This window comes from Macaca mulatta, chromosome 6, assembly GCF_049350105.2.
Source record: "Macaca mulatta isolate MMU2019108-1 chromosome 6, T2T-MMU8v2.0, whole genome shotgun sequence".
Lineage (NCBI taxonomy): Eukaryota > Metazoa > Chordata > Mammalia > Primates > Cercopithecidae > Macaca > Macaca mulatta.
Window position 1 is genome coordinate 74402797 of NC_133411.1, and position 1153433 is coordinate 75556229.

Here is a 1153433-nt window from a genome sequence, read left to right on the forward strand (position 1 = left end):
TACTTGGAATATCTAATATATTCTTGCAGATGTATTCAAATCCACACAATTTTTCTTTGGCCATCTCTCCTTTCTTTATGCTCATGTCAGAGTCCTTGAAAACTTGGTTCCCTAGTGTTATCACATAGCCATATATTCAGGCAAATGGTCCAATAAGGGTTATATTAAAGCTATTTAACAACTGGCAGGGCAAACACCAACCAGTCAAATGGCACCCCAGTGAATCAATACAGATGCACACAACTGGCACAGCTGTCTTAGTACATGCTGGCTGAGTATCAGCCCTGGGGATGACAAGGTGAGCTGACCTTGGGAACTTCAGAATGTCTTCATGAGCTGCCGCACCTCATCGGAAAACAGGTGTGCTGCTCTTTCCCTGACCATGTCTGTCTATTTCTCTCTCATACAAGAGAAATGAGATTTATCGGAACCAGATTAAGGGTCAGGCATACCAAGGCAACAATCTATAAAAAGCACTAAAACATCACTGGAATAAAAGAGAAATCTTATGCCAGTTAGCTTAGGGCTTCTTAAAAAACTGGTGAAGTATAAATTTCTCTCTTATTGAAATAACCAGTAACCTGAAGTGGAAATATAAGGCACTAATCTATTTTGATATGTGTCTCTGTATGGAGCAAGATTCATGTGCAAACGCAGATTGCACCACCACATCTGAGACCTGCCAGCTGATGATTGCCTGAAGTCTGGGTCAAGTTCAGCTGAGAAATTGGAAGTAAACAAACTATGGTGTATTGCTGTATCCTAGACTTTGTAACAATGGTCGTAGAATTTAGAGATTCCCAATAGTTTGTCACTGGCACACTGAGATGTCACAGATGGGTACACATGTGCTACAAGATATTGTTCCTTTCAGCCCTCAAGGTGGCTGGGCAGGGCCTGCAGCGGCAGAGCTCCTGAGCAGCCTCATATGGGGCTCCTTGGAGGGCAGCCTGAGTGGAGCAGAGTCTGTGGCTGCTCTTTGGTGGCCCTGGGTGACAAGCGAGTTGAGCAACGGCCAGCACTCATGGCTCTAGGTTGATGTGTTGTGGGAGGTCATGGTGCTCCACCACTCAGAGAGCACTTGAGCAGCCGCCTGCTGCAGAGAACATTGATGCTGCCTGTTGTGGGCAAGGGTCCCGCGGAGCTGTTGGAGAATTTGCGGTTTTGGTGCCTAAGGAGTGGATGATTGGATGTGGGGAGGGGTAGAGGTTGTATATAGTTCCTGTGGGCCCAGCTCCAGGTCCTGTTTTAGAGTTAGTCACTCTCTCTATGTATTTTAGTCCCTCTTTTTCTGCATTAGTTGTCTATTGCTGCTGTAACACTACCATAAATTTAGTGGCTTTTAAGAACATAGATTTACTATCATATGGTTCTAGAGGTCAGAGTCTGTAATGGGCTTCACTAGACCAAAATCAAGGTATTGGCCAGGTTGCATTCCTTCTGGAGGCTCTAGGGAAGAAACCATTCCCTTTCCTTTTATAGCTTTTAGAGGACACTTGCATTTGTCGGCTCATGGCCTCTTCCTCCAGCGTCAAAGCCAGCAACCCACCATCTTCAAGTTTCTCTCTGACCCTGCCCTCTGTTTCTGTTGTTGTATCTTCTCTGCGTGACTCTCCTGCCTACCACTTTTCCTTAGAAGGACCTTTGTAGTGACATTGGGTCCACACAGATAATCAGGATAATCTCCCCAGCTTGAGATCCTTAATTTAATCACATCCGTAGGGTCCCTTGCCGTGTGAAACAACATATTCACAGGTCTCGGGGACTGCAGCAGACATCTTTACTGGGCTATTATTCCACCTCTCGCACATGTGATGGCTGCCCTTGTCTGATCTGCAGCTGATTCACCCTGAAGGATGATATTCATGCCCTCTGTTTGAGTGTTATCATTATTTCAAAATACTTGATGTGAATAAGTTTATTGGATTATAAATCTATTCTCATCATTAAAAATATTTCATTATGATATTGGCCAATGGGAAAAAAAGAGTGGTTACATTTTTAAAATATAATTTGAACTGTTATAAATTTTTCAAAAGTTATAAAAATGACTTAAAATTTTGTATTATCATAATTAAGAGAACAAAATTTCTCATTGACGTGACTCACAGACTTGAAGGATCATCATTAAAAACTCTTGATCACAATGCAGCCATTTCAGCTTTAAAATCTGGTATAGGAAAGTTATGTTTGTTACGTTCATGGAAGTAAACTTGAGTTTCTAATTCTAATTTTAAAAAATGTAAAAATTACTGGGAAAGTAATATTCAAATTCAATATTTAACATCTTTCTTAATATTTTATATTTAATTTTTTATCATGATAGCATATAAAACAAAAAAAGTAATGAGGTGTTTTACACCAGGCTCCAAAGAGATATACCCATACCTCCCCAGATTACCTCAGTGTACTCTACAAATATTATCATTTTCTATGTGTGGATAATGTGAAAAAAGGTTGGAGAGAATGGATGTGAGTGACATCATCCTTTGTGACTGTGTAGGACCAACTCATAGCCGTTTTAAAGAAAATTCTACAAAATGATAGACTATTTCAATATAAGATTGATTGCTATGTTTAGAACACATAATAGATCCCTTATTTTGACCATAAAGAAAGAAGTCTATAGCTTTTATTCGTAGAATATTAGCCTTTCCTCATGCCTATCAGGAAATGTTGAACAAATTCTTATCACGTGAAGAGGTTCCCAACTATTAGTCTTCTGTGGGTACCCCATGTTTTGGTCTTTCCAAATTATTTCTGAAAGTTTCCTTAGGTCCTTTTTCTTTTTTGGAGACAGGGTCTCACTCTGTTGCCCAGGCTGGAGCGCAGTGGTGGGATCATGGCTCACTGCAGCCTTGAACTCCTGGGCTCAAGTGATCCTCCCACCTCAGCCTCCCAAGCAGCTGGGGCTGTAGGTGTGCACCACCACGCCTGGCTAATTTTAAAATTTTCTGTAGAGATGAGGTCTCCCTATGTTGCTTAGGCTGGTCTTGAATTCCTGTGCTCAAATAATCCTCTCACCTTAGTGTCCCAAAGTGTTGGGATTACAGGAGTGGGCCACTGCACCCAGCCCATCTTTGATTGTAAAATAAATCTATAAATTTCAAATAATTTGAGTCAAAATGTCTGAAGAAATAATATTTTAGGTCAGGCACGGTGGCTCACACCTGTAATTCTAAAACTTTGGGAGGCCGAAGCAGGCAGATTGTTTGAGCCCAAAAGTTCAAGACCAGCCTGGGAAACATGGCAAAACTCTGTCTCTATAAAAAAAAAACAAAAGTAGCTGGGCATGATAATGTGCACCTATAGTCCTAGCCACTTGGGAGGCTGAGGTGGGAGGATGTCTTGAGCCTGGGAGGTGGAGGTTGCAGTGAGCTGAGATTGTGCCACTGTAGTCTAGCCTGGGCAACAGAGCCAGACTCTGTCTCATTAAAAAATAATTTTGTTCTACTACGGATTGCAGTGGACACATTTATGTTTATTAAGAAAGCCAGCAGAAATGACCTCGTAAGCCCATGTCCTATAATGGGGTCCCTGTTCTACTGTGCATGGACACGGAGGAAGGGAAGCGGGTGCTGAAAGTCAGTTTCACGCAGTCCTGGCCACATAACAATGGACCTTGGGGCATGAACAGACACTTCAAAAGAAGGCATACAAGTTACCAACAAGCACATGAAAGAATGCTCAACTTCACTCATCATCAGAGAAATGAAGATAGCCACAGATACCATCTCATACCAGTCAGAATGACTTTTATTAAAAAGTTAAAAAAAAATACCCAAACAGATATTGGCAGGGATGCAGAGTAAAGGGAACACTTACACACTGCTGGTGACAATGTAAATTAGTTCAACCACTGTGGAAAGCAATTTGGAGATTTCTTGAAGAACTAAGATTTGAACTACCATTTGACTCAGCAATCCCATTACTGGGTATATATCAAAAAGAAAATAGATCTACCAAAAAGACATTTGCATTCATATGCACATTGCAGCCCTATTCACAATAGCAAAGACATGGAATCAAGTCAAGTGCCCATCGGTGGTGGATTGGATAAAGAAAATGTGTTACATATATACGATGGAATATGATGCAGTTGTGAAAAAGAATGAAGTCATGTCCTTTGCAGCAACATGGATGGAGGTGGAGGCCATTATCCTAAGTGCATTAAAAAAGAAACAGAAAATCAAATACTGCATGTTCTCACTTACAAGTGGGAGCTAAAAATTGGGTATATATTGACATAAAGATGGGAACAATAGACACTGGGGAATGTGACTGTGGCAGGAGGGAGAGGAGAAATGGTTGAAAAATGACTTATTGGGTACTGTGCTTGCTACCTGGATAACAGGTTCAATTGTACTCCAACCCTCAGCATCATACAATGCACCAGATAACAAACCTACACATGAACCCCCTGAATCTAAAATAAAAGTTTAAAATAAAATATCTTTGTAAAACAAAACAGAACAAACCTTGGTGCTGGAACACTTTCCTACCAAAAGATAAAGAGCCTGCATGGCCTGCGCTGGGCGTATTGGCTTGTGCGGAAATATCTTTCCCTGTTGCAAGCCCAGTGTATGCTCCTTTGTTCATCCTAGGCAGGTGCATCATATGGCACTGAGCCAACCCCGTCGCTGTATGTTTCCTCCGCAGGGAGGGGACCAGGTCCTTCTACTGCGGCAGGGGTGCACATAGCCAGTTGCTCTGTGTGGGCAGTCCGGAGAGATCTGCTGGCCATGGGGGACTGGCACACATTGCTGAAGCAGCTCTTGCCGTGTCTCTTCTCTGTGTAAGTCAAGTGTTGCTCCATCCAGTGCTTGACTGCATCATATTTTCCTTGGCGACTCCAGCACCATAATGCAATGGGCAGAGTGTTAGGACTTGTCTTCCTGGTGGTTGGTATAGTGATCGTCTTTGTTATCTTCTTGGTCTTAGAAATCCTTCTCTGGGATTGGTAACCAGTGCATGGGATTCTCCTCCCCTGGGATTGATAATGGTGAATGACATTCTGCTTAACGTGGGGCACAGTGAGAGCCTCTTTGCTCCCCAAGGAACCCTTGGAAAGAGAGGCCAAGAGGAGCTTCCACAGCAGCACATGAGGATAGGTTGTAGGGAAGGAAGACAGGAGTTACTTGGGTAACCTGTGGCCTTCGTCTGTTCCAGGCATCTGTCCTCTGGTTGGCCACTTCCCAAGCCTACATCTCTCTTCCAGCCCTGTCATTCCTCTGCTCCAGGACCGAGAAGCTAGTGGTCCACACCGAGCTTCTGGCCCCATTTCATCTTGTATATGTGAAGACAAAATTGTGTCCAAGTAGTCTTTCCCTGCTGAAGCTAATGCAAATTTGTTCTCTGCTCTCGATACCTTGTACTCACTGCCCAATGTTGCACCACCTCCCACGCCAGGTCAATGGTTCTGATACCTCTGTTTATGACATAGGGTGACATGCATAATAACTACCTCTTTCATTCCCCTCCTCTGATTTAGAAGGTCAGAATCCCTAAGCAGGGGTCACTTTAGTACTTGGTATGTATTGACAGTAAGTGTTCAACAAATACTTATTGAATGAGTGAATGTATAATGAATGAAGAAATGAATTTTATGGAACAGATGAGATTGCATACTAAATGTTTTAGGGAAAATTGTCAGGAACAGGAATTTACCAAGGACAAAATCCTTGGGTCCCATTTTTCTGATGTGCCCTTTTTAGCTTATATTCTTAGAAGTTAATTATTTATCGAAAAAGTAGTTTATACTCATTGCATCTATTTTTTTAAAGTTACAGAGAAGTATAAAGAATAAAATAAGAACTATTTATAATCTCTTGTCTTGTCTCAGAGATAGTCACTCCTAGTGTTGCTGTATATTTTTCTAGACTTGGTTTTCTAGTCATATGTGTGTGTGTGTGTGTGTGTGTGTCTGTTCCTGTGTTGCAATAAAGAAATACCTCAGGCTGGGTAATTTATAAAGAAAAAGGGTTTAATTGGCTCACAATTCTGCAGGCTATACAGGAAGAATGACGCTGGCATCTGTTTGGGTTCTGGTGAGGCCTCAGGAAGCTTTTACTCACAGCAGAAGGCGACAGGGAGCAATGTCACATGTTGACAGTAGGAGCAAGAGAGAGAGCAGGGGAAGGTCCCAGACTCTTTTAAACAACCAAATCTCATGTGAACTAACTGTGCCAGAGCTCACTTATCACCCCCAGGAGATGGTGCTAACCATTCATGAAGGGTCTGCCCCCGTAATCCAATCACCTCCTGCCAGGTCCCACCCCCAACATTGGGAGTCACATTTCAACAGGAGATCTGGAGGGACAAACATCCAAACCATATCAATATGTAGTATATATATGCTTTTTACAAAAACAAAATTCTGCGGTCTTGTTTTATAAGATGTAACCCTTAGCAGTACAAATAAAACAGTGTATTTAAATGTTATGTTAATGTAGATCATCATCCTTCCTATATATTTAGAGTTTATGTATGTATTCACATGAGTGCGTGTGTTTGTGTATATATACACGTGTGTGTGTATATATATAAATATATATGTATATATGTATGTATATGAAGAATCTTATATGTCAAGATCCCATAACTCTGGCCTCTGGCCAGGCTTCCCTGAGGCAAGGCAGTCAGACAGGCTGGGGCATGTCTTGGCCTCCCTCCCATATGGGCCCTTGAGTGGGTTGGTCACTTAACTTGTAGACTGCCTGTTTTTACCTTGCACCTTTTGTCTGCCTTATAGGATTATTGTAAAGTTAAAGGAGATGAGATACTTTCTGCTTCTCATCTACAACTCCTGATGCCAATAATGATCATCCAGTAAATAAACGTTAATATCCTTCTCCTTTAAACTTTTGTTTTCTTTTTGAGACAGGGTCTCGCTCTGTTACCCAGAGGCTGGAATGCAGTGGCATGATCCTGGCTTACTGCAGCCTTGACTTTCCAGGCTCAAGGAACCTCCCACCTCAGCCTCCAGAGTAGCTGAGACTATAGGCTCACATCACCAGGCTTGGCTAATTTTTGTATTTTTTGTGGAGACAGGGTTTCACCATGTTGCCCAGGCTGGTCTTGAACTCCTGAGCTCAAGCGATCTGCCCACCTTGGCCTCCCAAAATGCTGGGATTATAGGTGTAAACTCTTTGTGAAGAAAACGATTCATGCTTCTAAGTGACGCCTCCTGGCTTTTTTTCTTAAGCAAAAAAGATCCATTTTATGAAGAGATGAACTGAAATTACCATTATTTTGATAGCTATGTCAGAATGTCTCACCACTGCACCTTCACAATTTGCATGAATTACTGGTGCCGCCCAAGGCTAGCTGTCAGGGAACTCAGTACAGCAGCAAGGCAGTTTGTCACATCTTTATGTCTTTCTTCTTTCCCACACAGACACAGGCAGTCAGTTCCAAACACACCATTTTCTAATATGGAGGGCAGCAAACAATAATGGCTAAAAGCAGTTTCATTACCTTTTCTCCACTACCTGATCATGCACCACCTCCCACCCTCAGGTCAATGGTTCTGATTCCTGTTTACAACCACAGGCTGCTGAGGGAGCCCCATCTTCCGCCTTTCTTATTATGTTAAAGGCCTGTAGTGCTGCTGGGGCAGAGAAGCCCACCAGAAGAATGAATAGTGGCCCAATTTTTCTCAAAGGCCCAGCAGTACGTAATTATTCCAGTAATCCCATGGGCATTCGGATTGAAGTTGTCATCATCCATGACAAATAATTACGAAGTCCCACTTAGGGTTTGGTTTCTAGGTATAACGAATGAGGTGGCAGAAGGTTTTTTGGTAAAAAGGACTGAAATCCATTTAATGCCTGGATGGACATCAGAATTAGGTGAAAGATGAATCATGTGACAGTCAAGGCAAGAAATGATCTTTTCCAAAGTGGATATAAGCACTAGGTTGACAGTCTCCTGATCATTCCTTAGACTTTCTAGGTCCCACAGCCTTGGGACTCTGCAGGTGCCTACTGGGTAAGTGCATGTTAATTTATTGTGTTTAGTATTTTACAATGATAGAAACTGTTCTCTACTTTGGAAATGTGCAAAATAAGTTTAAATGTTGATAGTGTCTAACAATGTCTACATTCGCAGGTGGGGAAGAATTTAGATAATTAAAAACAAATGTGTGAGCAGCCTCTTTAGATGAGCAAGGGTGGCTGTTCAGGTGTCCACCTGTGGACAAAGTATAATAATTTGTCCTCAGGCATAGTTGCTTTGGTGTCCTCTGAATGCATCCATGTCTGGTGGGGAGGGAGAATATTACCTAGCTTCAGTTTAGGCATAAATGAATGAGAACAAAAATGCATAGGCTTTAGCATAGTTTTCAGAAAAGATCAGTGCCTGTTAAGATTTCTAGACTCTTGGATCCTGGGAGGCAGTGGACAGAGAGTGTTGGATAGATAACAATGACACTGCTGCCTCTGTAAATGTCCTCATCTGCAAAATGTCTGGGTTGGACTGTCCAGCTTGAGCTCAGTGCTCCTTTCCTTCCTTGTCCATCGTTACTTCCTCCTTTGGCTCTTTCCCATTTATTTATTCATTTAATATTTACATAGTAAAGAAATGTGGGGCAAGACAGCCCCTGTCCCCCACCCCTCACCCATGTGACTCCAGGGAGTAAGAGAGACAGATAAATGAGCAGATGGTTGCAATCTAGTGGGGTAGGTGACATGCAGCCTGAGGAGGACGGCTGGAAAAAGGCAGGCAAAGGCATTGGGTGTTAGGAGGTAGGAGGAAGGAGATCCTGACGTGATAGGAGAACTTGAGAAGGGTGGAGAGGGAGTATCCCAGGAGAGGCCTGGAAGTGAGGGAACAAGCGAGGTATGTGCTATCAGGGGCACAAAGTCCTTCTATTCTCTAACTGGGGGTCTGCAAAAAGCAGGAAAGTGTATCGTGGAGAGTAGTAAAGAGGTCAGGAAAAGGCAGGACACTGGAGGTTCTTTTCCTTTCTTTTTCTTACTTTTCTTTCTTACTTTGAAACCTCTCCTCTGGCATGGAAATATGGGGACAAATAAATCCCTCCCTCATCCACACCCCCCACCATCCGAGTGCTCTCAGACACGCGGGTCAGGTGGTAGGCGAAGTGATGGTGGGCTTCATTGTCCAGCAGAGCGGTTCTCAAGTGCTTGCAGACATCAGAATCGCCTGGAGAGCTTGCTGAAACACAGACCCCGCAGACCCTCACCCTTGAGTTGCAGTTTCAGCACATCTGGGGTGAGGCCCCCAAATCAGCATTTCTTCCAAGTTCCCAGGGGGTGTGGCTGCTGCCGATGGGTGGCCCTCACTCTGAGACCTGCTCTCGACCCTCCTTTCTCAACCTGTAGTCCCAGAACCAGCAGCATCAGCATGGCCTAGGAGCTTGTTAGAAATGCAGCATCTTGGACTTTACCCCAGACTTCCTGAAACGGAACCTGCACCAAGAAGCTCCCCGGTGGCTCCCATGCACGCGACAGTCGGAGAACACTGCCCTAGATGTCCAGAGCCTTTAGTCCGGCACTTTCAGATGCTTCCCCCAAGCACAAAGCCTTCCAAGAGCTCCCGCTCAAGTCCTGGGCCTGTGGTGCTGAGACAGGACAGTGGCATCTTGGTGCTCAGGCCTCGGGTGTTAGGAAGTAGGAGGAAGGAGATCCTGACGATGAGAGAGAGACCTCCATGGCCACAGACTGCGGGTGACATGTAGCAGGAAACACTTTCTCTTCTTAGGTGCATTCCCACAGCCAGTGAGGGCTCAACAGCACTGGCTGAGCCACATCCTCCTGAGCACACAGAGAGGCAGAGGGCTGGACCCTATTCTGGTCGTAGACCCCACAGCACCAGGTGGAGAGTCTGCCAGCTTAGGTCCTCCCTGTCTGTCTGGCCCTCTCAGAAATGTGCAGTGTTGGATCTAAAATAATAGAAAGAATGTTTACAGATCAAAAGTAAGAAGACAAACCACCCAATTAGGAAATGGGCAAAAGGTTTGAATAGACATGACAGAGAAGATATATCAAATGCCAATAAGCCCATGATTATATGCTCAATACCACTAGCAGTAAGCAAACATGAATAGAACCATAGTAGTGGGATACTCCTATACTACACCCATTAGAATGGCAAACAAATAAAACAACAGAACAAAATGTTGATCCTGACAAGCATTGGAGAGGAGTCTCAGCAGCATAAAACACCCGAAAGCTTAATAAGAAGGCTACAGTCAGAATCTGTGTGTCTGTTGACTGTGTCAGGACCCCGAATAGACTCAGGTAATTTGCCAGACCTTTATTGGCCCTGTGCTGGTTTCAGAGATGGAGAACAAGAGCAAGACATACATAAGAATTATTAGGCTGGGCACAGTGACTCACGTCTGTAATCTAAGCACTTTGAGAGGCGGAGGTGAGTGGATTACTTGAGGCCAGGAGTTAGAGACCAGCCTGGTCAACATGGCGTTTCTACTAAAAATGAAAAAATTAACCAGTTGTGGTGGCACATGCCTGTAATCTCAGCTTCTCAGAAGGCTGAGGCGTGAGAATTGCTTCAGCCTGGGAGATAGAGGCTGCAGTGAGCTGAGATTGCATCACTGCATTCCAGCCTGGGTGACAGAGTGACACTCTGTCTCAAAGAAAAAAAAAAAAAAATTAAATGGAGAAATAGAGAGAAATAGAGACGTGCAGAAGAACGATGAAAGGGCAGGCATTCATTGTTGGCTGGTGTGGTGACACAGAGCATTTGTGCGAGAGAGAGAGAGAGAGAGAGAGAGAGAGAGAGAGAGAGAGTGTGGGAGCGCTCTGCCTGCCCCCTGCATCCTCAGCAGGAAGTGAGGGTGAGCACAGAAGCTCCTTCATTTGCTACCTGGAGCTGCCATTGTTTAGTAGTGTTGTATCATCTTGGTTATTTACGCCTCTACCTCAGTTTCCTTACCTGTAAAATGGGGATAATGCCTATCCCATAGAGTTATAAAATTTTCTGTTAATAAGCTTTATTTTTTAGAGCAGTTGTAGGTTTGTGAAGAAATTTTGCAGAAAGTACAATTTCCCATATACCCCTTCTCTCCCTTTCCTATTTCATAGTTCCTCTGGGTTTCGACAAATGCATGTCATGTATTCATCGTCGCAGTATCTTACAGAACAGTTTCACCACTCTAAAAATCCCCTGTGCTCCATCTCTTCATTCTTCCCTTCCTTCTTCCCCCACAACTCCTGGCAACCACTGATCTTTTTACCGTCTCTGTAGTTTTGTCTTTTCCAGAACGGCATATAGTTGGAATCACAGTAGGTAGCCTTTTTAGACTGGCTTCTTTCACTTAGAATATGCATTTAAAATTCCTCTATGTCTTTTCATTGCTTGAAAGCTCATTTCTGAATAATACTTCATTATAGATATGGACCAGTTTGCTTATCCATTAATCTACTGAAGGGTGTCTTGGTTACTTCCGGTTTTTTGACAATTATGAATAAAGGTACTATAAACACTTGTGTGGAGGTTTTTGTGTCGATATAAGTTTTCAATTCATGGGGGTAAATACCCTAGGAACTTGATTGCTGGAAAGTACAAGCCTATTTTAGCTTTGTAAGAAACTACCAAACTGTCTTCCCAAGTGGCTGTGCCATTTTGTATCCCCACTAGCAATGAATAAGAATGCCTGTTGTTTCACATCCTCACCAGCATTTGGTATTGTCAATGTTTTGGATCTCAGCCATCCGTAGGGTTTCCATAAGCACTGAATAAAATGATGGATGTAAATCTCTGATCACAGGACCTGGTACAGAGGCGTTGCTTGATATCCAGCAGCTGTTGTTACTATCTTTGGGTACCTTTTCTCCTTTCTCCATGCCCTTCCTCCTCTTCTTCACCTGCTTTAATCCTCTCTTTTATTTGGGGCACAGTTTTCAGTTTTTAGTCTTTGAAAACTCTTTATCCTCCTCTCTGCCAGCCTCTTCCCCTGAAATCCTTGTCACTTCTAATTAGACTTGTGACATGCATAGTTCAAGAATCACTTGCAGTATTAGTCAGGATTCTTCAGAGAAACAGACCAATAGGAGATTATTTATTATCTATCTGTCTGTCTGTCTGTCTGTCTATCTATCTATCTATCTATCTATCATCTATCTAGAAATAATTTGTTTTAAGGAATTGGCTGCTCACATGGTGATGGAGACTGGCAGGTCTAAAATCTGCAGTTTGGGCTGCAGACCCAGGGCAGACCTAGGGGAGAGCAGATATACAGTTCAAGTCTGAAGGCTCTATGATGGCAGAATGTCTTCTTGGTCAGGGGAGATCAATCTTTTGTTGTATTCAGGCCTTCAACTGACTGGATGAGGCCCACCCACATTATGGAGGGTTACTGCTTTACTGAAAGCCCACCAATTGAAATATTAATCTCATCAAAAACGCCCTTACAAAAACATCCAGAATAATATTCGACCAAATATGTGGGCATTGTGGCCCAGCTAAATCACATAAAATCGACCATTGCAAGTATGTGGATAGTGTTTTGACATTAAATTAAGAGCAAGAACCTTGTTCTGAACTTTTTCCATCCCAGCCAGCTCTAGCACTGAGGCAGATTCTAAACGGGCATGATAAATATTGGCTGAAAGAAAGCTTGAGGGAAAGAGTCCCTTAGCTACATGGTTTCAGATGTAGTATGGGGAGGGATAAGGTGACTGCCGTATTACCAGATTGATCATTTACATTAAGGCATTCTTGCTTGAAGGAATTCACTACAGAGAATAATTTTGAATTATGTGAAAAATTTACAGAAACCTTAAAGATAATGGTAATTCCAAATGAATTAGGGAGGCAAATTATTAACCTTCGTGATTTTGACTACCTGCCTCCTCTCCTTTTATTCCTTCTTCACTTTGAAAGGATATAAAATAAGAATGAACTGAACCTATACTTGCAGGTGTCCAAGGTTTCTATGGAGACAGATCTTTGTAATTATTACTTTGGGGGTTGTTAGGAACTCACCTGTGAGGTACAGCAAGTGGAAAGTTCTGAGATTCTGTGGCTCAGCCAACATGACTATGTAACCAGTCTTGGTCGGTGGCCCAAGGTCTCTCTCCTTTTAGGGTTCAACCTCCAACCTTATTTCTGCTTCCTTCATGTTGGAATTCAAACTGTGAGGTAAATACACCATAGTACAGCTGAAGAAATAAGCAAGCAAAGGCCAAGGGGATCAAAATACACAGGGTAGTGACGGTGGTCAGGCAGATGTTAGCTCACAAGGACAAGAGAACAGAGGCATTTGGATAAATCCAGCCAACAGGAGCAACAACTGCTGTAAATATTGTTGAATCACACACTTTCAGAACTGCGAGGGTTTTTGAGGGAATAAGATATAGCTGGAAGGAACACAAGATCGAAAGTCAGAAATTCTGGGTTCAGAACTTCAATCTGCCATACTTATGTGCAATCTTAGCTAATCCAAGTGGCCTCTCTGAATTTCAGCATGTTCATTTCTATATTTGGAAAATGAGATTTTATAATTATATTTTATCTTCATAGGCTGTTGGAGCAATTGAATGAGCTACCATTTGTGAAGGCTCTATGCCAATATTATTATTGAGCTACCCTCTTTCGTTTTACTAGTGGGGAAGCCGAGATTCAGAGTGGTTAAGTGATTTTTCCAAGGTAGGATATTGATGCTGTAAAGCTTTGTCTTTTCTGTCAGTGCCTTGTTGTTGACTCATGGATGATGAGAATCGCTAACATTCACTGAGCAGTTACTGTGTGCCACAAACTGTGTTAAATGCTTTATGTGTATTTTTTTCTCAGCAAAACCTTATGAATTTGGTACTTGCATCAGTTTCTTACTACTGCATAATAAACCCCCATGTTGAGTGGTTTAAACCAATGCCCATTTATTATCTTACACTTTTGTAGCTTAGAAGTCTGGGCATGGCATGACTGAGTCCTCTGCTCAGGCTCTGATGAGGCTGAAATCAAGGTGTGTTAGCCAAGCTGTGTTTCTTCTTTCTTGGGGTTTTGGGGAGAATCCACTTTGAAGCTCATTCATATTGTTGGTTGAATTTAGTTCCTTGCAGTTATAGGGGTAAGATTTCCATTTCCTTGTTGGCTGTCAGCTCAGTCTTGGAGGCCTCCCACACTTCTTGCCACTGGGCCCCTGTAGGCAGTTAACAACCTGGTCGTTGCTATTTCTTTCAGGCCAGCAGGAGTTCATCACTCAGGCTTTTTTCCTCTGTGTCCAGTTGAAAATGCTCTGCTTTGAAGGAGCTCACCTGATTAGGTCAGACCCACACAGACAATCTCCCTTTCCTAAAGCCAGTCAGTGCCGTATAACATAACCTAATCAAATGAGTGAAATCTATACTATTTATAGTCCCGGAAATTATACACCAGGGAGTATGCATCTTGGGGCCATCTTAGAATCTACCTACCTTGGCACTATTATTAACATGTCCATTTTACAGGTGAAGAAACTGAGAACAGAAGGGTTAAGTAAACTGCCTGAGGCCACACAGTAGTAAATGAAACAGCCAGGGATCAAAACTAGGACTGGCTGCTTCCAGAATCCATGCTCTTAGGCCCTCTGTTATGTTATCTCTTGCTGCTGCCAAGACCCATGGGGCTCTTGAGAAGACCCTTTTCTTCGGATCAGGAGAGAATGATAGTGCTCGATCTGACAAATAAATCTCTGTTGGAGATGGCCGTTTACCCATAGGCAGCAAAGTTTACTCATAGTCACCACAGTTTACCCAGTGGCAATGGGGGCCATGAGTATGTTTCTTCTGGTTACTATGCTGCCCTAGGCCAGCAAAAACATTCTGGGGTCCTTAAGTGATGCATGAATCCAGTTTCAGCCAACCTGTTGGGCTACTGCAAGAGCTGGTTATGTCAAATGTCCGTTTCAATGTCTCTAAAGAGGTGTCTTGCAGGTGTTAGTCTCTTTTGCTTCCACCCAGGTAAAGCACATGCACCCCTGTGTACACAGTTCTCTCTCTTTTTCTCCCCCACCCTTTTGAAAGAGGCATCATGTGTGAAGACAACAGGTGTCCGGACATAGTCATAGCACCACCTATAGATGCAGAGGGGAGATGCCCAAGCAGAGCCCATGCTTCATGATGCCCCCCATCACGTAGCCACACACCTGCCATCTCCTCCTTCATGGTGTCTGTGCCTCCCTTCTGATGAGGTGGATCTGGACCTGAATGCTGGGGCTTGGGGGAAGTGGGAGGCTGGCCAAGGAGTGTTTTATTTCTGCAAGGTGGTTCCCTTACTGCTCAGAGGTGAAATAAGCAGGGGAGATACCATGCTTGCGTTTTATAGCCCTTACTGTTGACCACGGGAGAGATTTTGGGGTTGAATGAAATATTCACAGTCACCCACACGTTGGTTTTAGTATTCATCTCCATAGATGTAATCCTTTAAAAACACAACTTAAATTCCTTGGCTTGAATTCCTAAGCTTCTTTACAGAAATCAGGAAGAGAGGGTGTTCTTTGGTTGGAACTCACTGCTGATTAGGGACATGGTATTTGTGTAAGGGTGGGGAGGAGTGGGATTCTTCCATGGAGGCAAGTTCTGGAACCCTCAAAGCAGCACATTCGCAAGCCCAGTGTATAATTTGGAGCTTCCATGTATGCTCTTGACATCTTTCCAAACGAGGTTTGGTAAACTTCTCCAGGATGTTCTTCCTTATTCCTTGGAAGGTGGTTGATATGGTTTGGCTGTCTCCTCACCCAAATCTCACCTTTAATTGTAATGCCCGTAATCCTTATGCGTCAAGTGAGGGAACTGGTGGGAGGTGACTGAATCATGGGGGCAGTTCCCCCATGCGGTTCTCCTGATAGTGAGTGAGTTCTCATGAGATCTGATGGCATTATACAGCAGTTTTCCCTGCTCTGGCTTGCTCTCTCTCACCTGCTGCCATGTAAGACGTGCCTGCTTCACCTTCTGCCATGATTGTAAGTTTCCAGAGGTCTCTCCAGCCATGCAGAACTGTGAGTCAATTAAATCTCTTTTCTTTATAAATTACCCAGTCTCAGGTATGTCTTTAAAGTAGTGTGAACAAGACTAATACAGTGGTCTCAGGAAGATGAGGAGAAAAGACAGGAACTCTGGTAGCATAGTAACAGTTTGTACTTTTGTGGCAAGCATGGTAAATAGTAACAAGAGGAACAATTATTTAATTTGTTTGCTAGGGAGGCTCAAAACAACCAACTAGTCCCTCTAGCTTCATTGAGGGGGTCCACTGGGGAGGCCTCAGGAGACTGGAGACTGGTTAAAAACACTGAGGGGGATGGGCACAGTGACTTACACCTGTAATCCCAGGCTGAGGATGGGTAGATCACCTGAGGTCAGGAGTTCATGACCAGCCTGGGCAACATGGCAAAACTCTGTCTCTAAAAAAATACTAAAATTAGCCTGGCATGGTGGCACATGCCTGTGGTCCCAGCTACTCCAGAGGCTGAGGCATGAGAATCGCTTGAACTCTGGAGGTGGAGGTTGCAGTGAGCTGAGATCTCACCACTGCACTCCAACCTGGGTGACACAGAGAGACTCCATCTCAAACAAACAAACAAAAAACATAAAAAGATGCCGGGTTGGGTAATGGGAAGAAAATGGAAGGAAGGCAAGCAAGTGTAAGGAAGAAAGATGTGGCCTGTGTGTGAACTGGTAGGCAAGGCAAGGGGAAAAGGGACAAACTCCTGTGAGTTGTCCTTTGACCCCATGTGAATGTGTGACCACCAGACAGTAAGTGATGGACTGTGGTATCTTTCCCTTGCAGGGGTTACCTGTATAACCTGACTCTTGCCTCCTTACACTTCTCTGAGCTCCTCTATTGGATTATAGGAGTTTCTTGCACAAATACTTGAAATAATCTTGAGCATTACACACCCTGTGTTATTCTCAAAGACATCATGTGGTCTATATGAACTTGACCTTGGTGGCAGGGGCAGAAAAGCTCCACCCTCAGCCTTCCATGCTCTCTTCTCTTCCCTGGGGGCTTGAAATCCGCAAACCGCCCTCCCTTCCTGTTAGGTCTGCCGGTACTCCCACAGTGGAGGGCATTCACTGGGAGCAGGCAGGGAGCCATTGAACCTGCCTTAGTGAGGCTGCTGGCAGCAGCGAGTGGCTAAGGACAGCCGTGGGCAGCTGCATCATGGCGGCTTTGGTGGCACCAGGCGGGCCTGTAGGCTCCTTGGCTCCCCATGGGCAGCAGCAGCTCCTCCAGCAGGAGCACTGTGTGCAGGTTCTCGTCCACAGGCAGCAGCCACCTGCAGACAGTTGGGTAACCCCCTTCACCTTGGTGCTCCTAAGCCCACACCAAACCTTTTCTTTCTCGTGTGTTCTTCCAGGCCTTCTACCACTTCTATAACTAAACATCTGTTTATATCCTTTTCTCCTCAAAATATCCCCAGGGGTTTCATTTTCCTGAGCGAACACCGACCCAGTCAGCAATCTTGCCTGAGTCTAAGATCATTCCCAAAGGGGGCCCAGACTCGCCTGTTTTTGTTCTCTTAGCTTTCAGGTTCGGTGTGACAGCTCTGTGGAGCCTTGCACCTATGGTTAAGAATTGTTAATATCATTGCCTTTTTTGTTTATTTTTTCTTAAAGGCAACCAACCAGGAGATTGATGGACATATCAATACACTGTAGTGACTAAAGCTAGGGAAAGTATAGGACAATGTACAGTGATAGAAATTTGGAGCTGAACTCCTCTTGACAGCCTCTGTCCTTCTACTCATCAGGATGTTAGCTGTTACACAAGCTTTGTCAAAAGGTGACAGAATTGTCAGTCAATGATGTGTGATGAACTTGGGCTGACACTGGTTGCTCTACTGATTTTTCTTAAGCTATACTACAGCAGGTCCTCAGATAACGTCGTTTCATTCAGCATCATTTTGTTATAACATTGGTGAGAAAAAAGATCACTTCCTAGCTGAGGCCATTGTCTATGTGGAGTTTGCATGGTCCCCCATGTCTGTGTGGGTTTTCTCTGTGTACTCCGGTTTCTTCCCACATCCTGAAGATGTGTGCATTAGGTGCACCGATGTGTCTAAATAGTTTCAGCTGGAGTGAGTGTAGGTGTGTGTCAGTGCACCCCGTGATGGGATGATGTCCTGGCCAGGGATGGGTCCAATCTTGCAGCCTGAGCTGTTAGGATAGGCTCTGACCATCCGTAACTCTGAAGTGGTATAAGTGGGTGAATAATTATCTTACTCGTTTGTGTTAATATTTCTTTCTTTTTTTTTTTTTTTAGATGGAGTTTCACTCTTGTTGCCCAGGCTGAAGTGTAGAGCCATGATCTTGGCTCACTGCAACCTCCACTTCCCAGGTTCAAGCAATTCTCCTGCCAGCCTCCTGAGTACTGGGATTACAGGTGCACACCACCACGCCTGGCTAATTTTTGTATGTTTGGTAGAGACAGGGTTTCACCATGTTGGCCAGACTGGTCTCAAACTCCTGACTTCAAGTAATTCGCCTGCCTTGGCCTCCCAAAGTGCTGGGATTACAGGAATGAGCCACCGTGCCCGGCCTATTAATATTTCTTAAATGGATGTATAGCTCACATTTATTTCCATGTTTAACACTGGAAATGTTTCGGTCTTTATTTAGAAGTTTGGTGATGTTTTTGCAACCAGAAATGTGCCATAGGAATTTAACTCTTGTCTATATCAAATAATCAATGGAAAGTTGTTATCTTTTCTCTTTTTTTTTTAGTGGTGGTTGTTTTTGTTTTGTTTGTTTTGTTTTGTTTAGAGACAAGGTCTCCGTCTGTGGCCCAGGCTGGACTGCAGTGGCATGATCATAACTCACTGTAACCTCAAACTTTTGGGCTTAAGCAATCCTCTTGTCTCAGCCTCCCAAGTGGCTAGGAGGACAGGCGTGTACCACCATGCCCAGCTGATTAATTTTTTTTTTTTGGTAGAAATAGGGTCTTGCTATATTGCCCAGGCTGGTCTTGAACTCCTGACCTCAAGCCATCCTTCTGTGTTGGCCTCCCAAAGCACAGGGGTTAGAGGCAAGATTGGTTTCATTTTAAGGTGCAGTTTCCAAGAACCCACTGATGACATTAAGTGAGGACTTACCACATATTTCACAAAGGGGATGGGTGATATGAATATGATTTACTTTTAGAGAATGAAGCAGGGCATGAGTGATTAAGTGATTTTTTCAAATACATATTTATTTATGTATATTATTTTGAATATATATTTCAGATGAGGTGATTTTAATTATGAGTGAGACTAATGGCATAAAGACCTTAAAAGGACTTAAGCAAAAAGAGATTTATTGGGCTCACATGATGAGAAGTCCAGAGATGGGTAGGCATCAGTGCTGGCTTAATCCAGGGGCTCTTGCCCCATTTTTGTAAGATGTTCTTGGCTCTGCTGGCTTCTTCTTCCTGGGCTTGTAGCAATGCCTAGAGAAAGAGTTGAAGGGTTGTTTCTACAAGCTTGAGAAGCCCTCAGAAAATCTTTTCTCGTGTCTCCTAGGTCCAAATTCAGTCATTTGCTCTTCTGAAACCAATTGCTGGGAAGGCATTGGAATGGTATTACCTTTGGAACATTCTGGAACTGGAAATGAGATTAATTTTCCCATATGGGCTGCATGGAGGAGGATGTTTCCCTGAAGGAAATCAGGGCTTGGTTGGGGTAAAAGAAGATAAAAAGGGGTACCTGGATAATTAAGGCTGTGGAAGAGCAAAGTCCCTTTGCTGTTCTGACTCCAAAAAGCTCCCCATGTTATCTATGTAACTGATGGCTTACAATTTTTATTCATTCAACAAACATTTATTGAGCTGTTAAATCTGTGCTCAGTACAATGCTAAATGCTAGAGATACAAAGAATAATGAAAATATTGTCCTATCCCTCGGGGATTTTACAGTCTAGTGGAGGAGACATATCGGTGAAAAGGTTATTACGAGAAATAGATGAGACAGCTGTTGGATAGAGATAAAGTGAAGTGTTATGAAAACTCAGAGGAAGAAGCAACTAAATCCATGGGTAAGGGGGCTGAGGAGCAGAGGTCTGGGAAGATGGGGGAGGCTGTTCCAGTCAGAGGGAACAGCATGTGCAAGGGCATAGAGGCATGGAAGAGGGTGGAATGTTCCAAAAAATAGGACTACCTGTGTGAACATGACACAAGGTGAGCACGTGGGGAATGGTGAGAGATGAACCCTAGGATGCAGGTTATAAAGAGACTTAGACTTCATCCTGTACATGATGGGGAGGGGAAACTTGGCAGGTAGGGAGCCACAGAATAGGACTAGAAAGTGTGTTGTGGTTTCGGTGTGGACAATGAATTATGGGAGGTAAGCCCGAAGGCAGGGAGATTATTTCAATGGCCACGTGAGAAATAAGAGGCAGTGAGGACCCGAACTGAGGGACAGAGGGACTGGAGCAGAGGGGACAAATCCAAGGGAAATTTAGTGGGAAGAACCAGCTGGTCCTGATAACTGCCTGAATAGGGGAGAAGGGGGAGGTTGGGAGGGAGTTGAGAGAGAAGAAGGGATGACGTGAGTCTGGAATGTCTGTTTGAGTGGCCAGATGGTGATGGTGTCAGTAATTGAGGTGGGGACCCCAGGAGGAGGAGGAACAGGTCTAGGGGATGAAGACAAGTTCAGTTGTGGACAATTGAGGACAAAATGCTGCAGCCATTGGTAGCGCTGGATTCCATCTAGGTGGCAGTTCCAGTGGCATCCAGAACTACCAGTCTAGAGATCAGGAGACAGCTCTGGTAGCAAGCAGGGCAGGGTGGGATATTTGAAATAGAGGGCTAGGAAAGACCATTATAAAGAGGAATCATTCAAACAGACACTTGAATGAAATTATGAAGCAAGCCATGCAAATATTTCACACAGGTAGCTAGCCAGCTCTCCAAGCTGCTCTTCCTAATGGCATTAGAGCCGTGGAACGGAGAGTTGGTGGGAAGATGCTCACTGACCAGTAAAGGCATATCCTCCTCTCTCCTCCTCCAGGTCCATGGGGCAGGAGGCTGTTCATCTGTGAACTCCAGTGAGGCTACTGGCCTTGCTGTTGAGTGTGCGGAGGACTACAGGATTCCCCAGACTCCAGCTATGCCCTCTTCTTCCCCCTTCCCACCCCTGATTTTTGAATCCGGCATTAGAACATCCCAGGTCTTCCCTTTAGGGCTTGACTGTAGCCTGTATCTAGCTGCAATGAGCTCCTCTTGGTGCAGATACTGCTTCTGAGCACTAGAGGACTCTCCTGAGCACCCATCAGCCTGGATGAGATCCAAGAAAACATGTCCTCTGAGGATGATTTCTTGTAGGATTGTGGTACAATGGATTAAGCAGGGGTGTCCACTCTTTTGGCTTCCCTGGACCACATTGGAAGAAGAAGAATCGTCTTGGGCCACACATAAAATATGCTAACGTTAACGATACCCAATGAGCTAAAAAAAAAAAAATTACAAAAAAAATTCATAATGTTTTGAATTTGTGTTATCTCATAAATTTATGAATTTGTGTTGGGCTGCATTCAAAGCTGTCCTGGGGGTTGGACAAGCTTGTATTAAAGCATCATACAGCTTATGCAAGCTCAAATTAGATTCTAATTTGGGCTTCAAAACCACCGTATCTGGTAAATGCAATGACTAAGACAAGAAACTCTCACGAAAGTCTTATTTCTTTTGTTGAATGAATGAATGAATGATGAGTACTTTTGCAAAATTCCAGGAGAATTTCCAAAAAGGGATGTGAATAGGAAGTAAAGCAATTGCTGTTTTCCTATACTCAAGGCAAGCCCCATCTGAGTGTTACTTCCTGATGACCCTTCCTGCTGTTACTACTGATTTGGGCAGAGACTTTTACTGGCTTACTGACAATAAAGCCTCATAGGAGGGAATCTCTCAACAGCAGAAGGCTGTGGCTACTGGAACGCTGAGTTCTCCAAGACACATTGAAAAGATGCTGTCTTGCTACAGTGAAGCCTTACTGTCATGGAATACACTAGACTGGTAAGATAGAGTTTATGCTAGCCAGGTCTGAATGGTACAGTACTAAAAAACAGCAAATTCACTGGGTAAAAAGGGAGAATGTCTACCTTTTTTGGATAAAAAGCATTTAAAAAAATATTATTATTTCAAAAGGGAACATGCTGTTCATTCTTCAACGAGGTTATTCTTCAGTGTCATACCGTCTGCTAAGTTGGGTCCGTACCAGGCAATGCATCTTAGATTTTTGACCCACAAATGCCATATTCTTGCCGCTACAATTATCTACCGTGTCTAAAGGAAGCAGGTTTATGGTAAGAACCAATTTAAATAAAAATGAAAAATACAGCAGGCCTGAAGATATTCTGTTCTTTTCTGTTACTGCTGCTACCATATTCTGCATTGGATGTGAGTTCTCAAGTTCTGGCCCATGGGGAATGGGCAAACTATACTATGACCAATACGCGAGTTTGGTGAATTCATTGTTTTTGCCATCCTAAAAATAATAGCTGCGAAGGCTTTCATATCTGCCACCACTAGATGTCACTAGATATCAAGCTTCTTAGAACAACTGCGTTACAGGCTTGAACAACTGCTCCCCTCATTCTATTAATACAGTATTTTAAAACTGTATCTGTACTGTATACATTTTCGACATTGAATCTTGTACATTTAATGTGACATTCATTCCTAGGAATGGAGCTTCATTCTGACCATAAGGCAGCTTACTTTTTGGATAGGAATAACTCCTCTAGCCTCTCCTTAATATGGCAAGTGAATTCAGATTTCCTTTGCTGTTAAAATATCCTGGTAAAGATGTGCATGATTCTGTTTTCACATTGGCAAAATACTTGTCCTCTGATGGGTTTTGGCTGACTCAGTGCAACGTGACAAAAGTAGAAGCTTGATTGCCTTGCTTGCGATTTAGACTCCTCAGACAGTGTGATATTTTCATAGAGGTCATTTCAGCCATCTGGGGCCTTCAAACAGGGCCACCATGTAAACCATCTGGGATGGGTGAAAAGCCTGTACTGGTTTAGAGACCTCTATAGAAAAGGTCTTTGCTAAAACAAAACCCCTTTCTTTGAAGCCCCTAATCCCTTTATCTTTCTCTAGGCTTCCTTGTCATATTTTCTATGACAGCTCTCAGGGGACCAAAGCCAGCAGAATTTTCTATGCCTGGGGAATATCTATCTCCATCAGTAATTCAGACAGTGGGAAGGAGAACTTGTCGTGTATTCCCAAAGGGGCCCTTCAATTGTGCATTTGATGTTGATGACTTTCTTTGTCATGAAGAATGGAATTCAGGGGTGCACGGATCACACAGTCTAATGCTAAAACTTCGGAGCTTTATGAGGCTTCACAATTTCCAGAGCCCTTTCACATCTACCACCTCACTTCATTCTCACAACAATCTATTAAGGGAGACGGGGTGGGATTTTTATTTCCATTTCACAGGAGAGGAAACAGCAGCTCAGAAAAGTTAAATGGCTTGCCTTAGGTCCCTCAGCTACAAAAGGTGGTGTCATGACCCCCGCTTGCATCTCCAGGCTCCCGGGCTTTGAGACTTTCCTCCTACCATGACACCAAGTGGCTTCCTCTGGTGGAACTGTTAAGGGCCACAAGAAGCGGGCCTCTAGCAAGGCTGCTTCCTCAAAGCTGGTGAAGGATCAGGGATCTGTGGTGGGAGAATTCAGGGCAAGAGCAGAGGAGTCCCTGGTCTCTCTGCTGCCAGCTGCCCATCTTCTCATGGTATCCACCCAAGGCAGACTAAATGATTCGGATAATTGCTTGAATGGCACTGCTTGCTGAAACTGTTATTTAAAAGATGTGAAAAAGATGGAAAGTACAGAGGAAGCCTATAAAAATACCTCAACAATTGCCAGACATTTTGGGTAGAAAAAGTGTTCAAGATATAAAGCTTGTTTCATTCAAAAAAGAATAATTGAGAAGGAGAATTTGAATATTGTTGTCAAGTCAAAATCCAGAGATTATCCTGACCTTGGAGTGGAAGAGAAGATGGACAGGATGGAGTAGACTGAGGCAATGGGAGCAACGGTGCCAGGTGGGATGAACTGCCTACCTTCCCCAACCCTGAGAGTCAGGTGTGGGTGTGGGAGAGTGCTGGGAGAATTCTTTTGTCAATATCAGGAGCTACTGTTTGACTGAACTATATCTATAAAGCATTTTGCTAACCTGATGAAAACCACTAGCTAATCACTAAAATAACCCGTTAATCTGTTGAATGGGATCCCTTTCCTGATGAATAGAGACTTTGAAAAATACTGCTTAATCAATGATGACGACTGAACTAATTTTCCACCACAGCCAATATTTGATTGGATGGAGCTGAAATTTCCTACTTACCAGCCATGGCTGTTGGAAGTAAAGGCACTGGTCCGGTGTTATTTCTGAAAGAGGCCCTACCAGCAAAATCCATGTTTGTGAAATCCTACGCAGCTTGCTTTTCAGGCATATTCTGAAATACAGGTCTTTTCACCAGATGCCTAATTATTTCTTATGTCCAGCCCAAGTGTCATTTGAAAAACAGGCAGTAATGTTTGCCTTTGATTTCGGCGGTTTGTTTTGTAAGACTAGCCCTTCAGTTTTCATTAGAGCCAGTGGCTCTCAACTTTGGCTGCAGCTGAAAATTGCTTGGTGAGCTTTTAAAAATTGCTGACACTTGGGCTTCACTCCTGGATGTTCAGATTTAACTGGTTTGGGGTAGAGCCCAGGCACTGCTTTTTTTTTTTTTTTTTTTTTTTTGCCTTCTACCTAATTTTATTATTATTATTATTATTATTTTACTTTAAGTTCTAGGGTGCATGTGCACAACATGCAGGTTTGATACATAGGTATACATGTGGAATGTTGGTTTGCTGCACACATTAACTCGTCATTTACATTAGGTGTTTCTCCTAATGCTATCCCTTCCCCATTCCCCCATCCCATGACGGGCCCCGGTGTGTGATGTTCCCAGCCCTGTATCCAAGTGATCTCATTGTTCAGTTCCCACCTGTGAGTGAGAACATGCAGTGTTTGGTTTTCTGTCCTTGTGATAGTTTGCTGAGAATGATGGTTTCCAGCTTCCTCCATGTCCCTGCAAAGGACATGAACTCATCCTTTTTTATGGCTGCATGGTATTCCATGGTGTATATATGCTACATTTTTAATCCAATCTATCATTGATGGACATTTGGGTTGGTACCAAGTCTTTGTTATTGTGAAGAGTGCTGCAATAAACATATGTGTACATGTGTCTTTATAGTAGCATGATTTATAATCCTTTGGGTATATACCCAGTAATGGGATTGCTGGGTCAAATGGTATTTCTAGTTCTAGATCCTTGAGGGATCACCACACTGTCTTCAACAACAATTGAACTAATTTACACTCCCACCAACAGTGTAAAAGCATTCCTATTTCTCCACATCCTCTCCAGCATCTGTTGTTTCCTGACTTTTTAATGACTGCCATTCTAACTGGTATGAGATAGTATCTCATTGTGGTTTTGATTTGCATTTCTCTGATGGCGAGTGATGATGAGCATCTTTTCATGTGTCTGTTGGCTGCATAGATGTCTTCTTTTGAGAAATGTCTGTTCATATCCTTTGCCCACTTTTTGATAGGGTTATTTTTTTCTTATAAATTTGAGTTCTTTGTAGGTTCTGGATATTAGCCCTTTGTTAGATGGGTAGATTGCAAAAATTTTCTTCCATTCTGCAGGTTTTCTGTTCACTCTAATGGTAGGTTTTTTGTTTTTTGTTTTTTGTTTTTCTTTTGCTATGCAGAAGCTCTTTAGTTTAATTAGATCCTGTTTGTCTATTTTGGCTTTTGTTGCCATTGCTTTTGGTGTTTTAGTCATGAAGTCTTTGCCCATGCCTATGTCCTGGATGGTATTGCCTAGGTTTTCTTCTAGGATTTTTATGGTTTTAGGTCTAACATTTAAGTTTTAATCCATCTTGAATTAATTTTTGTATAAAGTGTAAGGAAGGGATCCCGTTTCAGCTTTCTACATATGGCTAGCCAGTTTTCCCAGCACCATTTATTAATAGGGAATTCTTTCCCCATTTCTTGTTTTTGTCAGGTTTGTCAAAGATCAGATGGTTGTAGGTGTGTGGTGTTATTTTTGAGGCCTCTGTTCTGTTCCATTGGTCTATATATCTATTTTGGTACCAGTAGCATGCTGTTTTTGTTACTGTAGCCTTGTAGTATAGTTTGAAGTCAAGTAGCATGATGCCTCCAGCTTTGTTCTTTTTGCTTAGGATTGTCTTGGCAATGTGGGCTCTTTTTTTGGTTCCGTATGAACTTCAAAGTAGTTTTTTCCAATTCTGTGAAGAAAATCATTGGTAGCTTGATGGGGATGGCATTGAATCTATAAACTACCTTGGGCAGTATGGCCATTTTCACAATATTGATTCTTCCTATCCATGAGCATGGAATATTCTTCCATTTGTTTGTGTCCTCTTTTATTTTGTTGAGTAGTGCTTTGTAGTTCTCCTTGAAGTGGTCCCTTACATCCCTTGTAAATTGGATTCCTAGGTATTTTATTCGCTTAATAGCAATTATGAATGTGAGTTCACTCATGATTTGGCTCTCTGTTTGTCTGTTATTGGTGTATAGGAATGCTTGTGATTTTTGCACCTTGATTTTGTATCCTGAGACTTTGCTGAAGTTGCTTATCAGCTTAAGGAGATTTTGGGCTGAGACGATGGGGTTTTCTAAATATACAATCATGTCATCTGCAAACAGGGACAATTTGACTTCCTCTTTTCCTAATTGGATACCCTTTACTTCTTTCTCCTGCCTGATTGCCCTGGCCAAAACTTCCAACACTATGTTGAATAGGAGTGATGAGAGAGGGCATCCTTGTCTTGGGGCACTGGTATTTTTAATAAGCGTCCTAGATGATCTAATGTGCAGTCAGGATTGAGAACCACTGCATTAGAGCAGCTACACTAGGTGAGCTGCTTTAGAGGATGCCCTTCTCACAGGTGTGGGTAACGGAGAAACCCGGTTAGCGTAGCTTTCCACTCTAGTTTTCTGTTTCCGTGAAAGAAACTTTATTCAAATAACTTAGTGCAAACATCTACCAATCAATACTTATTTTATTTGAGAGGTAAATCACATTTTAGCACCAAATTGAAATATCTACCATCACTAGATATAATTTGCATGACAATTTAATCCAATGTTTCTCACTGTGGTTTTTTGAGCATTCCTATCAGAATCCTATCAGAATCTGAATGCTTATTAAAATGCAGATTTCTGAGCCCCATTCCAGACCTACCGAATCAATTACCGTGGGTGGAAGCTCAGGAATCTGCATGATAGCAGTTGTTCCAGGAGAGTCAACACTAATGCTTAACTGGTTTTCAGTTAGTATTAACTGTCTTTGTCTTGAGGCAATAGTAAATCTTAGTACTTTTAGCGTTTTCTTTTGTTGTTGCAATTACAAGACTTCTAGCCCTGTGGTCCCCACCATTTCTCCTTCAGAACCATACACTTTTATTTTTTTCCGTATAGGCTGTTGGCTACTGAGAGGGTTGGCCTGATTTTAACCTTTCTGGCATCCTTAACCAACTAAAATGTCCCTTGTATCTTCTCTCAGTTCTGTCACAAAGCAGAAAAAAAAAAAAAAGAAAAATGAAGTAGCAGCATGATATCACTGATCTGCTTAAGAACCCCGTGATTGTCTATTTTCAATTAGCAGTTTCCCTGCCAGCTGGCCTCTAAGTCGCTCCAAGCTTGCCCTGGTAGCAGGTATCCAGCTGCTTAGTGTTTGCTGATTTATTTGCATCAAATTGTCCCTTAATAACTGTCTCTCACAGGATCAAACACCTCTGCTTTTGGCACAGTTTTCTCTCAAAAGTTTGGAGTTACAAAGCCAAGCTCTAGCCATGATGTTGAAAACCTATCATTAGAGAGCATGATGTAATTGTGAAGTAGCTGTAAAATGGTTTCTCTATGCATATGAAATATTTCAGATTCCTGCTTTACTATTGTCTGTCTCCTGGTTCTGGCCTAACAGTAAAAAGATTCTGGGTGCCTTTCTCATAATTCTACTATTATATCTTCTTAAAATCAAGTTGCCTTGAATTCAACTCCCAGCCACACTAAAGGATCAATGTGATGACTTTTGAGTGAAAAGACCAATTGAGCATATGCTAAGAGACCGTGTTTCCACACCAAACACATAGCAATGCCAGAAATATTAATAAATTATTCAAAGTAAAATTTAAAAGAACTAAGTTGAAATCTTAAAAATGAGAAACAGTCATTGAAATAAAAAGCTCAGTAGATGGGTTACAGTATAGGTTAGACACAGGTAAAGAGAGAATTAATGATTTGGAAGATGGAACTGACAGTTTTTCATTTGTAATATAGAGAGATCAAGAGATAGAAATATGACATAAATTAGGAGTCATGGAGGATAGAATGAGAAACTCCAATGTATGTCTAATAGAAACTCTAGGAGCAAAGAATAGAGCTCTGTAAGGAGAGAATAGCAATAATGATAAAAAGCCAAGACTCAAAGATGCAGTGGCAGAATATCGTCTAAACATGGAGACATGGGTTTCTAGAAAGAAAAATTCAGAATGTCAAGAAGAATTGGAAGAGAAAAAAAAAAATCTTTTGGTGAGCTCCATTGTGGTAGAACAGCAGAATATAAAATCCTAAAATCCACCAGAGTTAGCTATGAGCCAACAGCAATCAGACTGACAGCAGACTTTTCATTGGTAATTGTCAGAAGACAATAGATACTACTCTGAAACACTCTAATCCTAGAATTTCATATTCAGCTGTTAGGAACTAACCTAAGCCTAGTCAATCACTGCCTTAGTTTTTGGGTAAATTTTGGTGGCCTACAGTGATTAGTAGTGAGTGAGATTTCCTTCTGCACAATCTTGCCACCAGGTAGGATATTTATAATGAAAGCAAGTATCAGGGTGAATTCTACCATGGTCACAAACATTTTTTGGTAAGCAGGCACACATAATAGTCATGCTTGCTCTTATAAGGTCAATTAAATTATATTTCTCCATTCTTTAGGCATTTCTACTAATGCCTTGCATAAATGACTCTCTAGAGGCAGATGTGATAATATTCTAGAGGCAGGATCAGCTGACTTTCCTGTTGGAAATTAACAGAGTCCTCTATGAAATGGTAGAATGTGTAGAAAGAGAGCCCATTGCTTTGCAGGGAGTTCAGCTGCTGGCTGGACCTAATATTACACCCTGTTCATGTAGAAGTGAAGGAGGTACCTGTACAATATTTCTAACCAATCTGCATAGCTTGACCACCAATTATTTCAACAATGAAAAAATATTTCTAAATCATCATGCCGATTAATGCTGTTCTGTGGTTTCAGACAGCAGTATTTAATGGGCTTGCAGAAGTTGCCTCTGAGGAGTCTCATCTTGAATGGGATCTTTCAATTCTAGTTAACTAACCTTGGAGTGTTTATCATTGATTAGGTGCTTCCAATCTTTACCAACCACAACCATGGATTACAACTAGCATACATTCAGAAATATATGTCATGCTACTTCTTCTGAAATATTTTAAGACAAATTGTAGACTATATAACACCAGCTGGATGATATTTTAAAAGTGATGGAAAAATGAAGATACTTTAGATATGAAAGAACTTGAAAAGTTTACCACTCACAGATAGAAATAATAAAGGATGTGTAAAGCTGGAATAAAAATGAACCAAAAAAAGGGTATGGGATGCAAGAAGCAAACAATAACTTATTTATATGTTTAAAAGCAAAATATTACTAAAATTCTGACATAAAAATAACATAGGTTTATTTGGGAAGGGAGTTAAAGCAAGCTAAAGTTTAGGAGATAGATACAGATACCAAATAACTTTAGACTCAGTTAAAAAAATATAGTTAAGTATGTATTTTAAAATCTAAGGAGTAACCACTAAAAGAGTATACATAGAAAGTGAAACTTTTATTTATTATTTAAATTAAAAATATTAAATTGCAAGTTTTATTACTTCAATAACAAATAGATTTAACAAAATAGATTTAATGTTACTAAGGAACAATTCACCCACCTATTTATTGTGCCATAATAAACTTTTATTTTAGATTCAGGGGGTATATGTGCAGGTTTGTTACCTGGGTATATTGCATGATACTGAGGTTTGGGGTATGAACGATCCTGTCACCCAGGTACTGAGCGTGTTACCCAACAGTTAGTTTTTCAGTCCTTCCCCCTCCCCAAGTAATCCCCAGTTTCTATTGTTGTCAATCTTTATGTCCCTGAGTACCCAATATTTAGCTCCTACTTAAAAGTAAGAATATGTAGTATTTGGTTTTCTGTTTCTGTGTCAATTTGCTTAGGATAATGACCTCCAGATGCATCCATGTTACTGCAAAGGACATGATTTTATTCTTCTTTCAGCTGCATAGTATTCCTAGTGTATATGTACTGCATTTTATTTATTGAATTCACCATTGATGGGCAACGAGGTTGATTTCATGTCCTTGCTATTGTGAATAGTGCTATGATAAACAAACAAGTGCATATGTCTTTTTGGTAGAGTGATTTGTTTTCTTTATACCCAGTAATGGGATTTGCTGAGTTGAATAGTAGTGCTGTTTTAAATTCTTTGAGAAATCTCCAAACTGCTTTCCACAGTGTCTGAACTCATTTACATTCCCATTAGCAGTGAATAAGCATTCCCTTTTCTCCACAGCCTTGCCGGCATCTGTCATCTTTTTACTTTTTGACAAAAGCTATTCTCACTGGTGTGATATGGTATCTCATTGTGGTTTTGATTTACATTTCTTTAATGCTTAGTGAGGTGGAACATTTTTTCATATGTTTGTGCCTGCATGTATGTTGTCTTTGAGAAGTGTCTGTTCATACCTTTTGCCCATTTTTAAATAGGGTTATTGGTTTTCTGCTTGTTGAGTTGTTTACATTCTTTATAGATTCTGGATGTTAGACCTTTGTTAGTTGATGCATAGTTTGTGAATATTTTCTCCTGTTCTGTAGGATGTCTGCTTACTTTGTTGATAGTTTCTTTTGCTGTGCAGATGCTCTTTAGTTTAATTAGGTCCTACTTGTTAATTTTTGTTCTTGTTGCAATTGCTTTTGAGGGCTTAGTCATAAATTTTTTCCCAAGGCCAATGTTCAGAATGGTGTTTTCTAGGTTTTCTTCTACGATCTTTATAGTTTGAGGTCTTACATTTTTATCTGTAATCCATCTTTAGTTAATTGTTGTATATGGTGACAGGTGGGGGTCCAGTTTCATTCCTCTGCATATGGTTAACCAACAATACTAGCACCATTTGTTAAATAGGAAGTCCTTTCCAATTGCTTTTTTTTTTTTTTTTTTTTTTTTGGTGACCCAGTCTTGCTCTGTTACCCAGACTGGAGTGTGGTAGCGTGATCTCAGCTCACTGCAGCCTCTGCCTCCTGGGTGCCAGTGATTCTCCTGCCTCAGCTGGGATTACAGGCATGTGCCACCATGCCTGGCTAATTTTTGTCTTTTTAGTAGAGACAGGGTTTCACCATGTTGGACAGGCTGGTCTTGAATTCCTGACCTCAGGAGTAAGTGCTAGGATTACAGGTGTGAGCCACTGTGCCTGGCCCCATTGCTTATTTTTGTCAACTTTGTCAAAGAAAGATCAGATGGCTGTAGTGTGTGCCTTTATTTCTGGGTTCTCTGTTCCATTCCATTGATTTATGTGTTTGTTTTTGCATCAGTACCATGTTTGGTTACTTATGGTATAGTTTGAAGTCAGCTAATATGATGCTTCCAGCTTTGTTCTTTCTGCTTAGGATTACTTTGACTATTCAGGGTCTTTTTTGGTTCCCTATGAATTGTGTGTGTGTATATATATATATATATATATATATATATATATATTTTTTTTTTTTTTTTTAGTTCTGTGAAAACAACATTGGTAATTTGATAAGAATAGCATTCAGTCTGTAGATTGCTTGGGCAGTATGGCCATTTTAGTGATATTGATTCTCCCAATCCATGCACATGGAGTGTTTTTCCATTTGTTTGTGTCACTGTGATTTCCTTCAGCAGTGTTTTGTAGTTCTCCTTGTAAAACTCTTTTACCAATTTGGTTAGATGTATTCCTAGGTGTTTTATTTTTCTGTGTGGCAATTGTAAAGGGGATTGTGTTCTTTATTTGGCTCTCAGCTTGAACACTATAGGTGTACAGAAATGCTACTAGTATTTGTACATTGATTTCCTATCCTGAAACTTTACTGAAGTAGAACGTAAAACTTCTAAATCAGGGGTAGAAAATAAAGGATTATGAATGTAAAATTACAGAAGAAATGGACTGAAAGACACATACTAAACTCAGGGCAGTGATTTTCTGGAAGTGAAAGCTTGGGGGTGAAAGTGAAAAAGGAGGGATGAGGCTCATGAATAGACAGCAAATAAAATTGTTAATTCTGCATCATGGTGATATGGAATTCCAAAATATTAATCTTTGCGATTGTTTTTGCATTGTTCAAAAAAAAAAAGTCTTAAGGAAACCACATGTTGCAACTGTGGATCAGTTTAAGTGCAGCAGCTTGGAGGAAATCAAAGGCTTGGATAAAAGGCACATGGAATGAGTGCCTTAAAAGCAAGAACCAGCTGTTTCAGTTGTTGTATTAAGTAGGGACTCAATAAACTCTTGTAGGTAGAGGTTCGACTCTGAACATGCATCTACTTTCTTCCTGGGACTCCCAACCCCTGCAAACAGCTATCTTTCTCTGAAGGGTCAAGATCTCTCTTGGGATTCTCTGTTGTTGTCTCCCTTGATCTACTCCTTCTGAGGGCAAGCCCCAGTAGACCCAAAAGTAATTATGGCTCCCTGGCCTAACCTCGGAATGTCTAGCCTTTAGGTATTTTCAAGTCATTTGGGCTCACTGAACCTTATAAACCCTTCTGTTGAAGACTGTTGAATAAATTCCTGGGAATATTTGAGGAAACATCCTCAAAACAATTCCTTAGCACTGCTGGCCTATGCCTGGGATGAGAGTATGCATGCTTCACCTTTGCTACGTGGGGGTGAGCTTCTTGCTCTACTGGGTGTTTGTGGCAGCCTTTCACCTCTTTGTAGAATTGTTGTCATCCTTTCTTTATGACTCCAAGAAAAACTTTACTACTGGAGGAAGAATATTCTACCACTTTGGGATGCTTCCCAAGAAATGGGATACCAAAGGAGTGAACTTCAGGTCACTGGAAGTGGCCAAGCTGGAGGGCAACCTATGGAGACATGGTGAGACTGAAAGGCCTCTCGGGTCCCTTGTACCTCTGAGATTCAAGGATTTTGGGATCATTGGTGCTAACCCCTAGAATCAGGTTAAACCCTAGAAAACATGCTTGGATAGGAGGCCTCTAAGCAACTAACAAATGTTTCATGCAAAGAAGTAACACTATTGATAGAGATTCTGAAGTCAGTTACCTTGTTAGATTAGCAAGGTATTTTCTAATGTGTCTGCGAGGCACCCATTACAGACTATTATACATTTCATCTGTGAATAAAGCTCTGATGCTGCTGCTTCCCCTGCAGTGCAGAACTGACCAGGGGCTCCTCTGATGGAAAGCTATTTGCTTTGCAGTTAGCAAAGGGAATGAAATTCTTTTTGAACTCTTTGATGGGATATCCAGAAATTAAACTTATTCTACTGTCCCTTGAAATGTAAAGTTGCATGGCATCCATTTGGTATTTAGTGTATGCAATCTTGCTTGATGAGTTGTTAGGCACGCAGGTTTTGTTTCCTCAATTTACGTATTACCTTCCGGGGGAGGAGCTGTGTCTTATAGTTTGTGTCATTCACAGTGTCTAGCAGGGTATTCTACACACATTGGTGCTCAATGATTGTTTATTAAATCGTTAACATGAGCCAATATAGAGCTTGATAGAAATGATTGAGGTAAGTTTGTTTTAAGGATGATAATCAATGTGTCTCTTCAATAAAGATAACACTTGTCATTGTTTTTGCTCCTTTATCTTCACAGTCCACTTCCATATGTTCTCCTGTGGGTCACAGGACTGTCTATACATCCATACAAAATGAAAAACAGGGGATGACATCCTAGAATGAATTATGGCAAAACAGCTTCAAACCAGCCAAGAAGACCAACAAAATATGGAGGGAAAACTGAATAAAATTAAATACCCAGAGTAATGCCTCCCAAGGCAGACCCCAAAACAAGGATTTGAGCGCATGTAACTCAACTGAGAGTTCACTCCAGAAGCCACTGGTAGTTGGGTGGGGAAGGGAGACGAGAAAGGACACCAGTAAAGGGTGTGTGAAAGCCGGGCACCTGGAGCTGGGGTGTGTGGGAGAACGCTGGGAGACAGTGTGGGACATCCCCTGGGGTCATCGCAGCTGGATATTGATTCAGTGCTTTTATCACTGGTTCAGGATACCTCTGGGGTCGTTAACTCCTTGGCTCTTCCACCTTGCCCTGTGTGTCAGCTGAGTATGTTCCCAAAATCAGAAAAAGAGCCCTCCTCGGTCAGACAGTCACGGGGTTCCCAGTAAGCAGTGTTTGTCATGTTGTGTGGAAGGAGAGCCGGGAGGATGGACAAGTTTCAGGGTGTCACTACAAGTGGCACATATGCGTGCCATGAGGTAATGCTCTGTGCAGCCCGGGAGAGGACTCCTGTGGTGGCAGCCCACATTTCTCCTCCCCTTGGGAACTTGTTTGTCCGTGTATCACTGTACCTGACCATGGCAATTCAGCCTTGGCTCTGAGGTCAGCTTCCTCTGCCACCCTCTTTCCTAAGCATTAGGCCAGGGCCCCCAACGTTGCTCCTGATGGCCAGGGAGAGCCATTTCTGGGCTTAGCACACTGGGACAACCGAGAGGCGAACAGTGAAAGAAAGGCTGTGTGGCTCTGACCATTTGTTACCTCTGCTGAAATGGTGTTTAAGGAGATTCAGCTCCCAGAGGTGTTTTCATTTGAATAGGTGGCTCTCAGTCTAGAAGTCTACAGGTTTCAAAAGAACAGGTGTGATTTGGGCACTATGGCAGTCTATTTGTGGCAGGGCCTCAGGAACATCACACACAAGCAGGAGATCCTGGCTCAGTTCCCTCCCCGATCCTGGCTCCACAGCCTCTACTCAGAGCAGGAGACTGTAGGAAACCCCATTCCCAGGCCACAGAGACGCAATAGTCCCTGTCCCACTGGCCCGTATCCTATCCCATCAACACTGCCTGTCCTCTACTGGGAGGAGGGATCCGGGGGAGAGGGAATTCCCTTCTGGGAGGAGCTGGGCTGGGTGGAAGCCATATAACTTGAAGGGTCTCGGACTACCTGGGTTTGCATCCCTGTCCACTCAGCAGCTGTAGGCCTTTGGAAAAGTTATCTAAACTCCCTATGTCTCAGTTTCTGCATCTGTGAAATGGGATAATAATCGTACCTACCTCACAGGGTATGTGAGGATGAAATGAGTTATTTTGTGAGAAGTGCTAAGAACTGCTAAGAAGTCCTGGCATAGTAAGTGTTGTGAAATATACAGGCAGGAGTGTGGAGCTGAATGACAGGGGATAGGGGCTCTAACCAGTGGTGGAGTTGACAAGCTGGGTGGCCTTGGAAGGGCCGTTTAACCCGTTAGAATCTCATTTTCTCTTTGTAATATTTATACAAAGTCATTGTGAGAATTAAGTGAGGTAAGGATGTGAGCTATTGAGCACAGGGTTTGTCCCACATAAAACACCTTGGATCAGTATTGAACTGTAGTAGAAGGTCTCACTGAGGATTTACCCTGTCTTTTGCACAAGAGATGAAGTCACTGTGGTGAAACTGAAAAGGAAACTTTGTCCTTTTTGGGTGAGGGTAGGAAGGAGAGAAGATGAGGTAGGCGTGTGGATGGAGTGGAGAGGGAAGGATGAGGGGGGAAGGGGACAAAGGGGAGCTGTAGGAACTTATCCAAAGGAAAAGACATCATTATAATGAAGGGCCATCTGAACCCCTGTGTTTATTGCAGCACTATTCACAATAGCCAACACCTGCAATCAACCTAGGTGTCCAACAACAGATGAGCAGATAAAGAAAATGTGATACATACACACACAATGGACTATTAATCAGCCATGAAAAGAATGAAGTCCTGTCATTTGTGGCACCATGGAGAGAACTGGAGGACATTATGTTAAGTGAAATAAGATAGGAACAGAAAGTTAAACACTGCATATTCTCACTCATATGTGAAAGCTAAAAAAAGTTGATCTTACAGAAATAAGAAGTAGAATAGAGGATACTAGAGGTTGGGAAGGGTTGGGGGAAGAGGGGGATAGGGAGAGATTTGTTGAAGGACACAAAATTATGGCTAGATGAGTTCTAGTGTTCTATACTACTGTAGGATGACTGCAGTTAACAACAACATATAAATAGTTTCAATTAGCTAGAAGCAGGGATATTGAACAGGAGGAGAACCACTGGATTTCAAAGGCTGAAAAGAAAGATCTGCTTGCTTTCTAGGGGTTGGAGGCACAGGGATGTGAATTACAGGGAATTGAAAGAGTCAAAGAGTTCTTGCTATGAAAAACAATTCTGACAGAGAATCCCTGGAATCCTGACACTGGAGGATGACTGAGGAGGGAGGGAGGGAGTATCAGCTAAGAACTGCTGTCCTAGAGCCCTTGCTGGGGAGAGGGGTGCACAGCTTTCACTGAGCTGAGCATTAACGTTGACCATCCTCCCTCAGAGGACCAAAGGTATAGGGCCAGCACAGGGTGGAGGGAACATCTCAGGCTGTGGGGAGTCAGAGTTCAACAGCCATGTTGGTGGCAGCAAGGAACCAGGCAGGAGTGGATTGTTCAGAGACCAGTGCTCTCCTGGCTGAATGTGGGAGGCAGGCTGGCCATTACTATGGGGCTGTGGTTATTAGGAAAATACTGGACTTATTGCTTTATGGTAGGTTGGTGACTGAGGCAGTTTTATTTTATTTTATTTTTTTAGCGAGGCCGGGGGGTAGTGGAGAGAGAGAGAGAGAGACAGATTGAGAGATGGATGCATGCTAGCTGTGGCCTGAATTAATGGAGCAAGTCTTTGCTTTGTGTCTTATTGGTAAAGACAGGAGAATTCTTTAGTGCTCTAGAGTTACCTCTTCCCACTGGGGCCTTTGGTCAGGAAAGGCAGCCATTCGAGAAACGCAGACGCTGGACCTGTGGCCCTCCTCACACAGGATACCTACTAACAGGCATTTGTAATGACTTTGAAATTCATGCACTACTTTTCTCATTTAATTCTCATAATAACCCTGCAAATAGGCATTTCTCTCCATTTTAGAGATGAGAAAATTGAAGCCTAGAGAGGTGCAGTCGTTTGCCGGGTCTCAGGATGGAGGAGGTGCTCAAACCCAGGCTGATTCCAAATTCCAGTTTGCTTTCCATATCCCATTCTCCCCCATAGGTTTCACAGTGCCTGTGTGAAGTGCTCCAGCTGTCGGGATTGAATACAATGGCAGTTCTATTGCACACGTTTTTCTTTCTTGCCGGGAGTCTAGGCTTCTTTAAGTGCATAAATAACACATAAATTAGTATGTTGAGCTGATTCCCACACTTTTTCAACAGACCTTCAGTTCTTCCTGAGATCAATAAAGCTTAAAAGAAAAAGAAAAAGCCAAGTCAGCTTGTGCGTGGATCCTGGACCTTGCTCTAATACAGACCCCGCTCCTGGAGTGTAAGCCATGCTTGACGGCTCAGCTTTCTTGTCACTAATGAGGTGGGATGTGGTTGTGCATTCAAAATCTAGCAAGGACGAAGTGAGTGCACCACTGATGAAACATGGAGAGAAATTTCTTTCCAAAGGGCTGTGTAAGAGGAGAAGCAGGAGAGGTATGTAAGATTTCTCCTTTGTGCAATGCATCCTCTGAACCACTGTGATGCCACGGGCTGCTGGACTTTCCACAGGGCCCATTAGGGATGATATCACACCGATGGAATGAAAGGGAAAATAACCAAAGACAACAGCAACAGCTCAAAACACCAGAAAAAGCAGCAGCACTCTATCTATCCATCATTGGCCCAACTTGACATCTGGAAAAGAATCCAGAGTAGCTGCCAACCAGATGGCCCCTTGGTCTAAGTGGGAGGAGGTACCTGTCCAGGCACATGCAGCCCTCCACAGTCTGAATTTCAGGCCCCCTTGTGCAGGGAACCCTCTTCCCAGCTGTACATGGTCCTCTGAGCATTTGCATGTAATTCTCTCATCTTTCCAGCCATTCTTCTCTTATTTTCCTTTTTTTAAAGGCTCAGTAGCTACGTTTTTTTTTTTTTTTTTTTTTTTTAGGACCATGAAGCTGCAGCCTCTGACATGATATGTAGATAAAAGATGTCACGGGGATAAGAGCTAGAGAAAGCTTTAACGAGAAGAGCTTAGACCATTTTCAAAGCTCCTCCACAGTGCACGGAGGGGCCCAAAGCTGGCGGAGCGCTGGGTGACACGCTCCCACTCGCACCAAGGCCTCGCTCTGATGAGCTGGGCAATTGGGAGACTGTTTGAACAGACCAAAGAAAAATATCAAAAGGCAAATTGGAGTCAGGGAGAAAATGAATAGCCCATGATCTCCAAGGGAGATTACAGAGGTAATGACAAAGCAGGCAGGTTTTTAGAGGGGCTGTTATTCCAAGAAAGGTAATTTTGTTCAACTTATGTTTTTTAACGGAAAAGGGGATGAAGAGATCAGCACTAGCTAAATCATCACTGTCAGATAAAAGATAAATCTTTCATTAGGAACCATATCTTTGCATGTCCTTTTGACATTGAAGGATATATTTGATGTAAGGATTTGGGGCTTTATCAAAACTATAGTATTCTAGAATAAACAAAACCACAATGTCATGTTTTATTGGAGAACAGCCATAAAAAATGAAAAGAACTTTTAAGATTAATAGCACATTTTCCCTATAGGAGCTTTGCTCTTTTTGGTAGTTTTTTAAGATCCATACTCACAGAATGTTTGCATATACAGCAAACATAGGCTTAGATAACAAGAGGAGCTGCCTTTAACCCCTAGAGATTCAGACTCCATCCAGTCTTCCAGTGCCTGCCAAGCTCGAGAAAAGATAAAAGAAAACCTAACCAAGAAAAGACCCTCATGAAACTGTCCTGCTGCTCTGCCTCCTGGGACTTGGTGCTTCCACCAGGTCCCTCCTTGCTTCCTCTATCCCCCCTTCTCATCCGTCCCCTCTCTTACCTGGCCTGGACTAGGCACCTGCCAAGTCTCCCTGGGACTGGCATTGTGCCTATGTCATGGTTCTTGCCTTTGACTTCCCTAAGCCTGTGCCACATCACCACGCAGTCTGTTCCCATCCCCCTGGGGAGAGCTCTGCCACCTGGCTGGTCTCCCAACTCATTACCATTGGCTGCAATTCCCGAGTTTCTTGTCTTTCATCAACCCCTAGCTTCTCTGGACATGATCTTCTGACCAGCCAAGTCTCCTCCTCTTGCCTGCAGCTGTGTTCCCACCTTAATATCTGTCCTACTCTGGTAGACAAATACTTTCCCCAGGTTTCCAAACTCTTGGTCTGGCTTATAAAATGCCACTTATTTAGGAAGAGTTCATGGATCTTCATTTTTGAGCTCTGCCATTAATAGGCTCATAGACCCCCCCTCCACCCCGTGTTTCTGCTCCATTCTCTGGTGACTTAGACTCCTCATCCTCCACCCAGTGTTTTTTCTCTACCAAGAGTCAGTTCATGCTCCCTTAGAATGTCAGCTTCTATGTGGCCCATTTAGCCACTTTGTCTTCTCTCTCTCTCTCTCTCTCTCTTTCCTTCCCCTGCTCTCTCTCTATCTCCCTATCAGTTATAGGTTTACCTTTCAGCTTCCCTTAATTATCGCCTCACTCTCTGATATTTCTGAGAAATTTTATTTCACAGCTTACACCTTTTATTTATTTATTTTGCATGAGGTTCAAAACATACAAACAAAGCAAAAGACAGAATTCTCCTATGAATTGCTTGTTCATGGGACGGGTGCCTACTTCTACTCTAATCAGTCTGGCTGCAGGTTGTCCATTTACAGAAAGTACTGTGGATGTGACATGGTTTCTACGAAGGTCTTGGGGTGAAGCAGGCACCAGCACATGTCTAGCATTTACCATTTACTATAAAGTAAATAAAGTTCAAATTGAAAAATAATTAAAAGGATCTAGCTATTCCAGGTGGATTAAAAAATGGTCTCAGATCTTTCCAGATTATCCGAGTTCACCAAGTCATCCAATCCTCAGGGAAATAAAATCAATGAAATCAGATTCTGAAATTCTGGAAAAAGAAAACGCACAAACTCAAAAAACAAAACAAAACAAAAAACTCTGAAGAGGCAGCTTTGTGCAGTAGAAGGAGTACTGAATGAGACCCAGAAAACTTGAGTTGGGGTTATCTGTGGCACATTGCATGGGGCATTTTTCTGGGGCTGTAGTAGACACTGTGACCCTGCCCTGATCCTAATCACAGGCCCAGGGACCCATCTCCCAGATGCTGTGGGCACTGAGATCTAACAGCTCACAGCTGTTCCTTTCTCTGGGAACCATCCACTTCTGATAGCAGCTCCCCACTTTTTGGGGGAAAGCCTACAGCCAGAGCCCTTCAGGCCAAGACTGAACTTTCTCGAGGTCATATCCTTAACCAGCACTTGCTTCTTCCTTATGCTGCTTCTCTTACTCCCTCAGATGTTTTTCCTGAAGAACACTCCCTCAATAAATCATGGGCACCCGAATCCCTGTCTCAGGCTCTGCTTTTAGGGAATGTGTGACCTAAGATAGCAACTCAGTTTACTTCTCTGTGGAGTGAAGTGGGAGGCTGGGTTGATTAGCTCTGAGGTCCCTTCCTACTCCGATATTCCTTGGTTCTTTTTTGTGCATTATCTCACTTCTATTTCCAAAATAGACCAAGCTTAGAAGAAAACTGGTGATAGTATTGGAATAGCTGCATTTCCATGTAGCTTACTACATAACTGACATAAGCTAAGGGTGTCTTAGCTAATCAGATCTCAACACTTCCTTCGGTTACCCCTGGCAATGGGATTTGGAAGTGTTGCAGGGGTGACCACTGTGGCGTGATTTTTATCAGTGTGCTTTATTATACACACACAAAGTTCCTGGCTTTCTGAACCATGCAGACATTTCAGAGTGCTGAGTTCCTGGAATGTGAACCTATTCAGTCACTTCTATCAGCCTGACTTGGTACTTGTCGACACCTAGGCAGATATTTGGAAGTCTCACATGGTGTTCTTCACATAGAACAATTTGTAAGTCATTTACAGCAATAGGCAGACTGTGTTCCAAGTTATTTGTATCTAAAAAATGTTGGTTGCACATGATTGTATTATTTTCAGTCTTGGCTTGGGTCATGGAAAAACTGAAGATGCATTAGATCATCAAAGTTAATGGCACAAACAACCTTGCAAAAGAAAAGATCTTCTCCTAAATTAAATCTTTTATAATTCCTCTATTGGATGGTTAATTCTAACTATCCAGTGTCTCCCCTTTTTTTGTCTTTAAAAGTTACCAGCCTGGGCAACATGGTGAAACCCCACTTCAACAAAAAATACAAAAAAAATTAGCCGGGGGTGGTGGCACGCGCCTATAGTCCTAGCTACTCAGGAGGCTGAGCCTGGGAGGTCAAGGCTGCAGTGAGCCGTGATCATGCCACTGTACTCCAGCCTGGGCGACAGAATGAGACCCGTCTCAAAAAAAAAAAAAAAGTTAACAGCCTTTGCCAGAACTTTCTCATATGACCATTGCCAAGTAGCCATTAGTGACTTTCATTTAGGAAACCGTATTAAATGAACCGACTGAACATGCAGTTCTTGGTGTGGAACTCAAGATCTGACTGCTTTCTCTTCTACTCACTTCACCTTGTTAGCATAACAAGGCACTCAACACTCCTGTGGCTGAATGAGTTTTGCCATCAGTGGGAGACAATTATTCCCAAAGGGTTCTCTGAGTGTTGCTTAGGGAATACTTAGAAATACTTAGAAAGTGCACCCCCAGCAGGGCTCCAAGTCAGCTCACAGTGTTCCTTCCAAACACACAGAACTAGCTGGGGATCATAGCAACGATGAATTCAGAAGTAAGTGGCTTTCTGCTGTTTGTGTCCCCAGATCTGAACAGTCCAGAGCAGAGACCCCTTAGGGAGCTCCCTCTGCCTTGGGCTTTGCTTTGAGCTCTGAATGGGGTCTATGGTGGGAGAAGAAAGGAGGGTGAAGGATTGGCATCTACTTATGGGCTTTGTACTAAGGGCCCTGCCTTATGCCAAAGGGACTGATGGAGTGGACTCAGGGCTCCTTTTACTGTGTGCTGTGTGTCCTCTTCAGTTCATTTTCCTAAAATCCAGCGCTATCCAGCTTCCAGGGTTCAGGAGAGGAATGGTTCGATGGGGACAGGACTGGGAGACAGAAGACCAGGCTCTAAAGACCAGTGTGAGCTTGGCCAAATCAGTTAACCAGCCAGGACTTAGATTTCTTCAACTGAAACAGAAGGGGCCGAGGACAAAATGCCTCTTTCAATCATAGAATTGTGCCATTTTAGACATGATAAAGTATCAGAAATCATCAAGACCAACCTACCAACCTCCTCAATGATGGATGAAGAAATGGGATTGGAAGAGTCACTTCTGCACCTGCCAGGTCTGTGCTCAGAGTCACTCAGCATGGGAACTCTAATCACTGTGACTTCTGACTGTGCACCTGCCAGGTTTGGTGCCCACCCCAAGCTTTGATGATGTTGGTGACCCAGAGTCAGTTTCAGGGTTTAGTTTGAAAGTAAACTTTGGGACTCTCTGGACAGTTTCTGGCACCTAATTTGCATGTACTCTTCTATCCAGTGTAGGTAAAGTGGGTGTATAAGGGGAAATTTTAAAAATGTAGGTTATTGTCAATTTCCTTACATATATGATGTAATTTGAATGTCTCCTTCAAAATTTGAGTATTGAAATTTAATGGCCAATGTGACAGAATTAAGAGATGAGGCCTTGAAGAAGTGATTAGGTCAGCAGGGCTCCTCCCACATAAATGGGATTAAGGCCATTTAAAGAGGCCTCACACAGCAGTGTTAGGCTGTCTTGCCCTTCTGCCTTCCACACGGTAAGATGCAGCATTCTTCCCCTCAGGAGGACACAGCAACAAAGTGCCATCTTGGAAGAAGAGAGATAGGGCCCTCACCAGCTGGCACTTTGAACTGGGACTTCCCAGGCTCTAGGACCATGATAAATAAGTTTGTTCTTTATAAGTTACACAGTTCCAGGTATTTTGTTAAACCAGCACAAAACTGACTAAGACTCCTGAGAAGAAGGTGAGGGGTTCATTGGTACAATACTCGGTTGGGTAGTGGTGGGAGTGGGCACTGGGTGTGTGTCCTACTCAGAGCATAGCACAGTGGAGGTGGAGAGAAGATGAGGAGCATGATGCCCGGTTGGTGATAGAAGGGTATGGGTATTCCTCAGCATACTTCCTGGTGTTACTGATTAAAAGGCTATGGACTACTTCCGTAAAAGAGCTCAGACCTTGGACAGGTTCACTAATTCAATAAGCAGGGACACTACTGTGAGTTGTTTTCCAGGGCTGAGCTGAAAGAACACTTGATTGTCCTACAATGATGGAGTTACAGAGTATGGAGACCCAAGATTAACCTTTCCAAAGCATGCACTGGGAATTACTCTGGGTGTGGCTGTGGAGAAAGGAGAGAAAAACTGAGAAACTCAGAGACAGAGTTTGAAGAGGACTTTGTAAGTGAAGGTTTCTACCATCCCTTGGCAAGTGTGCCACTTTAAGGAAGAAAGGGGCTGGCTCCCATTTGGATCTACACATCCCTGGGGAAGATATCAGAATTTTCCGTTAAAAAACTTAGGAGTTTTAAGATCCATAAAGTCTATGTGGGGAATTGAGTTGGTAGTCAAACCCTTGAATTAAAGCTTGATTTCAGAGTCTCAGTAGGTGTGGGTGAGGTGAGGTGAGGATGGCATGGGTGCCTCACCTAAACAAATGAATCATGGAAAATACCTTGAATCACCTAGCCCCACCTTCCTCCCACTGCAGGAATCCCTCACACAACAGCTCAAACAGATGATCCTGTAGCTTCTGTTTTGGTTCGTCCATTGACAGGAAACTAACAAACCTCTTAACAATGATAGGCTTCAACAACCCACTGTGGGCTGACGTTAATTGTTAGAGGTTGCTTCCTTGCATGAAATTAAATATGCCTCCCCTTGGCCATAGTTCTGCTCTCTAAACAATTATACTGACTTTCAACATACTGTCATTCCAAAGAGAGCTATTCATCCCCCACCTTACTCTTCCCCCACTGTTTTCTTTTCAGGCTAAATCTCCTCAGTTCATCCCCTCGTTGATCACAGAACATACTTCTAGATGTCTCTGGGCTCCTTTGGATGTCTTCTGATTTGTCAACATGAGCTACGACCCGGCCTCTTTCTTCTCTCTGTAAGCCAAGAGGACCATAGCACTGGGCTTTCCTGCATGTGGCAGTTAGGAGTTTTCTGAGCCTTCTTGAATGATTTTTTTTTGGCAGTCTGGCCTGCCCTGTGCCTAGTGACCATTTGAGGCTGCCCAAAGGTTGGGGGACTTTGCCCAGGTGGGAATAGTCTGACCTGCAAAGCTTCTTTCCCCAAGAAATATAGGGGAACTAGGTTGGAAAAGCCTTGCCTGTCCTCTTCAGGGATCTGTCTATTCCTTAGAATAGTCTGCTCCTCTCATTTTCTCAAACATCATGGCCCCCCTAAGGCCCAAGGCCACAGCACAGAATTAATTTTAGTCCTAAAGAAGAGTAGATAATGATCTGGCATTTCTGATCTCCATCCATCCATCCATCCATCCATCCATCCATCCATCCATCCTAACATCAATCATTTATCAGCATGCACTGAGCACTGACTTTTTCATAGGCAATGAACTAGGAGGGGAAATAGGATCTGTGAGATGCAGTTTCCTGCTGAGGAATCTCTCTTCTCTTCCTGAGCCCCACCCCTCTGTAAGTAGTCAGAGACTCAAAGAAGACTTAAGAAGATCCACGAAGATTAAGGCAGAGCCTCAAGAAAGTCACAATCTAAAGTAAGTTTATAATGAAACATTTTAATGAGAGGTGATATGGTTTGGCTGTGTCCTCACTGAAATCTCATCCTGAATTGTAGTTCTCATAATCCCCACATGTCATGGGAGGGACCCAGTGGAAGGTAATTGAATCATGGGGGCAGTTACCCCCATGCTGCTGTTCTTGTGATAGTGAGTTCTCACAAGATCTGACGGTTTTATAAGGGGCTTCCTCCTTCACTGGGTACTCATTCTCTCTCCTGCTGCCCTGTGAAGAAGTGCCTTCCCCCATGATTGTAAGTTTCCTGAGGCCTCTCCAGCCATGTGGAACTGTGAATCAATTAAACCTGTTTTCTTTATAAATTACCCAGTCTCAGGTATTTCTTTTAGCAGCATGAGAATGGACTAATACAGTAAATTGGTACTGAGGAAGTGATGCGCTGCTATAAGGACACCCAAAAATGTGGAAATGACTTTGAAACTGGGTAACAGGCAGAGGTTGGAACAGCTTGGAGGGCTCAGAAGAAGACAGGAAGATGTGGGAAAGTTTGGAACTTCCTAGAGACTTGTTGAATGGCTTTGACTAGAATGCTGACAGTGATATGGACAATGAAATCCAGGCGGAGGTGGTCTCAGATGGAGATGAAGAACTTGTTGGGAACTAGAGCAAAGGTGTCTCTTGCTATGCCTTAGCAACAAGTCTGGTGACATTTTGCCCCTGCCCTAGAGATTTGTTAAACTTTGAACTTGAGAGAGATGACATAAGGTAGCTGGTGGAAGAAATTTCTAAGCAGCAAAGCATTCAAGAGGTGACAGAGCATGAGAGTTGGGAAAATTTGCTACCTCATGATGCAATAGAAAAGAAAAACCCATTTTCTGGGGAGAAATTCAAGCCTGCTGTAGAAATTTGCATAAGTAACAAGGAGCTAAATATTAATCACCAAGACAATGTGGAAAATATCCCTAGGGAATGTCAGAGACCTTCACGGCAGCCCCTCCCATCACAGGCCCAGAGGCCTAGGAGCTAAAAATGGTTTCCAGTCCCAGGACCCCACTGCTGTGTGCAGCCTAGGGACTTGGTGCCCTGTGTCCCAGCTGCTTTAGCAATGGCTAAAACAGGCCAAGGTACAGCTTGGGCCATGGCTTCAGATGGTTCAAGCCCCAACCATGGCAGCTTCCACGTGGTGTTGAGCCTGCAGGTGCACAGAAGTCAAGAATTGAGTTTTGGGAACCTCCATCTAGATTTCAGAGGATGTATGGAAATGCTTGGATGACCAGGCAGCAGTTTGCTAGAGAGGAGAGCCCTCATGGAGAACCTCAGCTGTGGCAATGTGGAAGGGAAATGTAGGGTTGAGTCCCCACATGGAGTCCCCACTGGGTCATTGGCTAGTGGATCTGTGAGAAGAAGGCCACTGTCCTCCAGACCCCAGTATGGTAGATCCACCAACTGCTGGCACCATGTTCCTGGAAAAGCTGCAAACACTCAATGCCAGCCTGTGAAAGCAGCCAGGAGGGGGGTGTACCCTGCAAAGCCACAGGATGGAGCTGCCTAAGGCCATGGGAGCCCACCACGTGGAGCCCACCATATTTAAAGCATCCACATGACCTGGATGTAAGATATGGAGTCAAAGGAGATTATTTCAGAGCTTTAAGATTTAATTACTGCCTCTTTGGATCTTGGACTTGCATGGGGACTGTAGCCCCTTCATTTTGGCTAATTACTCCCATTTGGCTAATTACTTCATTTTGGCTAATTACTCCCATTATTTATCCATGCCTGTACCTCCATTGTATCTAGGAAGTAACTAACTTACTTTTGATTTTACAGGCTCTTAGGTGGAAGGGACTTGCCTCATCTCAGATGAGACTTTGGACTTGGACTTTTAGTTTAATGCTGGAATGAGTTAAGACTTTGAGGGAATGTTGGAAGGGCATAATGATGTTTTGAAATGTGAGGACATGAGATTTGGCAGGGGGATCAGGGGTGGAATGATATGGTTTAGCTGTGTCCCCACCCAAATCTCATCTTGAGTTGTAGTTCCTATAATCCCCATGTGTCATGGGAGGGACCCAGTGGAAGGTGATTGAATCATGGGGTCAGTTACCCCCATGCTGCTGCTCTCATCATAGCGAGTTAGTTCTCATGAGATCTGATGGTTTTATAAGGGGCTTCCCTCTTCACTGGGCACTTATTTTCTCTCCTGTCTTCTTGTGAAGAAGTGTCTTCCACTGTGATTATAAGTTTCCTGAGGCCTCTCCAGTCATGCAGAGCTCTAAGTCAATTAAACCTGTTTTCTTTATAAATTAACCAGTCTCAGGTACTTCTTTATAACAGCGTGAGAATGAACTGATACAAGGGGGCAAAAGGGAATATCCCCATTACAGCATATACTAAAGGAGATGTAAGAATCTCAGGCAGTAGTATAGGAAAACTGGGGTGGTAGGAAGAAATAGCAAGCTTAGTTCAAAAAGCATTACTTAGATCACCATTATGCCTTTTGTTTAATTGAAGTTTATATACTTAATTTGCTGAAAATTTATACAACTCTAAAAGAGAGTAGGATGTTTTCATATTTATGACAAAGGGGCATGGATTTTTAAAAACGCCAGGAATCCCTGGCTTGGAGCTTATTGGGAAGGGTTGGGCCCCCTTCCCTCACTGCTTCTGTTCTCCCTTTCTCCTGAGATGGATGTAGCTATTTTTACTCTCACTGCTTATGGCTTACAGTTCACTGATTCTGAAGAATGGGGAATCTTTTCTTGACACACCCTATAGATCACCTTCTGGGACATTTTCTACTTCAAGTCTAGCTGCCCATGGTGTGGGGAAGCTGAGGAATAGAAGACAGGTTAGTCAGCAGGAATTGGCATTTTGTTGCTGTGTCCCCTACCCACTGTCTGGCTTCTCTGCAGGCCTTGCCACTTCTGTGCCTGCAAACACCTTGCTTCCTGGACCACCTCAAACCCTTTCCCTTAGTGAAACTGAGTCCAAGCCAAAGGTGGCAGATAGTCTACCCCCACTGCATACCACTGGGATGGTGCTGACATCCCAGAGGATGGTGCCCGTGGATGCAGAACAGTCAGTAGTAATGAAACTCACAGTTGGCTAGGAACTTATTAATAGCAGGCAGGGTTTGCAGCATCTCACTCAACTGCCTTGTACCAGCTGCTGTAGAGGTAACACAGCCCTACCTCTACAGTCCCATCCCTGCTCCCAGAATTTGCTCTATCTTCCAGGCAAAACTTTCCCAGGTCAAATTGCCCAAAGATTTATCTTATCTAGGTCCTGGGGGACTTTGTTCCTTTAGCGCTGTTTGCTCTAGTCAAGCACCTATCAGTTCCAGGTGGGGTTTTCCTGTGTATATAGTAGGTGCTCAATAAATGTTTGTTGAATAAAAGATATGTTGGGCTGTTAAAAGAAAGCTGTATTGGGCTGATGGCAGGAATGGTTTTTGCCAGGTAGAATTCTTGAATCTCGGAAATGATTTTCGTGGCGGGAAATGTTCCCGTGTGTATTAAGAGTGATGAGCTGGTGTAGTTTTACTACTCGGTTCCCTGCAGAGAAGCTGGCAGATCATGTGCATTAGAAAGTCTGGAGGTTAAGAAGGAGAGCCTAGCATGCTGAGTGTGTCCACAAAGAGAGATATTAGTGAGGCATCTGGGTCTGACCAGCTCAGGAACCTCGGAGAAGCAGGTGGGCTGCCTCAGGGGAGGTATCTCACCAACAAAACCCCATCAGTCTCAGTAAGTGGGAGCAGGGCTGGCTCCATAATTTTCAGGGCCCAGTTAAAATGAAAATGCTGAATGCCTTGTTCAAAAATTATAGAATTTCAAGATCGTGATGGCAGATCATTAAACTAATCACAAACTCTTCTAAGTGCAAGGCTTAGTGCAACGGGTCGGGTTACATGGCCCTGGGTGGGAGTCATTGCCTGTCCATATTTCCACTTTAAAGGTAGACCAGTGGTAGCGTTTTGGGAACGTATTTTCAGTCAGCTCCTCTCTGATGCATTCCCTTTTTACTCTTTCCTTGGCCTATTAGCATGAAGCCCGCTTTGCTCTGGTTGCAAACTCACTGTTTGTTCGGCATTATCTCCTTGCTCTGCTATTAGCAGCTAGCAAGTCTGAGGTCCTCCACGGTGAATAACATTATCTGTAATCCTTTCAGAAATGCTTAGCGGTATTTTTACCTCCATTTTACAAATAAGAAAACATATGGTCAGAGACACAAAGTGATTTGGCGAAGGCCACACAATTTGTAAGTGACAGAACCATGATCAGGATGGCTTCAAAAACCCATAGTCTTTCTATTCCCTACCTGTTCTTTGAGGGTACAATTGTGTCTTAATTTCTGTGTCATCTGCAGGGCCTCACACATAGCAGGCTCTCAATACTTTTTCTTATGATAAGAGAAGCAGTCAAAGGTGAAACTTGAAAGAGAGATTTAGGGATCTTGACTCCCAGGTAGCACTCTGTTCACCTGACTGGGGTACCATCCTGTCTATTTCTGAGCATCCTAAAATAAAGATAGTTGCTGTATGTTAGGGGTTTCCTGGATTATGGACCTCCATTGATGTTAAGGGTTTCCTTGCTTGGGCTTGATTTGCACATCTTTCTGCCTCTCATAGGCACTGACCTCATTCCAGCCAACCACATTGTCCTGGGTGTGTTCTCTGACTAAACCTATCTCCTCTCCTGCCCTGGGGAGCTGGGCTGATCATGCAGAAACTTAAGCAATTTGCTCTACCCTCTTTTCCCAAAGACTCAGCCAGAGCAGGTCCCCATCAGCTAGCTCTTTGCTCCCTTTCCCCAGGCTTCACCCTGACCCCCTCAGCTTTCCCAAAGCCCTTCCCAAACAGAAAGTAAGTACAATTGCTATCATCTCTCCAGGAAAGAGAGGAGAGAGCAAGTGAGCACACAAGAAAGGAGACCATTTTTAAATGATGCCAATGAGTCTACTTCCCATTCTTGCAGGGTAGGAGGAACATGGAGGTGAGCAGTATTCCAGGTAAAGTCATTGTGTGTGGCTATGACTCATTTTATGCCTAATCAGAACCCGTTCTAGGTGCCTGCAGGATGTTGGAAGAGCAGGTTTCACCAACATTGTAGATTCATGTAAAATAAAGCTTAATTGCCTTCCTGCTTTCACATGTGCAAGACACACATGTACAGGTGTTTCTTGGCTTATATGTATTAGTCCTTTTTCATGCTGCTGGTAAAGACACACCCAAAACTGGGCAATTTACAAAAGAAAGAGATTTAATTGGATTCACAATTCCATGTGGCTGAGGAAGCCTCACAATCATGGCAGAAGGCAAGGAGGAGCAAGTCACATCTTACATGGATGGCAGCAGGCAAAGAGACAGAATGAGAGCCAAGCAAAACAGATTTCCCCTTATCAAACTATTAGCTCTTGTGAGACTCATTCACTACCATGAGAACAGTATGGGGGAAACTGCTCCCATGATTCAACCATCTCCCACTGGGTCCCTCCCACAGCACGTGGGAATTCAAGATGAGATTTGGGTGGGGACACAGCCAAACCATATCAGCTTATGAAGGGGTTACATCCTGATAAACCCATCATGAGTTGAAAATATTGTAAGTCAAAGTGCAATCAATACACCTAACCTACCAAATATCATAACTTACCCTTGCCTACTTTATACATTCTGGGAACACTTACATTAGCCTACAGTTGGGCAACGTCATTTAACATAAAACTAATTTTATAGTAAAGTGTTGAATATCTCATGTAGTTTATTGAATATCTCCTGAAAGTGAAAAGTAGAATGGTTTTATAGGTACTCAAAGTAGAGTTTCTACTGAACGCATATTGCTTTTGCACCATTGTAAAGTTGAAAAATTGTACATCAAAGCAGCATAAGTCAGACACCTTCTGTACGCTTCACTGTGCTTGACACACCCACTGTGCCATGGACAGGTCATGTGACCCAGAGCCTTTGCCCTGAAAGATTGTCTACCATTCCCTGCAGCCTGGGACCCTTCATTAGAGTGTCTACCATACCCTGCAGCCTGGACCCTTCATTAGAGCCACCTCTCTCTAAATTATTGCTGCCTTGCCTACATAAAATTCCCCTGAGTCTCTGAGTGTGCCCAATAATTTAAGACTCTCCAATTCAAACTCTTCTCTCATTTTCCTTTGAGTGTGATTAGGTTAGTGCTTTGTGCAGCTTGGGATCTCACTTTGCTGAATTCCTTTTCCACTGGCTTCTGATGAAGAATAAATTGAGAGGGCTGATAGGGATGTTCTGCTGACTCTTGTTGTTTGGGACAAGGGGGTGTGTTGGCAAGTCTCATTTTGAAACTGTCACTTCTTCCAGAATATGCAATAGGACAGATTTTTACATAAATAATGTGGAAAATTGATTGTATGTGCCTGCTGGGCCATAGGGAATTTCCCTTTTGGAATCAAAATTTAAGAGATGCAATTCTGAGAACACTGCAGCTAACTGAAACGTCCATTTGGAAGAGCATATTCTCTTGAGTCCTTCTGTGTGAGCCGGTTCAGGTTTCATGCTATTTTGCCCCCTCTGTTGCTATATTTTGTAACAACAGAGGAAGCGGGGAAAAACCCTGATCTTCTGATGTTTATTTGACTATTGAGGCTAATTGTTCATTTGCTGAAAAAAATAAGAGACCAAGGGTCTCTAAAATACTACATTGTCTGTGTGTGTGTGTGTGCGTGCACATGTGCATATATGAGTATTTTTGCGTGTACATGAGTATATTCTTTGTCCGTGTGTGTTAGAAAGTGAGATGTGAGCATCAAGTTTAAAAATAAAGACAAGAACATTTTATAAAGAATATTCCCCCACCTCTTTTTTTGTCTTTTCTCCCACAAGGCACTGCCTTCCAGCTGTAATTACACCCTGTATTTAACACTTGCGGAGAATCACTTATACATGTCCCTGCATACTCTTGCATCTTCATGTTTATCTTTCAATATATAATTGCGGTAGAAAGACGAAAGGGATGATCAGATTTCAGGAGTAAGAAGCAAGCTGAAATCTGAGATCACAGCTGTTTATGAATGTTTGACTCAGGAAAGAGCATTCTATCTGCCGGACTTGGTGCTCAGACAAAGCCTTAAAACACAGGCAGACCTCCGCAGGCCATTAGAAAAACCATTTCTCTGGAATATGTGTCCGTGTAGAGAGGACGAGGAAAAGGTGGTAAAAGCCTGCCTGAGATTGTAGCCACTGGAGACTGCTGATGAAAATTGTGCATAGCTGAAAGAGCAAATCGCTCTAGTTTTTCAGTGATTGCGCTGGATTTTGAAATTAAACCCAGCGGGGCGAACGTACCTGCCTGAGCTTCAAGAGATGTGGCGGGCTGGTGGACTTGTGGGCTTGTGAGCTACGAGCGTCTATGTTTCAAGCTGTGGAGCTCTGTGCCTGTCCCGCTGCAGCATCCGTGTGACTAGAGTCTCAGGACTGGTGATCTCTTTTTAGCTTACAGTAGTAGGCAGAAAGGAAGCAGATTTTACCTGGAGAGTGTGGTGGGGGAAGCTAAGGGCGGTGGCTTAGGTAGTAAATCACAGTTCCTTCTTTTGTTTTTTTCCACATCAGGGAGGCTTTAATCCTACTCTTCAGGCTAAGCTTAGGGGTGATTTAAACTGTTCAAAGTAAAGACCAGCTCTCAGAAGCCTTCAAGATTTCTAATTTGGTTAGAATTTACTTGGTGCTAGGCGGACAGAGGTGCTGGAGTGTCTTCTTTTTAGCAAGAGTTAGGTTTTAAAGTTGGCTTGTGGGGTGAAAATTGCAGGTAGTCACAATTAGGCTTGAAAATCCTTTAACAAAGTATCCGTCAAGCTGCTTAGACTGGGGAAGGGTGGGGAAATTTGTGTGGTTGGAGGGGAGTGCCTGTTCTCCCTCTCCTCCAGACTCACTTGGGGCATTTGCTCTCAGAAAATAGAGTAGGACTGGCAGTATCTAAGTTATTTTTCTCCCAGTCTCATCCAGCCAGCTGGGCATTCTTGAATTTGCTTAAGTTAAATCTATGTAGGATGCAGTTTTACTGCACCAATGGTGGACCAAAGCGAATGTGCATTTGCCTTATTTGGAAGAGGAGTGGGGTGGGCAGAAAACCTGGGATTTCATATCCTCAGCCTGACCCAGGGACCTCTGGCTTCACTGCGACACATTTTCAGGACCTCTAGCTAACAATTAATAGTTAATATATAATACTGAAAATGTGCTAGACGTTGGTGAAAAGCACTTATATATATCAACCCATTCGATACCTATGATAATGCTATAACATAAAACTTTATTATCCCATTTTACAGATGAGGAAACCACATTTTAGAGCTCATTCACAGTTTTGTGCCTGAAGTAGCCTATGAAGAAGATGAGTGTCAGGAGTGTGGGTAGAGGCTGTGGAGAGGAACTGGAAATTTCAGCCTCTTTCTTGGGGTCCAATAGGGATGTTGTAAGTGGGAGGATCTTGCACTGCTCATCCACTGGGGCGTGGTGATGCCAGATTCAGCTGCCTTGCTCTCTGTCTCTGGGCTTTTGCACAGGCTGCTCCCTCTGCCTAGCATATTTGTTCCCCCAGTTTCACCCCGGTAACTCTTATTCATCTTGTAATTGCCCTGTGGGTTCTTCTGGTCTGCTGACAGACAAAACCAGTTCACCGAAACCATGGTATAGCAGTAAAGAAAGAGTTTCATTGACGTGAGGTCAACCACATGGGAGACAGAGTTATTACTTAAATCAATCTCCCTAAAGGCTCCGAGGCTAGAGGTTTTCAAGGATAGTTTGGTGGGCAAGGGGCGAGGGAATGGGGAATGTTGATTGGTTGGGGATGAAATCATAGGAGTGTGGAAAATGATCGTTACGCACTGAGCCCCCTCTGGGTGGAGGGGGTCACAAGACCAGTTGAGTCATAAGTTGCTGGTCCAGGTGGAGTCAGCCAGTAGTCAGAAATGCAGAAGTCTAAAGAGACATCTCAAAAAGCCAATCATAGATTCTACAATAGTTATGTTATCTACAAGAGTGATGGGAAAGTTACAAATCTTGTGACCTCCAGAACAATGGCTAGTGGTCATTTAACTATGCCTATATCTTAGCAGAATTATGGCCTTTCATTAGTTTCACAAAGGCAGTTTAGTTTTGGGAAGGGCTGATATCATTCTTTCTTTAAGGTTAAACTATAAACTAAATTGCTCCCGAAGTTGGTTGGTCTATGCTCTGGAATGACCAAGGAGAGCTTAGAGGTTAGAAGCAAGATGGAGTCAACTATGTCAGATTTCTCCTACTGTCATGATTTTGCAAAGTTAGTTTCAGTCTCTCCTGGGCTCCTGTAGCTGGATTAGTGTCTGCCATGCCCCCTTTCACAACCCTCACTCTGTCTCTTTTATTAGACCAGATCCTTTTAGCCAAGGATAAAGACTTTCCACTGCTGTCTCCTCAGCACTCAGCACAATGCCTGGCTCACTGTAGTACTCAGTGAATGCTTGCTAAATGGATGTTGAGTAAGTAAAGAGGACATAATTTCCTGTCCAATTTCTAAAACACAGTCACCTCCCACTTGATATCAGTCATCCCCTCCTAAAATCAGATGTTGGACACAAAAATGCTAACCGTAACCTATTTCTTATTATTTGAAATGGGAAAAATTACAAAATGGTACACATCAACCCCCAAATCTTTAGCCAATTTCTGAAAACATAGAAAAATGCCTATATGTAACTAAAAAACTTATATTAGGGTGTAAAATACTTAAAACATTCCTTCATGATCCCAGACCACTAATGTGGTTATTGACAAACAACTGCTTTGAGGGCAGTAAAATCTTCTCTTCCTATGTCATGGCTTTCCTCTCTGGTTTTACTTGCTTCTACAAGTTTTTTTTCCCCTATACTTTCTCAAATTTTGGGGACGTTTTACAATACTAAGCAAAAATCAAGGTAAATTATCCAAGTCTGTGGAAATACGTTTGGAGCAAGCATAGCACAGGCAGAGCGTGGCTTGCAGTGAATATGAAATCCTACCAATTGAATGTGGAATTTGCCTTGTCTTTTCTATACATTGTTTGGTTAAAAATAATGCCCTAGTATGTATGGGTATGTAAATGTATTTTTTTTCCTAAAATTCATACATCACCTGAAAAATGTTCTATCATAGCCAGTGCCTTCCTTTCTTCCTTCTGTTTTTCCTTTCTTCTTTCCCTTTTTCCTTCCTTTCTTTTTTCTTTCAAAGTAATTGAGTCCATAAAATTTGGTTATGACCAAGGAAGGGATCAGAATATGCCATATGACATAAAGATTATTTTGAGTAAAAGGCATTTGAGAATCAACAGATGCTGGAAGAGACTTTCTCTGCACTCCCTCATCTGTCTAAAAGCAGAACCTTCCAAAAATTCTGCTATCATAAATCCTGCTTTAAGGAAGTACCAGGGGGAAAGCTCCCATCACCAGAGATGAGAAGTTGACACTGGATGCATAAACACACCTTGTTAAAATAAGCCTTATTGTACTATGAGGAATTGATTGATGTGATTGTGGAGGCTGAGAAATCCCATGATCTGCTGTCTGCAAGCTGGGATAGCTGGTAGTATAGTTCTAGTCAGAGGCCACGTCATGCCAGACTCCTATTGACTCCGATAGAAATGGCAACATGTCTGAGAGGCCAAGGAAGAGACCTAGAGACAGAGAACAAGACATAGGGTTTACTGGCATGACTTACATACAGGGATGGTCCAGGGGTGGTGGGCTGGACAGGAGAACAACTACCATTTGTAAAAAGCATGCAGTTTATATAGCATTTTCACTTAGCACCCTCCACCTAGCCACCTTCACCTAGCAACCTCCATTTAACCCAAAACAAAGGGCCTCAGTTCTTTATACAGCTTGTATTCCAAGGGATAGGCCAGGGGTTCAGATGTCCTTTATACATAAGGAGTGAGTCTTTACATTGAATTCCTTAGCTTGAGACTCTGAACACATATTCTTCTTAGACCGTAGGGTCATTCTTAGGGCATGCTTCCCTCTGCCGTAAAGCCCAAAGGCCTGAGCATCAGGAGAACTGATGGCTCTAGCCTAAATTTGAAGGCCTGGGAACTAGAGGAGCTGATGGTGTAAGTCCTAGTCTGCGGGAAGGAGATGAATATTCAGTTCAAGTAGCCAGGTAGAGAGAGTAAATTCTCCTTTCCTCTGCCTTTTTGTTTGGTCCAGACCTTCACCAGATTGCAGGGTGCCCACTTCTGTTGGGAAGGACAGTCTGCTTTACTGAGTCCACTGATTCAAATGCTAATCTCATCTGGAAACACCCTCACAGACACACCCAGAAATGACGTGCAACCAATTATCTAGGTACCCTGTGACCCAGTCAAGTTGACACATAAAATTTACCACTTCACTTGCCTTCCGTTGGTTTCTTTATATATTTCTCAGTCATTTCCCACCATTTGTTGTCCCTTGAAACCCTAACCGCTTCTCTTCGTTAAAATGGTATATAAACTCCAAGTTCTAACAGCTTCTTTGAGCCGCTTTCTTTGTGAGCTCTCAAGTACATACATGAATAAACACTGTCTTTTGTTTTATTTTCTTTTGCCAGTCTGTCTTTTGTTGGTTTAATTCACAGATCCCCAAATCACTGAACCTAAGAGGACAGAAGAAAAGTTTTTCTTCCCTGATACTTTAAAAAGGTCCACTTATTTTGAAACAGGACAGGGAACTGTCTTTTGTGAAGATTTATGAATGGTGATGCCAACATGGATCACCTGTCAGTTCTTTAAGGGCCAGAGACCTGTCCCTAACTCTGAAGCCCTGGCCCTGAAGTGGGCTTGGATCCCATTTGAGAAATCTGCCTACATGGCTCTTGGCTCCTGTGGCCATTCCTCCATCTCTCTGGTCTATGGAGATGCCCCAAATTCTTGACTCATCAGTGTGATGAAGACACTACATCTTTTGTTATAAAAGCAAATATCTTACAAAAGCAGAGACATTTAATATTGGTTTTTCCCTTCTTTCACATGGTAACAGAACCCCTGAATTTTAGCTGAACATAGAATGAAGACTACATTTTCCAGTCTCCCTGTCAGTTGGTGTGGCCACATGACTGGTTCTCACCCATGGAATATGAATGGAAGTGATATGTGTCATATCTGGGTTATTGATCTTTTTGGAAGCCTGGGGATCAACAAAGATCCCCAACATTGTCATAAAGCAGTTTTTTCCCATCTAGACCTTGTGCAAATTGCTAGAGCTCAAGATTGCACAGCTCACATTTAGTGAAATCGGGAACATGTTCAGCACAGTCCCTGGCATGAAGGAGAAATTCAACGAATACATGTGTTGAGTGAATGAATGGATGAATAAAAGATGTTAGAGATCTAGGTGTTCATGCTGAATGTTGGTCTTCTTTCATTTTTCAGGATGGATGACTTATGAGTCAAAGACAGTCTTAGATCTATTTTCAGTGCCTTCAGGCTGCTGATTGCTGTCACCTGCACCTCTCCATTATCTGTATGAGATCCCTCTAGGTGGTAGCACCCTCCTTATTTTGTGTGTCCACACATGACCCCAATCCTCTCATAGGAGTTTTGCTAATTTGTTGGGGCCTAAAAAGGAACAGACTTGAAACTAAAGCATGTTGTTTTATGGAATTTGCCAACCTGTCTTATATCGTAGCTAGTTTCTTTCTTTTAAAAATGTATTCCATTAATTCAAGCATAGATTATCAAATAAAGGAAGAGAAACTCTCTCCTTGTGTAGCAGGAAGAGGATACAGTGCCTTGGGTATGGCAACCTTTTCCCATACAAGGTAAAGTAGAAAGGGCCCATTTGAAGCCTTCCAGAGCTCAGTTACCAAGAAGTGCTGGAGTTCTCAGAGCTTAATTTCCTTGTACCTGGTGTGGCTGCCTTGAACTTTGCTCTCAATTGAATCAGGCCTTAGGGTGCACTAACCCTCTTGCACAATAGATCTAGCCACACAGGGAGGGAGATAAGCCTGATGCTAGCTAACAGAGGCTTTCTAAGCAGCCTATATCCTTAGCACTGCGCCCTTGAATTTTTATCTTTTTTATTTGGAAAAAACTATCACAAGGACATGGGGCTTAATAGCATTGATTGTCTTGATAGTTTGTTGATTAAGTCCAGGAGATGCTGGCATCTGCAAATACATCTTATTAGGTATGATCAGGCAAGTAAATTGTCCCTGCCATCCAGCATGCTGCAATAATTAACTCTAATACCAACAACTAAAAGTTAATCACAGCAGGTGTAAAGCCAGGCTCTCTTTGTCTGCCTGCAAAACCTGTTTCCCACCATGGCTTCATAAGGTGTAAGCTCTGAGACTTGGAACAGTGTCTTTATAAAAGAGCCTTACCTTTCTGTAAAGGCATTCCACATAGTATTATTTTAATTTAATTAGGTTTTAAAAAGGTTAACCATGACATTTTAATAGCTTAAGTTTCACATTAATATTCTGAGAACACGGTTTAGGCCAGCCACTTGTGATTCAAAAAGATGTTTTTCTAGAAAATGAATTGACTTTTAGGACAATTACAGAAAAACAGCTTTCATTTGATTAAGATGGGTATCCTGCTATTAAAACGTGTTGTTGAAATGAAATACATATAAGACATTGAAAAACATTAAAACTTTAACTTGATACAATTCATCTTTGAGAGAGGGAGATGGGGCTGTATGTTTATGGAGATTATCTCAAAGGTGGCTAATGTCCTTCAGCAATAGGCAAATTAGTGGACTGTGCTTGTGATGTGCTGTGTGTTGTCAACCTAATGTTTTATTTATTTGCCTGAGAGCCACTGTCTTCATTAGGGAGTTTATAGAGCAAAGCAAGATGATATTTACTAGCCTGGCAAAGGAACAAGCTCTGTTCATGTTTCTTCTTTTGCTATCATGGCTAATCATTGTTTTTTAAAAATAGCTATTCAATATGCTAATGGATCCTGTGGAAACAGGAATAAACCATAACTTCCCTATAGAGGGAGGAAGGAATAATTCAGTCGTACATGCACATATGGCTACTATGTGCCAAGCATTGTGCTAGCTTTGGGGGCACAGAGGCGATGAAGCCAGGGGCCTGCCCTCCAGATACTCCTGATGAGCAGGGAGCTGGCATCAATTATACAATTAACCCTCATTATATAGTGTAATAGGTGCTTCTCTTGCCCCAAAGAAACACAGGGGACAAGTAATTAGTTCAGTCTGGTGTGATTGGAGATGGCTGCAAAAAGCAGGGAGGAGCTGGGACCTGAAAGACTAGATGATTTTGCCAGAGGTAGACTGTTGCTTAAACCAGTGATTCTCAAAGTCGGTGGAAGGTGTGGTGTGTGTGCTTTTGTGTGTGTGTGTGTGCGCGCATGCACAGAGGTGTGTGTTTTAACCAGCTTTCCAGGTGATTCCGGTCCTAACTAAAGCTCAGAACATGCTCATTCATGGCCCCTTTGGTCAACTGTGAGACATTTGACTTGACAGAGCTTTGGGATTGATGGGGGTGTGGAGGGATGGGATACCAGGCTATGAAGCTGGAAATGTCAAATGAGGTCAAGTTTGAAGCAAGGGAAGGGAAGATATTAATATTTATATTAGCTATCTGTATGTGGGCCTTTGTAATGATGGTTCTGGTGCCAGGTAACAGGAACCAGCTGGAATGAGCTTAAACAAATAGGAAATTTATGAGAAAGATACCATGATATCTCATTGCTATCCAAGGGAGAACTGAACAACCAGGCCCCAGGAAGATTTTTTTTTTTTCTTTCTCTAGTTCAGTATTTCCTTAGGATAGATTTCCAGATGTAAGATTACTGGTTCAGAGAGTATGAACAATTCATGGCTCTTGAGGCATGTGGCCAAATAGCTTCTAAAAGTTTGTAGCAGTATACAAGGCCACCAGCATTGAACATAAACACTGGTTTTACCACACCCTTATCAACATTAATTTTATTGTTTCTAATTTGATAGGGGGAAATGATACATCATTGTTGCTGTTTCAATTGATTGATGACTAATGAAGTCATTAAAATTGTGATTACTGACCAATTGTGTAGTCTTCCCTTCCTGAAAAGGATTTTTTTTTTTTTTTTTTTAATGAGGAGAGGACCTACTCTACTCTCCAGGGATTCCGAATAACCATAATTCTAGTGAAATAAAGAGGAAATCATATTGGTTTGGGTGGTTCCAGAGCTATCAGCTTAACGATGGGAGCATCATCACTACTGTCTTCATTAGCAGCTGAAAAAGGCAAGGTGCCAAGAGGACCTGCCCAAATCCCAGCTCTGCTACTTACAGGCCTCGTGATTTGGTGTACGTTTCTGCACTCCTCTGAGCCCCAGTTTCTTCATCTGTAAAATAGGGTTAATGCGTCCTACCTACTTATGTGATATTTTGAAGATCAGAATGAGGTCAGATATTTGAAAATGCTTGATAAACTATAAAGAACTATAAAAATGTAAGCTATTGCTACTGTTATATTGGCTTGTGCAAATGAACAGTCTCCGCGATGTTGCATCAGGTCAGGACTTTTACCTTTGATTGAAAAGTGGAAACTTCAGCCTTTTCACTTCTCACACAGATGGGATTCAATTCATAGACGTAAATTCAGGAGGAGATATTTACTGTGTTTGAGATATTTTTACTCCTGCCAGCAGATGATGGGCTTCGCAAATATGTGGAAGGACCTGACATTTCAGACCTTTTGGGTGCACAATTTTCTCCCCCTGTCCCTCCCTCCCTTTCTTCCTTCCACATGCTGAGCACTGGGAGCAAATAGCGAGCAAGAGGTGAGCCAACCCCCGCTCTCATGGAGCTTATGCGCTTGTTCAGAAGGACATGCTGCCCAGATGTCCTTAGGTTTGGCATGGGTCTTTAGTTGACTGAACAGTGCTTTATAGTTTATGAGGTATGTTTATAGCAATCAATATATTGAGTCTTCCAACTTCATCATGAGGACGACTAAGAGGCATCATATTTTGGAGTCAGAAAGGTCAGGTGTCTTCCCTAAAATCCCATGGCAGAGTCAGTTGTGGGGCCGGGACCTGTGTCCAGTTCCCTGGTGACTAATTTGGTGCCTTTTCCATGACAATACACTCCTCTGTCCTTTTCATTCTCATATTCGCAAGGGGTTAAACTTAGCCCTGCTTTGATGAGGGAATCAAAATGATGGGATTCCCCTGCAGAATCCTAACTCAACTTAAAAGTGGCATGGCTTTTGTGATGTGTGAAATGCTGCTCCAAGCGTAATTAAGAAAAGAAAGCCTGGCAGCCAGAAATTAAAAAGCTAAAATAAAAGAGATACCGTCTGAAAAGTCCCCACTGACCTAAAAAGCCAGGTAGCGGGTCCGCTGGGGTCGGAGGGGCTGTTGCTGGGAGGTGGCCGTGGCACTGCAGCAACTCAGCTCTGCTCTCTGCTGGAAACATGTCCTACCAGTCAATGGAATTACTGGAGATGCTTCTGAGGGATAAAGGGAGATAAGTGAGCCAGATAGAAAGCTTGCAGAAAATTGAACGAAGCCAGGAGAAGATGAGATGGGCTAAAAAAAGCAGTTCAGGGAACATGGGTAAGAGAAGCCTGCATTCCTTAGCCTGTATTCACTGAGGAGGGAGAGAAGAGGTGCAGTCTACACTACTGGCTGGAGGGGAAGGGTTGGTCTGAGACGTGGGCCTGGGAATGGCAGTTTCGCTCACTCCTCTGAGTCCTCTGCACATCGTGGCTGTACAATAGAATGATTTACTCACCTGACAATCTCCTCCACTGGGCTGCGAACCCTTGCAGGGAAGAACTACCGTGTTCAGCTTTTGTGTCCAGCATCTGGTAGGGTGCCCTGGGCATATCCATGCTAGCAAGCTGGCATCACGGGATTGTGCAAAGCAATGTCTGCTAAATTTCTGTTTAATACGTTACAATTTTCAAGCCTTTGAGATATTTTGAACATGAAATAATAAATGCTACTACCTACCAATATTCCCTGACTTAAGTCAGGGCAGGAGCATGGAGCTAGACTTGGGAAATAATTCTGTCCCATGAATCTGCAGGTGAAACATAGATATGGGACAATTACCCTGTAACCCAGGCTGGGGTGATTTTTTAAAGACCCAAATTTCTGGGAAATGGCTTCATTCTCTGCTTTTGTCTCAGGGAAGAATGGTGTGACTCTTGACTTCTGAATCAGATATGAGCTGTACCATCCTGCTTTCCCATGGACAGAAACAGTCTGCTCTCTGGCTTCACCTTCTGAAGGCTGCAATAGAGGAAAGTAATAATGAGTCTCTTTTCTGTACCTGCCTCCCTACTCTCTTCCTCCATCTTTTACCTTCTCCAGCCTCATCCATACATGAATGCCTGTAACCAAGACAGCAGCTGCCTGAGTGCCTCCAATTTCTCCAGCTTTTTGGGACCACCTTCCAGTTGACAGTGCAATAGAATGGCTTGAATCTTTTTCTTGGGAAGCCTGGTATTCCCTCAATATCTCCAAGAATTATAGATAGTCTTTTGTTGCTTCTCTAGCTCCAAGTCCTTGCTTTTAGTGAATTCTTCATCTTTTCTCCTTGTCTTTCCTCCTGTGTATACTGTCCATTTCTGCACATCATCTCCCCTACAGGGGCACAGCCCCTTCCTTCTCCTTTAATTCTCAGACAACCATACACACAAAGCCATGACCGCTGGCCGAATTTTGGGGTACTGGCTTTACTGAGTACCATTGATTACATTGTCGTATCACATAACAAATGGTTTTCACAAAGTCAGATTAAAAAATACAGATATTAATGGAGCTTCCTCATTTTCATTAGCTCTACTAACCACCATGTTGTTTTGGGTTTTCCACTTTCTTTCCTTCTTCACATCTCTTTTTTTCCTCCCCCATTTGCTTTTCCCTCCCTTGCAGATTGCCTTTGGAAACAGACTCAGGAGAAGGAAGGGGAGGAACTGAACTGAGCCAACCCCAGTTATTGTTCTGAAATTTACCAATCATGGGGTACATTTGGGAAAAATAACTTCCAAGAAGAGGGATAAAAACCAACATGGCACGTGTGTACATATGTATCAAACCTACACATTGTGCACATGTACCCTAGAACTTAAAGTATTTAAAAAAAAAAAAAAAAAACAGAGTGGAGAGAGGCCAGGAAAATTCTTCACTGGGAAACTATTCTAAACCTGTTGAAATGTGTTAGTTTGTCATTGTCTATTCTCAGCCCAGCCTGACAAGCTTTCATGTCTAAATGTAAAACAGTAGCCAAAAGGAGACTGTGATTTCCAGTGCTTCACTGCTCAGATAGTTTCATAAAGTGGATTCCTTCTGCGCTTTAGCTGCCACTATCACTCTTTAGATGTTACGTGTCACATGCCAGCCAGCAAGCAGCACAAACCTTCACTGTTGGCTTTTGTTTTCATTTATTTCATGACAGCTGTCATTTAAAATCAACATTTATTGAGCACCTAATAATAGGCCTGGGGTAGGAATGGTGGAATACACACATTTGATTAAGACATGCTCCCAGCCCTCAAGGGAGTCATGCTGTAGCAGAAAATAAACGTAAGATTGTGTTATGTCCTCTAAATGGCTTTTGCAAAGATTACCCTGCACTACCTGTGAAGTAGGGAAGGCAGATGATGACCTGACTTGAAGAATGACAAAACAGAAACTCAGAGCTAGGAAGTCACTGGTCTAGACTCTCACAGCTAAGAAATGATAGAACCAGAACTAGGACCTGTGGTTTTTGACTTCTGATCTACTCTCCTTCCTTGTATCATAGGTCCACATTGGGTATATCACATTACCAGAAAGAGAAAAGAATGTTCCAAACGTTATTGGATTGGTGCCACATATGGAAGAAACTTACCAGCTCTTGGGAAAAAGAATATGTTGTGGTAGGCAGTAGCTTTCCTCTTCATCTTTTTTCTTAAAAGCCAGTGTCCAAATGCATCAGCCTCCATAAACCACATTGGGATGATTTCCAGGGGAATTGTACTCCAAGGGGTGTTTAGCTTTTTCAGATTAGGTAGGGATAAATTCTTGTTTTATTAAAGTTGTTATCCTATTCATGGGTAGATTTCTAAGCAAATATTACTTATGAGACCTGAATAATTGTTGACACCCCAGAGTTCAATAAACACTTACTGAAGGTACATAATTAGGCAAATTACATGATAAAGTCTATTTCGATATAATTTACTATTTCTTAAAGCTTATTTATCTTCTCCTGGTTAAAGAAAGCACAGTGAGGAAGATATGAACCATGAGTGTACAAAGTCTGTGAGGTGGTGAAATCCTAGAAAACAGAGAGGAAGAGCAGACAGTAAATCTATTTTCAACATCATCTGAATCAGATTTTCATAGTGAACTGTCATTTTCTTTATGCAAGGCTTTATACATTCCGGAACTGCTGTCAGCCATATTGAAATGTATATGGACTCTGTCTCCAGAGCCACAAAGCAGAGAAAAGAAGCAAACCTTCATGGCTGAGCTGCTGAACAAACAGCTCTGGAAGACTGCCTGCTTCTGACTTGCTGCCTTATTGTTGGGTCAGGTTGATTTGAGGTTTTTGAGTACTTGTAAAACAAAACAACAAAACGAAACAAATACATTTACCATTTTAATTGTCTCTTTTACTTTACTCTTTCATTAGCACAAACAATTGAGCGTTGGACTATTCTGAGATTTCTGTCTCTGATAGTGTCAAAGTTCTTCTGTAGGACTGTACACAGATTATCCAAACATGTGTAGGTCTTTGCTATGATCACAGAAAAATATATGACGGTTGTGTGTGAGTTGGTGGGAAAAAATTCATGGTGATTTATGTAAATTAATCAGCCCCTAGCATGGTTCCTGGCTTGGATGCTTGATAGTAGTTGTTGACTATAGATAAATACTTATTGACTATTGGGCTATAGACCTCTGATAAATGTAGAATAAATTCTTATCTCTCTCTTGAAACCATCACTATGATATTAAACACTTGTCTGCATATGCTTTGTGTGTCTTAAATATGTCTTGTCATATTACTCAGTATTGTTTGATAAATAATTAGGATTGTTTGAGAATAATAATAATCATTACCATCTATTGTTTTGTAGGTGTTAGGATCTGTGCTAAGTATTTTGTATATGTTGCTTCATTTCATCTTATTAGAATTCGATAAGGTAGGCATCATTATCCTCAGCTTAAAAAAGAGGAAATCGAGGCTTTCTTTTGGTGGAAAAGTTCTTAAGAGAATATATTCAAATGTACCAGTCTTATTGTTTGTAATAAATCCTGTAAGCGTCTTCTTTAAGAAATGTTTCTCTACCTTAAGGTCTAAAATATATTCACCTCAATTTTCTTCTAAAAGTTTCAAGTGTTTTGGACATATAAAACTTTAATTCATCTGGGGTTGACTTGAACATGTGGGACCTTTGATCTTATTCCATACGGACAATTATTTTATTTCCAGCTCTATTTAGCTAAGAGCTTCTCCTTTCTCTTCTGACATATCTTGCCAGCTCCGACATACAGCAGTGATCCACATGTGCATCCACACAGTGAGATATGCTACAGAAGGTCAAAGCAGCCTACATGCAGAGATATGAATGAATCAGTGCAATATGTGATGGACTAATGAGGAGAGGGTATCAAGAACCAAGAAATGTGATGGATCAAATTCTGTCCATCTGAGGTCCTAGAGGAAAAAACACAACCCCAGATTAAAACAAATTAAATGATTTGCCCAGGCTCACTCGGCTGGGAAAACAGTAGAGCTTCAAAACTGTAAAACCAGTTCATCTGAGTCCAAACGCCAAGGTTTTCCACCCGACAGTGCAGCACAGTCCATTTTATAACCTTCCTTGAAGAGATAACATCTGTACTTCCTACTGGTAAACAGAAGACCATGCAGAGTTAGAAGGCTCTAGAAGGTGCCTCCCTCTTGGATCCCTGAGGTCCTCGATCCATTAGCTATCTCCTCTCTCCCCTGCGTCTCCCACCCCCATCTCTTCTAGGCTCCTTTCCACTAACTGATATGCTTGAATTCTTGATTATGCTTGCATATACTTGCATCTTTGTATATACTTGCATCTTGAAGAGAGAAGAACAAACCTTCCTTTGACTGCTTCCCCCTCCCCTCTCAGCACTTGGTATATCTTGTCACATTTCTCACTTGCTTATCCCCCTCTTACACAGAATCCCTGAAGGGCAGGGTCAGCTTTCTTATTCACTGTTGTACATACTACCTAACACAGGACTGGCTTGTAGTAGGCTCTTAATAAATATTTCTCTAATTAATGAATAAAGGTGGTATACTTACATGTTTCGAATCCCCTATTTCTAGTTTTGCCTCATCCTAGACTCTCGAAAGAGTCCTGTTCTGGGACAAGGGAATGTGAAATTGTTCTAGATGGGGAACTGATGATTTAGTAGGCCAGTATTGTGTTCCAGCACACTGCTACCACGTGTTCCAGTTCTAGTAACCACATTCTTGCTTCATTCCTGGTCAATAAGCTTCTTAGCTCAGTGCCAGTAAATAGATCCCTGCTCAATACCTCTGGCAGCCCAAATACATGGTCCTGCAATGAGTCTTAGTCTTCTTGACTGAGTCCCCTCACCACATGCCCCAACACAGTTTTTCCTCCAGCCTGCAGCCCGTGTACTTCTCCCCAACACACCAACTTCATTCTGCTTTGTGCCTCTTGCAGGGGCCTTCCAGAGAGCTGCCATATCTTATATACCTCCAGAATCCATCTGCTCACTTTTCTTCATGCAAGTGCCCATTCTAACATGTTGCTGAGCCCCAGAAGAATCCAGCCACTGTCCAGGAGGTCCTTAGGATCATTTCAGGCAGAACCACTAAGCCCCAGATTCTTGCTATCCATGAAGGATGGGAAGGTTGTGGGGTGAGTGGGAGGAGTAGGACAGGAAGGCAGAAGGGTAGAAGAAAGGAGAGCCCCAGGAAACTAGTAGTGGTCACAGTCTTGCTGTAGGTCCCACACCCTGTCCGAAGAAGAGACTCTATCACAGGGGGAGTGGGTGGCCCAAGCTGAGGAGGAAGCATATGTTATTTGTCTTCTATTTCCAGTACCTACTTGGTATAAAAAGCCTGACATAAACAGGTAGTCAGCAGACGTTAGTGGAATGGCAGGAACATATTCTATGTGCAGGCCATATCCCTAACACCCTATGTGACTTTGGACTAATCAGTTCACCCTGAGCCTCAAATTTCCCATCTGTTAACTATGGATCATCATGACCCTCATGTCATTTCAAGGGTGAAATTATTTAATGCACTTGGGAATGTGACATCAATAGCCTCCAATATTTGTTCAGCATGTTGCCCTATCAGTAGGAGGTTTTAAATGTACGTATTCCAATGTAAGTATATTTATATATTTTAAAATTACATATTCATTCCACTATATATTTACATAATACATATTTTTAAAGGATTATGCAAAAATAAATAGAAGTTCTAATGTATTCTTCTCATAACATAATGAATGATCTTGTGCACCTCTGGGTTGCATTTATCTTACTTTGGAGATCATGACTTTAAGGTCTGATATACACATAAGGGGGAAGACAAAGTATTAAACTGTTTTTACTCACAACACTTCTGACTCTGAATGCATGGTCTTTTCCAATGCCACTTTAACTCTCAGGCACAAGCTGGGTGTCCTACAACTCAATTCAGTTTTGACATTATCTACCTTGGGTCATCATCAGATTCCACAAATTAAGGATTTAGTCCCACAAGATTGTCCCCACATTCAGATGCCAGTCACAAGTCCCAGGTTGTCACTGGCACTTCTGACCAATTGGCTGTAAATTCAGAGGGTTCCCACAATACACTCTGCAGGTTCAATAATTTGCTAGAATGACTCACAGAATTCAGGAAAGCACTTTACTTAGTATTAATGGTTTATTATAAAGGACACGATGCATGAACAGCCAAATGGAAGAGAGGCATAGGCCAAAGTATGGGGGAGGGCATGGGCTTTCCATGCCTTCTCCAGGTATGCCACCGTCCCAGCACCTCCTTGTGTTCACCAAATCCAAAGATCTCCAAACCTATTTGTTTAGAGGGCTTTTTTTTTTTTTTAAATGGAGGCATGATTGATTAAATCATTGGCCATTGATGATTGAATCTAACTGTATTAGTCCATTCTCATGCTGCTATAAAGGACTGTCCCAGACTGGATAATTTATAAAGGAAAGAGGTTTAATTGACTCACAGTTCTGCATAGCTGGGGAGGCCTCAGGAAACATACAATCATGGTGGAAGGGGAAGCAAACACGTCCTTCTTCACATGATGATAGGAAGAAGTGCAGAGCAAAAGGGGGAGAAGCCCCTTATAAAACCATCAGATCTCACGAGCACTCATTCATTATCACGAAAAGAGCAGCATGGGGGTAACTGCCCTCAAGATTCAGTTACTTCCCACTGGGTCACTCCTGTGAAGCATGGCGATTATGGGAATTACAATTCAAGATGAGATTGGGTGGGGAGAGAGCCAAACCATATCACCAATCTCCAGCCCTATCCCCTCTCCTAAGGTTCCCAGGTAGGACTGATAGTTTCAACTGTCTAATCCCATGGTTGATTCCTCTGGCAATCAGCCTTCATCCTGAAGCTATTTAGGGGCCCACCAAGAGTCACCTTATTAGCATAAACTCAGGTACAGTTGAAAGGGGCTTGTTATGACTAATAAAAGATATTTCTATTACCCCTATCACTAGGAAATTCAGGGTTTTAGAAGCTCTGTGTCAGGAACCTGGGACAAAGACCAAATATTTATTTCTTATTGTTTCACAGATGTCTACGGATTGCTGCTTATGTTAGCATTTTAGTGACAAAACAGTAATGCCACTAAAGTATTGCTCACTGATATTTTTCTAATCAATAAAGTACATTGTATCAATGGTAAAAATATACACCACTCCCTCCATTTCATAGGATTCAGTAAAGTTACTTTCACATTAAATGTTAAAATGCTGATCATAAACATTTATGTTTTTCCTGAGTTGGCTCTCAGCCAGAAAGGGTGGCTCACCACCAGTTTAATGTCACTAGTAGCCACATGTGTTTCCTGGAAATGTAAATTCTTGCACTTATTAAAGCAAAATTCTCCTTAGGGTACTATAAACAGATGTTGTGGAGGCATTACCCACATCAGCAGAGAAAACTTTCCTCTTCTTGCTCCATCAAAGAAGTTACATTGGCGATAAGCTGGGGTTCATTTATTCCTTCACTTAACAAATACTTATGAGTACACGGCACTGGGATAGTCCTTGGAAATAAGAGATTAAACAGGAGTGATATGGTCTTTACCCTTGTTAAAAGAAAAACCTTCAGATAAACATGACAGAGTTTAATTGAACAAAGAATGATTTGTGAATTGGGCATCGCTAAACCAGAACAGGTTCAGAGACATTCTGGCATTGCCACGTGGTTGAAGAAGAGTTATAAACAGAAAAAGGAAAGTGACATATAGAAAACAGAAATGAGGTACATAAACAGCTAAATTGGTTACAGCTTGGTGTTTGCATATTTGAACATGATTTAAACAGTTGGCCATCTTTGATTGGCCAAAACTAGGTGATTGGTACAAGAGTAGGTTACAGCCTGTTTACACATCCAGTTGGGTTACAGTTCACTATGTAGGCAGAGACCTTTAGTCTGAAATTAAAATATGTAAGGAGGAAGCTTTAGGTTAAACTTAATTTAACACCTTCAGGGACTTTACACACTGAGGTGAAAGACAACAACATACAAATGAAACAATTACAGATAGAGTTAGTCTATGAAGGAAACACTCTCAGTGCTGAGATAGTGAACTGTGGGGGTAGGCATGGAATCACCTGATGGTCAAGGAAATCTTCTCTGAAGAGGTGACATTTCAGCCTGATCTGAAGGATGGGAAGCCTTATGAGGAGTATATAATCAGGCCCTGGGACAGAGTGTTGGAAAGCATGAGGTGGGAGAGGGAAAGGTTGGAGAGTGGTAAGCTAAAGGGAGAGAGGCACAATGCACAGCTGAAGAAGAAGATAGAGACCATCCAGGCAGGAAGGCAGGGGCCATATGATGCAGGAAGGCAGAGACCATCCAGGCAGGAAGGCAGAGATCATCCAGACAGGAAGGTAGAGCCATCCATGCAGGAAGTTGGAGATCATCTATGCAGGAAGGTAGAGACCACAGGCAGGAGGGTAGAGACCATCCATGCAGGAAGCCAAAGACCATGTGATGCAGGAAGGCAGAGACCATCGAGGCACAAAAGCAGAGACCATCCAGGCAGGAAGACAGAGACCGTATGATGCAGGAAGGCAGACAATCCACACAGGAAGGCAGAGGCCATCCATTCAGGAAGGTAGAGACCATCCAGGCACAAAAGCAGAGATCATCCATGCAGGATGGCAGAGACCATCCATGCAGGAAGCCAAAGACCATATGATGCAGGAAGGCAGAGACCATCGAGGTACAAAAGCAGAGACCATCCAGGCAGGAAGACTTTACCTTGTTAAGTCATGGTAAGGAATTGTGAAGACTTTACCTTGTTAAGTCATGATAAGGAATCGTGATTTTTAAGTACAATAAGAGATCATTAAAATGCAGGGAAGGACACTGTTTAGGGAATATGCTGTGAATAATGGGCTGCAAGCCTGGAATTGGGATGGGTGGTTTAGTGGTATAATGGATGTGAATCACACCTCAAGTATGCAGCAGAAATGTAACTCAGAATCTTTTCTCTGAAAATTTAGCTTCCGCATTCTTCTGGGTAGTAGAAACTTTATCTAGAGTTTAGCTTGTATAGATTCTAGACAATTGAAGACAAATGCAGTTACTTCAGTGTTTACTTTATCATTTTAGGGCTTCACTGTTCCTCCTTCTCCTCTTTCCCCGAGGGCTAGTCGGGGTTTTGGGGTTTATTTACACACCCTCAGGGCCCTGGGGAGCTGGATTCTGCTCCATGGACAGCATCAGGAAGCCCAGCAGCTTCCCTGAGATGAAGTCTCTGTTGGATTTTTATCATATTTTCTTCCTCTCGCCAGGTTCTTGCAAATCAATAGACCTTAGATTATTGAGACTACCAACCCTATTATGAATTTAAAACTGTCTGCTAAGAAACTCAGTTGAATTTTGTCTTTTCTCTGCATTGAGGTAGGTACAAATGCAGGTCACTATGCGACAAACTGCAACAAGAAAAAAACATTGCAAATTATTCCAAATGTTATCTCTGTACACTTTTTTTTTTTTTTCCTGGTGAAGCGTTGAATATTTTCTTATGCTGTCTCCCAGTCAACTGCTCACCTCCCACCTCATTGTCTGGCAGCAGGGAGCTGGGGCAGAAAAATAGCAAATCTATTTTTTTGTGGATACGTTCTTTTCATGGACATGCTCATGAGGCATCCATTGCATCAGGGAAGATTAGGACATCATAGCAGGGAATGCAAAGAGGAAGAAGCTTCTTTGTTCTGCTTTGAAGTATTAAAATAAGATCTTAAATATCAAAACAATAGCAATGTCTTGAGAGAAAATGATGCTCTGAACCTCTATGAGCTAAGGCCCTGGACTAAACAGTAGGCAAAGACGACGGGTCAGCAGAAGCTTTCTCCACCCCTAGAAAGCGGGTAAGGATTTCCCAGGCTACAAGGGCAGAGGCAAAGGGAAGAATGGCGCCCAGGACCCATCGCAGAAGGTGGAGAGTTGTTGCTTCCAGAAGGGAGTGAGGGAAGGAGCAAAGAGTGAGGCCTGGTTTTCTGTCAGGGGAAATAGTACTCCCCCGTGTGCACCCCTCACACCTTGAAGTACCAGGGGGTGGGGAAAGACAGAATGCAGATGAAGAAAGGAGATCCTCAGGTCAGAGTAAGGTTTCAGTTACAGCTTGGAGGCAGGGCAGGCATTTAGTTAAAAGGGTGAGGGCTGGGGACTTTGTTTTTCCTGGAATGTGAGTTTCAGGAAAGCCTGGGTGTCAGTGTTGTATGAGAAGATCAGGTCAGGAGAAATGAAGTGCATGGTTGGTAGAGAAGACAGATAATCAGAGGGACTTAGGTCTTGGGCAGGAACAGGGAACAGGACTGGGAGGCTTCGTAGGCTTACGTGACCCCAAGGGTTCCACTTCCAGTCACCTGGGAAGGACCTGGGTCTCCAGAGGAGCCTGATGACTCCTAGCAGCAGCCTCCTGTGACTGAGAGGGCACGAACGAGCTTATGGGCTCTAAGATGAGAATAACAGTCATGGGCAATGAGTAGTTCCACATCCTCAGAGTGCCTTGTGCTTTGCCTGGTGCCTACAAGGTACATGGGAAATGGATAATGAGTGAAGAAAAATGTGGCTTCCCATTGAATTAGTTTGCTAGGGCTGCCATAACAAAGTACCCCAAACTGGGTGGCCTGAACAACAGAAAGTTATTGTCTCACATTTCTGGAGGCTGGACATCTGAGGTCAAGGTGTTGGAGGGTTGGTTCCTTCTGAGGGCTGTAAGGGAGACACTGTTCCCTGCCTCGCTGCTTAGCTTCTGGTAGGTGGCTGTCACTTTGCGTTTGTTAGCTTGTAGGCACATCACCCCGCTCTCTGCCTTTGTGTTTAGTGCATTATCTCTGTGTCTCCATCTTCATAAGGTCTCCCACCATATTGGATTGGGAGCCCATCCTGCCCCTGTGAGACCACGGCTTAACAAATTACATCTGCCATGACCCTGTCTGATGGGTCATATTCTGAGGAAGTGAGGGTGAAGACTTCAGCATCTGAGTTTTTTCAGGGACACAATTTAACCTGTGACACTTGTCTCCAGCTCCTTTTCTGCTGTATGGTCTGAACATCATCATTTGAACTACTGCTATCATGTATGGAGTTAGTTTCACACTCTCATGTGTAAAAATGTAGCTTTTTAAGTTTCCCTTTAGCTTTACTAGATTTCTACCACTAGTCACTATGGTAACTGGTACAGGAAGCCCAATCTAGTCATGCCCAGGTCAACTCAGTCCAATTCAGTAATTTCTCAATCTGTTTGGGTTTAAGCTCAGTCACATTCAGGTATTTCCCACTCCCCTCCACTCCTTGGTGGGGCAAGACTGTTCTTCCCTTTGTGGGGACATTACAATGCAGTGGCACTGAGGACATGCTTGGATTTATGGTCATTTGAGCTGACTTTCATGTTCTGTGTGCTGTCTGGTCTTCATCATCGGCTTCTGGTGAAGACCCCCCACCAGCATTTGCTGAAGCAGGTTGGGCCCACATGTTGGGACCACGCTGCCAGCCATAGCTGCATCTCACACTGACGTCCGTAAGACTCCATCAAGCTGTTTCCCTGGAGCATGGCCAGGATTTGCTCTCCCCACAACTGTTGGGATGTAAGGGATCCTGGAAAGGTGCTCTGTAGCCCAGCGTTCTTGACTCTTCAAATGGTAATTGATCCTCTGTGGGTTTATCTGCAGGGCTTTCCAATGTGCCAGAGCTCCAAGTAGAAAGTCACCACCTGCCTCTTTTATTCCTGGATTTCCTGAAACATACTTGAGAGTTCAGCTGTCTGTTTTCACAGGATTCATTGTTTACAGACTGTTATTTCTTAGTCTACCTTTAGTGAGCTGTAAGCCTCCTGTTCACCTTTGCGTCCTCTCTACCCAGCACAGTGTCTGACACATTGAAAATGTTTATTAAAAATCTGTTGAATGAATGATGCTGGAAAGCTACCTTCTGGAGAGAATATGTGACATCTGCGGTGGATGCTATGTCTTAGAAGTTACAATGCAGTGGATAAATCATGGGCCCTGGAAGCAGAGTGGATCCTCATTTAGATGCCAGCCCTGCCGTCCGCTCACTGCACGACCGCGGGCAAGTGACTTGAGCTCTCTAAGCCTTAGCTTTCTTATAGATGGGAAACAACTTCATAGGTTGGGATCGGGTGTAAATTATATAATGTATATAAAGTACTTAGCATGCCTCCTGCTGCTTAAGTAAGTACACTGTAAAAGGATGCTTTTATTATTACATGACAGTGCTTTCTTTAGCTTTTGGTAACTCCTCAGAGCTTACAGATAAAATGGTTACCATGAGCTCCAATGAGAGACCAATGTTGCTTTGCCTTAAGTCCATGCTTAGCTAGTAGTTGAGTTGGGTGGATCAAGCTGAACTCTTGCAGACTCTGGAAAGGAGGAGTGAGAGTAGCCTTGGCTGACACCTCCATGTCGGGTCCCCTGAGAGCCATGGCCATCTTGGGTTTGACACTTGCAGGTCAGCCTAAAGGATGCACGATCCTGGCAGCTGCTCATGTGTTCAGAGAGGGAGAACAAAGTTGCTATGGTTGAAAAACAAAACCACCTTTTTTTTTTCTTAGAAGGTATCAGAAGGTGGATCTGGACTTCAAGTTCCAGAAGCATCAGAGATAGACTGGAAGATTCTAGGCTGTTGGGGAGGAAAAAGATGTATTTTCCTGGCAGGAGTTCCTTTTGGGATGTAGGGTATAAACTACTCTATGGTCACATGCTCTTATCACGTAATGAAACAGTGGAATCTCGTTCTCTTCTGTCCATTTTTCTTTTCTTTGCCAACTATGTACAGAAAGGCCTGGGTGGGGTGGGGAGCGATGACATCACTATATTCTGTCTCTAGGTTGAGCAGAAGCCAAGTTGAAGGCTGGCTCCTATTTTCCGCAATTAGGTCTCACTTCATTGGGGAAATTTTCCAATGTCATTCTATTCTGTGCGCCATGCTTTTATTTTTATGGAGGAAACTGAAAGGAGTCTATCAAGTCTGAAGTGGTAGGTGAGTTGTCATAGAATACTGACCTCCTTGTTTCTGAAATGCACCAGGGGAAAATAAAGCTATTCACAACTGGTACCCACACACCAAAAATCAATCTTATGTTCAGAGTGGAGTTTAATGGAATAAGCAGCTAAACAGAAGGCTGCTTCTGCAGCCAACTCCTGCAACAACTTGCTGCCTCGGTTTTCTTGATTGTAAAATGGGGATGAGAATAACAATCCCAATTAAATTACCGTTAGTTATTTCAACTCCTAATAGCAGTAACTGACAGCATTTTTTCGAGTGTGATGTGCCAGGTGCTGTCCTTCATAGCCATCCTCAGAGGGAGGTTTTATCATTTCCATTTTACAGGTAGAAGAAACTGAAACAAAGAGAAGTTAACTAACCTAAGTTTGCATAGCCAGGAAGTGCAGGACCAGGACTTGGACTCAGGCAGTCTGACCCAGGTCAGCCTGTCCCTAATCATACTTTCATCTGGGCTCAATAATGAAGACCTGCAAAGACTGCTTGCTGGTGAGTAGTATGAGGTCATCTTCTGTAGAAGTGAAATGATACAGGAAAAGTGAATTTTCCTAATAAGGGAAGCTTTATTCTAATATTAGCCAGTTGACAAAATATTTTCATGAACATCTCTTTTCATCTTTTTTTTTTTTTTAAGACAGTCTCGCTATGTTGCCCAGGCTGGAGTGCAGTGGCCCAATCTCGACTCACTGCAAGCTCCGCCTCCTGGGTTCATGCCATTCTCCTGCCTCAGCTCCCGAGTAGCTGGGACTACAGGCCCACCACCACCACACCCGGCTAATTTTTTTGTATTTTTAGTAGAGATGGGGTTTCACTGTGTTAGCCAGGATGGTCTCGATCTCCTGACCTCGTGATCTGCCCGCCTTGGCCTCCCAAAGTGCTGGGATTACAGGTGTCAGCCACTGCACCCGGCCTTTTCCTCTATTCCTAAACAGGGTGTGCAAAAAGTGACATAGCCATTTATACCCTGACGTATGTAACCTATCCTGTGAACCATATGCCAAACCTGTTCCTATGTCTTGCCGGCACCCCCAGGCACTTCCATTTCCTACTAACCAATGTTAAAAGGGGGGCAGGAAACCCTCAGCGAGTTAAGTTTAGCAGAGTTTAATTGAGAAAAAACCAATTTGCAAATTGGGCAGCTCTCAAAACCAGAACAGGTTCTAAGAACTCTGGCCAGCAACACGGTCAGGCAGTATTTATGGATGGAAAGCGGAAGTGAGGTGTACAGCTTAATTGGTTACAGCTTGTGCTTGCCTTATTTGAATCCGTTGGTTGCCTGTGAATGACTGAAACTCAGCTGCTGTAATGGGCTGAGACTCAGCTGTTTGTTACAAAAGTATATTCCTAAATTAGGCTTTCAGTTAGTTTCCACACTAAGCCAGGCTGCAGTTCCTTGCTCTTTATGAAGGACCCAATTGCAGAGGCAAGCTCAGGCTAAATTTAGATCAATTTAACATGAAGGAGACAGGTATTGATATTGACCCATTTTTCTGTTTATATAACTGTGGCCCAGAGAGGTTAAACAACTGGCTCTGGGTCACAGAGCCTGGATCGAGCCTGGACTTTCACTTAAGCATTTTGGCTCCAGGGCCCTGTGCTCTTCCTGACCGACATTCTGAATTATGACACTGTGGCATCTCCATGGCGTTCTAGTGGCAATGACTACCTTTGCTCTTTATTGATCCTTGATCGTTGGCTCTGTGCCAAATACTGTGCTAGAAATGCTAGAACGAGCTTGTCCAACCCGTAGCCTGTGGGCCGCATGCAGCCTAGGATGGCTTTGAATGTGGCCCAACACAAATTCGTAAACTTTCTTAAAACATTATGACATTTTTTTTTTCTTTTTAGGTCATCAGCTATCATTAGTGTTAGTGTATTTTACGTGTGGTCCAAGACAACTCTTCTTCTTCCAATGTGGCCCAGAGAAGCCAAAAGATTGGACATCACTGTGCTAGAAGCTCGATGTGCTGCATCTCACTCAACCCATTCCACAATTCCTCTGAATTAGGTACTGCTGTAATCCTGTTTTAGAGCTCAGGGAACAAAGACTTAGAGAAGTTAACTAACTTGCCCAACGGCACATAGCTAATGAGTGGCAGAGTTAAGGTTCAAGTTAATAGATACAGCACCAAAACTTGTGCTCTTTCAACTACGCAACCCTGCTTCTCCATACTGGCCTAAATAAAACAGATGTTCATGATCGCTGGTGATTCACATGAGGTTTGCCCTCCCGGGGGGCTGGGCATAAGCTCCTTTGCTACCTTCTTTCTGCTCAGCTGCGTCTACCTTCTCCAGAGTTCCAAGTCTTGGTCTCTCTTGCTCAGCAGTTCCCTTGCCTGGTGGGATGCATAGAGACTGAGCTGTGCTGGTCAGTGCTGGTTATATCCAGTTCACCCTCAGGCTGAGTCTGTCATTCAGTAATTTTGCAAGATGACCTAAGACCTGGTCCCTATCCCCACCTCTGTTCTTTCACTGGGGCAGCAATTTAGTATTTTTAAAAAATCTGTTGGGAACCATCATTAGATAGTGCAATTCACAGATACACAGGGACCCAGGGTGTAGTCACGTGCTCCTTTGCGCAGTAGCACTAGGGTTATTGTTTCTATGAGGAACGGGGTCAAATTCATGCTAATGGGGGATATGCCTTCTTCATATGGAATCAGACAATGTTGTCTTCATAGAAAAATTAGTCCTCATGCAGCAGGCATAAACCTTTAAGTTTGAATTAGGGTGTTGAAGAATGCAGGCTCATTTGGTCCTGGGAGCCCACCCAGGTCGGGTTCATTGTGAACACGGTCATCCTGGTTCCCATGGTTCTTAGGTGTGGTGATTCTCTGCTGCCTCTGGGCTATGCTTGACACATAGACAACTTTGGCTTTGATTCTAGTCCAACTTGCCATGATGCACTATGCAGTCGTTTTTCTCTGGAGTCTTTTTGCTTTTCCATTGTGGCTGCCAGGACTTGGCTCATTTTTGCTTTTATAACCCACAGAACAATTGATCTCTGTTCCTTCCTTTTCTTCCTTCTTTCTTTGTCCTGCCTTCTCTCCCTCCCTTTCACCCTTTTCTTCCTTCTCTCTTTCCCTTCTACTCTTCAACACAAACCTGAAGGAAAATATCTAAAAATAAGGAAATTCTGATCCCTTTACATTTTTTGTAGAAACCCTATTTATATTTACCAAATATGACTTCTCTACAGGCTTAGGCTTTTAAGACAAAAGGCAGACATATTTGCAGGCCACTTCTGTTTTCTACTCTGCCACATGTTTCCTACTGACTATAGATGTACTTTGGAGATATTGCAGATTTGGTTCCAGACCACTGCAATAAGGCAAATATCTCAATACAGGGAGTACATGATTTATTTTTGCTTTTCCAGTGCATGTAAGTTATGTTTATACTATGCTGTAGTCTATTAAGTGTGTAAGAGCATTATGTTTAAAAAGCAATGTACATACCTGGATTAAAAAATATTTTGTTGCTAAAAAATACTAACAATCATCTGAACATTCAGCGAGTCACAATCATTTTGCTGGTGGAGGGTTTTGCCTGCTTGTTGATGGCTGCTAACTGATTGGGGTGGTGGTTGCTGAAGGTTGGGTGGCTATGGAAAGTCCTCAAAATAAGACAGCAATGAGGTCTGTCATGTTGACTGACTCTCTTTCATAAAAGATTTCTCTGTAGCTTGTGATGTATTTAATAGCATTTTAACCACATAGTAGAACTTCTTTCAAAATTGCAGTCAGTCCTCTCAAATCCTGCCACAGCTTTATCAATTACTTTTAAGTAATATTTGAAAATTTTTGTTGTCATTTCAGCAACATTCACAGCATCTTCAGGAATAGATTTCATCTCAAGAAGCTACTTTCTTTGTTCATCCATAAAAAGCAACTCCTCGTCCTTTCAAGTTTGTTCATAAGATTGCAATTCATTTTATGGGTCTAATTCTAGTTCTTTTGCTATTTCTACCACATCTTCAGTTATTTCCTCCACTGAGGTTCTGAACCCTTCCAAGTAATCCGTGAGGGTTAGAATCAACTTCTTCCAAACTCCTGTTAATGTTGATATTTTGACCTGTTTTTGTGAATCACAAATGTTCTTTATGGCATGTAGGATGGTGAATCCTTTTCAGAAGGTTTTCAATATACTTTACCCAGATCCACAAGAGGAATCACTATGGCAGCTATGGCCTTACAAAATGTATTTCTTAAATAATAAAACTTGAAAGTCAAAATTACTCCTTGATCCATGGGCTACAGAATGTTATGTTGGCAGGCAATAAAGCAACATTAATCTCCTTGTACATCTCCATCAGAGCTCTTGCATGACCAGGCGCATTGTCAATGAGAAGCAATATTTTGAAAGGAATCTTTCCATTCTGAGAAATAGGTCTCAACCAGGGGCTTAAAATAGCAAACCATGCTGTAAAGAGAAGTGCTGTCATCCAGGCCTTGATTTTCTATTTATAGGGCACAGGCAAATTAGATTCAGCATAATTCTTAAGGGCCTTAGGATTTTTAGAATGGTAAATGAGTCTTGGCTTCAACTTAAAGTCACCAGTTGCATAGCCCCTAACAAGAGAGTCAGTTTGTTCTTTGAAGCTCTGAAACCAAGCATTGACTTCACCTCTCTAACTAGGCAAGTCCTAGATGGCATCTTCTTCCAATATAAGGCTGTTTCATCTACATGAAAGATCTGTTGTTTAGGGTAACTACTGTCATCAATAATCTTAGCTAGACCTTCTGGTTAACTCTCTGCAGTTTCTGCATCGGCACTTACTGCCTCACCTTGCACTTTTATGTTGTGGAGACAGCTTCTTTTCTTAAACCTTGTGAATCAATCTCTGCTAGCGTCACACTTTTCTTTTGTAGCTTTCTCACTTTTCTCAGTCTTCACAGAATTGAAGAGTGTTAGGGCCTTGCTCTGGGCGAGGCTTTGGTTTAAGGCAGTGTTGTGGCTGACTTGATCTTCTTTCTAGACCACTTAAACTTTCCCATCTCAGCAGTAAGGCTGTTTTGCCTTGTTATCATTTATGTTTTCACTGGAGTCACACTTTTAATTTCCTTCCAGAACTTTTCCTTTGCATTCAAAACTTGGCTGTTTGGCCCAAGATGCCTAGCTTTTTGCTCATCTTAGCTTTCAACATGCCTCCCTCAAGAAGCTTAATCATTTCTAACTTTTGATTTTGATGCCTGTAATCCCAGCACTTTGGGAGGCCAAGGAGAATGGATCACTTGAGGTCAGGAGTTCAAGACCAGCCTGTCCAACATGGTGAAATCCCGTCTCTACCAAAAATACAAAAATTAGTCAAGTGTGGTGGTGCACGCCTATGGTTCAATCACTTGAACCCAGGAGGTGAAGGTTGCAGTGAGCTGAGATCACACCACTGCACTCCAGCCTGGGCGAGAGACTGAGAATCTCTTTCAAAAAATAAATAAAAAGAAAAATAAATAAAGTGAGATATGTGCAACTCTTCCTTTAACTTGAACAACTAGAAGCCATTATAGGATATTCATTGGCTTAATTTCAGTATTGTTGTGTCTCAGGGAATAGGGAGACCAGAGGAGAGGGGAGAGAGGGGGGAATTGCCAGTCGGTGGAACAGTCAGAACACAGACAACTACTGAGTAAGTTCACCATCTTCTATCATAGGTACAGTTTGTGGTGCCCCAAAATAATGACAATAGTAACATCAAAGATCGCTGGGCGTGGATTACCATTGTGGGAGGGGAAGAAGGTGACAGCGTCCCAGTCACTTCATGAGATTCAGCCAAGACAGTTAGAAGGACCTTGGTTATCTTGGGATGCCAGCAGATGTGGAGGGAATCTACAGACCAGCTGTGGCCAAGAGGATTTCTCATCCCTTCAGACCTCATTAGCACTGAGGTCTGAAAGTACATAGCACTTACCTCCCTCCCATAGGTGGGCAAATAGCCTAAAGGACAGGAGAGACAGATTTGTCCAGCCAGATCTATCGAATAAGCCTATGTGGCAGCCAGGACATTTTTTTTTTCATTTTCCTTTTATACAAAAATGAATGAGATAGTTATTGCTCTTGAAAAGCTCAAAGTCCAGCATAAGAAACAGAATTTTATGCAGAAAATTATAGTCCTTAGGGCTATGTGCATGTGTACGTGTGTATGTGTGTGTTGACTATTTTCTTACATTTCTAATGTCTCTGCCCCAGCCTTCTTGAGGATACTGGAAATATTCTGCCCTGCTTGCTACCTCTCACCTCCTCCTTCCTGGAGCGGGAGCAGTGACTTACCTGTTTGCTGGGAAGGGGAGAAATTAACATCCACTGCTCCACATGGGAAAGAAGGATGTGTTAAGTTCAAGGTCCCCATTCTCAAATGGCCCTTTTTCTTTCTCTTTGAAAACAGCTTCCTCTTAGCAGGTACGCACGCATGCATTCTCTGTGTGACAAGAGATTTACTCTGTCACGGGAGGCCTGAAGTGCTCCAGCAGCTCTGGGTGGCCAGGTGAGTAAGTCAGGACAAAGACAGGATGAGTGTACTGGGGGTGTGTGGCATATTAGGAAGCTCGTTTGGCTGCAGGTGCATCGCTTTTCCGCATCCAGCATCATCTGTTATGTAATGAAGCTGATATTGTGAGCTCCATCTCTCAGACTCATGCGCATTTCTCAATTGATTCCAAAAGCACAGGGGAAGGGTGTCATTTGTAGTTTCCCTTAAATCCTATCACAGGATGAGCACGATAACAGAAATATGAACAGAGGGCTATGGGGTCAAAGAGGAGGGAGTACTAGTCAAGAAGGCCTTCACAGAAAAGGTGACAATTGAACTGGGACTTGAATGGAAGGCATTAGCCTGATGTGACCCAGGAGCCTGACAGCCCATCTGATTGTTTTTTTGTCCCCACCTCAGCCTTAGTGCAGAGCAGGGGACCCAGCAGGGGCTTCATAGCTGTCTGTGGAATAGAGAGATGACAACCCCTGGAGAACGTTCTCTGAGAGGGATGGAGGAGTCCTGGGAAACATGGGAGGTCCACCCTTCTGTCACACATAACCTACCACCTCCGATGGCCTGAGGGCCATGTGAATGGTGCATAGCAAGAAGCACAGGGCCCTGCCCCATGACTGACCTCACAGGAGGATAGCATCAAAGCTCTGGGTGGAAGAAACTCAGAAGGCAGAGACAGCAGGGTGGAGTGTGAGGAAAATCTAGGACTGAAAGTTCCGAAGTCAAGAAAATGCAGGAGCTTAACATGAAGGGCTTTGAAAGAAGTTGTGTGCTTGGAAGAGAGACCAAGGAGAGCAATTCAGGTGACACGGAGTCAAGACTTTTCTTGATACAGAATGCCAACTTTGTTAGAGGATTTCTCCTGGGAATTGGCGGCGGGTGAAACATTAAAGAACTCAAGGAAAACCCAGTGCACAGACAGACAACTAACTTTCGTGGAAAACCAAGGACTAGAAGATTATTATCGAAAATTTGTTTTCTTGTGGTTAATCATTCCACATTTGAGAGCTGGTGGTTTTGCATGGATGTAATTAGGGATTACATTTTCTAGAGGACATTTTTCATGTCAAGCTGACAGTGACTTCAAAGACTAGGGAGGATGGAACTTCATGGAGAGAAAAAGAAGTGCCATGCTGACACAGTGAAGGGGATTTGACAAAAGCACCCTCCTGCATCATCAGCTTAAAAGTATCAGTAAACATGAGCTAATTTTTGAAATATAGTTGCAACTCTGTGATAACACAGAGTTATCTTTGGGATCTCCAAGTGACTTGGCTGTGTGGAACTTTGCTGGTTCAGTCCAAGTTCACCTAATCTCTCTCTCTCCTCCGGTACATACTGGTATTAAAAATGGTCTCTACCCTAACAGGGGAAGAGGACGATAACAATACAGTGTGGCAAGTGTTGCAGAAGGGGTAAGAATAGGATGCTAGAGAAAGGGGGCCTAACCAAGCCCAGAGGAAGGTCACTGAAGGCTTTCAAAGAGGCCACAATGTCTGAGACGAGCTACAAGAGGAGTTACTGAGATTTATTACTTGGTGGTGGCTGCTAAAGTCTTCCTTGGAGCTAATGCTTTGAATCTGCCCTTCTGTTTATGTCACTCCTAGCTCTTGACTTTTGACCACCTGCCTTACACATCTGTTTGGGACTATTAATATCATCAGTATTAGCAGCGTCCCAGCTCCACTTCCTCACCCTTGATTGTCTCAGCTGGCCCTCGTGATGCCTGTGTGACAACTGACCATGGGTACCTGGTATGACCCACAGCCTTGTTCCGTTTAGGCCCCTTGTGTATTAATTAGGCTCTCCCAGACTTGAGGACCAAAGCCATGCTCCAGGATCGGAAGGCTATGTGAAAGTCACTGGAATTAAGAGGACAGCAGATGTCTCAGCAGCTGTGCAGTCAAGACTCCTGGAGATCTGGGACATGGTTCTGCAGCGATCAGCTTGGCATTTCCTTATAATAGAGGCTCTGGCTCCTGGCTCCAGTGACTGTCTTGTGCTTGACGCTTAGCCTGTCAGTCTTGGAGCTGTCACTGCCTCTGCTGCTGCTGTTTTCCTCTGCTGTGGCTGTTTTCCCCTGCTCCTTCTTCCCCCCATCTCTTGCATTTGAGCATCCTCAAGGAATTGTTTCCCCAAAATCTTGGTCTAGTTGGCATTGCTTGAGTAGCAGCTTTTCTTTTCTTTTCTTTTTTTGTTATATTATTTTACCAACGTCTATATTAAAGACACAGAGTAGCAGCTTTTCTTGATACAAATATGACAGTGTATGTGCCAGGAGCCACCCCATGTCTGTTTTGCCTAGAAGGGGACCCGGGGCATGGCAGCATCCTAGGTCTCCACCTAGGACTGTCTGGTCCTGGGGAGGAGTTTCCATTCCTGACCACACCCTTGGTGCCAGAATATCCAAGTATTCTGATCACAGCTCACAGAGTTTAGCCTGTACTAGGATTTCGACAAGATTCTCTACCTTGCATCCCCAGTCTTGATTTCATCCTCATTGTGACATCATAGCTCACTGCCATGAACATTTTATTAGGTTGGTGCAAAAGTAATTACGGTTTTTGCCATTAAAGGTAAAACCTAATACCTTCTCAAGCTATTATTCTTCTAAAACAACACAATCATGCCTTAGGATGGACCATGAGGGCTACTTTTTTCTAGGCTTGGTGATTGACCAGCCCTGCCTCAAAGACTCTCAGCCTGCCCATCCATGGCTCAGCTTTGACTCCTCACATGCTCTGGGCACTTACTTACTTGCTGGGCTTCCTTTCACTTCAGCAGACTTCATCTTACTCCTATCACTCTATTTGTCACAGTTCTATGTTATATTTCTTTTTAAAAATTTACATCACATCACCAATTTTCATCTTTTTCTTTTTAAGTTTTATGAATATTTTACTTGGAGACAGAGTCTCACTATGTTGCCCAGGCTGATCTCAAACTCCTGTATGCACATGATCCTCCTGCTTTGGCCTCCCAAAGTGTTGGGATTATAAGCATGAACCACTCCACCCAGATAATTTTTATATTTTAAAATGGGAAATAGAAAGCCCCAAGCTAAGGGTGTAGCCCCGGGTCTATCCCAGGCATAGACAAGGTAGGCCAACTCCAAAGAGCCCAGATCCCCCATACAATCCATACGATCTTCCATCCTGTTCCTGGAAAGCCTTCTTCTAGGTTGCAAAGCCAGCCATCTGGGACAGCCACACCACCTGACACTCTTTTGGAAACTCTGCACAGATGAAGAATAAAGATTCCATCCTGAGGGCAATAAGTCCAGCCTCAAAAGTAACTCAGTAGAGCTACTGGATGTGACTGAGTCTTTAAAGGCCATTCAGGGTCTACGCTAAGGTGATTTTTGACCATCATAGGAGGTCTCCAACTTTCTGCTATTGGCCAGGTCTGCAAGCAGCATACACTATGAACTGAAGGGGATATGGCAGTGTTTTTCTAATTTCAGTCTTTCATAGGCTCATCTTCATCATTTTGACTTTACATCACCTAGACTATGATTTATATTTATTATTATGCTATTATTATTAACTTGTTTAAATCTACTGAAACAACTATAAGATAATTTTCACTTTAATCTTATTATAGTAAGTAGTATCTGTGAAATCATATTTTTGATATATTACTTATATTTTTTCTAATTAATATTAAATAAATTCAGAACAATTATAATAAAATATTTGCTTGTGTACACGTTAAGCATTAAGTCCTCTTGTATACCTACATGGGGACACATACCACACTTTGTAAAACACAGCCATAGAGGGCCTTTAAGTGACTGGAATGGAACACTTTTTATGTCAGCAGACTCCATTCTATGCAACTGATTCACCTCCACTTGAGAGGACTTCCAGGGGATTCTCCTTGATGCAGCTATTCCTGATGCTTTGTCATTGTGGAAACCAAGGTCACTTTCACCAGGAACTTTAGTTCTTTACATGTGACAGACTTCAAACTCTCTTAGCTCAACAAGTATTCGCTTGCTCACTATATGCAAGGTGCCATGCAAGGTGCTATGGATGGAGCATTCACTCATGGCCCTACCTCTAAGCAGCTCCCTTCCTTTGTGACGTTACAAGGAAAGCATATTTCCAGAGGACGATGGCAAAGGAATTCAAGTTCCAGTTACTATGATATGATGCTGTGCCAGAGACCCCACTGAGGAAGTCTGTGGCTTAGGCTGGAGGTCTAAAGGGAACCTCTCCCTCCCCTAAAACCCAAACCTTCTGACCACTCTTCGGCCCATCAAAGGATAGAAAATGAAACAGAGCAGAGGAGAGAAGAGGAGAGAGAGATAGATGGCTAGACCTCCTCAGGTCCATTTACATCTGCCACAAGGTCTAGTCATGTCCTAGAATTTCTAGTTCAGAGTCTCCCACCACCATCCCTGCATGGGGAGCAAGAAGAAGGGATGACGGAGAAGCCTATCTGGAGAAAGTGGCATTGAAACAGATCCCTCAAGGAGGGTAATGTTTCCAAATTCATAAGTGGATTTAAAGCCCCCTTTAAGGACAGAAATGTTAGCTCTTTCTGCCATTACCTCTCTGGTCAGCCTCCATTCATCTGGTATCTAAGTAGAAATTAAGTCCATAAATATCCACAACAGATAATTATTATGGTAGGGATCCCTGGAACAATCTCCCCTATGGCCTGGGTAGCTCTATGAAAATGCCACTGTGCAATGAGACTTCCTGTCTTTGGTCACCAGTCTGTCTTGTAGAGTAGGAAAATATGTAGCCTTTGATATGACCCTGGTTAATGCAGATTGGAATACTGCAGTTTGATTTTGTGCCAATGCCATGATAAGCATATTACTGCATGACTGTCTCCTAGCTGTATATGTATGTTTTGTAAGCCTGTACTTGAAAGTGTCTCTCAGCAACAGTCAGGACCATACTCAGGTGGTCTCATTTGAGGAGAACACCAATGCCCATCTCTTGGGGTCAGCTTAAACCAACAGAATCTGTGTTGGGTCCAAGTCACTGCTGTTCCATCTGCTGGGACTCCATGAAATGTTAAGATGGCATCACCTGTCCCTTTCTGCCATCAGTGTGAGCATAACTCTGCCTAGGTGGTAAGAAATTATAACCCTGAACTCCTAACTTCATCTGGGGACACTTCTTTTTCCTCTCCTCTGGGTCTGGGGAGAATAGGAAGTAGAATGAAAGCTTAATTGGTTTTTTGCCTGCACTGTGAGTCTGGCTCTTTTTGTAAACTCCCATTAGATAGAAGAAAAAGAACCTACTTTATTTCTGCCACAGGAATGAGCAAATTAGTCCTTAAGCAGATGAATGCAACATCGACTCTGTCACCAGCTCACCAGCTGTCTAAAGAGAATGGATGATTCTTTAGACAACAACAACAAACACAGCACTTCATACACTTGTGAGAGACTCAACTGGAAGTTGTCTGCAACCTAGCAATTGCTAAAGGCTACTTGAGACATCTGTCACTTGAAAGAGATAGTCTAAGGGACACGCTCCACATCACTTTCACTGAATCCTCTAAGTACCATTTGTATATTAATTTAGGAAGCAGCAAGTGAATGCTTTTGAGGTCCTTAAAGAAAAGCCTAGCAGGAGTTAAGACTGAATATTACGCTTTTGAAAATCTTGAGAGCTGATGGAACAAGGGTCATTTTGCAAGTGCCTTTGTATTTTTTGTATGTTTATTTTTGAAAGCATTACTGGTTATACGAGTCGTTACATTTCCTAAAATTCATTGATAGGAAAAAAAATCTTTGACCAGATTAATGTATTAATTCTCCCAACAAACCTTCGTGGAATGTTTTTTTGTGCACCAGGCTCTGGGCTAGGTATTGGAAAATGGGTGAAAAAGTATGTTTTCTTTTATCTGAAATAAGCTCTGGGTAACCCAAGCTGCATTCGTTTTTGCTATATCTGGCAGGAACACCAAACTAAATTTAGTGTTCAAGTATATTAACTACTACTTCCCATGCACAACTATTTTATTTTTGTTATTAATAAAATGAATTCTTATTTTTCTTATAGAAAAAGCTATAATGTAAAGAGTCATTTCCCAATGTAAAATTTTTATATAGTACAGAAAAGTTTGTCAGCTCTCTCTCCTTTATATATCCTCTAATTGTGCTCCTTAGTGACACCATTAACTGGGTGTCATGCATGAGTCCAGCTGTGAAATACACATACACATTCACTCTCACACACACTTGTGTTTTACGCCAGACGTTTTACACACACACACACACACACACACACACACACGCACATCCTCCAAGAGAAAGAAGGTTGAAATGGAGTATCCCAGGTGCAGGCAATAAGGAAATGCATTATTATAAGAGAATTGTAAAAAATAACACAGCCTTCTAAAAGTAAATATGCTTTTTTTTTTTCAGATGGCATCTCGCTCTGTTGCCCAGTCTGGAGTGCAGTGGTGCGATCTCACTGCAACCTCCACCTCCCTGGTTCAAGCGATTCTCCTGCCTCGGCTTCCAGAGTAGCTGGGATTACAGGTGTCTGCCACCATGCCCAGCTAATTTTTGTATTTTTAGTAGAGATGGGGTTTCACCATGTTGGTCAGGCTGGTCTTGAACTCCTGACCTCGTGATCTGCCCACCTCAGCCTCCCAAAGTGCTGGGATTACAGGTGTGAGCCACCACACCCGGCCGTGAATATGCTTTTTATTAGCACCATGTACCAGTAATTCTAAACAATGTCAGGGATAAAATACTCCTCCTTATGAGATAAACTTCTGTCACAGTCCCCCTCCCCTGCTGCTAAACCTCTGAACATACACACATTTATACATAGGCAAACACATTTATATAGGCAAATCTATAAAAATATATGTGCGCAACATATCTTTTGTAAAATGCAATTGGAATAATATGTATTATTCTTGAAATATTTTTCTATTAACTTATATTGGACTTTTTTCTACATCATTTCTAATATATCAAATTCTTTCTTAATGACTGTCATATATTCTATCATATGAATGTACCATAAATTTTCTGTCCAAGTCCCCTATGTATATATATATTTACTATTACCATGAAAGATAGATGAGTTTTGTTAATCCAGACTGATAGTCTTTTTCTTTTAGTAGGTAAGTTTACCTCATTTACATATTTTTAAATAACAGATGTATCTGTTACATCTAATTTTGTCACACTATTTGGTTACAGTATATTTATATTTTCTGTTTATATTTTTTCCTTACTTTTTTTTTTTTGCTATTTGTTCTGTGCTTTCTTTTTCCTTGTCTTCTAATAATATTTGAAATTTTGATACAAACTTCTAATTTTTGTTTTGTCAATCTTGGACAGTTTTTATACCACATCATAAAGGAAGAGGAAAAGTTATATTTCATATTTTCTTCCAGCTCCTTCCCCTCATCTTACTTTTTATTATTTTTTTATACTACTGAGATTTACAAAGTATACCAAGCTGAGCTCTGGGAGCATTATTATACACTCCGTGGTCACCAACAGTTCTTTCATCCATGACTTTCCCATTCATGACATGACTTTAAACACTTTTTACTTATCTTTGGGTTGGGTTGGCTAGATTTTGTCATAAGGTGTCTTTTTTTTTTTTTTAAGGACTTGTATATGTGCTATGTTATTAGAATTTTGCATTATTAAAATGATTTTTCTGCTACTTTTAAACATAAAACGTATGTTTCTTGGGCCACACATTTTTTCCCCCATCAGAATTCTGTAGAAATTGTTTCACCCACTTTTTGCAGTGACAGTTGCCATCGAGAAGACTGAGGTCAGGGATCTTCTCTTTTTGGGGAACATGTTTTTCATTTTTGAATGCCTGTAGGACTCTTTCTTTTTTCTTAACTTCAGGGTCCCCACTAAGATAGGGTTCAAACTTGAGACTATATTTTTCCTTGAACAAAATTTCTATGTTCTAAAGATTTTAGTCAGTAGATTTTTATATTTTTCTGTATTTCAGGTTTTCTTTTTTTTTTCTTTGAGACTGAGTCTCACTCTGTCGCCCAGGCTGGAGTGCAGTGGTGCTATCTTGGCTCACTGCAAGCTCTGCCTCCCAGGTTCACGCCATTCTCCTGCCTCAGCCTCCCAAGCAGCTGGGACTACAGGCACCTGCCATCACGCCCGGCTAATTTTTTTTTTTTTTTTGTATTTTTAGTAGAGATGGGGTTTCACTGTGTTAGCCAGGATGGTCTTGATCTCCTGACCTCGTGATCCGCCTGCCTCGGCCTCCCAAAGTGCTGGGATTAGAGGCGTGAGCCACCACGCCCAGCCAATATCTTTGAATATTTGTTTGTTTCTCCACATTAGGAAGATCGTAGACATGAAGAACATCCTTACACTGACTATATTTTCAGTATCATCTATTCTTCTGGTTACTTCTAATGCAGTATCTTCTCTATAATCTCTTTTATTATCTGTTCTTTTCCATTTAATTTTGTATGAATTTCTTGAGCTATACCTCCATATTCCTGTTTTCAGTATTATATTTTCTTCTCGCTACCTCTAATGTGATTGATTTTTATTCCTATGTTTGTATTATTTTAAGTTTCTTCCAATACTTCTTCAGTTCATTTTAAAATTTCTTTTTATTCTTTCATCCTGTAATCTTTGATTCTATGGTTTTTCTTCTTTACTTTCCCCAAAGAACCTAAGTTCTGTTTCTTTATAAATAGAGTAAAAGAATATAAAATGTCCTTTTCTGAAATGATTCTTTTTTGGAATAGGGTTTTGTTTTTTTGTTTTTGTTTTTGTTTTTTTTTTTAATCTGCAGCTTTCTTTTTGGTAGGTTTGTTTCTTACTTTTTAGGTACTCTTTTTACATTTTGCATCCTTTGTGCTAATATGTTAAGAGGACAAGTCTTTACAGGAGGATGTGGTCAGGGAAAGTCATGGATGTTAATCTGGGAGATGTCTTATCAGAACTCTTTTTAGATTTCTCTTTCTCTACCCTGAGGTCACATCTTTCCCCAGTTTTCTGATCTTCCGCAGTTGGGGAGAGCAGATTATCCAGATAGGAGGTCATTGCTGTTCTCAATGCAGACTCCAACTTACAACTGATTGCTTAAACCTTCTTTATAATAAAAATTCAAAACTACCAAATGATATAGGTTGAAAAACAAGTCTGCCCCTACACTTAACGCCTTCCCCTGAGGTAACCACTTTTTTAGTTTGTGTGTATTCTTCTGGACAAAGAGTCTATGGATGTACAACTCTATTGTTCAAATAGTAGCACTGTATATATATGGTTGAGTTTTCTCACTTAACAGTATGTGCTAGCAATTGTTCCATATTAGCATATATGCTATCTGTCCAGTCTTGTTAATGCCACAGGGTATTCTTTTGGACTCACACTCAGGGCTTACTGTGCAAGTTCAGGCGTTCTTGGCCAGCACAAGGTTTCCAAATGATGAGGAGGAAAATCTTCATTCGTTTTAACTTTTTCCATGTATTTTCCCACCTCATGAGAGGCTGGAGTTGCCAGGACCCCCGGGAGGCCTAGTGAGGGCCAAGGGACAGAGCCAGCAGTCCTCTTGTTTGCAGAAGATAAAAGGACAATCAGTAATCCCTGCTCATAACTATGCTTGTCCAAGCTTAAAATGCTAGACTAGGAGAAACTTGACTGTGATAGCTTGGTGTAACAGGTATTAAGTGGGAAAGAAGATTATGTAAGTAAATATGGTACTCTAGAGAGTTTTGTTTTCTCTCTAGTTCTCTTTCCTACAAGAGGGGATGAAAACCTCTGGATAGCAAAATGTGTTTTGTTTTAGCATGTCAGAAGCTTGGCTTATACAGCTGGCTTCACTCTGTACCTAAAATGTTTTTCATGAAAACAATATAGTTGTATCTGAAACTGGGACAAAAAACAAGTTAACAATATCAGATTGATGAAACAAATAGATTTAAGAAGGGCTGAGATAAGCCATCTGAAGTTTTAACCTCTACAGGAGAGGTGTCTTTTTTTTTTTTTTTTTTTTTTTTTTAGACGGAGTCCAGCTCTGTCACCCAGGCTGTAGTGTAGTGGCGTGAACTCGGCTTACTGCAACTTCTGACTCCCAGGTTCAAGCGATCCTCTTGCTTCAGCCTCCCAAATAGCTGGGATTGTGGGTGCGTACCACCATGCCCGGCTAATTTTTTTGTATTTTTAGTAGAGATGGGGTTTCACCATGTTGGCCAGGCTGGTCTTGAACTTCTGACCTCAGGTGATCTGCCCATCTCTGCCATCCAAAGTGCTGGGATTACAGGCATGAACCACTGCGCCCAACTGGGAGATTTTTAAAGCAAATCTTGGGTCTGATTTCCCAACTTCCATCCATTCATGAGGATAGATAGAAATTTCTCCAGGGGGCTATTTGGAATGCATTTCCTGGTGAGGTGGAACTCTTCTTGTGGTGCTTTCAGCTGCAGGAGAATTCAGTATATTGTCTCCACACAAACCTTCTACATAGCCATTGGTAACTCTTGTTGATCTGTTGGTTGTTGTGAAAATGGAAATACAGTTGGACATTCTTATATAAAAGGATCTTTTGGCTAGGCACAGTGACTCACACCTGTAATCCCAGCAGTTTGGGAGGCTGAGGCTGGTGGATCACTTGAGATCAGAAGTTCGAGACCCGCCTGGCCAACATGGTGAAACGTCTCTACTAAAATACAAAAATTAGCCGGGCACGGTGGCAGGTGCCTGTAATCCTAGCTACTTGGGAGGCTGAGGCAGGAGAATTGCTTGAACCCAGGAGGCAGAGGTTGCAGTGAGCTGAGATTGTGCCGCTGCACTCCAGCCTGGGTGACAAAGTGAGACTCTGTCTCAAAAAATAAAAATAAGAATAAAAAACAAATAAAATAAAAAAGGATCTTTTATTTCATGTATAATATGTGCTTTTTATATTCCTGGCATTGTGCTAAGCATTTTATATAAATTATCTCATTTAACTTTCACAAACAACATGATTAGATAGAGTCAGACACCTGGGATCAAGTTTTGACTCTGCCAGCCCTAATTCTTGGCAAGATTGTTTGACTTCTCTGACTTTCTTTTCACCTGTATAAGGTGGGGCTAGTGATAGCAGTCACCTGGATGGTTGAGAAAATTAAATGAGGTAATGTGTGAAAAGCTGCCAGCAGAGTGAGTGCCTGGCACCCAGTCAGCACTCATAAAATGTCTTTTTATATTTGTATTATTACTCTTATTACTCCCATTTTATAAATGAAGAAACTGGGGCCCACACAAAGGGTGTCTTTTGCCATGTCACCGAGCCAGTAAAGTGGATCTAGGACCCAGATGCTGGTCTGGTAGAGACTGACCTTTTACAGATGATACTGCCTGTCCTCTTCCACATATCCAATATCACCTCTCTGGGGCTCAAAGCTTTTTGGGGATACCCTGTGCCCTAACAAGACAACATGCATTTGAATCTCCTCATACAATAGATGCATTCTCAAAGACCGTATTCACGTTGAGTCCTGTTTTTCCTTGGCCTTCATTATATGAATACTTTTATGATTGTGCCTTTCTTTCTTGCTCAATATTTTCATTCAAAGACTCATGAACACATTCAAGCCCTAGTTTACTCTCTGGAATCTTAATTATTCTTTCAGAGTTTTTATCTATTTACTGCAGAATTGCCCCTTAGCTAGAGTTATTCATAGGAGGAGCTCAGGAGCCATTTATTCAATGTGACTAAGAGTTTTACATGTGTCCCTCCACCAATTAGTTATTGCATTCCTAAAATGTTTTGCTTAGAACAAAAGATTGTTTTATGTAAGACCAAGTGGGTATTTACGTGAGAGAGTTATTTTTGTTTTGACTTTTTTGAAGTATGCAACTAATTATATCTGGAGACAAGAAGACAGCTTTTGTTATTTTAATGTCCTTTTTAGAAGATAACTCTCAAAATAAATGAAAGTATAGCTGATACTCATTATCCATGGGAATTACGTCCTATAAAGTCACTATGAACGCAAAATTAGTGAGTACTAAACAAGGGGAAATGCAGGGTTAAATTCCTGAGCGTCTCTGGTCATAACATTTTTTGTCAATCAATCAGTATATAACTCTATTTTAGGTGTGTGTCTGTTTAAAGATATCTTATTTAATATACAGTTGATTCATTAACATTGAACTCATGGCCAATAGCACTAACTCATGCCTGAAGGAAGCTTATCTAACACTGTATTTTCTCCTTAAGGCACATCACAGGCTTGCTGCACTCAGCAACAATAGCACTACATTTGAGGACCATTTTAAACAGAGAAATCACCAACACAAAGCACAAAAATGCAAAAAGTGTTTTTTTCCATGAAGACAAATAGAAAGCAGTGCCAGCATGCCTCTCCCACTATGAAGGGCAGGCAGTGTGTGGAGACTCTCATTGCGAACTTTTGTTCCAAGAATCACCATAGAACTTACCAGGAAAACCAAAATAATAAACAGATCCTTTGAAAGAAGTGGCAAACTCCATGAGACAGGCAAAAAACTTCAAGTTCCCAGAGTGGGAGAGGGGGACAGCCATCTGTGATCAAACATCCCCACTGGGGAAATCAAAAAATCTAGATCACGGGAGGAGGTTTTAACCCTACTTAGAGCCAGAACAGATTTGGGGGGCAGTATGATACATAAAAGCAGAAGGAGCAGCAGGAAGATCCTGGTAGGCACTCCCAGTCTCCAGCTTGAGCCCAGGGAAGCCATCCCTGACTGTATCTGACAAAAGTCCATGGGGAAGGCAGCCTTGAACTCAGGGAGGGGTTGCAGGTGAAAGAAACTTCCAAATGAATTTTGTGACATAATTTTGAGTAGGCACAAACTCCCTTGAACAGAGTCTGGGGGACAAGTGGGAAGTGCTGCAGATATGCCTGCAGGAGCTGACTGCCCAGCACTGCAGGCAGAAGGAGAGGGGCATGGCCTAAAAGCCATGTGCTTGCTTTCTCAGTGGGGTAGCTTATGGCGTGGGGTAAGGTGTGAGTTCCATGTGCACAGTCCGCCTGGACCTAAACTTGGTGCCATTAGCAAGGCACTGCAAGAGCAAGACCAGACTCACTGTCTGCATGGGAGCTGGGTGAGGCCTAGAGCTACCGGCTATTCCCCACTCTCCTTGCAAACTCTACTACACAGCAGAGGCAGCCATACTCCCCTCTGGGACATAATTCTATTGGCCTGAGAACCACCCCTTCATCCCCCATAGTGGCTGTGGCAGGCCCCACCCAAGGAGAGTCTGAGATCAGACCCACCTAACCCTGCCCCCACCTGATGGTATTTCTCTACCTGCCCTGGTAGGTGAACACAAAAGACATAAACTCATGGGAGCTTTATGGCTCCACTCACTCCCTGAGAAACCAGAAGACCTCCCCTGGCCAACTTAGGGAGAGCTCAAATTCCATTACTACTACTGCAGCTGGTGCTCTCTTGCAAGCGCCACTTCCCTGGCTGGAGGCAAACCAACTCAGGCCATTACAGCAACTCATGATAGAGTAGCCCTGCTCCCAGAAAGGAGAAAACAACAGCTAACACCACTGCCTGGTTAGCCAGCTAACACCCTGGTTAACCAGAGGTCCTGAGTCTGTCCATGTGACAACTTTACTGCAAGCATAACCAGCATTCAAGAAAGCCAGCACACTAAGCCAATCCACAACCGAGGACTCTCACAGAGTCTACATCACTCTCCTGCCACCTCCATCAGAACAGGTGATGGTATCCGTGGCTAGGAGACCTGAAGATGGATCACATCATTGGACTCTTTGCACACATTCCCTAGCAACAGCTTGGAGCCTATTAGCCCCGCTGGGTGGCTCAACCCAGAAGAGCAATAATAATCATTGCAGTCAAGCTGTCAGGAAGCCCCATTCCTAGGAGAAGGGACAGAGCACCACATCAAGGGATCACCCCATGGGACAAAAGCTCTGAACAGCAGGCCTTGAGTCCAGATCTTTCCACTGATGAGAAGTTTCTCATTACAGAGACACCAGGGGAAAGTCTGCACATCTCCCCCAACAGGCAGGCAGCCTCTGTGATCATGAAGGGACTTGGAAAAGGAGCCTTTGTTCCCCACTGGCACTCCACTGCAGACACAGCTGGGGTTCCCCCGACAGGAATGCAGCATGGATGCACCTGTAGACAGCCCTCCTGGAAAAATCCAAGGTGAGCACAGTCCCACAGGAGGAGAACTCCACAGATTCAGGCCTGCATGAGCAGCAGAGTTATAATTCCTCCCTACTTGGAACATCAACATTCCTATAGATTGAAAAACTCCCTGTCCGATCTGAATAGCTGAAACACTGGAACAGGAGTAAGGTTGTGAGGTGAATAGCTTAACTGTTTGCCTGGCAGGAGAACTGAGGTAGCCCCCACTCTTCACCCTGATAAAACCTCAGCACATCTAATTGAGAGCTCCTCCAGCCACCCTTATCAAGGCTGGGACCTCAGCCCACCATTAGGTGTTATATCTATTTACCTACCTTAGCAATAACTGGTGCCTCCCCAGGTTTACTTCTCCTACTGGCCTGAAGTCTGAATCATCAACTCAGTAAATAAAGTACTGGAGGAAAATTAAATAAACAAAGTGTACACCATGAGAAAAAGATAAGTTTCAAGACATCCCTGCCATTCCAACTCCATAGGAGACAATGAACTTGCCCACACACCAAGAACACAAATACAACAACCAGCACTGGGGAAAGCCAGTGCACCAATACACTCTATAACTAAGGAACTCATACAAAGTCTTCACCCCTACAATCATCAAGAAACAAATTAGGCTAAAATAAACACTAAAGTCTGATCCTGAAGAGGGAAACACAAGAAATAAAAAAAACCACACATTCCAATCAAAAATAAATTCAAAAACAACTTGAAGAAATAGTCTACCCAAATGAGAAGGAACCAGAAAAGTAATTCTGGTAATTTGGCAGAAAAGGGTTCTATAACACCCCTAAAATGTCACACTAGTTCCCCAGCAATGGATTCAAACCAAGAAGAAATCTCTGACTTGCCAAATAAAAAATTCACAAGGTTGATGATTAAGCTAATCAAGGAGATACCAGAGAAAGGTGAAAACCAGCTTAAAGAAATTGAAAAACAATACAGGATATGGTTGAAAGATTTTCCAGAGAAATAAATATCACAAAGAAAAAACAATCACTATTTCTGGAAATAAGAGACACACTTAGGGAAATACAAGCTGCAGTGGAAAGTTTCAACAATAGACTAGAACAAGTGGAAGAAAGAAATTCAGAGTTTGAAGACCAGGCTTTTGAATTAACACAAACAGACAAAGACAGATAAAAAAGAATTTAAGAAATGAGCAGTCTCCAAGAAATATGGGATTATGGTAAATGGCCAAACCTAAGAATAATTTGTGTTCCTGAGGAAGAAGAGAAATCTAAAAGTTTGGAAAACCTATTGAGGGGATAATTGAGGAAAGCTTTCCTGGCCTTGCTAGAGATCTAGACATCCAAATACAAGAAGCTCAAAGAATTCCCAGGAAATTCATCACAAAAAGATCATCACCAAACACATAGTTACCTCGGCTTATCTAAAGTCAAGATGAAGCAAAGAATCTTAAGAGGTCTGAGGCAAAAGCATTGGGTAACCTCTAAAGAAAAACCTATCAGATCAACAGAAGATTTTGATTGGGGTCCTATCTTTAAACAAAATAATTGTCAGCCAAGAATTTTGTATCCAGCAAAATGATGCTTCATAAATGAAGAGGAGACAAAGTCTTTTTCAGACAAACAAATGCTGAGAGAATATGCCACTACCAAACCAACACTGTAAGAAACGCACTGTAAGAAAGGAGTTCTAAATCTTGAAATAAAACCTTGAAATACACCAAAATAGAACTTCCTTAAAGCATAAATTTCACAGGGCCTCTAAAACAGTAGCACAATAAAAAACCAAGGTATTTAGGCAACAAGTAACGTGATGAATAGAACAGTACCTCACATCTCATTACTGACATTGAATGTAAATGGTGTAAATGTTCCACTTAAAAGATACAGAATGGCAAAATGAATAAAAATCTACCAAACAAATATCTGTGATCTTCAAGAGATTCACCTAACATGTCAGGACTCACATAAACTTAAGGTAAAGGGGTAGAAAAAGATATTCCATGCAAACAGAAACCAAAAGCGAGCAGAAGTATCTATACTTATATCAGACAAAACAGACTTTAAAGCAACAACAGTAAAAAAAAAAAAAAAAAAAAAAAAAAAAAAAAGACACAAAAGGACATTATATAATGATAAAATGATTAGTCCAACAAGAAGATATTACAAAACTAATATATATGCACCTAATACTAGAGGTTCCAAATTTATAAAATGATGACTACTAGACCTAAGACAGGAGACAGCAACACAATAATAGTGGAACACTTCAATACTCCACTGATAGCACTTGACAGATTAAGACAGAAAGTCATCAAAGATACAATGGACTTAAACTACACCCTAGAATAAACTTAACGGATGTTTACAGAAAATTCTGCGCAACAACTGTGGAATATACATTCTTTTCACCAGTACATGGAACATCCTCCAAGACAGACCATATGATAGGTCACAAAACAAGTCTCAATAAATTTAAGAAAATCAAAATCATATTAAGTATCTTCTCAAACCACAGTGGAATAAAACTGGAAATTAACTCCAAATAGATCCCTTAAAATTACACAAGTACATGGAAATTAAATAATCTGCTCTTGAATGATCTTTGGGTTAACAATGAAATCAAGGTGGAAATTAAAAAATTCTTGAACTGAAGGATAATAGTGACACAACTTATCAAAACCTCTAGGATACAGCAAAAGCAGTGCTAAGAGGAAACTTCATAGCATTAAATGCCTACATTAAAAAGTCTGAAAAAGCACAAATAGACAACCTAATGTCACACCTCAAGGAACTAGAGAAACAAGAACAAACTAAACCCAACCCCAACAGAAGAAAAAAATATAACAAAGATTGGAGCAGCACTAAATAAAATTGAAACAAAAAAATGCAAAAGATAAATGAAACAAAAAACTGATTCTTTGAAAAGATAAATAAAATTGAGAGACCATTAGTGAGATTAACCAAGAAGAGAAGAGAGAAGATCCAAATAAGCTCAATTAGAAGGGAAACAGGAGCTATTACAATCAATACTACAGAAATACCAAAGATCAGTCAAGGCTACTATGAATACCTTTACACACACAAACTAGAAAATCTAGAGGAGATGGATAAATTCCTGGAAATATATAACCTTCCTAGATTAAGTCAGGAAAAAATAAAAACTCTGAACAGAACAGTAGCAAGTAGTAAGATTGAATCAGTAATAAAAAAAAATTTTGCCAGCAAAAAAAGTTGAGGACCCGATAGATCCACAGCTGAATTCTATCAGACATTCAAAGAATTGGTACCAGTCCTACTGAAACTATTCCAGAAGATAGAGAAAGAGGGAATCCTCCCAAAATCATTTTACGAAACCAGCATCATCCTAATATCAAAACCAGAAAAGGACATAACAAAAAAAGAAAACTGTAGACCGATATCCCCGAGGAACATAGATGCAAAAATCTTCCATAAAATACTAGTTAACTGAATCCAACAGCATATCAAAAAGATAATACATCATGATCAACTGGGTTTCATACCAGGGATGCAGGGCTGGTTTAACACACATAAATCAATAAATGTGACACATTGCATAAACAAAGTTAAAAACAAAAATCATATGGTCATTTCAATAGAAGCAGAAAAATCATTTGACAAAATCCAATATCCCTTTATGATAAAAACTCTCAGCAAAATTGGCACACAAGACATACCTCAAAGTAATAAAAGCCATCTATGACAAACCCACAGCTAACATTATATTGAATGGAGAAAAGTTGAAAGCACTCCCCCTGAGACCTGAAACAAGACAAGGATGCCCACTTTCACCATTCTATTCAATATAATTCTGAAAGTTCTAGCCAGAGCCATCAGACAAGACAAATAAATAAAGGGCATCCAAATTGGAAAAGAAGAAGTCAAACTATTGCTGTTTGCTGATATGATTGTATACCTAGAAAACCCTAAAGACTCATCCGAAAGGCTCCTAGATATGACAAATGAATGCAGTAAAATCTAAGGATACAAAATCAATATACATAATAAATGAGTAGCACTGCTATACACCGAACAATGCCCAAGCCGAGAATCAAATCAAGAACTCTATCTTTTTTTACAACAGCTGCAAAAAGACAAACAAACAAACAAAACCAACTTAGAAATGTACTCAACCAAGGAGATGAAAGATGTCTGCAAGGAAAGCTACAAAACACTGCTGAAAGAAATCATAGATGACACAAATGTAAACACATCCCATGTTCATAAGTGGGTAGAATCAATATTGTGAAAATGACGATACTGCCAAAAGCAATCTACAGATTCGATGACACTCCCATTAAAACACCATCACCATTCTTCACAGAACTAGAAAAAAAATCCTCAAATGTGTATGGAGCAAAAGACAGCCCACATAGCCAATACTAAGTAAAAAGAACAAATCTGGAGGCATCACATTACCCGACTTCAAATTATACTACAAGCCTATAGTTACCAAAACAACATGGTACTGGTATAAAAATAGGCATGTAGACCAATGAAACAGAATAGGGAACCCAGAAATAAAGCCAAATACTTAACAGCCAACTGATCTTCGACAAAGCAAACAAAAACATAAACTGGGGAAAGGACACTCTATTCAATAAATGGTGCTAGTATAACAGGCAATCCATATGCAGAAGAATGAAACTGGATCCTCATCTCTCACCTTATACAAAAATCAACTCAAGATAGATCAAAGACTTAAATCTAAGACCTGAAAAAATTCTAGAAGATAATTGAAAAATTCTTCTAGACATTGACTCAGGCAACGAATTCATGACTAAGAACCCAAAAGCAAATGCAACAAAATGAAAATAAATACACTGGCCCTAATTAAACTAAAACACTTCTGCGCAGCAAAAAGAACAGTCAGCAGAATAAACAGCAACCCATAGAGTGGGAGAAAATACTCATAAACTATGCGTCTGACAAAGGACTAATATTCAGAATCTATCAGGAACTCAAATCAGCACGGAAAAAAAAATCCCATTAAAAAGTGGGCTAAGGACATGGATAGGCAATTCTCAAAAGAAGATATAAAAACAGCCAACAAACATGAAAAAATGCTCAACATCACTAATTGTCAGGGAAATGCAAATTAACATCACAATGAGATACCACCTTACTTCTGCAAGAATGGCCATAATTAAAAAAATCAAAAATTACAGAATTGATGTGGATGTGGTGAAAAGGGAACTCTTCTACACTGCTGGTGGGAATGCAAACTAGTACAACCACAATGGAAAACAGTATGGAGATTCCTTAAAGAACTAAAAATAGAACTACCATTTGATTCAGCAACCCCACTACTGGGTATCTACCCAGAGGAAAAGAAGTCTTTATATGAAAAAGACACATGCACATGCATGTTTATAGCAGCACAATTCACAGTTGCAAAAATATGGAACCAACCTTAATGCTCATTAACCAAGTGGATAAAGAAAATGTGAGATATACACACACACCCACACACACGCACACACACACCATGGAATACTACGCAGCCATAAAACAGAAGGAAATAATGGCCGTTGCAGCATATTGGATGGAGTTGGAAGCCATTATTCTGAAGTAACTCAGAAATAGAAAACCAAATATTTTATGTTCTCACTTATAAGTGGGAGTTAAGGTATAAGGATGTAAAGGCATCAGAATTATGTAATAAACTTTGGGGACTTTGGGGAAGGGTAGGAGTGGGGTGAGGGATAAAAGACTACATATTGGGTACAATGTACACTGCTCGGGTGATGGGTGCACCAAAATCTCAGAATCACCACTAAAGAACTTATTCATGTAACTGAAAACCACCTGTTCCCCCAAAAGCTATTTAAATAATATTTAAAAACTGTAAAAAAATGCAAAAAAATGTGGTACCAAACACACTGCAAAAAGAACACTTGTCTACAGTGTGAAAGGAAAATAAGAACTTGAGACCCCAAACTCATGTTGCCAAAGGGAAAAGTTAAGCTCAGAAACTGAGTCACGCAAAAAGACTGCCTTTTTTTGTTGTTCCTAAACAGATGGCTGTAAGACAGACGGCCACACATTTCCCCAGGCAGCCTCCCTCACTCTGACAATGTAAATTAACAGCACATCTTCACAGGTACAGGACAAAGACAAGGCTAGAAATTGTCCCTCTGCCTACCCAGGAGACAAATGCATATTTGACTTCTTCCACTACCCTATGTTTATCTTATGTAAAATGCACATTCACGAGAATGTGACCACTCACCTCACTACATTTCTCTTTTTTTTCTTTTCTCTTTCCCCTCCTGCCCATTTCCCCCCCTTTAAATATTGAAACCTTCAAAACCCTCTTTGGAAAAAGTAGGGGCCACAGATCCCACTGTGACTTGTGTCTCTTTTTCCTGGGTGCATCCTTAACCTTGGCAAAATCAACCTCTACATTGATTGAGAACTATCTCAGACACTTTTTTGGTTTACAACATTATGAGAGTTGAGACAGGAAAGCCTTGTGGACCTCAGCTTGGGACCTGTGCATTGGGTAGCTCAAATTTTTCACTGTTCTGCACATGCCCATGAATGACTGTGAAAGCCCCCAATCTTGATTCTGAGGTCACAAGCAGATTTTAGTAAGTAGGCAAACTGGCAAAGTTGGAATCCATCAATGATGTGGATCAACTGTATTTTGCTTTTGAAATATCCCTTTTTGCCCAGCTTTAACTTGTGGACTTTGGTAGATTGATCTCACCAATGGCCTTCATATTGATCTCCCTCCCAGTGTCAGACACCACCCTGCAACTCTTGGTTCCCTCCCACTTTGATACCAGGCTTGGATAATAAACCTGGTATGAACAGAAGCTTGAAAAGCACATGTGCATTTTCTCTTTCTCTCTTGGACCTCAGCCATCACCGGAAGAACATGCCGGGCTCACCTGAAACAAGGGTAAGAGAGACAAATGGAGAGCAGAGTTGTCCCATCCGAGACCTTGTCTTCTAGACAAGACAACCATGAGCAGCCCACTGGCTGCCCACAGAAGAATGAGAGAGCCCAGCTGAGATCACTCCAGCCCCGTTCTGGATCTGGAGACCATGAGAAATAATCAGTCATTTTTAATTTAAGCCACTATGTATTGAATGGTTTGCTGTACATCAGTGACGAACTGATATGAGACTTGAGCATCTCTAGCTTCAGTTTAGGGATGTTAGCCTTCAAGATCTTCTGGAAGAGCACCAGGCAGCTATTGATACTACTGCTACAGGTCAATGTCTCTGCCTTTGCATCATGTGGAAGGTGGAAAAGGAGCTCAACCATTTCAACATAGACCAGGGCTGGGGTAGAACTGAGAGTATGGTGTTTCACATCTAGTTTCCCAGGCCTTGATGGGGCCCTTCCTTCCTTCCTTCCTTCCTTCCTTCCTTCCTTCCTTCCTTCCTTCCTCCCTCCCTCCCTCCCTCCCTCCCTCCCTCCCTCCCTCCCTCTCTCTCTCTCTCTCTCTCTCTCTTTCTTTCTTTCTTTCTTTCTTTCTTTCTTTCTTTCTTTCTTTCTTTCTTTCTTTCTTTTTTTCTTTCTCTTTTTTTTTGATGTAGTCTCACTCTGTCACCCAGACTGAAGTGCAGTGCTGTGACCTTGGCTCACTGCAACCTCCGCCTCCCCTGTTAAAGCAATTCTCCTGCCTCAGCCCCTGAGCAGCTGGGACTACAGGTGAGCCCCATGACGCCCAGCTTATTTTTGTATTTTTGGTAGAGATGGGGTCAGGCTGGTCTTGAACTCCTGGCTTCAAGTGATCCACTTGCCCTGGTGCCTCCCAAAGTCCTGGGATTACAGGTGTGAACCACCACGCCCTGCTGGTGCTGATTCTTTTAATTGAGCTTTAGCTTGATTAGAACACAACAAGTTATTTTTTAAAATTCCACTGATAATGGTAGTTATTTTATTTATTTTGCACTGAAAGAAAAATCTCAGGCAGGAAAAAGGAGGGGTGGAGGTGGAAAAAAGGGATGGAAATAGTTTCTCATGTTCCAGCCTCAGAACATGAAGGGAAATTCACAAGGGGCACAATACATCAATAACTACAGTATATTTCTCTAGAAAAGCTGCCGGCCCCAAGGCATAATAAAAGTTACACTTAAGAAGACCATAAACCTTTTAAAAGTCGCATTTTGAATCAAAATAATTTTCTTATAAAATATTAATTCTCAAAATGAGTTGTGAAATATGAACACAAAATGGCTTAGGCTATTTTTATTTCTGGCAATAAAGCTAAAAATTCTTAGAGAAAATGACAGCTACTAGAATGTAATTCTCAGAGTCAATGAGTGAAAATGTGAGTCTGAAATTCACTGAGATTTGATTGATTCGTGGAGTGCACAGTTAGTGAGCAGCAGCAGGCTCTGTGCTAGGCACTGTAGGGCTCACCCATCCAGGCTGTCAGAGAAACCTCAAAATACAGCTGGAGCTCAAAATAAAATTTCAAGGAAACTCATCACTGTTTGGTTGCTCTGAATTTATTTTCTGGAAACTGAATTTTAAAAATGAAAAGGTAGATACGAACTAAAGACACAAACTAGAGGTAATTATTTAAAAACAGAAAAAAACCAAACTCACTTAATAAAGAACAGCTTTCAGTGGAACTGAAAATTCTTTAATTAACTGAAAATTACCTTATGAAAATTTATGCCAATATGATACTTTTCAGTTAATGCCAAAAGGATCAGTTCCCTGGCTTATGAATTTTACTATTGAGGTTTTGGGTACAACAGATATTCATATTTTGCTGCAGTCCTGTAACAGTACGGGTCCCTGAAGTCAGACTCTCTGGGCTCAAATCTTAACTTTACCATTTATAAAATCTCTTAACTGCTCTGGGCATCAATTTCCTAATATGTTAAATAGAGATATTAATATCATCTGCTTGATATCTTTGCAATGTGCATTAAATGAGATGATATATGTAAGTGTTCATTCTATGTCAACTATTAATAAGTATACATTAGCCGCAACCAAGAACAAGGCCTTTGTCTGACATTTTCCAAATCCATTCTCTGACCCATCCCTAGTGTTGATTCCAGTTCCATCCATGTTAATGCCTTCCTCTTCTTTTCCCCAGTAGTAAATCAATTTCAGGTATTACTATGAGAATCCCACCAGGTACGCTTCCCTCCCTAGAATACGTGAAATTGAACACTAGTCCTTCCGGGTTTGGCTGACTACACCTAAATCAGCTTCTTGGAGTGGGAGACTAGAGGAAATGGGGACCAATGGTCTCAAGACTGTTCAGAGAACCTGTTCCCAGGCTGCTGCTGAACCCCATAATGCCACTCTCCTGTCCTCCCAAACCCTGACCATCTTTTCCTGCCTCAACTTCCCTGCTTATCTGCCTCAACCTAGAAATCCCCCTGGTTGTTGGATCTGCGAAATCCCTGCCCAGGGATGGGCCCTATTGATGACAGTCTCTAAAGCTATTTAAAGTATTTGGTTACACCTTTGTTGGATTTCCATGTGCTGTATTTGAAAGTAACCGAACTTTAATTCTTTACAAATTCGTTCATTCATATTTTTTCTATGTTGAAATAATCTACTTGCTTATGGCCCCAAATTTCTGGGGATTTTTCACCCAACCCTAGGAAATCCTGTGCACCTGGTAGACTCTGAGGCCAAAATGTACCTGAGTAAACTGAATGTACATCCTTGTTCTCCTCCTAACACCTTTTCAAATCTATTTAAGTGCAATTCCAGTCCAGAGCCTCTGGCAACTCCCTGTCAGACTTGCTGAGCTGACCTCCTGATTGACTGTCAATAGATCAATCCTCATCTTGCCTTATTTAACGTATATGCTCTCTTGAGCTCCTGTTACACAAGCAACATAAAGTCTGGGGGGTTACCAGGGGTAAGAAGTAATTTAGAGTTGTAAGATGAGGTACAATTTGGAAAGGCCTGACTTCAGCTGACCCAGCCTCCGGCGATAATTCCACGTCGCCATCCACACTGACTGTCATCAATCTTTCCTCTTCCAATTAGCCCCCTTCCCTGAAGAACAGTGACTCACCCACAGTTACATGGCATCCAGTACCAAAGCTAATTAGAAGTTAGGTCTCCAAGCAGTTCCTTCCTTTCCTTACCAAAAATTCCTCGTGTTTTCAGAAACTGGAGTTTAAAACAAAGCAAAACAAAAAATGCTGTGATAGAGAATAATGACGCCCCTTTGTGAAATGGAATCTGTATTTGCATGCCAGCATGTTTGTTTGGGATTAATAAAAGAACAAAGGAAGACTGAGGCAGGCTGTAATATTATTTAAATCATCCTAATAACAATAATGGCTAACATTTATTCAGCATGTACAATAAGTCACACATTGTGGCAAGAGCTTTCCATATTTTATTTCATTTTGACCCCCACCACCCTCACAACAACCCTATTATTCATTTAAAAGACCTATAGTAGTGCTGACCATGCACTTGATAAATAAAGAAGAATACAGATGTGACAGGGATAATATTTTCCAAATATTAAGCCAGTGCATTGGAATTTTTCTCCTCTATAGTCCCTGGTAGCCATTTTCTCCCTTATTTTGTCCCTGGGAAAGGGGCAGGATTGTTTGATGTGACATAGGAAAGTCAAGGATAGAAAGAAAGAGGAAGAGGAAATTCTTTTCTCTCCATCCCCGGGGGCTGTGGCAAGAAGAAGGGGATCATACGGGAGAACAAAGTGATAGAAACATGAGGCCTCTGACTGTGCTTCCTCTGGCTGGAGTCCAGGGGGATGTGTGAATGTGTGTTTGTGGTGGGACGAAGGAACACTGTTAGTTGCGGTAAAACTTGAAATCAGAGGAGAACTGGTGAGACATCCTGTTTGGGACTCAGGGTGAAAACTAACTTGCTGAATGAATGACAACCTGAGCAGCCAGGCTGTAAGGCGGAGAGAATGACTGGACCCTGAATGGCATGAAACAGGTCAGCAGTGATGACTGAATAGCTCCCTACTGTTCATGCCTTTGTCTTCCTAAGTAACAGAATCCCAATTTGGGGGTAATCACTGACTCAGTTAAAAGACTACATTTCCCAGTCACCATTGCAGCTGGAGTGGCCATAGAAGTAAGTTACGGACAATGGAATGTAAGCAAAATTTGAGTGGAATTTCTGGGAAGGCCTTTTAAAGGAAGCCAGCCTGGTAGGGAGATCCTTCCCATCCTTATTTCTATTATGTCCTATAAATTTCTATTGCATTATGCCCACAAAACCAGACATAATGGCTGGAGCGACAGCTGCCATCTTGTCCTACGAGTTGATCTTGAGGACAGAAACAAAGCAAACAAAGAGAAAGCCTGGCTCCATGAGGGCTTCATGGACCCACCACACAAACCCTGGATTATCACCCTTTAGATTTTTTAAAGTAAGAGACTTAAGCCTCATGCTTTAACCCATCACTATTTTATTTTCTTGTTAGGTAGAGCTGAATGTGATCCTAAGAGATAGAGTCTCCTTCGTGTTAGGCTGAAGAGATTGTGGAGCAGGTGGGCACGCGGAGGTAAGTTCACAGTGATTGAGGTGAAGTGAAACTGCAGCTAAGGGCTGAGAGGCTGGCTGCTTAATCTGGGGATTGAATGGGAGCCACAGCAGATTCCAGGAATTCACAGTTCCAGCAAGGGCCCGACTGAGGCCAAGTCCGCAGAGAAGGTTCACCAGGCTCTGATTTAGCCAAGGGAATGGACAACATGAGAGACAGACACCACCATTGAATAGCAGTGGCCACCCTGCACCCAGGTGAAGAAGGGGGATCAGACGAGTCAGTAGACAGCACAAGGGTAAGCTGGGGTGGATCATATTTCCCCAGAAAGCTCCCCAAAGGCCAGCTGTTACCACGAGAAGGAGAAACAGGAGGGAGAGAAATGGTGAAAGATTTGGTGTTAATCTGAGAGAAACTGAATTAACTAAAGAAACTGCTATAAATGTTGGACTGGGCTTATTCTCACTGGATTGGATTAAATTGGTTTTCTTCCCCTACTATCCAGTTGGCAGTGAAGGGTATGAAAAGGATCAGTTCAGACACAGAAAAAACAAATACTAGATACATTTCTTTTGCAGATCTGAGCATGGTGCCTAAATTGGCTTCACCATGACAAAGGTATTTTTGCCTCCATTTCACAGACGAGGAAACGGAAACCTGGAGTTCGGTAAATTTAAAGTCACACAGCTATTAATCATGCCCATACTTAGTATTCCTATGTTTAACAACTTTTAGGTATGGGGGCCCAACCTGCTTCAGTCCAAGAGAAGAAGGATTGGGTAGTTTGCACAGCCAGAGTTTACTTGCTTTGTGTGTTCAGTGTTGGGTAGTGGATTGAATTAGAATTCATTTTCAGTGCCTCTCCAAATTCTAAACTCCTTTCTGCTAGATTATGCAGTATTTAGGAACTCAGTGATCTTGATCTTACTCCAAAATATATCAGCATATGGATATAGACCTATCATTCTTGTCCACTGAGATTGTCAACATATACCTGATTTTTAAATGAAAGTCAACAGCCTATAGATCGGCGCCATACATAAAGCAGCAAAACTGAGTCTAATAGATTTAAGGGGTACTGATTTATCAGGGTATAGCTAAAAGGAAGTGAGAATGGCAAATCCTAAAACATTGGCCTTGGGTCCTTGAGCAAGTCCCCAGAGCTATGTTTTTCATTTTTCATGCATTTATTCATTCGTCAAAATTTTTTTGCCTCCAATAAGACAGGCACAGATTGGGTGGGGAAGAAAATAACTAGGAATAGCTGGGTAGAGGCTGATGTCTCCATGCTCTTTTATCTTTTTATCATTTCTGCAACTTTTCCTACCTCAAATATTCCAATTATTCCAGAAAATTATGTTCAAGCCCTCAAAATAGAGAATATCTAAAACACAAAGATCTTGTAAATTAAATGCCTAAGGTAAGAGAAAAGGTGTGAGAAATGAATACGTAACACCACCCAAAGGAGGATTGCTCTCACTTAAATTCTAGACTTCAGTTTTACAAGTTATCAGTAATACCTGTATTTATGATTTATATACTTGATTTGTGTATTTATAATTATGATTTATGTATATTTATCTATAAAATGTTAAATTATTAATAGTATGCCCTTTGACCTAACAATCCCAGTCCTAGGAATTCTTTTTTTTTTTTTTTTTTTGGCGATAGAGTCTTGCTCTGTTTCCCAGGCTGGAATGCAGTGGCATGACCTTGGCTCACTGCAACCTCTGCCTCCCAGGTTCAAGTGATTGTCCTGCCTCGGCACCCCGAGTAGCTGTGATTACAGGATTGTGCCACCACATCCGGCTAACTTTTGTACTTTTAGTGGAGATGGGGTTTCATGATTGGTCAGGCTATTGCTGGTCTCAAACTCCTGACCTTGTGATCCATCTGCCTCAGCCTCCCAAAGTGCTGGGATTACAGGAGGAATTCATATTTTATTACTATTATTATTATTATACTTTAAGTTCTGGAGTACATGTGCAGAACGTGTGGTTTGTTACATAGCTATACATGTGCCATGGTGGTTTGCTGCACCCATCAACCTGTCATTTACATTAGGTATTTCTCCTAATGCTATCCCTCCCCTAGCCCCCAACTCCTGACAGGCCCTGATGTGTGATGTTCCCCTCCCTGTGTTCATGTGTTCTCATTGTTCAACTCCCACTTATAAGTGAGAACATGCGGTGTTTGGTTTTCTTTTCCTGTGTTAGTTTGCTGAGGATGATGGTTTCCAGCTTCATCCATGTCCCTGCAAAGGACATGAACTCATCCTTTTTATGGCTACATAGTATTCCATGGTATATATGTGCCACATTTTCTTTATCCAGTCTATCATTGATGGGAATTTGGGTTGGTTCCAAGTCTTTGCTATGGTGAACAGTGCCACAATAAACATACGTGTGCATGTGTCTTTGTAGTAGAATGATCTATAATCCTTTCGGTATACACCCAGTAATGGGTTTGCTGAGTCAAATGTTATTTCTAGTTCTAGATGCTTGAGGAATCGCCATACTGTCTTCCACAATGGTTGAACTAATTTGCACTCCCACCAACAGTGTAAAAGCATCCCTATTTCTCCATATCCTCTCCAACACCTGTTGTTTCCTGACTTTTTAATGATTGCCATTCTAACTGGTGTGAGATAGTATCTCATTGTGGTTTTGATTTGCATTTCTCTGATGACCAGTGATGATGAGCATTTTTTCGTGTGTCTGTTGGCTGCATAAATGTCTTCTTTTGAGAAGTGTCTGTTCATATCCTTCATCCACTTTTTGGTGGGGTTGTTTTTTCTTGTAAATTTGTTTAAGTTCTTTGTAGAATCTGGATATTAGCCATATGTCAGATGGATAGATTGCAAAAATTTTCTCCCATTCTGTAGGTTGCCTGTTCACTCTTGTCGATAGTTTCTTTTGCTGTGCAGAAGCTCTTTAGTTTAATTAGATCTCATTTGTCAATTTTGGCTTCTGTTGCCATTGCTTTTGGTGTATTAGTCATGAAGTCTTTGCCCATGTCTATTTCCTGAATGGTATTGTCTATGTTTTCTTCTAGGATTTTTATGGTTTTAGGTCTAACATTTAAGTCTTTAATCCATCTTGAGTTGATTTTTGTATAAGGTGTAAGGAAGGGATCCAGATTCAGCTTTCTGCATATTGCTAGCCAATTTTACCAACACCATTTATTAAATAAGGGAATCCTTTCCCCATTTCTTGTTTTTGTCAGGTTTGTCAAAGATCAAATGGTTGTAGATGTGTGGTGTTATTTCTGAGGCCTCTGTTCTGTTCCGTTGGTCTATATATATGTTTCAGTACCAGTATCATGCTATTTTTGTTACTGTAGCCTTGTCGTATAGTTTGAAGTTAGGTAGTGTGATGCCTCTAGCTTTGTTCTTTTTGTTTGGATTGTCTTACCTATACAGGCTCTTTTTTGGTTCCACATGAAATTTAAAGTAATTTTTTTCCAATTCTGTGAAGAAAGTCAATGGTTGCTTGATAGGGATAGCATTGAATCTATAAATTACTTTGGGCAGTATGGCCATTTTCACGATATTGATTCTTCCTATCCATGAGCATGGAGTGTTTTTGCATTTGTTTGTGTCCTCTCTTATTTCCTTGAGCAGTGGCTTGTAGTTCTCTTTAAAGAGGTCCTTCACATTGTTGTATTCCTAGGTATTTTATTCTCTTTGTAGCAATTGTGAATAGGAGTTCACTCATGATTTGGCTGTCTGTCTGTTATTGGTGTATAGGAATTCTTGTGATTTTTGCACATTGATTTTGTATCCTGACAGTTTGCGGAAGTTGCTTATCAGCTTAAGGAGATTTTGGGCTGAGATGATGGGGTTTTCTAAATATACAATTATGTCATCTGCAAACAGAGACAATTTGACTTCCTCTTTCCCTAATTGAATACCTTTTACTTCTTTCTCTTGCCTAATTGCCCTGGCCAGAACTTCCAATACTATGTGGAATAGGAATGGTGAAAGAGGGCATCCTTGTCTTGTGCTAGTTTTCAAAGGGAACACTTCCAGTTTTTGCCTATTCAGTATGATATTGGTTGTGGGTTTGTCATAAATAGCTCTTATTATTTTGAGATATATTCCATCAACACCTAGTTTATTGAGAGGTTTTAGCATGAAGGGCTGTTGAATTTGTTGAAGGCCTTTTCTGCATCTATTGAGATAATCGTGGTTTTTGTCATTGGTTTTGTTTATGTGATGGGTTATATTTATTGATTTGCATATGTTGAACCAACCTTGCATCTCAGGGATGAAGCCGACTTGATCCTGGTGGATAAGCTTTCTAATGTGCTGCCGGATTTGGTTTGCCAGTATTTTATTGAGGATTTTAGCATCAGTGTTCATCAGGGATATTGGCCTGAAATTTTCTTTTATTGTTGTGTATCTGCCAGGTTTTGGTATTAGGATGATGCTGGCCTCATAAAATGAGTTAGGGAGGATTCCCTCTTTTTCCATTGTTTGGAATAATTTCAGAAGGAATGGGACCAGCTCCTCTTTGTACCTCTGGTAGAATTCAGCTGTAAATTCATCTGGTCCTGGACTTTTTTTTTGGTTGGTAGGCTATTAATTACTGCCTCAATTTCAGATCTTGTTATTGGTCTATTCAGGGATTTGATTTCTTCCTAGTTTAGTCTTGGGAGGACATATGTGTCCAGGAGTATATCCATTTCTTCTAGATTTTCTAGTTTATTTGCATAGAGGTGTTTATAGTATTCTCTGATGGTAGTTTGTATTTCTGTAGGATTGGTGGTGATATCTGCTTTATCATTTTTTATTGCATCTGTTTGATTCTTCTCTCTTTTCTTCTTTATTAGTCTTGCTAGTGGTCTCTTTTGTTGATCTTTTCAAGAAAACAACTCCTGGAATCATTGAGTTTTTGGAGGGTTTTTCATGTCCCTGTCTCCTTCAGTTCTGCTCTGATCTCAGTTATTTCTTGTCTTCCACTAGCTTTTGAATTTGTTTGCTCTTGCTTCTCTAGTTCTTTTAATGTGATGTTAGGATGTTGATTTTCGATCTTTCCTGCTTTCTCTTGTGGGCATTTAGTGCTGTAAATTTCCCTTTACACACTGCTTTAAATGTGTCCCAGAGATTCTGGTACATGTGTCTTTGTTTCTCATTGTTTCCAAAGAACATCTTTATTTCTGCCTTAATTTTGTTATTTACCCAGTAGTCATTCAGGAGCAGGTTGTTCAGTTTTCATGTAGTTGTGAGGTTTTGGGTGAGTTTCTTAATCCTGAGTTCTAATTTGATTGCACTGTGATCTGAAAGACTGTTTGTTGTGATTTCCATTCTTTTGCATTTACTGAGGAGTGTTTTACTTCCAATTATGGGGTCAATTTCAGAATAAGTGTGATGTAGTGCTGAGAAGAATGTATATTCTGTTGATTTGGGGTGGAGAGTTCTGTGGATGTCTGTTAGGTCCACTTGGTCTAGAGCTGAGTTCAAGTCCTAGATATCCTTGTTAATTATGTCTCTCGTTGATGTGTCTAATATTGACAGTGAGGTGTTAAATCTCCCACTATTATTGCGTGGGAGTCTAAGTCTCTTTGTAGGTCTCTAAGAACTTGCTGTATGAATCTGGGCACTCCTGTATTGGGTGCATATATATTTAAGATACTTAGATACCTAGCCCTTCTTGTTGCATTGATCCCTTTACCATTATGTAATGGCCTTCTTTGTCTCTTTTGATCTTTGTTGGTCTAAAGTCTGTTTTATCAAAGACTAGGATTGCAGCCCCTGCTTTTTTTTTTTTTTTTTTTCTTTCCATTTGCTTGGTAAATCTTCCTTCATCCTTTTATTTTGAGCCTATGTGTGTCTTTGCACGTGAGATGGGTCCCCTGAATACAGCACACCCATGGGTCTTGACTCTTTATCCAATTTGCCAGTCTGTGTCCTTTAACTGGGGTATTTAGCCCACTTACATTTAAGGTTAATATTTTTATGTGTGAATCTGATCCTGTCATTATGATACTAGCTGGTTATTTTGCCCATTATTTGATGCAGTTTCTTATAGTATCAAGGGTCTTTACAATTTGGTATGCTTTTGCAGTGGCTGGTACCAGTTGTTCCTTCCCCTGTTTAGTGCTTCCTTCAGGAGCTCTTGTAAGTCTGGCCTGGTGGTGACAAAATCTCTCAGCATTTGCTTGTCTGTAAAGGATTTTATTTCTCCTTTGTTTATGAAGTTTAGTTTGGCTGGATATGAAATTCTGGGTTGAAAATTCTTTTCCTTAAGAATGTTGAATATTGGCCCCCACTCTCTTTTGGCTTCTAGGGTTTCTGCTGAGAGATCCACTGTTTGTCTGATGGGCTTCCCTTTGTGGGTAACCCGACCTTTCTCTCTGGCTGCCCTTAACATTTTTTCCTTCATTTCAACCTTGATGAATCTGACAATTACGTGTCTTGGGGTTGTTCTTCTTGAGGAATATGTTTGTGGTGTTCCCTGTATTTCCTGAATTTGAATGTTGGCCTGCCTTGCTAGGTTGGGGAAGTTCTCCTGGATAATATAGTGAACAGTGTTTTCCAGCTTGGTTCCATTCTCCCCGTCACTTTCAGGTACACCAATCAAACATAGATTTGGTCTTTTCACATAGACCTATATTTCCTGGAGGCTTTGTTCATTTCTTTTCACTCTTTGTTCTCTAATCTTGTCTTCTCACTTTATTTCATTGAATTGATCTTTAATCTCTGATACCATTTCTTCTGCTTGATCGATTTGGCTACTGATACTTGTGTATGCTTCACGAAGTTCTTGTGCTGTGTTTTTCAGCTCTATCAGTTCATTTATGTTCTTTTCTAACCTGGTAATTCTGGTTAGCAATTCCTCTAACCTTTTTTCAGGTTCTCAGCTTCTTTGCATTGGGTTAGAACATGCTCCTTTAGCTGGGAGGAGTTCGTTATTATCCACCTTGTGAAGCCGACTTCTGTCAATTTGTCAAACTCATTCTCCATCCAGTTTTGTTCCCTTGCTGGCAAGGAGTTGTGATCCTTTGGAGGAGGAGAGGCATTCTAGTTTTTGGAATTTTCAGCCATTTACGCTGGTTTCTCCCCATCTTCTTGGATTTATCTGCCTTGGTCTTTGATGTTGGTGACCTTCAGATGGTGTCTCTGAGTGGGTGTTCTTTTTGATGATGTTGATACTATTCCTTTCTGTTTATTAGTTTTTCTTGTAACAGTCAGGCCCCTCTGCCACAGGTCTGCTGGAGTTTGCTGGAGATCCACTCCAGCCCCTGTTTGCCTGGGTATCACCAGTGGTGGCTGCAGAACAGGAAAGATTGCTGCCTTTTCCTTCCTCTGGAAGCTTTGTCCCAGAAGGGTACCTGCCAGATGCCAGCGAGAGCTCTCCTGTATGAGGTGTCTGTTGGCCCCTATTGGGAGGCGTCTCCCAGTCAGGATATACGGGAGTCAGGGACCTACTTGAGGAGGCAGCCTGTCCCTTATCAGAGCTCAAATGCTGTGCTGGAAGGTCCACTGCTCTCTTCAGAGCTGTCAGGCAGGGTCGTTTAAGTCTGCTGAAGCTGCGCCCGCAGCTGCCCCTTCCCCCAGGTGCTCCGTCCCAGGGAGATGGGAATTTTATCTATAAGTCCCTTACTGCGGCTGCTGCCTTTTTTTCAGAGATGCCCTGCCCGGAGAGGAGGAATTTAGAGAGAAAGTCTGCCTTGCTGAGCTGCGGTGGGCTCCGCCCAGTTTGAACTTCCCTGTGGCTTTGTTTACATTGTGAGGGTACATTGTGAGTGGTTTACTCAAGCCTCAGCAATGGCGGACGCCCCTCCCCCGACCAAGCTGGAGCATCCCAGGTCAACCTCAGACTGCTGTGCTAGCAGTGAGAATTTCAAGCCAGTGGATCTTAGCTTGGTGGGCTCTGTGGGGTGGGACCCACTGAGCCAGACACCAGAGGGAATCTCCTGGTCTGCTGGGAATTCTGTGGGAAAAGCACAGTATCAGTAAGACTGAAGTAGAACTAGAGATCGACTTTTACAGATCTTACGTGGAACTATTTTCTCACTTTGTTAAGTGAGAAAATTCAAGGGTCTTCCGTATGTCAATATGATGCTATTATTTGATAATAGCCCATGAGGAGAGAAAATTTATAAAGGAAACAAAGAAAAGAAAGAAATGTTTATTTCTTGTTATTAAAAAGCACTTGCCAGATGAAAAACCCTGAATTTGTGCTGTATGCCCTGAATGTGAGTCTAAAAGGCAAATTGGTTCCTTATATTAATATAGATCTCTACAGTCAGCTAAATGTTTTAATGCTTTTGATGTGACTGAGATAAGCAGGGGCATAAATCAGGAGTCAGACTGCCTGTGGGTTCCCGCCAGGTACTGTCCTTGCTTTTTCTCTGGGTGAAGCAGGAAGGAGTGTTAGGAAAGCAGAAGAGAGTTCACAAGAATCTAGTGGAAACGAAGCAGGGAAGGGCAGTAGAAAGCATGAGACAAGGGCGCTACACACCTTTGTCTCTCCATCTGATCTCTGGTCTCTCTATCTGATCTTCTCTTAACAGGAACACCTCCCAGTCTGGAGATGCTGCCCCATGGCCCATATTTGGAGCTGATGTGCTGAAGGATAGAGAGGAAGAGAAAGCTGTAGTTCCTCACCAGAGCCAAGCAGCCCGTCTGAGAGGGCGAGTCAATCAGGCATCCCCACAGCCTGTCCCACCAACTTTATGTGCCTGGCATTTAGGATTCGTTAATCATTCAGTGGGACAGATTCATCGTGGCCAAACAGCTCTGTGTCACCATTTCCCTTGTGAATAGAATGTGAACATAATTAAATATTTGCAAAAGGTGGGCGACAGATGGGCCGTTTAGAATAGCCTCATTTACGGTCATTAAATCGGACTTTTTGAGACAGAGCACCTGGAATGGTGACGGTCTCCTTCCGGGAAGGAATTGTAAACCCCACACTATCTGGTGTCCGGTTCCACGAGCTTTCCCAGAATCCCAAGCGACTTTCCTACAGTCCCCCGCCCAGGTCCCCAGGTCTCCCCTCCCTAACCCAGATGCCACTATGGATCCTGCTTTCTTTCTCTCCCTGTCTCAGTACACGGGGACTCATCCAATACCGCTCAGGTCCTTCACTGCAGAGGAGCAGTTTTCAGCTCTTAGAGAGCAGACAGTGGGGGGATATGGGCCCTTACCTCTGGTGGCATGATGCATAGTCACCTCTGCTTTAGCTTCGCCCGTTCCTGAATCTTCTTCCTTTCCTAAGTGTGCTTGGGAGTGAGGTACTAAACTACAAATATTGGTATACAGCTCATTTGTGGAAGTAATAAACAGCTCTCATGAGAAGGCTGATATGCATTAGGCTCTGCAGGCATGGAGATGTCCCAGAGTCCTGGAATCTGCATGTCTGAACTGCAAGGGCTGATGGAGGCCTAACTCCTCCTTTGGCATGTTTGGGTCCCAAGTTCAAGGGCTGTGAAGTGCTGTCTAAGGATGCACAGCTGGTCCTCAACACAGCTGCTCTGGAAGCCAGTTTGTTCAATTTCAGAGGTGTGCTTAGACACAGTGATTTGATATGTGGGTGGAGTGGGAGGAGGTTAATTTTCCAAGGAAAAGGGGAGGGTCTACTTTGTGGTTTCTTTTATTCTATGGTAACATTAGAGCCCTACAGGAGTCAGGCCCAAGGACATTAAATTCCTGCGTTAAACTCTGAAGGCTCATGCATTCCTTCACACTCTCATCCTAAGGTGCCCAGTCTCCTCTAGAGCTTCAGCCACAGATGCTCCCGTGCCACCCTCCCTACTTCCCTCACGCATCCAGTCATCCCTCCTGAAGGCCCAGGGCCTCTTTCTCTTCGAAGTCCTCCCAGCAGCCCCCCCAGCTTCCACCACTCCTGAGGAGCTTTTTTTTTTTTTTTGATGGAATCCTGCTCTGTTGCCCAGGCTAGAGTGCAGTGGGGCAATCTTGGCTCACCGCAACCTCCGCCTCCTGGGATCAAGCGATTCTCCTGCCTCAGCCTCCCAGGTAGCTGGGATTACAGGCGTGTGCCACCACACTGAGCTAATTTTTGTATTTTTAGTCGAGACAGGGTTTCGCCATGTTGGCCAGGCTGGTTTCGAACTTCTGACCTCCGGTGATCCGTTCACCTCGGCTTCCCAAAGTGCTGGGATTACAGGCATGAGCCACTGAGGAGGTTTTTATACTCTGATGGAAGTGTTGGTAGATTCCGCATGTCTATCCTCTCCTGAACCTGCTTTGAGGAACTTGCGAGCCATATTTGAAAAGGACAATGAAGGCTGGTGAGGCACAAGTACCACGAGCTTCATAGGGGCCTCATGGGGCCTAGAATCCCTGCAAATTTGACCTCCTGCTCCATGGCACATGCTTTTCCTCAGGCTCCAGCAGAGGAAAAGTCATGTGGGTCAGACCCTGCAGCAGGTGGCTCAGGGGAAAGCTTGAGTGGAAACAGGCCGGCTCATGCTCCCATTCTCTTCTTGATTTGCTTCTTTTCTTCGTTGTCCATGTCTGACTTGCAGCCTTTAGCTCCAAGCTGCTTTCTGCTGCACCATCCAGGAGTGTGGCATTAGAGGAGATGGGCTACTGGAAGGTCTGAAGTTCCTATTTCTGCCGCTATCAAGTATAGGCCAAAATATTGAGGAAAAACATAGAATAAGATGAGAGATTTTGGTGAGATGTGGGAAAGAACCTCTTAATCATTCTGGTACCTACAGCCATCAGCACACTCAGAATTTTTGAAACTCTACCCAGAAAGCCTTAAGGATGGCACAGGAGGAATCTGTATCATTTAGTTTAGGTGTGATTCTGTTCTGAGGTGGAAGGATATACTAGAGCTGTGTTTTCCAAACATGGTATTGTATGCATCCAGTGAATCATATATGTATTAGTCTGTTCTCACACTGCTGATAAATACATACCTGAGACTGGATAACTTACAAAGAAAAAGAGGTTTAATGGACTCACAGTTCCACGTGGCTGGAGAGGCCTCACAATCATGGTGGAAGGCAAAAGGCATGGCTTACATGGCGGCAGGTGAGAGCCAGTGAGAACCAAGTGAAAGGGGAAACCCCTTCTAAAACCATCAGATCTCGTAAGACTTATTCACTACCATGAGAACAGTATGGGGGGAGTTGCCCCCATGATGCAATTATCTCTCACCTCACCCCTCCCATAACACATGGGAATTATGGGAGCTACAATTTAAGATGAGACATGGGTGGGGACACAGCCAAACCATATCAATATACAAAATGTTAGATGGTATGTGGATTAACATTGCTTATTTTAATACTAAATATCCTAATTTTAATTAATCAAATAAATATCCTAATTTTAATATGCATTAGAAAAAAGTATAACTAGCACGACTAAATTCTAATTTTATGGTTATTATAACCTAGGATGAGGCTAAAGAAAGGTGATTCAATATATAGTTGATTTAGGAAAAAATATTAAATGAATAGAATTATAGGCATGATGCAGGAATGGCAAAAACCACAGAGGTGGCACACAGAGGGCAGAAGCCAGGGAAATGGTGGACTCCGTGACAGAGCTCCCACCCTGGTTTCTCACTCCCACAGCCTTTGTAAGAGTCTCAGCATCATTTAGATACTGAAGGTCTCCTTCTTTCACCCACTGTCAGTGTTTAAGGCATCGTGACAAGAGAGATTTCGCCTGGCTAATGTGAATTTCAGGTGTTTGGTGAGGAGGCCCCTCAGCCTGACCTGGGTAATGAAGAGCTCTTCTCCCTGGCAGCGGAGGCTGCTCATCATCCACCATGCAGTGTTGGGTGAATGCCCACTGATGAAGATAGAATGACCAGGCCTGCAGCATTATTAATGCCAGCATCGAATCTTTGAGCATCTGTAAGTGAAACAGTGACATGCCCTTCACTTAAGCCCAGGAGGACAATGAAAGCTAGTGTGCAGCTTGGATGGGAGCCAGAATCAGGCCTGTTGTCAGAGTAAAGAAGATCTCATAGCAAGGGCTGAAGAAAGGAAAAAAAGAGGGGGTGGGTGCTGATGGAGAAGCAGCACATTAAAACTTTGTCCCTGGCCGGGCGCAGTGGCTCAAGCCTGTAATCCCAGCACTTTGGGAGGCCGAGACGGGCGGATCACGAGGTCAGGAGATCGAGACCATCCTGGCTAACACCATGAAACCCCGTCTCTACTAAAAATACAAAAAAAAAAAAACTAGCCGGGCGAGGTGGCGGGTGCCTGTAGTCCCAGCTACTCCGGAGGCTGAGGCAGGAGAATGGCCTAAACCCGGGAGGCGGAGCTTGCAGTGAGCTGAGATCCGGCCACTGCACTCCAGCCCGGGCTACAGAGCAAGACTCCGTCTCAAAAAAAAAAAAAAAAAAAAAAAAAAAAAAAAAAAAAAAAAACTTTGTCCCTTGCGATAGGATGCACAAATGTCCCTGCCGCTTGAGGAGATTTATGACACAGAGGCCTGGGAGGGATTTGTGAATGCTGCTGATTACCTAGCCACACATCTGTCAGCCCTCCTACTCCCAAGTCATAGGCCCATTTGCCTTCTAGAATCAGAAGAAAGGGCTATCATGACATCTCTGTACAGACAGTAAGATGGTAGAATTCCCATCAGGAGGGTGTGCACCCAACAAAGAATGAAGGCATCTCAAGTCCAGTACAGATAGTAAAATGATAGTTTGGGATCCAGACGTTAGTATGCCTGGTACAAGTTTGCAAACTTAAAGGGACAAGGCAAGTCACATAACTTGAAGTGTGCCAGGAGTACAGGTGATAGGAAGTGCCAGAGATCATGCCACCCACCTGGAGGGCTCTGTGACCCATTTAAAGGGGCAGCCACTGCTTAGCACCAGCCAATTGTTTCAATAAGGGAATTCAGGCCCTTGTTCCTAGACCTCCTGAGGTTTCAGGAAAAGCTAGACATAGGTGTTTTTAAAATATATAAAATCTTCCAATTTGAAAACATTTAATTTACAGTTTAATTTTTTTTTTTGAAATCTTAAAAAAAAAGAGAAAATACTAGGTGGATCAAACAAAACACATCCATGGACTGAATTTGGCCTGTGGCCCTCTGTGATAGGCAGAATAATGGTCACCCGACGATGGCCATGTCCTAATCCTCAGGATCTGTGGATATGTTATGTTACACGGCAAAGGAAAATTAAGGTTATAGATGGAATTCAGTTGCTAGCCAGCTGACCTTGAGATGGAGAGTTCCCTGGATCACACAGGTGGGCCCCATGTAATCACAAGGATCCTTCAAGTGGATGAGAGAGACAGAAGAATCAGAGACAAAGTGAGTTGATGTGAAGAAGATGCAGTGCAACATTGCAAGGGGGCCGTGAGCCAAGGAATGCAGGAAGCACTGGAAGCTGGCAAGGGCAGGGAAACAGATTCTCCCCTCCAGCCTCCAGAGAAGATCACAGCCCTGTTGACATGTTGATTTTAGCCCAGGAAAACCTGTTTTGGGCTTTTCCGCTACAGAACTATAAGGTGATGAGTTTGTGTTGTTTAAGTCACCAAATTTGCATGAATTTGTTATGGCAGCAATAGGAAACTAGTACAGTCTCTATTTTCAAACTCTAATCTAGAGATTGAGAGGGGGAATGGTAAATACAGTGAAAACAGAGGAATACTGTAAAACTCTATTTATCTTTTCTATTAATGAGGGATAAATGGAGAGGATAAATGCTAGGCTTGCAGCTTAAGTTCCTTAGTGGCCATTTTGATTAAAAAATACCTGCCCAGTTAAGCAGATGCATCTGAACTTTTAACTATGAGATACCAAGGCAATACCAGGGGCAGTTTTTGGATCAATGGCTCAGAGGATCTCTAAGTTAATAGTACCCAGTTTACAGTGGCAGAGATCCTTAGTGTTTACCACTATCTGTGAGATGTGCTGCATTTCTCTGCCTCTCCTGTGGTTGGGTTGGGGCCATATGGCCAAAGGGGTGTGGGCAAAAGTGACATAGGCTACTTTGAGGCCTGGTCCTTCAATTATCCCATATGATTTTCTCACTCTTTCCCCTCCATGGTCACCCTGGAGGCCTTGTATTCCAGATGATTAAGCTACAAGACAGAGGAGGGCTGTCCCACCTGTGCCGTGAGGAAGAAATATACTTTTGTTTTGTTGAACCACTAAGATTCTGGGACTGTCTGTGGAAACATTATTTACTCATTAGTTACTGAGTGTACAAAATGAACAAAACAAGATGGCAGAGTGGATGTGGAGAGACAAGGGAGTTGAAAACCCAGGAGAGATGTGTAAAATGGTTCAGAGTAGGACTATGTTTTGCCAAGTGTGATCCGTAAACCTCTAATGAAGCCTGAACACACGTAGGTGGCAAACAGAGCATTAAAAAAAGTGCATAGGCATGCACTTATTTGACTATGTGTTAGAAAATATTTTATCCAGTCTATATATCCACCCTGTACTTTCACAGATATTTTTTGCCTAGGAGTCAACTAGGAGTTTTATATTTTAGATTAAAAAATTATTAAATAAAAATATACAAGCGGTATATAGGTATGGAAGAAAAATGTGAAGGTGGCATTTGAATGACTGAAATTTGGGGACGATGGGAGTAGGCATAGAAAAATAAAGGTGGGTTGCAGTATATCACTGGACAGAAAAGACAGCCACCATGGCTTTTGCTATAGGTCAAACACACTTTTTAGCTCTAAAATTCTAGGACTTAAAGGAGACCTAAAACTACCAGCTCCTTGTTGCCTTTAAAATCATGTCCAACTTCTTACGTCTGGCATTCAAGACATTCTAGATATCTGAAATCTAACAATAGCTTAATTTGCCAGTTTAATTTCTACTGATCTGTGTACATGATTTTACCACCGAATTCCACCCAACTTGCAAGGCACAGCTCAAATCCCATTTCCTCCATGAAGCTTTATGGTATTGCCCCCAAATAAAAGTGATTTCACCCTCTTTAAAAGTCTTAGGGCACCTATTCCTGGTACCACCCAGATATTTGGTCTTTAAGTAGAGTTACTTGGGTAAGCATCTTGCCTTCCCATTTAAATTTTAAGCTCCTGAACAATATTAATTTCATTAAATTTTTCATACTTCCTGATAATTTTTAGGAACATCAACATATTCGTTGTTACTTTTTGTTGTTAAAACATCTGTTTCTCATACTTCAGAGGTTTTCAAAACACAAGCCAATAATTGCTAGATATAGCAGAATTGAGCTCTCCTATGACATAAAGGTAATTTATTAAGCTTTATGTTTGAAGAAATTTCTAGGCTTTAATGAAGATAGCTGTTGGGAATGTCACGAGGTTTGCTGTTCTGTAGTTTATTAAAATGGTCAGACTGTTGGTGAAATGTTTTCAGGCAGGGTATTCAAAATAATAGCAACTGCTTGAACAAATAGACCTCAAGTTTAAATAACAGAATTTTATTTCTCACTTATCTAATAGTCAAAGTAAGTCAACTTTCCTTGACTGACTGGAATGTGGTCGTCCAGGAACCAAGGTTCCTTCTGTCTCATGGAAGATAATGGCTTAGCCATTCTCTAAGACCTTGTCATGTGTATCCAGCTGGCAAAGATAAAACAGAATGTCAGGAGATGACAACAGGGTTGCAACTCACACAGCCCATGGGTGAAAACTAGTTACATGGCCACAGCTAGATGCTATAGGGATAGGAAATGTAATCCCTGGGTGCTTTTTTTTCATCACAATTTTAAATTGTGCATGCTCTCTAGTTCATAGTTAAGAATGAGGACAACCCACCAGCTGTCTTCCAGGTTTACCCACCACTTAATTTGACTTACAAAGAAATGTGGAGGGGTTTGGGAAATAATTGGAGCAATAGAGGAAAACACGGTGGAATAAGATGACCTGAGAACCAGATGAAACATAAACAAAGCCCACCTGGAGCCTTAAATTGCTCTATTAATATTTTTAGGAGATGAAGAAAGCTCAGGTACTGGAGCGCAGGTATGCTGAGTTCTGGAATGGGAGAAGCACGGAGGGAGTGTGGCTTCTTTAATCTGTGTGTTTCTAAGAAGATTTATTTTGGGATTCCAATCAAGTGGAGGAGTAGAGTTGCCAGGCACTTCCATCTGGACAGCTTGCCAGCATATGCTGCTTCTGTGATTGTAACTACTGGATACAGGAGAGAAGAGCAAATAGCACTGGCACTCAGGTAGAACACTATTTTCTTTCATGGCATTTTCACCTGTTCTTTTATTTGAACTTTAAAATAATTTGGTGTAATAGGGAATGTTACCATTTAACAGATTAGAAAAGTGAGGCATGGAAATGACCCAAGACCTCTCATTAATGTCTGAGTCAGGACTAGACCCTAAATTTCCCAACTCTACGTTCAAGGCCAATTCTATTACAACACAGTCTACTCTCTGGGAAATAGTTGGTTTAGGCAAACATGAGAAATAAGTCAATTCTGTTCTCCAATTTTCCAGATTTTCTCTTCTATATGCTTTTGCTGTCTCAAAGATCAGTTCCCTAGTTTTAGTCAACACTTGCTCTTATTCCTTTGGTTGTGCTAACTTGTCCCTCTCCTATGGCCATTGGCTTTTTTTCCTAGGCTAAATCTAAAGAGATGTGTCTCTATGAGTGGGCCTCCTGTGGGAGGATCTTGGGAGCATGAGGGCCTGTTCCAGCACCTGTGAAATGTAATTAGACAATCACATGCTCCATAAAGCCAGTTCTGCCTTCAGCCAGCATTGTCAGAACCATTACTTCTTGCCAAAGTATAAATCGCACAAGTCAAATTTTATAGCTGTGAAGAATTTTAGAAATCAGCCAGTCTAGCCATTTATGTTTTGGCAATAAATATATGAGTACTTGAAAAGACATTCAATTCCACTAGTGATCAGAACAATGCAATTAAAATGAGAAGATAGTTTTTCCCTGTCAGATTGGCAAAACCAAAAATTTATCCAGTGTTAGAAGGGGTTTGGGAAAATTGGCTTTCTTTTTATGTTGTTTTATGTGTAGATTAGTACATTGTTTTGGGGGGGTGGTACTTTGACACATTTCAAAGCAAAAATTTAAATATCGGTGGCCATAGCAATTTTACAGCCAAGAATCCCTATACCTATGGAGGTGCATAAAGTTATTTATGTTCATAAATAATTGTGGTTAATTATAATGAAAAAATGGAGAAAACCTAAATGTATTTCAATAGAGGAAGGGTTAAATTAATTATGGAATGTTCATATTGCCATATTGTGAAATTATTGAAAAGAATGAGTTAAAAATGTAAAATGGTACAATTGCTTTGGAAAACACTTGGCAGTTCCTCAAAAAGTTAAAGAGTTACCATATGACTCAGCAGAATATACCCAAGAGTACTGAAACCATATGCCCACATAAAAACTTGTGCATGAATATTCACACAGCATTATTCATAATAGCCAACAAATAGAAACAACCCAAATGTCCATCAATTGATGAATGAATAAGGAAATGTGGTATATTCATAAAAAGACATATTATTTAGCCATAAGAATAAGTATTGATGTATGCTACAATGTGGATCAACCTTGAAAATAGTAAAGAAACCAGGAACAAAAGGCCACATATTGTATGATTCTATTTATTTGAAATGTCTAGAAGAGGCAAATCCATAGAGACAAAACATAGATTGATAGGTTCCAGGGACTGGGGAGAGGAAGAGAATGAGGAGTGACTGCTAATTGGTATAGGGTTTCTTTTGATGATGATTAAAATATTCTGGAATTAGATAGTGGTAATGTTTGTACAACTTTGTGAACAATATACTAAAAACTAATGAACTATATACTTTAAAAGGGCAAATTTTATGGTATTTGAATTATATAAATCTCAATAAAAAAGAATGAATTAGATTTAGTTATCTGAAATTGAGAGATGTCTCTGGTCCATTGTAGGGTTAAGGAACAACTTGTGGAACAGTATATAGCCTATTCTTATAACAAAACAAACTATATCAGTCATGATCCAACCAGAAAAGTAGAAAACCCTCTAAATACTTAAAACAGAGGAAATTTAATTCAGGGAACTGATTGAAAAGGTAAAATGTACCCTACAAACTTAGGAGATAATATTATCAGAGCCCAGATGCTGAGGTCGCTTATCGTAAGCAGGAACCACCGAGTGTCTTTCCGATGGGAGCTGAAGCCACAGAAAAATTGCAGCTACTACCAGAGATGCCACAACAACCAGTGTGACGGGGAGAAAGACGTTTGGCTTCTCTATTCTTCCCACCCTCCAGTCTTACCCTATCACCCCACCTCTGCCTCCCTGCCACACACACATACACACACACACGTTGGTCATATCTACTTGGAAGCCAGAGGGAAAGAGAACTTGAGAAAGCAGTTCCCAGAATAGAGAAAATGTGGACCAGAGCATGGATATAAAAACAAACAGGCAGTTGCCCTACATGATCAACCCCTTTTGCAACCTGGCATTCATTCTTATTGGCCGAACAAGAGGCATTTGTCATACAAATCAAAATGTTCTCACTCTCTCCCAACAAGGGGAGACCCAAGGTCCCACTAGTTTTCATATCCATTTCAAGCGCATGATTTCCAAGTGAAATTGTCCTTCCCAAAGGTCTGGATGCTGTTTCTCTTAGTCTAGATGCCTGTTGACATAGCTGTAAAGTTAAATATCACCAACAATCATCATAAAAAAAGGGAAAAGGAAAGTAAAAGGAAATAATTGAATAATATAAACCTAACAAAAATATTTATAGCTGCTAGAGTCCTCATTTCTGTAATTGGTCATGAGACAACAGTTAATTTTTATAACTTCCTCTTTCTGTCACCCATTCTCTGTCACCTTGCCTTACTCGGCACTCTACCTGGTTGGGGTCCTTGACGTGGTGGGGCGACTGAAAACACAATTCCTAGAGGCTCCAAGTCTTTAGTGGCCATGCCTTTGTTGGATTGTTGTAGTCTTCTGTTGATCTTTACTTGGAAGTAATAAGAGGCATCTCAGCGTATCTTCTGGCTCCAGTGATGGCCTCTTTACCTCCATTGTGTAGTAGCAACCCAATTTCCCCCCTGTTAATTTAAATCGACTTCATTTTCTGTGTTTTGGTGCAGTGACATGAGGAAATCAAAATAGCTAGATGGCAGTTTCCCCTTCCACTTCCTGTTGAAGCAGTCCTCACCTGGAGACAACTCCAAGATTGTGGGAACAGGAAGCGAATCTCTAAGAGTAGGTATAATAGTTAATGGGGTCAGTTCTCATTCCTTGGTTCCCAGACTCATGTTTTCTAGCTACAGAAGAAAGATCACCAACGATTTGTTGCAGTTAAAAGCATGTATTGCATTCTACAGCATGGTACCAAACCTCACAGGGTGTTGTCTTTCATTTCGCACTGTAACTGAGTCTGCCATGAGCCATTTCATCAGGCCAGCTGCTTCTGGGCAATTGAGGAATATGGTAAGGCTGGTAAATTCCATGAGTATGAAGCCATTCCTGTACTTCCTTCACTATAAAGTATATTACTTGCTCAGAATGTTACATGAGATACCATGATGATAAATGAAGAACTCCCTAAGACAGTTCCCTAAGAACTCCATGGACAGTGGAGCTGACAGAGGAATGCAGAGCTCGTTATCCCAGGGAAGTTTTGGCATCCTGATGTAACTGAATGTAGGTAGTTAAATCCAAGTTTCAGTCAACCAATCAAGAAAACTGTGGAAACTGTTTCCAGCTGCATGAGCTAGAACATTGTTTGGAATCTTGAGTAAGTGAATCCTTATTGATAAATTCAGCCTCATCTCATGTTATTTTCTATTCTTGGACTCTCATCCTTCCAATTTACTTGCACAGCTGTTCTCCAGGTTCCTGCTCATATGAATTAGCATGGTCCTACATTTCCTTTGGTGCATCAAATATTTTTTCCCAGAACAGATCTTGTTATTCTTCCCTGAGAGTATAGTGGTATCTAATTCTATTTATGCATCCAGAGCAATGAGAACTCATAGGAGTAGCTCTGGAGGAGAATAATATCCCATTGCAGGAAGCTGCCTGAGATATGATCATTACATTAGAGACTTTAAACAAGGGAAGGCTAGCTTCCACAGACAGGAGAAGTTGGTCTGGCTCCACAAAAGGGGGCCAAGAGGGATTTGTCAGTTCAAGCTTCTAAACATTGGCAAATTACCCAAATGTCCTCTCAAGACTCGGGATCCCATGTCTTCTCAACTAATGTCCTAATATTAGCCTATGAGACATGGCTAGGTTTTGTGTTAGTTCACATTGTAATTTGCAACATACACAATTAGATTTTGGGCCAAATCTTCAGCTTTCCACTCAGTCGTTACTAGAAACAAGAGATTATTTTAAGGATGCTAAAGAAGCCCATTGGTTCTATACTTGTGCCTGAGTTGATAGTTTCTTTTCTGTAAGTGTTTGGCACCTTTAGAAGCAGGAGCCCACCCAACAGCTTATACCCATTGAATGAACAAGTTGCAGTTGTTGTTTAATGAAAAGGACATGCTCTGAGAAATGTGTCCTTAGGTGTACTTTCACAAACTTAGATCTTACGGCCAACTGCTCCAACCACCATGGTATATGAGGTCTGTTGTTGACAGAAACATTGTTATGTAGCACATGACTGTATTTGATCTTCCAAAGCCCTGTCTTAACTGGCACATTATCCCAATCAACCTTTAGGTGACAATTTAAGTAAATGTGTTGCCACTGCCTGCCACATTTTACTTCCATTTGCAAGGAGGTAATCATTATATTTATGCTCTACCAGGTGAGCAACCCAAACCAGAATCTGTCTCTTCCTCTATCTTTCCCCTCCCTCCTCCTCCCTCCTCCATCTCTTCCTCCTCCTCCTCCCCCTCTTTCTTCTTCCTCCTCCTCCTCTTTCTTCTCTTCCTCTTCTCTTATTTCCTCTTCCTCTTCCTCCTCTTCTTTCAATAGTTTTTGGGGAAACAGGTGGTGTTTGTTTATATAGATAAGTTCTTTAGGTGTGATTTCTGAGACTTTGATGCACCCATCACTCAAACAGTGTACACTGCACCCTGTGTATTACTTTATGCCCCACCCCCTCCCACCCTTCCTCCCAAGTCTCCAGAGTCCATAATATTATTCTTATGCCTTTGCATCCTTATAGCTTATGAGAATATACGATGTTTGGTTTTCCATTCCCGAGTTACTGCACTTAGAATAATGGTCTCCAGCTCCATCCAGGTTGATGTGAATGCCATTATTTCATTTCTTTTTATGGCTGAGTAGTATCCCATGGTATGTGTATGTGTGTGTGTGTGTGTGTGTGTGTGTGTGTGTGTGTGTGTGTATGTGTCTGTGTATATATATATATCACATTTTCTTTATCCACTCGTTGGTTGATGGGCATTTGGGCTGGTTCCACATTTTTGCAATTGTGAATTGTGCTGCTATAAGCATGCATGTACAAGTGTTTTTTCATATAATGACTTATTATCCTCTGGATAGATACCCAGTAGTGTGATTGCTGGATCAAATGGTATAAATAGTTCTCCTTTTAGTTCTTTAAGGAATCTCCATACTATTTTCCATTGTGGTTGTATTAGTTTACATTCCCACCAGCAGTGTAAGAATGTTCCCTTTTCACCACATCCATGCCAACATCTATTATTTTTTATTTTTAAATTATGGCCATTCTTGCAGGAGTAAGGTAGTGTCGCATTGTAGTTTTGATTTGCATTTCCCTGATAATTAGTGATGTTGACTATGTTTTCATATGTTTGTTGGCCATTTATATATCTTCTTTTGAAAGTTGTTTATTCATGTCCTTAGCCCACTTTTTGATGGGATTATTTGTTTTTTCTTGCTGATTTCTTCGAGTTCATTGTAGATTCTGGATATTAGTCCTTTGTTGGATGTATAGATTGCAAAGATTTCCTCTCACTTCCTGGGTAGCCTGTTTACTCTGCTGATTATTTCTTTTGCTGTGTAGAAGCCTTTTGGTTAAATTAAGTCCCATCTATTTATTTTTGTTTTTGTTGCATTTGCTTTTGGGTTCTCAGTCATGAACTCTTTGCCTAGGCCAATGTCTATGAGAGGTTTTCTAATGCTATCTTCTATAATACAATTTTTATGGTTTCAGGTCTTAGATGTAAGTCTTTGATCCATCTTGAGTTGATTTTTGTATAAGGTGAGAGATGAGGATCCAGTTTCATTCTTCTACATGTGGTGTGCCAATTATCCCAGCATCATTTGTTGAATAGGGTATCCTTTCCCCACTTTATGCTTTTGTTTGCTTTGGTCAGAGATCAGTTGGCTGTATTTGGCTTTATTTCTGGGCTCTCTGTTCTGTTCCATTGGTCTATGTGCATGTTTTTATACCAGTTCCATGCTGTTTTGCTAACTATAGACTTGTAATATAGTTGGAGGTTAGGTAATGTGATGTCTCCAGATTTGCTCTTTTTGCTTAGTCTTGGTTTGGCTATACAGGCTCTTTTTTTGTTCCATATAAATTTTAGAATTTTTTTTTTTTAGTTCTGTGAAAAATGATGATGGTATTTTGACGAGAATTGCATTAAGTTTATAGATTGCTTTTGACAGTATGGTCATTTTAACAATATTGATTCTACCCATCCATGAGCATAGGATGTGTTTCCATTTGTTTGTGTCATCTATGATTTCTTTTAGCAGTTTTTTGTAGATTTGCTTGTAGGGATCTTTCACCTCTTTGGGTAGGTATGTTCCTAACTATTTTATTTTATTTTTTGCAGCTGTTGTAAAAGAGGTTGAATTCTTGATTTGATTCTCAGCCTGATTGCTGTTGGTGTATAGCCGTGCTACTGATTTGTGTATATTGATTTTGTATCCTGAAACTTTACTGAAGAATTTGTTTCTTAATTGAGAATCTGTTTCTTACAACTTGTGCAAGAACTATATCATCCAGCAAAGTAGAAACTTTTCTGGTGTTTAAAACAAAGTGAATCTGCAATAAGGTGAATACACTTAACATTACTGAACTGTACACTTAGAAATGGGGAAGATGGTAAATTTTATGTTATGTGTCTTTTAATCACAATTTTAAAAACTAGTGTGAGTCTAGTATACAGAATTGGTTTCATTCATGAGTAGGAAGTGAAAGAAGCAAATAGGAGAGAAACCATCCAGCAATTAGCAGGAAACCACTCCTGTCCCTCTACCGGAGGGACCGAGGGAGGGGGTCATGTTTCTGGACCTTCAAATCAAGGTCATCCTCTGGGAGGTGGAACCTGGTGGGCCTGTCATATGGGTTCTGAAGCTGAAGAAGAGGTGCCAGAAAAAGCAGAGAGAAGCTCTTCCTCCCTCCTACCCTCCAATCTTGTGTCAGTGCCTTCCATTGGCAGAGCTGGCCAAGAGCCCATACAAAAGCAGAGCAGGAGAAGGACAATGAGTCACTTGACCTGTATGTTAATCTCTTTGTAGATAGATATAAATGCATAGAAGTAGTCTCCAACAACAAACTTGTGAAAAATAATACATAAAATATTCACTAACAATAGTATATTACTAGCCACTGCAGAGACAACCTATAGTCCCTGCCCACAAGAAAATTATCATTTGGGTTAGGGGTTGAGGGAAGAAATAGAGTTATGAAAAAATATAACACAAATAGGTTTTTGAGGTATATACAGCATTGAAAGAGCACAGTGAAGATAACTGTGCTCTCTTGGGGGTTAGGGGTCATCAATGAACACATCATAGAGTGAGTAAATTCTGACTGGGCTTTAAGGCCTGAATAAGAAGTTTCCAGGCAGAAAAGGGGAGAAGATATATTCCAGGCAAAGGAATCATCATGATCGTGTGCAATAGTTGTATAAAGATTGAACTGAGTTATTATTGACTAGCTATTCTAAATATGAGGCTCTATCTTTGATTAAATACTTTGTATTAATTTCATCAGATTTCTCTTTTGATTTTGGAATTATCTTTTGTTCTCAAGTCTCAGACATTTTCAATGGTCCTTAAAAATCCAATGGACTATAGCACTACGCCTGTGGTGTCTGATGGTTAAAACAGCCCTATCTGGCCCCAAAGAGAAGAAGCTATAACCATGTCAACAGGCTGTTCCATTCTTCTGTGCCAGGACATGTGGCAGCCCAGTACCTAAGAGGGCATACAAAAGGCCATCTTCCTGCCTCTGCTGATCTTCCACAGACTCCTCTGTAGCCCATCTCAGGCCCTTTTCAGGCTGCACACATAAAGCAGAGGCCCTAGGAACTATGCCTTTTATTTTGGAAGACAGGATGGTCAGTAACCAAAAATGACTGCTAAGCAGTCAACTGATCCCATGCATGACCCACTTCACTTCTCCACCTGCACATTGGAAGGCTCCAGGCAACTGCTGGTGATATCAGGGGTAAAGCAGGGAGCAAAGGGTCCTAGCCCTTCCATTTACAAGTTGACACATGCACACACTCCCAAAGAATGTTTTATCCAATCTGTGTGTTATAGACTGAATCATGTCACCTACAAATGTGTATGTTGAAGTCTTAACCTATAATGTGACTATATTTGAAGATAGAGCCTACAAGGAAGTAATACAGGTTAAGTCATAATGGTGGGGCCTTAATGTGATAAACTGGTTTCCTTATAAGAAGAGGAAGAGACACCAGATCTCTAAACCTCTTCCCTGTACTGGCACAAAGAAAACACCATATAAGGGCACAGTGACAAGGTGGCCAACTACAAGCCAAGAAACAAACCCTTGCCAGAAATCAACCCTGACAGCAGCACTGCCCAGTCAGTGTTGGTTGTTATGGCAGCCTGAACTGACTAATACACTGTTCTTTAGATGTAAGTGATGTATTCTAAATGACATATAAAGTCCAAAGGGTGTTAGGGAATTGGAAGTCGGATCTGTAAACCTTGCAACCTATTATAGTCTTTCTAGTTTCTAGTGGTGATCATGAGACAGAAAATAGAAAAAATAAAACAAAAAAGACAAATTACTGTAAATGAAAATCACAAAACTCATAGGAATCAAATGCTAAAAAAAATGCTAAAAAAAGAGTACAGTGAACAATTAGGAAAAAATTCACCTAAAATTTAATTTTATAAAACAATCTTATAAGCTATTTATAATAATGCTTAAAATATTCAAAGAGCTAAATTTTAAAAGAATCCATAATAAAACATAAAACTGTGAAACAGCAACAACAAAGGAGAAATGAAACAATAAGTGAAGGTGAGAAAATATTAAATTAGAATATTGAAAATAAAAAAATTTGATAATTGAACACTTAAAACCCAATAGATAAGATAAACTCTAGGCTGGTCACAATCAAAGATGGAATTAATGGATTAGAATGTAGTGTTGAAGAATTCATCAGGATGCAACATAGAGATTGAAGATAACTTTTTTTTAAAACCTGAAAGCACATTTAGGAGACAAAATAGATACATTAAGAAACTGTAACAGATATCTAAATAGGGTTTCCAGAAGAAGAAAGGAATAGCAAAGAGCCATCTTTGAAAATAAAATCGCTGAGGATATTCCTGAATTGAAGAAAGACATGGTTTTGATTGAAAGTGCACCCTGAGATACAAATAGGATAAATAAAAGTAAGCCAACACTGAGACACATTATGGTGAAACTAAAAAATACCAAGGATAAAGCCAAAAATGCTCTTACAAGTGACCAGAAAGAAAAGACACTTTATCTACAAGGAGAAACCAGTAAGACTGACAGCAGACTTCTCATCAGCAACAATATATGCCAGAAGACAGAAGATTAGTTTCCTGAAAGCACAGGGAGGAATTAACAGTCAACTTAATATTTTACAGTCATTTAAACTATTATTCAAGAGTGAGAGAAAAATAATAAAATTGTTAGAAACTCTGCATCTAAAAGAGTTTTACCATTCTCAGAAATAAATCATTACTTTTTTTTGAGACAGGATCTCACTGTCATTCAGGCTAGAGTGCAGTGGCATGATCTATAGCTCACTGCAGCCTTGATCTCCCAGGCTCAAGTGATCCTCCCACCTCAGCCTCCCCAGTAGCTGGGACTACAAGCACGTACCACCAGGCCTAGCTAACTTTTTTGATTTTTTAGTAGATATGAGGTCTTGCTATATTGCCCAGGCTGGTCTTGAACTCCTGAGCTCAAGCAATCCTACCTCCTCAGCTTCCCAAAGTGCTGAGATTACAGGCATGAACCAAAGTACCCTGCTAAAAAAAAAAAACAAAATACAAACAAACAAACAAACAAAACTTCTTTAAGATGAAAGCAAGCCCAGAGAAAAGGCTGAATTACAGTAAACAATTGTGTACATACAAATAAGTCTATTTTAGAATTTTTTTTTAAATTTATTTTCTTATTTCAATAAGTTTTTGGGGGAACAGGTGGTATTTGGTTACATTCATAAGTTATTTAGTGGTGGTTTCTGAGATGTTGGTGCACCCATCACTCAAGCAGTGCACACAGTATCCAATGTGTAGTCTTTTCTTTTTTCAATTTTATAACTTTATTTGATGTATTTGACGATCAGCGATTAGTTCTCATCCACATTGACTGTCTGTAGATTTTTGAAAGTGGTAACAGGTACATAGGTAACCAAAGTATAGAGCTTATTTGGTGAATCTTCATCCTCATTACGTTTTCTGGACAGCCGCACATGGATTTGATGTGGGACATTCCTTATTCCTTTTTCCCAGATAGCTTTGTTGAGCCTGGTATCAATGCACACACCTGGAGTTCCCATCTCCTTCATGGCAAATTTCCAAATCTCTTTGAATGCCCGAGGGGCACACTTCTTGAAGCCCGCTCCATGGATGCGCTTGTGAATGCTGATGTGTATTCTTGGGTCACCACCTCATTGATGGCAGAATGGCCCTTTTTCTTCTCGCCACCCTTCTTTGCGGGAGCCATTCTGCCAGGTCCAAGTTGGAAAAGCCCAGTGTGTAGTCTTTTTATCCCTTGCCATCCCCCACCCTTTCCCCCGAGTCTCCGAAGTCCAAAGTATATGTACCATTCTTTGCCTTTGTGTCTCATAGCTTAGCTGCCACATATGAGTGAGAACATACGATGTTTGGTTTTCCATTCCTGAGTTATTTCACCTAGAATAATAGTCTCCAATTCCATCCAGGTTGCTGTGAATGTCATTATTTCATTCCTTTTTATGGCTGAATAGTATTCCATGTTATGTATATACCACATTTTCTTTATCCACTCATTGATTGATGCATTTGGGCTGGTTCCATATTTTTGCAATTGCAAATTTGTATGTCCACAATTGTTTCTTGTAGCTCTTTATTTCTTTTTATGTACACAATTTATTACCACTGAGATGGTTCTTTCATAACAAGATGGTTCTTTCTTTTAAAAAGTTGGTAAATTTAACAATTTGTTTAAAAATAATTAAAATTTTTGTGTGTGTTGAAAATTTGAGGGTTAAAAAAGGATAAATAACCAGATGGGGAAAGGGGGTAGTCATTGTTTAGTTAAAATGCGCTGAGTCCTTCTCATGTTCTAGAGGAGGATAGAAATAAGGAACAAATTTAGACTGTGAGAAAATTCATGGCTAAACATTTATGTTAAAAATTTAAAGATAACTGCCAAAGAAGATAAACACAATTTATAGATTGCAAGCCAGCTGAGGCAGGCAAAGCAGAAATATAGACAAATGTTATCAATCCAACAGAAGGCAGTAAAAAGGATAGGAAATAAAGATAAAGGATGGTAAGCAGAAACACAAAATGTAGTAGCAAAAATAACTCCAACTCTGTCAGTGACCAGAATAAATGTAAGGAGATTAAATTCACCTATTAAAAGATAGATTATCTGATTGGATTTTAAAAAGAGAAAGACACGTTATATGCTGCACACAAGAACTACACTTGAACAAAGGCTGAAAAGAAAGCATGGGAAAAGATATGGCAGGCAGAAACTACGCAGAAGAAAGCTGGGATTTCAGACTAACTTGAATTTAAGGTGGAAAGCAGATGATTCTAAAATCTCAGATTTTCTCTTTGATTTTTCTTGAGGATTCCACCATGACCTACTGCATATCTATTCAGGATCTCACAGTTATCTCCAACTCAGTTTTGCAAAACTGACATAATTTTCATTTCTAGGCTGTCTCTGAAGCAATTATGGGCCCTACTCTCCACATAGTTGCCCAGGTACCTTTGGTCCTCAGGCCTGCCACTTTTTTCATGGTCTTGCATTGATTATTAGGGCAACAGAAATATAGACTGTATTTCTCACCAGGGCCCGGAGGCTTCCTGGAAAAGGCATGAACTCATGTCTTTGAGGAGAGTGCCCCACTGGAGTGCCCAGAGCGGAGGCAGGCGGCTCCCTGCAGGCAGATGCAGTCAGCAGCAAGAAATTGGGACTGAACTTTCCCGTCAAAATTGGGTCCTGTCACCCCTGTCTTCTTCATCTGATTCAGCTCTCTCCAAGAGGGAGCAGAGTGAAGCAGTAATGCTGACAAAGCCAACAGCAGAAAAGAAAGCTCTGCTGAGTGATGAGAAGTAGCTTAAGGGGGACAGAGGCTGGGAGAACAGCGAGTACTGTAAGGGTAGTGGGTGGGTGGTAGGGAAGGAAACTGCCGGATACAGACCCACCACTGTCAGTGTGTCAAATCCTAGCCCATCTGCACGCCTGCCTCAGAGAAGACAGGAAGGGGGAAGCGGGGGCAGGAAGTGTGGAAGCCTCAGAATATTTTGGCCCTGCTTGTATTTGACTGTGTCAGTTCCAAGATGTTCACCTCAATCTGGCAGTCGACAGTGTCTTTTACAGCAACACAAATCAAATATTCTATTGGGTCAATGCAGAGCAGTCATTAAGTGACCCACCTCGGGGAACTGGATGCATCATTGTCGTCAAACCGGTACTTTGCTGTCAAGCAGGCACACGTCCGACCACTAAGGCATGGTTATTTCATGACCCAGACTCGAACACGGGGACAGTAGCTGCAGCACCCTTGTAAACCCCAGGCTTCGTTCGGCATATATCAGCATTCTGTCTTAATTGAATTACGTAAATATTCAATTTTTAAAATGCAACAATGAGGCAATTCCTTAAACAGAATACATGCATTTTTGGTGGCTGTTTCTCTTCTGTACTTAAGTGATCAAAGGCAAGGCAACCCTCAAATAGTTTGCAATGCTGGGAGTGGCCAGAACATAGAAAAGTGTCTGAAGAGCAAGGAGGAAGCCCCTCACTTTGACAGGCCTGTAGGATTCCCCCAAGGGCTTAATTACTCTGCTGTCATGATCCTCTATTGCTGGCCAGAGACTGAGGCGTGGACAGACACTTGCACAGTCCGAACACAAGCCTTCCCATCCTGGCCCCCGTTTGAAGGGGAAGCAGTCAGGGCCCTGGGCTCCAGGAAGACCAGAGGAGGTAGGGCTCTGCCTCCTCCAAGCCCCCAGTGATGGGCCACTGAGGCCTGCCCATCTGCCACACTGACTTGGTTTTAATGAAAACTGTCCATGTGCTGCTACTCACTCCTAATTATCTGTGCTCTGGCCTGGCTGGCTGACGTGTTTATTTTGTGGCTGCCAGACTGGTGGAGATGGTTCTTTCATAAAGAATCACACCGCTTTCAAGTTGAGTTTTCTTTTTGCCCATCATTTGTTTTTGCAAACATTTCAGGATTAATTGAACACTGTTCCCCCTTCCAACCAAAACACATGCTCGCCTTCCCTGCACAATATGGCCATCTTGGCATTTGATCATCTCTGCACACTTTCATTTCTGAGTCCCCAGTGCTGACAAAAGACCAGTCTCAAGTAACCCCAGGCCGCTGCGTGGGAGAAAATTGAGTTTCATTTCAGATTAGCCTCTTCAGTTTCTGTCTCTGAAAAGCTCATTTTCTATAAATCTAGGTTTGGATATCTTCAGGCTCACCTTGAGCATGCAGCTGCATATCTTTTGCTCATCTTTTTAATTATCACTATGGGTTTGGAAGCTTCTACAATATGTCATGTTTTGAGTAAGGGAAAAAGGAAGAAAAGAGTTAGCTCGGGGCAGACATTAGAAAGTGTCAAATAAAAATTGTTCTTCTCTAACATAATTTCACTATTAAGACATCACTGAAAAAAAGTAGCTAGAGATTAAAATGACTGTCTCCTTTATTTCTACTATTGCACACCTCATTTTGTAAAACAAAACCAAAAAACTTTCTATCAACCTCATTATCACCCCTTCTCTCTTTCTAGTGTTGCTTAATCCCACTCACACAGAAGAATCATCTGGGTGTTTTAAAATGTACCAATGTGTGGTAGACAGAATAATGGCATTCCAAAGATGTTCCCATTCTGACCTCCAGGACCCGCTACCTTTCCTGTGATTAAATTAAGCATCTTAGGTGGGAATATTATCCTGAATTCTCCAGGTGGGCTCCAAAAGTAATCACAAATGTTCTTAAAAATAGAAAAAGGAAGTAGAAGAAGAGAGTCAGAGTGAGATGTCACCATGGAAAAAAGGCACAAAGAGATGCAACTTTGTTGGCTTTGAAGATGGAAGAAGGAGGTCTTTGGAGGTTTGAAAGGGCAAAGAGACCAGGCGCAGTGGCTCACGCCTATAATCCCAGCACTTTGGGAGGCAGAGGTGGGAGGGTCACTTGAGGCCAGGAGTTTGAGACCAGCCTGGGCCACATATGGAGACCCCTTCTCTACAAAAAATAAAAACATTACTTGGGTGTGGTGGCATGCACCTGTAGTCCCAGCTACTTGGGGGGCTGAGGTGGGAGGATGGGAGGATTGCTTGAGGGTAGGAGATTGAGGCTGCAGTGAGCCATGATCATGTCACTCCAGCAGCTTGGGTGATGAGGTGAGACCGTGTACAAAAAACAAAAAAGGCAAGGAAACAGATTCTTAGAGTCTCTGGAAAGGTCTGTAGCCCTTCTGACTTACTGAATTTAGCCCAGTGAGACCTGTGTTGAACTTGTGACCTAGAGAATTAGAAGATAATAAAATTGCATTGTGCTAAGCCACTAAGTTTGTGGTAATTCATTTCAGCAACTATAGGAAACTAATACATCATATACATTTTCTCTAGACTACCTAAGCAGCAGGACTGGGCACCACTGGGTTGCACTGTTTCCAGGTCCTCATTCCTCCCTGCTCCTCAGCCCCTTATAATCTGCTGCTGGGACCCCAAACACCTCCGAAGCTCTTCTCACACACTAGTTGCCTCCTTGCTGACAAATCCCCTGGAAACTTCTCCCTTCTTACTTTACTTAACACTGGACACTTGACCATTTCCCCATCCTGAAGCAGTCCCCTGCTTCAGCTTCCCAGACACCGTGCATCTGCCTTTTCCTTGGACGCTCTAGTCATCCTTGTGATTCTCTGGCTGCTGCTTTTCCTTGGACCAATACTTAAGTGTCGATGCTGGGAAGGCTGCATGTTAGGGTCTGTTCTCTTCTCACTCTGTATACTTTTCCCAGGATGTTTCATCTATCCCTTTGGCTTCTATGTAGTGATGGATACCTACCCTAAATATTTTGCTCTGATCTCTTTCCTGCCTTTCACAGCCATATATTCAACCATTTATCTCAAGCCCAGTATGTCTAATGCTGAACCCATTTTCTCTACCATAATTTCCTTCCTCTGTCTATGATGTTGTTATCCATGTGGCAACTCAAGCCAGAAACCTGGAAAGCATCCTGTCTCCTTCCACTCCCTTGCCTGTTCCTCACTCAAATCTGATGAATCACTTCTCTCCATCCACTCACTACCATCTTGGTTCAGGCTACCTTCATCTCTACCTGAATTATTGCAAGAGCCAAAGCCATCACTCAAAGACAAAAATGCCATGACTCTGTGTAAAACACTTTAACATCTCTCTCATTCCTTAGATGATGAGCTTTTCACTTGTCTTCAAGTCATAGTGGCACTTTGCTCCTATTTTCCTGTCCTGTGGCACCTCCTCCCATGCTGGCCTCTATCCTCACCCCACCCTCTCTCCAAACTCTATGCCCAGGCCATTATGAACCACCGTACTTTAGTCATCTGAATTCACTATGCTTCCTCCTACCTCAGGCTTTGTACATGCCAGTCTCTCTTCCTAAACATATTCTTGTCCCACTCTGGGACTAGCTAAGTCATCTCAGGCATTGATCATAACCTAGCTGCTGCCATGGACTTTTGTCATTCTTTTAGCTGCTTAGCATCCATTCATCCTTCCTTCAATATCCTGATTTCTTTCTGGAGAATTAACCATTTTTTCCTTTGCGTCCCCTTGGTTGAATGGTAAATCCATGTGTCAGGCCCCTGTTGCAGAAGCTAAAGGGTGTAAACTCATTTCTCTCATGGCCCTGGTACAAAGAGGTGGATGAGCTGTGACCTAAGCTGGTCAATTAGATGCTTTCCTCCAGGACTTTGAATCTTATACAAATAGCACAAGGATGAATGAAATCGAAATCCCTCCACATTAGTGGCAGGGCTCTGACCAGATTGTTCTGGCTCAGAGATACTCCCTGGGTTCCTGCTTCCTAACCCTTCAAAGCTGCTTTTCTTTCTGCCCTTTATAAGCCTGTTTCTCCAGATTTTCTGTTTGTACTCAGTATCCTTCCATTAAATTCTTTTGTATTTAAGTTAGGAAAACTTGGTTTCTGTTAGCTCTTTAACTGTATTTTCTCTGGCTTCGTAGCCTGGATTAAAAACCTCTCCTGTGGGCTTATCCTTCTCAAGGTAGTTATTTTTATTTATTTATTTATTTTTTATGGTGACAGAGTCTCACTCTGTCACCCAGGCTGGAGTGCAATGGTGCGGTCTCAGCTCACTGCAACCTCTGCCTCCTGGGTTCAAGCAATTCTCCTACCTCAGCCTCCCCAGTAGCTGGGACTATAGGCGCATGCTGCCACGCCTAGCTAATTTTTTGTATTTTAGTAGAGATGGGGTTTCACCATGTTGCCCAGGCTGGTCTCAACCTCCTAAGCTCAGGCAATCCTCCTGCCTCAGCCTCCCAAAGTGCTAGAATTACAGGTGTGAGCAACTGCACCCAACCCTCATGGTAGACATTACAGCGTATTAAAATGGCACTTACTTCTCTTTCTCTCCCACTAGACATAAACTTTTTGAGAGCAGGGACAATACCTTGTTTGTTATTGTATATCCAGTGCCAAGGACTGTGACTGAGATATAGTAAGCATTCAACAAGCCTTTGAGAACAGTGTGAATGCAGTTTCATCTTTTGATGTCACAGAATAAATGCAGAAAAGGCTCATAGTCTGTTGGTTCCAATGTTTCCAAACAAGCTATTGCCAGCTTATTTACATTATTGCCGAAAGTTTTCATTAAGGCTTCCTCTGCCCATGGGCAAAGCATGTAGACAATTGTGCAAAGTGTAAAGCAAACCAAATCAAACCCAAACTGAAAATATCAAAATAGAAACTTCCACTTCAAGGAAAATGAGTAGACATACTTTTCCCTATTCCAATCCCTAAATGCAGCAAAACTTCCTGGATGTATATAAAACAAACATAAGAAGATTCTGAAAGATGGAGAGAAGGCAGACCAATGAGGGACTTCAGAACTCATGCAGTGATGTGGTGGTGAGTTCCCTGAGTTTTCTTTTTGCTTCATATGTCTCAGACTCAGAGCGGAAGAAGCTAGCAGCCTGGAAACACTAATGTACACTAATGTATAGACAGAAAGAACTCCACCAAAAACCTGTTCTGTCTAGGTAAAGGACCAAAAAAGGGATAGCCTAGCAATAGCTGCCCTATTCCAGTCAAACACCATAGAAAACTACGGCCCCATCCCAACCAACACTAGAGAAAGTTGAGCGGGGAGCCTAGGATGTCAAGAGGTAGCCAACTTCACTCCTGCTAGGGTGGTGTCAGAGAAGGCTGAGTGGGGAGCCAGGACTTTCATCCCCGATGGGTGGTAACAAGCACCTTCTTTTCTCCACATGGTATTAGTGGGAACCACCCAGGGAACCCGGACTTTCATCTCCACATGACTGTAACAAGGTGTGTATTTCCCCTTCCAGCTGGGGAGGATTTGTGGAGGCCTACTGGGGATGCGGAATTCCCATCCCACCTAACAATAATGAGTAGCTCCCTTCTCCAACCAAATGGAGCCTGTACGGAGAACACAGACTTAAACGCCCACTTGGAATTAATAGAGTGATGCCCTTTTGTACCCTGCCAGAGTAGTGTTAGAGCAAGCCAACTAAAACAAGGCTTAAATAAGATTCCAAACCACAGTACATATTGTATAAACTATCTAGGTTTTTTTGTTTATTTGTTTGTTCGAGACGGAATTTTGGTCTTGTTGCCCAGGCTAAAGTGCAATGGTGTGATCTCAGCTCACTGCAACCTCCGCTCCCAGGAGCCTGCCTCAGCCTCCCAAGTAGCTGGGATTACAGGCATGCACCACCACATGCGGCTAATTTTGTATTTTTAGTAGAGATGGGCTTTCTCCATGTTGGTCAGCCTGGTCTTGAACTCCCGACCTCAGGTGATCTGCCCACCTCAGCCTCCCAAAGTGTTGGGATTACAGGCGTGAGCCACCGCACCCAGCCAAAATATCTAGGTTTTAATAGAGAAAAAATAGATTTTTAAATAGAAATTTTATTAAATTTATTAAAAATAGATATTTAATAGATTAATTATCACAAGAACCAGTGAGATCTGAAATAAAGAAACACAATCATCAAGATGACACAGTTGTTAGAATTATATGACAAAGATTTTAAAGGAGATATCATAAAAATGCCTCAACTATCAATTACAAATGCCCATGAAACAGATGAAAAAACAAAACATCTTATTAAAGAAATATAAAGCCTCAGCAAAGAAAGAGAAGCTATAAAGAAGAACTAAATTGAAATTTTAGAAGTGAAAGGTATAATAACCAAAATGAAAAGCTTAGTTGATGGACTAAACAGCAGAATAAAGAGGAGAGAGGAAAGAGTCAGTAAATTGACAATAATAGGAATATCCAATTTTTAAGAATTGATGCAAAATAGATGTACATAGTTTCAGGGTACAACTGATGATATACTACACTCATATAATTTGTAAGGATCAATTCAGTGCACTTAGGATATCCATCTCCTTAAGTATTTGTCTTTTCTTTATACTGGAACCATTTAAATTTTTCTCTTATAGCTATTTTGAAATATACAATAGATTAGTGTAAACTATAGTCATCCTCTTTAGGACAGACCTAAAGAAGCAAAGTAAATCTTTGCTTTAGAAACTGAACCAATAATTACCATCCAAAGAAGGTGTATTAGTCCATTCTCACACTGCTATAAAGAACCACCTGAGACTGGGTAACTTATGAAGAAAAGAAGTTTAATTGACTCACAGTTCTGCGGGCTGCATAGGAAGCAGGGCTGGGAGGCCTCAGGAAACTTACAATCATGGTGGAAGATGAAGGGGAAGCAAGCACATCTTACTGTCGGGGAGCAGGAAAGAGAGAGCTAAGGGGGAAGTACCACACACTTATAAATCACCAGATTTTGTGAGAACTTACTCACTATCATGAGAGCAGCAAGGGGGAAATCCGCCCCCATAATCCAATCACCTCTCACCAGATCCCTCCCCCAACATTGGGAATTACAATTCAACATGAGATTGGTGGAGGAACACAGAGCCACACCATATCAGAAGGTGAGACAGTATTTGCAGTCTGAACCTAACCAGATTGATGACCTGCTAAAATAACAACAGCAGCAGCAAAATCAACACGCTACAAAGGATTTTAACTGGAGTGAAAGTCTACACAAGAAAACATCACATTGTCAGGATGCAATCCCAAATTACTCAATAAACAAAGAACCCAGAAACGTGACCAATTCTCAAGGGAAAAAACAATCAATAAATGCCAACCCATGCAAAACAGACATTCGATTTATCAGACAAAGACTTTGAAGTGTGAGTATGCTCTAATGAGGGAACATAAGCATGCCTGAAATGAGAGGAAAGACAGACATCCTCAGCAGAGAAAGAGAAACTATTAAAAGAGCAAAATTGGATATTTTCAAACTGAAAAATATAATCTGAAATTAAAAATGCACTGGATTGGCTCAGTAATAAAATGGAGAGTATAGAAAAGTCAGTTAGTGGGAAGCTAAATCTACAGAAATTATCCAATCTAAATGACAGAGGAAAAAATTGTTCTCTTCAGTTCATTAAAATGTGTATGACTACTGAAAGGAAAAACTATAACGTTGTCCGGTGGGATTTTCAACATATGCATATATAATACGTATGTATATAATACATATGACAACTATGATATAAAGGTCAGTGCTGGAGGCTAAAAGGATCTGTGTGGTTTTAAGACACCTACATTTTACTTGATGTAAAATATTAATTTAAAATAGAGTGTGACAAGTCAGGCAGGTATGTTGTAATTCCCAGAGGAACCACTAAAAAATAATAATTTAGAGATATATGCAAAATGCCAATAAATGAATTAAAGTGAAATTTAAACTAAAACATTTAAATTAAACTAAACTCAAATAACCCCACAGAAGGCAGGAATGAAGAAAAAGAGGAATAAAAACAGATGACCTACACAGAAAAGAAATAATAAAATGAAGACCTAAATCCAACCATATCAAAAGTTAAATGAAGTATAAATGTTAGCACACCAAGAAATTCACTTTAAGTATAAAGGCATAAACTAAGAAGATAGTAAAAGATGCATCAAACAATAATAGAAGGCTCAAGTGGCTATATTAATATTAGACAAAGCAGACTTGGAAATGGAATATTACCAGCAGTAAAGGGGGGCATTAAATAATGAAAAAGGTATATAAGGAGATATAACACTTCCAAATATATATTCAGGAGTTGTATTAATAGTTTGATTAAAAAAAACTAGTTGATTATATATATATATATAATTATATTATAATATATATATATAAAAATTATATATAAATATATATATATATATTTGAGATGTAGTCTCACTCTGTTGCCCAGGCTGGAGTGCAATGGCATGAACTTGGCTCACTGCAACCTCCGCCTCCCGGATCCAAGACACTCTCCTGCCTCAGTCTTCCAAGTAGCTGGGACTACAGGTGCACACCACTACACCCAGCTAATTTTTGTATTTTTAGTAGAGAATACAAAATACAGGTTTCACCATGTTGGCCAGGCTGGTCTTGAACTCTTGACCTCAAGTGATCTGCCTGCCTAGACCTCCCAAAGTGTGGGATTACAGGCATGAGTCACTGAGTCTGGCCTGATTAGAATTTTTAACAGCTTATCTTGGCATTGTAGGCAGAGTCTAAAAAGAATGAGCGTAGTCTTTACTGGAAATTTAAAAATAGTAATTATGGTATGCCATCAGTTGTTTCCCAGTCTGTGAAACATCCTGTGGAAGAGCTTGTTCTGCCATCATACAGGGTAGGAATCTTGAGCCAATGTAGCAAATGGTTTCTGATAGGCTGACTCCTCATTTCTTACCCTAACAGGTGTGAGTGTTTGACACTATAACTTTGACCTGGCGTGAGTAATCGTAAATGATCCTACATGCTAACAATATTCTACTTATTGCCCTCAGTCCTAGTTTGCAGAATGCTTTCTACCTACCAACTTACTGAGAGAGATACTGCCGGAAACCAAAGCCATGGCCTTGGAGATTCTCTCATCTCCCAACTTGCCTGACCCCCTGCTTCTTGACGGCAGGAGACCGTGATGGGTGTGTCTGGCCTGACATGCCACTAGCACGTGTTTCTTGAGTGTTCTTCTTTCCTGGGTTGGAGAGTCATGATCTGATTCTGATTCTTTCTATATTTTCTCACAAGGTAAGGGAGTGATTATGGGCCAGCCTATCTACTAGCTTTTGACCCCTTTGCCAACTGTTCTTCAAGTCACAGTATAGAATCTACCAAGGGAAGTCAGGAATCAAAAAGATGTTGGTGGATTGCTGCAATTAAATAAAACCATGAGGGAATTATAAGAAATAACTATCAAGTCCAGGTTTATGTTTATTCTTTTCTTATCTTTTTTCTTCCACCCCAAAGATATTATAGGTTTATGTTTAAAAGATCAATTTCATTATAATCAGCATATAGGAGGCCACTGTAAGAAACCCTGAGAAAATTGGTAGCAAGGTCACCAAGAGTGAAGCTAGCAAAAATCAACTTTAAATGGATGAGGACAAAGAACACACACATACCAACACACACACATAAACCTATGGACTATTCTCAGTCATGACGATCATTGCCACAACCCTCAATAAAATGTGTGCAAACAGATAGCATATTAAAAGATTAATATTACATGACCAAAGGAATTTATTCCATGAATGTAAGGGTGTTTCAATATTTGTATGTTTATTAATATATTTCACATTAATGGATTCAAATATTATAGAAAGATTTCCATCAATTTTTTAAGAAAAATTCAACATCTATTCTTGATTTTTTTAAAAAGTGTGCATAAAATGGGATTTATTAGATATTACTCTGTTATGCAAAACCCAGTATTATGCCTGTCAGGAAAAGGTAGAAGCATTCCCATTAAAATTCGGAACAAGGAAAGAACACATCATCACCAGTGTAATTTATCACGGCCTGGTGGAGTTTTTCAGCACAATTAGAGAAGAGAAAGAAATGGATGGTTCAAAAGTGGGGATATAGGACATAAGTTATAATTATTAGCAGATTTATTTGCCTCAAAAAATCCAAGAGACAATATTGAAATACTGTTATAGTCAGGGAATGTAGCAAGGTAACTGAATAAAGGTAGTGTATGGAAATCAATAGTCTTCATATATGCAAATTATAATCAATAAGAACAAGAGGCCCCCAAGGGCAAATACCAAATATGTGAAATACTTAAGAATAAACTTAAGAAATGTACAAGGTTTATAGAATGAAAACTTTAAATACTAATGAGGATCACAAAAGGACACTTGAACAAATAACATACTAAACTGATAGAAAATTATATCCTTATAAAGATATTAATTCTCTTTAAGTTAAACTAAATTGATAACATACTGTCAACAAAATACAAACTGCAGTGTTTTTTTTGGAACTAGACAAGCTAATTCTAAAACTTATATGGCCCTGATTGCTTAACGGATAAGGCTTTGGCCTCCTAAAATTTATATGGAAAAAATAAACAATCCAGGAAAACTAGGAAAGTTATGAAAAAAAAATGAGGGAACTGTTTCTACTAGATATGAAAACAATATTCAAAACAATGCGACACTGAATATTAAGTAGATAAATATACTAATGGAAAAAGATTAGAAAGTCTAGGAATAGATCCTCAAGCATTGAGGAATTTATTTTGTGACTTTCAAAGCAGTGGGTGAGCTGATTATATGTTGGCATTTACCCCCATTCCCAACCTTCCATGCTCCCCTCTGTCACAAATATGCTGGCTGGAAGCCACGTTTCTGGATTTTCTTGTCAGCTGCCTATGGTAAGGTTCTGCAACTGAGGGCCACTCACTGGTTGGGATTGAGGAACAAGAGGTGAGACGGAGCCATTTTTCTGCTTCTGGTGCCTCTTCTGGCCACAGGAGTAGCATCAACAGCAGGTAACTTGGGCTCCACCAGCATTAGTAAGAATGGTGGTAGTTTGAGCAGCATCCTTAGAAAGTAAGTTCCTGGGTTCCTGGTCAATGTCTACGGGAATGTTCCAAAAAAGCAATGACCCTGCAGCCAGCAGCTCAGCAGTGAAAATAAACTGCTGGTTTCCAGCCCGGGGTCACTAGCAGCATCATGATCACAGACTGATATCCCTTTCACCTGTTGCTTCTTTAGCCCTTCCAATTCTTTGTCACAAATTGTTTGCATTAATTTATTCTCTGCTGGGAATATCTAGAGTACTTCCACATTTCCTAATAGGACACTAGCTGATCAAAGGAGAACATAGCAATTATTCAACAAATGATATTGGTGAAACTAGGTAGAGTAACTCCTCACTTAACATTGTCTATAGCAGGGGTCCCCAACCCCTGCTATCAGTCTGTGGTCTGTTAGGAACCAGGCCACACAGCAGGAGATGAGTGGCGGGTGAGCATTACAGCCTAAGCTCCACCTCCTGTCAGATCAGCTGCAGCATTAGATTCTCACAGGACCATGAACCCTGTTGTGAACTGCACATGCGAGGGATCTAGGTTGCATACTCCTTATGAGAATCTAATGCCTGATAATCTGAGGTGGACGAGTTTCATGTTTAAACCATCCCCCACCACCCTGGTCCATGGAAAAATTGTCTTTCATGAAACTGGTCCCTGGTGCCAACAAAATTGGGGGACTGCTGGTCTATAGGTAATTGGAAACTGGACACATAATGAAACTAACTTTACCATAGGCTAATTAGGAGAAACAAGAACTGAGTTCCTATGGCATATTTCTGGCACAAAAAAATCACCAAACTTCTAAATAAATATCCCCAACAGTTCTAATCTTAAACACTGAAATAAATATGAGCTATACAAACATTTAAGAAATATTAATAAAAGCTGGTAAATGACTAGCCAATTTGTGGTGAGTCAGTGAGTAATGGCAGGTGTAGTGGTGGTGGGTTAAATGAAGGAATAAATGTTTGCAAAGTGAAAATTGTGAGGAGCACCTCTTACCACTAGGCAATTCAAAAGTGTGGTAGGCTTGCTGAGCAGTCATAAGTGTGGTAGGCTTGCTGAGTGCTTTTGTACCTTATCGTTTATTGTTGTGCATTTGCATGATTATTGAATACTTTATGAATTTTTTACTTTACAATAATCTGTATTCATTCGTTCCTTCTCCAGCCTGCTTATTTCAGTTCAAGGTCAGGGTGTCCAGAGCCTATCTTGGCATCTCAGGGCATAAGAGGGGAACCAACTTTGGATAGGATGTCATCCCATCACAAGGCACACTCCCATGCACTCAGTCTTACTCACACTGGGACAATTTAGACACGCCAATAAACCTAAGGTGCATATCTTTGGGATGTGGGTAGAAACTAAAGTACCTGGAGAAAGCCATGCAGATGTGGGGAGAATGTGTGAAATCCACATAGAGAGTGGCTCTGGCTGGAAAGCAATTTATTTTTCTCAGCAATGTTACGAAGAAATCGTGAACTAAACAATGTTATTCAAGGATCTGCAGTCAACTTCTGGAACTAAAAAAAATATTTGATTCTTTACCCCACAGCTTATACCAAAATATATTTTAGGTGAATCAAAGATTTGAATATTAAAAAATACACCACAAAAATATAGAAGAAAACAGACCAGGCGCAGCAGTTCAGGCCTGTAATCCCAGCACTTTGGGAGGCCAACAAGGTAGGATCACTTGAGCCCAAGAGTGTGAGACCACTCTGGGCAACACAGTGAGACCTGTCTCCACAAAAATTACAAAATTAGTTGAACGTGGTGGTATGCAACTGTAGTCCCAGCTACTCAGGAGGCTGAAGTGGGAGGATTGCTTCAGTCTCAGCTACTCAGGAGGCTGAAGTGGGAGGATTGCAGTGAGCCATGATCATGCCACTACACTGCAGTCTGGGTGACAAAGCAAGACCTTGTTCCCCCAACAAAAAAGAAAACACGCACACACACACACACACACATGCACGTATGTGTATATATATGAACACATGGCAGATTGTTAACCATATGCTCAGAGAGCTGAAGGTATTTCTTTTTTTTGAGATGGAGTTTTGCTCTTGTTGCCCAGGCTGGAGTGCAATGACACAGTCTTGGCTCACTGCAACCTCTGCCTCCCGGGATCAAGCGATTCTCCTGCCTCTGCCTCCCCAGTAGCTGGGATTGCAGGCATGCACCACCACATCCAGCTAATTTTGCGTTTTCAGTAGAGATGGGGTTTCGCCATGTTGGTCAGGCTGCTTTTGAACTCCTGACCTCAGGTGATCCGCCCACCTTGGCCTCCCAAAATACTGGGACTACAGATGTGAGCCACCGCACCTGGCCCTAAAGGTCTTTCTAAGATGCTCCAAATAATATAAACATCTGAAAATTTAATTTCATAAGAAAGTTGGCATGAAAAAAATCCCACCACAGAGGAAGTTAACAGACAAACAGGGAAAATATTTGCAATGCATATCCACAGACAAACCTCAAAATCCCAATAGAAAAATCAACAAAGGTAATGGACAGACAGTTTACAGAAAGGAAATATGAATGGTTTTCTTTTTCTTAAAAAAATATCAGAATTAATGAATGAAGCCATCCCCTCCTGAGCTTTACTTTGCTGGGAATTTTTAAATTAATGATTAGATCTCCTTACTCATTATTGATCTGTTCAGATTTTCTATTTATTCATGATTCAGTGTTGGTAGGTTGTATGTATCTAGAAATTTATCTGCTGCTTCCAGGTTATCCAATTTGTTGTGATATCATTTTCCGTACTACTCTCTTATGATCCTTTTCATTTCTGTGACATCAGTTGTAAGGTCTCCTCTTTTGTTTCTGATTTTATTAACTTGAGTTGTCTCCCTTTTTTTTCTTAATCTAGCTAAAGATTAGTCAATTTTGTTTGACTCATCTTGGAAGGTGTTGGATGTCTATTACCTTGATTGTGGTGATGAGATCATGGGCGTTTGCATATGTTCTAACTCATCAAATTGTACACATTAAATATGTGCAGTTTTTATATATCAATTATACCTCAATAAAGCTGTTTAAAAAACTCACAATAAGGAAACTGCACATTAAAATCACAATAGATACCATTTCCACCTGTCATATTGGCAAAGATAAAAACAAGTTTGATAACTCACTGTGGCAGTTTTAAAATATATCTACAAATTTTTTGGTACTCCTTTCCTTTAAGAGGTAGAGCTTAATTTGCCTCCCTGTGAATGTGGTTGGACTCAGCGACTCACTTCTAATGAATGAAACATAGCAGACATGGTGGTTTGTGGCTTCTGAGACTGTCATGAAAAGCACAGCTATATCCTACTTGCTCTCAGTTTTGGATCACTCTCTCTGGCAAAGGCCAATTGCTGTCAGGAGGACACTCAAGAAGTCCTGCAGAGAAGTCCACATTGCAAGGAACTGAGGCTTTCTGCCAGTAGTCATTTGAGTGAGACGTGTTGGAAGTGGATCCTCCCACTCTGGATGACTGCAGCGCTGTCCAACCTCATAAGAGTCAGCGAGGCAGAACCACCCAACTAAGTTCCTTTAAATTCCTGACTCACAGAAACAGAGATGAGATACTACATGCTATTTTAAGCTATTAAGCATTGTGGTAATTTTTTTTTTCTCTGTGGCCCAGGCTGGAGTACAGTGATCTCGGCTCGCTGCAACCTCCACCTCCTGGGTTCAAGCAATCCTCCCCTTTCAGCCTCCCAAGTAGCTGGGAGCACAGGCACAAGCCACTACATCCAGCTGATTTTTTTGTGTTTTTGTAGAGATGGGGGTTTCACCATGTTGCCCAAGCTGGTCTCAAACTCCTGGGCTCAAGCGATCGCCCACCTTGGCCTCCCAGAGTGCTGGGATTATAGGCAGAGCCAGTGTGCACAGCCTATTGTTACTTTTTACACAGCAATAGATAACTAATGAACTCTTTCTGTAGTGGGGTGTGTGGGAATAGGCACCCTCATAAATTACTAGTAAAAATATAAATCAGATCAACACTATAGAGACATATTAGATAATATCTGTTACAGTAAAAATATAATTCCACATTTAGGAATTGCTTCATTAATATTTCACACCTGTGCAAGTGTATCATCCAAAAATACACTTGCACAGGTGTGAAATATTAATTAAACATTGTTATTTATTGTAGCAGTCTTTGTAATGACCAAAGACTGAAAACAATCTAAATGTGTATCGTTACTAGGACTAGTTAAATAAATATGGTACATCTATATGATGAAATTCTACACAGCTATTACAGAGAATAATGTAATTCTATAAACAAAGACCAAAACCATGTGCCCAGTATACTACCATTATATTATACAAAAGAAAAGACTGTGTGTAGATTATCTTTGGATAGATACACAAGAGAATGATAGTGGAAAAGATGGGACTCAGGAGTGGGAGAGAACTTTTCACTGTATATCTTTTTTTGATACTTTTTGGAAGACAATTATTTTATTATGTGTGTATATTAACTCTTCCAAAAATGAAAGAATTAGAAAACTGAAATAGATGAAAAGTCACTCATATTAAAGAGTGTTTATAATGTGTTGCCTGGAAAGCATTCTACTACAATCACGATAGCTAGGAGAGTATCTTCACGCATGGAATATAACTTAAGAAAGTTATGACCTAAGCCATTGTATTTTCTTCTGTCTAGAGGAAAATAGATTTATAGGTGGTGGATGGTCTGCTTAGAGTCTAGATAAAGAGAAATCCAATAGGAAGGATTTGTTGGTGTTTACACAGACCATGGGATAAAGGCAGTATTTAGCAGATGTAAGTACTTTAATACTAGGGCAGTATACTTTATGTGATTCAAGAACATTCTGGTTTTTGTTGTTTTTTGTTTAGGTTCTGTGCTCAGTAAACTTTTAACTACTAATTGTTTCCCTGGGTTTTTTTTTTTCTTTACAAGCGATCTGCTTAATATTAGACACAAGTATCAGTCACTGCAAAAATACAGATCTCATTACAAATTTTTAAAAGGCATTTTCCTTTATACATCAATCTTTTGGAGTTGGATTTGTGTGAATCAGGCCAAAGAGCCAGAACAGCAATGACTGGTGTAATATGATGGAGTTTCTAGACACATAACACTTAGGAGGAGAATCCACTCAGATTCCATCTCCCTCTGAGGCCTAGTGGAGTAGCCAGCCAATCTCTCTTGGAGAGTTTACTCTCAACTTCTAAAATGCAATAAGCATAATAGAGCACAAAGGAGAGCATGCTGAATAGCAGTTCATCTGAAAAATCCCCATGTGGTTTGATGATGTGATCCAGCTAAGAAGGCTGATGAAAGCTCAGGACTCGTCATTACATAGGGACCACATAATTGAAAATCATCATCTCACCGGGTTCTTTGTCTATTTGGAAAATCTTTGACCTTTATAATTTGAGAGGGGTGTAACCTAAGATCCTTACCAATTTCCAGAGTTTCTGATACTATTATAGGACATAATTGGCACTATGAAATACATGCATAATAGTAGTCAAATTAAGATTTGGATATGGGGAAGTCAGCTAGGCTCACTCACTAGCTGGATGATTTAAATGACTTAACTGTTACACTAACCTGGTAGCATCAGTTACGTTTTGTTTTGTTTGTTTGTTCCATAACCATAAATGACTACATTGGATAGGCCTTTAGAATCACTCACAAATAAGTGAAACTGCAAATGTTAACTTGGTGATTGTCAAAAGCCAACTCTACTGAACCTAGCTCTCGGCACCTCACTGAAAGGAATCATTGACTAACTTGAGAGGTTGAGCAGGGGAATATTTGTGTTTCCCTATACAGTATCCATTCACTTACTCATTTGTTTAACTTATATTTATTGAACATCTCTTTGCCAAGAGCTATAGTATGTTTTTGGTAATCTGCTACTAGAAACAGCAGAGGGAACGTCAGATGCATGGCCAAAAAGATTTAAAGGGGACATGACAGCTGTTTTCAATCATGTAAAGAGGGAGAAGGCTTATCTCTGTTTTTCCAGAGGGCACAATTAGGGAAAGTGAGTAGCAGCGATAAGAGGAGTCAGACTTGGGCATAAATTGCAGAAGAATATTTGCCTTTGTGAGCTGACCAACAATGGAATCCACTGCGTTGCAAAACCATCTTTAGGCAGGTCAAGAAAACTGCCAAAGCACAGATAAGGAAGATGGGGCCCAGAAAGATTTAGTGACCTGGACAAGGGCACATGGCCAGTGAATGGAGGGCCTGGCTTGGAACCCAGAATGCAAGGCAGTCCAGGTCATTCAACCCTTGGCAGGTAATGATTTTAACTTTTGCTTTTTCAACCACAAAGCTTCATGATGGATTATAATTTTGATGAAGTACGTGCTCCAAGGCGAATGTGTGGGAGTGAGTCCCTGAGCTAGCAAGTAAATACCCACATCTCAAACAGACTGAATTTCCATGCATGTGGAATACACAATAATTCTTGTGATGTATAATAATTTCCTTTTGCTTCATTATGAAAAGCAGTTAATGCTTATGGTAATGAACAAAAAGTAAAGAAATCTAAGAAAGTGAAGGTTCTTACCAGAAATATGAAGGTTTGCATTAATTAGAGTGGCATGTTAAATTCAATGATGATATGCCTCTGTGAGGTGCAATTGTTTCATTGAATGTTCCATAGTTTTGGCTATCTGCCACAGGAGTATTTGAAGTGTTCAAGGCAATGATCAAGAAGAAAAACAGTATTCTGTACTCATTCCATTGTTTTCCACAAGTTCCCTTGTTCTTCTGCTCTAAATAATTTGAACACTAGTTGTAGGGAAAGAGAAAAGATCCCTAATCAATTCTTACGGAGTGTGGGGAGGTATTGCACACAAATGTCTCATGACATGTGGCTTCCCTGCAGGTCCACACAACCCATGAAAGTCCCTGGCTCCTCTGACTTGTCAGATGTTCCAGGTTGGTGTGACTCCAAATACAGTCTCAAGGACGGACACCAAGTCCAAGATGTTTCTGCCTTTCCCTTTAAGGAATAGGCCTATTCTTGTCAGCTCTAGGCCTGAAGGCATTGTTTCAGAGTCAATCACTTTAAATATTTTCCCCAGGACAGCAGAGGCAATTCAAGCTTAAACACTGAAGCCATAGCAGGACTTTTCTGGAACTTCCCAGCCCTCCATGTTTCCCTAACATAGTAGTTCTCAGAGGCTGCAGATCACCACCACCAGCAGCAGTATTAGGGAACTTGTTAGAAATGCCAATTTTCAATCCCCACCCCTGAGGCACTGCATCATAAACTCTAGGAGAGGCCTCAGCGATCTGTATTGTAATAAGCCCTCCTAGTGATACTGATGCAAGCTGGAATTGGAGAGCTGCTAGAAGACCTTCAGGAGTAGAAAGAGTGACTTGGGTTTAATGGTTGGTTTGATGTCCAATCTTGGCCAGCCAGCTTTTTCTCCCCCAAAGGAGTGCTCATGGAAGCCAAAAATGATCTGAACATCTTTGTGTGCATGAAGAATCTACAGGGTTTGTCTGGGATTTCCCGGAACACAGGGCAGTAAGTAGAAAATGCTGTTAGATGCCTTCTGTTTGGCTCCCTGTGGTCCTGCCAAGGTTTAAGTGGCACCCAGATTTTTCATCAATGGAAATAGAGATGTCAGCACACCCATGATGAACCACGAAGAGTGATCCAGCTTGTATAAGCTGTGCCGAGACCCCCAAACCAGCTGCTTTTTGTATATTTCTACCTACAAAGCTGTCAATGCAGCAATTTTGCCAGCTCCAATTTTACATGAGAAAGCCAAAACCCAACCATTTATATGATTCATATCTTTTATTACCAGAACCTTACCAAATTAAATGTTCAATAACTAAAATAACAAATTCTCTGCCTCTCTGTATGTTGTTCACCTAGGAAATACTTCAATCTCCATCATTTCCCTCCTCCCTTCCTCACTTGGTCCTTGTTTTTCTTCTTTATGGCAGGCTGTGTTTATGTGACAGCTGGTTTACATTGATATAAACATGCACCCCACTCCAACTGAATAAATGTCAAGAGAACAGTGGGAAGCCTATTTCTTCCTGTTACATTCTATCCCTGCTATCAATGTGTGTGCCCGCTAATGACAAGCAACATTTGCAGAGGCTACACCTGGAAGGTTGTCCACATTCCAAGAAGAGACCAGGGATAAGAGAGGTCTGAGTTATAAACCCAGAGTGGACTTTCCTCAGCAATACTTGGTCACACCTGCTCCCGGTGTGTATTGTCAGTGTGTTCACCAAGGCCAAGGTAAAAAGCCAGAGACTGCTGAGAGGGGAGGAGACACGGAGGAATAGAGTGGTGGAAGGGAAAGACCTGAACTCGCATCAGCAACCCTGAAGCAATGTCTCCATAATTCAGTGGTTTGTGATTTGGAGAGAGACCACCAACACTTCTGGATTTTTTAAACAAAAAACATGATATTGGTCTGAAGTGTCATATTTCCAGGTGGTACTCGGGTGAGCAGAGGGTTAACTGTTTAATAAAGTCTTTCTCTTTTCATTGAAGGCAGTTGATTTCAGACTTTAACCCTGAAATATCTGCTTTTTTTTCCCTGTGATGTGGAGGAAAGAAAGAGGGAAGGAAGGGGGAAAATACTATAATTAAGATATTCATATTCCTATTCATTTTGATATTCTCTCTCAAAGAGAGTCCTGAACACATGTTCTCACTGAAAAATTAACACTAAAACCTTGAGATGTGGTTCCCTCCAGCTGGCAAGGGCTCGGGAGGCTCTCCTGTGGATTTCCTCTCAATTCCTGGCCGGGGGGCCTGGGGCCAAATAAGGAACCAGTCCTTGTTCCATGGCTTAAGTGATGCCTGTTAACAGCCTGTGTGACATAAATTTTGGGTTTGTGGATGAAAATGGGCCTCTTCCTATAAACCTCTCCCTGGTAGTTAAAGAAAAGGCGATCTGTTATGAATAGACCAATCTGGTTTGGCCTTTACCCGGATGGCAGAATTCATTTTCTAGTGTACTTGTGTGTGTGTGTGTGTGTGTGTGTGTTTTTAACCAAACTCCATGTGCTAAATAAAGGTCAGTGGAACAGTAGGCAGCCTGTTTCATCCTATTATGTCTCTGTCTTGCTACAAACCAGTTTAGCCTCCAAACCTTCCTGACAATACGAGGCTTTAAGGGTGGTGCTGCCACAGAACTCTGCATGGCAGGGCTGTCCTGCTGTTCTATTAACAGTCAAGTTCCTGAACAGCATCAGGATCCCATGGAAACGGGGGTGGGTGAGATTGCAGCTAAACTGTGGGGCAGGGTCTGACTCAAGCTCTTGGAGGGTCTTGTGCCCCCACAGGCATCCCCAACATGGAAACTTCCCCCCTAAACAAAATTCTGGGGCTGGGAGTTGTGGGTTGGCAGGGGGTTGTTTGGGAGAAAATATCCAGTACATGGTTAATGTAAAGATGGTACATAGGTTATGAAATGGAGGGCATTCCTAAAGAAATGGGGGCCCCAGAGCAAATCAGTGTGCTGTTTCCCCAAACAGTTTACCATGTACAATTAATTACATTACAGTGAATTACAGGAGCCCTGAAGGTAACATATATAGAGCACATGCTATGTGCCTAGGCATTGTTCATAATATACATGCGAATTGTCTCTTCTGTCCTTAATACCGTGGATTCTCTCATTTGATCCTCTTAATAATCCTCTCATGCAGACACTCTTATTGTCCCCAATTTCACAGATGAGTGAATGAGGTTTAAGTAATGTGCCTGGGTCACACGAGTAATTTAAGTGGAAAACCAGGGGATTCTAAATCAGGTGCTGTAAACCTAGCCTTTATGCTTAACCACTGTTAAGAATGAGTCTCAAACTTTAATGGGCAACGAATCATCCAGATATCTTGTTAATAGCAGAAATGGATTCCTAAGGTCTGAGGTAGGACCTGGGATTGTGCATTTCTATCAGGCTCTCAGGAGCTGCTGGTGCTGCTAAGCTGCTCTAGGCTTCTGGCCACCTCTGGATAGGAGGAAAACAATTGGCCCAAGGGCCCGGGGCCTGGCCTCCTCTCTCAGAGCAGTGTGTTTCCCTTGCACCGCTTGTCCTCCCCTTCCTGAAACCCAGGAAGGAGACAGGGAAAGGAACATCTGGAGTTTTCACTGTGACACTTACTCCTAGGCTTGGGAGAAGGCTCTGCATCCACGGCCATGCATCCTACCCTCTTCCTGTCTTCATGACCCTAGGGGCCAGAGTGTCCAGCAGCAAGAACATCAAAGCTGTACCACATAAGGCTGTTGATTTCCCAGCCCCAACCCCTACCCTTGTCTCTGTTCTGATAATTTAAACTACATCTTACAGCCACAAGAAAACATTTTTGTGCATTTCCCTTTTGTACTACTAGTCTAATGAAAACCACCCTGGATTAGAAGGGAGGGGCTTGAGTTCCATCCCTAGTTCACATCATTTTTTGCTCAGAGGCTAGAAGCTTAACCTTTCTAGGCCTTTGTTTTCTCTATTTTTAAATGGAGCTGGTAAAACTCATATGGCTTAGGTCTGTGGCCCCACCCAAATCTCATGTCAAATTGTAATCCTCAATGTTGGAGATAGGGCCTGGTGGGAAGTGATTGAATCATGGGAGTGGATTACCCTTTTGGTGCTGTTCTCATAATAGAGAGTGAGTTATCGTGAGATCTGATTGTTTAAAAGTGTGTAGCACCTCCCCGCTCTTTTTCTTCTGCTCTGGCCATGTGAAGACATTCTGCTTCCTCTTTACCTTCTGCCATGATTGTAAGTTTCCTGAGGCCTCCCCAGCCATGCTTCCTGTGCAACCTGCAGAAGCATGAGCCAATTAAATCTCTTTTCTTTATAAATTACCCAGTTTCAGGTAGTTCTTTACAGCAGTGTGAGAATGGACTAATACAAAAACTAATCCCCAATGTGTGGCCTAGGGATACTCTAAGGACTAAGAAACCTGCATTTATGAAACAATTTGAACTTCCTTGGAAATAAGTACTCATTATGGAAATGCGTAAATAATAATACAGGTATCGCCAAAGTCTATGAATGCCTTCTGTGGCATTCAGCAACTTATTAGGCTTGATGAACAGTTCTCCTTCTGTTTGGTTTTAAAAACCTCTACTCATTACAGCGTTTCCCTGAAGTAGTCAAAGGAAGTGGCTTGCTTGAAATTCACATTTGATTTCATCATCAGTCAAATCCCACTGAAGTGCCAGGACACTGCATTTCTAGAGACCGAATTCCCTATCGCCAACTCAAGCTGTAGTATCAGTGAGTGGCCGGACTTCTATACATAAACAGGCAAAAACAGGACAATTCCGTCAGCTGTATTAGAAGCAGACACCCTGCAATGGAACTCAAACTGCTTCTTTGTTTCCCTAAAAATAGCCAGTCATTTGGTGAGTTCCAGACAGGTTCATATTCCCATCGCCAGTTTGGGGGAGGTGGAGCTGGATTCGTTGGAACAGCAAGAAAAAATTTTCCCAGCATTCTGGGAAGGAATGTAGGCTGAAGAATATGTGTGACAGGCACTTTCAATCCCTATCCAAAGTTCCAGTTCTCGCTTTCTCTACAATGTGCGGGAAAATTGTTTTTGTCTTAGGGAACGATTGCTTTATTCAGAAAAGGAGACATTCACCTGGAGCATTGTCTGCCTGGGAGTTGGGCAATCACATTGTTGAGACGGTGATTTCTCTTGTACATGGAATGTCTTAACAGTCTTTCTATGACTTCATTACAAAGTTATGTTTTTATTTCCCCTGTCTCTTGGCATACAGCATAGAGTTCTCCTCCCTTTCCCATTTGATTTTCATTTGTTCTCCTGCCGAATGCATTGCAAAGTGAAGGGTTCACATTGCTGGTGACAAGGCTGTGGAATCAGAAATCATTGATAAGCATGGGGCAGGGCTGCACAAATCTAAATACACTAAGAGATCTGAAGGGTTGGTTGGTTTGTTTCCTGCCACACAGATTATCTTTCAATTTCATGTGAAGAGATGAAATGGTATGTGTTTACAATTCACCAAACGCCCCTCAATCCAATCAGTCACCCCTCACAGACCATCCCCTAAAGGCTGGTATATCTGGCTGCTCTGGTCTGCTTCTCTCATTTGTTGTTTTAGTTCTGCCCACCTTTTCTAGGTTTCCTCTATTTCTTCTTCACTCCACTTCCTCTTCTTTTCTCCTTTTAAGTCTTTACTTTGTGTCTGGGGCAGCCTCCTACTTTCCTCCCCACCTCACTTAAGACTGAAGTCAAGATGTTCTCCTCTAGTAAATCTGACCACTAGTCAGATTTATATCTAGATGTAATCCACTATGCAATCCCAGCATGCCCACCTTAATTTTCCTTTCCCCTCTAGTTTCTGATTATCTTTAAAAAAAAAGTCAGAATTGACTATTACCTCTCTTGATAGGTGTGAATCCAATATAGTGTTCCAAATATGAAAATATGCCTCTTTTCTATAATCCCAGCACTCTGAGAGACTAAGGCAGGTGGATTCCTTGAGCCCAGAATTTCAAGACCAGTCTGGGCAACATAGTGAGACCCTGTTTCTACAAAAATACCAGAATACTGGGCATGATAGTGTGTGCCTGTGGTGCCAACTACTTGGGAGGCTAAGGTGGAATGAGCTGTGATTGTGCCCGTGCACTCCAGCCTGGGTGACCTGTCTTAAAAAACAGGGGTGAGGGGATGGAGAAAGAAAATACGCTTCCAGTTGTTGTGAAAACAAAACCAATTCCTTATAATGTACACAAGTATTCCCTGCACCCAGGTTATGTTTTGGTTCTGTCTAAATTGACCAGTGCCGTCTTCTACCAAGTTCCCTTTTTGCTCTCTCCAGAGAGCAACACACTTAAGGGCCCAGGATTTATTTCAAAGTTCAAGTTGCCCCATCCTTTATGGTCAGCCAGAATTGGACTCTTTCTGGTGTAGCTTTCTCAAGTTGCTGGCTACTGCAGGGGAGCATGGGTTTCACCACCCGCTTCTTGATGACTGTTTGACCTTGAGCTGAATATCCCCATCTGCAAAACAGGAATGATAGTATATACCATGTGGGATTGTTGTTAAGGCTAAGATAAAATAATTTATGTAAAATATTTAGCATGGAGTCTGGCATATATTAATGGAAACAAAAATTTGTTCTTTCGTTTGTCAAATACCTACAAAGCATGGAAAGAAGTTCCATTTATGACATGAAAATGCCTTTGCCCACTCTTCCCCACCACGAAGAGACCCTCCTCACTCTATAGGGAATGATTTCGATTCACAAATCAATTCTCCCTTCTCCACTCTTAACTTTCATTTTTGGCCCTGAAGGCCAATATGTTCCAGTATCCTAGCTAGAGCTGGCTATGACTCTATACCAGGGAAGAACCATAATAATCATTGTTGTTATGAGATGGACAAAAGTCCCCTCCTGACTTTTGGGGAAGACTTTGTCTATATGGCTTTGGAATGCTCTGTTTCTACGTTTCCACCCACAAAGAGTTAGTTGACATAAAGCATACAAAATAGTTTTCATTTCCTTCACATTAAAAGATCTTCTCTCACTTATCAACTCAGGGCATTTGGTAAAGTATATTTTTAAGAAGACTTTTCCAACAGTGGAGACAGCTGCTGGAAAGTTTTCTTTTTTTTTTTTTTCCCCCCATCCTAACAAAAACACTGAGGACGCTGCCCTGGTCTCTCATGTATGTGTTCTTGCTGGTAATATACTTTGGAGGCACTGTTTTACTTTCATTTGAAGTGCTTTGGACTTTAGGGAATTGAGTCCTATTTACTTTTGATTTGTTTTAGTTTAGGTGTGTGTGTGTATTTGGCGGGGGGTGGTGGGGGTATTTCATTGCCTGCCAGCCAACCTGTCATCTTCCCACTTTCTCACCTTTACTCTTTTCTATCTATATTTTCTTAAGGCTTCTTTTCCCAAAGGAATGAATGATATCTATATGCTTCTCAAACACTCAGTAAGACTCAGCCCCTATCAAACTCTAGAACATCCTTCTTGGTAATTTAATATAAGAATGCAGAGAGCATAGTCTCACATAGTGAGCCCTGTCCAAGTTCTAAATCAGTTAATTCAATGGTCAATATACTGACCACATGCAGGTCGATTGCTCCATGATCACTAGCCCTTGATGTGATTTGATTTACCTAGATTGACCATTTTGGCTCAACAACTTAATTCTTCTGCAATTTAATATATTGTTTTTCTGTTATTAATTATGACTGTGGAAATAGCCAATTAGAGAAGAAAATATTGAATAGGGATACCAGAAGGACACTTCTAATCTCTCTGTCAAAATCACTTTCAGCTGGAACAAGTGTACGCTAAGGCTCTGGACAAAATTCCTGGGCCGATCACTTTTGATTGATTTGACTGCTTAATTTAGTCAAAATACCTACCAATTTGATCAGGTGGCCAATTTGACTGATAATGTATATCTGACACTGCATGTACCCAACAGTGCATTCAAAATGGTCTCTATAGCAACTGTTTTCATTTATTCATTTACTCATTAATCCAATATGTATTTATCAAACATCCTACTATATTCCAGGGGTTCTGAAAACTGGGGCCACAATAAGAAACAAAGTAGTCCTTGCCCTCATGGAGTTATGTTCTAGTGGGGAAATAGACCATAATCAGGAGAGCAAATAATCCATATAGTAATTTTATTAATTTTTAACTAGTTCATTATTTATTTTTGAGTCAGGGTATTGCTTTGTCACCCAGGGTTGAGTGCAGTGGCACTATCACAGCTCAATGCAGCCTCAACTTCCTGGGCTCCAGCAATTCTCCCACCTCAGCCTCCCAAGTAGCTGGGACTGTAAGTACAGGCCACCACGCCTGGCTAATTTTTACATTTTCTGTAGAGACCGGGTCTTACTATGTTGCCAGGCTGGTCTCAAACTCCTGGGCTCAAGCAAGCGATTCTCCTGCCTTAACCTCCCGAAGTGCTAGGATTGCAGGTGTGAGTCACCACACTCAGCCCATATAGTGATTTTAACAGAGAGAGGTGCTCTAACGAAAAAGAAGGCAAAGGGTTGGAGAACAATAAAGAAGATCATTTTATATTAAGTGATGACAGTGAGCCAGTCTGCAAAAGTGACATTTAAGTCAGTATGGCAAACCCACTATGTTGATCTCTTCCTGTCTGTCTGCCCATTCTCTTCTGGGAGAAAGTCTGGAAAATTTTAGTTTTAAATCAATTTCCCTAATATCTACAAAAATTACTTTTAAGCTGGCACACCATGGCTGTTTCTAGAGCTTTCATTTCTGCAGGTTTTACAAATTGTAGAAGATAGTGTAGATGAGCAGATTTTTCTGAAAGCCAGTTTATGATCTCTTCTTTGTCCATTCAAACATGTCTTCTCTAATTTTTGCTTTCATTTGTGATTTAAGAGCCTTTATCTTCCCACAAAATAACAGATATTTAAACAGAACTTAAGCAAGTGCTCAGGCAAAAGTCCATTTCAGTATGTAAGGATGAAACAATTATACCACAAATAAAGCGTCTCTTCCTTAACAATCCTACTTCTTAAATAACATTTTAGTCAAATCTCACAAACCTTATTCCAAAAAAGAAAATGTCTTTGAAATTCCTGTAGTTCCAACCATGAAATGTGTCTGTTGTGAGTTTTTGGTTTCCTGTCAAAGGTGTTTTCTTCCTTACTGAAATCATCTAAATAAAGTATCTGAAGCAACTGGGATTTGTCCAGAGTTTGTTTAGTTGAACTGAGAGGCTAATTGGATTTAGGAGTTTTTCCAAGGGGAGACCATGGTTTCATGAATGAATCATTGCCTACCCATGTGGATTCAACATGTATAAAGGAGAAAGACGCAGTTCTGTGCGTTTGTGGAAGCAGATACTCCCAGGGCCATTCTTCAGAAATAATAATAACTAGCATTTATTAGTGCTCTCTAAGTGCCAGTTATTGTTCTAAAACTTTTAAAAACTTATTTTTCCAACTCTTTGATTATCTTCATTTTATAGATAAGGAAACTGAGACACAGAGAAGTTTAGTAACCATTCCAAGATCACATAGCTAGAATGGGCAGAACCAGGAATAGAACCTAAGTTGACCGTATCTGGAACTCACCCTCTTTACCTCTCCTTATGCAACCGCTCAGTGGCAATCAATGGGAGTTGCATATGCAGCCAGTGTATACAAGTGTGACATCATGAGTTGCTAATGTCCTGGCATCCTTCCTGGTTAGTTGGTGGCCCATTCTGATTGGTAGGTACCCATGCCATACTGATTGCTAAAAATTTTGATTCTATGGCAGCTTTAATCCACTTCCCACATCTGCAAGCTCTGGCTCTATGTCCTATATCTTATTTGCTGCAGAAGCCAACAGGGTATCAATTTTGCTGCTCAATTGTAGCAGAAATACAGTACAGAAACTGAAAGTGTTCTTTGTATTCTTTAAAGATCTGCTGTTTCAACTTATTCACTTGATACATGAGGAAACTGGGGCTCAAAGGTGAGAAGAGGTCCCCAGATACACTCAGCTCTGTCCTTGGTCTAGAACCCAGGTTTCCTAATCACTAGACATCCTATTGTATACACTTTCTCCCTCCCCTCAACTCCTTCCATGAACTGTGGCCTCAGAAAAGCTCAGAGCATAGACAGAGATTAGGGAGGGAGTTCAAGAAGGGTAAAGAAAGGTGGAGAAGGAAAGTAACATACTTGCGACATAATATCCCATCAAAGCATTTTGAGATATTGCCAAAATGATTGATTGCCATGCAACTGCTCTACCTGGTCCTTCTGATCACTCCTCTCTGGTCTCCTGTGTGGCTTCATTACCCCTCCCCCAATATATAATATTGATGCTCTCCAGGGGTCTCTTTCAAAGAATACATTCAAGCCTATTCTCCTGGCCAACTTTTAACTGATATCTCTTTACTTACCAATGACACATCAATGATTTATATATATTTCTAGGCTCCTCTCAAGATATTTCCAGCTGTCTATGGCCTCGGTGGCTCCAGCTCAACACATCAAAAAACAAAACCCATTATTTCCTCCCCAATCTAATCTTCCTCCATTATCCCTCCTCCATGACCCCTGTCTTGGTTACCACTAACACTATGAACCTGGCATTTGAAACACTATTGCTCCCTAACTCACCTTCTATTAATTGTCAAGACCTATTGATTATACTGATGAAATCTCTCAAATCTATCTTCTTTCACCCATACATTAATGCAGACCTCCTTATCTTTCTCCTGCATTGAAAAACAATGTTGAATTAAGTCTAATATACATATACATTTAGTATACAAATAATTGTACACCTGAACATACCCATATGACCAACACCCAGAATCAAGAATCATAGTATTACCTGAACTACATCGAAGTCCTACTTTCTCAAAGACTGGTGGCTGAAATTCCACTGCTGATGTTTGTTCATTTTCAGGTTCCAATAGTTACCAACATTCAGATATCCAAGGTGGAGTAGTATTTCCAGCTATCATCAGTTAATGTATAGCTAAGGGTGTGAACGATTTAAGAGCACAGTTAATAAATACAGGGAGAAAGAGCATGGGCCACTGGGGAATTGAGAGACAGAAATTTACCCAAGGGTTAGAGAATTTTGCAAGAAGTGGTTGGAGATGCTGATCTACACTACCAAAGACAAAACACCTGCCTGACTGTTTCACTGAGCACAGGCTCCTGTGGTAATGAAATAGGGTAATGATATCCCCTTGCCCCCAAATGTTCTGTTCATTATTTGGATTCAGCGATTTGTTGTAGAACTTGAAGGAGTCACAAATAATAACAGCAGAAATAAAAGTGAGGGTGAAACTCCTGAGGCCTTTGAAGTTACAGTAGGTGAGACCTGAGGCCTTCGAAGTCAGAGTAGGTAAGACCAAATAATTGAAAATCCATTTATGAGAGTTTACCTAACTCATGTTATATCAATTTCATTCTCTGCCTCATGATAGATCAAAGTAAAATTCTCTGTGTTGAACTGCATTTCAGAGAAGATCTTAAACAGTACATTACTTATCCGTAATTTGGTCCACAGGAAGGAGCACCTTGCAGTAAGGCTTGTATAGATAGCTTTCTTGTTCCTTTTCTGCAGGGCCTCTTTCTCTAACCTTAAGATTGCAATTTTACCCTCAACTATATGCTTTTGGCTACTACTGCTACAATCCTACCTATTTAAATAGCTATTTGTGTAGAAAAACTCTTTAGTTTTCTTTATAGTCATTAAAAGAACACTCAGATTTATTTTTGATGACTTGAATATTGATTAATATTACTGGTTAAAGATTTTGAAAAAAGGGTCTTCTTTAGGCTGGCTCTCATGCCAGGAAGAATTGATACATGCCATGGAGTTATGTCAGAATAATTTTTAAGCCCAATTGAATAGTGAGAAAAAATTTTCAAATGCAATTGAGTTGCTCCCAATTCTATCAGACACTATTCAATTGCCCCCGAAGATATAAACAGGCAACTCAATTCCATTTGATTTCTTCAGAAATGACGGGATGGCTGCTGAGTAATTCAACTGATTCTCACCTTCTCAAGCAGAGCTCAGTTATATTAAAAAAAAAAAGAAGGACATGTGGTTAAAGGAATACTTAGTGGATGCCAGTTAACGATTAATCAGATGCCTCTTTGCCCTGCAAAAGTTGGGCTATAGTGATGAAAGGAAATACTTAGGATATAGTAGCACTCATATACCACACATTTATTCCTTCATTAAGAAGTCTCTGCAGTGCCAGGCACTGTGCTAGGTGCTAAGGCTCTAGAGGCCAGGCAGAAAGACTATAGTCATTTATCTCCCCAGCTCTGTTCTCTTTTTTCTGGTGACGGTCCCTGATTTGGGGATGGGGAATCCACCCTCCATGCTGAATCTGTGCAATCTAAAGACTTTTATACCAAAATTTAGGGGCAGAACGTGTCATCTTGGCTTAAGCCAATTACTGCATTACATTCCTCTGGCCACAATAATTGATTTAAGAGATGCCACATAGCTTAAACTGGTCTAATCAGTGTGAACCTCAGACTTTTAGGAGAGCTTTCCACAACAAATCTTGCTCTTTCTGCTACCTGAAAGAATGGTTGCTCTTTTTTCCACCTGAAAGTTGTTGGCCAATAAGTTCATTTCGCCAGCAGAAAGAGAGAGCTCAAAGAAGTTAGGGCTCATCATGGAGCTTAAGCATTAAGCCACCGAAGCAGAAGGCTCAGCCAAGGGATGGTGAAAAGTGGTTACAGTGAATTATTTGAGCTCAGAATTTAATTGTAGTGGAAGCTAATCCTAAACCCCTATACCTTGTAGCCCCATATCCAACTTTTTGGGTAAGAGATCAGCATGAATTGCTCAGTGGATCTAGACAGAAAAAAAAAAAAAAAAAAGCCTGAGCTGAGTCTATCTTCAATCTGTATTAACTTAGGATCAAGACAACTGAGGTTGGTAGAAAGACAGCAATAGAAATATAATAATATTTATGGGGGGGAAAGGAGTGGTTGGATTCTTTCCCTCCCTTTATATGCTCTTCATCTTCAGGATGATACTGACTCAACTGAATGAAAAGTGAAAAAAACAGTTAAGATTTCTAAATGTGTGACTGTAAGTAACCAGTACAGTACCCAGATTTTTAGTGAATTGATTTGCTATCTGAGTGACCTGGGCAAATCAAAGACAAACAGCCTTAATATAAGACTTTAGAGTGTAAAATACATTGAAAGTAACCAACAACTCAGAAAGATCTTAATGTGACACTATGGAATGAAGTGGAGATCCCCCTAGTTTACTCAAAATGCATAGTCTTCTGTGAAATACAAACTGAAGCCGAAGGTGGAGGGCTTGGTTACTGAGAACAGCCTGGAGAGACAGTAGGTAGTGGCTGACTCTTAGATGCAATTTGAGGGACACAAAGAAAGTCACTTCTCTGACCTCATGATTTTGTTAGGAATTTGGGTCCATTTAATATAACAGGAGAAATGTACTGCCTAATAACAATCTAAGAGGAGGCATGAAATCACATAACCACATCATATGGCTTCAAATGGTGCTAGATCATGTATGTGGCAATGACAGCTGCTATCCCTTGTATATAAATTTTAACATTGTTATCATCACTTTCATCATGATGGCAAATATGAGAAAAATGGGGCATGGGCACTCAACTTCTAGCTTCCTATCTGGTATGCCTTCCTATTCTTCAGAGACTGGAGAGCTAAAAGAAGCATTTGCTAAACACCCTTGCAGCTAGAGTTCTTGATGACATTAGGTTTCTTTAACTAGATTCACCCAAAGGAGATTTGAAAGGCAGAAGTGAGGCATTGAACATCTTTCTACTGTTTTTGCAATATTTTTCTGGCAAGCACACTTGTGACGGTGCTTCACAGCACCTTCTGTGGAGGATTTTCTGCAGAAAGATTTCAGTGTCCAGTCACTGATTTCATGGGCATCAAGAGGTGAGGTGTGGAGCACCTTTTTTTTTTTTTTTTTTTTTTTTTTTTTTTTTTTTTTTTTGCCAGTGCACATCTAGCAGGCAAGGGTGTAATCTTGGAGCTTCCAGTTGCAGCATCAGTAACGTCCTGATCCCTGGATCACAGCAAGGATACCATTGGGAAGTTAGCAATTCTAGTGGGAACCTAATGAGTAGCTACTTTCCTGCTTGAGGCCAAGGTAGCAGTTCCCCCTGATGACCAGTTATGTAGGGTTGTTCTTCGAGGCCCAATCCAGCTCCCTATTCTAGCCTTTCTCATGAATTTGCAAGTGCCCATGACTCTCTACTAAATCTGCTTTCACTTAAGGTAACTAGAGTTACCTTAAGTGAATGCTGATTGACACAATTATCATGATTCAAAAGATACACATTGAAAAGGTAGAAAATAGTGGGCAGGTGGTGAGAGGAAGAGAATACATGAAGTGACTGAGTTTTGTGCTCAAACTTAGTACAGTGAGGAGAAATAATTAAAATCAGAAAATCTTCAAACAAAAAAGAAAAATGAAGTTAGATCCCAACCTTACAGCATATACAGAAATTTATTTATTTATTTATTTATTTATTTATTTATTTATTTATTATTTTTTATTTTTTGAGATGGAGTCTTGCTGTGTTGCCCACGCTGGAGTGCAGTGGTGCAATCTCGGTTCACTGCAACCTCCGCCCCTCCGGGTTCAAGCAGTTCTCTACCTCAGCCTCTGGAGTAGCTGGGATCACAGGAGTGTGCCACCATTCCCGGCTAATTTTTTAGCATACACAGAAATTAACTCAAAATCTATCAAAGACATTAATGTAAGACTAAAATTGTAAAACTCTTAGAGGAAAACAGAGGGGTAAAGTGTCACAATATTGGATTTGGCAATGATTTTTTCTTGAATATGACACCAAAGAAAGATAACAATAGAAAAACTAGGTAAGTTGGACTTCATCAAAATTTAAAACTTGCTCATCAAAGGACAATGACAATAGACTGAAAAGGCAACCCACAGGCTGGGAGAAAATATCTTCAAGTCATATATGTGATAGGGTTTAATATCTATAATATGTATTTTTAAAACTCCTACAATTCAACAACAAAAACAAACAACCTGATTCAAAAATTGGTAAGGAACTTGAACAGACATTTCTTCAAAGAAGATATACAAATGTCCAATAAGCACATGAAAAGATGCTCCATGTCACCAGTTCATTGAGGAAATGCAATGTAAACCATAAGGAAATATCACTTCACACACATTATGATGACTATTATAAAAAGCCATCATAATCAGAATAAATCTGATTATTTGAAACTGAATAATCAGGAAATAACAAGTGTTGGTGAGGTTATGGAGAAATTGGAACACTTGTGTACTATTGGTGAGAATGTGAAGTGGTTCAGCCCCTGTGGAAAATGATATGGTGGTTCCTCAAAAAATTAAAAATAGAAATCACAATATGATCCACCAATTCCACTTCTGGGTATATATCCAAAAGAAACGAAAGCAGGGTCTTGAACACATATTTGTATGCCCATGTTCATTGCAACATTATTCAAAATAGCTAAATGGTGGAAGCAATTCAAGGATTCTTCAGGGGATAAATGTATAAACAAACTGTGACATATACATGCTATGGAATATTACTCAGGCTTAAAAAGAAAGGAAATTCTGGCCGGGTGCAGTGGTTCATGCCTGTAATCCCAGCACTTTGGGAGGCCAAGGTGGGCAGATCATGAGGTCAGAAGATTGAGACCATCCTGGCCAACATGGTGAAACCCCATCTCTACTAAAAATACAAAAATTAACTGGGCGTGGTGGCACACACCTGTAGTCCCAGCTACTTGGGAGACTGAGGCAGTCTGAGAATCACTTGAACCCATGAGGCAGAGGTTTCAGTGAGCCGAGATCACACTACTGCAATCCAGCCTGGGGACAGAGTGAGACTCCATCTCAAAAAAAAAAAAAAAAAAAAGAAAAGAAAGGAAATTCTAACTTGTGCTACAACATGGAAGAATCTTGAAGACATTATACTAGGTGAAATAAGCCAGGATAAATTACATACTTCCACTTTTATGAGGTATCTGGAGAAGTCAAATTCATAGAGGCAGAAAGTAGAATGGAGTGTGAACCCCAACTATCTGAGACAGGTCTCAGTTAATTTAGAAAGTTTATTTTGCCAAGGTTGAGGATGCACTCCCATGACACAGCCTTAGGAGGAGGTCCTGATGACACATGCCCAAGGTAGTCAGAGCACAGTGGTTTTATACATTTTAAAGAGACATGAGACATCAATCAACATATGTAAGATGAACATTGGTTTGGTCCAGAAAGGCGGGACCACTGGAAGCAAAAGGTGGGAAAACTTGAAGCAGGGAGGAGACTTCTAGGTCATAAGGAGATAAGAGATGAATGCTTGAATTCATTTGAATTTCTGATTAGCCTCTCCAAAGGAGGCAATCAGATATGCATTTATCTTAGTGAGCAAGGGGTGACTGAATAGAATGTGAGGCAGGTTTGCCTTGAGCAGTTCCCAGATTGACTTTTCCCTTTAGCTTAATGATTTTGGGGCCCCAATATTTATTTTCCTTGCACATTTCCCCCTTTTTCTTTTTAAAAATCTTTTGAAGAAAGCATTTTAGAATAAAATGAGTCTCTGGTCCCAGGTTTAGTCTGATCTGTCTTGGCTAGAATGGTTTATTCCTAAACAGTAGTCCTGAGTTATAAGGAAACTTCATTTTTAGCAGGTTGTGAAGTCTCATGTCCTATGAAGAGAAAATAGGGGGAGGAAAGGAGAAGAACAATAACAGACAAAAGAAAAATCCTGGAAAATCAATAGGCCACATTACTCTGAAATTCACACATCAGCAGGAAGGTATGAAAATTGCAGTTCTGTTCTTTTCTTTGTTTTCTTTCTTTTCTTTTTTTTTTTTTTTTGTTTTGTTTTGAGACAGAGTCTCACTCTGTCACCTAGGCTGGAGTGCAGTAGCACAGTCTTGGCTCACTGCAACCTCTGCTTCCCAGGTTTAAGAGATTCTCCTGCCTCAGCCTGCTGAGTAGCTGGATTACAGGCACACACCACCACATCCGGCTAATTTTTGTATTTTTAGTAGAGACGGAGTTTCACCATGTTGGTTAGACGGTCTCAAACTCCTGATCTTGTGATCCACCCACTTCAGCCTTCCAAAGTGCTGAGATTACAGGCATGAGCCACTGCGCCCGGACAGGTTCCTGTTATTTTTTTCTGAAGTTTGAGTTGCCTAGTTTCAGTTCCCAGAGCTTTACAAAAGCACAGCTTAGTTTTCCGTGACTCCAAATTAGGAAAAATGGAGGAAAAAGAAGGAAAAAAATTGAAAACATTATTTTGAAGCCTTGTAGCAAAAAAAAATTAGAATTTGGTCCAAACTGTAGAAAATAATAAAAATGGAAAAACATTAGGCAAGACTAGAATCTAATTTTTCTCTTTCCAGTTTACCATTTTTATTAAAAACAAATCATGGTAAGACTGATTTGCTTTATTATACTTGGCCTGATTATATATGGTGTAGAAAGAATAATTATTTTTTACATGGGCTTTTAAATTGTCTTTGATGGAACTTTGTTCCACAGAAGGAATCTCAGATAAGACTTTTTTAAAGCTGAGCCCAGCCATGGATTTTTACCATCAAATACCTGTGAGTTGGGCGAATTCTTCTCCTCTTGAGGCTCCAAGATAAACATGGGGGCTCCTGGGCCTGTCAGAAAGTGACATTCTTTACTTACCACAGGTCAGGAACCCTGCATAGGGACTGTATAGACAAGGTATGAGGCCAGTTTTCCCAAGGGGCTTTTATTGGCTCCATAAATCAAGTTTGATTCTTTAAAGGAAAGCACACCATTCCAGTCAAAGCCTTGGTAAAATAACCAGTTTCTCCAGTTGCGCCCTGTTATAAGGAAAACAGATTCTTATTGCACTTACGCAAATAACTATATTGCCATAAGTTAAGAATACTCACAAATAGTTTCCAAATTCTAGAGAAATCAGGTACAAAGGAACAAATATGTTCTAATTTTTGTTCATAGCATTTGTTCATACTGGATCATAGCATACTGAATAGCTCAAAAGAAACGTTTCCTTGACTCTGAGTGAACAAAACAAAGGATCAGCAACGTTTTAAGCAAAAAGTCAAAAAGATTACTTCAGTCTTCTACTAGTTCAGTCCATGTAGTTAGTTCCTGTTCTGCTTGATAATCATGAATATTTAGTTCTCCATGAACCCTGAAAGTTTTTCTTTTATTCTGACGTCATAATCTACAAAGTTTTCAAAAACTTGTATTCAAGAGCACCTGTTAGAGTTTTATAGCAGATTATAAAACGACCTTCTAAAGAGGACCAAAACAAGATAACAATTGTCTGTGAATGGCAAAAACTTTTAGGGCAGCCATAATCAAAGACACGATTGAAAAGTAAATTTGTTACCTCAGTGGCACACAATAATTTAACATGACAATTATAATTATTACTGATAATGTACACTAAGTCATACCAGAATTATAGGAGTTTGCCATAATTTCAGAATGCATACAAATAACATATTTATATAAATACAGCTCAAAGAAAACAAACACCACTTCATATTTGACAATGTTTCCTGTGTAATTTTTATACCAAATAAGCCAAATTATATCATTTTTGGACTCTAGGAAACCTAAAATCTTAAAGGATTAAGTCCATCAGAAAAAGACAATTTATAATTTAATTTTGTAAAGTTTGTCAAATATCAAAGGTTTAAAACACTTGATATTACAGGTCATTGTAAAATAAGTCATTCATTTGAACAAAGTAATAATGCAAGGATTTCAAAAAAAGGGTGAAAACCTTAATTCTTTGAGAGAGGAGACTTAATTTTCCAAACAATAAGCCCTAATAAAACAGCATGAATCCAAATTAAATTTGTTTTGCAAAAATTTATAAATAATGTATAAAATTTTAATCTTGATCATAAGATATAACTTCCGTAAGCCTTTTATAACCATTATACACTTGATTAAGGAGTCAGCTAATGCTTCAAGAAAACCTTGTTAATCTGACACAGAGATCCATATGCTGGTCTTGCATCAGTGTGCCTTTGATATTAATGATTAGTTTATAGAGAAACTGAACTTATTTTATCTCTCAAAATTGGTCCTTACAATTGCACATGCCCACCTCTTCTGTGATAGTCCCTGGGCCTTGAGGAGTTGAATAGCTTTAATTTCTGGCCCTATGTCTTAGGAATGCAGTTTATTTTGATTGGCATTCTTCTACCAGGCCTGAAGATGAGGCTTTAATTGCTGTCAGTGTTTAAAATTTAGCAGGACTTGGTGTCCTTTTTAGACCTAGGAGTCAAAACCCTGTAACTCAATGTCACAAGTACTTTAAAAGCACATACAGAAAGATACACAGATGTAATAACCGTAACTTAAAAAAAAATTTTAATATCAGTTTTTTCCCTAAGCAAACCAAAACTTAATAATAATGGCATAGGAATTGTTACAATAAACTGTAAAATCTGTTAGTTACCAAAAGGCAAAAGGAAAGATCTGGACTGTACAGAATATTATGTTGGAAGAAAACAATTCCTTTAGACCTTTAAGAAAACATTGTTAGCATTAGGTCACTACAAACAGAACTCGAGGACAGAATTTGTATGAGCTGAAAGTGAGTTGAAGGAGAACGTCACTATTTCACATCCTTTAAAAGGAGAGAAAAGCCAGATATGGTGACTCATGCCTGTAATCCAAGCACTTCGGGAGGCTGAGGCAGGTGTATCACTTGAGGTCAGGAGTTTGAGACCAGCCTGGCCAACGTGGTGAAACACCATCTCTACTAAAAATACAAAAATTAGCCTGGCATGGTAGTGCACACCTGTAGTCCCAGCTACTTGGGAGGCTGAGGCAGGAGAATTGCTTGAACCTGGGAGGCAGAGATTGCAGTGAGCTGAGTTCATGCTACTGCACTCCAGCCTGGGTGAAAGAACTAGAGATGGTCTCAAAAAAAAAAAAAAAAAAAAAAAAGGAGAGAGAAACCAAAATAGTGGAACTTTAGGTTAAAAAAATTAAAATCTCACATAATTTATTAAGAATAAATCAATCCCTTAAGAAAATTTCATTGTTCTAACCAAATATTTAGTGTTTAAGTGTTTTTTTACATCATGCCCAGTCTCTAGAAAGACCATTATAATTTCCCTTTAATTATAGACAGCATGACCTTATAAAAGTTTTTAAAATAAATCTTCTTATTGTTCTTTTTATTGTGACTTACACAGACCATACACAATATGCTTGGACTTTCTAGTTTGTCCTAACATTCCTCTTCCTTAAACAACCAGTCATTTTATTCTAAGACTAAATTTACCATACAAGATTCTTCCTCTATAAAGTTATTTCTCTTAAGCTTCTTACAGAAAAAAAGACCTTTATTTTTATAGCTTTCTTTACATCTGTCTTATTTCCTGGTTCCTTTTACCTCATTTTCTACATAACCTTTAAATAAGCTTTGAATTAGATAAAAATTGTTCACCTTTTTAAAAATGAAGCGCATTTTTTGAAAGAATGTTTTCCTACAAATACATTTGTACTGGAAAATACCCAAATAATGAAATATCTATTATTTATTTATTTATTTATTTATTTATTTATTTTTGAGACAGAGTCTTGCTCTGTCACCCAGGTTGGAGTGGAGTGCAGTGACACAATCTCAGCTCACTTCAACCTCCGTCTCCTGGGTTCAAGTGATTCTCCTGCCTCAGCCTTCAGAGTAACTGGGATTATAGGCATGTACCACCATGCTCCACTAATTTTTGTATTTTTAGTACAGGAGGGTTTTTGCAATGTTGGCCAGACTGGTCTCAAATGCCTGACCTCATTCGATCACCTTGGCCACCCACCTTGGCCTCCCACAGTGTTGGGATTACAAGTGTGAGCCACTGCACCCAACCTGAAATATCTATTATTTAATTTAATATAACTTTAGATTCTAAATTATGATGAGTTTTTCTACAAGTATTTATCCAATTACATTTACTCAATTATTTTATTTTGATCATTTACCTAGATTATTTATGAAAACTGAGATTGTCATTATATAAAGTTATGGAACCACCATTGCAAAATTATAACTGAGACAATGAAAAAGATCTGATCTATGATTCCATCTTGCTTTTAACCTCTGAACTGTCCTTGTTCATTCATGGGTGTAGGCCAGACTAACTTTGGGAGGAACTTAGTTTGTACTTTAGCTTTTTTATGGTTTTTTAAACCATATACCAAATGTTGACACCTTATAGTGTTTGGCAGGGATAAGTATGAAACTGCTTAAGTAATAAATGCAAACAAAAATATATGCTGGCAATTCTTAAGACATTTCTAATATTATTATACTTTACCAATGATTTTTAAAATAGCTTGTTTATTAAAAATTGTACTTAAGTTACATAAACTTGAAAAAGCATTTGACTACTTTTTCTATTTTCCTGATAATAATTAGAGCTCTTTTATATATTTTCAGTAGTGAAATATTGTGTACACAACACATAAACACATAGATGTATTAGGCATGCCAATAGAAGTACATGTTATAGATTCATAAAAACCTTTTTGCCCAACTTATACTTTCAAATTCTTGTTAACCTGTTTCAATAGGTAACCTGTATCCATTCTTGATAACCCTAGGCAGTTGTCAGCTAAATAGTTTTAAATTTGCATATTAAAGGAAACAACTCAGGTGAAAATAAAATAGTAAGATTTACATCACAAGGTATGGAGAGAAAAAGTCTGGTGTGCTAGAGAGAAATGAAAATGGATTTAATTGCCAATAAAACATAAAATTACATGCATTATAAAGGCCTTTTAAATACACACACACACACACACACACACACACACACACACACCCTATAGCTTTTACTTCAGAACTGTAGCCATGAGATAAATACAAATTCACTGGCTTGCAAACAGAAAAAACTATAGGATCCAAACTGGTTTTTTATCATAATAGAAAAATAACAGCAGATTTAAACAGGCAGAAAAGAAAATAGAGAAAAAGGAGAACTTAGGAACTCTATAGTTTGCAGGTTGACCTTAGGGTTCTTTTTCTTTAATGTAAATGTGCACAAAGACAATATTACTTCCATTTTACATAAACTCTGGCAAGTAGAGGTGCCATAAAACCTACAGAGTGTTCACAAGAGGGTCATTCTTCTTGTTTTCTCCTCATTCTTAGATTATTTGTTTCACACTGTTTTTTTTCCTAAGAGAAAAAACTGAGCTGTAGCCTAGGGTTTTTGTATGGTGGATTGACGTGTGCTACTTGTAAACAGGACTCCACAGTGTGTCACCAGTGAGTTGTTTCTGCCCTCTTATGTATCTCACTTTCTCTCTCCAGAGGTCTATGACCTCTGAGAGGGCTCCAAACACCAGGTGATCAGCCCTTATATGCATTTCCTAGACGAGGTTTTCTTTTTTATTTAATTATTTTTTGTTGGGGATTACCCTTCAGGGCTGCTGCATGTTGCAGGGAGTCAAACCCACAGACACTCCCATGAGGACCCTGATCACCCAGAGTGCCTTTCAGCTGGGAGGAGGAAAATGCCCTTTCTCTTCAGAGCTGAGAAAATTCAGTCTCTCATTTACCTATGGAAAGAACAGTTCAGTTCCTCATGCAAATGTGCACAGACAAGCTGAATCGATATTAATTTTGGGACAAAAAGCAAATAGAGAAGACCCTTTAGAATGCATCATCAAACTAGAATAAGGATCTTTAAACAATAACTTCCTAGGAGGAAAAAAAACAACAGCCAAGACTACTTCCTGTAAACTATGCTCAACCAGCCCTACTTTGTAGCTCTCGTTCACCATTACACACGCCAAGGTCAAATCCTCTCACAGTACGAGGTAATCTCTGGTATCCCCAAAGCCAAAGAGGTCAGGTCATGCAATATGGGAAAATAGAGCTTTAGACCTAAGAAGAATCTGTCCATGACTCTTGAAACTCCACAAAGGAGATAGAACACCCCAAAAGGGGTGAGTGGCACCTTTGTTCGGAATTCTTTAAAGAAGTTCAAGTCATTAGAAGCCTTCTCTAGATTTTTGGTACTGTAGATGGCAAAAGAGGGGAAGGACATATAGAGTGAAAGAAAACAAATGAAAGAACATTTTTTTTTTGAAGACAGGAAGGCAAACACAGAAACCAAGTGCATTTTTTTGGGGTTTTTTGAGTCTCCCCCCTTTGCAGCTGGGAGGAATTTTAGCTAAATTAGAGAGGCTTTGTTGACCTGTAATTTGGAATTCTCACTTGGATTTGACCAAGTCAGGTAGAGTTGGTCAAATCTGATGGGAGAAAGACCAGAACAAACAACAACAACAAAAACCCCCAACAATATGATCACTGAGTGCTCTAATGGTAAGGAGAAATTAAGACCAGCTGGTTGTTAAACTTTAGCCAAGACAAAACCCCAATTCTGCTACTTACCTAAGGATGGGTCTCAGGCTGAAGACTGCCCTCTACCATCCTAGAAGCAGAAAAAAACACAAACTTGTCCTCTCTGCTGGGAGCAAGCTCAAACTTGATAAAGAAGTTACCTGCCTTCCATCATCATGGAAACCAGAAATCTTGCCTTCCTTGTTGGAAGCAAGTAAAACTGAAAAAAAAAAATGGGGTTGGGGGAGTTATACAGCAAAATAAACTTTAGATCTTGATCAAATTTTGGGAGATCAGGAATTCTCTGGAGGGTGTGCTCCCAGATCTCAGCAAATTGTCCTATTGGCTTGAGCCATAAAGTTAACTCAGGCTGGTACCAAGCACCATTAGGAGATTTGTCAGAATCCCTTCATGGTTACCAAAAATGTGAACCCCGAGTATCTGAGACAGGTCTCAGTTAATTTAGAAAGTTTATTTTGCCAAGGTTGAGGGCACATGCCTGTGACACAGCCTCAGGAAGTCCTGATGACATGTGCCCAAGATGGTCAGAGCATAGTTTGGTTTTATACATTTTGGGGAGCCGTGAGACATCAATCAACATATGTAAAATGAACATTGATTAGGTCCTGAAAGGTGGGACCACTCAAAGCTAAGGCGGGATGATTTGAAGCAGGGAGAGGACTTCCAGGTCATAGATAGATATGATAAGATGGTTACATTCTTTTGAGTTTCTGATTAGCCTCTCCAAAGGAGGCAATCAGATATGCATTTTTTTTTCTTTTGAGATGGAGTCTTGCTCTGCCATCCAGGCTGGAGTGCAGTGGTGCAATCTTGGCTCACTGCAACCTCTGCCTTCCAGGTTCAAGCAATTCTCCTGCCTCAGCCTCCCGAGTAGCTGGGATTACAGGCACCTACCACCATGCCTGGCTAATATTTGTTTTTGTTTTTGTTTTTGAGTAGAGATGGGGTTTCATGATGTTGGTCAGGCTGGTCTTGAACTCCTGACCTCATGATCTGCCTGCCTCAGCCTCCCAAAGTGCTGGGATTACAGGCGTGAGTATCTCAGTTGAGAAAGGGGTGACTTTGAATAGAATGAGAGGCAGGTTTGCCCTGAACAGTTCCCTGCTTGACTTTTCCCTTCAGCTTAGTGATTTTGGGGCCCCAAGATTGATTTTCCTTTCACAGGTGGTTGCTGAGTGGGAAGCAGATGGGAAGTAATTGTTTAATAGGTACAAAGTTTTAGTTGGAGAAGATGAAAAAAATTTGGAGATGAATGGTGGTGATGGTTTCATGACAATGTGAATATACTGAATGTCACAGAACTGTACCCTTAAATTGTTAAAATGGTAAATTATAGTTATGTATCTTTTACCACAATTTCAAAAAAATGAGACGAAAAATCTAGGCGATAGGTTTTCATTAGGAAATACTAAAAAAGGCCTTGGTAGGAAGTGGAGAAAGAAAGAATTAAGAGGCAAAATACAAAATAATGGGAGAGAAGTTTTTGGGTAGCTTGGACAACAGATTTCATTATTTGAGAGTCACCTATCTCTAAACTTTTAGAAGAGCAATACATAAATATATTTCAGTTAGTAGTATTATATTTTAAATGAGAAGTAATATATATTTGTATAATGTTGATGTATGTTACACTAAAGACAGAATTTCATGGATCCCATATGTCCATGTTTAGATCTCAGACTTAATTCTCCAGTAGGACATTTTAATCTATTTACAATGTAAAATAATAATGATAATAATGTAATTTGAGAATTGGCATGGAGTAATTGTCCAGGTTAACTTGTAATAGTACACCATGTATTTGCTCTAACTCTTCTGTGTGACATCATAGTGAAGATTTGATTCAATTATGGAAGATAATCTGTTGGGAAGAAGTGCCAATGATGTTTTTAAAAGAAGCTGTGAGTCCTGGAATACTTCGATTTCAAAGTAATTAATTCCAAGGGGGACCTTTCTGAGATGAAGTAGTGAGGTTATTTGGCTATGAGAGCTTTCGTAGTCATGAAGAAAAAAGAAAGCACAATTCTTTTATTAAATTAGCATTGCATCACAAAAAAGATCTAAAAAATGATTGATTGCAAATATAATGTAGGGAATAGAAGCATCTGGTTCAGGCATAAATAATGAGGCTCTTCAACATATGGCACTAATTTGCGTTTAAGCCTCTGTAATCTCACCTTTTCAAATTGCTGTGCCTTTCTCAAGATGGGCTACTCTGGGTATCAGTGTGGAGCAGATAGCACAGGGGAGAGCAAGTGTTTTTCTGGTCTGTCTCTGTGAGGAAGAGGTGTTCAGTATTAATAAAGGGCTTGGGGCAAGTGTGTGTCTCTGGCTCCAATTCACCCACAATCACAGCTGAGACCCAAGAATGAAATGGCATTAAGTCCAGTCAGAAGGCTTTAAAGGTTTCAATTCTCCCCGTTTCTAATGCAAAACTGAAAACCTAGCTTTGGCAAAGCACAAAAAGATAACTTGTTTTTTTTTTTTTGTTTTTTGTTTTTTTTGTTTGTTTTTAAGTCCTGCATCTCCATACCAAAGATAGGTAGACTACATTTAGAGTCTAACTTTAACGAAACCAGAGAGGACTAAACAGCCCCTTCAAAGTTGGTGGTATCAAATGGATCTTCCTTTTCTTGCTCCTTGAAGAAGAGTTGCAGCAACATTCCTTCCAACTGTGGTGTGTCTGCCTTCAGGCTTTCTTAACCTCCAGGCAGCCACACGAACGCTGGACACTGGGTGTCTGCACTCTGCTTCTAACAACTCACAGAATAAGAAACTGGGAAAAAATACATTTGCAGAGAGGGCTGTAGATGCCGTGTGTTTCTGAGGTCATATAGGGTAATGTTTCCTTTGAATTTAACTATTGAGAAAAATGTCTCTTTGGGAGACATTTCTCCTCGGGTAATGCCACATTTAGGCCTAGCATCCCTCGATTTTCTGAAGAAAGGGTTCTAACCCATGACAGGGTCCTGCCTGCTTCACTCTCAACCTGACCCTGACTCAAGGCAGCTCGGTTACTCAACCAGCTGCAGTCATGATCTTTGGCATCATAATGCAGGTTATGTCCTTTTTCTAATCTTTGGGAACAAGTCCTGTTCTTATAAACAACCATCCTGTCTTCTCATAGGAGAAACTGTGCAACTTTTCATGACACTTTCTCATAAATCTAATTTTTAAATTGATTTTTTAAAAAATAATTTCAAAAAGTTGTTCTCTGAGCTGACTGGCTGTCTGTCTCCCTCTGGTCCGCCCCCTACCACTCCTGAGAAGGAGTCTCACACAAAGTCCCAAGTGCCCAGGGCTAAAAATGAAGCTTTACTAACTCTAAACCTTTTCGTATAGATTATCTCTAATGGTTAAGATAAATATTTGTCTTTTCATTTTTTACTTCATTGCTGACACGCTTGAATTTTCCTGACAGTAGAATGCCAAGTCTTATCTCTTATCTCTTTGTTGGGGCAGTAGCTTTTGTTTTATGCTCTGCTCCAGGGAAACACAAGCAACTGATTTTGTAGAATATTTCTCCCTCAGAAATGATTCATGTAATTGAGGGTTTTGAGGCCATGTAGACATAGCATATGCTTTCTCCACTTTTCTAATACTTGAAAAACCTCATATTGGTGTCCGATAAATTTTTAATTACTGATTTTAGCTTAGATTTTCAAACTGGAAAGCTCTTCTCATATTCTAAAGTTATCTCTCAAAGATTTATAATCTTTGCTGGGTGTGGTGGCTCATGCCTGTAATCCCAGCACTTTGGGGGGCCGAGGTGGGCAGATCACCTGAGGTCAGGAGTTCAAGACCAGCCTGGCCAACATAATGAAATCCCATCTCTACTAAAAATGCAAAAAATTTAGCCGGTTGTGGTGGTGGGCCCCTGTAATCCCAGCTACTCCGGACCTCAGGCATGAGAATTGCTTGAACCTGGGAGGTGGAGGTTACAGTGAGCCAAGATCACACCACTGTACTCCAGCCTGGGTGACAGAGCAAGACTCCATCTCAAAAAAAAAAAAAGGTTTATTATCTCCATGAAAATCTATTAACTGAATTCAACTGAATAGTAGATGAAAATAAAAGTTTTGGATCCATAATAATTCCCTGCTACAGTAAATACAAATGACCAACTGAAATATAAACAAACAACACCCTCTTGTCCAATTTATTTTTTCCTGTATATGTGATGGCTGCTAAACATGTTCATTTCCCCAGTAAACTGCTCTTCTTAAAGAGCATATCCCAATAGACTGGGGGAGGAGATAATTTAGAGGACACAAGATGAATGAAGGTGTAGCTGTGTTAAACTCCATGTGATTACTCCTATTCTGGAAACTGAATTATGTTTACCCAAATTACAAAAATTGATTATTTGCACACATTTCTGGCAAAACTTTGGAAATGTCAAATTATACCAGTTGGGACTTTCAGATTAGAGGTTAAAAGCATGGTCAAATGTATTTGGTAAACATAACAGCTACTTGTTGTCTCTGTGGCAGCAAAAGCTCTGGAAAAATCTGCAACTGGTAAGGCGATGAAAGGCTCTGGGCATTTGGTGCTTTCTCGAATGGAGCTGTGGCTCTGTACAGCAGCACTTCAGAAAGCCAGAAGCAGCTGTCAGCTTGGGCAGGCTGGAAAAGTACATGATATCAGATCAGTCTGAGCTTCTCTCATTATTATGCTTGAAAACTAAGCTCTGATTTTTTCTTATCTTGCCCAAATTCCTATCTAAGTGGTCTGGGGAGTCATGCACTACAAACCATAAATTCTCATCAGATGGGTTTTATGAATCCTACACATTGTGACGTACTTTCCAATCTGACTCTGGCATAATATTATGTGACAAAGAAGAAAATCAAAATATTTTACCCCAAAACATGTTTCTTTGCCATACTTTGAAATGACCCTGCAAAACCGTCCTTTGTGGAGAAAAATTTGCATCTGTAAAAACTTCTATTAAGATAGTTAGATCTTTTTCTTCCAGGTCCTCTCAGTCCTGAAGAGATTAACTGAGAGTCTAGCACCTTTTAAAGATCTGAATGGAAACATGTGTCATCTGTTGTCTCTAAGGGCAGCCACTATGAGACTTCAAAAGAACCTGGGTATCCACAATCTCACAATCTTTTATTTCAACCAGAACATTTCCTTTCTATTGATCCCAGGTCCTTTTTTTTTTTTTTTTGAGATGGAGTCTCACTCTTGCCCAGGCTGGAGTGCAGTGGGGTGATCTCGGCTCACTGCAACCTCTGCCTCCCAGGTTCAAGCAATTCTCCTGCCTCAGCCTCCTGAGTAGCTGGGATTACAGGTGTGCACCATCACACCCGGCTAATTTTTTTTTTTTTTTTTTGTATTTTTAGTAGAGATGGGGGTCTAACCATGTTGGCTAGCCTGGTCTTGAACTCCTGACCTCAGGTTATCCACCTGCCTCAGCCTCTCAAAGTGCTGGGATTATAGGCGTGAGCCACCCCTCCCAGCTGATCCCTGGTCTTTACAAAATTCAACCAATTGTCAATCAGTCAACCCGAAAATGTTTACATTTACCTATAGCCTGGAAGCCCCACCTCTATTGACCAAACTAATGTATATCTTAAATGTATTTGATTGATGTCCCATGCCACTCTAAAATGTATAAAACCAAGCTGCACCCCAGCCACCTTGGGAACATGTTCTCAGGATCTCCTAAGGGCTATGTCATGGGCCATAGTCTTCATACCTGGCTCAGAATAAATCTCTTCAAATATTTTACAGCATTTGACTCTTCATCGACATGCTTCATCTAGGTGCTAAATCTGATTAAATCTAATGAAACTTAAAAAAAATCCACCTCTATGTTTTAACAGGAGTTATAACAATTATCCATAGCAGAAATAGTTATTCATGTAAAATTTTGGGAGACTTTGCATGTTTACTGTAAGATTGAGAAAGTGAGTCTGCTTTTGCAAGCTATTTAATTCTTTTTCTATTTATTTTCTTCTTCACTTTATTATAGAAAGAAGAGGCACTATGCCAGAAGTTAGCTAATGTGAGCAATATCTAGGCATAGTTTGAATATGGGAAATATAGGTAATTAAATGAAAACATTACTTTTATAAATACTCAGTAACAAATGAACCCCATGGGAAACTTCTGCTTTGTTTGTTCCCTTCTAAATTCACCTTTTGCTTTCCTGCCCCTTTTCCATTTGTCCCAGCTTGTACTTTCTCCCTGTCTTTACCTGTTAATATTACACAATATTATTACAGCACAAAACACCATCCTTTATGAGGCAAGATATGATCTCCACCTTTGACCTTCGTACAACTTAATTTCTGTGCCAGGCACTTGACACTTAACCTGAGAAATGGCTTGCATTAGAGTTAACACAACAAAGGTCTTGATTTGACTGGGGCAGTCCAGATTTACCTCAGTTCCTGGCATCACTTCTTATTTACCATTTGCCCTCAATTTTTTTTAACAAAGATTTACTAATAATGTCATTAAAATGCACCAGCTTGGGTTTCATAGATCTCTACTTTGCACTACCACTTTATGCCACAATGTCATCTAGCAGTTTGGGGGATTCACACACTGAACAGAGTTCTCGCTTGAACATGTAGTTAATTATAAAGATGACTAGGGGTAGTCTCTCTCTTTCCCCAACATTTAAAAAATTTTTTAAAAATTATACTTTAAGTTCTAGGGTACATGTGCACAATGTGCAGGTTTGTTGCATATGTATACATGTGCCATGTTGGTTTGCTGCACCCATTAACTTGTCATTTACATTAGGTATTTCTCCTAATGCTATCCCTTCCCCATCCCCCCACCCCACAACAGGCCCCAGTGTGTGATGTTCCTCACCCTATGTCCAAGTGTTCTCATTGTTCAATTCTCACCTATAAGCAAGAACATGCGATGTTTGGTTTTCTATCCTTGCAATAGTTTGCTCAGAATGATGGTTTCCAGCTTCATCCATGTCCTTACAAAGGGCATGAACTCATCCTTTTTTATGGCTGCATAGTATTCCATAGTGTATATGTGCCACATTTTCTTAATCCAGTGTATCACTGATGGACATTTGGGTTGGTTCCAAGTCTTTGCTATTGTGAAGAGTGCTGCAGTAAACATTACGTGTTTATTACATGTGTCTTTATAGTAGAATGATTTACAATCCTTTGAATATATACTCAGTAATGGGATCACTAGGTCAAATGGTATTTCTTTTTATTTATTTATTTATTTTTTGAGACGGAGGCTCGCTCTGTTGCCCAGGCTGGAGTGCAGTGGTGTGATCTCCACTCACTGCAAGCTCCACCTCCCAGGTTCACGCCATTCTCCTGCCTCAGCCTCCCATGTAGCTGGGATTACAGGTGCCTGCCACCGCCCCCGGCTAATTTTTGTATTTTTAGTAGAGACGGGGTTTCACCATGTTAGCCAGGGTGGTCTCGATCTCCTGACCTCGTGACCCACCCATCTCGGCCTCCCAAAGTGCTGGGATTACAGGCGTGAGCCACCACGCCCAGCCAAATGGTATTTCTAGTTCTAAATCCTTGGGGAATCACCACATTGTCTTCCACAATGGTTGAACTAGTTTACACTCCCACCAACAGTGTAAAAGCATTCCTATTTCTCCACATCCTCTCCAGCACCTGTTGTTTCCTGACTTTTTAATGATTGCCATTCTAACTGGTGTGAGATGGTATCTTATTGTGGTTTTGATTTGCATTTCTCTGATGACCAGTGATGATGAGCATTTTGTCATGTGTCTGTTGGCTGCATAAATGTCTTCTTTTGAGAAGTGTCTGTTCATATCCTTTGCCCACTTTTTGATGGGGTTGTTTGATTTTTTTTCTTGTAAATTTGTTTAAGTTCTTTGTAGATTCTGGATATCAACCCTTTGTCAGATGGGTAGATTGCAAAAATTTTCTCCCATTCTGTAGGTTTCCTGTTCACTCTGATGGTAGTTTCTTTTGCTGTGCAGAAGCTCTTTAGTTTAATTAGATCCCATTTGTCAATTGTGGCTTTTGTTGCCATTGCTCTTGGTGTTTTAGTCATGAAGTCCTTGCCCATGTCTGTGTCCTGAATGGTATTGCCTAGGTTTTCTTCTAGAGTTTTTATGGTTTTAGATCTAACATTTAAGTCTTTAATCTATCTTGAATTAATTTTTGTATAAGGTGTAACGAAGGGATCCCGTTTCAGCTTTCTACGTATGACTAGCCAGTTTTCCCAGCACCATTTATTAAATAGGGATCTTTTCCCATTTCTTGTTTTTGTCAGGTCTGTCAAAGATCAGATGGTTGTAGATGTGTGGTGTAATTTTCTGAGGCCTCTGTTCTGTTCCATTGGTCTATATCTCTGTTTTGGTACCAGTACCATGCTGTTTTGATTACTGTAGCCTTGTAGTATAGTTTGAAATCAGGTAGCATGATGCCTCCAGCTTTGTTCTTTTGGCTTAGGATTGTCTTGGCAATGTGGGCTCTTTTTTGGTTCCATATGAACTTTAAAGTAGTTTTTCCAATTCTGTGAAGAAAGTCATTGGTAGCCTGATGGGGATGGCCTTGAATCTATAAATTACCTTGGGCAGTATGGCCATTTTCACGATATTGATTCTTCCTACCCATGAGCGTGGAATGTTCTTCCATTTGTTTGTGTCCTCTTTTATTTCGTTGAGCAGTGGTTTGTAGTTCTCCTTGAAGAGATCCGTCACTTCCCTTGTAAGTTGGATTCCTAGGTATTTTATTCTCTTTCTAGCAATAATGAATGTGAGTTCACTCATGATTTGGCTTTCTGTTTGTCTGTTATTGGTGTATAGGAATGCTTGTGATTTTTGCACATTGATTTTGTATCCTGAGACCAAGATGGCTGAATAGGAACAGCTCTGGTCTGCAACTCCCAGTGTGATCGACGCAGAAGACGGGTGATTTCTGCATTTTCCACTGAGGTACCTGGTTCATCTCATTGGGACTGGTTGGACAGTGGGTGCAGCTCACGGAGGGCGAGCTGAAGCAGGGCGGGGCATCGCCTCACCCAGGAAGCACAAGCGGTCCTGGGATTTCCCTTTCCTAGCCAAGGGAAGCCATGACAGACTGTACCAGGAAAATTGGGACGCTGCCCCCAAATACTGTGCTTTTCCAGCACTCTTAGCAAACGGCACACTAGGAGATTATTTCCCCAACATTTTTAAGATGTAGTGTCAACTAACATTTTCCTTTCAAGGACAGCTGGCAGGACACTCACTGATAATAGCAAGTGTTTGAAATGCAGGCAATGGAGGACAGCCTGCTCCTGCCAGCTTCAGGTGGTGGTGGGAGGAACTGACATTGTCGCTCCAGCTGGACACTTGGGTGCTCCAGCTGCACAGTCTTAACGTCCATTGTGCACAGAGAGAAGGTTGTTGAAATGCTCTTGCTGGAGCGGATGTCTCCTTTACCATATGGTGCACACAAGTATTGATTTATTTTATTGTTTGGTAATACTTTTTTATTTCACAAAAAGCCCTATCATCAGCATGAGCTTTATTATTATTATTAAGATAAAACCCATAAACAAAAAACATCCACTATTTTAACCAATTTGAAATGTAAAACTCAGTAGTTTTTTAGTGTATCTGCAACTTTATGTAACCACCACCACTGTCTAATTTCACATTTCCATCATGCCAAAAAAAAGAAAAAAAGAAGCCTTGTACCTGTTAACAGTCACTCCCCACCTCCCTCTTCGCCTGTTCTCTAACAATCACCAGTCTCTTTTCTGTCTTCAGGGACTTGCTTATTCTGGATATTCCATAGAAATAGAATAACAAAATATGCAGCCTTTTGTGTCTGGCTTCTTTCACTTAGCATAATGTTTTCCAGGTTCGTCCATGTTGTAGCATATACTAGTACTTCGTCCCTTATTATGGTTGAATAATATTCCCCCATATGGTTATATCACATTTTGTTTATCCGCTCATCAAGGAGTGAACATTTATGTTATTTCTACTTTTTTATTATTATGAATAATGCATCTATGAACATTTGTGTATCCAACATGTTTTCCATTCTGTTGAGTAGATACCTAGGAATGGAATTATTGAATCATAGGGTAACTATGTCTAACTTTTTGAGAAACTACAGAAGTATTTTCCAAAGGGGATATACCATTTTATATTCCAACCAGGAATGGAATGTATGAGGATTCCAATGTCTGTACATCCATGTCAATACTTGTTAATGTCTGCCTATTTGATTATAGCCATCCTAGTGGGTGTGAAGTGATATCTCATTTGGCTTTGATTTAAATTTACTTAATGACAAATGATGCTAAAAGTCTTTTCATGTGCATGTTGAACATTTGTGTATCTTCTTTGGAGAAATGTTCATCCAAATCCCTTGCCCATTTTTTAACTTAGGTGGCTTGTCTTTTTATTATTTAATTGTAAGATGTCGTTATATGTTTGGATCATAGACACTTATCAGATACATGATTTGCAAATAATTTCTCCCACCAGTGGGCTGTCTTTTCATTCTCTTGATAGTTTTTTTTTTTTTTTTTGAAGTACAAATGCTCTTGATTTTGATGAAGTCCAATTTGCCTATTTTCTCTTTTGTTGTTTGTGATTTTGGTGTCATATTTCAGAAATCATTGCCTAATTCAAGGTCGTTAAGACTTATACCCATGTTTTCTTCTAAGAGTCTTACAGTTTTATCTTTTACATTTAGGTTTTTTTGTTTGTTTGTTTGTTTGTTTGTTTGTTTTTGTCCTTTTTGAGTTAATGTTTCTATATGGTGTCAGGTAAGTGTCCAAATGTATTCTTTTCTTATGGATATTCAGTTGTTCCAGCATCATTTGTTGAAAAGACTATTCTTCCTCCAATGAATGGTCTTGGCATCCACAGTTATAGGATATTGCTGGACTCTCAATTCTATTCCATTGATCTATGTATCTGTCTATCTTTATGCCAGTAGCACAGTTTTGAATACTGTAATTTTGTAGTAAGTTTTGAAATCAGGAAGTATGAATCCTCTGATTTTGCTCTTCTTTTTCATAACTGTTTTTGGGGTATTCAAGGTCCCTACTTTGCCTTAGCTTAATGTTCAGTTAGTGATTAAATAAAGATTGCTTTCAATGCCTGGAACCAAAAAAAATTCCCAATCTTTTCAGAGGGGCTCTGTTTGTGTGTCAGGTTTGCCTTCAACACAGCCAGGATGTTTATTCCCCTGCTTTAGTCTGTACTTCCCACTTCTACAGAGGTCTTTCCTGGGCATGGACGTAGCTCTGGGCATACATGTAATCTGCTAGATTCCTAGGATTATGTCAGAGCTTTTCAAAGACCTTATTCCCTAAAGCATGTCACTCCCAACACTTTTTTCTCAAGTAATTTGGTTCATCTATTATTTGCCCCAGCTGTTATTAATATGTATTGCATCAGCAGGGACTGAAACATTTGCCCATGAATGTTTTTGATAAAAGCTTTCTGCTCTTGTATCAGCTTTATCACAAGGGGAGTATCAGTCAGATGAGATCAAGGTAAGCCATTTGAGCAGGTCTTCCAGGGAGCCAAGAGACAGATCAACTAAGGACAATTTGCAGATGGTGTGTGTTCTGCATGCTCCTTTCCTGGTAAGGTACAGGGAATGTAAGCTATTACTATTAAGGCTACCGTTGAGATGGGGAATGGAGGATTGGACTAGGGTAGGGGAACATGCCACAAAACTTACTGATATCCAGCTCATTTTTCTTGAATAAGTCCTCTCTGTGTTGCTGCAAGCTTTTAGTTAGTTTTCAAAGTTCCAAAAAATTTGTGATAGTTTTTGCCAGTTTTTTTCCATTGCTTTTATGGGGGAATGGGCTTTGGGAGTTCCTTACCCATCATCAATTTTCTCTCAGCAATGAACTTTTCAAGAACACATGTTGAATAAAAAAATTAAGAACTGAATTTTAATTTCTCAAGAAAATAAATGGTAGATGTCTAATCTCAGCAAAAAACAATTCATTTTTACCAGTCACCATAGAGGTAGTGATGACATTCCTGACCACTTGAATGCAGGAGATACAAATTTGCTGAAGAATTATCAAGATCTACTTTAAAAGTAGGTATTCTGTGAAGACTGTATCTGAGACAATTTCATATGTATCGCTGCAGAAGTTTATTTACATATCACAATCTGAAATACAACTTTTTAAAAATAAAATTATTGCTATTCTAAATTAACTTCTCTCATTTTGACTCCTAAGTTCTCTTGTGTATGTACAAAAAATAGAATGATAACTGTCAATGTGTTGGGTCCATTAGCAAAAGAAGAAACTTACAAATAGGCAACTGAGGTGTGTTTTATATTTGTGACATCAGATGCATCAGAGAGAAAAATCAGTCAAATTGATACAAATGGTGGTTCATTTTTTTCATTAAATTCATGGAGTCAAAGTAAATCTTTTGAAAGTTCATTGCATTGAATTTGAAATGTTTGACATCAATGTAGATATTATTGTAAATACAGTTCAAAAGTTTAACACTGAAAATAAAATAATTTGTTTTTATAGTGTTAATATAAATACAAATTTTGGTAGAACACAGACAGCATTGCAGCAATAACAATGTTCTTACTAAATTAGGAAACAGAGCAGAAATGTATTCAAAATTGGTTGTGTGCAAGCACAGTTGATAATTGTGTGTTCAAACAAGCTGCAGTTTTCTACCAATCAAAATAGAAGTTTTAGTTATCAAGATTTACAAATATTTTTATACATGCACAGAGTAACAGAACTGTGAAATTTTCTGACAAAGCTGATGCTGAATACAGAAAAATAGTTCAATTTGGCTGTAAAATATTTTCTCTCTTCATTGTCCTTCATCAGTTGGAATTTAGAAAATGTTGTGCCTTTGGAGAACTACTTTGTAAATTTACCTAAGTGACCTAACATGGTAGTATGTTATTTTGTAAACAAATCCTTCAAATTTTGACTGCATTTTGTTCAAAAGCTAGCATTTACTGATACACAGAAGCAACATCCGTGACAAATTTTATCCTGTAAAATTAATTGCCAAAGAAAATTAGTCTGAATAGAGACAGAAAGGCAGTGCTTATGAAAATACTGAACTCAAATATTTATACATTTTAATTTTTAAAGGTAGAATTGAGGCTATCCTCCATTTAGTAGAATTTACTTTGAGCTTCCTGTGTACCTCAGCTCCTGTAAGAGTGTATTTTCTAATCTAAAATATTGTAGCTGGGCCAGGTGTGGTGGCTCACACCTACAATCCCAGCACTTTGGGAGACCAAAGCTGGTGGATGACTTGAGCCCAGGAGTTCAAGACCAGCCTGGGCAACATGGCAAAACCCTGTCTTTACTAAAAATACAAAAATTAGCCAGGCATGGTGGCACATGCCTGTAGTCCCAGCTACTTGGGAGGCTGAAGTGGGAGGATCACTTAAGACTGGGAGGTTGAGGCTACACTGAATTGTGATCATGCCACTGCACTCTAGACTGGGTGACAGAGAGTGATCCTGTTTAAAAAAAAGAAAAAGAAAAATATATATATATAGTCTATCAAGAGAATTCAGTTTAAGATATCAACAATATCAAATTTAGTAATTATAAATGCAACTTTGAAAATATTAGAATAAATTTTATGAAAAATAAGGAAAAATCATACAAAATATACTTCAAAAACTATATGGGTCAGAAAAATAACAATTATATACCATTAGAAAACAGATATAAATTTGAAAATTAATTAAAATACATGAATATGTTCCAGGAATCATTATTCTGTTGTTTAATGTTCAAATAATCAATATAAGAAACTTTTGAAAATTTCACTTTAATATACATGGACATGTAATTTTGTTTGTGAATATATTCATTTAAATTTTCTAGAAAGTTTTATATTTGAAAATAGTTTGAAAGAACTGTTTTGTTGATCCAGTTATATCATGATACCAATTTGTTAGTTAATAAGAAAAAGTCTGTAAAAATTATGTAACTGTAGATATTCTTAGTGCCTTTTTACTCTCAATGATATCCTGGTTTGGATGATAAATTACCCTAGTTATAATTATTTTCCATGTACTCAGAATGTCTGGACTTCTGGGTAATAGTAATAAATTGATATTAAGTTCTCTCTCCTATAAAGCCCACCAAAATGACTTAAGGGAATAAAATGCTTTAAGTCCATAAAGCCAAAGAGTAGAGGCATGGAAACAAATAATGCAAAATGGCAAAAACTGCTGTCAGATTTAAGGCAGATGGATGGGGGTAACTTATTAAACAGAGCCTCTGGCTTCAACCCACCTTTGTGCCTACAGAGGGGAAAGCCCATCACTCCAAAAAACCCCAGCAGCTTCAGGACATGTAGAAAAGCATGGGTGAGGCATGAGGGTGAAAACCAGGGGTGTTACTGAGACAGCCTGGGTGATGTAGATTACCAGCCTTTCTCAACTGGGGATTCTGCAGAGGATTAAACCCTGCAGAAAATGCTTTGGGTTACTAATCTCTCAATTCTCCCAAGGATGGCACAAACTTACTGCTACTCTCCATGTATTGGAGAGAAGTTTATTCATTCTCTATAATGGATGTCTTAACACATCAGAGCTGAATCCTCTTGCAGCACCCCAGCTTAGAAGGACCAGTTGGAACCTTCAGGGCCACCTGCCACTCTGAGTAGATACTGTTGAAAACACTGAATTCTGAAGCCCTTGGGCCCCTTCCTCCACCTTGCTTCCTGAATGCCAGCAACAGGATTTATACTCTGCTGCGGCAGATTAAAAGATTCTTCCCTGAGAAGATTGAAGAACTACAGAGAAAAGACCTACAAATGCTGATAGTGAAACTCTCCGGTGGACAAGCCCTGCCCAGATTCCAAGTTTTCAATAAACATTTTAGAGTCTCCCCCTTACATATGAGCATCAACAGATTGCCAGAGGTTTGAAGGAGCCATGGGTGTAAAGACAAAGGCCAATATCAGCAAATAGAAGAAAATAAATTCCGAGGCAGCAGAGACAATGAGAAATTGCAAGCTTTAAAGTAACCGTTAACTAAAAGCCTCAGAGATACACTGCATCCATGAAACAAAAAGAGTCAGAAATGTGTTGGATATAAACGTTTCTGAAGAACCTTTTGCATATAAAGTTGAGGAAATCTGCTAGAAAACAATAGGAAAAAAAGGAAAATAGGAGAAAAAAAGAAGAAAATTAAAGAATGAATTGAGGATCTAAAAAGAATTTTAGAGCTAAAACATAAAATGGAGAGGAAAGTATAAGATCCCCTAGACTGAAGGACTCACATCTCCAGACATAGAAGGTTCTATCAAGTTCTCTGCACAAATAATAATTTCAAAAAGATCCATATTAATGTATGTTAAAGAGGGAATAACACAGGTCACATACAAAGGATGAGGAATCAGCCAGGCCTGTGACTAATACCTGTACTCCCAGCACTTTGGGAGGCCACGGCAGAAGGATTGCTTGAGCCCAGGAGTTTGAGACCACCCTGTGCAACATGGCAAGACCCCATCTCTATACAAAATTTCAAAATTAGTTGAGCATGGTAACATGTGCCTGCAGTACCAGCTACTTGAGAGGCTGAGGTGTGAGGATCACTTGAGCCTGGGAGGTTGAAGTCGCAGTGAGCTATGATTGCCCCAATGCCCTTCAGCCTGAGCAACAGAGAGGCTATCTCAAAAAAAAAGGAGGGGGGAGGGGGAATCAAAGTGACAACAGGCATCTCATTGGCACCACAGAAAGCTTGAAGGCAAGGGAGCAAGGCCTTCAATGTCGGAGAAAAATATTTTATGTTTAGTTTCTATAGGGGAGCCAAACATACTATTATTCTAATCTCCTTGGCTATTGTTTTAAGCTACTATTAACCTCTTGCTCATCAAGTTGCTTATTTACTTCTCAGGGCTAGCAGGTATCTGGAGTTTCCCTTGAAAGAACCCAAGATTTTCCCTTATTTCCATGCTTGGGTGGCCTGCAGGCCCCTAAGAGGCATCCCTGCTCCATCTTAATTCCCAACCTAAAATTCTTAACCCAGATAAATTATCAATAAAATATGAGGAAAGAATAAAAACATTTTCAGACACTTACCTCCCATACATCCTTAAAAGAGTAACTAGAAGATGTTATTTAGCAAAACAAAATGAGACGAAATAGTTCCCTTGACCCCTTTGCAGGACTCATGAAGGGATGGCTCACTTGCTCAGCCCACAGTGCTCAAGCCCCTTGCAGGAAGAGGAGCATGCAGGTGAGCAGGTGCAGGAGCTGGGGTGAGTGCCTTTGGGAACTAGCAAGGACAAACACTGTACTGGTCTGTGGCAGTGTCTAGGGATTGCCTGTGACCTCTAAAGTCCCAGAGGGCATGTGTTACAGTGTACTCTTTTGGCTTTGCTGTCCAAGGATGGCTTACATGTTAAACAGCTCAGTGGAGAGTCAGTGTGACAGCCTCTTGCACCCGCACCTGGGTACTTATCCCGTGCCCAAGAAGAGGGAGGTCATATGGACTTGAAGGATGATGAATGTGGAGATTTTATTGAGCAGGGGAAGTGACTTTCAGCGGGTGGGGAGCTGGAAAGGGGATGGAGTGGGAAGGCGGTCTTCTCCTGACCATAGTCTTTGACCATACTACTTCCCCAATCACAGTTTCTGATGTCCAGCTGCTTCTTCTCCTCTCAATGGTCAGATGCTTCCCTCTTCTGTGTGTATGTCCTTCTCTGCCATGCTGCTCTGCTCCTCTGCCAGTGGAGCTTAGGGTTTTTATGGGAACAGCTTAGGGTTTTTATGGGCAGACCAAAAGGCAACATTTGGGTGGGAAAACAGAAATGTGAAGTTCTCATTTAGGGCCATGAGTTCAGGCTTGAGGGCAGAGCCCTTGCCAGGGACCCTGCCCTTTTCTACTCCTTCTACTGAGTATTTCCCTGCCTCCTGTCTGTGTCAAAGGGACTAAATCAAGAAAAGAAGAGTCAAGAGATCCAGAAATGAAAATCCAAAATCAGTGAAGAGAAGTCCCAGGATACTTGTGTGCAGCAGCCTGGGTGTCAGTCAGCTCCCAATGGGACAGAAGGATCAGGGATGCCAGGAGGGAGGTCTCCAGGAATGAATTACGACCAATAGATGATGTAATAAGTCTGACTAATGAAAAGTAGTGCCAAGAGCAGTTTTATAGAGCTGTTGGAACTGTAGGAAGAATCAGCAAAGGCACACAGAAAATTAAGCAAATGAGAAAACAATAAGATTAAAGAAAGAAAATCATAAACATTACTTGGCTTAGCAATACACAACATTTATTCAACCATAATTGTATACGCCTTAGTATTAAGTAAACCAAAAATTGCGATTTAATAACTTTGGGAGATTGACAGTAGAGGAACCAAAGTTATAAATGAATCTGTTTGTAAAAAACACTTTCAACAAAACTTTACCAGGCTCCTGTTGTGTGTCCAGCTTTGTGCTAGGCTGAGAGAGCAAGGTGATGAAGACGCGTCTGTAAGGATTGCACAGATGATGGGAGAGATTGCAAATTAATTTGTGTTAATAAGTTGTTTCCAGCAAATTCCCTGAGGCCTTGGTTACAGGTGTGCCCATTCCTTTCTGAAAGCTCGAATCCTTTGAATGGATGGCAATTTACAGTTAAAAAAGGATTCTTAAGTTATCAATATTTTCACTGCAGGGACCTTTTCATTGTGAGCTTTTGGTACATTTAGTATTTATTTACACACAGTTAAGTGTTGTATAAAGTTAGAGACAGGCTGCAATCCTAAATTTCCCTTCCCAACCAGGTAGAGTGTTACATCCTTGGATCTCAAATATACTCAAGAAATTGCATAACTTTCTCCTCACTACTCTCTATTTATCTCTTGGCGGGGGACTAAGCTCCACTAGGCTTGCCCATTTCCTTGGGCCTCTATGAGTAGTATAGTTCCCTGAGGATTCATTGTATTATGGAACACTTACATGATTCACTTGATTCAGAAACAGGATGATTATCCTGCTTTAACATACCATTGGGAGGAGGTCTGGCAAGGTCTGGCAAGGTCTGAAGGTGAACAACCTCTTTGACAAGAAAGGAGGGCATTTCCTGATAGAAAAATGTGATTTTAAAAAAATTAAGCCATTGGACCTCTCCATCAGAAAATGAAATCTTGGATCTTTGAAATCTCTATCCAATAGAATGTTCTGTGATATGGGAATATTCTGTGCTGCCTAATACCTTAGCCCCTATGGAACTGGATTTGTGTGACTATATAGCACATCGGACCATGAGGATATTTCGTTTTTAAAATGTGGTTAGTGAGAACAAGAAACAGAAGTTTTAATTTCATTTAACTTTAATTAATTTTATAATTATATGGCCACATGTGGCTAGTAGCTACCATGTGGGACAATGCAGGTCTAGAGAGAAGCTGTGTTAGCTGGTTCAATAAGTCACTAGAAAATTTTTTAGGATTTTCTGAACCTCTTATTTTCTCTTATTTAGGAACTAATAATAAGAACCTAGAACTATAAGGGCCTGATTGATTATTTTAGAGAGAATGTAAAAAGGGAGAAGTGGAGATAGGCTTAGGGAATAAAATAATGCAAGGTGGAGGCTGAGGTAGCAGCTAGACATAAGAAAGACAAAAGTACTGTCTTTGAAAGATGAGAGTGATGGGGTAGGTGAGGGAAGGAAAGGGAGGGAGGTTGGGGGGAGAGAGGAGAGAGAAAGGAAAGAAGAAAAGAAGGAAAGGAAGGAAGGAGGAAGGAAGGAAGGAAGGAAGGAAGGAAGGATGGAAGGAAGGAAGGAAGGAACGAAGGAAGGAAGGAAGAAAGGAAGGAAGGAAGGAAGGAAGGACCCAATGGTCTTTCCTTGCCTGCTGCCTAGACAGAGACAATTTATCAAGACAAGGGAGTTGCAGTAGAGAAAGAGTTTTAATTTATGCAGAGCTGACTGTAGGGGAGACCATGGTTTTATTATTACCCACTCAAATCAGTCTCTCCAATAATTCAGGGATCAGGGTTTTTAAGGACAATTTGGTGAGTAGGGGCCAGTGAGTCAGGAGTACTGATTGGTTGAGTTGGAGATGAAGTCATGGGAGTTGAAGCTGTCTCCTTGCACTGAGTCAGTTCCTGAGTGAGGGCCCACAAGACCAGATGAGCCAGTTCATCCATCTGGGTGGTGTCAACTGATCCACTGGGCCTGCAAAATATCTAAGCACTCATCTTAGATTTTTCAATAGTGATGTTATCCCCAGGAGCCTCCAGCTACATGACTCCTAAACTATAACTTCTAATCTTGTAGCTAATTTGTTAGACCTACAAAGGCAGTCTAATCCTCAGGCAGGAAGGGGGTTTGTGTTGGGAAAGGGCTGTTACCATCTTTGTTTCAAAGTTAAAGTATAAACTAAATTTCTCCCAAAGTTAGTTTGGCCTGTGCACATGAATGAACAAGGACATCATGGAGGTTAGAAGCAAGATGGAGTCAGTTAGGTCAGATCTCTTTCACTGTAATAATTTTCTCAGTTATAATTTTTGCAAACACAGTTTCAGAATGAAGGAAGGAACCAAGGAAGAAAGCTTAGAAAACACATCATTGATGAATAACTGAGCCTGGGGGCTACCGGCTGCTAGGAGAACCCAGCCTACTGACAGATCACACTACAAATAGTGTGAACTCAATTTTTTTATTCATCTTATCAAATTAGCCACTCATTTATCTAAGTAATGTCTTCCAGTTTAAACATTTACATTGCCATGAATAAATGAAAATGTATTTCACCTTGGTTAGCATAATCAAAGCTATAATTTTCTTTAAAATTAATAGATGAAGTCCAATATATACATTTACTAATTAGCTATTTGAACACCATGTGCACAATGGTACATGTACACAAACACACACTGATAATCTTACCTTACCTCATTTCTGTAAATTACCTAAATCCTTCCTTAATTTATTGAGTGAAGAAATATGAGCAAAGAGCCCAAGGAATTTCCTGTCATTTCTCTAGAATGCATTATGTCTTCTCCTCAGCGTGGCAATAAGGGGCCCTAACCTGAAATGTACAACTTGAAAATTTTTCACACACACACACATGCGTGCACGCGTGTGTGCTGCTTAGTTTTTAAATAAGTCTTTGGGTAAATGAATAGATGACCAGAATCATCTGGGAGCTTACATTCTATCAGAAGAAATAGCAAGTTTCTTTGGTCCAGATTTGGTCCAATGCCTTTTGTCTTCAGAAAAGTATTAAGATTTATCCTAAATTATCATAGATCTGTAAATCTAGGCTCCAAAAGATACTCCCTTTTGAAAGTCAAATGTAATAAAATTTTAAATAATTCAAGTTTGACTCACAACATTATTACCAGGGCTCACTGCCTCAGAGAAACAATTACTACATCAAAGGGGATTGTGGGAAGAATTAGTTAAAACTCTGTAGGTTGATGAAAAAGAATTGATTCAATGGTGTTTATTTATAATGAACACAAATATCTGTATCAATACTGGAAGTAATATGCTTAATTATATTTAGAACTATATACTGGGTTCTAAAACACTTTTTGACTTCTTTCAAAAGTCAAGACTTGCTCAACAAGTCTTTATTTAAAGAGCTTAAGAGATTGGCAGGGCAGCAAATTTCAGCAGATTAGTGGGGAAAGAAACAGAGCACTGTTCAGGAAAAGAAAAAACAGACATTTTGGATAAATACGCTTCAGAGAGGCTGAAATGTTAGCACCTTTTCTTTCTCAGCTTCTTCAGTTCTTACACTAGAAAAGTATAAGGGTACAGATATATTCACAGTGACATACATTTGTCAATCAGTGACATTTATTGGGTCTGCCCTCTGTAGAAACGTGAACTGACATAGAGTGCGGGATTTAAAAGAACTGCAAGACCAGATCTTCCTCTCAAGAAATTGCACCTGAAAATAAATGAAAAGCATATTCATAGAATAACACAGCAAGAGCATATGAATAGAGTAAAATCTCTAGGTACATAATCAATGAAGGCTCATTGAGTAGAGGAATTAAGAGAATTGAGTCAAGTTAATCAGGAAAAGTTCTCAAGGAGTGATTTTAAAGCCAGATTTGAAAGGTGAGAAAGAGTTTAATGGAATGGGATGAGAGGATACATCCCTCATTGCTTGCCTATCCCCGCTTACAGATGAGTATAATTTGGGGCTTGTGCAGTCAGTGTCATTCTTCATGTTGGCTAATGGTGTGACTGAAGCAAGGCAGCGTTGCACTGAAAATGCTGCTCAAGTGCCATGTTACAGGGCAGGCAGGGGGCAGGTTGGTATTCTATGATCCTCCTCTCTGAATGGCAACTTCCAAGCTAACCTCAGATAAAAAGAAATAACAAGAGTACAGAGGCTTCTTAAGAAGAGGCAACTCAAGTCAGGAAAGCATGCTGCCCATTTTGAAACAAAAGAGTTGCTAAGCAGAGCTGACTGGAGGCACCATAAAGGAAGGAGGGCCCATAGGGGAGTGCGCCCCTTGTGGACCACGGGGGTGGCAATAGAGCGAAAGGAAGCCCAGGTGTTCCCCACAAGTAGGGAGGAAGTGTGTTGCTAACTACCAGGTGCCAAATACCTACTTCTGCTCAGGTAAGGTGATTGCCCTCTCAAGGAGCAGGGATGGGCTGGGGTCGGTGGGCAGCAGGAAAGGTTTTGAGTTCAGGCACTTATGATATGGTGTAGCAAATGTTATCCTAGAGGGGAATGAGAACACAGTTAGGACCCAGGGACATGTGCTGCCTGGGAGATGTCTGAAGACCACAGAGCTTGTGAGTGACATTTGATTTTTGAATCAGGCTGTGAAGACTCAGTAGTCATTTTCTAGGTAAAGAAGGTGGGGAGGTCATTTCAGGCAGGGGAACAAGCTGGTAAGAAAATATAGAAGCATGAAAGGGATGTTTCATGTTTAAGCTATACATTTATTTTGTGAGATTTTTCTGCGTCTAAAAAGGCACAGTCTGCACCTTGGAGGAAAGACCCCTACCTTCTGGGCAAGGGAGAGAGAAGGAAGAAATATTGGTCAGCACACTTGTGAAAAGCCAAGCAGTCTCATGAATCCGGCTGCTCATTTGTAGGAAATCCCAAGGTCAGAAGAACACATTGGACGGCACCATCAGGGAGCTGTCAGCAAAATCCAGACTGTGGCAACTCAGCCGACCCCACTTGTGCTGTAAGGCAAAGAAACGGACTGTGGAGGTGTCTGTAGGTCAAAAGAGATTTAAAACACATTAGTGAAAAACTGGGCCAGACAGAACTATAGTTTGTGTCACTTGGTGAAAAGGAAAAACATAAAGGAACACAAGAAAGACTTCTATAGGGGAATTTGGGACCAGGGCATGTGATGGGATTTTTCCAGTGACTGGAAAGTTCTTTTCTTGGTCTGAATGGTGGAATTGTTCATTAAGTTTAACATTTATTTTGTGAGGTTTTCTGTAGAAAAAAATTTTAAATAAAATTGTAAGTAAAGTTTTTCCAAGGGTGAACTGAGTTCCATGCAGAGATGAGTCTTATTTGTAGTCTTACTTGCTGGAGCCAAACCCAGCACTATCTTAATTGAGCCAGAGAAAGGCTGACAGGAAAGATTGAACCTGCTGAAGGCAGCAGAGATCAGCTCTGCCTTACTCTGGCTGTGAGAGCACCGATGCTGGAGGCACACTGACCCGCCTGGTGAGCCATCCGCTTCCACACTTGCTTTTCCCAAGGCAGAAGTTTGTATCAAAAAACAGCCAGATAACAAACTATATGCATTACCCTAGGTTCTCCTTGCTAGAATGCTGCAGATATTCGATTCCTCCATTTGCTGGGTAACTTTTAATTTTAGGTAAGTTGGCTGAAAGCATATTCATTAACTCTTCAGTTTGCCTTTTAAGATGGAGACCAATGTGGGTCTAGGGCCAAAAATAAAAAATAAAAAATAAAAGCGTGTGCATGAAAACCCCCATGCCTTTCTCTGTTACCAATAATCTATGCATTGTGCAGGCCTGGTGTTGACTTTCAGATCACATCTCCCAGTCCCTGAGACAGTCGCACATGTTTGTTTTGTACTAAGGAGTTAAGCATCTCAAACGGTGTGTGTCAGCATTCAGTGTAGACGAGTGCAGCCAGACATTAAGCAGGATAATAATAAAGCAATAAGTAATATGGTTAAACAAATACATTCCCAATTGCCCTTGTCTTCTTCAAACATCTAATGCAGGTGTTTCCGTCTTTATTAGCTCAGTGCTTTGGTCTCTCTCTGTTTTTCCCCTGGCATGGTGGAAGCAGTGTGTCTCGAAAAGAGCTTTCATATACAGAAGGCTGTTAGCCTCTCTTAAATATAAGCAAGTAAAAGTAACTAAGGACTGTTTGTGTGTGTCTGATGCTTTTGATACTGGTCCCCGTAGTCATTCTGGCTTGCTCGTTTTAATGAGTAAGGTTTGGTCCTTGTTGTCTTTGTATGTATTATTAACACCACACGCAGAGGCAGGAAGGATATGGTGGGAATAACAAATCAAGGATCAGCTGCTTCAGGTCAACAGGACATTCACAAACATACACTTTTCAATGTCATGACCAAGGTCAGTTGAAACTGTAATACCACCTGGCAGAGGAAGAAAAGACATAGGAAGAGCCTTCAAAGTTTAGAGGGAATGAACCAGCAAAAGTTAGCCAGCATGTGTTAGTTATTCATATGAGAGAGAGCTCACTTTAAATACTACTTCTGATCTTTTGTACAGAATTTGTGGGAGGCTAAAACCTCAGCTTCCTGGCATCCTTTTGAAATTAGTTATTCTGGATAGCTGAGCATAATGAAAAGCCAGAAATTCCTCTAATTAAGCACAAAATATTTTTAAAAGCTTATGGGGTGAAACTTTCTGGAAAATGTTTTATGTACTCTTCTGAATGGCCAATACAAAGAGTGCACACTTTAAAAAACCAAGAAAGCTGGAATACTCACAGCCCTATTTACTAATTGAATGTCCTTTGGTAAATTAATTATCTTACTGAGCTTCTGTTTCTTAACCCTGTAAAATGGGCACAACTGCATTATAGAGTGAAGTATCAAGTAAATATTGGTTAATTGTGAGAACTCTTCGTTACTGACCTCTCTTAGGCTACCAGCCTGGCTCCAGTCTTTCACATTTTAGAAAGACATTGTCAGCAGGGCACAGTGGCTCACACCTCTAACCCCAACACTTTGAGAGGCCAAGGCAGGCGGATTACCTGAGGTCAGGAGTGCAAGAGTAGCCTAGCCAACATGGTGAAACCCTGTCTCTTCTGAAAATACAAAAATTAGCCAGGCGTGGTGGCGGGCACCTGTAATCTCAACTACTCAGGAGGCTAAGGCAGGAGAATTGCTTGAACCTGGGAGGCGGAGGCTGCAGTGAGCTGAGATTGTACCACTGCACTCCAGCCTGGGTGACAGATGGAGACCCTCTCTCCAAAACAAACAAACAAACAAACAAAAACAAAAAAAGAAAGACATTGTCTGGAAAAATGCTAATGTCTCACCTGGAAGGTCACAGAAAGGGTGGAAGCATACACTTGACGAAGTTGGAAGATTCACGGTTTGAGGGGTTCTGGAAGGAACTGGGATGTTTGCATAGAGCTGGTTCTTAGGGCTGAGTATGCAGCATCTGTGTGATATGGTTGAGAACTGAAAGTTTCCCCTGCCATCTAGCTATCATCATAGGATGCCACTTTGGGTGAGACATTATTAGTCCTTTAGAACTTTTTTATTACACAGAGTCTTAGAAGGTGGCAGGACAACACACGGATCCCTCTTCAAGGAAGGTCACGCTGCCCAACTGCAAGGCGTGTGCTTAGCCACAGCTTCCAGCTGTTACTGAGGTCAGCCTCAGCTTACTGACCAAGGTCACACTCTTTTTGGAACATCTGCCAGCCAGTGTCTGAGCAAGGGGATGATAGCTGAGGGCACTGAGAACATGCTTTTTTCTTCGTGGTTTTCAGCCAATGATTTTGGAAGACAGTGGTGCTAGGCCCTGGCCATTTTGGCCCAACTTTGGAGCCCTCTACTGGGCAGTAGTTCCCATTGGAATGGCAGAGACTGTCATGTCTGTATCACCGTCTGGGGTTCTTCCTGCCCCATCTTGTTTTCTCCTCTTTCCTTTCATAGTGTTACTTGTCTCAGCATCTGTCTGCTTCCCTGCACAGAATGGGTCTCACATCAGCTAGGGCGGGGAGGAAGCATTAGCACAGCTTAGACCAGTGAGTCAGGGACCAAGAATGGGGCAGACCTCTGCACAGTTTAAAGAGGACGAAGAAAGTTGTGAGGGCACATTAGGGGAGACTCCAGGCAGCCAGGAGACAGCTGCAAGAGTTGGGGTTAGGGAAGAGGGCAGTGCTGTCTTCTTCACCACGAGCTGAGGACCGGACATGGAGGCGGATCCACTCAGGGTCATGGCGATCACCCAGGAACGGGGACAGACGCAAGGCAGGCAGGGAAGTTGCTGAACTGTGCTTTACACAGGTGATCTTCAGCCTCACAATAACTCTGCCAAGTTCGATACCATAAGAAAAAATGAGACCCAGACAGGTTTGATATTCGTTTAAGCTGGTAAATGCTGAGAGTCAGCCTGTAGCTCCCTTGAGCCGAGATGCCTCTGGAAAGGAGACGAATATTGCACACTTTTTTGGGTCCACTCAGCATCTTTTGCCTTTGGGAATGGGTGGTATTCATGCCTTTCTCATGGTGAAGGGTGGGCGGGCAGGGAGTGGCAGAACGCAGGCTGACCAATCAGATTACTCAAAATCCCTGGACTTAAGTAACGATCTGGAGAGAGCATGTGACCCAAAGGGGCCAATCAATGTATTACCCTGCCTAGGAAATGATTTGCTAGTGCAGGACTGCTAGGTAGGTCTAGGGTGTTTTGAAATGTTCTGAAGGGATTTTGGGTGACTTCCTTCAAGGAAGATGTCAACTTAAGTGTAATTACTATGGGTCGGCAGATACTCTAGAATCTTAGAAAGGGGAGATATAAGGACAAGTTTTAATTGTTCAGTATGTAATATTTAAAAAGGAAGAGCCGGGAGCAGTGGCTCAGGTCTATAATCCCAGCTACTCTGGAGGCTGAAGTGGGAGGATCACTTGAGCCTGTAGGAGTTTGAGGCCAGCCTGGGCAACATAGCAAGACCTCCATCTTAAGAAAACAAAATAACTTAAAGGGAGGGTTGTTGAGTATTATTCCAGACTTGTATGTGGAAAATAGATACTGTCTAGGCCTGAAATCCCAGACTCCAATGGCTGGTTTAACACCTGTCCCATCGTCAGGCTCCACTGAGCTGCTGTTTCCTGCCTCATTGGTTTTATGAAACACTTGCATTAGCTAGTGGTTGTGGTTGTTCTACCCTCAGGGAAAGTGCTGTTGCTTCTTCTCTGGTTCTAAGATGATATGTCTGACAGGGTCCTTGAAAGTACCTCTAGCGCTCCTTGTTTCAAAGATTGTGAGTCATATTGTACACAGTTACTCCTCCACCAACTCTGCCCCCAGGGTTTGGTTTGAGAGACACATTCAGTATTCAGCCCATCACCCTCAACCGCTGACTTGCTGGCTTCCCCAGCTCTCTATTTCACTGTCTCTCACCCTCCACCACATCATAGTATTCAACAGCTCATTAATATACATAGTAATTAATTATACATTAATTATTATATGTAATAATAAACAGAGCCAATGGACTTGGCCCTGTTTTAGGTATTGAGGGTACAATGGTGCACAAGACAAACAAGTATTTGCTGCATTTTATCCTTTATTGTGTGTCATTAATCAGATTTCCAGAACCCTTTTTGAATGAAAAAAATTAAACTCTTGACAAATAGTGGTCTCACAAAGATGCTACCAACTGGTAAAGTCTTTCTGAAATAATTAGCTCTTCCCATTTTCTGATAATTCTGTCTAAATGTGCTTTATATATATTGAGACTATTTAGTTAGATACATACAAATCCAAAATTTTTTTAAAAATTTTTTTGGTTAATTTCTTCCAATTATCAGAGCATAATGGCCTGTTTTATGCCTAGTTATTGCCTTAAAGTTTATTTTTTTCTGGCAATATTATTACAAATCTCTTTTATTATTCCCTTATAATATCACTGCTATCTCCTTATGTTTAAGCATTCTGTGTTGCAAGTTGGAAAAAACTACTTTAAAGTTCATATGGAACCAAAAAAGAGCCCACATTGCCAAGACAATCCTAAGTCAAAAGAACAAAGCTGGAGGCATCATGCTACCTGACTTCAAACTATACTACAAGGCTACAGTAACCAAAACAGCATGGTACTGGTACCAAAACAGTAATATAGACCAATAGAACAGAACACAGCCCTCAGAAATAATACCACGCATCTACAAACATCTGATCTTTGACAAACCTCACAAAAACAAGAAATGGGGAAAGGATTCCCTATTTAATAAATGGTGCTGGGAAAACTGGCTAGCCATAAGTAGAAAGCTGAAACGGGATCCCTTCCTTACACCTTATACAAAAATTAATTCAAGATGGATTAGAGACTTAAATGTTAGACATGAAACCATAAAAACTCTAGAAGAAAACCTAGGTAATACCATTCAGGATATTGCATGGGTAAGGACTTCATGTCTAAAACACCAAGAGCAATGGCAACAAAAGCCAAAATTGACAAATGGGATCTAATTAAACTAAAGAGCTTCTGCACAGCAAAAGAAACTACTATCAGAGTGAATAGGCAACCTACAGAATGAGAGAACATTTTTGCAATCTACTCATCTGAAAAAGGGCTAATATCAAGAACCTACAAAGAACTCAAACAAATTTACAAGAAAAAAAAAAATCCCATCAAAAAGTGGGCAAAAGATATGAATAGACACTTCTCAAAAGAAGACATTTATGCGGCCAACAGACACATGACAAAATGCTCATCATCACTGGCCATCAGAGAAATGCAAATCAAAACCACAATGAGATACCATCTCACACCAGTTAGAATGGCAATCATTAAAAAGTCAGGAAACAACAGGTGCTGGAGAGGATGTGGAGAAATAGGAACGCTTTTACACTGTTGGTGGGACTGTAAACCAGTTCAGCCATTGTGGAAGACAGTGTGGCGATTCCTCAAGGATCTAGAACTAGAAATACCATTTGACCCAGCCATCCCATTATGGGTATATACCCAAAGGCTTATAAATCATGCTGCTATAAAGACACATGCACACGTATGTTTATTGCGGCACTATTCACAATAGCAAAGACTTGGAACCAACCCAAATGTCCATCAATGACAGACTGGATTAAGAAAATGTGGCACATATACACCATGGAATACTATGCAGCCATAAAAAAGGATGAGTTCATGTCCTTTGTAGGGATGTGGATGTAGCTGGAAACCATCATTCTCAGCAGACTATCACAAGAACAGAAAACCAAACACCACATGTTCTCACTCATAGGTGGGAATTCAACAATGAGAACACTTGGACACAGGAAGGGGAGCATCACACACCAGGGTCTGTTGTGGGCGGTGGGGAGGGGTGAGGGATAGCATTAGGAGATGTACCTAATGTAAATGACAAGTTAATGGGTGCAGCACACCAACATGGCTCATGTATACTTATATAACAAACCTGCAGGTTGTGCACATGTACCCTAGAACATAAGTATAATAAAAAAAACAAACATTCTGTGTTTCAGATGTGACTCTTTTAAATAGCTTATAATTTGATTTAGTTTAGTTTAAAAAAAAAAACTACACTAAACACCAGAGCCCCGTCTTTTAAAGACGTTGAATTCATCTACATTTGATGCAGTTTCTGAGGTATTTGAATTTATTCTGCCTTTTATGTTGTATTTTCCATGTATCATTGTTTGTATTTCTCTTTCGTTTCCTTTTCTGACTTCTATTAGGTTTAAACTTTTTAAAAAATCAACTTTTAATCCTTTTACTAGTTTGGAAGTTACACCTTTCATTTCTATTTTTGTGAGATTTTTCTTTAAAAATTTTAACATGTACAGCTAACAACAAAATCTAAATTATTGTTACCTAGTGTTTTAGTTCCATCTTATTTTCAAAACCTTCAACATCAGAAATTATTATTAAAGCATATTGAATTTACCCACAGAAAAGAGGCCTCTTTACTCAACATTGCACCCAACTTCTTCCTTCTTGGTTAAATTTCCTTTTTTTTCTGAATTACGCTTTATACTAGTTCTTTCAGTTGAGGGTATGTGGTTTGTAAACTCTTTCAGTATTTGTCTCAAAATGTCTTTATTTTGGCCTTATTCTTGAATAATAACTTTGCAGGGCATAAAATTGTAAGTTGCCTTTTATTTTCTGTGAAGATTTGATTCTATTGTTGTTGTTGTTGTTGTTGTTTTTACATCCCTCTATAGATACTCTGTCTTCTCTGGTTGTTTATAAAATTTTTCTCTTGATCTTTGCATGCCGAAGTTTTGCTACAATATGACTCAGTGTGGATTTATTTACATTTACCTTGCTTGGGGCTTGGTATGCTTCTTTAACCTAAAGATCAAGCATGTAAAATTCAGGAAAATTCTCTACCATTTTCTTAAATATTGCTTGTCACTCGTTTTCTCTGGACCAGGGGTCAGTAAACTATGACCCACTGGCCAAACTCGTCCACTACTTGTTTTTGCAAATAAAATTTTCCTGGAACGTAGCCACACACATTTATTCATATAATGTTTATGGCTGCTTTTGCGCTACAACTGCAGACTTGAATAGTTTGACAGATTATATGGCCCATGAAGCCTAAAATATTTACTGCTTATTTCTTTACAGAAAAAGTTTGACAACCTCTGCTCTAGACCCTCATTCTGAAACTTCTATTAGACATAAGTGAACTTCATTCTATACTTTGTATCTTCAATCGCTAGTTTTCATTTTTTTATAATTTTATCTCTCTGCGCTGCATTCTGGGTAATTTTCTCTGAAGCATGTTTTAGTTAATCCATTCCTTTAAAATTATGTGTAATCTAATATTTAGTCCATCAATGGAATTATTTATTCAGTTCTATTTTTTTATTTCTGGAAACTTTTAAATTAAATTTTAAAATCTGTTTGTTCTTTGCTCATTATGGCATCTATTTTCCACCTCCATTGCCCATTTTGAATGTTTTTAAATTGATTCATCACCTTGAGTTTTTATGGTAGTTAACCTTTTTGTATCTGCTGGCTCTTGTTATGGTGTGTCATTTCCTTTAGTGGCATATTATTTTTGTTTGTGAGCTCATCTTCAGTGAAGGTTTGATTTTTCTTCCTATAGTATTTTAGTGTGTCCCTGGGTTTTGGACATATCTCACTAGAGAAGGTTTAATTTTGCTTTTTTTCAGATACCTCAGGGATTCACTGCTCTGGAATCAATGTTTACATTACTTTCTTGGCTTAATAACTCCTGCACCTGTGAGCAATGAAAATTTGCCCTGCATGTTGGTACATGGTATAGGCTTGGGATTTGGATTTTTTCTTTTTAAACTGTAGACTTTTATTTCTCTATTCAGACCCCGTAATAGAGATAAGCATCCTGTGCCTTACCATTTACTTTTCTGAGCCTGTGGCAAGAAGTTTGAAGTTTGTTGGGACACCTTTTCATCAAGGAGGCAACTCTTCCAGGATTCCAATTTTGGCTGAAATCTCATTTTCATGATTTTACTTTGAGGAGCACAAGGACACATTTCCTGTTCTCTATTATGACCCCTAGGAATAGTGCCCTATCCAGGTTTGATTTTCCACCATGTCCACTCACAAGTATAACACTCTGGCTTCTGTTCCTCATGATTTCCTTAAAAAACACAAATAAACCCCTAACATATAGTAAAGTTGGCATGTTTGAGGTTAGAGTTCTATGAATTTTAATACATACAAATTTATGTAATTAGGATACAGAACATTTTCATCATGGCAAATTTCCTCATTGTTTCTTGCAGCTAGAGATTTATTTTAAGTTCAGCATTGTATTCACTTTTTATGTTGTAATTTATGTATTATTTCTATGTATGTGTTTTAGGAATGGGGGCCGGTTAACTCAGTTTGCCATGTTTTCAGGACCACAAGTCGGCCTGTGCCCATTCTAACCAAAACACTCATGGTAGTCATCAACAAATAATCCAACCATCTCATGTATTATTCAGGGTTCTCCAGAGAAACAGGCCTATAGGATGTGCAAATGAATATATACAAAGACATTTTCTTTAAGAAATTGGCTTATTCAATTACAGAGGCTGGTAAGTCCAAAATCTTTAAAGTAGGCTGTCCGGTTGGAGACCCAGGGAGGAGCTGATGTTGCAGTTCAAGTCTGAAGGCCATCTGTTTCAGAAGTCTCTTTCCTCAGGGAGGTCGGGCTTTTGTTCTATTCAGGTCTAAAACTGATGGGATGAGGCCCATCCACGTAAGGCAGGGAAATCTGATTTACTCAAAGTTATCCAATTTAAATGTTAATCTCATCCCAAAACACTCTCGCCCAAACATCCAGAATAATGTTTGATCACATATTTAGGCACCAAGGCACAGTCAAGTTGACAGATGAAATTAAGCATCACAACTCTGTCCCTTGTCAACTTGGCACCCATATGCATCTTCTTAAACCATACTTAATCATAAAAATAAAGACAATAACAGAGTCAGATTTCCACCTAACATGATACAACTATCTCTTTTTTTGTTTGTTTTTTGAGATGGAGTCTCACTGTGTTGCCCAGGCTGGAGTGCACTGACACGATCTCGGCTCACTGCAACCTCCACCAAACAGTTGAAGTGATTCTCCTGCCTCAGCCTCCCAAGTGGCTGGGATTACAGGTGCCCACCACCACACCTGGCTAATGTTTTTTGGTATTTTTAGTAAAGGCAGGGTTTCACCATGTTGGCCAGGCTAGTCTTAAACTCCTGACCTCAGGTGATCCTCCTGCCTTGACCTCCCACAGTGCTGGGATTATAGGTGTGAGATACAACTATCTTACATATAAGTGAAAATGTACTACTCCTTTCCCCAGAAGAGGATTCAAAGTCCCTGCGTGTTGCCTATTCCTCTTCTTGATATCTCAGAACTTAAAAACTTTGATAAAGACAAGCTAAATACTATGATATATATCTTATGTTAGGTGATAAAGGGATAAGAGTAGGAAGAAAACAAAGATGTTTGATACACACATACACATATAACAAAATAAGGAAGAAATGCTCACGAGAATGACAGTCCTTATTTCTGTAACGGGTCATGTGGTTGTAGCTGGTATTTATAACTGCCTACTTCCACTACCTATTCCATGTTCCCTTTGTTCTCATCAAGCACCTTAGCCTGTTATAGTTCTTTACCTGAAAACAGGGGGTTGGGGATGACATCCAAATCCTTCATTCCTGAAGAGTCTGGGTCATTCGTAGCCCAGCCCAGATTGGATTATAGTAGTTTTTCTGTTGACTTTAATCTTGTAATACCAAGAGATGCCTTAAGGGAACTCCTATATTCAAGATGTAATCTTCATTACCTCCATCGTGGGATAGCAGTCTTATTTCTCCCCGGTAGTCCGAATCAACCACCCTAGCCAGTGCAGCAACACCCTTCATTGTCTGTTGATTTAGAGGCATGAGGAGCCCAAAATGGCTGCATGGCAGAATCATTACTATGATCCTGGTTGAACTAAAACCTCTAGGCTAGCAGAGCATAAGGTCACAGGGACAGAAAACATTTTGCTAGTGGGTCACCAGGAGTAATAATGATGCCACTCCATTACCATCCCTTGATTCCTGGACCCACGAATCTTGGCTGTGAGTACTATATACCCAGTAGTACTATATATTGGAAACTGCAAGGTATTTCCACCTAGATGGCATGAAGCTGTAAGGCCTACCTGTAACAGAGTCTTCAAAAGGCCATACCACTGTTCCAGCAAGCCAGCTTCTTAAGAATGATGGGAGACATGGTAAGACCAGTGAATTCCATGAGCATGGGCCCACTGCCACATTTGATTTGCTGTGAAGTAATTTCCTGGATCAGAAGCAATGCTGTGTGGAATACCATGATGGTGGATAAGGCATTCTGTAAGTTCACAGATGGTAGTTTTGGCAGAAGCATTGCATACAGGGAAAGCAAATCTGTATCCCTAGTGGTGTCTTTTTATTTTTCCTAACACATAATGTTCTGGGTCAATCCTCCTTTCTAAAACAGTATACAAACATAAACACAGCTGATTACTTGTTGCAGGTACCATTTAAAAAAAAAAAAACTGGCAGTGTGGAAAGCCCATGAAAGAATTAACAGTATTTAAAAACCAGAACAAATTTAATAACGCTTTATATAAATTTGCTGCATCCACAAAAGTATGGAAACATTCACATTCCAGGAATCAACCTGAGTTACAGAAATTAAAACCTCTCTAAATACATCCTCAATTTTCCCTGGTATTAAACACAGCCATCTTCTAGAAAGAAACACCAGTGACCCATATTTTAAACTAAAGCACACACTGCTTTTTGTAAAAAAGCAAAGTCATTTAAAGCAGCTAATTAAAATACCATTTAAGCAATTGCAATGGGTAACAGGATTGTAAAATTATTAGCGAAGTAGGAGTTTGTCACTGAAGCTTCCACATGATCTTATAGACTAGAAGTAGACTGGTCAGGCTTCATAGACATCAGCTAAGTGAAGGCACCAAACTCCGTTAAGTCCTCAAATTTCAGTGTCATGTTTTTCTGAGCATCACTAGAACAAGAAAAGAAAAAGCAATGGTAAAAGAAATATACCAAGACCTATAATAGGGATTAGTTTGAAATTTTAGCCATAAAAGCTTAGTGTTGGTTTTTATATATATAAGTCATCTAGGTCAAGTACTTACTGAATACTTATATATGCTTGTGCTTTGCTGGCCATTCTGGGGAAGGATAAAAGAGGTATTAAATGCTATGAGATGCTTCAGCCTAATTGAAAAGACTTGGACAATTAAAGCTCAGGGCAGTGAGTATGACAGAGTACCAATTAGATGTGAGAGGTAGTGACTGCAGCGAATCTCAGGGAACTGTGAGACACTGACCAATAGCACCCTAACCTTAGCAGATATTCACAGCAAGGATGAATTCACAACCACATATAAATTATGTATTGTTTGGTTCTAATTTGGATAAAATATTTTTATAACTTAAACTACCCAGTCATCTGTGTTGCCTGGAACAAGAACTTCCCAGGAGGCCTAGCGATTCTGCTCAGCTTCAATTATAAATTCCATGCCCCATGGAGTTCTTATTTTTAAACCTGCAAGGCCTGGCCTAGGCACTCCCAGGCAGGTAGTGAAAAGTGTGAAAGGACAGGCTAGCAAAGAGCCTCTGCCCTGGGAGCAGCACATATCTTGGTGCATTCTTCTTGGCAGTGCTATACTCCCTAACTGTGAACTTCCAAAGTCCCTCTGCCTAGGTGTTCCAGCTATACCCGATCCTTTTACATTTCCTGTTCTCTGGATGGTACTTGCCTGACTGCTGGGGTTGGCCTCCTGCTTCCAGTTCCATCTACTTCCCTCCATGTCCTTCATGGCTTCTCTGACCTGTCATGCCAGCAGATTGCTCATATTGGTAGAACTCTGATCCCAAACAGTCACTCGGAAACCCGAATTCACTCTACTCTGGATGATTTCACTCTTTTGACCTGGAAGAGGAAGAAAATCCTTTAAGTGACTGTCCTCAGAGATACTGTGTTGGTGTTCTGCTTCCCTTATGCTTTCCATGTGGCTGTGCCTCAGGCTCCCAGCCGCAGCCCATTTCTTTTCTCACTTCCACTCTCTCCCCCTGGACAATCTCATTCCCCTATGCCTGTAAGCTTCATCTTTCCTCTGATGAATCCCCTGTCCCTCCTCCAGGTTTTAGAGTATCTGAGCTGGCCAGGGACCTAAGCTGCAAGCCGCAGAGGCTAACTCAAGCACTAAAGTAAATTATCAAAGAGATGTTGTGTAGCTCCCAGAGTTGTTAGAAAAACTGAAGAACAAGACATGGAAAATAGGCTGGAAGAAAGGGGGCAAAGCTAAGCCACAGCATTTGTCCAGGGGGGTCCCATCTGCCCCAGACACTGGACGCTGCAGCTTGTTCTGCCAGTGTTGCTCCTTGGGAAATGGGTGTTGTTGCCACCTCCAGAATGAATTCTCCACTGAACTTGCTTCTTTGAGCAACTTGCTCCTAATTCAGACTCTCAGATGGGTGCATCTGATTGGCCAAATGTAGATCATGTGTACATATCCTAGCTGCAAGGGGGCTAGGAAAACAAAAATCTAACCTTTTAAGACTTTATATTGGGATATGGGCTGTCCCTCATCCGGATGCATTCAGTGGGGAATTTTCCACCTATCCAAAGCAGATGACATTGGGCAATAGAAATAAGTGAGAGAGAAAGGGAAAGCAAAGAATGGAAAGGAAAGGAAAAAAAAACAAATGTCCACCACAGAGACATGTTTTCAATTGCCCACTGTACAGCTTTACTAGATCTCCTACAAACACCTCAAACTGTGTGTCCAAAAGCAAACCCTCCATCATTTACCCCCAATGTATTCCTCCTCCTCTCTTTTCTTTCTTGATATCTGATTGTTTCCTCATTCATCCAGTCACTCAAGCCCCTAAACTCAGTTATTCTCTCTCCCTTCTAATGCCTCTGGTCATCAAATGCTTTGGATTACATATACTTTATGTTTCTAAAATACATTTCTTTTTCTGAAAGGTCACTGCCATTCCTTCAGGTCCAACACTCATCAACTTTCATCTAGATGAGCACAGGAGCTCCCTACTATTCTCCCAGCCTCTGACATTTCTCCATGGCACTGGTCACAGTTGCCATTGCATTTGTTATGGGATTGTTTAATTGTCTATTACCCATCATCCTCTTGTTCTACTTGATTCTGCCCTCTTAATGCCAACTCTGTGGTTATCTAACAGTAGAACAGTGAGAGAACCATCTCTAAATAAATGGAATTAGGCTTTTTTATTAGAATCTCAGATGACTACCTTCTGCCTTTTCTCACCCTGAGAATTGTGACTATGGAGTCACAATGTTCCCCTGTAAACCTGACTCTTAGAAAAAAAGTAAACTGAAAGGAAACAAATGAGAGGCTAAGTACATCAAATTTCTTCTCAGGTCATCCTGAGTTCACTAGACCTGGAATGGAGCATGGTGCTTATTCTCATTGTTGAGTTAGAAGTGTAGTAACTAGTCTGCTAGATGGTGCCAAGTGGGCCACATGTCTTAGTATGTATCCTTTTCTCTTCTCTCTCGCATTGAACCTGGACTGGACCTGTGACTCTCTTTAACCAACAGAACTTGGCAGAATCTAGTGCTGGTCCTGGAACTAAGTCTTGAGAAGACCTGGAAGCTTCCACTTCTGTGCTTTTGGAAATTCTGAGCTTCCGTGTTAGAAGAGTAGCTACACTTCTGGAGACACCACATGGAAAGACCTCATGAAAAGGCCATATGGAAAGGGAGAGGCCTTGTCCAACCATCTCCACCAAGGCCCCAGGCATATGAGAGAGCCAACTTGGACAATGTGGTCCTGTTGAGCCCCCAGATGCCCACAGTCTCAGTTGACAACATGTGGAACAGAAGAACTGCCCAGATGAGCTCAGGCAACCCAGTGAATCATGAGAATAAGGAAATGGTTTTTGTTTAAAGCTTTTGTTTTGAGGTGGTTTCTTATGCAGCAGTAGATATCTGCAACAGGGGGCATTGATTAGGTGTGTGGTCTTCTTTAATTATTCATTTAACTGAACTCCACTTCCAGGCATTTAGTATGTTCTTCTGTGGGTTGATATTAGCTATTGAATGCAAAACCCCTCTAGTTCACAATCAGCACAAGTCTTTGATTTTTTTAAAAAAAGATGAACTCATTTGATGGCCCTTATCAACATTTGAAGCCCAGAAAAGCACACACATAACAAAACCAGAGCTTCAGGCTATAAATGGAATTGGCTCGATTATTCTTGCTCTTTTCTCCATCAGCCTTAGCATAGCACCATTACTGTGGTCCATGAGATAGCTGTTTAGGGCCCTGAAATAGATGGATCTGAAGTTCCTTTGGCAAGGAATAAAGACAATAATAGGTAGAAGGATGAAGAAGTTTTAATTTAGATAAATTTTACGAAGTAAGAAGGAAAATAAAAGCCACCAAATTGAATAATGTCCATCATGTTTAAAGATGCTAATTCGACCCACTGTCACCAGCGAATGAACCTTATCTTGTGTTGACATTTCCCCTTACATAAAGTAGATTTGTCACTGGGAAGCAGCTGTCTGTCCAGGAACTGTGTCTCCCAGCACCTTCTGCATCTAGGTGTGGCCATATGACTAGTACTTACCAATGGAATGTCAGTGGAAGTGACATGTGTCACAGTAAGCCACAGCTTTTAAGAAGTCATTATTTCTTTTCAACACTCCCTTTCCCATTATGCTGGCTGGATATAAGTGACATCAAGGCCTTAGGGGATAGCAGAACTCCCAGATGGAAGAAAGCTGGATGTCTGAGTCATGGCAAGGAGAGCCATTCACCAACTAGGAAACCACCTAGAAATATTCCATAGGAGAAATAAACTTTTGTTGTATTTGAGCATCTCAAAATTTGAGGTTTATTTGTGTAGCAGCTAGCATTTCCCTAATGAATATAGTTGTTCACTTATTTGAAAATTCACATAGATTTTTTCATAGATGAGATCATTACTAGTTTTGAAATTAGGGGGGAAGTTCATTCATTTTCCTTAGCCTCTGTTCTTACATCTATAAAAATGGGGCTAATGCTCTGGATCCCCAAGGATTGTTCTCATACCAAATGAGATACTATAGTATTCGCAATAAATGAGATACTATAGTATACTATACTATAGTATATATAGTATAGTTTATACTATAATTTATATATAGTATATATAGTCATATATAGTATAGTTTATACTATAATTTATATATAGTATATATAGTCATATATAGTATAGTTTATACTATAATTTATATATACTATAGTATACTATGCTATAGTATCTCTTTTATTGAACGTTATCATAAACCAGGCCCTATATAAAGCACTTTACATGCCTTATCTCATTGAATCATCCCAATAACCCTATGAAGTAATTTCAGTTAGCCTCCATATTTCACACAAGAGAAAACAGAAGCTTAGAGAGGTGAAGTACTTGCCCCATGTTACACAGCTAGTCATGGCAAAGCTAGTATTTGAACACAGGCAGCCTGACTTCAGAGGCCACACGCCCAGCACCAGGCCTCTCTGACTAGGACAATATAGAGCACCCAGCATGGAGCCTAATACATAATAAATGAACAATAAACATGAATTTTATTTTCCCTCCACTTTGAAGAAAGAGACAATACAAAACCTAAGTATAAACATATACATTTTTGGTTAAGTGCACAAAATACACGCATATGAAAATTTACACAACCTTTGCTTTATTCACATTCATATTCAGCTTAGTATGTTTAAACTAGAATTTCCTGGAGTTCATGGACAGTACTGCTGTATAACATATACAGGTCATCCCAACCAAGAAGGTTATTTCGTGCTCATAGCCCAGCTGCAGCTGCATGCTTCAAAGAAGCAGCAAGAACACTGAAGAAATGAATCCCAACATGACGAATGCATTTTAAAGTTGCTTGTGAAACATTCATGTTATTGATCTGCTGGAGGTAAACTGGCAGAAAACCTAGCTCAGGATGGACATTACTGCAGGAAGTGCAGTAACGCTGGGTCCCTAAAGTCCTTCTCATTTCATTTAATATACCACATATTTTTTGAAGCAAACTAGTTTAAACACCTAGTCTGAAGTATATCTTAGAAATAGACTGAACTTTATAGTTTTGGTCATGCAGCACTTTGTATACCTGAAGTACTTTTTAAAAAATTACAAAACCATAATGGGAATGCTAGTGCTTTCTCTAAAGTCCTATCAACTATTATTAGATTGTCTATAGAACCCAAGCTCGGAGTGCTTTTTCAAAGAAGGTGCAGCAATTTTCCCCATTCTAATTGCCATACCAAGAGTAATCTGTCTTCTGGGCTTTGGAGCTGCTGAACCACTTTATTCTTTTGCCTAAAGTTTCATCAAGGCAATATGCTTAATCAATGTTTGCTGATGTTTATGGTCTAATGCCTACTGACAGCAGGTGCAAAAAGAAAAAAAACGCAAAGTGTATCCCCATTTGCATAAAAACCTTCCTTAAATTCACCAGCATGCTGTTTTGCTGTAATTTTAGTAGACAGGTGATTTTTCATGGCACCTTCATGAGTTGCTTTCTCCCCTGTCACTGGCTCCATTTCTCTACCTGCTGTTCCCAGAAGCTGTGGTCTTATTTACGCCACATGTAGTAGTCCCTTTCAGACTATCTACTTGGCTCATTGATCAACTCTCCTTAGTGCTTGATTTTCATATTCTGATCCAGGAAATAGACTCTATCCCTGAGTAACTTAGAAGCTGTTGCTAACTTATGTGTTAAGCCATGCCAAAGGTGGGCTACGGGATTGTACAGGCATATCCCAGAGATAGGCATGTTTGGTTCCAGACCACCACAATAAAGTGAGTCACATGAATATTTTTGTTTCCCAGTGCATATAAAAATTATGTTTACATTATATTGTAGTTTATTAAGTGTGCAATAGCATTATGTCCAAAAATATATATTTACACCTTAATTTAAAATACTTCATTGATTAAAAAATGCTAACAATCTGAGCCTTCAGTGAATCACATAATCTTTTTGCTAGTGCAGGGTCTTGTCTCTATGTTGATGGCTGCTGACTGATCAGGTTGGTGGTTGCTGAAGATTGGCATAGCTGTGCCAATTTCTTAAAATAAGAAGACAATAAAATTTGCCACACCAGTTGGCTCTTCTTTCCATGAAATATTTTTCAGTAGTATGTGATGCTGTTTGATAACATTTTACCCACAACAGAATTTTTTCAAAACTGGAGTCAATCTCTTCAAACCCTGCCACTGCTTTTTCAACTAAGTTTAGATAATATTCTGAATCCTTTGTTGTCATCTCAACAATGTGCACAGCATCTTCACCAGGAGTAGATTCCATCTCAAGACACCATTTTCTTTGCTCATCCATAAGAAGCAACTCTTCATCTTCTATTGAAGTTTGGTCATGAGATTGCAGCAATTCAGTCACATCTTCAGGATCCTCTTCTCATTCTAGTTCTCTTGCTATTTCCACTGCATCTGCAGTTACTTCCTCCACTGGTCTTGGGCTCCTCACAGTCATCCACAAGGATAGAAATCAACTTCTTCCTCACTCCTATAACTCCTATTAGTGTTGATATTTTGACCTCCTCCCATGAATCATGCATGTTCTTCATGACATCTAGAACTGTGAATCCTTTCCAAAAGGTTTTCAATGTACTTTGCCAAGATTCATCAGTGGGATCACTACCTGTGGAAGCTATAACCTTACAAAATCTATTTCTTAAGTAATAAGACTTGAAAGTTGAAATTTCTCCTTTCAACTGGGCTACAGAACGGTTGCTATGTTGGCAGGCTTGAAAAAAACATTAGTCGCTTTGTACATCTCCATCAGGGCTCTTGGGTGACCAGGTGCATCGTCAATGAGAAGTAATATTTTGAAAGAAATCTTTTTTTCTGAGTACTAGGCTCAACATGGACTTAAAATAGTCAGTAAACCATGCTGTAAACAGATGTGCTGTCATCCAGGCCCTGTTGTTCCATTTATAGGGCACAGGCAGAGTAGATTCAGCATAATTCTTAAGGGCCCTACAATTTTCAGAATGGATTTTCAGAATGGTAAATTGGCTTCAACTTAATGTCACCAGCTGCATTACTCTCTTAACAGGAGAGTAAGCCTGTCCTTTGAAGCCAGGCATTTACTTCTCTCTAGCAATGAAAATTTTCGATGGCATCTTCTTCCATTAAAAGGTTATTTCATTTATACTGAAAATGTGTTTAGCGGTAGCCACCTTCATCAATGATCTCAGCTAGATCTTCTGGATAACTTGCTGTACCTTCTACATCAGCCCTTGTTGCTTTACCTTGCACTTTTATGTTGTGGCCACAGCTTCTTTCCTTAAATCCCTTGAACCAAGCTCAGCTAGCTTCCAACTTTTCCTCTGCAGTTTCCTCACCTCTCTCAGCCTTCATTGAACTGAAGAGTGTTAGGACCTTGCTTGGGTTAGGCTTTGGCTTAATAGAATATTGTGGTTGGTTTGATCAGGTTTCCAGAGTACTCAAACTTTCTCCATCTCAGCAATAAGCCTGTTTCACTTTCTTATATCGCATGTGTTCGCTTTTGACTTCATTCACGAACTTTTCCTTTGCATTCACAACTTGGCTAACTGGCACGGAGGCCTAGTTTTTGGCCTAGCCCAGCTTGCCACATGCCTTCCTCATCAAGCTTCATTGTTTCTAGCTTTTGATTTAAAGTGACAGATATATGACTCTTCCTTTCACTTGAACACTTAGAGGCCACTTGTAGGGTTGTTACCACTTGTAGGGTTATTAACTGTCCTAATTTTAATAATGTATCTCAGAGAATAGGGAGACTTGAAGAAAGGGGGAGAGATGGGGAAACAGGAGAGAGACAGGGAAGCATACACAGAATTTATCAATTAAGTTAGTTCACTATCTTTGGCGCTTGGTTGAAGGCACTCCAAAAGTATTATAACAGTAAAATCAAATGTCCCTGATCATAGATCAGCATAACACATATAATAACAATGTAAAAATGTGAAATATGCCAAGAACTACCAAAATGTGACACAGACATGAAGTGAGCACATGCTGTTGGAAAAATAGTGCCAACAGCTAGATGCAAGGTTGCCACAAACCTTCAATTTGTTAAAAAAAAAAAAAAAAAGCGATATCTGCAAAGTACAATAAAATGAAAATGAAGCACAATAAAACAAGGTATGCCTGTATCTTTTCAGAGACCTCAGAATAGCTTCACTGACCCAAACAATCTATTTCCAATGGTATAAGGTGAAAGGGAACTTAGCCTAGGGAAGTCCATTAACCTTAATGATAATCACTTAGTTAATTACCCTTCAATGTGCATCTAACTATAGCCTTTTCCTCATTATTATTATTATTATTATTTTTGCTGCAGCAAGGGAGATAAGTGGCTCACCTTTCTGCTCTCCATTAGGGAAGGGTACCTGATAAACTGAAGACAGTGTTCAGCGTTCCAGGCAGGCATTTTTTTCACTTTGGCTACTTTATTTCAGTTGACCTTAGATTCTTTTAGGCTAAGGTGACAGTTTATTATCCATTTCTGTTAAAGGAGGGAAAAGGAGAAAAGCTTGGCCTCTTAGAAAAACTCTTACTGATTCTCTAGGTTATTAGTGTTTCCATGTCTACTCCTGTCCTGCCAATATGCAGGGTTGCATTGAAGATCATGCAAACTCAAACGTCGGTTTTAAACATTAGAGTAGTGTTCAAAGTTAAGGCATTACTTTATCATGCTGAACTCATAAAATTTTGGTAGCACCACGCATTGATAGCAGACTGCTTTGAATCTCAGGGAGCTACAATTAAGGCAGCAAAATAGAACCACAACATTAAATGACTGTTTAGTTCGCTCTTTCTTGAGGAGGGGAAAACACACCAACTTCCTTAAACAGAAGCACTTCACAGACTCCCTGAAGACATGATACACATTTGAAAACAACTAAGTTGTGAATGTACCACTGCTTCTCCACCTGTGTGGCTTCTCCTTCTACCACACATTATTTCTAAAACACTACAGGAAGATCTTGCTAAATCAGCTTTAAAAAATAATTTGTAAAAGAGAAAAAGAGATGGGGGTGGAAACTAAGTCCTTCAGGGGGTTCAAAGGCTAGGCACAGAATGACAAGGAAGAGAGAATTAAACAAAGCCATGCTAGAGAAATCTCAAAACAAGATGCATCAGAACCAATAGAAATTCAACATCAATTGTGTCAGCAGATCAAAGACAAGACCCAGCATAGTGAAGAGCATTAACTATCACCAGGGGAGACGCATCCTACTTACTAGAGTGAAACAGACACTTTGTTCCTCTAAGGTGATAAGGCTGACTTTTGAGTAAAGATCAACCAAACTGAGCAAAGCAGTTACATTTTCCCAGAAGACTGTGGTTAGGAACTGAAGAAAAGGTAAATTTGCTTTATAAAAAGCATTCTAGACAGCTTAGTTACCAGAAAATTTAGAGGCAAGAGTTCAGCCTCCCTGTTAGAGGAGCTATTGTACCTAAACAGGTTCTACATCCCCTTGGCAGGTATTTTGTAGGAAGATTTCCTCTGACTGTGCTTTAGTGAGTAACCCTTGCTGTTTATCTGGCAGGTATGCAAAAAACCTGTTCCTCGATTTTAATTTAGCAGACTTAAATAAATGTATTGTTGGCTAAGAATCAGGAGCATGGTGCGATGGTAACAGTCAAGGTAGAAAGACTTGGCAGGAGCTACTGGACAGATTTGTCCAGACTCTATTTAGAGACCTGCAGGAGATGGAGAGTGATAGCCTGCCAGTGCTCTGTCTAGCTACCAGGAGTCTGTATTCATCCCAGTACTGGAATACTTAAAACAATGCTTGAAATGAACCATACTGTTCATGCGTACCTAGAAAAGTAAAAAGGGAACTAAGTATAACTAAAATTGAAGTCTTCTGAATGTCTATCTTTTTGGTTAAGATAAGAAAGAGTACTCTCTTACCAAGATATGATAAGTACCCATATTCCTGATGGTCCATAGTCAATAGTAAAATAATTCTCAATACTAAGGAGCAGATGGGGTAAACAGAGATAAAGTATCATGAACGGCAAGTGTGATTAAGCAAATGATTCAAAATGCAACGAAACTCTCATATAGTGGTTATCAATGTTGATATTCACTACATAGCAGTTCCATTAGACGAAGATAGAATAATGGGACAATTTGGCTATTAATTGAATATTTGTGTGGGCTGGGAAATGATTATTGTGAAGTAAATTATCATTGCCATGTGGTACATGAGAAAATGGAACCACAGAGGAATCAGTTCAGCCGATTTGTTCTAAGGAATGGGTGCCTGGAATGATAATCCAGCTCGGATTTTTTGATTACCTCATTGTAACATAGTGCCTACCACTGCTAAGTCCATGTCAGGAATGCTTTTCACAGACACAGTCTCATAAGTTCATGAGTTCAGGTTGATTTGGAAAATTATCTCTATGAGATTCCAGACAGCTTGTCCTTCCTGATCCTCTCCCCAAATCTCTCAGTTGATAGAGTTTAGGCGGAGGTTGGATGAAAAACCTTAAGATTTCTGATTAAACTTGGCATTCACCTTAATTTCTTTGGCTTGAATGATCACTTGGAACAATTTCTTTCATAGATTTTGTATTCTCCTCAGAGCAAAACATTTAGCATACTTCTTACCTGTTGAATGAAGATGCCAAAGAGATTAAATGAACTGATAAGTTAATTTACTTACTCTCAAAGTATTTTTAAATCTCCCAGTTGGATTGTGGATGCATCCACTGCTTCTTGAAGTGCTTTATATTTTTGCTCTATATTCTAAGACTATATTATTATATGTGAACAAACTGAGTGAGCCGGCACCTCTAGACTGTGAACTTCACAAGTGCTTCTCAGTGCCAACTGTGGGACAAGACAGCTAAAGCAGGCTGGAGTTAGGCACTTCCCTTTCCCCAGGTTAACTTCCGATAAAACCCCAGCAGGTTAGAGTCTGGTTAGAGTTTCTCCTGAGAGTAGGCCTTGTTAAGAACAGAGTGCCCAGCGTGGTGGCTCACACCTGTAATCCCAGCACTTTGGGAGGCCGAGGCGGGCAGATCACGAGGTCAGGAGATCGAGACCATCCTGGCTAACACGGTGAAACCCCGTCTCTACTAAAAATACAGAAAATTAGCCAGGCGTCGTGGCGGGTGCCTGTAGTCCCAGCTACTTGGGAGGCTGAGGCAGAAAGGCGTGAACCCAGGAGGTTGCAGTGAGCTGAGATCGCGCCACTGCACTTCAGCCTGGGTGACAGAGTGAGACTCCGTCTCAAAAAAGAAAAAAAAAAGAAAGAAAGAACAAAAAGAACAGAGTGCTTCTGGCATATTTCCAAAGCGTTCCTTTTCTCCTCCCGTCACCAGAAGCGTGAGGGGGATTTTCCTTTGATACTTACTATGAGAACCCGGTCAAGCTCCGGGAGATAAAACGCACAAAAGTATGAGAACTTCCCTAGGACTGGGTCTCTCTGGAATTGTTTTTAACTCTCAGACTTGTCCACACACAGCCTCCCCCAATTTGACAATTACAGTTCAGGATTTCCTACCCCAGGACTGGTTTCTGAGGCAGTTGCCACCAAGTCTTTGCTCTGGTAAGTCTTGAGTACGCACGCACATTTAAAATAATTTTTTCTTTCTGGTGAATGGAATATTTAATCATTATAAAGTATCCCTCTTTATCTTTAATAATGCTTTTGCCTTAAATTTTACCTTTTCTAATGCAGTCACAGTATTTTCATTTTGGTTAGTGTTTGGACGTTATATTTTTTCCGTTGTTTTGCTTTCAATCTTTCTATATGCTGATTTTTTTGTATTTCTTGTAATCTTTTTTTTTTTTTTTTTTTGTAAATTCTAGCTGCTGACCTTTGTCTTTTAATTGAAACATTCTGTTCATTTAATGTAATTGTTGCTGTGTTAGGAATTAAATCTACCATATTATTATATTCTTGTTATTTCCATCTTTCTTGCCATGTTTTAGATTGATTAGAGTAGTTTTTATTATTCCATTTCTCACCCTGCCCCTGGCTTGGTGGTTGTTCTGATTATCTGTTGTTACATAACAAACCACCCCAAAACTTAATAACTTATAACAACTATTTTAGTTTGGTCATAATTTTGTAAGTTGGGAACTCAAGGAAGGATTTGGTTGGGCAGGTGATTTCTGATCCACATGGCATGGCTATGGAATGAACTTCTAAGATGGCTTCTTTATATATATATATATCTCATATATATATCTTTTTATATATATATCTCTCATATATATATCTTTATATATATATATACTCATATATCCAGGCCACGGTGCTCTTTGGCCAGTCTCTCACTCCCTACCTTCCACTCACTCCACATTGTGACTCATCTTGTAGAGTCTCCCCATGTGGCTTGTTCTTCTCACTTCACAGTTATTCAAAATACAGTCATCCCTTGGTAGCTATTGGGGATTGTTTCTAGGACCCTTTGCAGATAGCAAAATCCAAGGATGCCTAAGTCCCTTTTATAAAATGACACAGTAGTATATGGATATATCCTAAGCACAACCTATCATATACTTTAAATAATCTCTAGATTATTTATAATACCTAATACCATGTAAATGCTGTGTAAATAGTTGTTATATTGTGTTGGGAATAATGAACAAAAAAAGTTTTTACTTGTTCAGTACAGGTGCAACAATTTCGATTTTTTTTCAAATATTTCTGATTTGCAGTTTGTTGAATCCATGGATGTGGACCCCACAGATACAGAGGGCTGACTGTAGCCACATTTACATGAAGGCTGGCTTCCATGAGGCAGAAGCAGAAGCTGTCAGACTAGTTTATGGATTTCTTGGAATTGACACAGCATCACTTTTGTCATACTCTTTGTCATACACTTTGTCACAAAGAAGTGACAGAGCCTACCCAAATTCAGGAGAGTAGAAAAATAGAGTCCATCTCTTTTTAGGAGAGAGGCAAAATCACATTGCCAAAAAACATGTGGGAAGATAGATGTTGCTGTGGCCATACATCTGCCACTGATTATACATATAAAAAATTATACATTTCTAAAATGTTTTTGTTTTGTTTTGTTTTGCTGCTTGCCTAGAGGTGGAAACGTATGTACTGATTTATTATGGTTTAGCATACATTAATACTTTACCTCTTACTGGCCAATGAAAAGATCTTAGAACACTTTAATCTCTCCATTCCCACGTTTATGCCATTGTTTTTATGTATTTTAATTCTGCATTTAATTACAATCACACCAGAAATTATTACCGCTGTTTCATACATCAATATTCATTTAGATTTTTCCACATATTTGCCCTTTGGTTGCTTTTCATTCTTTCCTATATTTTTGAGCTTCCAACAGGAATCATTTTCATTGTTATTTCCTTTAGTGTTTCTTATAATGTGTGTCTGTCAGTAACAATTTAAGTTTGTATCTTCTTTTTTGTATATTTCAGTTTCATTTCTGAAATTATTTTTACTGATTACAGATTTATATTTTGCAGGTATTTTGAGGATATCATTCTATCATTCTATTGTCTTTTGACAGACTGTTGACTGTCTCTGTAGAGAAGTGTGATGTTAATCTAATTGTTGCTTTGAAGCTCCTTTGGCTGCTTTTAAGATTTTTCTTTCTTTCTCTTCCTTCCTTCCTGATTGTTTGTTTGCTTGCTTGCTTTTAGTAATTTTGCCATTATATGTCTTGTGATTTTATATTGACTTATTCTGCTTGACATTTTTGGAGCTTCTTGAAAAGGCGGCTTCATTATTTTCACTATTTTTTGGAAAATTAACAGCAATTATCTCTTTAAATATGGTTTGTGTCCTTTTCCCTTTATCTTATCCTTCTGGTACTTCCATTACATGTATTTTAGATATTTTTCACTGAACTCCTGTTTATTACACTCTTTCTTATATTTTCTATCCTTTTTTGTTTCTGTGTTTCATTCTGGATATATTCTTCTTCCAGTTCATGAATTCCCTCTTCAACTTTATCTAGTGTAAAATTAAGCATGTAATGAGTTTTTAGTTTTAATTATTATATTTTCCCATTTCTATATTTTACATTTTATTCTTTTAAAATATAGTATCCAGGTCCAACATGGGACTATTTATAATGTCTATTATTTCTATTGGTTTTAAATTGCATGTTCTTGTGGTTCATGTGCCTGATTATTTTTTGCCATCTCCTAGTGATTATATATTTTAAGACACAGAAATAACTTGAAGCATAAGAAGATTTACCTTTATTCTTGGAAGGCAACAAGGGACATGGCTATTCCTTAACCTTAATATAGGGATTGATATTATTTAAAGCTAATCTTCAGTCCCAGTGAGGGCCAGATTATTTTAATTTACCTCTGTTTCTAAGTTATAGCTTCTAGGGGTTCCAACAAAAATCATGGAAGTTTATTTGGGACCTTCCTCTTTCATGGGTCCTGGATTCCAATTTTTATTTACTTGATGAGGCTGACAAAAATCTCTGCTTGGCTGGGCATGGTGGCTCACACCTGTAATCCCAGCACTTTGAGAGGCCAAGGCTGGTGGATCACCTGAGGTCAGGAGTTCAAGACTAGCCTGGCAAATGTGGTGAAAACCTGTCTCCACTAAAAATACAAAAATTAGCCAGGCATAGTGGTACACACCTGTAATCCCAGCTACTTGGAAGACTGGGGCAGGAGAACCACTTGAACCTAGGAGGTGGAAGTTGCAGTGAGCCAAGATTGTGCCACTGCACTCCAGCCTGGGCAACAGAGTGAGAATATATATATATATATATATATATATATATATATATATATGCTTAACTTCTCAGTTTCTCAGATGACTTATTAAATTGTCAGTGCTCCCAGAAGATAAGCAGATTTAAGTGCTGAGCTTACCTCTCTGGTCTTTCTTTCTTCTGTATCTTTGCCTCATAATTTTTCATTGTTTTACTAGTTCCCCTGTATTTTCAGTTTTCCTCATTAGTGGAATGTTCCACATTACCCAGTCCAACACTGACAGAAACAGGAAGCCTAGTCTCAAATAATTTAATTATAAAACAAGTTTTAAATTTTACCTAATCCTCATTAGAACTGGGATTGATTCAGAAAAGAATGCTAATATTGAAATATATGCCAGTTGCCAGTTATTTTTTAAACATAATAGAATGTGTGAGGCTTAACTTTTCACAAAATTCAAAGCAATCAAAAAGTGTTAAATAATAAATTGCCCCATTTTAAGTTCTTATACCATTCTCACCTACCCATGTTAAACCTTCCAATTTACATGAAGAAATCACCCTCTATTTCAAAATGAACATTGATGCTTGCAGAGAGAAGCGGAAAATCACTTTGATAATCCAGAAAAGGTCAATTTGGCACCACAAATGGAAAGGACAATAATTGATAACTGCTTATAATGCTCACAGCCCAAGTGAAAAGAATATCTAAAGAAAATATTTTATGTAGTTTTAAACACCTACTGAGCAATTCCTGGCTGTAAGAGAGTATGCTAAGTTCTACAGTTGATTCACAAAGATGAATGAGTCATAGTCTTTCCTGTAGACAAAAGTTTTTCAGAAATTTATAATTATTTATTATTCAAAGCAGAGTCCTACTTGATATTAAGATATATATTATAAAGGGATAGTACAATACAGAAGTGTGCTGCTTGTCAGGAACAGGCAGATCACCCAATGAAACAAAAGAGAAAGCCCATTAAAAGACTCATAGGTACCTGAAAACTTAGTATATAATGAGGTGACATCCCAAATCAATCTAGAAAGAAGGGTTTAGTCAATAAATTATCCTGGGACAAATGGCTTTCCACCTGAAAAGCTGAAATTGATCTTGGACATCAAATAGAATATATAAACCAAATGTAAAAAGTAAAATCACAAAGTTAATGAAAAAAAAATGAGAGAGAATGCCTTTGTGACTTAAATTAAGAATCTCTTAAATAAGACTTAAGAAAGCATAAACCCCCTCAAAAAATTAATGGGCTTGTATCAATATTAAAGATTTCTGTATAACAACAGAAACCATCAATATAGTTAACAGATGAGTAACCTTCTGCGAAAAGATATTTATGGCATCTAAAATGGACAAATGGTTAATAAACAGCATATATGAGTAATCCCTTATTCAGGTCTCTACCCAAATATTACCACCTCAGAGAAGACTTCCTTGAGTTTCTGAATACTGCTGCCTCCTTACTGTCTATTCCTTTACCTTACTTTATTTTTTTACATAATACCAATCAAACCCAACATTATATTATATAATTATTTGTTCATTGTTCTTTCCCTTCCCTAATAAATTCTAAGTTCTATGAGGTCAAGGTTTTTTATCTGTTTAGCTGAATTTATTGTCTTAGCACCTAGAACAATGCCTGACACACAGTATATGCTCAATAAAAATTTGTTAAAAATGAGTGAACAAACTTCTGAAAATGGACAATCCCCCAGATAAGCGTCAAAGGACAAGTATAGACAATTCCAGGAAGGGGAAATCTCAATGGCAAATATATGAGGAGATGGTTAGTCTGACATCAAAAAGTGTAAATAAAAAGAAGCTTGAGAAAGCATTCTATGTCCACCAGATGGGCAAAAATTCAAAAGTTAGAAAATAAAAAGGGAAGTGGGCAAGTGGAACCTCCTAAACACTGCTAGTGGGAATGTAAATTGGTACAGCCATTCTGGAGAGTCATCTGAAAGCATTCAGTAAAACTAAGTGTTTCCTTATTACCCCACTCCTGGATGTATAACCAGAATAATTCTCACACTGATCCAAGAGGGGTAATGTATGAAGATGTCTATGGAAACATTGTTTGAGGTAGCAAAACACAGGAAACACTATATGTCCTTTAGTAAAAGACTGAAACAATATAATATATTAAGTGTATTCAGTGGACTATTATGCATCAGTCAGATGTAACAAACTAAATTTACACATAACACCATGGAAAGAGATTTTCGTTCCTCTTTTCTAATTAAAATAAAGTAATAGAATATTTTAAATGCAGTGTATTATCTAAAAGCAGGTAGACAAAATACATGGCTCTCTGATGATTACATAATTTTTCTGAGTCTGTGGCTCTTGGTAGGAAAAAGATTCCTTATTTCTCATAAATACTTTTTTTTTTTTAAGCAATTTTGGGAGCCTAATATCCACTCATTCTTATTAGTTTGTTTATATTCAGAAGAGTCATTTTCATCTGCAATTTCTGGTCAGTTTTAGAATCTGTTTAATATCTACCTTGGGGAATGAAGGGCTATCCAGTGCTGTTTCTGGATCTTAATTCACATCATAGCTTTGAAATTGAACAAAATTTACTACTTCAAGGTCTCTCCAACTGGGAATGTTAAAATGCAAATTTAGATTCATTAGATCTGGGAGGACCTGAGTTTCCACATTTCTGAAAAGCTCTAAAGTATGGTTAATGCCATGGATTCTCGGACCGCACTTTATGGAAGGGGTTGTTCTTAGGGAATCTGAGATCTCACCCAGGGTCCAGGACAATTGCTAGATTTATGTACATTTAGCAGAAGATTGCTGAAGGGGCATCTGGGGAACTGTAATGTATAGCTTGCTCCCCAAAGTCAGACTGGAGAAAGATGAACATGTTACTCTAAAGAGCTCCTGTGTAGGAAGTACTGATGCTGGCTCACACCTGAGCCAACTGCATGCATCTCATCCCAACTCCATGTTTAGTGACATTCTATTGGTATTAATAGCTTGAATTAATATTATTAATATTAATAGCTTGAAATCAGTCTTGGGGTCAGTATTTACACTATGAAGATTGGCAAATGCTACAATTTAGGGCTGTCTCCCCGACCCTGCAGAGAGCCAGTCTGCCAGTCCACCACTCTGACCAGTATTCAATAGGAAGACTACTACAGTCTTCCTATGGGGTGGACCCTGAACAGCACAGGTGGGAACTATAATTTCCCACCATGGTTTCTGGTTGGGATAAGAGTCCAATTTTAGAAGAATCAAATAATAACCACCTCGAACGGTGTGACGGAGAAACATACAGAGTTACATGGAAAAATAGAAAATAGGGCTTTAAAAAGAAAGTTCATTCCCCTACATCCATGTTCCTCACTCCAAGCATGTGTAGGCCAACAGTAAAGGAACATTACACTTGCATCAAGGGGTCTGCAGCAGGAGCTGATGAACTCTTAAAAACAAATTTATCATTTCAAGTATTCATACATATTAAAGTCAGGGAGGGAAAATAGAGAAAATATATTGTTTAGAACAGGAACACTTTCATTAAAGAATTAGTAAGTCTTTAGTGTTAGCGAAGAGCACGGAGGAATCAGTGCAGTAACTGGGGAGTTGAGTTCCTATTAAGAAACTCCTGCTAAGAAATTGCTTCAACCTATATTTAATGGCTTTAGACAAATTCTGTGCATTTTGGGGGGCCATATTTTCCTAGCTTGTAAAGTAAGACTAAAAATAGCTTTCACCCATCTCGCCTCCTCACAAGCTCCATAGCATGTTGGGATAATAAATTAGGTTGAAATGAAAGTTAGGAAATATCTGAAAATGACTTTTATTTAGAAATAAATGCCTATGTACGAGTTATTATTACCTGCAGTCAGAGACTCATGTCTTCCTTGGGTAGATTCAGTCCTAATAAAGCCCAATTGGAAAGTATAGTAAGTACGTAAAAGAAGTAAAAGCTATGGAAAATCTCAGTGAGCCACCGCAGGAATGAGCAAAGAGACTGACTAACATCCCTCATCCCAACAATGTGTTGTCATCATTGTTACACTCCTGTATTACACAAAAAAGTCCTGTATTATAACCACTAGCTGTGTAATTAATGTCTGTTCAGTGGCCAACTCAGGGCTTTCATTGCTTCTTCTAGGCGTTTATTAAATTAATATTTGCAAACATTTTTAGGAGGTTGAACTTTGAAATGCCTTTTCAAGGAACCAGTCTTGTCACATGTAATTTATATTCAGATTCAAAATCATACAAAAACAGCAGTTACAAGAGGTATAAAATATAATCTTAAGTTTGCTAAAAAGTAAAATAAATGGTAATCATATGTACCTTCAACAATATGGAAGACTATTTACCAAATTATTTCTATGGCTATCTCAGGATGTTAGGATTATGGATGATACTGATTTTCCTTTCTATATTTTGCTTCTTTCTCTAAATTTTTAAAAATAAAGATTTATTATCAGAACAAATACCCACACTCTTTTTTGGGGGGGTTCAGTTTTCCACGCTTAAGTCTGATACTTTCAACAACATTTCGTAAGACCTCGGATTTATAAGGCAACATCTTCAGAAAGAGTTAGGGCATGTAATTTGATTGTTCTTCAGCATTGCCAGATAATTTTATATCTGGGATATATTTTGAAGCATCAACTAAAGCTTGTAAAGCCCCATAGCTCTACAAGAAGCTTTTGCTTAGCTGATGAATTGACATTTTACAAAAAGCTGATTTGTCGAGTCACAGTTGAAAGTGAAGATTTCCTATGTCACTCTCCAGCACATCTTCTGGTTCATTCTGCTTCTTTCTGTTCCTAAAATCCTTTAACTTGCACAGGCACGGCTTGCCAGCTGGAACTAGAGTTATGGCAAACTAAGCATTGACATCATCTGGTCAAACACAGAGCCAAGGAAACGAACATGCCTGATATATGTGTATCCTGATTTACTTTGGAACACTATTCTATGGCTCAGAGAAAGTCAGTTGTACTTTTCCGCATTACATCCCAAAACCCACATACCACTGGCTAAAGATGAGAGTGTTACAAATGGCAAGGAAAGACAAGAAAATCCACCATATCATATGTACTCTGAACTGTCTGATTAGGGAAAGATTATGTCTTTGGTGTTATGTTTAGAATATTTTAACTCCAGAATTTCCATTCTAGACTATGTGACTTCACCTGCTTGTAATTTGCATTTTACGAAAAGAATCTGTAGCCCCTTAGGAGACATTACCCCATCAATCCTCCCTATGGTCCTCCGGGAGAGATGGGGTCAGGCATGTTAGGGAAGAGAAAGCAGAAATTAGGCTTTCTCTTAGGAACTCTATTTAGAGGTTTAGACCCCAGTTCAGAAGGGAATGGGAGCTCCTGAGTCCATTGCTGGGGTTCCTGCACCGGGGAACCCCTCAGGGAAGTAGCTGTTTACTTCAGCACACTGCGTCTCTGATCCATACAGTGGATTTAAGGGACCTGCTGGTAAAAGCTCCACTCTTCATCAGTCTCTTTTCTCACAATTTCTTTACCTTCCCAATGTATTCTCAAATCCCTTTTGAATTGAGCTCAAACATATAAACTGTTTTGTTTGATCCCCTAGTGTTGACTTGTGATTTTCAGGCTCTTCATTCAAATTGCAAAAAAATAAAAAATGAAGAATAAAAAATATAAATAAATAAAATTGTTTAACACAGGGATGGTATTTTATGATTTCTGCCATTATTCACAGCACCCGCCCAGCACAACATAACATACACCCTGTCCTCCACCTATCTCATCCTCCACCTTCTCATATCTCCACCTATCTAATCCTTCCCCTTCTCATACCTCCACGTGTCTCATCCTTCTCTTCTCCTTCACCCAGCATTATTTTCTGATTTGTACTTATTGCTTATTGAGTGTCTTCCCCCACTAAAATGTAACTTCCTTGAGGCAGGGGCTTTCTCTGTTTGGTTCATTGCTGAATCCCCAATGCCTAGCCTAGAATAGGGCCTGGTACCGTGGAGGTCTTCAACAAATATTCACTGAAGGAAAAAACTAATGCTCAAAGGAGGTGTTCAGTAAATGCAGTATGTAGGATGTATATTTTTGTTATAACTGATTGTTGGGAGGTGGTTTTCCAGTTACTCTGCTCTGATGTCTTTATTTTTTTAAATTTTGTTCACAGAGTAACAAAGCAAAAGATCACAATTGACAGCTTTGGGGTTTACAGAGATGATGAGCCCATTTTTAATGGAGACTAGATGAAGGAGGGCAGAGGAAAGTCAGTTGAATTTCGTATTTAGAGGAGACACGTTTCCTGGCATTGAAGAAAGCTGTCAGCCCAAACAATTCAGAAAAATATACCACCTAATAGAGGGGTCAGAGGGAGGTGCTACTGAGATGCAAATAGAGAATCAAGCACTTTGCATTTCCTCAGGTTTAAAGAACCTCAGCACAGGCTGCACCTGCAGGATACTTGAGGTGAAGAAACTGGAGTGCAGAGAGATGAATTTACTCATCGTTGCACAGCGACATAACATCGGAGCTGACTTCCAGTCAATGCAGTATACAAAATACTTTCTAGGAAGTATTAATTTAAAAATAAATCTATTGGTATCCCACACCTAAGAAAGCTTCTGTGGTTTCTCTTAATCCCAAAAGTATCTTAGCTAGTTTTACAGAGTCATTGATCATGTAGAATTGAGTGCAGCATTTTGTATAAGCTTCTGGTTGCATCAGCTCAAACTAGGTTATACCTTGGTTTAGGTAAGTGAAGCAAACCTCCTAGGAAGACAAAAGTTCCTAATCTCACAGAACACTTAAGTAGAAATCAATCTGTTCCAGCAGATACTTCAATTGCCTACAGCCTGTGAGTACACGAATAATCACCACGCAGGAGTGCTCTTCAGGGTCCCAGCTTTGAGCCTCTCCTCAAAAAGCTGAGCAGGGTTGAATCTGTCACTTCCTACCAGGCTGACAGCTTGAGGGCTGCTTACTGACAAGGAGCAGGATGGTAATGCTGTGCAGGTGACCTGCACAAGCCTTGAATTAAGGGTGAATTCTCTATTGAGAGCTCACGGTAATCCTTGTCCTTAGAATGGCTCTCTGACCACCTTTCCTCTTAGGCTGTGCATGTGATCAGAAAACACCGTGAATCCAAGTGGCTTAGAAACAAATTAAAACTTCCTTTCCTACAACTTGAATCAAATTAATACTCTTTGTGGGTAACTGTATTATGGAAATATAGACTTTGACATTATCAGTTCCTTCAGGATAAGACTGCCTAGAAATGTGTCTACCTTGAAATTTGGAACAACAGTTAGCAGCCGGGTACTGCTCACTGTCACCTAAATGTTCTTTGTCTCCTCCACGTATACTCTTGTTATCCATCCTTTTATCTTTATTTCATTTCCCTTCTGCCCTTCCTTTCTCCCTCCCATCCTTACTTTCTCCCTTCCTGCCTCCCTTCTTGCCTTTCTTCCTCCCTCCCTCTCTCCCTCATCCTCTTTTTTCTCCTCTCCTCTCCTCCCCGGATCCTAGGCCTGCCAATGACACTCGCAATCATTGCTTAGTTCTCTCCTGGGCAGGCATGGCTGAAAGAAGTTCCTGAGCCCTTCCCTAGCACAGTTCTCAAGATGTTCTTCAACAGGTAATTTCTTTATTCAAATGAAGAGAATATTTAAGGCTATTGTATCAGTCCCCTATTGCTGCTCTAACCAATTACCATAAACTTGATGGCTTAAAACAATACAAATTGATGATTTTATTTCTGAAAGAAGTCCTAGAAGTCAAGATATCAGCAGGGCTGAGCTCTTTCTGGAGACTCTGTTTCCTTGCTATATTAATCTATTCTCACATTGCTATAAAGAAATAGCTGAGACTGGGCAATTTATAAAGAAATGAGGTTTAATTGGCTCATGATCCTGCAGGCTGTAGAGAAATCATGATGCTGGCATCTGCTAAGTTTCTGGGGGCACCTCAGGAAACTTACAGTCATGACAGAAGGTGAAGGTGGGGCCAGCACTTCACATGGCCAGAGTGGAGGAAAAGAAGATGGGGGAGGTGCTACAGACTTTTAAACAACAAGATCTCCTGAGAACTCACTATCCCGAGAACAGCACTAAGGGGATGGTGCTAAATCATACATGAAGGATCCACCCGCCATGATCCAATCAACTCCTCCAGTCCCCACCTCCAATGCTGGTGATTACAATTCAGTGAGAGATTTGGGTGGTGACAACATCTGAACCAAATCACTTACCTTTTTCAGCTTCTGGTGGCCATCAGCATTCCTGGCTCATAGTCCCTTCATTCATGTTAAAAGTCAGTGAGGCAGCATCTTCAAACCTCTTCTCTCTCTGGCCTCTGCTTCCATCGTCACATCTCTTCTGACTCTGACCCTCCTGCCTCCTCCTTATAGAGACCACTGTGATTACATTGGGGCCACCCAGATAATCCAGGAAATTTCATCTCAATTCCTTACCTGAATTACACAGGAAAAATCCCTTTTGCCATGCCATGTGGACATTTTTAGGAGCCATTATTCTTGGGTTTGGTTTTTTTGGTTTTGTTTTTTTTTGAGACAGAGTCTCACTCTGTCACCCAGGCTGGAATGCAGTGGCACGATCTCGGCTCACTGCAACTTCTGCCTCCTGAGTTCAAGGGATTCTACTACCTCAGCCTCATGAGTAGATATGATTATAGGCACCTGCCACCATGCCCAGCTAATTTTTGTATTTTTAGTAGAAATGGGGTTTCACCATGTTGGCCAAGCTGGTCTCCAACTCCTGACCTCAAGTGATCCACCCACCTTGGCCTCCCAAGGTGCTGGGATTACAGGCATGAACCACTGCGCCCAGCCCATTATTCTTTATACCACAGCTGTGAAGCCAGTGATCCCAGAAGCAAGTTACTGGCTTGAACATTCTCATTCAAAGAACAATCAGCCTTAGGTCCTCTTGTGGGAATGAGCTCAGTTTCCCAAAACAAAACTAATCAATACACTGGCACGGTCTTGCTTCCGAGTGAATTGTAGTCTAAAAATGATTTGGTTTGGAGAAAGTTGGAGCAGTGGCATGGTCAAGCAGAGCTTCAGCATACACCAGACTCAGGGTTTAAAGCCCAGCTGTCACACTTGCTATAGGACCTTGGGTATGTTTGTTTAATTATAAGCAAACGTTTGTTTTCTTAGTTATAAGATGGGATTAATAACTCTTCCCTCATAGGGTTATAGGATTAAATAAAATTATATATACAATAATACTTAATATGATGCCTGGTCCATAGATAATGCTTCATTAGAGTTATTTCTTTTAATTCCTTCCTTAGTGATTAGACTGAAGGTCAAGAATGTAATTACAGTATGGCCAAAAGTAACTAGGTTGAGAGTAGTAAAATAGACGTTGAGCAATGATATTTTAAGATAAACTCAGAGGACACACCCACACAATCCAATGGGGACTGACAAAATCTATTTCTTCTCATCTGGCTTTAGTCTAATTACATTTTATGTGTCTAAATTGAATGAGGCTGTGTAAAGGAAAACCTGACCTGTCTCATGCTTAAGCTTGAAGAATTGTAGAAACCAGTTGGAATTTCTGCCATTCCCAAATTTGATTGAAACATATGATCTCAGGATTCAATCAGTCTTTAGGCATTATCCAGAACAATCTTCCAACAATGTCAGTATTCTTTGCTTGTCTTTGCTCAAACATTTTCCACAATGAGAATTTCTCTGCCTTTTGAATCATTGCATTGTTGGCCAGTTCTCACTAGAAAGTTTCTCCTTATTTTTAGCCAAAAAACTAATTTCCTAAAGTTTCTATATTTTGATTCTAATTCTGCGCTCTAAATTTATAAAAACTTAATACAATTTTCATATAACAATTTTACAGATGTATCCACTCTGACTCTTTTCGTCTCTAAGTTAAAATTCCAAACTTTCTTCAACCATTTGTTATTTACTATTGTTTTCAGGTCTTTCTAAATCTCCTAGTTGCCCTTCTCTTATTGTTCTCTGATTTATCAATGTCCCTCCCAAACTGGGTCACCCAGAGATAAACAGAATGTTCAAGATGTGATTATATTCATGCACAATATGTGAAATATTTGGTTTTTTTGGATCTGGATTATATGTCGATTGATGAATTCTGATTGCATCAGTTTCATTCAAAGTAGTCACATAAGACTGTCATTTGGCTAATGACAAGCTGATAGTCAATCAAATCCCCAGGTTCTTTGTAAATAAGCATTTGTTTCCCCCATTCTTATCTATTCAATTGATCTATTATAATGTTTGTTGTACAAAACAGTATTCCAAAATGATAGATAACAAGGGAATAAGTGACCCAGAATCTTACGAACATGACATCAGCAATTTTCAGTTGTCCATGTTCTCACACATATGCTTATATAAATTTTATATAATTTTCATCATAACCTAGATAACATTTCATATCCTCACTTTAAAGTGTAATATATTAACATTTTCCCAAACTACTACACTATTTTTTATAATTATATCTACCCAGGCTGGAGTGCAGTGGCATGCCCATAGCTCATTGCAGCCTTGAACTCTGGGTTCAGGCAATCCTCCCACCTTAGCCTCCTGAGTAGCTAGGACTATAGGTGCATGCTACCATGCCCAGCTAATTTTTTGATGTTTTGAGGAGACAGGGTTTCACTATGTTGCTCAAGCTGGTCTCAAACTCCTGGCCTCAGGCAATCCTCCTGCCTTGGCCTCCCAAAGCACTGAGATTACAGATGTGAGCCATTGCATCTGGCCCTGTAATTATATATTAAAATAGCTGCATTAAATTCCATAGTAAGATGTATCATATTTATCCAACCATTCCCTGTCTCAGACAGGGAATTGAGGTTGTTCTATCATTTTACATAAAATTTTTTCCTTTGGGGGATTTTAATATGTTCCTTTGAAGTTAAATGACTCCTTGGCCCAAAATCATAATTTTATATTACTCTGTTTTAAATTTCCTCCATTTTAGTTTTATTCCTGGTCCAGATTTCTATGAGATGGCTTCTCGAATCCCCTTCCTCCTTTTCACCTAACATCATCTTTCAATTCAGAACAAATATAATAGAGAGTAAGTAAAACAAGACCCTGAGACTTTAAGCTTTAATACCCACTTTAATTCCTTCAGGGAGCTCATGACTATCTCATACTCATGTAACAACCTCTGTCAGTGTCAGCCTAAGAGCTCCTATTTCAGGGGTAGTTAGGAAAGCCATCCCTATCGCAAACGTTCCTTTCATACTCACCAGCTGATGCCTGCAATTAGTGGAGGCCAAATTTTGTAAGTTAGTTGGAGGCAGGCTGTGTGTGGCTTTCATGTACTGTATTCCCAGTTAGAGTATCTCAGTGAATATTTTACAGTATAATTAAAGATAAGACTTAACAATTTAAATTAGCCTGGGGAAGATACCACTTCATTCACACTGTTGAGTAAATTGTTGGTATTAGTTTTTTTCCCTGGGAACAGGTTTTACTATAAGGAAGAAAGTATAGGAAGCACTCCAGTTCTGCTTGAGAGAAGAAAATGATGGGCTTGGGACACCTAAAAAAAAGTACATTATAATTTTGCCTATGGCCAGCCTTGTACTTTATAAACCTATCTATTAGTGCTATTACTAATCATAGAGACTTGTAACTTGTAGGACCTGCAGATTCTACATTATAAAATGTATGAGATGCTTTTGTAGACTTCTATGTATGATTTCTGACTGGCCTGTTTAACTGGGCTAATGTTATTAACTGAACCTGCCTTTGATGTTACTACAGAAATGTCTGGGGGTGGAGGTAAGACAATGGGTAAAAGTAAACACTTGACAGTGTGTATGTATATAGAGCTCTACTACTTCTTGCTAAAGATCCAGCAGGGTGTAGATGGTAGATTGGTATCCTTTCCTGACATTCTTCACTCAAGTCAGGATCTGACCTAGGTAGGAAGAATATTAGGGTGACCAATTGTCTGAATTTGCCCAGGATTCTCCAAGTTTTAATACTGAAAGTTCCACGTCCAGGAGCCCCTCAGTCCTGGGATAACAGAGATAATTACCCAGTCCAGGAGCTGTTGGCAGTTTGATTCTCTGAGAATTAAATTGAAAAGGGGCAAAATATCCCCAGATTTTTAGATTGTATGGCCACGCCCCTTGGCATGGTCTATGGAGGGACCATGCTACTGCACATTCACTCATTTTTATTTCCATTCATATTTGCAGGAGTATATTCACCAAACCATCGCTTAGAACTGTGTTCTGAAATTAGAGGACAGCTGATAGGAATATTCTGATGGGTCCAGGGAAGTACGTATATGTCTGGGAGTGATGCTCTAGTGGGTACCTCAGTGGCACTTTCTGTCCAACCAGAGCAGTAAGAGACAATAGGTCCCTTGAAAAAGAATGGAAAGGCACCCATTATTTATAATTCAACTTATGATTTGTTGATTCATCTTTAGATTCCAGAATAGAGACACTCTCCCAGTTACTAACTTAGACTTTCAACATTCATATAAATAGTGGGACACTGCTTTTCCTCTTGACTCAGCACAGCCACACTGCCCCAACATTTGGGTCTCATTTATTAGAGCATCACAAGCTGTGCTGGGTTGGAAACATCTCCTGGTGGTGGATTCATTGTCTTTATCCTCTTTTTGTGTTGTCTTTTGTTTTTTGATATCCACAGATTAACTCATTACCTCTTCTATACACACATGTTGTTTTTAACTTTCCCTTCTTCCCCTAATTTTCTAGTCATCTCAGGAAAAATTTTCTTTTGCTATATTATCCTCTTTTTCCTATCCTGTTTGCCTTTTACAAGTATCTATATTCATATGTGTGTGTTTATATGTATGAATATGTGTGTATACACACACAGATATCTATATCCTCATAGCCTGCTTAGATACACCTGTTTCAAGGAAAAAGGAGGGGCAGAGATTTGAGTTAAATGTATTACAGTAAAAGGCCAATTGTGGTGGCTCACACCTGTAATCTCAGTACTTTGTGAGGCCAAGGCAGGCAGATCACCTGAGGTCAGGAGTTCGAGACCAGCCTAGCCAACATGGTGAAACTCCATATCTAGTAAAAATACAAAAAATTAGCTGGGTGTAGTGGTGCTCACCTGTAATCCCAGATACTCAGGAGGCTGAGGCAGGAGAATTGCTTGAGGCCAGGAAGTGGAGGTTGCAGTGAGCTGAAATCGTGCCACTGTACTCCAGTGTGGGCGACAGAACAAGACTGTCTCAAAAAACAAAAAACAAAAAAAAAAAACTGTATTATATTAAAAGCTCAGGATCTTCAATTTCTAGAGCACTTGGAAGTGCTTGAAAGATTTCTTTCATAATTTTTACAAAAATTTTACAAAAAAAATTATTCGTCGGCTCCTTTGCTTTCTACTAATTTAACCATCCCTTTCTCATACATGGTATTCAAAATGATAGAAGAAAATAATTTCTTACTCATATTTTCTTGTTTTCTTTTTAGAAAATGATAGCATTGTAGTAGCACCATTTTCTTATTTTTTGTTCTAAATCTAAGGCATATGCATCAATATTAGGTGTTAATTGAGGCTTTATGCAGTATATGAAAATGTAAGCACTATTTTATTAGGAATCATTAGAAACAGAGGGAAAACAGGTGTTGAGGTGGTCTATAGAATGCTTCTAGATGTTTGGGGAAATAACAGGGACAAGCATGTCAGGATTTTGTGCTATGGTCCTTTATTTGTTATGAGACAGGCCTCAGAAGTCTTTAAAAAAGAGACCTGCAACCTCAGATGTGCTTGGAAATACAGCAGAGTCCCAGTATGTTCCAGCAAGTTTTATTATACTCCAGTGGGTTCCGGCCTGAGACCGTCACTGAGGTTGCTACTAAGAGGGTATCAGTCCTGCGTGAGCAAGAAGTGATCAGAATTGTGGATCTGTCCTGCAAGTGCAACATCTCCTGGCCCATAAAGAAGGAAGGGGCATTTGTCTTGCCCTTCCAGCTGAATCTGCTTTCCTGGGATCCTGACTGATGGAATGAGGAGGGCAGTTCTAGGCCATCTGAGTTCCAAACAAAGACTTAAATTACATTTGTATGCCAGAGACTTCTTGTGTTTTATGAAGGTCTTTTCATTAAATCACATAGCAAACCTGTAAAACACAGCTATTATCACTATTTTATAGATGCTGAGTAATTTGCCCAAGTTAATAGTGTATTTGACTTCTCTCTCTCCCTCAGCTCCAAAGAATCAAAGTCCTGTTGATTTTTCCTTCAATATGCTATGCACACTCATTGCTCCCCTGTCATTGTCACACCATCAAACCTATTCCCAGCCAGTGTCACTTCATGCCTCCTCCCTGCAATCACCTCCTAACCACTCTCCTCTCTCCAGCCTGCCTTGGCATCAGGACATCTGAATAGCCAAACATTGCTGCTAGGGTTCAATGCTAGAGTCAATGTCATGAAACAGCTTTAGCTATGTCACTTCCCTATTCAATTGTTCAATGACACCTCCGCCCCCATCCCTCTACAGGATAAGGAACAAACTCTTCACCTTGACATCCACCGTCTTCCATGATATTTCCTCAGCCTACTTTTTCAGCTTTAGTTCCTCTCACCCTGCATGACAGTCAAGCTCTTTGTACCTCAAACAAGTCTTACCCTCCATGTCCACACTTCTGCTTATCATGCTTCCCCACCGGAAATCCCACCTCTCCTTGCAGATATCCTCATGTTTCCCTGAAAAACCACACTTAGGGTCTCTACCACCCCACTGCTATTAATGTATAGAGCCAGGTAACATCTCTTTTGTTTCTGTTTAATGTTGTTACTTTATCCTTTATGGTTATTAACTTTTCATGAATGTCCTTATTTTTCATGTTTTCTCAGTTATATAGGCAGCTTGGAGGCAAAAACCATGTTTTCAACTATTTTGATGTAGAAAGATAATATCTTGAAATATTAATCTTTGTGCTTTTGTTTTCTTCTTGTCCTTGTAAGTGACTTTCCTCCTCTCAGGCAGAGGCATCCACACTGCCTCAAGCAGAAAGATGAGAGCAAAAGAAAAGCAAGAGATTGTCAATGCTCTTGGTGTGTTTTTGTTTTTTACACTTTTAAAAAATTTGTTTAGATTAAACAGATTGTTTAATCTAACAATTAATTGTTAAAAACAGATTAATTGTTTAATCTGTTTATACGGATTGATTTTTAAGAATTAATGGGGAAAGTATGAGGGTTTACACCATACCCAGAGTTTGTACCATAAAAATGGAACGGGAAAGAGGATGTGGCTTTCTAGAGGCCTGCATATTACTCATGGCGCACTCAGCCAAGGAGACCTCTGTCTGTCTCAAGATTGTACTGACACCTATTCAAAATGATCCACAAAGACACCTACTGCTAGTACTATGGTCCAAGACACTCATGACAGCACCAACAACCCTCAAAGACAATGAAGTCTTTGATGCCCTGGGGGAGATGGAAACAGGAAGAAAAAGTCCAGCACTACGACTTGGGTAGGACCTTGTATTCTACTCTCCTTGTATCTGTGGTGTCCCAACCAGTGGTCACTAGCCACATGTGGCTATTGAGCACTTGAAAGGGGACAAGTGTGACTAAGGAACTGAATTAAATAGCCACGTGTGGCTAGTGGCTACTGTGTTGGATAGAGAGGCTTTAGAGAGCCTGACCCAGTCTATCTGATTCCAATGACTTATCAGCGTCCAGCATAATTCCTGACACATAGTAGTCACTCAGTAAATATGTCTGGAATGAATTGATGATTCACACTATACAAATACCAAACACATGTTGACCACTGTTCAAGATGGACGTGAAGCCTGTCAGCTTCAATGTTCTCTATCTACTGCTCTTAGTGTCCCAGATGTCTGTGGATAGAGACAAGGTCACATTAATATTGAAATCACAGCGCTGCAGTAGTTCAGCATCTCTTCTTGTCTCTCTGGTATTCTTACATTATTTCTGCTACTACTGCTTTGTAATAGAACACTCTCTAACTGGACATAGCCTCCTTGTTCTGGGAGTCTCCCCAAGCCCTCAGATGGCCCAGACTTCAAGAACACCCTCAGCCCAAGGCTGAGCTCCATTTCACTTCCTAGGCCCTGAAGCAGCTGTCTATGTTCCAAGTCTCATTACAGGTTTTACGTTTCTTTGTTTCATTTCATTTTGCTTTGCCTTAATGAAGAAATAAACCTTTGAGCTTCTGGCTCACCCCAGTCTTTTGAAGCTCAAAAGCAGTTCATCAAGCCAAAAGACTAGGCTGAATCAAGTAATCAACAAATACTTGTGGGCTCTACCATGTGTAAAACTTCTATTTTTTCAACCAGTAGATACTGAATCCACACCATAACACTTAATATCTAAACATCTTGCCATACTCCTACCTTCCATGTCCCGTTCCTTCATCTTGAAAGCCTGAAACTCCTGTGCATCTCAGTCCTTGGAGATACAGACCCATCCGGGATCACCAGTTACACAAGCAAACAGATGCCAAACCAGATTGGGTTTGGTACTCAGATGAGTACCAGGTGGTATCAGGTGGTACTCATCTGAGAAAAACACTTGGAAAACCATTGCCTTAATTATTTGGTGGCTAGCTTTCTGGGAGGGGAAAAAAAAGAAGCATATTTGGATTGGATGTATGATAGCCCTCCAACTTCCTCTTAGCTTTCATATGCCCTAAAATATTCCTCAGTAAAGATCTTCCTTGCCTTAATCCAAGAAGACAACAAGTTTGAAATATGAGAATTCTTAATACCTTCATTCTCAGCTCTAAAAAAAAAAAATCAGCTCATTTAGGGTTTCTGTAAGCTCTTGGGCAACTTGGTTTGTAGGTGGTAGAAAGCAGTGATTCACTGCTTTCTGTCAAGACATTGTCACTGTCAAGACATTGAATCATTTAAGTAAATCCCACTGTAAAGACTTGACTAATTAGGTGGAGCTCTATCTACCACGTGAGCGCATAAGAGTCCACTGTCAGATGGAGAGTGTTATTCCAATGATATATCATAAATTACTGCAAAACAATGTAAAACAGAAAACAACTCATTTTCTTTTCATCATTTGGATAAAATTTCCCAAAAGCCATGAAACATTTACTTAGTTCAGTTAATCCATTAACAAATCCAGTTATAATACAGATGTTTTATCCACAGGACAGTCAGCTGGATGAAATGTTCACTATCACCAGATGTTTTGCTGTCAGGAAGATACAGTGTCACTTGAAATGTTTTAAGAACCTGGATTTTTATCTGTATTTAATCACTCTTCTGGTCAATAAATTCTACTTTCAGTGCGACAAAACTTCACTATGGCAATTTAAACTGCTTTCTCCTCATTTCTATCTTGTGTATCAGTAATAAGCAATAGTGTTAATTATCTATCAGTAATTATTCTTAATTTATTTGAAGACAGTCACTCTTTATCTTTTTCATGCAAAATTACCTCCAACCCCTTTTTAAATTTCCCTCATAGATCCTAATTTCAACCCTTAATTTGTTCATAACTGTTCTCTAGGCTCTATTTCTCCCAGGCCCTTCCTTGAAATCTCAGATGCAAATTGGGAATCCCTTGCTCCTAACTGATGTGCCCTCATCACATGGGTCCTGATGTGAGGGCTGCTACTCCAGGCTCTTCAAGGAGCCTCTGGAATTCCTGGATGCCCCAGCCTTGTTCTGCTAAACCTCCCACCCATGATTTGGCAAAACACTGCATCTGCATCTCCTCAGGTTTGAGGAACATGGTGATGTTGCAGGGTTTTGTTTTTAATAGTTACTTTTAAAAATATCAATGAATTCAAAGAGGCTACTAGTTTTATACAAATTGATTCAGTTCAGAGTTAAGTAAAACTGACATTGGGTCCAATTAATGAATGCAGCTCTGCTTGGTTCATTTTCATTTGGGGTACACTTTATTTTAAGGTGAGTTTTACATAAATGAAATTTAAGACAGCTCTCACGGATATGTGATGAAAATAATAATTATCTTTTTAACTGTGAGAAACCTAGGCTTTAGGCTACCCCTAGGGAAGAATCAAGCTGTAGATAACAACGGCAGTGTCCTTCATTCTAATCCTCACCTACCCACTTAGTTACTGAAGCCTGAGGCCCTCCAGTCTCCTTTCTTCCAGCAGATTCTCAAATCTCTGGACAGCAGTTATCATTTTTAAAAAATGGTTCTGCTAGTTATGATAGAAGAGGATGAAGTTCTGTCCTCACAAATCACACTTAGATCAGCAATTATCAGCCTTGGCTGCTGCGTCAGTTATTGCTGAATAGCAAATTTCCCCACAACTCGGTGGCTTCAATCACCCTTTGTTACCTCACAGGTTTTGTGGGTCAAGAATCTAAGCACAGCTTAGATTGTGGATCCACTAGCTGTGGGTCTCTCCCAAGGCTACAATCACTGAAGACTCTCCACTTCCCAGTTCACTCACATGATTGTTGGCAGAATTTAGTTTCTCATGGGTTGTTGGTCTGAGGTCTCAGTTCCTACTGATGTTTTGGCTGGAGAGCCCCACTTAGTTCCTTACCGTATGGCCTCTCCATAGAGTACCTTACATCATGGGGGCCAGCTTCAAGGGCCAGAAGCAACAGGGCAGGAAACAGTGTCAGCAGGACACAACAGTACCAGTCACATGACCGCTGCAGTCTTTAGAAATGTAATTACAGAAGTGGTATCCCATCACTGATGCTGATTTCTGTTTGTCAGAAGCAAGTCACTAGGTCCAGCCCACATTCAAAGAGGGGATTACACAAGAGCAAGAAAAACCAGAGTCAGGGACTACCGGGGTTCTGCCTACCACTACTGCACATTAGAATCACGTGGGAGAGGAGCACTTAAACACCCATGCCCATGCTGTACCCTAGACTATTTAAACTAGTTTTTATCCATGAATGAGGTATAACTTAGATATAGTAACAAAAGTACACAGTTAATTACCACCACAATCATAAAATAGATTATTTCAATAACCCAGATAATTCCCTTGTACGTTTTTATAGTCAATCCACTTCCCTACTCCAGCCCCTGGTAACCACTGATCTACTTTCAGTCACCACAGTTTTGCCTTTTCTAGAATTTCATGGAAGTAGAATCATATAGTACATAGTCTTTTGTGGTTTTTACTTAAAAGAATGCTTTTGAGATTCATCGATGTGGTTGCCAGTATCAGTAGTTTGTTCCTTTTTTGTTGTTGAGTAGTATTTCATTGCATGCATCTATGATCATTTCTTCGTCCATAAAATCAGTTGATGGACTTTGGATTGGTGTTTGGCTGTCATAAATAATGCTGCTGTGAACATATGAATACAAGTCTTTGTGCGAACATACATTTTTGTTTCTCTTGAATAAATACCTAAGGGTAATTGTGGGTCACATGGTAAGTGTATGTTTAACTTTACACAAAAGTACCAAACTGTCTTCCAAAGTGGCTACTGCATTTTGCATTCTGACCAGTAATGTATGTGAGTTCCAGTTAATCCACACCCTCACCAATACTTGGCAGGCTTTTAAACTTTAGCCATTCTGATGAGTGTGAAATGGTATTTCACTGTTGTTTTAATTTGCATTTCCCTAATGACTAATGATATTGAGCATCTTTTCATGTCCTGTTTTTTTTTGCAAATATTTTGCCCATTCTTAAAAAATTTGGAGTGTTTGTCTTCTTATTACTGAATTGTAAGTGTTCTCTCTATATTATCTGGATACAAGGCATTTAACAGATCTGTGTTTAACAAACATGTTTTCCAAGTCTGTGTCTTGCCTTTTCATTTGCAGGACAGTGTCTTTTAAAGCATGGGTCCGCAATCCCCAAGGCCATGCTCCTATCAGGAACCAGGCCACACAGCAGGAGGTGAGCAGCAGGCAGACAAGGGAAGCTTCGTCTGTGTTTATACCCGCTCCCCATCACTTGTGTTACCACATTACCGCCTGAGCTCCACCTCCTGTCAGATCAGTGTTGGCGTTAGATTCTCACAGGAGCACAAACCCTATGGTGAACTGTGCATGCGAGGGATCTAGGTTGCATGCTCCTTATGAGAATCTAATGCCTGATGATGTGTTACTGTGTCCCATTGTCCCCAGATGGGACCATCTAGTTTCAGGGAAACAAACTCGGGGCTCCCACTGATTCTACATTATGGTGAGTTGTATAATTATTTCATTATATATTACAACATAATAATAGAAATGAAGTGCACAATAAATGTACTGCACTTGAATCATCCCAAAACCATCTCCACCATCCCCTCAACTCCCAGTCTGTTTGTCTTCCACGAAACTGGTTCCTGGTGACAAAAAGGTTGGGGATCACTGTTTTAAAGAGCAGTATTTTTATTTTAATGGAATCAAATTTACTTTTTTTTCCTTTATAGTTTGTGCTTTTTGTGTCCTAAGAAATCTTTACCCAATGTGAAGTCACAAATATTTTTCCTATGTTTTCTTTGAGAAGTTTTATAATTTTAGCTCTTACATTAAGGTTTATGATCCATTCTGAGTTATTTTTTATGGGTGACGTAAGGTAAGGGCCAAGTTTCTTTTCTTTCCTTATGAATGTCCAATTGTCCTACATGATTATTTCACTACTGAATTCCTTTTGGTACTTTTACTGAAAACCGGTTGACCATAACATTAGTGAGTGTATTTGTGGACTCTGCTATGATCCATTGATTTAAATGCCTATTCTTATATAAATATCATACTGTCTTATTGTAGCTTTGTAGTAAGTCTTAAAATCACTTAGTGTAAGGTGTCCAACTTTGATCTTTCTTTACAAAATGTTTTGTCTGGTACAAGCCACTTGCATTGCTTTATAAATTTTAGAAAGAGCTTGTGTATTTCTACAAAAAGACTGCTGAGAGTTTGATTGGGAATGCATTGAATCTATAGAGCAATTTGGAAAGAATTGGCATCTGTACAATATTAAATGTTCTAATGCATAAGCATGGTATACCTCTCCATTTTACATCTTTTTAAATTTCTTGCTGCAATGTTTTACAGTTTTCATTGTACAAATATTGCACATATTTTGTTAAATTAATCTGTAAGTCTTTCATCTGTTAGTGCTATTATAAATGCTGTTGGATTTTTTAAGTTTAATTTCCAAATGTTCCTTAATAGTGTTTAGAATTGGCCGGGCACAGTGGCTCACGCCTGTAATCCCAGCATTTCTGGAGGCCAAGGTGGGCAGATCACGAGGTCAAGAGATCGAGACCATCCTGGTTAACATGGTGAAACCCCATTTCCACTAAAAATACGAAAAATTAGGCGTGGTGGCGGATGCCTGTAGTCCCAGCTACTGGGGAGGCTGAGGCAGGAGAACAGCGTCAACCCAGGAGGCAGAGCTTGCAGTGAGCTGAGATTGTGCCACTGCACTCCAGCCTGGGTGAAAGTGCAAGATTTTGTCTCAAAAAAAAAAAAAAAATAGTGTTTAGAATTACAATTGATTTTGTATATTAGCTTTGTATTCTATAACCTGGTAAAAATCACTTATATTACTAGCTATCCTTTTACATTTTTTAGGACTTTTTACATAGCATGTTTCACTACTTCTTTCCTAATGCAAATTTTATTTCTTTCTACTGTCTATTGTAATTTTACTGCTTTCTTTCCAATCTATATGCCCTTTATTTCTTTTCTTGCCTTTCTGCATGATTTTAAGCATGATTTTAGCTGTAGAGTTTTTTGTACATGCCCTTTATCAGGCTTAGGAAATTCCTTTCTATTTCTAGTTGACTGTGAGTTATCATTCTTAGATGCTGGATTATGTCAGATCTTTTCCTGACATCTATTGAGATCATCATATGTTAGTTTTTTCATTTTGTTTTTACTTTTGCTAATATTGTGGGTTACATTAATTGATTTTCAAAGTTAAACTAACCTTGCATTCTTGGAATGATATCCACATGGTCATGATATATTACACATTGTATATATAGCTGGGTTTAATTTGCTAAAATCTTATTAAAATTTTATTATTGTTGGACCTTTATTTAAAAGGGATATTAGTTCTGTTGCTTTCCTTTCTTTGAATTTTTTTCTTTTGGTATTAAAATTAAAACAATGCTGACCTCTTAAAAATGGAAGTACTTGAATAGAATCAGTATTATTTCTTTCTTAAGTGTTTGGTAGGGTTCATCAATGAAACAGTCTAGGTTTGACATTTTCTCTGTGAGAAGGTCAAATTACAAATTCAGTTACTTTTCTAGATATGAGACTGTTCAAGTGGTCTACCTCTTGGGTGAGCTTTGATTATTTTTATCTTTCAAGGAATTGATCCTACTAATCTAAGTTGTCAAAATTATTGGTAAAAAGTTATTCATAACATTTTCTTATTATCCCTTTAACATTCACAGGATCACTCTTGATATTGGCAATTTGTGTTATATATTTTTAAAGTAATCAGTCTGGCTAGAGTCTTATCAATTTTATTGATCTTTTCAATAATCAGATTTTTGTTTCACAGATTTTTCTCCAGTCTTTTTTCTTTTTGTTTCATTTATTTCTGCTCTTGTCTTTTTATTTCTTTTATTCTACTCATGTTAGTTGCAATTTGCTCTTATTTTTCTTGTTTATTAAGATGAGAAGCTTAGATAATTAAATTGAGATCTTTTCTCTTTTCTAACATAAGCATTTAATGCTATAAATTCCCTCCAAGGACATTTTAAACTGCATCCCACACATTTTGATATTTTTGTTTTCATTTTTATTCCATTTATTTCTCATTTCTCTTGTAGTTTCTTCTTTGTCCTTATTTGTTATTTAGAAGTATTGTATAATTTCCAAATATTTGACCACTTCCCAGATACCTTTTTGGTATTCATCTCTAGTTTCATTCTTTTGTGGTCAGAAAACACATGTCATGTGACTTCAATTTATTAAAGACTTGTTTGGGCTCAGAATATTATCTATTTTGGTGAATTTCAATGTGTGCTTTAAAAATATGTATTCTGCTATTATTGGATGAACTATTAAACATAGTTTCAAACAGAATCAATTATATTAATTGGTTGATGGTGTCAATTAAGTCTTCTATATCTTTATTATTTCCTGTTTACTTGTTTCACCAATGACTAAGATTAGAATTTTTAAATCTCCAATATAATTTTGGTTGTATCTATTTCTTCTTTTGGTTTTATCAGTTTTATTATACTTCATTTATTTTGAAGGTCTATTATTATATGCATATACCTTTAGAATTTTTATGTCTTTCTGTGAAATATCCTCTCATTACTATGAAACGTATTATTTCTTGCTCTAAAGTAGGACTGTCCAATCTTTTGTCTTCCCTAGGCCACACTGGAAGAAGAATTGTCTTGGGCGACATATAAAATACACTAACAGTAACAATAGCTGATGAACTGAAAAAAGAAATAGCAAATAAAAAAAAAAATCTCATAATGTTTTAAGAAAGTTTACAAATTTGTGTTGGGTTGCATTCAAAGCCGTCCTAGGCTGCATGTGGCCCATAGGCCATGATTTTGACAAGCTTGCTCTAAAGTCTATTTTGTCTGATACTAACACAGCTATTCTGGTTTTTTGTACTTAGTGTTTGCATCATAAATATTTTTCAATTCTTTTACTCTTAACCTATCTTTGTCTGTACATTTAAAGCTAGTTTCTTTTTTTTTGTAAAGGCATCATACAGTTGGGTCTTGCTCTTACTTTTTTCTTAAAATCTCTGCCTTTTAATTAAGGTACTTAGTCTATTTACATTTAATGTAATTATTTCTATGGCTGGGCTTAAATATAATATTTGACTATTTGTTTTATGTTTGTTCTATCTACTCATTTCTTTTCTATTTCCAGTCTTCTTTTAGAGTAATACTTTTTAAATGATTTCATCTTATTTCTACTCTTGGCTTATTAGTGATACCTGTTTGTTTTATTTATTTTTAATGGTTACTCTAATGTTTACAATATACATTTTTATTTTATCAAAGACCAATGTCAAATAATATTAATATTATATCATTTTACCTACAGTTTATGCACCTTGTACCTGTTACTTGCACTTCTGTACTTTCACTGTGTGTAATTGTTGCTATAAATTTTATTTCTTCATATGGTTTGTTTTACATGTTTAGAATATATACTTTTTTACTTTAAGCCATCAATATTTTTTGTATATGATTTTTAAATAGAGAAAGAAGCAATATTTTATATTTACTCAAATATTTACCATTTCTGGCTCTCTTTAGTACTTTATGCATTTCCATCTGGTATCATTGAACTTCCTTTAATTTTGCTTATAATTCACGTTGGTTGGTAATGAATTTTGGTTGTTTAAAATATCTCTAGTATGCTTTCAAATTTGAAGATATTTTTATGGGGAAAGATTTTTTTATTTTTATTTAAATTATTTTATTTTTCATTTTTGTGGCTACATAGTAAGTGTATATATTTATGGGGTACATGAGATGTTTTAATATAGGCATGCAATGCGTAACAATCACATCATGGAGAATGGGGTATCCATCCCCTCAGGGGTTTGTTTTTTGTGTTACAAACAATCCAATTACATTCTTTTTAGTTATTTTTAAATGTACAATTAAATTATTATCAACTATAGTCACCCTGTTGTGGTATTAAATAGTAGGTCTTATTCATTCATTCTAACTATTTTTTTATACTCATTAACCATCCCCACCTCCCCAGTAAAGATTTTTAGATTGGTATTTTGTTCTTTTCATACGTTAAAGATGGTTTACCATTGTCTTCTGACTTGCATAGTTTCTTGTAAGAAGCTTAATATAATTCTTGTCATTATCCCTTTTTTCATATAATATCTTTCTTCTCCAGCTACTTTTATCAATTGATTTTAGTAATTTAATTTTAATGTGGCAAAGTACAGTTTCTTTATTTCATTCTGCCTGAATTCGTTGAGCTTCTTGAATCTGAAAGTTTATAGGTTTTATTAAATTTGGAAAATTTTGACCCTTGTTTAAATGTTTTTTGTTCCCTCCCCTCTTTTTTTCTGAGGCTCTAATTACACATATATTGGCCCACTTGATAGTGTCCCACAGGTCACTATTACTCTCTTCTTAGTTTTTCAGTTGTTTTTCTGTTTCATTTTGGTTATTTCCATTATTATGCTTTCATATTTATTGCTCTTTCCTTTTCAGTGTCTATTTACTATTAATTCTACACAGTGTATTTTTTATTTAAGATGCTAGATTTTTTTTCTTCAGTAGTTTATTTGGATCTGTTTTATATAATTATTTTTTTCTCCATGCCATGGTCATGTTTTCCTTTATCTTCTTAAACATATAGAGCATATTTATAATAGCTACTCTAACTTTTTTTCAGATTCTTGTCTGCTAGTTCCACCATCTCTGTCATTTCAGACTGCTTCTGTTAACTGAGTTTTCTCATGCATTTAGTTCTTATTTTCCTACTTTATTGTAAGCCTGTTAATTGGTTATTGATTGCTAGATGTTGTGAATTTTACATTGTTGATTACTGGATTTTGTGGTATTCTTTTTAATAGTGTTGGGTTTTTGTCCTGGTGTACAACTAATTTATTTGGAATCAGTTGAATCTTTTAAAGACTTCCTTTCAAGTTTTGTTAAATTAAAAGAGTGGCCTTTAGTAGTATGGGGCTAAAGAATATCTGATTCCATCCTACACCTTATAGATTATGATTACTTTCCACTCTTGCTCTGTATAAACTCTGGAAATTGTTCTGCCTAAATATCCTGATGGTTATTTTCCTGGCCTCAGATAGTTTCTGCTCAGACACACACAGATCAGTATGCAGGCAAAGACTCAAGAGGACCCCTCTATAGATCTCAAAGCTTTTTCTCTGGGCAACTAGTAATTTGACCAACAATATTTTACTGCCTCAGCCTCCCTGAACTCCTCTTCCTGTATTTTTACCTCAAGAGACTACTGAACTTTGATTTCCTCAACTCTGAACTGCAATCTAAACTGCCTCCTAAGCAATAAACTGGTACAATTATTCAGCTGACCTTATTTGTTTACCCTCTGTCAGGAATCAGTCTCTTGATATCTGCTGTTCAACATCTGTGTAGTAGGCGCCTTCTAAGATGGACCCTAATGATCCCAGCTGTTATGGTTTGGCTCTGTGTCCCTACCCAAAACTCATCTCAAATTATGATCCCCACAGATCAAGGGAGGGACCTGTAATCTCCATGTGTTGAGGAATGTTAGTGATTGGATTATGGGGGTAGTTTCCTGCATGCTGTTCTCATGATAGTGAGTGAATTCTCACAAGAACTGATGGTTTTATAAATAGTAGTTTTCTTGCACACTCACATTCTCTCCTGCCACCATGTGAGAAGTCCCAGCTTGCCTCCCCTTCACCATCCACTATTACTGTAAGTTTCCTGAGGCCTCCCCAGCCATGAGGAACTGTGAGTCAACTAAATCTCTTTTCTTTATAAATCACCCAGTCTTGGGTATTTCCTTAGAGCAGTGTGAGAACAGACTAATACACCAGCCTACTGGCATTTGTACTTATATAACCCCCTCCTCTTGAGATCTAGCAACTAACAAATAGAATAAAGCAAGTGTGATAGGATGTTACTTCTATGATTAGGTTACAGAAGGCTATGACTTCTAACTTGCAGCAGACTCATGCTGGCTTTTGATGAGGCAAGCTGCCATGTTGTAGAGATCCAGATGGCAAGGAACTGAGGGTAGCCTTTGGCAAATAGCCAGTGAGTAACAGAGGACCTCAGTCCAATGGCCCACAAGGAACTGAATCCTGCCAACGACCAGCTGAGTGAGCTTAGAAATGGATCCTTTTCCAGTTGAGCATTCAGATGAGACCACAGCACTGAATGCCCTGATTGCAGCCTTATGAGAGATCCTGAGCCCAAGGACCCAGTTAAAACATGTCTGGATTCCTGAACCACGAGAATGGTGAGACAAAAAATTGTGTGTTGTTTTAAGCTGCTAAGTTTTGGAGTAACTTTTTACTCAGCAGTGGATAACTACTTCCATCTGAAAATCATTATTTTATATATTCTGTCTGTTTTTGTTCTGTCATTTAAGATATAAGGATAAATGAGGTCTTTCTTACTCTATCTAGGTCAGAAAGAAGTCCCAAACCATTCAAATTAATATATCTAAAGACAGGACCAACATATTAATAGTTTGTAGAGTTTTTCAGATGATTTCAATATACAGTCAACTACAAAAGCCACTGTCTTAATTAAATCAGTGACTCATAACCTTTAATGTTTATGTGAATCACCTGGGAATCTTGTTAAACTAAAAATCCTGTAATCCCAGCACTTTGGGAGGCCGAGGTGGACGGATCACCTGAGGTCAGGAGTTTGAGACCAGCCTGACCAACATGGTGAAACCCCGTCTCTACTAAAAACACAAAATTAGCCAGGTATGGTGACAGACATCTGTAATCCCAACTACTTATGAGGCTGAGGCAGGAGAATTGCTTGAACCCAGGAGACAGAGGGTGCAGTGAGCCAAGGTTGTGCCATTGCACTCTAGCCTGGGCAACAGGAGTGAAACTGCTTCTCAAAAATAAATAAATAAATAAATAAAAATTTAAAAATCCTGATTCAGTAGGTCTGTAATAGGACCTGGGATTTTGCATTTGCAACAAACTCCCAGATCATGCCGATGCTGCTGGTTTGTGGACCACATCTTGAAGAGCAAGGATTTAGAGTATTGAGTGCCTTCTGTTTATTTCATCAGTTGAGAAACTTTAAGTTTCTTAACATCTATACCAAAGGATATTTGAGTAGCTTTACTCTCTAATTCAAAAACACAACTCTCCATTACTGAGTGCCTCATTTATTAAGTTATTAATTCAGCAAATATGTTTTTTTATTTCTTGTTTCACAACCTCTTTGCTAGATGAATGAGACACAGCCCCCTTTCCCTTGTAATCTGCAGCCATTCTCAGCTTAATGGATAAGGCAGACATGTAAGGAAGTACTTTATAATGCAGGCAGATAAGTGCAAAACTAGAAGCACAAACTAATTATGAACTCTGTTAGGATGCAATGATCAGGGAGTCTTCTGAAGAGGTGATGTATAAGTTAGGTTTGGAGATATGAATGGCCTTCCCAATGTGTGAGTTGGAGAGCAATGTTTGAAGAGAGTAAATACTAGGACTTCCAGCTCTGCTTCCTCTCACTGCTGGAGAGCCTTAATCTTGGTGTCTCAGGCCTGGATTTTCAGGCCTCAGGCCCAGATAACTGTTTGCTGTCATGCAAATTGGATTCTTGGTGGTCTTCACTGAGGTCTTAGAACCTGGAGATAGGTATGCAGATTACACCTCTCTGTCTTCACCCTCTGTGTTTAAGCAAACACATTTAAGAGATATCATCTTACTTTTAGTCTCAAGTTGGTTTTGTTATCAAAAAGTTTCAACTGTCAAAAATTAACATTTTTATCTCTACTCTTTTTATCAGAGTGGAGTGTAGGGGCGGGGAGTGGAACAGAGAGACAACGCATGCTTCACATTTATTTTATACTTATCAGTGTTCCTGACTGTTCCTATCAGGAGAAATATATGTTGTGAAACTTCTTTCAACGCCCTTCCAAAATATTTCAGATTAACAAATGCCAGTAATAGATGACCCTAACTATGCAGAAAGCAAAGCAGAAAAGTTTAAGCTTTTCCCTACTGGGACCATAGGTAACTGTTAGCTTCCTTTGTGCAATGTAGGCTTATGAACTGACAATAACCTAGAGTTTTTCCCCTTGAGGTGGAAAAATCAGTCCCTCTGTATCTCTCCACAATTTCTTAATAAAGATTGGAGGGAAGAACAATACTAGATCCTCCCTACAGTTAGAACCTGAGGCCTCTTTGCTGTTACTACACTGAGCCTAAACTAACTCAGTGTGGCTAAGGTAATAAAATGTATAATTTCTAACTATTCTGTGAAGTTTGTGGGCACTTCCCATCTAGACTAGCTTAGCTGAGTCCAGATTATTTGCATTGGCATCACTCATACACGTCTGTATTATTTAGGAATGGCTGGGACAGGGCTTCTGTCTGATAGGTCTTTCATCCTCCAAAAGGCTAGCCCAGGCTTATTCACACAGTGGTGGAAGAATTCCCAGAGAGCAGCAGGAGATGGCAAACGCCAATGTGCAAGCAGTTTTCAAGCTTCTGCTTGCATCACATTTGCTAATGACCCACTTGCTAAAGCTAGTTACGTGATTACAGATCCAAGTGATGAAATCTACTCCACCTCTTGACGAGAAGGCAGCAAAGTCAAGTCGAAAAGGATATGCATATAAGGAATTGCAGGCCACCATAGGCAGCCACATCTTGCTTCTATTGTCAACACTCAGGTTAAATCATCCCGCACATCAGTTATTCCTAGCCAGTCAAGTAAGTACGGGCTGGTCACTAATTGTAACCTTCAGAATTACTTGTTTATTCATCTGCAAGCTTGCCCCACTTCTTATTCATCTCCCACCACACAGCCACTTAAGTGGCTGCTCCTTTGAAATCTCGTCTTGTCTCTTGTCTTGTTCACTCTCACTTGTCTTTTACCCCAAACACCTAGCAACTCTGGCCTCTGCACGTGTAGTTTCTTCAGGCTGGAATGTCCTTCTACAGTTTATTCCTCTAGTGAATGCCAATGTGTACGCTAATCCATAACTCAAGTATTACTGCCGTTCAATCCTTTCATGGCCTCCTCAGTTGGATCTAGATAAGCTCTTACACCTATGCTCTCAGGTCACCTCAGGTATAACACTAGGGTTGCACTGTAACATCACATCAAAATCCATTATCACTCCCACTGGTCTATAAATCTCCTAGGTCAAAGAAAGCTTTTGGTCCTTTTCATCTTTCTGTTCCTGGTGCCTAGCCCAGTGTCTGGCTTGCAGTAGATGCCCAGTAATTATTGATTGAGAACATATGGTACAGAGTAAATAAGACCTAAGTAATGCCATACTCAGGTAGGTTATATGGTCTGGTTGGAAAGACAATATATTTGCCTGTGAAACATCTGGAGAACAATATAAATTATTTGCTGCAAGAAATAAGCGAGGGAAAAAATATTTCCTGATTCAGTTTCTGGCATCTTATCTACCTTAAGTTCTTCTCTTTCCATCCTATCTTTTTGTTTCTCTCCACCACCAAATCTAGTCTGTCATCATTTTTCTGCAGCTCCCGTAACAGGCCTTTGGGTTCCAATCCCGGTCACTTTTGACCTCATACAAGTTACAGGTTATCCTCTGAAAATCTCCTTTTCTTCATCTGTTTTCTGAGGATCTGTGAGGATTAAATAAATCAAGACACCTAAAAGCACTTGGCCCAGTTCTTGATTCACAGGAGTGCTCAGTAAATATTAGTGTTTCTTAAGGTGCACAACATCATTATTGTTGTTACGTTTCCAGGTCACTTCTACTGCTTTTGTTCTGTCCCTAGTCATTCCTTTCCTGAGTTATTATAATCACATTCTGGAGACTCTTCCCCCTAACCCATCCTGCAACTTTTACCTGTTTGGCTTGTCTAAAAGAAATCTGACCACATCTTTTGCATGCTTCAAAACCTTCCTTGTTTCCCATTGCCTGCAGAATTCAATTGGAATTCTGGCTAAGGAGGCCAGAACTAGCCTAAGGAGGCCAGAACCTGAAGGGGATGGGTTCCTAGAGCCAGAGCCCCTGGCAGGAGATACTCACCCAACTATCACATCCCTGCTCCAGTGAAAGAGGACGGCCACTCAAGAGGGCTCATTTCTGGAGTGTTTACTGTATGCCAGGACTGTACTGAACACTGTACCTGCCTGTACCTCCTTTAATCCCCTCAGTACCCCATGATGGCAATGCTATTGCTATCCTTATGTTATAAATGAGGAAACAGGCTCACAGGGCTTAAGTAATTTGCCCAAAGTTGCAGGTAAGAAAAAAAAAAAAGGTGCTAGGGTATTTTAAACCCTTGAACTCAACCAGTACTTCTCTTCAATCATCTAAAACCATGTTAGGGTCTATTTATTTTAAGACATTATTAACAAAAAATTGCCTATAGTAATATTTAGTGCTTAAAAATATCACAAATTCTACCAAAGTGGCAGAGAGGCTTCATTCACTCTTGTTAGCTCATTTAGCACCAAGATTTGCTTAGTTTTATCTTTTGTTCCCATGCCAAACCACAGTTAAATCTTGGTGTTTGGTGGAGGCTTTTCCTGAGCACCACGTTGCTTATAATTTAAATCTCTGTAGAACTGTTTGTGTTCCTGTAGGGAGATCACTTTACCTGGAGTTTTCTGTAGTTGGCTCTGGGAATGCTGAGAGTGCATGCTTCATCCTAAGTATGCGCATACACTGCTTCTCTCTGGCCAAATTGTGCTTACCCATAGCTATGTTGTACCTGGTTTCATTTCCCCAAGTATGTGGTTTTCTGCCCTCGTCAAAGCCAAGGATGAGTGGAGCAGTGAGTCACATGTGTGATCGTCACTGTTTTCTCTTCATTTTATAAGAGAACCCACAGAGACTTACATGTTTCCGTTCTTTTACCTGCTCCTTCTTAGATGTAATAAGAGATCAGAGAAAAGTGCTGTGAATCACTTGGCAATGATGAACAATGGCCTACGGCAGAGAAATGAATATGTCAGGTGTGTGGTTTTTCCAAACCTAAAATATTTGCTTTTGATGCACTTAGCAAAGTTTTAATTACAGGGTGTTAAACCCTTGGAAGTGTCATGGTTACTCAGCACTCAATTTGATGATCCTATGTAAAATAATAATAGCTTTATTGAGATGCAATTTACATATATTCACAAAGTTGTGTGACCATCACCACTATCTAATTTCGGAACATTCTCATACTCCAGTAACAAGCTCTGTATTCATCAGCTATCATTTTTATTATTCCCCTCCTCCAGCTCCTGGCAACTGTCTACTTTTTGTCTCTATGAATTTGCCCATTCTGGACATTTTATAGAAATAAAATCATACAGCATGTGGTCTTTTGTGATTGGATTCTTTCACTTAGCATAATGAGTTCAAGGTCCATTCATGTTGTAGCACGTATCTGTACTGCATTCCTTTTTATTACCAAATAACATTCCATTGTATGGATATACCACATTTAGTTTATCCTCTCATCAATTAATGGATATCTGGGTTCTTTTCACTTTGGGGATATCATGAGTAATGCTACAGTTAACACTAATATACAGTTTTCTGTGTGAACATATGCTTTCTGCTGTCTTAGATATAGACCTAGGAATGCAATTGCTGGGTCATATGGCAACTCTGTTTAGCTGTTTGAGAAACTGCCAGACTACTTTCCTAAGTGGCTGCATCATTTTACATTCCCACCAACCGTGTATGAGGGTTCCAATTTCTCCACATTCTTGCTGACATTTATAATTTATTATTTTGATTATAACCACCTAGTGGCTATGAAGTAGCATATCTTTCTGGTTTTTAATTTTTATTTTTTGCAGTGGACTGAATGTTTGTCTCTCTCCTGTCTTTCTCCTCCACCTGCCATGTGAGGAAATCAGGAAGAGGGCTCTCACCAGAACCTCACCATGTTGGCCCCAATCTCAGACTTCCCAGCCTCCAGAACTATGAGAAATAAATGGCTGTTACTTAAACCACTCAGTCTATGTTATTCTTGTTATAGGAGCCCAAACTGACTAAGACATCATGGTAAAATAGACATAAGATAAAGTTTATAATTTAACCATTTATAGTGTACAATTCAATGGTATTAAGGGCATTCAAAATGTTGTGCAACCATCACCACTATCCATTTCCAGAACTGTTTCTGTTTCCCAAACAGAAACTGTATACTCAATGAACAATAAATTCCCCATGTCCTTCTTTCCCCATTGAGGTTTTGACTTGTGTTTTGCTAATGGCTAACGCTATTAAACATCTTTTCATGTGCTTATCGACCATTTATATATATCTTCTTTGGAAATATGTCTGTTCAAATCTTGGATCACTGCAACCTCCGCTTCCCAGGTTAAAGTGATTCTCCTGCTTCAGCCTCCCAAGTAGCCAGTTTCACAGGCACCCGCCAGCACACCCAGCTAATTTTTGTATTTTTAATAAAGACAGGGTTCCACCATTTTGGCCAGGCTAGTCTTGAACTCCTGACCTCAAGTGATCTGCCCACCTCAGCCTCCCAAAGTGCTAGGATTACAGGTGTGAGCCACTTAGCCTGGCCCCTTTGACCATTTTTAAATTGGGTCATTTCTCCTTTTATTGTTGAGTTATATATTCTGACTACAAGCCTACTATCAGGTATATTATTTACAAATATTTTCCCTGATTCCATGGTTTCACTTTCTTGGTAAAGAAAGCACACATTATTAATTTTGATAAAGTTTCATTTAGCTATTTTTGTTGTTGTTTGCTTGTGCTTTTGGTATCATATCTGACAAGCGATTGTGTAACCCAAGGTCACAAAAATTTACCCCCATATTGTCTCTAAGAGTTTTGTAATTTTACTTCTTATATTTAGCTCTATGATCCATTTTGAGTAATTTTTGTATATGGTGTGATGTAGGGATCCAACTTTATTTTTGCATGTGAATGTTTAGTTGTCACAGCACCATTTGTTGGAAAGACTATTCTTTCCCCCATTGACTTGTCTGGCACCATGACTAAAAATTAATTAACTGCAAATGGACTTTCACATGTATTCCATTGATCTGTATGTCTTTCTTTATGCCGGAACAACACTGGCTTGATTACTGCAGTTTGTAGTAAGTTTTAAAACTGGAAAGTGTGAGTCCTCCAACTTTATTCTTATCTTTCAAGATTGACTTGGCTCTTTTGGGTCTCTTACATTTCCATACGAATTTCATGATCAGCTTGTCAATTTCTGCAAAAAAGCCAGTTGGGATTTTTTGGAGATTGTATTGAATTTATAGATCAGTGTTAGTAGTTTTCACATCTTAATAATGCTATGTCTTCACACCCATGACAATACTTTTCCATTTATTTAGGTCTTCTTTAGTTTATTTAAACGTTGTTTTATAGTTTTCAGCATATAAGTCTTGCGCTACTTTTGTTAAATTTATTCCTATTTTATTCTTTTGATGCTATTATAACTGTAATTATTTTCTTAATTTCATATTTGGGTTGTTTACTGCTAGAAATACAATTGATTTTTGAATATTGGCCTTCTATCCTGAAATCTTGCTAAAAGCATTTATTTGTTCTAATAGTGGTTTTTGGTGGAATCTTCAAGATTTTCTAAATATGAGATCATGTCATCTGCCACAGAGATAATTTTACTTCTTCCTGTCCAATCTAAATGCATTTATTTCTTTTATTTTCTTTCTTTCCTTTTCCTTGACTAATTTATTTTGTTTTAATTTTTTTAGATATGGGGGGTCTTATTCTGTTGCCCAGGCTATAGTGCAGTGGAGCCATCATAGCTCACTGCAGCTTCAAACCTGGGCTCAAGTGATCTTCCCATCTCAGCCTTCTGAGTAGCTGATACTACAGGCATGCACCACCATGCCTGGCTAATTTTTTCTCATTTTTATATTTTGTAGAGACAGGGTCTTACTATGGCTCAGGCTGGTCTTGAACTCTGACTGTCAAGTGATTCTCCCACCTCGGCTTCCCAAAGTGCTGAGATTACAGGCATGAGCCACTGCAACTGGTCTAGAATTTCTTTTGTCAGAAGAGAAAAAGTCAAGAAGGGCAAGGCCAAGAATATCTAGGAGCCCAGTATCTTGCAAATAAATCTATTTGTTGATATTTTATTTTCTCATTCCCTGATTAAGAGATCTCTCTTCTCTGATTCCCCCATTTAGGAAGGAATGCGTAACTTAAGGCAGAGTACTTCTTTTAAAACCTGTTCTTGGACATTACCTAGTGATCTATCAACCAGCATTCAACCAGTTGTCTTTTACCTCCAATCTCCTGTCTTATCCTAAACCACCATGCTGAGCACAAAGGGTAGAAAATATAAAATTTAAACAATAGAAACCAATGCACTTAGGTTGCTATTCATTTGTGTACCCCAACCACCAGATTACGCTTATCAGGTTTTTCTTTTTGGCATCCTCACCCTAGCTTGCGATATCTGATATAGTTTTTTTCTGTATACTCATCTATGTCGGTGTTGGGAAATAAATGTCCCAACTTTGGAGGCTATGTTTATCATCTGGCCTCTGCTGCACATGTGTTACTTAGTCTCCTTATTACCTGACCAATGTAGAGAATGTAAAGTGTCTTCATAAATCTAAATTTAATTTTCTCTCAATAAGAACTGGAAAATATGTCTATAAGGATGCTATAGACTACAATAGAAGAATATTCAATTCCTACTAATAACCCTGAGAAGTCTGAAATAATGTGTTATTTTTGGAATTACTATGTTACATTTTAGGCTGGCACAGCTATTTCTCAGGGAAGCGGCTGGAAAATAATAGAAAGAACAGTATGTTATGAGTGCAGTCCTGGGTTCTGGTTCTTCTGCATTTAGCTTGGTGTGTAGCCTTGGCTAAGTTGTCACTTGAGCTCTCTGGGCCTGAAATGAAAAGTCTGAACTAAAGAATCCCTCAAGCGCTGATATTCCATGATCCTGTGATATGTATGAGAGGTGCTGTCTGTAAGCCTGGTAAAGCCGGTCTGTATGCAAACCAGTGCAAGAAGGCCATAACTTTCAGGAAGCATACTGCAGAAATGATGTCACCATAGCTACCAGGGCAGCAGAGTCTCTTGAAGAAGGACTGGCATGAGTTTCAATTTCACATCCCAACAAACTAGCTTGCATTGTCTTTCCCTCCAAAGACCAGAAAGCAGGAGGGGAAGCATATGACGACATATGGTACTGGAGCATGTATTCTGGATGAGATAATTCTTAAGAACAGTGTTCATCTAAGCAGAAGGCAATGCAAATTCACAATCTCTGAAGATTGTGAGTGTACAGCCTAGGGAGTTTCCTCTTTGATGCTCCTCCCACTCTAGCCTAATGGCCATCCTGAAGTACGGTCAGAGGAAGGCCTGGAAAAGGTCCCCTAGTTATATGCTTGGAACCATTGCTCACCAATATATCACATGTCCTAGTTTGCCCAAGGTAGAGTCTGTTTACACTTGTTATATTAGTCTATTCTTGCACTGCTATAAATACCTGAGACTGGATAATTTATAAAGAAAAGAGGTTTAATTGGCTCACCGTTCTGCAGGCTCTATAGGAAGCATAGTGGCTTCTGCTTCTGGGGAGGCCTCAGGAAGCTTCCAATCACAGCAGAAGGCAAAGCAGGAATAAGGTGTTTCACATAATGGGAGCAGTGCAAGGGGGCATGGGAGGTGCCACACACTTTTTTTTTTTTTTTTTTTTTTTTAAACAGAGTCTTGCTCTGTCGCCCAGGCTGGAGTGAGTGCAGTGGTGTGATCTTGGCTCACTGCAACCTCCACCTCCCATGTTCAAGTGATTCTCCTGCCTCAGCTTCCCGAGTAGCTGGGATTACAGGCGCACGCCACCATGCCCGTCTAATTTTTGTATTTTCAGTAAAGGCGGGGTTTCACCATGTTGGCCAGGCTGGTCTTGAAATCCTGACCTCAGGTGATCCACCTGCCTCAGCCTCCCAAAGTGCTGGGATTACAGACGTGAGCCACAGTGCCTGGCCCTTGTGCCACACACTTTTAAACAACCAGAACTCACTCGCTATCACAAGGACGGCACCAACTGGGGGATGCCACTAAACCGTTCATGAGAACTCCACCCCCATGATCCAGTCACCTCCCACCAGGCCCGACCTCCAACACTGGGGACTATAACTCGACATGCGATTTACTGGGGACACAGATCCGAACCATATCACCTATTATCCCAGATTATTATTATTATTATTATTATTATTTTGAGATGGTGTCTCACGCTGTTGCCCAGGCTGGAGTGCAGTGGCATGATCTCGGCTCACTGCAACCTCTGCCTCCTGGGTTCAAGCCATTCTCCTGCCTCAGTCTCCCAAGTAGCTGGGATTACAGGTACCTGCCACCACACCTGGCTAAGTTTTGTATTTTTAGTAACACGGGATTTCACCATGTTGGCCAGGCTAGCCTCAAACTCCTGATCTCAGGTGATCCGCCCATCTCGGCCTCCGAAAGTGCTGGGATTACAGGCATGAGCCACTGTGCCCAGCCTCAGATAATTATTAATAGGACCCTTCTCCTTTTTAAAGTCTCCTGGCTTAGACAATAGATTAAATAATCACCATAAGAGCATGCTTATTCCTAGGTCCAACCATTTGTTTTTTTAAGAAATGAAATAAAATATTGTTCAATTAAATCCCTTCACTTGTTTCATTTTCTAACAGTATCAGCTTCCATCTATTGTGTACCCACTTGCAGCATGCTCTGGGCCAAGGTTTTAGACAGGAAATCTTATTCACAGCACCTTAGAAGGTATCATTAGTCCCCTTTAAATATGAGGAAACTGAGGCTCTGAGAGGAGAAAAATAGCAGATCCAGAATTTGAACCTAGGTCTGTTGGCATCAGAAGCCTTTTGTCATTATGCTGCTCTGTGTTTAAAAAAAAAAAAAAAAAAAAAAAAAAAAAAAAAAAAAGAAAAGAAAGAAAAGAGAAAAAAGGAAAAAAAAAAACAGAGCAAAGTATTTTTAACCTTCAAGAAAGGTATACTCTCTCATTTGTATTTTTAGATTTAGAATCCTGATGAGTGAAGCACTTCAGATCCTGGCATCGACACCCATTGTGTCTTCTCTCTGTTCCTCAGTTTCCTCTTCAAGAATATGGGACTAATAGTAGTTTCTATCTCATGGCAGTGTTGTAAGGATTAAGAGCTAATATACATAGAGTGCTTAGAACAGTGCCTGGTGCACTGCACTCTTCTTAACTGCTGGTGTTATTGTCATCATCACCTCCACCATCATCACATGATCGTTTATACTTGAACGAGGTGCCCTCACTACGCATGCTTCACTAATCAGCTCCTGCTCCGGCACCCTCAGCTCTTCCCAACTGCTGCACCTCAGCCCGCCTGCCAGTTTCCACTTACCTCGCCATCTGTCTCTGGTTGTATTGATTCCTCATTAACATCCTTTTTCTGTTATAATTTCAGTAAGTACAAAATATGTAAGAATTTTATGTTTTTACTGCAGAAACATAGTTTTTCTCCTTCTATCTACCACCTGATTCATCCAGCTTTGAAAAACTGCAGGGCTCTGCGGCAATACTTGAAACATTATAACTTGAAGAAGTGAGAAAACTGGGGTCTCTGTGACCGCTTCTCAATTTTGCGATAATTCACAGTATCACTTCTCCCCCAGTCTCTTTAGCTCTGAAATGGAAAGAACAACATTTAGTTTTGAGATTCTTATATGGAAGTTATAGTCTTAAGGTAAAGAATTGGTAGGTAACTATTGATTTAGGCATCATAATGGTTGAAAAATGTAAAATGTTGAGGATGTCATAGAAAAAATATTTTTAAAATTAAATATAATCTTTTTCTTATTACTCAAAAGAATAAAATGTTCATTGTTGCATCTAATTTTCATGTATGTGTATTTCTAAATCATGTGTATATAAATAAACAAAAATAAGATCAAACTGAAGTACTGTTTTACAGTCTGCTTTTTTCCTGTTACAAAGTACTGTAAACATCTTTCTATTCTAATAATATTCAGTACTTTTTCAACTATTTTTGGTAGCAGAACTAATTTTCTGAAAGGAACCGTTCTGCATAAGACATAAAATTGAAGCTTTTGAGGTTGAAAAAGGAACGTGAGAGCCAGGGCATCATCCGCTGTGTCTCCCACTGGTTTATTTTTCTTCCCTACCCTTCAGTCGTTGCCCCTGCTATGGTTTGGATATGGGTTGTTTGTCCTCACCAAAGCTCATGTTGAAATTTGATCCCCAGTGTGATGGTGTCAGGAGCCTAGTAGGAGACTCCTGGGGCCTAGTAGGAGATGTTTAAGTCGCGAAGGCAGAGCCCTCATTAATAGGGCTCTTTTGGTAGTGAATGTGTTCTCATTCTAGAGAGACTGGTTTAGTTCAGGGGAATGGATGCGTTGTTATAAAACCAGGATGCCCTTATGTTTCTCTCTTAACATGTGTCTGCTTCCCCTTGAGCTTCTCCACCATGTTGTAACACAGCATGAAATGCCTGCCAGAAGCCAGGGCCATGACGTTGAACTTCTCAGCCTGCAGAACTCTGAGCCAAAAAAACCTCTTTGCCTTAGAAATTACCCAGTTTCAGGTGTTCTTTCATTGCAACACAGAATGAACTATGACATCTGAGACACCACCAAAGAACCCTGTGGGTCCAAGGATCATTATAGCATGCCCTTATATATGTAATCAGTATCTCTTCATTTAGGTTATTTCCAATTTTTTTCTGTCATAAACAACACTGCAGTGAACATCCTTTTAGCTAATCTTGGCCTGTGTTATTTATTTATTTATATCCTCAGGACACCTTTTTAGAAGCAGAACTTCTGAGTCACAGTACATGTATAAATTTTTAAAAATCAATATTGCAAGAAAAGGTCTTTTTAGAAAGTCTGTACAAATTAACCTACTAACCTTGGGTATTTTCATTACAAAAAAAATCTTGGCCAAATGTTTTGGTTAATGGCAAAACCAGAAAATTCAGAGGAAACACCAGATACCATTAAACAGAGGAAGAGAGACAACAATCTGTCATTTCACCCTCTCCTTCCCCCCATACTCCCTCTTTCCCTCAGTCTCCACTTCCCTCCCAAAGGAATTTTGTTCTTTAATGTTTGCAGAGATCTCAAAAGCAAAGGCCCTACCCTCTAGGAGCTTGCATTTTAAGGTTAAAAGATGATAAAATGTGGAGAAAACTTGCCCATTCCTATCAACTGGGCTTAGGACAAATTCTAACATAGAAAACACTCTTGAAGTAGGAATTCAACATGTGCCATGTTGGTGTGCTGCACCCATTAACTCATCATTTACATTAGATATATCTCCCAGTGCTATCCCTCCCCACTCCACCCTCCCCACAATAGGCCCTGGTGTGTGATGTTCCCCTTCCTGTGTCCAAGTGATCTCATTGTTCAGTTCCCACCTATGAGTGAGAACATGCGGTGTTTGGTTTTCTGTTCTTGCAATAGTTTGCTGAGAATGAGCAGCTACATCCATGTCCCTACAAAGGACACAAACTCATCCTTTTTTATGGCTGCATAGTATTCCATGGTATATATGTGCCACATTTTCTTAATCCAGTCTGTCACTGATGGATATTTGGGTTGATTCCAAGTCTTTGCTATTGTGAATAGTGCCACAATAAACATACGTGTGCATGTGTCTTTACAGCAGCATGATTTATAATCCTTTGGGTATATACCCAGTAATGGGATGGCTGGGTCAACTGGTATTTCTAGTTCTAGATCCTTGAGGAATCGCTACACTGTTTTCCAGAATGGTTGAACTAGTTTACATCCCACTAACAGTGTAAAAGTGTTCCTATTTCTCCACATCCTCTCCAGCACCTGTTGTTTCCTGACTTTTTAATGATTGCCATTCTAACTGGTGTGAGATGGTATCTCATTGTGGTTTTGATTTGCATTTCTCTGATGGTCAGTGATGAGCATTTTTTCATGTGTCTGTTGGCTGTATGGATGTCTTCTTTTGTGAAATGTCTGTTCATATCCTTTGCCCACTTTTTGATGGTTTTTTTCTTGTAAATTTGTTTGAGTTCTTTGTAGGTTCTGGATATTAGCCCTTTGTCAGATGAGTAGATTGCAAAAATGTTCTCCCATTCTGTAGGTTTCCTGTTCACTCTGATGGTAGTTTCTTTTGCTGTGCAGAAGCTCTTTAGTTTAATTAGATCCCATTTGTCAATTTTGGCTTTTGTTGCCATTGCTTTTGGTGTTTTAGACATGAAGTCCTTGCCCATGCCTATCTCTTGAATAGTATTACCTAGGTTTTCTCCCATGATTTTTATGGTTTTAGATCTAACATTTAAGTCTCTAATCCAGCTTGAATTAATTTTCATATAATGAGTAAGGAAAGCCTCCAGTTTCAGCTTTCTGCTTATCGCTAGCCAATTTTCCCCACACCATTTATTAAATAGGGAATCCTTTCCCCATTTCTTGTTTTTGTCAGGTTTGTCAAAGATCAGATGGCTGTAGATGTGTGGTATTATTTCTGAGGACTCTGTTCTGTTCCATTGGTCTATATCTCGGTTTTGGTACGAGTACCATGCTGTTTTGGTTACTGTAGCCTTGTACTATAGTTTGAAGTCAGGTAGCATGATGCCTCCAGCTTTGTTCTTTTGGCTTAGGATTGTCTTGGCAATGCGGAGTCTTTGTTGGTTCCATATGAACTTTAAAGCAGTTTTTTCCAATTCTGTGAAGAAAGTCATTGGTAGCTTAATGGGGATGGCATTGAATCTATAAATTACCTTGGGCAGTATGGCCATTTTCACAATATTGATTCTTCCTATCGATGAGCATGGTATGTTCTTCCATTTGTTTGTGTCTTCTTTTATTTCACTGAACAGTGGTTTGTAGTTCTCCTTGAAGAGGTCCTTTACATCCCTTGTAAGTTGGATTCCTAGGTATTTTATTCTCTTTGAAGCAATTGTGAATGGGAGTTCATTCATTATTTGGCTCTCTGTTTGTCTGTTACCGGTGTTTAAGAATGCTTGTGATTTTTGCACATTGATTTTGTATCCTGAGACTTTGCTGAAGTTGCTTATCAGCTTAAGGAGATTTTGGGCTGAGACAATGGGGTTTTCTAAATATACAATCATGTCATCTGCAAACAGGGACAATTTGACTTCTTCTTATCCTAACTGAATACCCTTTATTTCTTTCTTTTGCCTGATTGCCCTAGCCAGAACTTCCAAAACTATGTTGAATAGGAGTGGTGAGAGAGGGCATCCCTGTCTTGTGCCAGTTTCAAAGGGAATGCTTCCAGTTTTTGCCCATTCAGTATGATATTGGCTGTGGGTTTGTCATAAATAGCTCTTATGATTTTGAGATACGTTCCATCAATACCGAATTTATTGAGAGTTTTTAGCATGAAGGGCTGTTGAATTTTGTCAAAGGCCTTTTCTGCATCTATTGAGATAATCATGTGGTTTTTGTCTTTGGTTCTGTTTATATGCTGGATTACATTTATTGATTTGCATATGTTGAAACAGCCTTGCATCCCAAGGATGAAGCCCACTTGATCATAGTGGATAAGCTTTTTGATGTGCTGCTGGATTCGGTTTGCCAGTATTTTATTGAGGATTTTTGCATCGATATTCATCAGGGATATTGGCCTAAAATTCTCTTTTTTTGTTGTGTCTCTGCCAGGCTTTGGTATCAGGATGATGTTGGCCTCATAAAATGAGTTAGGGAGGATTCCCTCTTTTTCTATTGATTGGAATAGTTTCAGAAGGAATGGTACCAGCTCCTCCTTGTACCTCTGGTAGAATTCAGCTGTGAATCCTTCTGGTCCTGGACTTTTTTTGGTTGGTAGGCTATTAAGTATTGCCTCAATTTCACAGCCTGCTATTGGTCTATTCAGGGATTCAACTTCTTCCTGGTTTAGTCTTGGGAGAGTGTAAGTGTCCAGGAAATTATCCATTTCTTCTAGGTTTTCTAGTTTATTTGCATAGAGGTGTTTATAGTATTCTCTGATGGTAGTTTGTATTTCTGTGGGGTCAGTGGTGATATCCCCTTTATCATTTTTTATTGCATCTTTTTATTCTTCTCTCTTTTCTTCTTTATTAGTCTCGCTAGCGGTCTATCAATTTTGTTGATCTTTTCCAAAAACCAGTTCCTGGATTCATTGATTTTTTGGAGGGTTTTTTGTGTCTCTATCTCCTTCAGTTCTGCTCTGATCTTAGTTATTTCTTGCCTTCTGCTAGCTTTTGAATGTGTTTGCTCTTGCTTCTCTAGTTCTTTTAATTGTGATGTTAGGGTGTCAATTTTAGATCTTTCCTGCTTTCTCTTGTGGGCATTTAGTGCTATAAATTTCCCTCTACACACTGCTTCAAATGTGTCCTAGAGATTCTGGTACATTGTGTCTTTGTTCTCATTGGTTTCAAAGAACATCTTTATTTCTTCCTTCATTTCATTATGTACCCAGTAGTCATTCAGGAGCAGGTTGTTCAGTTTCTATGTAGTTGAGCGGTTTTGATTGAGTTTCTTAGTCCTGAGTTCTAGTTTGATTGCACTGTGGTCTGAGAGACAGTTTGTTATAAATTCTGTTCTTTTACATTTGCTGAGGAGTGCTTTACTTCCAACTCTGTGGTCAATTTTGAAATAAGTGCAACGTGGTGCTGAGAAGAATGTATATTCTGTTGATTTGGGGTGGAGAGCTCTGTAGATGTCTATTAGGTCCGCTTGATGCAGAGTTGAGTTCAATTCCTGGATATCCTTGTTAACTTCCTGTCTCATTGATCTGTCTGATGTGGGGTGTTAAAGTCTCCCATTATTATTGTATGGGAGTCTAAGTCTCTTTGTAAGTCTCTAAGGACTTGCTTTATGAATCTGGGTGCTCCTGTATTGGGTGCATATATATTTAGGATAGTTAGCTCTTCCTGATGAATTGATCCCTTTACCATATGTAATGGCCTTCTTTGTCTCTTTTGATCTTTGATGGTTTAAAGTCTGTTTTATCAGAGACTAGGATTGCAACCCCTGCTTTTTTTTTGTTTTCCATTTGCTTGGTAGATCTTCCTCTATCCTTTTATTTTGAGCCTATGTGTGTCTCTGCATGTGAGATGGGTCTCCTGAATACAGGAAACTGATGGGTCTTGACTCTTTATCCAATTTGCCAGTCTGTGCAGTCTGTGTCTTTTAATTGGACCATTTAGTCCCTTTACATTTAAGGTTAATATTGTTATGTGTGAACTTGATCCTGTCATTATATTAGCTGGTTATTTTGCTCGCTAGTTGATGCAGTTTCTTCCTAGCATCAATAGACTTTACATTTTGGCATGATTTTGCAATGGCTGGTACCGGTTGTTCCTTTCCATGTTTAGGGCTTCCTTTAGGATCTCTTGTAGGGCAGGCCTGGTAGTGACAAAATCTCTAAGTATTTGCTTGTCTGTAAAGGATTTTATTTCTCCTTCACTTATGAAACCTAGTTTGGTTGGATATGAAATTCTGGGTTGAAAATTCTTTTCTTTAAGAATGTTGAATATTTGCCTGCACTCTCTTCTGGCTTGTAGAGTTTCTGCCGAGAGATCTGCTGTTAGTCTGATGGGCTTCCCTTTGTGGGTAACCCGACTTTTCTCTCTGGCTGCCCTTAACATTTTTTCCTTCATTTCAACTTTGGTGAATCTGACAATTATGTGTCTTGGAGTTGCTCTTCTCGAGGAGTATCTTTGTGGCGTTCTCTGTATTTCCTGAATTTAAATGTTGGCCTGCCTTACTAGGTTGGGGATGTTCTCCTGGATAATATCCTGCAGAGTGTTTTCCAACTTGATTCCATTTTCCCCGTCACTTTCAGGCACACCAATCAGACGTAGATTTAGTCTTTTCACATAATTCCGTATTTTTTGGAGGCTTTGTTCATTTTGTTTTACTCTTTTTTCTCTACACTTCTCCTCTAGCTTCATTTCTTCATTTCATTCATTTGATCTTTAATCACTGATACTCTTTCTTCCAGTTGATCGAGTTGGTTACCGAAGCTTGTGCATTTGTCACGTAGTTCTCATGTCATGGTTTTCATCTCTATCAGTCCTTTTAAGGTCTTCTCTGCATTGATTATTCTAGTTATCTGTTCATCCATTCTTTTTTCAAGGTTTTTAGTTTCTTTGCACTGGTTACGTAGTTCCTCCTTTAGCTCTGAGAAGTTTGATCGACTGAAGCCTTCTTCTCTCAACTCGTTAAAGTTATTCTCCGTCCAGCTTTGTTCCGTTGCTGGCGATGAGCTGCGTTCCTTTGGAGGGGGAGATGTGCTCTGATTTTTTGAATTTCCAGCTTTTCTGCCCTGCTTTTTCTCTATCTTTGTGGTTTTATCTGCCTTTGGTCTTTGATGATGGTGATGTACTGATGGGGTTTTGGTGTGGGTGTCCTTTCTGTTTGTTAGTTTTCCATCTAACAGTCGGGACCCTCATCTTATAGGTCTGTTGGAGTTTGCTTGAGGTCCACTCCAGACCCTGTTTGCCTGGGTATCCAGCGGAGGCAGCAGAAGATAGAATATTGCTGAATAGTGAGTGTTGCTGTCTGATTCTTGCTCTGGAAGCTTCGTCTCAGGGGTATACCCAGTCGTGTGAGGTGTGAGGTGTGGGTCTGCACCTAGTGGGGGATGTCTCCCATTTAGGCTCCTCAGGGGTCAGGGACCCACTTGAGCAGGCAATCTGTCCGTTCTTAGATCTCAACCTCCGTGCTGGGGGAACCACTGCTCTCTTCCAAGCTCAGTTGAAAATGCAGAAATCACCCATCTTCTGTGTAGCTCATGCTGGGAGCTGGAGGCTGGACCTGTTCCTATGTGGCCATCTTGGGCGCTCCCCCTCTTTTATTTCTTTACTTCCCTAATAAACTTGCTTTCACTTTACTCTATGGACTCGCCCTGAATTCTTTCTTGCATGAGATCCAAGAACTCTCTCTTGGGGTCTGGATGGGGATCCCTTTCCTGTAGTAATTTCTGTTAAGAATCTTGAACGTTACCAAGTACTTCTCTAATTTCATCTTTGTGTCTAAGAATTGGGTTGAATTTAAAGTAGTCACTTTAAGGAAGTTAGGAAAAATAAAGAGAAAGATTAGAAGAGAAAAATTTCTCCATTTTAACAATGCGTTTCACTCTCCTAAAATAAAGCATAAATATTAGGGCAAGGTCATTAACCTGGAGGAAGGCCAAGCACTGGGGCAAGGACATGGAAAGTGTGGGAGGAGACAATATGAAATTAAGATTGGTTTAACATATGAAACACCTTCTTATAGTGTCACTGCTAAGTAGCTGGAATGGTTAAGAGCAATCACTCCAAGCCAAGTTCTTGGTGCTTCAGAAGGCTGCCACACTTTTTCCTCTGGATCAAGCGCTTAATTACTTCATTTGTCTGAGATCTCATCGTGGAACTCATTTCTAAATCCATCAGGACCTAGACGGTGTCAGGATGATGTAGCAGTCTTATAAATTTCTTTATATTATCTAGTAATTCTTATTGTACATTAAATGCTTCAGAATGACAGGAAGATGTAACTTATCATTGTGACTGGGAATGACTTTGAAAACATCTTTTTCTCCTTTTAAGAGGAGAAAAGAGCAATAGAAAGAGTCTTTCAAATCTCCAAATTAGTATTTAACTAAGTTAGCATGAAACCTGTTCTCTTTCAAGCCCTTGATTGCTTTATTAGAAGTAATTGCTTATCTCGGTTTCAGAAAATTGATTGAGACAGGTTACTTGCTTTCATGTCTCATGTATATCCACTTTATATTAAGTATTTTGAATGCATTTTTAACCCTTAATGTTTTGCAGACTAGACAGTAACCTACAGAAAGAAGAGACATGTGCTTTTAACATCAATATATTACTCTTATTAAAAATATCATTCTCACTAATGTCAAATGGTCTTTTGGTACCTAATGATCTTGACAAGAACAACCACGTGGACTTGGAATCAGGAGAGAATAGGGTCATTTATCTGTCGTGCTGTGGGAGAGACATTTTCTTTTTCAATTTTCTGTCTCCGTTTTCTTATTACAATTACTGTTTGGGTTCATGATGACAACTCCCATCATTATGACTGTTCCAGCTCACAAGCTGGAGAAAGATTAATGGTAGAAGAAAATACAGTCTTTGGCATCAGAGCTACATCTAGCTGTTAATATAACAGAGTAGAAATACACGAAATCCATTTATAAGATTTATGCTTGTGATGGAGAAAGTAGTACAAAGTATAAAATGTTAAGATGTAGAACCTGAAGTGTTGGCAGGTAGCATGTGAGTTTCAATCATTTATTCATTCACTCATTCTTTCAACAAATCTTGAGCATTAATTATGTGTGCATCTTGTACACTGAGCTTGAAATAAACTCTAATAAGACCCAGCCTCATAAGGGATGTGGGATGGGAAGTATGAGCACAGTGGCAGTTGGAGATAGAGGGCTTACGTCTCTGATTTTGACCATTCTGAAGACTTGAGTTTTGATTCTGATTATCTGGTGGGAAGCTCTGGCTCTAGGTGTCTATTATAATGACAACTAGTTTGTTTGTTTGTTTGTTTTTTAACACAAAGCTTTGTGGTGAATAACCAAATCTACAAATGAAAACTGTATATTTACTAATTCATTCTGTAGTACAGAAACAATAAAAGCTCCACAGTGAGTCAATACAAGCCTGTAATTTCTCCTCACCTAAGAAATCAGTAATTCTTCCTTAACTGTTGTAACAATGAGAAAAGTTTGGTGCAGGCTGGGTTACTTTCTTCCAACATAGTAGTGTATCCATGTTGTTGCCTCCTTTGATGTTTTCAGAGATGCTTTCCTTATTGCAGGTCCCTCGTAACTAACTTCAGAGAGTTAGACTTCGTTTTTTTAACCTTGGGAAGGTCTGCTGTAGGTCTTGTTTATGGGAGCACTCCAAATGTTCCCTCTGTGGGGTTTTCTTTCTCAGCTCTATAGCTTTGGGTGGGGTGTTCTAAAAACCTTTGAAGCAGAAGAGTCATTTCCTGTTTGGAGGCCTAAGTGTAAAGAAAGCCCTTTGTCATTGCTCAGAAATGGGGAGTCCATGACAATTGTTGTGCAAGAGCATTCAGCACTCTCCCAGGTAGAAACGGGTAGATCGGGTGTTGCCCTTTAATCACTTCTTGCTCAACATCATGTAGGTTATAATCAGCACTGTTCTAGGCACTGGAGATGCAACAAAAGGCAGTGTTCCTATCCCCAAGGAGCTTATAGTCTGGTGAGGGAGTCAGACAATTATGGAACCATGTGACTAGTGCTATGATAGAGGTATGCAGGCAGGGGGTGGGTGCTATGGGATCATAGAGAAAAGTTACTTAATCCAGAGAAGTTCAAAGCATTTAAAGTTTTGTTAAGTAGCACAATTTTTTGAAAGTTGATTACTCCAAAATAATCTGGGAACTTTCTCTAAGATATTTTGTAGCTCTATATTAAAATATATACATATATATGTAAATATATTCATAAAATAACGAATAAGTTTTGTACTATGTTCGTTATGGTAGCATTTTGTTATTATTCAATTTCATTAACTTTTAAAATGTGAGATATATCAGGAGGCAGTCAGGGAAATTTTCCTACGAAGGTCTTACCAAAGCTGAGACCTACAGAACAAGTGTCAGTAAGCCAGAGAAAGCCAAGAAGGGGAGAGGGTGTGTTCTGTAAAGGGAAACAGCACATACAAAGACTGGGAGAGGTAGGGCGTGGTAATCCCAGCAATTTGGGAGGCCAAGCGGGGTGGATCACCTGAGGTCAGGAGTTTGAGACCAGCTTGGCTAACGTCGTGAAACCCCATCTCTACTAAAAATACAAAAATCAGCTGGCGTGGTGGTGCATGCCTGTAATTCCAGCTACTCAGGAGGCAGAGGCAGGGGAATTACTTGAACCCGGGAGGCGGAGGTTGCAGTGAGCCGAGATGGCGCCACTGCACTCTAGCCAGGGTGACAGAGCAAGACTGCATCTCAAAACAAAACAAAAAAGGCTGAGAGACAAGAAGCAATGGGTTGGGAAAGTTGGGTTAGTTCTTCCCATCCTGCATTGAAGAGGGAAGCCTAGAAGTAGGATGGAAGGGGGTGGAAGAGTAAGCAGGGGTATGACAGTGGAGAACTTTACATGTTCAATAAGGAGTCCAGGCTTTATCCTGAAGTCAATGGAAGAAGAGGGGATAATAAAGGACTTTGAACAGGACTGAGACAAGATTAGATTTTTGGAGGATGAATTGGAAGAAAAAGACTGGAGGCAGGAAGACCAAGGGGATGCTGATGTAATAAACCAGGGAAGAGAAGATGGCAATGTGAACTTAGGCAAGGGTCATGGAGAACTGAAAGAGATGATGGATTAGATGGTTACTTGGATTGGATTTGGTGACTGGCCAATGAGGGGATGAGAAAGAGGGGAGAATACTATTCCACCTTGGCCACAGCCTGTGGGTCCAGAATGTTTTTTAGGTAGAAATGAGTTTTAGATATATCAGTCTAATTATACATATTTTTGGTAAATTTGCTGTAGAGACCAAGATAGCTTTTCCTTTCAAATCTCTACTGCATGAAATCACCTTCTAGCTTAGACATCTTAAAATGCAAATCTCAGAAGTCTTACTTCCTCAGGGAGGTACATCTGTTCTTTCTACCAATTGGCGTGGGTTTTGGACCTTGTTATTTTTGAATCAGTTACAGTCTCCCTGCCAGCTGAGGGCACACAACATTTCATTACTGGCAATACTGGAGTCAAGGAGCCCTGCCTATCCTAACTCTAGGTCTGGAATTAGAGCCCATTGAGCCTATGGTAGTTCCTTTTGCTTTTGATATTTAGTTAGTAGGAAAACTGAGAGGATATTGAATTTCATTAACACTTCCTTAGAAGCACATTTCCTTAGAAGCATGAATATTGCTTGGATTCTGAACACTTTGAATCTTTACCAGGAGAAGAAACAAAATGCCATGGCAAAAGGGTAGGAGTTGTCTTTGGTTCTCCTTTAGCTCCAGTCCATTTCTGGACATAAGCTACCTCCATCCTTGCAGACCTGCCTCCCATTTGGTATCTATTAACCTTCACTATGCCCTAACCTGCCTTCCCCTCCTCTTTTACTTGACAATTTTACATATTTTGCCTTTCCACATTGAACTATGTGTATCCCCTTCCTTCCTGGCCCTCCCCACCATAATTGTGCTGTTGTATTTCATCCGTAAGACAGGCACTCTGCCCTATTCCAGCTCTTAAACCTTAGTGTGCTTCAGAATCACTGGAGATGCTTGTTCAACTCCTGGGCCACTCATCATGTGTTTCTGAGTCAGGAGAGCTGGGCCAGGGCCTAGGAATCTGCGTTTTAACAGAAGGTACCCTCCCCTGCTCCAGGTGATTCTGACTTGGTAAGGAGACCACTCTTTGAGGAACCCCACACTCTGCTGTAGCAGAACAGCCCTGCTTTTTGGTCAGGAGACCTGGGATTAGTTCCAGTGATGACTCCACCAGTCCTATGGCTTTGGGGAAGTCACTTCAACTCCCTGGGCTTCTATTTCCTCATCTAAATCCTGGAGAAGCAGGGAGATACATTACGCTAGAGACCTAAACTCCCTTCCCTTCTTTCCTGGCTGGCAAACCCGAAATCTGGATGGCTCTACTCTCTGCCTTCTCTTCCCTGCACCCAGGCTACTGAATATGCTGAGAGAAAGTCACGGGTCAGTGGTGCTGCCCAGATGAGCTTTCAACACCATGCAAAGGATCATGGCCCTCCTCCCGTCAGCAACCTCTCCCCTGCCTTTCCAAATGCTCTTCTTTCTCCTCAAATGCCAGGCCCAGCCATTCCTCCTGCATCTTAACATGTGAACTTACCTTTCAACCTATAGAGAAAGTAGAAGCCACGACAGGAAATCCCTTAACTTCCTACCACCACACCTGCAAATGCAGCGGCTTCCATACCTGTCCTTTCCTGCTTCCTTCTATTGCATTGTCTCTCCTCTGGGATATACCATTTTTATCTCAGATGCTCTGGATCTTGCTCTTTCAGGTTCCTCTGTCTGTCCTGTATCTTCCACCTCTTCCTCTCTTCAGTTATATTCCTACCACCCAGAGATTTGTGCTGTTAACATATTGGTATAATCCTTTCAGGTTTTGTGCTTTGTTTTGTTTTGTTTTTTTTTAATGTATAAGAGTACATTTTATTATCCCTCATTGGAATTTTTATCAATTAAAGTTCAAAATGAAGCAGGGAGAGCTGAGTTACTATGTTATGGGACTTACAGGAATTGGGCCTCACAATTGTGGGAGGAGAGAAGTGAAGGCCCAAGACAAGAAAATTAGAGGAAGAGAGCAGTCATTTGTCAGTCATCTGAGAAGCCAAGCGCTCCCTCCTGGATTATCCAGGTGGGCCCAATGTGACAACAAGCATCCTTATAAGAGGGAGGCAGAAGGATGTGACTACAGTAGTAGGAAATGTGATGATGACTGGAGCCACACGAGGGTGGGGTCCTGAGCCAACACATGCAGGTGGCCTCTGGAACTTAGAAAAAGCAAGGGAATGAATTCTCCCCTAGAGCCTCCAGAAGATACCAGCCCTGCTGACACCTTGCCGTTAGCCCAGAGAAACTGATTTCAGACATCTAGACTCCAGAACTGTAAGAAAATAAGTGTGCCTCGTTTTAGGCCACCAAGTTTGTGGTCATTTGTTGTAAGAACCCTAGGAAACAAATGCACATATCCAGCCACAAAGGGAGACCACCACGGGAGCATCTCTGGAGACGTCTGTTGAAAGCTGCTGCCTCTGTAGTTACGTGCTCTAAGGATCTGCAGGCATCTGGTGCTGGGCCTGGGATCACTGTTTGTTGGTCAGCAGGGCTAGAAACAAGAAGACCTGGACACAGAGTGGAGGAGAGCTGGACTACACTAGACACTCCTTTGTCTGTCCTTACTACATCTGACGGAAAATAACTGCAGAAAGCAATGGCCACTTGGTCATCTCTAAATTTCAACAAGCTCCTCTTGAGCCAGCCTTAGCCCATATAGGGAACAGAACCCTGGGACCCACAGCTTCCACCTTAACCAAGTTGACACAGCACATTCCAGCATAGGATCATATGGGCTTATTGGTTTCCCACCATACTGAACATTATGGCAAGAGCAGTTTACTATGTTGTGGGAGATTCTTCCAAACTAATTTAGAAGAAATTCTGATGAACCATTATTTATTTAACTTTCCTTCTATTATTATTAACTTAGGATGTTTTCCATTTTTCTCTATCACAAACAGTGCTGCAGCAACTCTCTGTTCATACAAATATTTGTCAGTATCTCTGACATTTCCTGGGAATGGATTCCTAGAAAGGAGATTACTAAATTAAAGGAAGTGAATTTCTACGGAGCTTGATGCTTCCTGCCAAACTGCTTTCCAGAAGTGATGTATCAGTTTTCATTCCTATTAACATTGGGCTCAGGCCAGCATTGAATATTATATTTTAAATCTTTTCAAAGAGGCATTTCTTGACTATCTCTGATACTGGTGATCATTACTGGCTCAGGAATTGGATGTGAGCTAGCTGGACTGGTGACACCTTCCCTTTACCTCCGTGGGTTCCTACACCTTCAGAAGCTGCACCCTTGATGAAAGGGGACAACCTGTTCTGGTGAGGAATCTAGCATCTTTCAGTCAAGAACCTGGGGGAAGTATGTTGCTTAAAAATTAAATACATCCTCAGTAAACATGCACAAGGAAAACTGCTGTTCCTATTTCAGAAATATAGAAACAGAAATAGAAAGCAAGTGATTTTCCCAGGTATAGCTAGCAAGTCCCTAGCAGGGTCACACTTAGGATTTACTTTCCTGAAATTTTCCATCATGATTTAAAACATTTCAAAGCATCTATATTGTGCCAAAAATTAGATTCTGCATCACACATAGGAAAGCACAATTTTCGGCTTATTGCTTAAATACTAAATCACAATAATTGGCTGTTTCCCATTGCAAATATTTGAATTAATAAGGATCTTTTTATCACACATAATTTTAAATGATCTTTTTGATTTTCAGCTTTGCTGCAACACAGATGGAACTAAAACAAAATTGTATAATGCTGAAGTGACCCAAGGAGAAAACTTCTCACGTAGATAATTTTGTGCAGAGAGTGAGTAAGCAGTCTATGCCACATCTTTCTCCAAATTTATATTTTCGCTGAAATGTAATGGGTAGACAGATAGTAATTGGTACAGTGAGAAATTAGTTCTGACTTATCTTCTCTCCAAACTGCAAAGTGTATTTTTATATACAATTTCAGAATGATAATAAAATGATCTGGTTTCCATTTATCAAAATGAGCGATGCTGAATGTCTGATGACTGGCTTGCTTTTTGAAATCTTATTTTAGAGTTATCAGACTGTCTGAGATCTTTGGGAAACTTCTGCATTAAGTGAGCCAATTGGCAAATAAACGTCTACTTACCATGTACAAACTGTGCAAGGCTGAGCTACAGGGGATGTGGCAGAGATTATCACTGGTTATCTCAAAATGGTCTCTGAACCAGCAGCATCAGCAGCATCTTGGAACTCATCAGAAATGCCTACCTTACACATAATGGATCGGAAACTCTGAGGAGAGGCTGGGCAGTTGTGTTTTAACAAGCCCCATGGTGTATGCTAAAGTTTATTTAAGAACTCTGATCCCAAGAAACAACTTACACACACACACACTCACAGGAGTCAGCTCTGGAAAAGAAATGTTGTGCCATTAGCATATCAGAAAATTTGAAGAAACCTTGAAAGAGCAAAGTTGATGTGATCACGTTGGCAGAGGAAACCATAGCCCAAATCACGCAGAAAAAAATACGTTAGTAAGGGAATGAGAATGTTTTAGGAGGAACTCCAGAATAGGAGAATACTAAAAATGGCAGGGGGAAAAAAAAAAATCAAGAAAAATTCCTGGCGGAAGCCACAGCTGTGAGGAGCCTTGTACTCTCAGCCATGGCGAACCCCACCATGTTCCTCCACATTCCAGTGGACGGCGAGCCCTTGGGCTGCGTCTCCTTCGAGCTGTTCGCAGACAAGTTTCCAAAGACAGCAGAAAACTTTCATGCTCTGAGCACTGGAGAGAAATGATTTGGTTATAAGGGTTCTTGTTTTCACAGAATTATCAAGGTTTATGTGTCAGGGTGGTGACTTCACATGCCATAATGGCACTGGTGGCAAGTCCGTCTACAGGGAGAAATTTGATGATAAGAACTTCATACTAAAGCATACAGGTCTTGGCATCTTGTCTGTGGCAAATGCTGGACCCAACACAAATGGTTCCCAGTTTTTCATCTGCAATGCCAAGACTGACTGGTTGGTTGGCATGCATGTGGTCTTTGGCAAGGTGAAAGAAGGCATGAATATTTTGGAGGCCATGGAGCTCTTTGGGTCCAGGAATGGCAAGACCAGCAAGAAGATCACCATTGCTGACTGTGGACAACTCTAATAAATTTGATGTGTGTTTTATCTTCACCACCAGACCATTCCTTCTGTAGTTCAAGAGAGCACCCCTCCACCCCATTTGCTCGCAGTATCCTAGAATCTTTGGGCTCTCGCTGCAGTTCCCTTTGGGTTCCATGTTTTCCTTGTTCGCTTCCATGACTAGTTAGATTGCAGAGTTGAATTAAGTTTATGATCATGAAATAAAAACTAAATAGCAGAAAGAAAAATTCCCAGAGCTGAACAATGACAAATTTCAGATTAAAAGTACCCACAAAATGCTAAGCAGGTTGGAATAGACACATCTAGATGAAATTTTAGACACTAAGGATGAAGAGAAAGTTTCTAGAGAGAGAGGGGGAAAAAAAGATTACTTAAACAGGAGAATCAGTTTGGCATCAGACTTCTCATGAAAAACGCTGAAGACTGACAGGCACTAAGGAATCAAAGTTTTAAGAAAAAGTTATTTTGAACAAAGTATTGGGTTCCTGGAAAAACTAACATTCAAGTTAGAGGGAAAAAAGAAAATGACAATTTTAAGCACAAGAAAGTCTTGTTGCATTAAAAAATTTACAAAGGGATTAAAGTTAAAAATATTGAGCCAGTTGGGAAACTGTATTTTAGTTTGAAAGAAAGAAATATTTGGATTACTGTCAGAATAATTCTCAAGAGGACATTTAGCAAAATTACACATTTTAAAAAACAAAAGCAAGAATAAAAGAGAAAGAGAGAAAGAGGAAGAGGAAGGAAAGATGGAAAGGGAGGGAGGGAGGAAAAGAAGGAAGGAAGGAAGGAAGAAAGGAAGGAAGGAAGGAAAGGGAAGGAAAGAAGGAAGGGAAGGAGGGAGGGAGGAAGGAGGGAGGGAGGAAAGAGAAAAGGAAGGGAGGAGAAAAGGGAGGGAGGGAGGAGAAAAAGGAGGGAGGGAGGGAGAGAGGAAGGAAGGAAGGAAGGAAGGAAGGAAAGAAGGAAGGAAGGAAGGAAGGAAGGAAGGAAGGAAGGAAGGAAGGAAGGAAAATTTAGGAACAAGTTCAGATTCAGCAGCTTAGTTAAGTGGCAGAGAAAAGCTATTACTCTCTGATATCCATTTAGTGGCTTATATGAAACGAACCAGTTTTGAAGTTCAGTTTCTTCCACTGGGAATTTTGGCTTTTACATGCACAGCAAGTGTGGCTAGTACTGCATCCTTGTCCTCCCTTCCATGGCAAGGGCAAAGGACAAAAAACAGATGGACTTCCCTAAAGATTCATCATTGTCACCAGAAGAATAGCTGGGTTTCCTATGAGAGACTATATATGGTCTTCCTTCATCTATGCAATTGGGGGACAGGAAAGGTATTATTTGTCCTATGCATCAGTAGAGCACTGGTTTCCTCGCATACCCATGTAGAACAGCTGGTTGTGCTCGCTTTGTCTCCCTTATTCTGGCATACAGAGAGTGTACAACTCAGCCATTCATTGACAGTTTTTTGACCCTGAAATATGTAAACAGAAGGACGGTCCAAAGGAATCACAATGTAATCCTCTCATAAAAGTAGTAACAGCTAGCTTTGTGTACAGACAGATTTCACATAATTCTGATGCAAGCTTCACAAACAGTCCCATGAGGTGAGAAAGAGATATAATTATTTTATATATATATTTTTTACAGAAGAATAATTTGAGGCTCAGAGGATTAAAGAAAACATCCAAGAACATGTAGCAAGTTAGTCAGTCTGTCTCACTTAGTGAGGACTTTCTGTGTGTCAGAACTTGCTGTTCTGAACACGTCTTTTAAAAAGGGAGGTAAGTCCCTCAATGGGGAATTTATGGGCTAGCAGAGGGAGATGGGTGGTGGTAAACATGTAAGGACATAGCCATAAAGATAATTTTAGGTATGGGAGATTGCCATGAAGAGGATAAAATAAGTCAAGTCGCAGGGGATGACTTGAGTTGCGGTGGGAGAGGGGCTGCTGCTTCAGTGTGGGTGGAGTTGGGGAAATTCTCTGGATTGAGACCTGAATGTTGAGAAGAAGACAAAAGAGGATTGGGAAAGGACAACCCTCGCAGAGGAATAAGCCCTTTGAGACAGCAATGAACTTGGCATGTACAAGGGGTACAAAAACAGACCAGTGTAGCTGGAACGCAGTGAACAAAGACAAGGCTGGTAGGAGACAGGGTCCGAGAGGTAGGAAGAAGCCAATCATGTAGAACTTTGTGGGCCATGGTAAGGAGTTTCAGTTTGGGTTTTATGCTAAGTGTAATGAGAAGTTTTATATATTTGTTTTCTTAAACATCTTTACTAAGGTATATTTTATATATCACAAAATTCAACTGTTTTGAGAGTGCAATTCAATGATTTTTATAATTGAATTAATTTACAACTATAAAATATAATTATAATTATATATTAATTAATTATAATTCAGGAGAGCAACCATCAACATAAATCAGTTTTAGGACATTCTTATTCTTCCAATAAGATCCCTCAGCCCACTGACAGTCATTCCTTTTTCCATGCAACTGCTAATCTATATTCTGCCTCTCTAAATTTGTCTTTTCTGGGCATTGCTGTAAATAGAATCATACAATATATGGACTCTGGTGCCTGGCTTCTTTCACCAGGCATAATGGTTTTGAGGTTAGGTAGGATGCGTTAGTAGTCTGCTATTTTTTATTGCTAAACAGTGTTCCATTGTATGGATATGCCACAATTTGTTTATCCATTTTTCTGTTGATGAACAGGAAGGTTGTTTCCAGTTTCTGACTATTGTGAATAATGAATGCTGCTATGAACAGTTGTGTACAAGTCTTTATGTGGACATGTTTTCTTTCATTCCTCTTGAATACATACCTACAAATGGAATTGCTGGGCTATATAGGAATTTCAGACATTGCCAAACAGTTTTCAAAAGTGACTGCACCATTTTATATTCTCACCAGGAATGTATGAAGCTTCTCATTTCTCAACTCACCAACATTTTTTGTCATCTGTGTTATTTATGGTAACCATTCTACTGAGTATGCAACTATATCTCATTGTGGACTGAATTTGCATTTCCTTAATAGTCGACTGATGAGGTTGATCGTCTTTTCATGTCCTACATTACCAATGGAAGAGTTGTAAGCAAGGGAAAAGATATGATATGATTTGTGCTTTGAAGACCAATCTGGTTACTAAATGGCAAGTAGACTACGGGCAGTTGTCCAGTTAGGAGATGGTTGCTATAATCCAGAGGGAGATAATAGTGTCTTAGACTTGGGTTATAATAATGTAGGTGAAGAGAAGGAGTTTGAATACATTATGAAGGTAGAGCCAATGGAAGTGACTGATGGATTGTATATGGGATGTGGGAAAGAGAGGTATTTAGGTAAACAACTGGGTAGGTAGTGGTGCCATTTTTTTTTTGCCAAGGGGAAGCCTGATGGAGGAGTAAATATGGTGGTGATACTGGGGGGTTGGTCATAAACAATAACTATTTTGACCACACTACATTTTCGGCATCTATTAGACATCCAAGAGGAAATATTGAATATGGAATCAGGAGGTCAGGGGAGAGTTCTGGGCGAGAGATAGAAATTTGAGTCATCAGCATATAGAGGGAATTTAAAGCTTTAGGACCCAGGGAGAGAGTGTGGATAAAAGAGAATGGAGTGGAGAATGAAACCCCAGAGCATTTTGCAAAAGTTCCTTATGGAGATCAGCGGGTAAGGACGAAAATTTGAAAATTAGGATTGAGGTAAGGTTAGGCTAAGGGAAGCATCAAGAAATATGTTAATTGACTGTAGTGTCCATGACATAGCCACTAACCCATGTGGTTCAGTGAGCACTTGAAATGTGGCTTGTTGAATTGAGATGTAAGTACAAAATACATATTGAATTTTGAATACTTAGACAAAAACAGAAGAGTCAAGTCTCAGTAGTAATTGTTGAAATGATATTTTACATATACTGGGTTTGATAAACTGTTATTAAAATTAATTTCACCTATTTGTGCTTTTAAAAATGTGGGTACTAGAACATTTAAAATCGCATATGTGGCTCCCATTATATATACATTTTTTGAGGCAGTGCTAGTCTATAATGTTCTATCCACAGTCTCATCCTGGTTTTCCGGAAATGTCACTGTGGCACTTTAAGGACTGCGTAGGAACTTGAATTTATATAAGAATTCTGTATTTCCCCCCTTCTCACTACTGCACTTGACTATTAAAAAAAAGTTTTTAAAATAATTCTATAGATATTTCCTACAAAGCTTTCTTAAGGTGCTACTAGGCATAGATGACATCCACAGACTAAAAGAAGAGTGTTAATGTCTTGGGTATTTTGAGTATGTGTTTACATTGTGCAGATAGACCAATATTTTAGCAAAGACAAAGCCACATGGATCATTTGATCTTTGTTGAGCTGGGAAACTACAGTTAAAATGGACATACTGGCTGGATGTGGTGGCTCACGCCTGTAATCCCAGCACTTTGGGATGGTGAGGTGGGCGGATCACCTGAGGTCAGGAGTTCGAGACCAGCCTGGACAACATGGTGAATCCCCATCTCTACTAAAAATACAAAAATTAGCCAGGTGTGGTGGTACGCACCTGTAATCCCAGCTACTCGGGGGGCTGAGGCATGAGAATCACTTGAACCCGGGAGGTGGAGGCTGCAGTTAGCCAAGATTGCACCATTGCATTCCAGCCTGGGCAAAAAGAGTGAAACTCCGTCTCAAAAAAAAAAAAAAAAAAAAAAAAAGAAAGAAAAGAAAAGAAAAAAAATGGAGATACCATATCCTTGATATTTGTAAGACTAACATGTCCTCGATGGCTACAAAAAAGTTCAATAAAATAAATTCTTTCTTCCATCTGGTTAAATACAACTTGATTAAATGAAGAGAAACTTGTTTAATAAGGTCACTATATGAGTTAGAAATGACTTGATTTTTTTTCTTTTCATTATCATCTTTGAAATTCTTTACATACAATAAAAATCAGTTTTTCATCAAGTTCTTGTCCTATTGCTATTACGGCAAGAGTTTCCCTTTAGAAATAAGAAGAATTCCCTTTGGCTGGAAATCATAGAGGCAAACTGTGCAGATACAAGGTGGTGAGACTTCTTCACTCTTTTCCCTCGCCCCAGTGAATGAGGTCATTTGAACAAAGTAATTCCCTCAAAGGGATAGAGTTACACAGTTTTTATGTTTTACATGACAGATGACTGCGCAGATTTCATACATAACCCCGTGGCAGCTTTTGCAGTCTCAGTATAGAAATTTCTCTAGTGCTTCTGATTAAAATACAGAATCAAGAGCTATAGTAATAGCTCATCCATTCAGTTCAATGAAGGATTGGAGGCGAGTTTTGTATAGGTTGTTAGAAAATGGGAGCTAGGGCCGGGTACAGTGGCTCACACCTGTAATCTCAGCACTTTGGGAGGCCAAGGCAGGAGGATTGCTTGAGCCCAGGAGTTCAAGACCCGACTGGGCAACATAGTGAGATGCTGTTTCTACAAAAAATATTTAAAAATTAGCTGGATATGGTGGCACACACCTGTAGTCCCAGCTACATGGGAGGCCGAAGCAGGAAGCTCACCTGAGCCCAGGAGGTCAAGGCTGCAGTAATCTATGATTGCACCATTGCACTCCAGCCTCGGTGACAGAGCGAGACCCTGTCTCAAAAAAAAAAAAAAAAAAAAAAAAAGGAAAAGAAAAAAGCAAAAAAGAAAAAATGGGAGTCAGAAAATATTATTAATCTGCCATATTGATCCAGGTTTCCAGGTGGTCATTTCTATAAGGCTATATCCTGCCCGTCCTACATGTGGAAGTTCTCTGAGATTTCACAGTACCTTCCTCAGACAAACTTTTGGAAGAAGTATGACTTTTCTGGATGTAAAATACAAAAATTGTTCATTTACTGCTTTGGTTCCATGTATGATGATCTTTTCCATTTTAGTTTGCTGTAGCCCTTTTAGAGTTCTATTTTCTGTTAATATTTATAACTGCTCTTAATATTCTATTATTTTGTATGTTATATAAACACAGTTAACATAAGGAGGAGAAGGTTCAAATTTCTATCACTTAATTTTTGAAGATCTTGAAAAGAGATGGTTCTTTTATTTAGTTCAGGACTGAAGGTAGGGGGTTTTAAAAACATGCTGCTGGACTCCTGAGAGTAAACCTTTTGTCAGCAACACCTTTATATGTTCGATACATTTTAAGAGGAAGAGAGATCATTAAAGAAAGAAAGTGGTCATGCATGCTCTTCAGCTCTATAGTTCGGGGAACCAGTCATAGGAATAATAGTGTTCCAGCCAGGGTAATCAGAGCAGATATGGCTAATAGATTTCAACCTGAGTTGAAATAATAAATGATTGATAGGAGCTGCCTGCAGCACAGCTGTGTTAGAAAGGATTTTGAGGCCACATGTGGGTTCATAGGACAAAGTGTGATTAATGATGTCTGCCATGGTTGTGAGAGGAGGTAGTGGTGGTAGCCATGCCATGTATTTTTAATCCCTGAATGATAATCTTCTGATGAATAGAACTATTCATCCATGAGGTTTCCAGATTGCAGTTGGAAGATTATGGGCATATTCGGACAGCATGGAGATAAGATGCTAATTCTATTTGGGCTGATTTTATTCAACTTGTAGTCAGAATGATTTCCTGACTTGCCAGAGCCAGTAAATTGGAGAATAAAGTATGTAATATCTGTATTCCCACTGCTTGGCTTAAACTTAAACACAGGACCATAATGCATCCCAATACAGGCGCAAATAGGATGTTACACAGAAAATGGGATATCAGGCTGTTTGAATTATCATTTTAATAAAAATCTTGTGTTCTAGAAGGTAGGGATGGATTCCTATTTACTTGCCTTATTTTATGCTTTGTTTAGTCAACACAGAAAAATGTAAAGAAGAGAGTAATATTTACCCATAATGCCTCTGCCAGAGATAAATATTGCTAATATTTTGGTGTGGAACCTTCTAGAGTCTTTGCTATGTATACGTTTAAATCTGTTGGGATTATATCATAGATCCTGTTTATAGCCTAAAGTTTTCATGTAACAGCATTTAGACTTCCTTCTAAGTTAATAAATACGACTGCATTATAGTATTTAATGGATCAATAATACTGTCACTTTGATGAATACCCTTGTATATAAATATTTGTGCACTAATTATTTCCTTAGCATAATTTTCTAGAAAAGCATTTGCTAGGTCAAATTTATAAATTTTTGTTTTTATTTTAAGGGCTTTGATACTGTCTTCCAAGAAAGTATTAGCAATATACTTGATAATTCTTGAAGAGTATGACATAAAAAGCCCAATGCATTTTCTAAGATTGATACTCTGAGAGGACAAGACAGCCCGAACTGCCCCATCCACACAGCCACACAGTTTCTTTCTCTACTCGATGATACTATATATCTCGATTGTAGAGACCATAATAATTCAAAACTGCAGCAGCCAATTCAGAAGCAGGTATGTGCACTTGGAGCCTATGGAGTGGAATCAGGTAAGATCACAGCGGGTTGCTTGGTTCTACAGACTAAGCATAGTTCCAGCTGTCCCAAGACTGCTGAGCTCTCCCAAGGAACCAAGCAATTCTGCCTTGTACTTCCTAGGACTTGCTGGGCTCATGTAGACAGATTATGCAGATCCCCTGCTTCCTTCTATTGATTAATCTTTGAGGTTACCTGCAAGCCTGTGGAGTTGGAGAGGCTGGGGAATGGAGAGCTGAAGTCTAGAGGAAGACTGGGCTTCAATTTCCTGGGAGTGCTTCCCCTCAGAATGAACACTCTAAGGAGGGTGGAGTTAGTGACCTCCTTCTCCCACTGTCGGTGGGTCAGTTTTATTTTATCTAAATGTCTTTTCCTTTCTTTCTTTTTTTTTTATTTGTATAAATTTAAAGGGTACAAGTACAGTTTATTCCTCTTGAGACATATCTAACTTTATCCCATTCCATCGTTTTATTTTTCCTTACAGGACTTTTTGACCTTCAAAAAGTCCCCTTTGTCATTTGTGGCATCTGAACAAATGTTCAGTGTTGTGTATAAACATCAAAATGAATGACTCATACATCATAGTTAACAGTATCTATAAAAAGTAGGAAATTAAACCTTAAATAATCTATGCCCACACAATTTAGGTGAAAAAGTTGTCACTGTTTCACTTTCAAATAATAGAATCAGTATTTAGTGATTCTAACTTCAGATGTTTCATTCTCCCTATAAATGGTTGTGTTGGTACCTTTTTAAAACTAGTAACCAGAGCAACTAGAGCTACCTCTGCACATTGGAATGAAGAGTGAGCTAGAAGGCATGATAGAGGACTGTGAGCTCATGATTTGCAGGGCGAGTTTCCAAATGCACCCAGCCTGGAATGAACAGTCATTATCAGTGATAACGGAGTTTATTTTCTGACCTAGAAAATTTATTGTGGAAACACACACACACACACACACACACACACACACACACCCTTCCCAAGAGACTAGAAAAAGAGTGCAATTTTTCAAATTCCATTTGTTTTCTTTTTTCTTTTATTTATTTATTTATTTATTTATTTATTTATTTTTTGAGACAGAGTCTTTCTCTATTGCCCAGGCTGGAGTGCAGTGGTGCGATCTTGGCTCACTGAAAACTTCGCCTCCTGAGTTCAAGCAATTCTCATGCCTCAGCTTCCCAAGTGCTGGGATTACAGGCGCCTGCCACCATGCCTGGCTAATTTTTGTATTTTTAGTAGAGATGGGGTTTCACCATGTTGACCTGACTGGTCTTGAATTCCCGACCTCAAGTGATCTACCTGCCTCAGTCTCCCAAAGTGGTGGGATTACAGGCGTGAGTCACCGTGCCTGGCCCCATTGGTTTTCTTAAAACAAATTTAAAAACTTTTAATTCCTTATTATCAGGCTATAAATAATTTGATTCCTTAATATGTGTGGACTATGCTATATTGTTTGGAATTGTGCCATTTAACTTGATGTCTTTTTACAAACATTTTTTAGTTTCATTAAATATTTTTCAAAAATATGACTTTTAATGACTGTATAGTTTTCCACAAAATAGATATCAGATTAATTTGACCAATTTCCAAATTATTTCTTTTTTATTATAATAAATTATATAATAAACATCTGTATACATAAATCTTTCTATGCATTTCTGATTCTTTTCTTAGGATAAAAATTAGAATTGAGCCAGCCTGAAGAATTTTATCCCATTTATATTTTAACTTATTTTTAAAAATTGAGATTATATTGTATATATAGACTGCCACTCAGATTTTTTGCTTGGCAAGTTGTGGGCATTGTTCCACGTCATTAAATATTTATTGAAAACATGACAGTCTGTTTTAGGGGCCACATGATAATGTACCTTTTGAATATACCATTACTGATCCTTTTTTAAAGCCATTTTCCTATTATTGAATAATCCAATTGTTTCTACTTTTTTGATGTTATAAATATTACCATTGTGGACATCCTTGTACTTTATTTCATTAAGAAAATGTTCTATCACCGAGATTCAACAATTATTGGCGCATGGCTAATAATTGTTTTGCCTATAACTTCCAAATCTCCATTTCCCAGTGGATTATTTTGAAGAAAATAGCCCAGGACATTTTTGTTTCATAAAGTACAATAGGAAAGTGATCATTTGGCAGCAAATAACAGCATTACAGGGTCTTTTTGTTGGACATATCTAAGTTTTTAACTTGGTAATTTCTTAGAAAAGTCTTAGAAGATTCACAAGAAGTAGAAAACCACATTGTTAAAAAATGTGGTTTTCAAGTAAACACACTGTTCTTAATTTTATATTAGTAAATTTTAGGTTTTGCCAGATTGTCTGAAAACAAAGGAGTCATTAGGATATTCTGTCCAAAGACTGAGATAGAGAAAGTAATTGCTGCCCTTCCTAAATAAGCAAATGTTACCTTCTGAATATCCATAAATGGTAAAAAGAGAAAATGTTAAATATAACTAGAAGACATATTTACTTTATAAATTTTATAAAATATTCTGTAATTTCACTTAATGCTTTTAGTGCTGCGTGTAGGAAGAAAGAGCGAATGTGTGGTTCATAGGAGCAGAAAAACTGTTCATTATGATTCTCTAGAAATGCAGTAGCAGGCTTTTTCGAGTGTGATGTATCATGTACCCACCCACTCTGAGCTGTGTGAGGGAGACTAAAACTATAAACACATCCCTAAAATATTTAAGTACGTCAGAGATCAGGTATCAGTAACAGACACTCCCCGTCCTTAGAATACAGCCATATTATCGCTGCACAGAAAATTGTCAGCCCCTTTCTCACCCACACTCGCCAGCTTCCTCACAGAAGCTCCTTCCCCAGTTAGTCAACAAATATGTATTCATTACTCACAGAGGATCCAACAAGATGCTAGGTCTTGCTTTTAAATCTTTCCATTCACAGTACTATTAGATCAAAATTATTTTTTCCAAACATAGGACAAATATTTCCTTAGTTCTGTTTTTGAAACCATCTGTCTGCATCTTCTCTTCTTCCCTCACTAACTTTAAGCCCTTTGGTCTCTCTTTGAAGCAGTCATATTCAGTCTTCTTTTCTTCTCTTGTTTTCTTTAGTAGCTTTTTGTGTTTTCTTATTTATCCCACCATTTTTTTTTTTAATTTTCAATATGATTTTCCCAACTTTGCTCTATTTTCAGGCTGCCACCTAAGATTTGATTGACTCTTACCTTATCAACTGCTCTCCCTGTATATCCTGGTTAAAAAGAAAAAAGCAAAGTGAAAACAATAAAAACGACATCAAGGCCAAGCATTCACCTCCTAAAATGACTGCCTTGTTTTTCTGCTAGTGGAAAGTTAGCCCTACTCAGGTACACTTACTTTATATATCTTTATTAAAAATCATAAGTTCTAATTAGAAAAAGTAACTTTGGAAAAGCTTTGCTTTGTAACCCCAGACCATTTGGAAAGCAATTTTACATACAAAATCGTGATGCAGGATTGATTGCTCAAAAGAGAATGAGAGACTTGAAGAGACGGTAAGAACTTCTAGTTTGGGAAAGAGAATGTCCTAGAACACTCATGCTGTAATTGCAGAGGAAATAGCAATTTCCACTAAGATTTGTGGAAATTTGGAAAGTGGGTGGGGAGGGAGAGGAAGAAGGATGTGTTCTAAAAGGAAGAGAGCTAGAACTTGTGGAGAATTGCTTTATCAATAGCCTAGAAAAATAAGTGGCTACAGGAATGTTTCATAATCAGAAATAGACAAAGATGTATCAATAAGGGAAAGTGATCCAGAAATTTAAGATTTGATTCTTAGGAGGATAAAGGGTAAGTTAATCCTATTTAAACTCAGGATAAACCCAGGATTAAATTAAACAATGATTAATTATAAGGATTATGAGAAAGGAAGATGCAATTGTATCAAGTATCTGACATTTCTTTAAATCATATACTAATTATATGTCCTATGTAAACAGAGCAATTAGTCATACTAATAACTATTTGTGCTTGTCTGTTTTAATAAAGAATTTTACTTTCATGGACAGAAGCATAATTACAAGAGAAAACATACTGATCTCTCTCACTTAATAATGCTTATGGGACATCATTTCTGGGAACAACAAAACCATAACTACCACTAACACTATGACAGCTAACACTATTTATAGTTTAAATGTTTATAGTCCAAGTCCTAGTGATGGAATAGAGTTCCTTAAGGACTGACCTTAGAAACCCAAATTTACAAAATGATAGCAAATGCGAGGCCAACTAAGAAATAAGTAAGTTGCCTTTTTCCTAACAAATAATCATCAGCAAACATTTTAAATTATGTAATTTGATCACTTATTATGTGCCTAACCAATGTACTTTTATAATACCTTTGAAATATTATTGAACGTATTTTTTTGGTTCCCATAAAATCTTAGTTGCCCTGTTTCCTCCCCATTATATCAAAGGTATTTATTGTCTAAGAAATGTTGTATACTGTCTAGAATAAAGCAATTTTTACATTCAAGAAAGTTTTCAAAGTCCAAAGCAAAGAATATAGGACTGGGAGTTCAGGAAGAGAATGTGTGGAGTGTTCTAATTACAATTATTGCATAACAAATCACCCCCAGACTTAGTAACTTAAAACAACCATTTAGTTTGTTCATGATTTGGGAGTCAGGAGTTTGGGAAGGGCTTGGTGGAGGGATCCTGAGATATTGATGAGGGCTCCTGTCATCAGAAGGCCTGACTGGGCTGAATGTCCAAGGCATCTTCCTCCTTGAAAAGCAATTATAGTAGAGCTCACCTGGGCTCACCAGTATGTCTACATGTGGTCTCTCCAGCACAGTAGTCTCGGGATGTTTGGACTTCTTCTATGGTGCCTCGCTTCCCCTAGAGCAACATTACAAGAAAAACAGGTGGAAGCTACATGGCCGCTTCTGACAGGAACTTCCAACTTATGCAGCAATCCTTCCTTTGGTTAAGAGCATTCCATTAACTAATAGAGCATCCTGTTGGTTAAGAGCAAATCCCTAAGATCAATCCAGATTTAAGCAGAGAGGACCTAAATCCCACCTTTCAGTGGAAGGAGTATCAAAGAATTGGAGGACATGTTTAAACTGCCCCCCCCAAGGGACTGGATCTTAGTTCAGTTTTGTCAGATCTATAGACTTTGAGTAGTTGTCAAATTGTCACGGTGGAGAGAAAGGCTAAACAGGATTCTAAGTATATAGACACTTGTGGGAGAGAGACTGGAATAGAGTCCAGTGAATAATCTAGTTGGCAAGAGTGCAAGGTTTGTGGAGAGAGGTCGAGAAAGTGAACCTGAAAAGATTATGGGGACTTGCATGCTGGTCTAAGAATTTTGGTATTTACCTTATTATCAGTGGGTAGCGCTTGACACACAGGAGAGTGGCATGATCAAGACAGTGTTTCCAAAAGATTGATCTGGCATGGAGGTACAAGATCATTGGAAGGGTCAGACTGTAGGAAGGGAAGTCATTTATAAGGCTGTTGGAGTAATCTTAGAGGTAATGGGGCTTACTTGAGAAAGAAGGGATGATTGGAGAGTTATGGGAAGGAAAAGTCAACAGACTTGATGACCAATTGGTTATGGAAAAAATCTTGTCCACTGGAGAGTTAGTTGCATCCTATGGAGGCAACATGATGTAGCTCAGGTTTCCTGTGCGGACAGCAATGTAAACAATTCTTCAACTCTTGAGGAGGTAACTCCTGTTCTTACACTAGACATCTGATTAAATAAGTACAATTAATCTTCATCCAAGCAATATAATCTGTAAGATCATGGTTTTAAATTAGGAACTGCAACAGGTCACCATAATTGTGAATTTCTTCATATTTTTGTCTATAGAAAGCACTCAAGAAAACTTAATAATAACATTGAGAACAATAGCAACCAACAATTGAACTTCATACTATCTGGAATTTTACCCTATTCAAGAAGAGCTCTTGGCTTCCCCTGTTGGTAATCCATATTTCCACTGGTATGAACAGTCTAAGAATGGATATCACTCACTGTTTTTATTTATGGTCCATTCTACAGCTTTGAAATTAAGTTTGCATTGGGTGTTAGCAGATATTCATTACCTTTCTAAAATGCTACTTAAAAAAACTGATTGTTTGGGGAGTAGGTGGCAAAGGAGAAATCTCATATTCAGCTGGTTGATCCCATTCATAAAAGGCTACATTTAGAAATTCTCCTGTATTTATGGTGTATGCTGTTACTTCTACTAGTGGGCCAGGCTGACTCTCCTGGGCTTCTTTGCATCTTTTCTGTTTTAAAATAATCTTTATCTTGTTTCTGGAGTAAAGTTTTTGTGTTCTGTAAAATATTATGCAAGTCGACAGCAAGATATAAATAATGAACCATCTAAAGCAACATTCCAGCTGGCTAACACAATTTGAGAGGCTGATTTATACTGGAATTTTCAAAAAAAGCACAACAAATGAAAAGGAGGGAAGAGACAACCCACTAGAAATGAAAAAATAAGATATAAACAAATCTTTCTTCACAAAGAACATCCCACGTATGGATGCCTGTGAGACTCAGAAATTATGCAGTCCTAGAAGTTGTGAGCCAAGTCTTCTCTGAGGTGCTTTTCCTTCCCCCCAAAGAAGTCATAACAGGTATATATAGAGAGATCTATAATGCCTTTCTGTTGGGGAAATGAAAGTACTTTCAAAACAATCTCATAACATTGTGATGGAGGAAATGATGGCAGGTTTTGTATTACCCCATCATACAGGTGATGGAGGCCCTGATAAATGGAGTCAGTGGCAAAGTCACAAATAGCAGCCAGGCCTTCTGAGGTACAGCTAAGACTTCAGTAGTTAAATGAAAAATATGTTCCTGGTTTGTTCAGCCCTTTCTCATCTTTCAGACAGAATCTTTCTCATTGGTTTTAACCCATGTTCATTCCAGCACAGAAATGCATTCCCCCCACTTCCAAGAGACAGGGCTCCTGACTCTAATTTTAAATTTGAATCTTATATTACAAAATGATATCACAAACAATAAATGCTAAGATCAAACATCAAAAATATAGTTGGAGAGTCAAACTCATAAAAGCAGAAAATAAAATGTTGGTTGCCTGGGTCTAAGGGGAGGGGAGATGGGAAGTTGCTGTTCAATGTGTATTGTTTCAGTTATATGAAAGAGTTCTAGAGATCTGCTGCTGTAAAACATTGTGCCTATAGTTAATGATAATGTTCTGTAAACAAAAATTTGTTAAGAGGCTGACTTCATGTCATCTGGGTTTTTTAACCCCAATTAAAAAATATAATTGGAATGTACCCCCGCCCCAACAATAATAGCTTTATGACCATATGACCATAAACTGATCTACTACAACTTTGGGGAGTGCAGCGATACTTTACTATTTGGGGAGTTATACACCCCTTTTGAATCTGACAAAAGCTGTGCATGATCTCCCCAGAAAGATACACATCCACAATCACACGGGCTCCTGAAGCCACTTCCATGGTTCCATGAAAATCTTGGTTAAGAACCCAATACAGAAGGGAGAGCATGGACTTGAGAGAGACCTTGGATTAAATCTTTGCCCCATCTTACTGTGTGACTTTGAGAAAAACTATTCAATTTCTCAGCACTTATTTTTCTACTTGTAAAATGGGAATTATGCCCTTGAAGTGGGGTTATTGAGGAGATTAAATACATAATGCACATAAAGCATTTAGTACAGTGTCTAGCATATAGAATGTGTTTAGTACGTGATAATTCTTTTCCCTGATGAGATATTTAGTGGAGAAATGACTAATGTTTGGAGCAGGCATGCTGAAGCTGATACTCAGGCCCACATCTACCTGATGGCTGAAAACATTATGCTAAGGGCAGATTGGTACAATTAATCAAGGGTTGGAGCCTTTTAAAGTCAAATCATTTTAGTTTACCCTGTTCGCCAAATCTTTTAATACTCCTTCTACATTATGATGGTTCCCTGTGGTGTGAATCCCATCTTCCCAAGATAGCAAGCAAAGCTCCCACATTTCTCAGTTTCTTTGCCGCCAGGGTGCAGTCATGTGACTTGGGTTCTGATAATCAGATGCATATACAGAGATGCAGATACAGAAGTGATGCATATGAAGAAGCAGGTGGGGTGCAGGACATCAATTCTGCAGGCACAGATGGTGGGAAAGCCAACATGGTTTTGGAATTGTGAGGAAGAGCCATTTCCTTCCCTGCCACTTCTGCATTGAGGTTCTGCGGACTGTGGAAGCTCACTCCAGAGCCTGTTTCTTCACTTCTTCCAAAGACTCAGTGAGCGTTCTAATGTCTTTTAATAATCCACTTCCTATTTAAACCAAATAGAATAGATTCCATGACTGGCAATGAAGAACCCTGACTTTCATAATGCTGATGTCCGACCATTTCATTTGATCGTCCTCCTGCCACAATTCCCTTGTTAATTCTGCAACAAGAATAAGTGTAATAAGGGATCCCAATATTGTTACATGAGTGAAATTTACATAAGAATGGGGCTTTCTATAAACAAGGGGCATAGACTTTTCCCACCTTGATCAATGTCCTGAGTGATGTCTTTGGGATGCCTGCAAGAAGAATTTTGCAGCTTTAGTCTTGAGAGCTCCTTAAGTGTTCCTCCTACCCTATTCACCATATTCATGCAAGCAGTGCTTACTAATTTGGATGTTTTAGGAAGGCAAATAGTTGCAAAGAAGCTACTATAAGCATGACAGAATAATAGTGGTTTGAAGGGAAGCGTTCTATGCAATTATTATTTTTATTAAAATGAAGGACTATTCAGGAATGAGGCCACTTTACTAAACAGGTGCTTTTTTCCTCCTAAAATATTTTGGGTTCATTTGATCAGCCTATACAATGCTTAAACTTTTTATTTTTTTGATAAACACAGACTTTTAATAAAGCTGGTTTAAAGTTGCATGGTAGCGATTGTCTCAATTCCTTCAATAAATATTTATCATGAACTACCATATGCCATATGTAGCGCAAATAAGATGCTGAATCAGTAAGATGCAATATGCTCTCTTACCCTCAAGACTCTTATAACCTAGTAGGAAGACAGACAGACAGCTCCAACATAGTGTGGTGCTTGGATCTGTTTCTTCCAGAAGAAATGGTCTTTTTTTCTGCCAGGGCACTCTTTTTCTTTTTTTTTTTTTTTTAAGTAGTTTAACCTCCAGTAAGAGGGATTTCTTCTTATACCTGAAACGTTAATAAGATTGCTAAAATTTGGTGGAAACAGCACTCTTACCAAGGTCAGGAATACATCATTAAGTTTAATATTATTAACAGCTTTTGGATTGCATTCACATGTCTTATTTCCACCTGGACTGGGTGGAAATACAGGTCAGCACAGCTGTATTTCTTAGAGTTCCTTGGTGGCAAGCAACTGCTGACTTTAGCTAATTCAATCAGAAGGAAGTTTAATGGTAGTTCAGAAAATGAAAGGAAAAGCTGGAGAACAAGACTTGGAAAAGTACTGGAACCACAGCCGCTCTGGATCTGGTTAATGGGAACTAATTGATAGTCTTGTCTGGATACCACTGATCTTGTGTTATTTTTCTCAAGATTCAAAGTCCAAAGATAGCCCAATCCTGGGTTGAAAGGTTGAAGACTGCTCAAAAGGAAATATGTAATTCCTTAAAAATAAACTGGAAAGTTCTCACCAAAAGAAAACAGAATGGATATAGGCAGCCAGATTCCAAATATGTCTACCATTATGTTTATGCTTTGAGTATGAGGTTCTCATGGTGCTATCCATGGACATTTCCCTGGGTGGATATTGGCTTTGAACAGTGATGTTGCTACTTACAATGTTGTTCTCGACCCAAGCTTGGCCACCTGGTGAAGGCAAGATAGGAAAAAAAATTATTTTCCTTGTGTAAGGAGAAAGGAGGAAGGGAGGAATGGGGTCACTGAGGGCTAAAGTGGTAGTTCTCAATCTTGGCTACCATCAGCATTACCGAGGGACTTTTGCATTTTAATTATTTATTTTAAACTAAATTAGACTTCAGAAAAGTTGTTAAAAAAAAAAAAAGGAGTTCCCTAGTACCCTTTACCCTGCTTCTCCTAGTAACATAATTATAATAACAATATAATTATCAAGAACAGGCAATTAGCATTGGTACAATATTATTTAGTAAACTACAGATTTTTCGCTGTTTTTTTCCTCATGTACTTTTTTTTTTTAATTCCAGGATCTTATCCAAGATCCCAAATTGTATTTAGGTGTTACTTTTTAGTTGTTGAAATGGTTCATCACACTTTAATTATCTTTCACAACCCTGATACTTCTGAAGACTAAGAACAGTCATTCTGTACGATGCCCCTCAATTTGGGTTTGCTGTGTTTTCTCATGATTGAAGTTATGTATTTTTGTCAAGAATACCACAAAGGTGAGGTTGTGCATCATAGTAAGGGGCTCAGGATGTTGATATGTATTAATAGTGATGTTTCTATGGTTAAGTTGCTGTTTCCTAAGGTTTTCATTGTAAAGTGACTATCTTTGTATTGGTATGTTAGGGAAGCATTTTAAGTCTATGCAAATCCTTTTCTTCTCAGACTTTTGCCCTCAAATTTTGATGTACATTTTTGGGTTCCATCAACCCAAAACAATGATGGCTGTGGTGTTCTCCTAATGGTGGTTCTCTATTTCCCTCTTTTCTATGTTTATTAATTGGAACTCTATTGTGAGGAAGAGCTGTCTCTGCTCCCTCTGCTTACTTTAAAATCTATTTCATTATTTATTTATATGAGTGTGGACTCATGGATATTTATTTTAGTCTATGACTTAAAACCCAATGCTATCATTATTTGTTTGTTATTATAATTTGAATTTATTATTTAAATTGCTCCAGCTCTGGCCATTGAGTGCTCCCTTAGACTGGTGTCTGCTTTCTTTCAGTAAGATCCCATCTTTTGTTGAGCATTCCCTTAATTTGTGCACCATGAGTTATTCGAGGCTTATCTTGTATTTTACCTGCTTCAGCCCTAAAAGCAACCACTTCCCACCTGGGGAAGTCATCAAATCCTAGTGTCCATACCCCAAGTCAAGCCAATCAAATCAGAAGAGCTTCGAGGTGGGACCCAGGTGGAGGTAGTTTTAAAAGTTCCACCGGTGATTCTAATGTGCAGCTGAGTTTAAAAATCACTAGACTAGAGTGGTACTCTGCTAACATTAATGTGTCTATGAAGCCCCTGGGAATCTTATTAAGACTGATTGAGTAGGTCTGGGGCAGGGACCAGGTTTCTGCACTTCTAACAAGCTCCCACGTCTGCTCATTGTCAGATCGCACACTGAGGAAAAAGGGGCTAGAAGATGGTATTTCTTCAAGTACCAAAAGCCTTAAAAAGTATTCCTAGTGTTGCAAAGTGGCTTGTGGCTGCAGAGAAACTCACTATTTGCTAGCTAACTATTCAGCATCATTTTATTTTCTAATTAGTTGGCATTAGTGGTAGAAAGAACTACTTGCCATATAGCATAGATAGTCAAGGAGATTGCTCTAAGAATTGAAAATAGAAAATGACTCAGAAAGCAAACCTCCTTAATGAATAAAAGCTAGTAAATGTATTTGCCTGTCTTCTATTTCCTCAACAGGCAAAGAGTACTGAATACATCTTTTGGAAAAATGAAAAGTGATAAAAGAACATTTCATGCTGAAAGCATAGCAAGAAAATCCCAGATGTGAGTATCCATTTTGGAAAGACAAATGCAAAAGATTGGAGTCTTCTGTGGGAAACAGGTCACCATTTTGTATTTTGTTTAAACAGAATCCCAAGGGAACATGATCCTCAGTTCTTTTTGTGTATTAGCTCAGTTTTTCCAGCTGTTTTTACAGCATGCATATTCCTGTCCAGCTGCTAAGCTGTCTTTGTCTCCTCAAGATGGTTGGTCTCTAGGAGAATAAGAAACAGGTCTGAAGAGACACAAGGTGCAGTCAAGATCATTCCAACCACCTTCTTTCTATAGAGCCAGGCACATTTGTCCCATAAAATGTCTCTTTGATCTCCAAATTAGGCTCATCTTCAGTAATACTCAAGGCTCAGAATACTTGATACTTCTTTGGGGCAGTCTTTTAAAAACACAGATTCCCAGATCTTTGGGTGGGGCCAGGAAACCAGCATCTCCCACTCCCCTGGCCATCTGATGCAAGTGTTCCACATACAACACATTCAGAAACTTTGATCAGAGAGGTCAGATCAGCAGCATATTCCTCTTTGGTTCATTACAGGCTTGTTTTAATTTGCTAACGTAGCTTAGTTTCCTATCCTTCTCAACGCCTAGGTCAGAGAACCCAACAGTGGCAATTCACATGATTCCTCTTCCTCCCCTGTTCTTTTTGACCATCATTTAAACATTCTTCGACTTATCTTCCGGAGTTTTGTACTGTAACCCTTCCTTTCCTTAGATACAAACAAAAGCTTGAGAGGCTCGGGGGCTTTTCCTCCTGGCTGGATGATCAGAAACTTCCTGGTCTGTATCATGCTACACCCTCGGGTATAAATCAGAAACCCCAATCTAGCACACCTCAACAGCCAGCTTTTGATAGATGTTTACTTTGTCTTGAAATTGTACTTTATTAGTCATAGGGGAGTAGGCAAATCCATCATTAATAATGATAATAAAAATAGCCTACCAAAGTTGGATAATATCATCATCTTCATAATTCAAAGATACTCTGATATTCAGGATTTTTAGTGCATTAAATAGAAACATATTTACTTGTGATTTTGCAAAAATGTTCTTTCTGAGTTCATGATGTTCTAAGTTCATCTATGTAAGAAAGAAGGACAACTGATCTTCCTCCCAACCTAATGTTTGGGAGAAAGGTCATGACACTGGGAGTAGACTTAAGGGTATGATGACTTGTGCTGGAACATCCTCCATCTGGCAGAGACAGCCTGACATTCACAACAGGCCTCACCCACATGGCAGAGACTGGCAGAGACAACAGAGACTCCCAGAGGAAATGTCTCCCATCGCTTCTGAGAACAACATAGAAACCAGAGGGGGGCATTCAATCACAAAACACAATGAATACTTACCAGATTCCCAGGGGTGCTGTCCTTGTATCAAACCCATTGGGAGCATGTCTCACAGAACACATGGAAACTGATTGCCTTGGAGTGCACTGACCTTGTCTCTCCTCGCCTTAGGCTAGTCTGGTTCTGTCATGTGAAGCTACACGATTGGCTTTTCAGGAGTTGTGATGATGTTGTTTTTATTTTTCTGGCTCCTGCCTATGGTGACGCTGCAGAGAAAAAGCTGTGCTTTCACACTCACCTCTGGTCCCACAGTCTTCAACACTAGACACATGTATAAAAAGGTCTCTTGGAGGAGGCACATTTCTGACACCCGAGGAAAATATTTATTATTTAATTAACAAGATAGGAAAGTTGAACTTCAGGATTTAGATAAATCAAAACTGACTTTGGTCCAGTGGTTTGGCCACACTCCAGGAAATTTATCCATGGGTCTAACTAGGATACTTTTGGGGAACTATCCTGACTCTCTGGTCATCTTCTATTTATAGTTATCCTCTGAGTTGGCCCAGTTCTGGTCTGGATACTCTTAGCCTGAACTACAGTTTATTTCCCTCACAGGAGGGTGTGGAGATGAACAAGTACACTTTTAAACTTTAAATTTTGAAGTAGAGTTTGAAATTTATTTAGTGGACTACAACTAGCGTCTTCATTTTCAATAAAATATGAATTTCAGGGTACATGGCTTAAAGGATGGGTAAGTAATGTCTCATGACATTTTATTTGTATTTGTACGTATGCATGTGTCATGAGTTCCAGTGTGAAACATAGTTATTTGAGGTTCAGATTTAAAAAGTTCAAGAAATACTGATCTAGTACTCGACTTTGATCTGTAGAGGTTAAGAGCATAAATGCTGGGACCAAATGTTCAAATCTGAATCCTGGGTCTATCGCTTCTAGCTGTGTGACTTCAGCTGAATTACTTAACTTCTCTGTCACAGTTTTCAAACATTTCACAAATATGATATGAGAATAGTAATAGTAGCTACCTCATTGGGCTGATACGAGAATTGAGTACATTAACATTTTAAAGTGCTTAAAATTCTGCCTGACACATAGTAAGTGCCTTAAAAATGCTTGTGGGACACCGCATGTTCTCACTCATAGGTGGGGATTGAACAATGAGAACACTTGGACACCGGAAGGGGAACATCACACACAGGGGCCTGTCGTGGGGTGGGGGGAGTGGGGAGGGATAGCATTAGGAGATATACCTAAAGTAAATGACGAGTTAATGGGTGCAGCACACCAACACGGCACATGTATACATATGTAACAAACCTGCACATTGTGCACATGTACCCTAGAACTTAAAGTATAATAAAAAAATGTTTGTGAGAAAAACAAGTATGTTCCTCAAGTATTTTCTTTTACATATTGAATCAATACAGCAAAGTTTCTTCCCCATGGATATTTATAATATAGTATATAAATATATATTTGAAAAAACTGTCTGTTTTGAATGGCTTTGTATTAATACTAGAATGCCTAGGAAAGAGAGCCTTGGAACCAGACTGCTGGGTTCCAAACCACAGCTCCACTGCTTACTTGCCGTGTGACCTTTGCAGATCCTCAGTTTCTTAATCAATAAAGCGGGACTAATAGAATCTGTTTCGCAAGGTTGTTGCCAGGATTAAATAAGACCATCCAGAGAAGATGCAGAGGACTCAGGCGATAATAACTATTGTCATTCTTGCTGTCGATTATTCAGATCATGACCTTGCTTCTTATTTCCCTATGTACTGAAAAGCAACTCCTCCTCTTCTTTTATGTGCATGGCTGAAATTGTCATTTCAGTTCAGCTCTGGTGAATCAACCATGTAAGGGCTCAGATGAAGACCAGAACTCCTAAATAGTAAAGTAATTGTGAGGCCCGGGTTAAATTCGGACTGCCCCACTGTGCTCTCTCTTCAGCCTTGCTCTCACAACTTAGCTGCCACTAGACTTGACCTTTTGCCTCAGTAGGTCTTCATATCCCTGTGGACAATTCAGAAGCATCACACATGACAGCTGGGTTCCATTTTGCAGTATGGCTGTCTGAAGCAAGATAGACATATTTCCTTCCCCTTCATCTTGAGGGGAGGAAACTGATCAGGACAAACGTTGCTGTCCAATATGACGAAGCCCTCCGTGTGATGTATCACTTGTAAATACTATGATAGCATGAAAGGCTCACTAGCTGAAGGGGCTTTCAATTAGGGTCCTCCAGTTCTTAAGGACCTTTGGCAAGGCTGCGCTGACAAAGAGCAATCTAAGATGCTCAAGGACCTGCTACTGTTTTTCTGTAACTCTTTCCTCTTCTCCCACACGCATTTTTCCTGTATCACTTATCACAGGTTCTAAAATGGAGAATGGAGCTATATAACGCAGTATCAATCTCTCGCTTGACCATAAGCTGCTCAAGGGCAGGGGACCTGACTTACTAATCTTTGTATCCCCTGCACCTGGCACACATCTCAATCAACGTACATGGAACTAAGGCGGTTGAATTTATATCCTAGGTCACTGTGCCAGAGCTCAGAATGGGACTACAGCTGAGGGCAAGCGGGGAATCATTTATTTCCCACTGCTGAGCTGAGAGCTGGCTTCCAAGGAAATTCCAGTCACCGGACAAGCAGCATCCTCCAGCCCCAGGGAAGGCCTTAAGGGTATTCTACTGGTACCTTTAGTAAAGTTCTTTCTCCTGGTTCTTAGAAGTAAGGAAAATGAAGCAACCTGCCCTCTATCCTGTTGGTTTACAACCCAGGGCTAGGAGAACATACATTGGAAGGTGAATCCTTTTCATCCTCTGCTTAGCTGATCATACTGAGACAGACAATGAGTAGGACCACAGAGCTTGGTCCTAATTAAATACAAGAACATACTTTGTTATCTTCCTCCCTATCAAAAGGTTCAAGTCTCAGACTTAACTTTTTAGTTTACAAACAGAAATAAAGACAGGAAATAGTCTTTTTTTTTTTTTTTTTTTTTTTTTTTTTTTTTTTTTTTGAGACGGAGTCTCGCGCTGTCGCCCAGGCTGGAGTGCAGTGACGGGATCTCGGCTCACTGCAACCTCCGCCTCCCGGGTTCACGCCATTCTCCTGCCTCAGCCTCCCGAGTAGCTGGGACTACAGGCGCCCGCCACCTCGCCCGGCTAGTTTTTTTTTTTTTTGTATTTTTCAGTAGAGACGGGGTTTCACCGTGTTAGCCAGGATGGTCTCGATCTCCTGACCTCGTGATCCGCCCGTCTCGGCCTCCCAAAGTGCTGGGATTACAGGCTTGAGCCACCGCGCCCGCCCTAGGAAATAGTCTTTTAAAAACTCTCCGTGTATCCAAGCCAGGCACTCTGCTGATGCATCAAATATATTTGCTCTAAGCCTGCCCATAGCCAGACAAGAGCAGCAGTAATATAGCCATTTACAGTTGAGGAAATTGAGGTCTAAAGAGCTTAAACGGAAAAGCAGAGATTAGAGGTCACCCCCCTTTGGGTCCGCTCACTATACCAAGAAGTTTCTGCCCTTTTCCTCCAACACGCTGGTGAGTCCGTGTGCGTGCGTGACTGTGTGTGTGTGGTTCCTTTTTTTCCTATACAGCCCCCCTTCTTCTGGTCCGTTTTCTTGATTCCGCTTTTTGGAGACAAAGTCCAGTTCTTCTCCAAGGTCTCACCATCCGCTCGCCGTCTCCCTCTGACGTCCCAAGGACGGTCAGTCACTCCTCGGCTAAGTTCGGAGTCTCAGCCCTTGGCTCTGATTCTGGGCCCCGCCCCCACCCTCCGGGTACCCCCGCCCGGTCCCTGCCCCCGCGCCCAGGCGTTCCAGCCGGACCACGGCCAGCTCCGGGTCCCGCCTGCCCTACCTGAGGCCCGCATGGCCGGGGGCGTCGCAGCCTCCGCCCATCGGCGCGCCTGCCCTGCCATTGGCTCCGCGTGCTGCCAGTCTCCTCGCTCCGTCCCGGAGGCAGGTTTTGCAGAAGCCGCAGTCCCGGCGGCTCGGGCGCGGAGCTGGAGTACCGTGGAGCGCAGATCGCGGACCCGAGCGGGCATGTCCCCGTGCGCGGTAGCCCCCGTTTGCCCCCAGGCCCGGGCGGCTGTGAACTTAGCAGCGGGCTCGTGCGGCCCCGTCGCTGCCATGTAGTCGCCGGCGGGGCTCCCTGAAGTCCGGGAGCGGCAGTGCCAGTGAGCCTGAGCCCAGGAAGGAACCCGCGTCTTCCCCGGGAGGCGCTGAGTGCGCGCCGCGCCCCCGCCGCTCGGGAGGCACTTTGGGCCAGACATGGAAATGGGGGAGAAAGTTTCGGAGGCGCCGGAGCCGGTGCCCCGCGGCTGCAGTGGCCACGGCAGCCGGACTCCAGCCTCTGCGCTGGGCGCCGCGTCCTCTCCGGGTGCTTCCTCGGCCGAGTCCTCCTCGGGCTCAGAAACTCTGTCGGAGGAAGGGGAGCCCGGCGGCTTCTCCAGAAAGCAGCAGCAGCCGCCGCCGCCGCAGCCGCCGCCGCCGTCGTCGGGAGGCGCCCTGGGCGCCCGGCCGCCAGCCGCGTGGGCTCCGGCACGCGTGCTGCTCGAGCGCGGAGTCCCTGCGCTGCCGCCGCCGCCCCCCGGAGGAGCTGTGCCGCCCGCGCCCCGGGGCAGCAGCGCGTCCCAGGAGGAGCAGGAAGAGGAGGTGGGCCCTGCCTTTCCCAAGCTCGCCCCCTCTGGGTCCCGGCAGCCGGGCGACCCCAGCTTCCCATCCCGCGCGCAGGCGGTGGTCGGGAGAGCGCTGTGGCCGGAAGATAGGGAGGGACCCCAAGCGCTCTGCCCCGAGCCCGGGGCAACGACAGTTAAGGAGCCCCGCTGTGGGTTATTGACTTCCCTGTGGTTGTTACCCCCGTGTGTGTGTCTCCATGTGCTGCCGATGGTGTGTTTTTAAAATGTCAGAGAAGCAAACTCCTTCGCGTCTGTCATCTGCCTTGGTCGATCTGTGAGTGGATGCGATCTGGACACCTGGCGTGTCCCCACAACTCAGCTCCGATTCTCCAAAGTGGGCGTTGTTTTCCACCAAAGCACTTGGGCCGAGGGGCAGGGAGTTGAGGGGGAGAAATGGTGCCTTGGGGACAGGAGCTGGTGGTGGTGGGGAGCAGTGGTAGCCGCGGAGTTGCACGCGGGGGTTTCAGTGGCGCCAGCCCCCTGGGATCACCCGCGGGTGATTTTGGCGCGTCCCCGCAGCGTCGGTCCTCTGGGAGAAGAGGACTACCCGCGCTCCCTCTGCGGCGCGGGCGTGCGCGCCTGCAGCTCCCGTTCAGACTTGTTTCCAGCGTGTCCAGATGAACGCTTGTCACCAAACCGAGTACGGATCGTCTTACCTTTTGCTGGGCGGAGCGGGGTGGGGGATCTGTATCTGCCCAGTTTCCTGGAAGGATGTTCCTCCAGAACTTGTGGGTCGCTTCCTGACACACTAAGCATAGGACTCTGGCTTATTTTCTGCTTTTAAAGGACAGTTAAAGAAGCGTACAATTTCATGTCTCAGAGCCAGACTCAGTCTCAAAAAAAAGTTTGCTTTGGACGTTTCTTGTGGGGAAGTCATCTTGATCAAGCAGGGCCACAAATAAAACATCACCCTAACATAGACTTATTGTGAAATTAATTCCTGAGTGCCAGTGTTGTATTTTCCTCATCTTGGATGGGGTTAGCTTTAGTAAATATTTGCCTTTGTCCCTTAGAGTAAGCAATCAGAGGCCAATGCCCTGGCAGTAGTCCCCAGGGCCCCCAGCCTGGAAGCAAAAACTGGATCTGGCACAAGGTTGAGAGGAGATGAGTCCTAGCCTGGCAGAGATGGAACAAGCCTTGGCTGCTTAGCTGGTTCTTGGCCAAGCCACTTGCAGTAACCATGACCCATTCCCTAATTCCTCTAAGCCCCCATTGCAAGGATCCTGGATAAGTGTCTGCAGGCCTGCTCTCTAGAACTGCCTCTGCTACTGAACTGTGAGACCTTGGGTATATTGTTTCACTCCTCTGAGGTTCAGTTTTATAATCTGTAAAAGGAGGAACTTCAAGGTAAAGTTCATTTTTACACTCATACTCCTGTTTCGAATCAGGAATTTCAGATGAATAGTTGGTTCCAAATCGATCCTAGCGGTGGGATGTCAGGAGTTTGCTGCGTGCCTCACCCACCACAGAGCTACATCCTAGCAGAGATGATCAAACTCTGTACTGTCCCAGCGTTCCTCCCTGATTACATCTCCCTTTCAAGATGCGAGGCATGTGCCACGTGTTTGCCCCTTAACTTCTGCCTCCACTTCTAGAGATGGGCACACTGGCACTGGGAAGCTGGGGGTGTACCCTAACTTAATGATTCACCAGTAGATCCGGATTCAGTATTGCTGCTGGTAGACAAGAGAGTAGTTAGTTGCTTTATGTTTTCTATTTAGCTAGGAGGGTGCTCCATGGTAAATGACATGGTCTTGCAGGTGGAGGGGAGGGATGTCGGGGAACTTCTGATCCCCATTCTGTCGCTGATTTATTGCCTGACCTCAGGGTGACAGTGCTTTGCTTTGTTGGAAGTGGATATGATAACTTATTTCACAGGCAGTGCAGTGAGAATTGGTTGATTGAAACACATTTTGGAAAGTGGAATGATTAAATAACATGGGTCACTATTTGTGAAATCTCAGAATTGCATGTAAACTGATACAGTATTGCAATTTATTATGTAACTTAACCTGTGGCATGGGATGCTGGAAATTGCCTAGGAGCAAAATCTTGACTTGCTCTGATAATTTTAAAGTGCAATGAAAACCAAACCATGTAGTTTTTCCCCCTCTTGTGTAGTAGAGGAGTGATAGTCTTAGCGAAAGGGGCTGAGGTCCAGTGTGCATTTTCTGGTTCTTACACTGGCAATGGTATGGGGCAGGGGGTCTTCACTGTTTGTGGGCTTGTGGGTCTCTTTAAGGAGCAAACGAAAACTCTTTTGCCCCTCTCCTCAAAAAGCACCAGAGGATTCGGGAATGCCAGGTGATAAGCACTCAGTTTAGTGGAAAGACGTGGGTTTGATTTCTAGCTCTGCCACCTTGACAGTTGTGGGATTGTGGACCATTCAACTTCTGCAAATCTCAGCTTTCCTGCCTTCAGTGGGAATAATAGCAATAGAGTTAGGCATTTTACACATGCTATCTAATTTAATCCTAGCACAGTAACTGACATATAGCATCAAATGCCAAGTAACTGTTAGTCAGTATTTTTAAAGTTCACTTTCGATGACATTTTGCAAAGTAGGAATACAAAGTTGGGTTATCCTGTTATTTTACTGATGCATAACTTATGTGCTACCTACTTTCAGAGAATCGGAGGCTATGTCTACTTAGCTTATACTCATAAAATGGGAATAAACCGGGAAACAGTTTTTATTTGTCTCCAGTTGTTTTGTGACAAGGCAATGTGAGTGTAATGTTATACTGTAGAAAGGCACTGAGTATAGAGCATTAAAAGACTTGTGCACAACTCAAAAAATGGAATGAGGTTCATTTAAAATTGTTATACCTAGCTTGGGGAATTGATTATTTCCAAAGGTTTTTTTTTTTTTTTTTTTTTTTTTTTTACCATAACTTATTGTATCACATTTTGAAGAGCAGCAAAATTCAAGTTTCTAGTATATTATGGCAGTGCTAATTTCTTTGGCAAACTTGTTAAAACTGTTTTGAATGTATTTAGTAATGTCAACAGAGTTTGACCTATTTTTTACTTTATCTTACTGTCAACAATTGTATAAACTTACGAAGTCTCACACACTTAAGTCTGCCCTTTAAGCTTTTGGTGTCTTAAAAACAGTAGTTTAATGTGACAGTAATGGTAGCTTTTATGTCAAACACATGACAGCTAGACATACAGCATGACTTTTGTTTAAGAAAACTGTATCTGACTTCTTCTCTTTCCCCAAGCCTTTGAATTTGGGGTCCGTGTGTGTTGAGGAGGTAGCACACGCATTTCTGAGAGTTAACACTGTCTGGATTGAAGGACTGTTCCCCTGACAACATCTCTGAGATTTGCCTTTAGGCATTCTGCCTTGTCCTTTCCCAAAACACCCTGTGAAGACTTTAAGAAAGTACTTGGGTGCTGTTTGGTAACTGTCTCCACAAACTGGCCAAGGGCAGGAATTTTGTCTTTGCATGCCTAGCACGGTACGGTTAATATATTAGTAGGGGCTCAGTAAATATTTGTCGAATGAATGAGAAAAAATGGCATCTATGAAAATAGTTGCACATTTGATTGAAGGGTGTGTATGTGTATTCATTTATTTTGTCTGTTGTGAATTACGATATACAAACCTCTAGATCTCTTATCAAGAGAAACCTTGTGGATCACAGTGAGAAACGAATGGTTTTTCCAGGTAAATTTTGAACCAAGTCAAATCACTGAGGTTCCACTCAGAATTCTTTTGAAGAGACTTGTATATTAACTGTTACTGACTCTCCTTTTCACTGTGTTTATTAGAACTTGAAACATGCAGGGAGCCTTAGAATGGCAGAAAAGGGCTTAGTAATTAAAAGGATTTCCAAGTCAACAAGAGACAACCTATTTATACTCTGCTACACTAAGGGACTTATTTTGTTGGTATAAGATGGGAAACGGTTTCTCTTATTAACATAGGCTTACAGTGATAGGATAACTTTAAATTGTTCTATTAAGTGGTATATGAGCATGAGGACTGCTTTTAATATTTTGGATGTGTGTATGGGGTGGGGGTTTCCCATGTGGTACTAATGCAGTAGATGAGTTTCTGGTGTTTGTTGGTTAAGACATTAAATAGCAAAAAGCAAGCAGGAATTCAGCAAAGCTTTTCATTGAATTTATATTTTATTAATCACAGAAGCTACATAATTCTAAAAGAGAAGTAGTGCATAAATCTTGGCATATTTATTATTTAGTCTACTTTTGGACTCTACCAAATTCAGTAAGAGCCACAGGATCAGAAAATCAGTCAACCAAAATGTATTGAGTCTGACTCTGAGACATTGTCCTGGGCACAGAGATGGTTTTGACCCCAGGAAGCTTCAACTCTAGTAAGGGCGATAGTCACTAAATACATGACTATGAATTAATTGGCTTCAAAAAGTGGCAAATAGGGAACAGGCTGTGAGGTAGCATGTGGCCACACTTGTAACTCACTGAGTCTGGTGTTCAGGACTGAGTCACTGAGGAAGTGATCTGTAAGCTGAGACCCCCAGGATGAGCAGGAGTTAGGTGGGGGAGGGCAAGGGAAGGGATAGGTGTGATCCAGGTAGCAGGAGGCCCTGAAGCGGGAGAGAGCATGGGTCCATAGCTCTGAGAGGATTCTGAGTTGTTAGATGTGGAGGAGAGAAGAGCATGACATCTCATGACATTTGATAGAGAAGCAGCAGCCGGGTCATACAGAGCTGTCTGGACTTTATTCCAAAGGCAGTGGGAACCATTGAAGGATTTGAAGCAAGGAAGTGACATGATCAGATTTGTATTTTGGGAGGGTCAGGAAGTATGAAGCCCACCTGCTGGTAACTGTTGGTATAGCCTAATTGTTCCAGAGTTGGAATTGATAACCTGAGAAGATGTCCCTTTAGTAAATTGGGGGTGAGATGGGGTCATCCCTAGTAGCTTAGGTACTCCAAGTATATACATATACCTATGAAATACATACATATGAATACATATGAAATACAATATGAAAATACATACATATGAAATACTTTTGATCTGTTGAAGAGAACATCTTAGTGTTAATATTAATGTTACTTTTCACTGCCATGCCATTGTAACTCTAGTATTGAAGGAAAAACTTCATTGCCATGATGGGAGAGTGAGGAGAGGGCCTTGCAAATGCTCATTTCCAGAGTAAACTTCAGGGACAGATTTACCTGGGGTGAGCATGAGGGGAGGAGGTCTGAGGTTGTACCTCTCTGTTGACAGGAAGTGTGGGGTTTGTGTACTAACACGCATTACCAGAGTCTTTCTTGGATTTTCCTAAAGAGGAAAGGGTCACTACCAAAGAACGAAGGCTTTTACCCTTTCCACCTCTGGTCTGAGGTACTCCAGGGAATGTCACATACTTACATTTTGCCAGTGTTTTAGAGCCTGTGACAAAGGCTATCCACTCAGACCTAGTGGATACAGTGCAGGAATCCAGGTGAATTTTTTTTTTTCTAGTTTGGCTCTGTAAGGAAGGGCATGGAAGTGGGGCATAAAGATGATAAACTGGAAAAAGAATCCTTATAGGATGTGGCCCACAGTGAGAAGGATCCATGACCTGGTGGCTTGGCCTTAGAGAAAGCTGAGTGAGGGCCAAGGGGTGTGCATCTTAGAAGAGATGATTGTATGTTTTAGATGCAAACCACCCTGTGTGTTTTCTGATTATGTGCTTACCTTCTATAGTGTTGCCAGAAAGGGCTTGTGTTCTTTTCTCTCATCCCTTTAGAGCTAGCAGCCAGTGTTTCCCTGCTCTGAGGTCAGGGTCTGTAGTGACGGAGGGCACAGATTTTTGATCCTGGTTCAGCCACTTAGAGGCTGGATGACTTTGGCTAGGTTCTTCTTGCTGAGGCTGTTTCCTCATCTGTAAAATGGGCATGTAGTTTTTATTCGTGAGGGTCAGTCATTATGAGGATTAATGAGATGTTTTATGTAGAGTATCCAGCATGATGCCTGGTGCATAGTAAGCACTCCATAATGGTATCTGCTACTATTACTGAGTGTGGAAAACCTGGTTTAGGCAGAGTATTGGTACCATCAGCACCATAGGCAGGTACATAATAAGCAGGAAACCTACAAGTCCCTTCCCTGATGGATTATGCTTCTAGCATATTTTGTTGGTAGTCCTGACAGGCTCTTTCATTCATGAGTAGGTAGATATGTAACAGTTATCCCTTTTAATTTCATGGGCAGAGCATTCCTTATGAGATACTAACAGCAAAGCTTTATGGTATATGATTCATTAACCCTTCTATTAAGACACCGTTTCTCTTTTGCTCATGGAACCTGTTCTTAGTGATCAGTTATTAAATAGTATTCTGCAAGACTTTATGAACATGTAAATTACTAGCTGCACCCAGAGATTTAGTCAGAAGGCAGTGTGTCAACCATGTGCTGGGGCTGGTGACATGACCATGTACTTCATGTCAGCTTTCTAGAATAATGATTTGGGGGATGAGAAAGGAGTAGGAAGGAAAGCAGGGGATTGTCTGGAAGTCATCCTTGGTTCATATAAGTGTGAAAGATGGGGCAAGGCAGATGGTGTGCAGCCATCCCAACTTCTCAGAAGGGAAATCTGTTAGGAATGCAATAGAACTTTCAAAAATGCAAGGACTCCTCTATGCAGATTACCCAACACAAATTCTGTTTTGTCCCCTTCGAACAGTATAAACATTTTGGTTTTTAAGACAAAAATGCAAATAACCTAGTAGCCCTTTTGATATAACTCAAGCTGGTGCAGTGATTGCAGTTCACTTCTCTTCCAGACAACTGGTGTTCTGCTCTGTGCACTTGTTCAGGCTGACGTTTACACAACTTTGAATCATTTCGTTCAAAGGATCTTGTTCTCTTTCACGTGTCCAGTATTTTGTCTGGCTTCTTATTTGGTGATGTTATTTTAGGTTAAAGCATACCAAAATACAAAATTAAGCAGAAGTCGGTTTCACCAACAGCTTCTGTGCATTTGTGTTTCTCCCTTTCTCCACCCTTCTCTCATCGCCCTCTCACCTGGTTCAGAATTCCTTGGAGGGATTGGATATAGTCACCTGTGCTTCCAGGGTTAGGAGAGAAAGCCAGGCCCTAAATGTAAAATGCTGGTTCAGGACTGTGGTCCTTGGTACAGACACATACTCTGAAGTCACATTTAAGTTTATGGAACTTGTGCGAAATTCCTGGTGGCTGTTCCAGCCTCCCTTAATGAAAAACGGTCACTGCTTATTTAATGATTTGAATTCATAACTAGACACGTGTCTGCGAGACAGCTTATAAATTTGTATCCTAGGCCTGTACTCTTGCCAGCCCATCAATTCCCCTCTCAGACACAGTCGATATAATTTTGATTATGATACTTACTTCCACTGAACCTTTCAGTCCAAATGCTTTGTAATGATACTGGGGAAGGGGGAATGATGGTAGGTGGGAGGGAAGATGGAATACTGACAAATTGAACTTCTTTTCTTAACTAATTTTCTAGGCTATCATGTGGAAAATGAAGATTTAATTTTAATGTTCTTGGTTTGTGCTTTTGCAGTGTTTTCAGTGGTCAGCAAGATCGCAAGTGCACCCAATTTAGTGTGGGTGGATGACTGTCCGTTAAACTCACATCAGATGTTGGTCTTTTGGCATCTTCCTTAGAACTTGGCTGGCTCTTTTTTTTTTTTTTTTTTTTTTTTTTAAATAAGCTGAGAAGTTAGGTGTGTTGCTTTCCGGCTGGTGATTTTGTGCCTTTTTGTGTTTGTCTAACAAAAATAATCTCAGATTTCTTTCTTAACATTTTTCTTTTCAGGCATTTCTTCATACAGAGATAGATGTACCTGCTGTAATGCAGGAAGGGCCCCAGGGCCTCATCAGTGGTAGGGAAACTCAGTTAAATTGGGTTAAAATTGGAAGCTAAACTATTATGTCGGTGTACACAGTCACCGAGACTGACATTCACAAAATCCTCACATTTGAAATCACTTCTTAGGGCAGTCATAGGCAGCGAGATTGCATTGTGGTATTGAAATGGAATGAAGTTGTGATGAAATCTGTTCTGTGTATAAAAGTTCAATGACTAATTCCACAAATTAGTTTATGAAATAAATTAGTTCCCTGTAAGTATATCTAGCTCCCACACAAGACAAACTCACAAAATTTGCTTTTTACTCACATACTTTTAGCTGGAGTGGCTTTATTGAAATAACCTGAGCCCTCACCTAGGCTTCGTCTTAAGAGTGGCTCTGAGGATACTTAGACGCAGCCAAGAAGAGGAGGGGAGGATTGCTCTAGAGCAAAACTCAGCCCCAGAGAAAGAAATACAGAAAGGTTTTACTTCAGGAGAAGGGTTTCAGACATCCTAAATGAGTAGAATATATACCTGGAAAACCCAAGAAAATGTTGACTTTCCTGTCCTTGTGGCTCTTAGCAGACTGGTAAGTAGAAGCGTCCTGTTAAGTCTGTGCAACCTGAGCTTGAAAACTGAGGGTGCCTGAGCAGGAGAGCGAATGAGAGGAAAATTACTTGTCAAGTAAGACTCCCTTTGCCTTACATTTTGGTACTTTACTGTTCAAAATACTACATTGGTAAATTTTAATTCACGTACTTTTTTCTTTCCTTGGAATTACTTGGTTATTTGTTCTACAGTCATTGATCAAGTTTCCCTAAATGGCTGCCCTGGGTTATTGTTGCTTGGGGAGTGAGATAGTCCCCAAAGAGCCTGTAAGAGCTCTGAGGGTCAGCTTTAATCCACGGTGATGGGTGGGTTCTCGCCACGGTGCAGGTTCCCTTTTCAGAGGACAAGGGATTAAAGGGAAATTACAGCTTTGAACTCTCTTGATTTTTCTCCTTAGAAACTTCAATTTTATTTTTGTTTTCAAGATTTCCACTTTTGACATTAAAACATTTCTACCTAGAGAAAGCTTAGCCTAAGTGTGTGAGCAGCCTGAGGGCAACAGTTTTAGAATTATCAGGTAAGACTACTTGGGAAGAGTTATGCTAGTAGAGTAACAACAATGACAATTTTGTAACCTGCTAAAATCATACCGTTTTATATTCTTTTAATATTATTTCTGAATCACCAGTTTCTGTGTATCAGGTTACCTGTCATTCCTTGTTCTTATTCTTGTTCTTGTTCTTATTCATGTTAAAAGGAATTATTTTGATTTCTGATGAAGTATTGATAGCAGGCTTTAATGTGTTAATAGTAATTATTAACACTTTAATAATTACTGTACTCAGTTCTCAGGGTAATGCTGCTGTGAGTGGAAATGGATTGCAGGAATTTCATCAGTAGTGAAAGTGTTGACCTGGAAATTGGGAAATCTGAACTCCTGCCTTGGCTTCTTGCTAGGCAAGTTATTAGCATCTCTGATCCTTATCTGTGATGAAATAAGAGGTCCTTCTTAGCTCCAGTTTTTTTGTTTGCCTCTTGCTATAAAATATAACCTTTAAAACTTAGTTTTCATCACTCTACACTTTTTTAGAAACTGTTGATTGACATTTTTCTTTTGACAGACTTGATAATTGGTGGTTTTCTGATTTGTCAATAGGCACCTATTCTTCCTGTCCCCCCAGCTTTATTAAAGTATAATCGACAAAAATGTATATATTTATGGTGTACAACACGATATTCTGATATGTATACATTGTGAAATGAAATGATTAAGTCAAGCAAATTATATCCATCACCTCACATGTTTACCATTTTTTTTTTTTTTTCGAGACAGAGTCTCTGTCACCCAGGCTGGAGTGCAGTGGCGCGATCTCGGCTCACTGCAACCTCTGCCTCCCTGGTTCAAGTGATTCTCATGTCTCAGCCTCTGGAGTAGCTGGGATTACAGGCGTGTGCCACCATGCCTGGCTAATTTTTGTATTTTTAGTAGAGACGGGGTTTCACCATGTTGACCAGGCTGGTCTCGAGCTCCTGACCTCAGGTGATCTGCCTGCCTTGGTCTCCCAAAGTGCTGGGATTACAGGCGTGAACCACTGTGCCTGGCTCCCCCCCCCTTTTTTTTTTTTTTGGTGGAGAGAACATTAAGGTCTATATATATATTCTTGACAGGAATTCTCACAAGGACCCTTACTCATGAATTCTACCTTTCAGATAATGCTTATATAGGAAAATATGGATTACTTATACGTTCTGCTTTAATTCCTTCACAATTATTTGGTGTGTCTCTGTCAGTATCCCTAGCAAGTGTTGAGGGTACTGTCTCACCTCCCAATCCCTGCGGAGGTGTTGGACTCCAGAGAACACCGTCAGTTCTGTGTTTGTCTTGATGCTGGAGCACTCTGCTGTGTCATCTCACCCATTCAAATGCTCAGGCTTCTGTGTGGCTTTTGAAATACTTAGATTCTTTGGATAGTCATTTTGAGCATGGCAGGTCAGTTTTAGAATAAGTCTTTTAATAGAAGACTGATAGAAGCAGCAGGGGAAAGCAGGGGGAGAATGTGAGTCTTCTTTTCAGTACAGGGTAACTTTAGAACCTATGAGTTAGGATCTTAACTGTCTGGCCTCGGACTGTCCTTTAGAAAATGCTCTGGTGTGGCTATCTGTTGAGTTGTTTTTGAAGTAATCTTAACACTAGAAGATATTGTTCTAGATGGAATCACAAAGGATGGTTTTTGGTGCTAGCCCCTGGAGACTGCAGAATTGGATCTTTCTCCTTTAGATTTTTTTTTTTTTTTCCTGCAAATCCTTGGATCAGTGGCAGAGTCTGCAGGCTCCAAACAGAAAGACTTGGGTTTGGATTTTCCCTGCTGCTGGGGATGATTTTTTTGGGCTACATGTCACAAGTCTATCACTCCTGTGTCCTAGACCAACTACTTCTGATTTTTAAGAATTAATCTTTTAATTAAAAAGTTTTGTAGGATCTTCATTGCCCTAGGCAGCCAGGGCTTTCCTGTATGTTCTGGACATTAGCTGCCCAGCCCTTGAAGTGGACTGAAAGTCTATTTACACAGCTAAATTGAAATCTATCAAAACTTGTTTTTGACCAATGCACTGATTTTTTTTTTTTGTTTTGTTTTTCAGACAGGTTCTGGCTCTGTTTCCTGGGTTGAAGTACAGTGGCACCATCTTAGCAAACTGCAGCCTCTGCCTCCCAGGCTCAAGCCATCCTCCCACCTTAGCCTCCCAAGTAACTGGGGCTACAGGTGTGTACCACCATGCCCAGCCTTTTTTTTTTTTTGGAATACTGGGTTTTGCCATGCTGCCCAGGCTGGTTTTGAATTCCTGGGCTCAAGTGATCCGCCCACTCTAGCCTCCCAAAGTACAAGAATTACAGGAGTAAGCCACTGTGCCCAGCCTGATTTTTTTTTTTTTTAAACAAAGGCAGACAGTTCTCAGTTCTGGACTAAGCTATTGGTGAGTTGTTTCATAAGTTTGTTTGAAAGTCAGTTGTTTGGAACTTGGAGTGTGTAGTACCATAGAAACTAATGGATGTGAAGCCAACCAAAAGAAACCACCATCTTGGCAAGCATCTGTGCTTTAGTTTCCTTGAGTGCCACTACAAAGTACCACAGATTTGGTGGCTGAAACAACATAAATTTATTGTCTCACAGTTCTGGTGGTTAAAAGTCCAAAATCAAGGTGTTGGCAGGGTTTTATTGGGTTGGTGCAAAAGTAATTGCGGTTTTTGCCCTTTTGATGGTAAAAATCACCATTAAAATGAATGGTTTTAAATCACCATTTAAATGAATGATGATCTGTTCCATGCCTCTTTGTCAGCTTCCAGTAGCCTCGGGTGCTCCTTGGTTTGCTGATAGCCACCTTCTCCCGGTGTCCTCACATTTTCTGTCTGTACATGTCTGTCTCTGTCCACATTTCCCCTTTTTTTATAAGGACACCAGTCATTTTGGATTAGGGCTTACTCTAGAGACCCAGCTTGATTACTTCTGTAATCTTTGTCTACCTCCACATAGTTTTAAATGGTGATTCGCCTTCTAGATCAGCCTACAAAAGCTTAATTAGTTCCCAGGATGATAAATTCCTAGGAATGGGATAATAGTGCTAGAAATGGTGAAGACAGTAGAATTTTGAACCTGAAAAGCCAAAGGCTGTTTTACACCCTGTTTTGCCCAGAGAGGTTGAGTGAATACCTGGCCTGAGCATCGCCAGGGCCCTGTGCCTCTGTGAGTCCCTCCTGCCCCCTGGTGCAGCGCTGCCTCTAGCTTTTTGTTAGAACATGATTTCCACTGGGGCTGCTGAAGACAGGTCTGTCTTCTCTGTAGTGTTGGGCAGTAGAGCAGCTTCTGGGATGGATGACTGCGCACAGGTAATTCTCAACATCTGCACACCTGCAGGAGCAGGGCCCTACCCTCCTAGGTGTTCTGAATGAGGGAACAGGTAAGCTGGAAGAAGGAACTCACACATTCAGCCTTTACTCCCAGCCACGTTGTGGCTCTGGGGAGCCTCTTGGAGACATGGCCATGACCTTTCTTTGTCTTTAGGACATCTTCATTGGATGCCCAAGACTCCTTCACTAATGGGAGCAAGTAGTTTTAACACAAAACTAAATGTCTCCTACTGCTTTTCAGCTCACTTCTAACAGGAGATGCCAGTGAAGGCTCAGAATTTAAGAGACAAAGTAGTCACTTCAGAAAATCCATCAGAATGTCTTTAAAAATAAACCAACTGCTATCACTAGAAATAGTTACAGCCAAGGGCCCTGTGTCCATAACATTTTTTTCTTTGTGTAACAGAATTTCTTTATGCAACACGTTCTAATTTGCGTGTTCTGTCTCCTGCTCACCAGCAGACTTTCAGACTTTAAATTATCTCATGGTTTTTCTTTTAGTTTAAATTCAGATAGTAGGATAGCTCCTGTAGATGAGGCTTTAAATAATTGCTACATGCCCTTGTCCCAATGAGGACCTTACACGCAAATGTGTGTTTTTAGGGGACTCTTTGTTTTTGGAACCCAAACCCACAGAGTTTGTGGAAGGACATCTGCATCGTTTCAATGTTTTTATTTATTATGCTGCAAGCTGCTTGTTTATTCTCCTCTTTTCCCTTCCTCCTTCTGTCCTCTCATGAGAGGGTTAATGCTGCATTGTGGAATTAGTGCAATTTGTTCTAAGACATGGCAAAGGCCCCATCAAAGTAGTCGATAGTCAAGTTCTAGCAATGAGAGTGATTCCTTCAGAGCCTCTCTTGATTCTCTTTAGGGATTTTCTGTGGCATTTAAAAGGAAAGTGAAATATGGGTTTTAAAAAACGATAAAAACAGTCTTTCCAGTTGATTTCATAATGAGAGGTATAAGCCATTGCTGGGATACATTGGAAGGTGCTCGCTTTGTACTCCTGAAAAACCTATAATCAGATGGTCACTGTCTTGAATTGTTAAAATACTGTTACCTGCAGTTTTTAGAAATTTATTTTGATATTTAAGGACATCTAAGGATGTATATTTAATTACTGCTGCTTTCTTTTCATTTGAATGAAAAGTGGTGGATTATATAACAGTTGCCACTAAGGTATAGTTTTCTTAAACATGAGTTTCATGGATGTTCAAAATTTTGTTTCTGAATGTGTAATACAGATTAATAACGTAAGTCATTACTCTTAGATCTTGGGCAGTCAGAATAATTTGAATTTTGAGGGGCAGCTTTAACAGCTTCCCACTTAGGATGTCCTAGAAAATGAGGGCTTGATTACAGCAAGGTTTTGTGTGTATGGCTTGTTTTAACCCAAATTCGCAGGCTGGAGCTATATCTCTGGCAGTGTTTAAAGTACTGTGGAGGTGAGTGGGTTGAGCCAACTCAACTTCTGAGGTTTAGGTTTCTTTTTTGCAGTGTTTGTTTTTCTTTCCCTTGCCTGCTCACTTGACCTTCTAAAGGGCAGAAAAGGAGAAAATATTGTTAGAGTACTGGGTGGGTGAAATGTAGGGTCCTGGAGAGCAAGGGTGTTATCTTTGCACTGTTTCACATAACGAGTGCTGGTGAAGGCTCCCTTATTGGTGATGAGGTTTGGGACTCCCTCGAGTACCCTGGCTGCTGCTATCTCGGCTTGCTGTGGGGGTAGAGCTGGTGTGAAACGGCCAGTTCTTTTTCTTTGTCAAGTCTACAGGTATTGAACCTTTCTACTTGCAAAGGGCCGTAGGAGTTGGTGGGTGGGGAGGGAAGGAAGATGCAAAAGCAATAATCGATCTGGTCAGTGCCTAAAGCAACCTGTAGTTGGGTTAGGAGACAGAGCACACACAGTGACTTGACCTGAATGTGCACGGTGCACTATCAAGTGAACAATGTGAGTTAAGCTGAAAGTGCCTATGGGGAGGGAACCAACCTGATGGATTTATCTGTAAGTGGATTTTCCATGGTGCCTTGACGATTTTAAGCATTGGAAAGAAGAAAAGGAGGAGGTCGTGTCAGATTTAAATTATTTGGCCTATCAGATATCTTTGCTATAAATAGTTATAGTCTTAAGAAAGCCTTCTGCTTTTTTCTTTAAAAGTCATATTTAGGAGGAATATAATTGACAGATTGTGTTTTACATATTTTATAGGTAATTTTGTATCTAATTAAAAATTACTGAAACAACATACTATGAGGATTGTAGTGTTTTCTCTATTACCAGCTTATTTATGGCTTTGTATCTTGTCAAGAGTACTATTTTTTTAAAAAAAGATTTGTATCTTGCTAGGTAATTAAACAATGTTTACAATTAATATATGTATATTTAAATAGAGACAGGGTCTCGCTGTGTAGCCCAGGCATTCTTGAACTCCTGGCCTCCAGCAGTCTTCCTGCCTCTGCCTCCCAAAGTGCTAAGATTACCGTTGTGAGCCACTGTGCCCAGCCCAATTAATACCATCTAAGGCATTGTCTGAGGAACTTTCATTTTTGTTTGTTGTGGGGCCAGACTTTGGGAAGAAAGTATGTTGGATAAGAATTTATCAGATAACCCATTTATTTATTTTTTTGGGATAGCATTTTCTTCCCCTGCTTTGGGATGTCTTTTGGTTACTCATTACTTGAAATTTGCCAAATTTAGGGCGGTGATGATTTTGGCCTAGTTAGAATTTCAAACACCACTTCTGTCTCGCCTAAAGTACAGTTGGAAAAACTTCTTCAAGGAGAAATTCTCAGCCCCTGAGTTCTTGGCAGGAATCGTGGCCCCCATCACAGTGTAGCCCCCCACATGGGTGAGGTCTTGATGTCCTGTGGCCAGGCTGCCCCAGGCTCCAGGAGCTTTCTGATTCCTCTGAGCTGTGTGGATTGGCTGACGTTCTCAGCAGCTGCAAAGTAACTGGTCTTATAAAGCAGAACCTGACAGGGTGGCTAATTCTTGACGTTTGGAGAAATCCTTGACAGGTGGAGAGGGAAGTGAACCTACTGAGGAAAAACCTAATCTGTTAAAAAAAATAAAAAAAACCAAAAAACCCGAAAGTCTGGATTGTATATGTCTCTGTCAGTATTCTGTAAGCACAGGGGAAAAATTCCTTCCTCACAGGGTTTGTGGATGCCAGTCATAGTTTACTGGTATGGGGCCATCTGTGGCAGCTCCCAAAGCCGTGCAAATTTATAAAGCAAGGCAGCCAAGGGGACTGGTGAAAATGAGTTTATAGCATGAATGGGGACCACTTAAAGGAGAAGGTGCTAGGTGTAAATGTCTAAGCCAGGATGGAACAATTAGGGCAGTTCAACTTTTATAATTAACATTAAACTCCCAACGGAACTTCTCTTTCACCCTACTTACCTTCCCTGGCCCAGCACATCTTATCCTTCACCTTTCCCTCAGGAAAAATAACTATGAAAGCAGTCTGTGAGGCCCTGTGTGGGTGTCTGGCCAGTTCCACTACTTCAAAGATTCTCTGTCTCAGTTATTTTTATTATAACCACAGTGTGTACTCTGGACTTTTGAAATTTGTAGCTACAACCATGCTATTAATCTTAACTTTAAAAACTAAATATTCACCCTCTCTACCTGGAGCTCACAGACAACCTAGTCCATGCAGGACATGATAGAATAGAAGCTACTCCTGAAGACTTTAGTCTTGGGGCATGTGAAGCCAAGGAGTTTATTGGCCCTTATTGAATTGATATTTGGAATCTCTAGAATTCTTTGAGTCTTGATAAGGGCCATGAGATCCCAATCTTGGATTAAGTTTTGAGAAGAATTCTACTGGAGATTTTCTGTGTTGCAGAAGAGAAGACCATTCAAGGGACTCCCAATTTTCTCATTCCCTGGAGAGTAAGTTCCCTCTTGTCATTTGAACTGGCAGATTTCTTTTGTGCCAAAAAGAGATAAAAAGACGTGGTATTTCCTACACCTCCCAACGTGATGGGGCTGCCAGGATGTAGGTTTGGGGAGAGCAGGGACCTCATGGGACACATGCAGGGAGAGATCTGTAGTCCCCTCGTGTTGGGAGGTGGTGGGGTTCTCCTGCTGGAGATGTTTCTGTCTGCAGTGAAAAACAAGGCATCCTTTCTGATGCTTTGTCTGGGGGTGGGGCACATGTGGCAAAATAATCTTTTTTCAGCTGTTAAATCTGAGTCTTTTACTTTGTGTCTTCTTTTTCTGGTATTTCACACAGGAACCAGGATGCTTGTAAGGCCTTGCCTTGGGGATATTTGCCTGGCAGGAAACTGAAGCTGTTTGAAGTTGAGGCTCCTCTCAGTTGTTTTGTAAAAAGTTGAAACCTACAGAAGAGAGAATGCTGTGTGTCCTGGTGTGGAGAGTGGTTTGTTTGTTTTGAGGGAAGAGGGAGAAAGTGAGCAGATTTCCCTGGCCCAGGAAGGGAGTCAAGATTAGTGGGTCCTGGGTTACAGGGGTTGCGGCCCAGTAAACCTTTTGGTGGCAGCATGGGGCAACAGAGGACACTGGCTACTTGGTGGGCCTGGGGAGGCTGGACTTTAGACACCGAGTTTCCTGCCTGGCAGAGGTTCAGGTGCCATAGAAGCACAGATATGCTGATTTTACGGGCCTGTGGGTGACCATGAGGATTTTGGCAGCAAGCACAAAAGGCTAGAGGCCCTTTGCTTTCTGTGACATCCCAGGAATAGCTCTGAGGGATCAGTTTCTACCATAGCCCTTGGAATCAGAATGAGTTTGATCTCAAGAGAAAAGTGGCCAGGCATGGTGGCTCATGCTTGTAATCCAAGCACTTTTGGAGGCTGAGGCGGGAGGATCATTTGAGGCCCAGGAGTTCAAGACCAGCTGGGCAACATAGTATGACCCAGTCTCCCTAAAAAAAAAAAAGAAAAAAAAATTAGCTGAGTATGGTGGTGCATGCCTGTAGTCCCAGCTACTTGGAAGGTTGAGACGGAGGATTGAGCCCAGGAATTCGAGGCTACAGTGGGCTGTGATAGCACCACTGCACTGCAATCTGGGCAACAGAGCAAGATCCTTGACTCAAAGAAAGAAAGAAAGTGTTGAGATCCAGACAGACTGAAAAGGATCTCTTATCTCAAAGGCCATGTTTTTCCTTCTATCCCTCCCATTTGCCTGCCCTCAGCAAGGTAGTTGCTTCTTGCATTTGGCATTACCCAAAGGTCTGTTAATGAACTTACCCTTGCCGTGTTGTGGTGTTTTCTCCCCTCTCCAGACTGCAAGCTACATGAGAGCAGAGGCCTTGCTTGTCTTATTCATCTTCATAGTCACAGCAGTTGCCTCCCAGTATGCAGTAAATCTTTGTTGAACAAATAAATGCACAGAGGAAAACTTTATTCTGCAACTTAAGGGAAGTTGAAGCTCTGAAATGAATGCCAGCCACTCAGAGACTGATAGAAGAAGAACTCTAGGAAAGAGGTCCCTCACTTTACCACATGGATCACAGGCAGGTGCGGTGCATACATTTTTCACATTCAGTCCATGTGACCCCCCCCACCCACCGACCAGTCCCTATCAAGGTGAGCAGTTCAGAGCTGGATTCAAAGAAGAGATGTTTTAAATTTTTCCCCTTAAATTTTAAGTATTATATGTTCAAATAATACATAGGAATTAGTTTCTAGACGTCTGGCGTTCTAGCTGGTCAGTTGTCACCCATTAGGCAGAACTGTCTGGAATAAGACCAGCTCAGGCTGGCTGGACATCTGGGGCAGGTGTCTCAGGGCTCCTGGTTCTCTTCCCCAGGGCCTTCTCAGAGTGCTGGTTGAGGAGGGTGAAGCCCAGAGCAGGCCTCTTTGGAGGTGAAGGGCTTCTCTTTTGGATTGACAAGTTCTGTAAAATCCCCAAGAAGCCAGGGTTTTGCTTTCTCAGGCTCCTGAGTGGCAGCTGGCAGGGACCTCTGTGTGAAGGGGCAGCTTAAGAGAGTGCCTGGACACTGCACACTCTATCTTCTGAATAGGCACACATTTCAAAATGTTTGCAAAAGCCAGTTCTGGACAAGAAGAGTAAGACTTCCTTGCGTAAATAATAAGTGCTGCCCCTTTCTCTCCTTTTACTAATAAGTTTCCCTGATAGCACTGCTTGCTGGCCGCTCTTCTCTACATTTGGTTGCTGAATTGCAGTGCTCAATTATCTGTGTAATAACATGCTATAAAAACATAGAAAGCCAGGAAAAAATGGTTTTAACTAAAGTGGTTGAGCCTTGAAAAGAGACACCTTGCACATTCACATCTGGACTGAAAGGAGAACATTAAATCTGTCATTAATGATTTAATTGACTGGATTTTTTTCTAAAAGGTAAAGGAAAGCATTAAAATGGAGTATGAGGCACTCAAATTACCTTCCAATACAACCAGGAGCAGTATCTCATTAAAATGTTTGGGTTTTCTGATGCCATTAATGAGAAGTGATTCTCTGTGGCTGTTTAGCTTTTGAAAATGTGGCGAGTGCATCACAGCATGCAGTAGGCCTCCAAGAAGGCCAATGCTGGGCACTGCACAGGTGCTTTTTGTACATTATGGCATTTAATTCCATCCTCAATCTTGCCAGTAAGGTGGGGGATATCGCCATTTCCTGGTTAAGAAAAGTGAAACTTAACAGAGATTAAATTTACTCATGATTCACATGATTTCAAAACCAGTGCTCTTTCACATTTCGGGTCAGTAAAAGCAGAGAGGGGTTATTATTATTTTTTTTCTGTTTAAAAGTTTCTCATGAATGGACATACCGATTTATTGACAGTTACTTTTAAAAATGTAAAAGATTATGTAGAGCGTAATTGCTGAGCTGTGCCTGAATTCCTGGCTCACAAAATTGTGAGTTAAAATGAAACAGTAGCGGTTTTAAGCCTCTAAACTTTGGGACAGTCTGTAGCACCCAGTAGATAACCATACCCTTTGTTCTTTCTGTTCCTCTTGTCCACATGCATGCTCACCCTTTCTCTACAGTCCACCCCTCCCCGTGGTACACCCTTGGGGAGCTTACCATAGAAGCACGGATTTGGAAAGGCCAGTGACCATGAACAAAGTAAAACATGAACGCATACTAATAAAGGGAGAAAGACAGTGCTCAGGAAGGCCAGGAATGCAATAAGCAGAATATTTAGCCTATGTACCTGGCAGCTGGGCTTGGATAGGGACCTAGGTGCTAGGGCAGTATTTTTGGTCCCTGCTTTGACTCCATTTGAATCCCCTATGGAGCTTTGACATTGTCTACGCTGGGAGACCCTGATTCTGGGAGGAATCGGGGAGACCCCTGACTCCGCGTGTCTATGTGTGTTAAAGGCCTGCCAGGTGGTTCTGTGAGTTACCAGGGTTGTAGGAGCACTGGCCTCCTGCCTGTTGGCTTGTGGAGAAAGAGAATCTTTACTGCCGAGTGCTCTTTCCTGCCCACGGCCTTTTCTGTGCAGGACCTATGCTAGATGCTTGCACGCATCAGACCTTTGATCCTCACAGCAAGTCGGTGAGGGTGCAGGGTAGTAGCCCTGTTTTATAGGTGAGGAAACAGGGATTTCAGAGAACTCAAGTCACTGAGTCTTCCAGTAAGTGAGAAGGACAGGATTTGAACCTGTCTGTTTTCCTTTCAAGTGTCTGACTTTGTTACTGTCTGATTTTCCCTGACCTTCTCCCTCAGTGTAACAAAGGATTTTGGACACTTGATTCTACTTGCATTGTTCGTGACTATTTTTGTGACATGTAGAAGACTCTAGATTTTAGTGTGCATGTTTTCTCTTAAAAGCATACTTACAAATTTATGTCACCACCCCAGCCTAACCTGTTGGATGAACATTTATGTCTCATTACAGAACTAAACACTTCCCTCTGTATTGAGGGGAGACAGACACGCTGGTTTAAAAGGCCTCAGATTAACTAGATGTGACTTTTGATGTTTACCCTGATCATTTTTGAGTGGCTCCTCAAATAGCAAGGCAGCTATTAAAAGTGTTATTCCCATTAGGAATATTGTGCTTTTCATTTCTTTTAGTAGTCTGAGAATTGCTAGTGCACGTTTTATAAAAAGAAAAGGATTTTTTTTTTTCTGACTTAATTTTGCTGAACTGATGGATATTTGAGTATGTGAAGAGAGAGGAGACAGAGAAGGAAGCCTGCCTATCTCCCTTTCTAGGGCATGAGTGTCTTTCTGTGGTCTGTAAGCCTGGAAAAGAGTGTTTTCCAACAAAAGCACCATTTTATAAATATAGTATTCTTTTCTTGGCAATGCACTGAATGCTGGCCTGTCACCCCAAGTCTTGTGGAGGGCAGTAGGGACAGTGGAAATAAAAGAAATTAGCAGGTGAAGAGAACACTTGTCTATCTAACACTTTTTTGTCATTTGTTAGTACTTGGTTCCTCAAATAGAAGTATGGCCATTGTGAGAGAGTAACTATTCGCAGGAGTAACTATAGTAGACAGTTTTGCATTTGGGGATTTACCGGGGGTTCTGCTCCTGAACCTTTGAGCTCTAAACACATCAGGGGCTTGCTGGGTACCGAATTATGCGTGTGCCACCCTCAGAGTAGGGACTTGGTGAGTGAAAGCCCCAGGGTATATGTATTTCATTCACTCGGAGCTGTCAGGTCTTATCAACCTTCGTTAGGAATATTTTTCTCCCTGAAAACTCATAAAAATTCACGTTGTAATATCAATGCCTGCAGGATCCTGTGGAATTTTGTTGAGCTGCTTATACCCTTTTCTCCTAATAGAGATATAGAGAATGATACATTCTCCTCATATACACGGGTGCAGATGTGTGCTTGTGAATCTATACAGGAAGCTCATGTATGTGACAAAGTAAGTTTGTTGAGGGGAATGAAATAAACTAATTTTCCCCCCACTGAGTCAATATGACTAAGATATTTCTGTGCATAGTCTCAGAATACTCCATTCTGCGGAATATTTTAAATTTTATTAACCTTGTACATATTTTGCCAGATTCCTATTCAGCATACTTCTTTATTACCATAGTGATGCTCTGTTTACTCATATATCTGGAAAGAAAATAATTTAGTAGATTTAATTAAAAAAATTTATATCAAGGTCACCTTTTTGTTGTTTGAAACAATAGATTTGTAAATTCTTACCAACACTGTATATGTACTTAGCCCTATAAAGAAAAAAGTATTTTATATATATGTAAATATATATATAAAATATCTGAAAGTAGGATATATACAAGATATATAGATACAAGATATATAGACTTTATAGGATATATATTATACCAGAATTTTGGTATTTTAAATATAGGTCTTGAATGAAAGACTTAGGTTGCTTTCTTTTTTTTCATGGAGTAAGGAAAATGGTAGTACTTAAAAATAGTTGTTACCTGATGATTATAGTTCATTGTTAGCAAAATATTCTACAGGACACATCATATCCCATTATGCTGAAGGTGAAGGTGAAACCCTGGTATAGTAGAAGGTGGATGCTTGTGTTTTCTTTAGCACTTTCACAACAAAGCAATTACATTGTATTACATGTAAATATTTGTGAGTGGGGAAAATAGATAGAAGTCTACAATACTACTTTCCCTTCACATTAAAACCGTATGAAGTTATGCCTACAAATTAAAAATATTGTAAAAGCTCAGTACAGTTTTAAATTTTCAACAAAGTTCTGTAGTACTTCTTTATTCGTAATAATGAAAAGTATCATTGTGTGAAATTGGTATGGGCACATTATCTCTAATATTTGCTGTTAATAATGGCATTCAACCCTAACTGATGGCTTTTAAAAAAAACAACAAAGTATGGCCTTTAGTAAAACAAAACAATATGTCACATGTCTGTAGAAATGCTGTAGTAGAGAAAAATTTAGCTCTGTGAGCAGTAGTCTCATTTATGGGAATGGTAATTATCTGTAAGTTGAGACTTAACATTTTTGTAGATTTTATGAGAAAATATTTGCTAGTCCTTGTTTTTTACATCTTTTTTTCTCCTACCTCTGTGTCTGTCTATCTTTTCTCCACCTCATATGGGGACAATTCTGTTTTTACAGGTCCTGATTTCTTTTTTTTAATGTCTCACCGGAAGTGATAACTCATTTTGTTAGAATGGTAGGGAGCTCAAAAGTGGAAGATTGTGACTTTAGTTGTGGCTTAATCAGCCCAAGCAGGTGCATTCTAAGTAAAAGAGATACTGTTTTAATGCAAATGTCCCCCCTAATTCAGAGAAAGGGAGACATGTATAGGAAATGACACAGCCGTTAAGTCAGAATTGTTTCTCAATAGATTGGTTTTTTTTTTCCCCTGAATTCTCTGTGCACCAGCAGCAGTGTCCTGTTAAAGTGAAGAGAGAGATAAATGAAGAGGAGTTGAGGATGACTGTGTTAATTTTTTGTTCTGAGGGATCAGAAATACTTAAGAAAAATGAAGTCAGAGATTTACATAAATAGGTGGTAGCCTCAGTAGTGTCATGTTCATTTTAGAGTAGAATTTGATTCTGGGGACCTCAAATAACAGAAGATGATTATATTCAAAATGTCCAAAGCCCTACTGTAAAGCAACTTTAACTTAAATGGCATGTGCCTTAACAGAGTGGCTTTATAGTGAAGTTCTGGAATTTTTCTCATTCTTTTGTCTCGCGGTGCTATTGTATGAGTAGCAGCGAGAAAATGTTTGGATAGCATGTCTAAGAACCAGAGCATGCAGAGAAAACAGGGCTCTTATTCTACTTTGCATCTTAGTTAATTTGGTTTTTAGAGAAGCACAATATTTTGGCTTGAAAGGCATTAGCCATATCTTCTTATTTACTTGAGTGGTGGTTACAAGAGTATTCTATATTTATTTATTATACTTTGCTTTTATGTTTTAGGTACTTTCTGCATATTTCACAATAAAAATGGTTTAAAAAGATCACTAGTGTGTTCTAGACCTTTCAAGTCAACCATACCAATTTATTCATCCATCTACCCAACAAATACTAATTGAGCACCTACTGTGCATCGGGTACTGTTACTGGCACTGGGAATACAGTGATGAACAAAGCAAGCAAAAGTCCCTGGTCTCATGGGGTTTATATTGCATAGAGAAGAGACAGATAATATGTTAGGCAATGGGTTAGAGCAGGAGTTGACAATTGTTTTCTATAGAGGGCCAAATAGTAAATACTTCAGGCTTTGTGGGCCAGATGGTTTCTGTTGCAACTACTCAACCCTGCCACTGTAGTGTGAGAGCAGCTATAGCCAATGTGTCTGTGAAAGGGTATAGCTGTGTTCCAACAACACTATTTACAGAATCATGCTGCAGGCCAGATTTGGCCCAGAGTCTCCATAGTTTGCAGACCCCTGTGTTAGATGGTAGTGCACCCTAAGAAGAAAAATAAAATGGAATATGGAGTGCTGGGGTGTGGGGTGAGGGATATTTATAGTTTTTGACAGCATGGTCAAGGAAGATGTTTCCGTGAAAGTGACTTGTGTGAAGATTTGAACAAGATGATGTGTTTTGACAAGTGTCTGTCTGGAGAGAAGGGGAAACAGCAAGTGCAAAGGCCCTGAGGTGGAACATATCTCAAGAATTCAAGGTGTGGTAAGAAGGCCAGAGTGGAGCAGAATGAGTGTGGGACAGAGTTGTAGGAGCTGAGATCAAAGGCTAGGAATGAAGTGTAAGGCCATGTCATGTCACCTTGTAGGTCCTTGTAAGGCCCCCCCCCCCTTTTTTTTTTAAAGCTTGGAAGTCAGTTGCATAGTCACTGGAAGGTTTTTAGTAGAAGGGTCACATGACCTAATTTTTAACAGGCTCACTGGCTTCTGTATAGATAATAGAATAAAGAGGTTGGAGTGAAAACAGAGAATCAGTTAAGAGGTTACTGCAGTCATCAGGTGAGAGGTGATGGTGCTTGGAGCAGGTTGACAGTAGAGGTGGTAAGAAGCAAACAGTCTCCAGATGTGTACTGAACATAAACTTGACAGAGTTTGCTCACAGAGTGAAAATGGGAGATAAGAACTGGAAAAATCAAAGAAGACTTCTAAGTTTTTGGCCAGGTGAACTCAAAAGGGTAGTGTGCCATTTATGGAGTGGGGAAGATGTAGGGCAACCAGCCTAACGACAACCTTGCTGCACAGAATCCCAGACCCAATAAAGCACCCTAGTGAGATGTCAAGCTAACCAAAGTTATGGCATCTTCTGAGTTTGTGTATGCGCTGGTGGCCATAGGTGTCCTGTTCCTAAGGCTGCAGCTTGTGCTGTCCGTGGTGGGGTTTGCTCATAGCCTTCAGTCTGGGGCTAAGTTATGAACTTTGTGCTACTATGGGTCCCTGAGAGTACTGAATTCCTATGGGACAGGTGAAGATGACACAGATCCTTTGGGTGAATCCCTTTTGATCCATAAAGTTATCAAAAGAAACCCTGATATCCAGTGGGTCACCAGGGAAGCCCTCAAACACAGAGAGATGTGTGGGCTGTCATCTGGTGGCTACAAGGGTTATGGCCTTATAAGAACCATGGTTCAAAAAACTAATACCAAGCCCTCTTAAATGCTTTTCAAAAAGTAGAAGAGGGAACATTCCCAGACTCATTTTATGAGGCCAGTGTCGCCCTGATTCTAAAGCCAGACAAAGACACCAAAAGAAAAGAAAACTACAGGCTGTAATCCCTGATAAACATAGATGCAGAAATCCTCAATAAAGTACTAGCAGACAACATTCAGTAGTACATTTTAAGGATCATACATCGTGACCAAGTGGGATTTATCCCTGGGATGCAAGGATGGTTCAATGTACATACAATGTGATATGCCACATTGACAGCATAGAAGATAAAAACATTTCAGCAGATGCAGAAAAAATATTTGACAAAATTTAACATTATTTTATGATTAAAAACTCTGAACCAAATAGGCATAGGAGGAACTTAGTAAAAGCCGTATATGAAGAACCCACAACTAATGCTATAATCAGTGGGCGAAAACTTAGTTTTTCCTCTAAGATTTAGAGAAAGGTAAGGATGCCATATGTCATCACTTCTCTTCAACATTGTACTGGAAGTCCTAGGCAGAGAAAACAGACAAGAAAAAGAAAAGGCATTCAAATTGGAAGGGAAGAGGCAAAATTATCTGTCTGTAGATGTCATGATCATATATACATAGAAAATCCTAAAGACTCCACAAAAACTGTTAGAACTGATCAGTGAATTCAGTAAAGTAAGATTAAAAATCAACACAAAAACAGTGGCATATCTATACATCAACGATAAAGTCTCTAAAAGGAAAATTAAGAAAATCTCATAAGAAAAAGAATAAAATACTTAGGAATCAAGGAGGTGAGAGACTTGTACATTTAATTATAAAATATTGATGAAGGAAATTTAAAACATAAATGGAAAGGTCTCATGTTCACAGATTGGAAGAATTAATATAAATTTTTTTTTTTTTTTTGAGACAGAGTCTTGCTCTGTCACCCAGGCTGGAGTGTAGTTACACGATCTCGGCTCACTGCAAGCTCCGCCTCCCAGTTTCATGCCATTCTCCTGCCTCAGCCTCCCCAGTAACTGGGACTACAGGTGCCCACCACTAGGCCCGGCTAATGTTTATGTATTTTTAGTAGAGACGGGGTTTCACCATGTTAGTCAGGATGGTCTCGATCTCCTGACCTTGTGATCCGTCTGCCTCGGCCTTCCAAAGTGCTGGGATTATAGGCGTGAGCCACCACGCCCGGCCTGTTAAAATGTTTATACTACTCCAAACTACAGATTAAAAGTAATTCCTATCAAACTCTCAATGGTACCTTTTACAGGAAAAGAAAAACTACCCCTAAAGTTTATATGGGACCACAAAAGACCTTGAATAGCAAAAACAATCTTGAGCAAGAAGAACAAAGCTGGAGGCATCAAACTTCCTGACTTCAAATTATATTACAATACTATAGTAATCACAACAGCATGGTACTGCTATAAAAGCAGAGATATTGGCCAATGGAACAGAATAGAGAGCCCAGAAATAAACCTACATATTTATGGTCAACAATTTCTATAAGTGTGCCAAGTGTGCAATGGGGGAAGGATAACCTTTTTAGCAAAAGAATAAAATTGGACCCCTGTTTCACACTGGTCACAAAAATCAACTCAAAATGGATCAAAGACTTTAACATAAGACTTGCAATTGTAAAACTCCTAGAAGAAAACAGGGAACCCTTCATGACCTTGGTCTTGGCAGTAATTTTTCGGATATGGCAACAAAAGCAAAAATGATATTACATAAAACTAAAAAGCTTCAGCATAGCAAAGGAAATAATCAAAATGAAGTGGTTTTTTTTTGTACATGCAAAGCTCTAGAGCACTACCTAGCATACAAAAAACATTAATTCTCCTAATCCTGGTGGTCTCCCTCAGCTCACTGTGACACTTGGCCATATTGTTCCTTTCCTTCGTGTGTGTGTGTGTGTGTGTATCTGTCTTCTCCAGCAAGATTGTATTGAATATGGGATTTAGGTTGAGATAAATGAAAAGACAACCTACAGAATGGGAGAAGACTAACCTCTCTTGCATTCAGTTTCCTTCTGGGGTCTTTAAGCCTGCAGAAGGATGTTTTCCAACAAAAGCACTATTTATAAATACAGTATTCCTCATGGCAACACTATAAATGCTGGCCTGTCACCCCCATGACAAGGATATAACCCTTGTTGAGTAAAATATTAGCAAACTGTATATCTGATAAGGGATTAACATCCAAAATATATAAAGAGCGAATACAACTCAACACCAAAAATACAAATAATTCAATTAAATGGGCAAAGTACCTAAATAGGTACTTGTTAAAAGAAAAAATTTAAATGGCTAACAGGTATATTTAAAGGTGCTCAACATCTTTCTTCATCAGGAAAAAGAGTCAAAACCATAAAAAGACAACAGATAAATGTTGGTGAGGATATGGAGAAAAGGGAATCTTGGTACACAATTGGGAATGTAAATTAGTATAGCCATTATGGAAAACAGTATGGAAATTCATGAGAAAATTAAAAAAGGAAGCACCATAGGGCCCAGCAATCCTACTTCTGGTTATATATCCAAACGAACTGAAATAAGGATCATAAAGAGATACTTGCACCCATGTTCTTAGCATTATTCACAGAAACAAAGATGTAGAAACAATCTAAATGTCACTCAAGAGATGAGTAAAGAAAATATGCTATATGTGTATACAATGGAATATTATTCTGCCTTTAAAAAGAAGGAAATCCTATTTGCAACAACATGGATGGAGCCAGAGGATATTATGCAAAGCAAAATGAGACACAGAAAAATACTGCATGATATAATGTAACGTAGAATCTAAAATATAAATAATATAAAATCTGAAACTTATAGAAGCAGAGAGGAGAGTGGTTATGGGATGATATTAGTCAAAGGGTACAAAGTTTCAGTTATGGTAGATGAAGTTCTGAAGATCTGATGTACAGCATGGTGAAGCTAATATTGTATTATATACTTAGAATTTGCTAAAAGGGTAGATCTTAAATCTTCTCACATACACACGTGCACAAATGGTAACTAGAGGTAATAGAGATGCGTTTCACAATATATATGTATTCCAAAGCATCAAGTTGTACCTCTTAGATACATACAGTTTTCATGTTCACAATATCTAAATAGAGCTGTTAAAGAAAAATCATGGGTTCCATGCACTACTGATGGTTCTCACTGTATATCTTGAAGAAGGTGCAGTACTCTTCCGCTGCACTGTTAGTACATTTAAGTAACATGTAAAATACAGCACCAGTAAGCAATTTATGACAGTAATGTCTGCTTAAAATGTTCTGTAAATTCTCAGCTAGAACATTTGCAAATTGTTTCCCAAATGCATTGCAAATTTGTGACAGTTAAAGTGCAGTAATGATTTAAAGACTGTAAGCAGTGTTTCCTGTTTCTCATAAGACAAATGCTGTGGTCTTACCTTTGTCTTATTAGAGAGTTTTGTGCCAGTGCTGAAAATGCCATGCTGTAAGGTATAAAAGGTATAAAATCCTTTCAAGGGGTGAGGGTTGAGATTTCTGTTAAACACCTAAGTGGAGATGTGAGAAAAAAAGCTGGATAAAAGCCTGGAAGTCAGGAAGGGACACCCAAGCAAGGGATGTTTGGGGAGTCCGCTGGTAGAGACAGCTGTGGGACCAATGGGATCACTGGGATAGTTAGCAATGCCCAAGGCACTTCATGGCTTACAGGTCAGGGAGATATGAAGTAACTAGCAAAGGATACTAGGTCAAATGATCAAAGATAGGAGGTTTGTTTTAGTCTGTTCTCATGCTGCTAATAAAGACAAGTGACACTGGGTAATTTGTAAAGGAAAGCGGCTTAATTGACTCAGTTCAGCAGGGCTGGGGAGGCCTTAAGAAACTTACAATTAGGGCAGAAGGGGAAGCAAACACGTCCTTCTTCACATGCGGCAGCAAGGAGAAGTGCCAAGCAAAAGGGGGAAAAGACCCTTATAAAGCCATCAGATCTTGTGAGAACTCACTATCACGAGAAAAGCAGCATGGGGATGACTGCCCCCATTCTTCAATTACCTCCCACCAGGTCCTTCCCATGACACGTGGAGATTATGGGAACTAAAAGATGAGATTTGGGTGGGTTCATAGCCAAACCATATGAAGGTTTAAAAGGAAAATGGTGGTGTCCTGGAAGGCAAGTAAAATGGTGTTTTGAGGAAGAGGATGTGATCAACCATGTTCAATGCTACTGAAAGGAAGGCAAGACTGAGAAGTAAGACTTCGCCAGGGTAGCAGTCATGGATGACTTGGTTTAGAACATTGTAGATAGAGGAGTGGTGTGTTCACGTGAGAATTTTTAGATGCTGCAATGGCTGCAAATAATTAAACTCAGCATATGCAATTTGGGCATCTGTGACCTGCATTAATGACTGCCATCTTTCTTCTAACCATTTATCACAGTCATTATCATTTTAGTGTTATTAAAGAAAAAACTTCTTATAGCAAAAACTAGAGTTTATCTGTTTTTTAAAAAAAGCTGAAATAGGGAGCTATAAAGCTGCTTTTACAACATTTTCATTGGTTTAATCCCAGTTAAGTCATGTGACTGTGGGATATTGCATATTGTCACCCCAGTTTCACTGGGTTCACACCATGCTCTTTCAGACTTATTGGAAGTTTGAACAGATTAAGTACCTTTCAGCTCCTCTGGACAAAATGCTGTCTGTGCTCTGCCCCCCACCCTGTCCCCACCAATTGCTGTTTTATGTTGCTAAAAACAAAACTTTCTTTGATTTTTAAAATTTTTTAAAATTGATTTTTAAGTGTTTTTTTTGTTTTTGTTTTTGTTTTTTTCTTTTTTTAGAGGCAGAGTTTTGCTCTGTTGCCCAGACTATATAGTGCAGTGGTGTAATCATAGCTCACTGCAACCTCGAATCTCCTGAGCTCAGGTGATCCTCCCACTCTAGCCTTCCAAGTAGCTAGGAGTATAGGCACACACCACCACACTGGCTAAATATTTTTTATTTTTTGTAGAGGTGGAGTTTCACTATGTTGCCTAGGCTAGTCTTAAACTCCTAGGTTCAAGCGTTCCTCCTGCCTTGACCTTCCAAAGTGCTGGGGTGGCAAGCATGAGCCACGGTGCCTGGCTTTTTTTTTTCTTTTTCAAGTAGGCTCCAGAACTACTTAAAAATAAGGTCATTGTGAGTAGACCAAAGATGTAGGGGGAAATTGTTGCTTATCTATTTAGCTAAAATGACAACGTTGATTATTTACAGTGATTTCATCTAACGCAGTCACGTTGAATTCCTTCCTATTGATTATAGAGGGAATTCTACTTGTGCTCAGAGGATAAAATTAATAGATTGGGAAATTGGAGCAAAGGAAAAATTATTATTATTATTATTTTTTACCTTCAATCAACTTGCCCCAGCAAAGGGAAAATTAAAGATAGAGGGGCAGGGGGAAAGTCATGGTGAAGTTAGCATACAAGAATGTATGACAGCAGATCCTATGTATTTGCTGGAAGAGGAGGGCCAAACTTGCTTCTGGATTTCGTAGCATTATAACAGCCTTGGCAAAGAAGGAAACATGATTATGTGATTCAGTGTTCTGAAAGCAAAAGCAAAGCAGTTACTCAGGAGAAGCAGAGCTTTTCTTGGTGTTGAGGTCTGATAAAATTTTTCATAACATAGGAGATATTGAATAGTGAATGTACAGTGTCCTTAGCAGTGTCCCTGCAATAGATAGTCCAGAGTTACCTAGAATTGTATAATATCTTACACTGAGAGATCATGCTAAAAGCATGATTACATTAGGGATGCAAACAATGTTTTTATTTTTTGGAGAAAAACCTTCTCAGCAGATACTGGTGTTGTCCGCTTAAGGTCATCTTCATGTGCTTTGAACGCTGAGAGAGAGAGTGCAGGCTGAGATCTTTTGGAAATTGAGCCTGCATTGATAATCACCAATATCCAGGGACAGGGTGCCAAGGAAGGCTAGGATTCTTACTGGAATCCCTTTAGATAAAAAAACATACTTGGCATATAAAATATGTTCTCCTTGCACCCAGATTCCTGAAGAAGGCTTGTTGCAAATTCTGGTTTTGACACTGGTAGTGTTACTGCAAACTAGAAGAGGTAAGCATATTTTCAGGGAGATCTGCATTTGATACCTGTGCTGTTAGTTCTATGATGAGCCTGGCAGACTTGTGCCTTGGCCTCTCCCTTTGGAAGCCTTTTTCTTTCCCATCCCAGCTGTCCTGCTCTGCTCAAGTTTTAGCAAATTACTGAGAGCATTTCATATTTAAGATTTTGAACCATTTCCACCTGGGCCCACACATATCTCCATTTATCTCAGTGAAGGAATTTCAAGTGGAGCTTCAGTGTGTTTTTACCACATTTATAGCAGCTGCTGTCTGCCTATCTCCCGTTCCACTGGTATAAATTGAAATGTGATGGAATACTCTTGAGATATTATCAGACCACAAGGAATTGTCTGCCCATGGCCTCTGGCTGCTGGGAGCTGATGAAAGAATGGGAACTTGTGGACTAATATGAAAACAACTTATTAACAAGTTATTATTAGTGCTCAATAATTTTAACCAACTGAAAAGATGTCTATGAGTAGCTAATATTCACATTTGAATAGGAATATAGTTTTATTATCGCTTCTTGGCCTTTTGGCTAAGATCAAGTGTAGGAATATAGTTTTATTTTGAAACTTTGAAATATTTGCCTTAACTATTAACTTGTAAGTAACAAGGATAGAGTGATGGGCTTTTTCAGAATGGGGTAAAATGTTTAATAACAATTTTTAACTTTGTTAGGTCGGATCTTTATAGATAAGAAAGGACCATACTAGGGAGTGGTTCTCAACACTGGGTGCATATTAGAATCATTAGAGGAACCTGGAAAAAAAAAATCCTTGGCCCCACTGTCTAGACCAATCAAATCAGACTCCTGGGAACGGGGCCTAGGTATTGCTGAAGTTCCCCAGGTGCTTCTGATGTGCAACCAGGGTGAAGACCACTGCTCTAGGATGTTACAGACTCTGGCCGTCAGAATGCAGTGATGTCAAACCGTAACTTTTTGGTTATAAAGAGTTAGTAAAGTCTTTAAAACTTGATCACTTTTGTTCTGCAGCATTATCATGTCAACTCCGCATCCTGTTTTCATCATTTTGGGAAAATTATGACTCTTTAAATACAGTGGGGAATAGTTATAATTTTGGATTTTGTGATTTGGGGGGAGGTGACTTGGGTAGCATCTAGACTGAAGTTTATCCTTGTTCTGTCTTGAAAAGGAGACTTTGTTATAGACAGCATAAACAAAGTTGTAAGGGGAGTTTAATATAGGTGAGAAAACAAATTTACAAACACTTTAGAGTTATTGAAATTTAAAGTATTCACATATTATATTTATTATTTTCTCTAAAGGTTCTATAAGGTTCCACCTGGCAAATCTCATTAACTGGTTTTTATCACAGTATGTATAGTTAAACTCAGACTATTTAGAGCTCTTTGGGAAAACATTATTTCATTATCTCAGTTTTCTCAGATAGCTTATCCCAGCAGAGAACATTAGTACTTAAAAATAAAGAAGTGGTTCCATAGAGCGATCTCTCTGAATCTCAGGTGCCTTATAGATTTCTAGATAATTAAACTGTTTAACATTGGCTCAGGAGTAACATTACAGACACATGTGCTAGGCCGTAAAGGTGTTGCATTCAGGAGCAATTGGCAAGGCTGCTGTTTGTCCTTTTTCTGAGTGCCTTCAGACTACTGAGGTTTGGGTTCTACTTTATTTTTACTTTTTTTAATTTGAGCCTTGGTCTGGCTCATACCTTATTTTTATCATTTTTTTTTTTCTATAGTAGCCTCCATGTTTTTTTCTCTCAATTTGTTGATTCTAATCTGCCATGGATCTGGAAACCAGGTGATCAGATTAGTTAGTATTGTGGGTTAGTTAGAATTGTGGATCAAATAAGAATGAATAGTTTGTCAGTAAAGGCCTAAGGACTTCAACAAATAAAATCTGTGAGTTGCCATAAATGGACTGAACGGACTTTTTGTTTGCTGTCTTCTGGTCCTTGTGTCCTAGAAAGCTGTGCTTGATGGTAATTTCTAAGTAGGGGGTAAGGAGTTGCTATACATAAAGCAGTGAATGAGGTGTTAAATGAAAAACATTCTGGAATTTGGAGTTTCTGTGTTTTGTGTATGCTTTTATTTCAAAATCCGAATCTTTTATTTCAGTACTGGGTCTTGCTGAGGAGGTAAGACACATACACACATGAAGGAAAGAAGCCACAGTAGGGCTGAGTGTCACAGTGAGCTGTGGGAAAACAGAGTTGGGAGACTGAATCATTACGTAATGCCTTTTGTGTGCTAGGTAATACTTTGTATGTACAATAAGCTCCCCAGCAACACCGCCAAATAATGTAACTTTGGTCCTAAAGCCGTTGGTGATTGCTGGGTGCTTTGGAGCCAGGCTAACAGCACAAGCTTGCCCTAGATATAACCTCACAAGAAGAAGATTTTACATTTTGCGTGATTTAACATCTTGGACCCTTTATATAGTGTTGTGATGATATTTTATTGTATTCATTTAATTCTTGAAAAAAACCTATGAAGTAGATATTGCCATCCCCATTTTACCAAAGGGGAAATTGAACCAAAGAGAATTTAAATAATCTGCCAAGAGTTGTTCATTAATAATTGGCAGAGCTGGGATTTGAACTGAACCTAGGCAGTCTGACTTGAGACCCCCACACTCCTGCAAGCTATGCTCTGTTGTGTTGGGAGATGCTTGAGAGTGTTCTATTCATCAGTTGGTTTTGGGTTTTTATTACAGTGATATGCTTGACATCATAAAATTTTTCTCCTTTGGGTTATTTTCCTGGGAAAAATCCTTAAAATCTAGGTGTCATGGGTTAGACTGTAATTGCCTAAAATTTACATGTTGGAGTCCTAAGTCCCACCACTTCAGAATATGGTGCTATTGATAGTTCTACTGTTGTCAGCTTCTGAATAAAGCTGTTAGAAGTAATGTAGAGTTATTTCCTTAGTGTTTTTCATTTGTTCTTTTGCAAAGTAACTACTGGAGTGGTAGAAATGTGGGGAGTGTTTTTTAAATGCCAGCCCTAACGATGGGATTCATGTTATTAATACAAATTGAGTAGGGCCTTTAAAAAAGTCATCTGGGCTAAAATCCCAACTGTGAAATGGGAATGGCAGTGTTTGTCTCATGTGGTGCTTATTTAGTAGGTAAAGGATATTAGCCATTATTTGCCCCTACATTTGTGTACAGTGTACCCCTCTGCACACTGTCTGCAACCTAGAGATCTCGTTTCTAGTTTATCAGGTAGTTCATTACAAAGTTCTACTGCTTAAGTTATTTTGATAAAGTGAGTTCTCTCTGTGTATATGTATATAGGTGTGTTTTATGACTGATGTAGATACTTGGTAATACTCTATAAAATATTTTCAAGACTAAAAATTATTTTGGCTTCGATATATAGAAGAATTTCTTATGTAATTCAGGAATTGTTGATAAGTATGAAAGGAAATGTTTTATAGATAGACAGGCAAAATACACATATACATGTGTATATAGATAAAACACATATAAATAGAATGATAAATCTAAAATAACAGGTAAAATACACAGATACACATAATATACACACCCATGTAAATTTAGTGCAAATGAGTTTGAATTTTTTTCTTTTCATTCATTAACCAGTAATTTATGTTAATTTTCTGGTAGTCTATTCAAATATCCTGAATTTAAATGACTACTTACCACTGTAAAAGGGATGCTTTAGAAAACTGTACCACCTTTCTTCTGTGGCTTACATATTCACATCACCAGTCATATATTCCTTGAGGCTCAAATACCCCAGTTTGAGGGTCTGATTCTGGGGCCTTCATTGCCCCTTTACCCTGTGTCTGAAAAGACCTTCAAGTTAATTTTTGAAGACAATCTGGTCATGCCTGTAGCAGTTTCATTGAATGACTTTTCTACAAAGGTGAGAATGTCATCTTTTCAGGAAAAGGTTCCTCAGCACTACCACCTCCAGGTTGTATGAGCTGTAAAACATTTGAATGTGTACCTTACTGGCACCTGAAAGATAAGCATTAGATATGTTACAGGGTGTACAACTGGGAATTCATAGACATGCAGTGATATAACCAGATTGGGAGGGGAATAGTTATGGAGACTTGTCTGCAGGTTATACAGTCAATCCAATGTTTTTTAATTAAAAATATTTTATCACCATGCTTTCTTTGCCTGTCATTTGGTCCATTTGTATAGCAATATCAGGGCCTTCCAAAAGTCCTTCTGGCATCCTATTGGATTCTGTTGCTGGGAATGTTAGATTTTTAGTAATTAAAAACTTTTTTTTTGAGACGGAGTGTCGCTCTGTCACCCAGGCTGGAGTGCAGTGGCGCGATCTTGGCTCATTGCAAGCTCCACCTCTCAGATTCACGCCGTTCTCCTCCCTCAGCCTCCTGAGCAGCTGGGACTACAGGCGTCCGCCACCAAGCCCGGCTAATTTTTTGTATTTTTAGTAGAGGCGGGGTTCCCCCATGTTGGCCACGATGGTCTCGATCTCCTGACCTCGTAATCCGCCCACCTTGGCCTCTCAAAGTGCTGAGATTACAGGCGTGAGCTACCGCGCCCGGCCATTAAAAACTTTTGAAGATAGTTTCAAGAATTCAAATATTTTGTCAAAGCATTCACTGGGGGCTGGGTTGGTTGGTTTTCCAACTAGGTTACCCGCCTTTGTGGCTCAGTTTATTTTTTTAAATATATGCCTATCGTCTTCATTTTTTCCTATATGCTAAAATTTGTTGCTGGATCAGTTCAGCCTACCAGACAGCTGATTCCTGAAAACTAGTTTTAGACTTGGTTCTTCTGAATGGTGTTTTGGTGCAAGACCGTCAGCTTGCACTGTGGCACGCTCCTGAGAAAAATCCCCGTGGAAACCCTTATTTACCATGAGGAATCATATTACACAGCTGCCTCATTATGAGGACACAGGGGAGACCTTCCCCCTGCTCTCAGTACTGAAAAGAGTTGTGGTGTTCTAGAGTAACTGCTTTATTTTTTTCTTTTTTTTCATTCATTCATTCATTCATTCATTCATTCATCCATTCATTCAAGACGGAGTTTCGCTCTTGTTGCCCAGGCTACAGTCTAGTGATGCAATCTTGGCTTACCGCAACCTCTGCCTCCTGCGTTCAAGCGATTCTCCTGCCTCAGCTTCCTGAGTAGCTGGGATTACAGGCATGCACCACCATGCCTGGCTAATTTTGTATTTTTAGTAGAGATGGGGTTTCCTCATGTTGGTGAGGCTGGTCTTGAACTCCTGACCTCAGGTGATCCGCCCACCTCAGCCTCCCATCGTGCTGGGATTACAGGTTTGAGCCACTGCACCTGGCCATGGCTTTTTTTTTTTTTCTTAGGAATATTGTTTTTCATGCAACTCATCCTGTTTCTTCCTCACATTGCCCATGACCACACAGCCACAAGGCCTCGCTGTAGTGCCTAGAACTTCATATCATGGATTTTTGTTGTTGTTTTGATTCTTTAAAAAAAAAAAAAAATTGTCTTGTGCTCATCTTTTTTAAATTTTAAAAGATTTCTTTTTCCTGCTGATTTCTTCCCTTATAGAAAAAAATGCCCCCCTTTTTGGGGACTGCTGTAGGTGCTTTTTGGGACGTGTTAGGGAGCAAATAATCATAATAGGCGCTCCATGAATGTTGAAGCCAATTTCATGTGGTCTTCTCGGCAATGAGCAATGGAAGTTGTTTATACTTTGTTGCAGCTACCTGAACCTTGGGGTTGTTGTGAGGATGTTGGGCTGGGCCCAGAGTAGGGCCTGAGTGGTGGAATCAGCTATACCCCAGTTACTCTGTGCGGCCCAACCGGACCAAATATTCTGAAGCCCAGTGTGAGCCTTCTGCAACCTTCTCTTAGGACAGTTTTCTTCGGGGCTCCCTGGTGGTCCTGCCCCATCAGTGCTCCAGATGTGCAGAAAACTCAATCCTGCCTCTGGGATGCAGGTCCTGCCATCCTAGTATTGTCTTTGAAAAACTTTGGGCCTTTATTCACAAGTGACAGAGGTCTATAGCTTCTCATTGTTGTACATAATTCCTGTTAGGCTAGGTTATACTGCACACCTAAAGAGCACCAAATCTTCCTGGTTTAAAACAGCATTATGTTGCCTATCGCAGGTCTATAGGGGACGCAGGTTCCCTGAGCAGCCGCCATTTCCAACCTTGCTGGTAACCGTGAAGAGTGAAAGAGCTCTGAGAAGTTTCTATCAGCAGTTAAATGTCCTGGTCTGGAAATGACATGTTAGTTTTGTTTGCAGCTTATTTGCTAGAACTTGATACCTGTTCCAGGCAATTCTGTTATGTTCCTGGAAAAGGAGAGGACCAGAAATACTTGGTTCATCACACTAATGACTAGATTTTGTAATTAGCATTATGTTTTGTTTTATTGTTTATACTTACCTTCCTACTTTTGTTCTAGAAAAATGTTTTCTAGGATATTTGAACTTCAGAAAAACAAGAAAGTTTGGGGCAGAAATTAGTACAGGAATATGAACTGGAATCAGGTGTGCAGCTGTTGCAATGTATGCATCAAAACCAACTGTGTTTGTTGAAGGTGGACATTGAAAGCTAAACTTTCCAGCAACCCATGTGAAAAGGAAACTTGTGAGATACAAACTTCACCCATAAGATTGTGGATTTTCTCTTTTTCTTTTCTTTTCTTTTCTTTTTTTTTTTTTTGAGACAGAGTTGCCCAGGCTGAAGTGCAGTGGTGTGATCTTGGCTCACTGCAGCCTCTGCCAAGATTGGGGATTCTTAACATGGAGACGGGAGTTGTCTCTGACTTCCCTGAAATTGTATGCAAAGTCTGGCATGTGTACATGGAGAGAGAGGAGTCATAGCTTTTTCTCAGGGTTATATATGACCACACTCCCCACCCAAGGTTAAAAATCAATGCATAAGATAAATATAGCCTTTTTTTTTTTTTTTTTTTTTTGAGACAGAGTCTCCCTCTGTTGCCAGGCTAGAGTGCAGTGGCGTGATCTCAGCTCATTGCAGCCTCCACCTCCTGGGTTCAAGTGATTCTTCTGCTTCGGCCTCCCGAGTAGCTGAGAGTATAGGCACGCACCACCACGCCCAGCTAGTTTTTGTATTTTTAGTAGAGATGGGGTTTCACCATGTTGGCCAGGATGGTCTTGATCTCTTGACCTCGTGATCTGCCTGCCTCGGCCTCCCAAAGTGCTAGGATTACAGGTTTGAGCCACCGTGCCTGGCCAAATATAGACCTTTGAATCAGAAGATGCACCCTTGACTTGTGATGCTTAGCCCAAGCAAGAATTCCTCCCCGGGGTAAGTTTAGGAGATGGCCATGTAACAAGTATCTCCCGCACGTACAGTAGACATGAGGAATTTAACAGGCACGCTTACAACAGTGCTTCGCAATATAAGCTGATGGGATTCCACAGAAGCTAGTTCAATAAAAGCAAATATGTGAGGGAGGGGAAGGGTCGATACTCATTGGTGGTGGTGGTTAGAACAGTGAGAGATGAGGCCAAACTGCTTTTCTGCTGATCTGCCTAATCTAGATGCAGATTTAGAGAAGAAAAGGCAGATTCCATAATCCTGTGGGCTATGATCCCTAAACCCAGTTTTTGGTAAGTCTCTGGTGGTAATGACATTGAGATTGTAGTTACCAATAGTACCTGGGGTGTAGCTTTCCTGTGTTGCATGTTTTTTTTTTTTTTTTTTTTTGAGACGGAGTCTGGCTCTGTCGCCCGGGCTGGAGTGTAGTGGCCGGATCTCAGCTCACTGCAAGCTCCGCCCCCCGGGTTTACGCCATTCTCCTGCCTCAGCCTCCCGAGTAGCTGGGACTACAGGCGCCCGCCGCCTCACCCGGCTTGTTTTTGTGTATTTTTTTTAGTAGAGACGGGGTTTCACCGTGTTCGCCAGGATGGTCTCAATCTCCTGACCTCGTGATCCGCCCGTCTCGGCCTCCCAAAGTGCTGGGATTACAGGCTTGAGCCACCGCGCCCGGCCGTGTTGCATGTTTTGTATGGCACAAATGGCCAGGATATACAGTATACTAAGAGAATGTTGTGCTGCCTCTACTTGGAGATGAGCTGAAAGTGTGTCTGGAGAAGTGCTGAGATTGTCCTTAGAAATCTTTCTCTTGCTTAAGAGGATGGTTAGCTTCCATCTTTTTCTATGTCCCAGAACATTTTAAACATGCAGATTATATTTTTTGAAAGGGTTATATTTTATTACTGTATTAAAGTAATGTGTCATTATTGTTAAAATCTCAGAAACTTAAAATATAAAAAAAAAATCGTTTGTATATACCAGTGATGTAGGGATAACCCCACTGTGGAAATGTTGGTAGCCTTCTAGACTTTCCGTACATGCATACACTTTTTATAAAACTAAAATGTGAATCATAAAACACATATGATTTAGCAATCTAGTTTTTTTCCCCCACTTAAGCATTCTTCCATATTAGAAAAGCTAGACTTGTAAAAAGTGATTTTGTATTGTATAGATATACTAAAATGTAACTAATTTTCTACTGGGCATAGGATTATTTCCATTCATTTTTAGTTGCAAACCATATTTTGATTACACTTTCACATAAGTGTTCCTGTTTGATCCTCTCTTTAGGATAAATTCCTGCAAGTCAAATTGGTGGGACAAAGAGTAGATACGTTTTTAAAATGTTGGATATATATTGTCACATCATCTTTTTAAAAAAGAATACAATGTAGGCGGGACACGGTGGCTCACTCCTGTGATCCCAGCACTTTAGGAGGCCAAGGCGGGTGAATCACGAGGTCAGGAGATCGAGACCATCCTGGCTAACATGGTGAAACTCTGTCTCTACTAAAAAACACAAAAAATTAGCCGGGCGTGGCGGTGGGCGCCTGTAGTCCCAGCTACTCGGGAGGCTGAGGCAGGAGAATGGTGTGAACCTGGGAGACGGAGCTTGCAGTGAGCCGAGATTGCGCCACCGCAATCCAGCCTGGGCAACAGAGTGAGTCTCCGTCTCAAAAAAAAAAAAGTAATATAATGTATATTAGTATTTTTCTCATACTTTTACCTGTATCAAGTGGTATTATCCTTTTAGAAAAGTATTGCTCTGATTAAATGATTAAAATGAAAATATTTAAACATTTATGATTAATAATGAAAATATTATCTTGTTTTAATTTGTACTTCTTTGATAACTAGTGAAGTTGAAAATTGTTATGTTTGTAGGTAGCTTGCTTTTCTTTCTCCAACTTGCTTGTGTCCTTGGACATTTTTCTATTAGGCAATCGATCTTTCTCTTACTGATTTGTAAGAGCTGCAAATATTTTTAGAGTAGCAATGTATTGATCCCTTCCTATCAAAGTTAGAAATTGTTATATTGGGGAAATTTTCCGGGTTTTTTTGTAGCTTGAAAATTTTATTTTATTTTTTAATTTTAAAACTTTCTTCTGTTACAGATAGAAAGTTTTGATATATCTTATTTTTCTTTCTTTTTTTTCTTTTGAGACAGGGTCTCTGCCTCCCAGGCTGGAGTACAGTGGTGCGCTCACAGCTGACCATAGCCTTGACTTCCTAGGCTCGAGCTATCTGATCCTCCCACCTCAGACTCCCTAGTAGCTGGTACCACAGGCACATGCCACCACACCCAGCTAACTTTTGTATTTTTTGTAGAGGCGGGGTCTCACCATGTTACCCAGGCTGGTCTCAAGTTCAAGTGATCTGCCTGTCTTGGCCTCCCAAAGTGCTGGGATTACAGACGTGAGCCACCATGCCCAGCCTTTTGATGTATCTTTTTTAGTTGTAATTTATTCCTCAGTTTTCTTAATTAAATTTTTATGTTTTTTGTTTCTGTATCAAATACTTCAAATTAAATTAGCTCCCTAATCACTGTTAGGAAGTGTCAGGAGTTCCTTACTCTTACACTTGCGGCAGCTCCCACTCAGGGGTTCCTACCCTTCTTTGTGTCCTGAATTCCTTTGGCAGTCTGGGCAGGTCTTTGGCAGTGGTGTTCCCAAACAGGAGTGGTGGGAGTGATCCCTGCTGTGTGTAGGCAAAATGCGGATTCATGGCCTGGAGAGAATTTAAGGACAATATTAAAACTGACAAACAGCTGGATTCCTTTTCTGTGCTGGCAATCCTAAGTAAGTCAACGATAGAATGCCTCTCTCATCCTGGGTCACTCCTGCCTTTCTCCCCTCATTACACCTCTGTAGGTGAGTATCCCTTATCTGAAATGCTTGGGACCAGCAGTGTTTTGGATTTTTAAAAAAGATTTTCTTTCCACATACATAATGAGATATCTTGGGGATAGGACCCAAGTCTAAGCAGAAAAATTCATTTTTGTTTCTTATATACCTTATACACATAGCCTGAAGGTAATTTATACCATGCTTTAAATAATTTTGTGTAGCAAACAAAATTTATGGACTTTGAACTATTGGAAAGCAAAGGTATCACTCTCCCACCCATCTCTGTGGACAGTCTGTGGTGGTTTGGCATCGCCATCATTCCTGACTCTGAATCTATGTGCCTACTGATAAGCAGTTATTTTCTTACACTTGTACTGTGACCTGTCTTGTGAGGTTGGGTGTAGGATTTTCTACTTGTGATGTCCTGTCGGTGCTCAAAAGTTTCAAGGATGATGCTTGGGTTTTTGGTGTAATTGGGTGCCATTTACTGAGATGGGGGAAACGAAGAACACTTTTGTGGGGAAAGGAGTAGTTAAGGGTTCTGTTTTGTACATGTTAAGTTTGGGATAGTTATTAGATCACTAAGTACCAAAGTTTAGTGGATGATTGGGTACTTGAGTTGGAAGCTCAGATAGCATGTAGATGATGTTTAATGGCATAGGAATTGATGAATTGTATAGAGAGAAGAGAATGGGTCTTGGCTTAATCCCGAGGAGCTCTAATATCTAATAGGTAGGGGTTTGGAGGAAGGCAACAATTAGGAGACTAAGAAGGAAAAGCCAGGGAACTGAAGAAAAACCTGGATGGAATGATGTCATGGGAACCAAGAGAGGGGAGTATTTCAAGGAGGAAGTGGTCAGTGTGTTGATTACTACTGAGAGGCAGCTTGTGTGTGTGTGTGTTTTAAGAAGAAACAGAAAAGTGGACAACAACAAAAAATTAGTTGGAGAAGGAAACATAGAAGAGGAAACACACACCGTGTTTTGTACATTTGATTTTTGAAATTAAGTAAGTGTTTTACATAATCGTAAAGCAAAATTAAGATTTAATCCTTCAAAAGCAACATGCAACAAATGCACATAATTATGTTGAGAAAGTGGTTTAACTATGTTCGGTGAAACTGTATCAAATGACTTTAAGCATGGTGTTTTAGTATATGCCTAAGGACAAAAAACAGCCCAAAAATGTTTCAAGTGCTTTTAATAATCATATTGTTGATAATAGTGTTAGTTTCACTATTCTGAGACTGTTATATGTGTATGTGGGATAAAACAAATGAACTATTTTGGTGTTGTTCAGAACTGGGATTTTTGATGTGTTTATGAAAGGAGATAAAAATGTAAGATTAAAGCTAAGTAAGAACCTTGTAATCTTGAATTTAAATCAGTATTATTAGTGTGAATTCATGATTTATTTTTTAAAATTATTGTATATATTTAAAGCACATGACATGTTTTTATATTCATAGTGAAGTGATTACTACAGTGAAGCCAATTGATATATCTATCATGTCACATGGTTACCTTTTTTGTGTGTGGTAAGAGCATCTAAACACTATTCTCAATAAATTTCCAATACATAATACAATTATGATTATAGTCCCCATGCTGTACATTTGATCTCTAGACTAATTCATCCTACAAAACTGCAACTTTGTATCCTTTGACCTACATCTCCCCATTCCCCCTACCTCTGTTCTGCTTCCTTTTTCTATGTATACAACAACTATTTTTAGATTCCACATATGAGATAATGCAGTATTTTTCATCCTGTGCCTGGCTTTCTTCATTTAGCATAATGTCCTCCTGGTTTATCCATATTGTCACAAATGGCAGGATCTCTTTCTTGAGGGCTAATATTCCACTATTTGTGTAGATAGATGGATATCCCACAATTTTTTTTTTTTTTTTTTGAAATGGAGTCTCTCTCAGTCGCCCAGGCTGGAGTGCAGTGGCGCGATCTCGGCTTACTGCAAGCTCCACCTCCCGGGTTCACACCATTCTCCTGCCTCAGCCTCTCAAGTAGCTGGGACTACAGGCGCCCGCCACCACGACCGGCTAATGTTTTTGTATTTTTAGTAGAGATGGGCTTTCACCATGTTAGCCAGGATGGTCTCGATCTCCTGACCTCGTGATCTGCCAGCCTTGGCCTCCCAAAGTGCTGGGATTACAGGCATGAACCACCGCGCCTGGCCCACAATTTCTTTATCCAGTTGTCTGTTGATGAACACTCAGGTTATTTCCGTATCTTGGCTATTGTGAATAATCCTGCCATGAACGTGGAAGTGACAATATCTCTATGAGGTGCTGATATCATTTCCTTTGGGTGTGTACCTAGAGAGGAGATTGCTGGACCATATGGTGGTTCTATGTTTAGTTTTTTGAGGAACTCCCATACTGTTTTTCATAATGGCTGTACTTTATGGTCCATTAGCGATGTACTAGGGTTCCCTTTTCTCTACACCCTCTCCAGCACTGTAGTTTCTTGGTATTTTTGATAATAACCATCCTAACGTGTGTAAGATAATATCTTGTGGTTTTGATTTACATTTTCCTTGAATCTCCTCTTTTGAGAAGTGTCTCTTTCGGTCCTTCGCCCATTTTTAAATTGGATTATTCAGTTTTTTTGGCATTGACTTGTGTGAGTTTTTTATATATTTTGGATATTCAGCTCTTACCAGATATATGGTGTGCTCATTATTTATTTTTTATTTGTTGAGACAGGGTCTCCACTCTGTCACCCAGGCTGAAGTGTGGTGGTGTGATCTCGGCTCATTGCAACTTTTGCAACACAATTCTTGTGCCTCAGCCTCTTGAGTAGCTGGGACTATAGGCATGTGCTACCATGCCCGGCTAATTTTTTTTTTTTTTTTTTTTTTTAGGTAGAGATAGGATTTCGCTATGTTGGCTAGCTGGTCTTGAACTCCTGGCCTCAAATGATCTGCCTGCCTCAGTCTCCCAAAGTGCTGGGATTACAGGCGTGAGCCACCACGCCTGGCCTCATGATATATTTTAAAAATGTGTTTGCTTGTTCCTCCACTAAAAAGGCTTAGAAATAATGTTCAGTCCAGTGGCAATGAGCATCCCTAGTGCTCAGATTGTGGTCTCTAAATATTACTTCCCAGCAAGAGGAACTAGGCTTTCTGGGATAAATGGCTGACTCCAGGTCTCGTCTGGAAAATAGAAATGATGAATCAGAAATAGCTTGTCAAACCAGAAAACAAGGAAGCTGTCAAAGACTAGTGAGTTTGTATTAAAAAGGATTCAGGAATCTCTCATTAGCTATAAATGTGACAGTTTGGAGATCAATAAATATAATAACTATAGAGGGTTGAAGCATTCAATATATTAAAATCTATGACTTCAAAATTATACAAAAAAACCTAATTAGTCACCTTTGAAGGATTGGCTTGTTACTTTGAAAATGATAAATAGGAAAAAATAACCAGTCTGCCTTTCCAATCGGAATTGCACCTCAGGATGATGAATAATTAATACATTTCTCTTTATAGAAGTATTTTAGCTAATAAATGAAGAATTGATAGATTTAGAGTATTACCGTTTTGCACACCCTGATAAAATAATGGATTCAGGCAACGATCATTAATAACTCCTAATATCACACAGAGCTAGACATTATGTATTTCCTGATGCAAGTAGACAGCACCACCTAGGATATATTCTTAAAAAAAATTGAATCTAATTCTGTTCAAGTCTCTGGATCTAACTGCCAATTTATAAGAAATATAGTGGAAAGGGGAACATGTTTAATGATACCATGTGGATGCAGTCAGAAAAAGCTGAACCAGGGGAGACTGTGCATAGGACAAATTACAGAGTTTCTTCAAATAAATCACAAATGATGAGAACATGGAAGGAGGAACCTCAACATTATAAAAGGCTTAAGTGTATCAGTTGTATGAACATTATTTTCATCTTGGTTCATACAGACCAACAACATCTTCAGACAATTAGGGAAATTGGACAGTGACTGGATATTTGATATTAAGGAATTACTATTCCTTTTTTTAGGTGTGATAATGATATTATGTTTAAAAAGAGTTATCTTTTAGAGAGACGTACAGAAAGTTGATGATATGATGTCTGGGGGAGTGGGCAAGGACAGAGGAAACAAGAATGACTGCAGATTTATAATGGAAGCTGGATTTCTCTACTTGAAGTTGTTTCTTTTAAAAATGACTCTTATTCTCACCCCCATCAAGAATAGCTAAATATAATTATGATGATATTACTCATGATTATACACACTGAGAATACTCAGTTCCGAGACTATTCAAACAAAATTGGTGGCTGAGCATTTTGTCAAATATTGGTTCTGAATTGTGTATTATACTCTCTTACAACACCTGGTGTTTTTCCTCTGGGAGTTTAGGATGGGTGTGGCGTTAATAATACCTTGGAGTATTATTTGCTGTGGTTTCTATATTGTTATTTCTTATATAGCTGGAAAGCTGGGAAGAAGGGGTGCCATGCCATTGGTCTAAATTGAACCATACCTTTTGAACATAAACCATCATGTAAATGTGAATTTCAGAACATGGGCCATTTAATTTCTCTTTCAATGGACTGAATGATTGTTTAAAAAATATATATGGCTGACATGCTCAGATCTGTATTCTAGGGCAGAAATGTTTCTTGCTTGAGTCGGTTATCTGACATTATAGAATTAAACATAAAAACTACTTGCAGGATAGACTTAGAAAAAATCTACTTGACATGTTTGTGTTTGCTTCCCATAAAATGTTGGGAACCATATTTTCTCAGAAGAAGGGACTCTGGACTTCCAGGAGTGCTGACTTCAGGAAATCTGTGTGGAACTTCCCTTATTATTGAGTTGAAGCTCAGTAATAGTATCTGTTGAAGCTATTGCTGTGTCCCTGTGATATGAAAGAGACTATATATTATAATGCCCACATTTGTCTTCTATTTAAAAAATTTTGTTTTTCAGCATTACAGTCACATGTAAAGTTCAAGGTAGCAAAAAGAATGAAAAAGAGCCACAATTTAAAACTGAAAGTAAGCAAAATGGATATTTGAGAGGATTTTAGTGAGAGTGGTTTTCAGTAATTTATTGTTGTGCAGAGGACAGCTACCCTATATTGCATCACCTGCAGACTCGGCCTCAGGCTGTATGTTTAAATTTCTCTTTGGTTTTGGCTGTTTTTTTCTATGCCAGATTTTCCCTTTTGACATGCTTTTTGTTTTGATAGTCAAAATGAATTTCTTTTCTTTCAAGCATCATACTCCTTTTGGTTCAATCTACCTCTGAAAAATTAAACTATATTCATTCTGTTTAAGTCATGATTAAATTTAAATGCAAATGGAAAATCCATTTACAATCCTAAATTGTTGCTGATGTTTCTGATTCTAAGGGATTTATTGAGCAGGAAAGAAGAGCCATAGCTTTTTTTTTTTTTTTTCCTTTAAATTACATTTGGGTGACCCAAATAGCCTTCAGAAGTATAAAATGAATTTTGACAAAGAGTTATATTAGTCATTATTGGCTATATGGCTTAATAATATGTCCTATATTCTAGAGTCCTCTTATAAATAAAAGTGTTCGTCTGTAAGCTTTTTTTTTAAAAAAAATGTGTTCTTAGATTGTTAGTACCTACTGTATTTTAGTAGTCAATAAACTGTTGGAGGAAAGTCCAGTTTGACTTGATTTTTTTTTTCAGATTTAGAAAGAAAATTAAGATTCTACTAGATGTATTTATGAACAATATCCATAGCTTGTCAAATCTTAAATTCTTAGAATAGTAGCAAACAACTTTATGTAATAGGGATTTACTTACCAGACCTTCATTTCTCTGGGGATTATATTCAAGGGACATTTAGGAGATTTTTGGCTTTATGGCCAGTTTGCATTTAGGCAGAGGAAAGGATGAAAATACTAATTATTGTGCCAATCAAAGTCTATGCTTTAGGTAACTTGTTCATACATTCCCACCATTTTTCTCTAGTTGCTTTGTTTCTTCATTCAACTCAGAGAGAAATCTCATTGGCTCAGCTTAGAGATTGAATTTCCCTGAGAGAGGTACCTACACCTTGTGGAATTATTATCGTTCCAGAACAGTAGTATTCCATCTGGTATGGTTGGCCTCCAAAGGATACAAGTAGGAATGGTCAAGCCTATAGAAACTGGAATCCAAACTGACACTATACAGTCTCCCAAATAGGGATCTGGAAGAGATGATCATGAGGGCACAGTTCTGATGCATTGTGATTCTTTGTTTTGGACAGCTACATTTGAAGTAGTTTTTTTTTTTTTTTTTTTTTGTAAATGAAAATTGGATAAGATGTCATGTATAGGATATTCTTAGGTCTTTGAAATGTACTTGTCCATTGTCATAGCCAGACTCTGATTATGGTGGGTATGGCCCAGTCTTTTAATTTTGGGAGGTAATTTATCAAGGGGTAATACCCTGATGACAGTGTCAGAGTATCAGAACTAAGTGGAACCTTATGAATATTCCAGTAGAAGGATTAGAGGTGGGGTCAATGGATGAGCTTCTTGGGGGTGGGGGCTTGGAGGTTGGGGGAACTGGTCTGTGTGCCTGGAGTCAAATAGAAAGTGTTGAGGTGTGTCTGTTTTTTTGGAAGTGGGATGGGGAGGGGAGACACTGGGTCTTTAATCCAAATGATGGCACCTGTGCCCAGGAAAGATTAGAACCACTAAAGCAAACTCTTTCATTTTGCAGATGATAAAACTAAGGCCCAGAGGGATGAAGAGCTGTACTTCAAGTCATTTTTCTGAGTCATTGGACAAATCTAGATGATGATCTAAGTTTCTGTTGCTCTGTCTGTTGTTTGTATAGACACACTGATTCTTACAGACAGTTATCTAAAATGTGGCATAAATTTCGTTCTTGCAGACTGTAAAGCGGATGGGGAAAAAGTTATTCCAGTTATTTCTCAGAATTACGTGCAAAGATGACGCTAGGCCAATGTTATTTTAATAATATAATTAAAAACTCAGCTGGGGCTTTGGGGAAGTGGTAGTGGTGTTAGAAAGTTGAAAGTTGTGGAACATTTCTTTCACTTTTATTTTCAAGCACATATGTTGACCATTCTTAACCAGTGGAACATAGAGAAGGTATTTTATGCTTTAATTAATTTAGCGGATGTCTACATATAGAGGGACTTTTAACACACTTTGTTCTCCCAACCACTTAAATATCTTGAAATCACACATAGTATTTGTTTAGCAGCCCTTTTATTATTAAAAGAGTAAAGGTAAATTAGGTTTAAAGTTATGTGCTTTTATTAAAAAAACAGTTTGAACTGCAGCATTTACAATTTTAGTTTTCACTTTTCAAATGCTGAAAAGTTTTTGTCCTTCAAATTCTAGTCCATTCCACCTTTCTTTCCTTTTCCCCCTTTTCTCATATATGGAACATTCTTCCCAGATTTGAAATTTTTTCCATCTTTGGTTTTAAAACATTTTAGACAGAAATATTTTCTTCACATAAGACTTAAAATAGTTGTCTTTTGTCCTATATTGCTAATGTTCTGATTTCACTATAACAGGTTAAAATGTTCTGGAATTGAGATTGAGAGGACAGGAAATTATAGGACATTTGCCAATAATTGAAACGAGATTTTTTTGTAGTTGAATTCCCCCTTCGCCATTTCATAGTCATCCACGCTACAACATGCAGTAGGTAAATGTTATAAACACTTTTTGTTGTTCAATCAAATATCAAGATTAGAGAATATTTTGGTTATTAATCATTATTAATGGATATATTTTAAAAAATGTTTTATGATAAATCATTTTTATTGTTTTTAGAGCCCAACATTTATAAGGGATGCCACTGATTATTGGCAGACATCAGAAATTGAACTGTGACAGCAACATAGCAACATATCTCTTAAATCCCAATTATAGGCTCTGATTTTAACCCTTCTTACAGAAGCCTTGAGCTTCTCTTAAGTGCTAAAAATTCTCTTCAATTGCTAGGCTTAAAAAAGTGACGTTCTGTCCCTACTTGTCATTTTGGTTTATGTAGGAATAACAAAAACACGGTGATAAAGTATAAACCTAATATAATTTTTCCAGGAAGCTAGTATTGTAAGGAAGAATATAGCATTTATTACCAATATTCATAGAGATACTAATTTTTAAATTCTGCTTTAACACCATGTATAAGAAAATCATTGTACCCTCTACTTCCTACTTAACTCTCATTCATGTTTAACTTATTCCTCAGCTTCAGTGGATGATAACAGATGTGTCAAGAGCACTTTATGAAACCATTTATCATGACTGTGTAAGAATAGGCCAAATAACTCCAGAGTGCTGTAGCCCCAAGCAGCTCTGCTCTGGCTGACAGAGCAAATGTCAGATTCAAGATAGACATCAGGTTTCTTTGTAACGCTGGGCTATATAACTTTAAAAGCTTATTGTTATCAATGTGATTGAAAATTTAAATGACTTAAAATAACCTTTAAATAAGGTGTCTTTCTTAGCTGTTTGTCTAAGTCATTCCTGTTGATTTCCTTTTTGGAGATATGCCCTCTGCTTCCAAATATAATATAACATCCATTGGTTTTTTCCTGGCATACTTAACTGGCCATAATATTATAGGATTACGATTTGGGGTTACGAATGTTAGTGCTTTGTATACTGAATTTCTGGCCAAGTCAACTGCCTCTTCGTAGCCTGTGTCCCCATTCTCTCCTAAACACTTGGGATGTTTTTCTAAAGTTTGGCTCCAGGATCACTGATTGGGCCATCATTTAAATATTTTATACTTCTAAAACAAATCTTCAAATGTTTAAAGAAATGGTGAAGTAGGAGAGCCCTCTCTAACACTAGTCATTCTGACCTCTGATTCACCTCTCCTCCCACTCCCCAGTGATTACCCCGTATCCTTGAGTACAACATCAAAACATTTTTTTTTCGTTTTCATTGCAAAATATCTAAGAAGTTGTTTTTACCAAGTGACACTGGGTATTGAATAAAAAATCAGTAGTGTGTACTGGAGGTTCAAAGTTATTACCCAATGCTTTATATAAATGAATCAAATCTAAAAAATTTTTATCTAGAATTATCTGCATTACTTCAAATAAGGAAAAAAAAGGAAGTTAAAATGTCCTAAATAATCTAACTGTGGCGTAAGTGGTTTGTAGTTTGATTGAAGCCTTAGTATTGGTATAACCAAACAAAATTCCTGCGGTATGGGAGTGACGTGGGGTTCCCGGCTCCCGAACATAGCACAGGAAGTAAATGCCCAATTATATACTCACACCTGGCCAGCTCCTACCTCTTTTGCCACTGGTGGGCCATAAATGCTTCTTGAGGATTTACTACACCATTCACTTTTCATGCCTCTACTCTTATTGCCTTAAACATAAAGGAAAATATCTGTTTTTTTTTTTAGTTGAGCTTTAGAAATGTAGAGGGAAAGGTGGGAATTAAACCTAATTCTAACTATCTGTACTTTAATTACATCTGATAAGTCATTTACACTATTGATGCTATACAACTTGAGGGAAATTCCTGACTTCATTTGAGTGGTTAATGTAGGCCTGTGTGTGTGTGTGTGTGTGTGTGTGTGTGAGAGAGAGAGAGAGAGAGAGAGAGAGAGAGACAGAGAGAGATTTTGTATTTCCTCTTTATTTTCAGGCTTTGTGGCAATGTGGTAATTTGGGCCATAATATATAAAAAAAAAATCACAATTCTGAAGCTGCTTTTTGCTATAGATACCAGTCATTTTAGGGAAGCTTTACTCAGTTATTTTTACTGGAGTTTTCTGTGCTATGATTAGAACAAGAAGATTTGGGAAAGTTTAACTTGGCATGGCAAAGAAGGAGCTGAGCAGAAAAATATTTGGTGAAAAAAGAATCAAATGAACAGGATGCTCAAGAGTGAAGTTCAGCAGAAGCAGGAAAATAAAACAGGGCACCTGTGTTACGTCTCTTCCATAATTTATATTTTTGTTTTTATACTGGAAATGCCTTAGGTTATATTTAATGGTAGCAGAGAAAGATAGTAGTGGCTTGGTGACTCTTTTTTTGTCTTAAATGAAATTATTCTGTTTTGTCTTTGGCATTCCTATTGAGTTTTTTACCCAAGACTCCAAAGAAAATGGCCTTATTAATTTTAATATTTCATTGCAGAGTAACAGTCTCAAAAGAATAGATTGGTGCTCGGTTGAACTGTATCCTGAGATGTTTCTAAATGAAAGCCTTGTCAAATATTCTATTTTTCTTTTGTGTTTCAATATTTGAATTGTCATCTCGTAGAATGACTTTAGTATGCTTGATTTACCAGTGCTGCCAAAATGAAGTCGGTTTTTACATTATTTGCAGGGTAGTCATACTTGTAGAATTAGTTCTTGAAGTAAAAATCTTACAGTAAGACTTGATGTTTTATGTTTATGACCATTCATTATGAATTGGGGCTGCTTAAATTAAAAATATTTACATTTAAAAAACCTTTAGATTTCATTTTTCTATTTAGAATTGCTTAGCTGGGTGTCTGGACATACCTTCAGAAGTATAATAGGTGTATGCTTTAGATTTCAAAAAGTATGTAAAGAATGTGGTGGTCTCCAAATGCCTGTGTTCTCTCCCTTGGTTGGGAGTTCAGACTCTTTCAGCTTTTGTGATTCAGTGTTTCATGGAAGCCATTTCCCTAACACTGAATCAATCAACTTGGTTGTCTTGCCACTTGTAGAGAGTACTTGTGTATAGATGCTCTTATTTAATATGGGCCAAATTTGAGCTGTTGAGTTTTGTTCCTCAGACATACTCAGGGTTGTCTGTCAGGTAAATGGATAAAGCATCAAATGAGAGGTGAGAACAATTGCTGTAATCAGTGCCTGAACACGTGTGTTGGGCCAGGTTCTGTGCATGTCTCTCTGGTAAGTAGATGCACAGGAGTCTTCTATGAGTGGCCTCCACCTGATGTAGAGGAGCAGAAGTGGGCTATACCCTCACCCTTTTGATGTTCACAGCCATCTGTGATGCCTTTGATCGAATCATCTGTCAAGTCCAGCCCATGTCTTATCTCTTCTTTTCATTGTGGTAGCTCTTCATGTTTTAGCCTTTAGTTATTTTGATTGAACTCTTGGAGCATTCTCTGCTCAGAGATCATTTCCACTGGGAGGACTTCCCTGGTCCCATGAACTGGGTCACATCCTCTCCTGTGTGCTTCTGTAACACCCTGCCTTTGTTCTTTCTGCTGCCTCTTAGCACGCTGGACCGTACTGGCCTCTGTAATGACTGTTTCTCCCTCCTCTGTAAGGACCTTGACTATAAGCACTCCCTCTTTCACCCTGAATCCACAATGTCCACTATAATCCCAGCACTTTGGGAGTCTGAGGTGGGTGGATTGCAGGAGCCCAGGATTTCGAGATCAGTTAGTCAATACTGCCATCTCATACACTGTGCTATTTGGGGCATGACATTTTGTGAATTTCTCAGTGATTGTCCATTGGCTTCTCACTTTCAGGGCCTATACCAATTCACCTTTTTTTTTTTTCCCCCAAATGTCAGTCTTACCACTTCTTATAGGCTAATTGACCATGCTCCAACTTGGACCACGTATTTCAGTCAACCATTGCCACGATAATGTTGAATAACACTGTCCCTAAGTCAGCCTATTCAATAAACATTTATTCTCAGACTCATGGTCCTGCTAGTTGGATATGGACTGACAGATCTAGTCTCAGCTTGGCTGGTGGCTCTGCTTCCAGCTGTGGTCTGGCCAAACTTGTCTCCTTGCTCTGGCTTGGGCTCATCTGCTCCATATATGATCCTTCTCAGGTGCCCCAGGATGAAAGAGCAAGACTACTAGGAATCATTTCTCATGGTGGTAGAAGCCTACCTGGCTCTATGGAAGAAAAGATAAGGCCTGATTTGTAGCATTTACCCATTTCTGTGAAGTAAATACTCCCACCACAGCCTATTTCAAGCTACCGATATGACATCACTGGAAAGAACAGCACAGTAGCATATCATTGGGTAGTATTTTCATCATACAGCTAAAATACACAACCTCAAAAGCATAAGTAATAGTAAAATGTAGTAAAATAATTAAGTTATGAATTTTGAGTATCATTGTTTTTCTATAGTTTAATTCTAAGCTAATGTAATTTTTATTAGTATGTTTAGCCACCTGCCCTGTAAGTTCCTGAAAATTTAATCAGCATCATGAGCTGGTGCAAACTGGCTCCAGTACATCAGTGGGTTAGCCCAAATACACACATGGAATACTTTAATACAGCAGTACTCCAGAACATCACTGGGTTAACCCAACTACATAACATGGAATACCCCACTTTAATACATCAGAATTCTAATACATCACTAGGTTAACCCAAATACATGCAGTAAAACCTAGGCTCCAAACTGGCACATTGTCACTTCTGTTCATATCTCATTGGTCAAAACAAGTCTCATGGTAGAGCTCAAAGTAATTGCATGGGCAAGCACACTCTGACTCTAGGAGGAGGAGCTGCAGTCACATGGCAAAGGGTGTGGCTACATGGAGGGTGAAGAATTGGGGCCAGTGATTCAGTGAATCACTCCTGCTACATACTGGCTGTGTCACATAGTAGAGCAAAATCTCTGTTATGTTAACTGCATGTAACCCCATCTTTGAAGTGCTTAAATCGTAATTCTGTGGGAATACCCATGGCTATAAGTTCTGTTAGCAGATATGATTGAGAATCTTTTTTTGAAAAAAGTATGTCTCATGCAGTGTAATAGCTGCTATTCAGGAAAGATTTAGGGGTAAAAAATTAAGTCTGAATTTTTACTCCATGTTGTGAGGCTTTCTCAGGAATAATAGATGCAGATTGTCATTTCCTAGTGGATTGCTACTTTATCATTTGATCTTTTTATACTTTTTCCCCTGAGGACCTTTGTCTGATATTACATACTCAGTCTTTTTCTCCCATGTTTTAACTTTGTGTGTCTTAAGTAGCATTGATATCTTCAAAAAAATTTGTCAAAATTCCTTTTTTGATAGTTTTTAATTCATTTCTAATTTGGGACAGCAACCAATAGTGATTGTTACCAGTAGCAACTTAATTAGATAAATTTCAGATATATTAGATGACAGTGGATAAAAGATAGATTACTTCATTTCTGTGTGACAAATTCTTCTAAAATATAGCAGCTTAAAACAGCATTGTCTGCTGATTTCTGGTGATCAGGAATCTGGATGTGGCTTAGCTGGGTGCCTTGGCCTTAACTCTTTCACAGCACTACACTCTAGGTATCAAGCCAGGCCTGAAGTCTCATCTGAAAGCTCAGCTGGGGGAAGACCTACTTCCTAACTCACTCATGCACTTATTGCTAAGATTCACTTCCTCACTGCTGTGGGACTGATGGCCTCAGTTCCTCGCTGGCTATTGGCCAGAGAACTCCCTCAGTTCTGTGCTATACCTCTCCATGGAATGAGCAAAACAAGTCACAGTTTCTTTGTATGTTTCTAATGTTGGAAGTGATAGACTATAATTTTGCCATGTTCTGGTAATCTGAAGCAAGTCACTAGGTCCAGCCCACATTTAAGGGGAGGGGATTGCCTAGGGACATCAATCTGAGGATGTGGTTATTATTGGGGGCCATTTTAGTTGTTGCCTACCATAATTATATTGTTGTATACTGGGTAAAATTGTTTCGCTTTTACAGATTAGGAAGTGAGGAAGCAAAGAAGTTAAATTATTTGTTTCAAAGCCTGGGCACTAGCATACAATGTAACTAGTTTTTCAGCTTGGATCTTCTTCATCCAAGAAGACTATTTGAAACTTTGAGGTCAAAGCAAATGCTAGAATGTAAGCTGCATAAAGGAGATGTTCATTGTAATCATATCACCCTGCATAGTGACAGGAATGTAATAAGTATTTCATAAGTGCTTGTAGTGAATGAATGATTAAATGTCAATGAGAGTATGACTTTCTTAGCTGTTCCTATTCTCGTTTTCTTTGTGTTTATTTCCCTGACAACAGAAAAAGAGATGGTGCAAAGTAACAAACACATTTAAATTTTAGAAGTTCATTAGCTTGCTTATTTATATTACTGCAACTTGTTTAAAAATGGTTGCTTTGTTTTCCTAAGACTCAAGACTAAAGTAATGTAACACATTTGACAAAGTAGTTATAATTAAAATTTGTTCTTTATTTCTGAAAAAGATGTAAAAAACAATGTATCTAGCTAAATATCCATGTTGCCTAAGAAATAGAATTCAATTTTTAATGCAAGCTGAGAGAGAATAACATCATTTTCCTAATTTATTTTTGTTACCAGTTCTTAGCTTATAGTAGGTCTTAAGAATTCAGTTGCCTAAATGTTGTATGTCTGTTTATTTCCTTTTAGCAATATGCCTGGCTTTGAGAATTGTCTTTGGAGTTTGGGCATAAACTAATATTATGTTTAGCTTTCCTTACGTTCCTCTTTTTATTTGAGGGAAAAAAAAAATTGTTTGCTGTCTTTGAGGCAAGCGCTGTCATTGCTTCTCCCCACTAAGTACCAACCTTGAGTGTTTGAATCAGTGTGATCTTGATCTTTGCCTTGTTAGTGTGGTTGTTGATACCTTTGTCAGGCCACACGGCTCTGTCTGTAGGGAGTAGTTCATATCATAGCCTGTGATGTCATAACTTTTCAAAAGGGCAGAACTGTGCTAGATCCATAGAAGATTTTCTATAGTTCATTCTTGCCATCAACCTCATTTAGCTAGTCTTAAGTGTTACCAGTTGATATAAAGACTTAAATATTCGTTAATAGCACTATGCTGTCTCATCTCCCAGGGCGTGGTAGTGTACATTCCTCTGATGCAAATGATGCATGTTAATTCTTACTCCCACTAAAACCACATCATTTCTCCCTTTCTGCTTTTATCCCCTTTTACCGACCAAGAGGTGGCAGTTGTGGGAACTTGCACAGTCTTCAGTGTTTGTTACTTCTCTCTTTACCTTGTCAATACCTGAGCGACCATTCCACCTTTGTTGGCCTGCTTGCCTCCAGTCTTTTCTTACTTGGTGGGTCCGGTAGCTGCTGGGCCAGCCCCCTTCCAGTGCCAGCATGCCATTTCCTACTCAACCTGTGGAGGTTTCCCTTTGATGATGTCACATGTAAATACTTCAGTGTTGCATTCAAGGCTCTTTCTAATCTGGCCCTTCATAATCTGTTGCCCTGCTTCCCAGCTTGCTCTCTGTTCAGCAGCATGAGTCTCACATGTGTCATTTCCAGATGGGCCAGGGTGATTCACATCTCCTTCCTTGGCATCTGCTTTGCTGGCCTCCTCTCACTGTGCAAGGCCATCTGAACTCATCTCTAGCCCTAATTTAATTCCTCCACTAAACTCCAGCGTAAGTCTGGCTTTCTCCATGTATCCTCTGATGGCTACGGTCATTCATTTGTCTCTTTCTTCCTAGGTGCTCGGAATCTATACCATACCTTTTGACAGTGTGCATTTTTATCTAGCTAGTGTGTCTTGTTTCTTCAATAAAGTTGTAAGTTCTGTAAAGGAGAAGCATACCTATTACTTTTTTCCCTAGAGCCTGGCATAGCGCAGAACCACATACGTGTCCCAGAATTCATTGTTCAACAATTATATATTGAATAGTTGTGTGTTAAGAAACAGTGTACCAGACATTCAGCCTCCATTGTTAAATGGATCAGATAAAGTCCTTGCCCTCATGGGGCTTACAGATTACGGAAGGAAGCAGACATTAAATAAACACATGCTGTGAAAAGTGCTGTCAAGGAATTGGTGTGTTGCGATAAAGAATAGGGGCTACAGAGGGGATGGCCAAGGGAGACTCCTCTGAGGAGTAATGTTTAATAATGTCCTGATGCTAAAGTTTAGTGTCTGGGAGATAGAAGTGATACAGAATAATCCTCCCTTAAGCAGTCAGAAGGGAGAGTGGTATCCATCACACATCCTTCACCCCAATCGTTTTTATAAGGCAACCAAAAGTGGTTTGGTTCTAAAGGACTGTGGTTGCTGTGGAGTAAGTAGATCTCTCCAGGAGCTTCATAAAAGGACTGGGAGCCCAGAGGTAGAGATGGAGTGTCAGAGAAGAGACTGGAAGGGAGCTTGAAGATGAGGACAGAGCTACAGAAGGTGCTGTCTTGCAATTCTTGATTTGGAGGAGAAATGAGATAAGGGAAAGGTTCAGGTGCTCAGAGGAAATAGGAGAAAATTAAAGATTTAACTGTTAAAGTTTCTTTTAAATACAAATTAAGTATCATACAAATTAAGAAATGAAGTTCAGAGGAAAGAATAATTTACTGCACCAATAGAACCATTTTAATAGAACAAATAATTTTTCATTTTATTGGTAGGTGGCTTTATTCAGAATTATGTTAAGATTATTTTTAAGCAGGAAACAAACAAGATTCAGCTCAAAGATGAGAGAATCACACAAAATTAAATATGGAAATTCTAGGTTGCTGGGATATGCTTTCTGTGATTATGTTTGGTTAGTGGCCAACAAGTGAATGCATCATTTCTTTTTTTTAGGGAATTTAGGAATAGACTGAGTTCTGTTAACTTATTTACATTGAAATTGTAGGTTTTAATGAAAATCTAGAGACCTAGGTTCAATTATATTTGTTTCAATATTATAAATAATAATAATAGCTAATATTTATTGAGTGCTTTACTAAATGCCCAACATTGAACTAAATGTTTTGCATTCATTCCTTGGTTATACCTTCACCACAGCAGCAACATTGTGAAGTAGGCACTGATTTTAGCTCCTGTGATCAACTCAGACATGTTGCATTGTGATGGGAGTCTTAGAACTTTGGTGTTAAGTGCTTCATAACTATCTTTAGGGTATTGATGCTTGCATGTTAGAAGATTGCTACACATTAAAAAAAATTGAGGTTCATGGGATTTTCATAGATGAATAGGTTTAAGCATATTGTAGTTGAAGGAGTCAAAAGAAATGGAAGTGATTTACCCAAGTTAATGTAACTAGATAGTAGCAGAGCTAGAACCAGAACCCAGATATTTGGTTCCTGGTCAGTAAAAAAAGAAGACAAAGAGCCAATTTTAGAAACTGAGAGTTACTAGGAAGAACAGTACTCTCGATGTTAAGAGATTTCAGTTCTAGGAGTGAATTTGCCAGAGACCAATGATCTCGATGCAACGCAACCTTTTGTCCCAAGTTTCTTTGGCAGGAAAGCAATCTCAGGGTGGGTCCAGCCTGATTTGCCAGCAAATACGTAAACCTAGGGCTCCCTGAGGAGAGGAGAAAATACAAAGACAGCTCTTTGTTACAAAGAAAGCACCTAGAGTAGTTTCTCTCTCAAGTTTACACCTCAATTTGGGAAACAAGATGCATCACTTTGTAATTATTCTACACTTACTCATGCATCATAATGTGTGAAGTGCATGTGTGTTAACATTCATACTGTGGAAATTGCCTCATTAGTAAACAGGCCAACCTGGCTGAAGCATGGTAGGTAGTATCTATTGTGAGGACAAAAAATGGCCTGCTGCAGAACTTTTAATATGTTTAAAAAATTGCAATCCACAAACTATTAGTAGTGTCTCCCCCCATATTTATTTTTTTAACTTGGAAAATATTTATTGAAAATGTAAGCCCTTAGAAATTTAATGGCTTTGAAAGTTCAATAGTAGTGTATAAAAGCTGGGAATGGCATCTTGAAGGAGATGAACCAAGAATCTGGGAATGAAGAAAGCAGGGCATGTGACTTCCCAGAGGATTTGAGAAAGGCAGGCTTGGTGGAGGCAACCACAGGTGGGCCAGAGGCGTGAGTGGGGGCTGGTGCAGCAGAGGGGGGATGGAAGACCTTTCTGCTTTGTATTTGTCTTAATAATGGACTGACCACTGCATGTCAAATATTGCTCAGGGTTAGAGTTTGCTTAACTTTTTACAACCCTGAAATAATATAAATGTTGTCTCCACATTATCTTTCATAAGATTTGCCTTCTCTAGCATGTTTTCCTCAGAAATTGCCTGTTTGCTTGCTGATGAGGTTGGGAATGTTGTTAAATCCTGTTTCATTAAATTCTACATTTAACCCTTTTCCATTTAGACGGTAATTGCAATAGCTTCCCTGGGTACGTTAACTCCATTTAACAGGGAAAAATAGGCTTGTGTGTCTCAGCCATCAGTCACAGGGTTATCCGGTCTTTTGTAATTGGGCAAGAGGAAGCATTGAGGAATATTGATGAGAAGACTGTGGGGGTAGGACTCTAGATTCGATTTAAAAAACTCTGATGTCCTCTCTTGATTAGGTTCACTGGTTTTTCCATGCAATGCAGGGACAATTCTAAGGTAGCTCACTTTATTGGCTAAAAGAATGCTTTTTGCGTTGCAAGCGCACCTGCTTTCTGCTGTGTCTTGACTTTATGAAGTAAGAATACCTCCCAGTTTTAAAGTACTCTAAAGTGTTAGGCCCACATATATTTTATAAATTACTAAGTGAAATGTTTTTCTTCTCTAGCGCCTTGGAAAGGAAAAATGCCTTTGTTTATACCTGTGAGACATAATTCTTGGGTATGTAATGCATGTAAGTTCAGATATTGCGTGTATTGGTTTCATTTTTCCCAAGCAGTATTGTATTTTGAGAGCTCATATGTCTTACTTTGCCCAGTAGTATCAAATCTGTTTCTCCTTTATCTATTTATTTTTGCAGTTACTGAGTAAATATTATTCACCCTGTTTCTGAGAAGATTCAGTAAAGGTAGGAAACTTAAAAATGTTCATTCCAGAGGTTTTATGAATTATTTCTACTTCATGGATTGATTGCTGATCAGCTGAATAAATCATCTGTCTTTGCCTTCTTTTAATGACTGAATCTAGTCACCATTCATTGTCGTTTGGGTATTTGGATGTCCAGCCTAAATCAATAGCCTATCTAGTTTACTGAGAGACAAGTATAGATAAAAATTATCATTGTTTTAACAGAGGACACGGTCTTATCACCAAGGAGAATATCTTCAGAGTCTCTAATAGTTTAGCAATCTGCAAACTGATTACAATTGGACAATACCCAGAGACCCCTTAACATTCTAATTGTATCCTCATGGAATAAATTTATTTCTATCCTAATATTGCTTAGAAAAGAAATTGCATATTCTGTGTTAATGTGCTGATATTCCATCCACCTCCCCCATTCAGTAGTAATATTTTTCTTCAGCATTTTACAAATGAAGGTAAAATTGGTATTTGTAGTGTAATTTCCTGTATACATTTCCAGTTAATTGAATTTTGCTTCGGTAATGTATGGCTCTGAATGAAAGATACATGTGTGAGTAATATCAGCAAGGGAAGTTTAATTTCCATTCAGCTTGAGTTCTGCTTATTTCTATGTGTTCTTTCTTCCTACTTTGCTGCCTGTCATTTCCCTTATCCATGAAGATGACTGGAAAATGTGCCATGGTTACTGATGGTTGTACAGGTTCCTTCGTCCTAATGGAATGTGACAAAACATAGAAACGGTTAGATGGACTCCACCTATACAGGTTGGGAGATGGCAAAGCAGAAAATAAATGAGGAAAGTAAAAAGTTGAAACATACTTCTTAAAATCTTCCATAGTGCTTTTATGTGGGGGAATATGTTTGTGTTAAATTATATGAAGAATATGTACAAGTTTAGTGTATGCATGTATATATTTATGTTATGGATACTAGTGAACTTTGGATGATCGGTTTGCATTTTCCAGTCCAAGGTAACCTGGTGCTGCCACTTCAGGACCTGCTGGTCATGCTGAAGAGAAGCATTAATTGGAATATATTCAGCATATAAAGAGAGCTGAGGAATAGGAGTAATTGAATACAGGCTATGTTTTTCTGCTTTTAAAAATTTGTATCATGAAAATATATAGGTTACACAGTTGGCTTTTAGGCATAATTGTGGACATACCTTTGATTCTTCAGCTAAACATTTTAGGTTGGCCTGTCCAGACTAAAAAGGAATGCAGTTCCATTCTCGAGAAAAACAAAGTGTTACAAAGACTGGCCTATTTCCAACCAAGTTTTATGTGAGCTTAAATGTGTTAATTGTAGAACTGTTAAGGGTTTTTTCCCCTGCTTTCCTTTTAAATCAATATCAAATTAAACCTAAGTAAGTGGAATTGTCAAGGCAACAACTAGCATATAGTTTTTCAAGGAAAACACTTGACTGAGGAAAGAATAACCAGTATTGTTAAAATGAATTTGCAGAAAAGCAGCATTTTGTAAAATAAGCATTATGAGCTTGCAGGGTGTGGTGGGAAAAAAGCCTAGTCTTTGAGTTCGAGCACTGCCTAATGGTTCCTTCATTAGTGACATTTGCATGCATCCTGGGGCCCGACATTGTACTCTGGTTTAGGAATGCAGTAACAAATACATTTAGCTGGCAGAATGGCTCACACTTGTAATCCCAGCAGATTAGGAGGCCAAGGTGGGAGGATCACTTTAGCCTAGGAGTTCCAGACTAGGCTGGGCAACATAGTGAGACCTAGTCTCTACAGAAAATTAAAGAATTAGCTGGGCATGGTGTTGCACACCTGTAGTCCCAGCTACTTGAGAGGCAGAGGCAGGAGGATTGCTTGAGCCCAGGAGTTCAAGGCTGCAGTGAGCTATGATTGTACCACTGCACTCCAGCCTGAGCGACAGAGCAAGACTCTGTTAAAAAAATAAATAATTAAAAATTCTCACAACAGCTTGCAAGGTAGGTGGGGAAACTACCTTGCAAGTAGCCTGGATGCCATTGATGGCATGTTGATGGTGGCAGGAGGCAGACAAGTTCCTGGGTGGGAAGGGGTGGGTCCCTGTTAAAACCCTTCCTTCAAGCCAGGAGCAGCCTGAAGCCTGGGGACTGGGCTGCTAGTTCTGGGGGAAGTCCACAGCCTGGAGTGAGAACTTCCCTGATGGCTATTCAGCCAGTCAGATGGTGGGAAATATAGCTTCCTTGTTTGATAGATGGGAAGTAGCAGGACTGGGACTTGAATGTGGTTCATCTGATTTCGAATCTGTTTTCACTGATGTATCGCATGGCCATATGTATCCATCTCAACTGGATGCTGTAGCCAATGAGACAATGGATTTGTAAACACATGTTAAAGTGTTTTTAATCTAAAAGCTGGCCTTAATATCCAGAGTTTTAAAAGATTTGTAGGCCAAATGGTGAGCTAAGCAACCCTGCATTTTCCTTTAAAGATTCTGTTACAAGTCAGTTTAGCTTTATGTAGACCCTATAAGTCATAACTTAAATTCTGATGCATTTTTTGTCATCACGTATTCATTGAATCATTCCATTTGTCATTTGGCCAACATTGATCGATATTGTTCCATGTCTTTCATAGACTCTAGAGATGCAAAGATGAAGAAAGCATAGTCTTCACAAGCAGCTTACAGCCAAACAAGAGATCCATAAATAAATAATGATAATGCTGTGCAGCGCATGTGCCAGCAGAGGTGTGAATAACGTACTGAGGGGATGACCTCACAAAGAGAACGAGACATTTGTTCTGGGTGTCTTAGGATGAGTAGGAGTTTGCTGGGTGGGAAAGTGGAAGAGTGGCACATGAAAGTGCTACATGCGTGGCCGGGCGTGGTGGCTCATGCCTGTAATCCCAGCACTTTGGGAGGCCGAGGTGGGGGGATCACCTGAGGTCAGGAGTTTGAGACCAGCCTGACCAACATGGAGAAACCCCATCTCTACTAAAAATACAAAATTACCTGGGCATGGTGCATGCCTGTAATCCCAGCTACTCAGGAGGCTGAGGCACGAGAATCGCTTGAACCTGGGTAGCGGAGGTTGCAGTCAGCCGAGATCGCGACATAGCACTCCAGCCTGGGCAACAAGAGTGAAACTCCGTCTCAAAATAAAAGAAAGTGGCATATGCTTGTGAAGACATTGAGATGTGGCTCACTGCTAAACATTATCCACAGATGGGTATTTAGCCTCTTTCTTCTTCAAAACCAGAGGATATGGGATTATAAAAGTCAAGTCTCACATCATCTCCAACCTGACCATAACCAGGACTTACTTAGAGAACATCTGTAAGTATTTAGTGAAACTTCACTCCATGTTGTCTGCAGTATCTTGAAATTTGTGGTAAATACAATAAAGCTGGTATGACTTGCCTGACCACGGTCTAGGAAACATTGTCTTCATTTGCAAGTCTGTAGTTTTTGTAAGCCTCGGGAAGGATATTAATTTGGGGGATTAAACTATTTTTTTGATGGTAGCAAATATTTTAGAAACATTATATACAAATAATTATCTTGCTAATTACTAAAATAAAAGTAATATAATTAAATTCTGTAATTCAGACTTGTCAGTAATGGTGATTGGATTTCCCAACTCCTGTGTGCATTTCTAAAGTTAATTTCATTTAATAAAAGAATGTGTCTTCTTGAAAGCTTAATTTCTCTTAGCACCAGACTATTGCAGTCAGACTTTCAATATTACTGCTTTGCTAAAATGTGAAAAATCATATGTTAGCATGTAGCATTTTTTTTTTTTTATTGCAGTAAATATGCTGAGTTAATAAGTTTTGGGAGAGTAGTATTTCCTCTGATCCTCTAGTCATCCCTAATGTATATCAGCCAGGATTAGATTCAGTGGCAAGAAATGCAACGTGAACATAGTGGCTTTACCCTAATAGAGGTTCTCTGTATTCTCATTGAAGGAAGCATGAGGTGGGCAGTCCGCAGCTGGTACAGTGATTCCGATGTTCCTTTGGGAAATCCAGACCCTTCTCTCCTGACATTCACTCATCCTTGGCATGTGCGTGCTCCCTCTTGGACTTCAGATGATTGCTCCAGTTCTAGTAATTGCATCTGCCTTCCATGCGGGGTGAAGGGGGAAGGGAAAAGACATGCTCCCGCTGTCTGCTTGGCTAGAAGCCCCTCTGGCCACTGTTTAAATTCCTGTCACTGGCCAGGACTGTTTTGTGGCTACTCATAGTTACAAAGGAGTCCAGGGAATGTAGATTTATGTTTTTTCCTTTAGTTTTTTGCCAGGCAAGTTGCTCTTCTGAAATAACTCTGAACTCGGCTAATGAGAAAGAAAAGGAGGATATTTGGTGACTGCCTATAGTATTTGTTGCACTACCTGCCCCATCTAAGGGTTTTCAGATCTGCCTGTTCAGAGCCTAGGTCTTTCATGCATTTACCACATCACCTTTGGAGATGGCATTAATATTTCATCTGGCAAGAGAAAGACCAAAAAAGAAAACTCAAAGCCAAAGTGGACACCTGTATTTGCCCTTCATAAGTTAGGAAATGAAATGTGCTACAAAAAAGAATTTAATATTTTTAACCAAAGGTTACACTCTGAAATATTTAGCAGTGATTGAATTCCAAGAACTGTGGTCAATTTTATTAATAGGTCCACCTAAGTTTTTGTTTTGAAAGAAACAGTGGGATGTCATAATATTCTCTGTTATAAGCTAATATACTTTTTGGATGCTAACCAAACCAAAAGAGAGTCATGCATTATAGGTGATACTTCTTTGGTGGTGATAATCAAAACAAGTAGGTTTGCCCTATACTGTGCCCAGTATTCAGTGTACTAGTTAATCCTTTTTTTTTTTTTTTTTTAAATGAGCACTTAGCCACTATTCTAGGCTCTGGGGATATAGCAGTGAAGAAAACAGACATTTCTGCCTTCATAGACCTTGAAATGTAGACTGTTGAGTGGATTCTATATTATCTGATCATTGGGGCTATTTAAAAAAAACACACAACACTCTTTGGACTATTCTTATTGCCCTTCCATTTCGCTTTCCTGTCTTTCAGAGTTTTGTTGGCTATATGTGAGACATACTGGTTAATTAAGTTATAGTCTTCCATTTCAGAGAGGCAATCAAAAGTTTTGAGAGAAAGACTTGTCTTTAGAGTCTGTCAAATCATTTCATTTTAAGCTCTTCATTTCACATTTCCGTCATGTAAAGTATCTTAATTACAGAATCTTTTTTATTTTCTAATTAAATATTATAATACAGTTAAGGAGTTTAGTTATGTAGACACTTCATAATATGCCTAGGAACACTTAGTATTCTGAACTTCGAACAATCCACAAACAGTTTGTTTTAAAGATAAAGGGGCAGTAGTATTTTAAAAGCTATAGTTTAGTAATTAGAGTGGGAAGCATGCCGGGTGCCTTTTATTGTTTCCATCTGTTTAAAGATAGTGAAAATAAGAAATTGAAAAAAAAAATCTTCCAGGAGACTATAGATTATTAGCCACAGAATATTCCCTTCTTTTTTTTTTTTTTTGTTTTTTTTTTTGTTTTTGAGACAGAGTCTCTGTTGCCCAGGCTGGAGTGCAGTGGCTCAGTCTTGGCTCACTGCAACCTCAGCCTCCCAGGTTCAAGTGATTCTCCTGCCTCAACCTCCCAAGTAGCTAGGATTACAGGTGCCCACCATCACACCCAGCTAATTTTTGTATTTCTAGTAGAGACAGGGTTTCACCATGTTGGTCAGGCTAGTCTCGAACTCCTGACCTCAGGTGATCCACCCGCCTTGGCTTCCCACAGTGCTGGGAGCCACCGTGCCTGACCTCTTTGGTAATTGTGGTCTTTGCTTGCTGGGCCCTCAGGATTGTGTATTTGTGCTTATGCTGTATGCCACCCACCTCAGTGCATGTATGTATACATGGATTGTTTTAGTATCCTAATCACAAACTCCTTTTTAGGAATGGTCTTCTTTGTGACACATTTATTTTTTAGGAGTGGTCTTCATCTATTACTGATTTCTTAGCAGTGAACAAAACAGACAAAATTCCTGCCTTCATGGAGTTTCAAATGTAAAAAGGAGACAAACTTAATTTAAAAAATTGATGTGAAATGGAGAAAAATAAAGCAGGTTAAGGGAGATAGGGAGTGATGAGAAGAGTTGCTGTCTTTTACTGGTCAGTTATGAGAAGTATCCTTGAGATGATAGTATTTGAATAAAGAGCTGGAGGAAGTGAGGGGTGATTCACATGGATGTCAGGGGAAAGGGTGTTCAAGGCAGAGGCAGCAGAAGGTGCATAGCCCTGAAAGGGGCATGTCTGACTTCTGACTTGTTCAAGGAACAGCAGTGGAAGCCACTGTGGCTGGAATAGAGTAGGCAAGGGACATTATCAGAGCAATAATGGGACAGATTCTATAGGACCTGTGGGCCATTGTAAGAACTTTGCTTTTTATACTGGTTAAGAAGAAAAGTCAGTGGAAGGTTTTGAGCAAAGGAATGAAAGACATTTCTTGAGTCTTAAAACAAAGATCACTCTGGCTACCATGTTGAGGATCGATTGTGGGAGGCCAAGGTGGAAGGAGGAGACTAGCTGGAGTTACTGCAGTGATACCCAGGAGTGGGGATGGTGTTTGAGCCAGGGTGGTGGTGGTGGAGGTGGTGAGAAGTAACCACAGTTGCATCCCATATGCATTTTGAAGATAAATTCAAAGATTCACTGATGGACTGGATGTGTAGGGTGTAAGAAAGAGAGGAGGTAACAAGAGTTTCTCGTATGAGAATAGAATTGGCATTTACTGAGCTGTGGAAGATTGCTAGAAGAGAAGGTGCTGAAAATCAGGAGTTTGAGGCTGGGAGCGGTGGCTCATGCCTGTAATCCCAGCCCTTTGGGAGGCCAAGGCAGGTGAATCACCTGAGGTCAGGAGTTCAAGACCAGACTGGCCAACATGGTGAAACCCCATCTCTAATAAAAATACAAAATTAGCCGGACGTGGTGACGGGTGATCCCAACTATTTGTGAGGCTGAGGTAGGACAATCGCTTGAACCCGGGAGACAGAGGTTGCAGTGAGCTGAGATGGCATCACTGCATTCCAGCCTAGGCAACAATAGCGAAACTCCATTTCAAAAAAGAAAAGAAAGAAAGAAAATAGAAAATCAGGAGTTTGATTTTGGCGATATTAACTTTGATGATGGGCTTACAAGACAGCCAAGTGTAGATATCTAGTAGGCAGAGGGATCTAAGAATCTGAAGTTAAGGGAAAAGGGCTGGAAATAGTACTTTGGGAATTATTAGCATAAAGAAGTTATTTAAAGCTACAAGACTGGATGAGGCCATGAACTTGTAGTATAAATAGAGAAGAACAAGGAGAGGATAAGACTTGCTCAAAAACCAAGAGAAGAAAAAACCAAGAATAGAAACATACAATGCAGAAAATGGGCACAGATTTTAAAATAAACTATCAGTATGTTCAAGGAATTAAGAGGTGAGACTGTGAATTTTGATAGGAGAACTGGAAATTTAAAAACAAATGGAAACATTACAACCAGAAAGTGAAATAATCAAAATAAAGAACTTAATGGAAGATTAGACTCACCTGAAAAGAGAGTTAACTGGAAGGCAAGTCAGATGGACAACTTCAGACTGAAGCACAGATAAGAGCTGAAGAGGTATGTGCAATGTGGGTGGAAGTTCTGACATACATGTCAGTGGAGTCTGGAAGAAGAGGAAAGGTGGAATAGAACAGAGCACTATTAGAAGAAGTAGTGGGTGAGAATTCCTCAAAGCCACTTGAAGAGGAATGGGAGGAGAACTTGATATAGTGCATATAGAGAATATTTTTGAAGAGTTTTGTGTGAAAGGGAGAAATGAGGTAATAGCTGTTGGGACGTGGGGACAAGCAAGTCTTTGTTTGTTTCTTTTTAGGTATTAGAGCATGCTTATATGCTGATAGGAACGATCCAGGAGGGAGACCAGTGGAACGGGAGAGAGTGGGGACAGTTGCCTGTCATCTGCTATGTCTTTTAACGGGTAACAATGGCTGGGATCCAATGGCAAGAACAAGACGAACATTTCTTCATGACCATCTCCAAATCCCTATTTGCCTTTAAATTAAATAATTAATGAAGAAAGTAGATCTGCTGTAAGAATACTGTTTCTTAGAAAGCAGAGAAGTATTTTAAATGGTGTAATTCTTACTGTCTTTTATTTGCTCTAGTTTTAATAACATATTTAATAGCAACATTTCTCTCATGCCCTCACTCTGGTGATCACCTAACCCCCAACCCCTACAGATTTCTTCAGTATGGAGGCACTTAGGACATCTCGGGATGTCTTTAGTGGTAGTATTTGAAATACAGAGTCATTGTTAAGACGGGCAACTGGGGAGGCTGATTGCTGAGGTTTGAATCACATTTTCTTACTTATTAGGTGTGGAATTTTGGGCAGTTTATGTCATCCTTCTGAACCTCAGTTTCTTCAATGGTAAAATGTGATGGGATGGTATATTAGTATCTATTCTATGAGGTTATTGTGAGTATTGAACAAGATAAAATAAGTATATGTTCCTATAGCAGTGCCTAGCACATAGAAAATAGTCCATACATGCTTCTTGCAGCAATCTCTGGTTCTGGAAAAACTTGTTGGAAGTAGAAGGGTAGCTCTCACATTGGGTGTACATTAGAGCCCCACTGGGGCTTTTCAAAAATACCAGTACGTGGGTACTCCCCTTTGAAATTCTAGTTTAATTGGTTTAGGTCAGATCCGAACACTTCAGTTTTTCTAATTTGCAACCAGGGTTGCAGTGGTCCAGGAAGGTTATTCATTTAGTTATTCAGTATATTCCTGCCCCCAAGAATATTTGTATTAGTCTTATATTTGCCAAGACCACGTTTACAAAGGTACTTTTGATTGAGCCTTTAAACCTTGGCTCATATTTTTATTCTGGATGACTTGGGAATGTCTGTGATGGTAATGATGTTTTCAGACCCCTCTCTGATGGTAATGATGTTTATACCTCCAGACTTCCAGTCAGCTAGAAATGTACCGTTCTTGCTTCCCATGTGATATCTGGTCATCTGTATTCTGCTGTATGATTCTCTTTCATGGAACTTGTAGTCTAATAAAAATTGCACAAATCACACCAAATGAATTGTGTGGTATGCCCCAAATAAAATGGAGTATTCATTGTTGCACATTTGCTTTTTTCATTTGACTTAAAATATACAGCCTTTGGGACAGTTGTTATCACATTAACTCTACTATGGCAAGGAAAGCTAATTTAGTAGAGAAATTGACTGGAGTGTCTCATCTAATAGAAATAAGCATGAAACCACTTTGGTGTCTCTTCTTTTCAAGGACTGCTGTTTTTCCATAAAATTTATAAGCCCACAGTTTGATACTGAAGCCCCTATAATTCATGTGGCTGTGACTTTATCATTTTAAATGTTAATTTCCTATAAATTAATAGTCCTGAGAAATGTGAGGCCATTTAAAAATCACAGCTTGCAAATGAAATTTTGGAATAAACTTTTGGCATAGCTAGCAAAGGGGCCAGGTGAGTAAACAGATGCTTATAATGAAGTGTCGCCAATGCTAGAGTAAGAATAAGGGTTGGTTTGTGTGCAACCAGGTAGCAGGGCAGTCACTGGGGCTTGACTGGCAGTCTGCCAGAAAGAGGCAGCATCTGTAGTGAGAGCTGTAGGATGAGGAGGCACAGCCAGATGCAAGGGGAAGGAAAGAGGTGAACATCATGCTTTGGGCTACGGGGAAGAGCATATGGGGGTCAGAAAACTGTGTGGTCAAAGGAAAGTTTGACCATACCCGTGTGTGCCTGTCTTGCATAATTATTAATAGCCCCTTTTTACTTAGGAAAATGAACTGCTTTAGACCATGAGTTATGTATCTAGTCTCTCTACCCATGGTTGAAATTGAAACTTGTACAAAGGAATGCTACAAGAAAACGTATGGGCATTTGATTCGTTAGTTGCTCTTCTTTCAGATGGCCCCTCATTCACACCCAGCTAATTACTCCATTTAGAAATAGTAGGTTGTACTTAATACACTACTGTACTATAACTGCCAGTATCTTCTTCCTCTGGGAGAAACCTTCTTTATCTTGTTTTTCTTTTTCATGAGATTCAGTCGCATTTTAGGATATGTGATGATGTTTTCTGCTTATTATATTTCTCTCATCTTTTTGTGTGGCAAGAACTAGGTCCCCAAATACTGCTGGCAGAATTATTGAACGCAGTGATATCCAGTTAACAACCCCAGAGTCGCAGTTTATCGCCAATTCTCACCTAGTTAATTCTCTGTCCTTGTTGATGCTGAGTTCCTACTCCACCACTTATGGTCACTGAATTTTAATCTGTTCTTCATTTTACTGCAGACAGACTGATATCTTAGGAACACTACCTATTTGCTTAATACGTTAGTCTATGGAATGGGACTGCCGCTACTAATAGCATCTCTAACAAATTATCATTGATTTCTTTTTGTTCTTCAGCAAGTGGTGAAGAAATCTGGTATTCAGCTTGTCAAAATGCAATCCGTTTTCATGTATTCATCGTAAATTACAAATGTTAAGGGCCAGGTCCAGTATTTATCTATAGTGAGCCTAGCTTTTAAAAGAATTGCATTTTGAAGTTTGCCTTATTTATTGAATCATTTCCTATTCACTATATGGTAAGGAAAATCTTCCATTTGAATTTAAATGAGGAAGTAATTTCATGGGATCAGTGAGCTGGTGCACAGCTTTGTACCAAATGCCAGATCACTCAGAGTACAATCAAAGCTGTGCTAATTTGGAACAGTTTTATTTTATGATAACAACTGGAAATGTAAAGAAAGAATTAAGAGTTATACTTTCTATCTTTGGCTTAATATGCTGTAGTTAGATGTCAGTACCTATGGTCAGGAGGCCTAATATAGGGAACTCTAATTTCGGAGTGGTTTTTATACAGAATTTTTTATCCTGAGAGTCTTGTTTATAGGCTTTCTGAGTGTTAGTATCTCCTCTGCTTAATTACTTGCTTTGACTTTTAGTCTCCTTGCTTGTAGCAGATACATAAGATGTTTGAAACTTAATCTGCAGGCTTTTTACTGACTTTATAGAAAGGGTTTGAAAAATCACTTTTCTGCCTCGGTTGGTAATTTGTATCCATTTAAGAAGGGAGTCTGGAGTGGGTTGTGGAGAGATGCTGAATCGGGGGTATGTTAGAGGGAACTAAGCAGATTTGCCACCTGTCCTAGTTAGATTTCCCCAAGAGGAAGACGACTCTTCTCTGTAAAATGGGGACAACAATAGTACCAACCCCACAAGGTGATTGTGAGGTCTAAGTGTTAATTCATGTAAAGTGCTTAGAATAGTGCCTGGGACATAGTAAGTGCTGGAATGTTAATTGTTGGTTTGGTATAATTTTGTTTAAGAGAATTAAGAGAATCTTCAGGACATCAGACTTTCTCAAGAGAACTGTCCATGTTTGTGAAATATGATTTGCTTAGTATTCAGAGGTAGTAGGAGGAAGCCGGAGGTGGGAGGAAACCTGGCTTTGACCGAACTTGATCGACAGCTCGTGGTTGCTGAGAGGCTAGCAACAGTGGGACGTAGCAGATCTGCTTTGGCACAGTGGAAGGATCCAGCGCGGGAGGATCTGAAAACTACCCTAGACTCGCAGAGGCAAACAAGTACCCAGAAAGTATCCAGCTCTAAAAAATTTTTAGAGCTCTAAAAATAAGGAGCTTACTGGATATCGCGAGACTGCAGCATCATTAGTACATGTTCCTTTTTCTAAATCTCAGTCTAGTGCCTGTATAAGAATTCAGTTAGAGGAAAACTGTAGAATCAGCATGAGAATTTCCTTCTCCTCCAGCATCTACCACATCTCAGGCTTAGCTTTCAGGGAAGCTGGTCTTAAAGAGATAGAAGGGTGATCTTCTCAACCTCTAGGTGGATGTGCTCTGGGGCAGGGATGCTGCTAGAAAACTCACAATCTCGAAATGTGCCATGGCTTCTACAGAGTGGGCGCTCCTGGTAGAGAAGGGGGTGTACCCTATGCGTATTTATTTAAAATGAGAAGAGATCAGTGGGTGTAGTGAAAAGTACCAGTTTCCACACAGCTCCTTTTCTTTGCAACACTGCATGGGTAAAACACATCTGAGGCTATTTGAGGATGGTTGCTGTGGGAGGAAGCAGGTGAGGATCACATACAAAGGACTGTAGAGTGTTGCAGCCCAGTGGAGATTCTCCCTCCTGGGCTCAGCAGCAGTGGGAGAGGCAGGGAGCAGATACCAGGAAGGCAGGGTAGAGCTAAGGCTGCCTGGCGTTGGGCTGGGAAGTTGGACAGGTGAGGAGGGTCTGAACTTGAAGCTGCTGGCTAAAGAAGGTGTTTGAAGTGCTGCTCTCAGTGCCTGCACTGGAGAAAAGGAAATTGTTGAGGGCCTGGAGAGCTTGCAAGAGCCAAGGGGCACTGTTTCTGGAATGAGAGAGCGAGAAGTACAGTGGGGGTTTGGGCTGGGTTACTACTGGGTGTCGGCATTTGAAAGGTGACATTTGAGGTAAGCCTTGAATGAAGAATAGGTTTGCCAGGAAGAAAGGGGACAAAGGCCAAGTCTGAGGACAAAGCTTATCTCCTTAGTGTGAAGCTGAATGTCTGTCTGGCGTTCAGGTAGTAGGAAGAAATGACAAGAGGTGAGCCTGGGAAGTCAGATGACTGCTGGGACGTGCAGGGTTTTCTAATGCCTTGCTCAAATTTGTTTGTTTACACTGCAGAATTAGGGTGAGTTCCAGTGAAGGTGTGGCAATTAACCTTTTGCACTGCCTGGTTATAATTTTTGTGAGGCTGTTATGGAAAGTGACAGTCCTGTGCATCTTCATCTTATTCAAAGGAAGCATAGGAGCAAATACGCCAAGGTCAAATATAAATGGCTCTTGGAGTTACTGTGATTTTTGGATTAGTCGTAGCTCTTGCAGACTCTTCTCCAGTGGTACAAATAACCACTCCTTAGTTGTGTATGTGTCTCAGTTTTAAGAAACATATAATTAAAATATTTTAATTTTTAATACAATCATACTAATTTGCAATACTTTACCAACTTCTAACCATTGATTTACTTTTCTCTTAGGTGAATTGATTCCTTCCAGAGTTTATTACAAATCAGGATTGTGGAAGCCATTTAATTATGTTACTTGGTGAACACAAACTGTATTATATTTTGGATAAAATATACCACTTGACATGAAAGTTTTGGCTGGGGAATTTCTCAGAAAAACGTTTTAATTGAAGGTATAAAGAAAAATATTAAGCAAGAAATTTTCTTTTCCTTGAGGATGCCTGGCAGTGTATCTCAGTAGAACTATTTTGCACTGACCTCCCTATAAGAACAAACACAGAATGGGTTCCCAAGAAGATGAAGGGCTATGATTAGGCAGTCATCTAGAAAAAGTAAGCATGATTTTTTTTTTTTTTTTTTTTTTTTGCCCTTTTGTAACTCAAAAGGTGAGATAAGGACATTACTTGAAAGTTTTCGAACAAACTAAAAACGTTACTCACTTATTATAGCTTGCTTGGGACAATCTCTATTTACACTTACCTCAGCATAATTATTAATAGCACCCTTTCGCTCTGAAGTGTCCCGATGTGGAAAGATAAATCATTTTGTCACTTTACCCATCCATAGGCCTACCTCCTTGACACATCCATTTTTGCACTGATGTTGTATTTTAATCTTTTACCATTGCATTAGTTTTTTCTTATATAGTTGCTGTGATAGTGTGTGTGCCGTTTCATAGTCTTTTTCATTTAATCTGTTATAAGCATTTTCTACTTTGCTGCACAGTTTTTGTATTTTTTTAAATTGCTGCTGTGTCAGTTAAAAATGCATTTAGGTAAAACCCAACTGATAGTATCTTACCAATAAGAAGTTTGTCTATTTCTATTTTACTTGGCAAGAGCTGGTGCAGTTGCTCTAGGACGTTACCAAGGAAGGAGACCTCATCTTCCCATTCTTTCATTCTTTGGGGCCTGTCTTTTATCCTCCTGCTGTGTTTCCAGCATCACATTTGTGTTCCAGTGTGAAGAGGGTACAAGAGTGAAGGGTAAAAGGGAAACTGCCAGCTAAGTCTGTCCCTTGGCAGAAATCTTTCCCTAAGACCTATCTAGCAACTTCTCTGAATGTTTTCTTGGTTGGAACTGACTCCTGTGTTTACCTTAAGCTGCAATAGTATCTGGGAAAATTTCCAATTCTGCACTGGAGGATGACCAGGAAGAAGGGGCTGTTAATAGCTTTTTGGTAGCCAGTCCACAGAGTCTGCCACAGCCATAAAATATGGTTTTGCCTTAATGTGGGAATATGGTTTTGGAGAGAGTAATTTTCCTTCAAGAGTTAACCGCTGCCTTACCACTACAAAACTCTGTAACAGCCGTGACTGAGCAAGAGTGATGAGAGGTTAATGTAAGCTCTTTCAAGTGAGGTGCAGTGATCTTACACAAAGTCCAAGTTAATTTTTTTTCCTAATATAATTCTGAAAATAAAACCAACTAATTCACCCACTCTTTAAAGAGTGTGTGTTTCATTATCCTAGATTGTGGTGAGCCCGACCAACTTTAGAAGATCATTAAAAATGTGAAAAAAAAAGCTGTTTAATTTTTAAAAGCATCTTGTAATATCAGTGTCTTACATTGGCAAACTATAATTTCTCCCATTTTTAGCTCAGTTAGAAACTCACCAATGATGAGCATGAATATTTTAACTTGTTCAAATCCTTCTAAGTGTCTTAATTTTGTTTGATTTAAACATGCAGTGTATTTTATTTAATATCTGTTGCTGCTGTGAATCCAAACCATGTTCAGTAAATTTTGGATACAAATAATGAAATACAATTGATTTAGACAGAGACATATGTGGGTTTTAGCTTACCATGTTTACCCAGATCCTGTGTGCATATGTGCATAACTCCTTGCCCCGAAGAAAAACTGCCCCTATCTATTGACACGTGGGAAACATCATCTTTTCGTCAGTTAAAAGCTTTATTAAAAGTGAAATGTCCTTCCCTTTTCCCTGCCTCTCCTTTTATCCCATAGTCAATTTTTATTCTCTCCCATCCCCCACAGGCAATCATTTTAATGTACATCTTTTTATTTCAATGAGTGACTGCACAACCAGTATTGTTTCATTTGAATGTATTTTTGTCTTCTATCTTACATTGCTTATATTATTTGCATTTCAAAAAAGTATATATCCCCAAGGATTTTGGAAGAAATCAGGAGAGAGAAAGGATATGTAGTATCTTAAATTACACATCACGTAAATCACCGTGTTTCTCAGGCCCCTTTTTTATTGGCCTGTGTGCATACAGTTCCTGTCTCTTTCTGCCACCTGTGATGCATTCTCCGCAGTTTACTAACCACTTTCTCATTGATGGGTTGCTTTTAACTTCTGGCCACCACGAAGGGTGCTCCAGTGAACATTTCTGTCCTTGTTGGCTTCTGGACCCGAGTGAGGAATTCCATGGGATTTATACCCAGGGGCAGGGCTGTTGAGTCGTAGAATAATTACATACAGTACATCATTTTATAATACTTAATGCCTGATCTCTCTAGTGGCCTATCAGGTACGTATCCCCCAGCCCTTACATGAGGGGTCCTCTGTCCCCCACATCCCTTGGTATCTTTAGCTTCCAGATATCTGCTGATCTGATTGGTGTAAAGTAGTAACTTTTTGTTTTAATTAGCTTTTCTCTAATTACCACTGTTTGAGCATGCCATCAAGTGCATATTATTTTGTGTGTGTGTGAGTGTTTTTCTCTTCAGTACATTGCCTTTCATATCCTTTGGCCATTTTTTTTTTAACTGGAGTTATTTTTTGTTGATCTGTAGGGGTTTCTTGGGTATTGTAGAATTTAATCTTTTGTCAGTTTTATACATTTAAATTATCTGCTTACACTTTCTCAGCTGTTTATTAACTTTGTTCATAGTAGTCTTCTTTAGATAGAAATTCTAAATTTTAGTGTTATTATGGTCATCATTTTTGTGTGTGTGGTTTTTTTTTGCAGATTCCTAGCCAATTACCTGTCTCCTTTCTTCTTTTGTTGTTAGATGTTCTAAAAGTATTTATCATATCTTAATTTTGAAGAAACATGATTTTTACTTAGCATCTTATGAAGTTACCATCCCTTTCTGAAACTTAAATTGCTATATATTTATCTATTGGGACTACAATATGCTAGATTTTTTTGTTTTTGTTTTGAGACAGAGTCTTGCTCTGTCACCCAGGCTGGAGTGCAGTGGCACCATCTCAGCTCACTGCAACTTCCACCTCCTGAGTAGCTGGGATTACAGGCGTGCACCGCCACACCCCGCTAATTTTTTGTATTTTTAATAGAGACGGGGTTTCACCATGTTGATCAGGCTGGTCTCAAACCTGACCTCTGCCTGCCTCAGCCTCCCAGAGTGCTGGGATTATAGGCATGAGCCACTGCACCCTGCCTAGGCTAGAATTTTTTTTTTTTTTTTTTTGAAAGATCTCTAGATGGAGTAGCTAAAACTTAATAGAAATGGAAAGCTTTAATTTCCTTCATGGCTTTTGAGCCTTCATCTTTCTTTAGCATAACAAACTGGTCATCTATATGAAACTATACCTTGTATTTTTATGTTAGTTAAAAATTTAAAAACAGCATTATATAATGTAAGGCTCTTAGGATTACGTAAAGTCTGAAAAAGTGATGAGTTGGAAAAGTCTATTCAACTTTGTTTCTCCAGAAGAGAACTTAGATACATAATGTGAAAGTTAAAACTTGACAAGAATATGGCTAATCATTGGGTCATACAACCTGATATTCCCTTAAAAATAGGAATGGTTATACTGCCTCGGAATTTTGAGAATATAAACTTAGGAAGGATGACTTGGGAATTAAATGCTTTATTGACCTATGCTGAAATGAAGTGTGATGACTAAGTTTTTTGGGGAGGAAAAAGGTAGTAAGGCATGAGAGAGTAACTGTCTTTCTTTTAAATATATCCAGAGGCCAACCACCTGCTGTTTGCTGTAAGAAAGTTTCTGGACCGTTGTGGGCAAAGACCACTTAGCTCTTCAAAGAAAAAAGCACAGGGATACAAGACTACGACTTGGAGTTCTGGATCCATTACGAAGGAAAAATACTAAATTTCTTGTTTGTTTTGTATTCTTGTTAAAGAGACTGATAAGATGGTTGGAAACGGTGGAAACAAGCCTTGGTAAGAGGGATTAGAAACAAAAGACAAGTGAAAAGATTAGACAGATAGCCCCTTTCAGTATATATAAGTTCAGAGCCTCTCTTTTGGATGAATTGCATCCCAGTGTCCTGAGAAAACCTGTAGATGGAATTGCTGAGCTTACAGCTGAAAGAATTCTGAATTCTTTCAGAATTCCTGGGGAGTGAGAACAGTGCCAGAAGCGGAGATAGTGTCTTCTCGTTTTCAAAAGGGGTAAGGGTGGATTCTGCTGTGTTGCTATGGACCCCGGGCAGAATTCTAGAGTGATTAATCAATAGATCTGTGGCTGTTGTCAGAGTCCTTGGTTGCAAATGACAGAAACCAAATCTGAATAACTTAAGTACAAATGAATATTTTTAGAAGCATATTGGATATCTTGATGGAAAAACTAGAGAGCCAGTCTCAGAAAATGGCAGGCACCAGGAGAGGCCAGGCAGCTAAGAACACAGCCAGCCTGTGCTGAGGGAATGGAGGCATTAGAAGGCTGCCACAGTGCCCCTGTTATAGGACGGTCGCTGCTGCCTGCTGGACTCTTGACTCTGCCTGCCATATGCATTCTGAACTGCCTTCGCCTTCTGTGCCGTGCACTTCAAACGCGGTCCTACACAGGCACACCTATTTGCTGAGCCTGGGTAAATTGTCTGTGCTCTAGCTGCCTGTGTTCTGTGAGACTATACATGTATTTAGCTTCCTTTTTACCTTACTTAGTAGAAGGTGGAGTTCCCTCATCCCCATTAGGTCTCTCTCATTGGCAGAACCCTCAAACATAGGAAGGGTGTTCAGAAACTACATCCAAAAGGAATGGCAAACCTTCACTGCAGTAGTCCAGAAGAAGGGAAAGAGATTGCCACTGGAAACCAGTGTGGTTAATGACGAGCCATTCATATCAGATGAAATTCATCCTTTTTGATAGGATTTCTCAGGAAATGGTTGTGCTGAATTTTAGAAAGGCCTTTCCTGAACTCCCCCACAAGTCTCATGTCTCAAGTCTCATGTACAAGTCATAACTGATTGAGCATCTGAATCCAAAGACTTTTGGGTAATGTGAGTGATGCCTGGAGGCATCTCCAGGGAGTGATCCTGGGCTCCTTGATGGTTTGGCCAAGAACATCAGGGGGAGGCTCATCAAATCCGCTTTTGAAGTTAAGCTGGAAGGGCTAGGGAGTGCATTGACGAAGAGAATTAGGATCCAAAAAGATCCCTGTGAGCTGGAACAAAGAGCCGAATCTAACGGAATGAAATTTAATGGGGAATAAATATTACATCTTGTTCTGATGTTCAGGAAACCAGCTGCGTCTACGTGATGAATAAAGAAGGAGCCACTTTACAGCATCACATGTGAAAATGCCTTTAACATTTTAGTTGAATGGAAGTATATGAGTCAAAAGTTTGACGTCTTTTTAAAAACAAAAATCTCTAGTAGGAATCACGTGCATCCATCACAAGGTAGAGATTTGCCTTATTTATGTGGCTTAGGTGACACATGAAATCTTCATTGATTTTTGGACACACTCAAGAATGCTTGTTTGGGCAGAGAGTGACCAAATGCAAGTGGATATAAAAGTTTGGCATGTGCAGGGCCATTAAAACAGTGAGTTGTTACCCTTGAGACCTGGGAGACAGGTTAGCTATCTACAAATACAGGCAAGTGTCTGGAAGGAAGCACATGTGGTGTGACCATGGAGGGGAAGAGTTAAACCAGTGCATGTCAGTTGCAAAGAGGGAGGTTTACAATACTATGCCCTGACTGTGCCTTGATGGAAAGTAGTAACTTGCACGTCACTTGTGACCACTACTTGTGGCCAACTATGCTCTTGGGGGATATTAAAATATTTCATGAGCGTATTTGCCCATGTTACTTTCACAGGTCTTAAGTCTCCCTGAATGTTGAACTTCCCCAAGACTCTTTTCCTCACGAGGCTATTGAAAATTTTAATATCTGCATGGGGTTAGTGAAAGACTCAGAATAACTTTCAAACCTGGGAATACGAATTCATCATAAAGCTGGAAGAGAAAGTCTTAATAGAGAGCAACATGAGACAGTAAATATTTGATTTGAAAAGATGGGATCATAAACCAATCAGCGGAGCACTTGCTGAAAATGAAGTTTTTTCTTAATTGGCGCCAGGCTGCCATAACACAAGTGGCCGCTCTTTAGGAGCTTGTAGTTTTCACATTAAAGGCATTTTATTTTAAACGTATTTTCAGCCTAAGATGTCAGTATGTAGAATTGCCTGGCTGATCGAGGAAATTCTAAAGGTAATTGCTATGGGAGTTTAACGTGCTAGAGACCTAGAGAAGTCTCTTTCATGCTTTAAAAGATGTAAACAAGTTGCAAAATAATGGTTCTGTCAAGAAAATCACACATTGATTCGTCATCCAGTATTGGGAGTTGGGCTAAAGGGTTTATAAAATATCTCCTTTTTGAAGGTCATCTGGTGGAGTGGTGGCTTTAGGACTTTTTGTAGATTTGTAGCCTGCGTGATCACCTTTCTCAATGGACATTTACTGAGTGCATCCTGCAACCATTATTGCAACAGAGGAAAATCTTGGCACAAATACCCAGAATGGAAGTTAAAAGTTTTAAAAGTGGTATTTTCAAGGTTTTTGGCCTTTACAGTGCAAACAAGTACATGTATCTTCTCTAGCAATAGTATTTATTGACAGAGATTAGCATAAAAGTAGTTAGCTTGCAGCAGATTTGGAAATTATAGCCTTGTAAAGGATCCCCAAGTTACAACAGCAATCACCAGAAACTGCATTGTAAAAGTCTGTGCTGGTGTCTGGACTAATTTTATTCCTTTGGCATTTCTCCTCCCTGTTCTCTAACCTCTCTTTTAGTTTATTGTTCTGGAATAATGAAAAACTGTCTGAGGGCAAACACTGCCAGATATCCATTTTGCATTTGCTCAAAGTTTATGTGTTTGTTCATTTATTCAAAATTTGGTCAGTAACATTTATTGGGTGCCTACTGAGTGTCAGGGTACTAGTGGTGATTTTAAAAAATCACTCTCTCCTGCAGCTCTGAGACTAGTAAGAGAGATAGAAAAGGAGATCTCCTGTGTTGTGTCTGCTATGCAAAGGGAGCTTGGGATGCCCAGAGCAGAGGTGTGTGTCTGAGGAAGTGTTCCCAAAGAAGTGATGTTTAAACCATGTCTGGAAAACTGGGTAGAAATGGGCCAGGCATACTTACGGCAGGGTGACTCCAGTAGCGAGACTAGAATAGCATCTGCAGAGGTTTGGAGGAGGAGGAGGTGGTGGGCCTGGAGATGGATTTGGAAAGCGTGAACTTTAGGGCAGGGTTCTTGCGATGTAGCTCTCTACCAGAATCACCCGATGAACTTGTTGAAAATGCAGATTCCTGTATCCAATCCCTCTCCCTCCCCTTGAGATCGGTTTTTCTGGAAGTGGGACCGGGCATATCTGATTGTGAAGTCAGGCAGAGTTTGAGAACCTTCTATGGGAATTGGAAGCATTGAAGAATCTAAAGCTTTAAGTGCCATGGTCAGGTGAGATTTTTAGGAAGATTTTTCTAATGTAATTTGCTGCAACATGGATGAACCTGGAGGACGTTATGTTAACTGAAATAAGCCAGGCACAGAAAGACACATACTGCATGATTTCACTTACTTGTGGAATCTAAAATAGTTGAACTCATAGAAGCAGAGAGTAGAATGGTGGCTGTTTGGGACTGGTGGGGGTGTGTACAGGGGAATGGGGAGAAGTTGGTCAAAGGGTACAAAGTTAGGATGGATAAGTTCCGAAGATCTATTGTACCACAGTGACTATAGTTAACAATCATACTTAAAAATTGCTAAGTAGATCCTAAATGTTCTTATCACAAAAAAATGACAAGTGTGTGAGGCAAGTATGTTCATTAGCTTGAGTTAAGCTTTTCACAAGGTGTATACATATCAACGATAATTTTTTTTTTTTTTTTGAGATGGAGTCTTGTTCTGTTGCCAGGCTGGACTGCAGTGACATGATCTCGGCTCCCTGCAACTTCTGCCTCCCAGGTCAAGTGATTCTCCTGCCTCAACCTGTTGAGTAGCTGGGACTACAGGTGTGCGCCACCACACCCAGCTAATTTTTGTATTTTTAGTAGAGATAGGGTTTCACCATGTTGGGCAGGATGGTCTCAATTTCTTGACCTTGTGATCTGCCCGCCTTGGCCTCCCAAAGTGCTGGATTACAGGTGTGAACCACTGTGCCCAGCCCCCAATTTTTTTTTTTTTTTTTTGAGACGGAGCCTCACTCTGTCGCCCAGGTTGGAGTGCAATAATGGCATGATCTCTGCCCACTGCAACCTCCGCCTCCTGGGTTTAAGCAATTCTGCCTCAGCCACCCAAGTAACTGGGATTACAGGCGTGCACCACCATATCCTGGTCATTTTTGTAGTTTTAGTAGAGACAGGGTTTTGCCATGTTGGCCAGGCTGGTCTCAAACTCCTGACCTCAGGTGATCCGCCTGCCTCGGCCTCCTGAAGTGCCGGGATTACAGGTGTGAGCTACTGCACGTAGTCTCAACTACAATTTTTATTTGTCAATTATATCTTAATAAAGCTGGGGAGGGGGATGGTAAGAAAAGATTGCTCTGACATGAAGTCAGGTGAAAATGATGTGAGCCCGGAAGCAGAGGGGATATTGAGATAGTTCACAGGAGAGGTAAGGGCAGGGATTAAAGCTCTAGTAGGGTTTGGTGAGGAAAGCAACAAATCTAAATCATGTGGAAGATAGAATTGGCCAGATTTAGTGGTCAATTGCATGTGGTTGAGTGGGGACAACTCAGTTTCTGGTAGAAATCAAAGACACCTTATGCTCAGAGAGACCTCGGGAGCACTGTTGTGGGAGCTGCCCTGGTGGCAGGTGTAGGCTCGGAGCCACTTGGATGTCAGCGTATTTTGCCCTCTTTCATTTCCTAACTGGGAAAAAAAGATGGTATGTATATAAACTCCTCTGAAGAGGAGACCTGGTGAGATTTTTCTCTTCTTTATTTGCATACTCTTACTTCTCTTGCTTCCCCACTAAATATCAGTGTATTTGGCAATTCTGAAGTGAACGTGTTGCATGGAAGTCACCCATAGTTACACCATTCCAATGATTCTGAAGAGGTGGAAGCTGTAGGCTTCTCGGTGGGGGTGTGGGGTTGCAGGCTCTCCAGCTGGGGAGGCACTTACCTCTGTATTCTGAGCATATACACTTTGCATATGTCCTTCACAGCAGGCACTCAGCCTGCCACACGCACAACTATTATTTGGCTGTAACTGGGCTGATGGTGGAATTCATCATCCTTCGAAACCCATATTCTGAATTACTGAGCTCAGTGTACAGTTTTTTCTTTATGTTACAGTCAATATTACTTGTATTATTTTTCTATTACACATAGACTTACAAACTCTCTGCATGTAAATTGGCTCCTTCCATCCCCTTTGGGTAAAGACTGACCATGAGCAGCTTGAAGAAAAAAGGAGAGCCTTCTATCCTTAGCAGAGAACCCAGTTTTATTTGTTTGAATTGGGCCTCTGGCCTAAGTTTGAAAAGATACACTTAAATTGGAGGTGAGCTGGGGAAAGGCTGAGAATACACTTTGTTCTGAACTGGGGTCCCTCTTAATTTACTAGTTCCTGGCTCCTTTCATACTGGAAGGATGTGCTAAATTGAGGCAGAGTTCTGTTGACTTTCTTTTTTAGAGGATTCACTGGTTTGTAATCTAATTTATTTGGTTGTCTTAGAAGAAAATAAGGGAAGAGCCACGCAGCAGTTGCTAACCCTGTATCTGTGCTGTCATTCATTGTCTTTCCTGACTCCCTTTGTCCTCCAGGGTACTTCCTAACCTCATTGACAGTCCCCTCCGCGTCTGCCGCCGGTGCCCCTCCTCCCTTAGTAATTAAAGAGGGAATGAGAATGTCAATTCAACTTCTCACGGAGGGCTGGCGCTAACCACAGATCTTATTTTAGGGCAAGGCCTTTCCCCTCTAGCTTCTTTAAATCCCCTATTAATTCAGATGCTTTATTTACTGAACAAACAAGCTGTGATTTCACAGAGAACAGTGAACAGGGGCTATACTTCTGGGGGAGAGAAAAATAAAGCTCTTTGTGCTGTTCTGCTCATGCTGAAGCATGGGAGAGGTTTTCCCCGTTCTTTGTGGTGTCACCCCCCGAAAACGGCAAACCCGAGGGAGGAAGAGTAAAGAGTGCAGCAATGTCCTGGTGGTTTTGATAAAAGTTCTTTTTATGGGCAAGATCTTTCAGGAGCCTCTTCCAGAGGAGGAGTCACCTTGACCTGGAGCAAGCACACCTGAAGACATGCCACTTGGTCTGAATGCCCAAGGGCTTGGGCCTCCCTGCCACCTAGGCTGGTTGTTGACACTCTTCTGGGCACAGTCATCTGACCGCCCAGTCATGGTGGCGCATGCCTTTGGCCACAAGGGGGACGAAGGCAGAGTATGATTCCACTCCAGAAGGTATTAACAATGTGATGCCACTCCCAAATCCAGAAGGTGTTAACAGTGTGATGCCACTCCCAAATCCAGAAGGTATTAACCATGTGATACCACTCCCAAATCCAGAAGGTATTAACCATGTGATACCACTCCCAAATCCAGAAGGTATTAACAATGTGTTACCACTCCCAAATCCAGAAGGTATTAACCAGTGTGATACCACTCCCAAATCCAGAAGGTATTAACCATGTGTTACCACTCCCAAATCCAGAAGGTGTTAACCATGTGATACCACTCCCAAATCCAGAAGGTGTTAACCAGTGTGATACCACTCCCAAATCCAGAAGGTATTAACCATGTGATACCACTCCCAAATCCAGAAGGTATTAACCATGTGATACCACTCCCAAATCCAGAAGGTATTAACAATGTGTTACCACTCCCAAATCCAGAAGGTATTAACCAGTGTGATACCACTCCCAAATCCAGAAGGTATTAACCATGTGTTACCACTCCCAAATCCAGAAGGTGTTAACCATGTGATACCACTCCCAAATCCAGAAGGTGTTAACCAGTGTGATACCACTCCCAAATCCAGAAGGTATTAACCATGTGATACCACTCCCGAATCCAGAAGGTATTAACCATGTGATACCACTCCCAAATCCAGAAGGTGTTAACAATGTGATGCCACTCCCAAATCCAGAAGGTATTAACAATGTGATGCCACTCCCAAATCCAGCTTTACATTACCTCTCATACCTGGGCTGTGCGTGTGCATACCAAAGGCATTAACTTTGCAAGTTTGTGAAGGAAAAATATATCAGGCTATCCGATTTAGTCTCAAAAGCACTTTTCACAGTGACAGTGTTTCAGAGCTAGAAGAGACCCTTAGAGAGCATTTCCATTCTCCTTATTTAACAGAGAAAGACCCAGAAATACTAAATGATTTGCCTCAGGCCCTGTAACTTCTAAGCACTTATAAGTAACTGAGTCACAATGTGAATCCAGGTCTCCCAGTACTACTTCTAGATTTGCTTCCCCAGCTGCTGGGCAGGGATGACTTGAGTCAGAGTTTGAGCCAGTGTGGTCCAGGCCACCTGCATCAGATCACCGGGGTCCATTGAGAATGCAGGTTCCTGGGCCCTACTCCAGAGGGACTGAGTCAGCATCCTGGTGGGGGTGACTCGGCAACCTGCATTTGAAACAAACTTCCCAGGTGCCTATCACCACACTGGTGTTGAAAATTGTTGATGGAAGTCCTCAGACTGAACTTGGGCTCTGCCCTTGTTCAGCTGCAGGCTTCTCCCTGAATGTGCTTCTTTGGCCCTAATTCTTTATATTGGTGCTTCTCATACAAAAAGGCACAGCTTGACTGATGAGAGGGCATTGCAGGAGGATCTGGGTGTTTTGGAAATGAACTGTGGTGGGGATAGTGCAGTTAGTGCTTACGCACCTATATGTCTGCTGTCTTCTCTGTCCTCCAAGCTGCCTCTTCATTAAACGACAAACTTATTTTTCATTGTCATTGTTTTTCTGCACATCTTTCCTCTAAGGGGCACTGGGCTCCCCTAGGTAGTTTTAGCATCATAAACTCAAGTTGGGCTCATTTGGGGGGATGGGTGATGATGCCTGGAGCATCAGTTAAGGTGACTGGTTACTCCAGAGAAGGCAGGAGGACTGGACAGCCAGACAGTCTATCGTGTGTGTGCGCTAACTGCTTAAATGTGTACACAGGTGTCCAGGCTTTATTTCACATCATAAACACATGTGCTCCCTGACCTACATGAAGGCATCTAGCTTGGACAGGCCTGCCGCCACTCTCTGGTATGAAGCTTCACATAGAAGTTATAAGGCTGCCCTGTAGGTCAAGACCAAGAGCTGTCGTGAGTGGCCCCACACCCTAGAAATGGATTAGAGTCCACACTTGCCTTTGACTCCTCGGTGCCTGAACTGCAGAGGCACTGAGGTTAATATCATCAGCATTTTCATGAATACAAATTGCAGTTTACGTGCCTTCTTGTTTTTAGGAATTCTCAAAGAACAATGTGAGGAATCGCCTAGACATTAAATGTTTTCACACATGAAAGATGCTGTGTCAGTGCTGCTAACAGTGAATTGAGTTCAGAGCAGAGCTGAAATTAAAGGTGGGGTCAGTTGAATTAGGGCTGTGGAGTCAGATCTGCTTTGAATTCTGGGTCTACTGTGTGCCTAGCATTATAACTGGGAAAAGAGGACAGTAGTAGGGACTATCCTTAGAACTGTTATGTTAGATAATGCATAATAGCATCTACTATAGTACCTGGCAAAGAGTAAGGAGAGAAGTGAGCATTATGTATTGTTGCCTTAGAGAGTGCCATTGGTAGCCATCTACTCATCTGAAGAGGTGAAGGGGTAGGGAACAAGTAACTGCATAAGTAAGCGAAGCAGACCATTTTTTTTTCCCCTATGAGAAAGAGGTCTTGCTATGTTGCCCAGGCTGACCTCAGACTCCTGGGCTCATATGATCCTCAGCCTCCTGAGTAGCTGAGACTACAGGCCTATGCCAATGTACCCCGCTTCATCTGGATTTTAATTCCTCAAAGGCCCATCTTTGAGAAGGCTTTTTGTTGTATTGTAGATGGTTCTTTGGCTGTCCTCTTGGCTGGTGGTAATGGGGAACCCTGGAGAGAATAAAGGGCAAGCAAAGGGGTGGTGGAGCCTTTGGAGGAAAGGGAGACTCACTGGAGCAGTCCTACTCCCAGGGCCTCCCTCCATCAGGGACAACACCCTGAATTTTAGTGTTGGTATGCAGTCCCTTCTGATTCATCAGCATCTACCTCACTGTCCCAAAACATAAGCTCCTCTTACTTTGAGGTCTCATCGCATCATTTTGGCTGCTACATAAAAATTCCTTAATTAAACTTCCAATTCTAAATATGGAGGTTAGTCCTCTGACATCACTTCGTGAGAAGCAAGAATACCATTAAGAGCTAACTCTTGGATGCCCCTTTGCAGTTTACTTACTTTGATTTTTATTCTGGTCCACTGGACTGTTGAATGCTTTCTGCAGGTTGGTGACCCTTTGTATTTAAAAGGTACATGTATTTAAAACATGTAGTGATGTTTCCCAGATTAACCTAGCATTTAGCACCTGACCAGAGGTAGTAAACATCTGTCTCCATAGTGCTGTTCTTACACGTACTGTCCTGTCTTCTCTTAGATGTCTTGCCTTCAAGGCCTTTTCAAGCTAGGATCAAGGTTGATAGTTTACCAAAAGTAATGTAAGATGAAGGTCTCAAAGGTAACTTTGTTGTCATGCTGGCATTCCTGGGGCAGATGTCCCTGAGCAGCCGTGCCTACCTAAAAACCACTCCGGATACATGCAGATGACCTGCCTTGGGGTTGTTAAAATTTGTGTGCCCCCAGAGGATGACCTGAGACTGGGATTTGGTTTGCCCCAGGATAGGTAAGCTAGACCCCTGGGATCCATCCTCCAGCCTGCTTTTCTAGCTTGGAAATAACCAGTAGGCCAAAAATTAAACATCAGTGTTCCCCTTGGTACTATGAGGCAGGCTGATAGATGCTGCAGAGACTGGTATTCCCATCCACCTGGCACCCAAGCGTGTTCTTCAGGATGAAAGAAAAGTTGGAGTGGAGGGCGGGGGATTGTGCTGTGAAAGTAGGTATGACGCCTTAGAAATGACAGTGTCAGATCACACGAGTCATGTGTTTTTCACCATAATCTCTTAGATGTTGGAGAACAAGCTTTGCGGCATTAAGTACTAATGTGGCCATCTATTTTAAAAGACATAGTAGAGTGAGAGGATGTTTAAGGAAGTCAGTGGGTTGTGTTCCTCACTTCTGATGAAAGCTGGGGCAGTGCTTGCTCTGCAGAACCTTTTTAAAACATCTTTCCATCCAAATAGGGCACAGATCTAAGTGGCCCTCTCCCTGCATGGCCATCCTGGCTAGCCTGCCACAGCACTTAAAGACTGACAGTGAAATTGGAGGAAAGGGAGGGAATCTATTGTACAGTTGTTGGAGGGAAAATGTAGTTGCTTCTTTTCTTCCAGCTATACCAGGACCTTTTTTTCTCTTTTCTTTTTTATGTTCTGTTCTCAAAGAGTACTAGTTAATAATTCACATGCAGTTACCAATTAGGTAGAAATTTCATTTGAAGCTACAGTAGGTTCAATTAAATGTGTTTGGAAATCAGGTGCCTAAATTGCTCTGGAAGAAATCTGAATATTTATGTATACATGCATTGTGAATGTGGGTGTATTTAGGTGCATGTATGTTTTATACATACACATTTGGCTAAAAGTCAGGGTTGAAAACCTGCCTAAAGGGCTAATTGCCAGTTACATGTCTAATTAATCACAGATGTAAGATGTAACCCTTGCTTTGTGGGTTATAAGCAGAGAGATTTTCATTTTCATCCCAGTGTTCCTGGAAAGAGTAATGCTAGTAATTTTGGGGGGCTTACAATGTAAAAGTTGGGGAAAGAGGACGAGGGGTCACTGTCTCAGTTTAGAAATGCTGCAGAGAGCCAGCAGTTGCTGGTTATTGAGTCAGCACCTGCTGCTCAGTGCTTGCGGGAGGTAAAAGGGCGTGATGCTGACTGCTACAATTCTAGTAAGTTTTTCTGGCATAAGAGCAAGAACAAATGGATATCCGGTTGGGCACGAGTATTTGTAAAAAGAATAGCTGGCCAGGTGGGGTGGCTCATGCCTGTAACCCCAGCACTGTGGGAGGCAGAGGCAGGCAGATTGCTTGAGCTCAGGAGTTCAAGACCAGCCTGGGCAACATGACGAAACCCTGTCTCTACAAAAAATACAAAAATTAGCTGGGTGCGGTGGTGCACAGTTGTAGTCCCAACTACTTGGGGAGGCTGAGATGGGAGGATCGCTTGAGACTGGGAGGCAGTGGTTGCAGTGAGCTGAGATCACACCACTGCACTCCAGCCTGGGTGACGGAGTAAGACCTTGTCTCAAAAAAAAAAAAAAAAAAAACCAAAAAAACAAAAGAAGTCCCAAAAGAATAGCTAAACACACAGTCAAATTAGTTCTTCACAGATGATTTGGTTTATTTTAAAGGATCAGAATATAAAAGAGCTGGAAGAAATTCATAGGGATTAACAAAACATTTGCAGAATTGTTTTAATAGAGACACAGTTGACAATTTTACTTTCTTCCTAGAGATTTTTTTCCTAAAAGAAATCATTGATAAAATAAGGAAAGAAGAAAAAAGTAATTGATCAAACTTGGGAACAAAATTCCCCCACAGAATGGTAGTGGTTAAGTAGATGTTTCATAGAAACAACTAGGTTGACTGTCAGTTTGTCCTTTGAGTGGCTTTGGGGAACCATGTTTAGGAGAGAGCTTATTACCACATCCATTGCTGTAGGAAGAGATGTGCTTTCTACTAAAGTTTGCTTCAGAAGAAAGGGTAATGCTTGATCCTGTCACTTAACATAGAGGTTAAAAATGTGCACTTTAGAGCAGTGGTCCTCAATATTTTCGGCACCAGGAACCAGTTTTGTGGAAGACAGTTTTTCCGTGGACTGGGAGGAGGGGTTGTGGGGGATGGTTTCAGGATGAAACTGTTCCACCTCAAATCATTAGGCATTAGATTCTCAAAAGGAGCACACAACCTATGAGAATTTATTGCCACCACTGATCTGACAGGAGGTGGAGTTCAGACGGTAATGCTTGCTCACCTGTCGCTCACCTCCTGCTGTGGGGCTCACTTCCTAACAGGCCATGGACGAGTCTATGGCCTGGGTGTTGCAGACCTCTGCTCTAGAGTCACACCACCCACATTAAAATCTTGGCTCTGACAATATCTTTGTGACCTTAGGGTAGTATTAACCTCTCTAAGCCTCGGTTTCTTTATCGGTAAATGAGGGTAACATTATTCACCTCATAGGTGGCTGTAAGATTAACTGCATTATGTAGAACAGTACCCGACACAATAATCTGTTTAACAAATGTTAACCATTAGTAGTTATTACTACTATTATTATTGTATCATTATGACGGTGTGCACTTCCAAAAGTAGATGAAAAGTTTACAGAAAAGCCTTTCTGAGTAAGCAAACTAAAGAGTCTTAACAAATTTGCTAATTTTGAAATTTAAAAATGGGATCAAAAAACTGCCATGAAACTAAAGCTTAAAGAATTGTTCCTTAACATTACTCAGCCATTCCTCATGAGGACAGGATTTTTCTTCATTAACTCTGCTTCCAGGTTGGCATTTAAAAGTAGCACATTTTCTGGTATCAGGATTCCAATTGGATGCTTCGGATTGGATTGCTTCCTCATTAGCCCATAACCAGCTCTTCCCCTGTGATTCTTCCCTGCCCTCCAACCTACATCATATGCTCTTTTAAAAAATTACTTTGTACATTTCAGTGTCTCCCGGGAGTTGCCCCGCCCCACTGTCTTGTAAGAGTTTGTGAGCTCAGAGGGTAGGGACTGCAGCTTATACATCTTCGGTATCACCAGATACCTAAGTTGGTGCCATGTACATAAAAGGCATTTATACAAAATTTAAAAATTAAGAGTATAGCCATTGTATGTCGGTATTTAGCTAATTTAAAAAATTTATTTCTAGGGTTTTTCAACTGTTGTAATTTGTAAGACTGAAAGTCAAGTGTGCAAAGAATGTTCTTTTAAAATTTTTTTTCAGCGGATTAGTGGAAATCCTAATTTCAACTAGTTGTTTGATTTTGTAGATTTCTTATTTTTAGCAGCTTTTTTTGTTGTTATTTTAGATTCAGCGGGTATGTGCACAGGTTTGCTACATGGATATATTTTTTAATGGTGAGGTTTGGATTTCTAGTGAACCCATCACCCAAATAGTGAACATTGTACCCAATAGGTAGTTTTTAAACCTTCACCCCCTTCTTTTCCCTCATCCTTATGGGGTCCACAGTATCTGTCATTGCCATCTTTGTGCACACCCATTGTTTAGCTCCCACTTATAAATGAGAACATGCAGTATTTGATTTTCTGTTTCTGAGTTATTTCACTTAGGATAAAGGTCTTTGACTCCATCCATGTTGCTGTAAAGGGCGTGATTTCATTCGTTTTTATGGCTGCATAGTATTCCACAGTATGTATATGTGTGTGTATGTATACATATATACACACATGTGTGTATGTATACATATATACACATGTGTGCATTTATACATATATAGACATAATGTGTGTATGTATAAATATATACATGTGTGTATGTATACATATACATATATGTGCATGTATACATATATACATATATGTGTATGTATATGCGTGTGTGTGTATGCACCACATTTTCATTATCCAATCAACTGCTGATGGACACTTTGGTTGAATCCATGACTTTGCTATTGTGAATAGTGCTATGATAAACATAAGAGTGCAGGGATCTTTTTGATAAAACAATTTCTTTTCCTTTGAGTAAATACTCAATAGTGGGATTTCTAGCAGCAATTTTATTTTTAAGGATGAAGTTTACCTTAAAAAATGACATGATGTTAAGTTCAACTGATGTTTTTGTTTGAAGATGATGTGGCAGTTTTTCAGGTGCAGAGGTGTGGCACACAGTGTTAGCTCATGATCAAGTCATTGCATAAGTAGTTGGACTCTCCTTATGTCCAAATCTTATATCCATGAAAATTGTTGAGCATGTTCTCTGTTGGGTAAACCTTTAGCTTGGTTTGGACATTAATATGGACTGGCCCACTCTCCATCTATGGTCATGACAGCTTTTAGATTTGGCTTTTTAGCACAATTCCCAGTAGGTTCACAAGTCTCTGCCTTGGAGCATGTTGATGTCAAGTCTACCAAAACGAATGGCCTGTTTTCCAAGACTGCTGTGCCACACTGGTGTCAACTGGGCATATCAGTAAGGATGCCTGCAGTGATTTGACACGCTCACTCAAATGGATATGAAGTAACCTTAGGAATGTCCTGGCAGTCGTATCTCCTGAAATGCTGTCTGCATCTGATTCAGTCATATCTCCTGAAGTGCTATATGGAAGTGCTATAATGGTTTCAGACCAAGTTTGGATGAACTGAGCCTTACTGGGCAGGCTAATTTCCACAGTTGCCATTTTGGAGGGCTGAATTCTGCAGAAGTTGAACCAGACGGGGTGACTGGGACCCTGACCTATGTTGAGAAGAGGGTGCTCTCTTTTTATATCTCTTATTCTGTTTCCTTGGACAAGAAAAGTGCCAGTCTTTCCAGAGACTCTCTTGGATCATTGGTGAGTAGAGTGCTATCTTTTTTAGTACTTCTGGAATAAGACAGAGGGAAGTATGATTTCTGTATGGTACCAAATTTACTTAGGGAAAAATGATTTCCATTCTAGTTTCAGTGAGTTCAGGAGCTGAGAGCTAGGGTGACTTTGTGGACTCTTAGGCTATGGGAGGGATGGGGAAGAACTTTGCTTATACCAAGACTGGCTGCTAAAGCCAGTAGGACAGAGCCTGTGAGGACCTTCCCATGGCAGCCCTAATTGTATGTTGGGACCAGGGATGTAGTTAGCTGAAGAGGAACATTATGTGAAATTTAGCTGAAAAGCCCTACATTTACAAGTATGTCTCTACCTCTCCTCATCAGAATAGAACCTCAAAGGGGCTTTTTTCCAAGCTTTTCAATGTTTTTTCTATCCTTAGGAAAAAGTTTTAAAAGGAGGATATGAGCGTCTCTTAGTAACAATGTCTTCAGTGTCAGTAAATGTCTTGCTTAAACAGTTCCTTTTTTTTTCAATTTAAGCTTTAGTGAAAATTAAAACAGTGGGTTACTTTGATCTTTAGAAAATTTCTTCATATTTGTGAAGACCATTAATTGGCACTTAATATTCTTGTCTTCAGGCTATCTGACTTCATGTTGCTTTATCATTCTATCTTCTGAAACATCTTATGAGCTCTTAGAAGAGAGACCAGGGTCAGGTGCAATCTCTACTATCCACTAATCAGAGTTTCTTCAAATCCAGGAAGAGGAGAAGATTTATTTCCTTGGAGTACTCACTTAAACTGAGCCCTCATCCACAATTTAGTGCTTTTGCCTACTCTTGTCATTCCTGTCTATTGGCTTTTATCGTTTTTACGTGAGCGTTTGCCTTCCCAGGTGTTTCTCTTTCTCTTACTTTGCTTTCCTTCCTAAACCTACCAGCACTCTGTCTTCCCTGTTAAACTTCAGCCCACTGCCTTGTTGTTTATTTGACCTACCTTGATCTGAAATATCCAGTGACTTTGAAAGTCATTTGGAGTTCTAAGCCTGCCCTTGTCCAGTGTACACTGGTTACCTTTTGGAGTTTGTCTGTCCCCAGAGTTGATAAATAACATCTCCAGTGACTATGTAACTTTAACTCAGCATTTCTGAATAAACCATTTACTGTTTACCCCAACAGTCATTAAAATGTACAGTGCCTGGGAGTGTGTTGCACAGTGCTGACCACATGGAAAGCGTAAGGAGTGTGAGAAGGTGATGCCATCTGCAGTTATATTTTTTGAGTATCCTGCTAAACCTACTGAGTAGTAGTAACCATAGGTCTTTTGGGCTTTTTTCCCACATGAATTGGGCACACCTAGACTTGGCCTCCTCTATTGGAAAGCTGTAAGTGTATCGTAGGCCTTGCTGTGGAAATTTTGAACAGCTAGAATCCTTTCAGTTGCATTAATCACCATAAGTAATGATTAATCTGTGTGAGACGATGGAAAAGCTCTGACTTAGGGAAACTCCACTCCCATTCCCTCACTCAATGGGCATGTGAGCTTGGACAAGTCATTAGCTTTTTATATCTCAGTTTTGTCATTCAGCAAATAAGAACCACCATACTTGCCTTGTTTGCTGCAGAGAATTGTTAATTTGAGGTTCAAATAATGACTGTAGAAGCACTTGAAGAACTTTGGAGACTTTTGTCAGGGTAAGATATTATGTGTTGCTATTTAATAAGTATTATAGGATTCTGAAATCTGGGAAGGGGATTAATTTATATGCTTCTCTTATTTTAGAAACTCCACAACCCTTATTGAGGAATTGCCGAAGTTTGTTTTCATTGTCCAGGATTAGAAAGGGCTTGTTGTATTTTTCTTCTAGTTATTGCTTCCCAGCCATGGGCTAAAATTTCAAATGCCACTGGCTAGCAGTTTTTGGAAGATTTTCAACTCCCTTTTCTTCAAATACAAGAATGTTCTCAATGACCCTTATGTTCCTTTCTCTTCCCTTGATTACAGTCACTTCATCCAAGCACTTCTAGCCTTTCTTCAGATACTTGTTTTTAGTTCTGAGAGAAAAAAAAAAAAAAGAACAGTCATTTAAAGAACTTATCTAGCACTGTTGAAAAATTGAGGAGGTGATTTTTAAGAGAGCCAGAGCAGTGGAAGTTTTGGTAAAGGTGTCATCTGTACTTTGATAACCTCATTCCTGTTTTTCTGGAATATGAATGTGTTCACTGGCGATTCTGCTGACGGCACCTTTACAGGGGTGGCTACTCTTTTCTCCAGCGATAGGTGTCCTGTGGGTCATCTTGAAGTAGAATGTTGATAATTGCTTTCAATTTTAGACTGGTAAATAAGAATTGGGCATTTGAATTTCAGTATACTCACTGTGTAACTGCTATTGAGTATGCTTTAAGTGACCTATAATACTGATTCATTTAACTTTGTTTTATCATCCTAATAACTCTTAGAATGACAATAACTTAGGTTAGCCACTTTCCTAGGGTTCTAAAACCAAGTAAATGGTGGAGCTGGAATTGCTGTTGTTGTCAGTCATTAGACTAGATAGGTTTTCTTCTTCCTACAAATTTTATCTACTAAAAAATTTTGAAAAAAGATGTTTTTCTATGGGAAAAATCAGGAATGTCAGATCCCTTTGGAGATGGTTTATTAAGAATTCATTACCTTTTCGTACCTATTGGTTATGATAGCTTAATTTTAAATTACTACTTTTTCAAGTGTCTTAACTCCCCTAGGATTTTTGCCAACTCCAAAGGAATATCTCATATGACATTAATGCCATTTTTTGATGTGCAAAGACTAAATTGAGTAAAACACTTTTCAGAGTAGATGGATTACAGTAAATAAAATGGCTACATAAAAAATGAACTTGGTGTCCGTTTAGGTTCCTATAACAGAATGCTATAGACTGGGTGACTTATAAACAACAGAAAATTTATTTTCCACAATTGTGGAGGTTGGGAAGTTCAAGTTAAGGTGCCAGCAGATTCAGCGTCTTGTTAGGGCCCACGTTCTGGTTCATGGATGGCTGACTTCTTGCTGTGTCACCTGGTGGAAGGGGCAAGGGACCTCCCTGAGATATCTTTTATAAGGGCATTAATCCTATTGTGAGAGGATCTGCTTTCGTGACCCAATCCCCCCTCCACAAAGTCCTGCCTCCTAATACTGTCACATTGGAGGTTAGGATTTCAATATGAATTTTGGCAGAACACAGACATTCAGTCTATTGTTCTTGGTAATGACCATCTCTTCATTCTCTATGGTAATGATTTTGAGTGTCCTAGGCTGAGAGTTTATTAAGAATTTACAGTGAATGCTGCACAATTTTATTTTGACTCTCTCCAGGGCAAGCATTTTACGTGTGTATGTATAAAAATTATAGGAACCCAAGGATATATATAAAAAGTCTCCAGTGAAAGTCATCTTTTGTTTTTGTGTAGCCGTGAAAGATGCTAAAAGTTACACTGCACTCTCAGGTATGTTATATGAAGTATGCTTCTTGCATTTTTGCACTCTCTCTCGCACTCACGCTTGTGTGCTCTGTGTCTCTTAGTTAGGTGTTCAATCGCATGGTAAGAGAAACATCCCAAGAGTTGCAAGAACATTTAACCTCAGTTCTAACTTCACTGGGCCTGGGGCTTGAGCACACTTACTCTTTTTGTTGCTTTTCTATATCCCCTGTCTTCCTATATAAGCTCTTTTGTGCTCATATTTTGCTCTTTGTTCAAATCCACGTCTCTTTTGATGAGTCTCTCCTCTCTCTCTGTTTTTTTTTTTTTTTTTTTTTTTAAACCTTATTGTAGGGCTTTCCTGATTCACATAGGCTAGACCCAGCTTGGGGAATAGCCCTGGTTCATCTCCCAGTGATGGAAGATGAACATGGGCTATTCTGCAAGCTGGGCTTCCATCCTTTGAATATTTGAGGCAATAGGTGTTCCACCATCAGAACACTTAAGCTAGTCTTTTACTTCTGCAGTGGACTCATTAAATCATTTTGCTAGGGATCCTAATATAGAACACAACCAACTTGTTTGCATATCATTTATCACCTTTTGATTCCCTTACCGTTCTGCAGTCATCCCATTGTGAGGGCTCTGGTCAGAGCTCTGGTCTAACTCATTGCTGACTTTCTTGCTATGTCCTCACTTGGTGGAAGGGGCAAGGGAGTATGTATTCCAGTATGCTTTGAAGTAGTAGGTCGGTGGTAACTGTCAGCCATCTAAGAAGAAAAGAGAAGGAGTGTGCTTACACAGTCGTCTGTCAGTTGAATAATGAAATCTATTGCTCATGTAAAGATATTTCTCTGATTTTAAAATTTGTTGGTTATTTTTTTTTTTTTTTTTGCTTCACTAACATGCTTCCAGGTGAAATGTAACAATGAATATCCACAATAGTACAAAGGTTACAAAATTTTACAAGATATTTTCTGGGGATCAGCAGGTCTCTTGCTCTATTTAATATGTTATTGGAACTGAAAATTTGAAAGTCTGAATTTAGCAGCCAATCCCCTGGGAACACGTTACTAATGTTTCTTGTCATGCTTTGCCTTGCTTTCAACAAGTCATTAAAGATCAGTGTTGTAATCACGTGAATTATAAATGTTTTACAAATGTTGACTGCGTTTCATACAGTTTACATTTGTAAGGCATCTAAAAAAAATCTAAGAATAAAATATTCCAAAAAGTGTGGAAGTTTTCTAGGTATAACAAAAGCTGCAAAGTAAAGACTTTATTATTTATCTTTGTATTCTTTTAGTAAGTTAAGCTCTTTTGGAAAACCATGATTTGGAAATGAAATTGTTGAACTACCAAGTGTGTGTTTTATTTTCACTTCACCACAAGAAAATGAAAGAAATGCATTTGCCACAATTCACTAACAAGATGAGCAAGATGTGATTTTAGGAAGATTTATTAAATGCCTACTATTATGAAACACAATGCTAGATGCTATCAAATGTCTTAAGATTATAAAACAAAGTGCTAGATGCTACCAAATCTCTTAAGATTGTTAAACAGTGCTAGAGGCTATCAAATGTCTTAAGATTACAAAACAAAGTGCTAGATGCTATCAAATCTCTTAAGATGTGGTCCTTACTCTCCTAGAATTTTTAATCTAGATGGGGTGCCTTTAGAGAACAAGAAAACTATAAGTGTACAAATGTGGAAAGAGAAACAAGCTATCAAGTACTTTGGGAGGAGTAGGAAGTTCTTATCCAAAGTCGTGGTGATCACACAAAAAAAGCTTTATACAAGGGGAGGGATTTGTTCCAACATTGAAGTATGGAAAAGGCTTAGGTAGCTAAGGATAGAATATTTTAGGCAAAGGGAATGGTACATGAACATACTTGAGGGGAAAACTCAAGCTAGATTTAAGTTGGCTAGACTAGAGGCTTACAGAGAAGATTAAGTTCAAATTCACGGTGGCTGGGACTGATTTTCAAGATGGACTAAGCTTCAGAATCGTCAGGGAGCACATTGAAAGAATAAGATACACAGGACCCACCCTGGACATCTTGAATTTGAATTTCTTGGAATAGAGCCTGGAGCTTGGGTGTTTTTTCAAAAGTTCCCCAGCTGAGTCTGAGGTGTGGGCCTGTCTGAGAACCATGCCACTGGCATGAGAAGCCAGTAAAAGTGTGCTGAAGGTCCACCCCTTTCAGTGATTTCTGGCAGCCAAGAGTCCCTCTCCCTTAGCTCGTATAAGTCAGCTTAGAAGTGGGGAGGTATTCTCCCTGCTGCTGTTGCCATTTCCAAGCTGCTGTTCTTTCTCATTTTAAAATTTGTATTCCTCTAATGATCAGTGATGTTGAGCTTTTTTTTTTTTCTTCTTTTCTTTTTTTGAGTTGGGAGTCTCACTCTGTTGACCAGGCCAGAGTGCAGTGGCGCGATCTCGGCTCACTGCAACCTCTGCCTCCTGGGTTCAAGTGATTCTCCTGCCTCAACCTCCTGAGTAGCTGGGACTACAGGCGTGTGCCACCATGACCAGCTATTTTTGTATTTTTAGTAGAGATGGGGTTTCACCATGTTGGCCAGGCTGGTCTTGAACTCCTGATTTCGGGTGATCCACCTGCCTCGACCTTCCAAAGTGATGGGATTACAGGCGTGAGCCACTGTGCCCAGCCAATCTTGAGCTTTTTGTCATGTTTGCTGGCTGCATAAATGTCTTATTTTGAGAAATGTCCATGTCCTTTGCTCATTTTTAATGGCTTTTTTTTTTCTTGTAAATTGTTGAAGTTCCTTGTAGATTCTGAATATTAGACCTTTGTTGGATAGATTGCAAAAATTTTCTCCCATTCTGTAGCTTGTCTGTTCACTCTGATGGTAGTTTCTTTTGCTGTGGAGAAGCTTTTTAGTTTAATTAGGTCCCTTTTGTCAATTTTTGCTTTTGTTGCAATTGCTTTTAATGCTTTTGTCATGAAATCTTTGCCCGTGCCTATGTCCTGAATGGCATTGTCTAGATTTTCTTCTAGTGTTTTTATAGTTTTGCGTTTTATATTTAAGTCTTTAATCCATCTTGAGTTAATTGTCTAAGATGTAAGGAAGGGGTTCAGTTTTAATTTTCTGCATATGGTTAGCCAGTTTTCCCAGCACCATTTTTAAATAGGGAATCCTTTCCCCATTGCTTGTTTTTGTAAGGTTTGCCAATGATCAGATGGTTGTAGATGTGCAGTCTTGTTTCTGAGACCCCTATTCTGTTCCATTGGTCTGTGTGTCTGTTTTTGTACCAGTACTATGCTGTTTTGGTAACTGTCACCTTGTAGTATAGTTTGAAGTCAGGTAACATGATGCCTCTGTCTTTGTTCTTTTTGCTTAGGATTGTCTTGGCTATATGGGCTCTTTTTTGGTTCCATATGAATTTCAAAGTAGTTTTTTTCTAATTATGTGAAGAATATCAATGGTAGTTTAATGTGAATAGCATTGAATCTGTAAATTACTTTGGGCAGTCTGGCCATTTTCATGATATTGATTCTCCCAAACCACAATGAGATACCATCTCATGCTAGTCAGAATGGTGATTATTAAAAAGTCAAGAAACAACAGATGCTGGCAAGGCTGTGGAGAAATAGGAATGCTTTTACACTATTGGTGGGGATGTAAATTAGTTCAACTATTGTGGAAGACAGTGTGGCAATTCTTCGAAGACCTAGAACCAGAAATATCATTTGACCTAGCAATCCCATTATCAGTTATATGCCCAAAGGAATATAAATCATTCTGTTATAAAGTTACATGCACACATATGTTTATTGCAGTACTATTCACAATTGCAAAGACATGGAATCAACCCAAATGCCCATCAATGATAGAATGGATAAAGAAAATGTGGTACATATACACCATGGAATACTATGCAGCCATAAAGAGGAATGAGATCGTGTTCTTTGCATGGATGGAGGTGGAAGCCATTATCCTCAGCAACTAACACAGGAACAGAAAACCAAACACTGCATATTCTCACTTATAAGTGGGAGCTGAACAATGAGAACACATGGGGATAAGGAGGGGAAAAACACACACTGGGGCCTGTCACAGTGGGGAGTGGGAGGAGGGAGAGCACCAGGATAAATAGCTAAAGCATGCAGGGCTTAATACTTAGGTGATGGATTGATAGGTGCAGCAAACCACCATAACACACATTTGCCTATGTAACAAACTTACATGTCCTCCACGTGTATCCCAGAACTTAAAAAAAACAAAAAACAAAAAAACAAAACAAACAAAAAAAAACTGTACTCATTGAAGTACTTGTCTTTAGGCTTTAGCACCTCCTACAGGCTTTAGCATCAACCTCCTAGTCACACCCACTCATTCACTGATGTCATTCCTTCCTCCTTCACCTTCTACCCCTTTTCCTGAATGCTTCTATCATTCTCATAACTTGAGCATCAACATGATGGTCAAGTCAACATTCTGACCTCTCTGATGCTTGGCTTCCTCAGTTCAACTGTTTTCTTCTCCCAACTTCAGCTGCACCCATGCATTCGTGGCCACACTCTGTGCTAGCAATTGGTTCTCAAAGTGTGGTGGGTCACCCACTGGATCCTTTCAAGAATCTGCAAGATTAAAATTGTTTTTATTATAATACCAAGACATCATCTGCAGTTTTTTTACTACATTTACATTTGCACTGATGGGCAAAAGTAATGGTGAGTAAAATTGCTAGCACTCTAGTGTCCAACAACAGTACTAGTAGTTATTGTATCCTTTTGTCACTCACTTGCAGTAAATAATGACACTTTCACTTAATATCCTGATGAAGCAGTAAAAAAAAAAAAAAAAATCTTACTTTTATTGTATCTCAACCCTTGAGAGTACTTTAAAAAAATATTCTGTGTGATGAAATGGGAAGTATGCAGACAGCATTTCTGCACAATGAAACATGGTTGTCTCAAGGAAAAGCTCTTGTGCGATTGGTGGACAGACTATGGTTATCAGATGTAGACATTTGGCAGACATTTTCTTGAATGGAAAGAAGTCAGCTTCTCACTTCAAGGAAAACAACTGTATTTGTTGCCAGTGATTTTAAGTCTTCAAGTGAAAATTAGAATTTTGGAAAACTTATATCCGCTACCCTGAACTTGAGAGCTTCCCAATATTTAAATACTTTTTTCATGTGTCTGTTTTTGGAACATCTGTATAACTTAGGGAACCAGTATTTTCCAAATGTCTGATGTACGATGTTTCAAAATTATGCATGGATAAAAGATCCATTCAAAATGCAAGTAGACTAATACGTTAATGATATGGAAAACAGAAAGTTCATTGATATGATTGCAAATTTTAATTACAAATAACCTGTAAGAAACTAGCACTTGCTGAGTTTTAGTGTAGTGTTGAAGAATATCCACAATTATCTGAAAGTCTGTTACAATAGTCCTTACTTCTTGCAACCACATGTACCTGTGCAAGGGCAAATTTTCTTCAGGCAGTTGAACCAAAATAAGATACCACAATAGATTGAGTGCAGAAGCAGATATGAGATTGCAGCTGTCTTTTAAGCTGGACATACAAGAGATTTACAAAAAGGTAAAAACAATGGCACTCTTTCACCACTTTTTGAATATAGTTATTTGTTCATAAGGATATTACTTTTGCTGACATGTAATAGATTTATTTTTAAAATAATTATTGTTATTCTCTGGTGCTTGAATCAGGGTGAACTAATATTTTTAAAATGTCTGCTTTAATTTCTAATATGGTAAATATCAACAGACATAATCACAAGAATTTATCATAGATATGACACCTAATAACATTTATGAGTACGATGGGGGCCCGAAACCAAAGTCTTCAGGAATAGCTGCTGTCCTAAGCTAAGTGAACACCCATAAACTACAGCACCTCCCAACTCGATTCCCAACATTCCATGACCCAAGCATTGCTTTCTATCGTTCCACTTGTGTGTACTTCATTTCTCCTTGGGAACCTCTGCTTCAGTGGTTCTACTTGTTTCGCTATCCACCACCCATCTCGTGGCCTGGCTTCCCTCCTAACCCAGTTTAGAGTATGTAGTCTGGACTCCTGCAAAATCCCTTGCCTCTCCCTTGCCTGATGGACTGGGCTTAACACACTTCTGACTTTGTAAATCCATGCACCCCCACTTTCAGTTGCCACAGCTGAGTATCCTGGAGACAGCTGAGTAATCAGTCTCACTGGTGTAACCTCAGCTCTGCTGTCCCATCTTACTCATTCTCATTCCCTCTTCTCTCCTTGTCTCAACCCTACTCTCAGCTGCCTTACCCACCCCTTTCTATCAATCCCCACTCCTGCTCCCTCCCTTCTTAGGCTACTGTGTCCCTATCTGTTCCTGACTCTCCTCTCCCCTTGATGGCTGCTTTTTCTCTATCTCTTTTACAGGTACCTCTTTCTCTGCCAAGTCTACAGAGGTTGGAGTAGTTTGAGGTTTTATCCTTGGCTCTCTCCTCCATCTAGACATTTGCTTTAAGTGATGCAGCTATCCAGCCCTCAACTCTAAATACCGCCTGTAAGGAGTGTCTCCTGTACCTCTGGCTCCAGCACTGTTCTCTCACAGGATCTCCAGATTCCTGGTCCATCTGTCTGCCTGGCGTCTCCACTTGGATATCTGCTGGGCATCTTAGTAAGCATGACAGAGCTTTTTCTCCCCATCTGATAAATGGCACCACAACATACCCTTAGACTCCCAAGATGTGAATTGTTCTTCATTCCCCTAGTATTCTTCACATCCTCCACACAAGTTCTGTGAGTTCTGTGGCCACTGCCTTTAAGCTCTCCCTCCTTTTGGGGGACACCCCTGTTCTCACTTGAACTCTTGGACTTCCTTGGTCTCTCCGCTTCCACTTTTACCTCCCTATAGTCCAATCTCTGTCGGTCAGCTTTTATCTCATTTAAAGTATAAACCAGTTTACATCATTTCTCTGCTTAAAATCTACTGATGGCATCTTAGTACAACTAGGATACTAGTTTACCACCTCCAGGCCCTATGTGATCCAGTCCCCATCTTCCACTCTGACCCTCCCTCCAGCACAGTCTTCCCCAGCCACATTGGTCCTCCGTCTTCCTTGCTGGTATCCTGTACTCATCTCAGAGTCTTTGGGTTTGCTGTTATTTCTTCCTCAAATGTTCCCTTCCTTAGATCTTACAGCCACACCATCTTATCATTTCATTCTCAGTCAAATGTGACCTTTCTCAGAAGTTTCCTGACTGCCCCAGCAGCACACCCTCCCTCAAGCCCTGGAATTCTTTAGCACATTGCCCTATTTTATTTTTTCTTCAGAGAACTGCAGGCCCTAAGGGGTGGAACTGTTTTTGTTGATGTTCATCCATTTCACTTTGAGCAGAAGTTCCAGAGGGATTTTTTCTTAGTCACCAATCCATTAATACTGTTTTTCTCATGGAACCAACCCAAATGCCCATCAATGATAGACTGGTTAAAGAAAATATGGTACATATATATCATGGAATACTATGCAGCCACGAAAAGGAATGAGATCATGTCCTTTGTAGAGTCATGGATGAAGCTGGAAACCATAATTCTCAGCAAACTAACACAGGAACAGAAAACCAAACACCACATGTTCTCACTCATAAATGGGAGCTGAACAATGAGAACACATAGACACAGGGAGGGGAACAACACCAGGGCCTGTCGGTGGGGTGGGGGTGGGGCAAAGGGAGGGAGAACATCAGGATAAATAGCTAATGCATGCGGGACTTAATACCTAGGTGATGGGTTGATGGGTGCAGCAAACCACCATGGCACACGTTTGCTTATGTAACAAACCTGCACGGTCTGCACATGTATCCTGGAACTTAAAAAAAACCAAAACTCTTTGTCTCATAGTAGGTGTACAACACATTTTTCTTGCATGAATGAATCAATTATTAACAGTGCAGCTGTGATTGTGAAACTAGATGTATGATAGAAACTGCATGGTTGCTGTTACAGACATTTGTGGTGTTGACGGCAGCCCAGTGTCTTCTGCTCTGTGGCTTTGCCTCTATCTCCCTCCTCTCCTCCCTTGAGGCATAATAAGGGTTTTATGGCCAAAATGGAAACTGATAATTTTGTTTCCTCTGTTGACAGCAAAGAGAATAATTAACTGTAGTTTGAAAAGCAGAATTACATTACCTTTGCATTTCTTAGCAACGTATTTTATAGAAATGATTCTATTATTTCATGATGGAAAATTGTGATGATTTATCATTCCATTGTAACCCCATACAAATTTTTGTTCTCTCTTTTTTTTTTTTTTGTATTCAAAATATCTTTAATCTTGGTAAAATCCTTTAAGCCTTAAATTTTGATATGATATGCTTTAATGTTTTGAATTTTATGTTAACCTTGTGTGTGTGTATGTGTGTGTGTGTGTGTGTGTTTTGAGATGGAGCCTCACTCTGTCACACAGGCTGGAGTGCAGTGGCGCAATCTTGGCTCACTGCAAGCTCTGCCTCCCAGGTTCATGCCATTCTCCTGCCTCAGCCTCCCAAGTAGTTGGGACTACAGGTGCCCACCACCACGCCCGGCTAATTTTTTGTATTTTTAGAAGAGACGGGGTTTCACCGTGTTAGCCAGGATGGTCTTGATCTCCTGACCTCATGATCCACCCATCTCGGCCTCCCAAAGTGCTGGGATTACAGGCGTGAGCCACTGGGCCCGGCTGACTATGTTAGCCTTTTTAGATCTTGTTAAAATTAGGTAGACTATCAGAATTTTATAAGCTACAAAGTCACACAGAAACAGAAAAACATTGCCTATTGGAAGCCTTTATTAATAGTTAAAACATTTGCTACTTTTAAAAAACTTCCCAGTGCAATGCTCCTGTGGACCATTTAACAGTTTAAACCATTTAAAAGTATGGCTTTTAGTCAGTTTTTCCCAAAGACTCTCCTGCATGGATGTGTATCTTCTCCAAGTGACCTTTTGACTGAATATTCACCTGTTATGATGTGATGCAAAACTGACTGGGCCGGGTGCAGTGGCTCATGCCTGTAATCCCAGCACTTTGGGAGGCCAAGGCGGGTGGATCGCCTGAGGTCAGGAGTTCAAGACCAGCCTGGCCAACATGGCAAAACCCCATCTCTACTAAAAATATGAAAACTAGCCGGGCTAGTGGTAGTGGGCACCTGTAATTCCAGCTAACTGGGAGGCTGAGGCACAAGAATTGCTTGAACCCAGGAGGCAGAGGTTGCAGTGAGCTGAGATCATGCCATTGCACTCCAGCCTGGGCAGCAGAGTGAGACTCCGTCTCTCAAACAAAACAAAACAAAACAAAACAAAAACAAAAAGCAACAGCTGACTCTGAGCAAGTCCTTTCTCTGTATGGAAATGAGGCTGTGAGATTAAAAAAAATGTAGATACATCACTGTATTAGAACTTCTGGATAACACATTCAAGTGTCCTTTTATTTGTATAAAATGGATTGCTTATGGCTCTTTAGATCTTTTAATATACTGAGATCATCTTGGGAATTATTTAAGACTGATTTGCAAATATGTTTTTAATCTTTTGCATTGCTTTGTAAGTTCTATTTACATTTCCTAATAAAGCACATTTATTAATCATGAATATAATCATTAATATAATTAATTACGAAAATAATTATTGTTGTCATTACTATTTTATTGAAGTCATTACTAGTGCATTTTTGAACCTGTTTCAACAAATCATGATTAATTAAGGTTTGCATTCTGGGAAGTGACCAAAACTTGAGTGTTTCTCTTTATAGGTTGTATGGCATACAGTGATTCCCAAGACCTTTGAGATAAATCATACAACTTGCTTTTTAATGAATTTACTATAAATACGTTTTCAGAGATTATGGAACTGCTACTCAATGTCTTATAGTACCCCGCTGTGTTTTCTTTGTTGCTCTGCCTGGTTCTTTATAATTAGTAAGGTGCGTCCCCGTGTCTCTCCTCACAGAGAGGGATCTGTAGCTCTTATGTCTAATTTTCTCTTTCACTTCCTTGCTTATCTGTATTTCAAGCCTAGATGTGTTTACCTGTCTAGTTTTTGTGGTACATTAGGCCTTAGTTTTCTGATGTAGCACATTGAGTTTCTCAAGAGTTCAAAGCCATTACTATTTGAATTTGGATGCTTCTTTGGTTAAGTCTTCATTTCAAAGATTACTTTTTCTGTTTTCTGAACTTGGTTTTCTGTAAACACAACATAAATCATGGAAAAAGTAGTGCATTTGAAATAAAAAATAAGGTCAGGTCCTGATGCTGGAATTTAACTGCCTTGAGCGAGTTGCTTAAGCTTTTTTAACCTTCATCTGTTCTTTTATCAAATGGAAGTGGTGATCATATCAACCTTACAGGTTATAGGGTTTTTTTCTTTTTAAATGAAAATTCCCTATGAGAATTAGTTTTCACCTTTTAGAGAACTCTACTTTACCTAAAAACCTGAACTTTGCAAGTTAAAAACTTTAGAAAATTAAATTCATATACAGTTCAAAATATACTAGACTTTTACATTCACTTTTGTCTCTATTCTTGTTACTGAAAAAATATTTTTCCCTGTGGAAGTGTTTTGGGATATAATAGCTTTTGCTCAGATAATTGTGAGTCTTCAATGAGTGCTACTCCCAGGAGCAGACTTCGAAGTTTCATGATAGAAAAAGTCTCTAATGTTGATTGACTCCTTGGCCCTTTCCTCTTTCTCCCATCAGGGACGGGAGCATTGGCTGCTGGGTCTCCTGGCCCAGGAGTGGGTAACTGCCTTATGGCAGAGCAGAGGATCCTCATCCCAGTGGTCCCTTGACTGCCATGGAGTTCACTCTTGTTTTTATTCACTTACTACCAACAATTGTTTATTTGGAACTTTCTATGGGCAGGCTGCATTCCACGCTCTGAAGATAGTCTTTCCTCTCATGGAGCTGACATTAGGGGTAGAGGGAATGTGGAGATGGACAACACACAAATAGTTACGTTATGTCAGTTGTCCAGTGGTGTGCTAAGATAAAAATAAAGCAGGGTAGGAGGGCCATGGATGGATGCTGTGCGTGTATGTGGGGAGTGATATTTTAGATAAGTTGGTCAGAGAAGGCCTTTTGGTTAGGGTAACATTTGGGTAGAGGCCAGAATGAAATGAGACAGCCAACTTTTAAGGGAATCTGCAGCAGGAGGCTTCCAGGCAGAGAAGCAGCAAGTGCAAAGACCCTGAGGCAGGACTGTGTTTGAAGATAAAGAGGTGAGTGTGGCTGGAGCAGAACAGGCAAGAAAGGAAGGACAGGTTGACAGAGGAAATCAGAAAGTTACCAGAGACCTAATCAGGTAGGACCTTGAGGCCACTGTTAAGTCTTGGCCTTTTGTAATGAGTGAATGCAAAACCACTGGACGGTTTCAGTGTGAGGAGTAACATAATTCAACTTAAAGTTCTGAGAGGATCACTCTGGCTGCTGTGTTGAGAATAGACCATAGGAAAGTAGGTGGAAGCGGGGAGATCAGTGAAGATGCCCTTGTAGGAGTTCAGAAGGGGGATGACAATGGCTTTACAAGGAAGTGACCAGATGTGACCAGAACCTGGACCTATTTGAAGGGTGGGCCTATCAGGATTCGTTATGGATTAAATGCACATCCTTGTGGCTCCCTGACAAGGTGGCTGGCATAGCACTGCTAGTGCATTCTCCATCCTTCATGAGTGTGTTCCTCATGTGGGGAGGGGAGTGGGGGGAAGGAGGCTCTCAGCTTCTCAAGAATTCCTTTGGCACTTTGAGAAAGAAGGGCTTGATTCCCAGCAAACAGATTCAGGAAGAAAATGATGCTGACATGATAAGAGTTCTTAAGTTTTAATCTTACTTTATGCAGCATTTATGGCATAAGCAGTCTGAAAAATGATGCCTTTACTGAGTCATATAAAAACAATAATATTGACCATCTTATATGTATGCATGGATGATCATTGTCATAAAAATCACTTTACATTTTGAGTAATATCTAGGTTTATTAGTTGAATCGGTGGGAGTGTGGGGGTGTAGGGATACGGAATGGGAGTAGCAAGATCAGCACTTTCTCTCCAGAGCCAGTGACCCAACTTCTGCAGGGTGAACTCTACAGGGGTGCAGCAATGAATGAAGCAATGGAGTGTTGTTTTTTAACAGCTTTATTGGGATATACTTTATACACATAAGATGTGCTCATCTTGCCGGGTGCAGTGGCTCACGCCTGTAATCCCAGCACTTTGGGAGGCCGAGATGGGTGGATCACGAGGTCAGGAGATCGAGACCATCCTGGCTAACACGGTGAAACCCCATCTCTACTAAAAATACAAAAAATTAGCCGGGCGTGGTGGCGGGCGCCTGTAGTCCCAGCTACACGGGAGGCTGAGGCAGGAGAATGGCGTGAACCCAGGAGGCGGAGCTTGCAGTGAGTGGAGATCACACCACTGCACTCCAGCCTGGGTGACAGAGCGAGACTCTGTCTCAAAAAAAAAAAAAAAAAAAAAAAAAGAGAAGTGCTCATCTTGTGTGTACCGTTCCATGATTTTTAGTAAACATACAGAGTTGTTGCCCTCACGCTTATTGACTGTCACTCCCTGTTCCCTCCAGAAGAGTGGTTTTGTTATTCTTAGGCATGTCCAAGGTTTGGAAATAGTCATTAAGCTAGTATACAGGAGATCAAATCAGGAGGAAAGGAGTATGTTTATCTGTGCTCCAGTTTGATCTCTTTAGGCAGTCAGAAAATGTGAGCTGTCTTGGAAACACAAAGATCGTAACATTTTGAGTCACAAACTTTTATAGGAATCTGAAGCATTAACACGTGCAGACACCACTACCTTGTCCATATTTTACATAAAATACAAGAGCGTTGTAGGTGGATGATGTTGGTCAGTGTGTTTTTAGTGATTGCCAGGGTAGAGGAAGGCCAAATAGACCAGTTTTCATCAACATTATGTTCCTAGGTTAGTGTGTTCCAGAGTTTTATGACTAAGAAACACACTTCTTAAGTACCTGAGGTTTTTTTTTCCCCTGTAACCATTTACATCTCATTTTATTATACCACATCTATTTGGAGGGCTCAAATCACCCTTGCAGAAGTACGCACGGTTGGGTTGACTCATTTGTTCCTCAGAAAAATAACTGTAGTGTATGAAATACGTACTAAGTGCCAAGTGTTCAGCATCAGTTTCCTTATCTGTGAAATGGGGATCCTGAGAACTACCTCATGGGTTGCATATAAATCAGTTAATAAGTTACTCCTATCTATGTAACGTGCCTCAGTTTTGAGCTACAGGCTAGACTTGGTTGACCATAGAGCTGCCGTTCCATCCTTCATCTCTGTTGAAAGCTCCTTTCTTCTGCATCCTCCCTATTGCTTGTTGCTCTGCTCTTCCACTCCTAAAAGCTTGCTGCTAATCACTGTTGTTCTTGCTCCTTCACTTTCCTCTTTCTTGTCTTTTGTGTATTCTTTCATACGTAAGAATCTTGAGCTCGCTTCCCAGGAAGCAGTCAGGGAGAAGTTTCAGCTGTTTTAGAGGGCTAAGTAGTCCTAGAGGTGGAGTCACTCAACCCAGCATGAGAGTTTTGGTGCTTCCTGGCCTGGGATCAAGCTGTGAATGTTTGGTGCCCACCAAGTCACAGAAATTGTTGCTCCACAGTCATCCATACTTCCTCTGCTGACTTAGTTCTTGCACGGAAATTCATTCCAGAAATGTCCCGTAAGCCATCTCTAGAGAGCGGAAATTGGAGGATCAGGTTTCCTGCTTTTTATTTACATGCGGTAGTTTGGAATTCTGCTTGCACAAATTCACTTGAGATTATCTAAAGATTAAACTTACTGTGGTGCTGTCTGCATTTCCCTGTAGCTTCCTTTTTTCTGTTTTTAATGGGTATAGCGTGAGCATGTTCAGAATGATAACACCAGAAACCTCACCGTAATTAAATACATGTGCTGCTTCAGTTCTAGAAAACTCTCAGGTGTGTTTCTAATCTCTGCTGTATATAGGGATTTTTTTAAAAAGATAAAAACAAAAGATATAAATGATAAAAGGAAATCTGAGCCAAATATGTAATTATACAGATGAATGTTGTGGTGTTATATTGGACAGCAGAGTCAAATCATGTTTCACAGGAACAGTTTCAGGTTCCCCTGAGTCTGCTTTGACACCTCCATTTAAAATGCTGTGAAATGAAAACCCAGTTGACTGCAAAACTGCATTTTCAGAATGTATTTTTGTAGCCATACGCCTGGCACTTACCATTAACTATTATTTAAAAACGGAGCACTCAAAGCTTCATGATTTTTTAATCAGAAGATATGTTTCCCTGATTCCCTTACCATATATATTTATTTTGCTGTAATAAAGGGTTAATCAGTCATGCAACCAAAATTAATAAATTCAAAATTCTTTTGCATATCATATGAATAGCTAGCATTTTTGAATACTTGCTATATGTTGGGCAGTGTTTGAAGATTTTATGTATGTTATTTTGTGTCATTCTTTAATACCTCTTGGAGGTAGGTACTGTTATTATCCCCAATATTTAGGTAGGGAATCAAGGCTTAGTAAGGCGAAGTAACTTTCCCATGGTTACACATGATGTAAATAACAATGTTGTATTCTAAGCCAGTGGCCTTAGCAGGTTCTCTATGCTGCTTTGCATCTTAAAATATACTCAGAAAAAGAATCGATTGTGGAGTTTTATTACTGTGAAGATTCCTAGGCTCTACTTTAAGTCACAAAATCTAGCCCCCCAGATGATGCTAGTTAAGTTGATCCAGGGATATATCTTTGAGAAATATTGCCATACTGTCCCCAAAATATTTTTTATCCATCAACAGGACAAAGGACATAAGGGAAATGCAGAGACCTTAGATGAGCGAATCCATGCATTTGATGATGGCTGTAATCCACACCAGGGGCAGAGAGGATTCAGTAATGTCACAAAATCAGTTGTAAGACAAAGCCAAGCCCCAAACCCACCATTATTCATAATGCCATATGAAATGGGAGGGCAACTTAAAATTTAAAATTAAATTCATGAGAAGAAGAGGCAGTATTTGAGCTTCATAAGACACGTTATCCTATATGTTCTTTTAAGGAACATTTAGTACTTGTTATAATGAGTACTGTTCATAACTTCCTTTTGCTGAATGATATTCCACAAAAAATGTAGAATTTTCCAAGAACGTGTGTGTTCTGAGTAATGATGAAAGAAATAGTAATTTTTTTGTTAAAGTGATCAGGTAAAACCCTCAAACTAACGATTCATAGACATTCTTCATCTTCAGTTAGTCCATTTTATTCTCTATACCTGGCTGTTTTGAGTAGTTGCCATTATATGAAAAAGAGACTTAGCTCCCTGGTGTTGATCCAAAGGTTTTGGCTTTGATTGACACATAGCTGTTGCAAAATTACTCATTGTTTATATTAAATATTTTGATTATAAGAAACTTTGTTTTTAGGCCTCATTAGAATGTTTAATAGTAAAATTTCTTCATACTCTGATGTATGTTAGAGTTCATAGTCAAGATGTATGTCAGATATGTAGTCAAGAAACTACAGATGCCATGCTAGCCTTTCAGAGTTGCTATAATTTTAACTTGGAGTTATACTCACAGGAACTTTGAAAGCTTTGTGGTGGTCTTGGAAATTCAGAGTGTGGGGTGCTGCCTTCTGTCCATTAATCTGCTTTCCTGCAGAGAGGCCCTCCCCGTGAAGAGAGCCCATCATCTTAATAAGATTCCAGTGTGAGGCTCCTGAATGCCAGTCCCTCCTTGGGGAGTCCTGTCAACTAGCCAGTGATGTTGAAAGTGCTGGAAGATGTTGCCCTTTTGTGGACTGAAAATATGTCACAAACGGGCTTCCGGCTCACCATTCATTTGTTTCCAGCCATTGTTTCCAGCCAGGATTCTGGCACCTAGGTGCTGTGATAGTAGAGCCACAGCTGTGTGTTCCTCCTCCCTGGGTTGGGCTGCCATTCAGAGAAGAGGTCACTTGGTGGGTATACCAGTTTGCTAAATCTGCTGTAACAAAGTCCCACCAACAGGGGGCTTAAAAACAGAAATGAATTTTCTCACAGTTCTGGAGGCTGGAAGTTCAAGATCAAGGTGCCAGCAGAGTTGGTTTCATTATGAGTCCTTGCTTCTTGCTTGTGGTTGGCTCTCTTCTCTCTTTATCTTAACATATCCCTCTTTATCTTCCATGCCTGGCTGTCCTAATTTCCTCTTCTTATAAGAACACCTGTCATATTGGATTAGGTACTTAACCTAAATACCTCTCTAAAGATCCTATCTCCAAATACAGTGAATTCTGAAGTTCTGGGGGTTAGGACGTCAACATGATTTTGGGGTATGGTGGTAGGGGAGAGCAGAATGTAATTCAGCTAATAACAGTGGGAAAATGTAAGCTCATAGACTGATGGAAACCGAGGGCAGGGGTGTGTGCTGTGGCAATGAACAATAGCTTCACTCTGGAACCCCGGTTGATTTCTTTGGGTAGCATATGCTCAGGAGTGCTTTACGAAAGAGTTACCATGAAGACGGAGCCTATATTACCATTGACGACAGTTACAGCTACCGTTTGAGTGCCTGTTTGTACCAGACTCTTTACACGTCAACTCTGGTCCCCACAAGGACAAGGATGTTGCTGGTAGGTCCGTTTTAGAGAAGACTGAAATTCAAAATAATTAAATGACTTTTCTGAGTGTGCAACGCCAACCTAGATTCAAACCCAAGTCTGAAAAGCTAGTCCTAGTTTCACTACACTGTGTGGCCTCTGTGTCTTGCTTACTTTTATTTGTGGAAAGAGTGCAGGACTTGGAGTTGGAAGATGAGGTTCGTGCCTTAGCTTAACCATCGAAGTCTGACTACCTTGGGGCAAATTTAACTCTGTCTGAACTTTACTTTCTTGACTTGTCACATGGTATTGGTGATAATATCTCTATCACTGGAAGTAAAAACATTACACTAGAGTGTGAACAAACCTCTCGTAAGCTCTAGGTCATGTTGAATTTTGTTGTTAAAGGAGCAGTCCATAATTATACAGAGAATCTGGTAGTGGAACCCATCATACCTAACAGACTCTGGGTGAGCCACTCTGAGCTTTAGTTACCTTTTCTTTAAAAAGGAAAGTAGTACCTGGCATGTGGTAGCCCATGTAGACTGTTCTGACCTCCTTATCTGAATCGAGTTTGCTGTTGGTTTCTGTTTTGTCTAAACTTAGCCTTCCATTTTCTGTTATTATGAGCATCAAGCATTCATTTTCCCCTGGTGATAGTGAGCTGCATGCTTGGCTATTAAGGTTTTAGATGGGCAGGCTGTTGCAAACCCGTTTAGTAGCCATTAATCATTTAAAACAACAAAAGTACTATCCGGAAAGTAGAGTTTCAGTTTTCCATGCATTACCTTTGACCATAAGTGAATTTATTTCCTGGGTGGTAGCAGTGTTTCTAAAAATATAAATGATCGGGGGAAAAAGCATTAAATGCTAAAATTTCTTAATAATGGGCAAATGGGATAGAAAATGGGTTGGTAATAAGAAGTTTATCTTGAGAGATAATTACATCCTGTGCAGGCATAATGCATGTAACTTTCTTTACTAGGACCACAACTAGTTTTCCAACTTGGTGTTCTCTTTCCTCCATGTCTGTCACTTCTTTATTCCAAAGGCATTTGAAGTATTTTCTTTTTTGCAGGTGGCTGTATTATAGAAATATTCAGTGACATTAATTTTTTTCTTCTTCTGTTGAAGTTATGAAATACTACTCATTTTCAGGAAAGCACCAAGAATATTGCAGATACCATCTAGCTTTTGCTATTGCTGATATTTTGCTTTGTTTGAAATTAAAAAAAAAAAAATTCTGAAGCTTAAAATTTACTGCCCTACTTTATAGGCACCAGGGAATTTGTTATGTTCAGGAATACTGAAGCATCAAAATGATTTTTTTTTGAGATAGGATCTTGCTCTGTTGCCCAGGCTGGAGTATAGAGGTGCAATCATAGCTTACTGTAACCTCAAACTTCAGGGCTCAAGCAATCCCCTGACTCAGCCTGCCAACTAGCGGAGACTACAGGCATGTACCACTGTGCCTGTAATTTTTTTCGTTTTTTGTAGAGATGGGATCTTGCTATGTTGTCCTCGGTGGTCTTGAACTCTGGGCCTCAAGCAGTCCTCCCATCTCAGCCTCCCAAAGTGTTGGGGTTATAAGCATGAGCCACCATGTAGAGCCCCCAAAATGAATGTTTAAGACCAAATTGGCATTCTGGCTGTTTGTCTCTGTTTCTTTTTATAATTGTTATAAAACTTATATCAATTATATAAATTCAGTTAAGTTATATGTAATACTTACTTTGGTCAAATATTGTAAAAAATAATCACAAGACTGTTGGAATCCCCACTTTATAACTTACTAGCTTTGTGATTCCTAACCTCTTGGAGCCTCCTATGGCACCTGTGGGTATTAAGGAGATTTGAAGCTTTAGAAAATGAATTATTCAACTCAAATTTGGTGCCATACAGGCAAGTGGGCTGTGAGCCATTTTAATGTCAGGACTGGCTATCTCCTTTTCCAGCCAGTGTTTTCTAGTGGCCCACCATATAGCTTGATACCCTTGACTCTCACAGTAAAAGGGGAGAAGAGTTCTGGTCTCCACTGCCTCTCTGCTTACTTTCCTGAAGTCATCCCTTGCCATCTGTGGAGTTGGTGTGATCCATTTCTGCTTTGATCCTACTGACAGTGCTGCAAGTTTAGCTGCTTCCATTTCTCTCCTGGATTTAGTAATTTTTAGTTATAGAAGTGATGTGACTGCATTGAGAGTCATCCTGATCTGATTTGCCAGAGGAAGCAAGCAGTATTTGGTTTTTCAGGTGGAGAAATATTGTGTGTTTTTTTAAACTCTCCCTGCAATAGGCAGTGTCTGTTTTATAATATATGTTATACCATGTCAAGGTCAGACTATTTAGACTTTTATGCTTCTATTACTTGATAAATGGACAAAAGAGAAGGGTACTTTAGTAACATCTTGACCTTGTTAGGTGGCTGGGGTTTTTCTCACTGATCATTTTCCTTCCCCTTCATCTTTTTTCCTTAGATGTGGGTCTACAGACACATGTTACATCTTCCGTAGCCCAGGGAATTCCCTGGACTTGCCTACTAAATTCTTATTCTACTTTTGTTATATAAAATAATAGGCTGTTTTTTTGGGGAAAAATCTAGGTTATGGGGTCTTTTTCATTCACAAATAGGTATCTTCCTTCTGTGAAAAGCATTGGTTGGTTGGTTTGCCAGGAATGTAATTCCTTCTCTTATGGACTCACTGTCTGGGTTGTCAGTGGTCTTGTCTTTCCCTTACTGTGTGAGAATGGCCAAGCTCCAGCATTGCTCCCACGAGGTGCTTCCCCAAAAAGGATTTATTCTATGAGTCATTTGAATCTAATAATTAAAACAAAACAAAATAACATGTAGCTTTTAAAAAACATTGTTATTTATGTATAATATATAGAGAGAACAGTAGGTACATTATGTGCATACAATTTTGTGAATTTTCTCAAAGTGAATATGCCCATGTAACCAGCACCCATATTAAGAAAGCGGTTATTCCAAAAGTACCCTCACCTCCTTCAAGTCAATGCTTCTTCCCTGAGATGAGCACTAACCTCTAACACTGTGGATTAGTTTCGCTAGTCTTTGAACTCTATATAAATGTCATCATACAGGATGTTCCATTGTGTCTTGCTTCATCTACCAAATGCTGCATCCATGAGGATCATCCTAGTTGTGTGTAGCAATAGTTTATTCTTTCTCATTTCTGCATGGTTATGCCATTCTATTATTATTTACCTATTGTGATTGTGACAAATTATCACAAACTTAATGGCTTAAGGTAATACAAGTTACTTCTTTTATGGTTCTAGAGGTCAGAAGTCCAAAATCAGTTTCACTGGACAAAAATCAAGGTATTGGCAGGGCTTATTCCTTTTGCAGGCTCTGGGGGAAGAATCAATTTCCTTGACTTTTCCAGCTTCTGATGGCTGCCAAGATTCTTTGGCATGTGGCCCCTTCATCCTCAAAGCATATAATTCCAATATCTGTTGCCTTTTTATATCACTTTCTCCTCTTCTGTCATCACATCTTCCTGCCTCCTCCTTATAAAGATGCTTTTGAGGCTGGGAGCAGTGGCTCACGCTTGTAATCCCAGCAATTTGGGAGGCCGAGGCAGCTGGATTACTCGAGGTCAGGAGTTTGAGACCAGCCTGGCCAACATGGTGAAACCCCATCTCCACTGAAAATACAAGAATTAGCTGGGCATGGTGGTGGGTGCCTGTAATTCCAGCTACTCAGGAGGTTGAGGCAGAATTGCTTGAACCTGGGAGGCAGAGGTTGCAGTGTGCCAAGATCACGCCATTGCACTTTAGCCTGGGTTACAGAGTGAGACTCTGCCTCAAAAAAAAAAAAAAAAAAAAAAAAAAAAAAAAAAAGACACTTTGGATTATATTTGAGGCCTACCTGGATGATCTTGGATAATCTCCCCATCGCAAGACCCTTAATTTAATCACATCTGTGAAGTCCCTTGGCATGTAGAATAATGTTCACCAGTTCAGGAGATTAGGATGTAGATATTTTGGGGGGCCAGTTTTCATATTGCCATGCCCATTGTGTGAAAGTACTATCATTTATTTACCCATTCTACTGTTGATGGACTTTTTGTGTTGTTTTCATTTTGGAGCTATTATGAATCATGCTGCATGAGTATTCTCAGTATTCTTGTGCATGTTGTTCTGTGACTGTTATACACACGTGCTAGTGTGTACGTGCACATACACAATGCACACTTATGTGGTATGTATATATTTAGGAAACAGTCACATGGTAAATGTAAGTTTAACCTTAAAACATAATGTCAAACAGTTTTCCAAAGTGGTTGTACCAACTTCTGTCCCTGCTAGTAGTATATGAGATTGCCAGATGTCTTTTATAAAGAATAGAGCATAGTTTGGACCTGGCAGTTTTGTTCCAGAATTACACGCATTGTTAGCCCCCATTTTAGACCCTGTGTATATATTCCAGGGTTTTCCAAAGTGTGTTTAGATGAATAGGAATCTGCAGAGACTGTCGGAGAAAAGATTTATTGGTCTTATTTTGTCAAATTAATTCCTGGACCTTGCTGGGAGCCTCACACTGTAGAAGAACACATTAAAGGTTTTAATCTTACTTAACTGTTTATTTGTTTGCTTTATGTCTGCCAAAGTGGATGGAACTTTGACTCAGTTTCCCTTTTGATATCTCAAAGAAATAGAGTTCCAAGAAATACCCTTTGAAAATTCTGGAATGAATCATAACTCAGAATGTTCTTTGCTGAAAAAGTAATGAGAAATTTCCTTCTAGAAGGAAAAAATAAACCCACTAGTATGTCTTTGAGTGTTCACTCCACAAAGACCTATCTATGGAGAAATAAAAACTATCAGAAAATGGGTTGAATTTGCCCCTATTTGGTTTTGTTTTAGTGAAACCCATACATTAGGGAAAGTTGATTTGCAATACTACAATCTTAAATTTCACATCAAGGAACCCAATATGAAAAATGGTTTCTGGTAACTGAGAACAGTGTCAGTGGGATTCATCCAAAAATGTTTGTCCCTGATGTACTTATTTTCCATCTGGTTCTCTCCACCTATTCCCCCACACCTACCCCTGCTCTTACCTTTTTTTACTTCTCTAAATCAGCATGTAACAAGAACAATCTGCTTCTTGTTTCTTCTTTCTTTTGGTCTTTGTTTTTTTTTTTTTGTTGTTGTTGTTTATTTAAATTCTAATCTTGTTTGTATGGGTGATGGTTCTCCTTGTACCATATAAAGGTCAAGATCCTTGCTCTGGGGCACACAGCCCACCTGGAAGATACCCAACTCTCCTTCCTCAAACAGCCCTGTACGTTTCCTGGGTCACACAGTAATCTGCTGATGGTGATCTGGGGAGGACAGGCTGAGACTGATGGGACCATAGAATATGAGTAGAAACAGCACTGAGAGTGGCTGAAATTTAGTTTTGAGGTTAAAATAACCAGTGTATGGATACCACTGAGCATGAGCTCTATAATTACTTCACCTTTCTTCCTTGGCTTATGTTGAGTGTCAAGCTAGACATGAATATATTACTCAAATATTAAGAAATACATTACTCAGGGCCGGGCGCGGTGGCTCAAGCCTGTAATCCCAGCACTTTGGGAGGCCGAGACGGGTGGATCACGAGGTCAGGAGATCGAGACCATCCTGGCTAACACAGTGAAACCCCGTCTTTACTAAAAAAATACAAAAAAACTAGCCGGGCGAGGTGGCGGGCGCCTGTAGTCCCAGCTACTCGGGAGGCTGAGGCAGGAGAATGGCCTGAACCCGGGAGGCGGAGCTTGCAGTGAGCTGAGATCCGGCCACTGCACTCCAGCAAGGGGGAGCAAGGGGGACAGAGTGAGACTCCGTCTCAAAAAAAAAAAAAAAAAAAGAAATACGTTACTCAAATAATATATTACACTATGCAGTTTGGGCTTGTTTACCTTCCTCCATTTCCTTTGCATTTCTTCTTCAATTGAATCAACATCTTTACTAGAACTTTTAAAAAAGGTTTTAGTTTGTGCATTACTTATTGCAAACGTTTCCTAATGTGCCCTTTTGTGGGGTATGTTGTGATGCTTTCATTAGTAGATTAGTTGTCAGTATTTATCTCTTTCTACAGTGGCTGGTGAGACAAGTGGAGAATTAGAGTTGAGGTTCTAATCTAGTTTGGTGATTTCAGCTTTAGATCTGAAGACTTAGAAATGAGGCCTGGACCAGATGGCCTCTTATTTTTTTCATGATGGTCTAGTTCTCTCTCAGCAATGACAATCACAATAGCTGAAATGTATTTCCGTGTGCCTGATACTCATAAATACCTTATATATATCTCAACTCATTTAATCCTGATGATAATTCCACGAGGAAAGTCCTTTTGTATTCCCATTTTACAGATAGGAAAGTTGAGACACAGAGCTTTGTTTAAGATCACCCAGATGGTAAGTGGGGGAGCCACCATTCACCCACAGGTGTCTGACACCAAGTCCCTCTTCTTAGTCTTTCTGCTAGACTGCCTCTCTCTGGCTACACAGATGAGTCACCCAAGCTGCTCTTTAGTCTCCAGTCTTTTTCAACTGCTTAATATACAAGGGGAGGACGTGAGTCACCTGAGGGTGTGCAAATCAGGCCCTTTGCTAGTTGCGCATGGATATATTCTTGGTGGTCTTGGAGACTACACTAGCCACCAGTCTCTGTGCCTGTGCCTGTATCATCGAAACTGTCCACTAGGTTTTGGTGTTTTCTCCTTAGAGAACACAAGAGTGATGCTCTCTGACTTTAAGAATCCAGCAACTGAGAAGAACGGACCTCCCATTTATGAAGATAACATTGAGCATCTCTCTCTTGATGTACCAGTGTCTGGACAGGCCTGGATGAATCCTGCAGCACGGTGATTCGAGTCATTCATTGTCTTCCTTCCTTCATCTGCATCTTACTTTGGTCCTGTGCTCATACTTGGCAAATCCTGTTTCTCCACTGAAAGTGAATTCCTTGAATTTTCTTAAATCAATATCTGAATATAATGCCTACAACTTTCTTCCATAGCTTTTTCTGCTGTTACTGCTTTTTGTCTTTTTTAAACAATACCACTTTTTGGATAATGAATTGTTGCTTTGCTGCACACTGAATGGGAGCCCCTGCTCATGTCCGGTCACTGGAGAGACGGTCCCTTCTGTCTGTTGTACTTTGTGGTCCCCACAGGTCCTACCTGTGGTTTTTCTGGACTTGTTTGGCCTTCTGCCCTGCTAAAGCATTGGCTTCTCTCATGTACATTCTCTCCTTCCATTGTATTTGAATCTGTTTCCCCCACCTAAGGACAGACCTCTGGCAGACTGGTCTTTGAAGTCAACAGATATGGGTTTATGTTACCCCTGGGGTCCATGATGACTTTCCAAGAGGCACTGGGCACATGGAGAGTAACAAGGAAATTATTTCAGATGTTCAGCTTCCCTATATACTCTTTCCCAAAACAGATCCACTTGGGGCACAACTGGACTAATGGGTTGTCTGGCTTTACCTCTCCCAAATCTCATCACGTCATATAGTCACATGAAGTAACCCCCACTCCTCAGGGTGCCAGAAAAAGGAACAATGAGAAGATTGTTGTATAGAGGGCATGAATCTAATGTCTTAGAAGTTAGTCCTTTTGCAAATCAAATGTCTTCTAATTTTTTTAAAGAAAACTGAACATGACCCTGAACAGTTTGTCAAAAAATGATGATTATCATGTAATTTTGTGTTTATGATTTTTTTTGGCATAAATCTCAGGGATTTAAAGAATTAAGGGCCACAGCTATCACAACACTTCTTTCATTCCCATCAACTTATTTACATGAACAAGGCTTTTACTTTAACACCCAAAAATGGAGTGGAATCACTGTTGAAATATTTCTTCTTCTGACAATAAAAATATTCATTTATGGATACAGGTATCAAATTGTCCTATCCAGCTCATTGAGGAATGCATTTCCAATAAAAATTTACTTTAATGCTTTAATTTTTAATCATTATAAAATTATACATTTTTTCTGTCAAATTGCATTCTACTAATAGTTTTAATGATAATCAAGATTAAATTTTTAACATTTAGAACCATTTGGTCACAGGAAGTAAAAAATACATTCGAATTTTCTTAACTATTTTTGTTGCAGAAGGAGTAGGATAGTATGATAAATGAAAAACCCTAAAACATAAAAGTGGTTTATTAAGATAAAATTCTGTGGGAGAAATGGAATGGAAATACAAATTTAAGGAAAAAAAAGGAACTATAAAAATTTAAGCGTAAAAGGAAAGGTTGTGCATGTATTTTAAATAACAATGGATACATTTAAATACTTGAATAAAAGCAGTTTCATTTTAAAATTTCAATATTTACAGTGTGCAAGAAATGATATACCATGCCAGAATTTAAACCTAGGATGAACAATTTTAGATTTGATCTCTCTCTCTGTGTGTGTGTGTGTGTGTGTGTGTGTGTGTGTGTGTATTTAGAGAGGGGGTCTTACTCTGTTGCTCAGCCTAGAGTGCAATGGTGTAATCACACTTACTTTGAACTCATCAGCTCAAGCAATCCTCCTATGTCAGCTTCCCAAGTAGCTGGGACTACAGGTCCACATCACTGTGCCCAGCTAATTAAAAAAAAATTTTTTTTTTTTCTGTAGAAACAGGGTCTCCCTATGTTACCCAGGCTGGTCTTGAACTCCTGGCCTCAAGCAGTCCTCCCACCTTGACCTCCCAAAGTGCTGGGATTACAGGCATGAGCCATTGTGCCCTGCCTAGATTTTGACTTTAAATTGTGTTAGAACATATATGTATTTTAATATTCTTTGTAGACCACTTTTCCAGGGCATCTGACCTGGACAGATAGGGCTCATGATACAAGCATACATCCCTTGTTTGTTGTGTTTTTTGGCTATCACCTTGACCACATAAACCATTGTAGTAGACTCCCATGACTAGAACTGATGTCACCTTTATCAGTTATATTTTTCCCTTCTGTTTTGACTTAATTCCCAATAAGCCAAGCGATATCCATTCAACAAACACATGTCTCCCGGTGCATTATGCGTGGGTCTCACAGGTGAAGAGGACAAAATTCTCCCTCAAGGAGTTCATTCTGTAGGGGGAGACCAGCCCTTCAGGTCCCAGATGATGAGTATTAAGCTGGAGGGAAGCAAGGCTTTCCATGGCACACTGGACCCTGAAGAGGAGGCTTTCCTAGAGGAGCCTGGACTTCAGGCTAAGCAGAGCCCTGGAGGATGGGGACCCAGGATGGGCCCAGGACTATCCAGCCAGGTGAGGGAGGAGGCTACCCTATACTCTGTGGCTTGGAAGTGGAGAGGAGGGATTCATTCCTGGCAAAAGTGCTGCTATTAAGATAGAAAGATAGCCATGATTCTTGAATTAGGAGTCAAGGGGGCAGGGAGATGCCTATTTCTATGGTTTTTAAAACATTTCTTCTCTAATTTTCTATGTAGGCAAAGGTCAAAATGGATATTTTTACTATTTTAAATTAGTAGCTATGCCTATATTCATGAAGAAAAGCCTCCTTTGGCACTTTTAGTTTTGACTGTTTTCTAGCAAATTGTGGGTGAGTACCATATCCAGTATATTAATTTTGACATATGGTCACTCCCAGTGCAGCCTCAGCCAAGCAGTCCCTTGGGGTTACAAAGGCATAGAGTTAAATTTCCCAAGTTGGAAAAAGGCTTTCAGAAATGAGTTTCGCACTCCACTTGAAGTGGCTTTGCTACCGTTTCCCTGGGGAGGTTGCTAGGCATTTAATAGATCTCCATGTTAGGAAAATAAAAATTCTTTCTAGCATTGCAGCCTAAGGTGTTTTTCCCCCACCCCTTGGCCTCAGATTTGTGTGGTGGAGGCTGCAGCTAATCTCCTTTATGTTTATATTTATAAAACGTTTCCAGATGATTATCTTTTCCCTGGTGTCATTTGGCTAGTCCCAGGTATTCATTGTCTCAGTCATTCCCAGTTAGGCATAGCCCTGCTTACTGCCTGAGGGAAGGAAGGAGGCCGTGGGACCGCTGGGTCTAAGCCTGGTTCCCACCACCTCCCCACAGCTGTTAGCCTTCCTCCATCCCTGAGCTCTCACTGGGACATGAGGGACTGCATTTCAGCTGTGACAGTGTTTTGTTGCTCTTGGCCATTGCACAGTGGCTTACATCCTGTGTGTTTTAGGAAAATGTCTCTTTCAAAGGCTCTTTTCAGAGTCCATGGGATGAGATGCACAGAGACAGACTATATATATTTAAAACCAGTGGTTGGTTGTTTTTTTTTTTTTTTTGCTTTGCTAAGAAAATAAAGCATAAACAAATGAGAGGGACTCTATTTGAAAGTTTTTTTTTTTTTTTTTTGAAAGCACCTTTTAACAGCTTGTCTTTCAGTATAAATGATATAAATGATTAAGTTATGATGTCGTCTTGCTCGTTAGACATACGGCTTCTTCTACATGCTGCCATTTTGGTATGATGAAGGCTATTTTAGTGTCTCCTGAACCTGAGGACCCCATGAGGGCCTGGGCCAGTTCAGGTGCCCAGGAGAGACTGATAAGAGAGTGAGTGTGCTTGGCCCCATGTGTGGCGGTGTCTGTCTCAGGGCCCCTGGCTCTGGCAAGGTCATGTGGTACATAGCCTTTTCAGAGAAAGGGCCGGAGGGTTTTGTGGACAGCCTTAAAGATATCTATTACAGTGTTGTTTTGTCTCTTTGAAAATAAGAAAACTGAGCTGTTTTGAGAAATATCACTGAGTTTTTTACTAATGCCTAATCTCCCCAAGTTTATCTGGATGTTCTCTGTTCCGGTAAAGCCAAGTTCCTGTAAAGCTTCATTATCCTCCTTGAATCTTCTTCCTCATTTGTATCATGCATTCAAGGTCTTGTTCCCTCTTCAGCTATTCCATTTCTCTTCTGTGCTTCTTGCTTGACTTCAAGTATAGTTTGTGAGTGCAGCTCTGCATTTTGAAAGCATGACCTGGCGTCATCCTTAGTAATAGCTTTGTAAATTCACATGCTTAACCATGTAGACTGTAACTTCCCTCTCCTTTGGTCTTTAACACCAAGCAGAGTTATACACTAGCATTACCTAAGCAACATCCAATTTCCGGAAGTGTCTAGAGGAGAAGTGGCAGGTATTTCAAATGCAGAATCGTTGGGGTGAGTTATGGAAGTGAACTGCATATGTTTGGGAATTATTTTCCTTTTGGGGGCTAAGAATCCAACTACAGTGGACCAGCATGAGGTTGCATTGCTGTAGGGCTCACCACCACCAAAGGCACCGCCTTGGGTACTTCATCTTGCTTGGCTATTTTAAAAGCTTTCTCAAACCTAATGAATTGTAAGAAAAGATGTAACTATTGCTTTTTGAAGGAAATATAAACTAGGTTTTTTCCTTATGAGTCTTCTTCCCAATGGGAAATCACAGAGAAACAGGGCGGGGAAGGAGGAATAAGAGTTTTAAAAGTTTTCTTCCCTAGGCTGAAGAATTTCCTATTTGTGAACTATCAGTTGAGTAAACACTAAGACCAAGTGTTTAATGGGTTATACATTATTGTAAATTGTTTACAAAGTGAGATGAAATCTTGTCCCATTGTTCAGTGTTTTACAGACTTGCTTTTCTTTTTCTTTTTTTTGATTTATTTTACTTTAAGTTCTGGGATACATGTGCTGAATGTGCAGGTTTGTTACATAGGTATACAAGTGCCATGGTGGTTTGCTGCACCCATCAACCTGTCACCTAGTTTTAAGCCCCACATGCATTAGGTATTTATCCTAATGCTGTCCCTCCCCTTGTTCCCCACCCCTGCATTTCTTAATTCATTGAAAATTGGGCAAACACTAAGATCTAATACATTGTTGAAACAAAATGCAATTAAACCAGACTTTATTTTCCTTAAAGTATTTGTGTTTTGTTTCAGAAAGATTTGTAATTACTTTGCCTGAATTTATGCTTGAGAATTTTTAAGCAGTTGTCATAGTCATTGTACCATTACCTCCTTTGAGGAGAGGGAAGAGTTATCCTCATAGAGAGTTATGTATCTGCAGTAGGAACAGATATTCTTGGTCAAATGTAATAATAGTAATACCATTAATATTGCAGCTAATGCTTATTAAGCACTTACATATTTCTGAGGTTAATGCAAAGGCCTTTGGTAGTTCATTGTGAAATAGGGTCTCAGATGTTGGTTAGTGATAAATATTGTTTAATATGAGTTTATTAAAATTTTTTATCAGAAATGATAATTTTTTTTTCAAATGGAATGTTGGTATTTAACAATATGGTCACATATTTCTTGTGCAATTTTTTGAAGTTTTGATATCAAGGTTATGCTGACTTCTATAAAATGAAATGGGAAAACTTTCCTTGATTTTTCTGTACCATGTAACATTTTCAATAGCATAAAAATTCCATTAAAAAAAGATTTAATAGTGTTCCCCTTTAAATCATTGTCAGCATTGTCTATTTCCATATAGTTATTGAATTTTTTAGAGTCTACTTTGTGAATCAATTTTTGATAATTTATATTTTCTTAGGAATCGTCTCTTTCAATGTATTTTAATTTTCAGCATAAAATTGTATATATTCTGTATACTTGTATTACATTTCCTTTGTCTCTTTGGCTCTATCCATTTTCTTACTTCCTATGTTGTATAATAGTATTTTCTCTCTTCCTTGATGAGCCTCGCAAGAGGTTTGTGTATTTTATTGATCTTTTCAAAGAACCAGCTGTTCCACTGTTTATATTCTAATCCTTTAATTTCTGCTTTTATCTTTTTAATGATTCTTTCTTTTGTTTCCCTGAAGTTTATTTGGCAGGAGGTTTTTCAGCTTGTTGAGTGGAATAATTTTTTATTTTCTTGTTAAATAATTTGTAAGGTGACTTTTTCTCATTTTCTCTCTCCTCAAACTTTAAACATCTGTCCTTTCAGCTTTGCTTTTAGCCGATGACCTTGAAGCCTGCATTGGTGAGAAAATGGAAACAGAAGAGAGCGTCCAGAGACTCCCCCATCCCATTTCCCCACTGTCAGCATCGCCACTCCCACTCTCTCTTCCTGCTTGTTTTCTTAGGTAACTATTCACGCTTCTGCCTAGAGCCAGTCCTTTCCTGTGTTCCCCATCCTGTCTCCTCTCGCCTAGTTGAAAGAAACCTCCCAGCCTTTCTCCCCACCTCTTATGTCATCAGACTTTCCTTCTCTCCTGCATTGTGCATGTCCACACACAAGTATGCTGTCATTGTTTCATCTTCCATTAAGCTTCTCTTGTCCCCACTTTCTCACCAGATGGCTGCAATTTTATTGCTCTGCTGTGCAGTCAGATTCCTCTGGAGTTATACTTGTCTCAAATTCACGTCCCCCTACTCTCTCTTGAACCCCATCTATAAGGCTTTCATCCCTTGTTCCATAAAGACTACTCTTGTTAATGTCATAATCACCGATCTCCACTGGTCATTGAAACATAATGGTCAGTTCTCAGGCCTCATCTGGCATGACACAGTAAGTTCTCACTCTTTTGTAATGTGTGGTCCTCACTTGGCCTCTGGGACACCTCCAACTCTTAGTTGTCTTCCTAACCCACTAGTTGCTCCTTCTCACTCTCCTTTGCTGGTTCTACCTTTTCTCCTTGACCTCTTAATGTTAGAGTCCCAGAGTGTAGTTGTAGTCCTTCTCTCTGATCTGTTTTTACCCTTCCTTTGTGATCTCATCTAGTATAATGGCTACCACCTATAAACTTATAGCCCCCAAATTAATATCTCTAGCTCTGAGATCTCTCACAAACTCCAGATGTGCACATCTAACTGCCTACTCAATATCTCTACTCGAATGCCTGGTAGGTACCTCCAACTTAACCTGTGTCCTGAACTGAACTTCTCGTCTACCCACCAGTCCTGTTCTGCTGGACTCCTCCATCCCAGGAAATGCCTGCTTCATCTTGCTAGTTGCAGAGGCTACAATGAAATCATTCTTTACTATTTATACTCCATATCTAGGCTATTGGGCAACTGTTTTTGCTTCACCTTCAAATATATCCAGAATCTCATCACTTCTCACCTTCTGCACTGCTGCTACCCTGGTCTAAAAGCAGCCATTTCTCATTGCAAGTACTGCTGTAGTCTCCTAAGTGGTCTCTTTGCTTCCATCCCTGCCCTCTGCCCCCTGCCCCACCCCCATGGCGTGTGCTCAACAGAGTAGCCAGAGTGATCCTTTTGAGATGTCAACCAGACCACTCTTGTGCTCAAACCTCTGAAGTTGTGAGTAAAAACCAAATTCTTACATGTGACTTGGCCCCTGTTACTCCTCAGACCTTACCAACTCCTACTTTTTTATCCCTCATTCTGCGCCAGCCATGTGCTTTCCTTGTTTTTGAGATGTGCCATGCTCTTGCCTCCTGTCTATTTTGGGCCTCTGTGTAGAAATGTTTCCCCTATCTAGGGGTTAATTCCCTTAGCTCCTTTAAGTCTTCACCAAATGTTATCTTCTCTGTAGGGCTTAGAGTGACCACTCGATTTAAACTGTAGTCCTTCCCCTTACTCATTTACCTGGTCCTTTTTTTTTTTTTACATAGTATTTTAAATGATCTATCAAATTATATAATTTATATTTATTTATTGTCCACCTCCCTCATCAAAATGTGAATTCCAGCAGGGTTGGGATCTGTGTCTCTGTTTTTCACTAATGTGACCCAAGCACAAAGAACAGTGCCTGGAACATTGCGGGAACTCAATGAATATTTGTCAAATAAATGAGTGAATTAAGGCTATGATTTTGCTGCGAGAAATATTGGCTGCAGCTCATAAAATTTTATATCCAGCATCTTCATTGTACTTAGTTTCTAACTAGTTTTCTGGGGTTTGTAATCTGATTCTGAGCGAAGAGAGATGACTGGTTAGGGAAGCAATCATAGCTGCATAGCGAGGGAGAGGTGTCTGGGGAGCGATACCCTCCTTACTTCCGAGTCGGAGTCTAAGGCAGAGAACGGGACACCTGCCACATCGTTGAAAAGGGATGTGTCTGAGTCAAGGAAGTGGTGGAATTATGAAGCAACTTCCCACCATTTTAAATAAAGTCAATTAATGGAGTGAAGTGAGGGTGTTATAAGCAGAAGTGTGGGTATATTTCTGCCTTCTCATCACAGTGGGTACTTTTCAGATTCTGACAGTAATCTGTGTTTTCAGCAGCCTTGGTTTTTGGAGGTAATATGAATATTCACTCCTAAGTCTTCAGTGGCACTTCAGTGAGAAATTGGGAGAAGTAGCACTAGGAACTTAGATACCATTTTAAATCAGGAATCTGTTAAGGTATCAGTTATTGGAAGCCCTCGTCCAGAATGTTAGTTGACCATTTCTCAGTCCTAAAGGGTTCTTCTTTCTATTGGTAATTGAAATGATTCTTCCTAAACACAATGGGATCTATTTCAGATTCTAGACTCTTGCCTGTTTATTAAGCCCTATTTATTAAATGTCATGAGAAATAGCCTAGAACTAAGTTTGTTCCACTGCTATGGAAATGGCAGTGCTGGAGACTACAATTGCTGAAAGAAGGGTTAGCTTTGGAACTGCTGACTTTGCCCTTTCAGAAGGTTTCCTTCTGGAATTTTAAAACAATGGCATCAAACTTTATTGATAAGAAAGATGCTAATTATTTTTTATTTTTGATCACATATTGAGATGTGAATAATTTATTAATGGAAAGTGCCTGTTCCCTTATGAAAAATTTGAGCTTTCATTATGGCTTTATGAATCCATGAAAATGGGAATCTTTGGAGATGCTACTTGTGTGCTTTTTCAAGGAATGATCTTAAGTGAATTCTTCCTTTTTACTTTTTAATCATAGATTCTTGTATAAAATTTTTCTCACCCAGATGGTTTAAGAGGAAAGACCAAATTACTTAAAACAAAATTACATTTTTATTAAAACATTACAGATTATGACTTCCTAGTTCGTTTCAGTCTCATTTGTAGGAAGAACATTTGGTGATGGTGAAATTTACGTCAGGCAGATTCTCCCCTAAGCAGTTGCTGGACTACCTCCCTCTACCCCCACCCCTCTTTGCCAAATACGTGGCCAGGATATTTCTGGGGATGGTGAGTTGAAGGGAAACAAGGGGGATATTTTAAAAGTTTGACTCAAGAATATAAAATATAAAATTGTCACTCTTAGTGGAATTATTCTCATTTTATTTCTAAGCAAACATGCTGATTGCATGTTGGCCCACTTTACCAAGCAAGGTATTAATTTTCTTCCCTAGCAGAGGAAAGAGCTCAGTTCACTGTGTTCTCTTTCCTTTTACAACAGTTATAACAACATTTGATTTGTGATATTTTAGTTGTAAGTTGTTGATTTAAACATACACTTAGAAGGTGTGGAGCACAGGGGAATACAGGGCATGGTTTTGGGTATTGACCTGTCAACCCTGGTTAACTAGGATGTCACAGAGCAAGTTTTAAACTCAAACACAGTAAATTATCCAGGTGGGATTCTGGCCACTTGTGATGAGTTATGGATTTGGATTTGGATCATTCTTGCCCTAGCTTGGTAACAGGGGAGTGTATTTATGTATTATGAAATGTAAGACCTTTTTGAATTATGGTCATGTGTCACTCATGGATGGGAATACGTTCTGAGAAGGATGTCATTAAGCAATTTTGTCATTTCGCAAACATCATAGAGTGTACTTCTACAAACTTAGATGGTGTAGCCTACTACACACCTGGGCTATATGGTATAGCCTATTGCTACTGGGCTACAAACCTGTATAGTTTGTTACTGTACTGAATACTATAAGCAGTTGTAACACAATCATAAGTATTTTTATATCTAAATGTATCTAAACTTAGAAAAGGTACAGCAAAATTATGGTATTATAATCTTTTATAATATATAATATATGTGGTCTGTGGTTGGTTGAAACATTATATAGCGCTGACTGTATCTTAAATGGTCAATAATTTTTGCTTAAAGAATCTTACTAGTTGATGGCTTCAAAGATTAGGCTCCCTCTATAGGCCACAACCAACCCTTTGTTTCTCTTTGAATGTTCTTTTCTTTTTGAGAATGCTTGAAATTATTATTTCCTTATTTTTCAGCTAATTCTGCTTTGTTCTTAATGAAATATTATTTCATTTTAAAGAAATAGTGGTGTTTCTGGTCATGATTTTTCTGTTTTTTTTTAAAATTTTTAAATTTCTGACAATTTTGTTCAATTGATATCTTAAGGACAAAGTAATACTATATACTTTTTTTAAAAAATCAAAACACATATTTTTTTTTCTCAGAAAGTTTAAAAGACGGCTTTATGCTTTTTTTTAATTGTAAGTATTGTTTACAAATTTGTGTTTTACTAAAAATTACTTAATACATATGAGATTTGAACTTAAAGAACATATGCATATTTTATCCTTCTCCTTACATTTTTGATTTTTAAAATGATCATAAATATTGGATGTGCCTGTGACTTATTGTCAAATAAAAGCCTCCTGCCCCCAAAGAGTCACTTGCTTCAGCTACTGTCTGAGCTTTAATGGTTCTATTATTAACAAATATGAATGCTCAAAATATGGATACTAAAAGCCCTGTCCTTTGTACCTTCATGCCAAAAAGGAGAATGTCTTTCAAAATAGTGTTCACTTCTTTGATTTCTAAAACTTCTTAGATGGCCTGCCTGTACTACAGGTGTGCGATCTTATAACATTTCTGCTTTCTTTTGGTCAGATAGCCGGTCTGTCTAGCCTTATATTTCTTTCCATTCTGTGTCTATTGAATGAGAAAGAATATGAGGCAAAAAGAATGCATCCTGTGTGAGTTTCCATTTTCACTTTTAAAAATGCAAATATTTATTTATTGTGTAGCAACTCTGCAGGAGGCACTATGGTATGTGCCAGGGATTCAAAGTTGAAATAGGTGTAATCTCTGATGTTGATGATATTCACTCATTTATTCATTGAGCAAGTAGTTTTTGAGTGCCTCTTATGTAACAGTAATAAAACAGACAAATAATTGAGTTGGCATTCCTAGTTGTGGAGATACACATAAACTAGATAATGTTAAAATCTGTATACATATACGAACATTGTGTGTGTGTGTGTGTAGATGTACACATAAGTTAGATTATAGTAATAAGGGTAAAAAAGAGAAACCAGTGGAGGGAACTAGGAAGGGGGTGGGGAGGCAATGATAGATTGAAAATTTAGATAAGGTGGTCAGGGAAGGGAGGGAGGGTCTCACTGAAGTGATGTTTAAGACTTGGAGGAAGTAGATAAAATCCTTCTTGCCTAGTGGAAGTGGCAGGCATATAGGTAATCTAATTTTCATGGGGACATGAGAGCAGACAGATATAGAAATAGAGTATGCTGGAGTCCAGAGTAGATTCACTTAACCACATTCCAAGGTTCCAGCAAGCCTCTCTAGAAGAAAAGACTCCTGAGTGGAATCTCAAAGGACGAGCAAGAGCACAGAGGCAAGGAAATGATAAGATAGCTGCTTGAGTGTTCCCACTGAGCACTTACTGAGGCTGGAGTTGCAGTTGAATTTGGAAGGTGCTTGGGGTCAGTTTGTGAAGTGCCTGGTACACCATGCTAAGGGAATTTTGATTTGATTCTATAGACACTGAAGGCCTTTAAGCTGGGGACTGAGAGAGTCAGGTCTGCATTTCAAATACATCAGGGGCCCCTAACCCCTGATCTAAGGTTCTTACTGGTCCATGGCCTCTTAGGACCTAGGTCGTACAGTAGGAGGTAAGTGATGGGCAAACGAGCATTACCACCTGAGCTCTGCCTCCTGTCAGATCAGTGGCATTAGATTATCATAGGAGCGTGAACCCTATTATGAACTGCGCATACGAGGGATCTAGGTTGTGTGCTCCTTATGAGAATCTAATCCTGCTCCCACCCCCCGTCCATGGAAAAATTGTCTTCCATGAAACTGGTCCCTGGTGCCAAAAAGGTTGAGGAGTATTGAAATAGATTATTTGGCAGAAAGGTAGAGGCTGATTTAACGGGACCATACAATATAGTAGAGAAGGGTTTGGAGACTGTTCCAGTGGTTCTGGTGAGAGATATTGACCTTCGTTAGGAAGTGGTGTGCACAGGGAGGGAGACATAGTGGCCAGGATAGATTTAGGAAGAAAAGTCAGCAGAACTTGGTGGTTGCATGTAAGGGATGAAGATGAAGAAGACTCAAGTATTGTTTAAACTTATAGCGAAAAATACATTTATATCACAACCTGGTACACATGCTATGAATACACACATAACTAACTGCTCATAGAATATGTTGCTGAAACAAAGTTTCATGAAACAATATTTTACCTTACTGTAGCATACTCTGATATTTTCTCTTCCATTCTATTTCAATTTCTGCAAAATGCTAGCATTCATTCTGCATTGATTCCACTAATGGGTCAAGACCCCCAGTCTGAAATTCACCTGCACAGGCTTCTTCAGGTTATCCTGCATGGACAGCATGTTTCTTCCTCCTTGGATTTCTTTGTGGTCCAGTGTGTCCAGACACCTTTCACTCAGGGGAGAGAGGAGGAGGGCAGTAAAAAGTATTGTTTCCAAGTTCAGTGCATTATAGAAACATTTGAGGCAAAATTGTGCTGACCACTTGGTGAGCCAACTGATGGCCACATGGTGAGACAGTTAAAGAGCTGCACACAAGGATGCGTCACGGCACGTCTGCCAAGAGGATGGTTATTTGTGTTGCAGATGTCATTTATGTGGATTTTTTGGAGGGAGGGGAGAGGATTATCATTTTTTCCTACTCCCTTTGCTGCCAGAATGCCTGTTCTTAGAATACAAAGTTGGTAGAGTTTTGGGTGCCAGAAGGGCCTCAGAGGTCATGAGTCCACAGGTCCCTTGTCCAAAACTAGTGACTACTTGGTGTTGCCTGTGGTCATGGGTCACTGCCAACTCCTTGTGACTCACTTCGATCACTCTTTATAATGTTGCAGTGGAAAGCCCCCTGCAGCTGCGGTGTTTGCTTCTGGGACTCTGGATTGGGTTCATGTTGAAAACCATTGTCGGTTTTCTCTGATCAAATAACTCAGGTTTTTAAGCTCTAAAATGGGGGATAATACCATATACTCGGTTTGATTGTTTCATGAGGATTAAATGAGACAACTTGCAGAAAGTATAGTGTCTGAGGCACAGGAAACATTTAAAATAAATGGCTACTGTTATTTTCTTCCTGTAACTAAAATATTATGGACATTGGCCTACTTTGCTCATTTTAATTTGCACTAGGAAAGATGTGGAGCCTTTCTCACTTTCATATATAGAATGAGCTAAAATTAAAGTTCTTCTGTTGGTGTATGCTGAAATTTTTAACAGTATAGAAATTTCCATGGAAAATAAAAATGCATTTGAATTCAGGAAGAAGGATACTAAAATACATCCAAGTTGAGATGGTTCCGTAGGTAGCTTCTTAAGGACCTCAGTTTTGAATTTGCTTAGGGTGAACAAAGCTGTTCAACAGTGCTGGCTTTATGCCTGTGAATGACATATACATATCTATAATATGGATTATTTTAATTTATTTTTGCTATAGTCCTTTACATCCTAGGTCTACAGTGCATGTCAAATGACTAAACTTAAAATTTTAAACGTGAGATTTATTTAAATGATGGAAATGTCATGACTAAGAGATTGATTTCTTCTGACTAGTGCAAGTTAGAGTATAGCTCAAATCATTAGTACAAGTCTATGGAAAAAGGTAACAAAAGACACCTTCATTGGAAGAATTTTATTGGGACCACTTTTTATGTTCCCTTTAAGTCATATGTGGAAGACAAAATGAAGGAATATTATTTTCCTTTGGAAGAACATGGCAAAAAGCTCCTTAATAGAAGTTGTGATGGCTTTCTTTATACCAGTAGGTGATATGTATAAGTTTCTAAGAAAATAACACCAAAAGTCTGTCCCTTCTGTTTGGGTCCTGTGGAGGGGATAGAGGCTTACACTGAGAGGAGGAGGGAGAGAAGATTGTTGAATGCTATTTGGTGTCTGGGTTCCTTGGCTACCATCAGCTTTTTGATAATTTTTCTCTGTTTTGTAAACAAAATACTGTGTTCTCAGGGAAGCTAATCGAAGCAAAACCACATAATATTGAGCTCTTAAATTTGCATTTTAGAAAAGGGAAAGAAGTGGAACAGCACTTAATTGACCCGTTTGAATGGAAGGATAAGATAAGTGTGTGTTTTATGTCAGTGAGTGCAATGATTATGCAATTAGGAATATTTAGGTATGAATTTTGTACTGTGATTTGAGTAAGAATAGTATAGCTTTTATTAATGCTAGGCTTTGAAAGGGGATATCTGCTAAATGATGGAGTACATTAGAAATCAGGTATTGGGGGTATATGTGTTAATATGAACATTTACATTACAAATGAAATATCTGAATGGGCTTTGTTAGATAAATGATACTGTTGATTAGCTTTACGCTTTGAAATTCTATATATTTAAACAACTTGGTACTTGTTTTGCTTCTGTTCAGCAGTGTGCCCACACATTTGGTCTGACTACAGCATTCTTTTTTCGTAATGAAATGTGTATTAACTGTGCAGCCCTTCATAGAGCAGTGTTTTAATCATTCTCTATTGATTTATACATCACATCAATGCTGCATATTGAGGGCCTCTTATTCTAAGTCTGCTTTACTGGGATTCTCATTCTGTCTACCTGACTTGCATACTGTTCTGGGACCCTCTTAATTTCTCCCCCCCACTGTGGGAAGCCGTCGTGATTAGGAAGGCACAAAAGATTAGACGTATTGTTGCTTTCTCTCAGCTTTCTGAGGTGCATAGGAGAAATAATGAGCTTAGAGAAATATTGTCGTTGTCCATAACTGATAATAGGTATCAGAACTTATTTAAAATTAATAAATGCTAAGTTTCAAGCTTTGGCATGAGCCTGAATGATTTATTGCAAGCTGCAGATGCCAAGAGAACGTTTTGCATTTACCAAAGCAGTGAGGTAATGACGAGAGGACTGTCAGGGAGCAGCCTCATGAACAGTGGTTGTTCTTTGAAGCTAGGGTTGTTGCTACAAGCTGGCCAATAAGAATGGGAATATTTTAGTTTTTTTTCTTTTGTCTTAATGTTAATTTTAGAGAGAGGAAGTATAGATCTGGTGGATGTGGATGAAGGATGCCTACATGGGCTTGAATAAATAAATCAAATCCCCTGACCTCAGCCTGCAACTTAAAATCTCATTTGGATTGAAAGACTAGAGCTAGATTTTACACATGAAGAAAACTCTGCCCCCTTCATTATTATTCATGGTGAAATCCCCAAATCTCCTCCCTGAAGAGATGTATTCTTCCCAGCAAATTAAAACATCCTCTGTTTTTAGAGGCCAAATGATGATGGTGTCAACTATTGATGAAGATGAATAGGTAATTCTTTTCTCAATTTATACATTCCCCCCAACCCCCTCTACTGTTCAGGATGGGATTTACTCATTTAAACCAAGATCCAGTATTTCATTTACTGTACTCTCAGTAGGTTGTTCGCATTGTGTAAATCTCCTGGTCAGGTAATGGAGGAAAATGTTTGAAAATGTGATAGCTCATTATAAGGGCATTTGACATAAGCATACTTGCTGGTGATGGATTGCTGATCAGTGGTAATTTAAAGGGATTCTGAGCAGTAGTTAAGGCAGAACATTTTCCTCAGATTAATCAGTTAAGATCAGGATAGCTTAAATTACAAACAGCTTTCAAAGTCTGTAAGGAAAATGTGGATTTTGGAAGCGGATCATCCTATGAATATACATACCCCTTATGCCTACCTACTGTGTGTGTGTGTGTGTGTGTGTGTGTGTGTGTGTGTGTGTTTCCTCTACTTAATTCAATTATGAAAGAAAACTTTGGTTGACAACATGCCATTTTGCTTTATGGATCCACATATACCATCCCCACCCCTCCACCAAAAAAAAAAAAAAAAAATAGGGAAAAGAGTACTTTACACAAGTGTTGGAAAATGAGAAACTGGGACTAGAGTGGGAGAGTTGGCTTTTAAAGTTGTCTAGATATTGGCAATAGAAATAGATATCAAGTCCTACCTAAGTAGGTATTGGAACTTTAATCAAGTATGTCTTTTCCAGTTCAATCTAGTTATACATACTGTATAAAATAAGTATTAGCCCACCTCTGAAAATTATTTCAGTTTTTGTTTATGAAAAAACTTAGATGGGCCACAGGTGAGTCATTGTTGTTTAGAGGCATTTTGGAGCTCCCATAGGGATACACAATTGAATAATAACACTTCAGTTTAATCATGACATGCTTTATGATAAAGTAGCATTGGGTGCAGCTTAGCAATATCCAAAGATTAGAACATCTGTTATCTGTGGAGACACTGGGGTATATCTGTCAGACGTTTGCATATAGAACAAGGTGTTTCAGTTAATGTGTCATGATAGTTTAATTACATCACCTTTCTTGGGAGTTTGCTTGATTCCAGGTTCAAGAGCATCCAATGAGATGGCAACCTATCAATTTTTCTTTCTTCACCAGCCTTCACTTATGCTATTGCTTAGTTAGGTTATATCTGCTTATTTCTAAAACATACATGTAGGAAAAGAAAAAATAGGTGCCCATCATTCTATTCGGCTTTTCTATGGCATTTAATCTTGGTTTTGAAAACCACTTTGTCCTTTTTCTCTTCCAACTTTTTTGTTTGTTAACAAAAGGCAATCTTTTCCTCTGGCTTATAGTCTTCTAGCTATCCTCCCTCCTTAAAGAGTGGTGGTCTCGCCTTTGTCTCCGCTCTCATTTCTCTGTGGTTTCTATATTGCAACTCCCAAACTGATCGCTTCTGCTTGCTGTCTCTCCTGCTCCTCTTAGCTGGATTTTCACCTGCTTTCTTGATAAATCCATTAGGGTGTCTCAGAGGCAACCTGAATTCAACATGTGCAAGAACAAATTTCCTATCTTTCCTCCTCAAGGCCAGCCACCTTTGCTCCCCACAAGTAAGAACCCCATGGAGATCTGTGACTCTGTCCTTCTTCACCTTCCCTTCAGGTAGGCAGAAAGACTGCTCACTTTACTTTCCAAGTGTCTGCCCAAGTGTTCTCCCTTCCTGTGATGCCAGTCTCACGCAGGCCCTTATGTCTCAACAGCTTCCTCACTGGCCTCTTTTCCTAGCTCATCTCCTCTATCCAGTTCACTTCCTAGACTACTGCTTGTGTGGTCTTTCTGAAGCATGTGCCTGATTTGTACTATTTCTTAGCTTTACAATGTCCGGTTTCCATTGCCTTTCAGATACTGCTGGTCATTCTCAGCACTGGTTAGAGGACTAGTTCATAAACTCATCCCAACTTCCTCTCTGGCAGACTTTCCTTCCTACTGCCCTTTCTCCCACCTTCTCCATCTCTCCCCCAAGCCTCATTTTCTGGTCCCCATTCATCATTTCTTCCACATACCACCCACTTTTCAGGCTTCCCCGGTTTGCCTACGCTGTTGCCTCTGATAGAAAAGCTTTTCTTAACATTGCCTCTTCTTCCTGGAAGCCTTTGCTGACCCAGGCAGAACCACTCGCTGCATCTTCTGTGTTCTTCTAGCACTTTGGGCACACCACTCTCCTAGCACTGATCACTTTGTGCTGTAGCTGTTTGCTTAGGAAGCTGGCTTCTGACTGTGGTTTCTTAAGGGCAAGGACAATGCTTTGTGAACTTTATACATCTGGTGCCTGCGATGTGTCGGCAGTCAACATTTGTTCTTTGAATGAAAAACTGAACAGATGCATACTCCATCTGCAGATGCTCAGCATCTGGATGTGCTGGGGACTGGGGACAGAGATTGTCCCTTTTTCCACTTGAGCCTTGGGCTATTCTAGCTGGTGAGGAAAATATGTAGATTGGGTGGGACCCATGTGGTTGTGGAGTGGGTTGATCCACTTGCTTCTGTCTCTTACTCAGCTGCATGTTTTCTTTAGCTTTCTTAGTATTTCGCCATTCGATCTCTAAAGCCCTGCTTGTTTTGGAAGGTATGAGAATTATTTTTTCTGGTCCAATTTGAAAGTCCTGCTGTTCTCTGACTGCACCACACTCCCCCTTTTTCTCAGCATCATAATCCAGGTCTTCCCTTCATTGTGTCTGTTTTTTATGCTTCAACCTCCATGGCTGGACTTCCAACTCCAAGTCTCGTTCCAAGGCCACATTCTCTGGAGCTACCAGGCAAATGTGTCCCAACCTTTGCTTTAAACAAAAATGGGTTCCTTTTGCCTGTCAAATACAGGCATTACATATAAGACTTTCCTCAAACACCCCCCTCCAATTGTCCTCTCTCTGTCTCCCTCCAACTCTTCTCTCTCTTCCTCTGACTATTCCTCTCCCGCTCCCTCTAACTTTTTCCCCATTTCCCCTCCCTCTTCCCCCCACCACACACATGCACACACAGTTTTCTAATCCTATTTTTACAGATATGGTTTCCTTTCTTCAGATAGATAATTTACTAATTCCTACCACAGAAATTCATCTTATAGATATCTTTCATTCTGTGGGTTGGAACCCATGAATAGAAAATTGGCTTAATGGGTCATTAAGAGATGGGGTCACCCAGGCTGGAGTGCAGTGGCACGATCTCAGCTCACTGCAACCTCCACCTCCTGGGTTCAAGCGATTCTTCTGCCTCAGCCTCCCAAGTAGTGGGGATTACAGGCGCCTGCCACCACACCCAGCTAATTTTTTGTATTTTTAGTAGAGAGGGGGTTTTACCAGTTGGGCAGGCTGGTCTTGAACTCCTGACCTCAGGTGATCCACCCACCTTGGCCTCCCAAAGTGCTGGGATTACAGGCATGAGCCACTGTGCCCGGCCAACTTGTGTTTTTTTTTTTTCTAAAGTGAAATTATAATAGAATATATCATAAAATGTACATTGTAGTATGGCTAAATTATTGCTTTGTGAAATGTTTACTTAGTGGTATATGCCTACTGGGTAATAATATAAAATGTCTTAGTATGGTTTGTAGTTAAATAATCTTGAAAGTTACTGACATACAGTAATACAAAACCATTCGTTTCTTCAATATTTAACTAAAAGCTTACTTTCTTCATGAGCCCTTTTGTGACAAGATAATAGGCTGTATGTATCCCTGTCATCTAAGCTTTTCTGTCACCTTCCTTTTTACCAAATTTTAAACAATTTTATGGCTCAAACTTTGCCTTTCTCCTCCGGTACTATGTCACCTCTGCATTTTCAATGAAAAGTTGTGGTTCTGTGACCTTGTATGTATCTACGTATTTTGTAATTCTCCCATAGTTACTGTGTGAGGCTTCTAAAACTCCCCAGTTAGATTGCAGACTTTTGGGGGGCCTTTAGAGAATTCTGGGCACCAAGTTGGATAATAGATATTAGGAACTTGGTACATACTGTTATTGGCTGGCAAGGAAGAATAATCCATAGAACTTCCACTGGTTTGGAAGTTCCTGAACTTGAATCTCAGATGGGTTCTAGGGTATCATAGACTATATTGTGTAATGTGGGTCATTTATCCATTGCACTCAAAATTCTTAATCTTAACTGTTTTCTACCTCATTTGCATCAATTTACCTTCCTTTATAAATAGAAGAACTTAGCTGAAAATGATGTACCTGTGAATCTGTGTACTTTCTGTTCAAGACTAAGTAACTTCTTAATGTTTTCTGGGCTCTCACTTTATAGAGTATTGCTGTCCAATAGAGCTTTCTGAGAGGATAGAAATGTTCTATATTCTGCAGTGTCCAGTATGGAAGCCGTTAGCCGCATGTGGCTTTTGAGCTCTGAAAACAGGTAGTGCAACTGAGGAAATGAATTCTTAGTTTAAATTAAATCTAAATAGCCACATGTGGTTAGTGGCCACTGTATTGGACGGCACAGTGTTGGAAGCTTGAAAATACATCACTTTGTATTTCTTTTTCTGTATTTTCTAGCTGTCGGACTCTCTCCACCCCTTGCAGTGTCATTCTTTCTCTTTGTTCTGTTATTCCTTAATTCTTCCACTGGACAGTTGTTAGCGTTCCATGCTCCACCCTTAAAAATATCCTATGCCCTGTATCCAAGAGCCTGTCTTGGAAGACACTGCAGAAACTATGAGAGGAGATTTTATTTTTATATTTTTAAAATCCTTGGTACCTAATTCACTTGTCATTCCTGTTTTCTTTCTGACAGCATAAATGCAGTTTATGTAGAGTAACTAGCTTTTTTAAAAAGGGAAACATTCAGGTGAATCTTTTTTTCTACCAGTATTATAGCCCCAAATTATTTAAACCATTGAAACTAATGAGAAGTGCTCAGCTTGCTATCTTGGAACTACAGAAAATGTTTTATATTCAGAATTAATCTTACAAAATAATTATACTTAGTATAAGGATGAGGTTAAAAATGTAGATCTCACAAATTTAGGTTTCATGCAGATTTCATTTTAGTTCAGTTACTATTGCTTGTAAAAAGTGATGCCAGAAATATTAGTAAATGTTAATTTTATATGTTACTTTTAAATGAACATATATATTTTGTCCTCTGTGATATTTGGTATACAATAAGATGGAAGGTGGTATTTTCAGCTACTTGGAAGAGAGGCTAGGCTAATATCTAATGTTACATATTATATGATACTTGCTTATTAAATAAAATCTTGTATTTTTTTCTCCTGGTAGAGCAAGATATACTTATCCTAGGATCCATGCACTTTGACAATCTATGGATAACCTGAATTTGTTAGCAAAATTTTGTTTTTATCTGTATATATTTTTATTTGGAGAGAAGTATAGGATTTACAAAGGGATCTGCGACTCTTAAAGGTTAAAAGTTACTTGTTAGGTTGAGAGATTCTTGACTGTAGGAGCTATGTTTATCACTGTACCCCCACCCCCATTCATAGTGTAATGTCATAACACAGAGCAATTACTCAAGAAATGCTTTTGAAATGGAATTGGAAACCATTTCTTTCACAGGTGACACACTGCCTTTCTTTTTAAGCAGAAGGAATCTATGAAGACCTTTATTGTTTCATGCTTCTGATGTTAGGTTTCCATTATTGCTATAAGATAGGGTGATATGGAACATTTAATCTTAGAGCAAATAGCTGTGGGATTTGGGGGATCTGGAGAAGTTATCTTTCCCATTTCTATCACTTGTTTTCAGATATCCTGTTTCAAAGTGGCCTCCATGGCAGACCTTAGCACCATCTTGTTTGTTAACCTTACCCGCATACCATTACCCGCATACCATTGATCCTTCCTTTCCATCCTTATTCATAAACATTGTTACAGAAGTTAAACCAAACCTTGGGCTGCTTAATGATCATCTCCCTGCTACCACTTATACTCCAACTAAGAAAGAGGCAAAAGATGCAGAATGCTAGGAGATGGAGAATACTTTGGCAACCATGTAGTGAGGGATTTTTTTTTGTTTTTTTTGTTTTGGTGCTTGTATGTGTATGCCTTGCCTTATATATGCCTCTTAGCCTGCTGACACACACACACAACTGGAGCTGTAGGTTGGCTCTGGGTCAGTCACTGAATTACTATTTAATAAAATAGCAAATTACTTAGAGAATGAAATGCAAGTTCTTGGGCAGGGAAGAAAGGTAGCAACAATGATTCAGCTGCTGAAGATGGCAATGGGTCAGTGTCACGGAAAGTGATTCCTACTAGGGCTATTTTACTAAGTTCTTTAAGTCTTTTTTTTTAGGCAAAGGTAGAGCATGAGGACATAAGGATTAAAGTAGTTTTTCTGCAGTCCTGCATTCAGGTACTGTTAACAGTGGTCTATTCTTTTCTTTGCTCTTTTGCAGTTCTTCAAGAGTTTGAGTCATGAAATGTGAAGCCGAGAGAGAGATGAAACTGTTTTTCACAGGTGATAGATGGAAGGCTGTTTTCAAAAGATCAAGGCAGCAATGAAGGGTACTACTCTTGTACACTTACATATGATGCATAGGAAAACCTAGGGTTAGGAACTAGAGAATGCTATACTTGGTTGAACATGTTTGCATCCCCTCAGTTATATCCGAGTCATGTGGGCTGGTGTATAGTACATTCTGTAAAGTCACTATGAACACATCATTTGTATAACACATGCACATACTCCGGCTAGAGGACACTTAATATAGCAGTTACCTTTTCCTGTGTAAGAAATTATCCCCCACATTGAGTAGCTTAAAAAAAGTTTTATCCCAGTTTTTTGAGTTAGGAAGTCAGGAGTAGTTTAGCTGGTTGGGTGGCTCTGGGTAATTCAGGAAGGTGCAGCCAGGACTGCAGTCCTCTGATGGTTTGACTGGGGCTGGGGGATCCACTTCCAAGACAGTTCCTTTATGTTGCTGGCACATTGGTGTGGGCTGTTGTCAGGAAGCCTCAGTTCCTCACCATGTGGACCTGTCCATTGGGCTGCTGAGTGTCCTTGTGTTGTCCTTATCAATAAAAGAAAATACAAAGAGGAAGCCACAATACCTCTTACAGTCGAGCCTCAGAAATTACACACCATTATTTATGTTGTGTTTTGTTTTTCAAAAGTAAGCCACTAAGTAGAGCCTGCACTCAAGGGGAGGGTACTACCTCTTGAAAGGAGGAGTACAAAGGAATTTGTCTGCCTATTATAAGATCACCATGCCTGGGCAGCTGAGAGTCCGTCTTTGACCTTGTATCTCTCTGTGTACTTTGATCCCTTCTGTCTTCTACTTCTGGATTCTTTCTGTGTCTAGGGTACATACTGAAGAGGCTGCTTCATCCTTTGAGGTCCTGTGCTTTTATGGAAGGAGCTTTAGGCTCATTAGAGGTTTCTGAGTGATACCTCTACAAGACAAGCCTTTCTTTTGCTAATATTGATCACTCCTTATAGCATAATTTCCAAGTCACTCTCTCGACTTGGATCAATCAGAGAATTCCTTAGGAACGCTTGAGGAAGATATGAAAAGAAGAGAGTGAGGCTGATTAGGAAAGAAAAAACCAAAAAGTCCCGCCTGTACCCTGACCTGCCATTTGTATTCTTCAAGAACACAGTTTTTGACTTAGTACCAGGAAGGACATGTGAGTTGTTCTAAATTAGAATGGGGTGCATTGTGAGCAAATAGGTCCCCTCAGAACTCATTGTGCTGTATGACCTCTGCAAGGAGAGCTGACAAATTCAACCACAGATTTTTACTGAATGCCTACCCTATCAGTTGGGAAGGGTGATGACAACCCTTGACCCTCAGTGACATAAAGCACAAAGGGGTATACTCATGCTTTATATCCATTGTTTGTTGACTGAGGCTCTACCTGGCAGGGTCCTCACTCTGGGATAGACTGACAGAGCAGCCCCCATTTGGAGCAAGCAGTCACTGAAGCAGAGCGAGGTAAGAGTGTTCTGGAGAATCTCACACCCACAATTTAGTGCTTTAGCCTGGACAGGACACACCCTGCCTTTTCTTACACTCACTGGTCAGATTTTGTCACCCGGCCCTGTCCAACCACAAGGGCCCAGATAGTACAATATTATTGTCTGCCCAGAAGGTGGAGAGCACAAAAGAGTCTACTTGGCCTTGGCCCTATTGGCTTTCATACTTGCTATGTGCCAGGCCCCTCTTCTAGCCTCTGGGGATTCATCAGGGAGCAAAACAGACCCTGCCTTCATGAAGCTTATGTTCTAACGGCGGAGGGAGACAATAAGCCAACAAGTACAACGTGCAGTGTGTTAGATGCTAGGTACGGCGGAGGAGAACATAGGAGGAGCAGGTGCAGAATGGGTTCTGTGTTCCAAACATGTTTAATGGAGGCCAGCCATAGATGGTCACGATGCCCTCCTCCTGGTTGAAAATGCTCCGATGCAGGTCTGCTTTCTCAGATCTTGATTGTGCTGAATACTCAGCTACTGCCAGACCTTTTGCACTGTGAACCACACCATACTTTTAGTCTGTTCATAAATCCCTTTCTTCTTTGACATTTTATTTCTAACTTAAGTACCATTGTTGTTTAAATTTTTGTTATGAGATATTGTGACTATGTAAGACTGAATTGTAAGAAACTTTAGAAGGTTTTTGGTCGATTACTTCCCTCTTTTAGAGCAGTTATTGAAGTCTTAAATTATTGATACCTGCATTGCCATTGCCATTTTCCTATAGATCTTTTTTTTTTTTTTTTTTTTTTTGCTTAATTAGCTACCGTGATGAAGACTGCTTTATTATCAAGCAAAAAGGGCCGTTACTTAAATGCATTTGTGTGATTTATGTAACAATCATTCCTAAGTTTTCAAAAGTAATTTTTTATAGTTGAATTTCCTGCTTTTTCCTATATTCTCATGCATTGTGAAAATGGGGAAATGGCACATAGTTCTCATTTTTAGTGAAATATCATTTATGTAACATAAAGTGTAAAATTATGATATGTTTCCTTCCTCAGAGGACATCCAGTTGTTTAGTCTCATCTTTCTCGGGCTGTGGGGGCAGCAGTCCTTCTTGCTTAGTTTCCTTGACCTCTGTATTTCCTGGGGCAGGAATTCTCGGGAGAAAAAAAGGAGATGAGTAGCACTGGTTTCCCTTAATCACAAAGGGGTAGAAATAGATGGTAGAGAATGACTGGGACCCTTCTTGACCCTGCTCCAAGGAATATTTAGAAATAGCCAGCCCTCCTCTCTTTTCACATATATAGAGGCATTTCGACTTTATTTCAGTCATCTCTTCACTCCCCCTCAACAGCACATCTCTTAACGCCCTGGGGTAGTTGTCATCTAATAACGTCAAGTATAAGTAGATGTTTATTCCTATGACACGTATGCCAGGTGTTAAGTATATCAAGCCTTTTGCTCAGTGTTGGGGGCCGCACATGAGACACCGGGATTCAGAGCAGGCAGCAACCTATTAAGGAAGAATGGGATTATGTTTTCCCACGGCAAATGCTAAAACAGAAGAATCAGCTAAGCATTTTTTGTACATTTTTTTTTCCTGCCAAGCAGGATGTTATTTTCCATCACTCTTTTTTTTTTTTTTTTTTCCTACTTTTTGTAGGTGACATTTATTGAGGAATACTTCCTCTCCAAGACATGCTGCTGTTGAAGTTTGTCGTGAAGGATTTTTAGGTTTCTTAGTGGTATTATGTTTGGGGCTGTACTGGGGAATTAATCCATATCCTTGTCTGGGGAATGTTGGGAGGTAGTGAGAAGTCACCAAGAGGCATAACTGCCTGAGGGCTGCTAGGCCTGTGGGAGGAACTGAGTGTGGATGTGGGTGGGTGGCTGCTGGAGGACTCCTCAGTTGTGCCCTAATTAAAGTCGAAAGGCCATCTCTTCACTTGAGGAAAGCATTAGAGGCTGATGTAAACTCTTAAAAGAGACAGAGGAGGCTGGTGGAAGGCAGCAGAGAACATGTTGTGAGGCAGGAAAGATTAGGAAGTTGCTGTATGTCTTGGCTCAGAACACTGGCTGATGATTGATCTTGAGGAACACAGTGAAAACGTGCTGTCTCTTCAATTTAAATTATGTTTGCTGTGGAGGCTCCTCAAGCATTTCCTGCTTGTGGAATGCACAGGTCCACATGGAAAATGCTGTATTTTTCTACCTTAATATTCTCATTAACTGTCATCTCCCAGAAAGAAGGTCCACGGAGTGCTTGTTACATCTGTGCCTGGCTCACAGAAGGCCTGCAAATATTCGTTCTGTTTCTCCTTTCTTCTCTCCCATCCATCAATCTTCCATAGCTGGGCTGTTTGTTTTGGAGGTGATCTTAGGAGGCTTACATAAATGTGGAGTTGGAGGAAGTAGAGAAATTCAGTGAGAACATGATTCAAAAAAGCAGAGTGGAAAAGGAAGCAGGCCCAGTGGAGCCTCTTCCACCTGTGCAACTTGGATCAGGTACAGTCGTTGCTCAAGCTGTTGGTCTGTGGCTGGGTGACAGTGCTGGTGCTGCCTGCGGGAATATGGAATGGGAAACAGTTAACTGTGGGTCTCTGATACCTTGGGCAAGTCAAAGTAAGCTTCGAAAACCTCAGTTTCCTTATCTTTGAAATGGGGGTGATAATAATACCACATCAGAGGGTTGTTTTAAAGATCAAATGCGATAATATTCTGAAAACACTTAAGATGGTGCCTGGTCTGTGTGGGAGAGGGCTGCTAGATTGTGACCATGGAGAAAGGGGACATTGCTCACCCACCTTGCTTGCTTTTTCTCAAACACACTGAATGCACACTTTGACTTCAGGGCCTTGATACTTGCCATTTCCTTGGCCTGGAAGCTTCCACTCCCTGTGCAGCTCATGCCTGCCTTCCTTTGGGTCTTTGTTCAAATGCCCCTCTCTTCAGAGTGGTCTTCTCTGGTCACTAATATGATAGACTAACCCTCGTTCTCTGTCGCATCTCCTGCTTTCTTCTTCACAGCCCTTATCACCACCTGAAGAAAGGAACTTCGTTCTGGTCACTGCTATCTGCACAGTGGCCAAACCACACTTGGCACATAGTAGATGTTCAGTGAATTTATATAAATCAAGCACCCACAAACCTGTTCTATAAAGGGCCAGATAGTAAATATTTTAGGCTTTGTGGGCTATATGGTCTCTGCGGCAGCTGCTCGACTCTGCTATAGTAGGCAGCATGTAGACACGACATAAATGAATGAGTGTGGCTGTCGTCCAATAAAATTTTATTTGGCACACAGGCTGTGTTTGCCAATCCCTGAAATGTCAATAACAGTGAAGGTCAGGAATGTACCTTTAGTGGATATATTGGCTTGAGCTTGGTGGGAATAGGACCTCTCAACACTGGACTCTAAAGGTGACTGTAACCTTTAGAGAAATATGTGGGATTGGAGGAAAAAGAACCCCATAGCCCTGGTGGCAAGGTGGCCTGGCTTCTGGCAGCTGTGATGATACTCATGGTCAGCTGATCGGTGTGCTTCACCAGCCAGGCCAGTCAGACGGGCACATCCTCCTAAATCAGAGCTGTTCTTTCATTTATTTTGAAATGATTTTTGTTAATTCTTAAACACTTACATGGCAGGGGAATTCACTGCTTAAGATCCCTGTATAAGGAGAGGAAATCGAGTTGATCTACTGTAAGTTCAGATGGTTGTACACTAGAGCCTTGGATTTATTGAAAGGATGAGCATCTGCACCCCCAGAGCGGAGTGCTGCGTTCTCAAGCAAATTTCAAGCTCGCACTTAGAAGCTTCCCCTTAGCTTGTCTCTCGTTTCCAGTCTTTCAATCCACGCGCCTTCACTGCAGAGCTGGTCTACCAGCGAGGTGCAGGCAGGAATGGGAAAATAGACACTTGGAGCGTGGGAGAAGGAGCTGGGTCAGACGCTGACCGTACAGTTGCTCTCACGGTTCATGTGCCCGAGTCTATTTTCAGAGTTCTTCAGATGCCAGTGTGTTCACGCTTCCCAAGGCAGCGGCGGGTTGGCACTCCAGCTCGTTAAGTTGTTCCCTGGGGTTCTTGTGTATTCGTGTATTTTGTTTTTGCCCTTTAGGGGGAAAGGAAACAGAATTGCTACTCTTATTGGCTAAGATTGGTTGTAATTTTATTAATAATTTTAGAATACATTTGTTTATAGATATGGTTAAGAAAACAAAAAGGAATGTGATACAACTCTCAAAGCGCCTGAGTGCTCCTCCAGCCGCTGCCGTGGCCTTGTTTAGGCAACCCCACCCAATCCTCGGGGGCTGCCTGGAAGACTCAAGGGACTCTTGACAATAAATTATTTTCTGTTTTTACTACACTGTGGCTTCTGTTGAATACTTCTTGGTTTTTATTTTTTATTCATTTTGTTTTTTTTTTTTTGAGATGGAGTCTCGCTCTGTCGCCCATGCTGGAGTGCAGGGGCGCGATCTTAGCTCACTGCAAGCTCCGCCCTCTAGGTTCACGCCATTCTTCTGCTTCCGCCTCCTGAGTCGCTGGGACTACAGGCGCCCGCTACTGCTCCCCACTAATTTTTTGTATTTTTTAGACGGGGTTTCACGGTGGTCTTGATCTGACCTCGTGATCCGCCTGCCTCGGCCTCCTAAAGTGCTGGGATTACAGGCGTGAGCACCGCACCCGACCGAATATTTCTTTTAGTGGAGTTGTGAACCTGTACCCAAAGGTGAAATCTTTTCCTTTCCTGATTGCATGTGAACGTGGGAACGTCTTGAGTAACTTTGTGCTCTTGTAACCTACAGGAGAGTTTTCTTCCGGCAGGCAGAGGGTTCAGGCCTGTTGGGAGCCAGATTATCATCAAGAACAAATACATGGAGGAGGTTTGAGGAATGGTTGGTCAGCTAATCATAATTCAGAGTACAGTGTAATCAAGTGGCTCACATGCTCATAACCGGGGTGAATAGTAGAATAGGAAGAAACGTTCAAGTAGATTTGTTTTCTGGGGAATCTGTCAAGCTATTAATTGTGAATAGTAGCTTGCACTTGGAATTCTGTCTAACTTTAGGACCTTGATATTTGCCAATTTCCTGGCCTGGAAGCTTCCACTCCCTGCGCGGCTCACCCGCTTTCTTCCTCTGGGTCTTTGTTCGAATGCCGCCTCTTCAGAGCAGCCTTCTCTAATCATTCATGTAATAGGGTAGCCCTAGTTCTCTGTCCCATCTCCTGCTTTCTTCTTGTTCACAGCCCTTTCTTCTTTTTCTTCTGTTTTTCTCATTGCATTTCCCACGTCCCCTCTTCCTCCTCATGTATGTGTTTCTGTCATTTTATCCTTCCCCCTTTTCTCTAGTTCATGTTCCCTTGGGAGGTTGGCAGGTTAGACCTGGCCTGTCTCTTGGGGACTGGGAATCCAGGTGGGGAAGGTTGCCTTGGGATTCAGCCCTGGGATGGCGTGACCTGGGAAGAGAGAAGCTGGGGTGTCAGTGCCATTACCCAAAGTTTTAAAGCAAGCCCTAAGTTCCTGTGTGCCTCTCACAGAGGTGGGGCGGGCATTTGGAAGTGTTTTGGGCAGACTGGCAGCACAGGTCTGGCACTGGGTCAGAGTCCAGGCCTCCACAGGCTGCGTTTCAGAGGCAGGAGTCAGTCAATGCAGGACACTGGGCACAAGGTGGCTCCCAGACCTGGAGTTCTGGGGACACAGGGCAGGGAGACTAGTAATGGAGAGGCAGAGACTCAGCCCAGGAAAACAAGGAGGATAGCAGGGCAGAAACCCAGTCAGATAGAATTCAGGGGTAAGACGGATCTGTGCTGAGCCAGGGGGGCTGCTGTTTTAAGGTCTTGGAATTTTAAAATTTGTACTTGTGGATTATACTTATAATTATTTATTAATAAATATTTATTAAAATTGCATATTATGCATCATTTTGGCTAAGAGAGAGATGATTGGTCTTTGGTTCTACAGTGGGACACATCTTCAAGTAGAAGGGGGAGAGGACACAGCTCTGGGGAACTCGGGAGCTAAGCAGGGCATTGCGTGTTTTGAGTATCTCTTATTTGGCCACTTTCTTCTTTTTCCTCTTCCTCTGTCTCTTCTTTATCCCTTAGTCATTTCCTTTTCTTTCTTCACCATTCCCTTCACGTTTTTTGGTTATTTTTTCGCTTTAAGAAGAAATAAAGCTGACAAGATAGTTCAGATGGCCCAGTGCCCCTCCATCCCCCAGAGCCATTTCACCCTCTTACCATTTGCCAGTTGCTCAGTGGTTGTCTTTCTGAATGATTTCCATTTTAACCACGTGGGGCCCCTCAGCTGCTAAGAATTCACAACTCATGTTTCTTAAGAATGCTTTTCTTAAAACGTTTATTTTGCCTCTTGGGTCAGAGCTATCCACTGTAGAGTTCCTCAAACAGCTCGTTTTTCCTCTTAATATGAAGTCATGAAATGAATATTAATATTTAGCATTTGTCCAATTAAAGAACTTAAACATTATTTTATAAGAAGTATGTATTAGTTCTTGCACTGCTATAAAGAAATACCTGAGTGAGTACTTTATAAGGAAAAGAGGTTTCATTGGCTTATGGTTCTGCAGACTGTACAGGAAACATGGCAGCTTCTGCTTCTGGTGAGGCCTCAGGAAACTTACAATCCTGATGGAAGGTGAAGGGAAAGCAATGCACATCTTACATGGCAGGAACAGGACCAAGGGGGTGCTATATACTTTCAAACAACCAGATCTCAGGGTAATTTACTCACTATCACCAGAACAGCACCTGGAGAATGGCGCTAACCCATTCATGAAGGGTCCACCCCCATGATCCAATCCCCTCCCACCAGGCTCCTCCTCCAACATTGGGGATTACAATTCGACATGAGATTTGGTTGGGGATACAGACTCAAGCAATATCAAAGAGTTTATTGTAAAGCTTTTTCCAGAAACTTGTATAAAGTTTATTTTTGGCTTCAATGCATGTTATTGAACAGAAGGTCAACAATTGATTGTTTCCCTTTATAGTTCTGAAAAAACGTACTAGGCTAAGAAAGGGTAGGGAAGGGGAAGAGAATAAACAGTTGAGAGCCTTATTGGTGTCAGGTATGATCCCAGCTGCATATTGATCATTAATTGACTGAGATCCTGTGAGGAGGATATAGTTATCCTTATTTTATAGATGAAATTAAAACTTGTTCGCCTTAAATTTATATGGCTGATAAGTGGCTGGATGAAGTTCCAACTGTGGGCTTGCCTCAAACCACTGCCTTCCTCCTCGCCATTGTTTTCTGATCCTTTCGGGTGGTGGAATGTAATGAGTTGCACGACGCCTTCAGCATCTGGTCCATAGGAAGCAGTTGCTGCCTAAAGAAGGGTAGATGTTTAGGATCTTAAAGGCCCATATTATGATCTGTTGTGACCATGGGGTGGGAGAGACTGCTCTTTCTCTCTTACCTCTTAGAACATGGTGGATGGATTTGAAAAGCCCCCAATCAGAAGGAAAATTATTATAGCGTGTGTTTAGATGCTGCTAATTATCAATTAATCGATCATTGATTAATGATCAATATACAGCTCCGTACTGCTCTGTGCTCCTTCCTGGACTGGCTTCTGGGTACCTGAGAAGACTGTAACCTATATGAGTAGATGCATTTGAAGGCATTAAGCAATACCAGCATTGCCCAGCAAACAAGGTAAGGAAAATAATTTATTAGGTGCTGGACCATAGCTCTGCTCAAAGCTGTAGAATTGCTTGTACCTGACTCTGTCCTGACATTTGCCATGTTGTAATGGTTGTGGTTTTGTGTCTGTGGACTTGCATGGAAGTGTCCCAAGGAAGATGACTGTGTCTTTTCTGTTTTCTAGCTTTAACCCTTAGCACAGTGTCTAGTCCATAGTAGACATTTGGGTAAACAATTTTTTTAAAAAACAATTCTGGGTTGATAGAGTATGTAGGAATAGAAAACCAGAGGAAATCATATACTTCATTGTAACAGAGTGATGAATACTGTGGGACTGCAGGAAGCACAGCGCATAGACAGTAGATCGTGGGTGTAGAAATTTGGGTTCTGGTCTGCGTTCGTGCACCAGTCATCTTTCTAAATCTGGGCAGTTCATTTGACTTGTCTGGGCCTCCATCTTCCAGTAAAACCAGGAAATGCGACTACAGATGATTTTTAGGTCCTTTCCACTGCTTAATGTTTTGTGATTCTGTAATTCTCACTTAAAAATTGCTACTATAGAAACCCTAGAAACTACTTGTGTAGCCAGCCAATTAGGATTGAACTGGATCTTTTGGAGTGGTTGACATCAGGTTCTAAGAATCCTGTCTTTGTGGAGTCTTCTCAGACTGGGGATGTAAGAGGAGGTTAAGGTTGACTTTCCAAGGCTTTGGGCACCTTGCCACAGTGAGCTATTCTGTGGAACACAGTCTGGAACAGAGGAAGAAATGTGGGCTTTGTAGTTGGGCATCTTGGGCTTGATTTCTCATAGTACCTCCTAATGAGCTGAGAGCTGTGAAGGATTCATCTTTCTGAATCCATTTACTCTTTGGTAAAATGGGAATAATACTGCCTAGTAGGGAGTCTACTTTCTCTGCCAAAACTTTGGAAGCAGGCACATAACGTCAGGTTTTGTGGCATCGTGTGGGAATATTCCCCTCTGACTTGAAATGGAAGGAAGATGACTGGTGAGCAGTGTATTCTGTTTCTGCTTGTTAAGCATGGTCAGACTCTTTAGTTATGTTGCTGATGGGGACATGATGGTATCAGGGCAATTTAATGACTTCAGATAGGTAAACAACTTCAGGCATAGATCAAACACCTAAATAAAGGTCAAGGGAACATCTAGAATATTAAAGTGACAGGAAAACAGGTGATGTATATGCAAAGTCAAATTAGTATTTTCCATGTTCTCCCAGCGTCATTGTTCCTAAAGTAAACTTTGAGAAATGATTCATAATTTGAAAACTATGCACAAAGTGTGCCATGTTTTAAAAAACTATAAAATGATACTAGCTTTATTTATTTATTTTTTTACATCTTTAGACTGTTGAATTTATTGCTTAATCACAGTCAGTTGCAATTAAATGCTTACAGTGTGGTGCTCTGTCCTTGGGGCTCTGATGAAATTGTCTTGCTGTTGGTGGATGTGTGCATGCTCATTGTGTGTGGATGTGTGCATGCTCATTGTGTGTGTGTGTGTGTGTGTGTGTATGTGTAGAGAAAAGGCATCGACTTTCTTGAAGTTGAGTTGACAGACAGTCGTGAGATAGCAATATCAAAGTGCTAATTTACATATTTCTCTTGGAAGGGAACAAAGAAAATCAATTCTCTTAAGAAATGAAACTAGTGATACAGCTCTGTTTATGTGAATGCCACTGTAGTTTGATCTAATACTGTATTTGGGGATGCTTCTGAAACACTTTTTATATTTCTATTGAAGTTTGTGATTCAGAGAATTAATTATAAAACCAAAGATGGAAAACGATATTGGTATCTAGTACATCTTCCAGTTTAAACACATTCTATTGATGCATTCTTTAAAAATATGGACATTCTTTGAGAAAGTGAATTGCAGTGAACAGTTAAATAGTTTGGGTAAATTGATGTTGCTTAGCAAATTATTTGCTTACCAAATCTTTGGTGACATGAACAATTTTTGCTGAGATTCTATCTGTGCTCTTCCTCTGTCCCCCTTCCTGTTCTCAGAAGGCTTTAGGATGACCTACAACTACACATAACTGAGCAAGGTGACGCACTCAGAAATAGGTGAAGAGAGACAAAAAGGAAAGTGAGTGTAAGGCAAGGGTTCTCAACAATGGCATTGCTGATGCTTTGAGCTGGATAATTCTTTGTTGTGGGAAGCTGCCCTGTGCCTTGCAGGAAATTTAGTTAACCTCCCTGGCCTGTAGCCACCCCAAGTTGTGACCACCAAAAATGGGTTCAGATACTGCCCCATGTATTCTGAAGGGTGAGGGGGTGGAGGGAAAATCACTCTGAGTTCAGAACTGCTGGTTTAGAGGATAAGGTGAAATCTGGACCAAGGTTAGCACAGCACATGGACCTGTGAAGTCTCAATTGGACATAGGACACGCTATGCTTGTTGGCAGTGGGGTGTGGGCTTTGCCAGGGGATTTCTAGGGACTGAAGTAGAGAAACATAGAAGGTATGTGGGTCATGGGGTTCCCAGGATAAAAACAGTCTTAATGCAAAGAACCAAAAGGATTTTCTCCAGATGTTCCTCTCCCCAACTCCAATGAAGCTCCCAGTGGGTAGGGATTTTTGTCTGTTTCATTCTTTGCCCTTTTGCCAACTGCTGTACTCAGAGCAATACCTGACATACAGCCACTTAATAAATGTCTATAAAAAGAGATGAGTTTTCACAAGGAAAGATACTATGAAATATAGGCCCTTCTTTACTTGTTTATAAGAAAAGAGCAGCAAGATTTATAGGACCCCTCCCTCCCTCCCTCCTTTCCTTCTCTTCCTGTTCTTCCTTTTCTTCTTCTTAGATGACATCTCATTGTGTCGCCAGGCTGGAGTGCAGTGGTGCGACCTCAGCTCACTGCGACCTCTGCCTCTCGGGTTCAAGCAGTTCTCCTGCCTCAGCCTCCCAAGTAGCTGGGACTACAGGCATGTGCCACCACACCCAGCTAATTTTTGTTGTTTTTAGTAGAGATGGGGATTTCACCATGTTGGCCAAGATGGTCTCGATCTCTTGACCTCATGATCCACCTGCCTCAGCCTCCCAAAGTTCTGGGATTACAGATGTAAGCCACCATGCCTGGCTGGGACCATTTCTTATAGTATCATTAAATGGAAGAATGCATTCTGGGTGGTATAATCCAATATGAATGTCAGCAAAATCAATTAATAGGTCCCAGGATGGTGTGGTCTAGGACTGTAGAGATCTTGTTGGTCTAACTCAATCTATAGTTTTTAAGATGCTAGGGAAGGGGCCTTGCATATTCTTCAGGCACTGCAGAGAATAATATATGTTTTTCTATTCTTTGAGTGGTATAAAACAGAGATAAGAGTGCCTGAGAGGTGTCCGTCAGGAGGGCCCGTTAAGTAGAGCTGCAGGTTGTAGCAGACATCAGGCCAAGGGAAGGGGAGGGAGACTTGAGCTGAGCCTAGGGTGATAGTGACATTTATCAGTATCACTTGTTACTGAGTGTGTCTGTGTGCCAGCTCTTTTCATGCCTCATCTCTCTGCATCCTCACTGCATCTCTGAGGTCTGGTCTCAGAGAGAGGTAGCTTGTCCAGGACATGGCATTGGGATTCTGTTCCTGGCAGTTCCCACTGGGGCTAGGTCCCTCACCACTGTACTGCTCTGCTTCATGCCAAAAACATAGCTGCAGATGCCCATAGCACAGGCGATCATGCCCTAGAATTCTGTGCTCTGGAATACAGGTATGAGCTTTACAGCCTGAAATAATGCAAATGCAGTTTAAATCAAATTCTCACGTGAGCCATAAAAACAAAACACAAACCAAAACCTTGGTACAATTGTAAAGAGTTTAATTTCCTTGTGAACCATTGATGATGATGTACACTCACAGAGATGTTTGCCTAGACAACCAAGTGACTTAGTACAGGACAATGATATTAATAACCATAGCTGACATTCATGGTGCACTTCCTTTGTGCCAAGGACTGTCTTAGGTGCTTTACATATATGTACTGTCTTCATCCTTACTGCCACCCCAGGAGATAGATATTTGTTGTTACTAACATCTTGTGGTTGAGGAAACAGGTGCAGAAATAGTTAAATATCTTCATTAGGATAGTAAGTGTTGGCTCTCATCTGGGCTCCTAACCACTGTGGAATTAGTATGAAACCAATAATGAGTGTTTTAACTGTAGAAGCCTGTTCTATCAAATTTTAAAATATTGATTATAGGCTTTGGTTTGAAAGTAAATAAGATCCAATTTTGAAATAAAGTCATTTCAGGTTGCCAATTCGATTCTTTATTGGGTGGCAGGGATGAGAGAGAGCAGTTAATTAGGATTACAAGCATAGTCTCTGCAGTTTTATAATCATCTATTTTCATATCTTTGGTTTCTTAAGGTATTTAATATCAAGAAACAGAATAACTGAACAATGTCTTCATAATCTGTGTTACTAATCAGTCTCATTCTCTTTGTCTAAGCGTAAAAAGGACTTTACTGGTGAGCCTCTCATTATGTATGCAGATGACATTGGTGATCCCTTTGAACGAATGAACTTTGGCCTTAGGGCACATGCATTCTGGATGAGTCTTTAAAATGCATGTGCTACATCTTGGGGATGAATGCAGGATTACAGAAAAGAGGAGTGGAGTAGGAAAAGGTTGGAATGATTTGGACAAATATATATGCTAGCAGGGATACAGTTAAAGAATTGAGTAGTTATTTAGGAATTACCTTTGGAGTTAGCCCTGTTCAAAAATTAGCACATTAATTTGGTATATGGAACAGATTCTTTCAAATGATGTGGTTTGCCATAACCTAAGAGTCTTTTCCATACATGAAGTGTTCAGTTTGTCAAAACACTAGAGACTCACTTTAGTTTCCAGTATGTCACCTTGAATAACATTTAATATAATTTTATTCTATTTTTTCAATAATTAAAGCCCTTTATATTAAAAATATTTCTATTTTTTTCCTGTTATATTTTAAAGTAAGAATCAGAGATTTGCAATTCATTTGCTTTTTCCACAAATATTCACAGGTGCTTTTTATGTAGTTTGCAGTGTTCTAGGGATCCAGCAGTGGACAAAACAACATAGTGCATAATTTCGTGTAACTTTAATTTTAGCAGGGGGAGAACAGCGAGAAACAAGTACCAAAGATCTCGTATGTCATGTGGTGATAGATGCTCTGAAGAAAAATAGGAACAAGGAATAAAGGTTGAGCGTGCTGTTTTACATAGGCATTTACAGAGGGCATCCCAGGAAGAGTGACATTTGAATAGAGACCCAGAGGACAGAGGGGGCACAATAGCTAGTATCTGGAATGTGTCGCAGGTAGAGGAGAAGATAAATATAAGGTCCTGGGTGGGAAGATGCTTGGGGCATCCAAGGTCTGGCAAGAGACCAAGGTGGATCAAGTGGAGTGGCAGGAGCTGGGACCAGAGAGGAGGACTCCAGCAGTGGAATTGGAGCATCTGGCTTCATGTTTTAGAAGGGTCACTGCTGTGGTGCTGAGAGGATGGAAGCACAGAGACCTCTTGAGATGCTATTGCAAGAGAGAAGGGGGTGGCAGGGACAAGGCTGGTAGGCATAGAAATGGTGAAGTATCATGGATGTATTTTGGAAGTTGAGCCTGGAGGATTTACTGGTTGGATATGGAGTGTGAAACAGGAGTTAAGAACAACTGAAAGGTTTTGTGACATGAGTAGCTAGAGAAAACAGAATTGCCATTTACTGAAATTGGAAAAAGTTTTCTCTTTCTGCTTATATGACCACTATTAATATTTAAAAACTATGAATTACAGAACCCATGTGCTTGGGAGTAGACGTGTCTGAAAATGAGGTCGGAGAAAATTGTCATTTAAGAGGCTGAAAGTTCTGTGTTTGTGGACAGTTCTAAAATGCCTTTTATAGACGGATGGTATTACTAGGGCATACAGCCGTAGATAAAGAAATCTGTGGTCCATACTTGCAGATGGTGGTGATGGTGATGGCGGAGACACTAAGCAAAATTAGATCGAGGCTTGTAAATGATGTGCCTTCATTTTTACTTTTTAAAATTTATTCTTTTAATTGAAAAATAAAAATTCTACATATGTATATGCATTGTAATATCTTAAAATATGTATGTATTATGGAATGGCCAAATCAAGCTAATGAACATATGTATTACCTCACATGCTTAGCATTTTTGGGGAGTGAGAACACTTAAACCTACTCTGTGAGTTTCAAGAATACAATACATTGCTATTAAATATTAACTGTGTGCTTTTAGTTCATCTTCATTGATATGGCCAAGCCACAGTGTCATCGTGGAGGATCGGTTTTTTCCGCAGCCTGATAATTTGTAAAACAGCATATAATGGGTGAGGGCAGTAAATATAGAAAATATAGGTATGGAATTCTGGTAATCAGCATTTCTATAGAACTGACAGTTTTGGAAACTTTCTTTGAATTCTGCATCACACTTACCTTGGTTATACACCTTTTGTCCCTTAAGATGCTAAATGTTTCCTGTGATAAACTGCTAGCAAGAGCGGGTGTACATCCCTCACTTGAAGGTGGTATGCTGTGCCCCTGTCCGACTTCTGCATTCAGTAATATTAAAGGAACCTCTTCCAGCTTTTCTTTGGCACTTGTTGGAGGTTGTAAGAACTAACGTAGGAAATTTTAAGCAAATCCAGTCACTACAAATCAGTATTTATTATTGGTGCATGAGGTAAGGACATGTTGCTGTTTCAATCCAGGATACTTTGTGGCCAGCAGCATGTAGGTGACCACGGAGTAGGACCTGGCCCTCTAGGAGTACACAGCCTGCTTAGGGAGAGGAACCACAAGTATTTGAAGCAAGGGTATCATGCCCAGGCTTAGATGCCCTTGAACATCAGCGAAAGTTTCAAGACAACCTATGTCTTTTAGTTCAACTCTTTGTAGTATGAAGACTTTGGGAGTCTGGTTGGAAAACATTAAAATGGAATCATTTAAAGGACAAAGTCCAAACTGGCATGTTTGATGTCTACCATAAGCTCTAGGGTGTGATGAAGTGTAAAAGGGATAATGAGTATTTGATTCAGTATAAAAAATGAAAAATAAATTGCAGGCTGCAGTGGACCATTTTTGAGAAGCTTTGACTAACTGTAGAAAGAATAGTAAAGCCACTGACAACAGAGCAAATTTGGAAAAATGATCTATTTAGAGAGAGCCCTGTTGGGAGTGTGATTGGATGTGAAGAGGAAATGGGATCTTGGAGCATTGCATTGTGCTTATAGGTTTTCTGCTCATACTGTGCCTGAAACATTTGCAGCCCTCACAGTTCACTGCCTCAATTTTCCCAGATTTAAAATAATACTCCCTTCTTGGGGTTGTGATTTTGATTAAAAACCTTGGCTTGTGGACTAATAGCTCATGTCTATATATGTGTGATATGTGATGAATTAGGTTTTTTTTTCTGTTTTCTCCTTGATTTCCTTCTCTTTCTTCCACATTTGTTCACGTCTTTTATGGCTTTGTTGGAAATATGTACGAAAATTACCTAATTCCTATGTAGGAATTATCTTCTTTCCTCTGCTTGCTTTTCTACCCTTTGTGAATTTGTGATACAACAGTCTTCCCCAGAGTAATTAACTGTGATTTTACAAGCTGAAAAAATTTAACTTCAGGTGAAAAATAAGTAGCAGATGCTGATGAACCTTAAATGAGAAATATTTGTATTTTATGCAGCTGTCACTCATAATTAAGAGAAAATAACTAAGTAGAATGGACCCTAACTTGCTTGATTGCTTCAAAGGGTGGGCACCCATTCTTAGTGCATTTACTGGGACTATTAAATAGTAGCTATTATGGGACATTTTGTTCAATGTCTATGGCACATTGCCACCTTGTGGCTGCAAATTTGTCTTGTAATGTAAAAGTAAATTTTTTAATGTTAAGTCTACCTGACATAATCTTAATGTTACATTTTTCCTAGTATTTATACTTCACTTTGCTCACAAAAGCTTTGAGACACCTTATAAGACTACCTGGAGTATAGGATAGGAGAACTTAAGAGAATATTCTTGTTCTTAGAAGAGGCATGTTGAAGTATTTGTGGGCAGGGGGCAGTGAAGAATCATACTGCCTGCAACCAACAGTCACCATGTATGTGTGAAGAGAGGGAGAGAGAGCAAAAGCAGTGTGGCAAGAGGTTAACAACTCGCCATTGAGAATATGGGTGTTTACTGTTCCTGTAACTTTTCTGTAGTTGCAAATGCTTTTCTGAAAAGTTTGAAATTTAAAAATTGGCAGAAAAAATAATTGGGGTATTGAGCACAAAATTAAGCCAAAAAGGAGGCAAAAATAACCTCTACATTCTTTAATGATCTGACTCTAGATGAACTCAGTGATTTGGTTCTGCATTTTCTAGAGGCTATATGGAAACTTCTCCTTGGAGGCCCTCCTAAATAGGACACTCATATAATGAACAGCAGCCCTTGGCAAATACCTTGTGAGAAGTTCAGCTCTGCATTTGAAAGGGTGTGGGGTTTTTTTTTTCCTTTTTCCCAAGTGCACTCTGGAGTCCCTTTTTCCTACTGATCTGGCTTTGATCTTGGAGTGGATGGGCTGCCAGTTTTTCAAGGGCCTCTCACTAAAATACTGACCGGCAATGAGTGTGAGATGGTACTTACAGAGAAGTGCTTGAAATCCAGATGTTAGGTCTTACTAATTAATACAGTTATGCTTAGGGGACTCTCTCAGTAGCTGAGCAGATGCACTCTGTTCTATCTCAACTAACTTGGGAAGGGTTGCTCATAAACAGGATCAAATTTCCTTTTGTGCAATAGTTTTTATTTTATTTCTATTTAATTATTTTTTATTATTTATTTTTTGAGGCAGGGTCTTGTTCAGTTGCTCAGGCTGGAGTGCAGTGCTTCAATCATGGCTCACTGTATGTAGCCTTGACCTCCTGGGCTCAAGAGAGTCTCCTGCCTCAGCTTCCCAAAATGCTAGGACTATTGATATGAGCCACTGTGCTCAGCCTGTGCAATGACTTTGAATATGATGCAGTGCATAGACAGACAAAATGGATGACCTAGTCTCCAGATTTCTATTTCTTATAAATAACATCCATGATAATCTTAACCTGAAAAAATTGAACAGCTATAACCAGGTGATCACCTCTTTTCCCCACGAAAACAAAACAAATCTCAGTGAAACGGCTCTTAAAATGCCCAGCTTTGAATGTGACTTGGCTTTTCTGTTTTCAAATTTCTGCAGAGTTAACCTTTTTATGTACTTTTTTGAGGGATCTTTAATAACTAACTGGACTTACGTAGGTGTACATGAAAATTTTTGTCCTTTGCAACTATCTTAGACACATATTCATATGTACTTACTTGAAGGTGAACATTTTAGATGGTATGGCTCTATTAAGTATGAGAGGCTTTCTTATAAAAACAGGCAGATCTTGAAATAAGTGTTGTGACACAAGGGATTTTTTTGTAGAATGCTGTCTCTTGAAGTGACTTTGGTTTCTCTGATTCTTGTGACAGGTTTTCTTTTAAAAAGCTATAAAGTGATGTAGGGATGTATTGATTTCCATTAAGGGCTAGGGTGCTTAGAAATTTCTCTCCTGCACAACATATATTTGTGAGCAATATGTGAATTTTCTTTTGTAACCAACTAAAGAGAGTGATCTATTGCTTCTCTATAGAGCAACAATCTTCAGTTTTGGGGGAGACCATGTACAGAAAGACATGTTTTATATAGTGACCTAGGATACACACACATACACACATAACTGAATAAAAGATTTCATGAAACAATACTTTCCCTTTGTTCATTGGACGCTGATAATTTCTATTCTATTGCATTAAAAAACAACAGTCACAATCTACCAAACTTGATTTCATGACCCACTAATGTGTTGTGACCCACAGTTTGAAAATCACTGCTGTTGAGATTTTTGCAGCAAGCCAGACTCTCTTTCGGATGGAAATGTGACAGTGAAATTCTGAATTCTCTAAGGTAGCAAAATTGAACACGGGATTGGGAGAATGGGTTTGAGAAGGAAAAGAAAGGAAGAAAAAGTGTGAATGACTGGTCTTTCATTCTAGGCTGTGTTGATGCCCTAGCCAGTGATGCCATTCTTCCTCTTTCTGCAGCTTGACCACATATTATCCCCTCCACCCATGCCGTTTCGGAAATGCAGCAACCCAGATGTGGCTTCTGGCCCTGGAAAATCACTGAAGTATAAAAGACAGCTGAGTGAGGATGGAAGACAGCTAAGGCGAGGGAGTCTGGGAGGAGCCCTGACTGGTGAGTCGTGGTGGCTTGGATGAGAGAAGGAATTGCGTTTCTTTACAGGGTCCTGCGTGGCCCCAGAGTTCCACATGTAATCAGCCTGCTTAAGAATGGGCCTGCCTCTGCAGACCATTTCATAAAAATGTTGTCCAATCCAGAAAGCAGTTAAATTGAAAATTTTGTTAATAAACTTTGCTGAAATATAATTTACACGCAATGACAATATCCCCAATTTTTTTTCTTATTATTATTATTTTTTTTGAGACAGAATCTCGCTCCATTGCTAGGCTGGATGGCGGTGGTATGGCGTGATCTCGGCTCACTGCAAACTCCGCCTCCCAGGTTCAAGCGATTCTCCTGCCTCAGCCTCCTGAGTAGCTGGGACTACAGGACACGCCACCACACCCAGCTAATTTTTGTATTTTTAGTAGAGACGAGGTTTCACCATGTTGGCCAAGATGGTCTTGATCTCTTGACCTGGTGATCTGCCTGCCTCGGCCTCCCAAAGTGCGGGGATTACAGGTGTGAGCCACCGTGCCGGGCCAGTATCCCCAATTTTAAGTTTCCATTTGGATGGATTTTTGCAAATATATGCCTCAGTTTACTGCCGTGATCAGGATATAAAATGTTTCCCATGCTCTTCCTCGTCAAACTAACCCTCTACTGCCACCCTCAATGCCAAATCCTTGGCCCTAGGCAGCCATCGATCTTCTCTGTCATTATAGATTAGATGTACTTTCTCAAGGGGTTTATATTAAAGGAAGCAGAGTATCTACTCCTTTGTGTCTGACTTCTTTTGCTCAGTGTGATGTTTCTAAGATTCACCTAAACTGCTGCATGTATTAGTAGCATATGTTTAACTTTGTCAGAATAGGTTCTAGTGTTCTATACTACTGTAGGATAACTGTAGTTAACAATTATATATAATTTCAAATAGCTAGAGGGAGGATATTGAATGTTCCCAACACAAAGAAATGATAAATGTTTGAGATGATGGATATGCTAATTACCCTGATCTGATCGCTATACATTATATGATTGAAACATCACTAGTACCTCATGAATATGTATAAATTATTCTTTGTTAATAAAAATAAAATTAGAAAAGAAATTGCCGAATGGTTTTCTAAAATTGTACCATTTTACATTCCTGATATGGATGAACGATCCAATTGCTGTGCATTCTTGCTAACCTGTGGTATTGCCAGTTTTAAAAATTTTAGCCATTTTCAGTGTTATATGGATGTATCACATTGTGGTTTTTATTTATGTTTCCTTCGTGACTGGATAATGTAGAACACCTTTTCATGTGCTTATTGGACAATTATTTGTATTTTGTGAAGTATTGGTTCAATTCTTTCACCCCTTTTTAAATTTCATTGTTAAAATTGAGAAATTTTCAAATCCAGAAAACTCACAAATTATTTTTTACTGCAAAATAGCCAAATTAAATTAAAATTGAGCTTTTAAAAAGTAACTCACCACTTAAAAATTGTACGTTATTAACTATATCACTGAAAGGTAGATTTCTGCTATTTCATCAGAGTGCTTTTTCCTCTAGATAGAAATATTTTCAGGGAACTTTGTTTCTTAACATCCCCAGAGTTTTCTTTCCATGTGATGGTCTTGTCTGCCAGTTTAAAGATGGCCTGGAAAATAAGTTGAATTACTCATTTTTTTTCTTGGAGAACTATGGACTTTGGCCTTTTGAAGATGAAATTTCTGAGAACAGAAGTGCTACTGCCACATGATTAGTGGAGTCTGGGACATCTGACGCAGTGTGCCACTCTGCTGGAACAAAGGGCCAAACTACCTCAGGGCACGGGGGAGAAATTCATCAAAAAAATTGCTGCAGTTTAAGGCAAATCTTTTCCCTTGAGTTTACTGATGCTCTTCTAATGCTTGTTAGGATATTTTTCTTTGCTTTCATTTGGTAAATGCAGACTATTTGCTTTTTAAAGTAAGAGATCCCAAAGATTATTGTAACTCTTATAGGTAAGAAAATTAAATCTTAAAGGTTAAAAGACTCATCCTCTTATTTATTAATTGCACTTAGGAAATTGACTTACCTTGATTCAACTATTTTTGACAGATAGGAGGGGCAGTAATTGTTCTATCCACTTTTGCTAAAGCAGTTTACATAAAGCTTTAAAATCATGCATGGGTGTGGCTGTTGATGCAGATATATGATCTTAAACATGAAATTTGGCCTTTAGCTTTGAAAATAAATAGATGGACTTGATTCTTTTGTTATAATTTTAACAGCTCTAGCAAGTCTATCCTTAGACAATTAGTTTGCTACACAATTATTTTTGGTAACTAAATCTTTGGTCAGATAATTTTTAAAAATGTTTAATAGTACTTAGAAGAGCTTAAAAAAATCCACTGAACATCAACCTGTTTTTGAAGACAGTTCCTTGAAAATTATATTAGAATATTAAAAAAACAATTTTTAATTGTTCCTCTATATAGTTTAGCTGAAGATTTAATGAAATAATACATACAAAGCAGCTAGCCCAGGCAGCTGTTAGTATTATGTGCATAACCAATTGAATTTGGGGGGATTTAGAGTTGACGGGTGGCATGGACTCATGGAAATGAGTTTGGTACACTTATTGACTGGCTTGCTACTTTGTGTTAGGCACTGTGTTCATGTCGGGCTAGTGTCAGGTGTTGGAGCACAGAGAAGACAGCATCTTCCCTGATCTTTAAAAAATGTGTTTTCCACTAGTTTTAAGTAACTAAATAATCACGTGTGTTCTCATCTTGGGACATACCCTGTTGCTAAACTTAAAATAAGCCATACTGGTTTTTTCCATCACAGGCCCATGCCTGATCTAATCTGTTACTTAATGACTGACCACCTTCTCATGGTTTTAGTTTGTTTTAATCCAAGGATCTTTTCTTTGGTAGTATTCTACTCTCCTTAAAACAAAGATTTTTAGTTTATAGTTGGACAGTTTTGCCAACCAATTATCCTTGATAAGGTTCACTAAACTTTGAGCTTTTTGAAAGGAAGATCTGTGATCAATTTATATATTTATCCCTAATAATGATAGCTAATAGTAAAAGCTTACTGTGTAGCAGGCATTATGTTTAGGGAATTATATTTACTGACTTATTTAATCCTTACAGCATCTCTGTGTGTCTATGAGGGAGACACTGTTAGCCCATTTTACACATGAGAACGCTGAGTCACAGGCAGGTGGAGTAACTTCCTTGAGGTCACAGTTCTCACAACAGCAAAGCCAGGATTTGAACTCAGGCATCGTGGCTCCAGAGTTCATGCTCACAACTGCTACACTGTTCCTAGCATATTCAGTACCTAGGTTTTAAATAAATTCTTAATTCCAGCAGTATTAATTGGAGTGAATCTTAGATGGGAAAACTATTCACTCAGTTGGAATTTGTGGCTAACTCAATCTGTAGGGCTCCCAGTCATTTAATTGTAAAAATAAAGTAAAACTAGGCAATTAGTACATATTTAACACCTTAAAATTCACACATTGGTTAACCCAGAAATTCGACTTCTCAGAATTCATCACAAGGAAATAGTCATATGTCAAGAGAATTAACCTTAGTTATATTTAAAGCAGCACCATTTATAATAATTAAAATTTCATATTATCTAAATAGCTGGCAAATGAATACTGATTAAACATTATGGTATGCATATAAAATGGGAAACAACTGTAAACATTAAAAGTCATGTTATAAAAAATATGTTTTAATATTGAAAGAGACTCACAACATATTAATGTGAAATCCCATTGTTAAATGGTCTCATAGTGTCTCATACTTCCTAAGACTTACTATATTTGTAATTAAATATATACAGATGGTCCCCCACTTACTATGGTTTGGCTTTTGACTTATCAACTTTATGCTGAGTTTAGTGGGGTATGAAATACATTATTGACTTAGGATATTTTTTACTTCTGATGGGTTTATCAGGATGTAACCCCACTGTAAGATGAGGAGCATCTGTCTTTAATGAGGAGGAGGAAAACAATTACTTTCTGCTAAGGAATTTTCTCAAACTGGAGTGATGGTTGAGTAGGCTGTCTTTAAAAATGGGCAAGTGAAGGATGCTATGGCCTTTTTTATACCCTGCAGCTTAATCCATGGGATAGTTTTTGAGCCCGAGTTTTTCTGTGGCATTTGGTGGTGTATCAGTCAACAACAGTAATGTTGTATAACTGCAAATATCTCAGTGGTAGACAGCAATAAATATTTTTTTCTTGTTCAGATGGCTATAGGTCAGTTGGGGGTTGGCTGTAGGTCACTCTGGGCCTTGCTGGGCTTGGTCCCAGGATGCAGTTTGGGGCCAGATTTGCTCTATGTGTCTATCTTCTTCTTTAGACCAGCAGGTACCAAAGGCATCATCTCCTTATGAAAGACAGGAGCAGGAGAGGGCAAGTTCTCCTGTACAGGCACATTTCAAGGTTCTGCTGGTGTTATGTCTGCTAATTTCATATTGGCTAAAGCAAATGGTATGGTCAAGCCCAGAGTCAAGGGGTAGAAGCACACTTCCCTTTGATACCTTGGCCAGGATGCAGGTACAGTCATGTGCCACATAAAGTTATTCTGGTCAGTGATGGGCCGTATATGTGACAGTGGTCCCATGAGATTATAACGGAACTGAAAAACTCCCATTATATGGTAATGTCTAGATGATCCTGATTCATCTAGCCTAGGCCTAGGCTAAGGTGTTTGTGTCTTAGTTTTTAAACAAAAGAGTTTAAAAAGGAAAAGAAAAAATAGAAAAAAAAAAAAAAGCTTATAGAATAAGGATATAAAGAAGAAAATGTTTTTGTACAGCTCTACAATGTATTTGTATTTTAAGCTAAGTGTTATTACAAAAGTCAAAGTTTAAAATTAAGAAGTTTATAAAGTAAAAGTTACAGTAGGGTAAGGTTAATTTATTATTAAAGAAAAATATTTTTTAAAAATCAGTGTAGCTTAAGTATACAGTGTTTCTAAAGCCTACAGTGATGTCCTAGGCCTTCCTGTTCACTCACCACTCACTGACTCACCCATAGCAACTTCTGTTCCTGCAAGCTATTCATGGCAAGTACCCTATACAGGCATACCACTTTTTATCTTTGATTCTGTGTTTTTAAGGTAGCTTTCCATGTTTAGATATGCACATACTGATCACTGTGTTGCAGTTGCATACAGTATTAGGTGCAGTTGCATGCTCTACACGTTTGTAGCCTAGGAGTAATAGGCTATATACCCTGTAGTTTGGTTGCATAGTAGGTTACACCAGCTGAGTTTGGGAAGGTACACCCTATGATGTTTGCACAATGACAGAACTGCCTAAGGAAGCATTTCTCAGAATGTGTCCTTTTTGCTCAGCAATGCATGACTGTATGTACAGTTGTCCCTCAGTATCCACAGATTCCAGGTTCCAGGATACCGAAGTTCGTAGTTGCTCAAGTCACTTATATAAGATGGTGTAGTATTTGCATGTAACCTATGCATATCCTTCTGTAAGCTTTAAATAATCTCTAGATGATTTATTTCACCTAATACAGTGTAAATATTAATATTCTGTAAATAGTTGCTGCAACGTATTTTAACATTTGTAGTATTTTTATCATATCACTATTTATATTTTTCCAGATATTTTTGATCTACAGTTAGTTGAATCTGGATGTGAGAGCTGACTTTAATGTTACTCCAGAGGAGTAAAGAATTGGAACTGATAATTCAGTCTATCCTAGTTAGCTTCTTTTAAAAAAATCTTTTACAGTAAAATATCTTATTTAACTATTTTTAAGTTTCAACATAATATGTATTCAATGTAGACAATTTAGAAAATACAAAACACTATAATGAAAAAGCCCAAAACCCCATAATTTCACTATGCATAGACACTCATGATTGAAATGTTCACATTTTCCTCCCTAACTAAACTTTTGAATCACTAAGGGCATTGGATTAAAGACGAGAAAATAACCAGTGCGTTTTTTGCAGGACTGGCATTTAAACAATAGACCCGGAGCTTACTATGCACATTACTGCCTGGATTTTTATTTTGGAGGCTGATGTGTTTCCTGTCTTGAAGGTCCACAGTTTGCTAAATAGGCACCTAGAAGCCTCATGTAAACATTGACTGAGCTTTGGAGCCCCCTGAGGAGGAAGTGGAGCATTATTCTAATTATTATACAGACCCTTAAGTCTGGGCATGGATATTGTTGGTAATATGCCTGACAGCTCACAGTGAGGAAGCTGCAGAATGAAGGACAGAAGCTCGGGATCTTGAATCCTGGCTTCTTGATATGCAAATGCATGCCCCAAATCTTTGTCCTGCATTCTACAGCTGTGATGTATGTTGCAGCCTTAATAGCCAGAAAATGAGTGCTGCTTCTCCCCATGAAGAGAGGTTTTTTTTTTTTTTTCCCCCAAATGTTTGGGTTGGTTGGAATGTAAAAGAAAGACAAAAATCTATATATGTGTATAACATGCACATAATAATAAGAAATCAGCTTTGCAGACAATATAAACTAGAATTTTAAAGCTGTTAGAATCATGACGTTCTATCTTGGGAAGAAAGTTAAGAGAGTTTTCTTTTTTGGACTATGGAAATCAATTTGGAATAACGTCTGAAAATTTTTAAAAAGGCATTTTTTAGTGTTACTTTTTTACTTAAAGAGAGAAAGGAACAACACAATCCCAGAAAACATTCTTTCCTTTAAAATTAACCTGGAAGCTATTGCTTTTAATTACTGTGTAGTACCCAATGGGTTTCTCATCCTAAAGGCCTCCTTAGCTTAGTGGGCAAGTCTGAAATAATTCAGATTCAAGATAATTTATATAAAGTATGGCTGTTTTATGGGTAGCTTCAGTATTTACTAAATGTCACACTTAAATACAACTTAAACTTTCCTATACACTCTAGATTTCTTCAGTTTTGTAACACCATCAAAAGAATGCCTATATAAAAATGGTGTGTGTTAAGATAATGCTACATGCTATGATGAGCAAACTAGAAAATATCAGTGGCTTAACACAATAGTAGTTTATTTCTTGCTCCATGTAGAGTTCAAAATAAATGTTTGGGTTCATAGGCAACACTCCTCCCATGGTGACTCAGGGACCCACATTCCATCTTCTGGTTTTGCTCTTCTTAATAGCCTTGAGGTACACCGTTTCCAGTTGGTAGAAGTGGAAAGAGAGAGGAGAAACCCTTCTGACTTCTTAAAAGTCCCAGCCTGGAAGAGACATGCTAATTTCCGTTCCTATTCTTTTAGAAAGATCTAATTACCTGGTCACAGATGAATGTAAAGTGCACGTGTGTGTGTGTGTGTGTGTGTGTGTGTGTGTGTGTGTGTGTGTGTTGGGGGGGGTGCTAGGGAAATATGGCCTCTGCTGGCCTTGCGTCAGCATTCAGCTAGATAAGAGATAGGGGGAGCAGGGCACTTACTAAGTCAGGAAAGACTAGGAGAGAAACAGATTTTAACAAAGACACAGGATGTCATGAATTCTGTTTTGAGTATGTTTGAAATGCCCGATGAGACATACTAAATAGGCATGTCAAGTAGGACTATGGAATCACAGAAGGAGAGAAGCATCTTCAGAGGAGGAAATAATAAAATTATAGAACTGGAGGACTGATTTGTGGTTGCCAGGGATTAAGGAGGGGATGAGGTAGGAGGGAAGTAGGTATGGCTATAAAAGGGCAACACGAGGGATCCTTGTGATGATGGAAATGTTCTTTGACAGTGTCAATATCCGTTCTTGGGTTGTGATACTGTACTAAGGTTTTTCAAGATGTTATCATTGGGGAAACTGGGTAAAGAGAAGTACTTGGGATCTTTCTGTATTATTTCTTGTAACTGCATGTATATCTATAATTGTATCAAAATGAGATAATTTAAAAAGTTATATCAGTAATCTTAATACATTTGCTTAAAAGAAAAGCAGAGAGTTACTGGATTTAGTGGCTTCATTTTTCTCAGTGCATTATGAGAGACCATGGGGGGAAGGGTTGCAGTTGGGAGGGTTATATGGGAATTGAGAAGAGAAGGAGGTATAACATAGTCTTGAAGAATAAGAAGGGAAGCTATAAATGTAGTAGGATTTCTTGAAAGCATTGACAGCCCATTAAAAGTCTGAGATCATGAATTGAAAGTGAAGCCGGTCTACGTGTTTGTGCAAAAGGTTAAAGCACCAGGGAAATTCATGTACTGGGTACACTGGTTCCAGAAAACAGAGAGAGGCCTGGTCAAGGGTCATTCATAAGAGTGGTGAGGAGGGTGGACCTGAGCTATACAGGAATGAGAGGCAGTTTTAGTGCCCATGGTGCGATATTTCTGGGGCTCGAGCCAAAGCCAGTGGGAATTTGGAAAGAGGACTAGAAGCTGGGACTTGGGTGCATGGTGGGGCTGGGAAACGAGCAGTGGGTGAACTGAGTTTGACTTAACCAGCCCCTGAAGGGTGACTGAAATGTTAATATAGTCATGCATCGCTTAATGACAGGGATACATTTTGAGAATGTGATTTCCTAATGCAAACATCATAGAGTATACTTACACAAACCTACCTGGTTTAGCCTACTGTAACCTATTGCTCTTGGGCTACACATCTTTACAGCATGTTACTGTACTGCATACCGTAGGTAACTGTAACACAATGGTAAGTATTTATGTATCAGACATACCTAAGGTAGAAAAGGTCCAGTAAAAATACAATATTATACTGTTACAGGACCACCCTCCTATGTGTAGTCCATTGTTGACCAAAACATTACGCAGTACATGACGATGTTTTGAAATTTGGCACCATTTGAAATTTTTAAAGGGCAAAGAATCTTTATAATTCTCATGATGTGCTCTCTTGTGATACTCCCAATTTGGGTTCTTGGCTCTTGGCCAACCAGAAAAAGCCCAGATCCACAAAGAATTGACACTTAAGGTTTTACTGACTTAAAAATATCCTGCTGGTATTTGTTTCACTAGTTCTTAATGTTTATAAAATCGCTGTGCTGAAGGCACATAACTAAGGACAAGAATTCTCTTGAGTCGGTCTAGTGTTGTTTTAGAACTTAAAAAATTGTGTAGTTCATCAGTAATAGCTTTTTAAGCTGAGGAATGTCTCTATGTAATTTCTTTGAGTCACCAGGCAATGAACAGGCAATTCTGTTAGCATCTTCTTCCCAGTGACAATGCATGATTTTAAGAAGCTTTAAAACCATTTATTGTCTTTACTGCTCCTATGACAGTTTATATCCTGGATATTTTGTTTGCTATCTAGGTGTTCTAGATAGAAGGTGTGACTATTTTGATGTATTTTTGTAAGTGTTGCAATTCCTCCTTGTCAGGAGTGGGAAGGTCTCATGAGACCTAGACTTAATGGGACGCGCAGCTGCCAGCGAGTTCCTTTGGCAGATGCTGCCTCCCAGTGGCTCTCTGTCAGGGAGCCTTCTGCTGGAGCTCATCTCCCATGCAGATGGTCTATCGATGAGTCATTGCCCCTCTAACGGGCTCACGTGGTGGTTCCCAGACCCAGGTCACCTGCCACTTAGAAACTGCCAAGTGGCCACCACCTTGTTCAGAGTCAGGCTGCAGCCTCTTGGGAGCCCAAGTCTCTCCTTCAGGCATTTTGCACCAGGGAAGCCTTCCCAGGAGGTGACAAGACAGGCATGAGGGGAAAATTAAGGAAAGAACCTGAATGAGGACTTTAAGAATGAAAAGCATTTCTCTTATACCCAGGGGCAGATGAGAGACTGGGCTGTTTGCTTTGATGTGTACCTGAGCTCTGGATAGTGTTGGGAGCCGTGCTTTGTCAGCAAATCGGGCACTTCAGAAATCAGTTTTACAGTTCTGTACCTGATAGTTTGAAAAACTTAACACTTGGTCCTGAGTGTTAGTTAATGTTTTCCATAGGAGGCCCAGTTTCTCTTAAGATGCTTGAAGCCCCCTTTCCTTTGCAGAGCAAAAGGTAACATGGGCTTTCAATCACTGTTGACATAGAATTTCAAGATTACTCGGGCAGGAAAATACTCAGATACAGCTAAACCATTATCAGCTGCAAAATATGTTGGCTATCTGAACCTTTGGCTGGGTGTGTTAAATGTGGCAAACCAAACCCAGTAACTGGAATTCTTCAACATATACCAGAGAGGAGGATGTCTGGTAGTCCTTTAAAGTTTTTGCTGGCATGATTTTAAAACTTGTATGTGTGTAAATTTTTTTTTTTTTTTTTTTGAGGTAGAGTCTGCTCTGTCGCCCAGGCTGGAGTGCAGTGGCGCGATCTCAGCTCACTCCAAGCTCCACCTCCCAGGTTCACGCCCATTCTCCTGCCTCAGCCTCCCAAGTAGCTGGGATTACAGGCACCTGCCACCACGCTCGGCTAATTATTTTATATTTTTAGTAGAGACGGAGTTTCACCGTGTTAGCCAGGATGGTCTTGATATCCTGACCTCATGATCCGCCCGCCCTCGGCCTCCCAAAGTGCTGGGATTACAGGCATAAGCCACTGTGCCAGGCCTGTGTGTAAATATATTTCTATCAGGAGGCTCTGTATGCCAGTTAGGCTAATGAAGAAACTTAAACCAAAAATGTACAGAATAACAGGATCCGTGAACAGAAGGCTTCCTCCCCCCACTCCCGTGCTCATTTCTTAGGTTCTAGTGTGATTCTACAAATAATGGGCTTTGGTCCTTCCCTAGGAAACAAGATTAATTTTTTGAATCCATATCTTAAAAATTTAAGTTACTTTCTTCTTAGAATTCTCTTTAGAATAAGAAACTGATTTCAGGGCTTTTTTTTAAAGCCTGTTATCAAGGTGTTGAGCTTTTTGGGTGAGGCATAATCATATTCCTTTTTCTTTCCACTGCTTTTTAGTTTTGTCTTTTAGTACTTCCCTGGAACTCTCTTTCTGACAGGATGGACTGTGGCCCAGGCACGTCTGGGTGTGGCTTTCCTATCCTTCATGCACTGTGCTCTTTCAGGGTCTGAAAAGCACACTGATCCAAGCTTATCTTCTCAGTTCCTTATATTTGTAGACCCTCAGAGATGAAGTGGCTTTAGCTCCTCTGTGAGTCTTTAGTAGAGATGAGGAAGCCACAAACAGTGACTTGATTATATTACAGTTAACAGTGTGAAAGATTTATTGAAATACTGGAAAATTAGTATGAACTAGTAAATCTCACACTTCGTGCCCTTGAGTTGCTGGGGGAGGAGGAAGTAAGGTTGGGAAAGGTAAGAAGATGGTGAGTGGTGCCATTTCACACCACACTGGAACCCATTTACAGAGTTGGACCTAGGTAACTGGCTCTTCTGGTGATGTTTCAGTTTCTATTTTATACTTTTTCCCTTTCTTCATGTTTCAATTTTTTTTTTTTTTTTTTTTTTTAAGATTTTACCCTCTTATAGGAAACGTGGGGAAAGGCTATGTGGCTTGACATACACTACTGGGTTCCAAAGTAAAAGGCCAGTGACATCTTATTTCATACAAACTGCAGTACTAATGAGGTGCTAACTGCTCATGTACTGGAATTAGTAAACTGCACTATACATGAATCCCCTGGACAACAGAGGCAGAGAGTAGTAGGGTGCGATGCACTAGGGAGTGGGGAGATGTAGATCAGAGAGAGAATGGGATCACTGAATTAAATGAAACAGAATTTAAAGAAAGCAAGTGATTTGCCTGGGTAGAGACAGCATCTTGCCATCTTATACTACTGTTTCAGGGTGTAAATGGAAGAACGTGAACTGGAGATCTAAGGTCCAGATTCTAGTCCCAAGTCAACTTCTAAGTAGCCTTTATTGCTGGCTCTTAGTTTCTTCATCTGTCAAGTGGGCGGGTTGGATCCTATACTCTCAAGGTCCCTTTGAGTTAAGTAGTAAATAATTTTAGCTACAGTGGTGAGGGAGGGAAAGTCTTTGTAGAAAATGGGTTTTCTTCATTTTCCAGCCCCTGCATCCTCCCTTGAACCCCTGTGCACGCACACAGGCTTTATTTGTTGCTGCGCGAGGAAGCCCACCTTTGCCTCTATTAGAGCTGCTAGTAGGTGTCCTGTCACTTGAGCACACCCAGGCCATTCATCTCTTGCTTACAGCTCATTTTTTGGTGGCCAATCAAAGCCACTGGGAATGTAGAAGTTTTTTTTAACTTCCCAGATAGAAACTGAAAATGATGCTGACTTTATGTCAGTTCCACAGGAAAAAGAGTAGGTAAAGAAATGCAAATGCCACCAACCGGGAAGTTGAAAGATTTATAAAAATTAGTGTTTCTGATATATTAATGACTTTGGTGGTGGTAGCCCGCATTTGTCATTGTCATGTTCCATTGTCATTCAAGTACTTAATCACCACACATTGTGAGGGCTAAATTTATTTTCTTGTGTCTGCCTAGACAGATAATTTCTCTATTCTTTGACAGTATTGTCTCAGGCATCTGAATCAGACCTAAGCCTGAAGGGAGAGCAGAGGTTAAGTCCCCTCCTTGCATTTAACTCATTGCTGACTTGTAAAAGAGAGAATGATATAACTTAAATGTCTGTTTCCTTCTTTGAGTAAGAACACAGGGGCAATCGTGTCACGGTTTGTGTCCTCTCTAAAATTCGAGTGTTGCCAGTTTGATAGTATTTAGAAGTAGGACTTTTAAGAGATGATTAGGCTATCCTAGGGCTGCTCCCTCATGAGTGGGACTGAGACCCTTTTAAAAGAGGCTTCTTTTACACAGCAGTATTTGGTGAGCTTGCCATTCATTCTCCTTCTGCCATGCGAGGATGCAGCAAGAAGGCCCTCACCAGACCACATGCCAGCACCTTGATCTTGAACTTCCAGCCTCCAGAGCTGTGAGAAATAAATTTCTGTTCTTTATAAATTACCCAGTCTCTGTTATTTTGTTGTAGAGGCACAAACTAAAACAAATTGTGACTGCTGTAAATTATTAATGCTGCACCCAATTCAGCTTTAAGAAGGATTTTGCATAAGGTTGTGCAGCTCCCAGTTTCCCAGTCTGTGTAAAGAAGAGGCATGTATGTATGTAAGTAACATACATGGGCATTTGTGTGTTTACATGTATGCATGCACACACTGCATTGCACCCTTGGTTTTTATTTAGTTCCAATAATGTAGGATGGCCTGTATTTTTGCCCTAAGCTACTCTGAAGGAGAGTTAATAATTATGTATGTCATTGACCTTTTATTAAAACTTCTGAAACAAGTTTATTTGTGCTCAGATCAAGAAAAAAGGTTTAGATTGGTCTCATAATTTGAATTCTTTCTTTTGTTAAATAATGACAGCTGAGTAAACCCACTGTTTCTCTTTTTGTCTTGGTTGCCAGGAATCTCAGTGCAAAGTGTTTTATTTTGGTTTTGCTCCATTTTGCTAGCTTTTGGCTGCAGTGGTGTATATGTAAATAACACTAAACAAAGTGGGGAATAATACATCACGCACATACCTGTGGCTATGAGTGTTGTTGTACCCCTACCCTCTTAGGTGTATAAACTGATAATGAAGCATGTAATCTTTAAGGCCTTTTTCTACATTCAGATTCCATTCCAAATACTGTCATGTTACTTTTGCTGATTCTTCCACCTCTCTCTCCTTTGATACCATCTTACATTGTTCTTTTCTTAAAAGAGAGATTACTTTTAATTTTTTTATTTGTGTACCTATCATTCTGTTTGCTAGTTTATAAATTTATTGAGGACTTTTTCCTTGTATCCTCAAAGCAAAGCCTTGTGCATTTCTAATTCTCATATTGCCAGATAAAATATGGGGTATCCAATTAAATTTTAATTCAGATAAGCAACTAATATTTTTTTTTTATTATACTTTAAGTTCTAGGGTACATGTGCACAATGTGCAGGTTTGTTACATATGTATACATGTGCCATGTTGGTGTGCTGCACCCATTAACTTGTCATTTACATTAGGTATATCTCCTAATGCTATCCCTCCCCCCACCCCCTACCCCATGACGGGCACCAGTGTGTGATGTTCCCCTTCCTGTGTCCAAGTGTTCTCATTGTTCAATTCCCATCTATGAGTGAGAACATGCGGTGTTTGATTTTCTGTTCCTGCAATAGTTTGCTGAGAATGATGGTTTCCAGCTGCATCCATGTCACTACAAAGGACATGAACTCATCCTGTTTTATGGCTGCATAGTATTCCATGGTATATGTGTGCCACGTTTTCTTAATCCAGTCTGTCACTGATGGACATTTGGGTTGATTCCAAGTCTTTGCTATTGTGAATAGTGCTGCAATAAACATACATGTGCATGTGTCTTTATAGCAGCATGATTTATAATCCTTTGGGTATATACCCAGTAGCAACTAATAATATTTTTAGTATCCAGTGCTATGTTAGGAGCATACATATTCAAATTTACTTGAATTTAAATATAGGTATGCATCCTGTATTCTTATTTGCTAAATCTGGCCATCTTATCAATAAATACTGGAATGGTTCTGTGCCTAGGCGTTATCAGACATAGTCTCATAGGTACAGGCATGGTATGAATGGCAAGTGTTTAGAGGCATTATACATAGACATTCATTCAATATCCTTTTCGTGCACGTGTGTTGTGTGTGTCTGTGTGTGTGTGTGTGTTTTCCCCCCGTAGCTGCTTAGTCACATGGGAGTCAGGACCATCTTTGCAGACAACCCCAAGCAGCTCTGATACATGATATACTGTACTCTTTGATGTCTAAAAGTTTGTGTGCATTTGCCCTATTACAATGCCTTCAATAGTCACAGTGCTTTCTTTGTGGATCAAATAATGGGAGATGTAATGCATTTAATGAAATGTCTAGAAGAAAATGACCTGGCTTTCAAGCTTGAGAGATGACCATTTGGAGGGTGATTGGAGCAACCAAAAGACTACCTTCCCCCAACTCAGCCCACTGATTCCCCATAAGCATGGCTGAATTCTCTAAGAAGGAATGCTAAGTAGCTGGCAAAACTATTACCGTAAAACATGAAGCATTGACCCTGGAGTTCAGGGCTACTTCATGTCATCTGAGCTTTCAGAAGTTGTCAGTGGCAACTGACAACTGATAGACCAGAAATGGAAACGATGATTCCAACCCTACACCTACCATTAATTTTCAAGCAGTGCAGAGGCAGTCATGATGCTAATCTTGGCTTTGACTTTTCTTATCTTAAAAACAAGGGCATTGTTTTGTGAAGCAATTGGTGTTTTGTTAGGATTTAGTTCAGCATGCAGGGTTGGATAACAATGGTTCTTAGATCCTTTTGCTTTGAAACCAGGCAGAGTGGGCTTTAACTTTCCTCATAAGGGAGGAGGGAGAGCAGGTTACCCAGTTCCTAATTGAGATCTCTCACTTCAGAAGTAGGAACCTTTAACAAATGGCCATTTGAAGGCGCTGGGGGAGATGCACTCTATGGTATTTTTGAGGAAATATTTTATGGTTATGCTCTAGATTTCTTATTCATTGATCGATATTGACAAGCATTTCTTAAGACATAAATATTACATTCTTCAGGTAACATACATAGATATTGTTGTTGAGAAAGAATTTGAAATCTATTGGAATGGACCTAGCATGGAACTAGCAAGTATTCCAAAGAAATAGATGTGATTACCTGATTATGAAATACACAGTTATGTGAATTAGACCATATGTAAGAGTTTCCATGTAAAAATAGAGAACCTGTTAGGAAATTTAGACTTGTCTGTAAGTTTCTGCATAGGTTGTGATATGGAGTTTATTTTGTCACCTCTATGGCGGCTTTTGTTCTTTTTGTTTCTCTTGTAAAACTACTGGTCCCCAACTCCTTAGCCTCTGTCATAACTGTTTAGATGTAGGGTGGTTGTCAGAAATGTTCTGTGTCTCAGGGTTGCCAGTGACATTTGAGGGCATCCATCAAAGCATCTTGGTGAGCAAAAGAGTGTCACTGAGTGGGATTCATAATTTCTCCAAGAAGTAAGATATCAAATATAAGTTGTCCTCTGGGGTATTGAAGTTAATTAGCTTACCTTGAAAATATACATTATATTGTGGAGATGGTAGACTCTTTTTGAGATGGTTTTTTGAAGAGAAAATCACAGCTGTAAAAAGTGACACAGTCTCCTCCATATCAAGTTTAAGGCCTCTGAGTTTTCTTCATTATTGTTGTCATTATAAAACAAACACTTGAGCCAAACTTAAATATTCTTCTAGGCAATGTGTAACTAAATAATAATGAAAAATATGATCCTTGGGAGAAATATAAATGAGAGACAGATGGAAAGTCAGCACACACAGACTTATGCATCTGGTTCTGTAAAGCCTAGTGTGTTTCACATGCAGGATATTGAGCTAGGTGTGATGTGGGGCTACAAAAACAGATGAGATGCAGAAGTTACAGTGTAGTAGAACACACTGCATTCATAAATAAATGGCACTCTGTACATGTGCACCCACACATAGCAGTGGGTGTTGTGAAGGGGGAAGGTAAGGGTAGTAGCCTTCCTGGTTGGCACCATTGGCATTGAATCCTACTTGTGGATTCCATTCCAGTGGTGCCAGAATGGGTAAAAGCATCCTGGAGGGGGACCTGAACTATCACTGAGCACAAATTGTGTGTTCAGTTTTGTGCTGGGCACTTTAACATGTGTTACCTACTATCATCATCATTAGAGATAAGGAAATCGAAGCTCAGAGAGGTCAAGTTGTTTATCCGGGGCTCTCTAGCTACTAAATGGTGAAAGGAGGATGCAAACTGATATCTGACTGCTTTTCCATTCTGCACTCCTGAGTCCACCTGGTGGATGGAACAAGAACCAGGTATGCTCCAAGTTCCCAGTGCTGGAGAGAATTTGATCTGATCTGAAGACGACAAGGAGGAGGACCGTTGCCAGGAGGAGCTGTTTAACAGTGAAAAGTAGAGTGGATAAAAAGTAATAATTTAGTTTGGACCTTTTGTCAGATGGTATGATAGGTTCTTTGTTTACATTCTAAATTAGTTCTCATCACCTCATAAGATTGGTATCATCATCATTGTACAGCATGTTTATGGTAACTGAGACTTAGAAGGTTAAGCCTATCCAAAGTCACATGGTGGATATATGATAGTAGTCAGGGTTTGATTTTAGGATTTAAACCTTATGCCTGGGACCTTTGGTGATAGACTTGAAATCAACAGTTTGATTTTACAAGGTTAGAAATGAAGGGTCTTTCAAGGATCTGGAGGGGCAGTGAACACATTTAGATGGAGTGAAATCTTAGGGTTGCACTGACTGGATTGAGAAGTCACAGTGTGATGCGGAGGAGGAAGAGATGACTCTTATTCATTTGATTATTATTTTAAAGAGGGCCAGGTACTGGTCCTCAGGGAGGTTTTAGAAAGGTGTAGATAAGGCAGCTGGGGAGAGGGAGGACGGAGAGGAAGACAGAAGAGGGAGCCGACAAGTAGTTTAACAGCTGTTCCACATATCCACAAAATGACTCTGAGAAAAAATGGTTCTATTTATTTGCCGTTTCCTTCCATATATCTTGCCAGCAGCATTCATCAATATCTGTCATTTCCCAGGGGGGTTAGACATGTCTAGCAATTCATTCTACTGAATTATATTTCAATACGTGAATTGAGGGAGACCAGATTGCAGATGTTAACACTGACCTCTGCCCAGCATTGCACAGACACCGCCACCACCCACCTCTTTGGGTGCCCTCACTCAGGCAGACATTCATTCTAAGCAACGCTGCTTCATGTCAGAATCTTGTTACCATGTTCTCATTAGTGTAGGCTCTATTGAATACTTCTTTAAAAATCAATTTTAGTTGTCACATTAGTCTTTGGTCTCTGCAACTGGAGTTTGGGGCCAAACCATTATTTATTTTTTGATAAGAATTTTAAATCCAGAAAAATGCCACCTGAAGGACAACTGCCTTGGTGGTCTGGGTAAAACAGGCAGTTGGTGGCCAGGGCCGGGCCTCATTGCAGAATGGGAGAATTTGCTGGGTGTTGGTAAGCCCAAAGGCAGTGATATGCTTGTAATAATAGAAACATTATAGCTTGCCAAGCTTTATCGCATGTATTAATTTGGTTCTAATATCTGCCCTTATTAGAATTTGACTGAGAGTGATAATCTTGGTAGATAAGAAGAAATATTGTTTTTTTTTTAGGAACAAGTTAAGGGAAAGTAAAAGAAAGGTCAAATATATTTCTCTTTAAGTCTGACTTTAATGTGTTTCTATTTAAAAATAAACTATGTGTTAGCATTTTTGCTCTTTTATCATATCATGGCAAGAGTAACAGGCTGGCTATCTATGATTGAGGGTGAAAAGATGACTTTATCTTTGAATCACCTTGCCATATTACCCACACCAAAAATTATTCTGAACACTGCAGCTCTGGTTCACAGTGGCAGTGGCAGCTTGAGTTTCTGCTCCATAGCCTCATGGTTTGTTCAAAGACTTTGATTTCTGTATTGTAGACATGTATGTTCTATCGTTTTTCACCCGTCCCTAGTTCTCTCACAGCATGGAATTGGGCTTTTTAGTGACTCCTTAAAACATTTGTCAGGTACTTAGTCTGTCCGGGCTTGCCTGAAAGAAAAACTTCTGATACCCGTACCCCTTGCTAGGAGCTTCCTTTCACAGTGATGCTCTGACTTGCTCACCAGGCAAATTTTATAGTTAGCAATGTGGTGTTGGCATTCTATGTTAAGTATGGAATGCTGGTGATAATATTCTAAAAAGTGAAATTGGGCATCTCTGGTGGATTTGAGTCTTGTGGAAAAACAGTTTAGCAAAAAAATTTGAGTCTTACAATCTTGATTAAGACGTTGATGCCCTCTTGACATCACCCTACTCCCAGTATCAGCCTTCCAAAAGACTTGCAGGTGCTCTTGGTCCAGCTTTCAGTTTCCTTGTCAGTTGGAGATCATTGGTCAGTAGTCAGTGATGTCTTTAAGCACTTAGAGTCAAGGCTCTGCTTTGGACTTCCCTTGTGTGAGTGAACACACAGCACTTTTTTTTTTTTTTAAAGCTAGAATAGCAGTTCAATATAGGAGTCAGTGAACTTCTGCACTTTCTGGTCACAGATCTGTTGGTTTCTCAAATTGTATTCATTTATGCCATTAAGAAGAGTGATTTAGCAGCATTGTTGATGCTGTCTAGGTACGGTCATTCTTTTGCAGTGAGGACAAGAAATTGGAAGTCAGTCACCCATGTGAGTGGAAGATGAAGGGAACCATGTCTCTGTTGTGGGAGCACAGCTGAAGATGAATAAGGGAAGCTGTAATTGCCCGTGAGGATGACAGTCATGACGATGAGGGAACAAATGTTTAGGAGTGAGCAATGGGGCAGAGAAGAAGAATCTTTTGATGGCAATGGAATTAGGGTGATGGCTGCTGAGTCATGAATTCTGCCCAGATTTAGACAGTGACTCTTTGCGGTCTTTGCCCCTTCTTCATTTCTTAAGTTTGACAGGTTCTTTAAAAGCTCATTTCCTCTAACTTAAAATGATTGGGAGGGCTTATGTTATAAAGTATAATTTGCAAAAGCAGGTGGTGGTATAGTTAATGTGGATACATCCTTTTGGACAACAAAAAGGATCCCCTTATTTTTTCCTCTATAAGGTACAGTGGTATTGGCCAAGCAAGGGATTAGGGGGCAGGTTAAACACTGTGGTAATATATATATATATAAATTTACCATTTAACTATTTTTACATGTATAATTTAATGGCATTAAGTACAACCATCAGCACTCTCCATCTCTAGAATATTTTCATCATCCCAAACTGAAACCTTGTACCCATTAAACAGGAACTCCCCATTCCTCACTCCCACCAGCCCCTGTAAACCACTGTTATATACTTTCTGTGAAAGAATGCATTTGATTATTCTGGATACTTCACATAAATGGAATCATACTGTGTTCAGAATTGGTTCCTTCTGGTAGTTTCTTGGTCTCGCTGACTTCAAGAAGGAAGCCGCGGACCTTCGCGGTGAGTGTTACAGCTCTTAAAGATGGTGTGTCCGGAGTTTGTTCCTTCAGATGTGTCCAGAGTTTCTTCCTTCCGGTGGGTTCGCGGTCTGGCTGACTTCAAGAATGAAGCTGCGGACCTTCGTGGCGAGTGTTACAACTCTTAAAGGGGGTGTGGACCCAAAGAGTGAGCAGCAGCAAGATTTATTGTGAAGAGAGAAAAAACAAAGCTTCCAGTGTGGAAGGGGACCCCAGTCGGTTGCTGCTGCTGGCTTGGGTGGCCACCTTTTATTCCCTTATTTGGCCCCGCTTGTGTTCTGCTGATTGGTCCGTTTTACAGAGCACTGATTGGTCCATTTTACAGAGTGCTGATTGGTGCGTTTACAATCCTTTAACTAGACACAGAGTGCTGATTTGGTGCGTTTTTACAGAGTGCTGATTGGTGCACTTACAATCCTTTAACTAGATGCAGAGCACTGATTGGTGCATTTACAATCCTCTAGCTAGACAGAAAAGTTCTCCAAGTCCCCACTAAACCCAGGAAGTCCAGCTGGCTTCACCTCTCAATACAATGTCTGACCTTTTGTGACTGGTTTATTTCTTTCAGCATGTCTCCAAGGTTCATCCATGTTGTAACACAAGTCAGAGTTACCTTCCTTTTTGAGGCTGAGTAATATTCCATTGATATATATATGTGTGTGTGTATATATGTGTGTGTGTGTGTATATATATATATATAACATTTTGTTTATCCATTCATCCCTCAATGAATACTTGAGTTGTTTCCTCCTTTTGGCTATTGTGACTAATGCTGCTATGAATATGGGAGTACAGATATCTATTTGAGCCCCTACTTTTACTTCCTTTGTGTATTTACCCAGAAGTGAGATTAAGCAAGAGAGATTTTACTAGATACAGGGGAAGGTAAAATGGTGAGAATGTCCCTCCTTCCAGGTTAGTGGTGGGTGTGAACTTTCTGGCAGCTGCTTTGAGAGCTTCAGTAGAAATGTCTAGGCAAAGAAAGGCTGTTAGCCAAAACCTATTAACCTATATACCTGTAAAGATATAGGATGAGAGAACAATGTTTGGCAACAGAGCCTGTGCCCTGTCTGCCTGCTCATGGCACCAATTCAGTGCCAGCTTGCCATTGTTCTTTTTGTTTCTATTCCCTTAACTTCTGCAGTGGTACCCCTGTTCTTCCTGCCTTCCTTTTATAGCCGTCCTTAAAATCTCCCCAAAACCCTTGATAGCAATATCTGGGCCACTTCAGCTTCCCCTTTTCCCGGTTGGTACCTTAGAGGGATGTACACATTTTTTTCAGAGTTCTCCTGTATGATTGAGAACCAGAGATCATATCAAGAGAGAGCTTTGTTATGTAGTTACTAGGTCTTATTTTCTCTTTGATGTCCTGCTTGTAGTCCAAGAAAAATAACCTAAAATGTAAGACTATGGACTGGCTAATAAATATATGTTGCACTTCAGGTGATACGGAACTTTTTTAATGGAAGCTTTCAAATCTAGTCAGGTACCATTATTCCCCAGTGATAAAGTATGGCCATTCTGCTAAAATAATTGAAGACTTGGTATTTTTCTACTTCAGAGGGATACTTTCAGCTTTGGGGTGCTTTGAAAGCATGTATCGTGGCTGGGCACAGTGGCTAACACCTGTAACACTCCCAGCATTTTGGGAGACCGAGGTGGGTGGATCACGTGAGGTCAGGAGTTCGAACCCAGCCTGGCCAACATGGTGAAACCCTGTCTCTACTAAAAATACAAAAATTAGGCAGGCCTGGTGGTGGGCACCTGTAGTCCTAGCTACTCGGGAGGCTGAGGTAGGAAAATCGCTTGAACTGGGGAGGTGGAGGTTGTAGTGAGCCGAGATCGTGCCACTGTACTCCAGCCTGGGGGACAAGAGTGAGACTTTGTCTCAAAAAAAAAAAAAAAAAAAAGAAAAGAAAACACATTCCAGGAGAGGTAATATGTAGGCTTGATAGAGCCAAGGCATGATCTGAGTCTAGATTCAGTAATGTATTTATTTTAATATACATATAACCATACAAGGCTACAGAACTTTCAACTCTGTTAACTAGCGGCCCTGTGGCTCAAACAGCAAAAATAACCAGTACAAAAAGTCCATTCAAACAACCCACACCTCTGTGGTTGAGATTTGACAAGCTCTTGTATCAATCCGTCCAACTGAATCCAGCTTTAATACAGACTTTTATTTATTGCCTCTAAATTTCTAGTCATGCCAGTAGAAAACATTTGATACATGTTTCAATAAGCATAGTAGAATTTTAGAAACATTTTCCCAAAGAACACAGAGCTAATCCAGCTCCAGTTGTAACAACAAGTTCAATTTGGTATTAAAATAGAGCAACCAGATTGCTAGGCAAGCTCACCTCTCTTACGACAAATTAGAAATGGTATTATCCATTAATTTCCACCCTGTGCAGCTGAATAATGCCATTGACAGATGCTAATTTTCTTAAATTGTAGGCAGCAAATGATGCATGAATACGACAGCAACACACTTTTTAGAGGCTCTTGATAGTCATCAAAAAGTGAATTTATGTAAAGTTCGATGTAATCACTATCAACTATGGTATCATGTTAGTGCCTTCTAATGACTGTCTTAAATCCATCTGTTGTCCTCTTTTCTCTATTAACACTAATGGGGGTCTAGGCAGGAATAAAATATCCCCTGTGTTGTATTAACAGACCGTCCAATTTATAACATTCATATGATTCCTCAGGACAAGACCTATGCAAATAACGACATCTAAAATCTTACCCATCATTGCATTATAAGCATTTCATTCTATATGTATATAAGTGCTTCCTAATCTTTTCCAGTGGTTTAACAAAATTTTATTTCTGCTCACTTTATAATTTAATGTGTGTTGGGTAGCTCTTGGTGTTTCTTATTTTTTAAGCTTATATTTATTGAGTGTTCATTCTATATTTTCTATTTTTAGATTTTACAACAGCCCTAAAGTTTGGCTCTGTTCTACGCAGGAACCTGAGGTTTAGAGAAATTCATGTTATAAGTGATGGGAATTTAGAACAGGAACTCAGCAGTCTGACATTAAAGTCAACCATGACTAGAGCAATTAATTTTTTACCATTACTGGCAAAAATCTTTCTGTCCTGTTGGATTTGAAGAAGGTGTTATATAAAAATATGGGCTAAGGACAGATCAGTTATTGGATGTCAAAATCTTGTCTTTTGGGTTAGGCTGTTGAGGTAACAAAGGAATTGAAGGCACACCTTTGGTCTTGTTACCAAGATTGGACTTAAACGAGATAGCCATAAATGTACATAATGTTAAATTGAGTGATTTCAGAGAAGGACGAGATGGTATACATGCTTGTTCTCAGTGGTCTCTGCTTGCTTTACAGTATCCTGTGAGATGTAACAAAACTGCAGTATTCAAAGCATTGCTCAGAGTGTGCGGAGAGAAAGGGCATGGCTCAGGTGTTCCTTTCTTTGTGTTCCCCAGCACTGGGTGCTGGTTCTGGATTCTGTTCAGAGTCCAGCTTCTCATTGAACCATGCTTAGTCTCATTGAGCCAGGGTCCTAGCTTATGAATTTCCTGTACTGAGGCCTTACCTGGGAGTTATGCCTGCTTTTGTTTCGCCCTCTCACTGGCAGAGAGACAGAGCCTTTCCCAGTCCCTGTTGCTGTGACTTTGATGTTGAGATTCCTCATGGTACCTCTCTGCTACCATTCCCCATCAAATCTCTCCCCTGGCTCCTTGCTTTTCAACCTAGGACCTAGGAGTCCTCCACGATCACCCAGACCTCTGGGGTCCCTGACCTGGGCCATAGGAACTACCATCTTGAGGAGTTGAGGGAAGATGCTCCTAGCTAGTTTGCCATGCAAGAATACAAAATGCATTTTTTTTTGCTATGAATTATTAAAAGTAATATTATAAAATATGTACAGAAATTAATACAGAATAATTCTATACAACTCTGTATACCTATCAGCCAGCTTTATCAAAGCTTAGTATTTGCTACATTCTCCAGATACATTAAAAAATTTCATATTAAATTTATTAAAACCGGCCGGGCGCGGTGGCTCAAGCCTGTAATCCCAGCACTTTGGGAGGCCGAGACGGGCGGATCACGAGGTCAGGAGATCGAGACCATCCTGGTTAACACGGTGAAACCCCGTCTCTACTAAAAAATACAAAAAACTAGCCGGCCGAGGTGGCGGACGCCTGTAGTCCCAGCTACTCGGGAGGCGGAGGCAGGAGAATGGCTGAACCCGGGAGGCGGAGCTTGCAGTGAGCTGAGATCCGGCCACTGCACTCCAGCCTGGGTGACAGCGCGAGACTCCGTCTCAAAAAAAAAAAAAAAAAAAAAAAAAATTTATTAAAACCACAAGTCAAAAACTTAATTCCTCATTTACACTTTTAAGTTGAAGTAGCAAACCCTATTATTCCCTGCTGGTAATTTTTAAAACAATAAAATATTACAGATCCAAAATACTCCTCCCTGCACCCACCCCTCATTTTCTCTGCCAGAGATGGCTACAATTCTGAATTTGCTGTTTATCACTTACAAGAAGAAATATTATTTGTTTCAATATCTTTCAATATGATTCTTTTGTGTGTGTGTGACCTGGCCTAAGTACCCAGTTACCGTGTTTTATTCTGTTGCTATGGTGGTGGTGGAAGATGCAGGTCTTATGATAATATGAAGTGTGATAGTATATTGACTGCTTTTCCATGTCCTAGGTCGAGTGACTAAGTGTATTATCTCCTTTAATCTTATCTACCACTTTGTAAGTTATTATCCCCCTTTTAGAGATGGGAATATTGGGGGCTTGGAATTAAATAAGTTGCTCAACTGCATGTGACTGTAAAAACTGGGTTGCAGACTATGCAAGGTGGCTCATGCCTGTAATCCCAGCACTTTGGGAGGCTGAGGCGGGCGGATTGCTTGAGGCCAGGAGGCGGAGGTTGCAGTGAGCCAAGATTGTGCCATTGTACAACATGGTAAAACCCCGTCTCTGCTAGAAACAAAAATTATCTGGGCATGGTGGTGCGTGCCTGTAATCCTATCTACTCGGGAGGCTGAGGCAGGAGAACTGCTTGAACCTGGGAGGTGGAGGTTGCAGTGAGCCGAGACTGCACCATTGTACTCCAGCCTGAGTGAAATAGACCCTGTCTCAAAAAACAAAACAAAACAAAAAACCCTAGGTTGCAGACCCATTTGTGCCTGATTCCAAGCCTGTGGTTTGAATCACTCTGCTCCCATCTTTCCAGGTGCTTTTCTCTCTTAATATATGTTATTTTTGTATAAATATAGAATCATTCTATTTTAATTTATAACTTGTTCTTCACCGAAGCATATGTGATGAATATTTTCCTGGAGTAGATTGGGCTTTGGAGTCAGAATCCTGATTTTTGCCCATTTGTGTAGCTGTATCCCCTTGCCTAGTTATGTACCTCTCTGGGTTTAAACTGGAGATAATAGTACCTATGCCATATGATTGTTAGGATGTGGCAGTGCCTGGTATATAATAAGGCCTCAATGTATTTTAGCTATTATGTTATACTTGTAAAGGAAATTTAAGAAAATTATCTGTTCAGTGGTTTTCTTCCTGTTGAGACTTCACTAATTATTGTTCTAATAGTATGGTTTCCCTGCCTTTCAGTCAACAAACATTTATTGAACATTTACTAAGTGCCAGGCCCTATAACAGGTACTGGGGATACAGAAAAGAATAAACTTATTTCCTCACATCAGGGGAATTATATAGAGACAGTCTAATAATTATTTCTTGTCTTGTATTGTTATTATTATTATTTTATTTGTTGAGATGGGGTCTCACTCTGTCACCCAGGCTGGAGTGCAGTGGTGTGATCTTGGCTCACTGCAACCTCCACCTCCTAGGCTCAAGCTGTCCTCCCATCTCAGCTTCCTGAATAGCTGGGACCACAGATTTGGCTACCACACCTGGCTAACTGTTTAATTTTTTGTAGAGATGGGGCCTCACTATGTTGCCCAGGTTGGTCTTGAACCCTTAGGCTCAAGGGAACTGCTCACCTCAGCCTTCCAAAGTGTTGGTATTACAGGCATGAGCCACTGCACCCAGCCTAATAATTATTTTCTACTAAAGGAAAAAAAGATTTGTTGAATTCTTCACTGAATAAAAATACTTTGCCTTTAATTTTTTCTATTTTACATTAAATTCTCCCAAGTTTTTTTTTTTTTTTAAATCTACCCTCAGTTTTCTTTAACATGAAGCATATGGAGGCAGAACAACAGTGAGGCTATAGTGGGTTCTCTCCATCATGTAAACCTTGGCATCATATAGCTTCTGTACCTCTTATCATTCCCTTTCCAAAACATGAACAAAGAAATGCAAATAAACTACAAATAAATAAATACAAATAAAATATAGAAAATGACATAGGAGGGAGAAAAAAATGGATTCAGATTATTAGAGGTTTATATATTTTTAACAAGTGAGCCCTTCAAATACTGAGTGATTTCTGTATTAAAGAAACCATTTATCCCTGTAATATTAATGCAACATTCCTAAATGCAATCTATAGTTTTCCTGCTCTTCCTCATTAATTACCTGCTTTTGGGCCTACAGGGGACCTGTTTCTCAAAGCCATTCTTAGTTCAGCTTTTAGTTCACATTTTGAAATAAGGCAAGGAAAAAATTAAAATTCTAGACATCAAATGCAGCATACCTTGTCCAAAAATATGTCTGAATGTTTTCGAGATGGTGATCAGAACCACAGAGGTTCACTATCACGGAATCTTCAATGATAGTGTTTAAATTAATTGACATTTGCTGCATTTATTTGCTTGGAAAAGGTCAATCTATTATGTGGAGTTGGCAGGAAGCAGGTGACAAAAATCAGTATCACATTTTGTTTTTGTAAGAATATATAGGTTGTAGAAAGAAAGTCTAGAGGAAAATCACTAAATTGTTGATCGTGGTTTTCTTTGGTGTGATGATAGGTAATTTTTGTTCCTTTGTATATATTTGCATTTTCTTCTTGTGAATGAAAAGCTCATCCCAAATAAAGAGGATACTTTTCATTTTTACTGCTGTTATGGCTAAATAGTTAACATTTACTGAGTACTGTACTTACAAACTGTACTTACAAATTTCTCTAATGCCCTCAATAACTACATAGTCAAGTCTATCGCCCCCATTTTAGAGATGGAAAAAACCAAGTCCAAGAGAGACTAAGTTTCCCAGTGTCATTCGGCTACAGAGCAGGATTTCAAAAGAAGATCTAATTTATCTCCAGAGTCTGTGCTTTCACTCTATAATAAAAGAGTGGAAAAGCAATTTTGGCAAAAGAAGCCATTTTTTCCTCTGCAACTAAAATACAAATTTTTGAAAGCACTTGGCTTAAATAAAGCAATGGACTTCTTCACATGGACAATTGATGGGAGATGCCCCTAGCTCCTGTGCTTTGACAGTGCTGGTAGTTAGCATGTACAGTAATGGTAAACTAGTTAATATACTACGATCGTTATTAACCAGTGCAATATGCTTGTGGGATGCATGCCTGAGGGAAGAATGAGGAACAGATGTGACCTGTGCTACAGGGCCACCAGCTATGCATGCTGTAATCCCTCATGATTCTGGAGAGGAATGAGGCTGGAGTCCCCAACACATGGCCCTCAAATGAGATTCTCTGTGTGGTCTGCCATCTTGTCATTGTCTGTTTTTATGGAAGAAAATGTCTACAAGCCCTTTCATCGTTTAGTAAATATTTATTGAGCAGCTATTATGGCCAGTAATTATGCTAATATTGGGGCAAAACAGATGAAAATTGAACACAGTCTCGACTTTTACTGACCTTTATTGCTATGTGAATATTCATGTCCATCCTAACTTTCCTGAAGTCAAAAACCATTTCTTGTGTGTTAATATTAGTCAAGTCCATGCACCAAGGAAGTAACACAGTGTGAATTGGTTCAGCTGTTTGACTTTTAAAAACATATATGTATATATTAGAGTTCAAGGTTGATGGAAATTGCTCAGTGTACCTAGACTGACATTGATGTCCTGATTTATGCAAATAGATATGATTATGTATCCCACAGACAAGGTTGGATGGCCACCTGCACTTCAGAGAAAAAGGGCTGGGGGAGAGGCACCAGCCCCATTTCATCTTGAAAGAATTCTGCTTCCTTTTGTTGGTCATGATCTCCACTTTGTAGATTATTTTATAATTGAGTCCTAGATCACTTTCCATATTAGATTTTTTCAAAAAACACTTACAAATGCACACGCTTGCTTCTGTGATGCTAAGAATGCTTTGTGTACTTACACATATTCTCAACGCATTCCCTTGGTATAGGCAGATGGAAAAAAAACACCTCATCCTACCTTGATGAGGCTACACTCATGCAGGAGATGATGTTGGAGGTCAGGGCCAGACCCTGCCACTGGATCTCCTGACTGAATTAGAACACGTTTTCCCAGGTTGCTATTAATAAATGTTATTACTGGGTATGGCAGAAGTCATACAGAACAAGGTTGGCCAGGAATAGACACCCAACCCTCACCCCCATTGCAATAAGACTACTGCCGTCTGCCTGTCACTTACATTTTCTTCTCTTTAACTCCAACAGGGAGATACCTCCTTCCAAACCCGGTGGCGGGACAGGCCTGGCCGGCCTCTGCGGAGACGTCCAACCTCGTGCGCATGCGCAGCCAGGCCCTGGGCCAGTCGGCGCCCTCGCTCACCGCCAGCCTGGTGAGTGTCCGCGGGCGCCGGTGGAGGCTGCTCTAGCTCACCACCTCCCTGGGGACAATTTAAGTTAATTGAGTTTAACTATATTTAAACGTACCCACATGTGACGTTAAGCACAGATTTGGCAATGTGAAATTCCTTGCTTTCAATGTGCTAATTTCTACGCCTGTACCCGGTTTGGAGGATTTCTCTCAATTTTGGCCTCATCTCTACCCTTCTCCCAAAAGAAATGAAAGTATTTCTAGGCCTTTTTGTAGCTTTTTATTTGAAAATAATATAAAACTTATGGAAAAGTTGCAAGAATAAGAAAAATTCTTAGAATACCAGTTTATCCTTTATCTAGATTTGACTAATTAACGCCTTGCCAAATTAGCTTCTTAATTTCCTCTTTGTGTGTATGTGTATGTATGTGTGTATATGTACATACACACATGATTTTTGAGCTATTTGAGAGTGCATAATCTATATATCATAGACCTTTCTTATCACGGTTATCAACTGGAGTAAATTTATGACTGATACAATCCAGTTATCTACTCTGTCACCTGTATTTCAGTTTTATCAATTGGCTCATTAATGTCCTTTATAGCATTTTCCTTCTTCCAGTGTAGGATCCAGTCTAGGGTCATGTGTTGCATGAAATTGTCCCTCTCTTTAGTCCCCAAACATCTGGGATGTTTCCACAGCCTTTGTCTTTTATGACATTTGACATTTTTGAAGAATTGTTTAATGGCTTATTTTTAAGGGAATATTTCTCGTATTTGTTTGCTCTCTCCTCATGGTGAGATTCAGGGTTTTACATTCCAGGCAAGAATACGACACTGGTGATGTCATGTCCTCTTAAGGAATGAGCTCTGGAGGCCCATCACATCCATCTGCCCCTCTCTGTGATGTTAATTGTGATCATCCAGTCAAAGTGTTGCCTGATTTCTCTCTGTAGTTACCACTTTCTCTCTCCCAATCTATGAGGGAGGTACTTTTAAGCAATGCAGATACGCTTTTCATCAAAATTTCCCCAAGAATCCATAGGTGATTCTTGCCTGGATCACTCTTTTCTGTGTTTGAAAATGGTGATTTTTCCAACTTCAGCACTCTCCATAAATACATGTGTATTTGTTAGCAGCATGGACTCACACATTTCTATTTTTTCCCCAGTGTAGACCTTTATATTTAACATGTTTATTAGATTTTTTTTTTTTTTTTTTTTTGTGCTGGTGGCCCTTTCCTAGTTTTGGCCTTTGACTCAACTTAGAAGTCTGTACAAGTTACTTTTGCATGGCTGGTAGGGTTGTATGATATGGAAATAGATTTTTAAACATTTTTTATTGATGAAGATGCAAATGATATATAAATCAACGTATTGTGTCTTCTAATTTTATGCATTGGTAATAAATTATGTTGGATATTTGGAAATAATGCAGTAATGGATAAGAGATTTTGTTCAGGTCTAGCCTCTAGTCCTGCTTTTGCCATTAGATAGCTGTATAAACTTGGACAAGTCCGTCTCTCAAATTCTCTCACCTCATTTGTACCTGTAAGGTGAAAAGAGGCACTAAACAGTCTATAAAGTCCCTTTCTTCTCTAGAATTCCCTGATTCTTCTTTCAGAATAATTTTGAATGTGTGAAATAATTATTTTTAAAGAAATTTCTTTCAGGATAGTTTATGACTTCAAAATTGACTAAACCAAAATTCATCTTTTTTCTCTCATGAAAATATTGGGACTTTTAATTCATTTTTATTTTCATTTTTAGGGACAAATCTTGCTTTTTTGCCCAGGCTGGAATACAGTGGCGCCATCATAGCTCACTGCCACCTCAAACTCCTGGGCCAAGGGATCCTCCTGCCTCAGCCTCCTGATTAGCTGGGACTACAGGCGCGTGCTACTGTGCCTGACTGGGGCTTATTTTTAAAAGATACAATTAACGTGATGGTAGAGAGCATTTTCCTCCATCCTACCCCCAAGTCCAAAGGGACTTTTTCTCCTTAGGGAATTTTATTAAAAGCTTATTTTACTCTGATTATTTACTTTTTAAGGAAAGAGGAAAATACTTCACAATTCATGATTTTTTTTTTGACAGAAGTGCTTTCTTAGCCACTGCAACTTTATTCTTCACACCTAAATAGTAATCCTGTATGTTTATTGTCAAGTCAATCATTGTGATTCAGTGATAATATGTCTTCTTAAGTAATATATCTTCTTTTTGTTTGTTTGTTTGTTTTTTGAGACGGAGTTCTCTCTTGGTGCCCAGGCTGGAGTGCAGTGGCGCAATCTTGGCTCACGTTCAGGCAGTTCTCCTGCCTCAGCCCCCGAGTAGCTGGGATTACAGAAGTGCACCACCATGCCTGACTAATTTTTGCATTTTTAGTAGAGACGGCGTTTTGCCATGTTGGCCAGGCTGGTCATGAACTCCTGATCTCAGGTGATACTCCTGCCATGGCTTCCCAAGGTGCTGGGATTACAGGCATTAGCCACCATGTCCAGCCATTCTTAAGTAATATATCTTTTTACTAATACTAATGGTCACATACCAAGAAACAGAAACTGACTTATTCATTGATGAAATGCATGTCACGTGACCTAAGATATTTGGGAAGAGGATGCAATAAGAACTACCAGTAGAAAACATGAGAAGAGTACCTCCCAAAATCTATCAGATGATATTGTTATCAAGGAATCACTTAAATTATTAGCTTGTTTACCTGCAGGTTTTTGTGTTTATAGTGTTTGCTTAATATAACACTGGGGAAAATGCTGAAATACCATGTAGAAAAACCTTATAATAGTACCTGGCATGTAACAAGTCACAAATGTTAGCAATATTATCATTTCTGTTGTTGTTATTATATTGTAGGTAAGCTTGGGCACAGAAGCCAGAATGTGATTAGTCATTTACTACTAGATAGTGAAGATTTAAAATTTAACCCTTATCTTTCCCTTCAGAGAGTTCATTAGTTCCTAATTGTAGTCTATGGAAAACTACTTGCCCCTCACCTTCTGCTGTATTAAGAGCAGCAGCCAGAGAAGAGCTGCCAGACGGACGACCATCTTGATTTCCTTATTACTCTGCTGCCATGTGCCCAGATTTCGATGCCCTATCACTTATGTTGACATGTCACTCGAGTACATGTTAGTGACCTTTTCTGCTTTTGGTACCCCTTGTCAAACCACACAGTTAAAGGGGCATTAAAGTTGATCTGTTTTGTTTCTGCCTCATTTAGATTGGATTATATCAAAAGTTCTCTGCCAATTACAGCTAATAGATCTGAGAGAGAATTGTGCTGAAGAGGTGGGCATGTACACCTTGTAGAATTTTGTTCTTTGTGTTTATGCCAAATATCTCTCTGCTAGACTGCAAGCCCCCTGAGAGCAGAATTCTTGTCTGATTTTTACTTTTTACTTTTCACTGCTCTCAGCACAAGGCCTTGCACATAGAAGGTGTTCAATAAATAATGTTGAAGGAACAAATCATTATTTATGGAAAAGCGACATTTTTTTTTAGTTGCAAAGTGAGCATGATGGTGTGATTCTTCATGCTGTAATGGGTGGCCTAATAAGATCATCCATCTAAAATCTCTATAGCTTTGCTATTCAGTGTGCATCTTACAATTGTGATTGGCCTTAAAGCCCATGTTACAGGCTAAATCCCATTTAGTGTCACATCAGCCGCTCAAAAAAATATGGTGACAAAATTCGTGAAGAGATTATTAGTGTCTGCATTCAAGGAAATTTCATTAATCTGCTTTTAAGCAATCATCTAGTCACATTTGTTTATATATTTTGTTGATTCATTGACTAAATTGAAGTGATATGTGTGTTCAAGTATGGTGGGGACTGGAAAAACAAGGAACCAAATTGGCTTATGTCCAGATGATAGCATTACACTCGATATAACAGTTCCATGCCCAGTTGCAACAACATACATTTCAGAAAAGTATAGGCCCTCAACGTGAGAAGTATTAATATGTTAGTAAGATATAAATGAAGGCCCTGAGGTTTGGTAGGTATGAATTTTAGTAAATGTATGACCTTTAGTGATTTAAATGCCATAGGCAAGCTTGAAGGTATTGCTAACTACCTTCTCAAGGAAGAGATTAATTCCTAGCCTGAAGTATCTAGTTTTCCTTGGCAATGCTAAATGTAGTTGTGTTCCCTTTCCCAGACACATTGGGCATTTCAGATAAATGGCATGTTGCCAATTCATCCTAACTAGCCTGGTAGCTGGCAGAATACATGCTCAGCCAGTGTCCGCCTGCTGGGACACCAGCCGGGAGTTCTGATGAAGTGTCAGATGTATACTTCATATACATTAATCTGAAGAGGGGAAAACTCATTTTCCCATTTGCTTCCTCCATCTTTCTGTCCCTCCCCACACACATGGGTAGTTTATCACAGAAGTCATAGTCGTCAAAAGCTGGGGGATTTATACAGATGCTGCTTTCTGGCAAGAAAGATGGAAATTTCAGGAGGCAAAAGCAGGACCAGTGGCAACTTATTTCTTTGTAGGAAAATAAGGTTGTAAGCCTTGATGCTGGAAGTTTAAAATGGCTTCTGTGGCCATCACCAGAAATATTCACTCCATTTGTACTTGGAAGTAATAGATAGATGGCAGAAGCATCATGAACATTAGTTTCCGGTATTTTTCTCCAGTTTTCTGTTTGGTTGGAATCCTGTGCCTCATCTTTTTTGTGTGAAGGTTTCATTCACATTCTTCCCATTGAGGTCTTCCTTGGCCATCCTGTTTCAAACTGTTCCCTATATTGCTTGCCACGTATTTCATTTCCTTCATTCATTTTTCTCCATAGCTTATCACTGTCCAGTATACCATATCGTTTGCTTATTTTATTATATATCTCTTACTACCCTAATGTAAATTTCATGAAGGCAGAGATAATTCTGTTTTCCCAGCTGTCTCCTCAGTGCCTAGAATAGTGCCTGGCACATAGTAGGGTGCTCAGTGAACTTGTTGAATGCATAAACATATGTTTCTTTTCTGTACATTTTCAGTGCTATAGAACAGACTCTTGTATATTTATGGTTTTGTTTTTAATCTGTGATCAGTTTCTTGCTTACATTATGTAGCCTTTCCAAGAAGCTGTTCTTCAAGCCAGAGAGAAATTAGTTATGGAAACCTTATTCAGGAATTAAGCTGTAATCATTTAGTTAGAAAATGAGAATGAAAGGGAAAAGCAGAGTGGTTGAGAGCATGGGCTGCCTGAGCTCAACTCCAGCTTCTACCATTTATTAGCCTCAGTTAGGGCTAACTGTGTGGACTTCAGTTTCTTCCTTTGTGAAGTGGGACTAATGGTTGTAATAACCTCATAAGGTTATTGTGACAATTAAATGAATTAACTCTTGTGCGGTACTTTGCATAGTGCCTGTTACTCAAGAAATGCTGTCATCGATGTTCTTGGGGTTGGTAGAAAAAGTGTTTCTTGGAGGTTGTGAGGTAGCTTTAGGTGGGATGGTATTATCCAGAAGGGAAGAAAACAAGCACTTTTCCCTTAGATCAATTGAATTGAGGTAGGAATTTAACCTTTTTGTCCTTACTTGCATGATGTGGGAGTAGCTTGTTTCTTTTTTTCTTATCTTTACTCAAAATGTGCCAACCAAACTGAAAAATATCTTTGTAGAATCCTTAACATTTTTGAAGGGACAAGGTGCTTTCAAATGCTATATTTTAACTTTTAAATATTAGGTTAAGTGGCATAATTTTGTTTCTTCAGTGGCTGTCTTTTGACATCGTATACATTTATTTTAATGGAGAAATTATATTTCATGATGTTCTATAAATATTAAAACCAAACTATTTAAACTGTAATATATTCAGAGAGCCTTGATGAATATTCATCTTTTCCATTTGCAAAAAAAAAAATGCATTATAAGAAGTCAGGGAAAATTTACTAAATGTATGCAAAAGTGTATTTTTCCTTTTTAATTCATTCAGAATGTAGAGACATAATGTCAGCATTTATTTAGGGTGCAGACTTTATTTGCAGTCGTTTAATATTATATCAATACTTCATTAGCCTTATAGCTCAAAAACAAAAACCTGATCCGAAGTCCAATTAGTTAACTCTGAGAGAGTATCTGTTAAATATTGATGTAGGAACAATTTGAATGCCCTTGAATAAATTGCTTAACCAAAGTTGTAGAATTCATCTATGAATTAACATTTCTCTATTGCTGTCATGACTCAATTTAAAGGCTGCATAATATTCCAATATATGGATTTATCATAATTTACTAATCTGTTCCCTTTAGGTTATTTCCAAGTTTTTCCTACTGCAAATAATGGTGATGAGTAGATGTAAAATAAGTCCTTATTCACCTCTAATGATTTCTTCAGGTAGATTCTTGGGGTGGGATTACTGGGGCAAAGAATATAAGCATTGTTGACATTCTCCATAGTCCTTGCTAAGCTGTTTTCTAGGAATGCCGTACAAATTTATACTTTTAGATTGGTAAAGTGCATCTCACTATACCCTGGTCAGCAGTCAATACTGTTATCTTTAAAACTTTGTTGGTTTGGTTATAAAATTATTTTTTTAAATTTATGCTTTAGTGAAATTTATATGGTTATTGGACCTGTTGAACTCTTGTGCTAAAGCCAGTAGATAAAGCGAATGTGAAATTAGGGTTATCTGTGCTGCCTCCTGTAACATCTTTCTTTTATTCCCTAAATCAGCTTACCAAACCAACTGTTGGTAACCTGTATTGCTCTTGGGATACAGGAACTGCTGAGTGTGATTACAGTGTGTGTAGCTGAAGGCATTATTCCACAGCTCAGAATTTTTTTCATCTGGAAAGTAGTAATCTCAATTGTGAAATAGTGCCTTCAGCTGTGGACATTATAATCAGAGTCTCTGGAGTGCTTGTATTCCAGGAGTAATACATCTCATAGTTATTACCCTCTGAGCTAGGTTCTGTTTATAGTGAAGGGATGAATTTTCATAACTCAGTGCTGAAATAGCGGTGGGGAGCCCTGAGCAGATTATTATAGGACAGGCCTAATCCATGAAGATCCATCTCATTATAGGCTCACCTGGGCCCATCCACCGAGTAGCTGCTTTAACATGAGTCCGTAAATCAAAGATCAGCTTACAATGAAGTCTGAAATCCTCTCTGTAATCCAACTACTGTCTCTGTGAAAAGATACTGTAAATGTGTGTTCTTATTGTAAACACGGCTGGGTGCCCAATGGGTAATGAGCAGGCATGTGAAGGGCATTGCGATTCGGTCTATGAAATATGTAGTGAAGACCTACATATTTGGGGGAGAAGTTTGTTTTTCCTAAAATGAAATTCCACTCAGAGCAGTCACTTAAAATGTCCACATGTCTTAGTTTTTTTCTTCTTTTCATTTTGCAGAGGTTAAAAAATGTTCATTACCTTCTTTAGGTATTGTCCTTCCTAGAAAGGATTGGGCACCAGCTGGAGCAGCTCTCTAAGTGGGTCTCTGCGTGGGTTTGCCTGGACAGACCAGTCAAGTGTGACTTCTTGTTATCAAAGGCCCATTTGACAGCCAGTGAGGCGAACAGTGCCCATATACATTATGTGGGTTTTAAAGAATAGAAACACATGCCCTCTTTTAATTATTTACCATCACAGAGGGGAGAAAAACAAATTTGGAACAGCAGTACTACACATATATGTACAGAGACTATGTGTTGGAGATTATTTATTACCTGTTTACCCACTTAGGTCAGCTTGTCCACCAAGCATAAAGAGATGATCCATAGTGTGGTAAATGCCTGCACCTAGCTGTCCTATTCCTTACTGTATCTGTAGCACCAAGGGCAGTGCCTGGTCTGTACTTAGTACTTAGAAAATAGTTGTTTATGAAAGGAGCACTGAAGAGATGTTAATTCTGTTTCTGTCATTTTTGGAGGTTCCTGGTGCCCAGACTAGCTGAATGGTCAGGCTGTTCAGGGTTTTACTGGTTTCCATGTTTGAAGAAACGATTAAAATAATGTGGCAAAGCAGTGACGGCCACTGTTATGGAAATGCTCACTGGTGTGGACAGGTTCCCCTCTGGTGGACTGCTGAGGTGGCACAGCTTGTCCTTTCTGGCATCCTATTTCCTCCCATGGCAAAATACCAGCATTGACCTGTTTGCTGTCTTATTCTCAAAAGAAACCAAGAAACCCATAATAATTAGCTGTGCCGGGCGCCGTGGCTCACGCCTGTAATCCCAGCACTTTGGGAGGCCGAGGCGGGCGGATCACAGGGTCAGGAGATCGAGACCACGGTGAAACCCTGTCTCTACTAAAAATACACACACACACACACACACACACACACACACACACACACACACACACACAAAATTAGCGGGGCGCGGTGGCGGGCACCTGTAGTCCCAGCTACTCAGGAGGCTGAAGCAGGAGAATGGCTTGAATCTGGGAGGCGGAGCTTGCAGTGAGCCGAGATCGCGCCACTGCACTCCAGCCTGGGCGACAGAGCGAGACTCCGTCTCAAAAAATAATAATAATAATAATAATTAGCGGTTTGTTGGGGGAAAGGTATTGGGATGTAGCATTTCTTGTCTTGGGAAAAAATGGAAAATTATCCTTTTACTTCAGAGGCTTCTTAGGAAATTCCTGGTTATTGTGACTCTGGGAAAACATGCCTCAATATGTTTCCTACTATGCTTTTTCTAGATATAGTTTTGTGGTTAGTATAATGAGTAGTAGTGGTAATTATACTTATTCCTGGTTCATTGGCACCTGAAGCTTCAATCTACTCTGGGATTCTGAATCAGTGTATTCCCCAGGATGCTTATTGATCATTTAATTGGCTATTAATGGATTCCCTCTTATCTGACTAGTATGAAAAGCTGCATGACACGTGGTCTTGCTTTTAAGGAGCCTATAAACTAGTTGGAAGAAGACTTCTGGGAAATCCGAGATCAAGGTAGAAGATAACAACATGCTGGAGAGTTCGGCCATGAGAATTCACAGAAGCAGAAGAATGACTTGACCTGCAGGTGTTTGGGAAAACTTTGCAACTTGAACTGAGTGTTAAACATTGAGTAGGTTTTGGTTAGGCAAGCTTCAAGGCCAAGTGGAAATTGTATACAGTGTGATGGGGAGGGGGAGTGGTAGGTAAAGGTAGACAGTGCAGTGGACAATAATGTTTCTTCCTAATGTGATATTTCTAGGATAGCTGAGAAGGCAGAGGAACCACCTGAAAACTCAGAGGCTCATGGATATCAGTGATGAAATGAGTTCCGACTTAATCTGCACCCTAGAATACCACCACCACCACTCATGGTCGTGCCATATAAGGTGGATGGTGAGCCTTCACTTTCCTAAGTTAAGCCAGTGTCTTCAATTTAGGAATTCTCCAAAGTGGAAAGCATGGTATTTTCTGGTACTTTAGCCAAAAGGAAGTAAGTCTGTGCATTTGTTAGATTCAGTGGCTACATATTCATCATGGCCTACTGGATTGTGAGATCTTTGTGATCTGACACTGGTAATTTGTTTTTAAGTGTAATGTGGAGCAGTGTGGTAATGTCCAACTTAGCTACTTGGGATCTACTAAATCTTTTATAGTTCACGGTACATCAGCTTCCATTAAAAAAAAAAAAGTCTTCAACAATGAGTGCTAAGTAGTGGCAAGCATTTTTACAAACAATATGTAGAGGCATAAAGCCCTTGCTCAAGTTTTGATAATTCTGACCCCATACCTAGGACTGGTTGTCATTCCAAGCCCTAGTGCTGCTTCAGGTTTGTTTCCTCAGATCCCAGACTTCTGTTCCTTCTGTCTGTCATTTACTTATTTGTCTCTGTGTCTTTCTTTCCAAGATGATCCACCAACAAAACTTGAATTCTTCTCTGGATGGTGTATATTCTAGATAGTCTATGAATTGAAGGTACATTACTGTTTTCACAGTAGAATTCTGTATTTACTGAGTAATAATTGGGTTCTAGTATGTCATGGATGAATATGTAACCCCAAGAAAACAGGGGCATACATTTGTCTTTCTTTTCACAAGAATTAATGCCTTTTATAGTACTCTTAAGTAGGAAGTATCTCTTCATTGCCTGTAACCAACTTGTTTTTCTTTAATTAGAGATGCCTTCTGCTTTGTTTATAAGGGTGCTTCATTAGGTTTGTATGGGTATTTCTTTCCTTGTTTGTCTGTATAAGTGTAAGTTGGCATTTTTTCCCCCTTTGGTCCCTAAATACAGTGATGAAGTTTAGCTTTATAAATATGTTGAACAAGTGATACTTTGTACTCCCTTTTTATAAAGCTGTGATTTAAAAGTCATTAATTAAACTTAAAAAAAAACTCTGAGTGTTGTTCCTGTTTTCTGGATACATTCATCTCCTTGACAGATTCACACGATGGAGGGTTGAGGTTTCTCATCTTTAAGGGCTTCTGGAGTTTGTCAGAATAATGGGGGGTAGTGAACCACCTGCCATTCATTCCTCCGACCTCGGACTCCTCTTCCCAACCTCTTGCTTATTCCAGAAAGAAAACTCTTCTCTACACAACTCTCTTCTCTGCCTAGACAATACCTGTTTGTACTTTAGCGTATGCACTGCCTCTTCCTTGCCCTCTTTACCCACCCTCACCCCAACCCAGGGTACATGACCCTCCTTGGAATAGTGCATATCGGAACCAAAGCAATTATTATATAAATAGGTAGGACTGGAAGCATCTCTTCCTGCCTTCTCCCCCTTTTCTCATCGTCCCCGGAATGGCCTGAATGCCTAAAGAGCCCAAGAAAATGAGCTGCAGCTGTTGAAGATGCGAATCTAGGGTATTTCCTTGGGTGGGCTCTTTTAAATGACACCAGATGAAATATCATGGACTTATATTTGGTTGTGCCCATAGCACCTCTGTGTTTTAATTGAACTTTGATAGCTCTGCTTTTGAATATGAACCCTGTTATTGGAGAATTTCGTGGATGGAACAGATAGACCTTGGCTCACCCCTTTCCCATTGTCCAGAGAGATCATGCTTTGCTGTGGCTCTAACCTCAACTGTGATCAGTTGTGTAAGTACTTGATTTAGAATTTAATTGTTATAGGCAGTTTAGAGTAATGTTTAAGAGCATGGGCTCCAGTGCCTGGCTGCCTGGGTTGGAGTCTTGACCTTACTACTTACTGGATCTGTGACCTTGACCAGAGAATATAACCTTCCTGTGCATCTGGAAAATGGGAATATTAATAGTACCTATCTCATGTCATTGTTACTGGAGTCAAGTGAGATCATACAACTGAGGATATCCACTTGGAACACATAAGAACACAAAAAATATTAACTATTATTGTCATCTCAGACAAGAGGAGCTGATGTATTATTAGATTATGGAATTTAAGTTTCATTAAATGTACATCCAAAGTTTATGATTTATAGAACTGATTAAGCTAGCCTTGTGACGATAAGCTTTTCTATTATTCTTTTCAGATAACTGCAGATCTGCCATGTTTTCTGCGGGATGACTTGTCAGACATGAGGCTTGTTTGAAATTAGAAGTTATGGAGGAAGGATAATATAACATTTTTGACATGAGTAGACTTTAAGAGATGATGCCTTTAAAAGAAGGCATTCTTTCAGTTGCATTTTGGTAGATGGGATAAATAAAATGGGTGCAGATACACCATGGAATATTATGCAGCCATAGCAATGAACAAGATCATGTCCTTTGCAGGAATATGGATGGAGCTGGAGACCATTATCCTCAGCAAATTATCGCAGGAACAGAAAACCAAATACCGCATGTTCTAACGTATAAGTGGGAGCTAAATGATGAGAACACGTGGGCACAAAGTGGGGAACACCAGACACTGGGGCCTGTTTGAGGGTGGAGGGTGGGAGAAGGGAGAGGATCAGGAAAAAGAACTAATGGGTGTACTAGGCTTAATACCTGGATGATGAAATAATCTGTACAACCCCCATGACACAGGTTTACCTATGTAACCTGCGTTTGTACCCCTGAACTTAAAAGTTAAAAAACACTAAATAAATAAATTTTAAAAAAGGCAACTAGAAAAAAGAAACCCAACTCATTTCTTTTCATTCTTGTCATTGGATTACACAGAAGATTACAGAAAAGATCAGGATCCTGCTCTTCATGAATTTTCTTTTGGTATAAAAAATATGACTTGTGGGTGTTCACCATATACAACAAAAATGTGACTTGAACAGATGTCTTGCTTTCTTTTGAATTAACATTTTGTATACTACTATCATACTACCTGTATATTTGGACCTTTAGAATATTAACAGTTTTTTACTGAAAGTATTATTAATATTCCCATCTTTTTTTGCCTTTGCCAAATTTGGCTATCATTTGCCCAGGTGTAACAAAGTTAGAAGATGCCTGTTGGGCCTCTAACATTTTTTCTGGCTCAGCCCATCAGTAAAAACATTTTTTAGTAAGCATCCCTAATATGTAAATGTATTTTAAAGTGATTGTTATGTGCTTAGAGGAGGTACTGAAAGTATTTTTACAGGCCTGTGTATCTCCACTAGGAAACCGTTAGAGAGGACATTTACTGTAGAATTTCAGAAGGGACCTGGGGCAAATTCGGTTGCCACTATCATCGAGAGGATTGGAGAATCCTGGGGTAGGTGATAGGGAGGTTAGGGTGTACTTGGAGTGTTTGCAGCTGTGACTGTCCGCCAACCTGTAAGGAAGTGTGTTAGCTATCAGTACTGGTACATACCAGCTATCAGCTTGAATATCAACATATGAAATGTTCTAAAACCAATAAAAAGAGATGTTAAAAAATGAAAAATGATGTTCTAATATTTGTTTTCTAAACCCCAGTTAATTATATTGTGCACCACGATGTTTAGACCCCTGGAATAAACCACAAGATCTGCTTTTTAAATCATCTGGAATAGAGCTTTACTGATTAAAAAGAGTTTTAAATATTCAGTGAGGCTGCCTGTCTTTTCTTTTTGGAAAGGTTTATTTTATTTTTAAGTGGAAAAAATAGCAGATCTTTGTTACAGATGTCATTAACTGCCACTAAATTGACACAAGTGTTGACAGCTATTGTGAGAACTATTTCAAAGCTAATTATGTTAATTAGAATGTAACATACCAGAAATTGCATGTATTCAAACATCATACCATCACTTTTTGTGTTTTCTTTTCCAGATGTAAGACATTCATTTGTTGCTTGAAAAGCTGCAGAATTATAACTAAGATAACAAATAATTGTCAGCAAATAAAATTGGTTCCGTAGAAATATACTCTAATTGGTTAGCTATGTAAAAGACAGAAACAAATGTTAGCATGTTAAGAATATAAATTAGGAACATTGCTTATGAAATCCTTAGTTTTGGGCTTTTCATTTAAATAAGCCCTCTTATTGCTCAATTAATATTATCGTTTGGTTTATGACCCTTAAAAATATATTCCCTTTCAGCATTTCTTGGGGTTCTAATTTAGCTTTCTTATACATGTTAGACGATTTGCAATTTAGATTTTAATTTGATTTCTATTCTTTCAAATACCATTTTTCTTGTATTTCATTTTTATTTAAAGCATGATTCTCTCTGTATTCATGGAAGCTGGGCATAAACAAATTGCTAGAAAAATCAAGCTATTAAGTGAGCTGAGAACATAAAACATTTAAATAGGAATTTCATATAACTAAACTAAGTATTTGAGAGCCCAACCAGAGAATTGTGGCTCTTTGAAAACAAACTTTAGGGGACTTAGTGTTCCTAGTCTACCCTCTGTTACAGTTCTTTTTTTAAAAAATGCATTTCTATTGTCGACTTTAAATCTTTGTCACTTCTTGCATATGTAAAGGGTTAAATGTGTCTCTGCTTAATGACTTGGGGGCCATATCTGTCAGAAGACTGAGTTTTGGTCTTTTAGGTCTTTAGAGTTTTGAGTCTGTTTTTATCTATCGAGAGTCTTAGCGTGAATCTCTCTCTTCTAATTTGGGAGTATGGGGGATTGTTTTGCTTTTCCAGTTGTGATCCTCATAAATCACCCCAACACTTTCAGTGTCATGACCTTAATTCTCTAGGACATGCAATATACCTTTCCCAATTAAGCGGACTCATGGTTTGGCTCAAGAGTGATATTCTCAGAACGGAAGAGCACTTCTTCTTGGCCCCTCTGAGAATGACCACTGTGTAACTCTGCTTACCTATTCTGGGTTCTGCCTACGTTTCTGCTAAGATTTGTATTCAGTGTTTTGGAGGCTGCTCTCATCCTTAGCATATAGGCTCTTTGCTTTGCTTTATTAACTGTTCTTCAAAACATAGCAGATGATGAAAAAGACTGGTACGTTTGAGGCTGAGAAACTTAGTACTGAATTCTAGTACTGACACATCTTGGCTCTGTAATTTTGGATATCTGTCCTTTAACCTCGTGAGGCCTGAGGGTGTCCATTAGTAAAACAGGAATGATTAACCTGGCAACATTGTTGTAACAATTGAAGGACATAATTCATATCAGAGCCGATTGCTAAGTATTGGGTGTATTTCTCTATATACATGAGTCTGTTTCTGGACTCCATTTTGTAGTTGGTCAATCCATCTGTCCCTGTGCCAATGTCACACTTTTTTAATTACTGTAACCTTTAACAAGCTTAAATAACTGGTCAAGAAAGTTCCCTCATGCCATGGTTGTTCTTCAAGAGCGTTGGCTGTTTTTGGCAGGTTTATCTTCTGTTTAAATTTGCTCATGAAATTCTGTAAGCTGATTGAGATTTTGATTAAAATTACATTAAATGTGTAGATCAATTTGGGGAAATTGACATTTTTATTATGCTGACTTTTACTATTCTAGAGCATGGTATATTGCTCTGTTTACTTAGGACTTTAATGTTTTTCAATAAGGTTTTATTTTTTACAGAAAGAAGTTGTACATCCTTTGTTAGATTTATTCTTTGTAACCTTAATATCCTTTAAAAATAAACATTCTAGCTGTTTGCTAATGTATGGGAATTCAGTTGGCTTTATTAAATGAAGATTACTAATTTATAATGATTCTTATCTGTAGATTTGAAGGGGGGTAATTTTGCATATAATAATCTGCAAGTAATAAAAGCTGTGCTTTTTCCTTTTCCAATCTTTGTAGCTTTTCTTTCTTTTTTCTTATTTTCATTAATTAGGACTTCCAGGATTAAGTTGAATAGACGTGGTGATACTACACATCCTTGTCTTAATCCTAAAGAGAATGCTTTCCACATTGCATACTAAGTATGATAAATGCTATGGGCTTTTTTTTTTTTTTTAAAGCTCTGTATCAGGTGAAGAATACCCCTTTTCTTGTTTCTTAAATTTTTCTTTTGCTATTAAGTGCTTTTGTTACATTTGTTGATGGCCATTAATCTTACATTTTCAGAAAAAATACGACATTGTCATGACAAATACGTTTATACAATATTCTCGTGCATTTGGTTTATTAATAATTTGCTTAGGATTTTTCTATGTTTATAAGTGGCATTAACCTGTAGTTTTCGTTTTTTGGACTATCTTTGTCTAGTTTTAATATCAAGGTTATGGTAGCTGAACAAAGTAGGAATGTATATCAGCCAGCTATTACTGTAATAGGGCTGCATAATAAATCACAATTCCCCAGTGGCTTGCATTAATAAGGATTTCTTGCTGTGGGTCTGTGTGTTGGCTGGGTTAACTCTGCTTTGGCCACGGATCTGTGGTTGGCGTAGCTTCCATCCAGACTGCAGGTCCGATGTCTGTCTGGTCTACATGTCTTCCCGTGGGACCCAGGTGGAAGGGCAGCACTTATCTGTGGTATGTTCTTCACATGCTGAAGGTTGGAAACTCCTAGAGTGGTGAGCAGAAACAAGGACTAGACTTGGAACTGCCACAGTGTCACTTCTGCCCACTGACCAAAGCAAGCCACATGATTAAATCTGGCATCAGTGGAGTGGGGAAGTCTGTCCTTCTAATGGAAGCAGAGAGTGGGAAGGGTGTATTTGCTAAACAGTGATTTGATCTACCACAAGGAAACTTCCATCTTTTTCTAATCTCTGGAAGGGTTTAAGAATGGACTCTTCTGTATGTTGCCTATAAAGGCATCTGGACTTGATATTTCCTTTGTGGGGGGACTTTTAATTGATCCAAATGGTTAATGGTTATAGGACTATTCTGATTTTTAAATTTCTTCTTAATTTGGTGTTTTGTGATTTTATGGAAATTTGATTATTTAACTTTGAAGATTATCTGTTTATGCATTCTATGTGGCATCTTCAGTTTTAAGTCTTTCTTCATTCTTAATATTGTTTAGTTTTGCCTTCTCTCTCTCACTTTGTTAGTTTTTCCAGAGGTTTGTCTACTTCATTAATTTGAAGTGGCTTCTGAATTTCATGTCATGCTTAGAAAGATACTTTGTCATCTTCAATTCTAACAATACTGTCTCATACTTTCTCTTCATATCTTTATGCGTTAATATTTAGTGTTTAACCTATTTGGAACTCATTTTTTAAAGGAGTAAAGGAGTGGTTCATCTTCTTCCTCTTTTTCCGGAGATAGCCAGTTATTCCAGCATTATTACTGGGCACCTTACTAATCTATAATACCACTTTTCGCATATACTACATTCCTAAGTACATTATAGATCTGTTTCTTGACTCTGTTCTATTCCTTTGATTTGTCCTCCTGTATTTGTATCACTCATCAAATTCTTCTCATTTCATAGTATATTTAGCATCTAGGTAGGACTGGTAGAGGAGCCTTATCATGCTTGCAGTTAAATTTATTGTCACATACATTTAAAAGACTTCTCCTCATTTTAACATTTTTCTATCCCTGGCAATATCTGTATCATCTTCTTTGAAAACCAGTGAGACAAAAATCATCCCTTGTGAAAATATTGAACTGCAGCTGCTTTTATATAGTCATAGTCCTTTTGGGTTGTCACTGGGGAGAGAAACTGTAGTTTTGTCAGTTTTCCTTGTTCAGCTCCTAGCCTGGGCACTGCACAGTGTTGAAAGGCCATCCCTGAGGCTGATGTGACTAGTTCTCTTGGAGTTCTATGACACATAACCCCGAACCTCATTGCTTCCTGGAGCAGGACTCAACGATGACTGCAGCCATCAGCCTGAGAAGCTGGACCTAGGTGGTGGCAGGTGTCCAAAGACTGGGGATATTTTCAGAGACAGGCGTTGAGATTGTGAGGTCCAGGTCTTCTTTTCGACTTGGACATTTGCTTCCATTGCCAATCTCAGGGGCTACTGCTTTGATTTTTTGAAGGGAGAGACCAAGCTTCCTTTTAATTTGCAGTTGTGAAATTATAAATATCTCCAACTGCCATGCTAGCTGTAGAGGTGTTCTCTGCTATGGAAACTTTTTCTTGCTGGCAATGTCCCAGGAGCCAACAAAAGGAGAAGCGAAATGTTAATGACTGTACCACTTTGCTGGGCATGAGCTTTTTCCCTAAACTGTCTCTACCCTGAGAACATCCTCTGCCTCTTGTGCTGATGAGAAGGATGTGCTCGAAGGGGGATGGGTGCTGACAGCACATCAGGAATAATTCCCCTCATCCATCAAGCCTGACAACCCTTGGATTCCTTACCCTGTCAAAGCAGGGAGAGGCTTGGGCAGGACTGAATGGTCCCCACTTGTCTGGCATTTTAAACAAATCTGCATCTGATATGAAATTAACTAGATGCAGCTGAAGTTGCTGATGGCAACAGTTTTCACTAAAGTCGGAAGCTTCTAACCTGTCCCACAGGCTGTGGAGTGTCACACACTTGCATCTAAATTATGAGCATCATCTGTGCCCCGTCTGTGCTGAAAGCTCTTCATTAAGAGGGAAAGACTGGGAGTCCTACACTAGGGCAAATAAAATCCTGTTGTTGATCAGGTAGAACTCAATTTAGCTTCCTCTCTCAGGATCATAGATCCACTTGATCAGTTGGGAAATGCAGGATTAGATTACTTCTGCGTCCTTTATTGAATATTTTCTATCATAAGTTGAAAAATTCCCATAGACAGTTTTAAAAAATGTTCTTAAACTGGAGAAAAATCGTGCATAATATACAACCATTCTTAACATCTTTAAACATACATTTTCCTTTTGTGCATCCTAGTAACGTGATAGAAAATGTGCACTTTTTAAAAAAAATTACATCTCCTGTTTTCCCCAAGATGCCAGTCTTGGGCTGAATTTCATATCTCCTTGGTTTTCTTGCCTGTGTGATTCTAATTTCTGCCTTTGGCTTTCTCTCTAACCCCGTTTTCCTTTCCTGTGGTTCATAATCTGGCAGTGGAACTCTGAGAGCTTCCATGTGGTAGCAGGTACTAACCCTTTGTCCTGGGTACCATGTCTCACATCATTCTTATCTTCATTAAATGTTTAAAAAGCTTTTAATTTTTGTGGGTACATAGTAGGTACATATAGTCATGGGATACATGAGATGTTTTGATAGAGACATGCAGTGCGTAATAATCACATCATGGAGAAAGAGTATCCATCCCCTCAAGCGTTTATCCTTCATGTTAAAACTCCAGTTATACTCTTTTAGTTATTTAAAAATGTACAATTAAATTATTACGGACTGTAGTCACCCTGTTGTGCTTTCATATAGTAGGTCTTATTCATTCTTTTTATTTTTATGTGTATCCATTAACCGTTCCCACATTTGATCTCTTCCTACTCATTCCTCTAATTCCCTGTGCCCCACTTTCCCTGCTTGGAGGAGTTTGCATTCTCATGCTCATGGGAACCGTGGGGCTGAAGGTGCCCTGTCTGTTGGGCATTTCCTCCTCTCCCTCTCCCTAAACCTGGCGAGGACCTGGTTCCGGAAAGAATGTGTCCCTCAGGCAGCCGCTTCCCTAAGACTGTGCCGTCTTCCACTTCCACCCCCATCAGTGCTTTTGTGTTGGCTGCATTGATATCAAAGCTGATATTCCTGGATATCTCTAGATGGCAGCATCCACCTCCCTCTGCCTTGAGGCTATGATGGAAAAGAACAGTTGACTCGCTCCAAGGATAATGTTTACTATGCCGCCCTGGTCTTCACTGCACATGTTTTTCCTTGCCCTTTCTTCTACTTCCACGTGTGTTTGAAACTCTGCAGACAGTCTTGAGGTGGAATATCCAGTACACTCTTTACCCGGCTTCCCTGTCACAGTCTTCAACTCGCCAAGTCAGAGACATGAATCTAATCATTCTGTCGTGTTCAGTCCAGCGGAATTTTGTTGGGAAGAGCATTGCTTGACACCGCAGCCTGAGTTTGTTAGGTAGTTTCTTACAGGACTGCTCAGGGGGACTCGTGGGTAGTGCTGCTGTCTCATGAAGGAGGTGAGGTGTTAAATGGCAGGTCCTGTTCTCGTAGGCATGCCCTGTGCAGGCTGGGCAGCCCCTCTGGCTTGTGAAGCTCTGTTTTGGTTTTCTAAGCAATTCAGTTTAACATTCATGTCAAATAGCCCCTATTAACTAAATTAAGTTGTTTTTTTGGTTCAGAATACTTTACATTTAAAGATAATGCAGAGGTCAAATCAAGCACAGAAGAATGTTCTGTTTTTAAAAGTAGTATTGTGTTGGAATTTTAGGCTAATTATACTTTTTGTTAACCTACCTGTTCCCCCGTGAAACTTTGGACTCCTTGAAGCCCAGCCAAGGTTGTGTCTCTGTGTCCTCTGCCGTTGCCAGATCAGGGCCGGGACACAGAGAGTGCTTCAGAAACATCTCTGCATTCACAGCATCCTTTTGCCCTGCATTTGGTAGTGCCTGATCCTGTAGCACAGACATTTATCTCAGAGTATTTAAACACGTATTTTCTCTGCCTTACCTTCTGTGTTCTGGTGGAATCGTGTTCAGGTGATTTAAACAAAATCTGGAGCAGCTCAGGAGGCACCTGTGTTCTACTGGAGGCGGTGCCTGTGTCCCAGGCCAGCCTTTTCCCTGCCTTCGTGGAAATTAAGCCCACGCAATAGAGATGAGCCAGACTCTGAATTGTAAGAAGCATTTTTGTATAGCACTTCTTTGGGAGCTGTAGAGGTAGAAGAGGTATTTATTTTCTGAGGGTATTTTAAAAATGAGACCTAGAATTTCTCCTTGGATCGGAGGGATCATTCCTAACTGTTGACTACACCGTGGCTGCCTGTCAGCAGGTATACATCCCCCCTCGTTCTACGTTTTTCTTTCTTGATGCCTTTCTCTACATAGTTTGAAGCAGAACTTCCCCCCAGCCCCCAAAATGTGGTGTTCAGACAGTTGGCTTTGGACTCAGAGGGAAAGACGTATGAATTCATCTGGGAGAAAACTTACATGGAGCTGGCCCTTAAGGCATTTCTACAGTGATCACTAATTAGAAATGTTCTTGCTACGTGTCACTTTTCTAATCAACTAGAGGAGCCTTAATCGTCACCCATGTCACCATTACAAATTCAGAACTGTCTAGTTGTGATTGGCAGTCGATCAACAACAACTTGTAGCATCCTCATTTGGGGGATAATCTTCCTGGGGGGAAGAGGTTCAGTCATCCTGTTGTCGTGTTCCTTCCTTCATCGCTGCTGATTTGCATTTTCACAGTAGCTTTTTAAATACAGGGATGTATGAGAAAGAAAAAAGTAGCCCACAGTGTTGCTACTCCATTGACATTTTTATAAGAAGTAAATATATACAATATTAGAAAATCCCAAGATTACAGAAAGGTATAAAATAAAAAATGATTCCTTTCTCTCTTTCTTCTCCCTATGAGTAATTATCACTATTTGTTTCTTGTTTCAGAAAAAAATTATGTACAGTTAAATATATGACTTTTTGTTTGTTTTCTGAGACAGAGTCTCGCTCTGTCGCCAGGCTGGAGTGCAGTGGTGCAATATCGGCTCACTGCAACCTCCAACTCCCTGGTTCAAGCGATTCTCCTGCCTCAGCCTCCCGAGTAGCTGGGATTACAGGCACACACCACCACACCCAGGTAATTTTTGTATTTTTAGTAGAGATGGGGTATACACAGTTTGAGACTTGCTTTTGAACTTAATCTGAAGATCTCTTATAGTAGTACATACAACTTTCCTGTGTCCTTTTTAATAGTGGAAGAGTCATTGCATAGATGCACCATTGTATAAATTGTCTGGCCAGTCCCTGGAGGGTGCACTCTCAACAGTTTTAAAGCCTGTGAGTTCTGTGATGCCCAGTGTGAGAATGCTTGGCACACCATTACTTTTAGTTGTAAAGGGATTTGTAGTTGGTGAGGTAAGTCTTCTCCTGGTGTTTAATCAGAATGCCTTAGAGTGTGTTGTGTTGTGTTAAATGATGGGTGGTGTAACAAATACACTTGAAGTTCTCACTGGCTTAATATAAAGAATTTGTTTCTTCCTTACCTACAGGCCATTTTTGCAGGCCCATGCTCCATTCCCTATGGTCACTCAGGGACTCAGGCTGACAGACATTCTGCCATCTTTATGTCACTTCCAAGGTCCCTCTGGGTGTTGACACCCTGATTGGGATATGGGAGAAGGAGTGCATGGGAAGTGTTAATGGGCCAGATCTTGAAGAGTAGCACACATCTACCCATATTCCATTGTCTGGAACTCATTCTCGTGACCACACCTACTGCAAGGGAGGCTGGGAAATTTATTCTAGCTGTGTCCTCAGATGAACAAGTAAGTAGCCAGTTAATATGGCCAAAAGCATGAATAGGAGTGCTACCAAAGCATCTGTTGCCCTGAGGAGTGGTGTGTCCGGGCTGTCTGCTGCCTTCTCCAGTGTGGCCAGCATTGGGCCTACTGGCAACAGTTCTGGAAGGGCTGCTACCCCCACTCCTCTCTGCAATTCTTTCTGCCTTCCCTGCACCATCATAGGCTTTACTGACTGTCATAGGGTATTGGCCATATGTAGAGATTTTGATACATACGTGTGGCTGAACTTGAGCAGAGAAGGGGGGTAGCAAAGTAGGATGGGAAAGTGTCTGCTGAGTCCCCCAGAGGACTTCCTTGGGAAAGCAGAAGTTCTGATAATGCTGCTATCACTTTGCAAAATGACCACATCCTTTCCCTCTATTCTTTTAAGTGGGGACTGTTTGCAGGAAAAACATCACTGGGGGCTTTTCGGGCAATGGCATTCTGGAATAGAGCAGAGCCAGGCATGCACAGGAGCCGGACAGAGGCTTGGAGGATCTGCCAGGCAGAAGTGGCTCATGTTGGCCTCTCCTGTGCGGCCACCTGGGCTCCCTCACAGTTGGCCTCTGAGCACTGCAGAGAGAGATGTCAGTAACGCTCTGCTGCCTCTCAGCTCTGCTGCTGAGGAATCCTAGCCTGGCTGTGGCCGGGAATAAACAGCTTATGGCCACATGCAGCTTGATTGTTTGCATATTAGTGAAGGTAATACATTACTCTGCGACAGCACTCTGCTTTTTGTTTTTAATGACATCATTTTTGGGTAGGAGGGAAGAATAAAAAGCAGCCTATATTCATGAAAAAAATACCTAAAGGACAGACTCATGTAAACACATGAGAACTTTAACTGAGAAAATGATCCAGGAAAGACTGGTAAATAAGTTCTTGGTCCCTCTACCCAGTCCCCTTCTTTGCCACTTTTCTTTGTTTTTATTCAAATAAATTGGTTGCATTTCCTAGCTGGGGAAAGCCTAGGAATATTTCTGATGTCTTGATAGAACATATAATACATTCTGGGTAGGCTAACATCTGTTATCTTAAGCTTTTTAGTAGTCAGTCATGTCAAGAAAGTCTAATCTGGTAAACATCTTGATTTAGCCATCTGTTGGGTCCTAGCGCACTCGCATTTAAAGGGAGCAAACGGGCAATGAAAATGAGTTTGACCTGTTACTCTCAAACAATGAAGGCAGTGCACACTCTAAATAATGGTACCTGTCAGGTTTTCGGATGCTTTCCTCAGAAAGGAGAAAAGATATTTAAAGGATAGCTGCAAATGCAGCAGGGGTGGGTAGAGAACCTGGTGACTTTAGGAATCAATACTGGAATTGTGTACCTTGGCTATAATTTATCAAAACATCTCCAAGTATTTTACAGAGGAGTACGTGAGTGCCCTAATTTTACAAATGAAGCAATTGATGGCTGTAAACTGCTTCTTAGCCATGGTCTAGGGCCGTGTTTGGGTCAGGAGGGAGAGAACCGCAAACAACATGATGCAAGGCTGGCACGGGCAAGTTGGATAATGGTGAAATCGTATGCATTAGAAGGCCATCGATAAGTCTCATTATCACACAGCCATTGGGTACAGAGCTGACCGCTGAGCCACACCAGACCAGGAAGTATGCCAAGGAAATAATCAATAGAAGATACATTACTGAAAATTAATATTCTGCTGCTGAATTATTTTTATCGATTTAAGGATTGTGAAAATGGCCTTAGATAGTTTTATGAACAAAAAGCCTTTGCATTTCTTGAGTAGAAGACCAAAATAACAGAGGAAATCCCATCGCTAACACAAAACCTTGAAACATGGCCCAGGAAACAGAACACTTACTGTCTGTCCTCAGGAGAGCCCCTGCCTGTGTTTACTTAGAAAGGTGGGTTACCTTGCAGAACCACACGGGTACAGCTTCATTGCTGTGGTCAAATCTTGGCTCCGATAGAACCTGTGTTAGGAAATAATCAGAAGAAACATTAATAGCGTAATCTACAAAGTGGATAAAGAGCAATGCTTGCATTGTGTGAAGTGGGTCAGACTGTTGAATTAGGGAGATGTAGGACTGAGGGGGAATGTGTGAATTTTGAACATTTGGGAGTGGAGTAGAAGGCTGTGGTTTGCTGAGACGGACAGCTCTTCTGCATTGCCCTTGGTACGTAGTAATGCTGTGTACTGTGGGGCGCTGTCTGTGGGTTTTGGGAGCTGCTGCTCTTGACCACGTGTGGTTACCTCTTCCTGCTCCCTTCCGTTCCCATCTTCCCTATTCTCTCCTTTTCATTCTGAAGTCCCCACCTCTCTTGTAGTTTAGAAGTGTATTATTTATGGGAAATAAAAAGTTAGCTGATAAGAAGCGGCATCACTGGGGCTCAGTTTACACATCACTAAAATGGAGCATTTGAAACCCATGGTTTCCAGCGCCGAAGTGGAATGTTTCTAGGATTCAGCTAAGACCAGCCTTTCTTATGGAAGCATTTCCTGGAAAGTGTTAATGAGAATGCTGTTGCATTCCAGGAGCTTTTAAGGAAATCTAATTCCTGACAAAAATATTCTTAGGAAATCTTGCTCAATATATAGTTATTAATCTTTTATCACCTTCTTTTGGGGAGCTTTTCATCTCAAGACTTTTCTATTAAATTGAAAAAATGTGTTTGGGGTGTATTTTCACAAATATGTATCGCAATTTTAGAGGAATATTCACATTTGCTGAATCTAGGTATAAGCATGTTTATTCTTCCAACTTTACTGGAGGTTTGACAATTTTTAAACTAAAATATTGGAGAGTAAAACCAGACAAGTATATTTTTCCCTCCTTCAAGGAAACTAAGACAAATGAAAGGAAACAGTTTATTAACTGAGTTTTCCATGGTCATACAAGAGTGTAGCGGAAGAACCAGAAAGAGATTCCAGCTGTTCAGTTGCCTTTCTTGTACTTTTTGGCCTTCTCTGCTCCCTTAGGAAAGGCAGATGCAGGAGAGTTTCCTCCAGGTGCAGCTTCTGAACAAAATCTCTCTTAGTCTTGCAACATTGCCGTGTATTTTTACTTATAAATTATCCAAATGGGAGAAGCAGGAGATTGGTACTCAAGTGTCAGTTTTATAAAACTGCTAATTACATGGCATTGAGTAGATATTTCACCTACTGAGAAGAAATAGGTGGTTTTAGCTCTGAACCTGGAATTTTTATTTCTGACAGCTTGAAACAGAAAAATGAGACCATAGGAAGTAGTATTTAGTTGTGAAAGAAGGAATGTTAGATGCAAATCTAGTAGTTTGATGGGGAGACAAAATAAGAAATGTATTCTGCACTCTTACATTGCTTTCAGAATTGTTTTGTTGGAAGGTTACTGGGAACATGAGATAGTGTGATAAGGTCTTTAATTATCCTGCTTGTCTGTTCATCTCTGGAAAGTTAGGAGAGAGGAGTTGAACACTTTCTGCTTCACCCAATCCCAGGGACCTGTGTGGGTTAAGAAGAGGAATGGGCCTCCAGGGGCCACTTCTCAGGAGTAGACTATGCTGTTTGGCTCCTTCTCTCTCCCCTGGGACCTTAGGGAAGGCGATATTTTTCAGTTTTGTGATATTACCTGTCCTAGTAATAAATTATGAAATCAGAATAACCTGTTTATGATCAACATGTACTTCAAACTTATGGCATTGGGAAAAAGTAAAGAATTGCTTACTGTGCCTCCTTAGTGCTAGGGAGCTCTTCGGTGCTTGTTCATCAACATGAGAGGGAGGTGATCACTTTCATCCTGGCCTCAGGCAAGCATTGTCCTGTTGTGGGGCTTTTTTCACCTTTGGCTACCTCCCTCGCACCTAATCAAGCATGAGGAGCAGCCACAGGTGTGCAAAAGAGGCCAGCACTCCCTTCTGGCTTATTCAGAGCATCACCTTCTAGAGCACCTTTGATGGGACAGGCTCCGCATTTCTCATTCGATGATCCTCTGAAATATATTTCTTCTGATCTTCAGCTCCAGAGACAAGGTGAAGTGCACTGATGGAGGTGGTATTTTGTCCACTAGGTGGCACATCAGCAAATCTTCTTTGCAAGGGATGGAGGTAAAAATGTTGGGGATTTTTTAAAAGATGGATCCGTCAAGCGTGTGAGATAAAGGTATGCCCTGTGTGCAAGGTGATTCACTAATTCAACTGGAGGAAGAAAACCTTCTAATTCTCTCATTGTAACAAAATTGCGAGGAAGAACTTTTTAAATGCTAATAGACTGGTTAAAATTAAAAAGCTTTATGATGTTTCCCGGAGATTTTTTTTTTTCCCCACAAAAGTTGGGCTGTAGATCACTGCCACAAGTAAGAGAATGCTGTTAATCTTGCTAGCATTCTGAGTATATAGAATAATGCATGGAAGACGTTCAGACATCCTAGGTTTATATATTTGAATTATGTTCTGAAAATGGTGCATACTTGAGCTAGAGGGATTCCTACCAGTAACTTTTAAAAAAAGTAGTGGAATGGGTTAGGTATAACTTACATTTGAAGGAATAGACTTCATGTTGCTAGAATGCATTATCAGTAATTCTTATTGCATGCACAACTAAACATAGCTAAAGGAATAACTCCATGCTGAGCACGTATTAGTTATGATTTTTGTACCAAAATGTTTAAAGATACTTCTTTAGAAGCATATAAAGGAAGCAACATTTCTACTTCTTAATCCAAGTATCCCTTCTGAAAACTGAGTAGTGAAATTTGGAACACAGTTCCCCCTTATCTGAGGCTTGACTTTCTGTGGTTTAAATAGGTGAATACAGTACAATATTTTGAGAGATTACATTCACATGACTTTTATTACAGCATAGTTATAATTTTTCTATTTTATTGTTGTTAATCTCTTACTGTACCTAATTTATAAATTAAATTTTATCACACATATATATTTTAATAGAAAAAAGCAGTATATATGGGGTTTGGTACTATCTGTGGTTTCAGGCATTCACTGGGCATCCTGGAACTTACCCCTAGAGCGGAAGGGGGACTGCTTTACTTGTATTTCAGAAGACAAATAACGTTTTTAAAAAATTCTGCTTTCTGGTGAAGTATTCAGATTTTATTATATTTTTTCCCCCTAAAGAAATTGGTATTATTTCTGATGACTTAGGGTATCGCTTTACCAATAAGAATCAGATTTAATTTATTAGGTTTGTCTGTAGGTAAAACAGAATACATACATCCTTTTGAATCCAGTTTTCTTTAGAGGACAGTTGAAGTATACAATTAACAGGCTCCTCACAAACGTCCTTACCTGCTGTCCCAGAGGAGAGTGGTGACACATTTTCAGGGTTGTCAGGTAAAGTCTGGAATCATCACCAGTGTTCAGGTGGCATTAGAGAAACCTCAAGGAGGAAAAGAAGGAGGAACCTGTTTGCTTTTAATAATTGAGTCATGTAATGTGTTTAGTAAAGCCAATATAGATAGGACTTATCCAGTTCATCGAACTTCAATTTTAGAGGAAGATTAAGGAAAAGTGCCTTGCCTTTCCATGCAAATGCTAGTCTTTGGTGAAAAGAGATTAAAGTCATATTATTTTATGGCATGCTCATCTAACTCGCAGCCCAGGACAGCTTTGAATGCAGCCTAACACAAATTTGTAAACTTTCTTAAAACATTATGAGATTTTTTGTGTGATTTTTTCTTTTTTCTTAAGCTCATCAGTTATTGTTAGTGTTAGTGTATTTTATGTGTGGTCCAAGACGATTCTTCTTCTTCCGGTGTGGCTTAGGGAAGCCAAAAGATTGGACACCCCTGTTCACGGCCACAGGAATCAGTGCTTCCTTTCCCTTCTGTTTCTCATCAGTCACCTCTCTCATCCCCTCACCTTTCCTCAAGTTTTATAATCATTTATGATAAATATTATAGGAACATAGTAGGAAAGTCTTTTAGGTATTTGAGCTGTTTTATTTAAGAGTGTAGTAAGCAGAAGGAAATTACACTCTGCGAACCTGGAAAGAGGGAAATGGACAGAATTTGTGGGGTCTGGTTTTGTAGACCTGTACGGGTATCAAAGTCCAGGATGATTTGAGGTTGGAGAGAATGACTGCCTTAAGGAGCCAGGCCCACTGTACCCTGGCTGCCATCACACTGCATTTTCAGCTCCATTACCCGTGTTTGCCTTTGCACATGCTGCTCTCCGGGCTTGGCATGCTTCCCCTAGCTCCCCATCGTCTTCTAGCCCACTTAGAATTTCTGCTTCCATTAGACTTGGGATTTCTAAACTTGTCTCCACTTGGGGATCACCTGGCGTGACTTCAGAAACCACTTACTTCCAGAGATTGTGATTTAATTGGCCTGTTTGTGGCCTTAGTTTTTTTTTGAAATTTATAAAAGACCCTCCAGTGATTCTAATGTGCAGATAAATTTGAGAACTGCTGTTTTGGACTCTGTTCACCTCCTCTCTCAAACGTGCCCTTACTCTTTACCCACCCTTCTGAGTTATTCCCTTCCTCAGTGCTTCTGCCCCACCAGCACCTGGAGGATCTTGTCCCCGCGTCTCCACTTATCTCCTTGTATTTTGTTTGTTTATCTATGTGTCTTGCGACCCCATGACTGCATTCTGGTCGGACTGAGCCATTTTCTTCTTTCTATTCTCAACATCCGTCATAATGCCTGATTCATAGTAGATATTTAATGATTGGTTTTTGAATCAAGGGGATAAAACAAAATAGTGATACAGTGATTTAAACAAATCGATTCATGTACTTCTGACTTAAGGCATTTTTATTGCCCAGGTAGATATTTCTCCCTTACTTGAAAAACATTGACTCCCTAATCTCCTGTCATTGCTTAAAGCAATGATAAGTATATAAAATTAAAGAGGAATATGTTCTGTTGTGTGGTATTAGCTTGAGTCACAAAAGCCAGCTTTAGATAAGGGGACAAAGAGGGCTAAGCCTATATTCAATAAAGCCGAAGGAAGTGAGAGTAAAGTGCTGTCAATTTCTTACAAAATAATTCCCCATTGCCTTACTTAAAGAATAGTATTTATCTAATTGATGATAATCTGCTCAATTTATTATAGCATTAAAAATGCAAATCAGTTAATATACCAAAATATTCATTGACGTGCCTGAGAGTTTTTAAATTTTATTTTATTAGGTGATAATGGGAGGCATAATTGTGAATGTTTGATTCTGGCAAAATACAATTAGTTTCTGTGAAACACATTGTGCATTAATGGTATCATTAAGATTAATGAATATAAATGAATGAGCTGGGGATTTCTAACAGAACAGAGGGACTTTATATCAGTGTATAAAACTTGAGATAGATTGCCTTGATTTTTAAGGATAATGTGCTAGAGCCCCTATTAAATTCTTGTATAAGCTAGAGAAACAATAAATCCAAGAAGTTAAATCAACTTCCAGAAAGATCAAACTTCTTAAAACATCTACTGTCATTTTTTGGAAGTCTGTTGTAAATGGATTTCGGTTAAAGAAAGCCATCCTTAAATTTTACTTTAAGAGCTATTTTAAAGATAACTTTTAATAGAAGTTTCCAGGTCCTGTATACATAAGAGTGCATGAACATTTTGGTTATAAATCATTGCTCATTTAAATTAGATATGACTTTAGGGTGTTCTTGTATCTTCCAGATGTTCTGCCGTAGACATCTATTACTTTCATAATTTTAAAATGTTATTAAGAAAACTAGACATATGTTTGTTTTTCTTGAACTAAGAGATGGAGAAAGGCAAAGGAGAGAGCAGCTGCTCATCAGGGTCTTGGGGAAGAGCCATGGGCTCAATGTATACCCTGACCCCAAGAATCATATGGTATTTTGAGTATTGATGCTCGACTCTGTGGTTTTGTAGTATAAAGAGAAACTTTGTTACTAAAAATTTAAAAAAAAGAACAGATTTCACTGTGGTCTGTGCCCTTGTAGTTTAAGCATTGTAATTTCCACATCCTTTTGCTCAACTAGATAAATACAAATACTGTGTCCTCAGGTGGTGCTTAATGTGACTTCTTCCTATGTATATATCTCCTTGGTCTGATCTTCGCTTAATGCTTCTGTTTCTCCCACTATATGCATATGTATGCGTGGGTACGGGCACATTTGGTTTTTTATTCGTTTGTGTGTCTATCTGAAAGTTCTACAGGGCAGCGCTTGCCCTTGGATTGCTGCTGCAGTGGTGATGAGGAGGACGACCAAAGTGCAGGAAGAAGGGGAGGTGTTCAGGAACATGGCGGCCGCCTCGGCCCTGCGTTCTGGCCTACGAAGCCTGAATTCTCTTGTCAGCTCTGCCTTTTTTACTGTTTTCATGACCTTGGGCTCTTCTTGGAACCTCATTGTCTCATTTTCCTCATTGGTAAATTGGACTGATCTCTTCTCTTTCCACACTTCTCAAGAAGCTGATGAGGATTAATGAGATAGAATCTGGAGCCCATTTTGTGTTACAAAGAGTCCACTTAAGGGATGCTAGAAGACAGAGTTAATGTCGTAGAGAAGGGGAACACACATTGCTTACCGTGTTCTGTGATAGACTCTCAGGGAGCACTTCTCTTTCAACTGTTAACTAGTTGGCAGGTGGCAGCCTCATTTCTGTTTGTGTCTGAAATGGATGGCATGTTAGCACAGGATGATAGGAAGTCAAACCAAATGTAGGGAGTAGTGGAATGGCGAGCAAGATACATGGGGGAACATCTAGCCTTCTGCATTGCTACCTGAAAGAAACTTAGCTATTAAGAAAAAAATTATATATACCTCTCAAACCTATTTGGCCTCTCAGTGTCTGTGAAAGTCACCAGAAGTGCTTGGCTATGTGTGTGTAATGCAAACAAGATCAGAGTGAAGCTTGTGGTCAAAATCTTAGAATTAGTTTAAGGTGATGCCTCTAGGTAGACTAAGGCTGAAAACATGATCTTAAACTTAGGGTTTAAAATAGTCAGCTTGCACAGTCACTTCAGATCTAAGTTGTAATGCCTGTCTAATATAAAAACACAGATGTAAGAAAGAATGCTTGATTCACACGAGGGATCCCATACTAATTTTAGTTAACATGTATGTCTTTGGTCAATCATATTTTAAATTCCAGGGTGACAAGCTTGGTTTTTTGCCTTAGAAAATTTTCCAGAGTCTTTTCCATTTCGTGTTTACTTTTTTTTTTTTTTTTTTTTTTGAGAAGTTTGGCTAGGCAACAGTGCATTTAATCTAGAACTTAGCTTCTCCTCACTGTGGGATTTTCTTTTTTTCTTTTTTTTTTTCCAACAGGGTCTCACTCTGTCCCCCAAGCTGGAGTGCACTGGTGCAATCTCAGCTCACTGCTGCTTAGATCTCCCAGGCTCAATTGATCCTCCCACCTCAGCCTCCCAAGTAGCTGGGACTACAGGCACACAGCACCATACCCAGATAATTTTTGTGGGATTTTTTTTTTTCTTTTTAGAGATGGGGTTTCACACTTCTTAAACATTACAAACTATGTTGCCCAGGCCTGTCTTGAACTCCTGGGCTAAAGCAGTCCACCTGCCTTGGTCCCTCAAAGTGCTGGGATTATAGGTATGTGTCACTGCGCTCAGCCACTGTGGGATTTTTAAATACATATATAGCCTGAACGTGCTTTTTCTAATCTCTGATGTAGTAGCTATACTTGGAATATAGAGTCCAAAGTTTAAAAAATAATAATTTTCCTTGATCTTTTATCTCTAGGTGCATCTTTTCACTTTAGGGATAATTGTAGGAATCTCTGTTTCAGAAGCTCATAAAATGCTTAGATGATGCCGTTAGTATTATCTTCAGTAAATATACATGTTAACATATGAGTTTCTAAAGCTTCTGCAATGGATAGTTATCATACAATGGCAATACTGCCAACATCACTTCACTCATCTAGTTCCTTCTTAATCTGTATATTAATATGACATATGGGACTTTGCTAAATATTAGTTCATGGTCCCAGTGTTAGCTGTGCATCATTTAGACAGGAAGGGACATAATTGAAAAAATATATATTGGAGCTATTTCCAATCATCAGATCTTCATAAACACTCTCGTATGAAAAAAAATGAAGTTCTATTACCCAGTTTTATTAGAAATGCTATATTTTGTTGGATTCGTGTGTTTGCAAAGTAGAGAATATTTTCCTGCTGTGATTGATGTTAGGGCATTTATGAGGATAGTCTGCTATATTTCATATGTATATGAGGGTGTCATTGTTAAAATGTTCAAAAGAAAATTATGTATGTGATTTATATTTTATTATTTCTTCCTAGGATGTAATTTTTTCAATACCATGATTCCTGTCATATTGTCAGTAGTGATTTGATGGCTAATATGCCAGAAATAATTAGATAAAAAAAGATGATGCAAACGTCAAGGCAATATAGCTTTCTTGTGAAAAGACTTAAGCAAAATCATGCATGTTACCTTGTAGAAATCACCAATTGCATACATTTAAGAAGTCTTCAGGATTGCAGGTGGGAAGGAAAACAGAGCTGAACGCAGGCAACATGGGATGTGGCTTATTTCATAGGCATGTGCTCGCTACTGACCCCACCTGCAATTTTTGCTAAATGAAATGTGTTTTAGAAAATGCTCCTCTTTGGATAAATTCAGACTTTGTTGTATTATCAGTGGGAAGGTATGAGACACTCTCTTTTCTTTGGAGTGGAAAAAATTCCTTCTTTCCCTGGAAGGCATACTGCCCTTTGTTTTAGTCTTTCTGACAGGTTCAAAGTCTGTTTTATTTGGTGAGAAAAAGACATATACAGTATGTGTCTGCTGTGTCTTTACCTTTGTTAACTTTAGAGGTTAGAACTTTATTTAAAATTTCAAATGACTATTTTAAAGTATAGGGAGAGAAAATTTGTGGCTTTGGTATTTGTTCCTGAGTGTAATATCACCTGGCACTTTAAATAGTGTGGAACCTGTTTCCAGGTGTCATTTTACTTTTGAGTTTTGATGACATGGTAATTAATATCTGGTTCATTTGTATGTTACTTTAATGAATAGTAAATATTCCTAAAGATTAGCCATTAATAACAGCAGGCAGTAATATTGTAATGTTATGGCATTAATTTTATATGGTAATAAAGATTCATGTCAACCTTAGCTGAGGATTTAACCTGTTCTCAGTGTGAACATTAATGCTGTAGTGTGTGTTTTAGGCATGTGAGGCTCAGCTCATCACTGGTTTCTGAACTCTGCTGTCTGACTTGGGAGACTGGTGTTGAGGAGGGGCTGATGGGAAACCTCGGTGCCCTCCTCAGCCTTGAGCATGTTCAGAGCAGGATCCTTGAAGCCAGGAAGGTAGCTGAGCAGCTGTGTGAAGCAGACGCTTGGTGAGACAGTAATGGCCTGAAGGAGGATAGAGGGTTAGGAGACAGGACTGTGGGTTCAGTAGGGAGGCACCAGGTGTCCACAGTGAGGGGCATGGGCTGCCTTTTTACCTTGAGGGCAGTGAAACCAGTGTCTCAATTTCCCAGAAGGTTGCCTCTTCACTTCCCCAGCTTCCTGATGATAAGCCCATAATATTTTCATTTTACAGATGAGAAACCAAAGCTCAAGGAAGTTCAGGGACTTGCCCAGCCTACCAGCTTTCTCTTTGGCAAAGCCTGCACAGGGACTGGCTCTCAGCACCTGGTACTTATAAGTACACTGGGGAGGCACGGCTTCCAGGAAATCAAGGCAGATGTCAGAGTTGGGGTTTTTCCTCCTTTCTTCCCAGCACTTCTCAGAACAGAGTGAGTGGCCTTGCCCTGAGTCATTTCACCTAAAAGGAAAGAGAATTAAGGAGTTGCCTTCCATGGTAAATTCCAGAAAAACCATCAGACTAGAAAATGAAGAGCTGTCAGAACCCCTGCAAGTTAGCAGGGATGTGTGTTATGCCTGGCATGGCAATGGGAAGGGTGCTCTTGGTTTTGTGGAATACACTTGATTGTAAATAAATGTGTTATATTTAGGACTGTATAATTTTGAAGTCAGAAGGATGAAAAGTTGTTCAAGCTCAGAGTGGGGGCCCAGAGACATTTAGGAGGAAAATAGAAAGAAGCCTGTTTCTGACCAGCCCTCTTCCTCCACCCCTCCTGCCCAGGGGAGTATTTCTAATTTCCCCTCTAAAGTAGCTGGGGGCCCTGCTGCTTGTCTCTTTTATAGGCACATGGCTCAGAGAATTGGGGATTGGAATGCTCTTTCTGGTGTGCTCTGACCATTGACAACTTATGATGTGCTCATTTTTTCTCAGGAGCTAAAGGATCTGACACCTTTCACATTATTAATTCACTTTGAAATCACTGTTTCCTTCTCTGTTTAAACTCCAAGAGGCAGTAGAGCATGGTGTTAGGAGCTCAAACTCTGGAGTCAACCTGATCAAGGTTGGTATCCTATCCCAGCTGATATGGTTTGGCTTTGTGTCCCCACCCAAATTCATCTTGAATTACAATCTTCATAATCCCCATGTGTCAAGGGAGAGACCAGATAGAGGTAACTGGATCATGGAGTCCGTTTCCCCCCTGCTGTTCTCATGAGATCTGATGGTTTTATAAGGGACTCTCCCCCTCTTCACTTGACACTTCTCCTTCCTGCCATGTCGTGAAGAAGGTGGCTTGCTTCCCCTTCACCTTCTGCTGTGATTGTAAGTTTTCTGAGGCCTCCCCAGCCATGCTGAACTGTGAGTCAGTTAAACCTCTTTCCTTTATAAATTTCCCAGTCTCATGCAGTTTTTTTAGGTAGTATGAAAATGGACTAATACACCACCCCTACCTTGGCTTGGCTGTGGAATCGAAGGAAATTATTTAACTTCTCTGAGTGTTGATTCTTCATCTGTGAAATGGGAATTATAATGGCTTCTCACTCATGTTGTGAGGGTTTGATGAGATGATACATATAAAGCACTTATAGCAATGACTGGCACATAATGTGATCAACAAATGTTGGCCATTTTTTTTTTTTTTAGATGGAGTCTTGCTCTGTTACCCAGGCAGAAGTGCAGTGGTGCAATCTCGGCTCACTGCAACCTCCACCCCCTGGGTTCAAGAGATTCTCATGCTTCAGCCCCCTGAGTAACTGGCATTACAGGTGTGTGCCACTACACCCTGCTAATTTTTATAGTTTTAGTAGAGATGGGGTTTCACCATGTTGGCTAGGCTGGTCTGGAACTCCTGACCTCAGGTGATCCACCTGCCTCGGCCTCTCAAAGTGTTGGGATTACAGGCATGAACCATGGCACCCGGCTGGCCATTGTTATTAATATTTAGAAGTGAGACATTAGGGAAAGTAAAGTACAAAAATTAAGAAGGAATTTAAATGTAGACACTAATCTCACAGCTGTGTTGCTCTTTGGCATTCAAGATATTATAATCACAATAATGGATGTATGTATTTTCATGAATCATCTGTTTCTCCTTTGTAATCTTTTATGATCTAATACAACATATTCATTGGCCACTGGCAGTTATCTATGAATGGAAAGAAGTAATCAGTGAATGAATGGAGATATTCATCCACTTGGCCATATTGACTTACCTCTGAATGAACATGTAGAAAGACATATGAACCCTTGGTCTGTTGTCTACAAGTAACCAATGGGATATCTATTTTAAGGCTGTCTGCCTTGTTGAGAAGTAGTGATCATGGTCACACTTAACGCAAGATGGTGTTCAGGAGAGATCCCACCCCAAACTGTAGTGATGGTATTGGAAATCACATTCCTAGCACACCCAGAACTCTGACTGGTGGGATGAGGGACAGGGCAACACAGTGGTACTCCTCTCTATCACTCCTCTGTGACTCTTCCTTCTGGCTAGTGTGGTGGGAGAAACAACATCTTTACCAGAGGACGATCCTCTCCACTGCCCTCCAACTTCGGCTCCCATGACTTTTGGGTAGGCAGTTCAGTGAGAGCTGCCAGATGGGGCTGGATTAGGCCAGTGGAGTGGAGTGGAGTGGGAACGCCTCCACTGTTCCTCACAGTACTTCCTCGATGAACATTTCAGTTGCTGAAGAATGGGTAACATCAGAAGATTTGTTTACTTTGGGGTAAGCAACACAGAACTAGTGAAAAGAGATAACTTATTTCTAAGTACAGACATGTGTCACTTAACAGGGACATGTTCTGAGAAATGTGTTGCTAGGTGATTTCATTGTTGTGTGAACATCACTGACTGTACTTACACAAACCTAGATGGTATAGCCTATTGCTCCTAGTCTACAAACCTATACAGCATGTTATTGTACTGAATACGTAGTCAGTTGCAATACAATGGCAAGTATTTGTATATCTAAACATAGAAAATGTACCTTAAAAATACAATATAGGCCGGGCGCGGTGGCTCAAGCCTGTAATCCCAGCACTTTGGGAGGCCGAGGCGGGCGGAGATCACAAGGTCAGGAGATCGAGACCACAGTGAAACCCCGTCTCTACTAAAAATACAAAAAATTAGCCAGGCGCGGTGGCGGGCGCCTGTAGTCCCAGCTACTCAGGAGGCTGAGGCAGGAGAATGGCGGGAACCCGGGAGGCGGAGCTTGCAGTGAGCCGAGATCCCGCCACTGCACTCCAGCCTGGGCAACAGCATGAGACTCCGTCTCAAAAAAAAAAAAAAAAAATACAATATAAAAGATATTTCATATCTGTATAGGGCACTTATGAATGGAGCTTGCAGGATTGGAAGTTGCTGTGGGTGAGTCAATGAGTGAGTGGTGAGTGAATGTGAAGGCCTCATACATTGCAGTGTACTACTGTAGACTTTACAAATAATGTACACTTAGGCTACACTGAATTTATAAATATTTTTCTTTATTCAATAATAAATTATCCTTAGCTTACTGTAACCCTTTTACTTTATAAACTTTTTAATATTAAAAACTTTTGAATTATTTTGCAATATTGCTTAGCTTAAAACACACATTATGTGGCTGTACCAAAATATTTTTCTGTCTTTATATTCTTATTCTTTAAGCTTTTTTCTGTTTAAAAATGTATTTTTTAACTTTGCAAACTTTTTTGTTAAAAATTAAGACACACACACACACACACACACACACACAAAAACACACACACTGGCCTAGTCCTACACAGAGTCAGGATCATCAAGATGTCATTAGGCAATAGGATTTTTTCAGCCCTATTATAATCTTATGGGACCACCATCATATATGTGGCCCATCATTGGCTGAAATGTCAGTATGTAGCACATGACTGCACGTGAAAGATATCTGGCCATGTAAATCGAGGACAAACCCATATCCTTGTACCAAACATCACTGTGGACAATATTACAAAATCTCAATGTACGCTTTTTTGAAATATGTTCAACCAGACGTTTTCTTTCCCACTGGTTTTTCTCAGTTGGTATTTGGAGTTGTTACTGTTTCTGTAAACCATTTAATTGCAATAATTCTTAAAATTTAAATTTGACCTTTATGACAGTGACCATGGATTTTGAGTATTCCAGGAAGTAAATTATGCCTATAATAGAGTGGGTATGTGGTGTATCCATACAAATAATTTTATTTTAATGAAATACTACAAAGCCCTGGCTTTAGATTACAATTAATGACAAAGCCTACCAGATTTTATGATTTGAATACACATGTAAAAGCAATACATATTGAGGCTGGTACTTTGTGAATTGACTTACAATATTGTGAACATATTCCATGAAGGTATAAAATTGCAGGAAAAATGAGTTTATTAATGGAAATTAGGCTAGATCCTAATTATTACCTGTGAATAGTGTCATCATTTGAAGTTTTTATTGCATTTTAACACATGGCTTATCTTGATGAGAAAATATATAGCAAAGGGTAAATGTAGCAATTTTCCTTTTACTATTCCCTCCGCTAAGCCATTATTGCTTGATGTTATTTTTCAGCAGCCTTTCATTTTTGTCCCAAATGTTTTTGCCTCTGGCTGGTTTTATTTCTTTAAAATGTATGTGTATCACTTCTCAAAATGATACATTTTGACAGGTAATCGATATTTTTTCATACTAGATTTGATGGTATGATGGTCATAATCCTCATTTTAGACTTAGTTAATGGTGGAACACTCACTTAGACTTTATCTCAGAATATTCCTTTGTTAAGAAACATATTTTTTGTCCTTAGCCAGATTCCCGTTTGTCACTCCCACCACCTCCCAAACACTTCGAGCTGCAGAGTGCCTAAGATGCACGCACGTCAGCTGACATTTTGACAGTGTGTCCTCGAAATGTCTTCTGATAGTGCTTCCAACAAGCTTACACGATTGGTCACAGAAAAGATACTTCTGGGCTCTCTCTCTACCTGTTTTGTTTTGTTCTCCTGATGACCTAATTTGTGTTTCAAGGGGGAAATTGGTTTGTCCCCCCATGACCCCTCCATCCCCCATCTCTTTCTCTGTAGTGGGAACTTGGTGTCCTTCTCTAGACCCCGGTTTTTCTAGAAGGACCAGCACAATGAAGATGGTTGTCCTCAGAGTAGAAGAGTATGTGTGTACACCATGCTTGACTTTTGCTTATAAAAATTGAGCTTCTTGGGTCAAGATATTTTCCAAAATCAGTCAGGACTTCCTTTTGCGTCTGTGGGCAGATAGCAATGACACTGTAAGTTGGTAAATATATTTGGAGCTGCTGCCAAGGCTTTGTCTAAAACAACTCTTGACATTCAGGGAACTTTTTGTGCTCCTCCCTCAGGAGGGTGACTTGAGGGAGAAAGCAGGCAACAACTATCATTCCCTTTGTTTTCACTGAAGAGCCAGATTTTTTCTTTGCAGGAACAGATTCAAGTGCAGGTGAGCCTGTGAAGGTTGGGGTCTGTTCTCCACCAGCATTACAGATTGCCAAAAGATATAACAAGGCTGGCCCTTTCTCCCTCTCTTAGGTGGTTTTTGTTTATTTTGTCCTTTGATTTAAACAAAAACATAGTTTTAAAAATCTTTTTAAAAAATTCATTTGTGCTAGAATTTGTTGATACACTTTGACTTGAAGAACGACTAGTTTTTGTGCTGTGTTTTGCATTAGAGATGCTATTACTCCTCCACATATAAGCAAGAGCTAAAATCTCTCTGGGGCTTTCTTACTTAAGTGGTATGAAATGAACATGCCTAAGTGGAAAAATACCCTGACACCTTTCTCTGCTAGGTGTGGCATTTCTTGACAGGCTTCTCTTTGTATGTCTGGAGATGTACGCAAAGACCTTTTGGGAACATAAAATGCAATTAGTTTTCCTCAGTGGTTAGATTCATAAATCCCTGAGCTATTTTTAATGACATAATCTAATCAATTGATAGCAAGCCTAATAGTGTGTTGACAGACAGAAAGAGATGGAAAACGAGTGGAATAGCAGGTGAATGGGTAGGGAACAGCTAGACACTTCCTTCCCCTCTCCCACATTTAAACATCACTAGATAACTGGGTTAAGTAAAATCCAGGAGTTAGTGATTTAAAAAAATGTTTATACCTGTCTTCCTAACTTTCAAGAAAAATAATTATTCTGATGGATAGAGTGAAAGAGGTAGTTCTTAGACAAAGTACTGTTAGTCCTTGTATCTCTCTCAGGATCAAACTATTCTCTCAATTTACATATCTTTAGAATAGACACCAAGGAGAAATAATTTATTGTAAATTGGTAGTGTCGTATGTTGTTACTCCTGTGCCATGCCAGTAATGAAAACTTAATATTCATCTCTTGGTTGCTTTCAATTGAAATAAGATGAGGATGAGCGGAGTAAACAAGCTGAAACAGACTGTGAAATTGCACATGATGGGAATTTTTTTTTTTTTTAGCTGCTTATAGACTATACATAGGTTAAATATTCCAACTAATGATGGCTCTTAGAATCCTCCCCCACCCCCCATTTTTACATTTTGATCAGGTATCAGCAGAACTAAGTTATTATCATGAGGGAAATTAAAATCTAAACTGTTTCTGTCTTTGGGCTAGGAATTGACTGGCAGGTATTTATGTAAATGAATGGGCTTTCACGCTGGGAGGTGTAAAGGGTTCGGTGGCTGGAGAGCAGCTGCCTTGAGCCCTCCGTTTTCGGGTTTGCAGGCAGCATGTGTGTTCTGCTACATTTTTGTTTTCTTTGATGCCTTCAGAAGAGATGAGCGCCAGGCATAGTGGTGCTGCTTGGCTGACCAGCTGTGCCCTAGTTTTTCACCATCCCAATCAGCGGCTGTCTTTTACAGAGGTGTCTGTCACCACTGATTTACTTAGCCACTGTGACCTTATAGTTGCTTCAGATGGGGCTTGACCCAAAGCTACTGCCAAAAGCCATTTAGTGGTCTCCTGGAATACTACAGCCAGCATTTTGAAGAAGAGAAAACAAGGATCTCACAATTTCCTGTCTAATAGTAAGAGCCTCCTCTGCCTGGATAAATGCATTAGGTGTCTGAGCCCACTTGCTGCTCTCTCCCACCGAACTGCAAGCATCCGTGATCTCCGAAGTTGCTGGAGTGAATAACTAAGCTGGACCAGCTGACTCTGGGCTCCAATCAGCTAGAGCGTGATGTAAGTGTTTAGCAGCTGCTGGGCTCTGAATTAGCGTGCCGAAGTAGAGGTAGTACAGCATGGCTAGACTGTTGTGAGAGGCTCAGAGAAAGCAGAGGGTGAGATGGATGAGTCCAGCATTCTAAGACGAAGAGGGCTCCAGGTAGGAGACTGCTCCATTCTTGACATGTAGCATTGTCAGTGGCCAGCCATTGAGAATTTCAAAGTTCCCTTGTCATTCCTTTACTGGGCACGAATATGTGCATAGTTCTTAGTATCTACATGGCAACGCTATATGGAGTTTCTAGTTACAGGTATGACACATCACAGGGTTCAATGAGGAAGCTGCTTTTGTCAGAGACAATAGATACGACTTTTAGTTTGACACTTTGGTGGTTTGTTTTTCTATTGGTTATTCAAGAATAGTTAAATCGTGGCTGGCAGTGACAGCTGATGCACTGATCTGGCATGCTGTCAAGTGTCTGGGAAGTCTGTCGAGGGGTAGCAACTCCTTTCAATTCTGGGAACACAGGACTCAGTTTTGTGTCGGGATCAACCTCCACTCGGCGGCATCTGTCTGATCGCCTTGCAGTTGTGTGCAGCTGCTGGGAATTTTCCCCGTCAGTGAAATGAAAGTTTTTGCTGGCAGTTCAATCAAAGTTTGCTGTAATTTGTTTATGTTGAAAGAAGAAAAGATATGTATCTCACTGCCTTGCTTTTTTTGTGCCCAAGTTTCTCTAATGAAATTACTTTGACTTTATTGTACAAATACATTCTGAGTTAAAACTTGGCAAATGAGAAAACTTGGGAAAAAAAGGAAACAACGAAACATCTGCTTGGCAGTTGATAAGTTTAAGGAAGCCAGAACATCAGTATGTTCACCATTAGTATGGTTAACTCCTGCATAACTCTTTGTCCTGTGTGGAAGTGATATTTTTTCTTTGTGAAAGAATCTAATCATTAGCCATTGTTAAACTCATATATTATTTTCATATTAAAAAAATGCTTGCGAATACAGAATATACAGCACATTTAGAAATAGTTCCTTAATATTAAGTCTTTGAATCTCAGCTCTCTGCTTTTTGTTCTAAGTATCAATTATTAATACTAATAGTCACATTACTGTAATATTAATATTATAATATAGGCAACTAAAGGATTATTTGAAGCTAAACAAAAGAGGGATTAGAGAAGTTGGGGTTACATACCATCTATTGTTCAAACCTAAGTAAACAGACTACCTCCTTAATGAATTTCAGTGTGGTCATTGTTTTTGAATGCACAGTGTGGTTAGTCACTGCTGTGGATTTCCTTTTCTTTGTTTTCATCACCTCTATAAAGTTCTGGTAATGCACAGCTGTTTGTGTCCACGTCCTCCTCGGGGTCACTTGTTAAATATGGAAAGGCTCTTTGTTAAAAAGATGATTAACTCTATTAAACTCTGAATAGTTCAGATTATTAGTGACTGGATAGTAATTCTTCTGTGAGTTTTCTCTTTCCGTTAATTCATTTTAAATGATCTGAAAATGTGTTTTTCAGAAGAAATTCCTTTTTGAGTTTTTGTCATTTCTGTAATATGTCTATTATCACAACTTCAGAGGAGATGGTTGAAGCATATGGTGCTTGTAAGGGGCATGAATTTCATGGGCCTTTAATTTTAGAAATAAAGGAATCATTATTTTTCATTAATTAAAATAATGGAGCTGTTTTCTATTTAAAAGATTTGCTACAAAACAAAGGAATATTTACTAATATATTATTAGAGTGCTAGGTTTTTATTGTACTTAATATATTTTTACTACACCTGCTGTCCTCTGTATAATGGATAAAGAATATTTCTCTTCTGGATGAGATAAGTCTTCATGCTGTGAAAAATAACAACATAAAAGTGCTTAAAAGTTCTGCCACTTCATGGTTACAACTTTACCCTGGCTTAATACAAAACCTAATTTGCTTTTACTCCCATTGCATCTAACATTTAAAGAAAGACATTACATAGAGTAGCTGTTTTTAGAAATTCCAATGTAAGGAGACTACTTACAGAGTACACATTTTATGTATTTATATTACCACAGATGTCACTGTAGAGTTCATAAGAGTAACGCCACCTAGTGAATTTAAGAATTAAGTTAATTTACAAATATAGATACTATGTGGAACATTTGAACCTGCCAATGAGGTATATTTGTATTAGTAAAGCTAGGCTGAAACCTGCATATCTCCATTCCTGGCTCCAACCCTATGTTGCAAGGTAATCCTGAGCAGGTCACACACCCTCTTGGTGTCTGCGTATTCTTCTGTAAAATGCACACTGTAATATGTGAGTTTTGAGTGTACTAAATAAGTAGATGGGTATAGTTGAGTTATTTAAAATTAAAGGTCATATAACAAATGTACTAGCATCTAGGAGGAACTCAATAAATATTGTTGAAAACCAAGGGATGATTTCTATTCTTTATAATATTCCATATCATTGCTCATGAAATGAACTTGTTGTATTCATACACCATGTTTGTTGTCTGAATTTGTCCTTAAGTTAGAACAGTTATCAATAAAGCTAGTAAACACATATTTACAGGGATCATTATGACAGGCTAATATAGGGGAGTTTATATTATTTTAAAAAGCGTCTGTGCATTGAATAGATACATAGTATGTGAGACAAACCAGCTCTTTAACTTAAAGCCCCGTGTAAAAAATCTGGAGTATACACTATTCTAACTATTAAATCTAATTGTACAATAATGTATTATGTGTTTAGTATAAAATGATGCAGTATGTATTTAGGACCAATTTTAAAAAGTTCAGTACCTCTAGCTTTTAAAACACAAGACTATTAGTGGTGTTTTTAAAATTTGGACTTTGAAAAATTATTTTTAGTCAGAACATATAATTTCTCAAAGCATGACAACCTCATAAAATGGCAGCACAACTGAGTTGTTCATCTTAAGTGACTGCACTTTTCCATCTTTTCTATGGACTGTATTAATATTTCCATACTACTGAGAGCACTTTAATCACTGCCTTTGAAATGAGAATGAGAGAAAGCGGCCCCAGTGATTCCCAGTGTTCGAATCTAGGAAACTTTTCAGATTGTATCTCAAAACATAGGGAATTCTGATGGATGAATGGGCTTGGGCAGACCTTGTACTTGGGGCAATTTGAATTTCTAGACAGGTCTAATTCATCAAGGGATAACTGGCTCCTTTTGGGCCTAATATTCCTCATACGTGGATCATATTTTTTAACTGTCAGGGAAATTAATTGTTTCAGTGATTTCTGTTATATGTTTCTCTTTATTTGTTTTAATGAAAGTGTCCCTACCTCTAATGTGATGAATTCTAAGGCTGGAGAACAATGAACAACAGGCATCATAAGGCAGGCATGACTTACTAAAAGAGAGGGGCATCCCAGAGTGGCTGATGATGCCTTTCCTGCCATCCTCTGGTGCTTTGCTCTGCCTGGCGTAATCTCCTGATCACACCCCTCTCACACCTCCTCCCCGCAATTAAATATTACCATTTCCATCCACTTCCAGACTCTCACATTCAACTAGAATGTGAAAAAATGTTTTCCCCAAATTTCCTATATGATGCAGTTAAACATCAACAAAAAGCAATGAAATGTTTATTATTTAGACTTCTAGATCTGTGAGTGTGTGTTTGTTTTGTTTGCTTCTCTTTCTTCTAAACCAGACCTCACAACCCCTACCCCTGTCCCCTGCCCTTCCCACCTTATTTGAAACAACAACAAAAAGATAACATTCTTACCCTGGCTTAGGCTCTGATTTTCCACTGGCCTTGGTCTAGAATTCAATTTTAGAAAACAAAAAAGCAGATAGATTCTTATGTTCTAACTGAGCATCAAACTGCCTCTGTCTCATGGTGCATGAATGTATATTCAAGTCACAACATCTTAATGTTTCTTCTGTGTCAACTTTGATGTAATTATGGGTATGTTTAAACTTTACCTGAAATTCAATAGTAGGATCATTACATGGCTGTATTACTCTGTCTATATTCATTTGAAGAATCTGGGTGGCTATAGGGAAGAAGTCTAGTTGGAGGATTATAATAGAAACATTTATGATAATATTAATTCATCTTTGGGATAAAGCACTTTTGTTCTTCAGCAATTCCAGAAAGACACTGAGACTTCTTTGGGTCAGGAAATATCCGGATGGCAAATGAACTTTTTGCAGTTGTGGGTCCTTAGTTTATTAGACAAATCAGTGCCATATCCGAGTGGTGTTTCTTATCCATTGGAGTCGTTCAATTTCTGCCTCTGAAATAGATATAGTACTATAGTTTCTATTTCCTGATCCTTAGGGGGATAAAAATGGTATGTCCTCAAAATCTTGTGTTCAGAAAAAATTCTATTTTATACTCTAAGAATTGATTTTAACTGTAAAATAAACAAATTTGTTTACTAGCTCCTCTTTTGCACCTTCTGGCTGTCTGGTATAATTGTTAATAAACTACAACTTTGTCATCTCTGTATTTTGGTCAATGAAACAGCAATTCTCCAAGTCATTCTAGTTCCCACTTTTGATTTCTCCATCTCTTGACTCCTGTCATCAAACCCTGTCAATTCTACCATCAAAGTATGTCTAGAGGCTAGGCCTAACTTCTCTCACACCTGGATTGTGGAAATGTCTGGTACCCCACTGAACCCAGACCCATCTCCAATCCATCCTGCTTTTTAGCCCACAGCTCACATCACTGCTCTGGTGTAAGATCCTCCTATGACTTTCCCTGATCTACTCCAGGATAGGCCAAAAATGCATACTGTGAGTTTAGCCACAGTCTTCCTTTCAGGTCTCATCTCTAAATCTTTGCCTTCCAGATGCCTGTTTCATAACCTGTTCTCCCAGTGTTTGGAATCTCCAAACTACATGCATCCCCTTTACCTACAATGTCCTTGCTTTATTTTGTACAAATTCTTCCTGCTTATTAGCCATTAATGTGAATTTTAATTTTCATGAAATGTTCTATATTTACTGCATTCCGTTCTGAACTTGATAATAGTCATGATTTTATTTGCAATCTAATCCTATAACATGCATTATTTTAAATAATTTAAAATTATTTAATGTAGGAGCATCTTACACTGAAACTGTAAAACCATTGAGAATTACTGGTTTTAGAGTCAGATATGTGTTCAGTGACATTGAATAGCTCTGTAACTTGTATTAAGTTTCTTGACCACTCTGAATCTCCACATCCACATCTGTAATATGGAGATAACTAAATGAGGCATTTAAAGATTAAAGGAGATTGTAAATCTTTTAGCACAGTGCCTGGCACATTGTAGTTAGTTAATCTTGGCTCTCTTCCCTCTATCACCACAAAGACTTGCACAGCAATTTTAAGTAATTAAATATAGGTGTCAGGCAGGGTCCAGGCAATGAAAAGATGGCATACATGTCTTACATAATTTGAGAAGAACTTAATAGAGAGATTGTTGTAAGAAGGATAGGTAGGAATTGGGAAAATTTAAGGGATGGTGCAGTACCAGGAGCTAGAAGTGACAGGGAGCCATTACCACCTCTAGGCCTAAAGGGGTGAGAGAGGGAACAGTTACAGAACCCGGAGACAGCAAAGACGTGAGACAGGACCTGTGACCTTAGATAAAAGGACACAGCCAGTCATATCTGCAGGGAGGTACCAGGGGATATCTCAACCTTATTTTCTGAACTCTTGTTGTGCTTCCCATTAGCAGAAGCCAGCTTAGACACCAGAGGGCAAGGGAGCCCATGGATGTTGTCCATGCAGGCCAGACTCTGGGGCCCAGTATGGGGCGGGGAGTAGATTCAGATGGGCAAATGAAGTACACCTAACGTTGTTTTATAAGGAACACATGCTGAGCTGCCCCTTGCTCTTAGCATTTTGCAAGCCAAAGTCAGTGTTCAGGTGTTCATGGCCTACATCACTGGGGCCTGAACAGTTCAGGAATTCGAACAGATTCAAAGCTGCTTTTCATGAAAAGCCATGGCCCCCAGCCATTGCCCACTGTTGTGTGAGATAACATAGACTCTCCAGTCAGGCTCCTAATCCTCATGGGAAAATTTTAGTTCATCCCCTTCCATTTTAGTATCTGAAGCACATGGCACTCCTTTGAATCAATAATGCAGCATACCTGTGCTGCAGGTCCTGTAAGCAGTCTCAATTTTAAATTGCTCTGCTCTACAGATCCTGTGATAGCTTGGCTCAGAGAAGTGATGTGTGAGAGGAATAGCCCAGGAGACCTCTTGCCATTTATCTCCTGGATTCCCAGGGGTCTGCCCTGCAGCAGGTCCTATCACCAGAATGCAATGCACCTACACCACCCATCTCTGCTCCCCTTGAAATCCCTTTACAGAATTACAACTTCACATTATGTCCTTGGCTTTTATTGAGTGTTGCTAAAAGGAATGACTGTGAGAAAACATCTTTGCGCTTTTTGTAAATCTCCCTTTGAAGTCTCATCCATTATGTTGTGCCCTGTCTCTTATATTAGGCCCACATGATAAATTAGCTTGGAGCTCAGCACTAAAAAAGTTTCTCCCTCTCTAGGTGAACCAGTTTACTTCTTTTAATCACATAATGAGAGCTGTGATCTATCCTGTGTCTTTCCATTCTTGCCTTAGCTGTCCAGACCTGTTTCATGCTCAGTTGCGATAGCTTTCTAGATAAAATTAGCCACCACTTCATTATTAATATTATGGTTCCTTTTAAAGAGTTGTGTGGTTTTATTTATTATATAAAAAATTAAGTTGCCTCAAAAGATTTCTTATGATGACTAAAAATTTTTGATATTGCATTTAAAACAATAAAATCATTTGAAAGAATGACAAAAGATAAAGGAGACTGAAAGCCCAGCTAATCAATAAACGAGATAAACTATAAAAATTGAGAATTACATGAACATAGGAAGATCAATATGCATGCAACCACCAGTCATTTTGTTGTTAGCACTAGAGCATAACCAAATAAGATGTTTGAATTTATTTGAAACTTATATTTCAAATAAATTATCCGTAACCACAGAGCTTTTTAAAGTGTCCTAGAAATCACTTTTTTATTTTTGGAAGCAATCAAAATCCTGGAGATTGGCAGGTAACATGAGATACACATGTTGGAGAACCACATTGCCATTAAAATCATGCTTTTGGACTGGGTGCAGTGGCTCACGCCTGTAATCCCAACATTTTGGGAAGCTGAGGTGGGCGAATTGCTTGAGCCCAGGAGTTTGAGATCAGCCTGGGCAACATAGTGAAAACTTATCTCTACAAAAAAATACAAAAATTAGCCAGATGTGGTGGTGTGCGCCTGTGCGCCTGTAGTCCCAATTACCTGGGAGACTGAGGCCAGAGGATCGCTTGAGCCTGGGAGGTTGAAGCTGCAGTGAACTGTTCGTGCCACTGCACTCCAGCCTTGCTGACAAAGTGAGACCCTGTCTGAAAAAAAAAAAAAAAAATCATGCTTTTGACAAATATTTAATGATATGGGGAAAAGCTGAAAATAGTGTCAAGTGAAAAAGCAGGCTAACTGTCTATGTATGTATGTACAGATCATTTAAAATGTGCATTATATGTTGGTGAGGTGCAGAGAAAAGGCAATGCTTATACACTGCGGGTGGGAACATAAATTAGTTTGGCCACTGTGGAAAGCAGTTTGGCAGTTTCTTTAAGAATTTAAAATAGAACTACCATTTGACCCAGCAATCCCATTATTCGGGATGTATCCAAGGGAATATGAATTGTTCTGTCGTAAAGACACATGCACGCATGTGTTCATTGTAGTGCTATTTACAATAGCAACGACATGGAATCAACCTAAATGCCTATCAATGGCAGACTGGATAAAGAAACTGTGGTACATATACAATTTGGAATACTGTGCAGCTGTAAAAATGAATGAGATCATGTCCTTTGCAGCAACATGGATGGACCTGGAGGCTGTTACCCTAAGCATACTAACAAAGGAACAGAAAACCAAATACTGCATGTTCTCACTTTCAAATGGGAGCTAAAAACTGAGTACCCGTGGACAAAAACAAGGGAACTTAAGACACCAGAACCTACTTGATGGTGGGAGGAGGATGAGGACAAAAAAATGACATATGGGGTGCTATGCTTATTACCTGGGTTATGGAATAATCTGTACACTAAACCCTCATAACACACAATTTACCTGTAAAACAAGCCACATGTACCCCAGAACCTAAAATAAAAGTTAAGAAAGCAAGTGAAGTGTGCATCCTACACAGATATATAGACACACATACATGTGTCTGGGTAAAAGGTCATGCAGGAACACGTGTGTGTGTGTGTGTATGTGTGTACTGTAGCCTAGTGGGGTAGAAGGAAAGAGCATTCATAAACTTTTGAGTGTTAACATTGTCTCTAACTCTTACTGCGTGATGTTGGCTAGGCTATTTAATTCCTCACCAATAAAATACTAGCACTTAATTTTAGCAGAGTTGCTGAGTATGAATTCAAATGAGGTATAGAAAGCTTAAAAGTATTTATTGTAGCTAACATTGAGAACCTGTTTTCTTTTTCTTCATTATCTAAAATAACATGAAAATGTACCAAAATGTTAATATTCATTATATCTTAGTGGGATATAAGAATTTTTCTTTGAACCATCCAACAGTAAGCATGTTTTACTTTATAATCAGTTAAATAAGTGGGTTTTGGGTGCCTGTTTTTAACTTTGCTTTCCTTCATTGTCTAAGAAAAGCCTTTATGTAGTATTTAGCACCATCAATGAAAGGTCCTTAAAGGGTCTTTTCTATTTTGTGCAGTCTTTTGGAATTGAGCAAGATAAATCAACTTTAATTTGGTGCATGTCTCTAAACCTTAGGACATGGTTCGCCTGTAGCTGGCTGCCCTATTGAACCACCTGGAAAGCTTTCTAAAGCCTATAGTCTAGATACAATCACAGCAATTCAATTAGCATCTCTCAGTGGTGTGCAGCCAGAGTTGAAAACTCCTGCTCTTAGGGGATCAGGAGTCCAAGTAACTCCCAAGTCATCAAACCTACAACTTCTCAGTATCCAGATGTAAGGTTTGACAGCCTTTAAAATGTATGTCAGTGCTTTGGTATCCTTTCTTCAAGTGAGACTTGATAATATATATGTTTTTTAATGTGGAGGTGTATGGAAGGTGGATATACTCACCATATTTGTTTTTTGAGCTTCCAAATAACAACAATGATAGTAACATGAGAGCTCAAACCATTAACCAACCTGCCTTGGGGGGGCAATTATCATAGTGGGGTAGCTGGAGGCAGCTCTAGACCATTACCTCGAAGGGACCCATGGCACTGGCAGTGTCCAGGTGCAGTTTTATGTTTTTAAAATTGCTGGCACGTGCTCAATGGTTTCCATTAGAAAACCACCTCCAGGGCATGATAAGACAGTTGCTTTGTCCCTTGATATGTTTTCCTAATGCTAGATACAATAATGCCTGTGCTTTGGAAATCTTTATCATAGATACTCTTCAATAATGTACATGTTTGAGTTCTCAAAACATTGGCTGTTTTACTTAGATTGTGAATGTATGTGCTTTTTTGATGAGGCAGTCAAGGACAGAACCCCATTCTTTACTTTTCTCTCAATAAATGTTTAATAATAATAGCATATATTGAACTGTTCGTGTCAGAGAACCGTGTGCTGTACCTTAAACTTACACTATTGTACTTTTATCTTAGACTCTAGCAGTACAAAAATGGGTGGAATATGACACTGACCTGTGAGGGGTTTCTATTATGGTAGGTAAGACAGACAACAGTTTCTGAAATAGCAAGTGCTACAGCTGTCATCAGTGAAGATACAGGGGCCCTGAGCATGGCGCCCTGCTCTGCTGAAGGAGGCTGGGAAGGCTTCATGGAGGTGGAGATATTTCTGCCAGATGGTGAAGGATGAACAGGCGCTGATTAGGCAAGATGAGGATTCTAGGCGGAGGAAGCAACAGTATGTGCAAGGTGTGGTGGCTGAACAGGGTGCACCTTTTTCAAGGAATTGCAAATAGTGCATGTGGGAAGCAGGAAGTAATGAGCAGAGTCCCAAGAATGATGCTGTCCGTGTTCAGGGATTTGGGCTTCATAGTCTAGCAACAGGAAGCCATTGAAAGACTGTAAGCAGGGCATAGAAATATTTTATCAACTGTGAACTATTCTGTCAACTATTAATGAAGAATGCTTGGGAAGAGGCCAAGAATAGAAGCAAGATAAACAGCTAGGAATTTAGAAATGAGGAGGTGGTAGATGATGCTGCTGGACCGCGTTGGTGACAGCGGAATGGAGAAAAGGCAACTAAAGGTAGAATTAACAGGACATGGTGACCTGTTGATGGTTGGCAAAAGAGAGGTGGAAGAAGCTTGAGGTGACTCTATGGTTTCAGGAGTTAGGGATTAGAAACAAGAGCAAGAGATAAATGTGACTTGGATGCTGAGAAGAGAATTAGTTCGTTCTGTGAATCTTGAGTTTGAAGCACCTGTGGAAGCCATCTAGGTGCAGATGTTCAGTAAGCAGTTGGATATGTAGTTTTAGACTTCTAAAGAGAGGTCAAGCCTGGAGAGAGACTCTAAAATTATCAACTTTAATAATTACTTGAACTAGACCATGAATAAGGAGAGAATGCAATTTTACCCAGACTCATAGATTTCTGTTAGAAGAGTTTTCAAGAATTGTACCATAATGTGTATCTTAACATTTATTTTGCAGGAATGGTTAAAATTACATGGTGCACAAAGTAGTTCTGTGGTTTAGTATCAGGTCTTGAAAATAATATGTCCAGTTTTGAAGATGTGTAGGGTTTTTTTTTTCCCCCCAAATTGCTTCCAACTTTGACAACTTGCCTACAAGTCTCATTCCAATACAGTTTTTAAAAGGCAGAATGAAACATCTCAAACTAGGGGCTGTAATGGAAAAAGCAATTTATTTTTAAATGAAGATGATGAGGTTGGTGTACTGTATTGCTTGAACACTGAATGAATTTAAAAGAGTGAGATTACATCAGATTCAGCCAAGACTTTTGTTCCATTTGAATGGAGTATCTGTAATTGAAGATGGGGATTCAACTAAGAAAAACACATGACATGTACATTTTTATCAGTTTTCTTGCACGCTGTTTCCAGTTTCTTTGTGCACATGTGTGTGTGTTCACAAAGCCATTACATCATATTGATAATTAAAAAAAAAAAAAAACGGATGCGTTCTTTTGCAACAAATGAGAATACAAACTTAATTTTACCAGCATCACTTTCTTTTTGAGCTTCAACCTAGTAGTTTAATACGTTGAGAACATGCAATCCTCAGGAAAGTGGTAGGAATTCAGAGGTAGAATCTGTAACAATGAGCTCAAAATGATTAGAGAAAACATTAAATATTTTCTAATTGGAAATTTTAAAATGAAAGATTTTTAGCTTTGTGCTAAAATTTAAAACCTAGGTCTAGAAATATTTCATTTTATATTTTTATCTTAACATTTTTCATGATGAGATAGTGATTATTTAATATCTTTAAATTACCTGTTTTCTCAATTTTAGCATCGTTGTGAATGAAGGTAAACATTGAATTATATTGATTCAAGATTGATTTGACTATATTTTTTCATTAATAATATATTCCAAATATAGATCATTAAGCTCACAGATTCATTTTCCATTTCTGTTTAGCAATCAAGCTAAGAGACAATATGGTTACTATGAATCAAATTTGGATAGTGTGATAGGTTCAATCCTCTTAATTTTTTACTTCCTGTAATAGACGTGTACATGCATTGCCTTGCTTGGCCTCATGATAGGCAGAGATACTCCTGCCCCTCCACCTCTTGACTTTGGGCTCAGCCATGTGACTGTTCATTGGCCAATGAGCTATTAGTGGATGTGTCATGAGCAGAGGCTTAAAATACACTTCTGCAGGTTCAAAGTCTTGTACTTTGATCATCTACCTTGAGAAGAACATGCCCAGGGTAGCTACTGCCTGTTTACTCTGGGTCCCAGAGCAAACCCCTGTGGAGCTGGCATATGTAAACCTGCAGCTTGGAGTCAAGACCAACAGACCCACATTCTCCCTCTAGACCTACAAATGTGAGAATCAGCCACCAAGTTTTGTAATGAGTTGTTACCCAGCTTTATGATGACAAAGATGGCTAATGTGGGGAACAAGCATATGTTGTGGTTAAGAGCACTGAAGCATACTACTAGGAGCACTGAAGTCTATTACATTCTGTTTGAATGTTGGCCCACCACTTACTGGCTTTATTTTCTTGGGTATGCTATTTTCTTCTAAACTTTATTTTGCCATCAATAAGATATATTACTTAGCTCCCAGGAACATGGTAAAACTAAATAAGATGTGTGCATGTAAATGTTGGCCTACCACTTACAGGCTTCAATAAGATATATTGAATATCAATAAGATATATTGAATATCTGGGAGCTAAGTAATATATCAATAAGATATATTCAATATATCTTATTGATATATTACTTATTGATATATTATTGATATATTACTGATATATTACTGAATATATTATTGATATATTACTTATATCTTATTCAGGAACATGGTAAAACTAAATAAGATGTGTGCATGTGAATGTTGGCCCACCACTTACTGGCTTTATTTTCTTGGGTATGCTATTTTCTTCTAAACTTTATTTTGCCATCAATAAGATATATTACTTAGCTCCCAGGAACATGGTAAAACTAAATAAGATGTGTGCATGTAAATTACTTAAAGCAGTGTGAAGCAGAAAGTAAAATTACTACAAGTTCATAATAAGTTGTGGCTGCTGTTACTGTTGTATCTGTAGACAGCTGAGCCTCCTCTTCTCCTTCCCTTGCATCATATTGCTTTCCCGAATTCTACCTTTATGACTGGAGCAGGTTAAAACTTTTCTGAGGCTTAGTTTCCTTTTCTGTGATATGAAGATATTAAAAATTAGCTGACAGGATTATTACGATGACCATACCAATGGTAAGCAAATATCTAACTGTCTTAGTCAGTTCTGCCTGCCCTAACAGAATGTCATAGACTGTGTGGTGTGAACAGCTGACGTTTGTTGCCCACAGCTCTGGAGACTCAGAAGTCCGAAATCAAGGTGCCAGCAGATTTGGATTCTGGGGAGGGCCCTCTTCCTGGTTTGCAGACAGTTGCTTTCTTGCTGTATGGTGAGAAGAGATGCCATGTCTTTTCTGTTTTTAATAAGGGCATTAATCCCATCATGAGGGCCCCACCTTCATAACCTAATTTAACCCTAATTACCTCCCAAAGCCCCCATCTCTAAATGTTCATACCATCACTTTGTGGATTAGGACATCAACATGTGAACTTTGGGGAGGGGGATTCAAACATTCAGACCACAGGGTTAGCTCTGGCTAGGCGAATGGGTACTAATAAAAATAGCTTTGTTATGTTCACTATCCATATATTCCTTCATTCCCTTATTTATTCATTTCTTTAAACTTAGTTTTTCATTCCTAGTTTCTGAGTTTCTGTTATGAGCCGTACGTAAGGCCTTGTACTTTTGACTTAATTCTTGGTTTCTAGCAATCCCTGTTCTCATTACAATGAAGTAAGAAAGACTGTGGAAGGCAGAAATTGAAGGAACAAAAGTGCTGCAATTAGGAAGGCATGATATATTAATAAGGTCATTCAAATAGTACTTGTGTATTTGTTGTACTATCCTTTTTCTCCTGTGGGCTTTACAACAGTAACTCTTCGGAATAAGGGGATTTATAAATGGCAAGGAGTTGCTAATGTGAAACCAGTAAAAGTTTTTGATTGTAGAATTACAAAATGCAAATTAGTAGAGATTCAGCATTAGAGGGCATGGTGAATGGGGTGGGGTGTGGAATCACGGTGGACCTCATACGTATAGCATGTCTCTATTAATCAGTGTAGCAGAGATGGCATCTAAAATGCTTTTGTTTTAAACGGACAAAATTTGCCAAACACCTTTTTGCCTTTCTACCTGGAAAAATGTTTTGATGTGTTGGCTTTCCATCTCCTGATTCTTCCTCCCACCCCCACCCCCGCCGCACTGTGGCACCGCCCCACCGCCCCGCCAAGTGTTGTTGTACACTGCCTTGTCTGTTTCATTTCCACGTGTGGAAATGACCACATTAGCTAGTAGCTCCTGGTATTGTATGCTTCCTATCCAGAATTTGTTCCCTGGAAAACCTGTGTCTTCAACATACTTGCTTTGAAATTATTTTGATCTGTATCAGCGGGAATAAGTTTTGAGATCCTGGATATTAACTTCTGTATGCCACTCTCTCTAGAAGCTAATTGACTGATTTGAGGTGGAGGCGAGATGAGAGTCTATACATTTGACCAATTTCACAGAGCTTACTTTGCAAGCTATTGAAATGCAAATACAGACTAGCCTAGAGATTCTAAGAATTCACACATTCAGTTGTTTTCTTCTGAAAAATAAGCATTCAAAATTCATGCACATTCTATTATTCATGTGCCTTATATTTAGGTTCCGCTTGTATGTCTAGATAAATCTTATCACCATTATTTAAAATTTCATGAATGAAACTTTGCATCTCTAATACCAACACTAGCCTAGACCAATCAAAATAATTTGAAATGCAGCCCTTAAATGAACTCCTCCATGTGTCTATATATATACATTTACATATACACCTTTGCCATTGCCTTATCTACAACTGTCTTTTAAATCTACCCCATGTAAAATGGGTAACAATTCAAAACCTCTTTTGTATTGTTTTGCCTCAGAAAAAAACGGAATCTTTGGAATGTGCTGCTTAAAAGACTTCTATGAGATAGAGCATTAATGTCAAAGCACGTTTTCTTTGTTTGATAGTTGTCACATTAGTGGTCCTGAAACAGAATACTCTTTTCTGTGCTGTCCATTCATTTGTATTTTTAAGTCATCCACCACTTTTCATTTGTCAAGCACATTAAAAAGAATATTGTGTGTCAGCAAGACAGTTCCTCTGTCATTTGATCTGCAAGTTAGCCTTCCTGAACAGTTAATGCCTTCAGAATCCCTTTTTTCCCTAAGCCATGGTCACTTAACAGAGGGGAGAGTGACTTTCTTAGCCAGATCCAAGACTCCCCCAGCTGAGTCTCCTGCCTAATGCCTGTTGGTGCTAGCACTAACATTTTCTGATCCAGTCTTCGATATGTGATGAGGCTGAGTATATGGCATTAAGTTTGGAAGAAGGAACATAGACTTAAATGAAGTTCTTTGTTAAGCTTTATGTCCCTGTAGAGTGTTGATGGTGGTTTGAACTGAGTCACTTCCTGTCACTTTCTGGGAGCTATATCAGAAAAGACTTTATCAGTTCTCTTTGCTGCCTTTGAAGTTCTGTAATGTCTAGGTAGGGTCAGGTTTCTGGGAAAATAACAAAAATTCATGGAAATTTTGATACACAGCCAGGGTGTATTAGTGGCTCATACTTGGAGCACAAAGGGGTTGCACAAAGTAATGGAATTGGACCCTCTTTCCTAGTTTCATCAATTATCTCAGGTTTTAGCTCCCCTCACCCCTAGGCTTTCAGATTTGCGCAGATGGATGTGCTGGCGGGGATAGTGGTGGTGGTGCCCGGTGGCTGCATCATTTCCTGCCTCCTCATGCAAGGAGGGTGTCTTTCATTATACTAGCCCTTCCCGTCATTGTCAGACACTTTCCTTAAGTTGTTCTAAACTGAAAGCTGGTGTGAAGTCTGGCATTCATCTTTAACAGCTGGTTCCAGTCAGTCGTGTGTGTGTGTGTGTGTGTGTGTGTGTGTGTGTGTGTGTGTTGGGGCAGGGGTGGTTATGGGTTCTTGGTTTCTGCTATCCACAATTCCTCCTACCTCCTGGGTTTTCTTAGTTATGGACTCCTATGACCTTTTCAGCTTTCAAATGCAGGCACACATTTATATTAATGGAATCACTTCGGACATAGTATAAGAATGTTGATTTGTTGGAGCATCTTTGGATTTTTTCTGTATGCTGAAAACAGTAATCAGCTACATTCTTCCTAGTACTATCATCTCTTGGTATTAACTTGTGATCTACGGGAAGGTTTTAGCTCTATGGGGTCATCATTGGACCAGTATCATGAGAACATTCATTCACTCACCCAACGGATATTTGTTGTGCATTTTTGCTTTGTGCAAGGCTGGTTAAACAAGGACAAATAAGACCCAATTCTGGTTGTCTTCTGGGAGTTTATGGCCAGAAATGGAGATGGCAGACTGGTAACTAGACAATGCAGAGTGAGTTCTATGATGGTTAGCCTGACGTGACGCATAGTAGGTGCTCCAGAAAGGGATAAGTAGATGAGTATAAAGAGTGCTGTAAGAGTACCTGAAAGGATGCTCGTCCAGCTATGGAGTTATCAGAAGCCTGGCATCAGTGGTTGAGTTTGGCAATGATTACTGTTCCGTTCACCTTACATTTTGGGTCCCATTGAGAAATTCAAAGGGAGAGATCCAATAGACAAGAAGGATATATATGAGCTTGGAGAGATGAGGATGCAAATGGCCTAGAGATAACAATCTAGGTGTCATTATCTTATGGGTGCTAAATGAAGCCATGAGAGTGGAGAAGATTACCCAGGGAAAGCCTGAGGCACAAGAAGAAAGGACGACCTAGAAAATAACACTGACCCATTAAGGTCACTCATCTTTTTTTTTTTTTTTTTAATTATACTTCAAGTTCTAGGGTACATGTGCACAACGTGCAGGTTTGTTACATATGTATACATGTGCCATGTTGGTTTGCTGCACCCATTAACATGTCATTTACATTAGGTATTTCTCCTAATGCTATCCCTCACCCCTCTCCCTACCCCACAACAAGCCCCAGTGTGTGATATTCCCTGCCCTGTGTCCAAGTGTTCTCATTCTTCAATTTCCACCTATAAGTGAGAAAATGTGGTGTTTGGTTTTCTGTCCTTGCTATAGTTTGCTCAGAATGATGGTTTCCAGCTTCCTCCATGTCGCTATAAAGGACATGAACTCATCCTTTTTTATGGCTGCATAGTATTCCATGGTGTATATGTGCCACATTTTCTTAATCCAGTCTATCATTGATGGACATTTGGGTTGGTTCCAAGTCTTTGCTATTGTGAATAGTGCTGCAATAAACATACGTGTGCATGTGTCTTTATAGTAGCATGATTTATAATCCTTTGGGTATATTCCCAGTAATAGGATGGCTGGGTCAAATGATATTTCTAGTTCTAGATCCTTGAGGAATTGCCACACTGTCTTCCACAATGGTTGAACTAGTTTACACTCCCACCAACAGTGTAAAAGTGTTCCTATTTCTCCACATCCTCTCCAGCACCTGTTGTTTCCTAATAAGGTTGCTAATCTTTAGAAATACTTTAAGATTAGTGGACCAAATGAATGAATAAATAGACATTTATTTACTGGATGGTATATATTTCGCCCTCTTCTGTGCTGGGACTTCAAGGATACTCTTGAAAATTGTACCCTATGAAAGAATCATAAACATAACATTTATTGAACTTCTAAGTGCCACGTGCCATTCTGAGTGCTTTACATGTGTCAGTTCATTTCATTTCTGTGACATACCCTTGGAGGAGGTGCTGCTATCCTCAGGTGCTGCTATCCTCAGTTTTTAGAGAAGAAAACTGGAGAGTTACCTGACCTTTAGTGAATTCATAGAATTAATAAGTGACAGAGTCTGGCTTCAAACCTAGATACCTGGATTCAAATCCAGGGAGTTTGGCCACATTCTTAATGGTCTTATGCTTTTTTGCCTCTCTGAAGTAGGCCAGACTGATGGCCCCACTTACAGTTATCATCCACTGTGACAAGTTCAGTAGAAGTTGTATCCAGGATAACATGGAAACTCAGAGAGAGGTGTGGTTAGGGTATCTATGCGGAGGTGGTTAGTTGGGTAGAGGAAATTGTGATGAGTTCCACACATCTATACTTCTCCAATCGCCTTGAGGAGCTAAAGCTATGATGTATTTTTTTCAATTGTAGGCTTAGAGGGGGATATTAGTTCTTGGTATTTTATCCATGAGAGGCAGGATGAGATAATGTCCATTATACTAAGAGGCAGGCTTTCCTGGTCTACGGAGGTACAGCTAGTTTGTTGCTAGAGATTAATGACGAGTCCTGGAGAAAATAGAGTTAATCTATGACTGTAAATTATAAAGTATGTAATTGTATCAGAAGAGGTATGTTATGGTATAAAATTTCTGGAACATTCTCTTGAAGGCTGAATTCCATAAACTAGTTGGTATGTAGAGAGTCAGGCTGGTAAACAGAGAAATGAATAAGGCCGGAAAATGGAGATTTAAAATTTTAGTTGCTGTTTAGGTTAATTTTAGTTCTTATAAGAGAGGATGAAAGACATCTAAGGGGCTCATGGAGATAAAATGGTGTCTGGAACATTTATTAATTTTATTATGGAAAATAATTTTGAGTTGTATATAATTTGCCTATAACTTTGTATGACTTAACTAAATTCAGATATTCCTGCATTAGAACGTGTGGTTCCCTGGTGGTGTCTACCTCCCTGGCACTCATTTCCCCAGTGTCTTCTTTATCAGCCCATATTTTTCCATTTGGGAAAGATTTTCTGTCTTACCGGACATTAATTAGGAAATACATAGCCTCAACAATAACTCAGAGCTATTTTGAGTGTTTAAAGAAAGCTTGTTTAGGAAGATGGCAGTGCCATGAAAAGTAGGGCCAAAAGATGGTTCTGGAAAAGTTGACACTGATCCAGATCTAGGGGAGCATGTGATGTAGATCTGTCTTAGTTCTGTCCCACGGACCGCAAGGATGGCATGTGACCTACACTGAGTCTAGCAGAGTGAGTTTCTGTCCCGTTACTGGGACTACTGAGGCAAAGATGCTTTTTCTTGTTGGACATTAATTGGGAGATACAAACTGTAACACAGCCAGGCATAGTGGCTCACACCTATAATCCCAGCACTTTGGGAAGCCGAGGTGGGAGGATCACTTGAGCCCAGGAGTTTGAGATGAGACTGGCCAACATGGCAAAACGTTGTCTCTAATAAAAATACAAAAATTAGACTGGGCGCCGTGGCTCACGCCTGTAATCCCAGCATTTTCGGAGGCCAAGGCAGGCGAATCACCTGAGATCAGGAGTTCAAGACCAGCCTTGCCAACATGGCAAAACCCCATCTCTTCTAAATAATACAAAAATTAGCCAGGCGTTGTAGTGGATGCCTATAATCCCAGATACTCGGGAAGCTGAGGCAGGGAGAATTGCTTGAACCTAGGAGTCAGAGGTTGCAGTGAGCTGAGGTCATGCCACTGCATTGCAGCCTGGGTGACAGAGACTCCATCTCAAAAAATAAAATAAAATGAAACAAAACAACAACAACAATAACAACAAAAACACAAAAATTAGCCGGGTGTAGTGGCGGGAGCCTGTAATCCCAGCTACTTGGGAGGCTGAGGCACTAGAATCACTTGAACCCGGGAGGCGGAAGTTGCAGTGAGCTGAGATTGTGCGACTATTCTCCAGCCTGGGCGCTGGAACAAGACTCCTTCTCAAAAAAAAAAAAAAAAAAAAAAAAAAGAAAAAAAAGAAAAACCTTAACAGTTGCTCAGAGCTACTCTGGGTGTATGAAGAAAGATTGTTTTAGGAAAATGGCAATGCCGTGAAAGGTGAGACCAAGACTTGGAAAGAAACCAAGTTCTTACAGCCACTGTAAGGCCACTGGATCAAATGTTGTCCTAAGCAAAACCTCTTGCTGGACTTTTGTGTTGCACCAGTGGATAAATCCTTTATATTGTTTAAGTTACTGTGATTTGGGTATTTTGTTACTTGGAACAAAAAGTATCCTACTGTTTTGGGGTTTTAATTTGCTTACTGTTTGCTTAAGACACAGATTTTTTTCTTTTGAATATTCAGAAATTTTTGTTTTGGTGTCAAAGTAAATTTAGTGTATCCCCTTTCTAAAATGCCTTGCTTTTTCCTTCTACAAAGTTTTCTTATCCTTTGTTATTTTACAATTAAAACATGTTTTATATATAAATAATTTGTTTATGACAAGATTAGAAGAGGCAGAAAAAAGGTGATAACTTAAGGAATGCAAATTTATTTCAGTAACATTTGTCATACAATATTAATTTTTTTTCTTCTTTGAAGGATTAGTATGTTTCTGCTTTTACTCTGCTAACCTCTTAAAAGCAGGCAGGTGGTTTTTTTGTTTGTTTACTAGAATTACTAGGCATGACTTCACCAATGATCAGTTAGCCTCCGTTACTACAATTTTTAACCTAAATGATTTGACAGTGATAAACAGCTGATGTGGCAAGTCTGCGAAAAGCTTTATATTGTTATTGCCTTTTATCACTTGTGCTCTAAATAATTGTTCTCATCTGTTGGCTGTTAGATGCAGTTTTGTGAGGATTAGGATGTATGGAACAGAAAATCCTTCCTAGTGATTTTTTTAAATTCTCTATTTCTTTTCCTTCTTTTCTCCCTAGTTTTCTTCCTCTTCTCTCCAGTGTGTTTACTTATGAAAGTTGTACTCGTGATTGAAGATCCAGTTCCATAGACCCTCTTGCCAGACCACATGTATGTCTGTAGCTGCAGCATTTACACACACGGCACGAGCAGCTGGGATGTCTGGTGTGCTCATATCAGAAAACTCTGTCAAACATGTGGAGATGATTGCCTTTTATGCTGCCTTCCCCAACGTTATGCTCTTCCTGCATCATGGGTTGAAGCGATGGAATTTTGTTGAGGGTCAGAGCCTCTGCAAAACAGGAAACCTGTTGCACTCAGTGAAATAATGACTCTCAGTATTCCCATTATGGATAATTGTGGGTGTCCCTGCTCTAGGTTTCCTTGGCTCCTTTATGCATCTTTGTATTGTGATGAGGGGGTCATAAGCCAAACTGGGGTTCCGTGTCTAGAGACTGCTCCTGCAACATTCTTGCAGAGCTGATGGAAATTTTGGGGGGTTCTGTCTAGTTTTGTCTGGTTTGTTCTTTTCTGGTTCATACCCCAATTCGAAGCTGAGGGAGCAGTCAGAAACTAGACTCTGTCAAGTGTTCGCTGAGGTAACGTCTGTGCCCTCCTCCTGAGGAGTGTCTCTCCGTTTGTTGGCTGGCTCTCCCTCCTTCTGCATCCAATTCCCTCCTCCTGTCTATTCTCCCCTCCACCTCCCCTTTCCCCTCTCTCTTTCCCCTACTCCTCTTCTGCTTTGCTCCCTGCTTTTCTCTTCTCCTGTCCTTTTTCATGTACTCCATCTGCTCCTTTCCTGGAGTTCACTTGGGCAGTTTTTTGCCCAGAGAAGTAAGCCAGGGTAAGGCATTCCTTTTGCAGACCCCCTCACCTAGCCGAGCTCTGGTTAGAGTCTGTGGAACTGCCTCTTGCCTGTCTCTTTCCACCCCTTGGGTCTGTAAACTTCTTAAGATCAAGAAAATTGTCTTGCCCCCGTTATACCCCCAACGCGTGGACAATAAATATTTGTTATTTTCAAGGGCTGCAGTTAGCAGTTGATTTTATTTCTCTTTGTGTTTTTGAGCTATTCCATTAAGAATTTATGTTATGTATTATTTTTATAATCAGGGCAGAAAGTTTGAAAAGAAATAGAATTTGATAAAAGCTGTGTGCACAATAGAGGAATCTCTCTCAAGGTCTGCTCAGATGTTAATGGGGTCCTTGGCAAAAGCATATTACCTCACAGGCATGAGGTCATTATTTACAGTGGTTACATCAGCCAGAATAAAGATGATGAATTCTGGATTCTTGTCCCTTCACATCCTCTGACTCACTGCAGAATTCCAGGTAAAGAATTTGCCTGATTTGCCTTTTATTGCCTCTGTAACTCCTCCAGGGTTCAAGTTTAGAGCTTTTCTGTTAAAAAATAAAAAATAAAGCATTCTTTTGCCTCAACAGCTGAAGCTTGAAGTGCTTTAGAATTAGAGAATTGTAGAATTTTAAGTCTAGGAGAGAAAACTTTGATTTAATCTAGCTTCATGACTTCATCTTTCAGCTAAGAACACTGAATTTCAGAGAAGTAAAATGAACTGAAGTTATCAAAATAGTGAATGTCAAAATCAAGGTGGTGGTGTTCACAGTCGTCAAACATTCCTTTGTTTGTTCGCTTTGTACACGTAGCCGATGCTTGAGTTCTTCTGTGTGGCCGCATTGAACTACAGGTGGAGCATCTCTTATTTGAAAATCCAAAATTTGAAATGCTGCGAAACTGGAAACTTTTTGAATGCCAACATGATGCTACAAGTAGAAAATTCCACACATGAGGTCAGGAATTTGTGGAATTTTCATGTGTGGATGGGTCACAGTCAAATCACAGTCAACCTTGTTTCATGCACAAGATGATGATGATGATGATGATTATTATTATTATTATTATTATTATGAGATGGAGTTTTGCTCTTGTCGCTGAGGCTGGAATGCGATGGCGCGATATCGGCTCACTGCAACCTCCGCCTCCCAGGTTCAAGCAATTCTCCTGCCTCAGCCTCCCAAGTAGCTGGGATTACAGGCATGTGCCACCATGCCCAGCTAATTTTTTCTATTTTTAGTAGAGACGGTGTTTTTCCATGTTGGTCAGGCTGGTCTCGAACTCCCGACATCAGGTGATCCACTCACCTCAGCCTCCCAAAATGCTGGGATTACAGGGGTGAGCCACCGCGCCCGGCTCATGCACAAGATTATTAAAATTACCTTCAGGATATGCGTATAAGGTGTGTAAGAAACACCAATGAATTTCATGTATAGACTTGGGTCTTATCTCCAAGATGTCTCATTATATGCAGATATTCCCAAATCTCCCCAAATTTGAAACACTTCTGGTTCTAAGCATTTTAGAGGATTACTTAACCTGTATGCCTCTTTTTTTTTTTTTTTTTAAAGAAACTAGTTCTTGCCTAACAGAAATTACTCCATTTCAGAGTGTTCATTAATATCCTTCAGTGTGTCTTCTGATTCAATTTAAATTGCAAAACCCTGTCCCAAGATGTTGCCACCATTTTAAGCCTTTTTTTTTTTGAAGAAAAAAAGTGCATACATGTGAGAAATGTGTTCTCTTATAATGGAGAGAGGGTTTCTCCTGCAAGTACAGGCTGCTTAGGCAGTACTTATACTCGGTGCATGCCCAGCAACATTTCCCCATGGATGATAATGTCTTATGTAATTTCGAATGGTTTCAAATCATTCTCAAATCCAATGGGATTTTAGCACAATATTTCATCTTGTCCCTGTTTATTGTAAGAGCCATAATCTAATCTTATCTGTCTGTCTGTCTATTATGTCCAAACATTCTGTAATATTTCCCAAATTGACTACTTTGAAGTCTACATTCTCAATTTCCTGCCTGTCTTTGTACCTATGTATTCCACGCCTCAGCAAAAAGGCTCAGAGAAGAGAAAAAGAATTGGGTAGAGAATCTCCTTAACCGGGGTTTAATAGGAGGGTGGGCAGGAGCAGCAGTCTAATTGATTAGGCTGCTAGGCAATTTGAGGCAACCTCTTAGTAACAAATTTTTGTTACACAAAATTTAACACCTATGGCGAGAGCCATGAGGATGCTTTGAGTAGCCTCAGATGCATTCTTTTTGTGTTGGCCGTTGTTCTTAAAGGACAGTTTAATTTGTGTGAGCTACTGTTGTGTCTTGCTGTCACTTTTATTCCTTGGGAAATGACTCTTCAGAGTCACCGTTTTCTTAATGTTTTAAAAACCTGTGCTACATATCTAAATCCCTTTTTATTTTTATTAACACCACATATCACTGGATTAATGTAGTGCCTGCGCTTCTCTTAGTGGAGCCCCTGTTTGTATCAGCGTTTCCTTGGTGTGAACTTCCTTCTGAAAATGAGCAGTAGCTAATTGTAGAATCATTCTTTTTGGGAACATTTTTGTCTATACCCTTTCTTTTGACTGTTTTCGGACTTCCTAAGTGTGCCTAGTTTCATCGTGTTATTTATTGTAGAGCTAGATAGGTTTTGGAGGTTCCTTTAGTTTGATCCCCTTATTGTATCATCCAGTGAGGTTATCTGACATTAGTAAACTCCCAGTATATTTAATGAATAGTCATTTCCATGAACAGTTTTAGTACTGGGCTCAATGTGGTGGACTATTTTGAAAATATATAATAACATACCATGTTATAATGAAAGTTTACTAAATAGTAAATGTGTTAGACACTGTGTGTGTGTGTATTTTATATATTTATATGTGTGTGTGTGTGTATATATATATACACACACACAAATCCTCAAAATGGCTAGGCATTATTAAGTCCATTTTTTTTTTTTTTTTTTTTTTTTTTTTGAGATGAGGTCTCATTCTGTCGCCCAGGCTGGAGTGCAGTGGTGCGATCATGGCTTACTGCAGCCTCGACCTCCCAGGCTCAGGTGATCCACCATAGCCTCCTGAGTAGCTGGGACTACACGTGTGCACCACCATGCCCAGCTAATTTTTGTACTTTTTGTTGAGATGGGGTTTCGCCGTGTTGCCCAGGGTGGTCTCAAACTCCTGGGCTCAAGCAGATCTGCCTGCCTTGGCCTTCCAAAAGGCTGATATTACAGGCATGAGCCACCATGCCTGGCCTATTAACTCCATTTTACAGAAGAGGAAACTGAGGCTCAGAGATGTTTGACAAATTGCCTGGACACCATAACACTTGTCTGTGTGGATACAAATCTGTATCTCTTTGATTTCCAATTTGTGCCACGGTCTGGCCCTTTCTTACTGCAAAATAATTTTGAAGGAGAAGTTGGGCTGAATTTTTGCACAACTGAAATTCATTTAGACTATACTTTTGGCTACATTTCTTCCCCCAAATTAGAAACACAGATAAATCTTTTGTATAGAAAATACCATTGCAGTGCAAGTTCTCAGAGCTCCATTGTGTCAGTGGGTTGAAGTAAGTTACAGAGATAGTTGTCAGTAATCTTCAAAGGATATCCTAATGAAATGTAAATTATCTTCCTTCTCTAAATAGAATTCTCATTATATTCCCTTTGGTGAGTGAAGAAAGAGATATGCAGAAAATATGATGAGCTGAAGAAGAAGACTGTAGGATCCTGTTTGAAAGTGGAAAACAGATGACATACTCTTCTCAACAGTGTCATAGTGGATGGTACACCCTGGTCAAAGCCCAGAGTGAGTCTTAAGAGGAGGGTGGTTAATAAATCTCAAGTCCCTTTGTGATTTTCCTCCCATATATTCTCATGTCTATTCCTTAGTTCATGACCTCATGCCATGATTGGTAGAGAGTCAAGTTATTGCTTGTAATGAAAGTGAACTTTTGTTCAAGTCATGTTGGTTAAAGTGGATTCTATTAATGGGAGGAAAATAGAGGCATGTTCGAGAAGCCTGCATAAGCAGGGTGATAATTTAATCTACCTGGAGTAAGTGTAACTGTTCTAGTCATAGGTTTAATAGATCCCAAGTGTGTGTGTGTGTGTGTGTGTAGGTCACTGAAAAATCATTTCCCCATATCTTTGTTTTCTATTTATTCTAAATGATCCTATTTATTTAAGTAGGATGGTTAGGTTAGGATTCTGTGGAAAAGCTGATGGTGTTTTAAAAAATAAATAGTATTAAACAAGTGTTTTATGAATAAGTGAGAAAGAACCCTCCTGTTTTTATAAGTCTGTCCTTTCTTGTTAGTATATGGTGAGAGGGAAAAGTTATATCGCAGAAGATGGAAGTCTCACATAAATAATCTTGTTCAGTAATGATTACATGTGTTTATTCTGAGTTTGTGAAGAAGTTACTAAGTCTCATCAGAAAGAGGAGAATGTAGACTTCAAAACAGTTGATTTGAAAAATATTACAGAATGTTTGGACATAAAGTTTTTCAATTCACTGCTTCATGGGTTTTCCTGCCTGTGGGAATAGTTTTTTGAATGAATGGAAGGAAAAGACCTAATTCCTGCTAGGATTTTTTGTGGAAAAGGAAATCAGAATTCTTTTCTAAATATATAACTTATGTTTCAAACAGATTGAATAAACCTTTAAGTATCTTGCATCAAACATAAAGTGCATTTAATTTAGCAAAGCTATTTTAATTATATATTTAATAAATTACTTAAAGGGTCAGTAGAAATTAAACATTTATAACAAATCATAGTTTAAAATAAGTTAGGGAAGTTGCATAGATTTGCTACAAATTTTGCAAATTTGCCTTTTCCACAAAGGCAGGGACTGACTTATTTATTTATTTATTTATTTATTTATTTATTATTTTTATAAAAGATGGTGTCTCCCCATGTTGCCCAGGCTGGTCTTAACCTCCCCAGTAGCAGGATTGCAGGTGTGCACCACTGCCCCTGGCCAGTGTCATTTTTAAAAGTTAAGCTTTGTGCCTATACTGCCTAGCACATAGTAGATGCTTATTGAATGAGCATGTGAAAGAACAAGAATCAGACATCAGACACTCTCTGCCTAGAATATTTATCCATATTCTTGTTGATTTAAAATCATGATTAGTGTGTATACTGGTTATCTATGGAGTTGTGACAAATGACTCCAAAACACATCTGCTTCAAACAGCAAATATTTACCATGTCATAGTTTTTGTGAATCAGGAATCCAGATGCAACTTAGCCGGGTGATCTGGTGCCAGGTCTGTTACAAGGCTAATATCAAGGTATCGGCTGGGGCTGTAGCCACTTCAAGGCTGGACTGGGGCACCACCTGCTTTCCAAGCCCACTCAGATCCTTGTCATGTTGTCCTCCTCATAGGACAGCTCATAGCGTGACAACTCACTTCCATCAGACAGAGAGAGCATGGGAGAGAGCAAGAGAGGGCAGGCAAGTGACCCCTTCTTGGGAGGAGAAGTTACAGTCTTGTAACCTAATCTGGGAAGTGACACCTCCTCACTTTTGTTGTATTCTAGTCCTTAGAAGTGAACCACTAAATCCCATACTCAAGGACAGACTAAAAAAAGGTATGAAGACCGGGAGCCAAGGATGTTTAGAAACCATTGTAAAAGCTGCCCCATCAGTTAGAAGAGGAAAAAGACATGAGCTGGGAGCATCTCCACAAGCAGAAGCAGTCACCCTTTCCTCAGTGCTTTGGTATATTTTGTACCCGCCTTGACATTAGCCATTGTCACATTTTATGACATGTGTGTGTAAATTCTGCCTTGCTAGATTTGTGAGTTCCTTGACGACAGAGACTTCATCCTGTTTATTTTTGCGTCTTTGTTCACATGCTGTTTGACCCTCAAGTATTTAGAAAATAGTAGAGCTATGGTTTGGGTCTGTGGCCCTGATCTCATGTTGAGATGTAATCCGCAGAGTTGGAGGTGGGCCCTGGTGGGAGATGTTGGATTGCAGGGTGGGATCCCTCATGAATGGCTTAGAGCCATTTGTTGAATGAGCTTTTGTGGGATCTGATGGTTAAAAGTCTGTGGCACCTTCCACACCTGCCTCTCTCTTGCTCCCGCTCTTGCCATGTGAGACTCCTGCTCCTCCTTCACGTTCTGCCATGATTAAAAGCTCCCTGAGGCTTCCCCAGAAGCTGAGCAGATGCCAGCACCAACCTCTTTTCTTTATAAATTACCCAGTCTCAGATACTTCTTTATAGCAATGCAAGAATGGCCTAATGCAAGTAGAATCCACAATTAAGAAAAATACATTTAGAGCTGGACTAGGTGATGTTTGCTCGCTTCATTTGCGTTCTCTTGAGAACAGAGCTGGAGATGAGGATTTGAGGGCAAGTAGCTTTGGGATGTTGTCAAGAAGCAGGGATGAGGGAGGTGAGATAAGGAAGCAATGCCAGTATAAGGGTGCTGTGATGGGCAACGGGAATGTCATTTGACTGACACCTCCTGAGACACACTGAAAGAGACACTCTGGAATTGGCTACCTGAAGGACTCTTATTGGAAACCAGAGCATTTGTCCACCACCAACTCCTGTGTTCTTTGGTTAATGGTTGTTCTCCCAGGGGAATGGACTTTGTTTCACTTCTGGGCCTTAATGGGCTTACATGGTTTTGGAGAATGCCTGGGGCAGAAGAAGAAAAGTGTGTCTATTTGAGATGGGATACTTGGCCAGGCCTGGTGGCTCATGCCTGTAATCCCAGCACTTTGGGAGGCTGAGTTGGGAGGATCACTTGATCCCAGGAGTTTGAGACCAGTCTGGGCAACATAGCAAGACCCTATCTGTAGAAAAAAATATTTAAAATTATCTAGGCGTGGTGGTATGCACCTGTGGTCCCACTTGGGAGGCTCAGGTGGGAGGATTGCTTGAGCTTAGGAGTCTGAGGCTGCAGTGAGCCATGATTGCACCACTGCACTCCAGCCTGGGTGACAGAGCAAGACCCTGTTTCAAAAACCAAAACAAAAGAGAGAGAGAGAGAGAGAGAGAGATAGGACACTCTGCATGAGGTTAGTCCGAGCTTGCACTGAGTCCCCACTGTGGCTAAGGCTGATGTCAAAGGGTGCAGGGAGAACCTGTGGGGTGTGATGCAGGCCTCCCCAACCCCCGATTGTGTGGTGTAGGTGTCAGCTGCACTTGCAGACAGAGCACTAAGGCCTGATCCCAGGTAGGACCCTCATGGTTTGGATGGGAAAATGTGGGAGATCAGAGACATTGTTAGCCTTCACCTGGAACTTAAATGGCGAAATCCTTTTGTATAGTAGTTATGGGAAGATTTAAGTTGATTTATTTACTGTTTCCACTTGAACAGAAAGAAAAGTGAGATATTGGTCTCAGTTTTGAAGAGTTATTAATTGCCCTCACATGTGCCAGTCAATGTCAGTGCTGTCTGGAGGAAAAGATTAGAAGTTCCTGTGTGTTGCCTTTATCAGGAAGACACGTACTGACTGATTGCCTTCCTGATTTTGAATCTGATTTTGCTTATATCTGATTTTGAGTCAAATACTGTGCATTTGCACAAAGACAGCCCTTATGCCCGTATTACTGCAGGAAGATCTTTTGATTGTGCTTTTTATTAAATTAGACTGTCCTCTTGTTTTAAATATTGACCTAGACAAGAATTATGGTGATGTGGCTACATGTCCAGCTGTTAAATGTGGTCTTTAAAATAATTGGAAAAGGTTGTGAAATGCTGAATAACATAGAGAATTATATAACAAACACCTCTCTATCTGACATCTAAAATTAAAGTTTATATTTTGTCATTTTTCTTCAGAGAGTATTTTTCATAAAAGCAACTGGACATTATAAAAAGAAGAAAACTTAAAACATAAAGGAAATGTGACAGGACCAAAAACCCCTCCTCAGTCTTCTGTTCCCTTCTCTGTTCTCCCTTCCAGAAGCAAACACTGTTGTAGATTTGATATGCTCATTTCTAGTTTGTGTTTTTATTTGCTCATGTACATTTTGGAACTTTTTTTCCCCCAATTAGAATAGGTTTTTAGATGTCTACATTGATTCATACAGATTTAGTTCATTCATTTTAAGTGCCAGTTACTATTTCATCTCATGAATATACCAGAGTTTATCCTTTCCCCTAACAATAAACATGTTTGGTGTGTCTAGTTTGGATTTTTGTTTTCACTATTACAAACAATGCTTCAGTGGACATCCATATGTGGATTGCTTGCTGTCTGTAGGTGAGTATGATTGTAGGATCTATGCCAAGAAGCAGAATTGCTGGGTTCTGTAGTATACACATTTTTAAACTTAATGGATATTGCAATAAACTTGTCAAAGTTCTGAATCATTGTATATTTCTACCAGCAGATCTGTTTTCTTTTACACCAACATTTTGAGACTTTTGGATTTTCACTATTCTGATGGGTGTGAAGTGACAACTTTGTTGTTTTACTTTAGTTTTTACTAAATCACACCAAAGAGTTTATGTATCTTTTTATATGTTTAGTGGTCATTTTGAGTTTCATCTATTCTAATTTGTTGGGTCATATATTTTGCCCACTAATTTTATTATTTCCCTTTTTCTATTAACATATATATTTTAGATATTAGAAATATCTTATTTCAGTCTGCTATTTTCTTTAAAATTTACTTATGGTGTCATTTGTCATGTAAAGGATCGAATTTTAATGCAGTTCAATTTGTCAGTCCTTTTCTATGAGTTTTACTTTCTCTACCTATTTAAGAAATATTTTCCTATTTACAGGTCATAAAATATCTTTTTTTCTGAATTTATTTTTTCATTTTTTTTATTTTTTTGAGATGGAGTCTCACTCTCTCACCCAGGCTGGAGTGCAATGGTGCAGTCTCAGCTCACTGCAACCTCCACCTCCTGGGTTCAACTGATTCTTCTGCTTCAGCCTCATAAGTAGCTGGGACTGCAGGTGCATGCCACCATGCCTGGCTAATTTTTATATTTTTCACATATTATAAATACTTTTGTATTTTGTATTTTTAGTAGAGACAGATTTTACCATCTCAGCTAAAGATAGTTGGCCAGGCTGGTCTCAAACTCCTGGGCTCAAGTGATCCTCCCACCTCAGCCTCCCAGTGTGCTGGGATTACAGATGTGAGCCACCATGCCTAGCCTTTTTTTTCTAAAATTTTAAAGTTGTGTTTTGACATTGTTTTTAATTCATCTGATTTTTGTTTTGAGTATGGTATGAGGTATGGATCAAATTTATTTTTCCAGGCAGAGAGTGAATCTTTGGCGTATCATTTACTTAGTGTGTCTTTTTTTCTTGTTTGTTTCACCACCTACAGTTTATACTACATTCACATTGGTGTTAGGGTCTGTTTTTCAGTTCTCTACTTGCCCCAATCTATTTATTTATGAGTGAATCCCACATGATTTAACAACTGCAGTTTTGTAATCAATCTTGACTTTTGTAGGGCACGTCTCTTATTTTTGTTTTTCTTTTATTTAGAATTGATTTAGATATTTTTGGCTATTTATGCTTTTAAGTAAATTTTTAAAATTGTTTCATTTCACCAAAACAAATCTACTTATAATTTTGGTTAGAATTATGGTGGCTCTTGAAATTAGTTTGGGGAGTATTTGAGCCTTTCCTTCTATGTATATGGTATATGTTTCTGTTAATTCTGTATTCATTTGTGCCTATTAAGCTGTTTTACATTTTTCACTATATAGATGTTCTTCATCCTTTTTGATAGATATATCTCTAGATGCCTTATGATTTTTATTGCTATTGTGAATTATATCATTTTTTCTTTAATGTTTTCTAATTGGTTATTACTAGTATATGTAAATACTATTTATTTTTGTTTGTTGATCTCGTATCTAAAATCTCTGAGCTCTTTTAATCAAAAAATAATACATATATTAATAGAATCTCATATTTTAGTAGAGATATTCTATCAACTGCAAATAGAATAGCTTTCTAATTATTTGCTTCTTAATTTTTCTTCTATTATTGCATTAGTGAGGACTTTTAGTATCTTGATAAATCACAGCAATATTATAACGCTTCTTATTTTGTTGTGCAGCATGAGAATTAAATACTGCCTCTTTTTCTTGACTCTAATCTTCCTTCCTGTAATCTGTTAGGCATACATTAAGATTTCTTATTCTGTCCTCTCTGTTGGTAATTACCATTCTACCTTTTTGGTATTTTGACATTCCTTAATATTATACTATATTTAAGTATTAAAATACTGGAGTTTTTGTTGGTGTTAGTACTTTTATTTAAGACACAGGTCAGTGTCTTCATTGGTTCTCTCTCCAATCCCATCACCCCTGTCCTTCCTTGCCTCCCCGTTGCCTTAAACCTGTTACCTTTCCCATAAACCCTCCTTGTTGCACCACCAACAGGACTGGATTGGAGAGTTTTCTTTTGACTAACTCTTCAATTCATTGACATCTTTAGATTATGTAACAGTTTAAGGGGCATCTATATCTTACCACCGATTTTTATCAAATTCAAAGATAGTTAGAAAGCAGTGACACTGAGGAATGAATTAAATGTAGCCCCTGGTTTTGAGGAAGCTGGGTGAAGGCTTGTCACTGAGTGCAATATCACATGAGATAAGTGATTTAAATACAAGAGGAAGAATAACTTAATGAAGACAGTACAGTCCGTGAGCATCTCACATCCTCGGAGTGTGAGTGACAGCAGTGATGGCAGAAGAGAGTGCCATGCTGCCTAAGGGCCCATCATCCTAAAAGTTAGAGAGGCATGCCTGAGACTGTAGGTCATATTGTTTATGGCTCTTTTAGAATTGGGCTTTTAATAGAGCAATAGATTTTGGTTGAAGTAGGTATTTGGAAGTCCCCAAAACATCTCAGCATAGTTAAGGTCACTGAACTTAAACTGATAACTCAGTACCACCTTAAGGAAATGATTTGATGTATTTTATTAATCAGTTAGGACTAAGGAGAGGCTCTTTGGGGTGGTGGTTAAGAGCACAGACCCTGGCCAAATTAGATTTGAATTCCAGCTCCACTTATCAGCTCTGTGACCTCAGACACCTTTTTAAACCTTTTACACATTTATTTTCTCATCTGTAAAATGGGCCTAAAAAAAGCATTTCCTAGGGCTGTTATAAAGAATACAGTAGTTGATACGTGTAATACACAACAGAGTGTAACACATAGGAACTGCTATATGTAACTGCTAACTATCTGAAAAATCATAGATCCACAAGGATATTTGCTCTTTTAGAGAGCAAATTATTGCCTTGCCATTTTATTGAGGCAATAAAAAATGCTATCCTGGCATTTTATTTTTGCCCATTACAGAGGTTCACAATTATGAGAAGTGGTGCTCACAGCTGTAGGTCATGGAATACTCCTTATTCCTTTGTGAGTGTTTCAGGATTAAGAATTAAGGAGTTAAAGACAGAAATCTTACAATGTTTCTTTAAATATCTTTCAGCTGCATAAGATTAGCACATTTTTCTTGGCAAAGATCACCTTTTTAGTTTTTTTTTCTGGAGTATTTTTCGTCAGCAGCCTTTCTTGTTTTTCCTTCCAAACACTTCCTGTGCTTCTATCTTTCTGTCATCTGCCCTTATTCTATTCCCCATGCCTCAGCACTTCCCTCCCACCTCTTCCCAGCCTGAACTTAAAAAAAAAAAAAAAAAAGGAAAAAAAAAAACCCAAAAAACAAGTTTGTTCATTGATTGTTTAGCATGCTTCCTTCCTACTTGGCATGCCACTAGGCGTCTAGGACAATCAGGGTGGAAGTGTGCTGACAGCATGGGAAAGGCGCTGTGGATGGCGGCGGCACTTTCATGATGGAGTGGGGATCCCTGGCTGGTGGGCAACAAAATGCAGTGCCTGAGTCTGGTGCTAGGAAGGTCAGCTATGGGGCCATCTGCTCCTAGTCTGGAGTCACTGCTCAGTTATTTTCTAAGAGTTTTGCTCAGGATTTGCCTTATAATTGGGTCACAGTAACTGGAGGCACCTATTACATCCATCTGCTACATGTGATTTATTTAGGTGAAGACAGGGGATCTGAGATATCAACAGTCCCACAAAGTCTGGAGCTCATGGGGACCTGAAGCCCCTATCTAGGCTCTAGTGCTTTCATTCAAAAATGTAAAAAATGCTCAAAATCCCCATGAAATCTATTATGTGGAGTTTATAACTGGAAGTGAATCGGGTCAGTGTTAGAGGTGATAGAAATCAGCAGGTGCTGAGAGCCTTCTCTGTGCCACTAATAACCAATATTTATTAAGTGTTTACTCATGCCAGGGACGTGCTGAATATGGCATAGGCATAATGTATCTCACGGCCCTGTGGAGGTAGCTGTTATCCCCATTTTACAGATGGGGAAGCTGAGGCTCTGCTAGGCATGTAGAGCCAGAATATAAACATCTGTGGATCATTTAGACCTTTTTCACTATGATAGAGTGCCTTCCACACATGCTGTGTGAACCCAACAGGGCAAAGCCTAGCAGTAAACCACTGTGGGGAGCCAAAATGCTGTGTTTTACATTCTCCTGTTAAAAGTAGGTGTTAAAGAGTACAGAATGACATTATGGCAATGTGACCTAAACATGAATGAGGATGATTTCATTTTCATTTGTTTGAAATATGCAGAGTTCATGTCTTCTGAGCCTCGGGGCTTTTATTAATAAGAGGGAGGGATAAGATGACCTTTCATCCATATACCCCACCCTAGAATTTATAGTGATTACACCCCTGGTAGAAGATGTGATTATTGTTGTGTTATGGATTAACACTGTTCTATTAGGTGTTCAGTATTGTAATGATGATTAGTGTGTATGTGGGCTCTTCATCTGTTTCACATAGGAATCTATGTGGTAAGAAACTGCCAGAAGAGAGAGAGTTGCGATAAATGCTATCCTACCCCAATCTGCAAAGCCAGGCTGCTTCTCCTTTCCTGGTTACCCTGGCCATTCTCTTCATGCCTGCTAGGACAAATGAAACAAGTCAAAACAGCTTTGAGGAGTACAGCACATCCCCTGCTTAATTTAAACACCAATGAAGTCTAATTTTCAGAGCCATATTACTTCCTGGCAATAATTTGCTTTGGGTACAACTTACAGCTATGTTGAAAATTTTATTTTGCCTTCAGAAAACTGGTTTACCTTTAGATTTCCACCCCCCCCCCCCCACCCCACATTTCCCTGTGGAAAATTGGTTCTCTTAATTTAGGTACCTTGTAATTTCACTCATTAAAAAATGTGTGCCATGTGATATCATTAGATTTTTTTCTACACTGAAGGGACATAGTAGGCTGACATATGTGCTGCAGTATAATTGTGCTGTGTTTTTGGAGCTCCAGTCATTAATTACATCCATAAACTTATTGTCTATGGTAAAATATGTTAACTGGTCTTTGACATAAAATTCATTAATTTGAATCAATATGTAATGTTTCAAAATGCTCTAACAGAAGATCATTGACCGACGGATGTAATATAGTCTAAGACCACACATTTCTCTGTGAACAGCAGTCAAGGTAAATGTTTTCTAAATAGTTTGTCAATGCCATGATTTCCAAAACACACATATTATCAAGGCTACAAGAAATTTGAACTATGACATGAGCCCAATAATTGAATTTACTCATCTATAAAACAGAGTATCTTAGATATTTTTGATCTTTGTAAAATTGAACTAGCTTTCAGGCAGGGTCTTGGAATTTCAGACTTCAGATCCCCGCGCCTGATTACCGATATGGATTCTGAGGTCCAGGAAGGCTGAGTGACTTGGCCCTGTATATACCACCAGTTTGTGGCCAGGGGGAGAATTGCATCAGTTTCTCTTCCCACTATCCCTCAGAGAACTTCCTTCTCCGTGGAATCTGAGTGGATTCTGTACAGAATGGCTTTTCTACTTTCCTCATGTTGAATAACTTTAAAAGGTAAATTGAAGTATAACAGGGTTGGGAAGTAAATTTGAATTCAAGGTAAGAATTGCATCAGGAATCCAATCCCAGGGTTTTCTTTTGACTTGAGACTGCAGACCTACAAAAATTACAGTAATGTGAAACCTTGACAAAAGAAAAATCCCAGTGATTAGATATGTGGGCTTCACAGATAATATCTAGTTCACCCCTTCAGCATTTCTGGGAAGTGAGAGCCAGAGGATAAAAACTACTGTGCAGCTTCCCTGCTCAAAGTGTTTGCCTCTCCTCCCATCAGACCCATAGGCACGTCCACAGTGTTTGTTTCTAAAACAGCACATTTTTGAAGGTGAAAAACACTTGCTCTTTAAGAAACTGGGACTGGGCAGAGAAGGAACAAGGGAAGGAGTCACTGTGGTTGCAGCTGCCTTTGACCCAGTGGTTGTGCAGGTGCCTTCTGGCTTCGGTCTGACCTCCAGATCGCTTTGTACCTTTCCCCATATCTCCCTCCTCCTTGTTTCTCTCTTTCTCCTCCCACCCGTACCTCTTTCCCTTTTCCTTTTCCTCTCCCCATTTTTCATGCTTTCTTTTCTTCCCTCTGTACCCTTCCTTCTTCCTTTTTCTTTCTCCCACCTCCTCAGCTGCCACACGTCAGCCCTCTGGTGTCTGGTTGGGTTCAGCCCCACGGGGAGTCCTGGCAGGAGACAGGAGACGAGAAGGAGGTAGAATAAGAGAATGTGATCGAAATCATTGCTCCCTGGCTCCCTGCTGGTGACTTTAGCATTGGATGGCTGAATGCTTTACTGAAAAAGGAAGGACACCTGTCAGGTGACCTCTTCTCTTTTAGGTTCTGGAAGCAGCTTCCTCTCTTTTCCTCTTCAGGCCTTGGGGTGGAAAAAGAGCCCCACTCCTTTGTAAGTAATCCCTTCATCAAATTCTTCTCAAGCCACCCAATGTGAGAGTTCGATCTGTGTTTTGCAGGAATCCTGACTGAAACACTGAGTACGGTTGAGCTGATGATGAGTAACTATGCATCCCACACACACATACACTCTTGCTTCACTGATTGGTTTAATAAATATTTATTGAACACCTACTAAGTGCCAGGTAGAGAACAGATGAGACAAAGTTCCTGGCTTTGTGGAGCTTACAGAAAGACAAACACATACATATACAGTATTACGTCAGGTGATAATAAATGTTATGGTGTAAAGGAAGATGGAGAAAAGGAGCGATGGGTGCATCCCTCTTTTAGAGGAGGGGACATTTGAGCATTCCTGAATGAAGCATGGGCATTCTTTGCAAAATACTTAAGGGAATGTTTTCCAGTGAAGGGAATCCCAGAGATCCTGAGTTGAGAATGTGCTGGGAGGGCTCTGGGAACAGCACAAAGACGAGTGTGGCTGCAGTGAAGTAAGAGCTGGGAGCCGGTGAGCCATAGGAATCCAGACAGGCCGCCAGGCTGGACCCAGAGAGTAGAGGGAAGGGCAGGGGAGGTTTGGGAGGAAAGTGACATGGGTTATCTTATGAGGGCATCTTTGCATATTACGGCATCTGCCCTTGGTGGAATACAGAAAGCAAAAGTAACAGAAGAGAGAGATGAGGCTATTGCTGGAATCTGCATGACTCAGATGGCGTTGTGGGTTGAATTATGTCCCCCCGAAAATACATGGAATTCCTAACCCCCAATACTGCTGATGGGATGAAGACACAAGGAGAAGACAGCCATCTAGAGGCCAAAATGAGGCTTGGAACAGTTTCTTCCCTCAGCCAGCAGAAGAACCAACCCTGCCAACATCTTCATGTTAGACTTCTGGCCTCCAGAGCTGTAAGACAGTTTCTGTTGTTGAAGTTCTCCAGTTTATGGTACTGTGTTACAGCAGCCCTAGCAAACTGACACAGATGGCTTAGATGAGGTTGAGGACAGTAGAAGTAAGAAAGGGCTGAATTAGTAATATATTATGAAGTTAAAACCAGTAGGATTTGCTGAGGCATTAGACATAGGAGCAGTGCTAATTGTTTGGCTCATGAGAGAGAACAGGAGAGAGAAACTGAGATCAAGGGTGAGACAGTAATGTTGACCGCTGAGTCATTAGAGCCACTGGGTAGATGGTAGTGCTCTTTGCTGGAGATGACAAACACTGAGGAAGGTGGATTTGGTGGGCAAAGGTCAAGAATTGGCAAGGGACATGTAAAATTTGCAATCCCTGTTTGACATCTCAGATAGTTGGAGATGTCAAGGAGATGTGACGGAGTCATACATGCCAGCTATGGTGACCATCACACTCTACCGTTGCTGCCTCTGAAACTATAAAGCTTGGACCACTCATTGCCACTGAGGGCCATGCTTTAGAACTGGTTTTTCAGAGGTAGGGTGGGCACCACTGGTTGCACACAGGATTACACTAGTTAATACACAAATAGTTTTAATTTAGCATTTAATATTTTTAAATATGTATAAGGAAAAATGCATATTACAAAGACACATTTTCAAGATGTCATTACATAGGCCATCATTAAAATGAAAGTATTTAAGTTTTTTTTTAAAGTCATCTACTTAAATAAAACTATTAAGAAAATAGCACATGTACTATATGTAATAGTACTTGTAGTGCTGCATGGATATGGGAAAAATTAATAAATGATTGAAAGTTTGGGACACAACTTAAAGCATTTATAATGATGAGTTTTCTAGCCCTGTCTCATCACAATCTAAAGACCACTTTCTTAGGGCTGTTTTTAACTACAAGTCACATCATCAATTCAGTAAGTAAAGATGAGCATTTGTTTGAAAAATCTGGAAATAGGCCGGGCGCAGTGGCTCACGCTTGTAATCCCAGCACTTTGGGAGGCCGAGGCGGGCGGATCACTTGAGGTCAGGAGTTCAAGACCGGCCTGGCCAACGTGGTGAAACCCCATCTTTACTAAAAATAAGAAAATTAACCGAGCATAGGTGGCGCATGCCTGTAATCCCAGCTGCTTGGGAGACTGAGGCAGGAGAATCGCATGAACCCTGGGGGTGGAGGTTGCAGTGAGCCTAGATCGCACCACTGCACTCCCGCCTAGGTGACAGAGTGAAACTCCATCTCAAAAAAAAAAAAAAAAAAAAAAAAAAGGAAATAGAGTACATTGCTGGTAATTGCTGCCAAAGTATTGGCAAGTATTGTTTCATGATGTAAAATATGAACGTTACGGTGAAAAAAAGTAGCTGCTGTCTTAGGGTCTGCATTTCAGTGATGGTGGTATCCCATTTTGGTGACTCACTTCTCAAGCTAATTTGAAAAGTCTGAGTTTAACCGGACTTTTCTGGAGATGAAGGAAAATGATCTCTTCTCCTTACAAGGTTATTAATAATAGAAATTTCATAAATTGTGATTAGTTTTATGGGTTTTTAGAAGCCTATGATGTCATAATTGAAAATGTGCTCTACTTCTAAACGGCACATTTCTTTGATGTTCATTTGGGTTTCTGATCCCTATTTTGATATGCTTGATAATGGTTAAATCTCCCTGTCTTACAGATTCTATCAATTGATTTATTTTCATGGAATATTTTTGACTTTGCATAATCCTATATGGCTTTATTTATGTTCAGGGGTCCCTTTAATAGTGCCTATTTGTAATAGCTTTGTTACATTTAAGTATAGTGTTTAGTAAGAGCTTTGGTTGGGGGTGAGATATAAACTATCTCAGAGGTGAGTAGATAAATTTATTCTTCTCTGAAAATGCATGTGATTCTTTTCAGAATTAAAACTCTTTTTTTTTGTTTGTTTTTGTTTTTTCTTTTGAGCCAGGGTCTCACCCCATCATCCAGGCTGGAGTGCATTGCGTGATCACGGCTCACTGCAGCCTTGAATTCCTGGGCCCAAGTGATTCTCCTGTCTCAGCCTCTCGAGTAGCCAGGACTATAGGCGTGGGTTACCACGACAGGCTAGATTTTTTTTTTTTTTTAAGTAGGTCTTCTCATGTTGCCCAGGCTGGTCTCAAACTCCTGAGTTGAAGAGATCCCCCGACTTCAGCCTTCCGAAGTGCTAGGGTTACAGGCGTGAGCCACTATGCCCAGCTAATTTGAATGAATCTTTTTAAGGGACTTTTAAGAAGCAGGCTGGTGGGCCTTCAAATACTTGTATGCTCCGATATATGATTTTCTGGTTTTCTAGGCTAGAAATGCCTAATGAAAGATTTTTTTTTTAATGGAACTAGTGCTGAAATTATAGATATACTTAGTTTTAAATTTTCCTTATGCTTCTCATTTTGATATAGAATAACTTATACCTGATTTAAATAATTAGGCTTTTATAAATTGTCTGATGTTAGCAACTAAATTCACTGGGCACCCATTATTTCATGCCTGATACATTGTTTTCCATAGAGCATTCTTGTAAATATGTTTACACGATGCAAATTAAGCTAAAGTACTAAGCTATCAGATCTGTAATGTTAGGGGAACAATAATTTATTTAAAAAGTATGATGTGTAGTATTAAGGAATATTTATAATTTCTAAAATGACTTAATAGGAGAAGGCTTGGTAAAAGCAATTAGCATAGAGATGAAATATGTCTCATTAAGTTTCTTCATTATGCACATGTCAACTCTTCTTTTATTAGTCTCTAAGAGTTTATTTACATAACTGAGGGTTGCTTCTTTTATTAATGATAGTTATCCCAGCAAAATGATTTTGGTTGGGTTCACCTAAGCAATAGAATGTGCTTCCCTTTCCACAAAACTAATGGTGAGGAATCCACCCCTTCCTCAGCCAGCTCCCCTTGCAGTGAAGAGCCCTCTTGGCATATGCAAATAAGCCATTCAGTTTAGAGCCCTGTGGGGCTTGCCCAGGTCTAATTTGTTATTTTGCTGATGTTGATGGCATTAACCAGGAGGTAAGTGATAGCAGGAGACTGATGTCTCAGTCTGGAATGACAGTACCAGAGTCTGAAGGCTGTCATTTAGAAAGAGAAACGGATCCTTAAAATTTGGGAAAATGAAGTCACAGATTTTGCCTTTAGTGTTGAGTGACATAATTTAATGTTCTCCTGAACACGGAAAGCTGTGTGAACAAATCTGTTATATGGGATCGTGAATTCCTTATGATATCACTTATGAGAGCCCTGTTTGCTTTTTCAAAACTGTATAAAGTATTACATAATCAAACTGATACAGCTGTACTTAAATGACTAAGTTCAAAGGTTTAGAATTTGTACCTTTCTTGGATGTGTCATAGGATCTGGTAGGTAGCAAGACTGGGAATAGGGAAAGAAAAATATTTTCAGGTAGTATCTCCCTAAAGTGAAGAAGCAGGCATGTTCAACTTCTAAGGAATTAAATTCTTCTCAAAGGTTACCATCTTGGATCTAACTATGTGCACCTTTCCACAAAGTCTCAGTGTCACCAAACTAACTAACTAACTCCCTCTCTCTATATATGCATACAAATAACCATCACAAACCTTTTTTTTTTTTTAAGCAATAGAATACCAAGTGACTAGTTCATTGAAAATTAAGGTTAGTTTAAGGTATGAGTCACATGGAGAAAAACTTGTGGTGAGCTGTTTACAGTTCCTTTATTTTCACTCCATATGTAATTTATTAAATGACTTTAATCCTCCAGGCTCTTCCTTGTTTCTATGAAGATGTATTACTGGAATCTCTGTGTAAATACATTGATTATTTCATGGCCCTATTTGTTCATTGCGAGCAGACTATTGTTACAGATTTATTGTACTTGAAAATAAATTAGATAAAATGGACACTGGGTTTCAAAAACCTAACCCTTGAAGGATGTGCTTGCTCTCTTTAAACCAGTCTCCTACCTACTGGGAGTTTAAGATTCAGATCCTGGGTTTAATATCAACATCTGCCCCCTGCTGAGTTCATGGCACAATTAGCTAATTAAAAAATAAAGTAACATTTTCACCTTGGAGTCAGAAGAAGAGCAATAAACCACAGGCCCAGGATTTAGTTAATTTGCACATTGACTGTAATTGTGTATTTAATGCTGAGGTTAATTTTTTCCCGATGAGTGGGAGCCTGGCACTGTGCTTTGGAACTCTTAAATCAGTTGTAACCATTCCATAGGGAAGGTTAATAAGGGTGATTAGTTATTCAGATAGATTAATGAGGATAATTATTTATTTACATTTGATAACTTTTAGGTGGGGAAAAAGCTTTAAAACCACCTTCTGATAAACCATTAAGTTGAAAGGAGCACTTTCACATCAAACTAAATAAATAATCCACAATGCTTTTTTTCAAACACTGTATTTCTCATGTGAAAACTCCTGATTCTATGGACATGGGAAGACATGCTCGGGTTTTTGCTTGGTTTTGTTTTGTCCGATAGTCAGTAAGTCAATGGAAAGATTCTCTGTTCTTAAAGCTTTGGTACATTTTCTAGGTCAGCAGAGTTTCAAGACTGTTTCCTTGTATTTTTTTCCCAGAGAGGGTAGAGAAAGAATGCATGTTGGCAGGGCGGTTACTAGGAAAAACATAATCCTGACTGGCAATCTGCTACTTAGAACATTTCCTTTTTGAAAGGTAAGCATTATACTGTGAATGCCGAAGCAGTGATTGTTGGCAACTCAAGTGGGTGTGATTGATACACGTCTTAAAAGTAGTAGAGCTGTTATTCCTAGAAGAAGAAGAAAAAGAATACTTAAGTATTGTAATATAGAAATTGCATTTTTATCTAAGGAGGTCTTTTCACCCTCCTCTGTTAAGAGAGCTGAGCAAATGCTAGCCCTCATATGAGGGTCATTTCGCTGCTGATGTTGGCTCTCACTTGCATGGGGCCTTTAAGCCCAGGGATTTTGTGAGACCATCTCCTGGTTGCTTTCATCTCCCTTTCCCTGGAGTTGATGCTCACAGTGGGTGGTACTTGCTTCTTAAGTTCTTGTTCACTGTTGTCCAGCTCTGAGAGATGGAGAAGTAAAACTCTATACCATTAATGAGGCCCCATTCCAGACTTCCCTTTTAAATATAGTACCTTGGGTTGTATGTTTGTGTGTTTGGCATGGAATGAATAATAGGAAGGTGTTACGCCTTTCCATGTGACCCATATGTCCAATATGTATACGAGGACGTTAACAGGATTGTTCTTAGGAGAGACTACTCTTTTACATAGGTTTAAATTACAAACGTAATACTAAATCTCTGTTTCAGCCAATAAAATATAATATGCATTTAGGGGCAGAGTTTATGGTGGCTGTCAGACACCATGAATTCTGCCAGGATGACAGAGAGAGAAGCTTCTCAGGCAGGACACTTGTCATGGTTTGGAGGAAGATTGTGATTTCCACATCATTTTGTTCATATCTAAATGGGTGGCAATTCTAACCCTAAGAAGGCTCTGCAGTACTTTCTGTTATTTCAGAAAGATGGACTTCATATTCAGAGAAATCATGTTTCAGTTTCCCTTAGTATTTTTGAAATAGAGACAACTATCAAATAATAGAAAAATGAAGATCTGATGGGAAATATCTTAATACTGGGTTGTGTTTGTGACTTTATTACACACATGCTCATACAAGTTTGTTTATAACAAAATAACTTGCACATCACATGTGCTTTTGTGGGGTAGAATGTGTCTTGTGTTTTTGTTGTTGATGTTTAGCTAAAACAAAATACAGTGCCGTTAAACACTGTCCCTCTCCCTTTTCTGACCATTTCTCCATCATCCCACACCCCACCTTCTCCCTTCCCACCTCTCGTTCACTCCCCATCTTCCATTCACTGTCAGGAAGGGCAGCCTCCGAAGAGCCATTTCAACTCAGCCCGACATCGCCAGAGACTAGTGGACCCAGCTACTTCAAAAGTGAGTGTGTCCCGTTGCCCTGGGCAGCGGGTGTGCATGGCGGCACGGTCCCGCTGCGGTAAACAGGGTGTGGGGTTTTATTTATGCTGGTATATTCCAGGGTTTTAGAATATGGATATTGAGAGGAGTCAAAGTCTTCTCTATTAAATCAAGACCATGCACATCAGTGGTATTCTGGTAAGTGTTTAACAACCAGTCCTGAAAACAAAGTAAATCCCTGATGGTAGCATCTGCTGGTTTCCCTGGTGTAGATACTCCCACCCTGGCCAATTTCCAGTACCAGTGTGACATCACTGAACTCACAGCTGGAAAGAGAGGCCCAGTGGAACACTGTTGTGTAGTTGTATTATGTGGTTTTCCCACCGTATAAATACAATTGATGTAAACCGTCGTAAAACATAGCAAACTACATAGGAAGTGTATCAGTTTTAAGTATCTGTTACCCTTGTTTTCAATATAAGATATTTACTTTAAATTTAGACATTTTTAATTCACAATAATGGCAATTTTTAACAAGTGGCTTGGAAAGCTCCTGAAAATTTACCAGGCTGGGATGGGTTGTCTTCAGGGCAGCAGTTATATATTTTACGTACATGTTGAGAATAGTCTTAAGCCAATTATTGGTCATGCCCAATTCTTTTTAATAGTTAGCAGTAGCCAAAGAAAAGTGGCTGAAGTTTTGTGTGAGGATTTGCTCATCCCACGCAGCTCAACTAAGTCTCAGGCCAGTTCTGTGTAACAGACTTTTATTAAACAGTTATTAGCAAATAGGTTTGAAGCATTCATGAAGCCTGTCCCATAAACTCAATGAAGTTCCAGCTTTCTGGCTTTTTTAAGTGCTCCAGTCAAATTTTTCTGGACAGTTCCACTCCAGGTCAACGTGTCAACTTTCCAGAGGCAGGATTCTCTCACCTTTTTAGTGGGCACCAGGGAGTGGGCATCCTGTGACCCAGCTGCTGGACATAAGGCTATTTAGCAACTGAACATCAGATGTCCTGAGGGTACGAACTGTAGACATCCCTAGATTCTCATGCTCTGTTCATACAAGGGTGGAAAATTTTGCCAATTCACTTATCTTAAACACCACTAGTTTCATTGATGGAAACCTGTTATTAAACATCTGCCACGTGAGCAGCAAGCCACTGATTTTGATTTCACCAGTGAAAATCCATTTGAGTATGCCAATTAGCAAAATCTCTGGTGTTGACTAAGACACAGATGCCTCTGATACAATGCTAGTTTACCACCCTGGGGAAGTCAATTCTGATTAGGACCACTGACTGTGTATAGGATATAAATTTTTTTTTTTTTTTTTTTTTTGAGTCAGAGTCTAACTCTGTCACCCAGGCTGGAGTGCAGTGGTGTGATTTCGGCTCACTGCAACCTCCACCTCCTGGGTTCAAGTGATTCTGCTGCCTCAGTCTCCCAAGTAGCTGGAACTACAGGCGCCTGCCACCATGCCCGGCTAATTTTTGTATTTTTAGTAGAGATGGGGTTTCACCATATTGGCCAGGCTGGTCTAGAACTCCTGACTTCAAGTGATCCACCTGCCTCAGCCTCCCAAAGTACTGGGATTATAGGTGTGAGCCACCACACCTGGCCAGGATGTAATTTTAATCCATAAATATATTACATTGCCTATGCTGAAGTGTTTGAAACTAGACTGCAGATGTCATAGCTCTTTGTCACATTTATTAAGTGTCTAGGGCTTCCCTTCCCGCCGAGCCCCAGACAACTCGCTGTAGCTCAGTAGCGTTGAGATGAAGTCATGGGAGTTCTGTTGATACATGAAGGAAAAAACAGACTAGCTTTGAATAAGTCATATGGTTTCATCATGTAACATGTGAATTTTGCTAACGTAGAGCACGACTCAGAGTACGGCGGGGCCTTCTTGGACCCTGCCTAAGATTTTTCACTAATGAGGCACTAAAATACTGGGTGCATTAAGTACATCTACTGTTACACACAGCGTGCACCTCTTGATTGGTGGTATTTTAAGGACTCAGCTCAGCATGTGCTTTTGCTCCCCCTCTTTCTTTTGTCCTGTATTCGTTTCATTCTGTTTTGGCATTTGCAGAAATACCATGCCTCACCGTGCAGTGTGTTCTATAGTACACTGTAAATTAGCTAACTTTCTTCTACTGGTGGTGAGAGTCTTTTTGTTGTTCCATTTTGTTTTGAGCAAGAATCATGGCTTCTTTTTCTAGGCAGACTTTAAGAGGAACTCATTAAACTGTCATAAAGAAGATGTCTGTTGCCTTAATGTGCTTTGTGAATTGGTTCAGCCACATTACCAAATAGGTTTAAAAGGTCACATTCTTTCCTCCTCAAAACACTGCAGTGGTAGAAATTTGAGGAGGGCCTAAAAATGTTTTCTAACATTAGGAAGCCATAGGAGAAGCCACGGTTTGCTGTGTGGATGCATTACTTGGACAGTAAATGGCAAATGGAAATGTGCATGTGTATAGCCAGTGACCTTTTTTTATAAGCACACTTTGCTTAGATTCTGCACTATGTCATTTTCAACTCAATAACCTGAGCCGTAGTAAAGAATTCTTACAAATTACAGGTTCCTATATTCTGGGGGTCAGTAACAAATTACGGTAAACCAGCTGCCAAATCTTTTGAGAACATTGATTTTATCGTGAGTCTACGTCGAAGTGTGTTCAGATAGAAATGTTTAGCTTTACAATGGCAATATGATATGGTGCAAATAATATACTGGACTGGATTGTATGTTAGGCTTTGTCATTAACCAGCTCTGTGGACTTGGGTGATCATTTAACACTGAGCCCCATTGCTCTAGATTTTCTCATCTGTGAGGAGAGTATAAGAAATCTTCCGTTAATCAAATACGGAATTGTTGCTTTTTTCCACTAAGGCTACTTATAACTAGATATATTACCATTTAGTCTGAGGTTTTCGCCTGGTGTTTCTCAATCCTAAAATCTTTCTACAAATGTCATTTCTTATTCCTTGCACAATATTATTATTAGGCAGTCTTCTCTCAGTATCTTCAGAGGAAGTTAATTTTTAAAAGAGAAATTACTTTAAAGCTATAGGGGAAATATGGAGCAGAAATAAGGGACTCATTGTTTTACTCAAGGAGTTGGCTTTTTTTTAGCCTGGTTTTTTTCTTTGTCTTAGAAAGCCTTTTGTGCTTTGAGTATAGAAAAACAAGCTTTTAAATCTGTTTTATTTGAATAAGAGTAAAGGGTTAGGGGAAAACAAAGATAAGTATTATGCCTCTGATTGGCTAAGCTTGTCTGCTGGGAATTTCTAAAGTGCCTTTCACTTTGAGAATATGCTCACCTGTCTGTCCCTCAGTATGAGCGCTGTAATACAGCAAATGAACAAAGAATGAAGCAAAACGGGCAATAGGAATAGTAGTTCAAAGACCATGGAGCAGTTATTTGTGGAGCTGGTAAAGGCCTCTGTTAAATAAAAATCTATTTGATATGGGAGCATCAGGGACATGATCTGGTGGACAGATGAGAACACGAGAGTGTACAGAGGATTAGTTTTCAAATCTCCTGGCATTTCAGCACAAAAGAATGATGAAGATTTATTCTACATGGGCTGTCATTTTACATTGGAAGCTTTGCTGATCCAGAATAAACAGGTTCATAAAGATGGTATGAGATTTTGAGTATGTGAGAGCAAATAGTGGTAGGCATAGCATCTGATCAATTTCAGAACCCGAAAGTGTTGTAACAGTCTACCCTTCTTTAAAAAACAAACCAAACTACCCAAATTCACAGATAATCCAACTACCAAAAGCCTTCATATAATTCTAAAATACATTATTTCTGTCTGCTGTAGGGCTTGAAAATCTTTTATCCTAATTCTCAGCAATTTCTTTACTTTTCTCTAATGATAACAAGGTTTCTAAAACCTGGGCTTTCCTGCTGGGAAAATCCGCCCAGAGCTATCTCAGAGCAGATGGTCTTCTTTTCTCACTACTGTAAACCTTTTAGGATTGATCCTTTTTTTTCATTTTTACCTATCTGAAGAATAAGTGTCTTTGAGACCTTAGAAACCCACTGTTCACAGGGAACAAGAAGCTGTCTTGGCCGGAGTTCATAGTTGCATAGATGATATAATATAAAGGTAATGGAAAATCAAGGAATTGTGTTTCTGTCTGTAGCATCAAAAAAATAGGTTGATTTTTAAGCACTAAGGGGATAGGCTTTAAAATATCTACATTTTTGAGCCTTATTATGCATTGAGTTTCTGGATGGTAATTAACACCTTCCTAGTCTTAGGAATTTCAAGTGTTAAAGAATAATTTCTTTTTCAGAGGGTGCAATACTTGTTACTATATTTAAGGACATAGAAAGATGAGGAAGGGATTGGAAGACTGGTTGCCATAATTATTCTGGGAATATTTTAGTCACATAAAATGTACTTTGTAAACTTTTTATAAAGGCCTTTAGGGATAATAAATTTCTAATAGAAAATTCTGAGGCAGCTTATAGTTTTTTTGTGTTTTTACATCAGTCATTTATAAATTATCTTTGGTCCCAACTAAAATGAACATGAATCTCATTTCTGAAACTTATTAACCATGACTTTGAGTCAATTACTTAATCACCCTGAGAAAATCACAGCTTCCTCATCTGAAAAATAGGGAACAAAATAATCTCAATCTCATCAGGTTATTTTGAGGATTAAATGAGATAATGCATAAACAGTTTTTACCACATGGTCAGGCACTTAATGAGTACCAAACTATAACAATCTTTTAAGTTATGATTACTGTTACCATAGTTATTTGGTAATCATTTTTTCCCCTCATTTGTAAATAAGTGGTTAGGACCACATGATTGTTGAGGTAAAATGTCTGCATTATTAAAAGTCTATACAGTTCTATGTATTTTTATTTTTTTAATAAAAATAATTGTAGAGACAGGGTCTCACTTTGTCACTCAGGCTGGAGTGCGGTAGCACAGTCATAGCTCAGTGTGATCTCTAAGTCTTGGGTTCAGGTGATCCTCATGCCTCAGACTCCCAAGTAGCTAGGACTACAGGTACACACCATCACACCCAGCTCACATTTTTATTTTTATTTCGGTAAAAACAGGGTCTTGCTATGTTGCCCAGGCTGGTCTCAAACTCTGGGGCTCAAGCGATCCTCCTGCCTTGGCCACCCAAAGTTCTGGGATCAGAGGTGTGAGCCACTGTGCCTAGCCCCAGTTCTACTATACGTTTCTAAAAATTGCTTATTGTACACTCAGCAGTGTGTTAGCCACAGAGGAATATAAATTGCAGTATTTAATTCTTACCCCCTCAAGTGTCATTTAACTGGCACAAATAAATAAATGAAGCAGAGACAGTAATGAATTGCCTGGTAAACACTCTCAGTGCAATGTTGATTTTGAGTGGAAGGAGATCTGAGTGGCAGCCAGAGAAGGTGTCCTTGAGGTGGTGGTTTTCCATGTGGGCCTGGAAGGTGGGATGGGACTTTTTAAACAGCATGAGCTTAGGCATGTCCATTATGGGAATGCATGCAGTAGTCATTGGTCGGGCCAGGAGACAGGGGATGTGACACAGGCCGAGATGAGATGGAAGGTATGCTCCTGTCATGGCCCTCTGTGGTGGGAGACACTGCAGCTCTGAGGTCATGTGCCCTATTTTCAAATTCTGTATAGCAGCTATGAAGCAAAGGGAAAATCTTTTATCTTATCAGTACAACGGGGGAAGTCACACCATGTACCTCATTAGGAATGTTATAATTAGATGATCTGGTGAAGCCATTCCACAGAGTGATCAGGCTGTTTTGGCCTAAGTATAGCCAGTACTGAGTTAAATGAGAAATAGTCTGCCCTATGGCCCAGCAGCCTTAATCCTAAAGAGGACGTGTTTGTGTGAGAACATGTACCCAGGTGTCTTTTGGAGCATTGTTGTGACAGAAAGTCAGAGGTTTTGTGGGCGTTGACAGTTGAGGGTGGTTGGGTAAATGGGGGAATGTCATAGAGTACCATTTAGCCATTGGAAGCAACAGCCCGAAGGAACACGCAGCAATGCGGATAGAGCCTAAAACATATCACTGTGTGGAACCAAGCTTAAAACATCAATTCTTCAGTATCATACTTTTAATGTCAGTCAATTAAAAGTACACACCACACAATGTACATTTTATAGGAGCATGTGCAAATAGCTGAATGTCCATCAGATATAGAGAAAGATTGCTTGGAGGCAGGAGGGAAGGGCCTAGGACTGGAAAGTAGCCTTGCAGATAAGTAAACGGATGAGTGATTGAGGAGTAGGAGTCAGCCTACTCTCTCCTCTACACTTGGACCTCCACAAGGAGAAATTGGTAGGCAAAGAAATATGACATAAGGGAGGCTTAAATGCTTGAGAAGTGGATGCAGCCACCTGTAAGGTAAGTACTGCTATGGGGAGCAATGGGGTAGCTAATACCGACATAGTACTCACGTGGGCCCAGCATACTCCCAGCTGCTTTACACACGTGTGAACCACTTTCATCTGCACAGCAACCTGAGGATTTTGGGTACTGTTAACACCATGTTGCAGATGAGGAAACTGAAGCATGGTGAAGTTCAGTAACTTGCACAGGGTCACACAGCTGGTCAAAGTGAAGCCGGGATTCAAGCCTGATTAGTCTGGCTTTAAGCCCCTGTTCTTAACCACTAAGCCTTGCTGACTCCTGATGGATGTAACTAAAGTGGAGATGAGAGGTAAAAATGCCTTCCACAGGTGGTACCACTGGCACAGGCCTGGCATTCACAACTACTTCCTCTCTGTGGAGGCTGACCATTTTCTTTCAGTGTGTGCACATGTATATAAAACTTCTTATTGAAATATATAGACTCATTAGTGTACAGTTTGATGAATTTCCACACACTGAACAAGATCAAGCAACGCAGAACAAGATGGACAGCCCTGAAAAACTAAGGAAAACAAAAACGTCTGTCATCTGTACTAGGCACTAAATTATGATGCTGGAAAACAACGTCGTGAAAAACATAAGCCTTTAAAAGTAAAAACAATAGAAATGTAAAACTTTCTGAAATTGCTAGAGATATCAGGCGTTCCTAAGGCATAGAAAAAGCCCCTCTACCTTTTCATTGATTTTTTTTTTTTACTACAGTTAGTTTCTTCTGTTATGACTGGCCGGGAGGCATGGATGACTCATGAAGGAAAGCAGAAAAATCTCTCAATGAATTTAAAGGCAGCCTCCTGTTATCAAACGATAAAGCAGTTTGAGCTGCAAGCGTTAGTTAGACATAAATAAATAGATAAATACCTATCATGATTGGATCATAAGGAAGACCTTGCAGTGGCCAGATAAATGAATTTTCTTCTCTCCTGGTCATTGTTTAACTCTGTAGGACAACTATCTTAGATGTTCAATGTCGATTCCTGTGGGCCACATTTGCCAGTTTGCAGGACAAAGCTATGACAATGTGTATCACACTAAAAGGATAATGTTTTCCCATATTTCAAATGGTCAATTCTATGTCCAGAAAAAGTGTCACGTTGTGTTTTGGGGCTACTCTTAACACATCTTCTACCTACCTGGCAAATTTGTACACAACAATTTCAGAACCTTTGGGCAGTGAGGTTAAATAACTCACACAAGATCCCAGAGCTAGTAAAAGGTGAAGCTAGGATTCAGACCAGTTAATCTCTGTACTTTGCCGTCATAGCCTAGTCGTTGCCACCAACACCTAGGAAGGACTGGGCCTCTTTCCTGGGGCACAGACTGTGCTAGGCAATGCAAGATTTCTCAGGGTTCAAGAGGAAGGCAACCACTATACCATCATTTTTTCTCTTTTAGCCTGAAGTAATCATGATGTTCTTTATACCTAAATGCCAGAGAAATCTTTTGTCCTAGATACCGCTCTTCTGGCCCCTGGCTCCTATGGACCTAGGTAAAGCTGCAAAGCTGATGGAAGAGTGTGCATTCTCCTTATGGTTCCTAGCCCAGTTTACAAGGATTTTTTTTTGTCTCCGTTGGCTTTAACAAGAACTGCAGACCCCTAACAATTCTATTGAAAAATGGGCGAAGCAAACAAATGAACAGTTCACAGAAAATCAAATACGAATAAATGGCTCATATGCATAGGAAATGATTCTCAACTGCCCTTATAAGAAAAGTACAAATTAAAAATTGTACTGATATATATATATATAAAATGTTTAAAATAAATATAAGTTTAAAATATATATACACATGCACACATATATATACACACACATATATATATACACACACACACATATATACACACACACATATATATTAATTACCTGTTGGTTTGGCAAAAATCTAAAACTGGGAGTATTTCTGGTTTCTAAAACTGGAAATCTAAAACTAAAAGTATTTTGCAGCTATACTTTCTGGGAAAATAGCTTGCTTTCTTTGTTTTGTTTTGTTTTTTGAGACAGTCTCACTCTCTCACCAAGGCTAGAGTGCAATGGTGCCATCACTCACGACTCACTGTAGCCTCGACCTCCCTAGGCTCAGGTGATCCTCCCACCTCAGCCTCCTGAGTAGCTAGGAAAACAGGCGCACATCACCACACCCAGATAATTTTTGTATTTTTTGTAGAGATGGGATTTCGCCATGATGCCCAGGCTAGTCTCAAACTCCTGGGCTGAATTGATCCACCAGCCTTGGCCTCCCAAAGTTCTGGGATTACAGGCATGAGCCACTGGTCTGGGAAATAGCTTTCTTATAATTCTGGTAGGAATGTAAGTTAGAACAACTTCTGCAGATGGCAAATTGTCAGTGTTAATCAAAATACATGTACCCTTTGACCCACCAGTTCCTCTTTGGGGAGTAAAGCCATCCGATAGACCAGTGTACATGCTGAATGAGTCCTGGAAAAGATTATTTATTATAGCATCCTTTTTAATACCAAAAGATTGGAAACAGCCCAAATATCTTTTAGTAGTTAAGTGGATAAACAAATTATGTTTCCTTTGTGCTATGGAATACCATACAGCTATATAAAAGACTGAGGGCTTTGCACTGATATAAAAGGATCTCCTGATCAGAGGGAGAAGTCAAAGGGCTGAATAGTAGGCTTAATATGTTTCATTTGCTGTAAAAGTAGGAGGGGAATAAGACTATGTACTCATTGGCTCATGTAGTCAGATGTTACATATTTGTGCATAAATTCTGGACAAGTTCATACAAAACTTAGAACAGTGGTTCTCTCTGGGAGAGTAATATGGGAATTGGGTGAATGGGGGACTAGGATGGAAAGGAGTTTTTTAAAAACTAAATGCTTCTCTATACTTTATAGACTGTGGTAATCTATTAACCTTTCCAAAAAAAGTGGGTTTTTTTTAAACATAAAGAAATCCAGAGCTCTTGACCCAGAGTTTCTTCCTTTCATTCTGTGCCAGCTGCTAAACCTCCCTGGTCCCTTTTAACTTCTACTGGATTCCTCCTGAATTGCCTAGCTTCCCCTTAACAATGGACCATTTGAGGAAATTCACAATCCTCTAAAGTTTATTGCAACAAAAGGTAGAGAAGGAGAAGTAGAAGACGAGAAGGAGAAGTAGAAGACGAGAAGGAGAAGTAGAAGAGGATAGAGCTTATCTCGTTTGTTTTCAGCCTAACATCTCTCTACTCAGACCCATACAAGTAATTCTAAGGAGAGTGGATTCCACTTATTTTCCATGATGCTATATATAAGGTATGATAGAAACACAGTATTAAAGCACCCAAAAATACCAAAGATAAAAAATATCTTTGAAACTCAGTTCCACTAATGCAGTATATACTGACATTCACTTTGTGGCCAAGCACTGTGCTAAGTGCTGGAGATTTAGTACTTAGACTGGAAGGTGAGTGTAGCCAGCTGCCTTTTGAAGAATCACTCCTTCCCATAGATCTTGAACACCGTTTTATTTCTGTTGTAAGAGTAACACATATCCAGAAAAATGCAAGTATTAATGAACTTTCACAAATTGACTCCACTCATGTAATCAGCACCAAGATTGAAAACAAAACAGCATCACCAGCCCCCAGAAGATCCTCTTGTACTATCTTTGTAGCAAATTTTATATTCTATTTTGAATTTTCTATTGTTTTGAAGTTTTGTTTTTGTTTTCAAAATATTGTATTTTTCATGATACTGCTTCCCAACATTATAATTTATTATCCAGCAAAATGACAGCTGTTTTGGTTTTTCTATGTTTTTACGGAAAGGATGGGATTGAATTTCAGAACATGGGTAAAATAATATGTGTAAAGATCATACTCACTATGGCTATTAAGATTTCAATTGCTGGAATTTCTATGTTAAGTCCACTTGAATATTGTGACCAAAAACATCTGGGAGGAAAATTATATTTAGTCCATTTCTCTTTCCTAACACAGGAATGCAGTTATTTTTCTCCTGTTTTGCAGCTGGCAAAAGTTGAGTAGGCATAGGCGAATTGTTACAGTCCCACCTCTCCTATCCTTATGGGGACTTTTATTTTTAAAGACTTTAAAAAATTGGTGAATTATAATTTGACTTTTCCCAGTCATCAGAGTTGTGCTTGCCAAAGACTGTGTAACAGGAAATTTGCCAAGATGGGATTAGCAATTTGTTTGGAGAAAGGGTGTAGGAAATATTTTAAATTTAAAGGTGAAAAGATCACAGATGAGGTTAAGTACAAGTTACTCAATTTGGCTTCTATTTACGAAGAACTACCGAAATTATCCCTTTACCTTTAGGGACTTCTGTGTTTCATTTGCCCCCAAGTCCCCTTACCCGTCAGGCAACAAAAACGAGTCAAAACATAACCAGCAACTCTTTAAAAAAAATTAAGCATTTAACCGGGCAAGTTTTATCAAGTTTTGTCCTGCTTCTGTGGCTTCTGGAAGGAGTCTGTTTCCTGGTAGTGCTTGAGAAGAGAAACCTGGCATAGGTTTTGCTGGCCAGTGCTCAGAGGCCAGTGATAACTTTTTGTAACTGGTGTCAGTGTCTTGATAACTCTGTTGCCTGTTTTAACATTTTTCAGGTGAATGTGTTTTGAGTTTTTTAAATTTTATTTTATAGATACTCCCTTTCCATTACCTCACACACCTTTATCTATTTCCTGCCTGAAAAAAGAGATTTGACTCTGATGTGCCCAAGTATGGTTTTCCTTGAATTTATTCTGCCTAGGATTTGCTGAGCCTCTAGGGTATGTGGATTAATGATATTCATCAAATTTGGGGACGTCCTTGGACATTATCTACTTAAATATATCTTTTAAAGCACTTTCTCTTCTCTCCTGGGACTCCATTTATATCTATACTAGGAAGTTTAATATTGTCCCACAGATCTTAGGCATTCTTTTTATTTTTGTTTTGTTTGTGCTTTTTTTTTTTTTCTTGGCAATTCATTTGGGATAATTTCTATTATTTTGACTTAACTTTGCTGATCATTTATTGTGCTTTACTCTGCCAGTTAGTAAGCCCATTTCATTGTGAGTAAGCCCATTTCATTCTAATATATTCTTCAGGCTAGATTTTTCTTTTTTGTTTTTATAATTCAATCTCTCTGCTAAAAATTCCCACATCTTCTTTATGTTGCCATACATTTGCCACTGTATCCTTTAGCATACTTTTTAGTCTGTCTGACAGCACCAGCATCTTGACTATCTCTGTATCTGTGTGTCTTCTCTTGACCATGGGTCATAACAATATCCAAACCTAGCTCAAGCAGGGAGCAGAATGACTCAGCACCCTACTACAGTGTGTGACGCAGAAGAGGCATACCTTTTTCTGAAACTAAGTAGTACTTACCTCAGCGTCGGTTTCTCCCGAGATTCAAAATGTTTAGCACCTACTTGAAAAATTACCGATACGAGAAGCAGCAAAAACTCCTATTTCTGAGATTTCCTTTACCACTTAGGAGGTAGACTATAACCAGGGACCATTGCTCTCACTCCTAGTCAAAATAAGCTAAGTAAGTAATAAAAATCATAGTTTAAAAAAATTGTAAAAAATGCTAAGAACATAAATCTTGAAAAAGTAAATTCCAGAAATTGGCAAACTCTTCAAAGGAAAGAAGAGGCCCATGGTTTCTTTCACCCCGGTGGATTGGCAGGAAGAGGAGGAATCTGCCATGAATGGGGTAAGAAGGAATCAGCCAAATTGAAAACCTACTTCTCACTTCTAGCTTTTCTTTCTGTCTTCACTCATGTTGTGAGCAGTGGTCTCTTGTGATTATTTACGTCCTATGTGGAAGTCTCAGAAATAGGAAATTTGTTCAAGAAGACTAGGAAATTTGCCAGTAGGGAAAAGAGAACAGAGATAAGCCTTGGCCATTCATAAATAGGGCACAGTTATGTTGTCCTGTCACTGTTATAAACGTATGGACATGGTAACACTCCTTATTTTCTGGATTTATCTTTCATGTGAGCTGCAGGCCTACCTATGGTATGGTAGTCATGTATTTTTATGCCTTGTGTTTATTTCTTTAGAGATTTGATCACTGTAGTACACAAGGGACTTGTTTCTGTAGCTCTTGCTTTTAGTCTTTTTTTGGGGGGGATTTGTTGCTGCAATCTTGCAATTGTCCAAAGGGACACTTTATTGAATTACAGCGTAGGCCACCGCCTCTTTCATCATAGCACAATTCAAGACTGAAATTCTAAGTCACTAAGTACAATAACTGGTACATCGTGTGGCAATAACAGTCCCCATTTTCCTTGTGGTCATTCTATGATTGCACTAAAATTAGGGCTCATTTAAACCCCCATTTTTCAAAGTGTATTCTTTCAGAAGCACATCCTATGTTTTCCCAAAAAGTGTTTCATATTAAATTTGGGTAGCACCAGAGATTATGTTCCTTGCTCTTAGAAAATAAAATGCTAATGATTGTAAAAAGTCTTGGGGAAATCTTAAAGTAAGTAAATCCTTTAAGCTATGTTTAATTAGGTGTTTCTCAAACTTACTTGAACACAGAACCTTTTAGCAAAGGAACCTTAAGTTTTTCTTGTCAAATAAAGCCATTCACAAAGTGCAGAACATTCTTTGGAAAATATTGAGTTAAATGGACTCTGTTGCTCTGTATTTTGGGGAGTATGAATAATTCATATTGGACTGTCATTCTGTATACCTGGAAACATCTTCTCCACTGTCTCCTGAGAAGAACCCAGGAAGCTTGCATTTGGAGGAAGGAAGAGCTCTACCCCAGAAGCCTGTTTGGTTGCAGCATTGTGGCTTAGGTCTCCTCATTATAAGTGTTAATGTAGTAATGCTCTGCTACTGTAGGAGTATCCTGGTCTCGGCTGCCTGACTTCTCCAAGGACTGTCCTAGTTTGCTAGTCCAGGAAAATAAGCTAGGTCAGCTGTCATATCCCCCCAAATGAAAAAAGACAGTTAGCTGCCTAGACTGCAATTGGAAGGAAAGGTCAATCAATATATTACCTTTCTTTCCATGTGTTCCTTGGCCGCCGGCAGAGTTGTGCCTTCTCACTAGTGGTGGTAATCTCTTCTGCTAAATTTTATTTTAACCTTGCAAATAGGTGAAAGGAAGGGCACAGTTAATAACGTCTTCCCCCATATACCTCTGAGCATATTATTTGGGCTGAATCTTGCCCCTCCTTCCCCTAGCAGTAAGGCCTGCACAGTCCTGCTTCGACAGAGTGTTATGCAAGTAGCTGGTTTTATTTATTGTGGGAATTTCTCCTAGAGCTCTGTCATGCTCTTGCATAGACAGAATGCAAACATTTTTGTGATTCTTGACAGTAGCTGGGATCTATGTGGAATGGGGGTTTTCAAAACATTTCTCAGTCAATATGTTTACTCTACTTCACCAGCCATGCAGTGTGATACGGTGCATCACCAATACTTGAAATAGACTGCAACAGGAGGTCAGAATGGAGCATAGATTTTCTAACACAGCATGTTAGATGAAATGATTTTGTGTACTTTGAAGTGGAAAATTCAATCAGAATTTTCCACACTTTTTAGTTAAAGCAACACTGTTATTTATTGATGAAAGGTAGACTGAGAAAAATACAAAATGCAGAGTCTAGCATATTATTTCTGGTCATAGCAAGAAATACTTTTGCAATTTAATGAAAGCTATGCAAGATAAAAAGGATCTGCTTAAAATATACAGCTATGGAATGCTTGGAACATATGCCAATATGTTTAGCATGTGGGTGGATAAAAATGGAATCCAGCTTTGCAAGAAGTTTGTTTTTCATTAAGAAATGGACTTCATGCTTGATAAATGACAATTACAATTGCCCAGGTAATCCATTTTGGCTTAGTTTTAAAGTAACCAAGTTCATTTAAAAGCACCTGGGAGTATCAATAATAAATTCAAGGATAGATTCTCTAAGTTTTCATCAAAGTAGGCTTAGATAATATTTAAATTTATTACTAGTTTTCGTCTGTCCTTTGGTGCACTGAAGATACATCAGCATAACTACCTATTATGTAGATGAATAATTTATACTTCCAAATTGCAAAACCTTAGGGTTGCAATGTCAGATTTGTGCATGAATATTTAAGATAGAATAATAATCTAATATTAGAGTGCTCAGTGTGTGCCGGTTACTCTAGGTGCTTTACATATATTATTTCATTTAGTCCTCACAACAACTCTGACTTCTCAAATCTACAATATCCAGCGACGCAAGAAAGCCACAGAAAGGGTAGGTAGTTTACCCAAGGCCATATGGAAAGATGGGGCTGGCACTCACTTTGGCATGCAGACTCCCAAGCCAGACTTCTGAGACACTCTACCAGGCCATGTACCTGAAGCTCTGCCACCTCAAGATTTTCATCCTGGTGGTCCTAAGTAGGGGTGAGTAAGCCACTTAATTCAATTAGCATATAAGACTTGTTTTTAGATTCTTTCTTTAAAAGAGGCATAATTCTTCAAGAGTTTCTTTTACTCTAGATACTGTTATTTTTTTTCTGGTTGATATACAGTTCAACTCAGTGTAATTCAGTTTTCTTTTTTAAACTAGCATTTAAAGTGACAGAACCGTTTAAAAGTATTAGTGCAAATTCATCAACTTGTCCAAATAGTGTAGCTTCAAATGATAGTTTAGGCTGCCTAAAACTTTGTGTTGTTCAAAGTTCCTTTGTTCTAACGTGGATTCTCCCCACCTCCTTTGTTCGAACTATTTTATATCATCAGTTTTTGTTGTTGCTGTGTGTGTGTGTGTGTGTGTGTGTTTAAACTTTTATTCTGAAGAAAGTGAGTCCAGAATCAACTATCAGTTTCATGTTTCCAAGGCAATCCAGTGTAATTCTGTGTAAAAACACATACCTTCTGTGTAATTCAGTAGGCATGCCAATCCAATACGATCTAGTATGCTTTTTATTTTTCAAAAGAAGAACCTAGTTAGTATAATAGAAACTAAAGTGAAAACCCCCTAAACTCATTCATACATTGCAGATGGCTGCATTCACGTGTAACTAGGGTAGGGTCTTCTTGCTTGGAAATGACTTGATTTTTTGGTTAACAAAAATAAGAGGCCACTTTATGAACATTTTCTTAAGTCTCAAAAATAAGTGTCCACTCAGTTGTATAGTCTTTGTGATCCCAAAAAACCACAGGGGATCATTTTGACTTTGAGGGAAGGATTCTGTCTTTGTAGCGAGAACAAAATTCAGTCTTTAGGAAGAAGCAATTAAAACCCCAGAGCCTTTTATTGCTTTAAAAAAAAAAAACTCACTGCACTGAAATATTTTCTGCTAATTAGCTGTCACAAACATGTTGCCATTAAACTTGGACTCTCTTTGGTTAACTTCAAAGTCACTAACACGCACTGTACAGCCCTCCCAAATATATTTTGGAAAAGGGAAACAACTTGACAGATCTGTAATCAATGTTTTCAAGGCTTTTGTTTCTCATAGAACCTAATCCTGATTTAAGAACATTTGTTCATTTTCGTTGGGTAACATACACCAGCCTTTATGATGCCAGGGCTGTGTTGATGTCTGGTGTGTATTTGGAAACACTATGCCAGAGCTAATTTGCAAAGTTTATTTAGTACTAGTATTAGCCAGGAATGTACTTAGCTACAGGTAACAGAAAACCCAACTAATAGTAGCTTCAATAAATTGGGATTTATTTTTCTCATATAAGAATATTTGTTGGTAGAATGTCCATGGCTGGTGCCATATGGAAACACTATCATCGAGGACCCTGGCTACTTTTGTCTTTGCTCTTCTTTTTTTAATGTGAGGACCCTGACCTTGGGCAAATCATGACATAACTTTCCTAATACTCAATTTCCGCATCTGAAAAAAGACTGAACATTCTTCCTATAGTTGCAGGATAGGGTAAGGCTTGCATGAAATCCTATATGAGAATATGTCCCTTTCAGGAATAAAGTTGATGTTTAACGCTGCAATGGCAACCACAGCTGTACTAGTTTTCATAGTGGTGATGGGGAGGGAGGATATGAAGTGGGGAATAGGGGATCTTACCTTAACCCATGGTCTTCATTCTCAAAGTTCTCGATTCCTACATACTTTCAGATGATGTTATTTAAAATAGTACGTTGGAGAAAATACTTTAAAAAATGGCAGGTACTGTACCCTGTAACAAATAGAATCTATTACTGATTAAGTGATATATATCTTCTATAAACTAATTGTTTATTCTGTGACCTCTTTACAATAAATTTCAGTACCATTAAAGGCTTAAGTTTACATTATTGATTATTTGAATATGTGTGTCATTAATCTTCCATTGTGCTCATACATTTTATATGTACATTTTAAGTGTCGTTTTTGCATTTAGATGGAGAGGAATGGCCAGAAGAAAGTAGACTTGTGGATATTAGCTTCATATAGCACTTCAAGAGGTCCCTTGAGCTGATTTGCCAGTAAATTTCTACACTGAAATAGGCTTTCAGAATAGGGACTGCTAGATAAACCACAAGGTGTCCGTAGTAAATAAAAATGATTAATCTCAGCAGAGTAAATTCACTATCACTGGTCAAATAGTCTCATCCAATTCTGTTTCCTGGTTCTATAAAAAGCCTTTTTCTTTTTGTATTAAGGTTGTCTATAATTTTAATAGAACACTTGAATTATTACCTGATTTAAAAAAATTGGTTCATAAAAGGATATTGATTCTTCAAATTAGGGGCAGTTGAAATGTACGTTTATTAGCAAACCGGTCCCTTGATGGGTCCTGGAAAGTCCTGTCAAGAAAACTCATCTTAAATCTATGTGAGAGACACCTTCTTAGAAATGATCACAATTCTTAATGATTGGCTGTGGATTGGACAGTGAGGTTGGTGTGGAAATGCAAGTGAACTGAAAAGCGAAAGTGGAAATCTGTTAAGCAGGGTTCTTTCTAGTTGCTGAGTTTTTATTCCACATCATTGATATTCACTTCTTTCCCAGGGCATTTTCCTGGGTAATGAGAAGACTCTAAAATCAAATAAAGCTTTTGAACATTGAAGATATTAGCCACTGTTCTGTTGAAGAATCCCATAGATTTATAGTGATTCTAAACGATGTCTCATATCCACTATATTAACTAGCTTTTTAGAAGCTTATGAACATTGTAGCTTTTATTGATTCTAGGGAATTGGACCCAACAATAAGCAATAAAAGTCGATGGTAACTTTCTTCCCATATAGGGCTGTGCAGATCAATACCCTGAATTTACTGTAATTTGCTGGTAATGGGTAGAAGAACGGAAAACATTGCGGAGCCTTGTGGGGCACAGCTGTGCAGTGTTGCCTTTTTATCTAAGCTCACTGGAGGTCACAGGCTTTCCCAAGTAACAAGAAACATAGTTAAGTGGCAGGGCTGATACGCATATTTATCAAGAGCCTTCATAAGTCATTCTAAGGAAAAAAAGGAAATCACAAAAGTTGTCCACAGTAACTTTAATTTTATAGAGATCCTGAAGGACCTTGAAATCTGCACTATCTTAAAGACAATTAAAATTCTAAATATGTAACTAGCATTGGTGTTTGATCTCCTGCTAAAGTAATTTTCCTACTGATTAATAGCAGGGTGTGTGATTTCACTGAAGTCTAATTTGCTTCGAATCTTCAAATGTATTCACAGCCCTGTGCCCAGGTGATTTAGAAGTGGAGAAGATGTGCGGGTCACACACCCTTGCTCTTTTATTGAGTCCTTGCTGTCTCTTTACCATAGCTCTGTAGTTGTGCCCTAGGTTCCTTCTTCTAATTCAAGTAGTGCACTTAAATAGTCATAGCTGACACTAAGGGTGCTCTTAGGTTTAGGAGCTGTGCCACGTGCAGGACATGTGTCAGCATTAATCTTCTCAACACCCTATAAGATAAGCTGTATTATCTTCATTTTGTAATTTTGGAAATTGAATCTTAGGGAAGTTAAGGTTTCTGAAGGATGCTTCCTGGCATTGACTTGGATTATAGAATATGGGTATGTCTGAATCCTGATCCTATTTGTTTAATTACTAGGAAACATACAATAGACTTAAATAAGGATTGTTTTAAGCTTTGAGTTCAATTGATATAATATGTGTTTTATATTTTAGCTTTTGTTAAGAAGGACTGTGCCTTCTCTAATTTGATCAAAACTAGTTTCTTTAATTTTAAAAATGATGCAGAAACTTTTGCTTGAAAGAGACAGTTCTTTTGTTCTTTGAAAACAAAGTGAGCACACAAAGTACAATATGACTGTGGGCTGGAAGCTATTAACCTTGATATAATAATGCACTTCACTTAATATATAATAAACAATAATCTAGAGCTGTTGTTCATGTAAGTGTTGGCTACTACTCAGCAAAACCCTGCAGAGAAGCATGTAAACTTTGACTTAGGAGACAGATTCCCCCTAGGTCATACTGACTTGGAAGACCGTATGTGTACAGATGTCTGATTCTCAAGCTTGATTTTGACATCAAGGGTATAACGTGTTAGGAAGCATCAAAACCCATAGTAATTGGCTAGAAAGGAAGCTTGTTTCATTTGTCCATTTACTTGAGGTTAGCTGATTATTTGACTTGTTACGCTTCTTCTGCTTTAAAAGGTCTCTGTTAAAAGTAACATATTCACAGGGCTTTGCTTCAAATAAAATCAGAGTCTATAAAAGTAAGTGTGAAATTTGCTTAGAAAGAATTGCCAAGATCTGTGTTTTTTCTCTCCTAAGAGTAATTGACAGTGTGTTACCAACTATGAATGCAGCTTGATAGCCTATAGGAGGAGTCTGTGGTGCAAATGTATCAAGTCATTACTTGGTGATGAAAAATAATTAACAAACTCTGGACTTGGGCAGATGTGGATTCAAAGACAAGCTAAGCCTTTTACCGGCTCTATGACCTTGTGTGAGTTACTTAGCCTGTCTGTACCTCAGTTCTCTCATCTGTAAAATGAGAATAATAGTGAAGTTTAAGATAATGTATGTCACTGTGCAGTAAATGTGAGATGCCATTATTAAGGTAGTAAAGGTAGATGAGTTTAGTAAAGAAAGACAGTTCCCACTATTTGTGTAAAAAATTTAAAGGTGGAAAAGGTGGTTGTCATGAATGATGTTTAACTTTTCATCTAAGCAAAATCTGGGATTTTATCTTACAATTTGTCTCATATTCCTACTCATCAGGGACACGCTGGTATAACTTAAATGGTTTTACCACCTTTTCATCCACTTTCAGATTTTCATTACGTTTAACTTCCGAAGGGCCCTCAGTGCTTTTAGACAGTCTTTTTTCCTCATCTCTGGATGGTACCCTGTCCTGAGCTCCCACGACTGTTCTAAACCGGCCCAGGAGTTGAGCATTTCCTCTCAACTCCTGTGGATCCCGTACACACAATTTTCTCTTGACTCTGCCCCTCCTCCTCCTCCTCCTCCTCCTCCACCTCCTCCTCCTCCTCACTGCCTCTTCCTTGTTCCTGGCCCTCAGCCATGCTTCCTGGATAATTAAAGAAGTGTCCTAACTTCTTTCCCATGTTGCCCTCCCAGAGCAATGTGACATGCTAATGCCAGAGTTATCTTTTTTAACATGTTGATTAGGTCAGCTTATTTTCTTCTTCAAAATGTTCCATGAGCTCCCCATTGCCTATAAGATAAAGGCAGCCACTTCCAAAACCCTTCCCTGCCTCTATACTCCTGTCCTGCTGATTTTTCCTTCCTGCTCTCTGTTCCAGCCATGTTGTTTCATGAGTGTGTTCTGTTTCACTCCACCCTACCTGACTACGTCTGTTCTCTTTACTAGAATTCCCCTTCCTCACCTACTCCCAAGGCTGCCTGGCTAATTCCCAGACATTGCAAAAGAAAGACCAGGCTCCAGTATTGTGTCACTTAGGAATTTTTGAATTACAAAGACTAGAAAATGCAAGTTAAACTGGTTTAAACAATAAAGAGACTCAATTGGCTCATATACCAGAGAAGTCCAAACACACGCAAGGGTAGATGTGTTTCAGAGATTTCACCCAAGTCCCAGTTTCTACCAGGCTTTCTTGTCTGACACCTGTGATGCCTATTCTTGTGGCTGTCATTAGCTTCATGGGTTTAATGCTACTTCTTTCCCATTCGATCTCTCGGACAAGGGAGGAAGTTCTTTCCCAGAAACCCTGAGCAAACATCATTTTGCATCTTACTTGCTCAGGTTGAGTCACATGTCATCTTTAAACCAATTACTTTGACCAAAACAGTGAGTTTTGTCATTAGTTTAATTGGAGCTTATCCTTGACATTGAAGGTAGTATCATTTCCACTGTATTTTGTTAGCATGAATAACAAGAAATGTTGGGGAAGAAACAGTCCTGACCCTCCTCAAAGAAACTGATCACCCCCCTCCCTTTTGTATTACTGCATACTTTGAAAAGACCTCTATTCCAGGCCTTTTCACACTGTATTTTATAGTGAGTAAAGTCCTTTATCCCCAGGGTCTGGCACAGCACCGGCCATATCCACGTTTACTAAAAAGTGTGTGATTGAATAAAGGAAACCCATTTTGTTTGCTTTAATCCCCAAATGTGCCCTTGCCTTTGCCCTTGGTAGAAGAGTTTTGCCTTCTGTATTACTGAAATTACAGAACTTCAAGTGAATTGCTCCAGTTTTACTTTGCTCTATCTTTGAAAACTACCTGTTTTCACCTGTTCCTTTATTCCTCGTTAGGGGAAAGAGTGCCCTCTTTATTATCAGTACTAGCCCTCCCTGCTTGTGTATTTATTCAAACCTCTCCTTTCAGTACCTCACATCACCACTGTCTCCCACTCTCTGGCATTTCCATGGTGGAGTATAGGGGAAAAAATTGGAACTGGATGATATAGGTTCATTTGATTCCACTATCTCATGGCTTTGCAACTCTGGTCAATTGCTGATCTCCTCTGGACTTTCCATGGGAAGACTTGTGTGTCCTATCCAGGCAGCCAGCTGATTTTGTGATGAAGCTTATAGACTCAGTTTATGATAAAATCTTAATAAGCCACACTAGACAGTGACTTTTTCTGTATAAAGAGCTTATGAGAACTGATATCACAGTCTTGTTCATTTAGGTTCATGGCAGAAAAAGCCAACTTGGAAAGAAAGGAATAAGGTAGCAAATTTCTTTATTTTTCAAAGAAAGTGACTGTTGTGGTTTTGATCAAATAAAATTTACATATAAATCCAGCAAGCATTTTGTTTTAGCCTTTTGTGGTTTATTTTATTTATTTATTTATTTTTGATGTTGTTTTTTTAAGTCGGAGTCTTGCTCTTTAGCCCAGGCTGAAGTGCTGTGGCACCATCTCGGCTCACTGCAACCCCCACCTTCTGGGTTCAAGCGATTCTCCTGCCTCAGCCTCCTGAGTAACTGGGACTACAGGCACATGCCACCGCACCCAGCTAATTTTTTTGTTGTTGTTGTTTGTTTGTTTGTTTGTTTGTTTGTTTTTTAGTAGAGACGGGTTTTGCCATGTTGGCCAGGCTGGTCTTGAACTCCTGACCTCAAATGATCCACCCGTCTCGGCCTCCCAAAATCCTGAGAGATTATAGGCATAAGCCACTGTGCCTGGCCGGTTTATTTTGCTTAATTTTACTAGCACAAATAAATATATGAAAGTGCATTATGATTATAGATACAAAAAGAAAATGAAATAAAATCTGTGAAAAGAGAAAGATAATTTAGGATTCTCCATCCATGTCACATTTCCCACAAGGATTTTACTGTTATTTTACAGGTTGGGTGGTTTGACTCTTCAGGCATTTCTATGGGGATCTCCCTACTGGTTTTCCAGCTTGACTACTGTCTTCATTTAGGAAAACATGTATTTATGAGCAACTTACTGGATTTTTCAAGTGTTGTTAGAATGTAGACCATTTTTACCTTCTAATGATTTACAGCTAAGTCCTGTGTAAGATCTGGTTCTATGGTATGAACTTTTTTGTCCTCTGCTTCTGCCTTCACAAGTGACTCTCAGAAATGCAGACCAGAAAAATGGCACCCAAAGCATTTCTTTAGGAGATCCTATGCTTTGTCAAGTAGTGAGAGCTCCATTTTGAGTACCTTTCCTTGCCTCACACTTCTTCTCCCTTGCAAAGGAAATAAGTAAAAACCTGAAGCTTTACCTTTGTAATGACAGCCCAGAAAATTAATATTCCCTAAAGAGAAAAACAATCCAAAGGCAAATGGTTTATGCAAACCAATAGTCCTTAGGGGGACTTAACTACCAACCTCTAATAAACAACATACGCAAACCACTCTCTCTAGATCTCTAGGGGTGGGGCTCAGGCGTTAGTATTTTTAAAAACTCCCTGGGTGACATTAATGTGTTACCAGGCTTCAGAATCACTACTTGAGCTGAATTATCTCATTCCTTTTTATTTTTTCTCCTCTGTTAGCATTTACACATTTAAGTAATACTGCATAATCTTGCACCTGGTGATAACTCTTTTGTTTTATATGTGTGTGTGTATGTTGCCCCAACTAGCTTTTAAATGTGTTTTGTTTTTCCTTATGTGTCCCTAAAAGCACCTGATATACTGCCTTACACATCTCGGCTTCTTTGAACTCTTTTCGTAAATTAATTGTTAGTGCAGAGTACTTGCAGTAACTCAGTCATAGGATGAGGCCACCAATGACTAATGAAAGAAAGATGATGATGGGGAAGTGCATGCACTTGAAATTCATTGGTGTCAGGAAAGGGGTGAGGGAATGGTGTGTGCTGGACATTGCCACTCTGTTTCAATGTGGGGTTTGGGAGTCATGGTGCAGAAGGCAAGTTGCTCAACTTCCAAATTCCCTTTGTTTTTTGGAGGAACTCCCAAAGTGTGGATCTTGGTAGACTTGGCCCCACCTCCCACTATACTAGTGAGGGAGCCAATATTCCTTTTTCCTGCCCACTTGGAAGCTGGGGCAGAGACCCAGGTGTGATCATGTAACCCTCACAGGACACCTGCGAGGACAGATGAAGTGAAGGTGTGTGGGGCAGTTAGGGATTCTTCCTGGAGGCTGAGCTCCCACTCAAGGTTCAGCTGCAGAGGTGTCCTAACTGGGCTTTTCCCTGGGTGTGGTCATACTTTCTGGGTTTAATTTTTTGGTTCCTGCTCACTTTCTGACCTTGTCTGCCCAATCATCCTGTTGCCTTCAGGGGTGCCAGTAGTCGTCCATACATTGATTGTTTACTTGCCAGTCTCATTCAATTTCTGTTGCTTTCAAGAACCCCAGCTGCTGGATAGAGCAATAGGTTAGTTAACAATGTATAGCACAATCCTCCCTTCTTCTTTATTTTAAATGGCAAAGCCCCCATGGCTTTGTAACCAGGTGTGTCTGTTTTCCTTTTTCTATCAATTCTCTGCATTTCATCCAGTCCCATGGCTTACATACAATCTTAGTGTTAATGACTCCAAAATCTACCTCCAGCCTTAACCTTTTTCTTGCACCCAGATTCATCTGTCTAGTTGCCTGTTTGGAATCTTCTACTTGGAATTCTTACAGACAGACATCCTGAATGTAGCATGTCAAAGCTAAACCGGTTTTCCATCTAACTATTTGCTCAGGCCAAAAACTTATGACTTCTCCTTGCTTTGTCTTTCATGCTTCACATCCAGTTTCTGTGTAAATCTTATGAAAATGTATCTCAAATCTGACTGCTCCTTCCCATCTTCATTGCTGGTCCTAGCCAGAATCTCTCTCACCTACAGTATTTCTATAGCTTCCTAAAAAATTGGTATAAATATTACCTTAAAGTAAGCTTTGAATATTTAGATATTTATGTGTTCATTTCTTCTGTTCTCCTGCCCCACACCAGCCTTCCCTTCTCCCCGTCTCCCCGTTTTGATACGCTTTCTTTAATATTTTGGAATAATTTTAAAATTTACAGAACATTTACAAGATAGCTCAGAAAATTATTGTATTCCCTTCTTCCAGTCCCTCAAAATGTTGACCTCATATGTAACCTTAATACATTTGTCAAAATCATGACTTTAACATTGAGACATTGTTATCATCTAAACTACAAACTTTATTTAGCTATCACCAAGTTTTCCACTAATGTCCTTTTTCTGATTGAGAATCCAATTCAAGGTTCTTCGTTTTTTTGAGATTCTTCATTGCCTTTAGCCACCCTTAGTCCTCTCTCATCTGTGACAGTTGGTCAATTTATTCTTGGTTTTCACAGCCTTGACAGCTTTCAGGGGCACTGGTCACATGTTTTTAGAAGGTTCCTCCCTTTGGGTTCGCCTGAGGCTTTTTCACGATTAGAATGGGGTTCTGGATTTTGGAGAGAATACCACAGGCATGAAGTGTTCTTCTCATCACATCATATCAGAGGATGGCAGCGTGATGTCAACGTGGCTTACCACTGATGACGTTAACCTTGATCTCTCAGTTATGGTGGTATCTGCAGGTCTCCCCACTATAATGTTGCTATTGTTCCCTTTCTGTATTCTGTTATTTGGAAGTGAGTCACTAGGTCTCAGCCCACTCTCAAAGAGAGGAGATTTAAGCTCTACGGCTTGAAGAAGGGAGTATCTACATATATTATTTGGGCTTCTGTAAATGTCCTCTTTCAAATCATAAATTTACCCTTAGTTAGGAAAGAAGAGTTCAGAGATTTTCTAAACACGTGCAGCATGTATAGCAGTATTGTTTTGTCTGTCTATGAGTAGCTGTTAAATACTAAAAATTATAAATAGTTTTAAAATTACCACTGTGATGATTGCTCGTACCTGTAAAACATTGCAGTTTTCTCCCCTGTCTTCATGAATGAAACAGTTGCCTTCTCTTTTTGAAGCTAAGGATGGCTGGGAGAAAGGAGCAGAATCATTTACCCTTCTTTCTTGTCAGACTCTCCATGAGTTTTCTTCCAGGATTGGAGGGATCTTTTGGTATCCTCGGGTACGTTGAGAGATCTCAAAAATAACAGGATTCTCAGACAAGATTAATTTTATTTAATCTTTATCTTTAATGCAAATATTTGCTAGTTAACACATAAAAGTCCGGGGGGAGGATAAAATATCAAGCAAGTAATGATAAACAGGAACTCTCAACAATGTTAAATGTCATTGAATCATCAATATCAATGAAAATCTAGAAATTTTTAATCTTAAGAATTTCTTTAATCCAGTGTCAACAATTAGCAAATTGTTTAGTTCAGATGGATACTTCTTGCTGTTTTTTCTTTTTTCCCTTTTTCTTTCCTCCTCCAATTCTTACCTGACAGTAAATTTTTAACACACACTCCACATATGTCAAGCACAAGCTTAGGTTTATGACTCAGACCAATTCCACGTCTTATCTAATTATCTGAGTATGTGTTAGTGACCTTATCCTGACATTAAGAAAATAAAATGAGGACACATACACAAAGTACCGCAGGGACTTTGGCGATAAAATGCCTTGATGCCGTTCATTTACGTCTGACGGGTGCAGATTTATCAGCATGTGGCCCTCATCCATTAGGGCAGGAGCTGCTTCCTGCTCAGGCTGCAATTGCTTAGCCCTCCTGGTATTTGCAGACTTTTGCAGCTACTGTTCACAAGGTCTTGGCCACAGCACATTCATTTCTCTCACTTTATTACCATCACATGTGATTCCAATTTGCTACCAAATTGAGTTTCCAGTCCTGAGCCTGACATTCAAGCCGTCAGGTGGATTAGCTCCTTCAGCTTGGTTAGCGTGGTAGCTTCAGGTCAGTTGACAGTGGCCTATTAAATGTCCTTTGCTCCTCATCTTGGAATCTCGGCTGCCATCCTGTGGAGCAGCAGTGCTGGGTTACCCACTGTAACCTTCCTCCTTGTTTAGAACTCATAATTCTAGACCTACTGGAAAGACTTCTGATTAAAAGCAGAGTTGGTTTTTATCCCTTATCTTGCTGTTTCAGCAGCTTTTTCTCAGAGCAAAGCAGCCAGTTTATGCTCGGGTCATTTGGTGGAATATGATTGATGGAACTGTTCGGGTCATTCATTTGGTCCCTTTCCTCTTATGTCTTCTGAATGATCTATTTGCATATATAGTTGAAATAACATCTGATTTATTATTTTGTTGTTATTAATGATAATACCTCAGGTACCTTTTATGCGGCTGTCAGATCAACTTACTGGACAGAGCAGTATTATTCATTTGGTCTCTAGACCTTTTGCTCTGCAGTAGTATCAATTTCTTTCTAGGAGAAATGGCCTGGGTCTGGTACAGTGTGGTGTACTTTGTAATCTTGGCTACTCAGGAGGCTGAGGCAAGTGGATGCTTGAACCCAGGAGTTTGAGATCAGCTTGGGCAATGTAGTGAGACCTCATCCTAAAAATAAATAAAAATTAAAAAATAAAAAATACAGTGTGTTGAGCTATTACATCTAGGAAGTTCTTTTTCTTTTCTTTAACCTGAATACAACACAGATTTCTCAATGCTTGTTGTAACCAAAGATCCATGTATAGAAAATTACTCATTGGTTTTCTATTTATGTTTTGGTTCCCAAGGAAAACGGTCTTGGTCAGAGACTTTTCTCTTGTCATTAGAGGTTTTAGTAAATGAAGGTATATTTATGTTTTAGAATCAGGGAGCCAAGTTCAGCAAACACTATAATTTCTTGGAGCTAATCAAGGATTAAAGAAAAAAGCAAAGCAAAACAAAACAAAAAGGCACTTTACCACTGAACCCTAGAGCCCTTGAAAAGAAAACATTTGCTATTGGGAGAAAGAAGATGACAATTCATTCCTAAAGTTGCTGATTGTTTTTCTTGCTTTTAAACAGTTATGTGATTACTATATCTGTATGGAAATATATTTGCCAGTTAATAAGTAAGGCCTGCTGTGTTTAAAGCAGCAGCCACAGAGCTCTCCTCTGCTCTGGTCTGACACTCTTGTGGCCACTTTCTGTAAGCTGTGCTGGAGTAAGTTGTGCTGTGGAAAAGTGATAGCTGAGCCTGCTGTCCATGACAAACATTGAAATAGTCAATAAAAATAAGAGACAGGAAAGGTGAGTTTGAAGCTGATGGGGAAATACCTTTCAAAGGATAATGCTCAAGCACCTGAAAGGCAGAAAAATAAATGAGAATTATGGGCATGAATAACCAAGTTTAGTCATAGTGGGCTTCAGTTTGAGTTTAAATAGCCAAATGACTCATCGCTTCCTATTCTTCAATAATTGACAGCAAGTAATTATTCTTGAGCTTTGAAAACTTCATTAGTGGATAGAGGTATTTCTGAATCTATTTTTGTTTATTTCTTTGGTTGGCTTGTTTTCTTGCGTGTTTTTTTTTTTTTTTTTTTTTTTTGGTTTTCCACAGCCTCTTGATGATTAGGTAGATAAGAATCTCAAATTGAGAGAAGTGTGAAGGCACCCTTTTAAAACTATGAAGCACTCTAATAATTGTCATGGCTGTCTGATTACCTTTTAGAAGTTGATTAAGCTGCTTTTAAATATCCCAATGAATAAATGGATGTTTTGAGAAATAACACCAAAAGGAAATCTTTTCCATTATCATTTAAAAAATAGAAAGTGCAATCTTTGGTATGCATAATGTTTTGCATGAATATATTTCTGTTGAGGGCAAATAGTTCGATTTAATTGTCCCTTTCATTGCACCTTTCATTTAATTATAATCCTGCAAAATGTCTCCTACTTCTTATAGCTAAATCCTGTTTGGATAAATTCTTTGCTTGCTCAGATTTTCCGTATGCTCAATTGTAGGGCCATGTAACTCAACTCAGTATTTTACTGTAGTTGCTTTGGGAAGATTGATGGTTTTTCTGCTCTGGAATTCAGATAAGCTGTGTTTGTACCTTAAACACAGTGTGTAAAGAGAACCGTGTAAGAAGGGATCCAGCATAAAATTATGACATTAAAATGTTTTCAGTATAGGAAATGCCAAATCAAGCATAATGAGGGATGATACGTTCTTTGTTATCCGTTTGGTATCATAGTAATCTAAGGTTAATGCAGCATCACTTATATATGGTTTTTTTTTTTCTTTTGCAGAAGGAGCTGAGTCTCCCCAGAAGAGGAAGTTTGTAAGTAGTAGGATTTTGTTTCCTTGTTTTCTTTTTATTAATATATAGTTTATAGTTTGATTCTTCTCTGAGTCATTAGTGGCAATTGTAAAATGAATGATAATCAACTGAAGAAAACAAAAAACTGAATTTACTTATAAAAGTCAAACAGTAATAATTTCATAATTTTCAGGGTTTGTTCCATATGGGCATTGTAAACCTAAATGCATATTTATTCCTTGGAGAATCTTAATTTTTTAAAATGCTGTTATATAATCAAGCAAAAACATTATTTGGTCAGGAGATAGTGTAAATTGATCTGAATCAAGAATGAGTGTTCTTTATGATCTGAAATCCATGTTTTTTTATACTATGGATTTTATATGGAGTAAATTATGTACTTTTGAATCTGAATTGGAGACTTTGAATCAGTTGAACTTTCCATTATTAGATCTAGATCTTACTGAACTGATTCATGTCATGCTCTTGTATTAAAATAATGGATTTATGAACTTTGACTTGATTTCTTTATAGTGTGTTTTAATCTTTTATTTTTAAGACCATTAATATATTTGCACAAATCATAGTTTTTTTTCCATTAGCAAGTTGCAGAATGAAATTGAGGACAGAATTAACTACCCTCAATATTTGACCACATTTAAAGTCAGATTTGTTATCCGGTAGTACTGTGTAAGGGCTGGTCTGGAAACATTTACATTTGATGTCTGATTTAAGTTGAAGAAGTTAGTAGATGGAGCACCTCCTTTAAAAAAATAGTATTTAAGATAAGTTTTTACAACTCTCCTCTTGGAGGATTCGAAAAAAATTTGGTAACTGTTGAAATATAGGGTTTATTCTAGGCTAAATTTTGGAAAATTTCAGCCTTTGCATCTAAGAACCAAAAATTCATCAGCTGTGAACATTTTATTACTGTCCATTTTGCTTCCTGTCTTTTGTACAAGTTTAGGCTGCCAGGCAGATACTGGATTATTATTTTTGGAGAATGTGCCAAGATAAATTGTCACTAGCTTTTAGCTTCCATCTCTCTGTGCTAGAGTTTAACAGAAAATAGTTTGCTATAGGAAATGGACTTAGAATTAAACTCTTTCCTCTTCTGCATCATGATTAGGACTCTGTTGCCTAAACTTGGAAAAGTCCAAACTTTTTGATATTTCCCATCATGACAAGACAAAAGAAAAATAGAAAACTACATGAAATACTTTTATAGAAAAAAATCTCATTTGCTTTTTTGCACTTTTCTTTAAGGCTTAAACACCCTTTCTCTTTTATTTGAAAGCTTCAGAACTTAAGTCAAATCTTGCTTTTAATCTTTTTAATAGATTGCACATGAGTTTTGTTTTTTGTTTCTTGTTTTATCACATTAGTGTTTCCAATAATATTATAAAGATCATGTTAATTACAGAATTAGATTTCATGTTTCTATTTAAGGGTAATTTCCTCTTTTGCACTTAAGTCTCAATTCTGTTAATGTTAGCTGATAGCCATGAGTTGATGTGAAAATACGTGATAAGGAAAGTATTTTAAGTTTCTTTATTTGAGAAAATGGGATCTTTAATGAAAAAAGAATAATGACATAAGTTGTTTGGAGCCCATCCTTTGGAAACATAGTAAGAGAAAGTTTGATTTACATCAGAGCCATTTAAACTCCCCTCCCTGTTAAAAGTCAATTGAGCATTCAGATGATGAGCATGAAGCACACTATATATGTATATGTGAACACAAATCTACTTTTTTCGTGAATTCTGGGAAAATTAGTACTTTCAAGTGAGATAAACTAAAAATAAACATGCTATTTTGTATTTTCTGTTAAACACGAATATTCCCCAGAGAATTAACGATGCCTGATATAGCTGTGCTAGAACCCATTGTCACTCAGCGTTTTTAGTGAATACTGTACAGAATGCCAGTAATTACTTTCCTCGTGCAAGGTTCTTTTATGACTTTGAGAAAGGGAAAATGCTTTTTAAAATAAATGCTAGAGTAATTTTATACAAATCTAATGAAGAAAGGCACAAATGTATCTTTATTAGTATCAGCTAGCCAACGTAATAGTACCTGATAATTAAACCTGTTAACACTTTATTTACTGCGTACATGACTCCTCCATAAATGCTTTGAAATCTTTTTATATCTTCTCCCAGAAAGATTAGAGATTTGCTCCTGCTGTTCTTTTCAGTCTCTTTTTTGTTGTTGTTGTTCCATATTAACATAAGCAACTGCACACAGTGTGATGTATTTCTTATTGTCTTTGGTTATATAGCAATGTGATCCAACTTGTTAGAGAGTGTGTACCTTGATAAAGACTGAAAAGGCCTCTTTTGATATATCTACTGCTTCAAATCTGTATGTCTTGAAAGATAGCAGTTTTAAAATTGCATTTTCAGCATTCTGAAACTTACGGGGTTTTCCACATTTTTTTGAAAATTTTGAATATTGCTTTAAATAAGCTTAAAGATAACTTTTATATCCAGAATCATGGTAAAAACATATATTACATTGAAAGCTTTCAGAAATGAAAGACCTCAGGAAATTTTTTTGTTATTAATTGAAAGTATAAAAAAGCAAACTATTCTGTCTAGAAAAAGAAATTCAGATCCTCACTAATTTATTATTTATGATCATTTTAATGAGAACTAACTTGAAGACTCTCTTGTTTTATAAACATTTTTAAAAGGTGTAGAAGCAATGATTGTGACTGGGTAATAGACAAGAGAAGTGAGGGAAACAGCTTTCTAGGCAAGATGCTGTTATGAGATAATCGAGTAACTCCAGATCACTTTTCCAGAGGCATTACAGCTTCCTAGACAGCTGGATTTTAGCTATTTCTCTTCTTTTTCCATTCAATGAATAGCCATTTGCCAAGGCTGCTTCTGATCCCAGATACTTCCTGTACTTTCCCCCTCATTCTCCTTGGAACTAAAGTTATCACATTGCCTTATCCCTCTCCTTCCAGCTACCTGTCAAAATCATAATATAGTCAGATAGTGAAATATTATACAGCAGGTAAAGTAACTGGACAAGATTATACGTATCAGCAGGTATAATTATCAAGAATAGAATGATAAGTGCTAAAAGCAAATTCCAGGTACAAGATGGCATTTATATTATAAAACTTAAAAGTATGCAAAACAATATGTTGTTTCTGAATACAGGCATTTACAGTAAAGGTATAAAAGATGCATGGAAAGCATGTTTATGATAAAGGTCACTTACTAGTGGAGAAAATGAAGTAAATTGGATTTGAGAGGCCTCTGCAAGGAGTTTCACGTATATCATTAATGTGGTAGTGTGTATATGGGTGTTTATATTATACCCTCTGTATTTTTGGTATTCTTGAAATATTTTATGTAAAATACTCAGTGATTGTATGGAAGTAGGATTAAAATTGCTTTAACCAAGTATTTATGTAGATTTTTAAGTAATTTGAATAACAATTATGTAAACATTCTATTTTGAATAAGAAAATATATCACACCTGTATTTGTGTGTGTGTGTGTGTGTGTGTGTGTGTGTGTGTGTATTTGGTTAATTTTGTCTCATAATAAAGATTGCTCCAAATAAATATGATTTGACAGTAACTAAAATATCTACAGTGGCAGATACCAATTGGTTAATGCCAGAACATCATAGAAAAAATTATGATGATAAATTGTAATAATCTTGAAATGCTTTAGTATATACTACCTGAAGCCAGGGGATGAAGCAAATGAGATAATAACATTTATGATGGCATATTATTACACTTAGTTTCAGAACTAGATTTGTTGCTTTAGATTTTTATCCCATCAAAGAGATGTGACTCTGAATGTCTGTTCTTTGTGTTCAGCAAGGTGCCCGGTATAACAACTACATAGTGCAGACATTTGTGGAGTCTGTACAAATCTGTCTCCCCCTCCTAGATTGGGAGCCTCCAAGCAATGGACCTGCCCTGTTCTCTTAGGTTCTGTCACTGTGCCTGCGCCATGAGGACAAGTGGTGATGCCACGGCCGGATGGCTGATGCCAGATCCTTCATGGTTTCAATTCAGTATGGAACACATCAACCTTCTGCATGTTGTTTGATTTAGATTTTTCTAATAACTAATTTGTACCGTCTGTATTTATGAAAGCGCCATTATTGTTGTGGTACTTTTTTTCTAAAATCCACCCATATTTTGCATGTAAGTCCTGAAATCACATTTCTAAGTGGAAAAATTCACAGGGAAATGTTTGTTTTCAGGCAAGGAAAGTGCAAAAAGTGGAAAAGCCCAAGATGTGAGCCCACGATGGTTAGGAGCCAAACCAAGGTGTCCCTGGCAGCCATTATTTATTTTTAAAGGACTCCTTTGTGTTTTGTTAATTGCCTAAATAAACAGCTCTCCAGGACAGAGAGGCTTCTTTTTTCATGGAATTCCCTAGAGTGCCTTGATGGTGTTTATACCCTGGAGAGAGGAGCAGGAAATCTGCTCAGGCCAGCTCCTGTGCCGCCTCCTGCTTTTAAGTGGTCTTTCAGATGTCTTCGTACAGAGAAGAAGGAAACTGTGTTATCTATTCTTAGCAAATAGGTTCTCCCCGCTACTTAAAATGACCTTTCCTCCACCTTGTTTAATTATAAGCCTTGGTGCATTGTTTCATGGCTTTGTAGGTCTGGGATCTATAAAATTATCTGCAATTATCACTTCATTTTAGTAGAAGCAGTGACTGACACTTGGCAGTTTCTTAGCTTTAAGTTCTCTGGCCACACATGCTTGCTTGCTTGATTGATGGATTGGTTTATGATATTTGATTGCGACAGCTGTTTTAAATGTATTTTTATTTATAAAATTTTTCCAACTCTTTCGAAAAATAATTTCAACTTTTAGGTTCAGGAAGTACATGTGTAGATTTGCTACAGGAGTATATTGCATGACACTAAGGTTTGGGGTAAAAATGATCCTGACACCCAGGTAGTGAGTGAATATAGTACCCAAACTGTAGTTTTCCAGCCCTTTCCCCTTTGTCTCCCTGCACTAGTAGACCTAGTAGACCCTAGTGTCTATTATTCCCATCTTTATGTCCACACACATGCTTTAAGGATGCTTTTAAAGGAATATCCAAGGCCAGGCGTGGTGGCTCATGCCTGTAATCCTAGCACTTTGGGAGGCCGAGGCAGGTGGATCACCTGAGGTCAGGAGTTCAAGACCAGCCCAGCCAACATGACAAAAATCCCATGTCTACTGAAAAATACAAAAATTAACCAGGCTTGGAGGTGCATGCCTGTAATCCCAGCTACTTCAGAGGCTGAGGCAGGAGAATCATTTGAACCTAGGAGGTGGAGGTTGCAGTGAGCTGAGATCATGCCCATGCCAACCTGGGCAACAGAGTGAGACTCTGTCTCAAAAAAAAAAAGGCTGGGTGCAATGGCTCACATCTGTAATCCCAGTACGTTGGGAGGCCAAGGCAGGCAGATCACAAGGTCAGGAGATCGAGACCATCCTGGCTAACACAGTGAAACCCCATCTCTACTAAAAAATATAAAAAATTAGCTGGGCATGGTGGCGGGTGCCTGTAGTCGCAGCTACTCGGGAGACTTGAGGCAGGAGAATGGCATGAACCTGGGAGGCAGAGCTTGCAGTGAGCTGAGATCACACCACTGCACTCCAGCCTGGGCGACAGAGCGAGACTTCATCTCCAAAAAAAAAAAAAGAATATCCAGCAGCAGGAACCCAAAGCAGAAGCAGCTCCTAATATGTATAATAGTCCTGGAAAAGTATGTCTCTGCATGCTGAGGAGTTGCTGAGAGTATTCAAATTATCCCAGAGGCAATTTAAAAGGTTTTACTTATTTTAATTAACTGTTCTAGCAACAATACTAGTAGCTGGTAACAATATTCCTCTTTATAGGGTTTGTGAATGAAAAATAGTCAAACTCTGTAAAATATTTGAAGGAATTTATTCTGAGCTCAATATGAACGACCAAGGCCTGAGGCATCATCCCAAGAGGTCCTGAGAACATGTGCCCAAGATGGTTGGGTTACACTTGGTATTATACATTTTCAGGAAACATAAGACACCTGTCAATACATGTAAATTATGCATTGGTTTGGTGTGGAAAGTTGGGATAGCTGGGTGGGTGGTGCTTACAGATCATAGGTGGATTCAAAGATTTTCTGATATTGGCAGTTGGTTGAAAGAGTTATTATCTAAGACCTGGAATCAGTAGAAAGGAGTGTCCGGGTTAAGATAAGTGATTGTGGAAACCAGGGTTCTTATTATGTAGAACAGATGGTAAATGTCTCTTGTCAGGCCTTAAAAGGTGTCAGACTCTTAATCTCTCCTGGATCAGGAAAAGTTCTGGAAAGGGAAGAGAGTCTCTACAGAGTGTAGATTTTCTCCACAAGAGACAGATTTGCAGAGCCATTTAAAAATCTATCAAAAAATATATTTTGGGGTAAAGTACTTTAATTTCTTTCAGGGCCTGCTATCTGTCATGTGATGCTATACTAGAGTCACATTGGAATTTGGTCTCTTACTACAAAGAGCCTGCTTTGTCAGTCTTAAGATCTCTGTTTTAATGTCAGCTGGTCAGTTGTGCTGAATTCCAGAGGGAAGGAGGGTATCATGAGGCATGTCCGACCCTCTCTTCTTATCATGGCCTGAACTAGTTTTTCAGGTTTGCTTTGGAATGCCATTGGCTGAGAGGGGGGATTCATTCACTCAGATGGGGGACTTAGAATTTTGTATTTGGTTTATATGTTTTTATGATTTTTCTCCATTCACCCTTTCGTTATTCCTCTGAGAGTGGTTGGAGTCTATTAGGGCTGGCCTTGGAATAAGTGGGCTAGGTATCTACTGGCATTTGATAGTTTCAGGTCTGCTAGGAGGTCCACCCCCTCTGACCGCAAAGGGGATTTGCATCTTAAACACATCTGCCACATGTCAAACATTCCAGTACTAGAAATTCATCTGCCAGATCTTAGAGATGCCTTTGGTACCTCACTGAAATGTATGTACCTTTGGTTAGGACAGGTTGTCACCCAAACTAAATCTAGCACAGCAGAAGACGATTCATTAATGGGATGCTTCTGGTGAACTGGCAAGAAACAAGGCTAGCAGAAAGTTGAGCAGGTATTGAGAACCATTTTACCATATGAATGCATTAATAAATGTATGAAAAGAATAATGAACTTATTTTACCGCTTCCTAATTTTGCCTTTCTTGGTTAGGGACAGTAGAGGGCATCCAGAGATGAAATGAAAGATGAGAGTGACCAACAGAGGGAGAGAATATTGTCAAAAAGTAGTTAGGACTACAAAGCAGGGGAACTTGATGGTAGCTTCTGGGTGGAGCTGGGCCTGCTAGACTTCTGAGATAGTTTGTCTTACAGTAGATATATTTGTTGGAGAACTTTCTCCTTAGTTCAGCTAAAACTGGGCTCTTTTCACACGGCCAGGAAAGATTAGGCTCGTGGACTTACAGAAGGGTGGGGAAAATGGAATTTACGGGGTGAAAAGGAAAAATAACTCTCAGCAAAGTGAAAGAGAGAGTCCTGCGAGGAGGTTTCCCACCTCACAGATAGAATTCCAGGTCACCACACAGGAACAGAAGAGGCCAGGCTCCTCCCCTTTGCAAAGGGTGCAAACTTCCCGAGGCTCTACCTCATCCTCCCGGGGTGCAGGTGGGCATTACTCCGAAAGAATCAGCTGAAAAAGGGAGGGCTTCATCCAGGACCTGCAGTCTGGTATTTCAGCCTTCAGGCTCTTTTAGGCTTGAAAGTGGGATTTTGTCAGGGACCCTTGGCTGTCTCCTGTCTCAATCATATTGAATTGTATGTATTGGATTAGGGTATTTCTAAAATTGGAATTCCTAATTTTGACACAAGATATGAAGTGAACTTCTGTATAATTGAATGGGCATAGGTCGATTGTGTGTGTGTGTGTGTGTGTGTGTGTGTGTGTGTGTGTGTGTGTGTATTTTTTAAAAAGACTTACATTCAGGCCTGTTATATATCAGAAAATACTGCCTTGACTGCCTGTTTAGAAAAGTAGTTTGAGTAAAATGAGATTATTTCTAGCAGGCAAGGAAAGGGAATCAGCTTGGTTTTCAACTTACTTGAATTACATTTGTGAGATTTTCAGCAAAGTAAAGGCAATATTTCCTGAAAGAGAGGGAAAGAGTTTAATTCAAACAAAATAAAGGACATGTAAACCATATTTGAATGTTTTAAAATAAATTTAGGTTTCTTAGCACTTACTGTCCTCCCACTCCCACAGATATTGAAGCAAGAATTCAAAATATCTATTGTCAAAGCCACATGGAAGTCCAGTGTCATTTTGAATGTTAGAAACCCAAAAACAAAATGAAGAAAAAAATCGAGTGTCACATCTGAATTAGCATTTAAAGTGGCATGTTTATATAAAAAGAAAACAGTGTAATCTATCCTGAGAGTAAAGAGAGGATTTCAGACTGTGGAAGAATGTCAATTGCATTTATATATTCATCGAATAGCCGGTTTGGTATTTGGTACGTATTTGCAGCTTTCCTTATCACACATGCATTTGTCTTCTGTGAAGTGGGTAGGGAAGAGATTTGGGAGATAGAAACAATGTAGGATTGATCTTCTTACCTTTGAAAATTATACGAAGACCTTAGTTTTGTCCCAGGGGAGAGGATTAGGTTACCTGTGGGAGGTTTGTCAAAAATCTGTGTGCATTGCCAAACACCCTCGGGAATGCAAATCAGAGTCTCGTGTGTATTGAGGGCAGGGTGAGGTAGAGGCTTGAGTACTTTTAACCAGTTTTCAAGGTAAATCTAAAATGCCACTCCCAGTTGAGAATTAATGTTCTTAGCGTTTTGGTGGGTGTGCATAGCTTTTGGATAGCCAAAGGCAGGAGCAGAAGTTCCCTATTTCATATTTACTGGAATAACTTTTTAGCAACTCAGAATCAAGTAGGATTGGGGGAAAGTTTTTTAGTGAGCAGTGCTTTTCAGCAACGCTTATTTAGAGGCATCCATTGAGAGAGGCGGGTATCTGTGCTGTCTCACTAAAAGCCACCTTCTCACATCTGTTAATCAATAGGTAATCACTGAGTAGCATTTCGGAGCATGGACTCAGAAGTCACACTGCCTAGGTTTGAATCCTGTCTCTGCCATTTAGCCGACTGTGTGACCTTAACCTCTATGTGCCTTAGTTTCCTAAAGTAGAATGATAATGTCATTGTGTCCTCAAATTATTTAGAGGATTAAATTAGTATTTGTAAAGTGTTTATAACAGTACCTGGCATACAATAAGTACTGTATGTTTTCTTAAATAAATAAATAAAATATATTGGGAATTATGCCCTTCTTTCTCTCTCCCCATATCATTTATTTTTTTCCTGTTGAATTAGGCAAAAGACCACAAAGTAGGCTGGGGAAATCCCCTTAAAGCTAACTCATTGGAGTAGCATTTTCTCAGGGGCTGTTCTGTTTCCATGAAGAGGTGTGAAAGGGGCAGTTGACCCCATGTCCTTGGATAGCTCTTTCACTTGTACCCTGTGTTGGTCAACCCTAAGGACACAAGCTCTCTGCACAGATGTGGGGACAGATCCCACAGGTGTTCCAGCTCAGTATCATTAGGCTTTGAGGGAACTCACTCCCTGTCCTCAGTGGCCCCTCTATCAGATTTAAGCCATCTCTTCTCAGCAGGGTAATCAGGGCACTCCTTGAAATTGTGTTTTGGGACTGACAGGTGTTGAGAGAATAATATGGTATATTATAGCAGTCTATATGGAAAATTTTAATCATAGAATTTCAGAGCTGGAAGAAGCCTTAAGAGAAGTCTGACTGAAAATATCTTTATTTAGTAAACAAGGAACTAATGACTCAGAAGATTTGAGACTTGCTTGTGCTCAGGGAGTATATATGTTGATTGCAAACCATGACCAGAATTTAGGGTTCCTAACTCCCAGGGACTGGCAAGCAGCCTTTCCTTTTTGAGGTCAACATGCTTGGGTTAGAAAAACAGATATCAGCAAGGGAGTGGGTACTGATATGGTTTGGCTGTGTCCCCACCCAAATCTCACCTTGAATGGTAAAAATCCCCACGTGTCAAGGGTAGTGCCAGGTGGAGATAATTGAATGATGGAGATAGCTTCCCCCACACTGTTCTCATGGTGGTGAATAAGTCTCACAAGATCAAATGGTTTTATAAATGGGAGTTCCTCTGCACAAACTCTCTTGCCTGCCACCATGTAAGACATGACTTGCTCCTCCTTCACCTTCTGCCATGATTGTTGGGACTCTCCAGCCTTGTGGACCTATGAGTCTATTGAACCTCTTTCCTCTATAAATTACTCAGTCTCGGGTGTGTCTTTTTAGCAGCATGAGAGCAGACTAATGCAGGTATGTTTTGTTTTATAAAGAAATGCGAGCATCAACACCCACAGTATGGACCCAGTAAAGGGTAGACCTCATAGAGTTTGCTTGACTTCACCATGTTTGTCATAGTTTCTTTGAACATTTTGGAAAGTAAAGCCTCAAACTTGCCTTAAGAGTGTCCCCTTAACACTGTTGCTGAAGGGGAAACCTGCAGCCACACACCCGGCACTACCAGGATGCTGAGTTTATCTCAGACTGTAAAGAGAATAGTGACAGCCACACTGGTGTGGTGTAATGGTCCCAGCTGCAGTAACTGGCAGTCCCCAAATATATTCATTATCCAATTAGCCATGTGAGCAGAGCAGCTGAATTCTGTATTGTTCTCTCTTTACCCCTGTTGTGTGGTAGCAAGTTGGGCCCTGGTAGCTCTAACAGGGAACTGTGGAAAGGTAGGACTTCTCTTGTGTCCTGGTGTTTCTTGGAATCTGTGCCATCTCCTCTGCCATTTTGACTCTTAAGATTTAAATTCTTCTTTTACTCCTTGTGGCAGTAGACTATCAGACCTGAGTAACTAGAGGGAAAAACCACACCAAAAGGTTTTCAGGGTTTCTTTCTCTACTTTTCTGAGTTAGGGACCTCACCCTCTGAGGATTTTGGTGGTCCATTTATTTTCATCTGAATACACATGTGTTTTCTTTTCTTTCTCTCTCTCCTGTTTATTTTTTTATTTTTTTTTTTTTTGGAGACAGTCTCACTCTGTCACCAGGCTGGAGTGCAGTGGTGCAATCTTGGCTCACTGCAACCTCCGCCTCCCTTCAAGCGATTCTCCTGCCTCAGCCTCCCAAGTAGCTGGGACTACAGGTGCACGCCACCATGACCAGCTAATTTTTGTATTTTTAGTAGAGACAGGGTTTCACCATGTTGGCCAGGATGGTCTCGATCTCTTGACCTCGTGATCTGCCCACCTCGGCCTCCTAAAGTGTTAGGATTACAGGCGTGAGCCACTGCACCAGGCCCATGTTTTCTTTTAATAGGTTGTTTTATGACATCGCCTCTTTTGGGATGATGTTGAGGGCTTTCCCATGCTTAAGTACGGGAACATGAGACAAACCCATGGAAATACCAGTAACTGCACACTTCCTCCCAGTGACCGTGTGAGCTCTGCTTCATCCCACACATCACTCACTTAACTTTTGACCAGCACCATAAGGAAATTCTCTGCAGATAGTTCTGTGAACACATTTGCATGAGAGGAAAAAGTTTTACTGATTACAATCTATGTGTTTGATTTGCATGTGGAAATGGGTGGCAGGAATCTGACCTAGCATAGACAGACACATTTAAAACTTTTTTTAGATTGCAAATTCTAATAATAAATTCAGGCCGGGTGCAGTGGCTCATTCCTATAATGCCAGCACTTGTAGAGGCCAAGACAGGGGGATTGCTTGAAGTCTGGAGTTGGAAACCAGCCTGGGCAAAATAACGAGACCCTGTCTCTACAAAAAAAGACAAAACAAAACAAAAAAACCCAAAACAAACAACAACAGCAACTACAAAAAAAAAAAAACAAAAAAAGTTAGCTAGGCATGTATCTATAGTGCTAGCTACTAGGGAGGCTGATGCGGGAGGATTGCTTGAACCCAGGAGTTTGAGGTGCTATGATCATGCGCCTGCACTTCAGCCTAGGTAACAGAGTGGGACCCTGTCTCTAAAAAATAAATAAATGAATGAATTTAAACATGTATATTGTAGAAATATAAAGTAATCTTTCAAGAAATATTTACATATTTTGTAGATGTTTATGTGAAGATGTTCTTTGTCAGAAAATACTAATTTAGCTTATGCTTTGCGCTTTTTATTGTGCAGAAAAAACGATTTTTAACTTTTGGTGTGTCATAGAGATCAATGGGATTAACCTTTTGGTAACATTAGCATCGAGTGCCTAACTCTTCCCAAACCCTGATTTTCCAGTGCAGTCTTTTATTGTTTTGGGGGGTGATGGTATATGCTTCTACTTAGAGGGGTCAGCTTTGAGGCAGAGATTATCTTCTAGATTTATTTTGTTTTTAGGAAATTGAGGAGGGCATTTGATTTGAGAAATTGGTACTGTGTGCCTTCCATGTGCGGCTGCTGTGGAACAAGTGGTAATGTTAATTGCAGGGAGAGCAGGACCTTCCCACTGTACTAGCAGCAGGACAAAGTAAGGGAGAGTTCTGCTCCTTTCTCAGCTCCTGTTGACCTCTCTCCCTAGGCAATAAACATTCAAGTTTGCTTTGTGTGGGGCACATGAGTGGGTTTACCAGGGGTTTTGTATTTCAGCACATAAATCGTAGTGTTTAGTACCTTAACAAATCAAGAATCAATTATCTGCAAGAATAAGCAGAAGGTTTTTTTATGTCTAGAATAAATTAGCTTAAATGCTAAAACCAGTCCTTGTGGATTAAAGAAGCACTGGAAGCAATGAGGTATATTTTTAAAATGCACTTGACATCATACACTGGAATGAAATTAATAGATCACTACACAGGTTTCATGTCTTAGAGAAATAGTGGTGGCTTTTTAAGGTGGATTTCTAAGGCACTACCAATATGTATGTAGAGGTAGTTGAATTTGATAAAATCATGGGGAGAAATGCCATCAAACACCTGGTTAAAAGCATATTATTTGATTATTATCTTTGAGAATTCAGGCCACTTAGCTTTATTCTCTTTTTTCTTTCTTTCTTTCTTTTTTTTTTTTTTTTGCTGAAAGATGTTGGTCAGACATACCTTTAAGATGATGGTGGTGACTGTCTTGGGAGTCTCTTAAAAGGAGAATTAAAGCAGAGACACTTTAAATTGGTTTTCATAAGGGTCTAAGTCTTTCCCTCCCAACACACACCACATCTACTATTTAATATCATCTAGGCTGTATTATGTTCATGTACCCAAGAATTGTGAATTCTGTTTGTGTTAACCCACAGAGGAATTTAAAACCACAAAACAAAACCTCTAAAACTGCTTCCTTTCATGGATTCCCAAGTAGCATGAACCAATTTCAGCTGTCCCTACATGGTATGGTAGTGAGATTTTCCCCAATAGCTAGCATTGCATTTCTCTCTTTAAAAAGCATTATTGAGACATAATTGGCTTATAATAAACTGTACATAATTTAAAGTGCACAGTTTCATAAATTGATATGTGTATACACTCGTGAAACCACCAGCACAGTCAAGATAATAAAATACCCATCTCCCCCAGAAGTTTTCTCCTGCCCCTTTGTCATTGCTCCCTCACCCCCACATCCCCAACCAGACAGCTACTAATGCTTTCCATCCCTAGAAACTAGTTTGCATTTTTTTTAATTTTACATAACTAGAGTGATATTGTATGCACCCTTGTTTTAGGCCTGGCTTCTCACTCAGCGTAATTATTTTGAGATTCATCCATGTCATAGCATATGTCGATCATTTATTAGGATTTTTTTGCTAAGTAATATCCTATTGAATGACTATGTCAGTTTCGTTAGTCTCTTGCCGCTGGACATTTGGCTTATTTATAGCTTTTGGCCATTATAAATAAACCTTATATATGTGATCTTTAAATGTTTTCTCCCAGCCTGTGGCTTGTGTTTTTATTCTCTTTATAGCATCTATTGAAGAGCAAAAGCTTTATTCGTTCTTTAAATGCTTTTGGTGTTGGATCTAAGCCATCTTTGCCTAATCCAAGGTCACAAAGGTTTTTCCTATGTTTTCTTCCAAAAGTTTTATAGTTTTAGATTGTACATTAGGTCTATGATTAATGTGTTGATTTTTATACATGGGGGGGAGATATGGATTGAAGTTGATTTCTGCATACACGTCTCTAATTGTTCCCGCACCATTTATTGAACAGGCTGTTTTTTCTCCACTGAAATGCTTTGAACTTTTGTCAAAAATGAGTTGTCTGTGTATTTGTGTTTCCATTTGCAGACTTTATATTTCATTGATTTGTCTTCATATCAATCTACTGTCTTGATTATTGTAGCTTTATAATAAGTCTTGATCTCAGAAGCATTAGTATTCCAACTTTGTTCATCTTTTTTCAAAGTTGTTTTGGCTCTTCTAGTTGTTTTAATTGTAGAATCAGTTTGTCAGCTTCTACAAAAAAAAGCCTGTTGATATTTTTATTGAAATCATATTGAATCCATAGATCAACCTGAGGAGCTTTGAAAAGTTGACCAGTATTTATACTGAAATTCTAGTCTTAGAGATGGATTAAAGAGGACAGTGTGTAAGCTGATACAGTGTAGAAAGATGGGATGGAATGGCCCCCAGGTGTGTTGATGGAGGAGAAGGACCAGGCTGGGGAATTTGAGTTGAGGAATGAGTGATCATAAATTAGCAAGTACTTTGTCCAAAAAGCCTCTCAGAGAAGTGCAAGGGATGTAGTTGGGTGGGTGGTTCAGGGAGTAGCTCAAGTAATGATTTGAAGCTGAAGTCAGAAGAACTAGCCACATTTCTTCTAGAAAGAACTATAATGGAGAGCTCACGCTTAGCATAGAGAGGAGGTAGAAGAGGAAGAGTGTGACCAGAGGAGGTTCCGTGGCTGGGAAGAGGACCAAAGGTCCAAAATGTTGTGATGCAGGGGACACTGAGGGTGACATCATGCTTTAATGATTGCTACAATGCCTGAGTCTGATACAACAATGAAGGTCAGTTATACACTTGAACTGATTGCTTGTCTAGGACAGTGGGTCTCAACTGGGGGTGATTTTACCCCCAAAGATGACATTTGACAATATCTAGAGACCTTTTTGGTTGTCACAACTATTTGGGGACCAGGGTTTCTCCCACTATCTTCTAGTGGAGAGAGGTCAGGGATACTTCTAAACACCTACAGTGAACAAGACAACCCCAAAGAATTATCTGCCCAAAATGTCAGTAGTGCTGAGGATGAGAAACTCTGGTCTGGAGAGTGAGAATCAGAAAAGAAGGCGGAGGCCCGGCGAGGTGGCTCACACCTGTAATCCCAGCACTTTGGGAGGCAGAGGCGGGTGGATCACTTGAGGTCAGGAGTTGGAAACCAGCCTGTCTCACCTAAAAATACAGAAATTAGCTGGGCATGGGGTGGCGCACACTTGTAATCCCAGCGATTCAGGAGGCTGATGCGGGAGAATCACTTGAACCCGGGAGGCAGAGGTAGCAGTGAGCTGAGATCGTGCCACTGCATTCCAGCCTGGGCTTCAGAGTGAGACTCCATCTCGAAAAAAAGAAAAAAAGAAAAAAAAAGGAAGATGGAATGAGAGCTGATTGGTTGCTCTGAGATTTCATGTTTTCTTCTGAGGAGAAATATTTGTTCTCTTGTATAGTGACTGGGATGTTTCCCTGGATGATAGGAAATTAGTCTGTGGGACTCTTCTTTGGGAATATTTTCAGAAGATTTCTAAAAAGGTTATCAAATAAAGCTAGTTTAACAAAAGAATAGCTTGACTAAAAGTAATTGGAGGAAAATTTTAGCATTTGAACTAGTATACTTAAGAAAATTATTCTCTTTGGATGTGACGTTGTCCATAGATGAGTTTGTCAATGAGTGTACTTTTCGATACAAGTAATAGAAAATGTAACTCAAAGTGATTGGAGGAAAAAAATTGCTAGCTGTGTAACTAAACAGTGGAGGCTGCACGCGGACGCTGGTCCCGAGGCTCAGTGCTGTCTCAGGGACACAGGTCCTCCTGCACTGGGGGGCTGGTCCCGAGGCTCACTGCTGTCTCAGGGACACGGGTCCTTCTGCACTGGCTGCAGGCTTCCTTCCTGACTTATCCCTCAGTGTCTGCCCACAGTTTCCAGAGTTAATGGAAGAAGAAGAAGAAATTTTCGTCTCCTACCATAATGGGTTTTTCTTCAATTGGACCATTTTAAATTATGTGTTTAATCCTGAACATGGGAGTGTTTCTAGCATTGCCATCATTAGCTTAGACCTGCGCTGTCCAGTGCAGTAGCCGCTAGCCACATGTGGCTCTCAAGCTCTTACAATGCGGATAGTCAAAACTGAGATCCAGAAAAAGAATGCGAAATATCTCATTAGTAATTCTTATGTTAATAGCATGCTGAAATGATAGTATTTGTGGATATATTGGGTTAAATGTTATTAAAATTATGTTAACCTGTTAATGTGACTACTAGAAAATTTTAAATTGTATAAGTGGCTCTGAATTGTATTTCTGGTGTAGAACAGTAGCTTAGCGCATTCAGGAGTCCTTGGAAATGGAGTGTAGTCAGTTCCACCCAAACTACATGGCTGATACACAGAGGGGAGAGAGAGAGATGGAATGGATATTAAGCAAGTAGCCCCAACTGAACACAATTGGTGAGACTCGCATAGGCAAAAAATGTTTGTTCATTTACTACTGTTGATGAATGTATAGAAATACTACTGTACTACCATTTATAAAAGTTAATAACATAGTTTTGAAAATTATGAAATTACTATTGTGATCATGGTAACTAGTGAAACAGCACAAAGATATACAAAGAGAAAGTAAATAATCCCTATCCCTTCCAATCCCTGTATTTATCCACAACCTTAGGTAGTCATTGTTAGACTGGTGTGTATTCTTCCATTCTTCACTTCATGTGAATACAGGTGCAGGTACATTTGCATACATTGATTCGTTGCAGTTGTTGCTACTACGTGTCTTAAACAAGAATGTTAAACACTCACTCCTCAATTTTCTTTTGTCACCTTATCAGTCTGCCAAGTCAGTAGACACAAATTTATCAGATTTATTTTAATAATTATATTATGTTCTACATTATAGATATGCCACATTTTATTTAACCGTTTTCCTATTAACTGACATTCTTGTTGTTTTCAGTACTCCCTTTCTCCCCTCCCCACAACAAACAATGCTGCAATAAACATTTTTGTACCTATATCCTTACGTACTGGTCCTTTTTTTCCTATAGGATAGATTCCCAGAAGTGGAATTGCTTGGTCAAACGGTAGGTGTATTTCTAATTTTAATAGCTATCACTTTACCCAAAAGAATAGCAAATCACCTTCACACATAAGAATGCCCATTTCCTACATTCTCAGCACTGGATGTCACTGCCCTTAATTCTTTCCAACCTTATTACGCCTGGTCATTACTTTAAATTGCATTTCCTTCACTATCACTGATGTTGAGTATATTTTCATATGTTTACTGTTCATTTACATTTCTCTTTTCTTCATTTCATGCTCATTTTCACTGCCCATTTTTCCATTTAGTAGTGTTTTTCAGTTTCTACAAACTCTTACATGAAAGTATTAATCTGTTGTTGTATGCATGCAAATGTCTTTGCAGTTTTTATCTGTTTATGATGTCTTTTGCCAAATGAAATTGTTAATTATTGTTTAATCAAATATGTCTTTTTCTTTATTGCTTCTGAATCATTTGTTTTGCTCAGAGTGGTATTGTCCATCCCAAGGTCATGCAGATATTCTCTTAAATTTTCTCACCATTTTAAAAAAACATTCAATCTTCAACTTAAAATTTTGTACACGAGATGAGGTAGGATTCTCTTTCTTTTTTTTTCCCTAGATGGATGACCAGTTACTTAAGTCCTAGTTAACACAAGAAACTTTATTTTTCATGGGATTGAATTGTTGTCCTTGTCACATATAAAGATGCCATATATATTTGGAACTGTTTCTGGACTCTCTATTCTGCTCCTATCTGTCTGTTTCTGTGCCAACACCATTCTGTTTTGAATACACTGGCTTTTCTAGTGACTTATAATTTCTGGTAAGTTCTCCTTCACTCTCCTTTCATACTTTCATGACTTTTTTTAGTCAGTTATTTTTCCACATTGTTCTGGTTCAACTAAAAATTTTAAATTGAAGGAATTTTATCCTAAATGCTTTTAAAATGAAAGGTAATACAACACTACTCAATAAATAGAACCAAATATTTAATATTTCTCAGTGTGGGGATCTCTTTACCTGATGCCACTAATTGGAAGAATATTTACTGAGAAACTAAAGATTACTTCTGTCAGTTTTAATTCTTTAAATGTGATTTACTTTATCTCTGTGATGATTGCACAGTTATGCCAAGATGCAAATACTGGGATACAGCCATAACTTTTTAATTATCCAATAATTAAATTATTGCATTAAAGCTTAAGGGGTTCAAGTTTTCAATGAATGTAAGTTTCTAGTTTTGTATGTCTGTTTATGTACCAAATTATGAAGTATACCCATATCTGGACTGGTTGAGAGATTTGCAAATATGATGTGAACAAAGAACTATAACTGAAGTGTACAATAAACCATGTACTTTGGAATCTTTTGTGATTTAATGCTTTTTAAGCTTAATGTTGAATATTACATGGACTTCAGAAATTTTCACACTTGAAACTATGGACGAAGTTTCCTAGTATTTGATAGCTTTTGACCATTCTTTTAAATTTACACTGTATTAATATAATATTAACTTAATTGTTTTTACTGACATTCTTAATTTCTTTTTGGAATTCATTAGCTGGTATAATACTAAAGTAATAAATACCTTGTGTTTTTCTAAAGGCATCTGAAATATTGGAGCTAAATACTAAAACTGGGATTAAAAATAATGGTAATTTTAGCTTACAAATGAAGACAAACAAATGTGAGGTCTCTATTTTACTTATGGAAGTAGAAGGACATCCCCATGTAGGTTCTACCTATGTTTACTTGATGAAGTAGAAAAAATTATTAGTTTATTCTGTAGCCAAAAATAAAATGGTGAAATGATTGGTATATATTAATGAATGGTATATATATATAACGAGTGGTATATATTAATTACATACTTAGATGAAATAAAATTGTTTTAAAAATTGAGATTTTGTTCATGATCAGCCTGGCCAACATGGTGAAACCCCGTCTCTATTAAAAACATAAAAATTAGCCAGGCATGGTGACACGTGCCTGTAATCCCAGCTACTTGGGAGGCTGAGATAGGAGAGTTGCTTAAATCTGGGAGGTGGAGGTTGCAGTGAGCCGAGATCATGTCACTGCACTCCAGCCTGGGCGACAGAGCAAGACGCTGTCTCAAAAAGAAAAAAAAAATGGAGATTCCTTCTAATTTTAATAGTAGTATAATTCACAGAAATAGATTGATGTAGCACTTTCTTGGATGTATATGAATATTAAAGATGATAATTAGAAAAGAAGGGGAAATTAAGTTATTTGCATTAAGGACAAAAAAGGACAGTCAACATAGAGTTAAACTGAAATCTTCCATATGAATTTATCATCTTTACTAAATCAAAACAATTTTTCCATCTCATTCAAAAGAAGGTAATAAACAGGCTGGGCATGGTGGCTCACACCTATAATCCCAGAACTTTGGGAGGCCAAGGTGGGCAGATCACTTAAGGTCGGGAATTCGTGACCAGCCTGCCCAACATGTTGAACCCTGTCTCTACTAAAAATACAAAAAACTAGCTAGGCATGGTGGCACATGCCTGTAATCTCAGCTACTTGGGAGGCTGAGGCAGGAGAATTGCTTGAACCCAGGAAGCGGAGGTTGCAGTGCACCGAGATCAAGCCCCTGCACTCCAGCCTGGGCAACAGAGCAAGACTCCATCACAGAAAAAAAAAAAAAAAAAAAAAAAGGTGATAACAGTTACCTTCTCTAGTAGTCATATAAAAAACTAATAGTCACTTTATTTACCCTGATTTTGGTCTCTGATATTATTCTCCAGTAAAGGTCTTCAGGACTGTTTTTGGAACATAACCGGATGTCATGATTGAAATAGGCAGAATTTTGTTGGAACATTTTCTTTTTTTGGAACTCTTTCTCTCTCTCTCTCTCTCTCTCTTTCTCTCTCTCTGTTTCTCTCTCTCTCTGTCTCTCTCTTTGTTTCTCTCTCTCTCTCTCTCTCTCTCTCTAACAAGGGTGCTTTCAAGGATGTGTGGAGGTTCAGCAGATGAACCAAATTGAGGTAACTTCTGCTGGCCAGTAGTGAAAATTTAAGTAGCAAAGAGGAAATGGTAATTATAAGCCATTTTAACAAGTTGAAAAAAGCCAAGAGTCAATCATGATATATTCAGAGGTGACAAATGATACAAACTATTGCTAAATAAAAGTCATATTGTGCTTCCAGTGTTTTCAAATAAGCTGCATTTTGAGCAACTCAAATTGTGTTTCCCACACTCATTTTAATCATTATCAAAATTGACAGTTGATAAATATAAAAAAAGAGTATATTTTAAATATAACTCTGTGTATCTGTGTAAATTCCACATTGTTAATTTTAAAGTAAAATTGTTTTAAAATAAAAGTAGAACCAGATTTAAAAACAGTAAAAATCACTATATAACAGGTATCATAAGATTAACACCTGTTTCTTTTATAATACTTGCATTTAAGTGTTATAAATGTGTTTCTCTTATAATACCTACATTGAAACATTGAATGTTTCTTTTCTTTTCTTTTCTTTTCTTTTTTTTTTATTTTTTTGAGATGGAGTTTCGCTCTTGTTGCCCAGGCTGGAGTGCAATGGCGTGATCTTGGCTCACCGCAACCTCCGCCTTCCGCGTTCAAGCAATTCTCCTGCCTCAGCCTCCCAAGTAGCTGGGATTACAGGCATGCACCGCCACACCCGGCTAGTTTTTGTGTTTTTAGTGGAGACGGGGTTTCTCTGTATTGGTCAGGCTGGCCTCGAACTCCCTACCTGAGGTGATCCGCCCGCCTCAGCCTCCCAAAGTGCTGGGATTACAGGCGTGAAAATCTTTCTTTTATAATACTTATATTTAACCCTTGAATTTGTTCCAGGGCTGCTTAATTTCTAATGACTCTGGAAGATAGAGTTATTTACATTAGAATAGAGAACTTTTCTGTTTTTGTGAAACAAGTGAACATAAACAACCAGAAAGCCTGGGGGTTGGAGTGAGGATTGGAGTGCGCAGACAGTGCTGTGACTGTGGAGTTTATTATTACCAAAGCCAGAAAAATCACAGCAGCTGCAGTGGACCAAGATGCCCAAAAAGCTACTTATGATTAGAGGGTACAAAGTGATAAGCTGGGATGCACTAGAATAATAAAATAATGTTCACATGACTTAAAGAATAAGGTGGGGTGGCAGGGGGGTTGCCCTAAAACTGCAGCATTGGGTTAAAAAAATATCGTGTATGTTGATTTAAATGAATCAACTAAGGTTAGGTTAGAGCCCTTAAGTCTGACATAAGGATACTAAGCAAATGAGTATTCTGTGCTGACTAGAAAACAATAATATACCTCCAAAAATTTTCGGGTCTCATGTTCAAAGCAGCACTCCGTAAAGGCCGGGGATGTCACTCCTGGACCTAATGAGGTGAGGTAAACTGCAGCCCACCTTCGTCAGAGGCATTCTTAATTTATATCAAACTGAAATAAAACCCTTCTGTGACATTGTAAAAGATGAAAAAATAGTACAACTAAAAATTAAAAGTGCGGCCGGGAACGGTGGCTCACACCTGAAATCCCAGCACTTTGGAAGGCTGAGTTGGGCAAATCACTTGAGCTCAGGAATTCAAGACCAGCCTGGCCAACATGGTGAAACCTCATCTCTACTAAAAAATACAAAAAATTAGCTGGGATGGTGGTGCACGCCTGTAATCCCAGCTACTCAGGAGGCTGAGGTGGGAGGATGGCTTGAGTCTGGGAGGCAAAGGTTGCAGTGATCCTAGATCATTCCACTGCACTTCAGCCTGAGTGACAGAGTGAGACCCTATCTCAAAAGAAAACAACGAATCAAAATTAATGTTTTGCATACATTAATTATCAATTTAAGACTTGTAAAGTTTGTGTACAAATGGCCAAGATAAAATGTAACTTCATGTAACATTCTAATTAAATAATAATATCTTCTCGTGAAAATGTTGCCTTTATTCAATACTACCTTCAAGTATTTGGTACCATCTTAAATTGTCTTAGAATGAAATGCCACCAGTCTTTCATCTTTATTTTGCCTTAGTCCACTGGTAGAGTATGTTAAGCCTCCTACACGCAAGAGGTAGCAAACTACTGACACAGCAGATTCAGTGCCTGTGCGGAACTTCCATATTGCTGAAATTTTAAACGGCTCTGTCAGTGGGAAAGTGTAGCATCCCAAGAGAGGATGCAGTTCTTTTGGAGTACGGACCCACTCTGTTTCTGGGCTCGCTGTGGAAATTGTAAATTAGCTGTAATTGTGACCTGAGTGCTCGTCTTCCCTGCTATCATGTCTTCTTGCTATTAAGAGATGAGTTGAGACTGCTCCATTTATTGAGATGAAGCCCATGGGTCAGCAGTCAGTGACCCTTATTCTCTGTGCCTTAAAGAGAAATAGCAGCCTCTTTCCTTTGGGAACCTATTGTGAGCTGGTGACATGTACTGCCAGCTGCATGTAACTTCCAGGTTAGGTCATGTCAAAGGACTATCTTTTAAAGCGACACATTGAATTTGGTCCCTAGTTATGAATCCTCCAATACTTGTATACATCTAAATGTTTAAATGTCATCCTTTTCTCCGTTTTCTGCTGTCATTTCTGCTAAAAATGTCACAAATTCTAATGAATGAAATAACTGCTTGCAAAAAATATATACTGTCTCTTCTAGTATTGCCTTTGTTAAAGGCCAGCTTACTATTGCTTCTAAAGGGATAGGACTATTGAGATGTATGAATAGAAAACTTCAAAAGTGAAGCCATCAAAGTAATAGAAAATAAAGATATTTTAAATATAATTGCAGTTGAATTCAGTAGTGAAAAAAACGTCAAAGGATTTCTTCTTAATGCCATCCTGAGGTGTGGAACATTTTGTAAGAATGAGTAGGATATTCACAGGAAGAAGAGCACCTCAGCATTCTCCAATTTAGGGCGGCACATGTTCCCCAACCTCCAATTTATCTGACCAGGTCTCCACCGTATCTGTTAAGGCCCCTTCATTTTCATCTTCTCAGACGTCCAGCCGTGGAGCAGAAGATCACATTTGTTGGGGGCACTGTGACTGAACAAATATTTTCTTTTACATGGTGCTTTCAGAAGAATTCTTTTATCTCCTAGATGGCCAGGCTCCTTGGAAGCCTGAACAATGAAAAATCTGAGCGATCTATTTCAGCGCCAGAATCCTGTGAGCTCAACAGACTTTGAAGTGGATTGCTCCCCATTGTGGGGCCACAATAAAAAGTGGGGTTTTTCATAGTCCTTGTATTAATGTCTGCAAAGCCAGATGGCTTTGTAAAATGGGCGCAAAAGCAGTATAACTGATTAAAAGAAATGCTGGGTAGTGAAAGGCTTTCATACCCAATGTGAGTCTGACAGAAAGCATTGTCCTCTGGGGATATGTTAATATTGGGGAATCTCACTCTCCCGTCTTCAAGGGTCAGCCGAAGACAATCCAGACAGGTGTTGGTCACAGGAGCCTTCAACATGAAGGCTGAAAAAATACGTCTAGCCGGCCATTGAGAGAATTGCCACAAAACAAAATAATGCAACTGACTGGTGAGGGAAGTGCTTTCTGTAGGTAGAACTTTCTGAGGTTGTGGCTATCATGTTCTCTTTTTCCTGGCTTTTTGTGATCATAAATCTGCATCCTCCTGTAACCCCCAGATTCCATTGTCTCACACCTAAGGGTAGCCAAACTCATGCTTCTTCTCAGTATAGTCTAAATGACTCTTGAGGTTGCAAAGATCTTGCCTGTTGGTTGCTGCTCTAGAAATCATCCTGCCTGTGTTTGTAACCCTGCCTGCTGACCTTAACCTCACAACACAGTCATATATTTCAAGTTATTTGGGGAGAAGGGGGTTGGTGAAACTTGGCCTTGTACATAAAGGGATTCAGAGATGTGGCAAATTGTTCTCTGGCTTCATAAGCTGTCATTCAATTATTGGGAAATGGCGTTCAGGACCGAAGGAGCAAAAAGCTCATCTTAAGATGCGTTTTAAAAACCTGTCGTAAAAGAGTTAGGTGGCCCCTGGTTTAGGTGCTTTTCTATCATCAGGAAACCCTTTAATCCTTCAATAGATGACATATGATAGGATTTTAAAAACCACGCCACGTTGCTGTTCCATTTTCTCCTTGCTGCCATCTCATCTCCCTGACTCATCAGATTTGGTACTGATCTGCTTACAAAGTAGGAAAGACAGAGGGCCTGGCACCTGTCTATTCAGTTGAAATAGCCAATTTCAGAAGAGTTTGTACATTTTGACCTTTTTGAACTTCTATGGATCCTTTTGAAGATGGAAGTAATTCTAACCCGGAGGCATGCCCAAGAATTATTTTGGAGAATAAACTGATACGTGTATCCCTATTATTGTGGTCTATCTTTTGAGTAAAAATATAGAATTTATAATATTTTAATAGGACTAGTTGGTCTTTGTAGAAAATAAATATTTCAATTGATCATGTAGGTGGTCATTTTAGAAAAACTAGAAAATACAGAGAAGAAAAAATGCATTTAAAATTACCCCATATTTTATCACTTAGGGAAAAGATAGTTTACAAAGCAGAGAACTGAGTTTTACTTCCATCTTTTGATGCATTAAATAATTTTTCTTTAAGTACTTTCAGCGTTACAGTCTCAGCATTTAAGAAACAGGATAACATTTTATTTTACTGTGAAAATTCTTAGATCATAAAGCATGGATCATTTTTTCTGAGTATTTATATTGTAGAAAAATACAGAAATGTGAAGAATAAGATAGTTTTTACCCATAATCTGACCATGTAGGATAGTCGGCACAAATGTTTTTCTATGTGCTTTTAGACTATTTTTCTAAATTCTTATTTGATAATTATTGATTCTTGGCATTTGTTTTCTTTCTAGCTGGGAAGTGCTTTCTGTAACTGACCCGTTGTGTATTAGTTGAGTGCTCTGCTTGCCCACAAAATTTGCTGCATCTTTAAACAGAAACAGCCGGGAGAGCAAAGTGTTAGACAGTTTTTAGTGGTCATGTATAGTTGTTTAGGGTACTGAGGCAGTTTTTTTTTTTTTTTTTTTTGAGACGGAGTCTGGCTCTGTCGCCCGGGCTGGAGTGCAGTGGCCGGATCTCAGCTCACTGCAAGCTCCGCCCCCCGGGTTTACGCCATTCTCCTGCCTCAGCCTCCCGAGTAGCTGGGACTACAGGCGCCCGCCGCCTCGCCCGGCTAGTTTTTTGTATTTTTTAGTAGAGACGGGGTTTCACCGTGTTCGCCAGGATGGTCTCGATCTCCGGACCTAGTGATCCGCCCGTCTCGGCCTCCCAAAGTGCTGGGATTACAGGCTTGAGCCACCGCGCCCGGCCTGAGGCAGTTTCAATAATTCATTTTATGAAATTCCAAAAGGTAACATTTTTCCTTCAGCTGTTGGTGATATTTGTTTAGGTTCAAGAAAACTTTTACATTTTATGTGCAGGAAATCACTCTAAGCAACACATTTAATAAGTTCCAGTAGTCAACAGAGATGCTGTATTCATTTAGGGAATATAACAGATTTTCTTTGTTTTGCCTTAACACTTGGGGCTTTATAAGATTTCCCCAGAAACCAGCACTGTAGCCATTCTTAGCCAAGTTATGATTTATAGAGTGATTTATTGATCATGGAGGATTTCCCAGAGTTCCTCAGGATATATCATTAATGTAACTTTGTATATACTGTCCTGCTGGAGGGGAGGCTCCCTGGGGTAAGGAGTTTTGTTCCCTGCACTGTGCCTAGCATGTAACAGGTGTTCCATAAATATTTGTAGAATATTGTTTTGTGTGATTTTTAAATCATGTGTCTCCCTTACTGCCTAGCACTCTCATTGACTAACCCTTTAATTGGTCAAGTAATTATTGAATTCCCACATTAAATTGCTCCAACTTTTAATAAGAACATGCTATGCTCCAAATATAATGGTGACTGTTGAGTCCTCCATTTAATGAGCTTCCAGCCTAGTACATTTTTTTTTTTTGGATTTAAGTCTTTTATGAGAACAGATGAGTGATGGATTCACTACTGATTAATGTTTTACCAGTCTTCTATATAAAGGAATGCAATTTAATTCTCATCCATTTGGGATTTTTGTCAAGGAGAGATTTTGGCATAGGTGATGTAGGCTCCCATTTACTGGTATGAATTAAGGAGTTCCAGAAATAGATAACTATGCAAATTATTTCCCATTAGTCTGGCTTGAATTCCTTATATCACAGCCTTATTGGTGGTGGTGATGGTGAGATAATACAGGTGAAAAATAGATATCAGCTGATAAGAATAAAATTAAATTATGTTCCGGCTGGGCGCGGTGGCTCATGCCTGTAATCCCAGCACTTTGGGAAGCCGAGATGGGTCAATCACCTGAGGTCAGGAGTTCAAATATAGTGAAACACCATCTCTACTAAAAATACCAAAATTAGCCGGCATGGTGGCGTGCACCTGTAGGTAGTCTCAGCTACGTGGGAGCCTGAGCCAGGAGAATTGCTTGAACCTGGGAGGCAGAGGCTGTAGTTAGCTGAGAATGCGCCACTGGACAGAGCAAGACACCATCTCTCTCTCTCTCTCTCTCTCTCTCTCTCTCTCTCTCTATATATATATATATATATATATATGTGTGTGTGTGTGTGTGTGTGTGTGTGTGTGTGTATAGCATTGTTCCTATGGCTTGAATACATTGATAGATTTTTTGTTGTTTTTTTATTTTGGGTTTTTTTTTTTTGCTATATGAAGGGAAAAAAGGAAAGAGTTAAAACAAATGAAAGTAGTAGGACTTTGGTAGGACTGTGGCCAAGGAGCACCATCATTTTGGGTGGGTTTTCTTTGTACTAAAAGTATAAAGACATGCTAGAGAATAATCACCAAATTTACATCAGTGATTACATCTGAGGGGAGAGAGGGGAACTGAGATGAGAGAGAGTTCCAGAGCCTTCAACTGTGTTTATGTATGATTTATCAAGTTGGGTAGTTAATATGTAGGTAAGTATTCATTATGTGATTCCCTTCCTATGTTTTTTAATTAAAAAAAATAAAATCTGGAGAATGGATATGCATGGAAGTGAGATTTCCTCCTGTTCTCTTTTATCATTAAAGGGTTTGGGTTTCTTCTCCAGCTCTTATAGCCTCTTCTATTTCCTATGTCTTCCAGACAGATCCTGTGGCAAGATGGCCAGGAGAAGGAAAGAAAGAGAGATGTTATGGAAGCAGAGAATTACATTTAATAGACAGTGACCCATAGAATACACTGAGATATTTGGCCTTGTAGAATCCTCAGAAGTGGGCAGTTGTAATACCTCCAGATGTGGAATTATTTACTTGTACTGTTCTTTCACTCAGTTGGTTTCTATTTCTACATAAGCCTTTGACAGCTACATATCCAGGTGTTAGTATCACATGTGCAGGCTTTGAAATTTAGGTACCCAATTTAGCAGCATCTGACTTCTCATTTTCTTGCTCATAGTAGTATATGATCCCTGTCAGGATGGAGGGGCCCTGTACCTGCCGCTTACTCTCAACCAGTGAATATTCCTGGAAACACTCCTGAAGTCTGCATGGCTGGAGCCCCATGTGTATAAATGACGGTGGCTGAAGGGGCTTGGGAAGTAACTTGGTGGAGACAGAGAGTGGGCAATGATGTGGCCGGACACTTGAGAGGAAAGGAAGCAATGTGCTGGACCCAGAAAGGTGCTCGAAGATGCTCCATCTGCCTTGTGTATCAGTTTGCAAGGGCTGCCATGACAAAGTATCACAAATCACGTGGCTTGAACAATAGAAATTTATTATCTCACATTCCAGAAGCTAGAAATCCGAGATCATAGTGTTTGCAGGTTTGATTCCTACTGAGGACTATGAGGGAGAACCTGTTCCATGCCTCTCTCCTAGCTTCTGGTGGTTTGTGGGCAATCTTTGGCTTTCTTTGGCTTGCAGAAGCGTCACCTCCATCTCTGCTTTTATCTTTACATGACATTTCTCTGGTCTGTATGTCTATCCCTGTGTCAAAATTCCACTTTTTTTTATAAGGACACAGTTATATTGATTTAGTGTCCACCCTAATGACCCCATCTGACCTAGATCATCAGCAAAGACCCTATCTCCAAATAAGGTCAAATTCAAAGGTACCAGGTGTTAGGACTTCAACAACTTTCCAGGGACACAATTCAATGCATAATACCCCTCCATTCCCATCCCTACTGCTCAATCCTAGAAGGCAGATTCCACCTGCCAGGTGACATGGCCCAATTGAGCATGTTGTGGTTTGTGGGATGTCTCCTCTTTTCTTACTGAGTTCTTCAGAATGGGGTCCATAGTCCCACTGATAGACAGTGAAAGGACTTGGAAAAACACAGGGATAAGACAAATTACTTGTTGGGGAGAGGACAGTTGAAGAGTGCATTTGCCAGACTGCAAAGTCAGGAAGAGGGATAAGTTGCTCTTTGCTATTGTTTCTTTCACGCTCGATCCGGGCTTTTCTCCACAGCTCATTAAGGCAAAATCTAATTTATCAAAATCCAAACAATCCCACTTTCAATATAATGGCAAATAAATACCATCTCTACTACATTATCTGTTAAATTGGCCTTTGTGGGTAAACCTAGAAACCTCCCGGCTGTTTTATAACATTGTTTCTCTAAGAATGTGGTCTGGTTTCTCAAACTTATAGATGCACCTTCAGAGCACAGCTTTGTATGTTGTGGAGATTAGCTGGGGAAACAGGAGTTGGTGAGGACTGGGGTCATGCCAGCCTGAATTCTTTTTCCATGTTGAGTGCTTCTGGAAAGATGCAGAGGGATGCTTTGGGCAAGGGCGCTCTTCCGTGGTAGAAGGCCATTGCCCGCTCAGTAGTCGTGTCTCCTTGGTGAATGGTGATTCCCCTGAGGTGGAGGAGATCATGCTCAGGCCCAGAATTAAAACTGACTGGGTGACTGGGAGAAGCATCAGCTAACCCAGAGTCTGTGTGTATTAGCTGTGTTCTCCAGAGAGAACCAATAGGGGATGGAGGAATGGATAAGAGGGGATTGATTAGGGAAATCTGTTTACATGATTATGGAGCTTGAGAAGTCCCACAACAAGCTGTCTACAAGCTAGAAACCCTGGAATGACAGTATCATGGTTCAGCACAATACAAGTCTGAAAGCTTCAGATGCAGGGAAACTAATGGTGTAAATACCAGTCTGAGGCAGAAGGCCTAAGAACCTTGGGGGCCATTAGGGTAAGTCCTGGATTCCAAAGGCCGGAGAGTCTGGAGCTCTGATGTTCAAGGGCAGGAGAAGATACATGTCCCACCTCTAGGAAATGGAGAGGAGACAATCACCTTTCCTCTGTCTTTTTTGTTCTATCTGGGCCACCATCTGATTGGGTAGTGCCTGCCCACATTGAGAGAAAATCTTCTTCACTTAGTTCATGGACTCACATGTCAATCAGTCTCCTCTGGAAACACCCGCAAAGACACACTTAGAAATAATGTTTTACCAGTTCTCCAGATGTTTCTTAATCCAGTCAAGTTGACAACTAAAATTAACCATCGCACTGTACTTCCCCTTTGCCTTAATGATAAAACTCTGCTTTTTGTCAGGCTGGTGATGTTTTCAGCTAAAAGGATATACCTATCAGCCTCCCTCTCCCACAGCTAGATACATTATGTTACTACATTCTGGCTGATGAGATGTTTTCAGCTAAAAGGATATACCTATCAGCCTCCCTCTCCCACAGCTAGATACAGTTATGTTACTACATTCTGGCTGATGAGATGTAAGCAGAGGGAATTAAATTAGAGGGATAGACCTTTGAAGGTGGGGACCTTTTTCCTTTTCTCCTTTATCTGGAATGAATTCGTATTGGCCAGAGCTCCAGCAGCCATATTGGTCCATGAAATAAACATGAAGGTAGACTCTACATGCTAAGGATGATGGAACTGCAAGGTAAAAGTAGCTTGAGTCTGATTACTTGGTAGCTACCAAAACACCTCTGCTTCTGAAATTCTTTTACCTAATGAAGCAATAAACTATTTTGCTTAATCACTTATTTGACTTTCCAGTTATCTGCAGCCACAGCTAATTCTAACCCATAGAGAGACCCTTTCCATAGGAACCCCAATCACTATCCTGTAGAGGATATAGTGTGTTCAAAAAGAAAGGTCAACCAAGTGGAATGAAGAAAAGAGAATTACTTTCCAAGACCCTAAGAACAACAGGTCTGCTGCGTGCCATGGTATCTTTTCCCTAAAGCATCTTGAATGTGAGCAGGAAGAGAAGACTGAAACTGTACCCCCTTTAGCTACTTCCTTATTTCATCAAATTTCACTTTTATCTAATACCATAGATGGTGTTGGCCATTACCATTTTCTGCTAGCTCACATTGAGTTACAGCAGCAACAACATTTTGGCAGTAAAACACTGTTTTGAGTACTTCATTGCTTTTTACTGTTGTTTCAGAAAGGTGAGTAGAAAACGGAAGTATGTGCTGATTATCTGGTAAAAAGTGTAGTTCCCGTAAACTAAATGGAGCTGACACCACAGGGAAATTATCTGGCTTTCCAAAAAGGTCTAATCTTTAGCTTCAATAAGACATTCATTATATTTGGACCAGTGGTGTGTGTATATGATTGTGAATGAGAAGAACAAAGGTAAAGGATGTGGACAGATCAGAAGTATATCAATGAGTATATGAGGAAGAATTAGGAAGTTTGAAATGTTTTATGTCTCAAGGAATAAAAACTTCCCTGACAATACATATTTGACCCTTTGACATGCTTTCAGGAATGTATGAAGCAGGAAAGTAGAGAGCTGCCTTTATACCATTCTATCTGAGTTCACTGTCTTGCAGCAACTGAACCATTCTCTGAAAGAACATCGTGGATTGAGAGGAAATAAGGATGGGTGTGCCTGCTTTAGATCACACAGTGCTGGACCTTTGAGGAAGGAGAAGCAGAGATGGATAGAATTGTTGTGGCAGAACTGAGCTTGTATACTTGGTCCTGTGGAGGGTATCCACTCTCCTTCTAGCTGTGGAGGGTAAATAAAGGTTCCTGTAAAGCTTCTTTGTCCGTCTTGAATGATTCATGTTTCTCTGCATCTTTGGATTTACAACCAACCCTCAGAGATGAAGATTTTCATGGAGGACCAGACTTAGGGGAAACATAGCTTCTGAGAACTTATTTTATCTGTAACAAGGCCAGTCAGTTTCTAAGTGTCTCATTCTAAAGTCACAATGATATGAGACCCTAAGTAGTAGCTACTGCTTGGGGAACTGAGAAGGCAATTCATGCTATCCATTTATACTTACCTGAGTATATAAAATGACATATTTTCTCACTGAATGTGTTTATACTTATTTTTATGGAGTTTCAGACATTTACAAGGGTTTTCTAAAGGTTTAATTCTAATCGCAGGTCCTAGTACCCTGTTTTTCCCTCAAGCTATTAATTTTTCCAATTGTGAGTTTACTTTTCTTGGTGCTTATCAGGAACCTAATTCTTTGTTGTGAGGGTGGAATTTCTGTACTGGGTTTGTGGAAATCTCTTCTTTCTGTATCTTTTTTTGGGAGGGAGAGATGTTGCAATGAGGTTGGTGAAAGGAGCCGAGCCAACTCTGATTCTAACAGTTTTCTTAATATATTTCTAATGAAGTTATTATAGTTGTCACTTGCTGATGAAACAAGATTGAGCTAGACATTATGTTGGATTTCATTTATTGATGTCTAGTTTTTCCATGGCAATCCAGAAAGTTTGGAAATGGTGTTTTCTTTATTCATGCAATACCTGGCCTCCATCACAAAAAATATTTAGTTCATATTGAAGACAGCGTTGTTGCCTGAAAGGCATGTATATATTAGTACACTGTGTTAAAAAAAAAAAAAAAAGGAAATAGCATCCAGTTCCCCAATACAGGACGATAATAGTTTCCCACTGAAATTACAACCAGAATAATACTGACACCTGGTGATCCCGTGGCGTGGTCTCACCAAAGCTTTAAAAGTACATGGAAGGAGCCCTGAAACCATGTTATCTTCAGGAAATTATAGTTTGTATCCAGTTTCGTTTTTTCAGGGGTGAGGAGGAGTGGTATGGAGTATATCTTCAATAGCTTAGCTGGTAAGAAACATCACATTGACTTCCTCCTTCAGTGAACTATCCCTTCTGAATTGCTCTACATAAAATCTTAATGAGGGCTTTTTATGCATAATCTGTTTGTCAAACTGTGATTTGAATTATTTGAGAGGTTTCTGGAGATGAGTAGGTAAAAAGTCTTCATCAGGTCTGTCACCATTATCAGAAACATGCCAAAACCTTATCAGTTTATATGAGGTTGGCCTTTTCATTGGGAATTATTGGGCATGGAGAGGGGGGTTCAGTCCTATAAATGAATGCCTTGTTTTATCTTCTAGTTTACTTACTCAAACAGTAAATTCATAAGATGGCTTTTCCAAAGAAGACTCCAGTTTCTTTAGTTTATTTTAGCTGGATAACATGTGATTTTGGAAGTGGAGGTTACTGAGATCTCAAGGCTACTCCACAGGTTGTATATTTCAAGAAATAACACAAGTTTGTTTTCTCATGAAAATAAAAAGGGACAAGTAGAGAAAAAACGATATGAGATAAATGCGTGTTGAAATTGTGCTTATGCTTTGAATTAAATTCCTTGCATGGCTGATTCTTATTTAAGGCCAGAAATGATGAAACCTTGATCTGAAAGCTGCATTACAGACTAAAGAGGTGATGAAAGTTTTCTCCATATTGGGGATGGTAATTAGCTATGCGTGGGTCATGGGCTGATGATTAGTTCTGTTCCTCAGAGCATGTCTGCAATCTTTGATATCTACTTAAGCTATGTAAATAATTTATACAGTTTTTGTTATGATTTTTCTATTAGTCTTTGATAGAATGAAACCTGGTATTTTCTCTGACAAACCATGAAATTTCACAATTAAATCCTTTTATTCATCTAAAGTTGGTACTTGGTGAAAATAAGTCTCAACAAAACATTGTGTTGGGGCTTTCAAAATATTAGTTAGTGGTTCTTTGGCATCTAGTAGACATAGCTTTTCATAATTATTTATAATCTCCTCATAGTTATAGCCTTTAATTCTGACCTAAATAAGAATCATATTTTGAAACCCATAGCCATTGGGAAACCAGAGATTTTTTGCTCTTCAAGACCTGACTTTTGCATATCTCAAGTTTATTATTTTTTACTACATTTAGTCCACCATAGATTCTGTTCATATCTCTTTAACTGAAGTAAACTAAGTACTTATAGTTGTGATAAACTCCATATGCCTTCATTGTACTTGTATGCCCCTTTTATATGGAAAAATCTCTAGTAAATATTTCAGTGGTGATGAGCTATTTTCATAATTTGACTCACTGGAAGTGAGATTGTGAGATTTGGAATTGCGGATACATGTGTTTAAGCTTCCATCAGCAAAACCTATTAATAATTGTTCCACATTCTTTTATTGCTGCAGAAAAAAAATATTTTTGGTCCCAACTTATTTTTCTCTTGATTGCATGTCAGCATCTTCTCCTTATTAATTAAATAATGCACCTCTTACAGACTATTCTTGTTCTATCTTGTTTGGGTATTCTTATCTTGGAATCAGTGGATAGCTTTCTGGAGTCTGTGAATTCCCTGAAATTGTATGTAAACATGTGTGCATGTTGCTCTCTCATGGACCTTCTCCCTCTCCCTAAATCTTAGGCTTCTTGTGGTACCGTGATCTGCCTGACACTTGTTCATTATGGAGTACCTAATGGCAAAGTGGCTGCATGTGGAGACTGCTGAGTTCAGTGCTTCCCAAGCCAAGTGGTAGTAGTTTGTCTTTATATTTAGAGGTATTCTTCTAATTTAAATAATGTATGAATGTCTTTAAAAGAAAAAAATCCATACCCACAATATTGACTTAAATAGTTGTTATTTTAATGATACTTTTTTTTGCTTTTATTTATTTTTTTGAGATGAGGTCTTGCTGTGTTGCCCTGGATGGTCTCGAACTCCTGGTTTCAAGTCATCCTCCAACCTCAGCCTCCTGAGTAGCTGGGATTGCAGGTGTGAACCACCACACCTGACATTAATGCTACTTTGTTTATAAAGAAAAAAGTCAGATATAAACTTCTGTGTTTAACAGTTTTTCTGCTAAAACAATTTACAATAAATACAACATAATTGCAGAAAAGTAGCATATAAAGTAACAATATGAATTTAATATTGCATATTAATGTGATACTCTGCTGAGACTAAATCACACTTTACAATATGAATATACTATTGACTACTCTGACAAAGGCTTCCTTTATTTTATTTTATTTTTTTGAGTTGTATATTTATCATAGACAATCTCAATTCTCCTATAACTTTTCTGATACAAAGCCTTTAGTGACGATTCCATGATATTCCATAATATCATTTGGTCTTCACTTCATTTGTGTATTAGACCTCTGATCTTTTCTCATTAGCTCAGGAAAATTGAAGCAGCAGTATTTAGCCAACTTGATTATTAGTACATATGAAATATGGCACTGAAATCATGGGGCAGTCTGAAATTAAAGGATAGTAATCACACATTTCCTGTTTTGTAAGACTGTTAATGACATGGCAACAAAAATTTTAAAAATGTATTAAGTATTAATATATCCCTGAAAATTTTTTTTCAGATTGCAGTTTGAGGAAGACTGGCATAGCATATACTAAGAGTAAGAATTGGTGCAAATTACTTTTAGTGGATTAACTGCATAAACCTAAGCTTTGCATTTTTTGGTATTTGGCTTTGGCTGTCTCTTTGTCTAAACCCAGCCTTGCTCTTAGCTATCTCATCTGCTACAGGTAAGCTAACCTGGCAGCAAAGGAGGAATTCAAAGGGTGAGATGGCAGAGAATGTTGTCCAACCACGAGCTCTGATGAGTAAAAAGGTCTCTGCCATCAGTGGTAACATGGAACTCTTTACTGGGTGATTCTATATTTTCTGTAAATATGTTTCCCAAAGACATATGCATTTGAAAGCGATAATTACTATAGTTAGGATCATGTCCACAGTGTTTTTTCAGGAGGTAAGGCTGTCTTCCAATCTAGTTCTGCCACTTAGCTGCTGTATGACTTTGCCTCTGCTAAAATGGGAATGGTGGAAATAGGACCAATCACAGGCTTTTGTGAGAGAGTGTATCAAAAATGCTTTTCACAGTCGTTGGCTTACGCTTGGCACCAGTGGATGTTTGCTGACTCCTAATGCCACTACCAGTACTACAAGAAAAATATTCCCAGTAACAACTCTTTGAATTCATTTCACATACAGAGAATACAAGTAAAGGTCTGAGACAGGCATCCCCATTTCTCAACTTGCGGTTAATCATTAGATTTTGATACTGTGTGGTATGATGTTTTTAGCATAGAAGGTGGTGTATTATCATTAGCTTTTTTATGAGAGTAATTACCATCTTCTAGGGTACTAATGGAGGCCAATTATAATGGAACCTTGCAACCTCATTACTACCCTCTGAATCTGCCCTTTTGCCCTTTTCCAACCTGGTTATCCCTCCTTTAAATTCCCTCAGCTGTCGTTCTATTGTGTCCTTTTTTCCCTTTCTGTCCAGGGAAGCCTAAGGGAAGCTTTGTCAGCTCCGTACTCAGTGTGCCACTTATTGCCAAAGAAGTTGTAGCTGCATTTGCCACCATTGTTCTAACTTTGTACTCCTCAGTTGTCAGATGCATCTCCATAGACACTTTTCTCCCTGAGTCTTTCTTTCTTCTTCTTCCTTTTTCCCCTTTCCTTTCCTTTCCCTTCCCTTCCCTTCCTTCCCCTCCTCTCCCCTCCCCTCCCCTTCCCTCCCCCCACCTTTTTTTTTTTTACAGTCTCGACCTGTCACCCAGGCTGGAGTGCGGTGGCATGATCTCAGCTCACTACAACCTCTGCCTCCCGGGTTCAAGCAATTCTTCTGCCTCAGCCTCCCGAGTAGCTGGGATTACAGGTGCCCGCCACCACACCTGGCTAATTTTTGTATTTTTAGTAGAGACGGGGTTTCATCATGTTCGCCAGGCTGGTCTCGAACTCTTGACCTCAAATGATCCACCTACCTCTGCTTCCCAAAGTGCTGGGATTACAGGCATGAGCCACGGCGCCCGGCCCCAAGTCTTTAATTCTAAAGTCAGGTTGCTTTGTCTCCACTTAACTGATGTGAACACCAAGGCCCAGAATGATTATTTAGCCTGCCTGGGGTCTGAAAGCTATTAACTGACAGAGGATCCAAGCTCCAGTCTTTATCACTTCTCTGACAGTTCCCCTGTTTTCTTGTCTTTGTGTTATTCTGGTATCAAAACGAGAAAGTGTGCATTTGCATTGGGCAGGGTCATGTGTTTCAAATGGACTCTATCAATGGGAACATATTTATAATAGTCTGAGTTTAATTCCTGGCTTTTGCCATGTAATAGTTGCATGATCTTGGACAAGTTACTTAACATCTCTGGTCCTTCCTGTCTTCACTTGTGCGATGGAGATAGTCATAATGGCATGCTTATCATGGGTTGTTACAATGATTAAATGAAGTGATATTTGTAAATGCACCTGAAACAGTTCCTGACGAATATTAACCTTTATGTGGGTATGTTAAATAACAATGAAAATGACTTCAAATTACAAATCAATGAAAAAGTCGTTTTAAAATTTCTTTTCCCAGCGTCATCTTTTTCTTAGATAACCTTCAGTGCTGAACTTCTTATGCGGCCCAAATCCTTGATTTTAGAAAGTCCTGACACTGATGTGTCTGGGACCTCGCTTATATGCTCTTTATCTTTAGCAATATCTTCTCTGCTACTCAGAAGCTCTTGTACCCATTTCTTAATTACTCAACGCTTTCTCCTGGATGCCCTCTCTCCTCCTCACTACAGGGCAGCTTTAATTACATCTCCCACTTCTTTCTTTCTCTTTAATCACTCTGCAACGGACAAATTCCGGTAAGCTTTCACTCATTGGAGGTGGAAGGACAAGAATCCAGGCTTTACCATGTGAATCACAGAGAGGCACTCATGTTATTTTTAAAGCACTTATGGTACTTTACTATTTAATAAATATTTGAACCCCTACTGTATGTCAAGCACTGTACATTTAGGTGTGAAAAATATTGGGGAGGCACAGTGAACAGAACGGACATGGCCCCTTCTAAACTTCATAAGTACTCATTCAAATTAGGAGAACAAAATCCCTCTCACCAGAAAGGCTAAGGGGTACCTCAGTGCACACTCATATGTACTGCTTTATTTATTGCACTCTCAGACTGTCTTCCCATCTTTGAATCTCCAAGACCTAAAAGTATATGGCACCTAGTAGGCCTGGAACAAATGTAAATGGTCTAATGGATCGGGCATTTATTTTGGTGCATAGTAGGATAACATTTTCTTCCCCTTTTGCTAACCACTTTCTCCTCCAATTACTTAGTAATTCTCCTCTCCTCACAGAAATTCTTTCAGGTTTTGTGATCTGTATTTTCTTTAGCCATTACTACACTATTTTTAACAAGGGTTGACATATGTTTCTATGTTTGCTCTTCTTTTACAGGTTTTTATGAGTACATTCATCTCATTTTTTTCAACTATTCATTTTTTTCTAGATAAGTTAGAATCATGGTTGAGGTTCTCCTTCTATGCTGTATTTCCCTAAGGCACATATTAAAAGTATACATTTTATTTAGGAGAAAGTGTCATCCTGTGGCATCTAATTTTTTCTTCTAGAAACATTTTTTATATTCATTCTAATGACACTGATATTAGTTTCTCTTTCTAAAGTGTTTTGTTCCCCCTTGTAGTTAACCCATTTTTTTTTATGATTATACCTTTTATTTTAGTTTTGTTTTTATGTTAATAGTTTCTTCTTTTATACCACCTTTTCTTGTTGTCATTGGTAGCAAAATTGGAATTTTACGTTTCTATGGGATCCATTCAGGGCACTTAATTTTTATATTTATATTAATTCCAATAGTTTTTCAGTTGAGTCTGTTTAGTTTTTTAGATATAAAATTATGTACAAATAATGATTTTTTTAAATATTTATATTAATTCCAATAGTTTTTCAGTTGAGTCTGTTTGGTTTTTTAGATATAAAATTATGTACAAATAATGATCATTTTTCTTCTTTTTCAATATGTTTACCTCTTTTAGAATTGTCATATTGCATTGAATCTTATTCCAAATCAGCATTACATAATGATTATGGTAGATGGTTTTTTCTTATAATACTTTTAGTGCCTTATTAAGATAAATCTAGACTGTTAGTGTAAAATATGCTGTCTAGTATAAGAAATATTAAAATTTTAAATGCCGTATAACTGAAAATTTGTTTTTAGTTACATGGTAATTTTGTCACATGGTGCCTTATTCATATTTCAGTGAAAGCTTCTTGCTATCCAGAAAGGAAAATGGTTTCAAGATAAGAAAAAATTGCCTGAATTTAATGGACCTGTCTTTTAATCAGAAGAACACTATCTTCTTGGCTTTATAATGACAATGATTGTGTTCTATTCATGAGGTTAAAGAAGAGTGGGGCAAAGGCCCTCAGGCTGTCCGTTGAAAACTCAGGGGGACCTTCACCCTGGGAACAGGGCTGAATCTGAGATACACCAAATTATACCTAAACCATAACCAGCCTTGACTCAGCTCAGCCATGATTGCACTAAGGTGATTAATTCTCTATCTGCCTATATGAGGAAGAGTAACACCCTCTTGTAGAAAATAACATCCTTTAGTGCATGTGTTCTCAGTAGGTACAAGATTGGTTCCTCCAATGTGAAACAAATATTAAATGTTACAGTGATTTGTGCACCTTCAAAAACCCACAACATATAAAGAGATAAAACTGGCAGGTTGCAGAAATTAGTAACAAAAAGTCTAATAGAGTTCTTTATGGAGATAATAGTGAAAAAATAAAGGTTGGGGAATACTGATCTAGAGCCTTTTCAGTTTTTTAGTACACTACCTGATAATTAAAAGTTATAGATATTCTAAAAGACAAAAATATGTGACCAAAAGACAGTAGACAGACAATATAATGTGCATTTGCAATTTTGCTTCAGAGATTGGAGTTAGAACATATGGACTTAAAAATACATAATTAATGTTAACATATTAATCAGTTAACAAAATATGTAAAAGAAAAACAGATGGAAATTTGGAAAATTTCATCAGAGAATTGAAATTTGTGAAGAGAGAAACAGAAAACTGAAAAGCATAATATCTGAAATTAAGAACTCTCTGGATGCGTTTAACAGTTGATTAAACACAGTGGAAGACAGGATTAGTAAAATGGAAAACAGGTAAATAGAAAATAATCAAACTAAACCAGAGAGGAAATAATATGTAAATGTATTCCACTTGCAAACTGTTTGCAAAGTACCATCTTTTTCTGTATCCTTGCCAAAAATATGTATTTTAACAATATTTATATTTTGCCAGTTTCTGTGTAAAGTGGTATCTCGTTAATTTGAATTTCATTCAGTAACAACATTTTACCTTTTTGTTGTATTTTGCTAGTTAGGTGTTCTTTTCTGAGAAATATCAATTCATATTTTGCCATTATGTATCTGGGGTCATTTGTAACAATTTGTAATTTTTTTCTGAGGTAATAATCTTTTGTCATTTCTGTTACAGATAAATTTTCTAGATCGATATAACATTTGTGGTGAATATACTGTTTTATTTTACAACAAAAATCTGGATTTATTTGTATACAAGATACCTCAGAGATATTGCTGGGTTTTTTTTTTTTTTTTTTTTTTTTTTCCCAGACCACTGCAGTAAAGTGACTGCAATAAAATAAATATCACAATAAAGCAGCACACAACTGTTTTGATTTCCTAGTGCACATAAAAGTTATGTATACACTATACTGTAGTCTATTAAGTGTGCACTAGCATTCTGTCTACAAAAACACTGTACATTAGCCAGGTTGTGGTGGCTCATACCTGCAATCCCAGCTACACAGTAGTCTAGGGCAGGAGGATACCTTGAGCCTAGGACTACAAGGCTGCAATGAGCTATGAGCACGCTCCTACACTTCAGTCTGAGCAACAGAGCAAGACCCTGTCTCATAAATATATATTTAGCCTTAAGCGAGTCATAATCTTTTTGCTGATGGAGGCTCTTGCCTTGATGTTGATGGCTGTTGATTCATCAGGGTGGTGGTTACTGAAGATTGGGGTGACTGTGCCAATTTCTTGAAATAATTCAACAATGAGGTTGCCACAGCAATGGACTCTTTCTTTCACAAAAGATTATCTGTAGCAGTCAATGCTATTTGGTAGCATTTTATCCATAGTAGAACTTCTTTCAAAATTGGAGTCAACCTTCTCAAACCCTGCTATTGCTTTATCAACTAAGTTTATGTAATATTCTAAATCCTTTGGTTTTATTTCAACAATGTTTACAGTGTCTTCATTAGGAGTAAATTCTACCTCAAGAAATAACTTTCTTTCTCATCCATAAGAAGCAACTCTTCATCCGTTCAAGTTTTATCATTAAAATTTAACAATTCAGTCCCATCTTCAGGCTCCATTTCTAATTCTAATTTTCTTTCTATTTCTACTACATCTGCAGTTCCTTTTTTCACTGAAGTCTTGAAACTCTCCCAGTCATCTGTGAGAGTTGGAATCAACTTCTTCCACACTTCTGTTTAGGTTGCTGTTTTGACCTCTTTTTATGACCTTTTTAGAAGGTTTTCAATGTACTTTGCCCAGATTCATTAGAGGAATCATTATAGCTGCCATAGACTTAGGAAAAATATTTCTTAAATAACCCAACTTGGAAGTCAGAATTACTCCTTAATCCATGGGTTGCAGAGTGGATGTTTTGTTAGAAGGCGTGAAAACAACATCAATTTCTTTGTACCTCTTCAACAGAGCTCTTGGGTTACAAGGTGCATTGCCAAAGAGCAGTAATACCTTGAGAGGAATCTTTTTTTCCGAGCACTAGGTCTCAACAGTGAGCCTAAAATATTTCATAAACTGTGCTGTGAACAGATATGCTGTCATCTAGGCTTTGTTGCTCTATGTATATAGCACAGGCAGAGCAGATTTACCATAATTTTGAAGGGCCTTGGGATTTTCAGAATGGTAAATGAGCATTGGCATCAACTTAAAGTTACTAGATGCATTAGTTCCTAAAGAGGGAGTCAGGCTGTCCTTTGAAGCTTTGAAGTCAGGCATTGACTTCTCCTCTCTAGCTATGAAAGTCCCAGAAGGCTGTATTGTCTATATTGTAATCTGTAGTTAGATCTGGATAACTTGCTGCAGCTTCTACATCAGCACGTGCTGCTTCTCCTTGCACTTTTATGGTATGGAGATGGCTTCTTTCCTTAAACCTCTGCTAGCTTCCATCTTCTGCAGCTTCCTCACCCCTCTTGGCTCTCATAGAATTGAAGAGAGTTAAGACTTTGCTCTAGGTTAGGCTTTGGCTTAAGGAAATGTTGTGGCCGGTATAATCCTCTATTCAGACCACCAAAACTTTCTTCATATCAGCAAGAAGGCTGTTTTGCTTTCTTATTGTTTGTGTGTTCACTGGAGTAGCACTTTTAATTTCCTTCAAGAACTTTTCCTTTGCATTTACAACTTGGCTACTGTTTGGTGCAGAAGGTCTAGCTTTCCATCTGTCTTCACTTTTGACATGCCTTCCTCATGAAACATAATCGTTTTTAGCTTTTGATTGAAAATTAGAGATGTGTGTCCCTTCCATTTTCACTTGAACACTTAGAAGCCATTGTAGGGTTACTAAGTGGCCAAATTTAATATTGTGGTGTCTCAGGAAACAGAGGCCCATGGAGAAGGAAAGAGGTCGGGGAATGGCTGGTCAATCAAACAGTCAGAACACATACAACAATTATCAGTTAAGTTCATTGTCTTATATGGACACGGTTTGTGGTGCCCCAAAATGGTGATAATAACAACATCAAAGATCATTGATCATAGATTACCATAAAAGACGTAATAATAATGAAAACAGTAGAAACATTGGAAGAAGTACCAAAATGTGACATAGAGGCATGAAGTAAGTACATGCTGTTGGAAAGATAGTGCTGATAGATTTGCTGTATGCAGGGTTGCTATACACCTTCAATTTGTTAAAAAATGCAATTTTCTGCAAAGCGCAATAAAACTAGGTATGTGTATTCTGAAAATTATACTGGAAGACTATATAAGGTGATAAAAGATTAGCCTTCACAACATATTCTAAACAACATTGATAAGCGTATTGTTATTATATTCTGTATTCCAGACTGTCATACATGTTTTTTTGTGCATGTTTCTGATAGTTACCCAGGGTAATTTAGCTTGATGACAAAAGCTGTTGGGGAATCTCAGTTAGGTTTCTTCATGACCACCTTCTTGGTCTTGGATTAATTATATCAGGTTACTTTATGCTTAAAAATGAATTAATGTAACCATTGTCCAACTTGCAAATTTAAAAGTTATTTAGGTATAATTAGCTAGTGGCTGTCATGCAGTGTGAAATATCACTCCGTTGATGCTGGTATGAGAATGTGGGTAAAAGTGAGAGAGAGTGAGCATGTTGTACCCTTGCAGATCTAAAACTGTTTGATTATTGGCATACATGTGTAGAAAAATGTTTATTGATCTCTTCCTGTCATGATAAAGTAACCATGATCTATGTCATGCTTCCAATGTTTGAATAAGGGTAGTTATGTCAGGAATGATAGTGTAACATAAGGATTACTTATTTTGTCTTTGGAAGTTGACTTTCTTAGTCCATTCAGGCAGGTATAACAAAATATATAAGCTGGGTGGCTTATAAACAGAAATGTATTTCTTACATTTCTGGTGACTGAGAAGTCCAATATCAAGGTGCTGGAAGATTCTGGTGAGGGACTCTTTCCTGTTCATAGATGGCCATCTTCTTCCTGTGTCTTCTTCATATGGCTGTAGGTAGAAAGCGGTGTGGCAGCTCTCTGGGGCCTCTTTTATTAGGTACTGATGCCATTTATGAGGGTCCTGCCGCATGACCTAATCACCTTCCCCTTCCAAATACCATCGTATTGGGGGGTAGGGTTTTGGTGAAATGCAAACATTCAAACCATAGCACTGGCCATCTCCATTCTACCTCTTATCACCCCACTTAATGTTAGAAAAGTTAAATACCCCTTCTATGTCTTAATTTCATTTCATTACCAGTGAAATGAGGTTGATAGTAGTATGTACCTCACTGCATTAAATATGATAATGCACATTGGGTGCTAGCCCAGAGCAACCATTTATAAATGGAAGCTATGGTTAGTATTTCTAGCAAAAATTCATGTTCTCATTGTGTTTAGCATACAGGATGTTAAACAAGACTCTGAGATAAAAGAATATTTAAAGGTGCTTCCCCATTTTATAAAGTTAATTTTTTTTTTAAGCAAGCAGTAAGTGCAGGGAAGTCTCAGGAACCTAAATAGCTCTTGTTTTCTTTTCTTTTTTTTTTTTGTCCAAGTTATTTATTTATTTATTTTATTATTATACTTTAAGTTCTAGGGTACATGTGCACAACGTGCAGGTTTGTTACATTTGTATACATGTGCCATGTTGGTGTACTACACCCTTTAACTCATCATTTACATTAGGTATATCTCCTAATGCTATCCCTCCCCCATCACCATCCCCCTCCCCACAATAGGACCTGGTGTGTGATGTTCCCCTTCCTGTGTCCAACTGATCTCATTGTTCAATTCCTACCTATGAGTGAGAACATGTGGTATTTCGTTTTCTGTTCTTGCAATAGTTTGCTGAGAATGATGGTTTCCAGCTGCATCCATGTCCCTACAAAGGACACGAACTCATCCTTTTTTATGGCTGCGTAGTATTCCATGGAGTATATGTGCCACATTTTCTTAATCCAGTCTGTCACTGATGGATATTTGGGTTGATTCCAAGTCTTTGCTATTGTGAATAGTGCTACAATAAACATACGTGTGCATGTGTCTTTATAGCAGCATGACTTATAATCCTTTGGGTATATACCCAGTAATGGGATGGCTGGGTCAAATGATATTTCTAGTTCTAGATCCTTGAGGAATTGTCACACTGTTTTCCACAATGGCTGAACTAGTTTACAGTCCCACTAACAGTGTAAAAGTGTTCCTGTTTCTCCACATCCTCTCCAGCACCTGTTGTTTCCTGATTTTTTAATGATTGCCAATTTAACTGGTGTGAGATGATATCTCATTGTGGTTTTGATTTGCATTTCTCTGATGGCGAGTGATGATGAGCATCTTTTCATGTGTCTGTTGGCTGTATGAATGTCTTCTTTTGAGAAGCGTCTGTTCATATCCTTTGCCCACTTTTTGACGGGGTTGTTTGTTTTTTTCTTGGAAATTTGATTGAGTTCTTTGTAGGTTCTGGATATTAGCCCTTCGTCAGATGAGTAGATTGCAAAAATGTTCTCCCATTCTGTAGGTTGCCTGTTCACTCTGATGGCAGTTTCTTTTGCTGTGCAGAAGCTCTTTAGTTTAATTAGATCCCATTTGTCAATTTTGGCTTTTGTTGCTGTTGCTTTTGGTGTTTTCGACGTGAAGTCCTCGCCCATGCCTATGTCCTCAATGGTATTACCTAGGTTTTCTTCTAGGGTTTTTATGGTTTTATGGCTAACATTTATGTCTCTAATCCATCTTGAATTAATTTTCATATAAGGAGTAAGGAAAGGATCCAGTTTCAGCTTTCTGCTTATCGCTAGCCAATTTTCCCAGCACCATTTATTAAATAGGGAATCCTTTCCCCATTTCTTGTTTTTGTCAGGTTTGTCAAAGATCAGATGGCTGTAGATGGGTGGTATTTTTTCTGAGGGTTCTGTTCTGTTCCATTGGTCTATATCTCTATTTTGGTACCAGTACCATGCTGTTTTGGTTACTGTAGCCTTGTAGTATACTTTGAAGTCAGGTAGCGTGATGCCTCCAGCTTTGTTCTTTTGGCTTAGGATTATCTTGGCAATGTGGGGTCTTTTTTGGTTGTATATGAACTTTAATGTAGTTTTTTCCAATTCTGTGAAGCAAGTCATTGGTAGCTTGATGGGGATGGCATTGAATCTATAAATTACCTTGGGCAATATGGCCATTTTCACAATATTGATTCTTCCTATCCATAAGCATAGTATGTTCTTCCATTGTTTGTATCCTCTTTTATTTCACTGAGCAGTGGTTTGTAGATCTCCTTGAAGAGGTCCTTTACATCCCTTGTAAGTTGGATTCCTAGGTATTTTATTCTCTTTGAAGCGATTGTGAATGGGAGTTCATTCATGATTTGGTTCTCTGTTTGTCTGTTACTGGTGTATAAGAATGCTTGTGATTTTTGCACATTGATTTTGTATCGTGAGACTTTGCTGAAGTTGCTTATCAGCTTAAGGAGATTTTAGGCTGAGACAATAGGGTTTTCTAAATATACAATCATGTCATCTGCAAACAGGGACAATTTGACTTCTTCTTTTCCTAACTGAATACCCTTTATTTATTTCTCTTACCTGATTACCCTAGCCAGAACTTCCAACACTATGTTGAATAGGAGTGGTGAGAGAGGGCATCCCTGTCTTGTGCCAGTTTTCAAAGGGAATGCTTCCAGTTTTTGCCCATTCAATATGATATTGGCTGTGGGTTTGTCATAAATAGCTCTTCTTATTTTGAGATGCGTTCCATCAATACCGAATTTATTGAGAGTTTTTAGCATGAAGGGCTGTTGAATTTTGTCAAAGGCCTTTTCTGCATCTATTGAGATAATCATGTGGTTTTTGTCTTTGGTTCTGTTTATATGCTGGATTAAGTTTATTGATTTGCATATGTTGAACCAGCCTTGCATCCCAGGGATGAAGCCCACTTAATCATGGTGGATAAGCTTTTTGATGTGCTTGGATTGGTTTTGGATTTGGGCTTGGATTTGGATTTGGTTTGCCAGTATTTTAATAAAGATTTTTGCATCGATGTTCATCAGGGATGTTGGTCTAAAATTCTCTTTTTTTGTTGTATCTCTGTCAGGCTTTGGTATCAGGATGACACTGGCCTTGTAAAATGAGTTAGGGAGGATTCCCTCTTTTTCTATTGATTGGAATAGTTTCAGAAGGAATGGTACCAACTCCTCCTTGTACCTCTGGTAGAATTCGGCTGTGAATCTGTCTGGTCCTGGACTTTTTTTGGTTGGTAAGCTATTAAGTATTACCTCAATTTCACAGCCTGCTATTGGTCTATTCAGGGTTTCAACTTTTTCCTGGTTTAGTCTTGGGAGAGTGTAAGTGTCCAGGAAATTATCCATTTCTTCTAGGTTTTCTAGTTTATTTGCGTAGAGGTGTTTATAGTATTCTCTGATGGTAGTTTGTATTTCTGTGGGGTCAGTGGTGATATCCCCTTTATCATTTTTTATTGCATCTATTTGATTCTTCTCTCTTTTCTTCTTTATTAGTCTTGCTAGCGGTCTATCAATTTTGTTGATCTTTTCAAAAAAACAGCTCCTGGATTCATTGATCTTTTGGAGGGTTTTTGTGTCTCTGTCTCCTTCAGTTCTGCTCTGATCTTAGTTATTTCTTGCCTTCTGCTGGCTTTTGAATGTGTTTGCTCTTGCTTCTCTAGTTCTTTTAATTGTGATGTTAGGGTGTCAATTTTAGATCTTTCCAGCTTTCTCTTGTGGGCATTTAGTGCTATAAATTTCCTTCTACACACTGCTTTAAATGTGTCCCAGAGATTCTGGTACATTGTGTCTTTGTTCTCATTGGTTTCAAAGAACATCTTTATTTCTTCCTTCATTTCATTATGTACCCAGTAGTCCTTCAGGAGCAGGTTGTTCAGTTTCCATGTAGTTGAGCGGTTTTGATTGGATTTCTTAGTCCTCAGTTCTAGTTTGGTTGCACTGTGGTCTGAGAGACAGTTTGTTATAATTTCTGTTCTTTTACATTTGCTGAGGAGTGCTTTACTTGCAACTACATGGTCAATTTTGGAAGAAGTGTGATGTGGTGCTAAGAAGAATGTATATTCTGTTGATTTGAGGTGGAGAGTTCTGTAGATGTCTATTAGATCTGCTTGGTTCAGAGCTGAGTTCAATTCCTGGATATCCTTGTTGACTTTCTGTCTCGTAGATCTGTCTAATGCTCTTGTGTTCATTATACCATGTACTCTATAGCATACAGTTGAAATATATTTATATAAAGTTAAGATAGTAGCAAATTTCAAGAGGCTCATTTGTTTAATGGAACTGCTTGGTGAATGCATTTCTCCAAGTTTTGTGTTTAAGCAAGAATTATTACTAATAGTACTTAAAACTTTTTAGTATTTATTTGAATAATTTTATTGTCTCCCCTGGAACACTAGGATATCAATTACAGTGCTGGAAAATGTGTGCTTAGAGAAAAAAAGTGCTGCCTTTTCCCTGTGCTAGCATTCTGAAAGGTTTTGAGGCTACGCTTGATGAGCATGCCTTTTTTTCCCCAAAGAATCAAAATTAGAGCACGACAAATGAAAGAAATTTCAAAATCATTATGCAAAGTGTGTTTTGTATTCACTGATGTTCTCTGGTATGTCAATTTCTGTTTTTAAGGAATCTTAAGCATTCTTATAACATTAATCTTGTGTTTGACATAGAGGCTGAGACTTCTTAAAGTACAGGTAACCATCTCCCCATTCTTTGCTCTATTGGTTTGTTAGAGTTGATGTGTAAAATTCCTAGTTTTAAAACATTTCGAAGGTATTTTCTGATTTTGCTATTTTTAAAAAATAGTTTACAATTCCTGTTTCCTTCTGAATATCTTTGGTGCAGCTATTTGCTTTCTGCATGGCCACATGAGTTGCATTGCATCTGTTTCTAAAATAATGTGTTTAATATTCCACCAGTACTGAGAGTTGGTCCTGAATTGCCTTATATGATAAACAAATGGGTTTGTAAAGTTGCTTCAAAGGTCATAATCTTCTACCCTTTGGTGGTTGTTCTGAGTACTTTTAAAATGAAAATCTTCAAAGCCATCTTTAGATGGTACCCTTGCTTTCAATCATGATAATGAAATTAAAAATGTTATTAAAATGGTAGTAACTTGGCTTTAAATTGAAACTCTATATTAGCATGATAGAAGGCTTTAGAACTTCTTTCTAAATAAGACTTTCTTTGCAGGAGATAACATTTGTAAAGCATCTACCAGAGTGGCATAATAAATCTCAAATATCTTGCCTTGTTTTTCTTTTTCTCTTTCTAATATGTGTTTTGTATTACTTCTGATGTCTCATCTCCCTGTAGTTATAGAAACACATAGACTTATACCTAGGTTCTGTTATTAGTTTCTTATTGCTGTGTAACAATTTATCATAAACTTAATGGCTTAAAACATCCATGTATTATCTCACAGTTCTGTCAATCAGAAGCCTAGACAGGGCTCAGCGGGTCCTCTTCCAAGCTCTCCTGGCTGTTGGCAGAATTCATTTCCTTGCAAGAGTAGAACTCATGGCTCTTCCATGTTCTTTGAGGTTGGCAGTTCTCTGATGCTTCCCCTTCTTTTAAAGGACTTAACTGATTAGGTTAGACCCACCTACTATAATCTCCTTTTTGATTTAGTCACAGATGATTGACTGATGGCCTCATGATGGGAGTCATATCCCATCCTTTCTACAGGCTCTGCCCACAGTCCACAGGACCATGGGGATTATACAGAGTGTCAGTCATTGGGGAGGTCTTAGAATTCTGCCTGTCATATCCTGGGTTTTAAAACTTTTATATGGGGAAAGTCATTTAAGGAAGAAAGTAAATGAACGTCTGTTGACTAGGTTGCTAGGTACAATGGTATGACTTCCATTTTATAAATGAGTAAAACTTAAATTTGCGGAGACTGATTGACTCGAGATATCACTGACTTAAAAGGGCCAAACAGACATTCTTAGAGGCAAAAGCTCCAGTTGAGTGAGAGCCTGGTTTTTAGTTGCTTTTTCCTAAGCAGTTCAAGTTTCAAATGAACTCTTTCTAAACAGTTCACATTCAGGGGTTGTTTAAAACCTATGAACATATTTCCCCAAGGAAATCATGCTATAAATGATAAGTTCCCAATTGGCTCCGCAAAATCCAACTTTAGTCTCAGGAAAATTGTCTTCAGAGTCATCCAGAACCTCTTGGGGCCTAATCCCTGTGCCCCATGAAGGTAGTTGAGGCCTTATGGCTGCCTTGTGTGGGGAATGCCCCTCAGAGATGAAAGTTAACTGTGGCTCATCCAGCCTCAAGGAGAAGCCCATTCCGTGCCCTTAGCTGTCTCTGTGTCTGCTGGAAGTAGGTGAAGGCACTGGCTGCATCCACTCTGTTTTGGTAGGGAAAGCTTCCAACACTGAGTATTGGGATCATATTTAATTTGTCAGTTAGGTAATTATGGTATACCCTATATACGGAATCTTACTGGCTGAATGATCTTTTATAGAGAATCATTATGTAGTGATAGTAGGTTTGTTAATGGTTCCCATTAAACTTGCCCATAACTTGCACAGCAGTTTATGTGTTAAACTACTTAACAAGCATTTTCGTCCTTCAGCTAGTTTCTTCAACTATGTTTCTTTGAATCCGTATAAAGACATGGCTTATAAGGTTTATTTCAAACAGATATTTACGTGTTAGGTAGAAGCATTTCAAAATAATGCAGCCTGTCTTTTTCTCTTCTTCCTTTCTTGACTTCTCTCACGTTCTTCCTGTCTTTAAAATGTGCTTGAGAAAAGAGGGAGAAACATGAACAATTCCCAGGGAATCCCCACAGGAAGGAGGAACCACTCTCAAACTGAAATTACTGAAGAGAACCAATGTGCTGCTCATGACTGGAATACAGAGGAGCTGTGTGTGTGGAAGGTCAGGCAGAAGGTGACTGAGAAGGAAAAAAATCAGAAGAAGGAATATCTGGTTTTATTTTTCTTTAACTCTTTTTGTTGCTTTGTTCTCTATTTTTATACCTCAGTGTCATGCTTTGTGACTTAGATGAAATTATTGAACTTCTTTGTAGCTCTTATAAGCAAGATATTGATGTTTGCCTAAATTTAGACCTTTCGTAATTCTAAATTTTACTTTCATTCACCGCCTCAGGTAAAATAAATAAATAAATGAATTCTATTCCCTTTTGATCTTCATTTCAGGTTATTCAAAATGTATGGCTGACAGCCTTCAAAGGAATGATACAGGCATTGGATGTTTTATTCAGTATATTGCTGCTCTGCCCTTTTGTGCAGCTATTCCAATTGCTATAGAAGTACCTGAAAGGTTGTCATGGATTTTGCCAACAGTAAACGACAAGCAGTAATATATATGGTGAATGTTCCAGGTGTATTGGAAATTACCGTTGCAGCTTCTATTTCATGGAAGTTTGTTTTTCACGTAATGCTAAAAGTTCAGTCTAAATTCTTTAGTCAGATAGATTCAGGTCTTACCTCATACATAATATGTGGAGTAAAAATAATTCAGAATGCAATTACGAGTCGGGAATGCATAAAAGCACATGGTAACTTTTAAAACAGATTGTTTTTAATAATTCTGTGCCTGTGGGACAAATGACATTCTTTTTTTATGCCCTCCCCACTTTAGACATCCACTTTCTTTTTCATTGGCCGCAGTGAAACTTTGGAAGATCATTACCTTACTGCCCCCTAATGAGATGTAAATAAAATGAATGATTACAGCTTGATTATGGTCCAGTATTTATGAGGCTCCTGGTAACTTGCTGCATAAATTTAAGTATGTGAGTAAATTCTCTTAGGGACCGTCAATGTGAGAGTATTTTATTTTTCTTTCTTATTTTTTATGATGTACTAATTCTTTTCACCTCTGGATTCTTTATTGTTGTTTCTGCCCTAGAAGAAGTAGGACCGTGGAAAATGAGTATATTTTTTCTGCATGACTTTTATGGTCCCTGTAGGGTTTGGACCAGACCTGAGTTGCTGCCTGATCCTGATCTGTCAAGGAACAGTGAAATAAAGGAATATGGTTTGGTTTTTTTTCTTCCTGTGCCCTATCCATCTCCCTACAAAGAAAAATGTATGAACATTTCTCTCTTCTGCTTTTTCTTATAAAGCACATCAAGTTTCAAGTCTGAGCTTTTGTGGAAATCACAGTATAATGGGTTAACAGTCTTCTCTGATTCTTCGAGGTTTTAAGTATTTTAAGCTTCTTACTTTGCCATCTAGATATTGGAAGCTAACCTCCCACTCACTTTACTACTCAATGCTGCTTCTCTGTGCAGCCTCTTCTTTCTAGAATTGTTATTATAGTGAAATATCCATAGGAGTATCTTCCTTGCCTTATATAATCCTCCTCCAACCTGCAAAGCGTTTCATGGCAGGAGACAGCTTTTTTCCTAAAGCTTGCACATATTGGCAAAGCCTGGTTGGGTAGTGTATCCTGGACCCCATGGGAAAAGTAAGTTGATTTTTTATTTAGATTTGAGATCATGGGTATATTTTAATTCTTAATGTTGGGTCTCAAGAATTTCCCCTCTACAGTCAGTAGCTGATGATGTGAGGAGGCAGCATGAGCCTGACATTGGTAAAGATACATTAATACTTATTTAATAATCTCATGTCACCTGGAGACTGTAAAAAATCTAATCTCTTTCCCCTGCAAAATACAAAGGAAAATAGAGTGTCTAGATGACAGAGTTCTCGTGTAAAGTGGACTGTCTCGCTTATGCACAAGGCAAGTGTCACAGGTTCCATTCCATCCTGCATACTCTGCGTATAAAGAAGGGGTAGGTGACGAAGGAGGCTGGCAGCTTAAAGACTTAAACAGGCTGAGGGACTAAGTTCCCAAGTTGGCTGGGCAGACAGAAAAGGAAAGGCAAGACGAGAACCTGTGCCATATTCCAAATTAGATTACCTGTTACAGAGCCAAAGACTGAGTTCCAAAGAGCCAAAGTTGGAGTGTGAGGAGGATAAGATACATGTGCAATCGGATTCCAGGTTTTAGATTATCTAGAGAGGGGGAAGGCATTACTGGCGTTCATATGTAGTCTCTGTGTAATGTTACCAGAGATTGCTCTTCAGTAGCTCTCTGCTTGTTTGGTTACAGAATTATCCAAACATATGCTTTTATACTTCTTTTCCACCTCCTGATACCCAGAGCCTTTTGTTGTCCCCCTGCTCCCCAAGCTTAGGTAGGGCACAGCAAAATCCCTCAGCCTGTCCTTTTCAGGGCAGCTTGCACCATTCCTCCACAGCACTTTCCAAGCTATGTAACTACTCTTGGTACTCACAAGCCATGTCGCTGGGCTTTAAAATGCCATCAGTGTCCACTGGTGTGGCTGGAACTGAGTAAAACATGGCAAGCTGAACTTCTTAAGATGGCCCAGAGTAATTTGAATTTCTCTAGTCAAGAATGGGTAAATAAGCCATCTGGAAATAGTCTCCCAGTTGAATTTAACACCCCTTATGACCTACTTTTCATAATCTTTGTTAACTAATTAGCTCTTTGCTTTGTCAGGTGCCCACTGTGTGTGCGAGCATGGTGTTAAGCACTTAATATAAAACAGTGACTATAAAGGCATGTGACTCCTGCCTTCATGGGGCTTCTAATTCACACCCCCCAACAAGTTTTTAATAGCACTTTTGAAAACATTGCATAAAGTCAGATATACACACACACACACACACACACACACACACACACACACACATATATATGATACACATGCCAAAAGGTAAGCTGGAGGTACTTGTCAAAGAACTATGAATGCAAACAATAGCAAAGAGACAAAAATATTACATTAATGAATACATTACCTGGGAAAATACTACTGGAATCATTTTGTCAAACAACTCGCACATACTATGATATGGAAAAGTGTAGCTTACTACAGTAGAAAGAATGCAGTAGTTGGAGTCAGAACTGATTTCAAGTCCCAGCTCAATCACTTATTAACTATTGATGTTGGGCAATGATATGGTTTTGCCGTGTGTCCCCACCCAGATCTCACCTTGAATTGTAATGATCCCTCCATGTCAAGGGCAGGACCAGGTGGAGATAATTGAATCATGGTGGTAGTTTACCTCATGCTGTTCTCATGGTAGTGAGTGAGTTCTCATGAGATCTGATGGTTTTATTATATAAGAGGCTTCTGCCTTCGCTCGGCACTTCTTTTTCCTGCTGCCATGTGAAGCAGAATGTGTTTGCTTCCCCTTCCACCATGATTGTAAGTTTCCTGAGGCCTCCCAAGCCATGCTGAACTGTGAGTCACTTAAACCTCTTGTCTTTATAAATTACCCAGTCTCAGGTATGTCTATTAGCAGAGTGAGAACAGACTAATACAGGCAAGTAATTAATTATTTTGGTCACAGATAGCTCTGTAAAATTTATCCCTTTAAGATTCTGTGTTTTCTGTTATACTTAGGGTTCTATGTTTTCCCATGGATTTGTCTTTTAATCCTATTTTTCGTGGTTCTGATTTAATTTACTTTTAATTTTCTACTTTGTTTCATTTGTTGGTTTAACAAAAAGTTACTGAGTAGTCTGTGTATGTGTGTATTCTTATGTATTGCCTCAAATCCTAGATGGAATGACGCTGAGTATAAATAACTTTTTTAAAGAGGGAGTGTATTTGAGAAGTGTCTGAAAGCTGTAAAACCTCTAAAATAGATTCTTTGCTTTACGAGAGCTGCAGCTTGAGACTTTGAGGAATCCCCAAATTCACAAGCTTGGAGAATTTTCACAAACTGCAACCAGCACATAGGAAAAAGAACATGATTCCTGCCTTAGAACTCCCCTTTGAAAATCCTGCCACTACCTTGCCCCACCCTACGCCATATTCCACCACCTTAACCACTATCCTGACTCTGATAGCATAGGTTGCCTATGCCAGAAATTTGAAGTTACATATATAAGTAGAGTCATAGGGTAAGTATAGTAGTATACTGTTTTTTCTTAGTTGTGGAGAATATACCTAACATAAAATTTTTGTTTTAGCCATTTTTAAGCATTCAATTCTGCGCCATTAAGTACATTCACAGAATTGTGCAAGTATCACTGCCATGCATCTCGAGAACTTCATCTTTCCCAACTGAAACTTTTTCCATTAAACACTAACTTCCCATTTCTCCTTCCCCTAGTCTCTGACAATATTCATTCCACTTTCTGTCTCTATGAATTTAACTACAGGATGTGCCAAAATAGAGTAGTAGCTACCTAGAGCAGCCTCATAACAATATTTGTCCTTTTGTGTCTGACTTATTTCACTTAGTGTAATGTCTTTATAGTTCATCCATGTTGTAATGTGTGTCAGAACTTCTTTTTAAGGCTGAATAATATCTATTGTATGGATATTACCACATTTTGCTCATCTATTCATCTGTCAATCAATGCCTGGCTTGCTTCCACTTTTGGCTATTGTGAATCATGCTGCTGTGAAAATGGGTATATACATATCTTAGTTCTTGCCTTCATTTCTTTGGGTATATACCCAGAAGTGGAATTGCCAGATCATATGCTAATTCTGTGTTTAAGTTTCTGAGAAGCTGCCATACCATTTTCTGCATCGGCTGCACCGTTTTACATTTCCACAGTTATACTTCTTTTTGCTCAACATTATGCTTAACTTGATGTTTGCAAGGTTCATCCACATTACTGCTTGCAGTTGTGGGCCATTCAGTCTCATTGCTGTGTGGTGTTTCATCATGTGAATGTGCCATAATGTACTTAGCCATTTTGCTATTGATAAGCACTTGGGTAATTTTCAGTTTTGGTTTATTACAAGCAGAGCTACTATTAGAGGGCATTTAAAAATTAGGCCTTAAGGTTCCATAGCCTTGTTATTTTCTTATGAAAAGGAAAGCATTAAATCGAAGACATTATTTGAACAACAACTCATAAAACTTTCCAGTTGTATCACTTGGTAATTTTTGTAGCACAAGTGATGGAATAGCCAACCCATGTTATCCTAAGAAAAGGGGACGTGGCTTATCCATGACTGGAAAGTTTAGGTGTCCAGCTTCCAGCAACACTGACCTATTCCTTGCCTCCTGGCCACATCAGTCCAACCTCTGCTTTTGTCACATCTCCTCTAACTGTATCTCTTGTATCCCTCTTTTATCTTATAGGAAATCATGATTACATTATATTACAGATAATACAGAATAATCTCTTCATCTCAAGACTCTTTTTTTTTTTTTTTTTTTTTTTTTTTTGAGACGGAGTCTCGCTCTGTCACCCAGGCTGGAGTGCAGTGGCCGGATCTCAGCTCACTGCAAGCTCTGCCTCCCGGGTTCACGCCATTCTCCTGCCTCAGCCTCCCGAGTAGCTGGGACTACAGGCGCCCGCTACCTCGCCCAGCTAGTTTTTTGTATTTTTTAGTGGAGACGGGGTTTCACCATATTAGCCCATGTTGGGATGGTCTCGATCTCCTGACCTCGTGATCCGCCCGTCTCGGCCTCCCAAAGTGCTGGGATTACAGGCTTGAGCCACCGCGCCCGGCCCATCTCAAGACTCTTAATCACATCAGCAAAGCCCCTTTTGTCATGTAAAATAATATATTCACAGGTTCTGAGGATTGCTACATCTTTAGAGAGGCCATTGTTTTGCCTCCCATGGTGTGTGTGTGTGTGTGTGTGTGTGTATGTGTATTTTTTCCCACTGATGAACCAATGATAATGTTCCTCTCCTTTATAACTTTGTGCTTTTCTTTGGAGTTAGTAATTGGGGTGTTTTTCTTCTCTTTAGGTTTTATGTAGCTGTCATGAATCCTTTCCACATTGTTCAGTAGAACTATAAAACTCTTGTTTGCACTTTCCGTGTTATCAAACATATCAGATAACCTGTAAGTTTTTTTTCTCAAAGCCTCCTTCCTGGACACTCCATTTTTTCTGTTCCAAGCTGGATGGTGTGCTATCTACGTCTACTGCATGGCGGCAGTTTTTGGTGATTTTCCTCACCCTTATTAACATCATGGTAATTCCCTTTGCTTCTCTCCATGTACCACCCTTTCTTTGATCTCATCCATTTCTCTTCAATGGTTTCTTTCATTGTTCATGTGGAGCACATCCTGCAGGAGCTTCTTGAGAAGAGGTGTATAGGTGGCAAACTTGACACCTTAGGTAACAATGATGAACCCTCTCTGATTGGGGAGAAATGGGCCCATGTTGTCTGGGGAAGGAAGAGAAGCAGGAGAGAAGGATGAGAGAGAGACGGATGAGGAAGAGAGGAAGATGTTTCCACCCTGGTCTTTTCTCGTAATGCCTCTGTAGACCAGAGTCATGTCTTAGTCATTTTGCTTCTTTAATGCCTTGCCCACAGTGAACACTGAAGATATGTTCTTCAGTGAATGAACACATACAGATAGACTCATATTTCCTGCTCTTTGAAGTGGTAGAGAGTCCTGAGAAGCCATTAGCCAGCTTCTTACAAAGACCTGCTCGAAAAATGAACTCCCATTATTAAACGATGCCACCAAAATCAAACCTGTTTCTTACCTCCTCATCATATAGAACATAAATCTGATCCCCTCTGTTAACTTTTATTCTACTCTCCCTGCTTCACCAGATGATACAATCCTTGAGACCCAAACTTACATATGGATCATCTTTGCATCCCTGATAATGCCATGCATTGTATAATGCTCACTAAAGGTTTGTTCAATGACTCTTCATCACAAACATGGCCTTTCTGTTGTGCATTGAATGAGCCTGCCTTGTTCCAATGTCAGAGACTTTGCAATTGCTGCTCCCTCTGCCCGCAGCACTCTCCCCGACTCTCATGACCTGGCAATTTTAATCCTGCAGATGAAGCTTGCCCATCATCTCATCTTCCCAGCCTGATCTAAAGATACTGTCTGTTCCCTGACTCACTGCCCATCATCATGTGATGGGAGTACCTGTCATTATCAGAAATGACCTTATGTGTGTCTTTATTTATTTTCCCTGATAAATGGAGACTTTATAGATGTACCTTTCTGTCTCATCCACTGCTGTATCTCCACACCTAGAACAGGGGCTGCAGAATAAAAGTGTATTAAATGAATGATATGAGCTGTCGAGAGAATGACAATGTTAATAACTTCATGTAACCTTTACTGGATTACGTGAGTGGTTAGAGAGCACATACACATTCACCTTCTTGGAAAGTTTTCCTCAACTGTGCACATCTTTTAAGAATATAGAAATAATTGAACGTTCAGGGAACACGATTGCCCTAAGATTTTGTGTATTCCTTATGGCTGCCTTGGATCTAGAAAGGAAAAAGGTGAGAAAATATTGCATTGGGGAGATCTGTCCCTTGAATTTCATCTGAGAAGTCAAAACTCTTAGTTTAAATCCTGTCTGCCCAGGTGCCTCAGACACATGCAAGTGGCTTTACTCTTGAGTCAGCCTATTTAACTATGGCCTCAAAATAAGCAGTGGTGAAGCTTATTTTGTATGTAGTTTGGGTCATATTGCTTTTAAGAATTCCATATCTAGGTTGCTGTTCCTGTATGGCATGGAGACCCTGATAATTAGGTTTCTGTGACTTAGAGACAGTCTGAGGCTCTGTCTATAAAAAGCCATTCCTCCTGAAAATGGGGCAGAAGTATATACATACACTGAAGTAATATTCCCAGAGGAGAAATGTGGCATGAGAAGCCAAACAGTTCGAGTGCTCCTCCCTCACCCCATTTGAGTGCAATGAAATCAGAACCGACATGTTAAAAGTAGTCAGTGATGCCGAGGGTCCTGCAGAAATTGACCCTTGTCTCTAAAGCAAGGTTTCTAGAATAGCACTTTTGATTTGAGTCTGGATAATTCTTTGTTGTGGGGCAATATCTGTGTGCTATAGGATGTTTAGCGGCATCCCTGGCCTCTACTCACTAGATGCCAATAGCAGTAACCCCCTCATTCCCTGCTGCTAAGGGTAATACCAAAAATGTCTTCAGACATTGCAAAACCTGGTTGAGAACCACCACTCTAGAAAATGCATAGAAGTATCTAGCTTTAAACCATGCCTCTGGGTTTGTTTAAACCCCATATTTCCACCATTAATGCAGCAGTGGTAGGGAAGACTCCTTAACTTCCATCTTGTCATATAGATATGTCTTCTTAGTCATATCAAAGTACTATGGTTTAAACCAATGTCCCCCCCACCCAACCCACCTCTACACACGACTCTAGTGTAGCCTTAGGCTCTTCTTCTGCACGCACGTGTGTACAGCTAGTGCATAATGTATGCCTCCGAGCCAGCAAAGGTCTTTTCTGGGTCTTCATGTGGTATCTGAACATGTCCCAATTCTCCAGTTTCTTAAGACTACTCTTTGAGGTCATTGCTCTGACACTGTTTAGTTATGTAGTACTGTGGTGAGCTACAATTATTTAAAAAATGAAAAATCTCCTGAATTGGTGGTTTCTGCAATATAGGGAGGGTCATTCATTCATTTTCAGCACATATTTATTGAATACGTACGTGGCTGCTGTTGGCACTGGGAATAAACAGCTATAAACAACACACAACACACACTTGCCTTCTTGGAGCCTACACTCTGATAGGGGAAGACAGACAATAAATAAATATAACGTATGTTAGGTGAAAAATACATCAAGATGAGAAGAAAAGCTGGGCATGGCATCTCACGCATGTAATCCCAGCACTTTGGGAGGCTGAGGAGGGAGGATCACATAAGCCCAGGAGTTCAAGACAGCCCTGACCGACATGGTGAAACCCCATCTCTACTGGAAATACAAAAATTAGCTGGATGTGATGGCATGTGCTTGTAGTTCCAGCTACTCGGGAGGCTGAGGCAGAAGAATTGCTTGAACCCCGGAGATGGAGGTTGCAGTGAGCCGAGATCACACTACTGCACTCCAGCCTGGGCAACAGAGAAAGACTCTGTCAAAAAAAAAAAAAAAAAAGGAGAAAGGGCAGATGTGGTTGCTTATGCCTGTAATCCCAGCACTTTGGGAGGCTGAGGTGGCTGGATCACTTGAGTCCAGGAGTTTGAGATCAGCCTGGGCAACATAGTGAAACCCATCTCTACAAAAAATACACACACAAAAATTAGCCGGGCCTGGTGGAATGTGTCTGTGGTCCTAGTTGCTCAGGAGGCTGAGGTGAGAGGATTGTTTGAATCCAGGAGGTGGAGGCAGAGGTTGCAGTGAGTCATAATTGTGCCATTGGTCTCCAGCCCTCCAGCCTGGGAAACAGAGTGAAACCTTGTCTCAAAAAAAAAAAAAAAAAAAAAAAAGAGAGAGGAGAAGGAACACTGGATGAGGGAGTCTTGTGTTTTCAAATAGGGTCAAGCAAGATGTAAAGGAAGTTCAGGAGCAGGATGTTTGGACATCTCAGGGGAGAAGAATTCTAGGCAGTGGGAACGGTGAGTGCAAAGGATGAGGCAGGAGTGTGCTTGGTATATGTGAAGGGTAGTGAGGAGTGTCAAGGAGGGAGCTGTAGAAGAACGGGTGTGGAGGTGTGGCATGGACATACCATATGGAGCTTTAGACTCCTGGTGAGACTCTTCTTCAATTTTTTATAAGACAAAGTTTCAAACATACACTGAAGTGCAGAGAATAGTATAATGAACCCCTTATTTGCCTATTACCCAAGTTTAATAAATAGTAACCAAAGCCACTTTAATTTTACATACTCTTCCCCTCCCCAGATCATCTGGAAGCAAACTCTACATGTATTATTTCATCTGTAAATATTTTTGTATGTATCTATAAAAGATAGGGAATTAAAGGTAATCATGATCCAATATTATACTTTAAAATGATTGGCTAGTTTTATCAGATATCCAAACCACGTGTGTATAGATAGGCACACACGTATATACATATACTCAATATATATTTCAGGCTGAAGTGTGTACATATATAATATCATGCTGATTATTTCCTAAATGCCTGATTATGTGTGTGTTTGTTTATAGTTTGATTAGTTTGATATCAGGACCCATTAAAAAGTTCATATATTACAATTAGTTGATAGTCTCTTAAGGTTTTTTGTTTGTTTGTTTGTTTTTTGTGAAAACAGGGTCTTGCTATGTTTCCCATGCTGGTCTCGAGCACCTGGCCTCAAGTAATCTTCCCACCTCAGCCCTCCAAAGTGCTGGAATTACAGGCATGAGCCACTGTGCTTGGCCTTCTTTTAAACTTTGGGCTCCCCTTCCATCTCTTTTTTCCCCCCATTAAAATTTTAAGAAACCAGGTCATTTGTTCTCCGTATCTGGCTTTTGCTGCTCACGTCTCTGAGATATTGTTTAACATATCCCCTTGTCTCTAACCTGTAACTTGATATTTTGATGTAGAGACTTGGTTGTATCCGGGGTGCTGGAGTCTTTTTGGTAAGATTACTTCGTGTGTGTTGTCTTGAGAGGCTCCCGTTGTCCAGGGTTTCTCTCTTTGTGATGTCAGCAGACATTGATGATCATGGCTTAGATTCCCTGGTTCTTTAGAGTCTGAAAAATTGTGATATTTTACGACCGCAATTCCCCCTTTATTTACCAATTGGAATGCATCTACGAAGTAAATGATTTCCCCATCTGTGAAGTATAACTCATAGGGAATGCAGGGGATGTGCTTGATTCTTTCCCTTTATCAGTTTTCAAGATGACTGCAGTAGTTCTCTAGCATCCTGTCAAGGTGACGTAACTTTCTCTTCTTGAACTCATGACTTTAAACATTTGATATGTTGTAATACATTACCATTGTTGTTCCTATTGATGCTTGATTATCCCGTTTGGGGCCAAATGTCCTAAATTTATGGCTTTTAATCACAGGGAAACTGTTGGAGGATTTTGAACAGAAGAGCAACATATTCTGAAAGAGATCACTCTGGAGTTCGTGTGTGGCCACCAAAGTGTGGAGGGTGCCGGGGAGGAAGTAGACCAGTTAGAAGGAATAATCTAGCCAAGATACAATGTATTTTGGATCAATGTATTTTGACATTAGGTGGAAATAATGGTGGCATTCTGGATCTTTTACATTGGAAGGAGGCTTATTTTGGGGTTTTGGAGGGCAGGATGGTGAGTTTTCTTTTGGGTATGTTAAATTAAGGGTAGTAAAAGGAAACTGAAGCAAAAATGTATTGTAGTCCATTGGCTATATAGAACTGAAGTTTACTTCAGAAGATCTGTGTGTAGAAGCCTATGGAATAATATTCTAATGTGTTTCCTGAGATGAATGTCTACCTTAAAAGTTAAAGAATTTGGGGATTTTGCTTTATTTTTTGGTATAGGGTGGTAACTGATTTTTTTCTTTTCTTTGTCATAATCTGGCTGTGACACCCATGCTTTCGAACTTTCCCCGAACAACTTTCCTAAGGAATGTTGAGTCCTCTTTTTTGTGTTCTATTATATCTTGTTTGTTTGTTTGAGATGGAATCCTGCTGTGTTGCTCAGGCTGGTCTCAAAACTGCTGGACTCAAGCAGTCTTCCCGCCTCAACCTTCTGAGTAGCTGGGATCCATTATATCTTTAGTATTTCCTTTTGTGATGCTTTTTTCTCTACTAAATTACAATTACTTTTTACATCTCTAGCTGCCTGTCTATGGAGTCAGTGACTATATTTCAGGTATGGATTTGTTACCTCCAAAGGGTAAGAGGATTGGTTGGTTCTGTGAGCTCACACTGAGAAATAAGTTGGTACCTAGTTAACATTAACAAATGCCCCAGAGCAAGTTAATAGCTAAGTATGTAGAAAACAGTTCTGAGAGTATCTTATAAACCTCCACTGGCCCATATGTACCTTTGTGGAGTTAGAAACAGGTAGCCTTCCAGAAGGGCACAGAGCTGAGGGAGACTTCGTGAAAATGAGAAAGATGGGGTGGAAGCAGCCCAGAGCCAGGTGCAGGCATAAAACCATGGAAAGCAGACTAGATGTTGGTTCCACCTCCTTCCTTGCCCAGGGCACAACCCGAACAGCTGCCCGTGGCATCCCTGCTTAGACAGGCCTCTGGGATAAGAGTAAATTTACAGACCAGGATCTAATCCTAGTATAGCCGCCAACTGTGTGCCCTCAGTTTCTTCATCTGTAAAAAGACCGAGTTTGAATTCATAGCCTTTGAAATATAACTGCTTGAATATACTTGCTATTTCTCCGCAGTTTGGTGCGCTGTCTCTCTCTTTGAGTGTGTGTGTGTGTGTGTGTGTGTGTGTGTGTGTGAGAGAGAGAGAGAGAGAGAGAGAGAGAGAGAGAGACAGAAAGAGATGCCTTGTAGTACTTGAAAATTAGAGTTCTTGATAAAATAAAGCTTTAATTTGCTCTAGTGTTTCTTCTCAACAAACCAGAGGTTGCCAAGTTTTAAAACATTTTAAAATGCATTAGAGGAAGTGAGTCAGTTACGTTCTTCATACACTACAATGGAAGTACACTTAGTTCCAAGTTATGAATGCTGTCAAAAATTAGGTTCTTTGAATAAATACAAGATGAAACTTTCAGGCTTTCAAAATTCGTGTTCTCTCTTTCCCTCCTTATTCATATTAGATTGCTTTTGTAAAGTATACAGCACTGCGATCTTAAAAATGAGCTTTTCGAAAATAAAAATCCAAGTGCCAAGAAAAATCTCTTGCATTTCCAGTTGGTAGTTTCCTATCGTCGGGTTTGCCTGTTCACACAAGTCTCTGCCGCACAACAGAGTCAGACTTCCCCCAAATTAATGCAGTTAGTTTATTCCTCGTTCTGATGATTGCCATATATAGAGAAAGATCTAATTATTTTTATGTGGCACTATTCCTCATTTCTTTCTCGGGGACTATGAGTGATTTAGTTAACTCTACCAAGGGAAGTGTAAGACGAGCCTCCTCAGGGTGGCTGAATTCTATTCGAGAGCATCACAGGGAGGTGGGGAATAGTTGACGTGTGCTGAGATAAACTCTTTTACAAGTGTGACACTGTTGCTTTATTTTTTTTGCCCCAGTCTGCAGGGTGAAAAGGACTTTTCATTTCACTGAGGTGAAAAGTGGGTCTGTGAGTAAAGCGACTTTCTTTAAAAAAAAAAAAAAAAAAAAAATCAGAAACCAATTACTTGATATGCAGAGCTGCAAGCCTCGTTCCTTTAACAAAATCAGTGCAGTGTGCACTGCCGTTAACCTGAGGAAAGCAGCTGACATCTCTTGATTACGGCTAGAGGTGGAAGGACCCAAACTTGCAGCCTCCCCCTCCCCCTCGAGAGAGTGTTAGTCCAGTCCTTTAGAGAGGTTCGGTTTGGCTCTCTGTCATCACCGGGACGCTGGCAGGGAGTGTGTGTCATGGTTACAATAGAGTGTGCTAACATATAACAACCATGAAAGCCCAGCGGGAAAGGCTACAGATTCCGGGGCTGACCTTGGAGTAAGTATTGTCTGTCTTTAATATTTTAATGCTTTCTGCATGGCACTCGCTTTCCGGCGACCAATAGCTATTTAGCATTTGTTTGTACTGACAGCCTCAGAGCACTGCAGTGTGAGGTAGAGGAACATGTCTTAAATGCATGGTATTTGGTTTCAGCTAATGTGGACACCCAGACCAGCGTTTTGCATTGCAGTCAGGGGAAAAGCATTGCTGCATATTTAAAGTTACTAAACCCCAGTTCTGGAAACATCTTAACAGCTCATTGTGAAAGAATGTATCAGTAGGCCATGGTGTATCTGTCTTTTTCTCCTTCTCTCTTACTGTTTGTTTATCCCCATGTTGCCTTTTTCTAAAGAAAGGCCTCTGTCTGCATTGAATAATAGAAGACATTACAATGGATTAGAGTGCAAGAGAAGGGTTATTTGTGACGTTCATTAGATGTGATCCATGTTTTATCTGTGCAACAGAATATTAATGAACTGTGGTACATTTAGAATCCTCTCTGCAGAATCTCCAGCCACTGCATGCAATGTGTTTACCTAGTTGAGCTGTGTGTTTGCTTAGCTGTTTTTTTTTTTTTTTTAACCCATTAACTCATCTGACTACTGCCTTCTGATGTAATGTAGCTATATGAACATGTCCACATCTAATTTGTGGCGCAGAAGTTAGACATCTGTGATGCAGGAAGTGTCAGCAAATTTTTATTTTAAATCTGTTAGTCAAAGATGCAGAAGCTGTGAGTTAGTCTGTGCTGGCACACTTAAAATAATAAACAGTAAAATATAAATCCGGTAGAAAAAATATAAATATCCCTCTTTCTAACTTACAACACAGATATAAAATTACATTTTAGTGAAATCTGTACAGTCCCAATAATCTCATACTGGACTGTCTCCAGAAAGACACTGCAGGATGAGAACTGTGCTTGGTTCTGGAGATTTATTATTCATTTTGAATTTTGTAGATGCATCATACAAGAGAAATAATTTTCCTTAATTGATAAAAGCATGACATTCTGAAGTGAATACTTTTCTAATCAGTCCTTGCTCTAAAATTGTGCCCTGATTTTATACTAACGAGCAGCTCACTTACAAAAAGTTAGAGGGCTCTTACAACCTTCTTGCTAGCTGTGACATTCTTCATATTAGAGGTTTGAATAGTATTTACCCATTGCCCTAATATTTCTCCCATCTCCACCCCCACCCTAACATTCAACTCTCACCATCTGTGTAGAATATTTTAGTGGCATGCACTCATTCTTCTACTTAACCCTCCACTCTCTAGCATTCTGGAAATGCATAACTAAGCCATAGCTCTATGTTTAAAACCCAGGGGCATTAACCTCCAGCTTTGCTTTTGCCTCTGTTTTCTGTTGTGCTGTTTCCTGGTTGTTTTCTTTGGACTTAGTAGATATCATTTCACATTAGGCTTTTTCTTTCTTTCCTCTTCTTCCTTTACTTTCTTTTTGTTTCTTTCTTTTTTCAATTTTGTCTACATTAAGAGGAGACACTTCAAAGTAACTTTTTAAAAACATGAACTCAGTTGTATCAAACATTCCATTTTATGATTAGAAGGACTGAACTATGCCACGAGTTTTATGACCTTGCCAACGTTGACACAGGACATAACAGTCACCTAAACACAGGGAATCTTTGGATGTTGTTTTGGTATCAGGCCACGCCCCCTCCTTCTATCCTCTTATCTTGGTAAATATTACCGTGAATTTAAAATAGATAATTCTGTTTGCCTAGGGAGTGTGAGAGTGAAATAGAGAATCACTCTTAAATATCATCGTAGTATTAGTATGTGATTTACTTTGAACATTTCGTTTACCTTGAAATGCAAAATTACTCTAAAATAGACATAGCTAACTTTACATTCATTCATGAAGAAAGCTAATTCTGCAGTCTTTGAGTAAATTCAACTTCTAGCCACTGCAGAGGAATGTTACAATGGAAAGTCTTATCACTGATTCTATTAAAAGCAGATTTAATGTATATAAATTTAATTATTTGGCAATCTTATAGTCTTAACTCACACAGCAAATGTGTAGAACAGCTCTTGAACTTTCGTTCATGAGACATTACTGTTTTTCTTTCAGAAGTGTTTATTCCATAAGCACTGCAGCTGTGGAGTATTACATGAGCCTATTTTATGCTCTGTAGACGCAATCTAGAATATTCCATCAGATTTATCAATACACACAGGGCAGTTTCTGATTCCTGTTTCAGGTATTGAAATCTTAGGTGTCAGACATCAAATATATATTTCAGAAATTAATAAGTTGTTAATTTATAAGAAATTTATGATGCCTAAATAGCCTATGCATGGCTTTCCAGTTTCTGAGAAAGGCAGATTTTTTTATTTTTTCTTTTTTCATTGTAAGTATAGAATTGAGTACATAGACACTTCATAGCAGTCATCATGTGTGTTTCCACATGGAGACAGGGAGCAGCTTTAGTGCCTATGCATGCCGATTTTAGGACCAGAAGGAATAGATAAGACTGTTCTTAGACAAAATGATGGACATATCAGGGGACATTCCCGAGAGCTTTCCAATGAGCTGCTAAGTTAGAGTACAGCATGTTTAAGAGCAGCAGCTTTTGAATATATTCTGAGTGTATAAGGAAAATAATTCCGTACTAATTCCAAGTACTGGTACCAAATCAGAGAATGGTCTTAGAAGATATAAAACTTTACTCTGTTGAAACATTATATTTTTAAAATTAGAGCATTTTGAGCAATAATTTTATATTTTAGTTTAAGACCAACACAGCCAAGTCTCAATTATCCATATAATGGGAGACAAGGATGGTATTTAGAATTTGCAAACCATGGTAAGCCCGTATCTGACTTTAGCCATCGTTGCCAACTCTCTGTGCCAATGAAGAGCACAACCAGCTTGAATCAACTGAAATAAAGCTTTGTTTCAAGACCTCATTCTCTAAGATAGGAAAACATGATACAGTGTAGAGCCATCGTCCAGCGGAGAGGCAAAGTAACATTCTTTAAGAAACTCTCTGCACTAGCCAGGCACGGTGGTGCGTGCCTATAGTTCTTGCTACTCAGGAGGCTGAGATGGAAAGCTCTCTTGAGCCCAGCAGTTCAAGTTCGGCCCAGGAGGTATATCAAGACCCCATCTCTAAAAAAGGAAAAAGGCAGCCACGGTGGCTTACGCCTATTATCCCAGCACTTTGAGAGGCTGAAGCGGGAGAATCACTTGAGCCCAGGTGTTTGAGAACAGGCTGAGCAACATGGGGAAACCCCATCTCTACAAAAAAATTCGAAAATTACCCTGGTGTGGTGGTGTGTGCTTATAGTCCCGGCTACTTGGGAGGCCGAGGTGGGAGGATCACATTGAGCTCAGGAGGTGGAGGCTGCAGTAAGCCACTACACTCCAGCCTGGGTGACTAGAGTGAGACCCTGTCTCAAAAAGAACAAAAAAAAAAAAAAAAGAAGAAGAAGAAAGGAAAGGAAAGAAACTCGTTGCACTTTGGCAGGAGTTTCTGTTGCTCACTTCAGTCTGAGAGTTGGGGCCAGAATACCTACAGAATACTTAGCTAATTTTTACTTTGATTTTGCCATGTAAAAATACTTGGTAACTGACTAGCATCAACTTCATGCTTTAATATCTATTGGTTAAATTGTTGTACTATATCTAATTTAAGTTTTATCTCTCTAAAAATAGAGACATGAGGCCAGAAAGAAAAAAAGATAAATGAACTCTATTCCAACCACACTGTGATGAATATTTGAGAACTGGCTGGAATAATCGTGGTGGTTTGGATGGTTGGGTGGGGAGTCGGGGGGCAGGGATTATAATGGTCCATTGACAGTTGGATTTGAGAAGACCTTTCTGGAAGGTAAAATAATGTATAACTACCTGTAATAATTTTTGAAATTGTTTATTTTGAATATACGCATAGGAACACTTTTTCTCATTGCCCCTGAGGATTAGATAAAATATTGAGTCTTTGTTATAAGGAAGACTTGTTTTTCCTTGCAAAAGTGCTTAAAAACATATCTTCCTATATGGAAATGTTAATTGCTTTGCCTTTTAAAAACTATGGTATTTCACCTAAATTTTTATTTTCATTGTCTTCTTAATCTGGAATAAAATATACTCAGTATAAAATGGCACTGGATTTTCTTTGATGCAAAAATCACATGTCAAAGATATCTGCCAAGTTGCTTTGTGACAAAGAAAAGGCTCAAATAAAAATGGCAGCTGTAGTTTTTAAAATGTAAATTTCAGCAGGAAGCATTTTACTTGTTCTGTCTTTTAGAGCTGAAAAGGGCAAGTGATTAGATGATTACCTAGTGGTGTTGATAAGCTTGCCGTAGTGATTCTGGCCTAAAGGGAACACAGTCCCTTAACTGAGCTATGCTATTTTTACTGCAATCAATTCTCCCACTTGGAATGACATTATTTTAACTTTCAGTCTCACTCCCAGGAGCCTGAGTCCAACCCCATCCAGCCCAGGCAGTCCTTGTAGTCCTCTCTTGGCCTTTCACTTTTGGAGGTAAGCATGCTCCAGGGCCTGCCCAGGGCTGCTTTGTCTTTCTATTGCCCCATTTCCCACCACCAGCATTTGATGACTTCAGACTCTGCAATCCACAATAAACCATTTCTTCTTAATTGTTGCCCTAGCGTTAACATACAGGGCGAGGAAACTGGTCGAATTGTTTACTTGGTGACTTACTTGATCAGTGACTCCATGTAGCATATTTACTCATATTTCACTTGGTGTCTCTTGACTCATTGTTCAATGTGTGTGTATATATGACAGTTTTTCATTTTGCTTTCTTAGGAAATGATCTGCACTGAATTCTGTAAGTTTTGATCAATATAAAGATATAATGTATTAGTTTCTGGAAAACATTTCATAATTCCTATGAGAGTATCACAATACCTGTTGCCTGAAACTGTTTTATACCCTATTATTTACAGGATAATGTATTTAAATTGTCTAAAGGGTTAATATTTTTTAAATCATTTTTTAGAACTCCAAGATATATACTCCTCCCCCCTCACTCATAGGCTGATTATATTCACTTTTCTCTGTTAGAGAAATATCCCCAAGGAACTCTTATATTTTAGCATAGTTTGTTATAAGAATACATGATAGAAAATACTGCTACTATAGTGTCTATAGTATGTATATTCTAATAGACTTTTCATGAATTCACTACTTATGGATATAGTGAATCTAACCGTATCTAATCAGAAGACATACATAGAGTACCCAGCATCCCTTTCCCCTTTTTAAAAATCCTACGGGGCTGGGTGCGGTGGCTCACGCCTGTAATCCCAGCACTTTGGGAGGTTGAGACGGGTGGATCATGAGGTCAGGAGATCGAGACCATCCTGGCTAACACGGTGAAACCCTGTCTCTACTAAACACACAAAAAACTAGCTGGGCATGGTGGTGGGCGCCTTAGTCCCAGCTACCCCTTGGCCGGCTGAGGCAGGAGAATGCTGTTAACCCGAGAGGCGGAGCTTGCAGTGAGCCCAGATCCGGCCACTGCACTCCAGCCTGGATGAAAGAGGGAGACTCCGTCTCAAAAAAATAAAATAAAATAAAAAATAAAATATCCTATGGAAGAAAGTAGAATCAAATTATCCGTTGATGCAAAGGACAACTTAAATTTTTTAATGAATACTTTTTATTTCATAAATGCAAATGAATGATGAATCTGCCACTTATGACCACTTCCTGAAAAATATTAACTTACAAGCCTTAGATGATGTGAGTGGGACAATTTAACACTTTTGTTTCTTTCATATTTCTAAAGTAAGGCTGAACTGAAATCTGCAAAGAATAATTGACTAGGGAAACAAATTAATGACTTGGAACTTTAGTTCTACTCTTCTGCTGATGGGATTATATTTATTATTGTAAAAGTGACTTTCAACATGAGAGTTGCTTGTAATAGCTTTTATAAAGCATCCTCTAAATTTAATAGATCCTAAAACATAAGAGTAGTTTTTTTTTTTGTTTTTTTTTCCCCCCTATCTGGAGAATTCCTTTGCTCTTCTTATGTGTCCATTTTGGTTATCCAACTGCACGAAATTGAACTGTGTCCTGAACTTTTTTTCTTCAGTGTAATATGTTTTCATTAAATACAATACTCGTATTTCCTTTTCTTTATTCTTCCTAAAGGCAATAGGCTACTCAATATGAAGATGCCATCATTAGTAGAAGAGAAAAGAGAATTAGATTCAGTGCTAAGGTACTGCAGAGGAGGATGAGGTTCTGAAGAGTGTTTTGGGGGAAAAGTTTTAGGGAACTGGTTGCGTTTGAGCTGGACCTTGAAAAATCTTGGAGGTTCAGTGGGGAGGGATTGGTGGGGGCAGGGCAGGGGGTGAAGGATAAAATCAGACAGAGAAAAAAAAATCTAGGATGTTAGAAAGCATAGTATATGGTAGAAATAATGTGTGTCACTAGGACATAGGATAGGTGAAATAGAAGAAAAGTTTGGAACTGTATAGAGATTGATATAAACTTGAAAATTAATTTGGAGTCATGCATGTTATGTAAGGCCTTGAATACTAAAGCTAAAAAGTTTGACTTTCATTTTGTAAGTGTTCAGGAGTCAGAAGATGTTTTGAATAAGGAAATGACCAATCTGAGTTCAAACTGAGGAAATGTACCTTACCAATGTTAAGAATAGATTGTATTTTAGGCAGAAACTCCAATGAGGATTCTAGTACAATATATCATGAGTAATAGGTCTGGGATTAGGACAATTGCAATAAACTAAATTAAAATTTGCAAAGTACTTTATAGTTGGCCAACTGGTTTTATATACTTGGCTTCATTCCATTTAATCCACCCAACACTACATGAGACAGAAATGAATATTGCCTTTGTTTACGGATGAAAATGCTAACACATACAGAGTTTAAATAGTAGCCTAGGACTCAAAATGAAGTCTCAGATCTTTCCACTGTGACTAAAGACATACACATGCTGCTCTGAGATCATTTATATTGAGTTTTAATTATCTGGTTTAGGTAGACCTTGTGACCTTCTTTAGTCATTTTTATTTCCCCAGTGCCTCACTCTATATATGGAATGTACTAAGTGTTTGAAAAATGCTTATTAAAGAATGAATAAATGAATGAATAAGAAATAGAAGATGTATTGGTTACAGTGCTGCTAATATATCAACCACCAAATAAACATACAATGGCTCAAATACAATGGAATTGGATTGTTCACTCATAGATGAAGGGTTTGCGGGAGGATCTGCTCCATAGAGTCATTAAGGGATCCAGGGGGATCTTTAACCCATGGCCTTCAAGGATGCCTTGGGCATTGACATTTAGCTGGTGGAAAGGGAAAGAGCATGAAGGATGATGCACTGACAGACCTGAAGGTGGCACACATCACTTCCATTCACATTTCATGGCCTGGAATGTGGTATTCTGACTGTATCTGACCACAGGGAAGCCTGGGAAATATGGCTTGCTGGTGTCCAGGAAAAGGAGGAAATAAGTTTTGTTAAATAGTTAGCAATCTTTGTTGTAGAAGTTGATGAAATAAAGGTGCCCCATAGCAGGTGTTCAGTAGATAATTTTCAATGAATGACTGACTTACACTGCGATTTCTAGCATTTAAACCCCAAAAAACAGAGTTGGGGAGGGAGGAAAATGTTGTAATAATGAGTCTGGTCATAAACACGGTGAGAAAGTTCTAGGTAGAGATATCTAGTTGGCAGCTTGGAATTGGGTATCTCTGATAGTGTGCCCCAAAATGATGGTCTGATATTATAAATTGCAAGACTCCATGTTCATGCTATTACCACACAAAAAAGCATGTATTATGTCCCTGCACAGATTTTGTTTTCCTACCATTGATTGTGAAGGGTCAGATTTGTTCTTTATTCCTTTCTCATGAGTGGGGCTTGAAGGTCTAGGAGAGAGTGGTGGTGGTGAGTATCACAGTGTCTGTGCCCTTTTGAGGTGCTGACACACAGAGTTTCTAAATATGGCAATAGAAGATTCTATTCTTTTCATAGTAAAACCCTGGAGGCAGGCTGTGCAGAGACATGAGTCAGCTCTCCATCTCCAGCGGAACTCCAGGGGCTTCTCCAGGCCAGGCTTCCTGAAGGTTGGCCAGAAGTAAGACATCTGCAGCTTCCAGGACAGCTCAGTTGCTAAATAGGACTTACGTTTTGTTTGGTATGTCTGGGTAATAAGACCTTGCACTGCCGTATGGAGGTTATGGTAAGACAAATTTGGGCTCAGTATGAAATAAAGAATTTTCTAAGGAAGCTTTCTGAACTTTTAATGGGCTGCCTCATCAGACCATCAGGAAAGCCAGGCACCCAGTGAGCTGGAAAGATGCAGACTGTATTCCTGCACTGAGCAGAGGGTTAGACTACGTTATTCTCAAAAGCCCTTCCATCTTGAAAATCTCACACTTCTTAAAAAAAAAATCTTCCATCAGGGCTGGAGAAATAGGGAAAATACACACTTTGTCTACAAACTAAATATATATATATATATATGGCCCTAAATATCAGTTTATGAGTTACCAGTGTGACAGAGAGCATCTTTAAGACCTTAAGTGAAATTTATGTACAACTTTCCTTTCCTCCTTCTGAGGCTACCATAACTACTCAGAATTTCTCATGACCTCCAGTACTTAATAAATTGGCTACCACTTAGGGGCTGTTTGTATAAGGGTGACATCAATGCCTCCTGAGTAATATAGATGTGACTTGTGCCAGCTCCTAGTCTGGACTGTGATTAGATAGCAAGATTCCAGAAGAAACTATCTCATTTCACATTCTCAGTGTCTTTCTTGGCACCGAGCATGCCTTGCCGTCAATAGGGACCCAGTAAGTAGCTGTAGGCTGGAACACCATTACTCAGTGGCCAAGTTTTTATTATGCCATAGTGATGTTCTTTTGTACTTCTGTTTCATCCTCCAACATCTTCCTGGATGATAACCACTCGAGAACCTGCTGGCTGCATGTCCTGTGTTCCTTGTATTTTACTTCTTCCATCCTTTTCTTTGCATCTCCATTTAGTTTCTGGAGTCTCAGGGTGGTAAACACACAGTCAGCTATGCCAGAGTTGGCAGTAGAGGAGGTACGCTGTTTCTTCTCCTTCCATCTCCCAAATCTCTCTCTCCCTGTTTCAGCTGTGACTGAAAACACACATGCCATGTTGCTGGTAGGAAATAGTACTACTTCCAGAGAAGAATATTATCACTGTGCTATCAGCTCCACAAGGACAACCATTTTTGTCTACTTTTTCACACGTGTATCCACAAAACCTAAAATAGTTCCTGACATACATAGGGGAGTCTCCGTAAATATGTACTGATTTAATGAATGAATGTGTTATTCCCTGGGATTCAAGCCTGTTCTGATGTTTTCACCTGTGCTTAAACATGAGATCGAGTTATATAGTAGGTATGTTTTGAGAGCAGTGCTGGCACCTTGAGAGAAAGGGTTTATTTTTTATTCTTCTATAAATAGTAAGTTATAGCCATCAAAATGTAAAAACTGAGTAGATATCAGTTATCTAGGACAAAGTAGAAAGGCATGGTTAATTAAAGTTAAACCCCAGCGTATATTAGCAGATATGCCTGGCTATGGTGAGGGACAGAGAAAATGATACAGAAGTCATGGCAGATCACACACGGAAGAGGATAAGTTACTCTAAGGAACAGTAGTAGAATAGAAGCGCTGGAGGGCAAGGCCTGTCTATCTTACATACTGCTGTCTCCCTAGCCCATGTAGCATAATGTGGTACTAAATAAGTAGGTACTAAATAAATTATTTAGTTGTTGTCATTAAATGTGCTTTGAAGCAGTAAGAGAATTGTGAATTGGGGACTGCTTTTAAAAACCCAAAGCCCTTTAGCGAGTCTGTGTTCTTTTGCAGCCACGTTCTGTCTGTGGCTGGGACCCTGCGGCAGCTTTTAAAGCTGCCATTCTCTGTTTCAGCACAGACCCCACCTAGCTGGCTTCATTCATTCACGGTACCTGACTGGCCCTGGAGACTCTTGAGTTTGAGACTCCACAGACTAGGAGTCATAGTGCTTGAGTCTTCCTCACAGACCTCACCACATACAAGCTTTGTGACCTTGGGCAGGTGTTAAACTTCTTGGACGCTTGTTGTCTTTATGAATCCCTTACGTCGTTGGCAATGTAAGAACAGTAGCTTATAGATTTTTAGTGCAATAACTTTTTGTGAGCAAGAATGGAGCATATGGTGGTCCTAAGAGTGATGGGCAGGAAAGGTAGACAGCACCTTAACAGGGAGGGCATTCAGCATAATTCTCACCTAGTCCCATTTGCTAAGAGCTGGCCCATTTGTCCTGTTGCTGCTTGGAAAGGTTACTGGGTATCCATGGCTGCCTGAATCCCCCTCACTTCACTTGTTGCCATGGTGAGGGGCAGACATCATAGCCATTTACCAAACACATGGCAATATGTTGTGATTTTGTGTCTCCTTTTCACAGGGAACCTGTAAGACTGGGAAAGTCGCCTGATGGCTACACCGCTAAACCCTTTTAGTTTATTTTGCCTTTTCGGATGAGAGGGCCCATTTGTCTTTTTTATTCTGTTTTTCCCCCTTTCACTTTGTGGAGAACATTGGAAAAATCTGAAGATGCTCGTACCAGATGGTAATTTCTTTGTACTCTACAGACACCGGTTCCTGTGCTTTTGTGAATGTGATGGTTTAATGAAGTCCCGGAATTTTGTTTCTGAATTGTCATGTAGGATCGAATCTGTGTCATGCAGGCACTCTTAGGAATGGCTCAGCCAAGCAGAGATGAGCTTGATTATGAACGCGGTGCCAGCCCTGTGGGTGTGGGGCTGGGCAGCGATGAGGAAGGTTGGCAGTCTCAGCTGTCACTGGGGTGGTGTGGACAAGCCACTTAGCACTTCCCTCCACCCCACCCTTTCTGGTTTCTGCCAGTGCCACCACCTGTAGACTTCTCTTGCTTAGTAAGAAAGAGGATGTGTGTGCGGTGCTCCAGAGGAGGAGAGGGTAAGGGTTAGGAGACTTCACGTGGGTAGCAGTAATGGGGAAGGGCAAGCATAATAAACTTACTGCAGAAAGGTTGTTTCCTTTGATTTTTCTGAAATATGGTGTTTTAAAAATGGATGTAAGCTCATCTGCTGTAAACTTGCAGAATGTAGGGGATGAAGTCTTGTGAGGTCAGATGGCAAGCAGAGCTTTCAGGTCCATGGGGTCCTGGCACAGCTGAGTCCTTGCAGCGTCTTCACTCATCCATGTGTAGACACCTACATGTTCCAGGTCCAGACAGCCATTCCAGGGCCATGGTTTTTGTCATGATTATTTGTGGTTTTTTCTCTATGCACTCACCTTTTCACATTAACTTTTCTGTTTTGTCTACTGTCTTGAGTTAAAGGCCCAAATTACTAAGCTGGATATTTGCATATGCAGCGGGTTAGTGTCCAGCATTGATGGGAGCTTGCGACATGCCTGGCACTGTTCTTAGTGCTGCACGTATGTTAACTCACACAGTTTTCACCCTGTGGCTGGGAGGCAGGTACTGTCTTCATTTTACAGATGTGAAAACTGAGGCACAGAGACGGACTTATCTGTGGGGCCCACACATCTCAGTTTGCCCAGATGCAGATTGATGTATGCCTTATTTTTTCCCAGTGGGATGCTCAAAAGCACCCCCCTTTCACTTTCGAAACCTCCAGGTTTGACCAACAGATTATGCCCTGTTCCCAGTGTCTAGAAAGTTACCTGGTCTGATTCAAGCTCAAGTCTCTGGCTGGAGAGCCTGTGCCCCTGTTTCTTCAGGACTTCAATTTGTGGTCATTTTCATTTGCATTCACAGTGTAAGATTCCATTTACTGGCAGGTGGATTTGTTACTGTGTCTGGAGTTTTCTTGCTTGGTTGCCTAGATGTTTTAGTCCTCTGTTGAGAGTGCACTCATGGGTATGAGGAGCATGTTTTGACTTATGAAGCCCAATATTACTTCTTTAAAATTTTATTTTGGACAGAGCCTAGGTGATGGAAAGAAGGGTAAATTGGGTTTGCTTTGGAAATCAGGCCATGGGCCCCAGCAACTCCAGTCTGAGCAGCCTGTGCCTTGTTCCCTCAGCCCAGGCCAGCCTGCTACAGCCCTGGGGGTGACAAGTGTTCTCACCATTGCTGTGTTATTCAGAGGGCTCTGGGAGCCCTTTTAGGAGACCAGCCACTTCAGGCCTGAGTAAGAATTCCTCACCCCCATTTGCAAGGAGCCCGGACACTTTCTTGATACTATCCACTCTTAAACATTTCTTTGGACCTCGTAGCTCAAGATGATTCGTTACTGTGTGGTCTTTTCTGGGCCAAATATTGTGACTACTTAAGTAACTTTTTAAATTTTGGTTTTTGAATATATTGAAATTATTCTATGGAGGCTTAACAGTTATCTTTTTTAGTAGATCTTCTTGGGGTGAATAAAAATTTACTTTGCTCTGTGTGTGTGTGTGCACGTACATGTGTATGTTGAGGGGAAGTTAAGTCCTATGTTCCATTTTGTTAAGGCATTTCTTTGTCACAGGAGAAAAAGACATTTCACATCATTTTAAAAAACCTATTTCCAACATTTAAAATATGGATACAGCCATTAACACCCACCCTGTTGATATGAGAATTAAGTTGTGATGTTCTTTGAAAGCGTACGATGGTGATGATAATGTGAAACTCAGAGATGCCTCAGTAAAAGGAGTAATACAAATGTAAAAACCTTAAAAAATTGTCATGCTTCTCCAGCAGGAACATAGATAATAATGCCTCTTGGAGGTGGCGTAAGAATTAATTAGGTAATGTACGTGGAACGTTCCAAGAAGAGTGTTCTGTTTTGTTATTATTAGTGTCATATTGTTCTTGGAACCCAGCATTCAAAATGAACTACAAAACCCAACCTTTGTATCAAGGATGTTGCGTATTCTAATTGAAGTGATAGTGAATGATGAGACATTATGAAACTGGGAGAGCTGTACTAATGGTCTGGGGTGAAAAGGAGATGAGCTAAATTTCATGGTTTCTTACACTTTTCTACTTATTTATCTGACAATTTGTTTAGCTGAATCATTACTGGCTCTAGTTAATAAAACATTATGGAGATACCCCATGTTGAGAAGAACATGTATTTTCTTGCAGTGGTGTTGTTTATTTCTCTCCTCTTTATATAAAATACAAATTGGGCTCAACTTTAATCAAGCTCTGAGTCAAAAGCCATCTGTTATTCTTCCCTTTTAAAAATCTTTACAGTGTGCACATGTGTGGATTTGGGGGCATGTGTGCATCATCCACTAGGAAGTCCTGTTGATTTTGCCTTCGCAATATGCGATGCTGACCACCTCTCCTATCCCACCTTAGTCTGAGCCACTGCCATTTATCCCTAGATTTGTGTAGTAGTAGCCTCCTAGCATGTCTTCCTGCTTTAGTTCAACCTTTGCCCTCCTGTGATCCGTCTCCATCCAGCTCTCAGAGTGATCTTTGTGAAGTGAGAGCTGCTCCTGCTCAGAACCTTCCAGTGGATGCCCACTGTCTTCCATGATCTGGCTTCCTGCCATGTCTCACCCATTCCCTCTGGCCTCATTGGACTCTGCCTTTTCTTGAGCACTTCAAGCATGTTTCTGTGTCAGGGCTGATTATTCCATGTTTCTAAATACTCTCTTCCTACCCCTTCAACTTTCTTTTTTAAATCCCAAACCTGTTTTTTAAAAGTTGAAAAAATTGTATGACCATGTTCATCTTGATTCACCGGTTAACACTTGCCACATTAGATCTTTCTCCCTGTCTTCCTCTCTTAGCCCCTACATGTATTTAAACTTTTTTTTTCTGCTGGACCATTTGAGAGTAATTTGTAGACATTCAGACACTTCACCCCTAAATACTTAAGCATGTATCTCCTAAGAATAAGTATATTCTCCTATATAACTATATTATTATAATAGCCTTAAAATTGAACATTATTATATGGGCTATGTCAGCTTTCTCCTGTTGTTTCAAAAAATGTGTCTGTAAAAGTTTTTTTTTAATTTCAGGATCCAGTTAAAGATCAGATGTTCCATTGAATTGTCGTATCTCTTTCTTTACTGTCCTTTAATTTAGAAAGTTATACTATCTTTCATCATCCCTCAGTACTAGACAACTTTTCTGTTGAACATCCCACAATTTCAATTTGTCTGATGGCTTTGTCATCTTTAGGTTCAGGTTAAATCTATTTGCCAAGAAAAGGCGATGATGTCCTCCTCATAGCATCACACCAGGAATTCCAGAAGCTGGTGTCTGCCACATTTTCCCTTTATGGTGATTATGCCTTTACCTTATTAAGTAATCTCTGGTGTCAAATTTTTAGTCCATATGAATATACTCTTCCCCACAAGATTTCACCCTGTGGTTTTTGCATTCATTGATGACCTTGCTTTAATCATTTATTACATTGCTGTTTGTCACAATTTTTTATTTCTATTATTAGTTAGTGTTCCTCAGTTGAAGAATATTCCCTGTTTTCTCTCCCTTCATTTTAAGGAATATTGACTCATACATTTTTCTATAGAAGAAAATGGAAGACAAATATATATTTGATGTGTAATAATCTATAACCAGCATTCCTCTTTTTGTTAGTCAAGTTGTCCTAAAATTCATCAGTGGGAAGCGGAAGCCGTTTAAGCTGGCTCCTGGGTCCTTTTAACATGATGCTATTAATCTTTGAGCACCTCCTCACTTTCTGGCACAAGATGTTCTAGCAGCCCAGAACAGCTGAAGGAACACTGAAATGATGCCTGAATGGTGCTCTCCTTCACTTCCTTAGCATCTGTACTAAATGTTATTGTATCAAAGGCCTTCCCTGGCCTCTCTATGATAGCATCACCACCACCTTTTGGACTGCTTCATGATATTTCTTATAGTGAATATCTCACCTGATACAACATTTATTTATTTGTTTGTTATTTATCTTACCCAACTAGCATGAAACCTACAAATTACAAGGGATTTGCCTATTTTGGCTATCATTGAGTCCCTAGTATCTGGCACATAATATGTCCTCAACAACCACTTGTTATAGAAATGAATGAATGAATGAATTTATCCCCACCTTGAGCCTACATCAAGCTTTTCCAGATGAGCTACTGCTGCTTTTCTATTTCATGACACTGAGATGAATCAGACTGACTGCAAGGGGTTTATAGATGTTTGTCTGGAGTTCATTGCAATTTTGCTTCTAGTAGCTTTCCTGTGTTTGGGTTCTGGTAGTATTTGGAAGTATTACTAACAATGCATTACAAATGACACTTCACTGCAAGGCACTTGCCATGGACCGTGGAAACATGTTACGATGCATTTCTTTCTTCTCCAGCTTCTCTGAACAGAAAGTTTGATCATTTTAGAAATAAAAAATGAAACACTTGACTATGTTAGAACTTTTTACCATGGAATATAATGCTGGCAACTAAAAATTGAATAGAGTAAGGGTTTTATTTTCTAAATGGAAAAAAAATAACTATTTGTTCTGTACTTAATACCTTGAAAGCTTTCATGGGACTTTCAAAGTATAAGAGTTGCTTCTTATCTTCAAAGAATTTCTATTCTAGCTGAGATTGTAAGAATTAAGAATATGGGGTGGGAATTGTGCATTAACACTTAATATAGCTGATGCATGTCATGGGCTGAATGGTGGCCCCAAAGATATCAGGTTCTAACCTCTGAAACCTGTAAACATTACCTTAGGAAAAAAGGAGTCTTTGCAGATGTGATTAATTTAAGGATTTCAAGATGGAGGGATTATCCTGGATTATCTCAATAGTCCCTAAATTCAATCATAAGTGTCCTTGTAAGAGAGGCCAAGGGGGATTTGGCCCACAGAGAAGCCAGAAGATGCAAGGAGCAGATTCTCCCTGAGAGCCTTACAGGGAGCCTGGCCTATTGACACCTTGATTTTGGCCCTTTGACACTGATTTCAGATTTCTGGCCTCCAGACTGGGAGAATCTCTCTCTATTGTTTTAACCCACCAAGTTTGTTGTCATTTGTTAAACAGCTGCTGCAGGAAACAAATGCAATGGTAAACTGCATTCTGTTGTTTTTCCTGGGACCCCGAAGTGATGAAGTGAGGGCAGTGTGGTGGGCACTTCCGCATTCGTGTTACAGAAGAAGGAGCCCCGGGATAAGGGAGCCCAGTGACTTAAACCAGCTGTTCCAACTCTGAGCCCAGTGCCCCTTTCACTGTGGCCCCCAGCCTCCTCCTAGTGACTGGAACCAGTGCTCACAGAGTGCTCATCATGATAGTTTAAAAAAGACAGACCACTGTGGCTGGAGAGACTAAGGACAAATGTGTGTAAGGTGGAAATACAAAGGTATCCTTAAAGGAGAAAAGTATTGAGAGAGTCAGAAGGTGACCAGTCCTGCTTCCCACAGTCCAGGGATGTAGTCCCTGCTTAAATGCTGTTTAGGCCGGGCACGGTGGCTCACGTCTGTAATCCCAGTGCTTTGGGAGGCCGAAGTGGGTGGGTCACCTGAGGTCAGGAGTTCGAGACCAACCTGGCCAACATAGTGAAAACCCTTCTCTACTAAAAATACAAAAATTAGCTGGGCTTGGTGGCACATACCTATAATTCCAGCTACTCGGGAGACTGAGGCACAAGAATTGTTTGAGCCCAGGAGGCAGATGAGGTTGCAGTGAGCTAAGATCACACCACTGCACTCCAGTCTGGGTGACAGAGCTAGACTCTGTCTAAAAAAAAAAAAAAAAAAAAAAAATGCTGTTTAACCTTCCAGGTGTTGGATGCCTCTGAGCGTTATATTCATGTGTCTGTCTGTGCATGGAGAAGAGAATCCCTTGCCATGTAGTTGACAGCACATTTTAGCTTTACCTCATGGGATCTTTGCCTCTGCTGTTGCCATGTGCATGTACCATGTACATGTGGGTAACACCAACATGAGACTCCAAGAGAAAGCCACGGGATGAACTGGATGGTTCCAGCCCTCCGAGGCATTACCCCTTTCTGGAAGGCACTCAGATGGGCTCACTCCTTCTTCCTGGCAACCATCAGAGTTCTCCTGCTACAGGCCCTGCTGTGAACTGCTCCAGCCCTCTTGATCCACACTGCTGCCACCGCTGCATATATGATGGGTCCTTTCTGTTCTCTAGTTTACTAAACAGTCATTTTGCTTCTGTAAGCCAAGCACAATACTGGGGAGATGAAGATTAAAAAGCATTCCATCCCTCCCCTCAGGGAGCTCTCAGACTTGTATGGGGAACAGAAAGGGAACTAGCTTGACTGAAGTGTGATAGCAGAAGTATGGAGACAGTAATCTCATGCTCTCCCTCTGCCCACAAGTGTGGAGAAAAGAACAATGCGTTTAATGCACAGGTCTCTGCAGGCTCATCCTGGAACCAGGAGATAGAAGGGATTCCATAGGCTGTGGCATTCAGGAGAGAGATCTGGACAATTAACATCCCCACAATGTCGATCTGGAGATTTTGGTGTGATGATTATAATGTGTTGTAATTCTTTACCCATTACCTTTATGAAACTTGTAAACTACCTGGGAGCCTTGATCCTGTGGGCTTCCTATTTAGCTCAGTTTGAGATTAAATAGAATATGGATAACTGAGTACCCTTTTTAACACTTTTAATAGCCACTGACCCCTATCCTCAACTTCTTTGCATCTATAGTTTTCTATTGATAATGATTGGAAATATAAAAGGAACTAAATTGTATAGACATCATGTAGAGAGTGGCAGGCCAAGAGCTTTAAACCAAGCTACAGATCTCTGTGGCATTGGGGTGTAGGGTCAGCATCAGGGCTGATATAGATAGTCTCACCTTCATGAATATGAGGATCCTTTCTATTATCAGACTTTTTTTTTTTTTTTTTTTTTTTTTAGACAGAGTTTCACTCTTTTTGCCCAGACTGGAGTGCAATGGTGCGATGTCCGCTCACTGTAACCTCCGCCTCCTGGGTTCAAGTGATTCTCCTGCCCCAGCCTCCCTAGTAGCTGGGGTTACAGGCATGTGCCACCATGCCTGGCTAATTTTGTATTTTTAGTAGATACGGTGTTTGTCAGGCTGGTCTCAAACTCCCAACCTCAGGTGATCTGCCTGCCTCAGCCTCCCAAAGTGCTGGGATTACAGGAGTGAGCCACCACGCCTGGCTATCAGACATTTTTAGAACACCCCACATGATCTCTTGATTGAGAAAGTAGAAAAAGCAGAAAATAACTGCAACCTCAGAGCATTTACTTTTTTAAATTTTATTTTATTGATCATAACAGCAGCTGTACACATTTGCAGGGGGCGGGGCCGGGAACCTCCTGCCCCTATGCATGATCTTGTTTATTCAGTCTATTGTCAGTGTTTAGACCCATAAATCCCTCATAATAGCTTCTCAGGCATGAGTCGCTGTTCCTCACCTTGATGTCCGCATCAAGTTCTGCTCTTTGGTTTACATTGGCTGTTGTTTCCTTCCAGAAGGAAAAAAGATTACATATGACTACAGTTACAGAAATAAATGAAATATCATTTGATTCTGTATTCTTTTGTGAAAACAGAATCGAAAGGCTTTGGCATAAAATGTAGGTTTTTTTTTTTTTTTTTTTTTTGGTCAGTTCTGTGTATAGGTTTGTGCATTCCAGTGACATCTTAGAAAATACTGTCAACTACAGAGGATTCGAACTCAGAACCTAGAACCCAGTGATCATCCTGTCTCCAAAAGCATTTTTATTTCCATTCTCTGCTTCTTTGAAGTTTCAAAGTAGATTTTCTTTTTCAGTGTAAAATCAGCTGCCTAAAGTACTGTTGCTGTAAAATCACATGCATACATTTTTATATTGGTTGCTTATTTTGAGGCACTGTTTTGTTATATGCACAAGTTTATGAATTTGACTATGAATGAACATGAAAGAGGATATACTTTGAAGTCGTTGTGGTCATTTTAACACAGAACTAAAAACTAAAATCAGAGATATTTCTAGTAGAGTAAAATGTACTCCTCTATTCTTCCCTTCACTTTATGAGTTTTACAGTTTTTTAAGTACATCCAAGGTTGGGTGAGTTGTAGTAAAGAGAGGAGGGTTTACTAAAGGAAGTAAAGACCTAAGATGTTCCTATTCTAGTTATTCTGTGTTTTAAAATCAGTCTTTAGGAAGTCTTCTTAAAACTCTTTATAAGCTATGGCATGTCAGCAAATATAACCCAATTTTGTTAGGTTGCTGTACTAATGCTGTTGGAAGGATATCAAGATGAGAAGACTTCTTATTTTAGTTTTAAGTGACAATTTAGTTAAGCTAGACACCTGAAAAAATGTGCAGAGCTATGAATGCTACATGAGTGGTACGACCAGAGGCCATGAGAATTTAGGACCAGGATTTAAACTGGACTACGAAGGTGGATTCAGGGCTAAGTACGTGGAAAGGAGGAGAGAAGATCACTGGGGATGAGCAGAAGGATAGGAGTGAAAGGGATGATGTAGACATGTTCAAGGATGCTGGGTAAGTCAGCTTGCCTGAGAACTTACATAAAGTGAGCATGAAGACAGAAGGGATTTTTGTGGAAGAGGAACATTGGGAATAGACTATAATGTTTCACATGCTAGTCTTGAGTTTTCTTTTTTCCGTGTAGGACATGTCTGGAGGTTTTTTAATTAGGAAAATAGAATAACATGATAGCTTAGTAAGATTTCTGCCTGGGAGAGACTTGGTCTGAATAGAGGAGAAGGAAAGTGCAGAAAAGGAATGATGAAGAGCTGAAGAAAGGCAGGCTTGAGCAGGGAAAGAAAGAACAGAAGACATCGTGAAAGAAGAGTTGACAGGACCTGCTGAAGGATGGGAGGCTTTTTACGCAGATTGGGAGAATTGTGATATCTCAGATAGAAGCAAGGTTAACAGTCCATTTTGAAGATAACAGTTTCATTTTTAGCTATGTTTAGTAATATTGAACCTGAAAATGATGGCACAGCAGCCAAGTAGAAAGGTCCAGCCTGCTGTTGCAGATGCACCCCAGGGAGAATGTTCAGAACTTCATATGTAATGTAGATGAAGGTGTAGGAGGTGTTAATGGAGACACTGAGGCCTCTTTAAAATTGCGAGTAGTGGGGGCAGATGCTCTGCAAAATCCACCTTGCTCCTTGTTCCTGTGGTTTCGGTGTGGACTCAGAAAAAAATATACTGATTAGTTTGGGGAAGCATGTTCAGCTGCAACCTACGACTGAGATTTCTTGAGTTCAGTTAACTAGGGAGTAAGCCTGGTGTTCTGCTTTGGAGAAACACCTGAATGGCCTTAAGATCCAATTTGGGTTCACCCTCTAGATCCACTAGAGATGCCCCAGAAGCTAGAGAGTGATCCTTGGTTGTGGGGGCAGGGACACATTTGTTTGTTCTTTCTACTACTAGGATTGGGCTGCTGGAATTGAATGTCATTAATACATCAAACTAGCTGTCAAGAGACCAAATGAGCTTGCTTTTGAGGTCCTTTTCACACTCCAGATACTGAAATTTCAGGCAATAATTTGTCCAGCTTGCAGGTGTTCTATATATATTATTAGAAAATGTCATTGAACTTTGTGAGAAACAATGGTTATTGGAGCTCTTTTAGCCCTATGGCTCACAGTCATTAAGTGTGTAGTTCACATATGTATAGAATACATTTAACTCAGAACTGTCTGCCTATTACGAGTATAGACAGTTGTTATGGATCTGACCAAGTTTTGCAGAACAATTCTGAATGATGTCATCTTTAATTTGTCAGGGGAAAATCATTGTCAGGCACCACTATTATTGCAAGATTTTTGGTGTGCAGAAGTTATCTGAGGAAGAATATATGCCTTCCTAACTTCAAGCTACTTGCTGGATGCAAAATTCTGTTTGGATATAAAGAAATGTTTTATCAGTTCTGAATAGCTGGGTTGTGGGGAGTAGATGAAATTTACTGTCTCTTGCAGTGGCTGAAATGTACATATCTGGCCAGAGATAAGTCCCTCAAGGGTCAAGGATGGCCTGGTAAGTAGAGCCAGCTGCAGCCACAATGCTAGATGCATGACAACGCCTCACACTTGGCTGTGTGTTCGTCACTTATACCTACCTCCTTTGAAAAGGATTTAAGGTAGTTTACAACAAAAACATACATGTGAAATTAGTTAAAAAGGATAAGCAAGTACTCAAACTCTAAGATACATTTATGTGGCACTTGAGTAAGATAACTAATCTAATTGAGGTCTGAATTTAACTTAGTTTCCTAGTAGTCAAAGCTAAAAGGGAAACAGACTAAAGAAACCATGTGTGGTTTTGGAGCTCTATGACTTGTCCTCATGTGGAATTTTACAAGAAGTCTTTCACGAAATGGCTAATGACCTCAATTCATCAGAAAGGGTGAAAATATATTTTAAATGAGTCCTTTTTAGTATGGTTCAACAAAGAATGTTGTAAGTTCTGTATTTGTTGCAAGAATATTGCTTCCCAGCAGTGATCTAATTCATCTAGGGCCAGAACTGAGAGATACATTTACATAGCGTGTCTCTCTTTGCCTTTCAGTTGTCACTCTTCACCTAATTTCGATCATTTCCAAGGAGTCTTTAGTTTTAGAATAAATGCTCCAGCTGGGCCTAGAAAGTGTAGGTATTCTGGGGCAGTCAAGAAGAGAGCCTTCTGCTTTTGATGCTGGTGAAGAGCCTGAGGCCTGACAGTAACACGCTTCCCCCTCTTACCCAAGGAAGCAAACTGCAGGGATGTTTGCTGATCAGGATATTTTCTTTCTCATGAAAGAGTAAAGACTATGCTAAAGAAATACTAGTGCTGAACTGAGACTCCAAAGCTCTGCACAGGGGAGTATGGGAGAGATTGTTTGGGCCTAGAAATTTTAAAGTCAAAAGTTTGTAATCCTGTACCTTTTCCATTTACCTCATAATATGGTAAAACATGTGACTTTGAGTGGCATCACTTATTTTTAAGCCCACAAGTGGGAATTTTTTTGCAAAATGTTACCTAGAATAGCTGAATATATTGATTTGATGAATACAGCTATTTAATAATGTTTTTATTTGTTGGAAATTATCAGCTCAAAATAGCAATTTTATTTTGGAAAGGCTTTGGACTCTGCAGTCAATTGTTCATTTCTCTACTTTAGGAATGGCTAATAATAGATATTTTCTGACAACATCCACTCAGAAGTTTGTGTTGAGAAAGATTCTGAGGCTCCGTCTGGGACTTAGTGGCTGAAAACTGTATAATCAATCGGCAGTATTTACTGTGGCGATGGAGGGATGGGGGTGGGGATGGCAGCACCTGCGCCAGGGATTTGCCAATGGAAATTGTGTTCAGAAACTGGCAGAGTTGCATTGAATTTATTTTGTCAGAAATTGGCCAGAAGCTTCAGATGCTTCTAAAAACATCCTTAGTTTGTTGTTCTTGGAGAACATGGATTTCATAGCCCTATAAACAGATTTGGGTTTTTGAGAGAGAATGCAGACTAGGGCCAAGCTTATTTTTGCCCCATTTAAATTTGCGATTTCATTTTTCAAGAGAGGCTCTGACCCACTTTGATTCTGAGGGCTGTAGAGTAGTATTGCTTCTGGAGGAGCATTAACAACTCGGTGTCTCTGCCAAGATCAATTGGCTCAGTAATTGTTAAGTGCTCTCTAATTTGAGGACACTTCTCACACACAAACTCTTGCTTGATTCTCATAAAAACCCAATGAGATCATTCTTACTCTGTTTATTTGAACTTTATCCCATGATTTTTTATTGTGTTTGAGGCAGCCATAAAATGATTTGAGGCCTCAATTTTGTGGGACTAGGTAGAATAGGTGGAGTTGTTTGATGGTGTTATTCTTATTTTAAAGATGAGGAAGTCAGGATTTACAGAGAGAGGTGAACTTGTCCTGAGTCTTACAAACTAGGAGATGGCAAGGCCAGGATCTGGTCTGCTCCTGTATAATGGCCTTGCACATCTCAGCTTTCTGCAGGTGACATGTTCTTTTATCTTTTAACATCGTTGGCCTTATCTCATTCTGAACCATGAGCATCCTGTGTTTGAGAGTGTGTGCTTTCTTTTAACTTCTCCATTTTTCCTTACTTCAGGAGACTAAAGTCGATTCTAATAACAATTTGGTAAAGTGTCTCACTTGGCATGGAGGGTCACTTAGAGATGTAATATCGAGTGATCTGAATGTGTCTGGACACCATGACCTGCCTAACTAGGAAAATGATGTCATAAAAGAGTATTTATTTATTAAAGTGTGTATTTCTGAAGCCACCGTGACAATCTATTTGAATCTCCTATTGGTAGTCAGGGAGAACTAGCACATCCTAACAAAATGACATCAATAAAAAGCACTTAAAGAGCTGACATTAGAAACAAAACTCATGTTCCCCTTGAGAATGTCATATTGCAGCTTAAGCCCATACCCTGGGCTGTCTGGCTTAGTAACAGCATCTTGCTTTGACAGCCTTTTGTTCTCCCTAGCTGATATTTTGGCGGTGGATATCAGCACATCAGTTAATGTGCTTTCCCTCCTGTAGGAACTGATTTGACTACAGTTATGTTAGCTCATATTTTCTCCCTCATTAAAGTGCCTATTTGCAATTTGTTCGAAGGAGGTTGCCAGCCTGCAACCACTGTTGGAGTGTGGTGCCCTTTTACTGGTGATTAATTTGCACAACTATACAGGGTTCATTGTCTAGCTGGATTTAGTTTTCATATCAATCTGAATTCCACTAAAATAGATATCAAGGAATGCTGCCCCATTCATCAGAGAGTTATAGCTTTTATTGAACACATAGCATTTATATCACATTTTTATTTAGGAAGCTAAGGGGTGAGTATTGCCTTCACTATGTACCTGGCTTCATTTCGTGGAGGTAGATACACGGTTTAAATTTCCAGTCTTTTGCTGCCACGGAGCTTTTCTTGTGTTCTTCATACCTGTGTATACCTTCTTCATTAAGAGGATATGAAATGTCAGAAGTATCAGTTTCTCCTCCAGGCAGCATTTGTGGGTGAGATCCCTGGTCAAACCAATGCATTGATTTAGTTTTGGAGACAATAGTTAATGCCACTTATCTCTGAGGAGCTACTTTTCCATGATCACAGATGGCCATACCTTAGCTTTGTTCCAGAATCTGTCCGTGTGACTTTGGAGCTGATCATTTTCATGATTTTGGTAGAAGCTAGACTTGGGGATTCTGCTTTAATGGTGAAGAGAAGGTTATTTCCATATACCTGGTTCTCCCTCTGAGATATTTTAACCTACCATTTGCATGATACCTGCTTTAGGGGACTTGGGGCTATTTGCGTAGTGTGTCTTAAGTGCCAGTTTCCTCATCTATATATTGGGGAAGTTAACATTAATCTTTCCATGTTTGAGGATCATTAAGTACCAGGCACAGGGGAAATGATTAGTAAATAGTTGCTGCAAAACTGAGGAGGAGGAGAAGGAGGAGGGATTAGAGGTATTTGCTTATGTCATGTTGTGATTTGGTTATTTCATTATGTAATGTTGTGGTTTGTCAACAGAGGGTTTATGCCAGTGTTATGACTTTATACAAAGCCTTAGTAGAGTGGAGCTCCTGAAGGAATACAAAGATGTAACCTATGACATCAGATTGTGGAGCTTACAGAGTGAAATATTGTTCAATTCAAACAGAGGAGGACGGAGAAAGAAGTCCTGGACCATGCATCTCAAAATATTTTGGCCGACAGTGTTTAGCGGTAACACAGAGGAGGCACTGTGTTCATTCACACAATCTTCGTGTCAGCAGGTGTTTTTGAGAAGCTACCACCAGCCAGGCTGTGTTCTAGGCTTTAGGGATACAGTAACTGACAGGATAGAGAAAGTCGCTGCTCTCATGGAGCTTGTATCCTAGTGGGGTGCAGGGATTGGGAGAAGAGGATGTAACATAAACCAGAAAAACACTGCAGAGTGACAAGTGAGCTTCAGAGAAATAAAACCGGGGAGCCGTGGCTTCTTTCTTCCTGAAGGAGTGGTATGCAAGCTGGAACTAAATGACCAGAAGGCAACAGCCATGAGAAAACCAAAGCAAAAGCCTCACAAGTAAAGAGACCGCCCAGGGCAGGAGCAACCTAAAGAAGAGTGGTGTGGGCACAGGGCACACATGTGGATGAGTGGTCAGAGAGGCAGGGCCAGGTCCACAGGACTTCGTAAGTTGGAGTAAGGAGATCGGGCTTTCCTTTAAGCAGGATGGAAAGAAAGCACTTGATATTTTTATTTTAAGTTCCGGGTTGTAAGTGCAGAATGTGTGGGTTTGTTACATATGTACGTAGAAAACACTTGATATTTTAAAGTAGGGCAGTAACATAATCTCATTTGCCTCTGTAAAGTTACCCTGGTTTCTGTGTAGAGGGTGGATTGAGCTCAAAAAGTAGTTTAGAATGAGAGAGAATGTTGCTTTAGACTACAGGGGTAAATAGTGAAATTGGAGAGAAGTAGATGGATTCAAGCTGTATTCTGAAGGGGAAATGTGTAGGGCTTGCCAAGGGATGAGTTGGAGGATGGGGGCGGGACGGGGGACATTGAGGGAAACAGCAAAAACAAGGAAGGGTCCTAGATTGTCCACCGGACTAACAGAAGATCACGGTTCTGTTTACACAGGTGGGGAAGACTTGAGAGGGTGGGGAGCAGGATCGTGGAAGAAAATTAGAAGTTTTGTTTTGTTTGTGTTGAATTTGAGATCCTTATCTGATACCCTTGTGAAGTCTGGAATTCCAAGGAGAAATTAGGTCTGGAGAAGTAAATTTGGGACTTTTAGGTAAGTAGGTGGTGTACAGGGTCAGGGGACTGGATGAAGTCAATTAGTGAGAAGTAGCTTCAGGACAGATTCCTGAGACACTGCAGATTGAAATGTCATACTGAGGATCTGGAGAAGGCATGGCCAGAGATTAGGAGGAAGACCAGGCAGGTGATTTCAAAGAAGCAGAATGAAGGAGGAGTTTCACACAGGAGAGTGGTCTCCTGTATGGAGTGATGCTGATCCTTCATTAGGAGGATATGAAATGCCAGATGCCGAAAGGTCTATGCCCATCTGTGCACAGGCCATGGAATTAAAGGACCATTTTGGGGAGGGTTCAGGAGAGGTAGGTGAGTAGAAGGTAGAATGCAGGTGCTGGAAGAAATGTTCGACCAAAGACAAAAGCCTTTAACATGTCAGCAGGTTGAGGGACCCTAGATTTTCCTGCTGGGCAAATTGGAGTTCTGGATCTTTGAAAGGTACCGAAGAACGATCCTTTTTGATCGTTTATTTGATCTTTGTTACCAAATCAGGTTTATTTTTAGTGCCAGCCTTATCTGGGTAGTAGGCCTGGAATGATTTTATAACCTACCTATTTATTTTCCTTTAACCTGTAGCCTGCTTGTGTGTGTCTGTGTAGCTGAAAGAGACTTTGGGGTAGCTAAGATACAAGGTTGGGCTTAGAGGAAGGATTAGGTTTTGGGGTAAGTGGAGCAAGGGTGTATGGGATGGGAAGTGGGATCAAAACAAAGGCAAAGAAGGTAAAAATAACTTTAATATGTGGGGCTGCTTCCTATGTCATTGAATTAGAAAAATAAAATGGCAATATATTTAGCATAGTAGCGAAAACTTTAGCAGGTGGTACAGCAACAAGGGAAACCTAGCTTCATTGATTCCTTGCATCTCACCTACTTCTAAAAAAGATTCAAGTCACCTACATGTAGACAGCACAGTGTAGAACCACTCATTCATCCTGTAAACATATATTGATTGCCGATAATGATCCCACAATAGAGGCTGTGCTACCAAGATGGGTGACCCATGACCTTCCCTCAAGGAAAACAGACAAAAACAACTGTAATATAGTAACAGACCAGAGGAAAGGGATTAATTCTGTCTAATTCTGTTTCAGCAGGATGTAGAAGGATGAAAAGTTGTCTATGAGGAAGAGAGGAGGAGCTAGCGAGGCATCCTGTGCTGGGCAGGGCAGGGTCACAGCGGGAGCAGAGTGCAGGGCAGGTTCCCTGGAGAGCACAGTGCTGGGAAGGGCAAGGGAGAAGCGTTAAGTGCAGAGTCTGGAAAGGGAAACTGAGCCCAAGAGGGACTTGACTTTTGTAGAGAGTATGGATCCGTATGTTTTTACACAGAGAAATACTTGCTCTTCATTTTAGAAAGAAAATCCGTAAATGTGCATCATATCACTCTGTCTTTTTCTCTGTTTATTTTTAGCCCTGTGCGTCCAAATGCTGGGACAACATCACCCCTTGGATGAATTGCCACCACATTAAATAAAACATATCCAAAGCTCATATTCTTCCTTTCCAGTACTTTATCTCTGTCTCTCCAAATAGACATATATTAAAAATATATATGTATAAATTTAAATATATATATATTTATTTTGAGTCAGGGTCTCACTCTGTTGCTCAGACTGGAGGGCAGTGGCATGATCATAGCTCACTGCAGCCTCAAACTCCTGGGTTCAGTTGATCCTCCCACCTCCTGAGTAGCTGGGACTACAGGTGCACATCACCATGCCTGGCTAATTTTTTATTTTTTAGAGATAGGGTCTTGCTATGTTGGTCAGACTGATCTTGACCTCCTGGCCTCAAGCAATGCTCCCACCTCAGCCACCTGAGAAACTAGGATTATAGGCATAAGTCACCACGTCCAGCTAAACCTGTCTATATTTTGTTTCAAACAAATGTGCATGTAACACATGTATGCTCTTACCTCTCAAAATCTTAAAGAAGTGTGAGATTATATAAACTTACTAGATTCTTCATGGTGTTGCATGTGTTAGAGTGAATCTTCCTCAATGCTTGTGTATTTAATAGCCTGAAAGAATAAATTTTTTTCTAATGGGCATATTTTCGCTGTGGTTTTTTTAAGTTAAATATGTATATAAGTGTGTATAAAGTTTATGTGAAAGAAACGAGAGCCTTGTTTTCGGAAGCTCTTCTGTGTCTTGAAGGTGACAGGTTTTTGCTTTCTTAAGTGACTTTACAGATGAAAAAGGAGTCACACTTTTACAGTTGATTTGGTGTAACCCTCCTTCATCAGTGTCTAGCATATAGAGTATGCTGATGAGTCATGTGCAATGTGTTTTGAAAATCAGAACTTTTCAGATGAGCTGGAGGCCTAGATGCCTGAAATGGCTTAGGACATAAACTGCTCAAAAATAATTTTAATACTCTTTTTTTTGTGATTTTTTTTCTACTTTGTTTTTAGGTGCTCTGCAGGTTCAGAGAAACTTCTCTAGTAACAGACTGTAGAAATGATCCCTAAAGTATGGTGTTTAATTTCAATACTCTTAAAGAAAATCCAGTTTCCTTTGTAAAATGTTCCTTATGTAACAAAACTGTACTGAAAACATGTGGTGTTTTTCTATCTCTTTATTTTGTCTGCCTATACCACTGAGAAGTTAATGGTTTAAGGAAAATATTTCAAGCCCTACAGATCATGTCAAATATTTGGCTTGGTAGGATTAATATTTTACTGCGGAGTGACAGTGCTAGTGCTGTCCTAGTTTTAGGGATGATTATGTAAACTAATGAGCCATCCATTAAAAAACTTAGGGAAACAAAAAGCTATTTATTATGTGGATTACACTGACTAGAGTTAGGATTACACTGACTATAGTTAGGACATGGAACTATGAAACAGTTACAACGTGGTTGCATTTAATTAAAGTTGCTCTTTTTGTGATGCTAAGGTTAATAATTATGACACTGTGCAAATGTTTAATATTGCTTTATTAAAAAAAAAAAAAACAACTCAATGGTTTGTTGTTTTGTGCCTAGTTCTCCACTGGCTTAAAGCTGACTTTTCACTTAAGTTTACCATCCTCTGAATTATTTCCATTACAACAGACCCTAAGAATGCAGTCGGCTGGGGGTGTTGTAATTGTATACTTCAACCACTAGAGGGAAGAGACTGTAGTATTATTCTGGGGAAAGAAAAGGTGCTTAGTCTCTCTGATTCCGTCACTAACCTTTAACCTGAAGGGGGTTATCCTTAGCATTGGGATTACCCTTCTTCCTCTTTTAGAGAAGAAACTTTGGGAAGGAAAAGGTAAAATTAAGGATATTGGACCAGGGCTTGGTATATGGATATATCTGCCTGAAATTTGGGGTTCATTCCGTTCCTTCAAGACAGCTTCCAATGGGTGAGCCGCTTTGTTAGGGGAAGTGAGTGATTCTTCCGGAACTATTTTATCTGTTAGGTGTAAAATAACAGTAACATGACTAACATTTCTGGAATATCAGACACTGTTTTAAATACTTTAAAAATACTAACTATCCTGGCAACAGTCCCATGAGGTAAGTACCATTATTCCCATTGTACAGAATAGGAAACGAAGGTACTTAGAGGTTAAGTAACTTATCCAAGATCACAGAACTAGAAACTACTGATATTGTAGTTAAAAACATGGGCAGTGGCTCCAGGATTTATGTTCTCAAGCACTGTACAATACTGCCTTTCCACTTACACCCAGTTTCTCAAGCACGAAGAGACGTTCACAGAATTTTGACAAGTTTGAGTCTACAAAGAAGAGAGAGATTTTGGTTGAAAAGCACAACAAGAAAACTGTAGAATCAAAATTTATACCATAATTTACCTAGGAACACATACATTGTTCCCATTTTAACGTTTCTAGAATCAGGTTGTGGCTTATAGCTTTATTCAGGAAAATAAGACATATTTGTAAACATAATATATCAACTTCAATAACTGTTAAATTTAATGCTCACAAAAACGTATTTGAAAACGATTTCTATTTTAGATCTTTGTACTTCATGAGAATTTCCAAGTGTGTGTGAGGATTACTGAGATATGAAGCGAAAATATAAAATAGTTATATTTTACAGGAAAAAAAGGTCATGTGGGGGTGTTGGTGTGTTTTAATTTGTTTGACAATATGTCAGATGGGGCTTCCAAAGGTAAGAGTTTCTAGGACCCTGACGTTGTTAAATGGCCTTGGATCTCGCCTCTTCTCTAGGATCCACGGAAGCATTTTCAAACTGCACCTGCCTCTCCTTGTACCTCCTTGCTCGTAATCGGGTTTAGGCTCTTTACTTTCCCTTCAGGAAGCCAGTTATTCTCATCAAGGCTTCAGAAATAGTCCTAGTGTTGAGCACCTGGGAGAGCTGCTTGTCTTCAGAGTGGTTTGACCTAGTCATTGATGAGTTGAAGTTTTCACTGTCTCACTGAGGCATGTGGCAGCTCAGAATTCATTCAAGCAAACTGGGCAGAGTCTGTGGTATTCAGGAATGGAGGCACAGCAGGAATGCAGGTCTGTGGCTTTGATCAAAACCCCTATCTGCAAACAAGCAGAACTCTGTGAATGTGGTGAAGCATAATTTTTTCCCCACTGACATTTTGAAATTAGCTCCCTTACAGAAAGAAACACAGTTTTGGACAAACTTTAGGGAGTTTCCAAGAATTTTCAATAAACAACACAGTCACACTAAGCAAAAATTCTTTACAACCCAAGAAGAATAAAACATTTTTCTAGAATATATAAAATATGGTAGTTTTATTTAGTAAAAATATAAAGGAACTTTAGACTATCTTAAATCTCTGTTTTAAAGGATTTTTATTTCATCCTCATATTCTTTAAATTTTTTAAATTTGTAATCAATGGCAGAATATTCGGAGACCAGACACATAAATAAATGAGCTGAGAAATGTGCTTTTGTAGCTTTATTCTTGATCTCCACCTTAGGGCATTTCTGTGCTCTCCAGCAAGCCTTCACAGGTTTCATAGGGAGACACAGAGGATTGAGACTTAGAATTTGCCAGCAGTTGACAGATCTATGGAAGAGTCAGTGTGGTGAGAAGTTAATTTCATAAAATAAAATTTATGAATTATCAATGGATTTCTATTATTCATGCTTGTTTTCTTTTAAAGACCTCTTTAAAAATGTATATGGCCTTAGAAACTATTGATTTTGTTTGGAAATCAGTAATAAACCTCAGAAATATAGTCTAGGTTGGGTATGGTGGCTCACATCCATAATCCCAACACTTTGAGAGACTGAGGCAGGAGGATCACTTGAACCCAGGAGTTCAAGACCACCCTGGGAAAACATAGGGAGACCTCGTCTCTACATAGAATTTTTTAAAATTAATCAGATGTGGTGGCATATGCCTGTGGTCCCAGCTACTAGGGAGGCTGAGGTGGGAAGATTGCTTAAGCCAGGGAGATCAAGGCTGCAGTGAGCTACGATTATGCCACTGAACTCCAGCCTGGGAGACAGAGGCCTTGTCTCTCCATCACAAAAAAACCTATTAGTTTATATTGAAATTTAAAGAGTCATATGAGCATTCTGTATTACTTGTCTCAGGTGTTAATAAACTTACCTGGTCATGTTTCTCTATGAGACTTTTTCTTAAGTTACTTGATTTGTAAGCTTCTAGGTATAAATCTCTAGAGTTTCCTGGAATCTGACAGATTAGAGTACATGTGATGTCTTTGGGGAAACAGATATTTTTGTTTTGTTTCTCTATTACTACTATTAATAGACGCAAAGACTAAATATCAATAAAGGCCAAAACAAGCAAAGAAACTGGCAACCCTTTTATTTGCAAATATGCACGCACTCTCCGGCGAGGTTCACTGGTCCACGGGAAACGGCCAGGGAAGTCGCGCTGGCGCTGGCTCTCGGGTGAGGTTCTCCAGTCCACGAATGCGGGGGCGAAGAAGTCACACCCGCGCTTACCGGCGGGGGACTTTTATGCCTGGGAGCTGGAAGGGGAGGAGTTTGGGGCGTGTGTGTAGGCGTGGCTTCTTGAATTTTGGTGTCCCCGGCTTGACGTCACTCTGCGCATGCTCAGTTGATTTGGCTCTTCCCCCGGGGCATGGGAATTTTTCCCTGGCACGGGAAAATCTGTGATGAAGAACCCGGAAACAACAGGGACTGCTCCATCTTGTTTACCTTCCTCCATCTTGTCCCTTCTCCCTCACCCAAACAATTTTATTTATTGGACTATTTCTTACAGAAATAGTTACGAATTTAGTTATTCCCTATTGAAATGCTGATTCTTTGGATAAAAAAATAGTTTCAGAATTATTTGAGTGAAAGCTTCTCAAAAATAGTGACTCTGAAATTTAGGACTTTAAATTGCTACCTCACTCAAAGAAGAAATTGTGTCCTAAACTGCTCTGAAGTATCAGTGGGTTGAGAGAAGGGATGTTACAGAGACTACAGGCATGAAACAGTCTTCTGCTACTTTGTGACTATAAAAACTGGCTGGCTGGTTTACAGATTCTGGTCTATTCATTTCTTCACTGTTTCCCACTTGTTCTTTCATTTGCTTCCCTTGGAGAGTAGCAAGTTGAAAAAAATTCAGTAGTTTTGGCATGGCTCATATTTAGGAAATGCCACCAAGAGTTCTTTTTTGTTTCTCCTCGAAAATTGCCCTTGTTTGGATATTTACATGTTATATCATGGTCATAACCCCTGGGTCCCGTGTTGACAGAGGAGTATTAGACTCACCCAGAATATTACCTGTCTTCTATCTTTAAAGAACATATGAAATAGCCTTTGTGATTTGAGTGACTGGGCCAGTGTTCTCCATTATGTGCAGCAGGCTTCACTCCCCAATAAAGCTGAAAGTAACAGACAATACCTCAAGTTTTAGGTACTTTACAGATACCTGGCAGCTCTCTGAAGTATATCCAATCCTGTTTCTGGGACAAAATCACTGGATGGATCTTTCTGAGTCATGATTTTTGCAGTAATGTTTCTGAAGCTATAGCACTAGATACAAAGGATAAATAGAAAAATGATTATTTTGAAAGGGGAGAGAAAGGACTCTGGCAGTATCTGATGCCACTCTAGATGTTAAATGTGGTTATGTTTATCTTTTAGCCCTAGGCAGTTTATAGTTTAGGATTTTTGAATGATTGAAGGATGTGCCTCTATGAGCCCTCACCAGAGACAGCCTGGGCCTTACTGCTTTTTTCTGTGTGTTTTGCATCAAGCAGTGTTATTTGAAGGTAGCTGTGGTTCCTTCAGGGAAGATGAGTTGGCAGCAAGGCAGACGGATATAGTCATGGAGCAAGTCACTAAAGATTTGTAAATCATTCTCAAAATATATTATGTGATTTAATATATATTAAAACAATGATAGCAGATATAAATAATAAATCACGTAGGATGAACTGTTTTCAGTTTCCTGTGATGCCTACAAATCTTTTTCTGTATGCATACATGACTTTATGATTGCAATCATAACACAGGTGTACTTTTTTCTGTTGTTTTTTCATGTAACATATTACCATGCTGCTATATAATCTTCATAATGATCATTTTTGGTGTCTGCATAATTAGTAAATAAGTCATCTACTCTTGATAACCATGAAGAAAATAAAAGAGATAGTGTCTATATCAAGGACTGATGTCCTTTTCAGTGTTTCGCATCTTCACTTCTGGTTTTCTCTAATGAAAATAAATAGAGAGATGGAGTGATAGCTACCACTCCTTGGGAAGCCTGTCTCTAAATTCTGATGGGCAGCATCACCTACTAAACTCAGAAAACTCAGACTTCCAAAGTCATGGGCGGACTCTCCCCATCACCTTTATCTTGTATTTTCATCTAAAAGTTTCTAAACTGTAAAGCCAGCTAGATGTTCACATCTTCTACGTTATCAACTAAACATTACTTCTTAGTTATCAGTCTCATCTAAAGCCTTAGGTGAGATTGTCTGTGCAATACAGGCAAGAACAAGATGTAGGAAAGGGCAGTTGTGAAAGAGGAAGAAGTGTGCTAGGAGAGGAGATGAACAGAGCCAGCCGATTGTGAAACATTACTCAGATGAGCTGATCAGAATTCTGTTCAACTTTGTAACTCCTCCTAAGTGCGATGGAAGGTTTCACTGTGTAGGCTGACATTTCTGAGCCAGGAGCCCCATACTGTGAGGTGGTGGCCAGCAGATTGCAAACCTTGAGCACTGTTGATGTAGCACTCTTGATTCTCATCTGTTCTCTGCTATGGCTGTATGTTTGATCATGTTTCCAGCAGGATTGAGTTTCTACCTTGGAAAAAGGTCACCCTGCTCAAGTTCCTGTTTTTATTCATCTTTTTAGAGGAGACAAAATAACACTTTACTTCAGCCATACTTATTGGGAAGGAAAGTAAAAACCCAATAGTGGTGCTTGGATCATTTATTAATAAACCTTTTAAATATGCCTGAATATCATGGACTTTTTATTGATCATTCTATTACTCATTACGGAGATTGTCAATAATGGCAGTGCTTTAAAAGAAAAATCATCCAGCCAATTGACAACAGTAACCTGATTCTGGAAGCATCCCTTAGGGCTTATCTGTAGAAGATGGAAAAATAGAAAAATAACTGTTTTTGTTTTTAATTAACCTTAGAAAAAAATGTGTGTGCAACCATTCATTCAGCTGAGTGTCTGGTGTATATTCTGAGACATACACAGATGAATAGAAACTGTCCTTATACTTGGAGAGCTTTAAGCATAGTAGGGAATTAGACCTGTAAAGACATAATTGTGTTGCAGTGGAATGACTGATATAAAAGAGACACGCATATGAATAAAATTCACTGGGGAGCCAGGAGAAAAACCGTTTATGTCTGCAGGAAAAAGTCAGGACCACTTTGCTGGAGAGGTGACCTTACAGCTCATGCTTGAAAGATGTCCTGGTTTCCAGGCAGAGGAGCTGGAAATTCTAGGAAGAGGGAACAGGATGTGCAAAGGCAGTGAGGTGTGGCAGAGCTTACAGTGTCGGAGGAGCTTAAAGTAATTCGGTATTTCTGACAGGTACATAAACAACAGAGGGCACATGTTAAGGGATGAGGCAGGAGAAATAACAAGGGATTATAGCATAAAATATTCCGTTAAAAAAGGTTTGATATTTTGGTGGAGTACCTCTCAAACTTTAAGAATCACCTGGACATTTTAGTAGAATGCAGATTTCTGGGCTGTACTTCCAGAATTACAGAATCAATGGGTGTGCAAAAGACGCCCCCCCCCCAAAATCTGCATTTCTAACAAGCATTCCAGATGATTCAATGATGGTAAGACAGAAACCATGTGTGGAGAAACATTGCTGTAGAACAATGGGGACCCATTCAACTTTGTTTCATGGGAGAGTGATACGACTGTGTGCACCTGTTTGAGCTGAGCAGTTTCGGAAGAATGGTTTCACATTGACAGTGACGAGCACCAAGAGGAAGGAACGGTAGTGCATTAATCTACACAAGAGATCGTGGAAGCCATGACCAGGGTCATGGGAAGTGAGGAGAAGACGTGAAAATCTATTGTTCCTTTATCATTTTATATGGAGCGAAAACTCGTACCCAATTTTCTTTTATTTTCCAATTTTCCAATCTAGTGTATTTTTCAGCCACTTTTAAATGGGATTTGCTTTTCTTTTCAGTTTTCTATTACTGCTGTGTACATGTCATCTGGCCTTGTTTTTCTTTCTCCTTCGTATATGAGCATTCTTAATTCTGTATGTACTTCATTTCCTAAAAGCTACTTATAAAGACAATTCTTGTTTCACATTCATTCATTCATCATTCATCTGTCACTATATTGGGTGACTTGACTGGCTGTTGTTCTCATTCCTATTAACTGGAGTAACTTCTCTTTGAAAGTTTTTTGATCACCAGGAACTTTTAATACAGTTGTCTTCTATAACATGTATGACAGTACATTGAATACAAGAATATTTCTGTGGTTGGCAGCAGGAACATCGTCTTTACCTTTCAGTACTCTCAGTCTAACTATATAAAGACAGTTAAAGCTGAATTATCTAGTCTCATGGGAAATAACAAGTTTGTGTGTTTTGGAGAAAGGAGGAAGTAATCCCAAATTATAGTTATTTAATTCTTTGAAATGAAGAGCATCATTTTTTATTATATACATGTCTTGATAATGTTAAAAGTAAGTTTGCTTCTCAAGAGTTCATTTTTTTTTTTTTTTTTTTTGAACAGTGAAAGAAAGCTTTCATTGTACAACACGACAGAGGGAAGCAGGTCTGGAATTCAAAACTGTTCACATAAATGAACAGCCTCACCAATCTGCAAATAATGACACATATATTCAAACAAAAGCAAAGCCCTGCATGGATTTAAAGCCCAGTCGGCTTTGAAAATACCTGTTTGCCCAGTTGCCATAGATAAGGTAGTAAGGATTTATATCTAGAAAACAGAGATATTTTTTCATTTTCATATTATAAAATTCCTGGGAGTAGGAAAGACTTATTTTTAAAAGCAATTTTAGTATTTATTTCCAAGACTTATAGATCTTTTATTAATACATATGCATTATTTAGTGTGTGAAAAAATATCAATCAAATTTTATGAAAATACCAGAGTAAAAGTGTGTATTGTTTCTTAATTTGTAAACTCTTCAAAATATTCTAAAATTCTCAGAAACTTGAACTTTCAGGTCATGATAATAGGACTGTCAACTGTGTGGCTCCTGGAAATCAGAAATTGTTGTTTGTTTGTTTGTTTTTGAGATGGAGTCTCTCTCTCTGTCTCCCAGGCTGGAGTGCAGTGGTGTGATCTTGACTCACTGCAAACTCCACCTCCGGGTTCAAGTGATTCTCCTGCCGCAGCCTCCCAATAGCTGGGACTACAGGCACCTGCCACCATGCCCGGCTCATTTTGGTATTTTTAACAGAGACGGGGTTTCACCATGTTGGCCAGGATGGTCTCAAACTCCTGACCTCAAGTAATCCAGCTGCCTCCCAAAGTGCTGCGATTACAGGCGTGAGCCACTGTGCCCAGCCAAAAATTTTTTAAATTTAAAACAACCTAGGCACAGCACAGTGGCTCACATGTGTGATCCCAACACTTTGGGAGGCTGAGACAGGAGGACTGCACGAGCCCTGGAATTGGAGCTTGCAGTGAGCCATAATTTCACCACTGCACTCCAGCCTGAGAAACACAGCAAGATGCTCTCTCAACACACACACACACACTTACACACACACACACACACACAAACTTGTAAAAAAAAAAAGTATAAAAAAGGAATAAATCATAATTCTGTACTTGTAGATGTTCATTAAAAATACTTTGTTGGCCGGGAGTGGTGGCTCAAGCCTATAATCCCAGCACTTTGGGAGGCAGAGATAGGTGGATTGCCTGAGGTCAGGAGTTTGAGACCAGCCTGGCCAGCATAGTCAAACCCCGTCTCTACTAAAAATACAAAAAATTAGCTGGGCATGGTGGCAGGCACCTGTAACCCCAGCTACTTGGGCGGATCACCTGAGGTTGGGAGTTTGAGACCAGCCTGACCAACATGGAGAAACCCTGTCTCTACTAAAAATACAAAATTAGCTGGGTGTGGTGGCACATACGTGTAATCCCAGCTACTCAGGAGGCTGAGGCAGGAGAATCACTTGAACCTGGGAAGTGGAGGTTGCAGTGAGCCAGAGATCGCGCCATTGCACTCCAGCTTGGGCAACAAGAGCGAAACCCCATCTCAAAAAAAAAAAAAAAAAATCATTGTTTTAATTTCCTCTGGTTACTATAACAAATTATAACAAACTAGCTTAAAACTAGCTTATATTTATTTATTCTCTTAGAATTTTAAAGGTCAGAAGTCTGAAATCAATTTCCCTGTGCTGAAATCGAGGTGTCAAGTGGGCTGAGCTCCCTCTAGAAGCACTGAGGTGGAATCTGTTTCCCTGCCTTCTCCAGCTCCTAGAGCTGCATTCTTTGCATTTTTTTGGCTCTTGGCCCCTTCCTCCATCTTCAGGCCCAGCAGCCTACCATCCCGTTTCAGTGCCACATTGCTGCCTTCTTCAAATATCCCTCTGCCTCACTTTCATAGAGACACTTGTGATTATATTAAGGCCCACCTGGATAGCCTAGGATGATCTCCGCAAGATTTTTAATTCCATCTGCAAAACTCTTCATGCTATGTAAGGTAACATATTCACAGGTTCCAGAGATTAGAACCTGGGTATCTTTGGAATCTATTATTCAGCCTACTGTAATTCTAATTCTTTACTGGTTTTCTAAAATTCTATTTTGTGACTGCTTTAGGATTTATTAACAATTGCCCTTGTCTTGTACCTTTGGCTTTTTCCCCAATATTATGCTATTATAAGCAATTCTGAGATTTCCATATTCACAAATCTTTGTGTGCATACTTGATTGTATCTTTTGTATAAATTTTGCATATGAAATTATAATTCAAATATATGTGTGTATATATTATATGTACGTGTATATATGGACACATACATTTATACATGTGTTTGGACACATATAATATGTGTTTGGACACATATATATGTGTGCCTACTACATGTATGTATATGTATGTGACCATATATGGGTCTATGTGTGTATATGTTTTCATTCTCCAAATTGCTTTCCAGAAAGTTAGTAGAGAGTACTTATCTTCCCCATGCCCTCACCAACATTGAGTATTATCTTTTTTTAATCTTTACCAATGAAACAGGTAAAATTGATACCTAATTGATGTGTTCCTTTTTCTTTTTCTTTTCTTTTCTTTTCTTTTCTTTTTTTTTTTTTTTTTTTTTTTTTTTTTGAGATAGAGTTTCGCTCTGTTGCCCAGGCTGGAGTGCAGTGGCGTGATCTTGGCTCACTGCAACCTCCATCTCCTGTGTTCAAGCAATTCTCCTGTCTCAACCTCCCAGCTAGCTGGGATTACAGGCACCTGCCACCATGCTAATTTTTTGTATTTTTAGTAGAGACGGGGTTTCTCCATGTTGGCCAGGCTGGTTTTTAACTCCTGACCTCAGATGCGCCACGTGCCTCTGCCTCCGAAAGTGCTGGGATTATAGGTGTGAGCCACCGTGCCCAGCCTGATTGATGTTTTAATTACATTTTATGATAACTAGTAAGAGTTAACTCTTGTCAAGCCTGACATTATATTTATGCCCCTATGAATTAACATTTCTTTTAACCTTTTTGTTGGTATAGAAGTGATATAACTTAATAGAACTCCTTGACTAAATAACTTCATGTCCTCCCTGACATACTGTCTTCTGATGTGTGGAATAATTGGAATTGATCTTAGCAATGGAAGGAAATTCTGATTGTTACAGAAGCATGTGATTTCTACCTCTCTATATGCTCCCTGTATGGTACTTTGATGAAAACTCATACTTCTCATTTTAATGACATAATTTTCCATAACTTTAGATGTATGACCTGGAAAAAATATTCAAGAAAAGAAGAACAGATAAATTAACCTTAATCTTAAATTACCGAAAGGTCTTAGTGTCAGCTACTAAAGGGCTAAATATAACCATGCTGACCCACTTAAACCAAATTGACACTTCTTATAATTGCACTATAATTCATGCTCAAGAGCTGTATACGAAATGATGCACCTTAGACCCAAGCTTCTGGATCAAGAAGCACCTTGTCCTTGAAGTTAATTCCAGATTGAGCATCTAATGCAATTATCAGTAACTGGGGTTCACTGTTACCATCTAAAAGCATTTAGCACTTCATACACAACTAGTTGTATATTTATGCTTAAACGCAATTCGTTACATATCGTGGTCTCTGTTGAGATTTTGAAATTTGAAACAATAGACCTGCCTAATAGTTACAGCTTATATAGATAATGGAATGGACTCATAAACCCATGAAACTGAAATTGAAAGAGACAGGAAAAGGTTTTTAAAATATGTATAGGGTCGGTCTAAAATATTAGGCAGGTGGCCCTAACTTTGTTATCACACATCTTTCTAACCTGTAGCAAATCCATCCTCACTCTCTTCTTTCCCCTGCCCACCCCTTCACCCCCAATCCTTTCTCTATCTTTTCTTCCCTTTCTCCCTTTATTTAATATTCATCCCAATGGTGGTAGTGATGGTTTAAAGATGAGGGGATAAAGCCCCTGCCCTCAAGGAGCTCTTACTCTAATAGGGATTGATAATGTACACAAACTGATTTGGATTTTGATACAGTGGAAGAACCCTGTCATGCAGGAGCTCTCAAGAGCAGAGCCCAGTAGAGGGATATCTAATTCATTAGAAATGGGGGACTCCCATGAAGGCTGCCTAAAGTGACAACAAGGTTGGTCTTAAAACAAGATAGGAGTTAGGAGTTGTTGGGTGATGCATTGATCTCCAAGTGTTGCTGTCTACTTCATAATTGGATTGCTGGCTTGGCTGGAGGCCAGTGCTCCATGTGGTTTATTGATAGATCTTCCAGACAGCTGTTTTAGAATGGAGAGATACACTCATCTCTGGATCTCGCCCAGTAGTCTCCTTCTTTTGCACGACCCCTTCATCCCTGTAAGGATGCCATGCGTTTTTCTGGCAGTGTGTTCAGCTCTTCTCCCATGGGGAGGAACTCTGTTGGGACTAAGCTATGGAACTTCCACTGCTTGAAAGTCAGAAGGTAGAATGCTGGAATGTGCTTGCAAGACGTGATTCTGCACCTTCCCCAGTCCTATGGGTTGTGCGCCATATGTGTATTCTACTCTACTTATCAATCATACATATCAAGGAGTCACTCACTGCCTTGGGAGGTAAGTGCTTCATTTCCCATATCTATGCACTGTCTTCTCTTCTATTTTGTTAGCTTATAGGTTATCTGCTAACCTTTTCTGTGTCTGATTTTCCTGGGATCCAGAGAATGCCTGAGAAAGACCTTGCATTCTCTTCCCATTCTGGCCAGTCTTCAGCCTGTACTTTACTTGCTTTGGACTATATACTTTACACCACTTTTGGAGATTGTGTAGTTCTTTGCTCAGCCTATCAGGAAATAGAATTCTTATGTTGTTTCCTTTGTTTCGGGGTTTTTTGGGTTTTTTTCTTTTCCTTTTTTGCTTCTGGGTTAATGTTTCTTTCATTTTACTCATTCACTTTAAAAATCTGAAACTCTCTTACCTTGTGGTATTATTTTGAAGTATTTTTTGGTATTTTCCAGGATGATACAACCTTGCGTATTATCTGTCTTAGTTTTCAGCATTCAGACCTATCCCTACAAGTTAATTTTTGTCTATCTTTTTATCTTCCTCCATATTTTAGCACTGTAGTGCAAATTTGTTTAATAATACTAGAAGCGCTTTCTTTCAACCTGTTCCTCATTGATGTAACTTTCTTCCCATTTCTATCCTGGTATTAAGCTTTATTTCTTGGGATGTACAAAATGATTACAAGGATTGCTCATTCAGGACAGCCAGTTTGCTGTTCACACTTCTAGCCTCAAACTCTCAAGACTACATTTAGAAGGTATCCAAAGTGGACTTGAAGTTGAAGGTGTGGACAGCCCTGGGGAACTAGTCACTTCTAGGTGCTCTGAAAATGGGCATGGGAAAAGGTCAAAGTTAGTTTAGGACACAGTCCTTAGAATAGGCTAGGATCAGGTAGAGTGCTTATGAAATCTCGACTTAGTGTCTTATTGGGCATGGCGTCATGTCTCGAATGTCCTGCACAGGTAGCTGACAGCTTTGCAGACTTCACATCTCCACATTAGAAAACTGAGTCTTTTCATAGAGTCTAAGTTCAAGATAAGACTCCGGGCATATTCTCTCTTAATATTGTTCTATGTGGACTGGAGAAAACCCCTTCTTAAAGGGCATATGTTGCTGGGCGTGGTGACTCATGCCTGTAAGCAGTTTGGGAGGCTGAGGCGGGTGGATTGCCTGCAGTCAGGAGTTCGAGACCAGCCTGCCCAACATGGTGAAATCCCATCTCTAGTAAAAACACAAAAAATTAGCCAGGCATGGTGGCGGGCGCCTGTAATCCTAGCTACTCAGGAGGCTGAGGCAGGAGAATCGCTTGAACCCGAGAGGCGGAGGTTTCAGTGAGCCAAGATCACACCACTGTACTCCAGCCTGGGCGACAAGAGGGAAACTCCATCTTAAAAAAAAAAAAGGTGGGGGGCTTGTGTCAACAGGTGGGCAGTAAACAGAATTCAAGTCAGTAAAAAGGACCTGGCATTTTTTGTATGTAGGAGGGGAGGTAATAGTGAAGGATTTGACCCTTTCTTAACTACTTATTTCTTCCTAAGCTTGCATTTTAGTAGGATGAGAAACTTATTTTTCAGTTTCATTTACTTTATAAAACCAAGGGCTGACAATATCATTCTGATTAAATGAATGAAAGTTCTGAATCACAAAGTTTGTCCATTGTTGTATAGGCTTCATTGTTACACAATAGAATTTCTTGCTGAATATCTGTATATTGACCTAGACCAGCTATAGTCTTGACTTTCCAATAATCTCAGTTCCCTTTTTGTTCTGCAGTTGAGTTTTACTGCAGTCGCAACGATAGTTTCTGCCCATATAATGATTTTGTAGGAAAATGTCAGTAGTTTTGACAATTTTAATTCTTGTGTTTACCGACTGCTCTACCTTCTGAATCATATGTAACCAAATCAAGTCAAACAGGTTAGAAGACAAGTCATACTTCAGTGTCACATCTACTCTTATCTTCATGAGTGTGGGAATGTGCCATCCACTTTCACTCACTATATTAATTCATTCTGGCTCCTCATGTACTTAACCTATTTTTATTTTTTCAGTTTGGATACAACCCAAATCCTCCTAAGCCTTTTAAATGCAAAAAAAAAAAAAAAAAAAAAAAAAAAAATTAAAGTATATGTAGTTAAAAATACTCATGTCTTTACCCATCTTTACCCATTCCTTTGAGAATTTCTGTAGAGGCTTTCTCAAAATGCAGAGAGTGGAAGTAGTAATAACATCTGATGCCTGGAGATTGGGGTATCTGTCATTTAATCAAGAGAAGAAATAAACATTTTATGTCATTGATATATCTGTTTTAGTTGCTACCATCTTTATAGGTTATGCCCCATCTTTATAGGTTATAGGTTATGGGCTTTTCTAGAAAAACTATTGAGAATATGAGAGTTGGGAGGTACTGAGGTCCTCAGGTCTTCAGACCACCTAGAGGTTGTGTTCTACTCACTGTATCTCCTTCAAGTTTTCTCTGCTCCAACAGCTCTCAAAAAATTCACTCTTGTGTCAGCTCTTTTCATCTTTAGATCCAAACCCTCTTTCACATAGTTCTTATAGTTTCACATAGCTGTATTCAACTACTACTTGTTCCCTAAATTTTTTCTTCTTTACTTTCCACACAGAGGTCTTCAAGCCAAAACGTGTATAGCACAAGTTCATGTCCACCTTGATTACTCTTCTCCGTGCAGCTTATAATATGTAATTATCCCTCTTGACCTTGGATACCTACAAGTGAGCACAAAAAGTTATTCTCTGGGCTTGCCTTTGAGGAGGGGACATGGGACTCAAAAGGAGTTCCCCTTGAGTTTGATTGTGACATTTCTTAGAGCCATGTAAAGACCTGAGGAATGTTAGCACTGATATCTTTCCAGCTACATGATATAGATAAAAATAAGAGAAAGTCTTTAGAATTTAACAGCATCTTCATGGGATTCTTAAAAATTCAGTATTCTTTGAGAAAATCAATGGATCTACTAGTACTAATAGTTTCAGTGCATCTTAAGAGAAATAAGAGATACTTGGGCTTCTGAAGTATCCATTCAAAAAGGATTTACTAATATTAAATGCCTATATAAACCCAGGAGCTGTCAGGTTCTGAAAATATGAAGATCAGTAAAATGTGGCTTTAGCCTTGAGAAACTCAGACTAATAGGAAAGACAGCAGTAAACAGTCAATTATACACAGTGTGATCAGCAGCCCAGTAGAGACATGTTGAAGACCCTAGAGAGTAGAAAGAAGCACATTGTGGGTGTCCTCTGCTCCAGTCTTATGTCTTTCCGCATAGTATTCTTTCAGCTTCTGTATACTGCCTACATTTATGTGCAGTGTGTGTAGACACTGCATGAAAGGGCTTATGTATGCCATCTTCTCTTCATTTATATATGTCAGCCTCTTAGAGGTTGGTCCTATTACGGACCCCATATTGCAGTTGGGGAAAATGGGAAGAGATTTAAGGTCATAGTAAGTGTCTATCCAGAATTCAGACCCAAAATTTTGCTCTTAACCAGTGCTCTGTATCACCCCTCTCAGAGAAGCCTTTATCTGGAAAAATGGTTCCCAACCAGGGGTGATTTTACCTCCCAAGGGACATTTGGCAATGTCCTCAGACATTTTTAATTGTTAGCACTGGCATCTAGTAGGTCAAGGTCAGCAATGCTGCTAAACACCCTCCAATGCACAAGAAAGCTCCTCAGACAAAGAATTATCCAGACTATGTCAACAGTGCGGAGGTCTAGAAACTGCTCCGGAGCTCAGGGACTATCTTTTGTGTCAGCCTTCAAAACGTACTTTGCAATACTTAGAAATACTTTTTAAAATAAGAGCATGGGGCAAAAATGCTGGACCAAGCTCATTAATATCTGTTGAAGTGTGTTTTGTCATGTAATGTCCCTGAATGTTTGGGATAAAGTCCCAAATGTAAAATTGAGAAAATAATACCTTCTTTGTCTACCTCTGGGTTGCAAGGATCTGTGGAGGCTCTGTAAGAATGTGAGGCAATAATGCATACAAAAGCCTTGGACACGAAATATCATCTAAAACTCTTGGAGCCCTTGGTGTGAAAATATTAATGTGGCCACAAGAACTAGATAAAGAAGATCCCACTGCAGGCTTCTTTTTGTTTACCCCGCCTACCTTGTCAGCTTACACCCCCTCTACCTTCTCTTTATCCTCCCATCTTTGTAAGCGAGTTTGTTCCTAGTATTTACTGCATGGATTAAGCCATTTTTAGAGGTAATTTTTGCTGAATATATACTTTTTTGATTTAGTATTTCTTCCCATATTACACCAGACTTAAGGCAGCTAATTTAAATTATATTTTTTCTTTATGTACTTTATACAAACATTCATGGATGGGGAAGATACTTAAATACCACGCCTTTCTTCAAAATGAGTAACAAGAACATTCAGCCCCCTTCATGCCGTCCTTTCAAGGTCTAACGTTCTTGAAGGGGCAATACTTGTAGCATTTGCCACATAAATGCCAGGTTGTGTCTTTCCACGTCGGGGCTGATCATTACCTAGATCTGTAGTTGCCAGCCATGAAGAAAAACAGGTGTGCACCGTGGTCATTGATAGAACAGATGTAAACTCATCAATTTAGTATACTGAGGTTTTCGGTGAGTGTGGCTTCCCGTCCGCGTGCTTTTCCTATACAACCAGCGGCGTCCCGGCAGAGGAGTCACTGTGGACTTCCCTAGAGCGTTGTCAACGGCCATCCCTCCCGCGGTGAATCACAGGTCGGCCTCAGGTGCGCGCAGCACACACCCGGAGCAGCCGCGGGTTTATTTATTTATTTATTTCCGGGACGGATCCATTCCGGGCTCGCGGGAGGGGGAGCAGTGGCCGAGGCTGCGGGGCTGTCCCGGCACTGGCTGGGGTCGCACAGTGGCCGCCTGCTCCTTCTCCCGTGAGCCCCCGCTCCCCAGGCACTGCCGGGGCTGGTGGGGGGAGCGGGGACGCTGGGGGTGGGGGGCCGGGAGAAGCTGGGGGCGCGGCCACCAGGCTGTCCAAGGACAGGGCCCTGCCGCCGCCTTCTTCCAGCCGGACCCTGGAAGGGTCCACAAAGGTGTCAGGTTCAAGTCCTCCAATAGGCCCATTTTTAAAAAGTGCTTTCAAGTTTCCGTTTTTTTCAGGAGGGGAGGGCAAGAGCAGCTTTTTCTATTCAAATTCTTTTCCTTGTATGTAGATACCAAAAGGAAACTCGGCACTGGGCATGTTCGGATGTGAATGGTTTTGCTGATAAGCAACAGCCTCCGGAACCAAAGCCTCAAAATAGTCATCTCCCCCGCCCCCCGCAGAAGCTGCGAATGGTATCTGCCAAACAGATGACAAAGTACCTCGGACTGAATCCCACAGACAGCGTTTTGAGCAGAACGCACGGCTCAACTCTTGTAATTACTGTTTATAGCTGGCCGAGCCTGACTAGGAGAGGGCAGACCCGAGAGGAAATCAGTTTCCTGGACCTTTGAGAGGAGGCTGTGTGTTAATTAAAGACTAGGACGGGACGGGTACTTCTCAGACATGCTCCAAGTTGTTCTTGAGATCACAGTTCCCACCACGTTTTCTCTGGAGGGAGTGAGTAGATAATTGGGATTTTTTTTTTTTTTTTTTTGGTCTTGTCTTTCTTCCCTTTTTTTTTTTTTCTTCTTTTTCTTTTTCCTCTCCCCATTTTAGTCATATGGCCTTGAACCCACAGTGAATTGAAGAGAGAAAGAAATGGATATGTCTGACCCCAATTTTTGGACTGTGCTCTCAAACTTTACTTTGCCTCATTTGAGGAGTGGGAACAGGCTTCGGCGAACACAAAGGTAAAAACGCGGGGATCTCTGCCTGGAGAGGGAATGCTTTCACTTCCCAGAGGCCCACAGGCCCAGCTGCCTGTGGGTTTTGTGTATTGGGTGACACTGAAAAGTTTCTGCCCTGTTAGGGGAGGAGGCACTGTTTCAGGTATTTCATCGTCCTTGTGGTTTCCTGGGTAACCCTGAAAAATGTACTTCTCGTAGTTTTTCTCCTTTTGAAATGTGGATAATAAGACATTTCCTTGTGAGAGGTGGGGAGAGAAAAAGGGAAGGAGGAGGAGGTACTTTGTCTAAGTCTGTCCTTTGATTTGATCATGTTTATCCATTTCATTCACCCAGTCATTGAGGCTTCTGGTACTTCTCGTTGAGCCCTTCAGATGTTCTTATTAAATATTTGACCTTTATAAGATGCAGATGTACAATGAAAAGATAGCCCAGGTTAGCTATTTCATACTATCTGTGGAGAGGCAGATCTACATAACTTTGTCATTTTGATTTTTCAATGGTTTGCTGACATTTATTACTAATACAGGACTGGCCTTTTCATTTTGTAACATATATTTGACAGAAAAGATGGGGAAAGAAAAAGAATTTTAAACTCAAGATGAAACTCATGCCACAAGTGACAGGCAGTTCCAAGAGTTTGCTGACACTTGTTTTGAGAGACTATGATTTTAAAGGAGGCATTTCTCGCCACATTTGTGTCCAGCACAGAAAAGTAGGATTGTTGTGCTTTTAGAGGGGCACACCCTCTGAGTTGTGTTAATACTGATTCTTTGTTTTCCTTCAAAACTTGCCTTGCATGTACATGTGAACATGCATGAGAGCAACTTTGCAGTCAAATAAACAGGATGCAGGCTATCAGATTTGGAGCTTCACAATCTCTATGCTTCGGTGTTCAAAGAACCCAAGTAAATGGTCTGTTCTTTTTGATTATACCTGTAACTTTTTGTAGTATAAATGTGGATGTGTGATACTTTAGAAAACTTAGTTTTTCCTTTTGAAGTTTTTCATGGTGTTTCTTACATTTCAGAAACATCCTGGAATACTCACATACACTGTTTATATACACAGGGGCACACACAAATCACATGTGCACCTGCGTGTATGAGAGAGCCATCCGGCAGGTTTCAAAGTCATATTTGCTTTTTGATGCAGTTTGAAGTATTGAAGCTACTAAACTATGTTGGATTCTGAAGTTGTGCCTTTTAAATAACGTGACTGTGTTTTTCTCATTCTGCCATATATGGTCAGAGACCCTCTCTTGTAGTATTGCTCATTTTTGTTCAAGTTGTGTCAACCATGCATCAAACCTCCAAGAAACTGATAGAGTTGAAGGAGATACATGCTACACATGAACTAGGCCATTGCTGATTATGCAGATACTTCGTATAATTTCTTACCATTTCAACTTGACAGAATCCCTTAAATATTTCTGAGTTGTGTAGTCCTGGCTGCGGTACAGCTTCTACTCTTCCCTGGAACCAGTTCTTAGAGAGAGAAGTCTGTTCTGGCATCGTATGTGTGTGTCTGAACCTTGTAGAGCAGTTGGAGCCTTTCTTCTTCCTACCTACCTGTTGACAGTATTATTGGAGAGAGTCAGATGCAGGAGGATTCTCAGGCTGCTCTGAGCCTGGCTTTAGGGCAGTACCTATCCCACCTGAACACTCCAATTCGGACAGCTCACACTGACAGAGAGCCTAGGTTCTAAGGTAACCTGAATTCTTCCCAGTAAAATGGGAGAGCATTGGGTGAGCTGTTTCCACCCCAAGTCATGAACCCGTATCTTCAGTTCGGCAAAATAGAGATGGAAGTGGATTTTCTTCTCCCCGTTTTAAGAGTAGAGGTTATGATAGCCTTTTTGTTGCTGGAGATTTTCAGGTTTTGCAGTTTGGAAATAAACATCCCAAAGATCATCTCTACATCCATCGGGTCATTATCTGTCTCAAAGGACTAGCATTGCTTTATATTTATTATGTAGATTCGGAAGGCCAGGTGTCCTCATCTCCAGGGCAGCGTGTGTGGCTATTGCATCCTGTTATTATACAGTGATCAATTCTGGCTCCATGTCCTTCCCTAAGGACATGAAACATGTGCTTACATTGTGACTTCCACTTTTGGGATGCCCCTTAACTGTTCTAAATCCTGTTTCCTTTTCCAAGTCTAACCCCATACCTTACCTGGCTGAGTGGTTTGTCTCCTTTCCAAAGGAACTTTCTGTTCCCAAGTTGTCCTGTTTTGCCATCCTTGATAAGGGTGTCTCCAGTGTCCAGGTGAGGACGCCTTGCTCTCACCATCAATCAGATATGCCTTAACCCTTGAGATATCTCTCATTCCCAAAGTTAGTTCCTTTCCTGCACACTTGCTGACTTGTGTGACAGATTGTTCATTTTGAATATTTTATACCAGCTGTTTGTTCAGACTCACATTGTATTCTGGAGGACTTTATCTTAGCTTTTTTTTAAATATCAGCTTCTTGCTTCTATCAAAGGGTGAAATTCAGCTTTGAGCCTGTGAATGAGCATCTTAGAACTCATAAGGATAGAATGTTTGTAACACTTAAATGAGAGCTTGAATGGTTTCAGACTCTTACCTTAAACCTTCATTATAGTAGAAATTGTCATCATGGATACTTTTGGTTTGCTACATTACAGTTGCCTTATAGTTCAATGTGATGCTGGTTTGTTAGTTAATTTACTCTCGGAGAAAAATATTGAAGGTTTTTCTTATAACTCACAGCCCTACTTTTGCCTGTAACTCTTGGGGTTCCTGGGGAAAGAAGCCTACAGACGTACTCTCAGGCCTAGATTCTCAAAGATGACACGGTACTGATGAACTGAAAGACTCTGTCTCTTGTGCTATGTCCCAAGGACAGTATCTTATGCCCTTCATTCTTTTTTGTCTTGACCATGGCAGACATGAGATTGTTGGAATGCACGCTGGCTTTTGTCTACTGTTTTGCCGTACAGCTTACATGTTCCATTGGAAATAGTTCCTTCTATATAACTGGCTTTGTCCTTCTCTCCCTTCCCCTCATTTCCTCAAGGTAGTCTCAGTACAGCCATTCACCTGCTGCTTTGAGGGACAGAAACCTAGGCTTAAATGAAGAGACTTTTTATACCAAAATGTGTTGGTTTAGACTGAAGTAATGATTGCATGTTTTAGAGATTTTCAGTTTCATAGGTCTGTGGCTATTCCATTCATTGAGGATCCTCTCACAGCTCAGAATGGAAATGAGTTGGCCTGTATTCACGTCGCTGCTTATGTTTATAGCATCTTTTCTTTGCCCATTGGATTAAAAACTTTTGGGGGGAAACGAATCAAGCTTCTCTTTTAATTATATCTGCTCTCTGTCACACCTTAAAGGGCTACAATTGATTTCTAAATGTTGCTGCGAAGTTTTGAGTTGGACCTTTAGTCTTGCTGAAGTGCACTCTTGAGACTCCAGAAGATGCTTGTGTTTTAACCTTAATGTTCAGAAATCTGTCGTGTTTTCATTTTGTTTAAGTGATAATCTCTCAACCTTCATGACGCCTAAATCAATAAAACCATTATCCATGCCAGTGGGTAGTTTGTGACTCAGTTCATCACTTTCAGCAAGTTTCCAAATTATTTTTCTGAGAACCAAAAAATAAGTTTTTGGGGTTTTTATTTTGGTAGGTTTTTTTTTGCAGAATTCACATTACTCAGCAATTGCTACGAACAGCAGGTACCTTCAGGGATCTTAAGCTAAATCCTGTAGTTGTCAGGATGTATTGAATTTTTTATGCGTTCGGCATCTTCCCTTCAGAAACATCTGTAGTGTTTGATGAGATTTTCCTTTGTTTTGCTCATGAATGTATGTCATGACTATGAGAACTATGGAGAATCCTCTTCCCTCTGGCCCTGGTATTCCAGGTGTTAGTAAACCTGTACTCACCCCTTTTACCCAAATCTCAACTCCACATTTATTAAGCACCTAATTGTGTACCTGGGCACTGTGACCCAATTCTGAAAGCCATAGGCTTGCTGTCAATGAAGACAAGTAAATGAATCATTGCAAACCAGGATAATCCAGAAGTATTTACAAGGTACATATAAGCCATAGGAGTGGTCAGTGGGTAACAGAGAATTTGGTCTCAGGGAGCCAGAAGAGACACCACATAGAAAAGGTTTTGAAAGATATTTTGGTGTTGACGAAAGTGAAGAACAGGGCCTTTCCAAGGGGCAGGAGAAATGGTGTGTACGAAGGCTTGGTGACCTTGGCAACGCAGAGTCCCAGGAACTAGACATGGCTTAGTATGGCTGAAGCAGAGAGTTGGAAGGGGCAGTACTACACAGTGGTTAAGAGGGTCGTTCTGAAGCCCATTCACCTGAGTTAACATCTTGACTATATGAGATTGGTTATGTTAACTTTGGACTTCAGTTGCTCCGTCTATAAAATAGGGATAAGTATTTATCTTATAGGATTGTTGTGAAGATTAAAATGCATTCATATGTGTAAAATGTTTAATGAAATGACTGGCATATAAAAATTCTCAATAAATTTTAGCTGTTAATATTATTGCTGTCATTACAAATGAAAATGAGTAGTGGGTGATGAAGCTGGAGAGGAGAGCTGAGGCGCTTGGCATTTGAAGGAGTTTGGTTTTGATCCTGTGCTGAGGAGACATGTCTAGCCATACTAGGGTTTAGGTCTGGGACTGGGGGTGAGACTTGGAAGCCAGTTAATAAGTTCTTGGGGTAGTCTATGTAAAAGATTTTGCAGGGCTAGATAAAGAATGAAGTGAGATTGTGCCTTTGAGAGATATGAAGGATATGACTTTGAGAGAAGTCGGTGAGCCATTGGCTCTGAGGGAAGAAGAAATATTCCATGATGGCCCTGGGGTTTTTGACACTGGGAATCAAGGAGAGGGAGGAACCACCTGTACTTATGAGAGTGAGGCAGGGGAAAACACAAGAGCCTATATTATACTTGTCCCTTTTGTCCCCTGAAGCTCAGTTATTCACATTTATTGAAGATCTTTTGTGCACTGAACACCATGGGATATTTATTCCTTCATTCAGCCAATATCCCAACCCTGTATCCCATGCTGGTCAAGGGACACAGTGATAAATGAGATAGACAGAGTGCTTAGGCCTCACCAAGAAACAAGTATCTAACTAAGTCAATTGCCAAATTGTGGTCAGTGTTCCCATGGCTGTAAGCAAGAACTGAGATGAGAACATAACCCTGTGGGATGGTGATGGGAGTTACTTCAGATAACATGGTTAGGGAAGGTCTTTCGAGAAGGTGATATTTAAGGGAGCCCTAAAGGATGAGAAAGAGCCATCATGGGAGGAGTTTGGGGACAGGCATCTGGGAACATCAAAGGCACTGAGACTGGGAAGAAAGAGCCCCCTAGGCAGGCAGCTGAGTACATAAATCCAGAGCACTCAGACAGACTGTGCCAAAATAATAAACATGGGACTCACCATTAAGGCCACCTGAGAAATATATCAGATTAATACATGGGAGAATTAAAGATACCCCACTTAAGGTGTGGGCAGAAATTCAGCGAGGTACGGGAAAAGAGACTTAGTCGGAAAAAGTCCCCTAAGAAGGGAGGGGACCAGGAGGGCGCTGTCCTGGAAATCCCAGGAGGAAAATGGTCAACACCCCCAGCACTCCACAGAGAGTTGAAGTGAAGGTGTGTGTTGTATCTGGCAACTGGAAACTCATGGATGACTTGAGCATGAACAGGCGCCCCAGGGTAGGGGTGTCATAACCCAGAAAAGAGTGAAGCAAGGACTTGGAGAACATGGGTGGTGGCCACTCTCTGTGGGCAGCTAAATACAGCAGCAGCCCAGCTATGATGGCCTTGCCTCTGCACGTTCGTGACTGGCCCGCCAGCCCTCCTCCCTGAATCATATCCCCTTACTCACTGTTGCTCACTTTGTTGTCAGCTTCATTGCCCAAATTGGCAATGACAGTTTCCTTTTCACCTCCCTCTGGAAGTTCAAATTTCTTCCACAGCCTTATGACTGTTCCCTTCTGACATGTTTATGTTTGGAGTTTCTGTTACTGTAAAGCCCTGACCGAGTGTCTCTGGCTCCCACACACCACCTTTTGCTCTCCTCCTGAGGCCCTGGTACTCCAGCCCCTCCCCTGCAGCCTAGTCCACAGGAGACTGAAGTCTGGCCCCACTTGTTGCTCCTCTCCTCCTCTCCACGCCTGACCTGCAGGCTCTGCCCCTCCCTGAGTCCCTGCGCCCATTTCCTCCTACTCCTTGCTTTGCCCAGGCCTGTTTTATAGTTGCTTCCTTTCATCCTTGTACTTTCTTTATGCTCTTGACTGTGTCTTCGGCAGGCAGGACAGGCTTACAAATCATGCAGGGCTCGCCCCTTCAGTCCTTCTCTCATTTCTAGTTAGCTCTCACATTGCTAATATTCCATGACGCCGTCCAGCAACCTGGGCTGCCCTTGCTCTTGACCCTCCCCCGCCCCATCCTGGTCAGGGATACCCCTAGAGCAAAGGAGAAAACTGAGCTCCAAGCCCAGAGCTTCCAGCAGCTGAGTGGCTCCTGTTGAGAGCCTGGCTGTCGCGACTGTGGCAGCATTCTGCAGATTCTGGGCATCTAAGGCTTACCAGATACAAAGGATGGAAGCAGAAATATGCACAGTTCAAAAATGTTGCTTTTAGCTTCTAGTGTGAAACTTACAATAGGAAATCACAGACTGTTTTGCCCCTGTAATATGTAGGTCTTTTGTGAGACAAGCGGGAGTGAGGAAGCGAAGAAAAGAGTGAGAGAGAAGGGGAGAGAGAAATGTGTGAGAGTGTAAAAACTAGATTTCAAAAGAAATTCATTAAAAATAAAACATGAGAATTATGGAGCATATGCTGCATGGGGAGACATGGACTATTCACTGCTATTGTGTGTGTGAGAGAGAGTGTTTCTGTGTGTGTGTTCTTCACTCAAGGCAGTGGTGCGAGTAGTATATTGATGAGTGCACAGTGATGGGTAGAACATTATATTCCTTAATGGTTTTGCTTGCTTCTCTTTACATATCTCTCCTATTATCAGAAGGCCAAGTGATGATACCTTTAAACAGGAATCGTAAGCTTCAAGATAGAGACCATTTGCCTTCTGGGTTAAAGATTGACAGGTGTTAGGGTCAAGGAATCATTTGAGTTCCTGTATGGAGATGGCCCATAGAAGAGGAAGCTTGGAATAGAATTCAGTCTGAATAATTTGGGAAAGTCCTCCTTCTGTTGGTTGAAATGGAAATAGCTGGTCTCTCACAGAGATGGAAACTGGAGGCCCTGGACCCCAGCCTCACCCTCCATACACACCCATCTCTAGTGTGAGTAAGCATGCACAAAGCTATGTTAATCTGAGCTGTCTTCACTACCTGTAACTAGTCATTTGGGAGTGACATCATGGTAACTGAGTAATCCTTTTGAAACTTAAATAGTAGAGCCAAGATATTAAAATGGTCCTGGGGCTACCCGGATGAAAGTAGGTACAAAGTGTGCATTAAATTGTCTACTAAAAGTAAGAGTCTCTATCAGTAGGAACTTGTTTTTTGTGATAATGTGGCTCATTTTGTAACTAGATAGATCTCAAAAGTTCATACATTTGTTAATACTTGTAGTTCTGGTACTCTTCTTATTTCCAGGCAGACAGAAGAAAAGAAAAGGAAAAATTCCACTAGGAACTTGGTTGTAATTTCTGAAAATGTTGACCTTAAACCTTATTAATAGAATAAAAGGACCTGTGGGAATTTTAGCTACATGAATGTCTTGGACATGCCTATTTGAGAAGGTAATCATACTAATATCACAAGTGACATATCATATGGTTTTATTTTAAAGAAAAAAGACCATAGCAGAGAATTTAGGCTTTGATCAGTACTTGAAGGTAAAATAGATTGGTAAGAAGAATAGGCAGTCATTAATGTATGTCTCTTATCTGAAGCACCCCATTGCTTACTTTATTATAGAATCCTGGAAATTTTTACATTCTGCTTTGTGGTCCTACATTTATCAGTGACTGATTTTGTCAGAGTTTGAGAGCTCTTAGCAAATTGTAATTGCAGGCGCTAGTATAAGCAAAATGCAGATCTTGACATCTGGTAGGCCAACCACCATTTTTATTCTGAAGTTCTTGAATAAACTTTTAGCTGTTCAAAGTAAGTACCGGCACCCTGTGCCCCTGGAAAATTTCTAACCTGACATGGAAGTTCAAGTGGCAGTATCTTTTAGAGGTAGTATATTAGGTTCCAAGTGAATCACCTAGGTGGAGGGAATGAGAAACTGAAAATTGGTGAAATTGGCTGAGGTCTCCTAGGGTCATAGAATTCGAAGGGGAAGAAAGCTGATAGATTTACCAGGCCCATTTTGCCATATGAGTGTTTATTGAAGCTGTCAAACAAAACAAAAGCTGTAAAGAGGTATGCTTTATTCTATCTAATTTTAAATGTTACAGTGTATGTTTATGTCTCACACTTTACTGGGTTTCTGAAGAGTCATTATTGGAATATTATCTAGTCATTGACAAATTTCTCAGCTATGAAATCTATAGAAAGTCACTGAATCCATAGCTTATATAAAAATCACTTATGCCTCTGTTACATTAATGTCTTCTAAAATGCAATATGATTAATATATTTAAATTGGGAATTATAATAATTAAATATTTTACTTTTATAGATTTATGGAGGGGTTGAGGGAAAAAAATTATGTTTGACATGGGAAAAACTGCCAGCTGAATAAAGTACTCGAGGAAATATGGTAAATGAAGCCTTTGTTACTGTAAAACAATAGCCACTAAGTGGCTATTATGTAATGTTATTTCTTATGTCTGATTTGAGTGGCTTGTTGATCTTGGAACTTGAGATATAATTCCTGTAAAAATATTACTTTCACTTGGCTAATCTCAAGACTTTTGATACAAAAATCAAAGACTTTTCCAAATAGATTACCTAGATCAGGAACTAAGCACTGGAGCTACTGAAGCTATATCAGAATTTTTTTTTTTTTTTGGTCCATATAAGGACTGATTTTATCTACTTACTATTCCCTATCCTAGTACCCATCCAGATAAACACAAGTAATTTGCTAACCCCAAAACTGGTGTATTGTAAAATTAACCTAGGCTTGTTCAACCACTGCAAAGGGCAGGCATGTGGCAAAACAATTGATAGGCACATCAGCTGCCTTGGCAAGTTGAATGGATGATTGTAAGTTCGCATTTCCATAGTGGGTCCCTAAGCAGAAGGATTTCTCATCTTTGATCTCAAATGGCCTTAGTGACCAGTGGAGCTAAACAGATGTGGGATAATTTGGGTGCTTTAGGTAATAGTTCTTGTTATGGATTCTGCAAAATAAGCCTCTAAGCTTATGAATCATAATTTCCTATATGTTTTAGGATTTGATGTCTGGGGTTATGTATTTGAACCATGGAATAAAAGTTGCCATGTTTTTACTGTGTGGCCTGTAAAGCTTATATGTAGCGTTCTTTCTCAGTAGATGCCTTCTCTCCTGTGAAGTTCAGGCAAGTTAGCCTTTGAAATCAAGGATTTTTAAAGTGAAAAATCAATAGTGGTTTTGTTAACATTGGATCCCAGGCTTGAGATCGGAGACCTGCCCTCTTCAGTCCAGTTATTGGATCTCGGTGCTTTTTAATGCTATTTTACCAGCATAGCCATGGCCAAAATGCCATTTTAGCAGGTAGACTTCATTTTTCTATAACACTGTGATTGATTATATATTATTTGATGGCTTCTTATAGAGGAAGCTCTTTAATCAAGAGCAATCGTGGCTTTTCTTACCTTTTGAGATTTAGCCTTCCAATTGTCTACCTTCTCACATCAGATCTAGGGTGATTTGGGGGCCAAAAGGTACAGATACTGAACTGATTAGATATTAATATGATACAACATTTTTATGCCATTTCTAGGATATAGAAACATTCCATGGAATGGGTCCCAGGTTGGAAATCCATGAGGGAAAAGCGTTCTGACTCTTGGCGCTGATAAACATATTCAGAAATGTTGTATTCCAGCCAGAGTAAATATATATGCCCTTTATACTTTTTTTCAGTTAGCAGAAGTTACTTCTAAACACTTATTTTGGCATTAAGGAAGCTCGTCATGACCTATTGTTCCAGAAAGATTATAGTCCTCGTTTTAAGCCAGTTCTTTAGTTCCCATGTAAGTGACTTGCCCGGCCTGGAGCTGAAGAAACAACCCCTGCTTTTCAAACCTTCCATTCTTATATGTGTGCCCAGCAGGCAGTGGCTTGTAGCTGTTCCTTCAGCCACTTAACAGGTTTGATTTCAAAGCTTTTAATAGAGAAACTAACATGTTTGGAGGGGATTCATGGCCCAACATTTATGGATTTTGTTGGGAAGTCTCAGGTGTGTATTTATCTTAAAGTATATGTTAAGGCCTATTAGATGAAAGTAATTGTTTGTGCTTTGTTCTGTTTTGGTTTTGCCTTCTAGTCCTAGACTGAATTTTTTAAGATTATTTTAGGGATTGGATTGGGAGGGAGTAGTTCTGAGTCCCGAAGGCTATATACCTTCTCTTGCAGTTCCTTTTCTTTGGCTTCCTGGAAGCACTAAAGAGGAGTCAAGTGACTGTAAATTCGGGCAAAAGACAGAGAAACCAAGAGCTGGAAATTAACCTCTGAAACATGGGAAGTTAATTACATTTACAAACACTTGGAGGGGTTATTTATGAGTCATGCATCTCTCTGACCCTTTTACTGCTTTGGGAGCTTGTGGATGAGGCTGAATCACTCTCTGAAACCTGATAACCTGATAACCTAGTTTGGCTAAGTTTGGCTTCTGAGAACAGGGTCTGAGGATTTATCACATCACCTCATTTTTTCATTTGTATGACAAATATTTATTGAGTTCCTTTTATGTGACCAGGGCTACGATTATCACCTGGGAAACGAAGATATGTATAGCATGATCCTTTTCTTCAAGTAGCTCAATCTAGTGGGCTTTAGACAGTAATACAGACAAGGAATTAGAGTGACGTGCAGTAACTGGTAGATCTACCAACATCAGCCCAGGAGGAGGGAGGGGGAGAATATCTGTGGAGACAGTTTGATATAGTCTCATTTAATCCTCACAACAACTCCATGAAGGATATGTTATTATATTTATTATACAGATGAAAAAATTGAGGATTAGAGAAATTACCTAACTGTCCCCAAATCTCACCAGTAGTAAGTAGTGAATTTGGATAAAAACTTTACTATCTTATGGCCAAAAGAAATATAACTCCAACAACATTCTAATTACTGAAAATAATATTTGTAAAGCAAGATTTTAGTACCTTTTTAATTTTATAGGACAGTACCCTCTTGGCAATTCAGAAGATATTTGTGGAATATAGAGCTCTGATAATTTTGATCTTTCATTTAGAAAATGCTTCCCACTGTCTGAGGGAAGAGAGTGAAAAACAGAAGTAGGTTTTACTTTGTTTTAAGATTGCCACCTGCTGATTCTCTTTCCTGTTAATGGAAATTGTAAATGTATTCTGCTGTAATTTCCTGATCTTATAGTATCACAGTTTATGATGGTGTTTAAATGGGTTTGTGCTTTTAAATTGAAGCTTTACTTACGGTGTAGCTCTGCACAGCTGCTGTCTTCCAGGCCTTTGAATGAGTAACACCCCACGCACTGAGGCTTATTTTCCTAAGCTTTCCCTCTATGTTTTATAAAATCCTGCACATTCACATAAGTGTATATGTTATCCACACATTTCAAAATCCATGCCGATCTTCTAATAATGCATGTAGTTCATCCCTTAGAAAGGACAACAATTCTTTCTGCTTATATGGATGGCAATACAATGGGTATGCCAGAAAATATCTGTTGGGAGATTTTAGAGATGAATTACTTATAGTCTTCTTTCCTTTTAAAAAATGTAATAATTTGTCTTGAAGGTGCTATTGCTAACTGTTTTTAAGGAGGAGATGACTCGATGGCATTCAAATACACCTTTTCCTTTGAGAAAATTACTGTGTTTAGAGAACGGAAAAGTAACTGCTTTGTAATATATAAAACAATTGCATAAGAATAGACTATAAATAATCTACAACATACAAAGGACACAAATATTGTGTCCAGAATTCTCTAAACCACACACACACAAACTTTACTGGCCATCTCTTAGCTTTTGATAATACAATACGTGAGCTGTTTTTGGGGAATAGCTGCCCCTACCTAAAGACGGAAAGAAGTCTTCCCTCTAGGGACTTTGTTAAAGGTTAAAGAAAGTGTGTTTTATTACTACTAACCTAGACCCAAGACTTACTCAGATTTGTACTGACGCAGGGTTTACCACTTGTATTTACTCCAGGCAACTAGGTGTTAGTTTTGTTGAGACAGGTTTATTGAGATAACGTTTATATACAGTAAAATCATCCTTTTTCAGGTATGTAGTTCAATAAATTTTAACAAATAAATTTATGTAGCTAACATGCAAGTAAAGGTATAGAGTGTTTCTTTTTTAATTTTTTTTATTTTTATTTTTTTGAGACAGAGTCTCACCCTGTCACCCAGGCTGGAGTGTGGTGGTGTGATCTCAGCTCAGTGCAACCTCTGCCTCCTGGGTTCAAGCGATTCTCCTGCCTCAGCCTCCCGTGTAGCTGGGATTACAGGTGTGCACCACTATGCCCAGTTAATTTTTGTGTTTTTAGTAGAGATGGGGTTTCTCCATGTTGGTCATGCTGGTCTGGAACTGCTGCCCTCGTGATCCGCCCATCTCAGCCTCCCAAAGTGCAGGGATTGCAGGTGTGAGCCACCGCACCCAGCCGAGTATTTCTATTACCTCAAAAAATTTTATGTAGATTTAGCAGTTTGATGATGCTAATATACGATTAGAATAAGACATTTGTTTTGCTCTCCTTTCCTATTTTATAATTATGTTTTACATTTTATTAATATTTCACAATTTTTTCTTAATATCCAGATACTATGGTACACTGTATCATCCTCTTTAAAAATCATTTTTATTAGGAAATGATTAACACATAGTTAGATTACATGGTGATATTGTCAAGTGAAAAATGCATCAGAATGAAATACCTGAAAGATAAGCAAACTAAATTGTGTGGTCTACTATTAATATGTAATAGCTCTTTTGGACAGACAACAGTTGCTTATGCCTGTAATCCCAGCACTTTGAGAGGCAGAAGGGTCACTTGAGCGCTGGAGTTCAAGACCAGCCTGGGCAATGTAGGGAGAGCATTGTCTCCATAAAAATTTTTTAAACGGCCAGGCGCGGTGGCTCACGCCTGTAATCCCAGCACTTTGGGAGGCCGAGGTGGGCAGATCATGAGGTCAGGAGATTGAGACCATCCTGGCTAACACAGTAAAACCCCGTCTCTACTAAAAATACAAAAAAAAAAGAAACAAAATTAGCCGGGCATGGTGGCAGGCGCCTATAGTCCCAGCTACTCAGGAGGCTGAGGCAGGAGAATGGCTTGAACCCGGGAGGTGGAGCTTTCAGTGAGCCGAGATCGTGCCACTGCACTCCAGCCTGGGTGGCACAGGGAGACTCCATCTCAAAAAAAAAAAAAAAAAAATTTAAACATGCATACCTGTGGTCCCAGCTACTCCGGAGACTGAGGTTGGAGGATTGCTTGAGCCCGGGAGGTCGCAGCTGCAGTGAGCAATGGTCGTGCCACTGCACTTCAGCCTGGGTGACAGAGCAAGACCTTGTCTCAAAAAAAAAAGTCCCTTTGATACTACATAGATGAAAAAACTTATAGGAAACCAGATAAACAGATATGACTAGCAGGAAATTGTTAACAATAATTTGGGGATGTTTACTGGGGACGGAAACAGGGCCTTGACAGTGGAGGACTTGGAAGGTGTATAATTTAAGATATAGATTATGATTGTTGGAAAGTAAGCATGGAGATCCAGAAGGAATCGTAGAGTTTTTCTATGCAGGTGAAGATGGAAGAAAATATGTATTTTACAAAAGATAAATTACAAGGATGTTATTTGCTTTGTAAAATAACTTATCAAGTCCTTCTACTATTTTTATTATATTTTAATTTTAATGAACCTTATATAACCTTTAAACTAAATTTTAAACTAATACATGCTCAAGACAAAAAATGGGGAAAATATTTTTTTAAAAATCACCCCAAATTCTAGTACTCAGATATAACCACTCTTACAAACTTGGCAGAGTAATATTTTTCCTCTCTGCGTATGTGCACACATGTTGCATGCATACCACAACGCAGATATTTTATTGTACCTCCTGGTTTATTATCTGCTGTTTTCCCTTAATGAGATTCTTTTAAATGCCCAACTTTGCAATGGTAAGATTTCTAGAAATTTTAAAAAATACCTATAGTATACAAGAAGACTGGGGCGGGTTGATGGTAAGTCCTGGGGCACACTGGAAAGGAGTCCAGAGGCTGCTGTGCTAGTTAATGCGCAGCTGCACCCATTGTGGGCGTGTCCACAACCAGCTTCCTGGTATGCAGTGGAGATGGGCCCATTGACACTAGTGAAGGCACCCTGGATGGGCTCACATTTCAGGTCCTGTTTTTCTCCTTCTGTATTCGGATCTCTCTTGAAATGCTTCCTTTAAAAATACTAATCCTAGCTGAGAAAGACTCCAATTACCATCTCCCCACAGGCTTAAATGTTAAACCTCAAGATCTAAACTTTATCCCTTATGCATCTGAGCAGGCTTGCCAGATGGCAGGCCAATTAATATATTTTTGCAAGGTGTAGAAATGTTTTTTCTCCATAGGGGAACAATGAATCCATCTGCTCCTCATCTTCCTTTCCCCTCTGTCTTTTGGGGAAAATCATATTTAATTTTCAGACATAAGTTATGCAACTTTGTAAGTGATAGTTTCTGCTTTTTAAGGGAAATAGTTTTAATAACTGAAACTTTTTTTAACTATAAAGATGTGAAGAACCCTGTCATGGACTAAAATATATGGACATCTAAGTTCTATCCAGGGAATTACTGTTTTTGAAAGTTGAGTATATAGAGTTGTATGTTGAAAATTTGATTCATGGAGATATAATCTAGAATAGACTTTCAGAAACGTCTAGTTGAACCCCCTCATTGTAAGGTAGGAAACTAATGTTTAGGTAACAAAATTTCAAGCTGGTAAACAACAGAGATGGTCTGGGAATCTTGTCTTCAGGTTCCAAAGTAGGACAACCATGGTGAAAATAGAATCTTTAATCTCTTGAGGCGAAAACCTAGTTAAGATTCAACTAGGAGAAGTATGCTCATATTTATGCCTATTCTCCCTTGAGTTTCAGGCACTGAACTGTACATGTCACCTCTACAGTGTCTTTTTGCCCTCAAGTGGCAATTCAGATCAGCAGGTAATTAACTGTTTAGTGACTATGCCTTGCCTCCCAGTTCTGTTGAAAGTTCCTGAAGGATAATTGCCACATCCTCTTTTAAAGTACTTATGGATGGTGTACTACCTGGTCATGGAATGAATGAATTACTGAATATATAGATATCAATGAGGTTATTTTACAAAATTCTCTCAGAGAGTGTTGGAATTCTGGAGCATGACCACATTATAGCCTTCCCACAATCTGCCACATTATCATACAGAATTTGGTTTCTTTTCCCTTTGGTATGAAGGAATTTACCACTGACTATTCCAGAAGCTTCTCTTAGAAGGATTGCTTCACCTACTTACCATCATGTTTGATGTCCTCCATATTTTGGTATAGATGGGCTTGTATCAGTTACTGTTAAACAAGAAGGAAGGATTTAGACTTGGCATTATTTATTTTATTCAAGTTGACACCTCTTCCTCTGTATTCTTGCTAAGAGGCCCTTCTCATACAGTAGAAAGGGTTTAGACTTTGGATTTGGACAGACGGTTGGAATCCTGAGTTAGACTGTGACCTTGGCAGGCCATCTCATGTATGATGCTTGGTTTCCTCATCTTTCAGTATGGAAAATAATCAGCAAGCCTTTTTTGTACCATAAGTAAAATGGATTGTGAAGCACTTAGAGCAGGTGTCAACAGACTACAGCCTATAGGCCCAATCTGGCTACTGCCTGGTTTTGTGTACTGACCTTTATTAGAACACAGCTACACTGATTCCCATGGGATGGTCTGTGGCTCTTTGTGCTACAATGACAGAATCGAGTAGTTGCCACAGAAACTCTGGCCTGCAATTATCTGGCCCTTGACAGAAAGACTTTGCTAGCCTCTTACCTAGGACAATCCCTGGCAAATATAGAGACTCAATAAATTGTAATTTTACTCTTTTTCCATTGGTTGTTTCAAGTTCAATCTTTCCTTTAGGCACTTTTTCAAGAAAGTGAGTTCAGGCATGGCCTTCTCTGGTAACCCTTCTACAGCCCCACCCCACTTCTGGAGTATAGCCAAGGCCTTGAGCCGTGGTACAGGACAGAACATGTTGAAAGAGGTATCTTCATGGCCCCCACACCCTGATATGTATCATGTCCTGACTTGAATTGAATGTTGTGCATGTTACAGAAATAGAATTTTCTCTTATCTAAGTGTAAGTACAGGCATGCTGTATAGATTGCAACATATCCCAATTTAGCTTAGATTATTTCTTACTATATATTGCAAGGTGAGTCCAGTCTATGCTCCTTCAAAAACTTCTAAACACATTTGAAAATCCACTAAAAAAATTATTACAAATTACAAATACCATATTTAGCAAGGGACCTTCTGAAATCTTAAACCAGGAATTTCTGAAGCAACTCTGAGCCATTTGAACACAAAAGTTCTCAAAGGAGCAATAAGATTTTTTTGGTGTGTTTATTTTGCTTTGTTTTTTAAGCAAAGTGAATTCACAGTTTCTTAGCAGTTTTGATTAGGGACACCCTGGTGTCTGGTAGAAGACTAAGACTGAGAATAGACTGTGGTAGAATGTGCCAGGTGAGGACTTACTGCTTGATTACCACACTCTAACTCCCACACACAGTGGAGAGAAAGATGAGAACTTTTGAGAGCTGCTAAAGGCAGTTATGTTTGCTTGGTATTTTTTATTTTAAAAAATGTATTGAGGAGTCATTTTTCAGGATACTAAAAGGATTTATTTGTTCAGTATTTTAACATTTCCTTGTGTCTTAAAAAATACTGAAGAAATTATAAGAGCATTACCCAAAATTTTGTAAAGTTCTCCTTGATTCTCTCTGTCCCCTACTTCCTGCATATTTTAATATTTCCTTTGCCTTCACACAGTCCTCAGCTAGCATTCATTCCAACATGTTGTAATTCTGTATATACTTATCTGAATTCCAAGCTGACTGCGAGTGTCTTGAGGCACAGACTTTATGCCAGCATAGTGCCTGGCACATAATAGACACTTAATAAAGGTTTATTGAATGAAAGCACCACACAGTGAGCATATTTGTGCGTATAGCGTTTTCTATCTTTTGGACTATGTCCTTAGGATAATTTCCCAGAATAGAGATTGTTATGCCAAAGTGACGTGAACATGTTTATGAATTTTAATATATCATGCCAAGTAGCTTTTTGTCTACTTGAGGTGCCTTCCAAGTTTGTGACTCTCATATTGCTTGGTGCATTATTGCTAGAATGTCAGTCTGGTGTTCCATATTTTCTCTACCAAAAAAAAAATGACAGTAGGGTACATTATTGCCAAATTCAAGTTTGGAATGAACATTGCATATACTTTAGGACGAAGAGCTTCTAAGGAATAAAATTCCCTCATATGGAACTTGGGAAACAGGGAGGCAGGCAGCAGTGGCAAGGTACTGGATAAAAGATACTGTTATGGGGCAAAGAACTTCTGGAGTTTCATTACTACTATGAACCTTTACTGAATTGTCATCAGTATTTCAAGGAAACAATTGAATATTTTTGTTTACTTTTCCCCTTTAACACATTTAATGTTCAAATATGAAACATCACTAAATGCAAATTGCTGTTAATGCATATTCTAAGTTCTGCTTTTAACAAAGTCTGAAACTGTTTGTGTAATGTATAATGCATTTCCATCTTCAATAGATCTGATCTGTGTGTGTGAAATAAGATGGAGCCTCCATGCTGTGACCTTGAGCAACAGTAGCTTTTTTTTTGAGTTTGATATTTCCCCTCCCATACGCCTAGAATATGGCAGGCCCATAAATTACCAATGATAAATAGCCATATCTACCTTTTGGTGCAAGCATGTAATTGATGAATACATAGAATCACCCAAGTGATACTTTATAAGATGGCATGTAAAGTTTGTGGGATCTAAGCTAAATAGAGCAAGAACAATGTTCTATTAGAAATATCCTGTGGAGATTGATGATTTTAATGAATAGGAAGGTTCAACAGATATTCTAAATAACTATGATTTATGATTACTCTAAGTTACATATTCCATTGTATATATATTATCGTCCAGCTTAGCTTTAACCCACATTAAGCCATGACTTCAATTTCTGGGGAGACAGTGACATAAAGGAATGAGAAAAAGTTCTTACGTTGTAGGTCTGGCTTTCAGATAATATCCCTCATCTTTTCTAGCAATCTAGAGTCTGTGGGCCTTGACCTACTTAGACATTTTTAGGAGAATCTTTGAGGAGCCAATAATTACATGGTAGCACATGATCATGCATTAGTCATTCCAAGCCATAGCAGCTGAAAAGGACTCTATGAACAATGATGTCACTGTTTCCAGAGCCCATTGCTTTAAGACCTTAAAGATACATCTAGGTGGCTTGCGGAGAATCAAAGTTAGAAAGTCTTTCTGTGGACCCTGTATCCTATTATTTAGACAGTGCCAAATGAATCTTCATTATGTGGATCAGAGTGAACATGCTGGAGGACTAAGAACAGATCCTCCTAACCCAATGGCTTTAACTCTGTTAAGATGGGTACTTTTATTCTGAGTTATTTGCAAACTTATGGGTGGAGGGCAGGATGGTGGGGTAATTATGACATGATATTTTGAGTGTTTGAAAGACTGGCAAATGTAGGATAAATATGCCTCCTTAGCTTATTCATATTCTGCACTCAGTTTTTTAAAAAATTTTTGTCTAATTATTGCTCCATCTCTTCTCCATTCTGTTCATGTCTTTTATTTTTTAGAATAGAAAAAAATGTTTAATTGTGTGCACATACAATTTACCATCTTGGCCATTTTTAAGTGTACACTTTAGTAGTGTTAAGTACATTTACAGTGCTGTGCAACCACAAAACTCCTTTCATCCTGCAAACCAAACTCTACTCATTAAAGAGCAACTCCCCATTCCCCCTCCCCCAACCCCTGACAGCCCCCATTCTAACTTTCTGTCTCTGTGAATTTGACTACTCTAGGTACCTCATTTAACTGGACTTATGTAGTATTTGTCTTTTTGTGGCTTGCTTATTTCACTTAGCACAATGTCCTCAAGGTTCACCCATGTTGTAGAATGTGTTGGAATTTTCTTCCTTGTTTCAGGCTGAACAGTATTTCATTGTGTATATACATATCTATATATATATACATGCACATACAGATAGCTATATATGTACACACGATATATATCTATATATACACATACATAATCGTACAAGCATATATATGGAGGGTACACTGTTGTGCTCAAAATGTGGGGTGTGTATATATATATATCTATATATACACACATTCAAAAGACTTTTGAATCTTTTTTCTAGAAAGGATTGTGTTATCTTTATCTGAAATAATGTTTAAGTACTATTTGCAGTCATTGAGGATAATCTTCTTTGGTGGTAAATAGGTAAACTGATTTTCTGTTTCTTAGATATTTGAGCTTTAACACTTAATATCTCAACTTGCTTTTGAATACCTTGAACGAAGAAACTGATAGGTCCACACGTACTGATGATGATGAAAGATTGTAAGAAGGAAAGGGATGATGCTTGTGAGAACCCAGGGCCTCATTCAGTGCCTAGAACATGCTTCCATTTTATGTTTGTTCTTTTGGGGATCCCGTGTGTTTTTTCATTTTTAGCTAAGGTCATCTGGAATGAAACAGTGTAATGAGATGAGCCCTGAAGTGTGACTCCAGAGATCTTGTTTTATATAACTGTGTACTCCACGAATATGTACAATTATTATTTGTCCATTGAAAATAAGAATTTAAAAAGGGATCTTGTTTCTATTCACATTTCTGCCACTAACTAGTTGTGTGACATTGGCAAGACATTGTAGAATCACTATTCTTACCTGTTTTTTTTTTTTAATTACAGATTCCATTGGTAGTATAGTAAAGCCTATGGATGTAATTTCAGAATAATATTTTTAAATGTATAACATAAAATACCTAATATTATAAAGGAAACCAATTATAATGAAATAGTCATGAACACATTAAAATATTTGTGATATATGTGGTTCTTTTTTTTTTTTTTTTTTTTTTTTTTTTTTTTTTTTTTTTTTGAGACGGAGTCTCACGCTGTTGCCCAGGCTGGAGTGCAGTGGCGCGATCTCGGCTCACTGCAAGCTCCGCCTCCCGGGTTCCCGCCATTCTCCTGCCTCAGCCTCCTGAGTAGCTGGGACTACAGGCGCCCGCCACCGCGCCCGGCTAATTTTTTGTATTTTTAGTAGAGACGGGGTTTCACTGTGGTCTCGATCTCCTGACCTTGTGATCCGCCCGCCTCGGCCTCCCAAAGTGCTGGGATTACAGGCTTGAGCCACCGCGCCCGGCCGATATATGTGGTTCTTTATTAGCACATAAGATACCAAGATCTAGAGGCATGTCTAGTAACTACCGTAACTTTGAAGTGATAATGAATACAAATAAATTTTTTTTTTTTTTTTTTTGAGACAGAGTCTTGCTCTGTCACCCAGGCTGGAGTGCAGTGGCACGATCTCGGCTCACTGCAACCTCTGCTTCCTGGGTTCCAGCGATTCTCCTGCCTCAGCCTCCCGAGTAGCTGGGACTACAGGCGCCCACCACCATGCCCGGTTAATTTTTGCATTTTTAATAGAGACGGGGTTTCGCCACGTTGGCCAGGGTGGTTTCGATCTCCTGACCTCAAGTGATCCACCCGCCTCTGCTTCACAAAGTGCTGAGATTACAGGTGTGAGCCACTGCGCCCGGCCATAATTTTTTAATATATCTGCAACAACTGTTAATGTGATATGGAAAAGTACGTGGCTAATACTGTGATGACAGATGCATAAATGAAGGCAATGTTACATTTCAGTTTCTGGTTAGTGAAAATCATAATTTTTTTAAACAACCCAAGTTCATGGACACAGTGAGTTCTATTCATAGGCATCTTAAAAGTCCACAGACTCCAGGTCAGAAGTTCTCTGGTGTCTCCGGTGGCTTAAACACTAGTAGTGGAGTGAAAAGCTGACCCAGGTGGCCTCTGGAGTTTGTCATGAAACTTGATTATCAGGGGCCTGGCATAAATGAGGGGATGTTATACCAAAAAAGTAACCTTTGATTTACCTGGTCAGCACTCCAGTCAGAAGAGTGCTGGCTTTCATCAGTTACATTTACCTAGCATGTAGCTAGGAAAGCCCAGGAGTATATTAAAACAAAGAAGAACTATATGAAAGGAGTAGAGTAATTACCACCAGGATCATTTGCCTCTGGAGGGCCCCAAGGCCAGGACTTGCGGAAATGTGACTGTGTCCCCTGCACTTGTGTAGTACTTTAAAGGAGCCTGTATCTCTCAGCATCTCACCATTCCTTTGTCATAACTGCATGCTTTTCCCTAATTAAATGTGGCCACGAATGTATAAAGATTGTGTACTGCACCTACCTACTTGTCAGGCTTGAATTGGTATTGCTCAGCTGGACGTAAAATCTTTGAAATACAAAAAAGCTAAGGAATAATAATGATAAAGCTCTTCTCATCTGTTAGTCTTAAAGCAGTTTTGTTTTCTAGAGTTTGTAAGTGTTTTAATGATCAAGGTCTAAGTATGTAATGAATAAGAGAAGTGGTGAGCAAAATTTATACTAACCTTTTCAGAGGAGTGAAGACATTTCTTCTCATTACCTACATACCTACCACCTTCAATGCTACATTTTAGAGGGGAAAGAAATACTTTAAGAGGCAAAGCCTCAAATGCTTTTAAATGCCGTGCCACTTGCCTACTACAACAGCATCTCACAATAGTTTCTAATGGAGAGGAGCATTCTTTTTGGCTTTACAGTTACTGCATTAATGCTTCTGTGTTAATCTGGGTACAAACTCACAGCCTGATAGAATGGGGAGTAGAGCAAAGTACAGAGATTGATTTGTGTATCTGCTTGTGAAATATAATTCATGCAACCATCAGCAGAATGCTTTGTAAACATGGAATTATTTTCAGGTTATGAGATCCTCTACTAAATTAGATCGGAAGCTTGAAGCATAGACTGTAAGCAATTTTTCCTCCTTTAGTTGCTGCTATGGATCAATACATTTTATTGACTCTTCTAGGGTTTGCATACAATTTTCTATCATGGTCATTTATGCTAATCAGCATGAGACAGAATAATTGTAAATCATAGCCCCTTAGGCATACTTCTGGAATATTTGAGACCACAGTTAAAGAGATGGAAAAAACAATTCATCATTTTTTAATGACTCATGGAGGCTGACACAGATGTGGAGGGCAGAGACTCCCTCCCTCCTTATCTTTGGGTCTCACCTTATATTAATGTTTTAATTCTTAATGCAGATGAAAAAGAAACTCTTTGAAAATAAATCAAGTTTAAATTAGCCACTTAGGCCGGGCGCGGTGGCTCACGCCTGTAATCCCAGTGCTTTGGGAGGTCGAGGCGGGTGGATCACGAGGTCAGGCTATCGAGACCATCCTGGCTAACATGGTGAAACCCCGTCTCTACTAAAAATACAAAAAAAAATATTAGCTGGGCGTAGTGGTAGGCGCCTGTTGTCCCAGCTACTTGGGAGGCTGAGGCAGGAGAATGGCATGAACCCATGAACCCTGAGGCAGAGCTTGCAGTGAGCGGAGATCATGCCACTACACTCCAGCCTGGGCAATAGAGCGAGACTCCATCTCAAAAAAAACAAAAAAGCTAGTTACCTTTATTTGTGAAAATCCAAATATACCATGTTAAATATGGAAGGTAGAATATAATATATCCTATTTTTAATGATTTTACATAAGATTATTAAGTTATCTTCAAGAACGCTTGTTTATATAATTATTGTAAAATATCAGAGTTATTGCTAGAAAATATATAAGGATATTTATCTACATTTTTAATGATATAATTCAGAGAATTAGTGTAGAAGACAGCAGTTTTATACTTTAATGTTGTACTAAGAAAGGTGATTTGAGTGCTGTTCACATTTATTGGCAGTACTGAACTCACTGAAATATGTAATCATTACAAAAAGAAAATAAAATGTATCTGTCTTGAGCAGTAGTTCATACAGATGTTCTTTATTCTCATCAGATTCCCAACTATGCTGTGGAAGGAAAGTTTAATCTAGCCACATACCATATCTCTGTATGCACTCACAGATGAATGTAAATATATGTTGTGCACATAAGGATCTGGAGGGGCTAATGATACCTCCTGGTACAACTGCAAAAAGAAACACAGTTTAGTGATGGAGTCTTAGACATGGTTCCTGGATGCACAGTTGTTTCTAACCATAGAACTGCATCAAAGATGGCAGAACTTCCTTCTAGTTTTCTTTTGATAATTCCAAATAAAAACTTTACCTGTCAGAATAAAAAGTAGAAGCTGTGCATTTTACAAGAATAAGCCTTTTCACCATAAGGGTTTTCAGTCTAAAAATATGTTTGTGGATTGTTAATGAATAGAGTTGGATGAATAAGGAATATTTTGACTTTTAGTCTGTATTAAGCAATTCAGATATGAAATATCCTTACTTCTCTGGAAGCTACTCTTTAGGGTAGGATCTGTTGTTATAACCACCTCTAAGTTTAAGATATGTAGAGGAGATTTCACTTGGAGATGAAGCTTGGAATTTGGAGCTGAGTGTAGTTGACTCTCCATCGTCTGCATTTATTTGTTCATTAATTCAGTAATATTAGTTGAGCACCTTCCATGTGTTAGGGATTGTGCTGGCGAGGCAGTGGTGAAGGAGACAGATGAGTCTCTACCTTCTTGAAAGCTTGCAACTTTATAGGAAATGCTGTGGACTTGGGTGTAGAGACAGGAAAACACAAAGAAGTAACAGAATTTACAGTATCGTGTGTGAGTACATGTCTGTCTTACCCGTCTCAGCCATGCCATGGTGAGGAATATTGTAGACTTTGAGGGCATCCAGGAGACACAAAACAAGTGGTCTGTAAAAGAAGTAAACAACCCTGATGGGTAAGAGATCATTGAAATGTGGAAGACTATAATCCAGGCAAAACAACAACAACAACAACAACACAAAACAAATAGCTGTAGTAGAAAGAGACTCTGGAGTGAGAGTTGAGGAGAAATTCCATTAGAGTGACAAACAGGAAATGTACTCTGAGGGTAGGACGTGCCACTGAAGGGTTTTGTACAGGACAATAAGATCACATTTGCCCATAGGAAAGATTTCTAGTAATGAGGGATTGAACTGGAGTTGTGCAAGGAGTCCAGGATCTGAGTTAGAGCAAGCATCATGGGCTTCTGGGGCAGATGGTGATGATGCCACAAGCAGGTTGGTGGCTGTGAGAATGAAGGGAGATGCTCAGGAAGTGGATTCTGCAAGACTGGATGACTAACTGAATGATTAGAGTGAAGAAGAGCTAAAGTGGAGGTTGTGCTCATAGTTCTGCTTTAGCCTGTTAGATAATGGTGCCAGTTGCTGAAATGGGGAACACAGAAGTAAGACATGTTGGATGAAGATGATAACTTCAGTTTGGGATTCATTGGATTGGAGCTTCTATAGACACACTCAAGTGGAGATGCTGGATATGTGGATCTGGATGGAAGGCAAGAGAGTTCCAGATTGGGGATTAAGAGTCATCCACCACCGGGCATGGTAACTTATGCCTGTAATCTCAGCACATTAGAAGGCCAAAGTGAGTGAATCGCTTGAGCCAAGGAATTTAAGACCAGCCTAGGCAACATGGCAAAACCCCATCTCTACAAAAATAAAAGATAAATTAGCTAGGCATGGTGTCATGTGCCTGTAGTGCTCGCTACCTGGGATGCTGAAGTGGGAAGATCACTTGAGCCTGGGAGGTTGAGGCAACAGGCAGCCATGATCACGTAACTGCACCCAGCCTGGGCAACAGAACAAGACCCTGTCTCAAAAAAAAAAAAGTCATATAAATAAAGATTAATGAAGAGCGCCAAAGTTATTTAGTGTTGAATATTTCTTTTCCAGGAGCTTCAAGTATTTATGGTTTGCTTAGACCCAGGTCAGAGTCTAATGTTTCTGGCCCTCTGCATTCCCAAGACAAATGGAGGTGGGGATGGGGAGACAATTGGTTTGTTATTTAAAAAGTGTTTTCTAGGAAGGACAAACCATAGAGCCTTCCATATACTTATCTTTCCCAGAGGCGTATATGTTTTGGTTTACTTTGGAGTAATATTTGGGATGTAAACATCTTTGCTTGTAGGAGGATCAGATATCTACTGAAATTTCATCAAACTGCTAGCATGTTTCTTTTAGTTAAGTATATTGAGGGACCTCACCATTCTGTGTATTTCATCTCTAAGAAAAAGGAAATAAGGCTGGAGAGGTTTGAAAGAAATTGAGCAGGAAATTGGGGTTGCAGAATTCCATGGCAAGGTGAAGGTGTTTTTTGATTGTTGGGTTTTGTTTGTTTGTTTCTTTCTTTTTTGATAAGAACAAAAAGTGTTTGCTACTTAGAAAACCTTTATTGGCAGCATTTCTGTGTCCATGAAGAACAAAAGTGAGGTGGACAGAATAGTAGGAGTTTTAGAAGGAAAGTACATTTCCTCATGGGAAAAAGGTAGGAGAAAGGAAAATGCAAACTCATTACTGTTGACTTTATAATTTAATATTAACATTATTGAAATGGCTGTGGACCTGAAAAATTTGTCGTGTTTACGAGTTTGTACAAAGTTAATCCTAATTATTCTGAAACTAAGACTCATTTTTTTCTACATTTGGACTTCTCTAAATTATATACTTAAATTTTGTTTAATGAAATTTTTTCAATTAAATAAAAATGTATTATATGTTTAAGGTTAGAATATACTAATATTTCACATGATTCCTTGTTGAGTGTTATATATATTTAGGAGCATCTAGGAAATTGTAAAACCAAATTTCAAATTAAATGTATATTTTTCTTATCTAAATATTTTGTATACATATGAGTCATTCACATCCTTATAGGTTTTTATTTAACGAATCATTTCTCAGGGCAATACAACATAAAGGCTCTATAGTTAATTTAGTAATAGCATAGCATGATACCTCTATTCTGTATCTCTTTTGTTTTATAGTCTTAGAAGCAATATTTGATGGCTTAGGGTTGTTTTCTTTTAAAACTTTGGCTTGAATCAGGTTAGCACTGAATGAGAGCTCTGAGATGACCATCTGATGTTTATTAGATAGCTGTGGTAAAATGGCATAATCATCATTTTGGTTTTGAAGAGGTAACCATAGCACTGGTGGCAAAAATGGGTCATCTGAGTGACATTTTAACTCAGAAAATAAATACGTTTTCATTTCTGTACATCACCATTCCAGAGCAGGCCTGGGACAAATTGGTCAGAGTCCCAAGGGGTGATATTTAGAATAAGATCTGTTTTGTATTAGTAATGAGGTTGTGGTTTTAAGCCTTCCATTCTGTTTTGTGGTTTCAAGGGAGTTTAGTTTAAAACATTAAAACCATACAAACATTGTATATTTGGAACACCTCACGTCTTCTAAGTGTTCTGTACCTCAGCAGTTTTTTATCTTGGGTGTTTGTGTCACTCTCTTACAATGTCTCCTTTTATAAAGCCTTGGGTATCTCAATCGCTATGTTTTTATTTAGTATTTTAGTTCAATAGAACATTGTGCTAAAGAGGCCAAGGTCATGGATGTTGATTCTATGCCAGTTAACTGTTATGGTGAAAGTTTTTTCCTATAGCTTTAGCTGGTATTTTAGAACTTGCTGGAATTTGACTATTTTTGTTCAAAGTGTGGATAATGCTGCCTAACTCATTCACTGTCCTGTAAAAAGTAAAATTGATGTCTATTGGGTATAACACTTCCACATAGAATATTTTTTTTTTCTGTGTGAAAGAAAGCATTTACTTTCATCTGTGGATGATCTCTGACTAGAGTAAAATGTATGCATTTATTAAATAGATTAATATCAGTTCCTGGTGGGTGGAGATTATCAGTCTTTAAATTACTACCCTTTGCTGCTGTCCTCTGCATAGATACAGAGAATCTGTCAGCTCCCTGGCTAGTCCAGCAGAAAGCACTGGACGTTTCCCAGAGTTGATGGCAGAGGAGGGTCGTCTCTTGTCACGTTTTTAGCCTGATTTATTGCCCTTGAATTTTTTAGTAAGGACATATTTTAAGTTCTGTCTGGGGACTAAGGGCTTGGATCATTCATGCAGTGAACTTTGAATAAGTTGGAAAGATTGGCTGGGCCCTATTATCATAATGGATGACGACTATTTGACATTTACAGTGGTATGCTCCATTTGCACTAAAATAAATGAATTTGTATTTAGAAATGATTTGCAAAATTTTTCCCTATCACACTTAATGTAGAGGTTATTTGCATTCAGAGTTAAACACTGAAAAACTGCATGCAGACTTAGTGAAGATTTGTAAAATACATGTTAATTGGTATATAACACCATTAAACCTGATTGTGCTGATCTGTTAGCTGGAGAATGAGCAGGAATCATCTTGTTCCCATATCCCTACAGTCTAAATTGTTAGAGTTTCTAAAGACGGGGGACTTCTCTGAAGTGAATATTCCTGTCAGGCCTGTTGACCTTACTGCCTAGTGACCTATTTATAGGTCAGGATGGCAGTTCTCCCTGCTGGGTCAGTTTTTATTCTACCTTCTTTTGTTAGAGAACTAATTTGTACAGCTCTTACAGGTGGAGAACTAGATCACTGGCGTCCTTTACTGCCTCTGATATATGTGGAAATGAGTCAGTGGAAAATTCAGTTACTCATCATGACCTACTTCTGTCACTTGCGTTGAAGGGGTGCTTATTTGTCAGAAGCAATCTGCCCCCCTTCCAAAAACTCTTGCTCCATGGCTGCTTTAACTCATTTAACCCATAGATTCTTTCAGAATGTTTGCAGTTGCCTGAATCTTTCTGTGAATTATCCTGCTGTACCTGTAATGCATTTTAGATTGAGCCTCTGGAGGCCAGTGAAAAACTCTGACTTTGTATAGCTCTCAGCGCAGCCTGACCCACAGTCTCTGCTTTCTAATGAAAATTCTAGGATCTTTAGGAGAAACTGTAAAATGGAAACTTCCACTAATTTAAGAAGGGGGAGATTTAAGAAAGGTTAGGGTTTATTATGACTAAACTTCCCCACCCACGGTTTCAGCAAAATTGATCTTTTCTCATTTTTATTAGCTTATTCTTTCAAAATATTCATTTATTCAGCAAAGTTTAATTAAGCGTGCCTCTGTGCAAGGTATTGCATTAGGGTCACAGAAAGAACAAGATATATGCTTGTCTGTAGTGCCTAGTAGGAGAGCTATAAGGTATCATGTTAGAATAAGTAAGACCAGTTTTAAACACCATTTTTATTTTGGGGGAGTGCAGAATTATTTTACATCAAGACCAAAATAAGGGTTACTTCTTACCTGACTTGATGATTTTCAGCAACATAGTCTGGTCCGTCTGGAACAGTGGGTTTACCTATTTCATATGGTCACATGTGTCGGTATGTACAATGGTTATTTACCATAGACTTTTAGGTAAATGATGAGAGGATTATTGAGAACAACAGAATTCAAAACTCTTGAAAAAGAAAATGATGTGTATCATATATTTTAAGCAGAAATACACAGACACACTTATAGTAACTACAAATGACATCTAGTAGCTCAGACCTATTGCCATTTATTTCATGTCCAGTGTTGTACTAAGTATGAAAAGTGATACACCGTATTTATATGCATACAAGGTGAATTTCAATCCAACATTAAGATAATTACTTTATGTTGTAGAATAATATATAAATACTTTTTGCCCTGTTCTAACCATGCTCACAAATACTTTCAGATTAAGAATGAATGGTCATACTTAAAATAAATAGAAACTAGTATTTGCTGAGGAGAATGGTATTCCTTTGGAAAACCATCTCATTCTTGGCAGTTAATTAGTTCTTACTGTGAACATCTAACCCTTTAAAAAAAAGAAAAAGAAAAACACTCTTGCTGACTTGATAACACTTTTTAAAAAGTGGCAGCTAGTAACATTAAAGTAACAGTGAAATTTTTCTCTCAGCTAACTGATCGAGTTGTAAGGATTACTTTTTTGGGTTTTCATTTCTTTGTGGGTGTGTGTGTGTATGTGTGTTTTTTTTTTTTTTTTTTTTTCAGATTGTTGCAGATACTTCTCCTTTTTGAAGAAACTACACAAAAGAAAAAAAAAAGCAGTCAAGCTGAGCTAGTTTGGCATAGTATATTGCAACATAGGCATAGTCAGGATTTATATTCTAAAAAATATTCTGTGTTTTTTGGCCAAGGAACAGAAACTCCTGGTCAAAGTCATAAATAAAGCAGCCGATTCAAAAGTAACTGAGTGTTAGTTTGCATTAGTGAAACAGTCACAATGCTAAAGCAGTGATGTGTGGTGCCCTGTGAATTTTGTTACATTATAGTGATCTAGATTCCCTAATATGATAAGTTGATTAACTTTGACTCTCCTGTGGAAAGACAGTCTGCCTGTGGGTTTTGTTTGTTTGTTTCTCATTACCATTGCCACCTTGACCCTGGCTTTTGTAACCACATTCAGTGATAAGCAAAATAAGTTTAGATTTCAAAGAAAAGTATCAGTTTATTGTCAAATAATATGGCGTTGTGAATCCGCATCTACATATGCCATCCATCTGCAGATGGATATAAACAATGAAGTATGAGAATAAATTTTTTAACTCTTATTTTATTTCACTTTAGATGTGTAACCCTGTTTATCTATTTGATCTTAAATGAAAGAAGCACTTCACAGCAGCTTACTCTTTACAGCAGACCACATTTCAAATAAGAGATTAGAGCATAAACCAGTTGGCTGGTGACTTAAGTACAAAATGTCTTATCTAGCTTTGTACAGTCTATCCATTTAAACAACTTGCCTAAAAGGCTTATATCTTTTGTTGTGGTGTCATCACAAGCCACACCTAGAGAGTTTGTAATTGTTCCTTAGAGCTTATTCAGATGTTTTCTGCTAAGTTGCTTTTATGTAAGATGCTGAAAGCCACCTGGACCCTGAACTCCTGACATAATTGAAATGCTCTTTGTCACCACAGAAGCATGGCATTTCTGCAACCTATATGGAAAGGGCTCAGAAAGGAAATGGACGGGATCCATGTCAAGTGATACTTGTGGGCCTGTTTAGGCTGGGTAGAGATAGGGGTAGGGGTTACGTAACAATGATTTCAAACCCACAACATCCCTTCATTCTCTCTGGTGCTAGATTCCTATCTTATGTGTTTGCTCCATCAGTTCTCTAGCCAGAAGTTCAATAGCGAAAGTCAGGTGACCTTCCTGAAATGTCAGACACTGCAGTAACAGATAATTCAGTCAATCTCACTAACCCCAGGACTGCGAGCTTTATGCTTTAACAAGTGACTGTGTGATTCTAGTTAGATTTGGCATTGCAGCTTTGACTTTGTAAGTTTTCCGCAAATTGGATGTGAGACACTTTATATTCCAATGCAATATGATAATCACTGCCCAAATATAAATTCAGTAATTAAAGCTCCAAAAGGAGTGAATATATTTAACAATAAAAGCTGGGAAAAGATGACGTCTGTGGAGTTCTTTATTATTTTAGAGTAGCTGGTTATGTCTAGCACTATAAAAATTGTGTGCTCTATAGGATTTTCTAAAATGATAGTATCTTCATTGATGAGTGCACCCCTGTAACTCAGAGGGTTAATTTATAAACCAAAAAGAAAGTTCCCCTATAGGACTGCTGGTTTAGAGTGAACCATAGAGACATAGAGATAACCTGCATTCACTTTCAAACCTCTGCAACTCAAGTTGTGTTTTTTTCAAATATCTGCAACTCAAGTTCTGTTTGTGCTTTTTGCATTTTAAGTAAAGGAGTCCTTTTTCTTTTGGCTTTGCTATTTCTGAAATTCACCAAACCTGCCAAAGTCTGGCTGGGTCTGTCCCACATCATCAATAACTATTAGAATGGGCCTGGCCTGGCTTGGTTTTGATTAGCATTGCTGTGACTACTTAAGGAACAGCCATTGGATTGTAATTTAAGGGGTGCAAACAATTCCTTTCATTAGCAAACTGTACGGTCAGCATTCTGTGCTTTGTTTTTGTTTTCACATTTTAAGTCAGGTTCTGAGGAGGGACAGACTTTGGCTAAAAAAAAAAAAAAAAGGCATACAGAATGTTGATAATTTCCTGAAAAAGACAGTTTGCTGGTATTGTGGGTTGCCGTGGAGTAAGTTAGGACTGGCTGGTACTTCTCAAGAAAGCTGGATCTACTATGTCTAGTTTTCTACTGTAAATGCTTGCTGTAGCCTTTCTGATGTGGCCAAGTGACACAGAAACCAGGAATCATCAGATTCTTCCTGCTCATCAGAGTTACTTATTGTCCAAGCCCACATGGAGTGATGTGGCCTGTTTTAAGCTGGGATGTGGTCCTCCTTGATGCCCGTGGTGGACAGGAACATCTGTAACTGGCACTTACAAAGTAAGCTTGGCTTCCTTTCTTCACGGTGTGTTGCTCACCTCTATCCCCAAGCCACACAATACCCACCATGGGGCCTGTCATCTTCCACCCTTGTAGTCCTTCAGTGGAAAGGAGTAACAGGTCTTTGTTACTCACATGGTTAGCTACACAATCAGACACTACTGTGTTTAAATCATATCTAGGGTACTTGTAACACCTAATACAATGTAAATGCTATGGGGAGGCCAGACACCACTGCCTCCCTCATTCCCCACCCCAGTCTCAGGAAAGCAGACCCCTCTAGGCTTGAGAAGCTTACCCATTGCCCTCCCTGTGGGAGTGTCTGAGGAAAGAGCCTGGGTTGGGGCCTGCTTTTAGCATGCCTCCCAACATCCACTCCCTTTCCTGGGACCAAAACGCATGAAATACCCTTCAAGGCCCAGGAGGCCAGACTCTGAATACAAAGACTTGGTACAGAGGAAGGAAAAAATACTTTCATTCTCTTCCTGCAGAAAGAATACCACAAATTAGTATCTCAATAAAGTATCCTGTGGCGGGACCCATTGCCCGCCCTCTCTAGCTTCTGCCTTTCTGCTTAGAAATTGTGGCTAGCAATATTTAAAAGGACATCAACTTTTCTTTATAAAACTCACATTTTCCAGGTTAAGAGGTTAAAATATTCATGATTAAAAATTTTTGAAAACCAGAGCACAAGCATATATACATTCATCCTCCCATATTCCTGCCACTGAGAAGTAATCACTATTATGATTCATGTACATTTTCTTCATATTCATTTTCTTTGCATTCTCTATGCAGTAGTCCCTCAGTGTCCCGAGGAGTTTTTTCCAGAACCTCTCTTGGAAACCAAAATCTGAGGATGTTCAAAATTTGAGGATGTTCAAAATCTGACATAAGATGGCATAGTATTTGCATATAACCTACCCATATCCTCCTATATACTTTAAATCATCTGAGGGTTCCTATAACACCTAATGCAATGTAAATGCTTTGTAAATAGATCTTATACTGTATTGTGTAGGGAATAATGACAAGAAAAAATGTGTTCAGTACTGATGCAGTTTTTTTCACCAAGTGTTTTCTGTCTGAATTCGGTTGAGTCTGTGAATGCACGGCTCACAGATACAGAGACTGATGTTTAATATCAGCCTTTGGATGCTATATGTTTTCTCCTATGTCTTTGTAAGCATTTTTGGAGTAATCCCATCTTGTGGTTGTAGTATAGCTTAACTACATTTTATTCAGGATTTTTAGGAGAAAGAGACTAATCATTTGTCCTACACTGTCTTTTGTTCATTGTCATCCCAGAAAAAGGCCAAAAAAGGATGTATGTATAGGAGAGATTGGTTGTTAATTGGCTGGATTAGAAACAAAACCCTGCCACATAAAAGAGGCAGTTAATTCTAGGGTGGTTGTTGAGTGGTCTCCAGTAAAAAGGAAAGGTTGGGTGCAGTGACTCAGGCTTGTAATCCCAGCACTTTGGGAGGCGGAGGTAGGAGAATCACTTGAGCCCAGGTGTTCAAGACCAGCCAGGCAACATAGCAACACCGCATCTCTATAAAATAAAAAGAAGAAATGAGAAAGTTAGTGGCTAAGCAGAGAGGTGATTGTTGAGGGTTCCAGCTTCCCAGTTCTTGGAGGGCAAGCCAGTTCTGTGTCAGGCTCAGTCCTTGTTCTCTTTTGAAATGCCCTCTCTTCCCTCAGTTCTAGACTTTGTCATCATTTGATTTTAGGCTAGCATGACTCAGACAGAACTAGATCTGTATTGTGGGGTAGAGTATTAAAAATACATAGCTCATTTAGTACATAAAAAGCATTTGGAGGACAGGAGAACCAAAAAATGAGCTATCCTGAGAAGCATTGTCAACCCTATTTCTATTCCTGGATCTTATCAATTTTTAATAAAACATTTAAAAAAGATCAGGGAAGCAGTTTTCTTCATTTCTGTACAAATTGATTAACTCTTTCTCCTGGATGAGCTAGAGATTAATCTTTTTGAGGTAAAATCATCTCTTAGAAGAGAGAGTAGAAAACTAATCAGTGTTCTTTCTCTAAGAGGAAGTTTTAACAGTTGAAAAATGACCCATCTCTGAAGCAAGGCTTTGACAACAAGAGCCAGGAGAATTTGGGAGATAGAGTTATCATCTATAATTAATATATCATTAATACTTTCTAACTATGGTGCTACACTCATTGCCCAGGGTTTTTTTTTTTTTCTTCTTCTTCTTTGAAACTAGAACACAAACATTAATTGTTGGTTCTTCTGGTGTTTGCTGTGATACAATAATCCAAAAAAATTATTTCATAGATGGAATTATGTTTTGTTTAACAATATATTATGGACACATTAATCTTCCCAGAGACCTCTTCCATCAACCTGTTTCATATTTCTTAATGATAAAAAAAATTTGCTTCTTTGTTAAATATCTTCTCTTTCTACAGCACTTATTTCAGAAAATGCCTTAACCTAAGATGGGGTACACTTTGTCTACCTGGCTATTGAAATCTTTCTCTAATAGTTGCATTTCTAGTTTAGATGACTTTATATGCTGCTTTATCTTTATTTTTGCCTGTAGTTTCTCTCTCTTTTTTTTTTTTAACATAGCTTTTGTCAAATCTTAGGCAGACTGATTTTTATTATTTATTTTTGTCCTCCCAGTTATACAAAGTCACTTAACTGAACAATGGATCTATTTAATAATGCAAGGAAAAGTCACCCTCCCTAGATTTCCTGATTACAAACTCCTTATAAGCACTTGTCTTGGGCCCTGGTACCAGTCCTCTGCCTGGGGCAAGATACTCTAAAAAATGTTGGAGGATTTTTGGTGGAGTAACATGGCTACTTACACATCAGAAAAACAAGTTGACTTAGAAGAAGTAAACCAAATTGATGATGGTGTTGATGGAGTGGAGTGGGAGTTAACTTTGTCCTGTGAAACTATTTATCTCCAAGTGCTAGTCTTCAATTTGTAGAAAGACAGCATAACCTCATGCTTACCACTTATCTGCCTTCTTATACATTATTTTAAAATATTGAGACATTTAGATATAAAAATAGGTGCTCATGTGATTTTTTTTTAAAAAAAAGTAAGACGAAAATGATTTCTTCTTATTTAAAATACATAGCATCAATTTTTTGGTGTGCTGCCCGGGAGGCAAGCTAATAGTACAAAGTGTTTTCGCTCCTTACCATATACTTTTGTGAGTTCGGAAAACACTGCAGCCTACTGTAATAAGCAGTCGCTGAAGCTAGTATCTGAAGACCCAGGCCTCTGGAGAGAGATCTTTAATTTAAGGATGTAGAGAACACTGTTTCTTTTATATAAGCGAGCTCCACAATTTTATGATTATACTTGAATGAAAATATGTTATGACCACAAAGCCAAAGGAGTGACTTGCTTGGTAGCTATTGACAGGTTTTATTTTCAAGATGGATTTAACTGCATTGTTGTTTTCAGACGTATTTTACCCTTTCAATAGGATTTAGGGTCTATTTAGAGAAATCGTAAGTGGAAGTAAGCAATAGAAGAGTTCATGTTTATTTCTTTCATAGTACCATTGATTTCTTTTCAGTAAGTTGAGACATCCTAATTCTGGTCTTGATATGCAGTTTAATTTCATGTGGGTGAATTATTTGAGATCCCTTTCAATATGGAAAGTTGACACAGTGGGGTCCCATCTGTCTATACTATTGAATTTCTGCTTAGAAATACTTCCATGTGAAGGTCAGGGATTCCATAGCTTTCATAAACGGGAATCCAGGGACACAATGAACAGGAACTCTCTGAGTCACTGCAGGGAATGCAGAATGAGTTTAGGTTGGGTGTCTGGTGAATATGGTGAGGAGGAATTGATGTGTTATCCTGGAGCTTGGAGTACTTACTAATAAGGACCAAATCTCCGACTAGGGACAAATGAGTTCATCTCATTAAACAGAAGGCTGGACCTGTGAGAAACAAGTGGTCATACCCAGAAGAAGCAGGCCGGAGATCTGAAAGTGACTGAAACCATGGTTAAACTTTTCCTTATTAACTGAAGCACTCTGTCTCATCCCATCTCCTGCCATAGTTTTAATGTAATCCACACAATTTAGTGAGGCCCCTTTCTACACACAGATCCGTCTCCTACCTGCTTTCTTAGAGTCTAGGGAGTTCTTGGAGGACGGTAATGGTGGAAGGTACCCGACGAAAGGAATGACATCTTGAAAGAATTAAGTACAACAGAAGAATCTAAAATTTGAGGTTACAAGGCTATAAGATTTGCAAATATAAGATTTTTTACTGTTGACTTTGCTTTATTTTGAGATATCTATATATATCTCATATATATATATATCAGATATATATATATATGCAGTCAGTATATCTTATTCTGATTTGCTGGCCAGATTTGCTTTCTGATGCATGTTATAATGTGGACATTAGTTCTTTTCCCCAAAACCAGTGCTGTACAAGGATGCTTCATATCATAAATCTGATTTCTGGGTTCTCCTGAACACTGAGAGTGAGTTATCTAGAAATAAAAAACCAAAAAGGTCATATAAAAGGAGGCATGATCCAGAAATATGGATTTGATTTTGAAATCCACGAGAAAACAGTAGGACAAAAAAAGTCTGCTACATGTGTAAACACAGTTCTCTCCAGAGAGTTGTGTCTGGCTGGATCTGTTGGTTTGGGCAGGGATAAGGAAGGAAGTGCCTGCTTGACACGGGTAATTCGTGTGTTAGATCATCTACCTATGGATCTTTGAGAATACACTGTGTGGGAAGGAGTGTCCACATTGTGTCCACATCTCACCTGTCTACCATGAGCCCGAAAAATCTGTACACAAGTGTATCCTGGGATAAAAATCATGCTCCACTTGGTAATATTGGACTGTCTGTCCACCAGGGTCAGACTTACTGCCTCCAGAAAAACCTCACAATCTGATGTAAAGCTCCATAGCTTGAGCCATCTCTTGTACCTGACCCTCATGCTATAGACTCAAAAGTCTGGTTTGATTGGTATCCCAAGTACCAGCTCCATCTTTTAGTTGTGGATTCCTAGTTACCAAGCTCATGTGATTTCTATGTATGACCAGAATGCTGAGATATTAATTTTTAAGTGTACATATAATCATTATTGGGCCTAGGCCCTTCAAAGGTCTTATTCTCTGCTTTGTAGACTGTCTAGCAAGATTGTTAAAAGTGCAGGTTCTGAAGGCAGACTGCCTGGGTTTAGATCCCGGTTCTCCCACTTACTAGTTCTATGATCTTGGACAAGTTACTGAACTTCTCAGTTCTTCACTTTTTCACATCTATAAAGATGTGGATAAAAATAAGTCCTACCTATAGGATTGTCATGAAAATTAAACCATTGCTCGGAGTGTGTTAAATGCTTTGTCAATGTTAGCAGTTATTATTATTTTTGTTCTTTTTAATCACTTTTGGGCAGACCTCTCCATGAAGCTAATCAGAAGGTTGTCTGGGGACTATGGTAGCAGAGGAAGATTGGGCTGATGTGCGTGGTTTTGACAGTGTTCCAAATCACTGAAGTCTGTTGAGTACAGTCCTTTGCATGTTGCTCCAACTTGATGTTGACAATTAGAAGCCCTTGGCCAGTGTTTGAGTGAATCCTTTGAACTTGTGGTTCTGAAGTTTTTGTTTTTCTATATTTCTAAAGGCCACCAATTATACTTCTTACTGATACATTCTTTCTATAACTAGGACAATGTTTACATTTACCATCAAGCCTTGCTGCTGTAGAACTAACCTCTTTTATAAAAACAAATATGCCTGAGAGAATGTATACCAGGGAGAAAGACCAAATATTTTATTTTGTTCTTTTTTCTTCCACAACATCAAGTACTCTAGAATTATTTTAATGGCCAAGATTTATAAAGCACTTGTGACTTTATAAATTAAAAAATTATAAAAAAAAAAAGTGTGTGACAGGCACTATGATAATTTCTTTACATACATTATCTCAGTTAATCAAAAGAATATCGTTGCCCTCTGTGGTCATTGATATTCTTTTGGTTTTTGTGACAGAGTCTTGCTCTGTCACCCAGACTGGAGTGCAGTGGTGCAATCTCAGCTCACTGCAACCTCCGTCTCCCAGGTTCAAGTGATCCTTCTGCCTCAGCCTCCTGAGTAGCTGGAATTACAGGCATGTGCCACCATACCCAGCTAATTTTTGTATTTTTAATATAGACAAGATTTCGCCATGTTGGTCAGGCTGGTCTCGAACTCCTGACCTCAAGTGATCCGCCTGCCTCGGCCTCCCAAAGTGCTGGAATTACAGGCATGAGCCACTGTGCCTAGCCATGGTTATTGATATTATTATCCCTGTTCTACAGATCAGTAAATTGAGGCTTATCGGGTTTGGAATTTGACACTAGATCTACTAATGTCAAGTCCTTGTATTTGATGGTTGCATTCTCCTAAGAAACTGAGTCCATTTAATTTAAAACAGAACTATCTCTTCCTTTGTAGAACAGAGTTACTGTATGTTCACATAAGAAGTAGTCGAGTATATCCATATGTCTCATGCAGATTTCTACCTTCCAATGTACCCTGGTTGTGGGAGCCACTTATCATCCCTTCTTAGGCTCTGTTTGCCACTAATTGGTGGTGCTACGTTGGCAAGTCACATCATTGTCTTCCAGACCTAAAATTCTGTTACTTACCCCACAAATAACAACAGCAAGGAACACTCATTACCCAGACTGAATACTGAGCATCTTAAAGGCCAGCATCTTCTGGTAATTCCCCAGCCCTCCTGTCTTTAGCAACAGAATTGGTTCCTTGTGGCCAATTTCATCTTTGCAAAATGAGAGAATGACTAAGAAAACATTAGTGGATGCAAATGAGGAAAAGAAAAGACATCTGTCAAGTTAATTAAGGGAAAACATTCCTTTGACCTCTTTTTTTTTTCCCTGCGCTTTTCACCAAGGTGGGCTATTCTTCCTTCCTTAGAGACTACTTCCCTTTTCGTGTTAGAAACAAATAGTAAGGACCAAGCACGAAACTATGGGATAAACACACAACTAATTTTAATATCCATTTGGCAGTTTTCCTGTTGCTTCTCCATTTAGGAAACATTTTCTTCTACTTCTGCCCATTATCACAGCTTTGACATTCATGTCATTAACAGAATGTCATTTTGCAAGATACTGAATTAGGAGCAGCTAGCAACAAAACATGCTGAACAGAAAGACACTGGCTTTTTGCCACATGACTTCTCACAAAAAAGAACAAAGTGGAGCTCTGGTGTCGGTTTCTTATATTTGTATGTTTGTGTTCTGATTGTGGAGGCACATGAAATCAGGGACAGTTCACTTGTGGGCAGAACATTATGCCAAACTGCTATCTAAAAGCCAAATGCTGTAGAGCTGGGAGGTGTTAAATAGTCATGCTGTTCATTCTGGGCTTGAAATAAATTTCTGTTGAGTGTCATAAAAGGAGATTTGGTGGTCATGGAAGTAAGCCCCCTTCCCTTTTGTGGGTCAAAAATAAGCAGTCTTTGGGTCCTCTGAAGCAGAAGGAAGGATATTTTTATGGTTAGTGATTAGCTATGTAGCTAAATTATAGACTAAAATATATTCACCAAATTAAATAGTTCTAGTGGTAGCAAGTTAAACTGAGATTTAATTTCTGTATAGAGAAGGCTGAAATGGGTAAAACTATATTATAATAATTCAGTTGCTATGTATATATTCAAATAAGTTTTCGATATAAGGACATCTCCCAATCAAGCTTTCTAAAGCCAATGACCATTTCATAAAAGCAGTGCAAGTGGGACATGAGGTACAGGAGAAAAAAGTTAATAGTAGAATTTTACTGTGTTATTTCCCAAAAGGAAGACTGGAACATTAGATTTAAGTTATTGTATTAACTCTGGCTTGAGACTGCCCCCACTGTCTAAGGTCTTTTTAAGAGTTACTTCCTTATCCCTGGCCAATTGAGAATAATCTAATGACATTAAATTAATTGAGTGAAGTAATTTTAACAGTAGGACTTTGAACTTAGTTTTTCTGCTACTTGGAAAAAGATATATCAAATTGTGACATTAATATACTTATATTGAGTACAAAACACGGAAGTTAAAAACAAAAACAACTTGTTTATGTCACACACATCTTCCCTACCCCCAGCACACACTTGTAAAGTAGATGTTTAGAAAACCATTATTTTGTGTTTTGTGTATCTTTTCTTTTTTGCCCAGTATGCCTGTTGACTTCTCTTTGGTCCCTATAATAACTGAAGTATGGACAGCCAACCATTTGGATGTCTGTCTCATAGGTATTTGATCTGACCTTTCCCCCTGTTATAAAACTGGCTCCACCACCTCCACTTTCCCCCAATTTTGCTACTTTGATAACCCAGCTCTAGGTAGGGCCAGCCTGGTCATAGCCGCTCTTTGTCCTTGGCAGGCTAGATTAGACCATGTGAGTTTTAAATGACTTTATACTACGTTTTAGGTAACATCAGCCCCTGGAGAAGTTTCCCAAGTTACAGCACATGTCCTTTAGCTCTTAGAGATAATTACCTGGCCTTTCCAGTACTCTCTTCCCATCTTCATCTCAAATGGTAACATTCTTTATTGTGTGTCTTTGATCTTTGGGCTGTTGTACTAATCTTAAATCCAAAAGCCGGCTCCATCATTGCCTCTCCCAGCCCTTGAGGTCCTTCCTGTAAATAGATGACCTGCCCCGATGACCTAGAATCCCTGGGGTGGGTATGCAGACCAGGTATCTTTTATGACTCATGTTGCAGATAAATTGCACTAAAAAATTAATAGGCAATGAGATATAGGCCCTTCTCACATTAATTACTTTTTACTTCTAACATTTAAAAAAGTTGGATTTATTCTGCTACTATAAATCCTTCCTTCTTCCCCACCTTTTTTTTTTTTTTTTTAAATTAGAGAGGGTCTTGCTCTGTTGTCCAGGCTGGAATGCAGTGGAGTGATCATGGCTCACTGCAATCTCAAACTCCTAGGCTCAAGTTATCCTCCAGCCTCAACCACCTGAGTAGCTGGGACTAAGGCACACACTACCATGCCTAGCTATTTTTTAAAATATTTTATAGAGATGGGGTTTCCCTATGTTAACCAATCTGGTTTCAGACTCCCGGCCTCAATGAGCCCTCCTGCCTTGGCCACCCAAAGTGTTGGGATTACTGGCGTGAGCCATACAAATCCCATGATATCCAGCTTCTACTTGACTTTGATCATTGTGTCTTGCTCCCTCTTTTAATTAGACTGATGATCCCATTGCGGTTTTATTCAGAATGATATGTAAGTCGATTGTTCCAGTAGGATGTTTGATACCATGCATCCAGTACCACAGACTTCATCAGCTCTTTGTGTTTTCTTAGCTATGTACATTGCCTTGATCAATCCAGTAGTATTGGACTATAATATGACATTTTAGATCAGTTTAGTCTTATAAATTGGACTATATGTTTGTCCTCCAAGTTAAATTATAAACTTCTGGAAGGCAGGGACCACATTTAGCCAGTCATTCAAAAGTATTTAATGTATATCTATTCAAGTAATTTTTTTCTGTGTTCTTCTGGGTATCCAAAGGGATTCAGTGTTACATAAAATATAATCCTTGTTCTCAAAAAATTTATAGCCCACTCCTAGGCTGTAAGCTTCATGTACAATCCCAGGTTATGTGTTATGTTATTGAGTAAATGACCACCAAGTGATACTGTGTTTGCCAGGTTTACTGCAATACGACGAGGTGAATGTCAGCCACCAATGACACGTGCTAATACTGTGACGTCAGAGCCCTCCATGTTAGCCCCGTAGAAATAACTATGCTGATATGTCCAACTTTGAAATAGAGCCACAAAATGGAGAATAACTCAGGAGAAATGAGTTGTTATGCACAGTGTAACATTTCAGTCAACAACAGACCACATATATGAAGGACCGCATATACACAGGTGGTCCCACATGATTGCAATGCCGTATTTTTACTGTACATCTGTGTTTAGATCCTGTCAACCTGAAAGGAGAAGTTCAAGGCAAAATTAAGATACGTAGAGAGTTTCACTGGGGCTAAGTTTGAGGATTGCAACCCTGAGCAGAGATTCAAGTTGCTCTGCATGTGCACTCCAATTAGCACCAGTTACAGGTAGATTTTTAAAGGGAAAGAAGAGGTAGTTCCTAAATTGTTTAACCAAGAATTTATGTTAAAATAACACAAGCTATTAATTGTGTATCCATTGTCATTTCTGTCGTAAATTCCAGGAACATGAAGATAATGAGTGAAGCAACTAGTCAGAAACAAAATGCCTTTAAACGGTTTTCCCCCAGGCAAGGTGAGGACGTGACTGAAGTCCCTACTCCTGCCTCTCTGGGCCTGATAGATTTTGCATATTTCACGTAGCTCTGACTGCTCTGAGCTATTTTTCTTTTCTCAATACACAAATACCATTGTGTTGCAGTTGCCTCCAGTGTTCAGTACAGTAACATGCTACACAGGTTTGTAGCCTGGGGTCCATAGACTATCCCATATAGCCTCAGTGTGCAGTAGGCTCTACCATCTAGGTTTGTGTAAGTGCACTCTGTGATGTTTGCACAAGGACAAAATAACCTAATGAGGCATTTCTCTAAATGTATCTCTGCTAAGCAACAGGTGACTGTATTTTCGTCAGGCAGATCACTGAAATTACGAGATTATTTAGGGAAGTTATATGAAATGGATAGATAATCTGCAATGCATAGTATGTTCTGTAAAATTCTAGTGTATATTGTTTATGAAAATGTGTTTAAAAGCTGAATGGGAATTTATCTCACACTTCAGCAAATTTTTGTTATCTCTTTTCCAGATTCTGCCTTAGAGTCTAGTTATCTGTGAATCAGTCTTGTCTCTCCTTTTATACTTTAAACACTTTGAAACAGCTTCGTTTTCTTATCTCACACAGTACTTTGAACATGGGAATAGACATTCCAGAAATACTTGTTATATTGGATAGTGCCTTTTCTAATATCTACATGTTCAGCTGTTTCTCTTTTCTTCTATGAAGACAGAGAATTGGGCCAGAACTCACTGTGGATTTATCGTAATGGATTAGATATATTTCCAGGAAGTACTATATAAGGTAATATCTATTTTCCTATTGACTTTCTTCAGAATTTTTGAAAGCTTATCCCTTTCTCTAGCTATTGAAATTAGCCTAATTTTTGGTTCATAGGTGAAAGCAGTGTAGGCAACCATTCATTCCCATTTAGTTAATACCTTTAGAAGAGGTTTTCTGCTAATAGAAAAGTTAAGTTCAAGTATCAAGCCAGTAATGTCAATAATTACATCCCCCGATCACTATGACCTGAATCATTACATTGATACAAATATGGAAAGGCCTGAGGCACTCAGGCTTGAGTCGCCTCAGCATCATCACTTGCTATTTCTCCAAGTTTTTTGAGGCTGTACAGAAGAGCACAGACTGATGTAACACATTGAATTTTGGGGCTGTGTTTGTACAAACTAATTTTTAAAGTACAATACTATATTTGAAAGCAGAATCACAGGCGATAAGAGTGCATTCAATATGCACATCAATTCGACATCCTAACTGGTCCTCCTGCTTCCTCCTTTTAATCTAGCAGCCAGAATGATTCTCTAAAAACAAAAGTCAGGTTATGTTCAGAACCTTCCAACAGCTTCCCTTGTCACTCAGGCTAAAAACCTGACTCTGCACTGTGGGCTGCCGGCTGCTGCAGACCTGCCTCCTGCCATGGCTCTACCATCCTCTGCTGGCACTCTTCCCTGGCTCTCTGCACACCTGCCGTGCTCACCTGCCTGCTGCTTCTAGAACACTCCGGCCTCAGGGCCTCTGCTTTTGCTGAATGCTCACTTCCTTGCTTTCTGATCTTATCCTCTCTTACCTCCCCAGTGAGGCCTTTCCTGACCACCTGTTTGAAATTGTGAACTCCCACCCCTGCACTCTCTGTCTACTTTGTGCATTATTTTTCCTCCATCGCTATCTCATGTACCACAGATTTTACAAATTCGTTATGTTCATTTTCTGCTTTTCCTTCCAAAATGTAAGCTTCCTTGAGAACAGAGACTTTTGTTTGTTTAGAATAGTGCCTAGCATCTTAGGCGCTCAGAAAGTAATTTATTGAAGGAATTAATGAAAGCTTGGGAGGAGCCGTGATTTCATGGGCCATAAGGAAGATGATCCCAGCGAGTTTCTTAACTTCACATTAGTAGCAAAGGGTGTGTGACAAAGGCAGAGAACAGCTTTGTTCTCTGCTGCCTTCTAAGGAGTAATAGTGCTTATCCAGCCAGCTACTAGGTGTGGCCTTGTGCTATTCAGAAAAAGTGGTGGAGATGTAGACTTGAGGATGCCTAGAAAGAAAGGGTCGACTGATTTACATGAGAAAGACAGTTATTTCTGGGAGAAGACAACAGAATGTAGGCAAAAGTAGAGATATCCAGGTGAAGCAGCAATAAGCAGGATTTGGGGAAGAAGTGTCCAAAGAAGATTTTAAGAAATGTTTGCTTTATGTTGCATGATATAACATGATATAATTTTTCTTTCAAATATAGCCTCTTGTCAAAGACATTTTTCAAAGCTTTTTCAATCAAATGCACAGAGTTCTAGATCTTTAATGTTGCAAAGAGGAAACAGAAATGTCCATGATATATAATTTTAGTGCATTTAGGAATCCTAAAATTTGCTTCAAAGGAATAATCTAAAAAAGGAATGAATTAGACCCATATTTATGTTGCCATGGTTAAACCTCAAAAACATAATGTTGAGTGAAAAAAAAGTAAGTTACAGAATATCTAATTCTGTATAGATATTCATCCAAAAGTATAATTCATCCAAAAGTCAAAAACATGACCGTCATACAAATATGAAATGAACATGTATCAAATATTTTGTTTAAAATATCAGTGAGGTCAACAGTAACATATTAAAACAGGTTCAAAGAGATTTTTTAAAATCAAACACATATGAATATATATACATATATAGTCAGGAATTATGAAACAAATTTGCTCATAGATGCAAAATTAGTATCTTATAGGACATTGATAGTAAATATTTGAGTTCATCTTTCCTTGGGGTGGACATTAATTGTATCTTCACCAGATAAAATTCATTCACATTATTATGGATGAGAATCATTTGCATTACTCCCAGTTTTCTACTTAACTTAAGCATCTACAGAGTTTTAAAATCACCTAGTCAATAGAAAAACAAGGTGTATACCTTTACAGAATCAAATAATTCCCAGGGATCGTCTACTATACAAAGCCCAACAAGCCACTAAAAGGTAACTCTTAATTTCTTTTGTACAATTTCAAGTCTCTGTTTTTCCTGTTATGTGATACTACTAGTGAAAAGTGGAACCACACACATGTAGTGTGGTTATACATATAGTATGTGTATGTAGTATCATACAAATAGGACAAATGATACAGTTGCTTGTTCCAGTGTGGTAGGAATTGTTGGATTATTTTTCTATTTTTTTAAATTTTTGAGACCAAAAAAAAATAAGTTTATGACTATTTCTCTCATCTGTTTCAACCTCTTCATTGTGAAGAGATGGAGATAGAAACCTGCTTAGTTTATAACATTTATTCTGCAGTACCACATTAGCTAGACAATTTCTGCCTTCCGGTCATGCCCTATTTCTTCCATTTCAGACTTCTTCTTTGTTTAAGAAATATTCATATGATCATCTTCTCTTAAGGTGTGAGGAGACAGTTAGCAGATGTTCATGGACAGTAAAGCTCTGGTCTATGATTGGTCTCCTGTGCAAATTTATCACATTTTCATCAGGACGAAGTAATAATTCTAGCTTTCCAGAATTACCGGGGCCCCTCTTACTCAATTCACTATATTATTACTGCCCCTCAATGGTGGTTAGTCTTATGTTTTACTGAATATTGACCTTTCGAGTCAGCTGTGAATGTAAAAATCACGGCCTGTTGGGGTTTCCTCTCTTCATTGTTCTTGCCATGGTCAGAAATGATCAGAATTTATGTCTCAAAGTGAATGTAATTTAAAATTAAGTTAGATTTCAGCTACTCAGAGTAATTGGAAAAGGCCACAACCTGGTGGGCCTCGCAGTTTTTAGAGACCTGGTGGGGGATGGCTAACAGGTTCTTCTGCCAGGAAACAAGTGGCAGACCCAGATGTGAAACTTTTACAGATCCCACCAAGCCTTTCTTATGGAGCACGGAGCATAAGGACAACTTCTGCAGAAATGGAATGGGGTACTTGGAACCAAAAATACATACACCTCCTTCCCCACCCGCCTCCATCTTAGTAGCCCATAGTCCTCTTTGTCCCTCACACTGAGCCAGGCCTGACTTAGATGATGAAATGCATGGCCTGTCTCTTTATCTTCCTAGCAAATGGGAGGTGCTTTTGGCAGCAATTAGGAAATTGAGAAGCTCCTTGTGAAACTGTTTTGGCGATGGTAACAGTGAACTCAGGGAGCAGGTGTGGTGCCTTGTTCAATCCTCATTTCGCCTGCCTGAGCAAAAACCATGCAGACAAATAAAACACTTCCTGGTGGTGACCTCATGTCACTCCAAAGCATCTCCACCCAAGCACCCATTCAGCTGTGACATTCTTACACACAGTATTCTGTCCATGCCTGCTCACCTCCTACCCCTCAGGGGCAGCCAGTCCTTCTCCCTCAAGGTCCTATCATCAGAACATCTTTCCCCCTTCCCATTCTTCTCAGATTCTATAGTCAGCAAGGTGCGTTTCTTGTGCTCTAAGTTAACTTTCTGTGCCTCATAGTTGCCCCTAGGAGGAGCTTCCCAAGGAGGTTCCAGATAAATGAAGAAAGTAAAAATAAATGCTTACTTGTGATCATCAGCTCCTGTCCTAATCCATTGTTTATGCCATTGTCTCAAGTTGTTATATGACTGTTTTCTCAGCCTAAATTCTGAATTTGCAAGTAGTGACTCTGTGCCATTATGTTAATACAACAATATTTGTCACCTTCTAAATTCAGAGAACAAACTGTGCATCTTATCCACAGGAAAGTAAGTTTTTCCATGTGCTGCTTCAACTGGAGAACTGAGAGAGGAGGTACTTTGTGGGAAATGGTTAGTCTCATATTGAGCTTTCAGATTGCAGTATGCGCATGGTGGATGGCTTCTAGCTGTTGAAGAATGAAGTCAAAAGAATGCATTTAGGGATGGAATAGTTGCAACTTGAGTTCATAACTTTTGTTTAGTTTCATTTTTGCTGGCGTGTCCCTGTGTCCCTAAGGATGAAAACTGGAGATAACTCTTTACAAGCTCAAATGCTTGGATAAGGGTGAATAATAAAGAAGAGATTCCTGCTACAGGAGAAGTAGTATTCATGTTTAATCTGGTCACACATCACCTGTTTTTGCCTGGGGTGACTTTGCTTGAAAAAAAATAGCAAGGCAGAATTGACTTAGTTGTGCTGGTGAAAAGGAAGGAGGCTTTAATTTGTCTGAGTGGAGATGTTTCCACTATTTTATCACTTAATGGATTAAATGAGTAGGCGTGGCCGTGAACACCTGGAGAGGCTGCCTGACATGCAGGTGCCATAAACCTCTGCTTTCATGGGCAGAAAAGTATGTGATACCTGGAGAACAGGGGTCAGCTCAGCGTTTTGCACCAATGTTATTATTAGTGTGGGCATTGCCAGGTGCTGTGGCAACCTAGGTGGCAGATACAGTTCCAACTCAATTGGAGTTTTCTTACTGTTAGGGTTAAGTGCAGATTTTAATTCATTTATTGGGAACCAGATACTTAGAGTAATAAGATTGGGTGACTGTCAGATATACCAGAAGCAGGTAGTATTGAGATTGGATGACTTTTCCCTCCTGTACCCTGGAAAGGTTTTCTACAGAATATCTCAGTAGGGTCCTAGGATTTTAAAAGTATTTAGATATATATATATATAAAGGCCTAGGTATTTGGGAATGAAATGCAATGTAAAGTGTCCCTCTACCCTTGAAAATTTTAGCAACAAATTCATTCATAAGGCTAAGACCCCATTTCATAAGTATAGAGATTTATCTCCTGTACATATGGAAATATATCTTAGCCTATACTATATAAACACTGGCTTTGCTACTTTGGGAACATTTGATGTTTAAAAGCTTTCTATTTCATTGTCGAGAGAGATTCCGGAAAGTTCCAAGTCTGTTGTAATTTTAATATCATCTCTAGCTTCATTTTGAAAGGAAAAAAGGTTAGAGGAGACTCTTTCAGTGATGAGTTATGCTTTGGTTATTCATGGCATTTGTCAATAAGATATACCTTTGATAATTTGTTTTGTGTAACATATACCTATACCTTAAATATGGTAAACTGTTCAAATTCTGAGGTAGTTTGTTTTTAACTTCTCTTCTTTTAACTTGCTCATGTATTCATAGATGAAGTAGCCTGTTTTCTTTCACTCTACATTGCATTCATAATGAATCATCTATTTATAAAGATTAGAAATCTGTATAGAGAAGTAGACGCACCCAGGATGACTGTAATGTAAATCTGTTAGTATATTGACCAAACAAGTATATTTTATTTGCGGGTTTTATTTAGACATTTCTTTTTGAGATTTTTTTTGAATCACATTTTTGAAATCACTTTTCTACCCCTTTTTGATAGACTTTAAATAACTAATGCAATTTTGAGGGTTTGTTGTTTGTATTTTCATTTTTTTTTTAATCTAAATTGTTCACTATTTTGCCTGTTGTGGTAGTATATGTACATTACTGTGTATGGTAATATACATTTCTTAGAAAATTTTTAAGTTTTTCTTTAAGAAATAACATTTTCTAAATTTAGTTTTAAGTATATCAGTATATTTTATACCTAGTTAAGATATTCATTAGATTACTATTTGCACTGATACACATTTCTTATTAATTTTATTTATACATATAAACAATAAATATGTTGAAAAGATTTTTATACATGATGTAGATCAAGTGCTAAACATGAAAAAATATAGCCATTTTTATAACAACCTGAATTTCAGTTAATTTGCTGAAAGAAGTTTGCTGACATTTCCAGGACATAAATCTGTCATTTGTAATTTCTTCTATTAGCAACAGCAAGTTAATATATTTAATATTTCTGTATTGGAATGAAAGGAGACATTAATTTGAATTAACACTAAATATACAGTATCTTTTAAAAACAATCAGACTGTCTGATTTAATGATTGTGAATTTAATAGGTTGAATACATACATTTCTTGATAGATGAGTTGATAATATCCAACCCACCTTCATAATTAAATATCAAAAGTCTATTCTTATTAACAACTGCTTTAAGGCTGAGTAAACATGATCTTAATTAAACTCACAGATAATACTAGGGAATGCTGATTGCTGCACTAAGGAAAACAAAGTGATGCAGCCCGACCTTAAGAAATTATAAATATGGGACTGTTGACAAATTATAATAAGCAGCAAACATCTAAGAGAAGATAACTCCGAAGTTCGTATTGGTGAAAGAAATTGGGTTTGGTTTTGAAATGTATTATTTGAATATTTAGAAATGTTATCTCACTGTACCTAAATTAGAAGTCCAGTGAAAATTCCTGTTTCAGGAATCTGGTATAACAGAGGTCTGTCCTGCATTAAGAAGGTATTGCAATAAACTCTTAATGGTGGTTGAGGGCAGCATAGTGTAGGAGGGTAGAGGCACAGAGCCCTGAACCTTGTTATAGGTGAATTAAATGAGGTAACTTGCTGAGTTTTATCACCCTCCTCTGACTACTGTATTGCTAATAGAGAATGAAGTGCCCATCTATTTTGAAGAAAAGCAAATGAAAATAAGATAATATCCACTTCACCATCCGCCAGTTTTGTATTTGTCTTATTCTTTAAGGCTTGTGAAAGTTACTTTGAAATCAAATTAGCCATTTTATAACTTCCTACTAGCAGAAACAGGAACAAATTGTTGCCCTGTGCTCATGTGTAGTAATTTATTTCTAAGCTCTGGGTATTCACGATAAAATCAGTAGCTAGCATGCTTGTGAAAGAGGACCATCACTGTTGTTTTTATACACTGGGATCTGATTTTATGATTCCAGAACATTTACCTTAATAAAGAATTTGTGAATGCCATATACAAGATGAAAAATGAATGAGTGGTGAGATACATTTATCTTAGGCATCAGCTATTCTGTTGACAAAAGGCACAAATAAGAAATTTTGTCTAAATAATTAGATTTTTAATTAGTACATCATTATATGATTAACGTCATTGCGCTTCATTGCATGTAATTTTGTATTAGAAATTTTGTGTCAACAAAGACGCTACCTGTGGTTTGCTGATTTGAATCCTTAATTTATCACTTGTGTGTATGGCATGTTGCATATTTGCAGTCAAGCGCTGGAAGAAGGTATTTGATTATTGCTCCACTGGTGGTGAGGAATATTGATGGTGTTGTGCTTTATGAATACATTATATTTTCTGATATTCAAGAGGCAGCCACCCCTCAAATATTAGTGAATGCATAATTGTAATAATTTTAACAATAACACGAGCAGATAGGTTGTTCAACCTGGTCCATGTCTATCTGGAACATGCTTAAACATTATCGATGCTGTATTCTTTTTAAACGTTGTTTTTTCTTTCATTTTGATAGTTGCCGAACAAGCAACCGGAAAAGCTTAATAGGCAATGGGCAGTCACCAGCATTGCCTCGACCACACTCACCTCTCTCTGCTCATGCAGGTAATTGGTTACCATTTCTTGAGTTTTGTTTGATTTCTTTATTTGTTGGTTTTTAAAATAATTAATGCATTTTGAAATTTGGTGTGTCTTCACATGTTATCTTTGTTTTCCCGTTGTTTTATCCCTAAGTTGTTCTTTGCGACATGTTAGCCCAAATCTTATCCTTTCTGTTTAACTGTTTGGACTCTAAAATATAGAATTCGTTTTTATATGGGGTCCCTTTTTAATTATTTCTTTCTCCATTTCTAAATGCCTGGATGATACAAGACATGGTTTTCATATTAGGAATATCCTTGGGAAATGTAAACATGATAACTCATATGAAAAGTACTAATGTTAAGAACTGTTCAGCATATTTCTCCCTAAAATTGAACTTGTCTAATATATTGTGATGGTCATTTTAGGGACAATGAAGATTTAAGAGACAAAGCCTTTGGCCTCAAGTACGTTATAGAATTATAAGGAAGGTTAGAGCAGTACTGTAAAAACTAGACAATGATAACTGCTTTATATGCTGGGTTTTTGTTTTTGTTTTTGTTTTTTTTTCAAAGTTCTATCCATGGTGATGCAAAGAAGAGAAGGGTTAATTCCAATAAAGAAAGTCTGGAAGCCTTTAAAGGAGCCATTTGCCCAAGATGTTGAAAGATGAGCAAGACTTTGTTGGCTGGTAGAGATGGAGTGAGAGAAAGGGAATTCTCAGTGTATGGCTAGAGTGTGGGATGTGTGTACTTCATTAAGAGAACATAAGGATGGAAAGGCAGAGGAAGGTCAGGAAGTGGGAGGAAGTTTGACTTTGAAGCCCTTTTAAGGGTTTTAAGGAGGATCTGTGTTATAGGAAGGTATCTTCAGGATTGTGAAGGATGAAGGTTAGAAGAATGAGCTCTTAGCCCTACTTCACTGTACTCTTGTGAAAACTCTTAATTTGACTCTCATGTGATCTCAGATGATCTTGACTTCATATTTAAATGCAGGGCTATCACTCTCACCCAGAAAGCAGTTCTTAAGCTCAAGGGGCCTTTCAAGTTCAGATTGGGAGTTGTCTGTTATATCACTGGGGAGAAGAAGGGAGAGAAAAGTAGTTGCTCCTTTGGAGTGAAATTTTATTTTCTCTGTAGAAATAATTAAAGGAATTAAAGGTGGTAAAGTAAAAAGGTGAAAGATAAACAGATAAAATTATGACACTGTAAAATGACCACTAACATCTAGAAAGGCCTCTGCCAGGTAAAACCTTAGAGTTGGAGAAGCTCTTACACAGATGAAGACAAGTTCTAGACCACTCATTGCAGCATCATCTGTAATAGCTAAACATTTGAAGTAACCTAAGGATCTATGACTTGGAAAATGGATAAATGAATTGTGGCATAGTTATATCCAAAACACACTGTGCACATAGAAGACAAATGAACACTACTCAGATTTGCTTGGATGAAGCTCAAATATATTGTTGAACAACAAAAGCAAGTCACAAAAGAATATTATGTACGCCTTTCATATGAAGTTAATATGCTACATACAATATTTTGTTCAGGGATATATTTTTATATATATATGTATACATGATATATATTTATGCTACAATATGATTATATTCTATACATTCATTGTGTTATATTTTATGTATTTTTATAATATAAGAGCCTAAAGGAAAACATGATAATGTTAAAGACCAATTTCATGATAGTAGTTACCTCTGAGAGGGCATGAGAGGGATATAATTAGGGAGTGGGTGTAAGCAGTGGTAACATTATATTTCCAAGGCTACATGATGAGGATACATTACTTCTATTACTACCATTTCTGTTTTTGAGATTGATATTACACCACTGTCATTAAAATCCTACAGAGGGTCAAACAATGACAAATACCTTACTTGGGACATCACTCTGGCACCCAGCACAGTAGTGTATGCTAGATGCTAAGTGAATGATGGATTCTGTTTTTTACTATATAATTCTGTGATTTAAAGATTTTAATTTCACTCCTCCTTATAGTATTTATAGCAATTTCACCATCCTTTATGTGCCTGTTGATTAGTCTTTTATAGCTGTGATTTTATTCACTTCTAATATTGAGAAGACAGAACATGTGGCTAAGACTTTAATGATCCTTTTAATTATTTTTCATTTCTCTCATAGACTTAGCTTAAGTTATTTCTCCTTAAATATTAATTTAGAATTTAATCAGAGGAGTGGGCAGAGGGAAGCCTGTCATTCAGGTTCTAAGAGTGTTTTGTTTTTGTTGTTTTTGAGACAAAATCTCCCTCTGTTGCCCAGGCTGGAGTGCAGTGGCACAATCTCAGCTAACTGCAACTTCTACCTCCCAGGTTCAAGAGATTCTCGTGCCTCAGCCTCCCGAGTAGCTGGCATTATAGGCCATGCCAACATGCCCGGCTAATTTTTTTTTTTTTGTATTTTTAGTAGAGATACAGTTTCGCCCTGTTGGCCAGGCTGGTCTCAAACTCCTGGGCTCAAGCATTCCTCCTGCCTCAGCCACCCAAAGTACTGGGATTATAGGCATGAGCCACCGCACCTCACTCAGCATTGTTTTTCTTTATGTTATGGAGCCAGCAGGTTATTGTTCTCTCAGAGGCAGTAGAAGCCTGTCAGACTTTCTGTGAGAAGTAGCATTTATCACTGTCTGATAGATTCCTATTTCTGTATAAAAGGAAGAACATGTGAATACGATACAGGACTAGGCCTCACATCTTGATAACATGCAGCTCTTCTTCACCGGCCACTCCTTTTGCCTCACCCTTTCTATTGCTACGTTCTCTATCCTGCGTTGGACACAGAGTGCCAGCGAGGTTTTCTAGGCATCTCCATCAAAATGAGATGGAAGAACCTCCATCTTTCAGCACTTATTAACCTAAAAGATGAAGCTGCACTTTCTACTTTTCTTAGGTGGGGATTACATGAACCAGGCCAGTCATCACGGACACATCGTTTGTACCTATCAAATATATCAGTAGAGAGTGCTCTGGGGAGAAAGGGATACTGGCATACACAGTGCTCCGAAGCGTGTCTTCACAAAATAGTGTTTGTGGGGAGCCGGAGATTCCTAAAGGAACAGTGAATAGGACAGTCTCATTGAAAGAAAAAAAAAATAAAAAGAAAGAAAAGGCATAGAAAATCACAGGCTCTCACGTCCAGGAAGATTCTAAGCATGAAAAGTAATCCAGAAGTCCCAAAGGGAAAAGACTAGTGTATCTCTCTTACAATGAAAATTTCTATATCAAAAACAAACTCAGACGAAATCAAAGTACAAAAAATGTTTGTGCCCATGACTGATTGCCAGTTTACATGAAGAAATTGTATAAATTGATATGAAATATTGAATGCATCAATAGAAAAATGGGCAAAAGATGCAAATAGCATGACATAAGGAAAAAATGGCCAACAAAACATGAAATGATATGTCATTGCAATTATTTAAAAAAGTGGCCAGGCACAGTGGTCACACTTGTTATTGCAGCACTGTGGGAGACTGAGGCAGGTGGATTGCTTGAGCCCAGGAGTTTGAGCCTAGATGACATAGTAAGACTTCATCTCTACAAAGTTTCTCAAAATTACCCAGGCATGGTGGCACATGCCTGTGGTTCCCAGCTACTCAGGAGGCTGAGGTGGGAGGATCGCCTGAGCTGGGGAGATCAAGGCTGCCGTGAGCTATAATGGTGCCACTGAACTCCACCCTAGGTGAAAGAGATAGTGTCATTCACCTAGCATGGGGTCAAAAACCTTTTTTAATTGATAAAATTCAGTGACAGCAAAGATGTGGGAAAGCAGTCCCTTTCCCATGATCTAAGGGTTGATGTGAATTAGTGTAACCATTTTGGCTAGTGGTTTTCAGTATTGGTGAATATTTCAAATGTGTTACCCTTCTGCCCAGCAAATTCATGTAAAGGAATTTATCTTATTGATATTCTCATAAAATAACAGAAAATTTTAAGTATAACATGGCTTTTGTACCTACCAAATGGAAAGGTACCAGTTTTTTCTTATTTAAATTGTTCTTCAATAATGGACTAGTTAAGTAAATAATGATTCAGGGGTATAACCCAGCACTAAATAGTTGTTACAAAGAGCAAGGTGGGCTTTTGTGTGCTGGTACTGGAAGGATACATCAGATACATTATTAGGTAAAAACATTGCATGTTGTCATTTCATGTGCATCTGTGTTTTAGAGTGTGTACATACAGATGAAAGCACACTTGTATATTCATGCATAGTCATAGAAATTTGTGGAAAAGGAAAGGAGAAACTGTTAAGTGTTTAGGGAATAAGAAAGTAGGGAAATTAGCACATAGTGCCTTTCTGATAAAAATAAGGCTCTAAAAATAAAACCCATAAGAAAACAATCTAATATCTGCAGTAGTTTTCTATTGCTGAGTAACAAATTACTCATAATTTACTGGTTTAAACAACATGCATTTATTAATCTTACAGTTCTTCAGGGCAGAAGTCTGGGCAGGCTCACCTGGGTTCTCAATGCTCAGGGTATTATAAGGCCAAAATCAATGTGTTGGTTGAGCTGGGCTCTTATCTGGAGACTGGGAAAGAACTCACTCCCAAGCTCATGCAGTTGTGGACAGATTTAGATCATTGCCTTTGTAGAACTGAGTTCCCTGCTTCACCTTGGCTATCAGCAAGAGGCTGCTTTTCAGCTCCTAGAGGCTGGCTGCCCTCTGCGATCTCGTAGCCAGCAGGGGCACATCCGGTCATTCTCACACTTCAAATCTGACTGTTCCTCCTTCCATCAACCAGAGAAAACTCTTGCTTTTAAAAGGCTCACTTGGCTGGGTGAGGCCCCACTCAGATAATCTCTATACTTGAAGGTCAACTGACTTCAGACAATTACAGCTTAAAAATCTCTTCATAGTAGTATTCATTTTTGATTGAATAACTAGGGGACTGGAATTTTGAGGAGACCATGGTTAGAATTCTGCCTACTACAGTAACACTTCATATTGTATTTTGATTTAGATGGGTAGAAGTGGGAGCTCTAAAAGTGACACTTAAGAGGATGAGCCACAGAGGAAAAGGAGACAAATAACTGAGACGCAGTGACTACAGGCTTTGAAAGTGCTTAGGTAGCAAATGTAGCCCTGTTGGCCAAAATACCTATTTTCTGTATCTTCAAAAGTTGTTTTACTGTGAATTTGCAGGTGGCTACTTTGATGTATTTTAAAAAGTGTTTCTATAAGGAAGGATGGAAAGGAGTTTCACTTTTCTGTTGGGCAACTTTAGGAGTTATTGAAGATAGGAAATATCCCTAAATCTCTGTCTATGTGTATATATAGATTTAGGTTACAAAGAGACTTCATTTCTTAAGGGTTAGTCACCACTGTACTTATGCAGCTGTGTTCTGCTTGTTTGTTTAGGGTAGGCACATGGGGTTTAGGCAACAAAACACAACATTCCGAATCCCACTCTTCAAAATGAATCACATGAACGTTTTCATGCACATCCCTTCATTATCTTCTCTGCCTCCCACCCCACAATCACCCATGGGGCTTTGACTTAACAAATAAAACTCAGCTTATAACTTAGAGGGTTTCCAAGGAGAAACTATATGACATCATGTACATTTTTAAACATAGTATCTTCATTATCTCGGAAACCTCTTAAGGACCTTTCTCTTTTTGATTTAGAGTCTCTCTTTTTGAGCCACACATGAGAATTGTTTGCAACTTGCTCACCTTGCACTTCAGCTATATCAGTTCCACTCCCCTCAATCTTGCAACTCGTTCATTAGATGAGATACTAAATTGGATGGTGATAAAGGCAATGGTTTTATAAACAGGCATGTTAATGCAAAGAATTGAAAGTTAATAGTCTGGCAATAAGGTAGATAGGGAAAAATAAACAAAGCGGACTAGTGAATTCAGAGAAGACAGTCTGGGGTAGAACGGGGTAAGTAGATATTCCAGTGTGCCGGAGATACTCCTGGGAGTATCACTGATACAACCCAGTGCCATCCTTGATATCAGCATGAAAGTTTGTAACATTCTACTGCCCCAGGACTTTAACCTTGGAAGATGTGTAGTTGGGCCGTAAGGGATTTAGTAAAACCTGAAATTTTGGCACACAATGCCAACCAAGCACTTATCTGTTTACTAATATGCATATGACTGTTTCATTTTAAAATTTCTAGAGATTTCATAGGCTATGTTGCCATGACTCTAATCTTCAAGGCTTGGTTTGCTTTAAAAGCATGAGTTTCTGATAATAACAGTAAAGCTAATAATTTGTAAGAAATATGAGAAATCATCTGGGAAATATAAATCCTCTATCAACCCATTACTCAGAGATAACCCCTGTTACCAGTTTATTGTATCTCTTCAGTCTTTTTTCCTGTATATACTCTGTGTGTGTGTGTGTGTCTGTCCATCGGAACATGTGACTGAAATGCCTATGCTGAAACTTATTCTCCCCTTATCATCACCAAATAGTACAGTGTTTAAGAGTCTATCAATACAAGCCAAATATAACATCTTAGTATTTGTAATGTACATGGTTTATTTCTATGGGATTTAGACATTTTCCATACTCATTAACCATCAGTATCTCCTTTTATTATTTACCTTTATTTTTATCCTCAGTCCCTCTCTTTTGTTTAATTTTTATTTTATTGGTTTATAAGACATGAGAATTGATATTAATCTTTTATAATCTCATCAGTATCCTTTTTCAGTTTGCCGTTTCCCTTTTTATAACAGTGAGGTTTTTTTTTTTTTTTTTTTACTAATAGAAGTTATTATTTTTCTTATTTTTCATACTGTGCGTGTGTGTGGTCCAATCTGTCAATCTTTTTTTTTTTTTTCTGATTTCTTCCATGTTTGTTGTTACGTATAGTTGTATAGAGTTTTGCTTTTTTAACAAGACTGGTCTTGCTCTCAGCATCACCTGCTCTGATCTCATTGCTTCCCCTCCCTCTTTCTGTTTGACAAGTTCAGTATCAGTGATGCGTTTCTTTACCTTTTCATACTCTTAGTCTGTCAGTATAGGGCAAAAAAAAAAAAAAAAATCTGAATTCTTTCTAAACTGTATTGGTGAGCCTACAATGAAAGGACGTCTGTAAGCCAAATGGGCATTACAACTGTTTTTCACCTCCCCAGACTCCTGGAGTTGACTTACACACACACCTTTCTGCTCAGGTATTTGTGGTACCATCAGATTTTCATGCAGTGCTCAAAGGAGAGGCTATTACTTATGAATTTTAGGTTGCTGGTGAGAACAGTTTAGTCATTAGAGATGAACGATCTTTAGGTGCCCGTGAAAAAATTCTCTTTATAAGATGAGGCTGGGCTGGGCACAGTGGCTCACGCCTGTGATCCCAGCACTTTGGGAGGCTGAGGCGAGTGGATCATGGGGTCGGGAGATCCAGATCATCCTGGCCAACATGGTGAAACCCTGTCTCTACTAAAAATACAAAAATTAGCCGGCGTGGTGGTGCACGCCTGTAGTCCCAGCTACTCAGGAGGCTGAGGCAGGAGAATTGCTTGAACCCAGGAGGTGGAGGCTGCAGTGGGTCAAGATCATGCCACTGCACTCCAGCCTGGGTGACAGAGCGAGACTGTCTCAAAAAGAAAAAGAAAAAAGAAAAAAAAAGTGAGACTGGAGACATGGCCCTGAGTGAAATATTGCCTTTGTTGTGTTTATTTTGTGACTTTCATTCAGAAGCCTTCAGCAGATTTTCCATGCTTGAAATATTGTTCCCCAAATGGTTGAACCTGCTTTATAGATCTTTAATAAAAATGTTCATTCAGCAAGGCAATGACCTCCTTTGGCTGCATAGACATGATAGTACAAGACAAATAGTTCCCTTGCCTCTTTAAATTTGGGGAATAGGACAAAGGAAAATTATGTGCTCACAGAGATGTAGCAAATTAATTGTTAGCCTTAATAGGAATTAAGTTTCCTGGTGCCCCACATAACCACTGTTTCTTTAAAATAATATTAACTTTCTTTTTTTTTTTTTTCAAAGGGATTTCTGACATCATACATTTCCTTTTTTAAAAAAATTTATGTCAGTCTCAACAAAATCAACTTGTAAAACCTTATCTTCAATTTAGAGCACCTTGCTGTCCTCCTTGTAGAGTGTCATTTTATGTTGGTAAAATAGGCAAATCATGTGGCTAAACTTTATCCAGGCGATTCCTTTAGTCAGCCATGGGTAGAGCATCACCTTGGAATCATCTAATTTTATTAAAACCTTTTTCACTGAGTCCCAAGATCAGATTTCTTATAGTGTGTATGTCCAAGCTATATCATTTCACAGTGTATCTATTCTGTGATTTCAAGTCATTTCATTAATAATTTTCTCTGCATTAGGGAGAATACCATCTTTATGTTCCATGCTGCTCTCACTTTTTTTTTTTGTCCTTAGCCTTTGTGTAATTGCCAATTGTTACTTAAGTAATGACACATCTTGCCCTTCCTGCTTAGGGAAAAGAATGATAAAATCAGATGGACTGACGTCAGTCAATGTGTTTTCCTAGTCTGGGGTACTGCTTTGTGTTGAGTCAATAATCGGGCGTATATACCAACATCGTTAGTCTTTGTTAATTCCTTTATGCAGATCCATCTGCCCTGTGCCCTTCATTTATCATTTTGGCCCTTAAGAAGTCGGTAATGTTGATGTATAATCTATTCCTAATAATAATTCAATGACATTGTTCGTATTTCCCTAATCTCTGGGTATAAGAGAATTTAATCTGAATGGTCTTTGATTTAGATTTTTATTCTCTCCTTTATTATAAATCAAAGCTGTTGGAAACTGATGCCTACATTTAATTTTAAAGGTCCTCCATGTTAACAAAAGTGGTAGCAACATTTTTTTTTTTTTTTGTAAGAACATGAGTCATCCTGGGCAGCCACCCATAGGGCAGGTTTTTCATTCTGTTTAATTTTGCTTTTTAATAAAAAATTCGCAGCATTTTTGTTGTATTTATGTATCCACGGGGGACTTTGTTTAGCTAGGGTTGGCTGCTGAAGTCCCAGCTGGATCTTAATTACATATTTTCCATGTTAGAATTGACAATCCTTAAAGAAATATTGGGTGTGGGGTGAGAGAGAGTTGATCAAAGGTGACTTCCAGCTTGCTGAGAATATGGAAGACTGGACGGGGCATTTCTCAAGATGGAAGAAATAAGAAAAATGAATCAGAGGTCATACTTAAGAGTTCACTTTGCTGCATATTGGGCCAACTTGCTCATGACATCCAAGTGATGTAAATAGGCAGTTGTTGTTACATAGGTCTGAAACTCAGAGGTTGTCTCTGTATTGACGATGTCAGTTGGAAGCCATTAATTCACTGATGGTGTTTAAAACCATGAGAGGGGAGGAAATCATTGAAGGGAGAGTTGGAGTGAGAAGAAGCCAAAGCCTGGCTCTACAATGCTAACATTTTAAGGTCCTGAGAGGACACATGGCCAGCGGGAGACTGAGAAGCAGAAACCTGAGAGGCAGAGGGAAGGTGGAGAATGCAGTCCATAGAATCCAAAAGCAGACAGGTGCCCAGAATGAGGGAGGCATCCATCTTAACATCAAGTCAGCCAGCCCTATCAGGCGCTTCACAGATGTTCACTGAAATAATAAATAATTGTTTATAGATAAATGGCCAAAGCCTCATTTGACTCTTAGGACCAAAATTCAGCATGTGCCCTAATGCAAGTCAAGCATTACTTCCCCCAAAAGAGGGAGTCTTCCTTAACACTGAAGTGCCTACAAAGCCCCATACATCATACATGATCTTAATTACTTTATTTTGAAAGTAGTTTTAGCAAATCTTTTATTTGCCTTGTCCATAATATAATCCGTTTCAACCATTGCTAAGCTGAATGGAGGCTGTTGCCTTTCAAACTCTCCCATAATTTAGTTGCCAAGGTGAGACTGATATACAACCTCCCAAGTCCACAAAGCAACCAAACAGGGCAGTGCTTCACCTAAAGCAAAGAAATCTAAAACTTTGGTTTTTTTGTTTTTTTGTTTTTTTGTTTTTTTTTTTGAGACGGTGTCTCGCGCTGTCACCCAGGCTAGAGTGCAGTGGTGCACTCTCGGCTCACTGTAAGCTCCACCTCCTGGGTTCATGCCATTCTCCTGCCTCAGCCTCCCAAGTAGCTGGGACTACAAGCGCCCGCCACCACCTCTGGCTAATTTTTTGTATTTTTAGTAGAGACAGAGTTTCACCATTCACAGGATGGTCTTGATCTCCTGACCTTGTGATCTGCCTGCCTCGGCCTCCCAAAGTGCTGGGATTACGGGCATGAGCCACCGCGCCCGGCCTAAAACTTTCTATTTTTGACAGAAAATTGACATTGGGAATTCTTGAGGTTACTTTTTCTATGAGAAGAGATTCTTATAAATTTTAGAGAGGGGAAGAACTCTTGAAAAACTAGAGTCTCAAAATAGTCAACTTCTTGAAAGTTACTGAGATAGGATAATCTTTTTAATAACAAATTTTGTAAAAAAAAAAAAAAAATACAGTTGGAAATTAAAATAATTGGTTTATCTGCTTTGTCCATTTTTGTATTTGATGTTTTCAGATTTAAATCTGGTGCAGCATATAATTACATATTTTATTGCTTAAAATGTCTAAATAAATAGTATAAATGGCAATGTATTAGTATATATATTCTAAGTCCCTAAAAGTTTATATATTCAAACTGGGAAAAATAATTTTCTCATCTGCTAGTTGAAAATGAGAAATTGCCTTGTCTCTAGGGTTGCTTTTGTTCTAAGGTATGATCAGCGACCACCTAGAAAGTAAAAGGTACATTTAAAATTCTTACTAAGTCACCTCTCACTCTTGTGGTTTTGCGAACATGGTGGTCTCTGACGGGACAGTTTCAGTGACCGTCACAGTGATTTCTGTGGCTTTGGCTTTTCTGTTCCTAGCTCACTCGTCAGAAGTTTACTCTCAGGTTTATCTCTGAATTCGAGTTAGAAATCCTCAGCTGTGTGTAAATAGAGACTGTCTTCCTCCCGGCATTAGCTGGTGAGAGAGTGTGGATTTGTATCACAGGCAAACTAACTGTTCCACAGAAACAAAAGGACTTGAGGCAGGGGCCCTGTTAGCGTGGGGATCAGCCAGCTGTCTTCATTAAGTGCTCACTGCCATAGACAGAAGGCTGAATGCCCAACACAGCCACAGTGGCCTGTACCCATCAGGCAACCAGTAAGGGAAGTTTAAAAGTCTGTATCTTAAAATCAAGTATATATGCTAAAAAGCATTTTCTTTTTTTGGCACATTTAAATATCATATACAGGAATGATGTCTCTATCTTTGAACTTATTCATTCTGGCATAATTGCAGCTTCAACTTTATGATGCTTTAATGCAGATTTTTGAAATTGACTGCAGCAATGTGTGAGTACTTCTCTACAAAAGCCATGTAAACTGCAGACTTTCAAGTTCTAAGCTTTCATGTTTGGAGTAACAGTGGGTAATTGCAGAGCTTGTCATGAAGTGTTTAGGTGTGCACACACTGTGGTAACCCAGAAGTTTAGAGGGTTCAACCCTGGGGAGGAGGAGCCGATCAACAGTCTGTACTGGAGTTGGTAGCATATTTTGGTTTCCCTAGTCAAGGGAGGAGAGAGGTGGATAAAATTTAGAAGTGTGTAAATACAAGAACAGTCATATAGTTTTAGGGGGGAGAGATGAATTTTGATGGAAAAAAATCTGAGCTATTTTAGATGTTTTAAAAAATATTTTTAAAAACTTCTTCTATTTACAAAAGCTGTGTATATTCAGTATAGAAAACTTGGAAAATACAAGAACAAAGAAGAATTGAAAAATCATCTATATTGTTCCCCTTAAAAGAAACATACAGATAAAAGAAAATAGAAATAAGTAAATATAAATCTATATTCTTATCCATTACTCAGAATTAACTACTTAACATTTGAATGTATGTCTAGATATTTTAAATATCTATATTATAATAGTTATAACATGTTTACATAAATTTCTATATATAAACATGATTTATATATATACATTTGTATATACATGTATAAATGTATGATTGTAAATATAATTTTATGTCTATATCATTTTCTTTCAGTGTTATGTTTTGACTGTTTTTATATGTCATTAAATATCTTTTTTCCCCTAATAGTTGGTTTCAAAAGATACAAAATACTATATTTTATGAAAGTGCCATAATTGCCTCCCGCTAATGGACATTCTGGCTGTTCCCAGTATTTTTGTTCTTATAGGTAATGTTGTGGTGGATAGCATTATTCATGAATCTTTGCGATCAACTCTGATTGGTTACTCAGTTTAATCCAAGAAAAATGTTCTTTCAAGTGTTGGCCTTTTATTGTCTTGTGTTTGTGTTGTTGGGCTTTCCATTATTTCCTTACTTAGATTTTTGAGGCCTTAGAAGCCAGAGATTGTATCCACAGGAAATGCTCTTTAATGCTTGCTGCAAATGACATTTAATAAGCATCAAGAATGTGTTGTATAGGCACCAAAATAACTTTACACATATCTAAGTACCTCTCAAGTATGTTCTCCCTAGCTGAAACAATAGCTAGTTGTGTTAAACTTCCAGGAACTTTGTACCCAGTGACATCATGATGACCTGATGATGTCAGTGAGATGAACGAGGAAGGAACTATTGCAGGAGACTACAGAACCTGTCACACTTTTGTTCCTCCCAGACATTGAGGACTAGACTTTAGTGTAGAAACCCCCATCTACTATGTAACTCAGAAAATCTGCTACCCGAACCCCTTTGATTTTGAGATGGCTGACAATTAACGATACACTAAATGGTGTACATAATAAATACTGGACCTCAGGGTAAAAGATCTGGTCTTTACCTAGCCCTCCCAGTTAGTAGCAGTGCTACTTTGGGCAGTTCACTCTCTGGGTCTCAACCTCCTCATCTATCAAACGGAAGTAGTCAAACTTGCTCTTGGAATCTCATATGATTGTTTAAATGGGAAAGTATTCTCAGTATTATAAAGTACAGCAACAGTGTCAAGTTTTTAGAAACTACTAAAGGATTATTACAACCAATCTGAATTTATAGCTAGAAATGATAGGACATCATAGTGTGTAAATACAAAACAAATTAGGACACAGGCTTATTGGCATCTCCAAGTGGATTATTGACAAAGGCATGTGTCATCCATGTAACACTGTCTGCTGGGACACACTTTCAGTAGTCTGTGATATTTTCATTTTGTATACCAACCCTTGGAGGTCCCTTTGCTAGTACAGTTACTCTCGTTGAGAGCTGATTTGGGAAATTAATGGCATTAAAAAAAAAAAGTCAACTCCAGTGGATCAGAACCACGGCAGTTCCAGAGAGGCTGCCTCAGGGATAGGGAGTGGCAAGGGTGATCTGGTAGTGGGATTCACAGCCTCTACCCCACCTTTGCCTCATTCAACCAGAGAAGCTCAACCATTTGGACTAAGGAGTAATCTTTTGTTTGAGCTATAGAATCGGTATACATACACATACATGTGGGCTTGAAACCATTCTAGGAAACAAGAGACCCAGTGCACCTAGTGTCCAGGATCCTGTGACTTGCTGGTGTCTGAGTCAGCTCTGGAGCCCTGCTCCCCAGATCTCTGCATCTTGCACTCCTCCCAGTGAGACCCTGGAATCTGTCCCTGAAGATGCCTTCTAGAAGAATCAGGAAAGACCTGGGACATCTCCAGAGTGAGCGTGAGCCTTGATTCACTCTTCTCTCTGGGTCCTGAACACAGTGTTTGGATGAATGGTTTTCTTCATTTATGTTTCATCTGTCCTATTCTGTTATATTAGTCTGCTCTCATGCTGCTATGAAGAAATACTCAAGACTGGGTAGTTTATAAAGGAAAGAAGTTTAATTGACTCACAATTCTACATGATTGGGAAGGCCTCAGGAAACTTACAATCATGGCAGAAGGTGAAGGGGAAGAAAGGCACCTTATTCCCAGGGCGGCAGGAAAGACTGAGAGCAAGCAGGGGAAATGCCAGATGATTATAAGGCCATCAGATCTTGTGAGACTCACTTCCTATCCTGAGAATAGCACGGGATCCAATCACTTTCCCCTGGGTCCCTCCCACAACACGTGGAGATTATAGGAAATACAATTCAAAATGAGATTTTGGGTGGGGACATAGCCAAACCACACTATCTGTCAAAGAACTTGGGTCTCCCATTTAAATAGATAGTGGTGGTGGGGTGGGAAGAAACCTCACTTTTCCAAAAAGAAATACAGGCATTTTTTTTTGTTTACAGGCATTTTGTTGTGATAGTTATCATTTATGGGATGTTTTAAGTATAGAAAAAAATTCTAGTATTATTTTAGAAATGAATTATATTGCTGTGGTACATTAAAATAGTAGTCAAGAGATAAGCAAGATAATAGTAAGCTAACAGGTCCCATGCAACTAAATCAAGTCAAGAATAGTCAGCAGGAGATGGCACCTACCTGAGAAACACGTGGGCTGAGAGAGGAAAACTTACTAACCATTGTGATAAAAACCGTGCATTGCCTAAGTATTCTGCTGACCCTCCTGCTGACACCCTTCTCATTGGTGGAGAGTCGCTGATACACGTACACCTAAGGACGTCCCCAAAGCATGAGCATTCTAAAGTGGTCTGTGTATTAAAGTATCAGATGTTGATGAACAGAGAGACTGGCATTTAATTACTTGGACTCTGCTCATCTTTTATCCTTGGATGTAAAGAAGTTATATTTCACGTTAATTTTCTTAAAGTTTTATCATGGTCTGCTAACAATCAAATATGACTTTGAACAATTCTCTTAACTTGGCTTTAATTTCCTTTTCTGTTAAAGGAAGAGATTGGAGATATATATACATATACATATATATAATTTTTAAATATTCCTTCTAAGGCTGTACCTTCATATTTCTAGTTTTTTGCCTTTAAAGAAGATTTTCTTTCACCCTGTGTTCTCAGGATTAATTTGTATCTGCCTGGTGTTCTCCATTGGAGGCATGCTTTTAATATTCCAGGTCTGATGACAAATGATACTCTCAGCGTCTAAAATATTAAAGAGAAGAAAATGGGTTAGCAGGTTGGGCCCAACAGACATAAGATGTGAGGGCATGTCCAAGTGACCCCCAGCATGTTCTGGATATGTACTCCACATTTCATTAGCATCTGAGGATGGATGTGCCCTTTGGAAGGAACTTTGAGAGGAAAACAGGTTATCCTGTGGACCGTGCCTCCCAGGAACTTTGAAGGCCAGGCATCCCCTTGTTTATCTGGAGAAGCAACACATCCCAGTTTGTGGTAATTATATCTATCAGCTGGAACAATTAGGCCTAAAGCCTATTTTTGCACATGTGGGAATGTACTGGAAGTTCTCCAATAGTTACCAGAGTGACCGGCCAGTGTCTGAAGGAATGAACGTAGTTTTGAAGGCTTTGAGAGAGAGAAAATGTGTGTGTGTGTGTGTGTGTGTGTGTGTGTGTGTGTGTGTGTGTTCCTCAGCAAAAGAACATGCCCTACTTCAGTGTTTAGAGATGCAAATCATCTTAAATAGGCCAAATGCAGGAAATGAAACAAGTTCCTTAATTGGTAAAAAAAAAAAAAAAGCCCACTTCCTTGTGGGATCAGTAATGTGGCTTGGGAATGAACACATTCTAGCATCCTTGAAATTGAAAGAAAAAAAAATAGGTGAATTGGTTCACATTTGGTGCTCTTATGCCATTATTTCAGTAGGAAATGTGAGTTTTAAGCTTATCATTTCATTTGACAGTTTTGATTTCCAAAAGAGAGGGATCAAATGCAAATTTTTCTCCCTTCTCTGGAGACACAGGCAGACTTTTAACATCAAGAGATGTACATACCTCCCCTGACAACACATTTCACATAAGCAGTATCGGTCTGCCCTGTCAGTGGTCCTGTGAAGCTGTTTCATTTCATCCTACTGTTCTTATTGTTGACAAAAATGAGGGATGTTCATTTCTTCTAGTGATGTGGGCTTTAACTGTTTCTGTCATGAGTGCAGTGTGCCTATCTAACCTGAATCCTACTTACCATTCTTTTCCTGAAATTGTCTTTACTAGCAGGGTAGAAGTTACAATATCTAAATTTAAGTTGCTGACCTTTATATACTTCAGAATGAGCAGTTGACTTGTGAGTTTATGTTTGATAGCTAATCATGCATTCTGCTTTTTATTAAAATACCCATAACATCTGCCACCACCCCTTATTTATAAAACTACTATAATACTGGAAACTAAGAACATACCAATGATCATTCATATCTTGAGTAGGAATGAATCCTGTTACCTGTGTCAATATAAAATCTCGTGTCAGTAATCAGCTCATGGCTAGACCACAGAAACAGTATGATAGTGAGATAGGCAGGAGACAGAAGGTAGATTTCACCTTCCTGGACTACATACCCTAATATCAGAGACTATATACCTGTCCCCACAATCAGAATAGTTGGCAGTCACCACCCAACCCCACACCACAAAGAAGTCGCATTTTGTGCTGATCAGAGCCATCCATTGCCCTCCCAACAGTATTATCTTTCTGCAGGAGATTTAAGAAACTATACTTTCCAGTATTAAACATCCCACATCAGATAAATTGGAGATTCATTTATTAATCTGTAATAATATGCCTTTTTGGTGGGGGAGCCAGATTAATGAAACAAAATCAATGATCAAAAATAGTATCAATGAAGACTTTTATAAGTCAGAAAACAGTAAAATGGGTACAAATAGTGGAAACAAACAAAACTCTGCTCTAGAGATAGTCTTGTGACTTTTAAATTTTTAAGCAAAGAAGGCAAGAGACCTACAAACAACTGAAATTATCTGAACAGGATAAAAAATAAAATAATTGCTAACAAAGGAATAAAATGCATGCTGACCTCAGTCATACCTTTCACTGCTAGATAATGATGTAATGGCCAGAGAACTCTATTTGCTAAGAAGATGTAGGTAAGTAGGGAGGGAGGTAGGTAGATAGATAAAATCATATATTTAAGAACACACAAAATAACAGTCCATGGATCTTTCCTGGAAAAGTCACTTAAAGATATACAGAAGATGGCTGGGCGCAGTGACTCATGCCTGTAATCCCAGCACTCTGGAAGACCAAGGTGGGTGGACCACCTGAGGTCAGGAGTTCACGACCAGCCTGACCAATATGGCAAAACGCCGTCTCTACTAAAAATACAAAAATTAGCCTGGCATGGTGGCATGCACCTGTAGCCCCAGCTACCCAGGAGACTGAGGCAGGAGAATTGCTTGAACCCAGGAGGCGGAGGTTGCAGTGAGCCGAGATCATGCTGCTGTACTCCAGCCTGGGCAACAGAGCGAGACTCCATCTCAAAAAAAAAAAAAAAAAAAAAAGGATATACAGAAGATGACTGAAAAATCAAAATGAACTTAAATTGGAAAGATGAGTTATAAAAGTACTATAATATTGATAGGAAAATGAAAGTTTAAAAAGATAATTTAAAATGTAGTATAAATGATAATCCACTAATAGCAATATAGATCTAGAACTCATATTAACTAAGATCAGAGACAAGGGTCACAAAAGCACACATGTGCGAAGTTCCTTAACTTACTTTGAGGCATGGGGGAGGAAATAAGAATAAATATTGTATTTCTTTTCAACTCATTAATTAAAATATGCATGCAGGTGTGTTTTTTAAACATTTTGGAATAAAACTTACTAGCATGAAAAGCAATTATTTCCTTTTATGTTACTGAAGAAAAAGAAAAATAACCAGCAAGGAATAAGAAAATTATCAACTTTACTTTGAAATATAAATGTTATGCTTTGGTAGAACAGTGTAAGAATTATTTACTGTGAATTTTTGGGATTATAAGAGTGCTGATTAGTTTAATATTATAAACACTGTTAATACATCATAGCAGCGTGTCAAATGTTCATCTGAATAGACATTGAAAAAGCCCTTGATAAAATTAAACATCCATTTCTGCTAAAAATTATTTAGAAAATGAGAATGAATTGAGAAATCCATAATGTAGAAAGACGTCTAATTTAGACTAATGGCCAGTGTCTTACTTTAGTGAAATACCAGAAGCATTCTGTTAAAATCTTTCTCCATTAATATAACACTTTATTCTACACATTCTTTGCAGTCAGATAATACATAAAATGGAAACAAAATGTATAATTCAAAGATGGTAAAATTTGTTATGTTCATATGACATAAAGAACCTAGAAAATCCAAGAGAATACAGTGAATAAGTTTTAAAATTAATAATGGAGTAGGTTGTATACAAGATGGATATATAGAAGTTAATGCTGTTGTATATTACCAACTGTGACAAGTTAGAAATGATAGTAGGAGAAAGGGATGATATTCTGTGACAGCATTCCATGCCCTTTTCCCATAACCCCACCCCCACTGCCCACCCTCCCAAAGGGCAGAAAATACCATGCTTTGAAATAACCAGAAGACTTGAAAGGGATTGCTGTGAAAACACAACAAACTTTATTTGAAAACTAAACTGTTATGAATAATGGAAAGATATGTCCTGTTCATTGGAGAAAAGGCTAAATATTGTTATTTTCCCCAAATTATAGTTCTGATGTACTTTCAATTAGACTTTTCATGAGTATGTATATGTGTGGTTAACTGTTTTCTTTATTGCAAATACTGAATGCACTCTGTCTAGTTTAAGCAGAGGAGGAATTTATTAAATTATATTAGGTAGCTCACAGAATTAGTAGTAGTATCAGAGAGTGAGCATTGAAGGCCAAATACCCTAAAGGAACACCCAGTCCACACCATGGCACTGTGCCAGAGCAGGTCCAGCTCCTGCTGCTTCTGATCTCTGGGGTGCAGAAACTCTTGACACTGATGCTCCCCAAAAGGAATGACTCTGCTGCCACTTTTGTCACCAAAATTTATTTCTTTGGCAGGTCTTCTTCTTATTGCGTTGTTTCAAGCCAAAGTTGAGTTTAGCTTAAAAACTCAAAAAAAAGCCTAGCCTGTATTCTAACTGCAAGCAAAGTTGGAAAAGTGGGTGGTGGCATCAGCCCTGCAGAGGCAGGACTCAGCTCATGATATGGGAAATTCCTCTTACATAGGGAGGTTGCTTAGAAGATAACTGGGGGACCGTAAAGATGACAAATGCTTACAGTGGTAACTTGATGTAATGACTCCAGGGTACATCTAGAAAACTCAGTAGATAAAATTAGCCAAATAAATCAGTGAGTTGGACCTGACCTACCTGAGATTAACACATATCAGAAAGTGACAATACAAGCATTCATATATGAATAAGAACTGGAAGGAATGGATGAAGATATGTTGAAGAAAACATCACAAACCACTGCAAAGGAAATAGTTTAATCAGCAAATGGTACTGGGAAAAGTATATGAAAAATACTTAAGGTGAGCTTCTTTCATACTGTATACTAAAATGATTCTCATATGGCTTTTAAATTACCTGTAAAAATTAAATGCTAAAAAGTAAAATTAATATATAGTTGAACATTTACTGTATTTAGGATGGAGAAATAATTTCTGAGTATGAAAAAGTAGAAGAAATCACTGAAAGGAAAAGATTTATAATAGAAGTTTAAAATTCTGTAAGTTAAGAAATACTGTGAACAAAATTAATACACTAACAAATAACTTAGGACATATCTACGAGAAGTATAATGGGCAGAAGATCAATATTGTTAAGTCATAAAGAGCTTTTTTTAATGAACGTATGAAAATATTACCCCACTAAATAAATAGGCAAATGACATGAACGGACATCTCACAAAAGAAATAGAAATGACAGATAAACAGATGAAAAGTTCAGACCTCTCATTAATCAAATAAACGTACATCAAAATGATGAGACATCAGTTTTCACCTGATTTGCAAATATTAAACAGCAAACATGGTAATATTCATTTCTGATGATGGTATATTGAAATGGATATTTTCACTACATTAATGTAAATTTACAACAGTTTTAAGAGAGCAGCTTCATATTTTATGTCAAGAACCCTAAAAATAGTTCACATCACTTGAACTATTATTTGCATTTTAGGAAATATAATTTAAGGAAATAATCAGAAAAGTACTCAAATGTATATTTTAGGGTGTTAATTGCAGCATTAATATGTAATAGTACAAAATTAGAAACACCCTAAACATTAAATACTAAGAAGAGTGATGGTTAAATTGTAGTCCATCTGTATAATGGAATAATTTGTAGCTATTTAAAAATCACATTTTAGAAAAATATTTAATAGCATAGGAAGATTGTAATTATAATCTAATTATAAAGAGCAGGACACAAAACTGAGTATGGTTTGTGATCTAATTTGAAAGTATATTTGTGTATACATGTGTACACTGTAAAAAAAGACACTACAATATTACATTAGTAGGGTTACCAATTTCATTTTTATACTTTAATGCATTTTGCAGATCCTTTGCCATGATCATGTGTTAGAGTCAGATTTTTAAAAGTTATTTTAAAGGTGAGCAGTTCTTTTCCTATAGATTTTAAACGTTTCACTAGAAAAATTCATGTGCATATTGCTTTCACCCTCACCATCTGCCTCAGTCTAAAACAGTTAAACAGTTTTATGTGTAGCATTTTCCAATATTAGTAGCAGTACTAAAGTTATCCCCTCAGTCTAATTCGTCCTTAGTCAGCCCCATGGTAGTGATGGGCATACGTTACTATCTTCTACCTAACATCCACCTAGAAAGGTATACGTCTGCTGGAGGTTAGTGTAAGATCTGAAGATTGGAATGGGTTTGTTGTTGTTGTTGTTGTTGTTCCTTTTTAGAGAGGGTTTTGCTCTGTCACCTAAGCTGGAGTACAATGGCATGATCATGGCTCCCTACAGACTTGAACTCCCCAGGCTCAGGTGATCCTCCCATCTCAGCCTCCTAAGTAACTGAGAACTACAGGCATGCACCACCGTGCCTCGCTAAGTTTTTGTATTTTTTGTAGAAACAGAGTTTCTCCATGTTACCCAGGCTGGTCTTGAACCTCCTGGGCTCAAGTGATCCACCGGCCTCAGCCTTCCAAAGTGCTGAGATTACAGACGTGAGCCACCACACCTGGCGTTGGAGTGTTTTTTTATGACATGCGTTGCTGAATAAAAATGTCATTGGTGGGGACTTGAGTTCATTGATGTTGTAAAATATTACAAAATATTTAGCAGAAGTTTGTCATCTTTATCTTTTAGTTTAAAAAAGTAAATAAAAAACAGCCTAAGAAATATTGTTCTTCATTAGGATTCCAAAATGATAAATCTGCTAGCCTATAGGGGAAAGGTCAAAATTTTGTTTTGCTGTAACTGTAGGTCATAATATATAAAAGCTAAGCACTCCCTTAGGCATTATCTCACACATTTTTCCACCTGATAGCACATTTTTAAGTTGTAAAATCATGCTATGAAATGATTAGCTATTATAACATTGGAGGTTTTTTATTTTTGAAATTATAATTTAATTAATTTAATAACCAAATATAGATCTTGTTATTTATTATCTTTATTACACGTCTAGGTAAAACAGAGCCAGGAATTCCTACTGTAGTAGCCCTGGGAAACTAGTCCAGGTGTAACATTGCCCGTGATTAATTGGTGATGTACTCAGCCTGACACCATTCCACTCTACTGCTTCACTGTGGGAGATGCACCTTGATTGCCCAGTGGCCTAATCTGATCCAATGACCTCTTTCTGGGAAAGAAAAAAAAAATTGAACTTGAGCACCCTGCAGTATTCAATAGCAGGAACCATCTCCAATTTCTTGAGTAGTTGTCTTCTCTTGCTTCCTATGGTGCTTGCTTCTGTATTTCTGTTCTTGTTGGCTCCTTTTGCTTCTTCTGCTATTTTAACTATTGGAATCCCTTGGATCACATTCTCTGTCACACTTACTTGTGGCGTAAACTCTTTTACCAAGGTCCTCTCTTTCATGCATGTGCTGATTTTTCCCACAGCTTTATCTTGGATCTGGACATTTCTCCTGAACACAGATGCATGTGTCTGTTTACTAACACTCTGTCCATCTGATTGTGTCCCACCAGCACCTCAAATCCAGCTGTTACCCAATACCAAATTGATTTTCTCCAATTTGTTTATTCTCTCTGTTATTAGCAACATCATCCACCTTGTCACTCAAACTAGAAATCTCAGCATCATCCTTTGTTACACCCTCCTCCCGCTTTCCCTCTGAAAAGTGTTTTACACCTGACCCCCCTCCCCAGTGCCACAGCCACTGGGATGTTGCAGTGACAGAGAACTGGGAGCCTGCTTTGGCACTTCCTGGGCTCCACCTCCTTCAGATCTGTCTCAGACACTGAAGCCCATTTTTCTGAAAGACAAGAACTTAATTATGTCTTTTACCTAATGTAAAACATTTCATGGTTCATCATGACATACAGGAGTATGGTGGTTATTAAAGTGATTCCCAGAACAGCAGCAGCATCTGCCGCCACCGCCAGACTAGTTAGCAATACAAACTGAGGCTCCAACCCAGATCTACTAAGTAAGTAGCTGTGGGGGGTGGTGCCCAGCACTCTGTGGTCTAACACATTTTCAAGGTGATTCTGATACACTCTCTAGTTGGAAAATTACTGCCCTGTAGGTTCTAAAGCCTGGCAGTGCATTTGAGTCACATGTGGAACTTAAAGACATACCCAGACCCAAGGCCAATTAAGTCAGAAACTTAAGGTGTCTGGCCTGGCCTGGCCTGGCCTATATCTTTTTAAAAGCTCCCCAGAGATTTTGATACAGAGCAATGGTAGAGAACAACTTAAACTGTAAAATTCACTTTTTTTTTTTTCCAGCAGAATCTAAAGTAGTGTTTCGGAAACCTGAATGCACACTGGAGTCACCTGGGAAGCTTTAAAAATGACTGATGATTGCCCTCCACCTCCCTCCCTGTTCTGATTTAATTGGTTTGCAGTGTGACTTGGGCTTTGGGGTTTTTTAAGTTCCCTAGGCTATTTTAATGTGAAGCCAAGGTTAAGATCACTGTTCTAAAGCTAGGATTCAGAAACACTATTGTGCCTAAGAAGCACCTGGAGTACTTGATAAAAATAAGGGCCCCACTCAGGTGACGAATCACCTGTAGTACTGCCGTAAAGAATATTTCCAACTGGCCCCCGACTGTTGTAGTTATGCTTTCAACCATCCACTTTGCTCCTCGCCATTCACTCTCCGCCTTAATTTCCTACAACTCCCCGTCCATGGCATCATATTACTTCACTTTACTTAAATGTGTCTTGCTTAAATCATTGGAAGAAAGTGTAGGTTATTCAAGCCAATAAATTGTCCTAAATCAATTGATTAGCCATTTGGAAAAGAGGTAAGCTGGACTGCTATCTCACTCCTTCCAAGAAATAAGCCCCATATAGATTTTAAAAAATGAATTAAACAATAAAAGTACTAGAAAAAGGCCAGGTGCAGTGGCTTACGCCTGTAATCCCAACATTTTGGGAGGCTGCGGCAGGTGGATCACCTGAGGTCGGGAGTTCGAGACCAGCCTGACTAACATGGTGAAACCCCATCTCTACTAAATACAACAAAATAGCTGGGCGTGGAGGTGGGTGCCTGTATTCTCAGCTGCTGGGGAGGCTGAGGCAGGAGAATCGCTTGAACCTGGGAAGCAGAGGTTGCAGTGAGCCGAGATTACGCCATTGCACTCCAGCCTGGGCAACGAGGGCAAAACTCTCTCTCAAAAATAAATAAATACATAAATAAATAGAAAAAAAGTATGGATACATTTGGAAAATAATTTGGGATTGGAGAAGGCCTTTCCAAACAAGATAAAACACTAAAAGCCATAAAGGAAAGTGGTTGACAAATTTGATTAGATAAAAACTTTTCCACAGAAAAGTTACCATAAGCAACATTAAAAGGTAAACATAGATGAGAAAACCAGTCTTCAATATATTGACAGTGTTGCCTTGATGTGAAAACAAAAACAAAAACAAAAAAAACAATAAAAGACTAACAGAAGAACTCAGTGGAATAAAGTATGAACTCTGCGTAGTTTGTACAAAAAGAAACACAAATCATCAGTTAACATTAAAAGATGCTCAGCTTCACTCATAATCATCTGAAGAAACATGATAATTAGCTTGTTAATTGGCTTGATTGTGGTAATTATTTTATAATGTATTTGTATAGCAAAACATTACATTGTACACCTTAAATATGTACAATTTTTGTCAATTATACTTCAATAAAACTGGAAATATAGATAGACAGATAGATAGATATCTCAAGCAATCTGATGTTATCTATCAAATTGCCAAAATCTGAAAAAATTTAGTATTGGCAAGGTGGAAGGTAGACAGCATCCTGTATGTCACTAGTGAAAATACCAGTGCCATGTCTTTGGGGAGCAATTTAGCGAGAAGGACCGAAGTGCAAAGTGCACTGTACTCAACTGTACCCACCAGTTTTGCTCATAGGAATTTAGCTCTTGGAAGTAAGTTTGTAAATATTTAGAAGATATTCACTGAATCTTCAAAACACTAAAATCAGTATAAATATTCATTCATAAAATACTAAGTAAATGATGCTAACTGAAATATTGGAATATTATTTGGTGCTGAAAGATAATAGAGATTTAGATGGGCTAACTCAGAAGGTTATAGATAATTAAAAAATAGCAAATATAGAACTTTAAGCTATATAAATATAGAGCATTATATTTGATGTATTATTTTGGGAGGAATTTTTATACACATAATATATGCTTGTGAATATACACATATTTCTAGATAGGTACATACCCTATCAAAAGAGGTCACTTCTGAATTGTAGGACTGGGGATGGGGAGGTGGAGGTGGAGACGCAAAGTTTGGTACAGAGCCTGACACAAAAGTGTTTGAATGAACCAGTGAGTAACAGAGGTTGAGAGAGGTTTTTTGACTTTATCGTATGTCTACTTGAATCATTTGAATTTTTTTCCATGTATATATAATTGCTTTTGTAATAAAAATTTAAACATGTAAAAACATACAGTTCATTTTTGGGACTCTGTCCCTTCATTTTCCTCTGCCTCAAACCCTCCTTTCCTTTCACTTTTTCCTCTAGATGCAGATCGCAGGTTGTCCCTGCAAAGCTATCCATTATTGTCTCTTCCGAATTCACATCTTCCCTATTTTATTGTTACCACCGTGAACACAGTTCCACATGCTGGGTCTCTCTTCCTTGCCTTGTGGTTTAGAGGCTTGTGGTCAGGGATGGTCTGATTCAGCCTTCTTTCTCCAAAGGCTACCAGGGGTCTGCAAAAAGGGAGGGAAAAGTGGCAGTGCTTTACTGTCCAGCTTCTTAGCACTAGTCTGCCTTATCGTCACACCTGACCTGACACGCAAAATAATTCACCATTTCTGACCCCTTGAGTATTCTCACAATACAAAGCTTTGGCTTCGTTAAACACAGCCTTCAGAATCGTCAGTGTTCCATTGCATCCATTGTCACTGCCAGCATAACTTGAAGGAAGCCCTGAGTATCATTTGTCTTTGACCTTCTGGCCCCAGCAAAGTGTCCTGCATATATTAACTCTGCATAAGTGCTTGCCAAATGATTTAAAATTTTTAAATATGTGCCTTTTATGTACTTACTTTTTCATTCAAAGAGGGACTTAAAGACCCTGCCATGTCCTTTAAGAGAATAATCCCCACTTTTTTTCTCCCATCTCAGTGCACCTCAGAATACCTGAAGGATTCAACACCTTGCAGTAGTAACTGTGGCTGTGTAAGGTAGTGATTCTCTGAAGGTTGACATTTGTGCATACAGAATCTCAAGAGTCGCGTGTGGCTTGAAACAAACTCCACTAGTCACACTTATCAATTATTTTCAGATTATCTACTAAAGATATCATGGATACATGTACAGAACGTAATGAAAGGATCCGAATGACCATGTTCCTATTATGGATAAAGGCAAATTATGTTTTTATGCAAGAGGGAATGATAAGAAGAATTAGAGTAAATACTCTTAGTTTTGCTTCTGATAATCAGTTGTTGAATCTAGATCCCATGCCTTGATTTTAACTGTCCTAATAATTTTAAATAGTCTAATATTACATGGACCGTATAATAGGCATTCTGCCTCTTATAAAAATGAAAGCAAGCACGAGATGCACAGATTTTAAGTCAAATATTCATGTTTGTTAGGTACTGATTAAAATGAAAACTGGTTTGAACAAACACGAGTAGTTGATAGTGAAAATGTAAATATTATGGTTAATTAATGTTTTCTTTATATATTATATATAAATATATAATAAATAAATATATATATTTTACAGAGGTTTTTAAATCTTAGCCTAGGAACACAGGAGCAATAGAAGCTTAGCATGTGGGGAGGGGTTCCTATTTTAGAGGGAAGGGAAAACTCTTCATATAATTGGGTAAGAGTAGCAATAGGATTTGGGGTGGGGGAGGTTATGTACCTGCTTAATCCAGGAGGATACCTGTGGGCATTTGGGATTTCTGGATTATTGACATGGTACGATATACTACTTGTTTGGTGTCATAGGGAAGGAATTTCAGGTCTTAATGCTGTTTTGACAATACTTAGAGGTCGAAGTGAGGTGAATGTATAAAACAGACATCGAACTAGTATGATTGAGACAAGGAAGAAGAGATGCTGAATTATGGGAGAAAATAGGGAAGTGAGAAAAAATTTTAAGACTTCCTGGTTAAGAACTCTCAGGGACAAGTGGAAGCTTAGAACATGATCTACAGTATACAAGGAATTCTAAGGCTGTGGTTCTCCACCCTGGCTGCACATTAGAATTATCTCATTTAAAAGGGGTTGGCCAACTTCACCACTATGTAATATATCTCTGTAACACAACTGCACTTGCACCTTTAAAACTATAAAAATAATTTTTTTCAAATGTTGACATATATGGCATTTGATTTTTAAAATATTCTAGTGTGATAAAGCATACTTTTTGTGAAAATAAAATTTCTATGCTCCAGATATAGAGAAAGCTAATGTTGTATGAATAAGATGTCAGTTTTTCTATTATTTGTAATGACATTTTAAATGTGTTTCAGCAAGTGCCTGGGATTAATCACAAAGGGAAAAATAATAACTTTACAATGAAGAACTGGTGGACACCACCTTAGCCACGTGACCAAAGTTATCAATAACAGGATAAATCAATCTCATGTATCTCTGGATATGTTACACTGAGAAAGATAATTCATTACTTACATGATATTGCTCCCCTGCAAATTTCATAACCTAAATCTAGTTATAAGGAAATACTACACGACCCAAATTGAGGGACATTCTGCAAAACAACTACCTGCAGTCTTTTTTTTTTTTTTTTTTTTTTTTTGTGACGGAGTCTCACTCTGTTGTCAGGCTGGAGTACAGTGGTGGGATCTCAGCTCACTGCAGCCTCTGCCTCCAGGGTGCAAGTGATTCTCCTGCCTCAGCTTCCCGAGTAGCTGGGACTACAGGCACGTGCCACCATGCCCAGCTAATTTTTAACGGGGTTTCACCATGTTGGCCAGGATGGTCTCCATCTCTTGACCTTGTGATCCTCCCAAAGTGCTGAGATTACAGGTGTCAGCACCATGCCCAGCCTACCTGCAGTGTTTAAAAGTGTCAAGGTCTTTAAGGCAGAGGTACAATTGAGGAACTGTTTCAGACTGAATGAAACCAGAGAGACATAGCAATTAAATGCAATGCGAAATGCTGGATCAGATACTAAAGCAAGAGAAGAGAATAGCCCTAAAGCACATTATTTGGACAATTGGTGAGATTAAACTTAAATATGGAGTACAGATTACATAATAACGTATCAATATTATATTTCCTAATTTTGAAAATCGAACTGTGGGCGTGTAAGAGAATGTCTTTGGTCATAGGACATATATACAAAAATTTAGAGTTATAAGACCATGTTTCTGACTTATTTAAATAATGTTAAAATCCAAATTTAAAAATATGGAGAGAAATAGTAATAAAGTAATTGTAAATGTTAAACAGGTGAATCTGAGTAAAGAGAGCAGAAGCTGTCTCTACTATTGTTACAACTTTCCCCTAAATTTGAAATGTAAAAAGTGTCACCAAAAAGGGAAGTTGGGATAGGGGCTGGATGTCATTTTTAAAGCTTCAAAGGTGATTCTCATATGCAGTTCCCATTGACACCTGTTTATTGATCTAAGGAAATGGAGGAAGTGAGTGTGAGAAAAATATTAGAGGAATAAATATCTACAGGCCAAGAGTTTCCAAGATTTCCTGTATGGTTTATGGGAACTGAAAAGTCAGAATTCTGATTTGATAGATTCTTGGCACATCACATACTATTTTATTATGAAGCAACAGGGTTAAATGCCTTTGATCCTTTAAGTCTGAACACACTTCTGAAGTTAGAAATTGAAAAATGATTAACTTAAAAGGAAAAGGAAAACATCTTTTCACATATTTTGCTTCTTCCAGATAGAATTCATGTGTACCAGAGGCAAACAAAACGTTTAGCATTTGTTAAATGGGGCCACATTAAAGTTAGTGTTTACTTTTTAACTAAGAGCCAAAAGAAAGAGATTTATAATAGAGAATACCTTTAGATGGAATTTAGAAAGTTATATGGATATGTGTTTCATTTAAATACTTTCTGTTTGACTAGAAATTACTCAGCAGTTGAAACAAACAGTCTGAGAAAAACCCATTTCCTGATAACATCCACCCTTCTTCTAGGAAAAAGGAGAAATTCTTTGTATCTAATTATGTTAAAGAATTAAATCCCTTCATGTAAGATAGAAAAAAAATATAGGTACGCATTAGGTTACATTCTTTAACTCAGAGTCTTATCCAGGTTCAGTCTATAATTAATTATGTAAGATTAATAGAATGAATCAAGTTTCATGAAATTGCACGAAGCTTAGGAATATCTGTTACAGTGGCTATGTTCTTACCTCCCTTCCTTGACCTTACAAATGCTATTCAGTAACTTTAAACAAGGGGTAAAAGTCATCTCTTCTCTGTTGCTAGGAAGATGAATTACTGTAGATGGGAGGAAAACATACAACTAAAAATCAACTTTCTTCGTCACTCTTGACATTCAGCAGTCTTTACTTGGGATCACCTTGAGATGTGACATCAATTCAGAGTAATAAGGAAGGGTCAATGAAAAGCTAAAACATTCTCAAGAACCCATTATAACACATCTCCAAGGGATTCCTGTCAATGCCACGGCATTTCAAATACAGTACACAAGTTCCAGAGAAACAGCTTCATGAAATGGAGACAATGGGTATCTGTGTGAGTCTTATGACAAGAAATTGACCTCTTATTGGGTCTCTCTTCCACTCCCTACATGTTTGTCTCTTTATAACCTCGTCAGTCATTCCTTAGAAAACATTACATGTCCATTTATCAACAGTCTATTGTGAAACAGTTTTCTTAAAAAGTAAATATATTTAAGGGCTTTGATTTAAGAAAGTTTCTATGTCGCATGGATAAGGATCCAGAATTGATTTCACAAAGTAAGTCTGGAGTTGGATATACACATCTGTATCTATCAGTAGACGTTTAGCTCTTTACATTGTGTTCACCTATAATCGGTTCTAGCAGATAGCTCAAAGCCCTGTGCATAAAAAGAACTTATAAATAATTATTAAAGTAGAAAAAAACTGTTTTCAGCTTGCTATATAACAGGGATGAGATTAGACACTGAGAACTCAAAGTACACTTTTTGTGTATCTAGATGTATAACTGGAGTTTATCCCTTACCATCACTTACAATTATAAATTATTTAGAGAAAGAAGTGGAATATTGTCTACCTATTGTTATATCCATTTAGTTTTACTTATGGGGACAGGAGACGGAATGATTAAAATGAGCATTATCCAAACTTTAATATTTAGCCTGTAGAATTTTCCTTCTCTACAAATATTTTACTTAGCATTGTTGACTGGTTTGAATGTCTGAAATAGATTAGGACCATTAAATTCATTATGCACTGAATAATGAGATTAAAAAATGTTATTTAATATACAGTAAGAAAATTGTAACAGGATTCTTCAATGTTTAGGTGCTCTAAATGTTACATTTGAGAACTGCAATTAAATGTAACATCGTTATATATGATTGCAGAATTGTGGACTATGTGAACACATTTAATATATTTGAAATTATTTTATGTGGAGCCTCCATAAGTAAAAAAAAAAAGACTAAAGCTTGCCCAGGTGTTCAAGTTTTGCCCTTACTTCTCTCTCACACTGATAAACCATATTCTCCCTCAGTCTTCTCCATCTCAATTAATGCCATCATATACTCACTTGCTTCTAAAATCTTTAAGTCTTCTTTGCATTCTTTTCCCCTTTATTCCACGCAATCCTATTTTCCAGCAAATCCCATTGGCTCTGCTGCCAAAACATAACAGCTCTTCAATCACCCTATCTAAATCAACATCTCTCTTACCTTGTCTGTGCTGGTAGCCTCCTAACTCATCCCCCTGCTTCCACTCTTGCCTGCTTAAAGCCCACTGGCCACAGAACAGCTAGAAGGGTCTTTCTAAAATGTAAATCAAATCATGTTATCCCTCTCTATAGAGTAGATGTTTAGTAAATACTTGTTGGCTCAATCAGTCAAGCAGTGAGTAATGGTGCTATAGCTATGGAAGGGTCAATAAGACAGGGACAGGAAAAACCAAAGATTCAGAGAGCCCAGATTATAAGAAAGCCTTGATTCATTGTGTATAATTCTGTCTTTACTTGAAACTTAAGCATATGAGTCTGCTTCTATTCATTGGCCTGCCTATGAACACTTGACAACTTACCCAGAGAATTCCACTGACGGCCAATCAAGGTTTTTTCTTGGCCACTTAGAATCGAAACAGCTGCCCAGGTTTAATTAATATTCTACAATGATATCTGGAGAGGAGCCAGTTGGAGACAGGTGTCTAAATGAAAGGGAGATTCCTAGCTCTTTTCATGAGTCACCTGTCTGGGTCTGGTGAGATGGACTCAAAGTTCTCGGGGGAACAGAACTGTTATTTTACAGAGTTCACTCTGGTTGAGGTTCCTGCATCGTGTTCCAGTGCCCACTTTATCTGCTGGTGTTCATCATACAAGGAGATCCTAGGTTTGATTCTGTGAAGTTTGGTTTTAGGATTTTTAAGCAGTGTCCATTTGCCAGGAATCTCCAACACAGCAATAAGAAACACAGCACTGATTGTTATGGTGCAAATGTCACAACTCATTTAAGGGGATCATCAAGTAATGGCAACAGGGATTCAAATGGGGGCTTACTCTTTGATCCACCAGGAGTTTAAATGGCAATTATCATTCATTCTTGGATTCCCTCAGTCCTGATAGAAATTCAAGTCATCAGAAACTATCATTTCGCAAACAGACAGCTATTAAAAGCACGTTAATAATCTATAGAGGGCATAGCATATGCCTTTTAAAAAGATTTGCAGCTTGCTTCTCGTAGCGAAGACACAGGACTTCTCCAGTCTAATTACAAAGCAATCAAACAATTCAATTAATCTGGAAATCACGTTCTTAACAATAGCTGCCACTAAAATGAGGCACCCTGTGTAGTGCCGTTAGGTAAAGTATGTTTTTCCTACACTGCTTATGTATTAGCCATGCTAGTTCCCCATGGGGATCATGGAGTTAATTACCTACCTAATGCCTGACCACTACTAAGGTTTACTTTACCAGGTCAGAAACAGCAGCAGCGATGCCAGCAGTCTATAAAGTATCCTAGCCCTCAAACATCCAAGAGCCAGCAAATCCCTGGGAGCAGCAGGATTTTAGTTATAAGCAAGTGCTGCACATATGGGCAGAGAATTAACTGGCACCAGTTTTCATTTGGGAGTCTCTCAGGTATTGCTTTGCAGATGGGTGGATGAATTCAGAGAGCAGTGCTATGAGGAGTGAAGGTCATGTATAGGACTCAGGTTTCACTCCTTCTTGCTCTCATCCTGGGAAAGCACTGTGCATATGCACAGCAGCCAAGTCCTCATTGCTGAGTTTGGAATGTATAGTATGTGCTTTATAATTTGGCCTGTTCTAAATTAGCAGTATTTTGATCACTGCATAACAAAATAGTATTGCTAAGTCTTCAGAGACTGAGTAGGAATTAATTTTTATTTCAAATAAGAACAAAGACTTCAAAGATTGACTTCTACCTGCCAAATCTGCTAGTCTTATAATTCCTCCCTAAGGCAAATGGAGGAATTTCTGTAATACGTAACACAGAAATCTATAGAATGCTCATTTACCCTTTTCTTCTGTTACCACCACCACTCCATTGTCTCTCCCCAAATTTCCTATTAGGGGATCAGTCATTTTCCCAATCTACCCACATTGGAAACATCAGTCACTTTTTTAGCCTGTATCCTTTTTCACTTGTTTCTAATCCGCTAATGACTATGCTTGGTTTGCGCACCAGAATATCCTTTCTATTGGCCTTCCATGTGCTAGTCTAGGTCCCTCCTCCTCTGCTACTCCCTTGGCCACCCACACCAAGTACTCTCAGGCCAGCTTAGAATCTCTGGCATCTCTCTCTTGCCTCCAAGTATTTCTTAAAGCCTCTAACTAATCAGCACCAATAAACAGCTCACTGGCTTTTCCAGTCCCAATTCCCTTCAGCCGGAGAAACTGTCTTGATTGCTTTGCCCTACTGTGTTTGAGTTGTTTCTGACTCCTTCCTGAAGTCGCCTTCTGTTTCTCCTCTTACCTAAAACCTACTAAACTGCCCTCAAATTGAGCTAGAGTCCCTTGTCCTTAAGGAATTATCAGTTTCTCTAGCCCACATCGTTCTCACTCATTTTCTCTAATATCCTCTGACAGTTAAGAGCCTTAATGATAATTCATGTGTGTATGTATATGTGTGTGTTTGTGTGTGTATATATGTGTGTGTGTGTGTATAAAGATAGGTATGTATATATATTTGCATTTTAATTTAGCTTTTTGGCCTGATATGAAACAGAAACATCTGTGATTAGTAAGCTAGAACCAACACCTCTATAGTCTTGAAGTTGAAGATGTGGGAATTTAAGTTAGATTTTACAGCAGTGTAGTAGATGAGAAGAAAATGAGGAAAATGTTCAAGCGATGGACCTAGAAACGCAGCCTAAGATGCGAGGGCAAAATCTGAATATGCGAAATGGTTAATGGCAGCCTTGTTTTTTTGTTTTTTTTTTGTTTTTTAAGAGCAGAGTTAAATTCACCTCTTTATCTATGTCTCTGCCTGTTCATCCTGAAGATGATGGGTCAGCATGGGAACCATTCACTAATATCCCGAAAAGTGAAAAGGGTTTTAAGTCAATTCCTTGTTTCTTCCTTCTTCAGATTAAAAAATATATATTAATAAGCTCTCTATTGTTCTAGTTGATCACATTAGAATCTCCAGATATAGTGTTTTCTTTACAAAGCACACAGGGCTAAGAATTTGGTGCCAGGTTTCATTAGCCTTATGATTTCATTTTAAGTGAATAGGTGTAGCAGGGATTGTTCTTAGAATGTCTTGGCTTCAGATAATCAGTTGTTGTGTTACGCCTAATTATTTACTGATAGTTTGCTCTATATGGTGTGTGAGCAAATTGAACACTTTTCCCAAATGAAAAACAAAATTTATGTGAATATTTCTGGCATTAGATTATTTCCTTTAGGAAACAAAATTTTTAGCCATCTTGAAATTTGAGATTTTTAAAGGAATATGAAGATAAATATACAAGCTAAATTAGGGGTGTCAGGAGAGGGGATGAAGGCTGTTAAGAGAAGTTGAAAGAACTTAATTTAGCTGTGTAGATAAATGGACAAAATGAATCCTGGATTACTGGATGGCAAAAGCAGAATTCATTTCTCCAGGGGCCCAAGGAATAACAGATGCAAAGCCATGATAAATTTCATTGCAGCAGGGGGAAAAATGCTTCATGATTCTCTATCCATAAAGAAATGGGCTTCTCAGTGCTTCCCAGTTAAATGGCTGTGATTGTGCTGTCTGTCATAAAGTTAATGGCATTTGTTGAAGACATCACTATAAAATTTGCAACCTTAAGTTAATTGAAGAATTTCAGTGGAGATATAGTCAGTCCAAACGTCCTCAAGGTAACACTAAATGTATCCTCCTTAATGTGTTAGTCTATTCTTTCTGCACACTGGTAATAAATTGTTTACCTTTACAGCCAGGTACTGACTTTGACGTAAAATCTTGTATTCCTTACACCCAATTACAGTAGTCACTTTCATTAAGAAACCAGTAATGTGGCAATTGACTTGCTGTTAGGGATTAAACGTAGCTTCCTGATTTATTTTTCCTTTTTCTTTTTTCTAGAAGGTACAGGATTGCTTTGCAGCCTTTCCTTGCCCACTTATTTAAACCAGCTACAGTTCCATGTGGTCCTCAGACAATTCTGCCAATCTAATTAAACATGCAGAGGGAAGCAGAGTGGTCTGGAGCGTCCTGAACTTGCCCTCGCCAGCTGCTGGCCAAGCTTTCTCAATGATCAGCAGCAGGTTGAGTGGGCTAATGGAGAAAGTAACAAGCCCCAGAGGAGCTGCCCTCCTTCCAACGAGCAATCACTGCTCCACACCACCCCTGAAGGCCTGGGGAAGATGAGCTCTGCCAGCCTTTGTGTGGCTGTGGCTTTTTGAGGCTGCCTGGTCAGTCACAGTCCAGCTGCTTAGGAGCAGAGGGATTGTTGAGGAAAATATTGACAAGGGGTAATCCTGCTGAGCCACTTGGCAATGCTGAGCTAGATCTGGGTCATTGAGAAATAGGTCCAAACTGCTGTGGTCTTCCCAGTGTTTTACAACCAGTTCTGACACATCCACCTTTAAAATATGTGCTTCAGAATATGAGGATTCATCTTCAGGAACTCAGACTCATTCAGTCTACTGTAAACAAAAAGTACTAAGGCTGCCTGCTAAAATGGAAAACACCTCCAATTGAAGCATATGCTTACCCTTGCATCCTGCTCATTGAAATGTTCGCATCTGGAGGGTCACAACCAAGACTTGTATATATTCATTACTCTATCAGATTGAAATATTTGTATTGTTATATCCATGCAGGGAATGTGTTTATTCATGTGTCTCGCACACTTAAGAAAGCTGTGCTGGAACTCATGCTCCCCCATCCCCATCTCCTCCCCCGGCCCACCCCACCATCCCTGGTCCAGGTAAAACTAAAGCATTATTGGAGGAAAGGACGTTCTACAGAAATGTAAATAAACTTATTTCTAAGGAGAGGATTCTTGAGGTGGAAATGATACAAAAACAAAATCGTGTAGTAAAATTTTCTCTTTTCTCTCTCTCTCTAGGAAATAGCCCTCAAGATAGTCCAAGAAATTTCTCCCCCAGTGCCTCAGCCCATTTTTCATTTGCACGGAGGTAAGGACTTTATGTGAGTGGAGGCATAAAGTCTTATAGAGAGAATCCCATTTTCCTCTCCCACTCCCCACTTTTCCCCCTGCCCACTTCTCCCCCTCCCCGCGTCTTCCCGTCCCCGCTTCTCCCCCTCCCCTGCTCCGTGCCCTGCGAGGTCCTGCTCATTATTCTGTAAGGCCTTCTCCAAAGCCCCACTGGCCAGAGGAGCTTAGGCTGCCACAAAGCTTTGTTTTAACACACCTGCTTTAGCAGTTTCAAGCCAGCAATTTAGTGATCCCAGTGAGAAAAAGCCATGCATGGGCTATAGGATGTTTTCTCCTTTCTCTTCCTATCATGTTTGCAATTGGGCACCAGACGTCAAAGATAGATGTCTTATAACTGGACCACTGAGTCAAGAGGAAGTGTTTTCGTTGTTCAGAGGATAGCAGGCGCACAATGTCATGTCACACCATGTTCATTGTGGATTTTCTACTCTGACGTAGCCAAGTCAGAGGAGTGTGCACAGTCATGTCTTCTGTGTTCTGCATGTGGAATTCATCTGCCTCGCCCTGTCAGATGCAGTCCTTCACCTTCCTGGGCTCCTTCATCCCTCTCACGTGCATAGCTTGTCCTCTTCTGCCCAGGAAAAACACCAAGAAAACAAAACGGCACCTTCAGCCAAGTTTCTGAATATTCAGGAGAAACTCGGTTTATGATCTGAATGTCCTAGATATTTGCTCAGTTTTCCTCAGAGACCTAACTATATCCTGAAGTGGATTAAGGTAGCACTTAATAAAGACACATAGGTAGGTTAAAAAAAAATACTTGTTCTTACACACATGAGTAACCAGCAAAACTTGGAGCGCCCTCACGACCGTTTGTCAGCGTGTCATGCATTTTACATTACTAAGTCTAAAAAAAATAGTTGCCGCATTTTCAGAATTCTGTGTAATTAAGATTTCATTATAAATCTGCTGTGAAAATGTTTGTTCTTTCATAGTTAAGTTGTTTCCCATCATGTGTTAAATGCCTTTATATATCTCACCATGGGGACAATAAAGAGTGATAAAAACATCATCTCCAGGGAACTTATGGAGACCCATACGCTGTTTTTACCCCCAGCTCCAACTTCTCTTTTTTTAGCTTCTTAAGTACTGTAAGAAAATGTACTGGTCCCAGAAAGCCTGTTTGCCCAATGAATATTAATTCATAATAGTGCTACTATTCCAAGTGGAAAAAAATCCTATAAAAATTAATAAGTAAGTGTTTACTATAGTCTTTAAAACCTATCTCTATAAAGGGGAGAATGCATTTATTATAAGTAATAAGAAAAATGGAAATCTCATGGAGTGCATTTAAACATGACAGAAATCACAGTATCTTAATCCTGGCAGATTTATACAAATGAAGAGAATCTAATAAATAGGTGACTGAAGGACACGTGAATCTGGTTTCCATGCTATTAAAAAAATACATAAACCCCCCAGGCATGTTAATTTTTGACGAATAAACCATAAACCGTGACAGGAGATTATCACAGGGGACCTCTAGTTCATTTGCATGAATTTCCGAATGGAACTCCCTCCACACTCTTCAAAAAGTATTAATTTAGATTAAGACATGAGTGATCATCATTTTAAACTGTTATTCAAGTAAACAGAACCCTGTGTCATGAAAACTCAAATTGGTGTATTTTTATGTAACATCTGGGATATTTCTCTCCATTTCAGAGTTGATTTTTCCTCAGGCAACGTGGAGATTCCACTCCTAGGTCTCTGTTACCTTCCATTTGGTGCACATTGCTGAGCCTTTAAGGAGTAATGTCATTTTGAGACTCCCACATTTTTTTGTTTTGTAAAATTTAGTCCAATTGAGGAAATATTGCTCGTTTTTAAAAGTAGTCTTGGGTAAAGGGATAAAAGTCTGGCTTATTAATCTTTTCTGATCTTTCTTACCTTATGTGGTAATACTTCCCTAGTAGCCATCCCCTGTAACAAAATAGTCCAAGTATAGAGTACAAAGTATGATGGCACAGACTTGCTTTCTATATTTTCAAATGCAGATTTGAGAATGAAATAATCGAATTAATTTTTTACTACTAAGTAAAATAAAAGATGAAAGTGAGAACCATAGTATAGATGTTGTCTGCAGCAAGGAAACATTTTCACATTGCTAATTGTGGTATTAATTTACAATCCGCCTGATTGTGGACCTACTTAATCCTTTTTTCCCTGGTGGTAAAATGGAGGTAAAAATACTCTCCTGCCATTCCCAGAAGTTGTGGAAGTTTATGTATTGCAGATTGCTTTCACTTTTGTAGGAAACATAGAGCCTTCCAAGAAATGCTGTGGGTCTCTCCTAGTTGCCTAGTTATTATGCACTAGGTTGAATCTCCAAGTGTATTTCTATAAGCCAATTACTACTACAAACTTCCCTGCTGAGTTCAGGTCATCAGACAATTGTTGAGTACTGGGCTGAAAGTCAGGCCTACTAAAGATCATTGGCTCTTGTTATCAGTTTCCAGATGAGAGTGTTTTTCCTGCTCCGTTTCTGTTTTTATGCATTTGAATCTGCTGAGTCTGATCATTGTAACCTCTCAGTTACACCTTCAGAACTCTGGAGTAGATTTGAGTTAACTATATTGGCATAGTTCAACTTTTTCCAACATCAACTGGAATATTCGGTGTATCACTCCAGGTAACTATAACAATAAATCTGCTTCCTCTTCATACAGTTAGAATAGCCAGGTTGATATTGGAACTGTTTATTCTTTCTTTGTTGTGTACCATATTAATCTAAATTTTTGTGAGTGGTATTGAAATAAAGGTTGTTATTTTTTTGCTGATCTTTTTTGTGTCCCGTGTTCCCATCAGATGTTTTTCTCTTCTTACTTTTTCATGTAATGTAACACCAAGATTCCCACCCACAAGGGAAAAGACTCTTTTCAAAAAAGGCTTGTTGCATTGGCAAGAATGTAGTCTTGTCTTCCTATAACATTTCAATGGTAGCTACTGCAAAGAAAAGACAACATTGTTAGCAGGATCCAAATTGCACTTGTGTGATAGCTTTCTTGAAAAAAGGGCATGTTCTCTCAAGTACTGTATATAGCATGTATAGTAACTTCTGATGTGCAGTTGTCATGGTAATGAAAATGCAGTGGTCCTTTGTGCTCCATTTGAGTAAATAGACACAGACAACTTAGGGAACTTTATGAGTTGTAAATTATTTCTGGTCCGTGGCTGTACAGAGTACTGAGCACATTCATGTCTAAACATCTTTCTAGTTGTGTGTTTTCCGGAGCAAGCAAATGTAATTTATGCTTCAGAACTAATAAGAACATGTCTTCTCTTGGAATTGCTCATTCATCTGAAATATGTTCATTGATACCTGAGGGGAAGGAGAGTTAATGAATCACAAAACAAAATCATAGTGGGGGGAAATTGTGTCCCTCACTGTTTCCAGAGACTAGTTTCTGATAATTGCTATTAAATGGACTAAATAATTCTTTTAAAATCATATCCTTTTCTTACTTTATCAAATTGGAGGTGCTTAAAATATATAGTGCAGGTATGGATTCTTAACTCTTTAATAAGTGTCCATTTAACAATCAAGTATCTTTATAAACATGTTATATAATTACTTTCTTCTTAAATCATTAACATTTTCAGTTGATTAAAAGTATTTCAAAAGAACATATAACTTATCTCAATTTATTTTATCTGGTATATTTACATACATCTTATTTTGCTTCTTTTTTTTTTTTAACATACTTGATTCAATTGTACTCCAATCATGGTACAGAAATGACAGGTAAATTTTACTAAAATCTTAACATTGTGGTAGTTCTGTGATTTGTCCACTTGACTTTTTCCATTTGTCTTTGTGGACCGTTTGCATCTATTGGAGGTTATATCCATGGCAGCCTATAATTTTATTTTCCCATGAATATAAATTTAGGCTAAAATGTCAGTTTTTTACATTAACATCTAACGGTGACATTTCTCAAATTCAAGCCTGATGCTGTTGAATTCCCTAACTTCAACTTATTGTGAATGTGTCTCTGGTAAATTTTGTCCACTCTTGTCACTTGGCAAGTTAACATAATTACAAACGTAATAACACAAATTACGAAATGTCCATATATGACACTGCAGTCTTATTGATCTAAGAATGCAATGTTGCTGTTTTTAAAGTGTGTGTTTCCTTTTTTGCCCCTTGGCAGATTTGCATAGAACATTCAAAATGTTCTGTGGCTTTTAAGGCACAATCTTATTCAAAATTGCATTTAAAGTAATAGCCTGGAATGCCAGAGATTTCAGAAAATTTGCTTTCTGGTGTCCCCTTCCCTTTGCAGCAGTATTGTTTCTACTGCTGCATTCACTCATCTGAGACCCTTGTAATGACCCTTATTCACAGCCAAACTCCAACTGAGAAACCACCCATTCTGTCATCACTTGAAGATAAAAACCACCCTCTTCATGGCTCCTCCCAGCTTTGCCTCTAAGACTGAGGCAAACAACTTAGTCTTTGCATTAAGTTCTATCACTGATGGAGAAGGTTTCTTTCTGCCCTGACTGTTAACCAGCCAGAGCTGGGCTGCATGCTCAGACTCGGCAGGAGGCTTTGCTGTAACAAGCCAGGTCATGTCCGAAGGCAGTAACTCTTAAGAGATTCTAAGCATAAGGTCAGTTACTTACTTAATGCTAAAGTTATTTGACACTTCAGGCCTGAGCCAGCCATGAGCCTAATGATCCCTTCTTCCCTAAGCATGATGAGTAAAACTGTTCCCTTGAAAATCATAAGCAGAAAGTGTTTCAGATGCAAAGAAAGTCCCCACAGGCTCTTGTGCCATGCTGGAAATCAGCCCCTTCCAAAGATCATTTGCTCTGGTTATCAGTTTCCAGATGAGAGTGTTTTCCTCCTCCCTTTCTGTTCTTATTCATTTGAATCTGCTGAGTCTGACCATTGTAATTATCCCTGGTATTCATTTTGTCAGAGTATATTAGTGAGACATCAATAATATGGATCAACCCATTCACTTTCTACTTGTTTGGTTGTATTGATTCAGTTTAAATAAAAGTCAACCTACTGTATAATGTTTGTTTACCCTTACCCTTGCTGAGCATTTCCACATCCTCACAGACTATGTTTGTGTCATTTGTTTGACTAAAAATACTTAGTTTTCCTGGAGTTCCCATGTGACAGTATGCCAACGTTGGCCTAAGCTAAACTCATTTTCTCAATAGGACTGATGGACGCCGCTGGTCGTTGGCTTCTCTCCCTTCCTCTGGCTATGGGACAAACACACCCAGCTCTACGGTCTCTGTAAGTGCCTTGACTTTTTTTTTTTTTCTCTTCCTCACAACAACAGAGCTATTACACAGGCAGTGTTTTCTCTGGGTGTTTCCTGGTAGGGAGGAGAAGATAAATTCTTCATGTCTGCCACTCTGAGTAAGCGACGCATCAAATGATGGCCTGACAGACATAAAAAGGACATACTTTCACTGCAAGCTTTTAAACTGTAGTGCATAAATTGAGTAAGTTCCAGGATCACACGTTTGGAGGAGACTGGAAGCTTTCATTTTAATAACGTTTGGTGTAGTTTGGGGGGAAAAAACACAATCTAGTTTTATTGCTTTGGTTCCATGCCAGTGACATTAGTGCTAAAAATGCCATTGAACTTTCACAGACTGGGTCTTTCTTCCTATGTGGCTTAGATAGAGGTTTGTTTTTTTTTTTTTTTTTTTTTCTCTCTTTCAAAGAAAGAAAAGGCAAGTCTTAATTTATGCCTTCTAGGTAAGAACTTTGTTTTAAGAAGAAATTAAAACAACTTGGAAGAAGGTTAAGATAAATAGAGATATGGTGGAATTATGAAAATAGGATAGAGGAAAATGGATACTCTTGCCCCAAACTTAACATTTCAGCAAGAGACCTAGCCATTACTGGAAACTGTAGGTTAGATCTATGTTTTTTTAGTTTACATTAGTAATCATGTGGGATAACTGTATCTGCAGGGCTGTAGAAACAAGGTGGTCATTTAGAAAGGCCTAGTAGGTTGCAGGTGTTCAATATATGGAGTGATCTAGCTCTATTTGTACCAGCGAGGAATGTGGACCTAGAGCCTCATTTTGTCAAAATCTCTGGTTTATTGTTTAGGGATATCCATCTATTGTATTTTTTAGAGCCCCCAGCACTCCATTAAGCACATAGATTTAGCCACTTAATAACACTTGAATGACAAGAAACTACAGTTAAATAGATAAATTCTAACTGGTATCACCTCTGCCTTATACTGATGTATTTCCAGAATTCCAAGTATAATAATATAGCGTAGATTTTCTGGTGTCCCTTTAAAACCAAATTGTTAAAAACTGTTGCGTTATTTTTACCATCTCTTTTTGATATTTCATTGAGCAAAGGTAATTTATTTTTCTATCCATTATTCCACTTTGTTGTGATATATGAGTCTATTGTCCATTAGATCATATTTTTAGAAACATGCTAACAACCTTGAGTGATTTCAGAGGCACATCAGCATCAGTAAAGGATGCTTAAAAATCCTGAATAGCATGAATGAATAAAATTGTCAGTAAATAATAGTGAAGTCATCCTTGATTCTTATGGCAGTCACTATCAGTGGTTATTGGCCAGTATTTTAGACGTGTCTTTTAACTCCAAATTTTTTTTTTTTATTTCAACTCTATCACCTTGCATTGCCTTCAGTCAAGTTTTATTATAACTTGGACATAGAAATCTCTCTTTTGCAAGAAAAATAGGGCAGAGTTCAGGATTTGTATTCTTTCCATCTTTAGTAAGTCATTCATTTTTAAAAGTGAATCCATAATAAAAGGTGAGCTACATAAAATCGGACCCTGTTTGGTAGAAATAATTTTTAAAATAATTTTGTTTTATAAATACTTGTTATATGCCAGGCCCTGGTCTAAATTCTTAAAATGCATTGGCTCATTTAATCTTAGCAACATCCCCTATCAGGCAATTGCTGTTGTTTTTTTCATTGTATGGGCCAGAAATCTGAGGCACAGAGAGACTGTTTAACTGAGGGACTGTTTACTGTTCCAATGTTTTCTCAATAAGAATATGGTGAGCAGTTTTAGAACCCAGTCTCTTGGCTCTTTAAAAGGAATTTACATGGCATTTCTTCAGATAAACCTTGTAATTAATAAAGCTGACCTGGTCATCAGTCAAAATGGAATCGTTGCTGTCTCTAAATTCTGTATGTGCCTACGGAAGACACCCCCAAGACCGTTTTTAGTCTACACACATACTTTGTGTTTCTAACAGCTCTTCTCTGAAGTGTTTATTTTATTGAAGACATTAGTATCATATAATTATTGGGCTCAATATTCCTATTTTTTCCTCCCAAATGAAATTTGAGCTTCCAGAATTATTCCTTTTGCCAACAGACAGAAGGGACTATTTAGATTATGAACTGCAGGTGCTGTAGTGTGAAAGTTCAATTATTTTTTCTCTTTATTGGTTATTGATAAAAGTGATGAGTGAAAACTAGAAAAGCTACTTCTCTATTTTTCTCAGTTTCTTTGTGGTCCTACTCTTTAAATATTAGGGCAGAAAGTGTGTAAAACTTCTTAGTAGTTGCAAGTTTTTCTTTTCTAAAGCTAATCTGAATCACTCTTAGATTCTCATTTCCCTGGGTTAACTGTTAGTCATTTAGCCAATCAGAAATGTACTTTAACTATTTAAAAAATCAGATGTAGAATATATACAAATAAAATTTCAAGCACTTTGAAAATATAGTTTAAACTTTACAGATAATTTCAGCTGTTGTCTGAATGCCAGACTGAAATGTAAACGTTATAATATCTGTATCCTTTGGTTATTATGGAAACTGCAAAATTGCTAAATGTTAAAAATGCTATATTCTGAAATTGGAAAGATTTAGCCAGATGAAGTAAATCAGTCCTCCCAGAGAATATTCAGTGTTGCAATTTCTTCTAACATCACAGTTTGCAGTTAAAATTAATTTGTGGAGCTTTTCCAATATGATATTCAGATAATTCTTAATTTTGAAATAAGTACTATAGAATTGTAGCAGTCAGAAGACATTCTCCCGTATGTTTCTTACCAGATAAATTATTTTCTGCTGAGTGAAAGTACAGAAATAAGAATATAAGTACTAATAAAAATATGAGGTATGTCTATAAAATGATACGATTTAATAAAAAGTAGAAACTTGTATGTGCATATGAATACTATCCTTTGCAAAATGGTTACCTGCAGAGACTAAATGCTTATTGAATGATATCATGACTCAGAACATGGTTTTGGAACTCTAATTGCCTTAAGAACTAGCAGCATAATTTTTTTTGTACTTCTTCATTCTTTGGACCCTTCTCTGAAGTCAATAGATACTGTTCCTGTGTAAGTGCAGTTGCATAATATCTTGAGCCTGGTGTGTTTTGGAATTTTCACTTTGAGAAAGGTAACATCCCTGTTCTGTACATAACAGACCAGCAACAGTGGGGCCAGCCGCTCATAATCAAATATATTAATATTTCTGCAGCAGCTTGAATCAACATTCACACTAAGTAGATTAAATAAATATTTTAAACAGCTTCACATCAGTTCAGTTGGTGCTTTGCCACCAAAAGAGATTACTGTAAACTTAGGAACAAACTTCTGAGTTTGTGGGTTTTGAAATCTTGGATACAGGATTGTGGACATTGATTTACCTTTGAGAAGTATCTATAGATTCTTAATTCTGTTTTTCTGTTTGCTAATTTCCTTATCTTTCCTCTGATCACCATTGCTTATCTCCTGCTTGCATTGATTTTATTTTTTTTTCTTGATTTCTTGACTGGATTTAGTTCATGTGTTTTATTTCTTTTTTCTTAGTGAAAAGTGTTTAAGGCCATGACTGTACTTACTGAATAGAACTTTGATTTATCTCATAAGTCTTTCTAGTAGTGTTCTCATTTTTTTATTGCTTGTAAAATAATCTCATTACATTATAAAAATTCCTCTTTGTCTCAATATGTACTAAGATGTTTTATAATTTCAAGTTATAGGAATAATTTTTAGGCTTTAGGCGTTAATTTCTAGTTTTGCTACATTACAGTGTTTTAGTATTTATGAAGGGTACTCTTATTATAATGATTTTTTTAAAAATGCTTACAAGAACTGACATTTTAAAATAAGTAATATCTTTCAAAATGTGCTTATTCTAACCATGTTTCCATTTACTAAAAAATTTCTCAGTCTCTTTTATTAGAATTACTTAGGAGTTTACCTCCAACTAAAAATGAAAACAATAGTTTCTTTGCTTTTTAGTTAAATGTTTCAGATTGATTAAAAGCAGGGTTATTTAGCTGTTCACCTTTCCTGTCTTTCCTTGTTCCAAATGTTGAATGACGATTTCTAAAAAGCAAATCTACAGGCATGTAACAAAAAACTCAACACGACTTGAAAGTTTTTTTTTTATTTTAAGTTGTAGTCTCAACCCTTCACTTTCTCCGAGAAAAAAGAATAAAGAAAATTCAATTCCATATTTTAAAACAGTGGCTTTATTGAGAAAAGTATCTTCTTTAATCCTTCCCCTATTTTACTCATGGCACACTCTGATGCATTATAAAGAGAGGTTTCGTTGCCTTATTGACCATCTCATATCATATCATTTATTTTATGTTATTTACCTAAAAGTCAGTATTTGATTTTGAGCAGCAGTAAACTCGGGGGTGCCATGTTCAACTGAAAGCTAATCTGCGATACAGTGCTCCCTAATGTCACTCCAGTGGTTGCTTTCTTACTTTGGCTTTGACTGGTTCCGATCCATTTTCACAGCCTGGATTTTCTCCAGAGAGAAAACTACCTTTTGGGAAATTATAAACAAATGAGGCAAAATAGGGAAAGCATTTTGAACTCTGAGAGAGAACATCAAGTTATACATTTAGGAAGTAGTTCTTACAACTTTAACCTGAAAAAGAAACAATAAAAATGGTAGTATTACCCAAGTTTAACTCATCGATCTCTCCTATTCTTTTGAAGAGTTTCTTTCTGAGATAGTTATGTGACCTCACTTTGGTTTGTTTCAGTCATCCTGTTCCTCCCAGGAGAAGTTGCATCAGTTACCATACCAACCAACACCGGACGAGTTACACTTCTTGTCGAAACATTTCTGTACCACCGAAAGCATCGCCACTGAGAACAGATGCAGGAACACGCCGATGCGCCCCCGTTCCCGAAGTCTGAGGTATGTGGGCCTGGCTGAAAACCATTACTTAATTGGATTCTCTATTTTCAAACATTTTCAGTGAAGACTTTAGTCCTTTAGTTCATATGTGTGTGAACTGACTTGCAAACTATTACAAATATAGCGTAATGTTTCCATGTACACATAATATTGTTAATGACCACTGAAAGGCATCTTATAATTTTCCTTTTCAGTTCTCACAATTTGCTGATTGCAGCAGTAGTAGTAATCATGATGGTCTCAGGACTACCTATGAAAACGTCTAGCCACTGGAAATTTCAAGGCAGTGCAAAAGCAGTTAATGTTGTTATGTTAAGAGGTAACAGCTTGGTGGAAATAGAACGACAACAAGAATAGGAGGATTTTTTTAAATTCCAGATTTCATATTACAAAATATCCTTTTATTCTTTCTTCCTGTCATAAGTCTTACTTTCTCTAAGACTGTGAGCACATTTTTAGGAGTTTGTGTCACCTGAAGTTTGTGGATGCCAAATGTAGTCCACTTGACACTGAATAGGGCCAGTTTTACTGTGAGTTTGTTTCTTCAGGAAGCAGAATCTAAAACAGAGCTTCTTGTTCAGGATGTTTCTCCGGGAGTGCTTTTGAAATTAGCACCTGTGGGAGGGAAGGGGGAGGCAGGATTGGGCAGAGGGAGAAGTCCAGCAGCTTTAGCCAACTCCACAGAGAGCTCGGGAATGACAGGACTCAGCAGAGTTGCTCCCTTGGCCCAATTGTGCCTTCGTTTATATCCCTTCCTCAGTCATTGTGTCCCTCACTGGATGTGGCACCCTGGGAAAGACTCAGCCTCAGGCGAGATGACTTCTTGCAGCTGATGCCATCCCTGCAGGGACTGACAGCTGAAGGTTTCTGTGGACAGCACTCCCAGCAGCCGGGCAACAGGTCCTTCTTTGAAGGAGGGATCAGGACAGGGCATCACCTTGTCCACTGCAGCATGAGATCTTGATGCTATAGAATTAGTGAACTTTGATATCTTAAGGTTTTATTATATTAAAAATAGCTTGTTTATTAGGTGGTCAGTTGAATATCAAAGTTTAATGAGAAGCAATTTGCCTTTGTACTTTTTGTCTTCACTTAGACTCATAAGCTAATAGTAAATATAGCCACACTGGATAATTGTGAGACATGTTAGATTATTCTGAGATATGGAATTAACAACTGGTTTTACTATTTCATCTACAGGCACCATGTTTTACCACATGGGTGCCATTTTTTGTTTTATTAAAGGAATTCCTAAGATGCGTAGTATAAGCTGTATCCCTTTAGGAATATAAACACACTGAAGTTGCACAACTATATACCACTAGGAAGGAAGATGAACCTACTATTGAAAGAGTAAAGAAGAATGCACAACAGTTGTATGCCTCTGTTTCATATTATACATAATGCCTACCTCAGCATCCCAGATAAATATTTGCTAGGCTAGAAAATGAATTTCAATTATGACACCTGTGCCATGGAAGACTCAGACCTTTTCAGTGATGTGTGGCAGACCGCAGGTGTATGATAAAAGTGTGAAATTACACTGTTAAACGTGTCCTAGATGTTGCTGTTTGTAGCTACCCTATTTTGTTTTATTTTGCAGTTTGTTAATTGTTTTCCAGATCTTATGCAAGCTCACACTACGTGCAGAATATAATTTCAATTTACAAACACTTTCTGAATTAGTATTGTATTGTAACTATGATGATTTTGTGGCATTCCACTTCTTGAGCTTTCTTTTTCAGTCCTATTCAGAGTGTTTCTGTGTTTGTGGGAATGTATGTGTGCATGTGTACTAATGACTGATTTTGTACTTTATTATCTAATATACTTTTCTTACAAAGGTTGCATAGTACTTTTGATGCAGCTGACTGTTTATAAATAAAAAGCTTATTTTCATTTCATGCTATGGCAAGTTTAAAAGGGTAATTTGCTTTGCTTGCAGCCCTGGACGTTCTCCCGCCTGCTGTGACCATGAAATAATTATGATGAACCATGTCTACAAAGAAAGGTTCCCAAAGGTAATGAATTGAATTGAAGATGCCTAGCATCTAAACGAACAGGCAGCATAGGTTTAGAGTCTGTAAGGTGGTTTTGTTATGGGAAGTAAGGGTCCAATCTAGTAATGATTTGCATAAAACAGCTCCATAGTCTTCTTAGAAAGAGAAAATAACTTTAAAAAAAAATGTTAAGCTAACAACTGCTGAGAACTAACTGTGCTCTCTGTATGCTGAGCTGGCTCTAAAGTGAACCTGCCACTTGTGCACCACACATGGGGCAGGCCTGGTGAGGTGCCATAGGGAGGGTCTACTTTGAAAGGCCTCTAGACTGTGCACTTTGTACCCATGTTCTGGTCCTACACCATATTGTTAAGTAGAGACTGTTTTTCTCCATTAGAAGCCTGTAGATTGGTGTGTCATGAGAGGTTTTTTTTTCCACATTACTTTTCTGTGATTTCCCATCTCTTTAGACATTGTATTTCTAACCCTATTAATTTAGAAGAGAAGGCACAGTTGTCGTGTTCTCCAGTTAGACTGGTAAAAGAACATGAATTGAGAGAGCAACTGTGAAGAGTTGCTGCCAAGCCCTTGGCTGCAAGGACCTGCTCTCAGATGGTCCCATTAACTCACCTTGTTTCCACATCTTTCCCGCCAAAGCATTTCTGCACATTTGAGAAAAGGCCACTCTCCATGTTTTTCCTGATCCGCCCCCACAGCCTGTGTTGCCCTAAGCTGGAGAACAAATGAAAATCTTTGGTTTCATAAATCAAGAGTAGAGTACTTATTATTTGCAACTAACCCAGCATTGATGTCATTGATTAAAGCTGTTTTAGCTATTTATCACATGTCACTTGCTCACCAGGGAAACAGATACTGACTGTTACCTAGTTAATGCAGGTTAGGATATTAGAGGGGAGGAGGAGAGAGGAAGGAGAGGGAGTCTCCCTGCATATATAATTAATGTAAGTAAGGAATATGGATTAGGCAGTGGGTGACCAGAGAGAATGAAATGAAAGTTGGAAAGGAAATTTTAGGTTTATTTTACCAAGAGAGTCCCCTGGACTTTTGCATAGGATGTAGCTTTTTGGGAAAAGAAGATGATATAAGATGTGTGCTCCTGGCACATTAAAACCTAGCCAAAAAAGATACATTTTTAGCTTAGGTCATGGAACTCTAGCAACATCCTGATGTTTAAGTACAAAAACATAAAGAAATATTTGATATTTTGGACAATCCATCTGAAAGAGCCCAAGATCTTAAATGAAAGCATAACAATTCACAGATACAATTTGAGTTACTTGAAGAAGCTTACAGGGACCATTTTACATTTGATAGAACACAGAAAAGGGAGATTATCATTCTGAAATATTGATTTCACTTATGTATCCTCAGATCTTTATTTCACATGCTGAGGCTGCTGCTTTTTTTAAGCAACTTTTTAAGAACAGTTTTAGCTTCACAACAAAATTGAGCAGAAGGTACAAAGATTTCCCATGTACCTGGAAAGGCTATGTATGAACACCCCCAACATGCATTAGGGTTCATTCACCCTTTGTGTTGTACAATCAGTGGGTTCGGACAAATGTCTGATGACGTGTATGTACCATTATTTTATCATTAGCGAGGCTTCTTTTAAATTTGATTTCTAGAATCCCATTTAATGACTTATGGAGGTCTCTGCAAATGCTATAAAAAATGTGATGGTCGAATTGTTTACATGTGTGTTTCCTCGTATTACATCTGTGTATGTGTGTCTTCTCTATATAGGCTACAGCTCAGATGGAAGAACGTCTAAAGGAAATTATCACCAGCTACTCTCCTGACAACGTTCTACCCCTAGCAGATGGAGTGCTTAGTTTCACTCACCACCAGATTATTGAACTGGCTCGAGATTGCTTGGATAAATCCCACCAGGGCCTCATCACCTCACGATACTTCCTTGAATTACAGCACAAATTAGATAAGTTGCTACAGGAGGTAAGAACAATGCACCGTATAGTTTTCTGATTCATTTTGCTTTTCCCTGAAAAAAAATTCTTTTTTTTTTTTTTTTGCTTACAAGTTATAACCATGAAATGGAGTTCACATTCCAGAGAAGCAAAGAAGAAGGAAGAAAAAAAAAGAAACTCACCTGATTGCTACTTGCTATAAATTGATTCTGGTCATCATTTATAGTAATAGAAAATTAATGTAATAACCTTTACAGGAACCTTGGTACCCAACAATCTATGACTCTAGGATAAGTGGATTGTGAAGGATTTTGAAGCAGTGATTTCTTCCCCCTTTAACCATAAAGTTATAAATTGCCTGAGCGTATGTGTGTTATTTGATGATGCTATCTAGTTCTAATATCTGAAAAAGCTAAATGGAAAATTGCTGGCTTCTTCCAGGCTGTGTGTTCTATTAATTAACCTGCACGTGGTGCTGGGTAGTAAATGGCAACTTATATTTTCATTAGTGTCAGTTCTTTTTCTAACAAAATATCCAGTTTCCAAAATGACAGATAAACACAGGTCCTGTCTAGGCCTAACACTTGCATGCCTAGCACCTGATAACACCCAGGACAGGAAGACAGTCTGTATGGGGGAATGGAATGCATGTATAATATTGCTCTTCTGACTGAAATTGACCAGCCACAGCCTACAATGAAACCTATTTAGCCTATGTGTTTGTATATATTGTGTTTCTGTATCTCACAAGGCACAAATTATGCCTGTGTAAACATAATTATAGACACTTTTCTCTAAAACATGAATATGTAAATAATTGCAGAAAACTGAAGGAAAATATTAGCATCCTAATTTTTGAGAACTCTAACTGTCCTTGCCCCTGCAGAATTTAGCTGGCCAGATAAGATCCTTCTCTGGCTGGCAGCTGCTGCTTTTCTCCCCTTTGCCATCTAGGCCTTCTATACTCTTTCCCAATTTCTCACATTGCAACTGACTGCAGTCCACTGAAGCAGTCCCTTTCAGACTATCCTTAGGGGTGAACACATTGTTTTTGGGGTTTTTCTGTTAATTTCTTACTTGGCTTGGACCTGTTCTCTCCCGTAAACTTAAAGGAAAATGAATTTTACAGGAAAATGATCATATACTTGAGTTTCCTGGCAATGTAAAATTGCTAAATGAGTTACATTACAATATAAAATTGCTGTAAGAGTTGCCACATGCTTACGCTTAAAATTGTACTTAGATATCTCATCACGCACAGGTAACAGTCAGGGACTGGTCCCAGTCCACAGGCTGCCCTTTGACTGCTCTACACTAGAATATAAAGTCTCTGTGGGCAGGGATATTATTTGCTTTGTTCACCTAGGATGGTGTGTAACACATAGAAGGACTTTAATATTTTTTGAGTGAATGGCTTCTGATACCCCTCAACTCACTGACATCCTCCTTATTGTCATATCCACTGGACATTTTACTGGAATATTACTGCATTCAGCAGTGTTAAAACCCTCCTTTTCTCTGTCTTCCTTTTAATTTATTATTTTTGGGACACCTCTGACCGTTTCTTCTCTGCCTCTTCCAGGGGTTTCTCTTCCAACACCTGTTTTCTATAAGTTTTCCCACAATCACATCCTTAGTCTACTCCTCCTTCTCTCCTAGTCATCTTGTTGGCTGTCTTGGATTAAAGACCTATAGACTCTAATGGCTTCAAATCCTTATCTCAGACCAGTAGTCATCTTTCACATTTCAGAATCATGGATCCACCTGCCTGCTGAATCTCTTTCTACCTGGACAGCCCACTGAAGCAGCAGTCCCAACCTATGGAAAACTAGACAGCATTTCCTCAATCACACATGCTTCTCCCACATTCTTTTCATCTGTCATTGGCACTGCCATCTACCCAGTCAACTGCTGGAACTCTGAGAATACTAGACTCCCTCTCTCCCTTCGTCAAGCAACCCATTAGACCTCATAGTTTACTTCCTAAATATTTCTACAACCCTTCTTTCCTGTTCTATAATCACTACCTGGCTCAGACCCTCATCCAGCTCAAATCCTCATCCTCACCAATCTGCCTCCCTCCAGTCTTAACTCTTCAAATTCATACTTTTATGCAGCTGCAAGAGTATCTATCTAAAACTCTTTATTGGCTCTATTCTGCCCATAGGTATAAACCATAACATGGCCCGTTGCTGTGACCTTCGTCTTAATGCATTTAGCCGTAATGAGTTGTACTGACTTCTGCAGTCTCACTTTACCAACAGACAGGGGGCTCTTTGAGGAACAGGAGTCATCTCTAACTCTCTGGTGCTGAATTCAGTGCCTGGTGTTTATCAGTTCCTCAGAAACCGTGGAAGTGGGGAAGGAAGAAAATAGATACGACTGCATACCAAAATATTCAGCCTATTAGGATGTATCAAGTAATCTAATTCTGCTGTTGCTTTAATCAAATCAGAGTCCAGAAAATGCTGGAAACACTATGCATATTACTATTTATGAGAATATTTTGAAAGTATGTTTGCTAAATAGTGCACTTTTGAACAGAAGAGGCAGACACAGGAATTCTGTAGTCAGCCTCTGTGAGATACTCCTAATTCTGCAATTCTGTCCCAGGATATTACCATAGTTACCAGCTTAGTCCTGTGTTTTTCATTCCTTTATAGGGATGCCCTGAAAAGGGTAGGATTGCTATCCAAAGCTATTTACACTGAAATCCCCTACTTAATTTTGTTTCTGTGACAGACGCAGCAGATTGTTTCATGACAATTAAAATAAAATTTTAGGGTTTCACAGATCACGTGATGGGTCCTATCATTATTTTTAAAATGCTGATTTTTAAAGAAATTTCTTTTTTGGCCAGAGAAGCATGTATACTTGTGGCATAAAGGTCTTGTTGGGTATAAATAAGAATGGTTTCTTGTTTAGCTTTATAGATAAAGAGCTTCCTTCAGTCCTTTTGTAAAAATTTAAACTATTTGCCTAATCACATTTACAGTATTTTTCCAGAACATGGAGCTAATCCACTGCAGGGGGGCCTGCCCTTTTTAGATAGAGCCAAATTGTGGAACTTGCCTTGGTTTCCCCAGGATGCAGTTGTCAGTTCCCAACTGTGACATTCTGTGCTCTGTAGGCCTATCTCCCAGCCATTTTTCTCATTGTCTGTCTTTTCCATAACCCAAGTAAAATCCACGTTTCAGCAGCTTAATGCCTTTTTAAAGCCCTGAGGCCTAAGACAATTCCAGATGAATGCTTTTATGTCTCCATTCTTTTTTGCACTTACAGAAGTTTAGCCAAAGACAATAAAATACATAGGAAGCTCTAACCTACTCTCAAATCTGGGTCATGGTTATGTTTTATAGTGGCCAACCCTTAAAATACAGACACAGGGTATCCGTTAGTGTTTCCCCTTTGGAGCTTGGTGGTAACAGCCAGGAACCAATTTCTCTTCACGGGCTAATTGTGCCTTTATTTTGTGTTGTTTTAACAGGGCTCCTTCTCCCCACTTAAGTTAGTAGATAAAATACTGTTTGAGTTAATGTAAATTATATGTTTTATCCTTGGCTATGACTGATAATTCTTAGAACTAAGAAGTTAGAATGAACTGATTATGATTTTTGAAATTGAATTTATTTAATCTAAACTGACTTTTCTAAAGTTTATTAAGATAAAAAATTCTCATTTCTCTTTGAAGAGACAACCCAAAATGTATTTAGGCTTTTCAGATTTTCTTTATATTCCTGAATTTATAAAGCAAAAATTATTATAGTAAGAAGAAAGCTCTGTATCCTGCCCAAAGTGTTAACTAAGAAGATAGGTGTTTTGGTTTTTTGTTTTTTGGTTTTTTTTGCTTCATCTTTAAAGTTTTCTGTTTAGTTTGGTTGAGGATAAACCATAAAGAAGATGTAACCATATTTTTTGTCATTCACTGGATCTTCCAAAAATCTATTTTTGTTGCAAAGCAAAAATTGGGAAGAAAATGTAAAGGCAGTTTCAATATTTGAGATGCATATATTTGTGCATCGTTATATATGTCCTAGCATCCTTCCTGGGTACTAGGACCTGTTGTTATAGTTACTAGTTGGTTTTCTTTGAACACATTCTATTCTACGATTATTCACCGATGGTCATTTTTCCTTTTATTTTAATGTCAAAAGCTAACTGTTTTACTTTTGCCGGTATATGGTTTTTGTGCCTGTGTTTTGGAAAATGACTTTGGGTTTGATGGTTTAAATTCAGCAGACATATTACTTCTGAGTACGATCATTTTTTTTTTTTTTTTTTTTTTTTTTTTGTGTGTGTGTGTGCGGTATTTATTTCAAATGTTTGTTAAAACAGCAGTGTTATTTCTCAGGACAAGAGCAAAGATCACCCCCTGCAGAAGCTTGGGAACTATGTACAGAACTTTATAGAACAGAGGCCATACTTTAGCTTAAGCCTGTCTGCTGACCAGAGAATGGAATTCTGCGTGGACTCAAGGAACAAAAGGAAACTAGGCAGGGAGAGGGAAGAAAAGTGCCCATCTGAATCAAACTTCAGCTGCCATCAGGGCACATCTTGTGGTGGTCACAGATTGTAGGCTGTTTTTTGGAAGATTCGGGTTCAGCACAGGATTCCATTTGTCTACTTGGCTACACCCCTGGCTGAGGTGCCATGAGGTCAATGTCACTCAAGTTCCTGGCCAGCCAAACTCCCGCAGCAAAGAGTCCCAAATTTAGTATCAAGTTCCTCCGGAAGTCATTCCTATCTGTGGCAAAGCGGTAGACGCCCCGAAGCCAATCTCCCACGTTGTCGGGTATTTCGGGAGTTTCATTAGCCGAGCCAGCAGCGCTCACCGTGACCCCGCTGGAAGCCATAGTAGGAACCTTCGCATGGGCTGCGGTGGAGAAACCCCGATCATTTTTTATAAATTTGATCTCTGCCAGTTCTTTTCATGTGGGTAGGGGATTGGTCCTTGTCATGGTAAAGCACCTTCAAGAATGACTGTAAATGTTTATTACCGTGTCTGTGAAATTATATTGTACCAGCATCACAATGAAATGGTATTTTTTAATCCTTAGAGGAAAGTAAATCATAAAAACCAAGATTAAGAAAGTCTAAAAGTGAACGTAACAGAGAAGTTAACATTAAAACCTCTAAACTTGTTTTGTGCCTGTCTTGATATAGATTTATCTGATTTTTTTCAAGAAAATATTATTGAAAATTTAAATGACTATTAACAAACAGCTTTGCTCTCAGAATATTTATTGTGCTTGGGCAATATATAAAATAAAAATTTTAAAGATTTTAAGTTAAATTTTACTAAGTTAAGTGCCTTGGTATTATTTATTCAATGTGTGAAACTGAATTCACATTTATATACCCAGGTATAGGTTGAGCATTCAAATTCCAAAATGCTCCAGAATATGAAACTTTTTAAGCACCAACATGATAACACAAGTGGAAATTATCTTACTTGACCTCATGTGATGAGTGCACAAAATTCTTTAAAAATATTGTATAAATTTACCTTCAGGTTATATGTATTAGGTGTACATGAAACATAAGTGAATTTTTGTGTTGAGACTTAGATCCCCTCCTCAAGATATCTCATTTTGTATATGCAAATATTCCACAATTTGAAAAAAATCCAAAAACTTGTGGTCCCAAGCATTTTGGATAAAGGATACTCAACTGGTATATACTTTATCCAGCTAACACTTGAAAAATGCATTGTACGCTTTTTATGTGTGATAATATAATTAATATATAGGTGAATCATATTGTATATGTGAAATATACTTCAAGAATGTGTTAAGTGTCCAGGATAAAAGCAGTCCTTCACTATATTAGTCATTTCTTATGTCTAAGATGTTCTTAACTGGAAAATCAGGGTTCTTGATCAGCTTCCCACTCTACTTGTACCGTGTGCTTAATGTGTCATAAACTTTTAATGTCTCCTTCATTCATGGTTCACATTAAGCGCCCTTTGATTTTTAGCACAGATAATATATCAGAGTTTTGCAATTAAGATTTAGCTAATAGAAAGATTTTGTAGATATAGGAGTTTAATAGTGTCCATTTATATACAGATAATGTCTGTTTATCAATCTTTTAACAGCATTTTCTAAATCACTTGATTTTTGAACATTTGCAGTGATCTAATTAGCCTGCTTTGCTGATTTTCTTTTCCATTTAATGAAACAACTCTGCATCATCACTCTCTTTATTGCTTTTTCCTAGGCTCATGATCGTTCAGAAAGTGGAGAACTGGCATTTATTAAACAACTAGTTCGAAAGATTCTAATTGTTATTGCCCGCCCTGCTCGGTTATTAGAGTGCCTGGTAAGTTGCCCCTCGATGTGACTACATTATTTATTGTTGACTGGGAAAGCAGTTACCATCAGAAAGCTCCAGCTTCATTTGGTTTCCAACACCAGAGCTAAATGGAAAAAGTCAAAGGGAATTACAAGTTGTGAATGTTTATGACGTCGATATGTGACTTGTCCTTTCTGATTTTAAAGAGACTTCTAGACTTTTGCTCTACTAAGTGATAGTCATACGATATTCTAGGCAAACTTGAAGTAGAATCATAAAATAATGTGCTTGACCTTTTCTCAGCACAATTACTTTATGTCACAGCTAATTTAAAACTCTTGCTGTACCTCACTTTTTTGGAGTTGCCAAGATGCAGAGAAGGAATAGAGATAAATGCAGGGGTAAATAGTAACCTGTGATTTATAATTATTCTTTGTTTTAAAATGTGGCAAGTTAGAAAATAAGATGCTAACCATCCCATTTGGGAAAATACAGTAGAGCCTCATGCAGACCTGAAAGAATGAGACTTCTAGAGATGATTAGTTCATTTTAACAATTATATGTTTTTGGCTGGGCGTGGTGGCTCACGCCTGTAATCCCAGCACTTTGGGAGGCTGAGGCAGGCAGATCACCTGAGGTCAGGAGTTCCGGACCAGCCTGGCCAACATGGTGACACTCCGTCTCTACTAAAAATACAAAAATTAGCCAGGTGTGGTGGCGCATGCCTGTAATCCCAGCTACTTGGGAGGCTGAGGCAGGAGAATTACTTGAACCCAGGAGATGGAGGTTGCAGTGAGCTGAGATCACGCCACTGCACTCCAGCATGAGCGACAGAACGAGACTCTGTCTCAAAAAGTAAAAATAAATAAAATTAAAAATAAATACAATTATATATTTTTGGCTAGTGATCATTTTCCTGTTGAGAAGTTTTTGTTTTATGGAATTTTGATTTGAGGTTTCAGTTAAAACTGTGAACAAATATTAAGCTGTGAACATAAGAATTATTTTAAGGATCTACTAATATAGCATCAAAACTCACTTTTAAGTTCCACTGGCTATTAAAGTAATTATAACACCACATACAATACAGCTTTTCAGAAATACACACATACATACCTACATAATACGCATATGGTTGCAGTGCTTCGGTCTTGCCCTTATTTTAACTATCATCCATAATAATTTATAATAGTGAAATATTCACAGCACCAAAAATATATACTAGTGCCTTGTCAGACACAGAGGGAAAATCTTGAGGAGAAAGGTAAGGAGTTGGGAGGTGTAGGGAAGGGCTTTCTATCAATGGTGAGGACCCTTAGAATCATAGAATCAAACACACCATTTGGCATTGAGTGTCTCTGGAAGGCTAAAAGGAAAAAAACTTGGATACTTCAGCGAGAACTGGGTGACTGGTAAATCCAGGTAGAAGGGTTAGTTAACTTTTTACTGCCTCTCCTGTTGTAGCTTTTGAATTACGGACCACATGTTTGTACTTCCCACAATTGTTTAATTTAGGGGAAAGTTTCATTTAGCATTAAAACTTGTTTTTCTGGACAATAGATATGCTAAGAGCAGATCTTGCTTTAAAGGAGGAAATCAACTTTTTACAGTAATCACTCATAATCAGAAGAGAAAAAGTATAGCTTCTCAAAGATAGAAACAAGTGAACTTAGAAGTAGCTTGGAAATATTGCTGCTTTCAAAGTACTCTTTAAAGCTTAGATGAAACTGGAGTTTCATAGTATTAGGGGATGCTTCCCCCAAGCTATCATCTTATCCCTATAGGCTCTGTCAGTCATTGTAGTAGGTGTGTATGTAAAAGACTCTGAGTATTTACATTGGTTTAACTTTACTCCATTTACAGCAAGTTTTGTTTTTTTTTTTTTTTAATGACCTTTAGAAACTCCAGAAAAAATCCAGGAAATATAACAAATTAATAACTGGGCTTAGGCAATAAGCATAATTGTTTACAACACATAAATCCATGGCATCCCTTTGGGCACAGAGGAAAAACCAAACTTGGTTTCTCCTGCTGTGCTCTCACAACATGATTCTGACACCAGTTATGTGGGAGCCCCACACAACAAGCAAGCAAGCAGTTCTGCAGCAGACGCCAGCTGGGTGTCCTCCAATTCCATTCCAACACTGTCTACCCAGAGATAGCATCAGATCCCACCGGTTGAGGGGTCAATTCCACAAGAGTGCCCCTACTTCCAGTGTCAGTCGCGAGCTCCAGGTGGTTTGCCTGTGCCCCTCACTGTCTTGCTGTAAACCGAGGTTCCTATGACCCCCTCTCTGAGTTTCATTAGTTTGCTAGAGTGGTTCACAGGACTCAGGGAAACACTGAAGTTGACCAATTTATTATGAAATACATTAAAAACTCTACAGATGATGAGATGCATAGGGTAAAGCATGAGGAAAGGAGTGCAAAGCTCCCTGGCTGCACTGCCTTCCAGAAAACTCCACACGTTCAGCTATCCGGAAGCTCCCCAAATGCGGTCCTTTTGGGTTTTTATGGAAGCTTCATTACATAGGCATGTTTGATGACATCATTGGCCATTCATGATCCACTTAACCTTCAGCTCTTCTCTGAAGTGGAGGTGAGGATGGAGCTGCAACTCCCAACCCTCTCATCATATGATAGGCTCCCCTGACAACCAGCCCTCTTCCAGAGGCTGCCCAGAAGTGCCCAGCCACCCGTCAACTCACTAGAATACAGAAAGCCACTTATTACTTTGGAGATTCCAAGGGTTTCAGGAGTGGTATTTCAGAAAACAGGGATGAAGACGAAACATACATTTGATAGTATCACAGCATCCATCTAGAGTGTGGTGATCCTGAAGATATTTATTACACACTAGAAGCAACAGGCAGCCACATATACACAACAAATTAAATAGATAGGAAAATATATTCTCAAAGTTTTATAAGAGACAGAGGCTTTAATTTCCCATTTTTCTTTCTTGGTCTTTATGTGAATAGTGGTAACTTAATTTTATAGTTAACTAATAAAAAAATGGTAACTTTGAAGTTTTTCTTTCTAATGTTTTTGGATACTTCTATATTAAGAGAGTTTCCTGCAGCATTTTTGAGTAAGTGCATTCTAACATTCCTTTTGTTGCTGGTTGAGTGGAGAGAGAAATTGAATCTCAAATCTTCTGGATGGAAATTCCCAGATTTTACAACTTTGCCAGAAAGGCACAATTAAAAATCAGACCTGTTCATTTCCGATGAGCGAGATCTTAAGTGGAGCGTAGTACCTTCGTATTTACATTACAAGCAAATTGGAAATGATCATTATCTTTGGGTTACCATGTGCATAAATGTGTTGACTTAGAATATGAATAGGCTTCAAATATGAAGTGAGAATTACATACTTTTAAAATCCATTTGCCTCCTTTCTGCATAAGTAACTTACAGCCATGTATATCCAGCAGTTTTATTGTGAATGGGATTTATGTAATAAAACCTCAGACAATTTTGGCTCAAAGAAGTATCCATCTGTGTTTGTCTTCTGCTAGGAATTTGATCCGGAAGAATTTTACTACCTATTGGAAGCAGCAGAAGGCCATGCCAAAGAAGGACAGGGTATTAAAACTGACATTCCCAGGTACATCATTAGCCAACTGGGACTCAATAAGGATCCCTTGGAAGGTGAGTCCCTGGGTTGTTCCTACCTTTGACTTTGTTTATGCACCGTCGCCTCATAGAGGAAATCTTAAGTGGCAAATCTTTATTTTTTCCTCATGTTTTGGTTCTATCTATTGAAAAGTCCATATCTGGGGACTGGTTGCTATTTGAAGGAAATAGCCATAAATTGGGTCCTGAGATGCGACTGAGCATGACCCATTTTGTGTCTACCTAGAGTGTGGGTCAAGGCCTTGACATCCTTAGAAGCCTGTCAGCCTGAGAATGCCAGAGTGTCCCAGAGGGTTTTGATTTCAGTCTTCACTGAGTAGTTTTTCTCCTGCAGAGCTCAGTTGGGCTCTTTTTGAGAGTGCTTCTAATTTTTAAAATGTTGCTAAAGACATTATCATTAATTAAACTGACATTTAAATTTGCAGTTGACATAAAAATGCGGTTGATGGTAGATTACTTTAAATTGAGTACAGTATTCATAGGGTATATTCTTGTTTACTTAAAGTATAAAACATAGTAATATACAGGAGAACCAATAAAAATGTTTTTTTAAGCTTATAAAAGGATTTATGGGCTGGGCGCAGTGGCTCACGCCTGTAATCCCAGCTCTTTGGGAGGCTGAGGTGGGTGGATCACGAGGTCAGGAGTTCCAGACCAGCCAGGCCAATATGGTGAAACCTTGTCTCTACTAAAAATGCAAAAATTAGCTGGGCATAGTGGTGTGTGCCTCTAGTCCTAGCTACTCGGGCGGCTAAGGCAGAAGAATCGCTTAAACCCAGGAGGCGGAGGTTGCAGTTAACCTAGATCGCGTCACTGCACTCCAGCCTGGGCGACAGAGTAAGACTGTCTCAAAAAAAAAAAAAAAAAAAAAAAAAGGAAGTTGATTCACATTTTAAAATAATATTATTAAATTAAATACAGAAAATAGGAAGCATCCTGCAAGTGAACTTTTAAAAATCTGAAATTGGTAAACCACTCCCCTGACAACCTGTTCCTGTTCATGATTCTTTAGGATTGTTATTTATAACATTTAGTTATACACTCCCCTCCCCCAAAAGACAAAAACTATCATTGACTCCTTCATTCAAAATTGTCTTCCCGGTTCATTAAATTGAATTTGCAAACAGTGTTTATCTTGTTAAATTGTTTGTAATGGTAAATGTTGGCACAGAGATTTTCCCATCTGAAGCCAGGGAACCTGCTGCTCTCTGCCCTGCTCTCCTGTTTCCCTGCTTTGTTTGCTCCTATGGCCATCGTATCTTTGCTTCCAGTGAAATGATGCATGCATTACTGTGAGATAATGCCAGATAAATTTATACTGTACTGAAAGCAATTCCACAACAGATTCATCACTTATCAGAGACTGGTGGCTGCTTTTCTGAAAAGTTCCCTGGGGAGAGATTTTTCCCCATGGCTTTTAAATTACCATCTTTACCTTTTTGAATCATGAGTCTTCAGAAATGGTTTAAATCAATGAAATAAAAAGGGCAGATGTTTAATGGTATTTAGATGAGTTTTAAAAATCACTTCAGGCATTACAAAATGATGCCTTAGCTTCCTGCTTCAAAAGCTGACTCTTGGTTCCATTCCATTACTACCCACTGCTTACAAATAATATGTATTTCTCAGATAATAGTTATTTAGCAGAAATTCTATTTAAAACAGAACCATCTTTTAATTTTTTTTTTATGAAAATAGTTGGAGTTGGGGAGACTGTCAAAGTAGATTATAGTGACTCTTCATGCTGGTATAGTTAAGATTGCGTCAGCTCTTGAATTGTGGACCAAGTGAGTTCTTTAGTTTTCTTACCTGGCAGTCACTGTAGGCTGAACTTTGGTAGGTGAATAATCTGAGGCCCTTGTAGAAACAAGCTTTCTAGAGGCTCTAAAGAAAACATGAATAGTGATCTTTAACAAGTTTGGAGTTTAATCACTGGGAGTTGTGTTTTTAACTCTTGACACTTAATTTAAGATCTGAGGCTAGTTTTTGTTTGGTTTTTTTGGGTGGTTTTTTTTTGGGGGGGGGGGCGGGGTTTTTTGGAGACGAAGTCTTGCTTCGTTGCCCAGGCTGGAGTGCAGTGGTATGAGCTCGGCTCACTGCAACCTCTGCCTCCTCAGTTCAAGTGATTCTCCTGCCTCAGCCTCCCGAGTATCTGGGACTACAGACGTGTGTCACCATGCCCAGCTAATTTTTGTATTTTTAGTAGAGACAAGGTTTTACCATGTTGGCCAGGCTGGTCTCGAACTCCTAACCTCAGGTGATCTGCCTGCCTCGGCCTCCCAAAGTGCTGGGATTACAGGCATGAGCCAGGGTACCTGGCCCTGAGGCTAGTTTTTAATCTATTTGTTAACATTTGAAATATGACTTCTCCAGGTAATTTAATAAACAATTGCACCACGGTGAGTGGATCAACTGAGGTCAGGAGTTTGGGAGTAGCCTGGCCAACATGGTGAAACCCGTCTCTAATAAAAATACAAAAATTAGCTGGGCGTGGTGGCGGGCGCCTATAGTCCCAGCTACTCGGGAGGCTGAGGCAGGAGAATCGCATGAACCCAGGAGGCGGAGGTTGCAATGAGCCGAGATGGCGCCATTGCACTATAGTCTGAGTGACAGAACAAGACTCCCTCTCAAGAAATAAAAAATAAATGATTTCAAACCCTGATTGTTCTACATTTGTTTCCCTTTCCTGTCAGCGTCTAAATTAACATACCTTAGACCTGTCCTTTGAAGGTTAGGAATTGGGAGTTCTGGAGCTGGGCTGCCAGGTCGGCACCCTAAGCCAGCACTGCACACTGTGTGAACCTTGACTATCCAAAGTGATGCACCTCTTTGTGCCTCAGTTACTTCCATAAAAATGAGATAATAGGCCGGGCGCGGTGGCTCACGCCTCTAATCCCAGCACTTTGGGAAGCCGAGGCGGGCGGATCACGAGGTCAGGAGATCAACACCATCCTGGCTAATCTGGTGAAACCCAGTCTCTACTAAAAATACAAAAAATTAGCCGGGCGTGGTGTTGGGCGCCTGTAGTCCCAGCTACTCGGGAGGCTGAGGCAGAAGAATGGCGTGAACCCGGGAGGCGGAGCTTGCAGTGAGCCGAGATCGCACCACTGCACTCCAGCCACGCTGACTCCGTCTCAAAAAAAAAAAAAAGAGATAATAATAGCATCTACTTATAGGATTGTTTTGAGGATTATATGTTTATATTTGTAATTGCTTAACATAGTAAGTGTTTAATAGATGTTAGCTGCTGTTGCTGTTTTATTTAAACACTATTAATACTTGTCCCTTTCCTTGAGAGCCCTTCCAACTAGATGCATTTTAGTTCACCTCCAAGTCCACAAATCTAAGGTGCTAGTCATATTGGACATTGACATCATTTGAATGAGACCAAGAAAATACATAGTTTGCGCTGAACTCATTTTTATTCTGGAATTTCCCCTATAGGTAAACTGAGACGGTTGTTGTCAATGTCCACTTATTCCAGAATCTAGAATTTATAAATTTTTATCTAAAGGTAATACTCCAATGTTGTTTTGCTTCATATCTCTTATGCATAATATCTGCCCAGAAGGGATGATCATATTTATGAGAACGTAAATACAGAAAATAAGAACCTAAGAAATTTTTAATTATTTAATTTTAAATAAAATTAAGTTTATTTAAATTGAAAACTTTAAATATATTTAGATGCACACAAAAATATGTAACTAAAAACTGACTTTTATTGTGCATGTTCAATTTTGAAAAATTGGAAAGTACAAGTAAAAGAAGAAAATATTATCTCTGATCCTGTCACTGAGCTAAGACCTATCATAGTTTTAGAGAAAATTATTTCATGTTTTTTAAATAAAAAATGATTTTTTAAAAGTTTAAAAAAATGAACAGTAAAAGAATTTGATTTTCTCATCTACTTCTATAAATTCAAGGATGTATTCCAATGCGAATTGATCAATTTAGACACTTTTGTCTCTTAACTAAATCATCAGGGTAGTACTTAAAGCTGGTGTCAAGCATGTGATACCCAATCCAAGGCTGATTACACAATATAATTAATAATAAATAACAGTCAACATTTAGTAAGCATTTAATTTTTGTTAGTATGCTAAGAGCTTTACATGCATTATCACATACAGTACTCACAAAAAGCTCTAAGAAGTAAGTAATATTGTTTACGTTTTACAGCAGAAGAGCTTGAAGTTAAAAGGTCAGTCAGTAAATGCAGATAGTAGTGGTAACCTAAGTCTTTTAATATCCAAATCCCTCTTAACCACCATTATTACTTCCTCTCTGACAAATTTCAAACTCTTAGTGTCTTTGGCAGGGTATTTCTCAGTGGATATGAAGGAATGGAACAAGAGATATGCACCACAACTTAAGAATCGTTCCCTAGCTGTAGTCAGTGCTGCTTTGATGCCTGCCAGAGCCTGGAAAGACTTGCCTCTCTCGGATACCTGATTCTAAGCAGAGTTGTTGACCCACCAAAGCCTTTCCAAGCTATGGTGATTGCATCAGCCAATGAGTTCCTATGCCCAGCCTCTAAAGTTCCTATGTCTAGGTGTTTGCAAGAAACGGGGTTCTGGGGAGGGGCGTGTAGTGAACAATTTCAAAATACCAGTTGCTGCCTTTTTTTAGATTTAAGATTTTCCCATAGGCACATTGGAATCTAGAGCAATTTTTTTAGTATTGGAGAAACTATTTTTCTTTTGTTTCAGCTTAGTATTCTTATCCAATTGCAATATTTTTATTAAGCTTACCTTTTTTTTTTTTTTTTTTAACTTAGAAATGGCTCAATTGGGAAACTACGACAGTGGGACAGCAGAAACTCCAGAAACAGATGAATCAGTGAGTGTAAGTATATTTCTTGATGAAATATGATGGTTTTTCTGTTTAGCATCTGGAGACTTTGGCTGTGTTCGTTTATTTATTCAACAAATGTTTATTGTGCTTCTGTGTGCAAGGCACTGTGCCAGGCACTAAGCATACAATTTTAGCCCCTTCTTTCAAAAAGAAATGAAACTTAATAAAAAATCACATGCAAAAAATAGAAATGATAAATATGAATGAGATCTATGAAGAAAAAAAACCATGTGCTACCATAACGTAAAGATATTTCCCATAATCTGTCCAGTCCCAAAAGATTTCCCAAGGAAATGGCACTTGAGCTAAACATAACAAATTACTAGGGTGTGAAGGGGCAAAGGAACATTCCAGACACAGGCTACGTCAGAGGACTAAGCCAGGGAGACAGCAGAAACTAGAGCACTTGAGTAAAAACTGGATACTTAGGTCCCTGTTGTTCATGTTTGTCAGGTTTTTTGTTTTTGTTTTTTAAGAGCAATGGGACTGAACTTTGGAGGAGATGTATGGGTATATGAGGGTGGGAGGAGTGGACAGGGAGATAACCCAATCAGAGTTATGACTTGAAAAAAATCACACTGACTGCAGTGCAGAAAGCAGTGGGGTGGGAGGAGGAGGGAGGGGTGACCACGTGGAAGCCAGTTCAGAGGCTGCTGCCTTGGCACAGGTGAGAGGCCCTGGATGCTGGTGCCGTTCTCCTCAATTGTGAACACCAAAAGAGGAACCAGGATGCATCAGATTAGGGATTAGGAAAGCAGGAGCAGGCTGTGTAGCCTAGGGGATAAGAACCCAGGCTCTGGAGTTAGGTTGCCTAGATTTGAAAACACTGCTTTCTACCAGCTGGGGTTTGGGGGAAATTTCTGTGTGCCTCAGTTTCCCTGTTTGTAAAAGATTAAATGAGATTTTTATGTAAAACGGTTGGGACAATATCACATAGTAAGTGCTGAATAAATGATAGCTGTTTTATTAATTTTATTATCTGACTCATAATTTTGAATGTATCGAGACTAAAGTTCCTTTGAAACATTCAAGAAGATCCATCAAACTGGCAGCTGTATATAAGGTCTGGTATATTCTGGCACTCAGAGGGAGAGTTTCTGGTGGAGGTGGAAGTGACTTAGGAGTCATCCATGAACATAAATGAGATCACTCATGTAGGGAAGAGTTAATGAGATTAGCGAGCCTTGGACAGAGCCTTGCAGCCCAAAGCCATGACAGAGCAGTAATAGTGAGTGAATTACCTTTTGAGCCAGTGCAAAGTAGATAAGAAAATAAAAAAAAGAATAAAAAAGTTAAAAGAGTAATAGTGAGTGACTAAACAAGTAAGTGGTCCTAGTCTTGAAGTCTGTTTTCTGTGATGGAGCATTGGCAGGTGATGACTAGATAGATCCAGATCTTGGCCAGAGGCCAAGGGGGAGAAGAGGAGACAGATGGTTCAAGTTGAAGAGGTCAAGTAGTCTGGAGGCCAGAGTGTTGGGTCGGTTATATGTGTAGACACTGAAGTCACCCTGGATGGTGAGAGAGCTCTTGGACGGAGCGGAAGGTGGGTAGCCAAGTCTTCCAAAAATGAGTGGGGATGACAGGGTCAGTGATGACAGTGCTGAGTTGAGGATGATGGCGCCCACACAGGGTTTCTTCCAAAACAATAGGAAGGGAATTCTGGACTCTTGCAGAGGGCAGCAAAGAGCTGGTAACTCCCTCTCCATGCTAAGATAAATGGGGCATGAGAGAATTTCTTTTAAGCATTTTTTTCTATTCCCATCGTTTGAGCTAAACTTTTAAAGAGCTGTCTTTTTGAAACTTGTTTTGTAAGCCATGTTAGATTTCTAGCATGGAAGTGAAGAAAGGCAGGCATTCTGTACTTGGGTGTTCCACGTGTTGCCTACTACTTTTCTGAGCAATGAAGATTGCCGCAGGAATGAAAGAGACATGCTCTGTCAGGAATACAGCCCCATGTAGAGCCACTCCGGCCCATTCTTTTTTGGCCAACAGAAACCAAAGGGAAAGCTTGTCATTATGGAGTTAAATCCCAAAATGTTAAAAGACTAGGACAAGGCCAACCTGAGTAGTTTACAAAAAGAAATAAATATCAGGAATTGTCCTTGATTGCCTGGAAATGTGGATTCGCTTCAGTGACAGTGTCACAAGGAGTTTGTCAGCATTGCTGTGGATGATGGCTCTGTAAAGCTATGCCTCAGGTTCCTGTGGCTGGAATACTGTACTTCCACATATTATATAACAGCATATAACTCAAATTTTATCTATTTGCTGATAAAATACTTTTCTTAATTCTAAACTACTTTTAACTTCCATATTTTGTTTCCAAGAGCTCTAATGCCTCCCTGAAACTTCGAAGGAAACCTCGGGAAAGTGATTTTGAAACGATTAAATTGATTAGCAACGGAGCCTATGGGTGAGTAATTCAAGAAAAGCTCTCTATTGTATTTCTGCACACTCAAGTAATACATTTATTCTTCACATTTATCTAAGGCCAAATAGATGCTGTATAAGGACTTGACTTTTCAGATCACTGCTTCTTCCCTGAGACTTGTACTGTACAGCCAAAATCGCTTCTTACTGGACACCTCATTAGAAAACATGCCAAGTGACCAAGTAGTTACTTAAGAGGGTTGGAGAGAAAGACTTTCAAGGAAAAATTTTATTTACTCTTGTTTCTGCCTCCTTCATTTTTGCCCTTCTGGGTTAAAAGAAGTACCTGACTCTTGATTGAGATATATATGTATATATTAAATAGTATATTATATATAATCATATATTTATAATTTTCTGTATAGTATTACTACATGACAAATAGCCTGTATTTCATGTCTGACCAGCAGACAACCTTAAGATAAATGTCTTTAAATAAGTCTGGTTGAAGGTTTAGAGCAGGAGTGTCTAATCTTTTGGCTTCCCTGGGCCACATTGGAAGAAGAACTGTCTTGGGCCACACATAAAATACATTAACATGAACAACAGCTGATAACTGGAAAAAAAAATCACAAAAAACTCATAATGTTTTAAGCAAGTTTACGAATTTGTGTTGGTCTGCATTCAAAGCCATCCTGGGCTGCGTGCGGCCCACGGGCTGTGGGTTGGATAAGTTTGATTTAGAGTAATATGTTTGTTTTAGTCTTTATTACACCAGGATTTTTTTTTATTTCGTTTTGTTTTAAATTTATTTATTTATTTATTTTTGAGACAAGATGTTGCTCTGTCCCTCAGGTTGGAGTGCAGTGGTGCAATCATAGCTCACTCACTGCAGCCTCAAACTCCTACACCGGGATTTTCAAAATTGAGCTGTATACTATAATCTAATGATATTAATGGTGTTCCTTCCTTGATCCCTTTTTATAGACACACAATTTTCTCCTTGTGGCGGTAAACAGTGACAGGATTCTTCTGAGTTACTAATAGTTTAGAAGCGTAATTAATGCACAAACTATAACCTGATCCAGTTTAGACAGCCCAAGAATTCTAGTTTAATTAAATATTAATTCCAATTCTATCTGTATATAAAGAGCAATAAACAATCTCATAGACATTTATTGCTGTTTATCATGCAAATGAGCAGATGAAATAAAAGAGGTTTTTGTTGTGCCACAAGGGATGTTTCTGTTACCATTTTTTCGCCTCGAATATTTTCCACACCATTAACTTAAGAACTTAAATATTTGTGAGTCCCTTCTATGCTTCACTGATTTGTTTTCAGGATATGTCAAATGCCATATTTCCTGTTGTGGCTCATAAATGCTTTCTGATGTATTTTTGCAATATTTTATTTTTCAAGGACCTCATTGAAACTTTTCTACCTAGGAAGATGGTTCTAGCATGCATTTATTTGTGGTTTCTAGTTGCTTATCATTTGTTTTTTAGTTCTTTACACTTTTGGAAATGACCTGAAGATTTCTTTCTTCATTAGGGAGAAGATTAAACTTTGATTTAATGGGTATATGGGTTTGAGCACTGCTAGATTTTATTAGCAGTGGAATTCTGGAATAAGATTATCTGTGAAGCACCACTTTTAAAAATGCGGGCATATATCTTAGCAGTATTTGGAGTTCTAACTGGTTGAGTAAACTCATTTGTAGTGCGATTAAACCACTGTATAGTAGATGAGGTATATCACACTTTGGGGAATAGTTGGGAATATACAAGAAGTTAAACAAGCTGTGAATCAGTAAACACCCAGGATGCAGGCCAAGTCATTAATGCACTCACAAGCTGCCTGTGGGAGTCTCTGCTGATCAGCCAAAACTCTTTTTTTATTTTTCTCATCTCAGATTTAATCTCTCATTTTATTTCTGATAGATTTTCTCCACATTTTAATAATCTTTAATTTGAAATTTGAATGGAACCACCCCTATTGGTTCACCCAGTCAGTGAGGGTGATTGCAGGCTTATGGGAACTGGCTGAACAAATGTATCCCCCTATGGGTGGCTGAACTGGCCCTTCTAGAGGCTTCCTTAGGTATCCACGCACAGGATCTACCACTCACATCAGTGACTCAGAAAGGCACCGATTCCGTGACTCCTCAAAAACTGGTGGAGCTGGGAACTAACCCTGTCATTAGGAAGGGCTTCTATCTGCAGTGCTAAAACACACATGGCTTTCTCAGCATTATGCTTGGTGAAAATTCATGTTATAAAGCCAAGTTGATAAACATCTGATTTCCTTCTCTGTTTAACACACTTCTGATCCCTGACTGGAAGTTAAACGTGTCTTTTTGCCAACTTAGTGCTTTATAGAAAGCTGGGGCTATGTACCTGGCACTGTGCTGGTTTCTTTATATATGTTCTCTTCTCACAAGAGCCCTTGTGTGGTAGTTGATATTATTTCCACTCACATGTAGGCAAGGAGAGGTGCAGAGACAGAGTCACGGATATCCTGATTTCTAAGTGGAACTCGCTTCTCTCTATAAGGTATCCATTTGTTAAAATGTTTAGCCATCCTAATTGGAGTTGTAGAGGTACTGCTTCTTCCAGTGAACACTTCCACCAGGATCTTTAAGTCATAACTTCAGATGTTTTCAAAGTAAAAGAATAAAATTGACTTAAAATTTTTAAAAGTAAAAAACTAATTTTGAAAGGCGCACCATTTCTCCCCCACTTTGCCTTTCCTTCTAATCTTGATGCACATGATTCTCTTTTACCTGTGAAGGGGCCTGGGACATGTCTCAAAGAGGCACATGTGCACAAGCGGCATACGCCCTGTCTCCCACATGCTCTCCCTGTAGTCTTTCCTCTCAACTTTCCTCTGGCACACGCACCCTCATTCCCACATGGAGATTTGCTAGTACGGAGTCACGTATTGGGCTCTCAGAGTCGTGCATAATTTTATACACGCTAGACATTCATGCTCGCAATAAGGGCTGATTCATTCTGCTCTAGATCCTGTCAGCTTCTAGTTCCACTTCTCCCCACCCTCCCACACCTCAGTTCTGCATGGGTGGGGAGAAGCTTGGCTCAGAGAGAACTAAGGTCTTTGGTTACGTCTTCCCCGCCCCCCACCTTCTACCCTTGGGTTTTCCTGTTTCACAGGGAGGTCAGTGTAGGAAGAGAGACCAAAGCAGCCTCTTCAAAGAAAGCACAATCTCTGGGACCAGAAGGCAGAGAAGAAATGTGGAGCCATATCAGTCAGTTCAGTACAACTTTTAACACTGGGAGGTGTACCGTCCACTCAACAGTGTTATGTATCTGGCTGTCGGTGGCTGTCGTATCTCTCCTTGTTTCTCACTGTCTCTCTCTCTTTGCTAGCTTTAAGCACATTTGGAACATCAACTTAAAAGAGAAAAGGTATACATACATATATATATGTGTATATATATATACAACAATTATTACTAAATAAACAAATTTCAACATGACGAGTAACATTCCCAAAGCAATACAGAAATGTAAAAACCCAAGAACAGAAAACAAACAAAAAATCCACCCACAACTAATTCTAATAAGGAAGTCTGTTTGACCCTTGTGACTTCATCAAGATATGCATGTCCTCAGGCGGCGATATCTCAAGCTACTTATAGGATTCTTTTAAATTGGTTTAGGTCAGTTTTCCCAAGGATTAACTGATTATTGTAAGTACATCATAACAAGGGAAAGCAGAAAGTCAAACAAAGTTTTATGAACTGATAATCTGAGAATAAAGACTAAAGCCATTTTTTATACAGTGCCACAGAGAGACCCAGTAAGGATGCTGGTCATACTGGGCTGGAGGCATATTTGTCTTTTATTTTTCATAAAATCATGGATAAGTCCATTCTTCCTTCACTCCTATTCTCAAACATATTGCAGAGTAGTTATTTATGTAAGAAATGGTGATTCTTGATTGAAAATCAGAATGGCCACCTTGTGGTCATCTGTGAAATTCATAATATACGTCTAAGGCTCCTCAGCACTAAACTTACTCAAAACCAAATATTGAAGGAAGAGATAATAAGCTGTATGTCACTTTACTCTCCAGAATAGGCAAACTATAATACAAAGATACTGGTTTCTCCCTGTCAGTATTTAAAATTCTTTCATTTTGAAATATATATTTCCTGTTTGAAAACCCCCTGTTTTGGTTCTTTTTTTTTTTTTTTTTTTCATTATTATACTTTAAGTTCTGGGGTACATGTGCAGAACGTGCAGGTTTGTTACATAGGTATACATGTGCCATGGTGGTTTGCTGCACCCATCAACCCGTCATCTACATTAGGTATTTCTCCTAATGCTATCCCTACCCTAGCCCCCAACCCCTCTTCAGGCCCCGGTGTGTGATGATCCCCTCCCTGTGTCCATGTGTTCTCATTGTTCAACTTCCACTTATGAGTGAGAACGTGTGGTGTTTGATTTTCTGTTTCTGTGTTAGTTTGCTGAGAATGATGGTTTCCAGCTTCATCCATGTCCCTGTAAAGGACATGAACTCATCCTTTTTTATAGCTGCATAGTATTCCATGATGTATATATGCCACATTTTCTTTATCCAGTCTGTCATTGATGGGCATTTGGGTTGGTTCCAAGTCTTTGCTATTGTGAACAGTGCCGCAGGAAACATACGTGTGCATGTGTCTTCATAGTAGAATGATTTATAATCCTTTGAGTATATACCCAGTAATGGGATTGCTGGGCCAAATGGTGTTTCTAGTTCTAGATCCTTGAGGAATCGCCACACTGTCTTCCACAATGGTTGAACTAATTTACACTCCCACCAACAGTGTAAAAGCGTTCCTGTTTCTCCATATCTTCTCCAGCATGTGTTGTTTCCTGACTTTTTAAGGATCGCCATTCTAACTGGTGTGAGAAGGTATCTCATTGTGGTTTTGATTTGCATTTCTCTAATGACCAGTGATGATGAGCTTGTTTTCATATGTGTTGGCTGCATAAATGTCTTCTTTTGAGAAGGGTCTGTTCATATCCTTTGCCCACTTTTTGATGCAGTTGTTTGTTTTTTTCTTGTAAATTTGTTTAGGTTCTTTATAGATTCTGGATATTAGCCCTTTATCAGATTGATAGATTGCAAAATTTTCTCCCATTCTGTAGGTTGCCTGTTCACTCTGATGATCGTTTCTTTTGCAGTGCAGAAGCTCTTTAGTTTAATTAGATCCCAATTGTCTATTTTGGCTTTTGTTGCCATTGCTTTTAGTGTTTAATCATGAAGTCTTTGCCCATGCCTATGTCCTGAATGGTATTGCCTAGGTTTTCCTCTAGGGCTTTTATGGTTTTAGGTCTTGCATTTAAGTCTTTAATCCATCTTAATTTTTGTATAAGGTGTAAGGAAGGGATCCAGTTTCAGCTTTCTGCATATGGCTAGCCAGTTTTCCCAACACCATTTTAAACAGGGAATCCTTTCCCCATTTCTTGTTTTTGTCAGGTTTGTCAAAGATCAGATGGTTGTAGATGTATGGCATTGTTTCTGAGGCCTCTATTCTGTTCCATTGGTCTACATATCTATTTTGGTAGCAGTACCATGCTGTTTTGGTTACTGTAGCCTTGTAGTATAGTTTGAAGTCAGGTAGCATGATGCCTCCAGCATCCTTCTTTTTGCTTAGGATTGTCTTTGCAATGCAGGCTCTTTTTTGGTTCCATATGAAATTTAAAGAAGTTTTCCAATTCTGTGAAGAAAGTCAATGGTAGCTTGATGGGGATAACATTGAATCTATAAATTACTTTGGGCAGTATGGCCATTTTCATGAGATTGATTATTCCTATCCATGAGCATGGAATGTTTTTCCATTTGTTTGTGTCCTCTCTTATTTCCTTGAGCAGTGGTTTGTAGTTCTCTTTGAAGAGTTCCTTTACATCCCTTGTGAGTTGTATTCCTAGGTATTTTATTCTCTTTGTAGCAGTTGTGAATGGGAGTTCATTCATGATTTGGCTCTCTGTTTGTCTATTAATTGTGTATAGGAATACTTGTGATGTTTGCACATTGATTTTGTATCCTGAAACTGCTGAAGTTGCTTATCAGCTTAAGGAGATTTTGGGCTGAGATGATGGGGTTTTCTAAATATACAATCATGTAATCTGCAAACAGAGACAATTTGACTTCTTCTTTTCCTAATTGAATACAGTTTATTTCTTTCTCTTGTCTGATTGCCCTGGCCAGAACTTCCAATGCTGTGTTGAATAGGAGTGGTGAGGGTGGGCATCCTTGTCTGGTGCAGGTTTGCAAAGGGAATGCTTTCAGTTTTTGCTCATTCAGTATGATATTGGCTGTGGGTTTGTCATACATAACTCTTATGATTTTGAGATACGTTCTGTCAATGCCTAGTTTATTGAGAGTTTTTAGCATGAAGTGCTGTTGAATTTTGTTGAAGGCCTTTTCTGCATCTGAGATAATCAAGTGTTTTTTGTGGTTGGTTCTGTTTATGTGATGCATTACATTTATTGATTTGCGTATGTTGAACTAGCCTTGCATCCCAGGGATGAAGCTGACTTGACCATGGTGGATCAAATGACAACATTTGTATATCAATACTTATCTTCTATTTGAGGGATGGCCAAGTTATTTTCTGTGCTCCTTTGTATTTCTGTCCTGCTACCATCATCTGATTAGGAGCAACTCAAGTTATCTGTGGATTCTTGATAGTAGCTGATCAGTAGTTGAAGAAAGAAAAATATACTAAAAGCCTTTAATCTGATACAAAAAGAACTAGTAGTTGGTTGTTTAATTTAAAAGTTAGTCAAAGTAGAAAATAATTTAAAAAGATACATGTTTTAAACATTTTAATTTAGCCTAAATATACATAAATTTCCTAGTCTGTTGATGGAAGGCCTTTTCAAGAAAGTCAGTGTAAACCAGACTTACAATACATTGTTTCTGTTTTCCAATTTTACCTTCATTAATGGTGAAACAAGAACTCGAAGCAATATGAATGTAGGAATCTAGATTTTTGTTATTTTTTCAACTTTTGCCAATCTTGTCACCCACATTAAATCAACAGGAATTTAATTTAGTAACTCACATTTATTAAGATTTTCTAAAACATTTGTTTAGTTTTCTGATAAACAATAGTGCTTACCCTTTTTACACTCATGTTTCATCAGTTTAAATATTTGTTTAAATTAGTTAACCTTAATATCAAATCTAGCCAGCAAAACAGGTGTGGGAATCACTCAGAATGGTGGGAGCCCAAGGCTTTGATCATACTGAAGAGTACCACCAGTTGGTGTGGAAAGCGCTGGGCACCCAGCTGGCTGGTTTACAGTGAGAGTGACAGCACTAGATCATTTGGTGCATTGATTATGGGAGGTATGGTGAAGAAGCTTTTTACTATTCAGTGAAGGAAGAACTAGAAAAACAGAAATGAGAAGAGAAGAAAAATATGAGCAAAGCAAAAATAATAATAATAATGTTTAAAAATATAGATGTGTGATTTGCTGAATAAAGGAAAAAGATGAGCAGGATGAGAAGACAGAGATAAAGATACACATACATGAAAGAAAAAGTAATTCCTAGCTGAACATTTAAGGGAAAAATGTTAACGTTGATTAAACTGGGATTGAATATAGTGGAAATTTATGTCAGTAAATCACCCTGATATATTGATTGAGCGGGAGCATAGGGTGTCCTAGGCCCCCTTGCAGTCATTGTTCAGGGACGGTTAAGTAACTAGTGGAAAATCCATTTCAGATCACATACCACCTGTTTTATAAGGTGGGCACTGGACATGCTTTACTGTGGTTGATGGCTCTTCAGGTAAATGATTTCTTGTTTGATTATTGGAGATTTCAAACTTGTTCTCCCATGATATTGACAAGTGAGGAGGACTTGTGACAAAGGAGCCCATCCAAGACATGTTCCTTGTTGCTCATCATTTCCAGATGAACTGTTAAGACTCCTCCTTCTAATTCTCTTATTTCCTTTATCCCAAGCCTCAGTGGGTCTCTTGTCTTTACCTAGACATAATTGGCTCTATAAAGTATTTGGGGGAGGCTTTAGGCAGAAATTGAGTGCAGCCTGGTCTGGTTGTAAAGTTCTCTGACACCTTGACCATGAATTTGAGAGAACAGAAATATAGCTCCATCGTTGGCCCGCTCTTATGCTGAGAAATGCATTTCCTGTTGAAACGGCCATGGGGTAGCACATGCTGAGGATTGCAGTGAGGAAATATGCTACCCTTTGTTGCAAGACACCCCCATATAATGTGTTAAACACGTACTTCTCATTTATCTGGAAATTTCTTCGGAAGTAAATGTCTCTGAATTGGAAGCCAGATACTCTAAGAAGCTGTGGAGTTTTTTTGCAGATCCCAAGGGTATCATTTAGAAAATTATTGCTTTAGGGTCCGGGCACAGCGGTACATGCCTGTAGTCCTAGTACTTTGGGAGGCCAAGGAGGTCAGGAGTTTGAGACCAGCCTGGCCAACATGGTGAAACTCTGTCTCTACCAAAAAACACACACTAAATTAACTGGGCATGGTGGCATGCAACTGTAATCCCATCTACTCAGGAGGCTGAGGCACAAGAATCGTATGAACCCAGGAGTCAGAGGTTGCAGTGAGCCAAGAGCGTACCACTGCACTCTGGCCTGGGCGACAGAGCAAGACTGTCGCAAAAAAAAAAAAAAAAAAAAAGAAGGAAAAAAAAGAAAATCATTGCTTTAGTTGGTTGAGAAAAAGTGTGTAATATATATATAATGCTAGAAAGGATCTAGTTTGTTATATGTGTGTAATTTTGTTAATTCTTTCCTGTTCTGACATATATCAGATTTTGATGTGTTTGTGGAAAAACTGAAAATGTCAGCTAGCTATTAGGAAATAGCTCACTTTGGGAACTGCTCATTTCCTTCCTTCAGCAGTGAAGATGAATCTGATGCCTGAATATGACCCTTGGCCTTTAACTGAAAGAATTAAAAAAAAATCAATCTAGCCAAAGGCGTTTAGCCTGGGATGGGATGTTTGTAGCTGCCACCTTGTGGGAGCTACATTCCACCTGCCGTGTGAACTTTTAAAAAGTTGATGATTTATATGGTTTACTGTATCCCCAGAACATCCTTACTTTCTCTCTTCCTGTCAACCCCAATACTTCTGCTCCCTTTCAGGGCAGTCTACTTTGTTCGGCATAAAGAATCCCGGCAGAGGTTTGCCATGAAGAAGATTAATAAACAGAACCTCATCCTTCGAAACCAGATCCAGCAGGCCTTTGTGGAGCGGGATATCCTGACTTTTGCAGAAAACCCCTTTGTTGTCAGCATGTATTGCTCCTTTGAAACAAGGCGCCACTTGTGCATGGTCATGGAATATGTGGAAGGTATATCAGTATCTGACATGGAGAACATGACACCTGTACCCAGAAATTCCTTGCTCATTTGTGTTGTTGAAGCTTTCTGTATTTGTGCCACATAATGGCTGTATCCACCTAGGAACTAAAGCCCAGGCAAATGAGATGGCTGTATTCCCAGTCATTATCTTCTGATAATTGCTTGTAAAGTGCCTGCTCTACTATAACAAAGGGAAAATTAGTGCTATCTGGAAAAAGGTTGTTTATCTTTTTTAATAGTTTTTAATCCTAACTACCTCCTCTCAGTTGGTCATTAAAGTTGGAATATAGGTGATGGGATTTTTTTCTACTTATTTTTATTACGTATCATAAAAGTACTCATCACAATTAGTCTTACAGAAAGAAATATATATTCTTTTCAGTCTATGGTATGAAATAAAATGGAAAAGGAGGTACATTCAAGAAAATGAAGCCAGTCTTCCTGATTTTTAGCTTTTTTTCTTTCTTTCTTTAAGAGGTTTGTGGACTACCTTTTCAGTGCTCCAAGTAATCTTATTTCCATCAATTTTACATTAACTTTCTGAGTTCAAGTGACCATGACTTGTTGACATAAAGTTAATAAAATGAATAGATCAGTAGCAATTTCAAAGCATCTAATTTAAGCTGTTGTCATTGAACAGAATCCCAAAACTATAAAACTCAAACATTAGATATCCTTTTAGTTTAACCTTTCCATTTCATAGATGAGCGAAATAAAGTCCAAGAAAGGAAGACTTACTAGATAGAGTGGTAGATAAAAGACAAAAACGTAGCTTGCCTTATTTTCATCTAATGTTCTTTCTACCACACCAATGTTTTGCTTTTTTAACCTCTGTTGTGGTTATCTTAACAAAAACAATAACTAACATTTATCACACATTTAGTATGTGATATGTGTTGGGCAATATCCTAAGTTCTTTATATAGATTATCTCATTTAATTCTCATAAGAATTCTAACAAAGATGACATTGTTACCATCCTCGTATTACGAATGAAGGAACCAAGAGTAGTTTGCCTAGGATGTCTCAGCTTGTAAGAGGCAGAGCTAGAATTTGGACTCAGGTAGCCTGATTCTAGAATCCATGTTTTATGCTGGTATATTTTAAATTGTTAACATGATCCTAAAATTATGCTAGCAGTTCTTTAAAGTACAGTTTCACTTCAGAGCCAAACCTTCTCTCTTATGAATACTACTTCTTAAATAAAAATCTGTATTTTCTGCATACCATGTCTTAGTTAGAAACATGACAGGTTCACACACAGACTCCAGTTGTGACTATGATATGCTGTGTCTATGGGTAGAAATGATTTCACCTTGAAATTCTGCAGTCTAAACTGATTTTCTCCATTAAGCCTTGATCCTATAGCTACTAACTCTTTTTCCTGTGTTATAGGGGGAGACTGTGCTACTTTAATGAAAAACATGGGTCCTCTCCCTGTTGATATGGCCAGAATGTACTTTGCCGAGACGGTCTTGGCCTTGGAATATTTACATAATTATGGAATTGTACACAGGGATTTGAAACCAGACAAGTATGTACACAAATGAAATATATATCTTCTTTTGCCCAATACAAAGTTCTTGTATGTTTATAAAGATGTTTCCTTTTAATGCAATGTTCATTTTTAAATTCTTCCATAATGTCCAAAATAAGTTGTTTTAACAGTATATATGGTAATTTGTATGTAAATCTTTAAAGGATATGCTTATGTGAAGTTCAGGAAACTCATAGAAAAGAGGATACAATGCATGTATGTGTGTGTGTGTGTATATATATAAATATATATATATAAATACTTTAAGTTCTGGGATACATATGCAGAATGTGCAGGTTTGTTACATAGGTATACACATGCCATGGTGGTTTGCTGCACCCATCAACCCATCATCTACATTAGGTATTTCTCCTAATGTTATCCCTCCCCTAGTTCCCCACCCCCCACAATGCTTATATTAATAATTTATCAGTTGGGCGCAGTGGCTCACGTCTGTAATCCTAGCACTGTGGAAGGCTGAAGCGGGCAGATCACGAGGTTAGGAGATCGAGATCATCCTGGCTAACGTGGTGAAACCCCATCTCTACTAAAAATATAAAATAATTAGCCGGACGTGATGGTGGGCCTGTAGTCCCAGCTACTCGGGAGGCTGAGGCAGGAGAATGGCGTGAACCCAGGAGGCAGAGGTTACAGTGAGCCAAGATCATGCCACTGCACTCCAGCCTGGGTGACAGAATGAGACCCCGTCTCAAAAAAAAAAAAAAAAAAAAAACTTACCAGCAACAAGAGAAAAAGATAATCATAAAGCCAGAGTTAATTTTTTTAAGTTTTTTTTTTTTAATGATGTAAATGTGATAATGGCTTCATAGAATGCTACTAGTTGTTTTCTGGATAGTTTCTTTATTTGGTGCCATACTTAGATTACCTTTTCCTACTCCAAGATGAAGTGCTTGATATTACATTCTGTTTTACTCACAATTTAATTTTTTAGTAATTTTTAATTTACGTGGAATTGATTTTGGTGTCTGATCTGAGATACAGATAGACTTTTTTTCCCAGATGACTAGCTATTCATCTTGACACCATTTATTAAATATTTCATGCTTTATCCACTAATATGAGATGCCTCTAAAAACATTACATATTAACATGTAAAGACTTTAAGTGTGCTGAAAAGTTTATGGTAAAGTTGACTCATGCTTATTCTACAAAATTTGAAAAATTCAGGGAAAAAAAGAGAAAAAAATTCATCCACAATATTACCAAAGACAACTATAACATTTTGGGATATTTCCATCCAGTAGCTTTTTTAAAAAATCCCTCTATTCTTTTAATTTTTAAATTACTATAATACTGTATATACTATTTGAACTTTTTATTTTCCCACTTAAAATGAAAAGTTTTAAATATATTTAATTGCAGATTCTTTGCATGTGTAGGAAATACAGGTTTTGTGCTTAATGAGTAGAAATTTAAATTAGAGATGGAAGTTGAAATCTGAAACAATATTTTTCTGTTTTTTTTGTTTTGTTTTGTTTTGTTTTATCTTGTGTCTCATTTGTATCACAAATGGGTTGCTTAGTTCCTGGTATATGCCCTTTCTTTTTCATTTTCTTAATGTGAAAATGGAAAGGGATCAGAGTTTGATACTCGAATTTTTCCAGAAGTTTCAAAGTGTTATAAATGATGCTGTATGTGGCTGCTCCAACAAAGATTAGCTACGCCTTGTCTCTAGCCCTCCCTTGTGAATTACACTCAGCTGCTAGATGGAAGTATTTGACATCTTTGTGTGACTTCATCTCTTTCCAGGCTGGGTTTTGTAATAAGCTTGATGCCCATATATTAAATAGTCTTAGAAATTGATGGGGGTAGGGGGCAAATGAAAATAGATAACCAGCTTATAAAGTGATTATTGTGTTATATGTCCTTCTGCCTCATAGCTTGTTGGTTACCTCCATGGGGCACATAAAGCTGACAGATTTTGGATTATCTAAGGTGGGACTAATGAGCATGACTACCAACCTTTATGAGGGTCATATTGAGAAGGATGCTCGAGAGTTCCTGGATAAACAGGTAAGCTTGGGTGCCATTTAGTTTATTGAGAAATACAAAGTATGGTATTGCCAGTGAAGTTCAGAATCAACTTGTGTGGGCCATCTTCACATTAGTGCTGGTGGTTTAGATGTCTGTATAAACCTTACATTTAATAAAGTGCAAATTGCTTCCATTTTTCTCCCTGGGCCTCTTTGAACTGTCTGCTCCCTCTACATTCCTCTCCCAACATTATGGTCTATTAGCAAGACGAAGGATCTAATTGCACACAAGTGAGAGTGTGAGAGAGACAAATGGAAAACTGTTTTTATAAGGAATTCAGGAGTCTCAGTAGAGTACTTGTGAAACTCATGATGCATTGTACCATCACGGGTGCTAAATCCAAGCCACGGCCCATTTCCCTTTAAGCATGCCTCATTACCATGTGCCCACAATCTGTTCATTGTAAAGTTACTTAAGGTAAACACAGCTCAACTGTCATTGCTTTTATGAAATAACCTGTGTGTGAATGTATTTTGGTCATATAGATACTAAAACTCTCTCTGACAATGACAAAGTTAAAAATGCATTATTATTTTAAATTTAAGGATTATAAGTGGTTTTAATATTGTATAATAGGTAAAACTACCAAACAGGGTCAGATTCTCAATTTGAAAGTAAACATTACATATAATTTAACATTAGAGCAGAACTGTAAACTTCCCATCTTTGGTAATAATTCTTTGCCTTGGTATTTTAAATACTTTATTATACTTGTTGCTCTTAAGTTCTTTGTCCATGTGATTCCATGTGGTTGAGCAGGTGCATTCTGGGCAAAATAATTGGTGACTAGCCATCTTGCTCATTTTAATTCATGTCTAATATTCCAATTATTCAAATATTGCAATTATCTTTTAGGTCTGCGGCACACCTGAATACATTGCACCAGAAGTGATTCTGAGGCAGGGTTATGGAAAGCCGGTGGATTGGTGGGCCATGGGGATTATCCTCTATGAATTTCTGGTTGGATGCGTGCCCTTCTTTGGGGATACTCCAGAAGAGCTATTTGGACAAGTCATCAGTGGTAAATATCATCAGGAGTTATCTTTAAGTCACTGTTGGGAAGCAGCTATTTAATGTAAATCTGTTGAGTGTCACAGTTTTTACTACTAAAATGTTAACCTTTATCAAACAGTTGAACCAACGAATTAAAAGAACTGACTCATCAAAGCATATAACTGACATTCTTAATCTCAAGAGAGCAGTTTTTGTTGAAAATTGATCTGAAGAAATTATGTTAACATAGAGTTTGGAAATGTACTAGCAACAAAACCATTTTTTATCGTGTGCTTTTTCTGCAAAGAAAATTGGTGTGGGATTTACAGGCAATTTAATTGCCGTCCAGTCTTCCTTTCCATGATAGGAAAGTTGCACCATGGAAGAAAAGGTTAATGTGGGTAACATTTACATAAATGGGGAAAATGGCTAATGGCATAATGAAGAAATTAACAAAAATGTAATAAACCCTAAAACAAATGTCTACCAAATAATAAATGATGAGAATGGGAAAGCAGCAAATTGAATCCACAGATTGTTAATGATTTCATTGGTAGTTGTTATGGTGTAATGTTATTTCTGTAACAGCTGTTCACCTTTCATTTAAAATTCAATAACTTTCAGATCTTAACCTGCAAGCTGACCCTAACTATTGTATGTGGCCTGTGGCAAAACTAAATGATAATTAAATAGGGTGTATCACTACCCTACCTGCCGATTTTATAAATTTCCCTGGAACAGATCAGAAAGGTCTCTCTTCTTGAAAGTTTGTCAGGCGTCACTGACATCTTTATCAGCCACCTTCGGTCTATTTGGACTGTGTTTACAAGGTCCAGCATGGAAGTAGGGGAAAAATCGTTTTGCATGTGAGGCCGCTTTATCACAGCAATCTTTTCTGTCATTGACTTTGCAAGCCAGGCATATTTGTAAACTTTAACAAAGCAGATTTGTGAGTTGCCTGCAGTGTATGACCCCTTTATACAATATCTGAGCTATTTATGGATTTATAACTAGGCTGTTTTCTGATATACTAAGGCCTGAATGGCAAAGGGAATCAACTGTTTAATTAACACAAACAGCAAATGCTGGCTTTGTTCTTGATGCCTTACGGCTCAGATGCATATTCATGTTGTATTTTCCAAATCAGATTTAAACTGCAGCAGAGGAAGCTAGAGGCAGGCACACACAGAAATAACTCATGTTTTTATTGCATTTCCGTACACACAAGCACGCACACCTATCTTCAGGCAAACTCCTTCAGAATGAGAATGTATTCTTAATATTTATGACAGATTTTAAATACTTCCATTACTATGATTACTTTGTGTTGTTTTTTTTTTCTTCTTCTTCTTCAGTCTTAGCACTTTGACCTTTTTTGTTTATTTGTTTCCGGAAATAGTTATTTTTGCAAAATTACTTCTTGTTTCTTAGAGCTGAAGAACTCTATGGCTGTGGCCAAATTGTCAGTTGAGGAAATTAAGAGAGAAAAATCTTACCCTGAGATAATCCCTGGATGGATATATTAGCCACCTGAAATGGAAGTGTTTAGAGTTTCTATTATTTTAAGTCTTTTAATAACTAGAGAGGCAACTTTTTGGAAGCCAATTCTTTGAAAGAAAAATGAATTTAAAAAGCAAATGAAAGATCTGCTTATTGAAATATTCTCTTCCTACCTTGTAAAAAATCTGTGCTACTTATGTCTTATAAAATAATGCTTCTCAAACATGACTGTGTTTAGGAATCGACTGAAGATCTTGTTGAAATGCAGACTCTGATTTAGTAGGTCTGGAGTGGGCCTGACATTCTGCCTTTCTGACAAATTCCCAGGTGATGACCATGTTGCTGGGACCTGGACCCTCTTGTGAACAATACGGTTATAAACAACTTTTCTTCCTTCTAGATGAGATCAACTGGCCTGAGAAGGATGAGGCACCCCCACCTGATGCCCAGGATCTGATTACCTTACTCCTCAGGCAGAATCCCCTGGAGAGGCTGGGAACAGGTTAGAGCCCATGTGTTTTAATTTTGCTAATATGCAAGAAATAATGTCTACACGGAGCGCTCTGAAGCTTTTGTTGTTTTGCTTTTGCATAGGCAACATCTGTTAGTTGATGTAGAACATGACTGCAACACTTTATAGCAGTAATATTTTGGATTTTGTTTCCTGATTCAAAGCAGTGTGTACACTAAGAGGGTTGGTTGGTTGTCTTTGTTTTTTGTTGTTTTTGTGTTTGGCAAAGCAGAAATTATGCTTAATTTGTTTCAATAAATAAAGCTTCTCTGGAAGAAAACCTCAAAGGCACATGTAACTCTTCTGTCCTGAAAAGCATGCATCTTAAATAACTTGAAACAGAGGATTCGCTATTTGGAACTCTTTTTGTTTTTGTCTTTAAATATACATCCCCATACGGATTTGACCCAGCATGTTACTATCCACAGGCTTTGAAGTGGGTTATCAGTACTTGGACTAATTACTAGAAATGAGTGCCTGGGGTTGAACCATGCTGTCCTGTCACAGTGATCAGCACAGTGATGAGCACCATGACCCAAGAAAGCGAATTAAAAACCACTGCCTTTCAGGATTAACAAGATAGTAGATTTGCTTCTTGCTGATAATTTTTTCCGACTGTTCTGCCAGCATTTTATTCCCTTTTCTTCTCTGTATTCTGAATAGACAGACGTAGCGATCCCAGTATAGAGTCCCAGTCTGCCCGAGTATGTGAATTTATGTAGATGAGACTAAATATTAAATATAAATGCACATAGTCTAGCCAGCCTCCATAATTTTCATCAGTGAAAAGTGTTGGCTTGATGGATTATTTACTCTGAGCTGTTTCATTCTACCCCCATTTTAATAGAAATAACAGAAAATACTGAAGAAATCATTTTCTCCCCCATTTTTTTCCAAGACAAAAATTTGAAACAGCTACAAATATTTATTGTATTCTCCACATTCACCTACCGATTCTCCTATTGGAGGTCTCTGTTCTTACCTAAGTGTAGACGAATGCAGTGCTACTAGAGTTTATGATAATGCGTTATAGCAAGGGTCAGCAAGCTACAGCCAGATTTGTCTCACAGCCTGGTATTGTAAATAAAGCTTTACTGAAACACCTCCACGTCCCACTCATTTAGGTATTGTATGGCTGCTTTCATGCTACAAGGACGGAGTTAGGTAGTCATGACAGACCGTATGCCATGCAAAGACTAAAATGTGTACTGTTTTGCCTTTTACACAAAAGCTTCGCAGACCCTGCATTAGAGAATCCAAAAAGGCTTAAAATTAGGGCTTCACTAGAAAACTTCTTTTAGTTGAGCCTCTCACTAGAGCACCTTGTGCCTTTTTTACTTTTTTCAGTGGGTGAGTGGACTTTTAACCTGAAAACCCAATATAAATTGAGGTTGAGGGCATAAACTCCACAGTCAGCTAACCTGAGTTTAAATCTCAGCTGTATGACCCTGCACAGGTTACTTCTTTTTCTAGTGCTCATCTCCTCATTTGTGAAAAGGAAATGTTTGAAGTGCTACCTCATAGGATTATTATAAAGATAAAAACAGATCATTCTAGGGAAGAGGAGGCATTCTGCTGGATGGCTTTTTAAAACATTTCCTCCAGAGTCATCTGCCTCATTAACAACAGTTTTATCTTAAAATTATTTTCTAAGTTCATAAACTGACATGATTTCTTATTCTGTTATGAATGCATACTGCCCTAGTCCTTCAATCAGCCCATAATATGTGTTTTTTGTTTGGTTTTTGGTTGGTGGGTGGGTGGGGTGGTTTGTTTGTTCATTTATTTAGAGATGGCATCTCACTCTGTCACCCCGGCTGGAGTGCAGTGGTGTGATCTTGGCCCACTGCAACCTCCACCTCCCAGGTTCAAGCGATTCTCATGCCTAAGCCTCCCGAGTAGCTGGGACCACAGGTGCATGCCACCATGCCCAGCTACTTTTTGTATTTTTAGTAGAGATGGGGTTTTGCCATGTTGGCCAGGCTGGTCTTGAACTCCTGGCCTCAACTGATCCACCCACCTTGGCCTCCCAAAGTGCTGAGATTACAGCCTTATGAGCCATCGTGCCTGGCTCCATCATATATGTTTTAATCCCTGTTACCTGAGGTCAGGTGTAGAATTTTCCACTTGTGGTGTCATATTGGTGCTCAAAAAGTTTCAGATTTTGGAGCATTTCAGATTTAAAATTTTCAGACCAAGGATGTTCAGCCTGTATTCTGCCCCGTATTTACCCTCCAGGAAAACTTGGATTCTTGTTTGGGCTTCATTTAACTAGACAAGGATGTGATAATGATCAGCATCTCTGTGTTTATAAATCATAGGCTGCAAGTTACTTCTCTGCACATTTTCTCGTTGACTGCTACTTTCAGTCTTTTTAGGGTTTGACAGTTTGAAGAACGAATCTCCTAACAGAAACCCAGAAGAGACATTTAAAAGACCCTACCCAAGCTCTTAGAATTGTCAAGTGCTTGCCAAACAGGCCAGTCCAACATGACAGGTCCCAGTAGGGCCCAGAGCCTGAGGCTGAGAATCCCGCAGGCCTGCCATGCTGCTCCCAATGACAGCATTTTGTATTTAATGCATATTTAGTGGGCAAAATAATGCACCGTGAAAATGTGCGAATGCACATTTGCCCAAGAGATTAGAGAGGCTGAGAAAAAGGGTGTGAAGAACATAATGGATGTTTAAGAAACTTCCATGAAAGGAGAGAAAAGGGAAAGTGTTAGTGTCAAAGCATAACTTGCAATTTGGGAGCTTGTCCTACTGGAACTATACTTTTGAACTTGTAGAATATTGAGTGGCAGCCTGACTCATTGGACTTCAGAGCTGCTCAGATGTCACTGCTACCCATGTCTTGAATAGTTTCTTCATTGCCCTGAGTCTTAGTTTCCTAGTCTATGGAAATGGGCGTTGTATATACTTCACAGGATTATTGTGAGGAGTAAATGCAAAAATGTTCATGAAGGTATCTAGTTCATTTACTAAGTACCTAGCAAGAGCTCAAGGAATAATGTTTCCTTTCCCTTCATGATGAATTCTTACAATGAGAACTATCATTTGCATGAGTGATTTGTTTTTAGCTCACGATGCTATCACCCATATTTTACCAAAAATTTAGCCCAGAGTCATTTTCCCCCAATTCCCCCCCACCCCGCTTTCTTTTCTTCCTTATCTCTCCATAAGTGCATGAGAAACTGGACCAACTAATACCAGCTTCTCATAAGTGAGGCACAAAGGCCAAAGGGTGAGAAATGTGAGCTAAATCAACCATGGGCTGTGAGTCCTTGAGGAGGACCCATTTGTCATTGTCTACAGGGATGAAATGAAGGCTCTCACCAGCTTGGGTCCCAGAGGATAGCAGGTGGTGGGGTAAAACCCCCGACACTGGCTGCAGTCTGGTTGAGCTCTTGGCCCTAGAGAAACTGCTTTTCTGATAAAGTTGAGCAACCCAAAATGTGAGGGCTGGACCGTTGATATGGCCCCATGAGCAGCAGCTGAAGTGATAGTCATTGTGGTCTAGTGGAACCATCACTGCACTAGGAGTTCAGAGATGTGTGTTGTGGACCACTAACTAGGGCTTCCCCTATCCGACATCCTCACCGTGCTGACGACCTCCATGTTGGGTAGGGAAACAGTTAAGCCCTCTTAGCTTTCGTATTCTGTTTCTCCAAGTAAAAGAGCGCTAGAAGAAAATGAGATGGGCACTTGTGTATATGGGCATTGATTAGGGATAGGTGAGAGCAAGGATGCATGGTTGGCTGGAAGGAGACTCTGCAGAGGTGCTGTAGAACAGACACATGAGTTGGCTGTTAGGCTCAGGTCCCCAGTATTGGCAGTTCTGAATCTGTTTGCAAAGCGATGCAAGAGAGATGGTGGAGTAGGAACAAATTAAAGCATGCCTCCGCCTTATATGTGGCACTGAGGTTGGGCCTGGGTGTTTTTAGGCTGGCCTAGGTTCAGCCTTGAATCTTTACCCTCTGGGGGATCATGGTCCATGGTGTTTTATTGCTTATGCTTCATTTCCACATCCACAAAAGGTGTTGTAATGCCCACTTCGTGTGGTTATATTTGATGATTTAATTAAAGGAAACAAGATACCTGTCCCATAGCATCTAGTGCAATACTTGTCACAAGTTGACTCTCAGTCGTAGCTGCTCATGCTTATTGTCAGATTTCAGTATTTTGCTAGAAATGTGGAAACTGCCTGGATAGAATAAGGTAAAGATTCTAATTAAATGTTTTATAAAGAAGAATCCATTTCCCCCTTTTTTGGGTAATTTCCTCACTTTGTTTTCACTCCATTCCATCATTTTCAGAACACCAATTTGCCCTGGCTGGATTCAGAGCTAGGGCTGACACTATGCCTTACGCTAGAGGGGTCCAATGAGGACAGAGTCCAATCTTTGATCCACAGACAGCAACCCCCAACCAAGATTCACAGCCCATTTTGTATTCAACTTGGCATTTCTCATCCTATTCTTTTTGTACCCCACAGAGGACAGGATGAGAGGCCTGGGTGACAATTACAAGAACGAGGCATTTACTTGCACCTAGCAGAGATCTTTTGGCAGGGAGGCTGATTAGACCCTTTATTAACGTCTCAGATATCTCTCAGAGTTTTTTCAGGGTTGATTCTTTGTTATCTCTCCAACAATATGTGTGCTGGTGGCAGGGCGGGGGTCTGATTGTTATGCTATGATATTATATCGTGTACCTTTTTCTCTTTATATGGGATACGGTATTCATATTTTTGATGGCCTGTCCTTTAAAATCACTCTTTAAAATTATGAACTGAATTGAAAACATTTCACTGAATTATGCTATCATGCTGACTTGGCAAAAAGAAGCCTAAAACTTGGAAATGGTGATTGATATTTTAGAGGCATTAAAAGTCTTTAAAACAGATTTGTCAGTTTCCTACCTACGAATCTGTAGTTCACAGAATCTAATTCTTATCTATGTTAATGAGCAATCCAATAAAATTGAATGGTAACCTCTATAAATAATATTTAGGAAAAATTTATCAATATTCACTTCTCCTCCAGAGGAAATGTTGCTGTGAACACATTTTGCACCTTGTTAGAATTTCTCTGGGTTTTTATTGAGTGAGTCTGCTGTGGGCCAATATTTATCCACATCTCCAGGTTCAGCATAATGTGATTTTAAGTGTCCACAACATTAACCTTTGAAAAATGGAGGAAGTCATGGAAAAAACTAACAAAGAAAAACAGTGCCATAGCAACTGCTGTTAGCAACATCACATCTCCTACTGACAAATTATCAGAAAAATTTTTGGGGCTTTGGTTGTAGAATGAAAAAGTATGATTTTCATGTCTGTATTTCTTTGCTGATATGTTTTCAAAATTGTTAAAAACTGATGTTTGCCTTTGCTTAGTGGAGATAGTTTAACACTTTCCTCTCTGTCTCTACCTGCCCACTTCCAGGTGGTGCATATGAAGTCAAACAGCATCGATTCTTCCGTTCTTTAGACTGGAACAGTTTACTGAGACAGAAGGCAGAATTTATTCCCCAACTGGAATCTGAGGATGACACAAGTTATTTTGATAGTATGTGCTTTATCTGACATAAAATATTGTTTGGCCTTTACTCGATAAATAATTACCTTTGCTTTTGAAACTCTTCATATCTCTGAGTTCTTAAACATAATGCTGATTCGATACAGAAACTCATAATTAAAATATCTAAACACTGAAAATCTGAGTAATTGGACCTGTTCCCAAACATTTCACTGCAGCTCGGTCTGAGAAGTATCATCATATGGAAACGGAGGAAGAAGACGACACAAATGATGAAGATTTTAATGTGGAAATAAGGCAGTTTTCTTCATGTTCACATAGGTTTTCAAAAGTAAGTGAAATGTGGCATAAACATACAGAGTCTCTCTGGGAGGATCTCCCGCTGGCCAGATAGTATCCCCGAACAGCTGGACACTTACTCTTTTCCAGGGTTTGAGGTCTCCTATGCCCAAACTTCCTTTTTTGTTGAAGAAAAGTGATCCCCTCAACTTATAGTCTGTCCGTATGCTACTGTGAAAATATATTTCTCTCTCCATGAATTAAGATCTTGTTTTCTTAGGGGCATAGCCTTGCACCCAAAGTCTTGTTTTTGAAGTGTGTAACTGCTACTTATATGATGACTTTGCCTTGAATGTCTCATCTGGCTCAATGCCAGGCTGTAGAGGCACCACTCGTTGCTTTTAACTTAGGATGACGAGCGCCAGCTTCACTGTGTGCAGAGTCATCTCCTAGGGATTACACAGAGTACAACAAAAGGAGAAGGCTCAGTCCTTGACATAAGCAAAGATACCTGGGGACAGTTGACTGTAAGATTGTAAAGTCTCGTAACTGCCGGGCATGGTGGCTCACACCTATAATTCCAGCACTTAGAGAGGCAGAGGCAGGAAGATAGCTTGAACCCAGGAGTTCGAGACCGGCCTGGGCAATATAGCGAGTTCCTGTTCTCCACAAAAAGGAAAAAAAAAAAAAAGACTCGTAACCAGTAAACAGAAATTATAAGCCATATTGAAAAGGCAGTAGGAAGCCAAGCTAGAATCATGAAAATGGTAGAAGATAATAAAGCTGATGATTGAGAAAAGATGCCTTTTTACCAGAAGAGGTAAGATTAAAAAAATAATTAATCAAAACAAAACTGATAGTTCTGAGACAGAACAGGGCCCTAGGAAAAATGGAAATCAACGTGAGGGTACCCTACCTCCCTTTTGCTATTTTCAGTAGCTACATATTTTCTGTTGCCATGGCATTTTGCATGATTGTCGTTTAGCTTTTCTATAACATTTAGTGATTTTAAAGTGCTCTGTAGCTTTTTCTGAATGATTACCTAGATGCACCTGCAAATTGGCCAGCACTACCCTCCCTGTTTATGGGAATGGCATTGAGGTAAGGATTTCCCTGGAGAAGGTGGTAGCCAGTCTGTCCTAGAGCCAGGACAGAAGCTTTGCTAAGTGTGGACTTAGACCAGGACTGTTCTCTGGGCCATCAAAGACAACAAAGCCAACCCCTAAACACTGCTTCCCTCTTTGCCTTGGTGGGTATTGCATTTTCCCACTGTCTCCTGTTCTTTAGCCACTTTCCTGCTATTCCTAGTAGATTACAGGAGGCCTCAGGACCATTCCCATGAGAGCAGCAAGTGTCTGAGCAGGGCAGTAGGGAGTGCTTCCTACCCTAGGCTCTTAGACCCCCATTTTACCTTCTCTCTTTCCTATGAGACAACAGAGGTTCAGAGATAGCTGAGACCTTGGGCTTACCTGAGATCTGATCCCCTTCAGGAACCCCGGCACCAACATAGGAAACTGCCTGTCTGTAGATGTGATTTGTAAGCGAAACAAATACCTCTGGCTCTTACAACAAAATATGTACTGCATCCCTGCCACACCACCACCCAGTCTTGAAACAGATAGTTTATTCTTCTGTTGGCACTCAATTCCAATTCATTTTTCTTCTTCCTACCCCTGACTGGTGGCCATTAAATCTTTTTCTCTGTTATTTTCTTTTTCCAGTTGACTTCATGGTTAAAAAGTAATCAAGATGTGCATTGATCCCGAGGCCTAGAACTCCACTGCATCTGTGGATTTTGTTTGCAGATACAAAGTCCGCAACAAGATATGATGAGAGGATGATGAATTCATAGCTCCCTATTTGTATATATGTACACACTCACACTCACACTCACTCACTCTGACCCTTCCTCTCAGGATTCTGGTCAACAACACTGGAAAGTACTTTCTGAATACACAATTTCAGTTCAGAATTTAGTTATCCTCTCAGGTTTTCCTCCCAAGACTTGGAGTGTTTTTCTGACAAACTCTTTTTAGTAGATATTAATAGCACCAATTATTTGCCTTCCAGGTTTTCAGCAGTATAGATCGAATCACTCAGAATTCAGCAGAAGAGAAGGAAGACTCTGGGGACAAAACCAAAAGCACAACCTTGCCATCCACAGAAACACTGAGCTGGAGTTCAGAATATTCTGAAATGTATGTGAAATGCCTCTTAAGTAATATAAGCAATAGCTACTAGAGCAGAGTTTCTTAAACTTCAGTGAGCATCAGAATACCTGGGAGACTTGTTAAAACACAGATCTCCCACCTCCAGCGTTTCTGATCCAGTAGATCTCGGGTGGGGCCTGAAAATGTGCATTTCTGACAAGTACCCAGATTATGCAGATGTTGCTGCTCTGGGTACCACACATTAAGAACCACTGTGCTAGACATCTCTTGGTTAGGCTTATCTAAGTCCGATTTTCACCTGGTTTCTTCCAAAATTCACCTTTAACACAGTTTTCTAGTATGTGTATATGACTTTGTTTTTGCTTTTAATTAAGGCAACAGCTATCAACATCCAACTCTTCAGATACTGAAAGCAACAGACATAAACTCAGTTCTGGCCTACTTCCCAAACTGGCTATTTCAACAGAGGGAGAACAAGATGAAGCTGCCTCCCGCCCTGGAGACCCCCATGAGGAGCCAGGAAAGCCAGCCCTTCCCCCTGAAGAGAGTGCCCAGGAGGAGCCCGAGGTCACCACTCCAGCCAGCACCATCAGCAGCTCCACCCTGTCAGGTAAGCCTCGGGCCATAGTGCCTGCTGTCCTCCTCACCACACTAAGTGACTCCTAGCGCTCGGTCCCAGGGATGGCCTTGCCAGGCAGTAAAGATGGGTGTTTTACGCTGCTAGACTTTCTCCATGACCTCAGTCCTTAGGCTTGGGACACGATCTTCTGAGATCTAAGATGAGATATCTCAGACTGCTCCTCAGTGCTCAGCCATGCAGCAAACTGTTATTGCTTCGGTTTGACCTTGGGGCCAAATTTCACCTTCTCAGCCAGGTTGCAGGGAATCTTTTGAGGGAAATAAGTCAGAATATGCTAAGGGAGTGTGTTCTCAGTTGTTGATGCACAGGTATGTCTTATGCAGTTGCATCTAACTCAAAGTTCAGTGTGAGAGCCAGTATCCAGTAGTCAGCTTGTCAAAATTACCCTTGAAGATGTCTTGAATCACCCGTAAGGCACAGTATAAACCCAGGTTTCTCTCTAGCATTGAAATAGATGGTTGTTTCTTTGATGGAGTTGGCTTTTGTTAAAGGGTTATGTTGTACCAAATAATTTCTCTCTCCACACTAGACTCAGGCTCAGTGCAGCGTAACACTTAATGCTGTCCTGGTCCATCTAGGACTAAGGAGGGGAAAGGGGAGTCAGAAATACCAACATGATTTAAATTGGTATGTTACGTGCATATGAAATAACTCCACTGAAGACAAAAGTTACCTTCCCCATCTCTGGGTAATTGGAGTAAGAAACTCCTGAGACATCTTTGCATGTTTGAGAGGCAGTTAAGTGGGCTTGGGCCTTTGAAAGCACTTTTTTAATGTTACCTTTGTGTGATGTAACCTTCCTGACAAGAGGAACAGTGTCTTCACAGATTTTTTAAGGAGCTTAATATATCGTGGATACTTGCTGGTCATTAATAATGGAGGTATCCTCACTAGATAATCAAACTTGCAATTAACTGCCCCAGAACAAGCCTCTTAATTTCATTTAAAGTATCATTTGGTTTATGAAAATTTTATGCACAGCATGTTCTTCTATAGAGTATGTGCATTTATGCTTTTTCAAAAAGTAAAAGATGTATATGGCTTAGAATTGCTATAATGAATGTTTTCATTAAGCTACATTCAATATGCTGTATTGATAACCATGAATGATTCCAAGATTTTTCATCAACATTTTTTAAACTAAGTGAATATTCATAGTGTAAGCTTTTTTTTTTAATCATTTCAAGAAAAACAAATTTTATGGACTGGATTTATTTCAACCTCACTAAGAAGTTTGGATCTGTGAAGCTTCACATGTGCTTATAGTTTATTGTGGAGGAAAATAATGTTAGATTTTCTTCTCTCTCTTCACTTCAGTTCTGTTTTCATTTTGCATAATTCCACTTATCCTAACCATAAAGCCAAGAGAACAGCAATGAGGAAGTAGTGTAAAGGCAACCTGTTAGACTAAGATTCCTGAGCATCTCTAGCTCATGTCGATGCTCAGATCACATGTAGATATCTTGGTATTTTCTGTTCCTGGTTACAAAAGCCTTTATCTGGTTCTTAGTTACCTTACTCTGAATAGTGTATATTCACCTCGATTTAAAATTTATTCTGAATATAGTGAACTGTTTACTATCTCTTAGTCTCCTCAGCCTACTCACTACTGGAAGAGTAGGAGGGGAAGGGAGGGGAATCGTGTCTAAGCATTTGATTGATTACTTTCATAATTAAAAAAAAATCCACCTAGGTCCTGCCATGCATTTTGATTAATAGATTCACACCATCTTTCTCTCTCTCTCTCTCTCCCCCATACACACACTAAAAATAATCAAAGGCCTTGGGGGCTGTGCAGAATAGAGAGATGAGCTGATTTGCTTATAGCCAAGGGTAATTAGGGAGTCTGAAAACCGTGACTGTAGTAAAATTAAATTTGTTGATTTTTATATTGCTCCACCACCAAAAAGAAGGAACCCTTGACATTTAGAGAACATTAAAGTGACATTATCTACCATTGGTAGAAAAGAAGCTCACGCTTATATGCAGTGCTGCAAAATGAGATGGCAGAGGCAAGGGGGAGAGGTGACACACGGTTGTATATCCACACTCTGGCATTTAGGGAAGTACAACTTTATACCTGTTTCTCTTTTATCATGACTACATTGTGTTTGAAGCCATGCAAAAGAAATGTCTTGAAGTCTTAGATGTAGGGGTCGAATGTATCCAACAATTACTCATTGTAAAGAGATTCAACTTTTCATTTTAGACTTGTCAGTGATCCCATCCAAACCAAATTACAAAGAAGCAAGTGTGTACCTTACTCAAAGGGAAGCTTCAGTTTTGTGAGATGAGATTTATTACTTGCGAAGCAGTTTTTATCAAGACCTTCAGTAGTTGATTTCTGTAACAGAATGGAATATACTGTTAAATGAGAATGATCTTATCTTATAGGAGTAAAAAGATTGATATTTGCCTTAACGTTATCTCCCTTTGTTGGTCAGATGGGTGTTATGTGTAAGTCCATGAGTATTTTCCTGTACATACGCACAGTAGATGACCACAAAGTGTGTCATGCCTAAAGCCGCTGTCCAAATTCCCAGCTTCCCTTAGCTAGACCACAGCTGTAAGGTCTGAACTTTGTCCATGAGCTTGGGCCAAACTACAACCGTACCACTAAGTGTTGTATAGACGGCAATGTAAGAGAAATGCTGGTTAAGTCTAAGTCTAATTCTTTCCTAGGCAAACAGTGTCATATGGTCAGCACTTCAAAATGTGCTGGCTGCTCTTTCAAAAGATCGTTTATAGTGGTGTGAAATACTCTGCATGGATTGTATCTCTAAAGGTGATGAGGCAGTTGAAGATTTTTAAGCATGGGGCTTATAATGTAGCATTTAGAAGTAAAAATGAGATGAGCATTGTCTCTCCTGGATGGACGAAAATGTGCTATCAATGATGTTTTTAAAGAAAAGCAAGATAGAAGATCAATAACCTGGGAAAGAAAGAGTGAGACAAATCAAAAGGAATAGCTGTCCAGCTTCTTTCTGGGGGACTCAACATGTCACCCTGCTGCAGAGCTTTCTTTACTCTCGGCCTCTGCATTCACTGGACCAGCATCAGTGATGTTCCATTTCTGCACCCACCTCCATATTTATCCTCTCTTATGCTCCATTGTTGAGGGAAGTCCTCATTTTTTTAAGTTAAAAATAACTCCAGTTTATATTAAAGATTAACAAAATTAAAAGTAAAGAAGGTGTGATTTAGAGGGGAGAGGAAATAGCATGAGGGAGGATCAGCATTTGATATGCTGGATTAAAAGCCAGGAGGATGAAGTGAGCTTGAGTAATGAAGAGAGTAATATCCCCTTTGTCTTGCTTGTCGTTTGAAATGTACAGGGAGTTTAGAATGGAGGCATACAGCCTGAGAAGCGAGAAGAGACACGTTAGGCACTTTTCTATCAGTTACTTGCCTCAGTCTAGTATGAGGTGTGTTCTAAGAGCACAGGCATAAGCCTACGGGGAGTGATGAAACAATGTCCACGTGTCAAAATTATGATTAACAGCATTGATAATGATAATCAGTATCATAAGGTAATCACCGTATGAAGTGGGTGGCCATGGTGTTTGGGAGGTAATCTTTGATTCATAGCACAGCCTTTCATGGTATGGGTGGTAGGGGCACCAGAATTGTCTCTGCAAGGTTTCAAAAATATAGATTGTTGAAAGAAACTAATTCCTTTGGTTAAATGGAGTCATGGATTGAGAATTAGCAGACATGTGTACAGGTAGAATGAAGCCTGAATAGACGCCTCTTCCATCTCTTCCTTCTCCACGTCACCTTTCTCAAACCAATCACATGTTGTTAATGTTCGCCTGACACTGTCGGGACTTACCGGCCACATAGGATTATGTTCTCCAGCATTTACTCTTCCTGCTGTCTCTCTCTTCCCCTCTTCCCACCTCTCCTATCCTAGATTTTCCTGAACGTGTTTATCCCTTCTTCTTTGTGCAGTTGGCAGTTTTTCAGAGCACTTGGATCAGATAAATGGACGAAGCGAGTGTGTGGACAGTACAGATAATTCCTCAAAGCCATCCAGTGAACCCGCTTCTCACATGGCTCGGCAGCGATTAGAAAGCACAGAAAAAAAGAAAATCTCTGGGAAAGTCACAAAGTCCCTCTCTGCCAGTGCTCTGTCCCTCATGATCCCAGGAGGTAGAGAGATACTACTTGCATGAAACTGTGTGATTTGTGCATGTGGTCCCGTCCCTCCTCTCCCAATTTGGAATGCTGAACGAGATGCAAGATTGCTTGAAGTAATAACGGGTCATGTCCCAGGACAGCTCTTGAGAGCTTCTGCCTGCAGACTCTGAATTCTTCCTGCAGGATTTGTAGGGCCCCCAAGGAGCATTTTGGCCTATTTCATCTCACTTTCTGCATCAGGGGTACAAGAGAGGCTTCCTTCCCATGAAAGCTTGTTTCTGTTTTGTTTCCTTTCTTTTTCTTTTCTCCCTCCAAGTTAAATGATAAATTTTCCTTCCTTAAATAATTTTTTTTTTCTCTAGACTGTATACTTTATACACTTTATAGAGCTGTTTACAGCATTTGTGTTGGAAAGCTAAGTATATAGTTTTTCTCATCTAATGAATGAGAAAAATAGTTACAGAATATAAGCTTTTCATTCTGGAGATAGAGTCACAGACAGCATTGAAATTCTAGGTTTTCCCAACCCTGTCGGTTGAGCTATGCTTCCTCCTACTGGTAGCAAACCATCTTCTGCCCTGTTTTGGAAAACTGGGCTTAATTGAAGTTTTGTTGAACTGTAGTATTTTCCCACAAACTGGTTTTGCCTCTACTGATCTCTAAGTCTGTAGTAATCCCACTGGTAGAAATGAAATATACACCCTGATGGTTGTGATATCACTCCAAATGACAGCAAGAGACTCGAGTTATATTGCAGATGGCTTGTTTTTGGAAGAATACAGATCATGTACAAAAGGGATTGTTTTTGTTTTTAAAATTTCATATTTGTGCAAAAAGCAATTTGACAGAAACAAATGCTCATTTGGGAGTAGTGCTCAGTCTAGCAGATTCAGTTTCTGGGAGGTGTCCCATTTAGCTCCATAAAACAAACACCTGTATCCCTAGTCTGTATGACTCTTCATAACCTGAAGATGATGGTCCCGGTGCAGCTGCACAGACAGGAAGGTAAGTGGGATATGGGCCAGTGTAGTTTTGAAAGCTGGTGAGGAAGTCTATACTTTGGTAGAATAAGGAAATCATTCAATTTGGGGAGATAAGGGAGACCATCAGAAGGTAAAGAAGAGGGGGCCTGGCCTTTCAGCAGTTTGGATCTGTGTGTGTCCACAGTGCCCTACTCCCACCTGCATGTCTTGAAGTTCCCTGCCTGCCAGCATGCATCTCTTCACCTGTCCTTTGATTAGACAGAAGGGATCCAGCAGAAAAGAACCAAGATGCTACATGAAGTCAGAGAGGGAAGGAGCATGGGTTGTGGTACAGTTGGCTTTGCTCTTCTTTGAACAAGCATAAGAATTGAAATAGTGGGTAGTATGGATACTTTCAGCTTATGGTAGCCACAGTGGAACTCACCACACCCTGGTGAGCCTTCAGTAGCACTGGGAACTTTGTAGCCTGGCTCCAACTGAGCTCCTGTGTAAACCTCAGTATGTTTTGTAGATTATTCTGCCTTTTCTCAAGTGCACACACACACACTGACAGTCTCACATAACTGGTTAAGGTCTGTTTAGATTCATGTAGATGAAACAGGGATATGAACTAAAAATAAAAGTGTTCATTTCTGCTGCTATAACAAAATACTTTAGACTGGGCAAGGTAATAACAGAATTTGTTGATCACAGTTCTGGAGCCTGGGAAGTCCAAGATCAAGGTGCCGACAGTTTCAGCATCTGACGAGGGCTTGTTCCTCATGGACAGCACCTTCTCTGTGTCCTCACATGGCAGAAGGAAAGAACGAACTCTCTCCAGTCTGTTGTATAAGGGCACTAATTCACTTATGAGGGGCAGAGCCCTCATGACCTAATCACCTCCCAGAGGTCCCACCTCTTAAAACCGTTACTTTGGGGGTTAGGTTTCAACATAGGAATTTTAGGGGGACACAAACATTCAGAGCATAGCAGTTTGCTTCTAAAACAAAGAAAGCAGTAGATTTGGTGTTTTGGAATATGCACTGAGATTCTCTTCAGGTTTCTCTATCTCACCTTCATTATCCTCTCAGAGACCTTATTAGAATTGCAAGTAATATGTGAAGAGAATCAGTTGTCACCACAGTAATGGTATTCGTTTATAGAGAAGTCACCACTTCATTGTTTTCCTGATTAAAATTTCTTTCCTTTTTTTTTTTTTTTTTTGTGAGACAGGGTCTTGCTCTGTCGCCCAGGCTGAAGCGCCGTGGCACAATCACGGCTCACTGCAGCCTCAACCTCCCAGACTCAGTTGATCCTCTCACCTCAGTCTCCCAGGTAGCTGGAACTATAGGCACATGCCACCTTTCCTGGCTAATTTTTTTGTATTGTTTGTAGAGACAGGGTTTAGCCATATCACCTGAGTGGTCTTGAACTCCTGGGCTCAAGCCACCAGCCCACCTTGGCCTCTCAAAAGTGCTGGGATTACAGGTGTGAGCCACTACACCCGGCCAGTTAAAATTCTTTAATCAGTATTCATTCAATAGCATTGTAGAAATCAGCTGGTAAATTGATAAACTGCTTTCCTGGCCATGTGTGTTGAAAAGGACCATGTTAAAATTGTTTAGTGAAGAATTTGGAATCCAGTATCTGTTAATATAATACATACAGTCTTCACATGAAAACACACTTGAAATACATGCATCTATGATTTATTTCTTTACTTAAAATAAAACATTAAAATGTCACAGCCAGAAGGTAATCTTTGTGCTGTCTTTTAATAAGCATAGAAACTAAAAATTTTTTTTCTCTTTCCTAACTGAAAAATTAGTTAAAATAGCAACACTCTTGAAGTTTGACAGTTTTGGAATTCATCCTCATTACTGATAGAAACATTTTTATATTACTTTGTCTTCATTTGGCTATTGGAAACAAATGGATTTGTGTTGTGACTGTGCCCCCAGTCCTGGCAGGGCTCATGGGGTGAGGGTTGCCTGCATGGATGCTTGTGTGAGCCACATGGGCTTTGATGACTGGCTTCTTCGTTACAGATATGTTTGCTGTTTCCCCTCTGGGAAGTCCAATGTCTCCCCATTCCCTGTCCTCGGACCCTTCCTCTTCACGAGATTCCTCTCCCAGCCGAGATTCCTCAGCAGCTTCTGCCAGTCCACATCAGCCGATTGTGATCCACAGTTCAGGGAAGAACTACGGCTTTACCATCCGAGCCATCCGGGTGTATGTGGGAGACAGTGACATCTATACAGTGCACCATATCGTCTGGGTAAAACCTGCATGTCTCACACTTGGGATTTTTCATTTCCAGCCAAGCTGGAGAGTGGATAGGTTGGCTGATAAATAGCAAATGTATTTACTTTTAAGTTTGCATTTGGGACCTGTTTCATTTTCCTTTTAGAACTCCATCCGTGAATGTATACGGTGGAATTGAATTTAGCAAAAACGAGTATCTCATAATTCTGTCCAGTTTTCATATTTGATTGTTCTTTCTTACATACCAAGCTGGTAGACATAGTCAAAGGCAATCCTATTTCCATCCTTCTTTTATTTTTTCTTTTTTTTTCCTAGCCTTCTTTTTAAAAATTACCTTCTCAAATCACATGAAATGTTTTGGTCATTCATTTTTATTTTTTCTTTTTGACTCTGGTACTTTCAGTCTGAATCACCTGAAAATTTCTGAGTACCATAGAAAGTTTCCTATTTTAGAATAACGATAGAACAGGAATAGTAACCATACCTGTTAGATTTTCTATTAGAAGCTTAGGACATTTGCTAATTAGCTCATTATTCTTCCAGAAGACACAGTAGGTGTTAGAGTTGTCATTTGTTTGCCTACAAATATCCTCTCCTCTCGGACTTTAGAACGTAGAAGAAGGAAGTCCAGCGTGCCAGGCAGGACTGAAGGCTGGAGACCTTATCACACACATCAATGGAGAACCGGTGCATGGACTCGTCCACACAGAAGTTATAGAGCTCCTACTGAAGGTATTGTATTTTTTTATGTCAGGGCCATGCTGATGAGACAGCATGATGGTACAGCCCCAAAGGGGCTAGTACCAGGAGATTGATTACCCTGTGGCACACCCATGTCTGATTACTGAGGAAGTATTCAGTAATCTCAAGTTTAAAGACAAAGATATTATGAACTCTCTGGTTTTATGTAATGAAATGATGTCTTTATTTCTGCATACTCATTCCCTAATTTAATTTTGCTTCTCATTCTAAATTGTAAGTAGTAAGAATTCTCTTTGTTTATATACCTTACACGGTGACATCTCTTTGGGAGTCACCTGTCCTAAAGGTGACTTTCTTCAGGAACTTCTAACAGGTTTCATTCTAGTATACAAGAAGACAAAATTGTATTAAACTGTGAGGTTCGATCTGAAGGTTTAGTCTGAGAATTAGAGTTCCTTTGAAAAACAAAATTGTAAATATATACACATGTACTATAAATTATAAAAAATAAGTGGTAGTGAAAGAAGAGGTTCTAGCAATTATTAGGCCTCCCTCCCCTCCATACAAATTAACTTAAATAGGGATTAATTTATATTTAAAATGTAAGCTGAATAGAGCCTATGGAGTAAGAAGGTCACAGGAAGCATAACTGTAAATGGAGAGAAAGGACACACACTGATCCTGTCAGACTGTTCTGTTTAGTTATTTGATTTGCTACTTGCTGACTCTAGAATATAAAGTTATGGTTCAAAATATGGATCTGGTTAAAACAAATAAAGATGAATGTATGGGTTTGAGTTAAAATTTTCACAGAAAATGAAGGCTAATTAGTCTATGATGAGAAATGGAGTCCCTACTTAGAGAATTATTTTACAGATCAACAGATTTATGGACGACCTCTTGTTTCTTAAGCACTGTGCTTTGGACTCTGGAAGGGGCAATGAGCCAGAGAAATGTGAGCATAGCTGCAAAGAACCTACAGACTATTTAGGGAGACAAAGCATAAATACATATAAACATAAATACTTGCACATCATTTAAATATAACGTTTATTCAGACTGTTTCTAGCACACTTGCTCTGAAGCAGGTGCTGTTGTAGACATTGGTTACATGGGGACTGAGGTGTGGTCTCTGACCTTGAGAAGTATGGGAGATGTAAGTGAGCAAAAACCACAACAACAACAACAAAAGAAAACACAATTTAATTAAGGCTGTAGGAGAGAGAGGAATGTCATACTTTTGGAGAGAACATTCTATAAGTGGGGAGAGGCCTCACAGGGAAGTGACATTGAACTGGAATTTGGAAGGCACTGTAGAGAAGTGGGTGTGCACATCTTTCAAACATGCAGTTAAATGACTTTTCTCCTCTCTTCTCTGCCCTTTCCCCAGACCACATAAGTGTATCTTCCAACAATTCAGAGTCTGGCCTAGGTCCCAGGAAGAGTAAATATTGTGTATATCCAAAGGTCCAGTGTGTAGTAGTAGATGGGAACATTATTGCCATTGATTAGTTCACAGTATTAATGAGATTTTGGTCTTGGGCTCAGACCTTGGGCTCAGGGGCTGGGGGCTCAATAATTTTGTGGGATTAAGGTAAACCATGAAGTTTTCCTTTCCTTGCTGTCCAAAAGTTACTATAAAAGGAGCCAAGTTCCCTGTGGCCACTTTTATTATTTCCTGATTCATGTTTTGCTGTACATGTCCTTCAGTTTGGTAGCAAAAGCCTTAAGATGACTGGAATTAGCCTACCCTTTTGGTACATATGGCCACTGCTTAGAAACAAATGCCACTTCTGGCACCTATGTGGATAAGACCTGAGGTTTTTCGATGAGCATCTGTCTCTGATAATATTTTTTGTCCAACTGGGATGGAACAATGATTTCAGAGTGAGCGTCCAAGAAATGAGAGGCAGAGCAGGATTGCTGACTGAGATCCCTGGACTGTGAAACTCACCTGCAGTGACCATACACTCCTCAAGACAGAAGTCAAGATGAGACACAAAGTTCATGAGTCTCACCAGCTGCTTCTCTCACAATCCTGAATCCTGTGGTCCATGGTGGTCCCTTTCAGTTCAGAACCACCTGTTGTGGACAAGAACCCAGGGAATTGTTTGGTTTTTTTATCCTTTGTTTTCAGTTCGTAAGGATTGCAAAGATAGGCTGACTAAGGTGCTTACTCTTTAAAGTGCTGCCTGAACTTTTCTAGGCGCTCGCCTTGACCCTTTGTATTAGAGAGTAAGTCTGTGTTCTGTGGAGGAGCTTCACTCAGTGTCACTTATCCCACTACACGTTTTCCAAATCTTCTTATCAGTGATTTAAAAATGGCTAAAGGGATTTCAAATAGTAATATGTGTTTTGTCTTCTACATTCTTTATAGCAGCGTTATATTTTATGCAGAACAGCTCTTGCAACAGCGTATCTTTAGATAGTATCATATGTCTGTTCACAACATCAGAATAAGAAATAATATACTGAAATATATATATTGAGAAATATACATTGGCTTATTTCGCTGAGACATAATTGATCACTTTCGTGATTTACTTTGTAAAGTATTTTAATAGAATTTTGTATTTTAAAACTTATCTTCCTGCTTCTATGAAATTTGAATGTGTATTTCCCCTAGAGGACTCTGGCAAGGTCTCTTAGCAGACTTAGATGATCCCATTTCTATTATCTTGCCCTCTTCTGGTTATGGAGCACCTTGCACAACCCAAAGCCTTCATTTCTGGATGCAGTCAATGTGTGTCACTGAAACTGCTTAAACACAGTGGAGTGGAGAGCCATTGGCACCCTTTGAAGCCATGGTGTACTCTGTCACAAATCCAAAGAGCATCCTGCCTGTGTTCATAAAGGAAGCACTCAAGAGGAGTAAGCAATGTCATGAAACCAAGAGGATACAAGGGATTTAATTATCTTCCCAGTGAACTGTGTAATCATGCTGCTTCCTTCCAAATTTAACCAGTGACTCTTGAAATCAGAGTATTAAGTGACTAGTGTCAGTGCTGGGCTCCTGTGTGCCATCATTGGTTTAACAGCAGGGAAGTTGGCTGTATTATGGTACTCTCAAATGCTGTTTACACAGTGTTTTATACTTGCAGAGGACTTTACGGAATGTCATGGCACTCTTAGAGAAAGGGGGAGAAGTCCTGACAGAGGGCTGTAGGTGTATGTTTAGAACTGCATGACTACCTGTACAGTGTTTGTCTTTTGGATTATGAATATAGTAAGCATTTTCCATGTTTCATAGAATCACATTTGGTCTTGTTTACCTTCACAACGTCAAAGTGAACCTGCTATGGGAGCACTATCTTCCATGCATAGACAAACTTGTGTAAAATCACTCAGCATCCTCGATCCATGGAATTATAAAATGTCATGGTTATCCAGTTCAGCTCCCCACTGGCTATGTGAATCCCTGACAGTGTCCTCCTTCAGCTTCACCTCAAAGCTTTCCTGCCATGAGGAAAGCTTGTAGACAGCATCAGTCTCTCTAAAAACAACTTTACAAGTAGACCGAGGTCATTCTTCACCCACTAGTGTTACAGGTGGAGATGATACTTGGCCCAGTCCTATTACCTGTTCCAATTAGCCAGGCTTAACTTCTGTGATCCAAGAAACTTTCTTCTCAACCAAGCTGCTTGTTACGTATAGCATTAGTTTAAATCCCCAATGCATAGGAGAAGCCGTAAAACTTTACCAGCCTCTACTTCAGAAATTTCCTTTCCATGGGCACTGGGGAGCTTCTGTGTACTAAAATGGGGGCCATCAAATAGCTTGATTACCATCCACCCATATCTGTCAAGCCCCTCATATGCACAGAGCCTTGTGCAAAATACCACAAGGGCCACACAAAAATGACACGTAAGAGCTGGGCACAGTGGCTCATGCCTGTAATCCCAGCACTTTGGGAGGCTGAGGTGGGTGGATCACGAGGTCAGGAGTTCAAGACCAGCCTGGCCAAGATGGTGAAACCCCGTCTCTACTAAAAATACAAAAATTAGCTGGGCATGGTGGTAGGCTCCTGTAATCCCAGTGAGACAGAGAATTGCTTGAACCCGGGAGGAAGAGGTTGCAGCGAGCCAAGATAGCGCCACTGCACTCCAGCCTGGGCAACAGAGTGAGATTCCGTCTCAAGAAAAAAAAAAAAAGACACATAAGGATGATAGTTAATGGGGCAAGAGCGCTTGATGCCTGCCACACTCTTGTCAGTGGTTTTACAGGAATAAATGCATGTAATCCAAACAGTTACCCTCTGAGGTAGGTGCTATAAATATAAATGTTCCCATTTCACAAATGAAAAAAAACAAAAGCAGAAGATAACAAAGCAGCCTAAGCTTATCTGCTGGAAAGGAGCATAACGTGATTTGCACCCAGGTGGTGTAGCTCCAGAGCCTGCACTTTCCACCACAGCACACTGCTCTACATATGAAGTCTCCAGTTGCCAGTAACTTAGAGTCTAATGGTCACAGGGGGCAACAGTGGCAATGCCAGGCTAAAATCAAAATGTTCAACTTAAGTAACAGACTATAAACAACTATAAACATGGCAGAAGTTCCAAAAGAGGGATGGCTTTTCTCCAGTGTGGACAGGAATGGTGTCAAAGAATTGAGGGTTATCTATGCAAGGCTTTGATGGATGAGTGGCGATTCAGTTAGTCAGGGGTGCACAATAGTCTAGGTCAAATAATGAGATGTGTAAACACGAGGACAGGAGATATCAAGATTTATGAGGTATACAAGTGAACCATCAGGCCGAAGCCTGGGTTAATGTGAGGATACAGTGTGCAAGATGGCCAAGATTGGGTAGTGAAGGCGTTGAGGACGCAGGGATGCAGGGGGCCCATCCCCCATCTGTACTTTCCAGAGAAGGAAATGCAAAAGCGGTCGTTCGGTGAGTTACCCAGGGCCAAACTGATAAGCTAACTTAGAGCCAGACCGAGAGAAGAAATTGGACAGCCTGACTTCTGCTATTGTATTCAATTCCAGCAACTTGAAATAATTTTCTTCATACTGTGCACCAGTCATGAAAATAGTTTAAAGTAAAAGTGAATTAATTGAACATTCAACAGTCTGCCAGCTGCATTTTTGTTATTTTTTTCAAGTGCTACAGAAATTCTCCTATATGAGGTCAGTCATTAATCAGGAGAAGTTGATTGTGGGTGAAGCGACCTAGTAAGCCACCTTGAGCAGTTCAGGTAGCACTCGCTGTAGCTGACTGGATCCACCAGGTGGCAGGCTTCACAAATCTCGCCTATCACTTTTCCAATCATTTACCATTTTTGTAACCATTAATACTTCCAACCTAATTATTGTACTCTGCATCCTTTGTGTCTGTATTTCCCCTTAGAGAAGTTGTCTTTGACATATGCCTGTAAGTTAAATTAATTTTTCTCTGGAACAGCCGTGTGTGGAGACAAGAAACAGAACCGGGCTTGGTCTTTATAATGGTAGGAGCATTTGTACTGAGTCTAGTGATGTGCTGTCATTTAGCAAGCCCTGGTCTTCACTATTTTCTGATGATAAGTATGTTGAGGATTTATATGTGTCTCATACAATTTTATATGTTGATGGCTCCTTCATTTTATCTTGACAGTCTTATACTTTGACCATGCCACAAGTCAATCAAGTGCCTGTTTCCCTCACCACCACTCATTAAGTACCAGCTACGCACTGTGCCAGGCTCAGGAGAGGTGGAGAGGACTGGGGGGCATTCCCTTCCTACAGGGAGCGGGGTTTGGTAGGAGGAGCATTGGGGGTGAGCAGCAAGAGAGCCAGTCTTCCACTGGACTCTCAGTGACCTTGGGAAACAAGAGCCTCGTTGTCTCAGAACCCGTTTTCTTCATCTGCAAAGGAAGGATGACAAGCTCTTCCAGGCCATGAGGGTAAAACAAACAACCCTTATGACTTGTTTATGAAAATACATTTAGAGAATATAGATGAAAATGGTTTAAAAATAAATATATGCTTTTAAAATGCCGGGTAGCATTGTTAGTCTCTTATGGCTAGAGATATAGAAGTCAATCCTGAATTGTATTAGAAAAGAGCAGAACTGGATTCCAGCTCAAGTGGCACACATGATAGAATAGCCCCAGCGATCATTGTGGTTCTGCGCGTCCACTCTCTGCATATGGAAGAAGACTGAAGGAACATCAGTGACACAGGAGCTCGCCATGCTTGTTGCCCCTTTCCTTCACCATAGGAAATACTAAAATTTCAGCATAGCCTCAATTTGTGAAGAGAAGACCCCACTCCAAAAAACCTTCAATAGTAGACCTTACATACTTACAAAATGATTTTTCTCATTAAAGAACAAATAAAATGCAATCTCTACTATCAGATAAAGGTTTATTTTTAATGTTTTGGGGCTTGCATAAAGAATGTTTATTATTTTGCAATAGAAAACAAAATAAACTGTTTTCTCTTGTTGAAGTTAAAGCCCTCTTTCCCTAAAATATTTTCTGCAAATATGACATTAAGTATGAAAGTACATTATCTTAAACATACACAGAATTCTAAGTCAGCCGTGGTTGTGCGCTCCTATAATCCCAGCTACTCAGAGGGTGAGGCAGGAGGATTGCTTGAGCCCAGGAGTTCGAGGCTGCGGTGAGCTGTGATCACACCACTGCACTCCAACCTGGGCAACAGAGCAAGATCCCATCTCAAAAAAATTTTTTTAATTAAAAAACATTAAAGAACTCTAAAACAAATAATAAAATACTAAGACCTTCCAATATTAAACTGGATGTAAGACTGAATAAATCATTTCTTAAAGAAATACAAATAACCAAACTAAATAAGGGACAACATCAAACCGTATAAGAATTTAAACATAAGAAATCATCGGCTGGGCATGGTAGCTCACACCTGTAATCCCAGCACTTTGGGAGGCCAAGGCAGGCAGATTGCCTGAGGTCAGGAGTTCAAGACCAGCCTGACCAACATGGAGAAAGCCCGTCTTTACCAAAAATACAAAATTAGCCAGGCCTGGTGGCACATGCCTGTAATCCCAGCTACCTGGGAGGCTGAGGCAGGAGAATCGCTTGAACCTGGGAGGCAGAGGTTGCAGTGAGCCGAGATCGTGCCATTACACTCCAGCCTGGGCAACAAGAGCGAAACTGTGTTTCAAAAAACAAGCAAGCAAAAAAGAGAACAATAGCAGTAAGGAAATATTACATAATTTTGATTCACCCATCTGATAGGATATATTGCGCAGCCAGTAAAAATCATGTTTTTAAAGGTTATTTAATGATAAAGGGAAACTTTTTCCAAATTATATAATACACAATGAAAAAGCAACATAAAGCTGTAAATAAACTGAGATTTAAATTAGTTATAAAGCATATGTACATGTGTACCTATTTACACATGTATGAGAAAAGACGAACAGGAAATATACTGAAATATGAGTAGTGGTTGGGTGGTAAGCTTCTCAATGTTTTTTTTATACTTCCCTGTTGTCTTCTTACTGTAGCATGGATTACTTCCCAAATCAAGGGGGAAAGTAGATGCTATCTTTAAGACAGTCATTCCCTGTCTTTTCCGTCCTCTGCTGCCACCATACCTAACTCCCCCTAACTCCCCTTCACTTGGTACCACGTTGAACTGAGCTCTAGGTATCTTCCATGCATGGGCCTTTAGAAAGATCCTTTTCCTTGTACCTCTTGTACTTTCGTGGTAATTGGGGCCATCTGTGACCTTGAAAAGACAGGTTTACCCCCTGGTTATTATGAAATTCAAGAAGGGTAATTAATGCCAGGGACTACTCACCTACCCTGGGCCCCCCCTCGGCCTGACTGCTGACTCTGTGCTCAGTTGCCCTAGAGGCTGCCCAGCAAGCCTCTTCCCAGGATTGAGAGAAAGGACACCGAAACTCACCAGAAATTACCTTACCCTGTATGACCTGGTTAAAAAGATGTTTCCCACTGGCTGGCATAAATGTTTCAGTTCTGCAAACTGACAGGTTTTATGGTGATAGAAAAGAAGCCTTTTAAAATAATTCAAATTAAAAGTCTCATTTGGTTTTGTTACTCTACAATTTTTAGGCCAAAGGAAAAACACAAAAAGGAGAAAAAAGAAAAATCAACCAAGAGCAGCCAGCCACTGGGCACATTACTACTTAACACTTGTGGAAGTAGTTATCTTGTTTATAGTGTTCTTTCCTTGTGTTGCACTGGGTGCAAAAGGCTTTACAGACTTGCTCTCATGTGGTCCTCAAATGAGCCCCAGGAGATAGGTAGGATTATATTGTTAATTGGTATAGGAAGTTGAGGTGTAGGGAGGGTAGCAGGCTGCTAAGGGCACAGAGCTTGGATTTGAACTCAGATCTGTGGACCCCAGAGCTCACCCTCTTAAAGAACCTTCATATTTTGCCTTCCACCCAGTTTGTATTCTGACAGGACTTCTTTGATTGAAGGGTTATATAGAAACAGAAGGCCTTTTATATGTATGCTCCTTTCTATTTGTATTTGTCTACGAATCTCTCATCTCTGTTCTGATCTTGCTTCATCACAGCATTTCCCTTTAATACCACCTCATCTTTTCTATAGAGTGGGAATAAGGTGTCAATCACTACTACCCCATTTGAAAACACATCCATCAAAACTGGACCAGCCAGGAGAAACAGCTATAAGAGCCGGATGGTGAGGCGGAGCAAGAAATCCAAGAAGAAGGAAAGTCTCGAAAGGTTAGTAAAATCAGTATTCTTTTTAAGTTTGGTGTATACCTATGTTGGGGAAAAGTTACCCCTTAATTAAATGCTTACATATGAAGAAGATCTATTTTTCTGTGAGAAATTTTATGTTATGGTTCACATATATGTATACATTAAAGTCCATATTCATAATAGCATTAATTTCCATGGTAAAAGGATTTACATATTTACATTGTAGAAGGACTCAGATTGTTTTTTATCATGTGTGAATGTCAGGAAAAGCCCTTTGCTGTTTTTTAAGCCTCTTCACTTGATTTCAGTTGAGTTGGATTGAGGAACTGGATCTTCAGGTAGTTTTTAACATGAAATCTACATTTAAAATGTCCTTTACATTATCAAAAAACAAACAGTTGCTATTTTTAAAATGCCAGATATTCTAAAATAACCATATCTTTAAAGATTCCAAACAAGCCTAGAAATAAAAGGGCTTTGTTTTACTCACTGAAAAACGAACTAGCTTATATACTTCTGTAGCCTGGAAAGCACTGATCAGTATCTTTTTGTGCTGCTTGCAGACACTAGCAAGATGTATGTGTTTCTGGCAGGGCTGTTTCTTTCTAGACAGCTCTCTGGATGTGCCTCCTTTGCAATGCCACAGCATTTCTTCTTTACCTAATTGGACCTGATGAGTCACATCATATTAAAAAGATTTTTGATGATACAAATGTAGAAAAGCAAATGAAAAACCATGTATTAACTCTGGGGGGAAACAATAATGTTATACAAGAAAGGAACAGAATTATGTTTCATATGGCCCAGCTGTGAACAATATTTATACTATAAAATGCAATATTGGCCAATTTTCTAACCAAAAGTTTTGCTTTCACTATATTGGGAAGAGTAGAAAAGGGGAAATACATTTGGTTGCAAGGTAGAAGGGTGTTGTGTAAGAGCTTAATTATCATCTTTCATAGTAGGAAATCAACAGATAATTTCTAAAACTGAAAAACTAAAAAATAGCAGTGTACAAACATTTAGCAATATGTAGACAAATGGGAGAGAAAAAACAGGTAAAAGAATACAAAGCGACTTCTTTGGGGAGTAGAGAAAAACTCCAGTAGAGGAGTTGCTGTTTTTCATTGTACATTTATAAAACTATTTGACTTTTTCACCCAAATACACTTACTACTTTGATTAAAATTACACACACACTAGTTCTTCTCTTTATTATTATGCTTTACATTTTGGCTGTGCTTTAAATCATTTAGAACAAATTGTTTCAAGGGCTGGCAACCAGAAACTTTCTGTTTTAAGCTCACATGGAGTGGGTTAGATCTTACCATATATAGGCTTATATGGTAAAAGAACTCTGCACAGCCTGATGCCCTACTAAGCTGTCAGAAGCTGTGCTTTTTGCCTTAAGATGTGCTCGTTGAGTACCAAGTCTACATTTGCTTCTGCTGCAGTACAGTGTCTGCTGCCCTGCTGATACGATACGCTTCAGCTTCGCCTTTCTCGGGTTTTCTATGTCATTGTACAGCCTGCATTGTTGTTAGGAATATTCAAGAGCCCACAGTGGAATAAGCACAGCAAATAGCCCTTCATTGGCCTCTGCCTAGCCTATCACCATTAAATAATTTTATTTCCAGTACAATGGTTTTGCTTCCAGAGGTTTCCTTTGTATTACCTCTTAGTTAAATTGTGTCCACATATTTAGGGGTAGGTACTCAGAAGCTTTCAAGCAAAGAACATCCTCCTCATAAACCTAACAAGTAAATGAATGTATTTTAAACACATTTTATATTTTTCCTATTTTCCCAACTCTTCTTAAGTGTTTGGAATTGAGAGAGCCTCCACTGTCTACTATCAAATGCTCTTCCTTTACATGCCAAGAAAGTTTCTAATAGGAAAGTGGTGTTCCGCTCTTTAACAGGATCTACTGTTGTATGCCTGTCCCTCACACGGAGTTATTGAACTAAGCACACTGGTATTTTGGGGAGGCAGGAGTAGTTCTGAAAGAAGACTCTGAACAATTTTTTCCTGTTTTTGCTCTAGGAGGAGATCTCTTTTCAAAAAGCTAGCCAAGCAGCCTTCTCCTTTACTCCACACCAGCCGAAGTTTCTCCTGCTTGAACAGATCCCTGTCGTCGGGCGAGAGCCTCCCAGGTTCCCCCACTCATAGCTTGTCTCCCCGGTCTCCAACACCAAGCTACCGCTCCACCCCTGACTTCCCATCTGGTGAGTGAGTCTCCTGGTCTAAACAGCAGAGGGGAGGAGGTAAAGTCATGTGAGGTCCCAAAAAACATGAAGCTTGTTCCAGCTGAAAGAAAGCAGGCTGAAGGTATAAATTATAAAGACAGATTTATAGAGAGGTCATAAGATGTGGCTATTCTGACCAATCAAATAAGAAGTTGGGGACTAAACCTTGGTGTGGAGAGGTTTATCTGAAAAGTGTTTATCCACTAGTTAAATGCTGAGACAATTTGCTGACCTTACCTGGCCTTACCTAATACAGTCTGGGCTACAACCGTGGAAAAAAAAAGGGGAAAATGACCATGGATGCTCACAGCCTTCTGTTTTCCACCCACAGGTACTAATTCCTCCCAGAGCAGCTCCCCTAGTTCTAGTGCCCCTAATTCTCCGGCAGGGTCCGGGCACATCCGGCCCAGCACTCTCCACGGTCTGGCACCCAAACTCGGCGGGCAGCGGTACCGGTCCGGAAGGCGAAAGTCGGCTGGCAACATCCCACTGTCCCCGCTGGCCCGGACGCCCTCTCCAACCCCGCAACCCACCTCCCCGCAGCGGTCACCATCCCCTCTTCTGGGACACTCACTGGGCAATTCCAAGATCGCGCAAGCCTTTCCCAGCAAGATGCACTCCCCGCCCACCATCGTCAGACACATCGTGAGGCCCAAGAGTGCGGAGCCGCCCAGGTCCCCGCTGCTCAAGCGCGTGCAGTCCGAGGAGAAGCTGTCGCCCTCTTACGGCAGTGACAAGAAACACCTGTGCTCCCGCAAGCATAGCCTGGAGGTGACCCAAGAGGAGGTACAGCGGGAGCAGTCCCAGCGGGAGGCGCAGCTGCAGAGCCTGGATGAGAATGTGTGCGACGCGCCGCCACTGAGCCGCGCCCGGCCGGTGGAGCAAGGCTGCCTGAAACGCCCGGTCTCCCGGAAGCTGGGCCGCCAGGAGTCTGTGGATGACCTGGACCGCGACAAGCTGAAGGCCAAGGTGGTGGTGAAGAAGCCAGATGGCTTCCCAGAGAAACAGGAATCCCACCAGAAATCCCATGGACCCGGGAGTGATTTGGAAAACCTTGCTCTGTTTAAGCTGGAAGAGAGAGAGAAGAAAATCTATCCGAAGGCTGTGGAAAGGTCAAGTCTCTTTGAAAACAAAGCGGCTATGCAGGAGGCGCCACCGCTGGGCAGCCTGCTGAAGGACGCTCTTCACAAGCAGGCCAGCGTGCGTGCCAGCGAGGGTGCGACCTCGGATGGCCCGGTGCCTGTGGAGCACGGCCAGGGTGGCGGGGACTTCAGACGGGCCCCTGCTCCTGGCACCCTCCAGGATGGTCTTTGCCACTCCCTCGACAGGGGCATCTCCGGGAAGGGGGAAGGCACGGAGAAGGCCCCCCAGGCCAAGGAGCTTCTCCGATGTGAGAAGTTAGACAGCAAGCTGGCCAACATCGATTACCTCCGAAAGAAAATGTCACTTGAGGACAAAGAGGACAACCACTGCCCTGTGCTGAAGCCCAAGATGACAACTAGCACCCACGAATGCCTGCCAGGGAACCCCGTCCGACCCATGGGTGGGCAGCAGGAGCCCCCACCAGCTTCTGAGAGCCGAGCTTTTGTTGGCAGCACCCATGCAGCTCAGATGAGTGCCGTCTCTTTCGTTCCCCTCAAGGCCTTAACAGGCCGGGTGGACAGTGGAACGGAGAAGCCTGGCTTGGTTGCTCCTGAGTCCCCTGTTAGGAAGAGCCCCTCCGAGTATAAGCTGGAAGGTAGGTCTGTCTCATGCCTGAAGCCGATTGAGGGCACTCTGGACATTGCTCTCCTGTCCGGACCTCAGGCCTCCAAGACAGAACTGCTTTCCCCGGAGTCTGCACAGAGCCCTAGCCCAAGTGGTGACGTGAGGCCCTCTGTGCCACCAGCTCTCCCCAACAGCAGTGGGAAAAGGAGTGATACCACCAGTGCGAGAGAGCTTTCTCCTTCCAGCTTAAAGATGAATAAATCCTACCTGCTCGAGCCTCGGTTCCTGCCCCCCAGCCGGGGTCTCCAGAATTCACCAGCAGTTTCCCTGCCTGACCCAGAGTTAAAGAGGGACAGGAAAGGTCCCCATCCTACTGCCAGGAGCCCCGCAACAGTCATGGAAAGCAATCCCCAACAGAGAGAGAGCAGCTCCCCCAGATGCCAAGACCACACGACCGACCCCAAGCTTCTGACCTGCCTGGGGCAGAACCTCCACAGCGTTGACCTGGCCAGGCCACGCTGCCCGCTCCCACTTGAAGCTTCCCCCTCAAGGGAGAAGCCAGGCCTGAGGGAATCGTCTGAAAGAGGCCCTTCCACAGTCAGAAGCGAGCGCTCTGCTGCGAGGACTGACGTACGCAGAGAACCCTCCATGGAACTGTGCTCTTCAGAAACTGTGAAAACCAGTGACAACTCCAAAAACCTCCTCTCTCTGGGCAGGACCCACCCAGATTTCTATACACAGACCCAGGCCATGGAGAAAGCATGGGCGCCGGGTGGGAAAACGAACCACAAAGATGGCCCAGATGAAGCGAGGCCCCCGCCCAGAGATGACAACTTTCTGCACTCAGCTGGAATTCCCTGTGAGAAGGAGCTAGGCAAGGTGAGGCGTGGCGTGGAACCCAAGCCCGAAGCCCTTCCTGCCAGGCGGTCTCTGCAGCCACCTGGAATTGAGAGTGAGAAGAGTGAAAAGCTCTCCAGTTTCCCATCTTTGCAGAAAGATGGTGCCAAGGAACCTGAAAGGAAGGAGCAGCCTCTACAAAGGCATCCCAGCAGTATCCCTCCGCCCCCTCTGACCTCCAAAGACCTGCCCAGCCCGGCTGCCAGGCAGCATTGCAGTTCCCCAAGCCACACTTCTGGCAGAGAGCCGGGGGCCAAGCCCAGCACTGCAGAGCCCAGCCCGAGCCCCCAGGACCCTCCCAAGCCTGTTCCTGCGCACAGTGAAAATAGCAGCCACAAGCCCCGGCCTGGCCCTGACCCGGGCCCTCCAAAGTCTAAGCACCCCGACCGGTCCCTCTCCTCTCAGAAGCCAAGTGTTGGGGCCACAAAGGGCAAAGAGCCTGCCACTCAGTCCCTCGGCGGCGGTAGCAGAGAAGGGAAGGGCCACAGTAAGAGTGGGCTGGATGTGTTTCCTGCCACCCCAGGCTCCCAGAACAAAGCCAGCGATGGAATTGGCCAGGGACAAAGTGGGCCCTCTGTCCCACTGCACACTGACAGGAGTCCTCTAGACACCAAGCCACAATCCACCAGTGGTGGGCGGCCCCTCGAGGTGCTGGAGAAGCCCGTGCATTTGCCAAGGTCGGGACACCCAGGGCCTAGTGAGCCAGCGGACCAGAAACTGTCCACTGTCGGTGAAAAGCAAACCCTGTCTCCAAAGCACTCCAAACCATCCACTGTGAAAGACTGCCCCACCCTGAGCAAACAGACAGACAACAGACAGACAGACAAAAGCCTGAGTCAGCCGGCCGCCACCACCGACAGAAGGGCGGAAGGGAACAAATGCACCGAAGCACTTTATGCTCCCGCAGAGGGCGACAAGCTCAAGGCCGACCTTTCCTTTGCGCAAAGCGAGGCCCGGTTGAAAGGCGCGGAGCGGCCAGCCGCGGCGGTGGGGAAGGGCTTCCCTGAGGCCAGAGGGAAAGGGTCCGGTCCCCAGAAGCCACCGACGGAGGCAGACAAGCCCAGCGGCATGAAACGCTCCCCCTCAGCCACCGGGCAGAGTTCTTTCCGATCCACGGCCCTCCCTGAAAAGTCTCTGAGCTGCTCCTCCAGCTTCCCTGAAACCAGGACCGGAGTTAGAGAGGCCTCTACAGCCAGCAGCGACACCTCTTCTGCCAAGGCTGCCGGGGGCGCGCTGGAGCCTCCAGCCCCCAGCAACAGGGACCATAGGAAGGCTCAGCCTGCGGGGGAGGGCCGAACCCACATGACAAAGAGTGACTCCCTGCCCTCCTTCCGGGTCTCCACCCTGGCTCTGGAGTCACACCACCCCGACCCAAACACCGTGGGCGGAGCCAGCCACTGGGACAGGGCGCTCTCGGTGACTGCCACCGTAGGGGAAACCAAAGGGAAGGACCCTGCCCCAGCCCAGCCTCCCCCAACTAGGAAACAGAACGTGGGCAGAGACGTGACCAAGCCATCCCCAGCCCCAAACACTGACCGCCCCATCTCCCTTTCTAATGAGAAGGACTTTGTGGTACGGCAGAGGCGGGGGAAAGAGAGTTTGCGTAGCAGCCCTCACAAAAAGGCCTTGTAACGGGGCAGGCCCCGGGGCAGGACTGTGGAGACCCGTCCTGAACGGGCGACTGTCTTGACTACCTTTCAAAACCAGCACTGTGTGGGAATGTCCGCCAGGCAGAGCTCGGAGCCTCATTGAGAAAGGGGAGAGAGAAAGACAAAGAGAGGACCTTCTTCCAGATGCCTTCCCAGTTGTAACCGGTAAAACTGTTACCAGATAGTGTTTGTACAAAAGCAACAACAACAAAAAAATTACCTTTACAGTTGAGGGTTGTTGAGGAAAAAGATTTTCTCTGTAAATACATACACCGTGTTTGGTTTGGGATGTAGAGTCTATACCTGGCTGCTGATTGCGTCGTTTACTACAGCTTTTTTTAAATAAGATTTTTGATTTACCATTTATCATAATGTAGTAATGAAGCAAAGTGGTCAAAACTGGGTGTGTGTGACCAGAGATACACCCATATTCGTGTATATACACATCCACCTACATGTTTTGGTCTGTGGTTTAAGAGACTATTTCAAGGTTCCATTTTTATAAGCTAAAACATTCTAAGTAAAGATGGAAGAAAGCCCTAAACACAGTAGATTGTGAGTTTTTATGTGTATTTTAACCAGAGTTTCTGATAAGTACTGTGTCTGGCTACCTATATTTCCAGATCTAAAGCAAGAACTACTCTAAGTACTGCATTTGGAATCCTCCTCCATTAGGAATGGCCAGGACAAGTGGAGCTAGCCATTTTCATTACATGGCCATCCCAATGGACACTGGATCCCCGGTCCAACTGTCTAAAAGGCCAGTTGTGCCTGTCTGTGGATGTGGATGTCTGGCCTTCACCTGAGGTAGAGCGGGGACTATAAACACACATCAACTTTCTTTCTATTTGCTTTCTTTTCCTTCTTTTCAAACTCTTAAACTTAAGCCTTTATGCTGTGAGTGACTAGTCCAAGAAGCACACATTTAGTAGTAGTCCTGCACCAGCCCTGCTCTTGAATAAAAAGGAATATTACTGGCTGCACCCAAATCTTCTAGTACTTAAGTCGAGTAATAAGCATCAGGCATTGGAAGAGGTTTTAAATTTGCTTTTTTGAGGAAAAGAACTGGGGGTAGATTTTGGCATCGTAGCATATCGATTAAGGAATAATCAGGACATCAGATACATTTTAATACATAGCTGGGGCCTTATGTTGTAGATGAAGCTTGCTGTTTTTAGCAAGTTCCTGGGTTTCACATTCATTTCTGATGCATCTAGTAGCTCCATACATTTCATAACCTGATCTCTTTATTTGTATGCAAAAAATACTGTCTTAATACAGAGCAGCATTTTTGTAACAAAGAGACTGGCTGGAGCTATTTGGTGCTTGAATGTGACCATCCTTTTTACTTTTGCTAAGCCTTATTTAAATTTTGTATACCGTGGAATACGTAGAATTTGTCAAATCATTTTAGTGCTGAAGGTTTTTGATTTTTGTTTTTGTTTTTGTTGTTGCAGTTTCTTTGGTGGCTTGTTTTGTATTGTAAGATGGCACTTGCTGATATAAGTACTAAGGCACTAAGAGAAAATACAGATAAGTATTTATAAGATGCTTGGGAACCATAGCAGAATTTTTTGTTTGGTTTTGCAAGAGAAAAAAATTACCAATAAATAATTAATCTACCACCCAAACTCTCTTGGGGATGTCTTAGTATCTTCAGACTATAAAATTGTTCATCTAAGCACAGCATCATCTTACGGCCCTATGGATTGTAAATCTTCTAGTGAGGCTGTAAACTCCACTCTGAAAACAAAGGCATAACTTAACCAACTGCTCAGTTGTCCTTCATTGTAAAATGAATTGGCATTGGGAAAAAGGAAAAAAACAAACAACAAAAGAAAAAAGAAAAAAGCCTCCTCCTTGCCCCTAATTTTTTTTTCCATATGGTTTTAGCCATTCCCCATCACTACATGGTGAAGCTATAAAAAATACATATATATACTTTAAAAGAGTTTAAATGAATTTCAAAACTGGTCTCAACGTTTATAATACGTATCTGTGTTTGGCAGTTGTCATAACCCAATCCTACACTCAGCCATCGGGACAGGTCTATCGGGGAGATAGTTCATGGTTTACAAGCCTTTGCTTTTTAACTGTTCAATTTCCTTTAAAGCACAACTAGCTATTTGTTTACAAATGATATTTTTATGTATATTTTGTATAGCGTATCATCATTTTGCCAAATACGTTTTTCATTATGAATGAGTAAAGAGTACTTAAGGTTGCATTCATGTATTACATGTTTGTTGTTGTAAACCTCTCCAATCAGCTGGTAGAAATTCTCCTCATTGTGTTCTATTTGGTCGGTCTCTGTATGATTGTAGGATGTGCTCCTTGGTAGTACTCCCAGCTGTAGATTTACCAGCTTAAAAGTTTGTTAGGATCTGTGCAATAAAGTGTTTGCAGTCTTATTTTCTCTAAGAAATTCCTTATGGATGTCATAATTGTTGTATATTGAACAAAGTATTTATACTTATGCAGTTGCATAACATTGAAATAAAAATTTAGCATGAAAGATAATGACTTGTAAGTTTTTTTCTAATATATACATTCCACCTCCAAAAAATATTACTGATTATTACTCTGGTATTATGGAAAGGATGGGCTTTTGCAGATTACTTTTTGCTGAGTGGAACAGTTTGCCGCCTTTTTTTTTTAAATGTACACAAATATTCTTCAACATTAAGTCCTTTAACTGGGCATAATGTTGAAGAACATTATGCTCACCTGTAGTCCTAGCTACTTGGGAGTCTTAAGGCAGAAAGATGGCTTCAGCTGAGGAGCTGGAGACCAACTTGGGCAACATAGACCCTATCTCTACAAAAACTTGAAAAATTAGCTGGGTGTGGTGGTATGCGCCTATTGTCCCAGCTACTCAGGATGCTGATGTAGGAGGATTACTTGAACCCAGAAGTTCAAGGTTGCAATGAACAAGCTGTAATTGTGCCATTGCACTCCAGCCTGGGCAACAGAGCGAGACCCTGTCTCTTAAAAAAAAAAAAAAAAAAAAAAGATTAAGTCCTCCTTTAACTTCTTCCTATTTTTTTCTACCAACCTTCTTCCTTTCCTGCAGAACTTACCAACTTCTACACCCACACTCGCCATCTTCCCACACTCAGAGGGTCTTAACTCTCCCTTCTCTGTGACACCACCACCACCTCCTCTCATTCTCTCATGAACTTGCTCCATCTATTACCATACTCTGCCTCAGCTTTCTCGTTTTCCTCCCCGCCTGTCTCTTTCCTTTCAGAAAACCCCTTTCTTTGCCTGGCCTTTTCCCTCTGTCCCTTCTCAGGTAACGTTCTATAAGAGGAGTCTGCACTTAGTATTTTTGGGTCTTTACCCCTTTTAAACCTGGCTCTGTCCCCCATGCTATCAACATTGCTGTGGCAGAGGTCACCAGTGACAGCTGACTCTAAAGCCCTCTTGTCAAGACATCACTTCAGTAGACCATCTTGAGAACTGGTCTGTCCCTGACAGCCCTCTCTCCTAGTTGTCTTCAACCTGTTCTTTTTCTCTCTTTACATAATTTCTTCCTTGTCCTCTTGTCCCTTTAAATACTGGTGTTCCCCGGGTTCATCCTTGGTCTCTGAGCATTTCACCTTGGCTCAGGCACCTCACACTCAAAATGTCCAAAAATGTGCTTATTCTGTGCCCCTTCTCTCAAAGCTCACTGTATTCCCCATCTTTTCTCCAAGTCAGATCCTAGATTTCTACCTGAACTCTTTTTTCTTTCCTTACATCTAAAAAAAAAAAAAAATGTTTCACTGATTTCACAATATACTCTTCCATGCAATCCATGTCCCATCTCTATTGTGCTACTGGCAGCCTTAGTTTGGTCTCTATCATAGTCTCTCTCCAGATGACCTCAACAGCCTCCTAACTGGTTTTCTTGCCTTCGCTCTTACCCCTTCTAGTCTGTTCTTTACCATGTCCCTAGAGTGATGTTGCTCAAGTGTAAGCACACCATGTTACTATCCTGCTTTAAACTTTTAAATAGCACCCATATTCTTTGGGTAAAGGCCAGTTCCTTAAGTGTATCCTTACTCTAGAGGACTCCAGCTTAGCATGTGTGCTGGACTCAGACATCTGGAGGAAGCCTTTTGGAAAGGCCTGGACTGACCTGTGGACCCTCTTTGCTTCACTGTGTATCTGCCTCATGGCACTCACTGCATTATTTTGGAGTTATCTTTCTACACGTGTATCTTCTTTGCTAGACTTCAAGCTCCCTGGTTGTCTTGTTTTTTACTTCTAGGACAAAGCACATAGGAGACATCAATAAATATTTGCTGATATGGTTAGGCTTTGTGTCTCCACCCATATTTCATCTTGAATTGTAAGCCCCATAATTCCCACGTGTCAAGGGAGAGACGAGGTAGAGTAACTGAATCATGGGGGTGGTTTCCCTCATGCTGTTCTCATGATAGTAAGTTCTCATGAGAACTGATGGTTTTATAAGGGGCTCTTCCCCACCCTTCGCTCAGCACTTCTCCTTCCTGCCGCCGTCTGAAGAAGGTGCTTGCTTCCCCTTTGCCTTCCACCATGATTGTCAGTTTCCTGAGGCCTCCCCAGCCATGCTGAACTATGAGTCAATTAAACCTCTCTCCTTTATAAATTACCCAGTCTTGAGCAGTTCCTTATAGTAGTGTGGGAATGGACTAATACATTTGCTGAACCGAATTGAACAGGAAAGGAAGTATTAGTAGTCGCCACTGTTTGTAGCACATTTACTAGGAGCCAAGTAACACACTAAATACTTTATTTGCATCTTCTCATTTAATTTCCATGCCATTTGAACTATACATTGCTTCATTTTATAAATTAGGAAGCCAAAACTCGGAAAGAGGTTAAGTGACTAACCCTCATGATTGGCAGGACTGAGGCTTGAACTCAAGCAATCTGACTAGACAGCCCATACATTTAACCTCTACCATTAGACAAGACCTGCCTCCTCCCACACACTCTTCTACTACAATATAAATTGCAAGATGAAATGGGACAGAATCATGACACAATGTTTTTCACTGCCTGAATGATGTAGTTTTCCCTGCTTAGAGGAACCCACTCTGCTAAGAATCACAGTTTTAAAAGTAAGTATGGAAATGGTCATTTTAATGGGACTGTGTATCATGCTATGCAGAAAAGTCACTCTTCATCATAAAAGAAAAAACCCACAAAGGATATTAAGTACACACATCACAGAGCCAATAATGGCCATAGCAAGAGCTGTTAAATGAGCAACCAGGTTAGAGCGAATACATAAACTAAATGAAAAGCAAGAGAATGAAATTTTAAAGGGTATTTACCTTGAGCTAGACCAGGTAAAACTAATGAGGGTCATTAAAGGGCAAACAATTAGACATGCTCTTGTAGGTCTGGCCAGTCTGGGGCACAATTTCTTGTACTGTATTTTCAGCATCCACATAGTGTTATTTTATCTTATTTGGGATTTTAAAAATTTGAAATGTAGCTAAATATGTGTTTGGGTGTATAATATTTCCCTAATAAACTGAGGGCTACCTCTTTTAAGCCCAAGGCATTTTTTTTTTTTTTTTTTTTTGAAGAGACATTGGTTGCTCATGCTGGCCTCAAACCCCTGGGCTCAAGGGATCCTCCCCGCTCAGCCTCTCAAGTACCTGGGACTACAGGGGTGCCCAGCTCTTCAAGGCATTATTTTTCCTTCTTTATAACAATGTAAGCAGAATGTGATGCAGCCTACAAAAATTACAAGTTCTCCCTTTTGGAGGAGGCATGATGTGGGGACATGGGGCAAGACTATGAAGAGGACCAGATAATTCATGAACTAGAGATAGGAATTAAGGAGAAATCACTTCTAAAAATCGTACCAACCCTCCCACAGGGGGCAATGGCAGCTTCCCTTGGCTGTTGAGCACTGAACTGCCAAGCATTTACAAGAGGAAAAGGGGCTGGCTTGAAGACTTCAGGTGAGGTAGCACATCTCAGCTCTAACATGCACGTGATTCATGTGGGGATCTTGCGAATTCCGCCTCAGAAGGCCCATGGTAGGGTAGAAAATTCTAACAAGCTCTTCTCAAATGACTCAGATGCTGCCTGCCTGTTGACCACATGAATGCCCTGCCTGGCTACGCCAGGGAGTTAGAATCTCTGAAGACTGGGCCTAGGCATCTGTAATTAAAAAATAATAAAATAACTTCCACAGGTGGTTCTAATGTGCATTCCAGGTTGAAAAGCAAAAACGAATTTCCCAGTTAGAGGATGACACTTGACTCATTCTACTACAACATGAAATCATCATGATCAGAGCTTGAAGACATTTCCCATATAACTGCCGTTCCAGTTGAGCCCTAAGGACCCTTTCCACTCAAAGTGTGGTCCTCAGACCAGCAACATCGGTGTGATGTGGGAGTGTGTTACGAATGCAGAATCTCAGTCCCCTGACCCCCTGGCCTTCCCCACCCCTGGACCTGCTGATTTTCTGCATTTCCATGATAGCCAAGTAATTTGCTTGCCCTTCAAAATTTGAGAAGCATTGTTATCACTACTCCCCAAACTTTCTAGAAGATGAGAATTACTTGGAATATTTGTTAAAAATACAAGTTTCTAGACCTCATCGCTGATCCACTCACTCAAAAATCTCTAGGGCAAGGCGTGAGAAACTGGGTTTATAATCAGTGGACATGAGGGGTAGGTGATTCTTCTCAGGGAGGCATGGGAAATAGTAATATAAGAGTATATTTACCATCTGTGCTCAAATTTGTCTCCAGCTAAAGTCTACTATGATGATTATTAGTGGTTTTTAAGCCTTTGGGCATAGAAAACTCAGAAACCATTGAAACCATCAGGAAGGCAGCAACCTAAACTTATTGTCCACCTACTGTGTGTATGTGTGTGTATATACATATATACATACTCAGTACTAAGCATGTGTGTATACACACACACATATATATGCTTAGTACTGAGCAAGATGCTTTTCATCTGCCCTCCAACTTAAACATCAACACAATTCTCAAACCCGGTGGTGCCATTCCCGTTTTATAGATGAGAAATCAGGCCCAGCCAGGATACGCCGTTTGCTTAACATACACCCTGGAAAGAGAGCTTGGATTAGAATCTGAATTTTTCTGGTTCCGAAGCTCTTAACCTTTCTAAGTATTACCAGGTGCCATGTAACTGAATTCAGGTTCAGGCCCCTCTATGAATAATCTAAGCTATCTTATTTCCTCTTTGCATGTAGAAAAATCATATGGTGCTAAATTATGAATTTGATGATTGGTGGGAAACGGTAAGTGAAGGAAGCTAATAGTTCTCTGTAATAGGGCTTCTTTATCAGTTCTAATTAATCAGACAATTTCTCATCTAGCATTTTCGGTTCACAACGCAAATGTAACATGAAAAAGTGTAGCTATAATAACTACAGAAATTTGCTTCCTTCATTCTAGGCCAGGCATTAAGAAAATCTATGGTAGGGCAGTTCTCTAAATTTCATTTCCCTCCTACCAGGATGCTTTTATTCCTCAAAGCAATCATTTTGTGTTATTCCTTTCTTTCTCTACCCCCTATATGTCTCATATATCTAGAAAATTTGGAAATGACCAAGGCTTTGCCAACCTTGGTTTGATTACATTTCGTGATGCTGAAAGCCAATCCCCCTGACCCATGTTCAAGTTATCTGGCAGTTGAGACACCTCAGACCCTGAACTGAAGTCATTAGCGCTATTCCTTATAGGAAAACACTCAGCAACATCTCACTGATTTCTGAGACCCAGCATTTCAAAAGACAAGATCACTATCTCTTACAATATCACTGGCTGATGGTGGGGCTGTCAATTCCAATACTTGTATGCAGGCAAGCATTTGAAAAGGGGGATGGGTCTCAAGACTGAAGTTCTCTGTACACTCTGTGAAATGCCAGTTTAGTATGTCCAGACGTGGGAAAAAGATCTGTTGCATATGGTTACAAGTTATCACCCCACACAGCTTGATGAAATGTCTATTGCTCTTGTAAAGCTGAAAGCCTCTAACGAATAGTCATCTGCCATTTCATTAAGCACTGCCAGGAGATGGCTGTCAGCATCTGGGAAAGGAAGAATGAAAAGTTGTTTGCAAGGCCTGCAGCAAGTATGTTGCAGCTACAAAGTCTGCATATGTCAGGCTGGCATCACCATATCCTCCAGCCTTAACCTGTCTAAATAAAACTCATTTGCCTAAAAGTTCTGAATCTTTGGAATATGTATGCTGTGTTAAGCAGTGCTGTACTGAAATAATTTTCCTGAGTTGGAGACATATCTACTTCTGTTGGGGCTGGAGGCAGTTCTGTGGACATTCCCTGTAATGCATGTCCTACTGCCCCATTCAAATGGGGATCCTTAGAACAGCTATGGCTCCCTCTGTTCCCTCAGAAAGAGGTAAGAGCAACACACAAAGCTTCAGCTTTACCATTTGCATTTGAAAACACAAAGGCTTAGAAAAACATTGCCTCCTTTTCAGTACCTGTACATTCTCACAACCAATGGATGATCTCTTTGTTTTTTATCTTTTTAAAAGCAAAAGTCTTCCTTAAAAAAATAATTCCTTTTTCTCCTTATTGCCCAGACCTGGTCATTGAAGGCATGTTGGAAATATAAATGAGAAGAAAGCATTTGAATCCCTGAAATCCTACCAGTCACTCTGTTTCTTTAACTTATAGGTATTTTTTTGTTTTGCTGAATAATGAAATAACAGTGGGCATGCTCTTTAGCCCACTCTTCTACTCTTCCACTTGTGTCACCAAAACACCAGGGATTTGGTCTAGGTCCTGCTGCTCACTGCACAAAAAGCCAACCACTGAGATGACAGGTATCACCAAGGAAGAAGCCATTAATTGGGTGATGCAGCAGAGGAGAGGAAAGCTCAGTCTCAAATCCATCTCCCTGACCAACTAAAACCAATGGTTTATATAGCACGCAAAAAAAAAATGTAACAATGTGTAAGAAAACAGGAACTTGGGAGGGGCAAGGAAGCAGTCATAGTGAATGAGGGGTGCGGCATCTGGTGTGGCAATCTGGTTTCAGTTCTTCGATACTTTTTGTGAGTCCTGAAGGTCATTTCCTGAGAAAGGAACTCAGATAAAACAGAAGTTTCAAGCTTTAACAGCAGAAGGGTACATATCTATGTTTATCCAAAAGCAGCTGTCTATGAAACTCTTGGGCCAGTTTCACTTGAATATTAAAACAAATATATTTCAATGTTTATAAGCAAACTTCTGCAATATATATAATGACTGCATGATGTTTCATTATACGTTTGAGCCATACTACTTTCTTTCCCGTGGTATGGCTTTCTTTCAATAAATGTTTTTCCTTTCTTTCAATAAATGTGTTAGAGAGCCTCAGGTACAGACCATGGAGGCCATCTTACTCTTCTGTTCCTGGCACATCAACTTTGGCCTATTCTAAGGTTCATTTAATTATTCCAACAGTCCCTTCCATTCTCCACCACCACCCCATAAGCAATTATGTTAATGGTTTATCTTTTTGTTTTTGTTCCTGAAAAATGTATGTATCATTGTTTTTATGCATGCTTTTTTTAAGTTATGTGGATGGCCATGTTAATATATTATTTTGTTGGCCAGGTGCGGTGGCTCATGCTGTAATCCCAACACTTTGGGAGGCTGAGGCGGGTATTACAAGGTCAAGAGATCAAGACCATCCTGGCCAACATGGTGAAACCCTGTCTCTACTAAAAATACAAAAATTAACTGGGCATGGTGGTGTACGCCTATAGTCCCAGCTACTCGGGAGGCTGAGGCAGGAGAATCACTTGAACCTGGGAGGCAGAGGTTGCAGTGAGCCAAGATGGTGCCACTGAACTCCAGCCTGATGACAGAGTGAGACTCTGTCTCAAAAAAAAAAAAAAAATCTATATCATAATCTATATGTTTATGATTCAACTACATTGCTATGGCTACATCTAATACACTGCTTCTAACTACTGTCTAGTGCTCCCTGTCTTGAGCATCTTCCCCATTTTACTCACCTACTTCTTAGTGCAGAACACTCAAATTGCTGTGAACTTTCCCCTCCACAAATAATGCTGCAATGAATATCTTTGTGGACATATGATGCTTTCTTGGGAAAAAACCCCAGAGCAGTTTGTGGGTAATACATTTAATTTGATTAATTGTTGCCAGATGGTCCTAGAATGGCTGTACCAGTCTACATCCCCATAATCAGGGCATGTAGTTCCTAAAACCCCACAGCCCCAACTAGACTATCATCTGGCTTTCTCTTTGCCAGTCCAATAGATATAAACATTTATCTCATTTTAACTTGTATTTCTCTGGCTGCTAATAGAATGAACATGTTTTTAATGTTAAGATGTTCCAACTAAGAGCATGGAGTATCTCCTCATTTACTCAGATCATCTAATATCCGTAATCATTTATCTATTGTTGCACATTTAGGTTCCCTCCAAGGAAGAGAGAAAGAGAAAAAGGGAGACCCAATTTATTTAGAAAGCCCATTAATCACCTTGGAGGGCGGAGGAGGAGATGGAATGGATGTTCTGGTGGCGACTTGTCCTCTGCTTACCTTTGCAGGATCCAGCCAAGTGCTAGAACATTAACAAAAGATGGGGAGGATTGGAGGATGGTGTTCAATGAACTTCACTGCTTAATAGTTCATGAGCAATAACAGCTTTTAAACAGAATATGTAGATTAATTCTTACCTTTATCAAGTTCCACAGTATTCAACAAATGATTTCAAATTGTCAATAGCTAGGATAAAGTAGAATGGGTGGGAGTGGGTGGGAGAGCAGGGTGGCGTTAGGAGCAGGGTCTTAGAGTATGGTGGTGACGGCAGAAGGGACTAACAAGCTGCCGGACCAGGACGTTTCACCCTTGGATTTGAGGGTTCCTTAGCGCTTTTTCCCCATTTTGTTAAGAAATTTCCTCTTATGGGATAAGGAGCAATTCTCCAGCTCATTTGACTCATGGGGCCTAACATATACTTGTGCTATTGGTTGATAACATTAAGATAAGGGAAGGATTTTACATGGCCAAGAGTCCAAGACCAATCCCAGTCTAACAGAATCCCAATATCTAGGGATGAAGCACAGGAATCTGTTTTGTAAAGAAGTCCCCCGATTATTCTGGTGTTAAACTAGAAAAGCCCACTGGGCTCATTCATTCCTCCACAGCCTTCAAGCTAACTCCCACCATGTTACACCTTCATACTCAGCATGTCAGGCAATCAGCTCCAGCCCAACACTTGGGACCCCCCAGTCATGACTTGCTAAGAAACAATCACATCCCTCTTGCTATAATTCAAGCTTCTATTCAGCATTCAGGGCCAATGTCAGCTACCCATCTTGCACACTATACTAATATAGGAAAACATACAAGAGCCATTTGTTTCATACTTTTATAAACATCAAAATTGCAAACAACCCTGATTGGAGAGTTGGACAAATAAGAATGGTATGACAGTTTTCTGTCTTGGAATTTTACAGATAATGCCTGTGTTCAAGGGCTGTGCTGTACTAAGCAGTGGCTGCTGGCACAGGGAAAGGTGTAATTCTCTCCTGGATTGTAGGAGTTGCAGCTCACACAGAGAGACCTTTATGATGTAGGCCAGTCAGCTTTTATGGACTTCGATGCTATTTGCTTCAGTACCCTTTGAAATGCAGGGTCAGCTCACTGAGCTACATCATGCAATAATAACACATTTTTATAGGAGTAGCTTGTCAGAGCAGCAACAACATGCAATACATAAAACCAATAAACACACCGTGTTACAGATTCTATCCTAGTAAACAGGATAAAGCAATAAAATTGACAGCAGCCATCAAAAAGCTCCCTTTCTGACTTTGTGGGGTGAATTTACTGTTGCTTAAAACAGAGCAGCTGTCACAAAGCCTTAGATCAGTCATGGAGCAGCAAGCTGCATCGCATGGAAGGGAGCGGGCCTGAGAAGGGAAAGCAGGATGGGCAATTATGCTTTGCTAAGGCTTGGGCCCCTTCACTGTTAGTGTGATGCAATTCACATCAGAGATTTTCTACAGAATGGTTTCGTTTTTCCAAGTTACATATTAAATATTATGGAGGACAGTATGTCTATGGGTTGGTAAATCAGCAATTAGTATTTCCCATCTGCAGCTTAAATCCCTAAGGCAAGAAAGGGCTTACCTATGACAGAATATGCAGGGACTCAATGGGTTGGTGCTATCTAAGACTGGATTCTTAGAGTGTGGACCTTCCACATTTTACATGGAATCATTTGACTGGGAACCCAGAGCCAACCTTAGTCCAACAGCATCTCAGAATCTGGTGGTGAGGCCTGGGAATCCATTTTGTAAAAACTTCCCTTTGAGATGCCAGTGAAAAACATGTGGGAGGCCCAGGAAACTGTGGCGAGGTCAGGAGCTAAAAGTCAGCGGCATGGGCATGGTGACAGAACTAGGAGCTAATAAAGGCTCAGGGATCAGCACATATTAAAAACATATTGAGTCTTGGCTGGGCACGATGGCTCACACCTGTAATCCCAGCGCTTTGGGAGGCCAAGGCGGGCAGATCACTTGAGGTCAGGAGTTTAAGACTAGCCTGACCAACATGGTGAAACCCCATCTCTACTAAAAATACAAAAATTAGCCAGGTGTGGTGGTGGGTGCCTGTAATTCCAGCTACTCGGGAGGCTAAGGCAGGAGAATCGCTGGAACCTGGGAGGCGGAGGTTAGAGTGATATATATATATATATATATATATATATAGAGAGAGAGAGAGAGAGAGAGAGAGAGAGAGAGAGACTCATTACTATGTCCCCGGCATGTTCTAGGGTATCCTTGGGCAAAGACCCTCTCATAGAGCTTGTATTTGGGAGAAACAAGACAGGACAGACTAATTAAAACAAATGAAGAAGATAATTCCAAACACGGATAAGCATTATAAAGATAATAAAACCAGGTGAGGCATAGAGGTTACTTTGGATTAGCTAGGTCAGAGAAGAACTCCCTGAGAGGAGAAAATATTAGCACTAAAATCTCAAGGAGATGAAGGAACAAGCCATTTGGAGGTCAATGGCAGCGTCTTCCAGGCAAAGGAAAGAGCAAGTGTGAAGGCCTGAAATCCCTGAGCAGGGAAGAGGTTCACCCACTGCTATTCCCTGCCTTTCCTGCTTTTCCTGGGGGTGAAAAGACAAAAAGGATGACCCCCAAGTTTCCACTCTGTTATGACGTCCCACTAGTATGCCCTCAACTTAAGGGCTAATATATTCTGATTGGTTTGATACATTTTTACTTTGTTAGCCTATCAGAATTTTATAACTACAAGTTACCATCTCTATCTCTACTCTAAAACTGGTTATGGAACAGAATCCAGGCCTTGTTAACGCACCACTTGAGTCCAGGAGCTCCCGCCCAGCTTGTCTGGCAATCAACTTCAGAAGATAGAGGCCTGCGTGAGTATGGCCCTTTAGGTCTAAGTCATGACATTGCTCTTTGTCTATCTGCATTCAGTGGTCCAGGCCGCTGTCCATTGCTGATGTGACCTTTACTGACATCCCCAGCCTCAACAGAAACCACTTCTCACTCATCCAGCTTTACTGTGTTCCCAACAGCTAGCATGCAGGGCTGTCTTCTTCCTCATTTTCATGTCAATATGCTATTTCAAATGCTCTCCAAAACAAATAGGCTTTTAAGGGCTAGTCTGAGAACCAAACCACTATTTATTTCACAGATCTTCTGGGAAAGAGGCTTCTAAGAACCAGATGAGAAGAGCATTTTGGATCACAGCCCACCTGCAAGTTAGGATCTGTAACGTAAGAGCCAGAACACCAGATAGGCAGAGAGAGCCTGCCTGGTTTCTGAACTGAGTGAGACAAACATGGAAGAAATTCTAAAGCTTGGGGATGGGTTCTTTTCTTTATAGCCATTCACACCCTAGGGGCATTACAGAGACCTTAAGGGTTAAGAAGATTAATGGAGTCTATTTGATACCAAGTTTCATTTCTCAGCCTTTTCTGTTAAATTCATTATGCTTTTCTTTTTTCATTTAAAATAAGCATTGAGACTTTGTCCCCAACTAAGTTTCCCAAATGGCTACATGACTGAGAACCCAGACCCAAGCACAATGCTGTGGCTGGCGTGGGTAGCGGGCTGGCTTCAGTTCTGCCAAATTGTGGGGGCTGATGATCTCCTTTCAGGGGAGGGGTGTGGGGTGCTGGGAGGGATGTCGGTGAGTAGAACGGGAACGGCCTCCCTGTGGGTGACTCTGGAGCTGGCAGTCCTTGCCCAGCCCCTCCCGCTGCTTCCTCCCACTCTTCCACATGCAGAAAGGGTTCTGTGCCTCTCACAGCAGCATCTGGCCCTCTGGCCTGAGTCGGTTCGGTGTACTTGCCTAGAAGGTTATTTAGCTCTGGAACTCACAGGAGTAAGAAGCTCAGAAAAGCACAGTGAGTCCCTGCCCAGCTCCAGGACCAATCTGAAAATTCTGGTCTGGTCACCAGCAGATGACAGTTCCTTCACTTACAGCAATTTTGCTAAGCACATGTATTTGCTTTCTCTGGAAACCTTCAGCACTAAATGTGTCGGTATTTACACCTGAGAAGGTTTTTAACTGCAAAAAAGAGCAGAATGGTGAACAATAATAAAAATACTGTGAGAAAGAAAACGCCTATGGCTGTAATCCCACAGGACAGCTTGACATCAGATAGCTTAACTCCCCTTAGAGACGGCGGGTTTGCACACGTGGTCTCCTCCAAGCCTTCAAGTTTGTGCAGGTTTTCTTTGTACCATGTTAAGAAATGAATATTCGAGCAAGTGCAGTCCAGGGGATTTTGACTGAAATTAATGGTGCTCTGCTGGGACAAGATGGGGAGGAGATGGGGTTGGATGATGTTAATGCTGTTGGCGGCCAGATTGAGGTAAATTCCCTTAAAATGACTAACAGAAGCAATGCTGTCACATGTCAGGCTGTTGTGGCTTAAGTCTACATGGCTCATTTTTCCCAAGCCGTGGAATGCTTGCTGGTCTATAGAGAGGAGACCACAGGAGGATAAAATCAGAATCTCCAAGCTGCCCACGGTCTGAAGTAGGTTGGTCTTCATGATAGTCCCATCTTGAAAGTGATTGCCTTTTAAGTTGAGATGCCGGAGATCTGGTAGGCCTGCTAGAAGATGCTGATTGCTGGTATCAAGGAAGCAGTAAGTGAGATTCAGAACCTGCAGGAAATGGAGGTTTTGGAAGGGACTTTGTGGAGCATTAATGTGTAAGCGGGTAAACGCCAAATCCAGGAGTTCTAGCCGAGGACATTCTTTGAATGCCTGACTCTGGAGACCAAGAAGCTCATTGTGGCTCAGGTTTAAGGTTTGCAAGTGGGACAGGTTTCTGAGTTGCAGATTGCAGCAGTCAGAAGCCTCTATGTCATTATGGCTTAAATCAAGTGTCTGAAGGTTTCCTAGTTTCTCCAAACAGCCAACACCAAGGTGAAGTTTCTTCACGTTGCCTCTGACGTAGAGGTGTGTAAGGGAGGGGAAATTGGCAGCACTGATTTGACACAATTGGTCAAAATGATTTACACTAAGAACTAATTTCTTGAGCAAGTTCAGACCCTTAATCCCAGAGGGTAACCCTGCCAAGTGAGTTGCTGTCAGATCCAATTCCTGGATTTGGGTGAAGCACTGAAATGTGGTGGATGAGAAGTCAGAGAAGTGGTGTTTCTGCAGGTTGAGGCTCTCAACAGACATTTCACAGAGTCCCTTGAGCATGGCTGAACTAATGTCTTCGTCATCAATGTCCTCAAATGTTCCCAGCCAGAGAGACTGAGTAGTAGAGTTCTGCAGACCATTGAATATAACAGACAAATTTAGAGTCCCTCCAAAGTTCAAACTTTGGAAGACTATTGAACCAAAAGCCCCAAGCTCAATACCTTTAACATCATTGCCATTGAAGTTCAGGCTTAAGTTGGTGGCCTGCTCCAGAGACCTCATGTCTTCTCTAGAGAGGTAGTGTATAGCATTATTCTGAAAATCCAGTACTTTCAGATTCCGTGCTGGGAAGTCTTTGGGGAACTTAATGGAGGAAATATGGTTGCTTCCAAGATACAAGCTTTCCAAGTTTTCCAGATTGTGCACTGGAATAAACTCGAGATTGGATATTCCCGTTTGGATTAAGAAAAGATGCTTCAGTGACTTGGGCCCATTAAGCGATGTTTCTGCCATGAATATCAAGGGATTTCCAGTTAACACAAGTGTGTTCAATTGATGATGGCTTTGAAAAGTGTCTTCATGTATCCAATTAATCTGGCACCTTGAAAAGATAACTGTATTTAACAATAATTCATTTGCAAAAAGGAAAAATAAAAACCTATACAGTGACACACATTAACAAAGTCATCTTTTGTATCATTCAAAATCAAACATAAGAACTTTCTTCAGTATCAACAGATGGCCTATTGAAGGAATTAATGAGTAGCCTCACTTCTGAACATTCCAATCTAGATTTTTTTCCGGGTATCTCACCCCTTAGATTGAACCCTCAGAGGTTTGTGCCTGTATTCTAATGAACCACACATCATTTGATTGTGGGCAAAAATCAAACTATTATTTACTGTTTTAAGTAATACAAAATATGTCATATAGAATGCATAATAGATAATATATACTATAAATACGTATATATATATATACACAAAAATCTGTGTCATCCCGGGCAAGTTACAACTTTTCTCAACCTCTGTATTTTCATCTGAGAAAACCATCCTGGTATTGCACCTAAAAATACTGGATTACACACACATACACACACACACACACACACACAGATGGTCTCCTCCTCTAACCATAAGTTGGATGATAATATGCACCATGGAACCTCACAGTGCTGGTTTTAAAGATGAAGCGGTACTATGGATGTGGACATTCTGTCCACAGAAGCTGAAGTTGAAGGACAAAATAGAAGAAGCAGAACTGCCACAAGGGGTGCAGACTGAAGGTCCACACAGAGCCTGTCCCCTCTCTCTTACACACACACACACACACACACACACACACACACAGTACAGTCCTTTCATTTTCTTCCCTTATTTTCTTGTAATACTTCTGTCTACTGGTTCTCAAACACTGGCTCAGCATGTGGAATCCCAATTCCACCACTATAACAAAATAATGGAACTCATTTTCCAATTTCTTGGGGCAGGGGGGAAGTAGATGGTGTGCTTTTCTCCTAGAAATTTTTCTTAAATGTCATTACCCAAAAATAAACTATGCCAAAATTCAGCATAGTTTGGCATCTGATTTAATATAAGATTATTTTCATTTTTGCTATCAGTATTCTTTAGAACTGCTCAAACAGTACTGTTGTTGCAACTAGTTTGAGAGCAATCCACTTTCCTCTCCATTGGTTGATGTTTATTTAAATTACATTTCACCCACACAGAAGTATTTCATAGGGAGGTATAAACATGTAGTATAAGCAGATTGTCCCTGGGCCTCCAAAAAAGGTCCTGCAAATAAATTGAGCACATAGTGTACTTTAACTTAGGTAAAATATCAAAAGCACACATACAACTCAGATACATACCTAGTTAAATCCAAAAAGGTAAGATTCATGAGTCTGCTGAAGGTTCCATTGTGAATTGTAGGCAAAAAATTAAAGCTGAATTCCAAAAATTCTGTTGTGTTTGGTAGAGTGTCAGGGATTTCACTGAGACCTAAATTTTCACAGTTATATGTTTTGTTGGCTTCTTTCTGATTGGAGAAACAAAGTAAATTAATATTCGACTTAATAATTTGATTGACTATCTAGCAAAATTATATATGTTTTACCTTCCGAGCAGCAATCGTACTTCTAGTAATCTTTACCAAATATACACTTGCCAAAAACAAGATGATGAATGCACATTATTAACTGTAGTAATTGTTTTGTAATAGCAAGATTGACAATAACCAGACTGTTCATCAATATAGGACTACTTGAACAAAACATGGTACATTCACAAAATGGAATCCTTTAAAACTGAAAAAAAAAAAAAAACTCCATATATTGATATGGAGTGATACCCAGGATATATTTCAAGGTGAAAAAAGCAAACTGCAGAACAATATATATAGTGTATATAGTATACAGTATGTAGTATAATGTACAGAGTATGCCTTTTGTGTAAGAAAGGTATGTGTGAATTTTCTTATATTTGTTAAAACAAACCATGCAAAAAAACCCAACGACTGATTGCCTTTAAGAAGAGGGAAGAGACCAGACAGAAGAGCAGGGATAGATGTGAGACTTCTCTGAATGCACTTTGTTTTACAGTTTTGATTTTGGTTGAATGGAAATGTTTAATTTCAGTTTGAAACAAACAAATCAACCTTAGATAAGTATCACCAAAATGAGACAATCAAACATTACATACTTTCGGATGTGAGACAATGTGAGGTACGCAGCATTGTCTATGAAGTATTCTTGCCAAGAAAAAAATTAAACTTGAAACTCATTAAGATTTTAGGTTTAACTTCACATCTCAAAGTGATATGTTGGGTTTAAGTGGGACATTCTATAGAACAACTGACTTTGTTTTCTCTCTCTCTCTCTCTCTCTCTCTCTGTGTGTGTGTGTGTGAGAGAGAGAGAGAGAGAGAGAGAGAATGAGAGAGGAGATAGTGCTTGTTAAAAGACACAGAGATATAAAATTTACTTAAGAGACATAACCATCAAATAATAGAGTAGCCCTCATTTAGAACCTGATCCAAATAAAGCAGTTCAAAAAGGCATTTTATAGACTGTTAGGGAACTTTGAATGAGGACAGAATTCAATGATATTAAGGAATTCTGGATTTTGTTAATGACAGTGGACTTGTGGTTATGTAAAATAAATGTTCTTAGTCTTTTGAGATGCATATTTAAATATTTAGGAGTAAAACGGCATGATGTTGGAATTGGCTTTACAATACTCTGGCAAAAAAGGATGAGAGGAATGTAGAGATGAAGTGAGTAGGCCAAATGCTTATGATTGTTGCATTTTTAGGTTCTTTGTTACTATTTTTGTATATGCTTAACATGTTTTCTTAACTCAATGCTTAAAAATACTAGCAGGGTGGCATAGACCTGAGGCCTTGCAATCTTGAAATATGAATTAATTTTAGATCTCTGGATTTGTAGGCTGCTGATACCAGACGGTAGGCTTTTGGGCACGACCCTATACATAAGTTCCTACACATGAGGTTGTTCCTCATCCTGTGCCCCAGGGTAGTCATGGATTCTGAAGCCTGCCAATCATGTTCTAACACAAGTTATGTGTTGAACTAAGTAGGTAAAAAATGGGAAGTGGTTGTTTAGAAGCCTGTAGAACTGTGGGGTCATTATTTATCTGGCTAATGCTTTAAGACGAAGGGTAGTAGGGCAAATAGAAAGGTCTGACAGGGCAGGTATGAAAGTCTGATGGAGTATATTTTGCCTGTGGAGTATCCTTGGAAAGATATAAATGATCTCTAGGGAAAGTTCCTGTTATGCTTTGAATATGTCCTTCAAAGTTCATGTGTCAAAAACTCAATTGCCATTGTAATACTAAGAGGTGAGGCCTTTGGGAGGTGATTGGATCATGAAGTTTCCACACTCATGAATGAATTAATGCTATTATTGCAGAGTGGGTTAGTTATCACGGGACTGGACTCCTGATAAAGGGAGTAAGTTATTGGGAGGCCAAGGCGGGCAGATCACAAGGTCAGGAGTTCGAGACCATCCTGGCCAACATGCTGAAACCCGTCTCTACCAAAAACACAAAAATTAGCTGGGCATGGTGGCGCATGCCTGTAATCCCAGTTACTCAGGAGGCTGAGGCAGGAAAATCACTTGAACCAGGGAGTTGGAGGTTGCAGTGAGCCAAGATCGCGCCACTGCACTCCAGCCTGGCCGCAAAGTAAGACTTCGTCTCAAAAAAAAAGGAGGTGGGGGGGTAAGTTAGGCCTCCATTTGCTCTGTCCACATGCTTGCTTTCACCTTCCTCCATGGAATCATGCAGCAAGAAGGCCCTCACCAGATACCAGAGCCAGGATCTTGGGCTTCCCAGCTCCCAGCTATGAGAAATAAATTACTTTTCTATACAAATTACCCAGGCTGTGGCATTCTGTGATAGCAGCAGGAAACCGACTAAGACAGTGACCTTGGGGGCACAAGAACAAGGACATCCCAGGACCTTGGGCCAGCTCTCAGATCATCTCAGGCTCCAGGTGAGTTAATCCAACCTTCCAGCCCCTGCCTTTCCCTGACACATAGTGGCTCACTAGAAGCCCCACTGAGACTTCCCTGGCCTGGAAAAGATCTACTCTGGTACGGACTCCAGATCAGTGGCTTTTCTCATGCTGAGTTACAAACAGATCTGCTTAGTGGGAAACAGAACTGCACACATCCTGCTTTGCTCTGAAGCAGGAGGCTCTTGAGATGTCACCATTATAACCTCATTTTCTTTCATTCCAATTTCTGTTTAGTGATGCACTTTTTTGTAGCCACAGAACATGCTCATCACAGAAAGTCACCAGTTGTCTTCGATATTGTGACAACATTATGACTGTCACTGATGAAAATGCTTTATTTATATGTCCTTGTAATTTATTCTTCGTTTTATAGACCGAAAGTCCTCCAGGCACTGCCACAAATCCACATAATGTCCTTGAAATGCACACTTTGCATTTAAAACTTAGATTTAGCTGACTGGTGGGGAAAAAAACCACGTGTTGCCAGACCTATCCTCGGTGCCCATGAATATGGACGACCCAGAGAGAATATGCATGTGCAGCTGCTGCCCCAATAGTTGCAAAGGTGCTGATCAGCTTAGAGGAGACATTTTCCTTTTCTGGTCTCCTTTGGCATAACTCATGTCACATACGGTTGGAGAAAAGGGACTTCCTCAGTTTGTCTCACTCTATTCTGGCCCTACAGCAAAAGGCTCAATGCTGTCATTTCCCTCCTTCTCCTGAATATGTAAGTGCCCATGATACCTAAATTATTCTGTGCCTCAGCCTTTTGTGTGCTTTACTAAGCACTTTACTGCACTAATGTGATGCAGAAGATTGAGAATCCAGGAGGAGTTCTACTAAACCAGTGGCCTGAGTGAGCTCCTTGAAAATAGAAAGCAGGTAAATGAAGCAGCTTGGTTTCAATCCAGTGAAAAACTGATAATGAGTGGATGACGCTACCAAGAGGATCAAGAAGGCCACCATGAGCCTGTGCCATAATATTGAATCATCTCTGATTAGGTGGAAATGGCAATAGATCCTGTGCCTTTGATTTTTAGGAGAAAGAGGCAAGTGACAAGAAATACAACTGATACGAGAATTTAGAAACCAAACACATTTTAGAGAATGTCTAGGGCTCAGCATACACGTAGCCCTTCCCTTATAGCTTTTATAATCACAATTGTATCATCCAAATGGCCACGATGATAGAGGCACCAAAGCAACACATGCTCTGGAATTATCTAGGAAGCATTAGATTGTTTTCAGACTATTGTAAGACAGAAAGTACACACACATGCATACACACACACACACTATTATTCACATTCTTTTTGATTGAGAGTACACTACTGTTATCATGACCCTTAAACCCTAAACACCAAGGTTTATATATCCTAAAATCAAGGATATTATATGACTACAGTGCCATTATGAAATTCAGGATATTTAACATTGATACAATGTTATTATCCAACGTATTGTCTATATCCAAATTTTGACAATTGTCCCATTATTATTCTTTACAGTAATTTTTGTTTTTCCAATCCAGGATCACACATTGCATTTAGTTGTTGTATCTCCTTAGACTCCTTTAATCTGAGACAGTTCCTCAGCCTTTGTCTTTCATGACATGAATGCCTTTTGAAGAATGCAGGCTCATATTTTACAGAATGTCCCAGTTATAGGTTTGTATGTTCCTCATGATTTGACCCTGGTTGTACATTTTTGGTAGAAATATTGCATTAGTAAGGGTGTGTCATTCTCCCTATCAATGTTCAAATGAAACTTTTTGAGCATGAGTTCTGATAGCCAGGGTCCCAGAACAGTAGAATGGTAATGCAACAGAGAGTCAAAGGACAAGATGCAGAGAAGGAACACTGGGCCCCAGCAGACAGCATGGCCACCGCCAGGACCATGTGCTTCTGTTACTTTTTCTGGGCAGACACCCACTACCATTGCAGTTTCTCTGATCTCCACATGACCATTTCCTATAAATCCAGCCTTTTCTTCCTAGAGAAGTCTAGAAATGTGGTCAATTTCCAAAGTCCCTTTCTCACCTCTCTGCTTCTGCTGGCTCCACTGCAGACGGGACTTCTTGATGTGAATTCACACAGTGAGCAGAGCTCTGGCGAGACCACGTGGTATTCATGACAATTGCCTCATGTCCATCACTATTCTAAGTCAAGGGGCATTCGCTTGGGACCCACTGTGCACTGGGACCTGTGTCATCTGCTTTGTCTCGAGCTCTGTCTCAGAGCTGTGCTCCCAGAGCTACATCTGTATTTGCAATCCCTTTTCCCGCTAGGTATTCATTTGCATTTTTTCAATCAGGCTCTTATTTTCCTCCCTTCTGCTGTATATCTAACTCCGTCTCATCCCGCTGTATTTTCTTTCCTTGCAAGTGTTGAAACATTTTCTAATTTGGAACTCTTTGAATTTCACTCAAGTGTTTATTCTCACCTTTTCGAATTTCTCATCTGCACTTGACACACACAGCAGCCAGCCCCCCATGCATGAGAAGTCTGGGACATTGACCTCTAACCCTTCCTCATTAATCATGCCTCCATCCAAGACAGAGCAATTGACTGAGTCAAATCCCAGAGCAACAATTACCTTCTGAAAACAAAACAAACACTCCCTAGAGAGCACATCCCTATAACTTCGTTGTCAATCTCATTCCTCCAGGCAAAGGGCATTCCAGTTGCATGCACTTTATTTCCTGTTTGTAAAGTCAGACTGCTTGGGTTCAAATCCTAGCTCTCAACCACCAAGCTGTGTTATCTGAGCCTCCCTTTTCCTCAACTGTAGATTGAGGTTAGGAACTTCACCTTGCAAGTTTACTGTGAGGATTAATGTGATAATGTGTGCCAGCACTAAACAAGAAGAGTTAGTGTTTAACTGGATCATCACAACCTCACATCACTATCGAAAGCTATTGGGAACCCCTTGTGTCTATGAACTTGGAGTTCCTTTCAAAAAAGAGCTCTGCAAAACAGTCCCCATCCCACACCTAGGGACTGAAGGGCTCACGTCTATCACAGTTTTGAGGGAAAAGGATGGCCAAGCTGAGCTCACTTGAAAAGGGGAGGCATGCCCGCATTCTCAAGTAAATATTTCAAGAGTGCATCTAAAATGATACCACAATCCAAATCACAGAACACTGAATTCTAGCTGCTCTTTGCATAGTTATCAGCTTCCAAAGACTTGATATGGGTCCTAATATTTTTGTTTAAGTCACACATATACAGGGACACAAACATTCACAGAGAGAGACAGAGAGAGAAAACATGTAGCATTTGACAATGGAATAATCTATGTAGACTATAGGTGTTCATTGTAATAGTCTTAGAACTTGTAGGTAGGTTTGGATATTTTTCCAAACAAAAAGTTTTTTTAAAAAATTAATCTTGACTCCTACTTGTATGCAAAAAACAAAAACAATTTTGATAGATCTAAATGTGAAACCTAGAAATAGAAAATAAATACAAAACAATAAAGCTTCTAGAAGAAACATGGGATAATATCACAGTCTTAAGGTAGGCAAAGATTTCTTAAACAGGACAGAAATGTACTGAAAATACAGGAAAAATAATAAGTCGAGGTATATTAAAAATAAGAACTTTGGGGCTGGGTGCAGTGGCTCATACCTGTAATCCCAGCTCTTTGGGAGGTCGAGGCAGGCGGATCAGGAGGTCAGGAGATTGAGATCATCCTGGCTAACATAGTGAAACCCCATCTCTACTAAAAATACAAAAAATTAGCCAGGCATGGTGGAGGGTGCCTGAAGTCCCAGCTACTCGGGAGGCTGAGGCAGGACAATGGTGTGACCCTGGGAGGCGGAGCTTGCAGTGAGCTGAGATCGCGCCATTGCACTCCAGCCTGGGCGACAGAGTGAGACTCCATCTCAAAAAAAAAAAAAAAAAAAGCTTTGGTTCAGCAAATGATACCATTAGGAGAGTGGAAAGGCAAGCCACAGAGTGGGAGAAGGTATTTGCAATCTGATGGAGGACTTATATCTACATTACATAAAGAACTCCTACAAATGAATAAAAAAAAGGCAACCCATGTGAAAATGGGCAAAACACTTCAACAGGCATTTCACACACATAAAAAAGAATATGCAAATGACTGATTAATTGAACAATTTAATTTTTCACCAGGAAAATAAAAATTAACTCCTAGTGAAGTACCAATACCCACCCATCAGCATTGCTAACATTTTAAAAACAAACAATACAAAATGTTAGTGAGGCTGTGGAGCAGTTAGAACTTATGCACATTGCCACAGAGTATAAACTGATAGTAACACTTTGCAAAACTGGCAATATCTATTAAAGTTTGAACATAATGTTTACCCATGATCAAATACATCCACTCCTAGGTATACACCTAATAAACATTTGTACATCTGTTTACTAAAGACATAGACAAGAATGTCCAAAGCAGCATCATTCATAATAGCCAAAAAATTGGAATCAATGCAAATGTCCATTAACAGCAGAATGGATAAATAAATGGTGGCTCACTAATACAACAGAGTAACATTAAGCAATAAAAATGAACAAATGATTGCTGCACACACCAATAAGTCTCACAAATTTAATGTTGAGCAAAAAAAAGGCAGACACAAAAGAGTACACACTGTATGGTCCCATGCACATAAAGTTTAAGACCAGGCAAAACCAGTTCCTGGTGATGTAAACTAGAATACTGGATGGTTTCAGGGGTTAGTGCCAGGGAGCAGGCATGAAATGAGGAGGGCTTCTGAGGTGCTGAGAATGTTCTACATCTTGATCTGTGTGCTAGTTACATGGATGTGCTCACGTGGTGAAAACTCGTTTAACTGCACACCTATGACTTGTGAACTTTTCTATATGTATGTTTTACTTCAACAAAAAGTTTATTAAGCTCAAAACAAAGCCAGACAAAAACTAGTTTTAGGCTAGGGCTTATAAACAAGTGTGAACTGAAAGAGCCAGCCAATCCTTCCAACTGAACCCTTTGTTAGGCCTTTCTTGCATTGTTATAAAGAAATACCCAGCATTGGCTGGGCGCTGTGGCTCACGCCTGTAATCCCAGCACTTTGGGAGGCCAAGGCAGGCAGATCACGAGGTCAGGAAATCGAGACCACCCTGGCTGACACAGTGAAACCCCGTCTCTACTAAAACTACAAAAAATTAGCCCAGCGTGGTGGTGGGTGCCTGCAGTTCCAGCTGCTCGAGAGGCTGAGGCAGGAGAATGGCATGAACCCGGGAGGCGGAGCTTGCAGTGAGCCGAGATCGGGCCACTGCACTCCAGCCTGGGCGACAGAGTAAGACTCCGTCTAAAAAAATAAAAAAAATAAAAAATGAAAAAATAAAAATTAAAAAAAGACAGGAAGAAAAAAATACCTGGTACTGCGTAATTTATAAAGAAAACAGGTCTAAATTGGCTCACTGTTCTGCAGGCTCTACAGGAAGCACGGTGCTGGTATCTGCTTGGCTTCTGGGGAGGATTTGAGACACAATCAGAGCAGAAGGCGGAGGCAGAGCAGGCACGCTGCATGGTGAAAGCAGGAGAAAGAGAATGACAGGGGAGGTGTCACTCTTTTCAATGACCATATCTCAGGAGAACTCATTACCACCAAGAAAGCACCAAGCTGTGACGGAGCTGCCCCCACACGCCTCCCACCAGGCCCTACCTCCACCACTGGGGATTACAGTTCAACATGAGATCTGGGCAGGGACACAGATCCAAACTATATCAGATCCCAAGTGGCGAACTGGGCCTAAATTTTAAATAGAGCCAAGAAGCCACTTGCTGCCTAGAGGTCACACATGTACTCTGAATTTCTGAAAATTTCCATCTCTGTTTAATTTTGGAACATTCAGATCTCATCTGAACCAACTAATCAGGGCTCAGCTTTATCAACCAGTCAGGACCGAGCTGCACCAACAGATCAGAACTAAGCAAATTTGAATCCTTCCGCTGCATAAATGAATCTGACTGGGAACCTGAGTGGCAAGTTTCTCTCTATGGAAGCCAAGTTCCTCATTTGTTCTCTGGAATGCACCATACAAAAGCTACGTGTCAAAGGCCGTGTCTCTCCAGTTTTCGAACTGTTCATTGGAATACAGTCTCGTTCCTCAGATTCCTCTTCAGAGAACTTTTGTTCACAGGCTTAATAGGGTAATGGTGGTCACAAGAACATGCAGACGCTGTGTGGTTAACAATGCATGACCTGAAGGGGGAAGAAGAAAAGAGGAAACAAAAGCAGCTGGGAAGGGTGAGTAAAGTTCGGGGTAATTTACGTTTGAAAAAGGGCCAAACCCTTAAGTCAAAGGCAAGAGTTTATTCTTTTAGCCAGCCCTCCTTTTATCCCTTGCCAGCAGCCTGGAAAGTTCCGGACTCTCAGGAATAAGTTCCATGTGTCTTTGCATCCCCCAGCTCCCTCCTTGGTATCCACACAGTAGCAAGAGCTTCCTAAACAGCCTTAGAGTCTTGTTCTTGAGAACTCACACATGATAGATGAAACAAAAGAAAATACAGATCTGATCCTAACTGAATAGTTCACAAGGTCGTTTAAAATCAGACTTCTTTCAGAGGGAGGGCTGCAGGAAGGTTGTTGTATTGGAAGGTTTCAGTTTCATCTGGCTTATCCAAAAAGGAAAGCCTTCGCTGCCACACAGGGCTAGGCTTGCAGGCCCTAGAACCCTGAGCACCACTCCTGAGACATGAATAGCACTGAAGGCCCCAGAACAGGCAGCCAAAGGACTCGGGGGCCTCCCCCTGATGCAAGGATTTCAGAGTTAAACGTATAGGTATATAAGAGTGGGGCATTTAAAAGAGCCTGCTTCCCAATGAGCTGAAAATAAATGGTGATGTTATCCTATCGGAGGCTGTTGCCTGGAAGTGATAACCTGTGTTCCTGATCACTGAGGGGATGGTGTCCTCATTCCTACCCACTTGTCATGCCTCCCAAGGGTCTCTATGACATTGACCTGAAACCACCTTTGCAAAATTATGACAGCAAGAGAAATATGACATAGGTGACTCCATCTTTCTTCTAACCTCCAATTTCTCCTTGGTCATTCCTGGGTATAGACCAAGCTGAATTTGGGACAAATTTAGTTTATAGTTTAACCTTAAAGCAAGGATGATAATAACCCTTCCTAAACCAAAAGCACATTTTTAAAGCTAAAGAAAGGTTAGGATTTTTAGAGGGGCTTGAATTTGCCTAAGGTGTTGGCATAGTTACTCCTTACTGTGCAGGAGTCGTGTGGCCAAACATCACGAGATTTGTGACTTCCCCAATTACTCCTATAGATAACATCACTATTATAGAATCTAAGACTTTTTTTGAGATATCTTTCAGACTAACCCCACCCAGACTTCTGACCCAACCCATCCTGTGGCCTCACCCAGAGGTGGACTCAGAACTGAGGACCGTTTTCCAAAACCTTATGACTTCTTCCCCAACCAGTCAACATTTGCCATTCCCGTGTGCCCTGCCCACCAAACTATCCTTGAAACTCCTAATCTCCAAAACTTTGGAGTGATTGATTTGAGTAATAGCTCTGTCTCCCACCTGGCATGGCCAGTCTCGCATCAATTAAACTTTCTTTACTTCAGTGCCATAGTCTCAGTGGATTGATTTTGTCTGTGTAGTGGGCAGGAAGAACTCATCGGCAATTACAGACCTTCCAACCTGAAAGATGAGGGCACAGCCTTCTGGGGCTGATAGAAACGTCTTACTCTTCCCCATCTGTTATGAGCTGAATTTTCTCTCCCCCACCACCAAATTCATGTTGAAATCCTAACCTCCAGGACCTCAGAATGTGACTGTATTTAGAGACATGGCCTTTAAAGAGGTCATTAAGGGAAGCTGAGGTCATGTAGGTGGGCCCTGATCCAATCTGACTGGAGACCTTAAAAGATGAGGAAATTTGGACAAACAAAAAGATACCAGGGACACTCATGCACACAGGAAAGGCCATGAGAGGACAAAGAGAGGAGATGGCCATCTGCATCCCAGGGAGCAAGGGTGCAGAAGAAGCAAACTCTGCCAACACCTTGATCTTGAAATTCCAGCCTCCAGAACTGTGAGATAATCAATTTCTCCTGTTTAAGTCACTCAGTCTATGGTATTCGGGTTTTTTGGTTTGTTTTTGTTTTTTGGTGTATTTGTTTGTTTTGAGACAGAGTCTTGCTCTGTGACTCAGGCTGGAGTGCAGTGGCACAATCACGGCTCACTGCAACCTCTGCCTCCCGGGTTTGAGTGATTCTCCTGCCTCAGCCTCCCAAGTAGTTGGGATTACAGGCATCTGCCACTACGCCCAGCTAATATTTGTATTTTTGGTACAGTGGGGTTTTGCCATGTTGCCCAGGCTGGTCTTGAACTCCCAGTTTCAAGGCATCCACCAACCTTGGCCTCCCAGAGTGCTGGGATTATAGGCGTGAGCCACCACACCCTGCCCAGTCTGTGGCATTTGTTATGACAGCCCAATCTAACCAACATGCACCTTCCCAGCCTTCGTTTCTCGTGGGCATGATGCCTCCTCTTGGCCTGCTGCTAATTCCATCCTAATGCCAGACTAACAAGGCTCTGCTCACCCAGCTCTGAGCCTTACCCCAGCGCTGGCTTTGCTCTGCTCTTCTGATCCTCTGACCTCCTTCTAGTCCTTCCCCAGGGCACCTCCACATCTGGCTACTCCTGGCTCTCTTGTTCTTCTTCTTCTTCTATTTTTTTAGACAGAGTCTCGCTCTGTCGCCCAAGCTGGAGTGCTGTGGCGCGATCTCAGCTCACTGCGAGCCACAGGCGCCCGCCACCACGCCCGGCTTATTTTTTGTGTTTTTAGTAGAGACGGAGTTTCACCGTGTTAGCCAGGATGGTCTTGATCTCTTGACCTCGTGATCCACCCCACTCGGACTCCCAAAGTGCTGGGATTACAGGGCTGAGCCACCACGCCCGACCATGGCTCTTACTCTTCTTTAACCTCAACCCAGACCAGCAGCTCACCAAGCCACCAAGACTCACAGTCCCTCCTGTATGTAGCCCTTGTCTGACAGACCATGTGGTATTGGACACTTGTGGGGTCAGAGAAAGCAGGAGGAAGTTTGAAGAATTTCAGAGGATGGCAAGAGACGGAGGTCCTTCTCCTTTCTCTCTCACCACCCCCTCCAAGAACTTCCCACAGGTTGATAAATATTGCTGCGGTCCAAAACAGAAGGTGCAATTTGGCTCTATTCTCAGATTTTCCTCCTGTGGGTTAGTAAAACAGATGGAGGGCTGTCCAAGTCGAGGAGAAAGCCAGACTCATTCAGAGTGATCTTTTCAATGCTCAAAAACCTGGCACAGGCCTGTCTTTACTAATTCTCACCCTGAGAGCCAGGAGACCAAAGGACTCATTGGGATAGTGGCCATGTGAGCGTGGGGATGTTAAACCAACAACTCCCCAAGGCTGAGGCAGGTTTAGGGTCTGCTTTGTGCACAGAGACCCTATTAATATCTTATGACTCACTTGGGATTATTTGGGTGGAATTGTTTGAAGAGGAGAAAAATTCTCATTGCTTCCTATTAAGATGCCACCAGATGATCCCCTGGCTGAGTTCTTTGGCACCTTTCTCACAATAATGAAAAAATTATATATATACCTCATTTCCTTTTTAAAGACCCTGGATATTGGGATGCCAAGGTTCAGATTGAACTGCATGCTAAATCTCAAAATTTTCAGTTTAATCTGCATGAAGACAAACAGTTTGGACTCACCTCAATGCACATCTGATCCAAGGAGGTGATGACTTTACAGCCGGCAGAAAACAGCACCACCCAAAAGAAGCAGCTGACGTCAAACGCCATCACAGGACTGGTGCAATCCCAGCTTGGTGGGTTTACCCAACGCTTGGAGCTGAGAAATGGAATCAAACTATGAAGGCCCTGGCAATTTGGCAGCCAAAGAGGTACTCAGAAGGGTGATCTTGGAACAAGAAATGCTGTTGACTGCTCAGCATTCTGTGGCTCTGTGCTGAAAAAAAAAAGGAAGTCCCTTTTGCATACCACCCATCTTTGCCAAAAATAACTGAGGACCCAGCCCCAGAATGGCCCATTGCATTTCCTGGCACTGAACATGAATCAGTTGTGCAGTCCTTTTGGGCTGATCACACAGACTTTCGTTGTGATGGTTCCAATTGACTTTATGCCAACTTCAAGTATTTGGCCAACTCCAACAGCTTCTGGTCCTTTTCCCCGAGAGAGGCTGTGGAAGCTCTACTCACCAAGGAGGCCACTTTCTCAGTTGTCCTAGGTGAGTGAATAGAAGAGGTGTCAGAGAACATGGAAAGGCAGAGCACTCTGTGGGGGCAGGTTGAAGAAATGAGCCCTTCAGTGGCACCTGCTGAGCTGGGAACTGGAGCAGGAGGGAGCAGGCTTGAGAGTACTATCTGTTCCTTGAGCCTCAGCTGCTGCCTTGGCCACCTCGTCCATTCCCACCTCTGGTCTTCATATAGGAGGAAGATTACTTCATCTCTTGACCTGGCGGTTCAGACTTGTTGAAGCAGTTGGGGTGAACTCCTCTCTTGTTCCCTCCTAACCTGGTCTGGGGAAGTAGGGGACACTGCCATAGATAGAGCAGCCTGGCTAAAGGAGGGCAGAGTTAGGGATGCCAGCCTTGGCACTATTCTTAGAAATATCTTTGAAGCAGGATTGCAATTACTCTTATTATGGAGCAAGATGTGGCAATGATTAAAGAAAGCCAAAGTTCAAACATTCCTCAATAGGCTGCATTTAGTTACCTGTTCTGTCTGTTCTTCAGCCCTCTGGTATGCAGGATATATTTGGTGTTGCTGTTCTCCCACTCCATTTCCAAGAGCCCAGTTCTTAGTATCAGAGTTCACAATGACTTGACTACTACTACTACTACTACTACTACTACTACTACTACTACTATTACTACCACCACCACCACCTCTACTGTATTACTATGATGAAGCAAATGACTATAGTATCTGCCACTTATTGAGCCCTTACTGTGTGTCATATACTGGGTCAGGTTTAATTTTTTGTTGTTGTTGTTGCTGCATTTTCCTATCCTTGACTGTTTCCACATGTTCTATAAAAGAGATGTTATTGTTTCCCTCATTTTATAGATATAGAAACTGATGCTTAAGAGAAATTAAATGATCTCTCCAAGTCACACAATTAGAGAGTGGTGGATTAGGGCTTCAGATCCAGAAAATCTCACTGCAGAGATTGTGCTACCACTCTTCATGGTTTAAGAAAGGACTTTGCCTCCTGAAGGAGCTGAAGAGTAGATGAGGTGAAGAATGTTGTTCATCTGGAGATTTCAGAGAAGATGCTAAAAAGCAGAGGGGATTGGAGGAAATATGTACTTGGCACTCTGCTAGGCCTGCTACGCATATTTGGGCTTTCCCTGGTCACCCTTAAAATGCCATCTTCATCAACAAAATCATCTCTGAAGATGCTATCAGCAAGACACAGTCTTAAGCAAACCCAGACCAATGACAGACCACTTTGCTTCAAATAAGACATCCATCAGTGTGCAATGGGAAGAGCTGAGGACTGGGAAGGGTCTAGTGCTAGACCACAGATCCTTGCTTACCAACTGAGTGACCTTGGGCAAGTCATTTCACTTCTCTAAGTCTGTTTTCCCATCTGAAAAACAAGAATTATAATTCCTGTTCTGCTTACATCACAGGGTAATTATGAGGATCAAATAGGATCATGTATGTGAAAATGCTTTCCTTACCTTAAAGTCCCACATAAACATGCAGAATGTGAGGCAAAGATTGAGTAACGAATTCTGATGTCATGTAAATATCACTCTCAGGAAATTATCTCCTGCCCCTGAGATGTTGAAAGGCATATTACTTTCCTTCTTAAAGAAAGGTCTGGTGGCTCAGTTAAGGCCATCAGATTTTGTCATTTTCTGAGGCTATATCATTTGCATATGATTTGCATGTGTTTGCATAATGAATTCAAAAGACTCACTGCAAGTATATAAGAGTAAAATAAAATGAATGAATATGAGTGACCTTCTGCCACAGCATTCAAATCACATATTCAGGGCATACTACCCTGAAATATGAAATAGATTAAAATTTAAACTATTGCAAACAGATGAGAAGATAGGTTTTAGAGTTTAGAGGCAAGAATGAAACTCTTATTTGGATATATCCAGAATTTGGATATAAAGAATCACATTCTCTTACAGGTCACCCCATCCAAATGATTTTCATGCCTGAATTCTCTCCTATACACCCCTTAAATCACCCCTCTCTGTAGACAAAAACATACTCTCTGAATTATTTTTCAGTCTATTCTGAAATGCTTCAGGTGACAGAAAACTCATTGTCCCTCACCCCCCAATGGTTTTGGCCAATTTTGACTGTTTAAAAGGTTTTATCTTATATTGAACTGTTAAAGTCTCCTTTGGCCAACAGAGTAAGTTCAAGGCCTTTTCTACCTTCAAGTATTTGAAAATAGCTACCATGTCCCTGAATCTTTCCCTTTCTAGGTTAAAAATCTCTAGTTCCTCAAACTATGTAATAAATTCATGTATTACAACCCCTAGCAGGCTGTTTATCTAAATGTTTTCCCAATTGCCCAAGAAAAGCACTGACTTGAATTTTAATCCTAGCTTTGCCACTCACTGGTTGTGTGTCACTGGGACAGTCTCTCAGTCTCAATTTACTTATCTGCAAAATGATGGAGTTGAACTAGCTTATCAACAAGGTACTTCTTTATTTAAAACTCCATTACTCTATTTCAAAACTATGATTTCCAATTTAGTTTTGTAACAGAGTTTTTGGCTTGAGCCAATAATATTGAGTTACACTTAATTTTTGTTAATAATCTGCTCTTTCTTTTTTCCAAGTAGTCTCACATCTTCTTGGCAAACAAAAATTACAGAGAGAAGTTTGGCTGGGTGATGGACACCGTGATTTCTGCAATCCCAGTTGACTCACAATGCCATTAAGGGATTAAACTGCCATCACCCATGCTGAGAAACAGTTCTTGCAGAGATATGAAGAGGAAGAAGAGAACATGAGAAAAGGCACCAGAAATGTGCCTTTTATTTCTACTGATCAGCATCCATGTCAGTGAGGAAACAACAGACTGTGGACCCCAGAAATTTTCAAAAGTTCAAGCATCCTTATATTAGGTATTAACGTATATTACATACAAATCCCAAAACATTGTTTTTGTTGTTGTGCTATCTTTTATTCTACTACATTTGCATGCAGTTCATCCCCTGTGGTCAGCTGTCTCCCTATGGGTGACCCCATAGAACTACCCAATTTCCTGTCTGGTAAGGCCCATACATTCCCTTCCTTTTTGCCATGTATTTATAATCTGGGAGTGATTTGGGATTCTAGGATACCTTATTTGGCTCTTCAAGCTCTTTCCTGGTGATAACTCAAAGGCTAATGTACTTTCTTTTTTTTTTTTTTTTTGAGACGGAGTCTCGTTCTGTCACCTAGGCTGGAGTGCAGTGGTGCGATCTTGGCTCACTGCAAGCTCCGCCTCCCGGGTTCATGCCATTCTCCTGCCTCAGCATCCCCAGCAGCTGGGACTACAGGCACACGGCGCCAAGCCTGGCTAATTTTCTGTATTTTTAGTAGAGATGGGGTTTTACCATTCACAGCATGGTCTTGATCTCCTGACCTTGTGATCCACCCGCCTCGGCCTCCCAAAGTGCTGGGATTACAGGCGTGAGCCCCTGCGCCCAGCCAACTAATGTACTTTCTTTCAAGGACGTGCAAACCAGAATATGCTTTTGTGATCTAAGTTTAGCAAAAAGCTAGATGTTTTTAAAATAATTTCATTAGGGAATTAAAACAATAATTTATATTATATCTTATGGGCACCAGTTGGTAGTAAAATGACCTATATTTTTCCCCTCTGTACGTTTAGTTGTAGTTCTGCTTTTTGTTCAAGCCTACTTTAGTACATTCCTGCCTCCAGATGGTTAAGTTTATTTGCATCTAAAATTTAACGTGAATATTTTAAATATTGTATGGCCAATTTTACTCTTTATTGTTATATTTCCCAATGTATGTTTGTTTATTTTATTTTATTATTGTTATTTTTTCAGATGAAGTCTTGCTCTGTCACCCCGGCTGGAGTGCATTTGTTCAATCTCAGCTCACTGAAACCTTGCCTCCCAGGTTCAAGTGATTCTCCTGCCTCAGCCTCCTGAGTAGCTGGGATTACAGGTGTGTGCCACCATGCCCAGCTAATTTTTGTATTTTTAGTACAGATGGGGTTTCACTATGTTGGCCAGGCTGGTCTTGAACTTCTGACCTCAGGTGATCCACCTGCCCAAGCCTCCCAAAATGCTGGGATTACAGGTGTGAGCCACCATGCCTGTCCTGTTTTTTTAAATCAAATTATTATAGCCCAAGGTTCAGAGCCATAAGGGCCCAAAGTCAAGCCCATCTCTCTCTGAGGGTTATTGTTGTGTGCTTCATGAGTGCACCAGAACAAAGCCATCTGTTCCTCTACTCTTGCCTTCTTGTCATGCTGCTTATGCTTCTGTCTTTGTGGTTAATGATACTTGTGAGGCCACCAAGCTAGACAGAGCAAGTGATGGTGATGCTCCTCTCACACCTTGAGAGGAAACAGGGCTCTCCTCATGTCTAGCTTGAATTTATAGGGGAAGAAAGACTTTTCCTCTACCCTCTTTGGTTCTCAGACTGGAGCCTGTGAATTGAACTGACAAAAGACAGATTAACAGGAGAAAAAGCATAATAATTTTATTTGATGTTAATATTTTTATGTGGCACAAGGGCTTCCTAGAAAGACAGGAAGATCCCAAAGAGGCGGTTAGACCCAGAGGATTACATACCATTTTAACAAAGAGCAATCAATTGTGGAGATGTCACAAGAAAAGGAAAAAGGGATTTGAGCTAGGAGCAGTAAATCGTGGGAAAGTGACTGGGAAATATATGGGGAAATTAATGAAAGGTAAGGGTTAAGTAAGGTCTGTTTTGACTCCTTGTCTCCAGTGATAAGAATATTCTCCTATTCCTGGTACAGGAATAGCACCTGTCTCATGGGAAAGTTATGTCCTGTTTTTATGTAAAAATGGGGGAGGGCAGGAAGTCTCCCCTGCATCTGCAATTTCTCAGTTATGTTCAGGTCAGAGTAATCAACACATCAAAGTGGTGTATTTTGGGGTGTTATGTTCTGTTCCCCTTCAATTTCGAGCTCAACTGTGTACTTTTGAAGCTGGACAGGCTTGTGATGCTGACCCTCATCCAGAATTTGACTATTTCTCTGCACTTTTTTGTTTGTTTGTTTGTTTGAGATAGAGTTTCGCTCTTGTTGCCCAGGCTGGAGTATGATGGTGCAATCTTGGCTCACTGCAACCTCTGCTACCTGGGTTCAAGCAATTCTCCTGCCTCAGTCTCACAAGTAGCTGGGATTATAGGTGCCCACCATCATGCCCAACTAATTTTTTGTATTTTTAGTAGATACAGGGTTTCACCATGTTGGCCAGGCTGGTCTTGAACTCCTGACCTCAGGTGATCTGCCCGCCTCGAGCTCCCAAAGTGCTGGTTTTACCAGCGTGAGCCACCACTCCCAGTCCTCTCTGCACTATTATTGGTGCTGCTGCCAATGCCACCACCAACAGTGCAAGCATAGTATCTTCACATTGACATAGAGATTTTTTTTGTGACAGAGGTGAGCTGTCTAAGTCCTTTCATGCCTCTGAGCCCACATTTTCTTGGCTTCCGTACTCAGGGGAAGGGGAGGTCTTTACTTGTCTGATCCAAGGACGTTTGCACTCCCTGCCCCAGGATTTACCTCTTTCCAAGATGAGTGATATTGGAAATATTCATTCTCTGGGCTCTCATTATAGCAATTTGAAAACTATCTGATGTTGGAACATTCCCCAAATCTGAGTTTCAGTATTTTTTTGTGGTCATCCAGTTACATATATATAGTTCTGAAAATATGTGTAGCATGTTAGAATATTTGTCAGGCTTTAACTTTCAATTAACCATAACATCAGTGCCATTCACTAACTTCTCTTTCATCTGATGCATTTTTTGAAGGCAGAAATGTTAAAGGCATCCTTAGGGTTTTTCTCTCAAACTGTAAATGAATGTAATATTAACAGGAACTGAGATACAGGGACTAGAGTGAGTATAGGGCTGGGAATTGGGATTCTGAGATAAACTCTCAACTCTGAAATAAAGTAGCTTTGATAGTGGTGCATTAAAATCAGAAATTTTAAGCTAAAAATAAGTTTTAAAATAATCTAATCTAACCCTATCATTTTTTCATTAAGAATGTAAATGAACAACCTATCAGTCTTAACAGTCCCAATAGTTGAGATTACTTATATTATTATTCAACTTACTTATATTATTATTTACTTTTAGCCCTTCAGGAACCTTTTTCACATCTTGTCTTATGTCAGGCTTTTTACTGTAAGCATTGTATTAGATTAAATTCCCACGGCCCTTTACAGTGAGCGTGGGAGGAAAGGATTGCCCAATCTAGCTAAGAGTAGGCAACAACTTCCGTAAATGGCAATGTGGCATCCTTCCTTCATTCTAGTGAACCTCAGATATGTCCCATCAGTATGACTGGGAGCATTTGTTGCAGGCAGGATGGGGTAAGGGAACCTTTTGTTTGTTCCTCTGCTCGGTGTGCAGCCCTGTCTTCCACTCGTGAGCAGGATTAGCAGCAGACAAGAGTTCAACAGCCTTTATGGGTTTCCATCTTCAGACACAGATACCTATTTGACCTTGGACATGTCATTAGACTCTAAGTGTTTCAACTTCTTCTACAAAAGAGAAATACTATCTCCCCTGCTTACCTCTGAAGAGTGCTCGTGAAAGAAAGGACTATAGAGAATAACCCGTAAAGGACTATAAAGAATTATTTTTATTTTATTTACTAAAATTTTTTTTTTGTTTTTTGGCTGGGCATAGTAGCTCATGCCTGTAATCCCAGCACTTTGGGAGGCTGAAACAGGCAGATTGCCTGAGTTCAGGAGTCCCAGACCAGTCTGGGCACCATGGCAAAACCCTGTCTCTACAAAAAATACAAGAATTAGCCAGGCATGGAGGCGAATGCCTGTGGTCCCAGCTACTTGGGGGGCTGAAGCAAGAGAATCGCCTGAGCCCAGGAGGTCGAGGCTGCAGTGAGCTGGGATTGCACCACTGTACTCCAGCCTGAGTGACAGAGTGAGCTCCTGTCTCTAAAAAAAAAAAAATTACAAGATTAGTAATTTAAAAAAATTTTTTTAGAGGTAGAGTTCTTGCTGTGTTTCAGACTGGTCTTGAACTCCTGGCCTCAGGTGATCCTCCTGCCTCGGCCTCCTGAGTAGTTGGGATTATGGGCATGAGCCACCATGCTTGGCAAGAATTACATGTTATTTCTAGCATAAAGCATGTGTGAGTGACCAGGCTGATTTATTGTCCATATTCAGTTTGTGATTTTAAGGAGCAGCTCCTCAGGAGGCAAAGTAAAAGGAAGAGCAAAAATAAAATGTATGTAGGGAATACATACTATATGCCAGGTACTCTTGTAGACACTTGATTTGCATTATCACAAGTAATTTCAGAACTACTTGTTGATGTAGGTCCTATTATTATCCCATATCTATAGATGAGTACACCAAGGTTAGGGTGGTTCAGAAATACACGCAAGGTCGCAGGTCAGAAAGTGGAAGTTCCAGGTCTCCTAACTCTCTCTGTCTGATCCCAGACTCACTCTTGCTCCCCACCATACTGCTTCTCAAGAAATCCCCTTGCTTGTAGCAGAAAGAATCCCAGAACTCCAGCCATATGGCAGGAAATGTGTTCAGCGCGGACTTCTCAAGCGCTCAGGTTTGCATTCAGGCCCTCCCAGTTTGCGGTCCTCTGTGGGGATTCTTTCTGGCACTTATCTGACAACCACATTTCATAGGATGGAGAGGGTATTTGGAAGAGATGTCAGCCTTAGAAATTTAATCAGCTGGGCCAAAAGCAATCAAGATGCCATCTGGACAGGCTCTGACTTCCTGCCCAGAAGATAAAGACATCTGGACTTAGTAAATGCCAAGGACATGCTGACTTGGTCCCCAGGCCCGTGGGCCACTCCTTGCTTCATGCAGATGTATTTTCTTAATTGCACAGAATCTACGGACTCTGAGCTACTGCCGGGATCACTGAGTGCCTATTGCTGTTGACCACCAAAGTAAACACTGCAAGCTGTAGTGACTTTCCAGTGCTAAGGAGATGGAGTGACTGCAAAGGCCACAGTAAATAGGACTCTTTAATGACAGGGCAGGAGGAGGCTGCCCCAGGCCCAATTTATTGTTGATACAGAGTCTCGGAATTAGGGCACATGATGACTGCTGATCGTTAAGTAGGGCTGCGAGGAAATGTTTGTACATATGAAGAAGCTAATTAAGGTGGCTTGCCAGGTCTGCATACTCAATCTCTGCTTATTGAGGCTTCTTCCTTCGGTGAGGGAGGCTCTCTCCAATCACGTAAGATCTCCAGCAGTCAGCCTGCATGTGAGTGCCCTGGGCAGAATATGAAGGGACTTGGGGACGAGCTTGGGAACTAGAAGTAAATGGTTAAGATTTTGCAGAGGGCTTTTATTGTGGCAATATCTGAACATTTGCACATATTTTCTAAACATCTTTCTAGAGATGACTTGAATCTCACATACCTGTTTCTGTCTATCTTAAAGCAGTTTGGGTCCTTCCAATAAGCGCCCAAAGCCACCAAATTTGGTATAGCTGGGACCAAAATGCTTTGCTTTTCCCCAATAACTTCCCCAGAGAAAAGTGCTACTTGCTCTAAGTAGACTTGTGAGATTTCTGTTTTATAAATAACACTGATCAAAACTATTGTAAATAGTTCTCTTTCAGCTCCTGCATGGCTGGAACATATGTAAGAATTTTAGGTTTTTGAGATTTGCTAGTTTGGATCAATTTACATTTGGGAGTTTTAATTTCAAAATAATAAAAAATACTGTGTCTCTGAATGTTTTCCATGTTTTCAATTCCAGCCTAAGTTCTGGAAACAACTATCATTTCTGACTTAAGAACAAAACCAAAGCAGTGCCCAATCGCAGAAATGTATCACTTTATTATATGGAGATTGATGGAGAGTTGGTCAAAACCTTGCTCAATCCCCCTGACATCCGTGCTCAGGAAAACACATCTTCATTATTTTTCTTTGATTTTTATAGGTTGCATTTGTTTCTTTACCTGTCATTCATTTCATTCGATTGCATTTTCTTTCTGAAAGTCTTTTTCCTGTAAGGCCGGTTTGGTCAGCATTCAGTTCTTGCTTTAATTGGGCCTATCTCTTTAAGTTTTCGTCCCTTCAGATTTTTATATTCCTTTTTATTGTTGAATCGCACTTTAAGCTGTGGCTTTACATTGTCGTACCTTCCCATTTGTTCCTCATTCACCAGAACTTTGTTTCTGTGGGATCATCATCTTTCTTGGTCTGTGGAAGGCCCAGGTAGCACCCATTTGTTTTCTTCCCTCAGTGTCTCGTTGGGGCCCACTCTTCTGAGTCCCTGGGGTTGCTCAGATGCCTGATCATCTCTGCAGCCAGCACCATCAAAGAGGAAACCTGCCTGAGATCCCGGCTCTGAGCTTATTCCAGTTCAGGGTCTGGGACCTAGTGGCCAGCGGAGGCACCATGGGATGTGTTTGTAGGAGGTAAGTCAGGGAGTGGTGGGCTCCAGCCCCCTGAGATGTGACATGCCCCACAGCCCTGACATTGGCCAAGGCGGTAGGCAGTTCACCTCTGAGGTGGGGCAATTCTAGCTTTTTGACCTTTTTTTTCCCCCAAATGAGATGCGAGATATGGAGCCTGTAGAGAAGAAAATAAGAAACTAAGAACTGGTGTGTCTCGGGTTTTCAACCAGAGAAAAAATCCAGTTTATAGTGCAGAATAAGCGTATACCATGATAAGACCAGCGATAAACAGACATCAAGGTAGAGAAAAAGTCCTTACAGAGGGATACCATCAGCAATGGCCAAGTATGGTGATATTCTAACATTCTAGTTTCAAATTCTAGCATAGTTTTTCTCGTTGGAACATAATTACTGTAGTTCCTGTTGCAGTCTATAATTAATAAACGAACAAAAAAAGAAGTAAAAAGAGGAAATTCTAAAATTCCTCTTTTTCCTGTTCCCACCTTCTAAGTATGGTTTAATATGCTTTAAACAAATCTACCATAACAATTTTAATTTGTAGAACTGGTAAACATTATTCTATCAAAGGACTCATATGATTTGTGACTGTGCTCACAGAATAGAGTTCCTTGTAGAATTTCTTTAAACTGTAACAAACCTGGTGCAGGTTTTTGATGACTTGATTTTTAAAAATGTAACTACCCATATCTTGGCTGTATAAAGCAAGGCTGACTTGTAACTTTGAAACATGCACATTAAATAGCCAAGAGTCAATAAAGAAACTGAACAAATGACAAAAAATGTTTGCTTCAAGTGAGTCAGTCGTGTCAAAACTACTCTCAGAATTGATTTGGAGATAGCCTAGGCTGTGGTTTTCAGAGAAACCTGTATAGCCGGGTGGGGCACTGTGGTTCGGTAGTTTCTGGAGAGGTCAAAATGTGAAGTCAAAATGCTGTGCTCATATGGGAAATGACTGAGCTCCATTGCAATTCAGACCTATGACAGGGGGTTAAGGCACCTGCTAGCCCCAGGCCTCAAGCTCTGTGTGGATGCAGTGGAACTGGATACTTGAAGAGCTGGTTGTTTTCCAGGGCAGGAGATGGCCTGCTCCCAATCCAGAATTCTACCAAGAAAATAGCCTGGCCATGGCCTACACTTCCCAAATAGGTGCACCTTTCTTTTTGGATTGTCACCTTTTGGAAAAAAAAATACATACTTTCATCAGCAGAATTGAATTTGGAAGGTTGCTGATGTTTTTTAAATTCGTAGAATATGAAGCATTTACCATCTTCATAAGAAAGTTCATTAAAATACTACCTTTTATCCCCCTCTCGTCTGAGAAATGAATATCTAGCACATAGTGCTTATTATTGCCAGGTACTGTTCTAAGTATTTCAGAGATGCAAACTAATGCAACCCTATGCCTAGACTCTGAGTAGTCTTTTCTAGGCAAATAAACACAAGGAAGCTAAGTAAATTGCCCAAGGTCATTCACTATGTGGATGGGCTGGGGCTTGAACCTAGGGAGTCTGGCCCCAGAGATCAAACAAGGGAAAGAAGGCATCAGGGAAGCCTGAAGAAGGGGGAAAAAACCCACCAGAACGACCAGTTTTGCCCAATGCTTTGAAGAAAACTTTGAATTCTGTCTCCTTCCTTGCCCATGAAAAATGTCCATTTATTTATACTCGGGGTCAAGGGCAGAGCAAGGTGGGAGAGTGCCAGCCTGATGCTCTGTGACCCCACCCCAGCCTCGTCCCCTAGGCTTTCTCTTATGCAGTGCTCTCCCAGGCTCTGTCATCTCCTTAAACATGGGTCTCCTTGCCTGGGCGAACCCTGCACATCCTTCTGAGTAGCGCCACCCAATAGAAATGGGAGCCGCATATGCAACTGTAAGTTTTCTATTAGCCCACCTTAAAAATGTAGAAAGAAAAAAAAATCACCAAACAAATCTGTCATTGCTTTCTTCTTCCACATTTTGCTTTTTAAACTTGTGTTTTAAGTTTTTTACTTTAAAAAAAATTCCCAAAAAGTAGATAGAAAACAGCTCCTGGAAGAATTTACAACCAACTGCATCGGGGTCTGGGAAACTGGACCAGGGTGGGGATGAGTGGACGGGAAGGGGTCCACTGTAGTCACTGCAGCCTCACTGGAAGACCAAGAGAGCGGGGTTTCTTCAGTCAAAAGGGAGACAGGGAGGGGAAGTGGGAGGAGGGAGATGAGGTGGGAGTAGGGTGGTTGGAGGAGACGAACAGAAAATAAAATGTCATTGTTGTCTGCTTGAATCCAGAGAAAAATACCTGACCATGTATGGAGGGAGGATGCCCCAAGGGGAGGGAGGTGGTCTGGAGGGATGCAGGGTATGGAGGCTGCCCTGAGACCCTGGGCAGGCCCTGGTGGAGGAAGCGGGCAGGGGCCTCTGGGATTGTGGGACACAGTAGCTATTGTGTTCTTGTGCCATCGCCCTGTGTGTTCCCAGAGCAGCTCCTTGCTTCATTTTGCTTTCTCTTAATAGATGATATGGCAGTCCTCCCTGCCCCAAAGTGAAAAATTAATTAATTTCAGGAATATATTTTATTTAACTCAATATATCAAAATATTATTGCAATCATATAAAATCAGTGTAACTGATGTGAAATATTAATGAGATGTTTACCTTCTGACTTCATATTGTGTCTTCAAAACCCAGGGCTTGTTTTCCATTTCCATCACATCTCAATGTTGGCACTATGCTGACACTGGAAATATTTGATCTGTATTTAGATTTCATAAAATTCATAGCTAAAATACTAGATTCACATAACCAAGTTGTTCTAGGCACACTTAAAAGTTTTTCAATCACTGAATCAAGTACTAATTTTTAATGTTTGAACAAGTTAAAATGAAATAAAATGTAATATTCAGTTTCTCAGTCTCCATTTCAAGTGTTCGAGAGGCACACGTGAGCTGGAGAGAAATGAAACCAAATAAACACGGGTCAGTGAGTTCAGATTAAACAGCCGCCTGAAATCATTATTGACTGATGACTCTTCTTGCTGGCTACCTCGGCACGGCAAACTGTAGGCAGGCCTGAAGTTTGGGTTTTCCGCCTGGAGCGTTGTCAGGTTCATTCCTCTACGGTAGGCAGTGACAGGAGTTAGTTTGCAAATGCTAACCCTGCCACCTAGTGACCACTTTCTGAATGTCACTTGGAGATTACCACCTGAAAATTCGTGGTGACCTCAGCCTTGCGGCCCTTCCAGACATCTCTGAGACTTTCTCCTCCTCGGAGGCCCCATGTGGCATGGTGCTGCTGATGTGTCATAACTGTTTTGGGGCTGCATTAGCGATCCCTGGAGAATATGCACTGAGTTATATCTCCCTTTGTTTTCCCACAAGAGTAAGGTGCTTGGAGAAAAAGGGACATGTCTCAGGAGCATCCTATGTGCTGAGGAGATGGCTTCTGTCCCCCCCCCACAAATTTGGAATTAGAGTTCCAAATTTCTCTTGTGTCTGATTCGATTGTAGCACCTGAATCTTCTGTTTGTTAATATGTGTCCCTCCTCCATTGAACTGCGAAATCTGTGAGTTCAGGGACAATGTCTTTCTCATGCTTGAGCCCCATCCCGTAGTTTGGTGTCTGCCTGACAACTGTTAGGGGAATGAATGGTTGGATGGCATGGCTATAAACTCCCAGTCTGCCCAGCATTCTTGCCGTCGTTCTCCAGATGGGGCATCTTCCCTTTTCCACTCTCAGGATGAACTGTGTCATCTTTACGTTTCTTCACCCCTTAGCCTCCCCCTTCTTCCATTACATGCTCAGCACATGCTTAGTAGATGACCTTGCCTTGAACTTTGGAAATAGAAAGCTGAAGTTAGGAACTCCTTGATTTACACCCAGCAAACCTTTTAACCTACCTATCCGTGTGCCTACACATGCACCTGATCCTCCCTGGATACACTGCCACGCCTTCCAGGTGTGCTCCGAATCCCCGGAACCACTCATCGGGATCACCTGGGGAGCTTTGACAGTGATTGATGCCTGGGTCCCAAATCAAAAAGTCTGATGTCATTCGTCTTGGGTTTAGGCTGGGCATGGGGATTCTAGAAAATGTCCCCAGGGGATCCTAAACTGCAGTCAGGATTGAGACCTGCTCTCTGCATCCTCTGTTTCTGCCTTCTCAGGCTTCAGCAAGTAGCCCCACTCTTACCTGCGTTTCCAACCATTCCGGTTTTGGATCATTTTCCAAATCATGTGCAATTGCCCTAAACTCTGCCACATGAAAATAAGAATAAAAAAAGCTTTCCTGGATCCAATATTTATAGCAACTATCTACTTTCTTTATGCACTTTCCAGGCCAAACTTCAAGAATAAGTCACCCACACAGGCTGTTTCTGCTTCCTCCTCATCCTTATCATAAGATGTACTCCAGATTGGATTCTGTTCCAGGGATGATCACCCTGTCATTCAAAACGACTCACCTCCCTTGGCCTCCAAGACCCCATGTTCTCCTAGTTTCTTTCTCAGGCTACCTTTCCACCTGATCTCCCAATGTTGAGAGTCAGGACACGTGCTTGGCTGTCTTTCTTTCTCACTTCACTTCCCATGGCTTTTCAGTCCCTGGGACTTTGGAACTTCAAGCCTGTGCTCAGACCATTCTGTCAGTCCCATACCTGCATATCCAAATCCCTATTTGGCCTTCCTTTCCAGAGGTGTGTGCTAGACATCTCAGATTTCATGTTCCAAATGGAATTTTAAAAAATTATTTTAATTTTTATTATTATTATTTTTGAGACAGAGTCTCACTCTGTCACCCAGGCTGGAGTGTGGTGGCACGATCTTGGATTACTGCAACCTCCACCTCCTGGATTCAAGCGATTCTCCTGCCTCAGCCTCCTGAGTAGCAGGGATTACAGGTGCATACCGCCACACCCAGCTAATTTTTGTATTTTTAGGTAGAGACGAGGTTTTGCCATGTTGGCCAGGCAGGTCTTGAACTCCTCACCTCAGGTAATCCCCCTGCCTCGGCCTCCCAAAATGCTGGGATTACAGGCATGAACCACCACACCTGGCCCCAGATGGAATCTTGATACACCACCCCCTGAGAACTATTGTATAATAGTTCCTATTGTATTAATTTCCTATGGCTTCTGTAATAAATTACTAAAAATGAGCTGACTTAAACCAGCACACATTTATTTTCTCATAGTCCTGAAGGCCAGAAATCTAAAATCAATTCCTCTGGGTTGAAATCAAGGTGTTGGCAGGGGTGCACTCCCTCTGGCGCCTTAGGGGTGAATGTGTTCCTTGCCTCTTACTGCTCCTGTTGGCTGCTGGTATTCTTTGGTGTGTTAGTCAGTGTTCTCCTAAGAAACAGAACCAATAGGATCAACCTATCTCTCTAGAGAAGACCAGTGCTCCAGCTCATGCAGTCACATAGGAGAAATTCCCTCTTACTCGGCCTTTTTCTTTGACTCAGATCTTCAGTTGATTGAATAAGGCCGGCCCACTTTGGTGAGGGCAATCTACTTTACTCAGTCTATTCATTTAAATGTTGATCTCAACCAGAAACACCTTCACAGTCACATTAAAAATAATGTTTGGTCAAATGTCTGGGCACTCCATGGCCCAGTCAAGTTGACACATAAAATTGTCACACTTGGCTTGTGGTGGCATCACTCCAATCTTGGAGGCCAGCATGTTCAATTCTCTTTCTGCCCTGTCTTTACATGGCCTTCTCCTCTGTATATGTGTATATGTTTTAATCACCTTCTGCCTCTTTTTTATAAGGATACACGTGACCACATTTAGGTTCCACCCAGATAATCCAAGATCATCTCCCCATCTGAAGGTCCTCAGTCACATCTACAAAGACTATGTTTTTCCAAATAAGAGAACATTTACAGGTCCCAGGGATTAGGACATGAATTTCTTCGGAGGACTATTATTCAGCCTATTACATCAATTCATACAACAGCAATTTTATCCACCCAATGTCTTAAACCAGAAATTTGGAACTCACGTTTGTCATAAAATTCTCCTCAACACCATTTAATCCATCCATAATTCCTGTATTTTCTTTTTAAAAATCTTTTTTTTTCAAGATCACCATGTTCTCGTTAATAAATCTTAAATTTCCTCAGTAATTTCCCTCTCCTCTGCCACCAACCTAACTGAAAACATAATATCTTTCCCATTCTTTTTTTTTTTTTTTTTTTTTGAGACGGAGTCTTGCTCTGATACCCAGGCTGGACCGCAGTGGCCTGATCTTGGCTCACTGCAGCCTCTGCCTTCTGAGTTCAAGCGATTCTCTGCCTCAGTCTCCCGAGTAGCTGGGATTACAGGTGCCCGCCACCACGCCTGTCTAATTTTTGTATTTTTAGTAGAAACGGAGTTTCACCATCTTGGCCAGGCTGGTCTTGAACTCTTGACCTCGTGATCCACCGGCCTTGGCCTCGTAAAGTGCTGGGATTACAGGCTTGAGCCACCGCACCTGGTCCTCATTCTTATTTTAATAGTTCATTGATGCCCATTGTAATTTTCTCTTTATTTGTGATGTTATTTGTTAAGTGTCTGTCTCTAGTCACTAGATTATTGGCATTGTGAAGGCAGGACCATACATGTTTTGTTCATCATTATATTTTAGGTCTCAGCATATAGTGCTTAGTACAGAGTAGATGCTCAATACATATTTAATATATATGTGAATAGATGGATGGCACCTTTTCCACCACGAGGAAGCTCCCAGTCTGGTAAAGGGACCATTAAATATATTTTTTAAACCCCAAATTACTTTGTTGATTTCAACTGTTCCTATAAGAACCATCTATATGCCAGGCATTGTATTAAGCTCACAGGATCCAGTGATTAACACATAATATGAAATTCCTTGTTTTCACAGAGCTTTACCTTCTAGCTTGAGAGAAGACAAAGGCATAATTAATACATAATAAATGCATTTTATGTATGTATATGTGCTTAACTATAACCTTAGAAAGGGATAAGTGATACGAGAAAAATAGAGCAGTTTAGAGAAGGGTTGTATACATTTGCAATTTTTAGATGGTGCAGAGCTTCTTGAGAAGTTGAAATTTGAGAAAAGGCCTGAAGGAGCTGAGGAGGTGGGTGAGTCATGAATGCATCTCAGAAAGGAGTTCCCCAGGCTGAGGGAGCTGCACCTGAGGAAACCCAGGAGGCAAAGGTGGTCCTGGTCAGGACGGATGAGGAGGCCGGCGTGGCTGGAGCACGTGAGCTAGGTGGAAAGAGGCCATAGATGAAGGCAGAGCTGCCGGGGGAGCCAAACGTGTAGGGTCTTTTTAGGGCAGTGAAAGGACATTGGTTTCTTGCAGCAGAGAAGGGCCATCATCTGACATATTTTAAAAGTATCTCTCCAGCTCCCCTGTGGACTGTAAGGGACCGAGAGTTGAAACAGGCACCCAGGAGGAGTCCTTCCAGCAACTGAGGTGAGAGATGATGGCGGCTTGGACCAGGGTGACAGCAACGGAGGTTCTGAGAAAATAATTAGATTTTAGATACATTTTGAAAACAGGGCCAACAGGAATTTCTGACAAATTGGATACGGAGGGGTGGGGGTTTGGAGGAAGAGAGAGAGAGAGAAGAGAGAGGTCAAGAATATCACCAAGGTTTTTGGTTCATGTAACTGAAAGCTAGCCTAAATTCAGAGTTTTGTCTGGAACTTCTACCCCAAACATTTTAATTCCCTAAAGTCACTGGAATGGCTCAACAGCGCTGAACTTTCCAGACAGCTGCATGGAGTTGTCATCCATCCTTCTCTGAACTTACGCCCTGCTCCTCTCCCCTATCTGCGCACAGAGGACTTGGTCCGATTCCTCCTCCAGAACAATGCTCGGCCCACAGCCTTCATTCCCTCCGTGATGAGCAGTCACTGTGGACCCTTACCTTCCTCTTGAGGTTGGTCTGAGTCTCGGCATTTACACCCACAGCTCTAGGTAAGGACGTGCTTTGGGGTGTCGTTCTGGCCCTTGCCTTTGCGCATAGGGCTCTAGTGGCCCAATTATGTTGCTGCAGCAAAGTTTCTCCTTGTTCCGGTCTGGAGCAGTTGAGGTCATTCAGCCCCTGGATCTCTGTTGGCACAGGTGGCTTGGCTGAGTGCCACTTTAGGTAACTGTGACCTGTTTACTCAACTTCTTCCTGGAGTTTTGATATTCTGGTTGTCAGGGCCTCTGGGAAAGTTTATACGAGGGGCTCAGTGAAGAAGCCGCAGCTGTTCTGAAATTAGGCTCCTTTCCCCCGTGAATGTGCAGCTATGCTGGTGTGTGGATCGGGTGCACAGGGCTTTGAGGAATGTGGCGGAGACTCAGTGGAAAGAACAGTTGTCTGTGATTGCTGGGCCTTGTTTTGACCCAGTCCCTCACCCCACATAAGCCTCTCAGCCAGGAACGTGGAAGGGTCAGGCCTCTCACGTTTCCTCCCCTGTGAGATCGGATCGCCACTGTCATGGCATTTCTCCCCATCTTCAGTTGCCGGGCAGACCCTGTGTGTGTGCGCGCACGTCCTTGAGCCCACAAACCTTGTGTATTTGCAACGAAAGTCTCTGGGGAGAATGAATTTAAATGGACTCTCAACTATTTGTTCTGGAGCGGCATGGCTCGTGTTTACTTAAGTCACCAGCCTCCTTCCTAAATGCAGTCACGAGCTCTCCGAAACTCCACAGACACCCAAACGACCAAATATTCAGAGAACCCGTGCCCTTCCCCTGCTCTAGCCCCACAGGCCGATCTGGGTTGCTGGTCTGACCAGGAGCCGGCTGGGCAGGGTGGCTGTGAGCTGCCGGTGTGGCCCCAGGCTAGTGAAAGGGTCCTCGGTGTTCAAAACCAGGAAGTGCTGGCAGGCTTCCCTCACTGGGGAACTGAAAGTGGTGAAAACAGAGGATGCGTTCCTCAGCCTATCACAGAAAGCCCTCTGCACTGAAAACTGCTTCCGAAGAGAAACAGAGACTTCACTGGTCTCTTCCCCATGACTTGCCCTTGCCCTAATTAACTTCTGAATTTACATCACCTGTGAGTTCTGTCCTAATTCAGGGACTTGGGTGGGTAGGTTTGGGACAGTGGCCAAAACCAAGGGACTGTCCGCATAACCCTTTAGAAACAGCCATGACCTGGTGCAGAGCTGAGCCAGCTTTGGCCACACTCTTTGGGATGCTGACTCAACACAGCTCATTATATCTGATTGAATTTATCTTTCATTACCGCGCAATCAAATTAAAGGACAAGAAGGCATTTTTCTCCGTGTTCTGAAAGTGGTTGCAGCAAAACCCACTATGAAGCGTTTATTCTTTCTTGTATTCTTTAGGCTTGGCAGAATCAGAGGGAGGTAGGTGTGTGACTTCATTTAGGGGAAGGTGAGCTCTGATGGCAATATTTTCTCCAAATGCCACACATGAAGTGGGAGACGTGACAGCCAAGCCTGCAGGGACCCTATCTCTGAAAATGTGAGTGGAACAAAGCACCTCTGGGCTCTGGATCATTTTCTTGTGTGCTCCTAGGGTCTAGTTGGTTTAAACTCTTGAAGGCTGCAGTATGTTTTTTGATATACCCCATGTGAAGGGACATTTATTTAGCATTAACTGTGGACTGGGCACTGTTCTAATGGCTTTGCATGTATTCGCTTAGGTTTACAAATTACTGAATATTGTTAACAAAATCTAAGGAGCACAGGAGTGTGCACTGTGTTCTTTTGTTCCTGTAAAAACAGCAATCATTACATTGCAAGTGAGGGAAAAGTGGAAGGGTACCCGAGACAATGGTAGACTGGTTGTCTTTGAGGAGATGAACTCAGGGACTGTGGTGTGGGAGGGAGACTTTTCATTGAACATACACTGTGCTCTGTTTGAATTATGTTTGACCATGTGGGATGCATTCTTATTTCAATATAAAAATACTGCATTTATTTTTAAAGGGAACAAAATGGAAACTTTGTAGGCCCAGGCAACTTTATGGGTCAGATCCTGAATCCTGGAGTAGGGCAAGTCCAAGGCAATACTGTATGTAGAATGGCAGAATGGGAGGGGGAACTTTGAGAATTATTTTTCTTCAGACAAAAAGACACAAAAGAGCTTGCTATCCTGGTGACTGAGGAACAGTTCTAATCTCAAATTGGAAGCTAGAAATTTAGGAAGGAGAACTCGAAATAGCAGTAAAGTCCACTTGATGTGAACCAGTGTCAAGGTAAAATGAGAAATGTGAGCCCACCGCTGTAACTCACCCACTATGTATGTATTGTTCTAATTCCAAGATTTCCTCACTCTGCAAGTCAGGCAGGCCTCGCTTTCCCATCCTACCAGACTCAGACCCAGCTGATGAAAACCTACAATGTGCCTATTATACATACAGTCAGAACGCTGGCCCAGTCATCTGGTCCTCAAGTGTATGTATTATAGATGGAGGTTACTGTGCTAGGGTTGTGTGGAAGCCAAGACAGCTGGGACTCAAAGTCTGCCATTCCTGGAAACCACTCTCTACAAGGATAACACATACATCAAAAACTCTAACTGAGAACTGACTGTGATTAGGACCACCAGAGGAATAGGTAGAGGGGCATAGGGTTTCAGAGAAGAGAAGGATTACATTAATCAAGAGGCAATTGGGGCATTCCAAAAGGGCTTTGCTTGCCATTGGAATTTTGGTAGAGGGAAGGAAGGATACTTCATGCAGAGAGAGTGGCTTAAGCAGGGAGAGCCAGGTGTGTTTAGGGAACAGGTACAGAAGTGGTTGAAATGCATTGGAAAGGGAGTGGAGGGAGAACAGCCTGGAAAGATAGGGAAGGGTAAGCTTACAGGGAGTCTTGAAGTTATACATTCTATGTAAGCAAGGGGAAGTCATTTCGTTGTTCCAAGCAGAGGAGTGGCAGGATTTGAGCTGCAGTGCAGCAGAGGGAAAGAGGTAAGAATGAGGGTTTGGGAAATGGTCCAGCTGAGAGCCAGTGAGAGTAGAAGCAGAAGGAATGAAAAGAAGCCATTAATGACAGATTTTTTCAAAAAGCAGAAAAGAGAAATGACAATTGATGGGGTGTTAGAATAGAGGGAGCAAGGGGTGAACTTTTGCACCTGGTTTATCAGGAAGAAAGGGCTGGAATAAACAAGTTTGGAGGCAGTGGTGCCAAGGAGGATGATGAGTTAGCACAGGGATTTGGGGGGTCTTGCACACAACACAGAAAAGTGAGACTGGAGCTGAGCAGAGGAGCTAGAGATATTTTTGGGAGTGACCTCTGTAGCTGAAACAGTCCAAGCCCAAAGAATAGATGATCTTTGCAATTAAAGATTTTTGAAAGGAGAAAACAGGACATGATCTGGCAAGGTAAGCCAAAGAAAGAGGAGACAAGATAGAATAAGAAGTGGAAGGTGGAATCATGGAATCATCATAGTTCTGGCAGTGCAACACAGGAGTTTGTGATACAACTTGCTACATGCACAGAAGTTTGAGGAGGATGAGATGAGAAAGGCCACTGTTTAAGGCAGCTCAGAGGTCACTGGTGACCTTTAAGAGAACTGATTTTGGAGAGCATTGGGTGAAGGAAGCAGAAGGTTTAAAGCATAGTTTGCAAATTTCAGCACCATAGGTTGAATTTGACAAGTAGTATTTAATTTGATCCTCAATACTTAAAACATCAAATAAATGTATAGCATTTAAAAATTGGTAGCTTTCACATAAAAATTCATAGTTCCAAACCCACGTGATCTGGTCCCTCAGATCACGTGGGTTTGGAATTCAGGCTCTCATTCCTCTGTAGCTGGGTGTTGGCTGGAGCTCTTCTAGCAGAGGCGTGGGTTGGGGAGGTAAGTGGAGTTGCCCCCTCTGTAAATGCAGGACCAGCCAAAACTGGGCCTACTCTATTGATAATGGAATGTCAAGTTACCTTGTAGGTAGAACAGAGACAAACTGCAAGTCATATAGCCTGGGCTGGCGCAATAGAAAAACACCTAACAACACCTGGAACCAACAATTCCTCCCCATGGAACCAGGAAGACTGTGACATGACTCGAACCTGAATACTGGAACCCTTTCAAAAGTGAAGGGGCCATTGGCCCAGGAGATTTGGGTATAAAATCCACCTCAACCTACTTTACTGTAAATGGTCAAATTTGAATCTGTCCAATCAGACCCTTCCAAGCCAACATTCCGAAATCCTTTCCCTTGCTCTATCACCCCTTAAATCTTGCTCTAGACCCCAGATTGAGGAGGCAGATTTGAGCATCTCCTGTCTCCTTGCTGGCTAGTCTTGCAATCAACCTTTCTTTTCTCAAAAGCTGATGCCACAATATTGGTTTTTTGTGCATCTGGCAGCGAGCCCCTTTGCTCTATGACACCTCCAGTGTGCCCCATCTGGTCTGGCTCTCTCAACTCCACTGCCTGTCTGTTTGCACTTCTGGTGAAAGCATGTGAAGGTGGTGAGGGAATACAGGCTATTTACACAGACGATGCCTTTGAAAGTTTGGAGATGATGTGCAGAAAAGAAAGAGGATAGTAAATCAGGGTGCTGGGGAGGAGAAAATGGGTGTGTTTGGGTAAGGCAGACTCAAGCCCTTTCTGGTGTTGCCCAAGGGGAAGGACTTAAGTAAAGAACAGGGGACAGAGAGGTGAGAGAGAAAATGACTGATAAACTCATAATTCGATGTGGGAACTAAGAAAGAAGCAGCTTTGGAAAGGAAGAGGAACCTCTGCTTTTGAAGTAGGAAAGAGAGCAAAGAACAGAAATGGCTCAGGTTGGGGCAACTTTAAGAAGGAGAGGAGGGGAGTCAGGCACGGGAGGTTCATGCCTGTGATCCCAGGACTTTGGGAGGCTGAGGCGGGCGAATCACCTGAGGTCAGGAGTTTGACACCAGCCTGGCCAACATGGCAAAACCCAGTCTCTGCTAAAAATAGAAAATTAGCTGGGCGTGGTGGCAGGCACCTATAATCCCAGCTACTAGGGAGGCTGAGGCAGGATAATTGCTTGAACCCGAGAGGGAGATGTTGCAGTGGGCAGAGATTGTCCTGCTCCACTCCAGCCTGTGGGATAGAGCGAGACTCTGTCTCAAAAAAAAAAAAAAAAGAGGAGAGGAGGGAGGGGAGGAAGGAGAAGACCTGGGATAATGTTCCTTGCTGGACATGCTAATAAAATGGGGCTTCGGTCAAGGTGAATCAGCACATGTGGGGTGGATTCTAGGGCAGAGCAGTAATTTGGTGGCCCTCAAGTGGATCTTCTTTAAGTATTTGTCCAATAGCCATTTTGTGATGGCAAAGAGATACCAATTTTCTCTTTAAAACATTGCATACCTATGTTTATATTTTGAAATTTAGGCTTATTACATAAACTGAATATAGTATATCACTTAGGTGAAATTGTCTTTCATCTCACTTTTTTCTGTAGTGTTAGGCGCTCCCGTTTACTAAGTATGGAGAAAGTTACATGGACAGTTAGTAACATTTTTTTCAAAGTGTATTTAATGGCTATTTTGTAAAATCTCACATCCATGATAACAAAACATCTTCTTTATTTCTTTGGTCCACTCTCTTTTTTTCTTTTTTTTGAGACTCAGTCTTGCTCTGTCGCCAGGCTGGAATGAAGTGGCATGATCTCATCTCACTGCAACCTCTGCCTCCTGGGTTCAAGCAATTCTTGTGCCTCAGCCTCCTGAGTAGCTGGGATTACAGGCATGTGCCACCATGCCCAGCTAATGTTTTTAGTTTTAGTAGAGATGGGGTTTTACCATGTTTGGTGAAGCACCAGGATGTTTCACCAGGAGATCATCAGGATGGTCTCGATCTCCTGACCTCGTAATCCACCCAGCTTGGCCTCCCAAAGTGCTGGGATTACAGGTATGAGCCACTGTGCCTGGCCTTTTTTTTTTTTTTTTTTTTTTTCTGAGCCAGAGAACTTCCTAGGAGACTTATTAGAGTAATTGCATTGAGATAATAAAGTGAACAACTGTGACTAGTGAATCAGATTGCAGCCTGCATTGTGCAGTGTCTGTATTTCCTTAGCTCCTCAAGTGTGCCAGGATCTCCAGATCTAATCCCAAGATCTGGGATTCTGTCTGCACTGAACCATCCAAGGTGCTGGAGTGTGCCACAGAGAAAGATCGTGTCGTGCAGAATGCTTTTTAACTTTACACATTGGTGGGAACCAGGAGTGGACTTTCTTTTGGCCGGCAATGTGAAAAGTGTCATGTGGAGAGCTGAAGCCACTGACAACATATTGCAGATTTACTTCCCTGTTGGTTTAGTTCCCCTTTCTGATAAATTGGCAGCTGTAGTAGCTGGCCCACTCCTTCATCTGATTTTGGATGGGGTTTGGGCTCAATATGGAATTGGTTTGCTGTCAGTATTGCTGAGGATACAAAAGGAGGTCTCTTCAAGGTAAATAAAAGGACCACAAAGCCTCAGACAGGAGGCTGCAGGTCTGTGGCAAAGGCAGAGAATAGAATGATTGTCTCAAGAGGCTAGTAGGGTGAGCGTGACTGAAATGACAGGCCTTGCAGGCTCTTCCTGGGGCCAGACTTGCATGTGGACTGAGGGTGGCTGGAGGTGGGGGGTGGCTGGGAAGGGAAAGAGAGGAAACTAGAAGTATAGAAGTACAGGAAGCTGTAATCAGATTTTGGAATTCTAGTCTCTATTATTGTTGTGAAATCTTTTCAAAGTCTCTTTTTTTAAAGTACAGTTTGGAGGCTGGGTGACTCACACTTGTAATCTCAGCACCTTTGGAGGGTAAGGCAAGAGGATTTATTGAGACCAAGGGTTTGAGACTAGCCTGGGCAACATACAGAGACCCCATCTCTAAAAAAATAAAAAATTAGCTGGCTGTGGTGGTGCAGCTGTAGCTACTCAGGAGGCTGAGAGGGGAAGATCACTTTAGCCCAGGAGTTTGAGCTATGACCATGCCACTGCACTCCAGCCTGGGTGAGGAAAGAAGACCCAGTCTCTAAAAAAGCAAAAAAAACAAACAGCAAAGTACAGTCCTATAAAATGATAATTTCAAAAACACTTGGTCTATGATATGTGAATTGCTTCGAGGACCGTCACCATAAAAGTTTCATGTCACGAAAACACTTCCTGTTTCCAAATTGCCTTTGGTCTGAATATCCAAATTGTAATACATTTGTGGCAACCTCCAAAATAATGCATTTCTCACGTGATGGAACATGGCACATCACTTTACCTGTCATTTTACTTTTAATCATAACTGAGTAGCATTGGTCACTTACACCTATTGATGAGAGAGGCAGCCTTCCTGGATATATTTACGTCTTATTAAAATCATGTAATTAGCATTTGAAGAGGGAGGAGACACATCATGGTGATGATGGCCATGGGTTACGCTCCCAGGGTCTTGGTTTCCTTATTGTAAACTCTGGAGGACTGATGGTGGCGTGGGCTGGAGAGTTTCTAAAGCACCTTCCCCCTTTTTAAATGTCTGAAAACATGACAAAAGCTAAGATAGTGTTTAGGACTGAGTTTGAATGTTTCTGATATGCAGGCAGCAGCGCAAATGTCTCACGTTGGGATTTGCATTTGCTTGTTTTTTTTAGGAAAATAGGCCATTTGTATCATTGCCTCAAAAAACTCTTTTGAACTGCACGAAGGCAATTACTGTCCATTACGTGTTTAAAGCTCCCCATAGCTAGGATGTACATTTGCAGGCTGAATACAATAGAGCTCTTTAGAGAACACAGGGAGGCCTTATATAATCAGTGCGAACAATATATTTACTCTCATTTTGTAGGATTTAGGATATGGCATTGCTACCTTTCAGTGATTCTGGAGACTGTGGGTTTTGCTTCTTTGTTTGCTATGGATTGTGTGATGCTACTGCTGTCCAAGATCTGGTGCAAGGACCAATGAATAGCATGTGTCTTTCCTGAAATGATTCCACTCTACGGCCCCCGCAAAAATGGAAACCTTCCCAGGGAACTTTTTAAGGAATGTTTCAGGTCCCAATTTCTGTGGTTTTACTGATTTCCCCTTTTTGAAGCAGTCAACTTTCAAGCATTGCCCTTCTGCTAGTGATCACTGGCATATCGCTGGCCAACATGGATGAACCCTGAGAGTAAGAAAACCTTGCCGCCTCCAACTGGATACCCCCTTTAATGGTCAGAATCCCACACTTGCCAAATCAGCATATTGATCTTATCCACAGAAATGGTGTGGTAGCCCAATTTTTCTTCTGTCTGCTTCCACCTCGGAAACTGCATTGGAATGTGTCTCCCTCTGGTTGCACTTACTGAAGGTCATAAGAAATAGTTGATGAATTCTGTTTACCTGATATTTAGTTACCAGGTCCTCTAAAACTTCATTTCTGGTGGGCAAGTCATCTGAATCCCATAGCACAATATGCTGTCATTTAATCAACCACTTCGTTACCACATAGTGTGAACAGCTGGCTTCTCATCCTGGACTAAGGAAGTCCTTAGTGCAGTCCACTTTGAAAATGGGAACTAAGGCCAGGAGTGGTGACTCATGCCTTTAATCCCAGCACTTTGGGAGGCTGGGGTGGGTGCATCACCTGAGCTCAGGAGTTTGAGACCAGCTTGGCCAACATGGTGAAACTCCGTCTCTACTAAAAATAAAAACTTAGCTGGGTGTGGTGGCACGTGCCTGTAGTCCCAGCTACCAGGGAGGCTGAGGCAGGAGAATCACTTGAACTCAGGAGGTGGAGGTTGCAATGAGCCGAGATTGTGCCACTGCAGTCCAGCCTGGGCAACACAGCGACTCTGTCTCAAAAAGAAAAAAAAGAAAAAAGAAAATGGGGACTAGAAATCAAACAGAATTCTCTTTAACTCTGTGGGTCTGGGGTTCGATACCCTGAGAATTTTTGGTACCTAGTGATGTCAAAGTTTAAGTTTTGAAGGTATGGGCTATGAGTGGCAAGTAAACAACAGGATAGGTGTAGGTATGTATATATATATGTGTGTGTGTGTGTGTGTGTGAGAGAGAGAGAGAGAGAGATTTGAAAAGATAGGGCTATGAAAAGACTTTCTTTTGGCCATTTTGTTGAGTTTCTCTATAGAAGGCATGGTTTAGAAATCATTGCACTGTATTCTCATTGATTGCTTTATTAATCATATATTAGGGGCTATTGTGGAGGTACATGGTCCTGCATTGTTTTTATACAGCTTCCAGGTAGGGTCTAAGCCAGGAGGAGAGTGACATACTTTTCCTCCCAGAGTCTCTCTAACAAGTATATGGTGCATGATAGAAGTGCCTCACTATAGTTGGGAAAGCAAGATTATTATCCTTGTCTCCAACACTAGCATAATGGTGGAAATCCTGCTGCAAATTTCTATGACATGTATTTTTGACTACTTTATTTAAATACATTTGGAAGTGGTACATCCTTTTTACTTTCTGCTAGAATTGTGAGTGTGTTAATCATTCCATTCAGGTTTGACTTCTGAATCTAAATATAATGATGTCTTAGACTCTAGGCAGAGTGACTAGGAAGGTGGAAGATCAACATGGCACCAGGAAGACCTGGGTTTGACTTTCTCTCCCCCTGGTCATTGATTGAATGACCTTCAGCAAGGTACTTGGCCTCTTTGGTATCTATTCACCTGGGAAAATGGTGCCTACCCTTAAAAAAATTCACAACAAGGTAAGTTCAAATAGGGGTATCTGTAGGGAGTTGCTTTTACATGAGTGGAATTGTAGATATAATTACTATTATTCCTTCTCCTCTCCCAAAGACTGATTTGTCAACTGACTTCAGATGTTTTAGCTGCTTCTCATGAGGATGGACTGACCAACAAGGCAGGGCATGATGTTGTTCTTGAGTGCAATGATTTCTAAACTAGAAGTGGTGTGAATGAACATCCCTGTCTTGTTCCTGATTATGGAGGGGAGCACATGCAATATTTTAACGTGAAGTATGATGTTAGCTGGAGATTTTTCATAGATGCCCTTTGTCTTAATGAGGAGGCTCCTTTCTATTCTGCTGATAGAGTTTGTGATGAATGCATGTGGAATCTTGTCACAAGTTTCGCTGCATCTGTGGTGATGATTCTATGGTTTTCTCCTTTGTTCTGTTAATGTGGCAAATTGCATTGGATAATTTTTGAATTTTGAACTGATCTTGCATTCCTAGGATGATACTCATTTGGTCATGAGGTATTATCTCTTTTATTTGTTGCAGATTTTTATTTACTAATATTTAAAGACCTTTGAATATATGTTCATAAGTGATATCAATCTGCAAATTTCTTTTTGTAATGTCTGTCAGATTTCCATATCGGGGTTAGTCTGGCTTTAGATTTTCTGAAAGACTGTGTAAGATTGATATATATATATTTTTTTCTCGAATGTTTGATGAAACTCATTAGTAAAAGTTATCTGGGCCATTGGCTTTCTTGGTGGTAAGGTTTTTAATCACAAATTTAATTTCCTTAATAGGTAAACTAGATAATAGATTAATAAACTCAAAGTAAATTTAATAAATAGATATATTTAGATTTTGTATTTATTCTTGTTGTTTCATAAATCGCCTTTTCCAGGAATTTGTTCATTTCCCTTAAATTGTCAAATTGATTAGTGTAATTTTTAAAATAATATGCCAGTATTATCTTTTAATAACAGCTGTAGTAACTATACTGACAGACCTTTAAGTCTGTTATTGATAATTTGTATTTTCTGGTTTTTTCCTTGATCAATCTTTCTAGGAATTTTTCAGTTTAATGAACATTTTAAAACACAGTGTTTTCTGTTTGTTGTTTGTTTGCTAGCTCGTCAGTGTCTGTGGCTGAATGGTTGGCTAGTTTTAATTTGTTATGTTAAGAGATCCGCTTCACAGTGCTGTTAGGGGATTATAATAGCAAATGGTAACTAACAGTTAATAATCAGCTACTTATTAAACTTCCTAGGGGGGCAGGTTACCATGTTATGTACTTTACAGAGATCATCTCTAATATTCCATGCTAAGTTAGGTATTACTTTACCAATTTTGCCAGGATGAAATGGTAGTTTGGAAAGGTCACATGCCTTGCCCAGGGTCACACAACTAGCAGTGGCTGACCAGGAGCTGGGAACCTGCTGCCTGCTAAGCCTGTGAGATTTCCTCTCTACCTTGTTGTTTCTCTGCAGGGCTTGGAGGGATTCTGGTTGAGTTGATGGCTTTGATTTCTCTTGTCTCCAGCTCTTTCCTAGCCTTTCACTCTCACTCATGTGCTCCTCAGACAGAATGTCCTCTCCCCTCTGTCAGGACATATCCCTATTAATTTAAACCAGGTTAAACACTCAACTCCTCTTCAAAGCAAGCACTGACTCAACCTCACCTGACTGTGACAAAACTGTCCAAGTGCAGGTGTTCTCGTTTGAAGTCTGCAGATGAGGCCTGAGAGCGTGATTTTATCCTTAAAGATTATTCAGTTAAGTAATACAAATGTGTTAAAAGTTAATTTATCATGGTTTTTAATGATTTATACCTGTCTAATTCCAAAAACTATACCAGACAGTTTAAAACAGCATGCGTAACATTGTGCTAGACTTTATTTATATTAGTCCTTGTCCCCACAAAAATCCCATGAGGAAGCGATTATTATTCTTTTCCAAGTTCATGTAATGAGAAAGGAGCAGGTTCAAATTCATGCCTCCTTTCTCCAGTGCCTATGCTTTTTATCACACCCTCCTGCCTATTTACTATTTATACCATAGAGCAAGAAAGATAATTATAAATCATGCAAAAGTTGTTTATAATATTGAAACTGTCTTTGCAAAAGTATGACTGAGACAGTGAAAGAGATCTAACTTAACCGACTCCATCTTGCTTTTAACCTCCAAGCTGTCTTTGTTCATTCCTGGGCTTAGGCCAAACTAATTTTGGGAGAAACTTAGTTTATAGTTTAAACAAAGACAGTAACAGCCCTTTCCCGAAGCAGACTTCCTTCTTGCCTGGGGACTAGATTGGCTTTGTACGATTTAGCTAGAAGATTAGAAATTATGGTTTAGGAGTCATGTAGCTGGAGGCTACAAGATTCTGACCCTCCCTAAACTGCTCCTAAGATCAGTATGCTTGAGATATTTCGCAAACTCTCCACTTGATGGACCAGCTGGCCCCACCCAGACTGATAAACTGGCCCATCTGATCGTTTGGTCCCCACTCAGGAACTGACTCAGAGCAAGAGGACAGCTTCAATTCCCTCTGATTTCATCTCTGACCAATCAGCACTCCTGGCCCACTGGCTTCCCTCTACCCACCGAGTTATCCTTAAAAACTCTGCTCCCCAAACGCTCTCGGGGAGACTGATTTGGATAATAATAAAACTCTGGTCTCTCGCAGAGCCAGCTGTGGTGAGTTTTTCTTTCTCTATTACAATTCCCCTGTCTTGATGAATCGGCTCTGTCTAGGCAGGGGGCAAGGTGAACCCCTTGGGCGGTTTCAATATTGGTGACCAGATTCTACCTCTGTTACATTAATGTTTGGAGATTAGCACAAAAACTTGCTCTGAGCTTCCTGGTAGGAAGGAAAAAAAAAAAAAAAAAAAAAGAGAGAGAGAAAAAAAAAAAACCTATGTGCTTACACATTTAAACATATTTAAACATACATTTATGGTGGTAAATTTGATGAGGAAGTTTACACTTAATTAAAAAGTCAGACTGTAGTTCAATAAAAAATATTTGAAGTCACTGTTAGTTTCAAAATGTTTTAAAAGTAGATTGTTTAAATCATAATCCTGAATAACACAGTTTGCTAGAAGTCCAGAGCTCAAATTAATAAGAAGCAGCCAAATTTCTACTCACTTTATGCTCTGTAGGCCCTGCTAGTCTCCTGTGCCTATTCAAGAAGCTGTGGTGGAAATATGGGCATTAGAGAGAAGAGACCTGGGTTTTCCTCCTGGAACCATCACCTACCACCAGATGGGCATGTGGCACGTTAGTTGCTGCCAAATCTCCCTTGCTTCGAGGGTCCTCTACCTGTGTCTCCAACCCCTTGCAAGAGTATCTTCTCTGAGCATCTCAGATTGGAGTTTCCTTCTTCAGTCTGATTCTGTTTTTCCTCTTTCCAGGATTCCTTACAGTGTATGGTCCATGGGAAGATTCCTATTCTCGTCTCTGAATACATATACATATATATGTATATGTATGTACATGTGTGCATATAAGTATACACATGCATGTGTGTGTTTGTTTCTATCATTTCTAAGGACCTGGAACAGGAGAACATTCTGTGTGCTTAGTCCACCTTCTTGGACCTTTCAAAACCTACTTTCAAATAGTGACATAAAGGAGCTGGGCAAATAGAAAGCAAATAAAAGGCTTATAAAAAAATAGATTGTTTAAAGCACTAAATGAAATCCCATGCCACCCCTGCTCCTTTAATGGACAAGTTCTAGATGCCAATCTGTAGATGATGTCACCTATTTGCAGAAAAGCCTGTTGATCACAAGGTCCCTAATAAGTGTGTGTAATACAATAATTGTATATCACCGTTTTGTTTATTGTTATACATTTTTTTGTCTTCACCTCTGGATTATAAGCTCCTTATGGGTAGAGACCCCTTTCCTAGGTCTCTCAGATCCTTTTGGGAACCATATCAGAAGCAGACCCAGGAAATTCTCACTAAATACTGGTAGACTCTAGTCTAAAGTACTTTGAGGCCATGACAGGAGACATTTAGTAAACAGGGGGGAAAAAGATGACTTAGACGCCTGGTGGGAGACAAATCGTGCAAGAGGGAAATTGGCTCGGCAGTCTCGCTGTCTGCTTGCAGGGCTTCTTATTTAGGCTTCAGCAACCTCAGATGGGGAGATTACACTGCTTCATGCTGTTCCCCTACCCTGCTCGGTGGAAGGGATACTTGGTGGGGTCATTAGGCAGCTGTGATCTGCCATGACTCTAGGTTGGGTGGATATGCAGGCAGATATTTGTTTTTCGAACAACCAGACAGGCTGTCTCCTGAGATCTGACCAAAACTGGAACTTGGAGGAGATTCAACTGGCTTTGGTTCAAACCAGAAAAACTGAAACAATGCTAATAGCCCGGGAAGCTATTAGTGAGAAATGCTTACTCACCTTCAGCCCATCGTCTATAAACTCTTAGCATGAGGATTTGAGTAGCCTGGGGTCCCCTGTAGATACCCTCACTATGCAGAATTATGAATTCAGTTTCCCTTATGGGGAAGAATGATAGCTAAAAAATTATAATAATAACATTAAGTGATATTGTAGCTGTGTGAACATGTCATGGCCACAGGTAAAAATGATAGAAGCGCATTCACAACGTGGAAGGTTCTTAGGCTGTAGACAAGTAGACTAAACGCCTTCAGGAAATCCTAACGATGCCAGGTATTGAGTGTTGATCATGACCGAAATGTCAGGCACATCTAACCATCTGGACTCAAGTGGGTGAAAAAGAAAATGTCTCCTAAGATGGAAATAAAATGGAGGGGCGAATTGGCAAGAAGGTTGTTTGTCTGTCAGTGCTTTGGAAGCAGGTGGCCTGTTCAAGCTAGTGTCAGCCTGCTGTGGCCCTGTGAACCTGGTGCCTAATCCTCGTGCATTGTACAGTCTTCCATTTGTGTCAGAAGATTTCCAGCTTGTGCTAGCTTGAAACACAGCAGCCAGGCAAATTCTACGGCTTCTATGTCTTTCTGTGTCTGTCTCTCTCTGTTTCTATCTCTTTCTCTCTCACACACACACTCACACACATACACCCACACACGTACACACGTATGAGGGAGAGCAAGGTGGAACAGAGAATGTGGTTTAACTTTCACAGCCTTAAATGAGAACTTCTTTGTTAGTAAAAAGCAAACAGAACAAACTGCACACGGGGTCAGCGTGCTCTGGAATGCAGAATTGTTTGTCCCTAGTCAAACAGCCGCCTGATGTTGAGTTTACATGATGTTTCAGCAAACCGAAACAATGAGGACGTTTACCATTAACTCCAGGCCTTAGCCATAAAGTCAGGATGTGGAAGATCAGGGTCACTAACTCTGATCCTTAAGGCTCTCAGCAAACAGCTCTACCCAGGGCAAAACAGCTACTTAGACCAAGTCATCCAAGTTTATTAAACACCTAGGCTTTTGCCACAGAGTCTGTGGATGCAAAGCTGGACAGTCCCAAGCTTCTTCATAGGACATGCCTTTAAGGACCCTGTTGAGGTCCAGCTGAAGACAGAAAAGCAAACAATGGTGATGTGATTTTTGTTAAAGTGATATTCATTTTAAACACAATGTCCAGTTTGACTATAGCAGAAGGAAGTTCAGAAAAGTTTCCAAGGGGAGGTAGCATTTGAGTTGAAACTTGAAGGAACAGTAGAAGTTTGCCAGGACGTCACACTGGAGGCGATGGGGTAGGAGCGGAGGTGCATGCTGGACAGAAGGTGAAGTAAGTGCGAGGTGTGAGGAGCACAGTCATCCCAGAAACTACTACACATAATTTAGCATTGTCAGGGTGGAGGTGGGGATGGCAGGGGATGGGGTTGGGAAGGTGGTGGCTGGATCAGGACGAGTCTTCTGCGTAGATCAGCGTGGGTGCTCCCCCTGTGGAAGGAGGGATGCCAGTGAAATATTTTGAGCAGAAGGAAAGGCTTGGCCATCTTTGCTTCTTAGAAATATCGGTGGCCTCAGGAGGACAGGTTGCAGGGTGGATGGCTAGAGGAGGTGATGTGGTTCTATAGGGAAAGGGAGGGCAAGTTTGCAGTGGACATTGGCTGGGAGCCTCTGAGGCCCAGTTGAATGATCAGAGACTGACACAGGTAGCTATGGGGATTGCGAGTAGGAGGGTGGGAGAGTGGGAGTGGGATGTTGGTCAGCCCTGGCTCTGAGCTGCCCCAGGGCCTTACCTCTGCCTGGCTTCTGACAGCTGTTCTCCCTGCTGGACAGTGGCTTCACCACTGGCCTGGGGCAGCAGGGGCTGGATAACCAGATCATGTCAGCTTCGAGAGGGGCATCTGATATATGCTTCTCTGCAGTGTCTGGAGTTCAATAGTAGGTTTTAATAAATATTTGCTAATTCAGTGGAGTCAAGCACTGGTATATGAACCAGGGGTGCAGTCGTGAAGAAATCACAGCAAAACCCTGTCCTTGGAGAACACATATTCCAGGTGATGAGACAGGAAATCAGCAATAGAAATAAAATACATAGAAAGCTAGGTGGTGAAATGTGCCATAAAGAAAAAGTAAGGTTGGGAAGGTGGTTTGCAATTTTAGATGAGGTGGCAAAGGAAGGCTTCTCTGAGCAAAGACCTTTAGGATGGAAGGGGCCATGGTTTTGAGATGTGAGAGAAAAGCATTTCAAGAAAAGGGGAGAATTTGTGCCAAGATCTCTAGCTGGGTTTGCACTTAGCATATTGGGGAACAGCAAAAAGGCCGGTATGGCTGCAGGGGGAGTCTGTGGGGGCTGAGAAGTGGGGTGCTGGGCACATTGTGTAGGGCTGAGTGGACTCAGCCCTCCACTCCGCGTGAGATGTAAAGTGAAATGTATTCTCCTGCTGACCCTTGCTGTGCACACTGTCTTCTCCTACCCGTCTAGTTGCAACTCACCCATGCTCGGTGTGGGACATTTTGTAAGACAACTGGCCTGGACACATGTAAAAAGTCACTGTCATTAAAATAAGAGGTAAGAGGACTGGTCTTTATTAAAAGGGCCTAAAGAGCTATAGTAATCAAACACAATGCTTGAGTTATTGGGATAAGGAAAGCCATTGGGATATAAAGCTATTGGAATATGGCTAACAGTAGATGATATGAATTACTCTTAATTTGTTAGGTGTGATAATGGTATTAAAGTCTTGTAGGAGAATGTCCTTATTCTGAGAAAACAAATGCTGTGATATTTAGGGTTGAAATGTCATAATATCGGCAACTTACTTTCAAAGGGTGAGGCCAACACACGGCCACACACACACATAAGATCAAATGGATACATAGGTAGATAAAGCAAAAAATGCCACAATATGAGCACTTGGTGAGTGTGGGTGATGGGTGTGTATGTATTTGTTGTACTAGTCTATTGCCTTTCATTTTTGAACATTTTCATATTAAAAAGTTGGGGGAAAATCATCTATGCTATGGTCTGTTTCTTTTGGTCCTGTTTTTGGTTGCTGTTATTTATTCTCATGAGCTTCTGGCCAGCCCCCTAGGCCATTTATTTACTCCAGATGGGAAACGTTTGCCGTAGGAGACTCAAAGGAGACACTGACTGCAAGAATTTGGGTGAGGTATCAGAATGGGTGGCATTCCAAACCCTTTTGGGCTGGTCCCTAACAGGACAGGACTGGGAATGAAAGGATGGCGGATGCCTCACAATTTTACAAGACACTTTCAGGACAAGGAGAAGGCAAAGGAGAGATGCAGCCTTGGAGAGCCTAATTCCTCTCTGGAGTGCGTGCTTTTCCCTGATGTCAAGATTCTAAATTATTCCACTGTTTACCTGCTGCGTGACTTGACAAAAGGGTAATGTGATTTAGAAACTCAGCGGTCGTCCAGAAAGTCTATTTTCAGCCAGGCAGTTACCAGGCAATGTCAGGGGATTGGACTCTGCTGTATTAAATCCCAGATTTAATCCAGGAGCTGATGTATCTGTGAATATCAGAAAAGCACAACAGCCTTTTGCATGGGTCGTATCAATTCCATACAGTATTTTCCTTGCGGAAGTAAGAATTAACACATCCAGAAAGCTAGGCTTAGCACCTTTGGATCTCCTGATGAAAATTTCAGCCTATTGTTAGGATGTGAGCATTTATATACATACCCTGCTCTGCCTGCTACACAAGACAGAAAAATAAAAAATTACCCTGGAAGAATAACTTAGATCTTGGGGAAAAGAAGAATGCAGGTGGTAATATATAAAGAATTCCCTGAAGATACAGCTTGCAGCCTTTTACTTTGTTTTAAAAAGTCTTTTGTTTTGCTGCAGCAATAGAAATAAAAGATAAAAATAATTTGAAAGTAAAAGAAGCAGAAAGATAGTCTTTGTAGGTTTGTCTGTTCTTGAGATGGTAATCATAATGGCAAACCCAAGGACAGCTAACATTTATTGAGTGCTTACTATGTGCCAGGCATAGTAAGCACTTTATACCCTTAACTAATTTAATCCCTGTGACAAACCTATTAGGAAGCTTTTATTATGATCCTCATGTTAAGGGAGCTGAGAACCAGAGAAATTAAACAACTTGTACGAGGTCACATGGCCAGTAATTAACAGAGATAGTATTCAAACTGTCTCTTGAGTAAGCTAAATAAAACGCTATCCTATTTTTTGTAGAGCCATATATCTTTATTCTCTCCTTTCTCTATGGTAAAGTTTGTTCTGGTCCCTCTGTAGGATTACAATAGGTTGCAAATGCAGGTCCCACGTAATTCTAACAAGTCTGATCACTAAGTAGCATTGTCAGGGGAGTGGTTCCCAATCCGTGACTCTGGGCCTTGGGGCATCAATGATTTATTATTATCACTAACAATAGCTCGCTATGTGTCATGTCTTCTGCTACATATTTTATGTTTTATTTCAGCGTTTAAAAAGATTTGCATGATTCATGATTGTTGTAAAGCAGGACTGACTATATATACATATTTGAAATGAAAGTTTCACAAAACATCATTTACCTTTACTATGTGTGACACACTTTGCTATTTTTCATTTAATCTATTTCATTTAAACATGCTGACTGTGGCCACGGGCAGTAGCTCACGCCTGTAATCTCAGCACTTTGGGAGGCTGAGGCGGGTGCATCACCTGAGGTCTGAAGTTCAAGATCAGCCTGGCCAACATGGTGAAACCCTGTCTCTACTAAAAATAAAAAATTAGCCGGGTGTGGTGGCATGCACCTGTAGTCCCAGCTACTTGGGAGGCTGAGGCAGGAGAATCGCTTGAACCCGGGAGGCAGAGTTTGCAGTGAGCTGAGATGGTGCCACTGCGCTCCAGCCTGGGCGCCAAGAGCAAAACTCTGTCTCAAAAAAAAAAAAAAAAAAAAAATGCTGGCTGTGACATGCTAATTGATTTCGTGTCCTCCTAAATGGTTTAGGAAAATGCTTCTCCTTTAGTTCATTTTGGTTTTCACAAGAATCTTATAAAGTCAATATGATTTTAATACCCATTTTACAGATCAGAAAACTGAGTTAATTTGCTCAGAGTCATGCAGAGAAACCAAAGTCCATAGCTTATAATTTGCATTGTACTCCTTTTTCAAAACAGATTTAGTTATGTTAAAGAAACAGCTTTCCAGATTCTTACGTACTTAGTGCATTGCCGGTGGACTGAATAAATACAAGATCTCGCACATGTGTATGTATGGGTACTGTTCTAGATCTAAAATATGCAGATGGTGTTGTGATTTACAAAAATAAAATATTCCTAAGTACATTTAAATTTACTGTAGGTTTAGTTATGCATGTTTTCAATCAAATGATTAAAAATTACAGCTTCTAATACACAACAATCTAAGAAATTATTAGAAATTAGAATTTCTTTTTTTCCCTAGGAAATGGATTGAAAGACAGAGGCCACGCTTCAGCAGAAGTAGGCTTAACCAGGGATTTATGAGTTACATTTTTAGTTTCATCAAACTTAGCATATGCATCAATTATTAGTAGACAACTACAGCAGTATTAGAATATAGGAATTTGTCATCAATAGAAATTACTGATATTTTCATATCATCTCACAATGTTGCAAATATTCCAAAATATCCATGCTCGTTATCACATCAAAATTACACCAGTTATCAGATCTACCATTAGATATTAATATTTAGTGCATTGGTAAAGAAACCATTTGCATCAGTATATCACAAAATTTGTTTTGTAATATTTTGATTGATAATTAAATTTCAATATAATTTTATGCATTCAAATACATTATAATTTAGAAAATAGGAATGTAAAAAGGATTCCCTGGCCTCTCCAGATGACCAAAGTAGGACATGGCTCCAAAACAGATGAAGGCTTTAGCTAGAGCAGGGGGAGGGGCTTCAGTGTAGCTGATGGTCTATGGATTGCCTCTTTAGAACTGGGTCATCTTCCTAGCTACCCAACAGCAACATCGATTATTGTGAACCATCTGGCAAAGGGGCAAATCGGGTGCCATTTCTAGGAGAGGTGGGAATTGATGAGGCACAGTGAGTTGTTTGGTCCTTTAAGCCTTTCTCTGGTCTCTAGTCTGCCCCTCCTGTTTCAGTGTCACATCTTTGTCGTCTTATTCCCCATGATGTGCCTCTGCCTCTTGCATTTACCACACAAACTCATGTAAGGAACTTAGAATTAATTACTGTGTTTTGCTGAATTTCAGTTGAGAAAGTCACCATGGCTTACTGGATGCTCATTGTTCCTGGTCTCAACAAGAAACCGACATGACTGATGTTCTTCAGAATAGGGTGGCAAAAGCCTACATTTCTGGACTGAGTCCTGGCATTAGTCTTCCTAAATTATCATATTGCCTCACAGAAATAAAAGGCTGGGGAAGTGACCAGTGGTTTAAATTATTTCTAGGCCAACATTGTAAAGTTCTGTGAACACTAAATAATAAATAACAGACCTACATGCTCACAAAAGTCTCTGCTTTGATGAAGCCTTGTGCTGGTTTTCATTTGTGGTGTTAAATTTAGCCATAATGTTCTGTACATTTACAGAAAAACAGATTATTATATGATCTATGAATTTAAATGGTTGACAGAGCAGAATTATTTTTATCTTGGGATCATAAAAATACACTAGCTTTAATTTACCTCTGAAACTCCTTTGAGATGGTATAAACTACATGATTTTATCACAGAGATCTTTCTTAAAAGCAAACTGAATTACTCTCTTCTCCTTTACAGTTTTCATGTTCCTCTACTGTCGATAGGTTGGAGTTCAAGGTTTTTAGGATGGAATCCAGTGTTCATGGATCTGCCTACCTCTTCCACTTCATGGTTGGCCATTTCCCCACATATATTTCTATTTTAACCTTACTAATGGTATTTTGCATTTTCCTGCACACATTTTGACTTCTCCGACTTGCATGACTCTGCACAGGCTGTTCAATCTTGCTTCCTGCTTTACTTCCTAGAAAACACCTATTGGTCCTTCGAAACAACTCTCAGGTTTTACCTTCATTGTGAAGATTTCCTTTATGTTGACCTCCATTCACTGCTACCCATCCATTGTAAGTAGGAGAATCTGTCTGTGTTCTCCTGTTAACGGACAGTGTTGATCTGAATGCATTAAAATGGTCAATTAGCACAAGAACAGTGTCTTCATCTCTTTTCCAGGTGCCTAGCATATGGCAGAGGCATATATGATGTTGAAGGAATATTGGAGTTACACTTACCTAACTGATGGCATGTTGGGAGGATGGAGTAGTACAATTTAAGGATTTCATGCTGTATGGATCACTTCCTGTACCCTTTCTTACATCCTCTTAGCCTACCTTTGACTCCAGGCGTTGCTGTGCTGACTGCGTGGTTGTAACCTATCAGCCTCTCTCTTCAGCTGCACCACCAAACTCTAACTTTCTGACCTGGGGCTTCTCTGAGACTGTTGCTGACTTTGCAGAAACCAGGTTAGCCATTCTGCCCTATGCACACACCGGAAGTGGGAATGAATGAAAACCCCATAGAGCAATGATGGAAGCCAAAGATGGTACTTCCCTCGGCATCCCTTAGAAAGACATACCCGGGACTCATTCTGCAAGGCAACCCAAAGCATCCCAAGAGGGGCACGCCTCACTTGCCCATACCAGTGGTCAGCTCAGTGAAAGACCTCCGCATTGGTTTTCCCTCCCCCTGTTTCAACCTGCCTTGTTCTTTCCTCCTGCTCTTTGGAATCATTTCCCCAAATAAACTCCCTTGTCTCAGGCTCAGCTTTTGGGGAGAACCCAGACTAAGACAGCTTATTTAAAATCAGTTTTACTCAGCCAGGCATGGTGGCTCACACCTGAAATCCCAGCACTTTAGGAGGCTGAGGCAGGCGGATCATGAGGTCAGGAGATGGAGACCGTCCTGGCTGGCTAACACAGGGAAACCCCGTCTCTACTAAACACACACACACACACAAAAGCCGGGCATGGTGGTGGGCACCTGTAGTCCCAGCTACTCAGGAGGCTGAGGCAGGAGAATGGCGTGAACCTGGGAGGCGGAGCTTGCAGTGAGCCGAGATTGCACCACTGCACTCCAGCCTGGGCAACAGAGTGACTCTCCATCTCAAAAAAAAAAAAAAAAAAGAAAGAAAAAAAAAAAAAAGAAAAAAAATTTAACTTTACTCAGTTAACTTTTTCTTAGATTTAGAGATGTTTGGAAACTATTTGCAAGACTCATAAAATAAACACTAAATAAAGATGGTATAGAAAACAAGTAAATAGGGTGGCATCCATTATATTGTATGTAAATGTGCTATAAAGTATGAAGTGTTGTGAATTAGGCATTCTTTCTTCAGTCAAAAGACAGACTCAGACAATTGCTTAGTTTTGTTAAAACATTTCTCCATAATTCTACAGCTGTGTCTTAGATGGTAACTGAATAATAATGTTTTGATTACAGCTTTGCAGATGTTGAGGCCCTAGACACAGCAGCTTTCTTCAATCAAGTGGTGAGGCCCTAGAAGACACATGTCTTTCCCGTAGGTCAGTGCAAGGATCTTGAGCATGAAACCCTATGCTCAGAGCAGTGGGCTGGAAGGCTTGCTCCCATGTGTGTGTGTATGTTTGCATGTGTGTGAGTGTGTGTGCATGTGTCTGTGCCTGCACGTGTGTGTTTCTTTCTGTGTAAGCACAAAGTATGGATTCCAGTGTCATTATTTTGTATACCACAATTTTTGGATTACAAATAGAAAAATGACATTTCTTTTGGGAATGGAGAGTATTGGACAGTAAAATTGATATCTGAAACCCTGTGCATTTCCAATCGCTTAAACCACAGAATTTTTGTATCTTTTGCATCTAGAAGAGACATTCAAGTGCACTCAGTGCTACAGACCTAGATCGTTTCTAACAGAGAGCAGCACTAGAACCGGAGCCTTTGGAGGCCCCTTCTCGCATATCACATAGCCTTCTCTTAATGATCCTGCTTTTAAACCAGAGGTCAGCAACTTTTTCCTGTAAAGGGCAAGATAGTAAATTATTTTGACTTTGCAGGCCCGTGGTCTCTGTTGCAGTTGCTCGGCTCTGCCGTTGTTGTGTGAAAGCAGTGGTAAAGGATACTTAAATAAATGAGTGTGGCTGTGTTCTAATAAAGGTTTATTTACAAACATAAGTATAGGTCTGACTTGGCCCACAAGCTGTGGTTTCCTGACCCCAGTTTTATACTGTTGAAGTCATGACAATTTCTGTTTGATGGTCACTAAAAGGCTATTGAGTCTTAGAAAGGCAAAGCTACCACCTAGCCTGGTGGTAAGGTGAGCTGTTGCATCACAGTCCCCATGACTTGGCTTCTTTCCAGGCCTGCATGTGCTCAGATCTCCAGCAGCCAGAAAAGTGGGCCTGGCTCCCACAGTGCTCCAGTTTCCAAAAGGAATCACACATTCCCTTCCTGTGCAGATAAAAGAACAATTGTACCATGGGAGAACTTACTGGAAAGTAATGCGAGGTCACCAGGAAGGAACAGGAATTCACTCCTCGGTCACAGTCTTCATAGTCTGGTTGGGAGTCAATCAGATCTAAAAAGGTCAGTGAGAATGCATGTCTGACTTTGGAAGGCCTCCAGCGCCTTACAGTCATGGAATAGTGTGTTGGGTTGTTATTTCCAGAGCCTATTCAGAGCTTCCTTTGGCTGCTCTAGCCATGTCGTCTTCCTCACAGGCGGGTATATAATTCCCCCCGCCACGCCACCCTTCTTTTCCCCTCACTTATCATCTGTCAATGCAAAGCTATTGTTCATGTTAACTAAAATCACCAATAAACAAAGATTTTTTTTCTCTTCAGTTCACCTTCCATAAAACTTGACTTTCAGGTCCTTTCCTCTGTCCCCTTGTCTCTGGGAGCTGGTCCCAGGTCTCAGGCCCGAGAAAGCAAACATCTTCCATAAAAGGTCAGTGCAGGGAGTTTCGGTGAAACCTTATGCTGATGCAAATGGGCTAGACGATTGCTCTGGTGATTGTGTAGATTCACGTGTGTACACGTGTGTGCGTACATGTGTGTCTGTGTATCTGATTCTGACCTTTAAATTAAGCTTCTTGAGTCCCTGCTGAAGGAAGTTCTTTCAGCAGTGTGGGTGCCCTTGGTTAGCTTCCGGGTGGACATACTCTCTTCATTATTGTCAAGTCTTCATTCTGTCCCTCCCATTTTTCACCATGTGAATCCACCTTATGGTCTGTTTCAAAGTTGAACGAGACAAGAACTTTCAAAAGCTGGATAAAGGATGGAATTTTCAATGAATTTAATGACCTAATTCTCAAAAAGGTACATGCAAAAAAAAAAAAAAAATTAAAAAGATATCTGCAGTTACCTGTTCTCTTGTCTTTTTTTCCCCCCCTGATTGCATCATCTCTAAAGTTGCCTTTCTTGATGATCAACTGGCCAGCTCTGTAAAGGGGCATAAGTTGCTAATGGGTCCTTGGAGTTGAAGTGATTTAGGGGAAAAAATCATACATTATTATTATTTTCCCCAAGTAGTACTCTGATGCGTGGGGAGAGGGATGCTGGAGTTGTGTGAGGAGTGGCAGAAATGAGGAGGAAGGAAGGAAGGAAGGAAGGAAGGAAGGAATATTTGATTATTTCTTCATAAACAACCAGTTCCTTTAGCACCTGCTATGGTTCCTGCTGCTGTGAGACGAATATCAATGGCTTCAATATTCCATTGTTTGTGACTGAGAAGCATTTGCCTGCTGTTCTGGGCTGCTTAGTTTTCAGATTGGCCACAAGGCAGAAAATGTGGCAGATATAAAAGGAAAATGTTGGCCAACATGCCCTACATCAGGTGAGTTTTCTCTCTAAAGCCCATTTCGGAGTTACTGCTTCTGCCCTTTTTGTTTCTTCACAGCCTTTGGTTGATTTTTAGTTACATTTCTTTTCCCTGACGAGTGGCGCACACTTAAGTGTGCAGGTTCTACTGTTCTGCTCACATTAACACTTTTGTTAGTTTTTTTTTGTAATAGCCTACTTTGTTTTGATAAAATCATTACTTTCTTCAGCAACACTAATGCAAAGGAATGATTCATGAATACAAATGAAAGAAAGAGCTCACAAATCACAGAGGAGAAAAGGTGAGGAAAGAAATTATGTTGGGTACTTGAAATGGATCATTACCACCAGGTGGCGCTATTAAAACACCTCATTTTAAAATCCTAAAAAAGGCTTGCAAATAAGGAAAATGCAAAATTAGAGTCTTTCACACAGAAAATACTTTTTATCAAAGAGAGAGAGAGAGTGAGTGAGTGTGTGTGTGTGTGTGTGTGTGTGTGTGTTTAGAACATAATTGTTTTTGGAAGAAGTAAATATTATGGGAAGTGGTGATACTTTGTTTTTAGAAAGATGGCTCACAATTAATATTCTTGTAAGTTAAACACTAAAGCTTTTGAATATAAATATATTTAATCCCACCTAGACCTTTTCTAGAATCTTCTGAAGCATGATGTTGTAGACATCAGAAAGATGGTTTACGTTTACCATTCCTCAACCCACTTTGATTCTATATAGAGAGCTTGCACAGTGGGGGCATTTATGTGAAAGCAATTAGTATCCCATTAGGGGAAACATGAAGCCTGCAGGTCTCAGATGTTCTTGACTGCTTTGGGAACTTGGCGTGTAGAAAGCTGGTAAATTAATACTCGGTGGAAGAGAATTCTTTACTTTAAAACATGTTGTCTATTATGTGACTCCTTGCTGCTGGTACCATTGTTATTTAAAGTGGACATTTTCATGTTTGTGCATTCTGTATGTGCATAGGGTATCCATTTACTGACAGAGAGCTGAAAAGTTGATAATTCACATGTTTGTACATCAAAGATAGGGTGTTGATATAATGGTCCAGATAATCTTACACTTGAAGAGAGGCCAGAAGTAGAAAGTGATCTAACACAAAAAAGCATTAATGCCCCGAATTTTACGTTGATTCTCCCTTATTTCAGCCCCAGAGCAACTCTCTGAGTCAGATGATGTTGATAACTCCATTCTTAAGGCGAGGCTCCAAGAAGTTAAATAACTTGTCAGTTATCACAAAGCCACACTATATGACAGAATCAGGAGTTAAGCTCAGAAATTATTCTAGGGAGAAAAAAATGCAAGAAAATGAAAGGGAAAAGGCCTATGTTGTTTTGCAATTTGTATTTAGATAAAATAATGTGGATAGCCTTGAAAGAAAGTGGAAAGACATATATATATATGTGTGTGTGTGTGTGTGTGTATATATATTCTACTTATGTAATTTTTATCAATTCTGTCTCAGTATACTATAACATATTCCATCATCCACAAAGCAGGAAGCCTGGGAAAACTGCTGGGTTTTTCTATACCTGGGGAAGACAATACAAGTTGCTCATGAAAGTTGTAGCTGTGATAGCTCCCACATAATTCACACTACAGAGGCATTGACCCAGCTGGAAATGCAATGCATTATATAGAAATCAGCTCATCCCTATCTGGAAAAATATATGTTAATGGGTATATGTGACTCCAAGGAGAGTGCCTGGTATATATTAGACACTCAACATGTTGGCAGGATCTGAGCCTACAGCAATATAAAACCGACAACTTTATATTGTTTGGAAGTATCTGATGAACTCTACATTTCTTGTTAGAGTTTCTAATTGAATTGTATTTAGGGTAGTAGCAGTTCTTAGCCACATTTTGCAGAGACGCTTCTGTGTCCACCTGGGAAGTTATATGGGGGAAAGATCGTGTATAGGGGGCAGTGGTGTGTGTGGTGGGGGAGTGGGCTTTGGCATCCACCCTAGCTTATGTTAGAGCAGGTGGGCTATTTCTGATACATGTGACATTTCTAATACTGTGCTTGCATATTTTGAATACTTAGCTTTGATGTCAAGTCCTATAATACATCAGGGATTTGTGATTTATTTGAAACAATTCATCACTTAAAATATTATACTTAAAAGATTCAGAACCTTTATGATTTTTATAAAATGATAAAAGATCCCCTGTGTTCTATGGTTATCAGAATTGAAGGTGACACAATATCTGAAAAGAAAAAAAAATCATTATATGTCTCAGAGAGATGCGTCACAAAGGAATTTAATTTCTAATTTGATAAAAATGAAAAGAATCTGATTCTTTGATGATAAATCTTGAATCAGCTGGAGGCTGATTAACATATATAGAAGTAAGAGCAACTCAGAAGTGTTTTGACAGAAGCAGACGACGTGGGGCTTATGTTGAAGTTTCTGATTATGTCCTCTAATGGTTCTGAAACATGGCCAGGAATGCCATTTATTTATTTGTTTCTTTGTTCACTTATTCATTCATACGTATTCTGAGGGTGACTTTTTTTTTTTTGTTTTTTTTTTTTGGAGACAGGGTCTTGTTCTGTTGCTGAGGCTGGAGTGTTGTGAAGCAATCACAGCTCACCGCAGCCCCAACCTCCTGGACTCAAGTGATCCTCCCACCTCAGCCTCCCACATAGCTGGGACTACAGGCACACACCATCACGCTTGACTAATTTTTACATTTTTTGTAGAGACCGGGTCTTGCTATGAGGCCCAGGCTGAACTTGAACTCCTGGGCAAAGGGGGTCTTAAAAGGTGTGCTGTTCATATTCTAGCCTAGTAATTGTGTTTTCAGTCATTGGTGTCACAGAAGTGCCACCTGCCTGTTGTTCCAATTGAGCTTTTACCACTTGTCTATTTTGCTAATGATTTGCTACAGTTGAAACATAGTGTGATTTGGTCTAGCTCCCAGCTCCCAGAGACCACAGGAAACACAGACAGGTACCTGCTTGATCCTCCCAAGCTGCAAACATTCTTGGGCGTGTGTTGGGCAGTACACACTGTACTTCCTGTGTCATGCCCACATCCAGCTGTCAGGCCCTCACCCCTGAGGGATACATGGGAGAAGTTTGTTGATTTGGGCTCAAGGTCAAGCAGTCTATTTTAGAAACCTTAGGAGACTTAGTTTAAAGAATATTAAAAGGTCTCATAAAAGAGATTTGTAAGGTTGACTAGCAGTTGATTTGTTATGAGATGGAAGAGTCATACATTATCTTGGTATTTAATCAGTTAATAAATCGTTTCAATATGGTATGTCTTTTTTTTCTTAAAGCAGTTTTTTTCATAATAGCAAAGGATGCCAAGATTATTGCAATCTTTGGTAATCTCCTGTGAAATATGCCCTTTGCATTTCTTTTCATCTGTTTCCACCCTTCCCGGTGTCAAGAAACAACAGAGGAGGGGGAAAAAACATTTAGGGAAAATCACCAAATGCAGAGTCAGGAATCAAATTGAGATTTTTGGGCTCCAAGTCCAGAATACCATGTTGACATTATAAATAGCCAACTAGGTATTTAATAGCTTATCTCTAAGAGCTTGAGATTGTGGCTTCGATTTTGAGACTCACATAAAAGCCAACTCTTAGGGAGCGACCCCTAAGGTGCACATGTATTACTGATTTATTTACACAAAACCTCGTTCCATAAAGGAAATAAAGTGGTCTGCAACAATAACACGTACTGTATAATAATGGTAAAATGTCATACTGAGGAACCAAAAGATAAAGATCAGGATAAAATGCTGATACGAGCTTAACCAAAGGACTTCAAGTATGTTATGAGGGCTCAGACAGCTGTTACAATCCAGCCTCATATCTGGAAGCAAGCCAAACTGAATCCAAGTGTGAAGGGGGTCATAAGACAAAAAGTAAGAAGCACAGAGCTTTCTCTGACAAAACATTTCATCTCTGAGTACTCAGAATTTTCATTGCTCCTTAAATCACTCATTTCACTGCACACTAGACAGCAAAATAGTTTAATCCTACTAATTTGTCTCTGTATCAAATCACCACTTATTATTAGAGAGAGGGCCCTATGCAGGTAAGTTTTGTTGGCCAAAGAAGGTCAGGTCAGGAGCTTAGCACCTGGAAGCTGAGATCCAGGTAGGCAACCTGAAAGGCTTGGAACCTGGTCAGGGAGACAGAAGTATGAAGCCAAAGAGCTCTGACGACAAAATGTGATCTACATCACAGTTTTTGTCTTTGTCTTCTAGCATTAGTCCTGGTGTAATTGATTACAAAGTAAAAGTAAGGAAGGGATTTATAATTGCTTTGTAGAGAAATAGTTCTAAGAAAAGAAAGAAAGTAGTCAAGAGTTGCTCTCTTTCTACACAGGAAGACATAGAAAAGTTTTGTTTGATGTTAGCTATAACAGAATCATTCTAATAAGGCCAAGTTAAGACCCAGGGAAGCAAAGAATTCAGGTGAGCATGATTTTATTTCCCAGTGATACAGTTTGGTTCTGTGTCCTCACCCAAATCTCATCGGCAATTGTAATCTCCGTGCAGGGAGGGAGGACTTTTCATCCCCACGTGTCAAAGGAGGGAGGTGATTAGATCATGGGGGTGGTTTACCCCATGCCGTTCTCATGATAGTGAGTTCTCACAAGATCTGATGGTTTTATAAGGGGATCTTCCCCCTTCGCTTTCTCCTCTCTCTCCTGCTACCATGTGAGACATGCCTGCTTCCCCTTCTGCCATGATTGTAAGTTTTCTGAGGCCTCCCCAGCTATGCAGAATTGTGAGCTAATTAAACCTCTTTTCTTTATAAATTACCCACTGTGAAAATGGACTAATACACCCTGTCCTTCCCAAACTTTCATGTGTCAAATTGTGATGCAAGGAACAGGTATCTGCAAATGAGCTCAGGTGCCCACTTTGGGTTGCCTTGACAAAGATTCACTGTACTGAGGGCTTACCCTCTACTATCGGGAGGTGCTGTGCCCAAGCCCAGCTTCTCTCATCTGGCATCTATGCCCAGCCCACCTAGCATGCAGGAGTCTCTCTGTACTCCCTGCAAGAAGGCCACTTTCTCATGTATACCCTTAACAAAGGTATAGAGACAGGGGCGTGGGTTCCTTTAGTGGAATGTAAGCCATGCTGCTTGTCCAGCAGAGTGCCTTGGCCCACAACTCCATGGGGACAGTGGGTGACCCCAGCCTCCTCTGCTGTTGTGGAGCCTAGCTGTGCCAGTCTCCATTTTCTGCACTAAAGCCCTTTCCTTAACTCATACTTTGAGACTTCATGGCGTTCTCTCTAAACTCCACACATGACAGGTTGCAATCCATGAGAGACTCAAATTTAGAACAATTGTTCTGAAGCCAACAGAAATGGGAATCTTTTAGAGCCTAGGTTTACATTGTGACCTAGAGGTCTGTTGAATAACAGCAAAATGGCATTTTCTTTATTATTAAAAGTCATCTTGTGTTCAGGGTTAATTCTCATCATGAAGCTAATTGACTCTTCTTAGGCACCATGATTTAGCCTCACAGGGTAAAATGCTCCCTCTACTTAAATTCTCATCTCATTACTGTTAATTGTGTTTTTCTCTGTAGGTAAGTACTAACTAGGCTGTAAAAAGAAGTGCTTCTGGTCAGATTTCATAGACTCTCAAGTGAATGATGTGGCACACTGTAGAGGCCTTGTCAACGCAATCACTGTCACTAATGATTATTTCTCTAGCTCAGGGAGGTACTCTGCAGGGCTGGCTGCATGCTGAGTGAATTCTTGCGTTGGTGACAAACACAGGCTCTAATGTCATGAAAACAGTACAGTCTTATGCAAGTGTAAGTCATCACTGGGTTAGTATTCATTTATTGTTGTTGGAACATTGGTTAATTCAATTCTGTCTCTGAATTGAACTTTAGGATTTGTTTTTATGACAACTAAGAGCATTGCTCATAAATGAGGGAAAATGAGGATTGAATTGGTTTTCACAAGTCTTTCTTTTAACCTTGTGTCTGAATATAGTAGAATTGTGTAGTCCTTGTTGTTTTAGCATAGGTTACTATGTAGGTTCCAATAGCTCCTGAGTCCATAATGTCCCCGAAAATAGAACTATCTGCTTATAGGAAGCCTTATATTGCATATTAAGCCCACTTAGGTGTATTCAGTTCTATATATCTACCACTTTCAACATTAACAAAGGATTTTGAGTTTTAGACAAAAATCTAAGTCATTAAGTGGAATAAAAAACAGTGCTATTTAAGTTGAAGTGCTATAAACGTAAATATGATAATAGATTGAGGATTATACATTGCAGGAAGATTTTCTCTATTTTTTTACCCCTAGGTGCACATAATTTTATTGCTATTCATCATAATCTTTGTTTCAAGCAATATGTGGTTCAATATTTTTAATAATATAATGAACATCCAGGGACCAACTGCCCAACCCCAGAGCAAGAACATCACCAAAAGTAAAATCTACCGTTACTATTACTCTTTATTAACTTGTATTGTCCCCTACTGGTTGTTTTAATTATCATCATTATCATCATTTTATTGAGGCTGAGCAACATCAGCACATAGATTTTTAAAATATATCAACTGTTAAATTTTACTCCCACAAGCTATGTAAACTGCGTGCTGCAGAAGATTAAGCAAATACAACCAATACTGCACACTTTTGGTCAATCAAAAAATATCATGCTCCTTTGGGAGTTCTCTATTTGCAATTGCAGCCTAAACTGCAGACCTCGTGAGAGAATTCTACTCCTAGCTGGTATCAATATCCCACATCCCTGAGCCTATGTGACTATGTAGTTGCAATCTTGGTTCTTCCACCTATTCATTTATTCAGAGGAAATTTTCTGAGCATCAGACACTGGGCTTTTTACCAGGGTTTCAAACACAAAATGAGGGAGGCCAAGTTGCGGAGAGATCATTGTAATTTGAAGTAAGAAGTGTGAGAAAAGCTCTGTACTAAGGATGGTTTGAGCAGGAGAAAGGAAGTGTACTTCTTTCTGTTCTGGGAGTGTTAGGGAAGACAACCAGAGAAGGTGATGTTGACATGAGGATTTTCCTGATGAAGAAGAGGGGGGAAGTTTAACACAACACCAAACAAAGTTACTTTAATGGAGAATGGGGAGGGAGATTTGAGACAACGCTTCTTCATCGTCTGAAAGCCTGCTAGCTTTGTCCAGTTGTTTTCACCTGCCACTAGTCAGAGAAGGAAAGGCTTCAAACTACTCTGAGACCCCATCCCTTAGTTGGGGTTTCTACTGTGCAGATGCTATTGGAGCTCAGGTGTTTTTGAACAAATGGAAAGATATACTTGTACTGTCTCAGAATGTGCCATGCATAAATATAATGAGCAGCAAGCATATAGTTGGGAGAAGCCATTGTGGATCCAACATCTTTACTAAACCCAAGGACAAAAGGCTGTCTTCTAATTATCAGTGATATTACAGTGCCATTCTGGAAGTAGCTGCCCTTCTGTCTCTTAAACAGGTACACAGTTTGGTCTTTTCTCCAATAGAAGTACAAAATGCATTTGGAAAACTCCCAAGAACCAAACAGAGCCATGTCCCCTGAGGCTCCTACTTCACCAGCTTGCTGGAGATAATGTGGGAAAGACTAGTAACCAAGGATTAGAAAATCACATTTGGGGTGTACAGTCTATATAATGATGCCGTGGCAACAATTCTTTGTTTCTTATAATAATTGAGTCAAAGGCTTATAGTATTATGATTCTACAGCCAGAGCTGACAGCAGATTTCTGTGGACCTTACTCTCTCAATTAGATTTCTGTGGCTTAGCCACAGGAAGCCATCAGAGGTTAAAGATTTAATTTTTCTCAATGGTGTGTCCTGAAGAAAAATGATCAGTATGCAGTTTTCCTACTGCCTCTATGTCTTGTAACATTTTAGTTTATCTTCACTTTCCCGCCATTGTCATTATGGCTATTTATTATTATGGTTGTGATAAATGGGCTGATGGCGTCCTTATTCTCACTTTCTGGGATTATGCTCTAGTTTGAAGAGTCTGCCCTGTGTGCTGGGAGACACACAGTTCATCCAGACTGACCCCAAATCTTCTTTAATGGGCATGGGTTAGATTCACAAAGTTAATTTTCTCTTCCCCTTCATAAACCTTAGTTTTAAAATCATCCTCATCTAGTGGTAAAGAAATTCATTCGGAAGATTCATTTAAATTTCCTCTCAGCAGATGGAAACAATGGACTTTTGTGGACTGTGCTGAAAGTTATTTTCAGGTTTCAAAAATACCAACTAGTACTCGTGGGCAAGGGTAAGATATGACAAGGCAATGAGTGGTAAGGTGTAGGGCATGATCTAGTTGATACTTGGAAGATGCTTGGAGGGTTCTTTTTCATGCTTTATAATCTTGAGAGCATTAGAATGATGTTATCTTATTTTCCTTCTTCTGACTCCATGGGGGCCCTCTAAGGTGAAGATTTGGATATTCTGCATTTTGCCAAGCAATGAAAACTTACCATCAGGAGCTGTGTCCTGAGAACAGGTCATGATTTGTAATGACACCTGCAGAAAGTCACAGGGAGGGCTGGAAACCAGAAAACCATGATTCAATTTGTGCATCTCCCTTTGATTCTAAAGGCAAATAGCACTGGATTTTTAAAATTCATTTCACTTATTGTGATGATTAATTTTATGTGTCCACTTGACTGCCCAGAGAGCTGGTAAAAACATTATTTCTGGGTGTCTGTGAGGGTGTTTCTGGAAGAGATTAGCACTGGAATTCTAGTAAAGAGGATCTGTCCTCATCAATGTGGGTGGACATCATCCAATTCATTGGAGGCCCAAATAGAACAAAAAGGTAGAGGAAGGATGAATTCACTCTCCCTTCTCCAGCAGAGACATCCATCTTCTCCTGCCCTCAGACATCAGAGTTCCTAATTCTTGGGCTTTTGGACTGCAGGACTTAACAGCAATTCTCAGGCCTTTGGCTTGGACAGGGAGTTACACCATGATCTCACCTGGTTTTTGAGCCTTTGGACTTAGACTGAATTACACTCGTGACTTTCTTGGTTTTCTACCTTGCAAATGGCAGGTGGTAGAATTTTCTACCCTCCACGATCTGCTGAGCCAATTCCCATGATAAATCTCCTTTGAGATATATCCCGCTCTCTTTCTCTCTTTTTTTTCTTTCTCTCTTTCTCTTTTCTTGTTGGTTCTGTTTCTCTAGAAAATCCTTACGAATACACTTATGCCAGTTTTTTGTTTATTTATGGAAGTGAGTGGATGACTCAGGTTTACCTCTTCTACCTTGTGAGACAAGGTACAGAAAGTCCCTGTTCATCACACCCACTAAGGGTGGGGAAAGACGTTTATTGCTATCTCTTCCCTTCCTTCTTAGGACACAAGTTCACAGAAAAAAATAACATGAAAAATCTCCCATGAGTTATCTCTGAGTTACATAAGAGCTTCAATAAACTTTCCTGAGTTCCTTACAAATCCTCACTTATTGTATTCTCTTTGCAACATTATGATGTAGGTGTGATTATCATTCCCAGTTTTTAGACAAGAATACTGAGGCACAGAAGGGTAAAGTAACTTTCTTAAGTGCACACAGCTAGTGAGATGTGGAACAGGGATTCAAACTAAATAGTTTATTCTGGATACCCCACCCTCAGTCTCTACACGTGGCTGGTTCTTCTCTAGTATTTCTTAGATAAATATATGCCACATGTCTGTTTAAAAAGCAAAGAAGCAGACATGCACATACAACTTCTTTATTATCAGAGGTGACTAGTAATTTTGTGCCCACCATTTTCCAAGTACAGCGAGCTCTGATCCTAACTAAGGCTACTGACAATTTGGAGGGTGCCACAAACAGGATTGTTGGCCGTTTTGGTGACCAGCCTACCCTTCCTAAGATTTAGGAAAATTATGTCCATAAGCTCAAACCCCAAAAGTGTTAATGAATCAAAACAAAATGAATGGGCTTCTCAACTGTAAACTCCAAATGAAAGTGTAGAATAAGGCATGGCAGTGTTTTGATAGTCAAGGTCAAAGAATTCATTTCCTTTTTCAGAATGAACCACTTTTACTGTGTCAGACTTTTATAGTCTTGTATAATTTATGTATTCCCCTGATGTTGGAGGTTCATGGAAATTCAATGAAATTGCTCTAGGAAACCATAACCATCGATTTATTGAATTTTGGATCCTCCTCTGGGGATTATGGTTAATGCCCCCTTTTATAGTTCCAATGTTCTATGTGACATCTGAGCAATGAGTGTTTTCCCCTAATGTGGTATTAAGATTACGGACCCAAATTGTGTTGATTTGTAGCAAAATGGCAGTTATTTGTTGACTCGTTTGACTGTCCTTGTCTTGGACTTTATGTTCCAGTATAGGGTAGGGAATAAATTGCTGAAATGTCTATTCTCTCTGAATTTCAGTAAACAAATTGCAACAGAGACCTATCCCAAATTAAGTGTACTTCCTGTTTTCCACTTAATTTGGAAGTTTCATTTAATCTAATAATAATGCTTTCTGGGCATTACATTTCACAGCTCCCTGCTGTAAAAGACAACATAGGTAAAGATGCTAGCTGGTGAGTGAAAATAGCTCAGGAATGGGTAAAAAACTAACATATCGTGAGGATCTACTGTGTGCCAGGAATGATACTAGTGCTTTATAGTATAAAGCCAATTCTCAAACCAATCCTTTAGATGGTTACTAATCACATCATTTTATGACTAAAGAAAGCAATATTCTAAGACTTTGAGTATTTTTCCCATAGGTTCAAGTTAAATAAGGACTGAGGCTGAGATGCAATATGGGTCGACCTGTTGTAACATGTGTGCTTCTTCCATCAAACAGTGCCCACCACGAGTCAGAAGATCTGGATTTGTTCATTCATCCATTTGTTCCACAGATTTTTTCTTGAGCACCTACTGTGTGCTAGTTACTCTTCCAGTCTCAGCAGTTCAACAGTATTCAAGATAGAAATTCTGACTTCTCTAAATCCTTGCCTTCAAGGTGGTGATGAGGGGCAGGTTGAGGGGAGATGATACACAAGACACAAATAAATAAAATGTATAATATACATTTGTATGAAAATAAAACAATGAGATTTCCTCTAGATTGAATGGTCAGGGAGCACCTTGTTGAACAGGTAGCATGGCGAATTTGATCAGAAGGAGCAGCTATCAGGGAGAAGAGCTTCCAGGTAGAGGGCATAGCTTGTATAAAAATACCCTAAGGAGGAAATGTGGACATGGGCAACTGAAAGAAGGAAAGGGTGGTGAAGCACGCTGAGCAAGGGGAGAGCAGGCAGGAAATGCGGCTGGAAAGGTATGTGGCGCTCACATCACGTGCAGCCTCACTGGCCAGAGAAAGATGTTTGGACTTTTAATTTGTTACAGGAAGCACCTGGAGAGTGCTAAACAGGGGATTGATATAACTTGTTCATTTCTGAAATCCAAAGAATCGGTGAAAGCAGGAAGTGTGGAATTGAGAGGACCAGTTAGGTAGTTATAATACTAACAAGACAGGCAAAAGTTGCTGGTGCCTCCACCAGGGTGGTGGCAATGGAGATGGGGAAAAGTGGACTATTTAGAAAGGAATCCTGGAGACAGACTCGTCAGGACTAGGTGGTGCCTCTATATGCTAAGTGTTGTTGCACAGGAAATGGGGGACTTTTCAAAATAGTATCGCTGGGCGTCAACCTTGTAAAAATGAAGACTAGTTGGATTCCAGTTGTTTAAGTCTAAGTTTCACAATAAGCAGTTGTAAAATATAACAGGGATGAGGTTCCATTCACATAACAGCAGACATTGTAATACATATGAAGAAGCGAATGCATTATTGAGAGAAGTCAAAGAAAACTCGAATCTATAGACACACCTTGCTTTTCCTGGAAGGAACAATTTACTCAAATTATATGGCTATCAATTATTTCAAAATTATACCAATAGTGTAACAAAATTCTAACCATACAAACATTTTTTTGGAAACAGAATAATTTTTAAATGCATTTAAATGAATGAACAGTTGGTAATAATGAAGAGAAAACTGCCATCTGAGACATTAATATGGCTTATAAAGCTATAATAATGAAAATAGATAATAGTGGCATAGGAATCAGGACAAAAGTTTGTGAAATGGAGCACTAATTCAAGATATAAATAGAATTATATATATTGTTTTGGTATAAAATACAGATCTAATTTTAAATGAGTTATGGATTGACAGATTGTATAGTAAATATTGTTGTGACATTTGGCTTAATAAATAAAGTACATCTTACATCAAAAAATGCTGCATAATTTAAACATTTCAATGTAAAAAATAGTTTGGAAGAACAAGAAGAAAATTTAGGTGAGTACTTTTATAACTTTGAAGTAGAGAGAAATTCTCTTTAAAGAGATCAACAATTGAAACCAAAGAAGAAAGACACAAATTTAAGTTCTCTGCAATTAAAATAATTAAAAATTAAAAGCAAATGAAATAATTTGAAGAAATATATTGAACACATTATTTTAGCAAGCAATTACTATACAATGAGCCCTGAAAGAAAAATAAGCTATTGACATGAGTAGGGATTTCACAAAAGGTGTGATACTAATCCCAAAGAACATAGGAAAAATGTTTCACTCAGTGATAATTAAGGAAGTCAAATAAAGCATCGGTGAGATCTTATTATTACCCCATTCAAATTGGCAAAGATGATAAAATGCCTATGTCCAATGTTGATAATGGTGTGCAGAAAAGGAGGGTTTAATACATTGCTGAGCAAGGGAGCATTCATAAACTTTCCCCAGGCAATTTGGCAATATGTGAAAAATGTGCATTTTGTTTCTAGGAATTTATCCTAAAGAGATAAAAGAGTGTGTAAGAATGTACCTATTAGAATATTTATCACAGTACTCTGTATAAGACCCATGATGTCCAATAATTGCTTACATACATTATGGTATAGGGATAACCATGGAAACCAGTATTAAATATTATGTGGTGGAAATGTATTTATTGATGTAAAAAGACCTCCACAAAGTAGTTTGCATGAAAATACAAAGCTTATACAATGGTACATGAAGCATGATCTCCATCCTCCTTTTTCGTTAAATTGTGAATATATGTAGAGTGTATGTTTGTAGAATAGGTTTTGTAAAGTTATCCCTGAACAAATATGGATATACAGTTGACCTTGAATAACACAGAGGGTAAAGGAGCCGAGCCCAACCACAGTTGAAAATCCTAGTATAACTTTTGATTCCTTCCAAATTTACTAAGTCTACTGTTGACTGGAAGCCTTACTGTAGCATAAACAATTGATTAACACATATTTTGTATGCTATATGTATTATATACTACATTCTTATAATAAAGTAAGCTAAAGAAAAGGAAATGTTAAGAAAATCATAAGGAAGAGAAAATATATTTACCATTCACTAAGTGGAAGTGGGCCATCATAGAGGTCTTTATCCTCATCATCATCTTGTTGAATGGGCTCAGGAGGAGGAGGAAGGGGAAGGGTTTGGGCGTGCTGTCTCTGGAGTGGCAGAGCTGAAAGAAAATCCACTTATAAGTGAGCCCATGCAGTTCAAACCATGTTGTTCAAGGGTCAGCTATAGTTGTTTCTGTTCTTCTTTTGAATGTGTCTAATAAAAAAAATTTCTATTATCAACCTATTTGAAAGTGTGGGCTCTGGATTCAGGTGGACCTGTGTATATCTTGACACCAGGAGAGTTAACTAACATAACCTCAGGCTTTCACCTATAAAACATATATGCAGTTGTACACCACATAATGACATTTTGATTAATGACAAAATGCTTATACATGGGTGTATCATATGCTTATACATAAGATTATAAAGGAGTTGAAAAATTTCTATCACAAATATTTACCATTGTGTTACTATTTCCTTACACTGTTTAGTACAGTAACATGCTGTGCAGGTTTTCAGTCTAGGAGCAATAGGCTGTACCATATAGCCTAGGTGTGTAGTAGGCTATACCGTCTAGGTTTGTGTAAGTATATTCCACAATGTTTGCATGACAACAAAATTGCCTAACAATGCATTTCTCAGAACATATCCCTGTCATGAACTGACTTGTGATTATATTTTTTATTTCTCACTTGTGTCAAAGAGTGTCACAACGCAGGTTGCCAACAGCCAGGGCAATGCAATGATCACTTTGGGAGGATGATAAAACTACCCTGAAATTACTGTTTCAGGGTGTAATTCCTGAGAGTGCCACATCCTCTACAGTTTCAGTTGATCAGCTGTGAAACTAGTTGATTTTGGAGAAAAATAGGCTAGGAATAGCATCTGTAAACACTTTTAAGTAGTTTTAATGTTTTCCTACCTGATGGATAAGCAAGATATAGCATATTAAAGCAACAGTGAGAGAATTTAAAAGTTTGGTTTGCTTCAAAGGGTTTGTGATACAAACACAGTGCATGTGATTCCTTCTGAAATATGCCCTGAGAGGGGCAGGGACCAGTCTGTGGGTTATTTATCCCCAAAGGAGTCTTTGTTCAGACCCGTGGTCATGCCATTCATGTTTCAAGAAATAATATTTTCCAAAGTGGTGCCTCTTAAGCTTTTGTTTAGTTATACTTCCAGTTCTCTGGGGCTGAAGGTAAGAAGGGAGGATTAATTATGCCTCACATGAATGTTCTTTTGTCATTAAACTCTTGACTCCTTACTCTGCTTTTCTTCTCTTGCTCAATTTCTTCTTTCTTCACTTTATCTGTGAAACACGTTAATCTCCTATTCTCAGTTTTTCATCCAGGAATAGATAGACTTAACTGTTATAGAGGAATGCTTTATCCACACTTTTTTCATGTTTTTCATGTGCATGACTGCAGTCTTCCATCGGAAGGTTGCAGGGAGTAGGGTGATCATGAGTTATAGAACCTCTTTGTCTAGTCAAGGAATGCCACCAGAAGTTTTAAAGAAGCTTCCCATCTAGTCCTTTATGCTAAGAAAGTGGGTGAGTCTGGGAATGGCCTGTGGATATTTTTTTTCCAACAGGCATTCATTTTAGTTGCAAGAGAAGAACTGGAGCCAATGAAATATATACAGGCTGACAAGTGGCTTATTTGAGTTAATATGGAAAAAATACAAAATAATGGGAACTAGGTCAAAAATGGCAAAAGGGATTATAGCTTAAATGGAGACAGGCTTCCAGACAATGAAGGGAAGAGGGTCTGGTAGTAATAGTGTCTATAAACCCATACCCATCAACTTCACATCTGGTGGTAAGTAGGAGGCCAAAGGAATACTGTGATGAATTGACAGATGACAAAAATGAAAATGAGAAAGAGTTGTTAGGCTCTGTGGAGCTGGACTGACGTACAGAGGATGAGGAGGGCTTGAGTTAGGAGAATGCAGGGGAGCTTCTTTTCCAGTCTCTTCATGGGTGACCAGGTGATTGACTCACAGGAGATGAGAGGAAGGCAGAATGGTAGATGGAAGGAATGGTGAGAAGATGGGCATGGGATTTCCTGTTGCAGTGACCTGCTGGGACTTCAGGTGTCACCACCTGTGACTTCTTCAGATACTCCAGCTTTTCCCCTTGTGAGCCTTGTGGCTTTTCTGTCACTGTTAATTTGCAGCAGTCTCCCTGAAACCAGACTCCAGGAAGAAGTCAACTACTAAGTAAGGTCCTTCTTAGCTAGGACCCCTGCATCTTCCCTAACATCCTGTTACTCAGTCTTTTTCCCTCCAGCCTCCTGCCTCCCAGGGAGGCCATGCATGCTCAGACATGACAGCCTTTTGGACTTTAGCACTGATTCTCCAAGCTTTGCCAGTCTCTTCCATTACTGAACCAGGACACATATGAGCTGGGTTTAAGAGAGCAGCTGGATGCCTTTCAAGACTCATCTGAACTTCAGCTGCAGTGTATTTTTTGTGTGTTTGTCTACATTAGGGATGTCTGTTCATGCTGGGAAGCTGAGCAGGAATCCTTTCTTTTCTACTTGCTCTGCAGAACGCCATGTGAAGGAGGTGTTCAGTCAATACTCCAAGGTAGTTAGGATTCCTACAGAAACAAGGGAATGGACTGTACAAAAATAACCAATGGCTCAGATAGACATGCTGAGCTCTGGAATATGAATTCAAATGCGGCTCTTTGACATTTGAAACAAATATGATGTCTTAGGAGGATGGGGAAAACACAGTCTGTAGAGTGCTTTCATCAAGTCAGTCCCCAGCAGGGTTGGGTTGATGCTCTGAGGCCTCTTAAGGTGTAAGAGAAATATCAAACAGGTAAGCTTAGCAAGGTCCATCCTAAGGGAGCGGCGTGAACTCTCATGGATCAACTGAAATGCTCATAGTTCCTTTACCAGTAATGACTTAGGCACTGGCCCCCAAATGTAAGGATAATCAGATGGCTCACATGGACTGTGTCTCCTGATAAGCCTTCATGACAGTTTGATGCCTGGTTGTATGACAATGGATGTTGTGATTCTGAGATTTCTTTCATTTTTGTCTGTCAGAGTGCTTCCTAGTTACCAAGATATGCAGTCTCAGCCAATCCTTTAAAAACTAAAGTTAATTTATTCAATTGGAAATAAGCACCGTCTAGGGCATTGGGAGATACAGCCATGAAGAAAAGCCCCATAGATGATTACTTTCAAGGCTCAGACGTTCTTGTAGGTGGTGAGGGGAAATGCATAATTAATAAGTTATTGCCTAGATAGTATAATAAATGGTGATAAATACTAGGAAAAGGAAAGGCAAGAAGGGCTTAGAAAGTGTAAGGAGAGTTGACTTTGATTGTCTTAAAATATTCAGGTGTTTAGCAGTACAAAGATACAATTTTTGATGTCTGGGTGATTATTTTCAAGTTATATTCAGTTTGGGTGAATAATATGAGATTTGTATAACATAATTTTCAGAGAACTTTCATGTTTATCATTTCCACAAACTTTGCCTTCACCAATCTCATGTAGATAACTATCTTGCTCCATTCAGGCTCAGATTTGAACTATATTAAAGGTAGTCGTTACAATGTATTTAGGTGATTACTGAAAAAATGCTGTGTTCCACCTTATGACTGTCTCATAGTGAACTGCATCAAGCATTCCTTCAGGAAGCCTAAGAATGAGACATCTCCCCAGTGGCCTGGTGGACTGTTAAGAAGCTCTGGTTTAGGGGGTTGTTGTTGAACACATCTGCTGCATGTCAGTGTTCTGTTGCATGGTCTGGGATATTTGTGAGGATAATCTTCCTCCTTCATGGATTTGGATCATGTAAGTGACAGAGAGACCCTGCAGACCATCACAGTCACATATGTGTGGACATTTCACAGTGATTGTCATGCCCAGCCTCTGATATTCCAGCTCAGCTGTGCATTTCTCCTTGGTTGTCCTACTTTTCATATCAAATTCAGCTTGTCTAAATGAAGCTCATTCTCCTCTGCTGGACCCTTCCCATCTGGCTTTTCCTTCTGAATCTTAAATCTTGGAGGATTCTTTATACCCCTACCACACCTCCCCACCAACCCAATTAGAAATCTCATTTTCCTGTCCTTTCTTCTAATTGCCTGTGGGCCAGTTCAGGACTTCCAAACTCTGAACACACATGTGGCAAATGGTGATAGTCTTCCCCTCTCTGGTCACCTCAATGTCAGTTTCGATCTTCTCTTCCTTCTCTTTGGACTCCCATCCTTTGTGGGCATAAACCTCATGCCCTAATTAGACCAATCTGAAAATGCCTGGCAGGTTTCCATTTACTGTTCACTTTGCTTATCACCCCTCCCACTGGTCCCCAGTTAGGAGAACAAGTTTCCCTTCTCTCTGTCCTCTCTAAATTTGACTCATCTTTCAAGATCTTGCTCAAATGCAGCCTTCTCCAAGATAGGGTTGCTAGATAAAGTACAGAACACTCAGTGACATGTGAATTTCAGATAAACAAATACTTTTTTTTTTTTAACTGTAAGTATTTCTTAAACATTGCATGGGGCATGTACTAAGAAAGTATTTGTTGCTTATCTAAAATTGAAATTTAACTAGGCATCTTATATTGTAATTTGCTATATCTGGCAACTCTTCTCCATAAAGTTCTCTTTGACTACCCTGTCCTTCACGGAGCTTGGTTTTGGTCTTGGTGCAGGGCCTGTAGCACTTACAACCTTGAATCTTTTTACAAGAGAGTGTAACTATAACATTAAAAATGAGCACTGGAGCCAGGTGCAGTAGCTTACGCCTATAATCCCAGCACTTTGGGAGGCTGAGGTGGGAGGATCTCTTGACTCCAGGAGTTTGAGACCAGCTTGGGCAACACAGGGAGAACCTGTCTCTACAAAAAATAAAAAATCAGCCAAGCATGATATGCATGCCTGTGGTTTCAACTACTTGGGAGGTTGAGATGGGAAGATCATTTGAGCCCAGGAGGTCGAGGTTGCAGTGTGACATGATCATGCCACTGCACTCCAGCCTGGACAACAGAGTGAGATCCTGTCTCAAAATAAATAAATAAATAAATAAATAGCACTGTTTTTATTCTTAGTTCAGATGTTACTGAAAATCTATGTGCCAGGAAGGGCGTAAGGCAGTGTGGACACAAGAATAAAACATGGTCTCTGTTCTCAAGAATCACCGAGTGCAGGAGGTCCCACCAGCACACAATTATGTGGTAGCATATTGGTACCCACTGGTGTTCACTATGCTTGCATGAGCTTGAACTTGAAGGATGGCTAGATGTGGGGGAGCCAGGAAGCAGGTCATTTGGGGCAGAGAGAGAAAGATGTGCAAAGAAATTATGGAATGACCAGGAATTTGAAAGAAGTTCATTGTCACTTGAGGGGGAGTGTGAGTCGTATAAGGTAAAGCAGTGGTATGTCTGCAGGTATGCTTGTTAAACATTTACCAGCATATTCCTGAAGATGAGGTTTGGAAGGTGGACAAAAGCCAGATCATGAAGATTTTGCATGTCATGCTCAGGAGGCTGAGTTTTATCCTGAAAGCCATGGAGAGCTATTGGACCACTTAGGGTAGAGGCATGCTCAGATTTAGGTTTTAGAAAGATAACTCAGAGAATGGACAAGATTGGCATCAGGGAGACAAACTGATAGGCAGCTGTGGTGGTCATGCTAGAGCTATGGAGGGTAGTGGTATTGGGGTGGGGCAAAACATTCAAGAGATGCTAAGGGTGTATCATCAACAGGGCCCGGTGGCCAAGTTGGATATGTATGGTGATAGAGGGGGAGACCTGGTCATTTCTGGCTTGGACAACTGTAGGGATAGCAGACACATACCTCAAGTTAGAGGATATGGAAAGATAAGCAGGCTTTGGGGGTGAGGATTATGAGGAGCTCTGTCTAAACTTGTTTTGTCTCATATTTGGCATTTACTATGTTTTTTGTTGTATTTTGTTGCTCATCTTTTTAGGTGGACTCTGATCCTTCTGAGGTCCTGGATCAGATTAACCAACGTGGGTGTGCCCCGCACCTTTCACTCATTACCACCCCTCAAAAGGTCACTTTGCCAAACATGAGTACATGAGCCCCCATGCTAAGCCTGTGAGCAGCTGCAAGCCATATCATCTGCACAATTGAGCACGGCAGGAACTTTGAACCAGGACCCAATTTCACCCCAAGGATGTGCTTCTCCTCTGAGGGGAGCAAAGCCCCCTGGCTTGACCTGGCTCCCTTCTGGGAGGGAGGACCATGTCTCAATTTGACAGCAGGAGGCTGTAGGTCAGTGGGGTGATGACCTGGCCCTGGGAGACCTGCTCTTTCTCTCAGCAGAACCCCATAAATCCTTCAAAAGGAAGTAAGTGATTCCCTCGGGATCAAGAGAGCCCTCCACATTCTTGAAATAAATGAAGGCAAAATGCACAGGGATTTCTGAGAAAAGTAAATGTGGTGTGAGCATGATTCCTGGGTGTTACTATGCAGAGAAAAGGCTTTTTTTTTTTCTCCCTCCCCTGAATAGTGTTCTTTGCTCTCAAGTTAACTCATGCACTGGATTTGGTCCAAGTACATTTTGTTTCTTGATTTCCAGCCAGGCTTCTCTCAGTTGTGATGCATTCTCTTCTTTGCTTCCCTCCTTCCCCAGTCCTGTTCTCTCTTTTTATAATGCTTTCAACTTTTCCATGTGACTGAACGAACACAGAGGAAAACCCACCGGTTAGGTAGGGCTTCCACCAGAGTGGGGCCAAAGGGACTTCTTTGTGAACGGCCAGCCCCTCACTCAGCCCCGGCCTGCACGGCGAGGTTTGTCTGAGGCAGCTGAAGCAGAAAGCATTTGAACTCTGCCCTCTACCAAACGATTTCCAGATGTGTAAACCCAGCCTCCCGCTGCACTCTGACTGTAGCCCTGCCAACGTACATCTGCAGATTCCTAGTGCACAGGAAACTTGAAAGAGTATCTTTTACAACATCTGCTGTCTTTTCCTAGCTCTCCCTCTCTGCCTTCTCGGACTTTGCCCCATATTTTATATCCTCTCTTCAACAAATCCATTAGAGAACCGCTGCACAGCCCTTCTTGGCTCACAGATGCCAGCTGTCTGTTTCACCCCAGAGCCTGTTCTTGGCTCTCTGAAGCACCACTAGAATCATTGACCGAAGCATCACTAGAATCATTAAAGAAGCTTATTGGGCTCGTGGAGGGGAAAAAAGGACCAAGTTTTCTCCATTGGATTGGTGCCAGTCCACAAGCTGCAAAGGGAGATTTAGCCATAAGGAGGTCAGAGCAGAGCCCTAAAGATGGAAACATGAGTTCACATGGAGAGTTTGCCTGCTATACTGGAGAGAAGGTGAGGTCTACTTAGAGGGGAAGCCTTTTTCCATGGACATTCAGTTTCTTGGAACAAACAAGGCAGGCTTCTGTGAAATGGGAAGTATTGATGTACAGAATGAGTTCCTTGCCTTCCCCTTCCCTAGGGCCTGCTACACATCAAGCTAAGAGGCCAGAAGGGGATCTTTTTATAATGTAACTCAAAGGAGGGGAGAAAAGAGCCAGAGACCCTTTTAGCAAATGGAGCAGATGATTTTTACTGAGGTGTGCACTCTCACTAGGGAAATGGCTTGATTGCTGTGTAAATAGATACTTGACCTTCATCCTGCCCTTCATCCATATGGACCCTAAATGCTCTCCAGCTCCATCCTAGGGACATGGAATGGAGGCAAGTGTCAAAATCTTGGTAAGGAAAAGAGGGTGCACTATAGAAGGGAGCAGAGAATTGAATGGGCCTATGAGCTCAGGAGCCTCAGGGAGGAATAGTTACAAGTGAGAGGTCCCCACCTACATGGGACCTATGCCCTAAGCATGCAGGCTACCTGGGAGGCAGTGAGCTAGCTGGGTTAGGGAAAACTGTTACTGATTGCCACCCATGGTGGGTCTAATGTGGCTTAAGAGGTGACTTTCTGGTTCCTGGCAAGACCATCTCACCCTCTTATCTGCAGGACGTAATAGTAAGTGGGTGACATTTATATTTTCTGCTTCAATAGTCCCAAACACTTTAGACAGACTGAGGCTCTCAGATGAAGCCCTATGACTTGGCTGACTTGGTGCACAGTAGCCTCCCTATTTACAAAAACAAAAACAAAATCCACCAAAACACATTGGCCTTGTACTTCAAGCAGGAATACAAGAAAAACAAGGGGAAGAGATAAAGCAGGTTTTGGAATTCCTTTCCTTCACCCATATCTTTCCTTACAGGTTTTCCAAAGACATTGGAACACCCCTGTAGCCATAGTAGCTCTTTTTTGAAGAGGAGAGGAATCTGTAGATTCTTTCATATGAGGGTGGGTGAGTAAAAGTTAAGCAAACCATTTCCTTGTGCATGATTATTTAACTTATGGTTAACCTATGGTTAACTGTGGAGCTCTGATACTCTGGCAATCTCCTGAAGGTAGAATGCAAACTCCATTTCTAGGCAGCATTGCTGATGATAAAAATGACCCCTGATTGGTAGATTGCAACTGGCCTGGGAGGAGCCATAAATAAATCGTAATATCTGCCAGGGACGCGATGCTTTGTGCTTCCCTTAATGTGGTTAGGTTTTTAAGGTGCATCTTGGGGCAATTAAATCAATGTCTAGGGAGTTGTCACAGGAGCTATTGGCTCCTTTGAAGAGTGAGCTTTTAAATCAGGTTAGCCTTCACATCTGCCCAATGTGGAATTCATCCCTCATACCTGAACTGCCTCTGGGTAGAAGAAAATGCTAGACGGCTGCGAGTTCAGAGAATTTGAAATGGAACACAAAGTGTATTTGATATACCTAAGCCCAGGGTCAGACAGATTCTAAGCTAGTCCTGGGTGATGATCTCTACCTCCTAGTATGTATAATCCTTCCCCTTGAGTAACTTGCTTCTAACAAATAGAATATGCAATATTGAAGGTGTGACGTCTGTTACTAGGTTACAAAAAATTGTGATTTCTGTCTTGTTAGCAAATTCTTTCTCTTATTGACTTTGATGAAGTAAGTTGCTATGTTAGACAGGTCTACATGGCAAAGAACTGAGGGCACCGTATCGTTCACAGTTAGCAAGCAACCAGAGTTTTCATTCCAGAGCCTTTGAGGAACAAAATCCTGCCAACAACCACGTAAGTGAGTTTGGAAGCAAATCTTCCTTTAGTCACACCTTCAGATGAGATCTTAGCCCTATCTGACACCTCGGTCATAGTCTTGTGAGAGTCTTAAAGGAGAAGTCTAGCTAAGCTCTCCCTGCATTCTCGACTCTCAGGAACTGTGAGATAAATAAATAAATAAATAAATAAATATATATATATATATATATATATATATATATTATTTTAAGGTGATAAATTTTAGGGTAGTTTGCTAGTAGGATGACCAACAGTATTGGTTTGCTTAAGACTAACTCAAGACTGTTCCAGTTCTAGCACTGATAATCCTGAGTTCCAGTAAATCCCTCAGCCTTGGACAAACTGGAACAGTTTTTACTCTATTTGTGATAGACAATTAGTACATGTATGCATATGTTATTTCTCACTTAAGCAAGTGTATCTTCAAGATAGACTCCTAGAAATGGGTTCTTGGGGTCTAAACAGTAAAGTCACCTGGAATTTTATGTTTCTAAATTCCCCTTCATAAGGTTTGTACCATTTTGTACTCCCATCTGCAAGGTGAAAATGCTTGCTTCTCCATGGTCTCCTGTTTTCATTACCGGTCTATTTGATAATTAAAGCAATTTAATCTTTTATTATCTAAGTATAAGCTGATTCATAGTCTCTTAGAATAAAGAAATACATTCAAACATTAATTAACACTTGTAGAATTGAACTGTATGATTTATACTTTATTTCGATGAACTCATTTCACTGAATATACTAAGAGAAACACAAATTTAACTGAATGTAGTCAGACTGTCACTGTGTATGTGTGCATGTGCATGTCTCCTCCACCTTCTTCCGCCATAACTTGGTCTCATATAACTGATTGTCTGGTCTTTCCATTTCATAATCATTCTCTTGCTCTATCATGAGTATAATTAGCCCAAATGGCATGTTTACCTTCAGTAGCGTACTGGGCACCAAAAGAACATGTGATGTGGTGGAAGAAAAGGTAGTGATTTGAGTGGACCCCTCTGTGATTGCTAGCAGAGTTGGCAAGTTCAAATGTCTATATCGTCAGGCAGATAACTCAAGGAAATGAGCATGGCTGGGTTGGGAAGCCCGTGAGCTGTATAGCATATGCCCTGTCTAAGCAATCAGTTCCAGCCATCCTGTGGCCAGGGAGGGATGCAGCTGAGTTTGCTATTGCAGTTTTTCAAGTTAAACTGGAATTAGAGTTTTAGGAAATCTTTAATTGTGATGCCTTACAGTAGAAAAAGAAGAACACAAGATTCAGCAAAAACCATATTTATAGGCCGGCACTGACCTGCAGGCTGCCAGTCTGGAGATGTGGAAATGTGGAAAAGTGAAAAATAAATCAGCATTTACTGAGCACCTGTGGGCCACTGTTTCTCACCTAATGCTGGGATACATGCATTATTAACCAATTTTCTGATCAGGACACTGAAGCTCATGGAAGTTAAATAACTAGTCTAAGATGATCTAGCAAAACAGTGGCAGATCCGTGGCCAAGTCTTTAGATCCTTAAATCTATTCTTTTCACTCTCCCAAGTCATGGTTGGCACCCTCTCTGGTGTATGTGATCTCTCAGTTTTCTTTAGAAAGCATGTTCCAGAGCTGAAATAAAAAAAGCAATATCCCCCTTCCTCTTAACTCTGTTACCCAGTGGCATAAACCACACAGATACCGTCGCGTTTGCGATTGTTTGGGAAGTGTTCTCGGGTGGTTCCCGGAGCAAGACTCCATGGAGTGTCATCTTCGGTGTGTGTGTACAGTGGCTTCCTTTCAGCTGGAAGGGCAAGGAACAAAAACCTTTCAGTTTTTATTTCCCCTGTACTGGTTTGAACCCCCTTCTAAGAACCATTATGGGGATGAAGGAAACGCAAACGCAGGTAAAATTAGATTCTAAGCCCAGCGTAGATGAGTGGTTCTGCCTTAGGTCCTGTGCCTGGCAGGGCTTGCGATCTTGTTTATTAGCCTCCTGTTTATAGTCCCTGCATTCCCCACATTGCTTCCCCAGTCAGTTTGGGAGGTGGTGTGAGTGGAGGATTTGTGAAATGGTGTAAATGGGGCTCTTGTAAACAGAAATGATGCTGAGAAGGTTCAGACACAGTGGCAATCAGTTATGCTAGCTGCTGGTCCTCTGCATTTTATAACCTAAAGAGGCTCTTTTATTATTATTTTTATCATTTCTTTTAGTTATTTTTTCATAAATCTGCTTTTGAGCTCTTCAATCAGCAATCCTCCCTATTCTTTCCACTCATCTGGGGCCTCATTATTTTTTTTAAGGTTTTGGAACTTGTACCTTTATCCCTGTTTTGTAGATTTAATTACGTTTGCAATGATTTGGAGAAAATTGTCTGCATTCTTTATAGTCCAAATAGGTCAGCCTCTATAAAATGCATAGTTTTGTAGTTTACTAGGATATGTTTTGATGTTCTTTGAGTACATTGAGTATTCATATAAGAGGATGAGTGAAGTTAGTACTTTGGCTGCTAAGGTAACTTTTTCCTGGTTTGCAGCAAGTAACAGAGCTGGGTACTCTTTTCATGCAGTTCTGGAGACACGGAGAAGTGTGACTTGTAACTTGTATGATTGTCTTCATTTTCCATTTAACTGAAAAAGAAAAATGAGATCAGCAAAGTAAAATAATAGAAATATCCAATGACATCAGCAAATGTGTTTTCTGAAAGCTAAACCAGGCGAAAAATCATGCTATCAACAACTTTTCATTTTTAACGTTCTCTCTCTAGTTTTCAGTATCATTTGCTAAAGTTAATTAGATCCTAGAATAAGTTAGGAATTGCTTTGAATTGCTACTGAGACATTAACAAAATAAGGCCTCGTGTGTTGTCTCTCATGTGAAACAGAAGCACGGAGTCCAGGACTGTGAAAGCAGCTCTGCAATCATTGGAAGCCCAGGCTCCTTCTGGGTGTTTTGCTTCTCTGTCCTCAGTGCTTGTTTGCTATGTTTGAAGTTACCTCACTGCCTAGAGATGGCTGCTGCTGGAGCTCATTCCATGATTTCTGCCTTGTAGACATCAGGACAAAGGAAGGGAGATGGAGATAGGCACTGGTGACCCACTGGAATCAATTTCTTTTGAAACATTCAAAATGTTTCCCTGAAGCATTCATTGATAACTTCTGCTTCATTTGCCAGCAACCTGCATCTATAAGAGGGGTTTGGGAATGTCGTTTTCAGCTGGGCACACTGCAAGGCCGAATCATGCAGGTGGCGGTTACCAAGAAGAAGGTGGAACAACTGGTGGGTGGGGAAGTAGCAGCTTCTGCTGCAATCCCAGTGCCTGACTCCTGGCTTTCCTGCCCATTCAGGGATAGGCCTAGCACTCTGGGGATGATGGTGATGCTAGGGAGAACAATGCAAGCAACAGGCTACCATGACCAGTACAGTATGAGATGAACTCACACAAGGCCTGCTTCTGTGGCCAAATTAGCCATGTATATCCATATCCTTGTATTACCATGCTGTTACCATGTGGTGTATTAGTTTCCTATGGCTTATGGCTGCTGTCACAAATTAGCACAAATTTGGTGGCTAAAAGCAACAGAAATTTTTTCTTTTGCAATTCTGAAGGCTAGAAGTCCAAAGGCAGTTTCACTGAGCTGAAATCAAGGCATGTACAAGGCTGTGCTCCCTCTGGGGAATAATATAGAGGAGAACTATTTCTTGCCTCTTTCAGCTTCTTGCACCTGCCAGCAGTATTGGGCTTGTGGCTACATCACTCCAACCTCTTTCTCTGTCTTCACATTCTTCTCTGTGTCTCAAAACTCCTTTCCATATAAAGATACACGTGATTATGTACAGGACAGACCCAGATAATTCAGGAGAAGAATGCCTCTCAAGACTCCTAACTTAATCACACCTTTTGCCATAAGGTAATATTCACAGGTTCTGAGGATTAGGATTTAAGCATGTCCTTTTGGGGCCACCATTGAGCCCACTACATATGAGGAATAGTTTGTACACTAAAATGTCTTGTCTGGCATCTATGTAAAATTTTTTTTCTCACTGATAACCCTAAGGCTAGTTGGTTTTCTTCCAAGTATATGAAAATATGTTATATATATATGATCAAAATCATACAAAGAACCATATATTTATCTTCTTGTATATGTTATAGACATCAGGTAGTGTTAAATTGACTTGTCAGTTAGTATGACCTTGGATTTTTGGTTCTGATTGTTTTGTTATTTTGTGTATTTTTTATTAGTTTTTTTTTCTAATAAGGTTTATCAAAGTATAGTTTACACACAATAAAATCACTCATTTTAGGCATACAGTTTTATGAGTTTTGAGAAATGTATACAGTTAAATAGTCCCACCAAAACCAAGCTATAGAGTATTTCCATCATCCCAAAAAGTTTCCCCATGCTCCTGTATAATTCATCCCTACCCTCCCTGGAAACCAATGGTCTGATTTTACTTCCTACAGCTTTTGCCTTTTCAGTAATGTCATAAAAATGGAATAATAGAGTACATGGCCTTTTGTATCTCATTTCTTTCACTGAAAATGATACTTTTGAAATCCATCCAGGTTGTTGCACATATCAGTAGTTTGTTTGTCCCTTTTCACTGCTGAGTAGTATTCCAATGTATATATGTACCACAATTTATCTATTTCCTAGTTGATATTCACAAGTGTTGTTTCCAGTTTTTGACAATTATGAATAAAGATGCTATAAACATTTTTATATAGTTTTCTGCATGAAAATATATTTTCATTTCTTTGTGATAAATGCCTAGGAGTGGGATATTGCTAGGTTGTATGGAAAATGTATGTTTGACTTTCTAAGAAACTGCGTAAGAGTTTTCCAAAATGGCTGTACCTTTTTGTGTGTCACTGGTAAAATATGAGAGTTCTAGGGCTTTGCATTCCTGCCAGCCTGTGGTAATGACAGCTTTTCATTGTTTGCTTAAATTCTAAGAAGTGTGTAGTGTTATCTTGCTATGATTTTAATGTACATGTCCCTAATGACTAACAATTTTGTGCATCTTTTTATTTGCTTATCTGCCCTCTATCTCTGTGATGAAGTGTCTCTTCAAATGTTTTTCTCATTTTTCAATAAGATGGTTTATTTTCTTTTTATTATGTTGTGAGAGATCTTTATGTATTCCGAATAGCAGTCCATTATCAGATACGTGTTTTGTAAGTATTCTTTTACAGTCTTCACTTGTTTCCATTTTCTCAACTATCTTTTATGCAGCAGAAACTTAATTTTGGTGAAGTTCAGTTTATCAGTTTTTTCTTTTATGATTCTTACTTTTCTGTCCTATCAGAGAAACCTTTGCCTAACCCGATTTTACATAGATTTTCTCCAATGTTTTCTTCTAGAAATTTTGTAGACTTAAGATTTTATTCTGAGGTATATGACCTATTTAGAGTTAATTTTTGTATGTAGTATGAGGTATGAGTTGAGGTTTTTTTTTTTGCATATGGATGTTCAAATTTTCCAGCATCGCTTGTTGGAAAGACTATCCTTTCTCCTTACCTCTGCACCTTTGTCAAAAAAACAATTGACCATATATCTGTGGGTCTTCTGTTTCTTTGTGTGTATTTATCCTTTTGCCAGTAACACACTGTCTTGATATTGTCTTGATAAGAAATCTTGAAGTTAGGTAGTGATAGTTTTCCATCTTTCGTTTTCAAAAGTGTTTTGGTATTTCCAAAACACTTTAATTTTTTTTTTTTTACTTTTTTTTTTCTTTCTTTCTTTTCCATAAAACTTTTAGAATCAGCTTGTCAATTTCTTCAAATAAGCCTTCTGGGATTTTCATTGGGTTTGCAATGAAACTATAGATTAATTCAGAGAGAATTGACTTCTTAACTATATATGCATATATACACACATGTGTGTATATATGCATATATGTGTGTATATATGCATTTATAGTTAAGATGCCAATTGTGTGTGTGTGTGTATGTGTGTGTGTGTGTACATATATATATATATATATATATATATATATATATATATATATGAGATAGGATCTCATTCTGTTGCCAAGATGGAGTGCTTGATGAGATCACGGTTCATTGCAGTCTAGACCTACTGGGCTCAAGTGATCCTCATACCTCAGCCTCCTGAGTAGCTGGGACCACAGGCGAGCACCACCCACCCAGCTAATTTTAAAACTTTATGTAGTGACAAGATCTCCCTATGTTGGTCAGGCTGGTCTTGAACTCCAGGGCTCAAGGAATCCTCCCACTTCGGCCTCCCAGAGTGGATTAACAGATGTGAGCCACTGTGCCTGGCCATCTTTACAATATTGAGTCTTCCAATTTCTGAACATGTTAGGCTCTCTATTTATTTAGGTCTTTTTGTAAATCTACTTAAAAACATTTCAATTTGTAATTGTTTATTTTTTGTATGTAAAATTACAAATAAAAATATTGGCCACTATTCTAAGACCTTGGTAAAGTCACTTATTCTTGCAGGTTTTTGTGTGAATTTCTTAGGATTTTCTATGTAGGAATCACATTTTTCTGGATATAGAGGCAGTTTTATTCCTTGTGCTGCGATCTGGATACCTTTTATTTCTTTTGGTGCCTTATTGCACTGGCCAGGACCTCTAGTAATATGTTAAATAGGAGTGGTGGGAGTGGATATTCTTGCTCGTTCCCAACTTTAGGGGAGAAGTATTCATTCTCATAACATGAAGTATGCTATTAGCTGTAGGCTTTCCATAGATATCCCTTATTAATATGAGGAAGTTCTTTTCTAAGTTTTCTGTAAGTATGTCTCATAAATGTGTGCTAAAATTTATCAATTCTATTTCTGCATCTGTTGAGATGATGATATGGTTTTTCTTTTTTAGCCTGTGATATGGTGATTTTTGAATGTTGAGCCAGTTTTTCATTTCTTGGATAAATCCCACATGGTGATAACATATTATTCTATTCATATATTGCTAGTTCAGTTTGTTCATGTTTTGTTAAGGATTCATGTTTTGTTACTTTCCCGAGGGATATTGGTCTGTAGTTTTCTTGTAATATCTATGTGAGTTTTGGTATCAGAATACTGCTATTTTCTCCTCTGCATATTGTTAATTCTACTTGTTTGGGAGGTTTCTCAAACTGGCTTTTGTATTCTGTTTTATTCTCCATCACTTTTAATCTTTAGGTCACCAGGACTCCTTCCCCAAGTTGATCTTTCTATATATGTTTTTTTTTTCCTAATATGAATATTAAACATATACCATAAATAAACATGTTGAAAATATATTATCATTTACTCTCCTATTTGTAAACCCTAATATCCCTAAAAATATCAGTAGCAAAGGGAGGAATGGTGTAGGGGGAGAAACAGTGTTTGTGTAAGAGCATAGGGCTTCTGTCCTGGTTTTGCTTCTACCTTTCTATTTGCCCCACTGATTGTATGAGATCTGTGTTCTAGAAACTGTGTTTAAATATACTTTATGTACATTGCCTCATATTGTTCCTTACAATATTCATATAAAGAATTCGTATTTTTCCACTTAACGGATGAGGAAACCAAGGGCTAGATGCGTTAGCTTGTCCAAAATTATCCTCTCAGTAGGGATTTGAAGCAAGTCTGCTCCATCCCTCCCAGCTTTGGCATTTGAAGACAGAGGGGGCCGCCCTCACTGGTGACCACTGACTTGTGACTGACACTCTTCCCTCCATGCAGTGAGACTGAGGAGGCCTGGCCCAACTTTCCCTACCACATCTTTTTTCTGGCATTCAGTGACATGTAAAAGTTTTCAAGAAGAGTACTTTGTAAAACAGATGGCAGAATATTTCTCTTTTTGTACTCTTCTCCTCGTTTAGACCCAGCAGGTGAAGCTCCATAACAGGAGAGGAGAGATCCCTGTGGGATGGTAGAGCTCATGAAGGAGAAACCTGTGACCCACAGAGCTGAGGAAACCTCCCCCAACACACACACTTGAGGCCAACAGTAAGGACAGAGAATCAGGGGCAAGGAGTGTGAGAGAGGGAAGGATGAAGTGATCCAAAAGTATGCAACAGCTCAGTGGGTAGAAAAGGGGCTAGGGAGAGGCATGTCTGAGATACAAAGGCATTTGGTGCATTTCCTTCTTCCAGGTCTCCGTTGTGCAGAATGTGTGGCCCAGAGACATAGAAGCCATGGGGCATCTTTCCAGGCACTCAGGGGTGTGTCCAGCATGCCCCCCCTCCACAGGGAAATTAACAGAGCCTTAATGAGTAGAAAGCATTTTTAATGAGAAAAACTTGGAATTATATTAAGAAAACATTCCCCCAACCACAAGGGGTACCAAGAAACCAAAGAATGACTCAGATAAGTCCAGCTTGGCAAGTAGGTGAGATTATTAGGACTTACATATGAGGCGCTCCCGGATGGCAGCAGGGCAGCTATGCTTATCCATGCCACCTCCCATTCCTAAGCTGCTTTGAAGCTAATTTTCCGACTCTTTGCCAATTGTGTGTGTGTGTGTGAGGTCAGGAGTTCAAGACCACATTGGCTAATATGGTGAAACCTCTACTAAAAATACAAAAATTAGCCGGGTGGTAGCGCACACCTGTAATGCCACCTACTCAAGAGGTTGAGGCAGGAGAATCGCTTGAACCCGGGAGACAGAGGTTGCAGTGAGCCGAGATTGTGCCATTGTCCTCCAGTCTGGATGACAGAGCGAGACTCTGTCAAAAAAAGAAAAAAAAATTCCTCTTTCTTTAAATATCACTTGAAGATAAATTTTAAATGGCTACAGAATATTCTATTGTATAGATGCAAAATAATTTAGTCTACTATTGTTGGATATTTGTATTGCTTACGGGATAGATACTCAGAGTTGGGATTATTGGGGAAAAATAGAATATTTTAAAGATATGTATTGCCAAGTTTCTTTATAGAGAGGTTGTCCCAATGTATACCCAGAGTAGAGGTACGTGGGATGCACATCTAGCCACAACAGCCAAGGATTCGGTTCTATGCTTGCCAGTTGTATAGATAATTAACAGCAATCCCTTGAATCAGTCAGTTCATTAGTCAACCTGTGTGCTTATGGCTGAGCTCTCCCAGTTACTGTTTGGATGACCTTTGGCATCTGGCCTTTCTATCTATAACAGCAAAATGGAGAATTTTAAAAACAGGTAGAGTCTTTATAGTTTCTTTGCTTTCATTTCAGAGAGTTTGATAAATAAAATAAAAATTGAAAAATATTTTATAAATCATAAAGCATCATCCGAACATAGTAAGCACTGCTGCATGGCCAGTAATCTTTTTGACCTTGGGGGAGAAGGGATGTAAGGAATATATGGAATGTCAGTCTTATAATTCAAGAGCTTTAAAAATTGGTAATATTCTACATGTGGCATCATTACAACAACCTGTGTCCAGGATTTCCTAGAACTGTCCTCCCTCTCCCTGAAAATTCCATGTGCCAGACATTGTGTCTCAATTTTTGGTTCCAAAATATATTAATTATAGACATCATGTCTATTTTATAGGAAAGTTTATAAACCTCACTGAAGTTAATAGGTTTAAGGATGATTTCTGTAATAATGTAAATTTCTGTTAGTTTTGAAAGACAAAAAAGGCTAGTTGCATAAATATATTACTTCCTTTGCTTTTGATGAGTCTGAAACATTGTGTGTGTGTGTGTATCTGTGTCTGCGTGTAAATATGTACATACACATATTTTTTTTAATTGGCAAAAGTTCTCTCCTTTCAGATTTGTAGTACATGATTAGTTTCATTTTCCTTCCTTTAATATAAAGTTGATTTCAAATCAACTAAGCAAAAAGGAGTGTCTTCACTCAAGCATCCTTCCTTTCCCTTCCCTTTCCCCTCCTCCCTCCCCCTTTCTCCTTTTCACTTCCCTTTTCCTTCCCTTTTTCCTTTCCTTTCCTTTCCTTTTTCCTCTCCTTTCTCCTTTCCTTTAATAACTTGATCCAGCCAAGTGAAAACCATCCATCTCGGCCAAAAGTTTGTTGGCAAACTGATATTATCCTACAGTGCCATCCTGAAGGGAACAGTTTTTGCTGAAGGTAAAAGTTTTATAAAAGAAAGCATTTTCATAAAGAAAATAAGTCCTGTTTTACTTTGTTTCTGTGGCATTGCTGAGTTGGACAGCAGGTTTAGATCACTGATGTCCACACAAATAGGGTCACCGAGGAACAAATGTTATTCTCATGATGACTCCAGCAGCTGTGATCATGGTGAGCTCTTATGGTCAACAACGCGGTTCAAGATTTTGATAGGAAATGTGCGCATCATGTCTTCTCACAAGCAAAAATTTTAAATGACTGAATCATTAAAAACATCCCACTCGTCTGTTTCTTCCTGGTCTTTTCTGAACTAAAACCTAAGCAGAAACCTCCTAAATTAGTTGTGTTTTCGAGGAGTTATTGCTCTAACTGTGCCTGACACAAACATATACAAAGTCAAACACATAAGTTCCTAGCCTCAGGGATCTCCACCTGGATTCTGGGGCTTCTTTGGATACAGATTCTGGAAATTAGATGAAGAGGTTGAAAGAAATTGGGCTCCTCTCATCCCTGCCCACCTACTCCCCTCATTTATCCTACTCCTCTACCATCAAGGGCCCCTTGCATCCTTCCCTAGGGAACCTGAACATCCTGGGAGGAGCTGGTTTTGAAGGCCAGACACTCCCCACACCCCATGTCCTCCAACTCTCCTCCAAGCCCAGATGGGAGTGGTTGGACCTAGATTATCTCAATACAGATAAAAGGCTTTCAACAGATAATTTACTGAGTAGGTAAGTCAAGGAGTATCCCTTGGTTAGGCCTAATCATTCCTGCCAAAGTGCTGGAAGTGGGAACATCAGGGAAACCTTGTGTGGAATCAAAATCTGGTGGCCTGGGACCACTCAATCATTGCCAGATTCTGGCATTCTCCTACCCGAATACACCTTTGGACTAGAACAAGGCCAAGGAAAGAAACGAGATTCAAGTGCCCCAGCCTACGCCACAGAGGTCCTTCATTGCGGGGATTGTCAGCTGCGGTGTGGGAGGACAGCAGAAACTTTATGAACCATACATTCCTACAGAGTTTATATATATGTTTAATTGGTAAAAATTAAAAATATATTAAAATCATATATTAAAAGTTAAAAATATATTTTGCTCCAGCCCCAACTAACTCCTTTGTTAATATGGCCCTGCTGAGCAATGTTTTTGATTAAAAGGTGTCACATCCCTTAGGTGAGTTGGGGATGAAAAAAAGTTGAGAACAACTTTGCTAGTGGACTTCGTAATGCCATAGGCTTGTGACCTTTGCCCATTCCCAAATCACTCTAGGCTGAGCTGCTAAGTCCGGGAGCACGATAGGCAAGGACTTATGTAACAGGAGAACAAAGCACCAAACACTCAGAAGGATGACTTTAATATGGAAACCTCTCCTTTCCACAAATCTGTGCCCATGCAGCCACCACAACAAACGGGGATATGAACAATGCCAATTGTGCAGACTTCACAGCACCCATAGATTGCAGCCACTTCTCAGATTCATTTTAACAAAGGCATAAATCGAACTTGTTGTCGGCTAACAATCCCACATTGTCTTCTCTCTCGCTACATTCTCAGAGCTCTAAGAAGCACTGAATGCTTGGACACAAAACCCCATGTGACAGTAGATACGTGCCAACTACCCCAAGATCCAGACTTGCTTGACACTTGATCTGAACATGACCATAACAGCAGCATTACAGCCTTTAATCCAAGTAATTTTCATCTACGGAGGGTCTTTTTATCAACAAGCCTAGTCCAAGGGCTGCCCTGGCGGGCATGTGGAATGTCTAACAGATTACTCAGCCCAGTGCCTCAAACTGGGGGACCATTTTCCTCTTTCTTCCTCCTCAGTGTTTAGCAGATATAATTACACGTTTGTGTGATTACAGTGTGTTATTTACCATGAGATAATAGGGTGGCCAAAGCAGCTTGAGTGCAGGAATTGAAAATGCACAGATCATTTACTTTAATGGCTGCGCAACCTTGGAAATTGTCAGAGGGTCAGAATTTCATGACAGAGTAACTTATCTCAGGTCTCAACATCCAAGAGAAACATGGCCTCTGGGTTCTCTGCCTTGGTGAAGGAATCTTTAATGGGGAAAACAAACCTCTCCCCTTGTGGTGCCTGGGAAGGCACCCAGAAGTCTCCCTTTTCTTATCTGTCCCTCTCCTGCGATGCTGCAGAGAAATGGACAACTTTTTGTAAAGAGCCAGCTCTTAGGCTTTGTGAGTCATAAGCTCTATGTTCAATTCTTCCAATGTAGCACACAAGTAGCCATAGAAAACACAATACACGAATGAGGGGGGCTGTGTTCCAGTAACATTTTATTTACAGACACTAGAATCTTTGAATTTCACATAATTTTTCAACGTGACAAAATGTCCTTCTTTTGATTTTTCAGCCACTTAGAGATGTAAAAACCATTCTTAGCTTACCGTTTATACTAAAATAGGTAGCAGACTGGTTTGGCCTGCAGGCTGTGGTTTGCTGACCATTGTCTTAGAGCATCTCAAGATGCAACATGGAATTTGGAAAGGAAAGCTCCTGTAGGGCTCCTTCCAGCCATGCGGATCTGACGTTTGGGTAGAAAAGCTTTATGCTTGGCCTGAAGGAGCTTGGCCTTAGCGTTCTCATCTTCTCTCTTGGGCTACCCTTATTTCCCTAGCAGTCTGATTTAGGAATAAACTAATGATAATGAAGTCCTCAAAGGAACATGAATTCATGTTCAAACATCTTTTATGTTGTGACTTCCTTTTTTCTCAAATTCATTGTGCTTTTGAAACATTTTATTCCTCTTTAGCCAACTGTTCTGAGAGTGTTGTTGGCTTTGAAGATTGTAGTAGTTTCAATGAGATAAGCTTGTCAGATTTTTGAAGCAAAGAAAGGTGTGCAAAGTCACTGAACGTCAACACGCCAATGGGGCCACTTTAGGTTCTGCTGAGTGCCCAGTGGAGCCCACTGAAAAGCTTTGTCTCTTGTCCATTTCTCTGTTCTTGTGTCTGCATAGAAAAAAACCTTTCCTCAGATATCTTTTGGTTTTCAGTGATATATTGCTTTTGTGAAGCTTTCAATGAAAGAAATAGTTTTGAACATCTATGTGTCAGGTTCTATACTTGAAAATATAACAGACCCTTTGGATAAGATTCCTTGTGAGAACTTAACGACGACTTATAAATTTCTTTTGTAGAGCTGAACAACCTTTAATATGCCTTTAATTTTGTTACCTCTGAGGATTTCAGGTTCCCTGACCTTAGATAAAAGACCAATATATGGGAATAAGAAAAGGTGAGTGGATCACAAAAGGCCCCTCTTGCCTTTGCCTGCACTGAATCTGTCCTTACAAAGGAGCTAAGAGAGATAAGCGTACAAGATGCTGTCATCCTTCTGTCAGAGACTAGGGTTATACCAACACAGGCCCCTCTCTCTGACTTTTTTGGCAAAGAAAGACAGAAGGCAATAGTTCTGTCCTTTTTAATGCACATAGGTTTGAAAAGGATTTTGAAGCACAGTTTAGTACAATTAGACTGAAAGTCTTAATGTCATTCTTCATAAAAATGTTGCATGGCTTCTGAAAATGCTGAATAGCTTTATCAGCCACATTCAAAACTTCAGCAAGCAAGCAAGGCCTTCTCTCTCAGCCTGCCTGGGTCAGACACACCGAAGGGCCCAGTGCTGAGCTGAGTAGCCCTGGGCCAGGGAGCAGTCAGTGGACCCAGACAGAGTCCAACCCTGGACGATTGTTAATGGATGTTACCTGTTTCAGGTATATTCTCAGCAAAAGGTGAGCAGCTTTTCTATGCCCCTACCCTCAGGTGGGTGCAGGCAGCCTTGAGTGCAGACAGTTGTTCCCAGCCTAGAGGGAGGGAATGTTCCCGGGACTTGGACATTTTAAGGCAGTGACTAAGAATTTGCTCTTCCTCAGTTTCAATTTTACCTGTAAATGTGACAGGATGATTCCTGCCAACAGTGCCTGGCACAGAGGAACTTGGAAACACAGGAACTTCAGACATCAACACATACTTCCTGGTTCGTTCTGACAACCTCTTGTCCCGACCTGAGAGTTAGCCCTTATGTTTTCTTCTGTGTCCCCATCTCTCTCTCTCCCTACCTCACATGCATGAACACACACACATACACACACATGCACACACAAATTTCCTACTTGAGACCTGTGGCTAGATATAGTGGTCATCCACAAACTACACAACGCATTGACCATGTGTAGGTGGTGGGAAGGCCAACCTTCAATACCAAACCAAACAAGTGCACCCTCTAAGCCCTGAGTACTGTTCCTCTCATTGGCTGCCACACAAATACTATTAAAGGTGGCTTGCATTTCTATTCCCTATTCCACTTCCTATCAAGAAATAGAAAGATTGGTTCCCCATAAGATGTGAAAAGCATTCCTATTACATCCAATATTAAGTGATTACTACCTGCCAGGCACTGAGTTAGAGATAAGGATTTGAGTGATGAGACAAAAAAGATTTGCCACTCTCTGGGCCACAGATTATGTGCGTAACCTTCTTGAGCAATTCTCTGAACTTCTTCGGACTGAATCTCTAGGATTGGCGCCTGCTCTGATAGTCTGAGAATTCAACAGAAATGGGGAAGCAGGAGGGAAGGATAGCTTTGGTGGCAGGAGCAGAAATGACTCCTGGACAAATGTTTGTTCAGTGACAATACTATCAAGAGGAAAGAATGAGAAAATAGTAAATGAGGTAACAGTCACCTGGACACGAGGAGACAGCAGCCCATTGTCGAGGGAATTAACCAGAATTTGGAGATGCCCTTCAGAAATGGATCATTTGCCTCTTTGAAAACAAGGAGCTCTTTCACCTGCACAGGTTGCTTACAAGGGGAAGGAGAGTTTTCCTCTTCTTTGGCTGGTTGTTGACTTGGTCCTCTGTCCCTTCTTTGAATAGACCAAGGGATCTAAGTAACTTTCAGCAAGTGGATGCTCCTTGAGTATGGAGGGTTTGGAATGGAAATGAAGCATAGGAAGAAAAGCACAAGTCTTGAAGCCACTAAAAGCAGCCTTCAGCCACACACTTTAATGACTTCTTGGACCATCCTAGGCAAACTTTTAAGTCTCTATTTGTCTTTGTTTCCTCCTTTTTACAAAGGGGGCTAATAGGAATTCTTCCTGTTTGGATAAGAATTTACAGTTTTCATATGTGTGCTCATTTAACTTCATGTGGGAGGTAGGTGGGAAGGAAGACAGATACTAATTTGCTCAAATCCTTTGATAATAGGCTGTCCTGTGAACAGTTAGCTATAAGAAGCATTTGAGCTAGAGTTCTAGTCTATCTGGAGTAACTTTTAAATTGATCTTTTAGGAGCCTTTCAACTGTGAGGTTCCCTTGAACTTACAGCCATTCTAAGAGTGTTATTATAAGTGTAATTACCCACACATAACACAAGATTCCAACTCTGCACACAACAAGAACTAGACTTATCTCTAAGAAGTGTGTCACTGTATTTCTTCCAGCTGGCACAATACGCTCTTGGAAGAATTCAACACTACTGAGGCAGGCATGGGGGATTCTAGATGCATTCAGCTTGTACTTCCCAGGTTGTTGGCTTTGTAGATAAAGCACCTAGCACAGCATAAGTGGTTGGTTCTTCCATCTAGTTTGTCTCTAACCCTTCAGGATGAACTTGAGAATGAAACAGCAATTTCTTTATTCTCCATCCCAATAGAATTTTGAAGGATTCTTGCTGTATTGTGCATAGAAAGCCCTCATTAGCAATGCAAGCACTTCAGAAGGCAATGAGTGACTCATACAAGGTCCAGAAATAGCACTGAGGAAAATTGCTTTTATGTAATTTTTTCCCCAGAATGTCATGCTGTGAATACTTATCATCACAGCAGAAACACGTGGGAAAGATCACATCTTCCTGGGCCTGCAGGGATGTTCTGTCTCTCAGAGTCATGTCACTGCCTTACAGGCCTCCAGGAGCCACAAGAAATTTGAAGGAAGCTGTTTAAGCACAACAGGGGAGTGAATAAATGCAGGGTATATGTAAGCAGTAACTCCTGTCTTTAGTTTTAATAGTAATGCATTCAGCACATTTGATTTGGTTTATGTTTTGTTGGTCTTGCTTTTGCTCCCTGAGGTAGACTTCAACATTTCAGAAAAAAATTGTGTTAAAACATAAATGATACAAAATTTACCATTTTAATAATTTTTAAGTGCACTTTTCAGTGACATTAAGTACATACACTTTTTTTTTTTGAGATGGAGTCTTTCTCTGTCACCCAGGCTGGAGTGCAGTGGTATGATCTTGGCTCACTGCAACATCTGCCTCCTGGGTTTAAACGATTCTCCTGCCTCAGCCTCTTGAGTAGCATGGAATTATAAGCGTGTGCCACCACACCCAGCTAATTTTTGTATTTTTAGTAGAGTTGGGGTTTCACCGTGTTAGCCAGGATGGTATTGATCTCCTGACCTCGTGATCTGCCCCCCTTGACCTCCCAAAGTGCTGGGATTACAGGCGTGAGTCACCGCACCTGGCCAAGTACATACACATTTTTGTGACGCCATCACCAACACCCATCTCCAGAGCTTTTTCATCTTCACAAACTGAAAGTCTATACCCACTAAGCAGTAACTTCCCATTTCCCTCCCCTCAGTCCCTGACAACCACCATTTTGCTTTCTGTTTCTGTAAATGTGACTATTTTCAGGTACCTTATATGAAGGGAATCACACGATATTTGTCCTTTTGTGATTTGCTTATTTCACTTAGCATAATGTCTGCACGGTTTAGCCATGTTGTAGCATGTATAGGACTTTCATTTCATTTTAGTCTGAATGATGATCTCTCATATGCATGTAACACATTTTGTTTATCCGTTCACTCATCAAAGGACACTTAAGTTGCTTCCACTTTTTGGCTACTGTGAAGAATGCTGCTATGAACAAGAGTGTAGAAGTATCTGAGCCTCTGCTTTTACTTTGGGGAGTATATACCCTGTGGAATTGCCAAAAATAGATTTTTGAAAATGAAATGGGAAGATCCTGAGGGAAGTAGGTGATACAATTTTTACTCCATCAATAAATTAGAAAGAGAAAGGGCAGAAGTATATGATCCAGGACTCTGAACCTAGTGAGATGGATGGAGGTGGTCACCCAGGCAGGGTAGGGAAGGAGAGAGGGGCAGGCTTGATCTAAAAGGAGGTCAAGCTATTGGCAGGTTGAGATTTAGGCCTTAAAACATTCCTTGGAGAGGCTGTAGCCAGGTTAGAAGGAGCTCTTGAAAGTTGAGCCAGGGTCAGCACATCCAGGGGCCATTTGAATGGATACCACCAGGTGCTCATTCAGAAGACTGACACCAGATCTCTCTCCTTCACTGCTGAGTGAGGTCCTGTCACGGACAGCTCTGCCCATAGCCCAGTGATTACCTAGCAGCAGGATGTCTGCTGGTTTTCCCTAAGCAAGTAAAAGGTGTGACCTCAAAGTGTTCTGAGTTGAAAGCTGTCTTGGAGTGGAAGGGATGGACACATTTCCTGCAGCTTCCTTGATTCAATTGGCCATTGGGAGCCAAATCAGACTCTGGAGCTTAACACATGGTTTCTAAGGAGTCCCCAAAGGGTGACTCTGCTGTGTGCAGCATTCCCAGCTGTGAAGAGCATGTGGGTTGGAAGGCAGATGAGATGGAGATAAGCATGGAACTTATAGCAAAAGCTTAGGATGGTCACCCTTGGTGGACTGGACTAGTCTGACCTGGCACTAGTATCTGTCCTCCCTAGGACAGGCCCAGCCGGTGCCCCAAGGACTTGCATTTTGTTCCATGCAGCCTCTAGCATTAGGCAATGATCGTAGCACCCTGGATAATGACCACTCTTGGAAAGATTAGCATTCTACATACTTAGTTTTGAAAAAATTTACGTAACTGGTGTTCTACTTTTTCCTAGAATCTTTGCCTCTCTAAGGACAAGTCTTTGCTCTTGTAAAGGGAGAAAGGGATCCAAGAAAATATTGGTATGCAGTAATTTTTGATTAGCATCCCTAGCCAAGTGATAAAGATACATTACATGCTCCGAAATTCTATAAGAGTCCACCCAAATCCCTGATTCATTGCCTAAAGGGGCCCTTTGCAACACAATAGCTTACACTTCAGGCCCAGATTTCAAGAGGACTCATTAATCAGTGATGTGAGTTGGTGAGTGAGAGGGTTTGGCCCCATGACAACTTGGAAAGTTTGCCATGATTTGGAAAGAACGGCAGCCCACATTCTGAATAGAGAAAGGGAAAAGGGGACAGAATTCTGTGCTGAACAATAATGAGAATAACGTGGAACTGCTTCAAAAAGATGTCCAGCCAGCAGTAGAGGAGTACACCTGTGCATATGGCGAATGTTGGGGTCCAGGCTTGCTCATGGTCACGTCTGGGAACAGACTGACAGGGATCAATGGGATGCTCACTTTAAGAGTATCTAGGCAACTGTCATAAGAATGTGTTTTATTCAGAATAAAAAAAAAATCACTGTGTTTGTAAAAACAAGGATGTTCTTGTTTAATTGTCTAGGTTTCTGACATTTTGACTTGTGGCTGCTTGAGACTTGAGTGGCAGCGGAGATACTAATTTTTATGCATGTTGGGCATGAGATATAAACAAAGTAGATATTTCCTTTATGATTCACAAAGTAGTGGGAAGGATTCTGCTTTAGGAATCAGGGGCAATGGAGCTAATTCTGCTGCCCTGCTGCAACTCTATTTGAAAGTATGATGTATTATTTTACCCATCAGGCCCTCTGCTTCCTCACATCATTATGGAGTGGGAGTGGATGGAAGGTAGCTGGGTTAGATGTCTTTTACTCACGACCCAGAGGGCTTCAGAGATCTTGCCAGTCCTTTGGAATAGTTTATAATATGTTATATCTTTGTGGATATAAGTATTTTTTTCTCAAAAGAAGGCTTATTGCTTTTATCACATTTTCTAAAGTGGTCTGTGGCTCCCCAAATGTTAAGAACTCTTGTACTAGATCGCTAAACATCTCCTCTAACTCTTACAGTCCTTGAATATGCTGTTGCACATCTGTGACTCTAAGGTTTATCCAGTTTATTATGAAAGGTGACTGTGATGGTATCTTCCCTAAATCTGTTTTGTTTCATTGTAATGTGAGAAAAGTTGCAGGTATGTGAACTTTCCTAGTTCATTCTCATTTTCTGGACTCAGCTGGGGTTTCTTGGGAAAAATAATTGAAAAGTAGGAAATGGGCATCTTTAACCCCTTTAATCTTTACAACTCCTGATTGTGTCTGCTCATCCCACCTTGCAGGGTCTCACACAGCCCCACTGTGAAGCCCAAGCAGATTTCTGCTCTCAGCTCCTTTCTCGTTGATCCCTTTCTGCCTTCACCCCACCCTCACTCCAGTCTTCCACCCAAAGACAGATGCTCCTTGACTTATGATGGAACTGCATCCTGATAAGTTAGTAGTAGATGTTCCTTTACCAGACACAGAGGGGATCCTGGAGGTATTAAAAGGTTGATCCACTGAAGGTTGAAAATATGTTTAATACACCTGACCCATCAAACATGAAAGCTTAGCCTGGTCCACTTTAAATGCACTCAGAACATGAATTTACAGTTGGACAATAATCATCTAGCAACCCCGTACACTGCAGAGTATCAGTGTTTACTCTTGTGACTGGAAGCTGTGGCTCGCTGCCACCGCTCAGCATCATGAGAGAGAATTCTACTGCATGTAGCAAGCCAGAGAAAAGAAGAAAATTCAACACTCAATGATTTCTATGAACGCATATTCCTTTTGCGTTGACATAAAGTCAAAAAATTGTTAAGTTGAAGCATTGTAAATCAGGGGCCATCTTAATGCCCATTCTCCATCTGTTCTTTAAACAACTGACTTTAATTGAAAAGCTAAATGGGGAATGATCTTCGAGCAGGTGAATCTTTTAATACCTCCAGAATCCCCTCTGCATCTGGTAAAGGAACATCTACTACTAACTTATTGACCTCTGCACATGCAAAAGCAAGTGGATATGGAGGGATGTGTTCTTTCTGAAGGGGAGAGTTCCTGGTGCAGATTTCTTACTGGCTAAACTTGCTGGAAACACCCACAGAAGTGGCACATCAGATCATTCTGCCCACAAGCATTTTAAAATAAAAATGAAATCAAATGATCCTCTGTTCGACATACACAAAATTCACTGTTTCAAAAACACTTTCAAGATGATTTTTGTTCCTTTAGATTTCTCATTCCAAGGATTTTGCCCCACCCAGCAGGGGAATTACTGAGTATTCTGAGAACTGTGTCTTCTGCCCTGAGAGTGACCTTCTCAGTGTAAAGCCATGCCTCAGAGATGGTCACAGACAGAGCGTGTGTCTTTCTAATGGAAGTGAGAGAGTATGCATGGTGGCGGGAGGGTGGAGAGAGAGTTTTGCCAATACTACTATCCTGTTCATTAGCAATATTCACAGCTTTGCTTTCTTTGATTTGTGGGAAAACTCTTTTAGTGAAATGACACCTGAGACTGTCCAATTCTAAGGCAAGGGTGAAGTAAACTGATAGAGAAGTTGATAGGGCACTGCTGTTACAGGTTACTTTGTACCTGTTTTGCAAAACTTGCTGAAGTATGAGCTGGATGGTGCAATAGTGAGATCTTCCTATGTTCTCTCACAGGCACTCCGATTTTGTTTTCAGAGGATAAAAGTTCATTTTAAGCCATTTGAAATTCTGAAAACCATGGAATTTCATTTTTCTTCTCCTTTTTAAAACAAAAGTTATTCTCCATGTAAGACACATTAAATGTACAATTTTTTTTAAAGGAATTACTTTGTGAAAACAAGTCCATGGATTCAATTTTAGACTTCTTATTCTTAATGTTTCCAGCACCTATCAACAGGAACACATGTGGCCCCACAATTCCCCATTTATGCAGGCTATATTTCAATGTAGGGGGCAGTTAACCTTTTCCCTTCCATTTGGTGATTCTCTTTACCAGCTATCTTTATTTTCTGTAGAATATTTTAAAAAAGAAAATGTAGGAGATATTTCTATTCACATCACATGTTGTCAAAGCCCTCTTGTGGGATGTGGTTTAACTCTTTAACAGTGGCCCTTTGATAGCTGAAAATTTGATGTTCAGCAATTACTGCTTTTTGAGAACTCCAAGTACATCCAGCATTGCAGTTTTTTTAAACAATTGGCTCTTTTTTTCTGGGTCCATTTCTCATCTCACTTGGCTCCCCATAGAGATATGAGACAGGCCCTCTGTTTCTATTGAAGTAGAACAACTGACATTTATGGCTCAGCTGGAAGTAGAGAGGTGGATTGACTGATTCAGGCTTTCATTTTTTTTTCTCCAACTGAAAATGTGATATGGGTTTGTTATGTTTGCTTAATCTTATTTCAGGCTCCCCTATAAAAATCCTGGTGGGAGAAAGAAAGCAGAGCATCAGCATATGTGTTGAACTTGGAATAAGAAACTTTAATCCTTGGAAAAATGGTATTGTGTAAATTACAAGTTGTAACTCGTCCCAATATATTCAGACAGTGGCAGGAACGTTTTATTTTTTGTTTTAATGCTCAGTTCACACAATAGTGCATTAAAGTGGCCTTTTGAATGCTGATTTCCCTTAACTTTTCTTTAGGCCTATATTTATTTTATTTGAGAGAAACCCTACGCCTTATATGGAGTAAAACGATGTTTTGCATTTACGGATGGTGCACCTGACAGTCAGAGGTTGAGCAGGTTTGCTAGTGGCCAGCTGTTTGCTCGTGCCCTCAGCATCGGTATATATTTTGACTGCAGAGAACAAATAAAAGGCTCCATTGATTGGGCACTTATGTGCTGAGCCTTGTGCTGCATGCTTCAGGTTCATTGGTGAATTTAGGACTTACAAGATCCTATGAGGCAGGTCTTCTTACCAGCCTACCACTTTATTGATGAGGAAACTGTGGATCAGAGAAGAGAAATAGCTTTTCCAAGGTCACATTTGAAGTTAGGAAGAAAAGGGGAGTATCTGAGTACAAATCAGTATGACGTTATATCACTTTGACTCAAATGTCAGATGCAGCCCCTCTTGCCACTTCAAAACAAGATTGCCTTGATATCTACCCCCATCTAAAAATCTGAGAAAAAGTTCAATAGCATTGCATGTGTTCATGGGATGAATCATCTTCGGGAGAGGTGGTTCAGCTGAGTGATAAAGAGCCTGGGGTCTGGACTATGTTACTCAACCTCCCAAGCTTCACCTCCCCCATCTAGAACATGGAGGTCAGAATAGCTTCTACATCAGGTGGTTGAAATGAGGATGAAACTGGTTCTTTCATGCCACAGATGTTGTGCCTCAGGGCAGTCCTTAGCCCATGGGTGTGCTTGGGCATCAGTCTTGTTGATTATTATGGATGTTACTTCTCGACCGGCTCTCCTGCCTCCGCTTCAGGGTATGAATGGTCTCGTCCTTGGTACCTGGGTCTCACCTGTGTCAACCCTGACAAAGAGCTTAGCCCTTTTGGTTTCCATAAAACTACCCCTATTTCTCCAGGCCCCTCTCTCTTTCTCTCTCTCTCTCTCTCTCTCTCTCTCTCTGTGTGTGTGTGTGTGTGTTAGGTGTTACCAAGGGTTTGAGAGAATCAGAGAAGAATGTTACATTTTCATGTCTCAGTAAAGCACATGACCTCAGTTGGGAGTTAGATACACTTTTTCTTAAAGGTCCACGTTGCTCATGCTGTATTTTTGATTGCCTTGTCTCCTGCTAACCCTTGTCCTCACATTCTCCTATTCTACCTTCTTAAGTTGTTTTCATAAAGAAACAGTTTTCTAAAGAGAATTTTGGAGCTATCTGTTAAGGTAATTGAAACTCTAACACTGACTTCAGGAAAGGGAAGCCTTTTTGTCGTTGTTGCTGGTTCTTTCCTTCTTTTCTTTTCCCCTCCCCTTCCCTTCCTTTCTTCCTCCCTCCCTTCCTTCTTTCTTTTCATCTTCCAAAACATAAGGAAAGTGCAAAAGTAACTGATTGGGTATTTTCTAATATCAAGAAAAATATGTCTCTTGAAATGTGATTTTATCCCTTTCTAGTGCTATTGAATTTTCAGAGATTTTTTTTTCCTTTTTCTGCTAATTACCTCTTGGAAGAGTGTATTTATCATACTCATAGCTCAACACAGACTGATGGTGGAGCCACTGCAGAGCTGTTGTCTGAGAGCAAGTTGCTCCTCTCAGCGGGACATCCTCAGTGTGCCCCCCATGCACAATTTCATCTCCCCACTGACTCCGTGGTGCTAAAGCAGGACGGCTGGTGAGGGATGGGATGCTCTTTCTAGATGGCCTCCCTCCCCTCAAGATAGGAGCCCACTCCCTTGGGGAAGAGAAGCAGGGAAAAAGTGAAAAGATGCCGGTGGCTTAAAGTGTGGAGGGAAGAGCCTGGGCAAAGAAGAGAGGAACTGACTATAGCTGGACTGACCTAGCAGAAGTGTGGTTAATATACAATGTGTGTATGTGTATGTGTGTATGTGTATATGTGTGTGTGCATGCAAGCACATAGTTATGTAACTATTTTTCTGATTGCATAATTAATATATGTAAAATAAATTGGTTAGGAAAACATGAAAAAAAAACCCAAAAGAGATCAATAAAAATATTCATAGTTTCACCACCCAGAGAAATCTCTGCTGAAATGTTGCAATATTTTTTTGTGGTTGTCTTTTGGTGACTATACACACACAAATATAACATATATTTTAGATCAGGAATGAACATCTGTTCACTATCGATAACATTATTTAAGATAAAGCAGAATACATATGTCTTTTGCCTGACAAAGGGAGCTTGCTCCCTGCTCATCACAATGTTGTGGGAGCCTCTGCTTCTTTCGAGTGAGCTCACCATTTTGTAGAATTCACTCAGCTCAATCATGTGTATCTCATCGTTTGCTTCCCTACTCATCCTCTTGCATCCACTTTCTTCACCTTTTAGTTAATTCTAAATATCCTCAACTCTCTGTGCATCATTTGGCCCCATCTGGAGCTTCACAGATTGAAATGCCTATTTGCAAAAGTTTTTACACATGGATGATCTGCAAGAGACACCTACTGTTTTTTCATAGGCGCCTGTGAAATGTATCATTTCAACATTCAAAAGTAAAGCAGGATAATATCCAGTTTGGAGGTACAGTCTCTGAAGGCAGGCAGACGTAGGTTTGGGTTCCTTTTTTTTAGCCACAGTTTTATCATCAGCAAAATGGTAAATTAAAAGTGAGAACTTTACTCTGAATTATTATAAAGATTCAATGAGATAACCTGGGACATGTGCTCAGTACAGCATGTGGAGAGTACACAATTTGTGAACATAATGGTTCAGCTGCAAAATCGTAGAGCAAAGTAATGGGCAGTATTTGTATGATATTTTCCCAAGGTGAGCCAGACAAGATTGAACTTCCCTGCAAGTAACTGACATCGAGGTGAGCTGAAGTAGTCGTAACAGTGCAATATGATAGGAGCAATAGCTACTTGAGTACTTCCTACAACCCCAGCACTTCACAAAATTTCATTTCATTTTTGCTGCAATCCTATGAAAAGGTTACCAGCATTTTGTCAGTTAGGATATTTGAACCAGTTAGGAAGCTGGTTTAAGTGATGAGAAACCATGACAAGAAGTCTAGAATTAGATCAGTCTGCAGAGTTGGTTGATTCAATAATCCAAAATGTCAAGTGCAGTCCTCATCCTTTCTCTCCGTTCTGCCATCTCCTCCACTGGCTTCACTCTAAGACTAGAAGCAAGATGGCGGCAGCCGTTTCAGACATCACAGCCAAACATAGCAAAGTCCAGAGTGAGACCATCTGTTCGTGTGCCTCTCTCTTAGAAGTGAGAAATATTTCTCCAAATGTCTGCAGCAGATTTTTCTTTCTGTTTTATTGTTTAGAGTTTTGCCCATTTCTGAACCAATCATTGGGAAAGCAAATGGAATTACTCTTAGATCAATCAGATCTACTCCCTTCTGGAGTTAAGGGTGGGATAAGCTCCTCTGGGGCTCATGGCTATATGAAAAGGGGCAGATACCTGGCAAAACTGGAGTTTTGTTATGAAAGCAGAATGAAAGCAGTATTGGCACCCAACTTAAAGGATGAACCCTATTTTTTAAATGAGAAAATGGCAGTCAAAAATCTTAAGTAGAGTGTCCGAAATCCTGTGGCTAGCTAGGGACAGAGACAAAATTCTAATCCATGGTTCATCTGACTCCAATGATTACACATATCTCTAAAACAGGTAAACCTATAGTTTGTCCTGTGTCTTTTGAAAATATTCAAGCCATGAGACTGCATTAAGCAAGATTATTTTAAGAGGTTGTAAAAGCTTATGGACCAATTGAAGCTAACACTTTGCAATGTAGGATGCTGAGAAGCCATGTGCAGCCAGGGTGATCTGGCATGGAGCCAGAAAGGGAGTAGCGCCTCTGGAGAAGCTGTGGAGGTGAAAAGGTGGATCCTTCTACAGTGACAGGTCATACAAAGAACGTGTGTGGTCTTGTCCCAGAGTCCAAGCTGTGGCAAGGATAGTGAGAGAGGAAGTAGTGTTCCCATTACCCATCAGTGATGTTTCCAATACCAGCTTCCAGGCTCTCTCTTCTTCACAGATGTTTACTGAGCTACTTAACAAGAGAGCCAATAGAGAGAAGCAGTCTTCTCATCAATATGCTTGGTGAAAAGGGGAGTCAAATGTTAACATGAGGTCCGAGTTAGAACCAGAATCCCCTGGCGGAGTGCTCTAACCACATTCCCGTCTCTCTCACAGCTCCATCAGCTGCCCTACTTTGAGTTCCCTGGGATTACATCCTTGACCTTTCCTTGACTTTATGTGCCCTCGCCAACTATCTTCAAAGGCAACCCGGATGCCAGTGACATTTAGTGACGTGTTGCAGACTCCTGTCTTTTGCGTAAACTCTAAGGCTTGGTCCCACCTATCTTTGTGTGCCTTCATCTGATTACTTCATAGGATTTTCAGACTCAGTATGTCCAAATACGTCTGTATCTGTCACCACTCCCACCCAAAACACAATAGAAATGTTTGTTTCTATTCCTTCTGGCTGTTGGTCCAAGAATAGAATCCTTGGGCTCATTTTGACTCTGAAGTCCTAACAGACATCTCAGTAGCTGACATGTCCTGGTCCTATTCAGCCGTCTCCATCTTTCCACCTGTCGACTCCATCCTAATTCAGGCTTCATCCTTTCATACTTAGGCTATTTCAGTAGTTTTTGCCTTGTCATCCCTCCTTTGATCTTTCTGCCCTATCAAACCCATATCCCACACTGTCACTAAAGGTATCTTTCTGAAACATAGACATGGGTCCACTACCTCACTGAGTAAACTCTGGAAGTGTTCTCCAGTGTCTACAGGGTAAAGTTAATCCTCTTCGGAATATCATATAAGGCCATTGACAGTATTGTCCCACTTTATCCTTAGAGAATTTTCTTATCCTTTAAAGAACTCATACCTATCTTTTAAGATCCAGCACACATATTCCTCCAGATTTCCCAGGTAGAACTAATCATTCCTTTTCTGTGCTCCTCCAGTGCTTTGTGCACACCCTGGGGTCCTGACACTGCGCTTGGAGCATTATATTGTAATGCCTCATTTTTAGACTGCGCCACTGTGAGGCTCATGTTTCTCTTTATATTTGCATCTCCCATTTTGCTAGTGGTATTTGGAAGACAAGTGTTGATGGAAAGGAATTAACTTCTTTCAGTTATGTGCAGTGAATGTTCATAGTGAAACACTAAACTAACCAATGCCTGTATTTCAGTTTTTCTTTTACTTGTTTTTTAACCTTCACATTGTTCATGTAGGAAACACATAACCTTTGTAACAACTTTAATTTTTTGGTAGTGATCCTCACTCTTAGACAAGAGGGTAGATGGAGGTACTCCTTCCTCCTTCCTCCTTGTTTCTAGAACATTACTGCGCTATGCTACTATAGATATGTTTAAAATGTTAAAAGCTATCAGTTTTAAGTTCACATCACGTGCCAGACTTAGTTCTTCATTGTTGTACATGTATTACTTCATTTATTTTAGTTATTTCAGTAATTCAATGACCATAGTACTACTCTTTCCCCGATTTACAAACGAGGAAACTAATGCACAGAGAGGTTAAGTAACTTGACCAAGATCACACACTCAATAAGTAATGAAACAGGGATGTGAGTCCAGCCTGTCCTGTGCCAGAACCAATGATCTTGACCACTAATGGCCTCTGGAACCACTAATGACAGCCTTGTTTTTATCTTATAGTCACAGTTAATCATTTGTTTTCACAAAAGATGTGACACCTCAATTAAAATCATTAGTGGTCAGGAGCAAATGTGAATATGTTTGAATTTCTTGCCTTTGGCATCTTCTAGCTGGGACTCTGTTCTAATCAACACATTCTTCTACTGATACATGGAATCAAGACATTTCATCTCACACTCACTTAAGTTAACAAATGATCACTTCTCACGGATGTGGGCAACAAAAGATCTGAGTCATTAATTTGCTAAAATGTTTTCCCCATTGTGAACTTTAAATCTTTTCTCTTTTATCCTCATAATAACACACATATTTTTACCCCATATACACTGATAAATAGCAGAATCTTGCTACAGACTAGAAATTCACTGACTCGGACCTCAAGGAGGAAAGAAAAGGGAATGCATTCCCAACCAACAACCATTAAAGGTGAAGGGCTCTAATTATTCTGCTGGAACTGGAACCCATGGTTACAGGGGTCTGAGCATTTGAAACCCTCAGGCTGAAAACTCACTTAACTTTCTGCTATGTGTGTGTGCATTGTGGGGCTGGGTTGTGTGGAAGGAAAGGAATAAAATAAAATCCATTTCAAATTCGGAGTTCACCATCATTTTGCTTATACTCTGGAGAGAAGAAAAATGATCCTGTCACTTTAAATATAGCATAGACTGCCATATAGATCTTATGTTTTGTTCTTTCTTATTTTCTTCCTTTTCCCTCCTACCATCCCTCCCTCTCTTTCTTTGCCGCCCTCTCCCTGTCTTTGTATGTCATTAGCCCACAGTTTCTCCTTGTTCTGCTCTTGAAGTCACTTTGCTGTTTCTCTGCGTTTGTTTTGGGATCATTCTGCATGTTTGTGTGCTCTCTCCTTATCTAGAAAGTCCACCCTTCATCTTGGTATCTGCTGGTTTCCTCTCCACACTACCCACTTAGAATACAATTTTGGGTATGAAAATGTGTGCTAAGCAGTGGCTTGGAAACAAATTCCCTCTGCAGATGGCCAAAGCCCTGCACTCCTGGGTCAGTGGTTGAAGAATTCTCCTTTCATTGTGTATAGCCTTCCTTGTTTTGTGGGTTTGCATTTTTGCCTCTAATCGAGTGTCTCTGTTTAAAATCAGTAAGACTAATTCTTACTGGGCACTGGGATGGAAAAAGTCATAAATGTGTAGGGCTGGGCAGCCCAAGGTCTGATTTGTTCAAATTAAGTGAGATAAACCCCATGGAATACTTAGAAGAGAAATCGGCATATTCAGGCACTGACCAATGTTTTCTTTCCTTCTTTTAATTGCTCCCTCAATTATTTTTCTCCATAAACACTTAATATCTGCTCAAGCTTTCCAGGGGGAACAGTGCTTTTTGGGGGGCAGATGGGGGTATAAGGATGGGATAGCTTACACAATGCATAGATAGAAACTTATTCAAGTCCACTTGGTGATGTGATATTGTTTGTTGGATTCTACATTGACAAGTTTTCTTTTCTACTCCACATCATGGGCTGATTTTGGGATATTTAAATCTCATTCTTTCTGTGGTATTTAAGTCTCAGTCGTTCCACCTGGGGAGGTGGAAGGACAGAGAACTTACAAAACATACACACAAAAAAAACCCTCTCATGAACACAGGTAGAATGCCATGTAAAAACCAAGGCAGAGATATGGGTGATGCTTGTGTAAGCCAAGAAATGTCAAAGATTGCCAGCAAACCACCGGCATCTGGGAGCGAGGCATGGAACAGATTTCTCCTCACAGTCTTCAGAAGGAACCAACCTTCTGACACCTTGATCTCAGGATCCTAGCCTCTAGAACAGTAAGAAAATGTATTTCTGTTGTTTAAGTCAAAAAAATAAAAAATAGAAAACAAAAATAATCCTCTCATGATTTACTGTTCTGTGGAGCTTGAAGGGGAAGAGACACCACATGTTAAAATTCCCAGCCCAGTGGTCATGAGTTTCTCACATGCTGGGTTGCGCAGGCCTTCCCTATATGCTCGAGGCCTGTTGAGAAATTCTGAGCGTTGGAGGCCTTTCCAGGGCCGCCCTCAGGAGAGAGAAATCCTGCTGCAGGGTAACTCCCTAAGATTAGAAAAATGTAGCTTTGCTGGCCAACTGAAGCAAGGAATGATTCATTTCCTGTCATTAACAGAGTGAGAAAGATGTCGTTCACAAAGTTCTTTAAGCTGGAAAAGCACATTATGTGAAATACTCAATTTCCTGCTGGATGGCACCAGCTCTCCAACTTGCCTTTCAGCAGCAGCATTGCTTCTGGACAGTTCCAGATTCTGGGGGCTGCTGGGCCACATGCTAAGTGGCTCAGGTGCCTGATGTGCAATTAGCTGGGGGAGAAAGGACATTACGCTAACTCAACCCTGGGTTAAAATAATAACCTTGGCTATCCCCTGGATGATGTATCGATGTTTAATCCTCAAGTTGCTATAGAACATTTCTAAATATTTAGCAACTGGATTGCAAGTTAAAACTTTCATGTTCAGGCTCTTCTGGTTAAAAATCAGCTAAAACAAAACCAAACAATCTGAAAAAACGAAAGACCAAAACTCAACCTCGCATTTAAAATTGTGCTGGTTATTATTTGCAGATAATCCCTTCTTGACGAACTAATCTTTTGCCTCGAAAAACAAGTTTACATCTTAGAGTCTATTTAGCTTACTTTCTGATATTGCCAGATTATATAATCATAGGTTTGAATTGATAGAACATTCCTTTTTAAGGAGCTGAGAGAATTTAATCTTCTTTCCTATTTAGTTGCAGAATGCCCACAGGTGAAACAAGATGGCAACTAAATTTCCTTTTTTACAGGCGCCAAACAGCCTATAGTTACAGAGAGGATATGTAATTTGCCTAGGATGATACAGCTAGAATTGGGATCTGGTATAAAAACCTTGGTGCTGTTTGCAGTCTAATGCTGCCAGCACTTGGCACTGATACCCCATCTTGAATGACTAATAACCTCTGTGTATGAAGTACCAGAAGAATATGGCCTAGGTTGTCTATCCCTGGGGCTTCCAAATGATACCTTACTTCATCACCACAGAGTTTTATGATGCTGGCATTTTTATCCCCATTTCACAGGTGAGAAAATTGAGGCTCAGGGTCATATAGTGGAGAGAAGTAGAGATAGGGTTTGGACTCCGATCTACCTGACCACGTTATCCACTGCCTCTGGAACATATATAAGAAAAGATATGTGGACAGGAAACATACAACAATCAGTGGTTCAATGACATCCAGGAGTCAGTGTTCTGGGAGAAACTGAAAAGTAAATATTTTAAATAAATGTTTATTTTCTGGCTCCTGGTTATAATAAAATTGTTAGTTTGTGTTTCCTTTCAGTCAGAGTTAATACTCTAAAAGAAAGAGAGAGTTGCAGCTAACAGAGTTTTTATGTAAGAGGGGAAGTAAGAGGAGCACAAAAAGGAAAGGAGGGTACTTGAAGACAACTTCTGTGCAGTGTGGCATTGGCCAGTCCTGAATGGCTTTGGAGAGATCTGATTTTGGGCAAGGACACTGGACAGAGAGGGAGAAGGGGCAGGAAAGGCATCACTGGCAAGATATAACTAGACTTCACGAGCCTCAGGGCCCTCCTCACCTCAGTCAGAAGTATTTAGGCAGTATTTAATTACACAGTATTTAGCAATACTGCCTACATGCCAAAATCCCAGAGGGGAAACAGTAAAAACCCAAGACACTCAAGGAGAGAAGGATTTTGGAAATGCCAACAGGAGAAAAAAAGATTTTCCTGGCTCAGGCCCTCTTTGATGACCTAGGAAAACTGGCCTGGGAATCAAAGTCGGGTGAAGTATGGTCCTGGTATCAGCATCACTTGGGAGCTTCTTAGAAACCAAATGCTCAGGCCTTACCCCAGACCTACCAAATCGGGAATGCTGTGTGGGGCCCTGCTGTTCAGGTTTTAGTCAGCCCTGCAGGTTTTGGATGTGCCTAATCTTTGAGAACCACTGCTCTGGAACATACAGAGGTGAGCCCTGGGCAAAAGGGTGAGAGAGAAGCTTGTCCCAGGTACACCTTTACATTTATTAAAGTGATTATTTGATTCATAGCCATGTGCCCTTCTAGGCTGTAAGTCAGACTGTGTGGCACACAGGAAGATACATTACTCAGCTTCCTTTGCAGTCAGATTGGAGCCATGTGATTGGGTTCTGGCCAATGGAATGTCATAGAAGTGAGGTCATCCATGTCAAAGCCGGGGTCCTGGTTGGTATACAGCCAGCCTGTATGGGGACTCTGAGAAATAAACTTATATGATGCAACTACGATCTGGAGGTTGTTTTTCACAGCAGCTTCATTTCCCTGATTAATACAGGCTATGAACAAAAAAGTAGGCAAGGTCTGATCTGTTTTTGCTTGTGATTATATTCAGGGTGATCGTCGAAATGTTAACCGATGCTGTGTCAGTGGGACAGTCACTCTACACAGACACTGACTACAGGGCTTATAGGGGCCTGCAGGCCCTCTGCATTCCCAGAGTTAACCCTTTAGATCAGGGATCCGGGCGAGCTCCAGAGGTTCAGAGGGAGAGGGCATTGGCTGGGACAGTACAGAAGAACTTCAGTATTTTAATGACCCATACAGCTGTACTGGTGCATGCCAATTGTATCACTAATATTCAGTACAGTCATGATACAAGTAGGCAGACAACAAATAGTTTTTTGAATCAAAACCACATAATTTGAACATAATATAGTTAGGGTCCTATTGAGCATTGAAGATAACAATTGCAGACATCCGTTAGGAGTCTCCCCTGGAATAAATTGTCTATGGAATCTACAGGCATCCCTCTGGGCTCCATTTGAGCCACTTCCTTACTCTAAAAGATGGATGGAGACCTCCCATTAGAATGGAAGTCCTTGACTTGTTTGGGTTTCTGAATCCCTTTGGCGTTTAATTTGAGCTCCTTTCCTAAACAAATGCACATAAATATAAGGATGTGGATACTGTTTTAGGGGGTTCATATGTCCTTTGGGCTCCATCTCCAGGAATGAAAAGTAAAACAAGGAGGAAAAAATTTCTGGAAGTGGCTAAGTGTGAACCAGGACCTATTTGCCTTTTAGCATAGAATATGTGTAAACTGCAAAACCAGGACTTAACGAGATTTCTGGAGCATCTGTAACTTTCATGACATTTTATTTTCTTGGTTCCTGTCTTCTCATCTGTAGTGAATAGCAATATAAACTCTTAAAAAAAAAACGCAACAGGAAAGAGTGTTGCAGCTTTGTGTAGAAATGAGTATTAGCATTCATGTCATAATTTGTAAATTGAGTTTATCAAGGCAATGTATTAAAATGCTGCACGGGGTCCTCAGGCACTTCCTTCTCTGTCTCAGCTGCTTAGAGCTACAAGAGGTTCTTTGTGCTTCCAGAACCTGTTTATTTTAACACCCACCAGAGGGGACCCGTCTTCCTGTTTCCCCACTGGATATAAAAACCGTTGGATGGTGAATCCTGCAGATCTGACGGGAGGAATTTCTGGCTAGTGGGAGGTGGAATGATTCACTTGCTGATGTTAGTGCAGTGAGAAAAATCTCATTCATAAATGTTCTCTCACTTGCAGCAACTTTAACTTTACTATGTTTTTATTACTGGATCATTCCAGACCCTGATGAGTCTTCAGCGTGATCTAGAAGGATGTGAGGACACTCGCTATTCCACAATGGCCTCTTTAAGGAATAGTGGGCACTCCAGGGGCCAGAGGTAGACAGTCATCCTGAAACAGAGGTCAAGGTTATGCTTGACAAAACAAAGCATCAGTTTTTTTTGTTTTTTTTTTTGGATGATGTAAGTCAAAAATCAACTCCCATTGAGGTTAAAAATGTTCTGGCTGCCTAGCCCTGTTGCTGTCAAAGGAGCCCTCATTTTCTCAAGCCTGAGAATTGAATATTTTAGGGAAAGAACTTTAGAGGCCTTCTGCAATTTGCAGATGAGCTTGAAGTCCTGGGGGATGAAAGAACTTGCTGAAGTCCAGTGGCTGTCCAGGGGATGAAAATACTGCCACTTGGCAAGGGCAGTGTTTTTTTGTGGAGATGTGTGATAGGGAAAAGGTGAAGCGTGGCCAAAGGAAGGGGTGCGGGTAGGTTTGGAAAGCCTTTGCAAGGATTTGTGCTTAATCCTGGGAATCATAAAACATTACTCAAGATCTCTGAGAGTGAGGGAACCATTGCCAGGATTTGTCCATGAGATAAGTTGAGAGGGGAACAGAGAGGGCACATGTGGTGAGTGTGTGGAAACAAATCACCTGATTAGCAATTTTTGCCTTGAGCCTACTATGAGTTTGGTGCTTAAACTCGGGGCAGTCCTCACCCACACACCCCAGAGGGATTCCCTCCACACGTGATGGGCTGGCGGGGCTGAGCCAAGGACAGGAGTGATCAGGGAAGGAGGACGTGGTGCCAGGAATAAGGGAAGCAAAGTAGAGGCCAGGGGTGAGGGAATTAAAAAACTGGAACAAGGAAGGATGCCAGAGTTCCTAGAATCGTGATCCCTCAGGAGCTGAGGAGCTTGTGGGATTTGGAGATCCTCACAGTGTAGCTCATCAAAGCCAGGGCACAAAGGCAGACCACCAGTCTCCGGAGAAAAAAGGTGCTGGGTCTGGGGCTCGGGCATGGTGTTCTGTGCCCACTGACTCATTTCCTGCTGAGTCTCAGGGAGGTTTGGTTATTTACACTCAATTACACATCTTAACTCTGCAAATGTTGGCACTAGGATGTAGGCACCTCTTCCATTGCTTTTAGTTGCAATCAGATAGGAAAAGGAACAGATTAGTGCCTGACATAGAGTTAAGTCCTCAAAAATGTTTAGATGTGAGCACCTTGTTGGTAATGATGTTGGTAGCTCGTTGCTATCCATTTTCACATTAGCCAAGAGTCGTTTCTCATGTTCACCTGGGAAGGTGGCTCTGAGTAGAGATATCTTGGTGGGGACAGAGCTTACAAAGAGAGAATTTTGATGGGGCTCCCTGGAGGAGTGAGAGTGTACCACGCCTGAAAAATTGCTTCTTAGCTGGTGATATAAATGCTCTTGGATTACTCAGTGCAGGAAGTGAGTTGCACAGTAGATAATGAGGCGGAATTTCCTCCCCAGCTGTGGCCTGGTGAAAATGTAGACCAAGCCTCAGTAGTCAAGGTGGTAAAGGGGCGAAGTGAAGGGAGAAAGACGAAGAGGGGTGGGATGGATGCTCTCAGCTAGAAGCAGAGTGGAACCTCATCTCAAACAGGAGGTAGAACATGGACTGGCATTAAAAGTCCCTCTTAGAGGCTCTATGTGAAACCCCATGAAAAAGCTTATCACCTAGATGTGACATTTTAATGAGATTAAAATGAGCCTTGACGAAGTTGAGTCAGATGGGAGTGAGGGAATGAGGATTATCTGTGCACTCCAGCTTTTTGTGAAGTGAAGAGTGTATATAAATTATCTAAAAACCCTCAGCAGACCAGTAACTGCAGATTTTGTGTAGTTCTAATGAGAAAGCATTTTAGTTTGGCAAACACATCAGTGCTGTGTGTCCCCAACGCCCAGTGGTATTTGCCTGCTTAGCTTTTGAACTCCGAGAAGTGGTATAGCAATCTCCAGTGATCACAGGAGATTTCAGATCACCAATACATTTATACAAGGAACATCTTAGCACATGGCTTAAGAAAACCTCACACTCTAATTACATGCTGAAAAAGGTCATTGCGCAGAATTTCTTAAGAAGAATTCCAGTGTTTCCTACAGAGAGGCTTGCAGGCTGAGGCTATTGTGACATCCTGCTGTAAAGCCAGTTTTTTGTGCAATTTCCATGGAAAAGTGGGGAAGAACTCTATAGCCATGAAGTCTATGTGAATTTGGAAGGCTTCTTCTTCTAGCAGAAGCTCTTTGGTAAAGAGATTCTAAGGGAGTGATGTATATGGAAAAAGTGGGTGGATTCTGAAGATTTAAAAATAATCAACACATTCTTGGGGTTCATGTGACTACAACTCTATTGTGTGGTTTCTTTGAAGTGCTGGGTCTTTGGACTGAAATTTTAAACTCATCTCACTGTGGCCTTTGGAAACAGAGCATTAAACCTCTGTCATGCATGTTAATGCTGGGGCAGAAGAGGACAGAAGATAATTGTATTCCTCAGTATTCACACTATCTTTAGATTAGGGAGGGTGAGCGCTCGTTGGAGAGGGTGTATGTTTGTGTCACTTTTCTGAATCTTATACAGGATGCAGCAGTCATGTGATGATTGCCAGGTTGCACAAGATCACTAAGGCCACAAGAGGCAGTGGATGAAAACTTCAGGTGGGTTTCAGGTATCTAGGGTATCGACAGGCAGCAAACCTATACGTGTCTCTAGGGCAAGGGTCTAATTGTATGTGCATGTTAGTGAGAGGGTGAATCTTATTTCAGTACATTTTATCCTGTGGTTATGTAGGGCTGAAGTTACCTGTGTAGGCAGACTTATCTGGCAGGGCAATAGCTCTAGAAGGTTTGAAGTAGGCAGATTCTGTGTCAGAGCAAAGACCGTTTCTAGAGGCAGTCACCAGTGAAGGTGTTTTCTAAAATAACATTAAGACTTCTCACTTACTGTGTTGATATCTACTAGGGTTTCTGTTACTACTATAATTGGACTTCTTAGATCCAGAGTCCAAAGCCCTGAGTGCCCTGGGAACTGACTTCCAGCTTTGAGCACGCCATTACTCCTCTTCAGCCAGCCATACCTCTTACCTTCCTTCTACTGTTGACAAAACAATTATTGATCACCCATTGGGTGTTTCTTATCATATTCTCTGGTTGCTTTATTCCTGGTAGTGCCTCAGCTTTTCTAGGATGGAAGGTGAAAGGCTTGTTGCTTGGTCCCATGGAGGGTTTTTCTATTTGCTGGTGCAGCCTGTAGAGTATAGAACATAGCACAAAAACATAAGTGCTATTTATCAAATACTTCCAGTTCTTCTCTCTCATGGGTACTTGTGTGGGCTGCATATCTCAGACCCCTTGTGGTTGGGAGGGGTCATCTAAATAGGTCTGGCCAATGAGTTGTGAGCAAAGCAACATACATCATCTCTGAGTTGGAATATGTCATTGTCAATGTGAGACCCTCCAGAGCTCTCCCTTACTTCTGGGAAATGCTTAAGATAGTGACCTATTATAAACAGCCCTTCTGCTGACCCATGATAAGATATCTGCAATGCTTAAAGTCACTAAAATGTTGGGATGTTATTGCAGCATAACCTGACCATTCTTGACCAATTTAGACAGTTACCTTTTATGAGATTCAGGATCTTCTTCCCTGTTGGGGAGTAGCCTGTTGTGATTTTAGAGGTTCCAGAAAGGCTATTCTGCTTCAGAATATCACCACCTCTACATATCTCCTATACCAGCCCCTGAGCTTACCACACCTGCCTGAAGCTATGTGACTTAGGGCAACTCATTCTTTGTCTTTCTGAGCCTTTGCATTCCAGAATGAAAGATTGGAGGAGATGACCTCCAGGGCCACACACAGCTGACTTTCTCTCAAAGGCAAATTGTTCTCCTAGGCACTTATTCTGGTAAGACTAATAGCCTGAGAGGGGCTTTGCAGAGTTTATGGATCCTTCTTTAAGGCCACAAATGTTTCTGCCCTTTGTTCATTCTAACATCAAGGTCTTTGCATGTTTTATTTCTTCTGCCTTAATTACTCAGGCTCAGGGATCTCAACTGTCATCTCCCAAGAGACACCCAATGTGACACAAGTTACTCATTCATATTACCCAATTTCATTTTCTTTCTTTCTTTTTTTTTTTTTTTTTTTGAGATGGAGTCTCACTCTGTCACCCAGGCTGGAGTGCTGTGGCCGGATCTCAGCTCACTGCAAGCTCCGCCTCCCGGGTTTATGCCATTCTCCTGCCTCAGCCTCCTGAGTAGCTGGGACTACAGGTGCCCGCCACCTCGCTCGGCTAGTTTTTTGTATTTTTTTAGTAGAGACGGGGTTTCACCGCATTAGCCAGGATGGTCTCGATCTCCTGACCTCATGATCCGCCCGTCTCAGCCTCCCAAAGTGCTGGGATTACAGGCTTGAGCCACCGTGCCCGGCCCCCAATTTCATTTTCACCAAGGCCCTTAACAGTGCTTGCAATAGTCATATCTGTAGATTATTTTATTGTGTAGAAAATAAACTACGCTAGAGCAAGGAACTTGTCTTTCTCATTCGTGGCTATATTTTCAGTACTTACAACTGAGCCTGGCACATGGTGGCCCTCAGTTAATACTGTTTGAATTAATGACTCCCGTGCTGGGGGCTGGATAAACTAAAGGGAACAACAGCCTGAACCATGTGTAAGCAGGCCCAGAAGTCACAATAAGCAAGCTGCCATCCATGTGCTTGCTCTTTTGGGCAGAGTCTGCACACAAGAACTGGTTTGTTGGGAGCCTAATAAAAACAAATAGAAGCATTTCTGCTGGTGATTCCTATACCTGGAGAACCAAATTCATAGAAGGTATTCCTGTTAAGATAGAGTTTGGGTATTTGACAGAAAAAAAGGCACAGTCTATCTGCTTGTGAGGAGCAGGGCAGAAAATTGGAGACAAGGAGAGCTGGCCTAGGACCCCAGGAGCACCAGTACCATCTGTGGTTCTCTGCCTCTGGCCGCAGATGAGACCAGGAGTGAATGTTGCTTTATTTATTTGCTTATAATGATTATAACACTTTCAAGGAAGAGTTTTTAAAGAAATTTCTTTATTCCCAAGACTCCTACTGTGTATACTTTGCAGTGAATTTCTAAGCAGGCATTTGAATATTGGTGTCATAAAATCTTGGTCTTCTTTTCATTGTTCATTATCTCATTTCTCTACATTTGTCTATTTAGTAATAGCCAATGAAATAAAAACTGACAACAGAATCTCATTTGATTTTGTTTGGGAGAGCAGACTGGCTCTTTAAGTAGCATCCATATTGCTCCTCAGTGAATTAGCAGGGGTCAGTTTGGAAGCAGGCAGCTCTGTCTTATTCTGTTGATTTCAGCTGGTATAGGTGTTAGAATACTGAAGAGCCCCTGCCACCTCCACTGCCAGTACGACTGTATGCATGGATGCCCCATGCCTGCTGATGCGCAGGTTCCCCGCCATGCCACCACCACTGCCACAAGTGTGTATATAGACATCCCCACCCACCCCCACTGGCACCCCACATAGCTGATGCATGTGTACCCCACTGCACTCCCACAGCTGCAGCTGCTGGCACATACAAGTTAGTATGGATTCTGCTGCTACTGCCCATATGAAGCACTTTGGCCAGCACCCCCAGTTGGAGCACTGGGGCCAGCAGACCAGGAACACCTCAGTCCCTCCAGTGCATCAGGGTTCTAATCTTGAGGGGCCAGAGAACAAAGCCAGGGGCCTGGTACCAGCCCCTGAGGGTTAGAGCACACACCCAGAAGTGCTGAACTGAGATTTGGTCCCCTGAAATCTTTCATAATTGAAGCCTGTCAGCTGAACCCAACTTATACAAACCCCCAAGACCATCACACACACAAACACACACACAAACCCCCAAGACCATCAAAGAAGATAAAAGCAAAAAACCCTAAAGTACAACAACTTCAAAAATTAAAGGAACATCAGCCCACACAGATGAGAAAGAACCAGCACAAGAACTCTGGCAACTCACAAAGCCAGAGCATCTTCTTACCTCCAAGCAACTGCACTAGTTCTCCAGCAATGGTTCTTAACCAGGAAGAAATGGCTGAAATGACTGAAATGACAGTCATAGAATTCAGAATATGGATAGGAATGAAGATCATCGAGATTTAGGAGAAAGTTGAAACCTAATCTAATGAATCAAAGGAGTATGATAAAATGATACATGAGCTGAAAGATGAAATGACCATTTGAAGAAAGAACCAAACTGATCTGATAGAGCTGAAAAACACACTAATTTCATAATACAATCACAAGTATTAACAGCAGAATAGACCAAGCTGAGGAAAGAATCTCAGAGTTTGAAGAAAGGTTCTCTGAATTAACTCAGCCATAAAAAAGAAGAAACAATAAAAAGAATGAACCAAAACCTCCAGGAAATATGGGATTATGTAGAGATCAAATCTGTGACTCATTGGCATCCCTAAAAGAGAGGGAGAGAAAGTGAGCAACTTGGAAAACATTTGAGGATATTGTCACTAAAAAATTTGCCCAACCTCACTAGAGAGGCCAACATTCAAATTCAGAAAATGCAGAGAACCCCTGCAAGATACTATCAATATACAAGACAACTATCCCCAAGACACATAGTCATCAAATTCTCTAAGGTTGACATGAAGGAAAAAATATTAAAAGCAGCTAGAGAGAGGGGGCAGGTCACCTACAAAGAGAGTTCCATCAGGCTAACAGCAGATGTTTCAGCAGAAACCCTATAGGCCAGAAGAGAATGGGGGCCTATATTCAACATTTGTTTTCCAAGAGGGAGTCTCACTCTGTCGCCCTGGCTGGAGTGCAGTGGCACGATCTCGGCTCACTGCAAGCTCCACCTCCCAGGTTCACGCCATTATCCTGCCTCAGCCTCCCGAGTAGCTGGGATTACAGGTGCCCGCCACCACACCGGGCTAATTTTTTGTGTTTTTAGTAGAGATGGGGTTTCACCATGTTAGCCAGGATGGTCTCGATCTCCTGACCTCCTGACGTTGTGTTCTGCCTGCCTTGGCTTCCCAAAGTGCTGGGATTATAGGCATGAGCCACCACACCTGGCCTATATTCAACATTCTTAAAGAAAAGAAACTCCAACCAAGAATTTCATATCCAGTCAAACTAAACTTTATAAGTGAAAGAGAAATAAGATCCTCTTTCAGACAAGCAAATGCTAGGAGAGTTCATCAGTACTAGACATGCATTATAAGAAGTCCTTAAGAGAGTGTTAAATATGTAAACAAAAGACTATTACCAGCCGCCACAAAACACACTTAAGTACATGGACCATTGACACTATGAAGCAACTACACAATCACGTCTTCATAATGATCAGCTGACAACATGATGACATGATTAAATCCACACATATTAATATTAACCTTAAATATAAGTGTGCTAAACATGCAAATTAAAAGGCACAGAGTTGCAGGTTGGATAAAGAAGCAAGACCCAGTGGTATGCTGTCTTCAAGAGATCCATCTCACATCTCACATACAATGACACCCATAGGCTCAAAGTAAAAGGATGGGGAAATATCTTTTAAGAAACCAAAAAATAAAAGCAGCAGTTGCTATTCTAATTGTAGACAAAACAGACTCATTATTTTGTAAAGGGTTCAATTCAACAAGAAGACTTAACTATCCTAAATATATATGCATCCAACACAGGAACACTAAGATTCATATAACAAATTCTTAGAGACCTATGTAGAGACTTAGATAACCACACAATAATAGTGGGAGACTTCAATACCCCATTGACAGTATTAGACAAATCATCAAGGTAGAAAAATAACAAAAATATTCAGGACTTAAACTGATTGACTAAATGGACCTAATAGACATGTACAGAACTCTCCAACCAAACCCAGCAGAATATACATTCTTCTCATCTGCACTTGGCACATAGTCTAAAATCAACCACATAATAGGCCACAAAACAATTCTCAGCAAGTAAAACAAACAAACAAACAATCAAACTGAAATCATACCAACCACATTCTCAGACCACAGTGCCTGTGGTCCTAATAAAAATAGAACTTATGAACACAAAGAAACAAACAACAGACATTGGGCTGTACTTCATGGGGGAGGGTAGGAGGAGAGGGGAGAGGAGCAGAAAAGATAACTATTGGGTACTGGGCTTAATACCTGAGTGATGAAATAATGTGCACAACAAACTCCCATGACATGTGTTTACCTATATAACACACTTTCATATGTACCCCCACACCTAAAATAAAAGTTAAAAAAATAAAGAAAATCAATACTAAGAAAACCATACAATTCCACGGAAATCAAACAACCAGTTCTTGAATGACTTCTGGGTAAAAAATGAAATTAAGGCAGAAATCAAGAAATTATTTGAAGTGAATAAGGACAAAGATACAACATATCAGAATCTTTGGGACACAGCTAAAACACTGTAAAGAGGAAACCTTATAATGCTAAACACCCACGTTAAAAAGCTAGAAAGATCTCTAATTAACAACTAGCATCACACTTTGAAAAACTAGAAAAAGAAGTGCAAACCAACCCCAAAGTTAGCAGAAGAAAAGAAATAACAAAAATCAGAGCTTAATGGAATAAAATTGAGATGTAAAAAACCAGAGGAAATATCAACAAAACCAGAAGTTGGCTTTTTGAAAGATTAAATGAGATTGATAGATTGTTGTCTAGACCACTAAAGAAAAAAAGAGAAGATTCAAATAAACACAATCAGAAATGACCAAAGGGACATTACCACCCACCTCACAGAAATGCAAATACCACTCAGAGACTATAACATACACCTTTATGTGCACAAACTAGAAAACATATTAGAAATGGATAAATTTTGGAAAACATACAACTTCCCGAGATTGAACCAGGAAGAAATAGAAAGTCTGAACAGACTAATTCTACCAGATGTATAAAGAAAAACTGGCACCATTCCTACTGAAAGTATTCCAAAAAATTGAGGAGGAAGGACTCATTCTCAGCTCTTTCTGTGAGATCAGCATCATCCTGATACTAAAGCCTGTCAGAGATGCAACAAAAAGGAAAACTTCAGGCCAATATTCTTGTTGATAGATGCAAATATCTTCAACAAAACACTAGCAAACCGATCCCCAGCATATGAAAAAGCTGATTCATAATGATCAAGTAGGCTTTATTCCTGGGATACAAGGTTGATTTAACATATGTAAATCAGTAAAGGTGATTTGTCACATAAACAGAACTAAAACAAAAACCATGTGATCTCAATAGATGTGGAAAAGACTTTCAATAAAATTCAGGATTCCTTTATGTTAAAAATGCTCAACAAGGCCTAGTGAGGTGGCTCATGCCTGTAATCCCAGCACTTTGTGAGGCTGAGGTGGATAGATCTTTTGAGGTAAGGAGTTTGAGACCAGCCTGGCCAACATGTGAAACCCATCTCGACTAAAAATACAAAAATTAGCCAGGTGTGGTGATGCACACCTGTAGTCCTAGCTACTCTATCTGGGAGGCTGAGGCAGGAGAATTGCTTGCACCCAGCAGGTGGAGGTTGCAGTGAGCCGAGATCGTGCCACTGCACTCCAGCCTGGGTGACAGAGCAAGACTCCATCTCGAATGAATGAATGAATGAATGAATAAAACCCTCAACAAACTAAAGATTGAAGGAACATACCTCAAAATAATAACAGCCATCTATGACAAACCCACAGCCAACATCATACTGAATGGGCGGATGCTGGAAGCATTAACCACTGATCACAAGAACGAGGCGAAGAGACCACTCTCACCACTCCTATTCAACATAGTAGTGGAAGTCCTAGCCAGAGCAATCAAGCAAAGAAAGAAAGAAAAGGCATCCAAATAAGAGAGGAAGTCAAACTGTCCCTGTTTGCAGACAACATGATTGTATATCTAGAAAACCCATAGTCTTGGCCCAAAAGCTCATTCAACTGATAAACAACTTGAGCAAAGTTTCAGGATACAAAATTAACATACAGAAAATCACTAGCATTCCTATACATGAATGACAGCCAAACCAAGAGTCAAATCAGGAACAGAATCCTATTCACAATTGCCACAAAAATAATGAAGTACCTAGGAATTCAGTTAACCAGGGAGGTGAATGATGTCAACATTGAAAATTACAAAATACTGCTGAAAGAAATCAGAGATGACACAAATGAAAAAACATTCCATGTTCATGGATAGGAAGAATCGATATTGTTAAAATGGCAATACTGCTCAAAGCAATTTACAGACTCAATGGTATTCTTCTCAGAATTAGAAAAAAATTCTAAAATTCATATGGAATGAAACAAGAGGCCAAATAGCCAAAGCAATCCTAAGGAAAAAGGATAAAGCTGGAGGCATCATGTTACCTGACTTCAAACTATACTACAAGGCTATGGTAACTGCAACAGCATGGCACTGGTACAAAAACAGACACATAGACCAATGAAATAGAATAGAGAGTCCAGAAATATTGCTATACAACCATATGATCTTTGATACAGTCAACAACAACAAGCAATGGGGAAAGGACTCCCTATTCAATAAATGTTGCTGGGATGACTGGCTAACCATATACAGAATAATAAAACTTCATCCCTTGCTTATGCCATATACAAAAATCAACTCAAGATGGATTAAAGACTTAAATGTGAACTTAAACTATAAAAACTCTTGAAGAAAACCTAGAAAATACCATTCTGGACATAGACCCTGGCAAAGATTTCATGATGAAGATTCCAAAAGCAATTGCAACCAAAACAACATTGACAAATAGGACCTAATTAAACTAAAGAGCTTCTGCACAGCAAAAGAAACTATCAACAACAGAGTAATCAGATAACCTACAGAATTGGAGAAAATATTTGCAAACTGTGCATCTGACAAAAGTCTAATATCCAGAATCTATAAGGAACTTAAACAAATTTACAAGCAAAAACCAAACAACCCCAGTAAAAAGTGGGTAAAGAACATGAACACTTTTCAAAACAGGACAGACATGTAGCCAACAAGTATATGAACAAATGCTCAATATCACTAATCATTAGAGAAATGCAAATCAAAACCACAATGAGATGTAATCTCACATCAGTTAGAATGGTTATTATTAAAATGTAACAGATGCTGGCAAGGCTGTAGAGAAAAGGGAATGCTTACACATTTTCTAGTGGGAATATAAATTAGTTCAGCCACTATGGAAAGCAGTTTGGAGATTTCTGAAAGTACTTAAAGCAGGCCAACCATTTGACCCAGCAATCCCATTGTTGAGTATATACCCCAAGGAATATAAATCATTGTACTATAAAGACACATGCATGTGGAAGTTCATTGCAGCACTATTCACAATAGCAAAACATGAAATTAACCTAAATGCCCATCAATGGTAGACTGGATAAAGAATTTGTGGTACATACACACCATGGAATACTATACAGCCATAAAGAAGAACAAGATCTTGTTCTTTGCAGCAATACAATGGAGCTGGAGGCCATTATCCTAAGCAAACTAATGCAGGAATAGAAACCAAATACCACATGTTCTTACCTATAAGTGGGAGATAAACATTGAGTACACATGGACACAAAGAAGAAAACAATAGACACTGGGGCCTACTTGAAGGTGGAGGTTGGGAGGAGAGTGAGGATCAAAAAACTACTTATTGGGTACTATGCTTATTACCTGGGTGATGAAACAATGTGTACACCAATCCCCTATGACATACAATTTATCTGTATAACAAACCTGCATATGTACCCCTAAAACTAATATAAAAGTTGAAAAACATTAAAAAAAACCCGGATTTGTAGAGTGTCTAGCTTCTTTAGAAAACATCCATTCATTGTCAAATGTCTATCAGTCTGTTGGGTACTAATAGTATAGTCTTATAACTTATAAGGACGTCAGGCAAAAAGCTGGCTAAGCAACTAGGGGATCAGCTCAATTGACAGATGTGTTCATACTGCCTATAAGCCTCTGAAAAGTCAATGAATCCAATATGTGATTCAGAAATTAGAATTAATTTTTTTTTAAATGTGGCTTTTATGCACAATGCATTTTTCATTTTCTTCTTCTGGAACATGGAGGGAATGGACAACCTAATGACTCCCCCTTTCATACCCAAGCCATCTCTAGCTACGTTGGAGGACTTTTCACCAGCCAGGGAATTTGGTTTGCATGTGATATGGCTGGTGAGCCTGTTGAGGCTGCTCTCAGCTTGGTGCAGAGGATTGGGTTCTGTATACTCTCAGCACAAGGGCCAGTTATCCAGTCCTCACTATTGGCAAAGTAGCAAATTGCTCTTTTGTGGGGCTTGGGGAAGTCACAATTGGTTGTCTGTTTCTTGATGGACACAATAAAGAGGCAGAGCAGCTCCATCTCCCTGAGCCCAGCACAAGAATTCAGGCACTTTGCCTCCTGCCTCCAGCTCTCCCACTAACGGGCTCTTCCTGCAGAGTCAGTCAGACAACCCTCTGTGACTCAGCTCCTTCCTTTGCAAAGTGGGGATGGTCAGATTTATTCAGGATTTGTGAGGCATGCTTAAAAAGGCCTTCAAAAATGCCAGCTCCCACAGATGATTCTGTGATTTGTGAACTGGCAAACAGGTTGGGGAATTTCCCTTCGTTGGGTGTAGGTCTTGGCTTTCTGTGAGGAAGTTGGGCTGGCCAGCATAGAATTCCCTTGATTTCTTCTGCTTCCTCTTGGGACATGGGTCACACGGAAGGCGGCCCTATCCTTGGCTGTCAGAACCACATAAGCTGTACCGTATCCTAGGCCTCTCCTTGTCTCCTCCTATTTCTCATAGAAACTCACTTCTAACTCTCAAAGGATTTGAACAGATGGTTTACATGGGAGGAAATGTAGTAAATGAAGCATCATATGGAAGAAATACGTAGCCTTGAAAATAATTGAGGAAATGAAAATGAAAGCAACTTGAATTACCAATAATGATAACTGATCCAACCCGATAGACTAAAGGGACACATGCCCATTAATTGCTTTGTTAGAGGCTCTCTATTGTTCTAGTCTTCTGAGCAGTCATCCGCCATGGTCTAATAAAAGTTACATACACTTTGAGGAGTATATTCCAAAAATAAAAAAGGGTGATTATTAAAAAATGCCCATAGCAATGAGGTGTACTGATTAATACATTAAAAAGAGATCAGGCCTAGTGGCTCATTTCCTATAATCCTAGCACTTTGGGAGGCTGAGGAAGGAGGATAGCTTGAACCCAGGAGTTCAAGACCAGCCTGGGCAAGAGAGTGAGATCCCATCTCTACAAAAATTTAAAAAATTAGCCAGGCATGTTGGTGCTTAACTGTAATCCTAGCTTGGAAGACTGAGGCAGGAGGATAGCTTGAACCCAGAAAGTCAAGGCTGCAGTGAACTATGGTTATACCACTGCACTCCAGCTTGGGCAACAGAGTGAGATTCTATCTGAAAACAAAACAAAACAAAACGTACACTAAAAAAAAGGAACAATAACCCAATGTACCATTGTCTCTGGTAGGAGGTTGTCACCTTCATAAGATATATCGAAACACAAAAACAGATAAAATTACTATTACATACAATTACTGAAATGTTAACATATAAGTTCAGGGAATTACATGATATATATGACATAATATTTATTGAAAAATATTTTGTCCACATTAATTATAACTGTGTAAAAAGGCATTTATGTGTTCTTATGACTATCCAAAATGCACTCAGAATGATATACAATGATATAAATTTGTTTCAGTATTTACTCATTAAAAATATAGAATTTTAGAAAAAAAATTAATAATAACCAAACACAAAACAAGCACAATTTTCCAATGTATTTCTCTCCTGGAAAGAGGCATGAATTTTTGCTTCTCCTTTCCCCAGCACATGGTACAGTGCCTGGCACTTAGTAGATGCTCAGTGTACATTGGCCAAAAGTTGTCAAATGACAGTCAATTACTTTAGGACCAGGCTTTCTCCCAATGAATCTATGCAAGTGTATTGACTAGCTAATATATAACCATTTCTGTTGCTGTCTTCCCCACTTAATGGTTTTATTCAGACTAGATTCACGTGTATTCAGAGGATTTTTTTTTTTTTTTTTGAGACGGAGTTTCTCACTTGTTAACCCAGTCTGGACAACTCCAGCAACCTCTGCCTCCCGGGTTCAAGCGATTCTCCTGTCTCAGCCTCCCGAGTAGCTGGGATTATAGGCATGTGCCACCACGCCCAGCTAAGTTTTGTATTTTTAGTAGAGATAGGTTTCACCATGTTGGCCAGGCTGGTCTTGAACTCTTGACCTCAGGTGATCCACCCGCCTCAGCCTCCCAAAGTGCTGAGATTACAGCCGTGAGCCACTATATATATATATATATATATATATATATATATATATATATATATATATATATTCATATATAAGAAATGAGCTCAATGCCAGGAAGGGAGAAAGGTCTGAATGGTTTTGGTGAGAAATTCCTTAATTTTCCATTCAAATAACTAAATTTAAGAAGTCCTCCAGTAGGCCTTGTTCTGGCAAAACAATAATGAGGGGAGAATGATATCTCCTTGTCATGATCCGTCTTGTGATGCTCTTTGGTGACACACAAGGAAATGGAGAGGAATATAACGAGTTTAATTGTTCAGTTGAAACAGACTTCTGAATACTTATGATTTCCTCATCTTCATAGAATGCACTGAGGTTTTCCCTGAAAGAAGAATCACTGCTTTTTAAGACAGGAAATAAGGTGGCTCTTGAGATTAGAGGAGGGAGATGCTTTCTCCTCTACTCTCAAAAGTGACACCAATGTCATGGGGTTGGTGGGGAGGGGACATCAGAACACAGTATGGTTAATGATTGAAGCTCCTCTGTCCTAGCTCTTCTGGCCCTGAGGTGGGGATGTGGTATGTTCTTGGTGATAATGTGACTGTGTATATATGTGTGTGTGTGTGTGTGTGTGTGTGTATGTCTGTGTACTGAAAGTCCAGTGTAACTAACTGCAGTAGCATTGGGAGTGCAGGCTACAATGATACAGAATAAATAGAATTGCAATAGAAATTTTCTCCATTTACTAGAAATCTGGGGCTCCTCATCTTAATAACAGAGATGCACTCTTAGCCTAGGTTCACTAGGAAACAGCCCGAGGCAAAAGCTAATGTGCTTTTCTGTACTTTATGGAGGGAGTACCATTCCATGGAAGCAAGAGTGAGGAAGAAAAAACGATGTGAGACAGGGAAGGAGGGAGAGAAAATACAGTGAGGCTCATGTTACTGCATGGACTACAGCTTCGTACCATGTCCAGCTGACTACTCAGCCACTGGGATGTCTTTGTAGAGGCCACATGAAGAGGCAGCTCAGAACCACCCATACCCGCTGCACTTCTGGGTTGTGTAACTAGTCGCTCTGGGAAACAGTTGGGGAAGTCAAGGCCTCTGTGGGTCCAGCCAGCCAGTGCACAGTTTCTCCTTGTCAGTTGTGGATTGAGGGTCCACTGGTCAATATAGTGACAATGGTGGCAGTAGCACCAGTGGCAGCAGAAGTCTCAGCTTTCTTCTATGGGAACACCTTGAGCCATTGCTAGGGCTTCTGTGGCCTACGTATAAAAGACCTGTCGAAGGCTGAGGGGGTCCAAGCAGCACGCACCGTGTCTAGTGCAGGTGGGCATGTGCTGATATGGCCACAGTTCCTCTAGCTCTTTATTCAGTACATAGAACTGAAGCAGGCTGTTAGAATGCCAGTGTCAGTGGAGGGAGGGACATGCCTAGTTCATTGCATGTTTCCCAGCAGTGGACAGTGATTCTGCTGAGCTGCCGGATCACTTATTTTCAACAACACCAATGGCTCTGGATATGACAACAGCAGAAGCTATGTCCCTATACATGGTGGATGCTGAGATTGATTTTGTGGTTTTCTCTATGAGACATCATGAGGACTGATTCCCTGCTGGGTCCACTCTGAGGTGTTGGACTTATCAGAGGAAGGGAAAGAAAGTTACTCATCCTTGATAAGGAAGCTTGGAATCATTTAATTAGAATAGTTAAAAAATATGACCTAATTTGTATATTTCAACTTAATAAAAAGGGACCTACCCATGGTCCATAATCATCCACGTATCTTGGTTACATTTTGAGGCATGAGTGAGTTACTTTGTTAGGGTAGAAAGTGAGAAAGCAGAAGGTGGAAGAATAGAAGAGGACTTAGTATTTAAATGTTCCTTGGTAGTGATTTTGTTTAAGTTAGTACAGATGTAATGGCACCAATGGCATTCTAATTATAACTTGGTAGGGCTCGGCACATGGATTGAGACATACACATTCCAAGAATTCAGCTTTTAGCAGCATGTGGAATACACCTTAGTCACTTAGTCAAGAGACTGGAATCCATACGCTTTCCCATATGTAATGTGTTAGTTTATATGTGTCGTGCTATTTTGGAGAATAAATAATAATTGCCTGTGGGAAACCCGAATGATAAAATATATTACGTGAATAGCAATTTTATTTTTTCAGTAACCAATAAATACTTACTAAGTACTTAATTGAGTTTTAAATGGTCTTTGGTTAGGCCCAAAATAGGGCTTTTTTATCTTGATGTTATGTATTTTTAAACATTGAGGTTAGAGTCGATCAATGAACTTTCCGTTTAGAGGGTCTGGCATTTCTCCCATGAGTCCTGTCGGTTAAATAAAAGATAACAAGATTAAAATTCCTATAATGTCAAACACTTACTGTCTTGAGGACTTGGTTTGTCTTCTGGGTATATGATGCCACCAGAACATCTCATTCCCATTCTTACTGTCCTCATGATCTTGGTGAATTTATAGCTGTGGCTACTTAAGAGTGATAGCATTAGACCACACAATGAATTGTTGATTTTAAATGAGTATTGATTAGAGCCCAATCAATGAAGAATAAGAAAAAATATATCTATATATATTTTCCATGTAGAAGGAGTTTAGTGTTATTTCGGAATGGAATAATAAGTCTCTGGGTTTTCTTTTATTTCTATGTCTGGACAAGACTGAGACTTCTATTCGCAGTGTCCTGTGGCATCAATCACATTCTGCTTTGTACTGAGGCTGTTTTGCAACACTCACTGAAATAGTTTGGCTCTGTGTCCCCACCCGAATCTCATCTCAAACTGTAACCTCCACGAATTTTAATCCCCACGTGTTAGGGCGGAGACCTTGTGGGATGTGATTGGATCATGGGGACGGTTTCCCCCATGCTGTTCTCATGATAGTGAGTGAGTTGTCATGAGAGATGATGGTTTTAAAAGTGTTTGGCAGGTCCCCCTTTGCTCTCTGTCTCTCCTGCCGCCATGTAAGATGTGCCATGCTTCCCCTTTGTTTTCTGCTGTGATTGTAAGTTTCCTGAGGCCTCCTCAGGCACGTGGAACTGTGAGTAATTAAACCCCCTTTTAAAATAAATTACTCTGTCTCAGGTAGTATCTTTAGAGCAGTGTAAAAATGGAGTAACACACCCGCTTTTTTTTTTTTTTGACATAGAGTCTCTCTCTGTTGCCCAGGCTGGAGTGCAGTGGTAGAATCCCAGCTCACTGCAACCTCTGCCTCTCAGGTTCAAGCAATTCTCCTGCCTTAGACTTCTGAGTAGCTGACACTACAGGCATGCACCACCACATCTGGCTAATTTTTGTATATTTAGTAGAGATGGGGATTCACGACGTTAGCCAGGCTAGTCTTGAACTCTTGGACTGAAGTGATCCACCCACCTCGGCCTTCCAAAATGCTGGGATTATAGGGATAAGCCACTGTGCCTAGCCTACGCTCATTTTTTCACCTAGATTTTAATCTGCTTGAGGTCAGCGATGGTTTGTAGTATCCCTTACAGAGTCTTGAATTTAGTAATTCATGCTCTTGATTGTACAAGAACTGAAATTTCTAGTAAATTATCTAAGGTTAGCTAAGGGTGCATTTTAATTGCCTCAGGACTCTGAAGCTTTGCAGAAGCATTCTGACACCTTGCCTTGAATCACATTTCAATAAAGGTTCTTATAAACTATTTCCAAGCAGGTGAACTTTTTCGAATGTCATATGTAAGGAACCATATGGGCGTAACATTGGCACCCCCAGTGACACTAAAGATATGTTCCAAGCATGCCTGATTACAAAGCCCATTGATTATGTCTGCAAATGTCCTGGATCTTTGAAGAAAGTATAACCACTTATATACTTGCTTCCTTTGAGCAGAATCCTTTATTTGCTTGGAAAACACTGGTTTATGTGCTACTCTGAAAATAGGGTTAAGACTAGGGAATTGACAGGGAGGATTCAGAATTGCTTCTGGAAGGAAAGACAGGCATCCAAATTCTCTTGGAATGAAGTTTTAGTTAAATCACAACTCTTTATTTGATCCTGCATAGTCAGCACCCAGGTTTCTTTTGAAGTATAGTCCTAGGAGCTGTTAGTACCAGTGACCTTCTAAAGTCATGCCACGGCTTAGCAGAGAGACAGTACCGGAGCTCAGACTAAAGATTCTGAGAAGCTTGAACATATTCTGAGGAGCCATCTTTGTCTGGTTCTGTTTTTTATGGTTGCTTTGAGCCATGAGCCCCCAGAGGTTCAGCTGAGCCTTGAAGATAGTGGTGTTTGAATCGAGGACTCCATTGGTTACCCCCAGCCCAAAGGAGTCTTCAGTGTAAACCAGGTGGGGGGACTGTATTACCACTAACATACACAACATTTACTTCTTTTTATACCTTTGGAGGTTACATCTTTCCTCTTCATTTCAAAATATTGGATTCAAAGGGCATGTGTCTGTTTTTATGTTTCTTTGGTGATGGGGTAGAGATATGTGTGATCACACATATTGTTTTTCTTCTTCGAATCTTGAACTTTCAAACCCTTTCTAAGGATATCACAATGAGTCCAGGCTGCCTAATACTTCTTCCCTGGACTCTCTCCAGGATTTTGAGCCAAGTGTCCTCAGGGGAACTGTGTACCCATCATGCCTGAATGGAGGAGAGAAAAATGTGCCCTCTAGACACTGCAGTGGATGTCGTGAATGTTCAGAACAGCAGCCTTTGCATCAATCTTGCTTAGTGCTTAAAGAATGAAATTGGAATCTTCCTAACACAAATAAATGACAAATGCTTGTGGTGATGAATACCCCTATTGCCTTGATTTAATCATTACTCATCATATGCTTGCATCAAAATATCACGTGTACTCCATAAATATGTATAGCTTTTATGTTTCTATAATAATTACAAATAAAAAATTTAAAAATCTTGTTTAGTGCTTCCATTAGGGGAAACTGCCCTTGCAAGTGGTCTAATGCATAGAGGTTCCTCTCCACCCCTCCCTGTCCAAGGCTAGATATGAATATGCATGAATTTGACTATAATTAGGTCACAGAAGAGATGCTGTGAATCATATCATTACCAGGGGAAATGATATATGGTACTGCTTTTGACAGAAACAATGTTTCATCCACATTTGGAGCTTCTTGCTTTCATTTACCAGGCGATTGTAAAGGAAACTCTAGCATAAGGCAGAAGTACCTACTTTCTCTTGAAAATAGGTCTCTCTCAGGGACAGACATTATCTGGCATGGGAGGACTTGCTTTCTTGTGCCAATGGTGATTAAACAACAGCAACTAGAAAATAGCCTTGGTACGTAGTGCCTGTTGCCATTTCTCATTATTGTCAGAATGTCTTAAATTGCCAGGGGTGCTTTTTCCTTGTTGTTATTTGTTTAATTATGGCAATGCCATCCTATGGGAGAGAACTAATTAACCTTCTGTCAAGATACCAACTCTGCTATATTGCATATGACATTAATGGCTCGGAGTGTTTCAGGGCAACTTTTTAAAGCTACTTTTCTGTTTTGTTATTGTTGACACCTTCAAAAAAAAGGTATTTTTTTCTTTTTTCTTTTTTCTTTTATTTTTAGCAAATACAGTTGTATGCAACCTTTTGAAATTGATATGGATATTGTATTGCTGCTGATAATTATTATTTAAAAAGATGACAAATAAAGGTCAATTTAGTGAACTGCAAGAATTTCTCACAGGAGTATTTACCACCTGAAATAAATGGAAAGGAGATATCGAAGTGAGGAAAGATAGGGGAAGGAAGATGACATTCTGCAGATGCCAACCGAACACAAGATACTTCATATCTCCACAACCCTGCAAAGTAGGATTTATTATCTTCTTTGTATAGATGAGAAAAGTCAAAGTTCTGAGAGGTTGTAAAAGTAAACTACAGAACCAGTGGTCACATACAATCAGCATGATTTGTCTCTATGAGATGAAATAAGTTAGCTTCATTCTGAATTCCATTTTATGTCCTGTCTTGTTTTTTTTCTGTCTTTCCTTAGTTCCATTTCTTGTATCATCCTATATTCTTACATATTCATGTCAGCTGTCTTAGCTCCTTTCTGAAAAAATCTTAAGGTATGAATAAATAAAAATAATTTTCTCAATGATCCAGTAAGGTAAACATAACCATTACTGTTACTTTATAAAGGGTAAAGAGGTGAGACAACTCCTTCTAGGAAGAAACAGCTTGCCAGCCTTGGAGAAAATGCCTGGTATTAATGGTTATTTCCCGTTCCAAGAGGAAACTATACTGAAATAGCCAGGTCAGATTTCAGGACACTCATGGGGGCCACATTTTCCAGTGGGAGAAGTCCCACTCGTGAATATGGCTCTCCCTGCTGCTTCCTCCATCTAAACAAATGATTAGAATAAGAACTTGGCTCAGACCTGTTTTTTCTTCCCCTTCTTGATGGCTAGGTAGCCAGGTTCTTCTCAAAAACACATTTTTGTATTTGGGAGTTCTCATCACATTTAACTTGGTGATTGAAAGGAAAATACCACACTGAGGTCTTAAGCTTATGTCAAGGACTCTTGTCCAATTTACCAGAAAACTCTGGTTTGCAGGTGATATGCTTCTGGCAAATGGTAAAGTGCACTCTTATTTCCCAGTTCTCATTGTCCTATGTATATATATACCCCATAGGAAACCACAAAGTTGGAGGGATGCAGATGGTGGTGAGGATATAGAGCAACGCTTACTGGGCCAAGGCAGAATTTGGACCTTTTGGCATCCTGGCTGTATTGCCACTTTACTATCTCAGCCCAATTTCTTTTTCTTTTTTTTTTTATGTGTATAAATGACAGTGACTCTGTGTTTTTTCTTATGTTTTATTTTCTTTTTAATTGACAAATAGTAATTGTGTATATTTATGGAGTATACTGTGATGTTATAGAATATAGTGTGGATTTACAGATTTATGGAGTACAGTGTGATTCTACATGTATACTTAGTGGAATGATCAATTAGGCTAATTCACATATCCATCACCTCAAATATTTAACATTTCCTTCTGGTGAGAACATATAAAATTCTCTTTTAGTAGCTTTGAAATCTACATCATTATTTACTATAGTCATCATTCTGTGTAGTAGATCACCAGAACTTATTCTTCTTGCCTACTGAAACTTTGTACCCATTGACCATTGTCTCTCCTTTCTTCCTCTATCCCCTATCCCCCAGCTTCTGGGAATCACCATTTTTCTCTGTATAAGTTTGACTTTTCCTAGATTCTACAAATAAATAAGATTATATGGTATTTGTCTCTCTGTGCCTGGCTTATTTCACTTAGTATAATGTCTTCTAGGTTCACCCATGTTGTTGCAAATGACAGAATTTCCTGCTCTTTGAAGGCTGAATAGTCTTTCACTGTGTATACACATTACATTTAAAAACTCCATTCATCTGTTCATGTGCACTTTGGTAGTTTACATGTCTTGGCTATTGTGAATAAGGCTACAATGAATATGAGGGTGCAGACATCTCTTTGACATACTGATGTCAATTCCTTTGGTTACATACCCAGAAGTGGGATTGCTGTATTATATGGTAATTTTGCTTTTAGTTTTTTTGAGAAACTTTCATACTGTTTTTCAAAGAGGCTGTATTAATTTATAATACCACTAGCTGTAAGTGTTCCTTTTTCTTCTCATCTTCTCCAACACTTATCTTTTATCTTTTGGATAATAGCCAGTCTAACGGGTTTGAGGTGATATCTCATTATTGTTTTAATTTGCATTTCTCTGATGATTAAAGATGTTGAGCATTCTTTATATATCTGTTGGCCATTTGTATATCTTCTTTTGATTAATGTCTATTCTGGACCTTTGCACATTTTTTATAGGATTTTTTGTTTTCCTTTTATTGAGTAGTTTGAGTTCCTTGTTTATTTGGGGTATTAGCCCCTAATTCAATAGATGATTTGCAAATATTTTCCCCCATTTGTGAGTTGTTTCTTCATTCTGTCAATGGTTTCCTTTGTTGTGCTGTGTTGTTTCCATTTTTAGTTTGATCAAATCCAGTTTGTCTGTTTTTGCTTTCATTGCCTGTGTTTTGGGGTCTTACCTAACAAATCACTGCTGAGACCAATGTTTTAGAGCTTTCACCTATGTTTTCTTCTAGTAGTTCTACAGTTTCAAGTCTTACATTTAAGTTTTTAATCCATTTTAATTCTTATATAAGAGGTAAGATAAAGGCCTATTTTTACTCTTCTGCCTGTGGATATCCAGTTTTCTTGATACTATTAATTAAAGGCTGTCCTTTCCCCACCGTGTGTTCTTGATACGTGTGTAAAAAATCAGTTGATCATAAATGTGCAGGGCTATTTCTGGGCTCTCCATCCTAGTCCATTGGTTAGTATGTCTGTTTTTATGCCAGTACCATGCTGTTTTGACTACCATAGCTTTGTAATGTATTTTGAAATCTGGTAATGTGGTGCTTCCAGCTTTGTTATTTTGCTTAAAATGGCTTTGGTTATTTGGGGCCTTTTGCGGTTCCATATATATTTTGTAAATGTTTTGATCTATTTTTGTGAATAATGTTATTGAAATTTTGAAGTGATTTCATTGAATTTGTAGCTTGTTTGGGTAGTATGGGCATTTTAGCAATATTAATTCTTCTAATCCATGAACCTGGGATATCTTTCCATTTATTTGTGTCTTCTTCAATTTCTTTTATCAATGTTTTATACTTTTAAGTATACAGATCTTTAACCTCCTTTGTTAAATTTACTTATAAGTATTTAATTTTTTGATACTATTCTAAATGAGATTTTCTTAATTTCTTTTTTAGATAGTTTATTGTTATGTAAAAATGCTACTGATTTTTATAAGTTGATTGTTTATCTTGCACTTTACTGAATTCCTTTATTCAGTAAAGGAATAAAGTACTAAAAATACAATTTGGCTTTGTAACACATTCCTGAATATATTACAAAGCTATGGTAGTTCCAACTTTGTGTGTGTGTGTGTGTGTGTGTGTGTGTGTGTGTGTGTGTGTGTGTGAAGTCTTTAGAGTTTTCTAAATATAAGAAGAGGCCATCAACAGAGACAATCACTTCTTTCTTTCCTATTTGAATGTCTTTCATTTCTCTTCTTTTGCCTAATTGCTCTGGCTGCTAGAACTTTCAGTACTGTGGTGAATAGAAGAGGTAAAAATAGGCATCTTTGTCTTATCCCTGATCTTAGAGGCAACGCCTTCAACTTTTCACCATTGAGAATGATGTTAGCTGTGGGCTTGTCATGTGTGACCTTTATTATGTTGAAGAATATTCCTTCTATACATAATTTTTGAGAATTCTTGATTATGAAAGAATGTTGAATTTTGTCACAATGCATTTTTTTTGGCATCTATTGAGATAATCATATGGTTTTTGACCTTTATTCTGTTAATATAGTGAATCACATTTATTGATTTGCTTATGTTGGATCATCCTTGAATCCCAGGGGTAAATACCACTTGATCATGGTGAAGGATCATTTTGAATCTTTTTAAATCATTTTGAAGGGTAGTGGAATACAGTTTTATAGTATTCTGTTGAGGATTTTTGCATCTATGTTCATCAGGGATATTGGCTTGTAGTTTTCTTGGAGTATCTTTGTCTGGCTTTGTTATCAAGGTAATACAGGCCTCATAAAATGAGTTTGGAAGTATCCTCTCCTCTTCACTTTTTTGAAAGAATTTGAAAATGGTTGATATTTATTCTTTAAATGATTGGTAGAATTTATCCTTGAAGGCATCTGGTCCTGGGATTTTCTTTGATGGGAGATTTTAATTACTAATTTAATCTCCTTACTTGCTTTGATTTGTTCAGATTTTCTATTTCTTTGTAATTCAGCCTTGGTAGGTTTATGATTCTAGGAATTTGTCCATTTCTTCCAGGGTGTCCAATTTGTTGGCATGTAGTTGTTCATAGTAGTCTCTTATGATCCTTTATATGTCTGTGTTATCAGTTGTAATGTTTCCTCTTTCATTTCTGATTTTATTTGTTTGAGTCTTCTGTCGTTTTTCCTTAGTCTGGCTAAGGATTTGTCAATTTTATTCAGCTTTTCAAAAAACCAACCCTTAGTTTCACTGATCTTTTCTATTGTTTTTCTAGTCTCTATTTCATTTATTTCTGTGCTGATCTTTGTTTTATCTGTTAATATTGGGCTTTCTATGTTGGGCTTAACATGTCTTCCCCACCCCCAGGTTCCTTGAGGTATAAAGTTAGGTTGCTTATTTGGGACTTTTTATCTTTTTTGATATAGGTCTTTATTACTATAAACTTCCCTCTTGAAGCTGCTTTTGCTGCATCCCATAATTTTTCTTAATTCCTCTTGTTATTGATTTCTAGTTTCATACCACTGTGATCAGAAAAAAATGTTTGATATTGTTTTGATCTTCCTAAATTTGTTTAGACCTGTTTTGTGACCTCACATATGGTCTATTGTGGAGAATGTTCCCAGTGCACTTGAAAAGAATATGCATTCTATTGTTGTTAAGTGGAATGTTCTATATATGTCTGTATATGTATATGTCTCTTAGGTCCATTTGGTCTAAGTTCAAGTCCAGTGTTTCCTTATTGAATTTATTTATTTATTGTTTTGGAACAGAGTCTCGCTCTGTCACCCAGGCTGGAGTGCAGTGCCGCGATCTTGGCTCACTGCAACCTCCGCTTCCCAGGTTTAAGTGATTCTCCTGCTTTAGCCTCTTGAGTAACTGGGATTACAGGTGCACCACCATGCCTGGCTAATTTTGTATGTTTAGTAGAAATGGGGTTTTGTCATGTTGGCCAGGCTGGTCTCAAACTCCTGACCTCAAGTGATCCACCTGCTTCAGCCCCACAAAGTGCTGGGATTACAAGCATGAGCCACCATGCCCAGCCTCCTTATTGAATTTTGCCTAGATGATTCGCCTGTTGTTGAAAGTGGGGTATTTAATCCCTTATAATTATTGTGCTGCAGTCTATGTCTCCCTTCAAATCTCTTCATGTTTGCTTTATATATTTAGATACTCATCCAAATCTCTTCATGTTTGCTTTATATATTTAGATACTCATCCCAATTTCCTTATTTATTTATTTTTTTTTGGCAGAGAAATAATTTACTATAAGAGAAGTTTGCTGAGTTCAACACTTTCTCAAAGTGTGGTCTAGAATAAAATTGCTAAATGCCTGGAGAAAGGATAACCCTCCTCCCTTCTGCATTTTACAACAAACACTGAAAACAGTTCCCCTATTTTCTGCTAAACTTCACGTGGCTTCACAATCCCAGTCTATATCCTTATTCTGTCCGTCATTACCTATTGATGAGAGATGGCATACATTAGAAATATAGTCACCAATTTGGATGAATTAACCAGGGCTCTTGTCTTATAAAATACTTAACAAATTCTGGCTCCAGAGTGTAAAAGGTTGGGGGAAAGTATCAAAGACCTGTAGATTACCTTGCTAATCTGTGTTCCATCCGTACAATCATCAATCGATTAATATATATACATATATATATTAAAAACACAACACATGAATATATATCTTATTTTCTCTCCTTACCCTCCTTTATTATTCTTACTCAGTATGTGCCTAAAATTAAAGTCTATATTTATTCACTTGATTCTGTCTTTCTTGTAATAATTAAAACTTTACTGTGCAGAGGTCTGCTTGTGTACTACTCCATCTTTAGCCTTTAGAGCTGCAGTTGGCTCATAATATATGCTTATAAATATTTGTGGAATAAATGAATAAGTATATGAATGAGTGTAAATGAGGCTCATTACTTTTTACATTTATTTTTAATGAATCCAGAAAGAAAAAAACCTCGGTTCCACTGAATGCCAATTAGGAAGCATTCAATCGTGGGCGCTGCATTGGGAAAATCCACTCTGAGAATGGAGGCACCACTGAGAATATGGAAAAAAAATTTAGGGACAAAACAAGCTTCAGTCCTATTGCTTGAGCCCAAGATAGAGAGACTGGTTCAAAACCTGCCCTACATCTGTATTTTCTATTAATTGATCTTTAAAAAACCTCCTGTATTATCTAAGGTGCTTTGAGCTGGAATCTTTGTTAATTGCAACTGAGGTTATTATTTATCTGCAGGGATGATGTCTGTGACAAGAAAGTTTGGATTCAGAGAGGAAAGAAGGGCAAAGCAGGAGCTCAGAGTAGGGCCAGCTAAGTAGAAGCTGTAGGTACTTCAAAATTTTGTCTACAGTAGGCTTGATCTCTCTTGCCTCCTCCTCCCCAATGTTTTCTTGAAGGCAGTAGGAGCTCTGATAGGAGGTGATGCTGAGCTCAAATCCCTTATCTAGCACTCTCAGGAGTGTGACCTTATCTCAGACCTAAGCTGCTTTGTATGGAAAAGGAGGATAACACCTGATTACAGGGGTTGGAGGAAATTAATAAAATAAGCACATATCATTCCTAGCACATAGACTGTGCTCAGTGATGTAAATGTTCTCTTGCTTTGGTGATCTGACAAAGGAAACTTGAACAATTATGTCCCAGATGGATGCTGAAATATTTATTCAAAAGTAGTTAATCCTATGTAAATGGTGTTTCTAAATTGCTGCCAGTTTTTGAAGGCCTAGAGTTTCATATAATTAATTAATGACTTTCAAAACAACTTCTCTACAGTAATAATCCCAGTGAGAAGAACAAAAGCTTCTTTTGGAGGAGAAACTGGAAAATTTCCTGCTTTTTATTTGGAACAGCTATGGGGCAATTCCTTTTACATGCTTTTGCTCCCCTAAAACATAGTGGGGCTGATTGAAGGATACATACATTAATTAGGAAAGACCTCCTATTGTTGCCTGGAGCAAATTTATAACTACAGAAGATACTTGAAGTCATGTGTTTTATTCACTATAATGTTCAACAAGTTTATGTGTATGAGCTCAACATGTTTTTTTTTTTTTTTTTTTCCTGGACCTTTGAGTGAATGGAACCTGGTATACGGCAAGATCTAGGTGCTGTGCTACTTTCCCATGACAAACCGAATGCTTTCCCTAAAAATAGTTGATCTATTGAGCTTAATGCCAATTTCCAACATTTCCTTTTTAACATTATATTCAGGTGATCGTGCATGTTGCAATTCATTTCATTTTTGATCAGTTTTGTGGAATGCCTACTGTGTGCTTGCTAGAAGGAGGTTTTACAGCGGAATGCTCTACTCCAGAGCACTATAGTCTCTGTGGTCTATTTTGGAATTTCTCCTTAAGTTTATTACAGGAGTTTTATTTATGACATTTGTTTTGTATTTTATGTTGTTCCAAGTTGTAAACATGCCACAAGTAATTTCCCTTTCTCTTCTTCTAGGCTTAATTTATGTTCTTTGGAATTCATACAGATACATCTTGATGTTCTGAGGAGCTGTTACTAATGTGCCCCTCTGGGATCAGACTGATTTTGACTGTGAGAACTGGCATCTTTGAGATCTCATGAAAAAGAACCCCACATCAGAACTCCAGGCCTGGGAAGTGCCATCCCATTGTTCCATTGAGCGAATGCAGGCCAGACTGAGACAGAATGATAGATGTACTACAATTCTTTGAGGCTGTGGATGAACTTTTAAAAAAAATACATTTTTATTTTGGAATAGTGCTAGATTCAGAGAAAAGTTTCAAAGAAAATACAGAGTGTTCCCAAATATTCCTCACCCAGTTTTTCCCATTGTTAGTATGTTTCCTTACCATGATATGTTTGTCAAATCTAACAAACCAACATTGTTCTAGTACTATTATTAACTAAACTCAATTTTTTGTTTTTCACAGATTTCCACATTAATATTCCTTTTCTGTGCCGTGATTGAATCCAGGGTACCATGTTGCATTTCGTTCTCATGGCTCCATAATCTCTGGTGTGTGACAGTTTCTCACACAGTTCCTTGACAGTCTTGAAGAGGCCTGGTCAGGTATTTTGTAGATGTTCCTCATTTTGGATTTGTTTTATGTTTTTCTCCTAGTTAGACTGGAGTTACAAGAAAGAGAAGAAGTTCCTAATCAATAATCTGTCAATGTGAAATGTTATCAGGGAACATGTTATTGGCATGATTTATCACTGATAGGTTAACCTTGATCGTTGGGTTAAGGTAGTGTTTTCTAGGTTTCTCCACTGTGAAGTTATTATTTTTCCCTTTCATAGTCTATTCTTTGGAGGCAAATCACTGAGTCCAGCTCATGTTCAAGGTGGGAGGGGATCTAAGCTCCACTTTCTGGAGGGAGGATTATCTACATATAGTAGATGGAATTCTTCTGTATGAAAGAATTGTCCCTTCTCTTCCAATTTTTTTTCCTTTTTTGAGATACTGATGGGATGGATGTCTTCGAAATCAGTAAGAGGCCTAGTGCTATTTTTTTGAGAGATGTGTAAACGTTGATTCTCCCACCTGTTTCTTTGAGAGCATCAGGAGACTTGAGAAAATTCCTGGGGCAAATATTTCTGCTTCACACAGACAAAAGCAGGCTTGCCCTGGGCCCACGCTTCAGCTCCCCTTCAGCAATTTTTTTTTTTTTTTTTTTTTAGACGCAGTCTTGCTCTGTAGCCAGGCTGGAGTGCAGTGGTGGGATATCGGCTCACTGCAACCTCCGTGTCCTGGGTTCAAGCGATTCTCCTGCCTCAGCCTCCTGAGTAGCTGGGGCAACAGGTGTGTGCCACCACACCTGACTGATTTTTGTATTTTGGGTAGAGATGGGGTTTCACTATGTTGGCCAGGATTGTCTCGATCTCTTGATCTCGTCATCCGTCCGCCTCAGCCTCCCAAAGTGCTGGGATTATAGGCATGAGCCACTGTGCCCAGCCCCCAGCAGCATCTATCTGGGTCTGCTTTTCCCTAAGTGCTCACCAGGAGCCAGCAGCACCCTTTGAAGACCATCCCCCAGGTACCCAGGACCTTGGAATTGTCTTAGCCCGAATGGCTCTGAGCCTACTTCCAGAATCTCCATGGTCTTCTTCTGTGGGCCTTTTCTTCAAAATGAAGACTGGGTCACTGATGTGCATACTCCTTGGCCTGATGGGTAGTCAGATGGCTGCTGTGGATGGAGTCTGGATATGCAGTCTGGGATATGTGGAGGAAGAGAAGTCCCCTCCTCATCAACACGCCACATTATTCAGGAAGATGATATCAACATGATTTATCATGGATGAGGTTAACCTTGATCGTTTGATCAAGGTAGTTTTTCAAATGAAAAGCAAACATCAGAAAATTGACCAGTGCCTCTTTTAAAAGCTTTTTCACTGGGATTCTTACTGCTCAGAAGTTGTTTTGAAAGTGATTAATCAATTACATGAAACTCTAGGCCTTCCAAAATTCTGAAGCAGTTTAGAAACAACATTTATGTAGGATAGAGGTGTAGAATAGAGCCGAGTTTAGGGGGGAGAAAAGGACAGTGGTCAGGTCAGAGACTGGCATTGGTTCTCCTCTAGATGCCATGTTCTGAGGTCACATTCTGGTGCAAATTCTAGTAATTTGGAATTTGGGCATCCGGGTTGTTTGAAGGAGCGTATTTGTTAAGGTAGGAGAAAAGATCACATTGTATTTAGCAGTTTGTTTGCTTGATTTATAATTTAGACATATGGTGTATGGGCTTGCCATAGGCCCTGACAATTTGAGGCAGGCCTGTTTCTGTGAGCAAAGTTAAATGAAGAAAATGTCAGGGCTGTTGACCGTAATCTGTTCCCCAACTCCAGCCCTGTGGAATGTAATGCCCTCAAGACAACAGCTGTCACTGGGTCTCTGTGGACTTCCCTTGTGGCACACAATTTTCTTCAGATTCCTTGAGAGGCCTGAGTGGAGGGCTTTGCCACTGACACAATAGAGGGCTTGTCTTTGTATTTGTCTACTGAGAATTTCCTTTATTCACCTAGAATGCCATGCTCACTCTTCTCTACCTACCCAACCCTCCACTATCTGGAATTCTACTTCTTCCATGAAGTTTTCCTTAATTCCACAAATCCCCTTCATAGAAATGTGATAAGGTCACTTAGTAGCAGTTGTGGGTTTCCACAGATGGCTGCCTCTTTCCTCTAGGCACTTGGAATGCAGTACTGGTAGGAGGCCATAAGGGGAATAGCGGCTCCAAGATCAGAGGGCTGTGTGGCCCCAACCTCTCCGTCCTCCTCAGGCACACTCAGCGTGGCTTTATACTCAAGGGGCTGAATATAAATGTGCTGTTTTAAAATCTATTTAAATAAGATGTATATTAGAGCAAGGCTGAGATAAATGCTTAAGAATAGGTACAAATTGATGATTATTCACTAGTTACTATTGATACACTCATCATGATTTTCTCCTAGGTTTATTAAAATGTTTTTTATAAGTCATCTGCAATTAATTACTTGAGTCAAAATCTCTTTCGGGGGAAGATGTGGAACTCTAGGATTTCAAGTAACTCTAGGAGGTGCCAAAACCCTGTGGTCATATCCTAATCAAAATGACTTATTGGCTCTTGAGGATCATTTTTCTTTCCCAGCCATGCGTGGGACTTCAGCTGTCCTCTTTCTCTTCATCTTTATCTCTCTCTCTCTTTTTTTCAATGGGTATATGGGAACACTTTTTGTTTTTAGGGCTGAACAAAAATACACAGAGAATAACATCCAGGTTGGAAGGAACTCTTCCTTTTCTTGTTCCCTCCCAACACTGACTTTCTTCAGTAAAGTACTAAAGGTATGTTGTTTTTACTACTTGTTTTCACAGCTTAGTTTCTCTAAAGATAATATGTTCCTCTTTTTCTTTTTCTTTTTTAAAGCTTTATTGAGCTATAATTGATAAATATAGATATTTAATATGTATAATTTAGTGACTCTGAACATGTAAAAACACCCATGATACTATCACCACAATCCAGGGAAGACATATTCAACATCTCCCTTTATTGGGACACCAAAAACAGAGATCCCTCCTTCCCTGTCTCTTCCTCCCTCCCTCCCTCCTTGTGTCTTCCTTCCTTCCTCTCTCTCTCCTTTCTCCCCTTTCTTTTCTTTTCTTTCTTTTCTTTCTTTCTTTTCTTTCCTTCCTTCCTTTCCCTCCCTCCCTCCCTCCCTCCCTCCCTCCCTCCCTCCCCCCCTTCCTTCCTTCCTTCCTTCCTTCCTTCCTTCCTTCCTTCCTTCCTTCCTTCCTTCCTTCCTTCTTTCCTTCCCCTCTTTCTGTAGAAGGACTTAATATGAGACTTACCCTCTTAACAAGTTTTGAAGTGCACAATATTATATGGTTAATTATAGGCAGTATGTTTTACAGCAGATTTCTAGAACTTACCCATCTAGCACAACTGAAACTTTAAACCCATTGAACAATGAGTTTTTCAATATATTCCTCTTCTGTGCTTACTAATCTTTGTTTTTGAAAATAAGGTCACTGTGACTATAAGAGAACATACCTAAAAGGTAGCAAAATGTATCAAGGTTTTAAAATAGAGATATAAAATGTACTCATTGTAAAACTCCCATTACATATGTTTTTGATTTCACATCATTTAATTATATTCTATCTTTCACTGTCCTTCACTTGTTTTATTCATTCATGTATCAAATATATATTAAGCACCTATTATTCTAGGTCCTAAGGATATAGCAGTGAACATACAGACAAAAATTGTCAGTGTTATGAAGAAAAATAGAATAAGAAACAAGGATAAGAAGTGCTGGAGTGAGAGTGGAAAGTTGTAGTTTAAACAAGATGATCATGGAAGGTCTTACATAAAGGGGATACTTAAGCAAAGGTTGATGGAGATGAGGGTTCAAGGCATTTGAATCTGGGAGAAAAGGCATGGGAAATAGCAAGTGCAAAGTCCCTGAGGGAGCAGGCCTGGTGTGTTTGAATAGGGAGGAAGCTAGGGGAGAGCAGGGTGAGTAAAGAGGGTCAGAGAAGAAGAGGCTGGGCGACAAGTGGGACCACCTGCATAAGATCTTGTTGGATATTTAGCACCATCCCTGGCCCTACACACAAGAGACCAGTAGTATTTCCTCACTAGCTGTAGAAACCAGAACCATCCCCTATGTGGCAAAAGCACTGCCATTAGAAAAATGCTGCCTCAAGAGAACATGTGGCAACTATGACTGTGGTCCCTTCCAGGTCTAAAACGCAATCATTTTGAACCTACTCTATATGCAATCCTTCACTCATGTATATACACAATCTTTTAAATTCCATCTAACACCAGACTCACTAAACTTAGGATCACTTACATTTTTCTTCCTCTCTTCTATTTTTTCTCCCCTTCTTTTTTTATCTGTGAGCCATAGAACGATGACACTTGTGGGAAATAAGTGTAAGAATTGAGGCAAAGTTACATCTTTTGTGAGAAAAAGAAAAATCAGAAGTTTTAACTTAAAAACACCATAAAGAATCAATGCTCTCCATTTTAAAGCCCTAACAAATATATAAAAGCCAGGTTCTGCAATATCTTCTGTTCCTACCAAATAGTCTTTTGATTCAAACTCTCCCTTAGGCACCAACATTCAACCTTAAGCATCAGGTTGAATAAAAATCCACCTGGATTTAATATTTCATGGTCATAGTTAATTAGTAACATTATAAGAATATGACTTCCCACTCCGAAGGTCTACCTTGGGAACAGAGCTACCACTGAAGGAATCATATTAGGATAATACACACTTGGAGTTCCAATAAATGGCTTTGAAATGAACTTTTGAAAATGATTTATAAGCATATGACAGCATCTGCTTTTTATGATTGACTTATAGCATAGACTTAGTGCACGGTTCTGTGGAACTTAGTGTGTCCCAGTGTGGCTTTAAAAAAATTTGGTTTCTGGCTCATGAAATAGAGAATTGAGATGAACGGTGCCAAGAATGGTTCCTGATACCACCCAGTGACATCCATCACCTTCTCCAGTAAGTGCTTCTTTGCTAGGTATTGTGAGGAGTTAAACAAACTGTCATGGTCCCTAAGTATGTTTTGTCTATAGAGCAGGCAAGAAAAATAGAAAAATGTACAGAAAATGCAGATATGCATAATGCCATCTATATTTCCATCATCCTGAGAGTTAAATAACTGTGGCTGGTGGGAATAGAATAAATAACAGGGGCCAAGTGGGGTCAGTCAATAACCACCCAGAATAAATTGCTAATCAGAAGCGGAGCTAGCACAGGCTGATAAATAACAAGGTTACTTTATCTGAGGAAAGAACCTGCTTTTCCTCATGTTGGTAATTATATCAATACAGAGAAAGAGACAATTTGGCGTTCACTGGGTTACTGCCAGATGATGTTCTAAATTGATGACATGTTCTCAGGCATCCTCTCCTCCAGTTGCCTGGCTCAAATATAAGTGGCAGCTAATTCCAGTTTGCATTACCTGAGTAGCTTGATAATTGCCTTTGTGCCTAGTGTGTGTGTGTCCTGAAAACTTGGGCTCAAGTCCATGCAGAGCAGTGCTTTCAGACTTCACCATGTATGCTAATTACATGGGGATCTTGTTAAAATGCAAATTCTAATTCAATAGGTCTGGGTAGAGGCTTGAGATTCTGAGTTTCTAATAAGCTCCCAGGTGAAGCCAATGCTGCTGATTTGTGGAACACAATTTCTCTTTTAAGCATCCACACTGAGCATGAGCCCCAAGCAGTGGGTGTACGGGGGTGCACCGCCTGTGTAACTTGAAGAGCTGACAGGTGACACCCCCACCACATTTGATCAGAGGAGTATTGGGCTGAAGAGTTCATCAAGGGGAGGGAGAGAGAATTTGAAAGCAGTGGCAATAGAAGTAAGAAGTGTGGATTTAGGGTGATGTCAACAAGACAGCTGACTAGAAGTGCCTAATGCTCATGCCCCCTAACAAAAAAAGACCCAAAACAACAAACACACAACTACATCTTAACTAGAGTGACTGAAAGAGAGTGCTGGAGTACAGCAAGAGAGTGATGGAAACCCTGGGAAGCATAGAAACTCAGGGCAGACACATAGAGAAGGGAAGAAAATGCCTTGCCTCTGGCACCCTATCCCCCAGTCAGGAGCAGCTCCGAAACATAAGGGGCTTCTCTCTGCTGGAAGATAAGCAGGAGGCCCCCGGAGGCCGCTGTCACTGCTGTGTATACCTGCAGTTTTGGATACTGGAGAATCCTGAAATCCTCACAGGCCCTGAACCTAGCTTTGGGAGATGCTTGGAGTTCACACAGCTGTACTACTCCAGAGAAGGCTTCCACTTGTGCCCTGCCCCCATGGCCCAAGCTGCTATTGTGCTGCAACATCTCAAACTAGAGCCACTGCTAGGGTGTGTCCTGCTCCAGGGCCCCGTAGCCACTACATCTCTTCATCTCTGAGGCTCTACCACCATTGCACCATGCTCGCATCCGTGGTAGCATGTTGTACCCCAGCCAAGCCGCTGTAGCTCCCTACTGCCTGGGAACAAGCCACCTAGGAGGCAGTTCATCTCTCTAATCCCAACGGCTGCCACACCCTGGCTACTTGGAGACTGGGTCCAGTGGAGCAGCCACATCCCCTGGACACCTGAACCAACCTGGTGCCCCACACTGAGGGAACTGGAACTCCAGCCTAGGGGATCAGCCTCATCCCCAGTGCCTAAGCTCACACAATGCCTTGCCTTTTGGGGACCAAGTGCACTCGTCCAACGGAGAAGCCACACCAGAAAGGCAGAGCCATACCCCTCACTGCCTGAACCAACCTGGTACCCTGACCTGCTGGGAACCAGCATCTAGGGGTCTCTTGCTTATTTTTTTCCCACAAGGAGAAGCCCCTCCTAGTTTTGAGCTGATCCTAACTGGGGGATAGGGTGGCAGAGAGGCACGGCATTTCCTTCCCTTCTGTATGTGACTGCCCTGAGTTTCTGTGCTTCACAGGGTTGCCACCACACCCTTGCTGTATTCCAGCACTCTCTTAGGCACTCTAGTCAAGACATAGTTGAGTATTTATTTTGATTCTTTTTTTGTTGGGGTTGGGGATGAGCGTCATGCACCTCGGTCAGCTGTCTTGTTGACATCACTCTAACTCCCCACACTTCTTTCTTTTATTCCCAGTTATTTCTAATTTCACTTCTTCCTCTCCTTGATAGACTCTTCTTCAGCTCATTATTCTTCTAAAAACATGTGTTCAATTGGAGCAGCTGTACCCCCCCAGTGCTTGAGCCAAAGTGATACCCCACCCTGTGAGGAACTGGGGCCCTGGCCCAGCAGAGTATCTGTCCCTCCAGACACCTGAACTGATGTGGCACCCTGCCTCCCAGGAAGACAAAAGCTTGTTTGAACTGTGCCACCACACGCTCTGGATCAAAAAGCCACAGCACCCCTTCTTGCTGGATCTGGATCAGCCCTCTAGAGTCAAATTACTGAGGTGCTATACCTCCCTGGGGCATGGAGCCATTGTTGCACTGCTTCTTCTTCCCTGTAGCCCAAGCCACTGCTGTGTCCTGTCATTCCTGGGTCCTTGTTGACACCACACCTGGCCTTGCAGAGCCGGGGTTACTTCTGTGTCGCACCACTTCAGGGTTCAGAGGCACCACTACACAATGCCCCTTCTCCTGGTGCCCAAGTTGCCACTCTTCAGGAACCAAGCATCTTGAACACCCTGTCTTCCTTGGAGCCATGCCAGGGCTACACCCTGATTCCCAAGATCAGAGTTACAGCTACATTCTTGTCCTCCTGGGCCTTAGCTACTGGGGAGTGTGTCAGAGTCACAGTCCTTAGCTTGGTGGAAGAGCTGCATCACCTGTGTTTCAGAGAGTGAACCCATTCAGAGAGTCTTTCCCTATGAAAGCCACTATAAATTTGGAATAGGCGACTGTTCCATCAGATGTGCAGATATCAGCACAAGAACACAAAAAACATGAGAAATCAAGAAAACATGATGCCACCAAAGGAACACAATAATTCTCCAGTAACTGACACCAAAGAAATGAAAATTATGAGTTGCCTGGAAAGGAATTCAAAATAATAATCTCTAGGAAACTCAGTGAGATACATAAGAATACAGATAGACAATTCAATAAAATTAGGAAAACAATCCATGATCTGAATGAGAAATTCAACAGAGATAGAATCTTAAAAAAGAAGTAAATATTAATAGTATTCTTGGAGCTGAAGAACTCAGTGAAAAAATTACAGCTAAGAACTTCAACAGAAGACTAGCTCGAGTAGAAGAAAGACCCTCTGAACTTGAAAAATAGGTCTTTTGAAATAACCTAGTCAAAGGGGAAAAAAGAAAAATAATGGAACAAAGTGAAGAAAGCCCACAGAACTTATAAGACATCCTTAAGTGAGCAAGTTTTTGCATAAGGGAGTTCCAGATGGAGAAGAGATGAAGAAAGGCACAAAAAAATTAATAAAATAATGACTGAGAATTTCCCAAACCTTAGGAAAGATATTGACATCCAGATTGATGAAATACAAAGGTTCCAAAATAGGATCAAAGAGGTCCTCACCAAGGCATAGTATAATAAAAATGTCAAAGTCAAAGACAGAGTTTTAAAAGTATCAAGAGAAAAGTGTCAAAGGGCATACAAGGGAATCTTCATTAGACTGTAAATGGATCTTTCTTTCTTTCTTTCTTTCTTTCTTTCTTTCTTTCTTTCTTTCTTTCTTTCTTTCTCTCTCTCTCTCTCTCTCTTTCTTTCTTTCTTTTTCTTTCTTTCTCTCTCTCTTTTCCTCTTTCTCTCTCTGTTTGTTTTGTTTTGTTTTCTGAGATGGAGTCTCACTCTGTTGCCCAGGCTGAAGTGCAGTGGCATGATCTTGGTTGACTGCAAACTTTGCCTCCTGGGTTCAAGCGATTCTCCTGCCTCAGCCTCCTGAGTAACTGGGATTATAGGCATGCACCATCACACCTGACTAATCTTTATAGTTTTAGTAAAGACTGGGTTTTATAGGCATGCACCATCACACCTGACTAATCTTTACAGTTTTAGCAAAGACAGGGTTTTGCCATGTCTTTACCATGCTGGGCTGGTCTTGAACTCTTGATCTTAGGTGATCTGCCTGCCTTGGCCTCCCAAAGTGCTGGGATTACAGGTGTGAGCTACTGTGCTCAGCCCAAAACTATCAGTGGATTTCTAAGCAGAAAACTTGCAGGCCAGGAGACAATGGTGTGACATAGTCAAAGTAATCAAAGAAAAAAAAAACTTGGCAGCCAACAGTAGAATAACCGCAAGGCTGTTCTTCAGAAATGATGGCAAAATGAAGTGTTTTTCAGAAAAGCAAAAGCTGAGGAAATTTATCACCACTAGACCTACCTTACAAGAAATGTTTAGAGGAGTTCTTCAGCTGTAAACAATGAAAACATATTGTTATCATCATGAAAACATATGAAAGTATAAAACTCACTAGTAGAGGTAAATACATAGTCAAATTTAGAATGCTCCATTAGTGTAATGGTGGTGTGTAAACCTTTCAAACTTCTAATGTGAAGGTTAAAAGTTGAAATAATTAAAAATATACCTATAATAAATTGTGCAGGAATATACAATATAAGAAGATGTAAATTCTGACAACAAAATTATAAATTATGGATGGAAGGGTAAAAGTCTGGAGTATTTGTAAGTGATCAAAGTTAGGTCATTATCAGTTAAAAGTGTCTATTATAACTGTAAGATGTTTTGCATAAGGCCCATGGTAACCACAAAGCAAAACAACAACAACAAAAAAAACAACAACAAAAAAGCAAAACTACAGCAGATACACAAAGGGGAAAGAGAAGGGAATAAAATCTTAGCACTATAGAAAATCATCAAATCACAAAAGAGGACAAATGAGAAGGAAGGGAACAAAGGATCTACAAAACAATCAGAAAACAGCAAAATGGCAGCAGTTAAGTTCTTACCTATCAATACTAACCTTGAATGTAAGTAGATTAAATTTTTAATCAAAATACATACTGGCTTAATGAATAAAAAAAAAGATTCAACTATATGTTGCCAATAAGACACCCATTTTAGCTTTAAGGACACCCATAGGCTGAAAGTGAATAAATGAAAGAAGATATTCCATGCAACTGGTAAATAAAAGAGAGAAAGAGTGGTTAGACTTTTATCAGACAAAATAGAATTCAAGCAAAAAAACATTACAAAAGAAAAAAGTCATTATTTAATGATAAATGAGTCAACTCATCAAGAGAAACAACAATTATAAACATTCATGTACCTAATATCTGAGCAGCTAAATATATAAATTGAACATTACCAAATATGAAGGGAAAAATAGATAGCAATGCAGTAATAATAGAGGATGCCAATAGATCCACTTTCAACAATGGATAGACCAACTAGACAGAAAATTAATAAATATTGGATTTGAACTGCGCTTTATACCAAATGACCTAACAGACATATATAAAACTTTCAGTCCAAGAGCAGTAGAATGTACATTCTTCTCTTATGCAGATGAAACATTCTCCAGGATAGACCATTTATTAGACCACAAAACAAGTCTCAGCAAATTCAAGAGGATTGAAATCATATCTAGTAATGCTTCTGACTACAACAATATGAAACCAGAAATCAATAACAGGAGGAATCTTGGAACATTAAAAAAATAAGTGGAACTTAAACCATATGCTGGTGAACAACCAATGAGTCAAAGAAGAAGTCAAAAAGGAAATAAAGAGTATCTTGAGACAAACAACAATGAAAACAGAACATATCAAAACCTATGAGATGCAACAAAAGTAGTTCGAAGAGGGTAGTTTATAGCAACAAATGCCTACATTAAAAAAGAAAGATTCCTAAATAAATAGCCAAAGATTATACCTCAAGGAGAAAGAAAAATAGCATACTAAATTCAAAGTTAGCAGAAGGAAGGAAATAATAAAGATCAGAACAGAGATAAATAGAGAATAGAAGTACCATAGAAAGAATGAATAAAATCAAGAATTGGTTCTTGATAAAATAAAGAAAATTGACAAAACCCCTAGCTAGGCTAATAGACTAAGAAAAAAGAGAATAGACTCAAATAAAATCAGAAATGAAAATGGAGATATTACAACATTTGCCTCAGAAATTAAAAGGATCCTAAGGGACTATTCTGAACAATGACATGCCAACAAATTGGATAACTCTGAGGAAATGGATAAATTCCTAGAAAAATATTACCTACCATGATTGAATTAGGAAGAAATAGAAAGCTTAAATAGACCAATAGCAAATAAAGATACTCAAGATGTAATTAAAAACCTTCCAACAAAGAATAGCATAAGACCAGATGGCTTTGCGGCTGAATTCTACCAAACATTCAGAGAAAAATTACCAATACTTCTTAAACTTTTTCTGAAAAAATAGAGCTAAAAAGAATGCTTCCAAATACATTTTATGAAGTCAGCATTACCTTAATACCTAAGCCAAACTAAGAAAGACACTGTAAGAAAATAAAAGTACAGATGAATTTTTTGTGATGAACATTGATGTAGAAATCTTCAGTAGAATATTAGCAAACTGAATTCAACAGCACATCAAAACAATTATACATAATGACCAACTGGGATTTATCCCTGGCAATTAAAGCTGGCCTAACATATGCAAATAAATCAATGTGATACATCACATTAACAGAATGAAAGATAAAAACCACATGATCATCTCAATTGGCATGAAAAAAGCATTTGCCTTTCTTGATAAAAGCTCTTTACGGTTTAGGCATAGAAGGAAAGTTCCTCAACATAATAAAGGCCATTAAAAAAAAAAAAACCCACAGTTAAAATTTCAATGAACACGGAACAACTGAAAGCTTTTCCACTAAGATCTGGCACAAAGCAGGAATGCCTGCTCTTGCCACTTCTATTCAATGTGGTACCGGAAGTACAAGAGCAATCAGACAATAAAAATCAATCAAAGATATCCAAATCAGAAAGGAAGAAGTGAAATTATCTCTATTTGCAGATGACATAATCCTATATGTAGAAAACCTTAAAGATAACACAGAAAAATTATTAAAACTAATAAGTGAAATCAGTAAAATTGCAGGATACAAAATCAACATACAAATATTTGTAGCTTTTCTATACACAGATAGTGACCTAGCTGAAAAAGAAATCAAGACAATAATCCAATTCAAAATAGCATTAAAAAATAGGAAAATTTTAATCACATAGGTGAATAATTTATACACTGAAAACTCTAAAACATTGCTGGAAAAATTGAGAGTCACAAATAAATGGAAAGATGTCTGTGTTCATGGATTGAAAGAATTAATATTGTTAAAATGTCCATACTATCCAAAGCAATATACAAATTCACCACAACCCTTATCAAAACTCCAATGGCAATCTTTACAGAAATAGAAAAGAAATCTTAAAATGTACATGCAATCACAAAAAACCTTGAGTAGCCAAAGTAATACTGATAAAAAAGTTGGAGGCATCACACTTCCTTCCTGATTTAAAATTATAAAGCTACAGTAATCAAAACAGTATGGCATGGGCATATAAACAGTAACATAGACCAATAGAATATAATAGTTCAGATATAAATCCAAGCATATCTAGCCAACAAATTTTGGACAAGGGCACCAAAAGGACACAGTGGGGAAAGAATGGTCTTTTCAATAAATGGTGCTGGGAAAACTGGATTTTCCTACATGTAAAAGAATGAAATTGGACCCTTACCTTACGACATACACAAAAAGCAACTCAAAATGGATAAAGAACCTATATGTAATGCTTGAAACTATAAACTCCTAGATGAGAACATTGGGGAAATGCTCTATGACATTGACCTTAGTTAGACATGAGGTTTTTGATATTATACCAAACTCTGAAGCTAGGAAAGCAAAAACAAATGAATGTAACTACCTCAAACTAAAAAACTTCTACACAACAAAGGAAACAATCAACAAAATGAAAAGTCAACCTATGGACTAGGAAAATATACTTACAAGCCACATATCTGATAAGGGATTAATATCTAAAATGTATAAAGAACCCTTACAACTCAATAGCAGATTTTTGTTTAAATGAGCAAAGAATCTGAATAAACATTTCTCCAAAGAAGACGTAAAAATGGCCAACAGGTATATGAAAAGGTGCTTATCATCACTAATTGGCAACATATAGTTCCTTTATCCATATGCAAGGTGCAAGGTGAAGACTATAGTTAATAAAATTGTACTGTATTAGGAATTTTTGTTAAGCAAATTTTAGCTGCTCTTGTCATGAAAAAGTAACAATGTGAGATGTCAGATAAGTTAATTTGTGTCACTATAGTAACTATTTTATTATCTGTATGTATCCTATAACATCACGTTGTAAACCTCAAATATACTCAAAAAAACTTACTTAAGAAGTTGTGGATTTAATTCTTCTCTCCATCTAGTCCCTCTTTTTTTATTTTTCTCTTTCCTCTCTTCAGGACTGCATGCTTCTTTTCTTCCCTCCTGCCCAGCCCCCCTTACACACACTAGACCAAGAGAACTGATTTAATTGCTCTGGGTTGGGGCCCAGGCATTCTCATTGCTAACTCCTCACTAGATGATTATGACATGCATATCTACTTGAGATATACTGATTTATCATCTTTAAAAAATACTTTATTTTTGAAATAGTCTTAATTCAACACCTAGAATTGCTATATGCAATTAAATTCATAATGTTGATTCTTGTTGATGATAACCAAGATCTCACATGTAACAAAGTTGATCCTATTCCACACCGCTGCAGAATGTAGCATCCTTGTCACCTGGACTCTTAGGCGAAAGCCTCCTAGCTGGACTCCTTCTCCACAGCCCTTGCTCACCCCATGGCCGGTTCTCTAGGTTCTAGAGAACCTGTGGCACTGGTATCACTGGCCTTGAGACACAAAATTCTAGGCCTTGTCCCAGACCTAGTGAACTCAAATCTGCACTTTAACAAGGGTCCTACTTTCACATTTCTGGGTCAATATTTTAAAACACAGTTCTTTCCAGTGACTCTCTGGGTATCCCCTGTGTTGCACTCCTTATTGTGTGAGTCTGGAGTCCAGCTCAGGGCTCCCATGTCTGCTGAGGACAATGGAGGGAGGGACCTGCTTTCCTTCCCAACACTGCCCATTCTGCAGTTTTCAGTCTGCCAGATGGTGGCATGACTTCCTTCCTCGTATGAAACTGTGCACTGGTGGGTGGAAATTTTTCCCTGAAGAGGTGAAATTCTGACTAAATTAATTTGCTTTTGGGTCTGCACTGATTTCTGAATGTCAGGACAGGTAGCGGGGGTCAGCGTGGTCCTGAAATTCTCATTAAAGTTGCCTCGATGGGTATGGCGGCTTGTGATCCCCATGGAGCATCTTGCATTCTAGGTGTCAGCCTTCTGCTCACAGATGGCCTCTTCAGCACAGCACTCGGGCCATGACGGACCTCTGTTGCTCCTTTCTAGAATATCTTCTTGACAGCCCAGGTTTCATAAATGTCCTCATCGATGAATGGAAGTATCTGTATTCAAAAATGAACATGCCAAAGGCAGCTTAGACTATTTTTCCCCCTGTAGCTTCCTGTCATTTGTGGTGTTCTCTTCATAAACCGCAGGGCTCGGCAGTAACGAGTGGCTGTTTACAGAGCTCTGGCTGTAATTAAGTAAAATTGGGTCTGCTCTCTGAGTATGGTGAGGAAATACACTGACATCCATTATGCACAAGCTGGATGGGGGAACAACACAATTCTTGTCGGTTTTGATTCATGTTCAAGCTGGAGGATATGTGAAGGAAGAAAAACTTTTGTGGATCAAAATAATGTGTTATATTAGAAGCAGAGCTGCCAAGGAGCTCCTGGCATTGAGGTCAGGAAGAGAAGGGAGGAAGGGCCAGCTTTCTGTGGCTGGGAGGAGAAGAACAAGACAGTAGAAGGGACTCTGGAGTGACATGGTTGGACTGGAGAGAAGGTTAGTAGGTAGTATCAATATTTTCCGTGCGAATGTCCCAGAAACATCTCATCCTAAAAGTTGATATTGCCTTGGATTCTACCCCGGTCACTCTTTGTCACATAACTCTGTTTTTCTTTTTCATAGAATTGATCACAATCTGAAGTCATCATCCTGGTTTATTTGGTGACTTACTTATTGTTTGTCTTCTCCTCTAGAAAATTTAAGCTACACGAGAATAGAGACCTTACGTGTCGTGCTATTGCTATACTCAATGCTGGGTATTGTGACTAGAAAATACTAGGAGCTATATTCGTTTTCTATGGCTGCCATAACAAATTACTAAAAACTAGGTGGCTGGAAACAACAGACACTTGCTCTCTTGCAGTTCAGGAGGCCAGAAGTCCAAACAACGTGTTGGCAGGGTTGGTTCCTTCTGGAGACTCCGAGGCACAATCTGTTCCAGGCCTCCCTTCTAGTCTCTGGTGGTTACTGCCAATCCATGGGGTTAACTCCTTGGCCTGTAGCTGTATCACTCTAATCTCTGCCTCCACCATCATGTGGCCTTCTTCCTGGTATGTATCTCTGTGTGTCATCTCCTTTTCTTATAATGACATCAGTCATTGGACTTAGAATCTACCCTACTTCAGTATGACTTCATCTTAACTTAATAATTACATTTGTAAGGACCCTCTATCCAAATTGGGTCACATTCTGAGGTTTGAGGTAAACACTATTCAATGCACTGTAGATGCTCAAGAAACATTTGTTGAATAAATGAGCCATATGAAGTTTCCTGTGACCTTTGGGTTTAAACTCAAGGGCAAATAGAGGACAAAAGAAAGGAAGAGGCTACTTTTGGTTCTAAATAATCTAGAGGGCAGCTCAACCTTGTTTGCTGAGTACAAAAATCCCATTGTTCTCAGAAATACTCTAGTAGGAAGACATTGAGGAGTAGACAGTGTTCTTTACTATGGGAAGGTCGGTGGATTTCTAAGCAGAGGCAGCTATAATGTTAGCAAGGTTCTTGGACTAATTTACTCATGTATAACTGGAGGCTCTGACACTGGACCCAGAGCTGGAGTTCCCCTCAAGCTGTGTGGGCTTGGGGCACTAGCAAATAAAGATGTCAAAAAAAAAAAAATGACAGCATCTTGAGAAAGTATTTGAATTAAAAATTTGTTTGAGAAAACACCAAAATCATCATGATAAAAATGATAATTTAATTAGATTACTTTATACTTATTCTTTAAACCTGTTTAATTTTGAATCCCACATGATTTAGGGACACTGTAATATTCTCAGTGCTCTCCAATGGTTTTAATCCAGGCCTTATTGAACCCCCATACTTCTGAAACCTCCATCAGAATAAAGCAGGGGCCAGGGAAGATAGCTGCTCTTTGTAAGCTGCTGTCAGTTTCTGTTTAGCTGGAGGTTTAAGTTGACTAATCAAGTCTGTAAATCAGTGCATGTGGGATAAAGCCAAAATCAGATTCTGGACCATGGGAAGTCAAGAGGCTGTGCCTGCTAATATGGAAGTCACCCTTCTTGAAGTCAGCATGGTATCTCTGAGAGATGATGACCAGAAGGCCAACCAGTGACCAAGGGCAAAGAGGAAACTGTGTTTTAACAGAGATGCTCAGGGGTCCTGGGCTCCCTGAAGTTCAACCAGAGTAAAGTACGATCTCCCTTCTGTCACCCACAACAGTTGGGTGGCCTGAGAAGATTGAGGCATAAGCTGATCACACCATCTATGGAATGGCCTGGTTTGTGGATCCGTTGTTGTGAAATGTTCTGTTTAAGCCTTTTATTCTACATGGTTATTCCCTTGAGTATCCCCTGAATTATCTATTCTTAGACATCATATACTGGTTTCAGTCATTTTTGAGATTGCTAATGCTTAGGAAGAAGTAATTCAGGGAAAAAGATAACAGCCTGGACAGCTGTTGTGGGTTGGCAAGAATTGACCCACTGGAAGGGAAGAGTCACTGAGAACAAGATGGCTCATTGAGGTGGCAAGTGACAGCTAGGACTGATTTGTGTAATATGTAAGTATCTCCAGAGAGATTGAAGGAATAAACTTTTCAAAAGACTGCACTTAATTTCTTGAAGTTCTGCAGAATGGGTTCTCAGACTACTGGGTATTAAAGGCAGAAATGACTTGTGACAACTAAAGTGATGGGAAACCTGGATTGCACACTCTAATTCAAATTCTTCCAAAGTTACTGGGTTTTCATATATCTTGATTCAACTTGTCTGATGTTGGCATTTTTTTTTTCTCAACTACCATTATTCGTTGACCACAACTAATTCATTTCTCCAATTGATCTGTGTGTTGCCAATAAATTGCCACATCAACAACCATTGTACCAGCGAAGTGAGGCTTAGCTGTTGAGGTCTGACAGCTAGCTTAAACAACGCTGTGTGTGGGACTCCTGGGGGACTGGGACTTTGCCAAGTCCTGAAAGGCAGTAAATGATGTTTACTCACAGACGTGTTGGCTGTGGTAAGGTATTGCAAGGAAGAATAATTAGCATATGATTTTTAAAGAGTTTCTTAATTCAGAGGAGCTGTATTTGTTTTTATGTAAATAACAGAGAATGTCCTGTTCAGCGGACGCCGGAAATGAATGCTTCAAAGCATGCAACCTCTTAGAAAAGAACTGGAAATTTGCACACATTTGCATTGCATGATTATCATACTTATGAGTAAAATAGGAACATGGACAACTGTAGTGCCTGACCTGTCGCACCCTCCCCTTATGGTGAGGAGAGCTGCTCTGTTCTAGGGTGACTGAGGTTCCTGCACATGCAGAACCTCTTTGGGCACTTAATCTCAAGGACCCCATTTGTTTTTGAGTCAATAACATCTTTGGTTCCCAGCAGAAGGCTGAGTGTGAACTTTCTATGGGCCCTGACAACAGCTGGGGATTCCTTTCCTTCCCCTTCTGTTTTCCTGCCTCCCACAACCTCCCAGGAGGCAGGATAAAAGAGTACGGCATTGCTTTTCCTTTCTTCTCTAGCTTTGATTTCCTCTTCTTCCTTTGTGTTTCTGAATACTTTAAAACAAGCAAACAAGTAAAGTATAACTCATCCCCTCCTAAGCCTTGCTCTCCTTCCTGGTGTTTTCCCCCTTTATTGTCCTACCTTACTTCCCTGCTGACTTGTTTCTCAGTTCCTCAATTCTCTTCTCTCTCTTCGTATTAGTTAGGATTTGGGTTTGGCTGCTTCAAAGTAGAATAAATAACAGTGGCTCAAACTAGATCAAAGTGGATTTCTCTCTCATATAACAATATGAGCTGGTAGGTGATCAGAGGGGTGGGGCAGTTGGCTCTGCATGGGGGTCTAGGAACCCGGGCTCCTCGTAGCTTGTCCTGCCATCCTGTAGGGGGATTGCTCTGATGCTCTTGGTCAATGTTGACACTCCATGACCCCTATTTCTGATTTCTAAAGAAAGGTTCTTATTAAATTCTCTTCTGAAGAAAGGAAGAGGGAAGATGTGGAGGTAAAGGGCAACCTGGTAGGTCCTGGAAATTGTATTTAGCACTTCCACTGGCATGCTTTTGGTTATGTTTAGGCACAAGAGAGTTTAGAAGAAGTCTCCAGGTGATGGCCAAGCACTCAGTTAAAACTCATGGGGCTCTATTATTAAAGAGAAGAAGTAGAGAATGATGTGAGGAGACACGAAATAGGAGGTTAGCTTATCAAAATACTAGCTTATGCAGTTGGAAGGAGAAGAGATGTAAATACAAAGTATTTCAGAAGGCTGTCTCAGCAAAACAGCCCCAGTCTTAGCGTGTGGTTGTAGTCAGGCTGCATCTTTCATTTATGCTGAGCGTTCTGTGTAGAAGACCAGCCTTTCAATGTACTTTAAAAACATAAATGTATCTGAAAGGTCCCCCTCCTATTGAGTAAAATCAGAGTGCAGATCGATAACGGCTTTCCGGTCAGTCTGCCTGAATCTTGTCAGAGCTGGGTCCACCTAGGAATGTTGCCAAGTAGTTTTAATTTCGTGGCTCTTTTTGCTAAGCTGTCAGTATGAGTCCCAGTGGGGAGAGCAAGTCATAGTACATGGATGTATTTCCAATTGGTTAGCTCAATATTTAAACCCTTTTATACAGACTGGTAAATAGCCCTCCAATGGTAGTGACTTGTAATTGTAGCTGACGAGGAGAAAACAATAATGGAGCCAGTTATTTAGATTACATCTCTTCAATCCCTTGGAGCAATCTGGTCATTTAGAAGAGTCTGCCATCCACGATGCATAATTGCTAAACTAAAGGTTCTTATTAAATTTGCACTGGGCGACTCTGGTGAATGAATGCATTGGTAAAAATCCTTTCATGTTCTGGATGCTTTTTAGCAACTGGTTAGTCCCTGTGGTTTCTCTCCTATAATTGTGCACAGCAGGCTGACATGAAGAGCATAACCTTTTTTTTGAGGTGTGAAAAAGCATTAACTTGTGCTATTATTTTGAAGTCATGGCTACTATTGGGGTGAGCAATATGGAATAAATATACACCCCTGAGTTTTCACTGTCAAGAGCTTTTGTAGCCTCTTCTTTTCTCCCTATTCCTGAAAATACTCTTGCAATGACTTCTTTTTAGGCTTTAAAGAAAAGATTTTGGGTGATAATATATATCAGAGTAAAACGTCAACTTTATTTTCAGGATTACATTCATTTATGTATTAAGCATTGATTGAACAGTGACTGCATGCTGAGCCCTGTGCTGAGTATAAGTAAATGAAGACAAATAAGACATAAACCATGCTCTTAGGAAACTCACACATTATGAGTAAGATAAATTAATGTTACCATATTGCATGGTTTCTTGAGTGTAATAAAGAAGGAAAAAGCAATTTGTAATTCATACAAATTATCCATATATAAATGATAACCCCTTCAAAACACTAGTTGCACATAAAATCTTTTACTGTCATGCACGCTTGCTTTGCATGATAAAGATATTAAAGAGAAAATCTGCTTTTACTATAGGCATCAATATTCAAACTCTAAATTATTCTGCTAAAGGGCTGCAACACCAAATTTGAGTTATTTGAATTGCATCTAGGGCATTTCAAAAGTCTGAGAACTGTTGCTACCGACACTGTAGGCTTACCTGCATTGCCTTTATTCCTCCCTTTTCACCTTATTTTGCAGTGAGAAAGGTGTCTGTCTTCCTATCCAAGGTTAATTTTTGTCCACTTTTTTCTTAGTCCAATCTTTTCCTACTGCTTCAAGATGTCTATCTTGAGTCCTTGTCCACCTTTCTGCTTCTATAGGAGGTTCTTTGCCTCCTAGGGTAAATTCTACCAACATGTCAGTGTACCAGAAACTCTCCATAATAAAATATTATCTTCCTCAACCTCATGCCCCCTCTGGTAATTGCCCTATCTTCATATTCAATCTTCTAGAATGAGCTATTTACACAGATTTTCTCCTTTTTTATTTTTCCTATGTCATTGCTATCATCCACAAACCCAGTCTTATCTCTTTGCTGAAGATTTCTTTTCTTTTTTATTTTTCGACACAAGGTCTGGCTCTGTTGCTCAGGTTGGAGTGCAGTGGTGAAATCTTGGTTTACCAGATGCAACCTCTGCCTCCCAGGCTTAAGCCATCGTCCTGTTGCAGTCTCCCATGTAGCTGGAACTACAGACACATGCCACCACACTCAGCTAAGTTTTGTATTTTTTCTAGGGACTAGTTTCCCCATGTTGCCCAGGCTGGTCTTGAACTCCTGAACACATGCAATCCACCTGACTCAGCTTTCCAAAGTGTTGGGATCACAGGCATGAGCCACAACGCCCGCCACTGAAAAGATTTCTATTAATTCACTAATGACCTCCTTGTTGCAAAGCTAGTTAATATTTTTCAGTTTGCTTTTACTTTATTTATCTGCAGTGCTAATACAACAATTATCTTTCTTTTTAATTAACTTAGAAACTACACAAATGCAAGATACACTCAAGGTAAAATACTCTACCAATATTGGAGGTATATTAAGTAGTAATTTGCAGCCCCTTTTTCTCTGTGACTCTCAAGTCTTATTTCTTAAGGACCTATTTTTTGCCATCTCTTCTGTATTTCTCCAGAAATATTCATTCAGATTCAATATTTAAAAATATACAATGAGATCATACCACACATATTGTTCTTCAACCTGCTCTTTTTATGCAATGTATTTCGAACGTCTTCACATTATCTGCACATACAGAATCGATTCTTGATAATTGCAGCATATTGTTGTAAACTACTACTCCTGAAAAGCTCCTGCTCTCCAGACCACTGCAGTGTCCCTCCTTCCCTCTGCGAGCATTTTCTGTCTCCTCTGCAAGATCCAGTTCCTGTTCCTGTGTGAGTTTGCTGAGGATAATGGCTCACTTATAAGTGGGAGCTGAACAATGAGAACACATGGACACAGGGAGGGGAACGACACACACTGGGGCCTTTTGGGGGTTGGGGGGCAGTAGGAGGGAGAGCATCAGGTTAAACAGCTAATGCGTGTGGAGCTTAATACCTAGGTGATGGGTTGATAGGTGCAGCAAACCACCATGGCACACATTTACCTATGTAACAAACCTGTACATCCTGCACATGTATCCTGAAACTTAAAAATTAAAAAGTAAAAAAAAAAAAGAAATCCAGTTCCTGTTCTAAGTCTCAACTGCTTTCATCTTCTCCATGGTAGATGTCATCTACTCCCATTGTCACTATTATGTGCTGTTGACTCTCTGATGTTTATCCTTTGTTCAGATCCCTCTTCTAACCTCCATACTCAACTGTCCATGCATATTTCCACTTGTGTATACTGCAAAAATCTAGAACTGAAAACATTAGGAACTCAACTCATTATCCTCCTTTGATCCCGTTCCCCAAACCTACTTCTCTCTAGTTTCCTATCACAATGAATGCTATTCCCATCCAACAAACTGCTAATGTCAGACACATGGGGTCCTTCTTAATTTTGCTCTCTCCTCAGTCTTCCTGTTATCACCATTCTTTCTGTTTTTAAAAATTTTTATTTATTTTTAGATTTCAATAGCTTTAGGGGTACAGGTGGGTTTTGGTTACATGGATGAATTATATAGTGGTGAATTCTGAGATTTTAGTGCACCTGTCACCTGAGTAGTGTATATTATACTCAATATGTAGATTTTTTCCCTTTACTCCTTCCCATCCTTCGCCTTCTGAGTCTCCAAAGTTCATTATATCACTCTGTATGCCTTTGCTTACTCATAGTTTAGCTCCCACTTACAAGCAAGAACATATGGTATTCAGTTTTCCATTCCTGAGTTACTTCACTTAAAATAATGGCCTCCAGCTCCATCCAAGTTGCTGAAAAGGACATTTCATTCCTTTTTATGGCTGAGTAGTTCCATGGTGTATATATACCATGTTTTCTTTTATCTACTCATTGGTCAATGGGCACTGAAGTTTGTTCCATGTCTTTGCAACTGTAGATTGGTAATCACCAATTCTTATTGAGTTGAATTCCTAAATATTTTTAACAAAACCACTTATTTACATCCTCATTGTTATTTCCCTAACAAAAGCCAACATAATTCCTCATATGAATTATTGGAATGAACCTGCTAATCAATAACCCTTCCTCTAGTCTTCTCCCTTTTAATCCATTCTTTTCACTATGAGTGACATTTCTAAGACACAAGACATGGCAAAGTCTTAATTTCTCCATGCAGCCAATAAGAGTCTTCAAGTTCAAACTTGTCTGTTTTTCTGGTCTTACATCTCATCACTTTGTGTATCAGTTCTACACAAGCTAGGATAAACTTCTTTTGCAGTCCTAAATGGGCCCGACCATCTCCCATATCTGGGCCTTTGCCCACGCTGTTGCTTTCTCCCAGAACCCATCTCCTCCATGCATATTCTCTTTCTGCAACTTGACCGACTTTTGTTCAACTTCTGGTCTCGGCTTGGATATAATTTCCTGAAGCAATATTTTTTTCACTCCCCCCTAAATCTAGTTGGCTGTCCATTTCACATGTCCGCACCTCCCTTCACACACGTTACAAGTCGAATGACATTGCTTTGTAAGTTCTTGTTTCCATGACTTCATCTCTTGCTATACTGTAAGCTTGCCGAGACAACAATCATGACAATGTTATTTGCAGCTCTATCTGCCCTTATTGCTTAGGCCGGGTAGATTATTAAATATTTATAGAGTAATTCAGTTTCATGAAATAATGTCTTAACTTCATGAGAATTGACAGTCCTTTTCTAATTTTCTTTCTGTTGATTGGGTTACTTTATTTAAAAATGGAGATGTACTAGGCTGTATCCTTTCTTTCTCCCAGTCTCTGCTTATCCCGAAATGGTGCATATTTTTATTTCTTTAGAGAACTCAAGTAGAAACTAGGCTCCCAGATTCTTAATAGAATCAGGAAATGACTGATAACCGCTTCCAGCTTTTCCCAAGTTGATATGCGTATCTCTTCTGTGATAGTGTCCTCCCAAGGCACAGAGGGCCCAACGTCACGCCTGCTCTTGGCATTGGAAACTTCTGTGGGTACCACTTGTCACAGTCATGAGGCTGCAGGACAGCTCTGACTCTCAGGGTCCCCTTCTCTATAGCAAATAGACAATGATGGCATTGGTCTGGCCAAGATATGAATCTTAAGATTCTTACGAGTTAATTACCTGCTAAAAGAAAGCTAGAAGAATAAGAATGTAAAGTTTCAGGAAAAAATTAAAATGTCCAGCACTTTCCTACAAGGTAAACAATAATTTCTGTAAGAAAAAAATGTGTGGCCAGAAAGGTGATATTTTTATAGAATTCTTTTCATGGAATGCCACCATGGAGTCCTGTGTATTCTGGATTTAATTACTGCTGTTAGCCTGGGGCCATGTTGGAGCTGCTTTTCGAATATTTTGCTGCCTTGACTTAGAGATGGAGAAGTATAATAAATTCATAAAATATCTGGAATGCAAAATTTATGGGACTTGTGATTGAATTTGAGAAATGAGTGGGAGACGTTGGGAATAGGTTTCTAACATGGATAACTAGATAGATGGGGGGTCCACAAAAAGTGTAGGAAATAGAATGAGAAGTAGGTTTGAAGGCAGGAAAGGAATAATATGATTTTAGACATTTTCCGTTTCACTTTTCTGTGGACCGTTCAGGGGAAGATGGCAATTAAGATAAAGAGTTGAGAAGCTCATGAGAAATACTGTGCTACAGATAGAGATTTCGGGATTCCTCAGCATAGAAATGGGAGCTGAAACCACAGCAACAGAAAAAAATTGGCTCTTAATTTTCTCTAAGTGGTCATTTAGGCAAGGGTCCCCTATTCAACTCTGGTACCCCTTTACTTGAAATTTCCAAACTAGGTCCTCTCCATTCCTGCATCCAGTAACACCTTCTGAAATCCCAGCACATTTGTGATTCACTTTCTGATCTCCTGGTGCTTCTTTCCGCCCGGGGTGGAGAATGTGAGAGCGAGTATGTGTAGCATGAGGAAAGAAGAAGTAGGCAGGGACAGGGGAACTCACCAAGGAAACAGAAAAGAATCCATCATAAAAGCAGGAACAACTCCAGGAAACTGAGTGGAGAGAGCTTCAAGAAGGAGGGAGTGGTTAGAAAATAGCTCCTTTGGATTTTCTTCTGAGCTGGTAAAATCTGAGTTTCCTTCTCCCAGAAGACAGTGACCACAATTGCCCATTGCTTGCTGCTTGCTATGATGTTTTTCATTTTTAAGAACATTTCTAGAAGGAGCTAGAGTGAGGTAAGATGAAAGGTCTCCCTTGGAAAAGTGTGATACATGGGAGAACTAATTACTTTGGGAAATTACATTTAAAGTGATCCCCATACTAATTTATTCTATGGGTGGGAGGCTTGACTGGTTCCTTCTCAGACATGCATCCCCTAGCAAGTTGCTTCATTGGCTTTCTACCTTGAGCAAGGCTGCTTCACTCGATGTGACTCGGCATCTGAGAGTACCTCACTTGGTTGTCACTGGGTTTCCCTGTCAACCACAAAGGGTGCATGTTACTTTGAGAGGAATCTTCACCCATATGTTTCAACTAGGTTACGAAAGTGAAAAGTGAGCATTGAATTTTCAGCTTAGCAAAACTCTCAAGGAATGTGGGAAATAACTATCCTCAATCTTTCTCTTGGGAAAGGGGTTCAGGGTTGAGGTGAGGATCATGGATAAAGTAGAAGGTTGGCAACGTCTGCCTTGCACATCACTTTGTAATTTTTTTTTTTTTTCTTGAGACAGAGTCTCACTCTGCTGCCCAGGCTGGAGTGCAGTGGTGTAATCTCGACTCACTGCAACCTCTGCCTCCCAGGTTCAAGCAATTCTTGTGCCTCAGCCTCTGGAGTAGCTAGGATTACAGGCATGTACTACCATACCTGGCTAATTTTTTGTATTTTTAGTAGAGACAGGGTTTTGCCATGTTGTCCAGGCTGGTCTTGAACTCCTGAGCTCAGGAAATCTGCATGCCTCGGCCTCCCAAAGTGCTAGGATTATAGGCCTGAGCCATTTTTTAAGGTCATTTTTCACTTTGCTCATAGTAGTTTTGATGAGACTATGTTCTAATATTCTCTTCAAATAAACAGTTTAGTCTAAATGCCCTGCTTTGGTAAAATAGATCCCAAGTACATGCCTTACAAATTGGAGAGGGACTGGGCGATTGGGATGGGATAGGACAGACAGCAGTGGCAGCAGTTCTTTCAATGTGGAACAGACATTTAAGCTACTTGTGGCTGTGTATGTTTTAAGGGCAATGGGAAAGGAGTTATTGAATATCACTGTGTTGGACGCTTCCCACACACATGTTATTGTGTAGGTATTACTGTTCCCGTTTTACCTGAAAGGGAAATGACAGAGAGATGAACTTGTCCAAGGCCACACTGTAGATTACAACATTCTGACTCATGAAGTTCCCAATGTAGGAAGATTTCTTATGAAAAAGATGAGGCATACACTTGATTTGGGTAACACAATACCTTGATCAGAGCATTATTTTTGTTTCAGTGCCAATGACCATGTATTTTTCCAGCGAGATACTGATGTTTGTCTTTTATCCTCACTTGCTCAAATGAGTCAGAGTTACAGACTTTTAAAAGCTTAAAAAGGTAATTGAATAAACTGTCCTTGTAGAAGTACTCTGGGCTTAAGGAGGTTTGACTGTTCTGGCTTATGTTAAAGACAGAGAATTATATTTTAAAGATAATTGCATGCTCTTTTTGATAAACCAAAACATTCACAAACACAGGCACAGTGTCAGCCTCATTTGCTGAGCCAGCTGATGGCTGTGATTAGCTTGGTGGTAATGACTCTTCAATTCCCTAGGAGAAGAGAGTCCTGCAGGATCTTAGTGGGTGAAGGGAGAACAGACTGGCTCAGTGGGCCAGCCTTCACATGTAACTCAACACTGCTTTCAGAATCCAATACATTAATTCAGAAGGCTGTGAGTGAACACTACACTACACACTGACAGTTAAGTTGTACAAGAGGCCCTAGGAAATGACACACAACTAAAGTAACACAGCTACTTGCAGTCTATTATTTAATATCTCTAATTGCTTCCATGATATGTATTGAACTAATACTCACTGATTGCTCCTTCTCTGTGTCCTTTGCTAGTTTGTCCATATCTTCCAGATCTCCATGCTTTCCAGGGCTGGAATCCTCTTCTCTCTATCTGATTCACTTACTTAGCTATCTTATCACAGCTTACCAAATGCCATCTGGAAGCTGGTGACTTCCAAAGGTAAATCTTCAACCCAACTTCTCCTCCAAACTCCAGGCTCATATCTAATGCCTCCTTGACATTTCCTCTTGATTTCTAATAGACTTTCTAAACCCAATATGTTCAAAGTGGACTGACTTCCTAATCATCAACCTTCCCAACCTATTTTTTTTCTGTATCTTAGTAAAAATCTGTCCAGTTCCTCAGACTAAATAAATTTTGAATTATCCTTGACTTCTCTCTTTTTCTTACTCTCCACATCTAAACCATCAACACATTATATTAGTTCTATCTGTAGAATATATCTGGAATCCAACCACTTTTCACCATGTATTTCTGTATCATCTGAGTCCAAGCCACTGTCATCTCTCATCACCCTTACTCAGCAGTCAGAGTGATCCCTTTGAATGAGATTTAAAAGACATTATGTTCTGCTCAGAACCCTCCAGTGGATTCCTTATCACTTGGAACATAAGTCAAAATTCTTACAGTGGCCAACGATACTCTCTGCTCCTACCACCACCCTATCTTTTCTTTGACCGTATCTCTTCCTATTCTTCATCTGACTCTTTTCGCTCCACCCACACTCATCTCCCTGCTAGTCACTGAACATATTAGGCACTCACTAAGAGGCTTTGTTAAAACACAGATTTCTTCCATGCAGCAGGTCTGGGGTGTGACTGGTTAATTTGCATTTTTAGGAATGCAAATTGTTAGAAATACAAACCTAGAAAGGTTCTAGGTGATGTAACTATGTGATGCTATGGTGATGAACCAAATCTCTGGATGAGTGGATGGAAGCTCTGACTTAACAGTGTTTGCTGATTTCTGTGATGTGAATGCTTCCACCACAGCCAGTATCAAAATGATGAACTGGCTCACACAATTCCTGAAGATTTAACAATCAGCTATCACGAGTGCACCACCACAGCCTCTGGTCCAGAAGAGCTCTCCAGGGCCTACATGGGGGAAAGAGTGAGGAAGGGAGCAATTATGTATTGAGCATTTATGATATGCCAGTCACTGTTCTGGTCCTTGACATAAAGTGTTTCACTTGGTACTCATAACAAATGTATGAGATTTATGTTTTGCAATTTTAGTTTTTTAGAATAGGAAACTAAGAAGTAAAATTACTTGAGTCACACAACTGAGATTTGAAACTGGAAACCCAAATTCCTTCTCCTTCTAAAACAAAACACAACAAAACAATACCTTGGGCCTCTTTGGGTGGCACCATATCACTGGGGACATCACTGTAGGGCTGGGGGATGAAAGATGTGAGAAGCTGAAGGTAACCTATGGCATACATATAGTCTGACCTTAAAGGAGACAAAATGTTATCCAATTGAGTTTCTGGAATGGAGCTGTGAAGAGTAAACCTATACTTGAAGTAAGTTAACCACGTGGGGGCTGCAGCCAACAAGCCAAGTGCAGCTAGAGAACATGTGCCCTTCCCTGATTACTGCCTGATAATCCAGGAACTAGTAAGTGCAGATCAAAGGAGACTGCAAAGCTCATATATTGAGAATTCTGATGCCAGGTGCTAAAATAACCTTCCTTTGAGGGCAAGTAAATACCTTCAATTGATGGAACAGAAGTTGCTCCAGGCAAAGGTCCCACTTGTTCCTCTGCTTAATTGCCTTGCTACCCTCCTTCTGGATGGAGCTTCAATCACTGTACTTTCTAAGCTTGGAACCCCTGGGACAGGTTTCCACTGGCATGCTTTGTAAGCAACTGGGGTGATTATCCAGGCATCAAAATTGCTTTCCTCGGGCTTTTTTTAAAAGCCAAGTTTAGTTTCTGCTCTTCTGAATCATCTGGAACATTGCCCTTGGCCTCACCATCCTGTGCCAGTGGAGACCTGGGCTCAGGCTGGGTAGTTGAGCTACCTGGCCCAAACAAAAAGGCTCCAGGCCCTAAAGTTACAGACCTTATGCTGACCCAAGAATCCAAGGCAACGCAAAGCAAAGTCCAGGGTGATGAAAATGAAGTTGCATATTCTGGGCTGCCTTGTTCTTCACAGTTTTTATTAGGTTATTTTATGGAGAGCTCTGGACTCTTGCAGCCCCTGAGGCATTTCGATGGAGCTTTAAGTGGCAGAGGAAAAGTAACCCTGAAGAGGAACAGGGAAGGCTCCATCTCTTCTGTAGATGGGCAAGCAAAGGATATTTCATTTCTTTCATCATTACACATTCATTCATTTATTCATTCACTCACTCATTCACTCATTCAAATGCCGTTAGAGCAAGTACGGTGGAAAACTAGAGGAAGGAGACATTACTGTGTAGATGAGAGAACACTTCTTGGAAAGCTTTAAGAATAGCTTTTGGAGATACAGTTATGAGGACATGCTAGGTGGGAGGAAGGGAGAGACCCAAGGCTCAGAACCTGCAAATGTCAGAATGCGTGTGTGTGTGTGTGTGTGTGTGTGTGTGTGTGTGTGTTTTAACCCACTCTAAAGGACAAGAATCAAGTTAAAGCCACCAAAATGTGGAATTCTTTTAATTTGTTATGTTTCATCTAAGCCCTTCTTATAGTCCTCAGGACGGCCTGAGAAATGTACTGCCCTTTCCTTTTCTCCTGGTAAGGCCTCCTATACCTCAAAGCCAAAAAGCAGAAAGGAATATAAGGTTTTGTCTGATATGAATCTGCTTAGAGAGAGTGAAGGCTAATTTTTGGAGTTCATATGACTACTGCTTACTGGCAGGGGGTACTTTGAGAGGACCTAATAACAGAGAACCGAAATGTCACCTTAGTGACTAGATGACCAAGGGATGCTGGGCTGAGACTGAGCACACTCACCCACCCAAGCCCTGACGGGAGGAGCGGTGGGGGCGTGGCCCCTGGTGTGAAAGAAGCAAGGTGCTGGGAGAAGCAGCCTATGTTGATTCTTCCCATTACCTCCTTACCACTCCACTTCCACCGGGAGAGTGCAAAAAGGCAGGGTTGGTGGCAGGGAGCCAGGCCAACAGTGGGTCCCCTCCACCAGGACAATGGGAGTGAGGAAGAAGTATTTAACCCTAGTATCATGCACTGGTTAGAGAAAGGAAACGTGGCTGGAGGTTATGGTTGTCCTCAAAAGAGGCAAGGCAAACTTCTTCCACAAATCAGGGTCATCACAAAACATCTCCAGCAGAGCATTTCTTTTTTCTTCTTCCATGAGATGTAGAGATGGGAAAAGCTTACCTTACAGAAACTAGTCCCAGGCAGGCAGCCGACCCTCAGTGGGTTCTGTTGACAGTGATTCCTGGCAGGCAAAAGAGGAGTGAGAAGAAGAGTAAGAAGGGTCAAGAGAGAAAGGACCTGGTGCAGCAAGAGATGGGCCTCGGGAGCCTTTGAGGCTTTGGGAATAATGCAGATGTACCTTGACTCTATCTCTCCAGGACTTTATAAAAGAAAAAAGGATGATGGCAATTTTGTAAGGCAAGAGTAGAATAAGGCTGAGTTTGTACTTTCTTATGCGTTCAAAAGAGAAAGAAGGAAAGAAGGACCAAATATGGAATTGGACTTCATTTCTAAGCGTGAACCTTCATCACTTTCATCAGTAGCCATCTGGCATGCTGTGTTCCATGGCATTTCTCTAAAATGACTGGCAACCTCCAACAGTTTCCTTGGCACCGCCACTGAGAAGCCTCCGTCCTTAGCGATGTGCTGGAAATAGTCAAAGCTCAACACACACAGGTGATGATACTTCGATTATCAGCACCTTATTCAACCCCAATAGAGTGAAACCCTCCCCTCTGTGTGATAATTCCAGATGCAGATTCAGTACTTCTTTGTTTTTGTCTCCTTCTCATGAGGCTTCTAGAAAGAGTGCCAGTAATGGAGAAGAATAGCAACTCACAGATACATATAAAAATCCTCCCCTCCTTTAGGTTTCCATTTCACTGTATTCACATATCTTTACAGCACTTATTATATGGTACTATAATTATCTGTTTATATGTCTGTATCTTCCAGTAGATTTTAGCACTTAGAGGAGTGAAAATACATCCATTTCATCTGTGCATCCTCCTCACTGAGCACAGATGCTCAAGGAAGGCTTGGATGGACAAATTTTTCAGCTTTATGCTTTCTACCCTTAGTACAACTGGTTCACAACAGGCAAAGCAGTCACCCATTTTCAGAATATAAATGAAACTCTTAATTTTTCCAAAAATAGATAATTCCGAAGAAGATTTTCTTTTGTTTTCTAAGAAGTATGAACCTTTCTCCAGGTGCTATGAGAGGAATCAAGCCAACACCCAAAGCAGCCCTGACCAAGAAAACCAGGACATTTTCCACAAGCACAAAAGTGTTCTGGTATTCCAGCCAACATTTGGATTTGGCAATTGATTTGACTGACTTGGTCCAAGAATTTATTCAGGCTTTCAAGACACCAAACTGAATCTCTCAGCATTTTGGAAGAGAGAAAAAAATATATACACACACAGAAAGATCACACACACGAAGATTTGACAGACCGATAAAAGTTTACAATAATTGTGTCATAAGAAGTTTACTTTATGCTAGAGGGAAGAGAAAACATACAGAACCAAGATTTGGACAGAACTAAGTTCTCTGAAGAACGGAGCCCATAGATTGGCAAGTCCTTGTAACATTTTATGAAAAAAAGTTTGATGGAGCAAATAGCTTTTATTGATTCAATTTGCACATCCAAATGAAACGCTGCTTGTTTTATGTTACAGTTGGTTTCTAAACTTGCTGCTTTATGCTTGTATCTGTGGGTGCACATGCATACTATCTACTCAGTAATATTCAGTGATGTCAAATGCCTTGCTGAAAAAAATGGATGTGTCTCTAAACCTCAGGTGATGGCTAAATTATGTGTAACAATGTTTGACACAACAAAAATTCCTGAGCAAGTTAAGAACTTGGGGTATATCTTGAAGATAACACTATGGTTTTTGACTTGTAATCAAATTTTCTTTTTTTTTTTTTTTTTTTTTTTTTTTTTTTGAGACGGAGTCTTGCTCTGTCGCCCAGGCTGGAGTGCAGTGGCCGGATCTCAGCTCACTGCAAGCTCTGCCTCCCGGGTTCACGCCATTCTCCTGCCTCAGCCTCCCAAGTAGCTGGGACTACAGGCGCCCGCCACCTCGCCCGGCTAGTGTTTTGTATTTTTTTTTTAGTAGAGACGGGGTTTCACCAGGTTAGCCAGGATGGTCTCGATCTCCTGACCTTGCGATCCGCCCATCTCGGCCTCCCAAAGTGCTGGGATTACAGGCTTGAGCCACCGCGCCCGGCCCAAATTTTCTTATAAGAGTTTTCAGACTATTAATTATCTGATGTGAAGTAGCTTCTCTAGTTGACAATACTTTCTGAAACTGTCTAAGCTCTGATGATACTTATTTGTGGTGGCATTTGGATAGCCTCCTCCAGGATCTACTTTGCAGAAATTTCACTAGTGAAATGCACATGTAAATACCCAAAACACTGGAATATCTGTACCGAGCATGCATTTTCCATTTTATTACCTCCCAAACAATAAGGACTGGTTTGTTAAACCAGCTAGATATCACTTCCTGAAAGCAATATTTCTCAAGTTCTGAAACAAAATAGGCTTCTTTAAAACATTTAAAAACAATAATTTCAACTTTTATTTTAGATTCAGTGAGTACATGTGCAGGTTTTCTACCTGGGTAGAGTGTGTGGTTCTGAGGATTAGGGTAGTGAGCCTAGTACCCAATAGCTAGTTTTTCAACACGTGTTCCTCTCCCTCACACCCCCCTCTAGTAGTCCCCAGTATTTATTGTTGCCGTCTTTATGTTCATGAGTACCCAGTGTTTAGCTCCCACTTATAAGTGAGAATATGTGGTATTTGGTTTTCTGTTGCTGTGTTAATTTGCTTAGAATAATGGCCTCCAGCTGCATCCATGTTGCTGCAAATGACATAATTTAGTTATTTCTTGTGGCTGTGTAGTGTCCATGATATATATGTACCATATTTTCTTTATAAGTCACTATTGACAGGTACTTAGGTTGAGTCTATGTCTTTGCTGTTGTGACTAGTGCTGTAATGGACATACAAGTACTTGTGTCATTTTGGTGCAACAATTTATTTTTGTAACAGAAATATCTGTTCATGTCGTTTGCCTGCTTTTTAATGGTTTTTGTTTTGTTCTGTTGCTTGTTGAATTATTTAAGTTCCTTACAGATTCTGGATATTAGACCTCTGTCAGATGCGTAGTTTGCAATTATTTTCTCCTATTCAAAACGTTGTCTGTTTACTCTGTGGATAGTTTCTTTTGCTGTGCAGCAGCTCTTTAATTAGGTGCTACTTTTTTCATTTTTCATTTTTTTTTTAGAGACAGGGTCTCACTTTGTCACCCAGGTTGGAGTTCAGTGGTACAACCATAGTTTACTGTAAACTTGTTCGGGAGATTATCTTGTCTCAGTCTCCTGAGCAGCTGGGACTACGGGTGCACACCACAGTGCCTGGCTAATATTTTAAATTTTTTGTAGAGATGGGGTCTCACTGTGTTGCCCAGGCTTGTCTCAAACTCCTGGCCTCAAGTGATCCTCTTTTCTCAGCCTCCCAAAATGCTGGGATTACAGGTGGGAGCCACTGCACCCTGCTTCTTTTAAAAGCAAAAGAAAATTATTGAAGATTCCCTTGGGGGTCCTTGAATCCCAGTTGGATTGACACTGATTTAAGAAATTAGAGTTCCAACTCATGAAAATATCTTTTCAAAGAGAATCTCAAAGATATATTTTCCTCTGATATTCAAATAAGGAAACATATAGTAATCATTTGATATATTTTTACAATCAGAGTTATGAAAAATGCTGAGAACAAAGGGTGCACCTACAAATAAAAGACTGTCTCCGAAAGTCTTCGTATTTTGAATCTCAGCTAAGTAAATGATGGAAAAGAACTAATGATTTCTTACTTTGAAGATGTAAAGATTAAAGAGAAGTGAATAAGCTTTTGAATTGTATGTAGACAGTTATTTAAACCTTCTTTCAGAGATTTAGAGTCCATTATTGGGCTTCTATTGTTGATAGTTCTAGAGTAGAGTAAGAGTGTGAATTTTAGAGTTAGACACATGCAGGAGTAGATGTATAGCTTGCTGTCTGAGAAATTAGTGGTGAGATCTTAGGCAAGTTATTTAACCACTCTTAGTCTCATTTTTCTCAAGGTAAAATGGGATTAACCACTGTTTATGAATTTTGTGAGGTCTAGAAAAATAATACACGGTATGTTTCTTATAAACAGTAAGTGGTTATGATTATTTTTACTGTATATGTGTTTGTTTCTCGTTGTACTTTGACCTACTTGAGGTTAGAGACAGTCTTACCCACAATTAATGTGTTCAGCATGTCAAAATTCAGAGCAGGGTAGTGGTTTAATAAAGGTAACTGAAAGAATGAATGAAAGAGTGGAGAAGTATCAGAGAGAAAGTAAAACTGCCTCCTAATTACTCAGCTTACAGCCTACACTTGTAAATAATGAGAAGGCTTCATGCCCATTCCCAAAGCCTGTTTTAATAAAAAAAAAAAAAATCAGGTTATTCAATTAGAGCCTAATGCTAAAAAACTTGGGGCCTTTGATTCCTAAATGAAAAAAAAAAAAGTAAATATGTCCCCGACATCACTGGAAATATTGTTAACTACAGATAATTATTTCAAAATGTGCCATTACTCTTCTGGTGATTTGGGTGAGACACACATGCACGCATGCACACATACACACACACACACACACACACACACAGAAACAGAAAGAGAGGGAGAACGAGAGGGTGAGGGTTATGATCAACTCAACAACTTTAAAAAATAGTCAACAGTCAATCAGTTTGTTTGCCTACTAAAGGTAGGAATTTTACTTTAGAAGTTATATCCTAGAGGTGGCACTACAACTAGAGAACTGATGAATCAGATAATCAGAGGGTTATAGGATTATACCCATGACCCTTGAATCTTGGCCTGAATCTTAACTGGGTACTCTGACTGCAATGGTTAATTTTCTGTATCAATTCGGCTGAGTCTTAGTGCCCAGATATTCAGTCAAACATTATTATGAATATTTTTGTGAGGACATTTTTGGATAAGATTTACATTTAAATTAGTGGACTTTGAGTAAGGCAGAGAATCCTCCATAATGTGGGTGGGTCTCATCTAGTCAGCTGAAAGCTTGAATAGAATATAAGGATGATCTTCCCTGAGCAGGAGGGAATTCTGTAGCAACAGCCTTTGGACCTTTATGGGCTCTTCCTGGTTCCACAGCAGACTGCCTTTAAACTTGAACTACAACTGTTTTCTGAGCCACCAGCCTGCCAATCTCCCCCATTAGATCTTGGACTCCCCAAGCCTCCAGAATCATCCAATTTCTTAAAATGCATCTCTTTCTATATATCTGCACATCCTATTGGTTCTGTTCCTCTGGAGAGCCCTAATACACTAACCAATGAGATCTATAAGTTTAGTAATTGATGATGATTATGTTACTTTTTTCTGGCTGTATCATTAAGAAAACTCAGTCCAACTTTTGTCCAATGCTTTTCAGAGTGCTTCCCAAACGGCCCTAACTCATTGGATTCTACACATGTCCAGTGGACTGCCTATCTCAGATTACCTGGGGGCTTGGGAAAATTCATATTTCTAGGTTCTACTTCAGATATATTGAATTAGAATATCTATGGTGGGACTTGGCAATCTGTGTTTTTGACAAATTCTTCTTCTAATTCTTGTGCATATAAAGTTTGAGAACTACTGGTCCACTGGGTCCTATGGTTTATGTTTCTGATTTTGTATGTACAGTGAAATTACTGGGAAAGAGACTAGTATAATTAAGACCAAAACTAGTAGCTGAAGAAGGATTCAGCAGTGGGAATAACGAGCATTTAGATAATACATTCTATTTGGATATACATTGCTTTCTACATGTGGGTTATGGTTGGGTTATACATTTAATTTAAATGTGGAATCTAATTGTTATTAGACAGGATTATATGACAGATTCAAATTGAAAACATCACAGAAATAGCCCACAATTCTTTGATTTAAAGGAAAATTGGGAAAACATTAAGGAAATGTACAAAGATGCAAAAGAGAGTGACACTGAGGGCCATGAAGAAGATACAGATAGTTATGTAGAATGGCAGGAAAAGACTGTCCTCTGGGCCCTGGTTTAGAAATGCACCTGCTGGAACTGATGGAGCACTTGTAGTATCCACCTTCTGGCTGTGGCCAATTCTTAATTCTGTAAAGGAAGGTAAGGGAAGGGAGAGAGGGATGGACCTTATCTCCATGGTGTCGATGCAAATTGTGTAATGCACAACACATGGGATATGCTTTTCATCAATACTGTGCCAGAAAGATTTGACTCACCTGATCATTGAAATGAGTAGGTTTGCAAAACAATTAGCATATGGAATAGATTACAAAGCTGGTTATCTTAGCGTCTGGCTTACTGGTACTCCACATTTCCTATAACTCTAGAACATAAGAACAGCTATTCCCATAACAGATGCAGGCCAATAACATGAAGAATGACTTATTTTCACCCAGGATGACCCTCGTAGTTATTAACATGGCATTGATTTCCTGTTTGCCTTTTCTGAATTGACACGGAAAATGATCTTTAACCCCTAAAAAAGTCATGAAGACTAAATAGTCAGACAAGTGAATGTTGATGAAAGAACCTAATTCTTTATATTCACTTTGACTTTTCTGTGAGCTATTCATATGGACTGATTAATTTTTCAGAGAAAGACTCACTGGTTAAGTTCAAAGTGATGACAAGTAATAAAGTTCAGCTTAAAATGCTCAAAAGTCCCATTTTCTCTCCCTTTTATATCCAGAAATATTTGGAAATAAGGACACCATGCAAAATCCTTGGAAATTTAGACTACCTAAGATATTTTTAAGTTAAAGGAATTAGACTGAATGTTTTCTCTTCATAGAAATACAGTCAAACTATTTAGTTATTTTAGGCAGACCTGTTTGTTCTGGGACTTATAAATTCTAAATTTATTTTTAAAACCTTTGGGAAGAGAATTGACTATGAAGAAAGAATCCAAATTCCTATGGTTACCACTACTGAACAAAGAAACAAACACCACCCACTCCTCATCTCTGTAATCAAAAACAAAAGCTAGTTATAAAACCTGAAGGCATTTTAAATTTGGTTTATAGAACAGGGTGAAAAATAAAATGCAAATAATGGATCAGCAAAATTGTTCTAGTTCAGGGGTCGACGAACTCTGGTCTGCAGGCAAATCCAACCCACTGCCTGTTTTTAATATGGCATGTGATCTAAGAATTATTTTTATGTTCTTTAGAGATTGTGAAAAATATAATAAAGAAGAATACACAACAGAAGCCATATGTGGCCCACAAAGACTAAAATATTTATTATCTTTCCTTTTTTAGAAAACATTTACTGACCCCAATCTAGTCTAAATAAGAAAATATTTAGAACCATTCCGTTATCTCTGTGATCCCCGACAATCTGCAAGTCTCCTCTGAACCTGCTCCCTTATCTGTGACTTTGGGATGATTAAATCTGATCAAACTTACAAATAATAATTAAAAAAACCTACCTGTTTACCAACCTCTCCTACTCCCCATCCTCCTCCCCAGCCTCTGCCAACCACGATTCTCTATTTTTGCTTCTGTGAGGTTTGGTGGTCTATTATACAGTAAGGTGACTATCGTTGATGATAATGTATTATATGTCTTAAAACAGCTAGAAGAGAGGATTTTGAATATTCCCACCACAAGGAAATGACAAGTGTTTAAGGTAATGAATAGGCTAATTATCTTGACTTGATCATTACACAGTGTATACATGTATCAAAATATCATGGTCTACATAAATATATACAATTATTATGTCTCAATTAAAGACAAAATAAAACTTAAAAGTGGAAAAAAAGAAAATGGAGGGAATTTGAAAACCATTACTTGCCACTAGGCATTGGTCAGTAACATTACCTAAAACGTGCAGCCTCTGTTCATCGAAAAATAAAGGTTTTGATAGAATTGCTTTTGCACTGGGGGGAGGGAATTGGGGAAGATGAACTTTTATTTTTGAGGGGCTTTATTTTAGGGACATTGCTTTTCATCAAATAATTTGCTTTGAGGACACATTGGATATTTATCCCAAACCAAACTCTGATACTTTGGACCAAGTCAAGCAGTGGTTTATCTTTGTTGGGTAAATGAAGTCATCCTTCATAGACTGTGCCAATCATCACCACAGGAAAAGTGCCTGTGTGAGTGGGGGAAGGGGAGAAGAATAGTAAACATACTTGAAAACAAAATCCTTTGGAGCACCCTCACTTTGGAGGTGTGAAGATGATACAGGGTCCTGGATGTTGGGGAATTACTGAGACCCAGACACATGTGAAATGACAATGTCTGGAACAGGGAAAAGGTGGACATTAACTTTCTAGTGAGAACTGAGAAAGTTAAGAGGAGACTCAAAGCCCTGGCAAACAGGGTGAGAATATCTATTGGCATGGAGGAAGCGGAGTGAGGCAATAAATTTATTCACAAATTGAAATAATGAAAATGATCATATACTCAATGCCACACTCCAGAAACTGGGTTAGCTAACCACTTTATTATCTCATTTAATTGTCACAACCACATTGTAGGTAGGCAAAATTATCATCCTTTTATAGGTAAATACGCTGAGAAAGGCCACAGAGAACTGAAGAAGCTTGTTAAGGTCAAACTAGACAAGAGTACCCGGGAAGTCCCAGGAAGAGAAGAATAGGAGAAAAGAGATAACTGGCTGACACTCTGAAACCTCAATTTTGATCATGAAATGTCTGGATTTTACTGTGTTGTTTTAATCTGTCATCCTGATGATACCCTATCCTAAATGGTATAAGTGAAGGCCCCTACTGGTGGTGATAATAAACCTGATTAAGTAGTGAATTTGAGGCAGGGAGAAGAGGAAGTAGTTTAGGTTTTAAATAATTTTTAAATTATTTAATTTTTCAATTTTTAAATAATCAATTCATATGAAAATTAGTGAAGTGAGAAAAACTGTGTTTTATCTCTTGACTAAGGTAGGTTCTTTACTAGGCAACAATTTGTAAGCCTACAAATTGAGTAACAGTGGTATACTTAAAAGTAACACAACTTCTTTCAAGTCTTTCACAATTTAGATTGTTGTGAATGTATGCCAATTCTCCATAGAACATGGTAATTCAAATAATTCAAGTGAGGGCTTGCTGCACATAGACTCAAGGTTACAGGAACACCACATCCATATTCACTAATATCCCAGATCTTTGTATAATAGTATTACATGGTGCTGGACACAAGAAATTTCAGGGGCATTAAGTCAAACCCTCCTTATTATTCATAAAAGGAAACTAAGGTACATAGAGGTCATGTGATTAGCCCAAGGTCATGCAGTGCATATAGGTAGTGTAGGTGGAGTGGCAGATGTGAACTGTGCATGACTTAGATGTAGCCTCTGCTGTCTCTGAATGGTCTACCTGTCTGAAAGAGAGCTAAATCTGAGCCCTTAATATAGGATATTCTTTGAGGAGTCCAACTGGCCAGTTGGTGGCAAGGTGTCTACATTGGGTCCATCTGGAAGGGGCAAGTGGTTCATTTTCATAGGGATGGATATCTACTCTGGGTATGTGGATGACTTTCCTGTTTGCAGAATCTCAGCCATCATAACTATCTGGGAATCCATAGAGTCTCAGCCAGCACTACTGTCTAGCCTGACCTACCAAGTGTGAATCCAACCAGGAATCTAACTTCACAGCAAAGGAGGAGTAAGAGGAATCACCATAGGATCCACTGATTTTATCACATACTTTGTTACCTACCATCCAGAAGGAGCTAACCTCAAAAAGCCATGGAATGGCCATCTGAAGGTCTGGTTGAAGCATTAGCTCAGAGGCAACTCTCTGAAAGGATGGGGTGCTATCTTTCAAGAGACAGTATATGCATTAAATCAGAGACCTCGCTATGACACCATGTCCCCAACAGAAATAATGTATTGGTCTGGGAACTAAGAGGTGAAAGCAGAAATGGCTTAACTTAGCATCATTCCCAGTGATCCATTGGAGATTTTGTGCTTCCTGTTCCTGAAACTCTGGGCTCTCTGAATTGGAGGTCCTGGACCCCAGAGAGGATAGCCTCCTTCCAGGGGATATAGTCAGGTCCTATTGAAGTCCAGGGTACCCCTTTTGCCAAAACACTCTGGACAACTTTGTGAGGGACTGGTAGGCAAGAAGAAACATCACCATCCTGTCAGGGGCAATGGCTCCTGACCAGCAGGGGCATAGGGCTGCCTTTGCACTATGGGGGCAGGGAGGAATGTATGTGGAACCTTCTGATCTACTTTGGCATCTGCTGACACTCTCTACACTGTTAGACCTGTGAGTGGATATGATAGCACCTCCAAGCCCAGAAGGGTATGCCTGTCAAGAGTTCAGATCATTTAGGAATGAACGATGATAGTGAGGGTGGTGGAATTTAGAATGGATAGTGGAGGTGGGAAAGGATAAGAACCTGTAGTGACTGTCAGGCCAACTAATATCCTTAAGTAAGAGGGGCTTCAAGGAGCCATGGAGCAGCTGCTCCTAAGGCTGTGTGCAGAATAGATCTGTGCAGTACAAGAGGAGTGTGGTGGCCATAAAAAGGAACTCTCAGATATCCTGCTGTGGGTGCATTATTGGCTAATGACCCCATCTGCCATCAGTTCCCACTGAGTACTGGCCTGTTCCCACTGATGCCACACTTCCCACAGGCTTCTCTCAGCCCATGACTGAGCACTGCAGGGATTAATGCAAGCTCTTCCCTGCAGTATGAGAGCCCCCTCTGATGGGTGACTTGGCTTGAGGATTTCCTACTAGCTTGGCCAAGACTTCTCTGGAGGTGAACTGAAATCTGAGACCCCTTCTTCCCATCCCTCTTTCCTTCCCCATCTCCTTCACAGGGCTCAGACCCACATCACAGTCTGAATGGTTGCTGCACATAACCATTCCCAGATCATTTGTCTCCCCTGCCTTATCTGAATTCCCTTCCCTTTTTCCTTCACAAGTGTTTCCTCCATAAATCTCCTGCATATAAAATCCAATCTTGGTTTCTGCTTCTCAGAGGACTTGAACTAACACAGCAGTCCTGTTAACACTTCTCACTGAGTCTTTTGTCACTGATTTTGGTGTGTGGGATATTTTCCAGCCTGCATCTTCTTCCTCCTTCTCCTCCTAACATTTCTCAATTCTCCCAACCCAAAGTTTTTTTTCCCCAGTGGAGTGGACAACTCCTGAAGGTTCTTTTATTCCTCCTTATTTCATACCACCACCAGCTCAGATTTTTATATCCAAATTCTTGAGTTAAAGTCTTTCTTCAGTAAACTATATGCTACCATCAGCCTCTTTCCTTGAAGGTCCTACTCTAGGACCTTCTGCTTTGCAGTGAGTCCCACATCAATGAGGAACGTTCTCAAAATGTGGTGGCCACTCCTATCCTGCAGACATGTGCAGACCCAGACTTGCCATGGTCTCTTAGTGCTGCTCATCAGTTCAGCATTCTTTATAGGTATTTAGTTAATCCTTGCAAAAATCCATGAGGTATGTGCTATCATTATTCTCTTTTTTTCAGATGGTGAAATAAAGGGCAGAGTATTTAAATAACTTGCCGTGAATCTACAGCTAGTAAATTCTATGGATGCCAGATCTGAACCAAAGCACTGTATGGAAGAGAGAAAGGAGATGACAATTAGAGAAGGAGATTGGATCAATGAAAGCCTTTTTTTTTCTTTCTTTCTTTAAATCAGAGATTTGAGTTCCCCTCTTGTCTTCCCAGTTCTGGACCTACTGTAATTAATTAATTATAATTCACTAAATCATTCATTTATTTGTATTTTTATTTAGCAAAATGCATGTGTTGAGCACAACAATTTCTGATTTATTCATTGCTGCTTACTTGCTTGTTTGTTTGATGATCGAAAAAGATCCACTGAGCTGCAGAATTCTCTGAGACTCTTAGTCTTTCTTGCCTTGTCTACTCTTGGCTCTTCTTGCATTGATACTGCAAAGAATATAGTTTCTGGACATTCTCAATTTGCAGATGTACCAGCTTCAACCAAAACCTCTTGATACAAAAATCTGGTTGTTTACTCTTTGTTGTTCTTTGTCTTTAAACAAAAATAAAGAGTATCCAAGAACTCTTATAGGATCCTACACAATAGAATGCTGTGACAGATGGATGTCTTTCTCACATGAGTTTCTGGACACCATGCGTGAGCCCTCTGGCAGTGCCGCCTGTGTGCATGGAAGGGGTGGTGATGAGAATTCTCAGGAAAGTCCCTCATGTCACTAGCCTGGGGCCCTCCCAATACCCGGCACATTGGAGCAGGGTTAAATGGAACTTCAAGGATTTGTGCAGGTGGAGTGGAACAAAAGGACAGAAACAGCTGATCAGCTTTAAATGTCTAGGCGGCTAAATCAGGATTAACCTTTTTGGCTTTTGTGCTGATGAGATTTAGAGAGCCCTGCACGTCGTCCAGCTTAGAAGCAGATTTTTCACTCAATAAGATTTGTACTGTTTTATAAATATCAGCCACTAGATAACTCGATTCATACCACTAGTTAAAGAATAATAATGCCCCTGAGTTGAAATCTATATGTTAATTTTATATTCTATTTAAATTAATTGAATTGATATGAGGATAAAAATATTTGTCAATGTATGTTTCAAGCTGTGCATTACTGGGAAAGGTTAAAAAAACCACAGACATTTTATCCAACCTCATTTTTCAATTTGTCTATGGATGATGTTATCTTTCTTTCAGCCAAATAATTAAGTACTTGATGGCACTTGTTCATCCATTGTCTAACATGCAGCAAGTCTTGAAAATATATGTCAGGACTGTCTCCTTCTTCATCCAAATGAATGAAAATTATGTCAGGGGAAGTCATATTCATAAACTCACTATATGCCAGACACTTCTTTTCTATGTAACCTGTTTAATTCTTAAAACATCCTATGTTAAAATGAAGACTCAGAGATTCAAAGATGTTAAGTAATTTGCTTGCAGTAGGTGGCAGAGCCAGCTTGAGACTCACATATTGGGACTCCAGACCCAGTGATTTATTCTCTCACTGTGTTCTTATTTTGCTGTGGAGACTTCATAGAAAAGTATAGAAAACCATGGGCTCTGGAGCCAGAAAAACTCATGATCAAAAGGCGCGTCTGCTACTATTTTATTTGTAAGACCTTTGGAAGTCATTTAGTCTCTCTAAGACTCTATTTCCATATCTGTAACATGGAGATACTTTTTAACATAGTTGTTTTAGTGATGACATGACATAGTATAGGTAAAACGTTTAGCATGCTGTATGGTACATCATTAGCTATATCATTCAATGGTACTGATATCCAGTTTTTTGTTTTAAGTCCATTGGATATTCTTGGCATTTAACAACCCATAGGAAATAATATTTCATCTTATTTTTAAAAATAACATGCTTTTTTGAAATGTCTTCAAACCTCTCAGATTTTACATTTTACCATATCTCCCCTTGTAATGGAGTTCTATATACACAAGGTGTTATGGGAAAGGGAAATAAAGTTGATACTGAGCTGGTTAGATCTTAACATTATTAATTGTAGGGCACTGGGGTTTGGTTAATGGCCTCAGTTACAGCACCAACTGGATTCACCTAGCCTTTGTACATTTATTGAAGGATGCTTTCTGTTCCAGTTTCTCTGCAGACCAGATCAGAAGGCTTAGGTCAAAGTTGAAATCCTGTAGTATTAGGATTCGGATATTTGGAGAGCTAAGCTAAGGGATGAGATCTCAAAGATAACTTAAAAAGACTGACTCCACTTCCAATGACAAACTGTGACCTGTGCCATCAGAGAGAACCTCATCAGGAAGGACTTTGAGCTCTGAATTAACCTACCCCTTGGAGAGGTTCTACACGGACCCATCAAATTCCAATCTGTAGAAAAAAAGGTACGGCCAATTTTCAGGCTACTTTCAAATACTACATGAGCTAGTTTGGTGTCTAATGTAACAATTGTACATGTTTTAGTGGCTCCACAGTTAGACTTGTTGGACACTGAGGAAGCCATCTATCAGCGAGTTGGTGAGTTCATAATTTGATGAAAACCCTTCCTTTTATCACTCTTAACATTATTGTGCATTTTCTTAAGCTGTATTTATTTGGATGATTCTAGCTACCTGTTGTCCTGAGAGACTACAACTTTTATTTCCTACAAAATAGTTATTCCTTCTTACTTTTATCATCTTCCTTTTAGAGATGCTTAAGCAACGTGTGTTGTTTGTTTAGAGAAAACTTATGAATATTTATGGTTTTCTAACATTACGATCTGACCTTCAGGGCAAATCATGCTTACAATGTCCTTTGTTCTCTGAATCAAGCCATAAAATTTCCATCACTGTCAATGCTGCCCAACTGTAAGTGGAGACAGAGACTACTACAATGTGCTGATTTGATTTCATAAACATTTGGTTCTACTCACATCACGTGCATCTTATGTGAAATATATTATATAAAAAGGCTTAGGCCCTCATAACCTGAGGATTTATTCTGTCTGTCCCCTTTATTCATCTTTGTCTTGCTGCTTGGAGGTTGGCATTTGTGCACAGATTGCTGCGAAAATGCCCATTGACGCCTAGAGAATATGAAAAATGGCTTGGGCAGATGTAGGCAGCTGGTGCCGATTTGGGTTAACAGCTCCTTTATGTCAGTGCCCACATTCTGGAGCTGATTAAAAATAAGACTTTTCCATCACTCAGAACTTATCAGCAATGTGCATATGTATTTTTGTGTCAGCACCTATGAACCTGGAGAGAGATGTAGAATACAGTTAACTTTTAACATGGGTTATCACAGCTGGCTAGGATGGGGGTGATTATTAACTTTGTATGTATACAATTTTTTTGTTTGATGTATTACATCAGACATATAGTGCTTTAAGAAAAACCCTGTAAAATGAAACAAAACACGAAGTACAATTCTACAAAGAAAAAAAGTTATAAACGAAATCAGTGATTCTCCAAATTGTATGTGCATACCTGTGGATCTTGTTAAACTGCACATTCTGATTCAGTCAGTGTCGTCGAGAGGAGCCTCTGTTACAGTATTTCTGGCAAGCTCCCTGGTGATGGCAATTCCATGGACCAATCTAGGGACCACACTTTCAATAGCACGGAATTAAAACTGGAGGAAGATAACAGAACTTGTTCTCTTCAGTAAAAACCAGATGGAAGTAGTGTTGTCATTTTTTCTATTTCTGTTCCTCCTTAAAAATATTCTAGTAACTTCTAAAATCTAGATAAAATTTAAAATACTTCTTCAAACCAGACTAGAGAAATGGTTTAATAGGCAGTTGATTTCTGCAGCACAGTGCTAGCAGAGTAAGCATCCTGTATAAACAATTATATTTAATTCAGTCAAGCATACATTTACTAGAAAAGCATTTGCTTTAGGAGAATTCAATGCCGTCTGTTTTCCCCCAGAATTTATGTTCTCGTCATAAAAATAAGACTTGAAAATTACTCTTGGCTGGAAGAGAGTAGCATTGTTTGTAGGAAAATGGTAGACATAACAGTTTAAAGTCAAGTATAAGGTTAGTACAAGGAGCATGCAGAGAAGGCTGGGATCACCCAGACGAGCAGCTTAACTTGGACTAAGTTTACAGGCCCAGTACGGCTGGATGGTATAAAGAGCCCAGCTTGCCTCTTTGGATGAAGTCATTGTCTCTAGAAGGTGACTCTTGGAAGCTTGAGAGAGAGAAGCTTAAGAGTTTTTCCTAGGTTCAGGTTTCATGCAGCCAATGTGGGATTAGCTGCTGATTAGCCAGGAATTGCTGACTAGGATCAGCTCTGTTCAGCAAAATCTCATTCTCCCCATCACATCCTCATATTCAATTACTCTGACTAAAATAAGTATTTGGGTTATGTCTGCCAGATGGTCAGCTTTCTTTTCCCTAGAAGAGCTGTTCATTAAAGTGGATTAGGGAGAAAAATACTTGGTAGAAAATGTATAAATAAATGAATTACTTATTATATCTTTGTTCTGTAATTTGAAGATCCCATAAGGGAAATAGAAAAGAACAGAAATACTGTTCAGCTCGAATTCCTGCTGCCCCCAAAGCAGATTAGGCAGACAGTATGCCAGACTGCCTGTATCTTTTGATACCACACTGCAAGCATGGCTTATGGTGCATACAGTTCATGACTTATTGCAGTATGGATTTGTTAGTAATGTTGTGTCCATTGTCATTATTGAAATGGATAGCTTTTAAAAAATGTTATCATTCTCATTTGATATTTGAAAGTACATTTTGTTTGTACATGACTTTATTTCATTTAGGGACCTATTTTTTTTCACAATGAAAGATAAAATGTAATTTGTATGAAATCCAGTGAGAAGAAAGAACTCGTACCACAGAAATTGGAATTTAAATCTGTTTTTCACAATTGTGTTAATGGTATTAAGTTGAGGCTACTGATATTACCATATGCAATTAAAATAAAATGAGTTCTGTAGCATAGAAGAGATTTCCAATTAGCAGTGGTGAATTGGTGACAATTTCATTCAGTGATCCAGTCAAGTCTGCGACCAGTGACAGTGAGTATAGCGGGTATGTCAATATGTGAACATTTGCAAATTAATGCTCACCTTACAAAATCAAGTAAATTTGGAATTACTTGAATTTGCTTTGGGTAAAGAATTTTGATAAACTGTATTTACTGATTCTATTTTCAGACCTAGCCTTTTGTGTCTTATTTATTTTCATTTTGTTGTCTTCATTTTGAAAGTTCTACTAGTAGAATGTAAAGCTGCTTTTTAATACAGAGTTGTGAGATTCTAAGCATTTTTATCTGTATTTAAAAATATAAATGAACCCATACTTCATTGCTGAAGGATCTCTTATGTCAAATTAACTTCCATTTGCTACCCATTAAAATAATGTGTTTCCTTAGGTACATCTGGCAGAGTTGTTTGCTCTTTTCTTTCTTCATTTCTGCCCTCACACTCTCTATCCATTTCTGATCTCACACTGCCTATCCATTTCTGATCTCACACTGCCTATCCATTTCTGATCTCACACTGCCTATCCATTTCTGATGTGACCGCCACCTCTATGTGGGAGACTTACACAACTATCCTCTGAGCATGGTTCTTTCCTAAGCTTCAATTTCACTTCTCTTTCTTCCTGATGACTTGGTAGTCTTCCCACTTAAAATTGAACTCATCTTTTGCTCTTAAAATTATATCCTACTCTAGATTTCCATATTTTTTTTCAATGTGCCGCCACTCTTACTGCAACTCAAAACTTTAGTCTTCATGCCTTCATGTCTTCCTTTCCTTCTCATCCTTAACATACATCCCTATCATTCAGGCCCTATCCCACTGACCTCATTCTCATTTGTTATTTCCCACCACCACCACCCACAGACCCTACCCTTCTCATGCCTGGATTATAGCAAAGCTTGCTTGACTGATCTCCCCATTTGTTCCCACTCACCACTCTTTCCTCATTTGCTGTCTGGTTAATATGTGCATTAAGGACAGGGCTATCCCTTAGAATTCTTGTATCCTCAGAAGAGAAATTCCCACAATATAGTGTTCAAATCTTGTTTTCTCGAAAGGACAAGAGGTCATTTCTGATATTCACCATATGTCTCTGGTTAGAAATTTGTAACTAAATATGGTACAGACTTCATTTTAAAAACGTTATGCAGAACAGTTAATTTTCTGTGATTATCAGTTGGCTTGGAAGATCTCTACGTTTTCTCTCAACTTCTAAATTTCTCAACCCTAAATTTTCATAATGGTAGTATAAGCAGGATCTCTATGTGCAGCCCAGTGTAGAAAAATCTATAATTTAATATACATTTTTATTTGATAAAATATATAAATTTAGCAAGAGCATATTTTTCTCTTATATTTTTCTAGTTACTTAAAGATTTTTAATTTACAATGGTAGATTCAACTGTAAAAAGAAAAAATAGACTTATAAAGTATGGATTTTAAACAACTAACCATAAGAAGAAAAAAATCAATCTGTCAAATGGTCTTTTAAAAAAAATCAGAGAGGAAATGCCTAAAATTGACCAATAGTGATTCTTAGTTAGTGTAGGATGCAAAATATTTGCTCTGAGAAAAAATAATCATAATTTGTTTAATCTTTCCTCTTCAGTGAGAAGAACTTGAGAACATAGCACATGTATCTGAAACTGTTTTCCTAGAAACATGACACCTATGCTTTAGAGAAAAAATAGTACATTTTACTATGCCAGTTATAGACGGACTTAGTTTTAAAAGATCATTTTATTCATTAGCAAAGCAAATGACAATGATAACAAAACAACAAAACCCACCATCACTGCCCTATAGCCAGCAAACAAGAAACTCCGTATCTGTTTTACACTGTTTTAAATCCAGTGCTTTCTCACACTTCTCTGACTGGTAAAATCAATGTTATGTGATGATTTATCAGAATTTTCTCCTCCACCCTATCTCCTAATTGCACATATCCATTGGGAAAGGAGCCCTGTGAAGGTTGCTGGATAATATGTCTTCGAAGATCACTCATTATTTATTTATTGTACTCAATGGAAGTTTTAAACTTTTTCTTAGCTGAAGGATGTATAAATCGCATGAGAATGCAGCTCATTCCAAGAACATAAATTCCTACATCTTTGTGGCAGATATCACATGTGACTCTTTGTATCAATTAACTGAACAAATCCTCAAGAGATCCAGGCCATCTTGGTGGCCTGAGTTTATATTCAAAAGCAGAGGAATCGTGTGGTAGGATCATTCTCTGTACCTCAGTTCCAACCCAGAAACATTTTTCACTAAAGTTATCAATAACTTCCCAAGTTGCTAAATCCAGTGGACATTTTAGTCATTTTTTATGACCTCTCAATGGTTACCTATTCCCTTTCTTCGAATTTTTTTTCTCTGTCTTCATAATGCCACTCTTTTTCGAATCCTTCCTTGTCTTCTGACTGCTCTTTCCCAGTCTCCTTTGGTGGTGCCTCCTTTCCTTACCAGTCAATAACTGGAGCTACAGACTGAGTCCTGGGCCCCTTTCTGGTTCAACTCAGACTCTTCCTCTAGGCATTTTCATCTATATCATTGTTTAAATACTAGCTCTATATAGATAAATCCCAAATTTCAATTTCAGGTTCAAACGGAGACCAGACCACATATTCAAAAGTCTATTCTAAAATTCATTTGAAGGTACCATGGGCATCTCAAACATAATCTTTTCTCCAAAGATGCTCCATAGCTTTCCTTCTCTCCATAGATGGCACTTCTATCAACCCAGTTGTATAAGCCAGAAGTTGGAAGTCATCTTTGACATCTCTTTCTCCCTCAATCCCCATATCCTGATGATTTCTTTAAGCATATTTTGAATCTCTCTGTGTCTCTCCATCTTTTTCATCCCTATACTGGCTCAACTCACAGTCACATTTCTCCTGCAAATATTTTCACAGCTTCCTGCCTTGAGCATCCTAATTGTTCCTTATTTTTCTAATAATTCTTCATCGTCCTTACTTTTGTTCTAAATTCTTTTTCCACACTGCAGAAGGGAATTTCTCTTCTGTTTGAAGTTTGCAATGACGTCTTATTGAACTTAGAATCAAATCCAAACTTGTTCATGTCGCTGGTGCACGAGGTTCTGTGGGATCTGACTCTCACCTGCTTCTCTGGCCTCATGTTTTGCTTCTTTCTTTGCTCATGATAGGTTCTTAGTTCTTAATTTTTGAAAAATGCTTTTTGCCCATCTCATGGGCCTAGTATTTCAATTCCTGGGACACCTTTCCCCACCTTTGACTGAAAATACCTGCTCATTCTTTAGTAATCAGCCCAAAAGTCACCTCTTCAAAAATGTCCCTTAACTAGGTTTCCATGTGATAGTCTCTTATTATAAATTCTTATAAATCTCTTATTATTTATTTTTCACTCCTAGAATTTATATTGTCCTGTATTTGAGAGATTGTATCTCTCACATCTCATTTCCTATAAAACTCAAGCCCTGAAGTTTCTCTCTCACTCACTCTAGCTTTTGTTTTCTCCTTTCCTAATGCTAGATAGTGCTCTGAATATGCCCATCTCTTCCTAGCAACCTGCTTAACAAAATTATATTGGGAGCTTGGAATAGTAAGATAATTTAAACCATGTAAATTAGTAAATGTTATAAATCAGATACCCCTGTCCCCAGCTAGTTATTAAACATTTGCTACCAAATCACGGTACATGTATAAATGCATATACAGTTTACTGAGCAATTGTGTTAAGCACCTAACTGGTATGCATATTTTCTTATTTAATAGAGTAATCATGTGGTAGATATTGTTGAATCTCCATTTTACAGGTAAGGATATAACTTTGGAATTGCCAGATGTTCATCACCTCATATAGCATATAGTTGGCATTGAATAAATATTTTTATACAGTTGAATGAATAACTTGGGGAAGATATGGGTGCAAAAAATTATGTTTTCTATTCTCTTTAATAATATTCTGTTGCTGCCCACCTGCAAATTTTAGTAATGTTTATCTTCTGTTTTAAACATTTTTAAATTATAGAAGATATTTATGTTTTTTTTTAGTATCCTAATTCCAAATACCTTCTCCATAGCAGTAATAAGTAATATAAGACAGTTTAATATTCTCTAGAAAGTTCAAGGGAAATGAGTAAGAAGTAAAATTCATGTATCAGATCAAATTGTCTTTCAGGTCCAAAGACAACAGACTGACCTCCTTGAAAATAAAATAATTCAGGAAAATAGAGTTCTTCTTGAATAATATTCTATACTATGAAATTCAGCCAACCAAGAGGTGAATCAAACAAAGAACAAATGGAAAGGTTGTTGTAATAGAACTAACATTATGCTTTAAATCTTTTTCACTTTTAAACTGGCAACAATTGTGAGAATTTTGATTGTAGAACTGAATCAAGATGGTAGAAACATTGAGCATATAAAAATAATGTAACTAACGAAAAACAAGATGTGAAGGAAGATAAGGAGGAAAAAATGTGAGATTAAAACTTTTTCTCTTACAGGGTGTCAATGAGTATTGACTAAAGTTAAAATTTTTCTAATTCTTAAAGGTTTTACGTATTACATTTTTAATTGGAAGAATCTGTCTGAAGTGTAGCTATTTCTTCAGTCTTTGTTTTCTTCTGTTACATTCAAGTAAAATCAAATTCAAGTTTTTATTCAAAAGTATACTATATAATATGGATCTAGTTTAATAAAATGTTCTTTGTCTGTAAATCCCATCTGCCCATTTTTTTTTCTGCTTTCATGAAGCTGATTTTTGAGAGAGAGGAGGCAAGCCCCATCCCCAGACCCTAATATTGGCTTACGGTCATGAGTCCTCAGTAAATAGTAATGGTGGCAATGGAGATAGAACGGTGGTGGAGGTGGTGGTTGACATGGAAGTAGTGGTGGTAGTGACGCTGTTTTGCATCAAGGTATGTGCATTAAAGATCACTAACCAACGATGATCTCATCATTAATTATTCATGCTACGTAGAGTACTGTAGGGAGGCTATAGAGGAAAATTGTTAACAGCCCACGATTTAAAATTAGATTTGAATCCTGGCTTCTTCACTGAATTGACTGATAACTAGGGATACCTCTAAACTTCTGCTTCATTAACTTTAAAATATTATCTTCATCTTGGGACTCTTCTTAGAATTAAATGAGATAACGTGTTTCCCTGGCATCAATATGAAGTGTTCAATGCATGCTGATTGGTGTAGCTGTCATTTCTGCTGCTGCTCTTATTCCCTATTAAAATAAATCACATTTTTCTTGTTAGTAAATTGATATTTATAAGTATAATTTGCTTCTAGCTAGCAAGGCTGTAGAAATTCAAACACATTCTGATTTCCTGGACATTAAAAACTCTAATGACTAATGAAGGGGAAAACTTAGTTTGAAACAAAACAAAAGATTAGATTTGGACTTACTGACTTCCAGTCCATTTGGCTTCCTAAGTTCACACCTTAACATCCCTCCTCTACTTCAAACATGTAGCAATGATAGATAGAAAGTTTAAAGAAGAAAACCAACCAGACATAGCTGTCATTCAAAACAAGAGGAGTATCTCCTTGACCCCCACATGTATAGAGATGAATGAGAATCAGTGCATGAGGCTGAAGCCACATCTTTCTGAATTCTACTTTGGAAGCAGGAAGTGGCAACCTGGAGTTCAGCTCCTCTGGCATACTGGGGCCTGAAATTGTCCTGCCAAGAAGAAACACCAAAACCAGTCTCATTACTTGAAAACTGATTTTCACCTGGGGATGATTTTACTCCTCAGGGGATGTTTGACTATGTTTGGAGACATTTTTGTTTGTCATAACTTGGCAGGGGTGTGAGGGTGCTACTGGCATCTAGTGGGCAGAATCTAGGGATGCTGCTAAACATCCCGAAAAGCACAGGACAACCCCCACAACAAAGAATTATCCAGTTCAAAATAGCCTTGGTACCAAGGTGAAAAAGCCCCCACTAAAGGGTGAGCCCTCCTACTCAAAGGTGGGCCCTCCTACTCAAAGGAGACTGATAAAGCTGTCATGGGCCACAGCCCAAAACTACATCTTTTAAAAATTATTTATTTTTGCTAATTGACAAGTAAAAGAGTGTGTGTGTGTGTGTGTGTGTGTGTGTATACATATATATGGTGTATGACATGATGTTTATGTAATATACACATATACACACAGACACATTGTGGAATAGTTATATTAAGCTATTTAACATATGGATTACCTCACATGCTTGTTTCTTTGTAGTGAGAACACTTAAAATCTACTCTTTTGGCAATTTTCAAATATATAATGTATTGTAATTAAATCTAGTTACCATGATGTACAATAGATCTCTTGAACTTATTTCTTCTAACTGAAATTTGGTGTCCTTTTACTTCCATCCCCCAGCCTCTAGTAATCTCCATTTTACTGTTTCTATGAGTTTGACTTTTTTAACACTCCACACATAAGATTCTATGATATTTGTCTTTCTGTGCCTGGTTTATTTCACTTAACATGATGTCCTCCAAGTTCATCAGTGTTGTTGCAAATGGCAAGATTTTCTTCTTTTGTAATGCAGAATAGTATTTGTGTGTGTGTGTGTGTGTGTGTGTGTGTGTATCACATTTTCTTTGTTTATTCCTCCACTAGTGAAAACGTAGGTTGATTCCATATCTTGGCTATTGTGAATAATGCAATGAACATGGTAGTGCAGATATCTCTTTGACAACTGGTTTTAATTCCTTTGGATATACACTAAAGTGGGATTGATGGGTTGTATGGTAGTTCCATTTTTAATTATTTTGAGGATCCTCCATAATGTCTTCCATTATGGCCATACTTGTTTACATTCCTAGCAACAGTGGACAAAGATTCTCTTTTCTTTGCATTCTTGCCAACACTTGTTACTTTTTGTCTTTTTAGTAATAGCCATTCTAATAGGTGTGAGGCGATATCTCATTGTGGTTTTAATTTTCATTTCTCTAATGATTAGTGAAGTTGAGCATTTTTCTTATATTTGGCCATTTGTGTATCTTCTTTTGAGAAATGTCTGCTCAGGTCTCTTTATAGGGTTATTTGCTTTGTTGCTATTGAGTTGTTTGAGTTCCTTATGCATTCTGGATATTAACCCTTTATTAGCTGTAGTTGCAAATATATTCTCCCATTTTGTAGGTTGTCTCTTCACTCTGTTGATTAATTCCTTGGTTGAACAGAGGCTTTTTAGTTTGACGTACTCTTATTAGACTATTTTGCTTTTGTTGCCTATGCTTTTGGCATCATATTAAAAAAAATCTTTGCGCTAACAAATGTCATGGAGATTTTCTCCTATGTTTTCTTGAAATAGTTTTAATTTTAGGTCTTACATTTAAGTCTTTAATCCGGTTGGAGTTGATTTTTGTATATAGTGTGAGAAGGGTGTCTCATTTCATTCTTCTGCATGTGGATATCCAGTTTTTCTAGCGCCATTGATTGACGAGACTATCCTTTCCCCATTTTGTATTCTTCTTATCTTGGTTGAAAATCAATTGACTAAATGTATTGATTTATTTCTGGCGTTTCTCTTTTGTTTCATTGGTCTCTGTGTCTGTTTTTATGTTAGTAACCATGTTATTTTACTTACTATAGCTTTGTAGTAGTTTTTCAAATCAGGTAGTATGGTGCCTCCATTTTGATCTTTTTTTACTCAAGATAGCTTTGGCTATTAGGTTGTTTTGTGGTTATCCAATACAAATTTTAGGATAGCTTTTATTATTTCTGTAAAAATGCCATTGGCATTTTGATAATGATTGCATTCAATATATAGATTACTTTGGGTAGTATGGACATTTGAACAATATTAGTTATTCCAATCTATGAACCTGAGATATCTTTCTTTTTATTTGTGTTTATCTATTTCTTTCATCAGTGTTTTATGGTTTTCAGTGTACATATCTTTCATCTTTTTGATTAAATGTATTCTTAAGTATTTTTTGTAGCTATTATAAATGGAATTGTTTTCTTGATATATTTTTCAGATAGTGTGTTGTTAGTGTATAGAAATATTACTGATTTTGTATGTTGATTTTGTGTCCTGCAACTTTACTGAATTAATTTATTAGTTCTAATAGTTGTTTTGTGGGAGTCTTTAGGGTTTTCTATATATTAAAGAAATGAGAGTTCGCGAAGGCCGGCAGCGGATGTTGACGCGATGTGATTTCTGTCCAGTGCTCTGAATGTCAAAGTGAAGAAATTCAATGAAGCACGGGTAAATGGCTGGAGTAACTATGATTTTCTTAAGGTAGCCAAATGCCTCATCATCTAATTAGTGACGTGCATGAATGGATGAACGAGATTCCCACTGTCCCTACCTAATATCCAGCAAAACCACAGCCAAGGGAACAGGTTTGGCAGAATCAGCAGGGAAAGAAGACCCTGTTGAACTTGACTCTAGTCTGGCACAGTGAAGAGACATGAGAGGTGTAGAATTCAAGATGGTTTAAGACTTAAATGTTAGACCTAAAACCATCAAAACCCTAGAAGAAAACCTAGGCAATACCATTCAGGACATAGGCATGGGCAAGGACTTCATGTCTAAAACACCAAAAGCAATGGCAACAAAAGCCAAAATTGACAAATGGGATCTAATTAAACTAAAGAGCTTCTGCACAGCAAAAGAAACTACCATCAGAGTGAACAGGCAACCTACAGAACGGGAGAAAGATTTTGCAGTCTACTCATCTGACAAAGGGCTAATATCCAGAATCTACAAAGAACTCAAACAAATTTACAAGAAGAAAACAACCCCATCAAAACCTGGGCAAAGGATATGAACAGACATTTCTCAAAAGAAGACATTTATGTAGGCAACAGACACATGAAAAAATGCTCATCATCACTGACCATCAGAGAAATGCAAATCGAAACCACAATGAGATACCATCTCACACCAGTTAGAATGGAGATCATGAAAAAGTCAGGAAACAACAGGTGCTGGAGAGGATGTGGAGAAATAGGAACACTTTTACACTGTTAGTGGGACTTTAAACTAGTTCAACCATTGTGGAAGACAGTGTGGCAATTCCTCAAGGATCTAGAACTAGAAATACCATTTGACCCAGCCATCCCATTACTGGGTATATACCCAAAGGCTTATAAATCATGCTGCTATAAAGACACATGCACACTTATGTTTATTGCGGCACTATTCACGATAGCAAAGACTTGGAACCAACCCAAATGTCCATCAGTGACAGACTGGATTAAGAAAATGTGGCACATATACACCATGGAATACTATGCAGTCATAAAAGAGGATAAGTTCATGTCCTTTGTAGGGACATGGATGAAGCTGGAAACCATCATTCTCAGCAAACTATTGCAAGGACAAAAAACCAAACACCGCCTGTTCTCACTCATAGGTGGGAATTGAATAATGAGAACACTTGGACACAGGAAGGGGAACATCACACACTGGGGCCTGTAGTGGGGTGGCGGGAGGGGGTAGAGGGGAGGGATAGCCTTAGGAGATGTACCTAATGCAGATTACGCATTAATGGGTGCAGCACACCAACATGGCGCATGTATACATAAGTAACAAACCTGCATGTTGTGCACATGTACCCTAGAACTTAAAGTATAATAAAAACCAAACAAAAGAAAGGAGAGTTTTCTATACCTAAAAGAAAAAAGAAAATGAAACAAAGTGAAAATATTAATTTATTTGAATTGTATCACTGTTTTTCAGATAAAAACTGTTAGTGACTGGTATGGTTTTTTCATAATATCCTGACATACAAAAAGCCAGACACACAAATGTCATCTGTAAACAGAGACAATTTAACTTCTTCACTATCGAGTATGATGTTAACTATGAGCTTGATGTATATGGCTTTGACAATCTTTTATTTGTCCATATGCCTGCAGAGACACCTAGAAAGTTGTCTATTGAACATTAATGTCAATTTGAGAAGTTGTGGTGATTTTCAAAATTACCTGTTATAACTTGATTTATTTGTCAGCAGGCGTCACTTTTACAAAAACAATACACTGTTTATTATTCAATTTGTTTATTGCTTTTAATATGGTGATTGCAAAGAATTTGTGCTTAGATAAAATATCACCTAGACAGTAATTATGTTTTGTGTGTTTTAATTAGACATATTGGTGAATAAAGAATCAACCCTGAGCTACTTTTAAAGTATAAGTAATTGGAAATGAACTCTCTGCTTTGAATCCAATTGAAGAGCAAGGTTTACCAAATCTCTGCTTTCTCCATTAGTGGGAAGAATGATGAGGCAGCCCAGGGCATGTTCATGGAAAGCAAATTATATGATTTCCCCATTTAGCCACAGTTGGCTAATTATGTTAATTATAAGACTGCAGGAGAGCTGCAGGGAGTAAGCAACTCCCCTTCAGCATGATGACTTAAATTTTACTTTAAGAACTGGTTTTGAGTTGATAATCAGAGGCAAAGAATGAAATATTATAGTTATTTCTTTACCTATAACAGATATATAGCCAAGAGAAGAGAGAAAATTGGTTGGGTAGTCATGAGACTTGATCCTAAGATTGAGAAGCCTTTTAACAAAAGACTGTAGAAGCAGGACTTAAAACCAGAGTAAACTCAAATATTTATAGTTGGTATAATTTTGGTGGGTGTGCCAATACTTTGAAAACTATTGTCCTCACTAATTGATAAATTGATAAATGTTTCTCATCATGCTCTGTTTTTTCTCTTGACGCTATCTTTTCCTTTCTCCAATGCAACTGATGTGGACTTTTTCTTGGCAAAGGAGTCACAATAAAATTAATAATTTATTTGAACTGATTTCACTGTTCTTAAGATGAAAACTGCTAGTGTGCTGGTGTGATTTTTCAGCATATCCTGATATACACACAAACAGATAATATTTTTGATGCTAGTGATTGTGAAAGAGAGTGGCGTTTTGGGCTAGAACGTATGTCCTCCTGTTGTGTGGTTTTTACTGTGGAGGCTCTCCTTGTTATGATGACCACTGAATGCTTTTACTCTTCAAAGGCACTCTTTATGGTTTTAAATCACGAACTTATAAAGTGGCAATTGCAACCTTTTACGAATATGGTTTTCTGCTGCTTTGTGTTGTAAAGGTAACCAATGTTAGCTACATTATTTGTTAAAGTCTTTCACAGGCTGTGCTAGAGACCTAACTAATACCTCTAACGTTGTTTTAGGAAGAAAATGGACTTGAATTTCAAGTTCAAGTTTACAAATAACAGTTTGGAACACAAATCTTTTTAAAACTGTGGATCATTAAAAAAAAAAAAGGTAGAGCTCTGTATTCAGTTTATACTGAACATGTATTATGGGTAGGATACATCAGGAGGAAACAAAATATCTACACCGGGGGAAAACACAACCTGTTAAGGAACCTGTAATTTAATGAAAACGTTAATAAGATATAACAATGTACTTTTGAGTGCTAAATGGGTTGTATCAAATATACATGTTATTATAGGTCAGACTCATGAAATTATGCAACTGAGAGAATATACTGCCATCTGTCCAGATTCGCCTTTCTTAAATCACTTGCCATGTACTCTCTTGTATCAGGAAGGAACTACACATGGGAAATGTTTAAAAATTATTTCCCTTATTGAAATTATGAAAAGTCTTCCCATGGAAATAAAAACATGAACTATAGATCTCACTTATGCTATGATAATTTTATATTTTTACATATTGCAGAGTAATGAGTGTTTATTGATTTGTGGTGGGTGAAAAGGATACCTATGAGCTCTTTTCTAACAACAGTTTGCAGAAGTCATTTGGATCTGCATTATACCTTGTATTCAATATAAGTGTCACACAGTTGTGAAGTACAAGAGTTCAGAGAATTACTCTGGTAAATTTTCTCTGGGAGGACGACACCTTGGTTCTTCTCTTTTTCTTCCTCTGTTCTTCCAAGGAGTTTATGACTTTTGTTTTTACAGTAGGTCCATGTGACAATAAGGCATTTGTTATTTTGGATACTGGTGGGGCTGATTGTAGAAAACCTCAAAATAGGTGCATATATTCCCTCAATAGTTCCTTTTTAGAGTCCTCTTCATGCCTTTCAGTACTTTCTTGTTAGCATTTTCCATTGTAAATATACAGGGGAAAGATCTAGGCATCCAGGTCAAGCTCAACTCTTTCATCTTTCCTAGAACTCAACCCTTGGGGAGTAATCAACATTCATTCTCCTTGCTTTCCTCTGCTTCAAGAGACTCCTAATTTGGTTTAGGCATTTATCCTTGGCACGTTGGCCATTCGCTTCAGGAGAGGCTGACCAACCCTCGATACCAGAGAGAAGATTCTGATTGGTCTAACCAGTCATGGCAATTTCAGTTGCCTTGCCAATAACTGGTTCATGTACTGCCTTGTGGTATGTTTTGGGCCAAAGCTATGTGAATAAAAGTGTTCTATGGGCTTCTAGGAAAAGCTTCCTTGTTCTTACAAGAAGACGCAAGAAAAATATGGCTTATATTCTCTCTAGAAATATTGTCAGGCTTGCATAGTGACACCTTTGACCTGGAGTGGGTACAAAGACAGGGCACAGAGCCAATATGTGAACGAGAGCAAAGCCTAGAGCATTACAGGAAGATAGAGATATAGCAGGGGTTAGCAACTATTTTTCTGCAAAGGTCCAGATAATAAATATTTTAGGCTCTGTGGGCCATGTGATCCGTGTCACAACTACTCATCTCTCTTGTTGTAGCACAGAATAATACATAAATGAATGTCCCTGGCTGTGTATTATATAAACAATACATTAATGAATGGTCTTGGCCGTGTTCCAATAAAACTTTATTTAGAAAGAAAAGTAGTAGGCCAGATTTGGCCTGTGGGTTGTAGTTTGCAGAGCTGCAAACCAGAACCCAGTTTGGTATGTGTCTAGAAGGCCTCTGAATGTACACTTCTTGATATGTGAAAATGTAAATTTTCTAATTGATTAAGGCAGTTGCATCTGTGTTTTTTCCCACTTGAAGCCAAAAAATCCTTAGAATTATTGTCTTTGGTAAGGGAATAAGACTTGTCTTCTCTGCAATACAGGATTAAGTCCTGTATTGCAAAAGAAGCTTTCTGAAAACAATGTCATTGTCTTTGTTGTTTAATTGACTTTTGCTTCTAATGCCTCAAATCTAAGGCTTGATTAGAGGTGAGCAGAACCCTAAATTTGTAGATTAGTTATTCTAGGATGAATTAGGCCTTATGGACAATCCCAAGTGTGATATGGCTTGGCTCTGTGACCCCACCCAAATCTCACCTTGAATTGTCATGATCCCCATGTGTCAAAGGTGGGACCAGGTGGAGATAATTGAACCAAAGGGTGGTTTCTCCCATGCCGTTCTCGTGATAGTAAGTGAGTTCTCACAAGATCTGATAGTTTTATAAGGGGCTTCCCTCTTTGCTTGGCACTCATTCTCTCTCCTGCTGCTCTGGGAAGAGGTGCCTTCTGCCATGATTGCTAAGTGTCCTGAGGCTTCCCCAGCCATGTGGAACTTTGAGTCAATTAAACCTCTTTCTTAATAAGTTACCCAGTCTCGGGTGTTTCTTCATAACAGCATGAGAATGGGCTTATACGAAGTGTCATTGTGTTAAGAGCTGTTCATCTTGCTCATACAACCAGGCACAGTGTGTTTTACTGGATGTATACTCTGACTGATGTTTTGATGACAATTGAGCACTCTAGATATGGATACTCCCATTATCTTCCCTCATTGAAAATCTGAACATGACAGTTTCACCACTCCCCATTGGTGTCTCTTGGGAACTTTATAGGGCATTTGAAAAAGTTAATGTAAATACTATTCAGAAATGACGAAAAATGGTTTTGTGAAAGAGGAGAGTATTGATTCCTTGGGGAAGACGTAATTAAGATCCTCTGTGATTAAGTCTTTCCTGGCTTGGTCACTTCTTGCTTCTAGCTTTGGTGTAAATCTTCATAATATAACTATGAAGTTTGTAATTGAATTCTTCTGACCACTTTGGAGTACACCAGGAAGGTTTTAATTACTTTTTATGGATTATGTTCTATATTTCCTCAGGGGCTGCCTCTTTTGAGTAATTCCAGGCTTTTGAATTACTTATCCTTAAAATAGCAGTTATTCTAGGCTATTGTTATTTAATTGACTCTTCCTCTGTCTCCTCTTTTCATATCGTATTCTTAACTTAGTGTAGAATCTATTTGAGAACCATTGTGTAGGAGGTCTGAGTACTATTAATTATTTTGAAATAGAGGAAAGCTAAAAGTAAGGAAAGGAGATATATAAGAAAGAAAACTTAATGGTAAAGACAATGAAAGAATCTGCTAGAACGTTCAAAACTCAAAAATGCCTAAGAAATCTAATAAATTGAAACCCTGACCAACCAATCTTCAATCTTCCTTCTTGAGGTTACATCACACACCCCTCTGCACTCTGGGTGGGAGCCCCACTCCTTCCCTCTTACTCTACTCCCCAGATCAGCTCCATTTGTCCTCCAGGCATTCAGTTAAATTGTCTTTCTCAGATAACAGTGTATATCAGATGATTAAAAACAGTGAATAATGTTAGTGTCTGCTTGTATTACATCTACTAAGTAACACATCCTTTTATGAGGATGAAGATTTTACCATGCCATGTCTTCTCTTCTTGCAAAATTAGTCACAGTTACTATAAGATCAGGAATGACAACCAAAAGAGAAATTCCTTGAGAATCATTAGCTTGTCTTCCTATGGCCTTGTGGGAGTCCTAGCATGTACCTGAGTAGCAAAATTTAGAATTGCTTTTCTTTTTCATGTATCTGAAGCTCAATTTTTGTCTTCTCTACTTGTACCCACTCTGGAAACACTTAGATTTTGGAATTGAATAGGTAGAAGGGATAGTTGCAGTCTAGGGTATGATTCAAGAATACAAAAACAAAAACCAAACATTAAGTGTTATCCAATACTTGAACTCATCTTTAAATTTGCAGGGGAGTCTATTTGATAAATTAGAATTTAGTGAATTTGAATTTGGTCTGCTATGAAAGGTGGAAAAGGAAAGGATAATGTCAAATATCAGACAGCAAGAAACAGCCTTGGCTGACTGCAACATTTTTTCTCTTCCAAAGACTAGATGCTCCCTAGATTATAGTGACACCAGGAGACAGCACCCCTCCGCCCTCAGTGTTTTTTTTCTGTAGCTCTTTATTTTGGATTTTACTAGTTTTTGATGCCTCCAAGGCTAAGAGGTTTGAATTAATTGAACAAAAGGATGAAAAGGGTTTAGTTCATTGGAATTTTTCCTTAGAAATCAAAATATAAGTTTTGCCATTGGAAATAGTGGTTATGTGAACAGTTTTGTTTTCCCTAAGCATATCCAGCCACTGGGTCTAGCGGTGGGAGATGGGGAAGGAAATGGTCATAGTCTAGGGGTTGTTTTTTTCCCTAAAGTGAGATAATCTCTATTTGGTCCATAAAAAACAAATTTCAATTCACTCTCCCCATTTTATTCTTGATAAGCACAGATAAATTCAGAGTTAAAAATTACTTGTCTATTATCTTTGGGAGGATGAAGTAAAATAATTTTTTCATATTTATTAAAATCTCAATACACTGTGGTGGGTGCTGAAAAAATATTTGTCAGCATAAGGAAGCTGGTCTTCTAAGACTTATTCCAATTTTCCTTCCATTCCTGCATATCCCAATTCTCTGCTGTCTCTCTCACTAAACATGCCAAAATTTAGGTACAGTGTATATCCTGAAAAGACTTAAGTATGTATTTTGTATCGCACTTGAGAATCTGATGAAACAGTTATGTTTTAATCCAAGACTGAGCTGAAATTGTAAACACACATATTATCAGTTCTTGGAGGGAAATGAATCTCCTGTTGTTGGAGATACTATTTTATTTTCTGATGTTCTTAATGTTCCTGATTGGAACACTCAGATTAGAGTATAACACGATAACAAGAGAATGGGAACTGTAAGAAAACATTTTAAGTGGTCCATTTTCAAGGCATGATAAATCTAAGCACTGGCAGCTAGCCTGTGGATGTAACAAGCCACACAGCTCATGCTCCTAGAAAGTGATGATAAGTGAACAGAATGTAGAGGAGGTGTCAGCCCATAAAACAGAAGAAAGTTTCATTATTGGGAAATCAAAACTTAAGCAGAGAAGGGGACGGGGTATAAGCTTATAAAGGGGATAATGAAACTTAGGTGACACCCAGGAAGATTGTAACCTCATAGTACTCAACCAGTGAGGAACCGAGAGAGGAACTTGGGTGTTAGGAGATAAATTACCTGCTGTAGCTGCCCTGGGTGTGCCTGCCTACCAGACACCCGATCTTGCAAGATCACTATTAAAAGTCTCACTTTCGCTGTTCTTTGTACCTCTGAGTACACCCTTTGGGTTTGGATGGGTGAACATGTTTCTCATAGGGACCGTCAGAGGACAAAGATGATGAAAAGAGAATTGACACCCGCCTTAGAGAAGAAAATCCATTGCTCATCCCTTAACATCGATATTCCCAAAGCCCTACTTTCTCAGTTATTTCTTAATCCAAGATCTCTTCCTGGGCATTCTTGCCCACTCCCTTAGCCTCAATTCTCTCCTAAATATGCTTATGATTCCAATATCTTAATCTCCAACCCATATCGCTCTCCTGAAATCAAACACTGTAGATGTATCTACTTCTGAAATGTGCAATTTGCTGCCCCATAAGACATGTTTAGATCTCAAATCATTGTCTTTCTTCTTTAATCAGACCATTCTCCTATGTTCTTTAATGCTATTCATAGTTACCCTATTCACCCAGTTGCCCAGTTGTCCATTCAATTTCAGAAGGAAATCTTATATTGGTGTATTCTCTTCATTCCCAAAGTTATCTCTGTAGTTCTGTTCTTAATTTTTTCACTTCTCTATGTCATTGTCTCCTAGATGAATGAATTCCTGCCTCAGCATCTCAGCCCTGAATGTAATTACTTTTTGCAATATTTTTCAGATTTACTGAAATATAATTGACATATAATAAGCTACAAATATTTAGAGTATACAGTTTGAGGAGTTTTGAAACCATCACTGCAATAAAAATAATAACCATATCCTTCATCCTCAGATGTTTCCATGTACCCCTTTGTAATCTCTCCTTCCCCCACCCCCCATACCTCCATTCCCAAGCAATGATTGATCTGGTTTTTAATAGATGGCTTGTGTTTTTTAGAATTTAATGTAAGTATCCCTTTTTATAAATTCTTTGACTCAGCATAATTACTTCTTCCTAATTAGGATTCCTTTGTTTCTTCATCTTGCTTTATTTTGCTAGCATCTCTAGTACAATGTCAAATAGAAGGGACAAGAGAGAACGTTTTTCCCTTGTTCTTGATGCCAGTCTTTCAACGTTAAATATAATGTAGCTGTTGGTTTTGTAGCTGTCTTTAATCAGGCTGAATAATTCTTTCCATTTTTAATTTGGAATTGTTTTCATATATCTTCTATTATGTCATAAATCCTATAATACCCTGTAATTGTTTTGGCCTTAATTATCTTTTAAAAAACATTTTAAAAAATTTAAAAAATCATTTCCAGTGCTATTCATTACTTTTATATCCAGCTTTCCATCCAGTATCAATTTCCCTCATCCTGAAATAGTTCTTTTAACATTTCTTATAGTACAGGGCTGCTGATTATAAATTCTTTCAGCTTTTCTATGTTATGAAAAAGTCTTTATTTTATCTTGGTTTTGGAAAAATATTTTTCCTGGGTATAAAATTCCAGGTTGATAGTTTTTTTTCTTTTCTTCCAGTCTTTTAAAAAAATGTTGCTCAATGCCTTCTGTCTTCCATTATTTCCAAAGAGAACCCTGCTGTTATTCTGGTCTTTGTTCTTCAACTATTATATCTTCAGTATGTAATGTGTCATTTTCCCCCATGACTGATTTTAAATTTTTCTATTTATCACTGTTTTAAAACAAAGAGGATTATGATGAACGTCAGTGTTTTTTATGCATGTTTCTTATGCTCGGATCCATTAACTCTGATTCTGTAGGTTTATAGTTTATATCCATTTTGAAAAATGTTGTGTGGTAGTTTTTACAAATACTTTTTCTGTCCATCCTCCCTTTCTTCAGTGACTCCAATGCATACATATCAGGAAGGCTGAAGTTCTCCCACAGATCACTATACTCATTTCAATTGTGGGTGGTGGTGATTGTGGGTGGTGGTGGGGCGCTATTTTTATACTATGTTTTCAGGTTCACTGATACTTTTTTCAATAGTGTCTAACCTTCTGTTACTCCTATCTAGTTTATTCTTCATCTCCAACATTATTATGTTTTTGTTTTCATGGCTCTAGAAGTTTGGTTTAGGTACTTAAAAAACTTTTATGTCTCTATTTAGCATGCTCAAGCATTTTTCTACTTCAGTATTTGGATATTTGGAATATAGTTACCACTTTTAATGTACTTGTCAACCAATTATATTATAGGTGTCATCTCTGGGTCTGTTTCTGTTGATTTTTTTTCCCTTCATTGTGGGTTATATCTTCCTTCTCTTGTGCTAAAGCCTGGAGCTTCTCTCTATATGGGAATTTGGGCAGTAATAGGGCTTAGTTCATTTTGTTCTCCTCTCTTGGGAGTCATTGTCCGGCACTGTCTATTTCAATTTCTGAAAACCTTGTTTTATATACTTTATCTAGGGTTTTTTTGCTGTTGTTTCAGGCAGAATGTTAAATCTGGTTCCTGTTATTCAATCTTGACCCAAAGACAAAGTTTCTTTATAATTTATTTTGTGTACTGTGGCTTGAATTATTGTTCTGAATCTGTTTTGATTTTGTCATTGCCCTGCTTAAAAAATTTTGGTGATAACTCTTTACCTTCAAACCAAAGTTCTAATCTTTAGTAGAGCATCTAAGGCCCTTTATGTTATGGCTCTTTCCACCCTAATTTTTGACCATTAGTTCTCCCCTTTCCCACCCACACTACCTCCTACACACATAGGCACCTATAATCAAGTCATACTCAATTAGCCACAATTCCTAAAATATACAACTATATTGTTTTTATGATTTGCTTTTTCTTTATCTATACTACTTTCCCTCTCATGTTGATGAAATCTGACCTACTTTACAAGTCCACAAATCCTAGTTCAAATATAACCTCTTCTTAAAACCTTACGTGACTTCTTTCCTCCCCTCTCCTATTCCCTTCCCCCTACTGCCCCTGGAAAGATTGTAGCCTTCTTCTGGTTACCTCACCAGGACATTTCTGTTCCCTACAGAGCCAGAACTTGGAAAATGTATTCTGTAAAGTACCAAATGGCAAATATTTTAGACTTTGAGGGCCACTACATGTATTTGTTGCATATTCTTCTCCATTTTTTTAAAACCTTTTAAAATATAAAATTCCTTCTTAGCTTAGGGACCAAGCAAAAGCATGCTGCAGTTGGCTGCAGTTTTCTCTCTCACCCTTAGAGGATAGAGACTATATTTCATTCTTCCACCCCATAGAGTGCCTGTCCCAAGAGTGTGCTCAATAAGGATATGCAGTTATTTAATAATGAACATAAAATAGTCCATATTATGTGAGTGCTTAAAGTGTGACAGTGACTATTCTAAGAATGTAAAGTAGGTTATATCATTTGGTCTGCACAAATCAGGTTATATTGTTAGCACAGTTTCATAGATGAGGTAGTTGAGGCATGGAGAAGTTGAGGGATTTACCAAAGGTCATGCAGCTAAATCTCTTTAAGAAGTTGGAAAAGGAATGGGACTGGGACAGGAGGCAATTTTATATGTTTATCCTCTGTTGGGGTAGACTCCCCAAAGAGGATAGAATGTCTCTGAGATCAACATACTCAACATCCCTGTCTTTGATGAAAAACAAATGTAGATAGACATGTAGCTACAGAGTCTTCGACATAAAAATTGGATGAGCTTCAAGAATAAGTAACACATCTGTTCCCTTTTATGTTTATCACACAGTTTAGAGAACATAGCAAAACTGAGTTTCTAAGAGGTTATGTATTATTACTTTTTAAAACATGAAAAGTCTTGAATATATTACCATCTTCATATTTTTTTCTTTAAAATCTAGAGAAATCCTGTTCCTCTTTAAATATAATAATATCCTTCAAACAAAACACTTTGTCTAAACTAGTTTACTCCAAAAGCATATCTGGTTTTGAGTAAGAAGCTAAGGAAACATATCATTTGAAGCCACATACAAATATTTTGTTGATTTTTTAAATTTTTTGACAAAAAAGGAAAAGATAATCATCTTTGTGTTTTATAAACAACGTTACCTCATGGCTGAAAGTTTTGTGACAGAGTGAACTAATGTGAGTTTATATTAAATATTTTGATGCTGCTTTTTGGAAATCCCAACAGACTAGACTCCTCAGCACAGTGGGATTGGAACTTCAATAATCAATCAAACCATCATCATGAACCAAAATACCCTCAAAGCAGCTGCAATTTACAATTAAGGGATAATGATCTTTATAGGAAAAATTACAAGGACATAACAGGCACCTGCTGTCAAAATTAGGTTTTTCAAAAAGCAGAAGCTGTTTCACTGCTGCAACTTTAAGCAATGATTATTATTAGGGCAATTTAAAGCAAATTAGTAGGTGTTTGGAATTCAAAAAAGCAATATATTTACATCAAGAACAGTATTGTGAAGACAGTTAATTTTTCCTGCTGGGAATTCAATGTGTTTTATCAAATGGCAACTGTGCCCTTTCCTGCATTGAATTCCACCAGCTGGAATGCAGATGCGAGAGAGCAACTCAGAACAGGAGCATTGAATCTGAGGTGCCCAAAAAGGGCCTATTCTTTGAAATTAGAGAAGTAACTGGCATCTAGATATTAATATCTTTGACTTTTAGTCACTGACATTTCTCTTTTCCCCAGAATTTCCTGTTGCTTACGTTATTGTGTTCCTAGGCATTGTTACTGACAGCCAGTAAACACAAAGCAGTGAAATAAACGAAAGAGAAAATGATGTGGTAGCAGCATAAATATGGACTGCAGATAGGTTGTCACTTGGGGGGCATTGCCTATTCTCACAAGTATCATGGTTACCTCTGAGAATTAAGGAAAATTGGAATTGTAGACGTAGAGCTTCATTCCTTCAAAAATAGGCACTTTGAATGTGTTCTTTGCTGAGGACACATTGTTCCTAATCACTGGTTCAACACAAATTGGGTCTTGTGGTTGAAAACTGGAGAGGACTGTGTCTCCGTCGCTGACATAGTCAAGGGACTGGTTGAGAGAAACGTAGGAGGGGTTTGCTACTGAGTCCATGTCCTCGGCTTACCTGGCATAAAGCCACACAAAGGATAAAATTAGCCATCACATAATGGGGATGAGGTAGAAACTCTTTTCCCTTATTAAATTAAAAAAAGAATTTCTCACATGTTTCACCTGGGGAGCAACAGCACATTCAATGGCAGGTGGGGCTGAGAGGAATGACTATTTGATTGGTGGACTTGTTCATTTGGTAACGCATTTCTAAAGAGTTGAGCAAATGTTATAGGTAAGCTGGGCATATTTATTTTACTTGTTACGTATTTTGTTTACTAACTTGTTATTTTTTATTGCGTATACAATCAGTGACTCCCTGAGAGGATTATTAACCAGTGGCCAAGTTATGTCAATCTTATTTCTGCAGGAGAGCAGTATTATAGAATGATTAAGCAACAAGACTCTAGACCCACAGATGAGTCTCTAAATGGGTAACGTCAGGCGATTTTTAATCTTTCTGTTTCTCAGATTTTGCAACTGTAAAACCGGAATGATAAAACTTGCTTTATAGGAATGTTGTGAAGATTAAATAAGCTAATGACTTAGGCTCAGAACAGTACAGGGTGCATAGTAAACACCAATAGATGTTAGCTCTTATTGTTATTAGTTTTTGGATCTGCTCCTTTTTCTCCATTCTCACTGTAATGATGCTTCGGCTACTTGTTAATTCTTGGCTACACTTTGAAGTCATTCCTCACTGACCTCTCCATACTTAGGATCTTCTCAACTGCATTCATCTTACATGCATCTTACATCCTACTGCCAGATTAATCTGGTAGATGGCTAAGGTTTTTACTCTGCTGCTCAAAAAGACTAAACTTAGAAAATAAAGTCTTAATTCCTGTGCTTGGCACTGATGACTATACTAGTTTCCACTGTCATTTACCATTGCTGCCCTCTGGGACTTTTCAACCCAGCCAAAATGGACAATTTTTCTCTTCTCTATTTATGTACTGCATTATTCCACCTCCTCACTTTGCTCATGGTGAACCATCTGCCTGTATCACCTTCCTCTTCACACTCTTCCCTATTTGGCTAAGACTTATTTTTGAAACCCACCTCACAAGGCTCTATCTATGGAGACTTCTTGACCCCTTCCATAGTTCCATAAGAGGTAATATACCCTTTCTCCTACCTTTCATACCAATTTATCTGTATAACTTTTATGTTTCTTCTTATTTTCTGCTATATGTTTTAGTTACTTAAGTACATTTATTAGTCATTAGAGCAAAATTATGCTTGATACAACTTTAGATTTCCTTCACATTTACACAGCACCTTATTCATAACCAGTGCTCAGTGCACACACACTGAGGGAATGAATGACTCTCCTTGGCTCTATAGGCCCAGCAAGGGGCTTGCAGCTAATAGATGTTCTGTGTCTTAAAATGTCTTACATGATTTGAAAAAAGAAGCAAAGAAAAAAATTATTATTCATTTTCAACCAGCATATTAATTATTCATAGTAAAGCGTCTCTGACTTTTCAAAGTAAGAATTGCATTTTGAACTTACAGAAATCACAGGCTTTGGGAGTCCACACAGACCTTAGAGGGAATGGTCCAATCCCCTGTGGGGAAAACTAAGGCCTAGATGGGGAGAGTGACTAATCCAAAATCAGGTAAGTTATTGATAAAGCTGAGACTGTTAATGAGGTCTGTACTCTCAGGCTAGCATGTTTTCTTTTCTATTGTCATAAAATCTCTTTGTGGTCTTAGAGTAGTAATCAGAGAGTTTGAATAAAGTCCTTTTCAAACTCTAAAATAATTTTCAAAGGGAAACATTATTTATCAGTTATAAAGAATTTATAATTAGTATAATGGCAAATCTTGAAGGATGAGACAATTTAGACTGCGAAATATTTGTGAAACTTAAATACAAGAAATGTTGAAAACTGGGATAGCAAGACATATGTGTACACTGGCTCTCCCTGAATGGCAGTAGCTGACTCACACTTTTCATGCGTATGAGTGTGTAGAATCATCTACACACTCATTGCCTTCCCTTCCCTCCATTGCAAAGTCATTGTTTGTTTTTCTCTTTCTCCAAATAGCAACCAGTTATTTTCTCAGAGAAGGATTTTCCTCATCTGTAAAATGTAGATGGTAATTTTAACCTCATTGGATTTATGAGGATTTAAGTGGTTGTGTCTGAAGCACCTGATGCAAAGCAAGTGCTGGCGATTGTTAGTCCAATTTCCTCTGTCTGCCTGACCAAGAGATAGCAAATGCATCGCATATATGTTCTATTCCCTATTTGAAGACCAGGTTAGACAATAAGAATCTTCATAATACTTTCTGAATCCAAAAAGAGCCTTAGCATCCCTTTCAGCACAACATTTTAGGCAGCTACCATCAATCAGATGGAGTTTACACATGAGAGAATGTATTCGTCATCTCGTCCTAGATTATAAACTCTTTGAAGGGATAAGTGAGAGATGATATTTTCCTCTCATTTCTAAATATGGTTCTGCTACATCTGTCTGCTTAGTTTCCACCGCATCTCAGTCTAGCACTTTGCCTTCTGACTTTTGTTTTGTTCTGGCTCTAACCATGCTCTTGATTCCTATTTCTTTTCCCATATTCTAATGTGATTCCAAGAAACCAAAATTGTCATTTACTAGGCTATAGACATATAAAGTTATATTCTGCTGAGCTGACTGTAGCGACTTTGTTAATTTGTTAGTTTTCCATTTTCTCAAAAGAAAACAAGCATTTTCCTCCCTTTTGTTTTTAACAAAGAAAAAAAAAGAAAATATTTTAATCCAAAACACAATTTTGAAAGTATAAAGATCTGACTAAAAAACAAAAAAACCCGAAAATTAAAAGCTGAATGTGATATTTTGCAGACACTTCCTTATATATCGGAAAAACATTGGTCTGAACATATTCTCTTTTGAGTTTTGGAAATTCCTTGTGAGTAATATCTACTCCTTAGTAGTGATTCTAAACATGTTAGTTAATATTGTTTAAAATGATGCAAAGGTGGCTAATATCCAACATCAGATAGCTGTGCTGAGATTTGAACCCTATTTTGACTGGACCCAAAGTCCCATCCTGTTGACTACCGCATAGTACTGTACTGCCTCCCCAGACTAAACTGTCTCTCCGTGCTGGGTCTGCCACTTACTGTGTACCTTAGGTAAGTGTTTCACTTTTCCAATCCTCAGTTGTCTCATCTGTAAAACCAGGAATGTGTCATGAGGGCTTATAGGAAATATTTGTAATGAGTTCTTACTGAGCGCAAGGCATGTGCAAACCAGCACAGAAATCATCATTAATTTCTCCAAGTGTATTTTCAATGTAAAAAACAAGGAAAATATTTATGCAAATTTTCCACTGGGAAGATAGCATTTGATTTCCTTCTTCTGGAAGAATGCATGACCTTTGACAAAAATCTCAAACTTAAGCAAAAAATTGCTTAATAAGCTAGAGTTTGTCAGATTTAGTGAGAGATGTAATGATAGATCATTTGCATTTGAATTCCTTTTTCTTCCTTTTTAATAAAATAATCATCTTCAAATATTTTATAGAAAGCTAGGATTAAAAAAAAACAGCCTTAGCCTGAGTAAATGATAAAAAGGAATTGATTGTAAGTTTTAATTCATTTAATATTAAATGAATATATAATTAAAAGCTTACTTTTAATTTAAAAGTCTGTCAGTGGAAGGATGTACATTAAACTGTTAAAATAATGTATCTTGATGGTGATAGAAATATAGCTGGAGATGAAAGTAAGAATTATTTTTTCTTTATGTATTTTTGTATTAATTGAATTGCTACAATAAGCATGTACTAATATTTTCAATAGTGAATATTTTGAAAAGCATTAAATTTTTAATTTTAATTATTTTTAGTTTTGGCCCTTTGTAAAATTATGATGCAACTGAAGTTTGTACTGTGTGTGTTCTGCCTCTTTATTTTTATTTATTTATTTATTTTTTTTTTGAGACGGAGTCTCACGCTGTTGCCCAGGCTGGAGTGCAGTGGCGCGATCTCGGCTCACTGCAAGCTCCGCCTCCCGGGTTCCCGCCATTCTCCTGCCTCAGCCTCCTGAGTAGCTGGGACTACAGGCGCCCGCCACCGCGCCCGGCTAATTTTTTGTATTTTTAGTAGAGACGGGGTTTCACTGTGGTCTCGATCTCCTGACCTTGTGATCCGCCCGCCTCGGCCTCCCAAAGTGCTGGGATTACAGGCTTGAGCCACCGCACCCGGCCTCTGCCTCTTTATTCAATAAGATTTTATCACATTTTCCTCTCTCCTTACTGCAGCATCTATATTATTTTTCTATCAAAGTTTACTGCCAAAAAGTGTATGAGAAATTAGTATACCCTAAATATAGAAAATTTCTAACAATAAACATTTTTGCCTCTCTAAAGGATATTTGCTGTTCAACAAGGGTTAAAGTGATAAGGTCAGACATAAAGAGCCTCTTGCTTGAATTTCTATTATTCATCGGCAAGAAGGGCACAAGTGTTTGAAAGTGAGGAAGACTTTCTGGCTCCTTAAAGTCATATACTCTAGATGCTGGAAGTGTCCTATTTTGCTATATGCATAAATATGGACCTGGTTACTGGACCATGTGGTAGGATTATTGAATGACTGATGGTGGTGGTTTTGCCCCTGTATACATAGACCATATACACCATTATAAAAACTTTTTTTTTTTTTTTTGAGACAGTCTTTCTCTATCACCTAGGCTGGAGTGCAGTGACATGACCTCAGCTCACTGCAGCCATGACCTCCCAGGCTCAGGTGATCCTCCCACTTCAGCCTCCCGAGCAGCTGGGACTATAGGTGCGCACCATCACGCCTGGCTAATTTTTGTATTTTTGTATTTTTTTTTTTTTTTTGGAGAGATGGGGTTTTACCATATTGCCCAGGCAAACTCTTGGAGTCAAGCGATCCTCCTGCCTTGGCCTCCCAAAGTTCTGGGATTACCAGCATGAGCCACTGTGCTGGCTGTAGCTTCTCCTCTCCTGTCCCTTCCCCTCCTTTCCTCTCCCCTCCCCTCCTCTCCTCTCTCTCTCTCTCTCTTTTTTTTTCTTTTTAAGTGATTACTAGGAGCCATTGCAAGATTGTGAGCAGATGAGAAATAAACTAACTGCTTTAAGTTTTAAAATGATTATTCTGTCTGTTGGGTTGAGACTAGGCTGCAGAGACTAAGGATTGGAAATAGATCACTAAGAGGCTGTTGCAGTAATGTAGTTGAGAACTTGCACTGAGTGAAGGCAGTGGTGGTAATAAGGATTGCTCAGATTCTGGATATATTTAAAGGTGGAGCCAACTGGTATTTGACACCAATTCTTGACAAGGTTCTGGTGAAAAGTTTAGCTAGAAGGGGCTAAAAGAAGTATTGGTTCTAGTCTACATTGTCTTCTCTTTCTTCTCCTGGTTCTGCGAAATCCTCCAATTCCTTCCAATTTGTATTTGATTTAGGTCAAACGAATAACTTTCTCTTATCAGTATTAATAGACTAAAGAAAGTTTATCACTCTCTTTCATTGCTGAAAATTCGAATTTTAAGTATAGAATCTTCATAAACTAATTGAATAAAAGCTATGATGATTTATGTTCTCTTTAGTATTTATAGGTACGTATGGTACTAGAATTTAAGGAAATGCAGTTCTCTAATATCTATACCGCAAACAAATGTCTGCTGCAGAGCTCTGGAAATTTTAAGAATGCCTGTGTTTTATCACTGCAGTGCATTAGTATTGCATTATTAAATGTTATTCCCTGGCCCAAACTGCATCAGTGGTTTTTTTTCCATTTAGGTTTCTCCTGTCTACTTATGTATGAATGACGTCAAACCAATCAAGCCGCTGTGAGAAATCTGCCACTGATACATAATTATTTGCTTATATTACCCATAAGGAGAACATTATCTGTTTCTTATCTATTTAATTAAGAAGAAAGACTAGAGAAGATATTTGTTTATTTCTCCTTTAAAAAATGTTTTCTGTCTGGCCATGGCTATAAGACAAATAAAGGTTTTTAAAAAAATTTCAAGAACATTATTGTACTTTCTCCTTAATACCCCAATGGCATGAGAACATTTTGTGATATTTTCTCAGTTCAGTCAAAGAAATCAATGGAAACCAAGCTGAATGACTGTAAAATGTTCTGGAACAACTATTAAATAGAAGCCAGGGACCAAGAGAAGAGCTCTGGGGATGCTTTATGTTACAAACCTCTTTAAAACAGAATATGGATAAAATCTTTTTCAAGGACTAGTATAAAGCTGTTCCCTTTAACAAACTATTTGAGTCCTCAAATGATCTTTCCTTCCTTTTCTTCTTTGGCTGATTAGTATTCACACTAATCACAATGAAGTAAACAACCTTAAATAAAGTAAGATTTTTACTTTGCGGCATCAGACAAGAGCCCTTAATGAATGAATACAATATAACAAATAATGTAATTGGTTGAATAGGACCTGAACACCATTTCTCCAACTTTCTGGAGAAAAGATGAAGTCAACTTAATATTCCTATCAAGAAAAATGGCAAAGCATATTTTTTCTTTCTCGCTCTATCTTCTCTTTCCCTGTTTCTCTCCTTATCCCCTCATTCACATGTGCAGAATATACACAATGATAATACCTGCATTTAGTGTGAAGTGGTCTTTCAAAACATGACACAATACTCTAAACAAGTATAACCTGACAGAGAATATACCAAAGGGAAGTGACAACTGGCCACTTGAAACTGGTAGATCTATAAACATCCTCAGACCTTTGTTTCTTTAAAGAAAAAACAGTAACTGACTTTCCTATAACATGCTGAGTACAAGTAGTTTAAAGAAGTATTAGAATCACTTTCCTTTCCTTCCTCCACAGCTCCAAGCAGGAAACCATCTTATGACTATTTCCTTACCAGCACGACATAAGTAGAGTGGCCATATGTCATATTGCATGACTCTTGTGCTTACATAATTATTAAAACTGTCAACCTGTCCCAGTTTAGATAATAAGTTATATGATGGCCTTTGTCATAAGAGATTCTGATCTTTAAAGGAGTTGCACTTTGACTCAAGGAATGGGCTAAATGTCACTGTAGAGGTTATCAGAGAGGCACATATGTAGAATGGTACTCATGTATGGGAACACGTTTAGACTAGTTCAACAATCCAGGTGGTCAAATTTCTGTAGTTCCATGCCATAGAAAGTTAATGTAAATTACCTTTTTTCCTCATTTCTTAACTTCCTTAAAAGATAACTGATGAAAGTAAAAATATCAGCAATTAATTTGAGATTTATAACGTGTAGTGCTAAAATATATGACAATAATAGCACAAAGAACACAAATCATATATGTGAGTTTGTATAATTGGAACAAAACTACCGACTCTCTTAACCAAATTGACGTTTATAGAACAATTCATCTGACAACTTCACAATAAGAATTCTTTGCAAGAGGACACAGAACGTTTACCAAGATGGATCAGATCATATGTTGAGACATAAAATAATTAAATTCAAAAGATTGAAATCTTACTGACTACAACAGAATTACATTAGAAATCAATAACATTTAGAAAATTTTGAAGTATCTGAAAATTAAACAGCATACTTGTATATTGGTAAAAAACAAGATAAATTTTAAGATTATTTCTAATTAAATAATGGTAAAAACCAAACTAAAAAAATTGTGGGATGCAGGTAAACCAGCAATTAGAGTGAAACTGATTGATTTAAATTCATATTTTAGAAAATAAAAATAGACTATGTAAGTATATAAATATATAAAAACATATGTGTGCATGTGTATTGGCCAGGGTTCTCCAGAGACACAGAACAACTAGGATGTCTATGTATGTATGTATGCATGTATCTAGCTAGCTAGCTAGCAAAGAGGGGATTGATTAGGAGAATTGGCTCATGGAATTATGTAGGTGAAGAAGTCCCATGATATACCATCTACAAACCGGAGGAGCAGGGAAGCCAGTAGTGTGGCTCAGTCCAAGTCCTAAAGCTCTTGAATCAGGAAAACGGATGTTGTAACTGTCATTCTGAGACTGAAGGCCTGAGGATCTGAAGGGCTGCCGGTGCAAGCCATGGAGTCTGAAGTCTGGAGAACCTGAAGTTCTGATGTTTAAGGGCAGGAGAAGAAAAGTGTGCCAGCTCCTGGAAAGAGAGTGAGTTCACCTTTTCTCCGCCTTTTTGCTCTGTTTGAGCCCTCAGACAATGGAATAGCCTGCCCACATTGTCCTCTGAGTCAAATGCAAATTTCTTCTGGAAACATCCTCACAGAAATGTCCAGAAATAATGCTTTATCAGCCATAATAGTATCCCTTAATCTAGCGAAGGTGACACCTAAACTTAATCATCACAGTATGTCTGTGTGTGTGTGTGTATAAAATGCATATACATATATAAAAATACATAAGCATATATAAATTAGGCCGGGCACAGTGGCTCATGCCTGTAATCCCAGCACTTTGGAAGGCTGAGGTGGTTGGATCACCTGAGGTCAGGAGTTTGAGACCAGCCTGGCCAACATGATGAAACCCTGTCTCTACCAAAAATACAAAAATTAGCAGGGCGTGGTGGCAGGCACCTGTAGTCCCAGCTACTTGGGAGGCTGGGGCAGGAGAATCGCTTGAATCCGGGAGGTGGAGGTTGCAGTGAGCTGAGATCGTGCCATTGCACTCCAGCCTGGGTGACAAGCGAAACTCCGTCTCAAGAAAATATTTTTTTAAAAGACATATATATGTATATAAAATAGATATATATACATATATAAATAGAAATATATATGCAAATATATATAAAAATAGACAAAAATTAATGATCATAAAAGAATGTTCTGCCTTTTCAGCAAGGATAGTGGAAGGAAAGGGCACTTCCTACATCCTGAGGGATGGGAAGAGATGGGGGGCGAATTCTCCGCAGTTCCAAGCAGAAAGTCACTGGTTCAACATGAAATACACTAAATTAATGAGATTTCTTGGCCTTTGGTCATTCTGCATTGGAAGGAATGGTGGCACTGAGTTGAGGTGTTTTGCATGCGTTGTGAGATAATGCAGAGTTCATTTCCTCTCTGATTTATAGCTCACTGTGGAAGTGTTGTCAAGAACTAATTTGGAAGTCAAATGGTAGATTGAGCATTGGTCTTAAACCCAGCACCATCTCAGCTTTCCTAAGTTGAGGTATTTGTGTCAAATCATTAGCATCCCTAGACAGAATAAAATACATTCCATCCTATGATACTTGTCAAGAATATTGATATGTAGGAATGAAAAGTGTTGACGACAACATTGGTCATTATTTTATGACTATGAAAGCACACATTCTCTCTCTTTCTCTTACAGAAACTGGGCTCTTAAAGTAACTGATTCATATTGTTTACCCACATAAAATTGTCTGTTTTGTTGTTAATTCTGGGTGTGCTTGGTAAGTACCTGTAACTATTAAAACACTTAACTATACCTTGGCTCTTCTCCATGTTTTTTTTTTAAAATAGAATTAAGAGTTTGCCTTCCCTTATGGAGAAGACCTGATTTTATAAACAGTGCTTTAATCAGTCCTGAAGCTCAGAATGAAGATGAGACCTCTAGGAGGGTTTTATTTAAAGAGAACACTTAAAGCCCAGAGTCAATGTTGTTTCTATTTTTAGCCTCTTTCTAGTAAAAAACCACCAAGACTCTCTCAGGATAAAAAGTCTTGTTAAATTAAAATATAATTTAATCAAGCCCTAAACCTGAAAGTATCTTAATTGCTCTTCCCATAGAGCAAGTTATGGATTCTCTTCCTTTAGCTTGGCCTGGCATGCTCATGGCCACCTTTAGGGCCCAGTAATGACTGTTGTCTCCCTTTAAAACCTGCCTCTGTTGGAATCCCTTGGTTAAGCTTTGTGAGTTGATTTCTTTCTCTCCTGGGATTTTATAGCTTCTACTGGAGGGCAAAAGCTGTTTTTTTCATCTTTGCAACTACAAGGGTAGTGTCTAGCACACCATGCTAAATAATTGCTGGATTAATAGACAAACAAAAATCAGTAAATATATAAAGTAAGCACATGAAGTTTTTGAAGTAAATTGAAGGTTTCAGAAAAAAAGGGGTTTTTCTTTTTTAAGAAAATGTTCCACAAGTATTTCATAAAGGAGCCTCCATTTAAAAAACAATGTATTTAAAATGATCTACAGATATTCTTGGACTTATGATAGGATTACATCTCAATAAACCCATTGTAAGTCAAAAATATTAGTCAAATGCATTTAATACACCTAACCTACTGAACATCATAGTTTGCCTAGCATACTCCTAGACATTTAAGGTATAAATGCACTCAGAATACTACATTAGCTTACAGTTGGGCACCATCATCTAACACAAAGCCTCCTTTATATAAAGTGTTGAATAGCTCATGTAGTTTATTGAGTATTTTACTGAAAGTGAAAAACAAAATGGTTGTATAGTTACTTAAAGTATGGTTTCTACTGAAGGCATATGGCTTTTATAGCATCTTAAAGTTGAAAAATCTTAAGTTGAACAATTGTAAGTTGAGGACTGTTTGTATTAATGATGTTTGTTGCTTTCTTGTTTGTTTTCTGAGACAGAGTGTTACTCTGTCACCCAGGCTGGAGTACAGTGGTTCACTGCAGCCTCTGCCTTCTGGGCTCAAGTGATCCTCTTGCCTTGACATCCCAAATTGTTGAGATTATAGGCATGAGCCACCAAGCCTGACAAGTTTGTTTTTCTATCTAGAATGAATGAATATGAGTACTTTAGCTTACATGGCATAAAAGGAGCCACCTTCTCTCATTACCTGCAATCATGAGGTTGTGTCCTAGATGAGTTGTCTCAGCTACCCAACATAAGGACACTTTCACCAACAATCTAAGGCATTTAATAAAAACACATAATATGTTTTACTGACTTTTGTGTAGAGTAGTATTATGTCTAATTGAGAATTATTAACTAGTATTTATTTATTTAGGCTACACTTATGGTCAGCTGAGTGACTAATGTCTGTTTGACTGCCCTGTTTTCTTTTCTCAGTGGAGCTGGGGTTCTTGGTAGATAAAACACCAATGTTGTCTGTTATTTATAAATGAGTCTTTTGTATTGTTGGTTGACATTTTCAATCCTGCAACCAGATTCCATAGCTTCCTAGCTAGGGAAAAGGAAGCACAAGAATGTATTGTGAGGCACTGGGAAAATGCAAGACTGCTTGAATATTGCCTGGTTACAATACCCACCACATTATTTTGGTGATTCTCAATGTTCTTGCAATCACTTACATGATACGTGCTTTCCTGATGAGACTCAGAGCTACATAGGAACTAGGTCATTGTGTACTTTATTACTATTGTATTCCCCACATCCTTACACTTTGTGAGCAAGTAATAAGTAATTCTCAAATGAATGAATGAATTGGGATAGGAAATGCACATCGAATGTTATTTCCTTCTTTAGTCTCTCTCTTCCTCCATAACTTTCTACTTCCTGGCACTAAAAGTAATCTCTGTATACTGATATTTAAAAAATCTTAGCACGTAGTATTTTCTCTGGGCAGTTCTTACATAATTTACTTTCCACTTATATTGTGGTTATTTAAGAGGCTATCTAATCGTAGTACTAGATTGTCAGTTTTTTGTCCAGAGGATATTTTTCTGATTTACTTTTAGATTTCCTATAGTGCCTATGCATTTTCACAGTCAATTAAGTAGCTTGTTGAATGAATGAATTATAAGGAGCCTGGTAAAACTTAAAGTGACATTTACTGAGTTCTACTTATTAATATTCAATGAATATTTTATTGGGAAAGCAAGGAATCTTACTTTCATTTGTATTAAATCAACAGAGCATCTAGTCAATGACCACTGCTTTTCTTTCTGGCTTTGTGACATGCGGAGACTGTGGGGGTACCTTGTTTAAGTAGGACACACTATATATAAGCATACCCCTCTGTGATTTTCTAATATCATTATTCAAAACTTCTCTAATTACATTGGCCTTCTATTAGACAAATGTGCTGATTATCATGGCGTGCTGACAGGCAAAAAATGCTTTTAATTACATATCAATTTAGCTTTTGACTGATCAGCAGCAACAAGGTTCTGGTTACTGGAGAATAAAATTAAGCATGTGGCCCTCTAAACCTTTGAGTCCTTGTCATGTAGCTTATAATGAGAGAGGCAGAAAGTTTCCCTATTTGTTCCCACTTTGGGGAATATCTTGGCAGTGAATTCTGTGAGTCTTCTTTGATTCCTTGGGCAACCTCATTCAGCCTGAGATTATGCATGAAAATGCATGGCATTTTGAAATGCATCTGCATGCCTTCCCTCAGAGTCTTTTCTGAGCTCAACCCTTAAAACATCTTATATTTGCAAATAGGAGCAAATGACTTTTCTCTCAGATGGGATTTGGAGTGGTTCATGGGCTGTTAAATCTTTTTTTGTTGTTGCTGTAACAAGACTGGGAAAAACAGCAAAACAGAATGAGGGATGGAATGAGCAGAATGACCTTTAAGTAGAACCAAGGGAAAAAAAGTAGCAAGTGGAGAAATAAGGAGAAACCAAAACCCTGGAATGTCCCAAAGTCCAAAGGCATGGAGGGTTTCAAGAAGGGAAACTCTTGAAGCCCGTCAGTGGAGTGAAGGGCTACTATGTTAGTCTGCTTTAACTGCTATAGCAAAATATCATAAATTAAGTGTCTTGTAAACAACAAATGTATATTTCTTACAGTTCTAGAGGCTGGAAAGTCCAAGATCAAGTCCTGGTTGATTTGGTGTATGGTGAGGGCTAGGATTTTGATTCATAAATGGTGCCTTCTTCTTTTTTTTCTTTTTGTCTCACCCATGCTGGAGTGCAATGGTACAATAACGGCTCACTGTAGCCTTGACCTCTTGGGCTCAATAGATCCTCCCACCTCAGCCTCCCGAGACAGGCACACACCACCATGCCCAGCTAGTTTTTCGTATTTTTAGTAGAGATGGAGTTTCACCATGTTGCTGGGGCTGGTCTTGAATTGCTGAGCTGAAGCAACACATCTGACTTGGCCTCCCAAAATGCTGGGATTACAGGTGTGAGCCACCTTGCCCAGCAATAGTGCCTTCTTGCTCTGTCCTCACATGGTGGAAGAAGTAAGGCAGCCCTCTGGGATCTCTTTTATAGGGGCACTAGTTCCATGAATGAGGGCTGCACTGTTGTAAACAAATCTCCCAAAGATCCCACCTTCTGATACCAACATTCTGGGCGTGAGGATTTCAACACCTGAATTTTGAGGAGACAGAAACATTTAGACCATAGCAGCCATGCAGAGAAAGCAGAGAACAAGCACTGAGAAAATAAGCAACTTGGTTTGTCAGAAGGGCTATTGGAGATCCCAAAGTTTGCCTTTTCAGTAGAACAGTGAGAGGGAAGCTGACTATAAAGAGGTAATGAAGAAAAAAATGGTGAAGATACATAAGCAATGATTATATCCTGCTAAATCTAGGAATGTGGCCATGTTCTCTGGAACTCTTTTTTTTTTTTTTTTTTAATGTCTGTTCACCTTTACTTTTCCGTTCTGTTGGCCCAGTTTGAGTTATGAAAAAAAGCCTTCTCCTTTGAGTCAGGGAGGGGAAATAACTGTGTAGTTGGGGAATTTGAGCAAGTTGGCAAGGTGACCTCGTTGACCACCTTCACATTCAACTTTTCCTCTATTTTAAGAAACTGAATGATGATGAGTGGTTCTGTTTTGACATTAGAACTACTTTTATGGTTTTCACATGTGAGGAGATTATACCTGAGCCTCTAAATGGGCTTAAAAAAAAAAGATCACAATGACTATAGGAAGGTGGTAAGAGGAGAAAGCTTGTGGAAGCCAGTTGAAAAGACTAAGATTTTGAAGATGTGGTGGTGGAGCCAGAGGGCATGCATTTATTTCAAAGGCAGAGATTTAGAGTTTCAGTGCCTGGCACTGGCCTTGGGTTAGATCCATGGGCTTGCTTGTTGATATTCTCATAAGGAAAATCAAGATAAAAGATTACCATGTCAATGGTTTTGTTTTCTTTGATCTCCTGTGGCTGTGTGCCACACTGATTTTGCCTGGGAAGCCCCAAGGCAGTTTTTGTAATAACTCAGTGTTAATGTTGTTGAAGGAAGGTCTGTTTACCCTTTGCCTCTCACACCTTCAAGGGATGGAACAGGGGGAAGGTCACTAAGTGAGAGGTCATAAAGGTTGGGTTCTGGTGATCATGCTGTGTTATGTGCCTTATGAGTTTTATCCAGCCACCTGGCATTTCTAAAACTTAGTGTTTTTTTTTTTTTTTTTTTTTTTTTTTTTTTTTTTTAATCTTAAAACGGCTTTAAGAATACCTCCCTATCTTCTAAGATGATGGTAGAATCAGATGAAATATGTTAAAAAGCACATTAAAACCAAGGAATAATGCATTATAAATAAAATGCAATGTTATCAAGCAACCCAAGAAGGGAAGTGGAAGACAATGAGGAATTGAAGCAGGGCTAAACATTCCTTCTCTTTCTCATTATCCTCATCCCTATGGGGGTAGCTGTGAACCAGCCTCCCTTGTAGGCCCCATAATTCAATTGAACTGATTTCACACTGAGCCAGGAAGTGAGGGGGCAGGGTCCAAAGCTGGAAATGGAAGGTCTGGGATTCTGTGTGGTTTGTACGAAATGCCTTTCATTGGGCCTCACACATATTTAGCCCTCAGTAAATGTTTATGTTATTACCTCTTCTTGTCTGCTCTCTTTCCAGCCACATATTTAGTGCTACTCCCAGATAGGTTCAGGCTTCTGGGGTCCAAAGCATATACAATATTGGAGAATCTCTTCAAGTAGAAAAATATAAAAATATCTTCTTTTACAAATTTAATCAAGATATATGGTCAGGTGGGCACATTCCTAGGAACCACCCAAGGCCTTGGAAGTGGTCTACACAAGTGAGGAATCTTGAGGCTTCTGCTTTGGATGGTAATGAAATGCTCAGTGTATATATATAACCTGTCTACTGCAATGTTCAGCAACTTCTGTTTGTGTGTATGTGTGTGTTTGTGCATACACACGTGAATTGGCACATAGTCTGTTCACATAATATGTATATGCACACACAAACTTCTAAATGAACTGCATTGTATGTATATTATTTAACATTAAAAAAATTAAAATGAGTTAACATGTTTGGTTTGAGAGTTTTATAACATCTATTGAAATCATTCAAGAGCCTTTGAATCTCTAGAATATCAAATGTGAGAATCTTTGCTCCAGGTTACTTTTTGCTTCAAAGTATCAAAAATCCAACCTATAAATGTGTTGTTTAGGTTACAAAACTTTAGGCTATGTTTTCCTCTCTATAGTGATGGAGCAGAAAATAATTTGAATGACTTAGTCCAGTCTGCTGCCTTCAGCAAACCTCACAGATGTCTTGCTTGACACATAAGACACTGTCCTATTTTTAAAGTCTTTAGAAAGGAGCTCTCCTTACCTTGCTTTGAAAACTAGCACCCGTGTTAGGAATTTCCTCCTGTGGTGAGCCTAAAATCTCCAGCGTGTAACAGTGCTATGTGAGTTGCCATTCAGAATGCACCTGTATATTAAGGTCAGGAAGACATCTAGTAAGTGCTTGCTAATTTTATTGTTAAGAAAATTCACTTCTTTGAATCTCTAGTCTGCTTTCCCATTTTTTGTTTGTTCTGCTTTTAGTAAAACTGACAGAACGTTCCAGCCGGTGTTACACCATTGTCAATTTCTAGTTAGTGGAATCATGGTGCATCATCTACTGTACACAATCTCTATGATGAATGTCCACAACAGAAAAGATATTTTCCTGGGAATTGATGGAAACACACTGTGCAGTAGATGTCAGAACTCAGTTTATCATTTGGCTTAAAAATATTTTTACCTTTATTGTAAAAGATATAGAAAACTTGAAAAGTAAATAAATAGAAAACAGAAATCATTGATATTTCACAGCCTGCAAATAACAACTATTAATATTTTGATGTGCTTTATTCTGTTTTCTTATTTATGGACACACACAGATATTTATAGCAGACAGAATATTTTATCCTTCCCTTTACTCCACTTAGTAATATATAATGAACATTTTCTCATATCACTAAAATTTATCCAGAAACATTAATCTTGATAGCTATGTGATATTTCATCTTATAGATGTGCTTTTTTCATTGCTATTTTCTTTGATCTGGTTCTTTATTTACATAGGGTTTGCAGAACATTAATAATATTTTTATATGTGTTTTAAAGTTTAAATCAAGCAAAACACCATTGCATTCTCATTTAAAAAGTCTCAGATAATTAAAGTCATCCAGTATTTCTCATCCTCAGAAGTTACTGTTTTTATTAGTTTGGTGTCTGTGTAGTTTTCTTATGCATTAACACTTATATATGTGAGCATTCAGAAAATACAGGTTTTTTTTTTTTGTCATTTATGTTTCTTCACAATTTGAGAAACCATTTATTATCAATAATTCAGATTCTAATTTTGATTTTCATAAATAATAACAAATGACTCTGTAGATAGATGTTTAGTGCATCTCTGATAATTTCTTCTGGATTAAATTTATAGAATTATTGGGTCAAAGAATATGGCTCAATAGAGACTATCTTTAATAAGAAAGTATATACTAACATACATGTTTCATTATTATAAACCTGGAAGTCTTCAGTGCTGAATTGATGTATTTATCTGTCTAATAAATAAGACTAAAAAAGCAAAACAAATGAAAATTTGTGCCAGATCTTCAATGGACAGCGAATCCAAGAAGCAGAGACTGATAATCTTAGCACATGAGTAATGTTTCTCTATTTAATGTTGCCATAATCACTGCTAGCCTTAGGCATCCCCATGTAATTTGTATATTTTATGTTATTTTGCTTGGAGCTTAGCATTCCATTATTACTATTTTCTTGAAAACTCATCCTATCAGTAAGTTTATGTTTTCAAGGATTTTGTGTGTTTTAAAAAAATAGGATGAGATATTTATGGTTGGTTATGAGTTTGTTTAGACTCTTGTTTTTTTTGTTTTTTATTTTTTTATTTTTTTACTTTTTATTTTTTATTATTATTATACTTTAAGTTCTAGGGTACATGTGCATAACGTGCAGGTTTGTTACCTATGTATACTTGTGCCATGTTGCTGTGCTGCACCCATCAACTCGTCAGCACCCATCAACTCATCATTTACATCAGGTATAACTCCCAATGCAATCCCTCCCCTCGCCCCCTCCCCATGATAGACCCCGGTGTGTGATGTCCTCCCTCTCGAGTCCAAGTGATCACATTGTTCAGTTCCCACCTATGAGTGAGAACATGCGGTGTTTGGTTTTCTGTTCTTGTGATAGTTTGCTGAGAATGATGGTTTCCAGCTGCATCCATGTCCCTACAAAGGACACAAACTCATCCTTTTTTATGGCTGCATAGTATTCCATGGTGTATATGTGCCACATTTTCTTAATCCAGTCTGTCACTGATGGACATTTGGGTTGATTCCAAGTCTTTGCTATTGTGAATAGTGCCGCAATAAACATATGTGTGCATGTGTCTTTATAGCAGCATGATTTATAATCCTTTGGGTATATACCCAGTAATGGGATGGCTGGGTCATATGGTACATCTAGTTCTAGATCCTTGAGGAATTGCCATACTGTTTTCCATAATGGTTGAACTAGTTTACAATCTTACAATCCCACCAACAGTGTAAAAGTGTTCCTATTTCTCCACATCCTCTCCAGCACCTGTTGTTTCCTGACTTTTTAATGATTGCCATTCTAACTGGTGTGAGATGGTATCTCATTGTGGTTTTGATTTGCATTTCTCTGATGGCCAGTGATGATGAGCATTTTTTCATGTGTCTGTTGGCTGTATGAATGTCTTCTTTTGAGAAATGTCTGTTCATATCCTTTGCCCACTTTTTGATGGGGTTGTTTGTTTTTTTCTTGTAAATTTGTTTGAGTTCTTTGTAGGTTCTGGATATTAGCCCTTCGTCAGATGAGTAGATTGCAAAAATGTTCTCCCATTCTGTAGGTTGCCTGTTCACTCTGATGGTAGTTTCTTTTGCTGTGCAGAAGCTCTTTAGTTTAATGAGATCCCATTTGTCAATTTTGGCTTTTGCTGCCGTTGCTTTTGGTGTTTTAGACATGAAGTCTTTGCCCATGCCTATGTCCTGAATGGTACTACCTAGGTTTTCCTCTAGGGTTTTTATAGTATTAGGTCTAACATTTAAGTCTCTAATCCATCTTCAATTAATTTTCGTATAAGAGTAAGGAAAGGATCCAGTTTCAGCTTTCTACTTATGGCTAGCCAATTTTCCCAGCACCATTTATTAAATAGGGAATCCTTTCCCCATTTCTTGTTTCTCTCAGGTTTGTCAAAGATCAGATGGCTGTAGATGTGTGGTATTATTTCTGAGGACTCTGTTCTGTTCCATTGGTCTATATCTCTGTTTTGGTACCAGTACCTTGCTGTTTTGGTTACTGTAGCCTTGTAGTATAGTTTGAAGTCAGGTAGCGTGATGCCTCCAGCTTTGTTCTTTTGACTTAGGATTGTCTTGGAGATGCGGGCTCTTTTTTGGTTCCATATGAACTTTAAAGCAGTTTTTTCCAATTCTGTGAAGAAACTCATTGGTAGCTTGATGGGGATGGCATTGAATCTATAAATAACCTTGGGCAGTATGGCCATTTTCACGATATTGATTCTTCCTATCCATGAGCATGGTATGTTCTTCCATTTGTTTGTGTCCTCTTTTATTTCACTGAGCAGTGGTTTGTAGTTCTCCTTGAAGAGGTCCTTTACATCCCTTGTAAGTTGGATTCCTAGGTATTTTATTCTCTTTGAAGCGATTGTGAATGGAAGTTCATTCCTGATTTGGCTCTCTGTTCGTCTGTTACTGGTGTATAAGAATGCTTGTGATTTTTGCACATTAATTTTGTATCCTGAGACTTTGCTGAAGTTGCTTATCAGCTTAAGGAGATTTTGGGCTGAGACAATAGGGTTTTCTAAATATACAATCCTGTCATCTGCAAACAGGGACAATTTGACTTCTTCTTTTCCTAACTGAATACCCTTGATTTCTTTCTCTTGCCTGATTGCCCTAGCCAGAACTTCCAACACTATGTTGAATAGGAGTGGTGAGAGAGGGCATCCCTGTCTTGTGCCAGTTTTCAAAGGGAATTTTTCCAGTTTTTGCCGATTTAGTATGATATTGGCTGTGGGTTTGTCATAAATAGCTCTTATTATTTTGAGGTACGTTCCATCAATACCGAATTTATTGAGCGTTTTTAGCATGAAGGGCTGTTGAATTTTGTCAAAAGCCTTTTCTGCATCTATTGAGAGAATCATGTGGTTCTTGTCTTTGGTTCTGTTTATATGCTGGATTATGTTTATTGATTTGCGAATGTAGAACCAGCCTTGCATCCCAGGGATGAAGCCCACTTGATCATGGTGGATAAGCTTTTTGATGTGCTGCTGAATCCGGTTTGCCAATATTTTATTGAGAATTTTTGCATCGATGTTCATCAGGGATATTGGTCTACAATTCTCTTTTTTTGTTGTGTCTCTGCCAGGCTTTGGTATCAGGATGATGTTGGCCTCATAAAATGAGTTAGGGAGGATTCCCTCTTTTTCTATTGATTGGAATAGTTTCAGAAGGAATGGTACCAGCTCCTCCTTGTACCTCTGGTAGAATTCAGCTGTGAATCCATCTGGTCTTGGACTTTTTTTGGTTGGTATGCTATTAATTATTGCCTCAATTTCAGAGCCTGTTATTGGTCTATTCAGGGATTCAACTTCTTCCTGGTTTAGTCTTGGAAGAGTGTAAGTGTCCAGGAAATTATCCATTTCTTCTAGATTTTCTAGTTTATTTGCGTAGAGATGTTTATGGTATTCTCTGATGGTAGTTTGTATTTCTGTGGGGTCGGTGGTGATATCCCCTTTATCATTTTTTATTGTGTCGATTTGATTCTTCTCTCTTTTCTTCTTTATTAGTCTTGCTAGCGGTCTGTCAATTTTGTTGATCTTTTCCAAAAACCAGTTCCTGGATTCATTGATTTTTTGGAGGGTTTTTTGTGTCTCTATCTCCTTCAGTTCTGCTCTGATCTTAGTTATTTCTTGCCTTCTGCTAGCTTTTGAATGCGTTTGCTCTTGCTTCTCTAGTTCTTTTAATTGTGATGTTAGAGTGTCAATTTTAGATCTTTCCTGCTTTCTCTTGTGGACATTTAGTGCTATAAATTTCCCTCTACACACTGCTTAAATGTGTCCAGAGATTCTGGTATGTTGTATCTTTGTTCTCATTGGTTTCAAAGAACATCTTTATTTCTGCCTTCATTTCGTTATGTGCCCAGTAGTCATTCAGGAGCAGGTTGTTCAGTTTCCATGTAGTTGAGCGGTTTTGATTGAGTTTCTTAGTCCTGAGTTCTAGTTTGATTGCACTGTGGTCTGACAGTTTGTTATAATTTCTGTTCTTGTACATTTGCTGAGGAGTGCTTTACTTCCAATTATGTGGTCAATTTTGGAATAAGTGCGATGTGGTGCTGAGAAGAATGTATATTCTGTTGATTTGGGGTGGAGAGTTCTATAGATGCCTATTAGGTCTGCTTGCTGCAGAGATGAGTTCAATTCCTGGATATCCTTGTTAACTTTCTGTCTCATTGATCTGTCTAATGTTGACAGTGGAGTGTTGAAGTCTCCCATTATTATTGTATGGGAGTCTAAGTCTCTTTGTAAGTCTCTAAGGACTTGCTTGATGAATCTGGGTGCTCCTGTATTGGGTGCATATATATTTAGGATAGTTAGCTCTTCCTGTTGAATTGATCCTTTTACCATTATGTAATGGCCTTCTTTGCCTCTTTTGATCTTTGATGGTTTAAAGTCTGTTTTATCAGAGACTAGGATTGCAACCCCTGCTTTTTTTTTGTTCTCCATTTGCTTGGTAAATCTTCCTCTATCCTTTTATTTTGAGCCTATGTATGTCTCTGTATGTGAGATGGGTCTCCTGAATACAGCAGACTGATGGGTCTTGACTCTTTATCCAGTTTGCCAGTCTGTGTCTTTTAATTGGAGCATTTAGTCCATTTACATTTAAGGTTAATATTGTTATGTGTGAACTTGATCCTGCCATTATGATATTAACTGGTTATTTTGCTCGTTAGTTGATGCAGTTTCTTCCTAGCCTAAATGGTCTTTACATTTTGGCATGTTTTTGCAATGGCTGGTACCAGTTGTTCCTTTCCATGTTTAGTGCTTCCTTCAGGTCTCTTGTAAGGCAGGCCTAGTGGTGACAAAATCTCTAAGCATTTGCTTATCTGTAAAGGATTTTATTTCTCCTTCACTTATGAAACTTAGTTTGGCTGGATATGAAATTCTGGGTTTAAAATTATTTTCTTTAAGAAAGTTGAATATTGGCCCCCACTCTCTTCTGGCTTGTAGAGTTTCTGCCGAGAGATCTGCTGTTAGTCTGATGGGCTTCCCTTTGTGGGTAACCCGACCTTTCTCTCTGGCTGCCCTTAAGATTTTTTCCTTCATTTCAACTTTGGTGAATCTGGCAATTATGTGTCTTGGAGTTGCTCTTCTCGAGGAGTATCTTTGTGGCGTTCTCTGTATTTCCTGGATTTGAATATTGGCCTGCCCTACTAGGTTGGGGAAGTTCTCCTGGATGATATCCTGAAGAGTGTTTTCCAACTTGGTTCCATTTTCCCCCTCACTTTCAGGCACCCCAATCAGACGTAGATTTGGTCTTTTTACATAATCCCATACTTGCAGGCTTTGTTCATTTCTTTTTCTTCTTTTTTCTTTTGGTTTCTCTTCTCGCTTCATTTCATTCATTTGATCCTCAATCGCTGATACTCTTTCTTCCAGTTGATCGAGTCGGTTACTGAAGCTTGTGCGTTTGTCACGTATTTCTCGTGTCATGGTTTTCATCTCTTTCATTTCGTTTATGACCTTCTCTGCATTAATTGCTCTAGTCATCAATTCTTCCACTTTTTTTTCAAGATTTTTAGTTTCTTTGCACTGGGTACGTAATTCCTCCTTTAGCTCTGAGAAGTTTGAGGGACTGAAGCCTTCTTCTCTCATCTTGTCAAAGTCATTCTCCGTCCAGCTTTGATCCATTGCTGGCGATGAGCTGCGCTCCTTTGCCAGGGGAGATGCGCTCTTATTTTTTGAATTTCCAGCTTTTCTGCCCTGCTTTTTCCCCATCTTTGTGGTTTTATCTGCCTCTGGTCTTTGATGATGATGGTGACGTACTGATGGGGTTTTGGTGTAGGTGTCCTTCCTGTTTGATAGTTTTCCTTCTAACAGTCAGGACCCTCAGCTGTAGGTCTGTTGGAGATTGCTTGAGGTCCACTCCAGACCCTGTTTGCCTGGGTGTCAGCAGCAGAGGCTGCAGAAGATAGAATATTGCTGAACAGCGAGTGTACCTGTCTGATTCTTGCTTTGGAGGCTTCCTCTCAGGGGTGTACTCCACTGTGTGAGGTGTGGGGTGTCAGACTGCCCCTAGTGGGGGATGTCTCCCAGTTAGGCTACTCAGGGGTCAGGGACCCACTTGAGCAGGCAGTCTGTCCCTTCTCAGATCTCAACCTCTGTGTTGGGAGATCCACTGGTCTCTTCAAAGCTGTCAGACAGAGTCGTTTGCATCTGCAGAGGTTTCCGTTGCTTTTGTTGTTGTTTACTGTGCCCTGTCCCCAGAGGTGGAGTCTACAGAGACAGGCAGGTTTCCTTGAGCTGCTGTGAGCTCCACCCAGTTCGAGCTTCCCAGCAGCTTTGTTTACCTACTTAAGCCTCAGCAATGGTGGGTGCCCCTCACTCAGCCTTGCTGCTGCCTTGCCGCGAGATCGCAGACTGCTGTGCTAGCAATGAGGGAGGCTCCGTGGGTGTGGGACCCTCCCGGCCAGGTGTGGGATATAATCTCCTGGTGTGCCTGTTTGCTTAAAGCTCAGTATTGGGGTGGGAGTTACCTGATTTTCCAGGTGTTGTGTGTCTCAGTTCCCCTGGCTAGGAAAACGGATTCCCTTTCCCCTTGCACTTCCCAGGTGAGGCGATGCCTCGCCCTGCTTCAGCTCTCGCTGGTCGGGCTGCAGCAGCTGACCAGCACTGATTGTCAGGCACTCCCTAGTGAGATGAACCCAGTACCTCAGTTGAAAATGCAGAAATCACTGGTCTTCTGTGTCGCTTGCGCTGGGAGTTGGAGACTGGAGCTGTTCCTATTTGGCCATCTTGCTCCTTTTTTTTTTTTTTTTGGGACAGAGTCTTGCTGTCTGTCACCCAGGCTGGAGTACAGTGGCGTGCTCTTGGCTCACTGTAACCTCTGCCTCCCCGGTTCAAGCAATTCTCCTGGCTCAGCCTCCTGAGTAGCTGGGATTACAGGCACGCATCACTACACATGGCTAATTTTTTGTATTTTTAGTAAAGATGGGATTTTACTATGTTAACCAGGATGGTCTGTATCTCCTGACCTCATGATCTGCCTGCCTCGGCCTCCAAAAGTGCTGGGATCACAGTAGTGAGCCACCAGGCCCGGTCTAGACTCTTGCTTTTTATCAGATAGTTGACTGAGTTTTACTACTTGAAAATTGACCTAGATGCTTATTAAGAATCACATATTAAAAATACACATGGAGACACATCATAATTCCAGTTTACAATGTTTCTTTCACTTAGTTCTGATATTCATCATTTACTGGACATCAAGCAATTCCTTCTGTTTCAAGATAGTTATTTTCTTTTACTAATTCCAGGAAAGCTGGATTAAATAGTTTCATCTTAAAGTCATGTATAATGTGGTTCATTTTAAAAATTATTGTTTTTTTGGTGTGGCTGACTATATTAATAGAAAATACTCTAAATTGTTTGCCCAATGTTAATGGTTATTTCTGGCTTTAGGCGACTTTTTTTCACTCTCTTTTTCCTGTTCTTTATTTCCTGAAGTTTTCATACCAAGCAAATATCGTTATTACAAAACACTAAGTTATTTTTGAAGATATTGTGTCTCTTCATGCTCCTAGTATTGTTGTATAACAGCATATAGCATACTATCACGGGCATTGTCACATCTTTTTACATTTTAATATTAGCTCTTGATGGGTAAAAATAGTTTACTGTCTTAATTTATATTTCCCTAACTATTTGCTAGTTTGAACATTTTCATTATTTGTATTAAGCATTGCTCTCTGGTAAATAAACACTCCTTCAGTGTTTCTGCATTTGTCATGTCAGCATCTGTAGCATGCAGGCAATTTTAGAGACTCAATGTCTTCCCAGTAATCACTTTTTTTAAACTGAAATTTTTATTAAGATAATTTTAAATTCACATGCAGTTGGAATAAATGATACAGAGAAATTCTGTCCTTGTACATTTTGCCCTGTTTCCCCCAATAGTAACATTTTGTAAAACCGTAGTATAATATTATAACCAGGATATTAGCATTGATATATTCAGAAATCTTAAGCCAGATTTCCTCAGTTTCAATTGACCAATTTGTGTGTGTGTGTGTATGTGTGCATATAAAGTTTTATACAGTTTTATTATCTGTGTAATTGGCATATTCACCAGCTCAACCCAGATACTAAACAATTCCAATACCACAGGGAGCCCTCATATTGCCCTGTTATCACCACATCACCTGCCTCCTGCTGTCCCTTTCAAAAACCTCTGCAACCACTGATCTGGCCTTCATTTCTAAAATTTATCTTTTCAAATACGTTATATAAATAGAATCCTACAGTATGTAAGCCACACATTTTATGAAGTTGAAGAAAACTTGAATGTCGTGTGCTAGCACTGCTTTCTTCTTTTTCTTCCTCTCATACCCGAGAGCAGTTACCCGGCATCCCTTGCCTTCAGTTTTCTATCTTGAAGCTTTTGGCTTCTCGAAACTCCCTGCTTTTCAAAGAATTTCGTTCTCACATCAAGTAATTCTATTGATTTTGAAGAGTACTAGGAGCATGGAACGACCGTGGCCAATATTGACAGGGAAATGAAATAAAACCTTAAGTTGTAAGAGTGAGAAAATCCCTAGAGCCATGGGTAAAGTGACTATTTCAATACTGTCATAATTTCTCTCCATAGTGTGTGCCACAGCGATGCTGTAGCTGAAGTTCAGAATTCTACCAGGGGCTTTCATGATCAACACAACATGGCAAAGTTGTCAGAAACTTGAGGGAAAAGATTCTTTTTGCTTCACTATCTTTTTTTTTTTCTTGGACAGTCTCACTCTGTTCCCAGACTGGAGTGCTGTGGTGCGGTCTCAGCTCACTGCAGCCTCAACTTCCCAGGCTCAAGTGATCCTCCCACCACAGTTTCCTCAGTAGCTGGGACAACAGATGTGCACCACCACATCTGGTTTATTTTTGTACTTCGTAGAGGCGGTTTTGCCATGTTGCCCAGGCTGTTCTTGAACTTCTAGGCTCAAGCAATCTGCCTGCCTCAGCTTTCCAAAGTGCTGGGATTATAGGTGTGAGCCACTTCACAGGTCTTTCTTCACTATCTTTCACTAATTTCACTAAAATAATTTCATTAAAAGAAATTATGTTTTCAAGGGTTTTGTGTATTTTTTTTTTTAAATAGGGTGAGATATTTATGGTTGGTTATGAGTTTGTTTAGACTCTTGCTTTTTTTTTTTTTTTTTTTGAGACCTAGTCTTGCTTTGTTGCCCAGGCTGGAGTGCAGTGGAGTGATCTCAGCTCACTGCAACCTCCACCTCCTGGGTTCTAAGTGATTCTCCTGGCTCAGCCTCCTAAGTAGCTGGGACTACTTAGAGCCCTTATCCCAGTTTTCCTATTTTGCTGCTCATGTCCAGATGCCTGTTATCCCTTGAGCTCTATGAAATAACCCAAGGAAATGGCTGGATACCCATGTTTTTTAGGGCTCTAGATAGTTTACTTCAGTGTGATTGTCATATGTTGATAAATCAAGTTATTTTACCTTGCTAGAGCCAGAATTTTCAAAATGTAATAAAGCCTAAATAAGTCTTAGGAAATATTTGCAAAATATAATTCAAATATATCTTTATAGGAGAAAAATAAATGGATGACTTTTAAACAACTAGAGTAAATATTAAGATTACGGTGCTGTTATTGTAGTGGGTAGCACTGGATTACATAAAATTGAGCTGTAAATGAAATACAACATTAAAAATGTTTGCTTCTAATTTGAGTCCTAATTTGTCAGGGAAGTGAAAACAAATCCCAGTTAGTTCTGATTCTCTCACTCCTCCATTTTCACCTGAGTTGCATCTATATTCCAGGTTTTATCTAGTGCCATAGATGTGTTAGTACACGTATTTAGAAGAGGAGGAGAATTAAGCATTGATGAGACTCAGTTAAGACCTTACAACATGATCACAATTAAAAATATTTTTTTCCCTTGGGATGCCGAGGCAGGTGGATTGCTTGAGCTCAGGAGTTTGAGACTAGCCTGGGCAACATGGTGAAACCCTCTCACTACAAAAAATAAAAATAAAAATAGCTGGGCATGGTGGCATGCATCTGTAGTCTTAGCTACTCAGGAGGCTGAGGTGGGAGGATCACTTGAGCCTAGGAGGTTGAGGCCACAGTGAGCCATGAGTGTGTCATTGCAAGACCCTGTCTCAAAAAAGAAAATACTTTTCCCCTCCTCTTGCAGGTTGCCAAGACTGATTTTAAGTCAAAGAATAAAGTCAGTAAAGCCTCTCTTGGAAGGCTTTCTCACATGACCCCTTCTCCACCTTCACCCTCTCAGAACAGTAGGGGTAAGGAGGCCTTCTTACTGAGCAGCATTCAAAGACCTTATGCTTGGGCCAAGACTGTCCCCATTTCCTGCTGCATCAAGCACAGGACATTTACACCAGTAACTCCTGGAAAGAGACTAGGATGCAGCAAAGTTAGTTCTCAGATGGAAATTCACAATGATAAATGCCTAAATTAAGAAAGAAAGATGTCAAATAAAAAACCTAACTGTATATCTCAATGAACTAGAAAAAGAAAACAATCCCAAAGTCAGCAGAAGGAAGGAAATAATAAAGATTAAAACAGAAATGAATGAAACAGAGACTGGAAAAACAATAGAAAAGATCAATAAAACTGAGGTGGTTTTTTGAAAAGATAAACAAAATTGAGAAGCCTTTAGCTAGACCAGCTTAAGAAAAAAAAGAAGAGGTAAATAAAATTATAAATAAAAGAGGAAATATTACAACTGATATCACAGAAATATAAAGGATCATAAGAGACTACTGTGAACAATTATATGGCAAAAAGTGGATAATATAGACATGATTGACAAATTTCTATAAGCACAAAACCTACCTACCAACAGTGAATCATGAAGAAATAAAGAGAAAATCTGAACAGACCAATAATGAGTAAGGAGATTGAATCAGAAATCAAAAAACTCCCAAAAAAGAAATGTGTAGGACTGATGGCTTCACTGGTGAGTTCTACCAACATTTAGGAAGAATTAACATGACTTACCTTCAAACTCTTTCAAAAAATTGAAGAGGAGGAAACACTTTCAAACTAATTTGATGAGATCATTGTTACCCTGATCCCAAAGCTAGACAGACACTATAAGAAAACAAAATTATGGCTGATATACTTCATGAACAGAGATGCAAAAATTCTCAACAAAACACTAGGAAAACAAATTCAACAGCACATTAAAAGAACCATAGACATGATTAAACAGGACTTATTTCTAGGATACAAGAATGATTCAACATACACAATCTATAAATGTGATTAGCCACTGTATTAGCTTGTTCTTGCATTGCTATAAAGAAGTACCTGAGACAACAATTTATAAAGAAAAGAGGTTTAATTGGTTCATGGTTCTGCAGTCTGTATAGGAAGCATGGTAGTGTCATCCACTCAGCTTTTGGGAAGGCCTCAGGAAGCTTACAATCATGGGGGAAGGTGAAGGGAGAGCAGGCACATTACATGGTCAGAGCAGGAGGAAGAAAGAGAAAGAGAGGAGGTGCTACCACTTTTAACCAGATTTCACATGAATTTACTCACTATCACAAGCTCAGCACCAAAAAGATGGTGCTAAACCGTTCATGAGCAATCCACCCCCATGATCAAATCACCTGCCACCAGGCCCCACCTCCAACACTGGGGATTACAATTTGACATGAGATTTGGGTGAGGACACAGATCCAAATCATATCAACCACATTAACAGAATGAAGGATAAAAATCATATGATCATCTCAATAGATACAGCAAAGCATTTGGCAAACTTCAACATCCTTTCATGATAGAACCTTTCAACAAATTATGTATAGGAGAAATGTACCTCAACATAATAAAAGCTACATATGACAAACATACAGCTAACATCAGACTCAATGGTGAAAAGCTGAAGGCCTTATCTCTAAGATGATGAATAAGACAAGAATGCCCACTATAATCACTTGTATTTAATATAGTACCAGATGTCCTAGCCAGAGAACTTAGGCAAGGGCAATAAATGACATCCAAGATAGAAAGAAAGTTAAATTGCTTCTATTAACAGATGATTTGATCTTATATATAGAAAACCCTGAAGTCTCCAAAACTGTTAGAACCAATAAATTTAGTAAAGGTACAAAATCAACATTAAAAATCAGTAATGTTCTTGTACACTAACAAGGAAGTATCTAAAAAATAAATCAAGAATACAACCCTATTTACAATAGCCTCAAAACCCTAAAGTTCTTAGGAATAAATTTAACCAAGGAGGGGAAAGACTGGTACATTGAAAACTGAAGGAGGTGATTAAGTCCTGAGGGCTCTGTCCTCTGAATGAGATTAATGACCTTAAAGAAGAGGCTTGCCGGGCGCGGTGGCTCACGCCTGTAATCCCAGCACTTTGGGAGGCCGAGGCGGGCGGATCACAAGGTCAGGAGATCGAGACAACGGTGAAACCCCGTCTCTACTAAAAATACAAAAAATTAGCCGGGCGCGGTTGTGGGCGCCTGTAGTCCCAGCTACTCGGGAGGCTGAGGCAGGAGAATGGCGTGAACCCGGGAGGCGGAGCTTGCAGTGAGCCGAGATCGCGCCACTGCACTCCAGCCTGGGAGACAGAGCGAGACTCCGTCTCAAAAAAAAAAAAAAAAAAAAAAAAAGAAGAGGCTTGTGGTAACCCTTTTCTCCTTCCCTCACGTGGGAACACAATGAGAAAACGCCATCTTTGAAGTGGAGAGCAAGCCCTCACTGGACACTGAACCTTCTGGTGTCTTGATCTTAGATGTCTCAGCCTTTAGAACTGTGAAAAGTAAATTTTTGTGGCTTATAAATTACTTAGTCTAAAATATTTTGTTATAGCAGAATGAATGAACTAAGTACTCAAAGCAAGGTATAGATTTCTGTTGCAATCTCTATTAAAATTCAACTGACATTGTTCACAGAAATAGAAAAAAAATTCTAACATTTTTATTGAATCACTAAAGGCTTTGAATAGCCAAATTAATCTTGAGCAAGAAGAACAAAGCTGGAGGTATCATACAACTTGATTTCAAAATATTTTTAAAACTATAGTAATGAAAGCAGCATGGTACTGGCATTAAAAACAGACATATTGAACATAATAGAGAGCCCAGAAATAAATCCATGCCCTTATGGTTGCTACAGTTTGAGTGTGTCCCCTCCACAATTTACACTGAAATTTAATTTCTATTGTAGTGGTATTAAGAGGTGGTATAGTTACTTCCTTTTGAGAAGTGATTAAGTCATGAGGGCTCCAGCCTCCTGAATGGATTAGTGCTTTATAAAAGGGCTGGAGGAAACTAGGCCTTGATTTGCTTCTTCTATGTAAGAAAACAGCAATCTTCACTTTGCCCTTCTTCCTTCTGACACTTGAGGACACAGCAAGAGGGCCTTACTAGACACCAAATGCTGGTGCCTTGATCTTGGACTTCCCAGCCTCCAGAACTATAAGAAATAAATTTCTGATTTTTAAAATAAATTGCTCAGTCTCAGATATTTAGTTTTAGTAGCACACATGGACTAAGACAATAGTCACTTGGTCTTTGACAAAGGGGCAAAGAACACACAATGGAAAAAAGGTAGTCTCTTTAATAAATAGTGTTGGGAAAACTGGATATCCACTTGCAAAGTAATGAAATTGAACCCCTATCTTATACCATACACAAAAATTAACTCAAAATAGATTAAAACCTTACAAGTAAGACCTGAAATTCTAAAACTACTAGAAGAAAACAGAAAAATAACACCTTTCTTGACATATTTCTGGGTAATGGTTTTTTAAATATGATCTCCAAAGCACAGGCAATAAATGCAAAAATAAATAGGATTGGATCAAGCTAAAAAACTTCTACACACAAGGGAAACAGTCAACCCAATGAAGTGATAATCTATGGAATGGGAGAGTATATTTGCAAATGACACATCTGACAAAGCATTAATATATAAATATGTAAGAAATGCAAACAAGTCAATAGCAAGAAAACAAATAACCCTATTGACAAATGAGCACAGCCAGGTGTGGTGGCTCACACTCGTAATTCCAACACTTTGGGAGGACAAGGCGGGTGGATTGCTTTAGGTCAGGAGTTTGAGACCAGCCTGGCTAACATAGTGAAACCTTGTCTCTACTTAAAAAAAAAAAAAAAAAAAAAAAGCTGGATGTGGTGGTGTGCCCATAGCCCAGCTTCCCAGGTGGCTGAGGCAGGAGAATCACTTGAACCTGTGAGGAGGGTGTTGCAGTGAGTGGAGATCATGCTACCACACTCCAGCCTGGTCAATAGAGTGACTCTGTCTCAAAAAATAATAATAATAAAAAGAAAAATAAATTAAAAATGGGTATGAGACCTGAATAGACATTTCTCAAGAGAAAACATACAAATGACCGCCAGGAAGATGAAAAAATGCTCAATATCACTGATAATTAGGGAAATACAAATCAAAACCACAATGAGATACCACCTCACACCTGTTAGATGGCTATGATGAAAAAGATAAAGATAAACAATTACTAGCATAGATGTGGAGAACAGGGAACCCTTACACACTATTGGTGGAAATGTAAATTATTGCAACCAGTATGGAGATTCCTCAAAAAATTAAAAATAGAACTACCATAAGATCTAGCAAATCAACCTCTGGGTATATATCCAAAGGAAATGAACTTAATATGTCAAAGATATATTTGCACTCCATGTATATTGCAGCACCATTCACAACAGCCAAGATATGGAATCAACCTAAGTGTCCATCAATGAGTGAATGGATAAAGAAAATGTGGAACACACCTCAGCCTGGAACACCGTTCAACCTTACAAAAGAAGGGAATCCTGTCATGTGCAATAACATGGATAAATCTGAAGGAAATTCTGTTAAATGAGTAAGCCAGGCACAGAAAGACAAATACCACATGATCCCACTTATGCGGAATTTAAACCCATAGAAGCAGAGAGTAGAATGGTGGTTTCCAGGGGCTGGGTGAGATTAGGGAGGATGGAGCAGTATTGGTCCAAAGGTATAAACTTTCAGTTACATGGGATGAATAAGTTGTGGAAATCTTTGCACAGCATGGCTACTATAGTTAAACACAATTTATTGTATACTTGAATATACCTAAGGGAGTAGATCTTAAAGTTTTAATTTTTTCCAGCTTTATTGTGGTATAACTGACAAATAAAGATTGAATATATTTACTGTGTACAGAGTGATGCTTTGAGATATATATATATATATATATATATATATATACACACACACACACATTGTGAAATAATTAACACAAACCAGCTAATTAACCTATTACCTCACGGTTACTCTTTTTTTTTTTTTTTTTGGTAGGTGGTGAGAATATTTAAGACCTACTGTCTTACAAATTTCAAGTACGTGATACAGTATTATGAACTATAGTTACCACGCTGTACATTAGATCCTCAGAACTTATTCATCTTCTAAGTGGAAGTTTGTACCCTTTGACCCAATTTCTCCCTCCACAGCCCCTGGCAACCAGCGTTCTAATTCTGATAGTAGACTTCAATGTTCTGACAACATACACACAGAAAATAACTATGTGAGGTGATGTATGTGTTAATTAGCTTGATTGTGGGAATCTTTTCACAATGTATACATACATGAAGACACCACATTGTACACTGAAAATATATACCTCAATAAAGAAAAAAGTAACAAGAAATGAAAAAAATACTAAAACAACGAAAAAAACCCTCAAAGACCTCATGCTGTTGGAAAGAGACAAGGAACTAGGCAGGCCTTTGTGTGCAAGCCCAGGATCTGCTCTTTTCCCTGTTAGTTTTCACCCCTTCCTTCCTTTACATCCTTCCTTTCCCCAATGCGTTGGACTCAAATAACTATTAGGAGGAAAGAAGTGAAAACAAACTAACATGTGTAGCGCATGTACTATATACCAGACGTTAGACTTTGTTCTCCCTTGTTTATGTTCTCCAACCCATCATCAAATCCTGTCCCTTTAACCTTCACAGTGTCTCCAGAATCCAGACACCGCTCCCTATCTTCCTGCTACCACCCTGGAACAAGCCACTAGCACCTCCCTCTCAGATTACTGCCTTGGCCTTCTAAGTAGACCCTGCTTCTGGTCTTGCCTTTAGTTTCATCATAGCATGAGAGCCAGTGATCCCTTCACAAAGTCATATCATATCCTGCTCAGAACTTCCAGAGCTCCAGTCTTTTGCAGAGTAAAACCCAGAGCCCTTACATTAGCCTTCAAGGCCCTACAAGATCTGCAACCCACTTATTTATCTGACCTCATCCCCCACCTCTCCATTCCTGTCCCGCTCTGATCTAGCCACCCTGGTATCTTTATTGTTGTGTCAAAATGTGAACACGTTCCTGACACAGAGCCTTTGTATCTGAGGTTCCAGCTGCCAGAAAGACTGCCCCATCAAATATATGCATGAACAGATAGAGGTTCTTGCCAATCACCTTCTATAAAAAATGGAATGCTCTCCTGCACTTAACCATCAGGCAACCATTTATTTATTTGTTTATTGTCTGTCTCCTTGACCCCTATCTCACCTCCATTGTATTTTCTAAGAGGGCAGGGATGTTTTGTACACTGCTGTGGCCCCAGCTCCTGGAAAAGTTGGCATAAAGTCGGTCTGAATACATGTTTATGGAATGAATGAGTGAATTGACACAACAATTGGTGGAGTTAAATACTTTCTCCTATTTCTACAAATGAGGTCAGTGCTGCTCAGAATGAAAAAGTAATTTATGAATACTCAGCTTCTAACAGGTGGAAACAGAAACAGACCCCAGGAAGGTTTTCTAGTCAAGATAGAAAGAAACCAGGAGAATAGTTATAAAGTGGTCTTGCAGATAAATAATTTATTATTAAACTATCTTTCCTAACATTGAGATTAGTTCAAAGAGGTTACTTAGAAATAGGCAGTGTCTTATCTCAGGGTAATTGCTAACTGTTTCTGGAAACATTCTCCAAGACAGACCAGAAATAATGTTTAACCAGATATCTGGGCACCCTGTGGCCCAGTCAAATTGATATATAAAATTAATCACCACATCACTCTAGGTTACAGAAAGACAGGTAGAAAAGAAGGGAATAGTAGGTGTTTTGTCTTTTCTTGTCTTGTCTTGTCTTTTCCTTCCTTCCTTCCTTCCTTCCTTCCTTCCTCTCTCCGTTCACTTCCCTTCCCTTCCCTTTTTCCTTTCCTTTTTCCTTTTCTTTTTCTCAATCCCCTCCCCTCCTTTCCCCACCTATTTCTTAGTTTTCTTTCCTCTCCTCACCATTATGCTTAATTCCATTCTGCCACCTTGGGTTTAACCTGCTAGGCCCTGACTTCCTTGAAAGACTTTCTCTTTGAAACTTATCTTACCACTTGTGATTAGAGCTTCACTTTTAACTCTGTTTCCCCTTGTCTAAATCATTCTTCTCTCACCCCCCTACTCTATCCTCTTGGAGGTTCCTTCTCCAACTGAACACATGATAAGTTATACATCTGTAAATGAAATAGATAGAATGGGAAGAGAATTTAGGTCTGGGTGAAACTTGAACAGGAGGCAAGGGAGGAGTAATGGGGTTGATCTGTCTTGCTAATTCTTTCTCTCTGCTTTGTTCACTCCATCTACTCTGAGGCATAAACGTCAACCCCTGGAATTTACACAGGGTAAACTAGATGCCCGCACAGAGTAAATGAAGGCAGTAGAAAAATGTTGAATGATGATGGGAAAGATCATGTACCCATGGTGCAACATTTTGAGTGATTGTAATTTTAACGTTTTAACTAATATTGATTTTCATTTATTTATTTTTAAATTATTTTAAATTTTTATTTATAGAGACAGGGCCTTTCTCTGTCACCCAGGCTAGAGTGTAGTGAAGCAACCATAGCTCACTGTAACCTCGAACACCCGGGCTCAAGCGATCCTCCACTTTAGCCTCCCAAGTAGCAGGGAGTATAGGTCGGTGCCACTATGCCTAGCCAATTTTGTACATTTTTTGGTAGATGGGGTCTTGCTATATTGCTCAGGGTGGTCTTGAACTCCTAAGCCCAAGTGACCCTTTTGTCTTGGCCTCTCAAAATGCTGGGATTACAGGCATGAGCAGTGTGCCCAGACAGTTTTAATTAAGTTAAATTTAGTTAAAATAAATTTTATTTTTCTGTTTTCTGGTTCTTTCTCAGATTATGTATTTTTAAAACAAAAGAAATGCTTATGCTATAATGCTAAGCAAAAATAAAAATTTAGCATTAAGTCTAGCTACAAATATATAAAAATTACAGCAGAAAAATAAAAACGAAAGGAAACATACCAGTTTGTTAAGGGTGATTGTGTTTGAATGGTGGTTCTAAGACTTATGTGCATATTGGGGAATGTTGTTGCTAGTGTTGTATTGTCCAGTTTTGTTCCAATGTGCATGTTTTATTTTTATAATAGAAAATATAAAGCATACTTCACTAAAATGATGTCTTTTCTCTCCATTTTTATTAATGTCTTGGGTCCCCAAAAAGCCAATATAAATTATAAAGAGGGCTTATAAGCATCATTCCTTGCTTCTTAGTTACTTTCATTTGAAAAAGATGTACATTTAATTAAAATGCTATATGAAATATAATTTTACTAGTCTTTCTCTTCCATAAAACAGCACCATGTAGCACTATAAAAATAATATTAGACAAGAGTTAGGCAATTTAAATCTCAGTTCTGTATCTATCCCCAGTGACCTTAAACAAAACAACTTCCTCCCCACTTCAGTTTCCCAGTATATGATCCTGAGTAGGTTGGGCCAGCTGGTGCCTTCTAGTTCTTCCTGCCTCTAAAATACCCTTGCAGTACGCTCTCTACTTCTGGGGCATTGTAACTAATTTCCCTACTATCTCTCCTGCCTCCCTTCTCTCTAAGAGGACGTAATGACAATGGTCTAAGATATCGCAGCCTCGGGGATTTTAGCAAAATGTGAGAAATATTTTTTAATTTTTATTTTTCATGAGTACATATTAAGTGTATATATATAGGGAATACATAAAATATTTTGACACAGGAATGCAATACATAATAATCGCATCAGGGTAAATGGGGTATCCATCACCTCAAGAATTTATCCTTTGTGTTACAATACCCTTACACCTTTTATTTCAAATGTACAATTAATTTGTTATTGACTACAATTACCCAGTTGTGCTATCAAACACTATATTCATTCTATTTTTTGTACCCGTTAAAAAATTTTTAAATAAGCAAGATTACACATGCGGTGAGTTTTGTGACAGATCTAAACCTGTGATACAACTATATTTTTGCCCATGCATTTAGCACCATTGCCCTAGTGCTGCTTTTCCAACTTTGAGAACCAAAGATATCATAAAGTTCAGCAATATATCTCTAAAGAAATCATTTCCTAGCCCATCTACAAAATGATTGGCCATGAATGGAAATAGTAGTAGTATACATTTACTGTTACTTCCAGGGTACATTTGATGGAATTCTACAGGAAGAGTCTTGGTGCTGGGGGATGTTCTAAGAGCATAATGCAAGCAGATAGTGACTCTTCTAACCTAACATGGTTGAAAGAAAACCCTGGTACACTCCTGATGAGGCCCTTTGGCCTTTTGAGGCTTTTTCTTATGAAAGTTTATTCTATTAGGTTGGTGCAAAAGTAATTGAGGTTTTTGCAATTAAAAATAATATAGCAATAAATTAATAGAGTAATTAAATTCATATGAATTGGGTCATTCTTGTTATACTCAACCAAATCAGAGTCGAGAGGCCAGGGGTAAAAAGTACTTGGGGGCACACAGCATCTGCTCCAATAGTTAAATTATCCATAAGCCCAGCTGCTGAAATGGCCTGCTGTACCCTGTAAGACCAGTTCTAACTAGTAGCTGCTTACATGGCCTGCTGTGATTCTAAACTAGTTTTACCTACTGCTGTCACGCACCAATCAGAACTTGCCAGCTCCCAAGAGCTTCTCGAGTGCCAATGAGCTTTCTTTCAAAACAACAAGTAACATTTCTCCTTCTGGTAAAACCCTCAACCTTTCCTTTGTTCTTCAGACATACTGAAGACCACCTGGTCTGTGTGCATGCCCTAATTTGCAATTCTTGCTTCCCAAATAAAATGTTAAATTTGAAGACTATTTCAATATTTTATTTTGATTTTGACACTCTATTTGCCTTGTCTGTCTAGTCAGTTTGACTACTGCTACTAGACATGGATGTATACCTATTAAAAGCACAGAAATACAAACCATGGAGCAGAAGGAAGACTGGAATTTCGGGACTATGTAGCTGGTTTGCATATCTGTAAGAAAAGAGTTTGTTGCTGCTGAGATAGTCCAGGGAATAAAAGAGCATGGCAAATTATAATATTATTGATGACGCTGATAATAGTGGCTCTTAGCACTTCCTGTGTTCTAAGCATTGCTCTAAAAATGTGGAAGGTTTTGTGTTATTTAATCCTCATGATGGATGGCCTTATGAGTAAGGTGTCATTGTTATCTCTATTTGTCTGAGAAGACATAGGGAGGATAAATAACTTGATCGAGGTCATATGAGAGGTAAATGGAAAAACTGGGGTTTGAACTCAGACGAGTGTGACTCTAGAACATGGGCTCTTAGCCACATGACTATTCCCTTTCTGCTAGTCAGTATTTGGCAATTGGTGTGGAATTTACACATGAGTCAGGAGCCACCTAGGCATTCTGGATTTTGTCTGTTGCTCACTTTCTGTTCCCGATACCTGAGGCATCAGCCTGCTGCCTCCATACCTTTCTGCCACATGAGATTAGGGTTAGGGTCAGGAAGAATATATTGCTACCTATATACCACCCTCTCCTCACACTGCCCCACCCTAATCTGGCCTCTTTCTATCCACATCCAATCCCCTCAAGTGAAAGCATACAACTAGAAACTAAAATAGGAATTTTAACAGACACACTGGTGTATGTTTATTCTTCTTACTCTGTGTTATTTTTTGCTCATTCTAGATTATATTTGCATTTTTAGTTGTTAATTTAATTATCAGATATTTGAAATATAAAGAGAATTTAGAAAATAAAGCATATTTCTACCTTCTATTTTTAACAAATAGGGGTTTGAACTCAGACGAGAATGACTCTAGAACATGTGCTCTTAGTCACATGACTATTCCCTTTATATTTCCCCCTACTTGCTCAGATTGTTTTCTTTGGTGAAGAAGTAAATGTTACAGAGGTTGCCAGTGCCTATCCCCATCCTGCCTCCAGCATCTTGATATTTGTTAAGGAAGATACTTCAGGAATATTGGCGTTTGCCTTGCCAAAAAAGGCATTACTTAAGCACTGTATGAGACCTTAGGGATCATATACTCCAACTTCTTTTGACAACTAAGTGCTGGAGATTCTAGGAAGTAGGAAGTAGGCTTCTGGGAATATAGCAGCATTGGTCACCTAACAATGTTGGTTTTCCTATTACTGATTGACCTGCTGCTATGTCAGGAGTGTTTGCATGAGTGTTGGGCCGAGGGTACCATTCCCATTTGGATCTTTAGAGTTTGTCATATCTCTTGGCCCTGTTTACTCATTTTCCTTCCCACTGCAGCTGGGTTAATTCAAGCCCTCGTTAACTCCAGATGATAGTAGTAGCTGCTCTGCAGGCCTTCCTGCCCCTCAGCTTAACACAGCTTTTACACATCACATACATCACACATCTGGGTGTCAGCAAGTCTCTTTTGAGCTCCCTGGTGTACCCACCTCCATGTGAACTTCCGTAAGGGGTATACAAAAGGGGAAGAGATTCTGGTGTCTAATGTAATAATAGTAATAATAATAATAATAATAATAATAATAATAATAAAGATCTCTAACATTTATTGGTGGCTTACCATCTGACGGGAATTGTTCTGTAAACTTACATGAATTAATTCATTAAATTCTCATAGCGTCTGTATGGCACAGGTACTATAATTATCCCTATTTTAGAGATGAAGACATTTAGGGTCTAAAACAGTGACTTGCTCAAGTTTTCCCAGCTAGTATGTGGCAGAGCTAAAATTTGGATGTGGGCCATCTGACTTCAAAGCCTGTGTTATTCACCACCATTGTGGTCCTGCCTTTCAGTGAAGCTGTTGATGACAATGAATGGGAGAGCAAGCCCATTTAGGGGATCCAATTTTTGTTAGTTCTTAATGCATAGTACACTCTGTCAGATTCGTCAGTAGTCAGTGTTTAACATCTTTTGAATGAGTTCTCTTGGGAATCATTTTGAAATTGAATTATCTGTGACACTGACATATTTCTCCATAGGAAAAATGTCATTGGTACTACTCTTTAGTAGTTAAATTTCAAGAAAAATCCATAGTTTGTTTAAGCCATGATTCAACTGACTACCCCCATTTGCAATGAGATAACAAGAAAAAGAGGAATGCCATCACATTATCAGCAAAATGAGAAGGCTAAATGTTATTATATTTTAATCTGAAATGATTGTGCTTGAAGGAGAGAAGAATAAGGAAGTAGACAGAAATGTTGGAGAAGATTTTAGATTTATGAATATTTTCAAGGGCTTTGAAGACAGATATTTATTTGATCTAATTTCACTTCAAAGTTAAAAGATTTCCTTTTATTTGACACAATTGTACATGTAATAGTTTTTTATACTTCTAGAGTTCCAAAACAACAAGAACTTTTAGTTGTTGTCATTTATAAATGTAACCAGGAGAGGCTGGGTACGGTGGCTCACGCTTGTAATTCCAGCACTTTAAGAGGCTGAGGCGTGGATTGCTTGAGCCCAGGAGTTTGAGACCAGTCTGGGTAACATGGAGAAACCCGTTGCTACAAAAAAATGCAAAAATTAACCTGGTATGGTGATGTGTGCCTGTAGTCTCAGCTACCTGGGAGACTAAGGTGGGAGGATCACCTGAGTCCAGGAAGTCGAGGCTGCAGTGAGTCATGATTGCACTACTGCACTCCAGCCTGGGTGACAGAGTAAGACCCTGTCTCAAAATAAAATAAAATAATAAATAAATAAATAATATAACCAATAAAAGATGAGAGATTTTGCTGGAGTAATTAGAGAAGAGGTAGAAAGAAAAGGAGAAGGGGGAAGGGAATTATAGAGGATACAGACACTTGTTTTGTAAACAGATCTTTCAAGCTGTAATTAGCTTAAAAAATAGGCAAGGTAGAGTAGGTGGTGAGTGTATATGCCTTCCAAGTAGAAAAATGATTGTGAGGAAAAGATTTTCAGTGACACATTTCCTTCTGCCAGTTGATAGTAGCACCATTGACTAAACCAACATGGTGGATGGAAGGAGGAAAAAAGTGTGCAACCAGCTGGAAGAAACTGATATTCCCAGAGAGGCATTTGTAATTTTACAAGTACTTTGCATTTCTCTGATGTAAAGTATATTCTTTCAGGTTGGAAATGGATTAGGCATACTTTTGAGAAAATGACATTAAAATTCTTTCACAGAATACAAAAGAGAATGTGTTAGATAATTATCATTATTTTTTTCATTAGTAGAAATTTCCCCTCTCTTTTCTTTATTTTTCATGCCTTTGCTGAGGTGCCTCTGCAGGGCCTCTTCTTTTAAGTCTAGATATTCCTGAGCTCTTATTATGAGGGATGTAAGGAGAATTGCAAGAGCGGTTTCAAATAATCTGCTGTTTATTGTGGCTGGGGAAAGCTTGCCCAGTAATTTAGGCTCTGCTCTGTTCCTATTCCACCTTCCTTATCTTTTGTTTCTTTGTTTCATGACACAGTTAGTCACTGGGGTGGAAATACATCTTTTAGTTACCGTAACAGAAAACTTTCCTCCTTATTATCCATGGAGCTGGAGTTAAAACTCAACCTTGGCTGCAGAGAAGAGGAAGTCCTGGATTTGACATTGCTAAGGGAGTTAGAAATATTGCTATTTTCAAAACATGTCACCAGGTCGTTAATTAAACACTAAAACAAGTAACTTGAATCAGTTCAAGAAAACACGTTCCCCCACAGCTCTCATTTTGGCCCATATAAAATACACTTGATTTAAATCTTATTGAAAACTTCTCAGGCTTCCAATCATCAGCACTACAGATACTAACATAATTTTTTCCAGTTTGTGAAAGGAGGAAAATGGACCTAAAAATATTTGATTATTTCCACTTTCATTGTCTAGCTAATGATAGCAGCATAATTATTGATTTAAGATACCTACTGATTTGAAGTGCTTGTGGTGTAAAACTTTGTAAGTTCTGGTTATGTGATTCGCTTTGAGGTTAGTCCTGGAAGCACTTTATTCTTAGGAGATGCTGGGATGGGCTACTAAATAGGGACATCCATTCTGCAGAGAGTATAAAATCTGACTTGCCTAAAATTCTTGGAGGAGTGATAAATACCATGGCATCTTATTTATTTTTTACTTTCTACTTAGAACTGCAACTCTGAAATATTCCAATGAAATTGTTCAATTGCATCATGCAACTCAAGTCAGGGGATGCAAAGCTTTTTCTCTTGATTTCTGGATTTATAGGTCCCAAGTGAACTGAAACTGGTGATTTCTTTCTGCTGAACAGCAGTTTGGAGATGGTGCTTTTGAAATTTTGTAAAGTAACATTTCAGAGAAGTTCCTTTGGTCCTTTTTCCTGGGATACGGTAAGCAGGAGGGAAAAACATGGCTACCCTTTACAATTCTTTTACTGGATAAATATTAAAACACCCTAACTTCACACTGATGTTTCTAAAAGTTTTTGTGCGAGAACCTTGAAAAGCACTATATATTCATACACTTCACATCACTTCTTTTTTTCGGTTTGAGATAGGATTAAACATGACCTTTAAATGCTTATTAGTAAAGTATATTTTACTAGTAAAAATAAAATTAGTAAAGGTGATTTTTTCCATTTCCATTTGTATATGCAACCCCTTTAGTTGTAGAAATGCAACTTTTAGCTATCCATAAAAGAACGTTTTTTTTCTTTTTTAAAATCCCTTCAATAATATGTATTTAGTTGTAATTTACTATTTTCCACTAAATGTTCCATAAATTCTCACTGGAGAAGCCACTGGAAGAATGAGCCATGCCCTGTGGAGAGCCTTCATTATGGAGTTTTGGGGATTGGGTGGGTATGCATCCTGTTTAGATGGGGTCTATCCGGTGGCAGGGACAATAAGATAAATTTTGGTGAAAGGCTTAGCAGGGTCACATCTGGTTAGTGGCATCACATTACTTTTCCCAAGGCAAACTAGAAAAAACATATAAGTCAAGTATAAATTAGCAGATATGAAAGTGTTCAGAGGAAAGAGCTGTACATTCAGATTCAGAATGATCCCTTCACCATGTGGCCTGGAAATACCAGAATGATCTAACATCACTGAACCCATTGTTCCAACTATAAAATGCAGACAGTGGCCATTTGCTGTGGAAATTCAATGAGATACTCTTTACATAAATGTTTTCTAGTCTCAAAGATCATGTACCATTGTAACATGCCTTATAACTTTGTCATGTCTTATGCTTTGGTCAAACTGATACCCATTTCTTTAATGGACCTCATTTAAAAAAATTAACTTGTAAAGGAACAATGGTAGGTTTGTAGAATTGAGGTCTGAGATACGAGATGTATTTGCAAGGACAAAACACAACAGCTATCTTGGCTTGTACTCCACTGCCCTCTCTCTAGAGGGAAGTGTCAAGAAAAATTAGACCCTGAAGGATAAGGCTGAAGCTTGACTGTGCCATTTATTAGCTGTATGATGTGAGGCTAATTACTGGCCTCCTCTGAAACCTTTTCCTCTTTTAGGTGTTGTAATAATCCTATCTCTTAGAGTTATATTGAGGATTGCCTAAGACACCAGCACACCTAATATATAATGCTCTGCAGATGAAAATAATCATAACTTAGAAATAGGGCTTACTGTGTATCAGGTATGGTTTTAAACACCTTAAAGGTATGAACTCTGAATTTTCACAGTATCCCAAGGGATTGATGAAATTTTAATCACCATTTTATAGGTGGAAAAACTGATGAAAATAAGATTAATTAATTTGCTCAGTATCAGACAACAAATAAGTGGCAGAAGCAGGCTTTAAGTGCAGGGCAGACTGGTATTGGGGTATGTGTGCCTAACCATTACACCAACCTCCCTCTCTAACCAGGAACGATCTGTTCTGTAAAGGAATCCAAGGCCTTGATTTTGATTAATGGAACATGTATGCCTTAGTTATATGCATCATACTTTGAATTCTGCAGAAACTTCTTGTAGAAACTTTCCTAAAATAATGACCTAGAATAACATAATTATTGTGTAGTAATAAACAAGATACAATGCATTCACAGCATATATAGATTTTCAAATACTTAGATTCTTACATACACCACTGAGAGAAGCAGTGTATTATTTGATTAGATTAACTGCCAATGCTATCCTTGTAACTGTATTAGCACATTCTTAATGGTGTCTTTTCTTGGAGATTTCTTTAGTACCATATAATTTAATAGTTTGCATCAAAAGTTACTGCCCAAGACCATGGGAACCCACCTCTTGCATCAGCATGACCTGGATGTGAGACATGGAGTCAAAGGAGATCATTTTGGAGCTTTAATATTTGACTGCCCCACTGGATTTTGGACTTGCATTGGGCCTGTAGCCTCTTTGTTTTGGACAACTTCTCCCATTTGGAAAGGCTGTATTTACCCAGTGCCTGTACCCACATCGTATCTAGAAAGTAACTAACTTGCCTTTGATTTTACAGGCTCATAGGTAGAAGGAAGTTGGCTTTTCTCAGATAAGACTTTGGACTATTGTCATTTGAGTTAATGCTGAAATGAGCTAAAACTTTGGGGGACTGTTAGAAAGGCATGATTGGTTTTGAAATGTGAGGACATGAGATTTGGGAGGGGCCAGGGGCCGAATAATATGGTTTGGCTGTATCCTCACCCAAGTCTCATCTTGAATTCCCACATGCTGTGGGGGGACCCAGTAGGAGGTAACTGAATCATAGATGCAGGTCTGTCCTGTGCTGTTCTTGTGATAGTGAATAAGACTCATGAGATCCGATAGTTTTAAATAGGAGAGTTTTCCTGCACAAGCTCTTTTTTTCTCTCTGCCACCATGTGAGCGTGCCTTTCAGCTTCTGCCATGATTGTGGGGCCTTCCCAGCCACGTGAAACTCTAAGTCCATTAAACCTCTTTCTTGTGTAAATTGCCCAGTCTTGGGTATATCTTTATCAGCAGCATGAAAACGAACTACTACAGTTACTTCAGTAAGTGTTTTTGTACATCTGCAGAAGTAAGCTGGAGTTAGAAGACTTTATTCGTTTGTGACGTTGGACAAATCCCATAAATTCTCTGAGTGCTATTAGTATTCTAATCTGCCAAGTAGGAATATAATCCTTCCTGTGTCTATAGTGAGAATCAGATGAGAGCATTGATGTAAACATCTTCTGCAAACTCTCAAGTGCTATCTAAATATTAAGGATCCTTATTTAGTGTCAAGGGAGTTCCAGGATTTCATGTGATTGCTGATTTAAGTGCCTAGAGAGCCGGGATGTGAAATCTACTTTTCTCAATTTAAAATCTTGGCCAGTCATCCAAGATATCACCCCCTTGGGAATCTATGGGGCTTAGACCACATTGCTTAACTGATTCCCATGGCAGGTATTGGCTCATCAAGAGAGATGATTTCTATGAATCAGATAAGGGCTGGCACAGTTGATCTCCATGATCCCAACTCTGAGAATTTAATTTGAAAATTAAAACAGAGGAAGCTTTTCTGCAACTTTACTGAACCTGCAAATTAAAACTTCAAAGTTATTTAGTAATAGCAATTTATAGCAGAACAGTTGCAAAGAAAACTAAACACAATTACCATCAGTGTTTTGAGTGAGCTCCAATTTTCCACAGGAAATGGAGAACTCTTTTTCATTTTAGCCATAGGAGCTGGTATTGTTTACTTCCTCACCCATTTGTTTTGTGTCTGGAAATGTTTCAAGATCCTCCAGCCCAGCAGGTCATCTTCTCTCCTCCTTCTTGAAGTTCACTCATCTCCTCCTCTTCTCCTTACAGTTCTTACAGGTTCTCAACTGTTCTCTTCCTCTTAATCAGTGTTCTTCACATTTTTCCTGCCCCCATCTTTCAGTCTTCCCTCCTTTACCTCATGTGCTGAGTTTTAATTATGCATATCTAAAAGCATTGTGAATTAAAGTCAGGAGCTCTAGTTCTACTATCTTTTCCTCCAGCATCAAATGAGATTCACCTGGAGAATTGAAGGCATGGGAGGAACAAATGAGCCTGTAATCAGAGACAAACCATTTTGGAGAGAGTAGACAACATTGTCTTTCAAACAAGGGCAGGCTGCCTGCTTTTGGCCTCCTTGGAGGAGCTCTATCCTACCAAGCCTCGTGCCTTTCCCGATAGCAGCCCTGGCTTCCCTGTCCCCAGACTTTCCTGGCTGTCCCCTGGCTGTCCTTCAGCCCCTCTCTATGCCTTTCTGAACTCTTCACAATTTTGCCAGTTTCAGAATGAAATGATTGCATTAATGATATTTGAAGAATTAAAATTCTTCATTTGGCCTCATCAAATTATTTTGTGTCATTGATGTCTTTGACTTTCCTTTGGATAATATCATATTCGATTTTGTCGTAGTTAGAAAAGTTGTTTTTGTTCTTAGATTTAAGTCTGCCTGTCCCCCTGTTTGCTACGTCATTCCTGATTATATCCACTTTCCCCCTACCAAGATCACGCAGTATAATTTCTTCCTCTCTGGAGTGTTTAGAGCTTTTAAAATCTTGCACATCATAAATGAAAAGCAGCTGGGTATTTGAAATTTGCAAGTACAAATACTCAATGGAAAGTCAATACAGTATAAGGGTATGACAAATGAAACTGTGTTTTTGACATGACTGTTTGTTCTTATAAATTCGAGTGATTCTTGACCCACTAGTGCTGCAGCCTAAACTATAAGAAATCCCTTAAATATTTTAATACTGCCACATGTTGATTTCTATCACATTCTCTGTAGGGCTTTGGTAATACTCATGTCAGTCACAATGTGTTGCCTCTTTTACTTAAGCTCAAGAATTTATTCTCTGCCCACATTTTAGAAATGTAAAAGCACTTTTACTGTAAATATTTAGGTTAAATTGTAGTATTTGATTTTTTTAAAGCAAAGATCTTGGTGTGTATATTTTTCAGATTATAATTTGTTCAGATGTAGTAGGATGGGTATATAACTTTACTAATGAAGAAAGTTAATAAAAGCAAATTGGCAGAACCAGAGAAGATACAGCAGGTAGAGAATACTAAAACCCCATGTTTACATAAAATGTAAATACATCTGTTTGAGTACCTCAGTGTGGCCTTACCATTAGTTCTGTCAGTAAACATTCCAAACTTACTGGGTTTCACAAACATTTGTTAGCACTACAGCTTCATCTGAATAATAATAATAAATTATACTTTCTAAAATGCTCACTGCATACCCGACACTATATTAAACACCTACACATGTTACCACATTTTATCCTTAGGACAACTTGGTGCCATAGATATTATTATTGTCATCTTAAAAAAATATATCTCTAGGGCTGTGGTTTGAGAAATTAGGTAACTTGCTAAGTTATACGGCAGTTTAAGTCAGAGTTTGAGCGCATTTCTTTCAGGCTAGAGACCTTGTCCTCAAGTATGTTGTTAACTGGGAGGAAAACTCATCTTTGAAGAAGCTGAGAGCCTCTCACAAAGGGTACCATGTTAACCTGTGGAAAGTGGACTTCTTTTCCTTGTTTCCTTCCTTGTCAGAGCCCATTGACCTGACAAGAGAGAGATGGAAGATCCTTTCCAAATGTATCTTAAATACATATCTTTTTCTTGAGCACACTGGAGTTTACCACTCTTCTCTCTCTTTTGTAAAAATAGAGTCTTAAATGATTAAACTGTAGTATATTTCCCAATCAAATTTCCCTTCTGGTTGAGGAGGAAAGTAAAAGACTGGCATTAGTCTCCAGTTTTGGAGCAGTTAGTATGAGATACATGAGAGTGGTAAGAGTGATCATATAGATGAAGAGTGGTGAAACAATAGCAGTATTTCAACATTCTGTTGAGTTATGGTCAGAAGCAGGTGAAGTATTCCCGGTCTCTAGGGCCATCTCCTCCTAAACAATGTGTTGCTTAATAATGACCTGGAGAAACACATCCATCAGAGTAGTAGGCTTAAAAAACTCAGCCCCCCAAATGCTAATTTTAGATGCTTAATAAAATGCTCTGTTTCAAGGTATGTTCTTCTTTCATAGTTGGAAAAGCCATCTCTTGTGGGTTGTCTTGGAGGTTCCATTTCAGGATGGAAAACTTGTCCATCTATATTTCTACCAGAAATTTCTTTTGTTCTTCACTCTCATCTGGTTAGAACTGTGCCCTGCATATTTTTTTTCCTCTCTGACATTTCAGTGGGTAGCCAGGCACAAGGACCAAAGGGCTATCCGAAATATGAACATGGGTTTACTGTAGTGTTTTTTTCAAAAAAATAAAGCTCCTTTTAAGAACTTTCTTAAATTTGTCTATCAAAATGGCCATGAATACAATTTTCTGAGAGTTTGCATGAAGCCATAATACAACACAAATGATTTCAAGTAATATTTGGTCCAAAGGTTGCATGTGATATTTTAAGTACTGTGCATTTCAAATGCATGAGATTTGCTTTCATATTGAATAGATGTAATCAAATGAAGCAAATTTCAGTGGTCCAGGGAAAGTAACAGAACAGCTATCTAAATTCAATCACTCTCCTCCATTTCCATCCTTTTGGGTGGTTTCACCATGAGCATGATGAGCTAACCAGTTACTTGATTGACTAGCAGAAGTCCTACCCATCACAACTAGTAAGCTTTATAATCCTTTTTTGAAAGTTAACAGAGCCCTGTGGACATTCCAAACAACTCTGGCACTAAAAGAACTCTCATAGCTATTTCCTGCAGAAAACGGCAAGAGTATTATAGCAGAGTTGAGGATTTTCCTCAGAGAATAAGGGTAATTTGGAACTTCAGCTTACATTTTAAAATCGATCTTTATGTAAGGTGAGTATGTCTTAGCACATACCTGTTGTCCTGGCATAATTATTAGTAGTGCCCCTTCCGACTCTCAAAGTGCCTGGTTTGGGACAGTTAATTTTATGGTCACACTAGTAACGAGGTACATATATGGGAATTTGGAGCCTGAGCAATGGCCCTGCCATTTTAATGTCAATATTAGAGTATATATAAAAGATGTAAACCTGGCAGCAAATATGACTTGTAGAATTATTCATGTTCTTAAAAGTTCTATTGTAATAAATGCTCTTTGCCAAGTGTCTAGTATCTGAGTTTTTAATTATGTTCTTTGTGCAAACCTTGAATTAACCACAGACTAAAATGTTTATTACCTCCACCTCATCTCATTTGAAACAGAGTAGAGATGTCCTATAAAAACAAAGAAAACAGGAAAAAATAAGGCAAGAAAATTGGTGAAAGAAGGGAGTGAAGTTATTAAAAGTAAGATGAATCCTGGAACATATTTCTTACTCCAAAGATATGCTTTAAGGTCTTGTAGCAACAGGCTGAAATTCTATTTTTTAGGTTCCTGGAAGCAAGTAAAATAAATGTGATCAGTTACATGATTCACAGTGTCTACACAGAAGAAAATAAAATGGTAGGGGTATGAGAGACATTCATATTGTCCAAGATCAATAATAAGTACAATGGAAACATGAAGGTGCTCCCAATGTTTCCCCTTTCTCTGGCAGCCCTGCCATAGCAACTCCCCTCAACTTGTTCCTCAGAGTCCAACTCTCATACTATTTCGATATTTCCTTGCACCATTTTTTCACCTGGCTGTCAATGGGGCCAGAGTGTGATAGACTACTTCCTTATGTAAGCCACAGCAGTCAGTAAAATAACTTATCAATCAGAGTGTTTTTGTATTCGAGTTAAACTGACTCTGCATCTGTCATCCTAGGCCACTTCCTTAAACACTAGCTTCCCTAGGAATCCATTCTATTACTCTTTCCCCTTATTGCCTGCCCTCCTTGCCTGGTGCATTCCCCTCCCAATCTTTTCTTCTACTGCCTTTCATCTCAACCCTTCCCACACATTTTGCCGTCACCAACATCTTCTTCCCTTCTATTTTATCCTATGATGTCACTCTCTCTTTTATTTGCCTCATACCATTGGGCCTGGATTGGATTGTGTCTCCCTTATTTTTCTACTTCCAGGTTAATACCTCCTCATTTCTGCGTGCAAGTGTTTATTCTTTGAGGTCAATTTCACTGTTAAGTGATCATCCCTTCTTGCCCCAATTTCTGCATATGAGGTCTTATATTTAGGTCTTATATCTTATATTAGGTCTTATATCTGGTCTTATATCTTATATTTATGTCTTATATGAGTTTTGTTTTTGTGTATGACATAAGATAAAGGTCCAGTTTCATTCTTTTGCATGTGGAAATTTAGTTTTCTCAGCACCATTTATTGAAGACACCATCCTTCCCTTGTTGTATCCTCTTGGTGCCCTTGGCACCAAAGATTAGTTGACCATATATGTTTGGATTTATTTCTGAAACACTCTATTCTGCTCAACTGGTCTATAAGTCTGTTTTCTATGCCAGTATCATATTGTTTTGATTACTATAGCTTTATAATATAATTTTAAATCAGGAAGTGTGATGCCTCCAACTTATTTTTTCTTTCTTAGAATTGTTTTGATTCTTTGGGATCTTTTATAGTTCTTTACAAGTTTTAGTATTGTTTTCCTATTTCTAAGAATGCCATTAAGATTTTGATAGAGATTGTGTTAAATCTGTATATTGTTTTGAGTAACATGGACATTCTAACAATATTAATTTTTATGATTCATGAGCATGGGATCTCTTTCATTCATTTGTGTCTTCTTCAGTTTCTCTCATCAATGTTTTGTAGTTCTCAGTGTACAGATTTTTCACCTCCTTCCTTAAATTTATTCTTAGGTATTTTGTTTTATTTTTTGGATGCTATTGAAAATGAGATTGTTTCTTGATTTGTTTTTTCAATTAGTTGTTTTCTGTGTATACAAATGCTACTGATTTTGGTGTGTCAATTTTATATTCTGAAAGTTTATTAAATTCATTTATTAGTCTTAACAGTTTTGGGGTGGAATCTTTGGGCTTTTATACATATAGGATAATGTTATCTGCAAAGAGAGATAATTTTATTTCTTTATTTGGATGCCTTTTCTTTGCTTTTCTTGTCTGATTGCTTTTGCTATTATCTCCAGTACAATGTTGAATGTAAGTGATGAGAGTGAGCATCCTTCTGTTGTACTGGATCTTAGTAGATAAGGTTTCAGTTTTTCTCCATTGATTATAATGTTAGTTTTTCATAAATGGCCTTTACTATGTTGAGGACCTCTTCTTCTGTACCCAAACTGTTGAGAGTTCTTTATCCAGAAAGGATGTTGGACATTGTCAAATGCTTTTTCTCCATCAATTGAGATGATCCTGTAGTTTTTATCTTTTTATTTTGTTAATATGATGTATCACACTGATGGATGTATTTTAAGCCAGCCTTGCCATGCCAGGGATAAATCCCATTCAGTCATGATATATAATCTTTTTGAGATGTTGTTGGATTTGGTTAGCTAATATTTTACCTAGGATTTTTCCATCAGTGTTCATCAGATAAACTAATCAGTAATTTTATTTTCTTGTGCTATCTTTCTCTGGCATAGGTATTAAGGTGATGCTGACCTCGTAAAATGTGTTTAAAAGCATTTTCTCAAGGTCTATTTTTCTCAGTAGAGTTTAAGAGGTATAGATATTGATTCTTATTTGAATGTTTACTAGAATTCAATTGCGAAGGCATCTGGTCTTAAGCTTTTCTTTGTTGGGAGGTTTTTGATTCTTTAATTTGTTTATTTGTTATTGGTCTGCTCAGGCTTTGCATTTCTTCTCAATTCAATCTTGGTAGGTTGTATCTTTCTTGGAATTTACTCGTTTCCTCTAGATTATTCAATTTGTTGGCATATAATTATTCATAATAATTCCTTATTTTTTTATTTAAGGCATGTGTTTTACTTTCTTCACTTTCATTTCTGATTTTATTTGGGTCTTCTTTCTTTTTTCTTAGATTAGCAAAGGCTTGTCAATTTTGTTTATTTTTTAAAAAACCAAACTCTTAGTTTTAGTTTTGTTGATTTATTTTATTTTTTTCTCTATTTGATTTATTTATATTCTGACTTTTATTATTTTGCTTCTGCTCACTTTAGGTTTATTTTGTTCTTTTTCTAGTTTCTTGAGGTGTAATATTAGACTGTTTATTTGGAATCTTTCTTCTTTTTTAACGTAAGTGTTTATTGCCATAAAATTCTCTCTTAGAATTGTTTTTGGTACATTCCATAGATATTGGTATGTTGTGTTTATATTTTCATTTGTCTCAAGATATGTTTTAATTTCCATTTCGATTTCTTCTTTTACTCATTGGTTTTTCAGGAGCATGTTGTTTCATTTCCACATATTTTTCAATTTTCCAGCATTCCTCCAGCCATTAATTTCTAGTTTCATATTATTGTGGCCTGAAATGATATGAGAGACAATTTTAATCTTCTTAAATTTGTTAAGACTTGTTTTGTGGCCTAACATACGGCTTATATTGGAAAACGTTCCATGTGCACTGGAGAAAATATGTGTTCTGCAGTTGTTGGATGGAAAGTCCTTCCAACAACTTTGTAGGTTTGGTAGGTCTATTTGGTCAAAACTGCAATTTAAATCCAGTATTGATCAATTTCCTGGGTGTTTGAGCTATGAATTGTTGAAATTAGGATATTGAAATTATCTACTGCTGGGCACGGTGGCTTGTGCCTGTAATCATAGCACTTTGGGAGGCCAAGGTGGGAGGATGACTTGAACTTAGGAGATTGAGACCAGCCTTGGTAGCATAGTGAGACCCTGACTCTACAAAAAAAAAGTACATGCTTGTAGTCCCAGCTACTTGGGAAGCTAGAGGATCACTTAAGCCCAGGAAGTCGAGGTTGCAGTGAGCCATGATTGTGCCACTGCACTCCAGTCTGGGCAACAGAGTGAGAACCTGTCAAAGGAAGGAAAGAAAGAAAGTACGCAAGTAAGCGAGAGAGAGAGAGAGAGAGAAATGAAAGAAAGGAAGGAAAGAAATGAAAAAGAAAAGAAGGAAAAAAGGAAGAAACAAAGGAAGAAAGAAGGGAAAAAAGGAAGAAAGGAAGAGAGAAAAGAAAGGAAAAAAGGAAGAAAAGAAAGAGAAGGGAACAAAGAAAGGCAGAAAAAAGGAAAGAAGAAAGGAAGGAAGGGAAAAGGAAAGAAGAAAGGAAGGAAGGAAGAAAAAGAAATTTTATTCTATTGTCATATTATCTATTTCACTCTTCATGTTTAATTTTGCT

General features: G+C 39.7%; 2 protein-coding genes, 4 long non-coding RNA genes and 3 pseudogenes across 34 annotated transcripts; 3 read left to right on the forward strand and 6 right to left on the reverse strand.

The window, feature by feature from the left end:
* Window positions 1–133185: 133185 nt before the first annotated feature.
* Window positions 133186–133590, reverse strand: LOC697987 (large ribosomal subunit protein eL31 pseudogene; annotated as a pseudogene).
* A 75737-nt stretch (window positions 133591–209327) lies between these two features.
* On the reverse strand, window positions 209328–213337 carry LOC144341234 (uncharacterized). Its single transcript, XR_013418107.1, has 3 exons — window positions 213290–213337; window positions 210527–210699; window positions 209328–209766 (listed from the first exon to the last, which is right to left on the reverse strand). It is a non-coding gene; the product is annotated as an uncharacterized LOC144341234 (long non-coding RNA).
* A 79596-nt stretch (window positions 213338–292933) lies between these two features.
* LOC144341444 (uncharacterized) lies at window positions 292934–295270 on the reverse strand. The gene is made up of 3 exons (XR_013418367.1): window positions 294983–295270; window positions 294487–294521; window positions 292934–294382 (listed from the first exon to the last, which is right to left on the reverse strand). It is a non-coding gene; the product is annotated as an uncharacterized LOC144341444 (long non-coding RNA).
* A 6867-nt stretch (window positions 295271–302137) lies between these two features.
* On the forward strand, window positions 302138–880583 carry MAST4 (microtubule associated serine/threonine kinase family member 4). Of its 22 annotated transcripts, none has more exons than XM_078004799.1 (30): window positions 302138–303626; window positions 463357–463510; window positions 492021–492145; window positions 603473–603504; window positions 620745–620780; window positions 763512–763600; window positions 798852–798921; window positions 804144–804222; window positions 808968–809125; window positions 811071–811146; window positions 812893–813102; window positions 819294–819395; window positions 822889–823021; window positions 827787–827854; window positions 830191–830276; window positions 839391–839599; window positions 841004–841142; window positions 843047–843179; window positions 844056–844221; window positions 846094–846195; window positions 851649–851771; window positions 851960–852072; window positions 854091–854218; window positions 854566–854801; window positions 858783–858983; window positions 861982–862211; window positions 862808–862930; window positions 871449–871585; window positions 873608–873789; window positions 874142–880583. In XM_078004799.1, the coding sequence occupies exons 1-30, from the start codon at window positions 303243–303245 to the stop codon at window positions 878044–878046; spliced, it is 7929 nt and encodes a 2642-aa protein (XP_077860925.1). In that variant the 5' UTR covers window positions 302138–303242; the 3' UTR covers window positions 878047–880583. The 22 variants fall into 22 exon arrangements, with proteins under 22 accessions (XP_077860925.1, XP_077860926.1, XP_014995646.3 ...); XM_078004802.1 differs by lacking the exon at window positions 302138–303626 and adding an exon at window positions 444063–444148; XM_078004803.1 differs by lacking the exon at window positions 302138–303626 and adding an exon at window positions 445559–445575.
* Window positions 335038–335189, forward strand: LOC114679206 (U2 spliceosomal RNA; annotated as a pseudogene).
* Window positions 817330–817944, reverse strand: LOC114678805 (mitochondrial import receptor subunit TOM6 homolog pseudogene; annotated as a pseudogene). The gene has a single exon (XR_003730347.2). The product of XR_003730347.2 is annotated as a mitochondrial import receptor subunit TOM6 homolog pseudogene (transcript).
* Window positions 880584–891728: 11145 nt separating the features above from the next.
* On the reverse strand, window positions 891729–908252 carry CD180 (CD180 molecule). 7 transcript variants are annotated; one of them, XM_078004817.1, is made up of 4 exons: window positions 907995–908252; window positions 903683–903784; window positions 895600–895766; window positions 891729–894327 (listed from the first exon to the last, which is right to left on the reverse strand). In XM_078004817.1, exons 1-4 carry the CDS (start codon window positions 908082–908084, stop codon window positions 892599–892601), a joined length of 2088 nt encoding a protein of 695 aa, XP_077860943.1. In that variant the 5' UTR covers window positions 908085–908252; the 3' UTR covers window positions 891729–892598. The 7 variants fall into 7 exon arrangements, with proteins under 7 accessions (XP_077860943.1, XP_077860947.1, XP_077860944.1 ...); XM_078004821.1 differs by having other exon boundaries at window positions 903637–903784; XM_078004818.1 differs by having other exon boundaries at window positions 903683–904466.
* A 125-nt stretch (window positions 908253–908377) lies between these two features.
* Window positions 908378–1107664, forward strand: LOC144341445 (uncharacterized). The gene is made up of 5 exons (XR_013418368.1): window positions 908378–908529; window positions 911122–911406; window positions 912340–917925; window positions 1103191–1103294; window positions 1107449–1107664. It is a non-coding gene; the product is annotated as an uncharacterized LOC144341445 (long non-coding RNA).
* Window positions 924505–930591, reverse strand: LOC114678684 (uncharacterized). The gene is made up of 2 exons (XR_003730147.2): window positions 925802–930591; window positions 924505–925390 (listed from the first exon to the last, which is right to left on the reverse strand). It is a non-coding gene; the product is annotated as an uncharacterized LOC114678684 (long non-coding RNA).
* Window positions 1107665–1153433: the final 45769 nt, after the last annotated feature.

Excerpts from the sequence above, each read along its gene's own strand:
- MAST4 (XM_078004799.1), top strand. The coding sequence starts at position 303,243 with ATGGAAATGGGGGAGAAAGTTTCGGAGGCGCCGGAGCCGGTGCCCCGC. Across the intron at positions 603,505-620,744 it reads CTCCCCAGAAGAGGAAGTTT|GATAGATTCCCAGAAGTGGA; the intron begins GTAAGTAGTAGG and ends TTTTTCCTATAG. Across the intron at positions 813,103-819,293 it reads TAGATAAGTTGCTACAGGAG|GCTCATGATCGTTCAGAAAG; the intron begins GTAAGAACAATG and ends GCTTTTTCCTAG.
- CD180 (XM_078004817.1), bottom strand. The coding sequence starts at position 908,084 with ATGGCGTTTGACGTCAGCTGCTTCTTTTGGGTGGTGCTGTTTTCTGCC. Across the intron at positions 895,767-903,682 it reads CCTGTAGAGCCTGCAGAACA|AAAGAAGCCAACAAAACATA; the intron begins GTGAGCCAATTT and ends TTCTCCAATCAG. Across the intron at positions 894,328-895,599 it reads ACCTTTTTGGATTTAACTAG|GTGCCAGATTAATTGGATAC; the intron begins GTATGTATCTGA and ends TATCTTTTCAAG.